This window comes from Pseudopodoces humilis, chromosome 1 (genome assembly GCF_049639895.1).
Source record: "Pseudopodoces humilis isolate 2021_Gansu_Grassland_sample_001 chromosome 1, ASM4963989v1, whole genome shotgun sequence".
Lineage (NCBI taxonomy): Eukaryota > Metazoa > Chordata > Aves > Passeriformes > Paridae > Pseudopodoces > Pseudopodoces humilis.
In genome coordinates this window covers 72,344,981-73,498,413 of record NC_142200.1, presented here as the reverse complement: position 1 = coordinate 73,498,413, position 1,153,433 = coordinate 72,344,981, and the positions used below count along the sequence as shown (strand labels likewise).

Genomic DNA, 1,153,433 nt, shown 5'->3' with positions numbered 1-1,153,433 from the left:
GTGTATGTAATGACTTTAGGCATATGCTTGGAACTGTTAAGGATACAAGCACTCTGTTAACACCATAAATAATCATATTACAGATTTCAGTGGCTGTGCTTCTCTGGATACTGAGCTAAAAACATTCCTGGATTCCCTAAATTTTACCCATTAAAAGCTTAGCTTCTGTCTCCGAGTGCTGCATTTACTGCAGAAGAGGAGCTAAAGCCACAACAGAATCAAACTTCATCTTGAAAAAGAAGATTGCATGGTACTTTTATACTACATAATGCAATGTATAGTTAACCACAAATTCCAAAATATCTACAGAGTAGTGCTGTTTACGGAAGAATAAATCTATAATCCTGTTTTCTTACTCTTTGATCAAAGACATTTACTTTTAATGTCTATTATTAGTATTTTCATTAAGGGCACTGAGTTAAAACATGGTTATATCACCCTAAGATGGCATTTCTTGTCATTTTATCTTAGTGTTGTTAACTCTAAAAGCCCTTTGCTTTGATAAGAAAGATCATAAGAGAGTATTTGACAAATCAACACTGCCCAGACACCAGCTATTTTACTACATATATTTTTGTCTGTACCTCATGATGATAGACTATCATCCATTAGATGAAGTATAGAGAAAAAGGAGAGACTTATTTTTTCTTTATCTGACAAAGATACACTGCTCTGAGAGCATCACTTTTGTTCTAGAAGCATATTATTTCAGCCTGGAAGACTGACAGCATGCTTCTAGTTTCATTCATGAGGCCAAAAATTTTTCACAGCCTTGGCCTTCTTGTGAAAAACACCTGTATATCTAATAGGAAAACAGAAGTGCAATTTCATTGTTTCAATAAACTCCCACAAGAGTATGAAAGACCTGTTTTAAGAATGTTTTAAGATCATTTTTTTTGAGAGTGGAGGGATAGAGAGGAAGTCTTTGAAGCTTGATTGTAATAAGTGTACATCTCTTTTTAACTCATAGTAACAAAAATCACACAACCTAGAGGGACTTTGAGAATGTGCTACCCTGAGTCCTGTTACAAGAGTGAAGACCAGAAAAACCTGTTATAAAAAAGTAAAAAAGGTCTACAGAGAGAAAAGACTCACATTACATTCTGTGATGGCTGAAATTAGTTGATGGCTGCAGCCTTTTTCATCGAGCCTGTGTGCTTCAGAAAGCACAGAAAAATGCCTGAAATTCACATTTGCACATTTTTACCCATCTGCCATGTTGGTATCCATGTTTTTAACCTGTGTGATAGAAAGATATTGACATCAGGATATAACTTCAGTGAGAAAAACTCTATGGAAACACTGAACTACAACTTGCAGGCTCTTCAGGTAGTTCACACAAGCTAGCTACAACAGCATCACAATATTACAGAAGGAAGTAAACAAAAGGAACAATCCAAAAGTATTTGTGCACCTGTTTCTTTAGGAAAGCTGAACAACATAATGGTGCTCTCAAAGCCAATCTTATGAAAATTCAAGTGATGTGTGTTGGAGATTTATTGCTGCTACCATTCAAGGCCATTTTCAACTTATTGCTGAAGCTGGAAAATTAGCTTTTCAGGCATGCTGAAGTTACAGAGGTATTCAAGCTGTTACATACAAGCATAAGTCTCTTTTTAATTTTCAGTGACATCTTCTTCATAATTTAAAAAAAAAAAAAGGAAATCAAAGTGCCTCTTATGCTGTTTGCACAATATCTGTGACACCATACTTGAGATTTTGCTCTTGATGCTGATTGGAAATAAGCTCATTAAAGACTTCATTTTTATCCAGAGTTCATTTTTATAAGTCAAGTCAAGTTTGTATTCTTAGCTTAATTTTTACCATTCAAAAACCACAAAACAGTGGGCAAATATTTAACCCTAAGGTTACACCAAGATTATGTGTAAGGCAGGAGGAACCTTTCTTTCCCACTTTAAGATAAATTTTGGAAGCAAGTACAGGGATATTTTATTGTATATTGCTCCAGTTGTGTTATATCAGATGAGAAAGAGACAGATTGATGACAGGGGAGATCATTGGTTTCCACCTGCCCATTCACTTCCACCTATCTGAAATCTCATGTAAAAATAAAAATGTTAGAAATGGCTGAAATAGATGTGACAGAAAGTGCTTTACTGAGCTACTAGAAGTGTGTGGACTCTCAACAGCACTTGCAGCAGATTTTTAATAGCTTCATCAGCGTTCTACTTTTTCTGCCTGATTCAGTGACAAGTCAGTAGCCATATATTTTGTTCTGTGCTGGAGCTGCAGCTGAAATATGTTCACTTATTTCTAACAAGATTCATGATGCAAGATTGCCTGATCTGGAAGTCAGGAAAATGAAATGAGAGGAGGCAGGGCAGAGAAACAAGGTAGGAAAGAAAACATAGTTAATCTGAAAACTTTTAAAGTCTCTCAAAGTGAATCTCAGCAAATTTGTGATGTTTCTGAGAGAAGATAACAGCCAGTTCCAAATTTCCACATGACTGAAATTGTTTCAACAAGGAACACTGTGAGTCAGTCACTGCCGGCTCTGCTGTGCCCAACCGGTCACTTAGGTAAGCTGAAACAAATTTCAGACATAATTCAGTGCTTGACTTCTTTTATGTAACTTTCACTCACTTCTGCCCACACAGTGTGCTATTTAAACAGCTGCATGATCCATATACAGACTATTCCCAGCTAGCAGGGAAATGTGAGGGTCTCTGTAACAGTTCTTAGCTATACTAAGTACTAGCATAAAGTAAAGACTTAGAATTGGATTCTGCCTAACCACCATAAATATTTTCCTGTGGAGGCAGTAAGGAAGACATCTATAGGACATACACGCTAAAAAATAAAAGAGAGCAGAGAACCTAGCTTTGTGCCAAGCCTGTTTTCATCTAAAAATCTTCCTGTTAGACAGGTAGTGGCATGCAAGAAATAATACAGCAGTGCCAGCGCAAGCATTCAGAAATTATTCTGGCTGCCCCATACATCAAGTTATAGCTAAAATAAGTTAAAAAAAATCATTGTAATGTTGGATTCAAAATCTTTCTTCATTTTCAATCTTCAGAATTCATACACTTTCACAACTCTTTTGTGACTCTGAAACTTGCCTGGGTTTTAGTTTAAAAGAATTCATCAATAAAAAGTAAAATCATGTCATTGATCATAATGTGTAAGTTCACAATGTAAATGTTGTTTTACAGATCACAAGAGAATTTAAGGGTGATGACCCAAAGAGAGAATATAATGCCAGCTTGTTCTCAATCTCCTTTGTGGATTAGTTCTCATTCAGTATTACTCTTTTATGTTTTTCCAAGTTTGTATAGGTTAAAGAGCAAAAACAGTCTAAAAGTATTCATCCTACACTTGAATCCAGATGTTATCAAATGTTCCAAATGTTGACTGCCACACAAAATACATCTCTTTTTTCAGACTTTCTCTGAGGAGTTGAGGAGAAACTGCTCTTTTTCTGCTTTTATACTCTAATGCCTTCAAAGGGTTAAGATTGTAATCATAGGGTGAGAACAAGGTAGAGAGAAACACACTTCTTCCTGTACATGCATACAGAAGATCCCTGGGAAATCCAAGCCACTGTTGCTATGTCAAGTGTGGACCAACCTGAACTACACAACATACTCTTTTTCTTGACAACATAGTTCTTTTCTTCACTGTGAACCTCCAAAATTCAATGAATGAGTGTCTTGCTCCTCCAGAGAGGAGCAGGAGGAATAATACACAAAGTTAATTGTTATCACGCTAATCTGAAACTTCTTTATGTGTAAAAGTTAGTAAGCAAAGGAAATCCCAGTGTTTATTTTTTATTCAGCCGCTGGGGTGTAAATCCATTAAATTTCACAGAACTATATAGCACCTCTCTAAATTTAGATTAAGTATTACCAAGTATACAGATTATAACCTATCTTTAAAGGAAAATTTATATGGCTCTTTCTGTCAGGACTTTATACCTGGCTATAAGAGCTGTGAGACTAGTGTCATAAATCAATGTTCCTGAGTATAATATCATTCTCATAGTAAATATACAGTCCAAAGAGTACTTTCAAGAGCTATGTGAGAAAACTCATTCATACTCTTATCAGCAGTGATAAGAACGCCATGGATATTGTTCAAATCCTGTCATGGGGAGATATTTTTCATTTTAGTGATATTGTATGTGCAAAATATGAAGAAAAGTGCTACAGCTCTGAACCAGTGGTTTTGGTGGTTTATTAGTCCTTTTTTTTTTTTTCTTCCCTGCATCTCTGTGCTTTCCCATGTATCAAAACTCCAGGCTTGGTCTTGCTCTTTTAGAGAACATGGTCACATATTTTTAGTCTTGGGAAATTAATTTTTCATTTTCAATTCTTTGGTAATTTTGCTGCCTTTTTATTTCCCCCTGCCTCAGACTTCTTCTTCTTTTTTTTGACTACTTTTTCTTCAGTGTCTCCTGTATAAATATGTATAATTAATTTTATTTATAATTATTTTATTGACATCTATAATCAATTATTTATGTTACTCTAGGTCTCATTTTTACTTTTACTAATTATTTTATTGTGGGATAATTTTTCTTTTCTCAGATGATCTCTGCCCTGAAAAATGATAATCCAAACTCCTCTGACAACTTTCTATTTGTTTCCAGAGGTCAGGGAATACAGTTGAAAATTTTCTCTGAAAACTTATTTTTTAAATTAATCGGATTTTTTAAACTTTCATTGTGATGTGGCAACATACTGTTTTCCTGGTTTTGTTTTTCTTAAAAATGTACCTTCACTTTTTATAACTAGAAAGGGCAAGTAAGAAGCCAGGCAAGAAGGGCCTTAATAGAAAAGTTACATGGAAGCAAAGAATGTGGTATGAATTTTGTATTCGTTTTGAGAAAAATTGTTAATTTTAAAAAATAAACAATGCTTCTGGGACTCTTTATCATTGTCATAGACTAAACCTTTTTTTTTTAATTGTTTCAGAATATTTTGCTGAGGTGGAACATTGGAAAAAATAATCAGTAGTATCAGGTAATTCACAGTTCTGTGATTAAGGCTGCCTCCTCTTGCCCTTTCTGTTTGTTTTTGGATTAGTTGTTTCTTTGTGAGTGAGCACAAAGGAAGAGTTCTTTCTCAGTTTTGAGTTTTCCCTCGTTTTCTACATTTCTCATTCAGCCTTCTTTCTTCCAAAGGGGAGTAGAAAAGAAAAATAATTTAAAAAGTAATAAAGGGAAGAAAAAGCACGAACAGCAAAACATTTTTTTCAGCTTTTTCATCTGAACTAATATAAATTCAGCAAGTTTGAATATGGAACAAAACTTTGAAAATATTAAATAACGAATTTTTGAACCAAGAAGGATATTTTCATAAATAATTGGCTTCCTCATTGAGACACAGAATTCACCTTCATCATGGAAATTTTCTGGATTAAAAAAAATTTTAATTTTTAACTGTTCATATAAAGTTACTATTTATAAAAAAAGTCAGTATAAGAAAATAATGCTGTAAATGGTATTATTTTCTATATTAATTCAGCTTTTTCACAGGGCCAGGAAACAAAGAATGATATTTTCATGGAAACATTAAGTTTTGCCTGTTTATTGTCACTGCTGTTCTTGCACACTACTTCCTGATGGAAATTTGTAGTATCTGATCTGCAAAGAGCTAAATATACATTGACCCTATTCTAACTTTTCCTGTGCTATAAATGTCACATGCTAAATTTCATAATCTAAAAATATTCAAATGGTTTCTCAAAGTAATAATAGATTTCAAGCACCTTAGAAATATTTTTATTTTAAAGGTAGTAAAGTAATTATGTAAGTTTTAAAGCATTAGGTTTCTTTTTATTTCAGCTCTGTTTGGCTGAGATAGTTAGAACTATGCATTGCAAATTTTTAGTAGCACCACAAAGATCCAATCGGGCTGTAAGGTGTTTGATGATTGCACTTAATATTGATTGACCAAAAATATATTTTCATCTTAAGCAGGCTATTTGGAGGCAATGGGCCAAATAGTACATTGTTGCTCTACATAAGATTATGGCATGATGTGAAAAATTAATTTTTTCAAGCCTTTAATAAATTGGTGGAAGATTAGACTACAACCTACCTTTTCCTGGTAGTTCATCCCACACCTATCCCATTAACCTGACTGCAATTATACAGGGAATAGTTTTTTGTTTAAATATGTTAATGAAGCTCTGAACATGTAAAAACTTATACTACAATCTTATAAAATTGCTTAATTTTACTACCTTTTATGATTCTGTTAACATATGAATTATGCTCCTGAATAATTTTTCCAGCATTTCTGTTGGCGCATCATACTGATGACTATTAAGAAAACCTCCTGAGTTCAAAACACCAGAGTACAGATAAATTTTCAAGAGTCAATTGACAAGATACACATTTTTGCAGTGATCCAAGTAATCTTATAGTGACTATATAAAGAAAAACAAGTGCCTAATAATAAAATTAATATTAATGAACGTTTTCAAGAGGTACTAGTGTCATCAGCCATGTGGCATTTTGAGTTTGCATTGCAGTTTTAAATGTACCTTTGGATAACAATCTGATGTTAAAATGACACACATTATGGGAAGAAAAGTTTTAAAGGACTTTTCAACATCTCTGTTTGCATCCAACCTATACTTACCCTCTTTTCCAAGTCTCTTCAATTTCTTTCACTTTTAACTTTTTAGTCTCAACCAAGAAAGTGAATTATATGGTTAGTTAGCTCAAATCACTGTAGTCATTACAGAAGCATTCAACACCAGGGAACAAATAGTATTTCATTACAATTACGATTTGTCAATACTGCAAACATGAACTGTAAAGAATTTGATTGAAGTGCTGCTGTGTCCTGACCTGGTTGTGAGGTGACTCTAATTTGCAGTGTAGACAGTTGGCTGTCTTTTATCATTTTCCCTTTATAACCTTCTCCATTCCCTTAATGATATTAGAATCTCATTCTTTTCATTCTGTTTTGGTGGGAAGGTTAGAGGTGAGCACCATGGAGAGCTGCTGAATTTCTGTCACATGACCAAAAAAGTCAGCAAGAACATAGTACAGCAAATTTCATTTTCAACATTAAATTTTAATCCATAATGTTACACTATATGGCTAGATAAATATTTGTTTAATATTAGCTTTATTTTCTTCTTATAAAGGTTTCTTACCCTGTTTGATCTGTGTGCTAGAAAATTCAATTGCTTCAGTTGTTTCTTAGTGATTTCTTTGAGGTCCTTTACAGATTTGCTTATCTTTATTCTTTCATTTTCATCATCTTAGAGTACTCCATTTCTAAATAACATTTTGCCTTATTTTTTAATAGGACAAAATAAAGAGGAAAGCAGAGCTGAAGAAAACATGGAAGTGTTTTATGTCCCAGAACACAGAAAAAAATATGCCATCTATAAATTAAAAATAAATAAACAAACAAACAAAAACCCAAAACAAAAGCACAACAAACCATAAACCAAAAACAAACCCCTAAAAAAACCCTTAAATGCAGGGTCAGCTCCTGGCCCAATGGGCCTACAGATACCCATAAAGGTAGAGAATAATTAAAGTAAATTATTGGCTCTGGTTATCTCAGTAATTATGGGTACACAGGCCACAAATCTTGAGCACACCTTCTGTTGCATCAGTTTACACAACAGCCTATGACATCAAGACCAACAAGAAATGTGAGAATCATACTGAACAACTTTTTAACACTTTATTTTGAGCCTTCACTATTCAGAATAGAAGTCCCTTCTGAGTGGTGTCCCACAAGGGTAGGTAGATGGATCAGTTATGCAGACTGTAGGATGGAGTACAACTTCAGCAACTTTGCATGTGACACCAGCTCAGTGCTGAACCTGATATGCCTGAAAGAAGGATCCATGAAAACATCATTAAATTCAACAAGTCCAAGTGCAAGGCCCTGAACCTGGGGCAGAATAATCCCCAACACTGGTATAGTCTGAGGCATGAAGGGATTCTGAGCAGCCCTTTGGAAAATGGCTTGAAGGTGCTGGTGGATGAAAAACTGGACATGAGCCAACACTGTGCACTCACAGTACAGAAAGCCAATTGTTTTCTTCACTGAATAAAGATAAATACATCCTGCAGGTCAAAGGAGCTGGTTCTGTGCCTCTATTTCATTGTTGTGAGACCCCACCTGGAGTGGTACATCCAGCTCTGAAGTCCTTGGACCAAGAAAGATATAGACCTCTTAAAACAGATCCAGAGGAAGGCTGCAAAAATGATCAGAGGGCTGGAACATTTTGCCTGCATGGGAAGACAGAGAACTGGGGGTTTTTGACCTGGAGAAGAGAAGGCTCTGGGGAGACATTACAGGACCTGTCCATAAATAAAGGGAGCTTATAAGAAAGGTGGAAAAAGACTTTTGACCAAGGCTGACGGGACAATGGTTTCAAACAAACAGAAAGAAGGCAGATTTATATCAGATTTTAATCTTAGAAAGAGTACTTTTATGTAAGAGAGAGGGAAGAAAGGTGAAGTTGGTGAGTCACTGGAAGAGGTTGCCCAGAGAAGTTGCGTACACAGAAGTGTTCAAAGTAAGGTTGCAGGAGCTTTAAGCAACCTTGTTTAGTGGAAGCTGTCCCTGCCAATACAAACCATTCTATTATTCTGTGAAAGAACTGAAAATGCACAAGAGGAAAGTTCTAGAGCAATTCTGGGAATAAATTACTGAACACTAAATAAAATACAAGAGTAAAGCTGCTGACAATAAAGATAGAAAAACATTGTCAAAAACTCTTAAGCTTTTGAAAAAAAATCATGCTGGGTCTTACCTGAATTAAAACTAGATACACAATTCAGCTTAAGCAGAAGTTCTTTTAGATGTAGTCCCATGAAATTGGATGTTTACCTGGATTAAGATTCTTGATCATACTGTGACTTTTTTGTTACTGACATAATTAAAGACAATTTTCAGTCCTATTAAAAAAAAATCCCAGTATTTGACATGTATGTGAATGTACACACATGTGGATATATGTATATCTGAATATAATGCAAGACAGAAAGGCAAAGGGCAAATCTGGTTTTGCAAATCTATAATTCTACATCTTGCCTGTTTTTACTTGCAACCAAAGCAGTCTGTAATCTATTCCTTCTGGAGATTTCAAATCTGCTTTCATATGTCTGTAACTAAAATCCATATTTCAAAACAGAGAGAGATAAAAAAAGTAGCATTGGGAGAATTTATAAAATTGAACAAAAATTAAATTAATAACATACAAAGTTGTGTAATTACTTGAGTATTATAAAATTTTATTAACATACAGCATAGCTTTCTTATTTCCATACAGAATTTGAAATGTGACAAAGCATAGGAACATGTAAGGCTTCCTATTTTAATCCAGACTTTGTGGGATCTTTGGGTTTATGCTGTTATGGTTAAACCTCAGCCAGCAACTAATCCCCACAGCTGTTTGCTCACTGTCCCCTTGTGGGATGAGGGAGAGAATCAGAAAAGAATAAACAAGCTCATGGACTGAGATAAAGACAGCTTAATTGGGAAAGTAAAAGCTGTGCACTCAACAAAGCAGAACAAGGAATTCATTCACCACTTCCCATGGGCAGGCTGGTGTTCAGCCATCCCCAGGAAAGCAAGGCTCTATCACTTGTAACACTGACTTAGGAAGACAAAATGACATCATCATGAATGTCATGCTCCCCTTTCTTCTTCTCCCCCCAGCTTTATATACTGAGCATGACACTACATGGAAGCTCCCTTTGGTCAGATGAAGTCAGCTGTCCAGCTTGGTCCTCTTCCAACTACATCTGCACCCCCACTATCATCAGTGGTGTGGTGGGGTAAGGAACAGAAAAGGTCTTGGCTCTGTGCAAGTGCCACTCATCAATAAGAAAAAAATCTCTGAGTTGTCAGTAGTGTTTTCAGTACAAATCCAAAGCATGGCCCATGCCAGGTATTGTGAAGGAATTTAACCCTACCCCAGCCAAAACCAGAACAAGGGGTCAGTTGGTACATTCTACATGCTGTGTCTAATCAAGTGCAAGAAGATGAAAAATACATTGTGTTACAAAGGATGTACTTTAGAAGCAAGCACAGTTTTCAAATTAAATTGGAAGACTTAGGTAAATAGATTGTTATTTTTATCCTTGTTTTTGCTACAAATGTAAACTGAGTTCTTAATATAAGTAAAAAATAAAGGCAATGCAAGCCTATTAACTGTCATGAGAACTCCTTCCATACATAAAAGAGGGACTTTAAGACCCTTCTGTGATCTTTGGAAACTCATTTCAGTTCTGTGTCTGAAATCCTGGCCTCATTCATTAAGGTCAAATTACTGTTGAGTTTAGGATTTCTTTTTCAGAGACCAACTTCATCTGCATGCTGGAGATAAAATTAATACTACACATTATTAATTTATTCAATTTATGAAAGCCGGTAGTAACTGTTCACACCAGGTATAGCATGCAGTTGCAAAAATTAACATTGCTAAATATGTGTCAGAGTTCTGAGTTTGCTTTGCTTTCCCTCTGGGGTTTGGCTGTGCTCAAGGCCAGCTCTGATCTGGTGCAGCTGTGGAAATGAGGGCTGGAGTGCAGAGAAAACAACTTGGATGGAAAAGGCTGTGAGAAGCCTTTTTAGAATCCCACTCTTCTTTGCATGAGAAATGTTCTTTAGGCCAAGATGCCTAGCCTTCTCTTTGCCAGAGCTGTGATAGCGCTTTGCCTGTGCCTGTGGTCACCTGTGTATCTCACTCTTCCTGACCTGCCGACTTGACTTTCCAGCTTGGTCTTGGACCATCCTTCTGGGTATAAGTTAGCCTGGTGATCTGAACAGTCCACTTAACCAAACCACTGGAGCTGCTCTTTTCCCTTGTGTGGCATGGGACTATGGCCTTAATCTTTGGGGGTGCTGCCTCTCCTGCTCTGCTGTCTCTCAAAACTTGGCTTTCCCTCTCCCCTGGACTATCTGGTTCCTGCTGCCTGTCAACTCTAGGTACAAAAGGTTGTAGCACATACCATGGACTGGTCATCCTCACCTCTGAAAATAAGCACATATTCATCCTATGTGGTCATAAATGAAAGTCTGTTGAGGAGGAATCCAGTGACAATACAATAGGTTACTTTTTCTGAAATAATACCTACCAGGTTGTTACAAAATCTGAAGAAAGGAGGAAACAAGTTATTGAATGGATAGTGAAAACCTAATACTGATATCTTAGTGTGTTTTGTTTTGAATGCTGTGAAAGAGAGAAGCTTAAACCAACCATTAAATTCAAGGAGACATGAACTTAGTGAATGCTTGTGTCTCCACCTTGCTCATTTTTAGAATGTGTTATTAGTTTCATAGCTACAGTGGGAAAGAGGTACTCAACTTCAATAAGCTGAACTGATATTTTTTCTAAGATACCTTGCTTATCCACAATGCACCAAATAATTTTGTGATTGTAAGGAATCTTTGTTTTTGTTTAATTTTTTTAGTCAATACAATGGAGAGAAAGTCTACAAGAGCTAAAGAGAATTTAATGCTTTGAAATATTATCCAAATTATCTATCAAGATGGTTTTTTTCCTATGCACAGAGATGGAAACAAGGATTTCCCAAATATATCAGAACAGAAAGGACAAAGAGAAACATTTCTATGAATTTTCAAAGACTTCTTCACACAGACTCCATTCACTTGGAATTCTGCAACTTTTTGATTCAGACAACAGTTGTAGAGTCAATGTAATATAAGCTATGTTCATAATGTTAAGAGGGCGAGATCTTGTAACATCCATCCAAGGTTTTCTGCTATATTGCTTTCTTTAGGGACTGTAGAGCTGGAAGCCTATTTTCCAGAAATACCCAGTAGAGATACAATTTTGTAGTGAAGAGGTGGCCTTTATGTAATGAAATTCAGGAGTAATATAGCATACAGGTGAAATCCAAACTGTTACCAGAAGAGAGAAAGTAGCTGAAAACAAATTCACCCATTCTTTATGTAGTGGACATGAACAGATGTTTCTTCCTTGTAATAACAAAGTCCTTTGTGTATGAAATGGAACTCAGACATCTTCCAGGGAAATTCTCTAGGACAAAAGAAGACTAAGACATCAAAATTTTTCATTACAGATTGATCACCAATTTATTACTGCCACCCAAATAAAGAATGCTTTGAATAACCTTCTATTAGCAATACCAGGAAGTAGGAGTTAAAGTGTATTAAGTAACTTATTCTTTGCTCCAGTGATAGGAATCTTACCAGATCAAAACAGATTACTGAAATTCTGCATATCTCTTGAAGTAGTGGCTACAACAGGAAGTACAGCCAACATTCATGCTAGCTAACTCTTATCTGAACATCCTAGCTGTGGCATAACTTGATCTCAATTACAATCCATTATTTATATTTCATATTTCCTAGAAAGTTTACAACAGAGTGGAGTTCAACCACTAAAACATTACAGATATTAAGATATTTTTTTTCTATCACAACCCTTATCAGTTAAATTGCATGAAGGATAATGCTGTGCACCTCTTAACATGGAGTCTTTGTATCCCTCACTCCATCACTGCCCTGAAGATGCAGCAGCAGCTGCCAATTACAAGCTTCCTGCAGAATATGACAAAGAACCTATTTAATAAACTTCACTGCAAAGGCACAGGATTTTAATGGCATAATTAAAGGGTTCCGTGTGTATTCAAAGTACCTTGAATTTGTATCTCACTTAATAAATGGTCAAAGCACAAGAAACTAAAGGTGCTTTTATTTAACAGAAAAAGTACAGTGTAGTAATAATATAAACAGAAAGCCTGAGTGAATTTTTTTGTGTGTGTGTGCTTGGTTTTAATTATCAAATTGTTTTACAGATTTTGACAGGAATCATTGAAGGTGAAAATTTCCAGAATGGTAACATACACTAGACTTCTGCTGAGTTATTTATGCTCTAATGTCACACATACAACTGATTAAAGGTATTTTGCATTTAGCTTCCATGGCTTTTTCTTCTGACTCTACCAACCATAATCAATCTAGATACTGAGCCCCTTCTGAAGATCCAGGATTTCCTTGGTCATTTTGGCTTTAGATCTCAGATTTTCTGGGAGAACATGACATTTTACAAGGATCAGTTCTGTGTGGATTTTTTATAGTTGCATGCACTAACCAACCCTGTCTCTTACCTGAAATATAGAATCATGAAAAATTTCTTTCTTGCTTAGCAGCCAAAACTCTCAATTCTCAGTTAGGTTTTAACTTTTTAACCTGGAAAATATTTTTGTCTCTGTATTTCTCAAGTATTACAACAAATTATATAAAATGGGAGTGTTTACAAGAGAAACACTTATTAGCAGCCAGAGGAGCTGCAATGACTGAGCTTCTTACAGGAAGCAAGCTTTCAGAGTTTTGGTTTTGTGCTATTTGTGGCAGGTTGGACTGGAAATGATGAGCTGATGAACAAAGTGACTTTTTTGTTATTTTTTTGTTCTTCAATTCCATTTATTCAAGTCATGTTGCAACATCAATCCTACAATAGCTGGCTGTGCCACCTTCAAGGGTTTCTGTCTGTTGAACTGTCAGTCAAACTTATAAACCTTTTTCACTGAAACTGTCATCGCATGGCTTAAACAGAAGAGATTCCAGTCTTATTACAAATGAGAATGAGCTTTTATTTTAATTTCAATGAAAAGAGTAGACTTTTTAAAATCTTAGTGTTTTCTACACTTTACAGAACTCTAACTTCCATGCTTCATATTCAGCTTAGCTGATGATTTCTCTATTGACAATTAATAAAGACACGCTTGGTGGATAATGAGGGATTTTTCTGAGCTGAACAAGTAACAAGGAAATATTCTGGCAAAAAGTCCAGTGCTTCATAATCCATTAGAGAAGATAAAAAAATGTTTCTGTCAGTTTCACTGTATGCTGTGCAACACGTATCATGCAGGTTTCAACACTATTACTTCTCATTCAGAAATGTGAAAACTGAGGTACAGAGAACACCCTTCCCATTCCCCAGTTATTCAAAATTTGATTCTGTAAAATTATTTATATGGCACCTCATGTTGTGGAGAAAAATTTATATTAATTAAGTAATTGTCAATGTCATGAAGTTATATCTACAGACACTGTTTTTATTAAATTAATTTCCAGAATAATACTGTAAGTATCATCCAAACTATTTGAATGTTAAATAAATATTCTTATATGCAAATGACTATATGGAAGCTTTAATATAAATATGCGAATTGCAAACCATGCAGAGGAATGCATACACAATGACAAAAGAGAAATTCTTATTGTTAGGTTTACCAATCCATGCAAGAATGAGGTCAAATTTTGTCAATCACCTCATTCCATATGTATAGCAGTAAGCTTCAATCCCATAGGTAATATATAAAGGCTTATCAAACTAGGTGTATCATGCTAATAAAAAGGACCCATACTTCTATAAAAGAACTATGTTGTTATTCATATTACATTAAAACAGTGATCCACTATAAGGAAAACATCCATACCACAAATACCCTCACAGGAGGGAATAACTTCTCTGTATAAGTTACTATAAAATATTACTCTGCAGAGTAATATTCTGCAAATATTACCAGTGCTGAAGTCATAGCTGACTACTGTTGCAGCAATTAAATCTTAGCAAGCAGATGGGGTTTTTGCACAGTAGTGGACAGATCTTCTTCCCCACTGTAATGTTTTGTGGTTTCTAACCTGAAGATACGAAGTAGATTTCAACCAAGGATCACAACTAAATATATTTGTAGAATATAAGCTTGCATAATGAATTTACAAGACACATGTAGACCTTATTTTAATCACTGAACCAAAATTACTTTTCTTGGAAAGTATAACCACTAAAAGCTACAAATGAAGATTAAACCCTACTATGAATCCCATACATGTATGTATAAAATTGGTAACACTCCACCGTTCTTTCCAATGCTTGACCAAAAATTAAAGTAAAATTTAATGTACAGACAGCATACATGGTTAATGGAGAAAATATTTTTTTTAAGATCTGCAGTGATACAGTTGTTTTTTTAATTTTGCTGGGTTTTGTTTGGTTTCTTCTTTAAATAACATTTGAAGAGATGGTCCATGGAGAATAAAAATACTTTTATTCAGGGTCTCAAAACTGTAGTCCAGAAATAGTATTTCATAAATAAATTTTCCATTAACCTTTGCAAAACACATGTAGCATGACTTTTAAGATCTGGGGCTTCATGAAATTTGACTTCATGCTGCCCACGAACACTTGGTTCACTGAAGATGGATTTAATCAGTGGCGATTATTTTCTGCCTTGGCAGCAGTTTTAAATTAGAATATTTCTCAAAAAGAGCAAGTCATTCTCTGTTCTGTCAAGAATCTTCTCTAAACAGTGCAAGAACCAAGATCATATTATTGTCTCTTCTCCTGCCTTCTTCACTGCAAGGAAAGTAGGTGTTACATCTGTTGTTTTTTTTTCCCCAAAATACCAGTATTTGCTAACAGGTGAATACATTGCTAGCAGGGAAAACAGTGCTAGCTGACTCTAAAGGTGGTATATTTTTTATTTTTTCTGTGGATTTTTTTGTTTGTAGATTTTTTTTCTAGAACACCTTGTTAACCTCCAGTTGAGGCATTTGTCTGCTAAAGGAACAAGAAGATTGCGTGTGATTTTTCTCAGTTTAGATACAAACAAAAGCCAGGATTTAATTAGTTTGGTGTGGGAAAGAGAAAAGGACGAGTCATTCAGATATGAGCCCAAGCCCCATGTTAAACTAGTACTTAACCTCTGCTGCTAGTCAGATGACGTGGAGTATTTAGCAAACAAGGTGAGTTCACGTGGCCTGCGTGCTTCCTACAGAGAAAGAATAATGTACATAAATATCTTAGGGCAGATAATGACAGCAGGAAAAAGAAAGAGAATGCATGGTGGGAGTGATAAGGCTAGACAGCATCCAGACTGTCCAAGCAAGATTTCTTAGCACATAGATGGACCTCATTTATGCTCACTTACTGCTTCTTACCAATAAAACAAATGGTGATAGCACATATGTGGCTAGAATTCCAGCCACAGACATACTGGAACTAAATAAGCAAAATATATGGGAGGAGACAAGGAAAGAAGAGAAGTCAATGACTAAATAACAGAAATCACAACACTTCAGCTACAGTTTGTAAAGCATAATTTTGAAGTAACCAATTCTCTGGAAAGTGAAAATCTGGAGTGCTTGAAAATACATAGTTGTAAAAGTTCCTGCAGTAAGAATTGAATGGAATAGCAAGGCTATTGGAGCTATCCACAGAATCTTGATATCTGAATTCATCTAGTCAAATTTAGGTAAAATGCTTTTGTTTAGGTGTTTAGGACTGATTTGCTTGCTAGCATTTCCAATGGTGTTGGCCTGTTTTCCTGAGATTCTCTCAAGCTGTAGTTATTTCATTTGAAAACAGCAAAAAAGCCACATTCTCCTGTCACTTGTAAAAGTATCAAGAATTGAGTCACATGTGTACATTTTCCCCTTACTTGGGACTGATGAGGCCGCACCTTGAGTGCTATGATAAGTTCTGGGCCCTCAGTTTAGGAAGGACATGTTCAGAGGAGGCAACAAGGCTGGTGAAAGACTTGGAACACAAGCCCTTTGAGGAACAGCTGAGGGAGTTTGGGCTGTTCAGCTTGGAGAAAAGGAGGCTCAGAGGAGACCTTATCACTCTCTACAACTTCCTGAATGGTGGTTGTAGTCAGGTGGGGGTTGGTCTCTTCTCCCAGGCAACCACTGACAAAAAGAGAGGACACAGTCTTAAGCTGCACCAGGGGTAGTTTGGGCTGGAAATTATCAAAAAATTCTTCACTGAAAGAGTGATTGGACACTGGAATGGACTTCTCAGGGAAGTGGTGGAGTCACCATCCCTGGAGGAGTTTAAAAAAAACCTGGATGAGCTACTGAGTGCCATGGTTTATTTGGTAAGGTGGTGTTAGGTCATAGGTTGATTATTGTTATGAACGCACTCAAGAGAGTGATATGGTAAAAATTTTATTAATTACAGCAAGCAAGCAATAAGCAAAAAATCAGCGCTGGGTGGCAGGGGAGTCTCTACTCCTTCGGCTGCCGCACGTCCGATTTCCGTGTCTTCCCTTTTAAGTGGTCTGACTTCCGGGTTACGTGTCCTTTCTCGGGTGTCTCTGCGCATGTGCCTCCGGTCACTGGTGGTCGCTTTTTGCCTTCTGGTGGTCGTAGGATGAAGATCAGGAGTCTTCCTCTTTTGACCTTTCCTCACTGTTCTCCTTTTAAGGCTTATCTGAGTGGCTTAACTTTCTGGAATTCAAGAGAGCTTGCAAGGCTGTTCTCATAATTATACAGACGTCAGCAGCAGCCTTCAACCTCATCTCTATTACACAAAGCATAGTTTTGCAAAGCATCGTATCTTACATGTTTAGGCGAACAAAAGGGTCTCTATTCATTACAATTATGATCTCAAAGGTATTTCCTAGTTAATTCTGTGATTCTGTGATCCTGATACCATCATTTTATTGTTACAATGTTCTGTCATTTTGAAGATCAATGGAAGAGTCTGAAAAGAAAGAGGAAGTGACTGCTGATGTGGGAAGATGAGTGGAAGGAGCAATAAGGGATCAGACAGTCTGATAAAAGAAACTGGTTGAGGTACAGGAACAGCATTGGAAATACCTTTTCAGTCTTGAACATTTGGGAAGGGGATAGAAGAGCTCTTAGAATCATTGTCTGGGAAGAGGAGGAATGAAACTGCATGCAAAGACTCAAAGTTGAAGAAATACATTGTGGGAAAGGAAGGCTTAGAAACAGTTCTATTAAGCCAGTTTGAAGAAGGCTATAGAAGAGGAAAAATAAACTGTCAAAAAAAGAAACATGTCTTAGAAGAAGAAGCAGCAAAAAAACATGGCTAGCATCACTCATGTGGTGTTTTGTGCTGTTTTTTTTCTCAGCTGGGAGTTTCTGTAATATTGGCTCAGACAGGTATGGGGACACTCCTTGGAAATGAGTTTGTTCATTGGGAGTAAAATGTTTAAGGCCTTCATCAGGAAAAGAAGAGAAAGAGATCCTCCTCAGAGGAGCATCAAATACCTTCAGAGATGACTGGAGGGCCAAACTGGAACATGCTGAGCTTGTTACAGTTTGGAAAGTTGCCTAAACCACACCTGGAAGCAAAGGCATAGAGGTCAGGATTAGCTGTAAGCACTTCTTTATTTCTCTTCAGTCTGATCTAATTTGACGTTTTTGCAGTTAAAAAGTTAATTACTTTTCTATAATAGAAGATGATTTTTTCTGAGCTTAACCTTTCTAGTCTTCACTGGGGGCTCACTATAGTGAATCTAGATCAAAGTTTTGGTGGCTCAGGTTACACCAGCTTTTTAAAAGACACTGAATTTACAGGAATGGAAGACAAATGTCTGTGAAAAGAGAGGAGATAGGTTGGAATAGAAAAGAAAAAAATAGAGAATATGTTTTTTGCTGAGCTATGATCTCACCTGGATACTGCGCTTTAGATTGTACATTGAATTTAAGTAGCATGGATCCTTATGCACAATGACTTTGATTAAGACCTCAGTTGGATTATTCTGAGTTCAAAATGTTTTAATGTATTCTCACCTGTTACTATGCTGAATTTTTGGGAACACATTTTTCTTTTAGTGGGAACTATTAAATCCCATTGTTTAAGAGAAAGCTGTTCACTGTACATAGGGGTTTGATCCCCTGGGTCATCAGTCAGCAGCGTGCATTACTGACATAGCAATAGATAGTTATGTATCACAGTGCTATCTCAGCTTTTTACCTCTCCTTATTCTCAGGGTTATTGTTGTAACACTTCAGATAATTCTTTGTGGTGGTTTACTTTTAAAAAATGATGGCTATTAGAACAGAGAAACATCCTAACATATTTCCTCTGTTCAGATATTTTTTCTATCCAATGTAGCACAGGATAAAATAATGTTTTTCTAACTATGGATTTATGAGCAAAATCTTTACAATATTTATTGAAAGCATGAGCATAAATTTTTTTGTGAACTGATGGTATTATATTTCCCGGAATGTATGTGCATTGCATACTTGATGCTTGATTGTCTTTGGTGCTTGGCTTTGCTAGAATCCTCCCAGCCATTTATTCAAACCTCTTAAATGCAAGCCATTAAGGTACCATTACATGCACAGACATTTCTGAAAAACTTTCACATAGTTACTGTTGCTAGGTAAATCACTCCCTTGACATCCATGTATTTAGATAAGTTTCTTACCTTCTTTGTCTTAGATCTGACACAGTGACATGAATTTGGGCATGGGGGTAAGGAGAGGTGTAAAGCAACTGCTAAACTGTGGGGAAAAAAGAAATAAAGTTATTATCATTTAGTGTTTAAAATGTGTTTTAATTATATCTGGATGGATCTCATACATTGGATAGGTATTTATCAAGCTGAGAGTAAAGAACAGCAGTAAGATATTCAAGCATAGGTGACCTTTGACAATACCCAACTGTTGGTAAATTAAACTCCCCACACTGAACCTGTCTTTAGGATTTTCACTCCTATTTCTATTTCTATTAGTATTTACTTGTGTTTTATGCACCTGTGTTCCTGCACATCTGTATTTAGATCAGTTTTGGATGATGCAAACAATTCAACAGATTACTTGTCCATGTCCTGAACAAGAAAGCTTCAGTTTCAAAACTGAGACATGACCATTGATTGCTGACGTTTGGAATTTGTCAGATGAATGCACAAGCTAGGCTGGAGAACAAAAAAAACCCAAATTTCTTTTCTAAGAAAATCTATGGGTGATGAACAAGAGAAAGGAAAATTCTTCCTCACAAAAGGAATACTAGACTGAGCTGAGTTTTTTTATTCTGCAACAGTGTTCTTGACATTATCCTCAGAGTCTTGGAATTGAACAGGCTTGAAGTAGCACAGTGGTTCTAATATTTCTAATATCCTGCAAAAGGACAAAATCTACCAGTTGCAAATGTTCAATAGACTGTCAATGGTACTGATGATGTTTCTAATGGATGTTACCATTCACTGGATGCAAGATTTGTCTCACAGCTTTTAAAGAAATTTCTTAACCAACTATTTTCAAAAAGTACATGAAAACCTTAGGATCTGACTCTTAGTAACGCATTTATGTAAACAGTAGTGGAAAAACAATTTTCTGGAACTAACAAATAAAAAAAGGTAAAGTTCTAGACCAGCTTGTTATTTAAATATAATTTTGTGAATGCATGAAAATGCAGGTCATGTGATGCAGATCTTTCCTCAAAGTCTTTCTAGTTTTTACCTTTAATCATTTGATCAACTTCTTCATATTATGTAAGCCAAAATTATTTAATTTAGAAGCCAGAATATATGTTGAGATATTTGGGATGTTTGATTTGCAGAGTTGTAAATGTTAGTAAATAATAACTTTTATGTCACTGAGTCACTGACCAAGAATATCCTACAATGGAGGAAGGCTCAGAGGAGATTGGTAAGAAGGCCCAGGAAGTTCGGGGAGCACTGCAGGGTGTGACTGACCCTGTTCTGTTGCACAGAAGCTGTCTGTATCTTGACACAATGGGGACCAGTGGAAGTTTTAGATAAACAGCTGTTAACAGTTCAGTGCATCAACCTATGGTATAAATATTTCTTCCCCAAGTTCCTTAAATGGCCATTAATATCTCCGTGTGTTAGCCAGATCAGGATGAGGAAAGTGAGTATGTGGCCCAGCCCAACTCTGAGGGCAAAAGCTAAACAATTAAAGATATTTCAAAGAGAGCAATGAGCAAGAGCTGTTTTTAATCTATGTTCTCCTTCCCATCAACAGTGGACACCCAGAATCATGATGGTGAGTGTGTTGCAGAACCTGATAACTGGGACCTCACTGGTGCAGTGATTGAACCCTGTACTGCAATTGGGGTTTTTTTGTAAGTGTAACTTTCATTTTTGGTTTTAATTTATTTTTTTTTTAGTATATTTCGTATCGGTCTGCTAAATGAGAAATTCCATTTGACCTCAGCTATCTCCATGAAAGTAAATGTGTTGTTAAATATTGTATCTTCCACTCAGGGAATGTCAAAAATAACCTGGCCAGAAAGGATGAGACTTTGGAACACTGATTTCCTGATCAAGCATTTGATTTCTCTCTGTTAATGTTCCATTTGCAAAAATTTGAATTAGTTATATCAGTAAATCATAATTATCAATATCATAGCTATTCTTATGCACACACACATATATGCGCTAAATAGCTAAAACTGTGAATTAAAAATATTAATTAAAAAGTCCTATACCTTAGTATCTTTTTTTGTGATTTCTCAAGATTACTTTTTTAGGGAATTAAAGCACTACTGTCAGAATTATTTTTTTTCTGCTTTCTCAGTGCCTGCATTTATCTTTGCAAGCTTCCCATTTACAACAAAAAATTAAATAAGTTTTCAATATTCAACGTCATCCATTATTTTTCCTTCTTCAGGTTTAATTTCTCTGATAGAGTAATATCTCAGTTTGGGGGAATATCAATTTTTATTCAAAATTAAAGACATTATACTCTGTCCAATCTGAATCTTTTAATTCAGAGTATTTATTCCTTGCCAAAAAAAATAATTAAAAAAGAAGTTAAATTAAACTCAAGAAAAAGCAACTGAATAACTTAAATGTCCATTAATTTAGAAGTGGTTTGAAAAGTGTTACTGAGTAAGTTACATGGGACATAAAATATATATTGATATTTTAAAATTACTAGAAGGGAAGAAGATTATTTACATTAATCCTTCAGCATTTTCTGAAACACATGGTTTATTACAAATAAGAAAGAATTCTTCTGGATAAAAATAGAAAAGCAGAAAAAGAAATTTCTTTTTATGGTACCACCTAAGGCTTGTACCCAATCTCTTTTAAGCTGTTCTAAATTTATTCTAACCCAATTTTTTAATATAAGTTTCATCTATGTAATAAATGATAGAATGAACATTGGCATCAAACTCTGTTAAAAGTCTCACAAGTGCTTAATGAAACCTGTTTTTTGCCAATACATTTGAAGGCAATTCTTTAAAGTGGACCAAACCAAACCACTCCTTCACTATGGTGATTTAAGGCAATTTAAGTATTGTAAATAAGTAAAATATGATATTTCTCTTGGATATGGCAACCTTGTAAACCAAAAAATGTTACAAATTAATCCAACGAGGAATAAGAAGTTAGTCTTCACCCTGGGTAAAGAAGGATCTTCAAGAGAGAGTTTTCCAGCATTTGGAAATCCTGTATTATTATTTATACAGGAGGTTGATAATCTTTACAACAGAACTTAGTTTAGAACACAGGACCCCAGAGTATTTAATTCCTTTCCTGAACACTTTCAGGTATGCTTAATGTACAGTCTAGACAAAGAAATACAGTAGTAGTATACAAATTATCTGCTTACTACTTGTGACTACTTAATTGAGCTCATTAGAAGCACAAAGAATTTCTTCATATTGTAGCAAGCACAGTTCAGTTTGCACAACAAGAACTAGAAAAGGAAATAGAATGAAATAGAAAATAAAATCATGTCTGCAGAGAGGGAGAATTCTCATCATTCAACACCTTTAAGATGAAGTTTTATAGTGGTATCTGTAGGTGCAGCTGACCCTGCTTTAGAGTAAGGAAATTAAACAGAAGACCTCATACACACATTTTCACAACAAACAGCTTTCACGAACTGTAATACGGATTTTACAACAAACCAGAAGCAAAATGAAAACCTAAAAGCTGGGTTAATGTAAATGACATATGCCAAGTGAAAAGAAGTAAGAGCATCTGGCTTTTAAGAAGCAGTGTGGTATTAGACACAACATTTCATAATGCTTTTTAATTTATGTATCACCTTTCACCTCAGATCATTTTGCACATTATTCAATTCAGAAAAAAAAGTTTCTTCTGAATTGGCCTGTAGCAAAATAAAGCATATTCAAGTGAAACCCTTAGCATTTTTTTTTAATTATTATTGTTTTAGAGCCTTCCAATATATGCTGTCTTTGGAAACAAAAGTTTCACAGACATGAAATAAATCAACTCTGCTTGCATATTGATATTTGATATTGATATTTGGATTCAAGGATAGTATTTAATTTTTTTTCTGCTGTAGAAGTCCTCATCACAAGTTGTTTGCAGCAATGCTAGACAAAAAAAAAGGTAGTTTTTCCTTTACTTTAAACAATATTATAAGCAATATTTTATAAAAACAGAAAACATAAAGAACCAATAACATTCATGAATGCTCCAAGAATGAGCAATCATGAGACACCAGCTTTGTACTTCTGTAGACAATTTTTCAGCAAAACTGAGTTTTCAGAAGGGTTTTCACTGGGATTTCCAAATTGGTTGCCCATTTATTTATGAGTTTAGAAAAAGCTTGCCACAAACCCAGGAAAAGAATATCAGCAAGAGCAAGGGTACTTCTTAGAAAGAAAATTGTTAAATTGGCAGTAAAGTTTCTGCAGTGCTGAAGTGGAAGGAAGAATCCACATCCCAGTAGTGTGCAAGAAATACTGGGAAGATTATGCTGTGAGAAGAAAAGCTGTTAAGTTTGACACATTTGACAATACCAGTCCTTATGATTTCCATTTGAACAGGATAATTTTTATTGCATATAAAAGGGAATTTCTTGCAAACAGAAAAAGAAGATGGCAACACATAAACCATGAAAATATTCTTCACAAAATCACTTTGGGAATAAAGAATCAAGTTTGAATTTTAACTTCATTTTAATGGAAGGAACATATTCCATCAGAAGTCTCATTCTTAGGGTGCACAGTTTCACTTTCGCATTTTCACCTACCTTGGAGTTTAAATTCATTTTAGAAAGTTTTACTTGGGATATTTTTCCTGTGACATATTACGCACATGATTATTTCTGTAGTCTGCTCTTGTGTAGGATCTTACACATTTTCTCCTTCATTCAGTTTATGCCTCCCAAAAAATTTCTTAATGCTTTTGTAGCCTATAAAATCTGAGTATTGATTGTGTTCTGAGCAATGTGAAACTTGCGTACAGAAAGGAATAACCATTCTTACTCTGTAAAACAGCTCCATCATTAACCTTGCAGAAAAATAAAAGCATAATATTTGTGGAATGCTTTATTTTCTTAACATCCTCAAATTCCTCAAACTCTTCCTTTCCTTTCAGCTCCACATTTTCTTAGAATATGTCAAATGTGTATTTGACTACCTAGTGAAAAGGCTCTATGATTTTTTGTGTATTTGGAGTTTTTCAGGGGAAAGGTGTAATTCCATGGGTAATGGACTAAAATCACCTGTTTCTTTCACCATTTATTTGCCTATTTTTACATTTTCAAAGAACTGTAGAGCTCAATTGATAGGTACCCTCACTTTTGATGGAAAAGCTATTATGTTATTCCAGCCTTACAGAATCAAAAAGAAATTGTAACTAATCAGTTAGATTTACTCCACTGAAGGTTTATGTGTCTTTGTGTGCCTAATTACAGCAACTGTGAGTTTGATTCTCTTCTAAAGACCCATTTTAGCTAAAATAAACCTAACCTAGGATGAATGAAAGAACTTTTGTTTACCCTAGTTGATTTCATCATCAAACTGAGCTAATTAAATAAAATCTAGCATATTTCCCTATTGGTGCCCTTAACCCTCTGACTAAAATGGCAACACAGGTAGCAGATAATTTATGTGTATCTGGAAATAAAGACCATAGTCATTTACACTATCTGAGAAAGTTTGATTTTGGAATAGGAATATAGTTGTATAATCCTGTTTCATTAAAAGGAATGAAAATAACATTTTTTTGGCAGCAGTTTCTAAGGATATTTCTTCAGTTTTTTCCAGCCTTGTATTTGACATGTTTGTGATGATCTTTCAGGCTAATTTGTTTTTCTTACCTGTCTCAGGTTGTGGGTTTGTTTTGGTTTTTTGTTCTTTTAAATTTTTCCCACCAAGACCACATCCATCCCTCAGTCTTCACCTATACTTATCTTTAAATAAGTCGTCTTTAAAGAATGTCATAATAAGTAAAAATTTTCCCCATTTATGCCACAGCTAAATTTCCACAGAATATGTGCATTTTTTCTTACAAAGTCAGCTAAGTTCCCTGGAAGGTCTTTTTGTGTTCTTTTCACTACTCACTAGGGGTTTTTTTACTATTCTTTGTCATATTTTTCTGATTAAGACCATTTCAAGATCACTTAGAAAGCACCTAGAAACCTTGGTAAACTTATCCTCAAAGTTTGTGATGCTATGATTTAAAAATTACCAATAAACAATCATTCTTTGAATATTTAGAAATAATAATCATGAGAAATGTTACCTTTCCACTGACTGTTTGCATTTGCCTTGCAATGTATAAAATGCATATTCCAGTTGCCTCTTGGGAAAGCTGGGGAATTCTTAAGAGAGATCATTAAAATAGTATCAGACATATCACATGACCTTCCATACCTAGAGAAATTAAAAAAAAATCATAGTGAAGCCCTTAAAATTTATCAGATAATGTTTTTTTCCCATGCCAGCTTCAAGTGAGCTAGATATTCTTCAAGGATATTTGAAAATGGCAGAACTGTAATCAGATTTCATTACTGTACCACCCCCTATTCTAGTCACTACTTTGATTAAAGCTATGGGAGTTTTGAGTGAACAAGTGTTGAAGGGCCAAGCCTGGAGTACTAATAAAACATTGAAGAGAAAAGAATGTAAGTACTTAATGGCACAAACACTTCTTGAAAGCTCGGCTATCATTGGGCTCTTGAGCAAAAAATATTCTCAATGAGCTCTCGGGCTTTTTGTAAGTGTGCATGAACAGGGAAAGGCCAAAGACTGCCCTTGATTTGTATACTTCCAGCAGGAATCTGGCTGAAGTCAGGCCAGAGTCTCTCCTTTAGCAATGTGCTAGACTTAGAACCATTTGGGTTCCAAAAGAGCTTCAAGATCATCAAGTCCAACCATTAACTCAGCACTGCCAAATCTGCCACTAAAGTGTGTCCCCAGTTGTCACATCTACACTTCTTATAAATGCCTCCAGGGATATTGACTTCACCAGTTCCTTGTGTGGTTTACTCCAACACTTGACGACCTTTAAGTCAATAAGTTTTTCCTGATATCTAAACTAGACGTCCCTGGCATAACTGGAAGCCATTTCCTCTTGTTGTGTCACTTCTTACCTAGCAGAATAGGCTGACTCCCACATAGCTGTAGCCTTCTTTCAAGTATTTGTAGAGTGGTAAGATGCCTCTTCAGCCTCCTTTTCTCCGGGTTAAACAACCCCAGCTCACGCAGCTGCTCCTCATACTTGTGCTCCAGATCCCAGTTTTGGTGCTCTTCTCTGAACTCCACCACCTCATTGTTCTTGTAATGAGGGGCCCAAATCTGAACACAAGATTCCAGGTCTGGCCTCACCACTGCAGAGTACAGAGGGACAATCTTGTCCTGCTGGATACACTATTGCTGATGGAAGCCAGGATGCTCTTGGCCTTCTTGAATGCCTGAGCAGACTGCTGATTAATCAGCTGCCTGTCTAACCTGGGGATGGAGAAGCTGAGCCATTAATTACTCCATGCTTATTTTTCAAAATGATCAGTTAAAAAAGAGGAAAGCCTACATATGTTTTCTGAAGTCTACAACTGAAGTCAAAACTGGCTATCCTTGAATTAAATCCAGGCAAAATTCCTAAAATTATTTTTCCTTCCTGACTATTGGTAACTAATTTCAGTATGAAGATTGCAGTCCTAACCTGGAGAAGCATAGATGAGCTACTGTACTGTACTTGTCAAAACACCAGAGCAATTCACAGACACAAGTTTTGTTTTGAGAAGGAAGAAAAATACATTCTGAAGGCTAAAATAGGTGCTGCTACTGTATACATCCCTGTCATAGCTAGGGACACTCAGCTTTCAGAAAACAGATAAAGTTTTTTCAGTTTTAATAATGTTCATGCTATTAAAGCTATGCCCTGTGAAATGTTTTACTGTGCTGTGGATGAGTTGAATTGGACACAGTAGTTTCTGTCTTTCTAAATTAAAAAATTCCACCTCCCTCAGTATTTAAAGCATAATAGTTTAAGCACGCTCATAAAAGTACAGGTTTGCTATTGAGGCAGTTATTGCTGTCTCACTAATTTTCTCTTAACTGGCTGTACTTTCTGAAATGTATTCTCTGCAATGATCTTGTTACTGCCACAATCTAATTTTGGTTTTAAGTCGATGCATATTTTAAAAATTGCACTATAATATCTCATGATATTCAGAAAACTTCTTATTCCCCTACCTTCTGCCATGTTTGCACAATTGCAAAGCCCGGAGTGGGCAGAGATCACTCTGTTCAGTTTTGTTTATTTAGTGAAAGACCGTTAGAGAGGTTCTCTGTGAAGAGAAGGTTCCCCACATCATGCACAAAAGCTGAATTGCTTATCAGGATTTCTAGAGACACTGAATATCATTCCTGGCTATATCCTGATCTACATATCCCAAGCAGTTATGTGAGCTCTTTGTAGGGTAGACAGTTTTTTAAATTATATATTTCATTTGATGAAAGTCAAAATCCCAGTGGTTTGCTTTTTTTTAATGAACCTTTGTGTTTCAAGAGCTTCATAGCATATTCCATTAACTTGTTAAATTGTTTTGGTTTCTGTATTTCTGTGATTTTCAAGATCTGCTTATTTAATATTTTAGCAATGGAGAAGAAAATCATTAAAGCCAAAGTATTAAATGGAAATAAACTTTAAAAAAAAAAAAAGAAGTGAACTTCTTGTATTGAAAGAAATTCTATTTAAAATTTTAAGATTTCATAAGGATGAAGTACTCTTCCTAGCACCGAAAAAAAAAAATTCCTGAATTTAGCATTTCAGGACTTTGTGTTCTCTCATCTTTTTCTGATAATAGAAAACTTTAAAAATTATTGACACTGTTTAAAATATTCATAGGGTAAAATGTCTGAAGTTGATTTATTATATAAGTTTTCAAGTTACAGAGGAACTTGTACTGATGCTTTTAATATTAGGACTGAATTACTGCCTGATGAGAAACCCTCCCTTCAATGGAAACCACACTGGAGCTTCAATAGACAGCTGTTCTTTACTTCATATGGAACTAGCTGTGACAAAGGTCCTTCTGTAAAGGATGATGTAATCTGACTGCAGTACTTTGTCCTTCAATCATAACTCTTTGATAATTATTTGGATCTTTCCACAATTTTCCTGCAGACAGCTCTGTCTATTCCATAAGAAATAGACATTCAGTGCTATAATTTTCTAGAAACATTTTCCTACTCTCTCCTCAAAATTTTAATATTTTGGCAAGCATGGCTTTGACAGTTATGACAGTTTTGAGAATGGCATCTGTTGAAGAGGTGTACTACTGATTATAAAACAATTAATCCAATAACACCAACAATATGCAAAATCCATAGATCTAAATAGATAACTGTTTATATTGACTCCTTTTGGCCTAATGTTCCAAGTGCATGTACTTGGAATATTTGCTACTCAAATTGTTGAAGAGATGAGAATCTCTTAGTACGTAGCAAGGTCTATACTGAGGTTAAAAATTGCTAATACATTTCTTGTTATTTTCTCTCATTGAACAGTTAAGAGATTTCTTGGTTTCCATACTGTTAGAAGTGCTAAATGTGTTAACCGTTCTGTCACAAAGCTTACTACAGCTAACCTGAGCCAGCCATATTCCCCAGCTACCAATTACAAAAAAGGATATGTCAGGGAATTTAAAATTTAAAAAAAATTAATTAAAAACCAACAAAAACAAAAACCAAACAAACAAACCCCAAAATACAAATAACAGTAAACCCCAAACTCATTATTTAAAAGGGATTTTTCACTGTTGAGTTCTTTTGATGAGCAAAATATATGAAGGATTATGAGAGGTCTGGAAGATTTTAGTTTTAAAAATATCCTCATCTTTTTTAAAGAGATGAACAATAAAACTTTGCTAGGCACAGTAATAAATGAAAACTTTACAAAATAAAGATACCCTTATGAAGTTTAGCAAGTAAACAAATCCTGAGCTGTAATATCTGTTGGTAGGTTTGTTCTACTTGTTTTAAATTATTTAGAGGTTCCTTTGCACAGGAAACTAAGATTGAAAATTATTCTTGCTACACTTATTGCTAAGTGTAGTAAACCTTCTCTGGATAAGTCTGGTGAGCTAATTAATGAAACTCAGCTTTTGACTCATTTGGCAGATACTTAAAGAATTATCAGTATTATCTTACATAACCTATGAACCATTTTCTACTTAATCCTAATCTTTTTACATTTTATATATTTAAGGAAATATGAATGCATTAAATCAATACAGATTTATTTTCAACTTAGTAAGTGTCCCTATTCTAGACAATAAATACTTCTTTCTTTTAGGAGCTTATTATAATCTTACAACAATACCCTATAAAAATATGCGTGTAATTTTATCTTAAAAAAAGAAGAATTCTATAGAAAGACCTTTGAAATAATCCCATTGAGATCAAGAATGATAGGGAGCCTAAAAGGTAAAGAACTACTCAGACAAACATAAATTTTGTTTACACTTAAAACCTATCGTATTATTTAACTGTGTGTTTGCCATTTCTTACTGTTCTCAAACATATAAGCATATTTTTTAGCTCACTACCTCTTGTGAATAAAAATGTAAATTTATGCATAGCAATTCCTTATCACATACACCGGACATGAACTTCAGAGTTATGAACAGGTTTTTTCAGAGATTTTAAGCATATTAATTTCTATGTATTTATCATACACAGTTTCTCTCACAAATGTGAACTCTTACAACATCAAACTAGCCCCTTACTTCTTTTAAAGAAGCAAATTGATTTTCTGGGAAAGCTACTATTGCCCTAATTTTGTCAGAATCCCATAAACAAGGATTCACACTAAGGCTTCATTCCAAAATTCATCAGGCAGTCATTCAGGTTCGTGCCATAATGATTGTTTGAACGTGCCTTATTCTGTAATAGTTGACAAAAGTGGAAAATGGTCCAAATAAGTAGAGGTGAGAAAGGCAGTCTGAGGAGGAATAGTATTCATGGGACTTACTGTGTTAGTTGCTGGCTACTGAAAGAGTGTGTTGCAGGAGAGAAAGCACATTTTTTTTGTTAATGATAGTGAAAGTAGAGCCAAAACAAGCATAGCAATCAGCATTTACATTTTCTATCAACTGAAAAAAATGGAAGGAATGTAAAGAGTACACAAAATCTTGACTGATTTTAAAATTTGTGAGAATTTTGGGACAAAATATTTCATGTCAGGCAAAAATCTGTTCATTAGACTAGGTCCATAAATAGAGATGAACAGCAAGTTGAAAAGATAACTACTCAAACTATCTTCTTCCATGCCTCTAAATTCTCTAGAAAATCAAGAGCATGCTTGTATTGTACAGCATGATGTAGATCACAGATCCTGAGGCAAACACCAACAGGTTATCTCTGGGGCTGGAATCAGTACAGCTTTATAAACTTGGTCTGAACTGATTTAGTTATTTTACTCATGGACCTGAATACTTTCTATCTGCAACCCTGCACTGTGTAAGTAAATAGGGATCTGTTTTATTATACTGGACAGCACTGCAGAAACATGAAGCATCATCAGAAAAGTTCCTTTAGAGGTGCTATGCATTTGTGTAACTGGACACACTCATAACCTGCCTTGATAACATCAAGAAGCTGCTACTTCACCTCTGCCAGGTACTTCAAGCATGGAGCCATGCTGCCTCATATGCCCAGCCCCATGGCATTTTATTTGAGCACTCCTTGTGAAGTTATGCAACAGTAACAAAGTCATCACTTCTGGTCTAAGCAGCTTAAGCGTCTTAAGACTTATGTCTTAAGAAACATATAGTGTTTTGTGTACTAGAAAGGATGATAGACTATCTGCCCAATTTTCTGTCCCTCCACCTAAGTCTAAATGTGTTCTGCTCCAATATGGGTAGACACCAAGGCACTTTTGTTTATATTTCTATTTCTCTATAACCAACTGTTACACTGAAATCTTTATTGCAACTCAACTCAGACATTCACATTGGGGTAATGTCATTTCAGATGATTTTCTTGACAACCTAAGTGAAATTTCCTTTTAAAAAGTCTACAACTTTGTGTTGTTTGACCTCATCGAGACACAGAAGTACACGAAGTTGCTTCTATTAGAATTATCTCCTTTTTAAAATTATCTCCAATTAACTGTTTGAATCAGTTCCAGGTATCTCCATTTACCACTTCAGCCTGTACCTTTTTTCTCTTTTCCTCCATCTTTCTCCTCCTGCAGGCCTGGAAATGCAGTCCATCTTTTATTTGCTATTATAAAATTGTAATTTGCAATTGTACCTAAATCTGCTTGATTTGTTATTTGGGTTTGCTTCTCCCGGATGCCAGCAGTTAACATTTAGCACTTGGGGCCATGAAAGACGTGGAATTCAGTCATTGCTACTTGCAGTTTTAAGGTTTGAATATTTCATCTAAGAGGAAGAGTAACCACATGAATTTGTGTGCTTAATTACAGTATAAATAGAATTTTAATTGCCAAAACTAGAAACACCATTGTTATTTTAAGATCATAAGGTAACATCAACTAAAATCTCATGTAACACTGGACATATTCCCCACCACAGTCTTAAAGCAGCCCTAAAAGCATTAATTATTGGGAATTTTTCAGGCTAGAAATTTAATGAATTCTTTAGGCATCAGTTAACATTTAAGGGTTGCATCATTTCCCTGTGCAGCTTAATCACTGCATACACACATTATCTCCCATGATTTATGGAGTTTTGACTCTGTCCAGTTCCATTTTATGTTCTCTGGGAAATTTAGGGGAGCGTAGTTATCATCCCTAACCCAAACCTAAATAAGATCTCAGTCAGTTCAATCAGCAGGCAAAGATATTAAGATAATTTACCTTAAATCAGATTTTATTACTTCTAGTCTTCTATTCTCAAATTACTTCTAAATTATTGTGCAGGGAACTAACTTAAATAATAGTATAAAAACTACTTTTTGAACCAGAGAAGAAAGTTGATCATGAAAGAGGTGGTGAGAGTTCAGCCTGAGATGCCCCTTGCTACTACATATATTTTCTTGCTTGAAGGACAAATCATGTTCTTTTATTGTGTCGATTAGGCAAGTTGTAAATTTTTTGGTACAGTATTTCAGGATTTATTTTGTTGTAAATAGCTGATAACATGATTTAACAGACGAGTAAGAAGTTAAACTATTTTCTCACATCCTAAATAATATTACATTACCCCCAACAAAAATATTTTGTAAAATTTTCTCTTTCCCATATGCATCATGAATTACTAATTTTTTTTTATTGTGATAAAAAATTACTGTATTAATTTAACTCATAAGAGGGTATACACTGCAACAGTCAATCATTATCTTTGAGATAAAAATACATATTTTCTGTTTCAATCATATAATTATTATACATATTCCAATGTTAACCACATTATATATGTTGCTTTGTGTTTCAGCTTCAGTAATCTTTTTATTGACAGCTGTAAAACAGTTACTAATGTAACAGAAGCATACAGAGTAATATTTTCCTATTTATATTCTAATATATGAGAAAACAAAAACTTAATTTAAAACTGAATGAGGTGCTCAGAGTCCTGACGCCTTGTTCTTCTTTGCTACCCATCTGTTCTTTGTCAATGTATGAGCTTTTTACAGAACGTATTTCTGTAATCTGGATTGGATTGTGCTGGAGCAATTTATTCATATCCATGAACATGCAGGTATCTTTATGTTTTGTGTTGTCACTAATTGATTACTTCAGGTTCTTACTTACGTTTCAGGGTCTTACTTACATTTTTCTCAAGCTTTTAAACCAGAGATGTTTAAGGGCAGTTAGTTAATTGCTGGGGAAGATCTGTTAAATACTCATGTAAGATGTATTAAAGACAGTTTTTCTGAGTCCCACATTTTTCAGCATTACATTCTTCTGCAGAGAAAGGTGAGCAGCCTGGGTCAGATTACTAGATATATTTAAACATGAGACTTCAGGGGAAGATGCTGTGTTACCTAAAGACACAGAAATTCTGTACCCATCTCTTCTATCACGCTCAGGATCACAGGGAAACTCAGGAGATTTTCTTTTCTTCCTTTTTAGAAAAGCAGCTGTAAAAGTTTTATTTTCTTTTGCTATTTAATGGCTATGCAAGTGATCATACTTGTATTGTACATTTGCAAGAAAGAACATTTTGGTTTTATAGTCTGTCTTTTACACTTGGAAATGGTGAGTTGTCCCTTACTGACATCTGCCTTTGATTATCATTCATCCCAATGCACAGAAAACCTGTTGGAATTGTGCATTAATAGTACAGCATGTAAAAAGAGATGTCACCAGGGTTTTCACAGATAATAGGCTTTTAAAAAATATGCCTGATTTCTAATATAACTGAAAAGATATTAATGACCTTGCTCCTAACCTAGAATAAAGTGAGATATTCATTTGCTGCAAATTGGTATAGCTGCTTTGAATGTTTGGCACCAGCCTGATTTACACATAAAAATAATCTCGCCCAGTGATGGTAAATGTATTTCCTGTACCTTTTTAGCTGTCTGCTCTTGTTTCATCCCTAATCCTGAGTTTGGATGACATGAATAAGAAATTCAGAAATATGTGTACACATGACTTGGAGATTTGTTTACCTCAGCTTGCAGATTCCCTCCTCTCCCATGGGGGAATTATAGCTCCCACTGTATTTTAACTCCCACTAAAGATTTTGAAAAGAAGGGCAGGATATCTTTCAGAATTTAGCTTGCAAGTTAATGGCAGGGTTGGTTGCCTGAAAAGGAATAATAGCATAGCTAATTCTCAAGACATGCATTTATTAATTCAAATACTGCTCTGTCTACCCACATACCAAAAAATTTTCAATAGTTTTTTGCACACCATGTATGCAGGCAGAAGTCTGAAGCCTGTGTATTTTTGTGTAAGGGGAAAATACCAAGTATCTTGCTCCATGTGGGGAGGATCTACTACAAATAGGATCTATATATATATATATATATATATATATATATATATGTGTGTGTGTGTGTGTGTGTGTGTGTGTATGTGTGTGTGTGTGTGTGTGTGTGTCTGTACTATAAAATAAGTTTAATTTATTATAGTAAAGACATTACTCTTTGTTTGTTACCACAAAAAGAGCTTATTCATGTTCCTTTAAACATTTCCCTACATCTACAAGGCTTTCTACAGTGCAGCTGACAGTGATCACTTACTACTAAGGGCAGTGGCCTGGCCAGCAATTGTTGCTGTGAGAATGGCCCATAATCTCGTATCAGTGCCTGGGAAAGTCACAGAGAAAATTATTTTGGGAGGTACTGAAAATCACCTGAAAGGCTACATAGTTGTTGGCCACAGCCAAGTTCTGCTGTGGAACTTGGAAAGAAAGAAAGGAAAGTTCTGCTAGCAAACCTGTATTCCTTTTATGACAAATGTTATGGTATGTTTTCTATTAATAAGTTAGTAAGTTTTAATAAGTTCTTTATATTTTTGGTTTATATTTTGTTTTGTGTTGCCCCACCCCCACTTTGTTGGTTTAATCCAAAGTTATTTCCTCCCCTACACTTCCCATCATTCTATCCCAACCCCTTTTTCCAGTACCTTTCCTATCAATCTTGTAAACCCTGCCCTTTGTTCCTGAACCTTCCCTGCCAATCTCCCAAGGTTTGATATCCTATTGGTTTATGTATACTGTTCCCACCCCCTGTGCTTCCCCATAGGTTGTAATATTGTAAACTGATGCTCCCTCCTGCTCCTTCCCCTATTGGTTAAAGAGTTGTATCTGTCCCTGAGACTTCCCCTATATATAAGTCCATGTACAGCCAGTTTTTTTGTGCTTTGTCCCTGGTCCCTTCCCCACAATAAGCCTCTTTGGAAACCTATACAAATGACTCTTTACCCCAACCCTTGACACAAACCACAGCATGCCTTGGAAAGCAGACTTGCTGCCATGGAGCTGAGCAGCCCTGCTTTACCTCCGCTTGGGCTATTTATAATCTGAGGGAGGCCACACTCAGGGCAGTCCGGGTAGGACTAGCCAGTGATTTGCCCCAGGCACTGCGTCAACAAGGTAGCTCACCTACTTGATGCCAGTTGATGTAATCTTCTGTGATTTCAGTAAAGCTTCTGATACAGTCTCTCAACAGATCCTTCTTGACAAAATTACCAGCATTCAGTTGGATAAACACATTTTGTGGTAGGTGAGCAACTGGCTCATGGGTTTGGGCACAAAGAGTTACAGTGAATGGGGTGACTGACATCAGACTGGCCACCTGTCATTACTAGGGTTCTGCAGGGCTACATCCCTGTGTTCTTCAATGTCTTCATAAATGGCCTGGATGCAGGACTGGGAGGGATATTAAGCAAGTTCATAGATGATACAAAACTTGGAGGAGCTGTTGACTCCCTTGAGGGCAGAGAGGACCTACAAAGAGACCTTGACAAATTAGAGGGCTAGGCAGTCAACAACCATATGAAATTTACCAACAGAAGTTGTCAGATCCTGCATCTAGGATGGGGTGCCCCTGGATATATGGATAGACTGGGGAATGAGAAGCTGGAAAGCAGTGCCACAGAAAAGGGCCTGGGGATCCTGGTTGATGGCAAGTTGAATGTGAGTCAGCAGTGCCCAGGCAGCCAGGAGGCAAACAGTGTCCTGCGGGGCATCAGGCACAGCATGGCAGCTGGGCAAGGGAGGGCATTCTCCCACTCTGCTCTGCATTGGGGCAGCCTCACCTTGAGTGCTGGGAACAGTTTTGGGTTCCACATATGCCTTGGAGGGGCTACCTAGAACAGAGGCTAGACAGAGTTAGAGAATAAAGTGGGTATTTATTAAAGGCTTTAAACAGATATACTTTGGGCAGTGCAAAAGTCTCACAGAGGCTACACCCAACATGGACAATAGTCAAAAGAGTTTTTCAGATATATATATGCTTGGTCTATTTGCATATCAGAGGTTAATTGTCAAATTACAGCTTCAGGTAATGAAGTCATATTTCTCCAGTTTGCTTCTTTTTCCAATTCACTTTTGTTTATACTTCTTGGGGCCTGAAGCTGAGGATGTCCTTGGTTCTCAGGCTTAGAAGGAAGATTTTGTCAGACCAAAATGTCAAGAGTGCTTACTAATACTCTATATGGAGATCAGACTTACACAGTAATGCAGTACAGGATTTGAAAAATATGAAAGCTAAAACTTAAGGCATCACCACAATATAAGAAAGATACTAAGTTAATAGAGAGCATCCAAAGGATGGCAGCAAAGATGGTTAAGGGCCTTGAGGGGAAGCCACACGAGGAACAGCTGAGGTCACTTGGTTTGTTCAGCCTTGAGAAGAGGAGACTGAATGGAGACCTTATTGCCATTACAACTTCTTCATGAGGGCAGGAGGAGGAACAAACACTGACTTCTTCTCTGTGGTAACCAGTGACAGGATCTGAGGGAATGGCCTGAAGATATGTCAGGGGAGGTTTAGGTTGGATGTTAGAAAAAGCTTCTTCATCCAGAAACCTTTGGACAATACTCTTGGGCACATGATGTGATTCTTGGAGTGTTCTGTGCAGGCCCAAGAGTTGGACTTGATGGTCCTTGTGGGTCCTTTCCAGCTAAGCATATTCTGTTATTTTGTGATAACCTAAAACCTCCATGATAGTTGTGGTCTCCAGAATAAACACTTCTCTTCTTGGTGAAATTCACTTAATCCTAAATTGTAAAGTGTAGCAGGGAAAGAGATGAAATATGAGTTTAACTGGCCCAGCAATATGGTAGTTGTTTCACTGATTTCAGTCATTTTACTAAAATATTTGTTGGAACTAAATTAGGTGCAGGAGGAGATTAAATTAATTTGGATCATTTTGAGTGTTAAATGTTGTCAATGAAATTGATATATTAACTATATTAATAGTACATATTGTCATACTAGCAATTAGAAAGATGAGAAAGTTTTGATACATCTCCAGAATGTCTGGAAAATTGCATTTAAAGGTCACAGGACAGCATTTGTCATGCTTACTGGATGCCAAAACGGATTTCTGCAAGAACACTGATTTTGTGTTTTGACATTTGTTTTGGAAGAGGGAAAGGGAAGAGGTCACTTGTTTGATGTTACTTATTTGGAGCCACCCAAACAGACTGATCAAACTTGGCTCTATTTCAGAGTAACTTTCACTGCTCTCTGTGTGTGACAAGACCCAGAGTTGACCTCAGTTTTAGATGGGTATGACTAGACTTTTATCTTTAGACCAGGACCTGCAAAATCAGTTTGTATTTCAACATAAGGTAAACACCCTGAAGTTTTGCAAATAGAGCAACTGGAATGAATTGGAACATGAGTAAGGCCAATTCTTTACTTCAAACTTGCTCTTTGTCAAGAACATCTGCATTTTTTTATTTTTGATTTATTTATTTATCTTTTTTTTTTTTTTTTTGGATTGCAGAAAATTCGTTAAAGCCTTCTTTAAATCTCCAGATAAAGTTTTTTTGTTTTTTTTCCCCCGTAACCTCTATAATTTGGATTTAGATCAAATTATCTGTCTGCTTCTCTCAGACATCCCTGTTACCCTCCAGATGCAGTGCTTGATGAACACTCAATCCTGGGCTCCCCTACCCTGCACTTAGGGAAGTGTATTTTCTCTTTTTTGTGAACGTGCTCATTTGCAGTAGTAGCTACAGTCTCCCAGGATGATCTGCACGTTTCCCACACTTTTAGCTATCACTTTTTGTTACGTGGATGTTGGAGACAAGAGAAGCAACAAGCACACACCAGTTTCATGCAGTAACAGTCCCAGTTTATTGTGGGGAAGCTCCTTTTATACAGCTTTCAAATTTCCTGTGCTTACATTCATGATTGGTCAAGGGTCTCAACTCCACCCAGTTTACTGCCAATGATAGGGGTGCATCTCTGCTTCAAAGGGATTGGCTGAGGTCCTCTGTTTGGAATTGAATCTGATCTATTGTTATCGTGTCTGGGGACTTGTTCCTCTTAATGAGCTAGGCTGGTTGACCTGATATCTGTTAAATCAAATTATCTGTGCAGATTATAGACCAGCTATAGCTTTCACAACTTTTCTCCTGCCTCTGGTTAAGTACTCTTTGACTTTTACTGTAATTTAGGAACCTGCATTCTCTCTATAATAAATTATTTTTGTAGATAACAGATCCCACTGACCAAAAATTAGATTCCTAAAACAAACTTTTGCTTTAAAAATAAGCATTGTTTAAGGTTTATCTTCTTGTAAATGTCAGTAAATACTAGTCATAATTTTTAGTCCTATATAAATTGCATGTCCTGATATAAGTTTTCATATAATCATTGGATTAAAATTCCAATTTCAGTAGGATAAAAATAAAATCAATAAATTATCTTTCTAAACCTATAAAGAAAAAGGATGGTTTTTGGACAACTCAATTTTTAGTACACAGATAACTCACATTCTACCTTTCATTATGTATTTATGAATGATTTTTTTTCCTAAATTCACATATTCAAGATTAAGGAAGAAAAAAAAAAAAAGGCAGCCAGAACTATTAAATATTATTTTGTTATTATAATCCCTGGAAAACTCTGGAAAGATTATATAATTCCTGGTGCTTTGGAGAAACACGACTGTATTCTGTAACCAAAGCATACGACTATTACACCCATGAAGTAGAAGCACAGTCTAAGTTAAGCAAATAAATTTAGACATAAACACACTGTTGTGATTTAGGAATGGTATTCCTCAATTTAGTGCTCCCACCAAAATATTCCATACCATGGCTGCCTTGTTCACTCCCCTGTCCCTTCATGCCTCTTCCCTGCAAAAGAATGGAGAAGAGAATTGGGGGCACAAGAGGTAAAGAATACCGGTTGGCATAAGAACATGTTACTGAAAAAAGCAATGAAATATGGTAAGGAAGAGTAACAGCTACAATATTAATCACAGAGTGTACGTGGGGGGTGACCAGTTCACACATGAGACCTCACCGAGGGTAAACCCCCAACCGCACCCAACTGCAGCACCACACCATGCCACCTGGAAGGAAACACTTTCTCTGTATGCACAAAATGAGGTGACATGGCAGAGAATAACCTCTGGGTCCTGGCCATGCCTCTTCTGGCTGCAGCAAAAATTAACCCTGTCCTGGCTGGAACTAGGACATACATCAAGATAATGTAGCCCATAGTGGTACATTATCACGAAAGCCGAAACACTGACCTCTGGAGGATTCGCTTGTCATTTTGCCTATTTCAAAAACTACATGATTGATGAGTGGGAATTACAAGTTCTAGTCCTAGACCCATATTTCCTGTGTTCCTTAGCCTCACTTCTCTGATGTGATAGTCTGTGGTTTCCAGACCACAGAAATAGAGGAAACAAAAAGCTTATAATTTTATAAAGTAGCATGTCAAGCAGTGTTGTCTTGCTGGATGGTTTTGTTACATTTAAATAGCCAACCTGTGTTTGTATGTACTAACTAGAACTTCGTGAAGCACGGTGCTATCTTTGCCTAGTTGTGTTTAATTAGCACTTCCAGTGAAACACTCCTTCAGAAGTAGATTATTGTCACCAAACATACAACAACTCACACTGTTAGACACAGGAAGGTATTTTTATGACTGCTTTGTATTGGATTCTATGGAACACATGGCTCTTAAATAAGGCAAGAAAAATCACAGAAGATGTGTTAACAGCTTGTACATCTACTTGTTTTTATAAAGAAATCAATGTGCATTTCAATTAATTTATGTTTAGGCGGGAAGATGAGAAAATATTAAGTCAAAAATCAGTAGGGAAGCCATTAATACACAATGGTAAAATTTGATTCAGTTTTCTGTGTAATGACTCATCAAAAAGGATTTTGGAGTTAACAGCTGAACACTTGGTACTGATTTTGATCCAGCAAGTTTGAGAACAGTTATTATTTTCTTATTCTAAATCAGTTTTTGAAAGATTTCATAAGCCTGAAAAGCCATTCTTTGTCTAGTGAAACACATTAATCTTCTACATACTGTTAAGTTTTCTTATAGTCTTACCCTGCATCAAAAATGAAGGCAGCTTGCACCTGCAGGTATGAATATGGACACTTCATTAGATAAACTAATGGTCCCATTTACCAAGCACATTTCATTACAATTAAAATACACTTCCAACAGACTGGGGGTGAAATTAGTCATGAGCCAGTATGAGACACAGGGTAGGTTAAAACACATTACATTTTATATAGGAAGCTAATTTCTAGCTCTCCAGTGGTTTTTATTTTTGTCTCTCTTTAAAGCACAAACCTTTGGCCATAGTGACATAATTACTAGCTGTTTGCTGTTACACAGAAATGTAGCTCTTTCAGTTTGTTAGATGCACCTAATCCTGTAGACAGTGCTTAACCTTGACCTGTGAGTGGACATCCAGTGGGTGTCAGTGTCATGGTAATTCACCCACACAAGAAACATTCTTGCTGATCCTCCTGCTTCCCCTATTTCCTTCTGTGGAAAGGGAGGAAGGAAAAAAGTCTCACCATCATATGGATCTACCCAGGAATCCAAGCCCTCTGGAGTACTTAAGAACAGTGGTACCCTCTCTGAAGTTGACTTATGAAACTAAAATCATCTCTCAGAATGTCCTCTGCAGATCTATCCTCACAACAATATCTCTTGGCATAATACTACATGTACAGAACCTGCAAAACTTTGTTATGCAATGCCAAAAGCTTTGACGTGACAATTGAAATTGTACATCTTTTACCTGACACTTCCAATAAGGAAATTAGCATTTAGGACGGTTTTTGGTACGTCAGTCAAATAAATCTGTGCTTTCAGATTAGTGGGCATTATTATTTATAATTTGCACAGGGATTGTATCCACAGGTACCTGTCAGAATGTCATTTTCTTGGCCGTTGTACAGACCTACCATAGGTGACAACCCCTCGTAGAATGAGTGAGTACAAAATGTGAAAACACAGCATGGGTTGGCAAGAATTAGGCAGCAGCAAAAGGAAGCAAATTGCTGTGCTGTTACTGAAGGTTCCAGTTACTCTGCTTAGATGTTGTCAGTCTGCAGCACAATGGGTCCTTGCTGTGTACTACTACACAGTGAAATTTGTAAGTACAAATATCACTCCTGTTCTTAATGGACTCGAGATTTTGAAACCCTTTTGAAGAGGATTAAACCTTTAGTTTTACCATAAATGTAACAGGGAAATAAGTTCACTTCTGTGGGGCAGGAGGAGTATTTTTTGTTTGCTTCTATTCGGAGTTTTCGTGATTTGAAATAGGAAGAATTGTACATTGGATTTGGATATGGCTCTTTAAAGTCTTTAAAGAGGTCTAAATTTATCTAAGAAATAAATGTATCCACACCACTAAGGAAATCCTGTCAGAGGCACCAGAGGCACTGTTTCTATACCTATTCTTCAAAAGCAATCAGCCCACTTCTAAAAATCACTTCTGAGGTCTCCCTATGACCATAAGACTGATTTTTTTTTCCCCTGGGAGTCCCTTGTGTGAAGCTTTTCTTCTTTCAAGTACAGTTTAAATTATATAGATATGAATTTTTCATTATATTGACAACAAACAGAGGCCTTTTAACCAAATGTTGCTTGATCAAGGTCAGGCCTGATCACTTCTTAGTCTCTTGTGTGGATAGTGACCGGTGAATATGTTTGTGATCTCAGCCCAGTTACCAATTAAATATATCTTTTTCATGTGAAGAAAGCCAAACAATTGTATAATTGCCTCTCCAAGTAACTACCTTAGAGAAGTTCTGAATAAAATTGTTGGGTGGAACTTTGTTCTTCTGAGTGTTTTGACACCTTAGATCTGTCTTGTACCCCACAAAGCATTTTTTACGCACAGCCTTTTTAAAGCATGTCAGTTGAAAACCTAATTTAGTGCCAGCTCCCAATGTTTTCTGTCTATAAAAATGCTTCTTATATAAGAATGTTATTACTACTGATTTAAACAGATGAAGTATTTTTTTTCTCTATGCCTTGTAATATAGATAAAACATTGACATACATGCTTGAGCCCTGGCAAGAACTGCAACACGAGAAGATTTACAATGTCATCCCACAAACATCTGACTGATGTCAAATGGTTGCAGGCATTAGTCTTAAATCATTAAAAAGGCACAGTTGTAATACAATTAGTATAATCTTATCTTTGTAAGAATATTAAATTGTAGTCTACTGGGAAATCTTTATTCTTTAGGATAATTCATCTTATTCCTAAAGCTAGCTATGCCAGATTAATGATCGAACTATGCTTTCCATTCTGAGAAGTCAGAAAATTTTCTGCTTTTCTGTTCATGCCGAATTTATAAATAAAATGACAACTAAATCCCTGCCTTTTTCAAAATCCATTTTATAAACCTTGAAGAGAACATTTGAAGATAAGTCTTCTAGGAGTCTCTTCTGGTTACTTACCAGTCTAATCTTATGATTAAAAATCTGTTTTCAAAATCCTACTAGGATTAGGTATACCATAGGTTTAATGATATTTAAATTTGTTTCAGTTTTTCTGACTTAGGAGAACCACTGTTTGACTTTAAAGATTAATTCAGCTCAAATATGATTAGTATAATTAATATGAAATAAACAAAAGCAAATAAACAAACAAATCGGTCTTGTTTGGTTTTGTTTTTTTCTAGATAAGTTTCCCCCAAATTTTTAGGAGCTTTTCTCATTGCTTGTTGGATCCAAATTTCCTAAACTTCACATATTCTCATATTAAAAAATTGGATTATCTGGTTTATCTCAGTTTGGACCACAAAACACGATTTTATAAACCCTCAGGACATATGGGATGTTTGAAATACAATTTTAAAAGCTGAACAGCAGGAAACCTATAGTGGGGATCAAGACATTTGACAACAGAGATACCTAGTTGCCTTTTGAATTCTAGCTGATAATTAAATGCCTGTTACGTGAAGGAATGAAACTTGTCAGCTTAAGAGTGGTTGGAATCCTGTTATGTACTTGGGATTTTAGTTAATAATATTTTCATGACAGCCAAATAGAATCAATTGACTTTATGGACACTGTTGTTCTTCCTAAAACACTGTTGTGCAAGAAATCTCAAATGAAAAAAAATATGATATTCAAATCGCATTGGTTAAAATGTAGTACTTCTTAATTTTTCTGTTAGGCCTCTGAGCAGTAAATCAGGATATTTTTTAAATCAATTGATTAAAAAAAGATAAAAAAAGGAGACTGGCAACTAGGCCCCACAGAGCTGCTTGCTCACTCCCCCACCAGCACAATGGGGGAGAGAATTGGAAGAGTAAAAGTGAGAAGACTTGTGGGATGAGATAAAGACAGTTCAATATGGAAAGCAAAAGTCACACATACAAACAATGCTAAACAAAGATTTCATTCACCACTTCCCATGGGCAGGCAGGTGTTCAGAACTGATTCTCTTTACAGATAGTTTCCTTGTAGGGCTCTTTTAAAAGAAAAGGATTTTTAGCTGCTTACTTCAATAAATGCAGCTTTGTTCTTTATGGAAACACAGCATTTTGGAAAAAAAAAAAAGCAAATTAAATGAAATTTCATTATACTTGAATGGACTTAGTTTATTTTTCTTTATAACTCAGAGTACATAAAGACTACAGCAAAGTGGTAGTGCACTACTGCAACCTGATAAGCAATTTTGTTTACATTCATTACAGTGAAGTTCAGCCCTGTGCAGGCATTGCTGCGAGCACTGTGGAGGTGTGGACTGATTGTTCAGGAGCTGCCCTCATGAGGTTTCCTAGAGCTGGGATGAATTCCTTCTGACTAAGTGCTAACCATGTGAGTTGTGACATTATTCAGCAGGGCTATTTGTGGCAAGATTAGTATGTGCACAGCACTTTGAGAGAGCTTCTGTGCTGTTCTAGGGTCTACCAGTAAAGCAGTAAAAGAGTAACCTTCTCTCTTGTGTAGTATTAATAATTTCTTCTCGATAAGAAGCTTGCTACTGCTGACACACTAATTAAAGTCCATTGTTACCATTGTTATGGGCTTTGCTGACGTCTACCTGGTACTTAGGTATTTGTACATAACCAATCATTGGAGGTTTCCTTTTTAAGGTTTCTTAGAAATGTTGCCTATACATTACTAACACATGCATAGAGACAGAAACTGCTCTAAAGTAGCAACAAAATCTCTCCTGCTGGCATACTCTAATGGAATAATCAAAACAAAAAACAAGGAAAGAAATTATTTTACTACAGAGCAGACTTGACATTGGTTTTTTTCCCTCCCTTAAAATAAAGAAAATAGTGTTCCATGAGCATCTGTTGTGATAATGGTATTTGAGATGGCTTTGGAATAAAGTTTGTAATATATTTTTGTACCTTTGTCTTAATTTTGTCTTAATTGTTTCTTCAGTCTGTAAAGAACTAGTCTCTGAAATTAAAGGACACATGGAGAAGAGTTTGCACATGTCAGTTGAATTAAAAAGGCTTTGTAAGCTCCATAAAAAATGTCTGATACATAAACTAAACTGTATTTAATTAATTCATTTTGGGAGTGCCCTGAAGTGAAAGCACAACATCAGTATTAAATAGAAGTATTATTAAAAGAGACAAACTCTCTCTTATATGATTTGTGACTACTTATAAAAGTAAATATTTTCAAGCTTGATTCAGAGTCATAAGAAAATTTATATCCTAACTATTTTAAGCATGACTGGAACTTCTCTTACTCCAAGTTACTCCATCCCTAATACCACATTTTAATTTCTTCTAAAATTATGAACCTTCAGTTTTCTATGTAAAGAAGAATGTCATCATATTATCATGTCTTTACATTCTTATATTGCCAGCCTGGTAGAAATCCACTCCCTCAGTAAGGCTAATCCTGCTTTCCTATAGAAGCCTAATTTAAAAGGTTGGCCATTAGTTCTGCATTTCTACACCTTGGAAATAATATATTCTCTGCTTTTTCTGCACAATTATTATGCAAAATGTACTCTTTTCATACCAGTGATTAAAAAAAAAAAAAAAAGTAAATTTATATCATATATGTCTAAGTAGGTGTTAAAAAAAACAAACTTGTGAACCTGAGTAACTGTTGAAAAGGTTTCTTCACTAAGTACCACAACTGACATATTTTGAAATTTTTGTATACCCACAACAAAATTAATAAATTTTATTATTCATATAAGTATCCAAGCACTTTTTTTAAACCCCTTGTTCACCTGTTTTCTTTTATATATCTTTTACTTTGATTAATTTTTCCATGGCTTAATTGCACTCCTATATTTTTTATTATGCATTATGGAAAAAGTAGAAGCAACCATGACATGGAAAATAATATAGGGCTAAATTCAAGTAAATTTCTATGAGGCAGTATTCACCTTTATGAACTAATACTACTTCACCCACCAGAGAATTCTTGCTACTGAAGGTAATGTTTTCTTATTCATTATCTTTTTTTGTTTCATGGACTTATGCTTTTCTTTTTGATTCTTTTCATTGATAATTGATCAGTTCTTTTTTACAATTTGTGTAAAACCTTGCAAAAATATAACATCAATGTAAAATTCTATCAGTAAATGAAAAAAGCTATCAAAAAGTAATCTGCAACAAAATATCTGGTTAGGGAAACAAACTTGAAAATAAGAATCTACCTAAATTATTACACAGGCATAATCACATAATTTACCCTAGAGAACAGCAGAAAAATTACCAGTAATGTGGGAAATACAAGGTTTGGATCTGTTGATATGTTGTTTTCTTTGCATATCTTGGCATTCAAGGTACTCAGTTGATTTAGGAAGGTACAAAACAATTAGAAATCAATGAAAATACATAGACTTAAATGATGCTAAGTTCCATAAGAGCATCATTCTTTGGATTGCAGCAAGCTGTCATGCCAGCTGACTCTCACAGTCTCATTAGCAGTGTTTTGGTTCTTATTCCCCGCAAAATTTCTTCTCTTGCTCTGCATTCACCAACAATATGTGTCCCCCTGTAAGAGTGTTACTCATACTTCTTTTATTCTCATCCCTGATGTAAAACAAATATAAAAGGGTTTGCTCTTTTCTTAACTTCCCCAGTGAGCATGTTTTACAGATTGTCCCATATCACATTACTGGAAAATATCAGAGAAGACTAAAGATGTTCAACACAAATGCAATTTCCATGGTAAAATTGTAAGGTTACAATGAAGCCTGTTTGTTCACTGGAAATTTCTGTTTGTGCATCTTGTGCTCTTTTTTCCTGCTTCCTTGCCCTTTGGTTTGTGCCATACTGTAGGTAGCTCAATGCATATACTCAATTTTTTTCCTTCCAGAAATTGTTTGGTATCTGTCTGCCCTTGTTGCTTATCCCCCCTTGATTTCAGTGACGTCATGAAACACCATCTGTTGCCATGGCAACGATCAGCAGTGTGTGGCGTGATCTGCAATGATTACAGGTCTGCACTGCTCCACTGTTTTTTCCAGTCAGTTCACAGAGACAGCTTTTGTTTTGCAGTATATTTCAGGTTGTGTTATTAACATGCTTAACCAAGTTCGTGCCTATATAAGTGCCTATCACTGTAGAAAATACATTTCCCAAAGGGCTTCTCATGCACCCTTTTGCCTACATGCAGCCACACTTCTTCAGCTGGCATTTATGCCTTTGAGTGGCATTACTTTATTTGTGTGGAGAAGAGCATATGGAAGGGCTCATTTCTGATGTGCAACAGCACTTAATTATTCTTCCTAGACCAAGAGGCAAGCAGGCCCAGAATGGGGCAAGTTGTGAATAGTTATTAAATGAGGAGGAGATTGCTGTGCAGGGAGCATTCCTTTAACAATTCTGTCACAAAAATCCTCCTCTTTTTTATTCAATTTCTTTTTAAGAACAGAGATTGAGATGTGATTTACAACCCAGATCCATGTTCTGAAAAGGGCGAGTTTCCTGATGACATGTCTGTCTATGGAAGAACTTTGATTCAGCTGTTAGAGACAACCATAGCTCAGCTGCTCTCATAGGGCATGCAGCAAACATTCCTTTTTAAGTTTATTTACTTACAGTTTGCAATTGGACGAAAGGTGGACAGAAAATCTCATTCTTCTTAATTTTGGGGCCATCAATGTCTCATACTAAGATATAGCTGTGAGGTTCTCAGGCAGAATTGATTAATGTGAATAAGCTCAGGTAGCACCTTTCTTTTGCATTGGTCTACAAAATTCTTACGTCAAATTGTTCCCAAATGTTTGCCAAGCACATTAAAAAATCCAAACACGTTCTGCTTGAGAAGTATGTACCTAAATCTCTCTCTTGAAACTTCATGATTATTTTACTGTATGCAATATCTTTAGGTAAGTTAGGGGGGAAAATATTATAAATACTCTATCCATTCCTTATCATCCATCGGCTCCATAACTGAATTTTCCTTTCCATCCTCAAACCACAAAAAATCTTTATGAAAACTGTTGAACAAAACCTGCTGTGGTGAGAAACAAGATGAGTGAGAAGAGTTCTGCTACACAATGCAGATGAGCCACAGTCCTGTGACTGGGAAAAACTGTCATGGCAAGGACTGTTCATGACTTTTTATGATTTTCAGAATCACAGGACTCTCAAATTATGTTTAGTTTAACAAATCATGTGGTGCAAAAAAATAGGTGCTTACAGCAAAGGAGTTGGTGTGCTCCTGAAGCATGTTCCTATTTTTCTTGGAATACAAATATTGCAAAAAGGGAGAGTTTGCTCACTTGAAACTGAAGTAGAGCAAACAGGGACAACGAGATTTATTTCAGACATGTTTTTCACATCTGAATTGAAACTTGACCCTGAATTGAAAGCTGTCCAGGGATGTTACAGCACTTGTTGCAGGTACTCTTCTTTAAAGGAAAGAGAGTTTGTTTGTTGTTTTTAATTAAAAAAAAAAAAAGTATTATGTGCTCATATTCTTTGGGTAACATTTGAACAGCCCTGAACTGTGCTCCATCATATGTTTTTCTTTCATACTTAGATTACAGGCTACCTAGGAAACTTCAAATATTTCAGGGATTTTCTTTGTTTCCAAAAATAGAGTTTAAATAGATTTTTAGAAAAATTAAATAATATATTTATGCTGCATAAACATTTTTAGCATATTCTCTTGAAATAGTAACTGAAGAAAATGTTTTGTATTTTTTCTTTGCTCTCAAAATGAAAGACTTAAGGAAAGAAACCTTCCTTTCTTAAAAAGTAACTCAGCCTAACAATATGTTATATGTTCTTATCCCCTTCAAAGAAACAAAAGAAGAGGATGCAAATATGTGATGAAATCTGTAAATTAATTTGGACAAGTTTGCATTCCTGTTTTAAAAATCAGTGGCAAAAGGAAGGAATTTTTCTCTCCTTAACTGGAATCAAAAATACTCACTCCCTGGTAAGCAGGAACATTTTTTTATACCTTTCTATTTTAAAGAAAACAGTTTACTTTGAAATCAGTGTACATTTTCGATTTTGTAATGGAGGGGCATTTATATACATATCTATCTATCTATCTATCTATCTATCTATAAATATAATTCCTTAATTAACCACTGGCTTTCATTTTCTTGTCCTGTCTTTTGTTCCTTGACCATAAAGAGATGAACTGTTACAAAAATTGGAAATTTGCAAATAATTTTGTAATATAGAAAGTGCATTAATTTTTCAAGCACAGGTTTTATTCTTCTTTGATAGGGAAGGTGGACTGGCTTGCTTATTTCCACTAATTCCTTATACATCAGGGCATGGACAAATATCATCTGTTCCTGGACTGTAGGCAAAGACTTTCAGTCATTCACTTCCATCTTCTCTGTCTGTTGCTTTTCTAAGGACAGAAATTACGAAGGAAGATTGAAGAACATCCTTACATATGGTGAACTGTCCTCTTTCTTCTAAACTTTTGTTTCCCCTGAGTCTTGACAGTATATCAGCATGAATCATGTGCTTGCATATAGAAATAACAACAGTTTTTGTGGATGAGTGCTAGTCATGAATTCTTTTGGGATTTTGACATAAAATTGTAGCTAGTCATGTATCTAAGAATGTTGATTCCCTAATATGACAATTAATTATACAATAGAATGAAATCATAGAACCATCACTGATTATTTTCCTGTCTGGCATTTAATCAAAGAAATGAGACTACACTAAAACCCAGATACGGATGCAAATTAGCCTGGTTCCTTTCACTGAAGACACATTTTTGGGTTGTGCTTCTCCTTGTAATTTCCATCACATGTCCTGTGGATGCAAAGCAGTTAGTGTTAAAGAATCAGTTATCATTTAGCTTGTTTCTTAGACCTTTGCAGGTCTCACTAGACAAAAAACACTTGCAGACAATGGTCCATCAGTCAGCACAATCTATTAAAGTAGTGAATTATTTGTAAAAGAATGCCCTGTATGAAGCCTCAGTATCTGAAAGACTTTGATGTCTGTTGTTATTTACCATATCCTGTGTATCTGACCCAGTTTTGAAGAAGAAAGTGTTGTGTAATGTAAAGGTATGCAAGTTCTGTCACTGCTCCATGCAGGCAGAGCTGGCCGTCGCAGAGCCCAGATCTGCTGTCCCAGGCTCTCTCCCTCAGTTACAGGAATAAACTGCTTTTTGGATCTGACTGCATGTCTGATTCCAGTTATTTCTGCAACACACCCTTACACTTAGGAACCAAAAGTATCTGTTCAAAATACTAATTGTCTGAGCATAGGCTGATAGTAAGTCAAGTGTAGCTTCCAAGGACAGGGTAACATCTTTTTACTCAGGACACTGATATGAGGAGAGGGTAATAGTGCACAAAGGGTATAGAAATTTGGAAGAAAATAAACCCCCTTGCTTTCCAGATGGCCCTCAGGGATTAAAGGGGCTGGGTGTGTCTGGATTAATTTCTGATTACAACCAATTCAACACTGTAAATCTGGTCACCCCTTTTCAATAGTAAATTTCACGAGCATGGAATCACAAATAGCACAGTTTAGCAATCCAATACTATGAGTCTGGATGAGTTCTGTAAGAACTTTTACCATCCAAGTTCATTAATAATACACTTCATTGAAACAACAGGGTGACAGGTTCAGAATTGCCAGTGATAAAATCACTAATTAGGGACTGTTAATATGTGCCACTACAGAAGATACAGTAACAGAGATTTATTAGTACTATATACATATATATATATATATATACACAGTCTATTGATCCCAAGCAAACAGAGATGCTTCCCCTTTTTATCTTATTTTTTTTTTTCTGGAGCTCGCTTTCTTTTATACTACAACTTTTAGCCCTTCCCAAAGCAGTGGAACAATTATTTATCTTATAGGTGGGGATTTGGTAACTGTGGTCATACATGTTCTCCTCATTTCCATTCTTATGGGTAAGAAAGTTAATAAAGAAATGGGGATCATGAGGGTCCTGGTTACTTTCCGTCAGACTTTACAGTTGATTCCAAAGATAAAATAAAGACTTAGTTCCACTTCCACCTGTTTTGGTGGCAAAGATTGTCTGACCCCAGAGGGTCTTTGAGATTATCCATACTTCCTTAGTAGACCCAACTTACATCAAGGCTTGGTATACATGGTAAAGGGGAACTGAGACTAATGGCTTTTGTCTCTTGCTGAAACAACATCAGGCTATGAGTCCTCTGCTTCACTGCAAACATTATTTAATCATTAAGTCCTTCTTGAGCTGGGTGCAGGATAAGTGAGGGACCCAGTTCATATTTTTCTCAACCAGCCTCATCAATTGTTCTCTCACTTAAACTTCAGATTTAAGGCTTTGACTATAGCAAGACTGATAATTTACCACAGTTAAATACCTGATGATGATCATGCACCTGTACTGATGCAAGTGTGCACAAGAGAGCAGAGAAGGAATTAAGCCTGTGCTGTTTTTCTTCATTCTGTTTAATATCCTTTCAAGAAATTGATCCTGCACTGGGAAAGGAGCATCTAGGATATTTTCCATGTGTGATGTGGTGGTGATTAGCTGAAGTTCTTAGTGAGGATCAAATTTCTGTATGCTATTAGCATAATTAATAAGCAATCAATAAATATTTTGTAGTTTAACAGAAATCTTCTCAAATAGGATAAATGAACCAATACATAGCCATTGTTAAAAATGAGGCTGTCTCAGTTGTGACAGGACAGTTTTGCTCTTTGTATTCTGGTTAAGGGAGAGTATTGCTCTCTCTTGACATAGAGAATTTTATTATGTAAACTTTGCAGTTCTAGTCCCTTCTAAATTTAACTACAGACTTGCTGATGGTCTGCTTTTGGGAGGGGAAGACATTATGCTGAAGATTTTAAAGTTTTTTCTTTCTCTATTAGAGCTAGCTGAAACCACAGGAGAGAAACACTTGAAATGTATCATCTGTTCCTCTTATAATGGTGCTTTATCTCTTTCAAATGAGAATTTTTTAATGCAAATGGCTGTCTTTTTGGAACATACTGTGATATAGCACACTTGGGATTTCCTCAGACACCTATATACTATAACTGTGTGCCTTAGGTAATATTAATTTTTTAACTAAAGTATTGAAATTTTCTCCTGAAGAACAAGGAGCACCATTTCAGCATATTTTTATATTTCACTGGGGGGCAGGGGGAGGGGGAGGAGGGTTGAGTGGGTGTTTAATTTGTCAAGTTCATCCTTGTATCCAAAAAATTTTTCTTTTTTTTTTTGTTTGAATTTTTCATTTTCTTCATTCTATTTTTTTTTGTTCTGTCTAAAACACCTGTCATTCCTATAACTCAAATAATTGGTGGCTTGAATAAACATTCCTTTTACAAAAAAGAGTGAAATAACCTCTAATCTTGCCTAAAATGACAGAGGTAAAATAAATAAAAATATTATTTATTTCTACTTTCAGATATTTTGTCGCCCTGAAAACTCAGCTTCTGAGCGTGCTAACATAGTTTTCTAAGGACTTTCCCAGGACAATAAATGTAAACATAGATATGTGTACATTCTTTCTGTTACACGTCTTCTGATGGGCATTTCTCATGGCCAGTGCAGTGAGAAAGTGTTATCCTGACCATCCAATCCCTGGCCATGGTAAGAAGCCAATAAATCCTGGGAGGAAAAATAAACTCTGCTCTTTCTGCACCACACCTTGACCTGTGTCCATGTGATCTATTGATCTTCAGCGGTAACAATATTTTATAATTTTTTTCCTAGGACTTTAATGTTATAGACATAGAGTTATAGACATAGTATATCCTGAAGACACACAACAAAAATATCTCATGCAAATTGGCAATTATGATGCATCATAAATAAATTTGATTACAATAGCAGGATCTTCTATCTGTACTTGGAATTCAGGGCCCCTTTCAACTTTCTGTTTCTAAGATTTGTCAAAGTAATTCCAGTGACTCTATCAGAAAACAGACCTATACTGCAAGTTACAACTATATCCACATAGCAAACAGTTCTAGCTCTCTCTTCTTGTTTTAAAATCTGTTCAGTAGTTTCCTCTCTGCTGTAAAAGTGTCAAGGAAAAGAAGGGGTTTTTATCTTAATTATTTCTCATTCAGGTTTTTATCTGTAGAATGCATATGCTTGTTTTAATACTTTATATGGTTATTCCAACATCAAGTATTAAGAAGCTTTAGATCCTAACACAAACATACATTTCAGATGCATGTTAGAAATTAGACTGTTTTCCTGTGGCTAAGAAAAGAGACAATCAGCGTTATGAGGGTAAGGCAGAAATGTGAAGCTCATTAATTGTTCTAATGGGACTAGGATATTTTCACTAAAAAAAAATATAAAAATAACAAATCAATGAAAATTCGTATTGACTGAAAATTTTGTTCTGCAATGTTTTTATATAGATAATTGAAATTTTGTAATATAAAGTCTTTATTTAAGGAAAATATTCTTTTAAAAGTCAAAATAACTAGTATGTTTTGAGTGAAAAGTGCATGAAATAAAATGATTTCGTTGAGTGATCAAGTTAATTTATGAAAGCTATGAGCACCCAGACAACTTCTATGCTTGGTTCCTCATGCCTTGCTGACAATACATGAGTTATGTATGAGGTACAGTTAGGAACACTGGGTTCTTGAAATCCATACCATGGCTGAAAAACAAAGTTAAAACAAAAGAGTTGAATTTCTCTGTTATCTCTTTCAGGTCCACACTCCTGTTACAATACTAAAATTTCTCTTTAGTGAATATCACTTTGGAACAAAAAGCAAGCAAAATAAAACTGTTCCAGCTTCCTTATTTGGCTTAAGCTCTCCCACTAACAAATAGGAAAAGAGCAGAGTAAGAGATAAAGCAAATATGATCAAGTAATGGTCCAATGGAAGAGCTCTCTGCTTTTGATAAGTGACAATTTTCACTAGCTTCTTTTTTCAGATGGACTATAAAATTAAAAATACTTCTAAACAAATTAAAGAGTGAGTTTTGAAGCCTAGCTGCAATAATTTAGGATAGGGAGAGGAATAATAGTAATTCCACAATTAAGCAAAAGTAAACAGATAAAAATCTGGCCTCTAAACATGTCCAGGTACTTATAGTCTAATGTACTGTAAACTTGGAATCATAAAATTACATTAGTTTGGTTTTTTTTTAAAGTCTTTTAGAAAGGAATTTGAAAATTTAAGGGTCAGGGGAAAACAATCCAAAAAACCAACATACACACACATGCAAAATGAACCCCCAAACCCCCTAAACACAATCTAAACTTTTTTAATATGTTTAAAATTTACTATGAATATATTTTTTTAATCCACAAGCTAAACATGCTGTGTTGTATTTCCCTCATTATGGCCACAGAAATGATCAAGAGTGCTGGAGAAACTTTCCTTTGTAGACAGGCTGAGAGAGTTTCAGATTCTTCAATCTGGAGAAAGAAGGTTACCAGGAGAACTTATTGTGGCCTATCAATATATTTTCAAAAAGCGGGCCTATAAAAAAGGTGTTGAGAGACTTCACCACAGCAGGTAGTGACAGGATAGAGGCAGGTTTTAAACCGAAAGAGGGTAGATTTAGATTAGATCACTGAAAAAAATTCTTTTTACAATGGGAGCGGTGAAACAGTAGAACAGGTTGTAGACATCATCTCTGGAAGTGTTCAAGGTCGGATTGGACAGGGCTTTGAGCAACCTGATCTTAGAGAAGGTGAACCTAACCATGACAGCAAAGTTGGACAAGACAATCTTTAAAGGTCCTTTCCAACTCAAACCATTCTACAATTCTATGATTTTATGACATTAATTTTTTTCCAGTGACACCTGAGAACAAGAGACAGAGGAATTCCAATAAATGCAAAGTTTCTTACCTTCCTTGTAAACATTCTAGCTGTTGTAGATAAAATATGTATTCCCTAAAATGCACAATGAATGATTACTGGAAGACACAGGATTTGTTGTTTTCTACTTTTTGTTTGCTTGATTAAGGTTTTTTAAAGGAACCTCCATTTAGCCTCCTTTACTTTCAATTTTTGCAGTCACAGGCTTCTATAGAATTGTATTATCCTACAGTCTAAGTAAATACAAGTTTTCTGGGTTTCTAAGAAATAAAAGCAAGTTAAGAGTGAGTGGCTCTTCAGTGAGTGGCTGAAGTAGCTGCATGTCACTCAGACTAAAATAAATAAACTAGAACTAAATTTTGTATTTGGTTTATATTGAGAGGCTTCAGAATGGGATAGGGGTGTGCAGGTTTTTATCAGAAGAGACTAGGAGTTGACCACTTGTCAGAAACAGCCAATTCTAGCTGGTTCCAAGCCAGACATGTCACTGGCCAAAATCTGAGTTCATCAGCAACTCCAGTATAGCCTCTGTGATAACATATTTATGGAAAGGGTAAAAAAATGCTACAAAGCTGCTGTGATAGAGGGAGGAGTAAGGAAAATGAAGCAGCCCTAGAGACATCAAGGTGAGAGAAGGAAGAGAGAGAGGAAGTGCTCCAGGCACCTGAGCAGAGATTTCCATACAACTCCTGAACTTGTGGAGGAGAAGGTGTTTTCCAGAAAATCAGAGAGAGACGATACTGGAGAAAATCCCACACTGCATCCAGTGGAGAGACCGTGATGGAGCAGGTGGATATGCCCTGAAGGAAGCTTCAGCCCATGGAGATCCCATGCAGGAGCAAACTTCTGGCAGGAACTGCAGTCAATGGAGCAGAGCCCACACACAGCTTTTCTGGCATGACCTGCAGCCTGTAGGGGACCAGTTCTGCAGCAAACTATTCTTGGAGAACTGTACCACATGGAAAGGACTCTATTTTTAATTTTAAGTAAATTAGTCTTCTCCACGTCCAACTCATTTTGCCCATGAGAGCAATTGTTGAATGATTTCTCTGTCCTTATCTTAAATTATGATCTTCTTAATTTATTTTCTCTCAGTTTTCTCCTGAGGAAGGAGGTGAGGCTACAGCTTGGTGGGCATCTGGCAGACAGCCAAGGTTAACTGATCACAAGTTTATATGGGAGAAGAAAAGGGAACAGTTATTTCATACCTAAAATGTATGTTGGATTTGTATTTTGCATTTGCTGTGTTCATGTTATCACTTCTTTCTGAAGATCTAGTTGTACTGTAAATGGATAATGTTGCATCTTTACAGTCTTTTACATGACTCTTTGTATTTATTTTAGTATTGGTTTGTTTCATTCACAAATCCTTACTATTTCCATTAGAACTTTATAAATTATTTTCATTAATCACACATTTGTAAGCTTCAATAATGCAGTATGTATGACAGAAAAAGCCCCTTCTTATGAGATGAAAAATTACTCAGTATCTTGATCCCTAGATTTGAATATTGCAAATTTTTTGGCAGATGATGTTCTGGGTTTCAGTCTTCCTCATTTTTCTTTCAGTACTCTCCATTCTCACACAGACATAATGTGTTTCATAATCATTATTATTTCCATCTTGTCTAAGGCATTGAAACATCAGTTCTACAACAGCTCACTCCCACAACAATCTATTCTCTGATGAAGAATTGCTTCTGTTGCTTCATACCCACCTCCTGTGTTTCATTCCACATCTGCTCCACAATCCTGGCTTGATTTGTTCTGCCTCTCCTGACTTTTTTTTTCTCTTATAATAGTCTCAACATACTTCTGAAGGGACCAGAAGGACTCCCCTTCCCCCAAGACTGTGCACTGCAAGAAGAGCAGGGGAAGCATCTCCTGTGAGCGAAAATGAATTGATAGATCAGGAGAGCTGCTGGACTCATCATAGTCCCCTTTCTTCAGTTTATAAGAGCTGCCCTAGGCTACTAAGCTGAAGTTTATTCTGCTTGCCAAAAACTCTTATCAGATTACTCCACCTCAAGAGGCAGTAAATTGGGATGGAAAGGTATCCTAAGAAGTTGCCCTTCTCCTTTACAGCAGCTATTAAAGATTTATTCAGTTTCCATAGAAATGCAGATTCTCTTTTCAAAATTTGTTCACATTAACAGAAGGTAACTTATATTAGACATAAGTGAAAACTGCACTGTTTTTCTAGGTGATAAATCCTTTTTGGGGATGTTTTATCCTAAGAGAGTGGTGTTTAAAGTAAATACCAGTTGACTATTAAGATACAAAATCACAGCAAGTAAACAACTTTGGCTTTAATATATGGTGCTGGCTGTACCACTCTTATAAATCTATTTAAATATTCAGTCACTTTACATGAGAAGTGATCCCTAAGTCAGACAAGAAAATGTTGTCTGCTAAACTACTGGACTGTCAGCTGTTTTTCCTAATGCTTTTCACTCTCGACTAGTGCCCACCAGAATTGAAAGGACTGAAGACGAGTAGGTGTATAGGTTCTACTACAGTAGTTCTGCTACAGCCATTTCTAATCCTGCTTACCTCCTGCCTTTTGCTATCACAAGCCAGAAGTTTTAAATGCATTATCTTAAGGTCAGGTCTTGGGGAAATGTGTTTGAAATTTAATAGTAGTCATGTGGCTGATATACTGAAAAGGGACTTTGGGATACTTGGAAGCAATAATAAAGGGCAACTAAATTCCGAAAGCTAACTATTAAAATGCGTTCATGAGGAAAAGAAATTTAGTTGGAGGAGCCATTTTTAATAAAAATGTAGAATTGTATGAATTAATGGAAGCTCAGTATGAACTTAACCCTTAAACAGAAAGAATGAAAAATATAACAGGTAGCTTGTCATATTAGTAGAGACACTTATCGTGGTCATTGTGGAGGCATATCCACATCGTGCTAATCATTGGCTGTTTGTCAGAAGAAAGACTAACTCTTCTTATAAGAAGATGTTATGCTATCTCTAAGGATTTCAAAGTTATTGTGAGAAAACCCAAACTCCCAGAACTTAAAGTATTAAAACTAGCAAAGCTGATGGAGGATTTATGGAAAAAAGCACACAAGTCATAAAATTAATTTAAAAATTAATAAATATTCCGATCACAGGCATTGACTTGTCTTTTGAGATTAGATATGGGTTATTTTTCTCTTTTGATGTCTTTCTTGATTTTTGCACTTTTAGCTCATGATTCAAAGTGCTAGAAATGTATAAATTGGACAGTTAGATGATGGCCTAGGACCTAAGATTAATGTCTCTTAAGTATTTTTTAGTATCTCTTGTTAAAATTGTTGCAGTCCCATCAACTCTGCATATTACCTTCCTACATGGAAGGTTCATGATCACCAGAAGATACATCTAATTTCTAAGATATCAAATCATCTCAGACCATAGTTTTTCTTCATATTTATGGAAATTCAGGCTGGGATTAGAGCATTTTTAAGGCTGTTCAAATATCCCATGTTTACTTAACATACCCATTTGTGACAAATGGCTGGATATCATTAAAAATCCTCTTTAAATCTAGTGAAATAAGGTAAAAGTTTAAATACCTACTAAAAGTAGGTATTAGTTTACCACCTCAAAAATAATAATCAAATTTAGAAATATACATTAAGAAAAAAGTGAGGTAATTAAAAAAAAAAAAAAAAAAACAAAAAATGCCTTGCTATTCACTTTAAGACAAAATTATGCTTAGGATATCTGTTTCTTGTTTCACAAAGGTTTTCACAAATGCCTGGCTCATTCATTGCTAAAGCATGCTGATTTTACAAACTGTTTTTGGTTTAAAGGTCACCCAGAGGGTTAGTCAAATTTGCTGTTTCACCATCAAAACCTATTCCAACCACCAGCAAAACCCTTAATTGGCTTCTTCTGCTGACAGAAGAATTCATATAATCATTTCATATAATCTTTCAGCAGCATGCTGTCCAATTCCTGTAATCCAGCTCCTCGTGGCACCATCCCTGATTTTTCCTTCATCTTGATGGTTGAGGCTTTATGTGAACTAAACTTGTACACCATTGTTGCTTGCAAAAGTTTAGAGTAGATTAAGCAATCCAGGAGTTTCATTCCATTCCAAAAATTAAATGACTGTAACTGAGTCTTGTAAGTGATAGCTTTCCTAGAACAAATGGACAGCAGCTGTCATTCACGCTAGGAGTTTGTTTACATCTGAAGCATAAGGTATCATTCTTATTGATGGGCAATATTTACCTGGGCATTATAGACTGAAGGTGTATTTTGTGTACAATACTCAGCTTGAAAGGACACATTTGGAAACAGTGTTTGAGAAGTCTGATGAGTATGAAGCAAATATAAATAAAAGAGGAGAGGAAAACATTCAGATCACTTTATTTTAGACCATGTATTTGTTTTGAAAAAATGGGAGGGGGATGTGCAATAAATTGTTTCATTTAGCATATCACATCTTGCAGTTACTGAGGGTCATATATTCACAGTTATTACATGAATTCAAAATGATTATATGAAGGTCTCTGAAGGAAAGCATTAAAAATAGAAGAAAACTGCAGTATGACCTATCACTATAATACTGCAATATAATAATGCAGTGATAAATATTAACTCATTGCCACATAATTATGAAGTGTTTTGGCTTATTTCAGCTCAAGAGGTTTGCAAATATTTAAATATTTCCATCTGTGCACATTGGTTTGAGCAACAAATTTCAACTACAGCATTTAAGTACTCCTTTATGTTGAATTTATTGTTGAAACACATCTGCATTAAATCTAGGAAGAAAATTAGACTGAGAAAGAGGAACCATATGTGGAAGGGTGTGGTACAGGAAAAGGGGTGGGTGCTGATGCAGGAGGTAAGACTGGATGAGAAGACAGGAAGGAAAAGCTTACATTTGCTGCATTGGGAGAAAAGATACAAGAATCTGGCCTAGGTTCTGTTTAGTAATGAGTCCACCTGTGAAAATGTAATTTAAGAAACAACTTGAAGGATATGCAAAAAGTTGCAGCTGACCTGACCAGACAATTCTGTTTCTTGATTTTTCAGTTCTAGCCTTTGCTACCTCAGACACACCCAAAAATCTGTAGAAAACGGATGTGTAACATTTCTTTCTAGCCTGGTGGCACAATGCCAATAACATGCTGAGAAAGTCAAAGAGGCAAATGAAAGCAGGAAGCACAATATCAGTTGAGGATTTAACTTACCTGGCTATGAATTGGAGGAGCATGAGGCCAAAGCATGATGATAAGGCTGAAGATGGACATACACATCATGGCTTCTTTATTAAGTAAACAAAAAGAGAAATACAACATAGCTGTACAGAGTTTTTCAAAGGGGATCTACAAGAAAAACAGAAATCTAGCAGAAGCAGATAAAAAAAAATATTCAGAGGAGCACAGGATAGGAATCACAGAGCGTAAGAATCATACTGGAGCCACAGAGCAAAAGCATGACACATTCCAGTAAAGACTTGAGAAGAGATGAAGAAAAATAGGTAAATATCAATGTATAGGAAGCTAAGTTGGAAGGCATTTATTTTTTTTTATATACACAACAGAAATTGGAAGTTTTCCAGAGAATCTTAAGAGGTAACAGAATAACTAAAATATAGAAAGAATACCCTAAGTAAACAATGGTTATGACATTGGTTTTTTTTCCCATCTGTATTAACTACTGAGGATTTTGAAGTGTAGAAACAGGGACACTTCTTTACACAATGTGTGTCAGAGGTTTTGTTCAAAATTGAAGTATTGGCAGAAAAGGTGAATGAATCAAGGAGACAATGTGAGCAATAGGAAATCATCAGGAGCAGCTGGCTTCTGCCCCAGAGCTCTAAAGGAATTCGAGTGTGAAACAGCCAAACTACAAAACGTGGTGTGTAAAAAACTGAGTCCTTGTTAAAGGACAGGAGAATGGCTCAAACAATGCCAATTTTTGAAAAAGGACTCCAGCGGAACTACAGATGAATAAAAACTGGAATTAAGGAACACATGGATACATATGAGAAGTCACAAAACTCTTGGGGTTCTTTGAAAATATTAACAGGCATTTAGACGAAGGAGGTCTGACTACCATTCCTTTGAATTTGCAGGGTGCTTTCATTTATGTACCTCACCAAAGGTTTTCCAGAAAACTAAACAGAAGTACTTTTAAGGTTAAAGGCTGATAAAAACTTAGGAAACATAGGACAGGAATAAATGAATAACCACACTTGCAGTGAAAGATCATTCACTGCAGAAAGTCCATAGATGTCTACACTGTGTTCCTTGGAGCTCATCATACTCATATGTATTCCGGAAAAAGGAAATGACAGAAGTTGCTGATTCTGTTAAGCTTTTCAGGATTGTAAAGACAATTTCCAGCTCTGAAAAACTGCAAAAAGAAACTACTGGGAGCTGAAGTGAAACTGAAAGCCAGTGTAGACAACTGCAAGTCAAAATCCCTGCCTGAATTACTTTCCTTCAAATATCCAAATCCTATCCTGCATCAAGATTAATGCAGCATGGGTTAGAAAATCACCTCCCTAATAATCCACCTTCCATGTTCTCTAATTCTGAACCCCATACCTGTGTTGTAACTGTCTTGAAATGGCTGTAAAATTAATTTACTCAAGGATCAGAGTGCTGGAGCCCTTCTACTGTGAAGAAAGACTAAGTGTTGTGATTGTTCAGCCTGGAGAAGAGAAAGCTTCTAAGAGACTGTAGTGGATTAGGTTCTCGAATTTGAGTTCCGCGGCTAACGCACCAAATAATGTAGGGGGTTTAGCACTAGCTAAAACTGCCAGTGCACCTACTAGATTTATTTACTCATTTCCTGCTGTGAGATATGAATTAGGAGGAGGGCAAAACAGGCACAAAACCTAAAATGTATAAAGAAAACTTTATTAACAGAAATAAAAGAATAATAAGAATCAGAATAAAACCTTCAGAACACTTCTCCCCTCCCCATAACCTCTTTTCTTTCCCAGCTGACAACATAGAGACAAAACCTGGGATTTTCAATCAGTTACCACCTCTACAATACTCTTTCATCACTTTTTGTAGAGAGAGGAGTTTCTCTCATCATGCCATGGAGACTTCTCCACAAGAAACAGCTCTCTTGTGGTTTTTATTTTCCACGAATAGCAGTCTCCAGTCTTTAAAAATAATCTCCGGCCCCTGCTTCCTTAAAGTTCAGCTGCCGGTCGATGGCTTCCTCTCTCCCTGCCCGGCAGTCGCTGGGGCTGCGTAGGGCCAAGACAGAGAGGGCCTGGCCCGGACCGAAGGCCTGGCGGACCCTGGCTTGATGTGGACCAGCAGCGGGACAGGGCTTAATGTCAGACAAGATGTGACAGCCATGGCCTGGCCCAGCCTCCCATGGCCGGGGCCCCATGGCCTCCCATCCCCCTCCCGGCCACCGCTGGGGTCCGGCCCGGCCCCACCAGGCCGCACGAGCCGCGGCAGAGCGGGGCCAGCCCGGGCGGCACCCGGTTACCTCTTCACGGCCAGAAGCAAGAGAGAGATTTCCCAGGCTTGTCTGTCTGTAAAATGTGTGGAATTTTACAAAAAGGCAGACCCAGCTTCTAAATGGTTTAATAGGTTGTCAGTTCTCAGAGCTAGACAGGTACTGGTTTCTTCCAGGCACAGAGGAAGCTCTTAGCAGCTTCTCTCAGATAAATCAGTTCCGTGGGTGGCTTTTTCCCTCCTCACCAAATGTCAATTAATAATTAATAGCACAGAGACCTAATAAGACCTTTAAATATCCAAACGGGACCTAAAGAAATAACTGTTTACAAGGTCATGTAGTGATGGGACAAGTGGGAATGGCTTTAAACTGAAAGCAGATTTAGATTAAATATTTGGAAGAAATTCTTTACTGTGAGCGTGGAGAGGGACTGGAACAGGTTGCCCAGAGACTTTGTATGTCCTATTCCTGGAACTGTTCAAGGCCACTCTGAATGGGGTTTTTGATGTGTCCCTGGTACTGGGAATGAAACTAGGCGATCTTCAAGCCCTAGCCATTCTATGAATCTATGATTCTCTGACCTGGTCCCTACTCATGTGGTAGAAAACCCATAAACCTTAAAGGAGGGACAAGCACTTAAACCAAAGCTTGCCTATGAAAGCATGAGAATGATTTTATCTTTTCTTCCCATCCTTTACTCATATCAGTTGCAAATGAGATTTACTTAATTGTGACTGCGCTAGTATCTAATCATTATCAGAACAATTTTATGATGGCAAAAATGCAAATCTCTGAGAGATTTTTCTGATTTTTTTTTTTTTTCTTTAAAGTACAGAGAATGCACTGGCAAATTACTTCGGTTTATTGATTGGAACCCAAACTCTGTGGAAAGACTGCAGAATCAAAATGCCGCAGGAAGGACGGACACAGAAATGACCATCATGTATAATGCCACACTGGAAAAGTTATACATTGACCATACTATTTTTGAGATAAATTACTTTCTGGATAATTTTCTATGCCTAGTTTTAAAGCAACATGGAAACTGATAGTGTAAGATATTGATACCAAATGGACTGCTCAGCTGAAAAAAACTAACCTGAGAATTTTATTGTAGTTGCCATGCATTTATTAAAAAACATTAGAGTGTGAAATATTCACTTGTGTTCTGACATGATCTTCTGCCTGATTAAATTTAAAATGAGAGTGTCCCTTAGATAAAAGTGTATAGGTAGAGGGAGTTAAAAATAAAGTCCTTGCTCAGAATCTCTTTCATCTGTGTTTTCATTCTGTGCTGTTCTTAAGCTTCATGAGCTCCACATTAAAATATCTGTTCTAAAATTGAAAGTTTTTGTTGGCTGTTGGCAGAAGACAACATGAATAGGAGTATCAGTCAAAGCAGACTATAATGTGTGCATGCATGAAGATATGTGGGTGTGACTAAAGAAAGTATTTATTAGCACATTCTGATTTCCACTTCTGACTGCATTTTTTGTGAATGAATAGATCATTTAGTATAAGAAATTTCAGCGGCTGATATAAAACACTTTTCAAGAGAGTGGACTAAGTATGCATAAACTTCATTTCTTAAGCACCAATTTCAGCCAAGTTCTCTGGTGGACTGCTTGGTTCAGTGTGCAGTTATTGGGCCAAGGAGAGGGTGGTGAAACTACCAGTCATGTTAAGTTGCCCAGTTTTCATTGCTCTTTCAGAAGCAGTTTGATGGAAACTAAAGATACAAATAAATCTCCTAACACTCTTATTTATTATGGTTTTAGAGCAAGCTTAAACTCAGTTGGATTATGAGGAAGTGTGGAGAAAATATTCTGAATATTCTGACATTTTCTATTTTTTCAACTTCTTATTTATGCAGCTCATTAGTTGCAGGATTCAAAAGACCTGCTACTTCTACAGGTACATCTGCATTGCTGCAGTGTGTGAAGGTTCATAATTGTCTATGCAAATTTTGGCTGTAATCAAGCCAGGAGATCAAGTGCCATATACAGTAAACACACGTGCACAGAGTGATTTAGTCATATATTGTGTTCTACTCCTGTGGCAACAGGAACTTAAGTTGAAAATTAGTTTTAGTGATGAAATTATAATTTGTTCTTTAGCTCTACCTATGTCATAGCTGTGTAAGTGTTGTTCTTATTTTCACCTATAGTGCACTAAAGTCATTAACTTCTTCAGTTAGTAACTTCCCAGTTATTCATCTGCATAAATCAGGCAACGGAGTAATTTGTACAGTGGACCAAGATCAGACCAAGTGATTGAACCCCTAGCCACCTCGATAATTATGTACTTGAGCAGTTGCTACAACCTCTCTGACTGCTCTGGAGGGCAACTCCTGCTGCCCTAGAGAATGCAGCTCCTGCTGTACCTAAACCAATCGGCAAATTTCAGTGTGTAATATTAACATCCTAGGTGGAGAATCTGGTCATCCCAGAGACACACATCCCACACAGAGATTTACAGTTTCTGATGTGTCTGTTGGCACCATACATAGGTCAGAGACTTGTAAAGAATCAGAAAAAATTGCTCTGTAAGTGCAAATAAATGGTCTCTGTGCAGCTAAGTAGTTAGAGGCAGAGTAGGTAGGAGTTAAGCAGTTCAAGGAATCTCATCTGGCCCAGCTAAAGCACCATGACTTTTCTCACACTGTAGTTCCTACAATATCTTCATGACCTGATTTTTTTCTAGACAGAAAGGAGCTGTAAAAAACCAATGTCTATTGTTGTTCCTTTCTTAAACAGAAGAGTTTTTACTTCTTCAATGGTAATTACTTACATTCTCTATTATGAAGTTTATTTTAAACAGTCATGCCACAGCTTCCACAATAACCAAATCTAGGTATCACAAATTTTAAAAGGAATTTTTGTAATAAATTTAAATAAAAATATCATTACTGGTACATTAATAGTTTCCACATTTTAAAGTACCAGTAATACATTTCAATAGAGAAGTAACAACACATGCTTTCTTTTGCAGTTCAAGATAATGAAATCTCTTTCAAAGACATTAACCTGAAAGCATATGATAGTTGAGCATTGTACAAGTAAATGTGCTAGACAAAAAAAGCAGTGTACCAACCCATATCACTCCTACTGATAATTGGTCTAGAAATAATGCTGAACAGAAAAAATGTAACTTTTCCTTGATTTATTTTTGGCATTGCTGATTACCTCTAAATTGGCTTTTCTTTTATGTCAGTCTAGCACCATGAAACAGAGGTGTAGCCAGGCAATGGGACATAATACTGAGAAACACTTTCATTGAAAAGGAAGAACCAAGTTCAGGAGATAAGGCAAGACATTGTTATGATTATTAGACTAGTGCAAACAAAAATTTATCTTGCTAGGAAAGAGGGCTGTGATAAAGATTTCACTTTTAAAGAGGAGCTGAAAGTAATGGCATAAAGATGCTTTCTGCTATTACTTATCCTTTCACATCCAATTAATAAAGCTATTAAGAGTCAAGTGGAAACAGGCAAGGAGGTGAGTCTTATGCAACATTTCACAACCTTTCCAAAGGTTGTCGTGAAAATAAGAAGATTACATTAGTTCTAAAGAGGCATTCACAGGAAGAAGAATCCCATTAGGGCAATGAGTTCATGACACTTGAAATTACTCCAGAACCTAAATCTCTAATATGTACTTAGAGCCCTCCCTGAGAATGAGGTTAATAAAAGATACTGGGGAGGGATTGGGGGAGAAGGGTTGAAGACAAAAAATTTAGTGGGAGGGGGCAGCAAGAGGCACAGAATGAACTGAGAGGTAAAGGTTCAGAAGTGGAGAAATGAGGAACCCAAAATATAACCTGAAAAACAGGGGCACCCCTAGCAGCACCTCTACTTCCTGGAAACAGTCAGAGGAGCTGGCTGATGGACATGGCTGGAAGGAAGATGCTGAGGTGGAGGAATCCTTGATCTGACCCATTCCTGTGTAGCTTGCTGAAGTGTCTTACAAGTTTATATTGTTGAGCACTGTCTGTTTTCTGTGTACAACTCAGAGCAGTTCCCAGTGGGAGAGCACTTACCTTGACAGAAGTTTGTGTGTTGACAGATTTGACAGTGGGCCTGCAGGCTGAATGGGCTGTGATGAGAAAGGTGATTTTAGTTGTCTACACCAAAACAGGATCTTCTGTCTTAGAAAAGAGAACATGGTGCAGAACTCTGATGCTAAGTAAGGTAGATGTGTAAATATTTTCCCTGGTTATGCAGGTACTTGTTACAAGTGGCTGATACGCCTAACCACATATCTTCAGGCCTTTTTTTGATTGATTGGATTTTTTTACAGACTAGTAAGTAAAAGTTGTTCAGTGACTCAGAGAGGTCGGTTCATTTTAACGTACTTCTGTGGAAGATGTCTGAGATAGACAAGATGGTAAAAAAGATGTACCTAGATATTCACTGGTGTTAATAAACTTCATTAATAAACCTTAATTTACAACATTGATATCATTGATCCTAGAATATCAGTAAGTCACTGCAAACTGCCATGTTTTAAAGATGACACTTTTTTTATTTTATAATTTTCAGACAGTGAAAATACTCAAGGATTTTCTAACTTGATGAACAGACATGCAATAAAGAAGTTTGTCATGAATGAGACGCATTCTATTTAGCAATAATTTTCCTGGTTTTCCTTTGTCCCATTTTCCTTTTTTTTTCCTTTATTGATTCATACCAGAAAGCTTAATAATTGCAATAGAGTGTAATAATAACACACTTAGGATTGAAAGCATTGAAAGCTTAGTTGCTTTACAAGTAGGGCAGGGAGGTTTTATAGTACAAGATCTTCAGACTTAATTTATTTTCAGTAGTCATTTTATTAATTTTCTTCATTTCTGTTTGTTGTATTGTCAGCCACAAAAGCTCCAAACCTACTCACAGTAATACAGGAACATGCTGTTGGTCATATGGAGGTGCAAATGGTAGGATATCATATCTAGTTCAGGAGCAGGGTCCAAACACCATTCTTCCATGATACAAGAGAAACAGGACATCCGGTTAGTTAAAAGCAAGTAATTTTAAGCTTGCCGTTGTTATTGTTGTTGTTGATACTGATCTTCACATTCTTTTGACATTGGAATGGAATGAACATGGGACTGTAGAATTGAAAGATTTTCTAAAGAACTACACTGAAACATGTTCTTGTGCAGTAAAAAGGTGTGCAGAATAAAACCTCAACATGTTCTTCAAAAAATCAGCTTTGCCAAAATTTTTGTCTGGAAATTTTCAATAAAATTAATGGAAAAATTATATTTAAGCAATCTTGTAAAAATCTGTTTTGGTCCAGTTTTTATGCATATCTAGCAAGAATAATTGGTGGGATTATTTTCTTTTGTTGGGGTTATTGGCAGATTTTGCACTTGCTTACATAGTATTGGAAATTTTCTGAAAAGTGTTGATGAAAACAACAGAGAACACTTTGTCACTGATTCCCTGCAATTTTGTTTTCATTCAGCAATATCTTTATCTTGTCCTTTTTCCCCATTGCAGGATTACGCTATACAATATTTTCCAATATATAAGCCTTGCTTGAGTGTCTCCAAGTATTGAGCTTTCCATTATCCTACGGTCTGACAGAAAAAGCTGTGATAAGGATTTCTTTAGTCTCAAAATCTAGTTAATACTTAGCATTTGGACTAGACAATTCAGGAATTATATAATTAATTTTTATTTTTCTTTTTTTAAGTAACAGCAATACTTTAAAATGCATTACTTCATTCTATTTTATTTTTATTAGTCTCCATCTTGAAGGGAACTGCAGATAAGGTAAAATCAGCCCACTTGAACAAGTTCATAAGCAAGGTTGAGAGTAGCAATTACAGATGAGAGACCTGGGCACTTGATTCTGTGTTGTTGGAACTGCTGAGCATTTGGCTTTGGATCAAGCACCAGATTTATATTTGCTGTCAAGCAGCACAATGCAGAGATAGTTGCTGGAAGAATTTAAAATATAATTCAGAAGTAGAATTAAAAGACACTTAATGTACTAAATCTAAAACAGTGAATATGTAATCAAACTTTGCACCACAATCAGTGTGGATTTCTTCTTCTTACTATGTATAGGAAGAATGAACATCCCTCTGTTGCAGATTTTAATCCAGTTTTCATGGTGCTAGAGATTTTGCATCAGTTACTGTGCATTTAAGTGTTCCAAAATAAATCTACATAAACACAAATTTGGATATTATCTGTTAATTTCCATTTTCTCTTTTTTTTTTTTTTTCCCATTTTCTGCATCCCTCCTATTATTCACAGTAAATTGCTGACAGATTTTGATTTAAATAGATGTTGTACTACACTCCCTGGTCATTTCTTTCCTCTTGGTGTTTTTTCCAGTGTTACTATCTCCCATAAAAAGCAGTTCTCTTGGTTTATTAGTTTAAACTATAATGCAAACCTTTCTGGTTCCTATTGTCTATTATTTATTGTATAAATCAAGAATGAAAAACTAATCTGTTCAGGCACTTCTAGAAGTTCTTGTATTTCTGTCCATTGTTTTATATCATTACAACTCATATTGAACTGTTAACAAGATTTCTGTGTTTTCATAATCTAAGGATACATTGATGCAATGACAAAAATGACAGTCAAAATGATGAGGTGCTATTCCCTAGTATTTCAATAAAATTTGAGTAGTCTGATGCATTTCATTCATCCAGTACTGTTTGCTGTAATGTATGGAAGGAGAAATTTTTTGCCCACAAATTAATTTATAAAACAGTACATTTACCTACTTTGAGTTGAACTTCTTCCTTCTGTCCTGCATCTTTCAAATTAATTATACTTAAATTTATTATAATGATCATTTTCATAAGAAGTTTTTAATCACAATATCATAATAAAATTGTCAGAAATCTGAATATTTCAGAAGGAGATACCAACCATTAAAAGTAGTCTTTCTTTTGTTAAAGACTGATGTGGCAGTTGCTTTCCTCTCTCAGTTTGTCTCCAGTCCAGATATTCTTTGTTTCCAATTCTGTTACCAATTGTTATATAGCCCAATATATTTGTTTGGCATTTTAATAAAACTATAATCCTTGTCCTATTTTAATATTATTGGTTTCTAGGAATCTCTTCTACATGCAATTTGCATGTAGTGATGGTTTTTTTCATCATGGAATTTCTATCTTTTTTTGTCCATTTTATGGAGATATTTCAGTGCTGTTTCTCTTCCACTATAGTGAAATTTCACTAGATTTTAATGGATATGCGTGTACTTTAAAATGTTAATATAGTTCAATAAGTATTTTGATATTTTTAATAGGTTTTAAAAATTCTTTTAGGGAATTTATTTATGTACTTTCAAAGGAGATACCTTCTGTTCTTATGCTTTCTTATATTAAAATTGATCAACTGATACCTCTTTTGGTTTTTCAGTATATTCTTACAAACCGAAAGTAATTTGCAGTATATTTCTGAAAACTGTACTTTCCACAGAGATGATGTATGTAACATAATGCTTTGGAACATACTGAATTGACTCCATAAAAATTCATTTAAGCTTTCTAAACGTTTTTGTTTAAACCACATTTGAATGTCACATATGGAGGATCATTGTGTTAGATCTATTGGGAAAAATAAAACTGTTAAACTGGAAACCTCTGGTTTTATGACAAAAAGATGGAATCTGATATATAATGAGGGAAAGATGTCTAGGAAATGCATTTTGTTTACTGAGTTGATATAGCAACAGGATGAGAATAAGCTTATTTCAATGTCATTTTAATTTAATTGTTCTTTTCAGTGGAATCAAATTCCTGAAATAATGTGATCCATCTGTGAAGAAGGCAAATCCAATTCTAAGATGCTCCAGGGCAAACATTTCCAAGAGAAGTAAGGAAGTTTTTGTGCCATTGTACAAGGTCCCACACCAAACTCATCTGGAAAACTGTTCTAATCAGCCATATTCAAGAAAAGAAATTGAAATGAGAAGAGCTACATATAAGAGCAACAAGGAACATCAGGTGTTCCTTGGGGAGTTCATACTTGGAGAGGATTCTGGTAGAAGAGGACAGCTTGTTTGTATGAGTAAAATGGAGATTGAAAAGGGGTTTGACTACTGTCTTGGAATACAATATAAGGGAAGCTCTCAAAAAAGAGAGAAGCTGTTAAAGCTAAATATCAGTGTTGGCAAAAACACAAATGGGAATGAACTGGCTATAATTAAACTGAGCACAGCTATAGCAAAATGGCTATCAAAATTAAAAAGTTCTGAAAAAACTCTCGGATCAGAAAAACAGTCAAAAATCTTGGTCAAAAATTTTTGCCAAATACGCTTCCAAATCCACCTCACTATCACACAAAAAAACTAAAATGCCAGAATAATGCTCAGTTTCATTGTTATGTTTTGAGTGATTCTTTTTGAGCTACTCTGATTTTTAATGGTTCTTTTTTATTTACAACTCATATATCTTGTGCTGCTTTGATTCTGAAGAAATTTAAGAATACTTTTAACTTGCTTTCAAGGGTCAACATTTTTTTTAACTCTCATTCCACTTGTACTTTAAATATATGCTAGTTTGCCACCACTTTTTCCTGAAGGTTTTTGTTCCCTTCTGTCCACATTCTGAACTAAGGGAAAGAACATAAAATTTCAGAAAAGGTGTCAAACTTCCTTAAGTGGACACACAGATTACCATTTTTGAAAAAAGAATGCTATGATTGATTTTAATCTATGACTGATTTTTGAGATAGGGGGATCCAGAAGATTTATAACCAAATAGCAACTGAAGGGTAGGATTATGAAAAATTAATACATTTCTAGTAGTGACAAGTAGCTATTATTTTACACTGAAATCATTACATTTCGTAGTGAGTAGCTGATGGTTTAATTCTACATGCTAAAGAACAAACCATGTGCAGCTTGGCATGTACTTGTTCAGTTTTTTGTACTGCCAATAATTTTCAATTGCAGAATCAAATTGTCAGCAAAGTGTCAAGTAAATGAGTAGGATGTTTAGCAAATAAAGTATTTTTTTGTTTTTTTTAATTAATTTCCAGTGCTCTTTTCTCATCAGCTAATCAAAACCACTTTTGTAAAAGAAACACAGGTGAATTTGCTCAGTTTTAGGTGAATATAATACTCCACTCTGTGATTATCTTCCAAATTGTTTAGAGACTTGGATTAGAAAATACACTGAATGTATGTTGTTTAAATTGCGAATCCTAGATCTTTCATATGCACCTCATCATAACAGGAGGTCAGCCTCCTGGTTTGTCTTTCTTGCTGTTCAGTGTGCTGAAAAATACCGAGGAAACAGATTCCAGAGATTCCAAACATACTGTTGATGTACATATCAGATATGAAGATGAAATGTGTCAGATACATTTCCAGCACTTCCACAGAGCTCAGTGCCTGAACTCAGTCAAATGTCATAGGAGCATTTCATCTCTCAAGATCTTGCTTCTGTAAAATAGTTGAGGCAAGTTCTGAAACTTCAACAGAGGGAATACAGAAAACTGATTGAAATACAATACCATAAACATCTTCTGAGAGGTGCAAAGGCACAGAATAGGTAAGACTCCTTTGAAAGTTCCCCAACCAAAAGTATGCAATAGAAATACTACCAAGAAACTTCCTTTTTTATGGTACCAGTTCTGAGTGGACAGAAGACAAAGGGAGCATATGCCATACCACAGGGGTCTGCTGCTCTGGGTTACTCCAGCTGACATTAGATCTTCCAGTACTGCTTAATTTATTTAGATTTTATTTTAATTCAAAATAATATTTCTAATGCACTGCTACTTCTGAGCTACTCTGGATTTCTGAATCACCAGTAGTGCTGTGGCAAGTGTCACTTGAGAGTACTGGCTGACTCATTGTAGCCTGGACCCTTAGGCTTCTGTCAGGTAGTTTATTTCTCACAACAGAATGATTTCTGTCTGTCTGTCCTATTTAAATGCTTCCAATTTATGTCTATAAAGCACCACACCTTGAAACTAGTTCATTAACTTTATGTGCAGCATTCACACAGATGTGATAGCAGCACTTGTGATGAATGCCCAAAACACAGCTGAAAAAATGATAATAATTTTCTGTTTAAGTGTTATTCCTATTAACAAGACAAATCAGATTATCAAATAGTTAGTGCCTGTCTCTCATATATCACAGCTGAGATTTAAGCTTGCAGTCAAAACTTAACACCTTTTTCACAATCAAGCACACTAACTGAAAACAACAATATGTAGACATGTATGTGTGTATCTATATATATGTATATAAAATGTTAATTTCAAACAGCAATTCTAAAAATCATATCATTTAGGTTCTTTCTGCTTTTTTCCTTTTTGGGTTTTTTCTTTTTTTTTTTTTTTTGGCTTTGCAGGGAGCTATTTATTAAAAGCAATTGCCACTAGGGATTCAGTATTTTTTTGAAAACTTTCAGGAAAAATATTAGCTCAGAATACTCTACTCTTCTGGAGATCCTAATTTCTGAAAATGCTGACCATGCCTGATAAAGCAAAGTAATGCCCAAAGCAGTAATACATTCTAGCATAGTGTAGCCTTTCATAAAAATGTGGATGGACATTCATAAGCTATTTGAGAGGAAAACAAAAAAGCTTTAACATTTAAATAAAAATTTTACTTTGTCAGCTGTTGATAAACAGACACATTTGGAAAATTTTGTCATAGGTGTTTCAATGTTTATTCACAAAAATATAAGAAAGAAATCAGTTTTCCATGGGCAGAGTAGATTTGTAGAGTTCAGGAATAAATTACAGTATGCCATAATCACTCCTCTCTTATCCTTCCCTGTTTCAGGTGAAAGTTCTTACAGGTCATTTTTCCTACCTAATTTTTAACTCAATATTTCTCCTATCCACATCTTGCCATTCAGTACTGATACTTTCAGCCACTGTTCCTTTCACCCACATCACCCTACAGCAGATCACACTTCTATCTGTGACACTCCATTTCTCTTTTACAGATTCCCATTATATCAAGCCAGTTGCTTTCCCAGCCTCTTCATCCTGCTAATAAAATTTCTTTGCCTCTCAAAGATACTATCTTTTTATTTTTTTGTCTAGAATTCCTTCCTACGTCATCTGAATTTATGTTTCTAGACAAAAAATAAATTGATTAGTTAAGGTCAATTTTTTTAAATCAAAGAACTTTAATGTGTATCTAAATGCATATTTTAAAAACTACACTTGTGCTCTGAATAGGTTTAAGAGAGCTATAAATCTATATGTGTTCCTGTGAAATCACGCTATTTTTTCATTCAATCTCTCTTCAGTATTTTCAGAAGCAATAAAATAAAACTGCACATATATATCATTGCTTTATTGGAGGGGGGTATTTTACCTATTAAGTGGGGTGTAATATTTAGATGAATCAAAATGCTTTTGTAAGGCTGATGCATCAGGACTGGTAAGAGAGCACAATTACAGATATGGTGTAAAGCCACATCTAAAAAGATCATATAAGGTCAGACTTCAGGGTATTTCACAATTTGAACATACTCGGAAGATGATAATTTTATAAATTGTATTGCAGTTAAATCTCTCTAATTTTAACTTTTTCAAAATCTTCCTTGCATCACCCCTTTTGTTTCACTATAAAGATGTTTGCCACAGATCTTAGTGACAACAGATTTGAAACGGAAGTGAGATGCAATAGGTTGTTTTCCTAATAAATAAGAGGGATCGTTTTTAAACAGTCTACTAGAAAATTATAAACTTTCTTTCACAATAGATTTTTAAATTAAATTCCTAAACAATCTTTGTGACTCATTCTTTGGAAAAAAATAACACATATGAAGGTCAATGGCAAAGTTCAATTCACTTCAATAGGTTAAGAATTGAGTTCATTCAGAGATTACATTTCTCTGACAGTATACTCTGTCTTGAAATATTCCTATGAAGTAAGGCTAATATATAATTTCAAATTTTTAGTGTATGAAAAAGCACAAATCTTAATACACCTTCAAAATCTTAAACATCCTAATCATTCAATGTTAGAATATTTTTTCTAACATAATTTCATTGCAACTGCTAAACCTGAAAATTATCTGCATTATCTGTTAGCACCTTTAAATAAAGACATCTTTTTCCACCTAACTTTCCAGCTCTTCAACCTATGTCCAAGAAATTGCACTGTACTGCAGTCTAAGAATGAGTTGCTTCATAATCAATTAAAAATAAGCCTCTGCAATGGTACATCAAAGCTTTACATATGGCTTTATTACAATATAAAAAGTTCTATTTTAGCTATTACTGAATGCAAATATTTTTTACAACTTTCCAGCATTCACTTTGTAGTAATCATGCCATGTGAGAATAGCAGTACATCATGCTATTTACTGAAAAGTTTCAAAGCCCCAGCTGGTCAATCAGATTAAAATAATATCAATCTTTCAGCTTTTTTTTTTTACTTATTTAAAGTCAGAATCTCTAACTTAGAACACACTAAGAAGCCATCCAGAATGTACAGGAATAAAAATCTGTATTTTCTTTAAAATGCTATTTTCTCTATGATTTTTTTTCTTAGGAATGTTTTCAGAGATTGTTTTCTCTGGATATTCCCAAGAGAAGCAAACCCCTTCCTATCACTATGAAACTGATTCAACCACAAATCCAGAAACTGATTCCTTTGATATTTCTCCTTTTTTTTTTTTTTTTTTTTTGCCTAACCTTTTAGAAAATGGAAATTTGCTACCCCATTTGGTACCTGGATATTCCTTTCTTTGTAGCAATCAATCAAGCCTTGCCATGATCAAGATGAGCAATGGTCCATAGTTAAAGAATCACAACTGACCTCTCAGCCACACTGTCTTAGAGCATGCAAAGAGGAAATTTCAAGTGGCGTTCATCTGCTTTGTATCTGCACTCCAGCTGATGCAGGTGTCGTGATGGATGTATTTTTTCAGCTTTGGCTTATGTTTCAGTTCAGCTCTGAAGTACACAACTGCCCTAATTTAAAAGCATACATAAATTTTTCCTTAGAAGCTGAAAAATGTGGAAGGGTGGATAAGACCATCAAACTGACATCTGTTTATTCTGATATTAAAGTATTGAAGTTCACCGTTCTTGAAGTGAAACATTAATCCATTTCCTCACCCTACATTTTTTTAGCCTGTATAGGAAGAATTTAAAGAGTGAGCTGTTACTAAGATCATGAAATATGTTACCATGATCAAATAGAGTAAGAGAATACTCTTTGTCATGTCATCTTCTAACTACAGTCTCTGTTTAGCTCTTGTTGGGATGACAAGGTGCTGCTGCTTTTGCTGGTTCTGCAATTGAGAATTGCTATTACCATCTGAGTTGTGTTTCTGGGAATTATGTTTAATCCAAGTCAATTTTCTACTAGCTGGAAAACTTTTACTCCACAGAGAGTGGAGAACAAAGAACAGGCTGCCTAGGGAAGTGGTTGAGTCATCATCCCTGGAGTTATTTAGAAGACATGCAGATGTGACACTTGGGGACATGGTTTAGTGTTGGGCTTGGAAGTGCTGGGTTAATAGTTGGACTCAGTGATCATAGAGGCCTTTTTCAACCTAGATGACTGTGATTCTGTAAGGGTGAGTAAGTAGAAGAAATAAATATATGCTTCACTTTCTGTAACTGGGGTTTGGTGGCATCCTTTTCCCACTCACTTAAAGGATGGGGCCAGCTGTATCTCAACACTCTGGTGGTTGGCATGTCACACCTGTCTTCAGCCCCAACATCTTGCCAGTGTCATGACTGCACTAAGCCAGATAGCTACAGGATGGAGAAGCCTGCAGGACTTGCCCTATGCCAGTGTACTGAAAAAGAACTTGCGCAAGCTGCTGCTTCAGTTTTCCCTGCAGGAGTCAGTTCCCTGGCCGTGCTGAGCCCAGCCAGGCTCCACTCTCACATCCACCCACAGCTCACAGCATGTACCATGCCCAGCTCAGCACAGACATCTCTATCAGTGTAATAGCTAAGCTGACTGGTAAAAAAGAAAAAAAAAACAAAAAAACAAGCCCCAGACAACAACAAAAAACCCAATCAACAAATAAATCTGCTTTACTTCCAACTTTTCTCTCCTTGCTTGGAAAGCATATTATGCTACTATTTTGCCTCTTCCCTCCAGACTTCTGACAGACCACATGCCTTTGTTTTCACGCCTACTATTTACCTTTTAAAAGCACTACTCTGTGTCATGCTGTTTTCTGAATTTTGTCCTTTATTTCAGGGAATGTACTCTGCAGAGGCCAGAAGCTTGGAAAAAGCCATGAATTCTTTTCCTAACTGGTAGTGTCAAAGTTGCTGTACATACATCTTCTCACATATAATTTTTAGTTGGGATTCAGCCCTGACTGCTGATATTAGCTCTGGGACCGATGAACTGCACAAACATATGCTGAGTTTGGTGGACTATTCACACATTTTAGATTCTACTTCCTAAAATAAAAAGCTCAGGAGCAAGACAACATTTTTCTTATAAAATTATTTTCTTATAAAATTATTCAAATTATGAAAAAAAAAATTTATCAACAACAAAGGTACAACCACCAATTTTCCGGACCCTAGCCACATTTCTGATCTTGGTCAAAGTGACTGTAGCACTGAGGTGAAATCCAGTGTTGTCAATGTGAAGAGCTCCAGGATAATAATCTTTATCAGCAGTCATGTAGGAGGAAGTTTTGATAATTCTGGGCACATTACCACCACAAGTGTGGCAAATGTGGAAGGTTCTGCAAAAGGATCATGGGACAAACACCTTCCACAGAAGATGTCTGTCCCAAATTACTTCTTGCTTCAAGAACAGCTACACTATACAAATTTTATCCTTACATTCAGTTCCTGCATAGGCTCCTGGCACAAGTTTACTTTTATTACACAAGTTCAGATTTTTATAGCCTGAAAGCAGATGATGCTGATGGTTTTTTATGGAGGCCCAATGGCATGATGTGCCTCAGTGCTGGAGGGGTCGAAGCAGGAAAGGAGAGACACCCCTCTAAGTTGTGGTGAGGAGAACCTCCCTCCCATGGACCTTTGCAGACATATAGTTCTCAAGGTTCAATGTTCCACTGGTTTGCCAAGTGTATGTGACCCTTTTCAGCCCCCATTCACCTTATTTGTAAACCTCCTAGAATGTTATCCCTTCCCTCTATCCTCACTGTCCCCAGTTTGGCACAATCCTCCACCCCTGTTTTCCTATTGTTTGTTCCTGTCCCTAACCCCATCTCTGCACCATTTTTCCCTGTTCCCATTGGACCCTGACCCTCTGATCTGCCCCATCTTACCCATATATAATCCTGGAACCTCAGCCCATCCCTGTTCTTGCCCCTTTGAGAGAATAAAGGCTTTCAGATACCCAAACAAGAATCCATCCCAACATCCTTCATCATCAGCTTTCTAGTGGCATCTTGCCCCAGAACCAAACACGCAGGCAGCTTTAGGGACCTGGTCGTAGCGCGTTGCTACAGCTTTTTTTGGAGTATAATTGGTGTGAGACATAAAAGGGGTTTGTTCTCAATGAGCAATAGCTAGAAACAGAAGAGTGCATACAGAGTGCAGAAGAGTACTCCCTTATCTGCCTTTACCTCAGTTCTTTGCATTGCAAAGACAAAGCTCGCAGTCTGTGTGAAGAGACTCTGATTGCAGGATTGAAGGACTGCACTCTGTCTTGCATTTTTGTTTCCCATTGAATCATAAAATTGTTTAGGTTGGAAAAAAATTCACATCATTAAGTTCAACCATTAACCCAGCACTTCCAAGTCCACCAGAAAACATTTCTTTTTAGTGTATATATATATAATGTGAGTGTGTGATGGCTTCCTGTTCGGAAAAAAAACCAAAGATTGTGTGAGAGTCTAGTGCTATGTCAAATACTATACTTAAGGCATAAGAGTTGATGTTGTGTTATTACTACATAGCAGAATCATTTATTGGGAGTACATCTATTTGCTGAAGAGCAGCTGCTTGCATTTTGCCAGTGCAGCACTGAAGTTGTTTCCTTTCTGAAGATTTGTCTTAGAGTAGTTTTTATTAGTAATTGTAAAGATTTTATGTATTGCTAGGCTTCTCTCAGTCTCAAGCTCAGCAGCTAATTCTGGTGCCTCTCCAGAGAGTCACAGAATAGAGTCCTGTGTGAGCTTGGGTTGCCTAGAACATCTGGACATTATCTCATCCTTCTTATCACACAGAGGACAGCTTAGATCATGTCCAAGGGAATTGGAGTGCTGTGGCCTGATTAGTTTGGCATTCTTCTGAAATGAAGAGTCCAGCATTCAGACTCACTGATGGGTGAGAAAGTCTCATCACAAATAGTAGGTCAGAAAATTTCTGTAATAGTTTTTTTCAAACTTTTTGCTGAAATGTTCTGTGCAGGAAGTCTGAATAATTAGTGGGGTTACATCACTTTAGACAACTACTCACTTATTCTGCACATGAGAGGAAATAATTCTAAATATTTATATATACATATCAGATACTTTACCTGTACTCATATATATAATAAAATATAATACTTATTGACACAGAAAGTTGCCTTGAATTACCCTTTGATTTGCTTTATTTTTAATGACAATTCTTTTAAAGTAGCTATCAGAAATTGTCAGAATAAACTACAAGAAAGCAAACTACCAGAGAGCACAGCAATGAGAACATAAATTGTAATATTAGCTTTCAATTAATGTTTAAATTTGTTATAATAGGTATTTTTCTAATTACCAAAATAAGTTCCAGTTAAAAGATCAAGTTCTAGTCATAAATAATTGTACATGAACCAATATAGATGATGTTTAAGAAAACAAAAAATTAATTGTATGGGTAACTAGAAGAAAGAAACAAGATTAGAAAACACATAAAATATGTGCATGTTAGATGTCTGTATTTTTCATTGTATAAAGAGCTAGAAATTCTGATTTTTAAAAATAATAACAAAGGCATTTTTACAAACAGTACTTACTTTACATATACTACATGTATTATGTGTAGTATATATCCAAAATTATATGTGTATATGACACGCAAAGGAATAGTATACATCTTGTATATATGCTATGGATATGATATATCTTTTTATACAAACATATATTTTCTGTGCTTATGTTTAAATATAAAAGTCCTGTATAGTGCAAATTTTTACTTTCAAAATTTAAAAAACAGCCATATGATTAGTGAAATTCAAGAAAATACCATGCATTTTTGTTCATAAACCCTTGAGAGAAATTTATTTCTGATTGATTCGTATTACCTGTAAAATTGAAATTAAATTGTCTTCCCAGTCTATCAGATAGTTATTATTACAGCAATTTCTAAAGTAATCTCATATCCAGATAGGACTGGAGACACAATTATTGTTTTGAATATCAAATACATTTAAATTTAAAATAATCATCAAGGTTACTGTATGTTCTCATAATGGACTTTGTGCCTCAAACTATTTAGCACATGTAGTTGAATATCTTCAAATTCTCAGTTCACATCAGTAATTAAAGAAATTATTAATAGGGGAAATCTGAGGAGATTTTATTTTTTTCCTAGAATATAACCATTAAGAATGTGGCAGCAAAAATAGTCAATAGCACAATTTTGAGATCAGGACACCTGCAACACAAAAAAAACCAAACAACTGTTAAACATCACAGTGTAATTTTATTTCACTTTTTTTCTTATTTTCATTTTGCAATTCAGAAAAACAAACAAACAAACAAACAAAAACAAAAAACCCAAACAAAAAACAACCCCACAGCATTTAAATTCCAGTAGCTAAATCTCATACTTTCATAAGAAGATCAGGTAAAAGGCACAAGGTTTTCAAGAAATGAAGGCAAAGAATCATTTAACATGAGGTACATAGTCACAAAATAATTAATCAAGTCAGGATTGCAAGACAATGCCAGGAGAGAGAACATGAACTACATAGCAGTTTCACAATATGTGTAATTTTACTGAGCCATTAATAATATTTACCTCTTCTATCTTTTCCTCTTCAGCCACATTTTTCATCATTACCATCACTTCTTCACTTTACAGAGACAATACAGATGCAACAGTTGAGAGTCAGTGGAACAGAAAGGTTTTTAATGCTAATTGGTCAAAAATTAAATAAGTAAATCACCATGACCTCGGTTCCTTCAAGGATGAAGCCATACAAAAGTCACCTTTTTCCAATTTTGTATGCCAGTAAGCTACTATTTTGCTTCAGTTAATTTATGATTTCTTCCTTGATTATGAACCTTTGAGAAAGGCTATGAATTGGTGTGAAACAAATGGATTTGCCTGGAAAGAAAGACACATTCTGCTTTGAAGAAGAAAAAGGCAGAAAGTTAAAAACAAAAAAGCTGTGTTGAGCAAGATCTACAATAATTTGACATTCCAGGATAGGCATCTGGGTACCATATGTAGAATAAACCCACTGCTCAAATATATCATGCCCAACACTTCCCACTCTGCCTTGACTGCTGTTTGACATAGATGATAAAACCTACTACACTCGTGACTGTGCCACTGCTGGAGACTTAGTTATGGGATTTCCCATAACGGGATTTCAGCCCCTTCTTTGTCCCAATTTTTCACATTGCATTCTTAGACTCATCCAAAAGCTGTGAATTAAGAAACTAACTCCTAAGGGTTATTAGACAGCTTTCTCCCTTCCTTCTCTCCTCCCTCTATCTCACCACCCTCTTCCCCATACACACTCCCACACCTGAGTATTAACAATCCCTTTATAAAAGGATGAACTTCTAGCTCCCATATGTAAAATCGGTGGCTTGGTATTTCATTTGCTAGATGGTCGTAGATGTGCAACTGTCTTCCATTTTCTTCAGTTTCTTTACCCCTCTACTACCTTTTAGTAGTAGTAGTAGCCTTTAGCTCAGGATTCTGAGCATCCTGTGGTATCCTTCTGCAGTCATTTCTGTTGAGAGCAGGACTGTGTCTCTGCTTACAAGCCAGTGCTTCCCAATGAGCCTGTAAGTGGCTAATGCCCACTGCAGTGCTGTTACCAGTGCATTGTGTAAGTGACAGCCATTCAGCTCTGACATTTCTGGTCATAAACTGGGAACTGCAGAAGTATTCTGCTAGGAAGCTCTTAAATCCCTGCCAAACTTTCAAGCTTGTACTGGAAATGTTCCGGTTTTTTGCCTGTCCACACAGCAAAAGTGTGTTCAATTAAAGCCATTAACAGAACTGCAAACAATTTAAAAGTCAAAGAAGTTACCTTGAATAAAATGCACTCTTATTTTGTGGTACTTCAGGATTTAAACAATATTTTCTGACTAAGCAAAATCAGCAGAATATAGACCCATCAAGTTTATCTGCTGTGAAAAAACTATTAACATATGCTTAAATACACACTGATTAAGGTCTCTAAGTGGTACACAGGAGTTACAAGTGATTGCTATGGGTAATAAAGAGTGGAAGTAGCAGTCATTCTCTATATTTAGAACAAATACTTTCTGTTTTAATTCAGCAGTTGTGGAAGCAGATACTGGGGCTTTAATGGTGTTGAAATGATTGAAACTATCTATGAAATCTAAATTTCTTTTATTTTAGAGCCAGAAAGAAAATTTTAAGGAACTGAATTATTGCATTTCAAAAAATATTTGATTTGCTTTTGGACATGTCAGTTTTGGGTGCTGTAATTTTTTGCCTGTATTTGTGATTAAACTATCCCAAATCTTAGAGTCATTAACAACTAAAATGTATTTCTCTGAACATGTTACACATGAGCAATCCATGCAAACATTGGTGCCGTAAACCAACACGTTCAGTGTTTCTCTTTGACGTTTTTGTTTGTTTGTTTGTTTGTTTGATGAATCTGTGTCAACAGTTCTGGTCTATTAAGCCCTATCATTGTTTTTTTCAGTTTGTGCTTTCACAAGTACTAGGAAAAAGATAATGTCAAGTCTTTCCTTATCTGCAGGCTTTTACTATCCTAATTGTTAAAGTTGCTAAATTAAGTGTTAAATAAACTTACATCATTAATTCTTGGGATAAACAATTTTTTTCAAATTATATTGGTTGTGTTTGGAGGGCTTATCTGGAAGGCCATTGAATGTCTTGGAAAAAATATGCCTGTTGGCATTCCAGTGGAAAAAAATGCTAGTAGGAAATAGTTAACATGTACAGACAAGGAGACCTGATGAGATTTTAGTAAAGCGGTGCTTTGCTCATCTGTACAAACAGGAGAGCATTTTGTTGACAAAGTTTGTCCTGGAGTGCCTAAACCAGAGCTATGAACTGCTTCACTGGAAATCATAGATACTAAGAAATCCTTACATACTCTGTGTAATAATTTATTAAGCATTTAGTAATGATCTTGGCTCAGGCAATACAGACTTCTTTGGATGAAAGTTTAAATTTACTGAAAGCAGATCATCATATCTAGAACGATTATCCAATTGAATGCTGTCATAGGTGTCATTCCACAAATTTACTGTTTATGAGAATGCCTAATGATGCAGGTTATGCTTTATCACTAGCAATTTTCAATTATTACCTTCAGGACCCACATGTAGAGGTGTCATATAATATTATTAGGTTTTTTTCCCCAGTGAAATAGTGTTGTTCTTTCTTCCAGGCAGATTTTGATGAATTGTGAAGAACTTCTATCCAAAAGAGATTAAATGAAAGTACTGGTATTTCTGAGGTGATTGTGATACATCCAGGACTCAGAATCCTGTTTACAGGAAGGAAAAGAAAATTATTTCCAGGAGAAGAGTAGGTTTAAAAAACAAGAAGATTAAATGTGTTGCCAGGCATTATTGCAGTGAGGAGAAAATCAGAAAACACTCAGATTTCTTTTGAAGCAATTAGCCTGTCAAATGGTCAGAGGGGAGATAGAAGTTACTGAAGATCTTCATGCAATGTTTTCAGTTTATGTTTAAAAAAATATTACTTGTTTTTCATGATTTCAAAAAAACATCCATTCAAGTTTAAGAGTCTGAACTTTCCCCCCTTACTTTCTTGGTATACAGATGAGTATATCTGTAAATCTTTTCTCATTAGTGACAATTAGAACTGTGTCATTTGCATGATAGGCATATTTTCTTGTAGGGAAAAGGACAGATTAACTAATTTAATCATCATGTCATATGACAGTGCTACAGTACCTGAGATCATATGAGTAACTGTCTGTCCAGAATGCAGACAACCAAAAAGAATTGTTTAACCTCCCTACTGAAATTTAGGGGGTGATTAACTCAGGTGATTCACAAGTGGAACAGTATTGCACCATCCCTGGAGATTTCAAATAGAATATGTATTTCATTATGTGTTTGTTTTGGTTTTTTTTAATTTGTACATTAGTATTTTAAAATGGATGCATTTAGATGAACAATTCAGAAGTTTGTTGTTAGCTTTCATGCTAGTATTCTGCCCCAAGGGTAGGATATACACTGTATTTTTTCTAACATGATACTAATATGAGGGGGTAATACGAAAGTTTAGACTTAAGACTGTGATTCAATAAAGCTCTAAAAATATTCCTGAACATATTTCACTAAATCATATACATGTTCAGCTATGCCTGTTAGTCCCAGTCTTTAGTTAGATGTGAATATTTTGGTAGGAAAAAAAATATCTTTAAAGCTAAAAAGATATTAAAGGATTTATTTTGGAAATTAAATTTCAGTCTGACAGCTAGATCCTAAATGAGGAATGAGAAAAAATAATTTGTATTTTGAACACTGAGCTCTTACAGTTGGTGTTGTTTCTCTGACACACAGGCCCTTGAGATGAATTATCTAGTGTAAAATATCACACTAAGTATTTTGTTTCATTTGATCCTTAAATTACTGTCTTTAAAGACATTGTAACTGACCAGGTGGTTTCTTTTTTTATGTACCTAGATAGCTCCATATAGTATTCTTCTGTTATTTTTTGTATATTATAATATACAGAATTTCTTCTGTTATTATTCTGTTGTTTATTTTTTATTTTGTTATTTATTAAAGTTCTAATGCTTGTCTTTAGAAATTCTTTTTTAAATACTTGTCCTTTAAAATTACTGAAATCTACTTGTGTAGATTAACAGCTCAAACCCATGGATTCTCACCAGGAACCAAACTTTCATAACTTGTAGCATGACTGACTAAAGCGTGTGCCATTCATGTGGATTCCAAATTATTCTCTCAAGCATTCAAATTTTAAATAATTCAAATTCTTCCTAGGTGTTCCCTCAGCCTTTTTATTTTTTTATTTATTGAGTAATACTACATGAATTATTAATACAGTAAATTTTCTATAGAAATTCAGAAAAAGAGCATACCAGGGAAGATAAAAAGAGTATCTGAGTTTAGGACTGACAATGACAATAGAAATCTTCTCCTTGCACACTGACTGAAATTATGTGCAACACAGATAAATGTCATGATCCAGAATCAGCCTGGATGTGAAAGACTCCTTAATATTTGGAAAGCCTTGTTTTCTTCAAAATAATTCTGCCTTAAAATAGGACAAACATTTCATTTTGTGGTCAGATTTCTCTCTGGGATGAAGGAGAGTAGGGAAAGAAAGACTGAAATATATTTTGTGTCCTTCACTGAATGCTACTCCATAGAATCTATGAATACAGTACAACATTATTTGGAATGGCATGATATATTAATAAGCTTACTAAGTAGCTCAGATGATGCCATTATTAATATTTAGATTTTTAAATTAATGTGGAGCTTTTTTACTGTGTAAAGAGATTCTGCAGTATCTCCAAACAGTATCTCTAAACAGATTCTTCTTGCAACTCTTTGCTTATACCTGGAAAAGAAATTGAGCAACCTCCTAGGGTTTTCTTTGGATTTAAAGAAAGCCCTAAGGTTTCCTTTGAAGGGGGATTCCTGGAGACTGGCTGATGTTTAGTGAATTTCAGAGTTCAGGGTTTAAACTGACAATCTTGTAAGAAGGGGAGCTCTTAAATCTCATCCTTTCCCTGCATAGATCATAGTCCAGTAGATGAGTAATTGAATGTTTTTACTTTATATATTTCATATATTGCAACTGTATTTACTCTCACAGGTTTACTTTTCAAGTGCTATCTGTAAAGCATTTCCTTCATTACCACATGTGTTTAAGTTCTGTATTTTAATTCTATTAGCTTTTATTCTAGTGGTACTTGACTTAAGGATGCTTCTAAGATATGAGTGAAAAATACTGTTGTATTTTTCTTGATGGTTATCTGTATCACCACTGAACCTAAACAGTGAAATATTATCTATACTTTTCTGAGAGTGAATAAAGAACAGATTCTGACAATGTTTAACTGTTTCATAAAGATGTTATACCTTGCATATTTGGAACACTGATGTGTTCAGAACTTCTTACATCCATAGTCTTTTCACTGTGAAATATCTGTAAATATTTTACTGTCTTATCAGACTGCATCTGATCAAGTAATTCACACTTCTCCAGAAATAATCCAATGTGCACTCTGTAGAGCAGTAAAAATTAACTCTTGTCTTTAGGTCCTGTGTAGCAGTGCTTAAGCTAGAAAGGTTGACACAAGGAGGAACAAACATAGTGAGGGAACAGAAGGAAATTGTGCAGTCAATATACTCATATGTGCTTGAAAAAGAAGGTAGGTAACAAAGTTATGAAATTTGAAGAAAAATCAACCTTGTGACAGTCCAAACTAAAACTCTCTGGAGAGCTGCATCAGGATCTTATAATTCTGCATAAAAATTGCAAATAAAGTTTCATATCCGCATGAGAAAAATAAAACATGAAAGCATAGACAACACCATACACAGACTATTTTGGTTCAGAAGTAGCTGCCACTGCTTAAGAAAGAGATTGTAATCATTTTAGTTGTCACCTCGCTCTTCATAGAATGCTCAAATAAATGCAGAGAAAAATAACAGAAAGAATGATGTCCCACTAAGTAAATTTATTGCTACCACAACTTGTGTACTGCTTGCACTTCTTGATTACCTATTTTTCCCTTTGACCAGGACTACAGAGAAGATAACTACAAAGGTCAGATATGCTTTCTGCAGAAGAAAAACCAACTGCAGTACTTCTCTTTAAAAAGCTGAAAATAGATGGCTTTAATAAAATCATGAATATAGAGAAAGTTTGTAAGGAATGATTTTTCATTTTCTGCTTAAAGCTGCTGCTGTCATACCAAAAGGATGTCTGAGTTATATTCTTCCTTTCTTAAACATTGGTAACACCATGATGTGCCATTTAGACCTTTGATGTGAGAATCAAGATACTTTTCATCACCTGCAATCTTTAAGGATAAATCTGCTCCAGCATGGGCTCCATTAACCATGTTATTTCAGGGAATATCTGATGGCAGAGGTATGACTGACACTGAAGAAGGTTCCAAGCATCAGCTCCGTGTTATCTAAAAGCTCTCCTACATTTTCTTTGTAACCTTTCCATGGGCAGCTACGTGCAGGACTTTGACTTTTTCTTTCCTTCTCGCTTCTTTCCACAGGACCACCTAACCCATCCTCCTCACAACACAACCAGAAGACTCCAACTCCCTGGAGTAGCTAACCGACTCTTTTATAACTCAGGTCCTTATTGAACATAGCTGTGAGGGCTAGGCTGTTCCCACTCTTTGGTAATTGGCATAGACACAATTTATCAGGGGCAAGATTGCCTTCAGCACTTTCTCTATCTGTCCTCCCACAAATATGCACCCACATAGTGGGGTTCTCCAGGCACTGCAGTGTGGATACCCAGTCCATCATGGGGCCTCTCCAGGAACTGCAGGACACCACCTCCTCCTCCAGACACCTTGCAGTGGCCACAGGGATATCTGCTGAAGCACCCAGAGCACCTCCTCCCCTCCTACTGCTTTCCCCTCAGGTTGCTAAGGGCTATTTATCACACTTTTTCTCTCACCTCTCACTGTCTCCCACCACTGATACTGCTCCTGCAGCCCCCCTCTGCTAGCAAAACCTTGACACCTGCATTCAATACAATTATTTACTTTCCAAGTACCTGAGGCCAGAACTGTTTAAAAACATACTTTAAATCCTTTGCATTGGATTCTATGACTGAAAAGTTCCTATCTCATAAGTTTCAAATAATCTAAATCAATATAGAAATCTTCTAGCTTTGTTTTTGCAAATCATAAGTAATTCATGCCTCCTAAAAAACACTACATATTTACTATTACATATTATATATTAATACTACATACACTACTGTTCTTTCCTCCCTTTTGCTGTACCTGCCTTCTTTGGCTGTGGTTTGTTTTGTTTTGTTTTTTTGTAATTTTGATAGCACAAAACTTTTAGCTTTTTGGCAACATGGAACATTCTGTTCAAATATTCCCTCCCATCAGCATGATGAAGTCAAATCTCATGTTTTATTGAGCAATTATGTCATGGAGTAATAATGGCACTGAATTAAGTAGCTGAAAGATATTCAGATATAATTTTTCAGCCTTTCTCCTCAGTATTGATGACATTATACTCTTTCCCTGCCACTGTAAAATGCATTAAGTCTTTACAACTTCTTTAATTTTAAAAATGCCAGAGTGCTGGCTTATGCCGAATTCATGGTATTTTTTCTACAGATTTCTCTTAAGCCACAATTTTAATTTATGAAAATGGCACTCAATTTTCTCTGAAGTTAAAAAAAATATATATATAAAGGTATATTCACACAGAAGACTTCATTGGCCCTTCCTCTCTTCAATGTTTCCTTCATTCTTTCAGAGCAGATATGTCTGAAGACTGTCTAAATACTCAAGGACTAGCCACAAGTCAGAGGAAAATCTGAGCCCTTTCACTAATTATAAATGTCAGTGATATGAAGATCACAGTGGCCTATAATTCATATAAAGTCTCTGATTATTTCAAAGTTATAAGCCAATTAATACACTCAGATTATTAATGAATAATGTATTAGAAAAAAAGAGAAAACATTGCTGTCTTTGAAGAGCTTGCTTGCTGCAGTCAGAGAAATTTTTTAAAGATCACTCAGTGTACATCAATAATCTTTTAGATCAAATACCACCATCAGTTATATGAAGCTCTCCAGTAAAAACCATAGCTAGTAAATTACAATAGTGAACACCCTGATCAAGATCTGTTTGATGGGATGTCAACTTCTTGATGTTGTTCTTGAATTATAGAAAAACCCTAGCTGAAAATATAAATCTGAACTCAAATACTTATTGCACTATATTAGGAACAGCAAGGCAGTATGATATTACTCCCTTAGCTGCATTGTCCAAGAGAGCAAAGTTTATTATTCTTAATCTTCTTTTATACACATGTTCAAGAAGGTCTGAGAGGTAAAACTCTCATTGGTCATTAAAGCAACACATCACCATCATTGGTTAAAGTGGAACACCACCCCTCGACTAAACAATACCTCCAGATTGTTGTCCTTCACCAAGGACTGTCTGGATTCTTTCTCATGCTTTCTCAGGCCAGACTGAGGAGCCTGTGTGACTCAGTTTCACACAGGCTCTGTTCTCCCTGCCTGCTTTCAGCATCCATAAATACTGATGTAAATCAGAAGGGTTTTTTTAATTGTGGCCTTTGTATTTTCCTTCTTAGAGTCTTAGGTGGCTGTTGGATGATCAGGAGCAGCCCAGTGCAGAGTTTTTCTTGCATCTTGCCAATAGTAAGTGAGCCTTTTATTTACCCTATCCCAGGAAACAGCAACATGAAAAATACAAGCTGTGATTTCTTGTTTTACCATAATGTGTAGCACATCCCCTTTGTTTTTTCAAGTTTCTTTTATTGACAGCTTTAATTTCAGCACATTTCCTGCTCAAATTAAAGTAACATTTTATATTCGCTATGTTCTAGAACTGAGACAATTTAGAGATGCAAAAGAAACATCAGGTAAATAAAGAGATGATAAACTTAGAAACTTGTATTACCCCTACAGGCAAGAAAGTAACATGCATAGAAGCTATCTAGTAAGGACACAGACTTTCTATCTGAAAACAGCATAACAGCTTTTATCCATCTCACAGATGCCAGCATTTATTACATAGGAAGGACTAACATTTTCCTATGTGATCAAGCTTGATTTCTCCAACTTTTCCTTGGAGACATAACAATGAATAGTTGTCTGTTTTTCACTGCTCTAACTTTTGTGTCTCTTCAATAATTTTGGGAAGAAAATGTTTTTAGACTCCTATACCTGTTTCATCCTCAAATTCTGTGAAAGTTCTATTATTTTCTGTTACTTTTACAAAAGTTTAACAAAGATGCAGCTGTGAACTGTGACACAATCCTCTCTAAATTTTACTTTAACTCAGACAGAATTTCTTCATCAGAAAAAATCTCCAATGCTTGAGGTTTTTTTAAGATATTTTTGTTGATTCAGTTAAATCATAGGTATGTGTTTATTCATTTAGCATACAGGGTCTCCCACTGGAACTGGAACATCCAGGCTTTTCCGAATCAGCATCTTCTTCTCAATGGTGAAGACTGAAAACACAGAATAATGCAATCTGAAAGACACTTCAAATCATATATGCTTCAACCTGCTGCTCATTAAATCATAGAGTAAGACTGAAAATTAAATATCTGTGGGAAAGCCATACACGGAATGGCTGAGGTCACCTGACTTGTCCAGCCTAGCAAAGAGGAGACGAGGGAAGATGCCATAGCAGGTTACAGCTTCCTCATGAGGGGAAGTGAAGGGGCAAGTACTTTTCTTTCTAATGACCAGTGACAGAACATGAGCCTGAGGTTGTGCCAGGGGAGGATTAGATTAGAATTTAGAGGGTGATTGGGCACTGTAACAGGCTCCCCAGTGAAGTGGTCACAGCACCAACCTGACAGAGTTCTATAAGCATTTGGACAAGACTCTCAGGGACATGGTGTGATTCTTGGGATGTCCTGCTCAGGGTGAGGAATTGGAGACTCGATGACCTTTGTGGGTCCCTTGCTCAGGATATTCTTTGATCCTATAGTTAAACTTCGTGTATTCTGAGGACTGTCTAAGTTAAATCGTGTGTTTGGACTTTTAGTGTCACTCTTCAAATTTTGCAGGTTCTATACCCATTCCAGGAGAATTCAAAAGTTGAAGTTCTTTAATTTCTTTTCTTCAATATCATCTAAACTGCTACCATGTTTAGTGGCAATCTTTTTAAGTGTAGAATCAGTTGTTTAATAGAAAAAACCAAAGGATGTTAAAAAATTTCCATATTTTGGGAAGTATATCAGGTACGTAAGTTTTTCTTTGATGAAACCTGATATTTATTCGTTATATGGAAAATGAGAATGTTACTATGCACCTCTGTTTATATGTCCACTGTTGTCCAACAAAATTTCTCTTCTGCAATGAAAATTCTCCTAGCTGGTAAATTTTAAAGTTCCATGGGTAAAGGAAGAGAGCTACAAAATTCTTTTTAATTCCTACAAATAGTATGAACAATGCACTTAGCAAAAAAACCTGAAACTGCACACATTAAAAATGAATGAGATAAGAGTAACACAGAAAAAAATTTCTATCTCTAATATGCACATATCTGCACAAATACTTTCCTAAAGCAGTGTCAAACATTTCAGAGCCTAATGAAAATCAAAATTAATTAGATGTATATATAATGTTGTGGAAATTAAATCATTTTTTAAAAATTTTATTTCATAATCTATCATACTAAACAGGTTCTCATTTACTAATACATTGTATATCCTTCAAATATGTGATGGAGAGCTGCTGAGTAATTTCCACAGCTTCTATGACTTTTTGCACAAGCTTGGTCCTTTCAGATAGGATATGAAATAAACCTGGCCTTATTTTGAACTTTTTTCTCTCCCTTCCCTCTTCATTCATCCTAAAGCCCAGTAGGATCACTAGGAGCTTCTGAGGGGAAAAAAAGAAAAGAAAAAAAGCTCAATTTCATCATAGTGCCTAGACTACAAAAGAAGTTAAAAGACCTCCTCAAACTCTCATGAGAAAGGACACATTATCAAGTTAAATACTGAAAAGCTTCCAGAGGGAGACAGTGGGAACAGTGGGAACAGAAGTTACTTAAAGCAGGGATTGAAAGCATAGAAGATTGAAAGCACAGAAGAGTAGATAATTAAAAATCTTAGATCTAACCTATTTCCATAACTCTTCTATTGTGTTCTCCATGGAGCATCTCTGTAAAACCTGAGATAGGCACTTGATGGATCTGTGGGTTTGACAGCAGAATGACAGTAAAAAAAAAAAAGATTGATGAACTATGGGAATTTTTTTTGTATTAAATTGTGGGATGGGTAAAGAGGAATTGTGGAAATGGAGCCTTGAGCTATGAGAATATTAGCAGCCAAACAGTGGACTTGCACATCATTAGGCTCTCTCTGAGTTTAGTCACACTGAGGCTTCCTGAAAAGCACAGTTTTGTAGTGAGGATATCTGTCAGCAGCAAACTTCATAGAGCTCAGTGATGCACTGACACAGAGTAATGTTGCGAGTTTTGCACTGCTACTCTTCTCTTGGGAAGACAGAAGCGTTTCCACTTCTAACTCAGTAGAGAGTGAGAATGCTTCTCCATTCCACTAACCTGTAATATTTCTAAGTGTTCTATAGAAGAAGCAGTGATTTAGACATCAACTGTTTCTTCCATGATGACTGGTTTTGACTCCTTTACATGACTTACAGTGTCATAAAATAAAGGTTATATTCTCCTATTAATTACTGTCCTGCAAAATGCAGTAGTGCACTGGTGGATGGCAGAGTCTGAACTTTTCAAAGGTGTTTTGCTTTTTCAAGGATTTTCAGTGAACCTCAAGGAATAGCTGCATGTCTCTAACCCCACTCCAGATCTTTAATGTTCTCACTCCCCGAGGACTCCTTGCTTCTGTTCCAGTGATATGTCTAGACCCATGGAAAGTCTGAGATAGAGAAAGGTTGACACAAGGACAGCAGGTCCTGGGGAAGGCAAGGCCCAGAGAGATTAAGCATGTGGTGTAGTGGTGATTAATGGAAAAATATTCCTTTCACAATGCAATAAAAGAATTATGAAGAAATATTTAGGCTTGAGAGAAAATACACTCTTTCCCCACTCCACCCTGAACTATTCTGAAGTACCTTCCAGGTCTCTAATGGTACATAAAATAGGAGTATGCTCCTATAGAACCAAAAAAAAATTGCTTTTTGGAATTCCAAATGGGAATACATTTGAGAGATTAGGTGTATCCTGAGTGATTTCTTTATTTATTAATTTATTTTTTGAAAAATTGTGAAAGAGGAATATATACTGCAAATCGTTGAAATGTGTTGTTATAGGGAGTATTTCAATAAATGCAGAAAACTGAGGAAATTAACAACTGAAATGCTAAACAATTTTTTCCTGACCTTTGCCTTGGAGACAGAGTTGCTTATAAGATCTTTGAAGTTGCTGAGTGTTGCTGGAAATTAGGATGAGAATAGACTATGCTGTTTATGCTTCATTTTTCTTCATGTTTTAAAGCAACTCAGTGGACTGAATTGGTGGATTGGGTGTGTGGTCATGCTTTAATAGCAGAGGGGCTACCCAGGTGGCTACTGTGAGAAGCTGCCAGAAGCTTCCCCCATGCCTGGAAGAGCCATTGCCAGCTGTTTCCAGGATGAACTCACTGCTGGCCAAGGCAGAGTCAATCAGGAATGATAGTATCCCTTTTGTGATAAAATATTCAAAAAGGAGAAAAGTAAATATTGTGCAAAGCTAATTTCAGCCAGAGAAAAATGGAATGAGAATGTCAGAGAAACCACTCTGCAGACACCAAGGTCAATGCAGAAGGAGGAGGAGGTGCTCCAGATGCTGGACCCAAGATTTCCCTGAAGACTCTGGTGCTGATAATGGTGAAGAAGCTGTGCCTCTTCAGCCTATGGAAGCCCATGGGAATGTAGAGATCCACCTGCAGCCCATGGAGGAGCCCCATGCCACAGCAGGGGGATGTCTGAGTGGAGACTGTAACCCCGTGGGAGGCCTGTGCTGGAACAGAGTCCTGGCAGGGACCTGCAGACCATGGAGAAAGGAGCCCACACTGGAGCAGATTTCCTGGTAGGACTTGTGGCCCTGTGTGACATCCACTCTGAAGCAGATTGTTCTTGAAGAACTGATCCCATGGAAGAGTGACCCACATAAAAGTTCGTGGAGGACTGTTTCCCATGGGATGGAGTCACATTGGAGAACTCATGGAAAGCTGTCTCCCATAGGAGGGATCCCATGTTGGAGCAGGGAAAGGACTCCTCTCCCTGATAAGTGCCAGGAACAACATTTGATGAACTGACCATAACCCAAATTTCACATCTCCCTATGGCATTGCACTCGAGGAGATAGAGCTCAGGAAGAGGGAGGGATGGTGAGAAGGTGTTTTTAAGATTTATTTTACTTCTCATTATCCTGCTCTGATCTTCTAAGTAATAAATTCACTTAATATCCTCAAATTGAGTCTGTTATGCCCATGAAGGTATCTGGTGAGTCATCTCTCCCAGTCCTTATCTCAATCCATGAATCTTTTTCTATTTTTTCTCCTCCTTGTCCAGGTGAGAAGTGGAGTGATAGAGGAACTTTGGTGAGTGCCTGGCATCTAGCCAGCGTAAACCTCCTACAATTGATCATTGTAATTATGTTGGACATTGCAATCACATAATGGAAGTCTCTTTACACTGTTCTACAATTGCCAGCTTACATATCTTGTTATGTCACTACAAAATTATATATAAATAAAATTGATACTCTGGAAATCTAATCTTAGTCCTGCTGCCATTATCTTCTGAGATAATTTCCTCTATTGCATCTTATGTCATTATTTCTGTTCTTGCTGTGTAAACTGTAAGAGTCTCCTCTGAGAGAGCACCAGGCAAGCCTGGGTACAAACATCCCACTGCTGTTATGGCTGTAAGTCAGATGTTCGCTGGCCTACAGGATGCTATCCTGGTGGGCAGCTGGCATGCCCTATGCAGATCCATGGTGTGGATTGTGGCTGAGACATATCACTGCATCTTGAAATGGAACTTCTACACCTGAGAGATTCATTTTGACGATATCATTGCTCTCTGTAATGTGTGAGAGATGTGGGATCTGTCATTTTGGCATGTCACTCCCTCACTCTCTGTGGCAGCACCTTGCACTTTACATGGCTTTTTTTGGTTGTATTACCATAAGGTCTGTAAGATACTGGCAAGGGTAAGAGTGCTGTATGCATCCACATACAGACTAGGCATGTATTTCTTTTAAGAACCACTTATTGTTCATTTTCTCCAGAAGCAGTCTATTTTTGAAGCAGCATATTTTTTCCAGGTTTCCTCTGAGCTGCTAAGGACAAGTTGTGATCGGTTGATTTGACAAACGCTGCCAAGAGGCCAGAGAAGGAAGGTGCAGAAAATTAAAGCACTGTCACTGGAAAAGGGTTCCCTGTCTACCTCATTGTGTTCAGACCCAGATTTCAATGTTGACCCGAAGTGCAGACTGTCTTCATTTGCCTCACAATGCAGTGTGTTTGTGAACATTGCTGTACATTGATGTCTTTACAGATGAAGTTTTGGGTAGCAACATTACAATGTGAGTACATCAAACAAATATTTCTGGGCCAGTGGTTTTTGTCCTTGACCTTCATTCCACCTGCTTTCCTTTCCTGTGGGAACTGAATCAGCTACATAGATAGAATCAGATAGATAATACCTTGGACCAGGTTCCTGACGTGAAGGGAATAAACCTGAAACCCTGGGAGGTGGGGTGCTGGGAGGATGCCAGTGGAGTCATCCTACATTAGACTTACAAGGTCAAAACCCCTGTCCTGTGGTCACAATTGGACCTCTGCCCTCAGATACCCCTTTACACTGTGAAGTTCACCATGCCCCCTGATCTTTGGAAGCAGCCCCTTGGACCATGTCTCTGTGAACATTAAAATCTATCTTTGGGCACTCCACCATACCTGTTCCCCTATTTTGCCACGCCCACCCAGCTGGACTGGTCCCGGAGTTACAGCGAGCCGACTGTAACCCTTTCCCTGAAACAGCATTTATCTCTGTTTCTGTCAGAAGTTATTCAACCATATTTCTCCAGGTGTTCTTACTGGGAAATTCTCCAGGCAGCACCTCTTCTTCCAGCATAATCAGACCAAAAATTCAATTTATTCCAGTCCCCAGGTTATCCTTCTGTGCTCCTAGGATTGAGATTACAACATCTTCGTTCTCTTCCATAGCAGCTCTAAGAAGTAACAAAATTACTCTGCAGGAGACTGTTGTTTTCCAGCATGAGAGACCGGTTTTTATAGCTTTTTTGAAGTCGTGGGATCACTAGGTCATAGGGAGTTTTGGAAAAAAATGTTGTAGGGCTCAGGGAGTAAAGGAAGACTGAAGTTTGCAGTCTCTTGGTCCTTCATACTCTGTGGATAAACCAGGTTTTCCTCTCCTACATGATTTTGGAGGTTGTGACTAGAAATGTGACTAGAAATGTGACTTTCTTCCCTAGCATGTGACCCATGCAATACAGATAATAACTAATAAGATACTCTAAATAGCCCAAGTACCATTGTTAAGTATACTTCCTAATGTCCCAATTGAAGCTGCAAAATGTTAATCCATATAACTGAGATTGTAAAAATCACACAAAGGACACAAAGAAATCAAATATGTGAAATAAATAAATCAAAAATGAAACAAAAATAAACTCTGAAGCAGATAATTTTAAGAAATGAAGATACATTTCTTGGATATGAAGAAATTTCAAAGCAGGAATCATTAAAATGTCTCAAAAAATTTAAAGAATTATTGCAATAAAACTTGAAACTTCACTGGTGGAGAATGGGCCATTTGGTCCTACAATTTATGGTGAATTAAAGTTTTCTTGTACCATGACATACAGAAATAATTTTTGGGGTTTTATAAAATAGTAAAATGAGGAAGCCCAATTGGTTGAAAGGATTATCTAAACAAAATTGTATCTAGTGAAGGAGAGCATTCACTGACATCTACACTTAAAAGATTTAGGCACAATCACTGATATTAAAATGTTTCAAAGAATGACTCATGCAGTAGTCTGAGGAGACAGTATAGTGGCACATAGCTTTTCTGCAGCTTTTCAGTGACACAGGTAATTAGACAACACAGTGGAGATACTGATGTGTGGCTGACAGCAAGTTTAAATTAGACTGGGTGATGTGTGATGTCTCACTGAAATTTGCCCTTCAAAAGAGTTGCAAGCTGGGCATGTTCTTGGGGCTTATACAACATACAGGAGTGATAGGGCTGAAATGGCTTAATAATAATTTAAAAAGTTAAAAATTGTCTCAGTGGTGTTCACTGTGCTATACTTATTTAGTTGAACAGAGCCCTTGGTACACACCATTGTTACAAGGGGCCAGCTACTATAAAAAAGTCAAGAAGCTGAAGTTATAACACCCTCTAAACTGAGATGTTTCAAAACTGTTCAGAGAAAGGAAATATTGTAGCTGTTTTCAAACCTTGTTCTAAACAGGTCAGAGCGCAGAGACCTACTGAAAAAGCTACTGCTGGCAGGAGGCTCTGGCAGTGGCATCAAGCAGATTTGGCATTACCTGTTTTGAAAATATTCAGCCTTCTGCACGCTTACTGTCCATATCAATGTGTGAAGAAGTGAAGGAGTCCCGACTCCCCTGAGTCTCCCACATTCCCTGAATGTTCCTATCTGAACCATTTCATATACATAAGGCAAAGAATAAGCATTCTTTCAGATAAGGGAGCAAATGTATTTGGAATCCTGGAAAGGGGCTGTATCAACCCGGTTCAGACACTACCCCAGCTGTCAAGCCAAAACAATGACAAAACAATACAGAATTTCAGAGTTTTGATACTCATCCAGAAACCATGGCAGCTGGGTTATCAGTAAAACACAGCGACAGAATTACCTATTATGGTACTCAGCTGTACTTGATGTAAGGCCCTGAATATTCATTATAAGACAAACCCAGGACATTGCCAGTAGCAAATATCTGCTTTGAAGTTTCTGGAAATATAGAGACTTAGTCTGACATTGGTTGGCAACTGGTTGTCTTATCTCACAATACCTGCAGTTAAGGCTAAGAGGATTGTAGTTTTGGTGGCATAGTAGATGTCTCTGTATCACAAGGATGACTTCAGAAACTCTTCTAGCATAAGTAACAGTGGAAATGCTGTAAAATCAAAAATACCTTAACACTTAAGTGGAAATGTTTGGGGCAAATTAATGAAAAACCTATGTTTCCTTCCTATCACAAAGTAGACACATGTAGGATAAAAGTGAGATAATTTAGTACATAAACCTATAAAAAAGAAAAATAAAATGTGTTCTTTTGTTTAATCTTTTTTTTTTCTTTTTTAAACTTTAAATCAAGAAAGATACATTAAGTGCCAGAAATTCTGAATTTTTCACAGACCTTATTTGCTTTTACCCAAATTTACTACTTCTGAACTAATGAGTCTTTGTCAGAAGAACAGCCATAAGATAGTCTATTGAATGAAGAAGTTTTCTTAGTAAGTTTTATAGGTCTGAAACCCAATAAAGCACTCACGACACTACAGGCCATTGTCTGGGCGCCCCTCAGGTTTCTTCCTGTAGCAGTTGATATTGCAGTAAATGGCTTTGTGTATTTCCATTATGGACACATTTTATCAATGTGGTTTGTTGCAAGTAGGAGTCATTATCAGTGAATAACCGATTATGCAGGGAAAAAGATAACATGTACTACAGCCCAAACTGATTTATATGCAATATAGAAACTCCAGTACTCAAAATCCATGATTTGAGAGTGTTTACCATTTTGGTGAAATGCTTCATCTTGTCTTCCTGTATAACAGAATCTTTGCATTTCAAATTTGTTTCAATGAGTGTTTATAAGCAGTTTTTGTAGTGGGCAGAAATATTAATCACACTTGCAAAATATGAAAGGCAGATGGAATGGACTGTGCCATTGATGAAGATGATTTTAAATTCAGTGCACCTTTAAAAACATTAATCGCATGGATTTCCATAATATTATAGACCTCAGATTATGTTTGTTTAGGAGCCTGATCATTTGAATGATCAACTGTTGCTGCATAGAATAGTCCATTTTAAGTATAGTAATTGGAAGAGTGTCGTTAGTACATATACGTATGTTTTAAAATAAAAGATTAAATGCAAGTGTTTCATCTTCTGCAGCTATGTGTTTTCCTCATTATAGTTGAGAACCACAAAATTTGTGGAGAAAAGTTATACCTTTTATTAGCTCAGCTGATGTTACTGGGAAAGACAGACATCTTATTATGTTATTAGACTAACCAGTCTGAGACACCAGACATGCCACTAATTTTTAGAGGAGGGAGTAAGTCCTTAGGCAAATGACAATAACAAAAGAAAAATCTAAAGACTGGTTTCTTGGAGGCACTTTCTTTATCGAAGCCTCTATATAATTAATTTCACCCTTTGAATATGAACTTCATAAATGAACTATGGAGTAAAGAAGATGAGTACCATCTTGTCTCATCGCTGTCCTGTTTATTCTGTTACAAAAGGACTGGGAAAAGGCAGTAAAGTCAAAAGCATAGAAAACATTCTGAAGCAGAAAGATTAGCCAACTTGTTACTTTACATGGGGATACAGGAGGAGGTGTGTAATCCAACTGAACTGTGCCAAAGTAAGCACAAAAGATGGGTGAAGATACTTGCATAAAGGCCTGTCAGATACTGCTCAGTCTAGCATATATCTTCCCTTCAGATTAAATTTCTTCTTCTTCTTCTTCTTCTTCTTCTTCTTCTTCTTGTTATTCTTGTTGTTCTTGTTGTTCTTGTTCTTGTTATTCTTGTTATTCTTATTCTTATTCTTGTTCTTGTTCTTGTTATTCTTGTTGTTCTTGTTGTTCTTGTTGTTCTTCTAGTTATTCTTCTTGTTATTCTTCTTGTTATTCTTCTTCTTGTTATTCTTCTTGTTATTCTTGTTATTCTTGTTCTTCTTGTTATTCTTCTTGTTATACTTCTTGTTCTTCTTGTTATTCTTCTTGTTATTCTTGTTCTTGTTCTTCTTCTTGTTATTCTTCTTGTTCTTCTTCTTGTTATTCTTGTTATTCTTCTTGTTATTCTTGTTATTCTTGTTATTCTTGTTGCTATTCTTGTTATTCTCGTTATTCTTGCTGTTCTTGCTGTTCTTGTTATTGTTATTCTTGTTATTCTTGTTATTCTTGTTATTCTCGTTATTCTTTTTATTCTTGTTATTGTTGTTATTCTTGTTATTCTTGTTATTCTTCTTATTCTTGTTATTCTTGTTATTGTTGTTATTATTATTGTTGTTATTGTTGTTATTATTATTTTTGTTATTATTATTCAGGCTTTTAATTATTTTGTACTTCTTAATGACATATATAATAAAATAATTTGTTTGGTTTTCTAATTGGTTTTAATATTTCATGAAAAATTTGAGTGTAAAATCCAACAACAAAATAAAATAACATTGTCCCTATGTTTATTTTCACTTGATAACATGGAAATTATTTTCAGATTCTCATAACATCGAATTTTTTATCTGTGGGTGCATACTTTACAAGTATTTTCTAGGTATTTCTGTTATAAGAAATTATGAAAGGAAAGCACAATAATTAATAGCTAAGAAAAATATTTATATGTTTTACTGTGTAAAGTATTCCATAAGAATGAGGTTTATAATTACTTTTGATCTTTTAGGTTTTAAAAGCAACAAGTCTATATTCGTTACTCCTTTCATAAAAAGAAGGAGAAAAAACTACACAAAAACCCCTCTTACAAAAAGCAAGATGTCATTTACTACCACATAGGAAGGTAATTAAAATTTTTCAGACAGGAGAGAAAAATTTTTAGTCAAAAAACTGTCACTGAAAAATAAAGGCTCAAGTCAGTCAAACTTGTCACATGTTCTTTTTGAATGGATTTGGCAGGAAAGTAAATTTAAAAAAGTAAAGGCCCTTTTAGAAATTATTTTAAATTTTAAAATTTCATCCTGAACTGTTTATTATGCCATCCTAATTAGCTAAGGTTTAGAACAGTTACTAGCCCTTCAATGCATGTTAGCATATGATTTACTTGTGTCTTTATTGAGTTATCATAGCTATTCAGAAGAGTTTAACAAAAATGGTGGAAAACCCCCAGTCATTCTCAGAATCCTTTCTTAGAAGGAAAATAAATATTTTTTAAGAAATTAGTTTACCCCAATAAAATATTTGTTGTATTCCTTATTTTCCTTGTTTGTTTGTTTTTTTTTTATTTGCTTAATTGCACTGCTCTCTGTAACAAGTTGACATGTCTCTGGCAGTTGATTATTATCATTCACCAAAAATCATTACAACAACAGGCTATATTTCTTAAAGCAGCTAATTAAAATACTTTGATAATCACTGAGAAATAAGAATTAATCTCAATACAGTAAGTGTTTTATAAATAGACAGAGAGAAATTTAATTTTAGAGAGAATATTCTGTGATGGAATTCCAAGATGAAAACTTCAGTTTCGACTACCAAACCAGCATCAATATCTTTTTAGGACATATTGATCATATGTGGCTCTTTGTAATAACTGTTAGAAAAACTGAATATTCTTAAAGCTGCCTTTTACCTTTAGTTGTGTTATAAGTCACAGCAAGCTGTAGTAAAGTCCTCTGAATTGTATATTTTAGGGCTGCTTTTCAGCCAAAGGACTTCTTTTAAGGATACTATAATAGGCTAGCTTTGAACACTTATAACAGAGGCTTGGAAAGGCCTCTCTGTCAGGCTTTTGCTCAGGAGCTTGTGCATACGTTTCAGATGATTTTGCAGTATAACAGAGGATGCTGTGGCAGCCCCTGCTCATATGAAATAGTTTTCTAGTTGTTTTGAAGTACAAGCATCTGCCCTGCCATCATGGCTCCCTTCCCAAGGTTTCTGCATAGATCCTTAAAGAACAAATGGACATTTAAAAAATAAAAACAAACAAACAACAACAAAATTCAAACAAACAAAATACCAAAAAAGGAAAAGCAATTTCTAAGTCTCAGATATATTAGTTCTTAAGATGACACATGGCTTCATCAAACTGCTTCTGTAATAGGCACATTACAGAGTTACATACTTCCTGCATTTCTGTAGAAAAAGAAATTCACTGGCTTAGCTTAAAAAAAATATTCTGCTTTGAGAGATCTCATTCTTCTTTGATCCCTGATATGGCCATTCCAAAAAACAAAGAATGGTCATTATTCTAAACTACAGATCATGTCAATCTAAGGGTGTTATGAAAATTAGAGCTGAGTGTGAAATGTATCTCTTTGACCATCCAGTACATCTAGTAGCACTATTCAGTGCAGCACAGTCTGCCTTCTCTGTCCTTGTACAGCTTTAAGGTTGCAGATTTGCTCCATATTTTCCATGTCATAAAAAAATATTGTGGCATACACAGAGATTCTAAACAGTTACATAATGGTAAGTATTTTCCAGATGAAAAATTCAGACTCTGGGTAACATGAATGAATGAGAAATCTGTTCAAAGTTGTTCCTTCATCATATAACCTCTATTCTACAACTTGTAATATGCATGTTAACTACAGGCCTGTAAAAATATTTTAATATTTTTGCTGCTGAAAATATATTTTCTGCTGAAAAAATCCATCTTTTCAGGTTATAGATATTAGATTAGATTTTAGCATTAGAGCATCATTCAAATATGATGAAATCCATTAGAGAAAAGTATGCTACAATTCTGGTTTCACTGTGTTCTTTAAACAATCTAATATTAAAATTCTAAAATTGAGATTATCACAGGAATATTTTCTTTTAAGTTACTGACATATTTCTTTTAATGGTATATGTCATGTATGGACATTTTTATGCAAGATTGCAGGTGATACAGAAACACTAAATAGAAATATTAGAGTTCTTTCTGTCTTGATGACTTGTGCTCTACCTTTGATGGATCATAAATACCTTTATTTTCCTTACTGTCTGTAAGATTATTATAGATGTATGATGCAATTTTTTAATTTCAAATATTCTTACAAAGCCCACAGTCAAAAACTCCAGAATCAGAGTCCAGAAATAAAAAATGTTTGGTTTTGATCTTAAATGAAAGCTTAAAAACATCACTGAGAGAAAACTTGTTCATCTGGATGTCAGTGGGCATTATGCTTTATAAATATTTAATCTGTAAGATGGGGAAATACTCGATTGCTGTGTATCAGCATTGATCTTTGTTTTCACTTGGAGAAATTCTGGGTTAGCTGAAACTGTAATTTTTATACTTACTTGGTGCCAGTCCATATTCCAACTTGAAACATGACCTGATTGCAAATTCAACATATGCCACATGGACATCATGATACAGAGAAATTATGACAAAATTGAAGACACTTGCTAGTAGGAAAAGAATAAGATTTTGAGAAGCTCTCTTGATTTAGGATACTCTATTAGTCTCTAATGCATTATGCCAGATGACAAACTAATTGATTTCTAGGGGATAAAGCTACACTCATTGTTCATCTTTGAAAGATACAGCAAGGGGAAAAGGGACATTGCCAACTAGATCAAATTTGCTATGTATATTGTGTTTTACATTAAATGATAAATAATCTACTAGTGCACTGGAAGTTAAAAAGAAACATATTAAAAATATGTCAGATCTGAAAAGCAAGCAAACAAAAACAGGCCACTTGGGAAAAAAAAAAAAAGAAAAACCAACAAGGAATATGTGTTACCTGGAAAACTGTATTTTTACTAGGGTAGGAATGTCAAAACCTTAGCTGACCTGATGACGAAGACTCAAACCCTATAAATCCATGTTGACATACTGCACAACAGTTCTGTGCACTTTAAGTCAGCATATGTCAGTGCTGAGCTAACAGGAGTGAGCTCACTGTCATCCCTTCTCTCTTCCCTTTAATTTAATTTCAACAGTGTGGCTGGCCCTTCTCTTCTGCTGGTGGAGGGAGTGTCTGAACAGCAACATGTGTCAGGGAATCCCTCTGCTCCTGATAAAGCTCTGCTCTTCCACAGCAACGAATCTTACTCATCAGGTCAGACAGGGACACAAAGTTCATGCTCATGAAATCTAAAACCCTACATTGCTGTATTTACTTATTAAACTCCTCACTTGGAGAGACACCCTAGCCTTGCTCCCTAGTTCCAAACACATTTCCTAATTGATCCAGTGATTGATTTAAATTAGTGCTTGCTATGGGCCTTCCTGGGGTATTACTTGAGCCTAAGAGATTCCTTTCATAAACTGATTTACTATAGAAGAATACTAGTGGTCACTTGATTTTGTCATCACTTGATCCATTGGAATTTTTTGCTTTCAATATAAATCCAAACTGTGAGCTCCGGGACCTTTGCTCTGCAGTGAGCTAAACTAAGAACAATGTGAACAGTGCAGGGCTTAGACTTTGATCTGCAACATGATATTTCTAGGAAAAAACATAAACTACATTTTCTTCTGTTATTTCATTAAAGCTTTATCCAAAATATATTATTTTTTTTATTTTAAAATAAATTTCTCTTTTAAATTAAACAAATTTTGTGTGCCTCTGTGTGTGTGAGATCAATGTATTTATTACCCTTTGTTATTGATTGAAAAAATAGAAAAGAAATGTAATTTTAAAATGTGCAAGAAGTACAAGTTCCAAATTTAGCTGCAACAGAACCTGATAAATACATTTGTGTATTTGTAACTTAAAATCTTTTCTTGGTAAACAGAATGAATGTTTCTGAGCTGTCCATCTGCTTCAAGTAAGATTATTTTTACTGCATATGTTTAAATTAACCACAAAAGAAGGTTAATTCTGGTAGTATTCCTGAATGATGACTTCTTTTTCTTAATTGCAATTAGAGAATGAGGTAATCAATTTAGTGATTTATTCATTAGTAGAGTATAATAGATAAATGAAAGACACAAATTAATGTCTTCAGTGATATGTAAATAATGAAAAGTCTCTTTCCCTACTGTAGTTATACTTCTGATGAGTAGGCTAAGATAGTTTTCATCACATGAATATTGTGCTGCTTGACAGAAAGAATTAACCACATTTTTGTGTTTATTTCAATGAGATTGCAAAAGGTGATACAAAGATCTAGTTTTGTTTCACCTCAGTAGTGCCTTTACAGTAACAAATGTAGTGCAGAAAGCAAAGCTGAGTATTGTGCCAGATTTGCAAGCACTGCACCAAAAATTTTTTGTCCTGTTCCATCAGTTTTCACTCTAGGCAAAATTATTTTTGCCAAACACTTTTTCTTATAGTTGAGTAGCAAACAAGAAGATGTTAAAGAGGAAAGTTTAAAGTGATTTGTTTGTTTTGTTGTAGAATGGCAGCAAGCCTGTGGAGCATAGCAGTCTCACTGAAATGAGTACACAATTAAGCAGATTAGCAAAGAAAGTATATTGGATCTGTATCATCATTTCCCGTTGGGCTGTTCTGAAAGGGGATCACAACATGAGGGAAGGATAAGGCACTTTCTTTACAGAACTATTCTCATATCTCAGTCTTGTATTTTGCCTATTACAGTAGGATATGACACAACCCATCTAAAAAGAAATTCTGATATTTTTTAAGTCTCTTAAGTTTTTAATTCTTTTTCTTATCCCTGATAAAACAGGGATAGCTCCCCTGAGCACTGTAGAAGGAAGTCCCCACAGGTGATATGGATGCAGAGGTGAACCTGGATTTCTTTCCATTCTTGGTATATTCCTGTTGCACTATATTAGGAACGGTGAGGCAGTACGACAGAGACTCTCTCGTGGGTTGTATAAGAGGGTAAAGTTTATTGTCCTTGATCTTCATTTATAGACGGGTCCAAGATAGTCCGAGAGTAAAACTCTAATTAGCCATTAAACTTACACATCACTATCACTGGTCAAGTGGAACACCACTCCTTGACTGTTTCTTACAAGCGAACAACAAGGATGCTAAACAACAACTGCCAAGATTGTTGTCTTTCTCCAAGGACTGTTTGAATTCTTCCTTATGCTTTCCCAGGCCAGAGTGAGAAGCTTGTGTGACTTAGTTTCACACACAGGCTCTGTGTTCCCTGCTTGCTTTCTGCATTCAGCATCCACATAGTCCAAACAGATATAACCAACTTTTCTTGGCCCAACCTTCCTTTGATTCTATCTATGACTGTCTTCATGCTCAAGCTCTATAGTGTGTAACTATGGAGCATCTGGTTACTGAGAATTTTATGGATGTTTCTTCTTATTGACTCTCCCTTCCCCTGAAGTAACTACGGAATGTTCTGTTTTTTAGAAAAAAGTCAATGTGTGTTGTCCTTGTCCCATCTTTTCTTGCCAACCCAGCATGAGATATGAGATTTGTAATGTAATACAAATGTAGTTTTTACAAATTTAATGCAATAAAAATGCAATACAAATACAAACCTGTCAACTTCAACCTGAATGAAGCTCATTTATCTGAAATACTCATTTCAAGAAACTTTTTTGCTGTAGACTAATAGAATTGTCCAAATCTTGTTTCACAGATGAATGTTAAGGATATTTTTGATCCAAATTTTCGTTTTTAAAGCATTATCCTACTAATAGCTCTGATTTTTCAGTGCTTTGGTGTTAACTTTTGCAAGTTGCTGACCCCTGCTAAATGATATATGTTCTACACAAATAGAATCACTAATGTATCCTTTCCACGCCATTTGCATAATTTTTCCTCTACAGAGCGAGCTAAAGCAGAAAAAAACCCTGAGGTAACTCTGTAATACCTGACTAACCCCCACATTTCAAATTATCAATTTATATTATTTTCTCACAGTAAAGTGAGAATGCAGGATTTATAGCATTTATTTCATTTAGATTAATGTTACTTTAGTTTGGATTTGTTAATAATTTCTTCTGTCTGTCTTTGCATATAGGCTCACAAAACAGGTATAAGAGCAATAGAGAATACCAAAATGAAGAATGGGTTGACTGTACCTAGAAAGGCACCTAGAAAGCTTTGTAGACAACAGGTTCTCTATTTTACTCTAAATATTTAAAGTAATGAGGAGCAGAGGGAGATGGGAGGAGTGAATAGTCACCTGGAGTCTCACTCTGCAGGCACCAAAAGGCAGATTTCCAAGCCAGTTTTAACTATTTAGAATTTAAAACTGTGCCTACAACAACCTCAGTGAAGGCTAATTTTCCTTTCTGGGACAGACACATTCACTTTCCCACCTTAACACAAAAGGTGAGTGAGGGAAGAACTTGATGCTGGATTGATCTCAGACTGACTACTTGACATTCCTTTGATTTCATTTGTTAAAAATATCACTCAGGACTGGTTTTAAAAAGAGCCTCCTCAGAGATATTCATTTTGTCCCAAGGTAAAATTTTTGTTGGGGGAAACTGGGTAAAGTCCAAATAAATGCTTTTGGGTTATCATAAAATAGACACATGTGATCAACGGCTCCACAACAGCTTGTTCTTTGGGCAGTCTGTGTGTCAGGATCAGGAGGTGGGGTGCAGGGAGAAAGCTGCACTTGAACAAATGAGTAGAATTTACAGAAGGGATTTGTTTCCTTGTTCTTGTTGAGCAACCATTTATAAAACTGAGCCAAACTTTCATTTACAATGCAGTTTTTACTGAGTCCTTGCTTAGGATAGCCTTCATTATTCACTTCAATTTAATAACTCAGAACAGGTCAGGAGGAAATACGTCTGGACTAAGAAATTACTGACTGCATTTCTTCTACTCTGGTAGGAAAACTCGTACTTTGAGAACTAACAAAGTACTGTTACTCTGGAGTGACAGTTAAGTGAAACATAACTGAAGTAGATCCAGAGGACATTTGCCAAAAAAATTCACATCCTTCCTGGTGTTTAAATTTTGAGCACCTTAAGTACTTGGCAAAATGCTTTTAAGCTACAGCAGGCAAAATTCCAGCTGCAAAATCAGAACTTTAAAGAGGTTTAATTAATTTGCCATTCAGGCTTGTACTATTATAATTATGTTTTCTCTTGGCTGTTTGATTAAAGAAATAAGTAAACCACTTCAGCATTAGAGGCATTAATATCGAACATGCTGATCCTGGTGGGAACTTGATACTTCCTTCTATACAGACAATGATACAATCACTTAGTAGATGGGAAATGGCATCTTTGTCTTCAGGTGTCACACTGTAAGTAATGACAGGAAAGGCAAAGCTGCTCTGCCACGGCACACTCACTGTGTAAAAGAGGCTGAGTCAAATCTGCAGACAGTCAGAAAGTAGACAGTTTTTTTCCGTAAGAGCTCTCTTGTTCTGAAAGGTTTATGCCATATATTTTTCACAGTAGAATGAAAAAAAATTGACAATAAATAAATCAAGACAAAAAATATTTTAGCCAATGCAGTTGCCTGTGACACCAATAAACTATAACTGGACTAATGAAAATATAATCAGCATTAACTACACTATAAAGTATGAAACTACTAAATGTTATAATTAGCATTTTTATTATATAATATTTATTATAGTATGTATTTATAACACTATGACAGCATAGCCAGACAGAACTTTGCTTAAATATTTGAGTATTTACAATCACCAAGTAGTCAAACAAAGGTAGGTCTGGTTGAATATAAAGGGCATCCTGACAACTAAGGCTGCCAGAGCCAGAGCAGGAACCAGCATAAGGGCCATCTTTCCAAATACTCACAGATGACTGGCAAGATAAAAGTCATGGGATAAAACTCCATTTCCTCTTGTGATAGGAGAGCACTAGTGCAAACATATGGAGCACAAGTGAGTAGAACTGGAGAACTGGAGAAAGTGAAGGAAGAGAAGCTCATTTCAGTTCTGACTTCTCTTGTTGAATAACTTCCAAGCCTGATCAGCGGATCTCTGCAACTAAAATCCACCAAGGGCTCCACCCAGTGATGGTAACTATATGGCATGTGCTCCATGGTATTATATACTGACAGCTAATTTAGAGTGGGACTCTCAAAAGATGAAGTGTTTTGTGTTTATATTGGTGATAATTAATATTAAAATCTGACCATTCACAAATATGCTACTAATGAAGAAATTCTAAAGCTGGCTTGAAATACCACTCTTATAAACTGTTACTTCATGACAGTTCTCTAGCTGTAAGACATATATATATGTATGTATGTATAAATAAATAATACTTACATACACATATGTTCAGTTGGAATAAGGTTTTGTGCCATTTTTCTAGAATAAAATAATTTACACATAATATACAGAACTGTGTGGTAGCATTTGGTATAAACACTACATCACTGATAGAGAAGGACTTCCACATCCTTGCAAGCTAGGAGTCACAATACCTTATTATTAAATCCTACGGATGAATTTAAACTACAGTCATGTTACAACTTCTAATCTGGAAAACTATCTGAATGGTATTAACAATTTTTCTTCTTGAAGAGCATCAAAAAAAGACCTAATTACCTCTACCATGTTGGAAACAACCTCTCTTCTCACCAAGAATTCAAAGCAGATGTAACTTAGGAGCATTCTCTAATTAATTTCATTTTTATTCAGGAACAACTTAATACAAATTGCAATAGCAAGTTGCTTCATTACTAGATTAGAGATGCGGGTTCTCATGGCCATTATTCTGTCTGATGATATGAATCTTGAAAACTCCCTATGCTCAGTAGTAGCACAGCTGCTGCTGTGAAGCAGCCTGAACATTCTGAGCTCTCCAGAACCAGAGGAATTTGTTTTCAGAAGTGTTAGCTCAAACTTTTTCCAACTCAAGTGTGCATAAGCCCTTGGGCAAATGCTGTAGTCATGACGTTTGCTTTGCTGTGTTTTTTCCCAGCAATTGAAAGAGTTGTTATCTTGACACTTAGTGGGAAATCTGCTTTGGCTCTACTAGTGGTCCAGGGCTTTGGTGGATCTCTATCTGCTTTTCCGAGTGGCTGAGGAAAGAGGAGGATGTGGCAAACAATTTTAAGTAGGCAGCTTGTAGAATGAAAGATAGCAATAGAGAAAATGTTAATGTAAGAAGAAGCACACCTGTAAAATGATGGGTTTGGGTATAATATACAAACTATGGATTATATTTGGATTTCTTAGCTCAATCTAAGATTATTGTTTTTAAATTGCTCATGTTGTAGAGAAAAATAAATGCATGTCTGTGCCACAGGGTAGGCTAGGATTTACATACAATTTTATTAATTCTTGATCTTGCAGACTGTTACACAAAATCTTAAGTGTCATTTACACTGGAAGAAAGTGGCACCTGAAAAGAATCAGCTTGAAGTAAATGAGACCATTTATGGAGATAGATTCATCTTATAAGGGTTTTTTTAAAAAAAGTATGTAAGCTAGAAAAGCAGAATGATATGAAAACAACTCATTAGTCAGAGAGCTATCATAAACAGAACCTCTGCCTTACACAGCTCTTAAATGAAACTGCATTCCCTAACTATTGCTTTCTAACATACACATAGATTTTATATGTATTTTAGTATAAATATTTAATCATATTGATGGATATCTCCATCTGTTTGAGGCATGCTAGGTTTTCTGTTTCTATTCTGGCACCAAAGATTGCCACTGAAATGTTTTTAAGCTGCATTGCATTTAGGCCTAAAACATTATTATCACTTCATTTAGATTTAGGGCATGAAATATGTTAAAAAATTTAAGAGGTCAAAATAGATTTTAAAACTTCTCTATACAGTACAGAGAATTCCAAATTAGGGTCCAGGTTTATACAATGATGGCACAACTCCCTGATCTATAATAAACTTAACACTAGCATCACAGCTGCAAGCTTGAGCATTTAAAACCAAAGGTTCGCCTGTGGCAGTTGAAATTATGGTGCCAAATCTTCACAAATCAGGGATATATAAATCATATTTTGAGTTTCCATGGAGTGGTGACCACAGATCTGTATCTCAAGTCTTCACTTTCAATTCTTCATCAAAGTCACAGAATGGTTTGGGTTGGAAAGCATCTTAAAGAGTATCTAGTTCTAAACCCCTGCCATGGGCAGGAATACCTTTCACTGGGCCAGGTCACTCAGGGACACATCCAGCCTGGCCTTGATCACTTCAAAGTGAGGGGCAACCTCAGCTTCTCTAGACAGCTGCTCCTTTGCCTCACCACTCTCAGAGTAAAGATTTTTTTCCTAACATCTAATCTAAAGCTATTTTCTTTCTGTTTGAATCCATTCCCCAGTCCTGTTACTTGGAAAAAGTCCTTCTCCATTTTTCTTGTAGTTTCCCTTCAGCTACTGGAAGGGCACAATTAGGTCACCCAAAACCTTTTCTTTTCCAGCTGTGACCAATCCCAATTATCTCAGCCTTTCCTCATAGGAGAGGTGCTCCCTCCCTGTAATCAATCACCCTGGTGGTCTCCTCTGGACTCACTCCAACAGTTCCCTGTCCTTCCTTTGCAGAAGATCCCAGAGCTGGATGCAGCACTGCAGGTGAGGTCTCACCAGAGCAGAGCAGAGGGGCAGAATCCCCTCTCTCACCTTGCTGGCCACACTGCTATGGATGCAGCCCAGAACATGCTTGGTTCTGGGCTGTGAGTGCACATGGCTGGGTCATGTCCAGCCTCTCCCGCACCTCTAAGTTTTTCTTGGCAGGGCTGCTCCCTATCATTTCATCCCCTAGCCTGTGTTGAAACTAATCAGCAGCATCTTGCACTTGTTCTTGTTACACCTCATGAGATTCCCATGGGCCACTTCTAGAGCTTGTCCAGGACCCTCTGGATGCTGTGCTTCCTTCAGATGTGCCAACTGCACCACTCAGTCTGGTGCCATCTCCAAATACGCTGAGTGCACTTGATCCCACTATGTCATTAATGAATATATTAAATGTCACAGCTCTCAGTATGGACTCCTGAGGGACACCACTTTTGTCTATCAGGATTCTTAGCCATTGACCACTATCCTACTAAATAAAACTTTAAAACTCATCTTTTATAAAAGTTAGAAGATGTGATTAAACCTCTCACAGAAACCACTGCCTGTGAAATAAACAAAACAAAAGATTAAAGGATTAAAGATCTGATATAGTAAAATGTTTAGCATCCTAAGATCCTCACTTATCATTTTAGTGAGAGCCTTAAGGGCAGTCACTGCTTCATGATATTTCTGGAAACTTTCCATAGGTGTAGATTTCATTTGTATCTTTAAGGTGTGGCTTCAGCATACAGGTACAGACAACAGACTGGGATCCGTCGTTATAAACAGCTATAGTCAAAACTATCATCAAAACTACTTTCACTATAGAACATTTCACATGCAGCGTTTATTTTGAAGCACACTCCTTCCTCCCTGGTGTGCTGACCTAGGTGTTGTCTGTATTACTATCAGCAGAAACTCAAAACAGCAGAGAAACTGTAGAGAAAAGATCTGAAATATTGCTTTATAACCAAAAAAGCTTGGTTAATCAACATCACAGAAAAATGGTAACACAAACCAGTAAAACTGGAAGTCTAATAAAATAAACAGTTTATTCAGGTTCAGCATGAACAGGAGAAAAGGAGACCAATATTATACTGTAGATCAAGAATGGTTTTCAATCTCTGAAACTGAGAATAAGGTGAGGCAAATTTTTTACATTTCTCTAGGTGAAGATAAAAGGAGAAAAAACAAAACAAAAGCTCTTGTAAAAAAGAAGCTGCAGATTAATTTTTTGATCAGGCAACAGCAGCAACCAAAGGAAGAAAGAAATGTGGAGCTAAGTACTTAATTATTTATTAGAAAAGGGTATGTAGGGCATAGTTCAAAATGTGGGGAAGGGAACTGTGCATAGGATATGTTAGAGAGGTTCAAATGTTCAGAGAATGATAAAATTCTTTCTGGAGTACCTCATAAGTAATAGAGACCATATCACAGTTATTCTTGAAGAAATGGTGTTGATTCATCAGGAAGCTTACCCTCCAAAGGAAACTGTATCAATGGAAAAAAGGTATAATTGATAAATTATAGATTTAGTCCTTCAATTTTCCTCTCAATTAATTGAGTAATCAATTTGAAAGCAACTGAATGACAACAGCAAAATACATGTACATTATTGTAAATGTATTATTATTGTATATATAGTGTGTATATATATGCCACATATAGTATATGTATTATAATTATGCTATTACTTTTCGATAATATAAGAAGATAAGAAGGCCTAGAAGATAAGGATGATGTAATACTTGTGATATATTTTTACCTCAGTAATCTTTCTGGCACTCATCACATGACATTTTGAAAATTATGGAGGTCAGGTTACATACTATGGGCATAAGCCAAAGTCCCAAGTCTGTGTGTGCTCTTAGAGTGGATAGTGATTTTTCACTGATGAGCTGAGGAGATTTTTCAGTTGGATACCTGTAGGGATCTGGCTTGGGCCAAGTTCAAAATGATATTTTAGAACAATCAAGATTATGTTTTTATAACTTGCACAAAGTGGCAGTCTAAGAGGAATTTCTGGTTCAAAGAACAATATGACAATTCAAAATGCATCTGATATTCACAAGATCAAAATTAATTAAAAATAACCAGTACTTTGCTAAAAAGGTGGCATCAGACAATCTATCTGAGACAAGAATCTGTTCTCCAGCAGGCAATGAGATCTGTGGATTTCTGCTGATGGAGATCCATATGAATGCAAACAGCAGGAACACTTTCTTGTCAAAGAAGGGGACAGCCCTTCAATGACCCTGGTGACAACCCAAGTGAGGGTGACTTGCTTAGAAAAGTCACAGAGAGAAAGTCTAAATGAAAATCTCCTCAGATTCTTGTTAATAAAGTATCAGAAGCTCACCTTTCCACTACAGGACACTAAGTCCATTGCTTCCTACTATGTCTTTCTGAGTTGCAAAATCTCATTCTCCTTTTCCAGGGCTGGATCTAGCAAGAAATCTGTCTTTAAATTCTTTAAGAGTTTCTCCTCCTCTGAAAAGGCAAGGATTATTTGTTCTTGTTGTTTGAAACTTTGAAGAGGCATATTTTAAGGCAAAACACTGTTCAGCTGAGATGTCAAAAAATAATCTTATACTGTCACAACAGAAGCATGTTTGGGATCTGGCCTCTAACTCCAACTGCTGAATGGAAACTAGAAACACATGGACACAATTTGCTAAGTTTCCAGCTTTTGTACATTTTCCCTAGAGAGGAACTGCTTGTTTTCTTTATATCACACAGGCTGCTCAGGGTTGCAAATTCAGTGCCTCTTGTCTGGAAAAAGCCCTCCCAAGTTTTTCAAAATTACTTGAAGACAGCTCCAACCTTAGAATAAAGAGTAAGTTACAAAGCCATCTCACTCACATGGCTATCCTTCAGTTTTTTACTGGAAATAAAATAATCCTCTTTCTTCTTTAACAAAGAGGTTAAGAATCTAGCATATCCAGACTCCTGGAACAGCAGGAAGAGCAGGAAGAAAGTTTTACTCTTTTTACAGGCACAATCTATGTTTCTTTTTACACCTGACCTTTACCACTTTCTTAATGGCATGGGTGAATGAAATATCCACAGGGCAGTAAGAGGTTGGAAAAAGACCCCAAAAGGCAAAGCTTTCTGAGTACACAACCAATCTCTTCCTAACCACTGCAAAGTTAGGTTCAAATTAGTGGCTATAAATATTGTACTGAGATAATTACATGCATGCTGTTATTTGATTTTAATAACTGCTCTCGCTCAAGAAAGAACACTGTAAGGTAACCAGGAGTTTTCTTTGTCTATCTGAAAAGATGCTGGGGGTTTTTTCATTGTGAAGATCTTGATTGCTAGAGAAAAGGGTCAACTTGGCTCAGGAGTAGAGTGGTGTAATTGCAAATTTGATTCAGTTCCTCCCTTTGTTATCAATAACACACCACGACCATTTCCAGTGGTTCTGCCTGTGGTACCATAAAAGGGGCCACAATACCTATTTAGATTTTCTAAATCCCAAGCACAATAGCTATCCCCTGAACCAGCTAGGGGGATGATCATCACCACTGATTTTATTAATACCTGGTAGCTGGTATAGCCTTCTAATTGACACAGACATCTGCCTTCAAGTGCTAAAATTGAATTCAGTAGAAGTATAAATTCTGCCAACCATTTCCTTTTCCTTACTTTCCTCATATCATTTCAATATTATTCTCACTGCATTCTTAGAGATTTGTGATTCTAAATTCTGCTAACCAGAAATCTTATTTTTGCACAGAATTAAACTTGATACTTTACACAGTTTCAAATTGCTCTTTACTCTTTCCGTCTGTGAGGACAGTTTTTTTTGAGGATATTTCTGCTAGGAAGTAGAAGATTTGTGTGGTGGTAATTCCTTTTACATTATTTCTTTGATGAATGAGACCTCTATCACAGCTTATCTAAGGTTCTACCTAAGGTGAAAAAGTGACTTGGCACTAACCTGATTGAATCCAGATTTCTTTTTCCAGTTTTATATTTATGAGCTCAAGGGGGGTTTTTTCCTGCATAGTCTTCTGTGTCAAATTGCCACCCTTTTTCTTGAGTGTCTGATAGTGAAAAGGGTTGTACCAAAATTATACTTGTGAAAAGTAGAAATCAACAAGAGACATTGGATTTGTTTTCAAAACTGAAATAAGACACTGAGATTCTTCTCATGGTGTTTGTACTGACTTAATAGAGTACACCTAATATCCATTAGTATATTTCATTAATTTAGCTGTAAAGGTCAATAGGGCAGACCATATCTTGCTAAGGAAGATGAACGTATTTACCTACCAGGTTAAAAGATTTCTATTTAAGAAACGTGACAAAAATATTTGCCTGAAATGCATCAAGAAGAGGTTGTAAGAAAAGAATCCCATAAAGCTGAACGATCCAAAGATGGGGTAGCTATCTGATGTAGGCATCAGCTCTTTGATGAGCCTGTTGGCTCAAACAGCCATTTGACTGCACAGAGTTCCTTTATTATTTTTTAAATAAAAGCTTTGCAAGGCTGTAGTCTACTCTTCCTTTGCCAACAAAGAAATACCTGCCTGATTACAGATATTAAAAGCAGGAATTATCTCCTACTGCAAAGGTGCTGACTGTTCTGAAAAACCTCAGTGGCTGTTTTTTCAGGATCAACAGTTAGACATCTCTGCACAAAGAGAATCTGGATCAGGGACTTTGTTAAATAGACAATATCTAAGACCCAAGTGGATCTGCCTTCATTGATCAAAGTATATTCGGACAGAGCCAATATTATTGCAGGTGCCATGATGAGTGATATCTCTATTAGCATATTTTCCATAGAATCCTTAAAACAAACAAACAAGCAAGCAAACAAACAAACAAACAAAAAAAAACTACAGTGTGAATCCATACACATTCAAAGCAGAAAAGTATCTGGAATTCTAAACATATTTTATCCATGCACACATTATTTATTTATTCTTGTCCACCTCTTCTTCAAGTTCTTAGACACTTGGGACTCTGCAGGTTGAAACTGGGAAATGTGCATACTGCACTGCCCCATATACTCAAGTGTTAGATTAATGAGAAGGTGGGGAAAAAATAGACCTATACTACCAAATAGTATTAACAGAATCATTGTTACAGCATAGAATAATTTGTTTCCTCTACTTGTCAATGCTGACACCTTGCCAAAATATCATGTCTAGGTTGGTAAGAATATACAGACTGACAGAAAAGAGATAATAAAAAGGAGCATAAAAAGCAATTTAGGATATTTGCTACACTGTCTTGTAAGGACTGAGTCAAAAGATCAAGTTCTACTTCATAAAAAAAAAGACACTAAAAAAAGACACAGATTTCCCTACAAGAAAAGATTACTGAAAATGATCAGTCAGTTTTTCTATTGGTTGATTGGTTTGTTTAGAGAGAAGGCTGGTAATAGATATTCATCAAAGGTGATAATTTATTAAGTTTTCATAGAATTGTAGAATGTTAAGGGCTGGAAGGGACCTTGTAGTTCCACCCTCCCTGCCATGGGCAGGGACATCTCCCACTAGACCAGGTTGCTCAAGGCCTTGTCCAACAGGTCCTTGAACACATCCAGGGATGGGACATCCACAAACTCCCTGGACAGCCTGCATATAACCTGCAAAGCTAATTATAAACAGGAAAAGGGGTTTTCTTTAAAAAAAAAACTTTATAAACCTTTAAAAACTCTTTATAAACAGGAAAAGGGGTGAATTTATAAAGTCCTTTTCACCACAGATTTTTGTGAGAGGGAGGTAGCCAAACACCTTTCAAGATGAGGTTTCAAGTATTTTTTTCCTTCATATAGGACAGACTGAGTGGATCTTCTAAAGGTCCCTTTGAGGCAAAAGTGTTTGAAATTCTTTTCAATCTTTCTCTTTTTTCTTCAGCCTATGTGAAAATTCCATGTTGTGCTATACCCAGATCATCATTAACTAACATGTTTAAAAGTTAATTCGTAGGACTCTATTGTGCTGCAGGAGCATTTAGCTTACAACATTTATAATCCAGATTCAGAGATTATTTTAAAGGCCAAAAAATATCTGCAAACAAAACAGTTCTTAACAGTTTGTCAGAGTTGTTCCCTGATTTTATTGCTCCCAAATCAATATTAATATAGATTCTGTCTCTCTTTTAATATGAGTAAACTGGATTATTTTCATTTCCCTTTATTTAAGATTGGTTTTGTTAATTTCAAAGATACTCACCATGTTATTTCCTTTGAGTACATCACAGTGTATCAGACATCAATTTCAAACAAGTAACCCTGAGGTCAATTTTTCTTATGGCTGTATCTTTCCAATCTTTCTATTTAAGTGGAGAGTCAATAGCAAAGACAGTAATTTCTTTCCTTTTTATTATTCTAGGAGTTTCCTAAAATATCATATCTATCTACACAATTCTATTGCTGAGATTAAAATATTTCTCTATACAGGATCAGAACTGATGATAATTTCTAGCAGCCACAAGCTATGTTTAAACCTCAAAAATAGTAAACAATTTGAACCACTAATACATAGGCCATTCCTTGTCATTTTCTAGTGATTGTAGCCATTAAGTTTACATTTTCTGCACACAGACAATTTTTGTATAGTTTTGTTGCTGTTGCTGAACTGAAAACTTTAAACTAGATTTGTGTTTTCCTGAAAGGTCAGCACCTTCACCCAGAGGAAGAAACTGAACTTGGCTAAAAATTTGGTTATTTCAGTCTTAATATTTCTTCCAGAAATGAAAACCTTTGCTTCGATGACTTTCCCCTCCCCCAACACTGTTTCAATCTGCATTGAAAAAGTTTGTTATAAAGTTTGCACTATTTCATGTATTGCATCATGAACTTCAATATGAAAATGTGTTGGATAGGATTTTAAAGCTAGAATGAGAAAAACCATAAAACCATTGGAAATTTGAAGATACAGACATATTTTCCCTTGCTAATAATATCTTTTTCTCATAACCTGTACAATATGCAACATGTAGAACATGCCGTTGGGTTTGTTGTGTTTTGGTTATTGTATAAGACTAGCTTCAGGAAGCTGGAAACTATTTCAAAGACCTTTTGATGTCAGTGTACTGAGATAACACTCTGGTAAGGGAAGGGCTTCAAGATGCCGTTGTGATCAGCCAGATGAAGGCAGGCTCTCCAGAATTTTTGAAAATATATCTAGACTTTGGTAGAAGAAAGGAAATAAAAGAAAACCCCTCAACTTCCAATTCTTTCTAGTGATCATTGCATGACTCTCTGCATGCTAACTCATCTGGAGTTTATTTACCTATTTTGCACAAAAGAAAAAAAAAGACTGTTGGAAATAAATGGTTAATTTCACTTTTCAGGCATTCCTTGCAGACCCCTCTGAAAGGCAGCTTCAAATTATTAGCAGATAACAGCTTGAATCTGGCATTTATTTTTGTTGTTGTTGGTAAAAATTCTTAATGCAATTTAATTTCTGTCGATCAAACAATCAAATGGGAAATAATTGATTTCTTTTTCCAGAATTTTAATAGCAAGCAAACATCAGAAATGCAACAATATTTCTGTGGATTGTGGGCAACAGTTGCCATGGAGAAAAACATACCATTTTCATATAAACCTTTTTTTTTTCTCAAATGAAAAGGAAGTTAACATACTGTGCTACCAAGATGTAGTTTAGCTTTAGGTAAATATCCAATTATAATTTGATTTATTATTTTATTATCAGATTTTTATTGGCCTGATCAACATTTATTACTTCTCTCAGTTCTAACTTGTACACGTGGGGGAAGAACAATAATTGGGGAGTACAATAATAGGGGAAAACAAAAGCCCCAGAGTCATTAGAAGCCATTGTGCAACTGGCTTCATGACATATTTTGCTGGCATTTTGACAATTAACCATGAGCAATGGAGAAACCTTCTCTGTCTATATGACAAATTTTCTGTAACCATTACCTCTAAAACATCATGAAAACATCTCAGTACTCTCTAACAAGATCAATTATTCTCTCTGCTCACCATCACTTGTGTTATGGGATATGGCACTCTACACTCAATGCCCTGGAAAATCCATATTTACCCCAACATGGAGTATGTCAATATCTACCCCACCCAGCAGAAAATTAAGAATGTCTAAATAAAACCAGCATTGAATATACAAAATCATAATTTTGAAGAATAGACCTAGTCTAGGAATAAATTTTCATTTCAGTGGTGACAGAAGGATTTCATGCTGAGTTTTACAAAGCATGAAGGGTCCAGATATGTTGTCTGAGTTACAATCAGGTATCTTATCTTCAGTGTGCTTATAACCACTTCCAGATACTTAAGTGAGTCATTTTTCAATAATACACAGAGTAGGTTTTTTTGTTGTTGTTCCATTCAGAGAACTCGTGGGTTTATTAATTGTTTGGTTTCACTATATATTAAGAAAAAGATAAGAAGAAGACTTAAGTTTTAGCCATCAATTCCTAAATGTTGAAATCAGGCTGCAGTTAGAGGTCTAAGCATAATAATTATGGAGTGGCATAGCTTTGAACTCTTCAAGATTTACTGTGACAAGTACAATTTAATTTGGTAATGAACTTCTACCAAAATGAGCTTGATGAAAATGAGAGATGGTGCTTGACAGTGTGAAGTGTTCTTTGGTCTTTTAAATATAATTACGTTTTTTAAAACCTTAATATTTTATATAGATGCATGTGAAGACAAAATTAGATTTTTTGGGTAGAGTTAAAATGAGTTTATAATTGGAAACTTGTTCTGTTGGTCTCAAACAAAAGCTCAAGTCTAAAATCTCTTCTGAGCATGCACGTTAAAGATCTGAAAATCACAGCTTCCGAAAACATATTTATTTCAGTATAGCTTATCTACTACATGTTTTACATAATATGTGCAAGTTAGACCCCATTTACAATTTCTGCCTCTCTGAATTCATTACTTTTCTGGAAATATATTTGATTTCATAGTAAAGAACAGTTTTCTCACTACTGAAGATGCAATATGTCAAGATAATGACAGGTACAAGCAGAAGTCATCACATTCCCTCAGCACATAATACAATCCATCAGAATGTCATTTTTATCACATGATTTTACAGTACTTCATTTCTTCTCTAAAAGGTACAAGACATAAACTACTTTCAGCAAGCGCTAATGAAGAGGTCAAGGTGTGGGAGAAGCAAGTTTTGACATTAAGTAGTCTTGCTGTTTTCTTTTTTTGCATTTAAACAATTAAATCTGATTTCTTCCTTGTTTGTTTGGGTTTTTTTTTTCAGATCAGCTACAGCTTAACTGCAGGGATATTAAGTTTTTTCTGATTTTTTGTCTGTTTTTATTTACTCAGTGAGTTGATTGCTTCTCTATTACTTGTAAAATTTTCTTTATTTTTCTCCCTTGCTTTCTTTTCCATCTCTCTAACTAATACATTTCATATTCTCTTATTATATTTTTTTATTTGCCAGGAAATTTAAAAATATGAGGCTGCAGATAAAATACTTTTATAAGCAGTCAACCTAATGCTGTAATGAAATAGAGCAACTGATTTCATTTGGAGTTAAATCAATCATTTTGATCGTTTGAAAATCCTCAGTGTCTCACTTTTTTTTCTTTCTTAGAGAGGACATTCTTCAGTTTTCCCAGCTGCTGTAAATGCATTATTGCTTTCCATCAAATTTCATTTTTACAAGAGTGCGCATTTACATTTTGCTCGTATTCATACATTTTTATTACTCCACACTAAAATTTACTGCTCACAGATTTGGTATTCTTCTCTGCATTATCCTCTTTGAATTAATAGGTGATTATCCGAACTTCTTTAGATGTCTGTGGTCCAAAAAAACAAAAACTGTGCATTTGTTATGTTAGTTTAGATGATGAATTCTTAAAGATCAAAACTGATATTTTCTTATGCCGTATTCATCTATTTCATTAGGATTATACACATTCATGGGTGCCAGAATCCCCTGTGCTTCCATATTTTGCACACATTTTTTCAGAGCATAAAGCCAGTCAACAACTTCATTATTCTTTGGGAGAAAATTTCAAAGGAAGAATGTCCTATGCCTTATTGATATTTGGATGCTTCAAGTCAGCCTTTAATTATATCTTGGGAAGAAAATGGGCTTCAGATCCACATCTGAGAAAAAAAGGAATAAAACTACACTTCCTTTCAGATATGAAAGACCTTTAAAATGTATGCATTTAATACATAAAAATACACTATAAACCCAGAAGTTAAGTTCAATAAGGCCTGTTTGGCCAACAGTTAAAACTCCCCAGATAACAGAGCTTCCTTGGCTGCTTAACATGTGCAGCCACTAGCTCAAAACTTGCACAGTTAGAATTTATAGGAACCAGTCCAGCCCTGGAACGTGAACTGTCTCTCTTGATCTTCCAGCACATTCATTTCATAAAGCATAGGAAAGTTGCCACAGAGCAGTGTTTTGCTGTTTAAAATGAGGATGTGGTGCATTTGGAGAATAGAACCATTCTGAATGACATTAGCACTGGTCTATAATTCTGCATGAACCTTTGAAAACAGAAAGCACTGACAAACTAGTAAGGCAAACTTTGCACTTAGATTTGCATGACTCAGGTTGTTGTGCAGTGTTGAGGCAAATGTTTGTCCCAGAAAAGGCAAAAAGTATATCAGAAAATAATTTTTCTTATTATTTTATTTGAAATCTATTTTATAGAGGCAGAAAAGATATAACAAAGAACAGAATAATGGCCAATGTACAAGCTGTATCTCCCTGTTTTTACAATGACATTTCCTACACCAATTAAGTGTTTTGCAAAGCAAAGTGAAAAGAAAATCAAGTGTGGAGTATATCTTTCCTTCTTTTCCTGCTTGAAAAACTGCAAATTCTTTATAACTGAGAGATACCAAGGGCTCTTAATAACTGAATGCCACTGCTTACTAAAGCAAACCTGTAAGAATATTGAAACAAAAAATATTTTTCAGCTGTGCTACCTGAACTTTTTTATACCATGCAGTAAATTATGAGCATTAACCCTTCCAGTAATAAAGCAAGGAGCCTGTTAAGATTATTACAGACAGAAGCTTTTTGTTACCAGAGGAGTGGAGAGCTAATGAGCTGAAATAGCAGTGAGTACCTCTGACCTCCTACCCTTCAAGGTCTTGCCTGTGCTCACCACCAAGGCAACCAGGGCCAGATCCTACACATGGAGACGAGTCAGGTCTGTTTTGCTGTAGACAGACTTCAAAGCCAGCTGTTCAATGCACCACAGCAGGATTCTGGGTGCTCTGCCTGTGCCTTGCCTCCCAACACCCCCCATAAACCGCAGCACTGAGAAGCTCAGGGGATCCAAGGAAATGGGTCTGTTGGGAAATAGGGCCAGCAGCCATCCACAGGGCTGTTATTTAGACAGGAACTAGGGTAAGGTTCTACAGAGGGTTCTGCCATGTACCTTCAATTTTAATTCAGAAAAATCACTGGCAGAGGTGTACTTGTCAAAGCACTGTCCTTCATGGTGTCCCTTAAAAGAACATAGATTAGTCTAGATGCAAGAAATAAAATACCTCATCATAATAAGTGTGCTATAATTCAGTGACTGGGATGAGAAAGAGCATATTGTTAAACATTTAAAAGTACCAGATGGGAAGTTTTACTTACTCATTCCTGTCTCAAAGTTTACCTAACATTCTCACTCTTTTTGCCAGATGCACATATTAGTATTTTTCCTTAAACCACCTGAGACTGAGAATATGTTACATTAAAAGCAATTAACAGAATTAAGTAGAATGATTTTGATATATGGTTTGTGTGAAAGCTGAGTGCCATGAAAGCTGCTGGGAGTTTCATTATTTATTCTACAAGTATAAAAGCTGTCCTTTCTCAGTGTGGTAACCCTAGCTGACAGTCAAACACCCACCCACCAAGTTCCTCGTTCACCTGCAGGGGGACAAGGAAATGAAACAGGAAGAGCAAGCATGAGAAAGATCACAGGTCATGCTTAAGACTGCAAAATTGCTTGCCAAATGCCAATGTGGGCAAAACACACTCAACTCAGGGAAAATTTACTTAACTTGTTGCTAACTAAACTAAATATCGTTAATGACAGTGAGAAACAAAAAGACAAACAAACACATTTGCTGCCCCATTTCCAAGTCTCAACTTCCCTCCTTCATTCTTGATCTGCCTACTTTCACCCTTGTTAGTGCCACACCTTCAGCCCCTTTGGCAAGGATATGGGCAGGGTAAAAGTGAGGACAGGGAGTCAGGTTCAGCACATGGTGTTTTTCTCCTTAAAGTGCTCAGCTGTAAAAATTTCTGAGTCTTTATGCAATGGTCTTCATAGATCAAGTCTGTGTGACATGTGTCTGTTCATATATATATATGTATATTTGGTTCATATCTATATGTATATTTGCTCTTACATATGTTTGAAAGTTCGATAATTTAAAATTATTAAATGACAACCACTTATTTTGTCTTCCAGAAGCTTAATTGTTTACACCCAGAATCTCAATGGTCAGTCCTCATAGCTGGGCTTACCAAGCCTGTGGTGGTCTGTTAGCTCTGCACAGATATGAATCATAGGCCAGACAGTGTGAGCTGAACATTCGTACTACTTGTAAGGTTCAAGTTTTGAGTTCAGACCAGTTGTCAGCCTGCCAAATTTTTCCTTGCTTGGAGACTGAGATTGCTCAATCCCTAAAGGAAAATAATTACTTCTGTGCTTATTTCATAAAAATCAAGGTATTTTATGAAACATATACATTTCCTACTGACACCGAATCTGCTCAAAATGCTTATTTCAGAAGGTTATTAGTGAAATAGTTAAATAAGTACTTAAGCAAATTTAAATACCCACCATACACATCAGCTCCTGAATTAAGCATCTGCTATCCCTCTAGACAAGTTATATGCAATTAACTTATCTTTCTCTCAGCTATCATGTTTAGATTCTCTAAAAACTAACTCAACAATGAAGTAAGAAGTGCATTTAATTGACACAAAAAGAGCTTAGGGTAAACTGACACAAAATCTCTGTTTATGCTAAAGAAAAGAAGACTCGGGATATGTGCAAATCCTGTTCTGCACCTTGCAGATGAAATTCAAACTTTGTTTAGATTTTCTATCTAGATGAGTGCTCTATATACTATGAGTTAGCAAAAGCTTTGCAAATGATACCTCTTGAACCTCACAAATTCAAATGTTTTAAAAGAGGTTTTACAGTTCCCAGCAATCAGCATCTCTTGCTGACTTCCTGGAAGTTGGTTATAGGAGTATTTATAGTATTTTTTATCTTTTTCCAAATATATTTACTTGCCAATCCTTTTCTTCTTAGCAATCTCTTTTTTGATCCTCTTTTTGTTTTCCTGCAACAGTGACCTTTTCCTTTCTGGTGCTTTCTCTTCATGGCCTGGCATGCAGCACTCTTCACAACATTTCTATTATTTTCTTCAAACCCCTACCACCATCAAATTTTTAATTTCCTCTAAATGCTAAAATCAGTTGCTAAACAGCATGTATGAATCACTTCTGAATGTGTGTATGTGGCATTTTAGGAGACCCTTTAGGAAGCAAAATGTCACCAGCGCAGCCATTTGGTTAGAATGAGGGAAATAGTAATAAATTATATATATCTGGTACTTTGTAAGAACAGCTTAATTTGATAGTGTTGTATTTCATTGGGACATAACCTAGGTAAACTAACTTGTAGGGCCAGTTAGTATGACAAAAATTAATATAGCATATAATTATAGCAGGAGAGACAACTTTTTGGAAATACATATATACTACAAGTCTCTAGTGCCCACAGGGTCTGCACACTTGAAATATAAGCACAATGAAAAAAAATCTGAAAACTCAGAGTAACAAGCATGGTTTTTGCAATACTGCCAAGAATTGCCATTGCTATGACTAAACCATAAGTAATGCAAGGAAAATTTTACATGGAGAAAAGAAAAAGGAATTGTTCAGAGAAAGCAATTCTTTGGTGATTGGATGAAAAACTGGAATGCAGATTTAGGAAATATTAGAGGTTAATGCTCCATTATTTAACCAGTAGATAGGTAGTGCTGAGATTTGACTTGCATTCCATCAAGCCTCACGATCAAGGACAGGTATCATTAGTACTGTAATATAGTCTATAATACAGCAAAAACAATAGCAATACCAAAACATACAGCATAACATAGTGATTAATGTTTCTTGGATGAAGTCTCTTTTAAGCTTAACGAACAAACAAATGCACTTGTTTCATTTCTTCAAACCAAGCTCCACATATTAAAACATAGGCTTTGGGGTGCAGATACAAAGCAGGGATGCCCTGCATGGTTCTATGAAGTCTCAGTACTGCATATTCTATCCTCATCAAAGGGCAGAAAGGCCTAGAGCATTACAACGCAATATCATAGAAATAGGAAAAATAAGTTTACAATGAGCTTCAGAATTCTGAGATAGAGTTATATTTTCCAGTATATCTGGGGTCAGCCTTTGACAGAGAAAAAGAGGAATTGCATGATTTAATTTTCCTTTGGAATATGCCATAATCATCTCAACAAACCTAAATTCAGATTGGTGCTTGCACATTTCCTTTGTGAGAACACTGGTAAGTTCAATCAATGATCAGCAAGCTCTCCCCAAGAAAAGCACTCTTTACACAGGACAGCAGCATTACTTTGAAAATGAAAATGAGATGTAAGTGCCTGTCCTGCTTAGGAGTGATCTATTAATATCCCTAAAAAAAAATATAAATCTAAATCTCTTCCCTCTGACTGTTCACTCAGCTCCTTCCTGGCTTATGGCTGAGTACACAGCTCACACTAAGACCTGATGTGTGCAGGGAGTGAAACACAAATAAACTCTCCAGCTAATTAAAGCTGGAAAGTAGAATGTTTATTACAGTGCCGGACACGTGGGGAGTAGCCTCCCAAAGACATGTGCCAAATTTACAGGGCTTCTGCTCTCCTTTTCATCCACAATACCTTACACATTCATATATTCACTGAAAATGCCTATACATATGCATTATCTAACCCTGCCTACCCCAGCCTCATATTAAAATGAGTTCAAAGTCCTTTCACACTTGCTCAGTCTTTTCCTCAAAATGGGTCAGTGGGTTTTGAAATGGGTCAGTGGTCTTCTAAGATGAAGGCAGGGACGTCTGCCTTATTTAAACTTTTCACCTTCGTCTTGTTGGCAGGCTCTCCAATCCCTTGGCCATAATCCTCCTCATGTGGTTCTGTCTGGTTTTGGGGCCTAGGTGTAGTTATGGTTTCTTCATCTTTACAATACCCAATCCTCCCCATTCTGCTCCTACAAATACAACAAAGTCAAGCAAATGATACATTGTTTTAGCTCCATCTCCTAATAATTAACCTTTCTACATTGCTTGTACTCGTCTTACTAAACTCTTAATTATTATAGATTGCTTCTAGCCTCCTAGCTGAACTCTTAACTCGTTGGTTCCTTTAAACCCTTGATTCAGGAGCAGCACCATTAGGTCAGTAAAAGAGCCTCATGTAGGCAGGACAGGATAGACAAGATAGCACAAAGATCATCATGAAGTTGTTATCACCTGCTGCTTGCTGTCTCTTCCAGACATTTTCTCTTCCATCCTTGCATATTTATTGCCTGATGTTTCTTCTGTGTCCATTATTTTCTGGAAATGACATAGACCAAATTTCCAAGCCAAAAGTTATAAATACATCATCTTGCCTAAGGAGATTTTGAAGCAGATCCTGTAGCATCCAGACTTCTTTCATGCTTTCCTGTGTGACACAGGGGACACCTGTGCTGTGAAGGAGGAGGAAGAATGAGTACTCCCACCCTTTGCAAGGTAAGGTGTTTGGTCACTGGCATGTGAATTGAAACTTAAAGAACTTGTGAGTCATGAATCAGTGAAGTGAATTCATGTCAGACTATCTTGTACAAGTAAGAGTGAATGTTTGTTTTCCTTTCCTCAAAAAGCAGAGTTTAATTTACAGAGTATATTGCCCTGTAAATTTAAGATGTTCAAATGGACCATGACACCTCTCCTAGTGCTTGTTATACCTGCTACAGTCCCAAGTCATTAATTCACAAACAGTATCTGTTTTTTCAGCTAGGACTGCCAATTTTCTAAGTTTAAAGTGTGATTTCCTTTTCTGCCTCCCTGATTAGGCCAATTATTTCAAGTATTCCTTGGTGGGGGAAGAAACTTTGGACAGTGACATCTTAAAATTATGCTTTTCATTTGCATGGTTGCACCATAACAATTTGGTCTTACAGGCTCCTAACATTTTCTAGACTCATAGGACCATCCTTTAGTTCAGTGCCTTCTTTTTGGTCTTACTGCTGACAGAATTCCTGGCTCCCTATATATCATTTATAGTCCTAACATGGTAGCCTTCTGCTGTTCTGTGGTGTTACAGGATTTTTCACATAGGGTATTGATCACTCAGAACTAGGGATATTGAAAAACAAGAAGTTATTGTTTTCTGTAAGCTGTAACTGTTCAATTATGCCGCATTTAAATAATTCATGCGTAAATAGGGCTTCTGTATTACAGAATACCATCATCCACTCCATCTTACAAATTTCATTTTGATAGCTTTTTCCTAATGTCAACTTCCTAAATTCATCTATTTATAACTGACATAATCCCCTGCAATTCAACAGAAAAAAACAGCACTTCTTGTAACAGTAATTTCTGAATAAGCATTTCCTTTCTGTTCTGTATATGGAGATTGGAGTTTTATTTAGGCAATGAGTGTAAATCTCAGCTAAAACTAGAAAATGTTGCTGTCAAATGCTTATTCAATGCTATTTCAGTACTGGGATAACAATTCAAAAATCATAATATCACATATTGCATCTTACTGAGGATGCTTAAGAGATCTAAAAATTACTATGGATTCAGCCACAAGAATCCCATAGGTGTTGCACACTTGAGTGGGACAGAAATCCACAATGCTATATGGCAAACTGAAATCAGATCCAAACTGAATAATTGTTTTGTGGCTAAGGAATAATTTTTCTTTCATTGTATAAAGTAGATTTTCACCTGATTGTGCTTTCATAATTTAAGATAAGATTAATTTTTTATTTATTTTTTTTTTCTGGTACTACTGCTGTGAATAATGTTGAGACAAACAGGTTCACATACTTATTTAGACCTTAACAGACAATCATTCTATTTATTTCTTCTTTCAGACCATACAACTGTATAATTTCATGTCCATTTAACTAGGTAACATCCCTTTTTTTTCAAGGCTATTACCTTTGGAGGAATAATGGAAAGACTTCTCAGATAGGTAACAAAACCTTGTCAAACCCCCAGATTTTATCAGTTCAGTTTACAGAAACATTACATGTTGTGGAACCTGGAGGAAGTATACTACAAAGGTGTCTCAAACTATCCCCTAGTTTCTGTCCAGGAAATACAAGATACAATTTAATTTTGGGCATTGTTCTTAATAGGAAATGGTCATAAATTTACATTTTTAAAGTATGAATAGATTTATTTTATTTTGTGGGTTTAGCTTTGTCTGGGTTAAGGAAGAAAATATCATGGTGTAATGAAGTTTTGACTAGGCCATGTGAGACATGAAAACCAGTTGTAGTAGTTGGCATGGCATTTTGAGTTTATTACAAAAGCATGCCTAATTCTTATCTTTAAATAGAATTCTATTATCATCATAGAGCATCTGAAATTTTTCTTCAAGACTACCTTTTAGCAGTCTGTCCACTCATCACTCCTATATCTGGGGTGAATGTTATATCTTTCTTTAAAAATAAGGTAGAAGTTCCAGTGTTCTTTATCGAGGATTTAATTTCATTTCCCTTGATAAATTAACATAAATTAACATAAATTAACATAAATGAATATTTACTTTATCAGGGAAAAATAATCAGCTGATAGAAGTTTGTGACTGTGCTGTAGCCCTGCAAAATGTCTTAAATACAGTGAATCATTCAGAAAGGATAGCTACAACTGCTGAGCAAACACCCATGGAAAGATTTAAGTCTTGGAACCCCGACCTTGCAGGAAGTATCCATTTTTTTTCTAACAAAAGGAAAGGTTTATCCTGTGTTTACAAAACTCAAAACAGATCAAAAGACGGAATCACTTATTCAGTCATTTCTTCCTAAGAAATGTCTTTTTTAATAAATATTAAATTTCTTCAGTGGAGGCCAAGAAGTTTCATTTAAAGTTGTCATCAATTTTAGTTAGAAAGGCACAGAGCACCTTCCCATTGAAGACAGGTTGCAGAAAAATTTAATTGCTGACACTAAAATTCATTTAAGTGTGAAGAAACAGTCTTGCAATAGTCCTACAGCTTGATAGGGAAATCCTAACATTACAGGGAGGACCGTAAGATCTAAGTCCAGCATTCAGTGTGATAACACAACAGCTGAGGATAAGGTACTTTTCTTCTCAGAAATGATGGCTATAGAATGGCATATGCTCCTGGTTTCCTTAACTGCAGAAATCTCACCAATTAAATTAAAGCAAATACATGAAAGACAGATGGAAGCACAAAAAATAGACAATTAACTCCAAACCCTTGAATTTAGCCAAGTTGTAGCCCACTGCAAATGGTTTCTTATCAGGAAAAGTCTTAGGTGGTATCACCTACACTTACAATAGTATCCTCTGATATCAGACATTTGTTAAACTGTAGCTGAAAAAATGTTCAGTAGGTAACCCTTGTGAATTTATAATTCTTAGCCAGACAGTTTGCACCTGTTGTTGATTTTTTTTGGTTTTTTTAATAATGTAGTGGGAGTGATCTTACTTTTTTTTTTTCCCCTTCACACCTGGAATCTCAATGGACAATCCTCATAGCTGGTCGTACCAAGCATGCAGCCAATTTTTAGCTTTGCACAGCTATGGGTTGTAGCCAGACAGTGTGAGCTGAACATTCACATTGCTCCTAAGGTTTAATTTCAAGGTTAAATTTTGAGTTCAGACCAGTTGTCAGCCTGCTAATTTTTAACTTGACTGGAGACGGACATTTCTCAAGTTGCTGAAAAAACTCCAATGAAAGCACTGATACAATTTATCCAAACTAAATTCAATAGACATAAGCCAACACAGTTGACAGACAGAACTAAATAAAGTATTTGGTAACAGTCCAATGAAGTATTACTGAAATTGTTAGATCATATAGACATAAAGAAATTGAGGGAATTTTGTTTATTTAATAGGGATGAGAAAAGATGGGGGATGTAATTGCAGCCCTCCATTGCACTGAGGTTGGGTTATGCAAATTAATCTCTGAGATGCACAATGAAAAGATGAGCCATATTCACAGGCTGCAACAAAGAAATTCTAGATAGATAGATATGAGGAAAATATCTTAACAAAAAAATGCAGTGGTCAAGGACTTTGACAGGTGGACTCTGGAAGTTTTGAAATCTTTATCCTCAGAGGTTTTTGAAATGAGATTGTCCTGAGGAAACTAATCTATCTTTGAAGATATATCCTTTATATATGTATTTGAATATATCTTTGATGATGTATCCTGCATTATAAACTTGAATGATTCTTTCCAAATTAACTTTTCCTATGATTTCTATGAAGTATATTTGAAAAACAATATGGTCAGTTCTGGGTTCCCCAGTACAAAAGAGATAAGGAGTCACTGGGGAGAGATCAGTGAATGGCCACAAAGATGATGAAGGGATTTCAGCCTCCTGCATGGAAAGGCTGGGAGAACTGGAACTATTCAGATTGGATAACAGAAGGCTTTGGGTGATCTCATTATTATGTATAAGTATCTGAAAGAAGATTAAAAGAAGTTGTATCTTCCAAGTTCTTTCTAGTTGTATCCAGTGAGAGGACCAGAAGTAATGGACACAAACTGGAACACGAGAGGTTCCCTCAAAACTCCAGGACATACTTTTTCACTGGTTCAGATTGACCAGAGAGATTGTGACATCACTGTCCTTGGAGACACTAAAAAGTGCTGGGCGATGAGCTCTGGGTAGCCCTCCCTGAGCAAGGGAATTGGACCATGTGACCTCCAGAGGTCACTTCAATCAATCCTTCCTTGATTCTGCAATACATGTTATGTTAAGAAAAAAATTTTGGGGCTATGCTGACAGTACAGATCAACCCTGTGACTTTCTCTTTTTTTCCATGGTTACGGCTTTAAATGGCCTAAATGTCAGTGGTATCTAAAATTCAGTGATACTTTTTGTCCAATTAATAAAATGTGGAAGTTTCATTATGCAGATATTGCTAAATTCTGAAAACTAATTTTCTAAATTCCAATGAAAACAAGGCTTACAAGTACTCATAACCTTCATAGGCTTTAATAGGATTAATTTTAAAAATTACATCAGTTTTAGTGATAATAAGGCATTATCCAAGATAATGATTGAAATGTCTTGATGGGTCCCTGAAAATAGGATATAGCTAAACTCCCAAAGTAAATTGAAAAGCTGCTTCTTTCCTCTCTCCACACAGCTACTTTTTCTCCTGTACTCACAGAAAATCCAAGGAAAAAAAAAGAGATCTGAGCTTCAAACTGAGATTCAAATTGAATGTATTTGGCAATCAAAATTTATTCACAGTTTGAACACTAAAACACAGATTTCTTTCAAGATTAAGCAATAGTTTTGTGAAAGAAAAAAATATGATATCTGCTGGTGCCTGCTCCTGTATCAGCAATTCAATTAAATAATTGAACCGTTCTACCTTATTCTTGAAGCAACATTTTCCCTGAAATAATTAATGTTCAAATGGAAGCAAAACCAATTGCAAACGAAACAAAACTATGTGACATTATTAAGATAGTCTTAGGTTTATTTCTCTAACAGTGTTGGCTGTATAAAGCAAAAGCTCCAGTGAACATCTAGATCTCTTACCTAACAGGACTCTAAACTGAACTAGCTGTCTGGCATCTTTCCTGTCTGAAAAAACTGAAACTTTTCGTAACTTCTCTCTTTGTTTCCTGGGTGTTTGTTTCCCTTCTGTTAAGAATTCTAGTGCAGTAAACCAGAAGAATAAACAGAGCTTTTCTGAGGAATCCATAGGTAATTTACCAAAGTACGCAATCTAAGAAATTAATTTCTTAGCAAGCAGGTTGGCTGATAAGGATTTTTTAAGCTCATTAGAAAGTTTTTAATAGGCTTACTTTAGAATTTTAGAATCATGTTCATTTATGTCTAAATTATTTCTTAGAAGTGTTTTGCTACAAATGGAATCGAAGGGTACAATTACTTTTCCATACACTGTATTTATTAGCATAGTGGAATGCCACAGTTCAGACCAGTGTATAGATTTCTGTTTTATCCACATCCTTGCCAGTAGAAGGAGGAAGAGGAATGAACCTTTTTTTGGGTTGTTTTCACTGGAGTTTTCTTGTGACAAATCAAAAAATTCTCTGTTTTATTTATGAAATAGAAGGAATTAGAGAATGGCAGTTCAAAAAGACTTGGGTAAGTACACAAGGAGCATCACCAGCTGAGAACATTAGCAAAGAGTAAAATTCTCTGTGGTTATTTGAATCAAAAAACAATTTAGATGTTCAAAGCGTTAAAATGCAAGTCCAAAATATGGAGTTTTTCAGGCCCCTCTTGAATTGGTGCAAACATAAGAAAAAGGAATTCTGTCACGGATGCCCACCTGAATTCACAACTACCAGGTTTGTTGGAAAGTTCTGAAGTCTCTTCTCACTGTTAGGCTTTGTATTTTATGAACTTAATGGGTAGTGAAGCATCTCAGGAGGACATGGCTGTAAACTCATAATTCATTCATTTAAGTATGAATGAATAATGAAGTGCAAAAGGGTAAAAAGGTAAAAAGGTGCACTTCCTGAATCAGAAAACAGAACCAGTTTTCCCTTTCAACTTTCCCTTTTCTAAAACATTTGGTTTAACTTCTCATTTGTGATTGGTCTCTGGCCAAATAGACCTTGGATTATCTACACAAATGTCAAATCACCCAAAAGATTACCAGAAAATATCTCCAGAACATGACAACCAGAATACGATTTACTTAGAGCATTCTTGTAGAAAATATGATGTGTAGACTTCTATTCTTTTACTTAAGGAAAAGAACCAGCTAATTGATCTGCAGTTGCATGAGAGCATCAGGAGAACTAGAGGGCATTAATAACCACTAGTGCAACAGAGTCCTGCTTTACTCTTTGAAATAATGGACATGTTGTGACTCTACCCTGATAAGAAGTCCTTGTTTCCATTCTTCTAAGCTGGGACAATGCTAGATCTTTCAAAATCCCTCTTCTACTCCTCCACCTATATTTATACCTGAAAATGACAGGGGAAAAGTGAAAAAAATCCATGAAATAACCTTCACTGTTTAATTTCTAGCACATTCCTTGTCACAGTTTTGGCCTGTGCCAGCTAGCATCGTCTATGTCAATACCCAGTTCATGGCATGGTATGAACCGAGAACTCTTTCCAGTTCACATTTTGTGTAAGGTTTCCCAGGAAGTGCACCAGTGTGGACTTCCCTCTTGACTCCAGAGCCCAAGAATTGTCCCTGGCCTATTTTAAAATCTTTGTCTTAGTTCCAGACTTCGAAGTTTGTAACTGAACTTGTGTTTCTTCCACTCATGAATTCCCTATCTCAATTCTTGGTGCTGGATATGCCTAGAATTGCTATCTACTGACAGAAGTGAGAGGAAAGGTTCCAGCTGTGTTATTCCCATGTGGTACGAGGCATAATACCAGCCCATCAGAATATGTCTCCTATTTTAGAGTAAGCTGCAGCCCAAGTATAAACTGTTCCACAGTTTTGACACCCACTACTGCAGTTTTAGTCATGATTCAAATTAAACCTCTCTCTCAGTAAATTTGAGCACTGAAATGCTGCAGGCAGGTAAAGTAAAAGCTGAGCTTTCAGGTTTCAAAAATTTGAAATGCTTTCTATGGCAGTCATAAGAAAGGGCCATCTCTGGATACGTACATGAGGATATGTACATGAGGATAATCAGGAAATGACCCAGGAACATTTCTATTTACAATAAGAAAAACTTATGCTTAGGGCCTCAGTCATGTCTTGCTGCCAGCTCAGCAGTAAGAATGGAAGCAAATGTAGTCTTTCCCAAATTTTATTGTTATATACTTCTCAAGTAATTCCAACCCTGATTTCTTGGCTAGATCTAGGATTTTTTAACTGCCCAGATAGGAAGACTGGTACATGATGTCCAGCATAACTGTGGGTGTGAGAATGATAATTCTTGTTCATGTATACATTTCCATTGTTTAGGAAACTATTTGCCTTCCTGAGAAAAAAGAGCTGAATTTAGTGTTCATTTTCTAGTTACTTCTATTTCTCTTTTGTTCGTTTGTGACTGGGGCATAAAAGGCCTGAATGGATTCTTCATTTTATTTTTATAGGAGAACATAAATACACACTACAATTGTGTCCAATGGATTCATAGTTGAATGAAACACTAAAGTGCTATCATTTTATGTGGTACTCAATTTTGTAAGCTAAGCAGCAGTGTAGTCTGAAGATCTGCTTGATTTGTAAGATAATTGCAAATACTTATGAGACTTTTAACAATTGTGATTTATTACCAAGTAGTTTATATTCAAATGCATTAAATAATATTCTGAAGCAATGCAAACTCTTGACTGTGTCAAAAGGATTCATAAAGACAGTTAGTGTTTCATGACATGATGAAATGGCAGCTTTCACTTCAGTGTATGTAAATTGCTAAAAATATGGTGTGACACCTTTGCTTTGCTGTCAAGGGTTTTCCATCTGAATATATGCCTAGTGTTCCCTGCTGCTTGATAAAACAAGTAGAATATTTTGGTTTCTAAGGAAAGCAATAAGAAACTACCATCTCAGTTTGCCACTTTACACACCTTTCTTTTGCTCCACTGACACCAGTACATATGGAAAACAAGCCAGTAGTCAAGGTGGAGAATACAAAATGCCAAAGGGTTTACAGAGCATATCCAGAGTAGGCAACATAATAGTGGTTAGACTGCTCTAGAAGTGAGCTGGGTGGAATCTAATTTAGGGATGGCTTGAGATTAATGAGATACAAAAGGACTAAGCAGATAAAGGGACTACTTGAGCTGAAAAGAGCTGAGGAAATGTGGAGTCCATATGGTTCTGTGCATTTTCTCTGTCTTCGTATAAGTACTCCGAAAGTGATTGTTAAAAAGAGTGTGGGAGAAACCAAATGTCTCGGGAGCACCATGGCCTCATTCCAAATTTCAGGGAAGACTTCAGTGCTCTGTCTCTGGTTGTGTTAAGCCTCTCTTCAGGTGCATGGATCTCAATCTAGTTTCCTCCACCTTTCTGATCAATCATCCCAGGACAGTAGAATGGCATCTGCAAGTGAATATTTTATACAAATATCTGAATTTTTTCCTGTATACTAAGCAGTTTATTAATTATGAGGAAGCTAATGTCTGACACTCTTAGGAGCATATATGTTTAATTGAGGGAAGCACGTTTCATGTGGTGGGTACAAAAGAGGGAAATTCCTTCATACACCCCAGTATGAATATTGATATTAAGACGTAACCTTTGTTTACTTTTAGCTTTAACCTCTCTCCCCTTCAAACTGCAGTATTTTTCTCCAAGCACAGGTCAGGAAATGGTTCTACACCAAAACAGGAGCATGTTGGGGTTTTCCATGGGAATGGTGAGGGAAGTATGGAGGGCATAGGTGGTTCTAGCTCCATGTACCAGGTCCCTCTCTGAGGACAAGTCAGGAGTGTGTGGGAAGTTAAATAGGCCTGGAAATGCTCTCCCCAATGAGTTGATCAGGAAAGGGGCAGGCCTCAGCTGCATTACCTCTGAGCTGACCCTGAGCTTCAGCAGCCAAAACCACAGACAGGAGGGTGAATCCAGGGCTTTCGTGTTTACTTAATAGCTTCTCTTTCTTTGCTCATCTTTACGATGAATTTTTGACCTTCTGTCTATAAATTGTATATGCTAATTAATGTCTTTCATTTCCTTGGAATGTTTTCAAATATTATTTTTATAATCCCTAATGTTGAGCTTACTTCTGTTTCACTAGCAAATCAGAAATAAAAGGAAGTCTGGGATGGTTGATATATTTTTACAGTACTTAGAATATTTAAATCATGAGTTTATATAAAAGAATCATATTGACAGGCAGAACATGGAGAAAGATGGCTAGAATTCCAATTGTATTGTAAAAATCCTTTTCAATCTTTCAGAGGTATTTTTTTTCCTGTAACGGATTGGGTTTTTATGTAATATCTTTTCTCATAGCGTGGTGTATTCCTGTCCTCTGTCAAAGCAGGTACAAAATCACTAGAAAATGAGGAATTAGGCTCTCCTGCCTCATGATTAGTATTACAGACTGAGTTGAAAGAATTCTAACAATTATGAAGGTCAGTAACAAGGACAGGGATGTAATAAACTATAATTTGTGGTTATAGTAACAGCAGTTTCATTATAAAATTGAGCTGGACTAATTACTGTGACTTTGGTGGCTCTGGTGGATGAAGGATTTTTTTTTCCTTAGGTTGGGATGATTTTGGCATAGGCCAATGCTATAAATAGGATAATTCACTGGATTCAAAAGACTTTAGCTTTTCATCATTCAATTAGCTTTTCACTTTTAAATATAATGGCACTCAAAAATCTGGTAAAAAGAGACACAAAATTTCAGACACAATGATGAAGGTGTCATCTTTTTGTCAGGTCAGAATTGGGTTTTTAGAATTTTCTACTTGGAAATCTGTTAAACACAATTAAAAAAAAAAAAGGAAAAAAAAAGATGGGAGAATTCTTGCTGTTAGTCTGGAACTGTTCTTATACTGTAATACTAATATTCTTCCTTATCTATGACCAAGATGTTGAGACAACCATCAGTGTCAAATAATCTGTTTCATATGATTAATTTACTATTGAATACTTAGGTATTTGTACATTAGATTTCTATCCAAACATTCTCTTAAGTTGTTCTTTGGATTTGTCAGGAAAATTGAACTATAAAATTATTTCCTCCCTGTTTTATGCAAAAAAGACAAAAAAAGTATCCTTTTCTTTGAACCTATTACCCTCCTTTTGGCCTGATAAACTTTCTTTATGTTAAATACATCTTTCCTGAAACTCCAGGCAATATTTTATAATTCCTGGCTTCTCTTTTAGCTGCTTCTTCCATTGTTAAAAAACATTTGAATGAATTTAATCTTAGGTTTGTAGCACTGATTTAATTTCTTATTCACATTTTTGGACATGGTGTTGCCACCTCCTTTGCAGAGAAGCTGGCTACCTGCTAAAATTTCTTTCCATCCCTACGTATATGTTGGAAAGAGACTGACTTACAAAGAAAGCTCACGTCACAAGTGTGTTTGAAGATAGCTTAGCAAGAAGAGGAATAGGAGGTGTAAAAGGGGATACAAATGAGTAGCTGTATAATTAAGAAGTCATATAGGAGATTAGAAACTGATTGGAAAAGGCAAGGGGCAACACAGAGAGGTACAGTTTGGGTAAAATATATTGTTTAGCTATTCCTGTCTTTATTTGCATTAAAGAAACAAAGACACAGAGAAAATACAATGTCCCCAATGAGCTGTTAACACTAGCCTGTATTACCAATGAAGGGGTAATAACTTTCCTCTAACATCTGTGAAGAATTAAGTTTCAGTGTATAAAGCATAGCACAAGCTATACTACTACCATAATGTTTCTGTATTATTGTGTAAATATACACACAAACACACATGCATACATGCAAAATACATATACTAATATTAATATAAAATATTACATGTGACATATCTTTACACATATGTGAAGAAATATGAACATCTTTGCTTTTAGAAGTATAGCTAGCAACATTTAGTTTAAATTTCCAGGTATCAGAATGGCTGAGGACATCACCTGTCCAAAAATCTAATTAAAATTTTGTGCATTATCTACACCAGCAGCTTGTTGCTGAAACAGAAGTGACTAAATCTTAATGTAGAAGGGGAAGAGAGAAAGGAGCATCCTTCAATAATTCCTTTTCCCCAAGTGCTAGACAATACTTGCAGTACCAATTTAGAGATCTCCATTTACTTTAACTGATTTCTCAGTCTGAAAATTAAAATTTCTACTGCTCATTATTTGGAATTTAGGAATTATGGACCTACCCAGGAAACTATATAAACAAGACACCTGCTATTTGAAGTGAAATAATTTTTTCATATATTTAATTTTCAAGATTGGTATTTTGACTTACCTTTCTGTAGCCAGCTACATTTTCTATAAGTTTTTAGTCAAATGATTCCTGACAAACATTTAAAAATTAATTTGGTTTGAATAAGCAATGGACTTCAGATAAAGGAGGTTCTTCAAGGGAAAGTATTCCACAAGTTTTCCTGCGGCACCTCCTACATATGAATTAACATAGAAGCGTAAATACAGGCATTCCTGAATTGAAAATTACCCCTCCCTCAAAAACAAGCTGAAAAGTAGAACTTTCACAGTTCTCAAAGTCTCTCATTTCTGCTAGGAAAATACTTAACCTACTAATCACTTTTCCTCCAGCCTGCTAGCGACTACCCTGCCTCCTTGAGCTCCTTTTTATTCCTTCTTCTCAGAAATCAGGAATAAAGGCAAGAAAACCCTGCAAAGGATTACAAAGGGATCTGTGGAGGACAGGCTATAGGACTTGAAAAAAGAAAAAGTGTAATTTCACCTTGCTCCCTGCAGTCAGACAGTGATATCACATGGAGCTGGTCACAAAAAATGAATGTGAGACTTGGGCATGGAATGGGCTTGTTGAATTTTGAGTGGAATAAAGGCATAATAAAATTTAAAGTGCCTAATAACTATGCACTTGTAGAGAAAGAGTAATGGACTACCTTTCTTCTGGGGAGAAATTTTTTAGCAAAATATGGTGGCTGTATTGGCTGGAGGGAGGTCTTGAGACAATCAATGAATTACTAATGTTCCCCACTCCCCACATGGCAGGCTGAAAGACTTAAACACAACCTTGACTGCAAAAATAACAAAGGAGTCTGCTACTTAATACATTTGTAGGTAAATAAATCCAATTTTCAGAAAAAGTTGTTTCTTTCATTCAGTTTGGAGCTGTCCAGGTCTTTAGTTGGAAACTGGGGGATTGTATGTGTGGGCAATATTATACATGTATGTGGACCTGAATGACACAGGAAAGTAATTTGGATAATACATTTGAAGCTTTCAGAGACATGAACATCTTCCCTATTTCTCAGCTACTGTGTGATGTATGGCAGAAATAGGACACTTTTCCTTTTGAGTTTATAAATTATGTGAGTTTTAACTGTCCGTAAAACCAGAATTTCTGGTACAGAAGCTGTTAAGTTTTGGGAGAATTCCACCCTTGGGCACCATTAGAAAGAAATCTGGAATGTCATAGAATAATCAAACATCATGATGGAGCACGATGCAGGTGTTTCTTTTCAGGGGAAAATGCTTTCAACAGAATTTCCATCACCACTTCCTTACACATCCTGCATGCTCTCTTTGGTCTCTGCTTCGATCCACATTCTCCAGTACAGCTCAGGTTGGGAGGGCTTGAAGCTGGTGTGGTTACAGCAAGGTGGTTAAGCCAATTGAAGCACATGAAGATTTACACAATTTGTCCTGTTTAAATTAAACTTAATTTCATGAAAGAAGCAGATGATGAGGATTTACAGGGAAAGTCAGGAAGGTAGAGAAAGAAGATGAATAAGAATAGATTTAGTTGTAACTGTCAAGCTTTGAAGACCTCATTTGCAAGTCATCTGCTGGTTCCATACTTCAAATGCAAAAAAAAAGGATTTAAAAATCTTCTCATTTTAATTTAGGATTTATTCAGATGATTTGTAAATTAATCATAGGAATTAAATATAGCAAGTAGGATTTATAAACCTAGAGGATGATTATAAAGTGTGATGTAGGATTAGTAAATCTATTGTATATATATATATATAAATATACTTCCAGATATCTAATGCTATTATATACAACTGTTACATATTTTTAAATAAGCTATGTGTAAATCAAAACTGAGTAAAATACTTGTTGTTTAACCTAGTGGCAACATAAGACAAGTTGGTACAAAATCTAAAAAAGGCACATAAGCCTATACAATTTGTAGAACAAATTCAGTACAGAGTACATATTAGCAATGTAAATGTATGTTAAGAAGAAGGGAATATAATGAAATAGTGACTTTCCCTAACCGGATTTAACTAGTAGAAACCTGTCCAGTTGGAACAAAACAGCAGTCTAAAACAATCCTTGCAGTGATCATATACACGATGGTGAGGGGAAGTCAAGAGAGTGGAACTGAACAAAACCAGGGAAGAGTGCTTGCATCACATTGATTTAAGTCAATTAGAACAGACAAATCCAGTGACAGTACAGTGATTTGAAGCAACAGGGAAGCTAAACTACCAGTCTGAAAAAAACTCTTGCTCTCCACAATAACTCTAGGATCTCTTCCCTTTTTATTCCTTCCTCTTAAGTCCTAGGTCAAGGGAAGAATGACTTGGTGAGCAGCTGGCAGAGGCCGTTTAAGTCTAACAAACTGTTTCCATCTTTCAGAAGGGCAAAATAACCTGTAATGATAGCATGAGTAATTTTAGATTTTTAGTAGTACAGCTTTCCAGAGCAAAAACTTTACATAACGACAAAAAAGAAAGCCTTCTGGTAACCTGTAATCACTCAGTAGAAGGCACCACAAAGTAGCAGGCCTAAAATGCAAGAGAAAAACAGCTGGCAGTGTTATCAGAACAATCTGAGGAATTTGAGTCAAGCTGTGAACATGTTTGAAATTTTTATTGGCTGGCACTCAGATTGCATTTGCCAACTTGTAGCAAGCTGCTCAGATTTGCTCTGTGTTTGTAAACACCCTGCAGAATTAATTTTTATTTAATTTATAAAAAAAATCTATTTTTATTCTGTTTCTAGATAACCAGAGCATATGAGAAGGGAAGAAAAGTCAAAATAAAACTAAGACAAAGATCTTCAAAGGAAGAATGCAAATGAGAAAAAAACCTTCATTATGTAGAAAGCTTCTTCGTAGAAAAGTCATAATTTTCTATTACTGAATGACAGAAATTGTCTACTTGGGCTCCTACATGCAAGTAAGTTACATCAAATTTTTAGCACTAAAAGTTCTAGTCAGGTGTTCAGCTTCATTCATATTCCATTAATAATTCAACTAAAAAAATCTCAGGAATAAGGAATAAGTTTCCTTTTTATTAATGATGACTTTTACAGCAGTTCAAATTTTTCTTAATTACTTAATCACTTCTGCAAATGCATTCAATGGTCACAGAGGAAACAGAGCACTGACAAAGTTTAAAATTCAAGGAAAGTTAGGGCTTGATTTTGAGGTTCTCAAATGAACTTTCAGAGTGGAAGTTAAGGAAAAGATCTTATTGTTTATTAAGGAAAAAAGTTCTGTCTCCAGATAATTGAAACAGGAGACTGAAAATCCCAATTTTTTCCTTCTTTAAAACTCAAATGCATGAGAAAAAAAAGTAAGTGAAGCAAAAAGAATGAAGTAGCAAAAATTGCTTGAAGCTGAAAGCCAAGTCAGGATAGCATTTAAGGATAAACAGAGGAAAATTTAGAGTTGTGATAACTGACAGGTATTTACCATACCTAATTTTACCTCAAAGCTCTTTCTGCAATGAAGTTACATTTAAGAAATACAGTATTATCACATCTCAGTCATCTGCAACGATCCAGATCATCCTGCTTCGTACTGCCCTTTGGAAAAAAAAAACAGCCTGTGGCCTAAACATTTTCTTGCAGCACCAAGTACCTTAAATTGTTTCCATCACGTGCATCTGTAGGAACTGCAAAATATAGGAGGACCATTAGCTAACTACTGGTACCAACATACCTGCCTATTTCTCCTACGTTGTCCCCTTCTCATCTTGCGCATACTACTTCATCCTCTACAAAAATCAACTGAAGAGTTTTTCTTGGTTGCATCTACTTTTAATAGGACTGTAGAGTTTTAGAATCATACAATTTTCTGGATTGGAAACGAGCCCCAGAGGGCATCTTATTCAACTCACTGCTCAAAGTAAGTCTCATTAGATCAAGTTGCTCAGGGCTGTGTCTAGTCAAGTCTTGAACAATTCCAAGGACAGTTTCTGGACAACCCATTATTTCATTTTATCTCACCTTGTGGAAAAAAAAAAATCCATCTATCTAATCAGAATTTTCCGTGTTCCAACTTGTTCCTCATTCATCCTAACTTGTTACTCTCTGAGAAGACTCTGGCTTAGTTTTTTCTGTATCCTCACAAGTAACTTTGGACAGCAATAAGCTCTCTCCTTAGCCTTCTCTTCTCCCGACTGAACTAACATTATCGTCTTAGTATGTCCTAGTGCATCGTGTACCCCAAGGCCCTAGCAATCTTGGTGGGCCCCACTGGATTTGATTTATGATGTCAGTATCTTCCTTGTACTGGTAAGCCCAAAACTGGACACAGAACTCCAAATATAATTTGATATGTGCTGAGTAAGTTGGAAGGAACATTTCTTTGAAACTTCTGGCTATACTCTTACTAATACAATACAGGACGCAGCTGGTCTTTTTGCTGTAAGGATTCACTGCTGACTCATGACCAACATGATCCAGCAAGGATCCTTTTTTTCAGAGCTCCTTGCTAGTCAGCTCCCACCTTGTACTGTTGCATAGGATTATCCCACTCTAGATGTAAGACAGTATTTTCTTTCACTGAACTTAATGACATATCTATCAGGCCATTTTTCCAGTGCGTCCAGTTGCTTATGCCCTCTAACATACTGATAACTTCCCACATTTGACATCATTCACAAATTCACTGAGAGTGCACTGTCCCATCCTTCAAGCTTTAACAGAGACATTAAGCAGTGCTGGTTCCAGTATTGATCCCTGATAGCCACTAGTTACTGACCTTCAGATGGACTAGGCAATGATCACAACTCTTTGAGAATTGCAGTCCAGCTGATTTTACACCCATCTTAAGAGTCGGTCCATGTTTTACCAATGTGGTGGCAAGGAAACTATGGGAGATGATGTTAGAAGCTTTGTTAAATAAAGCCAAAATAAAAAATATTCACTACCATCCTTTTGTGAGTCACACTAGGCATCTTATAAAAAACCATAAGATTATTTAAGCATGGCTTGCACTTTTTCTTGCTGTTGCTTGTCACTCTCTTGTCCTTCACATATTTGGGAATGGCTTCTAAGAGAACTTGGTTCAAAATCTTTTGTGGGACGGATGTGAGGCTGATCAGCTTACTAACTGAATATCCCTTCTGGCCCATCTTTAAGATGGGTATGACACTTGCCTTTTTCCAGTCATTAAGAACTAGCTGTCATGACCATTAGGAGATAACAGAGAGCACTCCTGAAGTGCCATCAGCCATCTCCATCAGCACTGGAGGAGGCTTTCCATCTGGCTCCAAGAGCTGTTGAATTTCTAACCAGCTTAAGTGATTCCAGACTCTCCCTCTACTCTGAGTAGAGTTTCAATTTTATAGACTCTGCTGGTGGGATCAGGGACCTGGGATGCCTGAGTAAATAAGATAAATATTTCACTAGTAAATATTACCAGTGAAAGCAGACTCAAAGAAAATGTATTCCACATCCCTAGCTGCTAAGTCCTCTGCTCCACTGAACAGCAGACCCATTTACTAGCCTTTCTTTAAACTGTCAATATATTTAAAAATCCTTTGTTTTCTGTCACCTCTATCACTGTATTCAACTCCAGCTGACCTTTGACTTTCTCAGCTAAATTACTACACACAGAGGCAATACCTTTTTATTCCTTTTAAGCAGACTCCTTCCACCTTCTGTGTATTTCTTTTTTGTATTAGACAGAACGTTCATGTTCATCCACACTGACCTTCTTCTGTGATTGCTCAACTTTCTGTGTGTTGGAATGGACCCTTTAAGTAAGCTGTTCCTGAAGCCTCCCCAGAGGAGTCTCTTGCAGCTTTCTTGGGCTCTTTGAATTCTAGGCAAGATTCCTAGGGAATCTTGCCAAGCAGGTCCACGAAGAAGTGAACATTTGCTCTTTCAAGTCCACGGCTGAAATTCAGATATATATGTTGCTTACTTCTCTCAGGATTTTAAACTTCATAGTCTCACAGTCACTGCAGCCAAGGTTGTGCTTAACTTTAATATCTTAAACCAGTTTTTACTTCCTTGGGAATAAATAATTGGCCTGAGAAAACACTTGAATTGGGTCAACTGACTACTTACATTAAAAAAAGTCTCCTGTACATTTAAGAAATCTCCTAGATCTCTTGTACCCCATGTAATTGCTCTTCCAGGAAATCTATTGGCAGTTAAAGTAACACATGAGCATTTTGACCCATGATTCTGGGGCTTTCCCCACCTACTTTAAGAAGTCTTCTGAACCTGCAGATTTGCAAGTGAAGTAGGAGTCAGAACTCATAAACTTCCATCTTTCTCCATCTTGAGAGTGAACCTCCACTGCTTGCTTGACCCCTGACCTCAGACTGTTTCTCCTTTGCTGCTTTATATGGCTCATGCTGCTGTCTCTGACAATTTTCAGTGAAGACTCTCTCAACCTCCTTTTCACTTTTCCTGGTGACACACAACCTGTAAAACTCTTCCTTCAGCTCCTCCACTGAGTGGCTCAGTGCCTCAAGCTAAGCACATCTAACACAGAGGTCCCCAGGATCAGGCATTCCCCAGAGCTATGCACCTGAATAAGGATATAACTCCCATGGAGCTCAGTCAGGAAAGAGGTCTCCAAAGCGTTAATGGCACTTGTACCAGTTGATTCCAAAGAATGTACCCTCAGAGTACTGAAACCATTATTGGATAGTTTTCAAGCAGCCTCACAGAGCCCTGAGTGGTTTTTCTGTGTCCTTCTGTGCCCCTGCTGTGCCATAATATCTGCTATCCCTCTGGTGTGCTCAAAAATCTGGAAGAGTGGCAATTGTTTCCTCGTCTCTGCTGCTCTGTATTCTGTTTTGCCTTTGCTTCTCAGATAGCTGACTGAACCTGGCAGCAAAAAGAAAACATATGCCAAGAGCATGTGTTAGAAGAGGATTTTAACACAGAAGAGAAATTAGAAGGGTGCTAAGTAATAATCCATTACTACTACTCAGTAATTCCATCTAAGATTTTTAACCTTGTACCTAAAAAATATACCATATATACTGCACTCATCATTACAGATAATGTCACTATTTTAGCAGTTTCTGTTTTGATGTAAAATTCCTTATGAACTTTCATAGAATTGACCAATTTACCTAGCCACGTCATTGCTATGCTCAACTTCATGTCTGTCAGCACAGCACTAGAAAACAGACTAGGGAAACAAGGTTCCAGACCTTAATTACTCACAATTGTATTCGTATTGATTTATTGAACACCTTGTTCATGAGCTGTCATTGCAAGAATTACACTGTTTGTGTTCTTTTCACCTTTTCCTGTCCCTTGCAAATCTAACATGCATTTGAAAGTCAAGAAAGCATGTTTACATTACTTCTGTAATTGACAAAGCAAACCTGTTATCCTCTCAATGGATAAATTAAACCTATGACAGACCTTGGAAATAAAGCATTAAAGGGAAATGACAATTATTTGAAGTAACATGGAACATGAAATGGAGGAATGAAAGCCTGAAAGCAAATGGCATGAAATACAGTGTATGAACATGTGTCAAACTTATGCAGCTTTGTGCTTGCATAAGTTATTTTTTAAGTAGGTACTTAAAAGATACTGGAAAGTTTTTTGCGTGTCTGTGTCTGTTGGTTTTTACGTCTTGAATGACAGTTCTTTTTTCTGAACTATAGGGAAAAACAGTCATGTAGAGCATCAGTAATAAAATCATGAACAATAACAAAAGTGAAATTAAGAAGGTAGAGAAAAGAGCAAATGACCTAGGACAAACATATTCATACCCATCTCTTTTTTAACACATGCTTATCAAGGTTTCTTAAAAATGTCCAGTGATAGTCATTCCACCATTCTTTACGTCTAGAGAAAACCCTGCAATTAAATAGCCATGATATTTTCTATATTTTCTTTATATAGAGAAGAGACTGGGGAACAGTTTACTTCTTTCTTCTCTGTGACAACAACCATTCAAAACTGTCACAGTGTGCAGAACCAGAAAAGAAATAGACAAGAATTTCATTCTTAGGCCACTTTGTTACCTTCCAAACTGCAACACATAGCAGTTTATTCAATGGTACTTCTCTCACTCAATTAATTTTTTTTAAAAATTCTTAGGAGAGAAACCTTACCTGGTTAGTCTTGTTTGCTTTATATTATCTTTAGCAAAATTATATTTTAAGAATAGGCTGCTGCATACTATTCATGGTTTTGTATTGACTGTTTTTACTGACTTTACTGGGTCTGCTTGGGACAAAGTTGATTTCATTCATTCATAGCCTGTATCATTCTGTTTTGGATTTGTAACTAAACCAGTGTTGAAAACACAACAGTGTTTTGCCTGCTGCTGAGCAATATTTATACAGCAACAAGGCTTTATCTTTTTTCCCATCTGTCCCCTTCATGAGTGGGATGGGGATGTGCAAAAAACTGGGAGGAAACGTGGCTGGGACAGGTGACCCAAACTTACCGGAGGGGTAGTCCATACTCTCAGGATGTCCATGATATCATGAAATGCCATAACAATTGGGAGAAAGGGACCTGCAATGGGAAGAATTATTTTGCTTTGCTTCCACGTGAGCTTTGTTTTACCTATTAAAGTCTTTTTATCTTGATCCTCAAATTTTCTTGGTTTTGCTCTTCTGATTCTCTTTCCCCTCCCACTGAGTAGGAAGTAAGCCAACAACTGACTTACTCAGCTGCTAGCCAGGGTCAGCCCCAACACACTGGCTGTAAATATGAAAAGAGATACTGGCAATCTCAAGAATTTCTATGTTTTTATCCCATGGGAACTTTATATCCTTAGTAACTTTCAACAACATTTTCTTATCTCCTTTTGTTCTTTATTATTTTCTCCCTACTTCATGTGATATTATTTAGCACTTTGGGAGCAAAATAAGTTACCTGATCTACTTCATCTGGTGTGTTGACTACTTTCATAGTAGCTTGAGAAACTAAGCAAATAATACGCTTGACTGAAGCCATAGAATTACTGATAAAGATATGCATTGTAGAGTAATCACCCCATTGACTCCTCAGCATGGCCATTCTGGTGGAGTCTAGGAGTCTATCTCCTTGGAGACAGACTCTTCAAGGTCATTTTCCAGGGCTCTCAGTTCTAAAACTTCACTCATGATATGCCTCTGCCTTGGGAGGGAGGCATATGGCTATTCAGTGAGTCATCAGCATAAGCCCAGCACTTCAATTTCCCAGTTACACTTTCAAACCACCTTCCTCATGTGGTGTCCTTTCACCATTCGTTCACACTGAGATTCAGATGACATTCTATTGCCTCTCAATTTCCCTCCTGCAATTTTACAAGCAACCCTTACTTTTCATGTTCTGAGTAACCTGGTGTATTAGCAGATTTTTGTATTTCACCACTTAATTTTTTCATGGCTGTCTGGGATTAAATTTACTAGCACAGTACCCTGCAGAATCCCACTGCTGACCAACCTCCATTCCAAGGGCTGGATGCTTAATCTCATTTCCTGGGCTTTACCGTACAAGTAATTTTTGGACATGCTTTTACTCCTTCTTCCTATTTGTTTGTTTTTGGGTTTTTTTGTCTGAATATTTGGGGCTTTTTTCATTTGTTTTGGGTTTTTCTAAAGGTTTATGAAAAATACTGTCGATGCCTTTTTCTGAAAGTTCTTTGAATTAAGACTCAAGAACCATCTGAATTATAAACACCTATCATGGAATGTCCTACAGTTAATTCTTACACTGCAGAAAGGGAAAATAGTCCAGGGTTTAAGAGCAGCACCAACAAGTAATGAAAAAATATCAATAATTAGGGCCATATATTTGGCAGCCTCCTGCTGTACAAACTTCTTCCTTAAGTACTAAGATTCACAGTCTAAACCTAGAGACCACTAAGACCATAAACTACTTGTCTCTCTCCTTCCTTTAGGAGATTGGTACTTTGTCAGCTCTCAGAAATTGATCTTTTTGAGAATCAGAAGTCACTGCCCCCATCCCAAATATTTTCCATTTCTTAGGTAGCAGCTGCATAGTCTTTCAGAAACAGTATAACTAATACATATCTAATTAGATTCCCATTGGTTCTTCCAAATTTGCTTTCAGATTTTTCTCTCTGTTCACTGATCTGAAGAAGGATTTGTTTGCCTGAAACCTTTTCTGTTTTTTTTTCTATCTATGGCAGTGGAAGAGCTGTTAACTGCCACTTGTAAACTTTGTCTTGCCTGTATCCTTACACTGTCATCGCAGCAGCAATACTACCATTAAAAATAGGTTAGTGGTGTAAATTCACTCAGTCAGAAGAAAATAGGGCCACCTTGTTTCTCCTTCTTTAACTCAGTGTTTACACAAAGGATTATGCATTACAAAATTTTCTTCTTAACCTCATTAATTCTGGAAAACACTTTGTGAAGTAATTTGCTGTTCTATCTTTAATTTCCTTTATTTCTAAACCGATTTTTAGACACACAGTTAGGCTTATGTTGTTTTTTTGTATAATAAAAGAAAAATGAGTCAAGAAATACTAAAAAAAGTCATGATTTGTATGCACCTTTAATTAAAAACTTATTTTCTAACATGTATTAAAAGTAAATATCAATATTTTTCCATATATTTCCTTTGATACATCAGCAGAATAAAAATGTAGTAAAATTAAAATTTGTATAAAGACTGATTCTTTTTGCAAGCCTAAAATTCTCCGTGAAACCAGGATGAGGTTTGGATAGCCAAGAACTGTAACAATGATCAAAATTCAGTGTTACCAGAGATTCTAGGTTCTCTTAGTGTTTGGTGATACTAATAAAAGGGTTGCTGATTTGCCTTGAGTTATGACCGTTATTTTCAATATCCTAAGTTTTCATTTAAGGAAAAAGAAATGTCAATCTAGCCATACCTTACACTGTGTTTCTCACATCTTTCAAATATTTAAAAGTGAATAGAATTCTCTTTTACTCCTTTACATAACACTAAAGTATGAGGTTGTTGCTAAAGGACATGAAAAGAATCACACGAACACATTCCAGCGTTAGAACAGGGAAGAACCAACGTTTATTCTCTGACTCCAGTATTTATAGATTCTCAACAATGACCAGGGACTGGATAATTAAGTTACCACCTTCCCAAGCACACTGGTCATAAGAAACATCCATCAAAAGATGTTTCTTAGAAGGAATGTGATAAACAACTTCTGTTTTTAGGACTTTCATGGGGAAATAGTTAAAACTATGAAAACATTATCAGAAGGCTTTAGTTTTCAGGGTGACATGAGGTGGACTTTGAGTTAAACATAAGTTCTTGTGAGATTCTAAAATGTTTGGTTTTCACATTTATTTTGCACTTATTTGTATTTCACTTTTATTGTGCAGTAAGGTATTTTCTTTAGATTTTTTTATTTTCTCCACAGAAGTTAGTAAACAGACTTAGATCCCCATTTGTATTTTAAAACATTCTTTAAAGAAGTGTAAATAATTTATTTTTTGCCAGAAAAAGATTACCAGCTACATACAATCCAATACTTTATCTAGTTTCCCATTAACATGGTGTTCATCAAAAATCAGCAGGAGAAATCCATCTCCAGAAGCTGCAGCAAAAGCATTGAATCTAATTACTACATATAGCACACTGCATGTCAGCTTCTAGACAGCACACTCAGCTAACTCTTAGAGTAAAAGAGGCATGGCATAAAAAACAAGATAGCTCATATCTTTGGTGCTTAACTCCTTAGGTATGCAAGTGTTTTTTTCATAGAAAGAAGTCAGTGTGAAGAGCATATGCTTTTAAACACACATTTGTTGTATTTTTAATTCTGTGACAAAGTGCAATATGAATCAAGCAGTACTTTGTTTCCAGAGTGCTGAAGACTCACAGCTGAAGCAGGTTTTCAAAAAGCACAGCAAAGCTTTCAGACAATTAAATACCATCATATTGACCATTATGGTACATTTTTCTAAATAACCTAGCATGTGGTGTACTCATCTTTTCCAAAATATTACCATTTGTTTGGATTTGTAAATAAAACCACAACCACTGAAAAACTCTGCCCCTTCACATATGCAATTTCTTACTCTTTGGGTTCAGAACTAACCTAAGCCTGACTTTGAATTTTGATATGGTGAAACAGAATCTAAGCTTGTTCTGAATTAAGGGAATTCAGTTCCAGCACTTGAGAGTTAACGTCAGATTTTCTTTCTATTCACAGAGACAGGACTAATCTTTTCCAGTTTTCCTGTCCTCTGAGCCATCAAGAGACTCTAAATTTAGCTGACACTGGATTCCTATTAATTTGTCTCATTCTAGAAGAGTTTTAAGACATTAGTGACAATGAAGAATTACTTGTCTGCGTAGTATGCTGTGTATTGCAGCAATCACTACTACTACAAGAAACTTTGAGGAGTGACTATGATGGCTTGATGTGCACAAGGATTCAAAATTATTGATATCACATGAAGAATATGAGGTTTTATATAAAGTTTTAATTGTCATTCATCTTGTTACTAAATTTTTATGTTCTTAAACAGAATTAAAAGCAGTATGTTTGTCATATCAACTGATACTTCTATTGATACTTCCAAAATTATTTCACAAACATAAAACCAGTCAAGCAAGGCTGATAATTTTTAAATGCCACCTATATATTGCTAATGCTTGCACTAAATCTGCAGTAACTAAATCTGCAGTAACAGATTTTGCATTTTGTCTTCTTTACTTATTGCTACAAATAGAACCATGCAATCATAATTATGACCCCATTTAAAATAGGATACAGAAAGGTATGATCAGAAGGCCATAAATGGTATTTAACATTTTCAGTCTTCTTTATGATTACCATGTGTTTTTCTTACATTTCTACTTGTTTGAAGGTTTTGTAAGTTAAGGAGCCTTGAAATATTAATATAGTTATAATTACAAACATTTAATAATCTAACAGGATGTAAGATAAAAGCCACTTGAAGCTCTTTATAGCCTGAGGGACTATGTTGTTTCCTTTCTGCACTCATTTCTAAAAGTATTAAAAATGCATTGTTGGAAGTGCTCTGATAACTTCTCAGATGTCTATTTATTCAACTCTGCAATTGTTTATGTTAGAATTATAGACTTGGTTTTCTTTTCAGACAGGTATTTAGTTTGCTTGCTTGCTGAGTCTTGAAGCTATTTTAGTTCAAATTATATTAGAGCATCACATACAAAAGAATTCTTTGTTCACAGCCAATCCAACAAAATAGAGAGGGCTTCAGAGGCATCTATAGCTCCAGGGCCCAGTAAATTAGGTCTTGACTAGAAAAATAAAAGGAATAAAAATTGCCATATGTAAGAAGGTGGATTGGATGTATGATCTTCCACTAAGAAAAATGAACCTGCATTCTCTTATAAATTGAAAGTGTGTTTATTTTACAAACTTTTTCAACTCACATATTCTTATATAACAGGATCTACTCTAAGATAAAGAAATACTGTGTTTTATATTCTTTCTGTGGCCTAGATGACATTTTTCTATGATGAAAAAGAGAAGGAAGTCATATAAGAAATCTCTATGGAATTTATATTATCTTGGCAACTACTCATTTTTGCGCCAGCTAGGAAAGCTGTGGAGGTGCTTGGCTCCAGAGAATCTAAATTTTGCCACACCCTTATTGTTGTACAACATCAGTCTGAAAGTGGGAAGTATTTGTAGAAGTTGTTTCAAAATAGAACGTTTTTCTTCTCTTTTTTTCTCTGCTACTGCCCTTTTTCAAAAGGTTGAAAATTAATTTACAATGTATTCATCTACTGAAGCAGCCACTGAAAGATATCTTGATAAGACTAAGACATGAAAACTCTGGTATCATCAAAACATTGCTTTTACCCCTTATTCTTTTAATGATCGTATTCTGAAGCAGATATCCTTTTAAGCACTATTCACAGAAAAAACCCACTTGCTTTGTTTCCTGTAGATTATTATTAACTTATTAACCATGTCATTTTCCTTCATATTTTATATTTTTATTTTTATTTACATAGCTGAAGCATAGAATTAGGTGAAAAGTGATAAAATTAGGTTTATGTACAATTTTGATTGCTATTTTCACATTGAACATTATTCTCCTGTATTAATACAAACCATAGATGGAGGATTATTTTTAATAGATTGATTAATCGTTAATATAATAGTGAGAAGGAATGTGGGTTTAGTCATGTCTAAGTAAGGCCATTTGTAAAGTCTTCTACTTTGTTTTCGAAAATCTTAGTCTGTATTGCATTTTCCATTTTTTCAGTATTAACTCACATGAAGATTGTACATGTGCTATCCTTTTGTCCTAGTTAATAATATTTCAATTTCTACTTAATTCACACTTCCCAGGGATGAGGATCCAATTTTAGTTTTATTTCAGAGCTCATTAAAAGGACATTTTATTCTGATATTTTTGAAGTTCATGAAAATAACAGGTCCCTGCATTCCATTTGGAAAAAAAATAGCAAAATGGAACAAAACAACATAACAACAAAAAAAATGAGCAGGAGGAATTACGTCTTACTAGAAAAACTGAAAAATTGATAGCATATTTTAAACATAACTTTGATTCATCTGTATTATTACCATGCATCTTTAAACCAGTATATGTTGCTTAGTTTAAAATTTGATACACGTGTTGAATTAATTGATGTAGTAAGCTAAAAGCTCATTCTTTAGAGCTTCATGTGGTGTTACTTTGGACCAGGAGGGAATTGTTTCTAATTTAAGAACCTATGTCAGAAGCTATCAATCAGAGTTATAGCTTTTTATTATAGCAATGAGATATTGATTCTTTTCCTATAATTACATGGGCCAATGTCTTCTTTCTTAAGAAGTGTAATGTCTTTTTTTTTTCTGTTTTGATGTTAGCTAAAGAAGGATATTCACAACCCAATCTTTAAAACTATCAGTAGTGACAATGATATGAAACAGTGACAGAATAGGGAAAGAATAGATTGATAAGGTGATAGATAAATCAGACATATTTCAGGACTTATTATAAGGTGTTTAAAAGTCAACCAAAGAAATTTTTATGCTGTTTAACTTCGGGAGTTACAGGATGATGGTACTGGTCTTGGAGGTATGGGGGCTGTAGCACAATACCTGTATTTTAAGCAGGGGAAATTAAAAATGAAAATATGAGGCTATTTAGCCTGTTGCAATCCTTGAAAGGTTTTAGCACTAATTAAGCAATTGGGGTGTGCATACTTAAGTACAAGAGTGTGACAACTGTCAGATACAAATTTTATTAGACTCAATGTCCTTCATCACCAGAATAGAGGTTTACTGAATGGAAGAAATGGCAAATATGATACAACTTCATTTCAGCAATATTTTGATGGCACCATATGGCTTGAAATTCATACAACCAACAATAAAAATACATTTTAGAACACCTTTATGAACTATTAGTAATAAAAATTGCAAATTAATTATCAAACTTTCATAGCAGTACTGAAAATACGCCAAAGTGAAGTGTAGTAGGAGTTCTGAATGCTCAGAAGATTCAAATTGGATGGGAGAGTGAAATCCAGACAGAATAATTAGGTCAGGGTATGATCTACTGGGTAAGGTCAAGAAAATTTGATCCAATGAATGGTGTCCATCTCCTTCCAAATGAAAAAATTAGCTTAGTCTCTGCCACTTTTGGCTTGTCACAACATTTCTTGAAAACTTCAGAGTAACCTCAGAGGAAAACAAGAAAAAATTGAGGTCATTGCAGATCAACAACTTGAACAGCTTTAGAACATTATCTCTGCCCTCTAATCAAGTCCTTTGCAAACAAAAGAATTTAAATTAATACAGATTGACGATACTGCTCATTAAGGTTAGTGAATTTTAGGAAGTAAAATAACTTAGCTTTTTACTTTTCTAGCCATTGGCAACCTGCAATTCCTCTTCTGAGATGAGCAGAAAAAATATATAAAGGCCTCTTAAAAGAACTGCTTTTGTGCAGAAGTTTTGTTTGTTCATGAGAATAATGGCTCCTCAGGCCTGAGAAGGCAATTTCAAAGCGAGTGTAGACTATGAGGATACAGAAAATGTCTTTCTGTCTTTTAGCCAAGATATGGCATGAAAGCATCACAGATCTTTTTTTGGCAATGTAACATTTTCTTCTTCTGAGAGTCGGGGACTTTACAGTGGTGTATGATAGGAGAACACAAGACTACAGACAAAGCCAGGAACTAGAGAGGGTCCAGCCTGATATATGAAAAAAAATTCAAGGACTGGAACAGGTTGCCCAGAGACTGTATGCAACCTCTGTTGCTGAATACCTTCAAAAGCATAGAAGAAATGGTGAGCATCCTGGTCTGGTATCACAGACAGCTCTGCCTTAGCAGGAATTTGGACCAGAAACTTTCTGAGATTTTTTTCAACCTGAGTTATCCTATAAACATACAACCAGCAGCTTTTCATATCATTAGCTAGGAGGGTTTTCCTCACACCTCTCTCTGACCTCTTTTTCAGTGTACTTGTAATAACCAGGTGTGGATTACAGCCTTACATTTGTAGTGAACTTCGGGTTTCCAACTTTTTACAGATTGTGATGGGGGAATTCTAAGCACACATACTATTTTGGACTTAAAGCAGACTCACTAAGTGAAACAGCACTCATCTCACCTTGTATTCTAAACCTTTTTGTGTCCAATTTAGTGCTTGTTGATGCCTGAATTGTATGAGTTGGTCTGCTTCTTTCTAGCTTTCAAGGCATTGTGTACCTGCATTACAGTCCACCACAGAGAGAATACCTCTTATTAAAAAAAAACAGGGAAGTAAATATGGTCTTTTCTGTTTGGCCTTTCTCATTCCTAGCCATGTTCACTTTACTACCTTCTCATTCTTTCCTTATACTCACTGCTGCTAAGAAACAAGTTTCTACACCAGCAGAGAAAATAGACAATTTTTTTTATATGTCTTCTTACTTTCCCAAAGTTTCTTTTGATCTGAATGGAATTTTTTGCAGGGGTTATAGAAATGTATATATATATGTGTGACATGTTTCCTGTCTGGGCAGAGGGAGAAATAGGTTTGATGGGAGAGCAAAATAACACATTTTCTTCTTTGCACTAAGACAGATCTTGCTAATATGATGTCATAGACAATTATCACTTATATCACTTATCAATTATAGTTAAATAATATTAAACTTAATTGATATTAATATCTTAAAGATTAGGAGATGCTCTGTAGATTGTTACGAATAGGGTTCCGTAGTTTCAGAGGTCTGTAGAGTTATCCTTAAAGCATCAACAGAGAACATACAGTAATATGAACTATATACAGTGACTGTAATGAGTTAATTCCTTATTTGTTTTTCTAAAGGACAGTTTTGAAATCTCAGATCTCTTCCTTCTCCAGATCTGCTTCTTCAAAATGCAAGTGATTTGAATGAAAAGGATTTAGAAAGAACAAGTTGTGTTATTTTCACATTCCTTCTATTTGTGTTGAAAGTTTGATCAAGCCTGCCAAAAAAATTAATCTTGTCATGGAGTTGTCTGGGTTGTTTATGTCCTAAACATAATCATTCAGAGCTGGCCAATTCTATTACTGAGATGAAGCTGCCTCATCTGAACAGAGAGAACAGATGTTTTAGCAAGGTATAATGGCCCAGTTTTTATTTTTACTGGGGTATCTTATGCTTAAATTTTGTTAGGAAACTATTAATTAAAAGTAAATATTGGTAGCGAAAAAAAAAAGGTAAATGAAATTTCAAATTCATTCCTGCTTAATCTTCATAATTCACAAAGACTAAGCCTCATTTTTAGAGAAATACAAATACTCAATGACTGAATCTTTTCTTGAATCTTTTGAGGGTTTTGGACTTTTTAGGGTTTTTTTCCTGCATAAATCTCATTTCTCAAAAGAAATAAGTAATGTCTCATTATCCGTATCAACAATATTTACATAAGCATTCCCTACATATAGCTTTAGATGTTCCTAAAATATAAAAGAAATATTGTTCTTGAAAAGCAAATCTCCAAAGATGGATAAAGCTAAATAGTCCTCTGGAATCTAAATGTTTGTACTACATGTGCTGGGAGTCAAAGCTAACCTTTGATACAGTCATAATGCGCAGGAAATCTTCACTATCCAATTTGTGTCCCTTGTGAAAATTTCTCACTGCTTTATACAATTGCCAGTCAGCACTACTAGTTTCCAGTATGACTATGAATAAACAATCTCTTATCTGCATTCTGGTGTCACTGTCCTCAGAGCATCATGCTTAAAGCATGACTCTTTATCCACAAGAAACTTTGTCATGGCTGCAAGATAAGTATTATGATATAAAGAGCACAGACACTTCTGAATGTAAGATTTGGCAAGTTTTCCATGCTTTCATTATTAAATATTTGGAAGAAATTGATTGTACATGGTGGATTGCATTGGCATGTTTCTAAAGCTACATCAGAGGCAGAGAGTGTGATCTTCAGATTCAATTTAAGACTTCTTTAGCATATTCTTGAGGTTTTTCTTCAGAAATTTAACCATTGCAACTGCAGTAATTTCAACCCACCTTCTGGGCAGAGACAAAACCTATTCAATGGAATGGTCTTTATTTCACTTCTGAAGATATTTTGGAAGAAAACCCTGGGATTGGAGACCTTGGATGTTTGGTATATCTTAGGAACTCACAGACTCCAAGAGTCTTATTTTTCCCTCCCCAAAATCAATTTGTACATTTGCATTTCAAGTTAAAGTGATGACAACTCTGCAAGTAATTCTGTAAAATATCATCATATTTTCCATTATAGATTTTGCAATTCTTAAATGAGTTATTTGAAAACTTTTCAACTTAAATAGCAAATGAAGCATTGGAAGCTTATTATGAAAAACAAAAAAAAATGCAGAACAAACTCAAATAACAGATACTCCTCAGCAAGTCCCATGCCTAAGTAAATATTTGTGAAATAAACATAAACAATGGTGACAGCAATTGCAGATTATTTATATGACAAAACTGGAGCTGAATAATTTTCCAAGCAAAATATATTTAACTGAAAACTCTTCAGTGCAATTGAAATGTGTAATTAAAGTGAGATATGGCAATATAGTATTTGAAATACCCAGAAAAATATCCACTTGAACAAACCTTAAGTAATGTACAGCAGAGAATACCATTATACATTAATATACCATGATCCTCTTCCTTATGGTTTAGATTCATTATCTATGTATTGCAAAAAGATTAAGAAACTGCTTTGCTTTAAAGTATTGAAAAGTTCCTGATCCTAACAATCCCCTCAGACGAATCATATTTCTCTTGATAACAGAAATATCTGCTATATATAAAATTTGTAAAGATTTTTCATTATTTCAAAAAGCATTATGGAAACCACAAGTTATATTTACTTACTTGTTAATTAATAGCAAATAACTAGCAATTTATTTATTAGCAATTAATTGACAAGTTTTGCATTTAAATCATACAGCCTACAGCAAAGTAACTGCATTATAAACCTGAATTGACATGTTCATGAAAACACTGAAATCAAATTCAAAGAGAAAATATTTATTGGAAAGTTATATCCTTCTCTTGTTCTTCATATGATGCTACCATTTACTGTTCTCCCCTACATGCTTGACATACTGAAACAAATATAACTGTAAGTAAAATTACAACATAATTGTTGCATAAAGTAAAAATTGTCTTTAAGACAAGGTTGGAAAAATTTAGGAAAAAGTAATATATATTATTTTTATAGTTTTGTTAATGTCTATATTACATAGCTGTGAAAGCACTGCAAATAAAAAAGCAAAGAATTTCTTTTGAAAATACAAATATATTGTAAAAAAAATATTTGCAGTATTTAAAGCTTCCTTACAAAAAATAGAATTTCTAAAATAATGTTTACCTTTATAAATATATCCTTACAGAGACCTTATCAGCCTAATAGCTTTCAACAGTCTAATTTCATAAGTTTTAAGAAAAATTAAAATCAAAAAGAAACAGTAAAATGATCATGCAGTAAATTTAAAAGGAAATATAATGCAAGTTAAAAATCCTCACGTCATTTTATTTCTGCTCTCTCAGGTACGTATTATAATTTTTCAAGGTATTATTGAACCACCTCTATGTACTCAACTACATGGATACAAAATTGATGGAGAAATTCATCATTCTGATGATGTGGTATTTTTTGCTGTTGTGTTATCCAAGTTATTTTTACCTTCCTCTGTGTCACCATGTGTCATCTGTTTTGCAGGTTCATCAGAGCATATTCACCTAAAAAAAGTTATCTGCCATTCTATTGACATAGGGATTGCTGATACACTTGATTGTTCCTGCCCTCCTTCTATTTTTGTGATGTTTTACACTAAAGATCTTAATTTCTAAGTTACTGAAGTGCTTTGTGATTTAGGGTATGTCAGTATGGTCCCTTCTAGACTAGATATTTATTAAATGGATGGCTGTAATTCACAGCTGGGTATATTTGATGAGTCAGAAGGTCTTCTTGAACACTATAGTCCTAAAACTAAATGTGATTACATAAGGTGGGAAGTAGTATAGATATTTAATTACTAAATCACATAGCCTATTATTTGTGAAGGCAGTGATGCATCATGAACAAGGCAAATGGAGCACATTGCTCTTATCCTCTCCTTTCAGTAAGCAAGGACACCTGCAACATTCCTCTGTCGGCTGTTTATTCTGTCAGTGGGGATTGCTCCTGTGAACATAGTACAAATTAGATTCTTCCTTCTAAACAAGACAGGGGTCTAAAATGCATTGACATGTTTGTTAAAACATACTAGCATCCCTCTTAAGCAATATTCCTGAAACTCATTTTGATATTCTGTGTGTGTTTATTGAAGACATATCCTCTTCTGCTACCTTTTTTTTGTCATTGAGGCTATCCCCACTTTCCTGGGATAGCAAGGTGATGGTTGCCTGGGTCTTAGACAAGCAAGAAACAGGCAAACTTTAGAGGAGGTGAGAAGGACCTTTGGAAAAAGGAATCTTGCAAGGCCCAAGATTATAAGAAAATCGTATCTGCAGTAGCACATGGCTGAGAACACCTCCTTAACAGTAGCAGAAATACCAGATTTGAGTACAGATAGATGTACCAGAATATGATATGAAAAGCAATTAGGGACGGATGTTTATTTGGTAGAGAACAGTAGTAAAAAGGAAGAAACTTGAGAGAGAAAAAGGGGAAAAGAAAGCAAAAGCCAGAGATGGGTTGGAACTATATAATTGGAACAGCTAGTGGTCTTGGTGCTTGATTCCCACTCCTGTGGTAATCACTGTTATTCTGACCATAAATAATGTTCTGAATCTGCTTCTACTCTTAGGTGGATCAGGGACATCCAGATGCCCTCATCTGCTTAGTGGAGAGTGTCCAGACAGTCCTGCTACTGTCACCTTTTCAGTACACCTTCTCAGTGTCGTAACACCACAACCTTCCGCACAGCTACCCAGCACACTTCTAGTCTGACTATAGGAAACATGTGATTAAAAACCTGGAAAAGATATGGTCTTGAGACTGTTTCAGATGAATGCACTCTTGTAGGTAAAACTGGATTAACACTGCATCAGCCCCTCAAAAGCTGAGAACAAGTGAGCAGGAAAATTACATAAAATAATACATAAAAAACAGTCTTCTAGTTCAGTTCTGGTACTTGGCAGTTTGAGAACAATGAACAATGAAAACTTTTCAGACTTCACAGAGTAACTTTGAAAACCTTCAGCTGCTTCACTGAGTTTCAGACTGCTTGGTCTACAATGATATGCTGAAGTAAGAGAGTCATAGAATAAACTGAGTTGGAAGGCATCCATGAGGACCATCAAGTCCAACTCCTGGCCTGGCGCAGGACTCTCCCCAAGAGACACAACTGTGCCCAACTCTACTGTCCAAATCCTTGTTGATTTCTGTCAAGATCTGTGTTTTCACTGCTTCACTGGGAAGCCTGTTTCAGTGCCCAACCACCATCTGCTTGAAGAACCTTTTCCTAATATCTAACCTAAACTTCCCCTGACACAACTTCAGACCATTCCCTTCGGTCCTGCCACTGGTCACAACAAAAAAGAGATCAGTGCCTGTCCCTCCATCTCCCATCATGAGGAAGCTGGAACTACAATGAGGTCTTCCCTCAGTCTCCTCCAGGCTGAACAGACCAAGTGACCTCAGCTGCTCCTCATACTGCTTCCCCTCCAGGCCCTTCATCAGCTTTGTTGTCCTCCTCTGGATGCTCTCTAACAACTTAAGATCTTTCTTACATTGTGGCACCCAAAACTGGCCCCAGCACTCAAGGTGAGGCCAGCCCAATGCAGAGCAGAGCGAGACAATGCCCTCCCTTGCCCAGCTGGCCATGCTGTGCCTGATGCACACAAGGTCACGCTTGGCCCTCCTGGCTGCCAGGGCATGTCTGATTCATGCTCCACTTGCCACCAACCAGGACCCCCAGCCAGTCTGTCTATATATCCAGTATTGCTCTGTCTCAGGTGTAGAATCCAAAATTTCCCCTTAGTGAACTTCATCTGGTTGGTGATTGCCCAGCCCCGTCATTTGTTGAGGTCTCTCTGAAGAGCCTTCCTTCCTTGGAGGGAGTGAACAGCTTCTCTCAGATTTGGATCATCTGCCAATGTACTTAGTATCCCTTCCAGTTCTGTATCCAAGGTGTTTATGTAGATGCTGAAAATCACATAACCAAGGATGGAGCTCTGTGGAACCCTCTATTGACAGACTGCCAATCTGATGTCAGTCACCCAATACACTGTAACCCTTTGTGCCAACCTGTGAGCCAGTTGATCACCCATCACATGATGTGTTTATCCAGTTGTATGCTGGACATTTTATTCAGCACCACTTTAAGATTGCTCTGGCTTTGTATTCTTTACCAGACATGTCTACAGACCTCTGCCCCAAAAAGGCTGGTATGTCAGGTTGCCTTTTCATCTGGTCTAGTAGTAGATGCAAGGGAAGCCCTCTCAGGATATTTGCATTGATGCATGACTTTCAGGAAGGTTCCTTGGAAGCACTGGTCAAAATTACAGTCATCTACACATATCCATGGATTTGAAGATGAACTTTAATATTTCATATTCCATGCAGTCTCCTCCTCTTCTGTCTAAAGGAAGAATTAAGAAGAAAAATTTTGAAGCATTTCTCCCATGATAGTCTGCTACATGTTCTCCCAAAGGTCAACCTAGTCTGTATGACTAGAGAAGACATGTGATAGAACCAAAAAAAAGGCATTTCATAGAGGAAAAAGGCATTAAAATAGCTTAACCAGAAATCTGAAGATGAAGTTAAAACAAACATGAACTAGTCTTATGGAAATGTGTTGAAAATACAAGCTTACAAATTCTAAGATGTGTAAAAGTTGCAGTCCTCAAAAGTACAATCTAGGCAAATACTTATAAAAATATTTTGCCTTACTTGCCCGTTAATGAAAGAAAATATCAAGGCAAATTAGATTTTTATGTGTGTTTTTCCAGCATAATGGCCAAGTGCAACTTGGTTTCTTTTAATCTGACTACTTGAATCCACTGTAAATAGCACAGTTAGATGTCAGCAGGACTAATGTAGCTGATGTCTAGCCTGAGGTCAGTGGAGCATAGCTGTCCTTCTCCAGGGCCAGATGTGAAAACAACAAAACATTTTGTGAACAGGTGAAGGTAAAATGTGATAATCTGTTCTCAGGGTTGAAACATCAGGGGCATGGACGTGATATGATTTCTTAAATGAGCAATATTTTTACTTTTGAAATAATACCATGGTTTTCATTAAGTACCTTTTCCACAGAATCCTTTATGATTGCCTGTACAGGAAATGAATACATTCAATTTTCAACAGCATCGTTCAGTCTTATTGGAGATCTGGATAACATACTACCAATTAATTAAGTTCAGAAATAAAGTGTAATTAATTCTCTGAGCAACTATTTATTTTTAGTCCAAACAAACTGATAAATGTGCATGTTTTTCTGTGGTTAGCTGTGCTTCAAAGAAAGACTATTCAAATATAACCTGCATGGTTTTTTATTCTCCCCTCTCCCATGTACTAAGAGTTTAAATATAATTGGATTTATCATCACAAAACACATCCAATAGAATGTGCATGAAGAGACAACATAAACAGTGCACATAATAGACAGGCTATTCTTTCAAATATTGATTGATGCCTTTGCTGCATATGCTGGAGAAGGCTATTACAGAGATTCAGCTAATGCATGGAAACATTTATTTGCACTTACTCTTTTACTATTTCACCCCTCCACATTTACTTAAGATTTATCATGAGAAGCTTAGAAAACGATGTTCCTATGCATCTGGTGTTTTTAACACCATTTCATTGGTGTTTCATTGGAACAGCATTGAATAAAAAAGCAAAACTTACTGAAACCAATTGTACTACTTCCACCATATGCAAAAGCTAAAACATTTACAAATGCTTTCCTAACTCCATGACCTATGGACATGTATATAGTCTCAGTGATGTTGTCTGAACCAGAATGCAATCGTTCATAGTAGTGATCAATCTGCTTCAACACTTCCTCATGTTTCTAGGCTTTTATAATAAGAACCCTTTTTATACTGAAATAAAATGTAAATAATAAAGGAAAATAAAATATGAATTCTTTATATTTCCTTTGTAAATAATTTTGTTGCTTGGAATACAGTTGCAAAATACCCACATATCAGTCCTTAGAACTAGATAAAATCTTCACTGTGCTTATCATGTTTTGGTTGGTTTCATTTGACTTTTGATGGAGGAATTGATTGCCTTTTTAATTTTTTTTTTGCTTAGTTTTTTTTTTTTAAGGAACATACTTATGTCATCTTTTCAAAGGGAGAAATTATGTCAGACACCCTTCCAGGACTTATGTGTCAATTCCTCTTCTTCTAAATATATATGAGTGTAAATCTGTTTTTCAAGTGTTCTTTGTGTGTCTTAAAGAACAAACTGTAAAATACAGTTTTATCTTCTTCCTCCACATCCATTTCTAGACATTATCTCATTTACCAGTCTTTAAAAAAATTATGAGGGAAAGACATTCTATCAGCAGAATTAATAAGGACTGTAACAAAAACATTCTTCTGCATGGAAGTGGATAATGTAAACCAGCATGGTATAAATTTAGAGAGTGTGTTAGTTTCTTTTCACTGAAGTGAACATAAGATAGCATTCAACTGGCATAATTTTCACTGGGGATTGCTTGCAGAAGAGGTAGAATTTCAAGATATTTCATTTTATTGCTGATTTTTTTTTTGTACTGTCCTACAAGTAAATAGTGTCTAGATGTTAGTATTTCCTAATTTTAGAATTGTCTAAATCAACTATGTGCCTTGTTGAAATCAAGCCTTGTTGCTGTTGTGAATTAGCATTCCAGTTCTTTTCCAATCTTGTCAATAGATTTTTCACACCTATTGTCATTAAGTTTTCAAAAGTATTAGACAACTAGAATAGAAATTTCTCCAAAATTTTCATAATTCATTTGTTCTAATCACTTCAATTATTTGTCATGTCTTTTCAATTCTCCATTTATTGGTATCAAGTTTTGTGATGAACTATTACAATAATTTAGTTTCCATATTTTACTTTCTTCTCTTTGATAAATCATGTTAGATCTGAGCATATGTCTATGAAGCATATCCAAACTGGTGACACTAGCTAACATCTCAGAACTCTCAGGTTCTGTCCTAAAAATCCTGAAACATCCTTGGTTTTAACACCAGAAATAATGCTCACATGAAGCAATCAAAAAAAAAAAAAAAAATTAGCCTAAGGAAGGAAAGGACAGTCAAGAAAAACATTAGTTTCTTTCAGAAATTAAGTTATAAACACTTTTAGCCTTTCTAAAATTTCAAAGTTGAGAAAATTCAGACTTTTTACCCATTATAAATAAACTAATGTAGAAAATACAGAGAAAGGTGTAAGTTTATCATTAGTTTCATCTTTATTCACAAATTTTCAACTTGAATATCCACAGGCATTTTGAAGAAAATGCTGGGTGCTCTTTAAAATGTTTTTCTTTAAAGCAAATAAAAACTTCTAAAGAGTACAGTACAAGATTGAGAATAGAAAATCTATGAGTAAACACCGAATTTTTTGTTGATAAATTGTCATAAATTCAGAAATATGTATAAAGAGTGCATGGAGAGAGAAGAGCAACATGGGAGGAATCTCATTTGACACAAAAAGATGAGGAATTGTACATAAAACTATGAATATAATTTCTTTGGCTGTATTTATGCTAAAATAATCTGTAAATGTAGTTTCGTTTTAACTGAGTTAAAAGGGCAATTAAGGCTTGCATCCTAATATTAAATAAAGACACTGTGGCTTTGACAACTTCCTCCAGCCTAAGCTACTAGCATGGAAAACTGAGATGAAGAGAGCTAATGAAACTCTAATGCAAATTTTAATATTTATATAAGCTATGTTAAAAAAATCACTTAACATTTGGGATGATTATTCTCATATAGGGTCCTACTGGGATCCTGCTGGGATCCCTGCCCTCAAATATAGTGATTACCCTCCTTTTTCCTTTGTAGTAATTTAACAGATGGGAAAACTGAATATTTGTTTGCATTAGCAAACATTAGCATTAGCTGTCGATGGTAGAACAGAAGTCAAATTTCAAGGAGAAATATGTTTGGTAGCATTATCATTTAGAAGTCGAAGGATGCAGCAGTGTGAAAAATGAGGATATTTACCAAAGAGATGAAGAATTTTTGAAACAGGATGTTGCTTAACTTCATATATCAGATCTAAGCTACTTTAGAGAGAAATGAATCATTCTTTGAAAGGTCCTGTCTCTTCCCATGAGATGTAAAGGTAGTCTAAAGCTCCACAAACACTTGGTGCTGAAGTAAAGGTCAGCAAGATGTATCCAGTTCTAAATTAGTGAATGTAAGACACTGATTCTATGCTCTTGGCTTCATCTCATTTTAAGTTTCCAAAAGGAACAGTGCTTGTATACCAGATTACAATGTTCTGATCATTATGGTTGCTATGGAAACTCAGCTCAAGTTTTATCAATATAAACTCAAATAATTGAATTGTGATTAATCACAGTAGGTGAAAGAAGAGCTCACTCCATCTCCTTGTACTTCAAAGCAAATTACAAAGTCATAAGTCCAGGCATGCAGGAGCAGGATCTTCAAGGTACTTCCATTGCTCCCATCAAGGTGCACCTGAACAGGAGTAAAGGCTACAAAGTCAAGAGCTATGACTCTTAGTTGGTATGTGTTGTGAGTAAAGTACTGGGGTTACTTCTTCTGCCTACCATGCCTCATTGCAGGATAGAAACAAAACTTCTGGAGCCTTGCAATGGCAGTGAAAGCAAAAAACAAAGCCAAGTGCAAGGTCCTACACCTGGGTCATGGCAATTCCAGGAATACCTGCAGGCTAGAAGAAGAAATGATTGAGACTAGCCCCATGGAGAAGGCCTTAGGGTTGACAGCTGATGAAAAACTCAATCTGAGCTGGCAGTGTGTGCTCCCAGTCCAGAAAGCCAGTGGAATCCTGGGCTGCACCCAAAGGGGCTTGGCCTGCAAGTCAAGGGAGGTGATTCTGCCCCTCTACTCCACTCCGTGAGACCTCATCTCTAGTACTGCATCGAGTTCTGGTGTCCTCAATATAAGAAGGACATGGAACTATTGAAGCAGGTCCAGAGGAGGGCCATGAAGTCAATAAGTGGATTAGAGCATCTTCCCTAGGTTGAGAAAGTTGTGCATGTTCAGCCTGGAAAAGAGGAGATTGTGTAGAGATCTCATAGCAAACTTCCAGTATCAGAAGAGAGCCTCCAGGAAAGCTGAAGAGGAACTCTTCTTCAGGAAATTTAGTGATAGGACAGGGGAGAATGGGTACAAACTGAAAGGGGAAATTTGGGTTAGATATTAAGAAGAAATTCTTCACTGTGAGGGTGGTGAGACATTGGAACAGGTTTCCCAGGAAGGCTGTGGATGCCCCAACCCTGGCAGTGATGAAAGCCAGGCTGGATAAGGCCTCTTGATCTGGGAGGTGCCGCTTCCAATGTCATGGGAGTTGGAACTTGATGGTCTTAAAAGTCCATTCCAAAACCTTCACTTTCTCTGTTTCTGTGAAGGCCTGGATACAGTTGCAGAGTAATCCATTGTTTCACCTCACAGCCATCAGCCTTGTCTTTAAATGTAAGGTTGATTTAATGTCATTTTCTGATAATTAGCACTAATTATCAAATGACTGTATGCAAATATTCCAGCATGGAAAAAAAAAGAAATGTTAAACATTTGCAATATATTCTGTCTGTGGAAAGGCATAAATTTTCAAGCCAGGACTAGAAGATATCAGTGCACTAATTAATGATGAACAGAGTATAATCACAAAAAAAAAAAAGTAAATTCTTACATGATTAAAAAGGGGTTGGGCCTGCAGCAGCAGAATACATTCTAAAGTTTTTTAGGGTAGCTATGTAAACACAAGTTATTACACAGTATTGTCCATGCAAAAGTAGAGTTAGCTAGCACAAAGCAATGCAAGGGTTAAGATGAACTTCTTGTGAACACTGTGGGGTACATACAATTGCTCAGGCACAGCTATTTAGGGAAGGGAAATGGGTGCCATTTACACAGCTCAGCTGAAGTACAGTGCTCAGTTTTGGTCATCTTAATTAGAAAGGGAAACAGCACATAAGGAACAGGCTTAGTAAGAGTCAATGTGAATCAGCAGAAGCAGTGAAAAAACCAAAAATAATTTTTTCTGAAATATCTAAGTTTATCTTGAGAAGAATAAAAATGTCTTTTGGTATAAAAATCCCCAACAAATTCCAGAAAGAAAAAATGGCAGAAAACCGTAAATCTCTTTGCTATTTCTTTTAGGAGACAAAAAAGGGTAGCTAATCTGGTACTATTGTGTATCATTCACTGAAAGAACTCATTGCCGAAAAATAGCACCAGGAGAGTTTTAAATTGAAAGGGGAAGGGAATTTGATGCTTACACATTTGGTGAACACTCCTGTAGTTAAATCCTAGAGAGAAGTTTAGATCAGCAATGTTTATAAACTGACACTTCAGAACAAAATGTCAAATATGCTTCTATTGTTTTTCTAAATTCTTTTTTCTGGATTATTCCACACTGTCAAATATCAAACACTGAATTACCAGACTATGGCTAGCATTATATTTCATTAATATTTGTCTCCCAGCCATTTTTCTGATTTCTTAACTCCTCTATTTCTATGATGATCTCAGATCACAGCAGCCCCTTTTGTTCCATAATTACATTGAGATTAATCTGCAGCAAATGAAAAAATAATTCCATGAGTTATGGTTGTTGATCAGGTCTCATAATGGGGAAAAAAAAGCTAATTTATTTCAAAATATGGAAAATGCTGATATAAATGACATGCTAGAACTATTGACTGACAGAAATTCTTTGTTAGGATCAAGAAGGCCAAAAACAGGGAAGCAGACTTTTTTTTTAAGAAAGGGGGAGTTTTTGTGGCTTGATATGGCTCTGTATTCTCTTTACCTCATTGAAATAAGTTAATGTGGCCAGCAAGTGCAGTAACAGGCATTACAGAGGATTTGAATGATGATACTAACAGGCCAGTTGTCAGACAGACTTCTTGTACTGAGACTGTTATCTTTCACTCAAGGGACCATTAATATGAAGCTTCTGTGCAATAGTTTATTTTCATGAAGCTTGTGGTAACTTAAAGGCTTTGATTCCTCAGCTATGCTTTCAAATTTGGTTGAAATTGGATATCTTGTTTGAAAGTTGTTAGGTAGACTGACAGACTGACAGCCAGATAAATGGCCTTAGACAACATGATTGCATAAAATTTTCTTTTTAGGAAGCCAGGATAAAATTAAGCTTCCTTTATTATAACTGAGTAGACTTCTGGAATTGCTAAGAAAGATTCCATAATTACAGTACTACACTTCTAAGGCTGTTTGAAGGTATATAATGGTATATAACTGTTATTTTTGTCTGACTACCTATAAAGTTCCTGCATGCCACTCATTCCTAATGGCTGTTTAACAATTTTTATTGTTGAGTATGTGCTACTAACTGACTGTATCTGGAAGAAAATAAAGGCAAGACAAAACAAAAATCTCAATATTAATTTAGAATTGTGTCCACCAAGGTCTGTAAAAAAAACCTATTAATTCAGCTGGAAGCATGATGAGTGATATACAAGCTGGGATCCAAGAGAACTGAACTCCTTAGAATCATTTAGGTTGGAAAAGACCTTTAAGGTCATTGAGTACAGATGTTAATCCAGCACTGCCAAGGCCATGACAAAACTATTTCCATAAGCACCACATCTACACATATTTTAAATACTTCCAGAGATAGTGACTCCACCACTTCCATGGGTAGCCTGTTCTAATGCTGACAGCTCTTTTGGTGGAGAATTTTTTTTCTACTATCCAGCTTAAACCATCTCTGACACAACATAAGGCTGTTTTCTTTTGTATGGTCACTTTTTAATTGGGAAAGGAGACTGACACCTGCCTTTCAAGTAGTTGTAGAGAGCAAAAAGGTCCCCACTGAGCCTGCTTTTCTCCAGGCTAAACGTCAGTTCCCTCTGCCACTCTCACAGGACTTGTTCTCTAGACACTTCACCAGCCTTACTGTTCTTCACTTACAAGTCACTTGCAATTATTTTATAATGCCACTTTTTGAGACTCAAGTGAATTACATAATTTTGAAGTACATCAGAAAAAGCTGAGGTCCTTTTGGTCATTTAATGGAACACAAAAAGACATTAAAGTGAACTGTGCTCCTCAAATGAATATTTATTCAGATCATGAAGTGGTTTACTTCAACCACTTCAAATTTTAAAATCCATCTTTGCTGCATTCCAATTGTTATTTACAGTAAACAGTTAGGCATTTATCTAAAGGCAGAAGAATATTTGCCTGCAAAAATAACCCATTCTAATGAAATTATCAAGGTTATAATGTATGCAGCATTCAACACACACATGTTACCTTTCTGGAAAGATACTTGGTCTGATTAGACTATTTACTGTTTCAAAAGAAGGCCTGTGACAACTCACCCAAATATGGATTTACATAGTGTTTGTTTTGTTTCAGGGAAATTGAGAACTTGCTGGAAGCTTGAGACAAGGCTGAGGTGATGAAGAGTCCATTCCTGGCATTGAAATTACAATCTGGGTACTATTTGGGCCAACATCACCACACTAACATTAAATTTATGTTTTTGATTAAATAGTGAGTAATGATTTTTGAGTTCTGTATCTTATATTTTTTAATAGCATAGTCATAAACTAGAAAAGGGGTCCAATCTTATTCTTCCTTACTCTTATGGTAAGACATCTATTCTCATCAATAGGAGTCATACATGCTTGAGTTTTTTTCACCTATTTTCTCTTCTGCAATTGTCAAGCACAGAAAAGCTGAGCTGGGAGGACAGTAGAGGTGAAAAAAATTAAATAGATTTGTTAATCAAGCTCTTCATTAAGTTAAAATTGTGTTGGCTATTCTTACTTACTATCACTTATTATTCTTACATTTTTGTAATTTATTTTTCATCTCTTTATTATTGATGCATGTCCAAAACCTCAAAAGATTTTTTTTTAATTTTGCTGATGAATAACCCTATATAATGGCATGGCAACTGTCTCCTAGAATAATGTGGGATTCAAATGTTTTTTCCTTGTCACCTTGTGCTGGTCTAGTTTCTCTCATAACAAACAGAAAGTTGGAATACCAAACAAAATAGTTTTTTAAATCATGGGAGAAGGCTTATTGTACCATAATGATCCTTCCTTGGAAAAATCTAAAATAATGCACTTTAGGTGAGCTGACCTTACATCTAAAGCAAATCCTTATTATTCATCATTACACTGGCTTTCTTGATTACAGAGTTATGATATGCATTCCTGCATCTAACACTTGATCTAGAGTTTTGGGATGATTTTGCTACTAAGTGCAAATATGAGGCAAGATGCCAAACTTGAGGTAGAGACAGTTTTCACTACCGGACTGGGTAGAAGAGTTATGTGTCTTTTTTTAAATATCAATTTCATCTCTTCCTTGTATGCATCCATTTGCTCCAATGGCACCTCAGTGTTTTGTTTCCCTTAAAAGACCTTGAATGTGAGATTTTCTTTTTGATGAAGGGCTATTCAGAGCTTAGTGTTTTCAAACCGTAAACTATTCCATGCTGAAAATATATACCCTTTCCATCACATACCAGAAAGAAGACAATAAAACTGCCATAGCAGAATAGACTGCAAGGTAAGTAACTGTTTTCTAGTTCTTAAAGACAACTCATAAAAAGAAAATGGGCAGTTTTTTATAACCATATTTGGAAGAATTGAAATATTTATCTTGAAACCTAGAAGAATTTTTATATCATCAGTAAGTTCTAACCTATTGATCTGCCTTCCATCCGGTTACACCATTTATACTCATGCAGAGCACAATCAATAGTATAGAAGAACCATATTTTTTCTGTATTACAGTGATATTTTAAGTGACAGTATGGTCAAGGGAGAAGGCTTCAATAATAACAAAAAAAAAAATAAAATAAGAAATATAATTTGGGGTTTAATAGCTTGCCTATATTGATTTTTACCAGGGTTATTTGCTATATTTTACCATCAGGAGTTGTCATCTCTGCAAAAAACATTTATTTTCCAATTAATTATTTCAACTTGGGTAAGCAAATAGGAGTACTAAGGGATTATTATGTTTTCCCAAAAAATAAGCCTAACGTTCCTGCCCCAGGGTTCTAGCAACTTTCTGCACCATTTCCTCTGGTTCTTTGGGATGCTTTAAGCTTAATATTTTTCAAAAATGTGAAAGGATCCCAGCTCTTCCTCTAGTCTCAGCAGTGCAGACTATCATGCCACAAACAAAAGAGGTTTCCAGAGGTCCTGTTAGGAGGAGGGAAAGCAAGAGCACACCCTTGTTTTATGCTCTAGCAGAAATCATTTAGAGAAACATAAGCTTTCTTTGGCAGGCTTAGGCAACAGCCACTGCTCAGTACCACAGAGGAACATTAATTAAAGTCCAAAGTCTCAGTCAGTCTGACTGGGAAGAAAAGCCCTTCCTCACTTCAAAGCCAACAAGTATTGTTTCACCGAGACTGTCTTATGGGATGAAGCTTACCTGAAAGCAATGCTCATGTAAATGAGATCTTGTTTATATCGCCACAGCACTGACTGACTGAAGTCAGTTGACACTAGAAAATTGACACTATTGATACTAGAAAATAAAAAATATATAAAATAAAATAAACTTTAAATTGTTGCTGCCAAATTCACACCCTTTTAACACTTTGGGGGCAAGAGACCTGAGTGTGATAGAAATCGAGATAGAAAATGTTAAAAGGCCTTCAATATAACGAAATTCAAGGAAATGGGTTTGGGCTACGTGATTAGCAGCTTTTCAAATTATTTTAGAAAGCACTAAATGGTGAAGACAATTCTGGGGAGACAAGGGGAAGTCTAACACAGACACTGTGAAGACTGAGTCTAAGGTGAAACCACTGTGTTAGGGGTCAGGCCACCTGGTACATGTTGAGAAATTACACTGGTGGCATGCTGCCCCGGATCTGTGGTGTTTGTCAGATCTGCACTGCGGGGCCTCAATTATGTGAGAAGTAGTTGAGTGCTCTGGAACAGAAATCTTAGAATAGAACTTATTACTCACCTTTTTTACCTGATTATATAAATTTAACTGTGTGTTACTGAGTGGTGTGGTTCTGTTCTAATATCCATCTGATTCAGATTCCCTCCAAGACAGCAGAACAAGAATAGGACAACTGACATTTTGAGTCATTGGTTTTACTGAATGCCATCTGAATGCTGCTGCCGTCTTCTCTGGGGTTTCCTGCATTCACAGGTGGCCAGTATCAATTTTTCAAAAGAAGAGGGAAGGAAAAATGAAATATAATTCAAAGGAAAAAAAATACTTTGTTCTTCTTCAGTGAATTTTTATAGCCCCTCCCATCAAAATCTTTCCTGTTGCTCCCCTACAAGAGTATCTGGCCTTATGAACAAATATCAAGAAATAGTAATAAGCATTGTCTGCATGAAATGCCTATGGAGATGACATGAATTTATCATTCTTCTAATCATAGCTGAGTATGCATATGTGGTTTTAAGCATTTGTTAAGAGTTTGCATCTCTGTGGTGGGGCTCTGTGGCTCCATGCAACTCCAGAGAGGCTGTGCTTGTCAGTGCAGCACCCTGTCTTAGTCATCATTCTCTTTAAGAGCGAAGAAACTGACAAGGAGTTCATCTAGCACAAAGTAGCTCGACTCTTTCTGGGCCCTAAAGCAATCAGCAACAAGTAGTGAAATATACACACACCAAAAAAAAGCAAAAAAATCCAAACTAAACCAAACCAAAAACTCCCCCACCCCCCAAAAAATAGAAACCCCAAAAACAAACAAAAAAACCCTACCTCTAAAGTTAGTGAGAAAAAAATTGTAATAGTAGAGCTGATATTGTTTTTACAGCCATCCTATGGGAATTGCAAATTCCCTGGAAATTTCACAGAAACTTCAGCTCAAAGATTATTCATCTGAAACCAGTGAATGAAGAAAGACACAGCTGGAAGGATGAAAAAGAGAAGTGTTTGCTCTGCAGTAGCAATTAATTTATTAACTCTTCAAGGGAAAGATAAGAGGTGCTGTCAATTATATTTCTGTACTTGTGAACTGTATAGCAAAGGGAAGGGAAGTGTGACAGCTGCAAGTTTTGCAGGGACTAAATTAGTAAGCACAAATAGTTTTGATATAATGGAAACCTAAGATTGTTTCTGTTTTGTTCTGCTAGGCTTTCATTAAAGAGGAGATGAATTGACGTGGGTAACTGAAAAAAAAACCCAACAAAACACCCCCAAACTAACAAAAGCCATTGCTTCCCCCACCTCCACTCCCCCCCAGCCCCCGCAAAAAAAAGCTGAACCAGTTTTGTCTCAACAAAAGGAAACCTCAGTTTAAGGGTAATTTTATGTGAAAGATGAATGAGGGAGAAGCTTTCTAGGGAATCTGTAGGAGACAGAAATGAACCAAAGCATGAAAATAGCATTCAGAGGAAAGGAGGCCACAACAGAGAAGAAAACTTACTTGTTTATATCCCTGCTTAACTTGGATAAGTTCAGTGGGATTTCTGAGCTGAATCAGGTTTTTCAGCTATAGACTCATTAAAGGATACTCTCAACTGTCTGCAGAAGTTATTAAAGTAATAGAATTAAGAATAAAAAATCTGCAAGTCTAATTGATATTTCTCTTTAGGCTCTAGGGAGACTTGGAAATGAAACACAAAAATCTCAAACCTCTGTCTCAAATACAGTGTGAAGGCAGAGGACTGGCACATGTAACATCAGTTTCAGAAAGCTGCAGGGGAACCGAGGACTGACCAGTAGCTCAATGCATCCAGCATGTTAATTAGTTAAAACTGCCTGAAAAATGAAATTAATGTGCATATGAATAAATATAAACAATTATGGTTCATAAATATGAATAATTAGGTAAAAGAAATATGGATTTTGCAAATGAATAATGGTTTTCACAAATATACAGTTCTCTGAAGCAACCAGCACACCTCCAGACTGGTGCAAAGCTGATAAAGTGCCCCTTGACCTTGCAAAGGTGTTGAACAAAGTCTTCTAACAAAGACTCTTAAAGAGATTAAGATGACTGTGGAGAAGGAACTAAAATGAATAAATAAATTCCTTATTAAAATATAGAAAACAAGTGGCAAAAATAGTTAGATTTCACAAGGGAGGAAGATTATCAGAAGTATTCCTTAGTGATTTGCACTTGACTCCATAATTCTTAATTTAGTTTTTAATGATCTTGAAAAGATGCTGAGCAGTGAGGTGGAAAAGTCTGTCAAAGTTAATAGGTTATTTGGTACAATATATATGACCAGTGGCTGTGAAAAATACAAAAGCACTTCCTAGCAGTGACTGACTAGGTGACAGAATGTTGGATGAACGTAAAGGAGAAATCAGAAGCTCACTTTATTTATTACCTTTAGTGTACTTTAATTAATCTTTTGATAAATGAAATTTACAGAAGGTAAATATAAAATTAAAGTCTTCAACCCACTTCAGAAACAATATTGTAGCCCTAGAGAATTCTCCAAAATATTGTTTCATTTCAAAATTAGTATTTACAAATTATATTTTTGAGTCTGCAGATATTGTTCCCTTGGTTTTCAGATTTCAGACAGAATGGAAGAGAATGAAACATCTGATTTATATTCTATTAAAAATAATCCATATATGAAAATGTCGGATGTAGTATTATTATTTAATTTAATTTTACAAGCAGATAAACCATTTGATATCTGTTTCCAATGTAAAGATCCAGAAATAACGTGTCAATTGCCATTAAGCTATTGCAACTTTTAATGATCTTTTAAAATAAATATATTACAAATGTTTTCTAAAGACAAGCCAAGATTTAGAGAACCTAATACATATCATAAAGTAATGAATACAACCTAAAGCAAAAATGTCCCAAAGATAAACCTAAGAAACTTTTCTACACATTCATCCCCAAGTCACTTCAGTCAATATGATTTCATGGAAACTGTTTTTCATGTATATTTTTCTGTCTTCTGATAGAAGAAGTAGATTATTTTTTTATACTGACAAATTGTGAATTTTCTATTTTTTATATCCTTTCAATTTTGTCTGCATTTTGCATGTGAACAGGTGTTTTTTCCTGTTTCAGGTAGCAAAGTAGCTGTAGTATAATGATTTTTTGGTGCTTTCTAGTTTCTTTTCTAAACTTACCTCTCTTCAGAGATGCAGATAAAATTCAGGCAATTCTTAATTAACTCTTCATTCAGTTTTTTAAGTATAGGAATACACTGGTTACCCATCTGTAGCAGAGATACTCAGTACTTTCACTTAGTTGAAAATTATAAGCACTAAAATCAGCAAGATTTGCAGAATCATAGAATCATTTAAATTGGAAAAGACCTTTAGGTTCATTGAGTCTAACCATACATGAAGGAATCATTTCTTGAGAAATTATCTCTTTTAGCTCTTGAGAAAAAAAAGTAAACAGATAAAAAACTGAATCATCCATTAAAAAAAATATGTAATTTAAAATAATTTTAAGAAAAGTTAGCAGGGCCACTGATTTCAGTCCTTGAGTTTTTGACTATCCCACTGTAATTGATGATGCAATTGATTGCATCTCTTGAAGGTTTTTGGGAGCCTAAAATTATCTGACCGTCATGTCAATACTCCAGGTATCTCATCAAGCTTCTATCACAGAGTTCTAAGGTATTGCAACCTTAAAAAATAGCTGGTGGTCTTGCAATTAATATGATAAAATGTTAGTATTTAAACTTTTCATTGACCTAATCAATTTGTACAATTTTATTTGAAGCATTTATAAAATTTTTAATTATTAAAGGCACCACTAGGTAAGTTGATTTAAGATGACAAAATAAATATATGCCATAAATTAAATTAAAATACTAATATTACTGGTTATCTCTTCATCTCTCTGTCTTTTCATCTCTCTTTTTCTTCATTGAAAAATACATCAGTTACAGTTTTCCAAAATTTGAATTAAACTATCAGTATCTAATTTAGGGAAATTTCCTGAAACATAATGCAAAAATAGTGAAGGCAATCATCCCAAAATTATCAGCTTACTTTCAAAATGTCTCTCAGTTTGATGAGTTTGTCAATATCATGAATGATAGTTCTTCAACTCAGACTATCTGTCAAATCCAGTACACACCATGAAAAAACACTTGATCTAGGGAAAATACTGGAAATTTTAAAAGAGGAATTTAAACTGTAGAACTGCAATATTGTTCATTTTGAGTCATCTCATTTAATTTTCTTCAAATAAATTAGTAAATATTGGACAACATTTTGATGGGTCTCAGATATTAAAGGAAAATATTAAGGTGCTTGATAATTTAAAAAAATAAAGGGTACACTATTACTTTTGCTAATTTAAAATTTGACTGTCAAATATTAATTCTTCAACATGTATATACTGTTAGTTTAGTTGACTACTGTTACTGGCAAAAATCTTCTGAATCTATGCTATTACAGCTTCTAGAAGCATATTTTCATGTAATTTATCATGATTGTTTTAGGTATTATGAGTAACAAACATCTCTGAAGTAATTAGAGAGGTCAATAGTGGTGTCAGCAAACTTTCAGCTGTTTAAGGAGTTAGTGGATGTGGCAGCCGGGAAACTGCCCTCAGGGATAAAGGATTGAACAGATCTTACAGAATATTTTTCTCACAGCACAAGAACTTTCAATTTCCCTTTTTAAGAAATCAGGCACAGAAGGCAGGAGATAAGCATGGCTGAGCAAGGACCTCCTGATAAAATTAAGTATAAGAAGGAAATGAACAAGCAGTTGAACCAAGGGCAGGTTTCCTGATTATAATATAGCAAGTTGCAAGTTGCCTAGATATGGAATTAGGAAAGATATGTTTCTGAATTAAGCAAGGAATGCAAAGAATTATGAGGCTATCTATATGTATGTTGACATGAAAAGTACCCATCCTAATAGATAAGATAGGAGAACTGATGGCAACAAACAGGAAGGCTTGAGGTACTTAAATTTTTTTCTGCTCCAATTTTCAGTTTTAATCTCTCTTCCCACATCTCTCAAATCTCTAAAGCTCAAGACAGGGACTGAGGGAGCAGTCTTTCTAGCTCTAGAAGATTTGTTTCAAGACTACCTGAGAAACCTGAACGTACATAAATCCATGTGACCTGATGAGATGCATCTCAGGGTATTGAGGCAATTAGCAGACTAAAATGGACTCTTATGATGAAGTAACTGCATCAGTGGACAAGGGAGGAACCACAGGTGTCATCAATCTGGACTTCTGTAAGACCTTTGACATGTCATCCCCTCCTCCCCCGCTCCTGCCCCGGTATTCTTCTTGATAAATTGGAGAGATAAGGGTTTGATGAATACACTTTTAGATGAATGAGGACTTTGCTGGATGGCTACGTCTAAAAGTCAGTCACAGTTATCAGCTCAATAGACAAGGGTCTATATGGTCCTTCAAGGGTCCATATTGAAATCAATACTATTTAATATCCTTATCAATTACATAGACAGTAGATTTGCGTACACTCTCACCAAGTTTGCACATGACACCAAGCTCAGTGGTGAGGAGCTCAGTGTTACCTGTTGATGTGCTTTAGGGAAGCAATGCCAACCAGAGGGACTTTAATAGGCTTGAGAAATGAACCTACAAGAACCTCATAAAGTCCTACAAGTCCAAGCATAAAATCCTGCACCTGTGTCAGGGCAATCCTAAGCACAAATACAGGCTGGGTGGAGAATGGGTAGAGAGCAGTCCTTGCAGTGAAGGACTTTAGAATATTGACTGCATATGAGCCAGCAGTGTGCACTTGCAGCCCAGAAAGCCAGCTGTAACCAGGGCTACATCCAAAGCAACCAGGGCAGTAGGGTGAGGGATGGAATTCTGCCCCTCTTTTCTCATGAGACGCCCTGGTCTCATGAGATCTCAGGAGCACTTGGAGTGCTGAGTCCAGGCCTGGGTTTCTGCAGAGACATGGACACATTAGAGATGATCCAGAGGAGGGCCACACAGATGACCAGAGGGCTGGAGCACTATGGAGCACTTCTCCTATGAAGAAAGGCTGAGAGAGTTTTCGCAGCTGGAGTTGTTCAGCCTAAAGAAGGGAAGACTCATGGAAGACCTTACTGCAACCTTTCAGTATATAAAATGGGCCTTACAAGAAAGATGGAAGGACACATTTTATGAAAATCTGTACTAATTAGACAGGGGTAATGGTTTTAAGTTGAAAGAGGACATAAGAAAGATGTTCTTTACAATGAGATCAAAGACTCAAAATGTGTATGTTACATTTCTGGAAGTGTTCAAGATAGGGTTGCATGGAGATTTGAGAAAACTCATGTGACAGAAGATGTTCTGGCCCATGGTAGGGTGTCTGGACTAGATGATCCATAGAGATTTTATTCAAAAACATTCCAGGGTTGATTATTTCATGATCCATAAAGTGACGATTACAGCGAAGCAAGAACTCTTTGCTTCTTTAGGATGAAATACGCAGTAGCTTTGTAAATAATGAGATTTCCCAAGATGCTCATTTTTGTACAACCTCTTTCAGATTAAACAATTACTAACCTAGATTGAGCATTTTTAGAAATGTCATATTTTTCTGCAGCTAAAAATGAAGAAAAATAAGATAGTTTAATGCAGAGTAAACAAGAAGAGGGCAACAAGATTAAGTGAAAAAAGCACTAGGTATAAAATTATGCTTTCAACAAATAAGATTGTTAAAAATACTTCTAAATAGTAAATATGAGTAACAGTATCTAACAATATAAATAATATTGGCATATTCTAATCTTGAGTCTGTATATTCTACCATGTAAATAATATACACGTTTCTTCTTCCCTAAGTTGATGTTCTCTCAGCAAAAATAATTTTGCATATATGTGCTTGAAAAGTTGACCAATTTACAGAAATCAGCTGCAGAATGTAATTGCCATGTAGTATTCCAAGCAGCTTTGCCCATAAATGGAGAAAGTAAGACATAAGGGGGAAACATAAAAGACAAACAATGAGAAAGCAGTGGAATTATATACTGCTGAGAAGAGGAACGACTGCTATCAGTCCTGCCAGTTCATGAGAAACTGATCTGCAATTCATGAATGTGACAAAACACATTTTCCTTACAAAACAATAAAACAAAAAGAAGGGAGATAAATAGACAGGCAGAAAGTTGCCCTACCTTGCTACAGAATGTTGAATATTATCTCCACAGAGGTAGATCCTTTCCGTATTTACAAAACAAGAGCTTTAAGAACGCAAAAATTAGAAAACAAAAGTCACATTTTTACAGCTGAAAAAATTAGGTCCACAAAAAGGAGGTCAATGAAAAATTTTGAACATTTATATAATCTTCTGATAACACAGGAATCCTCAAAGCCTTGCATTTGAGAAGTTATTAGGAAAAACTGCTTACTTTTTTCTTCTAATTTATGTTTTTTTCTAGCGAATAGGAGCTGAGATCCTTTAATGTGTTTTTTTACTGTTCTTCTGTCGCCCTGAAAACTCACCTTCTGAGTTTGCTAACATAGTTTTCTAAGGACTTTCCCAGGACAGTAACTGTAAACATAGATATGTGTACATTCTTTCTGTTACACGTCTTGTGATGGGCATCTCTCATGGCCAGTGCAGTGAGAAAGTGTTATCCTGACCATCCAATCCCTGGCTGTGGTCAGAGCCTATAAATCCTGGGAGGAAAAATAAAACGCTCTTCCTTTCACCACACCTTGACCTGTGTCCGTGTGATCTATTCATCTTCAGCGGTAACATCTGGTGACCTCCGACATGTCTTGCACGTGTGTTACAGGGTATTACCTAGACTGTGGCTATGGATGGTTTTGGGCTTTCTCTTACGGAGGGCCTGGTCATGGAAATATGGCGTGCGGTGTCTGATCAGAGAGGGATTGATGTTTCGTATGCTGACTTTCGGTGATTGTGTGCGTATGGCAGAATTGAGGGGTTTTTCCCTGTGGTTGAAGCGATTCTTTTGCAGTCAGCTTGGGACACTTTAGGCGATTCCCTGATCGAGGCTCTGCTGGTTGATTATGAGCCCCTGCTGCTCCGGCTGCTGGGGATCTGGCGAAGGTGCGCTGACGTTCTGAGGTCGGGTCCCGAGGTCGGCTCCCCCAGGATCGCTGGGGCCCCCGGCGGGTTGAACGGTGGCGCCGCAGGACCAGTGGGCATGACCCCACCTCGGCCGGCGCCCCAGTGGTGTAAGCCTGAGGCGGGGTTGGATCCTTGCCAACGGGCTGTCAGGGGCGACGCGGACCCAGGGGGTGTAACCCCACCTTGGCCGGCGCCCCGGTGGTGGAAGCCCGGGGCAGGGTCGCCTCCTTCCTGTGCCCTCCCGGCGCAGACCGATGGGGGGGTGCTTGAACGGGGGGCGGCGCCAGCCCTGGGGGATACCTCAGGGTCGGTCCCGTGTCCCTGCTGCGGTTGGGCTGTGCCCTGCCCTGGGGTGGGGGACGGGACGGGCCCGGGCTCCGCACTGGTGGCCGTGCACGCTGTTCCAGTGGAGGAGTAGCCGGCATGGCTTCTTGGACCTTTCGCCCCTGAAGGACCACTGTTAGGGGCGGTTCCAAGCGCTGCCCTCCCTGCGCCGGATTCGTGGGGCGTGGGGGCGGGTTCTGCCAGCCCCAAGCTGCGGGATTCCCCTCCTGCAAGCCCAGATTGTTCCCTGGCAGCAGAGGAGGACACTGCTGCAGCTCTGCGGGCTATGCCTCTACTGGCGCCCCGGTTCACCCCGCGCCGGGAGCGGGCCGTGCCGAGCTGGCTCCAACCCAACCCCCCTCAGGTTCCCGGGCATCACCCGAGCCTGTGGCTGGAGCCAGCCCTCCCTCGTCGCCTCCTGTGGCTGTGGCAGACCAAGGTCCTGAGCTGTTTACCACTGGCTCCGGTGGTGCTGCCGCAGGACAGAAGCCGGTGGCCTCGACAGGCCAGGGGTCCCAGGCTGCTGGAGCCTCTTCAGCTGGCCTACAGACTTTGTCCTCCTGTAAAATGACTGTGCAGCTGAGCGTATCAGGCATTCCATGTGCTTCCGAATGCTTTGGTCCTGTGGGTGAGCGCTTGAGTGCTCTTGTGGCATGGTTGAATATCACTGCTCAGGGCATCATTGTTCACCTAGGGGACGTTGATTCAGATTTCCTGGGGTGCATTTCTGCCATGGGTTCCACACTCACCCCTCCTGTTCCTATCCCTGCGGGATCCGGATTTGCTCACCTTGTGCCTTTTGAGTTTTATGTTCGCAGAGCTGAGAACTAGCTGCGGGGAGATGGTGGCTTCAGGTTCCCTGGACCTCCCTGGGTCACTGGACTGCTGTTCTGACAGCCAGGGATCATCTTGAATGGGTCTGCACCCCTGTCCATCCTTGGTGAGATGCTGTCAGAGATTAGCTTCTGCAGGTTTTGACACTGGCATGGACATCACGATTATCAGGTTTGCTGACGGGCCCCCGGAGTGACCCTTGGACCCGATGCTGACACATTCTATGCAAAGAAGAACTTGAGACTGACTCTTTGTTCAGCAGAGATTTGGAGCTTCAACCAATCCCTGGAACATTCCTGTTTTCAGTATCAAGAAGAAGTCTGGGAAATGGAGGTTGTTGCAAGACCTCCAGAAAGTTAATGCTATGATGGAAAGCATGGGGATGTTGCAGGCTAGCATGCCTTCACCTGCCATGCTTCCTGCTGATTGGCTAGTCCTCATTGTGGATCTGAATGATTGTTCTTTGCAATTCCTTTGCATCCTGATGACAGACCAAAATTTGCCTTTCTGGTGCCAGCTATCATTAATGCTGAGCCCACACAGAGATATCAATGGAGATTTTGCCATAAGGCATGCAAATTTGCCGGCATTTGCTGATGATATGGAGCTGCAAGTGACTCCAGAAACAACCTCCTTGAAATTATTTGAGGGTCAAAATAATTTTTGGGACAAACAGTCCAGCATCTGGAGGTGCAATTATTTTTTTTGCATTCAGTGCAGACACTGCATGAATGATGTCCAGATATTAATGGACTTTTACATGGTTGTGTCCTTATATGGGACTGACCATGACACAACTGTCTCCCTTGTTTGGTCTATTAAAGGGGGACTCTGATTTAAAGTCACCTCTGACACTGACCCCAGAGGCACAGTAGATGCTGGAGGAGGTTCTGCGAGCAGTTTCTGATCCTCAAGTTTATTACATTAATCTTTCCATTGATGTCGCTGTTTTGTTTTTAGTTTTTTTTCGAGAGTCACGAGGCTGGATCAGCCCGATTGATAGAATTACAGGCTTCTGTCATAGCATTTCATACGTTTTCCCAGGCACCTTTCAATTTGGCCATGGATTCTGCCTCCATGACCAAATTGAGACCCATCCACAAGCAGGTGTTGATGTTGGACATTTGTTTCATTTATTTTTTGGGGTTTTTGTTGTTTTTCTGGTTTTGTTTGTTTGTTTGTTTTTTGTAATAACGAAAGGGTGAGATATCACCCTGAAATTACAGCCTTCTGATTGTATGGAGCATTGTATTTTCCTAATATTTATTTTTTTGATTGTTTATAATGTTGCTAGTTTCTTTGTTAATTTTTCTTTTTTCTTTTCTTTTTGTTAAACCAAAAAGGGCAAGATGTCGCCCTGAAAACTCAGCTTCTGAGCTTGCTAACATAGTTTTCTAAGGACTTTCCCAGGACAGTAACTGTAAGCATAGATATGTGTACATTCTTTCTGTTACACGTCTTGTGATGGGCATCTCTCATGGCCAGTGCAGTGAGAAAGTGTTATCCTGACCATCCAATCCCTGGCCATGGTCAAAAGCCTATAAATCCTGGGAGGAGAAATAAAACGCTCTTCCTTTCACCACACCTCGACCTGTGTCCCTGTGATCTATTCATCCTCAGTGGCAACATTCTTCTTTTTTTCATAAGAGTAGAACTTATCTGCGATCCTTTGTCCATGAGTTTTTTGTCTGTTTACTCCAAAGTAACCATATGCCTTCTTTTTCTTTCCTGTATTCCCAAGTCTTTAAATGCACTGTATGGGAAATTGCTTTTTCTTCTCTCTGTTGGAAAAGCAAGAGTGTTGTTTTGCTTCTGGAAGCAAAGAAAGGATGACTTTGTGGATCAGACCCAGTAGATTTTTTTTCTTAAATCAAGTCAAGTAATACATGCTATTGATTACTGATTCAAAGGCAAATGTAGTGCTCTTAAATACTACTTCTAACATTATCAGTTTTGGTCTTTAATACTTTTATTGTTTTTGCATTTCTTTTCTTCCATGAGATTCTTGATTTATTTTAATATTCACTTGGAGAATTTCTAACCCTAGAATCATTGTGGACTTTCAGATTGGAAGCTGGAAAATCTCTGATGGAAGAGGTCTTAAATCAGATGGCCACCCCACGAGACATTGTAGAAAATCTTATTGCAACATATATATCTACACCATAAAATTTTTGTCGACCAAGACAGAACCACTGTTCCAGGGCAAAGTGTCTGCGTGTTCTTGGGCATTAACACTTGCATCAGAAGTCCTTTTCATCTTCATTTTTTCTCAACTAACAAATTCCTTCTCCTTATGTCTGTATGCAGAACAAATAAGGATAATATTTCAAAAGAATTACAGTAACAGATTAAAAGTAATGTGCAGGATCACAATAATGTTGTACATGTCCAAAATGAATAAAATAGAATTAATTTCAGATTTATAATCACAAGAAATGAGGTTAATGAACAGAACTAATTACATCCCTGTAACATGATAAGCATAAAATAATTAAGTATGGATAATGTATTATATGATTTTAACAGAGATCAGGATAAGTTCTCTGGGAAAGTTCTAGGCAATGAAGAAGATTCTAAGCCTTTAAAATTAGCAAAGATCTCTGGAATATGATATTTTCATTTAGGTCTCTGGAATAACACTTTGTAAACCTGCATGTTATATAACTTGAATGTAAATTTCAAAACTGCAGCTTATATTTAAGGCCAGGAAGACATAACTTTCTAATTCTCATTTTTACTGTTCTTTGGAGCATCTTTATTGCAATAACTTTGATGCCTTTTATATCACACTATGTTCATTCTTTATGAGCATTTAGGAAATTATTATTTTCTTAGGAATACCTCTAAGTACTGATTTTATTTGTGTATCTTAACTTTCTCTGTGAAAGTAGATTTTCATTCACACAAGTAATATTATAATAAAATAATAATAAAATAATAATAAAATAATAATAAAATAATAATAAAATAATAATAAAATAATAATAAAATAATAATAAAATAATAAAAAAATAATAAAATAGGTGTCCATACTAGAAATAGAAACAAAAACTAGACAAAGGTATAGAAAACCAGTGTACCTTAACATTATAATATTCAGTGTTTAAATAGCATACAAAAACATTCAAAGAAATATTGGGGAAATTATGCAAATCACAATGTCAGTGATTAGCAAATGGAAGAGGAAAACTAGTTTGTTCTTTAACTGTTATTTCTGAAATGGGATTTCTGAGTGCTACCATGTTAAGGAGTTTTCCTCTTTCAATACATTTCATACATTAATACTGCTGGGGTTTCTTGCAAAAATGTTTTTTAAATCAAGCATTTTCTTTAACAGCCCTTCAGATTTGAACCTTCCAATGCTTGCTATCCTTCTATGTGCAGTATTCTTATGAACTAGCAGATTCAAAGATGAGCAGGAGGGTTTTAAGTCACACGATGTGAACTGCTTATCCTTATATGCTTCATGAAAAGCATATTCTACATGGCAGGCGTGTTGCCTAATAGAAGGAAAGGACTTTTAAAAACTACATGTCTTCAAGTTGTTTTGCCAATGCTTTATTAGCTTAATTAATCAGATGATGAAGTTCTTCCTCCTTTTTTTTTTTTTTTTTTTTTTTTGGCAATTTAAAACTAGAGCTGGTAGAACATGGAGGGGGGTATGTGGAAGGAAAGGAACAGCACCTCTTTATGTTTCATTCTTTCTAAAGCCACAGAGTATCACAACCAACTTGCAGCTGTGCCAGCCTTTAGCCAATCTGCAGAATTATGATGGGATAGCAAAAGGCTGAAGATGGAAGATGAGCTCCTGTATAGCACATCTCAGGTTAAAACTTCCCACGATGCAAATAACATCTCTGAGTGGGATTAATGTTTTTAAAACTTCAGTCGAGCACTGAGCAGAAACCATGTTTGTGTAGCTCCCAAAGGAAAAACAGCTTTTCTAGGTGACCAGAAATGGAGACAAGCTAAATGTATTTGGACTCTCATGTAGCTAAGCATAGAAGCATGGCCTTATTCTCCACATAACCCTATCACATGGGCAAAAAACCATATTCCTCAGGTCTGATCAGAATGAAGCTTGTACTGATTTGTTGAACTGAGGCTTCTGGGTTCTTGAAAGCTCACTAAGCAAATGAAAAATGTTGCATTAGCATTAATAAGCTTCAGAAATGAAAATCCTATGATCTGCAGAGCACGAGGCTGATTTCACAGTAAGTTGCCTCAGTGAAATTTTTGAGATGAACAAATGAAATGAGATTAGAAGCACCCTCTCATGCATATTTCTCATTTCCCAATATAAAGGAGTATGTATTGCCTATAGATATGTTTTTGTCTGTTACTTATCACCAGCTAGTAATTCCATGAAATGTGTATTTTTCTTCCCTGGTAATGCCTTGAAACCTGTTGGACACAACTAAGCATTATGACTTGGAATAGGTGACAACTTTGAGTCAGAACTTCCATGAATAAAGTTTAAAAATAGACAATCTTATTACTTCTGCACAGCAAACACCCAGATTAGAATGTAACTTTCTGAATTAAGAAATTAAGAAATCTTTGTAAGGAAGTGTTGACATGACAAAGTTCTGTCTTGAAAGAGAAATTTAGCAGCATTTTTTGAATAGTGGAGATTCAAGCATAGGGATTTAGAAAATCCAACACTAGAAGGGGAAAGCTTCCATTTGAAACCAGGAAAAGACATTCATGAGAAACTAAATCACACTCTTCATCAAATAAAAACTTCATTAAGAGATGAAAACTGTGAGCAAAAGAAAATTGTAAGCCAGGTTGCTCACCATACCCATGTTGTGTCTTTAGCTGGATCAGAGCATGCCCTAAACAGTCAAAAAATCTGTGGATACATGCTCTGTATCACTTTGGACTCACCCAGCAGAGGAAGGGAAGCCAAGGTTGACAGATGTCCACGTCCAGCCTCACACTGTACCATATGGCAGAAACATACAGACAGTGCCCAGAGGAGACAGACAAAAGGTTTGTTTAATTCCAAAAACCCTAAAGTGTTATGGATGAATGTTATAACAAAAAAGTGGGAAAAGCAGCCTGCAGTTCCTGCTACTGGGCAAGCTGTGTATCTCCCATTCCATCTTATCTGCTGATAAACCAGTTGTAGTAGATTATTTTGCACCAGCAGAGCATGCAGAGGTCTCCCACTGGAGCAGTAAATCTAACCCAACATAATTCCCTCCTACATAATGGAGGGAACTGCTGAGCCTGACATTTACATGACCTGTAAATGATATTGGACTCCTTTATTTCACGGTAGACTAACCATGCTGGATGTCACTTCAGGGTGAAGTGGGCGTGCCTGGGTGCATATATATATATATATATATATATATATTTATATACACACAGGTTTGTGAGGGAGCAGCAGTACCTCATCTTTTGGTTTGCTCATAGTAACTATGATTCTTTAAAAAAGCAAAACTAACATTTAATAAATCCACAATTTACTTGATAAGGGATTTGACAAATGGTCTTGGCCTATCCTGGAGACAGGTAATGAGAAGTTGTTTTAGTGCTGGAGATCTAGCCCCTTTAATATGACATGGGGTATCTGAGAAATATAGATGTGACAGACAGGGCTCATGCACAGGGCCTGTTTTTCTTCTGGAGTGGCAACTGCAAGCTAAACTCCATACCCTGTACTAAAATGACACAGGAACCCACCTCCAGGTACCAGAATAACCAACTCTCTTATTGTTTTGGGAGAAAACAGGAGCAAAAAAATCAAATGCATAAACCAAATGCATAAACTACCAGTTATAAAACTTTTGGCTGTAAGCACTAGTGCTGATCACATGCAAAATTATAATTCTGAACCTTTAAAAATAAAGTCACTAAAGATTTAAGTGTCACCAGTGCTGACATTATAAAATATACATAGCCCTCCTTGCTTCACAGAAAAGCCACCCAGTGTGGGCCCTGAAATGCACATGTGCCTTCCTTTGGCCAGGGGTGTCTGTGAGTGTGAGGGACTGGGGTGGGAGTGTGTGTTGCCCAAATGCCCCAGGGAGAAGTGGGCTGCCAGCATTTTTCCTTCCATCATACCCACCCACATTTCATTTCAGTGAACCCATTGTTCATCTGGTTGTCAGCTTCAGCTCCTTCCTGCCCCATTCCCTTCTATCCTCTTCACTGTGGAGGTATTGTATAGCAAGGATTCTGGTTTCAAAGTCCAACAAAAATCTTTTATGGAAAGGATAGAGACTAACTTGTTATTTGCAATTTTGTCTGAAAGAATGCTCTGTATTTCAACAGATTAGCCTCTCCTGTCACATGAGATGGTTGGATATCACCTACATGAGATAACAAGATTCTTTCTAAACTGCTCATGGATTATTTACAACCAGTGGTGCACAACAATTAACCACACTTCCCACTTTTCATCACCCGGACTTTTTAAATTTAATTTTCACCTATTTTTATCTGGCCTCCTCCTTCTTTCTTCTGCCTTTATCTTGCTTCAGGCTCCCTTTCCCCCCTCTTTGACAAAAGGAGAGCAAAAGAATATGTTGTTTCATTCTTTAAATGGTCTCTATCCCTCAGTGTTCTATAGAAGGGTATTGTGAAAAGCAAAAACTAGAGGTTTCAGGCACAGCAGGCAAGCAGAAGTCACAAGTTTCAGTACAAAGCAGCTTTTTCTTTTTCTTTTTTTTAATGTATTTGACAAGGACTAAGCAAATATATAATGAATTAAAGGCTTCAGATTGCTAGGTTCTATGACAAGGTTGGTATTCTCATTTATAAAGCTGTCTTATGCAAGCCAGTAATTAAGCATCCACGGTAACATATATGTGAATTATGTCAATCTTAGATGAATGGTGGTGGAATTCATGCCAAAGATTATTTTTAAAAAAGAAAAGGAAAAGCAATCTCACTCCATTCCCAAATGTGAAGTCTATTTTTAATTCATACTACTTTTCAAATACTGGAGTTATCCAGGAATAACTATGGAGTTACTGAAAAATTACTTCAAATATATGTATATATGACACTTATTACCAATGACTATGCAGCAATGCATACATAGAATACAACATTTGAAAGAGATAAATGTGGTTTATCGTGTAGCTCCATTAAGCTTAAGTATATTAAAGTATCTTTGACAAACTCAACTGATTTGAACACTGTGTTTTGAAAATTGAAAAGCAACTGAAAACTGAAAAAGCTGAAAAACAAAAGATACATTTCTTCAGCCTCTGCTTCATACACCAAACAGGTAAAAAAAAATATTTCCAACCTCATCTCTTCTTTTAATCATTTGATCAGTTTCAGTCCCTGTTTCATATTAGCATTATATAAAATTATTCTGTTAGGTCCTTGTTTTTACTCTATGCATTATATATGCTTTGGATTTCATGTGCATTTTGCTCAGAATATTAAAATACACAGTGGATTATAATCTTCTGTATTCTACTGTATCTTTACTTAGTTGTACACGTATTTAAAACCTATAAATTACTATGTGGTGGCAGAGTTTTGTCAGTTGAATTTTCACTGACTCTGCATTAGAGGTAAGAACTTGATTGTTGAAAGAAGTTTGTAATGAACTAGATAAAATTTCCTTTAATATTCTTCAGTTCTGCTAAGACTATTGTTTAGGTTGCTGGATAATTAGTTTTTACTCTGCCTTAGGTGCCGGCCTGAGTTCTCAAGGACTTACAAGACAAATGTATCATAGAGCATGCATCCTAAAGGAAAATTATCAGTGCTCAGCCCCTCCTGATTCATACAAGTCAATTACAAAATTTCAATGACAGCAACAGTGCCAGGTTTTTTTAACTTAAAGAGGGGAAAAATAACAAAATGTTCCTTCTTAATGCTTTCAGATAGGGAAATCAAAAGAACAATGCACTAGTAAAGGAAATCAAAATTAAAGGGAGAAAAAGACTTGAGTACAACATCAGGTTTGACTGACTGGGTAGATTATTGAGATCATACTGAGTTTAACTAATGTTACTTTCAGTAGCTAAAATCAGGGATATCTGAATTGCAAAACCAGGATTTTGTGAGTATTTGAGACCAAGTTTTGTAAACATAGAGGTAAACAGCCTAAACTAAGTAAAAACAAACAAACAAAAAAATAAAGTAGAGAAAGAAAATTTTAATTTTTAATATTTTGTTTAAAACTTATTTTTAGCCTAAATTCTCAATGTCTACTGGGCAGTCTATTTCATGCTCTTGTACATCACAGTACTATGCACATCAAGGTCCTAAATGCATGCAGAATGTCCTAAATAAATAATGCTGGCATAAAAATAGTTCTTTGCCAGCCAAGACAGGAAGGAGATCTGTGATCTGTTTAACACAAACCTATGTCTGTATCATCTATATGGAAAGACATAAATGAAAATAGAGTCACAAGATATTTTGTGTAAATTATTGATTGCTTTAAATTTAAGGCTTGTACAAAATTAGAATTTTTTGATGATAAATGGTAAAAATCTCCAAAAAGTTAGTGTTTGCTATACAGAACTGAGTCTTGGTTTATAAATGTTTACAAAATTAGAAGACTAACAGTGAAAATGGTAGGCTATTAAGTAATTTTAATTTCCTAAACCTACATCTAGAAAATTAATGCAAGGGTATCAGCAGATTTACATTCCTTGATATGATAAAAAAAAATCCAAAACATGCTTCTTTGTTACATAGTGAAGACATAGCAACAAAATACGATACTAGCTTTATTTTTAGTGAGATAAATCTTACCAAAGTAATAGGAAACTTTAGTTTATAATTTTAGTCAGGAAAGTCAGTAAAACTTCAGAAAAACAAATTTTGAGAAATACTGGAAGTTTTCTAGGAGCTTTGCCTAGAATGTTGAGCTCAAGAACCTGAAACTGAAGAGAATGCAGAAACCTGTTGTGTTCAATATATTAGCTTGGTACTTGAAGTTCAGGGGGAAAAAGCCATTACAAACCAGAACCTTGAGGGGGTTACAGACTTCCTGGGATGACTGAGCAGTTCCTACAGAGATGAAGAGTAAAAATAGAACCTGCAAATATTGGAATTGGAATGAAGTAATTTTCTACATCTTGGGAATTTAGAGATTTAGAAAGTGCCAACAGCCTACTGTGGGCCTAGATCTTGGAAAGAAAATGAAAATATGACAATGTTCTCATTGGCCATAAAGCAAGAATTTAACAGAAACTGCAAAACCAGTGTACTGAAGACTAAATACACAAGACTAAAGCCAAAAATAATGAAGCACACCCAAATATTAAAACATGACACTATAGTCAAGGAAGAAAATAGAGGGTAGAATCATGGAAAAACAATATGTATCATGGAAAAAAATATCCAGATTGCTCAGGATAACCAAATGAAGGGCTGAGAGATAACGTGAAACCACAGCTACAAATACCTAAACACTAAAGAATGGGGGAAAGAATTATAATGCCACCACCATGTTTTTGTGAAAGTATGACTTAATTCTAGATATTGTTGCCCACATTTTTCACTTTTTGACGTGGTTACGTTTCTCTATTGATGTACTTTGCACTAGAGAAATGGTCCACAGTGTATAATAAAGGCAGTTGATATTCATATGATATTATAAAATTTCAATACTGGAAACCTGGAATCTAACTTTTCTTACAAGATATTGAGAAGCCAACTAAAATAAATATTTCTATGATTTCTGATGGTTCTCCACTCTTCTCAATGAAATATTTATAAGAGCCTCAGTTCTTTTGCTGTTATAAAATAAAGCTGTGCAATTTTATGAGTTTGAATCATGAACTGCAACAAATTTGTGAATTTGTGTATTGAATTTGTGAATTGAAACATAAGTTTGGTGCTTACCTAGACCCTGCCTGAGATTTTAAGCAGAATTGGAGAGAATCACCTATGTAGTTAGTTACACTCTAGTACCATAGCATCTAAGCAATGAAATAATTAATTTAAGAAAGTTTCACAGAAAACAGTAATCCACAGAAACCTATGGAGAATCTAATAATCTCAATCATCAATAGCCATAACTTTAATGACTACAGGGGAAAAAAAAAAAAAAAAGCATTTCAAATTAAACAAAAAAGGAAAACACAGCACTGTACAAAAAAAAGGGAAAAAAAAAAAAAGTCAAATAAAAGAAATGCTCTCTGTGATTTGACCTGCAAGAAAACAGTCTTCCTGATTTCTAGTATGGTCACCACTCCAACCCTCAGCATGTGAGCATGGCTCAATAAGACAGTACCTGATAAACAGATGCTACTGAGAGCACTAGTGAACATTAATCTCCAGTCTGCCACTCTGTTCAATTAAGAAAATACTTTAGGGAGGAAAAAAAAACCACCAACAAGCAACAAAACACAAACACAAAAGCACCCCATGTTATTAATGGAAATAAAAAATAAGCTGGTCTTATTTGGCAACAGGCAAAATTTCTGAAGCATATTAATATAACTATCCATTTATAGCATAAACTAAGAACAATCACTCTCCTGAAATATTGATACATCAGCTAGGCAAAAATTCTGCTTCAAATTTCAAATATTCTGTCATCTTTTCCATGTCATGTTCTCATGATTCCTTGTTGTTATGCTGTTTTGGAAGACTTTTTTGAGCATAAACCTGTAAAGAAGAAAAAAGAGGAAGAAGGAAGAAGAAAGAAGAAAGAAGAAAGAAAAAAGAAAAAAGAAAAAAGAAAAAAGAAAAAAGAAAAAAGGAGAAAGAAGATTATGATGATGACTGTCGCCCTGAAAACTCAGCTTCTGAGCTTGCTAACATGGTTTTCTAAGGACTTTCCCAGGACAGTAACTGTAAACATAGATATGTGTACATTCTTTCTGTTACACGTCTTGTGATGGGCATCTCTCATGGCCAGTGCAGTGAGAAAGTGTTATCCTGACCATCCAATCCCTGGCCGTGGTCAGAAACCTATAAATCCTGGGGGGAAAAATAAACTCTCTCTTCTTTTCACCACACCTTGACCTGTGTCCCTGTGATCTATTCAGCACCAGCGGCAACAGATGACAATGCTGATGACAGAGTTTAAATTTATTTTTGTATTTCTATGGCTACTTTCCTCTCCTGAAATGTAATTGTTTTAATAAATGGTCAACAACCCCCTCAGACTCTGTTCCACTAAGCAAAACAAATCAACTACTTTTAATTCCACTTCTTTAGGATAGTCTTCTCCTTTGATTAATATAGTAAACCACAGGCTGCTTTCAGATAAAAATTTTGATACTTGAAAAAGGCTAATCTAAGCATTATATGTTATTTCAGAGGAAGTCCTGACATTGTCTCAAATAAGAATTCTGATAATTCTATACTCCCATCAGATGACAGTTTTCTCTCCAAACTCACTACTGCCCTGTTTTGCCAAACTTATCTTAAAACAGCAGCACTTCTCACACACAACTCACAGGGACGGCTCAGATGCCTTCTCCAGATGACCATGCACACAGATTCCCCTTGTCATCTGTTGTCTTCTATCGGACAAACTACGGCAGCTGTTTATGGCTCCCTCTGTTCCTGAGTTTTCATTGTTCAATATCATTCTTATATTGCAATACTGACAATGCTCTCCAGCTTTCTTGTTTCCCTGATTAAATGAACCCATGCCAGCCCTTACCTCGTGGCCAATATTGCATCTATGAAACAGGATCCCATTCCCAACAGTGCCACCAAAAAATGATCTCTTTCCTTTCTGACAACTGTTAAACTGTCCCTTTTCCTCCAGCATTTTATCTACCTCACAATTCAGTGGCAATCTCTGTCATCCATACCTCCCTTTTTTAATGTACAGAAGTCATGTACAGATGCTAAACCTAGACATTCTCTGGATTAGATTCCCTTTTCTGAGAATCTGGAAATAGTAAAAAACCTCCAAAGCTGGAATTGCATTTCTCTATTGTCCCTATTCACACTTTCCTTCAAGATCTTTTCTAAGACAATGTCCAGTAGTTAGGCATACTATCAAGAAGTTTGTTGGTGGATAATTTTCCACATTTGCTGGAAAATACATTGAAAAACTTCAACAAGTTCCGAAACAGATTATCCTCCATAAGAAAAAAACAAAAAACCACACCAACTAACTAAGCTTGACTGGTTTCGCTACTCTTTAATCCACTTGATAAAAAGAGCCCAAGAAAACCTGGTCATACACTGAATTTACAGAAATGGTATTTGTTACAGAAGAGCATATATATGTTAAAGAACAGTGATATAGTCTGCATGTTCAAGGATTAAAGGTTTTATTACCTCTTGGTTCCTGCATATTTTTTGATTATCCAATTTTAAGACTCATGTTCATACAAATGTTTTTATGAGGATTCATGTAAGATTGTTTTTTACTATATGGGCTACAATTACATTAAAAAATGACACATGAATTTAAAATAAAGCTGTGCTTCTCAAAATATCTTTTCTTAAAAAGAAACAAAAGTCTGATAAAAAGCTGATGCTTTGTCAAGGATATTCAGGGATGTGTAAGGAAGAGGAACCAAGACCATCTAAAAAACGTCTCTATTTTATATATTAGGTTTAATGACAGAATCCATGAATTATCATGTGATTGTCTAAAATAGAAGATGAAGTCTCATAAACAGAATACTATTGAGAATCACTTTCTATAGTTTACTCAGTAATATGATGACTTATAAAACATGGAATGGTCTCTAAAGGTAACAATAAATCAAAAGTGTAATGTTAGAAGTGTGATTTATTTTTTTCCTTAGTTTACATTTATCCTACTCTTTTCAATTCTAAAATATAAGACAGTTTCAACCAAAATCTGCCCTGGGACTTGAAGGACTGCAAAAATATTGTATGCTTCATCATTCCGTGTCTATGAATGATTGTCTACATCTGAAATCCCAAATTTCATGGAAGCAAGGATCAGTAAAAAAAAACCATCTGAATGCACACATCTTCTTAACTATCTAACCTTGAAATTTATGGAACCAAGGGAGTGTATTAACTTCCCAATGTAAGTGTGATGAACAATATGAGCCCCTATCCTGAATTATAAAAATTTTATTTTGGACAGGGTCCATTTAAACTGTTTTTCCTCATGAGTTACCTGTCAATATAACACAGTCATCACATACATAAATTTACTGCAGTTGGCATTTCCAAATGCTCCTGGGTTTGTAACATCAAAGTTGGAACATTTTCTGGAGTATCATCATTCAGAATGTCATGTTGTCTTCTCTCAGTTTACATCAAAACTGAAACTCCAGTTATTCTTATCTTTGATTTACAGTTCAAATTCTGGTTTCTACTTTGTTATGTATTGTATTTTCCACTGCATGCTGTACTAAATGAATATAATGGTGAATTTTGAATTGGACAATCTTTTAGTTCGTAATCTCATGCTCTTTTCAGACAATAGGCACTTGGTAACTGAAAAAAGTAAGGAGGGTTCATAATGTGCATGAATCTGGACCAGATACAGTGTGATTGTCCATAGAAAAGAGGGGACATTGAAGATTATATATGGACAAGTGATCATGGTGGAACATCTAGCAGTGCTTAGCAGCAGGCAAAAATATTTTGGAGGATCCGTAAAAATTCCAGCAAAACAGTAAAATTTCAGATTTTATATATCTATTTTTATATATATATATGTGTGTGTGTGTGTGTGAGAGAGAACCTTTTTTAATTATTTTTTTTCAGTAGAAAGTATGAATTAAATTAAAGTTGCTAACAAAAAAAAAATAGTTATCCTAAAAGTAAGTTCCACACAAAGTAAAATATATATTACAATATGAATATTTTAAGGAGTGTAGAAATTCAGAGTACCACCTGAGGGTGAAAAATAGACAAAACTTAATTTCCTGCTGAATGGTAGATGCCTTGCTTTGGTGAAGAGCTGGAATCAGTCATGGTTCTTGAAAATTTTCCAGGCTACAAAATGTGAAGCAGAATTAAAGAAAATCTAGTTATTTATGATTTAATTATTTCAGGCTGATAAAATGTAGTGCTGATTTAGCAACCACATTTGAAGTGCTTTGCAAACATTATCTAATTTGTTTAGAAATGTGTCTCTCTGTTCTGGGTTTTTATTTATGCCACTCTGTTTTGGATAAATGTGTTAAATTAAAATTAGCCACTCCAATAAGAGATGCGGTAGGAAAAAAAACGTAGTAAAAGGTAAGAGGATTCAGTGTAGCACAGAGCAGATTCTAATATTAACAACTATTATGTCAAAATTCAGGTTTTGAAGGCTGCAGCACTGCAGGGCAGACTATATCATTAAGGCACATCTGTGGAGGTGGCAGAGAGAGACTACTGAAAGCACTGAAAAATAGCTTTTTCCCTAAAAGAGGTGTAACACACATATCTTAGCCAGCTACTCAAGTCAGGTAGGGATACAATGACAAAAAACCACACATAGACAGAAAAATCTAGGGCTTGAGCAACGCAAAAGCTGCCATACTTTATAGTTGCTACAAATGCTTCTGCCTAATTAGAGCAGAGCATTTTCACCTGCATCTCTACACTAAATATAAGGAGGTTTCTAATCTGTCATCTTGAAAGACTTGAAAGTTTTCATGACATTGGTCTTTCCATTAATTCATATGTCAAAACAACTACAGATATGAGATTCAACATATCCCATGTTAAAAGCACAGTGTAAGTCTCAGCTGACTTAAATTATTTCAGATCTAAAAATATGTCTACCCCAAGACCAATTTTGTATTACTAAATTGTTGTGATATTTCTTACTAAGTATATTAAATTAATAATATTCTATGAGGAAAAATTGTATAAAAAATTATTCAAAGAACAGTACATTTATTTTTCAGAAGGTTACTTTTAATTTCTACTAATTTTCAATTATTTTTGCCTTATTTTTCTATAAAGTTTGTTTCACTAATGAGGAAGAGAAATAAAATATAAGATTTCTGTAATAAATTCCTCACGATGGATGTAAATTAATTACAAGTTACCAAAAAAGGGGGGATAGGTATATATTTGCACTCATTTTTAAGCAGTGTTCTTTTTCGTAATGCAGTTGAGATTTAATTTACCCTTGTAAGTGTCTGCAGCCAGGGTAGGCAGATTTTGACACCAATGTGACCAGATAGCTTTTGGGGCAAGCAAAGCTTGCTGGAACTTTCTTTCTGGTTTTTTTTTTAACTTGAAAGTTCTCAAAATATATACTCCTGTCTGGCTAAACATTTGAGTTATGACTCAGGTCTTGATCTGAGCAAACAAGAACTAAGAAAGGATGTGGCTTATAAGGCTTCTTCAGGTGTGCTTAAAAAGTATCCAGTGCTTCCCAACATGTCTAGATGCCTAGGATACTGCTGCAAGTGAAGAGCTGGCTGCTTAGACCTTGGGTGACACCAATACTGTCTTGAAAGTACTTTTTTAGTGGGTATTTTGGTGGTTTGGATCACCTTCAGACAATTCTCCACCTCTGGCTGAATGACATATGTGGTGTATACTCAGGTATATGTGGACATATATAAATACTGTGCGTGCATATATGTGCTCCCCACTGAGCCATGGGTACTGCTCCAGGAGCCTACTTGCTTAGCACACTGTCACTGACCTGTTAGTGTTGGAATCTTTACGAATCTGGGCACATCCTTATAATGAGATGTGAGGACCAAGGCAGAAGCCCAGCCATCAGATGCAGAGGCCTAAGTGTTTGTCTGTCAAAACAAAAAACGAAAGACAGACTGCATCTAAAATGCTTATCTCCACCATGTATATGTGCTACAATAAGAAGTTCATTATGTCAAGCTTGGCTTATGAGCCCATTTTCACTATTTGATAGCAAGCAATATAACCAAGATTTGTTGGAATGACTGAAAGTGCCTTAGAAGACATTAAGCACAGCTATAGCATACTTCATTTCATTTTCTGAGTGAGGAATGCATCTTTCTGATGCTCACTACTGACACAACAGTCAGTCTTTATTGCTACTTAGGAAAAAGACTTTGTAAGAATCTCATTGCCACCTAGACACTTCTTTCTATGACTGTCAGGATGTTAATGATAAATGTGTGACTCCTGGTAGCAAGGTACAGCAAAATAATTTTCCTGGATGCATATATTAATCAGTACATCTCTAAGTATATAGTAGTCAGTTTAATAAACATATATTGCTGGATATATTTTTCTATTTGTTTATTTTCATTAATTGATGACCTATGACAATTCAACTTTTTCTATATATTCTCAATTAATTAATAAATATGGCACACCTATTACTTGTTTGTACAATAAAAAACAGGTCATAAAAACATCATAAGGAAAATATTATGAATCTTCAACCATGCCAAGCAGCTGGGTTGAATTGTATCATAAAACAACCAATTCAGTCATATAACTTTTTCATTTTTTCATCCTATGTCTTACGGGAAAGATGGTTCAAAGTCTCATTTTGTTAAAGAATGTATTATTAGTTCTAATCTAAACTTACTTGTGCACAGCATAGTACTTTTTTCTTTTTCCTGTATCAATATTTCCTTCTGGCTTAACAAACTCCTCCACAGTTTTTGGTCAAGAAAGTAGAAAGGGAAGCGAAGGTCTCTCACAGAGGGATTAAGTGCGTGTCATTCAGTCTTTGTTTAGTGAGATTATTAAACCAAATTCTGTTAGTCACTGTTTGCAAGAAGTTTTGCACTTTCTCTGAACAGTCTCTGTACTCCTTTTAATACAAATTTAATTCTGCTGAATGTGGATGATCACAATGTATGTAGGACTCTCCAAGATAATTTTCTTCTAGGACTTTTTATTAATATTTCTTAGTTTCCTGCCAATTCATCTGATATGTTTAATTATATTTCCTTTCTCTGGACCACATCACACTGATAACTTATAACTCATCTTGATTAACTCAAACTTTTCTCTTCCACTGTCATTTCCTTTTCATGAACCTTCCATTTATAGAAGAAAATTCTTTTATCAATCCATAGTAGCAAGGCATTCTTGTTCTTGCATTTTATACCAATTGCTATTTCCCTTTCTAGTCTTAATTGCTTTTTCTTTGACAATATATTCCAAGTCTCACACACTGTAGAGGTCAAAGTCATCTATTTGCAGCTGCCTAGATAACTTCTTTCTTTTGAAAAGTTAATGCTTCAAGAACTACTTTTGATACATTAAAACATAAAGTTTTTAGTTAAAATCATTGCTACTAGACTCACTTGCACACTTTACTATGTTTCTGTACTTACTGAAACCCAAAATTGGAGGTAAACCATCCTAACAGGTAGGCCACTCCATACACTGATGGGTACCCATGAGGAGGATCTGACCGCCTTAATTTCTCCTGACATTTCCTATGTCTCTCTTTCCACTTCCATACGATCCTTCTCATAGCCATTTTGCTGCTGCTATATATTCAACAATGATGTCCCATTTTCTGCAAAGAGAAGCTGAATGCTGTTTCAACTAGCCACTCCTGTAGTTATTTTGACCCTTCATCACTGATTAGGATGCGCTCGACTTCATTTAATCATCTTCTTTCTTAATGTTCTGGCCTTCCCTGTAAGATTCATGATGATCAATATTTTCTCAGGGTTTTTTTCATCCACGTTTCCAGGCTTTTATTAGTATCCTGTTTCAGCTGCCTAGGTATTCACCTAAATCTATTGCTCTCCCCTACAGAATTTCCTTTGTGCATGGCAACAAACTCCAAGTACTGTAAATGTTTTCTTCATATCCTTCCAGAGCCTTGAACAGATGAATCCTCTCAGTTTGACCTCTGAATTCCTTTGTAAAACCCAAATCCATGATTTTGAACTAGAAAGCATTATGTAATAGCCTGGGTTTTTAAACTTCCTTTCGATTTAAGCTGAACAATTCCAAGCTACTGGTTTGTGTACTTAGCACTTATAAGCCTTCCAGAATAACTTTATTTCTTGACATCGTATCACTCTCGAATGACAAAATTTTTTAGCTTTTGCAAACAGAAATGACATTGCTCTTCTTCACAAAGATTTTTTTGTGTTATCCATACCTAGGAAATTAAAAATCTGGTAAGCACAGAAATATAAATACTTGTAGTATTTATAATAAAATGAATGAAAGATTTAAGTTCTTGGAATCTATAGAGTATTTTTATGTTGTTGCAGCAGTAGTAATTTGTTGTAATCCTTTCCCAAAATTTACAAATATATTATTGCAGTGCCACTGCTCCTCCTCTGCTACTCCACATGTAGCTCAGTTATGGCTGGGCCATTTCAGTGGGAATATTTGACCTCAACAATAGCAATTTGTGTATTTTTCTCTATCAGAATCTCTTTTTTTCACCTTACATCTACCTTTCTTATTCTGTATGGCAGGCAATTAATTTTTCCATTCTCTAGTTCTGCTCTGCATTTATGACTGGAAGTTCTTTAACAGCAATCTCCACTAGAAAAACTCAAACAGACTTGTGATATTTGTAGCAGGCCCTCCTATTTCCCAAGTATTTCACTTTCAGTTTTCACTTACAGTCTCTTTGGCATTATTCACATTCTGGGGGCATTGCTGCCCTTATCAGCTCTCATTTTCTTTGCTCTGATGGAAAGAGTCTTCTTTCTCCTTGTCGTTGTCACCCCGTCTCTTACCTGATTCCCTTTTTACTTCTCCAGCATAGCTAAACTTGTTCCTCGGGAGCAAAATACTTGTTTATCTTGGGAATTAGCCAAGCCAGACAGGATACAATTACAAACTATTGGTTTGAGCCTCCATACTGTAGAGAAGAGAGGGAAATATGGGAATTTGCTGCTGAAGTGGGATGAAGACTACATGTGGCACAATCCCAAAAAGCAGGTGCTCTTTACTTCTGCTTAGCTCCTGTCAGTCAGTTCTGATTATTATTTAATTAACATTTATGAAATTACAGGCCTAAGAGTGCAGGCTTTAGTCAGGCAAGCCTCCTACTGAGTTTTCAAAGTGACTTTTCTACAAGTTTTTCCTTTCTAGAGTTCAAGATCAAGTACAAGAAAAGCAAAAGTGAGTTTCCACTCTTTGTAGAGTTTCTCAACACTATGACTAGGTTACTGGATCAGTTCTGTTTCAAAAAGAGATGAGGGCATTACCTTGCTAAGCCTCAGCAAAATTAGAGTGTCAGGCACTACTGCAGAGTTTCACAAGTCTTATTTCTAACTCAAGAGTTTAGTTATCAGCAAACACAACTTGCATTGATGAGATGTAATATTAAGTTTTATATTTATGCAATACCACAGAGATAACCATCAATACTTACTTTATATTAGAAGCTTCTTTTGGTCCAGGTTTGACCCTATTCACTCTGTGTAGTCTCCTGCAAAAATGGTATAACTTCATTAAAGACTTCTCAGAGCCTGGGTTTGACCAATGGTGGAAAAGACAAGGGAAATGCTAAGATTCTTTAGAAATGTCAAGCCCAGTGATGTAGCAGTGATGACTTTCATTTTTTTCAATTTTGTTAACTGCAGTTTTGAATCAGCTTTACACTGAGAAAATAATGGATCTATTTCTGCCGACTGTAATAACTGTGGTTCATGAGGTCTATTCCGGCTATGAGCTGAAGGCTTGCAAAGTCAATGAAAGTTTATAAAATGTTTTGATAGCTGTTAATAACATAAACTGAGAGGTAAAAGATAGAGAAAAGAGAGAAAAAAAGTACAAATTATATCTGTCTGCAGATATGATAAAAGGACTGCACTGAAACCCTCTTTAGCCAGAAAAAAAAGCAGAGTAGAAATGAATGAACCCAAACTGGTGTGTTGGAAACAAAGTATGTTCAACATCTGCCCTTAATCACTGCCTTTTTAATCATCTTTAAAGAAGCACTTTGAAGGGAACAGGTGGACACAAAATCCAACCATCAAGAAGGCAAATAACTGGTTTTTTTCACTCCAGAGACTTCAGCCTTTGATTTTGATCCCTGAACTCATCTCCCTAAGGGTGTTTCCAGATTAGCTCATTATAAAGTTAACAAAATCCCCTTTCTGATTAATGTGAAGACTTCCTTTTCTGTTATCTGCCTCAAGGGAATGAATTTGGTGATTAAACTTACAGGGATTGAGCTCCAGCCTTGGACAGTAAAAGGCACTCAAAAAATGGGGGGGGGGGGGGGGGGGGAGCGGAAGCAAGAAAGTAAAATCAGAGCTCTCCTCTCTTACCAGATATAATTTTTCTTATTTTGTGTTTGTTTCCTTAAAAAAAAAAAAGAAAACTACCATCTTTCAATGAACTAAAATACAGAAATAGCCTTGTTTTCCCTATGAAATATGTCCCTACAGCAACAAATTGCTTTTACTGCTAGCTCCTGACATTTAAAAAAGGGTCTTTGGAGATCCTTCACCATAGTTTTCAATTTTGAAATCAAGTGTGATATTTTTTTCTTTTTAATAATTATTTCTTATTTTAACATGTATTTTCTAGATTCTGTGAAATGAGTACAAGTAAACTTCAGAGTACTCTACTTTAAATCTATTTACCATTTGACACACTGTTACAATGGAGTTGCAGTGTGAATATTGATAATTCACTATGGTTATTTATCCTTTTTATCCTTGAATAAAGGCATTTGTGCTGAAGCTCAAGTATAACTGAGCAATCCACAGGGACTCTAGATCTGCTCAGTCATACCATCAAACAAACCATCTTTTGTGGGCTGTGGCAAAAGGTCTGAGGAGCTGAGACTCAGCGGAGAAATAAGAGGATATCAGACCACATAAACAAAGAACACTGTGCACATTGCAGCAGCTGTTGTCCAATCCATATTCATCCATTCCTGGAAAAGTTTTTGCCTTTGCTTTCCTTACCAGAATACATCTGCTGCTGACTAATGAATGCTGCTCAGAATAACCACATTTTGCTGTAAGTGAACCACAGACACTATGGTTCCCCCATGACTACTGATGGAGAATGTATTTGAAACAGAAGTTCTCATTAAGTAGCCTTATGATAGCTTAAAATATAGTTTAATTTGATAAACAGGTGGGGAGGCTTATGGAGAACTCTGTGTTGTATATCTGCTGTTGTATGAATAGTGCAAAACACTAAGGGTCTTCCTGATCATGTCTGAACAATAATTTCTATGGGTAAATGAGATATCCAGCAGTATGAAATATTACCAATGAATATGAAAAATTACTCTTTTTTTCATATGTAGTGGGATTGCATTAGAAGCACAACCCAAAATGAAATTAATCTGCAATCATATGATCTTGTTAACACTTAGGTAATTTCTCCATTAATTATTTACAACTTGCTGCTACTTACACATGTTCTCTACGGCCTACATGATTCAGGTTATTTCACCTTCCTTTTGCACCATCATGCACTTCCCACAGTCTTGCCACACTCTTATTACTTACCTCATTCAAACATTTATTATGTTTCATTTTAGACAGAATTCATTCCAGAGCATATGTCTCAACTCAAGACTTTAATTATATTTCAGCAAGTAAAGTTTTGAGAGCTTTGAGTTAGATGCATCACTTGGTAATTTTTACAACACCCGGTATAATAAATATCACATACTGGTTTATTTTAATAATGTGGTTTTTCTTTATTATAGGAATATATGTCTTGTCTCCTCCTTAGATGACACAACTATTTAAATCCTCGTTAACGAGTATATTTAAATAAAGATATCTGCCTTGTGATAGCTTGCTATATGGTTGAAGGGAGTTCCATTGGCTGGTTGTTCATCACAGTGAAACAGCACTGATATTTATTGATTATTGAACCTTCCCTAAGCTGAATATAAATTATTTCCTTACCTACTATAACTATAATATTTTTAGTTACTAGTAGATTTGTGTTGTGAAACTACGGTGATTTGGTTTCATATGTCTGTAGGTATGCAGTACCATAAAATGCAAGTACTAGCCAGCTGTGAATTGTTTATTTCTTAATGTTTTTAAATCATTCTGAAATTTTTTGCACTGAAATTATTCCATATTCCTTTTTAGCCTCTAATGCTCAAAATTATATTCTTTAAAAAATTAAACTCGTTACTAAATGCTTTATATTGCTTCTGAGTTTTTAATTTTAAACCTATTTTTCTTCTTATGCTACATTTGCAAGTTATGGTGGAGTCAAATAAATTAAGTAGAGTGAAAATAAGGAAAAATCATCCTTTGCAAAATGACCAACCACACTCATACCTGGAATTTATTGACATAGTGGGTTTAGTGCTGCCTAGAACTGCTAGTGTACCTACCGGAATTATTTACTTATTTCCTGCTGTGAAATATGAATTAGGAGGAGGGCAAAGCAGGCTTAAAACATAAATGGTATAAAGAAAACTTTATTAACAGAAATAAAAGAATAATAATAATCAGAATAAAACCTCTAGAACACTTCTCCTCCCCTCCCCACAACTTCTTCTCTTTCTCACGGACAATGTAGAGACAAAATTTGGGATTTTCAATCAGTTACCACCTCTACAATAGTTTTTCATCAGTTCTTGTAGGGGAAGGAGCTTCTCTCATCATGCCATGGAGACTTCTCCACAAGAAACAGTTCTCTTGTGGCGTCAATGTCACAGCGATTCAGCCACCTGGGAAAGGAAAATCTGTTTGCAGTGTGAGAGTCCCTCCCATGCCTTGCAGCTTTCCCAAAGCTGCTTTCACGGGCCATGTCAACTTATGGGCTATTTTAAGGATGAGCTGTTCTAGCCTAAAAAACCTAAATTATCTTATCTCTGGGAACAGAGACTTTTCTTCATCTATCCCAGGGCAAAGTTTCTCATTTTTCTCTGTTTAAGCTTCTCATTGGATTACAGTTATTCAGCATCCACATGCTCCAGCACAAGCGCTCTTTTCTCATGGGCTGTGGACAAATGTTGCATCCCCCCCATGCACTTCATGAATTACAGAGAAAAAACACAAAGTCTGATATATCAGAAATATATGCTTACCACAGCCTTACAAAGAGAATTTCAGTTTAAGACTAAGGCATCTCCTCAATCCTCTCTTAACTAGAATTTGACTCTTTCTTTACTGACCTCAGTGTCTCATGCTTTCCTTATGTGTCTTCACCCTTTCCTTTTTCTGATTTGGGAGAGAATTGGTGTTTGTAGGTTCATTTTTCCTCAAGCTTTATCAACTGAAGCAGTTCTTACAAAGTTCTGCAGCACTGAAAAGTTGATCTCATCCAGGTTGTGCATTGAGGGTGTGGACATAATTTTCTGAACCTGAGAGAGTTTCAGGCTCTCAGGGGAGCCTGAAACAACTCATCTGTTGCCAAGGGGAAGTCTTTTGGGAACTTCTCTCTCAAGCGCTGTTGTGTAAATAAGGTTTTGGCTTCTGAAAATAATGACACGAATGTTCTGAGAGTGTTTTTCTCTTGTCCCACCAATGGGATAAGGGAGGCGTTGTTCTTTGTACCAATCAGGTTAACCTGTACTGGAACACCTTATAAAAAGGGTTGAAAACCCCGAAATAAAAGCTTTTGCCTCCTGAAATAAACTTCGGCTGCTGCTTGTGATTGAATCCTCGCTCTCTACTTCGTGTCCACTAGCAACATCGGGGGGATCACTCACCGTGCCTCTCGCTGCTGCTCACGGGGTCTCTGCCGACATCGTGCGAGCCGTGCCGGCCGCCGGCTCCACTCAGCGCTTTTCTTCATGAGGAGTGTCAGAAACAGGAAAAGCTGCTGCTGCTGCCTTTTTTGTCCTTCTCTCCACAGCACGGCTGGCTAAAAGCAGCTAAACAAAGTTCATTGTGAGCCACGCCAAGGCAGAACGGCCATGCACCATTGTCTCAGTCACACCAATTTTTCAGCCCCACAGTCCCGGCCACGCGGCTGCTCCCGGACCAGGCCAGCGGCAGCCACTCCCGGCCCCTGGCCGCTCCGGGCCTCAGGGCCGCTGCCAGCGCTGACAGAGCCTCTGGCTGGCATGGCCCGGCGGTGCCGCTGGAAAAGGACCGGGGGGCTCTGCCGGGAAGGGGCCCGGCCCCGCTGGGAAGGGGCCCGGTGGATTCCCCGGTGAGGGGCTCGGCAGCCCGCGCACCTCCCCTCAGGAAATCTCAGCCGGGCCACAGGGGGCCAGCCCAGCCCGACCGTGCAGACTTGCCCATATTTAAAACGTGAATTTCACAGAAGCAAATCTAGCTTTTAAAAGGGTTGTCAATTCTCAGAGCTAGCCATCTATTGGGTTTTGCTAGGCATAGAGGAAGCTCTTAGCAGCTTCTCTCAGAAAAATCATTTCTGTCGGTGGCTTCTTTCCTCCTCACTAAATCTCAATTAATGCAAAACCAGCACAATTGGCAATATTTTCTTCTATATATAAAATTCTAAAGAGTTTTGTTCCCAACAATGCTTGCCAATTGAAATTATTTTTTCATTATATTCTGAAAAAAATAGTTGTACAAAGCAATCTCCAGAGACCTTTGAGGTTTACATAAATGGAAGCTAAGGTGGTATCTCAGATCAAATGAAGCAACATATTGATTCTCCTTAAGAATTCTGATCATTGATTCAGCAGTGCACTCACATGATGGTGCTGTAGGTAAACATTCATGGTTAGGGATCCTCAGACTTACATCCTTCTGGCTGAAATGGATATTATAATGGACAAAACATCATGTGTAAGAAAAAAGGTGAAGCAGCAACAAGCTGCTAAAGACAGGGGGGATTTACGTGTTTTTTTGTAACACAATTCAGACTGTGCTACTGGCTGTCTGAATCTGACAAAAAAGTACAGAGGGAGCAGAAAGAAACCATTCACATAGAATAACTCTGTGACAGCTACTGGTTTTATTCTTAGTCTTTGTTTTAGTTTAAAAAACAAGAAAGAGATTATCCATTAGCAGGAGATTATTATCTTTTTGCAGATAGGGATTCTACGCAAAAAGTAGTATTCATAAAAAAAGAAAAAAAAGGGGAACTTTTTATTTTTGCTCAGGAAAACTGTTGATGTTTCTGATTTCTCTATTTTCAGGAACTTTTGAAGTGCTGTTGGTCCCATGAGAATGGGAACTCCCTTTTCTTTCTACCTCTAACACAGAGACATATGTATGCATGAACAAACACTCACACATCTGTTCATGCTGGTCCATTTATTTTAATTATTAATTCCAGATAGGTTTCAGGTTAGTCAGGAATACTCCTAAGCACTCCTGGGAATGGTAGTACAAAAAAGACCCTCTGAAAAATCCTGGAATTAGTGATTATAGGAAAATAGGAAGAAAGGACTGAAGAGGTTCTTTGCTTAGTCTGAAGAAGGCTAAAGAAAATAAGCAGAGTTATCGTGTGCCAACTGTTGGGAAAGGATTGGTAGGAAGAATACGGGCATGAAGTCTTTCCTAAGAGTCATGTAATGTGAGGTCCAAAGAGATGAGAAGGAAATAAATAACAATAATGAGTGGATTGGACAGCAAAGTCCACTTGCAAACCTCAAAGCATGATGGCAAAAGTGTCAAGTATGATAGAAGTAGGGACCCTTTGGTGTGTTGTCACATGCATTTACTCTCACTGAAAAGCCTGTCCAGACAACACAAGAAGGTCTTTCTTTACCGTTCTTTTTTTTATTTGCAAGGACAATTCAGGTGGATGATGGACAAAGTGCATATGAAGTTTCATTGCCTTGTGGAGAAATGATCTTGTTACCACAAGAATTCTTTGTGGCTTCATAAAAGTGCTAGCACACATAAGTTACTCCACAAGAAACATACAGTTTGATCAACGCCAGTCTATGTATGGAAAAAGGATGGGAGTTTCAACAGCAGAATACTATCTGATGCTTTAGCACATTGCCGCATTAAATACCTCTGAATTTTAAGTTCCCCCTTTCTCCATCCTGCTCCCCAGGACCTACATTTTTTAACATTGCAATCAAAATTGTGCATGAAAAGAAGAAAAATCTAATTTTAAAGAATATTTTTGTCTGTATTATGAGAACATATGGTTCTACATTTTTTTCAACCATCATTTTACTGTAAAATTTTTTTCCTAGCAGATATAGAAGATATGCAGACCTAGAATTTAAAGGGAATGTAATGTAATGTAATGCAATTTCTAAGATAGAATGACAATAATCCAATTTCTTTGAAGTCATTAAAAAATGAAAGATTTTCAAGGATCATAATATAGTAGAACATGAAAATTAAATTTGGCCTAGCAGAGTACATGGACACATCACTTCAGAACAAAAGACCTTTGAGTACATTATACTAAAAAAAAAAAGACAGTTTGCTATACAGAGCAAGCAAACAGAAGGATAGATCAAATATATTTGGAGACATTTGGATGTTTAAGTGGCACAGATTTCTTTGAACAATTGTTACTCTTCTCTAGGTGTCCAGCAATCAGTCACAACACCACATCTGGTCCAGAAGTCACTTTTTAAACTATGCTGATAAAAGTGGATAATGCTGCAGGCACCCAAAACTAATTGTGATTCCTAAGTAATGGAATATTTATCACACTTTAGTTCAGATTTTTTGTCATAGACATTTCAAAAATCACACTGAGGTCACTGATAAGTTTATACATTTAGGAAAGGACCTTAGGAAATCACTTATTCGCAACTCCCTTATTAAAGCTTAGTCAATATTCAATACAGACCAGGTTGCTTTGTCCAACCAGCTCTTGAAAACCTCCTTAAAGCTATTTGAGACATTTGTGAGTAAAATCTGTCATATTAAAAGCCCTGTGAGAACTCCTTGGACATTTCCTTCTGGATTGATTCAGAAAAAGACTAGCTCAGAGATACTTCACCAAGAAAGTTCCTCAGGAATTTTCCAAAGGATATAATTTTAACAGAACTGCAATGATATTGTTCTGGTCTAGGAAATGAGAATAGGTTGACTGGTTCTACTGACTGTATTTGGTTTTGAATCAGTGTTAAACAATTCGTGTGGTGGGAGAAACATTCTGTTAGACACCTGCCTTTTCTTTTTGTTTTTTTTTTTTTAATCTCTAGAGTCTTTAGTGGGGCTCCTTTTTGAAAGTACAGAAATACTCACAGCTTCTGTTTTAGCAAAACATGGTTCCTGCACTGACATCAACTCCTAATCCCCTGGTAAGAGTTTTCTTATGTTGTTTTGTTGATACAACAATGGGCTAAAATTTTAGTGAGGCAGCTCTTCCTTAAGGAAATGAACATGTATAAGATTGCTTGATCTTTATTCTTAAGTAACAGGCAGATACTTGTTTTGGTCCTATTTGGTTTTGGTGCTCTTAAGAAGTGCTGTGCTACATTTTGAAAACATAGGAAATAATTTGATTATATGAAAAGAAATTGATAATACATTTATTCTACAGATAGATTTAATTTCTTATATTATCTTCTATTATTTCTTTTTAAAGCATATTTCCCCTTGCTTGCATATGTTAGAATTAATATCTATGAAAAATTAAAATTGGTACGAACGTTTTCTTTGCAATATGTATGGCATCGCATATGAAAGCACAGCAAAGAACAATCACTTAAATGATTTTTCATCTCTCTGGTACTTAAGAATACATATTCATGAAGAAGAAATTTTGAATTAAGCTAAGGACATTATAACATAAATAAATGTTTTCTCATAATATGATATGTACAAGTTTTGAGTACAATTTTTTTCATTTTTTTATCGTCTTTCAAAATAGAATAATACCACTTTTAGTTAATGAAAGAAAATAATTACTTGTATTAAACTAAACATACAAGGCAAGGGTTGAATTTTTTCAAAGACTTCACTGGTTTATATTAAAACTCTCAAGATGTGTTTAATTGTAAAACTGTCTCCTCACACATCAAAATATATAGTTTTAATTTTTTTTTCTCATGTATGAATCTTAAATATATTTTACCTGCATTAAACTCACTGAGAGCATGAAACTGTAGCCTAATGTTTGTGCATAAAGGAAAGCAGCAAGTCATATATGGAAGACAAGCAAGAACATGCTCATTTTCAGTCTATGGATTCATGCTTCCTGGTTTTGGGGGGATGTTTGTGTTTGGCTTTTTATTGTTGGTGTGGGGCTTTTTTAAGCGTGGGAAATTTTGATTTTAGCTTGAACTCCAGGACAGCATTATAAAATATAGTTGCAGTGTCAGAGGGTCTAAGTATATAGACAGAACGTCTAGTTTAGGTACTGTGGTGTGTCTCTGTAGGACATGAAATGATTCACACAGACACGGCTCAATGTATGATAGGGAAAAAGAGAAGGTTTATTTCCGTGACTCTAGTACTTTTAGATTCTTGACAATGACATGGGATTGGATAGTTAGGTTACTACCTTCCCAATCACACTGGTTGTGAGAAACGTCCATCAAAAGACATTTCTTTAAAGGAATGTATAAACATCTATGTTTTTAGTTACTTTGCAGGGAAAGTGGCTACAAACTATGAAAACAGGATCAGAAGGTTTAATTCGCAGGGTGACAGTGGTGGGTTTTAGCGCTAGCTAAAATAACCAGAGTACAAACTCATTTTTTGCTGTGAGATATGGATTAGGAGAAGGGCAAAACAGAATTAAAACTTAAAAGGAATAAAGAAACTTTATTAACAGGACTACAAGAATAAGAAACCAGAATACAGCCTCCAGAACACCATTCCTCCCCCTACCCAACTTTTCCCAATTGACACCGTAGAGACAAAACTTGGGATGTTAAAACTGTACCAACTGTACAATAGTCTTTTCATCAATTCTTGTAGGGAGAGGAGTTTTTTCTTGTCATTCCATGGAGATTTCTCCTCAAGAAATAGTTTTCTCGTGGCTTTTCATTTCTATGAATAGCAGCCACCTGGGCAAAAATTCTGCCATCTCCTCCCATTTTCACCACCCTTTTAAAGGTGTGCCCATGGACCATGAACTCAAGGGGTATTATTTTAAGGATGAATTATTCAAAGGCAAAGGTTCTTTCCATCTGTCTCTGTGATCATCTCTGGGAACAGGTTTTCTTCTTTTATCCCTGGGGGGAAAGGGTCTTCTTCAGCTCTTATCTCTTTCTCTGTTCAAGCTTCTCATGGGATCACGAATACTCCAACATCTGCTTGGCTTCATCAGTGGATGCCTCTGCTCAAATCTACAGCTTGAATACTTCATCCCCCAATACTCTTTCATGAATTAAGGAGATATTATCAGTATATTATTGTCCATCTCCATAAGCCTACCAAAAGAATATTTCAGCCTATTAGAGCATTTCCATCTGAAGCTTGACTCCTTCTTTACTTACCTTGGTGTTTTAACATTGTCTTTCTACACGTTGTCACTTTTTTTCTCTCCCTTGAGAGAGGATCAAGGTCTGCAGGTCTCATCTGTGTAGTGAAAGGATTAAATCTGGCCTAGGCCGCGGCAGGTAGTTACAGTGTCGGATTTCAGGTGCCTCTCTCAGCCCAGCAGCCATTGGGAGGAAGGTGACGGTCCTCACCCTGAAGCTGTCTGTACGGGCCTGAGGGAGGGGGAGAGGTGTCCGCGAGTGTCAGCAGCCATGGCTCGACCCAGCCCGGGGCTGGGGGCCCCCTTCAGAAGGGCCTCAGCCACTCCACCGGAGCAGGACCCAGAGGGCTTCCCAGGAGAAGCCAGCACCACAGCCCAGCCTGGGCTGGGGAAGGTCCCGCAGTCTCCATCCCCCGCCCAGGAGCCACTGGAGTTAGGCCCAGCTGCCCGCAGGCCACACAGGCCACAGGGGAGGGGGCCAGCCGCACCAGTGTTCTGCTACCTTTCAAGGCTGGAAAAAAAGAGAGAGAAGTTCCCGGGCTTGGGTTTTTAAAAGGTGTTATTCACAAAGGTAAACTTACTTTTCAGTGGTGCAAAATGCTGTCAGTTCTCAGAACTGGCCAGCTATTGGCTTGATCTCAAGCACAGAAGAAACTCCCAGCAGCTTTTCTCAAAGAAATTACTTCTGTGGGTGGTTCCCACTTCTTTCTCAAAATGCCAAACTGCCACAGGTATGTTGTATTGCATTAAGATACATGGTACATTCCTGGTACTTACTTTTAATTGTCTAGATCTAATTTGTGTAAAAGAGGGTTGAACTGGTGATAAGACAATTCTTGTGATAAGACAATTCTTGTGATCAAGATCTGCACCTCCCATGCTTTAGCTACTTACACAGACATTCAGCAAACTTCATCAAGAAAACCTATTATGATACTTTATGCTTGAAACAAGGAAATGGCAATTCTTTTTTCAGCTCAAGTGTAGCTTTATAACTGGGTAAAACTCTGTTCAAGAATTTCTCAATCTTTTTTACTCCTACATCTCGGTACATGTAGTCACACTTCATGACCTCACAGTCAACGCTTTGCAGCAACTCATCCTCAGATTCAGAAGTGCTCCAAGATACTTTCTGTGTGTTTTCCAGAGACACAAAAGTAATACCTATGACCCCAACAAAAACAGTGTTCTCTGATTTGGTCATAGGACTAAGCAACTGAGAAGTTGCTGCAAAAAATTGGCAGACTAGATGAGTTAGAGAAAATGCTGAAATACTTCAAGACTTTATCTCTTAAAAAGCAGAGGGAGAAGTGTGAAGATCAAACAGATGGAGGTTGTCAAAAGTCTTTATTAATGTTTGATTTTATGTATCACACTATATGAGACACTTATACACTCAATCTTTTCACTGCTCCACATATACATTAGATAGGGTCTGTGTTGTCTGCAATGGCTGATAAAAATAAAACATTTTTTGTAATTGCAAGAAGAGAAGTAGTAAGAGTTACGACACAGGAAGAAGATTTATAATGCCGCCACAGGGCACATAACAAACAACTAGTAAAACAAAGGAACATTAAAGGCCAGAGGATGATGGCTTCATTGTTCATCAAGATCTACCCTCACCATATGGTCTACAATCTCTGACTGTTTTTACCTTTCCCCATGTTTTATTGTCCCTTCATGTTACACACATAAAATGTTAGGAAAATTAACTACTGGCACATTCTGATAAGATGGTTTTCAAACATAAAATGAAAAACCTTTCAGCATTTTTTGCCTCTGAAAATAATGCTAGCTTCATTTTTTTGTCTAGGTTGAAAACCCTGATTTGTTTCCTAGGAGCTGGCAAATGGTGTCCAAAATGATACCTGAGTGTATTTTGCAACACAGAAATGTCTGTTCTGATGCAATCAGAGCCAAGTCTTGACACTACATCAAAAATTAGGCAGACAAGAGGGGAAAAGGCCTTACAGCAAGGGTGGGAGCAGCTCTTGTGAATGCTGCATACTCCTCACCATCTACGTCCAGAGCATGTGCTGTCAATATTTCCATCCCAGCCCTTCTGGAGCTCGCTCATAGCCACCTTCTTCCAGTTACAGCCAGAGCACCCATGTGACATGTGAGGTCCAGGTCTCCCGGAGGTGGGAGTTGTTTGAAGTGCTGGGCAATCCCCAGTTTTCCTGGGCTGCTCAGTGTTGCCTTTTTGAGCCCTTCTCACAGCTTCTTTCATCACCAGTAGGACAGAAGAGGTCATCTGATGGGCATTTCCAGCCTTCCTTGGCTCACTCTTTTCCTCTGCCTTGTGATAGCAACAGCTTCTGACAGTAGCAGGCAATAGGTGCTACAAGCTGCATCCTGGAGCACCACCTCTGTTCTGACTCCCAAAAGCAAAGCAGGGACTAGCTAGTGACTAACTTCCCCTGCATATTCTTTGAGTGTGTAAGTAAGAAAGACTAGAAGTTAAACCTGGCTCATTTTCCTCTCAGTCAATGCCTGTGGGAGTATTATGCACTATAAAGCTAAGGTCTGTGAATTTGAAACACATATTTGACCTTCAGTATTATAATGGTTCTTTATGTTCTTCTCAGCATGGGAAAAGCTTCATGAAGTAGGAGCTGGAGTGTGGTAGAAAGATGTTTTGTGCAATGGCATGTTGTCCTGAAATGGTAAAGAATTTCTCTGCACGAGAGCAACTGCACCTCTTGAATCAAGCACACCAGAGGTGAATCCAGTAGAAAAAGAAATATATAAAAGGTCTTGAGTCTAAAGAAAGAGTAAAAGAAATTGTTGGCTACAAGCAGGTGCTGTAGTGCTATGGTAATTTCACTGTGGATCTCAGGACACAGAGGTTTGATGAATCCTTTCTTCCGATGACATCACAAAAGAAGAATGGGAGGTGAAATGGACCCTAAAAGCCCTTCTTCTCTAAAAAAAAATTTGGCAATATGCGGTGGCCAGGCAGGTCCGTTGGTCCAACACAGGATGCTGTGACCTTCCCAGAGAGAAATGTCCTGAGAGACAGCTTTCTAGGGGTCTCAGGCAGTCAGTCCTCTGGCCCCCAGGTAACCTCAGCAAGGTGCAGCCTGTGGCTTCAAGCAATCAGCTCAGTGAATTCCAGCTCAGTGATTCCAGCTCTGCTTATGAAATTATCCCAGGCTGACACAGAAACAGAGACAGGAGCATCATATGGCAGTTCCACAGAGGTAGCCTTTACTGTCCAGCAGCTCTGTGAAGGAATGACTCCCTTCTGAACTGGGCAGATGCTGGGGTTTTTATGGGGGAAAACAAAGGTGGTACTAAGGGGGAAAAACCAATGGGTTACAGGGAATCAACACTGGCATCAAAGCATGGTGTGATATCTGAAGCCCTCACAAGGGAGGATGGTCCAATCTAAGGGGTAAAAAGGAAGGTTTGAGATAAGCTTTATCACAGCCCACTCAAGGGACATCCCTCCAAGGGAGAGGACTGGTAAGCTTATCTGCCTCCACAGCAACATTTCACAGCCTGAGGTGTGTAATGCATTCCTTTGTTTGTCACTGATTACATGTATGACAGCACAAATGTAAAATCTTTTATTTCTTTTCATATTATTTGTTAGATCATTTCATTTCATAGAGTGAGAGGTCATATATTCTCCAGAATTAATAGAAAATATTATTAATATTATATAATAGACTACATATTATATAAATAATTAGGATTTTTAATTACCAAGGACCAAGATACGATGCCTTGTCAGATGTCATTTATTATGCAAACAGTGACACTATTTAATGATTTCAGTATAAGGGGATCCACCCTTGTCCAGAAGTACTGAATTCTGCAGTGTGAATTATAATAATTCTTACAAGCTGTAGTGTCAGCTTTTAACAATGGAACAACTCATCTGCTGTAGATGCATCAGCTGCAAGACTGAGTCAACTGTGAGGCTGTAATGAGCTGATGAGCCCCACTTATGTGCATGTGTGTGTAAGTAATCAAAACAAAAACAGTCAGAAACACCTATAAATAGAAATAGCATTGTTCATAGCTGTCAGATCCTGCTTATGTAGTGACTCAGTTGGTAATTTGTTAGGTGTTTGTAGGTTTTGTCAAATGCCAGCTAGTATAATTGACTGGTATTAGCACTGTTTGCAAAACAGACTTGTAGGGTTATAAAACAGGCTTTATAAAAACAGGTGAGAAACAAAAAAGGCATTAATATTCTCCTAGACAGTGTTTCTATATTCAGCTTAAAATATGTAATTTATAAACTACAACAACTCCAATGTTTCTGCATGCTATGTAAATTAAATGTACATCTGATTTAGAAAAAGCTAATTCGCTCTGTATTGGCTGTATATCTCCTGATAAATTTTCATCCATCACATTCACTTCTGTGTAGGCATAACCTCTTCTGAAGAATGTCATATTACACATGACTTTTAAGCCGTAGTCATATTTTCACACAATTTTGTAGTGCAGTGAAGGGGAAGGATAAGAAGCGATTGATGCAACTAATGACTTCTTCACTTACTTCAAGCAAAAGAGGAATCCAAGAAGTGAAGACAAAATCAGGTTGCCAAAGATTAACACAAAATAACATAGGTGAGCATATGGAAACAAAAGACCAAAGTATAAACACCCTGAAACAAGACATATCCCCATAACATATGCACAGCTTGCTAGCAGAAGAGTAGGAAAAAAAATCCCCACTCATTACTCAACAGTGAAGAAAACCCATGAATTTTGTGCCCTTTTTGAAACTTGCCTTTCCAAAATTCCTCATCAATTATCACTGGCTTTCAATTGATCATTTCACACCAGTGGGATAAGATGTCAGCCTAGAACAAGGGGAAAAGAAATGTGAATACATTCAGGTAAGAGAACTGTTTGGCAATCAGCTGGCCTTCATAAATTTAACTCTAAAATATTTATCAAAATGGCTGAAAAAAAATACATTTATTAGCAGTTATTTTTGAAAATTTATAAGGACAAAAGGTAGCCTAAGTGCAGACTAACCCTAAGAACCCTAAAAAGAAGTGAGGTGGACAATTGCATGGGGATTTTGCAGATTTTTCAGCTTCATCATGGACCCTGAGCAACCTTGATACAAGTAACTAAACCATTTCTAAGTAGGCAAGAGACTGAAAGACTGCAGAATTAAAGCAGCTAATGTGGAGTCTTAAAAACATTAAATGTGTCAAATCAATATAATTTTATCCAACAGTGGGCTGATGAAACTTGTGGATAGAATAGGAAACACAGGGACATAGATATGTGTTTCATATCACAAGAATAATAAAAACTTTTAATGGTGCCCTACATGATACTCTGTAAGCAGGTTAGGGATACATAATGTAGATAAAACTTATTACAGGACGATCTGGATAAATCCACTACAGTGTGGGTGTAAATCTTTTTGGAAACCTGTAATCAGAAGGGCATCTATCAATGAATTACCACCCACAGTAGAAGAGGTCTGTTCAGAATCTGTTTCTACTTAAATCTTGTAATTAATGAATTTGATACTAAAGTAAAAACAAGCTCATTAAATGCACACATGATGCAAAATCAGGTGATACTGCAAGCATGTTGAAACATAAACTTAGAATTCAAAATTACTTTGATAAATTGCAGAGATGATCCCAAAACTAAAAAAAAAAAAATAAATAAAAATTAATGGTTAGAGATGCAGTGTGCAGTTGTGTAAGTAAAAGGAGAAAAGTAACTCTAGAAGTTGTCACAGTTGGCTTGCTTAGACCTAGGACCACTCCAGCCGGGCGGCATGGCAAATATAGAAGGATGGGTACAATGGAGTGCCCAAGATAGATTTTAATGTTCATACAGAGACCACATGGTCTGAGGGGCTGCCTCCGAAGACCTGGGGGTGTGGCTAACCTGGTGTTACACAGTAGTATCTGAGGGTAGGGTATCCAATTGCAGCCGCAGGACAGGGTTTTGACTTTATAAGCCTAAGGCCCTGCCTATTCTGGGATGACTCTGAAAGGATAGCACCCAGCGCCTTGCCCCCCAAGGCTTCAGGCTTATTCTCTCTGCCTAGGAACCCAGTTCAAGGTATGATCTTTCCCATCTAATTAGGTTCCCACAAGAAGTCAGTCCTATGGGAATAAATAAACTATGTAAGCAGGAAAAGGTTACTCTCAGAGAATCATTTTTGAAAGACAGCACAGTTTTAAGCCATCCATGTGTCCACACTGTGCACCTGTTACATAGTCCTATTGTCCATATACCAAGAATAAAGGAGAAAATTTAATACCGTCTATATACACTGAATATTTTATGTAAGATAAGATCTAATTTGGATAATTTAATGGTTTTAAATATATTTCAGAAGAGGATTATATCCACTCTATAGGTAAACAATGCCAGAAAATTATATATAATTACTAGACAATCATTCTTCTTTACTATTGCCTTCAGAAGCAACCATTCCTTCCCCAAGTTTTTCAAAATGTATCTGCAGTAGACCTGGTGAATATTTGACCTCCAGATTAGCTGGCGCAGCATGTGAGGATGGAATTTAGAGGGAAATTACCTCAATTTGTGAATTCTTAAGAATCTGCAATGACCAAAATCGTCACCAATTTATACAAAGATGCTCTTTTTTGTGTTATACTATGCAATATGCAATACCAGTTCTTTTCACAGGAGTTTTAAAGGTTTGTAGGCTGTAAAAGTGTATTCCATGTCATTCAGAAACCATTTTTATTAGTCCATGTATTTTCCTATGTCTTGGTTGTAGGATGCTTTCGTGACATAATTCTTGGAAGGCCAAAATGGCTTTAACTCCCACCTCCCCACTCTTCTACTGCCTAGAGCTCTAGATTAAAGAAGTCTATCAAATTTGTGGCTCATTCAAAACTCTGAGCACCTTAAGGTGAGTAAAGTCTGGTTTGTGCCACTTGGAGACACAATAACAAAGGATAAACTGCCTCTAGGATGGAGTTGAGGAGGATGGAATATCTTTACAAGCTGTCTATAAGAAGTCAATTTTTTTTAATCAATCAAAATTGAGAGTAATTTGTCCAGTTCCTTTGTTGGTTTTTTTTTTCCTTCACATGATAGTTTGTGTTCTTCAAGGATTCTCCTTCCGTAGGAAAAAATAATTATTGAAAACTGAGCTTTTTCAATAATTTCTGATTCACAGTTAAAAAACATTAAGCAAAAGGAAGTCTCATGAGCGAGTTCTCACATAAGGCACTAGAGCAAGGAAATTAGAAAGAGCTAAAGAAGATACCCTAGGAAAAGTAGAGGGTTGCACCTAAAATATTCTGGTTTACCAGTTTTTGCTGAATACTGGGAGTTTGGTGCAGAATATGCAGACTGGCTTGGGTGCTATTGTAAAAAAAGCTGTCAAAGCATCACTAAAAGATCTGAAGATAATTGGGTATTTTAAAAGCCCACAGGACTGGAGTTCTTTTTGAGTCTTCATGTTAAATTATTACATAATCCAAGTGGCTAGTTATTTGTTGTTACCAGGGGTGTTTTCCTTTTAATATCAGTGCATTTATTCTACCAGTAAAATACTTTGTAAAAATCAAAGTAATTGTATGTAGCTGTTGCTCTCTTTAGAGCCTGCAAAAAGCACATTGTAGTGCTTGAAAGAGCACCAGGTGATGTTACTTTCAGAATCCTCTTAATAAATGACTCGAACAAAAAGCACTAGCTTAGTTTTTTCATCTAGATCAGCTCTCCTAAGAAGATGAGCTCCAGTTGCTCAAACGTTGTGTTAATATTGATAAGTACTGTAAGGATAGGTGGAAGGTAAAAGCTGTGCAAAATATAAAGGATATGTGACATTTGTAATATAAGGACATTTTTTGAGAATTTTATTTTAAAAAATAAAGAGAAGACACAGAAAAAGTAATAAACCCTGCTTTGATACACAGACCCTCAGGAAAATGAGATAACAGAGACAATATCTATGACCAGATCTCCCAGCTCACAGATTGAGGTAACAAAACTGAACAAATAACTCAAGGCCTTGGAGAGGTTCCATCAGCTTTTTGTAACTGATAAGAAGGGCTGCAGAGTGGGAGAAAGAATGTCATAGGTCTCTCAGAAAAGAGCAAACATTTTCTGAATCTTTAAGGAGCTTTAAGGAAATGGATGAAACTGACTACAGGATGTTAGGGGATTAAAAACAAAGGTTGACAGAGTTGGCTGAGGTAGACAATAACAGAAATTAAATTAGGTGATCGTAGATCTATAGAGACAAGAAATCAAGAGCAAAGAAAGCACATTTGATATATAAGTGGAAGAGTCTTCCCCCTTGCTCTGGAAGGCTGATGAACACCCACTACCTGTCTGAACTGAAAGAGTAGTCAGGACTTTTACTAAAATGGTCAGAAGTACCCAGTTTGTGTCATTCTTCATAAAAAATTATATTCATCTGCAGCATCTGGTGGACAACTTCACCTCTTCCAGTAACATCATATTTATTTGCCAGTTAGAGGGAAAACACAGACCACCAAAAAAAACAGTGGGAGAAGAGAAGAGAAGCCTGTGAAAGTCATAGTCAGGACGGTCTGTCTTTCACAGACGTTCATGTTGTGGTGGCTCCTTGTACTTGCCCCATTCTGGAGTACAATGCCTATATTGGGGGAATTTCTCTATCATGCTTATACGTTGTTCTGCATCCAAAAACCTCAGTCTAGTCTAATAAGTTTGATACCCCCATTCAATAAGTGAAACCGTAGACATCAGCTGTATGGAGGCTACAGACATATCCTGTCTCAGTGAGGATCTGTAACAGACTATCCTCACCCTCAACCCTCTGTTTTAATGACCACCTCATATATATATATTAAACACACAAATTGTCTGCTATCCCTATCACTGTGAAATCTTGAGATTATTAGATATGTAAAAATTCCAGATCACGCTTTTTATAATAGATTAACACAATATTATATCTGAAGAACAAGTTGCTGAACAATCACTGATGAAATATCTTTTACAGATCAAAGTATTTTTCTTCATTGTAATACACTGACTTCTACACATGAAACCTAAGTGAAGGATAAAATTTACAAATTGTTGAAATTAATGCTTGCCATTATGAACACACAACACATTCTATAAGGAAGCAAAATGTAATGAATACAAAATGAAAGGGGAAATTTACACTAGAAATAAGGAAGAAATTCTTTCCTGTGAGGGTGGTGAGATACTGGAGCAGGTTGCCTAGAGAAACTTTGGATACATCATCACTGGAAGTGTTCAAGGCCAGGCTGGATAAGAGCTTGAACAACCTGGTCTGTTGGAAGGTGAATGGCAGAGGAGTTGGGACTACATGATCTTTAAGGTACCTTCCACCCTTTAACATTCTGTGATTCTATGATTCTTTGTTTTTGAGCTCTGTGTATGAAAACAAAACTATAGCTTTTGAAAGGTGAAGGGGGTTGGCCATTATGTACTACTAAAATAATAGCATATCGACATATCTTACATTTTGTTTTGTGGTATAATCATTTTTTACAAGAAACAGCTACTTCAACAAAGTGAAAGTACAGTGTAGCAATAAAATTCATGCTAAGTATATGAAGATCAAAGCCTCCTATGTGTCACACAATTGCTTGATGCAGTATTAAGTTAAATTTGCAACTACATAGTCAATCACTCATTAGAATAAGCAACAGGAAAAAAGAATCCAAAGATAGATAGTTGTTCACCTGTATTTTTCTACAGAATATGTTCAAACTTCCAAAACCACAGTACCATTCTCAGCTGCTTTATAACAGCTGAAAAATCTTGCAGGCATCATAAATAACATAAATATAACCAAATGTCACTTAATATAATACAAATTTCTAAATTTATATCCTAGAGTGAAAAAAGAGAACATTTGCCATCTGAACTCTGTATAAGACAATAGTAACTTACTTTAGGGACAGAGTTGACACTGGAAATGTCAAAGATTTTTTGTAACTCAGTTAAAAGGCTTTACCCCTTTAAAATAATTCTTGCTGTTGAGCTCAACAGAGCTGTCACAGCATACTTTCAGTGTTTTTCCAAAAGGATTGATGCTGGGACTATGTTACTTTTGAACAGCTACAGTTGTTTTCATATTGTATAGCCACAGTATAAGTTGTGGAAATTTCAAAATTTAGCAAAAATTACTGACTACATAAATTTATATAAGTGCATTTTTAATAAGTACTTGATAAATAATAATAGTGATAATAATTTTTTTACATTAGGATCACAAAACATCTTATTTCCCTCTTATAATTTGGTAGTACTTTACAGCTTATTAATTCCATTTATTTCTTCTTTCATAAAAGGTAAGAAAATACTAAACATAGTTATCTTTTCTTTTGTAATTTTAGCAGGTGGTATACCTTTCTGTTTTCCACCAAGTTAAAACTATCACAAGGGAGATCAGGTGTGCAGTAAGACAGAGATTTACATAACAGGATTACATGAAAATAAGCAGTTACCTTTTCTGCTGAAAAAGCATAGGGTAAGAAACTCAAGTTTTTCTTCAAAATCTGTTACCCTGAAATTGAAAGAGCAGGATTAGAACAGGAAATGAGGAAAAACACATCCTGCCCCTTGTGCACCACATATTTTCTTGATGAACTTAAAACGTGCTGAAAACAATCACAAAGAGCAGGAGACACCAACAGACTTTAAGAATGGTACCAAGTTAAACAATCTATAATTGTTAAAATGTTGTGTCACAGATTTTCAGTGTTTCCATTTTTAAAACATCATTGTAAAAACCTAATTTCCCAGACAGAAAATCATGATGTTGTAAACTTTAATAGGAAATATTCTATATTTTACTCATCCATTGCACAGTCAGCCTTTCAGCTCGTATGTGAATGGCTATTTAAACTGCAGCAACTGGTCCTTCTTCGTTGCTGTCATGGAGTTACTTTACCTTTAAGAAAGTTTAAGTTGCTGGGATCTGCCTGGCGTCTTTTTTCCTGACCAATTATCGGTCATTGCTGAGAATTGACAGCAGTTTAGGCCATTGAAAAGTGGGATCAACTTGTGAACCCTACCTTAAAGTGTAAAACCAGAGCTCTCTTGGCTCTCTTTGTTTCCTGGCTGGGAAGGGCAGCAGAGCTTCAGGCCTCCCGTTCCCTGCCCAGGCCATGCGGCCGGGCGGGGACTGGGCTGGGCCCAGCGTCTCCCGGCCGGGGGATGCGGGCCCTGTGGAGGGGGTTTTCTCCGGGCTCCGGCCGGGCCGGGCCGAGCCGATCTCTGGCTCGGCTGCAGGTTTTTTGCTGTGGCTGGATTCACTGGAGACTGCTGAGTGAAGAAGGAGAGGGGCTCTGGGCCTGCAGCGGGCTGGGCGCGGCGACTGCACTCTCCAGAGCAGCCATGAGGAACTTTCCATCGCAGACGGCTCCAGCTCCTGCACCGGCCGAGGCCACAGAACTACCTACAACAGCCTGGGCAAGATTTTAACTCTTTCATTACCCAGATGAGACTTGCGGATTAATCTTTTTATCCACACAGAGAAAAAGAGAGTGATCAACATGAAAAGAGACTTTATAAACTGCTAGTGACAGGAAAGAAAAGGAGCTTCAGAAAAGGTAGAGAATTAAGAAGATGCTTTAATTAAGCTGAAATATCTTTCTGTTAAAACTATGGAAATGGACAATAAGGTCTTGAAAACACTCCTTTAATTCATGACAGTATATAGGGAAGAATAGAGTGTTCAAAGTGTAAATTTTGAGTAAAAAAGGAGAGTAATTATGGTACAGTGAAGTGCTGGAAGATTTGAAGCCTTGAGAGGCAATGAGAAAACTGTTTTCTAGTGATGCTCACAGAAACAGATGAAGAAGACTTTTTGCCTTTGAATAACTTATCCTTAAAAATCCCATCCCTAGACTCATGGCCCATACACACTTGAGAGTGATGTGAAAATGGGAGGAGTGGGCTCTAATAATAGCAGCTCTGGGCAGCTAACATTAGAGCAATGGAAAACTATAACAAAAATAGTTTTTCTTGTGAGAAACTCCATAAATTAACAGGAAGAAACTTCTGTTTCTCTATAAAGACTGGTGAAAAGACTGTAGCAAGAATTGGGACTGTTTTAACCATCAAAGTTCCAAAGGTTTTGTCTCTTTTGTCATGTGAACAAGGGAATAGTGGGTAGACAGGGGATGAAAAGGTTTTTCTGGAAGTTTATTCTGGTGTTCTTATTGTAGTTTGTCAATAAACTTTCTTTCTTTTTCCCTTTTAAGTTTTATGCCTGTTTTGCTCTTGTTCTAATCCATATCTCACAGCAAGAAATAAGTAATTTTCTTAGTTATTGGTTTAAAACCACGACAGTTGCTGAAAATCATTCTTTCTAAACAAGTTTAGTTTGTAGAAGTAAGCTTGCTACTAAAAACTCTATGGGATGACAAATGCACCGCTTTACAAATCATGTATAGGACCAGAGATAGCCAATTATGTAAGATAGCCTATTAAAAAAAAAAAAAAGGTGGTAAAACTGGGTAGTAGGCATAAATCAGATGAGCTGACACAGTCCAACCTTTTTTGAGACAAACTGAGGCCTGACAGAATTATCAGGTCAAAGTGTAAGGCAATCTGCTTCACAACTATGAAGTGCAGAACAGTTCAGCTGAGAAAGGAAAGTGAAGTATTTTGGGCCTTACAATGTACAGGATATGCTGGAGGGCCTTGTGTCCACACTGTCGTTAGTGCTCTCCAGACAGCCCCAATCTGTGACTTCAGCCTTGGTGCCACTGGTGGGGGAAATATTTTGAATGCACCAGTGGCATACCCAAGAAACTTCAGGTATGGGGAATATTACCATGTGTCTTCCTGTACATTAAAACACTCATGTGCATGCCACATAAGAAGACAATTCTTGTAAGTTGTCCTTGCTAACAGTTGTGTACCCATGGAGCTTCATAGACGTGGCTTTCCACAAGAGCTGTTAGTGAAACTATCAAATTAAATTTAGAGTGAAGTTCTGAAAAAGTGTCAGATGAGAAGCTCTCCTGAGCACTTGAAAAACAAACCAAGACTCTTTAAATAATTAAAATCGCACTGGTTGGAAAAGGTAAATGTATGTCACTTTTGGACCATGATTTTCATGGAGTGTAACAGTGAAGTAAGTTCATATTTCCTAGTACTGACTAAATATAATAGAGCACAGATTAGAAAATGACCCAGCATTCTATAGTTTCAAGTCATTAATTTTGCCTTCAGGGTAAGTAATATCTCAGCCTTATGCAATATGAGGTCTAACTAGATAATCAATCTACTGGTTCCTTGAACTCTGACAGTCTTTTACACTGTGGAAAAATGGAAAGTAAAACTCAGACATAAATGGATTAAATAAAAGGATAATCATTATAACAAGGTTTCACTAACTTATATTCAAACAGCACCATTTTCTGAATCTGTGGCAAGATTTCTGCTTGACTTTTTGCAGGATGGTCTTTTTTGTTGAGATGGACTTATTTAATATACAAATACAGAGAAGAAAAAAAAGAATCCAAAAGTACAATATAGTTTTTTAAGTGTTTTACCTTACTCCTAAATGTTTTTACAGCTGTAAATGTATTAAAGGATGCATCCTGAGAATGGCTTGTCATTTCAGTTGACAATAATAGGGATAGCATGTTTTGAACATCCATAGATACCAAATCCATAGATTATAATTTGCAGCTGAGTTGATATCATACTGCTAGTAATACTGGGTGATGTGAAAACAATGAAATAGCTTTCTTTCGTGGGATTAGGGTTTACAAATTATTTCAGAACATTCAACTCTTTGTATAGCCTATTCATTTACAGGGTATATGAACTTATAACAGCAAACTTTATTTTACTGGATGCTGAAAAGAACAATTTTTGCACCACGTTAATTTTTATTTCAACTTCTGGCCTTCCACCTTCCAAATTACAATATACAAAAAAAACCCCAAAACTGCCACAAAATAAAAACCACAACCCCTCTTTAAATCAGATCTGTTTAATTGAAAAGAAAGTCTGTTACCCCCTTAATATTTTCACTGTTTTCTTTGAAGTGAAACTCCAACTAGCTCATTAATCAGCAACATTGAGATAAAATTTTATTATTAAAAATTGCAGTTCCCTTACTATACCTTGAATAGGAGCTCTGATTGATCATAGCTGGCACACACCATTGAATTCAATTGAGTTTTTAACCTTTTGTATAATTTCATGTGAAAATCTGACATACTTAAAATGCCAATTGTTTAGGAAACTAATGGCAGCTATTCACTAAACAATAATTTTTACAATGATTTTTTTAGATAAAATAGGCCTAAAAATATTTTAATACTGCTGTTTCAGAGACATTTTGTTCATTACTGCCTATCTGGTCATCAGTGGATGAAGCTGGGAATAAGAAAATCTCAGTCAGGTCCTAAGGATGTGAACTGTCTTCAGTACATAAAAAACAATTCTCCCAATGCAAATACAGATTTGTTTAGAAAATCTGCAGGTACTACAAATTCAATTGTATTTTCCTATTGCCAGCCAAGCTTAGCACTTCAACAATAATTTACTCATAATCAGACTGAGTCGAAGCCAGCTGTTCCTCAGAATTGAAAATACCTTATATTTCTTTAGGAGACTTCTGTTTAAAAAATATTTTCATGAGATCAGAAAATGCAAGCTTATGCAAATACAAACATGGAAGCCTTCTCTTGTCAAGTCATCATTGTGGCATAGAAAATCATCCTTATCCCAGGATTTGTGGGTACTTTGATGATACAAACATGGAAGCCTTCTCTTGTCAAGTCATCATTGTGGCATAGAAAATCATCCTCATCCCAGGATTTGTGGGTACTTTGATGTTATACAATTTTGTGCAACAATTTAGGAGATGGAATACATACAGTATTACTATAATTCAATCATGATTTGACTTTTTAAAGATAGCATCAAAGTCAAATAAAATACAAGAATTTGGATCAATTATTTAAATTCATTACCAGCTTAGTTTCATTAAGACACCATACTGTGTGACCCAAGAAACATGCTCTTTCTTATCTGAAATGTATTTCAATGGATGTTGTCAACTTCTTCTAATAATTTCACCTTGAAATAATTCTTAGAAAGGGATAAGACAGTAATTGCAAGAACTTTGAAATACTGCTCTAAACTTGAAAAACTATTCATGCTTGATTGGCTTTTCAGTTTATTAAAAAGAGCAAAAACAAGTTTTCCCAATTTTACTCCATATTTGCTAAAGATTGTCTGAAACATGAAGCTATTACATATACCTAGTTTCACGTCAGTTACATTTTTAGTATGGAAAGTTCCCATGTCAGCATGACAAAAGAAGTTGCTGGACCTGGACCATGAGAGAGGATCTCATCAATCTTCATATGAAGTATACATTTAAATTTAAACATAATCTTTAAGAAAGACAAAACATCAAAGAAGTGTTTTTCTTTCTGTCCAAAATTTCAAGCTTCCAGACTCTGTTCCAAGAAGGATTGAACAAAAATTAAATATGATTTATGTTGACACAGAACATACAGATGCAACTAGTGTCTAGGTATCCCATATTTTAGATGACTCATCCAATTGCTGACTAACTGACTTTTCCTTGGGTTCCTCCACTGCTAGCTTTATCCTTTATTGTCCTGATGGGACACTTGTGGCTGGGCTCCTTTTCCCCCTTGAACTGAGATTGATGAGAGAGAGGCAGTTTTCTCTCATTCAGACTTGGTTGTTTATTTTTCTCTTATCTATATTATATATACACAAGGTAGAAGGAGCTGCGTGCTCTAAGATGGAAAGGTGCAAAATGGCTAACAAAGAATTTCTTCAAGGTTTTTTATATGTTCATTTATCCAATTAACAAATGCCAAGTAAATTATTTTTCTTAGTGACCCAATGACCCAACCACCTGTGTGCTGCACTGCAGCATTCTCTATCCAATCACTTATTACTACCCAAAAAGTTCTAGAAGAAGAAGATGAAGAAGAAAAAGGAAGAAGAGACAACACCCTAAATCCTCCATTTTGTCTTTGTTCTCTAAACTATCTTAAACTCTAAACTTTAACTTTTTCACCCAGTGACTTAAGAAAACTCTCTAATTTGCACACTTGCACTCCTAGTTGTTTTCATGGTGTTACGTGAAATTCAGCGCTTTCTTGCATGTCAGAGCCAGGTATCAGAGATAAGGGCACACACTGTGCCTCTGACTCCAACACTTTACCTCATGACAAAATTTTTCACAAAGAGAAAGGTATATTTTTAGTTAGCAGGATGGGAAAATTATCACTGGCAGCCAGATATTCCAAGATAGAACCCTTGAGCCTAAACTTGAAAAATTTGTTACTGCTATTGTTTTTTACAATAAGTAATTTGGAGGACTAATTATCTGGAAAATCTATTACTGCACTTAACTCTATTAATGTTACTACTTATTTTTTGTTTTCTAAAATTTTTACTTGGCATTACTTTGACCAAATAGAAATTGGAGGCCTCAAGATCCTTTGTAAATCAAATAGGCAAAATAAATGGTAAAGATGATTTTACAGTTCTCATGCTAGAAAATATCTGCTTTGATATGATAATTCCCTTTTCTTTTTCTATCTTTTTCAAGGAAAAAATTAAAAACTTCAACTGGAACAAAACCTCAGGGAAGTTAACTAACAGGATAGATACACCACTTCTAGGTACAGACCTGAGAAGCCTGAGAAAACACTGTCTAAATCTGAGGAGTCTGGGACTGACCAAAAAGGTGAACAGTTTTCACCTACATATGCTTTTGTTTTGTCTTGTCAGAAGAAGAGGTTTAGTCACTGAGAATGAAGTTGGCAGACAGCACCTACTGTAGATGGGACAATCATTTCCAGAAGTTGATCCCACTGCTTTTCACATTCTTACCCCTCACTGTCTCCCTTACTCTTCCTCTGTGATAGTAGCGACAGCAGTAAAAAGTCATATTGAAGCTCTGATTTAATTTTCTTGTTACTTTTCTCCATATCCATAAGAAGGGCTTGGTCCTGGCCCCTTCTATGACCTCACCTGCTATCAGGGAACATTGAAAATGTGAATCAGGGAGAATCAGGGAAGGAAAATTACAGGAAAAGGAGAAGCTTTTTGAATGTTGTGGGATCTTAAGATGAAATCCCTCTCATGCAGAACTGATGTGAAAGGAAGAAACCTTGTGAGAGAAGAACAGATTTCAAACACCTCACAGATTCTTCCAAAACCCTTCTGCCTCCAGGCCTCACTTTCCCTACAGGGGGTCTATGTGATTATATATCGTTATTGTTAATATATTTAATTTCCAGGCTTACAGCTTCCATACTAACTACTCAGATCAGTATAGCCAGCTGGGTAACCTTTGCAGCATGGGAAAGAATCAGATGTCTTAGGTTCATTCTTCACTAGCACACACTACATATCCTTCAATTAGGTCAGATATGTACAATCCCCAGGGCCATGAAATGTCCCTATTACATGGGAATACTTGCGGGGGAATGGAAGGAGGACAAAGCCTACTTCTATTCTTTCAATCTTCTTTACTTTTATTGACCTTTCAGATCTGAAAAAGAGGCTGGGCCGCAGAAGGTAGATCGCAAGATGCTATGGCATAGCTATGATACTGTGAAACCCAGTAGTTTTATTATCAAGCGCATCTTGAAGTTTAACTGTAAGACAGTGACTCCAGTCCTTTCAGTTCAGAATTAGATTACTTTCTCAGGCTGGGAATCAAATCCAGGGTTTTGCACTTAGCAGACAAAACAAACTTTTGGTCCAACCAAAATTTCGGGCAATGGACTAGTTGGTCACTTCTCTACTCAAGTCAAGACTGGATTGACCACTGTGTTATGCCACCAGCAAGCTCCCCTCTATAGTTGCAATTCAGTAGGCATCAAGACATGCCAGACAAGAACCTAACAATGAGGTTTTGGGCTTACTCTAGATTTGAGCCCAGAGGTTGCTCAGCTGAGGGTGATTCAACTTACCGATTTTGTCACAGATGGATGGGCCACCTTTGCCTAACACAGGGAAAGGGCACATACTAGTCATCTATATGGTCCAATAAATATGGAAATAACCGCTCCGTCCCCCCAAAAAATGACCTCAGGCCTAAAACAAGGCATTCTGGTGGTGGGAAAACGTGGCCTTCGGCGTTGCCCTGACATTAAGGGAGAGGTAGCCGCCTCAACCATCCGTCAGGAAGAAGTGGGGTCTTCAGCCAGGTCAGTCTCTCCTGCTCGCAGCAGAGTTTGGGGAAGCTGCGAGAACGCCAAGCGAGAGGTGGCAGCAGCGAGTCGCCGTGCAGCCCGGTGGCGGCGGTCGGCCTGTACCGCTGCAGCCTCGGCTCAACCCGGCTGCAGGTACCGCCGCCAAGCCCGCTGGGGGGCCCGGCATTACTTATCCTGTGCGGCGGTGCGGAGCTGGAGGGGCGCGGGCAGGATGGATGGAAGCGCCGTATCCCGCGGGAGCGGCCCGCCTGGCCGCCCCTGGCGCCCGGGGACACGCGGGTCCCTCCCTGCACAGCAGGTGCTGGGACCGCGCGGTCGGGCAACGAATGACTGTAGGCGCTGTCCGGGCGCCTCGGCCCCCCCTGAGGCTGTCCTCAGAGCCGCCCTGATGCTCAACCCGCTGCCAGCGTAAATTAGCGGAGGTTACCCTGGGCAACAACCCAAAAAAATGGGGTGGTTTTGTTCAGGTACCAAAACTCTGAGCGGCAAGTTGAAAGGAGCCGTGGAATGGCAACTTTCAGGTGAGTGCTGCAATTACATTCCACACAAGTTTCTCAACGAAGGGTTAAGAGTGCGCAGGAGTAAAACATGACTTCCATATTCCTTACCCTATTTGCTCGCAAGAAGACTTCTGAAAACATGGTAGGATTTCCACCTAGGTTTCCAAAGCATGGGAAGAGAGACCCGAGGTAGACACGAGCCGGGTAACGGGCTCTTGCCTCCCTGTCGCTGTCACCGTTTTGGCTGGCAGACCTCAAGTTCCCAACCCATGACAGCAGCAGCCGCGGTGACTGCTGATGGGCTGCTCCCCACCGACGACCCCCGCCCCAGGGTGCGCTTCCACACCTGCTCCCTCCGCCCTGCCTCCCCCTTCCCTAGTAAATCAGAGACCCCCCCGGCCGCAGGATTCTGAGGGAACACGGGGACGCGCCCCTTTGCGGCGAGGCTGGGGGACCCGGCCCGGCCCGGCCCTACCTCAGCCCCGCCCGGCACAGGCGGCGGCGCCTCATCGGTAGCGGGGCCGCCCGCCCCCCTATCTCCCCCCTCCAGCGCCGGCTGCTCGGCCGCGGCGGGCGCGCTCCTGCTGGGGAGGGGACGGACAGGGAGGGGCGGAGGCAGGAGGGAGGGAGAGAGGCAGGGCGTACGGGAGCGCGGCGGCGGCAGATGCTGCGGCGGCGGCTGTGTCTCCTTCGGCCCCCTCCCCCGGCCGGCGCGCCCCCCCGGCGCCCTGCGCTACGGCGCCGCCGCGCAGCCTGCCCCAGCCGCCGCCGCCGCAGCGGCCCCGCGCCTCGCCCCAGCGGCGGGGCGGTGGATGCCGAGCCCTCCTCGCCCCGGCAGCCAGCGGGCAGCTGTCCTGCGGCCGAGCCCCTCGCAGCCGGATCGGCGCTCTCGCACGGACACGGGGACACACGGGCGCACACGCACGCCCGGGGGGGGGGCAAGCCGAAGATGCTGCAGCTGGGCAAGGTCAGGACCTTGCGGTGAAGCCCGGAGCCGTCGCTCGCCCCCCCCCCACCGGCGCCCCCTTGATTCTTGCTTAGCGGACTGAGGATTTGCTCTTGGGTTTTGGTATATGTTTGGGAGCAAGCAGGCTGAATCGGCGCCGATCGGTGAGTACGACAGTCACTGTAATGGTGCCAGGTCCGTCCCCCTGCCCCCCCCCCTCCCCCTTCCCTCCTGCGTGATATTTCTTCTTGGTGCGGGGTCCTGCGCTGCTCCCCTCGGCGAGGCAGCCGGGCAGGGCTGGGCTGCGAGTAGCGGTATTTGTGTCCTCAGCCGAAAGGTAACAAAGTGCGTTATTTCCTCATGGTTCTTTCTGCCGGGCCTCCCCCCTCCATCGCTTTCCTCCCTTTCTTTCTACGTTAGTCATTGCTTATGTAGGGCATCCGCGGCACTGTGTCTCCCGACGCCCTGCACTAATGTGCTCGTTACGGCGGTGAAGTCATGGGCCAGGGAGAAGGAGGAAGAGGAGGAAGAAGATGAAGGGGCCTGGGGACCTGCGGACCTGCGGACGGGGGCAGCGCCCGGCCCTGCGCGGAGCCCGCGCCCTGGGGCGGCTCCGAGAGACGGCTGCTGCGTGTTTCTGTGTGTCTGTGTTGCGTGTGTATGTCTGTGTATGTGTGTGTGCGGAGGGGTGTGTGGGGTGTGTGTTCTTCCTTTGAAGGCACCGTCTGCGAAATCCTGCGCTCGAGGAGCGGGCGGAGGGGGTGGGGAGGGGACCCGCGATGTACGCTGTGATGTTTCGTTGATCTATATTTAATGGCTGAAATGAGAGATGCTTTTCTTTCCTTTACCCTTACCTTACTCTTATTCTGGTGTGTAATGTGCTTGCATCGATCGGTCAAATCGTAGCTTCAGCTGAATCAAGTCACCACAGAGGAAGGAGGTGCAGCGGCACAGGCAGTATATGTAATACACAAATTCATCTGGCCGGGGATCTTGGAGAAAAATGAAAAAACCCATAAGAGGTATAATTTTAGAAACCATGTTTAATTTCCCCTGGAGGGACTGGAAGGATGAATACATGGAAGAGTGTAATACAGTATCTTGTGCAGTTACATTTTCTTATACTTTGATAGGGTGTGCTTTGTTTGGATTCAGGGTGTCACTGTTAACCCTATGCGTTACAGAAAAGAAAAATCCAAAACTTGGAAGAAATATTTAGAAATTAATAGGCTCCTCTGTTGAACACCCAGCTTTTAACTTTAGTAGCTATAGTAACTGATATCTGTGCCCCTTAAAACATGCATGCCTTTTTATTTGCAATAACAAGGTAAAAACTTCACATTGCATTTTCAGCCTTTATATGTAACCTATATGTAAAGTCAAAACAGTGAGTCAGCTTGAGCTCTGCTTTGTAGCAAACCTCTCCATAGGGTACGTCAAGACTTACGTACTTCAAGACAGAGAGAGGACAACCCAGAATTATATGGAGTTTATGTAAGTCTGTTGTGTCTTTTGCAAAATCAGGAGAGGGAAAAAATTTTAGCATTCTGTACTTCAGGATATATTCATCTTGTCTTAAAAAATAAACTGATTATGTAACTCATGTAGGCTGGGTTTATCTTTTTTGGACAGCCTAGCTAGTTGGCCAGTGTATAAATGATATGGCATGAAGGGGTTAAGGGCAGGTCTCCAGAAAAGGCTGCTGTATATCCTACATGTGTTGCCTCTGAGACTCAAGTGGCTTTAGGGCTTTTGTTGCCTTTACACAGGTTACCTGGGGAGAAGCCCCAACACTAAACCCAAACCACTTAGAAAGACTGTGATATTTAAGCAGAACATTATACGATGATCTAATACCCTTGTAAGACTAATTTCTGAGCCAAGCTGGTGAAGCTGTCTCATTTTAGTCTGTGAATGACATTATCCTTTGGGAACCTTGACTGACTATCAGCTGAAAAACTGCAGAGAACTTGCGATCGATCATCGTCATTTGTAAAAAGTTGATTAATAGCTCGGGACTGGGTTGAATGTGATTATGTTGAATGTTGTAGTTCCAAAAGAGGAGATCACATCTTGATCACGTTGTTCAGAGATGGTTTTTGCAGTCTGTTATATAAGAGAGGCTCGGAAAAAAAAAGGAGTAGCGGGCTGTGTTATGTATACGTACCGAGGGAAATACCCCCCCAAAGCTGCTAGTTGGAAGCAAAGTATTTATTTCCAAATACCAGTTGCATGACTTTTTGTGGACTGTAAGAAGAATGCTTTTGGGAGAGGACTCCAGCTTGAGTTCTGTTTGTCAGGTGCCTTAATAGATGTTAAAAGCAATAAATAGCTGATCAGTGACACAAGCCGCTGACTTTGGCTGTGGGGTTTTTTTATAACAATACCAGGATAATTTCGTCCTCGCATAATGAACTCTAACAGACAACTGCACAAAATAGAAATAGTAGCAGCCAAAAAGAAAAAAAGGTTTTTGCACAATTTTAATTTGCATAATTTACCTTTGCTGGATGGTATCAATTTAATGACTATGGTTCGGTGTTGAGTATTTGTTGCTCAAGACACGTGTAAAATCAATTTATGCTACAAAGGAAGTGCTGGAGTAGTTTATTTTAAGGGTTTTAAGAAAAGCCTTTTTAGGTAGGAGTGTAGATTGGCATGTAAATGAAGCAGATAACAGAATCAGCGGAACTCATGAGTGTTAAATTTTGCACTAAATTTCAGATACATTTTCTATTTCATGGTTCAGTGTGATATGATTTTTAGAGTTGATCACTTGTGGAAATTCCAGCATATCTTTGTTAGGATTTCAAGCATATATTTCTATCCTAGAAGCAACTGTTTTTAGGAGTATCAGCAAGATAATGCATTATTACAGTACTTTTCACTTAAATAAGGACCTGTGGTCTTGATGCTTATTGATTGTGCTTGTAAGCCATGAAGTTGCAGCTGAGCATTGACAAAAATGAAAATTATTGTTTTTTCTCTTTGAAGTTCTCAGTAAGATCTTACTAGAGGATGAATTTTGATGCCTATTTAACTGCACAATATTAAGTTTAGTAGTAGAATTATCAATAAAGTACAAGTAAACAACAGACCTTAATAGAGGCAGGGATTTTAAATATGGAAAATTTATTTCTTAAGTGACAGAATTACTCTCGAATAGGACTAAACCACATTTGCTCTTTAAATAAGAGATTGCTTTTGTCATGGCAGAAGGTATTATACCAGGAAAAACATTGTATTTCTGACCTTTTTTAATGGGGGCATGGTGGGAAAAGTATTTTTCTCATATGAATAAGAAGCCTCCGTGCAGGACAAGTAAGTAGTCCTCTGCTCACACACTGCAAAACCACAGGACCCTTTGGCTAAATGGTTCCTTCATAGTTAGGCTCACCTGGAAAGAAATCTGAATCCAGCATGACACACTGAAACAATTTCTTCTATCTCCTTGGGATGTGCTATCTTAGTGTAGTGAATGGGTTGTAAAAGCAGATTGCCTGACCAGATTGTCTGGCATTATGCTGGACAAAATTTAAATTCAGTAGTATTGAAAAGGAAATATGGTGTCTGTTTGTATGTAAACCAGTTGCCATGTTAAAAGATTTATTTTTTTTCTTATATAAACTGCCAGTTTAGTCTGGAACTAAGAAACAGAGAAACATTTCATTATCTATGAAAGCAAGCATTTATTATTTGTTTAAATTGCTCTTGGCATGGTAACTTCTAGTGCATCCTACTGGCTCTTAATCTGCCTATTCTACTTTACAAAATTCTATTATAGTATATAAGCAATAACTTCAAGACACATAAAGCATGGAACAGAATGTATTATGTTGTCCTTTTGGTCACTGCCTATTTTATTAAAGCTTCTGAAAAAAAAAATAAAACAACAAAAAATCACTCAACCTAAACTCCCCCAAGAAGCCCCCCAGGTTTCTAATGAAACTTTAAAACTTTGTGCTTCTTAGAGCTGCTGAAATGGTGTTAGCTTTCTAAAATTCATATATAAAATAACCATGTTTGATGATACATTTTGTTTTAGTTTATTGTGTTAATCATAATAATTCTACTTTATAATGAACTATTATTTTCCACTTATTTTAATTCATTTTAGGAAGCCACAAATATGTAGAGTCTGAGTTGTAGCATCCAAAATCAAAAAAAACTGAGACCCAAAGCGTCTTTACATAAAACATACTCTAGGGAAGGATTTTTCATTTTCCCCTCCTTTATTTTCCATGTTTTTGTCTTCCAGTCTTTTTTTCCTTGCCAGATTTGCAATTGATTTCTTCATCTCCCAAAAATCTTCACAGTACAGCAACTTCCTTTTGGCCAAGAAAATTACTTTTGGAAACTGACAGTGTAACTTAAATTTTCCTGCTTAATGTAACAGAAACGTCTTATTTTTTCAGCAATGGGTTCATTCTCCTGTTCAAATACTGTCAGTTGTTACGCAATTAAGTAGCCAAGATATCCCTTTAGGGCTGAATTTTTGAAGGTAGCCAAATTAAATAAACAGGTAGTATATATGTGTATTCTGATGGGAATCATAATTGTTTTAAATGCACTGAATAAGATGTAACACACATTCATTTATATCAGATTTATATTAGATAGTTTCGTCCAAATTACTAAGATGCTTGGGGAAGTAATTAGAAGTAAGTTTCAGTCTGGTGGTAGAAGATTGCTGTACCTTTTAGCTTTACCTTTTAGCTGCACCTTTAGGATGATTATAGGTTGTAATCTCTATCCTGTAAAAGTATATGCTTTCCATCAGAACCAGCAAGCAGTTTGGAAGGGTGACCTGGCAAGGATGCTCTGAGAGGTAACTTACAGCTCCAGACAAATGAGCTTCAAGGTATTTTAATTCCTACTTCCCAAGAGACTTCTACAGTTGTTGAAGCTGGGTATCTGAAAAAAATGCACTGGATGTTATAAACAGAACATGTGAACTTTTTAGTTTTTCTTACTTTTCTTTACTTTCTTTAGTTAGAATTTTTTTTTTTTAATTTTTCCACCAAAACACTGAAATTCATGAACTTGTATGTTTCTGATATGCTAGCTGATCTGTAGGTGGTTTTGGAGTTTTTGTTTGTTTGGGGTTTTTTTAGTATATACATTACTTTAAATTGATGTGAGCAAAGAGTGTAGCTTTTCTGAAGATGCCATAAATGAATCAATTCCTGGCATGTTGGCTGGGTAGTAATCAGGTTTCTTCAAAAACAGGTTGTTGTTGCCCCAGTCAAATTTACTTGTTAAAGAATAATCATTCTTCTTGACAAGAGGTTGACTGTTACTTTACCTGTTTGGCATATGGGAAGGCAAAAGCTTTTTCATGGTCTTTTTTAGCGTGAAATGCGTCATGACGTTAGATATAGATGTTCATATTCAGTGAAAAGCAGAGTGAAAAGGCAGAAGGCTAGGTCAGAGAATAGTTATCTAAGGAAACAACAACTCAAAGCTTTTTAGCAATGGAAATGCCTCAGGATTAAACATGTAAATCTTGCTTGTACAAACCCTGTTGTTGTCTTATATGTCAGAATTTTTAGAGTCGGTTCTTTAAATAAGCAGATACTTGGAGACATTCATATTTCTTATGGCAACCAGGCTTCAGGACAACTTTTGAACATGCCTAATGGCATCATCTAATTTGTGCATGGCATGATACCATAGTAGGTCAGATTCTGTGTGATCAAGAAATTGAAGTCTCATGGAAAGTTGTACTTGGGTAGTTTAGTGTAGGTACTAAATAGTACCTACATAAATATACAAATACAGGTTTGTATATCTAGCAAATTATTAAAAAAATCAAAATCTAGGTTAGTCTGAGCATTCTGAAAAAATGTAACAAAATGATTAGTCATATTTGATACTTTCTGAGTACTTCTCATGGAGCACCTGTGCTATTGATCACCACATGATGGTAACCTGAACCTTCAGTTCAGTGCCTAACCTCGTCTGACCTAGTGTGCTTAGAAATGCAATGACTAGAACAAAAAAATTCTGGGTATTTTAAAAAGTTTGTATTCTAATGAAGGAGGTTGACAGTAACTGATGAGTCATGGAATTCTTTCTGCAAATGGTTTTGAAGCCTGAGTTACAAGGATAATGTGATTTTATATGTGGATTTCCACTGCAGTGCTGATGTATGTCATCTGATGGTACAGGGCAAAATTTGGAAGTGTGATAGTGCATCTCTTCTTTATAAGGGTCAAAAATATAGAATGCATTCTCAAAATTTTCATTACAATTAAAGCAACAGAAGACTGTTGGCTTCTGTTTACTTCTGACAGTTTACTGTGTTAACCTTTCCAACAGAAGGATTTTGAGTTACAGGGTTGGAAGTCCTGTCCTGTTTACAGATCACCAGGTTACTTCCAGATCTTCTCAGCTATGTCTGTGTGATTTTCAGACTATAATGTTTGGCCCATCCTGGGGAAGGAAAAAGGTGTTGTAATCTGCCACAGACCTTAAGGATTAGCTACTACACATACATTCATTTTACTGATGACTTACAGCACCCTATAGTTGAATGAGTAGGAGATAGGCAACACCAATTCCTCTTTTTCTGCCACAATAAACATGATAGTTCCCTACAGATTTTATAGATTCACTAGTATGTATTTTTGGTTGAAAGTGTTTCTGACAAGCTTGGCAGATTATTGCACTTATTTTTCACTTCTGACTTCTATTGCCTTTACCAAGAACAAGTAAATTATTGCATAGAGCCTCAGGAGTCTTGGGAGACTCTGACTTTAATCTCTTCAAAGAAGAACGGACAGGTTGAACTTAATTAGAAACATGCATGTCTAATCAAAGGGTAATTTTAGAATCACAAGTTTTAAGAACAGGCATTAAAAGCAGATTCACGATACCAAAAAATCTTTGGTATTATGAAGCCATGGTGAAGTATATTTGTGAAGCATAATGCACTATTCTGGTAAGCAATTGTTTAATACTCTCAGGTACATAGGCCTTCCTAATATGTGTCATTACACAGTTTTTTCAATTTAAAAAAATTCCAGATACTGCAATTCTGGTCAAATTATGGAAGTTCGTTAGCCCCTGAGTATTTCCACTGGGATCATGTGCACTTAATTCTCAATGCAGATTCTGTAATGAGCACCCAAAGGATGGTTAATACTCCTCATTTCAGAAAGGAACAAGCATTTCCTCATATTCTATGTGTTTTACACAGCATAGATCTGTTCAGCAAGTACTCTATGTGGATGAAGTGGAAAGCTATGGTGTAAAATGTAACCTTTATATTTCTTCTTTGCCTTTCTTGAGACTGAGTTTTGATTAGGTGGCTCACATGTTTCCCCTCTAAAAATACCTTATAAGTAAAAGTAGCCAAGTTTAATCTGCTTATTAATTCTTACTTTTCTATCCCTAAGTCTTGGAGATACAGTGCATGTATAAGTCTTGCTGTTTAGCTTTTGTTTTGTGTTTTTTGGCCAGTCAGTCTGAAGAGATGTGAATTTTTTGTAGTGAGTAATAAATATTTCTTCTATTTCATGTGTATTAGAATAACAGTATTTGAACTCAGCAGAGATGATACCTGTTTTTGTGTGGTAAAACCAAAATTCCAGGTTTTGATCATGTTTTATGCCTTCAATCTAGCTTAGAGTGGATAAAACTTTACACAGATATGTATAGTAATTTAGTTTCATTTCCAGAATAAAATTTATATATTCAGTAATTTTTTTAATTTTTTTTTGTAAGCAAGTGCAACACTGGTATTTGAGGAATATGCTATACCTGACAGTGACAGTTAAGTGCAACATAAACTTGACCTACTTTTAGGATTTTGGGACATTCTGGATTTTTGAGACCTGGCATCTCTGACCTCCTGAACATACTGGTGTCATTTCATTGGAAAGCTGGCTGAGCAAAGCCACTTCAAAGAACCTGTTTTTCCTTTTTGTGTGTGAAGTCCCTATATCTACTTACTCAGAGGAGAGCTGGCCAGTGAGGGGGAGCAGGGTTTCCTTCACAGCTGTTCTTCCCACTGGAGTCCTCAGGCTGACATTGCTGATGGATTACTCTGCCTGAGACTCTTTTAGCAAACTCTCCCCTCTAAAAATATTTTGGGAGGAACTACTTGGCTTTTGATCAGTGGTGATGAAAATATTTCAGGTTCCCAAATGACAGATTGTTGGTGATCTATTGACAGAACAGACTTGGAGCAACAGTGTTTGTCAGGGAGCCGAAGAGTCTGCAATATAAATTGCTTTTACATTTTGGGGTTTGTTTTGTTTTCATTTGGGGTTTTTTGTTTGTTTTTGCTGTATGTAATGTCCAAAGCAAAGAAGATCTGAGATACTGGTTATAGAGGGCAAAAAAAAGGCTGGATGGCAATCTGGGGACAGGGAGACAGACTGGAAGGTATAACTACCCTGTTGTCATGTTGTCAATGAATAGGAAAGGTGCTAATTCAATATCTTAACACAGGTAATTGATCCAGTCTGATGATTTCTAGAAAATACTTTTAGAAATACATTTTTGGGAGTGTTTTATTTACTTAAGTTCATCAGTTCTAACAGAACACCTTGCACAGATAAGCAAAATAGAGTTTGACCATGTTTAAGAAATGCGTGGCATGCATATATTCTTCTTTTGGGCTATAAATACATATGGAATTAGTTGGACCTCTGTCAAATAAATAAATTTCTCTCTAGCATGTACATTACATAACTTGCATATTAATCTCAAAAGCAATGTAATGTAATCTCCCTCAGACAAAACCCAGGTGTACTCTTGTTGAATTTGGTAACAGAAATCCAACTGATTCTGTGGGACCTCTGTGTTTTACTAGATGTCCCTTAGTAAAAATCTTTTTTTCTATTGATTCAGCCTTCTTTCACTTGACTGTTTAGCAATTCCACAAGATAATCTTTGCTATGAAGAAGCTGGGGTAAGCTTTGTCAGTGATTTTTTGTTTTGTTTTGTGGTTTTTGGTTTGTTTTTTTTTTGTTCGTTAAACTTCTTTTGTGTGGTGGAGGTTTTTGTTGTCGTTTTTAAAGAACATTACAGTTATTACACTGTTATCATAAAAGAGGCAGGACAAGTAAACTTAGTAGTAAATAGTTTTTGTACTATTTCGTCAATATATGAGGGTGGGAGTAAAAATGGTGGAGAAACGAGAAAGAGAAGGAAAAGATCAGAATACTAGTTTGTTTAGCTCACTTATCTTACTGAAAGATTCTTCCTGACCTGTAGAACAGTATAGTTCTGGAAGTATAAGTTTGTTTACCTGATAGTGTAATATGCTTGTCATCAAATGGAATTGCTCTCTAGGAAGTTATACAGACCTCCTAAAACAAGTGACTTAGTTTATGGAAATATGGTTCTTGGGAATAAAGCAATTTATTCTTCCCCTTCTTCTGTTTTTAAATTCATTTCTTCATAAGGTATTTAGAATGCCTCCAGTAAAATACTGTAATAAAGAAGCAAGGACTCCTGATTTTTGAAAGGCTTCATATTCTCATCTTAACATTCAAGTATCCATGTTTTTCAAATACTTTTCTAATAAATCTTTACTTAAATTAGGTCTTTTGGTTCCACTTCAGATTTAATAACTAAATAGTATTGGCAGAAGGCCAAAAATAAAGGTTTTTTTTTGTACATGGTTTTGTTTGGGAGTGTCGAATTTGTATATACTATGCAATGCCCTCCTGTTTTTTGCTAAACAAAAGAGAACAGGTGGTGGTATTAAAAACATGAGTTGATCAGGAGGAATGGGACAAATGGAAAAGTGACACAGTCTTGAAATGCAGATGTATAGCTGTGCTTCAGAAATAAATGTTGTCTAAAACCTAGTATTGTGCATTACATTACAAATCTCTTTCACATCCGCTACAGTAAGTTGCACATTTAAGGGAATAGGATGCAAAAATAAAATTATTTTAGCCATTCTCAAACCCCATGGAAGTAGTAGAAGATTTATTGTGGTGATACTGCTTCCATTAGCTGACCCAAAACAGGACACATATCTCAAGTCATACCACTCCAACATGGAAGGTTCTCGGCAAATTATACAGGCGAGCTGAGATTCTGTCACTTCCACTTACTGGTGAGGCTGATTTTTTTTGTCCGAATGGGAACAGCCACTGAAAACTTGTACCACTTCTATGTAGACTTTTTTACCTTTAAGTATGTTCCTCCTTGATACAGACAATGATGGATGTCTGTCTCTCTTATACCATCTACTTAAGTTGGTTGTACCCTAACTGTAGTCTTGTTTCACTGTAAGGAAACAAATTTTTTTTGCTTAAAAAGCAGTAAAGAACTTTCTCTGAGTTTCAGGTGCCCACCACACTTCCTAACAACATGACAGGAAGTTTATGGAGTTTAAATTCTCTCTCACTTTTATTTTAAAACTTTTATTTGGATAGCAATATCCCATAAACAAATACATGTCCATTCAAGAAGCATGGAGAAGAATGGTTATTTCTGATTGTGTTATCAGTATCCAAAGTTTGCAGTTCTGTCCATAATCCATGAAGGAAAACGGTTAGAGTCTTGTAATTGATTTCGCAATACCAGGTTTTAGATACAAAGTGTAATTCAGAGGCACAGCTATACATCTGCATCTCACAGGAACAGTTGAAGAAAGGAGGGCCAGCACAAAACTTTTTCTTTTTTGTACATGAGTCATTCTAGAGCTCCTTCAAAAAGGTGGCTTACCTTGCTGAATGTATTTATAGAATATTGTGTAATATTTCTGATGTTTTAATCTTCACATTTTTCATACATGTGTAGAAGAGAAGACTAAAAGGGACTTGCAATTTAAATCTGAGAATTTATACATCCAAAACTTCTCAAGTCTGATGATATATGCAGAGCTTTTAATAGTACATAAATATGACATTCAAATATTAACCAAAACATAACAGACATATAAATCAATACTTTCTATCTCTTTATTATTTCTTTCTGCCAGGCAGGCTTCCTCTTTTGAATAGACTTTTTATTTGTTGTCTTGAAACAGTCATTAATGGGTTAAATAGAATATCATGGAAATTACTGTGGCCTTCTGAATTCTGTTATTGCCTTTTTAATTTTATTTTTTTTTTACTATTTTATAACTCTACACCTTATTACTACTTTACCCCTGAAATAATTTTGTGGTGCAAAAAGATATTGTGAAGGGCCCAAAGCTGCTATTTCTAGACACAGGCTGGCTCATAGTGGAAGACATAGGAGACTCCTTCAGTATGCCTGTTTGCAGCTGTTGTTTCAAACTTTCTTACTATTCTGCCTACAGGAAAGCAAACTTCTCAGTGTTTGAGTGGAAGTGTATTTGCCTCTTATTGATACTGAATTTCAGTAGGCTAATTTTGTTATGGAACTGGACCTTGGCCCTAAATTAGAACTGGAACTTGAAGCTAGCTGTAAATATCCCAGTGTTTCTCACATTGAAATACAAAGCGAGCTCAACACTCCTATCTGTGACTCTTTACAATAACGAACAGAACCACAGTCTGGACTGTGCTCCATCACTCTCTACATCTGCAGAGTGGTGTGTAACCAATTCCCTGCTGGGACACTTTAAGAAAGTTGCGTGCTGTAGCTTCCTTAACTGCACCATGTATGAGAGACCATGTGCAAGCATGCAGATGGAGGAACAGGCTGTAACCATCTAAGCAATCAAACATAGTGGTGGCACTTTACTTTGAATTACATCAGTGTTTTGACAACCCTACCTAGATGATAGCCCTGTTGAGCCTCTGCTACCCAAAACACACTCACCTATGGTCCTTGTGCTGAAAAGTTCAAAAACTTATCTAACAAGACTGCTGAAGAGAAAACTAGTCTAGAGAGGCTGAAAATAGGACAGGAACAGATGTGAAAGTAGGATCCTTGTTGCTTATGTATCCATCTCCTAGAGAATGAAGCCCTTTCCATGTTGCTGTAGCAAAAAGCTCTTGCTACACTGCTCTCAGTGCATGGGTGACATAAAAGTTAAATTTTGTTTGACCTCAGCTATTTTTTTTCAAAACAAGTAACAACATATTTTATGGGATGTAAGAGGCCTTTTTCCAAAACAGAAAATGTCATGAGGGAGCCTTTTTTACATCTCTAAGAAAATGAAAATAAGTAAAAAGAGAGTAATTTGGAGGGGTGTAAACAAGGTGGGGGGTGTGTGGGGGGAGTGAACTGTACTAGATCCCTTCTCTGTGGGAATTTTGAAGAACAGCTTGCTGTGGCAAGAATAATGAAGCTGTAGAAAGCATCAGCAAATACCCTGCTGCTGGTCCTTTATGACACTCTTACTTCTCTGGTACTAACATATAGTGTGTAAGGAATGTCATTATCTTCAGTTATAGGCAAGAGTTGCTGTTGTTTCATTATGCAGTAAGAGAGAAGTGGACAGACAACTTCTGCTCAAGCCTTGCTGTGGTACCAATAGTAATCTTTTCAGTCCTTTGCTGTTTCAAGCAAAAATGAGCCATTTCAGAACACGAAGGTGAGGGACAAACGCTTGAATTACCTATATCTATAGGTTTTCTTCTTTTAATAAGGGTCAAGTTGATTTTGGAGTAATTAGAGATTGTTTCAGCAAATAACTAGCATAGGTAAGCCCAAGAATAATTGAACAATCTTTCAGCATATTTTTTTCACTTTCACAAACATGAATGCTATTCTTTGTCTGAAAATATCTTAGTGCTTTTAAGATGGTTTCTCACAAGAGGTCTTTTCTGATACAGTATTTCTTGGCATTCATTTTGTAAGGAGAAATAAACAAACAAAATACAAAAGAAACAAAATGGGAAAAATAGGGAAGGGGCCAAGGTGGCTGAGCACCCTAGGTGGATCAGAAAGTAACCATAGATTTTGCTTTGTAGTTGGTTTATTAGGGAAAAATTGCCTTTATCACTCCATGAGTTTTAAATAAAGTAAAATATCTCAACAAATATAGGTAATGACTTTGATGGCAAGAATGTATAATGGTTTTGGTCATACTATAGATTTTTTATTGCTGTAGAATAATTTACAGGTAGCAATATAATACATTCTCAAAACCATAATTAATGCAATATTAATTTGAAAAAGAAAATGTGTTAAACCTAACAATTTCCATGAAATCTTAGTTATAGCTATTGTAGCTGCTGCTCTTTCAGTCAAAGTAATAATTAAAGAAGGTTTGCTGAGCAAAATTAATTTAATTTCTTGGAGAAATCTAATTTACTTAACTCTGATCCATTTATATACTTGTAGTCAGCCTTGATAGCATGGTCTATTGAAATTCACAGTGAATTTTAGAACATCTGCCTTCTAATTATTCTAAATATCACTATCCTAAAACCATGTACATAAGGCAATTACTCCTTATGATTTTATACATTTCTGTTTTAGAAGCTGCTCAAAGCATGTCTTTGTTTGTCAGATTACAATTGGCAAGGATTGTGGAGTTAACAAACCACTTACACCTCAAAAAGGTAACTGCAGTTCAAATGACAAGAGTGTTTCCTACAGATATAATCTGAAGAGAAAATTCAGTTTAAAACCCATAGTTTCTAGGGAGATATGTTTCTTTATAGCAGAGTACATTACCTCCTTTACCCATGGTATGGGTACTCAGAGAATGCTTAGACTTCGAATCCTTTTTTTCTACTTCCAATAGACCGTTCCACAGTTCAGCATCTTTCCCTGATATCACTTACTCTCTTCTCGTAAGCTTTGCTCTAGGCTTCATTTCCTGTGTTTTCATCTACTAGCTAGCTTGTTTTAGATGCTGCTTTTTCCTGAGTTAGGGCACAGGCTGCTGTTAGTGACAGAAAATCTGAGCTCATCATGACCGTGGCAACATCTTTGGCATCTCATTATTGGTCTGTGACTATCAAGCTGTCTAAGGATGATTCCAGTAGGGCCTTTCCTTTTATTCTGGTGTGGACTCTGTTGCAGATGCAAGAACATATCTGATCAAATGCTAACAGCTGATTTGGGCTTCAGAATTATCTTCTAGACAATAGTTTCTTCCAGCAATAGAAAGTGATATCTTTCTTTCTCATGCATTTCTGCCATATTTGCTCACTGAAGAGTGAAGGAGCTTATACTGATCCTCTTTATCATGGCATCAGCCCATCATCTACTTTAAAAATTCTACTTATGTACTATTTGTATGAGATTTAAAATCTCTAATAATTATCTTTGAAAGGTCATGGCTATCATGGGAGGTTCCTGAGGACTGGAGGAAAGCAGACATCATCCCTGCTGTCAAGACAGATGATCTGGAGTGCTACAGGCAAGTCAGCCTCACTTCAGTCCTCGGGAAGATGACGGAGAAAATCCTTCTGGAAACACTTTCCAAAGATATCAAGGACAAGGAGGTGATTGGGAGTAGTCGTAATCAATTTATGAAGGAGAAGACAAGCTTTTCCAGCCTGATGGCCTTCTATGGTGAGATATGACGGGTGATGAAGGAAGAGCAACAGGTGTCATTTATTTTGACTTTATGGGAAACTTTCGACAGTATTCCATAATCTATTCATACTCAATCTTTTAAAGTATGGAAGAAATAAATGAACAGTAACATGGGCTGAAAACAGTCAGATCTGCTGGGCCAAGGATTGTCATCTGCAACATGACATCCAGCTGGAGTCTAAGCACTAATAGTATACACCAAGGGTTTCTGTTGTGTCCTGTATTGTTGAACATCTTTGTTCCTGATCTCAGTGATGGGACACTGAACTGCACTCAGCAAGTTTGCTGATGATACAGAACTCAGAGGAGCAGCTGATACACCAGAGAGTTGTGCTGCTGTTCAGAAACATGTTACCAGGTCGGAGAAAAGAGAAGAAGGAAACTTTATGAAGTTCAGTGGAGGCAAAATGCCAAGTTTTGCACCTGGGTTGGAATAACCTCTTGCGCCAGTTATATGCTGGGACCAGCTGCCAGCTGGCTGGAAATCAGCTTTGCAAAGAAGGATCTGAAGTTCCTGGTAGATGGCAGCAGTGTGCTCTCATGGCAGAAGAGATCCAACAATTTCCTTAGCTTCACAGGGGAATGACTTTTTCATTCTATGCATTACTGATTAAGCCATGTCTGGACAACTGTGCACAGTTCTATTGTATTTCATAATTCACATTCTTTGACTTAAGCATTGACATCTCTATTGTCTCAAAGAAATTCAGATATTGATGGACTGTAGTATCAGTTTAACTGTTGCTTAATATTGAACAAAGAGCAGAGCTTTAAACCAGGAATGGGGGATGTTTAGTACTATGGAAGAATTCTGGGTGTGGGCCTGATGTGTTTCCACTGATACTTGCTTTTAACACAGTAGACAACTGGTTTCTCTGCAAATGGGAATCTGTATGTAGTCTTTAGATTGTTCACTGAATGTGGTGGTCATCCTAAGGATGTCACTTGCATAAGTTACCATAGCTCATTTCTTGACTGGCAGATGGAAAGGAAATAGCCTAATGCTGCCTGAAGACTTAGACATTTCAGGATGTAACGGAGCTTTGCATGATTTCCAGTACAGCCCAAAAGACTGCAGTAAGTGTGCCTGTGCAGCACCATTCAGCCTTGTCTCACACTCCCTTTCCTACATTCAGGAGCTCGTCTCCTGAAATTCAGAATTCACAGTAGCTAGAGCTGCATCCCTTAGGAGCCATCGTCAGGATTTTTCAAGAATCTCATTACAGTTTTCTCTGTAGCAGATGCTGTATGATTTTTGTTAACAATTGGCCTTCATTTCATTTCACCAGTCACTGATATGGCAGTCTAATTCAAATAAAGTGACGAGTATGTCTCAAATTAGTCTGATACTGGAACTGGAGAAGTATATGTACAGAATCATAGAAAATGCATATGCTATATTGGAAAGGACCTATCAGGATCATCAAGTTCAACTTCTGGCCCTGTGAAAGACACTGTAAGGATCACACTGTGTTCCTGAGAGCATTTCCCTTATGATTCTTGAACTCAGACTGGCTTGGTGCTGTGACCACTTCCCTGGGGAACCTTTTCCAGTCCCCAACCATCATCTGGGTGAAAAACTTTCTCCTGTTATCCGACGTAACTCTCCCCTGACTCAGTTTCATGCTGTTTCCTTGAGTCCTATCACTGGTCACGAGAATGAAGAGGTTGGTACCCTCTTCTTCCATTCATGAGGTCTAGCTGTAACTGCAGTGAGGTGTCCCCCTTCAGTCTCCTCCAGGCCGAACAGACCAAGTGGTTTAAGATGATCCACATACAGCTACCTCTCCAGACCCTTCACCATTCTAGTGGCTGTCTTCTGGATACTCAATAACAGTTTAATGCCTTTCTTGTATTGTGGCACCCAACACTGCCCCCAGCACTTGAGGTGAGGCTGCCCCAGTGCAGAGCAGAGTGGACAAGCCTCTCTTTTGACTAGCTGATGATGCTGTGCCTGATGTCCCACAGGGCAGGGTTGGCCCTCCTGGCTGCCAGGGCACTGCTAACTCAGACTCAACTTGCCACCTAACAGGACCCTCAAGATCCTTTTCTACAGCACTGCTTTCCAGCCTCTTGTTTCCAGTCAGTCTGTCAATACATTCAGAGTTGTCCCATCCCAGGTGCAGAACCCGGCACATTTCATTGTTGAACTTCATTCAGTTGGTGATTGCCCAGCTCTCTGATTTGTTGAGGTCTCTCTGCAGGGCTTCTCTGCCATCAAGGGAGCTGAGACCTCCTTGCTATTTAGTGTCATCAGCAAGCTTATTTAGTATTCCTTTGAGTCCTGAATCCAGATACTTAAGGAACATGTTGAAAATAACTGGGCCAAGGATATAGCATGCCTCCTTTTTTCTTTTACTCCTAGGATACCCTGGATACCCTAATCTGTGTGTTCTGGGGTTTTTCTTATTTGCTTTCTTAAGAAAATCAAGGCAAGGTATTTGCAGTGAATGACCAGTGGTTGGAAAGCTCTGGATTAATGGCTGGCAATTTCAAATGATTCTAAAAATAAACACTTCACAGTCAGAATTTCTTTGATATAACTGATGATGGAAAATGCTTCTTCAATATTCAGATTGCGAAATGTTTTGTTGGAATTTTTTCTTTAATAATAGAGCATCTAAAACGAGCTAATGCTTTCTGTTTTGTTTTGAGGAAGTTGTGTAAATCTGCTTGAAATACCCTTTGTTTTTAGATATAGAGTGATGATAGCAGAAAATTAATGCTTCATTCCTGATCACATTTGTGTTGGACCTGAACAGCATGATCTACTGGGATCTGAAGATCTGAACAGGTAGTTCCTCATTATAGTATAGAAAACGGAATCCTAACACCTAACTTGAACAAAAAGGTCAGAAGACAGTTTTGCAATAGAAAGCTCTTTTCTCTTCATATTTTTTTTATGGGCATGATTTTGTGGGATGGTGTCTGGAAAAATGGTAGCAAATTGGATTATTAATTATGCTTTTTTCAGAAAACATGAAAAAAATTAACTTCCATTTTATAAAAATATATCCATGTGACAGTAGAGGCTTGGAGTTTTATTTTACAGTGTTCCATAGACGGGTGATCTATTATTTTACTAGCTGTCTTCTGGGTTGGTTAATTTTCTCATAAACTAACTTAAACATTTTTTTTTATAAAGACACAGTGATGTGATGGTTCCCTATGTTTTAACAGGGGAGTATTAATTGTCATCTGTTTTCTAGTCGTTCTTACAAATCAAAAAGTCCTGGGCTGATGGAATGAGATGAGCAATCTGATCACAAAGAATGAAGCCAGAATTGATTTTCTCATGTATTAGCTTTGCATTCTTGCATTAACATTTTTGTAAATAGCTTCACTGGTTCAAGGCTTGAGTTCTGGGTCATAAGCTCTTCTAAATTTTATGATAAGTATCTATCTTCTGAATTGTTTCCCTGTGGGAGCAAAACCTCTGAAGGGTGCCAAAAACTGGTTTTGGTTAAAGAAGCTGTTGGATCCTGCACTACTAGTGTCAGAAGTGGAGAAGTGCAGGTCACAGATCAGGCCCTGAAAGCTCTTCCTGCTCCCAATAATTCCGGTACCTTTAAAATCTCTACTCCTCTAAATTTTATTCTGAAGTCTTTCCACTCTGTGATAATAATCTTTTTTGTTGGCTTTTTTTTTTTTTTTCTTTCTATACTAGATACTAACTGTATGATTGACAGGACTTATTGTAATCCTTCTCCCCGATGGGACCCCTCTGTCCCACCACCCGTGGTGAGAGCCTGCTCGTCTCAAGGCACAGGTGGTGGAGGGGGTCCTGGAGTGGATACAACACGGACTCAAAGTATCTAGACACAGGAGGCTCAAACTTGCTGGAGTAATCCCGGGTTTATTGTCTGTCGTCCATCCGGGGCAAGAGAGAGAGCGAAATGCTCTGGGTCTCATCTCTTATACCAGGGGGCAGGGGTGATTAGGGGATACAGGGAGGTCACAGCCAATGGGAAGGGGGAAGGGAAAGAAGGTTCTCAGGTAGGAACTCACATTACACAAACCAGAGGTGAGTTTTACCCTTGGGAGATACCAAGATTTTTAGATGCACTACAACAAAGACTGGCATTGGAACTCTTTTTTTATAACAACTTCGTTAATCTTTGCTTATAATTTCTCCAAATGGGAATAATACATCATGTTTCTAATGTCACACAGAGCATACACTAAGATAAGTACTGTTTATTTGACCAAGGCTTCTTGTACCAGCAGGCTCTAGATGTCTACAAATTGTAGATTTTCTCATTCCTTTGTAACTTGCCCTTCACCATTGCCGGGTTTTAAAAAGGCCCAGCTAGCATTAAGAACACACTGTATTTTAAAGGGAAGCAAAAGAGAACCAAAACCAACCTCCCCCTTGCCCCAAAACCCCAAAACAGAACAGGGAGGAAGGGGAGGAGTTCAGTAGTGGTGATTGGTGGGGGGTAGAAGTTCCAGGAACAGACTCTTTTTGTAGTTCCCTTTAATTGAATTCTTGTCATGTAGCTACAATGTAAGAGTAACTAGATCCGTTGTTTCTTTTTTTTTTTCTAAGTAACACTGTTTTCTAGCAGTTAAACATGTACATGACAAAATATTGCCAACTGAACACTGTATCAAACTGCGTCCATGCCAATCATCTGCATCTAGGGGCGATGAGGACACTATCAGAAGAAGTTGCTCCTGCTGCACCTTGTAACCATGCACCGAGAGACATGAAATGTACTTTGTTTCTTGTCTCTTTCTGTATAGGTGTGCCAAAAATACCTGGGTGTGCTCACATATTTTAGGATGAAAGATTTCTAGGAATTCTTGACTTGTGGCAGACTTGCACGCAACCTCAACTATTGTAGAGGTTTTAAACAGTAGTGATGTGCCTTTAAACATAAAGTGGTATATCAAAGTTGCACAGATTAAAAGGGAAGAATGTTCTCAGGAGTTTTGTAGAGATTTGGAAGCTTCTGCTATAAGATATGCTTGTTTAGGGAATTTGTATATGACCTAGGACCGCCACCCTTCAAGATATGGAAGATCTTTGTATTTTGGTCAACACAATTAAATCTTGTTCATAATTACTCTCAAAATTCAATTGACATCAGTGGAACTCTTTACATGAGTGAAACCAGTGGGATTTGCCCCAAATTATATCATCTCCAAAGGAACTTACATAATTTGTATGTATTAAGAACATTTAAACATTTACATTGATCAAGATCAATATTTAGTCTACAGAAATTGTGCTACATGTAAAACAATTACATGACCTCTCTTAAGAACATTGCAGTCTTAGGAGCCTGAAAAAAACCTTCATTTAAAAATAGTGAATATATTCTTAACTCATTTTGAATAGAGTGCTGAGAAAACATGGTGAAAAGACTAGCTAAAGATTGTCCCAGTAAAATATTGACTTTTTAGAACGGCAGGGCTAATGGGTACAATTGACAAAATCAATTGTACCCATTTTTTACCAAGAAATTTTTACTTTGTTTTACCAAGAAGTTTTATTTATGAAGCTAGTCAAGTGCAGAGAAAATCTGATGTAATTTCTAGGAAAAACTTGAGGATTAAGAGAAAGGGATGAGGGATGAGTCTGTCCTAAACAACAATAAAATGTTATTTATATATTATATTATATATTATATTTATTTTATTTTTAATATTCTATATATTTTTATATATTCTATATATTATATTTATATATTATATATATAATTAAAAATTGTTTGAACAGTCTCAAAAAAAAAAATAAAAGTCTAAGGATTATTGCCCTTCAGTACAGTCAGCTGAGACACTGGAGGTGTATTGAAGGGGTCTTTCTGGAGTGAATCATGATCTAGAAAGCATACCTGCAGAAGATGATATAGAAGCTCAAGCTGTTTTCCTTTGCCAGATGAATCAAATTATTGCAGACTGTTAGTACTTCCCAGGAAAGTGGTTTCTGTTGGATGGCTTTTTGAATTTGTAGCAAATAAAGCAATGAGATTTGGAGTTGGTGACTAATATGAACAAATTGATTTTAGAAACGAATTTAGACTTTTAATACTTGTTGTAGTTCATCATGGAAATAAAACCATCAAATTACAGTTCTATGGATATATTTCTTGAATGCTATATGTATTTTTAAAATACATAAACAGTCTGATTGGTGAACTATTCTATTGTGGATACCAAATGATAGTATATACTGGCCTATACTACTGAATTCATTACTGAGCTAATGCACTTCAGAAGTTATTCTTTAAATTGTTCTCAGTTGCTCACTGGTGTTTAGCATGCTGGTTGCATATTCTGTCCTTCCTTGTGAAAGAACATTTGAAGCTCATTTATTTCTACTTAAATCACCAAAGGTAATACTGCTGGTTACATTTTTGATATTATTGCTTCTATTACCATTAGTTCCAGGATGATTCCAAGAGAACCATATATTCATAGGTAGAGTAAACCCTAGTTTAATTAGTTTTCATTTCACAATGGTAGAATGTAAGAATCTTATCAAATTTGAAATCATGAACAAAATCTCGTGTGCAGCTCTAAGGACCTGCTTCTTTCTCCATGTGAAATCTATGAACTATTGGCTTTCCATCTTACTGTTGAAATATTCCACAAAAGTAGCACCAGAAGGAAAATCATATCATTTCATTGCCTTTTCTCAGTGTTTTTAGATTCTACTTCTCAAAAGCACAAGGGAGACTTTGGCTTCAATAGGATCCTTGTTAATATACAGTATAAGGTACTGGAATTAGGCTATTGATTATTCTCTGTGTTGTTTTTTTGTTTGTCTGTCTTTTTGGTTTGAATTTCATCTTAGAATAGTAAGGGTTATAAATGTCTTTTCCAAATCTTGGCTAATTGACTGATTGCACAATGAATATGGGTTTTTTAGAAAGCAAACTAAAAGAGAGCTAACTGGTAGCAAAATTTTCAGAAGATGGAGTTGGTTTTGTGTGTGCTACAGTTGTTTGCTAAGCTAAAGAGGTGAATTTCTTCATAGATATGTGACGTCACCAAATATGACTAAGCAACACAGAAAGACAGATTCAGTGGGTTTCTTTTTATAATAAATGTTTATGATAACTTTCTAAAACAAACTAATTTGTTGAGGTGGCCTTAAAATGATGACATTCTGTTCAGAAAGAAATGCAAGTACCTTTGCATTTTTGCATAATGATTGCTCTGTATAGTGCATTTCTGTTACAGAATCATAGAATCATTCAGGCTGGAAAAGACCTTTAAGATCAGTGAGTCCAACCATCAGCCCAGCACTATCAAGCCCAGCACTAACTCATGTCCTCATTGGACAGCAGCTCATCTAGACATCTGAATACCTCCAGGGATGGAGACTCCACCACTTCCCTGAGCAGCCTATTCTGATGCTTGACAATTCTTTTGTGAAGACTTTTTTCCTAATATCCAATCTAAACATCCCCTGGTGCAGCTTGAGGCCATTTGCTCTTGTCCTGTTGTTTGTTAGTTGGGACAAGAGGCTGACTTCCACCTGGCTACATCCTGCCTTCGGGTGGTTGTAGAGAGTGATAAGGTCTCCCTTGAGTCTCCTTTCCTCCAGGCTAAACAACCTCAGCTCCCTCAGCTGCCCCTCTTCAGACTTGTGCTCCAGAGCCTTCACCAAGCTGTCCCTTCAGCTTGTCAAGTCCCTTCTCTGGACACGCTCCAGCATCTCAATGTCTTTCTTGCAGAGAGGGACCCAAAACTGAACACAGGATTTGAGGTGTGCCCTCACCAGGGCTGAGTAGAGGTCAGTCACTGCCCTGGTCCTGCTGGCCTTTTGGGCACCTTCTCTGTCATAACTCTAGAACTTGTTCCTAAACCTGACTTTATAATCAAGACAGGCTTACTGAGTATTTTGATACTTGGCAATATCTGAATACCCAAATACCTAAGAAGGTATGTGCCGCTTGGTTTCTTAATATAAAGAACTAGAGTTATGGGTATTACACTCTTCCATACATGTAGAACACAAGTTTCCAGCACCCTTGAAGTGTGGTGGTACTTGGGTTTGCAATCTGAGAGTAATTATGTTTCTCCTGCAGCTATGACTTCTTACCTGACTGGCACTGGTGAAATGTAATTTAGGCTTCTCAGGTGTGCTAGTTGAATTTTATTAATTTTAAATGCCTTAACAGTATTATGAAGAGCAAGAGAGAATTTGTTTATGCTTTAAAGAGAGAGGGAACAAAAAGGGATTGATATTTCTAGCTTGTTCTTCAGATCTGTTATGCAAGAAATAAAGATCTCTTCCTAAGATTGCTCTAAAAACTACTGATAACCTCTATAAAATCCATCTGACTACTAAGTAGGTTTTTGTTTTAACAATGTAGACAAGTTCAGCTTTCAGTCTAGGGTTTTAAGGTTCCACTTTTCCAAATCTTGATTATTAAGAAGCATAACACTGGGGTTTTTTGTTCTTAATAATAGATAATTTAGGGTAATTTGTATCAATTTTTACTCACAGAGCTAGATTTATTAGCAACAGAAAGTGGCAGCTTTCTCTTTCTCATGTATTTCTGTTGTATCAGTCTACTGTTAAAGCTATGTATCCCGGCATCTATCCCGGCCTTCTCCTCTGGGTCGTGCTGATTAATATGTAATATTTTGTATCTATCTTCTTGTCCATTTCCCAGTATTTATATCCAGCACAGATTATTTTGTTGCCTGCTAAGTGTGTGTGAGACTTGTTACTTTTCTCTGAGACTTGTTTACTTTTCATTTAGAAAAAATAGTGATTAGGAAAGTTTAATGGGAAATTATAGTAGCTGTTATGAAAAATGGGGAGTTTGTTGACCAACAAAATTTTGTAACATGTTGCATATGTCTGGTTTCTAAATAAAGGAAACATGTGGGCTCTGTGAGTGCCTGTGTCCAGCTCATTCCAGCACAACACATTATTAGTCTTTTAAATCCTGGTTTCTCTCAAAATATAACAGCAATTTGCAATGATGTTTTCTCTGAAGAGTGATGACCAGTATAACATAGGCATCTTCAAATGGTTTAGAAATTATTTGTTATATGATGATACTTAGTTTAGAATAAGATAATTCTTGTAAGAGTTTAATGATGAAAACTGTCACTTTTTAAAAAATCATTTCCACTTATAAACTGAAATGGATCAGATGATAATGAGACTTCATTCTGTTTTCTGTCATTTATAGTAGTAACAGATCTTTAGTGAACTTAAGAGTACAGAAATAGAGCATCTCATAACTAATTGAGAGAGAAATGCACGTGCAAGTAGAAAATTATTCTTGTGCTTATTTTTATCTTCAGTGTTTTAACAGCTGCATATTTCAATTATGTGTGGCTGATTAGAAGCCTGGCTTAAAGGCACTACTGCTTTTGGGGTTTTAAAAAATGCATTGGGCTATTTATCACAAGAATGAAATTCTGAGTCTGTTTTCATTCTGGACTACTTCTTCCATGTTTCAAACCATGTTTCAGTGCATGACTGCTTCTTATTTGCCTGGAGAGATGAGGCATTGCCTTCAGTTGTATTAGGTTATTCAAGCTTGTTACTCAAGCAGTCTTTGTTCATAGGATCCCTTTTTTCAGATGATGCTAACACTGCCCTGTAATCACTTTATTTGGATTGTTGGACTGTCGGCCTCTTAAAATCCAGAGATAATAGGTTTTTGTTTTTTTCATTGTTTGTTTTTTTGTTTTTGTTGGTTTTTTTTCTTGTATTAGTATTTGTTTCAGAGAATTTGGAAGAAATTGTAATAATGGTCTCCTAGTGCATTGAGGCAGAGGTGAAGTCTCGAAGTCTTACATAAATACCACTGTTTGCTGGTGGATCGTGAGCAGCTACCTGCTAGTCCAAAAGCCAAGCTCTTGTTCTCTCTGTTGCCTCTTGCAGTATTCTCTGAGGGCTTTGGATAAAGTGTCAAAGCTTCTCTCTTAGGCAGTGGATAAATTGTGAAGTCACTTAAATGGTGTTTAACTTTCCTTGAGCCTTTCCTTTGGGCTTTGTCAAGAGAAGCATGGGTTTTATTCTGCTATTGGGCTGTGTTTTCTGAATAAATTGAGTCTTTGGAGAGCTGCAAGGACCAGCTTTGCACCATGATCTGGGCCTAGAACTGTCACTCTAAAGCAGGGGGTGGAACTGCTGTGTTGAAGATAAGGCTTTCAGAAAGGAGAACCCAAGATGCTTTCTTGATTTATATAAATCATGCTTGAAAGAGCAATTGTGATGTCAGGTTAAATAAAAGAGCATTACGTAATGGGTCTTGAAACATCTCCAAGCTGAAGGAATCAGGACAAGATTCAGTCCAGTTTGCTGACAGTTTGCTTCCTACACCCTTCCTTATGGTAAATCAATTAAATTTTGAAATAAATTTCAGTCAGTTTTTAACAGAAGAGTAGTGGACTTAGTGATTAGCAGCTAATGTGATAGTACCAGCTTTACTTCAGAGTGAAATGGTGTGTGTAACAATGTGAGAATATGACTTTTTTTTGTTCCTGAAACTGGTGTAATATATTGACCTACAGAACACATTAAGCAAGATTTTGTCAGCATTTGGAGATGCAGTAGAAAATTCAGCAAGGAGAACATTATACACAATGAGAAAGAATTTAAATTCTTTTCCAAGGCTGTTTAAAGAACCCAATTGTTAGTTCTAAATAAACACCCATTAATATAATATATTTAGCTATTTGTGGAGTTCAGACTGTTCAGAAAGGCATTTTAACTTTATTAGGATCAGAGTGTTGGGGTGTTTTTGTGTGAACTTGCTTGGTTTAGTTTTGGTGGTGTTGATTTTTTTTTAGCTTACTTTAAGAATAACTGCTTCTGTCCTCAGAACAGTTCATGTTTATGTTCTTGGTGCCCAAACATACTTAATTCCATATTGGCACTTGCTCTGTGCAGTTGGGAACTGTCATTGAGTCTTGTGGTTTTTTATTTTTTAAGATATTTTAAGATCATTTCTTTTTTTAATGGATTAAAAACAAGCAAATAACTCACAAAAAGGGTACGGAAATGCTCAAGTGAAGAACAAAAGAACAAAGCCAGATTCAAACATTATTTGAAATTACATCGGTAGAACTTTATTTTCACTTCTAGGATCTCACTTAAAAAATATGTGCTCTTTCCTGTGCACAGATAGCCACTGACTTCAAGAGGGAAACTTGATGAACATCAAGAGAGAATCAGATCCACAAGCGCTAACACCCTTTTTTACTAAGTATAAAATACATATGCAAGCATTTTCCAGATGTTTCAAATATTTTCATTGCCATCTTCTGAACCTGAATTTGATGTGGATAATTAAAAGAGTCATTGCTTACATAGCAGATAGGAGGAATAAATGCTTTACAGTATGTTTATTGTGCATGACAGATGTCATGTTATCACACTGCATTATTTTTCTTTGAGATTAATAGTGCTTTGTCTGTCTCCCAGATGTATGAGACACCTGCTAGTTTAATATCTGTCTAGGTCATTGCTACAGAAAGTCTCTCCACTCTGTGCCTGCTGTAAGGATATATCCTGTATAAAGACTGCTCCAGTTCATGCTGCTTGTTTTTCACTGTTTAGAGGATACATGCATTGATCCATGGAGCTGTAGGAAAAGTCCTCAGCATCCTTTTCTCTCTTCTGGCACTGAGGGTGTTTTCAAGCCCAGTTTTAGAGTGAATGTGAGAGCCAAAGCTGTTTCCTGGTTTGGCCAAAACCTCCATGCGAATGCAGACATCAGGATAGAGAGAAACAGATCTGTCTCTTCCACCTACTGGTTCTGCCAGACGAAAAGAGAGGTGCAAATTTCTTTCACTATCCCTTTATCCTCTTCGTGGTGTCTCTGGCATCCATTTAGCTCATGAATAACTGCACCACTTGTTTCAGATGCTCTTCACAGGGTCTTGCCAACAGCAGTGCTGTGAAATAAGCGTGGTTCATGTGAGGTGTTGTGGCTCCCCACTGGGCTCTCAGTGGCAGCACTGAGCGATAATAACATGGTCTTTTTGTTTTCACTCTGCTGTGGTTTAACAAGCCCATGTGTAACAGCAGAGATTAATTCAGCTTTCTGTCTGCTGGCTTGGGACAGCATTACAGCACTTTGCATTACAAAGTTTATGTTTGCTATTATATCATGTAATAGGACTTCTTATTCTTACTGTTGTTATTGTTGTCGTTATTATTATTATTATTAGTAGTAGTAGTAGTAGTAGTAGTAGTGTGGAAAAATCTGAAGAAGGAAAGCTTCCAGCCTGCTTGGCTTGCTTTGGGAGGCTTTACCCCTTGATAATTAGCAAAGTAAAATATAAATTTAAGAACCTTTTTGTGCTGTGTAATCTGATCTAAGTAAGTATTTTGTCTGATTCCTAGCAGGATAACAGGTTTAGGGTGGTGGTGCTAGTGAGAATCCCAGATAGAGTAGGGCTTGAGTCAAGAAAAAGCTCCTCTTGCCACGTTAATTTAATTTAAACATTCCTAAGGATGTTTCTTTTTTTAAGCAGTGAGGGTATATGTGCTGTTGCTGGTCCATGGGAAAGGAAAACTTATTGTGGTTCTTCTCAAATCCACTCCTGAAAACGGGGGCTTCCTTTGTTCTCTCATTGTAGCAGCATTTGCTTCTCTGCTGTTCTTTGTATGGGATCCTGAGAACTGCTGCTGGTGGTTTAGAAAAGGTCTTCCTTTTCCAGATTATCACACTCTAAGGTTTTGGGACTTGTTGCATTCATATCCTGACCTCTTGGCTTTGTCTTGCAGCATATTTCCCTTCTCAGTGGGAAGAAGGGTACAAAAGAAAAAGTCTGAGCAGGATTTTTGAGGATGTCTCACTGTACAGTGGTTGCCTCATTTTGAATGTGCTTTTGAAGCACTCTGTGCTGATTGACCAAAAATCATTGCTTATGGGTATTTCAAGATATAATCAGTTTAAGACCCACTAGACAAGATTATAATTTTTTGTTCCTCATGAACCAGGATCTGTTCAACCCTGTTCTTCTCAGGTCCCTCCACTACTGAGGCAAGCAAGTCACATGAAAAGGATTTTTTTTGCACCATGGCCTGCATTGTACTGCTAATGCTGCTGTTACAGCACTTCATTCTTCTGCTTTTGTTGTGGTGTCTCAATCACAGTGTTCTGTGTAATGAACACAGAAAATTCTCCTGCCTAGTATGAAATTTGGAAGAAAATGCATAAATCTCCCTTGTGCAGCATTGCACAAATATGGAATCTTATTTTCAGTATTGTGGCATCTGCTGAATTGTAATGCTCCTGAGATAATTCTGATTTATTTTAATACTGTGGTCTAAGGCACACAGTCCAGATTACCTGCCTTTACAATGAATTGAAAAAATGGGATGAGAGGTCCATGTGAAGATCTGAGATGGACAGGCCTGCTAACCTCTGCCATAAAATTCCTTCAAAATTGATGTGGAAATGCAGTGTAAGAATTAGATGTTTGCTCTTGCTGATGAAGCTGGCATCTGTATTTGCTATGGTGTACTTTAGTGGGTTTGTTAATTAGTTTTAATATGTGATTGAGGCTGCTTCTGCTATCTACAAGTAGATAGGGACTAAAGTTGCCAAAAATGAGTTGTCATCATTGCAGCTGCTTCCACTCTGTGAAGAGATGGAGTACATTTTTTCAGGCTCATCTGAGTATATCTATGATGCAGGAACAACACTTGCAGATAAATGCAAACTATTTGCCATTTGCATTCTGTTCAGACACTGGTCAGAAGTCAGTTAAAATTAGTCAAAATTTGTTCCTAAATGTTATATTAAAATGTGTCCTTTCATGTAATGTCATATTTACCTTGAAGTTTGAAGATGAACATGAGGCTGCACATTTACTACAGAGCTTTAATAAGCTTCTGCAGCTAATTTTGGGAAAATAGAAATTACTCTATCTGCTTGCTGTTATTTAGAAGTGTGTGATTTCTCAGGTGTCTAAGTACAAGAGCCAAGCTATTTTAGTGTGCACAGAATAAACTCACGTTCAAATGTCAATGTAAATTTTCAAGTATACCTTTAAATAAATTCACTCATTTGCAACCTTCAACCTTTTGTAAATTGAAATGATCTTTACCAGATATTAACTTGTTATATTTTAGTAAGTTTAATTATCACAAGGGCTGAGAAGGAATTAAATTTGTACTAGGGGCAAACTTTTGAGATGTGGAGTTGCTGAAAATTTGATAAAATGGAAAATTTAAGTTAAATGAAACATTTTATTTCAATTGCAGAGGCATTGCATTTTATATATTGGATGAATTTTAATGTGTTGAAAAAATCCTATGTAAACATTGTTCTATTCTGTGCTTTTCTCTTTAATGTGAGATTTTACCAATATCTAGATTTTCCCTCACTCAAAAAAAATATATTTGGCTTTAGTGTTTTAGAAAACTTTGGCCAAGAAGAGGCACTGTGCTACAAATACCTTCCTATGGTGTTCTTGAAAACTGTCTGAGAAGGTGAAGAAATGGTCTGTAAGGATGAATATTCATCAAAGCATCAAGCTTATTACATGGTCCATCAATGCAACTAGGCATCTTTGCTTGCTGACTCCAGCTAAGGCCAGCTCTGCTCTTCTGTGTTTTGCTGGGCTTTTTTGCTGATGTGAGGAGCTTGGGTTTCTGCTGTAGCTGTGAAATATGCCGTTCTCATATGTTCAGCAGAAAGTGTATGGATCGTATGGATCCCAACTTGCTAATATTTTTAAGGCTTTACTGTCGCTAAAGGACACCAAATGATTCACATGAACACATTTCAGCATTAGAACAGGGAAGAACCAACGTTTATTCTCTGACTCCAGTATTTATAGATTCTCCACAATGATCAGGGATTGGATAATTAAGTTACCACCTTCCCAAGCACACTGGTCATGAGAAACATCCATCAAAAGATGTTTCTTAGAAGGAATGTGATAAACAACTTATGTTTATAGTTACTTTCATGGGAAAGTGACTAAAACTATGAAAACATTATCAGAAGGCTTTAGCTTTCAGGGTGACAGCTTTACAAAGGCTGATGTAACCAGCTCTCTGCTGAGTCTGTTAGCTGAGGTATATTTCATTTTGAGTGTGAAAGGTGTCTTCATATTAATGATATGCTTTTTTTGGTCCTGTTGGAGGATGTATACAGGATGTAAACAAGATTCTTTGCATTTTTTAATTATTGCAAGCAAATTTCACCTGGGTTGGGGCAATCCCAAGCACAAATATGGGCTGGGGGGAAAATGGTTTGAGAGCAGTCCTGTGGGGAAGGACTTGGGGGTGTTGGGGGATAAAACCTGACATGAGTGAGCAACGTGCACTCACAGCCCAGAAGGCCAAATGTGTCCTGGGCTGCGTCCAAAGCAGCATGGCCAGCACAGGGAGAGAGGGGATTCTGCTCTGTCCTGCTCTGCTCTGCTCTGGTGAGACCCCACGTGGAGTGCTGCATCCAACTCTGGGACCCCAACTTAAGAAGGACATTGACCCATAGGAACAAGTCCAAAGGAGAACCACAAAGATGATCAGAGGGATGGAGTACCTCTCCTATGAAGACAGGCTGAGAGAATTGAGGTTGTTCTGCCTGAAGAAGAGGAGGCTCCAAGAAGATACTATCACAGCATTCGATAATAATGGGGGCCTACAAGAAAGGACTTTCTATAGACGTCTTTCTTTCTTTCTTTCTTAGAAAAGTTCCTGGAGGGGGACTTTTTCTAAGGTCTTGTAGTGACAGGACAAGAGATAATGTCTCAAAATTGAAAGAGGGTAGGTTTAGGTTAGATATGAGGAAGAAATTCTTTACAATGTGGGTGGTGAGGCACTGGAACAGATTGCTGAAAGAAACTAAATGTTCCATCCCTGGAAGTCTTCAAGGCCAGGCTAGTTGGAGCTCTGAGCAACCTGATCTATTGGAAGGCATCTCTACCTATGGAGGGGAGGCTGGAACAAGATGGTCTTTAACATGCCTTCCAACCTAAAACATTCTATGGAAATAATACTGTGTTGTAGCTGAAAAGAATGTGCCAGTTGTCATCCTCTTGTGCTAGATTCCAGTGACATGGGATCTCTTCAGGGCCTGATGAAATCCGTTTTTCTCTGAGCTGATGCTCTTATCTATGAATTACCTATCAGTTGTACTAGATTATTGCCAGGTTTTGGAAGTACTCTGACTTCTATATCCAGCTTTCCACTTCAGGCAGTTCCATTGCAGGCAGCGCTCAGGCAAGCATTTTCCTTACTGGGGGATCCTAGGTTGTTGCTGATGGTGGAAGTGGTTTCTGTTTGTATCCCTGCAATTCTGGCACACCCAAGGTAGGCATGACCTGCTGTGAGCATGCTTCTACCTACAGTGAATACAGGAGCATTTGCCTAGTTGTTTGTGCATGTGGGATGAAAGCAGTGAGGAAAACACATGTAGTTGAATGAAAGTGCCTGCTCTGAGCATGTGTCTCTGAGTGACAAGAGGCTTTGACATACAGCTCCCTGGACCTTCCCCTCTCAGGAGGTCCCCAGAGAAGCCTGAATGACTTTTACATTAAGAAAGCATCAGGTTTCACCAGAAGCAAAAATACTTCCTTGGTTAAAAAAAGCTAAGTGATGGGTGGGAGAGGAATATAAGAGGTCTGTGAGTAACTTCTGTTCAAGTGTGTCCTGGTAGGGAGAGCCCTTGTGGCTGGGCGTTGCTGTCATGGCAGCAAATTGCATAGACCCATTTGATTTGGGGAAGATTTTTCCATTTTACAATCCTGGAAGAAATACCATTTGTCATAAGGATCTTCAGGATAGGATAGGTCATTACTACATGTCTGAGCACTGGATTAACTCAGACAAGATGTTATGAGGATAAGTAAGGAACAAACTTTTTAATCTGTGGTAAAACTACATATTTAATTTTGTTCCTACTGAAAGTTTTAGTAGTGTGGTGTGGGTTTTTGTTTTTTGTTTGTTTTTTTTTTTTTGGTTGGTTGGATGTGAGATTTTTATTTTTGTGTTAGGGTTTTTTAAAATTATTTTTTTTCTTACTGCATTCTTTCCAATTTCTTTAATGTCTGTCTTTCTCTTCTGTTTGCAATTGTACATTTATTTTTATGGCGCCACTTTTTAGTAAGTAAAGAGTGTCTGCTGATGATTTTTAGCATCTGTAAATAACTTCTATTGTTATTTACTCAGAGAGCTAATGAAGAAGTGACTGTGTATTTCCTGCCTAATGACCTCAGGCAATTCTGTTTAATCGTGGGTGTTGTTATTTACTCTGCAAATGTTTTTTTAAAAATCAAAAAAAGCACTACATAATACATTACGGAGGAAAAACCTGAATATTGAGATGGTCATACAATGTTCAGATATTTAAAAACTAGCATAAAAATACTAAAATATTGTTTCAAATAGCTGGTTCAATAATCGGCTTCATCTCCTGTTATGTGCATTGATTTTATTCTGTTCCCACTGTGAACTTCAGAAAAATATAATGCTTATTTGTCGGTGATTTCAATGTCCAGTGTGAAACACTGTGGTATGGGGGTCATCAAGATTCTTAAGTTTCCTTGCTATGTACTTAACCCTGCTTTGCACTTCTTAAATTGAACTTTACACAGTTCTGACTAAAAAGAATACCACAATATAAATAGCAAAAATCATGGTGTAATATTTATTTAAGGGTAATTTTGCAATGAACATAAGTCCTGAGGCAAATAGGAAATCCTGTGAATTATTTGGCATATTGCATGATCCATATAAAAAATGTTTTCTTTCTCTTTATTAATTAAAAATACCCAAAAAGCAAAGAACCCTCTGTGTTTCTTTATAGCTTTATAGAACCTTTTATATATGGTTTTAGCTTTTAGTAAAAGATTGTGTCTATTTTAATTTTATTAAGACATTAGTCTTTATATTAAATATATCTTTAATTTTATTGAGGCATTAATGAGAAGATGAAGCAGCCTGGCAGCTTTTTTTCTCCCCCTTAAATGAGAGTTAAATGATAGCCCACTAGAAAGCTCCTCTCCCACCCCGAAGCCCCTGCTACCCCTAAACTCACCAAATTCATACTGCTGCAATGACCATACAACCTTAATTTTGCTGAAAAATACTAGACAAACTGCTCTGTATGAGGCAAAGAAGAAGGTAGAGGAGGTCTTACAGGTGAGGATTCTTTTTATTTAGTGTAGAGGATGATCCTCTCTATGCAAAAAAGATATTTGGCTGGAAGTTTTTGAGATATTTCAGCTTGATAAGAATACTTGTTACTGCTTATGTTGTATTAGAGGATTAAATTAAAAGTTTATAGGACTAATGAATTGCTTCATTATTCACTTCCAGAGAATTTCCAATTGCTTCACTATTGCTTCCAGTTGTATTTGGTTTATGTGACCTCCTTTCCTCTGTATGAGTTATGAGCAAAATTATTGGAGATCACAGAGAACAAATAAACTTTAGAACTAAAATGCAAGCAGTTTATTTCTCTAGATTTGAGCTAATAGAGGTCTATGCAGCTTTATGGGAGTGTTTGAATAGGACATGCCATACGTATTTCAGCTCATTTATGTTCCAATACGCACCCATCTGGGGAAAAATAAGAAACTTGCTTATCCTCTCTATCAAGATTGTAGCTTGTACATGTTTCTTAAAGAGAAAGGGGGGAGATACCCCACTTCCCCATCTTGATTTTATTTGCTTTCCGTAATAAACTACAGAATATCTTGAGCATGTTGGGCTTTACTTTGTATGTTATTCATGCTGTCACTGTGCCTAGGGCTTTACCAAAGCTAATGAATAAATCCATCTGTTATAGATGTACAAGAAACCAGTTCAGCTGGAAGGCTGATTCTGAATTATATCAAGGAATGCTTGGAAAAGAATCAAGCAAGCCAAAATACATACATAGCTAGGAACTGTAGATTTGCAGATTGTGATAAAACTTAATATAAAGCTGCTGCTTCTTCCAGTATGATGCACTGTCCTACATTTGTGCCTCTACTCCCCTAATGTGCAGTAAATAGGCTGCAATCAGTGAATGCAGTGGGAGTCAGATTTGTATGCACGGGATTGTGGAAGTCTCTATGCTCTTATGCCCGGCTGATATGTTTCTGGGAAAAAAAGAATGGACTTTACAATGTTAAGCCCTATCTCATATAAGAAAAGGCTGATTAACTTATTTATATGAGGATTAAGTAACTGGCTATAAACTTCAGGAAAAAAAAAATTAGATTTGGAGAGTAAAAAGATTACCAGGCCTTAAACTACTGTAAGTACAAAAAAATATTTCCTTATATGAGATTAAGACAGAAAATATGACCTTATACTTTAAGGTATCTGCTAAGTACAAAGGGATTAGGAAGAAAATTCTGTGATAGGCTATTTGTTGCATGCTCACTCCGAATGGATTTTGTTTTTCTGAAGCTATTCTCCCACACTCTCTTGTACAAGCTGTGGACTGAGATGTAGCTGGAAAAATTGGTGGGGTCTGATCCCTCCTACTGCATGTGCAGAGGGCTCCAGTAGCATTGTTAAAGATGATCTGGTTGTGAATGTATGCATATGAAAGCACCAGGAGGAGTAAATTGCAGGAAAGAGGCTATAGGAAAGAACAAGTCTAAATGCAGCTTTTCCTGACCCCTGGGTTAAGGGGCAGTGATTAGGCCCTGGTGGCTCTCAGGATGGAAAGACTGATCACTGGGCAGTTCATGAAGGCTGGAAGAAGCCACACATAGCTGCCTGTGGCTGCCATCCTGACAGGAAGAGGGCTCATCCTGTGAGCACCTTGGCTCCCAAGTCATCCTGGGAGGCCATGGATGAATGCCAGGGGCACTCTGACCCTGCAGCCTCTCCACTGGGCAGGCTGCTCATACCAGTGAGTTTTGGTGTTGGTGAGTATTTGGGTATGAAAGAAAGAGTGTGTGAGTGAAGGCAGCTTTGTTTAAAAACAAACACACCTTATTTGCCTGTAAGGTTTGCTGCAGGAACACCATGATAATGGAGCAACATAGCAACTGGCATCTGCTCACCAGTGAACCATTACATGCATTTCTCCTGACGTAACTAAAGATTATGGCAGTCTTACGGGGTCTCGGTGGGGTGTTGCATATGTTTTTTGCAAATATCCCATCTGTGAGCAGTTAAGCACTGGAAAAACACTTAGGAACCCAAACGAAAGCAGAAAAACACACACAAAGCAGCTCAATCACCAAGATGTTGTTATGCTTCTTCAGTGCATTGGCCTTAGAGCACTGCTTGTATCAGCGGTGCTGCCTGGTGGGCGTGAGTGGGGTATGAGGAGGGAGGGAGTTTATTGATTTGTCTTCCTGAGGAGACTCTTGTGCTGCAGGTATCAGGTCAAAGCAGTAACAAAAGCTGCTCTTGGTTTAATTTTAAATGAAAAGAAAGGCAGAAGTTTTGCTTCATCTTCCTCAAATGTTTGGAAAAAAAGCTGTGGATTGCTTATGGGGTTTTCAGGACTCCATTCTTTTTGTTTAAATAGTTACATGGTACTTGCAAAGTTAAGTCTGGAAAGAAATTATAAACACTCATGTATTTCACATGCATCACTGGTCTAATCAGTGTGTAACTGTTAATTTCTTGCTTTGTTTTTTCCACCCCCTGCCATGAGTCTGTTGAATTAATAGGAAAAAGAAATCAGTGGTTTGACTTGTATCTCCATTCTATAATGTCTCTGTAAAACAAGCTACTCTTCATGCATGGAGAATCCTTTTCTATGTCATTGCTATTAGGCTCTGGGAAGTCTTTCTAAATTTGGGGATTTTTCAGTAATTCTTTAACTTGGGCTCTCACAAGGTTCTCTCATTGGCGTGAAGATGCTTTGTTCTGCCAAAACAAGATGTAGTTTGTTGTTTATAATATGGTTGCATGGCAGCAGAACACAACAGTAGCGTTATAAAAGTTCATTCAGTGGGATGCCTGTATAAGCCATACTGTACCTAGGCAGAAAAACGTTTGGCATCATACATCAGTCTGGAGGAGTAGACTTTACTGAAGCAAATAGACAGTGAAAAAAAATGTATGTTGTTTACATGAATTGATTTTGATTTGCTGTAACAAAATTAACTTGAAACTCAATTCCTAAAAGTGTTAAATGTATTTTCACCAGCAGTAAACTGATCATTTATTAGTCTGAGTCTAGTCATCTGTTCTTTCAGCTGTAGGGAAGAGGGCTGAAAATTTTCTCAAGTAGGAGAGAGATCTTTTTAAGCCATTCTATTGGAAGAACCTCCTACTCGCTGTAAATTAATTCAGTTGTCTGAAAGATACTGTGGATAATCCATCCAATATGGCATTTATTATGAAAATGTACAGATTAAACGGTAAATGAATAATTAGCATGCTGGCAAACTTATGAAGTCTCAGGTTTACTGACTTTCATCATTTTTTCAGGTATTTTTAATTTTTTGCTGCAAACTAACATATTTTATTTAAATTCCTTTTAAATACGATTTCCTAGAACATCAAATAATTTTTCTCCATCAGGATTACTATTTATTATTCACCAAGATTCCAAAAGAACCATTGTATTATTTCATTTAGATCCTGGAGGAGGGTGAGGAGAGATGAAGCAGAACCAGTGTTAAGTCAATGTATCATTTTCCATTTGAATATGAAAGTTTACTGTTCAGATGCCTTCCTGCCAGTTGTTCCTATGCTAAGAGGACTCTCACCATAGAATTAAGATAATTTGAATTTCATAATGAAGATCCAAGCCAGTGATTAGGATACTAGTAAAAGGATAAGGGAGTCCTGTGTTGCTTTGTGAGCACAGTTTTTCTCCTGAAATGCTGGCAGATATAAGATGTAAAATGTACTTGGCAGGCTAGTCTTGCAGTAAGTAGAAAAATGACTATAAAACATGACCATCAAATAATTATAAAATATGGCTGTCAATAGAACAAACATTTAACATGCATATGGCATTGAAACAAAATTGATTTATGCTTTATAGCCCACAGTTACTGATACAATATTTCCCCCACATTTTAACAGTGACAAAGGCTTGCTTTTTCACAGGGTTAGAAAAAAAGTCAAGTTTTTACTCCGAAAGTAAAATTAAATACTTTTTAATTTTCAGTAGTTGAGAAACTTTACAGTTTAGGTTGAAAGAAAACATCCAATGAAGTTATCAAATTACACAAGTGTGTACATAAGTGTAATTTCTTTATTTTTCTTCAGAAAACTACTGTGTGTTACGAAACTTAGTTTAGAAAGTTACTAACTCCAGGCTTTGACAATTTTGCTTCCACCCACTGATAGAGTGTAAGCCTATAGACTGTGGTTCATTTATTGCAACTAAATTTGACTAACTTCAGGGTCCTGGTCTGTAGGGATGGTGTAGCATTATTTTACCTGAGGGGGAGGAGGTATGGTGGACACCAATGGCCTTGGACAGGAAAATATGGAGCTGTGTTTAATACAGAATGGGGAAACTTCTCCTTAAACAAATGTCTGACTCCATGCACCGAGAGATACTGAGCAAAAGCTGAAGATGAGAAAAATGTCTTGCTCTGTGATGCTTATCAAATGATGTGCAAAATGAGTTCCAAATATGATGGAAATCATCCTGTGCAGCTAGAATTTTGATATGCTTGGCTCTGTTCACTTTTGAATTTAATTAATCTAGTTTGACTAAACTGTTTTTTTTACTGTGTTTACTTTTGCTAAAGGTGTAAGATGTAAGACTAGATACATTGTGGTGATGAGAAACATAATTTCGGATTTTAAAGAAGATTTCTCCACAAAGAGGAACAAATGTAATTCTTGGCCTTGCTTTGACCAAAAAAGAACATCTTTGGCCTTATTAATTGGAAAGAGTTGTATGTGAAATACTGCTTTAAATCAATCCTATCTTTTTGATTTTTAGAATGTATAAATCCTATCTCTTTATGACAATTACATGTTTATGTACATAAGTGTTAACATCCTTAATTCTTGCTCTTGCTTGTGATTCTTCTATGCTTTATATTCTTTACTATGGTCTAAGGAATTACTGCTAAAGACAGAAGAGTGACTGTATATAGCACAGATACTGCCTTAGTATTGCAGTTTTCTGGATCTGGAGATTTTATTTATGTGCTGGACTTCTGGGTGCTGAGTATGGATGTACCAGGTGGCTGTGGGAGTTAAGCTGTTCTCAGTTTATGTGAAACTCATCATAATTTCTTTGTTACTGTTTTGCCTCTCTTATGGACTACCTGTTCTGCTAATTAGTGTTATGAAACTGAATAAATGATGTGTTTTCAGAATCGGAAAGCTGTAATAGTATCTTTGCTACTGTGTGGTATCATTTTTTTTCCATTTGTTCTTTAATGCTGTGTTGCAAAACATTGAGCTGTGCTTGGACTCTTAATGCTATGACTGTTACGGGCTTTCATAATTTCTCAAGCCTTTTTTGCACATAATTGTTTTTTCTGGCAGTGGAAATCTTACAAATGTTGGGTCATTTCATTTTAAAACAATCCTAATGTTTGTAAATTGCCTGAAACACAGTTGGTATTAAAAAAAAAAAAAAAAGAAAAAAGCAATTATCTTTGCCTTTTGCTATCCAAAATAAACAGCAAATGCTAAGAATTATTCTAATTCCTCCATTTGGCTGTTTTGAAATAATGAAATGTAATTTATACCTCTACAAAATCCTTAAATTAAAAAAATTGTGTGATATCTTTGAATGGAAAGGCATAGTGGTTTCTGTGAATAATGTGTGTTACTTAAAGCAGTGTAGCACTCATGCTATTCAGCACTGCTGACTTATTTCATGCAGACTAATTAGAGCCATTGAGCCTGGCTTCAGTGGGACTTTGAAATGGTTCTTACCTGGACAGGGTATCTCAATTACAGAAATGCTGAACGTGTCATATATCAACATGGTTTATGAAATAATGTACTTGCCTAGTGCTGAATAAACTTTAGAGCCCCATCAAAAATATATCCTAAACAGGACTCCCATTACAGCAATATTTCTTGTGAGTTAGTTGTTTGCAACTTATTTTGCTCTTGAATTCCCCTCTAATTGATTATGTAGCCTGTATCCAAGACAGAGAATTAGGTCCCTATATGAACAACTTAGAAGTTCAAAAACAAAACAACCAAACCACTGTCCTCCCCCAAAAAACTCCCAAAACTACAAAACTCAAAAAAACCCCACCAAGACCCCAAAACAACAACAAAAAAACTACAATCAAAACCAACCCTAGGCAAAACATCTATTTGCCCTACAGAAAGCACATGCTAGGAGCTGTTCTGCCTCAGATATCAAATATCTCCTTGAGCTTCATGGATGCTATGTGGGAGGAAGTCTGCTGCTATCGTACCGAGGCTGCAAAAATATTGTTGCTCTTTTTTGGGATGGAGTAAAAAGATGTAGTGTGCATGGTAAAGATTTCAGACAACATTTTGCTGGTGTTCTTTTGCTTCAAGTACAGACTTTTTAGAAGGGTGGATACACTACTGACATGTAGAACATACCTGTCCCCATGCAGCAGTCAACCCTAATCTTAGAGAATGGCACTGACTAACTGCATGTGCAATAAACACTTTCCTTAGTGAAAACCAAGGCTGACAGAAATTGCTTAGCCTTGGCAGACTACACTAGCTGGCTGAGAAAAAGCATATCCCAACTGAATCTTGGATAGAAACATTGCATTTGTATTTCCATTGTGGAAGCCTATAAATACTAAGAGGATTCTTATGCTGGGGGCAGGAGAAGGTCACAAAAATTTAAGTATGGTATTTCTAATTTGAAAATAAGTGCTCACAAAAAAATTTATATTAAAAAAAAAAAAAAGGAAAAGCGTATATTTCTCCTAGTTTAGGAGATTTCAGGGAACGTTAGTACCATAATCAGATTTTACCTGCTGAAAAATTTGGTTTTATAGTATGTTCAATGAATATTTCTTTAAAATGGACCTAGGTTTTGTCTTCAGGGTGCTGCTTGTATTAATCCTTATTTTGTCAGGTTTCTTATAACAGTCTCAAATACAGTACTGTATTTCTTACCGTGGCTTCTTAAAAGACCCTGAAAGATATTAGGTCACTTTGCTAAAGGTGGAAGGGGAAGTGTGTGATTTTCTCTTGGTTTGGAGTCTCAGTGTATAGGAAATGAAACTATTCCTGCTCACCTGCCCTTCCAAAGGCAGACTAGTTCCTTTCAGGCTTGTGCCTCTCTAGTTCAGAGGTTCTCTCGTGTAGGTGAAAGAACAACTGGATTTTCATAGTTTGCATGTAAACCAGAGCATTAAGAATGCCATGGGTAATAGGCTGAATTCCTAGCCTGATCAGAGAGATGGATCTGAAGCAGCTGTCTCCACATAACTCTAGAAAAGCTGCTCTCTGGTTTTGTAGCACTGTTTTGTGAAACATTTGCAAGCTTGGAAACACGTGGGCCAGCCCAGTTGTTCAACCTAATGTGTTGGGGCAGAGAGTTAAATGTTGTCACAATATAATATGTGTGTATGTATTCAAGTATATGAGACTTGCTAATTCTTTTACAAGCTTCTGTAGCAGCTGTGTAGCAACTGCATCCAGAAAAGGGAAAATAATGAAACAGAGCTCTGTGTTTTTCAGTCTCTCTTCTGAAAAATCATGAGCAGAATAGATCCTGTTTACATCTCCACTAGAAGACATGATTTTTTGGGCTTGATACTGGTATCTGGGAATATTCTTCTGAAGAAAATGTAGAGCTAAATAACCACTGTATTAAATAATTGTATCTCACAAGTAAGCTTACTTAACATTTCAGACCATTTCCAGCAGACCAGCCTGAAATGAGTGGTAGTGAATATTTTTTTATGGAAGAGCACATTGGTTGAGCAAGCCAGTATTTTCTTGATTTGGCTGCAGGGATTTAGTTCCCTGTGAAATGGATGATGCCTTTTCTGAGGACATGGTTCTGGAAGGAAAGGTCAGGTGTGTCTCTGCTGCAGTGTTGAGGGGCAGGGGGAATTAGTAGCATTAATGAATTTGCAGTAGTTTATAACAGCTCATTAGTAGCAGTCTCATGAAGTAAGCTGTATTTGAAACATTTTTTCTATGATAAAGATGATCCTCTTATAATGCTTAGATACCATTTCATTATAATGACAAGTAGTAATGCTTAATTGGTAATACATAAAGAATAAATTACAGAAGTATGACCTGCACCAGGCTTTAGAAAGTCATCACTACAATTTCTTGAATAAAATTCTTTTTAAATACAGGTGCATGATGTCAGTGGTTCTGTGCAAAATTCTTCAACTGCTATTTTTTTTTAACTTAAGTTTAAATTTGATGGTTTTAAAATTACACTGATTTTAAAGATGGAAATATTTTCAGAGGATAAAAATTTAGTAACTTTTTAGTGATAAATTTTAGCTTTCAAAGAAATGTAAAAATTGTATGCACAGATAATTCAACAAATGTTTACTATAAGCTACTTGTACTGGAAGATGTACTACTCTAAAATATTACTTTAAAAAAAAGGAATTAGATATATGGAAGAATTTCTTTGGGTCTTTTCAGTGGGTCCTCAATTGCTCTTCAGAGAAGTAAAGCCTTTCACTTTTGTTTGCATTCTCTGCTATTACAAAATTCTTGTTCCTTTTCTGTTATCTCTTTTTCCTCTATCTGATAGACATTGGGTTGCCTTAGAGCCTTTGTGTTTGGATAAATAGTGGGGATTCTTTGTAAATGTAGAGAGACTGATAGTTTGTGTAGACTATTTGTTCTTCTGAAAGAGAAGGATGGTATTTTGCAGTTGGTTATGTCTGTGTTTGACTGCTCCTGCACTTGGCACAAATAAGATTTTCTTTCACTTTTTGGCCAGAACCCTCTTTATGTTGATATATTGATTACTCATTGGAAAAGTAGATTTAGTTTAGCTGTTACTCAAAAGTACTACATGAAGACTGTCATTCTCCTCCTCTCCTTTGCCCTTTTTTTGGCACTTCTTCTGCCTATGGAAGTATTTTACTCATCAATTTTGAAGGAAAAGTGCATTCTTGCTGGCTTTTAGAAGCAGACAGAGGAGCAAGTGGAGACTATGCAGAACTAAAACTCTGTTACACAAAGAATAGACAGCAGACTGCATGTGCTCACGTGTCCTTAATGGATCTGGGAAGCAGGTCTCCATTCAGACAGAGGAATTTTCTTGAGAAACCTCCGTGTCTCTGCAGCTTTACTCAAAGAAGTTTTTTCAACTTCTCATCAGTTTGTGAGACTTATAAGTAAACAAGTGCACACTCTTAATGAAAATGAGCCAGAACTGAGCATCCAGACTGATTCATTATTCAAAATCCTCCCCCTCCAATTCATGTTGGGATGATAAGTCCTTCTATTAAGTGTAAGACATGGCTGTCTTGTATGAGAAGGGGTTCCCCTGAAATTGCAGAGCTGTTGGTTGAATGTACCCTGGGAAATCTGAGTTTCCACTTGCTTCACAACCAACACAAGGTGTGTTGCATCCTGATGTAGTTCAAAGGTCCTTTCCATTGGAAATAGCGGCCCTGTTGTTTTGTTAATTGTATTGAGGTACATTAACATTACTAGATCCCAAAATAAAAGTAGGTGGTCTGTAGTTCACTTACTCTAGCTTAGCATTTGCAGCTTTTGTGTGGGGAATGAGCAGGTGGGACAAGTGCTTTCAGTTAGTATGTGGGATAAGACAGTCTTTGTTGCCTTCTCTCTGAGGGACTTCTTCCCAATTCAGTTTCCATTACTTTTACCTTGAGTATTTACTTTTTGCTAGCCATAAATGATTATTTGTGTACAGAAAAGATCCTGCTGACTGCAACTGTTTCGTATTTTTGCTGATACCTTGCTGGAGTTTAGAGTCAGCATTTTTACTATAGTGAAATTAAAGTTTTATTGCTGCTTAATGTATAGGATGTAAATATTAATAATGTAAATCTTGTTGCACAGTTGCTTGTTACTTGCCACTTCTTAAAATTATTTTTTTCTTTGTCTCTGTCTTTCTCTGTAGAGAACAGTGCTTGTTGTCTGCAGTTGTAAATGAATTGTGAGACTCTGCACCCTGAGCCATATTTCCTTCACATTTGTTTTGCAGCAAATGTTTTCGATTGTCTGGCATCTTCCCCAAACCAATTAACATTAAAGTCTGTTCAGAACAGTTCAAGCAAAAGAACTTAGCCTCTAATGTGTCAGACTACAGTGAGCAATTGCATTTTTGACAAAAATTCAAGACAAGCATCTCTGCTATTTAAATTATTATTTTATTTAGCAGTGATTTTCTTCTTCTGTGTTGTTTACTGTCTGGCTAACGTATTCCCTAAACATAGGCAATGCTGAACTACAATCTCTATTCCAAACATTTTAGAGCCTATAATCTCCCCAATCAAATACCTGTCAGAGCCTGAATTAAATTTCTACAATCTCATTTTTCTCTTTCTCGTGAACAGTAGAATTACTTCTCCGTCACCGTAGGGAAAACAAGTAGGACTGCTCTTGTGGTGAGGAAGGGTGTTTTTTAATGTCTGTGATTTCTCCCTCTCTTCTTAATGCTTAAGTTGAGCCATTCTCCAACACTTCAGATGTGGTTGTGGAAGCTGAACTGAGAAAGTGTCTTACATGTTTCCATGCTGTATTTAAATATTGTTAAGCCATAAAGTAAGGAGAAATTTTACTTCATTTTTTGCAATAGCATTTGGGTTTGTGGTAGCATCTAGGAAGTCAAGTTCAGGACAGTGTTACAAACACATAAGAAAGAGAGAAGCTTCTCCATGGAACTGTGCCTGATGTGTCATCAGAGGTGGCCAAGGGATGAGCAAATTTGTTCTAAGTTCAATTGACAAACATAGGGTCTTGCAGCGTCACCTGGCAGCAGTGAAAGCTGACAGCATCCTGGGCTCTGTTAGACAGTACACTGATGGAAGTGCTCCATTCCCTTTTTTGTCAGCACTTTTCAGAACCCACCTGGAATGTTCTGTTGAGGTTGCAACACCATCTCCCCTCTTTCTACCAGCCCAGTTCAAGACAGACCTTGAATAACTGGAATATATTCAATGGAGGGTGACCAAAATGGTTGGAAACTGAGGTGAAGTGTACCTCCTTTTGAAGATGAAGGAATGGAGCTTCTTCAGCCTGGAGAAGATGCTTCAAGGGGAGGATAACCTAATGGCAGCCTTCTGTTACAGATAAGGAGGCAATCAAGTGAATAGAGCTGGGCTCTTCACTGAGGTGCTTGGCCAGAAGATGAGACACCATGTATGTAAATCAAGACAAAAGAGGCTCAGTCTTAAGGAGAAATATCCATTCACTGTGAGGATAATTAAGCATTGAGAGAGCTTGCCTAGCAAAGCTGTGGAATCTCTGTCCTCGAGATTTTTCAAGTCCTGCCTGACAAAGCCCTGAGTAACCTCTGAATTCAGAGTTGACTCTGCTTTCTGTAGATTGGAGTAGATAACCGCTAAATTTCTTTCCAACATGACTTATAATTTGATTCTATGAACCAAAGAAAATCACTAAGGAAGATCCTGGGAAGAAGAATATTTGCTATCAAAGATTGTGGTTTATATAAGATAGGCCTACTTCTTTATAGCTGATCAAGAAAAAGATTTCAAATATTTTTCAAGAGGCCACATTTCAGGTTTTTGAGAGACTCATCCCTCTGACTTATACTGTGTTCCAAAATTATAGCAGTGATCAAGAAAGTACAGAAAGCTGAAATAATTATCAGGGTAGGACACAGCTTCCCTGAGAGGGAGTGTATATTTGGGATCTGCAGGCTAGAGAATGGATAACTGAAAAAGTGTAAGGTAAATCACAGGAAACATGCAGAATATGAACCTGGAACTCCTGTCTCTCTTCCACTAGAAGGCAAACATGGTCATCAAATAAACAAGAAACAGTAAACAAGAAGTAAACAAGAAACAGGTTGAAAATACAAGCCAGTGGTTCACTCCTAATAAAGGCAGTTGGGTGGGCTTTTTGCTGCATCCATTGATTTTAAAATAAGTCAATAAATAAATAACCTTTAATAAGTTTTAAAAAAAATTGGAAAAAATAATGGACGAAAAAAAATCAGTTACAGGTGGTCTACCATAGACTTGACAAGAGTATATGAGAGAAAAAAACTAGTTTTGACTAACACTGGAGACAGGAGAGCACTCTGTGCCTGACTTAATAGTCTAATAGTACTAATGTACTGCTGTGCTCTGATAAAAGGAATTATCTATTACCTAGGTGTGAATTGTATCAGCTTGGAATTTCCCATACTTGTAAACCTTAAAATGCCATGATGTCACACTCTGACAACTGATTGATGATTGATTAATACCAATGAACTGAGAGCCCAGAATTATCATAAAGGCATGAAATCAAAAGGATGTTTTTTACTGGAAGAGGACATAGTTTCCTCCTTGCTGCTGGTTTTGTTGACATTCAAGAGCCATTCAGCATTCAGTCTGGGAGAAAGTGTTTTATCACTGGATCTTTTCCAGAGTTTTCATCCTCTTGTAAGCTGATTTTCCTCTGGTTAAGAAAAAAAAATGTCCTTTGAAGATTTCAATAGGCATATCATATGTGTAGAGGTATTTAGCACAGTAACTTTATGATACTTTGATATAATAAGGAAACTATTTCAGATGGCAAAAAATTATACGTGGACTATCCTTTGGGCAGCACAGCAAGCAGGAGTGGAATGTGTGCACATACATACAAAGTATCCAATGTTTAATCACATTCAATAATACTCAAAATCCAGACTTCACTGGACAATCCTCATAGGCAGCTGAAGTCCAAATGCCGTGAAAGTGAGCTTTTTTAATTTGCAAGCTTTTGACCAGTGTAGTTGGTGGCATGATGTAATAGTCTATAGAAAATACCCAGTACCGTGTCAAGAGTGTGTGATTTAACTCAGTGTGCTTTGAGCGCTTCAAATGAGCATAGGGCATGAGGACATTGCAACAAATTTATGTACTGTAATTTTTTCTCAATGCACATGGGATTTTTAATCATCACAAGATTAAAATCACAATATTTCAAGAACTGCAGATAGAGAATTACTATAACAGCTTCTTCCTATTTGAATAAATTTATGTTACTAGAAAATATGTGATGACTGCTTCAGAAGTAGGAACAGAACTCCTGAAATACTAATGAACTTCCAGAGCTTTATGCACTCTTTTCCACTTCAGATTTGATGTATATTGGATCTGGTTTTTTGAGTGCAGCATCCAGCCTTGGAGAACTGTGTGGGTGGGATGCACAGGACAGTGAAAGGGAAGTACGGCCCTGACTACATCTGCCAAGAGCATATTTTATAAAACAAAAACTTGAAACAGGGATTATATTCCATATGAAGTTTTCTAAGTGAGGATAGGTTGTGTCTTGGCATGCTCTTTGTTGGTGTTTGACACACTTTTCTCATCTTCCCTTCAGAGCAGAAACAAATGTTAGTAGTCACCACAGTGCCTGTAGTTGGAAGATGGTTGTTTCCCACATGCTGCATCCTTTGCACTGAGCTACATCTGGTGAAGCCAGAAAGCATATCTGTATCTGCAAGTTTTAAACTATACTCAAAGCTACTGTTAGTACAGGCTGTACATGGCATGGCAAAAAGCATGTTAAATTGTATTTTAAGCAAAAGAGACAGCACTTGGAAGAAGCAAGCACCTACGTACCTATACTGTAAATGCAAAATGTGATGCTTCTAAGCAAGTGTGCTCTTTTGTTCAGCTGGTTTTGGTCTTACATACTTTACATACAAAAATCATCCATTTAAAAACTCATAGACCTAGTCAGCAACAAGGGATTATGTCTATCAGTTGATTACAGAAGTTCATAACTAAAAAAGTTTTATTTTTATACATAATTAAGAGCACCTAAATACAGTTATTCCATTTTGTTTACTTTATGCTATTTGAAGACACTTGCAGTAAAACAAAATATTCAACATGCATTGTACCATCTTTTACTTAAAACAACAAAAAAAAATTGTATAAGAAGGTTATTTCCTAAAGCTGTAAGCTCAGACGCTGTGAACAATCAACTGGCAAACACTCTACTAATCTCTTATTTTGGCATCCTTTATGCAGCTGCATTATAAAAGAATGTGTTAAAGATTTGGGATTACTTTTATCTGTCTCTATATTGGTGGTCCCTAACCTCCACATGTAATGATAAGTGTTTCAACCCAGATGGTCCTATTTTATCAGTTTTCAGAATTGCTTTTATAAAAAAGACCAAACAAACAGAAAACCCCTAGCAAACACAAAACACACACACACACACACACACACACACACACAAACCCAAACAGCAAAAATGAGAATTTAATAAGTGATGATGTATTTAATAAGTGATGATGAATTTGTGGGAATACTCTGAAACAATTTAGAGAAAGAAAATTAAATATTCTGAAAAATGTCATGCTTCACATATGCAGTCTGTTAATGTTGAATGATCAAATGCTTATTTTGAAACATTTCTAGGGATAATGAAATAGTCTCAGAATGTAGTTTATGAGATGTCTGTGACAGACAGGTAATGTCAGATGTGCCCAGTGACTACTTCTGAACCAGTTCATATTTTGTACATGTTCTAAATGGAAAAATAGCTACCAAACACCTGAGTGTTGCTGGTATGTTAACAAGTTAATTTAGACAACAGGAGGCATTTGAATGTATCTATCTGCCACAAAAATATCTTTATTATAATTTATTAGTGAGGATCAAAAATGACATGACTGTGTGCAGGAAGATGACCTCTAACTGAAGCAAATGTAATTCATTGTCAGGGCCTATTAATTTACACTAAAGTAATCCTAAGTAACGCAAGTGCTGCTCTAGAATGCAGGGGAAGGCACAGTGAAGTAATTACTTAATGATGATGTTCATAAGTCAGAGCAATAATTCTGTATTTACTGATTATCAGAAACATGATCAGTTTCAATAACATAGACAAAGTCATTGTTATGGTGGAAGAAAACTTTCATTTTTGATGCCCATGGCAGTTATTTGGAGTTTTTTAACACCCATTTCTGGAAACTGGCCAATGAGAGAAGATAAATAGCAGGTACTGGGGCACTCATAAAATATGTTTTGGTTTGCATTTAGAAATTAATTTCTAGAGGACTCTGAGAAATTCTATCTGTGTTCCAAGCTACTGTACTGATTTGCAAAATTATCATAGTACTTGCAGCTGACTGTCTGTGTCCATTTCACAGGAGTCTATGATTATAACTGTGAGAACTGAGACCTGGCTCTCTGAGACCATTCAGGTCAAAGCAAAGCTTGAAGTCCTTTGGTGGTGTGGGAATTTTTGTGCCACCATGATTATGTCAGTCACGAGGAGAGAAGGACCATGTATGGTACTCATATGCCTCTGTCAGAACTTCTGTCAGCTGCTGGAGGTGTTTTAGAATAGGAACCCTAGAAGGTTTGTAATTGAAGATGGTGGGGGTAGAGCATCCTTCCTAGATCAGATTCTTCCACTTTTTTTTCATTTCAAATGCTGTTTAGGATATGTACAGCCATCAGCTGAAAAAAATGTTTAAAAATACATTCACCATGTTAAACATGGTCATATCTCATTTTGTAATTTTATGAAACTTCACAGGCATTCGCATGAGAATATTCATAGTTGACCTCATACAGAAGTTGCTGTTGTATCAGGTCTTGAGCTTCTTTTTCGGCTTCCTCCTTGATGTCAAAGATGACTGTGAAAACAGTGACTTATTGCAGAAATATGGTTAAAGGAATACTTCAAGATTTCAATGCAAGACCTTCAACATGTAACAGGAGAACTGGAAATTAATTCTTTTTTTTGTTACTCTTTCTTCTATCTTGACAGCAACTTTTTTGTTCCAGTGGTAAGATACACTTTGATGTCATCAGCATAGTACTTTAGCTATACCACACAATAATCTTTTGTTTCTCATATCAAGGAATAACAGATATGGTTAAATTTCTTAGTTCTGTTCACTTACCTGTAGTTTACATACAATGTGTTTCCCTTTTCCTATCTTTGTTTCTCTTTGTGTTTTGGTTTTTTTTCTGATGTTTCTTTGCTTCCTACTTTGTTAAACCAAGTTTGAGGAATTGATTTCATTAACTGAGAATTACAAAGGAACAGTGGGATTGCTGACAAGAGAAAGATCTTCAGGAACAGTCCTTCAAATAATACAATAGAGAAAAATCTTGGAAATGTACATTCAGAACCTAATTCACTTTTCCCTTTTGCCCACTTTCCCTCACTAAAGATTTGAAAAAATTCTTGTTCTTTTGTCAGCAATCACTTTGTTTTTTGTCCCTCATCATTAGATGATCATGTTCTGCATTTGTATCTATGTAGCACATCCTGCTGTAGGATTTCTGTCTTAATCAGAAGTGCCTTAAGTTGCCAGTTACTGCACAGGTGTGACAAAAACTGTCCCATTGTTCAGTGGAATTTTTTACTCTGTTTAATGGATGGTATAGTGAGACAAAGGGCAGGTGAAGAGATTGTATAGTTAGCCAAAAAGCTACACCTTTCTGAGCAAACACCTAGTTTCAGGATTTCTTCAGTAATTAGTGCTTTAGTCCTGTCATTTTGAGATGACTCAGACTTCCCAGTACCCAAAGAAAGATGCACAATGACTGTGAAACTTGCTTTTATCTTTTTAAAAACCATTATTTATTCCATCACTACCAGTTTGTAAAATAGTTTAAAAATGTTTCACCCACCTGGAAAAGGGAGCATTTGTCTGTGAAAGAATGGAAGAGCTTAAATTTCATAGTGGCAATGGGAATATATAATTAATATTTCCTCGGTGCTACTGTAATAAAATATAATATATAATAGTATAATAGAAATTAAATGGCAAAACAAAGAATTTTCTCTGTGAAATGTAATTGTAGAGAAAAAGCAGTACTGCACTGCTTTGGCAGGTTGAGCACCCAGGAAAAATTTCCATTTAATTAGAAACCTATTTGGTGAACAAGGAGATATTGCAAATAAGGACACAGATGAGAAAAAAAAATCTCAAATTAATAATTATCAAATATTTTAGTCAAACAAAATTGAGTTTATTGAATGATTTGAATTTTCCTTAGGCAAAATAGATCACATTTTTCAGCAAATGCAAATATGCATGACTTCTCTGTCTAAGTAGTAGAGGAACTTACTAGGAACATCCCATTCTTCTGTGTTCCCTGGTTCTGGAAAATTTTCCTCTTCAGAAGAGACTGCTTGTGCTTTTTTAATGACGTGGACAATTGGAGTAGTGCTTCCGACTGGCAATATGTCCTGGAAGTAGGGGTAGGAGTTGACACAAGCCATTGGACAGAAGTGGAAAGCTGAAGGAGTAACCACTTCATTTGAGAATAAGTTTGGTAGTTAGTTATATGCATAGAGGCATATCAAAGCTAAGAAACACTAGGCTGATCTGACATGAAGAGTAAACAAATTGTACTTCTCTAGTTATATCTGTTCTGAAAACAGATACACAATGCTGAAATTGCTCAGCTTTGTGTGAAGACTGTGGAATGTGAAAGTGAATTCCATAGTTTTAGATAAATGTATTTCCTCTCTCTGTAGGAAAATTGAAGGGTTGTCTTCTATATGAACAAAAAAAAATAGCATACCATACCATAGAATTGTTCTAGATGGCAGGGACTTGTAATGATCATCTGGTCCAACTACCTGATCACTCTATGGCTGACCAAAGTTCAGTGACTGAACACTGGAACAGGCTTCCTAGAGAGGTGATTGATGCCCCGTGTCTGTCAGTGCCTAAAAAAGAAAGATTTGGCATTTGGTTATGCTCTTCATAATGGGATTCACTTCTGGGTCAACCCTGAGATGGTCAGGCAGTTGGGCTAGATGATCACTGTAGATCCCTGCAAATTGAACTATATCCTCCCTTCCTTTGCCTTCCTCTTCCCTTCCCTCTCCTTTCCTCTCTTTCTAGTGGAGAAGGTGCTGAGGTCATTAGTCAGTGTACTTTGTTCTCCAGCTCTTTCTGCTGCTTCTGTTCTGGGAATTATCTTTGTTATTTGGACTTGATTGTAGGGGTGTTTGTGGACTTTATTTTCTAATGCTTCAGGATTTTATCACCCTTTCGTAAGCTTGTATTTATATTATTTTGTGGACATTCAATTATTATCTTGGGAAGGTGAAATTTCATGTAGTGTACTTTCAGACATTAGCATGTGTGTGCATGAACAGATTTACTAAGCAGAAGGAAATGTAACTTAATTCAGTGATATTGTTTGACAATGGATACATACATTGTATATAAAATAACATTTTTATACATTAAGTGGTCAAAAAGAAAAGGAAATTATTTGTTCCTACAGAGAAGAGTCCATTTGAATTCATATGAATTCAGTCTGTGATATAAAGCTCAAAAATGTTAATTATTTCTTCATTATTTCTAATTATTTCTGTGGTGGGAGATTTGGTAGAGATTAAAAACTACTTCTGTCTCAGGCTGATAGACTTATGTTACTGATCTCCTATGATACAAGAATAATGGTGTTCCTATGCTTTTCTTGATCTCTCAGATTTGTTATTCTGAAAAGGAAGGTCTAAAGAATGCAGCATTCTGCATAAAGTTCCCAATATTGATGTGAAGGTGATTCCTGAAATTTAATTTTCTATGCACTGTTAGTATTCTGTGTTAATTATGGCATTCATTGATTCATTCATTCACATATTCATTCATTCATTCAGAATTATGAGAACTCATGTAATGGAGTTAATAAGTTTATCCAGAGTAGACAAGCACATACATTTTCCATGCAATGAAGCATCAAAAAAGCATCTCTACTATTAACACACGCTGCACTCCTGTGTTTGACTGCATTAATGCAGTGTGCACCCATCCCTTCTTCCTCTGGTAAAGTTTTGACGGACAGCACCTTGGGATCAGTGCATGTGCTAGCTGTGGATGGAAAAATGTATGGTGGTGGAGGAGGTGTGTGTGTTTTGTTTTGGTTGGTTGTTTTTTTCTGGCCAACAGATAGAGGGGAGGCACAGATCACTCTTGCTACTGTGCCTGTTATTCTGATGCTTTGGAGTGGCTGACTAGAACAGAGGCTAGATTGAGTTAAGAGAATAACATGTGTATTTATTAAAGGCCATCAATAGATATACCTTGGACAGTCAAAAGCTTCACAGAGGCTACACCCAACATGGACAATGGTCACAAGTTTTCAGACAGATAAAAGTCTGGTTTATTTGCATATCAGGTGCTAATTCTCCAATTACAGCTCCAGAAAATTAAGTCATATATCCCCAGTTTGCTCTCCACCTAAATTCACTTTTTTAAACTTTTCAGGGCCTGAGGCTGTATGTGTTAGATCACAGACTGAGAGGGATTGTTTTGTCTAACCAAAATGTGAAGTCAATTAACTACACTTTCTATGGCATTTAGAGCTATGCACTATAGTAGTATGGGATTTGAAAAGTATAAAAGCTAAAATTTTAAGGCATCCACTCAACCACTGTGAAGGGTGTTGGGTTTCAAGCAAGGTAGGTGCCCTGGCCAGCTCCAGCACGGTGGCTATCCCCAGCCGCATGGACCACATCTCACAGCATCAATGTGATGGATGACGAATATATATGGCGATTTATTGCAGAAGAACTTAACATTTTATAGTCTGGGGTCACTGTGTTACTCCCATCTGCTTACATCACACTTAGGTGCTATTGGCTAATTACAATGAGCCTTGCTATTCTAAGAGAGAACTTTCCGTTACATCCCGATATCTTCAGATCGCCAGGCCTTAACTACAACATATCCCCCCTCTCTATGAATAACTAATTTGCCAAAATATAAGGTATATTAGTCTTAAAAATGAATAATATAAAATTGAATTCAAAAATTAAGGCAAGTAAAATTATCACAACTGGTCCAGTCAGGGTAGACACCAGGGTGGTTAGCTACGGAGCTTGATCGAACCAGGACTGGAACCAGCTTTGCTGAGCTTCTCTCTGTGCTTTCCGTTGAGACAGCCTGTCTCGTAGCTCTGCCATGGTGTCTCTCACTACTCCGGTGTGGTCAGCGTAGAAGCAGCACTCTTCTTTCAGGGCGATGCAGAGGCCTCCTTGCTGCATGAATAGAAGGTCGAGACCTCGCCTGTTCTGTAAAACAACTTCAGAGAGTGAGGAGACTGATTTTTCTGGAAAGGATATGGATTTTTCAATTCTCTGTAGATCTTCATCTACAGTCATTTGTAGCTGAGAGAGACTCTGACTTTGGGTTACCAGTGCGGAGATGCCCGTGGCTGCTCCGGTTGCTCCCAAGCCGAGCAGCATTGCTATTGACAGTCCTGTCAGCAGCTCCCTTTTCTGAAGGCGGCCTGCTCGCTCAAGGTACTGGATCACTTCTTCTTTGGAGTGGTATAGGACCCTGGGGATGATAACAGCTAATACACAAAAGTCAACAGAGGAGTTAAAGTTTTGGATATAAATGCAAGGGCTAGACTATTAAATCGTGGGTTCTCAGCTTGTACCACAAGATCGGGGCTCACTGCTTCAGGTGTTATAACTATAAACAGCACAATTACTATAAGCAGTTTACCATATAAATGACACCATGTTTACAAACTCACAGCTAAAACTTTAGCGTTAAATAAACTTTCAAAGATGCTTACACTACTTCTTAAAGGAAAAATACTTATACTTTATACTAACATAACAATTACTACACAGGCTAAACACTTTAAATTATTATTTAACTATTTTAAATACATGCGCTCTGGTATATATGTAGTCTAAGCGTGAAAACAATTTGCTAAAAGGATAAACACACAATTACAATTTACTTTATACATAGTTAGATGGAGTCTTTACACTTCTTAGATCTTCTATAAAGTTTCTTTAACACGATTCAGTCCTGGAACGTTCACTGCTCCCGTGATGTCAGCTGGCAGCTGATTGGTGACTGAGGGCTTTGATGTTCAAGTTGTTCTTCACATCCTTCTAAATCTTAAAACAAAGGATACCTGAAAAATTGGTAGAGACACAACATCATAATAACAACATAAAATTTCTGTTCGCAACTCTCTGTGCAGTGTTCAGACACCACTGTGTCCTGACAGCTCCACTTCTGATCCATGTCTGGAGTACCAAGGCTGTGTGGTGACTTCTCTGTTCACTGGATCTCGTGTGTTCAGAGGCAGACAGTCTGGTCAGATGAACAGGTGACCTTTTTGAACCTGCCAACAAAACACAGGAAATTCTCTCCTTGAAGTTAATGAATTACACTAATCAAATGCTTTTAGGGTATCAATCTCCCCCGTTTTCTTTAAAAAATAAAAATGAGATGTATTTCTGTTCAACATTAACACAAAACCTTATACACTATTAGTAAAAACTTATAGCAGTTAAAAATCAATTAATATAAAAATACTGTTAATTATTAAAACACTGCACTAGCATCCCATAGTTAACAAACAAACAGAAACAAAAATTATCAGTGAAGGATTGGATAATCACTTCTGGAAATTATTTTCCAAGCTCACTTTAAAATTGATCCAGCTGTCATATTAATAGGGTCAAATTTCTGAGTTAAAAAGTGACTCATACTGATTTGGTACAAAAACATCTGGATCTGTTGATAAACATTCCATCCAGGTAAAATTAAGACTTGGCCAGGGCCTTAAACTTTAAACTGGAAAGATGCCTCTTAACATATTTCTAAAACAAGGTTCTCAATAGTAGCAGCTATGAGATGCTTACAGCACAGCAAACTGTTAAAATGCATTTATACAAAGCAAATGATCAAAAGCCTTAGGTATCAGATCAATTAAATCATTCAGCAGTTGGTTTAATCTGAAGCTTCCACTATGGCAGCTGATCCTCAGCAATGGTACATTTTAAAATTTTGGAAACACTGAAAAATAAAAAAGCTTTAACAAACGAAACTGCAAAAATTGCAACAACTCAGTAAAACTCTCAATGAAGTCCAGGGTGTCACAAACTGTATTCATTTCTGTCCACAAGCAGGTGTTTATCAGTGTTCTATCATAGTTGTTTTAGTTGTAGCTGTCTTCATATTTCTAAGAAAATAACTATATTTTGCAATTTAAACAAATGTCTCTTATAAAACATAAAACAATTTAAATTAAACAGCATTTAAACTTCACAATAATTATTTATGACAAAAGGAAATAACAAAACTTAACTTTAATACAATTTATAAAGCTTCTAATTTTTAAATTATCCAATTAAAATTTTCTCTTTTTTATCCCTCTTTAAAATGTCCAGCTTTCTGTTGTTTTTATTTTGTTTTGTTGCTTTGTTTTCCGCGGTTTCATCAAAGTTGCTGTTACTTGTTTCACCGGTGGTTGCCATGATGACAGCGTTTCTAGCTGCTGTATGCTACCGTGTGTGTGTTTTACTAAACCCGTCCGCACCGGGCTAGTTTTAAATTTAAAAAAAAACTCTAACAACTCCAACTGCATAAACTTATAATTACTTAAAACACAAAATTAACTCCAAAAGGGTATATAAACACCTTTGAAAAACTCAATAAATCACGACTTTGTAACAAACTGGGTATTATCCCGGCACTTCTTCCCAGAGAGGGAGTTGGGAGGGGGAAGGGGGTTGAACCGTTCGTGTCTCGGTCAGAGTCAGAACTCAACTGGCTGGTTATTTCCTGTTTTCCGTGCCTTTTTCTTGGGCCCCGGCCCTGCCTACCACCCCTGTGGGCAGGCTGTTCCTTCCCTCTTGGTTCTCCACGCCTTTCGTTCCACCCTCCACTCCGCCTTTCATCCTGCCTTTCGCTCCACCTTTCCCTCTGCCCCTCACTCCAGGCTTTGATCTGCTCTCTGCCCTCCCCTCTTTCCCCTCCATTTGCATTCCAATCATTCTGTACCCATCCCCTGCTTTCCTTTACACATTTCTTATCTTTCCCAACCCCCCAGCCATGCTCATCCACCAAGGCCAGCTTTTGTTCTTTGTTAAAGACATATTTTTCCCGCTCTACAACTTTTTTCTCTGCACCATCTTTAGACACCAGGGAGGAGGTTTCTCTCCGGGCTTTTTCCACGGCACTCCTGGCTTTTTTTGTTAACTTTTTCCAAAAGTCTCTTGCTTTTTGTTGTTTCTTCCAGAGCACACAAGAATTTTGGGACCAAGGGGACTCTCGACCCCCCTTCGGCTCAGTTGAGCTGCTGTCATCTGGGAGCTGTAAAGCTCTAACCCCAAATTTCAGGGTAGCCAGCAAACAGTTCCTTGTCGTTTCCCAAATCTGTTCAGCAAGGATTTTAGCACACCTGTCCCACACCTTAGGGTGGATAAACCTTACAAGCTCATTTACAACTTTAACAACGCAAAGCCTTGCGATAGCAAGTGAATTAGGTTTACAACTTAATTGCAATCTGACCTTTATCAGTGATTCCATCTTTCTTCTGGGCCCAGGATTTCCTTCGCCAAGAAAAGTCCAGCTCTCTTGGCCACTGTCCGCCGGTCCAGGGTATTCTTGCTTTGTGAGTTTCTTCTCACATTTCTTCCCACTTTTCATCCCGGATTTTGTCACCAGATGTTGGGTTTCAAGCAAGGTAGGCGCCCTGGCCAGCTCCAGCACGGGCGGCTATCCTCAGCCGCACCGACCACATCTCACAGCATCGATGTGATGGATGACGAATATGGCGATTTATTGCAGAAGAACTTAACATTTTATAGTCTGGGGTCACTGTGTTACTCCCATCTGCTTACATCACACTTAGGTGCTATTGGCTAATTACAGTGGGCCTTGCTATTCTAAGAGAGAGGGGTGGGTTACTAGCTTTCCGTTACATCCCGATATCTTCAGATCGCCAGGCCTTAACTACAACAGAAGGGAGAGCAAGGAAGAGGACCACTGTTGGGAGAGAACAGGGCTTTGTGCTCTTCATTAATACAGAAAACAGAAGCTAAGCAACCATGCTTAGAGGTGTACAGTGTACACTATACCTGATATATTTTTGTAGATCAAAGAAGCACGCCTTACATACAAAGACAAGAATTTATTGTTAGTCTAATTGAAATTGTAGCAGTCTAATCAAGAAGTGCCATTTTAATTGGACTAATAATACCAGGTTATCTTGAACTCAAAAAAACTCATTAACATTATGTTTAAAGTTGTTCATAAATGTCCTTGAATCAACTCCTTTTGTGTCATGTTCATGTAATATTGCCTGCGTCCTGAGGTCAGTGGCATTGAGGACGGGGGGAGAGGTCAGCACTGACGTCCATGGCCCTTTGCTGGGAGTGGTGAGATACTCTGCATGAGGGGCAAGCTTCATCCTTGGTCTCAGGTCTGTTTAGGTCTGGCTTTATATATTTGCAGCCACTCTTTCTTTTCTAAATGACTCGAAGGGTGGTTGCACTAGGACTCAGGCCATTATCACAACAAGTTTAAAGCACATCATGGCATTTGGCATGAAGCAAAATGAAGCATGAAGCTCCTGCCATTGTAAAAAGTCTTGTCATTATAAAAGATTTCTTCCTAATATCTAATCTAATCTAAACTTACCCTACTTCAGCTTAGGGCCATTACCCCATGTTGTATCCCTACATGTCCTTGTGTAAAGTGTCCCTGTCCAGCTTTCTTGTAGGCCTCCATTAGGTACTGACATGCTGCTATAAGTTCACCCTGGAACTTCTCCAGGCTGAACAACCCCAACACCCTTCAGCCTGCCTTCATAAGAGAAGTTCTCCATCCCTCTGATCATCTCTGTGGTCCTCCTCTGGACTCCTCTGGACTTGTTTCAGCAATTTCACATCCTTCATATGCTGGGGCTCCAGAGGTGGATGCAGCACTGCAGATGGGGTCTCACCAGAGCAGAGCAGAGGGGCAGAATCCCCACCCTGCTGGCCACTCTGCTTTGGATGGAGCCTAGGATACTATTGGCCTGCTGGCCTCCAAGTGCACACTGCTGGCTCATGTCAAGCTTCTTGTCCACCAAGATCTCCAAGACTTTCTCCTCAGAACTGCTCTCAAGATCCACAGTCACTGTCAAGCTCCAGGAAATAATCTTCCAATCTTTTCCTGACCCTTTTCAATATTTGTAGTTACAGCTAAAGCAGACCCATAACCATATGAAGCATTCTCTAGTTGAGCCCAGGGCCAGCAGTGTGAAGCTGCTGGTGGGCTCTGATGTCCTTTGCTGATGCTGCAAATGGTGTAGGGAAGAAGAGCATCGTGGGGTAGGGCATGAACGCCACATGAACAGAGGAGAGGAGGTGGCCAGGGAGAGGATTCTGAGAGTGGGTGCAAACAAAATACAATTTCACAACTGCTGTGGACAGTCTATCAGAAGGTGATACCCAGCACTCCATGCGTGGGTCTATGGACACCTTTCTTTGCACTATATCGGATAGTGGGAATTCAAAAAGTCACTTTTTTGCCTTAAACTTATGAACTGACAAAGCCAATTTGGGCACACAAGAAAAAAATCAGAGTTTAAGCACATGTTTCCATTTTTGGCACTTTAAATCGTTGATTGCTCTTTAAGCCTTTAACTTTAAAATGTCATTGATTTTCATTAGAAGGCTTTGTAATCTATTTCAGAGCTGCTCTCTAAAAAAAAAAAAAATCTATGTTGTTAGGGAGTTACACCGATTTTCTATGTTGGCCTCCTTCCACTTTTATAAATTGAGACTTAATCAGGGCTACTGAACTGAAATTGATTTTATAGAAAGTAACAACCCATTAATAAGATCTTTTGCTTTAAATAAGTCTTTAATTGCAGCTCTGTACAAATGTGATAGAGAAAAAATGTTTGTTAGTGCCATGACTTAATATTGACTAATATTTGTTCTTTGAGAAATATATTTTTCTTTCTCTATTTTTTAGAGTACAACCACACCTGGATCTAAGCTTTATTTTCCTAACCAAATGTATTTAAGGCATTAATGGATTTTTTTTCAAACTTCTGTCAACTTAGTCTCATGTAGCAATCTTGATTCAGCAGTTTAGAGCTCTAAATTGTTACAATGGCCTACTTTACTGAATTTCCAAATCTTGGAAAACCCTGTTAAATCTTTCTACCCTCAGACCCACTACTGGGGGAAAAAAGTCTACTGAGCTGAACTATGAAAGTGAGGCATTGTCCCTAATGAATTGAGTCTTAAATAAAGGTTAATGTGGGTTGACTATATTGATCATCCCTTTCCTGGTCTTCCTTCTTTCAGTCTCCATATCTTGTTGAATTACCTGATACCATTTTTTCCTGATAATTTTTAAATAACATATATAATAATATAACATAACATAAAGCCTGCATAAGTCTCTATGTCATCTGTATTCTGTTAATTTTCAGATTTTATTTTAAAAGGGCCCAGCTGAAAACACTTGCCCTCTCCCTTTCAACAGACCTATGAAAATGAGAGATTGAGAGGTGTCATGGCATGTTGTTGCAGAGCAGCCCGATACAGTGATATACCTCTGGCTGATTAATGTAAGCACTATTCAATGGTGTATAATCTCTAATCCTTGTAAAATGGGCAGGTTGGGTTGCTATTGCTCTTATTCTCTTGTCTTCCCTGCAAAACTATCCTGTTTTTTAATTTCAGAGTTTTCAAGGAAATTACCTTATTATCTCATTGGGACGGGAGCTATCTCTCTCAAGTGTAGATCTTTTGAGGGAAGGTTCTAACAGGTAGTTATCAGACTGTACTATTGGTTCCAGGTGTGAGACATGTAAAGTGGTGTGCCATTTTTAACCCATTTCAGCTGCCTTTACAAATGCTTTTGAAAGATAAGCTCAGTTCTGTCATGGGCATACAGTTGACATGATGTTTCTCAAGAAAATGCGTCATTGTATTGATCACAAGCTATTTTTTCTATTGATGTGTCACTTGGTCAGCACCGCAGTGACATAGCTCTCAGCGTTAGTTTTTTGTCTGTGAGGTCAGATACATCTCAGGACATCTCAGTCAGTGTGTGTTGACACTTACAGGGAGAAATTAGAGGAGGAGATCACTTAAGCCTCTGTTGATAATAGCTAGACTTCCAGCCAACAGTGGGCTCTCCCAAGGCTTGCGAATCTGACCAAAGTGGTGCTCCAGGCACATATTGCAGCAGTTACGGAATTGTTAGTCACGAGGGATCAGTGCAAACTCTTTTACATCTTGGAAAGCTTTAAATGTTGTTGCAGGTTGTCGTTCTAATTGGGAACGGCGAAAAGAACGACACAGACTCTCAAGGGAGTCGGAACAGGAGAAATCTTAGTTTATTACTACAGGCCTGTTTTTATAGACAGATACGTGGAAAATACAGAAAGGAAACTCTTATTGGTTAGCAAATCAACACATCACCATCATTGGTCAGTGGCACAACACCCCCTGACCTTCTCTTGCAAGGAAAACAAGAGGACAGACAAACAGCACCTGGCAGTTGTTTTCTGTCTTTGAGGATTGTTTTGAAATCCTCCTATGAATTTCTCAGGCTAGCTCTCAGGCAGGACTGAGAGGCCATGGGGCCTGCAGCCTGCTCCAAAGCTAGCATCCACAGCAGGTTAAATACAGAAATCCTTGCATGGAGTTTGTATTGCTTCAGATGTTCATTTCGACCAGGCAGCACATTTCTGGGTATCTTTCCCTATGCAACTGTATAATAAATGAAGTGTAAAAAAGCTCAAAGGTGTTACTGCAGACATTTAATGCATATGACCTATAGGTATCTGTCCTATTTTCTGACCAGGAAAACAGCTGGACTTTTTCCTTCAGAAGACACTTAAGCATTATTAAGATGCTGAACCTCATTAGCTCCCATCCCACATTGCTTTAACATTCTGACTTGGAAGTACTGCTCTTTGAAAAGAGAGTCTAGGATCTTTATTTAATTGGCTCATCATTTAACCACAAATTAGCCAGTAAATTTGTAAATGAGTAACTTGCAAGTTTATGCTCCAAATTAGGCTTCTCTAAGGAGTATTTGCATTACTTTATACAGGTGGAATAATTACCTTAGCTTACTAGCACTCAACAGATTTTTAGTTTAGATTCAGTTTAGATTCTATTTGTTTAAACAAACAGAATAAGCAGATATATTTTAAATATCAAAATGTTGAGGTCTTAATTGGAGTCCTCAAAATTCTTTATACCTACTCCCCACCTCCAAGGTATGCTAAAATGTCCTTATGTGATATGCAGACAGGTTCAAGTCCATTTCCCCCTTCTTTATCAAGAACTTTGGAAAACTGACATTACCCTAACTCTTCCAAGGAAATCTGTATCCTTCCAATCATTTTGCTCTAGTATCATACTTTTGCAAAGCTTTTAAATATCAAATGTAAAAAAAAAGAAAGAAAAAAAGTTATTTTGCTATGTCTTTAGGATTTTTGGTGATGCATGTGAGCGTAGGTGTGGAACACTTATTTGCAACCAGTCACTTAGTCAAAGGAATAAAAATCGAGGGACAATAATAGAAGGCTCTAAATGATAACTATTTTCCAGAGGTTGAAACCCAGAACTGATTAAGATAATGGAAAATACTGGGAGTGGGCAGGGTGATTGAGGCTTAAATTCTTCAATTCAAAGACAAAAAACAAATCCAAACATGTGAAACTTCAGAACGAAGTATTAATTTTAAGCGTTAATGAACATCTCCAAATAAGTTGGAAAATCATTTCCCACCCAGAACCACAATCTTATTACCAAAATTATTCTTTTAAATGCCTTTGAAGTATGGTATTAAGAAATTCGGAGTCTTTGCCTACTTTGCATATGCATTTATTATGCATAAAACTTATTCTTGACAGATGAGTCTTAACATGAATAAATTTTTTTTAGCTTGTTGCAGTATAGTATCACACCTCCCAGAATTCAAAAATCATAACTGAGTATAAGCACCATCATGTTTTGATAAAAAAATGTTTCTTCCTAAATTATTGGTGTTATGTGTTCAGTCTGCTTTTCAGTCTACTTTTCAGTCTTCCTTTCCTTCTTCCTCTGTGGGAACTCAGGACTTCTGACCAACAAACCAATATGATTTCACAGAAGCCCTTCATTGTTCACATTACACACTTATTTATACATTCTAAAACTACTGTTCATGCGATCACACATCTTTTTATTGGTGCCCCTATCCTGTCCACATGTTCTGCACACACCCCTCGGGGCACAGGATTGGTTACTGTCCAGGTGTTCAACTGCACTCTGTTATCTGGCTCTTGTGGTCCTGATTTTCAGCTTTTCAGCCTCTTCCTTCTTATTTTTAGAACAGTTTATATCTCAGCAACCTTGAGAAATTCCAGAGGGTCCAATAATAAACTCTAAATATGGTTTGGCTGGAGCACATCATGGCCCAAGCTGTTCAGATGCATTACTACATTCCTCTGGACTTCCCCACCACATCACAAGCAAGAGGCTGAAATATGTTAACACCATCAAGTGAAGCATTTCTGCTAAGTGACAACAGATTGTTTTTGTTGTTTCCAAAATTATCTTAAATGAGACACAAGTAACATCAAAAAACCCCAGCTAACCAGCCCCCCAAAAACTCCACCCACAAAAAAAATCTCCACAAAACAACTGAGTTTCAAAAGTCAGTGCCCTTGTCCTAGGATGAAGAATAAAGAAAATTTCTAGGGGGCTTGGGTATAACTACCACCCATATTACGATTTTTGAGCTAAAACATCTCCTAAGGAAATGCTGAGTTCTTAGGATAGTCTAAGCTGAAGAAGCTTTGTGATGTGACTCTAGTAGTGGGACATAGCTGGGAAGCCTACTGTAGGCTGAAGTTTTATTTCATATTCCTTTGTAGAATAAGTAACACTGTCAAACTCACAACTCTGCCACTGTAACTGCTGCTACAGTGGCAGCAGTTTGTTGTGTCAGTCCTGTCAGCTAGCGGAAATAACCTCTGGTGGTAAGAGATGTTAGTGTGAACATGGCTCTGATTTGACTTAAGAGCTTCCCACATATGTCATGGCAGTGAAAAAGGAATTCATTTGGGGTAAAGGACTTACTGAATATGCTCTGCTACAATGACATGTGTCTATCAGCTGAGGTTAGTGTGATAGCTGGTGGCAGAACACTTCTTCACGGAGCCTTGGGCTATTTGAGTTTTATTTAGCCAAAAAGAATACATGAAAAATTATTTACCCCAAAATGGTTACATTTTTCCCTGTTACAGTTTGGCTACTGGACTCTATTTCATAGATAGCAGCATTGATGTCAAATTTCACATTTTGTTGCCATCAGTACTGATGTAGGGACCACTCTAAGAAATTATGTAAGACAGTGCATGTAAGATGAAGCAAAAGGATTCTCTTCTACCTATCTGGCTACCACCCAGAGGACAACTTTGGGTTATCTGTAGCAAGTTTATCAAAGAGATCAAGAAAGCTTATGAGTGTGGAATTTAATGATGACATTTTTTCAAAGTGTTGATAATCTGAAATCATAAATTTCTTGGCACTGATACTGCCTTTAAATAGGAAATGTTATATAACACTTGTTAAAAGAGCTATTTAATCCTAAATTAGCTTTTTAAGGAGCTGTTGCATTGCTGAATAACCATGATGTGGAAAGCTACAAATCCTTCTATAACAGGAAAAGATACAAGAGGAATTAAACAGGGCAGGAACTTGAAGGTGAAAGGTGAGGGTCAAGTCTTACAATTTGAACTAAGTGTAGCAGAATTAAAAATGTCTGAGAAGCTGCTTGTGCACAGTGTGAAATCCTGATCACTCAAAACATATCCCATAGTTACTTTTGCAGCCGTGCAGGAGAAAAGGAAGACTGGGTCTCACTAATCTGAACATGAGTTTCTCCAAGGCTGAGAACTCCTAAAGGCTGATGAAGAACAACAGGGAAAGTATTGAATGGTTTTGTTACTCTTGTTTCACAGACCTCTGCAGTCCTTGGCTCAGTTTAGAGTGGCCTTGCAGCTCCTGCTATTTGTGTCATGTCCACAGTTCCTTGATAGCTGTGCAGTTGCAAGGTGCTCAAGTATGGAATGTTCATCTCTTCTATTGGCAGGGGTAGTTGGGATGGATACCATTTTGGGGTGGGATTTTTTGATCCCTGTCAGTATACTTTGTTCTTATATATGAATAAATTAATATGACTAGATATATAACTAGAAAGCAAAAAAAACCCTTCCTGAATGCTCTGTAGCAGTCTGTACAATTTTACAATTTTACAATTTTAGTTTTGTAGTACAGTAGAAGGGAGAAAACAGTAGGTACATAAAAAAGGTTTATCTTGTCATCATCTTTTGCATAACCATGATCAAATTTTTCTTTGCCCTTTGCCTATCTCCAGGCTAAGAAATGCAATGGGGATTTTTCACTTGATTTCATGTTTCCAAATTTTTCTTGTAATATGTTAATGATGAATTACACTTTGCTGCAAAATGTAGTGCTGTGTTTTTGTGCTATAACCTTAACATAAGTAGCATAATCTCACTGGAACTTGTTCAGGTTTGTTGTGTAAAAGAGGGGTCAGTCTTGGACCAGTCACCTGGCTGCTGGAGTCAAGCCTGTAAACAACACTGCTGACAGTGTTTGATGCTCTCCATCCTCTGCCCCTCTAATATGTTAATTAGCCTCAGGCTTTAAGTAACTCTTTAATCTGAAAAGTGAACATCTTTTCATAAGTATTGTACTTTGTTAGCTTTCCACTTCAGAGGCATGGTAGATGCGGCTTCCCAACTGATTAGCAGTGCTGATCCTACTTGAGATCAAATTGTGCCAAAAAATTATGATCTCACACTTCCAAACAGGGATTACTTGAAGCCTGAGACACCACAGTTCCAGAAGCAATTTTTGAATGTTTACCTTCAGGATTCTGTTTCCTAGAAGATAAGTGTAATGCAGTTCTTTTCTTGCAGTATCCCATCCTGCCTGTAACTTCTCATTTTTCACCCTTCTTGAATGCACCCACTTCTAGGAAATCTGACATGATCAGTGCTGACAGCCAAACTGACAAGATCAATTTAAGGGGATGGGCATGGCTGTAAAGGAAAATAGCAGAACAGTGATGGTGAGGAATGGAGTTTGATGGAAATGTTGAAATGCAGTTGCCTTTCCTTTTGCAGATCAGAAGGAATGTAGGAGAAGGGGAAATTCAGCAGTGTGAAGCTGTAATTTGCCTGATCCTGTTGAAGACAGACTGAGCCATGTTGAGCACTGTATTGAAACACCACTGTTTTGGAATGTTTGATTGTCAGTATAAGTATTATGGTGTGTTACAGACTCCAGGCAGATAAAGTCTGTACACTCCTACCTGGTGACACAAAATTGTGCCAGGCTTGTGGGTTTTTGACAGGTGTAAGACTTTGTCTACTCATATCATCTTATAATATCTGAGCTCTCTCAGGGGACATTCAGATCGGTCATTAGGAAAAGGGTCTTCACTGAGAGGGTGGTCAGCCCCTGGAGCAGGCTTCTCAGGGAAGAAGTCAAAGCACCAAGCTTGACAGAGTTCAGTGAGATTCTGGACTTCGTGATCCTTATGGATTCCTTCCAATTTGAGATATTCTTTGATTCCGTGATTTTCGTCAGCCAAAACAATTACTGCCAACACAAATAGACATTTTGAAATTAGGCTATACTACTGAGTTCCTCATCCTGTACATTTAAACATATTCAAGTTATGTAGGGTGGACATCAGCTTAGAAAGGCTAGTTAGTTATCTTGGCTTGTACAGCATTGCTACTCATCAATTTATTAAGGTGAAGAGTACAGACTGTATTATTTCTGCAAACAAGTTTTGACATCTGTGAAGATGTGAGGATTAACATTTATCAATTTCATTGTGACTTCTTAGTTTGGTTTAATTTTTACGTGTAACTCGTATTTCTCTAAATGTAATGAATATGAAACTTTTAAAATTCTTCACTTTAAAGTTAAAAAAACCCAGGGCCAAAGTTGGTTCAGGTTATTCAAAGCATTCTGATTTGTCTTAGTACCATATCCTCCTTTCAGATTCCCCATATTGGAGGAGATGAGTGAGAGGTTCCTGAAAATTTCTTCAGTTTTCCTCTGTTTATTCAAGTATCTTGTTGTCCTTAGCACAACATTTAGTAGATGAAAGCATTTACAAATGAGAGCTTTTGTATATAAAATAGGTAGCTCTTGTTTCTGCAGTGGGCTGAATATAAAGTCCTCTATTGACTACAAACATTTAAAAGGGTTAGACAATGTGTGGTTGCTACATAACTAATGCAATAAAAAAATAAATGGCTTTTTCAGAAACATGATGGAAAAAATAAGCAAGTAGTTTGACAACTAAGACAATGTTACCAGCAATGAGAATAAAACCACCAATGCTAAATAGTAATCTCTTTTTATCTGGACACTTACTCTCTGGCACTCCCTTGCTGGGGAAAAACATAGTATGATAACATTGCTCTATGCTAGTAGGCATTCTGAGTCTTTTCCATGCCAATTGCCTCTTCTGATGCCATTATCAGAAAACTAAAGACAGTCCATAGAATTTTAAAAACTTTGGATTTTGCTTTCCTGAGTCTAAGGATCTCAGCTGAAGCGGTCCACCTGAAGTGGATTTCTTTTATAGTGAAGGGCTAATTGTAAGAGGAAACATGTAGTGGGATTGACCTGAAAAAATACATTAAATTTTATTTGTTTTCCTTTGGCTTCAAATTCATTTATTGTCCATTTAAAACTTAGCAAAGCTAGTCCTAGAAAAAGAAACAAAAACAGCTTTCCAAGACCAATAGTATATCTTTACAAAAGTGTTTGAAAGACTTGAAAAAAGATGACAAAAGTCCATCTTGTTTATCTCAAATGGTGAGAAAACCAATTGCACTGTACCCTACTCTGCCAACAAAAGTAGTTTGACTAAATTGAAGAGGGTCATAAAATGTGAGGAATGTGACAGATTGATGAGTAGATTGAAAATGTTTATCCTGTAGAATATGGAGGCTTAGGGATGAAGACCATCATCAATCTGTAAAGTAAATGAGATAACTTGAGAAAAATGTGACTTGAGTGTGGCATAATTTAGTCATAAGAAGTAATTTATGAAGGGTTCTCATTTTTTTCCATGAGATCATTATTTTGGTGTTGGGTTGAATAAATGACTTTCATATCATGTTGTCAAAGATAGTTGTTGTAACCATTCACTACAAAAATGTGTCTGCTCTGTCCTCATTGTTTCTTATCACTGCCTGAGTATTATTTCAGAATACAGTGAGTGATATTTCCTGTGGAAATTTATCTGTTCAGAGTTTTCTCTGGTAGAGCCAGAAACAGAAGATAAGAAGGACTGGGGACAAGGTAGGGATGGAGGGGGAAGGGAGGAAAACAATAAACAGGTGAGATAAATTTTGCACCACCATATATGATAACCCTTAATGATTTTTTTGTTATCCTTGTTATTTTTGCAGTTTTATTCATGGGAATATTTTTTTTTGAGGTTTGGAATTAGTCTAATCTCTTTACTGTGTTAAGGTCAGTAATTTTATACTAGCCCAGATCACAATTTTAGCAGTCCTGAGTGCCTGTGGCATGCACTCTTCTTTTTGTCTGTGGGGAAAAAAATATGAAACAAATTCCTGAGCATTACCTGTTCATGTAGTGATTAGGAATATCACATTAGTAAGTTAGCTTTTATGGGAGGCAGGGCTATATTATTTGTAGCTACTTGAACATATATCTAAGTTAGCTCTACGAAATAAATGCAAGAAGCTAATTCTAATTGGCTGCATTTAATGCAGTGTCACCTGAAAGTGTCTATATTGATCAATTTAAACATGAGCAAAATGACTTACATAGCCCAAGAGGAAGTTCAGGGAAGTTTTTTTTTTCTGCTCCGCTTAGCAATTAAAGAGCAAATCTCTCAAGATTAGCCAGGTGCAATATGCCGCTACTCACTTTTCTGTGTAGCATCAGGTATTGGCCAGAGCTGGAGGCAGATGCTGGATTTTAAGAGCTGCAGTGTGATCTGCTATGACAAATCCTGTGAGTTCTTTTGGGGAAGTGGAAAGCTGCTCTGTCTTGACACTGATGCATTCTCCACAGATTGTGTTTGTGGGTTTACTGGCATGTCTATTTTTCTACTTCCTGCTTCAAAGCAGTAACATTTCCCTCTCCAACTGAAAAGTTATTCTAGGGGAGGACAAGATGTTTATGTTACCTTAAGTGCCAGTGTGAATGCAGTTGAAAGGCTGGAAGTATTTAGAAGGAAAGCATCAAGGGCAAGTAGAAAGAGAGATACAAACCAATGAGGAATGCATAGCCAGGGTTACCTGTTGCATGGCTGTAGGCACACTATTTATTAGGTAAAAATAAAGTAGGACTTGCTAAACTATAACAGAAGCTGAGATGCTAAGCAAGAACAATGAACTTAAGCTCTGGTACACCAATCCACAGTTACTGCCTGAAGACCATTCCAGTTGGCTTGTGTCATGTTTTGAGCAGGCTGTTGTGTGACTTCACAAATGTCTCCTGGCTGAGTAACTCACAGGAAAGGCAACCATAAGCACCAGTACATGCTGGGGGCCACCCAGCTGAAAAAACAGCTTTTCAGGAAAGTACATGGAGTTCCAGTGGACATTAAGTTGACAATGACCAAATAAATCAAGAGCAAAGGGGACAAAATGTTACAATATCAGTCAAATTGATAATGAATAACAAAAAGGGGAAGAAGAGGATGTCAGAAAATGCAGTATTGAAGGCTCCCTAGCTCTAAAAAAAAGTAATAGGAATCCCATTTTTAGAAGGATGACTTTGCAAATCGTTCCCTATGACTGTTTTCAGGACAATGCTTCAATGTTTTCAGAACTGTAATTGGAGGAGGAAACAAAGGATGTCAAAAGAATTGGGCATAGGAGTGATGGAGATAATTTCACTATTTCTATCTAATGTCAGTTCAAGGAACTTGGATGCATAAAAGCACCTCGAAGGCTAATTACAAGATGACAGGAATGAGCCTGTATTAAAGATAAAACTTTCCAGACTTTGCTTTTATGTGAGGAAGATTTAAATTCAAAGTGAAGGTTGCTGATATAGTGAACATCTTGTCCAATTTTCTTCTCATTTCTTCTGTTGCAGCATGGACTTGGTTTCAAAACTTTACTCTCCATTCCTATTGCTGACAAGTTCCTTTTTATGAGGAAACAACACTACTTTATGTTTTTAATCAGTCCTTTCATCAATTTCGTGCGATAGTGGGCTGAATAGCATTCATGCTCAGTTTAGTTTTAATTTCAGGATAACATTCTCAAACATTAGTATGGAAAGAGGTGGATTTTTTTCCCTTTCCCCCCTGACTCACCCCCAAATGAAAACAATTGTGTTTTCTGCTCTAAAAACACAGAAGAATTTTAAGTTATAAAAATTATTCATTCTTAATTGCTATGAGTATGTATACAAAATTTTCAGAATGTATTTTAGGGAGTATCTGTGTTTGCATTGTTTCAGCAGCCTTATGGTCTACAAAAAAACATAGCTGTTCTTCCAAATTTCCAAATTGTGGCTGTGTGTGGTTTTGTTTTCCTTTTCAAGACTGGATGCACTGAATGAGAAAAATCAAAAATAGCAGCAAGAGGATGATACAGACTCCATTAAGCATCAAAACAAAGCATCTGGAATTTTGCTATGCTTACCTGAGACTGAACACAATATGAAAACTTCACAATTGTATTAGCTGGAATTTACAGGGAAAGAAAAACCAAAGCAGTACAAAGAGATCCCTAGAAAACGAAGTGATAGGGATTCTGGTTTGTCTTTTTTGCATGTTAAGCAGTTTATGAAAGATCTCAGTTGTCTTATTTGATGGCTTCAACCCTTGCTCTGAGAGAAACATGGAAGCTAAATGTTCATGACAGTCAAGCAGGATTTTTATAATTATTGGTTAAATGAAGGAACAGACTAGACCCAAAGCATAGATACCTTGACCTGGATATGATCTGTTCTAAATGTTCAGAATGGCCTATAACTCAACAGCTACAAGAAAGATACAACAATTTGTACTTCAGAGGATTTCTTGGAATTTTGCCTGTCACCTTGCAGATGGTTTCACATAGAATTTATAGTTGAATGAAAAAAAAAAGCTACCAAATGTCCCTTTTTTCCTTAAGTCAACCAACCAACAAACCAGTTTTTACTCTAGTCTCTCTGAGACAAACATGTTTGTTGTTGCACTAGGTGAACTTGAAACCACTTCAATAGAGTAAAACAGTGTAATTTCTCGGTAAAAAAAGTAAATTTTATTATTCAAAGAGTGAATTCAAATGGATGAATATCTGAAACACCTGCACTGGATCAGTGATCTCTGAGTATTAAAAACCCAATAGAAGTTGCACAAATTTCATTGTGTTCAATGGCAGAATATAATCTGCTTTCTGTGGTGCAAAATTTATTTTAATGTATGTTTGCATTGGTCATAATCCTAAAATACTTGTTTTTCGAGTCATGGATTATTCTGTTCATTCAGGTGGTAGGTAAAGATTTTAGAAGTGCAGAATTAGCTATAAGATGCATGCTTGCTTTAAAAACCAAACAAATAAGCTCAATTACGGAAATGAGAAAATCCTGGAATCACACCTCAAAAAAGCCTACATATTTAGCCTGCTGTTTATCCTTGATCTCGTCTAATCAGTAGTTCAGATCTCTTCCAAGAATATGCCTTCATGGGATTGCACACCATATTAGAAATGCAGAGAGAAAATGAAATAGATGTAAATGTAATCATTTTACTTTCTTGGCTCTTGTTGATTTTTTTTAAGGCTGTGTGAGTGATATTTTAACTTTTATTGTTAAATCCTACCTAAAATCAGCTGAACTATTATAATTACAGAGGAGGGAACTTTGTTTGCTATGCTTTTTATTAAAGCAAGAACTATTTGATATACCTTGAGGGGGAAATATTTTGGACTTGAATAATAGTGTAATCCTTCATTGAAATGCATTTATTTTGCCCAAGAGTTGAGTGTCCTGCTCACAAAGACTTTGATCCTTATGTTCTAATCCTCCATGGACACTGCACACACCCAAATTTATGTAGCTTTGGGCATAGTCTCACTTTTTGTTTGTTGTTTTTTTTTTTTTTATTTTTTGCAGAATTCTAAAATTCTTTAACTAAAGTAAAGGTCTGGGACATTCTGTAGTCTAGATTATTTTTTTTCCTTATTTGTTTTCCTTATTTATTCATTTATTTTAACTCCCCTTCTTATTTTGAAGTGCAGCAGTAGAATAAGAAAACAGGAAAAAATCTTTTGCAGGAAATGGTTTCAGGAAATAAATTCAATCCAGGGAAGGAAAACTAAGTTCACTTAATTGTCTTTCCCTGAAACTGTCCTTTTCCCTGAAAAAAAAAAACCTGAAAGTGTTCATTTTCAGAAAACTTATTTAGACAGTATTCTACCTGTAAAACAATATGTCCACTGTAAATAAGTATCCTTGCTAAACTGCTGCTGTGGATGATTAGCCTTTCCATTAAAGGCTTGAAATGCCTTCAGAATATCAGTCTAGCTGTCTTTGAGGTCCACCTCTTGGTCTAGCACATAAACATAATATTTCTATCTTGTTTATACCTTCCCAGATATTTATGGAGATTTTCTGTAACCTACTAGTTTGTTGATAATTGATTTTAAACATAAGGGGTTTTTTTTCCCAGTATAGAAGTGTTGTCTTGGCTGTCTTTCAATGCACCTTCTTTGTACTATGCATATCAGAATTTAACACATTTACCATGTGTTTGTCTTTGGATTTATCAACTGTTATTTCAGTTCATGGGTGTCATCTGTGTTCTTTCCCACTGAACAGAAAATTTCACATCTGTACATACCTGTGTATATTAATTCACTATGTACCGTGGCGATCCATTTGTGGAATATTTAAATGTATATAAAGATGTACCCTAAGAGAAGAACACCAACATTATTACTGCTTTCACCAGAAGAAAATTGTCCTTCTGAATTCTGTTCCTTATTTAGTATAAAATGCTATCTTGATAGATGCATAATACTTTAATTATTTTTTCAGTGGAGCTTTTACAGAGGGTATTCTTTTTATTCAGCCTACTTAATATTTTAAGAACAGTTCTTGGTAATTTCACTTGCAAAGTAAAATTAAATCTGCTACCAGGGAGGAATTCTAAGGGGCAGTTTAACTTGTGCATATGAACTTACACAGCTATTCTTGCTTTTTTATTGATTGATCTATTATATGGAACAGATATGCTGCCCTGAGATTGCTTTGCATTGCAATTGCAGGTAGGGATTTGGGTCTGTATTCAGGGTTATATCAGGGTATGAAGGCAAGCAGCCTTCCCTATGACAATATGTGAGGTGATCTGTCCTGGCTTTGGAGGGGTTGAAGTTGTACATAGTTCTTCCCATGCTAGTAATTAAGGTATTTAAGTGCTTCTGTAAATCTGGCATGCTCTCCCTTGCCTTTAATGTACCTCAGTCCTGCACCTATTTAAGGTGATTGCTTACATCTGTAAGGTTTAAATCAATACAGTTTGTAGTAAAAGTAATAATATGCAAGTTTTGTACAGTGCTTCATTTGTAAACTGAGACTGCTAATTATGGTTATTAGTACTAACATTGCTAGTCACATTTTGTAAGTATGCAAAGTAATCCCCACTTTGTAAGGGGTTTAGGTCTAAGTATAATGAAATTGTTTTTAAATGTCCATGTATCAGTACTTTTGAGGACATTCAAACAAAAGGACAGTGATCACTGAAATAAAATTTTGGATGTAAACCTTATACTATTGTATACCCTTAATTTAAACTGACAGAGTTCAAAATCCATGTCCTAAATGTGACCCTGATTTTGTCCCAGTCATTCATCCTGAATGGCTATGAAAAGAAAAAAAGCAAAAAGCATGCCCTTTAAAGCTATATTTCTCATTTTATTTGGTTATAAATGAGACAGATAAAGCAGATTATATAATTCTGAAGGAAATTCTGTTTCCACAGATCAGGACATATACCTATTCATAACTATATGCAGCACTATTATTATTATTATTATTATTATTATTATTATTAATAATAATAATAATAATAATTTATAATTATAATTTATAATAAATATTGTTATAATATTTATTATAATTTAAAATACTTGTTTCTTCAGAGCATTTGTAGATTGTTAGATATGTATGTTCTCATTCTACATTATGAATTTTGAATAATTTTTCTGTATGTATCCTAGCTTTCCTGAAACACCTTTTTGAGTGAATCCACATTTTGACATATATTCATAGCACAAGGAGATGGTCTCTGGGAATTTTACTGTGTATTCTGTTTAAATGGCTACCCAAAGCTATGGCTGAAGCATGTATTTTGAACATATATTTTCCTACCCACTTTATTGGGGGGGGGGGGTTGAAAAATAGTGACAGTATGTATTCTTCTAACCTTAGTCCCTTATATGTTGTGATTGAAATCAGAGATGATTATTAATAATGCTGTGGTTGACTTGAAGTCTATAGTGAAATCTCCAAATCTTCCAAATATAGAAGCGCCCTTTTTTGTTCACTGTTTTCTTCCTAATGAATGTGTGATTTTTTATATTTTTTTGTTTTCAGGTTTTGGTCATTCACTGACCTTTATTTTCGTATGACAGTAGAAACTTTCTCAACATTTACTTAGTGCGAAGAGATCACTACAATAGCCTGATAGTGACATTTGACCTTGCCACCAATAAATGAGGGTAGAGAGTAATAAATGCAGCAGCAAACGTTTTCATAGTGATGGGATTTAAAATTCTTTGTTAATCTAGTCTTTTTTGCAGACAGGTGCTTTGTCTGTCCTTTTGAATAAATTACCCAAAATAAATGACCTAATATTTTCTGATTTTTTATTTTTTTAATGTTGCAATAGATAACCTAATGAAAACATTTTATTAAATAGGCTCTTCAAGTGTTTGGTTTTTTTTTTTCGTTAGATGCATTTTTTATTTGGGTGTACAGTCTATTAGTTAGCACTGAATTGATGTATTTTTAGCAAAGTAGGTGAGACATCGTATTTTGGATTATTCAGATTCTGTTTGATTTTTGGTCACAGGTAGTTATGGTTTGTCTTTGCAGACCTCTCATGAAAAAATGTGTTCTGTACTTGAAACAAATGGGAATGGAGATATAGCTGGAGGAAGGTGATGGATTTCTAGATATTAAGAAGAGATGTACTGAACTCAAAAGAGCTTGCTGCAGAATGACGTCCAAAAAAGGCCTGGAAAATCAGTAAACTATTGGTATGAACAGTTACTTTCTGAGATCTTTAAATACTAGTTTTAGCAATTCATGTTTAGTTTTTCTTATGTGCAGTGTTTACAGTTTACTTCTACTGGCCCTGCAGTCTAGCACCAAGCCTTTCTCTTATAAACAGGAAAGGAGCTGGATCTTGGGCTATAGAATATTTAGAAGAGTGTAAAACTTTACTTAATTATCCTTGGCAAGAATGGCAATACGCATAATAGGTCTTTAAAACAAACAACTTCACATTCTTTTATTTAAATGTCTAACACCACCTGCAGAGGCAATGAAGAGTTTCCAGGGGTTTGATTATGTGGTTTTGCTTTTTATTTTTGTTGATCATGGTTGCCTTGTTTTTAGTACAGTCATTACTACTTTAAGTATAGTGTTTGTGGTAGCCTTGATCTGGTAGGGTATAGACTGACAGGAGGAAAACAGGACATACTAGGTTTGTATTTTATTTCTCCACTCTCTTCCCTTCACCCTGTCCCCCTGAAAGTTGTTGGGACACTGGAAGAATTTTGTGAGTAGGGAGGGTGATAAGAAATCCCCATAACCCAAAAGCTGTCCTGTTTTCTTTTACTCTGACAGTTTGGGAGATGGCAGCTGCTGCTGTGCACAGAGTTGTACACAGCCCTTTGTCTTGCTCCATCCCATAACTCTGGTACTTGTGTGCTTTGTGAATGTGAAGGTACTTTTGTGTTTGCCAGCAGACTGCTTTGTATTTCTGAGCAAGTTACCATAAAAGTTCTAAGTTCTCAGAGAATGAATATTGATGACTAGTCTCAGTCTTTGCTCAAGCTTCACTTTTGACACTTCCTATCAGTCTTTGTGTATAATTCTTAAGGACCTCTATATTTATTTCACAATATAGAACCCCCAGAGGATTTTCAGAATATTTTGCTGCTTGAAGTGAGATCATCAAGTAGGGTAAGATAATTTGGCAACTGTGTACTTCATTTAGCTTCTCAAGGTAATGAGCTGTCTAGCCTATTTGCTAGAAATGCCTGGTGTGATTCCTGACATGCTGTCCTTAATCAGAGAAGAGAAAATAGTGTCTTCAAATTTATGATTTGGATAAAGTGTTTTCATTGCTCAGATGAGAAAATATTTGGTAGTTTTTTGTTGTATATTTAAAAGAGTAGAATGCCAATGATTAGAACAAAATGCTTTTTACCTTTGTTCTAAAACCGTATTATTTCTATATATTATCATGCTTCTCAGAAGCCCTGGCTGGATTTCCCTAGCAGTTGTGCAAAAGGACTTTCAAGCTTCTTGTAAAACAACACAATGATTTTTTAATTTTTTTTTTTTTTTTAATTTAGACCACATTAATGAGAGACATTATTGTCATTCACTTTGTGGAATTCCATGTCATGTAATAAGAGTTATCTTTGGTGGATTGAGAAGAATTTTAACTTTTTCAACACTTAGGTGTTTAAAACTGAATCGCCAGAATACTTGAGTCTAAGTACTAGGGGAGGGGAAGTCTGTGCGTGGAAATTAATTGTTTGCTTCCATGGCTAAGTCTTGGATAGTGACATAAAAATTCTTGGAGTGTTCTTCATTCCATTTACTATTCCTTGTGGGAAGTGAATTCAGCCCTGACATGAAAATGTGGGAGACTACATCTTAGGCAGGCATCTTATGTTTCTTATCTCCAGTCCCATATGTCATCAAAAAGACTACAGACCTACACTTTAGAGCCTCAGAAAACTGAGCAAATAAAGGTTCTGCTGGAGTAACGCGTGTCTCTGGGCACTGATCTTTCCTGTCCTTCTCAAAACAAAATAAAACAAACAAATCAAACAAAAAATATAGATAAAAACCAAGAACATGAGAGCAGCCACTATCTTAGTCTGGAATGGGGTGGACTGTGAACAGATGAAGAGGGGGAAGAAATACTTTTGGTTCCTGCAAATCTGAACTGAAAACCATGAAAACTACATTTTCTTCAGTAGACTGACTTGCTAGAAGAAACAATGGATTAGGTATTTAAAAACTTCTAAATACAGAATAAAGTGCAACTGTTTTTGGTTTTTTTTACCTTGTACTTATTTCTAGATATTGAATACTTCATACAAGACATACAAGACTTGTTATTCATTCTATGCTTCACTTTTTCATATGCATTCTTACAGTTCTTTATCTGATGACTCCCTTTTGAAATAGGAAATTATATAAGAAAATACACATCTTCACATGCATGAAGGAAGAGAGATGTAATGGCAGCTGGGGAACCCTATTATTTCAGCCCAATGGCTTAGGGTTGACACACATTTCTGTGAGCACCAATTGCAGTGTCTGTGTGCAGTCACTGCCTGCGGGTGTGGGGCAAATCATGGGTTGCAATGGAAGGGCATTTCAAAATTACTCCAGCTAGTGAGGAGGCTGAGGGTTTCAGGAGGCAGGTGTGCTGACCCTCAGAAGGAGTTGGTTGCTGGAGTGACCAGAGGGTCCAGAGGAACTCCATAGAGACAATGTGGGGGTGGCAGTGTCTGTGCATGAGGCCACTGGAGACCAGAGGATTCAGACCTGGGATACAGGGCAGACTGAGAATCTCAGGTCAGTTGCTGGAGAGTTGAACAGCATGGTTTTCCCACTAGCAGACCTTCATCCTGGTCTGCTAGTGGTGAACAGAGTGAAGCTGCTGGCAATGTTCATGTTTCCAGTTGACAATTTACAGCCCTGAGAAGCGAGTGAGGTAGCTGTGCTGCTGCCTGTACAGGTCAGGATGATGTTTTCACAACCATATGAATGAATTTCATAGAATCATTTAGGTTAGAAAAAGCCTCTAAGATCATCAACACTTAACCCAGCACTACCAAGTTCACCACTAAACCATGTCTCTCAGTGCCACATCAACACATCTATTAAATACCTCCAAGGAATGGTGACTCCACCACTTCTCTGTGGTAATTTCAGTGAAGAAATTTTTCAGAATATCCAAGCTTAACTTCCCCTGGCTCAACTTAAGGCCATTTCCTCTTGCCCTATTCCTTGTGACGTGGGATAAGAGACTGACACCTGAATCGAGCATAGGTTCTCCTGGTAGCTATTGACCTTTCTTTGCAGGGCTACTTCTCTTCTGCTGTTACTTTCTCATTTTTGTGTTATTAGTTTTCTAGCTGGAATCCAGCAGTTGTCTGTGTAGGATCTGGTCACACCCCATTTTCTCCTCCCTATTTTACACTTAATTCCAACTTCATTTTTGTTGTTAGGGGGGAGTAAAGTATCTGTTTGTTTGGCTGTATCTTCTCTGCTGTACGATATTGCCGCTTGAGGTCTCTAGATCATTGAGTGTGCTCAAAATACATGTTTTTGTCTCTAGTCCTGTCCTTTGGAAGTGATGAACAGAATTTACAGCAAAGCTATCAATTCATATGAAAATGAGTTCATCCAAAATGCCTATCAAGTAAAAAACTTTTTCCTTCCCTTCCCTTCCCTTCCCTTCCCTTCCCTTCCCTTCCCTTCCCTTCCCTTCCCTTCCCTTCCCTTCCCTTCCCTTCCCTTCCCTTCCCTTCCCTTCCCTTCCCTTCCCTTCCCTTCCCTTCCCTTCCCTTCCCTTCCCTTCCCTTCCCTTCCCTTCCCTTCCCTTCCCTTCCCTTCCCTTCCCTTCCCTTCCCTTCCCTTCCCTTCCCTTCCCTTCCCTTCCCTTCCCTTCCCTTCCTTCCCTTCCCTTCCCTTCCCTTCCCTTCCCTTCCCTTCCCTTCCCTTCCCTTCCCTTCCCTTCCCTTCCCTTCCCTTCCCTTCCCTTCCTTCCCTTCCCTTCCCTTCCCTTCCCTTCCCTTCCCTTCCCTTTCCCTTCCCTTCCCTTCCCTTCCCTTCCCTTCCCTTTCCCTTCCCTTCCCTTCCCTTCCCTTCCTGCACCTTCCCTTCCCTTCCTTCACCTTCCCTTCCCTTCCCTTCCCTTCCCTTCCCTTCCCTTCCCTTCCCGCACCTTCCGTCCCCTTCCCTTCCCTTCCCTTCCCTTCCCTTCCCTTACCTTCCCTTCCCTTCCCTTCCCTTCCCTTCCCTTCCCTTCCCTTCCCTTCCCTTCCCTTCCCCTTCCCTTCCCTTCCCTTCCCTTCCCTTCCCTTCCCTTCCCTTCCCTTCCCTTCCCTTCCCTTCCCTTCCCTTCCCTTCCCTTCCCTTCCCTTCCCTTCCCTTCCCTTCCCTTCCCCTTCCCTTCCCTTCCCTTCCCTTCCCTTCCCTTCCCTTCCCTTCCCTTCCCTTCCCTTCCCTTCCCTTCCCTTCCCTTCCCTTCCCTTCCCTTCCCTTCCCTTCCCTTCCCTTCCCTTCCCTTTCTTTTTTTTTTACATGCAACAGTCTCACAAATACATTTCTTGCTTGTCTGTTATGTGGATCATTAGAATCAAAGTTTCAGGTTATCACATTGAAGACATCCAAGAGAGTAAAGCTGATTGTAATTGAAAGCATATTTATATTAAGCAGCAAATATGCTCATTTTTAGTATATAGAAAAGTGTTAATTAGAAAAAGAACTAGTTCATTTCTTTTGAATTAATTAAATGTAAGTTTAATTTTCAGACCATTGCTTGGGGCAATGGTTTGACATTTTCTTGAAACCAATCTGATTAATTCTCAGAATTATGCTGAGAAATGTCACTTATGGTAGAAAATACCTTTCTAAGCAGTGAACCTCAAAAGAAATTAAAAAATTACTTTTTTTTCTTTACAAATTGTTTTGTGCATTTTAGTTGCAAGGGCAACAGTTAGCTCTACTTGTGTATTGAGCTTGTTTTTATATTATTATGGAATCAATTCAGAGTCTTAATGGGAAAATTGTATGGATTGAACCAAGATTGAACCATTGTGCTATTTTTGTGAAGATGACCTTAAAGAGAAGGTGTAAAGGCTTCCCAGTTTGAAATTTCAATACTCTTCTGCTGTAATTTTTACAACACAAAGTTAAGAGTTGCTTGTGCACAATCTGCCTTAAATGAAGAAGACTTCTTCATCTGAATTAGTGGCAAAGATATATTGCATTGCCCAGACATGGCTGTTGAACGAGTGAATAAATATAACAAGGTTGCACACTATTGCTTACAGAATATGCTAATAGAAGTATTTAACTTATATAGTCATCCAGGACTATGAAGATTTCAGTATACTTACTACATCGTACTGGAATGATATTTTAAATTGGATATTGAAGCTAGTGTGGTTAAACAGCTGGTAGGATTTCCAGAGCCAAAAGCCTGACTTTGATGATCAGATTTCATCGAGTGCAAAGTTTAAGGTTTCTGCCAAAGGTACCATTTTCACATTTGGATCAAGATTTGTGGTTGTTGTAAGGCCAGCAGAATGCATTATGTGGGGGAATATCTACTTCAGCACAGTAGTAAGTTTTAATAACTAGGTTACTTCATTAAGAATATATATATATAAAATGAAGACTGCACGTATTTAAAAAACTTGATATTGTTTACGATGCTTATTATTTAAATTCTACCCTGTATATTTTTTCTAAATTAAAAAAAAACAGGGGATTTGGACCTCCTCACTAGGTGACTCAGTACTATAGTTTACTGTCTATTTTAACAAAATTTGGTTTTTAATTAGAGAATTTTTTACAATTACAATGAAGTTGATCTGTCATAGATCTATCTTGATCTATATATTTTTGTTCAGAGTTTAGTGTCATTGTACACAAATGCTATTATCAGGGTACTATGTACTATCTATTAAGAAGAGAATAGAAAATCAGTAGTTTTTATTCCCACAAGTTCTGGAAAATGTAAATTTTATCTTTAATTAAAAAAAGGAATTCATATTGAAGACAGAGAACAGATGGATTTGTGTGGTATGCAACATGCAGTTTACATCACAGAACATGAAAATGAAGGGAGTGCTTCCAAAACCATTAGACCGGCTTTAAGGTTACATTGAAGGGAACTCAACCTTGCACTATGCTTGTTGATAACATTGATTTAAATGTTCATATGTTAATGCATATGTAAGTAGTTGGATATACAAGTTGATGTGTCTAAAATCCGTTCTTATCCCTTTTATCTGAAATGTCTATATCTTTACTATTTAAAAGAAAATAATTATTTTTATTATTCAGACACTTTGTGGAAGAAGTCAGTATCTTTTTTTTTTTCTTCCTTCTCTTTAATTCCCAGGTTTACAGATAGGGAAGTGGCTAAGAGAAAAGAAAATGTTATTCACTCAAGGTGAATTAAGAAGGTCAGTGACAGGACCCAGGTGTCTGTAGTCCCAGCCGTATGACCTTCCTTATTTTCAATCAAATTCTCTTTCAAGCAATGTTAGTTTTAATTAAATAGGACTAGTCCTGTCTCTAAGCTTCATTAAGGTATCATTAAGAAAGCAGGGAGATGAGAAAAGGATGATGAAAAAGGTCCTGCAGAGTTCCTTCAGCAGGGCCTTAAATTCTGTTTCTAAACCATAAATTTCATATTCCAGTTTATTTATTCATTAATGACACTGGCTTCCATTGAGCCCTTCTGAAATACAAAAATGCTGGTCATATGCTAAAGGAGCCTTCCAAATTATAAAAAAAAAATTGTCCATACATTCATCTCAGCTTAAACATTTTTGGGGTCTGGAGACAACAAAACAGCCTTTATTGTGGGGGACAAAAATGCTTACATTTAATACTTGACCTGGGAAAAACCACACAAGTTGTGACTGAGGTGTCTCTAGCTGGAAGCTAGAATCATGGGAACATTTTGAAGTTCAACAAGACTAAGTGCAAGGTGCTGTACCTGGGTCAGGGCAACCCCTGGCAGAGGCTGGGGGATGAACAGATCAAGAGCAGCCCTGCCCAGAAGGACTTGGGGGTGCTGGTGGATGAGGGGTTGGACATGACCCAGCCATATGCACTCACAGCCCAGAAAGCCAAACATGTCCTGGGCTGCATCCAAAGCAGCGTGGCCAGCAAGGGAGGGAGGAGATTCTGTCTCCTCTGCTCTGGTGAGACTCCACCTGCAGTGCTGCACCCAGCTCTGGGGGCCCCAGCACAGGGAGGACATGGACCTGTTGGAGCAAGTCCAGAGGAGGCCACTGAGATGGTCAGAGAGGTGGAGCATCTCTCCTGTGAGGAAAGGCTGAGAATTAGGGTTGTTTATTCTGGAGGAGAAGGCTCTGGGGAAACTTTATAGAAGACTTCCAGTACTTAAAAGAGAATTACAAGAAAGCCAAAGAAGGACTTTTTACAAGGACATGTAGTGATGGGAAAAGGGGCAATGGCATCAAGCTGGAGGAGGGTAGGTTTAGATTACATACTAGGTTGGAATTCTTTGTGAGAAGGGTGGTGAAACGCTGGAACGGCATGTTAAGAGAAGTTTTGAATTTCCCATTCCTCACACTGTCCAAGTGTGAGGCAAATTGGGCAAATTGGTCTAATAGCACATGTCCCAGCCCACTGCAGAAGGGTTGGAATTAAATGATTTTTGACATTCTTTCCAACTGAAACCATTCTACAATTCAATTATATGGGGCAACTAGAAAATAGTAATTTTTCAGATCCTCTCTTTTGATGTTAAATATTGTTACTGGCATCCTGAAATCAGGTTTGTCTCTATGTGACATTCTATTGTGTATGGAGGTTTTCTGTTTAATCATAATAAAGCTAATAGTTTCAGGTTTTCATCCACAATTAGGGATTTGTAGACAGGTCAGAGAATTACATGACTGTGGAAACATGTCTGTTTAAGGAGGAAGAGGAGAAAACAATGTTGTAATAATATATAAAAACATGAGGCTGAAAACTGTTGACTTTTCCTTAGAAGAGAACTGCAGCACCATATGTAAGCAATTTAAAGTAGGCTCTTTAATTACACAGTGTTTTCAAATTTGCAGCATATGCTTGTGTGTTGGGATGACTAATTGATGTCCACTCAGTTTTCACAACATTCTCAAGAGCAGGAACTGCGCTCCAACATGGTGACTCGTTTTTTTTTAAAGTAATAGTAACAGAAGGCTACAGGTGCTAGGAGGAAATGGCAAGGTTGGCATTGGGCAGGCATTTTGCCCTGAAGTTCATCTATTTAAAATTGCTTGCAGTCCCTGTGAAGTTTATAAAGTCAAAGCTGTCTCCTTAATTTCTTTTCAATTTGTTTTTCCAGCTGACTTTAATCATCTGAGAGGTAGAGGACAGAGGATATGTCCTGGAAGAACATTGGTTTGTTTATTTGGTTTGTATTGTTTTTCTCTGGAGACAGAGCACAGCCACTGTTATCTTTGTTTGGCAGTCACACCAATACGCCTTATTCCTGGCCAATTCCTTCCCTCTTCCTAGAGGAGATCAAACAGCTTTCATCCTCTTCAGCTCACTGCTTGAGCTATCTGCAGAGCTCCTGTTTTGAGGTATTTCTTTTGTCTTTGGTAATCTGGGGCCTAAGGAATTGGCCTTGTTGGTTTCCAGCACCAAATGAATCAAGGCAGGGACTAAGGAAGGACTTGCAGTTCAAATCCAAGAATAGTTGTGTTATTGATTTAAAAATTGATTTAAAAAATAAAATAAAATAAATTTTTTGTAACATTTCCCTCTAAAGCACTATGCTTTAGGAAGAAATGACTCAATGAACTGCATCTTCCTTTTTCCCCCTTTGTTTTTTTTTTGCTGTCCCGGCATTTTCCCTTTCTTCTTTCTGAATCTGCAAATTGGCTGCATTTAAGCAATACTTTCTCTTCTTTATTTTGTTATTCACTCTAAAGATAAGATATGTATTTGTTACATATACAGGAAACACTCTTGAAGTGACGTGGAACAATTTAACTCACACCAAGAGTGACACTTGCACACAACGTGTGCTGTTTGCCTTGCAAGCATGAGCTGTGCTTTGAGCAGCCCTTGGCTCTGTTTAAAGTACACACTAAACTGTGATTTCTGGATGCAGCCACATGCTCTCTTTTTCTAGTCAGGAAATTTGCAAAACTTAGAAATCTGTGTACTTAAAAAGTGCAAAAATTATTTTTTACTCTCTCCGTTTGTTCAGAATTTAGGCTTATTTGGACTCACCATTCTAAATGAATCAGATTCACATCAACAGATTCCCTACAGCCTGACCATAGGGAGCTACTAATACAGGCAGAGTGATCTCCTACTTAGGCTTCCATTTAGTTTCACTTGATCTGATCCCTTTAGCAAGAGATTTTATCAGGTTCACTGCTCTTTAGGTAGAAACATGAAGTCCTTAGTGGTAGGCTGAAAACTGGGTTACAGTATGGTTAGAAAATTAGGTGGCAACTTACAGTGACACAGTTTACAATAGAATATTCATACCATGAAAGCCTAGGCTATCAGGTACTTTTTGTCTGGAAAGTTTCTTCCAAAGAACATGTAATTCATTCATCCAGATGAGTTTAGCACCTGGCATGACCTAGGAGAGAGACATGAGTCTTACCTCTTAAATTCACTTGATCTGCAGATATTTTTCTACTGAAAATAATTTGCTTTCCATTGCTATACTGAGAAAAACACACTTGCAGTGCTCTCCCCATCTTTCTGGTTCTAGCAGAGGACTTGTGCCCCAATGCCTTTTGAAAACTTGCCCAGCTATTATTTTAAGACCAGTATCCCTTAGATTTTCATTGTATTTTGATCTTGAAAGTAGATGGAGGAGGAAAGTAAATCTGCCAGCATATTGATTAAAGGAGTAATGTAACCTCCAATGACCATTCCCTCACAGTGGTTTTCCCAATGACCTGCTTTTCTTACTGAGGAATTCAAGTATAGTCTTGCAGCTTCTGAAGAGCAAGGTGCTGCCTATCAACACATCTGTCTGATTTGGGACGCCAATATTACAGTTTTTCAAACCACTATCTTCTTAACCTGTAGTTGCGCAGATGAGATGTCCCACTGATTTGTAAGTGAGGGAGACTCTTTTTTCACACTAGTCCTTTCTCACACTTTCCTTCTTTCTGTGGAACAGTGAAATTTAAAGATATTTGTACTTATTAATACATACCTATTTGAATTTATCCACTGAACAGAAAGAAGCAGCCTGCAATGAAGGGCTCCCATTAATCTATGTCACATAAGGGTCACAGGATATGGATTAATATGCAATGAGTGGTTTAAAGTAAATATGCATGCATGCATATGTATTTGCACATAAACATGGCTGTAATATGTAGGGTGTATTTACATATATATATATATATATATTCGCAGGTTTTTTAAACTTAAAAACTTCTTGCATGATGAATACACAATCTTCCCCTTCTTTAGACATCTCTTTTGTCTCTTAGTTACTGTATTCTTGCAATTGCTAGTATTTCCAGGAACAAGCTATATATCTGCTCAGCACCCACACCTGTGTACTGTGTCCAGTTTTGATTTCTGCTATACAAGAAAAGGGTGGACAATCTGGAAAGGATTCACAGAAGGGCCACAAATGTGATCAAAGGACTGGGAAGCGTGCCATGTGAGGAAAAGCCAAGAGAACTGGGTTTGTTCAGCCTGGAGAAAAGAAGGCTTATCGCTATATTCCAGTATTTAAAGGCTGGCTAAAAAGAACACGGAGACTCCATTTTTAAAGGAATCACATGGAAAAGATGAGGGGTAATACATCCAAGTTTGACTGGGGAGATTCCGGTTGAACATAAGAGGAAACTTTTTCACAATGAAAACAATTACACATTGGAACAATCTCCCTAAGGAAGTGGTGGATTCCCCAATGTCAAACACTTAAAAGAGCTAGCTGGACAGGATGCTGGGCCATCTTGACTAGACTGTCCTTTTGCCAGGAAAGGTTGGGCCAGATTATCCTTGACATCTCTTCCAACCTGGTATTTTAGTATTCTAACTGCAAAGCTGAAGCAATGAAAAAATAAGGGATATTTCTCATTATGCTGTTCCATCTTATAACAGATAGAAGTGATGCATTCATAGTTTTCTTCTAAAGCATTATCTGTAGATTTCCCTTGGGATTTTCTACCATCAGAAATTCACTTACAGCCATGACAGCAAGACCAAGGTGTTGATCTGCAGATGTATGGTAACTTCAGTCTAACTCTTAAAAAGAGTTAGACAAAATAGTACTGGACATACACATTTACTTAATAGTTATGAAAAATTATTATTCATCTCCAGTTAAGGTTTTGCTTTCTGTCTTAAAGTATTTCCATTTCTGATAGGAAACTGTAAAAGATAAACAACTTAGGGGAAGTTTTAAGACTTTTTAATGCTTCAGCAGTGAAAAAAGACTTGTTATCAAATGTCTTCTACTGCTGCAATAGCTTTGAAAAAAAATCTAGTTTTTCATGTATTTTTTAAAATACTAAATATTTGTAGTTAGTGTTTGACCTCACACGAAAGTAAAAAAAATATAATAAAGGATCTACTTTAGCAAACTGATTATGCTACTCTCATTCATGCATGGAGTTTGACTTCACCAGTGCTTCTCATTGAAGTTTTCTTCAACTTTAGCCAAAAAGTACCAAAAGGATGTTATTATTCATTTTAAATCATTTCCCTACATGTGTTATTAAAAAAAAAAAAAAAAGACAACCAAATAACCCAAATTCCACTTATTTTTCCCTTGCCTCGATTTAAAGCTTCAATATTTTCACTATAATTATCATAGTTCCTGAAAAGCATAAAATGAAAAAGAAAGTAATATAGAAGCATTTCATCATTGTGGTTTTAGCTGTTCAAGATGGATTTGAAAGCTTTGCTCTTGTTATCTATGCAAGAAAACACTGAAGAGTTATGTATATCATATTTTTAGTGTGTATTTCTATATAATTAAATTTTTAAAAGAGAAGCTAACTTTCAGATCTAATTTTACATAATAAATTGATCAAACTACTTAGCTAGTGAGTAGAAGTATCCCATCTTATTTAGTCATCTAAATGTGTGTATTTACTGTAGGTGAAGTACAGTTACTGTTGTTCTTTATATGCATGTACTTAAATTAAAAAGCCATGTGTTATGATTTGCTGATGGTATAAACTGGAAAAAAAGATTTGTCCTTGGGTTTCCAAAACCTGACTTATGTGTATAGTGATCATCTCAAGGAGTTCTATATAAAATTACTTGGTCTTTTTGTCACATATTTTCCATTTAAGTCAGGGGAAATTGTATAGCTAAAATCATACTGAATTCATTGCAAATCTAGGGCATGCTTAAAGTGCACTTCATCTGAGCAAAGAAATCATTGCTTTGACTGTGGCTATACTAAGTGAGAGATGGAAGTGAATAGCTTTTCGTTCACTGCTCATTTGAAAGCTAGAGGGAAAAATAGCCTTTGTCTACCTGCCAAGCTCTTCCCCTCCCCTGCCTAGATTTCCTGAAAATGCTTATTTGAAATCTGGCAGCAGTTACCCTTCATTGCTTTCAGGAGCTTTTTTTTTTATTTTATTTTATTATTTTATTTTATTTTATTTTATTTTATTTTATTTTATTTTATTTTATTACATTTCATTTTGTTTCATTTCATTTCATTTCATTTCATTTTTTACAGCATTTTTGTTTCTTTCCTGTAATAAATTTTATCTGTTTTTAAAATGTAATAAGAAAAAAGCTTACGTGGCTTGAAAACAGGCCTCAAAGAAAGAGTTGCTTATTGGTAATCTGATACTTAATTCAAAGTCTAATCACTAATATGTACCCTTCAGTTGCTCAGTTTTTCTCTGTACAATGATAAATAAACCTGTTATATTTCCTTAGATAAATTTTAAAAGTCCTATCTCTATGTATATGCTATATCTTATTGCATATGAAATAAGATTGTGTCATAATGTTGAAATCAAATAATTGCAACTTGTAGCAAATTTGTCATCTGCATATATGTGGATGTGACACCTTATTGTTCTGTAATTTTAAAACTAAAATGAAATTATGAAGTCTTTTGTTACCTTAAACAATAGTGCATTTAATGCATTAATTAGGCTGTGTTTGCTTTGAGATCAACAAAAGAAGATAAAATTTTTATTTTCATGGCAGATCATTAAATAGCACAAACTTTTCTTAATAGAAGTAATCATGGACTTATTCTGATTTTGCATTTATTCTACTTCTTATCTTATTATTTATTGGGGAATTTTTCAGCTCCTGGCAACACCATGGATGTCAAATAGGCAATTCTTGGAGATTTTCTTGTGAGGTTTGTTTTTACAGAGGAGGGAAAATAAAAGAAAGTTTTATATTTTTTCTACAAAGCTGTTGTATGATAAAGCATTTTCCATACTCAGGGATTCCAATTAGGCTATTTCAGGTTAACAAAACCTGAAATCCTGCATAGTCCTCATTGCAAGAACTTCCTGAACAGTGTTGTTCTGAACATGTCCATTTATACTTAGCCCTTGTAAGACAGTGTTAATTCTTTAGAGTTTTAAATAGCTCTTATGTTTGCTCTTGAATGACTGCTGATATCAGGAACAAAGTCAAGAAACAGTTTTCCAAGAAGAGAAAAAGAAGTCAGTTTAGAAAAATTCAATCTCTATTCAAACTGGATTCAAATTTTATTAGTGGGTGTGAAACTGAAAAGAAGGTGCTCATGATGATATTAGGAAGCACAAGCCAAAGGGAACAGACTCTGCAGAAGTTAAACTATGGGGTGGGTTTAGTAATGAGTTCCCAAACTATGCTTCCTCTTTGCTGCACTGAGTTTGCTGGATTGAGATCGAGAAAATCAAGTAATTCAGTAATTAAGTATTCCTGATATTTGAAGCCCTTTCCTAAGTTAAATATGTCCTTATTATTGGTCTTATAAAAAGTGATATTATAAAAAGAGAGAAGTCTGGCTTTGGCTAACATAACACTATTGCATTCTGGGTCTGCAAGATCATGTCCAGGGAGGCTACGGTTACTGGTGACTGGCATGGGACTCCGAAGAGATGGGCTTCTGCTCAGGAAACCATTTATTCAACACAGGAACAAACTCGACTTAGATCCAGAGACAGAGAGCCTCGAACAGAAGTAGGGTGATGGGTTTTGAGGGACAGAACCAGGGTGTAGTTTGAGGTCAGGGACTAATAGGAACACAGCAAGGGACAAATCCCAGGGGCACAGAACCAACCAGAACCCCTGGGTTGCCACCCCCACGAGAGTCCAGGGGTGGGGGCAACTCTTCCTGGGCTCACAGTGCTCATCCCCCGAGGCAGAGGGGTGGAATTCACTCTTCCTGGGCTTTAAAGCCATGCCTCTCACTTTAACAATGCTTATCTGAAACTATCTTTGCCTGCCTGGGTGGGGGGCCCCTCACATAACACCTCTCAATGTTTTTACTTTGAGGGTCCTCTCGCCTAAGCTCTGATGTCATTTTGGCTATCGTGATCTTTTATTTTTCTACATGTAAATTAAAACAATCCCTTAATAAACGCTTAAATTCCAAGGATATAAAATTAGCAGGATGCACTCTTTTGATGGCTATCACAAAAACTGCTGACCAGCAAAAAAAAAATGTAGCAACAAAAAAAAATGTGCAGCAACATAATCATTCCTGCTTGATAAAGATGCTGCTATAGATAATGATGCTGTCAGGAAAATATCGTTAGAGTATGAGACATTTATCAAAAACAAATATCAGGCCTCTTCTGATGTGCATATTGATCCAAAATATTATTCCATCAGGAGCGTGGAGGTGCTTATTTTTGCATGGAGGTTAAGCACATTAGGATGATGATTCCTTAAGCACCTTAAGAGGATATTTAGGAGAAATGCTTTCTCTTTTTGTCTTTATGATTAAAGAGGCTCAAGCTCTTGGCTAAAGTTGTGACCCAGAAGTGCCCATTGGTTTCTCTGGGCAGTGCAGCCTGATGTTGCCAGTACAAACACGATGAGAGAATTTTGATGCATGTGTAGACTCTGTATCATGCTTAAAGTGCAGTGTACACATAGCAAAAGACTTGCCTATCATAAAAGTATGGGTTTTCCATAAAAAAATTACATCCTCTGCTGGCAGCCAAACTGGGAATAAAATGAAGTGGTGGTGCAGGATTGGCAGTTTTCATGAAAGTCAAAGGTCTGATTAAAGCCGGAAGCTTGTGGCTTATAAATCACTGTGACAATATTTCATCATTAGTAGGCATTACAAAGTACAGTTTGAAGTAACAGTGATATTCTTGGTTGAAATTGAATTATTGGATTATTCCTTGTAATTTCATAATCTGATCAATTTGATTTAAGGCGGAAAGATCTTTCTTCATAATGTGACTTAAATACCTTTAACATGTCTGTGTTAGAGAAAAGACATTTTAAGGGAAGGACTGTCTTAGCAAAACAGCTTTGTTTCTTATTACTTTACTTAAGCATTTCCAGAGATATCCTTCCTGCAGTTCAAAGTAAAAAAAAAAAAAAAATAGACAAAGAACCCCTAGAATGTTAAGAGTTTTGCAGGCCATTATATAAGGATACTGTCTGTACAAATTACTTCACTGGATCCAGTTTGCAGCATCATTTCTCTCTGTTTCAAAAGAATTATAATTGATAGTGTATGGTATATATCCATGAGGTTTTTTTGGACAATATTGCTATATAAAATTAAATTTTGGAAGTTCATTTTTTTTAATCTCTTTTTCTTTTTTTAAACAGAAGTCAGAAATAACCACTTTAATTGTTTTGGCTTATACAAAACAGGAAAAAGGTAAAACTAGTTTAGCATCCAGTTTAGCTATTTTAATCCTTGATGTGGTTTATGGAGGATGGAGGTGTTTGGTTTTGATTTTTTTGTTTGTGTTTGGTTCAGGATTTTTTTGTGTGGTTTTTTTTTGGTATTTGGTTTTATGCTGGTTTTGTTTGTGGTTTGTTTTTCTTTTTCAAATAGTGCAATTGTAGACCTATAAAACCTTTCTTTTTCCTTGGAGGCAGTATTTCATTTAAACAAAGTACCTTTCTAGAAGTAACCATGCTTCTCCCCTATTACAAACTGTGATGTAAAATGGAAGTAAATAATTGGATCTTTGGGAGACATTTCATAATATCTCATAAGGTGATGTCTGCTGGATATGTTTAGAAAATTACAGACATCACACTATTTGTGTAATTCAGTGTTACACATTTGAGGTGTTAATACTTCCTGTAAAAAGAGAAAAATTAAGATACTGCCCACATTGCCTACAACTTGAAATATTGGGACGTGAGTAGCATCTGTTCAGTGAACATAGCTTCAGGATGTCATGGCCTGTAGTCAAGAAGGAAACCCAGGGAAGAGAAGTCTTGTGATTCATTCCGATTACAGCCAAGTTTGATCTTTATTTAATTTCTGCCAGTAGCAAACCCCAGAGATAGGTATCATCTGCCAAGAATTCCCTCCTTCTGGGTGCATAAAACAGAATGCTTGGAACCCATCAAGCTTGGTGTGGGTGGAGAGTAGGGTAGACAGTGAGTCTTCAAAAAGGCATTGCATCCAGGGAATTGCCAGTTATACTGACTGCCCAGCATTGGGCATTTCACATAGAATATTTTCAGCTGCCACAGAGCAACTGCACAGCCTAAAACATGTATTCATGTATTGTGCTTTCACTTCCCACACAATACCATATTATGGAAAGCGTGATACAGGTTTTTACAGCGAAGTCCTAGTCTAGAACATTGGAACATTTCTGTGTGTATCAAAAATACAAACAAACAAAAAAGTCATCCACAACTTACTGATATTATGCAGTTTTTTATATTTTGCTATTTAAAAAAAAATTTAAAATGCAGATCCAGGCTGGAAAAATTCCGTTTCTTGTCAATATTTCCACACTCCTAACAACAAACCTCTGTCAGACACTATTCTCAAATGTATGCTTTCAAATTCCAGGCCCTTGAAGAGTACTCATCAAGGATGGAGTGATGCTTCATTTTTCATCCACTGCCTTCCTCCCTAAAGGTAGAGGAGGCAGGTTTGGCTTTAACAAGCAGAGGAAAAAGTATCAGTTATAAAAGCAGCACAAGGAAGCTTTCAAAAGCCGTCAATAAATATCCTGATATTTCCTAAGTTTTTGTTATGTTTGGGTAACAATTTTTGTTGTAAATTTGGCTGTATTTTATTAGTATTCAAAGTGCCTTATAAAACATTTCTAAATGTAAAAATTTAGAGATTTTTGTAATATGTGGATATGAGTTCGGACTACTTGTCCTTCCCTCTGTAGTAACAAAACTGGTAGTCTATTTGGCAGTGCTAACTGCTTTACTAAGTTGACTTTAAATAGTATTGCTATTTCTTCATTTGCCATAGAAATGTTACCTTCTTGAATAGCACCTGAATTATTTCTAGAACAGTGGATACCATTTAGTTTAAAAGCCAGAGCATCTGATGCTCCTGTAGTTAAGGAGGCTTTGACTTGAGCAAGATAAGCAGAACTTAAATTCCTTGACATTTAAGATTAAAAAAATGTAAATATCATTATCAGTGTTGTGCTCTTTCAGTAAACAGGACACACTGGAATTTGATATCTAGACCTTATCCTATGATCAGCTTAGATAGGCTTGTGAATTTTTTTGGTTGTTGTCACACGGTGCCCTACCTTTCTTTTGAGAAAACTTTCAAAATTCTTCCTTTCCTGATGATTAGTGCTTTCTGATGGAAGCTGGGTAGGTCCTCAGCAGAGTTAGTACAGTTGAAAAAGGAAAGGGTTTTCATTCTCCAGAGCCTAAAAGATTTGGTCCCACAGAGTATGGGAAGCTGCTTTGCAGCAAGTTGATGAGCTTGTAAGAAAAAAGCTCCCCCCGCCTTGGCCTCATAAGAAAAAACAGGTAAAATGTGAAACTTGTTGCTTTGAGATTTGGCTGAGACAAGTGATACTAAGTTGCTTTCTTTTGTCTTGCCTACTTAGTTTCTTTGCTCCTCAAGATTGCCTGGCAGAGCACCCCTCACCAAGGCACTCCTGGCAAATCCTGACCCATTTTCCAAAACCCCATGTCTTGCTTTTATTCCTCTTTCCTCTGCCTTCAAAATCTTCATTCATCATGTTCCCATTCCTCTGAGTTACGGTCTAGTGCATAATCTCAGTGTGTGCTTTGGCAGGGCTGCTGCAATATTGGCTGCTGTTCTCCTGTAGAGGAAGATACTAAAAATGTAAAGTCATTAAGTTATGCAAGCAAGATTTTGAATAAATGAATGCATGCAAAATGGATTGAATGACTGTTGATATAGTGTTACAGTGTGGATTTCTTGTGGTCAAGGTCTTGACTTTCTTTTATTGATCATTCACTTTTGGGACAAGTGTAGTCACCAAACAAAGAGTATATTTGAACAACCTTTGCATGTGATTAATGTGTGCTTGGAATAATTTGTAATGAAGTGCTTCAATATGTATCCATACCAAGTATTATTTTTAGAGCACGTGTTAAAATGGCTTTAAGCTTGCTGATATATAAATTATAAGGAAATAGTGAAAAAGAAGGCAAAACAGAATGAAAATTAGCTGATCTTGAGTAAATACTATATAATAAGCAGTTCACTTGTGCTGAATATTGTTTTCAGAATCATCATGGAAGTCTGAATGATATAGATGTTAGAATTACAATATCCATAACATCATGGTCAGCCCAGCTTCCCTCCATAATTTTAACTATTGAAAGAATTATTGGGCTATAAATCAACAATCAAGATGCCTTGTGGGAGTTGGACTTGATGATCCGTGTGGGTCTCTTCCAACTCAGCTCATTCATTGATTCTGCAAAAAGTAAAGGACTTCTGAGTATAGGAGTGGCAAACAGAAAGGTATCTGGAATAGTGAATATTTGCAGTATGCCTCAAACCCAGGGAAAAGATTTTCCTTAAGCAAGGGAAAGCTTTGGTGGAGCCAAAAGTTTGAGCTGTAGACAGAAACTTAAGTGAGACTTCTCATTCTATTTTTGGAGTTAGGTTCAAATTTCTGTAATTCTTGTATTGCAAGAATGTCTATTTACACATTTTTCATTGGAAAAATGTGTTTTTAGAGAGACTCCCATCTGCTGTAAGACTTTTTTACAACTGTTACCTTTACATGGAAGTGATCGATAACTTTATTACTGAGTTTACTTTTAAGAGCACCACTGATGAAACTACTCGTAACAACTTTCTTCCTCATAAGATATTAAAATATTATTGAGTATGATCAACTGTCACCTATTTTTATCAGTTCATTTAATGTTCACATGCAAGAATATATATAATGTGCATCTAAAGCACTCCGCAATCTCATTTACTGAGAGCATTTGTTTCCAGACAGGAAAAATAATGATGCCTTTCCTAAGAGGGAAAAATCCTTCTCTCTTAATTATTTGTCTTGGAAAGGTCTGGCAAAATTTTGTGTTCTACATGTATTTCAGCTCTGAGTGTCTTCCCTTTGCTCCCATATAAGCTAAACAGACATACTACAGTGTATTTTTAAGCATAATTCTGTTGTGATTTGCTAGGTCGTGAACTACTGCTAACTCTCCTTCCTGTTTATCTTCTGCGTCTGCATTTTTTTCACCCTCATATAAAGTAACTCAGAAGGAAAATCATTCTTGCTGCCAGATATTTCTTGTAAGTGATACTGCATACTCCTTTTTGTGTTCTTATTCTCTATAATTTTTCTGGCTGTCCAGAGAGTTCTTTAAAGCAGCTTTTACTTAATGTACGTCTTGCTGTTATGAATTGATTATTTTTGTTTTAAATTTTTTTGCCTATCTTTTTCATCACTAGTGTCTCCAAAAGTTCTCGTGCTAAAACTGGTAGTGTTCTACTTGTGGGAGAATGTGAAGTGTTGTGCTGGGCTAGTGAAGAGTATTTCTTCAGTCCTTCGTCTATGTTTTTTGTCTCTCACCCTTTAGTAGTTGTCTCATACTTGAGAGTTACCTTGGCATTGCCACAGCATTCCCTGCAACGTGGGCGTGGGGAGAATGAGTTTTGAAGTGCTGCTGTTGCCATCATCCGTACATGTTTCATGGGGTGTGGCAAGGTGGTCTAGTATATCTCATGTCACTTGGCTGTGTTTTAGACTATCTGTGGGAGAAACCTTGTGGGGAATCTGCTTCTTGAAAAAACACATTAAAAACCCTCATAAATCCACAATCTAAAATACTTGAAGCAGGCTTCCCTCACATGGCCCCAGGCTTAAGAAAGAGCATTTTAAGAAATCCTCAGATCCTAAGCAGTCCCTCTAGATATACTGCCTTCTTTGTCTCCTTTGTCTTTTGGAAAGCAATAAATTTTCACCTTCTGTTTCCTTTTCTTTTGTTACCTATTTTTTTTGTTTTTCCTTGGTAATTCAAGAGCTTGGATATACATCAAATTAGAAAACCAGAGTTTTCTGTTGTGACTTTCTTAGTACTGCTCTATGACCACGAGGCTTAGTATGGCATTAATTTTGTATTTGGTTTCAGATGTAGATAGTTCTAAAAGACTGCAGTCTAGATTCAGCTTATTTGGCATATAAAGTACTTCCATTGGAGTATTGGAATGACCAGATAATTGAAGGTGGAAGAGAACCATCAAGAGCAATCATTAGCTTTGTACAGTGATGAAATTCTTATATGATGAGTGGAAACATCTGCCTTCTTTCCATACCTTGTCTCAACTAAAACACAGGAGCTGGAACGAGACAGGTAGTTCCAGAAACTAAAGCATGTGCTGTTCAATTTTCAGTTTTAAGAAAAAAATTACTAGAGAGGGCAAAGGTTGGAGTGCTTGTCTGCTACCTGAAGGTGTGAATATAATTCAAAAATTGTTGTGCACTGAGAGGTTTATGTTCAGGATAAATACTAGAAAAAATACTTGCCCTTGTGGAAAGCTGCCATTACGTAATTTGGGTTTCTTGTATGGCAGAGGTTATAGCTCAGAGAAGGAATAGGGTCAGGTTGTCATAGAAGCATATGAGGGTTTGGGTTGAAAGGCACCTTAAAATCATCCAATCCCCTGCCAGGGGCAGGACAGCTTGCTCAGAGCTTTATCCAACTTGGCACTGAACACTTAGAGGGAAGGGGAATCCACAGCTTCTCTGGACAGCCTGCTCCAGTCCTCACCACCCTCACAGTAAAGAGTTTCTTCCTAATATCTAACCTAAATCTGCCCTCTTTCCTTTTAAACTGTTGCCTTTTTTCAATCACTACAGACTTTGCTGAAAGGCCTACCTCCCTCTTTATTGTAAGTCTTCTTTCAATAATGGATGGCTCCAGTAAGGTTTTCCTTGAGCCTTCTCATCTCCAGGCTAAACTATACCAATTCTCTCACCACTACTTCATAGGGAAGTTATCCACAGTATCACAAATATCACAGTATTTGACAAATTTTGGATGCTAATGATCTTAGAAAATACTTTTCTTCTTCAAATAGTGAATGAAATAGGCTGATCAGCTGTACTAAGTTTAATTTCCTTTTTACAAATATTACAGAAAAAAAAATCTATAATCACACACAGTGATTATAGACTGACAACACATTTAAATTTAAATATACATTTATTTAAATTAAAGCATTTTAGATATATTTTAAGAACAAAAATACATTTACCAAGCAATAAATTCAAGTAGTATCAATGGGAGATCTTATTTTAGAAAACTAATTGTCTAGAATACATATTTGTAAAGAACTGCAGAGCTAATTTTGCTTTTTAATTTATATTGTTAAAAGAAAAACTTGGAAGGAGAAAGCAAAGGCTTAATAGTATACTGTGTATGTATATTTTTTAATTGTATAAGCCTGTGACTTAATTTATTCATGATATTAAGTATAGTAGCTATGGCCATGATCAGAATGAAAACTGATTATGTAAAAACAGGGTCTAAACATTCTGCTGTAAGTCATATTAAAATCTCTTCCACTTAGCAAGCCATCCTTGTGGTACTGCTGAATGTTGCCATGGAGGTTGGTAGTAGAAGAAGCAGACAAATAATGTAAGAAAAGAACAGACAGCTAAAGGAAGCCCAAACATTAAGGGAAGCCTGTTGCCCAATGTGGATTGTGGCCATGCTGGGCTTCCCAATAGAGTCCTGCTGTACCAGCATTAAATGGCTGAGAAATTCTCCCTCTGGTCAAAACAGGAGAAAAAAATGCGTGTTTAAGTTTTTTTTTTTCTCCACCAGCAGTCTTTTACTGTAAGTACCCTGACTTTCAAAATATGTATTTTTTTAAATATTACTCAAACTCTGTGGAAGTATTTGAAAAAAGGGGCATCTGTTTCTTGACAGATTGACATGCTTGGTTGAACTAGTGCAAATTTACTGCATAACTGAAGTATAACTGGGGAGGGAATCCCTATCAATTTGTAATCAGGTTGGGACCATAAGCTGCTTTGAAACAATTTCCCTCCTTTTTCCACTTCTCTTTTTTTTTCAGTGATGCTTTTATGAATTAATGGTGCTTGTGTGATTCTTTTATCCTATTAGTACTGCATATGCATACTGCAAATGTCAGTTTAGGTGGCTAGGCCAGTGGGATAGTATGCTTTAGTTCACTGGTTTTTGCCACAATATCCTTTCTAAAGGGAGTAAAAGAATCTGCACGTGACCAATTTGCTTCTGTTTTTATATTCTGTAAATATATGCCAGATGAAAAGCTGTGGTTCTCATTCAAAACAATTGCCTTTGAGAGGCAGTTTTATTTTGTGCTAAAATATGCATCCTACAATGGGTTTTTATTCTTTTCGTGGAACCTTCAAAATAAAATGATGATATTTAAACCAATAGAATACATGAAATTGAAAGAATGTTACTCTTAATATTTCTTTTTTTCTTCTTCCCCCCACCTTTGAATTGAAAGAATGTGACCGTGCCCTTCTGTACACACATCTGGTTCAGGACTGAGAGTGTGAATTCAAAATTTGGATTTTTAAATGCTATTCTTCTGCCTTCAGCAGTGCTGTTGTAAATCTGCAGCTTCTTCATCAGGATTGACAATTTTAAACCAGCTTCATCTGTCAGAGTACTGGTTTTTTTTACTACCAGTCAGAAACTGATGCAAAATAACCATATCAGTTAGGGTCCTTACTAAGTCATCTACACTGAGTTTAAAAAATCCTGCTAGCAAAATCTTCCATTTATCACTTTATTTAGATAATAGTTGTGTTTTCCTTTTTCCATCCTCCTAGAACATCCTACATCATTCTTTCTTCTTTATGTATCATAGATATTAGTTTCTTCATCTGTTTTGAGCATCTCAACTGAAAGAAAATTCAAAATTCATTCAAAATTCATTCAAAATTCATTCAATAATGAACTGGAGGTAAACTTCCAGTATATCCACTGGCATTTTAATGTTATGGGAATGAGATGCCTTTGTAACACTGTCCATCTAGTCCAGTTACAATCTGGCACAGTGGTACAGAGCCTAGAAACTGCTTTTGTAATAAAAGAAACCTGATTGCTGGGTAATTTTTCATTGTGCTTTTGAAATTTCCTTTGATTGTTTCTGTTTCTGCTTCTGCTTCTGCTCTTGCTAAATTTCCTGGGAGAGAATTTGGCTTTGTCCTGCATGTTTGTATAGTATCCAAGTGAGAGGCAGTTTAAAAGAACCCAGTTTGGTTACTGTTGTGATAGGAACGATTTTATCCAGCATTTGTAGCTACATCTCTCCTCACACTGGTGCAGAAGTATACATAAAGCAAATTATTCTTAAGATATGCTAAAAATATAATGATACTTGCTTTTTCTTTGTTAGAATTCTGTGCCAGACTTTAAGGTGTATTTTGACTTGCAGAAAAGAGACTTGTACTAATTCATGAATAATTGTGGATTCATCATTTACCTCAGTGGATGCAATACATATGACCAATCTTTTGAAGTTCAAGTATTTTTTTGCGTTTTTCTGTGGCCTGTCCCTACGTGTCCATGTGTCGTTCCACTCCCCCCACAAGTTTTCACCTGAGATATATTCTTTTTGGGCACTGGATTTTCAGTGCCTTATTTTGAACTTAGGGCAGGAGTATTCAAGAATATTTTTCATCACTTGTGTCTCAAAGTGTAGATCTAAAGCATTCTTCTTTTTAAATTATTTTTACATCTACCTAGAGCTATTGCAGAAAAGTTGTGGTAAAGTTTATTCTGCATGTGAACGGTAAAAATTGGTGCCTTGTGTAAGTGCTGTTTTCACTGCAGCTAAAGAAAATTATTACTTTATCTGCCTGAAGTGTCATAACCTCCTGTTGTTTAGAGGTGATTCTCACAATGGCCTTGTAGGTGTAAAAGCCTAACCAGTGCCCAAGTAATTCTCTTGATGTCAACATACTTCAGCTTGTCAGCTGCCTGCCTCACCGTGCTTTGAGTTACAGCATTGTAATCATTACTGCATTAAATCAATGCTCTGAGACACCTTTGCAAATGGAGGTTGATAGGCACCTGCTCTGTTGTGATGAGAATGTGTGCCTTCAGCATCAAGCAACAAGAGAGCAGGGAATTTAAAACTGGGAGAAGGAAGGCTGAAGAAAGTGAAAATGCAAAAGGAAAACAGAAGAGAAGGTTGTTTAGCCTTCAGAAGTGGTTAGTGATTTATTATATTAATTTGAAAAAAAATTTAAATCACAAGAGTATTTGTACTGTGGACCTGCAGTTCAAACTTCTTTGTCAGAGTCTTAAATACAGCATTATTAAGAAAGCAACTTTGTGTGTAACATTATTATGTGCTCACATTTTCATTTTTACCTGTGATTTCATATGATTTTTATTCCCTAACAGAATCAGTGTAAGATGTTATGTACTGAACAGAGGATTTTTTATCTCATGGGATAAATTCATAGACAGTTTTGAAAAAAGCTGAAATACAAATTTATTCAAATTAGCTTAGTGAAGCAAATTTTAGGGGTTTGCTGGAAAGAGAACATCATGTACATCAGAGAAGCAAATTATGTATCTGATTATTTGAGAATTTGCATAGAAATAGGAAATTATGCAGAAATCAAAATTTAATGTTCTTTGGAGTTTGGAAAAGGGCAGTAAAGAGACTTGGAGTTACACAAAGTAGAAAATGAAGGCAAAATCTCTAGCATATTCTACTTCAACTGAGATTATGTCCAAATATCTTTTTTTTCCTCTCTCCTTTTGCATATGCCCCTGAAAGGGATCATTGCTGTCCATGGTATGTGAGATACTGCCCTATAAATATGTTTGATAATACTGTGCATATTGAGGTCCATAACACTGATTGATTTTGAAGCTAGTTTTTTAATGCAGTTTTACCTTCCTGAAATATTTGTTTATGCTTGCACCAATAAGTAATGCTCAAGTGGATTTTAACATATGAAGGACATCATGTCTATTTTTCTTGAACCACAGCTGATGGATAAAATTTATACTGAGGATAATAAAGTTGTTAGCCTATAAAAAGTGTCTATAGTTATATAAGACATGAATATCATGTATTCTCTTACCCACTTGTAGTCAGAAAAGAAGAGAGTAGTGACAAAGTAATTTTAAAGCCACCCACTGGCAAAGAACCATCTTACTACTGCATATAATACCAGCAAATGTTTTGGAAAAAGAATACTAAACTCAAACCAGAAATTATTTTGTGCCTTGCTTATGCCATTCTGAGTGAAATGAACAGCATGGTTCTTGCCTTTGAATTTCACAGGAGAAAAATGAAACAGGCTCTGAACAAATTTAAATCAGGCTGAAATTTATTTCTTGGGATAAGTACAAATTGTATTAATGCTTCTTTTTTTTAGGAATTGCTTCATGTCTTGTCACTGGATGTGACTTTACTTAAAGATGTAAGATGATATTACAGATGTTAGATGAGCTTATGCATAAAGAGAACAGATGTAGAAGAAGGTGCAAAAGTGAACGGAAAGTCATTAATTGCTAAAAAAATGTTGAGAATTCTGTGGAAAGGGTTATAGGAAAGGCAAATGCACACGGGCCTTTGAATAAGGTAAACAAAATCTTTGATGTAGAGAGAGGCATAATGAAATAACGAGGCAGTTAGAAAAGCAATGCATGTTTTTAATACTTCAGAACTTTTCTGAAATAAATGTAGGAGGATTACAAAGGTAAGCATCACATCTCAAAAAAGAAAAAAAAGATATGATAGGCAGGCCTGTGTTTAAGCAATCTTGTTGAAATGAAAAGCAAATGACATTATAGTGATGCTGTGAAGTAGATCTAAAAGGCAGCCCTGGATCTCCACACTGCAGGGACTTGGGAAGTAGATCAGCTTGTGGCGAAGATATAAATAGGCTTGGTCATCCCCACTGGTGAAAACCTTAAAAGGAAATTTTATCTCAAAGCCTTTGAGAATCTATCTTGTCTCTGTGAAGCATCTGACAAATGACTAAATAAAACAAATCAAATTAACCCTTTGTGTTAAGGATAACTTTAAAATGTTGGTGTAATTTAAGGAGAGAAGGACAATTTATCAGATTTGAGGGCAAGACATGATTCACAAACTGAGAACCAGGGCACGAGAGATAGTAAAAGGACATTGTGCAACTGATTAGGGACTATTAGCCTATTAGACTATAAGGTGGTAATGGACTTCTCATGAAGGAAATTGTTGACATTGATGCAGATAAATCATGAAAAAGTAAAAATACAGCTGCAGTTCACAAACATGGGTTTGTAGCAGACAGAACGTGGGATAGCTATGGAATAAGGAATTGTCAATTAAAGATCAAAAGCAGAAAGGATTGCATTTATACCCAGAAAAGGAGGAAGGAGAAGAAAGCCAAGAAGCTAACAAACACAAACAAGCTCTATAAATACAATGAAGTAATAATAGAGAAACCTTTCTAAAAACAAGAAATTATTTCTTGTAAACATTAAAATAAATAATTAGTGAATTTCATTTCATTCCATGTATAGGACAGAAGTATAATATTGTGGTAATTAAAACCCCAAAAAGCAGAAAATATTTCTTTCCCAGCCAAGCTTCTTTCCTTATAAGGTATGTACTAGGTACCTTGGAAAATGGATTTTTTGTGCAAATTACATGACTCATCTATGTCCCCAAGGAGTGAAAGAAGGTGGAGAAAGAAAATTATTTCTTTTTGCCAGTCTCAGTGATAGATAAAAGGGAAATACTAGCATTGCACTAAGCAAGCTAGAAAAGTGACTCCATGTAGCCAGCTGAAATAGCATTATTGTACACTGCATTTCACCAGATCTGCCTTGCATTGTGTGCAAATGCTAAATGTTTCATAAAGGTTAAAACAAAGCATTACACTGTGCAGTTGTTAATTGTTTCCATTGAGAAGATACTTAGAGATTAAATATGCTTTGAAGAGAAATACATGAAAACTAGCATGCTTTTAGTAAATGTAAATGGAGTTCTCACTGCATAGTGAATGGAAATGGGGCCTATCTACCTAACATACCTAACGTAGGCTCTACATTTCCTTAAGAAAATATTAATCATAGTGAGCATTTTGGAATCAAAATATGTCTCAAAGCTTTTGTGAAAGTATCTTATTCACTGTTGGAGACACAGAGACAAATCCACCTTCTTCAGTAATTTTCTCCAACTTCAGTGTCTGTGGATCCTTTGCAGTGAAAGGATATGAGCCAATGTGACAAGGTCATCTTCTATGGCTTTATTCCTTCTCTGATTTGTCTTTCAATCTCTGGCTAACAGTCTATGAATTGATTTGAGATGCTGCATTTCTCAACAGCATTCTGCTTCAGCTCCGTCCTCAGTAGGGAGGCACTTTTCTGTGCCTTGGCATGTCAGCTCTGGTGGAAATCTTGCCTTATTTATTGACTAAATCAGTCCTGCTCTCTGCCTGGTCTTGTTAGCAATGTTCAAAAAGACTGGCTGCTGTCACTAGTAATTTCATTACTTCTCTCTGTCTTGTGACAATCTGTTGACCACACAAAGCTCAAAGCAGTAGTAAGTGCTGCATTACTCCAGTAAATGGTTTATTTGGCATATGGTTTCCAACTGGACATGACAAACTCTCCAGGTGGACTACTTTACAGTTCTGCAATTTCTGGACTGATTGATTTTCACTAAAAATTTACTCAGTAATCATTTCCTTTAAATTATTGAACTACTATTTCAGATACAGAAGGATATGGATTTCTGTCCAGTAATGCTTTTATCTTCATATCTTTTGAAGAAATTGAGATTGTAAGTTGTTGAAATTCTACACTTCATTAATTTTCTTCTGATCTTTCCCAAGACATATCAGTTAGTTGTTTTCAAGTGAGGTATGTATTGTTTTACTTGAGCTCTAACAACACTGATTTCCATGAGATCTAGTTGCTTTGGACTTAAGCTTTACTCTTACAGCCATGTGCAACAATGTTTTTGTATCATTATGTGCTATAAATACAATGCACAGTTTAGAATCAATGTAGAAATATGAGGATGAAGTTCAGATAATATTTCTATGAATTTTAACTCTGCACTTAACAAAACCTATCTCGGCGAAAAAAATGGAAATGGTCTGGGAAAGCTGCTGCTCCCTACAGGCACACATTTTCAGGAAAAAGGCATTTAAAAAATATACATTATATGAAAGATTTATAAATTTGAGTGGTACTTTGTCAGTTCATAAAATCCACTATTTAAAATAAAATACATAGTAAGTTTTAGAGTAAAATCTGAGGAAGAATTTCTTTAGAAGGCTTTTGCTTTATTTGCAGTATATTGTGTTATTTATATTTTTCTAGAATAGCTGCTTTGTGCTGCTTTTGAAGGCCGGTGTTAAAGAAGACATTTAAAAATCACTCATTCTTTTTCCAGTATAGCAATATTTGTATGGACTTTGCTGAAATTCTCTTTTCTATTCAAGGTAGTCTGCCTATCCAGCTGATCTCAAGGCTTGTGGTTGTAAAAGATAAGGAAGCACTGTTAATGCCAATAAGCAAACAATAAGTATGGTAAAATACCTGTGTTTTGTTTTATCTTTTTCTTAACCAAGTCACAATAAAAAAAGGGAATTGTTTTGAAGCAGAACGCTGTGGTGTTGTATTGCAAGTTGTGTTCAGTTAAGAAAAATAATAATACTGCAAATCTGTATTTGTAAAAATAATGTAAATGCTTTGCAAAACATGTATACATGCATTTGTAAAGCCTAGATTTATGATAAAACTTCATTGCATCTACTCATCTTTGTTGTACACCATTTTTGGTACATATCTTTCAATGTACGTCATTTCATACTTTAAACTGTTCAATAGAGAAAATTTTAGTTCCAGGGGAGATAATTCGTACAGTACAAATTCAATAGCTGTGAAAATCATTGTAGCATCACTTCCATAAACATTTTATTTTTATTTATACTGAGATATCAGCTGTGGGCAAGAGTAAGTTAAAATGCTGATAATGAAATGGTGTTTTATTTTCAGTCCAGCAGTTTAGATCTAGCTGACCTGTCATTTATCAGTTGACAGATGTTGATGAATGCATGTGTAAGACAGTACAGAGCAGGAAGCAGATTGTGCACCACTGTTGAACCTCATGCACCTCTCTTAGAATCCTGACCAGGAGGCCACAGGTTCACTGACTGTAGACAGCACAGTTTTCACAACTAGTGAATACTGTGCCTTCCTTTGTACTGAATGTGGGCTATCTCAGACAGCCAGTAGCTTTGTAATAGAGCTGGAGTTTTAAAGAGAAACAAAGAAGAGTGTTTTTCTACAATCTGTTATGTAATTTATGTGGGCCTCATTACTTTCATGCTTAGAGAATTATTATTTTTAGTGTAAAAATTCTTCATGCAAATAGTCAAGCAAAACCTCACTTCTGAGGAAACCTTTGGCATTACAATTACCAATTTAAATCTGTATTTTCAATAACATGGTATAATCAGTTTGTTATTTATACTCTCTGCACATATAACTTATCCTAAATGTGCAATGTAAAAGAAAAATTTTAAGTGTTATGAGTATTATTTACATTACACTCTAATTTCAAATGTTATCCCGACTTTGATTTTTAAAAAATTTTATACATCATCCTGCAATATGTGACTCAAAAGCAGTTTTACCTGAACACAAAAATAAATCATTACATGAAAATTTGTGTCAATGATTTTTTTTTGTACAGAAAGAGTTCAGTTCACATTGACCAGCTCAAATGGAGCTTAATATTTTGTGATTGTTGCAGTCAGAGAGCTTGTCTAATGTGACAGACTGATGGCATTTTGCCTTGTCACTCCTGAACACCAGCCCATCTGAAGGAGACAACTTCGGTTCATTCAGTGAGTGCTCTGGCCACATTCCACTGCTACGTGCCAGTAATTCTGCGTAATTTGCTGGCCATTTCTGAGATTCTTTGGCCATGGAGTGTTAGGGAATATTTTTTGCTTCCTTTTGGTGTCTTGCAACAATCAGTATTTATTGGTAGGTCATGGATCTTATATGCTGGCTATTATTGCGTGCCTAAATAGGAAAGAGAAAAATAATTTGTTTAACAAAATGATAGATCTTTTGGTCTTTAAAGGTAGACCTTTCTGAGTTACAGAGGTTTAGGAAAATTACTTAGGAAGCAAAGGAAATAGTATTTTTCTAAGTATTCTTGAATTCACAGAGATTCTTATTCTGTTTAAGCAACATGTTTTCTATAAAAAGTAATTCTAAATAAATAATCTAGCAAACTGTGTCACTGTGTGAGATCTTTCCAAATTCCCTGTCAGATGCTTTAAAAAAGGAGGGATAGAAGCCTGAATTTTATTTTATATAAATTGTTTTGTCTCCTTGCTTACAATAGAATAACTTATCACTGGCTTAGTCCTGATGTTAAATTGATTTGTTTGCCAGTATCTAGGTGTCCTGGGGTGACTTTATGATGCTTTAAATTGCCTGTTCTGTTTATGTTCCATACTAGTTTCTGCCCCTTTAAGACTGGTTCCGAGGGCAAAGCGGGGGAAAGAAGAAACACACAGTTTGTTTTCAGAAACAGCACTCACTCCCCCACATGTTTCTCCAGACCTTGATGTCTGCAGCATGGACAGACAGCGGGACGGAGCTCTCCTTTGCTTTAATTAGTTTTTAGTGAGCTAAGGTAGAGAAGTTCCCCAGACTGTTTGGGGTTTATTTTCCTTTTTCCTGGATCTGTGCAAGCCTGCTCTGGACTGAAAACCCAGACAAACCCCAGGAGCTCACACCTGTGGCCCACCAGGGCCTGGGCCTTGGCACTTTCCAGCACCGAAGGGACTGATAAGAACCTGAGCGAGCCAAGCTACACCACATGAAAAGGACTTTTCTGGATTTGCCACCTCTTCAAACAGCGAAAGGTTTCATTGTTTAATATAATTCAATTTCTGTTAAACAAACAGGTGGGTCTTTTTCCACTTTTGTCCAACAAAATCTTTTTCCCAAACCTGTTGGGGTAGGGGCTGCTTGAATTTGCTTTCTGGAGGAATCCCATTTGAAGTTTTTCTCCCAAATTTGGCCTAAACCAGGAGACTATGTTACTTATTTTTATTCCATCAGATCCATCCTGCTCAATTTGACTTCCATTTCATGAGCTCATGTGGCTTTTTATCACATTTATTTAATAAGGCTGTATTTTGAGCCTTGGTGGCTTTTCATAATTCAATGCTTAAATTTCATATAACTTGCAACAGCTGAGAGGTTGCAGTGCTGCTTTGGCTATGCATTAAACTTGTCCATAGGTCCACGGCATGGAGTAAAAACAAATGTCTTATTTCTGTAGCAAGCTCTGGTTTCTCCAATTCATGTGTGCACTGCAAAAACAATTTTCATGGCTTTCCATGAAAAATACGTAAGTTTTCCCTGCATTCAGCTCTTTATGTGGTGTCTTTCTCTTGTTTCACTGTGTTCGAGGAATGAAGGGCTCAATTCAATTACCTCAACAAAGACGCTTAATGCCATTTGAGACAGCCCAAATTTTTGTAGTTTCAGCACAGCAGATACAATACAGGATCTACAGAGACTCCTCCTGAGTGCCACCTGGATTCCAGGCAGGATTACCCAAAGACCTCTCAAGCAGCAGTAGACACCTGTTGTTGATTACCTTTGCTGTAGTTATTTTTTGAGTATTTTGATGAGAAAATCTCTGCTGGATCTGACTGAACTGCCCCAAAAATTGCCAAACATAAGTGATCAGAAAAAAAGACCTGAACATGGCAAGTGTGCATTACCTATCTTTTTAGCACAGTGCAAGACTCAGGCACTGTCCCAGAAAAGTGTGGTTCAGTCTGTATATTTAGTAATCTTGCTGCATTTTTCTCACTTGAAACCATGTATGTGTTTAGCAACTGCAGGAGCATTTCACAAGGACTTAACAGCCCAGTAATGTAAAAAGAGCCTCTTCCTTTTGTCTGTGTGGAACTTACCATTCACCCACTTCATCTGCTGTCCCTCTTTGTTCCTAATCCACCCTTCTTGTACTACCCAGGCTTTCAGAGTTTTCTCATTCACCCTCTCAGCTCTGTCTTCAACCAAAGAGTTCTAGCATGCATCCTTAATCTTGACATGAAGGCCATTCCTTGCCTCTGATTATCTCTGTTGCCCTTCTCTGGCTTTGCAATTCTGATGTATCCTTTTAACAAAAGGGAGTCAGACTTGCTCACACTATTCAAGATGCAGTTTGCTGTTTTATGTCCCAGTCATTTAGTCTTGCAAAGGCCTCTGCTGTTCTCCCTAATTGACCATTTTCTGTAATATTTCAGTTTCATATCATTAGCAATTTTCATTACAACCTGTAATCAAAAAAAAAAAAAAAAAAGAATGGGCAGTATGATTGTTTAACACCCTAGCTTGCAACCCATCTATTTCTTGGAATTTGTCTGTGGTGTCTGTTGGAAGAGCTTTTGTTTGTCCTCATGTAAATAGTCACTTGTTAAGGAACTTTCTGTCATGTGTAATATCTCTACAGTTTGCCCAAAAGCTTTCAGTGAAGGACTTAAGAAATTTTGGCACAGGTGACACAGCATTGTTTCATCCAGCTTGGGACACCACATCCCAGATGAGTGGTCTTACTAGAGGGATGAAAAACTGTGTGTAACATCAGACCAGAGTTGTACCTTGACATATTTTAGTTCTTCATCAGTGACATGGATGCAGAGATGCAAGGCATTGTTGACAAGTTTGTGTATCACAACAAATGATGAGATGCACTCAAACCACTCGGAGGCCTGGCTGCCATTCAGACGAGCATACACAGGCTTGATGAGAGAACTGGAGACCTTGTAAAATAAGGCAGATAACTTAGTCTTGAACCTCGGATGGACAAACTCCAGCCATTGGTACATTGTGGCCAGTCACTGGCAAGCAGCTCTGCTGGAAACAACCTGTAGGCCACTGTAGCAAGCAGCCTGAGCGTGAGCTGGCAGGATGCCTTGGCAGACAACAGCGTCCTGGGCTTCATTAACAGCAGCACAGCCAGGAGACTGAGGGAGAAGTTTATTTGCTTCCACTCAGCACCCATTAGAGTGTGCCTAGACTGCCCTACACAGGTGTGGGGGGACAGTCCAGTACATGGAACACATTAATAAATTGGGGGAAGTTCAGCAGAGGCCTCCACGATGACCAGTGGTAGAAGTACTTTCTCTGTGAGAAGAGGCTCAGAAATGCAACTTGTTAAGCCTGGAAAAGAGATGGCTTAGGGGGAACCTAGCAGCCACCTTCTTGTATCTGTGAGGATGTTACAGAGAAGACTGAGGCAGGCTCTTTTACTGAGATGTATGGCTAGAGGTTGAGAGGAGATATTTTGGCTTGACTTAAAGGGAAGAATAGTTCACCGTAAGTATAAAGAGATTGCCTGGAAGAGCTATAGGATGTTCATTCCTGGATGCTTCAAGACTGGACAAAGCCTAAGCAACCTGGTCTTGAATGTTGATCACATGGCTAAAGCAGATCTTCCTGATCTGCTTGAATTAGGATGTTGGATCAGAAAGCTTACTGAGGTCCCTTCTGACATGAATAATTAATTTTGTGTGATCATTGCTCATTTTATACTTGCTTCTTTAATAATATTCACCTTCTTTCCTGCATGCTTATTAATATCCAGCTTCTTAGCTAAAACCAAAGTAATGTTTTTAAAAAATAGTTATACTATGGAAAACAAATTTGTTCATTTTGTCATTCAGCACTTACATGATTGAGTTCTTACATTTCAATATACAGACATAACTAAAAAAATGGGCAAAAATAATATCATTTTTGTAAGGGATTCTAGTTTGAAATAAATCCTCCTCCCCTGCAGTGGAGGAGTATTATATCACCTCCTTTTCCAAAGGAAAAAAACCCAACAATTAACTCTATCATAAATGCTGCATACTTAGCATAATTATTTTTGTACTGAATCTGCATGCGCATATATATCTGCTGAAAATATTGTATAAAAAAATCTCAGATGATGTCTAATCCTATGTGTGAAAAAAAAGAAAGATACAGGCAAGCTTGGGCTAGGATGTTTTCATGTCAGGGACAATTTTAAGTTCTGGATAATTATACTCATTTTTCCAGAAGAAGTTTTGAATAACCTTTTGATTATATAGCATTTCCCTGATGAGCTTATTTGTTGGTGTATTTATTATGCATCTCAGATGCAATTCATCTACCTAATTTTAGCTACCTGAAAAGGTAGTCACTGAGTTTAAAATAGTTGCCTAGGCACCCTCTACAGGTAATAGAGATGATTCTTCCCCAAACACAAGTCATGCTGTCTGCCTTAGAGGTTTGACTTGCGATAGAATTAATCACTCTACAAAGCACCTGTTTTACTGTATTAATTAGGAGGGGACTTCAGGCATTTAGCTCTTCCTGGAGAACCAGTTTAATATGCTTATTTTGTAAATCTTTGTATTCAGACCCGTCCGGTGTCACTTTTTTTTCCTTAAATATCATAGAAATACCTGTGAGGAGCAGAATTGATTGCAACTAAAAAAAAAAAAAACCAAAACAATTGCTTTAATCTATCCTTAAACTTGGTAGCTGATGTAAATATTTATTTTAGCATAAAATTTTGTGGTATAACTCAGCTGGAGCCCATATCTGGAGCAGATACATACCTGGTGTGATGATTCATTGGAAACATGAAGCCAGCACCATCTGTACCACAGAGTGGGTTGTTTGCAAGACATGATATGATGCTTGGTTTGGTGCTTATTTGTTTGGGGTTTTTGGATTTGGTTTAAGTTGGAGTTTTTTTTGTTTTCGGGTTTTGTGCATGTGCATGTGTGTGTGTCTCTGCAGTTTTTTTTCATCTTCCCCATCTCTGCGTATCTCACAGGAGACATTGGTAGCTGGAAAGGTGTTGTCAACTGTGTTGGTTTTGCACTGATTGACATTTGGGGAAGAAATCAGAAACCACCCACTGAAATGATGTCTCTGAGAGAAGCTGCTGGGAGCTTCCTCTGTGCCCAGGATGGGCCAATAGCTGGCTAGCTCTGAGAACTGACAACATTTTGAACCATTTAGAAATTAGATCTGCCTCTGTGAATACCAAATTTTAAAAACAGCAAGCCCAGGAAATCTCTCTCTTTGCTTCTGGCCCTGCAAGGTAGTGGAGCTCTGGTGAGGGTGGCCCTGTTCCCCATGGCCTGTGCAGCCTGGCGGAGGCTGGACCGGACCCCAACAGCTCATGGGTGGGGAATGGAGGCTGCAGGTTGGGCTGGGCCATGGCTGCTGACATCTCACTGACACCACGATTCCCCCTGCCACCCCCTCCAGCCCCCACCAAGCCAGGGCCTGCCAGGCACTGGGGAGCAGCTCCAGGCCATCCCGGCCATCCCCTGCCAGCAGCTGCTGGGTGGAGGGAGGGGCCCAGTATGGCCTGAAATCCATCACCATGACTGCTGTGGCCACTGGGTGAGATTTAACCCTTTCACTACACAGATGAGACCTGAAGACCTTGTTCCTCTCTCCAGGGACAGAAAAGGAGTGACGAGATGTAGAAAGACAACATGAAAACACCAAGCTCGGTAAAAGAAGGAGTCAAGCCTCAGATAGAAGGAGAACGAGAGGATGCCAAACGGGGATGAAATATTCTTTTGGTAGTACCACAGAGATGGACAATGATATACTGAAATATCTCCTTTAATTCATGAGAGAGTATGGGGGGACGAAATATTAAAACTGTAGATGTGAGCAGAGGCATCCATTGGTGAAGCCAAGCAGATGTTGGAGCAGCTGTGATCCCATGAGAAGCTTGAACAGAGAGAGATGACAGTTGATGAAGACCCTTTGCCCCCGGGGAGAGAAGAAGAAAACCTCTGTTCCCAGAGATGATCACAGAGACAGATGAAGAGAACCTTTGCCTTTGAACAGCTCATCCTTAAAATAATACTCCATGAGTTCATGGCCCATGGACACACCTCTAGGAGGGCTGTGAAAATGGGAGGAATTTCATGATTGCAGAACTTATCCCGGGCACCTGCTATTTGTGGAACTGAAAAGCCACGAGAAAATTGTTTCTTGTGGAGAAGACTCCATGGCATGACAAGAGAAAACTCCTCTCCCTGCAAGGATTGATGAAGGACTATTGTATAGTTTGTAACTGCTTTAATATTCCCGGTTTTGTCTCTACATTGTTAGTTGGGAAAGGAAAGAAGTTTGGCAGGGGGAGGAAAGGTGTTCTAGAGGTTTTATTCTGATGCTTCTTATTCTTGGTAGTCCTGTTAATAAAGTTTCTTTATACCATTTAAGTTTTGAGCCTGTTTTACCCTTCTCCTAATCCATATTTCACAGCAAGGAATGAGTAAATGCCCTGGTGATTTTAGCCAGTGCTAAACCCACGACATTATTTGGTGCATTGGCCAGGAAATGAAAAATTGGCGAATCTAAACTACTAGATGAAATTGGTGTTTCTGCCTGGTTTGTGAACTGAAAGCACTACCTTAACAGACCAGAGTTTTGGGTTCTACTGAGCAGCACTGGCACAGCATCAGCGCTGTCTCTCCATATTCCCCACATCAAGGGGCTGGGGGTGAGCAAGATCCTGGGAGGAGATGCAACCAGGCTAGATGACCCAAAATATTCAAAGGGATATTCTATACCATATGACATCTGCTTAGATATAAAAGCTAAGGAAAGGAGAAGGAAGATGTGGCATTAATTATTTGCAATATTTGTATTCTGGAGCAAACTTTATGTGTGCTGAAGCCCTGCTTCCTGGGATGTGGCTGAACGTTACTTGTTAAGGGGAAGTAGAGAATGAATTTCTTTTTTTCCCCATCTTATTTTCTCTCCTCTGTCCATCTTGGAAAGGGAGTAGTAGAGCAGTTTGGTGATCACCTGGCATCCAGCCAAGGTCAACCTGCCATAGTATCAGTGGGACACTGTGGGAACTCTAGAAGTGATGTGTGTGAAATAAGATTCCAAACCTATCCTGGAATTTCCTATTCTTATTCCTCTTTCTCTTGGTTGCTAGATAGACTTAAAAGCTGATTGATGTTGAATACATACCTCTTTTCTTCTCTCTTGGCAATATATGAATCCTATTCAGGACAAGTCAGACATGAGTTTGTATCTACTGCAGATTAAACCAGATGAAATCTGAAGTATTTCTTCTTTCTTTTCTTCTGGAAAGTAATTGAAAGCAAGTTCACTCTTCTAGCAGCAGAACAGTGTGTACTTCATAGAAAACTCATGTAATTGATAAGCACTTCTAAAAGCCCTATTTGAACTCCTGGGCTAAAGGTGATAGCAGTAATGCTTAGAATTCAAAGACTGCCTGCAGCTGAACAATGAAAGCAATACCAGATAAGCTTCATATAGAATGTATCCGAGGGTTTTAGGTGTAGGACAGGAAAGAGCCATCTTTGTTGTTAAGATTTGTCTTTTATGAGCAACACTGTAATAAGCATTAAGTCTAGTGGATTAATTAGAATGACTGTTCTTTTGGGGTTGTACATTCAAACATCTCTGGGAAGTTCCGACACCCCTATTAAAAGAAATAGGTACTCATGAGTACAGCCAGTGAAGAGCTGTTTCTAACCTTGTACTGTCACTGTGTTTAGTATTTTCATTCAGTAAATCTTGCATATGTTTGCTGATCATAAGTTAATTCTTTTCTTCTTAAACTATTTTAGAATGTTTCTGTAATTATTTTAGAGAGATCATGAACTTCTAGTTACCTTAGCTTTGAGTCACTTTTAATTTCTTGGCTTCTCATTGCCGGCTTTATTACAGACGAGTAAACTTCCAGTGGATTTTTTTTTTTTTCCTGTGCATGTTTGGACTAACAAACCCCAAGTATCTTATCAAATAACAGTATCAAATAACTTATGAATAATCCTTGTGAATAATTTATTTTGAAGTCAGAAAATATCTGCATATGTTAAATTCTGTGCTTGATTGACAATACTGAATTCAGTAGAGATCTACATATTACGCTTTTTGTGATATTTTTTCTAGTCCTTTTGTAATTTGTACAGTCCTTAGGCCAGTGAATCTTCATTTGCAGTTGAAGGCTTTAGATGTTCCTATAGCACAAATAATTATTTTGCTGCTGTGCCCTGTAGAACAGAAATGCTTCCAGAGATTCCACTTTCTTAAGAGACTTTTTTATAATGCAAATGAAAAAAGATACTGTCCAGAAATACAAGTCTTGGAAATGCCCAAACAGTTAAAGACAGGGGGAGTGTGTGTGCTTAATTACAAGACAGCTACTTGGATAGAGTATTTCAGCCCAGTGAGCTTGTGAAAGTGTAAGTGGCTCAAAATAGGATCTTAAAATGAGAAGTGCTAAACACTCCTAGCACTTCCTGCAACCAGAAAGAAAATTGTGAAACTTCCTCACCAGCATTACATAATGGAATTCCACCAGAACTGCTTTTAAAAATTGCTTCCAGAAAATTTGACTTCCTGCTGTTGCTGACTACTTTCCTAGAAGCTGTGATGTCTCAGGTCTGCATTGCTCACCTTCCCCCTCTTCACCAGCTTCATTTCAGGAAGCAGCTCTCCTCATCTTAATCAAGGGAGGGGAAAGGAAGAAGAGGCATAGGGACGAGTGGCACCTTCTTTCCTGACATCCTGTCCACATCCTTGGCCTCCTCCCCAGTGTCATGGAATGCATCTCTGGCAGTATATTTCTGAACACAACATTTGGTTAACTTGTGCAAACGTTTTTATGGGAAAGAAATTTAATTTTATGTGTAATTTGACAGGATGAACATGTAATTAGAATCACAAATACAAGTGAGATTCTGTGGATATAAGTAGATTAAAGTTTGCTGTATATACATTCAAAGTATGTATGTAGGAAGTTAAAATTAGGTAATATGAGCAATCAAAATTGGCACTGGAAAATGTGTGTAACTTAAAGCAATTGTGTGAATGTCTTTCCACGTGCATGTATCTGCTTTGAGTGGATGTAGCTGCCATTCCAGTAGACCAGTGGAATTCAGTGCTGTCTAAAATCAATCTCACAATGAAGATGAGAGACAACGATTATTACACAGCTCCAGTTTAATACAGCAAGGCAATTTTACAGATTTACACATTGTAGTAATTTGGCTTTAATAATGTTGAAGACTTGGACAATAGTGCATGCTTGAAAATAATATTCTGAAAAGAAAGAATGATTAAAAGAAGTTGATCTGCATGAAGACTGGGATATATTCTTAATCCAGGAGAGTGTTTAAGGAAAAAAAAAGGAGTGATGTATCTTTGTAGGGCTGCACAAATGGAAGAAGTAGACACTGGAGGATGCGTACTGAATTGAATATATTGATTTCTTTTCTGCTACCACTAATAACTTTGATTCAGGAAAAGAGAGTTACACAGTGTACAATAAAATTCAAGTATACATAAGTCACAGGTGATTTTCAATTCTGTGCAACTAGCTGGTTTAAACCCAAGTCACTGAGGTGAGAGCTGACTTACTTCCTATGCTGCAACTGCAGCAACAACTTCCTCCCTGCCACTGCAACTTTATTATTGTTTCTGATATTTTAGCATAGCCTTTAATAATGGGCCCATTATTTAGGAAGCAAATTTTGTACTGTTTTACTGTTTGTTTGTACTGTTATGTGCTCTTGACAAGTCCTGTGAAAGTAAACAGGCCCTAATAAAAGACAGTGATATGATAATATTGTACAAGAAGGCCACAGTTTTTGGCTTTTAAAGAAAACTATTGCTAGTTCACCTGCCCATACTTGTAGGTGCAAAAAAAATGTAATCATAATTAAACGCCAATTTATGTTGCTATGTTATCTTAGCTATTTATCCTGACTGAAAAAGGATAGAGTATCTCTGTTCTGGGAGAGTTTGTGGTTCTTCAAGCAGCACATCCCTGGCAGTGAAACAAGGAATTTGATTCAGGTTCCGATAGTGCTGTAGGACCATTGCTTTGGGTGAGTTATGGTGAAACTTTACTGTTTTATGAATCACTTGATTAGTCTGTTGATGTCATGTGAGGTTTCTTTTCACTTGTGGTCTTGTAGGCAAAATGGCCATGGATAAACAAGACATGATGTACATTCTTCACAAATACAGTTCAAACCATCAGTCTGAGCCTCCTTCCTGCTAAAGTTTAGTCAGATTGTGTTTGGATAAAATTTATTTTTAAGCAACAGCAAATCCTTAACTGCTTCTTGTCTTTTATCTCTTAGCAACAAAAATATTTGAATGAACAATTTCTGCACTTAGAATGACAGACTGTTAAGGGTTGGAATGGACCTTAAAGATCATCTATTCCCAATGCCCCTCCCACTGGACCAAAATGCTCAAGGCCTTATCCAACCTAGCTTTGAACACTGCCAGGGTTGAGATATCCACAAGCTTCTTGGACAGCCTGTTCCAATGTCTCACCATCCTTATAGTAAAGAATTTCTTCCTAATGTCTAGCCTGAAATTCCCCTCTTTCCGTCTGAACCCATTACCCCTTGTCCTACTACAGGCAGGGTCTCACAACAGCAGAATAGAGGGACAGAATCATCTCGCTTGACGTGCTGGCCAAGCTCCTTTTGATGCAACCCAGGATTCCATTTGCTTTCTGGGCTGTGAGTGCACACTACTGGATCATGATGAGTTTTTCACCAACCATCAGCCTAGTCCTTCTCCACAGGGCTGCTCTCAACCACTTCTCTGCCCAGCCTGTTGGTGTGCCTGGGATTACCATGACCCTGGTGTAGAAACTTGCACTTACCTTTGTTGATCCTCATGATGTTTGCACTGGATCATCTTCCCACCCTGTCAAGGTTCCTCTGGATGGCACCCCTTCTCTCCCTGTGTCTAACACAACAGCCTGGTGTTGTACTTGCTGAGGGTACACTCAGTCCTACTGTCCATGTCACCAACAAAGGTGCTGAACAGTATCAGCCCTAGTACCAACCTCTGAGCGACACCATTGGTCACTGGTCTTGTCTTGTACAATGAGAAAGACCGCAGCCCTTTGTCATCCAGACAGTTCAATATCCACCAACTGGTTCATCCATCAAATCCATGTCTCTCCAATTTTGGGACAAGAATGTCATGCAGGACAGTGTCAAGCACTTTGAGTAAGTCCAGGGGAATGATGTTAGTTGCCCTGTAAAACAACAGTAAAACAATTGCCTCTGAGAGAATTATACAGAAGTTTAGATTTGTTCATACCTTTCCCCCCTCAATTTTTACTACTATTCAACAGATTATCTGGCATAATGTATAGAAAAAGGGAAGACTTAACATAGCCAGTCTATTATAAGCCTTGCAAATGATGTGTTCTCAAACAATATATTTAAAGAATGTGCTCAACATATATGTATGATAATAACACTGTAAATTGATACCCTTTTAATGTGACAGAATGCTGAAACTGCTAGACTAATTACAATTTTACACAACTTAAAAATACATATTTTTATTCTTTTCTGTCAATAAGCTATCTCCTGGATAGTATAATTTTTGTCTAGAAAGAAAGTCAAACAGAAGACACATACTGTGAAGAGACCCTGGGTTTAACTATGAGCGGGTTAGTAATTTCCAAACTTTCAGACAAACTGTGAAGAAAGTGCAGTTGTCATCACATTCTTATAAAAATTGTCATTGTTGATTTAAGTGTATTTCAGTTAAATCCAAACTTTCCAACTTCGTTTGGGTCTGTAAAGTCTACTTATTAGAAAATGATCCATTAATGCAAAGACTTCTGCCTCTGCTTTCTGGCAGGCAGAGATCTAGAAACAGCTTTCTACTCTACTGAATTTTTTTTTTCTGACTGTGTTTATAATGGACTTTATTAGTTGATGTTTCAGCAGAAATTTCTGTCGGTATTTATTTCTATGAAAATCCAGATTTCATACTTGGGAGCACATAAAATATTCTGCTATATACAGTTCAGAAAAATGGCTGGGATTGTACTGATAGAATTTCTGGTTTGTTTTCTCCATTAAATTGTACATACTATCATATAGATCAAAGAAGTTTGACTCTTGGGAGAGCTGAATTCAACTCTGATGCCCTTTAGATTTCTACTGTATCTTTGGTGAGATACTTTGGTTCTTTGTAACTCTAGAGCCTTTTATGCAATTATAAGTGTCACATGATTTTGAGATTATTTGGTCCAGGGGAAAATCTGGGCAGGTTAGTGCAATGGTTGCTTCACACCTCTTTTCTGCAGGGGAGACAGTGAAGTGAAGGAAAGAATGCAGGTGGGTCAGCACAGTGTTTCAAGCTGGACTGTGTGCTGACTGGGTGTGGAGTCATGGGGTCCCGAGAGCACTCTCTGGTGCTTTGGGTCCTCTGCATGTTGGTGAAGTGTTCCCTAATCTAGCTGTAAAGTCATGAAGTTCTCACCTCTCACTTTTGTACTCTGGTTTACTGCAATATTAAATAGGACTAGGCAGGGAATATCACATTGGTATTGAGTCTTTTCAGATCTTGATCTTTTCTGATTTGCATTTGCTGCTCTCGCTGCTAACATTCTGTTCCAGATACAGAGTCTTTGCACTTTTTGATGATCATTAGGCAGTTTGCATAGTTTGGCTACCTGCTCAGCACACAAAACCAATTCTCTTTTTCAGGGCAGGTGGCTGACTATATTTCAGCTGCTTTTGCCTCCAGAGTAAAGAGCTGTTTACCATTTACTGGCTTATGCTAACAGCTATCCTGTCTGCACATAAATCATGCTAATTGCTACAGAGAGTGAAGAAAAAAACCTAAATTCTGGGGGTTTTTTTTGTCCCAACTTTCTTGGTCATAAAGTCTGTTCAGGGAGTTTCCCATTCTGCAGTGTTTTTGGGGATGCCCTAGACTCTCAAAATATTGTAAAGAATTTATGAAGCCAAAAGATCAAAATAATGGATGACAAAAATTCATGTGGATAAACTTAAAATTATGCATATATGAGGAACAAGAGTAATATAACATCCCAGCTTCACACAGGAGTTATGATTTGGGATTTGCTACTTTTTGTGGGGCTCAGGCTGTTTAACAAAAGGAGTGAGGAGATGAAAACCTACAGTTCCCATTAGGAGTACAGCACTCTTCAGGAAAACACTCAGGAAATGTTTGATTGTCATGCTCATCTTTGTCTGGGGGAGGTCTGTCCAGATGTTTATAAAAGCAGATGTCCTTACCTCAGCAGATCCCTACTTCACCATGCAGTGAAAAAGTGAGGAGATTTTTTGCTCATCTGCCAACCCCTATTTTAAGGAGTACAGCCATGGAAAGAAACCCCCAGTTATTGTTGTCTTGGCTCCCTAGTGGAGCCCTACTTGCCAGACTGTGTCTCTGAAGGTCAGTCTGGAAGTACATTGCAGAGTGTTGCAGTGGGGCTTGGAAGAATGCATTCTGCTGTCTAACTCTAATATAAGGGAGAGATGTGAGGCAAAGAGGATCTGTGCAATTCAGTATGATATATGTAAGTAAGCTCCTTAACTGCAGGAATTAGTGAGGAAGTAGATTAGTCCTGAGATTAGACCAATATCAGAACTGTCTAGCCTTCTTCAGGTTCAGAGCCATGAGAGACATGAAGAGTAGTCAGCATGAATCAGCCTGAAATTTAAATTTAAAGTAGTAATAATAAAGAATTTACTTTGGCAAGAACCTTAGTGAATTATTTGCCTCAGATTTATAGGGCTGTGCTTTTGCTTTGCTATTTTTGTTCTTTGTAATGAACATGTGTCCTCAGGTGTTTCTGCCATTGACCCCATCTCTTTCATTACAAACTTCTTTTTCCTCTTATTACTGTTGGTGGTGTTGGGAGGAATTACTCAGTCATGGTGTGGTTAGGGTTTGACTCCCGCCAGCAGATAAACCTTCACCCACTTGTTTGGTAACCCACTATAGCAGGATGGGGAAGAGAACTGGACAGGCACACGTGAGGAAAAATCCTCTAGTGAGTCAAGATAAAGACAACTTAATAAGTAAAAGGGAAAAGAAAGTAACAAATGATGCAAAAGCACTCACCACCATCAGACTGATGCCCTGTCAGTCCCCAAGCAACAGCTACTTTGGATAAACTGGCTCCAGTTTATATGCTAAGAATGACATTGTATGGTATGGAGTATGCCTTTGGTCTGTTGGGGTCAACTGTCCTGGTTGTGTCCCCTCCCTGCCTTGCTGAGGGGCAGAGTGAGAAGCACAGAAGACTCAATTCTGTGCAAACACTATTCAGCAGTAGCTGAAACGCTGTTTTTTAATCACAGTATTATCATATGAGCTTCTATAAAGAAAATTAACTCCATTCCATGTGAAAGTGAACAAAACATGTCACTTAATTTTTCAGTTCACCCTGAGGCAATAAATGACCAATTTAATGAAAAAGAAAAACAAGCAAAAAAAAGTACCCTCCATATTATATTAGTATCACCTACTCCTATGGTGTCTACATAATACGATATTTTAAAAATTCATTGTAAGGACTGTTTCTGGCTTTTGTTTGTAGATGTGCATTTTGCTCTCTATGCTTGAGGATATTGGCATTGTCACTGAAGTAAGAACTCCTATTCCCTCAGTAACAGCAGCAAACAATATCCTCTCATTGGATTCCATGAATGAAACAAATTTGCTTGATTTATGAATACATTTTTCAGCAAAACTAAAATCAATTTTTGTAAATCCTCGTGCTGAGTTGTCTAAAATAATGAGAGAAGGATGAATTTTTATGCTGGTTTCTCTATGTGATTGTATTACTAAATCCAACTGAAATGTTTTCCTAAGAATTTTAGGAGGTTGCTCAGTTCTCAGATGGTACAGGCTAGCTGGTTAGAGTAAATCCTTACAGATTAGGATGGTGGTTTCACCATCCTAATGGAAGAATGGAATGCCTAAGAAAGAAGCAGCATGTGGTTTATCTGTTCTGATTAATCACATGTTCAGTTCCTATAATATATTGACCGAGATGGGGGCTGGGGGCAGCGAACTGTCACAGTTCTGGCTTTGTGGTTTGGGTCTGATCTTTAAATCTTCATGCACTGGTTAGCAGTGGTTCTGGCTCTGGTTTGAGAGAAAAAAAACAACAAAAGATTAGACTGGCTTTGCCTTTTTTCAAGGTCCTTTGGACCAAATGCTGTACCTTTTTTCTCTTAAGTACTTTTTGAGTTATTCTGCTAAAATAATTGGAAATGGTTTAGAATTTTTGTTTCATTTTAAGGAGGCAGGCTGTGTAAGTAATTCAAAGTACCTGAAATGTAATCATTACAGTCAAAAGTAAAATTGCCTTGCTTTATTACATAATACTTGAGCAAAAAAATACTTAACAGGATCATATTGAACTAAAAAGTTTGGAATCATTGCAGATGATCTAAGTGCTAGTCAAGACTTCAGGATTCATATGACTTCCAGTGTTCCTACACTGGTTAATGTAGATAGTGGCAGGAAAATATTTGATACAACCTGTGGAGGCCTCAGGCTATTGTGCATGTAAGATCCTTAATTTTGCTTCCTCTTTGAAGAGCAGGAAAATGGAGATATTTTAATCAAGACTCACAACAGAAGTAGAGTTCACGAGGAAAAAACTTTTTTCTCTTGAGCTATAGTCTTCGGAATGTTTCAGGAAAGGCCTTTTTGAGTCAGGCATCTGTGTAAGAGAAGGAATTTTTAGGTATTTCATATTTATTTCAAACTTTAGAATAGGCTAAGTCAAGGAAAATATTGGAGGAAGTTTCCCAGTATAGCTTCTCTTCTGTCAGGTTTTAGAATAGAGTTGTCTTTATCCTTTACCGTGACAGTGAGGATCTTTTGTATCTTGTACCACACTTCTGCAAAGAGTATGCAGGAAAAAAAAGAGAGATTTTATGATTTAACAAATCTGAATGCCAACTTTGCCTAAATTTTAAGTTGGAGAATTCTTTTTCACACCCTTAGAGGCCCTAAATACTTATACAGTACAGTTGAAATAACTGACTGCAACAAGCTGAAGTCACAAAAGAAGACAAAAGCCAAGTTCATCTGTCTTAGTGAGCTGGAAGATTGATGAGTCTATGGGCAAAGAACAATCCCAGAAAGAAAACAGAGCCTTTGCTCTTTGGAAAACCCTTGTGATGGCTTAGCTAGAATAAGAAGAGTGCTGACTGATCCCACATATCCCTGATGCCTAACTGAGCCTAAGCCTTTCCAAAGGCCTTTAAGATATCATGTCTCCTTTAATTAATATGTTTTCTTGCCTTGGTAATTTCGATATAGGAGATATATACTTTAGGATGTTGTGATAACTACTTAGGCAATCAGAAGACATTTTCGCCTTCAAGCTATTTGGCAGGTTCTGGCAGTTTTTTCTTATCTTACTATTGACTCAAGAGATTATCAACTTATTTTTAAGAACACTTACCCAGACGCAAATTGTACCAGACTTGTCAGCTAAGATAGGACAGTAACAGAAATCTGCAATTTCAAAGGGTTTTTGTGCAGGAGGAGGGAGGGCCCGTATTTATAGACTCTCTACCCTGTTTCACTGTCACACAACTGAAGGATTCAGATTCATTGCAGAAAATTTCAGTGCAGCATTAGTAGGTATGTGTCTTGCTGTCTAGAGCCAATGTTATCTCAGCCTTTACTCATCTCTGTAGATTGAGATTACTGAAGAGATAATGGGTCATTTTTCTACTGAAAGTGATTCCTTGCATTTCTAAATTCTTAAGCAGAGCCAATTTCTAATTCTTCCAGTTGGAATCTTATTCCAAAAGTCTAATGTAAACATATTTGTTAGTCTACCCATCATATGTGATAATATTTGAATTGACTTTACAATACGTAATAGTGAGAATTACTATTTTGGGTACTTTTTCCCGTCCGTATCTGCACCTAATATACCTTGTGAATATACAATATATATAATTTGCAAGAATGACCAGGCCAATTTAATTCTGTGTCATTCTGACTCATCATTTATATCCACTGGATTCTTAGCTTATCAGAATGACTCAGTGAACATCATAAAAGCTTGTGGGTTTCATGTTCATAGATACAATGCCAAATCTATGTCTTTTGTGTTACGGGGTTTTTTTGAGTTTTTTTGTTTGTTTGTTTGTTTTGGGTTTCTTTTTGCTTCTCACAGTTGTTAGAAGGTGGTATGTTGGAACTGTTGACAACTGTAGTCTTTTAAATAGCAAATGTTGTTTGTATATGGAGGGAGAAATAGAGATTCCAAGTGGAAATTGTGCAAATACTGTGTAGAACATTGGGGTAACTTACATATTTATATTTTAATTACAAATAAGTAGAAACTGGATCAACATTAGCCCTTCTGATATCATGGTATTAGTTTAGATATCATAAATAGTAAATTTAAGTGTAAGAATAGTTTTAGGTAAAAAGAAAAAAAAAATTTCATTTTATGGGAAGTCCCCATATTTTTGAAACAATAGAAAAAAGGTAGGAGAAATTCTAATAGGAACAATAGAAATGCCTATTACTAAATGCTAGTCATGCAGTAATCTCTACACAGCTAAGGTAGAGGAAAGGAAGCAAAAAGTTTTTCTTGATGCATAATTGCATATTGGATTATTTTAAGTGACTGATTCTTATCCAAGGCTACTTCAGTATCATTTGTTGCTTCTCAGATGAGCTCAGTAACATGCCAGATTTGATTACTGTTCAGTAAGACAGCATGACTTACACTTTTATAATGAATGCTCTCACTGATTAATGGTTCATTGTACAGGAAGAACTCACTGCTGAGTACATGTTTCTTACTGCAATATCTTTTTATAAAAGAAAGATATTTGGATTTTCTGATTCCCATGATTTGAAAATTGCAGTTGCCAGTGTAGCGACTGACTTGGCTTTTGCTGTAGATTCTCAGACATTGTGGAGCTGGTTGATTTGGTTTGGGTTTTTTTAACCTATATGCACTTTCTACCCATGAAAGGGTGATAAAATGTTAGACTGTATAAACAGCATTAATAAAGTGAATTTTGGAAGAACTTCAATCTAATATTTAAAACTGAAAGTCTGCCTCTTTAAGCAACATTCCCTCCTTCTTTGGGATTGATGCTGCATCTTCAGTTCTAGATTTTTTTTTCTGCGAATGAAGCTTGGTTATTTCTGATGTAGGGGAGAAAAATAAGATCACTGAAAGGCACATGTAAGTACCCCATCTGAGAAAGAACAGAAGGAGTGGCAACATCTAAATAGAGAACTATGCCACCAAATTGCTTTCATCAATGACATCTTCACGGCTACATTTCTTTAGTTTCCTGTTTAGTAAAGCTCTGCCCATAACCTATGCAAAATGTGTGTGCAAAATTAAACTTTTAAGTGAAACCTCAACATCTGGCATTGCCATTTTCATATGCATTTTTAAAACCTATTAATATTTTGTTTTATCTAAGGATTTATTTATGGTGTAGAATGCACCACTGTATCTGAGTTCAGCCTGAACATACTTCGCAGTTTGACCTTGGAACTAGCTATGATGGTTGTGTTACCTCAGATGAGGCATGAAATCCTCCTGTTATGAAGGATGTCTGCCATCCAGCATCCACTGCCATCCCAAGGGTCACAGAAGGAATGTGGTCTTGCCATCTTTTCTTTTCCAGTTCTGAGTGTAATGCTATTACTGTTGCCAGATGTTTGTGTCATCTAGTCATAAAAATCTGGATCACAGAGGTACAAACTGATGGTCCTCTGAGATCATTGAGTCCAACCGTTAACCTAGCACTGTGAGTCCACCACTAAACCATGTCCTTAAGCACCACATCTACATGTGTTTTAAACACTTCCAGGGATGATGACTACGGTTCCCTGGGCAGCCTGTTCCAATGCTTGACAATCCTTTTGGTAGAGAAATTCCTGCTAATATTCAGTCTAAACCTCTCCTGGCACAGCTTGAGGCAGTTTCCTCTTGTTTTATCAAGTGGTACGTGGGAGAAGAGACCAACCCTAACCTCATTTCAGGTGGTTAGAGTTGGTAGAATTGTAAGGTCTCACCTGAGCCTTCTTTTCTCCAGGGTAAATAACCCCAGCTCCCTTAGCTACTCTGGACTCACTCCAGTTCCTCAATGTCCTTCTTGCTGTGAGGGGCCCAGAACAGAACACAGGATTCGTAGTGCCTTCACCACTGCCCAGTACAGGGTGACAATCACTTCCCAGGTCCTACTGGCCACACTATTGCTGATACAGGCCAGGATTCCATTTGCTTTCTTGGACACGTGGGCACACGTGGATCATGTCTGGATGGCTTCCAGGTCCATTTCTGCTGGGCAGCTTTCTGCTGGGCTTCCTCCTCATATTATCCCTGTTCCAACGTGGGGCATTCCCAGTGGCCGCAGGGAAAGCCCAGCCCGGCCGGGGTCTCTCCCTGGCCGCAGGCCCATCCCTGTCGGGTCTCTGCAGGCCCCGGCCCCGCTCCCGCTGTCCCCCCGGGGCTCGCAGGGCTGTTTGTGGCTCGGTTCCCCTGGCTCAGCCCTGGCTGCCGGGCAGCGTTTTGCCCTCCCTTGGCCAGGCTTTCCCCGGGGCTGAGGGGCTCAGCCGGGCCCAGCCCTGGGGCCGCTGCAGCCGCCGGTACCGCCTGGGGCCGGGCCGGGCCGGGCAGCCCCGGCCGCTCCGCAGAGCCAACACCCGGTAGGGAGAGGATGGTCTTGTTTGGATTTACAGGGTTGTCGGATTTTTTTCGTTAAATTGAGATAAAGTTTTAAGATGCTCTTAGAGGGACAGGAAAAAAAAATTAAAGGGTCAAACTCTAGACAGGATTTTGCCAGCACTTTGGAGTACGGGAATCCATGAATTATTTATGTCTGACTTTCCAGTATGTTCCCAAAAGGCTGGTAGTGTTTTCCCTGTTCATCTGTCTATGATCGTCTAAGATTTTAATTTGGTTCTCTCAGGAGTGTGTATATGCTCTGACTTATAGAATTGAATGTATATTTTTGTGGCACAGATAGAAAATAGTGTTGCTATTGTGGAAATTAAATGTAGGAAATTTACTTCTAGTAGTTTCTCAGCTATGGTGTACTCTGTTAAGATACTTAACTTTTATTTTTCTTCTTGTATTCCCTCTAATTTTCCCTTTGTTTCTGCTGCAAAGTTCCCAGAAGTGTGGGTTAAAAGCCTATCAGCCAACTTACTTTATGATGAAAAATGAAAATAATTGGAAAGGGAAGCCAGAGAAGAAGGTGGTCATTATGATTATGTGGGAAAATGCTTTTCTGAAGACAACTGATGGAATTATTAGGTTTTTTTGTGCCCATGCTGAACAGTGGAGGAAACAGGGAGATTAAATGTATATTAAACAGCAAAGCAGATTTTCTACTGGTAAGGCCAGTGGAGCCTGGAGCAAAAGGAAGTGGCTAAGAGAGGCTGCAGTGAGAGAGGCTTCAGTGGAGGAGCTTGAGTGGAGGACTGGTTCTGTATGTTAAATATGTGGAATGACAGGAAAAAAATCTGCCTCGTCTAGAGATTTGGTAGTGGGCTAGGGGTGCAGAGGCTCATTTCAACCATATATTTTGTAATTCTACAGTACTAGCAGTTTTAAGTCCCACTGAAACCTCAGAATGCCCAATTTCTTATGCTGAAGACTGAGCTAAATTAAAAGTTCATCTCTGAACAGATGTGCAAATGTGAGCGCTTGCTGTGTTGGTGTTTGTTGTTGAAGCACTGTTCCATATTGTTGAATCATATACATATATTTTAATCTAACTACCTTCAGTACGGTAGTGTCTCTGTTGCTTGTGAAAATTTGTTTTGTGTTTCCTTGTATGGTATTTCTCATACAAATGTAAGTAATGAAAAAATAACGGTTAGAGTCTATAATGTTAACAGTTCAGCTGGATATCACAGAGCTGTAGATCCAGGGATACTGGCCTACTAAGTGCTGTTGGCTGCAATCTTTCCCCTTGAAGAACTGTAGTAGTAAACTGAAGTCATGATAGATGTTAGAAATTACATTCTCTGTCCAGAAGAAATATTTTAATAGGGGCAAAAAACACTCTTTTTTAATGTCAGGGACATTTATTTTGATTTCTCTGCTTCTAGATGAAGAAGACATGCAGCATGCCTTTTTTATTTTTTCTTCCCCCCTCTTTTGATATCTGTATTTTTTTAAAAACCAAACAAAAATTATGGAAACATGCAATGGTTGCAGAATGTTAGCTTCTGTCTAGATATTGAGCCTATTTGAAGCAAGTACAATTTATGACAGTAGTTAATTTTCTAATCAGATTTTTTTTCCCATTTAAACTGATGCTTGCAAATGTCGATTACTAAAGCAGTTGTTGAAGTGTTTTTTTTATTGAAAACAAAGTTTTAAAAGCTTATAGCCTAAAAATTAAACTTCACCGAGATTGAATATAGCCCTAAAAGAAGTTAACAAGAGTAGCAGGCATTTGCTGCCTGTGTCTCATGTTTTGAACTCATATAAGCTGTTGTTGTACCAGTAGCATCTTTTTGGTCACAGAGGGGCTTCCCCGTTGGCCATGCAACCTGGTAGTCCCTCTCAAATACACTTTAAATATTTTCGAGCGTTTGTGCTAGGGCAAGCATTTTGTGTAGTTCTGGACTCCCAGTCTCGTTTATTTAGCTGGGTTTTACCTCCTCGGGCGAGTGTTTATGAAACAGCCGATTCAGCAGAGCCTCCCCGCCGGGGGGCAGGGGTCAGGCAGCCGTGGGGGAGCGTGGGGATGAGCTGAGCAGACAAAGGGCTTTTCCCAGAGAGCTTCCTCACCACTGCAGGGAAAGCAGAATGCAGCAGGGGAGCTGCTCTCAGACAGTGTGCCTGAAAACATTTCGCCAGGCGACTCATTCACAGCTCTGGTGTTTCGTCCCAGCCCAGTGCAGTCTCGGGATGCAATTCGAGCCTCATGCTGCTGTAGTTTTGTAGTTTTGTCTTGCATATGTATACCAGTGTCTTGAGCTTCAGGAAGCTTTGGAAAAATGCTACCCTGCTGGACTAACTGTGTCTTCTTGGGCAGCCCTGTGGCCTCAGAGACAAAGCTTTATAGGATGTCATCTTCGTTTTAGAGCTCTAATTTCTAATGGCAGACTGATGCAGAGATGCTTGGTCTGGCTGTTGAATTTTATACTTTCTTTTACCAACTACCCTTTCCTACTGTTTTCAGTCTTCTCACTTCTTCCAGAAAAAGCTCTATTATTATATAATTTATTAGAATAGAGCCAAGGTAGGAGTTTTGCTTCTGATGCAAGTGGTGACTGTTCTGAATATCCCCACTGCTCTTTAGGAGGCCCATGCAGCTGGCAGCCTGTGGGCCACTTCTCTTGCACAGAATAATTCTGGCCAGGTCCTACATGAACATGATTTTATCCTGTCATGCCTGTGCATAATCATGCAAGTTGCCTCTCCACAGGTGTGCTGTTTTTCATAAAAATACACAGATAAAATGTCAAAATCATCTTCTGGACTAGAAGAAAGAGTGTGAAAGTTGCCTAGGTTTAAAATATAATAATTATTAAATAAACATGTGTGTTAGCAAGTAAACACTAGATTATATTTCTCTCATGTATCATTTGTTGATTTTCTGCTTGAAAAGCATTTCATGATTCATTACTTTCATGATACTATAGTTTTATGCTGCATACTCCCACTGGAATACTATACAAAAATCAAAGCTATAAATGATTTGAATCCTCTCAAATGTACTGATAGTAACTATTTAAAAGTAAGATAAATTAATATTTTATTATTAAAATTATTTTATTATTAAATGTTAATATTAATTAATATTAAACAATAAATATGGGAGATAAATAGATTTTTTTTTTCTTAATTCAGAAATTGTTTATGTTTTAAGTAAGTGATATATTGTTCAGTACAGAACAGAAGCATATTCTATAATTTTTACCATAAATGAGTGTTATTATTCTTATATGTAAATGAGTCTGATATTTATCAGGTTTATGATAACAAACCCATTGTTTTATCTTTCCATGAACTGCAGAAACTATGCCTGTTCCAGACCAGCCCTCGTCTTCTGACAAGACAAGTTCCCTTAGTCCTGTGTTGAACACATCCAATGGTGATGGCTCTGAAACTGAGACAACCTCTGCCATTCTAGCTTCAGTCAAAGAACAGGTAGGCAAGTGTAGCCTGGAAAAGAATACTATGATTTACTGGTTTGTTTTTTCTTACAAATGTTTCATAGCTGGTACATGAATAATTTAGTTCACAAATGCACATTGCATAGAATGATAACCATTTCTTCATGTCTGAGTATACTTCTGTAAGCTTTCCTATGACAAATTTAATATAATTTAATTGCTCATTTTATTCTCCACTTTCAGTCTTTACTGTGGATGGTGGTTTTCCAATATGTCTCCTTTTATTGTTGTCAGTCTGCATGTGGAGTTACAGTGTGGCATGGAAGAGTTATAGACAAATGAATTGTGGAGAAGATGTGTTATTGTAGAATTTTTAAAGGATTAGTAAGAGCCCTAGGGTTTTAAAATTTATATACCAGTTTTTTTGGTTTTATGTAAAACCTGATGTGAGATTATTTCAGGGCATAACTGGGTATAGATAGAGGCACTCAGTTTTGGATGATTAAAACCAAAATATTAGAAATTTTCATGGTAAAAAGACCTTCAGTGTGATGGTCTGTTTGATGGTAATAAGACAGGTTTGGGAATTTAATGTAAATTTTTGTGGGCTGAGTGTCAGAGATTTTGCTTTCACTGCCTTTTTATACATTAGGAGATGGTTAATATTTCAGTTAATGCAAACAACTGGTCTATTTTTCTACCTCCTTTGGCTCAACAGCAACAATTGCATGAATTCCAAAGAGAGACATTAAAATCAGCTGCTTTTAGGCAGCTTTCTCCTTGCTGAAGGTGTCTAAATTGGCTGTTCCTTTATCAAGTACTGATCTTTCCCTGCCAAAGGCATTCGCTGGTTCTTGATTTAAATTAAGGCATGCATTCAGCTTATGATATCTCTCATCACTGGACTAATAGCTCTTGAGTGGTAGAGATTTTATAAAAATTATGACATCACTCTTCATTGGTTTTATTGCTATATGCCAGTTCTGTCTTTTGGGTATTAGAGGCTAGTTATATTTTCTGTTCTGAAAAGAGGAGTGCAAAAAATAAACATTATCATGTGGAGTTTTGTCTTGAGATTTATGGCAGTCATTGGAATTGAAAATTACCTATGGTTTAGATGATTGTATTCTCTTCCATGTCAATAATATTTCTTGGGCATGTACCACTGTTTCAGTCTGTGTCACTGCATTATTTTGTAGAAAAATATCTGCCTTGCTTTTTGACTCTCTGATGGTGAAAGGGTGTACAGGAAGGTTACACAGATAGAAGATATATCTGTATGTTGGAATGTGAATCACAGTATGGAATAGTGACAAGAACTGTTGCAGTCAGCAACCTCAGGATCTTGTCCAGGGAAGCAGGAGGATTCTGGGGACCAGCATGTAACACCAACGAGACAGGCTCCCGGCTCATGAAACCATTTATTCATCATGGGAACAAACTCAGGTCCAGAACAGAGAGCCCCGAACAGAGCACAGCAGGGGTTTTTGAGGGACAGAGCTCTTAAGGGTTTCCACCTTTGAGGGTGGAGTTCAGGGTCAGGGACCAGTAGAAGCACACCAAGGGAGAACCCCCCAGGGACTCAAACCCAATCAGAGCACCTGGGCTGCCCTTCACAAGGGGTTTGGGGTGGGACAATTAATTCTTTGTCTCCCCTGAGGCACGTCACCACAAAGAACTTCTCTGTTGTTTGGTGTTGTGATGTCACTAGTTTATACCTGGTTATGTGTTTTACAAACAAACCTCCCATCCCTATAAATCAATTAATTGACTACCAGAAGGAATTGCTGCTAAATCCACTAGATGAAAAGGATTTCAAGTGGTAATATATTAGCAAAGTTATTTCTGATCCCTGTGAACCACAGCAGAAAGTAGCCTGTAATAAAGTAGTTCTGCATTCACTTATCAGCAAGAACAGCCTAGACAGCTAAACTAAGGTACTGTTGACTAAAAAGATAATGTCTTGAACTGTTGTGATATAAGGTACCAAAATTTAACAAGTGTTCTCTTAAGGAAACTTGTTTCTTGACAGGTATCTCTAGTCAGACCAATCTTGAATCTGGAAGACTGTACTAAGCTCAAAAACAAGCCATAAAAATAAAATAATAATAACAACAACAATGATAATGGTAATAATAATAAACCACAAAAAAAAAAAAACACCAAAAAAAAAACCTGCTTTCGGACTTTTTCTTTTCCCCACAAGATTGTGTGTTTTGACACACTTCCATTATTTAATGTTCTGTTGGAAAAATGCTAGGAAATGCCACAATCCTGTACTTCAGACAGATGAAATACATTGCACCGATTCTCTGTTATGGGAGTTAATGAATTTAAATTTCTAACTGATAGTTCAAATGGGTAGCCACCTTCTTTTTAGAAGAAGGAGAGAATTACCTGTCTGGTATGTGATTTTGCTCTATAAGCTCTTTGACTGTAGCCAAAAATATAACTAAACATTCAAAAGTACTGCTAATGTAGAGAAATTAAGGCATTTTTCAACATATCAGTCATAATTAAGGTGGTTTTCAGCAAATCAAGTATATTAAATTTTCTGTGCTGATACTTGGCTTTGAAAGGTTTCCTTTTATTTTTTCTCTTGGAATACTTGGGGTAACTTCATGTGTTACTTCTCATAAATAGAACATTGTCATTGAGGAATGGCAACAGAGTAAACTGTGGGATCTACGATACTGAAAAATGTAAAAGGTGTTTTCAGTCTTTGAAGAGGTCAGGATACATGAAAGGCACAGAGATGTACTAATAAATATTGTATTTATTTGGTCTATTTAAATCTCCTATGTAAAACTTAAATGATATATTCAGAAAATTTAAAATTTTGCTGCGCTTAGTTTGAAAAACAAATATCTCTGTGCTGTCACATTTTGAAGAACTGATTTATTTGGGCTAAAAAGTTTATTGGGGCAAAAAATTGTGCTTGATATGTCAGATGTAAAGTGACACACATGATTGTCATGACTCGATCAGAAGATTTAGCCACATTTTCAAGCTAAGGGTATCTGTCAAGAGAGAAATAGAAACCTGTATTTTGCTGTTAAGAAATGCAAATGCCAAACTCCTTGCTTTAAAATATAGGCCATTTCATTTGTGCTTTACCTCAGGACAAGCGTGTTGATTCACTTTTGGGTTTGAGACTTCAGAGATGCTATTAAGAACTGATAGATATGGAGCATGAATCCATTCTTTATCCCTTGCTGCTTACTTTCTTCAGGTTAGACAACACTGCTGGAGGCAAGGTCAGAATTATTCATTATGTGTCTAAGAAGCCATGAGATGCCAGGCAGTGACCTTTGGCTTTGCTGTTTTTGAGCAGTCTTTATGAAGAGAAACAGTAAATTACTTCTGTGAAAATGGAAGCTGTTGTTTTGGGGGGTTTTGTGTGGTTTTTGTTTGATTATGTTTTTTCAGACAGTATCAAGTTCTTTAAAGACAAATCAATAAATAAAGAAATAATTTCAGTTTTCCATGCTGTATAAAATGTATAAAGGAGGAGTTTTTTTCTTTCTTATGATATACTGGCAAACACCTTTGGCCCAATTCTTCATAGGTTTTAAAAGACATAAGGCCATTTTTCTTTGTGCTTTGTCATCTGGTTTTGTATCTGTAAATATGGGAAAAAATCTTAAAAAAAAAAAAAAGTGAGATATCAGGACTCTTAATTTGTGAGAATATATGAGATAGATGCAACTACTTCTGCAGAAAGTATGATGTGCTCCTGATTTGCAATTTCCACCTGCAAAAGAGACTTGTGAGCCCACTTTTTAAAAAGCATCCTGGGAAGAGAACTGTTGAAGATGCTCTTTGGAAGGTGGAAATAGCTGCTGGGGATACTTTTGAGTAAATATGTAATGAAGCTGATGCTTTTCCTGCAAGTCTCCAGGCATATGTGGTTCACAGTACTTTGGTTCTTAGCATACAGAAAACTGCTCCCTTGGAAGCTGAGAAGGATTGTAGTGACATAGCAGGTGCTTGTTTTGGAAGATTTTATTTTTATAGAAACACTTGGAAAATGTGAGATAAATTAATTTCTTAGGAGTGAGATCCATCTTTTGTATGGACAGCTATTTTCAACTCAGAAATAGTATCATCTCTTATTTTCTTTGTGGCTCTAGATTCCTTTAGCATCTTAGTAGTAGGCTGTTTCAGAGAACAGCTTTCACTTTCAGAAAACTTATGCAAAGAACAAATTGGGTCAATGTTTAATATTTCTTTTGAATCTTTTTTAAACATACCTGTTTTGAATGAAAATACTTGTTTCCAGTTGCCTGCCTTCATTTACCCTTTCAAGAAAAACATTTAGACTAATCCTCTTGAAATATTTCTCACACTGTTTAAATAATTATTGATTAATATGTTCTTTAAATCATATTGCTGATTCCAGAGAATACAGAAGTCTGGCTTTTATGGTTGCTGATGGCTTTTGGTTTTGGGTTTTTTGGGTTGGGTTGTTTGGAGGTTTTTGCTTTGTAAGATGTGGGCTTTTTTCTAAAATGGCTTATGTTGCTTTGATTATTTACTATTATTATTACTATTATTTACTATGTTTTTATGCTAGAAAGCTACTTGTTTGCCAAGAAATTATGATTTGAAGCTATATTAAAAATCACATATAGGGTGATAATTTCCAAGTGTTGTTATTCATGTCAGTATTAAATAAGGACAATATATCTGGCTTAGGTAAACTTTTACATTGTTAGTAGACTTTGGAAACAGAGTTATGTATGCCATGCAGATCTTATATAAGTACATGTAAGTAAAACTGCATATAGAAATGGCTGTAGAAGTTCAAAGATTGTTTTCTTTCCTCTGCCAGTTTGTGTCCCTTGTGTCTTTATATCATGATTACAGTTTTAGAAGAAATCACATATCACAAACCAATTCAGACTACTTTATAAGGCCTTAAGTCTAGAAGTGTAATCATCTAGTCTGGCCAGCAGGTCATGACATTTCATAGAGTCATCCAAGTTTCGGGCTCCCAAATATGATTACAGAATGACATATACACTGTTTTCCCTAATATAATGCATGCCATATTGTAATATGCAATATTCACCAAAATAAAACCTCATTCTTGCCTTATGGGTACCAGTAATTGCTCTGGTTGTATCAAATGTTCAACAGGTTTTCTAAATAGGTTCAATTATGACATGTTGGGGAGGATGAAATGGGGAAACGTTATGAATATGATTGTTTAGCAAAATATTCTGAAAATATGAAGCCTAGAATGGAAATAGAAATGAAAGCTAGCTTTGAGCAATGGGATACTGAGTGCTAGTTACTATATAACCAAAGAACAATAGCCTAGCCAGCTAAAGGAGAATCCCTGTTGATGAAACAATGTCCTTCTGCTGATAGAGAATCCAAAGGTCAAGCAGTAAGAGAAGAATTTGTAAAGCTTTTAGAATTTAAAATGTAACACTGTATGGTAACGTAGTAGTTCTTACAGGCTATATGTAAATTCTTTAGTGTGTGTGTCTCATAGTGATTGGTTACTGGAAATTAGAATATTCACTATAGAAAAGGATATAATGTATTGTAACAAGAACTTTGGGCTCTTGTTCTCCCCTCTCTCTTGAGCTCTCTTACTCTTGTTCTCCCCTCTCTCTTACTCTTACCCCTTACTCTTAACTCCCACGTTTCTCCTGCTCCTTACTTCTCCCCCCACTCTCTCTCTCTTAAGCTCTCTCCCCTGGCTCTTAAACTATCTCTCTCCCCGCCCCACTCTCTCTCCCTCCCTGACCAAGTGAATGCCGTGGCTGGTGGGGGATACAGGTCTCTTCCTCCTTTTACCCATATAAGAAATTGCTTATACCTGAACAGCTTGACCCTGGAGAAGTCTCTCACCGCGAGTGAGTGTTTTGTACATCTATAATGACATATTCATGTCTTGTTTTCCCTCAAAAAGCAGGCTCTGTTTCTGCCTTTAAATGTTATAGCCGCTCTATTTCAAACCCATGGTAATTATATTCAATCAATAGATATTTCTTTCATAATCTCTCTTAAGTAGCCTGTCAATATATTCACTTCCTTAGTTATAGAAGTCCCTTGTTTCCAGTTGGGTTTTAAAATAGTCCAGAGAGATATTCCTCTCCTGTTTGCATTAATATATTGATTTAAGACCTACCCAGTTGCCACTTCAGAATAGGTATGAGACCCTGGATCTAGAGGATCAGCCAGAGGACATAGAAGAAAATTATCTACCCAGTGAGCCTCTTAATTACACTTTGTCTGTCAGATGGATCACCACCTCTGACATTAAAAAGAAAAGAGGGGTGTAATCATAGTGGGTGACTCCCTTCTTAGGAGAACAGAGGGCCTCATTTGTCGACTGGACCCATCCCATAAGGTGGTCTGTTGCTTCCCTCAGGCTCGGGTACAGGATATTACCAAGAGACTCCCTGGGCTGATTCAGCCCTCTGATTATTATCCACTGCTGATACTCCAGGTTGGTAGCGTTGAGATTGAAAAGAGGAGTGTCAGGGCAATAAAAAACGACATTAGGGCACTGGGTCAGATGGTTGATAGGGCTGGAGCACAGGCAGTGTTCTGCTTAGTCGCTTTGGTGATGGAGAAAAAGATAGAAAGGAACAGGAGAGCCGAGATTATTAGTAAATGGCTCAAGGGCTGGTGTTATGAGCAGAATTTGGGTTCTTTGATCATAAGATCAGGTGCTTTTTCAGACCTGGCCTGCTGCAACCGGATGGGCTCCATCTCTCTGTTAAGGGCAGAAGGATTTTAGCTCATGAACTGGTGGAACTTATTGAGAGGGCTTTAAATGAGGTTTGGAGGGGGAAGGGGATACAGCTGGGCTGTGTTCCAAGCAGTTCCAAGGGTGGAAGGCCTGAGTTAGAGGTGAAATTAGTAGCCCAGCTGAGGTGCATGTATACTAATGCACACAGCATGGGTAATAAACAAGAGCTGGAGGCCATGGTGCTACACCAAAGCTATGATGTAGTTGCCATCATGGAGATGTGGTGGGATGACTCACATAGCTGGAGCACTGTACTGGATGGCTACAAGCTCTTCAGAAGAGACAGGACAGGGAGAAGAGGTGAAGGGGTGGCCCTTTATATTAGGGAGGCTTTTGATGCCAAGGGTATTGAAACTAGTGATGATGAAGTTGCATGCGTATGGGTAAGAATTAAGGGGAATGCCAGCAAGGCTGACATCCTCCTGGGAGTCTGTTATCTGTATCTGTTATCATCCACTCCTCCAGGAAGAAGAGGTGGACTGTCACAATATTGTTACAGTACAGCTGGCCTGGACTGGACAAGGTAAATCTGATCATAATACAAATCCAATTCAGCTAGCCTAGTTCATGCCAGAACAAGTCCCCAGGTAAGTTACAGGGGACTCCCAGCCATCCCCATTCAGACTTAGTAGGAAGTACATCACTGGTCAGAGATCTGGGCAGAGAGAGATCCCAACTAATGAACTGAGCCTGGGAGTTTTGAATCAAGTATATAAATGAGCTCTGAACAATAAATGAGGCTGTTTTGTCTGATGAGCTCTGGATCTCGAGTCGTGGATTTCTGTCTCTCCACCCACGGCTGGCACGTAACAGTGGACAACTTACTCTATAAGCAGCTAGAGAATGTTTCAGGATGACCAGCCCTTGTTCTTGTAGGTGATTTTAACCTACCAGACATCTACTGGGAACTTAATACAATAGAAAAGAGGCAGTCCAGGAAGTTTTTAGAGTGTGTGGAAGACATTTTGTCGCAGCTGGTGCGCGAGCCCAGGAGGAGGGATTATGTTAGATCTGTTGTTTGCAAATAGAGATGGGCTGGTGGGAGATGTGGTGGTTGGAGGCTGCTTGGGGCACAGTGATCATGAAATAATAGAGTTCTCGATATTTGGTGAAATCAGGAGGAACACAAATAAGACTTTTACATTAGACTTTCAGAGGGCAGACTTTGGCCTATTTAGGAGACTTATTCAGAGACTTCCTTGGGAAGCAGCCCTTAAAAAAAAGAAGAAGAGTCCGGGAAAGATGGGCATGCTTCAAAACAGAGATCTTGAGGGCACAGGAACAGATTGTCCCTGTGTGCAGAAAGATGAGTTGCCAATGCAGATGTCCAAGCTGGATGGGCGATGAGGCTTTGTAGGAATTTAAGAATAAAAAGAGGATGTATCATCTTTGGAAGGAGAATCAGCTCTCTCAGGAAGTATTTAAGGGGGTGCTAGAGTATGTAGGAAAAAATTAGGGAGACCAAAGCTGAGTTCGAACTTAATTTGGCAACTTTCGTTAAGGATAATAAAAAATGTTTTTATAAATATATTAATGGTAAAAGGAAGGGTAAGTTCAGCCTTTGTTCTCTATTGGATGCAGGAGGAAACTTAGTAACTGCAGATGAGGAGAAAGCGGAGGTGCTTAATGCCTTCTTTGCTTCAGTCTTTAGTGGGAAGACGGCTTGTCCTCAGGACAACTGTCCTCCTGGGTTGGTAGATGATGTCATGGAGCAGAATGGTCCCCTGTTATGCAGGAGGAGGAAGTCAGAGAACTGCTGAGCCACTTGGATGTTTGTAAATCTATGGGCCCGGACGGGATCCAACCCAGGGTGATGAGGGAGCTGTCAGATGAGTTTGCAAAGCTGTTCTCTATCATTTACCAGCAGTCCTGGCTCACTGGTGAGGTTCCAGATGACTGGAGGCTGGCCAGTGTGACTCTCAATTACACAAAGGGTGGGAAGGAGGATCCTGGTAATTATAGTACCTGGTACTATAGTTACTCAGTACCTGGTAAGGTAATGGAACAGTTTATACTGAGTGTCATCACACAGCACTTAGAGAATGGCCAGGGTATCAGACCCAGCCAGCATGGGTTTAGGAGGGCTAAGTCATGTTTGACCAACCTGATCTCCTTTTATGACCAGGTGACCCACCTGGTGGATGCAGGAAAGGCTGTGGATGTTGTCTATTTGGACTTCAGCAAGGCCTTTGACACTGTACCCCACAGCACACTCCTGGAAAAGCTGGCAGCCCATGGCTTGGACAGGAGTATTCTTTGCTGGGTTAAGAACTGGCTGGGTGGCCAGGCCCAGAGAGTGGTGGTGAATGGTGCTGCATCCAGCTGGCAGCCAGTCACCAGTGGTGCTCCTCAGGGGTCTGTGCTGGGGCCTGCTCTGTTCAGTATTTTTATTGATGACATGGATGAGGGAATTGAATCCTTCATTAGTAAATTTGCAGACGACAGTAAGCTGGGAGTGTTGATCTGTTGGAAGGTAGGAGGGCCTTGCAAAGAAACCTGGAATGGTTGGATGGATGGGCAGAGTCCAACAAGATGAAGTACAGTAAGTCCAAGTGCCAGGTCCTGCATTTTGGCCACAATAACCCCCTGCAATGTTATAGGCTGGGGACGGTGTGGCTGGACAGTATCCAGGCAGAAAGGGACCTGGGGGTACTGGTGACAGCCGGCTGAACATGAGCCAGCAGTGTGTCCTGCTGCTTCAGAAGGCCACTGGCATCCTGGCCTGGATCAGGAATAGTGTGGCCAGCAGGAGCAGGGAGGTCATTCTTCCCCTTGGTACTGGGCACTGGTGAGGCCACACCTGGCGTGCTGTGTCCAGTTCTGGGCCCTCAGTTTAGGAAGGACGTTGAGACTCTTGAGCACGTCCAGAGGAAGCAACAAGGCTGGTGAGGGGCTTGGAACACAAACCCTGTGAGGAACAGCTGAGGGAGCTGGGGTTGTTTAGCCTGGAGAAAAGGAGACTCAGGGATGACCTTATCACTCTCTATAACTTCCTGAAAGGCAGAAGGTGGGGGTCAGTCTCTTTGACCAGGCAGCAGCTGACAGAATGAGAGGACACAGTCTCAAGTGCCAAGGGAAATAAAGGTTTGATATTAGGAAAAAAATTTTTATAGGAACAGTGATAAAGTATTGGAATGGTCTGCCTGGGGAGGTGGTGGAGTCATCATCTCTGGATGTGTTTAAGACTGGATGTGGCACTCGGTGCCGTGATCTAGTTGTGGTGGTAAGGCTGGGTTGGACTCAATGATCTTGAAGGTCTCTTCCAACCTAGTCATTCTGTTGAATTCTGTGTGTGTGAAGACAAGAACTGGACCTGGCTGTATGATACACTGTAGAATAGCGGAAGTCTGTACAGTGGATACCATGCTTCCAAGTTGCTGAATGGACCAACACATTATTGAAATATGAAGCCTCAGAGTACAGCTGGTGCTTCCCAGATACATCTTCAGGTTGGTGGGAATTTCTTTTGAGACATACAACTTTGCTACTGGAAATGGCAAGGTAAGTGAAGAATTTTTGAAGAACACCATCACATTGCCTGTTGAAGAAAGAAATAATTTAATATAGGTACTATTGACGCTGCTTTTAATAAGATTCTCAGTTTTTTAATTTAGTCTGGGACTGCTTTCACACAAAACTGCTTTCACGGTTGCTTTGGAGCAACTGTGAGTGTGTTGTGCATCTCAGGAAACAGAAGTTAACAAAACTGGAGACCTAGACAAGAAATAGTTATTCCTGTTCAGAGTCCTGTAGCTCTTACATTGTGCCAAAGGCACACTAGCTATAGAAGATGCAGTATGAAGAAACTAAAAATTGCTTCACTGATAAAAGGTTGCAGTGATAATCCAAAACATTTTTGGGGTAGTTTGAAATGAGCTGGAAGTGGAAAAATTTCTTTGGAGATTTAGTGTGATGGAAGAGGCAATATACCCTCCCTGCAAAACCATCTTTGAGGAGAGGGAAGGAAATGCTAATTATCAGAATAAAATTAGAGTTAAATATGATACTATTTTGAATTGAAGTAATGTTGAAAAATTAGTATTTCAAAGCCAGGAATTTCAGAGAAGCTGGATAGAATGCCACTTAGCCACAGCTCAGTCTAATGCTAATTTAAAGCATTAATAAAGGCCATCACAAAGAAAGGCAAAGTATCCTCTTATCAGGCAGCCAGTATACGAACATACTTTTGGTAATCCCAGAGCACTTCTGCCTTAGCTTATTTTTTTGCCAGTAGTGGAATAATTTCAAACTTGGAATTAAGATACCCTGTAAAGTTAATAATACTGATCTCAATGCCAACATAATTTAAATTTTAGTGTATTCCATTTCTCACATTTTAACATATTACATTTATAACTTCTTAAGATTGGTGATTACTTTCTCTCTGGTATCATTCATTAGGGCTTTTTTAAATATAAAATGTTTTCATTCCTAAACCTGACTTTTTTAACCACTTGTAGTGGTTTAGATTCGCCAGTTTGAGTTTCCCAGCCAACGCACCAAATAATGTGGCAGGTTTTAGTGCTGGCTAAAATCACCAGGGCGCTCACTCATTTCTTGCTGTGAGATATGGATTAGGAGAAGGGCAAAACAGGCTCAAAACTTAAAAGGTAAAGAAACTTTATTAACAGGTCTAAGAATAAGAATAAGAAGCATCAGAATAAAACCTCCAGAACACTTTTGCTCCCCCTGATCAACTCTTTCTTTTCCCAACTGACCATGTAGAGACAAAACCTGGGATGTTAAAGCAGTGCTAACTATACAATAGTCTTTCATCAGTTCTTGTAGGGAGAGGAGTTTTCTCTTGTCATGCCATGGAGACTTCTCCACAAGAAACAGTTTTCTCGTGGCTTTTCAGTTCCACAGATAGCAGCCGCCAGGGCAAAAAGTTCAGCATCGTGAAATTACTCCCATTTTCACAACCCTCCTAGAGGTGTGTCCATGGGCCATGAACTCATGGAGTATTATTTTAAGGATGAGTTGCTCAAAGGCAAAGGTTCTCTTCATCTGTCTCTGTGATCATCTCTGGGAACAGAGGTTTTCTTCTTCTCTCCCCGGGGGCAAAGGGTCTTCATCAACTCTCATCTCTCTCTGTTCAAGTGTCTCATGGGATCACAGCTACTCCAACATCTGCTTGGCTTCACCAATGGATGCCTCTGCTCACATCTACAGTTTTAATATTTCGTCCCCCCATACTCTCTTATGAATTAAAGGAGATATTTCAGTATATCATTGTCCATCTCCATGGCCCTGCCAAAAGAACATTTCAGCCCCATTAGGGCATCTCCTCATTCTCCTTCTATCTGAGGCTTGACTCCTTCTTTTACTGACCTTGGTGTTTTCATGTTGTCTTTCTGCGTCTCGTCACTCCTTTTCTGTCCCTGGAGAGAGGAACAAGGTCTTCAGGTCTCATCTGTGTAGTGAAAGGGTTAAATCTCACCCAGTGGCCACAGCAGTCATGGTGATGGATTTCAGGCCATGCTGGGCCCCTCTGTCTGCCCGGCAGCCGCTGGGAGAGGCAGTCCTGGTTTGGCCTGGATCCATTGGTGTGGGCCAGGTCCGGGAGGCTTAGTGTCAGTGAGATGTCAGCAGCCATGGCCCAGCCCAGCCTGGGGCCAGGGTCCCACTGCCTCCATCCCCCACTCGGGAACTGCTGGGGTCCGGTCCAGCCTTCCCTAGGCTGCACAGGCCATGGGGGAACAGGGTCGGCCCCACCAGAGCTCCACTCCCTTCTGATGCTGGAAGCAAAGAGAGAGATTTCCTGGACTTGTGGTTTTTAAAATTTGGTATTCACAGAGGCAGATCTAATTTCTAAATGGTTCAAAATGTTGTCAGTTCTCAGAATTAGCCAGCTATTGGCCTGTTCTGGGCACAGAGGAAGCTCCCAGCAGCTTCTCTCAGAGACATCATTTCCGTGGATTTTTTTTACTTCTTTCCCCAAATGTCAATCCATGTGAAACCACCACACCAGTGCAGTGGAAAAGTATTTCACCTCAAAGTTATTTGAGAGAGAGATCTAGCTTAAAATACTTACAAGAAGCAAGTTAAGTTGTGCCTTTTCCTGTTCTGATGCATCTCGCTCTGTTGTACTGTACAAACTTTGTACTTTTGCAGCTATGTGGGGAATGCTGCCACAGAGTTGAGTGGGTTGGAAATACGAAAAGATGAGAAAGCAGCTTTTGGTTATTGGAGGTCAAGTGTGTTGCTTTCCGTTTTGGTGAAGGGCAGTTGAGTCAATGTGTCAACTTGTTTGCAGGTATTTGGCTTTTTAGCATGGCTGTTGTAAACAAATACTTTAGGCTATGTGTTTAATCAACTTTCCTGTAATATTTGGAATTATTTAGAAAGTCCAACATAGTAGGCCTATATAATTGTACGGAGAGGTGGAAATTTTGAGTGTGTCTCCCACAACTCTGTCCCACTTCCTCCTCTAAAAGCAAGTTACAATCTTTATGAGAGTTAGCTGTTTTCAGCATTTTTCTCTTTCTACACTTGAATTAGGCAATATCCATCAACAGTCATTTTAATTTGCACAGAGAATATTTGAGGCTTGAGTACCATGACTTTCAAAATCATCACACCTCTTCTACAGAGAAAATTAGGTGCTTTTAAAAGGCAAAACTCTGAAGGCTTAGTGATTGCTTTTATTTCTTCTGTCTTAGGAAATGAAAAAAAAAACACTAAAGAGGACTTTCCAGATTCCACAGTGACCTGTTTCCTTTACGTTGTCTTGCCAGTATTTTTCATGCAGCTTCTCTTAAAACTTAAATGGGATTTTTGAAGGAGATTTGATTTTTGTATTTATTTTAGTAATTTTTGTTTCTCTTATATAATTTTGAAAACTTTACTACTTCTATTGTGTTTCCCCATCTGTTTCTGTGTGTTTTCTCACATGATATTATTTTCTACTCCAGATGCATTTACTGCTAAATGAAACTATATCTTCATGGTAGTTTAAATCTTTTGTATTTCTAGTTAAAACTGCTTTAGGGGTAGACTGAATTCCATGCATGTTATATTTATAGAAAATAAGTTACAATTTAGTTTATCCCCATACATGAAAACTAGAACCCATCAAATGCCAAACAAAGTTTAAACCTAAATCCCCACCAGAGTTAAGGTACATTGCTACCAAAATAACCTTAACCTAGGCTGTGAGTTACAGAGTTATTGTAAGAATAAATCAGTTTAAAAAAACATAATAAATTGATTTCAGCATGTGAAGCATGTACTTTTTTTCCTCCTCTGAGAAAATGTGTTTAACTCTGAAATTTCTGGTGAATTTTAGCTTCTTCTGATGAGGATCTTTCCAGTATAAAAGGGTAGAGGGCCAGAAATGGACATTATTCTTTAAGAAAAAATACTTTGAAGAATCATAGTAAAGTTCTAGACAAATTAGTTGCTTGATTCATAATTCTTTTCCTCAGCATTAACACTGCATTTTAGGTAAAACATCACTCACTCTGTTTTGGAGGAAGGCTTTAGATGTATAACCTATAACATGCTTAATGGTGGAGTGAGACTTTTTGTGGGGGTTCCTTGCTATTCTTTATCAATAAGTTTTCTTTTTTTATGCAAAGAGCAAATCCAAATCCTGAGGTCCCAAATGGTTTTTCTCCTTTTTATTTTCTAAGAGGTTTTATCGTAAAATATTTTTAAGGGGTAGGTATGAGATGATAGCAGCTTAAAGTTTTTTCTTGTTGAGACCTTGTCATAATGCAATTCTTTTTGACCATTTTCTTTTGTGTAGAGAACTCTTTAATATTTAGCAAAAAGTTTAATTAATTCAATGTTACTTGCAGTTACAGGTGATTTTGATTTGAAAGTGACGCAACAATTCACTCAAGTTACAGTTGAGTTAGTGAAGTGCAGAAATTGCACCATATAATTGAAACAATATAAATGGAATTTAATTATTTTGAACAAGCTCAGCATCATAGTGCACAGAAAGGAATGTGTTTGTTGGAGTCAGCTGAAGGCCACAACTCTCTTCAGAAAAGCGTTATTTGGTTAATTAAAAGTTCCATACTATTTTATGGAACACAAAGCTATCCAGCAAGCTCCAATCCCAAGTGGGGACCATATTCCTTCCTCCATCACCCTCTGAGTCCAATAGCATGAGCTGTCCTGAATGCCTGGAGCTCAAGACCAGCAACCAGAGGGGAGTGATGCAGGTCTCCAAGAGATACATCCCAGATCATCCCACTTGCCTGGCATCTCCTGTTGCATTGGGACTTCGTCAGTCACTCAGTGTAGGTGGAATCACAGCAGGCAGTCACTTGCTGAGGGCATGACTAGGCTCTGCAGAAAAGCATAAAACAATAATCTAAACACCTATTACAGTTATATGAATAAAAGATACCCTTGATTAGAGTTACATAGTACATACAAAAGTTACATTATTTTAACCAGAACCTAAACCTAACTTGACCCCTGAAACTAGTTTTGTTTTGATCTGGGTCTACATTCCCTTCATTCAGGGGACAGGCAATTAGGCAAACAGTAGAAATGCTTTGCTGATACAGTCAGTTTGTATAAAACAAAGGCACTCTTGGGTTTTCCTTGGCAGAGAGATGAGTCTGGCTTCCTTTTTAATGTTTGTGATCAATCATGCCATTATTCTCCTCTAAGCCTTCAGGTCATGTAGCCTCTATTTATCTCTTCAGAGCATTCCTTCATTGTGGGTATCTAAGAGTGTGTAGGGGGCTGGGCGGGGAGGGGCTGTCTTTGATCTGTTAAAGCTCTTTATCCCCTTATTTCACAACATGTGATTGGAAAATCTTGTTTTCTCCTGTGAAGAAATTTATCTTTTTGGGTAATAATCACTTGTGACACCAACTTTTGTATGCAAAAACCTGTCACTGGTTATCTACTCAACAGCGTACAGAGTAAAACTTCTGCTTCTGTTAGTATTCCCTCAGTTTCTACAGTCTGGATTGTAACACAGCAGATAGCAGCTCTTTGTAGTCTGTTTCCTTAGTTACTTCAAAACGTGAGCTGTACTTCTCAAATTTCATCTCTGTTCCTTTAGTTGCCACATTTGGATTTTCCTGGATTTTTCAAAAAGCATTATTAATTAGATTTTTTGGAGAGTCCTGTCTCCTATACATTACTAGCGCCTGTCTGTGCTGAGTTTTCCTTACTTGGATTTCTAGTGCCCTCCAACTTAACAATCTGAGTAATCTGGAATGACATTTTGCTGCTTAATGTGGTATTCCATCACTCTAACCTGCAATTAATGTTGCAGTGTTATCCCCTGGTCGCGATTATCCGTCTACCCCAATAGTAATACAGTGCAATGATGTACCTGACTGTGTAAATAAGATTTAAATTGAGCCATTTGTATACCATTACCAGCCTCTTCGTCCAGGAAAAAATGTAGTTCATGTTCACATAGCTAGGCAATTTTCAACATATTTTTTCATTGAAAAATGGAAAAAAAAAATAAAGGCACAGAATGGGAAAATTTTCCGACTTTATCTGTTCAGTTCTATGTATTTCCTAATCTTCAGTCTTGATGTAAATAAGTAGGTTTAAGAATTTTACTGTATATTGCCTGGAAAGTGGTAAATATTTTATTCACTCCTTTTCTGATTCCAGCAGAGTAAGACATCTTGGTAAAATGCTGTTTATATTTGTAGTGTATTGCTATTTTCTGAAGTACCTCAGTGCTTTAGTTTTTCAGCTGCTATCCCTGAAAAATATTGTTTTCATGTTTCAAAGTTGTTGCAGATTTTTTCCTCCTTTTTTATTTTTCCTGTACATAGTTAGATCCGTCTTTGTTCAGCTCATTGTCAATCTAGGTCATTATTTGAAGCTTTTGTTGACAGACCTCTTGAGGGTAAGTACATCTGATGCTATAAATAGGGCTGATTCTTCATAAAAAGTCAGCAGATTCACTTGGAAATTCTCAGCTTTGTAGTAGATTTGATGAAATGGAAGATCTACTGCATTCTTCTGTCACCCAGTAGCATAATCATGTTTAATTAATTAATATCTTCAGAACTGTGACATTCCAGAATTTACTAATTTTGAATTAATACAGGATTATTAATTTGTTTAGAAGGGTGAAACTGGCTTCTCAAACGATCTCTTTTTTGGTTTTGTTTTTTAAAACTTCCATTTTTATTTCACATAGCAGTACTTGCACAAGAAAACTTGTTCCAATACATTTTATGCTGTTCTGTTTATTCCAGATCTTAGAAAACAGAGGATGCTGTTTCTCTTACTGTATGTTTTCAGTAGCCTGTACTGTGAAAATAGATGATTAGTTGGATTAGTTTTTTATTTGTTAGTTTAGCAAAAATTGTGTCAGGGACCAACCAAACAGTACTCATTCTTGCTGCAAAATAAGGTAGCTGTATGGTACAGTTCCAAGATGGTGTTCTACTGGCTAAAATTTTTCAGGCATGGAAAATCCTGGGATAGGCTGTGTTTTCTGTATGGCTACAACCACAGGAATAGAGTTAGGAGCAGCTCTGTCTGCAACATGTGCATGAGCACTATTCTGAAACCTTTGATCACTATATGTAGTGCTGGAGCTTTAAATATCCAAAAATTATGGCGTTTTCACATTCTGCACTAGTCCTTAAAGGCTTATATAAACAGTGAATAAATTCTTGGGATTAAATTAGCAAAGTATTTTCATCCCATGTGCACAATAAATGTATTATGGGACCAGGTACAACATCAGGTAAGTAGCTCTGTCTCTGAAAGTGGGACTGGGTGTCCCACTGTCATGCATATCGGGTTTAGAAGCATTGTAGGTAGGGATACAGACCACAGGCTCTAATGATTTGCCAAAGTTCCCCCACAGCCTAAAGACAGCAACAGCATCTACCCTAGAGGCTTGTCACGCTGAGGCTGCATGAGGGACTGAACAGTTGGAACCTGAACAGTTGTCCATGATAAATCTGATAGCCACTAAAACTGAGGCTTGAGCAAGTGCCTGTTGGCTGATTCTGATTTAGCATTGCTGCCAGTAATGGGCTTTACCTGCCAGATTCACTGTCAGACACAGAAATATAAATTAATGGATAGCATATGCCACAGTGATGCCTATCTAAATGCAGAAGAGCTAAGTTAATAACTTAAATAAATTACTTATTTATTTAGTAATGCATGAATATTTAAAGGTTGATGAGAAGTCCACTAAGTGCTTTCCATTTAATTTTAGAAAGTGAACTACAATTTAGTCCACAATTTTTTTAAAATAAAAACAAGTAAAAAAGTACTTTCTGCACCAGTGGTGTGTGAGGGATATGCAGCTGTATTTTTCTATATTTAGCTGAGAGACTGTCCAATACTAAGTCTTTGGTGGATTGTTTCTGTATGAGAGAGAGAGAGAACCTTTACACTGTCACTAGTTTTAGTACACCTTGCTTTGCAAAGGCCATACTTAATTGTGTTTCCTTTATGCTTTGGAAATGAAATGATTTAAAGAGATCTGTCTGGTTATCATCAGCTTAGAACAGAAGCAAGTGTGTTCCCTCCTCTTTTCATCTTTTTTTGTCTGTGGTGAAATTCATGTGAAACTTACTCTTCTCAGTTTTCCCCACCACATTCCATTTTGCTTCTGATTTTCCTGTGTTGACAACTTTGCCTAATCCCTTTCAATTAATCTGTGGTCATGCAAAGATCTACCTTATGGCTTCCTACACTAAATTTGAATGGTATATAGAGTCCCTTGATTTTTTGTTGTTGTTTTGTTGCCTTTCATTTAATAAGGTAGGCTGTTAATCTATAGCTATAATGCAAGATTTATAGGTATAATTAACAACTTCTATGAGGCCAGCTACACCCTTTACTGTGGTCTAACTTATATACCCCAATGTTTACCTTTTTTTTTTTTTAATGCAGTTAATGGTTTCTTTTAGTGTTGCAGTGCACAGGTACGTATGCAGAGAAGTCTTTTAAAAAAAGAATATTAATTTGTGTCTGTTTTGTTCAGTTTTTTAGATACTCGTGAAGATTTCCATGTTGTGAAACTTAAGTTTAATTTAGTTTTTTTTTTTTTTTGTGGACTCCTTTAATCCCTAATCTGCATTAATAATCTTCATTACTTGAAAATTGGTGAAATAGGCAGAGAAATTGTTTAAACTCTCATCAGTGATTGTAGTGAGGTGTGAATGGACAGACTAAATAAAGTGAAAATCTTCAGGTGAACACTGAAAAGGATTGTATTAACATTGACAAAGATGCACAAACTACTCAAAATAATTTGGATATCAATTTGAATATTCTTGACATAGAACTAATTGCGGTGTGTTTAATTTTAGGATTTGTTTTCTGTGTATGTACTTGAAAGAGTCATTAAATGGTGGCATCAGTGTGTCCTTGAAGTTGTGTTCTAATATTGCCTTTTTTCCCTGGCAGCCAAGATTAATTGGTTTAAAAAAATTGCTGTGCAAATTTTAAAATGTTTCTATTCATTAGTAAAAAGCACAGTGTGGGAAAGATTACTTCAATTTGATTCACTTTATTAGGTAAATTTAAAAGTTTGTTTTCAGCCGTATGCTTTTTTTTCCCCCTCAGATGTCAGACTAGTTACTTCATAGCAGGGAAAGCTCATCTGATTTAATTTCTTTTTCTGCAATGTTCCCTGAGACTTCCAAGAAATTTTTCACCAACATTACCTACTAGATAAAAGTTTCTACGTGTGATGCCTTATGTCAGTGAAGAAAAAACCTACACCATTCCTTCAAAGAACACAGAATTTTTTTCCTAACCCTAGGCTTATTGTGACCTTTAAGTTGAATTCAAGTTTGCTGTAGTGCTTCATATAGTGCATTTAATTTCTCCTTCATTATTTCTGAAGGAAGCAAATTGAAATCAGGAAGGCCAAAGCCTGCTTGGAGCTGAATGTGAAGACGTAAAGTAGCAGGAAAGGATTCTTCAAGTATTTTCCAGAGGGAATCCAGGCAATTTGCACATCCATGGTTGAATGTTCAAGGCAATCTAATGGTGGACATAAAAACATAGAAAAAGCAGAAATTTTCTTTGCTTTTTCAGTGATTCCCAGACAAGGGACAGTACCATGGCAGAGACACAGGGTCAGGACTGTTCAGTAGAAAATGGATGTATTCAGCTTCTTGAAGGCCTATGCCAAGACTGACAAGAGCTCATTTAAAGTAATAGGACTGTAAGGCAACTATCATCCAAGAGGAAACATGGTACGTGAGGAAAGTCCTGAGAATTAGAAGATTACTCTTATAGCAGCCTTTACAAAAGTAAGGAGAATGGTACAGGGATCCATAGGCTGTGTCAGGTCAATGTTGGTCTCCAGGAGGATCATGGAACACATCCTCTTTTTTCTAGGCATGAGAAGGCTATGTGTGCCTAGAAAGAATCAGAACAGATTTCTGCCATGCAGTCAGTGATTTATTTGACTATGAATGAGGGGAGCATATGTGGTATGGTGTAAACTATAACTTCATTAAGGCTTCTGATTCCTTCTCCCACACTGTTGTCAGCAGTAAGCTGAGGAAGCATGGGCTTGGTGTGTGGGCTGAAAATTGGCTGGACTGATGTACTGAAAGAGTGGTAATCAATATTACCAACTAACCAATTGACCAACTATCAGACAGTAAGAAGTGAAAATACCTCAAGGGTTGATTCTGGCACTCCTGCTACTCAATTCTTCAGTGACTTGGATGACAGAACTGAACAGAATGCACGCTCAGCAAATTTATGAATTATATTGAATTAGAGTGATGCTTGGAAAGCCAGATTGAGTTTTAGTCTTAAAACAGTCTGAGACCTTGAATGAACTGAGGACTTAGCCAACAGGAAACTCATGTATTTAAAAAAGAACAGATTGAAGTTCTTCATATGAGGTGGAACGACACCATGGCTGAGAAGCACCTGTCTGAGTCACATCCCTGTTGAAAAGAATGTCAAACTGAATAGGAGCCAGCAGTAAGCTTTCACTGCAGACAAAACTTGCCATGTACTGAGCTGCATTAGAAGGAAGGAGGAACATGACTGGCAGATTGAAGGAAATTGTTGCCATCCCTGCGTGGAGCTGCTTCTTGCGCAATAGTAGGTCATTTTGGTGACCCCCAATACAGAGAGGATGTTGACAAATAAGAAACAGTCCAAGATATAAAAAGGTTGGAGGCATAGACAACATGATATAATGGGAGAGGTTGAGCTATGATTTTCAGGGAGCTCAGCCAGGTGAAGCAGAGGCTAAGAGTGTGAGCTTAGGTTAGTTATCATCAAAAGGAAGGACAAAGATGATGGCACCAAACTTTTCTCAATAGTGGTATATAGTTAAGGGGGAGGCAATACCATAAATTACAGCTTGGGGAGTTCAGACTGGATGCAGGTAAATTTTCTTCATGAAGAGGCTACTGTAGTAATGGAAGAGGTGATTAGAAGGGCTGTGAGTTTGATCTTTTCCAGTCAACTACATAAATCCTGATCAGGTGTTGGAAATGATCATAGTTTTAGTGGAAGAGTAAGTTCAGCCAAAATGTCTGTCATTCTATATTGATTCTTTGATAACGTACAATTTTCCTGAAATCATGATTTAAATATTTTATGTAGACTGTGGAAAATAAAATGTGAGGTAGGACAGTATAGCTTAACATCTCCCCCGTTGTGATTACTTAGTTTTTAATGCTGTGAAAATAAGATAGAAACTGAGGATAGCTGATTATTGAAGTATAATCTCAATACTTTTCACTGTTTATATTAAATGGCAAGCAATGAAATAGATCAACCAACAGAACTGGTGGATAAAGGGGAAAATTAGCTGACACAGAGTGGAATACTGGGAAATTTTTATAAGATTTAGGGGTTTTTCACCCCTGGAGATGCAATCTATCTTTTTAAATAGGTTTTAGACACCACATTACTAAATCTCAAACTCTACCAGATCTTAGTATTTGCAAGAGATAAATGTGGAAATAAATTAGTGTTTTCTTGATGTTATAATACAACAGTGTAAAGGTAGCCTCACATTTAGATTTGATATCCTTTCAGTCAAACTTTGCATGACTGATCCTGTCTTTTCACAGTGCCTTAGCTTTTTAATTTTTTAAATTTTTTTTTAATTTGGAAAAGTAGCATTTACCTTTATTTCAGACAGCTTGCACGTATATGTACAAGAAGAGAGACAGTATAGGTCCCTTAAAGGAGATAGGGCACTTTGCTGTCAGTTACTTATGTCAGGTTGAATATATGGAGAAGAGCAAAATAGGTATGAAAATGATGTTACATACTTTAATATGGAAAAGATTTCTATCTCATGAGGGCTGAACCTTCCCTTCAGAGGATTCAGAGCTAATTCATAGAGACGTTGCATCTCCCTATGTGACTTGGACCTCAGGTCACAGAAAATAAGTCCGGGCAAGTCAGTTAGGCTTTCAGCAGGAAAATTAATCATCTCATAGGCTGTGTATAGCATATAAATAATTAGGCTGGAAACCAGAGCAAGATACTGCCAATAAAGAAAACTGAATGACTTCATGTTGCTGCAATAATCTGGTTGTCTGTGACTGCTTGATCTCAGTGGTAGAGAGAACAGTCAACACTTTTTGAATGCACAATAAGGTCTGCAGGAGACTATTCTTCATGTTAATCCTCAGATTCAGCAAAGTATTATTTCCTGGTGTTTGTTCAGCTCTCCCTAAAGCTGAAGGAGAAATACAGTGTAATTGTTGCAACGATGGATTTTAGGATATAGTATTTTATGATTGTTATCTTTCTCATACTGAAGTGGTTGGCATGAAAATCCATGACTGTTTCAAGTGAGACACAGATCTTGTTCCTTTAGCAGTTGTTTGGAAGAAGTTCCAGCATGTCAGATGAGGATTTTAGGCAACAGAAGTGTGATTGTGGCCTACTTCTGCCTACTTTATCAGACTATTTATACAGTAGACATACCAATACCTGTTCCTGCCCTCCTTCCTTAAATCCCAAGAAATACTTGGTGCTTTAAAGAAAATCTGTACTTCAAGGGCTTTTGTGGGCATTTTGTAGCTTACTGAGATGCTGTTCAAAAGTGTTATTTTACCTTTTGTGAAAGTCTTAATGAGTATTGTTATTCAATTCTGGGCCATACCCTATAATCCAATGTATTTGAGCAATGCCCAAATAGGGGATGTAATAATCATAAAATTTTCTGCAGAATCTGCTGCAGCTAACGTGCATTGTCTAATGTGAAAGCATTTTCTACTGCAGTCTGTTCACAGTTAAAGTTTACTTTCTCTAATTCCTTCTGTGGCATCACTTCTAAAGCCTTACTTGCTTCAGCAAGTTTCTGTGATTTTGGCCGTTTAAAGTAATTCTGTTGTAGTATTCTGGGTTATTACATGAATGAAGATGCTTTCTGACTAAGATACTGCCTAGGTTTGGATTACAGGTATCATCTGGGGTTGTGTTATTTTTTCAGTAGGTTTTGCATTTCTGCTAGTTAATTTCAGCCCTAATAAAATTGTGTTCTGCAGCACAAGAATTCATATGCAGTTATCATGTTTGTATCTCTTTTTTTTTTTTCTTTAGTGTCATGTATTTTATTGCAGGAGGGACTTGTATAGTGCATAAATAGCTTAGTTTTCTCTATTAGCACTTTATTCCCAGCACAGAAAAATTCTTTCCTATTGCTAGGACCTGTGGATACTGTCATGAAATTTTTGAATTAGAATAACTTAATCTTCACTATCCTTGACACTTTCATAGTAAGTTAGCACAGTCTCCAGAAGCATGTTTGTAAACAAGATTTTTTTATCTGTGTGCTTGTGTAATGGAACAACATAAATAATACAAGCTCAGCTCTCTCTCAGTGGCTTGACAGACAGTCAGTATCTGGGAGGGCTAGTATTGAGTTTGTTAATATGTTGAGAAAGACCTGAGGTGGCTTCATGTGATCAGAACCCCTCATGGTTTTGAGCACTTGTGGGCTCAAAACGAAATAAATAAATTACTTCTAGATCCCAGAGTGTGTTGAATGGCTTACAGAGGCTTGGTGCTGTACATGTCTCTTGACCTCTTATCTTTCCATAATTCCCTAGGCACAAGACTTTGTCTTGTTATGTTGCTATCTTCTGGGATTCAATTCCTTGGACTTTATTTTCTCTATGCTCCAAAGTTGCCTTTGACGGACCAAGCTGTGTTCAGTCTTCTGAGCTATAAGAGGTACTAAATGTATCCAGCTACAGGGATGCTAGAAAACAAAATTGTACAAAAAGAAATTACACAAAAAGAGATCATAAAGCACATCTATTTGTCTGGATATGGTAGATATGAAATCATCTTACTTCTTGGGTAGGAAAGAGTTACTCAGTTCTTCATCTGACCTCCCTGTCATACTCTTGCTGTACTTAAGCATCTGGGAAGTCCTTTCTCATGTGCTTTTTTACCATAGAAGATGTGGAGAATAGGCACTGATATAGCTGTATTCATATGAATAGTTAGAAGTTAAATTTTCAAGCAATTTCTCTGTAAATATTATAGTGAAAGGGGAATAATCCTGCAGATCCTTGAGCATTACTGTGCTCACCTGAACATCATAATACATATGGTGAACTTGTATGAATATTTTGCCAGTGAGAGGACTTAGAGATTTGAGTAGAATCCTGATTTTAATTTTGAAGAGAAGGCTTTGAAGACTGAGATTCAAATGATGTTTAAATTAATTCTTGAAAATAAATCCTTTCATGGAAGTACAAAAGCAATTTTAGCATATACATTTCCAAATGTAAATGATGTAATATCCAAATCTTATGACTTTTTACATCAGCTTTCTTTTTTTTTTTTTTTTTTACTGTTGAGACTTACTTTCTTGCTTTAAAAGGTCACATAGATATGGATATATGTGCATAATTTTACACAAATTTTAAATGCAGCAAATAACCTGTATGTGAATATTTTTTACTAACAACTTGTATTATCTACCTTAAAGTATGTAACATGTTGTTTGGCTTTATAAAGGGTTTTGTCTGGTTTTCCATAAATTTCAAACTTGAAATGGGTTTCAAATTTAAGACATTTGTATATGAGATATGTATTTGTACAAGAATTTGGAAATTTTCTTTATATTTTAAAATACTAAAAAGCCAATAGAACATTAAAAGTCTAGTATGGTGCTGAAAAAGTCTAAATCAAGAAATTAAGTTAATGCCTCATTAGAGTTTTGAGAAGGAACACTTGTCAGTTCTCTCTTGCTAAAAAGCATGTTTTCTTTTGTGTCTTTCATGGTATTTTGTTTGGTTGGTTGGCTGGTTGGTGGTGGTGGGTTTTTTAATTGGGGTTTTTTTAATGACTAGAAAGAAATACCTTCAACTGGAGAGAAATATCTGAAAGCAAATGATTAGTTAATTATCCAGATTAAGGACTACTTTAGGAGATTATTAATAAAAATAACTGTATCAGTAGAAAGTTGGATAATGTACAGTTGAGGACTTGGAGACTGGTGTGATGTGTAGATGTGGCTAATGTTTTGAGGATTACTTATTAACTGAGTTAACAAGGTTAGTTTTCCTGTCTTATTATATATTAAAATAGAATTACACTCTGCACATTCTTGTTGTCTCTATTGCAAGGTCCCCAAAAAAGAATTGTCCAAAAACATATTTGTTTGTTGTTTTGGTTTTTTTTTCTGAAAAAAAGTACAATTATTTTCCAAACATGCTGAGGTTGAAACCTTCCACACTTTTTGAAATATTCCACCTTTCTTCCTTTCCCCCTGTTTCCTGTCTCTTGACTTCCAAGGTAAGATCTTGTTCCTGACTAATCATTATTTTCCAACAATGAAATATTTCAGCAGAATGTTTTAAAGATAATCTAATGGAAAATACAGCTAATATTTTAATATTACCTATTTGGTGTGCAAAGCAATTCTGGTCCACTTGCACAAGCCAATTCGAATGTGACAATCAGTGAATATTATAAATATTACCAACCTACTGATACAATTTAGTTTACATTTGTTGATTTAACATGGGAAGGAAACTATTTTTAATGATCTTACTCATTAAATGCACAAAATCTGATGCATTTATTGAAAACAGCAAGGCTATTTTATTCCTGCTGGTATAGTAGTGTTGTGAAAGACTGAACAAATTCCATTTTGTTCTCAGTCATCTACTGTCTGATTTTTTTATGAGCTCTGAATGTTTGCATTCTGTCTTCATTTCCTCTTTTGCAAGCTCATTGAATTTTATTAGTTATCACTGCAAGCTAAATGAAATACAAGTAGTTGCACAGCTGCAGTGATATGACTCTGAACTGCCTCATCATCCTTACTTGCAGTGATACGAAAACAGGAAAAAATGAGCTTGATTATAGATCTCAGGAATTTTGCCAGAACCAATATACAAGTGATTCTCTCAAAATGGAATAATTTTGCTCTTGGAATCTTAAAAAAATAATAAAAATCAACAAAACCTGGGGGAAAAAGAAAAAGGAAAAAAAACCTCCAAAAACCACAACAACAAAAAAACGAATAAAGCAAGAAGAGATGGTCTCTTTAATTCTCAGATGCTTAGCCTTCTTTGTCTTCTTGAGTCAGTGAGAAGTGTGGGCTCCCACTGTCTTGTAAAACTGGACGAATATACAAAAATTTTGTTCATATTGAGGTAAACTTACTGTAACAGAAGTATATCCTAATGCACTCTAGTTCAGTTTGTGTAATTGTGGCAGAAACAGCTGTGCCTGAATATTGATCTTGGCTATCACATTAAAACCATATATTTTGTGTACATAGAAGTATGTATTTTAAGCTTCCAGAATGAGCACTTTTGTACTCTGCAGTTAGGTAATTTCACATTCACAGTATTACAGCAGGCATAAAGACTGGATTGAGGGAACATCTCTCTAGTGGGGTTGTATGTGTTGAACTGCTGCTTGTAATTTATATTTAGTGGAGTGTGTTTGTTTGTTAAATACTGATTTCTGTTGTTCCTACTCCGTAGGTTCACAAAAACTATGCCTTGAAGATTTCAAGCTGATTTGCCCTGAGATTTTTCCCAGTGGTCCAGGTTGGTCTAAGAGGCTCAGATCAAGGCAGTGCCATGAACAAGGAGAAGCAATCTGTCTCCTGAGACTGGAGTTAGGGAGGTCTTGTCAGAACTCCAGAGACAGTGTGTGCTTTCACACGTGCAGTGTGTCTGTCCTGACTTTGTACCAGCCTTGTTACTTCAAGAGTCAGAAAGCCATAGTGCAGGTTAGGTTTTGCAGGGAGCTGATAGAAACATGAAATGGAAAGTGTACAAGGGGAATTCGTGGGACTGGGTGTCATTAGTACAGTTACTTTCAGCTTATATAGGCAGGAAGGAGTTTATGGTCTATATAGACACAAAAGGATGTAAGATGCTTTTAGATAAAGCCAGCCTCACTTGAACATAATGAAAAGCTGCTGAAGGGGTATGCTGTCAGAACTGTACATCATACCATGCCTTCATTCCAAAGAAGGTTTAACATTTTATAATCAGCTTTTATCAGTCAGATAGATAGTGTGGAGTCTTCAAATGATAGATTTAAAAGTAGATTTTTAACATATATTTTGGATTTCTGCATTAGATTTTCCGGAATGCTATTAAGGATGAAATCTGACAGATTGTTCATGAATTTACTTGTAAAGAAAGAATCTATAATAGTTTTTTACTTGCTTTTTGGTTTTAATTTCTATGGTAAGTACATTAATAACAAATTAATAATTTATTTCTTTAGTACTTTAAGAAACAAACAACTAGTTGAGCAGCTGTTTATTTTTCCCTCCTTGCACTTCTGTTAACAGCAGGTTTTGAAACTGAAAAGGAGGACTGAAGGAACAAATCTGCTATCCAAATATTTTCAGTATTTTGTTATGGGTGTTTTTGGTTTTATGTGTATTTATACTTCCTCTGCTTAGTCCCAGTTTCAGTGAAACAAACAAATATAATAATAATAATAAAGAGGCATTTTGCAATAACATCTAAATATTTTATCATTGCTCTGAGTAAAACATGAAAGTTCAAATTATATTTCTTGATCTGATTGCAGTTTTTGATGTTCTTGCCTGAGGTGCCTCTATACCCTTCAAGTAAATCTGTCAACAGTTTTTAAAAATTCTTTCCTTTTACCTGTCTGATTTTTAAAAGGTGAAAGCTCTCAGTTTCTAAAATAAATCTTTGTTTGTTTTGTTAGAATAAGAAATTACTCCACTGTAGGAAAACAGTTATATTCCCTTGCTTGGAGAGTGGGGAAAAATTATTCATACATGAGTATATAAATAAAAATTGAAATTTACACAGATTATGTGCTTTAGTCTCAAGAGGGGAAAAATAGTGTTGTGTTGTGCCTTTTTTTATTATTTGGAATTTTATTTTTTGTTTGAAGTCTTTGAGTAAGGCATGGTTGGTGCTTCAAGTCCTGAGGGAATACATGCTACAGTGCTCAAACACCGCTTGCTAAGTCCATTTCCTCTGGCTGTTGCTGACACACTCTAAGACAGTAAATGTTTTCACAGTGAGAAGAAGCAAGACAGTGGCATGTGCTGGTGACTTGGTGTTACAGTGAGGCTTGCACTTCCTGTTTTTCCAACATAGCCTATGGCGCTGTCTCTTCTTTGGCCAGCCTGTAAGGAATAACCCTTATTTATCCGGAGAGGTTAATACACTGCTGGCTGTCTCCAGGATAAGGAGCATTGAAATGTTTTGACTTGAACTTGTTAGTACTAGTAAGTTTTAAAATATGCCTAAGGAATCAGCCTGGTGTGGTTCATTGTTCACAGGTAGCAGTTTTTTGCATATGTTGAAACAAGTATATTTTCCATCATGGTTCACATGTGGAAACATCCAATTTAATCTTTTGTTGCAAGAAATACTTTTGTATCTCTCTTTATTACATCAAGCAGAATGCTGTGGAGACAATGCGAACATTGTGTTTGAACTTTGAACTTCAAAGTACTTTAAAACTATTTCAAAAAGGACCATGTTTTCAATGGCACTGATAAATTACTATTATACTTCGTAATGAGAGAAACTTCTGCTTCTGACTCCTACAAGGCTAATCATTGCAGGAAAGGGAAGCAGGATGGGCTTTTGCCTTGTGTCACTGTGGTGGTACCTGCAGAAATAAGACTGTAAAGTTTTCTTTTTCTGTATCATGCTGGAGAGCATCAGCTTCCCCAGACATGATTTTCAGTACCAAGCATATGACTATTCTTAGACAGGCCAGGAAAAGTCCTTTTATTTTATTTTGGTTTGCTTTTGTTTAATCTTTCAGATTTTGAACATAGGAATTCACTTATCTGTGCTTTCACATAAATATAGGCTTTTTTTCTTGGATGAAAGATTAGATTTTCTTGCTGAATACCAGAGAGCAAAGAAAGCAGAAGTTTCAGGAAATATGACAACAAATGACTGAAGGCTTCCTTTATTACCTACCTTTTGTAGCAGGTAGGGACAAAATATGAGAAAAATTTGCTGCATCCCATCAGGAACATTAACAGTAGGATTTCTTATTATTCTTGAGACTTTTTCAGTGAGAATTCTGAATTTCAGGGGAAATAACTCTTCTTTACAGGATCTTAAGCTAAGAAATAGCCTGTAAAGTTGTCTGAATTTAGCTACTGTTTCTCAAGCACTGGAAGTCCTAGAATAACTGTCTCCATTTATGATGATTGACATACCGAATAAGAAGGTACTGTACAGTCAATCTGTTAATGTGCATGTTTATTAAAATTAATTCTTTGAAGTAGAAAAGTGTTGTTGAGCTATAACCACTTTTGGGATCATTTGAGAGTCACAATGCTAATAGACTGTACAAATGTAAACACACAGAAAAGATTCATTTCTATACATTAAATACAAAGTATAAAATGAACCTTTATCTCAGTTCAAAGTATGAGTATGGTAAAAACAAAAAGTATGATAAAACATTACTAAATCTTTGTCAGAAATAACACTTATTTTTTCATAGTTTTACAATAAAATATTTAAGCTCTAATAAGAAGTAATTCTTAGTTTCATTTCAAACAAGTCTACCCAAACCCTTAGCTCAGTTCAAGTGTTTTTATGGATACTGAATATTTTTTGAATTACAATCATTTCAGTGGAAAAATAATGTAAGGCAAAACTACTGTGATTGCTTGTCAAAGTTTCTCAGAATGTTGAGGGCCAAAAAATAAAACATGCACTGAAGTCACTGATATTTTAAGTTGTTTTCAAGTCTCTCCATTACTTTTTGGTGTTTTTTATAAACATGGTTGTCAGTGTAGTGGGTGGAAGAATACTCTTTCCAGCCCCACTCCCCATATTGTTATCACTGATCTAAATATTTGTATCAGCAGAACACTGGCAATTACACCATTGCTTTAAAAACACAGTAAATAATTCTTCAGATGCCAGGGAGTCAAAGTGATATTGCATTCTTGTAAATTCTTGAAGTGCAGAATCCGTGATGGAGAATCTTGGACCTAGAAGCAGTGAGCGATGGTGTGTACTTGAAATATCATTCTGGCTTCTGGGAAGGATAAGAATGACACCGTATTACTTCCATTCCTTCATTATAGAGTCTTTTGGATCAAGTTGTATGTCTGTGTGTTGTTGTTTTGATTTTGGCTTTAGTTTTTGTTTTAATCTTTATATTGGCCTACCAAATTATTTTTTGAGTATGTAAATAAAGAACCTAATATTGAGTGGTGGGATATACTGAAACCATCTGTTTTGGGCATCGAGCAGTCACTAGAAGTCAATAATTCATGTGCAAATATTTTGGTGACTCCAATATCTTTTATAGTAGTAGTAGCAGTATGTAACAACAGGGCCCTGAAACTGTTTGGTGACCCAACCACGTGTATGGGTGGTGCTTGGTAGTAGTAGCAGGAAGTTGTAAGATTCTTACTGACTCAGGGGAGTGTTTAACTGGTACTTGATACTTCAGTTATTTTTGAACATATCCCCGCTCTAGACCCTAGTCCTGCACTAACTTACATTGAAAGCTGAGTGCATACTCACTTTCATCTGAACTTATATATATGAAAATACATGTAAATCGAGGAGCCTTGATGATGCAGTAGAATAGCCCAGGATTTGATTTGGCATGTCATCACAGTTAGTAAGACTTACAGTGAGGTATAAAGACTTCCCTTGTTTAAAGAAGTGATTGCAAAAATAACAGACTGCAAAATTTCTGGATGAGAGAGGAGAAGCAAATTAGTGAGAATGGGGGTGAAAAATGTAGCATTTCTTATTGTAAAAATATCGTAGTAAATTATTTTGGTGTGGGGTAAATGCACCTATTTGCATAGGAGTGTCTCAAATTGCTTTCAGCAAGAGAATGAACAGTGTAATATTATGGTTTTGCCTCAGTATTTCTGGTTAAAGGATAAGGAGTAAAGTGAAAACTGCTTCCAGCTGAAGTCTATGGTCATGTTATAGATAAAAGTGATTATTAAAGAGTAATTTTCTTGTAATACAATGCAAATTATACAAGCAAGCTGATATTTTATTTTGATGAATGACTTAATTTGCAATTTTTGTTTACCCAGTCACAGACAGCTCTGCAGGTAGCAGAGACTAAGAGGATGTGAAATTCTGTCACCTCATTCTTAATTAGTGCATTGGTGCCATGTGATCCCTGTAGAGTAAACACTGAGATTTCACAACAGTTTTTCACTTAATTCATTCCTGCCTGAAAATCCGTATCACCTGTTATTTCAAATAAAATATATAAGTTAGATCTTCACTTTATAGTCCACGTAATATATGGGCAGGCTTCAAGTTTTTCACATGTTCTTATTCACTAGAACCTTTTTCAAATGACTGTGTTAACTCAAGATAATAGTAAATACAAAAACCAGATCTGTATCTCCTGTCACCTCTGGTTGTTCCCTGTTACTGTAATCCATAAAAAAAACCCAGCTCTTTACTCTGGCAGTGAAGAGTTATATATTTAACCTAGGTGCATTATCTATGTTTTCTACTTTATAGCCTTTTTCAGTAAACATTTTGGAGCATGCAGTTTTCTGTAATACAGTCAGCTTCCTGTTACCTGTGATGCAATAGGAATACATGTGTCACAGTACCCTTGGAAATACAGCGGTCCCCTGGAACACTTGTAGAAATAGATACCAGGAAATCTTAAGCACACACACTCCTGGTGGCTGCCCAGGAGTAGGGTCATCCATATGCAAAATGGTGTGTGTTAAACAAGACACAAAAATGGGCTGGCTAATTCTGAGGTAACTCCTACATTTGTGTGTAAAGCTGTATACACAAGTCATCTGTGAACCAGAAACGTCTATTTGCTCACATATGGCTTTTCAACTTAAATGTCTCCCTGTACACGTACAGACATACACAGACAGACTCTTCTGGTAAATCTCTGGGAACATGAGCTTTGGGTTCACCATCCAAGCACCTAACTTGTTAATTAAGACTCAGCTTGGGTATAAGTCACCTTGTTGTCTCTTTTTCAGTGTTGGCCACACTGGAGCAGAGCTAATCTTTGTAGAGGGGTGCTAAAAGTCTACATCTTGTTCTTGGTTCTCATGGATCTCTACTAAGAGCTGCTTATCTTAGTGCTGTGTGCCAACAGTCAAACCTGACATGGAAACCTGGGATTACTCCGTAAGGTGCTTCCTATCTTTGCAGTTTTAAAAATCTAAACATGTCTATATCTCCATAAAGGATACAGCTGCAAATCTCACCTGTGTGTCTAGTTGTTCATGATGCATTACTGGGAATCAAGAAGATTTGCATTTCTGTTGCTTACAGCCACAAAGCCCAGACACTGCTTAAACAGTTTTTGAATGTCTGGAAGACAGTGCTAGTAAGGAAATGCATTTTGAAATGCAGTTTTCATTACCTAACCCACAGGTTTTTAAATGCTTATAACTTCAAGTGCTTTTCAGGGTCTGAAATTATTCCAGGCTCTGTTTCAACTTGAGGTAATGAATTTTTAAGTTATTTATTTATTTATTTTTATTTAAAAAAAAAAAATAAAAAAAAGGGAAAGGAACACCAAAACTTCTTTAATTAAGAATATTCTTTTTTATCAACTACAGTACTAAAAAGCTTAAACTTGTTTCATAGACTGTTTAAACCTTTGAACTCTAATCCTCTTATAAAGAAAATTGTTGCAATAACACTGGGCCTTTCCCTGTCAAACACTGCACTTTTTAAGATATTAACTCTATATCTAGTACATTGATTTGTAAGTAAAGGGAACATTGCTGAAATATTTTTTGTGGAAAGGAGCTGAACCTCAAATACCAGTACAAAACTGAACTGTGAATGGTAGCTCCATAAAATTTAGAGTGTTTCATTAAAGATTTTTTCATTAAAAATTTTTTGTAAAAGAAGTTAGACTCAAATAGACTTGTAATGGATACAATAAATTTGTAATAAAATTTTCTCATTTAGACTTAGTTTTCTAGGAAGAAGTGGTAGAAAGACAAAAGCTATGATTATTAGTAAAATTATATTCTTGAATATTTTCAAAGTTGTTCCTTCTAGACTGTTGACAGTTTGCTATGTAAAATTGTCACATCATAATTATATAGTATCCTACGTATAAGAAGGTCTTCTGAATGAAATAAAATCATCTCAGCATTTATTTCTTAAGAGGTTTTAAAACACAACCCTTAGACTCTCACATTTTGATTTAAATCTAGAAGAGTTGGGCTCTTTTGCTTACTGAGGTTTACTTCACTTTAAACAGTATGTCAATACATTTTAGCTTTGTTTGCTAGGAGAATGATGTATTTGTGCTGGTCTGAATAAAGCAAAAACAAAACGAGCAAATGTACATGGAAGCTTTCTCTCAATTTTCTTTTTTTTTTTCAATTCAGGCATAGGTGTTCTTTTCCTTAGAGATCCTAAGCAGTGAGGTGAAAGTTTAATGAGATCCTTAAATGAAATGCTAGCTAAGTACAAATACTGTGGTGGTGGGATGGCATTGTGTGTATGATGGGAGGGATTGTGTAGGCTGAAAACAGTGTAAGCATAAACAGATTATTTTCTTAATATACAGAAAGATGAGCATTTCAGTCATTATGTCAGTGCAGCTTTCCAGTGAAACTGTAAGTTTGGAAGCAGTCTCTGGAGGAGGGGAACAGTGCTGGCTATCAGACTTGTATCTTGAATGCTAGATTTCTGAGTATTCAAGTAATTGAATTTGGTTTGCAAAGACAATAGATAGCACTGACAGCTTCAAGTATGGTCTAAACACGTATCCTGTAATTAATCTAAGTGTAATGCAAATACTTCATTCAGGAGGCCATGAGCACACAGGGCAGATGTGAGGATTGCAGCCAGTGGTTGTGGCACTGCTCTCACCATGACTTACAAGGATAATACACAATTGCAAAGGGCTTCTCCCCGCTTTTCTGCATTGCTGTGGGAGTGGCTGAAGCTGGATTTTTTCAGCTTAACTACTTAATGAGACTGGTGAATGAAATCACAGTTTTCATTTCAGCCTTAACAGCTTAAGGCATCTGTGGGGAAAAGTAATTTTAAGCATCTAAATCTTAAGTTTAAGCTGATTAACTGTGCTGCTCCACTCCCTAATCACTCATCCCTTTCAACATATAGGCCATCACTTTTACCTTCTTCCTTACCACCGCATTTTAAAGTCTATTTAGAAGCTGATACTATTCAAACGTTGCCGTTTTTCTCTTTTGTGCTTCTTTAGTCCTCTGTGTGTATTTCAAGCAGTGTTTCAATGGACAACAAAAAGTGGTTTGCTATTTATCTCAGCTTATATATTGAATTGTGCTCTCCTATTTAACCTGTCTTTAGCTGTTCATTCACAACCAAAATTTAGAATTTGTTCATCTCTCTGAACATTTCCTTCACTTCAGTAAATCTGCAGAAGATTATGATTATTGTATGGCAACAGAGTAAAGAAAGGCAACGGGAGACACTGAAGTCTTAGTCAGAGAGGAAAACAGGGAGTAGAGCTTAAATGCAAATCTGCATATAGCTACATCCCACTGATTTGTAGGCCATATTTCTTTGTTGAATGCTCATTCCTTATAGTACCTGTATCATATTAGTGTCTAAAATATGTATCTAGTAATTAGAACATGATTAAGCCTTCAAGTAAAATAAAAGAACTCAGCCTCCAAATCCAATAAACAAGTTAAAAACAAAACAAAACAAAAATGCCAAAAAAAAAAAAACCAAAACCAAAGAAAATTGATTTTTTTTTAAGTTGCTTTTCCTCTTTTCCCTCTTTCTGCCTCCCTCCTTCCCTTCTTTCACCATCCCACTCCCAAATTTGGATCACTGACACAACCCTTTTAAATTTTAGTAAGCATGAAATTTTTAGAAGACTTAAAAATCCTCCTTAAATGTAATCTTTATTCTACTAAAGACGAAGGCACAAAGAGTTCTCAGATGGATAAGAGTGTATTATCAGATATCTAGAAAATAAAAATGCTTGTTTAGCTCTGTGGTTGTACATCACCTGTCCCTGTGGTGGGGACACCTGTCTCAAGTACCAGTCATGCCTGTTTTCCATGTTTCATCCCATTCTCCAACCAGAGTGCCCCTCAGTAGGCATCTCATGCTCTGCTCAGTGGAGCAAGGTTGGATCTCAGCAATTATTACATCCACAGTGTAGCAGGGCTGTGTTCCATCAAATATGGAAGGATAAGGCGAGGAGCTCGCCTTTCCAGTACACTAACAAGGAACCTATGGTTTTGGAAGATAAGGGTGTCAGATCCAAGTCCCTTGAAACAGAAATGAAAAGGCTTTGAACACAGATAGCTCTGAGACACTCCTTTCCCCCACCCTCTGATGAGCACAAAGACAAGAATTGTATCCACCCTGTACCCTTCCAAATAATTTGCAATCTGCTGTGCAGCTGTCCTTCTGCATCAGAACATCAGACAGCTCTCATCAAGCTTGGATGAAGTTAATCATGTCCAACCTGTTGGTCAGGATCTCTCAGGTAATCATTGACTGGATCTTCCTTCATGCCTAGTAATTCCTCTCCTTTCCTAACTTTTCATATGGAAATAGAGAGCTGGGAGACCTTGTTGTGTATCTTCAGAAGGAGGCAGTGAAGGCATAATTTATCTCAATGTGTATCTATGTCTGCTTTCATTAAACCATCCACCCTATTCAACCATAGTCTCATGTTTTCCTTGTTTAACTTTTGCCGGCAATTTAATGGTCTCTTTGTTGTATTGAATTTCTTTTGCAAATCTTATCTGTAGTTCAGCTTTGGCCTTTTCTAATACCATCCCCCTGCATGCTCAGGCAATGTTTTCAAACTCCTTCTTTATAGCTTTGTCTCTGCTTCCATCTCCTGATGGAGGAAGGAGTTTTATTCCATATATATTTAGTTTTAGTTGTGTGAATGCTCACTGCCTGTGTGTGAAAACTGGGAAACTACATATAAATAGAAGCAGTTGCAGCTTGCACTGTAAGATGTACATAGGAGACTTCTATGTGGGCTTTCATCAGTTTGTACATAACAGTAACTTGGTGAAAAAACATTATTAAATGCTTCTGTAGGAATGATGTGATATACACAATGTGAAATCTTTGCTTTCTGTTACTGTTGATCCTCAGCATCAATGGAGTGACTGTAATTTAGTCCAGTTTATTTATAGATGCAGTACAAAGAATTTGCATTTGACTAGTGTTTTTTGCAGTAATAAAAATATTCAGAATCATAGTTCTATTCCTTTTGGAACTCCCTACTGATAACTGTCTTGGAGAAAAATATATCTTTCTCTGGATTCTGTTTTCAAAACTTCTGTATATGTGTTTTGCATTAATGGGCAGGGAAGTTGAGGACTTGAGCTCAAATGTATTTTTTTAAATATGATTTCTCCAGTTAATGCTTTGGGTATTGACATTTATTTGGAAATTTTACATAAAATAAAGAGATTTCAGAAGGAGAGATAAATTAGAAAGCCTGTATGGACAATACAATATTTTTAACGATTTTTAACTAAGCATCAAGTCTTTTATATGTTGTATGATCACTGAATCTTAAATATAGACTATACTAAAGAAGAAAAAGGACCACTGAAAACTCAGTGCATCTGTAGTTGTTTTGTGTAGTTACTTATCTGTCTCTGCCTACCATTGTAGTAACACATTTATTTGAAAGAATCACCAGTTATTGTCCCAAATATTTATTATAATATTTATAATTATAAATTATAAAATAGATTATAAAATTATAATCTAAGCAATGTTCAATTACTATTGTGTGATATTCAATATGACTACAATTATAATCTACATGATGATCAAATGTTTTCTTTTGACAGTGTCTTATTACTACCCACTCACAACAGAGACAGTATGTTGTTTATATGTTATGAAATAGAGAGGACAATAAGCATTACTGAATATTCCAGAATTCGTAGCTTAAGGGGAGTTATGTAGTAATGTAGTAATTTAGAAGAGTTATTCATGGGTTATATGAATATGATCAAGCCCATTACATACAGCAAGGTACAAACCTTATTTAGATACATGAAGTTTCAGCTACTTATGTTTTTTCCAAAATTAGGTCAGCCATATTGTGATATGGAAATATACACCTAGGGCACTCATGTAACTTTAACAGCCCTATCACCAATGCCTACACAGCCTTAAGTGCTTTATCACAGCTGCTTTCCAAAGGCACTCTTCAATTTCACTGAAATCTTCAGGGCAGAATGTATTTGAACACAGAAATAATTCTATTTTTGCATAGCAAAGCTTATGTCAGAAGTTGCTTGTTACATAACTGAAAATATTTTAATAAGTCATCAACATCCATACTGCTTAAAAGGTATCCTGCTTTTATGCTTTTAAATACAGGTTTGGAAGCCTGATTGTGCTTTTAATCTGCCGCTATCAGAGCTAGGTGTTGCACAGTTTGAGACATGTGACCAGAGCACTGCACTAATGGAACAGACATTTTAAAAGAAAGGGCAAAGAGCTTGTTGGGATGTGCTCTCAAATGCCACATAGGTGTTAATTTGAGGATGACCTGAAGAGTGGCAGCATGGCACCAAATGGTTCCAGAATCCTGAGCGCCCCTGCTGATAGCCTTGAGCAGCTTCTCTGCTGAGCAGACAAGTGGATGTCACTGCCTATTTCTACAAATATTAATTGCAGGAGTGGGCATAAAAGCAAGAAGTGTGTAGGCAGATCTTTGCTATTCCCTTTGGATTTACTTGCAGTAATTTTAGAGCTGCAATGAATATGCCAATATTCTTGAAGTGTATCTGTACATGTCAGCTGTAGAATACCTTAAATCCAGTTGATGATTGATTCATCTGAACTCTGTCATATCATGGAGAAACAAGACCATTTCTGTACTGTCCAACTCTGTACCATTAAAAAGCCTGAGGAAATAATTCTAATCTTTGAAATAAAAAAGAAGCCAGATTTATTGTCCTGATGTTTTAAAAATCATTCATTACTATTTTTAATTGTAATATTGTGAGAATGTAGAGCTCAGGTCTAGCCTCACAAGATTCCCTTTTAAATTCCCAATACATGAAGTATAATGTTGGCTTGTAAATTGGTCATTTCTCTCTTATCACACCCAAATTCATACTATATATATGTTTTTACTATTTCTGCTGAAAGTTGCTGTCTAGTCTACACACAGGTGAAGCTTGCACGAGGGGTGAGGAAACACAACCATTATCCATAATAGTCAGAAGTAGCCTGGATATTCAAAGTAATGTAATTAAATTAATAAGAGCAAAATGAAATATTCATGTAACTGAAAACATACGGTTTTGCAAAAACTGAAGGAAAACAGGAGATTTCAAAACTTGGTTTCTAAAGCCTTGAACCTCTCTGTAAACATTTTAATATTTGCACCAAGAAAGGGGTATATTGTTTTTGCTTAATGAACGTGCTTAAGTTATTGTTGTTAGTGGATACAGCAAGTGTTCCACATTTTAGAAACAACAATGTACTTGGTGAATGAATAAAGAGCTACAAGCCTAAATTCAGACATCAAGCTCTGAAAATTCTGGATGAAGATAATATTGATTCTTTTCATATCTTATGGTCTTTGTGTATCTAGAGGCATGTTCTGATAAAATGTACTCTTCAAATCCCATGCTGACCCCTGCTCCTTTCAGATTCAGCAGACAAACAAATGCCTCTTGTAGCGGTATTTCCTGGCTTTGCTTCCGGTTTCTGAATCCCTGCCCTGTCACTGAACCTTCTGATAGGGGAAATCGGCTGTTACTGAAAAAGGATACATCTGTACTTTATATACTGATTTTGTAGTTAACTTACTAAAGGATGGTAAAAACCAAAGAAAAAAAATAAGAAAAAAGAAGACATACCCATGCAATTTGTTATTGCATACAACATACAGGTTCCTGTTTCCAACAGACATTTTTGAAAGTATTCACAGGGGAATTAGGTTTGTTATTAAGAAGATGTAACATAAAATTTTGTATAGAAGGTTTTAATTTCATGTCTTGATCCATGTAATTTAAATCTGACAAAGAGCATTCTCTTTACCCATCTGTGAAAGATGGAGTGTAGTCATTCTGGAGGGTACTAAGCAAATACATCTGCAGTCCTATTGTGGATAGCAGCTTGGGCTTGGATCTCAGCAAGTATGTTTCAACCCTCTGTGAGAGAAAAGAGGGTATGAAATATGTGCCCCAGAGTGGCATTGAGTAATTGTTTGGAGTAAAATGGGATTAAAGAGTAAATCCTACCTCTATAGCACTGACTGACAGATTTCATAGTGTGAGGAAACAAGATAAGAGGAAGTGTTAATCTGATGTATTGTGTTTTCTCCTCAGTGGTCATGATTTTTGATTTTTGATTTTAATATGGCATCATTTAACTCCTTCCACTAAGAAGTATTTTGTTTTGTGGCCAAAAAGGGAGACCAGTGTTCTCAGCTGGAAAATGTAAGTGGCCTTTGTTTCTGTGTTGCACCTAAAACATATTATCTATAAAGACTGAGACATCAGTTCCTCAGGATGCTGAGAGGCAGAATGCTTATTCTGTTCCTTTGTCTGAATGTGATAAATTTCCTTCACATACAGAGTTTCAAACTGAAGTTATTTGAGGTAAACAGTAGATTTAATGTATGTGCAGCTATAATAATTTGTCCGGCGATGATGACACTAGATGTTTCTGTAGGGGATACTTTTAAGAGAGTTGTCTTACCTGTCTTTGTGTTAAAAATTTAAAATAGTTTCATATTATCTGGTTTGTGGTAGTTTTTGTATTCATCTTGGCAGTAAAGAAAACATGAGAGCTATTTAGGATTTTTTGTTTATGAAAGACGTGTTTAACTGAACCAGGAAATGAAATCATATATCTATATTGTCATCTTTGTATTTTGGTTAGGCATGTAATCTTCTTTCTTTGTTAATGAATTTGTTTAGAAGCCTCACTGAACATCCACTCAGTATTATTTAGATTTCATTTTATGAACTAGCAGTAGTAACGTTGTGCTTAAGACCACATTGGAGTTGATATTACATCAAATTTTGGCATCACGGTATCTAGCTATATAAAGTTTATTGTGGCTGAACTGTGTTTTGTTTTGCTACCTAAGAATGATTTTTAAACTATTTGTACATCTTAGGTTAATCAGAAATTATTTTGGTCAGTTCTCCCTAGATAAATTAATAGCCTTAGTATTTTTCTAAAGATTCAGAATTTCTGCCAGTAAGCTGTAATACAATTTGTTTTGAAGCTTGTTTGAAAAAGTAATTTCCATTGCTTTATTCACTTATCTTAGAAATGGTTTCTCAGTGTCCTAGGTTTGAAAAGATGCAACTCTTTCAAGTTTGAAAATTTGCATAGGAGTGTCTTTCTTAATTTTTCTGGTTTTATCTGTTGTGGATTTTAGTTGCTGTCACTGTTTGCCTGTAACAATGTAATCATGGTAAATACTATTTTCCTGAGAGGCTTTCTAATTTAAGGAAGAATTCCAGACACGTCAACTTTCTGGATTATTAAGCTGATTCAGAAAACTCCTCAATAATTTCAGAAAATTCTTCCCTCTTTATTTTGATAGCTTTTGATAATTACGATTATGACGTATTTATATTTAAGTATAAGATAATACACTTTTCTAAATAATGACTGGGAATTTGAGGCCCAAGAGCATGGCATGACAGGTGTGAGGCAGACAGGTTTATCACATGGGCTACAGTGCCTTTAACTTACAGTGCCTTTGCCGTTTGTTAGCACTGTTTGGTACGGCAGATGCTCTTGCATCATGTGGTAGAGTTCCATCTCTGTGCAAATATCCCATCCTATAAACTGAAACTGCATCTTTCCTTGTGGGGTGCTCATTGGGAATGAAGATATGTTTTTTCAGTTCCTTGAATATATCTGTTTGAATCCCATATAACAGAGTTTATTAGCTGTCTGTGGCTTATATTTAATCTTCTTCTACTCAAGATTGTTATAAAGAAGAACTCCACGTCTGAAGTAGCAAGAGGCCAACCTTCACTCTGTAAACTATGCACATTACAAAATATTTCAATAATCTGGTGAAGTTTTTCTTTCAGCTTTTGGTGTGTGTGGGCATCCTAAGAGTTAGTGTATGGTCTGAATCTTCTGTTAAATAATATAGTAAAAGTCAGTGGAAAGAAAGAATGGTTTTGTATCAAAAGCTTTCTGAATGTTCTTTGTTACACGTCCCCTTTCTTGTGTACCTGTAAGAGGTGTGCACACTAGAAGCAAATATTTCGGCAAATGTAGTAGAGTGACAGAGTTGTTACAGTAATTTGCATGCTGGAATATAAGTCATGTTTACTTCTGCCACTACACAATTCAAGTATGTGTCCAGAATAGTTAAACATAAAAGAGCTCAAAGTTAGGGGAGAATGTAACAAGATTAGGTTGGTTACTTACCAGCCAGAAAAATAAATAAAAGAGAATCTAATTATCACTTATTATCACTTGAACTGTGTCCTTGTCAAATCAGCTGTGAATTAAAAAGGCCAGTATCCTAAGGCACAGCATAATAAATAAAATAGACTTGGAAACTTGTTTTAAGAAGGAAATATGATTTTCTTTCTACTTGAATAGCTAAAAAGGCATGATGTACATCCCTGTACTTTGTGTGTATTCTCCACTAATGAAGCAATGTAAGCTAAGTGTTAATTCTCATTGACAAAGTTTATGCCTAATATACCAACTTTTTTATTCTCACTTGATGAAGATAAATTCTTAAATTAATGAACAAAAATGGATATGAAGAAAACCCCCAAAACAATGTGCACAATCTGTAGGATTTCTGTCCAGTTTTGATTGACTTTAAGGGATTCCTTATGTGTGGTACAGGCATGTGGGTAGTCTGAAGTATCTTTATTTCCAGGATTGTACAGGAGAGTAGTGTGCATTTCCAAAAAATAAATCCCTCCCTCCCTCCTCCAACCCCTCTTCAGTTACAGTGTTTAAACTTGTCACAACAAGAATAGGTTAAAGTTGTTGGAATAGACAATTTTGTCAAGTTACAAATGCTTTGCATAAGCATCTTGCTCGCCACTGATTTCAATGACATTTCTTCATGGTCTCTCTATTTGTTGTCACTTCTGTAGTAATACTCCAAATAGTTTGGATTTTTTACTGGTACTATTTTTTGTTCCAGAACTAGTTAAAAAGGAAGATCCCATTCTCACTGCACAGTTGCTTCCCACAGAAAATTTCCCTTTTATCTGACCATGCTGTAAGGCAGCTGGCAAGCTTCAGACAGAAGTTCAGAGGGAGCTTCTTGAGAGGGGGGCACTTTGTTGGGATGCTATGTTCAGTGCAGCCACATATTTCTCCACCTTACGAGAAGGGATTTCTCTTGGCCATTCTCTGTCTTAATGAAAGAAGGTAACCCAGCAAACAAACAAGCAAACAAAATTTGCACTAACATCCTATGGAGAGAACCCTTAATTGTGCAGGGCTCTGTATTTTGTCAGTAATTGCCCAGTAGCTGTCCAGTGAAGAACTTTGTGAAAGAGACACATTTAACCCCTATAACAAAAAAAGATGTCTTGAACATACCTGAAGTCTTCCAACAGAAATAGGTTACTGCAATCCCATTTTGTAGCTCACGTAGATGGCATTGTACTGGGTTACTATGGAACATAGATTGATTTTGTTTGTAATGGAAAGTAAAGGAGAATTGAAACCAAAGTGCCAGAAATTATCCATAGAATTTGGAGATAAAAAATAGCAAATATTGACAAAAAAAAAATACAAAATTTCTGTCTGCCTTAAGCTTATTTTGGAATAGGTTCAGAATTTTCATAACTGTAATGCTGGTACCAGGAAATGTACGGAAAAAACGGCATTGAAAAGTCTACTTCTCCTGTTCCATTTAAATTAAAATGCTTAGTGTGAAGAAACAGTGAGGGCGTATTTTAGGGACGATTGTTTTTTTGCCTCTTTTCTTTTGAAAGATGTGCTTTAATTTTACACTCTAATGATCTGATACACATCAACATTTTTTTCTTGTAGAGGTCACAGCATTGTGTTCTCAAAAATGCAAAGTGATATGTTTTTAGGTGGTCTGGGATTTTTTTTTTCTCTCCCAGGCCTCATGTAGGTAGAATTTGCTAATACTTGTTTAAAAAAAAAGGAAAAATCTTTTATTTTGCCAAATGTTTTCCTTATTTTGCATCTTTATTAGGCAGCTTTCTGTTGCATTCTTGTTTTTTTGTTCTGCTTTTCATAATCTTTTGTTCTCTTTTGGTCTTTTTATAATCATCAACCAGATTAGGTCTTGGAGATATTTGATAGACTGCATTGTCCACCCTAAGTCTAAGGTCATAATTTTCTTCCATTTTTCAACTTCTGATCAGATGTTTTAATGCTCTTTGACCTTGACTTAGATACCCCATATTGTACGTATTTGTCTTCCACATTTTGCATATCTCAGCCTCAGCATATCTTCCAAAATCTCGCTCCGTCTATCTTCCTTGTTAAATGTTACCCTTAAATTTTCTGAGCATGAGTTGACACATATGTTCAAGGCATTGTGATGCTGTTCTTGGGTTAGGCTTATATCATTTGCCTGAATGTTCTAGGTACTAGAATTGGAATGTTCTAGGTACTAATTATATTCCTAAATACTGAGAGAGTATTAAGTATATAGTTTCCTCTTGTAAGTATAAGTGCTTCAGATGAAATACAGATTATAAACACCGAAGTCAACCTTTGACCCATGAACAACAATGGGAATAATAAATAGGGACATTGTGAGAAGTTACCAAAGGCTTTTATGTATGAAAATTATTGGAAAAACCTGACATAGTAGCAAGGTGAGAAATAGGTTGTGTTGATTTTAATAAAGATACAAGGAACATGTGTCATCGAAGAATGTTAACATGTTCAGGAGAGAGCTGAATACAATTGCAAATGATAGAGCAGACTGATGGAACAAGGTAATAAAAAGGCTTCACAATAGAGAAAATCATACCTTTTCAGATCATCTCTAAGCAAAATGTCAAATCAAAGTGGGAGGCAAAATATCTCAGAACCACAGATTTATTAAAGTCTACTTATATTATGCAATCGTAAAAATGTTAATTCTCTAAATATGCAAATAAAAAATTTGGTGGGTGACTTTATAGGTGACTTAAATTTCAGCTTAAGAAGAAAAGGGCTTGATGACTTTAAAAAAAAATAAAACCTGGGTTTAATCCTCATATGTGTAATCATAAAGTAGGTTAGATGTGGTAAAATTTATTAAACCTTTCAGAAATTCTGCATTAAATTAACTGTAATTTTTTGGTGTCAGCAGGGCTTTGAGAAACTGCTACTGTTTGAGACCCATAGTTAAGAAAAGAGCATAAACCAGGAGTAGCTGGTTTGTATATTCATTGCCAAATTAAAAGCAAAATATGTCAGGTTGTACCCTGCACATTGCCGAGTGGTAAATCCTGCTGGAAGGTCTTTTTGCTTAAAAATCCCCAAACTTTTTAAAACTTTACAAAATTTATGGGAAATTTATTTTCCTTTCATAACTCAAACCAATAATAAGTGAATAGGGATAAGAATGATATTTTAATTTGTCATTTCATAGCGAGAAAAACAGTAAATTCAAGAGCTTGTATCTTAATTCTGTGGCCAAATTTCATAAGAAAATAGCTTTATTTCTATAGTGATGCAAATTTCTTTTAATCTGGTGGAAAAAAACACTCCTTGATTTTTGAGTCTCAGGTAACATGGCTCAATACCAATTTTAAAAAATGCCATTTAAAAAGTATGAATATTAGAACTGATGGGTAAGCTAACTCAAGTATGCCTACAGCTGCTCTTGCTGCCCGTTTTGCTGTTCTGTGCCTTCAAGTGCCTGATCTGAACTCTGCCAAAGTATGACTCCAGGGAAAGTATATGCTGCAGAAGCTTGAGACAGAAAAGGTACTAGTTTGTCATCTAATTCTGTTGCAGTTTCTAACAGAGGCCGTGAGGTTCAGTTCTGGTACTGAGCTGACACTGAGCTGCATCACACAAGAGGGAAATCCGGCTTTGGTGGAATAACAGCTGACTGCTGCTTCAGGGAGATTCACTCTTTTCACTTTTTGATGTGCCTGAGCCCTGTCTCTGGGAGTCACTCTCACCCATGTCCTTCTGCTGACCTTCTCTGCAGAAGGATATGGCTTGCAGTGCCTGAGTGAGAAAGCTGCTGGAGCTGAAGGTGAATCTGAAGAGCTTGTGTCTTCTATTGACTTCCACCATATGGAGACTTTTAAATTCAGCTCCTGAACGCACTTTCTACTCACTTCAGTAGCTTCAGTGTCTCAGTAAGTGGTCAGTACAGCCTCTACAAGAAGGTTTGAAGCCACGTTATTTCCTGCTATCACATGGACTTCTCCAGAGCTTGGTGTCCTTTTGGTTGCTGCTTCTGTTTCAGGAGTTTCTCTGCAGTGTTATGACCCATATGCAGCCTTCCTCTCCCTTTGGTCATTTGCTGTTACCTGTTATCACCTCTAAAAATTACAAAAACTGATATTTACAGGAGGAGAAGGCACTAACTCTCTGTTGCCTTCTCCATGCATGTTCCATAGGGTTTTACACTTGCATCTGTTCCCTAGCCAGTGAATCCTGGGAAGATTTAGGTTACTTGTTTGAGGTTTCCAATGAATGTTAGGAAGCCTTTTGTTCTTGGAAGTGAAGAAAAAGAGCCAATGCAGACAAAAGTGCTTTATCCTGATGATCCCTAGAGCATATGAAACAGAATAGGTAGTGCAAGAGATACATGGAATACAAGACTGAGTTTTCAGGGTCATTCACAACATCCAGATGTTTTTTTTATTTGCTAAATACCACAGGAATTGTGACCCTGGGAAGAATGATATAGCAAAAGTTAAGGAAAGAGGAAGTGTGTGCCCTGTGTGAATACAAAGTTACTCCCTGAGTTTGGCAAGGTAGAGTTGGGTACACATGGAATATTTTCAGCATCTAGCAAAATAGTCCTTTCTCTTATTTTCTTCCCAGGTTATATTCCACAGTTGCTACTTCTCCAAAGTACTGTGGGTCCATCAGACATTGGTGTTTTCTTGGTATAACAATACGTAATATCATTAGGGGAAAAATATTTATGCTCTTATTATTCTGAGATTTTAATGTATTTATGAGGACTGTTGAAAAAGAAGAACAGCCAACTTCTCCAAATAGCCTAAAGAAAAAAGAGAATTTAGAAAAAAATCCCCAACGAAAAACACGTCTCAAAACAGTTTCAAGATATGCATATGCCTGAAAGCTTATCTTCATAGATTAAAAACAGGGAGGAAATTAAATACTCCAGCTTTAGCCTTATTAATCTCTTACTGATGGGCACTTCTGGGGTTAAAGTTTGGGGTTTTTTTCAGCATTTGCTGAGGAATGTATATATATATATATATGTGTGTGTGTGTGTGTGTCTGTCTGTCTGTATATGTATGTATTTCAACTATTGGCTGTTTCCTCAACTTAAAAAATTCTCTGAAGTAAAGAAATGCCTAAAAGGAAAGAGCAGAGAACAAGATTACTATTTTATACAAGATTACCATTTTATATATTGGTATATACCAATATATGCACATTTATATTGTGGCAGGGAGGGTAGCTGAGTTGAGTGGAAAATATGACTATAAAACTTGGATGAAATAATAATAGAGATCAAAATCCCAAGCAGAATGTAGGCCTGAAAATTTCTGCTTTTTGTAGTACATTTACATTTTCTTAAGGATGTTACCAAGATTTGGAAAAAGACTGTTAAAAATCTTGTTTCTAATGGCTTAAGTTTGTGAAAGGAACTTTTGTGTTCCCTATTTCATTTATTGTTGTTGGGCCTTTTTCTCCTCTGTTTTCCTTTCAGCTTTTGCCCCAGAGATTGTATCTGGAGAAAAAATACACTGTTCTGATGCTTTTAACTGCATGGTTTAAGATTGGCATCTGATATAGATACCAGGGCAAGGGCTGCTTTGAGAACTTAACTAGCTGGCTACATGCTGTTTTATATTTCCCTTGCAAGGACATCTCTGAAGTTCCTGGAAATGTAGGGGAAGTGCAATATCATCTCATTGCCATCAGTTTTATTTACAGCAAGTAATGCATATGGCCATGTAGAAGCATTCTCTCTTGAACCATACTTCTATTAAATGGATTTGCTTAGATTATTTTATAAATCCTGCCTTAGGACTGTGAAGAGCAGCCACTCAGATACACAGCCAGCTTTCTTAAATATTTTGCTTATAATGTTTGCATCACGTTTACTAAGTACTATGAAGATAATTCAAGCAATGTATTAAGATGCAAGACGATTCATTAGCAGTGAGCTACAGATGGTCTCTTACTGAATTACTAAGTAACAGTGGGAAGGCTGGGTCAATAATTATGGCATTTACTTGCACAGGAGCCAGCAAGCTGTTCAGACCTAGTTGTGTCTGAGAGTCAGCCTTACTGTTTTGCACACTAAACATTTTTATTTTGTTCACACACTCATTATCAGAAGGCAAGTGAGAAAAAGAAACCCTTTGCACACTGGACTAGACTAGAAAAAGAGCTTGTTAAGAGCATTCTCCAAATTTCTACTTTAATACCAAGGATTCCAGACAGTATATAAATAGTTACAATGAAAATTAACATTATGCATGGGAGATCATAGCCATGTATATAGCATCTCACTATAAGGATGTGAGGAGTTTCTTGCAGGAAAAAAAACCTCTTTAAAACGTGATTTTCTAGAATGTTGCTCAACTGTCTAGCACACTAAATCTATTTTTTTCCTTTTTATCATCTTTGATGCATTCTCATGTAGTGTGCTTTTATATCTATAATCTAAGTGCCACATAGATAAGCACTTCACATATAAATTAATCAAAAGAAGGATCAAATGAGTATGAAGCAATCTATAGGTACTATAGCAGAGAGTTTAATGTTCCATACCAAATTTATAATTGAGTAAGAAAGGAATGATTTTTTTAAATAAAAAATAACACCTAGGCAATTATCTGGGAAGATTACATAATTTAAAATGTATTTTGATGACTGTATCTTATAATTTTAATCCTTTTTATCTCAACATTTGGGTAGAAATTAATAATACAACTAATTTTTTTTAACATTTTGACTACCTGCTTCTAAAATGTCTGTGAGAGAACAAATTCCCCAAGGTGCATTTCAGGATGTTTCCTACGCTAGAAAACAGCAGAAAGCCTGATCACTCAGTAGTTTTTATTGACTTTCTGTCTGTCTGTCTATTTCTGGCAGTTGTATCTCTTGGTGAATGACATGTGTCTCAGATTCCCTTGAGTTCATTCAAGTAGCAGAATTACACAGTCTTGTTCAATGTCAACAGGTGCACCCAAATTTTATCTCTTTATTCATTGTTGTTTAAAACTCTTTTTGTAAACAACATCTGACAGTAGAAGACTCATATTCTTTTTATTCTTTACTCAGAAATGTCACTCACACATTTGATTACATAGTTTAAATATGAATTTATTATTAAGCACATGTACAAAATTCCTCATTCTGCATAATACATTGAGCCAAACAGATGAATACAGTAAGTGTTCATGCATTTTATTTTATTGGAATAAAAGTAGCTAATGTTTTACTGTGGATTAAAGCCTTTTCTTCTTTATTGTGTTGAAAATCACAATTTAAGGATTAAAGACTGAGAGAAGATGATCTGTTGGATGCCTTGTTAGCTGTGGCTAATGACTTTAAATGTAAGAGGTTTTTTAAATGGCAGAAAATGACTGATTTAAAAAAAAAAGCTTATTCTTCTCACTTTTTTTCCCCATAGTCAAAATGCTTCCCCCAAGCTGTTGCAGATGGTCACAGTCTTTTTTCAAACTTTTTTTTGTCTTGCATTTCCACAGCATTTAGCTTGATTATTTCTGTTGGATTGCTTTAGGGAATCCAACATCAACACTCATTTGCAATATCCAAGGAAGATGATTCAGTATGATAGCTTATTCTCAAAAGAAGGTCATTATTTTTCTTTTAACTCTTTCTACAGATATACTATAGTCAGAGGTATTATGAGAAATCCCAATAGCTCCTTTTAGTAAGGGAAGTCAATGTTGGCAAAGGTTTAATATTATAAGCTTTCACAGTGTATTAAATTTGTTTGTCTTCTTCTGCCTTAACATAATTCCATACAGTATTGGATACAGTTTGTATTGTTCATTGAAAGATTAGTATAATCTGTCATTCACATCATTTAATTTGGCTTGTTTCATGGAATCATTAAAAAATTAATCTAGAGGAGACCTATGAGATCATCTCATTCATTCCAAGAGTCCAAAGGTGGAAGTAATTCTACAACTAAATTATTATTGCCATTAAGTAAAATGCCATTTTTCAGTTCAAACTTTCCCTGCTTCAGATGTTTGATTAACTTTATCATAAGCAGTTTGCATGTTCTTTCTCATATGTAAAAGTATCAGCAGTACTGCAATTTTAGATTATTCTGCTTCAGCTGTGTTTTCATCTAGTACACTAATGAAATCTCACTATAATCTCACTTTTTATCTTCCAGAAAATTATTAGGGGAACACAGAATTCATGTGAGCATTCATATTTTTAATGCTTGGCCAAACCTAAGCTCTTCTGTTCTTTTAATAATAATAATAATACTAATGCTAATACTAATACTACTAAAAACATAATAATTAAGTAGTCAGAGCTTCTTATAATAACTATTGTTTCAGTGGCACTCTGTTCCTGGCCCTTCAAAAAATACTAAGAAAACCCCATACCTTGATGTCTCCCCAAATGCTGTAAATTTACCAAGGCAAACAAAGCAATTCTGAATTTAGCAACTGAAGAAAGGGAAAAAAGGGAGGTGTTGTTGCCAAGGAGAAAAAGGTGGTATTTTTTACATAAGGTATTTTCTTTAAAAAAACTGCATTCAGAGAGATTGAGAGGTATGATAATACATACAAGAAAAACCCAAAGCAAATACAGAAACCAAAACCAAATCAAAACAAAAAACCTCCCAAAATTCAATGAAAGCCCCCAAAAACTCAAGAGGGGAAATATGTTTGTTATACATGGAAAAATATATGACATGAGAGACTGTTAAATGAGAAATGTAGAAGCAAGCTTATTTGGACATGTTGAAATTTTTATATTTTCAAAAGAGTTGTTATTAGTCGAAGAAGCTCTTGAGTGGGGCTGCTAAATGAGGCATATGTGCTTCTGAAGAAGAGAGCTTTATATGTTGATTCAACGAGGAATCTCCCTGAAAAGTAGAACAACTTTTGTCTTGTCTTAGGTCATGGTATCACAGGGAACCTAAAAGATGAAGTAGCATTGTTGGTGAAAGGACAGGGAAGAAGCTGAAAATTTCATTTTCACTTTTATCTTCATGTAATTCCACTTCAAGTGTTGTGTGGAAGTGGTAAACATGCAGGATGTTATTGTCTTGGCTATCATAAAAAAGGAGTTTGATATTTACTGGATTTTCTCTGCCTATTTCTCCTCCCTTCATTATTTTTGTTCTACATTTTCTTTCAGACATCCAGAGTCAGTGGTGCAAATTGTGGTTCTAGAGACTGCTGTCACTTTATTTCACTTGCCTGTACATACATTAGGAGTGGCATTCTGTCATATCCCACTCTCCAGGAGCCTTAAGGTGTCTTGATATTAGCTTTATACTGTCATCTGGTCTCACCTATGCAGAATTTTCAGTGCTTATAATTTCTATTAATGAAAATTTCAACTCAAAAAGGTTTATTTATGCTTATTTGATCCTTTTAAGATAAGAATAAAAAAGCTATAGTGTCACCCTGAAAACTCTGTTTTTCAATCTTGTTGATATAGTTTCTAAAGACTTTCCCAGGGCAGTAATTGTAAACATAGATATGTATACATTCTTTCTGATACACGTCTTTTGTTGGACATCTCTTACAGCCAGTGTGGTTGGGAAGGTGTTATCCTGACTGTCCAATCCCTGGCTGTGATCAGAAACCTATAAATTCTGAGAGAAGAAATAAAGCTCTCTCCTTCCTTCACCACACCTCGAGCTGTGTCCGTGTGACTCATTTCGTGTCCAGCAGCAACACTATAACTCTTGGGGGTCTTTTTAAATTTTAAGTTTTTACATTACTTGGCAGTACATACCTATGACCTGCCAACATTATACATGCAGATGTGCTCTTTCTAGCTGTGATTTGGTTTATGCATATTGATTGCAGAAAATGAGCTTATACTTGGAATATTTTTTATCAGTTATAGTTATCGGTGCACTCTATATATCTTGTGTATTTAAATCTTTTCTATAATGTTAGGTCATGCTTCCATTCTCTGGACACTTGCTCCAGTGCCTTTTTATTTTCCTATATAGGAAACACTGTCAGTGGCATAAATCTCTGTAAAATTTCCAGATGATATTCAGGCTAAAAGTCACCTCACTAGGAATTTACACCAACCTCCTACTGAAATAGATCTTTGTCCTTCACAACCCAGAAACTTGCTGCCAGGAAACTTGCTCCATGATTTTCCTTTGGGCTGAAGTGGTTTTGTTATGACTTCAGCCAGCTCTTCAGCAGCTTTGGATGATGCGGTGCAGCATATCCTACAGACTTGATGAGTTCTCACAAGTAATCCCTTACCTGAAGGTAGTTCCTTCCTTCCTTGAACCCTACCTCTTAGTGCAGAGGTCCTGAAGCCTCAGCAGTATCCACTGGCACAGTCCCACAGTTTCTGTGTTTAAACTTTGTAGGTAGCTGGTTGCTAGCTCAGAGCTCTGCAAGTCACTGCCGAAGGAAAGAAGGTGGGAGTGCAAAGTAAACTAAAAAACTGTGGGAGCAGTGTCTGTTCAGGAGCAAGGGGGAGAGGCTTATCAGCAAAGGTGCTTTATGTAGGTGCTGAGAGACAGAGTGGAAACAGGACTTGAAAAGGGTGTGAATGTAGTGTCCATGGCTTGGGAGAGAAGGCAACTTCTTGGTGAAAGTTAAACCAAGGACAGAAATACTTAATTGTGCATGTGGAAGAGAACCCTCTGAATAAGAAAGCCTTTTTGTCTCTCTCTGCCCAGAGAGAGAAGAGCTTCCATCTTATTTTCCACAATATATCTGACTCTCAGGAGATATAACCTCTCTCTGTTATGAGTGGATATGGGTCTTCTACCTTCTACATGCAATAGGTCATACTTCTGGTCTGAAGAATCCTTACACAGAAACCTTTTCTATTCTCCAATGTCTGTCATGCACAGAGCAGTTACTGACCAAGGGCCCTGGTGTACCTCCCACTAGAATTCATTGGGCATCCATGCACTTCCCAACTCATGATAATCCATTGACACATCTAGGTCTGTGCTTCCTGTGTCACCCACATTGTCCCCACACCCCCAAGGTTAAACATGTAAGGAATGCAAGTAGGAGTGATACTTCAGTATTACTCCTCATACTCATTAGAAGGATGGTGTGGTCTTTTCAGGTTCTTCCTCATGGCAAGCCTGGAACTCTGGGTTCAAATAATCTGCAGAGCTCAGCTCATCCCTTATAAACTGGAGAGTTCAGTGATGTGGTCCTCTCTGACCCCCCTTTTTAGTGGATTAAAGTCCTACTTAAAGTATATTTACTCAGATTATTACGATTATTATTCCTTGTTTCAAGAAACTTGTCATCACCTATTTTGGTTTAATGAAACATTCCTCACACATTAGACTGCAGCCATAAATTGCAAACCTGCTGATGCTGGAATCAAGTTGAACCACTGCCCAAGACACTTGTGATGCCTTAAGTTTTAGCTTTCATATTTTTCCCTAGGCGTATAATTTTGAGTTTTATATTAAGTGTTACTGAGCTCTCTTCACTGGGTAGGTAGACAAAACAATTCCTCTTCTAGCTTGATACCAAGGACAATCATTACAAGTTTCAGGCCCAAAGCATAAACAATGGTGGACTGAAGAGAGAAAACAAGGATGAGACTTCATAACCTGAAGCTGTAATTGGACAATTAACCCTGATATGCAGATGGACCAAAATGTATAAAAATGTGAGACCTTGTGACCAGTCATCCATTTTGTGACCATTTTTAGGTCCATCTTAAGTGTAGCCCTGGCCAGGCTCCTGTAATACCCAAGGTATATCCTTTAAGGCCTTTCAATAAATACCTACTTTACTCTTAACTCTGCCGAGCCTCTGTTCTAAGTCAGCCTTCTTAAGGCATCAGCTGCAGTCCTCTTTTAGAGGTTAAGATACATAACATAATATCATATTGATGAAGTCACTTCTCTTTTTCCAAGAATGTCAAGAGGTAGCCATTGACAGAAGATAGTTAAATGTAGAAAATTATATTAGGTAACAATAGCAAAAATTAGTTTAACCAGGGGTCATTGTATTACACACAGGTAAAGATATTATAAAAGAAAGGCCTTATAATATCAGGCCTTGCTCTGCTGAATTGCCAGCTAGCTTTTAAGTTCCCAGAAGAAAGAATCAAAGGAATGAAAAGTCAATTAACACTACAAACTATTCTGGTAACAGAACCATTTGCACCTGTAAAAACAAAAGATCTCTCCCTTGAGAATCCACAGAAGAAATAGGTTTACCTGAGTAAAAGAGAAAGTCTTAGCATGTACACACAAAACACCTTTTAACCAATGAATTAAGTGGCAAGAAAACTACTAGCCAATTAGCGTTGCACACAAAGTCTCGGAAATCTGTATAAAAATGAGTTCTGTGAATAAAGAATTGGCTTTTCCTGCATGAAACTGAGTCCTGTCTGCTTGTTAATGCAACAGATTGCAGTAGAAGAAAGTGCAGGTAAAGAAAAAAAAGACTTTCAGAGCAGAAAATCTGTGTGACTGAAAAAGGAACTGTAGAATTGAAGGCTGAAAACTTTCTCTCACTTGGTATAGCGGAGGAGCCTCCTCATGTTTGCTGTGCTTTACCAACTTTTAGTGGTGCTGAAAGTTGCATGTGGCAGTGTCAGCTCTGTAGGAGTTTGGACCTAATTATCCTCATCAAAGTTGTAGAGCACTTTGGTGCCGTACTTCTAGCTGATTTTTCTAAAATCTAATTTGTTCTCAAAACTGCTCTGAGAACTGAGCAAGCACATAGGAGACACAGTGAAGCGAACCAGAGAATTCGGTTTGTAAGTGCACTGTTTATCTAAATAGGATTGCTAATGTACTCACGGTCATGTTGAACAAAGGGGAAAAAATGGTAAAAAAGCATATTTTGTTTGTATGCTTGTATTCTACCAAGGGAATGAAGAAATTACCACCTATAAAGTAAAAAACAAAGATCAACAAAAGAATAAACCCCCCCCCAAAAATGAAAAAACCCCAAACACCCAACAAGCACAAAACATCTCTGTTTAATTAACTTTTTTAGATATAATTTTTCTGAAATACATGTTCAAGCATTGGGTATCCAACACCCTTGCTTTTACTTCTTTTACACTTGCATTTAATGTATTGTTTCCAGCAATATAAGTTTTGTAATGGGTTTGCACAGCTTCAAATTACATTTGAATCACAGGCTCAGATCACAATATGCTTGACTAAAAATTTTATATAAATTTGTCTCTTTTTTCTTAACAGTTTACTGTACAAACATGAAGTATTTCTTTGCAAACCTAAAAGGTTACTTAATTTATGTGACATCTTTGTTCTTGAATTTCTCCATTTGTTTAATAAAACAGTGTCAGCTGTGTATAAGCTAGTGATCAAGAGACAAAAAGAGTGTTTTAAAATAAGATAGTAATTCAAACCTGTTGAGCTATAATCAATTCTCTTTGTCTTCTTAACTCCCTATTCTAAGGTAACTTGTTTTGTAATACAATAGAACGAATTCAAAACAAAGACAAAAAAGAAGATGGAATTAAATCAACTTTCTGCCCTTCTTAACCTTGCTCTCCCCCAGCCAATGTAATTTGTTTTTTATATAGTCTTACTGTTTGCAAAGTACTTCTCCAATAAGTGTTACATAAATGCTTAATATTAATATTACGAGTATATTTATTTGCAATTCATTCATTTAATTGACCTCTATTTTACTACAGCTTATAATGACAATCAATTAAATCCTTTTTCAGCCTTCATTGATGTTCTTTCATCCCACAATGGGTTTTCTAACTGTTTTTCATCTCAAATCCCTTTAGAAGCTAGGAATAAATGTAAAATCACTTAAACTTATTTTAGCTTCCCACTCCTTTTCTCATGCTACCCACAGATTTGGAAGATTTTACAGTATTTCAGCTACAGACATTCAAAATAAGCATGCTTAAATAATGATAATCAACTGAAGTGAAATACAACAATTGCAATAGTTTATTAGTATATTTGAGAGGAGTGCCAAAAACACCTCAGGTGTTTTGTTCTTTTCAGTGGTAAAAAGGAAGTAAAACAGTCCTAATCATATTTATTTTTCACATGGAGAATACCTGACCATTTCTATATTTTGGATGCAACACTCTACAGCAGAAATAAATTTCTAAGAAATATTTCAATCTCTTTTGTCATAATTTATTTTTTATTTTTCTCATTGCAGTACTCCTTAAAATGTTGACAGTAATATCCACCATGGTCTCTTTAGCAAGACTCTTTGCCTGTTTATTACTGGGTTTTTTTTTTAATAAAAAATTTAACTCAGTTTCATGAGGTCCCTTTTCATAGATTTATAAAGGTGATCTGCGATTGAGTGTGACTCTTAATAAAATCTCTTCTCTGTGATACATCTTCCATATTTATGCTTTAGACAAATCTGTTTCCAAGATGTGTTCTACATTTGGTGTTTCTAACTCGGCATAGTCCTTGTCAAAGTAATTCACTAGGAGCTGGGTTTGTTTTAATGGAAGTTTGCTCTGGAATGGGGAAGCAGTTTTTATCAATTTTGTGTACTAGAATGGAAATTCCAAATGATGCCATTCTGATTCTTATTCTTGTGAATAATTCATAACCTGCTTACATGAAAACCTGCTTTTCTATGGGATAGCATATGTCAGAATTCCACTGCACAAAATAATAGCAGCATTTTGTGAAGCTGGCTAAGAGCAAAAATGAGAAAGGTGAATGAAGAACACAGAAGAAATGCAAAGACTTGGAATATCAGTGAGATAGGGTTTAAGGTTTCTTTCCTCTGTGGTCATATTCCAGAGATAGAAGTAGCTCAGAAAATCACAACTGAAAAAACCCATCTTGCCACAGCAAACTGTGACTGGCAAAAGGAAGAGAGAGTATTCTTAGTTCTCAGATTGTATGTGTGGAGAGGTTACATTTTAAGCTTAAGTTAATAATTTAAAGATTATTTTTGCATCTTACCTGTTAAATAAAGGTTAATGAAATGACCTCTATAAAATATCAGATTTTTATTTATTGCATTGAAATGGATTAAAATCTAAGTTAATAGGAATTATAGGTGCTGTTTATAAATAGGTGGTTTCATAATGGTGAAAACCATTATAAAGTATATTTTCTGGAGGGAAGTATTTAAGAAAGAAGAAGAAATAATTGGAAAGCAATTAATTTTCAACATAACTATAACATAATGTCAGTTAGAAATAAACTGGGATAGAATAGAGCAGCAGGAAGAAAAATCCAATCTGAAGGCAGTTTAAAGCTATATATATTTGTATGTGTATGTGTATACACACAAATAGATTAAAAGTTCAAGCCATTGGATGTAAATACAATCTGATGGAGTCTGAAACATTTAGAAAATAGTTGGTGAGAATTATAAACAGAAGTGTAATAAGGAAAGTTGAGGCAATGCAAGAGTGGTTTTTGAAGTATAATAGGAGTTGATATTGCACAGGATATTAACAGTCAAAAAGTTACTTCAGTTAATGGGGGGTTTATTGTTGTTATTAGTATTACTACTACCAGTGTTCAAAGAGGAAAAAGAATCATTGCTGTTTAATTAAGAACTGAAGAAACAAGATGATTATACTTTTTTTAAAAAAAATTAAATTCAAATTGCATTAATAAACATGACAGAAATAGTAGAATAGGCTTTCCTAATATACTTGATTTAATATTACCTCTGTGCTAAGAAATAAAAATAGCATGAATTAAATAATTTGAAAAACAGGTTTTTGATGAATTTCTTATGTATCAGGGAAAAGCCTTCAAATGCATCTATGTGTAGTCAACAGCAAAAAACTTTCTCTTTTTTCTGTATGCTATTAGTTTTTAGTGTCCCAGATGATAAAATCAGATTGTTGCTTACCTGCTACATATTGCATGTACCTTAAAGATGAATGCTATGATTAGAAAAGGCTTATTACTGGTAAAGGAGCAAGTCATGGCTAAAAGATGTGGAGACAGGTTAATCAGTGTTATCTCAGAAGGGTCAAAGAAGATGTCATGCAAGATAGATAAACAGATAAATATCATTATGTAGATATATCTTTGTATCTTATATACACAAAGATTTCAATATTTAAAAGTAGTCAGCTTTGCTGAACAAATGATTGGAAGCCAGGATGGCACAGTTCTAAGTGTGACTTTAAAGCCAATCATATTATTTAGTTGGAGTGATTATTTTAAGAGTGTCTTTGTTTTTAATTCAAGTCCTACAGGAGTTCTTATTTGTCAGTAGTTCAAGAAAGATGCTGATAAACTTAAGAGTATTTACAGAATGATACTGACCAAAGATCAAGAAAGCTTCCTCCATTGTGAAAGGTTCACAGAGCTTGATCTGATTAGTTTATCACGGGGATGATAAAAGGTACCTGCCTAGAAAAAAGGTACCTGATAACAGGGTTAAACTGCAATCATCTTTTTCATCAATTTACATCTTGTAGATGTAAATCATCCAAACTCTAGAAACTGAAGCTATGAAAATTCAGACTCAGGTAACAAATTGTTAATAATAAAAGTAAATAAGATTTGATAAACTTTTACAAGAATTATCACATATATACCATCAAGATTATTCTATTGCATGTACTGTGTTTTAAAATGAATGCTTAGTTCAGAGTAACCTTGTTCTTTTTGTTTTGGAAGCCAAAGTGGATATAGTTACTTACTGCAAAATATTTTCGCGAGCCCTTGAGAAGTAATATATTAATAACGTCTTAAATGTAATTGTTCAAAACAATTTTATTTCTCAGTAATCCTTCATAATACAAAATTATTAGGTTCACTGATTTATAGCAGTTCAATTTGTACTTGATACAGCCAGTGTTACAGCATGCTAGTGCAAAGATCCACCCACCTCAGTGTCCTGTCTTCAAACAGTCGTAAGTATGTGTGTAGAAAAAGGAATACAAGAGAGTATCTATATACTGATGCAGAGATCTGTGGCTTAGGAGCCTCATATTGACTCTAACGGTGAATTACTTCTGTGGGAACTGGAAAATGAAGAGGAGAGGAACAAGAGAGAAAGGACAAACTCCCACAGTAGGCAGGAGGAGGAGAAGTGCAGGGGGGACCCCACACTGTTAAACTCTTCATGCAATATTGGTTGCCCAAATGTAAACCAAGAGCTACAATGGAAAGAGGGGTAGGAAGGAAGGAATGACCAGTGCTAGTTCCTTCCCTTGACAACCACCATGAGAACACTGTTGGGGTCTGCAGCAGGTAAAAGGCCATAGAAACAAAACCACAAAAGTGATTGCATAACAACAGCAGAGAAAATGCTGCCACTGAGGCTCTACAAAGCACTCCCCTCGCAGCTTGAACAAAGGGATCCAGACCCACAGCTGAAGAGCTCTTGGGCCATTCAAAAAGCAAGGCATAGAAAGCACAAAATACCTCTTGGTCTGTGTCATGAGCACAAGTGTTTAATGTATTTCTAGTCATATATAAAATGTTTTTCCCTTTCTGAAACTCAGTTATGATGTTTTACAGTCACTCTATGTACTGGCTGCTATTTATTCATTGAGTAACATTACATTGCCCATTTTACATTGGTAGTAAAAAAATACATTAGAATTCATTCATTAAATTTCACCATGTCTTGGTTTGACCATGGTAAGTTCTATGATTTTTTTCTTCAATACTTTCTTCCAATTTGGACATTGCTATTTGTTTCCATTCTACCTCTCATTCTCCTTTATGCCTTCTTAAACAGTTTTCCTTTCTAAAAATTGAGTGAATTGTTCATTTACTTCTTGAGCCATATATTGATAGCCTTTAATTTTGTCCCCAACCTCATTAAGACCTTCCTTTTTCATTTCTGTAGTTAGCAGTTGTATCCATCTCACATTTTAATCATTATTGACCAAAGGAAGTAATTTTTTTTGAAGGACAGAACAAAAAATAGAAAAAAACTTCTAAAACCTAGTGACTTCATTTTGATTTAAATAAAAAAACTATGAACAAGAACAAAAAGCATCTTTATATACTACAATCAATATTTATGCAAGAAAGTGTTAGAAAGATGTGGAATGCCTAAAAGGGAACATTAAAATGGCAGTTTAAATAATTCCTTAGAACTTCAAATAAACATGAGTTTGTTTTTCGACTTTTTAAGCTGAATTGGTAATCTTGGCTGAAACAGATTTAATATTTTATCTTTTTATTGCACGGCAAATGGTAAAGAAGTGATAAGCCTAGTGTATAGGGTTTTTAAATTTATTGGGGCTGGTTTGTGTGTGTGTGTGTGTCTATAGATGCTCTGTCAGTACAGGGATTTTTTTGCTTTTTAGATGCATGATTCAGAAACTGCTGCAGATATTCACCAAAAACCAAACAAGCCTGTACAAGAAAAATAAATAAATAACCACTGTTGGGTTCTTAACCAGTGAGTACATTAGGAATTTTACATTTGAATGTGATAAATTATGAGAGAAACAATAGATCTTATTAAAAATGACATTTCAACTCTTATTTTCATACAGAATTATCTGATTGCCAGAGTGTTTCTCTCCATACAAAAAGATTGTAAATCTTAAGAAAGGAGGAAAATAATTTTTAAAAGGATTTTCTATCTTTTTCAGTCTTACCTCTCATATGATTAACAAAAAATAAATTTTAATAGACTCTGAACAAGATTTGTTTAAGGTTAGGGTTTTTTGGGTTTTTTTTGTTGCGTGGTTTTGTTTTGGTTTGGGTTTTTTTGTTTGGTTGGTTGGATGGTTTTTGCTTTCTGTTTAGTGGTTTGTTGTTTTTTTTCTAATTTGGGAGTTTGGATATCTCAAATTCCTCAATAAAAACAAAAATATGACAATTCAATATTTGAATATTAAATTAAAACTATTAATTTAATCTACATTTATAATAGGGAGTTTGCTTTTTAACACTTTTGACTTCTATGGAACTGAGGACTGATGCTTGCTGTTGAAATCAGAGTATGAGATTGTTCCTGTAATCAGGCTGTCCCCAGTGGAGATCCAATTTTAGGTTTTGTGCTAGAGCATAAATTCAGTTAGTTCAGCTGTTTGTTTGCAGTATACCAACTCAGAAATACAAACAAAAAAGAACTGATTGTAGAAAACACTATGCTGATGGTTTGAAGCCTGTCATCATATTAAATAGGTAAAAATGGTATATTTAGGGGCATGGGGGATAGGAAAGTGTCACCAGCTATAAATGAGCTTGCACCTGACAAAGGCAAGAAATGAAAGAATGCATTACTATTATAGTTTTTTGCCAAACAGAGGGATAGAGAATAATGCCAAAATGCCTATTTTACCTGCAGATGTCACACTTCATTATATTCAGGTTAGTTGCCCAGATTAATTTGATTTAGGTAAAGTTGATTGGAAAATAGTATAATATTTCCATTCTTCAGGATTAGATACTACTATGAGGTTCTTACAGTTCTTTTTTTTTTTTCTTGTTATGAAACATGAGTATAATCATCAACAAATGTAACTACTGGTATTATAAAATCTAGTGTTAACCTATATCTTTGGATTGTGAAATGACTTACTCATTTAAACTAACTCATTTAAGTCCATTTTACATTGGTAGTAAAAAAAAATCATTCAAGTAGGTAATTGTAAGGGTAATAGAAAAATCTGGCAGGAAGCAAAAGCAGAAAAAAAGAACAATAGTTTCAAACACCGAACAGTTGGCACCAAAAAAATGGTTATTGGTGACAGCTAAATACAGAATAGGGACAAAGATAAGCAACTCTTGTTCACTGGGTTCCCACAAATGATCTCAGAAGCACAACAGATTAGCAGTAGCTTCTCAGTACACACAGCAGGGTCTAGCTGGTACCAAGAATATGCTGCCCAAGGGTTGTGTGAGGGCATTGTCAGCCTCCTCTGCTTCCCTGAGAGATGTCCTGAGTGAACCCCAGGGTGGGACACTGAGTTAAAGCTAATGGCAATGTTTGAATACTGGATAGCATCCTCTTCCAACAGAATGAAAGAGCTGGAAAGTGTTTCCTTGGTTTTAAATAGACAAAAAGGAAGTAGGAAGTTAGGAGACAGGAGTGTGCAAAAGGAACCGTGCAATGAAAAGAAAGTGAGAGGATTAAGAGAGATGGGAGAGAATAACAAGAGGGGAGAATAAACAAGCTTTGCCATTTGGTCTGGAATTCCAGTTGTGCCGATGAATGTCCTTTCCTGACTCTGTGCTAATCAAAGCTGGCAGAATTCTCTGGCAGTGTGATACAGGGGAGCACAATAGGCCAGAAGCGCTTCCTCTTATGTAAGGAAATTCCCTCAAAAATGAGAACCAGACATCTTGACAGTATAACCTAAGCTGCAAATGCAGTTTCAGTCTGTGAATGCAAAACACTGAACAATCAGTACAGTCAAAAGCTAGATTGGACATGGAAAACTACTGGCTATGAGTCAAGTATGATAAATGCATTCATCTGGGAGAGCACCTAGAATTTACTATACCAAAAACGGGTTCTGCAAGCAGGAGTAGGAAAATAAGTGACGTCTGAAAAACAGACTCTGAGGGAAAATAGAATGATTTGAGGAAAACTCCATAACACCTGAAAGGTATTTATTGGAAAGTAAGGAAAGATGTAAGTGCGGAGTAACCCACACCTGAAAGTTATACTGAAAACCTAAAATGTGAGAAAGGAACATAAGTACTTGTAGCTTATTATAATTAAAAACACACTGAGAATATTGAAATGCAAAGAAGTAAAGAAAGTGACTGAACAGTATTATTTAGTAGTAATGGTGTAGAATTAGCATAAAGAATGAAATAGAGAGAGCCAATAAACTGGTGACAGCAACCGTGAAAGGTAGAATTTCTAACTGGAAGGTTAGGCAAAGAAAAACAGGCTAGTCACCACAGAAAAAGGCCTAAATGTGTAGTATTAGGGCTGAAAATGTGGTGTGAGATGCTTTGTTTCTTACAGAAGATAAATACAGATGTATTGCAAGTGAGAGAGGTTTTGAGAAGCAAGAGGGTAAAATTATGTAAGAAAAAGTCATGCAATGAAAGAGGAAACTAGAACTGTAGTTGTTTATAATACCAACCAGATCTGTTGCTGTGGTTTGGCACAGGAACTCTCTTCTCTGTAAGATCAGAGGTCTTGCTTCTGTTCATCATCTGTGCTCCTACTAATCCTACCTTCTCTGCTGGTGTGCAGTTTTATGCTAATGTGCTCCTCCGTCTGCTGGGAGGTATTTCAAGGAAAGTTTCCTGCCCTGAAATCATTGCTAGAAATAGCTAAAAATAGTAAGCAGTCCTGTATATTTGTAGTGAAATGCAGCTCAGGAGTAGAGTTTCAAAAATCTCAGGCACTGAGAGGAGGTCTGAGTATGGATCATTTCCCTTCTAACTCTAACTCAAATAGCCTTGTCTGCTTAAATAGTGCATGTGGAGAAATTCTGTCTCAGAGGGCTTGAATATTTATCAAAAACATAGGCCAGCTTACTTACTACCTGAAACTAGATGGTGCTGGCAAAATAGGCAAGAAGCATGTACAGAGATTCTGTGCAGAGACCTGAGATGCAGTACAGTGAGAATATATATAGCCTTTATTAAATATATGCATTATCTGCAAAGTATCTAATGATTAAAAACCCCTGAGCTCAACTCTCACTTGCTGTTATGAAGATTAATTAAATATTCAGTACAATGCTTGAGATTTCTTAGATGGCACAATAGTTGTCTGAAGGGAGAGTAAAATGAAGAAACAATATCCCAAAACCCCTAATTTGAGAAAGATGTGGCAGAATAACACCTAGTAAAACAGTTTGATAAAGGACATCCAGCGTGAATTCAGGCAGAAGAGGTCATGCTGAGCTAATCTGTTTCAGTTCTTTGAAGATACTAGTGGTAAGAAAGATAAGGAAAATTTAGAGGTTCCTTACATTTCAAAAATAATTTGACAGACTTTCACATCAGAGATAAATGCCTATGGAAAATACTCTGGAGGAGGAAATAAATGAAGATGCTGGTTAAAAAATATTTGAAAGTGAGGAAATGCTTTTTGAATTACAGAGAAGTTGAATGACATTCTCCTGGTCATCCTGTTTTGTGAAACTTAGACAATAGGACCAAATATGATATTGTTAATTTTTAAAATGGTTGCAGAAAGAGAGCAGAAGTGACTTAGGGTTATTAAATCAGTTGCTCAAAACTTGAGTCATTTGGATTAAGATTTGCCAGGAAACTATTTATGTTCACACTCAGAAAATCTCCTGTTACATGATCACAACACAATTTTCCACAGCATTCACCTTCTTTACTATATAAAGGGTTTAGTATTCACTTGGTGATTCAGTAATTTGTTTTACCTTCTTTCAGCCTCAGGTCCTATTTATTACCACTTTGATTGTGATTTAAAATAGATTTTTTAAATTCTTCATTGGCTTTCCCATGAAAGTTTCTAATAGCACAGACTGTACTACAGTGGAAGAATATAGATTCCATCTTTCAGTAATGGGGAACTGAGGCACTGAGCAATTACAGACAGAGGGGTCTCCTTATTTTGCTTTGTCATTCTGAGGTTCCTACAACATGACCTTTTTATTGTACTTAATTTATACAGCATTATGTATAAATGTATATGTATAGATATCCTCTGTTTCAAAAGATAATGTAGTACAGTTTTTGAAGTGCATAATATTAAAATTCTAAAGTCAGAAAAAGCCATAAAATCATTGCTGATAGCAAGCTTTTTTGCAGGTTGAGGAGAGAGGAAATGGTAACATTGGGGTTTTTAAAGTTGATGACACATTTTCTGATTACTGTTTCTCCTGTTATTCCTACATTCTTTGCATAAGTGGTCTCATGGTAATATGCTGTAATCACTTTCAATTTCTATAATAAGGATGTGCTACTGTTTCTTATTTCCAAAGAAAACCCTACTGGATATTATACCATCATCTTCCTCTCTGAAGTTCAGACCTGTCAGGAAGACAGCAGTATTTTTAGCATTATTATGTTGGTTAAAATCTTTCTGCTTAACTTGACTGAAATCTTGTATGTTTCTTGTGATTGTCCCTTCCAATAAGTCTGTAGACTTTGTCTGATTGGAGTGCAACATCTGGAAGAAAAAGAATCTCCTGTCTTTAAAGTGAATCTGGTAAACCCAAACTGTGATTTTAATTGAAGCTCCTCGGAACTCATGGAATAAAAGTGTTGTTTCACACTGCTGTAGTTACGTCAGTGCAGAATAAGCAGGAGATATAAACATATAAACTAAAGTAGGGTTTTTAGTTCTGTAGAAGCTCCATTTCATGTGACTGTAGCTTGTGGTTAACATTGGGTTTAGCAGTACAAATAAAGATCACATCTCCTTGAAGCTTCAGAGATTAAGTCATGAATACTTATTCCTTGACTGGCACCTAATTTATGTCTGTTGTTATAATATCTTTATGTGTCCAATTTAAATTGTGCTTTTGTCTTTGTATTGAGTGTGTTCTGTCATAAGAGAGATTGTTTCCTGCCAAGTATCATTTTACTGCAATATATAACAGGCTAAACAAGGCATGACTTTTTTTCATTTACATGTCATATATATCACCTGACCTATTTAATGCAGGAACTGAATTAGTAAATAAACAAAGGAATCAAAAGCCATAAACCATTATTTTCTGGGAAAAAAAGAATTCTGTAGGAAACATACAACTACTCAGATATATGTTAGAATTATGATTGCTCATATTTACTGTGTTCCCTTGCTTTGAGGCACATTTGCTATGGATTTTTCCCTGGGGCAACAAAACAGTCTTAAAATTACAAATTGGTAGCAATGAACAGACAGAAAACAATGTGCATTTCTGAAATAGACATTAATCAGAGGTGTCAATTGTAGGTATTTGAAAAAAAGAAATACAGATGTAGGGTCATATTGTGGGGAAGAAATAGCAGCTTGAAACCCTTGAACATGCTGTAGTTACTGAATCTACAAAATGTATTGTTTTTATTTCTTTATATGAATCTCAAAACATTAAGGTGATGATCATTCTTGGGTTCTCGAAGCTGAGTCATCAAGAGATCACCTTGGGGGCTTGGGCAGTTTGACTGCTTCTATGTTCTTTAATGTTGAGTTCTGTGCTATCACATAAGTAATGCTAGTATTTTGGTGATGCATGCATGAAAATTGTTGGTCAAATCATCATTTTGATAATCAGGCTTGACTGAAGCTTTTTTCAATCAAAAGATGGTGCTGTTAAATAAGCATTTGTGTTGTAATCTTCCAGCTTGAGTAATTACAAGTCTATTTCAAGAATTAGCTGAGTAACAAGTTTTATGTATGGATTTTGGGATTTGGTTTGGCTTTGTTAGTTTTGTTTATCACAAAATGGACAAGGAAGTAAAAGAGAGGGAAGGAGGCAAGGAGGAAAGAAGGAAAATAGGAAGGAGGAAATGGAAGAGAGAAAGAAAAGGGGGGGGGGAGAGAGAGAGAAAGAGAGAAAGGAACTGGAATAATCAGAAGCCTTGGGTCATCCATTGGTCCTCAGTTTCAATTTTGGAGTGCTATCATTTAGATAGTATTTAATTTACTCTTTCACATTTTTCATGTCTTTAAAAAATTATTTTGCCTTACTGAAAAAGATGTTTATAAAAACAATCATTTCCTTTCATTGTCATTTTTCCTCTGTAAAACCAAGAGGATATTTTTGCAGATTTCAAACTGCACCTCTGTGCACTAGCTCATGTGAAATGACTGTTATATCCTATATTCATTCTGGTTTGTACTTCACAATTTATTCATGTTGTTAAAGTTCTACAATTCCTTGCTAGGCTTCTGGGTCTTCATATTATCACAGGACAAAAGAAATTACCTCTATGGGTGAATTCATTTTATTGTTTTCTACATGGGTTGATGATGGCAGCCCATGGGGACGAGACAGTAAAGCTTAAACAGTAAAGCTCTCTTCAAGAATAAAGTGGTAAAAAGTGAGGGTATTTTTCCTTTCTTTATAAATAAGAAAAATGGTTATACTTGATTAGTTTTAGCAATGAAATTGGTGAGCTGGAAAACTTCAGTCAGGTGAGACGGCCTCTTCTCCAGTCAATTTTTGGAGACTGCTTGATGGAATATGTCTATTTGAATAGACATTCTGAGTGTAGAAGGAAGATTTTATTGAGTATGTCATCTTTGTGTTATAAAAGAAACTCTTGAAATTTAGAAGACTATTTTCCTTTAGGGAGCCTTTGTAAAATAAGAGGATCTTTTTTTTAATAGAGTATTTATTATTTTTTAATAGTGTCTTTAGGAGTATTAGAAAGGAAGATGACTTTTTCCATCAGCATCAATTTTGATTTTAGAAAATTATGAGCTCCTGCCTGAGGCAAGAAAACAAATTATTTTGCTGTATTTCAGAAAAATGTAATTACAGTATTTATTTCCTTATATGTTTTTCAGGAAAGAGTTTAATTGAACTTTATTACTATCACTGCCAAGGGAGAACCAAAACTAAGATTGGTATGAATAGGTGTAGCTGATACTGACCCCTTGCTTAAAGAACCTGCAGAAATAAAAAGGCTGGATGAGTAGACAGCACCCGGTAGGCTTCAGCATCATTCCAGGGCACACACAGAAATGGGACTAACCAGATCTAAAAGACAGTTAAAACCTACCACAACAGTAATTAATTGGACAAATTGCATTATTATTTTTTTTTTCTGTTAATTGAAAATGAAACATTTGAGGCCAAAATTTTTGTCCTTCTTTACCTAAAAAAACGTGTTGTCAAAAACCTTCATCTGTGAAGGACCTACAATCATATATACCTTGGAGACAGAAATTAACTGTAGAATCATAGTTTCATTTCAGTTGGAAGAGACCTCTAAAGATCATACAGTCCAACCCCCCTGCCATGGGCAGGGACGCATTTCAATGAACCAGGTTGCTCCAAGCCTCATCCAGCCTGGCCTTGAACTTCCAGGGACAGGATATCTATAGCCTCTCCGGATGACCTGTTCCACATAACATTTTATGTTCTCATGATAAAAAAAGAATTTGTTCCTTTTATCTGATCTAAATTTACCCTCTTTCAATTTTAAACTTTTACCCCTGATCCTGTCACTACAGGCCTAGGTAAAAAGCTTCTCTGTATCTTGCTTATAAGCTCCTTTTATATAGTGAAGGGAAGTGGACCTCTGGACTAAGTAGGAAGCAGTAGTATGACAATGGCTAAGAAAAATGGAGCTATCTTGGATATGAGTGGTTGCTAAAGTTAGCAGACATTCACGCACAACCCAAATATGCAAGGGGTCTTTCAAAAGTGACAAGCAGAACCAGTATTACAAGCTTGCAAGCCTATGGTGGTCAACTGAATAGAAGTTGCAAATACGTGTTGCTCAGCTGAGCTAAGACTCTGGCTTGTAATCACATACCAGTGCTCTAGCAGAGGCCCTGGTCAGCTTCCCCAAGAGATAAACCCTATTTAGTTCCATGTCATTGCAACCCACTGTTATCTGAGCATTGATTATATCCATGTAACCTTCTTTTCAAAACTTCTATTTTTCGCTAGAAATGTGTTGTGCAAGTACATTGCCAGCATTTAAATAAGGAAAGTTTTCTGTTTATTTCAGCTTGTGTAGATACTTAAATAACTGATTTTTATTTACATGGAAAAGCTTTGGCAGCTGTTGAATATCAAGATGACTGGAACCAGTGATTTTTTTTCAGTAGTCAGGAAGAAATAGCTTCTTGCAGTAATTTTCCGTGCACAGAGTGGTTCTTGCAACCAAGGCCAGTATTTCAAAAATTTGTCAAAATTTACCTAGCTGCTTGCCTTGTCATAGGACTTCTTGGCTCATGTGATGTGAATCAGTTTATCACGTTTTATTTTAGAAATGTTGATCTATTTTTATCTGGTTTTTCAAATGTATGGAGTTTATTGGCAAAGGGTGGGAAATGTACCAGCAATCCAGGGAACTTGAGAGTTTTCCTGCTGAGCTTAATATAAGAGCAGTTCTCACTCCACAGGGGCACTCTATTTTCTGCTAGCTAATGTCCACATGGTGGGGTTTTGTTTCATTTAGTAAAGATGTTTTTGAAATCTGCTCCAGAGCCCATTAACAACTGTAGGAAAGCTTTGGAGCTTGAAGCAGATGTAAAACAGTTACTTAAGTGCTTTCTTGAATCTGAGCCTTCCGTGCTATCCCTGAAAATCTGAATTCTAAGTTTACACCTGCAGGTGTTACAAGTGGAGGTTACAGTACTATCTAAAAATAAGTTAGTGTTATTATAAACAAGTCACACCTGTTACAGGAGCAAGGAGCAAAGACAGGGCTGCTTTGGACTGCAATACTGGGTAATATTGCATGAAGAGTCACAGCAAGGTTCTTAAAATTTAGCACTCTTAGACTGTAATGTAGTATTCCTGTGACATGTCTCAGATTAATGAACAGCATGACTACTTCAGTAAGACATTAGTTACCTGTCAGTCACAAAGACATTTTTTTCCTGGCCAGTAAGAAATAATTTCAAATGTTATATAACAGTATTTATATTCCTGGGGAATTTGTTTAATTTGAGTATCTTGTGAAAAGGAAACAGGAAATTTCCTTCTTAAATGCTTCTCTTGAACACCTTCAGTGTTACATAATAGTGATTTTAAGTTTCATACTGTTAGCTGGCCTTGAGCCATAGATTTCACTAGTCCTTACCTGAAATAGTATTCCCTTATGGTTATATTTTGATTTCTTTAAATTAAAAAAGAAAAAAAGATTAATCTCTGTTTTTCTTTTTCTGTTTCCATAAAAAGGCTTCAGCATAGGTTGTGAGGGCTTACCTTTGTGGTGGGAAAATGCTATAAGATGTAAAGTCACTACATATCTTCATGTAAATAGTCTTTCCCAAATCCCATTCAACTGGAATTATCTCAGCTGTTGCTTGTAATTGTAAAATACATACTTTTCAAATACAAATACAGTGATTTTTCGCTTACACAAGATCACATAAATTGCAGGAGCACAGCACTAATTAACTTGGAGGGGGATAAAATTAGTAAATAGTGTTTTCAACAACATATTTTCTAGTTTGATTTTCAAAATAATTTTATCATAAAAGGTATTTTGAAAGCCTGTGGAACTAGTGCCATGTTTGTTGCTTTTTTTGGTACATATTATCCACTTCCAAAATGAGGGAATTAAAAATGTCATGCTTGAAATATCTTCCAGTGTGTTGAGAAGCAGTTTCTCACCTTGTGACAGGCCACTCTATTGTCTAAAACTCATTTGTGTTCCCAGTAATGGCAACACACAATATTCTTCATGTGTTAATTGTTGAGATACCAAGTCAGAATACAATTAGGAGTAGTTTAACATACCCTTAAATCCCAATAAAGCAAATTGAAACTAACTATGTGTTTAAATGCTTTCTTGCAATGAAGACTAAAGAAATAGAGGCAGGCTGGACACTTGCTAAGTTTCTGTGATCTGAACAAAACATCACAAAAGCAACTTAAATTCTTCCCTTCTCTGGAATTCAGCTATATGATCGTTTGGCATTTAAGAAAAAAAAAGTAGAAAACACAGAAGTTAAGGCTCTGAGAGAGGCTGATGGAAGTTTCTTCCCTGCTTGAGACCTGGCCAAAGCTTGCCGTTTCTGAGAATTGACAGTGCTGTTCGCCATAGAGAAGTGAGATCAACCCTGTCAATAACACCTTTCAAACCTAAGCCTGTGAGTTTCTCTCTTTGGTTCTGTCTTTGAAAGGTAACAGAACTCCAGCTGGCTCCCATTCCCCTCGCCAGGCCCATGCGGCCAAGCAGGGGCTGGGCTCGGCCTCCCGCGGCTCCCGGGCTGGGGATGGAGGCTGCAGAGTTTTCCCTGGCCCCAGATGGGGGCCGGACTCTGCTGCGGCTCTCCTGGGAAGACTTCTGGGTCTCAAAAACAGTCCGCTAGTTTTCCAGCGCTGCTGCCAAGCTGAAATCCAACACCATGAATACCTGCCAGGGTTTAAACCAGATTTTAACCCTTTCACTACCCAGATGAGACCTGCAGATTTAATCCTTTCTCCAGAGAGAAGAAAGCGAGAGTGATCAACATGTAAAGAGACAATATAAACCATCAAAGTCAATAAAAGAAGGAGTCTAGCCTCAGATGGAGAGAGAGTGAGGAGATAATAATAAACTGAAATATTCTTTGGTAAGGCCATGGAGATGGACAATAATGTTATGAAAAACTCCTTTAATTCATGAAAGAGTATTTTAGGGAGAATGAAGTATTTCAAAGTGTAGATCTGAGCAAGGGTACCCACTGATGAAGCTGAGCAGATGGTGGAGTAATTGTGATCCCATGAGATGCTGGAACAGAGAGAGAGAAGTGAGAGTTGATGAACAGGGAGAAAAAAGAGAAAACCTCTGTTCCCAGAAATGATTACAGAGACAGATGAAGAGAACCTTTGCCTTTTAATAATTCATCCTTAAAATAATACCCCTTGAGTTCATGGCCCATGAACACACCTCAGAGTGGTGTGAAAATGGGAGAAGGGCATAATGGCAGAGTTTTTTTCCAGGTGGCTGTTATCATGAGACTGAAGAGCCATGAGAAAACTGTTTTCTTGTGGAGAACTCTCCATGGAATGACAAAAGAGAACTCCTCTCTCTGCAAAGACTGATGAAAAGACTATCGTCTTTTTGTCTAGTTCTCTAGTTGTTACTGTTTTAACCACCAAGTTTTGTCTCTATGTTGTCAGTTGAAAAAGGGAAAAGTTGAATGGTGGGCAAGAAGAGTTTCTAGAAGTTTTATTCTGGTTTCTTATTCTTGTAGTTCTATTAATAAACTTTCTTTATTCACTTTTAAGTTTTAAGCTTGTTTTTCCCCTCTCCTAATCCATATCTCACAGCAAGAAATGAGTAAGTTTTCTGGTGATTTTTAGCTAGTGCTTTAAACCACCACAAGCTATGAGGCTCAGCAATACAAACCCATGTCCAAAAGTAACCAGCACCTATTTACCTTTATTTCCCTAGGAGTGTAGAATATGGAGAGTGGCTTCCTGGGTAACAACTTGTGGGCTTTTTTCTAGTAATTGTATACTGTACCTCTTGCCATTTTATAGTAAGGAGAACTGATAACTTACTTGTGTAAGAAGTGATCAAAGTGTTGCTGGTTAAGAAAGTAATTTCAAGAAATATGATGCATCTGTACAGTCTGTTGTCTTTCTCAATTTTTGTGGGTCTGTTCAGATGCACTTTCTAAGTAAACTGACCACAGCAAGGGGGAATAAATCCATGTATGGGGATTCTTATTTCATATTTTCAGAAACTGCAGTACTTCAGCTGTGACAACAGACATGCTGAACTCATTTTTGTACATGTGTAACATACACGTACATATGTGAAATAATACACAAGGTAATATGTAATCTGGAAAGCTCATACACCAGGCTAGGATTAGGCATTTCATGAGTTATTTAGGGCTTGTTACCTAGCAAGAGAAGGGCAAAGATAATATTCTCTCACTTAATATTTGGTGAAGTATTTCCATGATTTAATAGTTTCAATATCCCAGGGTGCTACCTAACACTGAATGCTAAGTTTTTTAAACAAAACCTCTTATATATAGATTGTACATTAAAAGAGGTGAATACCAGCCATCTTTTCTAAGGGAGAATGAAGTAGATACTTGAGTGAAAAATACTTTACAAGTGCTGAAACTGAAATAAGATTCCTATTTTTCCCTCTGAGCTTTGAAGATAATGTTCAAAGAACAGTAATTCTTTGTGATTATGTCTTTTTTGTTGCCCCCTAAGTTGCAGTCTGTATCTTGGCCTCCAGTTGGAAGTTACCAGTCCATCAGCCTGTCACATCTATAAGCCTAGGGTTGCCAGTTCCTGAGTGGATGACAGGGGTTAATTTGAGCTAATGTATTTTATTCCTTTTAAGAATATCTGATCTGTTTGAAATGTGGCACGAGTGAAACTTCTTTGCTTTCCGATCACTTGCTAATTGAGTGTCCTTGCAGTTCTCTACCTGAGTGCTTCAAATGTAATGAATTAATATTAATGAAAACCTCTAATGAATTTAGATTATGGAATGTGTTTGATCATTAGATTTTATCTTTGAAAAACTTCAGTTAGAAAAAGGAGAAAGAATTCTGTGCTGAAACTTGACTCCAAATTTATGCATATTACATTTGCTTCTTATTATGCTAGAAGGTCATTAGGTTTCACAAAATATGTATTCTGCAGTAAAACTGTGGGGTCTTTTAAAGGTTTTACTCAAAAGTGTCAGTGAAGTTCTTTTCCACTTAAAATTAGTTTTATTGCAGTTGTTACTGTTCAGCTGCAATTGATTTTTTAAGAAAAAAAAATGGATGAATTTCTAACCATATTAAAAAGTGGTCGATAATTTATATGGTAAACGAACTGGCTCCTCACAAAAGGAAATGAAATTGCTGACTTTGTGCCAATTCCTACCATCTTTATTCACGGTGTCTTATACTTTATTCCACATGAAAGCCCTAGCTGAGAGAGTTGGACTACTTGCCTAGAAAAGCAATTACCTTGATAAATGAAGATGACAGGATCTTTTCTTAAATAAACATGAATAATCCTTCCACCCATTCAGAAAGCTGAACATACAGGTGCCATCTTATCCTGGGATAACAGTTTGTTAAAAAACCCAACCTTTTCATTCATCATTTCAAAGGGCTGGATTAAGCTACAGTTATTTCCATATTTCGTGCTCTTTATTCCTGGTTTTGATTCATAGGTAAGTAATAGTTATTACAACAATTCAGCATGAAATTTCTAATTTCTGCATAAATGGATCAGTAAAATAGTCTTTTCAAATAAGATAAGCCTTTGCAAATACTGTTCCAATTAAAGTTTCATGAAATCAGCAGGACTTTTTTTAGATAATCTCGCTGCAGACATTGTGTTCCAGAAAACATAATACTCATATTTGATGCAGTGAAAGAAACTAAGTAAAATCAAAATAGGTTACATTCTGGGTGAAGTGGTACTTTATGTGTATCCTATTTCTGGTTTTTCAAAATCTGTCAGACTTCCATATTCTATTAATCAGGTTATTTCCACTGGTTTTCATTGATTCATCTCTTTATTTAATTATTAATGAAGGTTTTCCTGTTACAGAGAAGAGCATCCAAAGCACTTATTCTTCCAACTCTGTGGTATTTTTTACTTCTGATTTTGTCCTAGAGAAAAGAGAAAGATTAAATGGCAAGATCTAACGCCTCATATGTTTGTATATGAAAAAAGAAACAAGCCAAATTTTCCAGAGTTTCAAATTATTTTTTCTTTTCTCCATATTGTAATATAGCTGGAATTCACTTGGCCAAGTCATACAAGAGCAATTAAATTAAAAAAAAAAAAAAGAAAGAAAAAAGAAAGCAACCCCAAAAACATGTAAAAATTTGCTCTTAATTCAAACTGACTGACCCATACAGATCCCATAAATGCAGAATGGTGTCCAGTTTTTGTCACTCTTGGCCAGCCTTTGTGAGGTCTGACAGGATAGAGTATGTTCTTTCTGACTCTTGTCATGTGCCAGGGTCTAGGTGGCCTCTACATGCTGAAACCTCCCCTGTAGCAGCTACAGTCTCCATCTAAGCAGGTGTTGCTCGCTTCAGTGAGAAGGAATGTTGACAGAGATGCCATTGAAGAGCTGCCCATGCAGAAATAAGCCTTGTAGTCTTATGCCTCTGGCCAGAAAAAAACCCAAACCAGTGATTACCCTGTTATTTGCACTCATTTCTGGATTTTTACAAGTCCCATTAGGCAGTCTTCCTAGGAAATCCTTTAAGTGTCTTCTCCAGAAAAATATTCCTCTTCAGAGGTTTTAGTCAGCTGTTGTAGTCCTTGTCCCTATTAAGAACTTTGCTCAAAAGTCAAGGTGCTTTGGGAGCAGACTTTCTGCCAGGAATTCTCTTCAAATTAAAACCAGTAATCAGACTAATGTTTTTTTCTGTTTTGCACAAGATTTAAAGTCTTGTTTTGGCTAAACAGACCAAAAGCAAATGTTACAGGAGTTGGTGCTGAATTCTCCATCATCCCTCCCACTCTGAAATCCAGTAAATACAATTTTGGCTTTGACAATAGGAGGTCACAGGCTTGATGCTGACCTGATAGTGTCTCAGGACATGTTTGGTCTTGCCTCGGGGAGAGTTTGGTTTAGCAGGGGCAGCAGTTGTCTGATGGCCACATGCCTGTGGCTTTCCTGCCTTGGCCTCTTTAGGCTTTTAAACTACTAAATAGACTAACAACATTTTGAGTGTAACTCCTGCACTGTAGCATGACCAGCTGCAGCAGCTTGGGACATGGATGGTGGCATTCAGCTGAGACAAAGAAGGGTTGTCACTAGAGCAAATTCCTACTAGTGCAGCCTGGGTTAGCCTCTCAGGACCCCTCTCAACTGGGAAGTGATAAACTTGTGGCGTGTTCAATATCCCCTAGTCCTCCCAGTTGTATTGAATCAAATACTGCAGCCTGGCTTTCAGGTGTGGCATTTTTGCCTTGGCACTTTGGGCTGCCCTTTTTTGGATATGTTATGAGATTCAAAACTCTCTGCAATATTCTGAAAGGCAGCATCCAAGCTGTATTTAGATGGTAACAAAAAATGCCACTACAGATTTAAACAATAAAGTAATCTGAGATCTGTAACAAAATAGATTCTAAATGTACCATAAAATGGATCCAAAAATTCTAGTTTTTCTCAGAGAACTAATGCCATCTTCCATGTATGTTCTCCTAGCCTTAGCCTACACAACAGCTCAAAATTCTAGCTGTGTAGTTTGTCTGACGATTTACTTAGATGAGCATTTGAAACCAGTTAGTGAAGTAGTTTCCTCATAGCTATCATGATCCTACCGTGACTAAAATACTGTGTCCTCTTCCTTCCTCTTTCTTCTATGTCGTTTATTTTCTTGAGGCTTCATTTCAGTGATGAGTAGCTACAGTTTTTCTAAATTAAAGCAGTTCCAGAAGAAATGTAATCTGTGTGCCTGTATTCCTATAGTAGTTTGTTTTCTTTCCTCAAAATATGATTTTAAGTGACCTGCATGTAGGTTGGTTAGGGTGATGTTGTGGTTTGACACCGGCCAAAAGCCAGGCACCCAGGAAAGTTACTTGGTCACCCTCCCCTGCCACAGCTGGGCAGTGGAGAGAGAGAGGAAAAAAATAACAAAGGGTTTATGAGTTGAAATAAGGATTGGGGGGGAAAAAAAACATTTTAAGGGCAAAATAGGCTTGACTTAAAGGTACAAGGGAAATTTATTACTAGCAGAATCAGGAGGATAATGAGAAGTAAAATAAGCCCTTAAAATACCGTTTTTCCTCCAGCCCCTCCCTCCTTCCCACTGACAGTGCAGGGAGACAGGATGTGGGGGTTCTGGTCAGTTCATCACCCAAGGTTTTCTTCCACTGCTCAGGGAGAGTCCTTCCCCTATGAGTCTGTGGGGTCCCTCCCACAGGAGACAGTTCTCCGTGAATGTCTCCATCGTGGTTCCAATCTCACAAGCAGCAGTCTGCCCAAAACTGCTGTGGTCTCTCTTTCTACAGGGTGCTGTCCTTCAAGGACAGGCTGCTCCAGCCTGAAAGCAGGGCCCTCTCTCCACCAGGTCTCCCACTGGATCACAGCCTTCTCCAGGCATCCACCCAGCCCAGCATGGGCACCTCCCCCATGGGCTGTGGGTGGATCCCTACATCTCCCATAGATCCCCACGGGCTGCAGGGGCACAGCTGCTTCACCATGGTCTTCATCAGAGCCTGCAGAGAAATCTTGTCTTTGGTGCCTGGAGCACCTCCTCTTGCTCCTTCATTGCCCTTGGTGTTGCCATGTCGATTCCTTCACATGTTCTCACCTCCTCCTCTTCTCTGGTGAGGAAAAATCTGTTTGTGCTTTTTTTTTTTTTTTTTTTTTTCCCTTAAATGCGTTTTGACAGAGGCATTATCACCATCTCTAATTGTCCCAGCTTTGGCCAGCAGCATGTCCATCTTCAGAGCCATCAGAGACTGGCTCTGCTTGGCATGGTGGAAGCTCCTAGCAGCTTCTCACAGAAGCCACCTCTGTGTCCCCCACTGCCAAAAACCAGGCCAAGCAAAATCAAACAAACCAAAACAGGTGACATGACATGCCATCTATTCGGGAAGAAACTGTGCTTCATTAAGTTAGCATCTTTGTTAATTATGAACTCCATTTACTGTTTTAGTAATTCTTTTCCAAGAGCTACTTTACTGTTTCTTGAAATTTTTCCTGAATTAATCTGCTGAAAGAAGTTGTTTTAATTGCTTTAACATTTCAATGATCTATGCAATAAATCTACTTTAGAAGTTCATTCAAATTTATAATTACTACCACTTCAACCAATATTCTCCATTTTGTGCATCTACAGTGAGGAAACACCATAGGTACAGCTTAATAGTGTTAACCCTTATAGCATGTTTGAACATTAATAACTAGAGATAAAAAGTTATTTGTTAGAATATTTTAACTAGGATCACCCCTTGGGATGCTACATTTTTCCTTTGTACCTGTTAAATAGGACAAAAATAATCCCTAATACTTCCAAAGCTATTTTTCTTGTTAAAAAATTTAATTGACTTCAATGGTTTTCATTCATTTCTGAAGTAGGATGAGAAACCTGATAAGAGCAGTCTTTCCTACTTATTGATGATGCCTTTGTCCAAGTCCCATATAACTTGGTGTGGTTTCCAGCTCAGCAAAATAGATGAGAGAACAGCGAGTTCCAGGATTTAGAGTTTTTTTGTGTTTGTTTACTTGTTTGTTGTTATGTTGATCTTCTCTATACACTCGTGCAAGACTCCTGTCTAAATGTCAGTCTTAGAGTTTAGCTTTATAACGAGATATTATTTATCCTGCAGTATCCTACTGTTGGGAAGTAAGATACACATTACCCTTTACAGTGATGTAAAAAGGGAGTTTCCTGTATGTAAGAACCTCAAAAAACAAAGGTAGGTTAGTGTGTGCTTCAATAGCAAGTATTTCAGCTAAGGAATAAGAAATAATAAGAAAAATCTAAACCTTAATGTTGGTAGCAAGACCATATAATACAAGGATATGATAAGCTCAGCAGAGGTTTTGAATGTAATGTTTTCTGTAAAGTTAGATGATTTATTTCAATATGAAACAGATTGTTCTGTTAATAATTACAAACAACTTTACTCTCAGCTTCTGTCCATATAGCACTAAATGTCTAAAATTCTGCCTGCTAGAAGACAAGAAAATAAAGAATTGGTCCTTACCAGGAGAAAAGAGAAAGTGAATTATCTTTCCATCCTTCCATTTCCTAGCAACCATGTCTTCAAGTTACATTTTGTCTATATAAAATCAAGTAAACTAAGCTTAACTCGTCCTAGCCTAATTCAGTTCCTTCCTTCCTGCCTTCCTTCCTGCCTTCCTTCCTGCCTGCCTTCCTGCCTTCCTGCCTTCCTTCCTGCCTGCCTTCCTGCCTGCCTTCCTGCCTGCCTTCCTGCCTGCCTTTCTGCTATTTAAAATTACTATTACTATATAAAATTACTATTTTTTACTATTTTGCTTTAAACAAGTGGAAAGAAACTAAATAGTAGTATGTTTGTAGGAAATCTTTGTAAAAAGAGAGTAAGATATAAGAGTGAGATGCAGAGTAAGACCTAAGAAGTCTAAAAGCCAAGCTAGCTTGCTGTACCCTATTCTTTTATAAAAGTCTTAGTTGCAAAAGGGAGCAGCTATACTTAGAGGCATTTCCTCTTGTACATAATTGGTGGTTAGGAAGGTGTGCTTTATAAGGAGAATGCCTATAACAAGAATGTGTTGAGCTTTACATGCTGATAGACTGAAGAGAGAGACCCTGAAAATACAAAGCACTTTGGTCTAAAAGGTGTTCTAAGTTTTTGGTTTGAATTCTTTTAAACACTGGCTTTCAAACCCTCTCACTATTGTACGGACAAAATATTTCATTTATAAGATCTGAGACAAAAATTGTCTAAATTTTTTTGTAAGTTTTTATTAATAGATAGCATAAAAATTTTGGTGCAATTGGTGCCTCATGGGCATGGCTGCTGGATGTATTGCTTAACACAGGAAGGACTTAGCTTTGTATTCTTGCTTTCAAATTCAAAATAAAACTACTGAATTCGATAGTGAATTATTGCTTAACAGTCACAAATATAAGGGAAGAAAGCAATTTTTGTAAAAATGTCAAAATCTGCTATGGACAAGGTTTCTTAAGCTTCAAGAAAAACTGTTACTGCCTGATACATATGCATGCATCAACCTCTGTTCATGCTGCATTCACTCTGAATGTATATACTTGAAATATATACTTTTGTTTAATGATACTTGCTGAAGAATTACATGATGAAGGATGGAGCTAAGAGGGAATCTCATCCATGTATGTAAATACCTAAAGGGAGGGTGCAACAAGGAGAGAGCAGTTTTTTTTCATTGATGCCCAGTGACAGAATCGGAGACCATGGGCTCAAACTGAAACACTGAACATCTGCTAACATCAGGAAACACTTTTTCACTATGAGGGTGACTAAGCATTGACAGAGGTGCCCAGGAGGGCTGTGGAGTCTCCCTCTTTGGAGATATTCAATAACCATATGGACACCATCCTGAACACTCTGATTTTTTCATGTGTCCCAGTTTGAGCAGGCAGATTAGAGCAGATGAGCTCCAAGGCCCCTGCCAATCTCAAGCATTCTGCCATCCAGTGGAGATGCTTGCTGTGCATGGACAGAGCCAGTATATCCAGGCAGCTTAACTTCTTGCACAGGAATAATATTTACTCCATTTTTTACAATCAGCACAATTCAGGCAGCTGGCATTGTAGGCACATGAGTAAAATCCTAAAGCATGTAGTAAACTAACAAACAGTCATGATCTGTCATGAAATCCCAACAGGACAAAACGGCTGATTGATGAAATTATTTGAAGCCAGCCCTTTCATTGGCCCACCTGTTCTGGTAGTATCCCATCACTGGAGGGAGAGAGTAATTTTCTTGTTACAAAGGGAATTATTACAAAACCTCAAAAGGTGTGCTGCAAGATAGCATGCTGTCTCAAGACAGCTATTTTAGTCCCTTGACAGAGTGGTGTAATCAAAAGATTATGCAGTAACAGCAAGACTGTTGATGCATGTGTACTGCCACCACTTACTTTGTGCTCTTGATACATGATTGAGCCGGGCAACCTATGGGGTCAGTGTGCACAGTACAGCAGGATGTCCTGATCTAGTAATGGGGATTGAGGACAGAACTTCTGAGTTATCCTACCTGCTGTTACTCTCTTCTTTTGGCAGGTGTGGTTCTTGCTTCTCTTCCCCCAGTTGTAACATGCAGCATTTTCTTCCCACTGTGTTGTAAGGATTATCTAGTTGGCATTTAGAGAGAGTTTCAAAGAGGAGTTAATAGGACTGTTAAATCTAAGACACAAGAGAGTACAATCTCTTTGTTTTTCATCTGAGCAATCTCACTAATGTCAGAGAACCAAATCCCTTTTCTAGTGTAGGAAGGATATCCTGGAAGGTGAAAAACCTCTGCAGCTTGTATTTGAAAATTTGATTTAAAATCTTTCTGACCATGTGGCATGATGAATTAAATCAAAGGAAATAAGCCGCATATGTAACTTTATTTTCAGTTCTGAGCACTCAGCGGCTTTCAATAATGTTAAGAGGAAATGTGCAAAGTTTTTGGGTTTTTTTTCTCTTTTTTTTAACGAGGTCACTTAAACAGATGCTTCAAGTATGGAATTAAGAAGCTAACTTTGGTTATCTTGTCTTCTCAGAATATTAAAAAATTTAAGAAGGGCTTTCATTATATAGGGAAATCATAATGTGCCTTCTCTGAAGACTTCATCCATAAATAAATTCTTGTTAGCAGAGCTTAATATCAGATGAATAGTCTGCAGCTACAGCAGGTGTTTGAAAGTCAAAGAGTGGCACCAATAGACATAATTTAAAGTTCATTAGCATCAGTAGAAGAAAAAAATATATTTTTTGTTAAGTTCTGTATTTTAGCTAGAGCTTTACAAGGGCATATATGCATTGGTAATTTTAAAATTATATCTTTAACAGCAGTGTTAAAGTGCTTTTTAGCCATTATAATATTATTTTGAAAATTCATGTTTAAAAATAAAGTATAGATGAAAAGTGGACTTCATTAAAACAATTAAATAGACCTTAATTCAGGGCTTGACTATGGTATTTCTGCAGGGCTTGTACAAATAACAAGAATCCCAGGGGAAGACTCTTAACACCACAAGAGACATCTTGTCTTCAAAGCCCATCAGCAGAAACCCTTGGATGCAGAAGCTGCCTGTTCAATGCCCAGGTCTCCTGTGACTACAGAAGTAACACACACTGGGGATGCATATCCTGTTGGGATTGCACAGAAAATGCAGCCTTATGCACCACTTTCCAAGCCCACGGGGAGGAAGTGGGGAGAGAAGAAGCCTGTCCTTCTGACTGCCAGCCCCCCACCTCATTAATCTCCAGACTGTTTTGTCGCAGCTGTGATGAAATGTATTCCATACACCAGCTGTCAGGCTAATGTGACTTGAAATGGGCTGCTGTAATAAACCATTATCAGAGCACTTGAGGAGAATGTGAGCCTTGACCTTATCTGGATAATTATCTAATAGAGTGCACAGAGTGATCCCTTTAATTGCTGTTGTCATCCTTTGCAGCCATGGTAGAATGTGCTGGCTTGGACAGTTACTCATCCCTACAGTGTCTTTACACTTTTAATATCAACATCCCCCTTGCAGTTCTGTAGACTTTACTATAGATGAAAATCACACGGAACTGATAAATGAATTTTATTGGAAACATTTAAAAAATTATGTTATTTAAATTGCTTGCTAAATTGACCCTGGCCAGTTCTTGACAATTACTAATGATTTAGACTGTGTCATGTAAGAAATCCCTGAACAATATAACAAACTTAGGTTATGGTTAGCAGACTGTCAAAATGCAGGTCTGCTTGGTCAAGACAAGTTTTTCACCCCTTCTTGAACCACTGTCAAGAAGGCAAGATGCTCAGCTCTTCTAGAATACAAATTTACATATTTTGCTTACCACAGAAAAGCAATTCCTTCTGGCAAAGGATGGTTGAATAGGATTCAGCAGTACATCCTTAAGTTTGTTTCCTCTGATGGTGAATGAGGGCAATGCAGAGGACCCAAACAAGTTCTATATGTGTTACTTTATTTGGGAGCTTTCAAAAACATTGTTTTTTGATGCGCAAAGAAGTTATTTTGTGAGAATCTGTATGTGTAGGTGGGAATGTAGTTTTTAAGTCATTCTTGTCTTGTGTCACTTATCTGCTTTCTGTTGCAAGTTCATCTAGTGGTAAAAATTATGTCATTCCTTTTTAAGTAGCAAAATACACTATCATAAAAAAGCCATAAGCCAAATATACATGGCATAAACTCCAGTACCTTTATGAACTTCCTGCAACTCATTATCACTGAGCCCAGCACAATAGCTATTCTAATCCGTGCCCCTCTACTGTAAAAGTTACGTGTTAGGGACAATACTGGAGCTATATCCGGAAAAGAAAATAAACCTATGACCAGAAAGGTATAAAAACCTCAAAAAAGCCTAGGGACCAGAACCACATGAAGGCCTCTACCCCGAGAGACATTATGCATTCAAACAACATGGCTCCTGACTGCTTTATCCCAATACAGAGTAAGCACAACCAAAATGCAATCAGTGCAGATTTTTTCCACTTTCTTAAGCCCCACATTGGGTGCCAATAAATGTAGAGTTAGAATATATATTAGTTTTGGTAATAAGTTGACAATGTGGGGATAAGGGATGGAATGTCCTGGGGTGACTTCATGATGCTTGTAATCCCCAGTCTCTTCGGTTTATGCTACATATTAAGTTCTGCACCTTTAAGACTGGTTCTGAGAGTGAAGAGGGGGAAGAAGAAGCGCACAGTTTGTGTTCAGAAAGAGCCCTCACTGCCCCACATCCTGCTCCTGGACTGTGTTGTCTGCAGCACGGACAGACAGCGGGACAGAGCTCTCCTTTGCTGTTAGTTAGTTTTTAGCTAGCTGAGGCAGAGAAGTTCCCTGGACTGTTTTTTTCCTTTTTCCTTGGATCTGTTCAAACCTGCTCTGGACTGTAAACCCTGGGAGCTCACACCTGTGGCCCACTGAGGCCTGGGCCTGAGCACTTTCCAGTGCATGAGGGACTGATAAGAGACTGAGCGAGCCAAGCTACACTTCATGAAAAGGACTTTTTTCTGGATTTGCCATTTCATCAAAAAGTGAGAGATTTTATTGTTTAATATTATTCCATTTCTGTTAAACAGTTTTTTCCACTTTTCTTCAAGGAAATCTTTTTCCTGAACCAGATGAGGGAGGGGCTGCTTGAATTTGCTTTCTGAAGGGACCCCATTCAGAGGTTCTCTCCCAGATTTGCCTTAAACCAGGACAATTCTCATTACAGGTCCATTTTTTGGACCCTGGAAAAATTCTGCCAGTGTACATGTGTTAGTCATATAAATACACTTAATTGTGATTTGGGTAGGATGTAACTGACATTTAATCCCAAATCCAGTGTATTATCTTTGAAAGAAGTCTCTCATAATGTGTATTGCTGTCATCTTTCTAGTCCATATTGTATCCTGAAAGTTCGGATTCTGGAAAGCAAGATCCATTACTTTTTAAAAATGCATTGGACAGTTTTTTACTGAATAGTTATGGTATTGGAATACTATTTCATTTTTTACCTTACCAGGAAGTCCTGATCTAGTCCATATTCTTGGACTTTTGGCCTTGTATCTCTCTCAGAATCAGATGGCCGGAAGAAAACAGATAAGTGTTCTCATTAGAGATGTTTGCGCTTTATTTTTTTCATGCTTTAGGCATTTTTTCCTTTATGTGTAGTGAAAAAACTCTGATCATCCCTTTCTGTTGGTAAGTTTATGTCATTACTTTTGCTTGATTTCTGTATCTAATACCATATTAATACACTATAATATTATCGATTTTTCACTTACACCCAATGAGAGATTTCAGATATGAGTAGCAACTCATATTTTAGAATCTGAGAAGACTGGAAACAGAATGCACTGAAAATTTTCTTAAATGCTTGTAGATAACAAAGGCCTTTGATTTTTTTTTTTCTGCCTGCATATATAAATGAAAATACAATGCAAAGATTGTTGTTATTTAACAAAAAAAAGATTTAAAATACAGCAAATAAACCCGTGCCAATTCTGTGAAGGTAAAGTAACCATGTGAGTGAGTAGCGATGTAGGGTGATTCAGCTGCTCCTCATATTTGTTGTGACAGTTATTGAAATAGCTGGAGGCAGAGTGGTTACTGATACACTATCCTGTATTCAGAGTTTTAGATGCTATGGCATCAACATCAAGACCAATGGGAGCACTTAAAAGGATATTGGCTATACAGAGGTTGAATTTCATCCTGAAAGGAGGTAACGAGTCTCATGGATTTGGTGTTGAGACACAATTGACAAGGCAGTAGGTACCAGATGCTTACTTTTTTTTCTCGTTACTGCTTTTATGACACTGAATTTCTTTGTTCCCCAGTTTTCCACATTTCCTTACTTAATGATGTACATAGGGAGAAAAATATTAAAAAGGATTAGATATCAGATATTACTGTAACAGAAATCATTTAACTCCACATAAATCATAATCCCTGATTTCCTAGTTACATTGACTAAGCAGTCAAAGCTGAACATAGTTATTCTAGGCACTGGGCAAACAAAAAATTGTAGAGTTTCCATCTTATCCTGAACAGTTTAGTGGGCACACAGAGCATAGGTAGCATGAGGGATACACCAAAAAAGAATAATAGAAGAAATATTGTGGAAATTTTCTGATGATGGTTTATTTGAGTGGGAAAGGCAGTGGAATGGAGGAAAACACTGAGAAGAAGAGATAATGGAAGACAGAAAAATACACAGGGTAATAAAAGTATAAAGGGGTACAGTGAACGAACAGAGGTTCAGGGAAGGTCTGATTTGGCTATTACTGTGTGTACCATTTTCTAATAAGAGCACTAACACAAGAACAAATTAATTTGACAAGTGAACTATTTATTTTTGGCACAGGCCACAATTTCAGGAGTATTAATATATGCCATTACCAGAACTGGCATATTCTCAGATCTACCTCTTGTGTGGAAATAAATATTGTAACTTAGAAACATATAAAAACCCCTAAAATGAGTGCAGATCTCACTTCAAATTGACTCTGATGCCTAGGCAGACAAATGTCTCATCACTGCAGATCTGTATCTCCTCAATAAGTAACCCACTAGGATTGGAAGGTTGCTTTGGAATATTGTAAACAAAGGGCACGTAGCAAGACCTTTCAGCTGTAGTTCTCAGCTAAAGGTGAGAAAAGGGTAGGTTTCATGATGACTGATGAAGTTTGGAGTTGCATTATGCCTGCAACTTAATAGCAGTTATCAGTATTCAAAAGAGATTGTGAGCAGTCTGTTCTATTAATTCTACTTTGTAATGCTGTGTTCTTGACTATTACCCTGTCTTTACAACTGTTTGTCTGAGATTTGCCTTCATTTTTATGTAAGTGAGGAAAACCATTTCATCTGTACTGTCATGTTACAAATATGGGTTGCCACTTAACTGAGATTTGTACTTCATGATCATGGCTTTCACCCCAGCGCAGGCAGCCATGCTAATAAGAACTTGAAATTTTAGGACAAGGTGCGAAACCAATTCCATGCTGCACACAGAGCGCTGTACTCATAAAGTAAAATCAAGTGAGTTATCTTAGCTTTCAGTTATTAGTTATGCTGCCTTAATCTTGCAGCTCTTTGGATCTACATGAGCCTTCTCTTGCAGGATAAAAGCAAGATTTAATTTGACATTGACTTGACTTTCAGATAATTCAGTTTATAGCAGCAAGTAGGTAAGGTTTTTAAATGAACTTGAATAAAATTGGTAGTATGCACTGATTCTCATTAAAGGACTAAACTATAAGCATTTTATGAAGTTATTCGCTATAAAGTTATTTTTATCAAGTTATTATTAATTGACAAAAGAAAAAAAAACAGAGGAACTCAAAATAGAGAGGAGTGCCATTATTCAGAAGCTTCCAACCAGGAAATTATTTGTCTACTTAGAATATAAAAAAAACCCCAAGTACTCTATAATATACAGAGATCATGCTGGGAAAACTTTATTCAATTTCTTTTTTTTTCCTGGGCTCTCTAATAAAAAATTCACCTAGAACATACTTCAATTTCTTCAGTCGTTATTCCCTATATGAGAACTTGGAGTGTGAAGAATGAAAGAGTTATACTTTCTTCCTCCTCTTTTTCCTTACCACTTCATCTGTGAAAACTGACGGAATTCACAGTGTTGATCTGGGTTTATTCCATAAGAAGGTGAAAATCTACCTATATGCAACAGGGCAGTTAAAGAATAAACCAGCAAAGCCTTATGATTTAAAGATAACCTTTCCCCTGAAAAAGGCCATAGTTTTTCATATGTATCCTTGGCAAAGGTAACCAGATATTTTGTAGTGATTTTCTCTCTGTTGTATAGAGTTGCTTAAGCTGGTTTTATCTTACCTTTTGCCCTGTTATGATAAAAATCACCTCCCTTCCATCTCTCATTTAGTCTAGTCCCAGTGGTCCATGTACTGTTTTGGAGGGTGAAAAAGAAATAGCTTCTTCTCTGAAAGAGCAGGATGACCTGACTAGCCTCAGATGGCTAAGGATAAGGGAAAGGAATAGCTCAGGAAGGAGAATTGCAGGGACAAGGGTGAATCTAGAAAGCTCTCTCTGAGTCCTGTCAGGAGAAAGGAAGCTGTGCTGGAGCTCAAAAAACAAATGGTGATATTGGGAAAAGCCTCAGAAAGAAACTGGTTTACCAGGTCAGGAAAACATCTTCAAATACTTAAATGTTGAATTTGAATGATTTTGTGCTTATTTATATTCTGCTAAAGAAAGCCTCAATTTTAATATTCTAATAATAGTAGGTGGCAGCACCAGTCAAATGTTCTATTTAGAGAGCAGCAATCACTTCATGGAAAATGCATAGTATACATACAGGTATTAAAAAGTGGCCCCAGTGAATGAGATAATTGTGAGCTAGTTTAAATGTGATACAGAATAATAAAAGCAATAATAAATAACAACTATTTCTTGCTATATAGTTTTTTCCCATTTGAAGCATATGGTATATTCCTTTTTTTCACTTCAGTCACAGGGTTTCTTTTGTATTCAAGCTTCATATAATGTTAACAGGTCATATAAATTCATCAAATTAAAAGTTATTGTGTACAACAATTTGTTTTAATTATGAAATATTGTGTGTTCTATTTAACTATGAGTTTAATGAATTGCTATTTAATTAAGGGTTTTAACTCAGGTAATCAGTTTGCATCACTGGGCAACAAATAATCAGTTTATAACATGCAGTTAAACAGTCAAAAAAAGCATCAGGCAAACGTTTTCCTGATAGCATTTATTAGTTAATTAAATGATCTGGACTCTAGGGTAAGTATAAAACAGAAAATAGATGGTAGGTAGAAAGGACGCCAGAGGAGGGTACTTGACAGAGCTTGTTGAAGCCATGTAAATGTTGGTAGGGGCTTGTCATTCACTGTGTAAATTTAACAATTCACTGCAGACACTGTATCACGTGAAGAAATATACTGTCTTATACCTTTGTCTATCTTTTGCAAATACACTACAACTCTAATAATGAAACACTGAAGTTTTTTATTGTTTGCTATAATATAAAAGAATACATGATTTCACATTTTTTGGGGTGGTAATATTAAAATCTTTTATTTTTCCTTTTTTGTTTTAGGTTTGTTTTCTCTTTACACACCTATTACATCTTAAATTATTTCTTTTTGAATGAAATTGATTATACATATAAATGTAAAAACTACTTTTTACATCAATACCTTTCCAAACATGTAATAATTGACTGTATTCACATTCTAAGGCTTATATACCTTCTAAAGGTGTAATATGAGGCTAAAAATACTTTTATTTATGATTATGAGTAATATCTTCATTTGATATCTGCTATCATCCATTCAGATTTTTATTTCTTACATTGTGAGGATAAAGGGGGACATTCTGATAGTTCATTCTGTATTTTGTAGGCCACAAGATTTCAGCCAACAATCCTAGTATTTGTTTCAAAAGCTGTGGTTGATCTATTGATTTTAGAAAGACAGACAGTCTAAAAAGACAAAGTGATGCATAATCCAGTACAAAGATGGAAAGTTACTTTAACATTTTATTTCCTTTATTGTTTAAATTTTCTATCTTATTTCCCAATTTATTTTACTTTTCCTCACCCAAGCCTACCTGAACTGTCAAGTAAAGAAGTTTTCTTTCTCATGTAGACCCTTCTTATATGCCACAGCTAAAGCTTTTCAGATTGGTTCTTCCTAGTAATAATTTAAATTAGGCAATTCCTAAAGGTTACAATTCAAAATAATTGTTTAGATGATGCTCATGGTTTGTATGAAGTATTCTAGTTCTGCTGAGAGACCAAAACGAAGCATGATCCCTGAACTGAAAAGTGGGGAAATTTTATTAGTTGTTTATAAATTATTAGTTTTACCACTAAGTGTTTTAGATGTAATAAAACAAATTGAAGTGTGCTAAACACCACATGCTCATGAATTTTTGTTTGTTTGTTTTAGGTTATGGCAAATATAGGTTTTGCATTTAGACTACAAGAATAGATTTCTTCTCTCCTGCATCACAAAAGAGCTAAGTCATTATGATAGTACACATGTGCAAGGCAGGAAAAACACACTACATCTTAAAGAAGTGAAATAATATTGCATATATTAAAGTTTTTTCCTAGGTTGCTTTCTTCAAGGCCTGTTAATAAAGCATTTTTTTTCCCCTTTTCATTTTGATGAGTCAGAGGAGGATGAGGTTTTTGTCTGTGTAAGACTTTTGTAAGGAGGTATTAGAAGGCTTTCCTTTCCTGTTCTAGGTAGGACTCCAAAATAGTTATGGCTTCATATCGGCCTAACAGTACTTACACAAAATCCTACATCTGTATGGTATGCTGACTGAATAAATTGGTTTTCAACTTTTATAGCTATTTTAGACTGAGATTTCTGTCTTGAATTTCTGCTCATATCACATGAAAATTTCAATTTTCAGACATTCAGTGGCTATTTGAGTGAATTCTAAAAATTCAAAGAAATGAGAATGAGTTGAAGTCTTGAGTTTAGGTTAATCATGCTTAGATGTAACTTAAAAACAAGCAAAAATTTAATTGTTCTTTCTAAGAGCCCAACAACTTCTGTAAATATAAAAAAAATATATCAGTGATCATAACACATTTCACTGTCTTAGTGGAATAATGTTTTACAGTGAGGGCTACCTATAGATGGCACCAAGAGTAAATACTAGAGGGGCTGTATAGGAGAAGTTTTTTGAATCCAGTGTACTCATACTTCTGAAGAAGCAGTACTCAATGACTTTCTGATTATTTTCACAGTGTTACAGTAGTTTTATTAATTCTTAGGGAAAATAATTTAAATCCTTCATCTGACCTAATCTGAATATAGAAATTGGGGACTGGATTCAGGAGATATTAGCTTAAATGGCCTTTTCCTTAAGTTCTGTCGTTCTAGCCTGTTCTAGGTCTTGTGACAGTTCTGAAGATTGTAACATCTCACAGCATTAAGCAGCAGCATCACAAGGCTCTCTACACCTGTGTATGCTGCTGAAGAAGATGGAGGGCTGGAACATTGTCTCAGATGTTTTTTCTTTCCTCCAGCTGCATCTGGTTCTCCAAAAACACAAGGAAAACCTTTCTTGGAGAAAACAAAGGGGTCCTGAATTACATCAGGGTTGGTCCCAGTGCTGTACTATTTTTTTATGTGACCCTGTGCAGTGAAATGTTTTGAAACATGCTGGGAAGCAAAATTAGCCTTTGAGGCAGTGTGTCCCTTGGTTTCTGTGATTAGTACATGCATCACTATCTTTTTGCTGTCGATCTCTTTGTCTGAATTGGCTCAGCATCTGCAGTCATAAAGCCTGCAATGCCAAACAGAAGCATCTTCAATATTAATGTGTTACTCTCCATCTTCAATTGTAAACATAATAACCAAGTAAAAAAAGTAAGCAGAACCTTCACAGAGTCTGTCCCAGTGTTATTCACCTTTGTAAGTCAAAGCAACAATACATTTAAGTACAGAGAAGTCAGGCTGACACTAGAGCAGGACTCTGGAGATTAGTACAGAGATGAAAAGTCCATATTAAACGTTTTCCTGTTCTGACTTACGTAGGGCAGAAAACAGTATTAAGGCAAAATAATTTATGAGATACAAAGAAATAAATTTTTCAAGGTAACTAGTAACTGTTTTAATTTTGAAATTTGTCTTTAAACCTGAAATTAGATCATTAATAATGGTCTAATTAAATGGTTTAATAATTACATGAGTTGATAAAGGCCAGAGGCATTGATTCAGCATAGGACTTATCACCACTTCACTCATTCTCATGAAAAAGCTTTTATTTATTAAATTCACTGAACTTAGATTTTTCAAATTTCTTTAGTCTTTGTTATGATCTCAGTCTTTCATTCATAATTTGAACAGTAATCATCTTGAGTGCCATCACACAGCACCTACAGGATGGTTGGGGAGAGTCAGACCCAGTCAGCATGGATTTAGGAAGGGCAGGTCCTGCCTGACCAACCAGATCTCCCTTTTTACCAGCTGACTCACCTGGTGGGTAAGGGAAAGACTGTGGATGTGGTCTACCTGGACTTTAGGAAAGCCTTTGACACTATCTCCTACAGCATACTCCTGAAAAAGCTGGCAGCCCATGGCTTGGACAGGTGCACTCCTGGCTGGATGGCCAGGCCTGGAGAGCAGAGGTGAGTGGTGCCGCATCCAGTTGGTGGACAGACACTAGTGGTGTCCCCTGCTGGGCCAGGTTCAGGAGCAGCACGGTGACCCCCCCACTCGGTCCATCTGCACACAACACCAGTATGTTGGATGGCAGAAATGGAGTTTATTGCTGAAGAATTTGACACTTTATAACCTAGGTTCACTGTGTCACTCCCATCTGCTTTCATCACAGCTAGGTGCTATTGGCTAATTACGGGGCAGTTACCATACCCTATGGAGGAGGGGAGTGACCGTCTTTCCTTACATCCTGATATCTTCTGAGCGCTGGGCCCTAGCTTCCCACATTTTCCCCTCCCCCTTATGCCTAACTAAATTTGCTAGAATATAAGGTGTATTAGTCTTGAAAGTTCTAACGTTATTTTATGTATATCTATTTCTAAACATTTTATCTAACTTATCTATATTATGAAAAGTTTTAAAAGTAGATATAATAGACTTGAGTAAAATATAAGGTACACTATACTTAACTAAAAGGCTAAAAACTTATAAAATAGACACCGCAGTTTTTCATTAGCAAACATAAGGCACATGCAGTGACCAAGTGCATTCTCAGAGCATCTGCTGTCTTTCTACAAACAGGATGTTGACCCTTTCTAGTTGGCTCTTGACAGAAGACACAAGCCTATTTAAAACACACGGTCCAAAGATTAACACCAATAAGATTATCACCATTGGCCTGATCAGGGTAGACACCAGGGTGGTCAGCCACAGAGATTGGTCGAACCAAGATTGGAACCAGCTTTGCTGGGCTTCTCTCTCCGCCTTCTGTCGGGACAGTCTGTCTCATAGCTCAGCCATGGTGTCTCTCACAACTCCGGTGTGATCTGCGTAGAAACAGCACTCCTCCTTCAGGGCGATGCAGAGGCCTCCTTGCTGCATGAACAGAAGGTCAAGACCTTGCCTGTTCTGCAAAACAACCTCAGAGAGTGAGGAGACTGATTTTTCTAGAAAGGATATGGATTTTTCAATTCTCTGTAGATCTTCATCTACAGTCATCTGTAGCTGAGAGAGACTCCGACTTTGGATTACCAGGGTGGAGACACCAGTGGCCGTACTGGTCGCTCCCAAGCCGAGCAGCATTGCTATTGACAGTCCTGTCAGCAGCTCTCTTTTCTGAAGGCGGTCTGCCCGCTCAAGGTCCTGGTTCACTTCTTCTCCGGAGCGGTATAGGACCCTGGGGATGATAGCAGCTAATACACAAAAGTCAGCAGAGGAGTTAAAGCTCTGGGTATAGATGCAAGGGCTTAGTCCATTGCGGTTGCAAACCCACATGCCAGACAAGGGGGCGATTGCCCATTTCTTAGACTTGTCAACTTGCACGGTGGTTGCACAGACTTTTTTGTCAACAACAGTGGCTTTGCCTAAGCAAAACCCTCGCCCGGTCATGTGGCTGATGGTGATTCTGCGAGAAGGTGACTCACTGCGACACTGGACCGGGGTCTCAGCATTAGACCACATTGGCTGGTTTTTAAGGGCCACAGCCTCATAGAAAGGGGGCTGTGTGTCACAGCACAGCCAGCAGGACTCTGTGGCATTGGGGTTGGACTGATTTAGAGGTAAAAAGGTGGCATCTAGCATTCGCTAGAGTGAATCGAAAGCAGTAGCTTCAGATCTTTGGGGAGAAGTTTCTTGCTTATGCAGCGGGTACAGACTATTAGATCATGGGTTCTCAGCTTGTACTACAAGGTTGGGGCCAATTGTTTCAGGTGTCACGACCCGGAGCCGGATAATTTGGACTACTTCACTGGGGTCCTTGCTGGGCTTATGCAAGAATACTGACCACATTCTTCTGGTGGTCTAACCCATGTCAGCTGGCTGCAGGACCTGCATGACCATTTGATGACAGACTTTAGATCGGTCATCATAAAAGCCATAAAACACTTGCCCTATGGAGTTGAAACTGGGATGCATACAGCCTGCCGGACCCCAGGTTACTTGCAGAAACTCGTCTGCTTTTGGTGGTGCCCACCGGTTGCTCAGGACTATTGTTTCACACCCCCAATAGCCACAAAACCAATATCCTAGTTGGTGGCAGTAGTCTTTGCCTGGCTTGGTGGCTGGGCACCAGTATGACTGGTACAGCTCAAAGCAAGGGTGGATGTTATGAGTTGCTATACCAGGGAAAATGTCTCGAATGAGCACAAAGAACCTTGGGGTGCCTGCTGTGACTACCTCTTTAATCACCTCGCTCGAGGCATGGCGTAAAATCCACCTGAATCGTTGATGGGGGTTATGTTCTGCACTAACCTGCTCGCTGCTAATAAGCCCTAAAAGCAAGATTACACACAGAAATCGTTGTCTCTTGGGTTTCACTGGCTCGGGAGTTTTGGGCTTCTTTGGGTTGTCTGGTGGTTCATCGCTTCCTTCCAGCACTGGAACATATGCATTGCGTGGGCGCCCAATGATCCAGTCCTGCAAACAAAACTTCAGAGTTTTTGTTAGTCTTATTTTGAAGGTCTGGTTTTATTGACTTAAGTGGGCACCACTTTACTTTACCATCTTTTTTAACTGCTGTGTACCCTCACCCTGTGAGCACTAATCTCCAACCTTGCTCCCGCTCTCCTAACTAATTTTTGACTATGACCTGCAGGCCCTCTTCTCGAGCTCGAGTGGCCCAGTGTTTTTGGGAGGGACTGTTTGTTTCATCTCCTCTAGGGAATTGGTTCAGTGCTAACAGTGCAGCTGCTAGCAAGCGCGCCTGGTCTGCTTGGGGAATGGAATTGGTAAAGCCCTCTGTTTTTGCTAACACCTCTAACTTTGCTTTCAAGGTCTGGTTTGCTCGGTCAAGGATGGTTTGTCCTGTACTATTGTACAAGATGCCTTGCACCAGAGTGAGACCCCATCTGGAGGCGAATTCCCAGCTTGGCTTTGAGATAAAATTTGCGCCATTGTCTGTTTTGATTTGCTTGGGGATGCTGAGCCAAGCCATGGCTGTTAGCCAATGCTGGATAGTTGCTTTGGAGTTGGTTTTCAGGTGCTGCATGGCTACAATCATTCCGCTGTACGTATCTACTGTTACTGCAAGCCATGCTTGGGGTTTTAACAGCTGGCACAATGTAAAGCCTGTTTGCCATATCTCTGAGGCTTTAAGGCCTCTGGGGTTGATTCCACAGGACCACAGCGGTGCCTTTTGGCAGTGAGGGCATGAAGCTACTACATGTTTGCATCAGCAACCGAGATTTCGCATTTCTTTGCTAGTGCTTTGGCTCCAATGTGCAGGGTTTCGTGTAGCTGATGAGCTTCTTGTAGAGTCCACAATCCTTTGTGGCAGCATCTGCTTTATCGTTGCCGACCTCGAAGAACCCTTTGACCATGTCGTGGCTGTTGACGTGGATGACTGATATGGTACCTTTTCGAGAGGAGAGCGCTTCTTCTAGCATTAGAGCTGCTGTAGATGTCGATATGCCAGGTCCTGACATAGTGTTGAGGGTTAGGTGTCCTTTTTTTTTGTTTTTGTTTGTTTTGTCGTTCTGGCCTGCCCGGGGAATTTTTACCCATTATGTGCTGGGGCAACCTAACTACCGGTACTTAGGGGTGATTGACAACGGACAAAGAGTAGCCGGGCCCAGGGGGGGGAAAGGGGGCAGAAAAGGAGGGTGGGGACAGTTTTTTAGCGGGTTTTTCTCCGGCTTCGGGGAAGGACGTTCGTGTGCTGGGTCGCGGAGCGGCTGCGGTGGAGAGAAGGGATTTTCGCCATCACCCAGACGGAGCAGTTGCTTCTTCTCCTTCTCCCCTCTTGGTTGGTGGCCTCGCACCCCCTGCCCTGCCGGGACGTGTGGCAGCCACCGCCGCAGAGCTGCTGATACACCTCATCCACCGGCCCAGGATCTCAGCTCATCCCTGCTGATACACCTCATCCACCGGCCCAGGATCTCAGCTCATCCCTGCTGATACACCTCATCCACCGGCCCAGGATCTCAGCTCATCCCTGCTGTTCCAGCCGACTGTTCCCCGGAGCCCTGCAGGAGCACCGGGACTGACTGCCCGAGGGGTTTGTGAAAAACTAAACCTCTCCTCCACCCCATCTCAGCTGAGAGAGCTGTCCCGGGGTCCCTGGTTCTGTGTTCTTGTTATTGCTGTAGTTATTGTTTGTTTGTTTGCCTGGTTATACTAGTAAAGAACTGTTATTCCTATCCCCAGATCTCTGCCTGAAAGCCCCTTGATTTCAAATTTATAATAATTCGGAGGGAGGGGGTCTACATTCTTTCACCCCAAGGGAGGCTCCTGCTCTCCCTAGCAGACACCTGTCTTCTAGAACCAAGACACATAGCCAGGCAAAGCTTGGCTACAAACATTGAATCAGTTACAATGTTAAGATGCTCTGTTGGGAACAGTCCGCATGCCAGTACCACGGCTGCTACTTCTAACTGCTGGACTGAGAGTGTACGATCAGTCGCTTTGACGCAGTGCCACTCGTCCTCCGATTGCCACACTGCAGCCACAGTGGAGGTTGTCGAGGATGCATCTGTGAAAACTGTTGGTCCTGGCTGGGGCCGGTCCATGACCTTTTGTGGGAGGTCCATGTCGACAACAGCCAGCATCTGAGTCCAAGGAGGCTTTGCAGAATACTGAATCTCTCCGCCGAACCCAACCAGGGCTGTCGCCAGGTATTCTGACATCACTGTTGACTGTGTCGAGAGTTGCTTGCGGAAAGGCAGGTGTATCTTGGCTGGCTCAATGCCGAGGTGTCTCAGGGCAAGTTTTCTGCCTTTCATAATGAGGCTGCTGAGGTACTCAGCTCCTGGGGAAAATGCACGTGTCTATTTTCCCAGGACTATCCACTGTATTGGGTGAGCTTTTTCTGGGGGGCCTTGAGCCAGTGCTCCTACTCCCCCTTGCTTCGTGAAATGCACATTCAGATCAAGTGGTACCTGGGGCTTCCATCTGGAGAGCAAACTGAAAGATACCTGTTGTTCGATAAAGTCAAGAGAGTCCATTGCTTCCGCTGTCAGGGCTTTGTGTTCCCATGGATTTTTCCGTCTTAGGAGATCATACAGGGGGGTCATCTTCTCAGGTGGGATTAAGACGATGTTGCAGAGCCATTGCAGGGATCCCACCAGCTGCTGCACGTCATGGAGTATTTTGATGTCTCGACGGATTTTTATCTGGGGAGGGGATATGTAAGAGCCTGTGATCCCCACCCCCAAAAAGGTTACACACGGCCCCATTTTTATTTTTGCACTCGCGATTTCAAAGCCATTTGTTTTTAGAATCTCTGTGATTGTTGACACTAACTGGTCTACCTGACCTCCCGAGGGTGCAGCAATCAGGATGTCGTCCATGTACTGGATGATGGTCACAGTCGAGTTGCTATGACGGATCAGTGCCAGCGCTCGGTCGACTGTGATTTGGCAGATTGTAGGTGAGTTGACCATCCCCTGAGGCAGCACTTCCCACTGGAAGCATAGGTTGGGGCGCTGGCTGTTTGGAAATACCACTGAGAAAGCAAACCGCTCTTTGTCTTCTTCATGTAAGGGTATAGAAAAGAAACAGTCTTTGATATCAAGAACAGCAAGGGTTGGCCTTCTGGCACCATAGAGTTCATAGGTAACAGTGTTTGGACAGGCCCCATGGGTTGAATTTTCTTATTTACTTCATGCAAATCGTGGAGGAGGCAAAACCCTTCTCCGGATCGTTTAGGGATTACAAAAACAGGAGTGTTCCACGGGCTAGTAGATGGCTCTATGTGACCTTGTTGTAATTTGCGGTTAACTAACTCAAGAAGGGCATCTAATTGAGGCTTGGACAGGGGCCACTGCTCGACCCACACCGGGCTGGATGATTTCCAAGAAAGCCTGATTGGTGGCAGCGGGTACACGGCAGTGGCCCTTAGGGTAAATTTGTTACCCTGGCTTTTAGCAAAGCTAGGGCATCTCTCCCTAATAGGGCTGGGATTCCTGTCATGACATACGGGAAGAGGGCAATAGTTTTCTCTGGGCCTTTTTCTGTGTGATGAAGTGTAATGGCTATTAGCTGTGCGCTTCTCCAAGCTCGTGACAGCCCTCCAACCCCGCCTACCATGGGGGCATCCTCTAGTTTCCAGAGCGGAGGCCTATCTGTCTCCGGAATGACTGTGACATCTGCCCCTGTATCAATTAGAAAAGGAACACTGATAGACCCAGAGGGGATACTTTGATCACTTGGGGTGTCATAAAGGGTGCAGATCCCCCATACCACCGGCAGGTTGTCACACCTTACTGCCAAGGCCACCCTGGGGCCATGTCCCCCAAGTGTGACCCCTGCTGCTCCTGTGGCAGGTAAGGAAGGTTGGCTGAGTAACCGGTTGAGTCATGAAGGTGGTCGCCTCTCGGGGGGGTAATGGATTTGGGAGCACTTCACTCCTTGCAGGATTGGTATAGCTGGGCCGCCTCACATCCCAAGTGGGAGAGGACTGCGTGCGACCCTGCTGTCCTCTCCCCCTCCCGTTTCCCTGAGCCTTGGATCTGCATTCTCTGGCAAGGTGCCCCTTTTTTCCACAAGCCCAGCACGGTCCTCTAAATTGGTTTTGCTGCGGGGTGGGCGCTGCCAGGACCCAACCCCCCCCCCCACCCCCCCCGCCCCCCCCTTGTTTAGGGCAATTTGCAACAACATGACCTGCCTGGCCACATTTAAAGCATGCCATTACGTTAGCGATTGCTGTGCAGACTGCAGCTTGGACTGGGGCTATATGTTCCTCCCTCGCGACATGCTTAATCGTGTCTGCGATATTTGACCCTATCGGTAATGACCAGAGGATTTCTTTGGTTGTCGAATTGCATTGTTGACGTAAGCAGTCTGCTATGACTGAGCCTTTTGCCTCTGAGGGCAGAGGAGTCAACAGCTGCCTGAAGGCGGTCTACAAATTGTGCAAAGCTCTCACTTTCGTTTTGCTTCATGGTAGACCATGGTGATGGCTTAGCAATAACTCTAGAAGCCGAGTGAATAGCTTCTCTGGCTGCATGAGTGGTTGTCATAACTTCGTGGGCCTGCAGACCCTGGGCTTGTGCCTGAGGTGTAGTCGTGGCTGGGTCTGTGCCCATCAGCCGCTGCAGGCTGGAGCCAGCAATGGGTGATCCCCCCGGTTACCTGGTTTAGTTGTCTGTCACAGTTGTTTTCCCAATCTTGTTTAAAAACAATCATCAATGCCCCATCAAAAATCAATCTGCAAGTGTGTTTTCTATCAAAAGGGAGCAGATTGTCACCTCCAAAAAGACCATCGATAATGGAGGTGACCATGGCAGAATTAAGCCCTTTTTCTGCAATTGCTTTAACAATCATTTTAACATCTTTATGGTTTATTGGTGAGTGAACTCTCTGTCCCCTCTCTGTCACTCGGACTGGGAATACTAGTGCAGCTGAAGGAACCCAGCTGGCACATGCAGCTTTTATCTCTCCCCAGTCTGTGAGAAGAGTATCCTCTCTCAGTTCTTTTTTAATGTGGAGGGGGATATTCTAGTTTATCTTTGTTGTTTCCTTCTCTAAGGAGTCAGTCTCGGACCTCTCGTCCTCGCTAGTATCTCTGTCGAAGTCGGAACTCGACTGGCTCATTATTTCCAGTTTCCCGAGCCTTTTTGTTGGGCTTTGGCCCTGCCTATGCCATTTGTGGGCGGGCCGTTCCCTCCCTCCTGGTTCTCCCCGCCCTTCACTCCGCCCTCCACTCCACCCTTTGATCCTCCCTCTGTTTGGCCCTCTGCTCCCTTCCCCGTCTCGGCTCGCCCCCCCTCTCTTCTCATTCACATTTCTTTCCCTCTCCCTCTGTGCACCACCCCCGCATCTTATCTCTTTCATTTCACATTCTCTTTCTTTCTCACGTATTTTATCATTCTCGTCCTCCTGACCATGTTCGCTCATCAATGCCAGTGTTTGTTCCCTGTTCTCACCAAGGAGATTTTCCCCTCACTCTTTGTCTTTTTGCTCAGCGCCATCTTGGAATACGTAGGGCGATGGTCCCCCCCGGGCTTTCTCTGCAGCACCTCTGGTCTCCTCTGTTAACTTTCTCCAAAAAACTTCTCTCTGCTGTCTCTCTGTGAGCAGATCAGGATTTGGGAATTGAGGGGACGTATCGCCCTCTTGTGACCCCTTCGGCTCAGCCGAGCCACACTCATCTGGGGGCTGCAATGTCTGGGTAGATGCCCCAACTCCCAGTTTTGGGGTGGCCAACAGACAGTTTTTTGCCACCCTCCAGGTTTTTTGCTCTTGTCTAGCTTTTTGAAAAGCTTTGACAACCCTCCCCCATGACTTAAGATGTTTCCCACTGCCCGAATCCATGGTTTCATTAGTGAGGGCTTTGGTACATTTCTCCCACGCCTCAGGGTGGAGAATTTCCACTGGTTGGTCTATGACCCCAATATGCAAAAGCCTTGCAATAGCAAGTGTAAAGTCTTTAGATTTACAATCTATTCCCCATTGTTTATGTAATTGCAATATGACCTTTATCAGCACTTCCATCTTCCTTGTGGGCCCAGGAACGTCTCTCACGCCAGGACTGGTCCAGCCATCCTGACCGCTACTCCCGTTTCCCAGGCCATCCTCGCTCTCCGGATTTGGATCCCGCTTTTCAAATTTGTTTTCGCACCGGGTTTTCGCATCACTTTGCTGCCTTACGCGAGGCAGATGCCCTGGTTCAAGAGCAGCACGGTGACCTCCCCCAGGTCACTCGGTCCATCTGCACACAACACCAATATGTTGGATGGCAGAAATGGCATTTGTTGCTGAAGAATTTGACACTTTATAACCTAGGTTCACTGTGTCACTCCCATCTGCTTTCATCACAGCTAGGTGCTACTGGCTAATTATGGGGCAGTTACCATACCCTATGGAGGAGGGGGGTGACTGTCTTTCCATTACATCCTGATATCTTCTGAGTGCTGGGCCCTAGCTTCCCACAGTTCCCCAAGGATCTGGGTTGGGCCTAGTCCTGTTTAATACTTTTATTGATGATCTGGATGAGGGGATTGTGTCTACCATTAGCAAATTTGCAGATGACACCAAGTAGGGAGGAGTGTCTATCTGCTGGAGGATAGGAGGGCTCATCAGTTGGACCTGGACAGGCTGGATCAATGGGCCAAATCCAACAATATTAGGGTCAACAAGACCAAGTGCCAGGTCCAGCACTTCGACCACAACAATCTCCTGCAGCGCTACAGGCTGGATGAAGATTGGTTGGAAAACTGCTCAGTGAAAAAGGACCTAGGGTTGCTGATTGATAGTCAACTGAACATGAGCTAACGTGTGCCCACATGGCCAAAAAGGCCAATGGCATCCTGGTCTGTATCAGGAATATTGTGCCCAGCATGACCAGGGCAGTGATTGTCACCCTGTACTCATCACTGGTGGGGCTGCACCTTGAGTACTATGTCCAGTCCTGGGCCCTCCAGCTTAGGAAAGATATTGAGATGCTTAAACATATCCAGAGAAGGACAACAAGGCTGGTGAAGGGTCTGGAGCGCAAATCCTGAGGGACCTGGGGTTGTTTAGCCTGGGGAAAAGGAGGATCAAGGGAGATCTTACCACTCTACAACTCTCTGAAACTGGGATGTAGCCAGGTGAAGGATAGTCTCTTCTCCCAGGCAGCTAACAGTAGGATAAGAGGACAGAGTCTTAAGCTGTGCCAGGGGAGATTTAGGTAGGAAGAAGTTCTTCACAGAAAGGGTGATTTGATACTGGAAACTGGAATGGGCTGCCCAGGGAAGTGGTAGAGTCACTGTCCCTGGAGGTGTTTAAGGAAAGACTGGATGTGGCATGTGGCATGTGGTACCATGGTCTAGTTGGCACAGTGATGCTAGGTCATAGGTTGGACTTGATCTCAAAGATCTTTTCCAACATAGCTGATTCTGTGAGTCTGTGATTCTGTAAAACATTCTGCGAATGAGGTGAATGGCCATGTGTGACCACCCTTTGGTGTTTGTCCTCTCAGATAGATTTATATGTATAGATTGCACACCAGAGGTTCAAAGACCCTCAAAAAAACCCCAAAATACACTCCCAAAAATTAAACAAATAAACCAAAACCAAACAACCAAAACAAAAGGAAACAAACAAACAAACAACAAAAAAACCCCACCAAAAAAACCAAGATTGAGGTGCAAATATTTAAATGTATCCCATGCAGGACAAATTTTTGACATTGCTCGTCAACTGTAGTTTTTCCAAGCACTTCATCTCTTATAGCAACACTGATCCTGTAAATATGAAGAAACAGTGTTATAGTGTTTGTTTTTGAGAAAGAGGGTTCATGGCTGTTGAAGTCAGTCTGTGAGAGGAAAAGTAGGGAAGAAGGCAAAGATTCAATTTTTAGGATATAGTTGCCTCAGAGTGCATTTTTCTTTTGATGTTGGCTTAAATACTGTTTCCATCATACAAATAAATTTTCCTTTCTTTCTATTTTTTTCATATCATTGGGCTTCAGGCAAAAACTTTTCTGTGCAAGAGATATATACACAAGGGGGTTTTAATTCTTTGCTGTCTTTCTTTCCAAGAGAAAGTCTCAAATACCTACCATTTGGGGTGGGGTGTTAATACTCTAGTAAAGCTTTATTCCTGTATCAAACAGCAGTTTTTCTGGTTTGTTGGGTTTCAAAAACCTTCCACAAAATAGGTTTCAAATACAGTGCATGGCAATATCATTTTGGTTGAGTGCTGATGCAAAACATGCAATCTATAAGGCTATTATGCTGCTAAAGCCATATAACTTTCTTCTAAAAATTAAACATTTTGTTTCCCAACAGACAAAGCCTGGCATGGCATGTGTCATATTCTCATAGTACTCTGGTACTATATCTCAGCCATTTTTAAAATAATACATGTACTGTGCTATAATTATTTTGAAAGTGTTTAACAAAGTTGAAAACATTGTGTGTTATTTCAGCATATTATTTCCTTTATTCTTCTTAACTGGCATTTTATAATTTCATTCCAAATTCTTTCTCACTGAAAGAATTAAAGTTTTAATTGTTTTAATGTAACAGCAAGGGGATGTGTAACTCTTCCTAGCCATGATATCTAACTTTTGAACTGTACAAATACATGTGAATAGCACTAGTGATATCAACTGAAACCATGAAATTATGTTAGTACCTCCTAGTGCCTATAGTGAGACCAAGCCACCATGGGCATTTTTTGTTTGGGGAGTAAATTACTTTGGATAACAGAGCAAAAAGTGAATTCTCCTTATCTTCTGCACAGGCGTTTAGTCCTAACTTCTCTCTCATTGATACAGTTTTACATAAGGCATTGCATACTGTGTGTCTATTTTTCACAAATTTGTTTATAAATACATAAAATTATGGAAAGGAAGTGTTATTGTTTATACTTTAAAATTTCTTATGTAAATTCCGTGTATTCCTTTTTTATTATGCTTCAAGCTGATATACAGTTATTGTTTACACTCGTTATTGTTACCTTTATCTTCATATCATTTTATATTTTTATATTCCAATATCCTCTTTAGCCTGTAAGGGTGACTCTGACTTGTTTCAGTCTTCAAAGTATTATATAACAAAGTATTAATTCTTAATGTATAGGGATGCTCTGGATTTATTCCCATTTCTAAAATGTGTTTTTCCAGAAAAGACTCAGTGTATTTTGATCTGGTAAATAATACTCATACATTTTCTCTAAGTCTACAAGTCATGCATATTATAAGGCCATGTAATAATATCAAAATACAAACAATTCCTTAGTGACCTTTAATTGCTTGATATGGACAGCATCTACTTTATGAGTTTGATCATGGTAAATTTATCAAATTAAAAATATCTTCACATTGAGAAAGATATGACATATTTGGGACATGGTTACTTTCTATGTTTTTGGGTTGGTTTTTTTTTTTGGTCTTGGATACTTCACTTAGCTAAATCAAAGCATCTTTGTTATAGAAGAAATTATGAAGCAAATTATGAAGATGCTTATATCCCCAGTGACCAAGTAGCAGATGTCTGGGCCACAGATAATTTTTCATGTCTTCTAGGCCATATCAGTTTTTACTTAATTAAACACTCAGTAGGAGGCTTGCAGTTTCTCTCTTTTATGTAAATCCTGAATTAAAAAATTACCTGCCATTTTTAGGTGAAATATAATTTAGTAGGTTTGTGAAGTAATTCTCTTAATTAAAAGGAAAAAATACTGTGTGGTAACTCGGTTATTTTCCATGTGAACTTCATACAGTTTTAAATTTAAGGGAAGGAAAAGCATAATTGCCCTTACTTTAGCATGGAGGAAAAGAATTAGAGAGACACTCCAATAAAAATAGCAAAAGCTGTGAGGTATGGTGAAAAGAAACTGGAAAAGGCAAAAAAAAAAAAAAATAGCTTCAAAATGTTAGGTTGCAGAGAGTCAAGAAAATGCAAGCAAGCAAACACTTTCTACAACAAGCCTTGTGTTCAGTGCTAAACACTTCCTACCTCTTCACTGCCTCATGGCTTCATTAACACTACCAGCTGTCAACAAGAGACAAACACCCCAGAAAAGGCCTTGCCCTTCTGAATGACTGAGATTTACTCAGGTTTTTCTCCACGATACTCCACAGTCTTTATTATCAAGGTCCCAGAATGTTTCAAAGCCCATGATGTACCCCCAAAAATACAATGTTTTGTGTGAATTGGTGAATGGTATAAGGAATGCAGTTGACTTCTTAAATGGTGTTTACAAGCCATCATCCTGTTCAGTGGATCACACCGCCACAGGCTCTTGTTCATGATTTCCCACCATAATGCTAAAAGTGAGCATCCCCCCAGGCTGTGAGAGCAGGAGAAATCACATCACTGGGCTCTACGCTCTCCTTACTCACTACTTTCAATTGGCTTCCCACAGTCTAAATAATTTGGTTTAGGCTTATGAAGTAGTGTGAATTAAAGTCAGTCCAGACTGACTTGATTTCACTACTTAGTGCTAAACAGCTGGGAATTGTTTTTTTTTACTAAAGCATTCCTCATTTTCTCATTGTCTTCAGTAAAATGAAGCAGAAAGGTGGACACGATTATCAGTTATGACTATCACTTATTTACATCTGCTTGAAATTCTAGATACTTGATAAGTCTACCTGTTTTATTGAATATGAGAAAAACATTTTAATTTAAAAAATACAAGTTTTTAATTATTATTTTGGTACAGCTTGCTGTATTAATGCAGTCTCTAAATACATGGTGGCTTTCATGTATTACCTGCTAGAAGGCTGTACTATCTACAGCTATAAGTAATACAATCAGTAAGTTCTAAGCAGGTTAATCTCTAGGTATCCTTTGCATAAAGATTTCAAGTATGGAAAAGCTTATTTAAATGGGTGCAACACTTTCTGCTCATATATTTACTCCTGGGATGTATATGGCAGCCATGTGTGCATTCCAGTGTGGCATAAACATTTACCTGTTTCAGACCTTTCAACATGAGGAAGTGCAACTTCCTTCCATGATTCTGCATTTATTTGCAATTATTTTTATTGTTAGAATAAGTAAAGACCAAATTGGATGCTGTCTAAGCCATGCAGATCTATTAGAATCAATTCTTTTGTTCTCCAAAACAGCTTCAGATGACATGTATGGGGTATATCTGCATGTGATTGAGCAGAACTGCTCTCACTAGGTCACAGGGAGCACAAGCCAGTCTGTAAGTGGAAGAAACCCAGCATGTGTCTGTGCAGTTTGGTGTTTTCATTTAGAAATACGCAGTGGACATCACCTTCCTCATCTTGAAGGAAATTTCAAATGTAATTTACACAAATGCCTGCAGAATAGGTCTCAAGATTCTTTTAGGCAGATACAATTGCTTGTACTCATGCAGAAAGCCCCTGTTCTCTGTCATGCCCTTAGTTTTAATCTCCATAACACCCTAGCTGGGATAAATTCTGTCTGTAACTAGCAAAGCATTAAAGCTTAAAGGCAACTTCATTTACAGTAACTAGGCCCTATCCGCCACTTTATGAACACACACAAAAGACAACCCTTTTCCTCTTGAGGCCAAGGGAAGGAGACAGTCTTCCCTGAGACATGGTGTTGTCATCTATTTCAAAGTGGTTTCAGGAGGCATCAGTTAGAGAAAACTTTGCCTATTCTTATAAATGTAGACAGCATGAAAAGGTTCTCATTAGGAGGGTTAAACTCCTTACTCTACTAAGGCATCCTGGAAAATGTGTTGCTACCTTTCTGTGGCCACTCCCAGCAAGTATTTTGAATGTAGGGAGTTTGAGCTCTTATGTGGGTCAACACAATGTAACTCTTCACTTTCCAGTTTATAATGTTGTCTCATAAATATAAGTTCTTAGACCAAACAGTCACTCTGTAGTTTTCACTAATGTTCTCTAACCAGTGTATCAGCTTGGTTTACTGATAGCTTTTATATCACATGAGAGCAGCTACTCGTAAAGCTTAGAAGCAGATTTTGAATTTAACACTTGTGGGAAAGGTGTAAAGGCTGACAGACAGCTCAGCATGGGCCAAGACACAAGCAGAAATTCTTGCACAGTGTGTTGCCATAAAAAGAAAGAAGACAATAAATTTGCATCACAGCATGGGAAGAGGCAATGACCAAAATCTCTTGGCATCTCTGGAGAGGGAGAAGAAAATATTGTGGTGGAGCACTTGGTACACAGAAAAATAATTATCCACTAGGTGAAAGTTACTTGTGATTCACTGGGCACATAAAAGTGGGGTGAAGGATATTGTAGGTAGTTATGTGTATTGTCACCCCTAAAGAATAAAAGAGGTGCTGTAGGACAGCACTCAGCTTGGGAAGGACGCTGCCCTGCCCATGGTGGAAGCGTGTCTCTCCCTGCTGCTCTGATATAGCTCAGCCCTGCTGTTTCCTGATGGTCACTGAAGCCAGCACCCAGTGCTCAAAGCAGAGCTGGAATTAAGCCCCTGCACCCATGGGCTGGGGTGTGTGCCTTTTGTGGGCAGTGAATGTCTGGCACTGCAGCCTGTTGGTGTTGCACAGGGAATGGTGGGTCTGGCTTCCAGGCTGAATTGAAATAGTTGAGTGTTTTGGGGTCACTGGGGTTTTTGGCATGCCAATAACCTCCTGCCATATTTTGAAGTGGAAAGAGGCAATTAGAAGGCAAGTAGGATTTAAAAAATACACTCCTGTGGTTCATGCTTACTGCACTGTAAGTAAGTAGCAAGATAGAATCCCAACAGTGTGTGCAGAAAGGACAGTAGGTGTTATTTCTTCACAAAATATTGTTTCATTTGTTTGAGGACACCAGCAGAGAGATAACATGCCAACACAGGGAAGGAATATTGTGCTTGAGTGTTGCTGGGAATTTTGTTTTTCCTTAAGGGAATTGAATTTACTCTAAGGAAAGCAAAGTGGCAGAAAAGAATAAGGGAGTGATTGACAAGAGAGGAAGAAAATGATGGAGCTGCAGAGTAAAGACAAAGTGTTAAATTGATATTATTTAAATGTAGCATTGTTAAGTTATTAGAGTGAGTGCCTTATTGACTGAAGAATGTTAGCAGAAGTTTAAATAATGTAATTGGTCTGTTAATCATTGTCCAAGTTGTTTTTTCTTGGCCATACATAACAGTGTTTCTTGATTGTTGCAGTAAATATTCTACAGGTAGAATAGGAGGCCTTTAGTATTTGCTATGGCAATATATGACCATACTTCATAACTTCTTGTTCTACAAAATCATTTTATCTGCAATAAAACTTATGGTACAGATGCACTGTGTGCTTTTAGGAGGAAAAAACCCAAACACCAAAACCACACCAAAACAAAACCAAAACTACACCTCTGTATTTATCTGATTAAAAACCTAAACTGAAACTCCAGTAGCCAAGCAGGCATGATTGTCCAAAAGAATTCCCTGAAATAATTTGTACCTGATATGACTGCTGTAGCAAGGGAAGGTTAATATGCCTGTCACCTCAAAACGAATGGTGGGTGCAGTCATTAACAGGTGCCTCTCTCTTTCCTGGTAGTGTCAGTGTCTCATACACCTTTCTGAACATCAGATTCATTCCCAGCTTTTTATCTGTTCTCTATTTATCCCTCAGCCTCCACAACTCCCTTCTGATCAGGTTATTTTCCTTTGTGGCAATCATTCATCAGTTTATTCTGAGTACTTCTACAACTAAAAGAGAAATCCATTAAATCTATACAGCAGTTTAATCTCAACCAATAATTACTCATTAATCTTGCTGGAAATACACTTTTTCTTCAGCCTGTTGCCAAGGCACAAGCTTGAGGGAAAAAAAGTGAAGTATTTAATCAGTTTTTTTAAAGTTTGCTAATGACAAATTCTAGCTGACAGATTAAAAAATTAGGTCCACTGCATTGGGGTGCATTCAATTTTTAAGAAGTGATTAACTATATGCCAAGCTGTCAAAGAAATTTTACATGAAAAAAGAGGAGTTTCTAATATTGTTATGTCTCTGCACAATGATTTTATAATGTCCGTTTTAAATATACATGGAAAAAAATAAGTGAACACCACACAGTAATTTTAAAAAAGTTTTGTAACTATCAAAAGAGAAGCTCGAAACACCTTTTATGCTCATTCATACCCTCCCCCAATTTTTCTCCCATAGTTAGTCTTTAAAAACACTTCTGTTTTTCTCTCTAAAATTTTAATTACATCTGCTAGCTAATTGAATTGAACATAGATTTTGGCTTTTCTGTCCTGAAGAACTTTGACTTATTCTTTCTCTCTCATCAGACCATGGCTACATCCTGGGAGACTCAGTTTTCCAGTGCAGTTGGATTTGCTGACACAGATAGGTCATGGCCTACGTTGATTTAAAAGCCCTACACTTGCTAAATAATTCAACCTATTTTATGGCTACTTGCTTAATACCCAGTTTCTGTGGAGTTGGTAAAGTGTCTGACAAAAGGTCAAATTGATTGCACTATTTCTCTCTGTTGAACTTCTGCTGCTTCCTCATGATGCTGTCAGTATATTTTCACCTCTGATTGATTTTCTTAATTCAAAAATTGATGCAAAAAAGTCTTTTCTAATGAAAATATTGTTTGTCAATATTCTCCACTCCCTTTAGGGATTTCTGTTGTGTTGTTACTTTGATTACCAGCTCCTAACCTGTTTATATTCTGGTTTGCTTGGAAACCCAAATCTTAATTCTCCAAACCTGTAGTTTCATTTTAAAGACTTTTTTGAGAGCAGAAAGCAACCTCATGCTACCTGACCTGTACCGTATTTTGATATTCAGAATGAGAAGAAGAGCAACCTGTTGTGAGCAGCAAGTCTTTATTCTGGCCAGAGAGGAATTCCCAGATAAAAGGATATATTTCTTCTTTGCCTTGTGACACAAAGTCAGACTTTAAAAGCCTTCTCCTTGTTCAAAATGACTTGGAGGCTGAAGAAGTGACTGTGTAAGACTGTATATGACATACACCCCTGCACTGCACAAGTGCTTTGGTTTTGAGTCTTGAACTCTTTCTAGTTTGATAGAAAACCTATCATAATGTTTGACTATTACAAAACTTCAGCATCACAGATGTTGAACTTTTCTTGATGCTTGTATACATCATACAAGATGAAGCAAGTGAAGCTGCATTACATTGTTTTGTGTTGTGGTGATGAATAGTTTCTGCCACTGATCACCACACCAGCAATGGAGTAAATGGCTGTAATAACACATTTTTAAATTCCATTTGTTAGTTTCAATACTGATTAATCTTTTTCCAGTGCACCTTTAGACTTTCTTTGCATTCAAATGCAGCAACTTTTGAGGAACCTTCTATTCAAACAATAATTGCTAACTAAAAAAGATCCTGTCATTCAAGTGAAAATAGCCCACATTACCCAGTCCTCCAAGATTTTATACAGTTGAGCATATCCTCTCATTAATTTGGTTTTCCAGGATTCTGTACTGTTGAAGTTTAATAAGAATACACATGTAACAGAAACACCTTTCCTCTCTACATTTGTTAAAGTTGTCCTAGAAGGACATGAACTCGAACTCTGAACTGGCATCAAATTTGAAAGATGAAATTTTGATCAGGAAATCTTTACTAACAACTTGATGTGGGGGAAGTGAATTGGTAGTCCAAGTGGAGACTGGTGACAAGTGGTGTTCCTTGGTGATTGGTATCAGAACTGGTGATGTTCAGCATTTTTGTTGGCAACATGGGCTTTGGGACAGTGTTCACTCTTAGCAGGTTTGCTGATGACACCAAGCTGAGTGATATGATCAACACAACTGAAGGAAGGAATACCATCCAGCAGGACCTGGACAAACTTGAGCGGTGCACCTTTGCAAACCTCATGAAGTTCAGCATGGCCAAGTGCCAGGTGCTGCACCTGGGTCTGGGCAATCCCAAGCACAAATATAGGCTGCATGGAGAATGGATTGAGAGTAGCCCTATGGAGAAGGACTTGGGGGTATTGCTGGACAAAAAACTTGATGTGAATTGACAATATGCACTTGTAGCCCAAAGGCCAACTGTATCCTGAGACACATCAAAGGAAGCAGGACCAGCAGATCCATGGAGGTCATTCTGCCTGTCTGGTTCGCTTTTATGAGACCTTACATGGAGTGCTGCATCCAGATGTGGAGTCCCAATTAAAAGAAAGACATGGACCTGTTGTATTGAGTCAAGAGGAAGGCCCTGAAGATGCTCAGAGGGCTGGAGCACCTCACCTATAAACACAGGCCGAGAGATTGTGGCTGTTCAGTTTGCAGAAGAGAAGGCTCCAGGAAGACCTTATGGCACCTTCCAGTGCCTAAAGGGGTCCTACAGGAAAGTGAGAGGGATTTGTTACAAGGGCATGTAGCGCCAGGACAAGGGGGAATGGCTCTAAGCTGAAGGATGCCAGGTTTAGATTAGATATTTGGAAGAAATTATTTACAATGTGGGTGATGAAGCACTGGAACAGGTTGCTCAGAGAGATAGTTGATGCCCCATCTCTGGAAGTGTTCAAAGTCCAGCATGGATTGGGGTCTGAGCAACCTGGTCTGGTGGAAGCTGTCCCTGTCCATGGAGGAGAGGGTTGAAACTACATGATCCCTTCCAACCAAAACTATTATACAAATCTATGATTCTTTGTTCTTATACTAATGCATTGTATTCTGCATTTCTGGGCATCTAGTAGATTTTTCTCATGTTGTGAACAGGCAATGAAGCTATTCTGGATAACTTACCTAGAAGTAATGCCTATCAGCACACTTATTTTCTTCTGTTTTAATACAGATGTTCAAGATGAAATATTATAAACAAATTGCAGGCTACAAACTGGTCTCATTTGTGCTCATTGCAATATAGCCATGAATGCACATAGATGATAGAAACAGAATATTCTTTTGAGGAAAATTTTCTTCAATTTCTCCCATATTCTCTGCATAAGTCAACAACCAAGAATTGAAAACAAAGGGGGGAAAATCCCTAGCATCATGGCTTCTGTTTCCTGTTTTTATGCTCTTGCATTAAATCTATACGGCAGTAAGGAGTATTAAGTGGTACAGAATAGCACTGACCGTTGAGCACTGCCTATAGGAGGTGGGTTTTGTGGATTTCTTGAGAATAAGGTTATCTATCAGATCCCATGGTTCTGATGGTGATTAAATCATCAACAGAAAAAAACATGCAGATTACATTGTGGAATAGCTTTCTTCTTTTTTTCCCTTTTTTATTCCATCCCACTTCTCTAATACAGTGCTAAGAGCAGCTTTCTGTAACAAGGCTCTGCAAAGCTCAGGTGATCTTGCAGACACTTATGTTCTCTCCAAGATACTGGGATTATCTTCAGCATGCTTCTTGAAATTTTTTTTTGATTTCTACTCTGCGACTTAAAGGTGGCTCATATTCTGCAAAGTTCTTGCTGAGTGTTAAAAACATTTAGCAATTATGTTTTTCTCAAAGCTGCTACAAAGTAGTAGGAAATGTCTTAGTAGCTCTTCTAAGAAAGCTGGTTAGCAAATAAGCATGTTCCCTTCTTGTTTTCTGTTAGTGAATTGGTTATTCCCCCAAACAGGAAAAAAGAGTAAGTCTTAAAGACTCTGTGGCCTGTAATATTATTTAAAAATAATTTTGCTATTCATCGGTGTTACAGAACATAAAAAGCAAAAGTTGGTGGAAATGAGTGCTATCTACTGCTGTCTATTCAGACTCTGAAAAAAGGCTTTCTTCATTTATTATGAAATAACAAAATTCCCTGTTTATTCAATTGAGCTTAGTATGTCATGGAAGAAAAAACGTAGGGCTCTACAGGGCCACCATGCCCAGTATCACACAAACCCCTTACATACTCTTAGAGTGGTCATCCCCACAGGGTTATCAAATCAAGAGAGAAACATGAGTAAAATATAGTAAGAGATTCTGACAGAGGCCTGAGCTTCTGAAAAACATCTGAAGTTTTGCAGTATTTGCAGGACTATTTCACAGTAACTTAGAGCCCCAGACCTGAAAATGTTAGTAGAGAAAAAGGAAAGATTCTGGAGTAATCTCTGTCTACATATGCATAGATTGTCAAGCACAAGAACAGCAAAGTGTCCCCTAGAAAGCATTTAGGATGAAAGAAACTACCACAATTCAATACAGAAACCACCAAGGTAAATATCTTTATTATTTTTTTTCATTTAAATGAAATAATGTTATTTCTAGCTGGTACAGCAGTTTATCCTGTGAGTATTAGTGTTGGCTCACTACACACATTAAGGATAGCACAAGCTAACCCTTAACTCTGGCCTTAGTACAGCTGCCTTGAAATGTTTGCAGATGTATCTTTTCTGAAAATGTAGATTTTGGTATTGATGTTTACCATTCAAATTACAATGAATCCATCTAGGCACTACACTCTTGATGTTTGGAGATATTTTAAATGATTCCTGATGAGCCTACATGAAAAGAAGGGGAATGTGCATTTCTGTAGATTAAAGTGAAGTGTGGATGTTAGCATAAAAACACTGAATTGTGGTTCAGAGATAATGATTCATGTGTTGAATGAATGAATGAATGAATGAAAGAAAAATCATACACCTGATCTCCTTTCTCAGCATTCAAACTAAAATGCAGTTTTCCTTTTATTCCAGTACTTCAGGAATAAATTATAGTGTTTCTTTCTGTTTCTCTCTGTTCAAACTCTCAAAGTTTGCACAGCTTCAGCATACGAGTCAAATATCAACAGAGTATTTAAGGAGTTGATCAATTTTAAGTGTGTAGAAATTTCTGTGATTCAGAAAAAGTAGGTATTCTACCCAAATGCAGGAATGGTGTATGGGTTTGAAATGGGAATAGTGTTCCTCCACTTTCATCAATAAGTTTTATGAGATAGGACCCCTTTATATAAAGATAGCAATCTGCACAAATGTCAAATGATTGAACATCTCTTTCATGAATATGTCGCAATTCATATTAATGCCAATCATTGCTTTTGGCAATGAGAGTAAAATCCCTTTGAATTATATTGATAGGTTAAATTTCATTATTAAATATACTGCAAAATGGCCTGTGTGTTGTACACTGCTGCAATAGATGAAATAAATTTATAGTACCTGTTTTCTTATTTTTTAACAGAGCTTTCCTGAGGGGGTGATGCGTATTAGCTCATTGCAATGAAACAGGATGGCCGTTCACAATATTTTAATAAAAGAGAACATGCTCAGGCTGCTATGTAATTAACTATGCCTTTGAGATATTCTCGCATGTGGAGTAGATTTTTTTCCTATTGAATTGCTATTTATTTGTGAGCTTTAATGTATCATAAACGGTCTTCTTTCTACATCCTAAGCAGCACTGGAGAACAACAATATACTTTTGTAGTGCTCTCCTTAAATGACACTTACAGCTTGGCAGAGTTACAAGGAAGCTGGTAGGTTTGCCATTCAGGAATTAAAATAAAGGACTTATCCATTGCTCCCAGCAACATTTTACTTCCTTGAAATTTTAGAAATACAATTAACTGTTGGATTTTCCCCTTCCAAAAGTTTCTGGGATAAGTAGCTGATTGTGTCTACTACTACTATTATTATTATTATTATTATTATCATCATCATCATTATTACTACTACTACTATTAATATTATTATTACTACAATTATTGTTGTTTTTGTTGTTGAAGTTGTTATTACTATTATTATTTCATTGGTCTCAGCAGATGTTTAAAAGAAGTTTCTAACACTAAACCTCTGAACCAGCTTTGAACCAGTTATATGTTTCTTCTCTCCCTTTTGCGAGGCAGCTGAGGGCAACCCCTGCACCTGTGTCTGCCCCAGAAAAGATTGGTAGAAGAATGCACACAATCCAAGGCAAGATTGGTAGAAGCCAAGTCAGCTACTTTTTTGTCCCTTCAGACCTTGAAATGCTGCTTTTCCTTCCCCGACATGTATTCTGTGTCCTGTCAAATCAAGCAAAAGTGACCTCAGCTTCATTGTGACCGTTTGAGAGAAGGCTACTGAAGTGTGCAGTGAAATTTTATGGTTCCCAATCAGAAGTGGTAAATATTAGTGATAGGGGATGTTAAGTGCATGGTCATTGTGGTTCAGAGAAAGGGGTGGCTCTATATAGGTAGAAAGGAGCTGTTTTTTTAAGATCTGTATTGAATATGGAATTTTAAGAAAAGGCTAAAATGCAAGCCTGTAGTCCAGTCCCACAGCCTTTTACCTAAAAATTGGCAGCAAATAACAAAGGCTATGTGCAAGGAATTATTTTAAAATTAAAATGGGTATAAAAATTACATTAAAAACCTTGGGAAGGGCTCATTTTGGAGTCTAAGCTGACAGTTTATTCACATGAAGTATTTGAGTATGAAGCTTAATGTTTATGTGAAAGGGAGGGCTATTTTGCCTGACAGGATCTTTGTATAAAAAATACTGGAACAGTTGTTTCCGACCAGCATTCAGATCACAGAGGTGTTGACCAGTGAAGATGCATGTACTGAATAAGCAAGAAATTCTCAGAACCAAGTTAAATCTTTTTGATTTCAGCAGAATAATTGAACCGCTTTAACATTTGCACCATGACAAAAACCACCACCAATCTTTCATGGGCATAATTACACCTATGGGGGTTTGCCTGGGGTTGTAGAAATTTGTCATGAATATTGATTGAGTTTCATTTCCACGTTTGGCATCCTTGACCCAAGAGCTCTCAGACTTTGGGGTGCACAAAAAGTCTTGTTGCATTCAGCAGCAGGAATACTGTACATAGATTTGTTCCTAGTGACGTGCTTTGGAGCCTCAGAGTTGTCCCCACTGGAGGTTGGGCCAGGCACTTATCCCTTAGCTTGTGACCTTGCCAGCTGTTGCTTTGCACACATCTAAAAATTTGAGTGTAAGTTTTATTTTCAAGATGACTGTGTATTTTAAAGTTTTACAGCTTCAGGTCATACAGTCTGCATAGCAGAAGTTTAAAAGAAAATTTAAAAAGGAATATATGCCCCAAAATGTAATGTTTTGTATTGCAGGAGACTGATAAGACCCATAAGACTCTGATGTGCAGTTAAATTAGTTCAGTGTGAAGTTATGCATAGAATCACAGAATATCTGAGTTGGATAGGATCTACAAGCAACATCAACCCGTGGTCCTGCACACAACAGCCCCAAGATATCACACCATGTGCCTGAGAGCATTGTCCAAACCCTTCTTGAACTCTGTCAAGCTTGGTGCTGTGAACACTTCTCTAGGGAGCCTGTTCCAGTGCCCAAGAACCCTCTCGGTGAAAGAACTTATTCTAATATCCAGCCTAAACCTCTGACACAGCTTCATGTCATTCCTTTTGATCCTGTCACTGGTCACCACAGAGAAGAGACCAGTGTCTTCCCCTCTGCTTCCCTTCAAAGGGAAATTGTGACTGCAATGAGGTCTCCCTTCAATCTCCTTCAGGTTAAACAGACCAAGGGACTTCATACACTCCTCCTCTTTGAGCTTCCCCTCAAGGCCTTTCACCATCCCCGTGGCTCTCCTTTGGTCGGTCTCTAAAAGCTTACAGTCTTTTTAATATTGTGGCACCCAAAACTGCCCCTAGCACTGGAGGTGAGGCTGCCCCAGGGCACATCAGAGCAGTAAAATGCCCTCCCTTGCCCGGCTGGCCATGCTGTGCCTGATGCCCCCCAGGACACGCTTGGCCCTCCTGGCTGCCAGGGTACTGCTGCCTCAAATTCAAGTTGCCATCGACCAGGATCCCCAGATCCCTTTCCATGGCGCTGATTTCCAGCCTCTGGTTCCCCAGTCTATCCATACACCCAAGGGCTGCCCCGTCCCAGCTGCAGAATCCGGCACTTCCCCTTACTATACTTAGCAGGGTTGCTGGTTGCCCAGCCCTCCAATTTGTTCTCTAATAGCTTGTGCACTTCCCTTAATTAGAAAACCTATATGACTATACCTATGTGAGAAGATTGATCTGCACCCTGGTGGAAAAAAAAATAAACTGCTGAAGACGTGTGTCTGGGCCAGTGGCAGGGCCAGGGGCTACAGCCTGCCCCCGGCTCCGGGCCCCGTGTAACCGAGGGCTGTTTCCCCGAGCCGCTGTCGCGGCCGCTGCGGCGGGGGGCGGCGTGGGCGGGCCCGGTGGTGACGGGGGCGCCGGGGGCTCGTCCCGCCGTTGCCATGGAGCCCTTTGTGCCCGCGGAGCGCCTCCCCCGGCCCGCCCGCCCGCGCTGCCCCCGGGCCCGGCAGCTGCCGCCACTGCCCGCGGCCCAGCCGCGCCCCCGGCCCCCGCCCGCCTCAGCGCTGGGAGGCGCGGGCTGCCTGTTGTTGTTCAGCCCCGCGCTCTGCCCGCCGCTGGGAATGGCCGGCCGCCGCTGTTCCCAAGTTTCTTATTGTAAGTGTTAAAAGGAGAGGGGGGGGGAATTAAAAAAGAAGAGTAGAGCTGCTTGAGCCGCCGCTCCGGAGAGGAGGGAAAGTCGGCTCGGCGGTGAGGAGCCGCTGGGCGCAGCTGAGCTGATTCAGGAGATCAATTTACAAGTGGGCGGCAAAAGGTAAAGCCTTAAAGATGGATTGCTTGTGTGAGGTGGAATGGGAGTTTTTGTGGAAAGGTTTATGACTTGTCTTAAAACGGCACTTTTGAATGTCTTACGGGTGTTTTTCTACTTCAAAATGCTGTAAGTTTATTACCCAAAAGCAAATAGGTAGCATAATCGGCCACATTTTAGAGTTCACAGTAAAGGCAAAAAAGTAAATGTTGCCCTTTAGTATCTTATTTCCCTCAAATGCCTCTTGTTCTTATTCAGCAGCACTTGATTTGACCGCGGTTATTTCTTGGTGCGAACCTGTTGCTTTGTACTTTCACCCTAGAAAATGTTCTCAGTAAAACACCATATACTCTACTGATGGCTCTCTTTTCAAATTATAGTCTTAAGTAGGTGAGAGCGAGATTTGCATTTTTTATAGTTATATTTAGTCTTTCAGACTTTGCTAAGCGTTTCAGGTAGATTTTTTTTTTTTAGGTCCATCAGCTAATTTGAAATTCATTACAGATAGTAAAAATAATGCACTGTTATGACCTGCTATTTTCATCTGGTGCTTCCCAAGTCCTAGAGAAAGGTGTCTGACTGTTCAAGGGATTAAATAAATGAATTTCATGTGGAAGTCAGTTGTGTGGAAAAAGTCCCGACAGCCTTCTTTGACACAGAGCTGTATACTTGTTAAGGTAACAGTTCAGTAGTTTGATCTTGTGGCTGAATAAGTGAAATACATAAAATGTAAAAACAAACCACCCTTCCTTATGTCTAGTACTTTCTACCAACAACAAAAAAAAAGTGGTTTTAGAGCATATTGCTTTTATGTATTTTTCTTGACTCTGAACAGTCTAGGAATGTCTTAATGTGGGGTAATACTGTTTACTAGGTGATTGCATTTGTGCGATTAAAGGAGTAAACATGTATCCTCACTGTCCCTAAACTAGGACACTCACGAAATCCACAAGGACTGAAATACATGGCTTTGAGGGAATTTTTTCTGATATAGTTAGTTTTTAATCACTTAAAGTAGGAAACAAAAGGTTTTCTAGATCAAAATGGTACAACTATTCAATGTTAAGCTAAGTGCTGGGGTGTTTTGTGGTGTGGCCTTGTTTTGTTTGTTTTTCCCTTTTTTTTCCTTCTGGTAATCTTGAGTATTCATCTGTTAAAAAAATCTTTCTTCAGATGTTCTCATCTTTATTAGACCAATAGAACTACTGTAATTACTTCAAGATGGAATTTTATTTCAAAAAAGTTTAGTAAAACAAATTTAACACTTGCCTAGTAGTTTAAGTGTTGTGTGCAGTTGATCCTAGCTTTTTCCTACTTGATCCAACTAGTCATTTTAACTAGTTTGTACCACCAGACTGATTTTAGTAAGACTGCTTAACTTGTTCTGTGGTATTTTTCAGTTGATTGTGGTGTCTTAAAGCATGCTCATTTGCTGTAGACTCTTTCAGTAGCTTTCTAATTGCAGACAGTTTAATTTAGTGGCTTCTGAAGTCATGTGTGGAAACTGGGTACATTCTTCCTCTCCCTCCTAAGATATGCTGCATAAAGGCCCCAGTTGGTCTCAACTGTGGGAAGAACATTAAAATTACTTAGAAACCGTCATGGAGTGCTCATAAAGCCTGTGGTGTCAGAGCAGTACCTGAAGTTGTTACAGCAGTTAATTCCAGTCTCCTTTTCTAAAGCCCTCTGAGGCAGGTGTAGAAATAAAAATTCTGTGAAGTTCCTAATAGAGTGTGCTCTCAGTGGAACCTCCTGCAGTTGATAAATATTTCAAAAACCTGTAAGTTAGTGATACATTTTAAATGCACTGCTAAGCTGAGATACTTCATGGTCCTTTGCATACATATTTGCATTATTCATTTGTGCTGTGCAGGTAGATAATGGGCCAAATCTATGTTTTGCATTACTCCATTGATCTCTGAGTAACTGAGCTACATCAACCGTATCTGTACATCTTGCTTTTTGGAAGTCCAAGGCAAAGTCGGAATTACTTTGGTGATTTTATTATACAGGTAAGAGTTGTTTATATACTAATTATTAAAGTTCAGTAGCTTAAGCATTTCCTCATTAAGATAATTGTATGCAGAAGGTATAATTTTATTTTTTTTCTTTTTCTGAAAATCAAACCCATGGTTAGTGTTTTAGTTGCTGAAGTGACTGAGAGATGTGATAAAACAGCTTTTTGTCATTGGTGAAAGTTCATCCTAATAACCTACTAACTTAGAAGTTCTTGACACACTTCTTTGTACCATGCTACACACTCTCTGCATGTTTTAAGTAGCCATACATGCCTTGGTCCATGATACTGATGTGCTGCATTTGTGTGTATGAATGTATACAAACTGTATATATATATCTATTTTAAATACTAGGTACTTGCTTTAACTTAGAATGAGAGGCAGAGGTAACAGAAAATGGAAAGCCTTGATCTGTCAGCATGGACTAGATTTAAAATGCTGACTCTGAGCAGGTCATTCAGATGGCAGAGTATATAATGCATTTGATGGAAGCTACTATCTCTGCATTTAAATTTGTATATGAAAGAGGTTATTGCTTGTGGGGGAGCTTTCTGTCTGTCTTTCTTGCCTGCCTGCCTGCCGTAGAAATTTTAATGTCAAATTTAACTATTTAATTTTAAGATCCAGAGACATCCTTTCAGAAGCCCCTTAGCATGGAGTTCATACTATTATGAATACTTTCTGCTGGAGGTCAAGGCCCTTGTGTGGCATTCTCAGAATGCTCATTCCAGTAATTGGCTTTTGGAAAAGCTAACCTGAAAATTAAAGCAGAAACTTTGTTCTTCTACCTGTGAACATATGAAAAGCATCTCTGTCAGTGTTGAGTGCTACAAAATGTGCAGTTTTAGAGATCTAGAAGAAAAAGTAGGTGGAAACACAACTGCATGTATGTCAGTTGAAGTAAGGGTATACGTAACACCCTTGTACACCCTGTGTCTAACATTTTCTAGTGACAGTGTGCACAGCCAAGTTATTCAGCAAAAGTCCTTCCTTTTATCACAACAGAGTGAGCAAATCAGAACTTGGGAGTCAATAAGAAAAACACATATTTAGGATGCTGCCAAGGAATTATCACCATTGTATGTAATTCCTGTTAAGACCAGATCTAAAAGATTTATTCTCATTGAATTGACACATGTTGAAGGCAAACAACTTTTGCAGCATTAGCAGTCATCAGAGAAGCTAAGACTTGGGACACCTCTCTCTTCTGTTCCAGAGAATTCTGTAAAATGCAATAAGCATTTATTGACAGTTTCTTCTAAAAGTATAGGCAGAGAAATATTATCTTTTTGAATTGTTGTGCAATTACATTAAATTGTTTGGTGATCAGCAAGCACTCAGATGCCATCATGTTTTCAGGTTTTTTTCCTAGTTCTGGCATCAGTTTTCCTGGTAGTGATGAATATTGGTTCATTTTTTTTTTAAGAAATCTTGAGTTCTTTTAAATAGTATTACCACTGAGCAGGAGTATACCATGTGTTTAAGATATTTTGATTGTGTAATAAATAAATTAATACTGATTATTGCCAAATTCTCTTAGATTTGTTCAAGTGTTGTGTAAGGATATCTACATGTGGAGTGGTACCAAGCATTCAGTTTGGAAACTGAGGGCAGAAGATGCCTTTGCTTTCTAGTATGTACAGGCTCTCATTCTAGTATATTCTCAGGGCTATTTCGCTTGGAACAGGCACACATTCCTTGTGATGTTTGCATGCATGGTGGCTCAAAGATGTCAGTTGCCATGGTGGGAAAAGGGTAGGCTGCTTATTCTGCCTACTGGATGGCCCAGCAGACTATAAATAAGTAACAGCATCTCTTCTACAGCCTTGGTTGTGCAGTTGCTCATTTCTGTTTTGTGAACCCACTGCACAGTTGGAATTTGTAGTAAATCTGAAGTCTAATTAAAGTTTGAGTTTGCCTTTCTGTGTTTCCAACTCTTCTTAACTGACAGAGTTCATGAATGTGCAAAAGGGACATGCCAAAATCTGATACAAATCTCTTGCACAGAAGATTAAAATGACTGCATAATCAGTAATATCAGAGGGGTGTGGTTGACTAATATGTAGAAAACAATATAAAAGTGTAGAGGTAATATTACACACTTTTAGTTTTTTTGAAGTTAATTTAATGACCATCTTCAGAAGGATCAGTATTTTATTGCTGAGCCCAGTCTAGCATGAACCTTCTAATCATGCTAATGATTAATGATCGAATCTATCTTTTAGAGTGTTGAAAACATTAGTTGTCACAAGATGGCCTTTAAGCAATAGAAAAGTCAGCCTGTTGCTGGAAACTAACTGAGAAAACCTAAAACATTCTTCTAATGCAAGAGATGGTTGATTTACAACAGATAAAGACAAAGAATTAAAATAGAAGGATGGCAGAGATTTAAAACAAACAAACCCATCCTAATCCCAATAAAGTTTTTCATTTATTTTATTCTAATTTTTTTTAAAGTTACAGTGCTACCTGTCTGCCCTGCCCTGATTTCAAGTTAGATTTCTCTTGATTCCCCGGCTGACTCTCTCAATTGGCTTCTTATGTGATAAAAATTGAATAGTCAAATTTCAAATTGAGAGTCAAGCATGTAAATGGCAGCTTTCTGTGAGGAGTGGGTTCTCATCTTTGTCCTTGGTCTGTGCTGCTTTTCTCCACCTCCGTCTGCACAGTGGCTCTGTTGTTTTTCATTGCCTGTCTTTCTGTGGCATTCAAAGCCATTATGTGTTCACAGCTCTGTACTTCTGAGCTATGACTCTTTTAAAATAATTCCCACCTGATACTCTGTCACATGGGTAAAGTCATTCAAAAAAGCTACTGTTAGCCCAGTCCCTGCCATTAGATGGGGAGAGAGATGCTCCTCAGTTCTTATGTGAAATTCCAAGCCATTAGGGAGGGAAATTCATATCTGCTGAGTCAGAGGAAATATTTTTAGTGATCTATCTCTTATCTATCTCTAGTACCTTTTTTTTTTTCCCTAGTGAACTTGATATTAAGTCAAAGCCAGAGGTTCTCAGATGGTTTAAAATGAGGTATCAAGATCTGCTGAAATTAGTGGAACTTGGCTTACTTATCAGGAGGTGGGTCTGTGTTGGGTTGCCTTAGTTGTGGAAGACTTGCCTGAGCTGATAGAACCCGTATGTTTTATTGTGTTCTTGCTGAAACTGTTACACAGCTGCTTTAAGTAAGTTCAGCCATGGTAAACTACACCACATATATCCTGTGGAGGAGGTTAAATGTCACCAGCTTTATCTGCGTAAACTGTGTTTGAAATCATGTGCTCAGAAGGATGTAATTAAAAGAGGAAAGAAAATAATACATAAACTGCAAAAATTCTTGGGCTTTCCTAAATAATTTTTCAGCATCCTCACCGTATTTGTTCCCCTCTAAACAGTCGTAAGGGTAGACATTGGCACTGATGTATTTTGGGTTTAATGTTAACCAAGCACAGATGCCTAAAAAGTCGTTTCCAGTAAATGATTTGCTGGTGCAAGGATCTGATGAATAACTTGCATTCTTTAATCTATGAATTGAACAAACATATAGAAAAGAATTTAGAACAATTTTATTTTAACATAATTGTTCCTGTATGAGATTATTATTACATGTGAGTATTGAGTAATCGTATTTCCTTCTTCATAATTCTTTTTCTGCTTCAGTTAACTGTAAGGCTATATATGCTCTGTTCCAGCAATGATTTGTGATTTTCATTACAAATAACAGAGCCTGTGTATTCAATACCAAAATATTAAATGTATTGAAATTGTAGTTACAGAGGTGGAGAATTTTCCTTCAGCAGTAGCACAGTGGAGTGTCTAGATTTCTCAGTCATTTTTGGCATATGAGTTGCTTGCATCCACTTTTTGAGGTCATTTTACCTCCATTCTCCCGTTACTGCTCTAGTGATGTGCTGGCAATCCATGCTTTGGTTTGGTTTGTGGGTTTGTTTTTCTGTGGTTTTTTTTGGTGGGCTTTTGGTTGGTTTTTGGTTTTTGGTTTTTCTTTGGGTTTGTTTTGTTTGTTTGTTGTTTTGTTGTGGGTTTTTTGTTTGGTTTTTTTTGCCTGTGTTTTTATGACTAGTATTCAAATTTTGTTTCATAGATGAAATATCTACTTTGTTCACTTTTCAACTGTAATGTTGTTAGTGCTCTGGCTACTATATGTACTTTGTTTCTAATAAGTATTTACCACAAAAAAAAAAAAAAAGTTATTTAGACATGTTTTTAGTATAAACTGGGGTTTTTCAGGTGCCATTGTCCCTCTTAAATACGCTTCTGCAGTTGTTTTAAAGGCCATGTACATAAACATACAGTGCTGAATTATATGAAGAATGGTAATCAAAACTAGCCATGTCCAAATTAGCTCTGTATTTAAACAGGAACTTTACTTGGAATATGCATCTATATATTCTCTCAGTGCTCTTCAGACGAGTTGCCTGTCTTTGAAGAGTGGCATTTCACACATTAGTCCTAACAAACTGTTATTTTCACAGTATCTTTTAGTTTGACTGTTATTTTCACAGTGTTTAATGGTAGTTTAAAGGATATTTTAAAGTTACTGTTAAATTATCATAATGAATCTGTGCAGCACATCATGAATAAGTTATTTCTAATATCATATGAGCTGTCCTGGCTTATACTGAAAATTTTGTACAAGAAGAACTTGCAGTAAATCAGACACATGGAGTAGGCCAGAACTTCATTTGCTTGGTAGCTGTAGCTCTGTGCTGAAGAGCCAACACTAGATCACAGCTTCAGGGAGGCAGGTAAGGGAAAGGGTGAAACAAAAAATTAAGTCTTAAAAGGTGGTGGTGATATTTTTCATTTGGACATCTAGCTGACATATTGGTCCTCCCAACTAAAGAAAAAAGGCTGCTTTTATCTTAACAGAGCAATAAAAATGTGTAGGCATATCCAAGGGAAGATGAAATCAGAAAGGTTTATAGAACCATCACATGTTGTATGAGATACAAAGCACATTTGCAATGTCCCTGTAGGCATCTTAGGACTGGGTTACCCTCAAATGGAATGGGCAAAGTTCCTCTTTTTCCTGTGGACTATGGCAATACACTATGTTCTGGATTACCTGAAAGCATTCCTTGAAAGTTACGGGATTTCCTTTAATGGATAAACTCCTGTTATAACAGCTTCTTGACACTTGTATCTTTAGGCTCTCTTCTTTAGCCTATCATGACAGAATTTTTGTTTTCCATGTAGACAGTTTGTTCATGTGTTGGTGGTGACTTGCAAACAGACACAATAGCATTGCTCCAGAGCACATGCATTACACATATTAATTTACCTCTTTGCAGAAAATGCTACCTGAACTAATATTCTGGAAACACCAGGAGTCTACTTCAAGTATATGAAATTTTATTTTTAGCCTTGCCATCTGGAAAGACACAAGGCATCTCAGCCTTGTGAACGTGCTTGGTGATGTTTGGGGAAAAATAGAGGGAATAAATTTGGGTGTGGCTCCTTTGTCATCCATGTTCCTGCACTGCTAACATGAAGACAGAAGTGGAGGTGTTTTATAGGATAAGATGCTTACTGTTTTAAGGAATAGCAAAATTCTGCATACTTTGGAGTGTAAGCCTTTTGTATGATATGTAGACAAGTAAGTTACAAAGCAGCTGCCCATCAAGTGTTCACAAGTGGAGGACAGCCCCTTACATTGCAACTTGAGGCCATTTCTGTTACCTGACCTGGATGGTCAGGTTCCAGGTAAGCTGGCAGCATCTGAGCTAAAAAAAACATCTTGACATCACTGACTTGAGTTTGCATTTCTGTGCTTTTAGAGAGAGTAAAATCCAGAAACAAGTTGACAAGTTTGGTTAGTGGGCTAAGCAGGCAGTGTTTCTGGGAGCCAGGTGATGTTAAAATCAGATCGCAGTTAAGTGTTTATGTGCTTTGAAGTGTTTCATTGGTTTATCTCAGATTGTTGAGGAAATGTCAGGCAGTTGGGAGGTTGTCTGTTCTGGTAGGCAGAAGCATGTCTTTACTTCCATTTGGTCTCCTGGCTCTGAGAGTTACCTCCTTTGGCTTATGCAACAGAAGGTTTTCTTTGTCACTACTTTCTTTTTGCATTTTTCCCCAGGAATAATTGGTGCATTGTGAGTAAACAAGTACAGCAGTGATTCCAGCAGTGCTGCACCACTTTCTTCTCCCAAATTTTTGCTCTGTGTCCACTCCTGCCATTCTGTAACAATGTGCTGTGTATGGGTCTTGCTATGTTCTTGAAGAGTTTTCTGAGTTAGGGGTGTAATTTTCTTGTCTGATATTATATATTAAACCATTTCTTATGTTTTTCATTAGGAATTGTGTGTCTGAAATTATTTTATAATGAAAATCTGAGTTCTTTTTGAGTTATTGAATTGGTTAGAAATTGCATGTATGGCTGTGGTAAACGCAGCATTAGATATAAAATATTAGATATAAGCAGACTCATTTACTCCTGAACAGGAATGTATGTACAAGTAGCACTTGCATCCATCTGAATAAGGCTTTTTGTCTCTATATGCATGAAGATTAAAGTGTGTTTTGCATATTCCTGTGTTTTGGTTTTTTTTTTTCCAAACAAAATGTGACTTGTTTGCTGTTCCATTTACCATTTTGGGTATTATTGAATTCTTCTATTAGTGTCCTGCTATAAGTCACTGTTTCACATACTTAAAATCTATGACATTATATGAATGTCGGTATCTCATTACATTGCTTCCTTCTGTAGTGTGTTCAGGGGCTTCAGCTCAAAGTCTGGCAGCAATAATCTCAACTGTTTACCTAGTCTTATTTTTACTTCTTTGCCATCTGTGTTGTAATGCCTTAAAATGAAAATAAGCTTGGATAAATGTAAAGGCAGTTTCCGGACACTTGTTTTTGGAAATAACTACCTTGGGTTAGGAAGGTACACATCATACAATAGGGATGGCTGTGGCATAGCTGCAGGATATAGCAGATAAAGAAACTGCCTGGTTGGCTGTGACCTCCAGATAGACTCTGTTTAGATATCGGATATCTGTTTAGACAAACTCTGAAATGCCTTATAATTAGGCTTTTATTGTGCATGGGCCTCCTAATGTAATCTTTTAACATTTTTAAGACAGGAAGGAGACGGGACCTAAGTTTTAATTAGTACTGGCTCTTGTAAAACAGCTGTCCATAAAATCAGTGAAATTCCTATTTTGACAAAGGTGTATTTTTCAAGCTCTTACACAACCTCCTTGTGTGGGTTGCTGTCTTTGCTTCCTTTAAACTTTTAATTTTTAATATTCATGAGATGCTTTAAAATAATATTTTTTTTATTTGGAGGGAGAAGTCAGATACAGATTTGAGACAGCTTTGGGACTTGGCATTTTATGATTGATTTTTCTGAATGGCAGAGTAGGTTTATTAAAAAAAAAAAAACCAACTCAAACACACTCTTCCATTTAAAAATCAGTATATTTGAAAGGGAATTTGGAAAAAAAAAAAAATACAAACATTGTGAAGGGATTGAAAGTTTTTCTGGGAATGAGAGGCCCAGTCATTACTGTTTGGCAGCACTGTCCTTATTGTTTCAGAATATCTTTGTGCATGACATAATATTTTTTTTTAATATATAAGGGAATTAATTTAATTATGATTTTTTTCATTCACCATCTCATACTGATTTTAGCTCAAGTTTTGAAGCATGCACCAGTAAGACACAATATAACTTTGAAAAACAGTATTTTTAGAAAAATATTAGTTTGAAAACTAATTAAAAAAAAAAATCAGTTTACAAACAAAATCAATTTGGCTCAGTTTACCAAAACATGAGCAGGATTCAGAAACAGCTTGTTGGCAGAGCTCAACAGCAGGAGAAGCTGTAGTCGATCAGTTCTGTCCTCTTCAGCAGGTGTAATACCATTTGATAGGAATTGCAATACATGCTTTCAGGGGACATGTGGATAATGTGTCCAGATGACAGCAACATCAACAAAGTATAGAAATAAAACATGGGCAGATGTTTGGCTTATTCTGTCTACATGGTTATATGTTCTTAAATTCATTGTAGTGGAGTTTATCTACTGTTGTGGTTTGCTCTCTTACAAAGAAGGATTTTATGGCGGGCTGCTAATGTTGCAAAAAGGTTTACCTGTTGCAGCAGCCATATTTTGCAGCCTTAGCTGCAGGAATTTTTTACTTTTCTTCTAACCCTTTTTTTCACCCTACTCTTTCTCTCCAGACATACTGAAGTGCTAGGTTTGACTACAGTGGGATGAATTGCTTTATGATTTTGACATACAACAGGGTATTCTTGCAGTGTGACTGGATACTTCAGACCCTCACAGACAGAAGAAGATAAATTGCACACTTTTCAAATGTCACCCTTAGGAAAAAAAAAAAAGCCTGTAGGTTTATCTAAGTGAATAACTAATAACTTCTACTTTTGATTTTTTCTGCTCTGTGTGTGCCAGAAGTATGGCTGCTCCTGAAATTACTGTAATAGAATTTTGACTAAACTTAATCTATGGAGTACTAAAATGTATCAATAATTACTGAAAATATTTACAGATTATTAACTTATGAGTAATTGCTCTAAAGATGCATTTATGTATAATTAAAAGTGGTGGTGTATCCAGCTATTCTGTCATCAGGAGATCCTGTTGGCATGGGTAGGGCATCCTGTGTCTATTATCTGCTCCTGTCTCCTTTCATTCCGACTACTAGAACTCCTTAGTATTCTAGATCAATACAGCTTGCAAATTTAAATTCAGTGCTTTGTAAGATTAATTCAAAAAATGTATCAAACTATAATTTTGAAGCTGATGTGAGCATTTAAAGAAAAAGGAGCTTATCTGCTATTCATTTAATGCAGCATGAAATTAACATCTGAATCAAACAGCAGCATTTTAGTAAATAAGATGCAGCATTCATTATGAGGCCTCATTATTCCATATGCATAGTAATATTTTTAAAGTGTAATTTTTAATTCTTCCTAAGCTGCTCAAAATGTTTCCCGCTGTTTTTCAACAAGCCATTGTGTGTTGATGTTTGTAATTAGATCATTCGCATTCAGTCATTGTCATTAGAAAGTTAGCATTTTCAGTGGTTGCAGTTGTCTGAATTATCCAAAACTTTCTCATTTAGAAATATTTAAAATTATAATTTAGGTCACATAATTTTTATGTTAATCATTATTTTCAGTGTTATTTCTCACATGACTTCTTCTCAAGCTTGTTTCACTGTAAATAATTTTGTAGTTTCCATTTTAGTGGAATTCTGTGTTTTCTTTCAGGGAACACATAGTTGCAAGTTATTTATGTGAGGTACTGTATCCAGAGCCATGTGTACTCAGTTGCTATGGAGATACTTGTCATCCTGTCTTCCTAGGAAAGTGATAGTCCAGCGTGGCACCAAAGATGCCCAAAGCAGTGGTGTGCAGAAAATTCACTAGCAAGTACAAAACCCATGTCACTGGTTTGAAAAACCAGTTTGTGTTCTGTAAAGTCAGGAAAGGAAAGTAAAATTATAAAAAAACCAAAATCAATGCACTTTAGCTTACCTTCAGGAGGTTATGTTCCCCTCTATCCAGTCCTGACAAAAATCTGTTGCCAAACTTCATAAGGCAGTTAGGATTGTCTGTAGAGACTGTACCCTATGCAAGTGCTGGATCCAAAAGGGCTCCTTGCATCTCTCCTGTATCAAACATGAGCTGGAAGAACAAAAGTTAGAAACTATTTGCAGTGTTTGTGAAGTTGCTTAAAGGGAAGGAAACTGATTTATAAGGCTTTAATTTTCAAAGTCCTCCTCTTTAAGTGGTATTACACTGTTGGAGGACTTTTTGCTCTTCCAAAAAAAACCATGAAAAGTGGTTAGAGGCACTTTATATTCTGATGATGCTGTCAAAGATATCCCAAACATTGTTGCAAGGTCTCTGCCCACTTTTTGTGAATGTATTCAAGGGAGGGCATGCTGTATTCTCTCTTTATGTCTCTCTCTTTCTGGCTTTTCTCTGCAATGGACATGAGCCAGAGAAATGTCTTTCCTGGTCAATGCAGTCTCTTGTTTGAGGAAATGAAGTAGAGTGCATCCCATTAAATTATTTATTTCATTTTCATTTCAGTGATTTTGCTTTTGGAAAGGATACACACTTTGCCAGACATAGTAAGAAAAACCAGTCTGTACTAAATAGAAATCAAGCTTTATGGATGGGAAATAACCCAATAATAAGAAAGCTTCAGTAGAGGTGAAATTTGGCTAAAAATCATTATTTTGGTGCACTAAATATATACTCTCTCATTTTAAGCCAGAGAGGAACTCGCTCTATAAATTTTCAATACTTGCTAAACCAGTTTGATGTCACATTTTGCTTGTTACATGACTGGATAACGTAAAATACACAAGGAATATACAACAGAACAGGTCCAGAAAATTAAGCAGCTTTTCTTGTATTCTTCCAGCTTAGCATTGCAAAAGTTTCTGGTACTTGTGTATTCCGGTCTGGTGAGACTCTCCTTGAAAGGGTCTGAATCCAAGGAGCCAGACTGACTGAGCAAAGAGTCTTCTCAGGCCTATATTCAGTGCAGCTCTCAGACTGGGGAAAGTTAGTGTTTTGCATGGTGCAGGCTATTATTCAAAATACAGTGTCTGTGAGATGAGAGGAATAAACTTTGTAAGGTAAGACAAGTTGGACCATCTATGATCAATTCAGAAAATAAAACAGTATTCTCCCATATTGATATAATTGGATATCCTATACATTCCTAGCCCTCAAGCACACCAGGAAGAATCTACACCTCTCACTCTTAATTAGATGGAGAAAAAGATCTAGAAATCTCTTTTTTTACTACAGAAGTGTGTTCTGAGAGGGAGAATAATTTTGATGGCACAAAAAAATGTTATCTAGTACTGTGTGGCTAACAACTGTCAGGTAAAATTTTGCTGCTTCTGGGATGATGTGCTTGCCTCAGTAACCTTGATAAGGTTAGTTTCAGACAGGGCTATGCCCAGTAACTCCTTGCACCAATACATGCTGGGAGCCATCTGGCTGACAAGCAGCTTTGCCAAAAAGGGACCCAAGGGGTCCTAGAAGACACCAAGTTGAACATGAGCCAGAAATGTACCCTTGTGGCAAAGAAGGTAACCAGTGTCCTTGGCTGCCTTAGGAGGACGAGTGTTGCCAGCAGGTCAAGATGGGTGATCTTTCTCCTCTGCTCAACACTGGTAAGGCCACACCTTAGTCACTGGGTCAAATTCTGGGCTTCTTGGTTCAAGACAGATACAGACATCCCAGAGGGGGTCCAGTAAAGAGCCATTAAGATGATGAAGGGACTGGAACATCTTCTCCTATGAGGAAAGGCTGAGAGCTGAGACTGTTGAGCCTGGGATAAAGAAGGCTTGGGGAGGGAAGTCATCAATATTTGCACCTGAACAGAGGGTGCAAAGAAGAAGGAGTTAGATTCCTTTCAGTGGTGTCCAGGGACAGGACCAGAGGCAATGGACACAAACTGAAATATGGAAGGTGCTGTATGAACACCAGGAGACACACTGTTACTGGGAGAGTGACTGAACACTGGAACAGGTTGCCCAGAGAGGTTGTAGGTTCTTTTTCCTTAGAGATGTTCAAAAGCTACCTGGGCACAGTCCTGGACAGCTTGCTCACGGTGGCCCTCTGCAAGTTGGACAAGGTGACCTCCAGAGGCCCCTGCCCACTTCCATGCTTCTGTGATCCTTTAAAGGTGCCTGCCATGCATGGTTAGGGAGTATGTCTAGTGCTGATGCATTACATCCTGTTCGTGAGCAGGTTGGGGATTGGAAACAAACACAGCAATCTTGCATCTTAGTTATTGTCTTAGGTTGCAATGCAAGATGTAATCAAAAGTATGTATTCTATTACCATCTGTTAAAAACAGGTGGGGCAGTGTTCTTTATCTCTTCAATGACCCATCCTCCCTCCAGGGCGATATCTTCTGTTAATGGGCCATTGAGTCTCACTGCATGACTGATAAAATTACATCATCCCATTGTGAGATGCTCCACCCAGGGGGAGGAGCCAAGCATTTCTATATTATATCTGAATATAATCTGAGATACAGAACGCCACAGTCAGCATTTTTCCACTGGATTCCCAGAGGAAGACCGGACTCATCTATACCACCACTGGGCCTTCAGAGGTAAAATACACCTTTCTATGGGATGAGTGCTTCAACAGAACCACATCTGTCATTCCAGGAGGACTGCAGCCACTATTTATTCAGACTGCTACAAACACCCTGACCAACAGGGTATTAGGTTATATTCTGACTCTGCTAGTGTTTTTTGTACTACTGCATTTTTATTTTAATTTTCCTAGTAAAGAACTGTTATTCCTATTCCCATATCTTTGCCTGAGAGCCCCTTGGTTTCAAAATTATAATAATTCAGAGGAAGGAGGGGCTTCCGTTTCAAGGAAGACTCCTGCTTTCCTTAGCAGACACCTCTCTTTCAAATCAAGACAGTTCTGTTGTGCAAGAAGAGATTGCAATTCCAGATTCTCTTGATTTCAGGCTAGTGAAGATCATTCAGAACTATCACATCCCATCTCATTTCTGTATTTGAAACATTTGTCTGTGCAAATCATATGGCTTTGACAAATACTCCCAACACATGTGCAGTTCTGAGATGCTGAAAAATACAGCTTAAACTTTGGTACCACAGGTTTGGTATTTCTGATTTTGGAAGTAAAAGCAAGGTTCCTCTTGTGCTGCTTCAATTCATGTCAAGTACATATCTCTACTTCCCCTTAGCCATGGAATGGCCAGAAATCCATCTGCTATACAGTCCATGTGCTCCTGTAGGGCAGGAGAGCCAAATGCTTTCTGGCCATTGCAGATCTGCAAGAGCAAAACTGGGCATTCCAACCACCCCATCATGTGGGCTTGAACTACAGCAACTCTCACCAGGCACAAAGGGAGATTTTCAGGCTGCATGGTGCTGCCTCAGTCCCTCCCAGACTGTGCAATCAGCTTCACTTTTGTCTCTGGTTTCTCAGAATGCCTTGTCCAGGGAGGTGAGAGGGAGCTTTGCTGGAGGGGTGATTCTCATTCCTTCCCTCCCAGACCAGCTTGGAATAGCTTTCCTGTTGCTGTCATGGAAACGGTACCCAGAGTCACAGAAGAGGCAGAATATGTGTGGCATTCAGCTGCTGCTAGGTGTGGGGAGAGAGCCCTCATTTTACCCAATCCAAGTTCCCACTGGGGGAAGAGAAGTCAGATTTAAGATGGGGGGGGGGAAGGGGCAGGGGGAAGAACAGTATGGCTCTAAACTGCAGCCTAGAAACCATGTCTGGAAATTAATTTGAATTCCCTCTCTGCCATTAAATTAACTTATAACACTGAGTTTAAAATTCTCTGTAGCAGTCCAGCCCCAATCCGGATAGTTGGACCGGCTGCTGCTGCCATCGGGATTACCTGTTAAGAGAGAGATGAGTCTGATCCTGTTACGCAGAAATTAAACTTTTCATAAGACAAAAATAAACAGGACGCTGTGCATGTGATGATGAATGGACCAGGGTCCAGGGTCAGGCACAGGTACTTATACATTATGGGACAGGGAGGAGCTAAGGCGGGGTCCAAGGGAAGGATCCAGTGAGGACAGGGGATTAGGAATATTATAATAACTGTGGCAAAAATTAGCCAATGGGAACAGGAAGAACAAAGAACATTCTGACAACGAGTTGCGTAGAGCCAATGGGTGAGTTTCAAAGGCGGGCTTACAGCTCACTCAGAGAAGGAATTTTCACATGGCTTTGAGTCGAGCTCTTCTTTTCCTATCTCAGTCAAATCAACCCCAACATTCTACATGTATGGCTTGTTTTCATTTACTTTGCTTTTCCTTTTCAATACTGTGATATCATAAACCGTTTTTTTCCTGAAAAGGGAACTGCAACTCCTCCCTTTTTTGGTTTTTTGGTTTTTTTTGGTGGTTTTTTTTCTTTTTTTTTTTTTTTTTTTTGTTCTGCCTTTGGGATCAGGGCTTTAGTAATATGCATTGTATGAGACAGGTCTTGGACCTGTTATCAACGCTTCTGGAAGGTTCCTAGCAGGCACCCAGTTCCACAGGGATAGATGCAGTTTTGATTACTGTGTTTTGCTGTAATAGGCTTGAATTTCAGATTACTTTCATAATACTGTCAATGAAATATTCTGATTGAAATCATACAACAAATTTACTCATTCATTATTTCTACTCACTCTTTCTTCCCTCTTTTTTCTTTCCACTGAAAGAACTTCCCCACTTTTTTTCTCTCCTATAGCTCTCTTATTTTGTAATTGTATCATAGCAGTACTTTTGATATTTCTTCTATAAGGAACATCCCTGTAGAGATGCTTCTCTCCAATTCAGTTTACTGACAGTTTCCTCATCAGAGGACATACATACAGACATACATGCATGCATACGGGCATCATTTTGGTGGCATCAGAGTAGTCTTTGAAGTGAAATCTGTGCTGTAATTGTGGAAGCAGCACAATTGTCTTAGTGAGGCATGGTAATTCTAGAGTGCAGCAAGTGTTGTTTGTGTGTTTGATCTCCCAGAGGCATAACAACATATCCAGTCCAGTGTATTTAATATTCTGTTCTATTCATTGCTTTACCTACAATGAGTAGTACAAATCTGGGCTCTTTCTGTTGGATTATTTGAGAACTCAATAGCAAAATCTCTTTAGTGTTTCATTGAAAAATAGCCTGGATTCCCAGTCTGGATGTTTTAAGGATGAAAATCTATTTTTCTGTAGAAAAACCTGATACATCATGCTTTCTGATATTTTTTTGGTGGCAATAAATATATGTTTCACTAGTAAGAGCAGCCATTGTTGGTTGGGTGAACTGTCTTCAATGATGGCCTCAAGTATATGCTGACTAAAGAGTAAGAACAGAGCCATAATATGTGATACTGTCTTCTTATACTCAAAAGCCACCTGTTTTCAGGTTTACATGACCTGGAAGTCCAGTGAAGTTATGGGTACTTAGTAACCATCAAAAGTATGCTTGTTACATAAGAATCATCTTCTTTCATCTGTTTTCAAGTCAGTAGAGTGCTTTTGGGTCAAAATCAGAGCTATTGAGGGAAATCCCGAGGTGTTGGTTATGGACCTAGGTGAGGAAAAAGTGGATCAAGCCTTTACTTCCAAGAGGCCTCAAGCTATCATCTTCAAAAGGGAATTCAACCATTCTGGTACTGGGAAAACAGCACGGTGGTGCATAACAATCTGGGACATTTCCAGGATGAGTTGGGAACAGCTTCTTCATGTGGTGTTGCATTCCGCTGCAATGAGGGGCACAACTTCCCTGGGCCTTGGAGTCTCGGACCTCAGGCAGCTACTAATGACCAACAAGAAAAGACAACAACAGGATGGGTCTTGGTTTAGCAAAATCCAGGATCTTTTATTGAACCAGAGACCAAGACAAGAATGAGGGTAGAGTCATGGGTTTTAAATGCCAGGGTAGGGGTGGAGTTTAGGGTCGGGGTCCAATAGCGAGAGGAGCAGGGGACTGCAAAGGGGTGGATTGAAGATGACAAGCAATGGGTGCAACTAGGGCGGGAACACTGCAGTAGAATTTAAACCAATGAGGGTACAGGAAAATAAGAACATTCTTGTGCCATTCCTTATCTGACAAAATGGGGTGGAGTGTCTTTTCCTGGGCTTGTGGAGGCATGCCCCACAGGGTGGAGGGGTGGAATTTTTAAGTCAGGTTCCTCACCCAATGCTCTCTGTGTAGGTAGAATCCCTGCCTCCTGGGGTGGAGACACTCCACAATGTGGTTGTGGATGGACCAGCTAGGAACAGTGCTCTCCTGAACCGAATGTTTACCAGTGAAGAACTGTTGGAAGATAAAAATGTGAACAGCAGTTGCAAAGACTGTAAGAGCATAGGGGCCAAGGACTTGAGGAGGACAAGTGATCAAATAAAGATCTGAACTTCAGAAAAGTGGATTTCAACTCAGTCAGGGAACTTGTAGGAAGGATCCAATGGGAACCTATCTTGGAGGGCAAAGAAGCTCAGGAATGCTGGGATATTTCCCAGTGCAGCTGCTTCTTGAAGTGCAAAAGAGAGTAGTCTATCCCCCTAAGCAGGAAAAGGAGCAGACATAAAAAGAAATCAGCTGGAAAGGCACCAAGCTACCAAGAGAGCTCAAATGAGGAAGGGAACACTGGAGCAGCTCAAAAGGAGACAAACTTCCAAAGACAAATATAGAGGTACTGCTTCAGTACCTCTATAGAATAATGCCGAGATGCTATTAAAAAGGCAAAAGCTCAGCTGGAACTCAAAGTAGCAAGAGATAATAAGAATAAAGATAGTAAGAGTTTCTGCAAGTATGTTAGCAAGTAGAAGTACAAGAATGATATAGCTCTGCTGCTGATAAGGGCTAGCGAGTTCATCAAGAATGGCACAGAAAAGGCTGAGGCACTCAGCCATTACTCTTAATGGGTAATTTCAGGCCCCAAAACTGTCAAGAAGCAGCAACAAAGCAAATGGCAAACCATGGATAGTACAGAAGAGTTGAATGTTGTTGCCCTTCAGACCTACCGTCCTCCATAACTTTTTATTGTTGCCTAACTTTGTTGACCTGTTGCTGAATCTTTGTTTCAAGTCATTCTGTATGTAGTGTGGAACATGGAACCAGAATTTCATTTGTGGGCACCTTCAGCTGGGAGAATTTACCATTTATTTCCTGATTTTATCTATTTAAGAAAGAACTTATCCACACAAAAACCTTCTAGGTAACTTGTTCATGTTTATGTTAGAGGCCACAAATTCTGTTCTGTGTTCCAGATTCTGATAATTTTCCCAGTAAGACTATTTGGCTTGCTGGTCTGCAGTCTTTTAGATCTCCCTGTAACTGGCATTGCATTCAATGTCTTATAGTTTTAAGCTGTGTATTTCTTAGTTCCTTAGAACTATTGAGCAAATACCATCTGATCTTCAATTTGCTACAAGTTGTTTTGTGAGTTTGTTCCATGACCTATTCACCTCTATTTCAGGCAGATCCTCTGATAAGACTCCATATGTGATTTCTTAGCATGAGAATTTCTCGTAAAATAGTAAAAATTTCCATGAGGGATTCATTTGGTTTCTCTTCAGTGAACCCTTTTATATGCTCACCAGTGGTTTTACAGACTCTTTAGGCACATTCTTGCTCCTGTTGAATTTGGAGAAATACTTGTTGGTTGCTTTGATGCCTTTGGATATTTGTCCCTTAAAATATTATTGTGCTGTCTTGTCTTCTTATGTTTAACCTGTCAGTATTTACGCTCCTGTATTTTCTTCACTTGAAGATGATTTCAACTTTCAGAAAAGATGTTTTTTATTAGTAACAACTTCCTTTGGCCTCAGTAACTTTGTGTCTTGACCTTTTTTTGGTACACTGCCTTGACTCTGTACATTACATCATACACTTCCAACAATTAGTTTCCCTACTGTCTATTAATACTTACTTTTAGCTTTAAGCAAACTTTTTGATATTTTCTTGCGTATTTTTGATTTTTATGTGGCTCCTAACTGGCAAATACTCTGCTTTCTGTGGGGATGTTGGATTTAAGGACAGAATGATCACTAAGAGTAGCTTCTCAGCTTCAAGATGTGAAATTATCTTGCTTGATCAAGTCAAGAATTTACTCTTGTCCTGTGAACATCCCAAGCATCTATGGATGGAATTATCCAAAATTCAGCTCATGTGCCATGTCATTGTGTTACTTTATTTCTTTTTTGTACCAAGTATTAAGGTAATTGAAGACTACCAGAACTATTGCATTTTGTACCCATCTTTCCAAATACATCTCTGCCAACTTCATACTGCATCAGCCCATATGTCAACCCATAAAAGGTGTCTTTATTCAGTGAGATTTTGTTTTACTGATTGTAAGCTCTTTCCCTACCTATCCTTGCCCATACTACAAATGTTATTCTGAAATACATGTTTCTTGCCTATTTGTTTTTAAACACGTGATTTTTACTCTATAACTTCATTATGAAAACCTTTTTATTTTGTTCAAAAGATGAGCTATTCATACCAGAAATTAGGAGAATAAGATCATAATGATACTTCTTAAAACTAACATTTTCATTGCTAATTGCTTTTCTCTTTCATAAGGAACAATATGAATCTGTTGGGAATTTCCTGAAACTGTGGTATTTCCATAGGGTAGCCAGAAAAGGAATGAATTGCCTAATTATTTTACTAGCTCTCTTCTTTGTAATAAAGGATGTAATAAAAGAGGAAATATTCAAAAGCTATTAAAGTCAACTGCTATTGCCACAGAATCATCTGTGAGAGAAAATGTGGAAATATCAAGGGTTTGCAGTCCTACAGTTCAAATTTTTTTTTAGCCCATGCTGGGGATTTTTTTCTTTAGTACTTAATAGTACTTAGTAGCAGAAATAAATGAATTATTTGACTAATCAGTGTACTGTCAGCTAGAATAATAGATTTTCTGTTTATGAACATCCCTGTATTTGAGCTGAATTTACAATTTTGATGTAATCCTTTATTTGAAAATCCATCCACATTCAGATAGTGTAGCAAACTGTGTGTCTCAAGTGTGCAGAAAATGAAACTTCTAAGTTGCTAGTTTTAAGACAAGAAAAAAGAAGGTATTCATTTGCATGTTCTAGGTTGTCTTAAAAAAAACCCAAACCCGTCTTGCTTTGTTAGATAACTTTTGACTTTCTTAGTAACTTGCTAATTACCAGCTTTTTAATAGCAACTGATGGCAATATTCAGATCTAGTATCCTAATTAATTCAGAAATTCAGGGAATATTGCAAATTATGGAGTCTGTTCTTGGATATGCTGTACTGATGGTTTATGTCTGTGTTGAGAAATAAGTCCTTTTTATAAGGTGAGGAAAATCATAAGAAAAAATTGTTCACCTGAATAGTTTCCTCAATTCAGGTGGGAGAAGAGAAAGGGAATAGTTGGCTGCTCTTTTAGACCATTTTGGACAAGTGTAAAGCTAATGATTTATCATGCTGATTCTCCATCTGTCTGCTGTGCCTAGGATGATGTGTACTCTCACAGCTCTGGGAGGGAGAACTAGATCAGAGGCATATAGATAGGGAACTGGAAAACTCCATAAAGAACATGCTGGAGAAGACTTCAGATCTCTAAGCATATAGATAGACTGCTCAAGAAGTTGTGTGTGTCACTGGTGTGTACATATGTTGGTGTGTGCTCTGACAGCTCTGCAGTTTTTGCTGGCATCTTGGCACATTGACCAACAGAGCACAGATCTAATCAGATAAGAAAGGGAAACTAGAACCTGAGGATGTTGTCAGAACCAGAAAAGGCTTTCTTAGTGCTTCAATGTCTAGGACATTTTTAGAAGTTTCACATTTTGTGACCATGTTGGTTGACTCCTTTGCTTTTCACATGTTTTTAAACTATACAAATATATATATATATATATATATAATTAAGCATTTTCCATCTCCAACATGTGTGTTGCTCTTTTCAGGAGAAAATTACTCTGCAGATATGTACTGGTAAATCAAGGTAAAAAGCATCAGTCCATGGTTCTGTCTGGTATATTAGATTTGCTGAGAATGCTTCAAGAGCTGCTACTGTAACTTTTCCACTTAGACATGTGATTTGACAGCTGAGAAGTAAATGAGAATTACAAGCTCAGACCAGTGTAAGACTAGAGTCAGGGTCTGTTGCTAAACTCCAGCTCTACTTTTACTCTCCTTGGAGAAGGCCTACTACTTTGAGGATTTGTTTTGCTCTCACATTGAGCTTTACAAATAACAACATTAAGCCCTGAAGCAGGTCTAAGTCACTAAGGTAGAAAGTCAGTTTAATCTTACATCCTCCTTAAATTGCTGCTGTGGAGGGTGGAGAAGCAAAATACTTGCATTAGAAAGCTCACAGTAGTTCCAATCCTGTCCTAACACTCCAAAGTTTTTACTTACAGTTTATTGCTTTATAGGCAGAAGTAGTTTGCATGGGAGGAAGTGGAATAGCACAGCAATCATGGTGGATGATGAAGCATTGGGAGTGTTGGCAAGGGATAAAAGAACTAGTGAGAAGAAGAAAAGAGTTAGCTTAAAGATTGAAGCTGAACATAAAACAGAGAGAAGAAAAAAATGGGATAAAAAAGGACCAGACAATTTGACATAGAAAAATGGAGATAATTTTAAAGATTTTAGTGGTTACACTGGAAAAGAAATAATGCAATTTTCCTAGGAACAGAAGTTGAGGCAGTTGGGCAATGTGCCTTCAGAGAGCAGAGCTTGCCTGTAACTCACAGAGAAGCAGGGCAGTATGCCTAGAGAGCTAAAATATACAGTGGAATAGTAAAGTAAAGGAAAGTGTCACCATATTTGTATCAGGATCCTAAACATAGAAAATAAAATAGGATTTTATTTCTATAAAAGTTGTTAAAGGTGTGAAAGGGACTTCTTTGAAGTAATCTTATGTAAAAATGAAGGAATAGTTTATTTTTAAACACTGTAATCAGCAAAAATAGTTGTTTATCCCATAAATGATCCATATACATAATAGCCTAGGCACCATGCTTACCTCTTGTAAAAGAAGCATGGGATTGCTAAAACGGTCAAATCAGGCAATGGAATAAGCTAAAGAAATTCAGACTGATAAAATACAAACATTTGCATCAAGTGAAACATGTCTTTATGTAATCATCATGATCATAGAGTTTGGTAGCCTCTGATCTAGTCAATAACTTTGGTATAAAGACTTGAAAAATATTCAGATCTCATCAGTTCTAGGATCATGGAGAAAATAGGTTAAAAGAGTCGGGAGGTCTGCTCCAAGTAAGTCTACCTTCAGTGTTAGATCAGATGTGAAGAAGACTTGAAATCTCAAAGAATGGAGATTCTACATGTACAACCTGTTCCAGTGTTTCACTACCCCTGATGTATTTTTTTGGTTTTGGATTTTTTTTTAATTACTGTTTTTGTTGTTTGTGTTTGTTCTTTTACCTTTTGTTCAGTTAGAATTTACTTCATTGCAGCTTGTCACTGCTACCTGTGTCCACTTGCTGCACATGCCTGGCAAGAGCCTTCTGATGTGTTCACTATAATCCCCTTAAAGAAGTGAAAATCTGTGTCAACCATGCTACTCTGCTGGGGGCAGAGTGATGGGAAAACTGCCCAGCAGAAAAGGACCAGGGAGTATTGATTGACAGTGGCTGAACATGAGCCAGATTGTACCCAGGTGGCCAAGGCCAGTGGCATCCTGGCCTGTATCAGCAATAGTGTGGCCAGCAGGACCAGGACAGTGATTGTCCCCCTGTACTTCGCACTAGTGAGGCCACACCTCAAATGCTGTGTTCATTTCTGGGCCACTCTCTGCAAGAATGACATTGAGAGACTGTAGCATGTCCAGAGAAAGGCACAGAGCTGGTGAAGGGTCTGGAGGGTCAGTGATATGAGGAGTGGCTGAGGGAGCTGGGGTTGTTTAGCCTGGAGAAAAGGAGACTCAGGGGTGATCTTGTTGCTCTCTACAACTACCTGACAGGAGAATATTGCAAAGTGAGGATCAGTCTCTACTTCCAGGTAGCCAGTGAGAGGACAAGGGCACAACAGTCTCAAACTCTGTCAGAGCAGATTTAGGTTGGGCATCAGAAAGAATTTTTCCACTGGCAGGGTTGTTACGCATTGGAACAGTCATCCCTGGAAGTGTTCAAGAAACAACTGCATGTGTCACTTAGTTCTGTGGTCTAGTTGACATGGTAATATTTGGTCAAAGGTTGGACTTTTAATCTTGGAGGTCTTTTCCTGCCTTAGTGATGCTATAAATTACACTTTCCCCAGATGGTCCAGATATGACCATTTTTGTGACCCTCTGGTGATCTTGCTTCAAAATCTTGTCATGTCTAGTCCTTGTGGCCCAAACCCAACCACTGTACTCAAGATGCAGCTTAAGGAGTAGCAAATAAGAGTGAATAATTAGTTCAATTGTTTCCTTGTTCTGCTAGCAGCTCTCTTGTTAGAGCAATGAAATGAGTAGTTGGCCATTGTCACCACAGGAATGCACTGCTAAGTCATAACTTTGTGTCTGCCACACCCCCAGATCCTTTCTGGGGAGATGCTGTACCATCCTCTGTGCAGGACTGTTTGTTTTTCTTTCATGAGCTTCTTGCCACTCCTGTTGGCCTATTCTTCCAGCTTGTCAAAGTTCCTCTGAATGGTAGCCCTGTCCTCCATTGTATGAATTGCTTCCTTCAGTTTGGTTACTTGGAAACTTGTACTTGCTTATAGGTGCAGTCATTTCTCCATTAAGATTCTGCAAGAACGTACATACCAGCCTCTGAGTTTCTGAATCTGCTGCCTCTCTGCTTATCAGATTACCTTTCTGTGGGCTTTTTCCATCACCCCCATGTTATTCAATATAATGGAAGAATAAAACAATCCAGTGAAAAGGGATAAGAACAGAACAAATGAATACACAGTCCAGCAATGGAGAGGGTAGAGAATGTGAAAGGTATTGATTGCTACATTCTAAAACTCAGTTTTGAAGCTTTTGAACAACATTTACTGTCAGATGTCTAGGGAGGGGCATTGCTAGTGGTGTTTTTTTTCCTGTTTTGAAAGCATGAAGACACGTTGTTTTCTTTCTGTTTACAGGATGGGCTGTCAGGTCTGGCTTATTTCTGATGATATCTGTCCCTAGATTTCTGCCGAGTTAAACTTTCCTAGATTTTGCTGTTTTCCTTAGGAAGTATATGCTCCAGTTTTTGCTACTCACGTGTTTTTGGTACAATAGGTTAAAAATAGTTTGTTACCAACATCACTCTGAGTAGTGGCGTGTACAGATACGGAGTATACGGAATTGTGCATGACACCATAGGATGTGCCTAGGAATATACACATACTCGTGATATTAATTGAAGTAAGTTTTTTCTTGTTTAACAAGTTACAAAAAGGTCAAGCCAATGTTGTATACTTCTACAGCCTGTGTACTTTTTGAAGTTCTGTGGTTTCTAACATACTCCTTTGAAAGACTTCAGTCCCAGAGATGACTTACTTGTTTGTGTAGCTGTAATCAGGTTCCTGTTTTCATCTCACCAGGCATTCCCAACCTGGATTTTTAGTGCTGTTATTTGTCTGTATTTGAAAATTCAGATGATCACCAGTGCCCCAGTTAGGTTTGTATAGCATATTTGCAATCAAAAGCTAGACACTTCTCCTTTTTAATGTCATGACCTAAAGTTTCTTAAGAACCCAGTAATTCTGCAAGCCTCTTGTGCCTAAATTTAGATATTTTTTTTTAGGGTGGTGTTTTTTGTTTTTTTTTTTTGGTAGTTGCTTTTTACTGTCACTACCAATTTTGCTATGTCTTTTACTTAGCATCAATACACATGCCTTTGTGAAAGGGTTAAAGGATTATTTTAAGATTGTAAAGGGCGAAGTAAAATGAGATCAACTCCAAATACCAGCCAAATTTCTTTTGCCGTATTTTACCCTTTCCAACATTCAAATACAGATGACCCAGGAGATGTAAAGCATAAAAAATAATGAAATACCCTCTGCTTTGGTGTGTCCTGAGCTCAAGAGTTCCTAACTTGTCCAAAGGCTGTGAAGATTTCCATCATTCTTGTTCAGTGTCTGGACCACTGGGAAATGTTATGACCTGACTCAAGTCTTATACTGTGCTTGAAGCTTTGGTGGCTGCAGAGGATAGATATATAGAAAATACAAAACTCATGCTGATAAAGAGAGTACATTGAATTGCCATCTATGGAATAATGATTTTTTTTTAAAAAAATAAGCCCCATCATGGTTGTGAACAGATGCCATTTTTTAAACATAAATTACTTCAGGCCCTAGCAGATAAATACTTTGTATCACTTCAAAACAATTTGATAAGGTTATCATGAAGTTCCTCCCTTTCCAAGTTGCTCTCTTGAGTGGTTTCTCTGAATTACTCTCATCATTATCTCTGACCTCTGGTGACTTCGCACTCCCACACCCCCTCCTGGTGCCAAGTTCTAAGGACTGCCATACTGATCACTGCACTTTGTAGTGCCTTTGCATGGGCACTTGCTTGAGCATTATTGCCCTTTGCAGCACAGTCCTTGAGGCTGCTCTTGACATCTTATTATGTAAATTAATTTTGATGTTGCATTGTAGATTCTGCTGTTCTTCATTCTGCAATTGTCTTGACAACAGATTTGCATAATCAGTGAGTAGGAATTTGCTTTTAATTTTGATGTTCTTATTAGCTCAATTCAGATAAATAATAGAAAGTTGTGAAGATAACACAGCGTGGCATGAACTGGTGAAAATGATTGTAAACACAACAAATAAGACAAATGATGGAGTCAGGTTTGGTGATTATTTTTATAAAATGTAAGCAAATGCTATTTCTGGTTTCTGTCTTCTTTCTGTCAAGCACTGTGACTGCTGCTTGAAGTCTAAACATATGGATTTATTCAAATATTAGTCACTCTCACAAACAAAGAGAAGGAAGCTTATTAATTTGTTTTCTGCCAGGATTTCTTGGTATGAGGGAAAACAGATTCACAAGTCTTACTTGAATTCTTCTTTCGTTTTTTCAGTCCAAAGGCAACCCTGTGGACCTGCGCCTTTTTCGTGGCATGAGGGAATACCAAAAACAGTTGCTTATTAAATTTAATGTGGAAGATAATTCTTCAAGTTATAATTGTTTGGCCCTGCACATATCCCACCTCCCCACCTTTTGTCTCCTTCCTTTCATTTCTAATTTCTGGTGGCACCTGACAGAAGATAATTAAATAAAAAATAGTAGCAATTAAAAAGCTAGTAGTGAACTTTCTGTTCACGTTTCCTCGTCATTTTCATGTATTACAATCCCAAGATTATTTATTTCTCAACAGATCAGGTACATCTCTGCTTCCTGCTTGATGAGTAATGTAGGTACAACTGTCCTTTTCTAGTCATCTCTGCAGGGCAGGACTTAAATAATGTGGGCAATGAAATGAGAAAACATCAATTTGTACATCTTAAGAACAGAACACAATAAGGAACCAGGGAGAGAGAGAGAATGAGAGAAACTCCTTAAACCAATCAGTTTAGGGCATTTGCTGGAGTACCACTTAGTGTAATAGGAACAGAAAGAAATTTAGTGGAGGATGAATCATGAAATGTGCTAGGAAATGAAAGAAAGATGGAAGGCAGAAGAGAACAGAAAGCAGTAAGCAGGGAAGAAAAATAAATGACAAAGTGAAGAGTAGAAAAGTGTATTTTGGAGACTAGAATCATGAGCCAAAAAACATTCTGGGGACAAAGTAATCACAGCAAAAGGATATTAGTTGAGGAAATCTAGAAGTTTCTGGAAAAATTGTCAACCAGAGTGATTAGCTGAAGGAATACAAAGCATAGAAAAGAAATGAGAAGATATACAATCCAGACAGTTGAAGAAAAAAAATGGCAAAATAATATTTGCTTTTGAAGTATTTCAGTAAAATAGGTCTGGGGCATTTCTGTATTTAATTGTCTTGGGATAGCATGGACAAAAAAGAGAGACTAGAGAACTGTTGTTTGCACCCCTACTAGACTTAAAGAACACCATGAGCTGCACTTTTTTGTCTAGAAAAAGGCAGGTGGACGACATAGAGTGAGAAGCATTTGTTCACAAATTCTTGGTGCTTAACATTCTCCTAGCAGCATTGTGGGGAGAGCTGTTCCTTCTTACTAGGCAGATAAGACAAATGCCCATGCTAAGCCATGGCAAAGAGCACATCTGATCTGCCTCACGTGGGATGATGAGAGCTGAACTGACTGGGTGAAAATCTATGCTAAACACCAAAATTTGCATTGTTGTGATAGAATCAAGTGGCTTATAAAATGCAGTGGGACAGAATAGCTGTTAAAAGTTCTGCTTGTATTTTTAAAGTAAACATAATGATCAGTTAGATTTTCTTGGGTATTTTATACTATCAAAATTTCTCCAGGCTTGCATGCTTTCATTTAAGCATGCTGGCATGGCAAATACTGTACCACTTTGATTTTTCATACTTCAACAATTTAGTAATATTTCTGTTACAATCCTTTCTGCATTAAGGATTTTATTTTATGCAAACAAGACCTGGATTTGAATAATAACTCTTGGAAAGCTGATAAGCCGTCTCCAGCTTTTTAGGCAATTGATTCTTCTAGGTGAGAGAAATGCTCTCTGTGAAGGAGGCATATATGAAATAGGTGATTATTGTCAGGTGATTTTTGTTAATTGTATCTTCAAACAACAGTGAAAAAGATATTTCTGTGCACTACAAAAATGTGCAGAGAATATTATTAACTATTGATTTCTATAGCACTGTTGACATTTAATGAGCTGTGATGTTTTGGTCTTTACATCAATCTGATTTTCAGTGTCAAACAAATCTGTATAGTTTTGTTTGGAATAATAAATTTACAGTTAAACCTGCCTTGTCACATAGTCAGTAGCCATTTAAATATTCACTATTTCATGCTGAATATAACCTATGTAGAAGTCTCCCTTTACTCATACTGCAGGACAGAGGTTATTCCATGACAATAGCAGGAGAAACAGAGAGGAGTGATCCAGCTGAATTAAGCAGAATGATCACCAGCCAGTTCATTCTTATGTTTCAATTATCATTTGCCTCATTTCAGAGATTTGAAAAGTTTAATACCTTCATTTACCCTTGATTACTTTGTCAGGGGTTTTAGGTCGGATTTAGAACGAACACTTAAAAATCCTACTTGACTTCTACCATTTCTTCCTTTCTCTCAAATACTAAGTCCTTCAATGTCACTTGATGGACATAAATCGTGACTCCAGTAATTTCCAGTGCTGTTCTACCCGGCAGGACCTTGCTGGGGAGTTATTCAAGGGACTCCCTCCCATACCTCTCCTTTACAGGGAGGTCATTTTGGAAAGAGATAATGGATTAATTTGTTTGGATAATGGAATTATTTAAGAAATGGATTTGCAAAATATTTCTCCTTGAGCCTTCAAAAAACCTAAATAAAAGGGGCAGGAGGGATGTTTTTGTTTATCTGTGAAAATAATGCAATGTTACTGGCCAAAATGAAAGGACAGCAACATTCGACAAATTTACAATAACCTTAACTCTCTAAATGTATTTAATTCTTTTATTTGATAAAACTAATGCTACAATATGTGAGAAATGTCGCCCTTTAAGAAATGGGGAAGGTGGGGATTTGAATTATATTTGGTTTACTTTTTTTTTTTTAAAATAGAAAAATATTCTTTTTTGTATAAAAACAAAAACACTTCATAAGTACCTTTATAAGCTTTGTGGAAAAATCTTATCTGGTAGGACTGGTTTGATTTGCTTGACAGAATAAAACAAAATAAATTAAATTAGTGGTAGGAATTTTAGCACAGCATTTGGCCAAAACTACTTGAATTTCCCTACTGCATATCATTAACTGCAGAAAGTAAGCTGTGCTCAGACCATATAAACACACCTTCAATTTAGTTTATTTCACTGGTGTATACTGTGATGGTTATCTTTTTAAGTTGAGAAACTTTTGTTACCGCAGGATTATCCACAGAATTTAGCATCTTTTTTTCAGTAACACAAATTGTACTTACTTGTGATTACATTTAGGTCAGTTTGCTGAGATCTCTATGTTACTGAGAGATCTGCATGAACTCTGTAGGCTAGATTTTTTAATATATTTAGAAATTTCATTCCTGATAAACTCTTTCGTTCTATGACATACATTGTTAAAATAAATGAAGGAACAAGTAGGTGTCACCACAAAAATGTGAACTTTGAATGTGTTAAAAAAAGGATAAAAAAGAAAGCTTTGTTATAAGGTATTATGCTAATAGTTCTTGCACAAATTTCATTTTTTATGCTGAAATTCCTTCTTAATCTCAAGAGAAGTCAAAGCAAACGGTTTAACTTACTTTTTTCAGGAACTACAGTTTGAGAGACTGACTCGAGAACTTGAGGCTGAACGTCAGATTGTAGCCAGCCAGCTGGAGAGATGTAAGCTTGGATCAGAAACTGGAAGCATGAGCAGCATTAGGTAATGTACATATTGTTGATGTCTTTATAATTAGTAAATTTTGTTGCTGTTATGAGTTATCACCAAGAACAAGTTTGATAATCTTTTTGTAAAAAAAAAATATGCTCTAGGGAGTGTGAGATTTTAGTAGAGTTTGAAAATTTGCAATATGACTTGCTTTTTAAAAAGAAAATTTCTTGCAATTTTGTATCTTCTTTGTCCAGTAACAAAATAGCAGTCACATTTGGAATTCATTGCTTTGCTGGAGTTTGAATGGATTATCAGCAAGTTGTTTCCACCATCAATAGAGCTGTAATTTTGAGCTGAAGATTTTTAGTTTCATAGTTGCAGAAATGTACTGGTAAGTTTTGTGAACCTGTTTAATCATTATTTCATAATTCAGGGTATTAAAAACTTTAGAATGAATTATGTAAAGCTACTGACCTGTCATCAAAATGTAGTAAGAAGATATAAATCACTCTCTTTGTTTAAACATTGGTTTATTTCAAGAAATTGTTCTGGTACGTTGTTTGGAGGATGACAAGTTCATTTAAGAAATTGTAACAAAAGGAAACTGATGTCTTGGTGAATTTAGTGGAAGTAAAGACTGCATTTTTTAGCTTCTTGATAGGTGTGTTTCTTTGTTTTCTCAATGAACCTAATAAATGTAAGATGATGGTACTTGATTTTCAAGAATTGAGAAAAAAAAATAAGTTCTAAAGACATGTGTTCTGTTTTTATCAGTGGAAATATGAATAGATAATGTGAAGTATAACATTCCAAGCTTAGTGCCAACTTTTGTGTGATAATTGTAGTAAAAATACAGAAAGCATTGATCACTTTCTCAGTTTAAGCTATTCAAACTATACTTCAATCAAATTAATAATTCTTCCGTGGTAAGTAGGAAATAATTATTTAGTAGAATGCCAAAGATGTAACAAAAATATGGAATGCAAGTTCAATTAAAATGGCAAAAGTCAGAAAAATCTGTCGCTAATTCAGAAACTGTACATGAAGTTGACTTAAATGTAAGCATTCCTAATAAGTCAGGTGAGAATTAACTCCTTAGGATAAACTCTTACTTTATATAAAGTTTGTCACCATGTAGACTCGTTAACATTAGAGGAAGTATGTTAATTAAAATTGTTTAAGCATGGCCTATATTGGTATGTCAAGTGTGCTTCCCTAGCACTTTAAATTTTATGTATGGTATAACTGCATTTCAAGAAGGTTATCTGAAATACGTTTGAGTAATACTACTGAGGTATGTTTAAATAATGCTGTTATTTTAGGATTATTCCAGTCAGTGGTATGAAGTTTGGGAAATTTCTTGTTGTGCAGGAGATGTTTCCTTGGTGAACTTTTTTATTATTTATAAAGTTGTACTTTTGAGATATCAAGGTCGGATGACTCAGAATGAGTTCTGAGACATGAGTTATTCAAGAAGTTCAATAATTGGACTGCTAATCTGTCTGTGAATAACGGAAGAATAACAGAATAGAATAATGGAAGAGATTTTATGCATATTTTTGACATCTGTAATTTGCCCTTGAAATGTTTTACGTGTGACCAGGAGTTTCTAGCATTTCAACTAAAAACATTTTAAGAAATACCTGAAATACTGTTTTGCAGAAGATAACATCAAAAGCTTACAGTTAGATAGCTGTCCTAGACTTGGCAAGTGATGTAAAGAGGAAATAATGATCTAATACTGTTTATGTTTGGTTGTTTATCCCATATGTACTAAATGAGTAATCTTCTTCCCAAAAAATTCTAAATCATCATTGGAGGGGCTTGGAACTAACACAAATACAAAATGAAGTCAAGTACATTTCTGCCTGCTATGCTGACTTTCCAGTGCTCATCCAGATTTGAGAATGTTTCTTTAGCATTGTATTCTTTTACATATCCTTGATCTGTAGTCATTTTTTAGGGTATTTGCAACTGTATTCAACAGGAATTTTGCTAAAAAGGACTTAGACCATGAGTTAGGATAAAACTTGTGAGCTCTTCCTTTCCTTGGTTTCCTTGTTGGCAGACTATGAACAGTTCATTACTCAGCCTGCTGAATATTAAAATTTCATGATACACTCCATAAGGAGTCATATTCTATGCTGGTCCATTCCTCCAGCTGAAGTGCTTATTCCTTCTGGACCAGATCTATCAGTCTGTCACTCTCTTTGGTATGGAGGGGGGGAGCAACTAGATGCTAGCATATTTTTAGAGTTCTTCATAGTTAAAGATAACTTTAAGCACATATAAAAGAAATGTACTGTTAGCAAATCCTTAAAACTTTTAGTTTCTGTTTCATATTCTTTATCACTGTTTTGAGCAGTTTCTTCAGTATTTTTGTTGTTTCAGATTTTTTTTTTTTGAAGGAGCCTTAGTGTTCAAACTGAAGAGTGTAGCTCAAGCCTAGCCTACTCTTCTTTGAACACAGTGTTTGCAAACTGGTCAGCCAATAGACTTTTTCTCAACTGAATTTCTACTTGCTCCTGAAATTGGTAGAAGTGATGTGCCATTTGTTATTGAAAGTCTCTTGAACAGACTGGCATTTGCGCCTGAGTGCCTGAAGCAGTATACTGAAATTTCTGTATATTACAAGTAGCAAAAATGCAGTCTAATAAACTGACTAACATGGAAAACATACCTGCTTTGTATATGCTTTTCTCAGTAGAGTTCTCTCACTTAGAAATGCCTATGTTTTTCACACTTTACTACCAGGAAACTTATGTTTTCCTTATGTAGATAAATTTTTTTCAGATTCACTAAAAAAAAAAATAAAGCAAGTCTAATTGATAAACTCATAAGATCCTTCATTTCAAGAACACTGAAGAAATAGCTGGGATACTTTGTGACATAGGTAGACAGCTACTGCTGTGATGATCAAATAAATAAAATTTCAATTACAGTTTTCCTGTACAGCTGTCAGTGTTAGGTCTAATTTAGGCTGCTTATTGGGAAAGGATATAAAGTAGTCCTTGTAGATATTTAATATTAAGGATTGACAAATCCAGTGGCCTCATAGAGGTGAGGCTGCTGCAACCTAGACCTGCACAGACTGGTGAAATGAGCTGAATGGAAGTTATCAAGTTGAAATTCATAAATTACTTGAAAATGCATCTGGGATGGAGTATCCCCTTGTTACAACACAGCCAGGAATATAAAACAACCTTGCAGAAAAAGACCTTCAGGACCTTGGAGGTCTTTTCCAACCTAAGTGATTCTCTGAGTCAGCAGTGTGTCCTTGCAGCAAAGGCCAGCTGCTCCTTGGGCTGCAGCAGTATAAGTGTAGCCAACAGACCAGGTCAAGTGATTCATCCTTTCTGTTTGAAGCTCTTGAGGATACATCTTGAGTGCCTCATCCAGTTTTGAGCATTCCCCTACAAGAAAGACATCAGCATGCTAGAGCAGGTTCTATGCAGGGCTGCCAGGAAGGCAGGAGGCTAGAGAGCACCTGGGGTGTGAAAAGAGGCTGAGGAAACAAGGGGTTTTAACTGCCACAAGAGAAGGGTCAGGAGGGGTCAGTCTTCTGATTGCAATCAGGTAAAGGAAGGACATACAGAAGACAGCACAAGAGTGTTCTCAGAAGTGCATTGGGGTAGAATGATAGGTGACAGAGAAATTGGAACACAGAACATTCTAATTATGTGTAAAGTGTTTTTCACCATAAAATTGGTTAAACATTGTCACAGAATTCAACAGAATGACTAGGTTGGAAGGGACCTCCAAGATCATTGAGTCCAACCCATGCCCTAACACCAAAAACTAGACCATGGCACTGAGTGCCACATCCAGTCTTTTTTTAAACACATACAGGGATGGTAACTCCACCACCTCCCCAGGCAGACCATTCCCATACTTTATCCCCCTTCCTATAAAAAACTTTTTCCTTATATCCAACCTATATTTTCCTTGCCACAGCTTGGGACTGTGTCCTCTCATTCTGTCAGTTGCTATCTGGTGAAGGAGACCAACTCCCACCTGCCTACACCCACCTTTCAGGGAGTTGTAGAGATTGATAAGGTCATCCCTGAGTCTCCCTTTCTCCAGGCTAAACAACCCCAGCTCCCTCAGCTGTTCCTCACAGGGCTTTGTTCCAAGCCCCTCACCAGCCTTGTTGCCTCCTCTGGACGTGCTCAAGAGTCTCAATGTCCTTCCCAAACTGAGGGCCCAGAACTGGACACAGCACTCCAGGTGTGGCCTCACCAGTGCCCAGTACCAAGGGGAAGAATGACCTCCCTGCTCCTGCTGGCCACACTATTCCTGATCCAGGCCAGGATGCCAGTGGCCTTCTTGGCCACCAGGGCACACTGCTGGCTCATGTTCAGCCGGCTGTCACCAGTACCCCCAGGTCCCTTTCTGCCTGGGCACTGTCCAGCCACACCATCCCCAGCCTATGATGTTGCAGGGGGTTATTGTGGCCAAAATGCAGGACCTGGCACTTGGACTTACTGTACTTCATCTTGTTGGACTCTGCCCATCCATCCAACCATTCCAGGTTTCTCTGCAAAGCCCTCCTACCTTCCAAGAGATCAACACATGCTCCCAGCTTACTGTTGTCTGCAAATTTACTAATTGAGGATTCAATTCCCTCATCCATGTCATCAACAAAAATATTGAACAGGTTGTATTGATAGGTTCTAAAATTTCCATCTCTGGAAATAATGACTTTCTGTTCCCACCTGAGTTTTCCTGTGGTTTTTATTACTATTTCTTCATAAATCCTGGGAATAGAGTTTTATTAGTATTTCAGTATTATTTTTTTTCCCATCAAATTACAAGGAAGTGACCATAGCATCAAGGCTACCAGAATGCAAGAAGCATTTAGATAAGTCAGACACATGGTCAGATTCTTAGGACTGTCCTGTGCAGGGCCAGAAGCCAGTGATCTTTGTGAGTCCCTTTTGACTCAGGTTATTCTATGATTCTATTCAGGTATTTCAGACGAAAAAAAACCAACTCTCTTATCTGAAGTGGTTAATGTGTTTGCTTTTGCTTGAGAATGTGGGTATTAAAATAAGAATATAAGTATTAAAACAAAGTTGAAAAATCCATGGATAGTATGGATTCTGGAGCAAAATATGAGCCAAAAGACAAAGATTTGTTTGTCATATTATGAGGACAGAACAGGTTTTTTTTAATGCAAAGAGTTTGATCAACAGTCCCGTGAAAAACCACTGCAACTTTCAAGTAAAATTTATACACCATCAGACATATAGAACATACATTTCAGTGCATGCAGAAAGTAATTTAGCCTGCATTGTGGTTCTTTGTCAACTCAAGATTTATCAGTTAAATGTGTTAAACTTTTTCACATTGGTTTGCTTACAGTAATATCCCCAAATTCTACTGGGAAGCTTCTAACCTGAAAACAAAAATTAAAAAATCATTTTAATTACAAGTAAATTAGAAAGCTAACTTTTTAAAAAGAAAAAAAAAAAACCAAACCAAAGAGGTCAACAGTTATTGCAGAGCAGAATTTAAAAGGATCAGTATTTTATCATTACCTATAAAAATACCAATTAAAGTTTTTGTACTTATTCTTTTAAAAACAAGCTGATAGCATGGCTGTTTTTAACATGATTTTTAAAAGTGATGTTCTTTAAAGAGATGGGCATTTCACCAGTGGTAAGAGAAGATTTTACTAAACTTTTGTCAGCAAATGCTGTAGCTCTAAATTCTTCCCATTCTGCAATGTGTGTTTGCTTAGTAGTTCAGAAGCTGAATAAGCTTTAAGTTTTTTCACACACTGTTGCTCATCATTGTGGATTGTGTAAAGCTTAACAATTCATGGTTGGGTGAACTTTTGTCAACTGAATTAATAAAAAAGTTTATCTGAAGTAAAATCTAAAATGGCAATAAAAGAATGCATGTTTTTGAAAATGTAGGATTCTGAAAATATTCGTCACAAGTTCTGCAAGTCAATTAATTAGCTGTTATATGACAACATTTTGTAGATTGGTTTTTTTGTCTTTTTTTCCCCCTTTATATCACAATTATTTTATGTTGCTTTAAGTGACCAGGTCAGGTAGAACCTTTCAAAAAGATGCAGATTGCTCTACTCCTGAAGAGAGTTTTGTTAATGTTAAGCGTGGCACTATCTAGATATATTTCTAGATCTTTTGTAAAGCTTATCATGTGTGGGCTTGTGATAAAGCAGAACATCCTAGTAAAAACATGTTGTGGGTTTCAAGGTAGAAGAGGTTAAAAACATCCTACCATTCTTTGCTAGGAAACCTAGTTTTGGCTATAATGCTGTTAAGCCAGAAGGAAAATAAAATTAGCTGGAAGGAATCATTCATTTAGAACAGAACAATGGGAAAATGTGAAAGAGTTTGTTATACCAGAGGGTTTTCATTGAAGTGTTTGCATTATTTGAGTTCTTTGCCATCTCTGGAAGGCATGCATCCAAAAAAATACCTTTGAAAAACATAACTACTGAAAAAAAACCCGACTAAACCAAAAACAAAATAGCAAAACACAGAGATTTTCTTAGAAAAGGTTGAAAAGATGGTATTTTTCTTACATTCAGAATCCTTAAGGAGTTCATTTGTATTATCTCAGAAGAAAAGAAACAGAAGCAGCCTTTTTCAGACCATAATTAAGAATGTGCAATGTGGTTTTAATGCTTGGCCGCATTTTAAAAGATTGGTTTGTTTTGTTTTGACATTTGTATGAGGTTTTTTTTTCCCTGTCAGTTTTCAGTCTGTAGCTTAACTAAGTCATTGAGGGATTCTTCCCCACAGTATTCATCTTTTCTGATAAACAACTAAGCTACCACAAAAAATGATGGTGACTTTGTTGGGATGCTAGGATTGTTAGCTGATGGTTGACAGTCATTGTGCTTATGTGTTCCCAGCTAGGTAATAGCTGGAATCCTTCTGAAAATAGCTGGAAGCACTTCTGAAAATTGGGCTACTGATTTCCATGCCCAAACACAGCATTAAGGCACTTCTCAAGATGGGAAAGTGGAGGCGCAGGTGCCAATCTCTTCACTCTTGTGAGCAGTGATAGGAGCCAAAACAACATGAAGCTGAGCCAGGGGAGGTTTAAGATGGATATCAGGAAAAAGTTTTTTACCTGGAGTGTGGTTGGGCACTGGAACAAGCTCCCCAGGAAAGTGGTAACAGCACCAAGCCTGATAATTCAAGAAGCATTTAGACAATGCTTTCAGGCACATGGTGTGACTCCTGGGGTGTCCTGGGCTGGGCCAGGGACTGGGAGACTTGATGATCCAAGTGGGTCCTTTCCAACCCAGAATATTCTGTGTTTCTCTGATTCCGAAATCTTGGACGTCAGAATTTTGTGGAATACAATAAGTTGTCCAGAAGTAGAATGGGCAAATTCTGCTTGTTGTTGTAACTCTTACAGAGTATCAGGCCTAATTTCCTACACAGTTTGACATCAATAGTCGATGTTCCTGGTGTTGTGTGTACCACCACATGTAAGGGTGTTCAATTCAGAGAAAACGATTTAGGACACAGGGAAATACTGAGGATGATATTTTCAATACCTCAGTATCACCTTGTATTTGGTACCTCTTGATCTTTTGATTGTGAGACCTAGAGACCTGAAATGTGATGAACTCTGTATACTATTAGACTTGGTCAATAAATTAGTTTGAATTCACCAAAAGAAAAATATTTGCAGAAAATGTCACTCTAGGAAATAAATTATGGCTGGAACAGTTGGCACAATTAATATTAGTAATGTCCCTACTTAATTATATTCTAAAGAATGACATTTTACTGGATTAGAGTATCTGACTTGTCATCTGATCATTCCAAACAATCTGATCTCAGATAAAGTTTGAGAGTGTCTGTACTCAGTTTATTGTATGTCTAGTATTGAAGGAAATGGTTTAAAAAATACTGAGATAAGAAATTGGTACAAAAGAAAAAATATGAGATGAAGTTAAAGGTTGTACAATTTTTTTTTTGTATTTCTGTTACTAGAATATTTGTAGCTTCTTTGTGCTGGTTCTCCACAATGAGACATATCAAGAAAACAGATTAGTCCTGTTATCCTCTGTCAAAAATTAACTGTTTTCATAGTTTTGGAGCAGATAAACTTCTGTTGCTGAAAGGCAAGTTTCCAACATATGTCCAAACAATCAGGTTTGGTGTAATTTTGTTTTTTACAGTACATCCATATCTTTTACAGCAGTGGTATGGATCATATCATTCCCAGATAGCTATATCTCTGAAGGCACAAATTCCAACAGGACTTTTAAAACACCTCTTCCACAGCTACTCTCCCTCTCTTTCTGCTTGCTGAATACCCTCCAGAGATATCATCTCCATGAGAGGAGTAACACAGTAATATTCACCATTGCCAAGCTCATTACACTGGCATGTTAAATAAATAATTATCAGATTTTCATTTCCTCTCAATAAAGAAAAGTTATCTCCATAAGGATATGGACATTTTTCTGCCCTAAGAAAGTGTCTTATAGTCTGAAAGCCTTATATGGAGCTGCCAATTGTCATTTATATTCTCTCTCAAGTTCTTCATTATGTCTTCTGTTTTATTAATACAGAACATATAGGAATAATACAGGAAAAAGAACATAAGAAAAACCACAAAAAAAGCAGAATGACAACAGAAAAAGCTGATACTTTACATACCAGCTTTTACTGATATGTGAGCCAATGAGGACTGTACTTAATAGTATATTCTGTACCTTAGTGCACTTTTGGCAAGCTACTAAGTTATTTGAAAGTTATTTGAAAACTGTTTCCAAATTTTGCATTCACAATTTAAATGCGTTTTTGAAAGCCTGACACTTGAGTATGACTAATTTGGAATATGCATGGAAATGCTGATCTTATGAAATATATTGTTAATGTAAAACTTGGTTATGTCTTACAAAGTGGGATTCTGTGTTCAGCCTACTGTTCACAAACTATTTGCTGAAAAATCAGGACAGTTAAGTTTATCATAAAGGGTAGATAAGCACTGCAGTAGTTTGCCCAAGGATACAATAATAAAAATTATCATTTGAAACTTGCGGATATGTAGAATATCTATCAAGAATGGGGCATGAGTGACAAGTCTATTTCTGTACAGCCCTTCTATCTCTCCTCACTGGGCACTGCTTGAATAATTTGACAACATTCTTTTTGTCCGCATCCTTCCTTATTGTATGTCAAAATGTTTTTGGATAGGGTAGGAGTAAGACAAAATTAAGGATATACTGAGGGAACGTGCTTTATTAAAAAGTTCTTGAATTTAGAGTGTTTGCAGGCAAGTTTGATAAAACTTCTCCAGGAAAGTTAATTTTTAGTGCTTATTGCTTGTGAGTCAAAGGCACTAGATAGCATTTTTGTGATATCTTAGATGTAGATTACAGCTGAGAACAAATCCTGTAACATGATATCAGTAAGAAATGGCCATGAGCAATCAACATCAAACACTGAAACAGAAATAAGGTGTCCAAGGTGCTTCAAGGAGTCAGTTCTGAGAAACTGTGGACAGAGACCAAAGTGCTGTCTGTCATTAAAGTTGCCTGCTGCTTTGTATGAAACCAGGATTTCAGTTGTTCCTTATTTTGATAAGCTTCACCTTCCAGGTTGAGTATTTCCTTTTCAAAATGCACATACTGAGGTTTTGAAGCTAAGCAACTTTATTGCTGTTTTTATAAATTTGCACCAAAAGAAATTGCTATTATCAGAGGAATTAAACATACCTTTGCACAGGTATGGAGATAATTCCCTATTTTCCTATGGTGCTTTTTGCCTTCTTCCAATGTGTTTTATGATGGGGCAGAATAATGGAGCTTTGAGGCTAGTCTCTTCAGCATTATTGCATCCTACTTTCCATGCGGGCAGGGTAAGGAGGCATCCTTTGAGTCCAGTGGCAAGAGGTCAAGAAGATTTCCAGCTGCATTTAACATCCCAGTTAATGCATGTATGGGTGAAAATTTGAGGAGAGGAACCTTTGTTCAAAATGTGGATTAGGCATCTGGTAGAATGCAGATTCAGTCTATAAAGTCTAGATTGGTCAAAACTGGAGACTTGAGAAGAGTGGGTTGAAGACAGATGAGGAAAAAACAGGGACAGAGTCTAGAGAAGAGCAGAAGAGGTGAATGAGGCAGAGGAGTCAGATCTGTGTTCTTTCCTTAGAGCTGGAGGCTCAAAGACTAAAGTTGAAAATATCCACTTATCCTGGCTACTCAGTCTGAAAAATCTCAGAGCAATTTTGAAGATATCTTACTAGATTTATTTGCTGCTATCAGCAGTCATCACATCTGCATGTCAGTTCCTGATCTGATTATTAGGATATCTGCATGACTGGAAGGTTGTACAGAAAAATAAGAAGCAAAGAATACCTGACAGGGATTCTTTACAGTAGCAGCATTAGGCAGCAGAACAGTTCCACAGGTACAATTCCACTGGATTGCGTTCAGATATTACAAGCAGATAGTTCTTTTCCTAATACATATTTTGCAAGTTATGAAATCTATTGGTCCTGTAAACAGCAATGTCCCTCCACACAAACATGACTTACCCCTTGAGCAGTTTAGAAGTGGTCATGAGAAAGAGGTTGTGTAAATGCATTTGTACAAGGAGCAAGTCAAAATGCAGTCAGCTGAAGGTGTTCCAGAACTCAGTACACCTTTTTTTTATGTGTGTGTTTCACCAGTGAAAACAAAACCTATCTTATTACTTTCTTGAGGAAAAAAAATAAGTTTGATATTGAGTTTCAAAGAAATATTTCAAAGAAATGGTGCAGTCAGACATGGTAATTTCCTTCACCATCCCTACCTTTTGCTTCTCACCATCTGACCTTGTGTAGGCAACCTTGAATTATGTCTTGAGCATCCGCTCTTCTGATACCTTTATTCTTCTCTACTGCCTAAATTTAAAATCCACCTAGATCACCAGACACTGTGATTTGATAAAATAAAGCTCTCACCTCATGCTCAGTACTTCCTTGCTTTGGCAAGTCCTCATCACCTTTCAGTGCAGACATGGGAATAGTTACTAAAGCTCCCAGCCAAACCCTTATCCCAGCTACTTTATCTGTCCCTAGCAAATGACAAAGTTATTTTTCTATTAAGACAGTTTTGTTTGGGTTTTGGGTTTTAATAAAAGCATAGTTGTTTTCCAGTGCAATCTTAAGAAACTGATTTTCAATAGAAATGTATTGGTGGAACTTACAGACGTCCCAGTAGTCATAGTTTTCAAAGATATAATCCTCTTGACAGTAGTAATTTCTGCAGTCAGAGCAAAAGTGGATCCTGTGTCTTGTAATGATTTGTCTTGATAAAAAAAATGATGAATTTTGTTGTATTTAGCTGTAGTGTTTGATACAGGAAATTTTAAACTTACCCATTCACTTAGTAAACAACTTTGTGGTGGGGTTTTTTCTGTTCTTTTTTCCTAACTTTAGAAATTGGCAGCTCTACTGCTGTTAATTATTAGGAATTCTCTCCTTGCTCATATGTGATAATTGGTCCTGATTATCCTTTTTGTTGTCCCTATACTTTTCTCTTGGATTGACATGAACTTCTTAATGGTGCGGCTGCAACTGTGATTGTTCTGTAGTGCAAACTGAGCTATGCATTCTTTGATACTCAAGTATATCATCTACCAGATGTGCTCAGGAAGTATTACTAGTATATTTAGTTGAACTCCTCAAATGGCATAAAAGGACACAGTTCTATTCCACTTGCATCTTAGAAATGGATAGCAGCATACTTTGAATGGCTAAGTTTAGATGCTTTCCAGGCATGTTGCCACTTCAGCAGTTAAGGAATATTTTATAGTTAATATGTTAAACTGAAAGGGGCTTTTAAATCCCTCATGCTTTTAGCTCATAGATGTACTCTCAGCTATTGCTAATTGTGAATACATACTGTGCCTCCTGCTGGCTTTCCTTTACCCCTTCTATTTTACCTTGTTCTCTACTCTGTTTGTAAAAACAAACAATAGAAAAAACCCAAAACACAAAAACAAAAAAATCCCCAAAACTTTTGCACAAATCAAGTCAGTGCTTCTTCATTCTCTATAGAGCAATATACCCAAACTTCCCAGGTATAGAGAAGGAAAATTTAGTACAAATGTTGCATTTATATCTGTTCTGTTATCTTAACTAGATCAATATTAAATAGTTGCATTTTCTTTTCATTCAAATATATTTTGTATTTTTTCTTGAAAATCTTCAACATAAATGTTATCACAAAGATGGCTGTGAGTGCAGCTGCAATAGAATTCACTTCAAATTGAGTACAGTGTGAAATTTGCTTAATTTCAAATAGCCTATGAAAGCTACCTTAAGTGTTCCCAATATAGCTACTGACTTTTTTGACTGTATTCATGAATGGCTAACAGGAACCAGTGGCTAAGCTGAAAGGAATGTCCTTAGCTTAGATAAGAATTCTTTCTTCAAAGATTATCAGAAAAAGCATTAAAAGAAATTATAGGGCACCAGTAATTGGTAAAAATATTTTAGTTTCATGGGGACTTCAATGAGCTTCAGAGCAATGGTATTCCTCCCCCCACCAGTGAATTCACAGTTTCAAGCGGATTAACTTGGTAGTAGATTCAATGGATTCTGGCCAGTATTTCCAGCCTCCCTTCGGGGTTTGAGCAGTGCTTTCCAAACCTTTTTGTTCATGAACCCCTATCAGTAAAACATTTTGGGTATGCACCCACAATTTGTGGTTATTTATTTATTGATTGCATTTGTGTACTACTGCATTAATATATTATGAACCTTATAAACCATAAAAACCCCAGAAATTAAAAAAGTGACATAAAAATGAAGTAAACACCATTTTTTTTTTTTAATATTTACTTTATGTATTAATGGAAAAAAAAATAATTCTTTCACTCCAGCAACTTGTCTTGTGCAATGCCTGGTGTATCTGCGCCCCACTTTGGAGAGTGCTGGGATGGAGGACTAATAATCTCACTGGTAATAACTTTTCTGCTGAGGGGTCTGACTGAAACCCTGTATGTAGAAGCAGTCCTGCTTTAGGGCAGGCCCTGCAAGAAAGGAGTCTGAGACAGTAGTGTTGGCAAGATAAGCAAGGGAGCTGTAGATGGGCAGATGGGAGTTTCCCCCTCATCTGAATGATCTGAGGGCTGCAGTCCTTTCACATTATCAGACACACCATGTAGGGAGTGCAGCAGCAGTCACATCAAAGCTGTAGTTCTCTTCTCCCCTTTCTTTCACTACCTTTTCCCCCCATTCTCATAGTGTGAAAAAAAAGACATCATTAATATTTTAATTTTTGGCCTAGGTTTATGGGTTTACTGAATAATATGCACACAGTTATCTTTACAGTAGGTTCGTGCCACACTTTGCATGTAGCTCCAGTACTTAAGGAATCTTGCCCTTAAAGGGGGCATTGTATTGACTTGTATTGGAATAAGTTTCCTTCTGTACGCTGAGGCATGTATGGTTGGGGAGGTATTATGCCATTCCTTTTCACTTTCATATCACCCGTGAAGAAATTCATTTTTTTAAAAAACAGTTGTAAGTAGTATTTAAATCTAAACCCACTTCAAGCTAACACAATAACAGCATTTCAGCAGCATCGATCTGGCAGTGTTAGTCTATATGGAACCACTTTTAGTCAGAACACCAGATTAAGAGAACATTACAAGAATTTTCTTTTTTACACTCATAGGACATATCCTATGTGTTTTGTAGTTCAGCTATCCAATTTTCCCCTTCTTGTTGATTCACTGAAAGCTCTGACAGATCTTTGGAAGCTCACAGCCAAATAATTTGTCAATGAAATGTATTGTATGTAAATTGATAAATGTAGCTGTTAGGAAGAAATAATCATTACAAATTCCTAATGAGAACAGAAGACCCTATAAATAATTTGAAGTAATCATCACCTTCACTTTCTTTCTTAGTCTACTAAATATATTGCATCACAATATACTGTATGTTGCTTCCTAGGGATATGTAAACATAAGGGAATAAGGAACTCTGTATATTTAGGAAAAGCTTTTGTAAAAAGCTTCCTGATTTCCTCCATCCAGTCCATGTTAATCCTGTTGAAGAAATGAGCTAGAGATGTAGCTTATCCATACATAAAGGTATTTATAAATCTACTCTTGAAAAGGGAAGTGTTCCTTATGGAGTAGATTCCATAAGTCAATCTGAAACAGCTTCTGTAGCAGCATTTATGTTTCCCAGCTTTTGTTTATGGTTTAAAAAATACCTCAATTTAGATGTCAGAAGAATACTACTTTTATTATTGGATATTTTCTCATCTACCTGTTCTCCATTCCTTTCCTCTCGACTTACTTCCTTACAGTGTTCTCAGTTAATTAATTGCTGTAATTAAGAAGGCACTGTATTTATATTTTGCAAAGAAAGACTTCAAGATTTTCACATTCCTTGAGTCTTTATTTTTGGCACCAATCTGAAGAGGACACTGTGCGTTACTGTCCCTACCACTATAAGAATCTACAAGTCACTTTTGTTCTGATTTTGAACTGTATTTTAAATCCATGTAAATCTTGCTATAGCAAACTCTACTAATAAAACCTAAAAATGGATTATATTTTGGTGGCTCTGGAATAAACAACCATTTTAAGATTAATCTCTGTTTCTGCAGTGAGGCACTGGTACTATGTTGCTTTACTCCTTTGCAGAATTTAGATGACAGTTTATATTCAGCTTAGAAAAAAGACCCCAACAACAAAAAGGGATATTGATATAATTACAGTAAATGCCCTTTTTCATGTTATTAAAATAACAATAATAACAAAATAATCTGTGTCAGGAACCCTAACATCAACGATATTTCAATAAGCATGATTTTTATCCCTTGATGGATAAAAGTTAAAGAAGGCCCTGTTACGATGCATAATATAACCCTTGTCAGGTTTTGATTATTTAAAGCATTTTTGATTATTCAAAGCATTTACTTAAAATGTAGGTTATGAATTGCTTTTATTTTGTTAAAAATAATGAAGGATACACATAGCGAAGAGATGCAGTTGTGACTAGTCATTGAGAAAGATACTATGATTAATGTACAGCTTTGTGCATTAATGCTGACTTTAGTGAAAAACACTACTACATTTACTGAATGTTTTGAGAGTAGCACATCATTAGTTAAGAGTGCAGACAGCCTGGAGTACAATTTTTTTGGTTCTTAATTTTTTTTACTCTATCCTGTTATGATTTAAAGCTATATTAAGTGATGCTAAGCAGTTATAATGCTAAATATTCTTAATCTAATCCAATTATTAAGATAGGATTTTAAAGGTTTATTTTGCTTTTTTATTCAAATTATACACAGGAATAAGTTGTTTTAAAGTTACTATTGCTGTTCAGAGTTCAAGTGGCTTGAATGTAGCTTCTGAGATACAGCAGATCTCATGAAAGGAACTACAAGAATATTCTTAATGTTATTTTTATACTTTTTGAAATTTCATGTTTTCATTCATTTCTGTATTTTTCCTAACATTTCAGGTCTGGTTTAGCTTTTTGTCATATTTATAGAAGTTTATTCTCTCTCTTCTCTTTTATTGATATTATAAAGGTGTAGGCCTTTTGATGAGCACTGATCTGTTCGGTATGATTCAATGGGTTTGCTAACCTGGAATGTCTGATGAAGTAAATAATTTACTTTACTGGAGTGATGTCATATTCATGAGTTTCAAGACCCAAGTGGGTCTTGAAATGGCTGCAAATCCTTACCAATTAATCCACTCTGAAAAACAAGATATGTCTAAAAGGATGGAGATTTTTTTGTCTCTGTTGATCATCTCTGGTTCTCAGCTAATCTAGGAGGAGATACAGTATTTTCCAATCTACTTTCTTTAGAATCTCCATACCACTTTCTCTTTTGGCTTTGGGAGCATCTTGTCATTCACTTCTGCAAGATCAATTCCTTTGTGTCCTTAAGCATTTTCATCACTTCATAATACTGATAGGCCCCTCTATGTTCTGCTAACGTATTCCATTCAATAATGGTTCCCAGGTCAGAATCAGGGGACACAAGACAAGAGGTTTGGGAAAAATGGTAATGCTTTCATAGATACTAGCAGTCTGACTGAATAAAGTACTTTCATGAAGATCTGTCAGAAATACTACATGCTACATTTCTTGATAGTCACTATAAATAGAATTTTATATGCAAAGACATGCACTTATTGCAGCTAAAATTTTATGACTTTCAATGAAATGTGCTTGCCTTCCTGCCTTGGATTCCTTTGAACTGCTCAGTCTAAAAGTCTTCCATTAATGTTGCTGAAGTTTTCAAGTAATCTATTAAAAAATTAATCCATTAAATCCCTTTTGACTGATGTTTAATTTTACTGCTGACAATTCTCAAAGAGAAATACTATGCAGTGTGACTTGTAAGCAGGCATCAAGTAATCTTCTTTTACTGGAAGATACAAATCTTGCAGTCAGTCTTCAGTTCATTGACTGTCCATTAATTTAAATGGTATTGCTTGGATCAAGAAGTTAGAAAATGATCTTTGATTTTGCCTGTCTAAACGTTGTATCATTCTTATGGAAAAGAACTATGGAAGTAGAATGAAAGGCAGTAAATGCATAATTGAAAGTACATTCTCTAGATTTGCCTCTGTATTTACTTTAACTTACTATGTCATGCTTAACAGTTAATCTCAAAGAAAAAAACCAAACCAAAACCCAGAAAAAAAATCAACAAAATACCCAGTTTACAGCATTGGGTTGACATTGGTCCTTCTTGTAAGATGGAATTGCAAGGGAATGCAAAGGCTTTGAAGCAGTCTGTACAGTCACAGTTAAATTTAAATAGTATGTATTAAATTACAAGTTCTCTTTTGTGGAAACGGAGGCCCTGAATATCTGTAGGAATGAGATTACAAATAGTGTCAGGGCAGAAATTCAAGGTCATTTTCTAATGGACCATTTTTATGGTCCAAGGTGAGATCTTAAATGCTTCTTTTTAAAAGGGAGGGACCTAGGTGCTGTACCATGTGGAGACAAGTTGGTTTCCTTCTTTTGGTTCTTCTGTTCCCATGTGCAGGGGAATGGGAAAAAAAAAAAAAAAAGGAAAGGAAAAAAAGAAGAGATTTAAAAAAAAAAAAAAAAAAAGGGAATAAAGAGCTTTATTTGCATGGAGGAAGGGCAGGGATTAAATGAAGCATTCAGATCTGCCAAGGCAGCCATTCTCTTCTCTGGCATCAGTACTCTGCCAAGATTGTCACACTGTGATACCTCTTTTATTTTGAAGTTGGAGACATTCTAAAACTAGGATCTTTTAGGTCTATGGGTTTGCAGTGTGATAGCATGAAGCCTGATGGGAAAGATTCACCACGAACTACTGCCTAGCAAAGCTTGGCCAGTTCTCTTTGAGAAGAAAGCTTGCAGTGAAAGAAATGGCAGCGGGGAGGAGAAGCAATGAATGTGGTATAAAGTTACTTTACTTATTTGATAGGACACTATGCACAGAGTGACTTTTCTTATCTTTTCCACTGTCATCTTGATGGCCTTTTGGTAGCATCAAGGGGCAAAGCTATTAACATTAAGAAAAAAAGATTCAAATACATGAGGACACACAGTTTCTTATGGGAAATATAGCATCTAAAATGGCATTGCTTACTTTCTGAATTCAGTTCAAAATGCCTTCAAATGCCATTAGACTGCATTTTGAATAGTGTGATGATTTTCCCAAGATATCCTTTTTTAAATAAGGTTAAACAAGTGCACTTCATTATTAGAAGTTGTGGTAACCACGGGATATTGGACTATTACTATAAGAAAAGAAATGCCTTCCTGGTCAGATTAATTTTATTTTTTCAATGTTGCAACATATGATTATTTTCATATTTAATATAAATTCATGAGGTTTAGAATAATTACTACAGGAAATACATTTTAAATAAATAGCTGGGGTTTTTACTTGTCTCAGAATCAAAATTATGTTTTCAATTAATGAAAATAATATCAGGTAATACTTTAAAAGTGTAGTGTGAGTCCTTCACTGGTTTCCAGATTTTCTCTGAGATTTTAAACATGTTGTAAGTAAAAAACACCTAAAATCTTAAGTGTTCCAAATAGTTCACAGCTATCAAAGATAGTTCTGAGTTACATTCAAAGTTGTGATATTTTGGATGCTATGAATGGTTACACTGGTATTTGGGGAATAGAGACGACTTAAAGGTTTCTGTAGGGGCCAACTGTGCCTTTTGGTTCTTACTTCACTTAAGAATTTTTCATTGTTTTAATCTGTTCTGCACTTGAAACTTTTAATTTGTGCTTGCTCATGTCATGGTAATGATAAATCAGGAACAGTTGATGTACTGTAGCAGGTCACCTGTCAGTGCTCCCTTGTACACAGGATAACTGTGTAATAAAATGTAAGTGGTGTTAAGGAATGATCCCATTTCAATAAAAGCTATAAAATATATACGTAAGGATTTCAGAGACATTTTAATAGAGTATCTGTAAAGGAAAAAAGCTGTATCAAATGAAAAGGCCAGGAATTACTTAATGAGGACTATTTAAGCATTCTATGAGATAATTATACCTGAAAATCCTTTCTGAATGTATTCCAGTGCTTCATCTGCAGAAAATGTATACTGCTTCTCTGATAGATAGTGTTGTATGTTTTACCAAGTGTTGCAGCCAAGTGGCAATATATTTGTTCTCTCTAGGATATGTACAAGATGACTGCACTTGCGGACTGGCTTTGAGAATGACAGTGACACAAAACTTGCTTTTCAGTTTGCTTATGTTACTCCATAAATGTATAGGCAGGTCATGCTTGAAATGAATGTGTCACCATTACTTTGTTCTACACTGGTATCTTTAATGTAATTTCCATTTCATTACCCTACCCAGAGCAATTTAATTTACCTGTGATAGCATTCTTTGCCTGCTGTCAACATAGTATTGGTAAGGCATTCAGGGGCCAATGGAAAATAAATTAAAAATGTGGGTATCCTTGCCAAACCTCCCCCTCAAGAGAAATTTACAGAATGGTGCACTAATAATGCTCAAGTTTCTAGAAAACTTTCCATGTCTGTCCTGTGAAATAGCTTTCAGCCAGAAAATGGATGACACTGAGACCAAATGTCACTGTCCTAAGGGCAGAGAGACAGTTTGGAGGTGTACCTTTTCCTGTCCTGTTTCCTTGATGAGAACTGAATGTCCATTGTAGGTAGCCGTGTCTTCAGCCTTGTGCATTGCTGTGTCACCCAGATGGACCTTCAGTATATATTATGGGTAACTTTTCTTCTGGATGGACCTCTTGGACACACACTGCAGCTTTTATTAAGATCTGTCCCCAGCTCTATCTCCAGATGCTCGTGATTCCATCCCCTGGGTGGATTCTAGACCTGATCATTTACTTCGCTGTTTCAGGAATTGTAGGTAGACTGATACCACCACCCTCTCAGCTCATTTCCTTGGCAGGAGTGCGGAGCTTATCCACAGCACAGTGTGGGACACTGAGCAGACCAAAGATGTGTCCCTGGATGTTTCTTTGCAAGGGTCTTCTGTCCTTGAGGGCTTGAAGACTTCTATCCTGGAGGATTCTCCCATGTGATGATCCTGGTTCTGTGGGTGGGGTTATCCAAATGAGTGCAAAGCTCAAGCGCTGTGTTTCCATGTGAAAATGAGCTCGGGATCTCTGAAATAGAGAAATGGCTGTTTTGTTACCCCCAACGTCTGGTGGTGGTTTAGAGTCTTTAAAGACTAAGGTTTTCATCTTCATGAAGACAATGCAGCACCTTGTCAGCTCACATATTGCAGTGTAGTATAAGAAGCATTAGGGAGTATTTGGTGTACCTCTGGAACAATGTTTTCAACTAAGTTTCCTCCTAAAAGGATCTAGTTAGCATGCACTGTATTTACTCTGCAAACTGAACTGACATTCCAAAGGGTCTTTATTTCATGAATTTGCTTCAAAATGATTCTACTGCTTGAGACTGAAAAGAGTACCATGGATGCAGCCTTAGGACATGGATTCATCTTATGATGACTGACTGCCACGGAAAGGAGCAATAATTGTCTCTTGCTCACATCACTTTTTGTGTGTGCTCCTTCTGCTTCCTCTTCTGAGTTCTACTTGCCAAACTAACTGCTTGGAGGGAAAGCAAACTCATGAAAACATCCGAGTTTTCCCTCAGATCAGCAAGCTGAGAAGAGCCATTAGAGAGTTGCATAATTACGAAATTTAACTCAAGGGAATAATCAGAAAAGTAGGGAGAAAGTGGTCTACCCCCTCTGGCCTCCACCTGCTATTAGATTGAATTAAATCTAATGTGAAAATACACCCTGCAGGAGAAGGATGTGAGTTTATTTAGAGAAGATTCACTGGTGTTGCTGGTTGAGAATTCACACAGCTGAAGATTTGCTGTTTAAAAAAATGTGGTGTAATTCCCCAAATCCCTGAAATATTTTTTTCAGCAGATAATAAACATTGTCAGATGTCTTGTGGAGGTCTTTCTTGACAAATGGAACAACACTGGATATGTGTTTGGTTTTCTTCCTTTATTCTGACCTTCTCAGAAGAATGAAAAAAAATCAGAAAGTAACAGCAAACTGTTACAATCAGTATAATATTCATAGGCTGATACAGTAGCTAACGTACTACTAAGATCACGCTTCTTCAGTTTTAGTATGAGGTCAGTATTTTTACAAATTTCAGTTTGGTTTTGTGTATCTGTACTTGGATGATGATAATGAAAATTTTATGTTCTATTTTTCTACCTATAACTTACAAAACTCATCTGCTTTCTTTCCAATCTATTTATCTTTTTCTAGGAGAAAAACACCACCAACAACCCTTCTTTAAATGCTGTATTAAAATACCACTCAGTCTAGGATTGAATTTTGAGCCTTCTGCTGGAACTACTCTCAGCTCACTTCTAACTAAACTGAACAGAAACAGCAGAGAGTCTTCTGTTCCCTAAATATAGATTTTGTTAGCAATAAGGTTATCTAATTAGAGCAATTAGTTGTGGAAATTAGGAAGTCTCAGTGCTGGTATATAGGCAGATTAAGATGAAAGTTCTAAAATCAAATCTGATTTTTCTATTCTTGTAATGTAACTTGTTTCTTGCTGCTTGTACACTAGCAGCTTTCATAGATTTTTTTCCAGATTGAACAGGTACCATACATTTCCTCCTAAGCTCTTAAGGGTTTGGGCTTTTTTCCCCAGAGATTGCTCTGCAGTATGACTGAGGTCTGCTTTCTGCTTTGTGCAGCGGCCAGGAAAGATAGCTGACCACACACACTTTTAGCAACAATTGCAGATAATGTTTGTTCATCACATTCAACAGCACAATGTGCCCAACACACTGTTAAAATTTGAAGACAGAAGCACATATCAAGGAAGATCCTTTGGCCTTAGTTATATCCTGCAGTTGTTGTGAGCCTGTAGCTAGGACAGTCCAGGTTTAGCACTAGGTGTGTATCAAATGATTATAACTGAATAGTTGAACAATTTAAGGTATTTGATGTTTATTATATCCATTACATTAAGCATGCTTTGGGAAAGTGAAGTGCAATAAACAAATCTAGCTTCAGAGACCTTAGATGAACTGACAATTCCATGGTTACCATTCATGAAACCAAAATGATTTTTCTGCTGGGAAAAATATCCATGTGAGTATGTCCAGCAAGGTTGTGACAGGATCTATTGAAGTATGTAAGTTTGTGTGTTGGAGCTTTAGACAGAAATTACCAAGGCATTGCTTCTGAAGAGTGCTTAAGGATTGTGCTAGAACAAGCTTTAGAGTCATCATTTACAGAGAATTTGCATACATGGCATTTTATCACAAGTTTGCTGACCTCATGGAAGACCCCCTTTTATTTGTCATAGGTACCCCCTGCTCCTGATTCATGGTGCTTTCATCATTCTGCCTAAGATCCCCAAGGAGCCTGTCTGTCCCCATAATGTTGGGTAAAACTACTTTGTCTCATCTGGTTGCACTTCTGAGTTTCATCCAACTGAAAAAGCAACATAAGGAAATCAAGAATAGTCCAAGACAAAAACCAATCCAAGGCACAACCATATGAAGTTTAATAAGGACAAGTGCTGGATTCTTCACATGGGATGGGACAACCTTGGATGTTCAGACAAACTGGGGAATGAGAAGTGGAGGGCACTGCTATGGAAAGGGTTCTGGTCAATGGCAACTTGAATCTCTGCCAACTCTGCCATGGCAGCCAGGAGGGCCAAGCATGTCCTGGGGAGCATCAGGCACAGCATCACCAGCTGGGGAGAGGATTGCCCTGCTCTGCTCTGCACTGGGGGGGCTCACCTTGAGTGCTGGGGGCAGTTTTGGGTGCCACAATATAAAAAAGACATTGAGTTCTTAGAGAGCATCCAAACGAGAGCCACGAGAAGCTGCATGAGGAGTGGTATGAGGTCACTTGGTCTGTTCAGCCTGGAGGAGAGGAGACTGAGGGGAGATCTTATTGCAGTTACAACTTCCTTGTGAGGTGAAGAGGAGGAACAAACACCGATCTCTTCTCTGTGGACCAGTGACAGGAGCCAAGAGAACGGCCTGAAGTAGTGTCATGGGAGGTTTAGGGTGGATTTTAGAATAATAGATCCCAGAGGGTGGTTGGGCACCGGAACAGGCTCCCCAGGGAAGTGGTCACAGCACCAAAACTACAAGAGTTCAAGAGGAATCTTGGATAATGCTCTCAGGCACATTGTGTGATTCTGGGGAGTTATTGTGCTAAGAATTGGACTCAGTGACCCTTGTGAGTCTTTTCCAAGTCAGAACATTCCATGATTCTGTAAATTTCACCTTTTCAAAACTAGTAAGACAGAATTGGTGAATTCCTTGTTCCTAAGTCCTTTGTACATCTCACCTAAGCAAACAAGCCAGTCTCTGTTTTCCCTCAGCTCTTCACACAAATAGCTATGTCTTCTTGAAAGAAGCTGGCAAATGTGCCTTCTCTCTACATGCCTGTGATGAATGTGAGGAGGGTAGATACAGTCCCTAACTCTTCTGGCCTTCAGAAAGGCCGCTCTCTGCAGAGAGTGTAAGCCTCCAGACCTCTCCCTTTTGTCTTCATAAGGTTCTCCTTAGTGTTTTGCTACTATTTTATGAGAAAAGAGGAAGGTAGAAATGGAACAGAGCAAAATCTCAAAAAAAAATGAGGAGGTGGCAGAGAAATTTAAATGGATGTTTAATGGTGAGAGGCTCAGGAATTAAGTAGCAAGGTAAGGAGAGTAAGTTAGGAGCAGGAGAAGGATAGTGGTAAGCTGGGACTGGCTGAACCAACACAGGAAGGCAATGGTGTACCATAACTTGAGAAAAGAGTAAGAAGAGATTATAAAAAGAACTAGGCTAGGTTTATAGGAGCCAAAGGAAGTTGGTAGACAGCTTAAATATAAGGAAAACCTGTTTCAGCACAGAATGATGACTGTTAGACTCAAAATCTTATTATCCAAAAAAGGGTACACACCAGATAGATAGATATATGTAAAGAGGAACTCTTCAATGCAAATTAATACTTATGTTGTCTCGAAGTTAAAATAATTTAAAAAATAAAAACCTCATTGGAAATAGCTTTTAAATTTTAAATGCAAGAGACACTTTGAAGTAGCTGCCCCTTCACACTGCTGCTGTGTGTATTCTTTCAGTGTTCCTCTGGATCGTAGAGCTGAAAGAGGAAAGGGTAAAATTAGAATGAGTTTTCAGCAGTGTGAGGGCTTTGCTGAATAAGGTTCGTGGTGGGGGTCCCTTTCTACTTACTCTTAGTTCTCTTTTGGGGATATTTTATGTAATGTCTTACCACAGCATGTTTTCCCCCTGCTTTCCAAGTTGGGGAGCTGCACACTGCCTCCCCAAGTTCTGTTACCCTGGAGGAGCTGTTTGTCACACAGTGATTATGTAGGAGTGGCAGCCCCTTGCTCTGGGTACCCCCAAAACTAATCCATTGTAGGCAAGCACAGGCATGTGGCCATCAGACAACTGCTGCCACAGCTAAAAGCAGCTTCCACCGAGGCAGAGCCAGACACATCCAGAGATCCTATGCTGCTGATTGACCAACAAGCCTCTGACCTTGTGCTAGAGATAGCCAAAACTGCGTTTACATGGCTAATGGAGAAAGGCTGATGGAAAAGACAAAGATGCTGGTGTTATAATGAAACAGGAAAAAGTGAACTTAGATGTTGCTGTTTAGGGAGATGGAGTCTGACTCCCTGCAACCCAATAAAGAGATGTCAGAGTTATGTTTACGGAGTACTTGTGGATACAGGACTTGGAAAAACAGCTTGGCACTATAAAGCACACAAGGTCAGGCTCGGAGAAAAAGTAGCCTTATGGAGTAGGAACAAATGTCCCCCAGAAAAGCAGATTTGAGTTCAGGATTAATCCTGCATGTTCCCATTCTTTGCTGTCAGCAAGTGTCTAGTGGGAAGTATGTCCAGTCTTGTTATAGGCAAAGTGTACCAGCCTTCAAATCTGCTAACTTCTGTATTAATACAAAAAATTGCAAAACCAGTTCAGAAAGTCTCATCAAACTACTGATCAGCATGAATCTCAGCATGATGCCGTATTTATGGAGAAAACTGTGCAATACGTTGTATCTGTGTTGAAGATTTTCAAGGTTAATAGTATTTTATACTTTTTAAGTCACAATCCTTAAGAGGATGATCAGGAGTATTTTTCTACAATCATTTGTGTCATTCTTCAAACAGGACAGATCAGGTCCAAGAATAGTTCATTATTATTATGCAGTTTGAGGTATTAAAAAATTAAATATAAAAATAGTTAAATGGGTTATGCTTAATATTCTCAAAAATAAGTTCCTAATAATCTTGATATTTATTTATTTATTTATACATACATACATGTCATATATATCTCTGAAAGCATGCAGACTTCTCCACTCCTGTTCGTTTGCAGTAATAGTTTTGTTGTATCATGTCAAGGTGCCACTTACAGTCTAATGGAAAAACACATTTAATCTGTGCTTTTATTGTATTTTGGATATACTTAAGAGAAAACAGTTGAACTGGATAGCCTGCTTTCTCCTTTTAGGAACAGAAGAATATATCAACAAGAATAAGATGAGGATGAAGCCAAAACATGTATTTATAATGCGAGAATCAATTTATGTGTTGAGGCTATAGTGCAGAGATTTTTGTTCCACTGTATTAAAAGCAGTTTTGCAAGCAAAAACAATAGCAATTTTTTTTTATATTGGTACAGTAAAGTAAGTGCTCAGCTTAGATGCATTTTGATTATCTTTCAGAAAAGATTCATTTTTTAACCCAGTCATCAATATAATTTATTGGTAAATTGAGCTCAAAAAGTACAACTCAGTACCCACATATATTTTAGGTTCTCTTGAACATACCATGAAGTGTAAGCGTCACTGAGGGAGAGGCCTTGTTAATTTTTGATTTTTATTTTTTAGAAAAAGGTCAGTGCTCTACCTTTTTGGAAGAGAGCCTGGTGCGTACGCAGAGTTCTTTTGATGGTTTGATTAATCAAAAGGATTCTTATTGTGGCAGAATAAGTGATTCAGGGATCACTGCTCAAACTCAATACTTAACTCTCCAAAGAGGGCATGTTCCTTGCACATACTGGCTCATCCACTGTCTAGGTCATTTTGCTCTGGGCATGGAAAGTACAGACAGACTAATTCTGATCTGGAATTACAGAAAAAAAGTTCCTTTTGAGCTGCAATTGAAATGCCAAGATTGGGAGAAGGAGAAAGTTTAAATTATAACTCAAAACCTATTGTGGCATTGTTTGCAGACATTCCTTTTTGCTGACCTGCTGCCCAAGAATTTGAGCTGCTTGCATTCTGGGGGCTGAGGGAGCCACCTTACCCAGGGCACTACTGTGTCTTTGGTGTTAGCTAGCTGGGCTTTCTCATCTATTTCCTGACTATAGAGACACTCAGGGAGGCTGGGTTTCTCTGTGCTGTATTTTGCTGTACTTGCAGTTGTATGCGGGGCTAGAGGAGAAGACACAAAGTATTCTGGGAAGGCAGTGCTAGAAGCAGTTAACAAAATCAGTTCAGCAACAACTTTCTGCAGGGCTCTGCACCTGTGGTTCTGACTGGTTTCATGTAGCCAGAGTGGTTTAAGCCATGTGTTTAATGAACTTAAATATGTTGTAGTGGAAAAGTATAAAGGACAATTAGTTGACTTGTATTTTCTTTAATTTTACCTTTCTTTTGTCAGTCCATGGGTCTAAGAACTTAGTGCATCACTGTGGGAAAGGCAAGTTTTGATGGCTGAGTCAAGTATCAGGATTTGATGGATGGTATTATTTTAAGTTGTGAACTAACAGAAGGAAGAAAAGAATGCATTCTATTATCTTGTATGGGACACCTTTAAAATTGGCAGCTCAAGATCAGACAATGTAAATTTATGAAGTTTCTCACTTGTCAAGTATCAGTGTCAAGATCTAAATTATAATCTACAGTAAACGTTGGATACAGCACAGCATTGAGTGTTCTCAGTTGGTGCTCAGGATCACATTGTGTCTAGATGACTCCATCTGAAAAAATTATTAAGAACTTACAGTGCTCTGAATATGTTGATTGAATGGAACACATAAGCATTTTGGAGATTGTCTTCATCTCTGTATATGTATTACAGCACACCACTTGTTTCCTTGTCAAAATTAGTGAATTTTCTCATTAACGGTACATTTCAGTCACAGTGCCAGAAATCTTTTACAGTTTTCCTGTGTATGTCACTTTGATTTTAATATCACTAGAGGGTGATACTGTAATTTACTGGTTATGTTCAATTGCTGTTTAACTGGCCCTGCACTAAAATTTGATGGCCGGAAGACTTCCTTTGTGAACAGGCTAGTCAGCACATTGGCAGTCTGTTCCTGTCCTGTGGAATCATCCCTCACCACAAACTGTTGCGGGGAGCTGAGGTTCTCTTTTGCCCAACATCGGGCTGAAGGAGTATTAATTCTGCTTTTGAAATGACTGTTTGAGAGGTTTTACTTTGCTGCTATGCCAGTATCCCTCACAAAGGCTACAGTGTTCAAGTACAAAATAGTATTTCTTACCACTTAACAGGATGCTCTTGGATTCTTTTTCCAACACAGCAAGGCTCTAACACAGTGCCAGACCTTTATTTTGTGGGTATCCGGCCTGTACTCCCAGTTGCAGACTGTCAGCCCCAGAAAGGGATGACTTGCCACAGCACAGGGGAGTCAGGGCAGAGCATGCTAACAAGCCTGGCAGCAAGGAGAACTCAGCCAGGGCCTCATCCCTCAGGATCCAAGCAGGGTGTGTCTGGAGACAGGAAAAAGGTTCAGAAAAGAATGGAGTTCACTCCAGGTTCAGTGAAGAGGTCAGACAAGTTCCTGGTGATGAGGCAGGGCTGAGGTGAAGCCCACAACACAAGTCGGTGACTCCTTCTCAAGGCAGGCCCAGAGGCAGTAGCTGAGTCAGCCAGAGTACAGAGGTCACCAGATTCTTGTGTACAGATCTCTGGGTACAGAGATCCCAGGGATGAGGCAGTTTCTGTGTCAGACTGGGAAGTCACTCTGGGTCTGGGTCAATAGGGTATGTGGCTGGGCACAGGCACCTGCAGTGTGGTGTCAGGATAGCTGAGGTGAGCTGTTGTCAAGTGTGGCAGCCTCAGCTCTGTAGCCATTCCTGCACGAAGGATAGGGCACTCACCAAACTTTCTTCCAGCTTCCTCCTGAAAAGCTCTTTGAGGTTTGCCAGGGCATCTCAGTGCTGGCTTTTGCCACACAAAGCTGAGCTGGAGTGTGTTACAGTCTAGACAATCACTGGGAAATCTCATCTGTGTCTCCCATATAACAGTGATTTGAAAATACTCTCTTTTGGTCAATGTTTAACAAAGTAAGAACATTTCTGATACACTTCCAAGGACAACCTACTGTGATATCTTCTGTAGCACATTAAATGGTCAAGATCTATCAAAAAAATTAAAACAATATAGGACTGCTTGTCTGTACTGTTTATCCACAGATCTATGACATTTAATCTCTGCTCTGTACGATGTTGGAGGCAGACCGTACATGTCAACTAGTGAAGAGACAGACATGAAAGTCTGATTTCAGAGACTGGCATTTTCTTTCAAGTACCCCTGCCACAAAGCAAATCTAAGGGAAATAATTTTAAGATCTTGAGGCCACTGGATATGCTTTTCTTTTGCTCAGCAAAAGAGTATCTAATTTTCTTACAGAAAGTCACATCCATAGACCATCCCTTCCTCTTCTGCCATGAGGAAGGTAGTGGATGGGGAATGATAAGAGGCAAGCTAGGTTGTCTCTGTGAGGGCCTCTGTTCATCACTTCCCTGACTCATGGAAGTCATGTCAACCCAGGAAAGCTCAGCTTATTTTATTAATCCCTCTCCTTATTTACATTCCACATACTTCCAACAAAAATGTTTCTGTAAATCATTAACAGGAGCTCAAATACTGAATTTACTTTATCTGGCACAGATGCTAACCTTATGGTCAGCATAAGTGACAGCATTATTCACATGGTCTTAAGCAAAATACTAAGGATAAATGAAGTCTTCCTCCCTTTTCTTTTTTTTAGGACTAGCTTCCCAAGTCCAACACTGTAGTACCAAATTTTGTGAAGTAGAAAAATCTGCAGGAAGTATTTTTCAGCAAGTGTCTCGAGGCTATTTAGAGTAAGACAAGGTAGCTGCGATTCCTTGCAGTTTTGTGAGCAAGCTGTGCCTTCTGTGCAATTTCGTCTGCTCACTACCATTGGGAAGGGCTTCCCTTTTCCATAAATGTGAAGCATGGGCTATTTTTTTCCTGCTGGAGCAGGCTCACCTGTCCCTATGAGGTTATGCTCTTGGCTCTCCTGGCTGAAGATCTGTGGGGCCCTGGGCACAATTTAGTGGGCAGACTTTAGGAAGTGGAAAGCTATCTCTTCTGGCACTTGCTGACACCTGTGACCTGCCTGCAGCATATACCAGAGTAAATATTTAGTGTTGGGTTTTTGTGGACCTCATTACTTGAATCAAGGCAGTGTTTTATGTAAAGCCTATGCAAAGCTTTCTGTGCATAATAGGGACATTTGGCAAGGAGTCTGCAGGGAACTGCTGAGGGGTTCTTGTGCTTCGAAGTTTCTTTGGCATTCACCCCAGCTAAAAGCACCAGCTGCTATTAAGGCTTGTTGTTTTTTCTTACCTTCTCTGCTTTTGTTTCTCTGCAATTAAATAATTAACTTAATGAGAGATTTCTGCTTATTCTGATAATATTCTGGGGTATTGTTGAACTTCTGTGATCAACAGGAACTCTGACAGGTGTCAGGATCTATTTACTGTCATGTAGAAAGGTGGTGAGAAAGTAGCATACAGCAATGACACAGCACAAAGCAATTCAGGAAAAATACAAAGTCCTTTAAATCAAAACTGTCTCTGTGTTTAAGAGAGACTACATTTGGTGGCTCAGTAATTTTTGTTTACTCATTTTTATTTATTTTTTTTTCTGACTAGATTAATGATGCACTGGAAAGGAGTGAGTAGGAAAATTGGAGTTTTGTAGTAAAGAAAATAATTTCGAGTTATTTATAGAATAAAATTTACTTTGGTACTTAAGTTAGTAAATACTGGTTAGGAATAAAAGTTGGAAGTCTTTTTCTTTTCCCAGAGGCAAGGAAAAGCATGAGAAAAACTTGTGGCTGTAAAATTGCTGTCTAGATTATTGTTCTGAACGGTACATGGTTTGTATGGAAAATTAAAATATTTTTGCTATGTGTGGTTTTTTTTACTGTTCAACTTAAGTCCACTTGGAAAGTTTTATTTTGAAATGGCGAAGTGCGTTCAATCAACGCTGCCAAATTCCTGGATTAGTAGACTTAATAAAGAACATTGTGTTGAATTTAATTTGTGAAAAGGGATATGCAGCCTCAATTATCTTTGGAAAAAATGCTACAAAATCTGAAAACGTTAGAACACCCAAATGATTTATAAACATAGTAGTTTATTGTTAAGGAAAATTGATCTGAAATGCATCTACAGAATATAGTCTTTAAGTCTTTCTGACAATGAGATGATACCACTCCAGTCCTCCAGTTTCTGTTTCAGAAGAACCCATCACCCTGTCTTTGTATTTGTGGCTTCTTTGAGGAAGAAGCACTAAGGCAAAAATTATGTGGTAGCTGGTTTGAAATTCCTCAGACAAGAACCTTACTGAAGTTACCTTGCTACTAGAAGATATGGGAGGTTGTGACAAGATCCCAAGTGAGATGAGCAAGCCTAGTCTTACTCTTAAAAATAAGCTCCCCAAAGAAGATGGAAAGGACTCTTAAGTGCTGAAGGGGCAGAGGGAAAAGAAAAATAAAAAAAGAAGCTAGAAAAGTTATCTTTTAAATACAGAAAAAATCCAAATGACTGAGAAAACAGCAGAGTTGTAAGTTGTTCCTCCTGTGTCATGGTACAGTGATTTAGTCCTTCTGGGCTTGTTTTATGCCAGCTAGTGACCTTGAGTTGTAAACTGTGAACATTTTCTCCCCCTCCTCCCACCCCTGCATTTTTGCTGCATTTCCTCTCTGCTTACCCTTGATGTCCAGTTGTCTTCTTACCCCCACACCTCACATCCTACCATGGCCACCTGCCCCACCAAGCTATCCGCTTTTTAGCAGCATCCCAGTGAGGAAGCAGAACCTCCAGCCTGGTCCCTTCAGGGAGCAGAGCATACCTCCAAGGGTGCAGGCCTCGACGAGGTGTATGATGAGAGCTTTCCCCAACAGACACTGAATTACTCAGCATGCAGCTGCTTCTTGCTTTCCAGCAATTGCTAAATCACAGTTTGGGCAGAGGCAAAACAAAGCTGCCCTTGACTTAAGGAATAACAGGCTGCAGCCTTAATTATTCTGGAATTTAAAGGCTTACTGTTAGCACTACACAATCAAAAGGAAGAATGCTTTAATACTACTAGAGATACAGGTTTGCTGGTAACTTAATAAAGCTGATATCTAATTTGAGCAACCTTCCCTAGTTTTTGTGTAATTTCATACTGCTTCTCTGGAGACAACATATGAGTGAGGAAAATTCCTAATTCCAAGCATGGGCTTAGAGGAGATTTTCCTCAGCATCGCAAATTCTGACGTCTTTTCTCAGTGGTAGTCCTCTCTGTGGTGTTACACCACACCTGCTAATAAGGATCTGTGTGATGTGAAAATGGGCAAGTGCAGGGAAACAAGAAAGTGTGCCCTTTACTAAATGGTTGCTCAAGTGGCTTTTCCGAGTGTCACACCAGAATGGGCAAAAACATGTTGAATGGCTGTCAGGACTGCAGCTTGATGAGTTTTTCACTAAAAAGCTGACACTGACCTTATGTTTTGAATCTTTTACACTTCTTCACAAGTTGAGTGAGATGAATTTGTCAAATATCTATCCAGTAAATAATGTGTAGAAATCCTCCAAATGACATGTCTTTTAAGCTTGTCTTTTTCCCCATCTATTAGTTCACAGTCGCCTGTAAAGAAAGAGACTGTTAGTACCCTCATTTTGTCTGCATGTTTTCAAATTGTTAATTTGACAATGCTCTTTTAACTTTAGAAATCTTATTACCTATTGCTAAAATCCTTCATATTTGAATATGCTTTTAAAAAATAAAATACAAGCCTAAGTTTTTTGCACTATACCATTTCTTGCCTGTGCCTTCCACCCCCAAAATGTTTGGAAAACAGAACATTAAAACAAGTGCCAAAATGAGCCTTTTATATATTCTGACACACGACACTGTTATGTGATACTGTATATCCAAAGAATTTAGCATTGGTAAATTATTGAAGTAAAATTTAGTTATTTACCACAGTATTAATTTTACGTATCTGTTTTTAAAGCTACTCTGTACACCTGAGCTCCCTGCTTGTTTTTTTTCATTCTGTTCTCACTTACAGACTGTGTACAATACTGATCCATAACTGATTGGTTTAGTATATATTCTGAACAAAAAATTAGTTATTCAAACTAATATATGATTCAGTGCCCTATTTTAGACTGATTTTTCCTAACTCTTGGCAAAATATTTTAGGATTTCCATTGCTAATGTCTAAAGCATAAAATTTCAAGGCCTACAGGGGTGATGAATCTTGATAACACTAAGAGACAACACAAAAAGCAGAACTACATGGACTCAATTGTCCATAAAAAGAAGGTTCAGCTGAACTCTCTAAGTGCAGAAGAATGGGCAAATAAAGGGGAACAAGCAAAACAGAAAACTGTAAGAAAAACATGTCTAAAAAATTTTGTTGAAGTTTCTGTAACTTTTTCTTTCCTTTGCTAAAGTACAGTTTTAACATGCATAAAATTTTGATCACTGCAAAAGTGGATTAAAACCAATGGCTTCTATTTATATTTAGTTTACAATGCCTTGCTGAAGATCAGATAATGCCAGCTCATTCAAAAACAAGGTACAAGAGAAAGGGTTTCTAGTGTCCAAGAGAAATTGTGTATAGCTACATAGTTGAAACAAGTGATAGATTGTAAGGTTTTTCTGTTGTTTGTTTTTTAGCAGCTATTTGATATTGTTTTTAACTAAATATTTTAAGAAGTAACCAGGTATTTGTAATTGGCCAAAAGGAAACTAAGACATCAGCCTACTCTTTGAAGGCAGCAGTTGTATTTTAAAAAATTAGAGCCCAGATTTTCTGAGGTGATGTATGAAACTAGACCAGGAAAAAATGGGATTAAAAAAATATACAGAAGAAATTAGCCTTTCCCCACTGTACAGATCAGCTCTAAGCCCCTGGGCTTTGTACTTAATAGCATGGGTTTCTAGGCCACTTCTACCCAGTTTTATTCCCTTGTCCTGCTTTATTAACAGGACCATTTTTGCTTTTTCAAAAGCTTTGTCTTCTGAGAGGCGACAGCTTTCTCTGGAAGAGACTAAAGTTCATTGGCAAATAGTTGTTGATTGGCATGTTTGCACTTCAGTCACCAAATTTGGAAAGGTGCAACAAACCTATTTGGTGCCACTTTTATTTGCACAAATGATTATCCATGGCATAATAATAATTAAATACTCATTGTAGCCCTGTAGTAGGTTGCGGCCTTGGTTAAGATTTAAAGATATTAAAGTCTAATATCAAAATTAAAGCAAAGATGAAGGCTTACTGCAATTCAAAGCACAAAAGAATGTTTTACCAAGTATTTCAATGATAGGCTTGAAGCTATTTGCTTGAAGCTAAATTTGCTAATTTTTGTGACTTTTTAGTCTTCATTATTTTTGCATACTCTCTTTAACTTCATATATTATTGAGAGACCACCAGCTTATTCACCAGCCTTCACAGAAGTAAAAGTGAACGCCGTTTTATTTCTGTCTTTAGCTCACCTTTTATAGGGTTCTACAGGGTCCGCGGGCTAAGCAAGTTACTATTGGCTAATACACACAGGTTTACATTTTTTCTCCTGTACACAAGGATATTGTTTTGCTTTACTCTCTCTTCTGCAGGAAGGTTTCAAGGACTTTAGCCTTTAATATCACTTTAATATCATTTCAAAGACTGGTTTGTGCAGACAGGCCTTTACTAATATATAAAATATATCAACAATTCCCCCTTTCTCTTTTTGCACAAACCAGGCTTTGGATGTGACCCATTCTATACTTTTGTGAAGACAAGATAACATACAACTTAGACTTTCATCCCCATTAACATTATAAGTAAAGTCCGTCCCCCTTCTAGCACAAGAGACCTCAACCATCCAATGATGCCCCAGCTGGCGAACCAACTTCTAATGGGGTCACTGTCTTCTTTTAGGGCATGTAACCCATCCTGTAGCTGTTGTAGTTGCTTATGGATGGAAGCTGAATGATCAGTAAGATCCAAGCAGCACATGCCTTCAAATTCCTCACAACCATGTCCTTGTGCTAAGAGCAAAAAGTCAATTGCAGCTCAATTTTGTAATACTGCATGACGTATACTACTCACATTGGCTGAAGGTTCACTTAACATTGTGGATGTTAAGTTCAATTCTTTCTTAGTCTAACAAGCGAGCCTTTTTAGAGTTGCTAAGCCTTAATTCATTCAGGCTTCACTTTGACTGTTTGATGTTTTTCATTTTATCAGCTACATTCAGCAATTCGTGTAAGCTTGGGTGGAACAAAGTGAGTTTCCCAAGATAACAGGGTCTTCCATGTGGACTAGCAGGAATCTCATTCCATGCTCTATCTCCACAGATTAGGAATATGGAACTAGGTAATCGCTTTGGTAATTGTCCTGTGAGATTGCACCACTAATAAAGGCTTTACTTTCAATGGTAGTAACGAGATCAGCTATAGGGCTGACTGCAGCCCAGTGCTGCATTACTTTGTTGGAATGGTTTTTTGTTGGGGGTTCAAACATTATCCATCCACCTGAGGTATTGGTGGAACCTAACAAATCCAATTCTTCTGAGGGCTGTATGGTAACATTGAGAACTTTGGTAATTTTTGCTTGCCAACAGGCTTCAAGTTGTCTTAATGTGAAGCCAACAGTGCGACTGCACTCTTGCATCATTGCCAATTGATTCAGTTGAGTCTCATTACTAACTAAACCTTTAAATGCTGGAGGATCCCATTCAGGGACTCCTATGAGACAGGTGCAAAAAGGATCTCCAGGTGTGGCTAGGCTCAGACACATTGACCTTTGGCCAGTTCAGTGTGCCAGAGTGACCCATATGTTCTGTCGCTTTGGATGTTAATCAGCAGACAGTTGGTCAGGACTATACACAGCACAATTACTATAAGCAGTTTGTTCCATGCAAATGACACCATACTTACAAACTCACAGCTAAAACTTTAACATTAAATGAACTTTCAAAGATGCTTACACTACCTCTTGAAGGGGGAATACTTACACTTTATACTAACATAACAATTACTACACAAGCTAAACACTTAAACTATTATCTAACTACCTTTAACACATGTGCTCTGGTATATATGTAGTCTAAGCGTGAAAGCAATTTGCTGAAAGGGTAAACACACAACTACAATTCGCTTTATATACAGTTAGATGGAGTCTCTACATTTTTCTTAGATTTTCTGCAGAATTTCTTTCACAGACAGAGGATGATTTAACACGATTCAGTCCTGGAACGTTCACTGCTCCTGTGATGTCAGCTGGCAGCTGATTGGTGACTGAGGGCTTTGATGTTCAAGTTGTTCTTCACATCCTTCTAAATCTTAAAACAGAAGATAACTGAAAAATTGGTAGAGACACAACATCATAATAACAACATAAAATTTCTGTTGGCAACTGTCTGTGTAGTGTTCAGACACAACTGTGTCCTGACAGCTCCACTTCTGATCCATGTCTGGAGTACCAAGGTTGTGTGGTGTCTTCTCTGTTCACTGGATCTCATGTGTTCAGAGGCAGACAGTCTGGTCAGATTGACAGTGACCTTTTTGAACCTGCCAACAAAACACAGACACTTCTCCCCTTGAAGTTAATGAATTACACTAATTAAATGCTTTTAGGGCATCAATTTCCCGTTTTCTTAAAAAAATAAAAATGAGATGTACTTCTGTTATAAACATCAACATCAACACAAAACCATATACACAATGAATAAGAGCCTATAACAGTTAAAAATCAATTAAATTATAAACATTATTAATAACATATGTAATACAAAACTACTGTTAATTACTAAAACACTGCACCAGCATCCCATATGTTTTGGTTCTAGAAGACAGGTGTCTGCTAGGGAGAGCAGAAGCTTCTCTTGGGATGAAAGAATGTAGATCCCCTCCCTCCAAATTATTATAATTTTGAAATCAAGGGGATTTTAGGCAGAGATCTGGGGATAGGAATAACAGTTCTTTACTGGTATAACCAGGCACACAAACAACAATAACTACAGCATTAGCAAGAAAACAGAACCAGGGACCCCGGGACAGCTTTCTCGGCTGAGACGGGATGGAGGAGAGGTTTGTTTTAACAAACCCCCTCGGGCGGGCAGTCCCGGTGCTCCTGCAGGGCTCTGAGGAACAGTTGGCTGGAACAGCAGGGATGAACAGAGATCCTGAGCTGGTGGATGAGGTGTATCAGCAGCTCCACGGCGGTGCCTGGCACTGCCACACGTCCCGGCAGGACAGGGGGTGCGAGGCCACCAACAAAGAGGGGAGAAGGAGAAGAAGCAGCAGCTCCGTCTGGGTGATGGCGAAATTCCCTTCTCTCTACCGCAGCAGCTCCGCGGCCCAGAAAAAGAATGTCTTTCCCCGAAGCCAAAGAAAGCCAGCCAAACTGTCCCCACCCTCCTTTCCTGCCCCCTTCCCCTCCCTGGGCCTGGCCACTCTTTGTCCCTAGTCAAGCACCCACTAAGTACCCACAGTTAGGTTGTCCCTGCAACTAATGGGTAAAAATTCCATGGGCAAGCCGGAACAACAACAACAACAAAAAAGGACACCTAACCCCCAACACCATAGTTAGCAAACAAACAGAAACAACAAAGAAATCAGTGAAGGATTGGATAACCACCTCCAGAAATGATTCTCCAAGCCCACTTCAAAATTGATCCAGCTGTCATATTAATGGGGTCAAATTGCTGAGTCAAAAAGTGACTCATACTGATTTGGTACAGAAAACATCTGGATCTGTTGGCAAACATTCCATCCAGGTAAAGTCAAGGCTTGGCCAGGGCCTGGCTTTAAACTGGAAAGATGCCTCTTAACATATTTCTAAAACAAGGTTCTCAATAGTAGCAGCTATGAGATGCTTACAGCATAGCAAACTGTTAGAATGCATTTGTACAAATCAAATGATCAGAAGCCTTAGGTACCAGACCAATTAAACCATTCAGCAGTTGGTTAAATCTGAAGCCTCATCCATGGAAGCTGATCCTCAGCAATGATACATCTTCTTAAAATTCTGGAAACACTGAAAAATAAGAAAGCTATAACAAACAAAAGCTGCAGAGATTGCAACAAACAATAGAGCTCCCGATGAAGTCAAGGGTGTCACAGACTGCATTCACTTCTATCCACAAGCAGGTGTTCATCAGTGTTCTATCACAGCTGTTTCAGTTGTGGCTATCTTCATTTCTCTAGAAAAATAACTATACCTTGCAGTTTAAACAAGTGTCTCCAATAAAACATAAAACAATTTAAATTAAACAATATTTAAACCTAATAAAAATTAATTATAACAAAAGGATATAACAAAACTTAACCTTAAAAGAATATCTAAGTTATAAAACTTAACTTAAAAACATTCAAGCCTAAACATTATAAAACTTGACTATTCTTAATTCTATTAACACTTAATCTATACTAAATAAAAACATAACTTAATCTTATTCTGTTACTACAAAAAGCAGCTAAAAGTTTGATATATACCTTTTAAACACAGTATAACAGTAATATGGATTCATATAAAGATTATAAAAATGTAACAAATACATCACAATTCTATGTCATTTAGCTTTGAGAATAACTCACAATAACTGCAAATGTTATTAAAAATACTTATTCATAACAGGAATTTGCCTAGTATATGTTCAAATTGGTTAGGATTTTAAAATGCAGTTTTTCTAGAGAAAAACCACAACACCACAGGATTTGGCAAGTTGCCATTCAGCTTTTGTAGCACTTTTCAGAAGCATCAAGTCCAATTCTTAAACTAAAATCCAAAATCCAAATTGGTATATATGCAGTTATATGTGTTTTATATAACAAAAGGACTCACATTGAAATTACCTTATTAAAACTGGAAAAAAACAAGCAAATAGATAATATATACTTTAACTTAACTTTGTCTTGTACAGTAAAGTTCTCTTAACTAATTCTTTTTTAAACCACAAATCTCTTCTGTAGATAACATTATAATTGGAAGGCTTTCCTAGTAGCTGTAAATCATACCATATTTTTTAACCTTAGGTTTTAAAACTAATTATTGCAAGGCAACTTCTGTTAATATTCACCTTAAAACCTCCCCACTTTTTTTTTTTTTTAACATTCAAAGAATCACAATAATTTCTCTAGTAAAACTCTAAGAACTGCAACTGCATAAGCTCATAATTACTTAAAACACAAAATTAACTCTAAAAGGGTATATAAAAACATTTTAAAAAACCAATGAATCATGACTTTTTAACAAACTGAGTACTATCCCAGTGCTTTTTCTTAAAGAGGGAGCAGGGGGGTGGACTGCCCACTCTGCTGCTGCTGCAGCTCTGCTGTTATCTTTCTTCACATTCTCCATGTACTCTCGCAGAGAGGAAAAATGGAGAGAAAGAAAAAAAACCTCACAAAGTTAACTTTAAGAAATGCAGTTTTGTTTTGTTTTTTTTTCTCTCAATTTCTCTCTCGCTGTTTGCAGATAGAGGAAAAAGGGCACGATTTTAGAAAAGCAGGCGATGCTACACGAAAAGTCTCTCACGGCCAGGTGCTAACAACGGCAATCATTGCAGCTTATCAGCATGGCCTTGGAACTTTCCTTGCACTCCTTCTGCCCTGGGGGTGCCTTTGTTCTCTGCACACACCTCAGTGCTCCCCCATGTCCCCCTGGTTCGGGTGGAAACCAGTCTAAATTTGGCTTCTTCCAGGGTAGTAAAGACGGAACTTAAATAAGATTGTAGTGTTAAAAGTGACTCCAAAAATGAAGCAAATAGTTCCGGATGTATCACATCCTGTCATAACTGAACAGATTCTGTTTGTTTCAGCGTTCACTGTGGAACTTCTTTCTCAGTATTTTCTTCTCCCTAACTCTCCCTCCCTCTCTCCAAGGGCAGCATAGATAGGAGTGCTCGCCCAGCAGTGGGAGGTAAAGGCATCTGCCGCTGTGATGCAGATAGAATTACGGGGCTCACAGCCTCAGCATATCTCGCTTTTCTGTTTTTTAAGGTATTAATTACAATCTGCCAAGTTCGACCGAGAGACACAGTGTCCTTGCTCTTTTCTGTGATTGCCGTTGCCCATATCAGAACTGATATATCAGTCCGTTTCTTAACTGCAAAGAGCAGTGAGAGCACTGCAAAATGCCCATGACAATTAGCCCATATAATGAGCATATCCAGGTCTTTTTCCCGTGCTGCTTCGCCTCACTTAATGAAAATGCTAAGAAGCAGTTTTTTCACCGCCGCAAATTCCACATCCATGCTAGCAGCAAACGACAGGGGGGGAAGGTCGCGACCCCTCTACTACGGCCCTGGACCTCGGTCTCCCCCAGCAACCTGAATTTCCACGTCTAACTGTACCACGTCTCACCGCGCTCAGGCTGCCTATCCGGTACCGATCCGTGCCCGCGGCTTCTTGCACCCAGATCTGCTCCACTGGCTCCAAAGCCCCCTGCCCGCAGGAGGTCCCTGGTTGAAGCGCCAAATATTGAGAGACCACCAGCTTATTCACCAACCTTCACAGAAGTAAAAGTGAACGCCGTTTATTTCTATCTTTAGCACTTTCTATCTGATTTCTATCTTTTATAGGGTTCTACGGCGTCCGCGGGCTAAGCAAGTTACTGTTGGCTAATACACACAGGTTTACATTTTTTCTCTTATACGCAAGGATATTGTTTTGCTTTACTCTCTCTTCTGCAGGAAGGTTTCAAGGACTTTAGCCTTTAATATCACAACTTATTTCAAAGACTGGTTTGTGCAGACAGGCCTTTACTAATATATAAAATATATCAACAATATATGAAAAGAATTCTGCATTCATTTGGAAAAGATAATGCTGTTCCTTACTGAATGTACATTTCATGGTTTTTTTGTGCTTCCGTGACTAAGCCTATGTTTAGTTAGTATTAGTGTCTTTTCATCAAGAGGAGATCACACACGGTATCTCTCCCCAGTACATGAAGTCTAGTCTACACTCTACACACTTGTTGTATAGTAGGGCCTAGTCTTTCCAGAAGAACCCTAAACAGGTTAAACTCTTTAGATTTTTAAGCCAACAGCTACTGTAAACATCCAGGAAATCAGATTTGTCATCTTAAACTGTGATTCTGAACCTTCTTTTAGAGAAAAACATCAGTGTTTACAGACATGTAGTAAAAAAATAATCCTGTTAGAAGTAACTAATGTGTGTCACCCATGACAGTAGTTCAGAAGGTATGACTTGCTATTTTAATTCCAGTGCTGATGTTTTCTTCCATGCCAGTAGAGATCCAGGGAGGCTCTCACTCGTATAATATGCATCATTTCACCTTTATGAAGAGTTTAGTCATCCTGTTTGACAATACCAGCAAAAAATGCTACTTCATCTGGTCATGTTGTCAGTGTGTGTGTGGTGGTTTCACATTGATTGACATTTGGGGAAAGAAGTAAGAAACATCCACGGAAGTGATGTCTTTGAGAGAAGCTGCTGGGAACTTCCTCTGTGCCCAGGACAGGCCAATAGCTGGCTAATTCTGAAAACTGACAACATTTTGCACTGTTCAGAAATCAGATCTGCCTCTGTGAATTCCACATTTTAAAAACCACAAGCCCAGGAAATCTCTTTGTTTCCAGCCTTGAAAGGTAACTGAGCTGTGGTGGGGCCGGCCCTGTTCCCCCGCAGCCTGTGCGGCCTGAGGGAGGCCGGGCTGGACCCCAGCAGCTCCCGAGTGGGGAACGGAGGCAGCGGGACCCTGGCCCCAGGCTGGGCTGGGCCATGGCTGCTGACATCTCACCCACACTAAACCCCTCTGTCCTGGCCCACCCCGCTCCCACTGCTCCAAGCCAAGCCAGGACTGCCCCTTCCAGTGGCTGCTGGGCAGGGGGAGGGGCTCAGCACGGCCTGAAATCCATCACCATGACTGCTGTGACCACTGGGCGAGATTTTACCCTTTCACTACACAGATGAGACCTGCAGACCTTGTTCCTCTCTCCAGGGAGAGAAAAGGAGTGACGAGACGTAGAAAGACAACATGAAAACACCAAGGTCAGTAAAAGAAGGAGTCAAGCCTCAGATAGAAGGAGAATGAGGAGATGCCCTAATGGGGCTGAAATGTTCTTTTGGCAGGGCCATGGAGATGGACAATGATATACTGAAATATCTCCTTTAATTCATGAGAGAGTATGGGGGGATGAAATATTAAAACTGTAGATGTGAGCAGAGGCATCCATTGATGAAGCCAAGCAGATGTTGGAGTAGCTGTGATCCCATGAGATGCTTGAACAGAAAGAGATGAGAGTTGATGAAGACCCTTTGCCTCCAGGGAGAGAAGAAGAAAACCTCTGTTCCCAGAGATGATCACAGAGACAGATGAGGAGAACCTTTGCCTTTGAACAGCTCATCCTTAAAATAATACTCCATGAGTTCATGGCCCATGTACACACCTGTAATAGTGCTGTGAGAATGGGAGGAAGTGTCATGATGCAGAATTTTTGCCCTGGCTGCTGCTATTTGTGGAACTGAAAAGCCACGAGAAAACTGTTTCTTGTGGAGAAGACTCCATGGCATGGCAAGAGAACACTCCTCTCCCTACAAGAACTGATGAAAGACTATTGTATAGTTGGTACTGCTTTAATATCCCAGGTTTTGTCTCTACATGGTCAGTTGGGAAAAGAAAAAGTTGTGTAGGGGGAGGAAAAGTGTTCTGGAGGTTTTAGTCTGATGCTTCTTATTTTTGTAGTCCTGTTAATAAAGTTTCTTTATACCTTAAGTTTTGAGACTGTTTTGCCCTTCTCCTAATCCATATCTCACAGCAAGAAATGAGTGAGTGCTCTGGCGATTTTAGTCAGAGCTAAAACCCACTGCATTGGCTGGGAAACTCAATTTGGCAAATCTAAACCACTACAGTATGTTGAGAAATCTCTTTTTTTAACTGGATTAGAACTTACATATGCAGAAAAAAAAACAGTCAAGAAGACGAACACTGAAGTAGAGAAGGAAAAAAATTGAAAATAAAGAGATGAGTAAGCAATATTGAAAGGAAAATTTGATAGAAGATGGCAGTTTTTAAAGAATTCTTACTTTGGAAATATTAATAATTTTGTAAATTTTTAATTCTTTTCCTTTAAGTCCCTGCAAATATCCATCTATGTAATTTTGACAATAATCGTTGTCATTAATTTGGACATCTAGTCCATCTCATTTTCACTGAGTTGAAACTAGATATTTAAAGATGCCTTCCAATCCAAATGATTCTGTGACATAAGTAAGATACCTTTTACTGAAAACTTTCTTGACAAGTGGAAAGGGTTGCAATTACATACTTTGTAGATTATGCTTGTCCTCTTTAATATTTTTTTTGACTTGAGAGAAAAAAACATTCATTAAAAATGTCTAGTTCAAAAGAAGAAATGTTGGGATAGCAGTGCTTGTGTGTATTTCATGTTCAAATAGCTCTAATATTTATCAATGACTACTGCAATTATATATTAGGAGGAGAAAAGCTGAAAATGGCTGCAGTATAATGGCAGATAAAATCCCAGAATTATGCTTCCTATATCTGTCTATTCTTTCACTGTGTGACATTGATATTATAAAATGGCTTTGAATAACTTCGTAAGTCACACAACTTGAAGTGCTTCCACAAAGAAAGAAGGGAAGGAGAAATGAGTATTTATGGAAAATGCCTTTAGTTTTTGACACACTTTGCTTTCTTTGAAGATGAGCTGCTGCTCATTTTTCTTTTGTAACTAGTAACTGACAAGAAAAAAATCAGAACTGTAAATGCAGCAAAAGGACTTGAATTTAATATTTTCTTGTAATTCGGGAGTAACATAGTAAGGCCTTGATTCAAGATAAGAGCTAATAATAATTGTTTCAGGTTAAGTGTGGTTTTCACTGCTGTTTCTGCACTGGAGCATTCCTGGTTTAGCCTTGCAATTACAATCAAACAAAAGTTGAAACTCTTTCAGTAATAACTCCTGAGGCTACAGATGACAAATCAAAATTGTGGTCTTCAGCCCATGTGCCATGAGTGGAATAGACAATTTATCTGCTAGCAGTGACTTCCAAAACTGTCAAGGATTTTAAAATAAGGATTTTTATATCTCCTAGTTCTTTTTTCCCCTCTTTAAAAAAAAAACCCCATAAACTAATTCAACATGTTTTCTGACTGGCTTCTCAAGAGAGGGCAAGTGTAAGGTGTGAGCATGGACTGTAATGGAAGCAATGAGTTTGTGCTGGGAAGAAGGAGGAAAACCTTCAATTTCTGAGAAATTAGCTATGGTCAAATTTCACACTTGACTGTCTAACTTCAATTTGTCACTGTTCTCTGTATGCAGAGGTTCTACCGCCATGAGAAATATTTAGGTTTTGTAATGCTATTTACTGTGTAATCCCATTTTGTGGTTTTGCTGGCTCATAAATGTCATTAATGATGTATATTGCAAAGCTCAGTCATGTTTTAACAGTCACTTCCTCTTTTCAGGTAACAAATTAACCACTGAAAACTGAATGGAAATCCGAGAATTTCACTGAAGTTATAGCTATATTTGACAACAGTGAATTTGGGAACCTGTTCCAAAATATTGAAATATTGACATTAAATGTGTTGACCATCATTGAGTCTATAGCCTTCTAGTAAATTCATCAGACAGGGAGAGTTATTTTGACCTGCTTAGGAACCCTTTTCTGGATCAGTTAATCAAAACTTCAGTACTGATGTGTATGTGCCCAGCATGAATTCCCAGACTGCCTGGATTTTTATTTGAAAATCATAGCTTTGCAAGTGACCAACATATTCCTTTTGACAGTGAAGGATTGGCATAGAAAACAGGTCATCCACTGTGGACTGTTAAGCTATCTCAAATTTCTAAGTCTGTTAAGAGTATATGGAGAAAGTGAGACTGTTGATTAGCCTATGACTTCGTTTTTTCCTTTTCATTACTTTGTCTTTTTAAGCATCTCTTAAAATTTTATTCTTCTTCTAGAGGATGTTCATGAGTAAAACAGGTTAACTGTACATATCTATTTAATATCTCAGTTGAAATTCTGAAATACTGTATCAGGGAGTACAGGAAGACATGACAAGAAAAATTATGAAAATTTTTTCAAGGAGTTTTAAATTCTTGGAAACTTAAGTCGATATTCATGATTCCTGTTTTTCTGAGAGAATGTTGTCTTCCATACATCTGCTATTGAGTGTGCCACATTAAAACTGTCTCAATCAAACAACTGCTAAGAACTACGAGGGACACTTCATTTCTACCACATTTTAATGGCTTGAGTATGTGTATATTTCTTCTCTCCATAAGTGATTTTCGTATTCCTAAGTGTTTGTGTTTACTGAAAATTGCTTCTTGATTTCTAGTAAAAGTGCAGTTTGTGCGCAGATGCTGTGCTGCAGGGCACGCAAAGATCAGAATATGCACTGGTTGATTGATTCTTTCTAATAAAATGAGGATTTTATACCACTCTAAAAATTTGATTTAGTAGCATTTCCTACATTCCAAAATGTCAAAAATCATCCCATTCCTTCAATGGATTTAGTTAGTGCTTGTGTACAGTACTTCTGTTTGAATGCAGAAAGATGAGCTACTGCAGTTTAAAGGTTGCCTATCTAAAATTGCTTAAAAAATAAAAAAGGTCCATGACCAATATTAATGTGTTGTCTTACCACCTGCAGATTTACTAATGCTCCATCACAGAGGTCAAAGGGAGGAAATGAAATTCATTCAAAGAGCTCCTGGAGTGTGGGGACTAATCCTATTTAAACCTATGAGTTAACTAAGTGGTAGGTGTGGAGTCTTCAGCAGAAGAAGGCAACCTTTTTCTCATAAAGGGGTGCTGGAAAACCAGAGCAATGTGTAATTATGTTGCCTGTCATGTCAGAGAAACGGCAATGGATGACTACATCCCTATTCTGCTGAAAGCCCAGGGTTTTAACATCATACATGGAGACTTCTTTGATTGAATTTTTGAAATAATTCAAATGTTTAATGGAATACATTCACCAAAATAAGGAGCTATTATTGCTGCATTGACTCAGATTTAGTTTACATGGTCTGTAGTGTATTATGAATAGTTTACCTTACAAATAAAATTTCCTGGTGCATACAGTAACATGTACTATACTGTGGATATTGCCTATCATCTTTATTAAATATCAGATTGAAGGGATGCAAAAATTACCAATAGAAAAAACCTCTGACTTCACTGAATTAGTAAAATGAAGTGCATTGGTGATAAAAGCAACCAAGAATACATGTACTAGCAAGATAGATGTCTAAAGGGTGAGGGGACTGAGTGTGGGACTGAAGAAAACGCCTAAAGCATATGGGTTTGCTTCACTGGTTTCACAAGATGGAATCAACTTTGCAATTTAACTTCAGTTTTGCAGTGCCAAGTCTGTAAATCGCTGTGGGCCTGGATTACTACCTGCCTTTTTTTGTTCTTTCTTTTCTTTGCAGGTGTCTTAGTTTAGGGCAAATTAGGAAGGAAAACTCCAAATGGGGATTTCCCCAGGGAAATGCCCCTCCCCACTAACTGGTCCGGGAAAAGAAAAAAAATTCCTTAGAGAGAAGTGGAAAAAGCTGTTTATTTAACAGAAATTGAGTAATATTAAATAATAAAACCTCTTGCTGTTCGATGGGATGGCAAATCTAGGAGGAAAAAAAAGTCCTTTTCATGTGGTGTAGCTCGGCTCGCTCAGGTTCTTATCAGTCCCTCCGGCGCTGGAAAGTGCCGAGGCCCAGGCCCCGGTGGGCCACAGGCGTGAGCTCCCGGGGTTTGGCTGGGTGTTCAGTCCAGAGCAGGCTTGCACAGATCCAAGAAAATTGGGAAAAAACAAACAAAGGTCCAGGGAACTCCTCTGTCTCAGCTAGCTAGAACTAACTAGAAGCCAGAGAGAAGCTCTGTCCCGCTGTCTGTCCGTGCTGCAGACACCACAGTCCAGGAGCGGGATGTGTGGGAGTGATGTTTTTCCTTAACACAAACTGCGCGCTTCTTCTTCCCCCTCTCTTGCTCTCAAAGCCAGTCTTAAAGGTGCAGAACTTAATATATAACATAAACCAGACGATTGGGGATACCAGTATCATAAAGTCACCCCAGGACAGCAGGGTGTCTGTGAATGAAACATTTTTCATTACAGCAATAAGTCTGTCCAGTCATTGCTTGCAAGAGGTAGAAGGGTAGAAACTTAGACTGTGATTTCATTTTGTGTGGAGCTGAGAGCACCGAGCCAAAGAATGATTCTCTTAGTTATCCTAAAAAGCATGAGCGTATTCTGTACCTCACACAGACACACATGTGCTGCATACACAAGTGGTATCCATACTTGCCCTTGTGTCTTGCGCCTCAGTGAAATGTGAACATAGCAAATACATGGAAGCACAAAGAGAAAATTATGTAAAATAGAAACAAAGAGTTGTAAAAATATGGGGAAAAAAAGATTATGGCTAATGTGAACAAGAACTTAAAATTGTAAATACAAGGTACATTAGGTAAATGAAGAAAAATTTTAAAACTTAATAAGTTAATTTTCTAATTAAGATTTTTGAAAAAGTCTTGACAAAGTAATCAATTCCTGTTGGTTTTAAGGAAGAGTTGCAGGCCTAATTACTTTAAACCTCTTTCAAAGCTGAAGAATTTGATGTATCATCTTAGATGTAAATGATTCTCTGATGAGAAAAATAAAATAAAGTACTTCTACAAATATTAAGTTCTTAATGTAAAATGTGAGTGTCTGAGAGTGCAAATAAAATGATAAATAAAGTTATATTGTAGGATAAAAGGGTATAAAATAGAAGTCAAATATTTAACTTCTGAGGAAAAATCTAGTAATTAAGAGATATAAGTCTAAGAAAACAAGTAAGTTGTTTACTAACAAAATTGTTGTTAGCAAATACTAAATGTACAGTCCAACAAATCCATACTTGTTTTTATCCTCTCTTGATGAACACACATTAATTAGCCATTAATGGATATTGCCAAGTTTTCCATTTGGCTGTGGATTTGTGGAATAGCACTGTTGCTGCTTAAAGTATTGTGTTTAGTAAGAGAGGTAGGTAATGCTGAGGAAAAGTTTCATATTGTAATATAATACTGCATCCTGATGTGTGCCTGTATTTTCAGACATATGTTGTGAAAATTTCTTAAATTTCATGAGTTACATCCAGCTATTAGTTTTCATTGTCAGGGAATTATAGAATAGTTTGTATTGGAACAGATGTTTAAAGATCATCTAGTCCAAACCCCATGTAAAGTGCAGGGACATCTTCAACTAGGTCAGGTTGCTCAGAGGCCCATCCAAGCTGACTGAACGTTTCCAGGGATTGGGCATCTACCAGCTCTCTCTCTGTAAATTGCTCTAATGTTTCACTGGGCTCATAATAAAAAATACCATCCTTACAGCTAATATAAATTTACTCTCTTTCACTTTAAAACACTAGATATTACCCCCTGTCTTATCACAACAGACTCCACTAAAAAATCTGTCTTCATCTTTTTTAGATGTACGTATAAGTACTGGAAGGACACAATGAAGTCTTCTTGGACCCTTTTCTATTCCATTCTGGACAAACTCAACTCTCTCAGCTTGTTCTGTGATCATCATTGTGACTGTCTTGTGAACCCATTTCATGTCTTTCCTGTGCTAAGGATCCCAGACCTGGATGGAGTATGCCAAGTGGGGTCTCACCAGTGCAGAGGAGAGGGGCATAACCTACTTTCTTTGGATACAGCCCAGGATATAGTTGCCTTTCTTGTCTGCAAGTGTCCGTTGTTGGCTCATGTGCAGCTTTTCATGTACCAGCAGCCCTAAGTCCTTGGCAGGGCTGCTCTCAAGTCCCTTCATCTCCCAGGCCCTGTTGATACCAGGGGTTAGCCTAACCCGGGCACACAAGCTTGTACTTTGTTGAACCTCATAAGATTCCCATGCACCCACTTTTCAGGTATGCAGGTCCCTCTGGATAGCATCCCATTCCTCAGGTATGTCAACTGCACCACACAACTTGCTGTCACCTGCAGGCTTGCTGGGCATGCACTCAGTCCCTCTGTATTGTTGATGGAGACGTTAAACAATCCTGGTCCCAATATGGACCCCTCAGGGACACCACTCACAACTGATCTCTGTTCAGATATTGAGCCATTGACCATTGCTCTCTGCGTCTGACCATCTGAGCAATTCCATATCCACTGAACAGCCCATCAATCAGTTACATTTTGTTACAGCAAAACATATTTGAATCTCCTACTGTGTATTCACTGTCAACAGTGATTTACTTCCACTTTTTGTATATTTTGTATATAACCAAAGCATTAGTGTGAGAGAAAATTGCATATAATTGTCACTAGAGTGGAACATAGTGTATAATGGAATTGTGTAGCTTTCTGCAGCTGCAGGATCATGTCCGGGGAGGCTGCAGTTACTGGTGACTGGCATGGGACTCCAAAGAGATGGGCTTCTGCTCAGGAAACCATTTATTTAACACAGGAACAAACTCAGCTTAAATCCAGAGACACAGAACAGAGGCAGGGTGGTGGGTTTTTTGTAACAGAGCCAGGGTGGAGTTTAAGGTCGTGGTCTAATAGGAAGGGAACAAGGGAGAGACCCCAGGGGCACAGAACCAATCAGAACCCCTGGGGTGCCACCCCACGAGAGTCTGGGGTGGGGCAACTCTTCGTGGACTCACAGGGCCCATTCCCTAAGGCAGAGGGAGGGAATATACACTTCCTTGGCTTTAAAGCCACGCCTCTCACTTTAACAATGCTTATCTGAAACTGAATCTTTGCCTCCCTGGGCAGGGGCACCTCACAGAACTGTAAATAAGTGAACCCTGTGGATGAAGCTCTCTGCAACCTCCCTATTCTGTTGCCGTTTCTCATGGAATCTCTTCGAGGAAGTTGCTGTTTCATTTTTTAAATAGCTGCTGTAAAACAAATGTGATTATGATACAAGATGCTTCAGCTGATTTAAATACAAATCCTTCAGTGAGGTTGCATATTATGCATGTCAGCATGGAATTTATCTAAATGTCTGTCTACCATGCCTTACCAAATCCCTCAAAAGATGTGCCTTGTTAATCAATTGAGATTTGAGCAGGGGTGGTTAATGTTCCATAGTCACACAGTATAAGCAGTTAACATCTTGAAAGTGAATGATTAGTGTTTAATTCAGGGTATACAGAAGTAGGGGTACAAACTTAAGAAATCATAGAAACTCAGTGTACATTCCTAGAAATGTATCAGAACTAAATGTTTAATTAAAGGACTTGCAAGGTGATTTATGTTATGTTTGCTAATTCTTCTTCATCTCAGCTTATCTTCTCAGGAGATCTACATCACTTTTTAAAAACCTTTTAGTAAGAAGGTCATATGTTGATCTTAAAGTTAAATTGATGGTGCATAGCTTATTAACAGTATCTTAGATTTTCTTTTTGTGAATGTTTTATTATCAGGATATCATACATTCATTTTATTATACTTTTTTGAGAAAGGACATTGGTGAAACAAAGGGTGTCTGTTAAAACTAAACAAAAGAGAGAACTCTATCAAAGTCTGCCCAATACCTATCATTAATAACTAGGTAATTTAGCAAATGAATGTGGATTATTTCAGTCTTCTGTGCATATTCTCCTGATGAGGACACAATAGGGATGGAAATAAGGGATGGAAAAAAATTTCTGTTGTATATATCTATTGGCAATCCTTTTTAGTGATTTCTCTTACTGAAAGGGTAGACTTGGAATGCAAATAAGGCTTGCAATCCTCTGATCCAGGAAGTGGTAGGTTATATTAAAATACTCCATCAAAGAATTAATATAGCTTTAAATACTTCATAATTACTCACCTGTGTCAGCTGATGCCATACTTGAACTTTACTGAAGAAATACATCCCCAAAATATATGTAGTAAGCCTAGAGGAAGTGAATTTTTGCAGCTATAATTTATATTTGTCAGTGTAGCATCTGCAAAGAAATCAAGACATTGAACCATCATTAAAAATGCAAATGAATTCTTATCTTTTCCAAACACTTGATAGTGGATGAGCTGTGATAAGGCTGTCTCTTTGCTACACAGTGCATAAATCTGCAAGCTGTGTCAATGTGAGATGGTTATTGTGGGATCATTTAGGGCTGCTGCAAGTAGTAATGCAAATCCCAAAGCCTGGACCTCTCTTAAGCTGTATACTCTCTCATTAGAACTGTCTAGGTCGTTCACATACAGCTAAACATAATTTCATTTGCTGAATTTTTTTCTGAGGTGGATGTTATGCCAAGGTCAATTGATGTCTAATAAACAATAGAAGCATCTCACATAATCCAGGATGATATGTAAGTAGTAAAGCATGAGGAAAAATGGTTTACTAGAAATTGAAGTGGAAGTGTTTTTTAAAGGAAGTTTTTTCATAATAGGTTCACTAGAGATAGTTACATACATTCCTTTTAGAATTTTAGAAGTAAAATAAAGACTTCTATGATTACAATGCCTATTAAAGACATGCAGGATATAATAGCTCCTGGCACAGTGGAGGATGATACAAATGAGGATTTCTTAGGCACTAACCTGCACCTTTGTGTAGGTTAATGCCTAATAATGCTACAAACACAACTTATGCTGCATGTAGGAAAATGTACCAGTCCAGAGATTCTTTTAACCTGTTCTCATTAATGGATATGCCATTATTTTATTTCTGTTATTATTTTTATTTCTCACTGATTATGTGGCCATTAGGGTGGCAGATGTGACTTGTCAAACAGCCTTAGTTCAGCTCCTTCTGGACAAAATATGTATAACATAATATTTGCTGTGTCTTGGATAACATACTGGGTTAGTTCTCATCTTTCATCTAGTATTCCTTTGACTGAACAATCTCTTTCAAGGAAATCATAGGCTAAGACTCCTCAAGTAGATCCTTAGCTTCTGCACTGACAGCTGCTTGCTGTGAGTTTCTAGTATCTGAAGTGTACCTGAAGTGACCAGTTCACATTCTAGTTCCTCAGTGCAGAACAACAGTTCCTGGTTCTACCTTGATTCCCAATTTACATTTAAGGATGTGAGTCTGCATTGGACTTGGGGAGACTTGAGGTCTTAGATAAACACAGCTTTTAAGTAGTAATGTATTTTTCTCAAAATGAAACTTAATGTGATTGTGCTGTGTTCTTTTATTGACCAATTTCCTTTTGATTAATGAAAAAGCTCCTGCTATGTGATGCTTTGAGATTCTCCCTAGATAGTTGTTGTGTGGTGCCTCAGGGAGGCAAAGATTTAGTTTCAGATAAGCATTGTTAAAGTGAGAGGCGTGGCTTTAAAGCCAAGCTAGTGTGAATTCTGAACTTCTGCTTTGAGGGCTGGGCCCTGTGAGCTCAGGAAGAGTTGCCCCACCTCTGGGCTGGGGGGCAGCCCGGGAGTTCTGATTGGGTTTGAGCCCCTGGGGTTTCTCCCTTGCTGTGTTCCTAGTGGTCCCTGACCCTGAACTCCACCCTGGGTCTGCCCCTCAAAACCCATCACCCTGCCTCTGTTCGGGGCTCTCTGTCTCTGGATCTGAGTTTGTTCCTGTGCTGAATAAATGGTTTCATGAGCAGAAGCCCGTCTCGTTGGAGTCCCATGCTGGTTCCTGCTAATTGTAGCTTCTCTGGACATGATCCTGTGGCTGTGGAACACAACAGATAAGTCACAGAGGTCTCTCAGCAATACTCTGGGCAGCCTTTTCATCTGAGAAATCTTTTTTCTGTACAGGATGTAAGCAGTAAGGGACAAAAGATTGGTTGAACACAGTCATACATCTCTGTTAATTAATCTAGATCTCATTCTGCTCTTCAGGGAAGGAGGGGTAGAGGCAGGGAAAATAGCCTTTATCAATTTTCACCCTGAGAAATATTCATCCTTGATTCCAGAGTGTCTGATCAGCTGGATATATTTGTTGCACAGAGCATGTGCTCACTGACAGCCTGTTTGTTGAAAAACAGACAGCTCGGAGAGCACTTTGTCCAATGGCTCAGATCAGTCCGCAGTGTCACTTGTGTTCACCCAAGCATGGCAGGTCTTGGTCCACCAAGGGAACTAGTGTTTCACATCCTGTGTGCACACAGAAAAATCTCTGATATACAGCCATAACTGATATATAGGTTCCTCTTTGATTCACAGTTACAATTTAAGCTTCATTGATCTGGACACTTATGCCTTCCTGAAAATGCATATTTTACATTAGCATTGCAGGGAAGTAGGATAGGACAGATGTAGAAGAAAAACACTGAAAATGCATTGATGTGTTAAAATCACTGCCACATCCATGGCAAACACTTCTTTCTGTCTTGGAGGATGAAGGAGGCACATGTTGACATAAAATGGGTCTCATTCACCCTCCTGAAAATGTTTTCAGTTCCCTCCTTGTAGGTTTTCTTCTTTGGCTTCCAGGTAACCACTTGGTCTGAGACAAACTCAAATCTTTTTTCAAATGAGACCCCAGGAGAAAATCTGCTGTTGGGCCACTATCAAAGGCTGGTATGTGGCTGTTAGAAAGCTTGCTTTTATCCTTATCACAGCTGTGGATAACATGAGCTCTTAAGCTTATGGCTCATCCTTCAAGGTGGTGAGCCTGTGGAAACTTGTCTGTAAAAGGTCCCTAACTGTGGAACGTGCTTCACAGATATTCTAGGAAAGTGAATTGACCTCAAATAGTACATTGTATTGGATTAACATTGGAAACTGAAGAAAGTTTCATAACAAACTCTTTAATCTTGGAATTTCTAAGAGCATGTCTTTTTTTTTTTCTTCATTATAGCTAGGGAGCTCTCTCGTGAGAAGTTCATAGGAGGAGATAGAAAGAAATAGTACAGATTGTACCATTGTCTATTATCTTTATAATAGCAACATGAAAGAAAGTCAAATTTGCGACGGATTTTCCTTTTCTATAGCTGTCTCAACACCAACTGATTTCTTTTTAAGGCAAGTCTTATGGTTAACAGACATTTAGGAAGAACTGATAGTACCTGGATTCCTTTGAGACATGACACCAGAGGATGCAGAGGCTTCAGAGGCTGCATGTGAATGCACAGTTTACAGAATAGCCAAGAGCTGTGCTGAATGCTGGAAGTCCTGCAAGTTTTCTAAAATAGAACATTTTGTGAATTTAAGGTGTGAAATGGCCTGCACTAAGGAATTTTTCATGAAGATAACATTCAGTCTCTTCTATCGTATGTGTTAATCATTTCAGTAACTGAGCCACTATTATTGGCCACTTCATGAATGATTTAACTGCTGCTGTCTTTAAGCCTTTAGACTCAATGTTATTGACACATTTATTTAGGAAGAGCAATATAAGCTCTGAGCTTACATAAGAAAAAAACATCATTAATTGAATTTTATACATTGTGCAAGGCAGTCCGAGTTTAAGTAGGTAAGAAAACCATGCATATATATATATATATGTATGTATATATATGTATATATATAGTAAAATAAATAATAAATAATAAAATAAAGAATAAATAAAAAATTTTACTACTATATATAGTAGTAAAAGAGGTACTCCATTTCATTCTCAAAAGTTCTGCCTCCAGACTGTATTGTTGTTTGTCTTATATAAATACTTCTGATTATTTAGTATCTGAAAATGTCCCTTGAATTGGGGTCTGTCCTCATTTTTCTAATTTTTCTAAATAAAAGTAGGAAATAATATCAGTAAGGTTCCTAAGAAAATACCTAACAGGAAACCAACTAACAAGCATTCCTATATTGCAGCTTGGAATATCCAATGGAATTGTACTGAAAAGAAAATTACAGGTGGTTATGGCATTAGCCTTTGTCCCACTGTCTGACCCATAAAATTCTGTACAATGTCCATCAGTCACCAGAACAACAGTATGTTGCTGCACTGATGAGAATAGAGGTGTCTCATGAAACAGTAGAAAACTTGGTTCTAGATTATTGTTGGATCCATCAGATAAACTACCAGGGTTAGATATTGTAACTAAAGAAGTGAAAAACAAAAGCCTTGTCAGAGACTGGTACTGTTATAAAAATTCATAGTTATGTGGATTATATACTTGCGGAAGGTCAATAGTACATAAAACACTGTAGTAATTACCATTCTTGTTAATATAGTGTGTGTCTACAGGAAAGTAGTTAATTTATGATCCAACTGCTATTGAAAGTAATAAGCATAATTCCCTGGAAAACTACATGATCAACTGTCATACAGAAAGGATGCTTTAGACTTTGGAGAATGTCTTTAAATATTTTGATAGCTACAGATGGTCATTATGATTGCTTTTGGTACAGAATGATTGCTTTTGGTACTGACATCAATGCCATATTATGTACCAGTTATTCTCATGCCTACTTGGTATCATGGAATAGTTGATGTTGGAAGGGACCTCTCAAGCAGAACCACCTAGATCTACTTTTCCATAACCATGTCCAGGCAGTTCTTGAATGTCTCCAGGTATGGAGATGCTACAACCTCCTTGGGCAAGCTGTCACTAATTGGCCAGTATGAAAGTGTCTCCCGATGTTCATGCAATACTTTCTGTGTTTTGCCTTGTGCCCTTTGGCTCTTGTTCTGTCCCTGGTCACCACTTGCAATTAGTCTGGCTCCATCTTCTTTGCACCCGCCCTTCAGGCATTTATAGCCATTAATAAGATCCACCCCCTTGAGCCTTCTCTTCCCCAGGCTGAGTAGTCCCATCTCTTACATCTGATGACTTCCATACTACAAGGTGCCCTTTGGCTGCCCTTAGTTAATTTGAAACACTGATTGCAAGGCAAATGATACTTGAATTATATGGACTGCAACAGGCATATAATATGTTAAAAAGCATTATTTGTTGTTTCTTTAGAAATTATTTTAAACAATTCTAATGGCACTAATTGAGTACAAAAGGTGATTTTGTATTCTTCTTGATGTCAGTGAAAAGTAAAATTTGTTTGTAGCATATCATAATATTACATCTCTCACAGCCTGTGTGTTTCTCTTGGCATGTTTGTGACTAGTCAATATAATCTGATGGTCCATTTATCATTTTTATTGTTGAACATTTGGTTCAGAAATATAAGGAAAGAAGGTTCAGAATGGTATATCCTAGTGGTTCTTGTTTTTATTGCAACTTCTCCAATTTTAAATAATTAAGCACACTTTGGACTTAAAGACTCTTTTTTATTTTGGACACATCAGGTCAAAACCTCAGCTAAGTAGGCGGAGATACCCATTCAGACTTAAGTATAAGTAAGTTTCTTCATGTAGAGGTTATTTTTGCTTATTCCCCCTTAGACAAAAATATCAGATATTGAAAGAAAAAACATAAATTTCTGAGTGTACCATTTGAATTGCTTGACTCTATCAATATTGATAAATAATACAGGATTTCCTGATACTGAGATAATTTTAATCAATTTTGTGCAGTGTACTAAAGGTTTTAGTTTTGTTTTCATGCAGCTTACTACCAGAGCATTTATCTTCTTCTCTTATGTTACCTGACATATTAATTACTAGCTTACTTTTGCAGCTCTGTACAGAATGTTTTTGTTTGATCTATGGCAGATTTTATATTTTGTTTGTTATGGTTAGTTTCATTTTTTATTTCTGTGTTTTGGCTTCTCATTTTTCTCCTTTTCTTCTCATAGTACTTACAGAGGGGCCCCAATACTGCAAAGTGCTTACCTGCATCCAGATCTAAAGGCAGCTGAGTTGTCATGGGTTACCCATGCAGAAGCAAAGCAGCCGGAAGCTGTGTATGACAGAGTTACATTATAAATTGCAATTCGCTACTTGGCTGTCCTGCTACATCAGATAATTGATAATCTGATGCCTTTCCCATCCTGCCTTCGTGACAAAGAAATTAGCTGCCAAATAGCTGCTGTAACACAAAACTAAACAAAGCAAACACAAACAAGCATAAAACCCCCAAACAAAACTTACCCTGGAGGTGGGTACTCATTGAAAAGAATATTTTTCATTATTATCTTTCCACTCTCTACTTCATTTAATCACTCATGACAATTGTCTCGTGTTCTCCAGTTCTTTCCATTTTACACACAATTTAAGTTCTGCATCTGAAATGGAATAACCCCATCCAACAGCAGGCCTGGGGCTGCCTGGGTGGAAAACAGCTAAGGGGCCCTGGTGTATAGTAGACATGAACCAGCTTTGACAACATGAAAAGCAAGTCACAAACTGCAGCACAGCCAATTCTGATTAAATATTGTGGTTTCTTTCATTTTCACCATGGGACTAGCTAGGTTTGGGAACAAGTGCACACTAATTGTGAAATTTCACCCTCATAAGTATTGAATCCTCACACAAATACAGCCTTGAGAACCTGATCTACTTTGACCTACTCTAGGCAGAGAGCTGGGCTAAATGGTCTTCAGAGGTCCTTTCTGACCTTAATTTCTCTATAGTTTTGTGATAAGCAAGGGTGAGCCCTGCAAAGGTAACAGAAAGTACCTAATGAAGCAACTTCATTGTTGAATTTGAAATAACAAATGATGTTTTTTTTCTTTCATGTATATAATTTCCAATCTAAAGGAGGAAATCAAATGAGATCTATTTTTCAGAAAGAGCTTTTGAATTTTGTGACTTCACTATGTCTAATGAATTTACTCTGGACAATATTTTAACCTGGTTTTTAGGACAGACCAGTGACTGACTCAAGTTTTAGATTTTCAGCAGAGGATTTATGACAGGCTGAAGTTGTAGGGAGGAAATATTCTGTACAAGTATTATACATACACAAGTTCTGTTTCATTGGAGTGTCATAAAAAGTAAGTTAGACAGGTCTATTTTCAGGGTCTCAAAAATTTATATCCAGGCAAAAGCTTAGGTGAATAGGGCCACAGCAATAAGCATCTATTTTAAGAATATTAGGAGTGTTAACTCGTAAGAGAGACAGGATGTAGGTTTCTCTTGCACCATGATTTACTGTATTTTTCCTATGGAAGGAAATATAGTATAATCCTTGTTTACAAATTAGGGGAGTTGAAGTGTAGAAAGAAAGAGAAGACAGGTTTATGACTTTCATGTTTCATTGGGAATTTTTGCCTTTTGGTTTCTGACAGAAGGGTAAGACGAAGTATCTGTGCAGTATTGATAACTGGATTTTTATTCCTCCAAGGTAACAGGGCAACTATATTGCTCATACATTCTATATGTAAAAATTTAAATGCATACATATAAAAAAATAGAAATGTCAAACACATATTCTCTTGAGTAAAAAAATGAAACCCAGCAGAAATCTTCCCTGCAGAACTCGTACGCTTTTAGGCTTAGGACTTAACACATAACATCCTAAGTATTCCCTGAGATATTTTGTTTCTGTCTAACCCAAATATGGTCTTTTCTCAGGAAGTAAAATTACTCCTAAGGCAAAAAGAGAAAGGGGAAAAACATCCATGACTTTATATATGTCTCCTGTATGGCAAATAGTGAAGCACAAACTTAATCTGTAGGGGTAGCCCCATTTACTTGAATATTTGAATGTCACGCTTGCATGTCCTGTCGTTCAGACATTGCTTAACAGTGTTGCCTTATGGCATTCATTTCTGCAGTTTCATTGTTTGTTTTGTTCATATGTGGCAAATACCATGAATATTTACTACAGCCAAACACAACCAAGAGATGGCAGCACTGCTTTTACTATTCTGTGTGCACAATCTGTACTAAGTGGTACATCTGTCAGTAATATTTTTGAACTTTTCCCTTCGTACCTGGCACATGCTTTCACCAATCAGTGAGTAGTCCTTTCTTTACAGAAGAGCCGTTAAAATTAGTGGCCTTACTGTTGGAAATTGTCTTTTCCCATTGCAAATTTGCATAATGCTGTCTCATCTCTTTGGCAGGAAAAGCCTAACAGACACAGGAACTCCAGGGAATATTTAAGTGCCACAGGGTGGCTTTGGTCAGTGTAACTGAGCAATCTTGCACCATCATTTTCTTTTCTGCCTTGCAGTGATTTCTGCTTCATTTTTTATTCCAGAAAACATTTGTTTTCCTCAGACAAATTATTTTGGAATATAGGATACTAAACTAACTGCTCATGTTTAGTGGTTTCTTTTTACCAGTGTGCTTAAATACCTTTTACCCTTCTGAAGTGAACATCTATCACTTCAGTTTAATCCAAAGAAAGCCCCAAGGGGACATAGCCATTAAAAAAAAATTAACATTGTCAGGAGATTATTAGCATTTCAGTAATTGTTCATAGGCTATATAGTCACTTTGTTTCTTGCACTGTAATGGTAGCATTATGTCAGTATGTATATACAAAGACTCAGAAAGTTTTAATGAACTAATTTTCTTTTCATACTGTATTTTAAAGATTTTTTTAGCAACTAGCATCTGTAAAAGATGACAGTATAAATGTGGTGATTGAAGATACAAATTAAGTGTTTGAATATTTAGTGAAACAGGTTGTAATACAGTGTGAGGTTTGATACACTGCATATAAATGTGATCATTTTTCATTTTGTATTTAAGGAAGTCAATAACATGTATATGACTGCAGTGTCAAAATTATTTGATCATGTTGAAAATCAAGAAAATTTAGCTTGATCCTCCTGGAATCAGCATCTGTTTCTAGCAAACTGACTTGCAGATCACCTCTTACTGTGACTTGGTAATTTGCTGCTTGATTTTTGAGTTTTGTGGGCTGTGATTAGCATTTTGAAACCTTCAGTCTTGACAAGAAAGACTCCATAACATGTAGACTACATACATGTTCCAGCCCAAAACCATTTCATGATTTTCAGTGATACAGAATTCCTTATCCATGTGTGTGTAAACATTCAGAAAAGAAGGCAAAAGCTGATGGGCCTGAACTTTGTGGGTTTTTGCAATATTTGACAAAATAGCTCACCATGTTTCTGCTAAGAAATCAGTGTTGTCATGAGAAAATGGGCCTGTTTCTGGCATTACTGATCTTCCAGTACTCACCTGGGTTGGTATTACAGCAGTCCTGCTGAATGGAATAGACCATCATTAAAATAAGCATTTTCATTTTTTCTTATATGGAAAGTATATAACCCAAACAATTTTCCATATTCAGAATTAGAGTTGTGTTATTTCAGCATTTCTTTTTGCAACTGTTCTGGAAGTGGCCATCACCTGGAGGCCTCAACCATCAAATTTGCCAAGCTGCACATGGATAATTTCAAATGATCCATGTAAGCCATTTCTTCGGATGCAGAAATGGTGATGCCAGGACGTAAGACAGCTAGGAGACATGGTGCCCGTGTGATGGCGCAGGGACAGACAGGTGGTGAGAATCCAGCAAAACAGTCTGGAGATCTCATCCAAGATGTGTGGCCACACAGAGGCGCATGCAGAGGCGCATGCAGAGGCTGCTGCTGCCACTCAGACAGCAAGTGGCCATGCTCTGTGTGAAATCTGTGTATGTCTGGGAGTGTTACCCCAGGCAAAGCATATAAATTAGCAAGTTTTGGGTTGTTTTTTAGGTAACTGCTTGCTAGTTTCTGTGCCTTATGGTATTATGGGTATTTCCATTGACACAAACTATGAGGAGGGGCACAGTGCCTGTGAGCCGCTTGTGGCAGGCTTGGATTTGTGCTGGTGGCAGCAAAAAAGGCAATGGTTTAGGGCTGGTGTTGAGCTTAGAAGTTGTCAGATCAAGCAGAGCAGCTGAGGGAGGCACAGAGGCAGGTCCAGCCCTGGCATTGGGCACCTCCCTGGTGTGGGATAAACTTGGGCCACTGAGCTGGGCAGGGCTGTGGGGAGCTGGAGACCAGCCCTGCTGCAGCATCACGGGGATAGAGGCTGACAGCCCTGGGGGACTGACAGGGGGCCCTGGGCTGTGGATAGGTTTGGGGACCACCAAGGAGGACTGGGCAGGGACTGCAAGGCCTCTTGGATTCCTGACGTGTCTCACCAGCTCATGATTTGACCACTCATGATAACAGGAGTCTTTATTGGCAGCATCTTGTAAGGAAAAAAAAAAACCAAAACAAACCAATCAACCCAAACAGCTGCAAGTAGATATTACAGGCATTTCACTAAAATGGTTGTACACCTCAGACATATCTTCAAAAGCTACAGGAGAAAATGAAGCAAAAAGCTTTGTTATGCAATCAGTATTGGTAAGTGGAAACACTAAAGAAAGGTCACGGTGGCTTAGCATTTCTATGGGTGTGTGTAGAGTCCAGTGGAGTAAATCATAAGGATGGCATTAGGGCAGCCAGCTGAAGTGAGCAACTCTGGTTTCCTTATTGACCTGTGTTTTCTTTTTTCCAAAATGACCATAATTTTTGAAAAATAATTATTTGCAGTTGGGCGGAAGAGACGCTGTCTTTTCCTTCACTTTGTTCTCAAAGTCTCCCTTTCCTTTTCTGTGTCTGTGAGGGTGCTGTCATTAATGAAGTAGAAGCCTTGGCAGAATTCAAACCTTTTGAAGGACTTCACAGTCAGCGGACTTTGACAAATGAAGATAAGTGGGAGAGCACTGGAAGATGTTAATCTGAACGATGGCTAACAGGCCTATCTATAGGCTGGGCCAGGGACAGAGATACTTGTTTTGTCAGTGGCTCTGTTTGAAATGTATCCAGATCATGAAATAAAAGACTTTTGTAGCTTTATTATTTGATAGTAATACTGTATTTTAAATGCCTCATGAAGCCTAAAAGCTTTTAGAACTTCACTAGCTTGAAAGTGGCATCTCAGTTTCTTCATTGCCTTCAGAGTTCAAAGGATACTATATGAATAATATGAATGTTAATATAATCCAAATCAGAGGAAATTATAGTAATAGTTAAAACCTCACTCATTGTTTTAATTAATTAAGTATTTGTCACTATTGCTATCTAAGTAGAAGATGCAGCCACTTTTAATAAATAAGGTATTCCAGTAACTTCATTGGCCAGTGACTTGAAAAAAACCCTGAAAGCATAAAATTGATCAAATCAAGATTGGCGAAAGGTGCAACAAAATAGTTTATGTTCACTGGTGGGAAAATAACTAGTGAAACAAAATCTTGAGTAATCTTTAATAGGACTTGAAGCAGACCAATAAAGTTCTTCATAACAGAGATATGCAGTCATGCAGTAAAACAATTTAAATAACATCGCAAAAAGTATTCCACGTGTATTCTTGAGTATGTTAACTCAAGAATTTAACTCAGATTTGGATTAACAAGAAAGCATTCTTTTAACAAAAAAATCTGAAAACTTAGTTGAAGATGAAGAAAAAGAAAGTCTAATAATGAAATTCACATTATGTATTCTACTGTGTAAAGTTTTCAGTCTTTCAGGCTTTATAGCTACTAGGATTCAGTTCTAATATTTATACTTCTTCCCTCCAGAAAATTATAAACCCCTACAAAATTATATTTGAACAAAATATCTGCCTTTTTAATTTTCCTCTGTCTGATCCGAAGTGATGAGGGAATGTCAAATACAGCATACGAAATCAGCTACTCAGACAGAGAAATTTAAAGTGAAAGCCCTCCAGCTATGAAAACCAAGTGTTTTGCTTTTCCTAACTATTCAGAGAAGTAGTTTGCAAATAAATTACAAAAGATTAGTGCAGTTGTGAAAAAAGCTCAGTACCTTTCCACGTGTAAACAAGAAGCTGAGCATAGAAGAAAATACTGGATATAGTGGCAGTCTTACAGTCTTGAACAGTTTGAAACAGACACTGTAGAGAACCTCTATAAGGGGCATGCTTCTTTCAAGGAAAGAGGCAATAGGTTCAACAGATTTTGCCTAAAAAAGTGTTTGAGACAGAAAAATCTTTCATGAGCATGCTTAAAGAAATATCATGTAAAAGAAGAATGGGTCTTATTCTAGTTGCAGAATTGCAACAGGCGGATCACTAGCAATTGCTGCAACACTGATTGAAAAAGCCACGTCTCTGTAATGCTGTTAGTGCCTGAAGGTGTTTTATCTGACACCAGAGAACTTCTTGCTAAAGACACCTATGCAGGGGAGACAGAATGAAAGAGCATTGAGAAACCTCATCAATGTCCCTGTGTGAGCTTCCCAAATAGGATACAATTGAATTTTGAATGCTGAGTGCTCACAGTTCACTGGCAGGCTGCACAGTTACATCAAACAGTTGACTTTAGGCCAGATAAAATAACTTAAAAGGATTAAACATTGGCAGCTGTATGTTTGATATATATTTGAATTTACTGATCTATATTTGAATTTAGTTTTTTAATATAGGTGGGAATATTGTAGGATAGGAATTGAGAAAGGAATCTTAGAAGGGATTAAGAGCAACTAATACAGTAGTAGTGCTAAACAGTGCATTGTTTAGTTGCCTTGCATTAAGAGAAAAGTCTAGGTCTTTGACTTGCAGATAGCCCTTCAAAATTTGTCCAGTTTTGGTGACAGAAATCAAGTTAAGGTGCATTTCACAATCAAAAATAAGATCCAAGTTTAGACTTTTGCAAGATCTGCTTTTTAAAATGGAAAATGAAACCCTTTCTAAGAAGTATGCCTTCATCTGAGCAACCATAATAAAACTTCAGCAAAATTGGTAAGGCAAACCTTTCATGTACAAGTAAAATAAATTATATTCTTAATTAATGACTCTTTCTCAGTGGTCTAAATCATAGCATAAATGCACAAGAAAAGCTGCTATATTCAAATACTAGGCTATATAACAAATCCCTGTTGTTTGGTTTCCATTGTAGAAAGCATATTTACCCTGATTATGTGGACTGCATGCAAAAAGTAGTTTCTCTGTGGGTAACAAAGATCCTCCTTCAGGATTTTGTATGTCAGTAACTATAACCTCAGGGTTGTAGTTTTCTAAATGGCTATGTTAGTAATTTTTTATTTAGATTCTCTGTTTTTCTGTAGCTGTCTTAGCAGATGACCTCAGATTTAAATTCCCTGGAGCAGGGACCATACATTTATATGAGCATGAATAGTGAGGGTTTGATCTTGGCTGGAGCTGCAGGCTGTGACTGCAATGTAAATGTCAAGTCATAATAGAGTAAGTTCAGGCAATTTCTGTCAGAAATAAAACTTGCTGCTTTCAAATGTCACTAGGGTAAAGAAATTTCAGCATAAACTAATGCTGAAGTCAGTGGGAAATACGTTTATCCACAACATAGATTCAATATAAGTTATTTAGTTGTAAGACATTAAGATTTTATTAATCCAGTTTTATTGTTCACTCTAGCAGAACTATGCCATTTGAGAGGAAAAGGCTTATTGGATGCCTTTGGAATTGCTACGCTTCCTTCTGTCTCTCAGGCACTCCTTGCAATTTTTGGCCAAATAGTCTAATAATAAATAATTACAATTAAAACAAAAATAGAGTAACACCTCTAAACATAGTCTTATGTGTTAAATCAGCCATAATGCAAACTCTTTTTAGGGAAGTCAAGTTGTCAAGTGTTTCCTTACCAACAGTGTGATTTCCAGTTCATGTGTTTTCACTGCAAGTCCAGAAAATTGCATGTCACCTTTATGAGGAACAGTAATAAGTCGGAATGATTTCCTCAGGTTTTTTTAGCTTTTTATGGCTTCTTACCTGGAATCTCTAATAGGATTTATTTGCAAAGCATAAATCTTAGTAATGCAGTCTCAGTGAATGGAAAGAACTCTATATGTATGTATGTATCTTGGATTTTCTTGCACTTTTCTTACAAGCAGCCTTTTATTCCTGGTGTAGTCAAGCACCACCTTTTGTTTTCAGCCACTTAATTTTTTGAAGTTGGAAGAAGTCACCATCCTCTCTCTTGCAGCTCTAGGGCTTCTTTGCAGAACATAGTTAAGAATTCAAATATGCATTATACCTGGACTGTGAAGATAAATATTTGTGTGATGCAAGGTACAAAAGTAAATATTTGAGTTGATACGTGTGATTTTTTTTTTTTATTTCTGAAATACATATACATTTACTCTCCTCAGTGGTGTCACAAAAATGTTTGAATTTCGTGGTAGATAATTACATGAAAATTAGATGCTGCTGATTTGGAATCACAAAGTCCATTTATCTTAAGTTAAATAGCTGCCATAATTGTGAGAAAAATATGGTAAGTTGCAAAATCTTACAGAATACAGAATTACAGAATAAAGATGTGCTGTGGTTTCCTTATCTTTAGGCAGACTGTTGCACGTTTTGAGAAGTTTTATTATTGACTCTGGTAAAAAAAAATATGAGGCATCTTGTATTGAGCTGATGCATGTTGAATTCAGGGAATGATGTCTTTCATCACGAAAGATGGCTTTAGAGTCCTGGTCTTACAATTATTTTTCGTGATCATAAAGTAGGCAAAGTTGGTTGGGTGCACACTATTTTGGATTGCTTAGAAGCAATCCTTCAGTAAGCATTGCTGTTGTTCACTACAGCTGTAAGTTCTGACCTTTGCAGGGACAAGATGGATCCTAAGGCAGGACTCAGTGGGTGTGTCCACCACCTCAGTTTGTTCCCTACACCTTTGTGAGGAATGGGAAAAGCTAAACACAGGAGGCATATATCCACCAAATTAAGGCTTTTATGTAGGTCTGTCTACTTCTTCCTGGCTTATTAAAGTCTTTGTTTAAGTAGTTTTGAATAGGTTTGTGTGATAGTTTTGAATTAGGCTTGTGTTTTACATCTACTGTAACAGCTGTGAAGCCTTAGCAAAGAGTAAAATTAATTGAATGTAGGTTCTTGGTGTTTTATGGAGCAGTGTTTACTTGGCATATTTTTCACTGTGGAATCAGGAGAGGCCTTGAAACCACAGTTACACACTCACATGCACATGTATTGCTAAGATGGAGCACTCAGCATCAAGTTATGTAAATAACAGTTGTATAACATAAAAAAGATGTGCAAATATATATATATATATATATATATATATATATATATATATATATATATATATATATATAAATAAAACCATCACATATAATTTCTCCTTATTGTAAAAAAAAATAAAAATATATAGAGACAACCATCAGAAATTCATCCATAACCAACTAATTATAAAAAACAAATACTGTATTACTTTTTAGCCTGAAATTCCTAAGCTATTTTTTCTCCTCACCTGGCTTTCAAGTTGACATAGCAACTGCCATGTGTTGCCTTAATGTTCCAGTTTCAGGGGGGGATGCAGGAAATACTGATCTCTATAAGGTTGTGTTGATACAATAAGTTATCCTTGTGTTTTGGTGTAACAGGAAGGTTCTGAGAGCCTGCAAGCCAAGGTAGAAATTAAGAGTCTTACAAGAAAAACTGATAAGCTGCAGATTTATTTGTAACACACTATGTCCACAAGGAGATGTAAGGCATGTGTAGGGCAGACAGAAGATGAAATGCTACCATCCATCCAGGGAAAGAGCTGATCAAAGGTTTGAAGCCTTAGGCAAATGTGAAGGCCTCTGCACATTTTCCTAAAGCTTTGAATGTGGCAGCCTATAACATTCCTCAGAGAGCTTCCTGGAACCATCAGACCGAAGGAAATGTCTTGCTGGTGCAGGTAGGAGTTTGTCTTGCTACACAGTTTCCATTCTGTTGCTGCTCTGAAAAAAGGATAGGAAGCCAGAAAACAAACAGCCAAACAAAACTCACATAGCTTTAGTCTTTCAAAAGGAAATTTCTTGAATCCTGTATTGCTTTAGGTGATGAATTGTCTGATGGTTTAATTTCTACTTTTAATTTGGCATAATTGAACTGGAGGAGTGAGGCTCAGGGAAGCATTGCTGGTATGTTCACTATGGAAATAAAATGGGCTAGTCTTGAAGGAGGTTAGATAACCCATAATCCAATTTACCTTTCCTAAGGAAAGTTCATCATTGACTGTCCAAAGGATGGTGTTCTTAGCTAAGGACACTGGTTTTAATCGCATAACTGGCCACAGATGTGGATGCTACCTGAAAGACTAATCAATACAAGAGTTAGTAAGTAGGTAGAGTAATGGAAAAAAAAAACCCCCAAAAAAACCCTTGGAGAACAAGGAATTTATGAAAAATGAAGATAGAGGAAACACTAAGTTTGCATAGAAATGCTTTAAAATCAGTGAAAACTTTAAGAAAGTAATTAAGTAGATATCAGAAAATCAGTAACATTGTATTTGCAATAAAACTATCAGGATATTCTACAAGTTTTAATATGCAGAAATTGCATAGGGAAAACAAACTGTTCTCTCTTTCCTGTAATTTATATGCAAACAGTGAAAGAAACATTTAAAAGTAATTATTTAAATGGGTGGGGAGATCCTAGGGACTGTAATAGTTGCTGGTACAACTAATACAACAGGTCAATGTGAGTGAAGTAATTATTAACCTTAACCAATTCAGTAGTAATAAAGTTGCTTACTACATGACCTGATACTTTTATGACTACTCATCACTTCCTCTGAGTATTGCATTCCAGTCTCTCAGATTTTTTAATAAACTGATAAACAAATCCTCTTTTTTTTATTCAGCCATAGGTGAAAACATCATACATGGACTTTCTATTCAAATATATTTTTTTCTTTTAGCAAATATATCGCCATTTATGATAGTTGCAGTCATGATCAATCACAGATCATCAGTAGTTGTAATCATGGTTAGTGAAGTACTCAATTCCCAAAGTGAAATGTACAGTGCTAAATAGATAAGTATTCTTATTTCAATAAACTGGAGAGCATTTATCCCTCACCAGCTTCCCTCAAGATTACTGCATTTCATCCTTACACTACTTAAAAATTGTTCTGAAATTTGAACAGTGATCAGCAGTTCTTGGGTTTTTCGTTGGCTTTTACATATCAAAGTGTGATTTAGTCTTAAGTCTTGATTTGCTAAGATTAGTATGTCTTCAAATTCAATTAGAATGGAAATTCAAGAATTCCTAATCTTTATTTACTTTAAATAATTTAATTAAAATTATTAAATTTATTTATTAAAATTATTAATTAATTTTTTAAAAAAATATGTCCAGTCTAAAAAAGCTGATGGAAGACTTGGGACTTCCCCAAAATTGTTTTCCTTAGAATTTTACTGCTTAAATCCAATTTTAAGGGCTGAAATGTCAAATAATATAAAGACCATCTAAGATCTCCTGTTCACTTCTGTTCTGATCTGAAAGTTCTGTCAGTGAAATCATCCAGTCCAGAACTGAAATTCTGTTGGCAATTTTAACACTTATTAACTGGTAATACTACCAGAAACATGAAAATCTCTTGGAAGAAAAAAAAAAGTTGTGGTAGTGTAGGGTTTGAAGAAGGGGCTTGTGTGCCATCTGCAATGGCTCTCCTGATAAATTGCCTCTCTTCTCAAAGCATGTCTTGCTGCAATGCAGAAAACCAGGCACTGTAGGATCTGAATGGTTTAGAGGATTAAATTTAGGTCAAAAATTGACACAAAAGCTGATGTTCTTATGTCTTCCATGGGAGTCTAATCATCTCTTACACACCCTAAAAGATGATTGCATAGTCACTCACTTAGGATATGATTTCTGAAGTTTCCTGAATTATGGCTGATTTCCATTCATACTTTCCATTCATACTCTCAGTGCATTTTACTTAGGCAGGTACATCACTTGGTACATAACAGTGAGATATCCCATGAATCATTTTCTTCTTCAAGCTTAGCAAGAGAGTTAGCAGGGTTGTTAAGTCATAGAATACTGTATTTGTCAGAGTAATGACTTAAAAAGCTGTAGAACCTCAATACTGTGTTTTCTCTCCCTCTGCAATTATGAACATGCATTTCAAGTTGATGCCACCTTGTTTGGGGCTTAAATGTGATCTGAATTTCACTGATTGTCTGACCTTTGTGACCGCATATTTCATACATCTACTCGCAGCAGTTATTCTCCAGGCCACACTTCTTGTGGCTTTTTTGCACTGTCAGCTTTTGTTCTTTTTGTTATGTTTTTCCCCAGTCTGCAGCTCATGTTGATACTGTGATGGCAGTGTCAGGCTAATTATGTGCGAGATAAGGTAATAGTTTTAAAAAGGGGAGGGGAGAACAGTTGCACCACAACAAGAAAGCTTATTGCTGTAAGGTTTGCCAGCTCTACTTTGCTGCAATGTATGTCACTTTTTCACTTTCTGAGGCAAGCACTGATGTATGTCAGGAAAATGCATGAAAGAAAGAAGTTATGGTCTGTAGTTTTCCCTTCTATGGACACTACTTTGTTTACAGCTGGGATAGGAATCTCCATTTCATAAAGTATAAAAATGGTTGAGATTGAACACTGTATATTCATGGTCATGCCTGTAGATGTCCCTTGTGTTAATAGAGGAGACCACAGCATAGCAAGCCGTATAAAATCTATGCTGCCAAATTCATTTTGGTTGGAAATCACTTTGCTTTTCTAGTGAAAAATGTTGCACTGGGTTTAAGGTACAGTTATCACCTATTCTTACTCTTTGAATAAGCCAAGAAATGAGAAACTGTGATCTGCTGTGTCTGAATGCTGTCCCTTTAAAGGCAAAGGAGATGTGCTCTCAGATTTGATTTTCTATTTCTTAAGTCCAAGCCACAGCAGTTGATGAGTGAGAAATACTTTAAGTATTTTGGGAAGAATAGTGACTTTCCAGGAGATGCAAGAATGCTAGGCCACTGTGCTATTAGAAGGGACAGCAAAAAAAACCTTGCTGGTACATATCAATCAAGCTTTCTGTCTGTGGTCTTTTTTTTTTTCTGTGGGAAATATTAGCTATAAACACTTTTTTAAACCTTTCTCTTTAGTAGTGTGGCAAGATGGTAACATATTTAGGGAGGTGGATCAAGTTGGCATTATTTCACTGTTACTGCAAGCCAATTTCAACCATCCTGCTCCACAGTTCTTTAAATACAGCTATCTAAGACACAAAAACCACTGCATGAAAAAAAATTGCTTAATTCTTTATTCAATATAGTACCTTATTTTTAATTTTAAATATTTTCTTATTAATTTATTGGATAGAAAGGTGCATTTTTCACATGTTGAAGATGATGCAAGTCCTATCTTCCTTATCTATAAAGTATATGCTTTACCATATTGGATGATTCTCTTACATTACTCTATGTTGTAAATTGGTGATTTACACAATTGTTCAATGATTTGAACAATTATATTCCATTATAATTAAAATATTTACATGTAAAGAAAACTAGTAAAATGGCTATTGTGTCTTAATCCTCAAAAGATTTGGTACAACAGTTCTAAATTAATTATAGATGTAGGGATGAGATGGGATCTAAGACTTTCAAGATGCAGAAGGATGCAAGAAAGTTTGTTGGAAATGAACTCTCAAGTTCAGCTAAAGTATAGAGGGCAATATGGTTATGGCTCTTTTGGTCTTTATGTCAGATGTCCAGTGTTTTTCCTCTAGAACTTACATGCAAAGAGACAAAAAATGGATTATTTGAGGTGACATTGCTGTTTGCAATGTATGTTTGCAGCTAAAGTATACCTGAGTGAATTTTTTCCTTACCAAAGCAAACAAAAAAAAACACAAAAAAAATCCTCTGCCAAATCCCTTGGAAGTTATTGGTTCAAATCCATTTTTAGTTATTTCTTTTTTAAAAAAAATCATCTTTAACCACAGCAAAGCCTTAGCTATAAATTCATTTTAATACTTACTAGCTAAGCACTGGTTCCTAATATGAATTTTCCTACCTGTTTACCTGAGAGAACAGATACATAGCAACTTCTACTTTTTTATAGTAAACACAGAAGTAACAGCAGTGTTAGTAATTGCTTTAAGGTTTGTACTACTTCAGTTTGGAGTAATATTATGAAGCATCATTTTGACAGAAATAAAGTAACTGAGCATCAGGTGAATGCCTAGTATAAAGCATTAACTAGGAATCAAATATTCATTATCTACATTCAACCATCTGTAATCAACAGGGGATTTGAAATTCATAGCACTTTTTAACACCATTTCAAGTGCAGGACCTTTGGATATTTGTGTGCTGAAGACTGAAAGCACAGTGTGTCATACTCATGCATTTAGTTTCAGAAAGTAAAATGTTCTTTAGTCTAGACTGCCAAAGCCACAACAGATTTAAACCTAAATAGCATTGCTACCACACTAGAAAATCAAGTAAAAGTGGCAGAGGGTCCACCTGTAAAGGAATTTTAAATAGAAAAGGAATGTGTTATCCAAAATATGTATAATAATACCAAAATACTGGTTTGGAATAATGAAATCAAATGCATTGACTCTTCTCAGAGTTTCCTTTAGCACTGAATGACCAATCTTCTGGTGTCTAAATATTGCTTTTACACAGAACATTAAAAACAAAAAGCAGCAGATGCAAGAACTGTCACACTGATACAGCACACAAGTTTGAGACAAAATGTATGGTTCCTGATTGTATAGTGGTCATAAAGTTAAGTGTAATGTTTAGTAACTTTAGGATAAAGCAAAATAAAAGTTTTGTTCTTTCTTTTTCCATTTTGATTCTTGAAATACTTTTAAGGGATGATCTGTTTATTGGTCCTGCCCAGCCATAATGAACATACCTGTCTTCTTTTCCTGCGTTGAAAATTTGTGCACGTATCTTTTCTGACATCTGTTATCTCACGGTCAAATCCTACAGCCTTGATAAAATCTTGGGGGATGACTGGAATTTTAGCTCCATAGAAATGGAGTTTTGCCTTTAAGATATATCATTAAATGTTTGAAGGATATTAAAATAGATTCCTTGTGAGTCTCAGTGTCCAGAAAGATACTGTAATTCAAAATAAAGATGAGTTTTTATCATGAGGCCTGTAGCCAAATATTTTAAGGTTAACATAGTAATAATCATAACCTATCTTTTGAATAATCCTAGAAAGATACATAGCTTTTAGTGTGGTTACATTGGATTGTAGCTCATGTTTACATTGTTACCTTCAATTTCATGTGTGTAAGGCTCTGTGAGCTCATCTCTGGCATTTGTGGTTTGGACATACACCAGTGAAGTTACTGCTCTCTCAGACATTTCCTTGGTGTCCTTTGGTATGCCTGGAGTTTTTCTCAAGTGCACCATGCACCCAAGAGTTTAAATGCTGGCTACTGTGGATATAATTTGTCTTTAATTTACTGTTACTGTGAGCTAAACCACATGTGGTTAAGAGCCTGTCAGTGTGATGTGAAACAGCCAGTGTACTGAATGTGGCACAACCTGAATCCACAGCATATTAGAACACAGCAGTACACATCTAGTCACATATTTAATCCATCGCTGCAAGCTTCAGGAGGTCAGCTCTATCCATCTAAGGCATGCCGGCCTAAATCTTTTCTGATGTATAAAAGAATGTACCAGGTATCTTCCACTCATGTCTAAAAGGCCACCAGAAAAGGTGTTCAATGCTCTTGATAGAAAAATGTATGAAAACTAAGTTCAATTCATTTCCCCAACCAACAAGGAGAATTTTCTAACTACAAGAAATTTAAATTATTTTGGCTGAGATTTATTTTTATACTTCCTATGATGGATGTTCTACTATGTCCAGAACTGAAGATTCGTTAGAGTGGAAAGTGGTCAAGGGATATTATTCTTACAGCTGAGGAGGTACCTGCATTTCCATCTGTGCTTCCAGAACTGTTTTTGTACTGTGGTTTCAGGGACTGAGATATCAACCTTTAAAACACAAAGCTTTTATTTTTGTTTTTTCTCTTTATCACCACCACATATCATATGTGCTAAAAGTGAATTTTTTATTTTTTTTTTCAGTAAAACAAATTCAATAACAGAAAAGGAAAGATGTCTTGTTATTTCTCTGCTTGTTGGTGTTAAAAAAAGCAGTGGGTCTTTTGTTATGAGAAGGTGAGAATACACTTTATGTAACTGAAATTGTTGAAGATTGTTCAATAAGAATGGCACACAGAGGTGCAAGTAGCTATCAAATTGGTGGGCTTTTTTTAAAGTTACAAGCTTTCTGTTCAACAGGTTTGTGGTTTTTTGTTTTTTTTAATCAACACCTGTGGAGGTATGCATATGGTCTTTCTTACACATCACTGCTACTATGATGGTGGCAACACACACAAATGTCATACTTGAGTACTTTTTTTTTGAGAATATCCCAGTGGTATTGTGAACCTTAGGAAAAGGGAAAAAAAAAAAAAGTGGGAACTATAACTTAGACAACCACATCTTCTGTTGAAATCCAGCACAACAAGAGCTGCTCCCATTACCTGCAAGTATACCTAGCTTTGTGTGGGTTGTAAGAATAAATTAACTTAGAAATTATTTTAGTTGTTTAAGAGAGCAGAAGGCTGATGAGAAGGAATGATAATTTCCTTCTCCCACCAGCTTTTTCTGCATTGAGAAGAGGTTCAACCACAAAGTTAATAGTAGCTATCACAGAAAGAATATCAAAGGGAAGAATGCTCATATGACAGCACACAAATCTCTAACATGAACAAAGAGAAACAAAGCTTGAAAAATATTAAGCCTTAGCATTTGAGCCAGATGTCATAAGATTAATTATCCTTATGAATTCTGTTTCTAAAGTTTTACAAGCTAAGTGTACAGTTTTTTGAACAGTTAACAGTTCTAGTTCAGTACACACAGTCCAGTATTTACATAGGGTTAGCCTGATCCTGCCGAAGACAATCACACATTCCAAATAAAAGATCAAATGCCTTGAAGTAGATCACTTGGAGATAATCAGTATTAAAATGGAAGCACATCTGCCAAGCACATCAGCTGTCAAAGCCCTGCAGCTATCTGAAACCAATCAAGTGTTAGAATAATCCGTTGTAGTGCACTTCATCATTATGTCTTTGTAATCATCCAGCCAATTTCACGAGCTACATGGAAAAGCATACGTTTATGTTTGTGATTATAATAATGCTTTAGGTGAAATCAGAAATAAAGAATAAACACTTAATCTGCAGCTATGAATTTCAGCACCTCATTTGTTCATTATTTTCTGATTTCCCATCAATTCATGGTTTAAAAACATTTATTCATTCTATATCTGGCTGAGAATTAAGAAAACTTGATGTAAACTGATGTAATCTGAATCTCTTAAGCAAGCACATACAAGATTTAAATGATTCTGACATATGCATTGTTTCGCTTCTGTCCTTTAAAAATGTTTGTGTGAGACTCTTTGCAGAGGAATAGGACAAGCTGATTCCTAAGGTCCAAAGTTAATTTTCAGCTCACCTAGTTGTCGGATTAGGTATCTGCTGTGTTTGTGAGGGGGCTGTGAAGGTTAGATATATACTCTGTCATAGTCACTGAATAAAACTGAAAGGATTCTCTGATGGTTACAGAGCAGGTTGATAATCAGAGCTGGAAGACAGCCCATGTGACATAAGAAAGGCCACTTCATGGCACCCATTTTTCTTCTACCTCTTGCCTCCTTCCTTCACCCATCATATTATTTGGATATGTCATAGGACAGGAACTGGCTTTTCATATAAACTAAGTCTAGCTTGTTTTGGCATTCATAGAGCACTTGGGAACTATGCTGTATACACTAATTGCCTTTTTTATGCAGTTGGTTCTAAAGACAAAATTTCATGCAGTCAGTTTTTCAAGTGGAGCAGAATGCTGATAGGGTAAAGGAGGTGCTGGAGGAAAGTTGAATGTGAAGTCTTGGCTATGGCCATCAGGACATTACAGATTCCACTGGAGTTCAAGAATCTATTTACTAAATATCAATAGTTAAAACTATGTCTAACTTTTGTCCTTGGTTTTCAACATAATCACTAACTTCTGCGTATGAGTTTGACTACTTTCCCTGTTATGGAGATAAAAATTGGGTGCAGTCTTTAAAAGTATCATGTACAGAAATGACCCTGTGGGTGTTCAGATCTGACCTCTCATTTGCCTTAAGCCATTTAATTTCAGCCAGTTTATATCTACTTAACTAACACGTTTACCTCACATAAGTTTCAGAGAAATGTGAACTTGTTTTATAGGCATTAAGGGGGGGAGAGTCTGTAAGTGCCCACAATAGTTTGCAGTTCTAGTGGTTATATACCTTCATGAATATTTGTATCAGATTATTCAAAGGAATTGTTTGGTATTGTAATGCTCTCTGTACCAGAAGCAAACCCTAATACCTTGACTGGGAGAAAGTTTCATATACTGTAATCAGAAACCCTCTCAATCTTGAGTAACTGATCAAATGAAGCCTTTTAATAATATAGATCATGCAGAGGCACACAGAGGCATTTTCATCAGTTTAATTTGTATTATTCTTCACTTCTTTCTCCAGTCCTTTCAATGACCCCTTTTGAATTTGATCTTTCTAAGCAATATTTGAATATCAAGAGTATTTCTGGAAGCCTTTAACTGAAATAGAATTTTCTCCACTATTTTTATGCTCTTCCTGCTACAGCATATGGCTTAACTAGATAGATATTTAAACATGACACCAAAAATCCTCTTTAACTGTTTTTCCAAGATACATTCTCCACTCTTCAGGAAAAAACAAAATTCCTTATTGTCTAATGAATTACTCTTCTTTTCACTCTAATAAAACACATTTTTACTTAGGAAAGTAATCACAATTTGTCTTTCCATTTGTTTTCTTCACATCTAATAATTTGGCCAATTCCAGTCATCAGCAAGCTTTATAAAGGCATTGCAATACTTTCTTCCTGTTCATCCGTGAAAATAGTTTCAGTTGTCCTACATGCTGTCCCCATTTGCTACAGAAGATGTCAGCCATTTCTCTACATGTGCTTTGATTCTGCCCAGTCCTATTTTCTATCTGAAAATATTATGCAGAATGGTATTGGGTAAACTGTTTCTACCATTAATTTTAAAAGGTGAAACTTTAGATCTAGGAAGGCAATCAAATTGGTTTGATAATAACTATTATTGGTAAACTATTATTGACTGACATTTGAGACCAGCTCTTGGTCACTGCAAAGAGAAAATACCTTAATAGTCCCACCAATTGATTCAGCAAGTGGAAGACTAATAAGGTAGACTAAAGCAAAAATTCTAAAAATACTTTAATAAAGTTGTTTCTCCTGACTCTTGCTGTAGAACCCCACAACAGAATTTCAGCTTCTGTAGTTGTTACTCAGGCATGGTTTATTTACAAATTCATGCTTAGAAGTATATACTATTTTTTTTTTAGCAAAGTTCTCTAAAGCAGTTTGCAGTTTGAACCAACATACAGTTTGATAACTGAACTACAAATTATGTGAACAAAGTAGCTATAGTCTCGTATTCAGTGTATTCTTGAGAATAAGCAAGACTACCTAATAGTACCTGAATGTTCATGCATAGTTCAGCCAGTCAGTATGTTTACAATTGTCTTACCAGAATACAGGCTTAAATATAAATTGCTAACTAGACTGTGTGACTTAAATTTCATTGTGAATCTCATAATTTTCTAAGTGTAAATTGTGCAAGAGGTTAACCTTAACCTTTTTTAAATCCATTGAGACAGAAGGGTTTTGGAATCAGCATTTGAGATCATGGGCAAATGAACACATATGGGAATTGATATAACTGCCCTTCACATGCTTTGTGATGTGTTGCATTTGCTATCTGTTGTAAATAATTCACCATTCTTTTCATAAGATCATGGAATAAATTTAATTATTAACTGAACATAGATGTTTTCTGTATTAAATTTTTGTTTCCATTAAAAACTCAGAATCTTCTCTTTTCCATTATTCAAATTTTAAGTAGCTTGGACTGTATAATATATTGGAGTCTCACATTTGAATCAGAGCAGTGTCAAGATTACTTTTCTGTTGAGGCAAATCTGCTTCTGTAGCTTTTAATATGCCTGCAGGTGTGCAGGATGTTCAAAATGTTAGTGACAGTATGCAGTTCTGAGGGGAAAGGGGGACAGCTTGCCTTTTGCCTTTTTTTATTTTTTGCTTTTTAACCATTAGACATAGTACCAGGAGACCATAATTTCTACACCAGGCTTGACAGAGAGACAGCAGTGAGTTCAGCAGTTCCTACCACCTGTAGTAGTGTTCATGGGAGGCTGACGTACATTTGAGAACCAGTTGTTAAGGGCTCACAGACCTAAGCAGGCTCTCCTTACTTGACTTCCCTGTTCAGGGGTTCAGCTGAGGAGATGCAGGTAGGAGCCATATGGCTTGGATTACTATGCAGTGTAAGATCTAGAGATGAAAGGATACAGGGGCTCCTCTGGGAGCCTGCTTATAGGGTGGATGATCCCCTCAAACAGTAAATACAAAGATTTGCATGTCTTTTCCAAGTCTGGTGAGTGATGCTGTATTCAACATTAACAGTTGTTAGTAATTTATAATAAAGCTAAGACCTTTTTGTTCTCCTTTTTCAATTAAATTATTTTGTGCAGCATAAAAAAATAGCATCACAAATTTGTCAATTTTACAGGATGAGGTGCCATTCTTATTTTTATGTGAAATTGTCCAAAACACTTAAAGAACCATGTAGATAATGCATGTGTCAATGTTATAGTTCTAGCAAAAATACAATATGAAAATGAAAGTATTTATGCTTGCATATACTTAACTTTGCTGGGAGCTCTAAATGTAATCACTTTCATTTTTCCGTGCAAATGTGCTCATAAGGAAGAATAGTACAGCATCACAGCACTTTGCAACACTCTATAGTGATTAGCCTAATTAAGTTACATGGTACTCACAATGAGTAATTTCAAAGTATGTAATATTCAGAGATAGGAGCAGGAGAAAACAGCTCCTTTACTTTTGTATGTGCTTATCCTTTACTTTTTGTATGTCCAGTGAATGGCCTTTTACCAGTTGCGTTTACTTGTCAATTTTGTGACTTTTGTGAATGTGCCATACAGTGAGAATATATATCACCATTCCATAGTTTCAAGGAAACACTTCTGAGCACTGGCAGAGTTTGGCTCCTTCCTTTCAAAATTTTGATCTACTTCAGGCATCTTCTAGGAGTTTGTTCTCTCTAGCTGATAAGGAAGTACAAGATTAATACTCTGTTCACAGTTGCCTGTTGAAACATTTATTTCCAATACAAATTTTTAAACTTAATCTTTTATTTCAGGAAATTGCTACCAAGGAGAGACATGAGTTCTGTAGAGCAAGTAAAATGCAATAGCTTCAGCTATTAAATAAAAATGTTAGAGATTTTTGCACTTGGGGCTTAAGAAACACTGGGTAGTAAGTAATGTTATTCAAAATATATTTCCATGATGTTTCCATTTAGAAACATTTTTTTAGTCTATGTATATTATTCTCCACTTGATTATGCACTTTGAATTTTTATAGCCAGAATTATTTTTGCCCTTCTCATAATGATTACACTATAAAATGCTTTCAAATATTTAAAAAATAAAATAGCATTCAATAACCAGTTCTATTATTTACTATCTATAGATCTCTGCAGAAGAAGCTTTTTTTTTCTGTCAAGTTACCTTTGGATCCACTTATTCTATCCTTATTCTTTCATTTCTTGCAAGGGTACCATAATCATTACTAAACATTTATGTACAGCTGTGCATGCACTGTCATAATGATTTGACAATATTTTGCAAGCAAGAGAAAGTCAGTATTTGCATCTTCAGTACCTCTATCCAGACTTCTTAGAGATTTCTTTCTAGCAGCAATACTTACTGTGTACCACTCAGATTTTGCCCTTTGTTATTTGATTCAGCAAGAAACTCGAAATTTTGCACAGATGATACTTTCCCTATGTGCCTCTGATTTATTTTAATGCATTAGAAATATCCAGGAACAAGTGAAATATATTGAATTTATAAAGAGGATATTAAGTACAGGAAAGAGTAAAATGCTCTGAATATTGAGGTACTAATTTTTAGGCCTATTTTCAAGAATACATGTTAGGATATCACCTTATAGAGATAGTGATAATCTCCAGGCCTACCTAGTAGTAGTAGATAACCAAGCTGTCTTTCTTTAATTATTACTGGTTTTGTCTGTGGAAAAACTGAACCAAAACTATCCATTCAAATTTAATCCACAGACCCCCAGCTAACTGGGGATTCCAATTTGGATTCCAATTTAGACAGTAAAAAGAGATCCTTATCCCATCATCTGCCTGTGCCCTGCTGAGTGCAGTAGAAGAACATAGCTATAAAAAAAATCAGGCAGTTTTAGAGGTGTAGTCATGGTAGATATTTATTCAGTTCTTAGATTAAGAACCCAGCAATGGAATATTTTTATTCTTTTGAATGATAAACTAGTTTGTCTCAGATTTGTTTTTTTGTTGTTGTTTTTTCTCTTTAATGATATATATAAAATATGCTATTTAGTAGCAATCCCTGTTCTAATTAGGAGTACTGGTGTCACACTTTTCATGAAAGAAAAGATTTCTAGTAGTTCAAGTGTCAGGTAATGACAATTTTAACTGAAATCAACACTGGCAGAAAATTTGGACAAGGCTTTCATTTTCCATGTCTATCTGATTTGAACAGATTATTTTTTAATACATCACAAAAATCTGGAATTTAAAAATAGTTTGCTGTGCAGGGATTGGAATGATCATATTTTTTTTTTTTTAACTTTTCAGAGTAAGTGGAATCCATCTGTCTATTATATTTTCCCCCAAGTTCTAACTGTAATTATTTTTTAATATCACATACCTTCATATTTAATTGTTCCACTTGTATGAAAAGTTCTGTTTTCAACTCATCTTAAGGGTATACCAAAACATCCTTTACCAACTCAGTCTGGATTGAATGTTCACCTGTAGCTTGTGGCTTAAATGTTTTTCTCGCTTGGCCAAGGTGCATCCTCAGTTCAAAAAACCATTTCTGTTTTTTGTACACATCTCAATTTAAATATTTGCAGAATGCAGTTAGCACAAAATTGACATTTATCATGAGACTGTTCTTGAAATATAAGATTTACTGAGCAATTTAGATGTGGGAGGAACCCAGCTTTCATCCTGGATGCATGGTGTTCTGAAAATAGAAGTGGTATTTCCGATACTTGCTTATGATCCAGCTAAGTTGATATGTGCTGGCAAGGGGTTTTGGGAGCTGCAAACATTTCTTATTTTCAGGATGTCTTTTCAGTTTTAAATCAAATTTCATTTTTCTCCAGCTGACCATTAGATGATGGGACAATAATCCATTTGAGCTCTGAAACTTAAAAGAACCTGAGTTCCAGGACAGTGGGATTCTGTTAAGATTCTTTTAAAAAATTAGTTTGTGATGGTACTTTCTTTTGCAAATATGAACATCACTTTCTGTCTTGTGAAAAAGGTGTCTATGTTGTCTTCAAAATACTTTTAATTTGAAAAATAATGATACAGACTCTTCTTAATTAGGTATCTGATTGTGATAGCAAACAGCAGGAGAGGAGGCTTACAAGGATAACTTACGTGACTTTTTACATGTATGCATCGTCAAGACTAGATCAAGATGAAGCCATATGTTGTTAAGCAATCAGAGAATGCTAGTACCTGCTGATACCATCCTTTATTCCAAAAGCAAGTGCATTTTTTTTAATTAATTCTTTGTGATGTACAGCCAGGTACATGTTGGGTGGGACAGACAGCACTTTAGCTTCAGACAGGGGAACCACTGTGGTTTAGAGCTGAGTGCTGCACTTAAAGTTCACGCTTACTTTCCCAACGTAGAAAGTTCATTCTTTCTCTGTGGGGCACATGGCCACAAAGTTGCATGTAAAGGTTGAAGACAATGATCTTCTAGTGTTTTTGTTTATTTATTTCACAATTTTCCACATGTCTGGGTTTAAATTATGGCTTATAATTTATCTGATCCTAATTACATGTTCTTAGGGTAATCTAGAAACTGGTTTCATTTTCTCCCTGTTCCTTTACAAAACACGACTATTTTTAAAATCACATTGTGATCCCAATATGCTCCATCTTTTTGAAATTCTGATGTAAAACCAGTGAACAGTCAAGATTGCAAGGCACCTGTGAAATTGTCTGATGCCAGCTCAAAGCAGGATCAACTAGAGCAGGTTGCTCAAGATTGCATTTGGCAGGGTTGTCTCCACAACCTCTCTGACCAACCTGTTCTGGTTCCTAACTGTAAAACCATTTTCCTCATATTTAAGTGGATTTTATTCAGTCTTAATTTGGGCTCATTGCCACTTGTCCCCTCACTCACTATCACTGAGAGGCCTGGCTCTTCTTTGCTCCCTTACATCAGATTCTTATACAAATTTATAAGATCCCTCCAAGCCTCTCCTTCTTGAAGCCTTTTCAGCTCTCTCAGCCTTTCCTTGCATGGCAGAGACCCAAATGCAGTTGTCTCCTTTGTGGCCCCTCACTGGACTCACTCCATGTCTCTGTATCTTACATCCCAGGGAACCCAGAACTGCCCACTGTGCATAACATGTGGCCTCACCCATGCTGAGCAGAAAGAAAGGATCACCTTCCTCAGCTCACTGGCAATGATTTTCTTAATATAGCACTGGGTTCTGTTGGCCACCTTTTACTGCAGGATCACACTTGCGGTCATACTTGTTGGTTTATGTGCTACTTATAACCCAAAAGGACTTCTCTCTCTCTGCAAAGATTCTTTCTAGATAGACCCCAACCTGCACTGGTGGGATTGTTCCTCCTTAACCCCTTGCTGAACTTTGTGAGGTTTCTGTCAGCCCATTTCTTCAGTCTGTTGAGATCTCTCAATGGCAACACAATCCCCTGGTCTCTCAAACACTTCTCACAATTTTGCATCATCTTCAAACTTGCTAAGGCTGCACTCTGTCCTATTATCTACACAGTTAAATTATGATGCTCAAAATGGCCATCTCCACACTAATATAATTTATGTAGCATTTTCATCCCTGATGCCTTTGCCTTGAATAGATGAAGAGAGGCTGTGGAGTGCCCCCACCAAAGAGGCAAGGATTTTATTTTAAATAGACGGCGTTAAAGCGAGAAGTGTGAGTCCTGGGAAGAGTAGATTCCACCCCTCTGCCTTGGGGGAATGTGCCCTATAAGCCCAAGAAAAGTTGTTCCACTCCCAAAATCCCTCGTGGGGTGTCAGCCCAAGGTGTTCTGCCTTTCTTGTGTTGCAATTCATTGTGTTCTGCTGCATTAACCCCTCCTGTTGTATCCCTACTGGTTTGTGCCCCTGGGGCTTCTCCCTTGCTGTGTTCCTATTAGACCCAGATCAAAAAACTCCATCCCAGCTCTGCCCCATAAAACCCACTACCCTGCCTCTGTTTGGGGTTTTCCGTCTCTGGATTAATCTGAGTTGGTTCCTGTGCTGGTGACGCCCCAATAAATGGATTCCTGAGTTTAACAAATCGGAAACCCTTCTCGCTGATTTCCCATGTCAGTCATCGGTGGCTGTAACCTCCCTAGACAACACCCTGCTGCTGCAATGAGATGCAACAAGAGGCAATATATGTTAGGGAATTGATGTGCTGTACACAAACAACAAGAGACCAGTTCTTAATTTCCTGTAGCCTCACAAAGGGCTACAAAACAACAGTTCAGATGTAAAGGATATTGGACTTGGAAACTTAGGTGAGTTTAGTTATGAATACTATCAAAATGCAGGATTTTCATATGCAAGTTCTCATTTTGACTTAATTTTGAGGACCAAATGTATTAATTCTGTGTCCGGCTGACTGAAAGGGAAATAACCTCTAGCACATGTTTCTGGTTTCCACTATATATCTCACACACGTACCATCTCCTAAATTTACTGTTATCTGTATTCAATCCTGAAGTACATAGCTCATTCTGTTTAAATTCTTTTTGACTATTGCTTTATAAAATTTTTAAGATATAATAACATCATAAAATTACTGCTGCAGTACCTAATCTTTATTCTACATATGTCTATACATAGTAGTTCACTATTTCAAAGTTCATACTTAATGGACAATAAAAAATATTTAATAACTGTCCCTCTGGAAATATGTTATTTTTGCCAGGAATATTGGTTTATTGGTTATTCATTTAAGTAGGCTTTATTTAAATGTTTCTGTAGTTTTGTTCAGGCTACAAAGTTCTTGGCCATAATTGTACTGACAGCTGTGGATCCAGTGATCCATTTGTATAAAAATCAAAGTATTACTCACAACCTTAAAGCTGAAAATAAAATGGTGGAATAGAATTTAAACATGTAAGTCAGAGAAGGATAGAAAAAAAATGTTTATGACTGGAATATGTATAAGGTTACATTAATTCTAAATGTGATTCACACTGCGATATGAGGAGTGAGGATAGCTTTATTAATTAAATAAATAAATAAAACAAAAATAAACCTCTTAGCTACTGATTGGGCCATATTCTAGTTTTATAGAATTATTCAAATATTTTTGTTGCTGTAAGTATGTCTAGAACATGCTACATAGACGTGGCAAATTTGCAGGGGAAATAGTTGTCTGACAGATCTAGTAGCCTGTGACTTCCACAGCCAAAGAGTGTGGCTGTCAAGTGCATCACCTGCTGGTACACATGTCATGAGTGGGACCAACAAGGTGTGCTGACCCTGGCTAGTCTGTTTGCCTGAGAAGTTGAAAGGAGTTTTTACTCCTAAGGAAGGCAATATTTTTTGGCTACTACAATGCAGAGCATTTTATCGACCTTCAGTTTGTCACTGAGCAGGAAGGAAATGGAAATGCACTTGAAATCAGTGTGATAGGCTCAAAAAAGTATAGTGGCTATAGTGGTGTATCTGAGCTATGGTCATCCTTAGCTGATGGCTCTGATACAGTAAGTTAGACACAGGTAACATACACTACAGTGGAGCAAAATGGAATCTGACAGTTGGAGATTCCTGACAGGTGCATTTAAGATGTAAAAAAGACTGGGGCAATGGGAGATACGGAGAAAAAAGGCTGAATTCAGGGCAGGTGTAATCCACATTATCATAGGACCTGGGTTTTTACAGATTCTTTCGGGTGGTCAAGGCTTTCATAAAATAATAGAGCAGATGTCACAAATTTATTGGGTTAATGAAAGCTTGTGGAAGAAAGTGAAAACTACAGAATAATTGTGCGGTCAGCTGTTCTCATAGAGCTAAATTTGCCACACACAGCAATTATGTCAAATGTCCTGAGCTGGTTACAAGGAATTAAGTTTTTTATTTTTTTTTTCCCCAAGAAGTAAGAGTTTACTCTTTGCTCAAATACAAACTTACAAAGGGATTGAAGGAGAAAGGGATAGGTACCCATTTTATGTCAGATAGCCCTTCACTTCAGTTGATGCCATACTTTTGCTTAGCAGGTGTCGCCCTGAAAACTCAGCTTCTGAGCTTGCTAACATAGTTTACTAAAGACTTTCCCAAGACAGTAACTGTAAACATAGATATGTGTACATTCTTTCTGTTACACGTCTTGTGATGGGCATCTCTCATGGCCAGTGCAGTGAGAAAGTGTTATCCTGACCATCCAATCCCTGGCCGTGGTCAGAAGCCTATAAATCCTGGGAGGAAAAATAAACTCTACTCTTTCTTTCACCACACCTCAACCTGTGTCCGTGTGATCTATTCATCTTCAGCAGCAACAAGCAGGTTGTTCTTTTGCAGCTGTGAGAGAGGTTGCCCTATCTGTCACATGCATATCTTGTGTCAGGTGTCTAAAGAGTGAATTGCCATGAAGGCAGACTTCATGGTCATGAATTCAAGGTCATGAGTTTCAGGTGATGCCACATATGTCTCATTGCCCTCAGCTGAAGAAGTTGTTGAAAGAATCCTTTCCTTTCAAGTATGTTTCTGAAAATGTAACCCAGCCTGAGAAGATCGTATCATGGCCTGCTGTTTCTGCCATCCCAGGGATTCCAGGTTATACTTTCAGTTTCAAAGCAAACATGGAGATTACATTCACCTTCTCTTTTTCCTGTCTGCAATGCAATTTGGGACTGGATTTTAAATGCAGCCAGACTTTCTTACATATGATGTCCTGGTTAGGAGGACACTGACAGTAATGCCAAGCACACTGTACAAGCCAGAACAAACCACCTGCTTTTTCTAAGCAGCATTGGCTCTGGGTTTACAGGAGTTAAATGTATGTGTCAAATCTAAGTACTGGCTTGTGCGAAATAAACCTGCTTCATATACTTGGAATCAAGTTGCTTAATATACCAACATTTTTCATCCCATGTTTCATGGACAACCCCACTTGCATAGTAATCTACCTTCTTCAGCTCCTACTGATCTGAGTAAAATCTGGATCCATTAATTGTATGCAATAAATCTATTTATTCACTGGATAAATACTATTTGAGATTCCAGTGTGCTTGGTCTTGTCACTGGTTCCATTAATACTTATTGTAATAGGCAGGAGATGGGAGGAGGAGATAGTAATTCTGAAAAAAAGGAAAGAGAAAAAAATCTAAACACACACCCCACCGTCCACCCCCCACTCCTTCCAGAAACTCATGTTAAAGTTTTCCAGAAATAGAGCTCTTTAGGTACAGGTGCTAGGAAGTAGCAACATTGAAGTTTGGGTTGGAATGGAAAGGAATTAAATAGGCAGTCAGGCAACCCACCATGTGTGCAAACACCATGTGCCATAGGAGAGTTTTTCCTCAGTAGATATACCAGGGAATCCTTGATCCTTTTATCCTACTACTGATGATATGCTCATTCATGCGCTTCGGTATTTCTGGATTCCACCCAGCACCAGGCTAGCTCGCCCTGCGAAAAGGCAGGTGAGGGTGCTGGCTGTCACACCGAGGTCACCTCTTGTCAGTGTCTCCAGCTCTGTGCCCTGCAGCTGCCTGGAGCTGACCTGGCACACAGGGGAGTCAGTCAGTCAAGTGATGCAGTGCAATCTGGATTCTTGTGCTGGTTATTTTAATTATGTATTACTTCTTGAAAGTGCTTCTGCTCTTGTAAAGAGGGCTTCATAGAACATGTCAATCTTGAGAAGGCAGCCTTAATGTGTAATATGGAAATTTTAAAGGTGTTAGGGGCTCACAGTGCTGCAGAAGAGCATGTTTTCAAATTTTTCTTTTCTTCAGTGGTAAAAACAATGACTTTAGAAAGATAGAACAGAAACTTTTGGCCACTATTAGTGCATATCACCAACATTTCACATGCAATTTTTAGTAGTATTTTGTTTTAGACAGAGGTCAAGAGGTCCAGTCTTATCTGATACCAAAGGACTGCTTTAATACATTTCAGGTACTGATCTTGCCTCATTTTCAAACTGCCTGAATTTGTCTTACATACTTCTGTGAAAAACTGTATTCCCCCAAGACTAACTTTTGGGGAATGCTGGGTTGTGCCTCTCTTGCTTAGCTTCAATTTAACATTGCCAGTTGTCTCTTGTCTGGCTCTTGTTATGCAGTGTTCAATTTTTGTACTGTTTCCCATTTTATTTTTGAAGCTATTAATTTGGTGATGTCATCTGATAATGGGTTAAATACCAAATGGAATTCCAGATGTATTTGATCTAGTTTTCCTTTTTTTTATTCCATGAAAGAAATTGTGCTCTGTGAAATCTTCATAAAATCAAGTTCATTTATTTCTTTTCCTTTTGAATTATTAGCAAATTTTTAACTTTGGAAGCCAGTCTAGGCTTGAGTTGTTAATTTAGATTTTTTCCTCCTTTCTTAAATAGGTATGATACTTTCTAATGTCTGTTTAGAAATGGCCATTCCCAGCTTGATGGAGTAAAAAAAATGTGTGATTACATCTGCTTATTTCACTTATGGACTGGACACGTTATAGTTCATCATGAGCCATAGAGTATACCTCACCATTATCCCTGAGAAGAACATCATTCTTGTTGAAGACAGGCCAGATACAATGTTTTTCTCTGTACAGGTTGCTTCTATTCCAGTCCATCTTAACAGCAAAGCAATTTTGTATTGAAGTCAAAACTATGCAGTTGTTGTGCACAGGGTTGTACTGAACTATATTTCTACATACAAGAAATTGTAGAAATTGAGATTCTTAGAATTTTGTTTATCAGTGGGTCTTTATGAACTTTTTGCTTACTCTTTTTTTTTTCCAACCAAAAAACCCATTAGGATCTGGATACAATTTTTAACAATTTAAGGCTAAGAGTACCTCCCAGCCAGCACTCATTGATCTGGTTCTGAGCAGAGGTTTTGCTCTGTCTCTGCTCTTAACACTTGCAGCCCTGAAGCTAACTTGCAAATACTGTTCTTCCTCAAGATGACCGTAAAACTCATTGCTTTCTTAAGCAAAATTGTTGTTTGCAGCTCTGAGCTTTAGCAATTCTGTACTGTGAAAAATTAATTTTGTGGAGTCTAGAACAGATTTTATGTGATTCATATTCAGGGAGAAAAAAAATCAGTTTCCTCACTTTTCATATTAGCTCTGTTTTGCAGTGAGAACAGATTTAGCTTTTTGATTGGACTATTTCCAAGATGTACTGAACAAGTAATATAAAATCTCAATTTTACAATCAGCTTTTAAGCCTAGATTAAGATATTCAAAGAGAAAGAAGTTAAGAGAGTTAGCAAATGATGGCATAACTCAGTTGAGAGCCCCTCAAAATTTCATTTAGTGTAATTAGAGAAGAGAAAGCTAAAATAAATGCAAAGCTGGTAACTTTTATGTATATGTAGTATTTCTGAACATGGAACATGGTGATTTAGATGGGCATGAAGAGGAAAATATTACTTAGTGGAATGAGCTTTAGTGAAAACTAACTGTATTCTGTATCTGCTAGGCATGGGGAAGAAAGATTTTTAATTAATTGTTTTGACAAGTGATGTTCAGGCATCCCAGAGAGGGATTTATATAGGTAGCCAAGAACTCAATTTTCTTATGGTTCAGTAACCTTTTCACCAAACAAAGGACTTTTAAAGAATAGTATCTGCCAATGCAGAGCCCAGCTAGTTATTTGAGATCTGGTTTTCATTTCCCTTGTCTGCTGTTTCAGCAGAGTCAGCAGAGAAAATTAGTGCTTTTATTTTAACCAAATACATTTTAACACTTTTCTACATAATTGTGCAGACTTTACATAAAGTACTAGACAGTCCTGTGCACAGGATGAGGATCACTGCCCTATCTTAATACTTTAAAGTGTTACAATTTTCAAATTTGAAGTGTTTTGAGGACTGCAGAAGGTAGAATTTTATTTTATCAAACAAGCCATCTCAGCAGTTGAATTCTTTTATTAAAAGGTTCTTAGATAGGAACACAGTGCTATCATAAGTGACAGACTAATTGGTCTCTTAAATACAAGTGATAAAAGCATATAGCTAAACCTCCTGCATTTTTTTTAATGCAGCATGTAATATTTGTGAAGTTGCTTCTCTAGTATTTGCCACATTTACGTTGGAAAAATTTGCAATAAATAAGTAACAGACAGCTTTCACTACTTGTCCAGTTTACTCTCTGCTTTGGTCTCCCCATTTTGTGGAGAGAAAGATGGTCTTTTTGGTAGCTTAAGGGAACAATGATAGGGAATTCAGGGGTATGCTTTTGTTTTTCATGAGTATTGGAAGGGTTGCCCAAAACAGGCCACAAGTGTTAGGAAAAAGTCTGCAATTCAGCTGTAGCAATACCAGCTGCATGGCAATAGGTGCAGATGGTGAATTTGGTACTTGCTTCAATATGTAGGCAGTAAGCAATAGTTATAGATCTATAGGTTATAAAAAATCCAAAAAGAACAAAGAAGCTGCATGTAGAATTTCCAAAGTTGACTGAGCACATGTTTTTGGATCTGATCAGAGTTTTAATCTAAATCTGGCTACTAGTACATTCCTTCATGGTTTACCTGGTTGACAGACCTTTGGGACTGGACCAGGACATAAAGTTCTGTTGCAAAGTAATTGCAACAAAAGTAATGCAGTATTGAAATGTGTAGGTTAGATATGAAATGAAAGGATTCAATATCTAACTATCTTGTGAGACTTCATGTTCTGTATCTAAAGAATATATAAGTAGAAAGGTGATTTCATCTTTTTGTTAACAAAACAAAATTTCAAAGGATTGGTTTAGTTGTCTAGTAAACTTTCACAACATTTTATGTCGTAATATTATTCTAAGAATAGAGACAATTAAAAATACTATTTGTTTCAGCATCACTAGTATATATCTGTAAGAGATTTTCTTCTTAATTCTAAAAAAAATACTTTTACTCTTCAGGAATATTCTTTTTTAATGCCTGCATATAATTTTTTAAAATACAGCATTTTTCTTACTAAAGAAATTCCCTTTGCTAAATCTGAACTATGAACATGGTTTTACTTGTGTTGTGTCTTCTGTGTTGTATTTCTTCTGGTAGGCAATGAATAATGGAAGAAATATTATTTTCATAGAGAACTGATTCTCATTTTCCCCTCTGCACCTTAGTGGTGGAAAAAGTCAGAATAAAAAGACCGTGCTTACAGCAGTGCTCCCAATCTGTCTAAAGGTTGCATTTAATTTTTGTCAGCTTGTATTAATATAATTTTAGTAATTTTCAGTAATAAATGTGTGATTAAAGGTTATCCATATAGCTAAATAGCTGTTCTTACCATGTGCCATTTTAGTTACTTGGATAATTTTTCAAGTCTGTATGCAAACAGACAGTTTGCAAATAAGAACTTTCACTCCTTTAGTAAAAATCATAAATCAATAGCAATTTTTCATGGGTTGATCCATCTGCTTATCACCTGCCTAACAGACCCAATTACCTTTACATTCATCTAACATTTTAAGTTGGAAAATAGTTTTCTGTTACCTTTTCTGTTTCATCCACTGAAATGTAAATGTAATACTCATCAGTTCTTATATACATTATTCTTGGTACTGGCTGCTTCTAGAAAACTCTATTGCCTGGTGTTTCTGGTGGTATCAGTTATTATTTTATGCAGTTGTATGGATACTGCTTTGTAACAATCATCAATTTGCCAGCATCACAGATCAAGGCTGTTTCAAATACAGAATTGGAGACACCATCCTAGGCTGCCCTTCAGTTCCTTGAAGCTGGAACTAATATCAGCTCTTTCTAACAAACTTACAAACCAACCTTCTAAGAGCAGAGTGAGTATAGTTTTGACACCTCAGCTCAACTTGTGTGTGGGGCTGCTTCTGTGATGTTTTAATACCTTTTCCTAAGTTCCAGAAAAAGTTTCAGTGACCAGCTTGATCTTGTTTGTCTTTATCCCACGTGTGCTTCCTCTGACTGTCGCACTATATTAGGAACAGCAATAAGCACAACAGTGACTCCCTTGGCTGCATTGTCCAAGAGAGCAAAGTTTATTATTCTTAATCTTCTTTTATACACATGTTCGAGAAGGACTGGGAGGTAAAACTCTCATTGGTTATTAAAGCAACACATCACCATCATGGGTTAAGTAGAACACCTCCCCTCGACTGTTTCCTAAACAACACCTGCAAAGATTGTTGTCCTTTACCAAGGACTGTTTGGATTCTTCCTTATGCTTTCTTAGGCCAGAGTGAGAAGCCTGTGTGACTTAGTTTCACACAGGCTGTTTCCTGCTTACTTTTTGCATTTAGCATCCATATCTGACTATTTCTTTTTCTCCTGTTCTTCAGCCTTGCTAAATTATAAAAGCCAGTTGTGCTCCCTTATCAGACTTCAATTCTTTCATCTAAATTCACCAAACTCTTCTAATTTCACTTTTTATCAGTCTTTATTTTCTCTGTTAAAAAAAGGTAATTAACTGAACAAATTCTGAACAGTAGAATACTGATGGAGTCTCCCAGGTGCCTTGTTACATTATGTCCAGGACAGTACTTTGAAAGTAGCCAAGCTTTAAGTGGGGGCTGGACCAAATATTTCCGAATTCTTTTGTAAAAAAGATGAACAAAATCTTTCCTGCTTCCTGCAGAATCTGCTTCTGTTTCATGGGAGTACTTCATGTTCACACATCTGGTGGAGAATATGGAAACAAAAGACAACCTATGAGGTATAGATGACCAACATGCAGTCTCTTCAGTGCCAAATTCAGACAATATATTGACATTGAGACTATTCTTTTTTAGTTACAGGGGCCTTCCAACCACCATGGAGGCACAGTAGGAGTTTGCTTCTTGGCTTCAACAGGCATAAGCTGCAGGAAAGGAAGTAGCTAAATAAAAATAAGAAACATCTTGGTTCTGTATTTTCTTTGATAGAAGGGAAAAGGAATGCAGAGAAAACGAAAGAATTGTTTACAACAAAAGAGGCGAAGGTGAGAAGCCCAGTGAACGGAGGTTTCCTGAAAGCAGCTGAGTGAAGCTAATGTGAAGAGGCTGTTAGGGAGAAGAACTAGGAAGTGCTGTGATGTGTGATTTCACACAGTGACAGGCTCTGTGTGTGTGTATTGGGAATTTCCTGCATGGAAATACACTTTCTTCAAGGTAGAGGCTGTCTGGCTTCTGTCTGCATTATTTCCCTAAGGAAGTCCTGAATTTAAAATGAATCATCCCCTCAAAACACAGAAAATATCCCTTGCTATTATTTACAAGGACAACACAGAACAAATATTGTAGCTGAAACAGTCATATAAAGTGTGATCATACTTTACATAATTTGCTGAAAACAATGGTCAGCATGAGGCCCTTGGCTTTGATCATCATGTTAAGGATTAACTCTTCTGCAGAAGGGATATCCTTGTGCAGTCTGTTGGTATTGAGAAGATGAGGAGCTCTATGTTACTAACTGCTGGGTTTTTTTACCTGCTCTAGCAGTTAGCTGTCCCTAGGAAAAAAATACTGCAATATCTTAATTTACAGAAGTGGATTTCTTGAAGGAATTTCATTTATATTACACCATATTTATTTGGAAATGATCATTATGGTACCAAAGACCAGAACCAAAAATATACTGAAAAAATGTGTTGTAATTCTTATTTTTAGGTGACTGTCTCCACACATCTATGATTTCAGTTAGCAGCCAAACCACAGTGCTCATACAATGCATAGGGAACTATGTGCCTCAGAAAATAATCCATCTCATAGTCACTGAATGTTTCTTACCCAACATCAAAACACAGGTTGTTTATGGCACCTTACCAGAAATTTACTCTCACTCCTCGGCCTTCAATACCTTTTGCTACTCTACTGGGAAAATACCTTTCCTCAGTGCTACTGTCTGCACACTTTCCCTGAAGGCATCTTTCAAAACTTGGTGTGAAGAAAATTTAGCTGTGGTGGTGGTGTGGTGGTATCTTTTATAATGGAGTTCCTTAATTAAAATAATGTATTGTTTTCTATACAGAATAGAATAATTTTCAGTGGGAAAGACAGGCTATTGCCCAATGGTTACATTGAACTTAGTCGCTTTGATTTCTCTCAAAGTATTATAATTAGTTTCATCACATTGTGCACGAGTGCTTTAATAGCTAAACTTCTGGAATAAGAAGGAGAAGGGAATGAATAAACTAGATCTCACTTTATCTTTTAGGGCTTTGTTCTGTTTTCTTTAAAGCACTATCTTACTTTCTGTGTGATGTTGTCAATAAGGCATGTTTGAAGAACACAGTTTTATGGGTACTGGTAGGCTGTGCTGTGATTTAGGCACCAGACTGCTCTATTGCCTTAAGGCAGAGATGATTCTATCTTTCCACTATTGATTTCTCTAATTTGCCATTTCTGATTCTATTTTAGATGCTTGTTTGGTTTGGATCAGATCCAAATACCTGGGACTGAAGGAATATCACCACTGGGACTGAAGGAATATCACAGTACACTGCTATCTAAACTTCTCTGCTGTGTAGAAGTGACAAAATTTAAAATTTAGGATGGCTGTGTGGTGAGCTCATTGCTCTGCAGCTTCCTCAGGAGGTGAAGGAGAGAGGGAAGAGCTGAGCTCTTCTCCCTGGGATCCAGAGACAGGGCACACCCAGGAACAGTTCAAAGCTGTGTCAGGGGATGTTCAGACTGGGAATGAAGAAGCATTTCTTTATCAAGAGGGTGGTCAAACACTGGAGCAAGCTCCTAGAGAGATGGTTGAGGCCCCAAATCTATCAGTGCTTAAGAGGCATTTTGACAATGACCCTGATATTCTGCTATATAACCTTCAGTTGGCCCTTGAGTGGTCAGGTCTTTGGACTCAATGGTCATTGTAGGTCCCTTGCAATCTAATTCTGTTCTCTTCTAAATGTGCTCCTGTGTAGCTATGTTCAGTTTGGGAAATGAGCTGCCTTCTCAAATAAAAATATTTTGACACAAACCAGAAGAACTAACAGTATTAGCAGAAACCCAGCCTTCACCTAATTCCTTCTTTTTATGAACCATCATGCTTTTTCTTAATTAATTAATAATGGAAAATTACAAAATTAAGTAATTTGGTTTGATTTTGGCTTCTCTAAATAAGAACAAAAGAGGGGCTGTATCGATTCAGAACGGGGCTCTACCTAGCCCAGTATCCCGTGGAATCCTGGAATGCGTAAGGGCATGAAACGGACATCGGGGAAGTACCCGGGCAATCACATGGTACTTGTTTCCCTAATGTTGTTACTGTGTCCAAGTTTGAAGTTAAATAAATACACAATGTACCTATCGCCCTCTAAATTCTTCTCCTTGGAACAGCAGAGCTTCCAAGGCTTCCACTCTGAAAGAACTCTCTGTGTTCACTGTCATACCAATAACTGCAAAACTGAAGGTAAAGGAAACTGGCTGGTTGCAAGTGAAGTAACAAGTGTTCTCTCCCTAGGTGACCAAGTTCATTCAAAATTGAAGTAAATAGGTTTTGGGGTCTTGTCTGTGTGAAACTAATTCAGTAACAAAATAAAATTTACTATAATCGATGCTCCTGTAGACCATTTCTGGAGTGATGGTCAAAAACTACAGGACAGGCTGTGTTATGCTTTGTCCATTAAATAACAGGCTCTGACACCTGCTTTGCAAGCTCCTAAGCAGTGCACTGTGTGGAATGCAAGGCTGCTGGTGCCTTCTCATGCATGCTGTGTACTTGAACAGTGTTCTTAGTGGTGTAGCACCTGAACTTTAAATCCCATTTAAATAAGAAGAAACAGAACAGTTTTATTAAGCACAATTGGCATAGGGAAATTGAATATAAATAGGACTGGAGCAGTTTAAATCTTGTTTTTAAAAGAAAATCATGTCTGCAAATTTCTGCAAGTATTAAATGCAGAGGAAAGCACTGATTTTTAACTGATTTTTAAGACCTGTTTTGAAATTTGGCTGCAAATATTTCCCTGCATCATTGGAAAGAAGTACAATACTTTCACAGCACAGCCACTAAGTTCTGCTATTGATTTTGTAAAACCTAGGGAATAACAATAATTTTTCTGGGAAAAAAATTAGACAGTTTTCTTTCCCTGCTGGAACTTGAAGTGAGGCTGTTCTAATAAAGGTGAGAATTAACCACCTGAATGGCTTTTCTGGCATCTACAGCTAACAAACTTATCATCATTTTAAAAGTCAGTTTGAAATTTCCAAGGTACAAGAAAGCAGCCATCAGTAAAATATGTGGGGGGTTGTGGGGATATTGTTTATTTATTTTGTTTTGTTGGATTTTTTTTATTTTTTTTTAACATTTTCCAGAGTCATTGTAGGGGATTGGATGAGATTTGTTGGAACATCAAAAAAAAGGACTTCTTGGTAGGTTAGCCAAGTTGATACCACAGCTGACTAATAGAGTGCTATTAAATATTTGAGACAGCCTACAGTGTCACATTTATAGAGGTGAAGAGTATGACTACCAATGTTGTAGATTTTGATGCAATTTTAAATTGGTCACAAAACCTGAAAGTTACTCCTGAGGATTGCCTTTTACTATGGTAATTTATTGAGGGGTTGGTACTTTTTCACAGCATTATTAAATGTAAAATTTACTCTTAGATTATTTGGGTTTTTCCCCTTACCAGATAGTTGATACTAAAAGTTGTTTGCTATTTTGCAGATAACCTGAAATGTACCGCTGATTTAAAATCTATTTCTCCTTTGCTTTAGCTGGAATATTAGTTTTTCATCCTCTTTGCTTTTTTTGTGAAATGCTTCTGGATCTTTTTTCTTCCACCTTCCACAACAAAAAACAATTTAAAAATCAGAGACAGTATCTGCCTGTAATTGTATACAGTAATGTTTTTGTAGCTCCATTGTAGAAATAATTTAAAAGATCATGTGCTGATACAACTCCTTGTAAAATCCTTTCATAGTTTTTCTACAGTAGTGTTATACATAATTTCATTAATTTCTTTAGATATAATTTTATGAATTGTTTTAGAAAACAATAAAAATATTTTTGTGTAGAAGATAGCTATAGCACTTTCTCAAAAAAGTGAGTGATGACTGTAAACTGAATGACTTCACACAAAGGAGAGACACACAAACATTTCTTGGATAATTAGGGGAATACAAAAGTGTGAATTTGCCCTGGCAGCCTGTATGCAGGCTCAGTGGTAAAGCAAGGAGTGTGCCAGAAACAGTGAATGAAAGAAAACCTACCTCCCTTCCCAGCAAGAAGTGAGTTTCATTGCTATGGAGAGCAGCAAGGCAATGAATAACCAAATGCTTTGGCCTGCTGTGCATGTGCACAGATGTATCTTGGTGCATGGGATAAAAACAATTAATTTCTGCAGGCTGCATAATAAATACTATTGGGGGGAAGTGTTTACAGGGCAGTGAAGCTCCTTCTTGCACTGAGTGGTTCTGAACCTATCAAGGCATTCCTCTGAAGTCGGCCAGGTCTCACATTAGGCCATGTAATGTCTAAAACTAAACCCAAGTGATGCTGCAAGTATTGCTGCGTCCAGGTAGTGTGCAAAATGTGTCTTGGGCTGGGGTTTGGTGTAACTTACCTTTGCCTACCATTGTCCCTGCTGCCAGTGCCACAGGCACACGTCCACCTTTTAGGAGTTCAGCTGAGTCCAAGGTGCCCTTGCTGCTTACCAGCACCTGCTTTGGAAGTGAATCTTTGGGTGTTTGTACAGGCCCTAATAGCAACACAGTCTGAGGATGTCTTAGGCAGCTTTTCTTCTGCCAAAGTACTCAGTAGCATTCCCCACCTATGGGTTACCTCCCTTGAGGACTTTGGTTGCTTTTATAGAAATATGGCTGGTGAATGTTGTCCAAGCATTCACTTCTATACCACCAGAACTGCTTTGGACTCCCATAAATTGCTGGGAGAGGCATTTCATGGTCTTCTGTAATTCACCTTGTTATGCAGGTGCTGGCTGTCTACAGAGTCCATCTTATCATGGTGGATTCCTATCAAGTCCATCAGGAAGGGGCACCCACTTCTTGTTTAACTTGACTTGAGGTACAGGAAAAAATGAAGGCTCCCTAAGGCCTGGTATGTTGCTTGTTTATAGGCAAACTGTAGGTCAGTCTGTGATGTTTCTACTTCTGCCTGAAAAGGGATAAACTTGATATACAGAGCTGCTGGTAGTAGTCAGACATCCTCAGCTGGTTGTAGAAAATCTGCATTTTTGCAATGCTTTGTGCTTTAGCTATTTCCTTGCTGTTCAGAGATAGGTAGAGGTCCCCAAGTGATGCTCCCCAAAATGAGCTCCCTGCAGCATGCTGTGCACATTTGCCTTTCGCCCTCCCCATAGTCACACACAGAGGGTTCTCACTCCTTTGGTGCTTTTGTGACATTTATGCAGAAATGGGAACATGTGAGTTCAGCTGGAATCAAGATGACCTTTCTATAGATATTTACTTTGCTTATTCTTGCGTAGGGAGGTAAAACATTTTTTACTGAAATATCTTCTTTCCTAGTTATTAAAGGTAAAGCTTTAAGCACAATGTAGTGCATCCTTACAGAATATAGGTTCATTAGCTTAAACATTAACATCAAAAACTAAACATATAACAGTATTCTTCTTTTGTTTAGTCAAGTGTTTTATTCATTCATTTGGGTTTTAGCATTATCTTCTCATTAAGTTATTCAGATTCCTTGCAATCTTCCTTCAATACATTGAATTTTCCAAAGACAATATGACCATAGAAGAATAAAGTTTTGCATAGTTGAATAGTGATGGAGGATTCTTTCTGTAAGTCAGGTAGAATTAAGTAGAACAGTAGTCTTATTTGTAACTAGAACATTTGAAGTATATACAGATGCAATGACTACCAAAAATAAAAGAAGAATAAATAAATCACAATTATTCTTCTGAGTTTGGGTTAAGGGAGGTAGTAATCCTATCTGCTGAGTTCTCAGCTCAGTCATATTTTATGCTACAACTTTCTAATGTTGTACTAATGTAGTTCTGTTTAAAATCCCTTCCGCAAACTCTTAAGGTGGGCTCAGGTTATTATAGTTCAGAACAACTTGATAAAGAATTTTATTGCACACCTTCCTCAGTCAAAGATACTAATATTAGCAGACTTATATAATGAGGCATAGGAATATGCAGAAAAGTGGTTGCTGATGCATTTTTCTTCAGAAAAATATTATAAAGCAAGAATACATTTTGCTGAACTTGCTGAAAAATTTATTAGGACAATACTTCTGTTAATTATTAGTTTTTTGTCTTTTCATGTATTTGATTTAACTATACAGTAAATTGTACTGATCTCTTGTGAAACTGGGAAGCACCTCAAAGAAAAGGACAAAAAAGCATGCTGTTTTATTCACTCAAGCAGATTTGGCACAGTCGTGTGACAACCTAAAGGCTTCCTGCACAAAGAGGTCAGGTTGCTTCAGTCAGGAATCCTTTCCAGGCCAAAAGCAGGGGAAGCTCAGTTTAAAAAAGGGGGAAAAAAGGAAAAATAAAGAGCATCTATATTAAAACTATTTTCTAGGGAAACCCTTTAAAAGTTTGTTTGTGAGACTCTGGCATTGGTTTGCAACCAAGAAATGGTAGCTTCAATATCCAACAAGCTAAAGATCATGAAAACAGCACTCTTTCTATACCAGAATATACTGATATCTTTGTAGGAGCAAATACAACTTTAATACAGAATTATAGAATCTTTTAGATTGGAAAAGACCTTTATGACCATCTAGTCCAAGCATTAAACCAGCACTGACAAGTCCACCACCAAACCATGCCCCAGATGTCATACCTACTCATCTCTTAAATACTTTCAAGAATGGAGACTCACCACTGCCCTGTGCAGCCTGGTTCATGTTCCACATGTTGAATAAGAAGGTAGAATTAGGATAAAAATTCTCATGGTGGGTCTGCTATCATGACTCTAAGAGCTTACATTATTTATTGAAAGACCATTACAGTAGTGATGAGGAGAAGTGTGACTAAAATTGGAAAAGTCAAAATGTAGTGAAAATTCATTGTGATCCTGAGATTAATATGGATACGGTACAGTGTTTCTGTGTAAGTCAGATAAGTGATACTGGGGATTACTATGAATCAACCACAAGTGATTCATTGAACAGAATGAACTTTGTTACATTTTGTACAACTTTGCTACTTAAAAAGGGCTAAGCTAGAATTCCTGGAAGTGGTTCACTCTTTATGCACGACTTGATTTTCTTTTTTAACTTATTTGGATGAAGTGGCATAGGTTTTTACATCATTGTGTTCTTTCCAGCAACATCTAGTAATTCATTCTGTCATCAAGAATGCCACCCAGGATAGTGCATTTCTTTCTGGCTGTTGTGGTGATACCTTTCACACAGAAATCTGGCTACTGGAAGAGGGATTCTAAAGTGGAAAGCAGTACATTGATTATTATGAATTGTACTAATTACAGAAAGGAAGAATGCTCTCAAGTCCCAGTGTGTCAGATGAAGCTGCAATTATTTAGTAAATCTGAAAATCAGACAAAAGGAATATAAAATTCAGAAAAGTGTAGCTTCAAAAAGAGTCACTGTCCCTGCAGTTTGCAGTTATTATTGTTTGTCCGAGGACTCTGTTAACATTTATCGTCAATATTGTTAATTTCAGTGGACTTGAGTACAAGAATTTTAGTTCACTATCTCATCAAAGGGCTGGCTTAATCTATGACCACTCAGTAGAGTAAGTCAATATAAACTGCAGATCATAGATATTAGGAAATTTATGATGGTGTATAGATTTGAACTTGCCAGGTTAAGATTTGATGCCAGGTAGAAATTAAAAGTCCTTTTAGAACTATTTTTATGTAAATTAGATGACTTTTTTTTAAAACACTATCAAATATGGTAAATATTGACACAAATTCTTTACTATAAAAATAGACATCCACAAGGAAGCATTTAATTTCATTTACATTACTATTGTTCAGAACATAGATAGTAGGATGTATTCTGACATATTCATAAGTGATCCAGCATCTTCTGGGAAAAGGGAAAAAATTAGAGATTTAAATCCATTTACTCATCCAAAAAAGCATTTAGTCTCAACATCTGAAAATAAACAAAGAAATAAAGAAATAAATATAATTTTTTGAAAAGGTAAAATAATTTCAGTCTTTGTTTTTTTTTTAACTTATGGATGCAACAGATAATGTTCCTCTCCCCTATAAGAATCTTATAAAAGTGTCCAGAAAAATCTTTAATGAGTCATGAGTGTAATAATCAGTTCACTGTTATCAAAAGAATGTTTAATACTGAGTAACTGCAGTCCTTTTTGTATTCTTGTAATGTGACAAAAACCTGTATTGAAGCATAAACAGAACATACCTTGGAGGAAAGTGTAGTCATTGCCTAACTTAATATCCAATTCATTTTATCATCCATTTGAATGTATCTTTCATTTTATTGAAAAAAAATACCCTACCTAACCAATCCTCTGATATGCATGTTCATTATTTTAAAATTAAGACCTTCTGTTGCTTAAGTGCTTGCACAAAGAAGCACAAACACATCTAAATTTACTCTTCTTTGTAGGCCAATTGAATTAACTTAGCTGCACATTTGAATAATATAAAAATGCACATAATGATCAGTAGAACCAGGAATCATACTCATAATTTCTTTCAGAAATCACATGTAACTATTCACTTGAGAAAGCAATTTATAATTTTCTCAATAAACATGGAGTATCAGACAAATGGAAGGATCCAGAAAAGTAGAATGGTGATGTTTTTGCTTTGAAAGTATTGTTTGTTTATCAAGCCCAAGGGGCCAATTTCTACATGTATGATTCAAATTACTTGATAAAAAAATAAAGCTGCTTCCCTCCAGCTGAGTAAATGCTGTACAAGTCATTAATTAATATATATATATAAAATTATGTATTCTAAATATGTTTTTTATTCATAAGTGTGTTCTTCTCTTAAATCAGTTCCTTCAGAATAAATTTGTGTCTGAATATTCGTGGTACACTACAGAACAATTTAATTTAAAGTTATTGGTTTTTTTTCTTTCTCTTTCCAGTTCAGCAGAAGAGCAGTTTCACTGGCAAACACAAGGTAATGTACTTACCTACATGTATGTATTACTTAGATTCTCTCCTAGAAGGATCATTTTTACCTAAAGAAGATGGAGGGGAAAACCATACTTACGTATGTGGGGGTTTTTGTTGGGGTTTTTGTGTGTTTTTTCTCATTGGTAGTGTGTGAAAACTCTACTTAAAAAGTGACAAGATTTGGAAAAAAGTTGTTAGGCGGCTGTTAGGGTTGACAAAAAATACACTGAAACTAATGTAGAGTTTTGAGAGGGGGGCATTGCTAAATGTGTCTGTGGCTACTAGACCTAAATTTGCTTTTATTAATCCAATTCCCTCATCAGTTGTGACTGCTTAGTCACATATAACTGGTTTTAGCTTTTGTCTTGTATATAGCTTAACCATTTTGCCTTTCTTTTATGTTTTTATGTTGTTAATTTAATTACAGATGGTCAGAAGGATATAGAAGATGAGCTCACTACTGGTCTGGAGCTGGTGGACTCCTGTATTAGATCACTGCAGGAATCAGGGATACTCGATCCACAGGACTATTCAGCCAGTGAAAGTAAGTTGCTAGAGATGAATTTTCTAGAACCCAAGAATTTCATGCTTTAAAACTGAATGTATGTAAGTGCTGCTAGTTTTTGGGGGGAAAAACAAGCGCATGAAAAATATTTAAAGGAAAATATTTTATAATTGCAATGTTGCTGTACTATACTATAAGGTCATGTTACAAAACTTCAGCATCACTACTATAAAAACAACATTCAAACAGCAATTTTTCACTATGCAGAGGTAATAAAATGAAAATAGTGGGGGGCTGTGAGGAAGTCTAATGTATAATTGTAACCACTTGGCCAGGTAGCTGGTAACTCCTTACAACCAAAAATTTCTTCTGGATACACAGACAGAAATAAGTGAACTTAAAGATGATGCAGAGAATGTCAGCTGTAACAAGATAGGTGGTCTTTTTTTTTCCAAGGTTGGCTCACTGGTCACTTACCCATTCTGTGTGCAAAACTGTGCAGTAAGTGGATGGATTGTTGGCTAGAATGAGCCACTGGGGAAGTGAATCAAGGCTAAACAACAGCGAAAGTGAACAAGACAAGAGACATGCTACTCAATGTGTTTGTAGAGCAGATGTCTACCAACAGTTGCGCTCATGAGTCACACTGAGACTGTTTTCCAGCATGTTAACTGGTCTGTTATCAGATGTAGCACTAGATGATGAAAAAGCAGGTTAATTCCCTAGTTACCTTTCTTTTTCCTCAGGCTCCTATCTCATATTCTGCCTCCATCTGCCACAATATATATCCACTTTCACTTCCCTGCCACTGCAGCTCCTGACACTGGCTTGGCTTTTTTTTTTTTTTTTTTTTAGTATTCATCTTTGCTCAGTTGATCCCTGCTTCCCAGTACCTTCTGACTGAATCATATCTTTGGAGGTGGCTGCCCAAATTCAGCTTTCTTGATATATCAAAGGGGATAATCTCTCCTTCATCTGAAAAGGCTGATGAATTGTGACAGCCACCTTCTGCAAAGCATGACAAGTCATCACCTGCAATGTGGTCATCAGGTGACAAAAGAAAGACATTGCACATTGGATGCAGAATTTTAATTTGTCAGAATATTTTTAATTATTTTAAAACAAGGTTTGCTGTCAAGTTCAAACTGACAATCCCGGGACAACAGAAAATTTTTTATTTTTCGTGTGCACAAGATTTCTGGGCCATAACACTTTTTTTATGGTTTTGCTTAATCTGAACACAGTCTATATAATTGACATCTGTTAAAATGTTGCTTGATCTGAACAAACTGAGGAAAACATGATGAAACAATGTAAGCCCTTGTTTTTTTTCTTCATTTGGGGGTGAGGACAAACAAAACATACTAGCATTATAAGGATTGCCTTCAAAATGTGATTCTATGATAGAAAAATGAAACTGGGTAGATGGCAATAGAGGAGACTGAGAGCAGACTGGGGACAACTTGTATGGAAAATGCCAGAAACTGGCTTAAGAGATGGAAACTGAAAAAAATTGTAGAGAAAGATGAAGATAGTACATGGAATGAAGTCTGTGGACATGAAGAAAACTAATACTAAAGAAATTTCTGGGGAGTATCATGATAAGCTAAAACACAAATAGGAATGCAGGTAGATAGAAAGAAGAATAAAGAACATGGGCAAATGGGAAACAGTGATGGAGAGGAGGAACAATAGAGATGGATTTGTAGAGGATCATCAGGAGAGGAATCAAGATTTGTTGAAGCCAGAAGTCAACAGAATGTTGAAAGCTGAGTTTGCTTGGCTGGATGATTTGTTTGTGGGAGCAAGAGTTAGGTGCAAAGAGAGGAAACAATGCAGTATTGAGAATGACAGCCAAGAAAAGGAAAAGTGTTATCATTATGGACAGGACAGTAGCTGTCCCTAAGAAACAGGTTTGGAGAGAACAGGCAGGTTCATGTGCTCACAAGGGAGCAGGCTTCCCCCCATGGCTGCAAGGTTTATCTTCTGCATTGTCAGGAAATATTTGTAAAGCCTTTTGTCAGTGCCCTTATTCCTCTGCTCTGAGCTCAGCTTGCAATAAAACTAGATTGCTATTTGCCATTTATGGGTTTAATTAGGAATCATATCTATATGCCAAAGCTAACAGTTGCAGCTCTGCTAATCACTCATAAATGCAATTAGGATGTCATATACTAGATTGTTTTTCTGGTTTGGGGGTCTTTTTTTGAATTTCAAGTAAAATGTTACAAACACATCAAACAGGTAAACTGTTACTGTGTTTTAAAAGTCAAAAGTACAAAAGTTAAGATTGTCTGTACAGCTTAATTTGAATTTCTTATGAATGCCTTAGAAAAAAAACTATTATCATGCCCTATTTTCTACATTTTCAATCCATGCCTCATTTACCCAAGCTGAGGCTCAAATTGCAATGTCACACTAGAAGGGAGAGTGCTTCTGACTTCTGTAAGCAGTGAGTAGAACACATACACACAATGAAAACAAAAGTCTCATATTTACTTATAATTTTATTGTGTCCCTCCTTTGTGTCATAAAGTTTTCATGTTATAGTGGTGAAATAATTCAAAATATTTTCTACTGATAGATAGTTTTAGGTGCTCCCAGTTAGGTGTGCTGAGAACAAACAGTTGTAAGAGAACACTGTGGGGGCACAGTCTTAAATATTTGAAGCATGAGACAAAAAGGAAGTTTAAAGCCCACTCTGAAATGTCTCAAATACAGTATTTGTGTTTCCTACACACTTCAGTTCTTAATCCTTTCAATCTCAAAATGGGAAATGAGATCTATATAAATGTCTTACTTTACAGGTATTCCAAAAATCACCATTTGTGATGTATCTGAAGTAAATGTTGACTGCTGTAGATTTATCCACCAGATTGCTATTTTTTTTTTCTTTGTATTGAACATTTTTCAATGGAGACCTGATGTGATGCAGTCAAAAACACAGAACCATTTTGCATTGTGTGCACTGGCCATAAGGCAAGGAAGGAGGGGAGGGGAAGAGTGATGACTCAGAAAAGGAAACTTAGTCTGGCATTTTCTAACTTTTGAGCTCCCAATTTGACAATTTTAGTTATGTTTACTTCCCTGCAGTTTGACTGCAAAGCTGTATTTTAAGTAACAAGACTGAGTCTGAGGAGAGCATTTCCCACCTGCCATGCATTTGAAGCAGATTTTTTAATATCATATGAAAGCCTGCCTAGTGATGTGACCACAGTTTCCTTTTCTGAAGGGTGTGCATCTAGTCTAATGACTTAATCTATCAGTAGCCCTGCCTTTGTAGAGGATTAGTGTGTCTCTACTCAGAATCTTTACAATTTGGTTTAATGCACTCTGATTTTCTCAGACTTAGTTTTAAGAAGTCATCACACAGCTATCAGCTGTTATAATACTCTAAATTCCAAACATCACTTCACATGTGGTATTCCTTTAGTAGCAAATAAAACCCATGAAAAAAAGGCAAATAGGACAAGTCACATGAAAGGGCTTACACAGGAGGCGCTCTGTATTGCTAATAGAGATGCTTGCTAATTATCTTCACTGAGTGTGAATCAGCAAATGTAAAAAACCACGTAAGTATATAAAACTTATTAATTTGGTTAAATTAAAGCAGAGTGATCACTGGTTTTAAAATAATTATTATCAGACAGGCAGATTCATAAGTGCTGCAAGCTTCCTGTGGTGGAGCTGACCCTGAGACAAGGTTATATGCAACTTAAAAGGAACCCCTGCACTGTTGCCCACCTCTTTCTTCTGTCCCAACTCAATGTAAGTTGTCTTCCTCAAACTGTGCGCTTCCAGGTACAACCAACAGACAAAAAGTCAGCAAACTTCCAGAATTATGCAAGAAGCTGCACCTCACTGGAGACCCAAGCCTGCATCTCCATGGTCCAGTTCCCCATACTGCAGTGATTTCTTGTTATCTCTGTGTAGTGCTAGATCTGTCAAAACCATGTCACTCTAATTTGCATCAAACATGGCATTGTTTTGTGGCCTCAGAGGGGCGTTCAGCCTGTCCTTAGTGTTCCTGGGGATCATCAGCAGAACAACAACAGTGGTACACACATCCCCTCAGTCCCCAAGGGAGGGCACATACAGGCTGCTGCTTTAGTGTCAGTAGCCATTAGCTACAGGGGCCAACCTGAACCCTCTGGGTCACCCTGAGGGCACTCAATCAGTCCTCCTCCCTGCTCTACATTGCTGTAACACCCAGCTTGCCTGGCTGCTCCTCTCTGGAAATATTTCTTCCTTCCACCATTACCTTTTTCTAATGGGAACTCAAAAATACTACTTTTGCACAAATGAAGATAAGTAACTGTCACCTTAAATAGGGTCAGGGGAAAGACCAGACATGTGATCAATGTGATCACATATAAGACACTGGAAACAAGTCATGGAAGAGGGATGAGAATGCACAGTAAGTGCAGGACCTGAAATCACTGGGTGAGGAAACATGCAGGGGAACAAAATTTACTTTAGGACACAGATAACATTAGGGATGTTTCAGGAGACACAGCAGTACTGAACAGTAAATGTAGCTCAGGAAAGGTATTTTCATGGCAGAATGGTTTAATTTAGTGAGGAAAAGCATGTGAAAATAAATTTTGTGAGGGCTGAGTATGCACTGTGGACACAAAAAAATTAATATTTCTGATTAGAAATCTTGGAAAAAAGTGGGATAAAAGAAGCAAGACATTATTTACTCCCCTTCCCATCACTGCACCACTGTCTCAAAATCACACAACTACTTCAGATCCATTCCTTTTACTACTTTATCAATGCATATCCTTTTTTGTTGTTTTTTTTTTTTTTTTTTCCATTTTTCCACTCACATTATATGTAAGAACAATTGAAAAGGTGGAAAGCTGCATGGAAGGGAGAGTAAACATAAATATATAGGTATCTGAGTTAAGAAGATTGTTTGCTGAGGACATTTGTCATTAAGGTTTGATAAGGTTTCAGTCTAGCCTGCAGGTAAGTGGGAAAGGTCCTGATGAACTGCTTGAGGCCCGAGATGTCCATCTGCTGTGACAGAGAAACTGGAGTCCTCTAAGCAGTTGTTAAGACCAAACTACCTTTTCCTGATGATATTTGTAAATTTGCAGTTTACAGGTCAGTAGTTGAAGGTAAAAGTGGAACAAGAGGAAAAGTTGGTTCTATATTTCTTTCCCTTCTATTAGTTTCTCTGTCCCCCTATTCCTGTGAGTCATTAGCAAGCCACTTTTGAGGATTGACATGACACTGACATCAAAACCACTTCTGAGATAATTAGCTGAAGCTCACTGAGTCTTTAGAGAATATGCTGCATCCTTACAGTCTACAGTGGTGGAGACAGGCAGTGGTTTTACCTTCTTAGCAAAAAGAGGGTTAGAAGACTTCTAAGATTACTGAAAAAATCCATTAACACTTTCTCCCTAACTTAAACCACAGGCTCAAATGTCTGCTAATACAGAAGTCTCTAATTTTAATTTAAGATATCTATTAAATCTTCCACACTTTTTCTTTTGGTTCAGCTTCCACAAAATTACCATAAGACCAGTTTTTAAAGGATTACAGGGCAGATTTACAAGAGCTCTCAGTGTTTGTTTCTAACTGAAACAGAGTAATTTCATTCTTTTTCACTTGCTTCATCACTTCATGTGGCAACTTCCCTTGTTTGCTCTCTAAATTGACAGCACAGACTGTAGGAACAGATCTCTTGTTGACATGGATCAGAAAACTTTCTGAATAGTTCTCCCAATTGTCTTGATAATTTTTAAATGCTCATTTTTAATTTCAGTTAATTTCAGATTTTAGATTTTAGGTTTCTATGACGATTACAATTTTTCCCACACAACACTGCCAGTACTCCAGATGAATTTTTTTTCCCACATTTTCTGGATACATATTTTTATTTATGTCTGTGACCCTATTGTCCTGGTGCTCAGGATTAATTGCAGAATCCAAAGCACTGATAAAGGAATAAATACAATGTAGATTTAATAATACTATCTTCTTGGCTAAAGCCATTTCATAATGTGCTTCACAGATGCTACATATTGACAGAAATGCAGGCAATTAAAGATGTCCAAGTTTTTCTAGGGAAGAAAAAGCATGGCTTACCACTCTGGTCTTAATCTCACAATATATTAACTCTTTTAGTCATTTGAAACTATTTGCCCCAAATGCAGCACAAATATGTAGCAGTCTCATTTAGATGCTGGGGTTTTTCCCTCTGAAGAATGAATTATGTTACAAGAACATTTTACCACATGAAATTATATATAGATGTTGCATTAGACAGATGAGAGTTTCACTTAAAACCCCTGGTTAATTATGTGGCTGGGAAGTTAGGCTATACTCTTACTTTATTCTCTTAATTCATTTTTGTTTCAGCAATTTTTTGTAATAAGAGGGATCTTCCTCACCCAGTGGAAAAGCAGATGTCCCAGCTTGAAAAAAGCACTCCTTATTCAACCTGTATGATTTTCAGCCTGTATCAACTGCTTTTATCATAGATACTGAAAATGGATTGAAACAAAAAGGCACTATTTACACAATGAATGTGTAAAAGAATGTGCATTTATGTGTATTCCATCCCATAGCTTTGTGAAATTGCCACCTGTCAGATGGCTGGACATGCTCAATGAGATGAAATTTGGCAACAGTGGACCTCACAGTTTTTTGATAGATGAAGTTATTTCCATTTCATTATCTGCTGAGATAGAGCCAGGGTGATCCAGTTATTCATTTTGTGTGCACACAAAGGAGGTGTTCTTGTGGGATCTCCTTGTAAACATACACATAAATAAAATCATGTGCTCTTTGAGTACATTTCCAAGCTGGAAAACCCCTAGGAAGTGTGCATGCCCCTCCTCCATTTCAGGATCAGATTCTTTAGAGTAGAAGTAGCATAAGTGCATAACGAGGGTACACTATCTTTCTGTCTGCTGCATTAATGCAAACCTGGCAGTGTCTGACTCAACAATACATAGCTCCAGATAAACCTCCCAGAGTATGAAGTCTGAGGAAATTTTGATTTATTGCAGAAACTTTTGTTAGTATTGTAATATATTTAGGGTAAATATGGTTGGACATTTTGGCTGCCTCTCTTTACTCCATTCATCTCTTCTAAAACAAGCCTTTGGCCAATCTTCACTTTGAAACTTTGGGGTTTTAAAGTCATCTTTGTAATGGAATAAATTTCTGAAAGGGGGGACTCTGCTTTTCAAAGGGTGATTTCACAGCTCATTGTATGTTCTCACAGAGAAAGCTGTGTCTCAACTGTGAGTCAAATTCAGTCTTTTGACATAGCTGTTAAATATGTAGATTTCTTAGAAATGGGGATAAGATGTTGTTTCCTTTACTCATCTCCCCTTTCTGGCCCTACTCACCCGAAGTGTGAGCATGAAATAACTGTTAAGTCATTTAACATTGTAACAGCCAATGCCTGATCACAAACAGAAACCTGCTTCCAAGAGGCAATTCTCCACAGGAGATGAACGTCCTTACAAAATAGCTGACCATGAAAAGCTTCTGTAGAAGCTACCCCACTCAGACATTAGGATTTGATAAAACGAAGACAGCTCTAGTGCTGCTGAGAGCCAGCTCTTACATCTCAGCATCAGTGTTTATAGCCAGTGCTGCCTCAGGAAATGCTCCATCAGCACTAAACATCCTAAGCTTAGACTCTATTGTTTTCATTCTCTGTCACAGTCAAAGCTCAAAGGCATCGAGAATAGCACCAGAAGAAGAGCTGTAGCTCAAACACTGTCATGCAGTACTCCATCACCTCTGCCCTTTTGGGTATCAGGATGGTGTAACAGACACATCTTTGTTGCTGACAAATTACATGCAATTCATGTCAGTGTTCTTACTTTAAGAGCATGAATGAAGTTTACCTTTTTGGCCTCTTCCCTTATGCAGGCAAGAGACCAAACTTAGGAGCATATGGGCTTTCACCATTAGGATTCCTGAAAGACTTTGGTATCTACTTCAGGATGGACTCAGGTCCAGCTGATCTTGTTACTCTTTGCATTGCTGCCTATCTTCAAGTTCACGTGTGGTTTTTGCAAGCAGGAAACGTGGTGAAAGCTGAATGAACCACCAGTGTTCAGGTAAGCAGTTCATGCTTTCCCCGGTTTCCTCAGGGGTGGCATAGAAGTTGCTGTGGGCTTCAGTCATCTCAATTCTTCTGCAGCCCCTCACAATGCAACCCACTGGTAGGTGCCTGGGTGAGTTTATAGGCTTCTAGGGGGAAAGCACTAGAAGCCACTGGCAGAAGTGCTGTTCAAAACTGATGGCCCAGTACATGCCCATATTACTAGACCTAAACTTCTGCAGGCTGCCTCTTGCAATTTCCTCTCCTCAGGAAGTTCACCAGGTGGAGACACTCACACCATCTTAATATCCAGCCTTCTCCCTTCCCATGCTCTCTTGCCTTTTCTTAGTGCCCCATCTTTCCCTAAACCACCCATTTCTGTCCTACCACAACCTTGTCTTTTGCATCCTTTCTTGTTTCAATTCCTATCTTTTCTTTTATCTTCTTCCTTTATCTTTTCTTTTTTCACATGGCATGCAATAAAACCTCAGTGCTTGTCCCCAAAACAGATGATCATTCATCCTCAAAGAAAAAAAAAAGTCCATCAAAACCCCCCCAAAACCCACATGCATTTTCCTGCATATAAGTGACCTTGCTATCCTGACTTTTCACATGCCTTCCCATTAACTAGAAGCAAACACAGATTGTAACAAACACTGTTGTGTCATGTTGGGAGTCCAGAGATAACACTATGAGAACATTGCAACTAAGGAATTTCTAATTTCCCTCAATTTCTGCACAGCAGCCTGTAGGCTGATTTTTTCTTTCAGTGTGCTGTGACTTGTAAATTTTTTGGATTTTCTTGGTGTTTACTTACATCTGCAAGATGAAACATGTGTTTATATATAAATTCCATACTGATACCACAGTATTACTTCATATCTCTGAACTTGTCCTATGATTATCTGATTTTGGTATCTGGTGCCATTTAATGCTGTGCAACAGATTTCAAATCCCTGCCTAAGGAAAACAATCCCTCACAATCTAGCATTAGTACTGTTAAAAAAATTAAAAAGAAAAAAGAGCAGTAGCAGCAGGTAAAACATACATGGAGGTGGGAAATGGAAAGATGAGAGTCAAGACCAGAACCTCAGTAACAATTAGTAGCAACATCAAAGATGGATAGGAGGTAATGATCAGCTTGTAATGCTTAGTCTGTGTCAAACACAAATCCTTTACAGGCAACCAGGTGGGTGTTCCCTCATCCACTGCAGGAAGCAGCTACTGAAACTCATTAGGAAATGACAGTGACTTATAGTAGCATCTGTAGGAGCAGAACAAAGAAAGGCTTTTGGCATCTGAACCTGCAGCACAAAAGAACATCAGTAAATATTGTGCCTGTAGTACGGGCCAGGAAACAAATGCACCCACATCCCCACAACAGACTGATAAACCTCACCCTATTCCTGCCTCAGTGTCAATGCCAGTGCCTGCACACTCGGCAGAGTCAGGAGTGCCAAGAGCCACATCATTCTGGGATCTGCTGATGCCAGCTTGTGAGCATAATCATTGTGGAGATGCAGCCCTGGAAAAAGAGGCAGTTGGCTTGTTAGCCTTCTGTTAAAATGATGTATGTGGAAGAGAAAATTTTGGCAGCTATGCATTTGGATTTGATTTCTGTTGTGCTACATGCAGTTTCCAAAGTTTTCAATCAAGTAGGATTTTTGTGACTTCTGTGGTAATGCAGGTTAGGGAGCTGCTTCCATTTATTCCATTTTGGCCTTATAAATGGAGAAATGCATTTTCTCAGGACAGAGTGAGAGCAGAGAGTGGTGCACATTTATGTGGACACAGAGAAAGAAAGCAGAATGCTTTCTTTATGGCAGAGGAAGTATTGGCAGATTAAAAATATTGTAATAAAATTTTGACCTTTTTAACTTACTTTTTAATTGACTTCTGAGGCAGATCTAAACACATTCTGAGCTGGCTCACCTCAGAGACCAAATAGTAATTTTCTTTTGTGGACAGAAAAGATTTGGGATTTAAGCCTGTCAAACGTCTGGAAAAAATGGAGTTCTACTTTGCATGAGAAGAGGAAACCTGTTCTGTGCTAGTAGTTAAGTTCACAGAACAACATAATAGTGTAATAGATCTGCTGATGTCTTTTGTATTAGATCCATATATCTGTGAGGGGTTTTATAAGCTTTTATAATTAGAAGCTGTTGGGCACTTTTTTTTTCAGCAGTCTAATTTAGGACTATCAGAAGAGATTTGTCTGTTTCTGGGTTGTTTTTTTTTTTCTGATAATGCATTCAGCTTCCATGTGCTTCATGTTTGTGTGATGTCTATAAACATCTGATTTTATTTCCTAGTAATAAAAAGGGAACACATTAGTTTAGTACTATTGATAGCAATTTTCAGCTGCACTAGGCACAGAGGGTAACTAGAAACACTTGATGTTTGCAGCTGGTTTTCACAGGTATAAAACACTTCAAAAATTAGGATTTAATAATGCAAAATATGTTCTTAACTGAGTTAGCTCTTTTTTTTTTTCTGTAAACAAAGCCCATGCACCATTTTAAATGCAGTAATTCCTTTCAAAATGGGAGATTGATAATGAAAACACGAATTAAAAAATAACAAATTTTAATGCCAAAACTCAGTTTCTCAAATGGAAACATGGCAGTTCCTTCTGAGCTGGAGCTTTCTGTCTGTGTTGCAACATGCAGTGCCTCCTCCTGTATGCGAATTTTATCCTCTGGTCACATTCACAAATGTATCTAATCCCATCAAGGAGCCCCACTCAGGTACTGCTCTCCTGTAGTTCCACAGTGATATTTTAATAGAGAGCAAGCTTCTGTTACAGTGAAGTGTTCTACTACTCCTGGTGTTGCAAAGTTTTACAGAAGCAGCATCAGAAAGGCTCGAGGATACTATTTTTCCTCTTTGTGTCTTCTGTAATGAAGAAATGTAATTTAGTTATTGTCCTTGCTGCCCATCTTGTTCTTGTGTTGTAGCTATCTATTGCTCCAATAAAGCTCATTGTCCTAACGGCCAATGATAAATTATCTTATTCAGATACTATCTGATTTTAATATCTGCAGGGTTTAGCAAGTAATTTCATACAATATGATTAATCTTCTACCAAAAAAAAAATTGTTTTAATCTTGGAATCAATTTAAAACTCACATTAGTAGGGTTATCCTTGGTTTTAAACTCATTTGAGGATAGATTTCCTATTAAAAAAACAAAACAAACAAACAGAAGAAAAACAAACCAAGGCCAGCTTCTGTATTCTGAGCTTAGATATGTATAGATCTATTATTCTTGCTCAGTGCATGTATTTGAGTCCTGGTCTCCATCATCTTCAGTAATTTCTCTCATTAGTAATGGAACTCCAGATTTTCCTGCTGTCAAACATTACCCAGTATTTCTTATGAAAGAAGATCTGTCTGGTTTTACATTTCATACAAACGTCTGGAGTAATGCTATGCATGATATGGTGTAAAAAGCAAAATACCCACTATCTGAGTAGTTAACACTGAAGTCCTATTATATCAGGATTACTTAAGCTTTCCTATGTTACCTTATTCCATGAGGCTTAAAAAAAAATCTTCCAGGAATCAAAACAGAAATGTTTACTGTTGGGGTAGAATGCAAACTTATTTTTTTCCTAATTTGTTTTTCCCCTTCTAGTCTTAAATTTTTCTACTACTTCTTGTGGACGTTTATGGTGCTTTGCTATCCCTTGGAATAGACATTTATTATTTCAAATCCTAGAAGATGTTTCTGTTTTCTTCTTACAGTATTGGCAGAAGTGTTACCTTGTGTAAAAAGCATAACATAATCAGCATCTATTGAAAATAGTTTTTATTTCCAGTTCACTTCTCTTGAAATAAAGTGTTCTTCATCTCTCTTTCCAATAGTAATTAGGTCAGAAGGAGAGTTAGAAGGGATGTCCTTGTGTTGTTCACTTTATAATGGTGTCAGCCTAGTTTTTACGTAATTTCTCCATATATATATAATTTATAGAATTCCTGGATGAAAAGGAACTTATTCCACACTTGTGAATGCATTCCACCAAATCCTATTTTCTAGTACCTAAGAAAACATTCTATAGTAGGACTAAAGCCCTTTTCTGTATTTGTAGGTAGAACATAGCCCTCTTCATGCTGCTAGAGCATGGCATTGCATATAAATTACTTTCCTTTTTTGTAAAACAATTTTGTTTTCAGTTTATTCATTTAAGAATTGCTACCTCTCATCTAAAGAGATGTGTTTGTTTCAGAACAAGAGAGCAGCTTGTGATTAAGCATTTAAAATGTTACCGTTTATTTCTTTATTTTAAGTATGCAGTTGGTGTCCCCCCTCCTCCCCTCCCCCTGCCTTCTTTTGCCCTTCAATTTTCTTCATTTCTAGGGTATGGAATTCCTTTGCTATAGTGCAGCCTTGGCATTTTGTCTTGTAATATAAAGCTAGTGGTATATTTAATATTTAATATCTCCTACAAGCTAGATGTTGAAATATTTTCCTAGACCTATTCTAGTTTTAGTCTAAAATTTGGAAGGAGAGTGGGTGCCATATTTATTACTGTTGTTGTAGGAGAGATGCTTATCTTCTGAAGTCAGACTAACAGGTGCCTTGAAAACCCTTCTTTTCCTAAAGAATCTGTTTGACCACTTGCAGCTGACAAGTTGTGCTTTCAACTGGAGCTCTTAAGTTTTGCCTTGGTTTAATCTCTCCCTTTTCTGTCCGTAATCAAGAAAATGTCTTCTTTTTATGATTGCCACAAGGTTCTGTCATCTAGCTCCCAAGGACTTTTCATTGCCCCGTGCCTCTACTAGTTTTGCCTTTCATTTCTTACAACTTCCCTGGAGACTAGAAAATGGAGAAGGTCTGTACCTATGTGGCATTGTCACTGCTTCTTGCCACCCTCTGTGGTACTTGCAGGGCTTCCCTTCTGCTCACTCAATTCCTCTGCTTTCCAAAACCATCTTAAATTGTCTTGGCAAGAGAGAGTTTTTTCAAAGAATGTTTCAGATGACCTCAAAAATAGGACATAGTGCAACGGAGGGGGTTAAACCAGACAAATAAGTGTTCCTTACCCTTTTGATTTAGAAGGAAAGTTTACTCCTCTTTCCAGATAGAGCAGCTTAATTCTGGGAGCAGGACTTAGAAAACAGGATGTACCAGTGAGATGCCAAAGAATTTGGTATCACCAGGATCAGGTCTGTCCACCTTGTCATTAACCATCATCATCTCTTCTCTAATGTCAGATACTGTGGAAGGACACCAGCAGGTTACCAGCAAAAGCTCTCTCTTGTTATGCTGTTTTAAAATTATCCATTCCTTTGCAAAACTGGGCAACAAATACAACTCAGCTTTAGGAGGGATTGACAACTGCTTACTCCAAGTACAGACACTTTAATGAACTAACAAAAAAGTAGGTTTTAGGAATCGATATTTTACGCTCAAACTAATGACCTGGGAGGCAGAAGAAACAAGTGATGACTTTTTGGTATTTGAGATCCTTAATTAGGTGTATATTAACAGTTAGGAGGTGGTTCCTCTCAATGGGATGTAAGGGACCTCAACCTATTAACTCTGTAAATGAATGTTTAAAGGACATTAAAGGAGCTTTGCCAGTGTTTTTCTTTCAACTGTTATCCAAATGAGCAAAGCAGGTTGAAGAATGTGTGACATGATTAATTACACTAATTAAAACCACTTTATTTACACTTAATCTATAATTTATCATTACTACTTTTGTCAGTTGATCGAAGGTAAGTGAAGTGTTGTTTATAATTGGTATGGGAGCTAATTAAATGGTCGTTTGAGCACGTTTTGGTCTATTTCCTTTGTCAATTAGAACTGGCATCGTAATAGATGACTGACCAAATGGAGATGTATAGCACAATAGTACTGCTAGACTTTACTACTTGGAGAAGCAAATGGGAAACCAACTGACTTTAAATCTCAAGGAGAAGAAAAAACCTTTCTGCTTTCACTTGCCTGCTATTTTTGTTTGTTACTTCATAGGAAAAACTCAGGTAACAAACATGCAATTACTTAATGGAGGGTGATTAGGTATATGTTTCTGTTGTTTGTACTGTAATTATTTTAGCCAATTGAGAGGTAATTAATACATATATTTGGAATACTGAATTAATCACACCCTTATCTTGCAATAACCTGGTGCTGCATGTAACTTATCATTATCTGATACTTATTTCATAATGGAACAAGTACCAGATAATGTATTATTGAATACTTGTCCCACAAAAAATTCTGCTCTGTAGTGTAATACATTAATCCTGTTTCGTAAATCAGCCTTTTTATCTGTTTTGTTTGTTTGTTTTGGAGATTGACCATACTATTGCTATAGTTACAGTTATAGTTGCTTGAATTGTTAGATACTATGAAGCTAAAATGTTTGAAGTATTCCCTAAGATACTGTGTTCTAAGGATTAGGAAATGGGAGCAACTGTTCAGATGTTTGACAGGCAGACACTAGGGATATATTGTCAGTGATATCCCCAAGACAGCAATTTCTGTTGTTTCTTTTTGGGAGTTCCTCCTTTACCAGAAACCCACATTCATCTGACTATTTAGCTTTGTGACACAGCGATGGTGCTGCCATGTGAGACAGAAAAGATATAAAGATCTCTGAGTATGTAATGGAATTAATCCACACTCCTGCAACCTTAACCTACTCTCCTGTAGTTTAAATATATATCACAAATACTGATTTTACGTAAGTCTTATCAGAATTTCCTTTGGGAAACTGTCCTTAAGAAAAAAGGGATACAGCAAGGCTGGACACACTTTAATAAGGAAATCTTAATGACACAGGTGTAGGCCATCCCTATATGCCAAAAGATGAGCTGATGGGGAAGACCAGCCTGGCTGAAGAGGGTGCCTTTGCTGGAACTCAGGGGGAAAAGGAGAGTTTATGAACTTGGGAAGAAGGGGTAGGCAACCCAGGAAGACTACAAAGATGTCATTTGGTCATGCAGGGAGTAAATAAGAAAGGCAAAAACTCAGCTAGAAGTCAATCTGTCAAGTGCTGTGAAAGATAATAAAATGTGGTCTTACAAATGCATACACATCAAAAGGAGGGCCAAGGAAAATCTCCATCCATTATTGGATTTGGGCAGGAGGGGGAACATTGCCACCAAGAATGAGGAAAAAGCTGAGGTATTTAATGCCTTCTTTGCCTCAGTCTTTGTCAGAAAGGCCAGTTAGCCTCCAGACAACCAGACCCCTGAGCTGGTAGACAGGCATGGGAGCAGAATAGACCTCCTGCAATGCAGGAGGAAGTTGTGAGTGACCTATTGTGCCACTTACACACTAAGAAGTCTATATGGGGCAGGATGGGATTCACCAGAGGGTGCTGAGGGAGCTGGCAGAAGAGCTTACCAAGCCACTCTCCATCATTTATCATCATTTATCATGATGGTTGACCAAGGAGGTCCCAGGTAACAGGAGTTTGGCAGATGTGATGCCTGTCCACAAGAAAGTGTTGGAAAGAGGAACTACGGGGCTGTCAGCCTAACCGTGGTGCTGGGAAAGATTATGGAACAGATTATCTTGAGTGTGATCAAATGGCACATACTGGACAATCAGGGGATCAAGCCCAGCCACCACAGGTTTAGGAAAGGCAAGTCCTGTTCACCAGCCTGATCTCCTTCTATGACCAAGTGACCTGCCTTGAGGATGAGGGAAAGACTGTGGATTTAATCTACCTGGACTTCAGTAAAGCTTTTGATACTCTCCCACAGCATTCTCCTGGAAAAACTGGCAGCCTATGGCTTGGACTGGTGTACCCGTCCTGGGGTTAAAAACTGGAACAATGGCTAGACCCAAAGAGTAGTGGTGGATGTTGCATCCAGTTGGTGGCCTGTCAATTGTGGCCAGGATTTGAGCCAGTTGTATTTAATATCTTTATCAACTATCTGGACAAGGGGATGGAGTGCACCCTCAGCAAGTTCATGGTTGACAATAAGTTGGGCAGGAGTGTTAATTTGCTAGATGGTAGGCTCTGCAGAGGGATCTGGACAGGCTGGATCGATGGGCCAAAGCCAGCTGCATGAAGTTCAACAAGGTGAAGTGCCAGGTCCTGTACTTTGGCCACAACAAAAGCTCTACAGGCTGGGGGAAGAGTGGCTGGAAAGTTGCCAATGGAAAAGAACATTAGGGTGCTGGTTGACAGCTGGCTGAACATGATTCAGAAGTGTGCCCAGGTGGCCAGTGGCATCCTGGCCTTGACCAGCAATTGTGTGGCCAGCAAGACCAGGGCAGTGCTTGTCCCCCTGTACTCAGCACATCTCTAATCCTGTGTTTCATTTTGGATCGCTCAATGCAAGAAAGACATTGAGGTGCTGGAGCATGTCCAGAGAAGTGCAGCAGAGGTGGTGAAGAGTCTGGAGCACAAGTCTTATGAGGAGCAGCTGAGGGAGCTGGGGATGTTTAGCCTGCAAAAAGGGAGGCTCAGGAGAGACCTTATTACTCTCTACAACTGCTTGAAAGGAAATTACAGCTAGGTGGAGGTTGGTCTCTTCTCCCAGGCAACCATCAACAGGACAAGAGGAAATGCCCTCAAGCTGTATCAGGTGAGGTTCAGGTTGAACATCAGAAAACAATTTTTCACTAAGAGGGTGGTTAAGCATTGGAAGAAGCTTCACAGGGAGGTGGTGGAGTCACCATCCCTGGAGTGTTCAAGAAACAATGAGAAGTGGCACTTAGTGCTGTAGTTTAGTTCAGTCAAAGGTTGGACTAGATGATCCTGGAGGTCTTTTTCAGCCTTAACAATCCTATGACTCCATCATGTGTTTTTAAAACCTCACTTGTGATCTGGTAGTATTACAAATATTACAAATTTGACAGGATGGGCTTCATTGCCCCCCATCTCTAATCAGTGTTAGTGTACTGAAGTAGTCTCTCAGCATTTAGAAAATTGCTTATCTTCTGACACTGCTAAGCTCCTTGGAGCTCAGGTTCCTACTGGCTTTCTTATATGAGATACTCTTCCGCTTATGACCACCATGGGCTATGATTTAGGTGAACTCTGCTACATGTGTGATCACTAGACAAGTTCTTACCCTCAGGTGGAAGGGAAGAAAACATTTGATGACTCACCAGCTCTGATTCCCAAACAAGATTCCTGTCTTTTCAACTACTGTTGGTGCTGATGCCTATTTTTTGTAATCTCTCACTGAAGCCTCAGTCAGCATTAATGACTGTTCATTGAATCAAAATACAGTGTAAAATAAAGTACTGTGTTGATGCACTTTGGTCTTTGGTGGTTTTGGTTTGATTTGTTTTTTTTAGCTAAAGAGTATAAGCAGGTACTGGGAAGTATCCTAGTATTTTGCTGTTCTGCCATTTAAAATATTTTTGCTTGCAAACGCTTGCCATTCAAGAATAATTTATTAAAAATAAATTAAAAACTAAAATTTTTAGGTTGTCATTTTGTTTCCTTGGTTTGGTTTTAGATTTTTTTACCCTGATGATGTAAGAAGGCAGCAGACATGGTCTGAAAAGAGCAGAAATGATAGGCAAAATATTTTATTTTCAAAGAAAATATTACTTTTGAAAATTAAAAAGACAAATGTTTTCAGAATTTCATTTTTTTTCTCACTTTTGACCCAACCATGAATGATAATAGTAGCCTGGATTCTTTGCATCACTTTCTTTCCCGTAATCAACTGTTACTGTGATGTCCTTGAATTAACAACAGTCTCATCATTTAAGACCACTCACTTCCTTAGTTCTATTTTTAGCTACACCACACCTTATTGCAGCATTGCACATTGTATTTTCAGAAGGAAAAGCAGTGGCCCCTGATGGAAACCTGCCAGTGCAGATCCCTGTCCCTCACAGGCCAGGGGGCACAGCATAGCCCCAGCTGTGCCATGGGGCTCACCCTGCAACCCTGGCCTCCTGTTTGGCCCAGTTCCCCCTTGGCAGTAGCAGACAGACAGATGCTGTGGTTGTTTGGAGCCTGGAGCTGACCAGGTTATACTGATGGCCACTTGCAGTGTTCTCAATGCCAAGAATCAAGCTGGTCAGTGAAATGTCAGACTGTTTTGTCAAATGCATTGTGGCAGGAAGATGTCAAGTGGGCTTCAGTGCTGCTCTCTTCACTAAAAGAGCACTGCCTCTGCTCCTCTTCCCCGTTTGGCTTGAAGTAAGTGTGCAAGGTACTCTCAGGTACTCCACATCTCTACTAAACTACTAAGTTTTGAAATACAAAAAATAATAGCCATACAATAACCCACATAACTGCAAGCAAGAGGGGTGGGTAATATAACTAAGGGAAAGAGCTTCACAGAAAGCCCCCTCTACTCACTGCCTGAATGGGAGAATAATTTTCCTCTGTGTTCCAGCAGCTTTTCCCCACATAAATGCACTTTGTGTCCCAAGCAAGACACCACCCTTTCTGAGCTGGGTTCTAGAGGCCACAGTGAGCAATGTAGGGAGGCTTGCACACTGCTCTGTTCAAGGTTAAGAAGAAGAGTGTTGGGGGTGGTTCCAGGGGTCTGTCCGACCCCTGGCTGCCGCTGATTTCCTGGATAGGGGTCCAGTGAGGAACAGCTGTCCAGGGGTCTCAGGTAGTTTCCAGCCAGGGGTAACCCCTATGAGCTTGGTCTGAGGCTTCAAGTGGTTACCCCAGCCAACACGTAGACAAGAGACAGGAGGCCGTGTAGCGTTCCACAGAGTCCTTTATTGGCAGGCTTCAGCAAAGGGGGCCAGTGACAAACTTCCCCTGAACTGGGAAAAAGCTGGGGTTTTTATAGAGAATGGGAGAACTGGGAGAAGGACCAATGGTTTAAGACCAGGGTAAAATGACCAATACTTTACAAAGAGACAACATGGGGTTCCAAAGCAGGAAGGGGTCCACAGTCACCATGACTAAGTAGTTTTGTCTTATCTTAGGGGACAGATCTCCAAGGAGGAAGCCTGTCAGAGGAATGGGCTCCCTCCACAGAAGAGGAAGGTATTGTCTGCAGTACCTGTCCTCCAAACTGATGACAAGTTAAAGAGTTGACTGCTCTATCCTGCTCCATCATTTGAAGTCAGTCCACAGCAGTGTCTTGCAGTATGATGGCTCTGACTTACTTTCCTAAATTTTCACTCTTACCTCTTCTATTTTAATAAAGAAGGAAAGTAGCACAAACTGAATCAGTGAAAAATTGGTACTATCAACCCTGAATAATCCAACATCAATACTCTTTCACGAGGAAAATATTTTGGTTTTTTATGTGGTGGTGAAAACATAAGAGAGAGCAGGTGTTTATATCTTACCCCTACCCTCAAATGGAAACCAAAGATAGTGCAAAATTTTAATTTGATACTACAGATCATTGATATCTGCTATGCTAAATCTTATGAAGCCTGAAGTGTTTGTTTTAAATTGAACAATTGCAGAAATGATGTCCCATTAAGGGAACCACTGAGACTGGAGACTGAATAGTGCTAGCAGTTCACTAGTGATTTCCAGAGAATAGTTGAAAATAAAGGATTTTTAGCTGCCTTAGCTCTTCTGAAAGCAAGTGAAATACAGTTGGATGAATGCTTTCTTATACCAATATAACACAGTTTAAATTCTAGCCTAGAAGAAATGGTAGATTATTGTCAAGAGCCATCAGTGTACAGGACACAAATTTATCTTCTCAGTGAGCTGCAGGCACTTCAGAAGGTTTGGTTTTACCTTCAGATGGAAATCTCAAGAATGTTAATGAGAAGAGCAATCCATCTCTTTCCTATCAGACAAGGCAGGACTGCTTGTAGTCCCTGAAAAACGAACTCGTGTTTTTTCATGGTCACATCGATTGATCTCAAATGTATCTTCTAGTTTGTTTGCTTGATTTAGGGCTTTGCTGTTTACAGGTGAGCAGCCATTACTCTATTCTACAGTTGCTTGGGCTTATTTAAAATTCCAGGCTTATTTAAAATATCTGTCTCTTTCAAATTACTTTGTAATTATTGAAATGTATGTATGTTTTAATCATTCATTAATGCTTGTTAAGGTACAAAATAAAAACTGCTAAACAAAACCAGTATTTTAGTGAACTTCAAACTATGTGTGCCAAACTTTTTCCATTCTTTTTTTCAAGGAGTTGGATAAGTTTCTTTAAGTGCATGGAACTTAAAAGGAAAAGTGTTTAAACTACATGATGCACAGAACCCATGTATGTGTTTCTAGATGGCAAATCTCCTAGTGAGCCAGAGTAATATGAAAGCAAGACTTGAAAGCCAGATGCAATGAAAATTTAACCATATTGCTTTCATAGCATTGTGATAGTTTAATAATTATTTAAGCTTTAGAAATGTCACAGCATAATTACTTTCAGAATGAGTACAAACATTTTCATGCACAAAAATTGCTTTCTTCTTGCAACTTTTGCTTCTCATGGGAAAGTTATGCTTTAGTGAAATTTCTGAACTTGATCTTGTTCATCTCTTGATCACAGAAAAATTCTCAGTGAAAATTCAAAATACAAAAGATTGAAATAAACTGTACAGATCTTTTTACAAATAAGCATGTATTTTCTTTATACTCTTAAAATAAAAAATAAATCTGTGAAAGTATTTCTTTCATGAAAGAAGAAATTTTGTAACAAAACCAGTTAAATGGAAAATGCTAAAGAAACCCTATTTGCAGAGCAAGGGAATGGAAAGTACCAAATGCTGGATTTATAAGCATCCATAGGGGATTAAATTCAGCTCTTCTGTGAATGTGATACATTTTACTGGCCTCACAGCATACATGGAGCTCTAACTCCTTCTGTACTTGTAAGGAAAATATAGGGACTAGAACTTCCGTTCTGAATTTGTCCTGTATCTCAAACATTCTGATGAATGCAGTTAATTCTGCAGTATAAATTGTGTTGATATGTAAAATAGTGTCAAAATCCCAGTCTACATTAAGATGCAAACACTTCCGCTTTACATAGCCTACTACGCTTTGTTTACAATGTGAGCAATTCAGGTTAGACTTGGAAAATAGAAGTTATAATGGTTCTGCCATTTCTGAGAAATAGCCTAGAGGAAAAAATACTCTCCGTGTAATTCAGGGGTGGGGTTGTTTGCACATTTTCTAAGTGGAAATCTTTTTGGAACAGCTTTACATCCTCATAGCAAAGACTTAAAGGTCATAAAAACTGCCTTTGTATCAGGAATGTACTGGAAGTTATTTCTGGTAAATTCATTGGAATTTTTTAATGTCTGTTTAAAATTGAACTTACTGCATGTAATTTCACATCTCTTAAGGCTTGTGTCACCTTCTGTGCTCTTATGAGCTTTTTAGTGCTAACAAGATGAACCTGTCATTATTTTGGAAACACTAAGTGTGCTATAGATGGCAGCTGTTGGGTTGAAGACAACCTATGCAATGGCCAAGGTATAACCCTTTTTCCTTCTCTTGTATTTCACTTCCTGGGCCCAGACACAGACTAGTATGAGTGAAGACAGAGAAAGGATTAAGTGTGTATTCTTTAATGTAGCTCTCTGTATCATAGAATCATAGAATGACAGAATGGTTTGGGTCAGAAAGAATCTTTAAGATCATCTAGTTCCAACCCCCAACTGTAGATCGGGACATCTTCAACTAGACTGAGTTGCTCAGGTCTCCATCCCAGCTGGCCTTGAACATTTCCAGTGAAGGGCTATCCACAGCTTCTTTGGACAACTTGTCCCATTGCCTCACCACTACAGGGAAGAAATTCTTCCTAGCAACTAAAGCTACTCTGTCAGTGTGAAGCCATTGTGCTGTCACTACATGCCCTTACAAAAAGTCTCTTTCCATCTTTCTTGTAGGTTCCCCTCACGTGCTGGCACAATTAGGTCACCCTAAAGCCTTTACCTTATCAGACTGAACAATTCCAATTCTCTTAACCTTTCATCATAGGAGAGATGCTCCATCTAACTCAGTGGCCCTCCTCTGGACTTTCTCCAACAGATATTCTTCCTGTACTGGGGACCCCAGAGCTGGATGCAGCACTCCTGGTGGGGTCTCACCAGAGCAGAGCAGAGGGGCAGAATCCCCTCCCTCACCCTGCTAGCCACACTGCTCTGGATGCTGCTCAGGACAGGATTTGCTTTCTGGGCTATATGAGTGCACATGGCTGGGTCACGCCCAGCCTCTCCAGCTCCCCCATCCTTCTCGGCGGGGCTACTCTGGATCTGTTCATCCCCCAGCATATGCTGATACCAGGTGTAACCCCACCCTAGGTGTTGCACTTGGTCTTAAACCTCATGAGATTCCTATGCACCCACTTCTCAAGCTTGTCCAGGTCCCTCTGGATGGCATCCCATCCTTCATGTGTGGCAACTCAGCTCAGTGTCATCTGCAAATTTGCTGCAGGTGCACTTGATTCCTGTGTGGAAAATTTGGGAAATTTGCTATGTGCATGTGGTAAGCTCAATCACTTGTATGTGAACTTAATGAAGATCAGAACATGTTTTAGTTTCACAGAACTACTAAATAACTGTGGAAAGTGCCAGTGTTCATGGTCCTGACATGCCCTTCAGTCTGGCAGCCTGTTAAACTCGATGCCTGTACTTGGCTCTCCTGCTGTGCAGTGCTGTGATAGGGAAGATAAGATAGCTGAAAAATAGTACTCAAAGATTCACTGAGATCAGGGTGTGTCCTGCATGATTAGAAGAGCAATTAAAAATTTAAAGGCTGCCATCCATCCTTACCAAAGTATTACATCACTCTGTGTACAGGGCAGTGGCAGTAATCAATAAATACAATGTGCTGGGGGATCAGGAAGAGACAAGTTAGCATATCCCAGGTAGAAAGACTGGATATAATTAAGAGAAATAAACAATGCTTATCTTTTGAGGAAAAAAACCAAAACATCATCAACTATTCTGAGTTGAAAAGCAGGAATTCTTAATCAAATAGTATGGTTGGATTTATTCAGGCATAGAATTTCACCAGTCAAAACTACTTTTCTTGCAAAGAAAGCAATGTATGTTGCTTGAACATGATGACTGAGTGGTAAAGAAACAAAGTAACGCATGTACTTTTATTACTGAAAATTCAAATTCCGAAAATCTGAAGCCAGATACATCTGATTATTTCAAGACTTACTTGACAGATAATATAGGTATGCTCTTTCACTGAGGCGTTCTGACTGCTCTCAAATGCTGTCCCCACAGGGCCCAGCCTCCTCTCCCAGAATGCACTCCAGCTCAATTCCAAACCTGAAGGATCCTTCCAGTACTCAGCCAGCTACCATAGCAACCAGACCCTCGCCCTTGGCGAAACAGCATCCACCCAGCTCCCGTCCCGCAGCAGTCAGGCCAGAGGTGCCATCCAGAGCTACACCCAGGTACGTGTTCTAAGCAATTGTGGTCTCTCACACCAGAAATTGTGTGGAGTAGCTCCCAGGAAAGAGCTGTTCGGTGCTTTCCACACCTGAACTTCTGCCTTTACGTTCTGTCTTGTTCAACACACCTGCAGCAGGGTGGAGATACCATCTTGATTTTTGTAAATCTCTGGTGGGTTGACTTACATAGTAATAAAGTAATCCTGATTAACAAGGAGATCTGCATGCCAGATTTACTTACTTGCTTGCATATATATTTTGGTAATAGCATGTTCAAGCATTTAACTTTCAAAGCAAATTTCTGTGACTGCTGATTAGATGTCCATCCTAAGATGTAGGACCTGCCAGCATTGGTCTCACCACATTAGTGAAGGCAGTGTCAGGAAACAGAAACAAAGCCAGGCTGACACCAGATGTACAACCTGCCTGGGACAACATACCTCACATGGTGCTGTGGCCTCATCTCAAGTGTAGGAAACATTTTTTTTCACCACATATTTTAGGACAGTCGCCTCTACATTTGAAACATTTTGAAAGATTGCCTCAGATACTCATGAAAACTTTGTAAATCTCTCTGCCTATCTAAAACATCCCTCCTGGCGCTGACATGTAACCCTCTCACCTTCTGTATTTTCACCGTGACATCAAAGCCACTCAGCAGAAAGTTAAGCTTCAGTTTAGCCAAAATTTGAAGAAGCATTCAAGCCTCTGTACATAAGCTAAATCTGACTGTGTTGTGTTGGTCAGCACAGGTTATTTTGTCTGTTTAGATGCTAACCATCCTAGCAAAGCAGATCATCTCAGTGTGATACCAGGACATTTTGCAGTTCAGGCTTCTATAGAAGAGAGTAGTTATTTGAATTTCAAAGCCTTAAATTGCTAGGAGATTTCAAATATTAGAGCCATTGCACAGTTTGTAGGATACTGAGAGACATACAATAGTCTATTCTCACAATTTCCTCAGAAAAGCTCCCTATTCTCTAAAACTGAAAAATTAAATAAAGCACAGTTAAATTAAATTTAAAATTGTGTAGGAACTCTTTTTTTTTTTTTTTTAATAGACTCCTTTACACTGAAAAAGACCTCTAAGAACAGTGTCTAAATATTAACCCAACACTGGCCACCTGTGAATCATGTCTCCAACTGCCACATCTGCGTGTCTTCTAAATACCCTCAGGGATGGTGACTTGACAACCCTTTCAATGAAAAAATTTTTTCCTGATGTCCAATCTGAACCTCACCTGGTACAGCTTGGTATGAGGGGACAGAAAAGAGATTTTCCTTTTACTTTCCTCTACACTGTACTGTAGATATTCCTGTAGGAAAACAATTCAGGGAACTTAATAAATTTTCACACTATGATGCTGCAAAGGATGCCGGACAACTTCAGATAAATTAAAATATATTTTGAAAATACTAACAAACTGCCATATAAACTATGAATTAATACAACTAAAAGTATATAAAAGAGGTTTTAAAAGAGGTAAATAGGAAGAGGAAAATTCAAAAGTCAAAATTAAAAAGTTTTTAATATGACCATTGCTGATCCCACAAATACAGGGGAAAAAGAAGTCAATCCTAAGAATTGTTTTGTTATATCTATTATAATTAAAATAAGCCTCAGGAACTGAAGCTTCTCAGATTGTGATAATTTCCTTTGGTATTTGTGTGCAAGGAATATAGCTATCTCTCAACATGAGTGATAGTCCAAATGCTTGCAAAATAAATGTAAATATTCCCAAGGCCAGCTGTGACAGCAAGAACAATTTGTGAAAATGCAATTGTATAAAAAAGAGAAATTAATCAGTCTTGGGACTTCCTGTATAGTGTTGCAAACTGCAGTCTAACATTTTTATTAATTTGGTGGAGTTCATTATAGATCATAGAGTTTTTCCAGTGCTTTGCCTACTTCAGAGCACAAAACTTTTATCTTCTAAATAATACTGGGATAGGATTTCTTAGCAAAAACTGCTCCTCTGGCAGGGAATTACTGTGCTTCCCCACTGAAAACTGCTTTTCAAACTCAATGTCCAACCAGGTTTAGTGCAACCTTGAGAATTATCATCTTATGTTGCAGAGTATAAGGCATAGCATGTTCTAAAAAGAGTAGTTTTCCACATGCTCTGCCATGTGTTTTCAAGGAGACAGGAAAGGAAGTTTACATTCTGGATGAGGACTTGTTTAGCTGTTGGTAATGCTGTAGTCTTTTCACAGGCTGTAGCAGCAAAACAGGTAAATCCCTACTGTGTATTATCCTGTGCACCTGATGCTTTTGAACTGAATAAGCTGGCACAGAGTTGGAAAACCTTAAAAACAAAAAAGTAGATGGAAATTAAAGGTGATTGAAAAGTATTGAAAACCCATTTTACAGTTAGTGTTCTAACTAGTCTCCTTTTTCCTATAAACAAGTTGTAAGTTTGTCATTCATCAGACCACCACACCTCACTAACAAATAAGTGCCAGAATGCATGAAGTTTTTAAGCAGAAACTGAATACTGGCCACAAGGTAACAGGCTGCTTGATAACCTACTTAGACAAAACCTAAAATAAAGATTTCCCTTCTGGTAGGTACGGCCAATGATGACATGTTTAAAACCAGATTTCAAATATGAACATAAGAATTTTTCTGTCATAAAGGAAACAAGATGGAATCTTAAGGTAGATTACTCTTATTATGGCACTCAGAGAACAATTCACTAGTAAAGGTTATGGCAGTGGAAATCTGCAATGCTGCTTTGATTCTACCATAGGTAATGACTGTAGCTTTCACTGCTGCTTTAAAACCAGAGATGGACCATCTCTGGACACTCTGAAAAAAATGTCACACCATTCTGCTTGTGGATGTAGAAGACTACAATTACCTACCTTCATCTATATGTATGATCTTTGAGAGCAGGATCAGGTAGGCTGACAAACTTTCCTAGGAGTGTTGGAATTTTGTAATGGAACAATGGAACAAAATCAGGAGAAAGAGATGGAATATGCCATATTTGAGGGATCCAGAGGTATAGTCTGGCATCTGTTATTGTATAAGAGCTTTGAATATAGGTAGCACCTTCCTAGTCAGGTCAGGGACTTAAAAATTACATTAAAGCGGTCCTGCAGAAGAAAGGCCCTTCTATAGGTCCTGCCCAAAGACTGAAGGGTGCATTCCAGGACTGGAGAATATGTAATTTCCATGCCCTCTTCTACCCTTTGTAAGAGTGTTGATAGAGGCATTGGACCACAGCAGAACTGTGCCTTGAGTGAGGCTTATGAAGGTTCTTTAGGCTGACAGGAAAAAAAGTAGCCCTCAACAGATTGGCAAGTCCCGCAGTCTCTGAAAAAGCTAAGAGCATCACTGAGACTGTGAAACAGAGCTGTATCCAGTGGAATGTCTCTAGAAAACTCTAGTAAGGATGGACAAGTTTTCTGCCTAAAGCTACCAACACACACCAGTATTTAAAAGCCAAAGGGGCCTGGACGGAGGTTTTCCACACAGATTGGAAAATCCTCCCTAAATCAAGAGAAAGGGTTTCCTCATGGACCATAGTGTACTGCATATGACTATGTTAGTATTCATCAGATGTGACCTTGTTTGAGATTTTAAGGGCAAAGAGAGAGCAAACACGAGTTGAAAATTGGTGCTAAACTAAAGTTCATCCAGACCTAAGATGGACATGCAGACATACTCAAAACTCTGGGAGCAATCTCCAAGAATCAATATACTGATTCATAATTAGCAGGTGACCTAAAGTTTCACTTAAAGTTGCCTAGCCATTTTGTAATTCCTTATCCATGAAAACTTTTCTGCAGAATAAATAAGTGAACACAGTTATATGCCCCTCTCAATTCTACTCTATTGAACAGAATCTTATATTGCAATCTTTTATTTACTCTTTCTTGGTTAAAGTTCCAATTCAAGTTATCAATTTGATTGTAAAAAAACAAAACAAAACCAAACAACAGCCACAAAATCTCCACACAAGAACAACCAAAAATCATAAAAACCTCCCAACAAAACAAAACAAGCCCCCACCCCCAGAAAACAAAACAAAACTAAACCAAACCAACCAAACCAAAAAACCCACTAAAAACCCAACCCCAAAAAAACTAATTTCCTGGAATTCAGGGCATTAAAAGCTTGAATGAACAGGCAAACAACAGTTAGACTGTTCTCTAGTCTCCTATAATCTAACTGGATACGCTAAATAATTTTCTGTATGAAGCTCTAAAGATACTGTTTCGTATCAGTAGAAAATGATCTTTTTAGTAACATTTAATGGGAAAGAAAATATTTTTATAGCTGTGTTAATGTTCTCATGTTTTTTTTCACACATTCTTGATTCTAAAAAGGACATACGAGAATCCATATCTTGAATCCAAATAAGCAAGGCTACTTTTCGTTGGGATGCCAGGAAAATTAAACCTCTGTGTCTTGGAATAAATATGCATAGGGCTGTAGTAAGAAAGTCCTTTATTTTTATTCACATCTATGAAATAGGTTGATGGTAGATAATAAAATTACTGAGAAGCAAATTTGCTCTTAGTTTATTAGCTTAAACACACTTTTATTATCAGGTTGACAAAAATAATGGATAAATGGAAAAAAAATAAGGGAAAAATACCATTGTATTTCATTCTTCCCTATGAAGTACGTCACATTGCAGGGTGAACAATGATGTATCTTTATGGCTGTCTTAAGCAACAGACAGCAAGAAACACAATGAAAAACTAAACCACATTCTGTCTCTGAAAACATGTGTGGAGAATGCTGGCCCTTTGAAAAAACCTAAAAGCCTCACGGTACATTTAAGACAGGTCTGAGATTAGTCACATCCTAGAAAATACTGCATGCTAATGTTTTCATTGCAATCTGTTCATCTATAAGTTCTCTCCTTCACACAGAGCAAATGCTTAGCTTTTTAGAAAGTGCTATACACTGCATTTTTAATTAAGCATTTAATTATTGTGTCCCACCACTACACCTTGTTCCCTATAACAAATCATCATGAAATGGGATTTTTGAGTTTTTTTCTGAAATACTGCTTGCAGAATGCCTGCAGCTTTATAGAGATTTATTAGGAATATGGGATAATACTGGTTGAAATTAATTACTCAAAATCCTTGACACATGAAGCAGTGTAGAATTACATTAGAAAAAGAAATTTTGTATACATGATGACAGTGCTTGGCTATAACCCTTAGGATCAATAAAAGTTACCAGTGCACTGCCAGCATGTTGAAGAACTGGTGCATTGGTAACATTGCAGAAGACTGTATTTTGGAACAGTGTTTACTACAAAATTATTATTATTATTATTATTATGCCACTTAACAGTCCAAAAAGTAAAATTTATTAACAAACATCAGTTGATAATGTAGGTAGTTTGAACGGCATTTTATTATGTGCAAAAGTTGCTCTGCCCATGTTGTCTTAAATCATGCCAGCCTGTTTTTGTTTAATGAAAATTGTTACCATATCATCTAAACCTGGAAAATGAAAACTGTACTCCTGTCAAATACATTACTGGACAGTCAGCTGAAGATTAGTCCTTCTCTCCAATTTAAAGCATACACGGTAAGTAGCTCAGCATGAAAGTGGCTTTTAAAAGTTTGCTGATGTTCCCACAGTTTTCCTTCCTGGTTTTTGTTAGGAGCCTTTCAAATGAGTAACTTGAGCTTGTCCACCATTTATGAAAATGTTAAGGCTTTTATTTGAAGCTGTAGTGTTTGGTTACTCACTGCTGCAATCCGAACAGTCCAGCTCAAAAGACAGTAGCTACTTCCTTCTGTGAGCCCCTTGCTCACCTGGCAGTCACTATACAGAGCACCTGGAGGGGAACAGTTTACATTTCATTTGTGTGTAAAGCCATTGCTCTGTGAGGTGCAGAACCTATCAGAGCCGGAGAGGTTTGGGTCTAGCAGTGCTCTTTTGAGAAGCCTGAACAATGTCAGTACTGGTAGCTTCTTCCATGTTACTAACAACTGAGAGCAAAGCTCCAGGAGGAGCTTCTCCAAAGCCTTGTTTCTTGTCTCTGTCTAGGAAAATACATATTCTTCCCCCAGATACAAAGAATTTAAGATCAGGGGCAGGCTCCAAAAGTTAAAAAAAGACAGAAACATTTCCAGTGGGCATACACAGGAAGAAGTACAGATTTCTGGCATTTTGAATCTTGTTTATTTTTTGCTCCGATTAGTTACGTTGTTCTCAGTTCCTGACCGAACCCTTTATTGAATATCCTAGTACAAATAAATCAAATTTCATACCAGGAACATGGTGCTTTGGCCCACTTATTTTTTTGAAGGATGCTACTGAAAAACCACATTGCTATTCAATGAATAACAAAGCTGCTGTTGGCATTCACAACACCTCTTTGAACTGAGTCACAAAATTCATTATTCACATTTTAAAGCTTCTTCTGGCTAAGGAAAATCAGTAGCTGAGAGGTGTGTGTGTGTGTTTGGGCAAAGCACCGGTCAGACCAATTCAAATTATGCCGTCATCTCCAAGGATCCAGAGCACGTTCTGAGGTTTCAAGTAAATCCCCTGCATAACCAGAAAAAAGCAGTATCTGAATCCAACAGTGCATCTTCCAACCAAGCGCCTAGATCTCACTCACTGCGGGGTGCAGTTATGAGAGGATTTTAATGTTACCAGACTCACAGATGATCTCTTGAGCCTCAGATCCCAGATAAAAAAAAAAAGAGGGAGCCGCCTGTGTGTGAGCGCGAGCTCCATCCTCTGCGGCTTCAGAAGCAGCTCAGGCACAGAACCGAAATTTCTCATAGGCAGCATCTCCCGAGGATTTTCTCTCGCTCCCTCTTCCCAGCCCCCCTCAATTACTGGTCCTAGAGGGAACTCAGCGCTGCCTTGCCCGCGGCCAGCGGGTCGGCGCAGGAAGCTCTCACCCTTCCTCCCTCCCTAAGCAGAATCCCCGCTGGAGGCGGTCCAGGGAAGAGCCTGGTCCAGCCAACTCTTCCCGTACCCCCCGCCCACTTCGTACCGCGTAACAAGTACGGGGCGGCCGCTGTCCATGCTGCCAGGGGGCTTGGCGTGCCCCGGCCTGGGCTTCCCCTCCCTCCGCCCCTTCACCGAGGTCGGGGCCGCAGGGCAGCGAGTTCCTGGTGCGGCGCCTCTCCTCGTATGGACACAGATTGCTGTGATTTAGTTACTCCACTAAAGGCTTTTCCGAGACTTCGGCCGCTCTTCTCTATTGCGTGCAGAATAAAGGGGCGCGGGTGTATATATATATATGTGTATATGTATGTACCTAAGTATATGAGCCGGGGCTAAACCCTGCATGGTTTAGGGGTCAGCAGGCGAGCGCGTTCCAGCACCAGAGCCCTGAAGCGCTGTGCCCAAGGCCGGGTGCCTGCTTCAGCGCCGTCGGGAGGAGTTTTGGTGCCTCTCGACGCGAGCCGCTTTTTCCCTGAAGGGCCGGGAATGGTTTAGCAGATTACCTACTCCCGTAATCCCGCGGGCGCCGGGTGCCGGCCTAGTTCGAGGTCAGAGAGGGGGCTGCGTGCGGCCGGGTGGCTGCTCCGGCCGGCGGCCCCGCACCGCTCCGCGCAGGGCCTGGAGAGCCGGGCGCCCGCCGTCGCTGACGCCTCTGCCTTTCCTTCCCGCAGCAGGGCCCGGGGGGCCGCGGCGCCCACCCGGGCGGCCCGGAGCCGCCACCGCCGCCCGCCGCCCCGCAGCCGCGGGAGCCCTTCGCGCCCAGCCACGGCAGCGCCTTCCACCTGCCCGAGCCCCAGCACGCCGCCGCGCTCTACTACGCCAGCTCCACGCTGCCGGCGCAGCGGGTGAGCTCCCCGCTGCCCGCCCAGCCCGGCGGCTCCCCCACCAAGCTGCCGCGGGCCGGCTCCGCCGCCGAGGGCGCCGCCTACGCCACCGCGCAGCGCCTCTCCTCCCCGAAGCAGTCCCCCAGCCGCCTGGCCAAGTCCTACAGCACCAGCTCGCCCATCAACATCGTCGTCTCCTCGGCGGGAGTGTCGCCGTCCCCCATCCGAGTGACCTCCCCGCCCACCGTCCAGTCTAACATTTCCTCCTCTCCTATCCACCAGTTAAGCTCCACCATCGGCACTTACGCCACCCTGTCGCCTACCAAGCGGCTGGTTCACGCTGCCGATCAGTACAGCAAGCACTCCCAGGAGCTGTACGCCACCGCCACCCTGCAGAGACCCGGCTCCCTCGCAGGTAAAACCGCGGCCGGCAGCGCCCCGTGTCCGCTGCTGCGGTGGGGGACGGGGATGCGCGGTGCCGCCGCGCCCGCGGAGGGAGGCGGCGAGGGGCGAGGGACGGCGAGAGGCGGGGTGGCAGGGCCGCCGGCCGAGGACGGGAGGGAAGGAGTGGGGTTTGACAGAAGAGCGGTACTTGGGGGAATTGCGAGTGGGTTTCATCCCGGGTCGTGCCCGGAGAGGCTGCCTGCAGCTGCTTGAGTAAAGTACCTGAGTTCTCCCGGCACGTCCCGCCTTCCCGGCGCCGGGCAGGTGTGCGTGCTGCGGGGGAGGGCGGGCTCGCCGCGCTCCCTGCTGTGACCCGCGTTGCGGGTGGGGGGTTTGTTACTATGGCGAATCCCTTCTCTGCCGCGATCAGAACCTGTGGGCCTTTCGCAGGGAATCACTCTTCCCCGGATTTACATGCGGCTTAGGCGTACTTGCTAAGTTTGGGGTTACTTAGCAGTAACTCCCAGTGTGCCGAGTAAGAGGTAGCGGTGATTTGTCTCCGATTGCTCTTTGGGGAGCAGGCTGTTATAGCTGATTTAATGTCTTTGTAAACGCAGACTTTGAGCAGATTCTAGAAGTGAGATACTGGTGTGCTATTCTCCAAACCATCTCTTTGCTAAACTGAGAATCCTTCAGGGGTGGGTTTTTTGTGTTCTCAAAATTTCCAGTTTCATTGCTATAGTAACAGCTGCTATGCTCCTATGTTCTCTTGTGTGACATAAATAGATTTGAAGATAAATAGGATACATAAAGAAGTTTGGCTGACTTTATCATCAGGTACACAAGTTTCTTACTGGAGTGAAGACCTCACCCTCCTTTCTCCTCTCAGCCACCTCCCCTCCCCCACTCCAGCTGTTGTCAGCATCCTGTATAATTCCAGTGTGTCTAAACACACAGATGGAATTAACTAATAATAAAATACAGTTTTGATCTATCTCCTTTTAAGAACTATTTGCTGGATTTTTTTTCCCATTTAAAGGGCAGGAGTTTTAAAACTTTATATCTTCATATATATGTGTTTATATGTATAAAACAACACATTTTAATTTCAGAATGAGTAAAGTGACAGTATCATTAAATTAAGGTAAAATTCGAGATCTTGGGATGCTTATATCAAGCCTGTTGCCAAATACTGAATACTGAGTACTCAGAATACTAAGTGGTTTATTTAGCAGTTACATTAATACAACTTTTGCTGTAGTCCAACACACTTGGCCACAAGTATTAAGTACTGCTTTTGTACAGTGGAAATATAGAATTGCCACAGACTTTGTATTTTAGAGAATTTTCTTACTTCATCCTATAGCAAGAGTTGTTTGAGTCTAAAAGAAGCATGGATGACACTGCCAGTGTCAAAGGAATGGAGAAAAAAATCGAATTAAAACTTAAATACCTGTGACTATGAGCTATTATTCTGATTTTTCTTATATTTTTTCTAGGATAGAGCATGCTTTGGGTCGTTTCTGACATGCATAGTACTTTCTCCTATTTATGGACTATTAGCATTGAACTTTGTGTTGTGTTGGGGATTTGGTTTGTTGTTTTTTTTTTAAGAAGGCATCTTTATAGCATTGCAGCATCAAATCTGTGATGATAGCTTAGTCTAAAACTTATGTAGTGGTTAAGGTCCAGCATAATGACTGTGAAGTGCTACAGAAACTGTTAGTCCTGGGCTAGATTGCAGTTGAAATGTGGATTTAGGCTTTTTTGGCCTTCTTGACCAATTATGCTTCTACAGACATTCCTACAGAAATTCCTAGAAAAGGATTTTCTACTTTGTTTTGAATAAAAGTTAAGGAACTGATATTCATTTTCTTGGATTGCTTTTAAATAAAAGCTTTTGATAAGACTGCTGCATCTTGCATAACCTGCATCTTTTTAAAGCCTACTGCAGGGCGTTACCAGATTTACTGATTTATGGCTTTGGTGAAAGAAAAAGCCTATAGATGATACATGCATTTAGGAAATGGCTGCTGTATTTTTGTGTGGATTTTCCTATGGGAGGGAAGTAGTGATTTTGCTTTTGAGCGATTTGAGTTTGCTTTTGAGTTTCTAAAAATTGATAAAGCAGCACTAACTTCACCAAGTGTTGGGCTAATCCAGAATAAACATAACAGTCTACTGGGTCACTCATCTCTTAGGGACTTGATTTTAAGATATGTAAAAACCCTCCTTGCTTTATTTTATAACAAAAGGAAAATAGCGTAACTTCAGTAAGTATAAGGTGGCAGACCTGAAGAGAGAGACCATTGCTACTTGAAAGACTCAGTGTAAGCAACACCATGTTAGTAAATACCTTTTGTTTCTTTTTCCCCACAGTGGTGACATGCCTTTCAAGTAGTCCTTGAAAGGAGCTCTATCACATGATCCATTATTTTGCGAAGGTTTTCTATTGTGTGCTCCTACCCCTTATTTTCTACTGCCATTCTTACACATGTTCCTTCTGGCCTCCCTGCTATCCCGTAGTTACACATTTGTTAGCAGTGTTAAGTGCCTGACTAATCTTCTAGACTTTCACTGGATTCACTGAAGCCAATGGACTACTCAGAGGCTTAAAATTAGCATGTGCTTTAGAGTTAGACAGGATCAGATGTTACAGATACTACTAAGGCAATCTTAAATTTCTTCTTTTTTCTGTAAGTATTTTTGCTCAGAATAGGTTTGGAATTTGAGCTGTAAGTATATTATATTTTTGCAGGAGTTTTTCAGTCATTGTGTTAGAAATCAAACCCTCTGAGAAGGAGACCAAGCAATTGTATTTTGAAGAGCTAATGTTCATTAAATTGTGGTTTTGCTTCTTATTTAAAACATCCAAATATGAGTTGAAATTTTTTGGGGTTTTTGAGAGAGAGAGGAGGAGGAAGAATGGAGAACAGTTGTCACATTGCACTGATTGATGGTTTGCCTGCTGTGATTAATGTGAAGTTACATTGGTATGTATGTGTCATCACAGGGATGATGTTATACTAAGTAATCTTTTTTATATCTGGCAATAAAAAAGAAGTATTTGTGGAAATTACTTGAAACACAGATAATGCATTTATTTTAATTATTTTTGCATGATACTAGAAATTTGTCCTGGAGCTATCTAGTTCATGAATACTACTGGGTTTCAGTGTACTGACAAGCCAAACTGTATCAGTGCCAGACTTAGATATTTAAAAGAGAAGACATTCAGATAAGTTCCATTTTTTAAAAAAAATTCAAATAAAAAGTTACATAGATGGCCCAAAACATAATCCGTGTGAGACTTAACTGAGGAGATAGCATTATTTATATTAATTTCCTACAAATTTGATTATGAAACAACTTGAAATTATAAAAAGGACAATTTTCAGCCTTCATCCTGAATTTCAAATGAAACATGCAACAGCGTGCAATGACTCAGTTTTAACCGAGTAACCTTAGAAACATCTTCAGAAATGGTTTTTAGTCTAGTTATATTAGAGCTGCTGCCACTGCCAAGTGTGTGTGTGTGTATGGGTGTGTGTGTACATGTGTATATAGTGGCTCTGGTGAGTGTACATTTGCTGTGTTTATTCTTAGTCTAGCTGCTTCATTCCTATGATCTGCAATTACAGTTTTAGAAGTAGTTCTCTGCTCTGCACTGCTCCAAAGCATATTCGACCGTCTGTTCAAGCAGCAATCCAAATCCAGAAAGCACAGTTTGTAAATATCTTCTTGCAGCTTCCACACCTGGACTGAGCTTTGGTGTGAGGCGGGGAGCCAAGCTCACCAAATCAGTCCATTTTGCCTGGAAGGAGTGTGTAGGACGGCAAGCAGCAGAAATACGGGAAAACTCTTTCAGGAGGCAGATCATGGCACAAGTGCCCACTACTCACGCTATTCTAAGGTATCTCTTGTTGGGCAGAGTGTGACAGACAGTACTAAAAGAGTACTGAGTTTATTTAGGAGCAGAGGGAAAAAAAGCAGTCAAAGTGTGTTGTTCAGGTGATTTGTGATTCAGATTATGTGGCTGGTAGCAGCCGCAATGTTACAAAGCTACTCCTGCCTCTTCATCCAGGTTTAGGGAAGACTAGGGACACATAATGCAATGGAAAGTAGTTTTATGAATTGCCTTATTACAGAAAACTAAAAGAATAATAATCCTGCCTGAAGTCTGCGCCATGTTTCATAGGCTGTACTAAAAGGTTACGTTTATGAAATGAGTGTTGGTGTGAATCATTTGATATGTTAGATAGAAAGAATATTATGCAGCTATCTTTCATTTAGTGGTGACACATTCCACTGAAACTAGCTGCAGCATCCCTCTAGACAGCCCTGCTTCTACCAGTGTTGGAAACTTAAGTTCTAAGCCTGGTGTTTATGATCTTCTTTCAAGTCCCTGTAAAATCAAAATGGAAAAGAATTTTTCCTTTCTGAGTAGGACTGTTTGTGTGCAAGTGTAGTGCTAACATTAAAATAACACCAGTTTATAAAAACATGGCATGGGTTAATACATAAAATATGCTTACTCTTTATTGAGCAAAGAGTTCTAAGTTGATCAGGGTCTTAATTGGTTCCCTCTGCTCCTTCATATGTTTTGCCTCACTCATCTCTCTCTTTTCTGAGGACCTTCCTTTGCCCTTTCTCCTTCAGCAGCTTTTCACTGCTTTTCATGACATGTTGAGCCCTGGTTTCCTGTTGTGGTTTATGACAGGACTTCTATTTGATGGTGAGTGTTGACATGTTAGAGCATGTCAGTGTTCAATCATAGGGGCACAGATCAGCTTAAGCAATGGGATAACTGATGTACATGACCTCTAGCATGGATTGATGTTTCCTTTCGATTGCATGAAGATATTGGATCATCTATATATCACTAGTTCATTGCCATCTTTAAAAAATTATCTTGTTAAGTGTTAGAGGTCTCCAGTAAATCATACTATACTTGTATTTGTGCTAGAAGAGCTGCATTACTGTTAACTTACAGCCAAAGTGAGTCTGAATCACCCCAGAATTAAAAGTTCCCTGTGCCTTTAAATCCCCACCTGAGACACACAGCTGAGCTAATAAAATAGTCATAATAAAATAAAATGTGCCACTGTACATTTTGGACAGACAAGGAAGAAAAATATTTGGCTTTTTTGGTTTTTTTTTCTTTAGGATAAGCTCTTGGACCATCTATATGATTGATCATAATGGAAAGGACACTCAATTGTTTCCAGTAACTATTCTGTATTTTTACAGAAACCCATGAGTATCTTTTTTATAGGGAGAACCAAATTGCTTCGTTAATTTTAACCAAAGTGGTTTTCCATAGATTTTTTTCCTAAGTTTTTTTCCTTTGTTTTTATTAGCTGGAAAATTCCTTTATCTGCTGCCAGAGCCTTTACACATGATAACACTGTTAATGCTCTTTTGTTCTGGGACAGACACTGCAGTCTTAGGAGTTTTTTTTCTCTTGTTTGTTTTGAGATTCTCTTCTCTACTCTTGTTTGTTTTGAGATTCTTTCTTTCAGATAAGAAAACAAAGTGGAAGATTTTGAGTAATATCCAGCAATATTTTAAATATTAATCAGAACATAGAATTTGGTGGCTTTCTGATACAAAAGTACTTGTTTCCACATTGCAGCCTGGAGGCTAGATATGCTGGTGTTGGTTTGTAGTTGATACAAGTGCACAACTCAGTGTTCACTTTGCTTTTCTTTGTCACTTATTCTATCTATTTCTTTTGCAGTAGTTGTGTTTCTAATTGTTACAACTGGAACTGTTACAATAGTGCTCAATTCCAGCTTGGAAGAGGTATCCACAGTGGACAGTGGACAGCAAGAAAGCTGAAGGAATAAGGTGGATGACTTTGAAATATGTTATTATTGCTGTGATTTTTGGTCCTGTATCTTTCAGATTTAGATTACATGAAATTAATTTGCTCAGGAGAGGAATAATTGTCAAGAGCCAAATAAGAAGCCCCATGTGCATCTTTGAACAAACACAAAAAGTGTGTCTAAACTTGGGTCCTCTTCTTTCACTGATCATCACCTGTCCCTTTGTTTCCCATTCTTGATAAGGGAGACTGTTTGACTGATCCTCCTAATGATCTTTCAGAGGGGTATTAAATAGTACTGTAGACTAACAAGCTTTTGGGCAAAGAGCACCAGTGTGCGGCACTGCTGGAAATGGGTTCAACTTGTATAAAGCTGCAAATATTTTAACCAAATGACTGGGAAGCTGGATGGCAATGGCTGTTTCTGGGATTTTAGATGAATGTAACATCAGACATGCTTCTGGGGACTACTGAAGCCTGTGCTGTTGCTTGGTAACCACGCATGTGGTTTCTGGCCTCTGGTCCTGAACTTTAGCAGTGTACCTAAGAAGGCCAGGATTCGAATTTAACCATGCAAGCAACTAAAAGAAATTTCTTAAGCATTAGAGCAGAATTTGAAATGTCTCTGCTTATATACCTGCTGAGCAGGAGAACAAGAAGGACGTAAAGTTGACAGAAAGCTAAGAGAGGAGTCTATGTCCCTAGCAAAAGGTAAACCAAGGAGCTGGAATTTGCCAGTTTTTCTTGGCTACTGAAATCCAGTGGAATGTATGAAGTCAAAGAGCAGTGTTTTGGGAACCTGACTTCATAGAACTTAGGTCAAAGCAATGGAAATACATTAACCAGTGTCAGCACTACGTTTCCTATGCTTGTCTTGCTTAGGTTGATCTGTGTTATTTTTAATAAGAGATTGCAGGAAGAGAATAGGGCCTCATAAATGATTATACATCCGTACTTTTGGGTCTTAAGGGTGTGCTGGTGAGGCTAGGTCTCATCCTTGCCTATTACAACCTATTTTTGCCTTCAGGTCTCAGTGGTGTCCTCATGTCCTCTTCAGCTGCCAAAAGTACAATTCTGTGGCATAGGTCTTTGGTCTTGACCTCTTCTCTTGAGAGAAGAGAGTGCTTTTGTATGGGATTGGGGGGGGTACAAGCAAATCCCCTTCTATCAAATTTCTGACACTCAGGCTTTTGTGGCATCAGTGAAAATATTTATTCGTGCTGTACAGTCTAAAATGGGATGACTGTGTTTGTCTTGCTTGTGCATTGGGCCAGGAAAGCGCGTGTGAAAGCTGCATCTTCCTCAGTGTCAAACCCTGTTGCAAGGTGTTATTCAGTAGCCTGGAAATGTTTGTTGCAAAAGTATTGATAAAAAATGACAGAAGTCTTATGTTCATCATGGTCTTTGGGTATTTAAAGGAAGTGAGAACAAGTCCTTCATTTTTACTATGGTGGAAAACCTATCCTTTCCAGTTGTTGTGGCGCAGAAACTGTTAGGAGTAGATGGAGTAGCTGAGGTTTAGAAAGACAGTATGCAGCTCATCAGTAACATAAGCTTCCATTTGTTGGCATATATAATGGGTTTTTTTCGTTGTGTGCACATACTTTCTTTAAAACAGTGCAGGTGCCTCTAATTAAAAGTAATTAATTATGGCAGAAAGAAGATGGCAAACTGGGCCGTTGAGGAAGGCCCCCTTTATTTGAGGCCAAAGCTGGGGTGGGGAGATTTCCCATGTCTGCCCATGCCACATGCAGAGTGCTCATAGGTGAAACACATTATTTGTCAATGGTGGCAGCTGCCAGAAGCTACACTGGGCCAAATTTGCTCTATGAGCAATCATGGGAGATAAATGAGGCAATTTTTCAGTAATCAGATTTGAAGATCACATAGATGTGGACCCAGAACAGAATACCTTATGGTTTTATAAGAGTGGTATTGGAGAAGACAGAGAGACATTGTCTAATGATAATGAATTCATGAAACTACATTGTCATAAGTGGTTACAAGCAAAAGTTACTATTTAATATGCTGAAATGAGAAGGACCAAGTGATGACTAATCTTAAAATTATAAGGCATGGCATATGAAACTGCCAGTTGTATCACATAGATTTTTAATAAGTACATCAAGTTGCAACTTACAGTGTGTTAGTGAAGAAGTGTCCCTGCCCATGACAGGGGGTTGAAACTAATTTTTAAGGTCCCTTACAACCCAAACCATTCTATGATACTGTAATAGAAAAGTGCTATATTAGTTTGAATACAAGTGGTGTGAAATGTCATGCAATGCTCCCTTTACTGAGGAAATTTTTGATTATGCTTTTCTATATTTACTTCCTCCATAGTGTGTGTCTATCTTGCCTTATGGTCCCTTATCCTCTTTGTCCAATCCAGGTGCAAAGCATCCCTTTGATCATCTAGCCAGCTGTGCTGCTATCAGGCAGTAAAAGCTTTTGATTGTAGGGCTAAAGCTGTCCCTGGGTTTAAAGAGTGCTGCCTGGGAGGTAAGCAAGGGTGGAGAAGGAGCTGTGAACCTCTAGTACTACAGCAGATTTCCTATCACTGGAGAGCAAAATGACACCTCTCCATGGGGTCTTTCCCCCACCCACAACTTTCCTGAGCATCCTGGTTTGGTGGGAATGCAGTCATGTTTACATTTGATCACCAGAAGGTGTCATGAGCTCTTTAAAGTCCTGGGAGCATGATCTGTAAAGGAGGGTGAATTGAACTCTCTCAGATATTTGTAGGGGAAAAGAAGGTGGAGGGGGACAAGATGACAGCCCTTTGCATGTTTAGGGCTAATATACCCTGGAGAAAAGGAGGACTTAATGAAAGATAAAATTACAGATCTGCTAGTCACAGTGCTTTTTGGACATTATAACATAAACTGATAGAAAGGATAAGACATGAAGGTAGTGAATGGTTAATGAGACAGTTTGCAATATGAGTTCTCCAAAACCAGATTGTGCTGGAATGATCTACTTACTGACCTTTGCTTAGATGATATTTGATGTCTTTCTATTTCCTGTCAGGGCTTTGAGCATGGATTTTCTGTAGTGCCACTTGGGAAATATTTAGTTAAGCTAGAGAAGGTGGTTTTTCTTGTAAGAGTGTAGTTGGCCATGGACCTGGGTAAAGGAGCATTTTCAGTTTGTCATTTTGAAGATTGAAGTAATGGAAAGGAAGGGTACTCCTAATAAAGTTCCATAAGGAGAACTCTTTTGGCTACTTGAAAAATACTTTTACATTTCATTATCTTGTCACAAAACCATGAAATAATCCAAGGAAACTTCTTGATAGTGGAATATTAGGAGGCATTTTTTGAAGAGAGGAAGATAAATCTTCTGTGGAAAGGGTTTTGCACATGGGAGGGAAAGAACAGATTGTAGCCGAGGTAATAATACACTTAATAGCTGGTTACATGTTCAGCATCTTTGGCTGAAAAGAAAAGTAGAAAAATACCTGTGTGACCTGGTTGACTGTAGCATATCTCAGCCACCTGTATTAGGAACATAATAGAGTATTTCATGGCCTAACATGGCCTCACATAACAAGCAAAACTGGCTGTATTACACGGGGTGAGACTTCATCTGGAGAACTGTATGTAGCTGTGACCCTCTGTAGGCAAGAGACACTTTCTAGCCTTCATCTCTTCTGAACCATCCTGCATGGATTATCAAGAAATAAAGAAGCTTGTACACAGACCGGACTTAGTGTGTTTCCTCCATTTCTTAACAGAGGAGAAGCTGCATTACATTGTGTCACGTGATGAATAGAGGTTATTTGCTAAGAGTGCTGAATCCTGGTAAGAATAATTAATTTGATGAAGGATTTACTTTCTTTGAAAAAAGATGGAATTAGTTGAGTCCGTGGCAGCTTTTGGGATAGTTCATCCCTGCCCATGGTGAGAAGTGTTTAGAACTAGATGGTTTTTAAGGTTCTTTCCAACCCAAGTCTTTCTGTATTTCTACAATTCATCTGACCAAGGAGGGAGTGAGAGCTAAAGCTATCTTCTGAGTTGCTTTTCACCATCAGCCTTTGATTTTAGGGTTTTGACTAATCAACCATGATGTGTTTGGAGCGTCTTTGTCAGCTAGTGCTCCTCCGTTTTCCCTCAAAAGATTTGAACCTGATAGCTCTAGTGAATACAGTGATCCCCCAGCCATGATTGCACTTTGTCTGGTCTCTGACCAAACTTCAAAGTTTTCAAGGTTTATTCATGGAAATTTTGTGTTTATTTCTGTATGATGTTGTAGTTCCTTTGTAGCTCATGTCATCCTTGTCTGTTTTGAATCTTGAGATGCCTTTGGCAAGAGTCAGCTAATGATGAACATAACTGAGCATCTCCTCGAAAGTGATATAGTTTGTATTCTGCCATGCTTAAGAGCCTATCTTGTGAATCCAGGAATTCAAGAATTAAATGTCTTAGCTGAAAAACTCTTTTTCTCTGAAGTTTATCAAGGTTGTGATTGCATGTCACTGCTTTTTTCAGTCTAGTAGATTTTGGACCACTTTTGTAAAATCAGACAAAACTTGATGCACATGTCTTCAGCCAGCCATATGGCTGTGGAAGTATTGGCTTCACAGGCAAGGAAACCACTGTCATGCAAATAGTGTCAATTTGCATTTATAAATAACCAGGAACTAATTGTATGACACTTCAGAATGCCTCAAGTGCTTGTCACCTTTGGATTCCAAAAGGAATCTCATTCTTCTAATTGAAATTCGTGTTAAAGCCATTCTTAAAGATGAACATTGTCAGTAGTTCATTGCAAACTGCTGTGAACACATTTCTTATGTTCCTGATCTTAGATCTGCTTTCCTTTTGCCAGTGACCTTCTTTCACCATTTGTCTCCTGCAGCATTTGTCATGGCCATTTCATTTTAGCATGGACTCTCTGCTGGAGTGACAGCACTCTTTCAGCCTGTGGTCCTTTTCTGGCCATGCTTTTCAGCAATAATCTGAATTTGTGAGGTTAATTGCAAAGCATGTTTTGCTGTGTTTGTTTCTTCTCTGCTCTTTTTTTTTTTCCCCTTACAATAAGTTCCTGCTAAAAAGAATCTGTAGCCATCCATTTCCTCCTTTGCTTGTTAACTTATCGTGGAAGGTTTTATGTAAGGTATTTTTCTGAATTTTTGGAAGTTGGATACTAAATGCATGCTACTGAGTGATTGCTATAATAGTAAGAATAATGAACTAAAAGAGAACTTTATTTTATGGGATGTAATGATTATTTCAGGATAAATTTTAAGTCCTTGAGCTACCCGTGTCATGGTATAAACAGTATTCCTTTTCTTTGTCTCTACATTTAGCATTTCTTTCATTTAGAGCATGCCTATTAGAATTGTTTTAGATTATAATGGTTTTTAGTAATAGATTACTTTAAGTTTTCTAGCAGAGGTCTCAATAGGTATATAATGGAAACAACCTAAAACTGGCTTAAATAATGGTAGAATAATCTTTTGAGCTTAATTGTAAAGTGGGTAATTGTTGGCCTAAACTTCTTTACAGCGTAATTAAATTCTTTAGTTAGATTGTATTCAAATTGATTATGTATACATTTAGTAAAACGTTCATGTTTTAACTCACATATTTTAAATGCAACGAGTCTCAAATGGATAGTGAGAACTTGATGAGTGTGTCACAGAATATCCAGAGATATCTTCCCTTTCTTGAATTTGGCATTGAGAAAAAGACAAAGATAATGAACTCCATTTTTTTCTCCTGGAATGTCACATACTTACACCTCATGTCTTGGTGAAGTCCAGAAACCAGGGATTGCAAGTAAGTGTTCACTGAGGAGGATAAAGAATGTTAAACGCTTTGTCTTCCCAGAGGCTATCAACGATGACCTTATGTGAACGCACAAATACCTACTGATGCTTTTCTCTATTCTTTTAGTGAAAGGCAAGTTTGAGTACAAAGACTAACAGATAAAATTTCCAAAAGTTAGTATTATACACACCTTTAATAATGTGCAATCTTCTTGTAAATGGAATTACAAAAGATAAGTTGCCAACACTTTTCTGTGAGTAAACCCCACATGCAGTGTCTGAGATTTCAACTGTGTCTGTCAGAAACTGGAACACAGGTTTTCAAAACAAGACTATTCGTAATAAGTTAATACTTTTTAAAAGGTGGATGCACAATCCAGGTTCATTAGAACTATGTTTGCCTTTTCTTTATTAGCAGGAAAACCTCTTGGAACTGTGAACTTCTAGGAAGGACAGTACAATTAGATAAAGAATTCAGGTTGCCTAGCACAAGCCAGTTGAGGAATACTGTAGTTGGGCAGACTTGACACTTCATTGCCCAATTGAGTTTTGTTTTCTGGTGTTACCTTTCCCACAGTGACTGTTTTTTCATTTGGGAACCACTGTTCCACAAAGCAGTTTCCTTAACAAATTCTCTGTGAAATCTTGAGAATTTAACTTGTAGTTGGATTTAAGCTCTAGATATTCTTTCTGGTCTCTGTGCAGGGAGGAGTTGATGTGGAAAGGTTTCCCCCTTCCCCCTGCACCAGAGCTGCTGTTAGAACTTGCTCTGTTTAAGATTGACTGAGCTGATGCTCGGTTTGGGGGAAGGCTTCAGAATTGCTGGGTTTTTAGCTGCTGTGCTTTTCCACAGTGTTAAACACAATCAGAAAGTTAAAGTTTACCAGGAGGCATTAGTGCAATAGTGCCTGATTTGTTTCACTGGAGGCAGCAGTGCTTTTTAGCAAATCACTCAAGCTGCTGGAAGTGGTCTCTAGCCCATCAAAGACCATTGGGGTTTTGGATGTTTATCCTCTGCTGCTGCTTAACCAGCAGAAATTGGGTCTCTAAGTTTGCTGAGGTACAGCCTTATGAAAGAAGGCAGACACAGCATTGGGGAATTAAGGACGTGCTGTTACTTCCTTTTGGTTTGCAATCCTTGTCAGTGAAGCATTCACTGTGGGGTTTCACACACTGTCCCATAGAGGGATCTTTTTCTGGATATTTGCTTTTGGGGCATGTCTCATCAAGTACACCAGTGTTTCATTCCTTTACTTGCTGAGTTGAATGCATTGCCACAGTCCCTGCATCAGTATAGAGCCCATGGTGCAACACAAACTATTAGCATTCAGAACTGGAAATAATAAATTTTTATCTTTTGTAAGATAAGTAAAACTTCAAAGATCTCAGCTGCTACAAAGGCCTAATATTATTTTCAATTGTGTAGCTGTGGTGAACTTTCCAAACAGCTTATGCAGAGCTGCTTGGTCTTGTTGCTTAGTAACATCATCCTGTTGCTGAGGCACTCAGCCCTCACTCAAAGTGGGGAATGAGCAGGAAAGTTAGCATCAGTGATTTGTATAACCAGATAGCAGCATCTGTTCCCATTTGTGCATGGGACTTCTTTTCCCTTTTCTTGTAAAATTGGCAGGATTGAGGGGCATGGAAAAGGCAGAGCTTAAGAGAGAGGAGTGAAAAAAACCCAAACAAATGCAAAGTAACACCCAGTATGATAATTTGCTAAATGGTTTAAAAAAAAAAATAATTATATTCCTTCCCTGCTGAAGGCAAGTTGTTGATGTATGGTAGTGGTTGCTTTGGGGCAGTTTCTGTTTTTAGTTTTTTCTTCATTGACAGTACCCTAGATCAGAAATGAAATAGGAATTATCTCTCTGAACTTGCCTGTCACATTTAATCTGCTATTTCTTCCTGGCTATATTTGCCTCTTATATCTTTGCTCCCACTCAAACTTTTCTTTTCCACTAGCAATTTATTTTTGATAAAATGCTTTAAGCAGGTGAATGCTTTCAACAGAACAAGGGCAGTAGCAAAAAGAAGACAATGCTTGGGATGAGGTACAAATCTGTAGTGTTATTTTTTTGTTTTCCCTAGATTCTTAGAATTATAATAACTGATACAATACTTTGCAGTAGAGTCAGATTGCATGACTAAAATCGTAGACCATTTAAAAATATTTTTACCTTTATTTTTCTTTCAAATATGTTGAGAAATGTAATGGATGCCAATATTTGGTTAAAAACTAGTTTAAATGGGATAAAAATTATGTGAGTACTTATTAAAAGGCATAACAAGTTTTATTGAATGATTTTTAAGGTTTACTTGGGGCCTATTTATTACACTTATAGAAGTGTAATCCCTTTTTTTCTTCCTTCCTTCCTGTTTTTAGCACTGGTGTGAAAACTGCTGGTCCTAGTTCAGATGCTGGTTTTGTGGTGTCCTTTAAGCAGCCAAATCCAATCTGTTTTGAGGAGACTTTCCTAAGATACTTAATCTGGTTAATGGACAAATTATGTCTGGGAAATTCCACAGTGTGAGCTGAATGTGGCAGTATGCTGATGGTCACAGTGCTAGTAGGTTTGACAGTGCAGTGAGAGTTTGCAAGAAGCACTCCAGACCATGCATCGTATTGCACTTCAATCTTTTAAGTAGGAAACCTGAGGAAAAGCAATCCAAGATACTATCAGGTGAGACAAAGCTGTTCTTTCGGTTCTGGGGACTTGAATGTTGGGGCACAGGCCTTTTGCTTGGTGGTAAGCTCCTACAGTGTGGGCTGAAGATGCCAAAGTAAGATATCCATGGTTTTTTTTTTTTTCAGACATCCAGAATTTGGTATCAGTTGAACGACATCAATGTGTAATTAGTCAATTCACTGAGGGCATTATTTCTTTGTGTATCTGTACAAGTAGTCCCAAGTCATAGAGAAAATGATGTAGTGAGAATGGAAAAAGTGTAAAGACAGAAATAAGTTTTAATTCTGAGCTTTCATTAGTTAATCTTTCATTCTAGTATTTTGGGAAAGAAAACATTGATACATTTGTGTTTGTGCATATGTAAAATCCAAACAGGGGGGAATCCTTTGTTTAAAAAAAAACTCTAAACCCAGCTAAAAAGAATTCACTACAGACTGTGTCCTGGTTCTAGTGACTGCAGATCCTTTAGTGTGCTAGGGGCCCAAGCTGATGTACCAAGGTGTGCATTAGCTGGTACTGCCATATGGCCTGTCATGTCTTACTGGTTAATTTAACCATCTGTCATGTCTTAGCAATTTGTATTCACTTTCAGTAGTTGGGTTAGAAGTGTTTTCTTCTCTTTGTACAGTAATTTTCATCACACAGTGCTGTTACATTCCCCTTATCTGAGTTTTTGATTAGTTCTATTTATAGCCATATTGCTTCTTGATCATACTTTCCTTTTCCAATGTTATGTCTAGAAGAAGCATACATTCAGGCAGGCCTTTTGGAAATATTTCTGCATAAATTTCTGGCACAAAACAAAGTCAGTATCAAAACTTGCCCTGTGAATATTTGACTCTACTTTTCTTCCTGTTCACTTCTAATTCTGCACTTGTGTTCACATCAATTTCTTTACTATGGAAATTAAAAAAGATTAGTATCTGTAAAACATGTTTCATTACATATTCAGTATGTTCAGAGGAAAAAAATCTCACATGTTGCTTTTTCAGAATTGCAGGGAAACTATGACCTGAACTACTGTATACGTATATTTATTTATTAACTAGCATTATTATTATTATTATGCTGCTATTTATTTAATAGTAGCATTTCAGGACAAGCATCTAAGAGAAACATGTCAAAAAGGATTTTTAGCCATGATGTGCTATTTAAATCAAAAAGTTCCTTCAGTCCTGTGAAAAGCATGCAACATATCAAAGCCACAAAATTCCTATGATTCTCTTTCATATTCTGTGCCTGCAGGGTTTTATTTCAATGATGGGCTTATTGTAGTTCTACTGTAGTCCAGGGTTGGTTGTTATTCAGATTTTTAAAAAAAACTTGTAGTCTAAGCAATGTTGTCATTATAGGTAAAATTAAGAATCGATGCAGCCAGCTGTGGATCTTTAATCTTCCTTGTCAGAAAGATGTATCATCTAAGTGCAAAGTGTTGTAGTGTGTTCAGTCTGATTTTGATACTTAGAGCCTCAAGTAGCCAGAGGTCTGCAGTGTGTTGAAAGGTGTGGGGTTGCAACAAAGTTAAATTAATTAAACTAAATTAAGTTGTTAACATGTAACTGATAAGGGGTAATACAATGGTTGCTGATTGTCAGCTCATGTCTCACTAATGATGTTCCTCCATCATATACATAAGGAAATTGTTTAACAGGACTCTTGATCAATGAATACGTTATATATATTATATATTAATGACCAAGGATTTCTGAATGAGGGCTGAATGGTTTATCTGGTCAAATCCGAATGGGTTTTTTTAACATTGAGATTATCACTTGCATATTTTGTGTTTCCAAGGAGCTCTTAAATCCTGGACAGTACTGTTTGTTCTCACTATTAGAGATGTTTAGAGAGTATTGCGACTTTGTAGCTCTTCTTCTTAAAGCTGAAGCAAGGCAGAATGACAGGTTATAAAGGCTTTCAAAAGGGGCACAGATGAAAACTGTCCAACATGTATTAGAGCATACGGAAATGCCCTTGATCCATTTATTTCAGTAATTTTAATGTCTTTAGTTTCTTGCAATAACAAATGCCGATATATTGTTTTACTTTATTGATCTAAACTGTCAGATAAGCAGTGTCATTCAAACATGTCTGTTTTATTTATTTTCTTGACAGCCTGTGCCAGCTCTGAAGAGCAATTAGGGATTATTTTTTGTATTTCTCTCATGTTACACTTGTCTGATTACAGTATTTATCTTCCTGTGGGAAGTGAGACTTTGTCAAAAAAAGAGCATTTTCCTAGTAAACAACTAATTCCCTATACTACTGAGGAATGTGTCTAACTAATGTGGAAAAAATTGCCTAGTAGAGTGGGCATTTTTCAAGTATAAAGAGTGGAGATCGACTTTTTGATCCTTTTTGGTGGGACTGCACTTTTCATATGTTCTTTCTGTTAGCCCCTCTTGAATGTGAGAAGAGAGAAAATACCACATATAGGAGTGTGTATTTTCATCTGGACAGTTCTAGGTTATCATTGTTGCCCTAATCCAGTTCACCTGGCTGGGGGCTCATTTGATACTTTGGTGGAACTTGGCCACAGATGACTTCTGAAAGCTCCACAGTGATGCAGAAGGAGCATTCCACTTGCTTTCAGGTTTCAGTCTTGGAGGCTTCAGAAGACGAAGAAGACTGCTTACTATATGCTTTTGTTCATATAGTTAATCAGTTTCTGTGCTAAAAAAATTAATTTAATCTTTTTTTTTTCCTAATTTGGTGCCTCTCACAGCTGTTTTAGAGCTGTATAGTCTTCTATATACCTTCTGCTGTGATATATCTCTGGCTTTGTAATCAAATAATTTCTCAGTCTTTTGTCAAAGAAGATTGGACTATTGGAATAATTAATTAATGGATGGTTTCTTGAACCCCTAAATAATGTTTTAGTTCTTTTCAGTGTTTTTGGATTGGTTTGGTTTGTCTGGGATTTTTTTAATTAATCCACTACACCACTTCTTCACCACCATGATCATGAGAGTTCTGGATATGCTTTGGTGCCAGATACATCATCTGTAAATAATGACTATGTCCTGGGATGTCTTTATAATACTTGTATCTCCAGTTGCTTTGTTTATGTTACATATTAGGTTTTGCACCTTTAAGACTGGCTCTGAGAGTGAAGAGGGGGAAGAAGAAGCACACAGTTTGTGTTCAGAAAGAGCCCTCACTGCCCCACATCCTGCTCCTGGACTGTGTTGTCTGCAGCACAGACAGACAGCGGGACAGAGCTCTCCTCTGCTGTTAGTTAGTTTTTAGCTAGCTGAGGCAGAGAAGTTCCCCGGATTGTTTTTTTCCTTTTTCCTTGGATCTGTTCAAACCTGCTCTGGACTGAAAACCCTGGGAGCTCACACCTGTGGCCCACCAGGGCCTGGGCCTGAGCACTTTCCAGTGCAGGAGGGAGAGAGCTACAGCTAAGAGACTGAGTGAGCCAAGCGACACCACATGAAAAGGCAGACTAGGAGGACTGAAAGTTTAATCATGAGTTTTCTTTGAACTTGAGCATAGACCTGTCTGTGAATGGGTTTGATGCCTGATTACGTCTCTGAAGGAAAAAAAGCATTGCTATCAGGGTGGGCTGGCCAGTGAGTAAGGCTGAGTCCAATTTCAGAATATGTAGGAGAAGGGCATGTGGCCTTGATGCACATCACTGCTTTGATTTCAGGCAACCCAGAGAGGTGCAGTGCTATTAGTGGGGTGAAGGGATGGCAGCTAGTTAAGAATAGGGTTTGGCAAGTGCACTTGGGGGTGAACCATGCATTCATGTTGCCTCTAGATTTAGGGAAACAGCTTCTGATGGCGCTGAGCCTCCTTAATGCAAAACTACTCGTGGGCCCTGGTGATCTTATGTTCTATTGCTTCCTAGTAGTATATTGGTTGTTGCCTTTCTATTCTGACCTAGTTGCTTTTCCATCTTCTGTGAGCTCCAAACTGCATTAATGCAAATGTTTTTGAAGGCAGCAATAGAGATGACCTTGCAGCTTTGAGTAGCAAAGGATGTAGCTGTTGGCTGCTAACCCAGGATATAGCCAGGAGACCTGTTACACCTCTCCTTCTCAGTGACATCAGTTCTTTGAGTTCATGGTCTTTGTTTCGATCAGTTATCTCAACTATCTCTTCAGTGCCTTCCAAAGCAGCAGAATATGGTGGAGGGTTCCATGTGTATATGAGGTGGGATTCAGTTATCTGAAATCCTCAGATTATCTGTGTGACCTTTCCTGGATATAACTCTTGGTATAACAGTTACTAGTTAGTTCATTTTAATATTTAAATAAAATACGCAATAAAAACCTGTTGCTTCTTAGATGAGGCTTGAATGAATTAATACGTAAAAAAAAATTTCTAAGTGCAACTGAAAAGATATTTTAACTTAAATCAACTTGCTGTTTTAGTTTTTTAAACTAGAAACCTTTTTAAACCAACCTAATAGAAACATTAAAATTATGATGGCATTACATCTTTTTATAAATCTTCCGATTTATTATCTTTTTCACTAGATTTAAGAACCTTAAAGGGTGGTAATATTTTGTGTTTAAATATTGATATCTGATAATTTGGAAATAGTGTAGTAAAATTGCACATAGAAAAGTATCATTTTTGCTTGAAGCTAAAGGTGTTTAAGAGGCATACTTTTAAAATGGCATAAATTTCTGAGATTTAAGACTAGTTTAGTTTCTAAAATGACAATATTTTAGTTACCTGTTGAAATCTTCTCTTTCTTGAAATGTTAGACGGATAGTGGCAGTTACTCCCTGATAGGGTTTTAACTCTTGAACTTCTTGGGGGGGGTGTTCAGCCATGATGTTACTCAGATGCCTTGAAGTTGTTTTTAGATTGCCACTTAACTGTTTTCAGTCAAATCAGGTTGGTTAAATGTTTTGGTCAAGATGTTTCTCTGGTTATACATGTGCTTACTGTTTAGTATGGTAGTGTTAAAGTCTTAATTACATGTGTATTTTGTAAATAAATCTCTGTTCAATATTAGCATAATAAACTAATATTAACCTTCTGTTTAGACTAGGATCAGTACTTGAAAATGCAGAACTATTGGTAGAATATGAAGGAGGTTGAATTAAGCCCACCTCACCAGAAGATTACCATAACAGTTTGGAAACATGCTGATGTCTAGGTTATACTGCTACTGAGTTTAATAGGAAAAATCTTTTGGCTTACAGGAAGCTGGATTGAGAGGAAAATCTATTGTTCAAGAAGCCCTGTTAACTTGTATGTGGGCAAAAGAATTGTAGTGCTTCTAGAATTGGTTGTAATTCTTTATTCTGTAGCAAGTCTGGTTTGTTGATACACTGTTAAATGTTCGAAATGTTCTCCACAGATTTTCTATATCTTTTCCTCTGAATACAGATTGAACCAAATATGCATTTGAATTTGGACATAATCACAACAGACTGTTTTTCAGGCCACTCTGTGGGATACTAGACCTTGGTGGGAACAGTTCAGCTTAGTTCTGTATTGAATATCAGTCTCAAGGGTGCAGGGCTAAAGAGCACTTTGAAAATGTAGACCATGAAAAATTTAATTCTGTAATAGTAATATCAACTTTCTGGATAATTGCTGTAGTTAAAGATAAAATATGTCTTTGGGATTCTTGGCAGACTTTCTAGTAAGGGGAGCCACAGAATTACTTTCAGCAGTGTGCTAATGGGAAGTCAGACTGAAAAATATTTGAAGGGAAAAATATGCAAATAGGGCGTTCCAGTAAAAACATGCACGAATGTTGAAGAATTCAGAAGAAATCACATATATGGCACAGGCTGATTAGAAGAAGGGAAGGGAATAAGTTATTCTTTTCTCCAGACAATTTATATTGAAGTTTAAGTAATTTGTTGGTGTGTATTTCTCATTTCTATCCTCTGTTGCTATCTCACCTTACTTTATATCTGTGCTTTGCATTTTAAAAGTACTTAGTGTGTTTTTATGCAACAAAAGCACTGCCAACACAATGATTGTGGCAGAGGATTTCAGTAGGAATGGCTACAGCCATGGTCAGAGCATTCAAGCTCAGCCAGTGGCACATCACCTACATACAGGATGTATGTATATACATTCAGGGCACTAGCACCAAGGACTATAATAGTTGTATCTTTGATTACTTTTCTGAACGCTTAAGTAGTATGTTACCACTTTGTGATACAAACCTGACATTTGCCAAGTGTTGCTTGCATACTTATTGCCTGCTTTACTTTATTCTTATCTTCAAAATGTGTTGTGTTTGTATGGCAACCCCCTGACTCTCCTTGCTAATACTGATAACAGACCACAGAGCTGAAGTACATGAATGGCAAAAGGATTGAAGGGATAACTTCAATCACAGCTGGAAATATACAAGTCTCTCTTTAATACAATCTATTTTTAATAGTAGAATGTTTGATTTTGTTATTGACCAAAGAAAAGAAATAAGCTATATCCTTAAATAGTTTTTTCAGGAGGTGTGTTTAATTTATTCCTTCTCAGAGGATATTTAGGTTGAAGGAAGTCTTAGCAACTTGATTTTTTTCAAAGTGTTGAAGACAAAGTGTTGATAAGGCACAGCCATTCTATTGCACTTTTGTGAAGCATTCGAAAGATCAGCCTTCATGTAAAACTACATCCATTCATCGACTTCAGCTTATTTCATTTGTAGATTTTCAGATATGGGCATAACATGTGAAACTTGCTCTGACTGCTGTGACTTTTTTCTTCCCAACCCTCCTACCTCCCCCAGTCCTGGACCCGTTTAGTTGAGGACATTCCTGGGGTGCAAAGCTTTTGCCTTTTCTTGTTTGTTTGTTTTGTTTGTTTGGGTGATTTTTATTTGGTGGTGGTGGTTTGGTTTTTTTGGGTTTTTTTGTGGGGTGTTTTTTTCAGTTTTTTTGTTTTGTTTGGTGTTTTGTTGTTTTTGTTTTGGGGTTTTTCTTTGAGGGGGGATTGGTTTGGGTTTAGTTTGGTTTGGGGATTTTTTTTGGTGCGGGGAAAGTTGGGGTTTCTTTCTTTTGTTTTTGAGAGGAGGTGGTGGATTCCTTGGTCTCTGTTTAAGAAGAAATTATAATCATGATATCTATCTCTCCAAAATATGTAGTTTCCTTGGAAGAAGTGGGATTTTGGTGTAGATGCAGGCAACTGGATGATGCAGCTAAAGTGATTAACTGGCACTGTAGCTGCCCTTGTTTGCTATTTCTATTTGCATGTTGAAAATACTTAGTACATAGTTTCGTTTTGGGATTTTTTTTGTGTTTAAGTGCTACTTTCAAGAAAAATTTTAATAGTCAGATCCTGTATTTGTCTCTTGTTTTCTCCCTCTTAAACATCTCTTAAAATCTGTTCGCAGCTGGGTCTCGGGCATCTTACAGCAGCCAGCACAGCCACCTTGGCTCCGAGTTAAGGGCACTGCAGTCTCCAGAACACCATATAGATCCTATTTACGAAGACAGAGTTTATCAGAAGCCCCCTATGAGGAGTCTCAGCCAGAGTCAGGGGGACCCTCTACAACCAGCACACACAGGCACATATCGCACTAGTACAGGTAGGTGGATGTAACCTGCATGATTGTCTTTCTATGAGATATGTAACTTACTCTCTGCTTCTAACTCTTCTTCTCTTCCTGATGTGCTTAACCAAATGTATTCTGTTCATGCCAGTCAAATAAAATACCTTTTGCAGATGGCAGTTATCAATAGAACCCCAAATACATGCACAAAACTTAGTGTTGTGCTACAGTAGGTTAAGCTAATTTGGGGAGGGAGCTTACTCAAAAGGAGAGAAAAAATACATCTATTAATCTAGTGTATTGTCTTGGAGAAGGATCTGTTGTCTCTGAAGAAATTGTTAGGATTTATTTTTTGCTTATGAAGGTATTTTTTGTGTTGCAAATGGACTGCAAAATTCCTGCCACACGAAGCTAAGTGATTGTTCACTTGCTTTCAAAGTAAATCATAAGTAAATGTTCTTCCTCTGTCCCACAGAGGCATGCTTTGGTATAGATACACAGACATGGAATTGAACTTCAACACAGGGAAAAGCTGTTAGCATCACTGGTTTATTCATAAATAATAGTGATTGTTCCTGAAATGCATTGGTGTTCAAGTCGTACTTGCAGAATGTCCTCTCAGCCCAATGAGATACAGCTGTATGTTGAAACCCACAAATAGATCAAAAATCAACAGGGATATTTATGGTATTTAATGCACAAAATAGAGTATATAAATTCTACAACCAAAATAGCCTAAAGCAGATGTAGAAAAAACTTGCTTTAGGAATTTTAAGTATTTCTGGTGTTTCATCCTTGCTGTGTTGATCAAAGAGGAAAAATTATATCCATTTTCAGATCACTCCTATCTTCATCAAGGAAAAGTTAAGTGCACTTTTCAGAGCAAGATATTTTGCTTTCTTTTAAAACTATTTTTTAAACTTTTTTAAAAAACCCATTTATCCAAGGGAAAAGCTGGCAGTTTTTACGTGTCTGACTGCCTTATGCAAGTTCGAGTGTTCAGAATACAAGAGGAAATCTTAAAAAGGAAATTTAGCCAGATAATTATCTAGCAAAATACCTGTAACAGCTTTATGCTTTTTGAAGGGCAGCATTGCACCATTTCTCTCCTGTTACAGAAACTACTACAGTCTTATGTTTTGTATAGAGTCACGCATGTATATGAGGAAAAATTACTATGCTGTGCTTGAAGGGGATAAAAGCTCTGCCTACATCAGTGAACAGTGGAGGCAATGATAGTGATTGAAATTACTGTTTCTATTGAACTTTAAGCCTCCTGTTCCACATTTGCCTGCTTCATATTGCCTATATGATGCTGTCTTTCCCAGAAATGCCCTGAAGAGGGTTTCTTGTTTTGCTTGCAAAATATCCCGTGGTTGTCTGTGCTGAAGTAGCAGGCTGTCTTGTGACTGTAGCGTTCACAACACCTCTGTAAGGAAGGAAACCTAGTCAACATAGATAGTCAACAATTACAGTGAATTATACTGGGACATTGGATGTTAGTTGATTACACATGAAGATGGGTTTTCAGAAGGAAAGAGAAAAAACTAAAAAACCCACAGTCATATGAGTAGCAGAAACATGCCCTGTGAAGGTGAGTTTTGTTTTGCCACTTGGGATGCAGATTTTAACGTTGCTACAGGCTCAATCTAAAGAAAGACCCCATCAGTCCAGCTTTGTGTTGGGTTGATCCACCCTTGCCTTCCCCCCTGCACCCCTATCATCAGGGTCAGGGGAAATGAAAGCAGATGGATGTGTACCAGGCTGATCACTCTGTTGCTCTGTTGGTGGGTGCAGATGCTGTCAGCCTTTCACACAGCCAGGCTGAAGAGCTGTCAGTGCTCAGAGGGGATTTTGAGCTGGATTGGATCAGCTCTTGGACTCCTACCTCTAGCACAAATACCAACAGGAACATATCCTTTCTGATGGAGACAATACAATATTTTCAAATTAACAGAAAAGAGGGAAAAGAATTCAAGTTTGAACTTAATTTTTTTTCCTTTTGTTGGTTTTCTTAAGTGTTTGACCGTTTTGGTGTTTTTGTTTTGTTCTGTTTTGTTTTGTTTTTTATTCTAGGACTAGATTGCTATTTGGTATAAGATATGAGGGATGTAGATTACTGTGTACTCCAAAATACACGCCAAGGCTTCATGGCATGTATGTTCTGTGTACATGAATCATGGTGGAGTGGGGAGCTTTAAGACTTCAGTGCACTCCATCGTACACCACAGTTCACAGTCTTTGTCTATCACAAAAATAGCTTTCATCATGAAGATGATGCATGCTTTTCCACATGTGACGAAGAAGAGGGAGGACAAAATTAATCTAAAGATGCTGTCCGAAGCCTGGATTCTTTTTATCTGCAGCTAACACTACCCATTGGAAATAAAAATTAAGTTAGTTATACTTATACTTGCAAACTATTTAATTTTTTTATGTTTTTTTTTAGTGGGGGTTTGTTTTGGTTGATTTGGCTTGTTTGGTTTTTTTTTACTTTTATTGTACTTTGTGGGGTTTGAGGGGATTTTTATGGGGTTTCTGTTTGGTTTGTTTGTTTGATTTTAAATTTTTTGATTTAGAAAATTTCACTTATTTTGGAAAAGTAACCAAGAATGGTTACTTACTATAGACATCACCTCTTTCTCTTTTGTGAGACCTTAAATGCATTCAAAAATGTTTACACAACTGAGGATAAAGCGCTCTCAAGAGTTTTCCATCTTCTAGGTGAATGAACCTTCAGTAAGCGAAATTCAATAAGCTAAAATTTCTCAATGGGGTAAACTAAATTGAGTTTGTTCTATATACTTATTGTTGTTTGGGTGATATTCTGGTTTTTAACTTTGGTATTTTCTTTGTATTTCACTTGAGAATGAAATGCATGATGATAGTTCTGCACTACATACTGCAGAAAGTACAAAATGTGTCTCAACATCTCCCCTAATTGCTTTACATAGGATGAATTCTTCACAGAATCACAGAATGGTTTATGTAGGAAGGGACATTAAAGATCATCACATTCCATCTTCCCTGTCACTGACAGGAAACCTTTCACTAGACCAGGTTGCTCACAGCCCCATCCAGCCTGGTCTTGAGCACTTCCAGGGATGGGGAGTCCACAGCTTCTTAGGGCGACCTGTTCTAGTGCCTCACCACCCCCACAGTAAAGAATTTCTTCCTAATATCTTATCTAAAACTATCCTCCTTTAGTTTAAGTCCATTTCCCCTGGTCCTATCACTTAGTGCTCTTGTGAAAAGTCACTCTCCAGGTCTTATAGGCCCTCTGAAGTACTGAAGGGGGCTCTAATCTCTCCCTGAAGCCTTCTCTTCTCAAGGCTGAGCAGCCCCAACTCTCTCAGCCTGTCCTCACAGGAGAGGTGCTCCAGCCCTCTGATCATCCTGGTGGCCTCCTCTGTACTCACTCCCAACAGTTCCCTGTCCTTCTTGGGCAGAGGATCCCAGAGCTTGGTGCAGCATTGCAGGTGGGATCAGTTCTCCCCAGAGCAGAGGGGCAGAATCCCCTCCCTGGCCCTGCCAGCCACACTGCTTTGGATGCAGCCCAGGACATGGTTGAATTTTTGGATTGCAAGCAAAAATTGCCAGGTCATGCTGAGCTTTTCGTCCACAAACACTCCCAAGTCAGTCTCCCCAGGTCTAGTCTTGATCCATTCTCCACCCAGCCTGTACCTGTGGTGTAAATGACAACAGGGTGTGTTATTGTCATGCTGTCTAAAAATAAGAATTTGAAACATATTTGAAATAATAATCTGAAAAATAATGTTTCAAATTTGACAGCAGAGGCTGTAAAAGCTCGTTTGATTGTTAAGCTTTTACTAAACAATCCTATTTGGTCTTCAAAGGGTAATGTCTTCTCTTGTGTAAAAAGTACCAGCCCAAACTTTTGTGCTAAAAGCAGTAAGTGTGAAATTTTCCTTTAAAAATGGGAAGCCTCAAAGGATGTTCTTGGAGGGAGTACTCAGACACAATAGGAAAAGAAGATTAATTTATTTACTGAATAGCAACTTATAGCTTGTATCTGTAACTGAACTAAATAAAACTAATAATTTTTGTTCAGGCAGGTTTGTTACTGCTTTTCCTCATAAACCTAAGGGTTTTGAGTTGTTCATACAGTTAGAGATAAGCTTATTTGATGAGATGTTTGCATGAACACAGATGGAATTTGAAGAGGGCTGTTAATTAAGAGGGAGGTAGGGTTGCCTTTCAGCCAGAGTGGCATATAGAATCAATGACTGTTTGCTTATTTGCAGAATTAGAATTTTGAACTAGAGGTTTTGTCTATAGTTATTGACATTTAATCCACGTCAAACTTGAAAACAGTATTTTGCAAGCCTGGGATTGCTGTAGCTGCCTTGAGTATAAAGCATCCTCACTGCTCTGGTTGTGGGCTCTCAATGCTGACTTGCCTCTCAGGAGCACAGCTTTCGCAGCTAAGGAGTCTGTGTGAACAGTTGTCATCAGCCTCTGGAGGCTGGCATCACTGTCTGGAAGCTCATGCTTCTGTTGGGCTCCCTCAGAGAAACAGATGAGCCCTCTTCTGTAAAAAGGATGTAATTTCCAGATAAAATTTGTAAAAGCCTTGAAAGAGTACTGTCTGGGAGTGAAGGATGAGGAATGGGAGAGCTGCACTTGTTCTGAACTCACTACAAGGATGGACTTTATCAGATAAAGTAAGTGTCGCTGTGTAAGAGCCCTGTTGCTGCTAGTGAACTGTGAGCATTTAGGTCTTAAAACCTGCAGAGTACTCATGCTTTAAGAGCACTCAGTGGTTTCAGGGGCTGCAGGAGAATACTTTTGACCCCAACCTTACAAAAGTGACAAGGATGCACTGGAAGTGTGAACCTGTCCTCCTCAGCTCTGTGAAGGATACATGCATCTCACTGGCATCAGGGGAACTCTGGGCAGCCTGGATGAAAGCTTTAGGGATGGTCTTGAGATGCACAACCTGAGAATGGTCTCTGTCTCAGTCCTCTGAAGGACACCATGGAGAAGGCGTTGTGATGCAATTCAGTCATAGTTGAATGGACTTCAAAGTCCAGCAGCTTTGTGTGGTTACACGACCACTTGGTGCTCGTTGGATTGCTGGGTGCACGGAGCTGAGCTGCCTCCTTGATGAAGACAGGGCATACAAGATGCTGCAAAGACCATTCTGAGAGCATTAGGAGTATCACTCTGTGATTGATACTGCTGAAATTAAAGAGAACCCTGAAAGGAAGGATTCATTGAAAGGAGGTTGGATAGTAGAAGGGGAAGAAGTAAAAGTCTGTACTGTCTCCGAAGAGTCGCTTAGGGAGGGATTTGAAGGGTTTATCAGGCATGCTCTTGCAATGGGTTACCTATCAGGGAACGTGTTTGTGGCAGGTGCACTCCTGCAGTGTTTCCTGTGCTACCTTCAGAGCTGCCCAATGTCCCTGTGTGTGCAGGCAGTTGCCAGACTGCCCTCAGGCTTCTCTGACAGCCTGCATTCCTTCTGGCCAGGTCCATCTCTCTGAGATTGCTCCCAGTGATGCTTGAGTGCTTCCACCAGTGCACCAGCATCTCTGAAGATGCCTATTATCAAAAGCTGTGCTGCCACAGGCTGCACCACTTCCTGGGCACCCTGGCACAGAGTACCGTTCCAAGAGAAGAGGCCTGTGCAAAGCAGAAATATATCTATTTGCAAGCTGAGTTTCTGTGTGGAGGAAGAATGCTGACTGGAGAACTGTGAACAGCCAAGGCAGCTGCTTTTCAAAGGAAAGAGTTACCTGTTGCTCCTTGCCATTTGCCAGTAGCAGGGAAAAACACATTATTTCATTGTCCTGTGATGCAGCTCAGGAAAACTGCCAAAGGTGAGAATTGCCGTTGTGTATCTGGACAGATGCTCTTACCCTCTTCTCTGCCTTCTATCCCACTCCTGCCTCATACTTCATTTGCTGAAGGAAGAGTCTGCACTGAGGGATGCCTTATCTCAAGTGCTGCTCATAGTAATTTTGCCTTTCTCCTGAAAAAATGTGTCTTGTAGGGTAGAAGCAGTGTTTGCTTCGGGAGTCCAGTCTTTCTTCATTGAGTAAATACTGCTGGAGGGATGGGGAGAGGAGCCAGATGGAAGTGGCAGTGTTTGCTGCTTCATGCCTGCAACACTTGGCCTGGGCTTTTGCTGTCCAGAACTTTGAGCAGTGTCCAAGAAGGTGTACAAGAAAACTTGGTCCTTCTTTTGTCACTGGGCTGATGGCTTTCTTACAATGTGACTGAGCTGCCTCTTCGTTCTGTCTGATGAGGTGCCTATGGTGAGATCATGTCTCTATTCATGACCTAAGGGGGAAGTAGAGAGGGAGAAGCCAAATCCCCATTTTTCTTCTGCCCCAGGCAGGAACAACCCATACAAAACCAATTGTACTCTTAGACTGTTTGAGTCTGGACTTCTACAGAGAGGGGAGATCCCTAGTTTTAGTTCTTGGGGGTATTCAAATGGCTCTGATCTCCTCATTTGCTTTACACAAGTGAAGCGGGGCAGCCTAGGTTCTCAGAGCCAGGTTCATATGTCTTTTGCCCCTGTTCTCTGGGGGCTCCTTCCCTGTAGGAAAGACCTCTTCAAACTTCCATCTCATTGACCTGGTAGACAGAAGCCTGGCATTGTGGAGTGACTTCTGGAAAGCTTCATTGGCCACCATCTCCTTGCCTCTGCCCTGCCTTTGCAGCTGGCATGGTGGGGGAGAGACCTTGCCTTGCCCTGGAAGGGAGTGCTGCTTCTGTCCAATGTCTCTGCCTTGCCAGCAAGGGAGCCAGAGGTCTGTGGGAACAGGAATTGCTGATCCAAGAAATTTTTTTTAACAGTTTTTTTACAGCAAGGATGGAGGACGGTGTTGCATGGGCTTCTTAAAGCTGCTTTGAAATACCCAAGGGCTTGATTTGCTGCATGTTTTTTATGTTGGTCCAGCTTAGCCTTTCTTTGATTCTCAATATTTTGTCATGTCTCTTACCTCCTTTGTTGTCCTGTACAAAAGGAGAATGAAGCTACAAAGGATGCATGAATTGAGGCAAAGTACATCATTTTCACAAGACTCTAAATATTTGTCTTGGTATGTAGTAAAGTAGTGGATATCATTGAAATATTTAGAAGTCATTATTTCAGTGTGTATTTTTTATATAGTGTGAAGCAATTTTCCAATATTCAAAAATTTGACAGATGAAAAATTTAGATGTTGGAATCCTTTAGAATGATTTACTCTTCTTTCAAGAACAATTACTTTATTGTAGTTGTTTTATCACAAACTGATTTTGATTTTCTGTCTGCTTTTACAGATAAACTGTTCTTGAACCATTTTTAAGGTTTTAAACCTTAATCTTTTGACCTTTGAAATTTGTTGGGTTTTTAAATGGTTATGAAATAGTTTGAAAAAGAATGATAGAGTCATAGAATAGATTGGGTTGCAAGGGGTCTCCAAAGATCCTGTAGTCCAAACCCACTGCTGTAAGCAGGGACATCTTCAGCCAGACCAGGTTGCTCAGAGCCCTGTCCAATCTGACCTTGAATGTCTCCAGGGATGGAGTATCTACCATCTCTCTGGGCAGCCTGTTCTAGTTGCTCCTTACTGCCGCCATTGTAAAAAAAAAAAAAATCTTCCTTTTTTCTAGCCTCTCTGTTTAAAACAATTGCCTCTTGTCCTATTGCAACAACCCTGATAAAAGGTCCCTCTCCAGCTTTATTTCAGGCCTCCTTCAGGTACCCTTTCAAGTCTCCCTGAAGCTTTCTCTTCTCCAGGCTGAACAACCCCAACTCTCTCAGCCTTCCATCATAGGAGAGGTGCTGCAGCCCTCTGACTGTCTCTGTGGCCCTCCTCTGGACTAACTCTAATATGTCTGTGTCTTTCTTGTGCTGAGCTGGCTTCAGCATTCCAGGTGGGGTCTCACCAGAGCAGCATAGATGGGAAGAATCTCCTCCCTGGCCCTTCTGGCCATGCTGCCTTGGATACAGCCCAGGACATACTTGGTTTTAAGGGCTGCTCTTCGTTCCTTCATTCCCCAACCTGTACTGATACCACAGGTTTTTGAACCTTGCATTGATACTCAACATTCAGATGATATCTGAAACAAATATGAGTGCATTTTTATAAACCTTACTTGGATATATATTTTTAATGGTTCCTTGGTAACTTGTTATTAGCTGTTTCAAATCACTGAAGCTGTCCTATGATTTAAACATGTTGAAGAAAATATAGAAAATTGACACAGCATGAAATAAAATGAGACAACGTAAAATGACATTGAGGGACTGCAATTTTAATTGTCATGCCGAATCATATACAAAAGGCTTAGATCACAGTTTTCTGCACCTGAAAGGTGTGCAAACATTATTTCAGCTTTGGGAATCAGAAGTTTGATCCTTGCATATCACCAGTGGCAGTTTCCAAAGGGCACTTTATATCCCAGTTAACAGACAGTTATCCTTTCTGGGGTTGTGTTACGTATTGCTTTTCAGCAGGGAACTGGAATTTAGTTAACCAGATGTATCACTTGCAATTCCACAGACTTCACATTAATGAGTAAAAGGAATCTCCTGAGGCTTAGAGGAGAAGAAAAATCCTGTATACATGCAGTTAGATATTGTCAGTTTCTTACAGGTAGCCCCAATGTGTACATTGGTATAGGAATTGATTTCAGAATGGCATCTAGCTGTTAATGAAAAGTTACTTGTTACATCCTCTTTCCTATATTACAAATATATGATTTAAAAGTAAAAGACAACGTTGGTTTCAAATATATATTTTTCTTTATCTATCTCTAAAATTACCAGTTCGGGGGAAAAGGTGGAGCAACAGAAGTATCAGCTTTCACTTGCCCCATTTAGATTAAACCTTTTGTGCTTTATACTGCTTCTCAAATCTGTATTTAATTTTTCATTTTTCCTGATCTGAAAGAGTTAGATTATAAATACCAAATATTGCTTCTTTCTGCTTGGGTGGTGGCCTTTTTCTGGCTGGGGGGACAGGTTGTTTTGCTGTGTCACAAGCTGATGTTCTGTGCATGGATGTGCTGTGATGGCACAGCTGCAGATTAATTGAGGATCATGCTGATAAATCACACAGCATGGAGCTTTGGCTATAGGACATACTGTTTTCAGAGAAATTAAAAAGAAAAATTATTCCTATGAATGCATCTCTTTCAGTTTGGTAATGTTGTGATAATAGACCTGTACTCCTAACTGACATCCACTTGATAACATTGTTTTGGGAAAGAGAATTATAGGAAGCAAGTGGGAAACAAATCTTCAGTACAAAGTAAATTGAGCAGAAAATACCTTAGTAATCTGCATAAAGAGTAACAAATCACCTCAAAGCAATACAAAGTCATAATCCCATTTCATTTGTGAGATCCAGAATCTCTTATTTAGTCTTACCTGTGTTATAGTCCTGCATACATGTTTTTAGGTGTTTTTTTCTTCTGTGAGAAAGAATTTTTATTTTATTTCCTTCCTATTAAAAATTCAGCAGAGGAATAACAAAATACATGTTTTCAACTTCATTCCTGTGGACAGGAATGGAGAGGGAGGTGGCCAGAGGTTAAAACCTTGCAGAATCACCTTTGTAATCTGAAAGCAGTGCCCTCCTTATAATGCAGAAGCATTTCTTCAAATAAGATAGCTGTAGTTTCAAAGTACTGAGCCCATGATTGGGTTCCATAGAGGAATTGCGTCCATATAAAGACAGACAAGATTTTACCACTCAGAATAGAAACCTTTTAGAATAGTTAGTATCCATGACCTCTCTGCAGTGTCCCATGAGCAGGATACCTCCAGAGGATTGTATTTTGTTCCATGTATTTTCTAATTCTTCTATTCTCGTTTTTTAATAGAAGAATGACTTGTAACATGTCTGAGCATTTCTCAGGTGCCCCTTGACTTTTGTCACCTGTTGAGGGAGAGTTCAGGGGAGTACATACCCTGTAATCTCATCTGTCACTACTGAGAAAATACAGTGTTTGTTCCAGAAACTGTAGGTATATTTGTCATCTATTTACTGTATGGGTGTAGTCTCTGTGTAAAGATTCATCACATTAGATTTTATTGATGCAGGCATGCATTCTCATTTATATACTTGAGTGTTGCATAGAAATGCAAGGTTGTCATTAATGAAATAAAAATTAAAACACCTTTCATAACTCTCATTCTTCTAAATCTTTGCTGAACAAAAATACTACTGTGCCTGAGGTAACTGCCCAGTCTTGTCTTTAAGATGACTAAATGATTGTTAGAGGATCATTCCTTCTGCAGTATTACATTTAAAGGCACTCTTAAAAATCACCAGCCCATTTTTTTTTTTGTTCAAGCTCTACTCTTTTTATTTTTTTTTTTTAAATATATGACTGGCTACTTTTAGAACACTCCCTTTGTCATAATTTCAGCAGTTTACATGTAGTTTTTATGAGTACAAGTATACAAATACAGTAGTTTTTACTTAAATGTGTTCAACAACTTTTAAACTATCATTTGTAAAATTTGGTTAACATTTAAGGTGAACATATCACGTGGTTTGACACTGGAGCACAAATGCTTAATAACAAAACAAACCTTAAGAATGAAACAACTGTCTTTTCCAGAGAGGAAACTACTATTTAAAATAGCTGAAGTTTAGTGAGGTGTTCTAAGAAACACCATTTAGTAGCCACTTTACTACTTAGGATTATAGTGCCCTAAATCAGGAAAAGTCAAAATCTGAAGGAGAAGATGAAGATGTCCATGTGCTTGATGACTGTAGCATGATGCAGTGCAGTCTGTTAATCTGTTATTGTCTTATACTATTTATATATCTTTTTATATATTAACTGTGACTTTTGTCCATGTGTTCAGCTTTATGCTTGCCAGATGGACAGGAAACTTCACAAATTTCAAGAGAAGGTTGTTATAGGTGTGGAAGCAGAGATCTAGTTGCAGTAGGCTCATCTATGTGCAGCAGTGTGGTCTGTGTGGATGTTGGGGTTTTATTAGCTGTGATTCGGTCATTTTGTCCCACACATAAAATGTGAAATCATGTAGTACTGCAAAGAAGAGGAAAATTATGTATATGTCTCCTATATTGTGCCATTGCTCAGGGTTGAATTTTATCTCTAGTGAGGAAATTCCCATGATGGATTTTAGTATGTCAGATTTTGAAAGGGCAGTTGTTGATTTCTCTGTTTAAATGCTTATATAACAAATGAATTAAACTGCATGTTCTCCCTAAACTGAGGGATACAGCTCAGAGAGAGAAGATGTAATCTGAGAAAAGATCTTAGCAATAACATCTTTAGCAGCCAAAGTTGGCATCTGATTATCACATTGTGTGTATGCACCATTTTTTACATGCAGAGCAGCATCACTGAAACATGGTAGAAGCTGAGCCTGAGAATGAAAGTTTCATATATTAGTGAGATTAAAAGCTGACAGATTTAAAATGCAGTCAGTGGAGGTGGAAAGGAATATTGTATTTTTTAATACTGATAACTTGAAAAATGAGAATTCTCCTCTGGTTGTAAACAAGGAGGGAAGTTGTTCCAGCCTTGTTTTGGAAATCTAAAATAACTGAAAATATGTAGTCGAAATTCTATCTGCTTAAAACTCTGGTGTCCACTTGGACTATGTGGATTTTAAAATGATGCTTTAACCATATATGCATTTAAGATACATCCTTTGAGATTCAGGCTGTGTGCTGTGTTGGACACCATTTTACTCTGGAACCTCATGGTGGTAAATGTCAGAAGAGAAGGATGTAGAATTGGAGAAGGTTATGGGTGTGGGGATGTGAGATGGGGCACAGCAGTGAAATCTGTGACAAACTTGCTTGTGCAAGAAGCTCGATTTACTTCACTGAAGTGTCATTAAGCAATGTTGCAAAATAAGCTTGGTCAGGAACTCACTCAGCAACTATATCTATTGAACTGAAATACAAGTTTCAAAATACAAATTGTCACCTTTCCTGCTCACTGAATTACTTCATCTACCTGTTTCTGCATTAACATTTGCTTAGAAGTACAAAAATCTTTATAGATGACTTCATTCATAAAGTTACTGGCTTCCATTGCTGACCCTGGTGGCATCAGGTGATTTCAGATTGACATCAGCTAATCACCTAATGACCCCATATCTAAAATAATTAGTGGTAAAGAAATGCCAAGTATAAAATGGTGATGAAGAAAATTATTCCATATGCTGAGGGTTAGGCAGTGGCAGTTATACAACTTCCCCCAATAACAAAAAAAAAAAAAAAATAGAAAAAACTGAAGTGGAACAAGATAGACAAAAGCCCTCAAAGTGACCAGGTAACAGCTGTAATGTAAATAAAGAAATAGAAACCAAGGAAGCAGCATTTTTTTGACTGACTCTTTCTGCATTATAGAAAAAAATACCAGTTATTAAGAAAAGGAATGTTCAGCCTTATTGTTACAATTAGTGTTAAATCTAAAGAACACTCTTTAGAGAAAAGAGTTTTTTCCATTCAGGAAATGGAACTGAAAGGATAACTCAGTGCAGTAGCAAGTTCAGTTCTTCAAAGATTGTCAGTTTTTATATTGTAAGATTTACTGAACACAATGTACAGAGCACAAGTGATGGATGTTTCCTTGGTTTCTCTGAAACAATGAATTCTTCTGCAAAAGAATGGCATGTAGATATTACAGTGGTCAGGAGATGATTTTAAGAGTTTTCGAAGAATCAAGTAGCAAATGGTTGGAGTGTACCCTCCCTTTGAATATGTTTATGACCTTCATTAGGATTAGTACTTTACAGCTGCCAGCAATGGCAATGAGCCTATTAAATAATTCAGAGGCCCTGAGTATTTCCCATAGTAGTAGGAGCATAGCAGCTATACAGCTACCTGTGGTTTTGAAGATGGAGTGGAAAAGTGAGAAAAACACAAATCTCCTGTCATGGTATCTGATAGACACAGGGATGATGCCTTGATAAAAAGGCTTCCTCCTCACCATGTCATGAAAACATCTGATGGTTAAAGTATTACTGAATACCTACTTGCACCAGCTTGAAGACATACTAATTACAAGTATACAGCCAGGTATAGCCAGTACTTGAGGAAATTATGATTAACATGTTTGTGGGTGGAAAAGAGGCCTTTTTAGCTATGCACCATCCTGTTCTGAATCAATTTCTTTAGTTTGCTTACATTTCCCCTGTACATTGTACTATGTTCCCTTAAAAGATACACCCTGTGTAGCAGGGAGACCTATTTGCCATGACCAGCTGTTTAAATCATGGAGCTGAGCATGGTGAAACTGATTAGAGGGAAAGAGGTTGTATTTCCTCTGATTTACACAAAATAGGAGCATCTGGAGAAAGCTGGAACCCACAGAAAGAATTTGGCAGAACAATCCTGGAAGCCCTAAAGGGTTGATGTGTTTGAGAACAAAGGGCTGAAGAAGAGCTCATCTCATGAGGATGCAAAGGAAGATTTGCTAAAAAGTCCTTTTCATTAGTCTCTGGCTGAGAATTGGGAGACTGGAATATTGATTGCAAGAAAAACCAAATAGGACAAAATAAAGAGTGCAGAAAAGTGAGAAAGGAGCAAATGGAAAACAAGAGAAACAGAAAACTGTATTTTGACAGAAATCTAAATTGAAGACTTGTGTCTTGAAGTCCTGTAGTGTTTGCTTTTTTTTGTTTTGTTCTCACTTTGCCTGTCTGAAGTACAAAATTTCTTGTGCATGTGTACTTTGAGCAGAGGATATGATAGTGTTTTCATCAAATCTTAACAGAATTAGAGATAGTTGCTAATATTAATTATGGGGAGGATTTTTTCCCCCTCTTTCAGTGAATATTTTCAGTCTCCCTCAACCATGTATTTCTCTAAAATTTTATACTTCCCATGTGGAAAAGTGCTTCTAAAAGTAACAGCTAAGCAAATTATATTATTATTATTATTAATAATAATAATAATAATGTATGTAATACCATGTATTTTGAACAGTGTTAAAATTGACTGTTTGTGCTTGCTCCTTTGGATTGCAAATTCACTACTAGCTTGATTAACATCTCTTTTCTTAAACTGCTATTGCAAAAAGCCTGGTATGTGCTTTAAAACACTCATTTCAGCATTTTGAGTTAAAGTGTTTGTATGTCCCAAGCTTGATGAGTTTTTTTCTAATTGACAGAGAATGCATTGTGTTACTTTTAAGATGTATTATAGGTGGGAAAAGTATCTGCTTTATAAATATTTCTATAAATTTGGTACCAACAGAATGCACTTCATTTATATCATTTATGAACTCATGGAGGGATGGTGGACATACTTTGTACTGAAAAAATATCTCACTGGGATCCAATTTTCAACTTTCATGAGAGAGTATAAATCAACTACAAGTGCAAATCAGCAAAGAAAAAAAATAAAAGGAGAAAACAAAGAAAATAATTTTGAAATCTCCGTGAAAGAAACTAGGAGAAGATTAGCACAGGAACTGAATGTCTAATATCAAATAATAAGAGGAAAATTTTACAAGGTAATACCTGCAAATCAAACAGCAGCATCAGTGAGGTAATTTTCAGCAAGCAGGTGTAGCAAAATAATTCTCATTAATGAGTTTATAATTTCTGAAGGTCTGATCTTTCTTATATTAACTGGGCAAAATGTCCTCTAGAAAGTCTGAAATTTTTAGCAGTTCATATGCAAACTCCCTAAGATACTCAGGTATGGTGCAATAGTATCCCTGCCTAGATCAAGGCGTTCTTGCTTTTTACATTTTTTTAGTGATTTCTAACATCTGCCACAGCTGTGAAAAGGACATTCAAAAACTGAAAGTCAGCTTCTGAGTATCACATTATGAGCGTATTAAATGATAAACCGAAATTATCAGCATTAATATAAAAGTTGTGATATCTTTGTTAATACTATGTAGAAGCCAAAGAAAATTATAAAGACTGGTTTTCTATATGCTATTTTTGCAATCAAGAGAACCATAATCAGGGCATATATCAGGTCTTTGGAGAGTTTTAATTTTATTTATTTTTCTTTCTCTTTGACAAACATTTGTAAGAACATACTACATGTCTGTGTGGTACCCCAGATACTCTATTTGCTGGGTGTGTGATTTTGGTTGTAGTAGTGAGGGGCTGAGATGATACAGTATCTATTAGGTATTAATGACATGACAGATTTAAGCAAGATCTTAAATGTTTAGGGGACAAACTGAGATCACTGAGACTGTGGTTCTTGATTTGCACAGTGTGAAATGCACACTTGGAAAATTCTCATTTCAGAAATTCTCAGTGAAACACTTCTCTCAACCCAAAATTAAAATTCTCCTTTTCAAGGACTGTTCTTACACTGAAATTTAAAATATTGATAATGTATAGGGATTTATTGGCCTACCACTGAGCATGTTGTTTTTTTGTACTGGGTCTTTACTGGCTTCTGCAGAGAGGGTGTGCTATGGCTCTCCCTGCAGCATGAGCTGTCCTTAGCTGCGGGTCACAGACCATGTAATCCCCTCTTGTGTGTCTGGAGTGAGGCACTTGGTAGGGAAGGTCAGGTGTCAGTCACCCTTTCCTTGTGTCTTTGCAAAGCCGCTGTGCTGAGCAGTCCCAGGAAGGAGCCGTGGGGAGGCAGATAGGTGCAAAAGGAGCAAGCAGAGCTTCAGAAACTTACCTGACATTCAGAATCCACTGAATTTCCTAGTAAGTTGTTAAAGTGAGGAGAGCAGTCACTATTGAAAGGAGTGTTTTCATGGGTGGTCACTTAGGTAAGACACAATAGAGGATAAATAAGGTTTTGAGTCCTTCTGCTTATTTGATTTTAATCTTGATCTCCTTGTGACTTTTGGGACTTCGGAAGACCAGATGAAGGTCAGATTTTGTGGACACCTTTACCTTCAAGATTCACAAGACTAAACCTGCTTCTTCACAGTGTGGTTATGTCTTTTGGTTTTACCTTTATGTAGAGGCAGAATAGGGTCAGCAGTAGACCCAGGGAAACATGACTTGACTTTGATTCTGCTTCAACCAGGCCAGATCTCAGGCTGGTGGGAGAGGGAAAAACAGCCCATTTCTCCAGAAACGGTACTGTTGCAATTCCTTCTTGTCCCTATCTTCCCTTGCTGGGGCAAACCCCCTATCCTTGTCATGTCACTGAAACTGACTTGGTTCTGGTCAAAGTGTAGCCGGCTTGGGTGGACAGTGAAATGCAAAAGTTACAGAAAGGGCTAAGTGTCTTCAATTGAATAATAGGTTAAAAGGTTGCATGACCATCTGCAAATGTACCTGGCATGTGAATGCTTTCTGGTTCAGTCCAGGTATGTGCCTTCAGATGCCCTGTGCTCAGACAAGATTTACTATGTTAGGTGAGGAAATTGACTTCTGAATTTGTTTCATGAGACATAATCACTCTGGCTTTGCTGTTGGACTAGCTAAATAGAAGGGAGATCTCAATAGTTTGCCATAGCCTGAAAGAGCCACAGTTCAGTCGGTAGGTTTGGTTGCCAAAGGGATTTGTTTAAGCAAGGGAAGTGTATTGGTAGAAGACGACTTTGCTTCAGTTTTACATACACTTGTTTTTGTAAAAATGTCTACTAAAGCATAACCCTTTTACAGTCAATGACAGTGGATGTAGTCAAGTTAGATGTAGAAGTTCTTCTAAAGTGTTAGTTCTTTGGGTTTTTTGTTTATCTTTTAATTGATCTGGGTAACACTGTCCAGATAAACACAACTGTGAATGTTTAAGTCATAGATTTGTCTCATTCTCATATTCTGAACATGGTATCTCTATGTTCATTGTGATAAAATTCAAAAGGAAGTAACAGTCTGCTAGGAAGGTCATTTGAGAAATAAATCAGTGACTTGAGAAGCTTGTAGGTATTAGAATGGCAGCCAGTTTCAGTTCATATAAATACCTATTTTGATAACAAGACGAAAGAGAAAATAGAAAACTTTTCAAATAATTTAAAAACAAACATGATTTCCATTGAACTGTCTTGCAAAGAAGATGAAGGAAACAGTGGAATATTTTGCAAAGCAATCAACATTACGATGAAGTTCAGCAGTATTGGTGTTGCAGAGTTTTTTTGCAATTCCCCTTATAATTTATCAAAAGGTAGTAGCATATTCTATGGAATGACAGTGCTTAAGAGTATGCTATGTCAGTACATAATTACATTTTCTCTTTGTCGCTTGAAAACTTTTCTAGTATTTTCTCTAACTTGTTTTATTATTCTTTTTCTCACAAGGAACCTGATTTTGGTTTTGAACTCTATTTTCTGTTAAAATGTGATGTTTGTCTTTCTAACACTGAATTTAGCAGTATTAATGCATGGGATGTATAAATATGTTGATACTGTTAATGTATTTGAACTGATACAGTTTTATGAAAACGTCTATGTGTCTTAACTACTCATTTCTTAAGGAGGTGTGTATATATATACACACGCTAATAATTAAACCAAAACAGTAAATGTAGAATGTTGCTATATATGTGATAAAATGTGATTGTAGAATCATAGACTGGTTTGGGTTGGAAGGGACCTTTAGGGTCATCCAGTTTCAGCCCCCTGCAGTGATCAGGAACCCTTTCAACTAGACCAGGTTGCTCAAACTCCATCCAACCTGACCATGAGCACTTCCAGGGATGGGGTAACAGATAAATGGGTGATCCACTTTCTGATGTTTGTAATAAAGTTATGATACTTGCTATTGTAAAATTAAATCATTAACAACCATAAGAAAAAAAATTAAAAAGTCAAAAATTCAATATAAACTTAAAATTTTCAGGTGTTGTAATTTTGACAAGTACGAAAACCATGGTAAATGTGTTTAAAGCTCACTCTATTTAATTTGCTGATGCTTTGAGATAAAATGCATAAAATCCCTTTCATGGACCTATAGCGCATTAAATATTTATTTTTAAATGTGCATGCCAATGAGAATTGATTGAGAAATATGTTATAAAAACATATCTCTTCAGTATGTGGTTTTGTCTGCAGTTTAGCATATGAATTTAACCCAGCTAAAAATAGCCCTGGACTGAGGCCACTCTTTTTGGCAAAAGTATTCTTCTTGTCTTGGGACAGGAGGAAATGGCAACCACCATGTGCTACTTTAAACAGTCCAAATTTTCTTCTGAGCAGAGCCAGCATTTAATTTATATCTGTCTCCAGGCCAAAGATTGTGTGGGTATTCATCCTCTTGCCCTTACATTGATAATCCATTTGCCATTAACTGGACTTTGGTTCAAAAATACTGGATGTTTAATCCAGTGGACTGGATCTCCACTACCCAGTGCTGTAACAGAAAGATAATGGGCTACAAGAGAGATTAATAAGATTTTTGAGTTTCAAAAGCATTAAGTCAGTTTAAAGCTATTGGTTAAGCTGCTCAGAACTGGTAATGCATTAATCTTGAGCTGTGGTGTATGAGCGCAGCCACTGCTGGTGTGCATTAAGACATCTACTTGGTCACCTTGTACTTAGCTGTTTTTCAGACTGAGTTAGCAATAACACTCTCCTAAGTCTTAATTTAAGATGGATTCACAGGAGATGGGTTAACAAAACATATGTAGTGATTCTCAGTAGGAAGTGTCTGGTTTTACCTGCTTTATGGATATGAGGGCTACAGATCTGGGCTGGCTGGGTATTTCTTCTGCTGTAGAGCTGTCTCTCTCAGTTGGGACTCTTGAGCCTGCTTTGATCCTCTTTCTGTTGTTGGATCTGACTGACTTCCACCCCTGTAAGGACTGCAAAAGCCTCACTAAGTGGTGGTTGTGAACCTTAGCTTGAATATTCCCATGCTGCTTCTGCACTTTATTTTGAGTTAGTGCAGTTAGAACCCTAGGTGAAAATACTTCTACAATCTCTTCTATCAATTCACCAATATATAATTGGTGTTAAGGTCTTCTAGTGCAGAACTGGCATATGATTTAGAGATTTGTTTGATGGTTATTTCCTTCTAAGATTTGGAAAATGACAATATTGCTTGTTTCTTTTTGTTTGTTTTTTTCTCATTCTTTTTGAACCCTCCTTTTATATGTGTGTGTTATTTTTTTCCTCTGCCTAGACCTGGTTAACCATTTCTGTGAACAGGTCCTCAATTTTTTACTTTGTCCCTACTTTCCTGTCGTAGCCCCATCTTCCCCTGGTGTCGACTCCGTACCCTTACAGCGCACAGGCAGTCAACACGGCACACAGAACGCAACCGCGACCTTCCAGAGGGCCAGCTATGCGGCCGGCCCAGCCTCCAATTACGCAGACCCCTACCGACAGCTGCAGTATTGTCCTTCTGTTGAATCACCATACAGCAAATCTGGGCCAGCCATCCCACCCGAAGGGACCTTGGCTAGGTCGCCTTCCATTGATAGCATTCAGAAAGATCCCAGGTGGGTAAAATCTTCTTCATTGTCTTTTATTTCTTGCTCGTGCTGAGGTTTGTAATTGCAGTTTGCTTTGCGTGTTTCTGCTGTTGAATATGAAAAAGACACCTGTGGTGGTACATGAAAGACTGTTTGCATGACAGCATTGTCCTAATGCTTCACCTTGGAAAGCTCTCATGAACTGTTCTGTGCAATGAAATGATAGGTGTGGTCTTGAATGTGTGTTTAGCCTGCTTTCAGTAGTGCCACCCCTCAAAAGCTTAATAAAAGTAATTTCCTCTGGAAATGGGAGGAGTGGAGTGACTGTTGACTCTGTAGCCGTTGTGAATTGAATTTTCAGGTTGTTTCTTGGGCAGGAGTTGTTGCATTTCTTGGTTTGTCTACATGTAATGTTTATATATGCTGCAGAAGAGGATATTTCAGTGTTGTGCAGTGAGACTGAGCAATGTAAAAGCAACATGTAACCAGGGTTATGTTTCATCCCATGTGTTGCGCAGGCTTCCAATGCCAGTATGTGATAAAAGAATGTATGATTACAGCTTTGCAGAAATGGTATTGCTGTGCATGCTCTTCAAATATTTACCACAATTTTTTATTTTGCTAGTGACCATCCTCATCTGCTTAGAGAAGGTGCAAGGAGGAACCTTTACAGCCAAAACAAGCACTTAGATTAAAGAGAGAATTTTCTGAGAAATTATTCCATGAAATATACTTCCATGATAACAGCAGCAGAAATGTTAGCTGGAATCCTTGATGCACTTTGTGATTTTGTTCAGTTTTCTGAAAGAAAAGAAAGCAATTCTCTTTGGTAACTTGAGTTTAAACCTTCTGAAAGTGTTAGTTTATCCTAAGTTTTTCTTTGGCAGATGGTGTGATTTATTTATTTATTTGTTTGTTTGTTGTAATATGTAGTTTTATGATAGGAGAATCCAAAAAATTTGCCTGCAACAAAAATGCTGGAAGTTTTTAAGTAACAATTTGAAAAGACTTCTTTCCCAAAATTAAAAAACCCAAAAAACATAAACTGATTCTTTAATTGTTTAGCACTATAGCAGTTCTTTCTCTCTCTCCACCCAGGAACTGAACAGCAGATAATATTTTACAGCACATCAGAAACATCACTGCTTGCAGGGTTTTACTTGTTGAGAATGCTTCTGCCTTCAACCTTCCCCCCCCCCCCTTTGGTTTAACTGTGGAAATTTGAAAAGAATACAAATTTAAGTGCCCCCCTTCTTCCCCCTGCCCCAAAGCAAACATTAGTAATAAGAGGGGGAAAGTGTTTCTTTGAAATGGTGGTGTTATATTTCTATTCCATAAAATAAGAGCCCATGTAGAAAAAAGAGCTTTGCTTTGTAATTGTGTTACATTGAAAGTTAAATAAACTTTGATTAGGAGGAGAAATTGCTGTATTCTATATGAAATGTTCTTAGGAGAAGCATGGTGGTGTTAAAAATGCAATTCTTAATGCAATTCCTGTTTATACAGGAGAAGACATTTAAACAGGAAAGACATATTTACGGTATCTCTACAGGTCTTAGACATAATATCTTTATAAGAAAAGGTTATTTCTGTTCAATTCCTTTGCTATCACTTTGCAACTGTTAGCCAGTTAATGCACAGGATATGTGCTAGTATTTTTCATTTGCTTCTTTTTTAGTTCTCGATTGTCTTGTGGTACCATTTGTACATTCATGAGTATTGATTTCTGTAGGTAAAATAGGAGTGAGCAGACATCTAGGTATAAAATGAACTTCATAAACCCTTTAGAGAGGGTCATTAAATATTATTACTGATTACTATTGGATAGATTGGAAATTTGTATTAAACTTTTGTAAATAGGTTTGCATTACTCTTAATTTTATTCATTTGATCCATAGGCTGTGTGTGGTATATATTAGTATTTCTGCCTTTACATGTTGGTTTGAATAGTTCTGATAAATGTCAGAAAGACACTTGATTATGTTATGCCTTAGTCCCCAGAAGCCATACTCCACTGAGGCAGACTGACTTGTGAAATTGTCTGTGGCCTACAGCAGTTGCTGTTCATTGAGCTATTGGAAAGACATTGAACATTTGAAAGGAGTTTGGAGAAAAGTAATAAAAGCAATCAGAATGCTTTTAATGTGTTGATTTATTTTAATAGATTACAAAAATGCCAATATATTACAAGTGTGGAAGTGATAAAATTAAAGACTTTCCAGCTACTTCAAAAAGTAATATGGAAGGATAGAAATTACATAGGATAGCATGTGGGAGATACAACCAGGAAAAGGAAAATAACCCAAATGCAATACAGGCTTACAGTGGCTGTGTTAAGTCTTGCTGTATGCCCTGACGGGTTACCAGTTATATCTTATACAGCAAGAATAAAGTACATAGATTGGTCAGCAGCTGCACTTTGTCATCTGAGAAGTCACAAGTGTCCTTACAGCTGTGTTGCTGCTTTTATTGCCTGGTTGGTTGGAGTGTTCTGTAACTGTGACAAATTGTAGAGGGCAACAGTAGGCATCGTTTTCAGACACCAAACCTACCTGTGCAACCAGAGGTCCAAAAAAATGCTCAGTGGCAGGGGAAAATCTGCAAGACAAAAACATACTATTTGCAGGCTGTTGATAGTATTTCCCATGTGGCATTCAGCTCAAGATGAAAAAGTAGATATCCAGAAGAGATTGTACTCACCCTAACAAGCAATTAGCATTACTAAAATTGAACATAATTTTCTGTAATCTTCAGTTCAGACAGAATTTCTATCTGGAGGTCCAGAAAAATTGTTGGCAGACACTGGTGTAATTTACAATTTTTTATATTGTTTTCACCATGTAGTTTGTCTTACTGATACTCCTAATTTTAAATACGTGTTCTGAGCTGATATTTGGCAAATTAAATTTTAGCTCAACGTCTGTTCTGCATCATCCATCTGTCATAAAATGCAGTTCAGTGTTCATTCACTTAAAGTTTAAGTCAAAAACTTTTTTTTTAGAAAAAGGGGGATTAAGATGTTTACAGTCAAGTTTGTGGCAGGGAGTAATTTTAATTTATGCAGGTAGACTGTTAGCTCATAGGAGCTCATAAACAGGTAGTAAAAACTTTACATATTTATACTGTTGGAGAATGAGGCTTTGTTGTTTAAAAATGAAATAAGTCCCATATCACTGTCAGAAATAATACTTAAGTTCTACATATAGGCAGTGGAAAAGTTCATATCATTACAAACTAATTTTCCAGAGCATTCTTTTATGTTTACTTCATATAAAAAAAAGGAAAATAAATATGCAGTAGGGCTGTGATATCAACTGTTTCATGCCATAATATGCTATATGAAGATGTGATATAAGGAGGGAAAGAACACAATATTTATTTTATAATTATTTGGTTTCTTCTGAACTGTGAATGGGAGAAGTCTTGAGTATTTTAAAGTATCAGAAATACATGTTAATATGATATTTTCCAGCCTACTTTCAGGAAGGAAGATTAATCTGTCTCTTGGTACCAATAAATTATCTGTGGGTTTTGTGTACTTACTATTACTATTATTATTTTATTATTACTTTCATTTTTATTTTGTCTGTTTCTAAATTTTAGGAGAACTGGAGAATCCTAGAAATAGAAATGTTGGGATCCAGTTGTCCATGTGTGCCTTCCAGATTTTATTCCAAAATCCAAACTTGCCAAATGTGTATAAATTACTTAAATTTTTTAAGTTTTAACCTAGTAAGAAACCATGTACATGTACCACTGCTGCTAAGTTACACTTGCTACACAACAGATGATAAAATAGAACATTTTCATGTTCTCCATTTAAATACATACCAGTGAGATTTTTTGCAGTATTTTTTGCAGTGGTTGCAGTATTTTTGCTGGTTTATGAACTCAAACTGTGGTTTGATGTGTCCAGTCAAGTCATGTGTCCATTGCTGTGTGACTTGGCATTTGTTTTTATTTACACATGTATACACAGATCATCTCCTGCAAAGATGCTGGCAAGAAGTTGAGGTAACAGCAAGAATTATGTGGAATGCAGTCCACCATGGCTACCAAAGTGATTTTCACAGCTCACTGTTCATTTTCATATTGCCTTGAATTATATTGATCTGCACTTAAAACTTTCTATGATGGCTTCACTTTTCATGTGTTTCAGAACCTTTAGAACTATTTATTCAGAAAAAGTGGGATAATTTGGTGAATTAAACTGTAAGCAAACATATTCTTTATAGAACAGACTGCAGTAATGATTGGGCTCTTGTTTAAAAAGAAAAAGGCAATACCATTAAAGAATCATGTTGCAACTTCACAAGAAAAAAAGAAATTAAACCTAGTTATCTTGTAGTAGTTCTCACCTTTAGAGATGTCTGGGTTTAAGTCAGCATGGAGACAGGAGTTTTTAAGGTATTGCATGATATAACTGTAATACCCTGAAACATTTCTGCTTGGTTTTGCGTTTTCTGAGGCAGCTTCTCCTTTCATTACCTCTACTGATCTTAATTTCCTCCTAAGCAGAAAACAACAGTGCTGTCTATCTTCTAAACTTTTAAACTGGCTTTCTTTTCACTTATGACAGGATATAAATTAGGTCAGAATACTTTGTGTGAACTCTAAGTTTCAAAACTCATATTTTTTATCTTATTTTTTTTTCCCTCAGAAATATATTTCATTTGCAAAATACAAGCTAGAGAGCATTCTTTTTCTGTAGGAAAAATTATAGAAGTAAAATAGCTCTAGTTTAATTTCTGTACTCCTGTTAAACTGCTTATGAGATTAGCACACAGAGTTTGGAGCATAGCCTGTTAAATGTTTCTGCAGGAATCTTCTCCAAATATTTAATCTCACTTCGTTACAAGGATTGTCTTGGTATTAATAGTGTTAGTCTACTCTAAGTCTGAATAGCAGCCAGACACTCTGAGACTCTAAAGAGGTAAGAAAACAACAGTATAATCCTGCACGGGTCAGATGTTAGCAGTCTTGGTGGGAATGTTTCTGATAGGTTCTTTGGAAAGGGTTGTCACCTTCAGAAGGAAACTTCTGGTGGAATAGAAGGCCTTGCTATGACTGTGGTACAGCTGGTGGCAGCACTATGCGGTGCTGCAGTTATCAGGCCTGAGATATGGGCTGGGGTTTTCAGAATCCCAAGGGATTGGTGGTGACATTGGTGCATTTCTGGCCTAACTCTCTACGAAATGTAGCAGAATGAAGTTCACATCCCCAGTCTGGATGAGACAGAACAGGGTTAGCAGATACTCTTCCTGCTTTTATGTGACACAAGGCATCATAGGCAGCTCTCCTTTTCTCTTAATTGTTTTCAAAGGTCCCTCTTAGCCTTATCTGAAATTAGGGGTAAAGGGGAAGGTTTCTCCACAGGTGGTGATAGTAAGGCAGCCATGGGAAGCACACTTTTAGTGAATCAGAGAAGGTAAATTTTGGCAGTGTAGGCTTATCTCCAGAAGCAAATGCTTCAACTTTCTAGGTCCTGTGAACACCCTAAGATTTTTATTTTGTCCCCCTAAAATTTACTCAGGCCAGGCTCCTTGTATTGGTAGAACCAACCAGATGGTGTTTGAGAGTGCTCATTTTGTAGGTCTGTGTTTAAGTATTCCTTTCAGGAAGGAAATACCAGGTTTACTTTCCCTACACAGAAATCATACAGTCTCTCAGGATTTAACTTGCACTCCTTGGAGTATGAAAAACTGACCCCAGAAGAATAAATTTGAAGAGTCTAAACACAAAAGCACAAAAATACACGCAATTCAAGAATAGCAAGTCTGGAGCACATTGCAATTCTTCATACAGATCTCTTCTACGTGGAAGGTGGGAATGAGTGCACAAGTTAGTTTTTAAAAAGTATAGCAGCTATGATGAAATAAACAGCAATCTGTTTCCCTTTCCTGATGAGGATAATTAAGGATGAATCTTGCTTCCTTAAAATAGGTGAGGATGGAATCAGTAGACTGTCCTACAGTCTGTTAATTTGAGATTTCAGGACCTAGCTGGAAACCTTGTCTGGAAAAGATTTTCCCAGAGAGTATTTAGTTCCAGCTTGAGCATGGCAAAAGAAATCTAACTGGTCCTTGCAAGTGCGAACTTATGGCAAGGTAAAGAATTGACATACAGAATTTGTAAAACATTTTTTTGTGTGTATTTGAGCACATCGAAGTGTGTGCCAACAGTTCCTGTCTTTCCACTGTATACATTGAGGTGGTTTATAAATGGCTGGGGAGGTGTTGGGCACAGGTGGAGCCATCTCACAGCACAGCAAATGCAATTCAGTATGTACAGAATTATCCACCTGTATTTGCTATTTTTTCTCACTGAAATTTGCCCTGTGTTGTTTAGCAACCTTCTTTCCCTAGGACAAATGCTTGGTAGTAAAAAAAAAAACCAAAAAACAAACAACCAAACTAAACTTAAAAAACAGAAAATTTAAGAAAAATCTATTCAGAACTGTCGTCTACAGGAATGAAGTGACTCTGCTTTTACCTCATGAAGTACTTACTACCCTCTTTCTCCTTTTTGACGGGTACCATTTTACTGACAGTGCAGGAGGTCACTCAGTAATGCTGCCATCCTGTCTTTCAATAAATCCAATCCTATCATTAGAAAATCTGCTCTGTTGTGAACACAGAACATCACACTTCTGGGATATTATAGTAACATGGATGGTGCTGGTCCATGTAGTTTGAATAATGAGTATGTCTAGGAGAGCTTACAATTCCTAACCTGTGAGCAGAGTAGAAGACTTTATGTGTAGCCATTTTATATGTTAGGTTATTTAGCAGTATGCAGGGTATAATTTTGAGAGAGATGATACTTTATCTTTTGTTTTGAGCCGCAAGTTTAGCTCTTTCAATCCTCTCCCTCCACCAGAAACTAATTCCTTTCCATTATGCTGAAGGGAGAGAAGCAAAAGGCTCCTTAGGTACTTGTGGCTGGGGCAGGGTGTTCAGGAGGATGCTGGCAGGAGAGCCACGTAGTGTAGTAAGTGCACTTCTAATAGCTATAGGAAGATGAGACTGATGTTTCCTTTTTGAAGTTCTGTTATTTCTAACCTTCCTTCCTTCCTCCCCAGTGCTGGTCTGCCACTTGAAAAACAGCAACAAAGCCCTTCCCTCTCTTTCTTTCTTTATCTGTTGTGTATTTTAATGGCCTCATTCACCCAAGAAGAAGCAAGTGGACAGTGTACTTCATACTGTTCATAGCTCATTTCTGGTTCTTGAATGGCATTACTGAGCTTCCAGTGGCAAATACAATGTTTCAGTGCAGTTTTTGCCTTTGTTTGCCACACATTTTTCTCAGCATCCTGTGGCTCATTTGCAAACTTTGACAGATGCAAAATCTGTGTGGTGCCTTTCTGTGATGCCAGACTGTGAGAGCCAGGAAGTGTAAGTATATTTTCTAACTACACATTAAAAACAAGGAGAAGAATCATACTTTCAGGCTTTACTGGGCTCATGTAAGCTGTTACGATCTGGCAGGATAAACCACATAAGAAGCTTCTCAGTAGTAGCTCTTGGACATCTCATCAGCCAAATAGATAATAATGATCCTATGTTTACAAAGACATTGAGAATAAGTTAAATTTTTAAGCTGTTTTGAAGTTCAAAGGACAATCTTGCTTTTACTTTCATGGGAAATGCGATGGGAGTGAGAAGAGGGAAATACATGAAGATGAATGGGGGAAAATTTAAAGAAGTGATAAAAGATCAGGACACATAGTCTCAATTTTTTTCATTAAAAGAAGCATCCTCAATCATGAGACAAATTGCCATGCAGAGATTGTTAGTTTCAGAAGCTGGACCTCAGTGTCATATACCATAGCTATTTTGTGAGCAGGAAACAAGAGCTAACATTGAGAGTGCAGAACATTTCTGCAATATAGTAACATCAAGCGTTTGCTGAAAATATATCTCTAGTGTAGAGCAGAGCTAAAATGTTTGAAAGGAAAGAATGGTCAACAACTTTTATTAGTTTCTAGCAGAACTTTATAGTTTTTATGAATTAAGAGCTTGTCTTTAAGAACTTAAGCTCTATGTAAATTTAAAATGTTAGATGGCAATAGACATCTGGCAGCTCACTCAAGATCACAAAATCACAGAATATTCTAAATTGGATGGGGCTCATAAGGATCATCAAAGTAGAATGGTCCCTGCACAGGACACACCAGGAGTCACACCATATGCCTTAGAGCATTGTCCAAATGCTTCTTGAACTCTTGTCAGGCTTGGTGCTCTGGCCTGTGGAGGTCCCTGTGGAGCCTGTCCCAGTGCCCAACCTCTAGGTGAAGAACCTTTTCATGATACCAATCTAAACCTTCCCTGATACAACTCAAGCCATTCCCTTGGGTCCTGTCACTGGTCACCACAGAGCAGAGATCAGTGTCTGCCCCTCTTTTTCCCCTCATGAGGAAGTTGTAACAGTAATGAGGTCTCCCCTCAGTCTTCTCTTCTCCAGGCTGAAAAGACCAAGTGACATCAGCCACTCCTCACACAGCTTCCCCTCGAGGCCCTTCACCATCTTCATAGCCCTCTTTTGGGATAAGAGCCTGATGTGAAGTCCAGCCTTCAGCCTTTATTTTTCTGGTGCATCACCCTTTCCCTGGTGATCTCCACCACCTTCACTTGTTCTGTCTCAACCTACTCCACTGCCCCAGGAGCTCAATGAACAAGTGAAGTTCACAGGTGCACTCTTAGCATTAAGCAAGCAGTTTCCTAGGAAGCAAAAGATACCACTGATCCCATAGAAAACTGCAGCCATTGTTGCTAAGGAAACACCTAGTCTCTAGACTTACTGTGAAGTATTTGGAGTTTTTACTTGGTTGGTTTTGGTTGGTTGGTTTCTTTAAGCCACTGCAGCATCAATTTGACCACTTGCTGCTTAGCTTGCCATTCGCTACTAATAATTTGGAGGCCATGTTTGTCTTTGCTGTTTAATGAAGTGGAAGGATCTGGATAACTGAAGACCTGGAATGAAATGGACACGTTTTCTTAGCCCAAAGGAGAGCTACATACCAAAGGTAAAACTGTGGAGAAGGAAGGCACATGTGGATAAAGGAGGAGCTATGTAAACTTTGTCCCAAGATAAAACAAATAATTTATGTCAGGAAATTACCAAAAACTATACAGGTTTAAGGAAAGTATTTTAGTATAGTTTTTTACTCTTTAGAAATAATTTGAAGTTAGCTCGATAATATTTTCGTTCCATGTGAGGACATGATGTATTTATTTCATAGATTTCATTTTGAAGAAGAGGGCTCTTTTTCAGTTTTATGCTGTTTGATGCTATGTTTTGCTTTCTACCTACCTGAATTTGAGCATCTTGAATGTAAAAGTCTTAGTTTGGGCCTAATAGCTGCAGCTTAAGGCAACTGGTTGTGTGTGTGTTTGTGTTGGTGAGAGGAATGAGTGTGGACAACACAGGTGAAACAGGGTTTCTCAGTAAAAACAACTGTATTACTTTCCTGTTGGCCAGGGCTGCATAACATTTCAGTGTGACTCTCAGAATCTGTGCTGATCCATCAGCCTCACTTACTCCAGCTCTTGTTGCTAGTGTGAAAAGTAGTCCCTTTTCTTGACTAGGGGACAGCTGCTAGGCAAAGGGTGTGCCTGGAGCAACCTACATGTGTTTGTTTTTCAAAGGTATTGGTACTTCTCTGTTAGCTGAGTGATATTGCTGCTGTGCCTGTTCTGGTTCAGAACCTGGAGCCACAGATCTGAAGCGGGGGTGAGCAGGGAGTTCCCTGCTCATAGAGAGGCAGTATGTCTGGGCCCACTCACAACACGGGGTTTGCTGCCAGTGAAGTTTACTGCAGCTGAGGACACAAAATATTTGAACTGTTTTAGTTGTAGTTTGTGTCCAGCGATTCACAGAGAGAAGCAGCCTCTGTTGTTTGATCCTGTAATTACAGACATAGTATGTATTGCCTTGCACCATAGTTAGATTCATGGCCTTAAAATAAAAGGAATTTCTTTTCCTCCTGCAAGAAATTGGTCTTTAAGAGCTTACTCTTTTTACATCTTTTTAGGGTTCTCTATAGCTCTGTGATACCAATACCTTTTGCTAGGAAAGGCTTGACATTTTTTTGCATGAGAATAGCTCATGCATAGAGTCAAATGTCTTGTAAAGCTCTGGCTGCACACAAATGTGCATACAGGGATCTTTTAGATGTTTTACTGTTAGCTTTCTCAGGAAAAAGTGGGAGAAAGGGGTTTGATTTCTCCTGGTCCTTTGCCTGAGTTTGCCAATGTTTGCCAAATTGCAGAACCTGTTTCAGCAATGCATTTCATCTCTCATGTATTTAGAAATTCTTTTAAATTCATTAAATCATCTCCGCAGAATGACATCTTCTTTGCATAGTCTTCTCTGGTGAATGTTTTTTTAATTTGTCAGCAGCTACATTTTTTTAAATGAAATTTTATCCTAAACTGTCAAGGTTTTATCTGCAGCTGTGAAGCGATAACAGATCCCATCAGCCGCTGCTTTTTCTGTGGCACGGCTCCAGCAACCATCTGTTACCTTACTGCTTCTGTGTGATTTATGCACCAGAATCTTCCCTCCTAAAACAAAACAAAACAAAACAAATAAACCACAGAAACAAAGCAGTAGAGAAGTTCTGCACAAAAGCTTTGTGTGAAGTATATAAGATTATATAAATTGTTTCAGTAAACATGGGAGACCAGTTCTTTGGTCTCATAAGAGAGACTTTAGAGCAATTTGGTTATGCTTCATAGGAGGAGGGGGCTGCCTTTTCACAGGGGGAAATGGCCTGCATGAAATTTTCTCATTCGAAAGTGTGTGTGCACACTGAGCACCTCTCCACCTTTTCCTTTCCAGTTATGACTTTAAGCTGATCAGTTTTCAAGTCAGCTAGGTGGAAATACTTTCATTGAGAAGCCTGTTTATCATCCCCTATATGCCTGTCATCATATTGGTTGTACACACGGGTGAAGTGAAACTGAACCTAATAGTTCCTAATCCACAATAGGGTTATTACTAAGCCAGATTTTCCTCATAACAATAATGCAGACAGCTTCTCAGAATAACTTGCAGTGTGAATGCAGAAGTCTTATTCCTGTTTCATTTAATATTCATCAACATAAAGCTGTCTGATACTGAACTTATATTTTCTTTGCTTTTGTTCTAAAATAAAATAATATTTTGGTTTAGATTTTATTATTTATTAATGTTAAACATAACTAAGTTTCATTCGGTTTCAGTGTTTGTATTATGGATTCTTTTTGTTAATTTATTTTTTTTTGTAATTAGCACTAGAGAATGCAGTAGGCATCATTAGCTTCTCAACTGTTTCTCAAAAACTTGAGATGAAAGAAAGTCTGTACATCATTGCTTAAAGGAAAAAAAGAAGGTGTTTTGGAAGGGTGAAGGGAAGAATTAATGGAGCTGTTTTCCTTCAAATGAGAGTTTCTCAGGAAGAAAAATCTAGAAAACTAGGTATCAATGTTACTAAAATTTATTTCAGAGCACTGTTTATTTTTGCCTCTCTGTGATTAAGAATAGAATGGATGGTAGAGAAATGACAGAACTGGTAGGTGACAGCTGAGACGTGCAGAGTAGTGAAGGTAGTCTGTTACACTTGTATTGAGAATTTCAGCATAGTCTGAAAGATAATTAAATGCACAAAGTAGTTTTCAGAAATGTTTTAAAGAAAAACTATTTATGAGCTCATGTCTCTAACATTTTAAACTTCTTTGAAAAATGCAATTCTCTGCATGTGGTGTTGATTTAGTTCCTTGCTGTTGCAGGCTTCTTGGGAAAGCTAAACTTATGATGCTCCCAGTTGTACTGGATATAAGCTAAGTCCTGCAGTCTTTTCAAAGAGGAAATTGCATTTACTTTGTAGCATGACTATGAATGGAGAGTAAGTGCAACGATTCAAAGACTATTGACCATGAGTTTCGATTGTCAGTGGTTAAGAGGCAAGTTTTAGTTTCAGATAAAAAAATTAAGATGATAAGAGGATAAAACTGTCACGTGACATTTTATTAGCTTACAGGGAAAACTAGTGAGGTTCAAGAATTTGGTGATGATAGTTTGAAGTTCAGCATTCGTTCACAGTACAAGCAGAGCCTGGAGTTTTATCAGTATATTTTTCTCCACTTTGTGAATCTTGTATGTGGGGGAGAAAATGTTTAAACAACACTGTTGTCAAGTTCACAAAATATGTGGAGAGAACATTTTCAGCCTGTTTCCTCTAAAACGGTCTTGTAGTTTCCCTGTACCTCTTATATGCAACAGCTAAGTCTTTTAACAAGTTCACAACAGCTAGAAGCAATTCAGAGATGGGGGTTTTTTCTGTACTTTCAGACTACGAAAGCTGCTTGATTCAAACAAGAAAATAACATTTCTTGGATAATAACTGTCTAATAACTTATCACTTAAATGGTAAAATGTCAGTGTAACAAGAGAAGTATTTTTTACTGTCAACATCTCTCTAGATTCAGTTGGGAGGTGATGCATCCTGCTTTAAAACTTTAATTAAACTTCTGGAGAGATGTGTTTTAGATTTCTCTTCTAAGACCTAAAGTTTAAACTCTCAGTGGTAAAAAGTAAAACAAATAAACTTTTAATACAGCAAGTAGGATTTTCATATGTTGGCATTTAGTTTAGTTTAGAAAATTCAGGAAAAAAAATACTCTTTTGAAATATAAGCCAGGAAAAAAGAATAAAAGCTAAACCGAGTAAATGTAGCTTTAATGTTTACTGGCAATTTAAAGACTGAATGTTTAGAAAGTTCAGAGGGAAGAGAGATGGCTGCTTTTACATGAGTGTTGTAATATTGTAAAAAATATGATCTCTGCCTTTGTTTCTTTTACCTTAGGGTAAGAACATTTTGGCAAAGAACATTTGCTTCCTCACTGTCCCCACACCCATGTAAAATTTAGGCTTTGTAATACTGAATTCTCCTAGGATCCCATTGAAAAGGAGACTGGTGTGAAGATTTATGCATCTCTCTCAATATGTGCCCGTTATAGTGATGCAACTCCTATGAGAAGATGCAAGTTGGAATGGAGGCTGTGCAAAATACCTGGAGAATTTCTGGCCAGCATCCCCTTTTAGTATGCAAACCAAAAGTAAAAATATAGATTGATGCTGCTGTTTCTGCACATTTTGCTAGCATTTAAATGGTCCAGTGATTTCATTTTGCTGTACATATTCAGTTCCAAAAAGCTCATGTTCAATTTAAAATGAGATGTGAAAAGCTGGACTGATGAAGAACAAGAGAAAGAAAGGCAGGATTAAAAACAAAAGCAGTTAAATAGTTTAGTTATGCCAAGAATTAAGAACGGATAGTTTTTTTCTAGACAGGTCTACTGTGAAAGCCTGTAGGAAGGATGCCATGTGAAAATTGCAAAAATCTTTTTGGAAAATGTGGGCAAATATGTGTTCAAGTTTGTTGTTAAAGGAGCTTTTCAAAGAGTGCAGTGAATGGCAGAACTCTGAGGATCTTGGGTATCTATGAAAACTATATGGAAAAGGTACCCAGCTATATTCAACAATCTCATGACATCATCTTGTAAAATTCAAAATTGCTTTGAAAGCTTTATTGCTGGAATGAAAAACCCAGATCTTTGAAATAGGGTAGCAATTTAACTGCACAACTGTTAAGTCTGGTTAACTAACTTGGAAAAAAAAATCTGTTTTCTTTACTACTCCATACATGACATTTGCTAATCTTATTATATATACATATATTTTTTGTGTATATATCTATGTATGTAGTATTAAGTAGGGCTTTTAACTTGAGCATGTGCTGGCCATGAAATGTCTTGAAAAGAGGAAGTGCAGAGCACAGGATTTTTAGCAATGACAGTACAGTGGAAGACCTGTGGAAACTTCAGTCTTTCTGGATATAGAGAAATACAATTTATATATGTAGTATGTATGCATATGTAGAAACCATAATCCATGTTTGCCTCCCTTTTTTCTGTATGCTGACAGCATACAGTGTGTAGGTGGAGATGTGGAGCATTGGAGCAGGGTGTGATTTTTATTCAAAGGCATGTGAGATTACTTTGGTTTATAAGAAACAGTAGGATTGGTACAGCATGCTGCTGCTGAAATTCCTTGTGTAAATCAAACTGAAAAGAGAGTATGTTTAGCTTAGACATTAGGAAGCAATTATTCACTGTGAGGGTGTTGAGGCACTGGAACAGATTGCCAGGAGAAGCTGGGGATGTCCCATCCCTTAAAGTGTTCAAGGTTGGATGGAATGGGGCTTTGAGCAACGTGGTCTAATGAAAGATGACCACAGCCTGTGGTCATGAGGGAGTGGAACTGGAAGATCTAAAGGCTCTTCCAACTCAAATCGCTCAGTGTTATAAATGCAAAGGCAGATTTGGGTTAAATAAAAACAATTTATTATAAAACAATTTCTATGAAAAGTAAACAATAAGGAAAAACCACAATAAAACAAACAGCGCAGCGCTGGGTGGACAGGGGTCTATACCCAAAGGTATAGGTGTTCCCAAATCCACGAAGGAGGGTAGACTGTCCGGGGTTTTTATAGGGATTTTTAGCCTTGAGGCCAAATTCCAGGCAGGCACTATTCATCAACGGTCCTTGACTGTCGTATGAATTGATTTCCTGGCGTTGGAGAATAGAGTCAAATGGACGTCCGGACCGAGTCTCCTCATATGTAAAGAAGTTCTGGGTGGTTCTTGATTTCATTGTGGTTCAGGCCATCTGGATGGGATGGTTGGATCCGGGTTGGAGCCGATGGATATCTCGGCTGGATTTTTCCTTTTGTTTACCTGATGGCTTCCCCCAACGGTAGCCTGCAAGGCGGGGTGTTCAGGTCCGGTGATGAGTATCTCGTCGGAGCCTCTCCTTGTTGGCTTGATGTTTCGTGTCCTGTCTATTCTCTCCCGTTGATGGGCACCGAGCCTGTCCCTGTCAGCTTGATGAGTTTTGTCCTGTCAGCTTGATGAGCCTTGTCTTGTCTATTCTTTTTCGTTGATGGGCGCCGGCTAGGATCGTTATCCTTTGAGTGGGAATTCGTGGCTAGATCTGGGAAGGGCTTGTGTGCCATACTGCACTTTATATTTTATATCATTATTGTTATATACATTTATTTAGATTTCTACGAATTTTTACAAGTTCATTTCTCACAGTCCCCCGCCTAATAATCCATTACATTAAAAATTCGTGTTATTTCATCCAATTCTGCAGGGGAGGACTATAAAATTTTTTTACTCACATTCATTTTCTTCCCAGTCCGTTAACGAATTCTCACTATATGTTTGTGCCAGGTTATATTTATTTTCAAAGTTCTTTAAGGCTTTAATCACTTTTTCGTTTTCTTTTTCCTCCTCTAATTTCATTAGTTTAGAGAGAGGAGTAGGTCTCCCTTGTGCTTTCTCAGGATCGATTGGAAGTGTGGCAATCTGCATTCCTTGCACAACAGAGTGAATTAGTCTGATGAAGCAAGGAATTAAGCAGGGAAGGAAAATGATTCCGGCAACTGAACAAGTGATGAAAAATACTAGCTTCTTCCACCAAGCCCCTTGCCCGAATATCTGGTCCCACCAGGAGGCTTGTAGGATTGAATTCCATTTTTGGACTGGCACATGAGCTACTTTTTTAATTTCAGCAGCCAATCCTTTTATTGTTTCTCCGTAATCGTCTATTTCCATACAACACTCGGATTCGTTGTATCTGCCACACACTCCTCCCTCTTCGGCTAGCAAATAATCGAGAGCTAGTCTGTTTTGGTACACAAAAGCTCTCATTTGTGAATGTTGTTTGGCTAGGAGTTCTAGGGCTTCTGAAGTGTGGTTGGAAACTATCTCTACCACCGCTTGCAACCTGATAAGTCTGTTGAGGAGATAAATGGGGGTTCTGTAACCCCAGCTGCCATCATTTGCCCAAGTAGCGGGCCCGTAATATTGAATGATCTTTTTGGCAGGTCATTCTTCCTCGTTCTACTTCTGGTTGCCTCCCGCTATTGGTAGTTTCCGTTTTAATTCCCTCCTTTGTCTGTTTAATGTCTCAAAGAGAGGGGCTCAATGATTTACTCTCTGTTTTAGGTAGAGTAAAGAAAAAGGGCCGAATTATTCTAAGTGTGCAGGATCTTTTCCATTTTCTGGGTAGCTCGCTGTATGCCTTTTTCTACATATCCAATATATACTATCAGGAGCTTCCCAACCCTTGTTCAACTTTGCCGGATCATCCCAATATTCCGTCAATCCTATTAGCTCATGGAAGGGATTGGCCCCAGAGTTTTTGTACCAGCAAAGTCCAATTATTTCCATCCATTCACAGTTATTCCCCCGGGAGCGACTCCAATAGCCCGCGGGTGGTTCAGGTTGCCAGGTTTTTGTTTTGCTTTCCGAATTCACCGTGAGTGTGCTTACACACGGGGTATAGCTTACTAAATCAGTGAATTCTTTTCCCTCTCTGCTAATGCAGACAGTACCGATTATTCTTTGGTCTATAACCCATCCCTCTGGTCTTTGTTTTGTTTTTGATATTTTAGAGCCTTCTCATTTTTAGAAGTTGCTCTGGGGTTAGTTCCTCTCCTTTCCAAGGCTATCTTTCAGCTGATTTTAAACCGCCACAGATCCAACAGTTAGATAGACCTAATTCTGTGGCTATTTCTTGCATTAGATCTATGAAAAGGTTCTGGTTGGGGGTTGGCAACCCCCAATTGCTGTATTGTTTCTCTAATTGCTCATAATGCTCACTAAGAGAGTTAAGCCTCTCTTGTTCTAGCCTCTTTTTCTGAGCTTCTGCTTCTCGCCTCTTTAGGGTTAGTTGTTTTGTTTTGTTTTCAGGGTCCACCCCTTCCTCATCCCTGTAGAAGCAGAACACTTGGTCGAATTGCAAACATACTTGGTCATCACCACTTTTTAACAAATCAAGAATTATCGGTTTATTATTAAAAGAGGCTTTTTCTTCATGTTTTAAATTTTTACCTTCTCAATACACTTTCTCCCCATGGTACACATTTTTTAAGTTTGCTTTATTGTAACATAAATGGTTAACCTTATAATATGCTAAAAAGGTGGATTGTCTTTTTCTTCTTATCTAGACAGTTTTGTTACATTGGCTGCAGATTGGAATTGGAGGGAGCATTCCCACTTCTCTCTTATACTTGAAGTGGGTAGCTTTAGTAGTTTTTTTTTTTTTTTTTATAGGAGTTTTAGACTGCCCGTCTTTAAACCTTGCCCCTGAGTGGTAACACTAGACCTCCCCCTTTAATTCACAAAGATTATACTGAGTGCTGTTAGACAAACAACGTTCCGGAGGACAGTAGTTAACTATTTGTCTGGTATCTGTGGCAGTCTGACACTGCTCACACTTCCCCAGGAGACGCTCTCCCGGAGGTACTTCGGGAATCATTCTCTCGGCTAAGCACACGGCTAGACTCAGGACAGTCAGGATTCCCCACCGGTGTATCCCTCTGCCTTGCCCTTCGCCTGTATAGAAATATACGGCGGGGATTACCATCTTCTCGGCAGCAAGGATATTCTTCAGGGGCCCTTGTAGTCCTTATGGCGTACCTTCTTTTGAAAGCAGCCCACCGAGACGACTTAATTGTGTCTGTCTTGCTCGGTACCTTGACTGTCTTTTGGCACTCAATTTCTAAAGTTTCTGCCTTGGAGTCTAGTTTACCTCTAATCCCTTTTTGAAAAAGCAGGTACCACTCAGGAGAGTTAAGTTCTAAAAACCCCGCCCGGGTGACAAGTATTAAGAAACGGCTAGTCAGCTCCTGTTCTTTAGTCAGACAATTGGTACACAGTCTCTTAGGTTTGTACTCTCCTCAACAGTGGGTTACTCAAATTTGTTTACAATAAGCACATTTAAAATGTATAAATGGAAAACAATCACAGTTTGCGTTGATGTAACTTATCTGGTCTGCAGCTCTACGATTTTAGAACAATCATGTACTAATTTTTCTGAATAGAAACTGAGCAGGATTTTTGTGCAGTGGTTTTCAATTCTAAACCGGGTGAGCTGATTAAGATGGCTTCATATTTTAGAAGCCTGGAATCAGTCAGCCACTTTTCTGCTTTTTGCTGCAATATGTTTTTCACATCGTGGGGAGTGTAAACTACCAGGGGAGGAAAAGTTATTTTCCTTGCTTCTCTTATTAACAGAGCCACTGTTACAATTGCTGGTAAACACGTAGGCCAACCCCGACTGATTGGATCTAAGATCTTTGAAGCCTATAGGCTTTCTTTTGTCTGCCCATTCCTGAGTCAGGACTCCCTGTGTTGTTTGTTTACTCACATTCACAAACAACTGGAATTCTTTATTCGTATCTGGTAGAGTTAGTACCGGGGCAGTCATAAGAACAGTTTTTAATTTCTGGAAATTAGACTCATCCTGTTCAGTCTACTTCAGCCTGTCAGTGTTTAATCTTTCATACAAAAACTTCACTTTTTCACTGAAACCCTCAATCCACTGCCTGCAATATCCCAAGAGCCCTAGAATTTGTCTAATTTGCCTTTTTGTTTTTGGTGCAGGCAATGCAAGGATGCCTGCTACCCTCTCCGGGTCTAATTTTTTCTTTGAGATATCTAATGTCTGAGGTATTTTATTTTTTATTTCAGGCTCTGTGAATTGCAGCTTGGATTTTGATACTTTCAAACTTTTCTTTCTTAGAAAGTTTAACAAGGCAATCGTGCTTTTCTTCACACTCTCTTCAGTCGGTTCAGCTATTAGCAAGTCATCTACATACTGTGAAAGCTTTGTCCTGTCCTCAAGAGCAAATTGGGTTAACATTTGTTCTAAAGCTTGTCTGAAAAGGTTCGGAGACTCCACAAACTCCTGGGGGAGGACCGTCCACCTTAGCTGTTGCTTACGGTTTGTATCTGGGTCCTCCCACTGAAATGCAAAATAATCTCTACTCCTTTCATCCAGAGGGCAAGTCTAAAAAGCATCTTTCAAATTAATCACACTATACCACACATCTTCTGGTGTGAGTCTATTTAGTAAAGTATAGGGGTTGGCCACCACCGGGAATCTAGTCCGGGTCCTAGCGTTTACCGCTCGTAGGTCCTGGACTAATCGGAAGCTAACCTCCGTCTTTTTTACAGCCAGGATGGGGGTGTTGTGTTGAGACATGCAAGGCTCTAAAGTACCCCCGTTTAGGAGGTCATCAATTATTTGTTTCAACTCCCTTCTCCCTTTGAATGCTATACTTCAGGGCTTATTTTCTCCTCATCCTTAGGAGTCAACCTAAATATTTTTACCACCAATTCAGAGTTTTTAATCAAGATATTAATTCTTAAAGCAACAATCATGTCCCTTCCCTGTAAATTGTAATCTGCTTCTTCTACTAATAGCAAATTCCCTAAGCAAATTTTATTTTCAGATTCTATTTCCACATCTTTTATTATAGGTACTTCAAAGGGGTCTCCCTTTGCACCGATTACAAAAACTTTTTCTCTGCTAGCCACACATCCGTATGGTAATTTCTGCAGAGTACTTCTCTCTGCCCCAGTATCTACAAGAAAACTTACCACTTGTCGTTGGGGTCCCACTTTTAACTTTATCAAGGGCTCCTTGGATGTTCTGGTCCCCAAATTAAAGAGCCCCTGACACCCCTAGTCTTCCTGAAAAAATTTCTCATCTTTTAATTTTTGTTTACAATTCCGCTGAACGTGTCTTACCTTTTTATAGTAGTAGCATTCAGGGGGTTCTTTCCATGGGGCCGGGGCTGCCCGGTGAGAACCTCGACCTTTCCCGGGTAGTGATTTAAACTTACCCTGCATCTGTTCTTGTTTCTGGACTTCTTTTACCGCTGTTACTAAAATTCTAGCTTGCGATTTCTGCTTCTCATCTTCTCTTCTCATGTACACTTTTTGAGCTTCCCTTAGGAGCTCCCGAAGACTTTTATCTTGCCACCCCTCGATCTTTTCTAATTTCCTCCTAATATCTTCCCAAGATTTAGCAACGAATTGTGTTTTTAACAGAACCTCCCCCACAGGAGAGTTCGGGTCAGTCCCAGAATAAATCTGTAAACTTCGCCGTAATCTCTCGATCCATTCAGTGGGTGGTTCCTCTTTTCCTTGACACTCTTTAAAAACTTTGCTAATGTTCTGGCCCCTAGGGACCGCTTCTCTTATACCTTGTATAATCATGCTCCTTAAATCCATCATGTTCCGTCTGCCTTCCTCCGTCTGTGCATTCCAGCTCGGGCTTGCGCTAGGCCATTTCTGGTTACCTGGCATCCCCTGTGGATTGCGTCTGTCCCAGTCTCTGATCCCGGCTTGTTTAATCATTTCCCTTTCCTCCGGATTAAACAGTGATCTCAGGATTGCCATAAGATCGTCAAAGGTATAAATGCTACTCCCTAAAAATTCATCTAACCTCTCAGCCACTCCGAGAGGGTCATCTAACAACCGCCCCATCTCTTTTTTAAATGCTCTTACATCTCCAGAGTTAAGGGGGACATTCACAAAACCGATCACTCCCGGGGCCGTCGGTACTTCCCTAAGAGGGAACAACCGGTGCCCCTCTTCACTCTCTCCCCATTCATTATCTGTCATTCTTGCTCTTAAACGGGTTCTACTTGCGGGAGGGGAATTGGTGATTGTGTGTTGCCTCCCTGTTATTAATTGTGGGAATTCTGCCGCCACCCGGTTGAAGGGAGGAGTCCCCTCCGTTGTATGGGAGGGTCCCGGTAGTAGCGGCTGGACCGGCAGGGACGGATAGGGTGATCCCCAGCCTTGTGCAGGAAAAACCTCCGAGGAGGTTGCTGTGGTTACGGTGTTTACAGGAGGGGAAAGGGGAAGGGCTGCCGGCATTGCTGCTGGCCCCGACTCTCCCGCTTGAGACACACGTATCTCAGTGGGTTGGTCTCGGGGGCCCAAGGGTGCTGAGGGCACCACTTGATCTGCAGAGGAAGGTCCCGCTGGTCCTCGATACGGGGGTGGTAAGTGATCGAGGGGTTCCCAGGACTCAGCTCTCGACTCACGTTTTTCTTTTTGCTTTATTGGAAATAGCCCTACTCTGACATTTACCCAGAGCTTAGCGTATTCCCTCTCCTCAGGATCTGAGGGGACTTTGTTCTCCACATAGGAGAACAACTTGTTACACGTCCATTTTTCAAATGTGCCTAACACTGGCCAATTGAGGTGACTTCTCAACTCCTGTCCTCCCCAAACCTCCATACAATAATGTATTAATTTTTCCTTTTATTTCCCCTTCCTCTGGGGACAATCTTCCCAGTGTTTTAGCATCCACCCCAAGGGACTTTCCAGCGGGATGTCTGGTGATTCCTCCCCCTGATCGGAGGAATCTTTTCCTGTGCTTCTTCCTTGAAGCTTACTCTTTTTCTGCCCCATACTTCGCAAATATATTCTTACTTTTCGTCGACTTCTCCGGGAGTCGATATCAGTTTCTGCGTTGTGTACTTAGGAATCAAAATTTGCCGATACTCACCTTTCAGCGAGCTGAGCTGAGGTCTCTTGTAATCGGAACTTTTGATTCTTCCCTGGACCTCTCCCTGGGTCCGTTACTAAGAGGGTTTACCAGCCTCGAGCTCGACAAGACGTCCCTTCCCCTCTTAGTACCTTGCGATCAGTTCCCGAGACACCCTTTGGCCTCAGGTTTTACGAGTGTGTGTCGAGGGAAAAAAAAACTTTCACTCTGTATCGCTTCCTTCGCGGCCGGCCAATTCCCTCGCGGGAGGATGGAAACGCGACCTTGAAGTCCGCACTCGCTTCGTGATCAGATCACATCTCACACACTCGCCCGATCGCCCGCTCAACCAGCAGTACTTACAGCTATTTTCCTGCGTGGGTGTCCTTGTGCGCACTAGACGTTTTACAAGCAAAGCAAGCCGCGGCTTCCCGAAGGCTCCGTGCCTTCCGAGCTCTCCGATCCGGATTTATCCTTTTTATTGTGGTTTTTACCTCCGCCTAAATTTGGTTCGGATATCGGAATGAACTACGGGGGTTCTCAACTCACCAGGCCGCCAAAATCAGCGGGGGTACCCGTCCTGGGCAGTGAGATTCCCCGCAGTTTCTCCGATCCGAGTCACGGCACCAATCTGTTATAAATGCAAAGGCAGATTTGGGTTAAATAAAAACAATTTATTATAAAACAATTTCTATAAAAAATAAACAATGAGGAAAAACCACAATAAAACAAACAGCGCAGCGCTGGGTGGACAGGGGTCTATACCCAAAGGTATAGGTGTTCCCAAATCCACGAAGGAGGGTAGACTGTCCGGGGTTTTTATAGGGATTTTTAGCCTTGAGGCCAAATTCCAGGCAGGCACCATTCATCAACGGTCCTTGATTGTCGTATGAATTGATTTCCTGGCGTTGGAGAATAGAGTCAAATGGACGTCCGGACCGAGTCTCCTCATATGTAAAGAAGTTCTGGGTGGTTCTTGATTTCATTGTGGTTCAGGCCATCTGGATGGGATGGTTGGATCCGGGTTGGAGCCGATGGATATCTCGGCTGGATTTTTCCTTTTGTTTACCTGATGGCTTCCCCCAACGGTAGCCTGCAAGGCGGGGTGTTCAGGTCCGGTGATGAGTATCTCGTCGGAGCCTCTCCTTGTTGGCTTGATGTTTCGTGTCCTGTCTATTCTCTCCCGTTGATGGGCACCGAGCCTGTCCCTGTCAGCTTGATGAGTTTTGTCCTGTCAGCTTGATGAGCCTTGTCCTGTCTATTCTTTTTCGTTGATGGGCGCCGGCTAGGATCGTTATCCTTTGAGTGGGAATTCGTGGCTAGATCTGGGAAGGGCTTGTGTGCCATACTGCACTTTATATTTTATATCATTATTGTTATATACATTTATTTAGATTTCTACGAATTTTTACAAGTTCATTTCTCACACTCAGTGATACTATGATTTCATGAAATGCTGATAAGCACTTGGCCTGATGTAGACCCCAACGTCTCCAGCACTTTTCACATAGAAACCTCATTTCAAAGGACATGGTCTGTCTTATGTCACCTTCAGAAAAGATACATGTTAGTTGTGTCCTCTGCTTAAGTTAGAGTCATTGCCCATATCCTTTATGGTCTCTGTGTTGGTCTGTCCAAAGTATCTTCTCTGTTCTGTGAAATTACAAGCTTAGGAGGTGAAAATTTTACATATGCAAATTCAATTGCAGCAGCTAGTTTTATTTATGCCATTGGGATTTCCTGAATTATAAAGTGGAAACTGCATTATGTTTTATTTCAGCTATTTGTGACAGTTTTCACTGACAGACAGCTCAAGGAACAGTCATGGTCATTTTCAGTGTTTAAATTACAGGCAAGTTGCAGAGAATTTCTTGTATTTCCACAGTTTCAAAACCAGCATACATATGGGTTCTTTGTCAAAAACAAATGAAAATAATCTGAGTATTCAAAAAAGAATAATATATTGCTTGGGTTTCACATTAATGAGTTGCTGTAGCTTAATACTTTACCTTGGATAGTAACACAAATCTAGTTCAATGATTAACCAGACTGACACATTCTGCACCAAATTACCTCCACAGGCATATTATATGAAGAACCAAAATATGTGACAAGGTAGTGTAATCCTAAAGTGACAAGAGTTCTGACTTGGTTAGAGCATATTAGCTGGTACATCTAGGAAAGGCTGTTGCCTTACTAGGGCTGTAAGGGGCTCTACTTCTCCCCCAGCAGAGCCAATCTGTGAGACTGAAGTTCTCTATCTTGGTTTCATGACTAAGTTTATAATGGAAAGAAGCTTTCCAGTTCAAAAGAGGTAGAGGAATAAGTAGGATTTGGTAAAGTGCTACCTAATTTGCTTGCTGGGAGATGTTGATCTTCATGGAAGATGTTTGACTGAGACCTGGATTGCCTAAACTTTCAAGAGTATTAATACTTTTAAAGGGTATTAGTTATTATAGAGTAATAATAATCTTCATATTGAATAAGTATACGTATTTATTACATATTTCACATATATGTGACCAAATTCTTTGTTGTGAAAAGATAAGTTTGCCATATAAGACAACAAAGTTGTTTACAAATGCAATTTAATTACTGGCTAATATGGTACCATTTGTTTGTTTGTTAGTTTTTTATTAAAATTCTTATAAGAATATTTATCCCTGAATAGTGTTTTAATTTTATTTTTTTATCTCAAAATTACAATTGCTGAGGACCTGTAAAATAATTTAAAATGATAGTATGTTACATTAGATAAGATGATGCTTCCTCCTTTTGGGTAGGAAGCAGATTCTCTATGTGCTTAATAGAGATTTATGTTTTATAGCCTATTACATAAGACTGCTCTCCATGGAACCTCAAGAAATTAGGGAAAGTAATACATTTTCTGGGGTTTTGGTGGGTTCATTTTGTTTTGTTTTTTATCACAGGTGAATCTCAGAAACATTGCAAGAATACAAACCTGGTAGGAGTCAAGGGAAAAATCTCCTTCATGTGTTACCTCACTTCGAAACCAAAGACTTGAGTCTCTGAAGTCCTTAGAATAGATACTTTCTTCTTCTGCTGTTCTATTATCTGACACTTCAGCTAGACGGAGCTGAGTGATTTTTCAACAAGTAGCTAAAAATATGTAGGAGAGTGACAGATATAAAACTAGTACGAATTTAAATGGTCACAAGATTGACATGGATGTATTTCTTCTAAATTTGGCAAAGGGTAAAGCAAAAAAACTTGTAAGACCTACAGTAAAGCAGAGTTGCTTGTGAACTCCAAGAGCAATATTCCTAGTTGCAAATTTGCTTCCTGCTTATTTTCATCATAGGAGGCATTTCTGGCTCCTAGGCTTCTGAACCATCAAATTTGAAGTATGATGTGTAAGACATCATTCAGGATTTCCTCTCTTAATGCTTTTGGGAACTGTAGTATGCATGCATCCTGTCAAATAACACTTCATTGGAATGGCAGTTGGTCTCTTCCTTTATTTCTCCTCTTCTTAAAATCATTCTTAGAACCTCTAGTGATGTGCTGTGTGCCAGGGTGCGTAGCCTTCTCATCTCATGTGGGTTTTGACTCTAAAGTGATCTCTGATGCAAATGGGAATTCTGTCCCCTTGTTTCATGCACAGACCTTTTTTTTTCTCATAACAGAGCAGGATCCTGGTCAGTTTTTCTATTGGGAAAACTACTAACTTCTCTGCTGAAATAGGAAGAATTCTGAGCAGAATTTTATTATGGTTACAGAAAGTGTTGTGAGTAGCTGGGAGAGTGAAGCTGAGCTCTTATTTGTTTACATGCAAGGAAGGGTAGAGGAGGCAGTGTGTTGATACATCAGCTTCAGTGAAGTATAAGGCTTTAATGTCTCATCATTCAGAATAACTTATAGGGCAAATTACAATTTATATTTGGTGACAGAGGTGAAGAGACACATGCTGAGGGGCTTATTCCTTCCTATACTGTACACAGTATGCCTAGGCTATATCAGTTTTGGTCTATGACATACTATTGTTTAGTATTTGAATTTTCATTTTTGGCAGTTTTCTAGCTGGCAGTGTCTGAGGTTTTTAAGAACAGGTCTAATAAGCACAACCATGTTGGTTGGAGTTGGTAGAAGCTCTGAATGTTGATAAAAAGCAGCTGTTGAGAAATTATATATTAATTAGTTAATGGTAGGAGCCTTATGTATATATCAAACTTCCAGAAACAACACTGGAAACCAGGCCTGAATTTAATTTGTCAAAGTTACTGGACATGTATTGTATAATTGAAAAGCTGATCCTCTTGGTTTTCAAGCTAGTTGGGGGCACTTAGAGGAGGGTGTCTTTTTTGTCTTCCTCCATGCCCCTGTCTCCTCCACAAGCTCTAACAATGTAGTTAGACTGGAGCAGTGCAATTTATGGTGTGCCATATGGAATGCCATATGAGGGGGGAAGCAAGGATCAAGAATCTTCTGTCATGGATAGCTAATGAATATTTTCAGAATTAAGGCTGACCTGAAAGCTGTGATTTCATGTTGCAGTTACTTGCAGGTTATATCAATAGCCTCAGTAACTTCGCAGCAAGAAAACAAGAACAAAGGATAAAGTCTGCCTTTCCCCACAGAAAAGGCTGAGGGGTCTCAGAGAGCTCATTCCAAGAGATTAGTAAAGTTGAAGATAATATGAACCTGTGAAGTGTTAAAATATGGCATTACTGAATGTTTGCTGGTTTAAAGTTATTCTAATGTGTTTTTATGTGAATTGTCTTTGTGTCTTCATTCTGAATTTAGAAAACAGTTTAAATATTCTAAATTATTTCAGACAAATTTCAATTTTTTCTGTATTTTGCCTTTTCCTTTTTATGTGGTTGAAGAAGCACATAGATGCCTTCAGAAAGGAAAGTGCCCTTCTTGAGCTTTTTATCAATAAAGGAGACATAAGTTTATGTTTCAGTCTTTGCATTCTAAGATAGAAAATTATGCTTTCAAATACATGAATTAAGATTTTGTTTAATAGAATTTGAGTGTAGGAAATATCAGAGGAGTGTCTGGAGTATAAAATAGAGAAGGAAATACTTCAGAAATATTCATGTGAAATGGTTTTCTTCCTTTTATTTACAAAATTAACCTTTTTTGCTTAGACACTTGGTCTTAACTTGTCTCTAACAAAAGGTATAGTATCTGGTTCACAATTAATGTTCTAAAATATACTGTTTGGAACCCTTATTTAAGCTCTTAGAGTTGAAAGTGATGCTTTGTCTCTAAGGTGTATATACAGTACTGTTAGTTTTATGCAGGCAGCATAAATAATATATTATGAACCTGAGCCAGGCAGCCTGAGTATTGATAACAATGTGCAGAACCAAGCTTGTCCTGCAAAGCACTCCAAAAAATGAGGCTATCAGTTGCTATCTCAGGTGGGTAGGTGAGGCAGCTATAACTGAAAGCTAGTTTGAATTGTAAGCATAAACTTTGTCTAGCTTGTGCATACACTGAAATGACTGAATTCTACAACAAAAATTGTCGCAGGTTGTCAAGAAAATCTGTTTGCTGATGTGAAAGAAAGATATCTGTCTCTGGGACTTCCAGAGGACAGTATTTGAATGCGTGACAGCATTTATGAGCACATTATTTCTAGCTTGGGTTGGTTCTGATTCTGCAAATTTTATCTACCTTACTGTCCACTGTCATCTTCAGCAGAAGGCAGATTGTCCTAAAGGAGGTGATATATGTGTAGGTGGTTGTGTGTATCACAGAAACAGGCTTAATCTCTTAAAGTCCAATAGAAGGTGTGATGGATAGTAGTTACAGAGAAGGAAAAGTGGGAATGAAAAAGGCATGTGACACCCCTTATCTTTCATTTACACTGTATAGTACAGAACTCAGCCTGTGTCATGTCACAGGATGGCTGTCACAGTGGCTGTGCAGGTCCAGCATATATTGGTCCAGTTTGGCTTGTGGCAGCAGTTGTGATTTAATTTGTAATAGTTTTTGTTCCTGTTTCAGCCTTACCCATGAATGCTGCTTTTCTGGTAGTTATAAACACTAATTTTGGACACAGATTGTAGTTTTGTTTTCCACTACTTTGAGAGAAGTCGGATTTTTTACATGATCCCTTTCATGTGTTCTTGGTATTTTTTCTACAGTCTTTTTTTTACATGCATGCAAATTTGTGATCCACATTTATTGTACTGCCAGCAGTTGCTTCAGGCCCAGAGATATTTACCTATTCCCCTTAATCCCTTTTTCTACTAATTGAAAAAATCCTTGAGAGTTTCTTGAGGTACTATTACCCTAATTCATTCTAACAGGTAGTAAGTCGTACTTCTGGTTCATGTACAGAACTTTAACTAGAGAGTGAAGGGGTGAACGCATCCTGTAGTTGTGTAGATAGTGTTTAGAGAAGTGGGATAAGGGGTTGACCTAGAGTATTTTGTTCGGGGTTTATTTTCATTGGCTGAATGTGCTTTCTTAAAATTTTTTTGTGTTTGGTTGGGTTTTTGGAGTTTTCTAGATTACTTGACGGAATTTGATTATCAGCTGTGTCTGCTTGGCTTTATGGTGACTAAATACCTGCTTTATGTCTCCATAAAGGTTTGGAAGTAAGAATACCATCTTTTTTACAAATGAGTAGTGAGTAGCCTTCCAAATTGTAGTTGCATTGTTCAGCCATGTGTGATTATAGGATCATCTGGTGAAAAAGCAACTGTAATGCATATGAAATCTTGTCCAACTTCCACAAAAATCATCTTGGGTACATACTATTACATACCTCTCATTTTGGTCACAGGTTAAATGTAGACATGCAGGTAGTGTATTACTGCTAAAAAAAAATTCTAAACATAAAAAGGCTGAACATTGTGATTTGAATTTGAAAAGAAATAAAAACAAACCACAACCTAAACTAGGAGTTTTAGTTGTTTTCCTGTTATATTCTTGAGAACATTTTCTATACAGCAGGGGAATATCATACTTACAGATTTGTTATATAGCACATTGGAAATTTTCCATGAGAGTTGTAGTGTGCTAATTTTTACTGCTGCCCATGTCTCTCCATACATTAAAAAATATGAACGAGACTTGAGATGAAAAAAAGTGTTGCCATACTTTTTCAGATGAATAATTGACTTCATATTATTAAACTGGAAATCCTGTGGGATGCTAGAGCTTATCTTGAAAAACAGCTCCTTGGTGGCCATCTGAGCTTTTAAATGATAAAACAATGTACTCATTTTTCTTAACACTGTGATGTTCTAGAGTACAGTGCAAGATCTGTATTGTAATCAGCTTCCCTGGGGGGAGCTTCCCCATCATCTGTTTCTTTACACCCTCCTACCACAACATTTTTTTGTGCTCTGCTTACAGACTTCACTTACATAAAATCCAAAAGGGAGACAGTTTGTGTCAATGATTCTGAGCGTTCCTTACCTTATATAGGTTAAAGTAGTTTATAAACTTCCGAAACATCGGTTATTTTTATCACACTGTACACACTGGAAAGTGGTTTTTAGATTGATATTGTTTATGAAGTTTGTTAGCTATGTGGCCTTCTCTCTTTTTATTACAAGATGTTGCTAGAAAATCCTTTTTATAGTTACTTCAATTTTTCTAATATGTCATTTACTTCTAGACTGCCTATTTTGATTTTATCATTCAATAGGAATGAAAAGCATATTCTTTAGGCCAAACATTCTCGAGGGTGTTTTTATTTCTAAAATTTTAACTGTCCTTTAGTAAGATTTAGCCAGGTAAAATGTAATAGTAATGGCATAACATACTTTGTTCAAAGTTGAAAACACTTCTTGTTCTAGGGAGTTCAGCTGCAGCCAGAAATGCCACTGCCACTAAAGAAAAAAGTCTGGTCAGGAAATGCTGGATGTTGCAACTTGTTGAAGCCTAGGTTTGTTATAAATGCTATTAAAAATGAAGAAAAATGAAAGAAATTAGTGCTTCAAAGCATTTGCTTTGTATCTGTTTTTCCAGAGTCATAGTGTCTGTTGTTTCTTTCATTTCAGGGAAACAGAGATAGTTGAACTGTATACACAGTTCTTATACGAAGGCAGATGCTCCTGTATTTTTGTAGCTGAGTGAGGAAGGATATTACTGATTTAAAAGAATATTATGTAGCAATACATCAGATGAGCCTGTCCTTGCAAGCTATCTGATAATCTGTCTGAAGCAAGGTCATATTATGAGCTACGTTAAGGTGGCTAAATGTCCCCTTAACTTAAGACGTAGCTGTCCTTCAAGGGAGACTCCTCAATGGAGGTGTGTCAGCTTATTTTCTGCTCTGAAGTCACCATGCTTTTTTATTTATTAATACCACTATTAACTATTCAAGAGACATATATTTTTCCCCTCCTTTCAAATTCCTATTGACTTCAATCTGAGATTTTAAGTGAGGTCTGTACACTTGTAACATTCTGGAAGAGAAAGCAATGAAGCTTCAGAATTGTGATTCTAAGTTAGCTTAAAGGGCTGTTGAGTCCTGTATCCCCTCTGACTGAGGCCAGCACCCAAGGAAGAGGACAGAACAAGCCTGCTGTTATTATGCAAAATGTTTTTGCATCCATGTTGTGTTTGAGGAGTTTTTCAGCTTATATGCACCTTCTTTGAAGATCTCTTGGGAAACTTCCTTTTGATATTTTAATTATATGTCTATCAGTTCTTGTACTGAACACAGCTTTAAAAAATAGATCCATACTCCTCTTCTCCATGACAATCATAATTGTGTAGATCTCTACCACACATCCTGTAACTCATTTCCTTTATAGGTTGAAGCATTCTCTCTATATATAGAAGTGTATATTATGGAAGCTGCTCCTTAACTATTAGTGTTCCCTTACACCCTTCTCTATTGCCATTAAGGTTTACTTAATTATTTTTGCAAGAGGGAGGTTAGAACAAGGCATTCAAGGTACAGGTGTGTACCACAGATATGCAAGTAAAGATAATGACAATTGTGCCTTTGTCTTACATTGTTTTCCTAATCACATATTGATTTCACAGATGTTTCACAGTACAAAGCCGATACTTTCCTAGAACTGTTATAATCCAAGTTTTTTTTTTCATTTTTGGAAAAACAATGTACTCCTTAGCTTCTCCACAAGCTTCCAATGGCTCATGTGGTTGCATATGCTGACTAATGCAGTTTTTAAAAATAGTTTTTAAAAATTTGGCCAGGTTTTTACCAGGTTGCTTTTTGTTTAGACCAGGTTGCTCAGAGTCCCATCCAACCTGACTTTGAATGTTTCCCAGGGATGGGGGGGTGTCATGGGGTGACTTTACCTTTAAGATAGCTTCGGGAGCTGGGGGAAGTTGAAGCTGCTGGAGGCTGATGGGAGTTTTTCTCCTGGCCAACAGCTGGCCATTTCTAAGAATTGACAGCAGTTTTGACCATTGAAAAGTGAGATCAACCTGTGAACACCACCTTAAGATGTAAAGCCAGGGCTCTCTTGCTCTCTTTGGTTTCCGGCTTCTGACGAGGTAACAGGCTCTGTCTCGGACTCCTCCCCACCAACTCCAGGCCGACAAGGCCGCAGAGGGCGGGGGGGAGAAACGGACCAGGACGGCCTGACTTGGTTTGCAGTTTCTGCTGCTGAACTGAAACCTGACACCATGAACATCTGCAGCTTTCCAAGACTTTAACTCTTTTACTACCTGGATAAAACTTACAGATTACTCTTTTTTCCCAGAGAGAGAGAAGGAAGAGAGAGAGAGAGGGATAATCAACGTGAGGAAGACATCATAAAACCATCAAAGACAGTGAAGAAAAGAGTTAAGTTTTAGATGGGGAAGAGAGAATAAGGAGATGCTTTAATTAAGCTGAAATATTTTTCTGTTAAAGCTATGGAGATGGACAATAGTGTTCTGAAAAAGAGCTCCTTTAATTCATGACAGTGTATATTGGGAAGAATAGAGTGTTCAAAGTGTGGATTTTGAGCAAATGGTGAAGTGGATGTGATGCTGTGAGATACTGAAACAGAGGGGGAGAAGTAATAGTTAAGATTTGTGGCCTTTTGAGAGGCAAAGAGAAAATTTCTGTTTCCAGGGAGGCTCACAAAACCAGATGAAGAGAACTTTTGCCTTTGAATAACTCATCCTTAAAAATTACATCCCTAGACTCATTGACCCATACACACCTCAGAGTGATGTGAAATGGCAGGAGAGGACTGATGGCAGATTTCTGGGCAGCTGGCATCAGATAAGTAGAAAGCTATAACAGAAATAGTTTTCTTGTGAAAACTCCATAGATTAGCAGAAGAAGACTTCTGTTTCTCTACAAAGACTGATGAAAAGACTCTAGCAGGAATTGAGACTGTTTTAAATGCCAAAGTTCCAAAGTTTTTTGTCTCTATGTTGTCATGTGAACAAGGGAATGGTTGGGTAGTGGGGGAGAAAGGGGGTTTTCTGGAAGTTTTATTCTAGTGTTCTTATTCTTGTAGTTTTGTTAATAAACTTTCTTTATTCCTTTTACGTTTTAAGCCTGTTTTGCTCTTGTTCTAATCCATATCTCACATCAAGAAATAAGTAAGTTTTCTAGTAATTTTTTTAGTTACTGCTTTAAAACCACTACAGGGGGCCATCTACCTGGGCAGCCTGTTCCAATGTTTCACCATGCTCATTGTAAAAAATGTCTTCCTTTGATCTTGTCTCAGACTATCCTTCAGTTTAAAACAATTCCCCTTGTTCTATTGCCACAGACGCTGCTAAATCTTTGTCCCCAGCTTTCTCCACTTAAGTAGTGAAAGACTACAATAAGAGGTCCTCAACTCCAGCTCTCTCAGCCTTTCCTCATAGAAGTGATCCAGTCCTCTAATAATTTCTGTGCCCCTTGTCTTGACTCACTCTAACAGTTCCATGTCCTTTCTGTACTGGGGACCCCAGAGCTGGATGCAGCACTCCTGGTGGGGTCTCACCAGAACAGAGAAGAGGGGCAGAACCCCCTACCTCACCCTGATGGCCACACTGCTTTGGATGAAGCCCGGGATACAACTGGCTTTCTGGGCTGGTGTGATGGATTAGCATTTTAGAAAAAGTGAAGGACACTCACAGAAGTGAGGGCTCTGAGAGAAGCAGCTAGACGCTGCTGGGTATTTCTTCTCTGCTTGAGACCTGGCCAATAGCTCACCATTTCTGAGAATTGAGAGTTTTTTTCACCATCAAAAAGTGGGATCAACCTTGTGAATAATACCTTTTAACTCTAAGCCCAGGAGCTTCTGTCTGTCTTTGGTTCTGTCTTTGAAAGGTAACAGAACTCCAGCTGGCCCCCATTCCCCTCGCCAGGCCCATGCGGGCCTCTCGCAACTCCCAGGCTGGGGATGGAGCCTGCGGAGCTTTCCCTGGCCCCACATGGGGGCTGGGCTCTGCTGGGGCTCTCCTGGGAAGCTTTCTGGGTCTTATTCCAGCAGGAGGGTGGCTGAAGCCTTTCCCGGGCGGGGCGGGGGGGGGGGGGGGGGGCAGGGTGCGCCCTGGCCCTAGGTGCTGCTGAGCTGAAATCCGACACCATGAGTACCTGCCCTGGTTTGAGCCAGATTTTAAGCCTTTCACTACCCAGATGAGACCTGCAGATTTAATCCTTTCTCCAGAGAAAAGAAAGCAAAAGTGATTAACATGTAGAGAGACAGCATAAACCATCAAAGTCAGTGAAAGAAGGAATCAAGCCTCAGATGAGAAGAGAATGAGGAGATGCTTTAATAAGCTAAAATCTTCTTTTGGTAAAGCCATGGAGATGGACAATAATGTTCTGAAAAACTCATTTAATTCATGAAAGAGTATTTTAGGGAGAATGAAGTATTTCAAAGTGTAGATCTGAGTAAAAGTATCCATTGATGAAGCTGAGCAGATGGTGGAGTAATTGTGATCCCATGAGATGCTGGCACAGAGAGAGAGAAGTAAGAGTTGATGAAGACCCTTAGCCACCAAGGAGGAAAAGAAAAAAACCTCTGTTCCCAGAGATGATCACAGAGACAGATGAAGAGATTTTTTGCCTTTGAATAAATCATCCTTATAATAATACCCCTTGAGTTTATGGCCCATGAACCTCAGAGTAGTGTGAAAATGGGAAGAGGGCATGACGGCAGAGAGTTTTCTTCCAGGCAGCTGGCATCATGGGAATGAAAAGCCATGAGAAAACCCTTCTCTTGTGGAGAACACTCCATGGAATGAATAAAAAAGAGAACAAAGAAAGAAGAACAGTCTTCTCTACAAAGACTGATGAAAAGACTATTGTATAGTTAGTACTGTTCTAACCACCAAGTTTTGTATCTGTGTTTTCAGTTGAACAAAGGAAAGGTTAGATAGTGAAGAAGAAAGGTTTCTGCAAGTTTTATTCTGGTTTCTTATTCTTGTAGTTCTGTTAATAACTTTCTTTATTCATTTTAAGTTTTGAGCCTGTTTTGCCCTTCTACTAATCTGTATCTCACAGCAAGAGATGAGTAAGTTTTCTGGTGATTTTTAGCTAGTGCTTTAAAACCACTACAGCTGGGAGTGCATGTTGCTGGCTCATATCTGGCCTTTTATCCATTAGGTTCCCCAAGTCCTATGTGGCAGAGCTGTTCTCAATCCATTCATCCTCTAGTCTGTATCGGTACTGGGGGTTGCCCCAACCCAGGGTCAGCACCTCTTGCACTTGGCATTGTTAAACCTCATGAGGTTCCCATAGGAACACTATTCAAGGTTTTCTAGGTCCCTCTGGATGGCATCGCATCCTTCAGGTGTGTCAGCTGTACCACTGAGCTTGGTGTCATCTGCAAACTTGCTAAAGGTGCAGTTGATTCCACTGTCTGTGTCATTCATGAAGATATTAATTCGGTCTCAAGATGGACCCCCTGAAGGACACCACTCATCACCAATCTCAATTTGGACATCAGACTCTTGACTGCTACCATTTAGAGACAACCATCCAGCCAATTCTTCATCCACTAAATAGTCCATTGGTCCATATCTCTCTAATGTAGAGAAAAGGATGTTATGGACCATGTCAAAGGTGTTAAAGCAGTCCAGATAAATGACATCTGGAACCCTTCCCTTGTCCATTAATGTAGTCGCTCCATCGTAAAAGGTTATTAGATTGGTCAGATAAGTCTTGCCCTTGGCGAAGCCATGCTGGTTTTCTCAAATCATCTCTCTGTCTTCAATTTGCCTTAGCATAGCTTCTCGGAGGTTCTGTTACATGATTTTTCCAGAAACATAAGTGTGACTGACAGTTCAGTAGTTCCCAAGGGCCTCCTTTCTACCCTTTTTTTTTTAATGGGTGTAATGTTTCCCTTTTTCCAGTAAGGGAAATCATGGGACATCATTTGACTGCCATGGCTCCTCAAAAATCACAAAGACTGGCTCGGCAACTACATCAGCCATTTCCTTCACTTACTTCTCAGTGGTGTTTTCAAATCTTGATATGTGCTTGAAAAGAACCAAAAAGCCAATTTATCATTGGCTTTTATACATGTGAAAGTACTTCTTCACCTGCTCATTTGGCCATTCCTTTGACCTACCTAATTTTCAACATTTCACCTGTTATTTTATATGTCATGTGCAAAGGGGAGATCTTCTTAACCCCTTTGTGTTTTATGAGTCTGTCAGTGCCCCAGGAAAGCCAAGACCTAACCCATCTGTCAGTATGTCATTATGGGGACCCTTCACTGAACAGTCCCACTAGGTCGGAGTGTGGTTCAAATGTCTTCTTCAGGGACACACATCAGCAGCATAAAAGAAACCCTCTCTCAGGTCTCCACAGTTGAGTATCTTACCTGTTACTGGCCACTGCTGGCACCCTTGAAGGACTCACACCAACAGTTTACAGAATACCATTCTGTATAATAGAAAATTGTGACAGCTTGAAAGTTTGAAGATTGACAGCGATAATACCAGGCTGCAAAAACTTATTTAAAGCAATACACAGATCAGCTCTAATTCTTAAGAAAAGCTATCTTGAGATAATAAATCAGTGCACATGAACTGCTGGCTCTTATCCAGTAGATGTTCATACTGAAAAGAGGACAAGTTCAACCCAGAACTAAGGATGGAGTCTTCCCTAACTTCTCCTCATTCTCAAATTACTTTTCTACTATTACTTTGCATTTTAAGTGGAGCTTGAGTCACTCTAGTCACATGTAACTTTGTCGCTGTTGTAAATTCTAAGGCGTAGTCAATGAAATACAGAACACATGCTCTGTGAGGGGTGGTGGTACTTTGAAGACAGATAGCTTTGGGATGGGGTATTACATTTGGGATCAGGACATGGTTGCTGTTTCAATAGTAATGCATCTTTTTTCTCCCATACTTGACAACTGTTTTGTGAATTATTAACTACAAGGTACCACCAAATTCCCTCCATTGCAAGGATTTCCAAAGAGCCTGGCCATGGTGTTTCCACTCTATTTCATCCTTCATTTCATTCCCTGTAGCACTTACTGTGTGCAGGAAGTCAGGCATGCTGACTGCATCCCATCCAGGGAATAGAAACTGCATTTCACCCTATAGTGTCTGTATTGTTATAACCTCTGTTAGAATGTGAATATAACTTCCCAGTTTTTCTTCTAATTTACCCTGAGTCATTGTCCCATATGATGGTGGTTTAGTTTCCTCATTTAAGCACAGTCTCAAGTTTTCTGTTTTTTTTTTCCTTAATCTCCAGTTATGCCCTTTTTGCTTCTCTTTAGCCATGGTAATTTCTTTTTAGAGTTTATTAATTTTTCTCAAATTTAAGTATAGTGTACTAAATAGTGCTAAATCTTGACTGATGGTAGAGAGACCATTTAGCTGCTCTTCCTAACTTCCTTTCAGCAAGCTGCTTCATTCTAATATGATTTCTCTCCTTGAAATCAAAAATAACTGTAGTGCTTTCTTTGGGGTTTTGCTCCAACAAAGATGCTATATTGGCATATTCTTTGTGATTTTTTGGAGGTCATTTATTGACTGCAGTGTTGGGAACTAGACCTTTGCACAAGTGAGTACCAACACAGGCATTGCATTTCTTGCATGGATTAGCAAAGATTAGGGCCCTTCCATGCAATAACTGTGCCAATATCTAAAAACTAATTGTAACTGGATTTATTTGGGATGAGTGTTCACCATGCAGAATATCCACTGACATCAGAAATATTGATTTCTTTTTATTTTTTAGATTAATGTACCCATGGAGTTAATTAAATGGAACTGTAAAGTGAACATCCGATGTAGTGAGTCTTTCTGGTATAAGTTAATGGGCATGTGAAGGAAAAGATGATTGGAAACAGTGACTATAGATTTACCTAGGGTGAATTATGCCTAACCAGCCCATGTAATTGAGTTTAGCAAGGCTTTACTCCCACAGTATTCTTTTGTCCACATTAGAACACGGTTTTGGATGAGACAAGAGCTCAGTGTGTAGAAAGGTGGGTTTATGATCACACTCTGAGGCTGATTGAAGGACATCCTATACCTGAAGGCCAGTAGCAAGTGGAATATCCTGGAACCTGTCCTGGTTAATTTCTTTATCAATAACCTGCTAGAAATAATAGAGAAAAGTGCATTCAAATTTGTAGATGACTTCAGAATAGGGTGACCAGTTGATACCCATGAGGGCAAGGGCACTATCCAGAGAGACCTAGAGAAGCTGTGGAAATGGGTCAGCAGAGGAACCTTAGGAAATTTCAAGTGGACAAATGTCAAGTCCTGCATTTGACAAGGAATAAGGCCATGCAGTGACTCAGGCTGGTGCCTGACTGGTTGCAAGCAGCTCTGCAATAAGGGACGTGGGACCTTGGCAGGCACAAGCTGGGCAGGAGCCAGCACTGTGTCCTGACTTCAGGGACAGCCAGCTGCACCCTGGGCTGTGTCAACAAGGGCACAACCAGGACAGCAGGGGAAGTAATGACCTGTCTCTGACCAGTCCTTGTTTAGTCACGTGTAAATTACTGTGTACGTCCCCCCTACCTGATGCAGGTGAGACATCAACAAACCAGAGCAGCTTTAGTGAAGGGAACCCTGAAGATGAGCAGGGAGCTAATTATAAGTCCCATGGGGAGAGCCTGAGAGAATGGAGCTTATGGAGAAGCCTTTGGTGATGTCTTTTCTGGTGCCTAGGAGAATGTTACTGAGAAGTGTTTTCACAGTGTTATGTGGTAGAAGGATGGGAGGAAGGCAAAGGCTGAAACAGGAGAGGCATAGGCCTCATATAAAAAACCTTTATTACTACATGGAGATTCAAGCTGGGCAGAGGTTGCTCTTCAGAGGTGCTGTGATTTCTGTCCTTGAGATTTTCAAGACCTAAAACACGACATGTTTAAGCTCTGGGCAGTCTAGTCTGAAGCTTACCCTGCTCTGAACAGGGGTGGGAGGATGTCGTTGTCAGAGCAGACACAACACAAAGCAGATCCTTAAGAAACGTCATCAAAGTTTTTATTGTGGCTATACCTAGTATCTTTATACTCTTTTGACTCCATAGTCACACTTCACACACTTCATCCTATTGGCCATCATCACACTGAAAGCACTGTTTTAAGAAAGCATCCCCAAAAATCCAAAATACAGATAAATCCTAAAGCAGTACTGGGGCAGCACACCAGCTCTCAGCACACTTGGTCCTCCTCACAGCATGGCCAGCAGACCCCAACTGACTTTCCACCAGCTAGCCTGCTCTTTTATAACTCCCATCCTTACTGGACACAGCTGTGAAAGCAAGGCTGTTCCCACTCTTTGGTAATTAACACAGCTGCAATTATCAGGGGCAAGACTACCTTCAGCACTATCTCTGTCCTCCTCCTCCCACAGGAGGAGGTGATCTGTTGTTGCTTCCAACCTAAACTTTCTGAGTTTGATTACAAACTCATCCAAGGATGACCATTCATTCTTGCCAGCTGTTTGACTGGACCTTCAGGAAAAATTACAGGTTTGTCTGTGTGTGTGTATGCATACGCATACATACATACATGAGGAATTTGAGATGAATTAATTTTTTTTAGAGTTTAGGAGTGAAAGTGGTGTGGATGATGTGAAATAGACCAATTTGTTGTGCATATTGCAATCTGTTGCTAAAAAGTGCTTACTAACTTACTGTTCCATGCCCAAAGGCATCTTTGCTGTATTCTGTGTTCTTAGCTGGACTACTCAAAGGCAGGGTAGATTTTTTTAAAAAGAAGAACAAGATGAAAAGCTTTGGAGTAACACAGTATCAAGCAGTGAGCAAATGTACCAAGAGCTCACTTTGAACATCAGTAGCTGTCCTTTGGTTCCTACACAGTTACTGGTTCTGTCATTCTTTGTGAAAGCACTCTGTTCCTCACTGGATCATCTCTTTTCAATACTCTTAAAGTACTCTCTGAGTTCCCTACTTATATACATTGTTGTTTTTTTTTAAATTAGCTGGAGGTTAAACCTGTTTAAATTTCAGGTTACTTTGAATGCACCTTGCTGCAATCTGAACCCAGCTCATTGTTAGGAAGGCTGGCGCAGGAGGACAAATAGTCCCTGAGGTAGAGCTAAATCCGATTCTTTACAATGCTTCTCCTGGAAGAAAATATTGCCCAGAGCTACTGAGGTTTTGATGGAATTTGTTATTATTTACTAGGTTTAAAACTCAATTCAGGTATATAGAATTCCTGATACACTTGCTAAGAAATCAAGTAAGCCTAATTCAAGTGCTGGTGTATATGAATGGTGCTTTTTTGTTCTGCTTGCCTTAAGGTTGTTGAGCACTTTTCCCCTAATGTGTCTGTTTCATTTAGGCTGGGCTACTTGTGTTTCTTACAAGGAATCAGTGTTGAATATGCCCATCAGTGTAACATCTGTTTAAAAATATTGCTAGAGCACAGCACTGAAAATAAAATTATAGATATAACAACTATAACTTAGACTTAAAGGAAATAAGCTCGTACTTAATGAAACATTTCAGAATTAGAAGTATGATTTAATTTGTGTACACTTTCACAATGACAGATAAAATAAAACCTACCATTGTTAAACTAGACTGAAGATTATTAACCAAACTGAGCTGCAATCCTCCTATAGGTATGAGAGTAACAAGCTCCACATAATCTTTCAGGACACCATTTGGACCTAGGGTGTATATGCTCTTTCTCTTTTTTGCATGTAACTAATGCTCTGTGTCCATGCTGCAAAGAAGAGGTGTAGGTAGTAGCTCACTTTGAGGGGAGAAAGGAGCATACTTAAAGCCTCCATCCATGTGTGTGTTTCCTGATAACATGCATATTCCTTTCATCTTGGGAAAAACAGCATAAATCCTGGGATTATAACAGCAATATATGAGGCAGTTGTTACACATTCAGTTTTCTAAAAGCTAAAAAAAGACTTAAAATAAAATGGTGCTTTTCAGCACTTTTCTCATGGTGACCACCTAGTAATGCCCCTTGTAGGTAACAAGAGATCCATTGTTTTCCTCTACAAGTTAATAATTAGATACTCTAAGAGTAAAGAGAAGCAGTGAAAATAATGAGAACTTAAATAGTTTATCATAACTAATCAGAAATTGTCCATTAAAATGGGGCATCAGAAGGATGGGGAGCAGCAATGTCCAAATGAGGAGCTAGGAAGATGGGTGCCCTCCTGCCACCCTTATCGATGGCAACAGACTTGTCTCAGTGACTTGAAGCTCCAGTTCCTTGGCCCTTTGAGGGACTGGTCAAGACTCTGGCAGATACTATTGCACAAGGAGGCAATATTAAGGCAAGACCATTGAGAAATGCTGCCTTACTCCTACTGTGAATTTTACTTGAGCTGCTATTCTGTCCAGTCTTCCTAGTTCAGGCAGTAGCTAAGGGAAACCCTTTTCCATACCTTCTATACCCTTTCCCTTCCTTCTGAAGGAATAAATGGAGCAACTCTTTGGAACTCTGTGGGAAATTCCAGTTGATAGAGAAAGTGTTGAACTAGAAGTGGGGAGTCAACAGTTACTTTTGTGGAGAGGTTAAGGGGGCTACACACTATATATGTTGTGAAGGTGTGAGAGGAGATCTCAAAAGTGATATATTTAGGAGCAGTTTAGTTATCTGTAACATTTGTTTACAGTTGCCATCTGAATCATCTGTTGCCTTTCCTTGCCATTGTAGTCACTTGGGGTAGATGATATTCTGTAATAGATTAAAAGTTTTTTAAAAGTATGGTTTTTGTCTCTACATAGACATTTACAGAGTACATCTTCTAGCAAGGCCTAGATCCTATTGGTGCTATTTGGGGATGCCACTGTAGTAACAATGATATATTACATGCTGTTAATGCTGTGTTTGCAAAGCATTTCCAATTAGAGTCATTATGCAAATAGAAGTTGCCTCCTTTCTTCACCTGGTTGTTTGCATACAGGCTGTGACATGCTTTTCCGTGAAATAGTTTTTGGTGTTATGTTTCAAAAGTTTATCTTTTATGTTGGCAGGGTGTGATATGGACATTTAGAGAAAAAAGTGGAAAACACCCATGGAAGTGAAAAAAGTGAAAACCACCACACAGGTGGTAGGGGAGGACTTCCCTCATACAGAGTCATAGTGTCCCATGACAGGAATTGCCACCAGCATTTGGACTTGTTGGATGTACAGCTCTATGCTTGAGCATTTGAGCTGATGGGGAATTGGCCACAGTACTTTTATGTTCTACCCTCTCTTGCTGGTGAGGGTGGCACAACCACAGCTGTTTTCCAAGGGGTCGAGTAATATTAGGAGCCTAGAAAAGGTGTTCAGTTCCAGACACAATGTTGCAGTGTTCTTCAGGGTAATGGACAGGAAAACATAAAAGAGCTGATTGCATCTGTTTTCTGAACTGCCCACTGAGCCATAGACTTGGTTCTTCCAGGTCATGTTTGGATGACCAGAGATAGCTTTTTCCCCCTGCGTTTTAGAGAGAATCTCACCATGCAGGTTCAGACACTTGTCACAGGGACTACAGAATGACCAAAAGAAGCGGGAATCAGCTGTCATTTTTGAGAATGAATGGCAGATTCCGCTCTGTGCTGGAATTAGCATCAGTTGAAAAAGCAAAATCTCCATTAGGACTCCACAGAATTAAGATTAACTGAAATTTAATGCACCATTTACAGATGTTTTTATTCCACTGCAGTTTTTGTCAGGATTTGTCAGTCTCATATGTAGTCATGACCAATCTATTTGAAAGCCCATCCCAAGTATGTATCTAGTAGTTTGTATGGTAGTTATTTCACAATATAGTATTCACTTCAGAGAAACTGCACCTTCAGTTATACAAAGTATTAGGAGTTTAGTATCTGTGAAGGAATGTGTGGATATGTGGCTCAATATGTGGATCACAGTTTTCCTTGAATAGTAAGAACATGACTATGAATCAAATAATTCTGAATCAGAGATTAGGTGGTCCCCTCTGAAAAAAACAGCAAGAAAAACTTCTCTGCCAGCTGTACTATTTGCTGTACCATTTAGCCTTGTAGAAGATAACAAAATTTCTGTTGTCCAACCTGACTCCTGTATGTTTGATGCAAGACAATTCTCAGCAGCTGTGATCAGCACTTCAAACAAAGATACAATAAACCTATCTACTGTTCCAGCTAGAGGTGTATTACCTTCCTCTAGGATCACAACATGTAGTTTTCGTTAGAAATGGGGCTTTTAATTCAATGCAAGGTTAATCCGATTGTGGGGCAAAATCAAAATCTGGTGTGTGCTCTAGACTCAATATCAAAATTAATTTCTTTCCTCACAGAGGGCTTGGGTTTTTGCCCCCTCTACTTGTGGGCTGCAGTAGATAATGATCACCTGTTAAAAATGTTGTATTTATAAAAGCTCCACCAAATTAATTTAGTGTATGAATCCTAATGGCATGTGAAAGGAAAGGGATCAAGTCAAGCAATCCAGCTTCTGCATATTAAGAGTAAACAGATGTGTAAACACCACAGGGTGTGATGACTCCACTCCTCTTACTACAAAGTACTGCAAGGAGTTGTATATATTTATGTATGTGTATACATATATGCATATATTAGCATATAGTCTAATACATATATTTTAATATACGTACAGTTACGTATTTATATACACAAGACATAATTATATGTCGGATATGTGTTTTTCCTAGAGAAACTGATGCTGTGAAGTTAGTATTTGCATTTGGCAAAGAACTCAAGGAATGGGTACTGCTATCCTTCCATGTTTGCTTTACCATTTCTGGTTGTTTATTCTGAAATACTAATTGGTTTTAGGGATTAAAGGAATGAAGAGAGGTAAATTTCTTTAAACTTTTAGCAACTAAATGCAGTGCTGCTGAAAGGGCCCTGGGGGTCTTGTTTGATGGCAAGTTGAACATAAGCCAGCAGTGCCCTGGCAGCCAGTAGAGCTAATCATGTGCTGGGGTGCATCACCTTTCCAGGCAAGGGAGGGGATTGTCCCACTTTGGTCTGCACTGGTGCAGCCTGACCTCAAGTCCTGCATGCAGGTTTGGGTGCTGCAATATAAAAAAGACATTTAACTACTAGAGAATGTCCAAAGGATGGTCATAAGAATGGTGAAGGGCCTTGAGGGGAAGCAGTATGAGGAGCAGCTGAAGTCACTTGATCTGTTCAGCCTGGAGGAGACTGAAGGGAGACCTCATTGTAGTCTGCAGCTTCTTCATGAAGGGAAGTGGAAGGCAGACACTGATCCTTTCACTTTCATGACCTGTGACAGGACTTGAGGAAATGGCATGAAGTTGAGTCAGGGCAGGTTTAGGATGGATATCAGGAAAAGGTTCTTCACCCAGAGGGTGGTTGGGCACTGGAACAAGCTCTCTGGGGAAGTGGTCACAGCACCAAGCTGGACAGAGTTCAAGAAACATTTGGACAATGCTCTCATGGACATGGTATGGCTCTTGGGGTGTCCTGCATAGCTCCAGGAGGTGGCCTCAATGATCCTTGTAGGTCTTTTCCAATTTAGCATATTCTGTAAATCTACAGGACGGCAAATCCTTGATAATCTTCTTATCTCTAGGGAGCAAACTAGGGAAAAGATGTAAGGCACATAGGAAAAACTAGTTTCTGTAGCTTGCTGACAGCCCCAGACCTGTCATTTCATAATTCACATCCTATTCCTTCATCATACATAAATTATGAAATTGGTCACAGAGTTTTGACATAAAAATTTTTACACTGTTTAGAAAACTATATTGAGTTCTTTCCTATTGCAGCAATGTGGGACAGAGGCAAGAGAGAAAAGGAGTCAAAATTAAGTTGAAGAGTACTCTTGTAATATTTCATCATAGTTTACATGTTCAAAGCACTTCGGTAACTTCTGTTATTCTATAAACATTAACATAAAGCTGCTCATTATTTCATAAGGGATTTAGTAACTACATGGTAAATATCATAAAAAGAATTAATGGTTCATCATTTCAAAAAGTAATTTTAAGGATGAACACAACTAAATATAAATTTTAAGTTGGAGTATTGTGTATATCTCTATCTCTACAACCCGTGTTTTAGCCTCAGGAGCTGAAAACCTGTAGCTATGTCATCTGAAACCTCTGAATAACCTTCCAGTTGCATGAAAAAAAAAGATAAATAGTAATCAGTTTGCATTGTTTATTTGAGTTAATATTTAATGTGCATTTTGAGTTTCTAAAATAAACTGCTTACAGTAATTCATTATGGAAAGATAATTGGTTTATAATTTTATTGTGTCCTGTATGTTCATGCTGGCACTAATCAAATTAAAAATCAGAAGAGGAATTTTGCCCTAATTGAAAACAAAATTTTCATGTTGGAATTTTTTTTTCCCTCAAACATCATAAACAAAGGTTGTTTTATGAATACTTCAGAACTTAAATATTCCTAATGAAGGACTTAATCATCTTATATATTTTGTTTTCGTTCCTATTTATATGAGAATAGACAAGTATTAATCACTGCTGAATTTTTTTTAGGAGGTCAGAGACTCCTTAAGAGAGGAGTACTTGTTAGGGCACAAAGATTTTTAAACTACTTAATGTTTTTATTTGCTCCTCTAATCCCTTTGAACAGGGTCACCTAAGAGGTATAAGTAGTTGCAATTACACAGTTTCTGAGTAGCTTTATGGTTTAAGTTGGTTACATTGTTTAAATAATTTTTAATATTAGAAACAGTTTGTGTTGTTTAGCCTGTAGCTTAACTATAAAAGGGAAATTCAAATTAAGTCTTTTCCTGTTTGGTCATCTTACAAAGACACCATTTACTTACTTTTTAAGGTATAATATTTGAGATGGGAAGTATTTGGTGATTCTTTCTCATGTGAGTAGTCCTTTCTTACCCAAATACTCATTATCAGTTCAAGAGATTTGCTTCTGCTAAGACTCATTAATGATAATTTTGGAATTGGTGCACATATTTCTCTGAAATGAAGAGTAAATGAAACACATTTGATGAGTTTTATTTCTGTACCAGTACTGGCCAAGAAACTGGAAGCATACATATGGTTATATTGTGATATGGTTGCACAGACCATCTACAGTAAGAAAATCTTCCCTTATCTCGCACAAAAAAAAATAAGCATTGTTTTGTATCTGTCTTACTGAGCAGAAAAAATGGCATTATTCCCACTGTTTACATCTAAAAAGGTGAAGACCTGAATTTGCTACTTGCATGTTGCTGCAGAAATTATGCACTATCATAGGAAGAAATAGATGTTTTCTGTCTCATGAAGTAAACAGTATTAAATTCTTGAATCATTAAAGTAGAAACAGTTTAGTAATGTTTTGAAAAATCTGCAATGTATGAACACTAAGCCTGTTTGTAAATCCAGTGTTAATTCTAACTAACTAGGAAAACATTATATAAGCCAAATAGAAGATGGCTATGCCACTGGTGGTGATTTTTTTATTGTGGTTTGGTTTGCTTTGGTCTGGATTGGTTTGGTTTGGTTTTTGGGAGAACAGGGTGTTTTTACTATGTTTTTAGTTGCCACATTAGTGCTTTCTTGAAAAGAGCTGGTTAGAATTGTAAAAACTCTTACCCAGGAACTTCTTGGGAAGTTCTGGTCCAGTGGTTTTCTCAGAACAAAGTCAACACCAAATTTAGACAAGATGGGTGAAGGCTTTGTCTAAAGGTGTGCCTTGAGACTCTCCAACAACAGAGATAATGCTGCCTCCCTAGGCAATGTTTTATAGTGCTTAATTCTCCTGATTTTGAACATTCCTTTCTTTATGCCAAGTCAGAGCCTCCCTCATTTTAATTTTTGACCATGGTCTTTTATGCTTCAGCCACAGACCTCAGTAAAGACCTTAGGTCAACCTTTGGTACAACCTCCTCTTACATAACGGAAGGTTGTTGTTAGGTCGTGCTCCCCAGAGAGTTACTTCTCACTCTGTACCATTGCAGTTGTTTATTCCTAGAAGCAGAACTTTGCATTTGTCCATTTTCTATGTCATGAGATCCCTGCTGGTCTGTTCCTCCAGTCTGATCTCTAGTTTGTCCATGCAGCTATCAAAGTTGCCCCCAGATAGAATAAGAGGCAGCAGACCCTAGTTGGAACAGAGGAATTTTGGATTAAGCGTAAAGATTTACGTTTCTGATCCATGTGCCTAGAAGTGGCTTTCAGGACAACTTCCTTTATGATTTTTCCAGGTGCCAGAGAAAGACTTACTATCCTATCACCTTGCCATTTTTTTAAATACTACTGTAGTGTTTTTTTCCTTTGTTATTGATGACCTTAGCCAGTCTCCATGCCATGCCAAATCGCAGATTTTCAGTGTCACCAGCAGGCTCTCTGCACCATCACATGCATCAAATTTGTCAAGTCTTTTGCTATTTGCAAACTATTAGCTGCCAGTGTCTCATCTCCTTGAACTCTACAGACATAAAACCCTGGGAGACTTTGTTGGGGAAGACTTAACACAGAAGGTATCAGGTACCTTGATTTTGTCCATGCCTGTGATTACTCATTTAGCAATGAATTTGTGGTTTCATTGTTCATCTTCTGTTGCTAATGTAGCAATAGAAGCTGTTTTCATTGCCTTTGACATTGCTTGCACATCTCAATTCAAGTTCATTTTTAGCTTTTTTAACAGCACCCATGCATGTTCAGGCAGTATTTCTGCTTTCTTCCTTCCACATCCTGTTCTCACTTCCATCCCATGTACTCATCCTTGCTACACTGGAGCTCAATGGTGAGTTCCTCAAACTTTTTACTTGGTACACTAACATAAATAATCTTGGCCTTTGGTCTGTTCAGTATTAAAACTTGAGGATTTTTTTCTTATTGATGCAATCTTTGTCTTGTGACAAATGCTGAGGATAAAATTCTAAAAATAAATCAGATAATTAGCCTTAATTTTCTTCATTTAAATTAGTTTCACAAATGAATCAGTGTTTAGAACATATGTCTGGAATTTACTGAGAAGCTTCAGCTAGGTTTCTGGTGATAACTGAAACTCATCCATGCTTTGTGTAAAGTTCATGCAAGTAACATTCATTTACTGTAAAACTGGAGACTTTCAGTGTAGTCTTTAATCCCAAGAAAAATTAGAAAAATATGGCCTATCTGGAAGAAATTAGAGGAGATGTAGCCTTTGTGTGTCTGTGTAACAGCTGATACTGCCTGTCATGAATTCAGAGCAGCTGAAGTAAAAGCTGGATCTCATAAGGAAAAATAAACTAAACACTGTTTAGAAGATAAGAAAGCAATGTACGGATAGACAGCAAAGCATATGGTGCCAGGAGCTTGATGCTGGGAACAGTCCCACTCTATCTTCATTATTAGTTTGAAAAGAATGCAAACATATGTTAAGTTTTATTTTATATTTTTCTTTGCATAAATGGAACCTTATGAATTGAAGAATCTTGTACTTTATCAGGACAGAGCACAATGTGATTTGGCACAATTTTTTTTTATTGGAAAAAAAGAAAAAGGCAGTGTTGTATTTGACTTGGAAATGACAAACTAATGGAATTAAGGGGAAATGAGGCCAATTTATTTATTTAAAGACAGAGACACTCATGTAAGAAATAATGGTACTACAGGAGACCCTTGGAATTCCTTCTCCCTGGCAGCAGGATGAGAGTGCAGAAAGCTGTATTTCAAGGGCCTCAACTCAAGGATGAGGGGAGAAGGAGCTGCCCTTTTCTGCAAAGATGTGTTGCTGTTTGGCAGAGAGGGGAAAACCAGGTCAGATTGGCATTTAAGGAAAACTACTAGAATCTGTGACAGTATTGAGCAAGTGTAGACTTTTTGCTTTTAGTAATTTGTAATCAGTAAATTGAGTAATCAGTTCTGCACTTAAACAAATCACAGGTTAAAGGCTGAGTTAAAACTTCACAGGGAAAAAAGGAAAACTGGCATATGGTATGGCTTAATCTGTCACTAGGATGTTCTGGAAAGCTTGGGAGCATGTATTATGGATTCTTAGGCAGAACAGAGGCTACAGGAAGCCATTGAATTTGACCATTTTGCAGTGTGAAAATGCCATTGGAATACATTCAAAAACATGAACAATTATCAGGAAAAAATAAAGATCTGTCATGCAGCAGTTCATCAGCACAAGCACAGGAGCAGCATAACTGGAGTTGTTTTACAGCAGCTCAGAATGCCAAGTGTGGTTCCTGCACTGATACTCCTTCAGGCAGCAAGTACTTGCCTGCCAGCACTGTGGTGAATGAATCTGGGGGATAGAAAAGAAACCAGCATTTCTCTTATGTCTGCTGTCTGGGAAGGGCTGTATTTCAGCAATAGGTATCTTTGTGCCTAACAGTATGACTTTCTTTATTACTTTCATTCTGTCTGGAACAGAGGTTTGGGTTTTATCCTTAAATAAAAATTAAAAAAAAAAAAGTAAAATCATTTCAGAGCTGAAAGGCTGAGATTTACTTATTTCACCTGTTTTTTCATATATTTCTTTTAAAATTTCTGTTCAAACAGTCTCACAAAATAGAGAATATTTAAATAATGTCCTCTGCTGCATAGGGGATTATACTTGACATTTTCTTGATATTTGCTAGTATATCTTGCTGGTTTTAGTCTCTACAGCATCTTAAATTTTTTTTTCTATAATACTTATTGAAAAAGTACTTCTTAGCATTTAGCAAGTCATGCTAACTTTATATTTTATAAATATGAATTCACTAAATATTAAATTAATAGTAATAAATGCAAATTCAGAAAATGAAGATATAAAGCCATTGCTTATGCCAAATTGCTTTTATTATTTCTAGTGAATCCTGCAGAAAAATTCCAGTCATTACAGTATTCCTGTTACAGTTTCTTCTGAAGATTTTTTTTTTCAAGAAACAGTGACTGCATAGTCAGCTGGACAGATGTTTACATAGTATATGTAACATAGCATTTATGTGAGTGACTTCATAGAGGGATTGCTCTGGAATAATAACCATTCACTTAAATTAATTCACAGTATATGCAGTTACATGTTCAGGAGTGTATGTCTAGGAAAACACATTCAAATTATAGATTTGGTAATAAGTTTCTGATGTGATTTCATTTTCACTACATACAGTCGTGCATTGCTTGAAATCATGAAGCTGCTCTTTGAGGAGCTGTTGCTTGGCATCTTAAAATATCTTGCTGTGTTTGTATCTAAATGGGGGTAATACATGAACAAGTTGGAAAATGTACCTGAAAAAACTAGCACTATAGTAACTAAGTAAAATAAAATTATCAGCTACAATAACAATAGACAAATAGTTATTGGAAAGACAAGCTTCATATGCATTGATTAATGAAGATAATTGTATTTATTTTAAAAATATTTATTATTCAGATAATCTTGAGATTTCTCTGAGTTAATTTACAGATTTTGAGGTTAGCTTTAAAAAATACCTTTTTTTCATTCAAATTAAGAAACTTGGTTGATACAATGCTTGTTTTCAGTCTCTTATTTTGACTTTTTTTTAATAATCTCTTTAGTTGTCTCTCAAAATGCCTTAAGCCAGTAACTGTTTGGTCACTATGAAAATGTTAAAGTATCAGTAAGATTTTTACCCTTCACGATGGGACTGTCCAGACAGATAAAAGAATAACATGGACCCAGTGTTTTGTCTGGAATTAGCAGGTAAATTTTTGTATCTTGATATTATCTCTGGAGTTGCCAAGAGTTTCCTCTTCACATTTTCCATGGTTGATCATCAGATCACACACAGCTTGATTCAACAGGAAGGGAATAACAGTTCAAGCAATCACCCAGATTAGAATTACTTCTCTGATTTACATGAGTTGTGATTTACTTGGGATAAAAATACAAATATACTAAGTTGTGGTTTAACCCAGGCTCGCAACCAAGCATCATGCAGCCATGGTGTTTCTGTGCAATAGAAAGTCTTGAAAATTTAGCTTGGATTTAGTTGTTTACATTTGTGTAGTTAAGTTTGATATCATTCACTAAAGTAGATTAAAATACAGATCACATGCCATATTAAAAAGGTCTAAGTCTTTGAATTAATAAGGCTTTTGTACTCTGGAAACACATGCCAGCTCTGTACTGAGGGTTCCAGGTGTTGCCTGAGTAAACTCAGTTGCAGTACAGAAGATGGCACTCATGTTTCAAGATCATATGTAATAATCTTGATGTCTTTTGTCTCACTGTGAATTGATGTTGGTGAACATCAATTTGATAGAGATGTCATCAGTGCTGGAAATCCACAAAAATGGCTCAGTAATTTGCCTGGAAGTATATGTTTGAGTTTCACAAAATATATAGGTATATGGGCATATGGGATTTCCTAAAAATTAGTTACTAGATGGTTGAAAAAGTAGCTAAAATACTATTGCTACTAGTCATTGATGATGGTCAGTAGACATTCGTTTCAGCCTGTCTTTTTCTAAGTAATGTTCACTAAGTCACATATGCCACTGATCTCATTTTACTAAACACAGTCACTAGTTATCATAAACTCAATTAAAGTTTTTAAGTGTTTCAAGCTGTTTTTTTAACAGATTTAGATGAATTTAGGTTCTGGTTCTTGGCCATGAGACTATTGAGCAACAACAGACATTTTGACTAATTAATTGTTTGTTTCAGTAGTCTGATGATCATGCAAGTCATACAAAATCTTTAAATGGAAAGAATCCAGATGCTAAATTCCGTGATTTATTACTTTAGAGTTTGTTATTCTTTTAAATTCCCATATTTGTCCTTTTCCCCTTGTTTTTTTCACAGCAGCACTTTTTTCAAAGGTTTCATAATATTCAGGTTCCTTGTAAATCATTTGTTTGAAAAAATTTGACGATTTCTGTATTCATTAATCATGTCTGGAGAATTGTTCTCTATATATCCTTCTACAACAAAGATTAAAAGATAATGATTAGGTTCTTAAGGTGAGAGTTCTTAAGTGTCTCTCACCTTAACTTGTAGTAGTGCTTCCTCCCTCTGCCAGCTTGTGCTTCCATCTCTTCAGATTGTATCACTTTTGCAGGCATGTGCCAGAAGCACAAGCAGATACAGCCTTAAAATGATGCTGGGAAGGCAGTAGGTGAGGGTAGCTTTGCCTTTTGGATCAGTTTTGGAGCCCAGAGTGATGGTAGGGGAGTTCTAGCAAAGAGAGAGAATATCCAAAGGCCTTACTCCTCATTGGGAGAGTCTAGTTTTATTTGCTCCTTCAGTGAGATAATTAGCTAGCTCCTGTTCTAGCCTTAACCTGAAATAATGATATGCTCTTTCTGCATTTAGAAACTGTGTTAGGTAACTGTTAACTCCCAGTTCAGATGTGACTTCATTCTTAAACCAGCACAAAAATTATTCAGGTTCTCCATTCATAGGCTCTTTTTGACTTTGCACATGGCAAAGCAGTTTAACTACTACATTGCTGTTATCCTTGACATAATTCACTGCATATTCTCTGCAAATGCTTCTTCCATTAACTGACACATCTCTTGGGTGTGATGCAATCAATGCAGATAGAACAACATCATTTCACATTGCCTGTAGTGAGCTGAAGAGCTAAGCCTGCTCTTGATTCATCTTCATTCTTCAACTTCACTAGCTTGTGTTTTCAAAGATCTCAGAAGTACATCTTCTAAATGAACATTCCTCATCTTTTTCACTCATTTTTCCCTTTGTCAGGCTCCTTCTGATAGGTGATTGACATTACTATTGTCCTTTCCTTAGGGTGTTGTAAGGGAGCATTGATACTGCATTAAGTATATTTACTGCCTGTTTTATGAAGATAGTCTTTTCTTTCTTCTGTAGCTTGTTTCTCTGAAGTTCAGTGAGACATGAGGATATTGTGGCCTTCAGGATTCACACTGGAATGTTGAACCAAGGAACATTCTTATCACTTGTGGAATGTGTCTTCAGTTGCAGGAGTTCAAACAAGAGCTTGCATACCATCAGAGGGAAGAGTTGCACTTTCTGCTACGGACTCCTTAAGCAGGGGTTCTACTGTTTGCCTTCATCAGTAGAAGACCCACCCTAGAACATGTGCTATTCCGTACCCTCCAACTTTTTACCCTTCCTGCCATCACCTGTCTCCACTAGTCAGTAAGAAGCTCATTCATCACCTTCTGGATTTGAAATGTTAACAGGTTGATTCCCTTGAGATTCAAATGAGCTTCTTGTGTCTAGCTTCAAATGTCTCATACAAAGGAGTCTCCACTCCACAATGAATAGGAAACCTCACTTTTTAGCCAAGCATCCTTGCACATTTGTCCATTTGCAGTCTTGTATGGTATCCAAGTACATAATTACATGGAAGACCTTGAATACAGCTTCCCTTGTAGGGTCCTAGATTTTCTCTCTAAAATCTTTTGCCTTTTCCCTGTGCTACTGGCAGCCATGGAAAGCAGACACGCAGGCTTCTCAGACTCAGTTGTTGCTCCCTGGTGATCCACAACCTTCGTGCCCTTCATATGACCTTTGCCTCCAGCAATTAAGTAACTGTGTGGTGGTGTGTGGTCTTGAAAACCCCTATTTCCTCGGTGCCAATCCCACTTCTCCCTTCATCATAGGTCCCTGGTTCCAGTACAGAAGAATATTTGGTGTTTGGAGAGAAAGGCCTCAGCATGGCCATCAGTGGTCTGTTGCCATGTCTTCCTGCCATGTGATGGCATGAGCTTTAGCCTGGATTTGCATCTTGTTTTCTGAACTTCCTGAAAATCTTCTTTCCAGGCTGATCATCCTTTTTCTCAGAGGACTTGGTTTCTGTGTTTGGAGAGGAGATTGCTCACCAGTGTCTCTTTAAATACTGCCTCTAACACATGGATTGTGTTTCTTTAGAGTTCCTTTGGTTCAGCCCCCTCAGAAAAGCTCCCAGAGATACTGTCTTTGTCATGGTGCATCAGGGCTTCTTTCCTACAGTTCAGGAGTTTGTACATGAGATGTTCAACAGACATCTGCTTGCTGGAGCTCGATCTTTATTTTTCATTCTGGATGTGTAACAGCAATTCTTTAAGATGGTTTCCCTACCACAGTGGCAGATCTACCTGACTGGCAGATTTCCAGATGTTGTTGAATTGTCCCTGGATCCAAACGTCCATTTATCTTCTCAGCTCACTTCCTCTGATGTTTCCAGGAGCTCTACTCAATCTATACTAGGACTCATGTTACCTTTAGCAAGGGCCCCATTTCTTATTTCAGATTTTCAGCTTCAAATTACTTCTGTTCCTTCTTCCTGCCACACCCAGTGCTTTACTGAGTAAATATCTGTTCTTCATCTTACTTACAAAAATTTGACTGATTTCTTATCAAGAAAAGAGGAACAAAGCAAAAACATGTAAATATTTTTGCACAAAGCAATATATTCTCATAACATATTTTCAGTTACTGGAGAAAAACCTAGATTCTGTCTTTGAAAAATAAGAAGAGCATTAAACAATATTCCATGGTCAAAACAGAATTTCTGTTTTTATTTCAATCTAAAGAAGCAGGTTGTTGGGAGGAGTTAGGGACTTGTCTTTGAGCATCAATTATAAAATACACAAAATAGTAAAATATGGAAAATTTTCCATAGATCATATATTTTTTATAGGAAAATAAATCATGACTTTCCAGGTTTAGGCAAATTAGACCAAAACTAGCTACATCCTCTGATCAAGAATCAGTCACACTCAAGGAAGAGTGAGTTCACAGCTTGAGGTTGCCTTGCTATCCTAATCCATAGCATGCATATTGCTGCATGGTGACCCCATTGTTTGAGGGCTTTCTTGGAGTTGGCAAAGCTTGGGTGTGTCCAGCTTCTTTGGGGCGTCTCCAGTTTTGATCCCTAGCCATTTCTCATTATTTTATCTGAACTGCTACCAGGGTTCTTATTTAAGTTGTTAGCAAGAGCATCCTGTTGTTGACTGGTCCAATGCCAACAAAAAGCCAAACAAAATGTCCCTGTATTAACTCTGTGTGTGGACAGCAAACTGATCCCAGAAACAGTGAGCTGAGTCTCACTGGGCTGAATAGCTTCAACTACTTAGGACCACTGGAGCAGAAGTTCATCATCCTCAACAAAAGTAAGCACAGTGAGCACACACTCCATCATTCCAAGAAATTCCCGGTGTAACTAAGGGCGGTTCTGTGAGTTCATTCTGCAATTGACATGAGGCATCCTAATCTTTGAGTAGCTATTGTGGTCCTTCACGTATTTCACAGAAAATGTTCCTAGTCTTATATCATCATATTTTATTTCCCATTACTAGGACTACATATCTTTGTTTGGTTGCAATATAAAAATATATTTTCTGTTTTCATTTGTGCAGGGTAGATGACTTGTGTTTTCAGAGATACTTTGTGTCAGAATGAGTTTTGCGTAAGGGAGGATATGTAGCTGCTGAACACTGAATGATTCAGCAGTGTTACAAGGGAACAGACTTTAACATACAGATGTGTAAATGACATGAGCTTTTCCAGTATACAAGACTTAGAGCATTGATTCATTTACTTATCCCTATTTTCTCTTCCTATATTTATTCTTTTGTAGCCTGGATGTTTTCCTGAAGGACTATTTCAGAGTTCAGTTATAAATTTCCAGCAGTCATGATTCTTCTATGACTTGTTTCATTACGATTGTCCTGTTGTTTGTACTACAGAAAACTGAATAGATATCTGTAATTTTAGTGTTTCTTTCTGCAATTTTAATTAGTATTTTGAGAAGTTTATATGAAATGTACTAGGATTTAGGTTTACATTTTATACTGTGCCATATGAAATATGTCTCAATTCACATATTTGTAGTTTGAATGTTGTCATCTATTCCAAGAGCTTATTAAAGACTTTAGATTAGTCATATGATTATTAAAGCTTTTGTAGCTTAGGTTGTGGAAAAATGTATATTTTTTGAAATAATATCTGTGTCTGATCATTCTAACTGAGATGTCTATGTTAAAAAAGCCAGAGAGGGAGTGAGGAAGCATAATAATACAAGCCATAAGCAGATCTTCTTTGGAAGCGTGCCTTAGAGTACCTTAGAAGAGCAGGGAAACATGAAAGACCTAGAAAAGTCAGTAAGTAAAATCCTTGTATTTACATTCAAAGTGATAATGTGTTTGGAAAAAATTATGAAGAAAAAATTATGAAGAATGACAGTAGATGGCAAATTAGATGTTTTAGAGGTATGATGTTTGAAATTCGGCAGTTTACAAGACTCTTCTATGGTCAAGTGCAAAAAATTTTATAACTTGAAAGCCAACCAGGATAACATGCAAGAAAGTGTTCTTCAGAATTAGAAGATGGATAGGCACCTATGTTAGATTTAACACAGGAAAGCAAAAGCTAATTAAAATTTTCTGTATGGGTTGCTGTTTGCAAGAATTTTGCTATTCCTTTGAGTATGCAGAACGTAATTGTTTTCTAATTCATCTGAGAAGCATTTGCTGCAAAAATGTAAATAATTGTGTTTATCTAAATCAAATTTTTACTCTTCATTGAAGAAGCAAATTGCAAAATCTGAAAATAATTGAGAAGCAAATCACATAACATTTATTGCTCTGAAAAAGAAATTTATGAAGTTTCTCATTAAGTTACAATTAATATTAAAATATGTAATTGGAATTAATTTTGTAATTCACCTGGTCACAATCCAGTTTATGACATCTTTTCAATGAAACAACAAAAGCAGGAAAAACAAAGCCTAAGTTCAATGTATTAAAGTCAACTACTACTGAATAGAGATGATCAGTACATTTGAAGGGAGTTGCATTCCATAAGTGCCACATGCTTGCATAGCTCAATACTGGGACTGTAGCTCCTCTGACAATCAGATACTTTTTATTTTTCTTTTAGTACATTGTTCCACAAACTACCATAATGTTTAGTCTTGTGCTTTTAGCTATTTTTTGGGTTTTTTTTCATCTTGTGGTTACTTCTAATTATACCTGCTGTCAGGAAAGAGTCTGCTGCTTATTAATACAGCAAAGTTTGCCAAGACTTACATGCTGAATTTGATCTATGTGTACATAATTCCTTGAGGAGACAGAAGAACATGGAAAGCTGAGAGTACCTTAACCCAACTTGCACACTTTTTCCTCCTCCCTGTAATTATTAAAAATTTTATGTGAAGAAGCACAAGAAGTAAGAAAGCTAGTGTAGAGTTCTGGCTTAGTAAGAAGTTCATAGTGTTTATAATTTAAAGTTTTACTATGTAACCATTAACCTTAAAACCTTAAATTTTTTTTCTAAACTTTTCATTTTAAATGTTGATAAATTTAATTTTTGAAACACTGCATTAAAATTTGATCTTTTTTCTCTGATATGCACTATGCCATGAATGCAATTGCTATTCTTAAATCAACAGTTGTCCAAAACATAATGTGTTAAACCTGCTGGATTCAGTGAGTCTGGTGTGGGGTTTTACATCCTACCATCCCTAATGCAGAATAAAAGTTTTCAAGCCTACTCACAGCATCTGCCAATCTCTTGTTTTATTCCTTTTCTCGTGACAAAGACTGACAGGGTAATCTTGGTCTGTAAGACTTCCAGGATTGCCCTTCTCTCGTATGCTGTGATTTGCCAAGAACATTTCCAGATTTCCTCTGCTGCGTAAGAGATGATGAGGCATTTGGTCATGTAGCTTTGAGACACATCTTTAAGTGCTGCCTGTTGACGTACTTTCTCCCCTAGCCCACACTGCCTCAGATTCAATTCTTGCAATTCTTAAGGGCGTAGATATATACACCCATTCCAAATCAATGCCTAGTTTTTAACCTGGAAAACTACCCCTTGTCATAATGCAAAATGATATTCTGTTCTGGAGTCAGACATTCTGAAGTCAAGGTAGGCAAAGCGTAGAAGTGACAAGAGCTTGCATGGGATCAAGAAGAACGTAATGCAAGAGTTCAGTGAAAATGCCCTCAGTGTCAGATTGCTTGTGCAGACTTTGCCAATAGTTAGTTCAGCATGTGAATCACTGCGTTTGTTACACTAGAGGAACATTTATTTCTTCCTGAATTTCCCTGCCAGCACTTGCTTACTGAAGAGCAAGTCAAAACCTTTTGCTTTCTCTCTTTCTGAGAGAAGAGAAAAAGAACTTAACAGAAGAAGTATCTCAAAATGTATCAGTGACAAAATGGGGGTACAAATATTAAATTAGGAATAACAGATTGCCAGGACTAGATAATGTTCATCCAAGTGTAACAAGAGCATTCAGAAACAAAAGAGCCAAACTGAAGGCTATAGTGTTTCTCTTTTAGCCCCCACAAAATGTCTCATAGGATGCCTGTGTTCCAGATGGGCTTCCAAGTAGGTCTAGGCAGCTCAGATCTGTATCACATTTGTATCAGACCAATAGAAAAGGCAATCAAGAACAGAACTGGTTAGCTCACATATTAATACAATGTGGTACAAGAGAAAAAACATGGAGTCTTTAAGAAATTGTGATGTCACACTGAAATCAGTTAAAATTGATTTTCAGTAAATATGAAGTGATGTTTATGGAAAAGTCATGACTTCACAAAGACATGTGATGCATTGTAAGCCAGTATGAGGCATGAAGATGGTCTTGTGGTGATAACAGGATCGTTCCATTAAAACAGTTGTTCAGTGGTCAGTAACAAGGTGCTGAGAAGTGACTGAGATGACCTGGTAGCCCAGCCCAGAATGGCTTTTCCTTCCTTTTAACATATAACTCAGAGTGGCATTTTTGACAACTTTGGTTTAGCTTTGCAAGTTCCTTACCATTTGAGATAGTCCTGAATTGCTTCCCAAATTTTCCAGTAGCATCTGCCCATTTCAGGTCAGTGTGTCTTCATCAGAACTTCCTGCTGAAAACTTCCAAAGAATAAGCAGTCAAAGATCTTGGTTCTGATGAAATGACAAAGTTCTTCAGGCCAAAAACCCAGATGACAACCATTTAATCATTCAAAACATAATGTGGATTGATATTAACATTTTTAAATAGCATAAGCAGGGAATTAATTTACGCATTTTATACTATATTTTAGATAGAACTAAAAAATTACGGTTTCACATCATGCATCGAGAATCAGAGAGAGCCCATTCTTCTGCTACAGTAGTTGTCAGAACTACTGTAAACCTTAATTTTTGGTGGAGTAAAAGGTTTTAGTCCACATGTAATTCTTCACAGTCTTCTTAAAATCTACCCCACCACTGAAATACATTTTTTGTGCTAAAATATCTTCCCTCCATAAAATGAGACCTTTTTTATTAATGGTAGTTATCCATATTTACCATATGCAGTCCTTTCTTCTACAGAAGCGGTAGCCCTACATCTGTCATCTTTTGCTTTGTGAGTGATAAATGATGTTGAGAAGTGTGTCCAAATAGACTTTTAGATCACATCTGTGGGTCTCCATGATCAACTGCCATTTTCCCAACATTTCCAACAATGCCAGTCTAATTTAAAACATGCAGCTTGTTAACAAATACAGTGACTCAGCTACATGATCCAAAGCACATTTCAAAAATTAAAACTGTGGAGAAAACTGAAGATTTTTGAAAAACATAATTTCTTAGAAAAAAATTTACGTTTCTACACTACCCCATGTCCCCCCAGTCAGCAAAACAAAAATACCAAAAAAAACCAACAAAAAACCAACAGACCTACTAGAAAATGTAAATATTCATTCATGCTGTTTGTGGTACAGATATATTTTAATGTCTTCACACTCCAAAGTAGGAAAAAATCCATTAGCACACAGATTCTCACAGTCATTGACTGTGTGGGAAGATACAGATGGGGTTTTTTTTCTTCATTGCAACAATATCACTAACAGCAGGAGCTGAAGCATACTATGTCATGTCAACCTGAAACAAATTAGGATTTAAGAATCTAATAAGGTTGGTATTGCTCAGTGGTGCAGTTTGCTGACAGAATGTCATTGTGCACGAATGGCGTGTACTCAGAGTTGAGTCGCTCTGGCAGTTAAAATACCCTATTTTAATAGTTTCTCTATTAAGCCAGAATGCCAGCAGCTACCCCACTGAGTGCTTCAGTGTAATATAAAACATTCATCCCAAATTTTCTGTGGCACTGAGTGGTCAGAGAGCTGTATGGCCAAACAACTGAACTGAAGAAAATGAAGAAAAATATCTGGTAACCTGTCAGAAGCTTAACATCTGCCGAGTTCAGTGGCTGCCTCACTGTGGCTAATTGATGCTATCTCACAGATTCAAATGTGAGATATATTCTGTACTATGCTTAATGACAATGATTGTCATTATGCTTATGCTGATATTTTTTTTTTTTTTTTTTTTGCTAAAGAACCAAACTATTGATTGTATCTGTTTTCTATATTCTTTCTGTTATAGTGTGAAGGAAAACAAAAGTTTGATGTGCAGACTTTTTATTTTATTATCAAGAACTGCAAGTGTTGGCAGGTTTTTGCTTCATATATAGCCAGGGCTAAAAAGCATTTTTAGAGCTAAATGGTTCCTTGTGCAAGTTTCTTAAAGCTGATTTGAATTCATGGTCGCAACAATGTATGTGCAATCTGAAAGAAAAGTTTGCATATAGAGATGTTAACTGCATACACTGTCCATCTTGTTTTACCCGTGATAAAAGAGAACTCACATAAGCATGCATTGTATTAACAGTAGGCAGATGATATATTCCAAATTCAGAATACTCTCTAATAGACAGTGCAAATACGAGGCTGTGCTATTGTCTAAAAATTGGCTGTTCTTAGCTCACTTGTTTTGTGAAGCAGGAAACAGCTCGCTTGTTCCCAAGTGTCAACAGCCCATGTTAGAAGGCTTTGTGTGGACACGACTCTTCAGTGCAGTGGTAGTGTCAGCTTGACCTCCTTCCTGTTGCAAAGATATTTTTTAAACAGCCATGTTTGAAATTGTAAAGATTGTTGTATATATTAGCTGCCAGTTTTTCAGCCACTTCAGAGTTTCTGAAATAGCTTAAAAATATGCCAAGTATTTGAACATCAGTATCATATATAAACTAAATGAAATGTTTTAATTATTTTTTTGTCTAAAATAGAAAAGACATGTTAAATATATGTTAGAAAACCTTCCAACTTTCAGGGTCCAGTTGAATAGTGCAGAAGATATCTTCTGGTTTTGTACTTCTTTTGCTTAACCCCAGTGTAGATATTTGTGCTTTTTTGAAGCTAATTGATGATAAAGCTGGTAATCTTGTATTTTTTTCCCCCTATTTCTGTGTCTGACTAGACAGCTGGACCTCATTATCTTCTAGTGCATTCCACAAGATTTAGCACTATTAATTGTCAGTTTCAATGTGCCTTGAGAAATTTTAGAAAGGAAAAAGTGTCTGTAACTTGTAAAGATTTCTGTATCTGTACCTAGATTCAGTCGCTGTTCAAAGAGGAGAAAACTCATCCCTGCTACTTCCACATCTTTTACTGAAATAGTACCACATCTTCTATGTTGAAAGTTAATATTATGTTTAAAAGGTAGACTAGAAGGTCATAGGGAAATACAGAAATCCTAGTGATTAACTGAACAAACCTTTGAGCAGTATACATTTTCAAGCCTGACTGCACATTTCAGTGCTTCTTGTGGGTGTTTTATGGCACCGCTTTCTTGTGTCTTAGGAACTGCTGGTACAGCCTTGGCATCTTCTGCCTGTGTGGCTTAGAAAGCTGTCCCCCGACTGCAGTGTTCCACATCTAATTGCTTCTTCTCTCACTGGATCTTGCTGAGTTTAAATCTGGTAACTCCCTGCTCTGCACTGATGGATTGTTATCTTTTCCATGTCCTTTCATCTACCAGTGGTAGGACAACATTCTTAGAGCAGATAGTTATATAAGTAAGTTACATAAGGGAAGAGAGAGAGCTGGGGGTTCTTTTGTCTACTTACCATGTCTATCCACACCTTTGAAATGGAAATTGAGATATGAGCAGATACTTGAAGGCCAGTTTGCTCTGAATATACCTTAAACAAAGACTTTACAGAAAGCAAGTCATTATTTAGTTTTTCTGTATATTCCTTTGGCTAGTCCTTAACTTGCAGCACTGTCAAATTAATCTCACAGAGCCATAAGGGTTTTTTAACTGTATCACTGTTCTTGTCCCTGAGCTGTGTGCTGGATGATCTTACTCACTTCTGAGGCCCAATCTGAATTTCAGAAATAGTGAGCTTTAGAACATCATTATGCATTCTTGCTCAAAATGGATCACATGAAAATATTGATAATTACTGTTTTTTACCTCCACCTCTAGGAAGTGTTTGAATTATCACAGACTTTTAACTTCTGGGATTTCATTACAAACATCAAAAATGCATTGCTTTTTAAAAATCCATGAGCTGTTACCCCTACAAAGTGGGATTTGCTGAAGTCAATTCTGGTCATTTCAGCAGCTACTTCAGTCATTGCATCTCAAAGGACTGGACACCCTGATCCAGTCACAGTCCGGGTGGACAGATACAGGTTTCCTTCCAAAGGAATTCTGAGCAACATGGACAGGCTCCTGGCTGGGCAGTTGTCTTCTCTGGGGCTCCTGTGACATATAATTTTCGTAGAGGGTAATTTATCTTACTGTTGTCTGCTCATGAGTTTAAACAGGGCTTTGGAGTTTTTAGATTATGCTGAATCATCACAATGAAGTCTGGTATAGTTCTTCAGTTTAACACTTGGATGTGTAAGAAACTTCCTGCCAGCCAGTTAGTCCAGTCATACCTGGAGATCATGGGCAGTTGTCTGCCTACCAAAGAAACTGCCAGTGGATATGTTTTATGTGGGCAAGGCTCATAACTTCACCTTACAACAGGTATTTTAGAGCAGTTTTTCCTTAAAAGTCCTTATTTTGAAATGTGTAAAAGTCAGGAAGAATGTAGGTCTGCAGTATGTCAATAAACTCTTCGAGAAACAACTGGCTCATGAGTTTTACCAGGCACCGAAGAATCTTGGTAAGACATAGAAGGTTTAATGTGGTAATAAATGTGTTCTTAAAGGTTACTCAATACAACTGCAAATAAAATGTTGGAAATTGCTTAATTGGTTCAGTTACCTATTTCCTGTTTGAGTGTTACCTCTCAATTGATACCCCACAGCACTTTTAGAAAACTTTTGTCCTCTTTTCAGGATCAGTTAATTACTCATGAAATAGTCACACAGCTTATTTGATCTTCAAATCTCAAAAGTCTTCTCCAGAATAAAGGAAAATTGCTTGTCATGTTTCTGGTTCTCTCTCCTTCACATTTGACTTTCCACATGAAGCAGCCCCCCAAGAGTCTGATGCTGTGCTTTGTACAGTTGTAGAAAGCATTTATCCAAAAAGAACATTGGATAAAATGCAATGTCAAACTATTAACACATAAATTGCAATTAATAAAATACACATGTGCTGGTTTTGCATTAATTAAGGAGGGAAGAAGCCACACATGGAAATGATTTTTCTGAGAAGCTGCTAGCAGCTTCCTCTGTGCCTGGTAAAAAACAGTAGCTGGCTAGCTCTGAGAATTGACAACCTATTAAACCATTTAGAAGCTGGGTTCACCTCTGTGAAATCCAAATTTTAAACACTGGCATGCCTGGGAAATCTCTCTCTTGCTTCCAGTCTTGAAGAGGTAACTGGGTGCCAGTCGGGCTGGCCCCGCTCTGCCACAACCTGGCAGGGCTGGGCCAGACCCCAGCAGTTGCCAGGTAGGGGATGGGAGGCCATGGGGCCCTGGCCAAAGTTGGTCTGCAACATCTTGTCTGACACTAAGCCCTGCCCCTGTCACCAGCCTGTGCTGAGCTGGGGTCCACCGGGCCCCAGAAGCAGCTCCAGGACAGCCCAGGCCCCGCTCTGCTGCAGCCCCCACACAGCCACAGTGGCTGCCAGGCACAGGGAGGTGCCCAGCACAACCTGAAATCCATCACTGTGACTGCTGCAGCCACTGCCCAGCAGAAACCATCATGACCATCTGCAGGTCTGGGCAAGATATTAACTGTTGCACTGCACAGATGAGACCTGTAGACCTCGATCCTCTCTGGAGTGAGAGAAAAGGATAGGGTGAAGACACACAGAGAATAACATGAAGACACCGAGGTCAGTAAAGAAGGAGTCATGTCCCAGATGGAAGGAGAATGAGGAGATGCCTTAGTATTAGGGTTGAAAGTTCTTTTGGTAAGGCTATGGAGATGGACTATGATACACTAAAATGTCCCCTTTAATTCATGAGAAAGTATGGGGAGATGGAGTGTTCAAACTGTAGGCGTGAGCAGAGGCACCCACAGTGAAGTAAAGCAGATGTTGAAGTAGCTGTGATCCCATGATGTCTTGGTTTTGGAAGATGGGTGTCTGCTAGGGAGGGCAGGAGCCTCCCTTGGAATGAAAATGTAGTCTACCTCCCTCCGAATTACTATAATTTTGAAATCGAGGGCTCTCGGGCAGAGATCTGGGGATAGGAATAACAGTTATTTACTAGTATGTATAACAAGGCAAACAAACAACAATAACTACAGCATTAGCAAGAAAACAGAACCAGGGACCCCGTGACAGCTTTCTTGGCCAAGACGGGAAGGGATGGTGGAGAGGCTTTATTTCACAAACCCCCTCGGGCGGGCAGTCCCGGTGCTCCTGCAGGGCTCTGAGGAACACTCGGCTGGAACAGCAGAGATGAGCAGAGATCCTGGGCTGGTGGCTGAGGTGTATCAGCAGCTCCGCGGCGGTGCCTGGCACTGCCACATGTCCCGGCAGGACAGGGGGTGCAAGGCCACCAACGAAGAGGGGAGAAGGAGAAGAAGCAGCAGCAGCTCCGTCTGGGTGATGGCGAATTCCCTTCTCTCCACAGCAACAGCTCTCTCCAAAGTGTTCTTCTCCTAAGCTGAAGAAGCCCACCAAACTGTCCCCACCCTCCCCTTTTTATGCCCCCCTTTCCCCCTGGGCCCAGGCGAACTCCTTGTGTTTCTGAAGTACCCACCAAGTACCCACAGTGAGGTTTTCCCTGCAACTAATGGGTGAAAATTCCACAGATGAGCCCAAACTAAAAGAAGGACACCTAACCCCCAATATTATCCACCCCGAATTTATTCCCATATCAAAATGTTATATCAAATTTTAAACCTTTACATTATATACAAACACACACTACTTTAACTATGTACTTGCATCTGCAAGTACATACATCTTGATCTGTATCTACAGATACAAGGACAGTGTCAAGATCTGTATCTACAGATACAAGGACAGTGTCATGGGTAGTTCACCCTAAAACAAGGTTCTCTTGAGGTATGTACTGGGTCTCTCCATCCTTTTGCATCACCCACCAGGTGCAACCCGGTCCCTGAGCAAAGACACCCCACGGATGGGATTGTCTTTGCTGGGGGGCAGAATTAACCCAAACAGTTTTTCCCAGCATACCTCTCATATGTACCACTGGAACCTTATCTCTGTTGTTCTAAAGAGTTCAGATGGGGAAGGGCCTGCTCGGTTAGTGGGACCTCGAGTGTTCACCAACCATGTGGCCTTTGCTAAATTAATCTCCCAGTTCTTGAAAGTCCCCCCACCCAGTGCCTTCAAGCTGGTTTTAAGCAGGCCATTGCACCATTCAGCTTTCTCAGCTGCTGGTGCATGATAAGGGATATAGTACACCCACTCAATGCCATGTTCCTTAGCTTAGGTGTTTATAAGGCTGTTCTTGAAATGAGTCTCATTGTCTGACTCAATCCTCTCAGGGGTGCCATGCCTCCAAAGGACCTGCTTTTCAAGTCCCAGGATGGTGTTCCGGGCAGTGGCATGAGGCACAGGGTAGGTTTCCAACCATCCAGTGTAGTGGATCCAACCATCCAGTGGTGGCTTCTACCATTGTGAGCACGTAGTGCTTGCCTTGGCAGGTTTGGGACAGTGTGATACAGTCAATCTGCCAGCCTCCCCATACTTATGGTGGACCTCCACCCACCATATCATTGCAGCTTCAACCGCTTGGCCTGCTTGATCACGGCACACATCTCACAGTCATGAATAACCTGGGAAATACTGTCTATGGATAGGTCCACCTCTCGGTCCACCACTTACAGGTGGTATCTCTACCCTGATGACCTGAGGTGTCATGGGCCCATTAAGCTAGGAACAACTCTCCCTTGTGTTGCCAATCTAAGTCTATCTTTGACACCTCTATCTTTGCAGCCTGATCCACCTGTTCATTGTTTCGGTGCTCTTCATTAGCCCTACTCCTGGGGACATGGGCATCTACATGATGGACCCTCACAGAGAGTTTCTCTACTCTGGTAGCAATGTCTTTCCACTCATCAGCAGCCCAGATTGGTTTTCCCCTATGCTGCCAATTTGCCCTTTTCCAGCCATCCCCACAGAGCATTGGCCACCATCCATGAATCAGTGTAGAGGTAGAGCTTCAGCCACTTCTCTCTTTCAGCAATGTCCAGGGCCAGTTGAACAGCTTTGAGTTCAGCAAGTTGGCTTGATCCATCTTCTTCTTCAGTGGCCTCTGCGACCTGTCGTGTGGGGCTCCATATGGCTGCTTTCCACTTCCGGTTCATCCCTACGATGCGACAGGAACCATCAGTGAACAGAGCATAGCAGGTTTCTTCTGCTGGCAGTTGGTTGTACGGTGGAGCTTCTTCAGCCCGTGTCACTTGTTCCTGCTCCTCTTCATCAGTGAGACCAAAGTTTTCACCTTTGAGCCAGTTTGTAATTATCTCCAAAATCCCAGGGTGTTGCTGCTGGAGATGAAATGAGTCGCACAGACACAGCTCGAGGTGTGATGAAAGGAAGAGGAAAACTTTATTTCTTCTCAGAATTTATGGGTTTCTGACCATGGCCAGGGATTGGACAGTAAGGTTAAACACCTTCCCAACCGCACTGGCCATGAGAGATGTCCATCAAAAGATGTGAATCAGAAAGAATGTACACATATCTATGTTTACAGTTACTGTCCTGGGAAAGCCTTTAGAAACTATGTCAGCAAGCCCAAAAAACGTAGTTTTCAGGGCGACATCTCACCCTTTTAGTTTTTAAAAAAAGAAAAAGAAAATGAACGAAGAAGCTAACAACATTCTAAACAATCAAAAAGAAAAATAATAGGAAAAATAAACAATGCTCCATACAATCAGAAGGCTGTAATTTCAGGGTTAACTCTCACCCTTTTGTTATTACAAAAAAAATTAAAAGTGAAAACATGTCTAGCATCAACATGTACTTGTGGATGGCTCTCAATTTGGCCATGGAGGTGGAATCTGTGACAAAATCGAAAGGTGCCTGGGAAAACTTCTGAAATGCCATGACAGCAGCCTGTAATTCCACCAACTGGGCTGACCCAACCTCATGACTCTCCAAAACATTCCACTCAGATCCATCCTTCCAGGTAGGAATGGCCTTTCCAGTCCTCCCTGAACCATCAGTAAAGGCAATGGGTCCCTGCACAGGCTCCTGACTGTGTTTGGGCCTCAAAGAAAGGTCAGTGAAATTTGCCGCTTGCAATAGCTTGTGGCTGGGCAGATGATAGGTGATCCACCCAGAAAAATTCTCCAGAGCACTTTACATGGAAATACCATTCGCAAAGCTCCAGTCAAAGTCCTCCCACGGTACCGGGAGCACAATCTTTGCAGGATCTGCATCTATCAATTGCAAACACCGTTGTCTGCATTTGATTATCAAAACGAGCTTTCAGCTCAAACAGTGCAGTTGCCGTCTTCTGCTGCTGATGGGGCAGGAAAAACCCATTCCAGGACATGCAAGGGATCAGACCACTCATCATTCCACTGGCCAATGATACCTGTGGGATGCAAATCTGGAGTGGTAATGAAAACAGTGACATCAATAGAAGGATCAGTGCAATAAACTGACAAGCAGAAACTGCTCGCTGAACCTCCTCCAGCACCTGCCGTGCCTCTGGGGTCAGTGTCCTAGGTGACTTTAAATCAGAGTCTCCCTTCAACAGATCAAACAAGGGGGACAGTTGTGTCGTGGTCAGTCCCAAATAGGGACACAACCATGTAACAACATACACCGCTTTCTGGACATCATTCAGTGTATTCACTGAATGCACAAATCGCACCTCCTGATGTTGGACTGTCCATCCCAAAGTTTTTTTTTTGACCCTCAAATACTTCCAGGGAGGTCGTTTCTGAACCTTTTCTGGAGCCCATGAGAAGGCAAGGCAGAGAACAGCTGAGGCTGAATCTGCTGCAGTTCATTCTCTGTGGGTACAGCCATCAAGATGTCATCCATATAAGGATAGAGGCTGCTTGTGAACTCCAGACAGGGCTTGAGCCACATACCATCAGCAAATGGCTGGTGAATTTTGCATGCCTTGGGGCAAAACCCTCCATTGATATCTCTGTGTGGGCTCAGCACTATTGATAGCTGACACCAGAAAGGCAAATTTTGATCTGTCATCAGCATGCAAAGGAATTATAAAGAAACAATCCTTCAGAATCACAATGAGGACTATGCAATCAGCGGGAAGCCTGGTGGGTGACGGCATGCCAGCCTGCAATGTCCCCATGCTTTCCATCACAGCATTAACTTTCTGGAGGTCTTGTAGCAACCTCCATTTCCCAGACTTCTTGATACAGAAAACAGGAGTGTTCCAGGGACAGGTCGAAGGCTCCAGATGACCCTGGTCCAACTGTTCCTGCACCAGTTCACAGACGGTGACTAGTTTATCTTGAGGGAGGGAAAGAGAATCTGCTGAAAAAAGAGCCAGTCTCAGTTTCTTCTTTGTGTTTGAATGTGTCAGCATCGGGTCCAAGGGTCACTCCGGTGGCCAGTCGGCAAACCTGACAATCATCCGCACCAGTGTCAAGAAGCCCACGGAGGCTAACCTCTGATGGCATCTCACCAGAGATGGACAGGGTGCAGACCCATTCAGGATGATCCTTGGCCATCAGAACAGCAGTCCAGTGAACCTGAGGCGGCCCAGGGAACCCAAAGCTGCCATCTCCTTGCAGCTGATCCTCTGCTCTGCAAACACAAGACTCAAAAGGCACAAGTTGAGCAAGTCTGATTCCCGTAGGGATAGTGATGGGGGTGTGAGCGTGGAAACCATGGTATAAATCTGCCCCAGGAAATCTGAATCAATGTTCCCAAGGTGCACAATGATGCCCTGAGCAGTGGCACTCGACCTTCCCACAAGAAGAGCACTCATGCCCTCACCCCCTAGGCCAAAAGCATCCTGAAGCACAGGGAATACCTGATACCCATCCAGAGGAGCCGCCTCGCTTGCTGTGTCCTCACAGAGTTCCCTGAGACAGGGTCAGGCACCTGGCCAGAAGACCCCACAACAGCACCCGGTGCCACAGCTGTCATAACACCAGCAGAACCTGAGGAGCCATCCCTGATGTCCAGGGGGCTGTACCCAGAATCACAGCCAGCTACCTCATCAACCTTAGCCTTCACAGCGCCCCAAAAACGTGCCTGATCCCACGGATGCACAGTCATCTGACAGGGGGCAAAGTCCACAGGCCAGCCAAAGAAGCTCCAGCAGCCTAGGACCCTTTGCCCGTGGAGGCCACTGGCTTTGCCCCCGTGGCATGACCACCCGAGCCAATAGCAAACAGCGCAGGATCCTGATCCACCGCGGCCACAAGAGGCGGCAGGGGCGTTCCATCTCCAGACGCAGGCTTGGGCGATGCCCAGGAACCCGAGGCGGGGCGAGGTGGAGCGAGCTCGGCGTGGCCCACCCCCAGCGCAGGTTGGGGCTGAGGTGCAGGTAGAGGCACAGCCCACCGGGCCGCGGCACCATCCTGCTCTGCTGCCAGCGTGTGTCCCGGGCTCACAGGAGGGGAAACCTGCACCATGGAGCTGGCAGAAGCCGGCCCGGTGTCTGCACCATTTGCAGCACCCGTCCCCATGCCCCACAAATCTTCTGCGGGAGGAGCAGTGCTCGGAATCGCCCCTAACAGTGTTTGCTTGGGGGCGCAGGGTCCAAGAATCGGTGCTGGCCACTCCACGTGGAACAGTGCTGGTCCCTACTCCACTGGAACAGTGTGTGTGTGCGCAGCCACCGGCACAGTACCTGGGCCTGTCCCGTCCCCCACGGCAGAGTAGGGCACAGCCCAGCTGCAACAGGGACATGGGACTGTCCCTGACACCTCCCTCAGGAGCGGTGCCGCTCCCCATTGAGGCAGCCCCCCATCAGCCTACACTGGGAAGGCACACAAAGGAGGTTTGTGCTTACGCCTCCAGGGCACCGGGCGTGGCAGGGTTACGCCCACCGTCTCCGTGGTGCCCCAAACGGCCCACTGGCCGGGATCCAACTGCTGGGGGCCCCAGCAACCCCGGGGGAACTGACCTCGGAACCCGAGACACAGCTGCCCTCCGGCTCTGCATCACCAGGGGAGAGGGAGAGCCCCGCCCTGCTCCCACAGCCGGAGTCAGAGCCATACCTCTCATCCAGGTCAGAGAAAGCAGCTACCAATCCGGCAGAAGAGGACGTGCAGCTATTCAGAGTGCGGTCACACTGCCGCCAGATCTGCAGTAGCAGGGCTAGGTGGGGATCGTAAGCCACCACCATAGCCCAGATCAGGCAATCACCTAACGCATCCCAAGCCGGCTTCGAAAAAAACACCTCAACCACAGGAAAAAAACCTTCAGCTCTCCCATAAGCAGAAAACCACTGGAAGTCAGCATCTAAAACATCAATCCGGTTCTGATTGAAGACAGCATGCCACACCCCTACAACCAGGCCCTCTGCAGGAGAAACTCCAAAAGCAGCCATGGCCCAGGGCCAGAGAGTGCCACGCAACCATCACCTGCAGCACATGTCGGGGGTCACCAGATGTTGCTGCTGGACACGAAATGAGTCACACAGACACAGCTCGAGGTGTGGTGAAAGGAAGAGGAAAACTTTATTTCTTTTCTCAGAATTTATAGGTTTCTGACCACGGCCAGGGATTGGATAGTCAGGATAACACCTTCCCAACCGTACTGGCTGTGAGAGATGTCCATCAAAAGACATGTATCAGAAAGAATGTATACATATCTATGTTCACAGTTACTGTCCTGGGAAAGTCTTCAGAAACTATGTCAGAAAGCTCAAAAAACCTGAGTTTTCAGGGCGACACTAGGGCGCTTTGGGTTTCCAATACGGGCGTGCTGCATGATGAGGGCAATCCACTTGCTCCATGTAGCGTCGGTGGCATGGTGGGTAGCAGGAACCTTTCCTTTAAACATCCACCCCAGCACTTGTAGTTGGGGTGCCAGGAGGAGTTGTGCTTCTGTACCAATCACTTCTGAGGCAGCTTGGACTCCTTCATAGGTGGCTAAGATTTCCTTCTCTGTGTGAGTGTAGTTGGCTTCGGACCCTCTGTAGCTTCGGCTCCAGAATCCCAGCGGTCGGCCTCGAGTCTCCCCAGGCACTTTCTGCCAAAGGCTCCAGGACAAGCCATTGTTCCTGGCTGCAGAGTAGAGCACATTCTTCACATCTGGTCCTGTCCTGACTGGGCCAAGGGCTACTGCATGAGCGATCTCCTGCTTGATTTGGGCAAAGGCTTGTTGCTGTTCAGGGCCCCAGTGGAAATCATTCTTTTTTTGGGTAACCAGGTAGAGAGGGCTCACGATCTGGCTGTACTTAGGAATGTGCATCCTCCAAAAACCTATGGCGCCTAGGAAAGCTTGTGTTTCCTTCTTGCTGGTCGGTGGAGACATTGCAGTGATCTTATTGATGATTTCAGTGGGAATCTGACGCTGTCCATCTTGCCACTTTACCCCCCGGAACTGGATCTCTCGAGCAGGTCCTTTGACTTTGTTCTTCTTGATGGCAAAGCCAGCTTCTAGCAGAATCTGGATGATCTTTTCTCCTTTCTCAAATACTTCCACTGCCGTGTTCCCCCACACAATGATGTCATCAATGTACTGCAGATGTTCTGGAGCCTCACCCTTTTCCAGGGCAGCCTGGATCAGTCCATGGCAGATGGTGGGGCTGTGCTTCCACCCCTGGGGCAGTCGGTTCCAGGTGTACTGCACTCCCCTCCACGTGAAGGCAAACTGAGGTTTGCATTCTGCTGCCAGGGGAATGGAGAAAAATGCATTAGCAATGTCAATAGTGGCGTACCACTTCGCTGCCTTGGACTCCAGCTCGTACTGGAGCTACAGCATGTCTGGCACAGCAGCGCTCAGAGGTGGAGTCACTTCATTCAATGCTCAATAGTCTACAGTCAGTCTCCATTCTCTGTCAGACTTGTGCACAGGCGAGATGGGGCTATTGAAGGGTGAGTGGGTTTTGCTGACCACTCTTTGACTCTCCAGTTCTTGGATCATCTTGTAGATGGGGATCACAGCATCTCGATTTGTCTGATACTGCCAGCGGTGCACCGTCGAGGTGTCAATTGGTACTTGCTGTTCTTCCAGTTTCAGGAGTCTTACTGCAGATGGGTTCTCTGATAGTCCAGGCAAGGTGTTCAATTGCTTAATGTCCTCCACAGCAGCTATTCCAAAAGCCTACCTGAGTCCGTTTGGGTTTTTGTAATAGCCATTCTGAAGGAAGTCTATGCCCAGAATACACGGGGCCTCTGGGCCAGTCACAATGGGATGTTTCTGCCACTCCTTCCCAGTCAGGCTTACCTCGGCTTCTAACAGAGTCAATTGCTGTGATCCCCCTGTCACCCCAGCAATGGAAACAGATTCTGCCCCCACATGTCCTGATGGCATTAGGGTACACTGTGCACCAGTATCAACTAAAGCTTCGTATTTTTGTGGCTCTGATGTGCCAGGCCATCGGATCCACACCGTCCAAAAGACCTGGTTTTCCCGTGCCTCTTCCTGGATAGAGGCAGGGCCCTTCTAGCACTGGTCATCCTCTCCTCCCTGGGCATATATGCTAGAGGTTCCTTCAAGGGGATCATCCTCCTTTCTGTAATATCTGGCAGTTTGGTCATGGGAGGTTGAGGCTACCTTCACTTTAGTGGAACCTTTCTGGTTAGTGTTTCCCTCCCTGAGTTGATGCACTCATGCTGCCAGGGCAGAAGTGGGTTTCCCATCCCACCTTCCCATGTCTTCCCCATGGTCATGCAGAAAGAACCACAGCTCAGCTCGTGGGGTGTACCCTTTCTCTTTAGCTGGGGGGGACGTTGGGCTTGGAGTTTTGGGCTTGTGACTCACACTGGTGCCATATGGGAACTGCTCTTCCTCATCTCTTCCCTCATTTCCCTCATCTCCTCTTTGAGTTCCTTAATCACAGCAGAGACCTGAACCTGCTGTGGGCCATGGACCATACTCTTGAAATTTCTAAGCCTGGTGGTGACAGACCCCACCATCTCTCAGTTGTTATCAGTATTAATCATTGCAGTGAAGGTGGTGTATTCACCTGGCCCTAGATTTGCCAGATTCCACAACATCTGCCCGGTGCACCTGACTTTGTCAGGGTCATTATCATGCTGTCCACCCCTCCCAACAAGGACCTCTAATATCGCCACTTCTCTCAGCTGTTGGATCCCTTCCTCAATGGTTTTCCATTCCCTTCTACGATAGTGCTCTTCCATTCTCTCTCTGTGGACAAACCTCTCTCTTACACTCATCAAAAGCTGCTCCCAGAGGGAAAGGATCCCTGGCTCCCTGATGAATATCTGATTCACACCTGAGTCCTGGGTCAAGGGTCCCACATTCCTTGCCTCACCACCATCCAGCTGCACGCCTGTACCCATAAAGTCCCAGACCCGAAGTAACCAGGTTGTATAAGCCTCACGCCCCCGCCTCGCAATGTCTTTTTGCAGATTACAGAGACAGTCATATGTCAGAGACTCTGTAATGATTTCAACTTCTGGCTCCCCTGTGGGTTGTGAGGGCCCTCCTTTCTTATCCTTATCAACAGGGTGCTGTGATTTCATCTTAGACTTCCTGGTTTCCACAGGGGCAACAGCTGCTGGCTGTGACTGCCCTTGTGGTTCAGCTGGAACCTGGACGGTTGTAACGTCTGTGGGTTCCACTGCTGCACCATCAGACTCTCCCTCTTCGAGGCAGGGGGAGGGTTTCCCAGCAGCTGAGGAAATGCACTCTAGCATCTGGCTCATCTCATGTATCTCCCTCACCAGAACCCCCACCCACTCTGGGTGGCTCATTTCTGAGGTGGGCTGTGGGGCAGGGTCAGGTTCTGGGGCAGCATCCCCAGTCTCTGGGGTTGGTGTCAGGTTCTGGGGCAGCATCCCCAGTCTCTGGGGTAGGTGTCAGGTTCTGGGGCAGCATGACTAGTCTCTGGGGCTGTGTCAGGTTCTGGGGCAGCATCCCCAGTCTCTGGGGTAGGTGTCAGGGTGCTTATCTCAGTCAATTTCCCTTTGTCTCTGAATGCTAAGTAGAACAGACCTATCAGCAACACCAGCCACTGTACGATGTCATTAGCATCCAGAGAAGATTTTAACCTTTTGAAAACTAGTGGGGTAGAGCAAGGAACTGGGTGAAAGGTTGGGAGAAAATTTCCCCAGCTGTCATTTTCTCCCAGTAGGTACCGTTATTAAAGCAACCCCAAAACCATCCAGTTAGTGTGTGACAGCTCTGAATCCATGAGCCCGCCTTCCAAAGGAAGTTAAACATCCATGAATTCCTCACCTTATCAATCCACAAAACAAACTGGATAATAGCCACAGTAGCCTTAGTTATAGGACCCATGTTTAGGTAAGGTGCAGCAAATTGGAGAAATTTAGCCGTGACCACATGCCCCCCGAACCTGGGTAAGTTGGACCACATGGGTCTACCTAACAAGGTGTCTAAATCCAGCATACAAAAGTAAGCTTATTTAAGAATTGGTTGTTTGGGGGTTTTTTTCCCTTTTTCTCACTGCCCTCAGGCCCCACCATTGGGCGCCAAAATGTCTTGGTTTTGGAAGACAGGTATCTGCTAGGGAGGGCAGGAGCCTCCCTTGGAATGAAAATGTAGACCCCTCCCTCTGAATTACTATAATTTTGAAATCAAGGGGCTCTGAGGCAGAGATCTGGGGATAGGAATAACAGCTCTTTACTAGTATGTATAACAAGGCAAACAAACAACAATAACTACAGCATTAGCAAGGAAACAGAACCAGGGACCCCGTGACAGCTTTCTCGGCCGAGATGGGAGAGGATGGAGGAGAGGCTTTGCTTCACAAACCCCCTCAGGCGGGCAGTCCCGGTGCTCCTGCAGGGCTCTGAGGAACACTCAGCTGGAACAGCAGGGATGAGCAGAGATCCTGGGCTGGTGGCTGAGGTGTATCAGCAGCTCCGCGGCAGTGCCTGGCACTGCCACATGTCCCGGCAGGACAGGGGGTGCGAGGCCACCAACAAAGAGGGGAAGAAGGAGAAGAAGCAGCAGCAGCTCCATCTGGGTGATGGCGAAATTCTCTCCACCCCAACAGCTGTCCACAGTGTCCTTCTCCTAAGCTGAGGAAGCCCACCAAACTGTCCCCACCCTCTCCTTTTTCTGCCCCCCTTTCCCCCTGGGCCCAGGCGAACTCTTTGTTTTTCTCAAGCACCCACCAAGTACCCACAGTGAGGTTTTCCCTGCAACTAATGGGTGAAAATTCCACAGATGAGCCCGAACTAAAAGAAGTTTAACCTAACCCCCAACACATGAGAAGCTTGAACAGAGAGAAAGAGATGAGAGGGATGATGTCCCTTTGCCCCCAGGGAGAGAAGAAGAAGACTTCTGTTCCCAGAGGTAGATGAAGAGAACCTTTGCTTTTGAATAGCTCACCCTTAAAATAATACATTAAGATGACATGGCCCATTAACTCAACTGTGGTAAGGCTGTGAAAATGAGAGGAATTTTGCAGGTTTTCCAGGAAGCTGCTGTTTGTGGAAATTAAAAAGCCACAAGAGAACTGTTTCTTGTGGAGAAGTCTCCATGGCATGGTGAGAGGAAACTCCTCTCCCTACAAGAACTGATGAAAGACTATGTAGAAAGTGGTAGCTGATTGAAAATCCCAGGTTTTGTCTCTGCATTTTCAGCTGGGAAAGAAAAGAGGTTGTGGAGAGGGGAGGAGAAGTGTTCTGAAGGTTTTATTCTGATTCTTACTATTATTTTAGTTCCGTTAATAAAGTTTTCTTTATACCTTTTAAATTTTGAGCCTGCTTTGCCCTCCTCATAATTCATATCTCACAACAGGAATGAGTAAATAATTCTAGTAGGTGCACTGGCAATTTACCCATTACATTATTTGGTGCATTGGCCAGGAAACTCAAAATGGTGAATGTAAACCACTACAACACAGCAGTGAATTTCAGTTAAAAAAGAAACTATTTGATACTTTAATTTTGTTATCACTTAGAATGGAATAAAAGATGCCGTCTAAGTATGTGGCTACATTAAAAAAATTTTAAAATGTAGTGTTGCACAATCATAAGTAAAATTTTGATTCTTCAAAATGTTAACCCTTATTGATCTGGGTTAACCCTTATTGACTTGGAAGTCAGTTCCAAGGCCAACAGCATTCTCTGGAAATGTAATCCTCTTATCTGGTTGTAGTGGATGGTGCAAGTATTTTTAAGGAAGATGGTGGGAGTAGTATTTAGATGTTTCCTAGTTGGTAAATGATTGAGACTGCTGAACAGATGGCAGTAAAGGCTGACAGGTATTGGTGAGTCTGGTGATTGGTATCATATAAATACTCAGCTATACTGTGTGTACATCTTAGGTCTGTTCAAGATTTGTCATTAAATTGCTCTTGAGTGTATGTAAAGCAAAATCCAAGTTTTCAGCCAGTTGAGTCTTCCTTTTCCTTTGGAAGAGTTCCTCTTCCAGACATCTCGGTATTGCTGAGTAATTCCATTATCACAGGAAAAATCAAGAGCAAGTCTAACTTGCTGAAACAGTCATGAAACCACCAAGTTTCAATTGTCAGCTGTGAGAGTCATGTATTTTTTCAACAATGTGATAACAGATCAGGTAAAATGCTGACCTGTGGTGTTTATTAAGAGCTATTCTTGGTGAGTATTAGTAATTGACTATTTGGCAGCTGTATACACTGGGATTATTTTTAATACGGTGAGGAATTTTTTCCTTATGTCTCTCTTTAGATACATGTTGTGCCTATATTCTGCAGTCAGCATCTGTTGTCAGAACTGGGATGTGAGGAATCTATTCCAAGGAAATTTGAGTTTTAGAACAAAACACCTGATAGTGAAAATGAGAATCTCTTTAGGCATATGAAACAAATTGCCTTTTACTAAGCTTCTCTCATTTTCTTTTTGCACAGTGCTTGCTTAACAAATGGTAGTCAATAATCTGCCTCCTGATGGGTTTTTTTGTCTTAGATGTTCACCTTCTTTAAAACCATTTTCGTCTCTGTGACTACTCTGCACTTCTGTGGCAGCATTGATAATAACATTTTGCCCTGGAGTCAGTGATTTTTACAGCAAGATCTCAGTCTTTCAGAAGGGCTTTTTTTAATAGGTAGCAAACCAGATGTATAGAGATATGAAATGACATGTTAAAAATAACAATATATTTATGCCTCCCATTTCCTTGTCTCTTGCTGTGCTTACTCTGCATGATCTCTGCCTGACCTACAGTGGTTCTTTTCTTAGTTTAATTCATGGAGTTTGTGGCTGTGAATATATTGCTTTGCTTTTATCTCATGTCTTCAAGCCATAACTCTTTATCTCCTAACTCAAAGCTGCAGGACTGAAGGCGAAGCTGATTTGCTTTCTTCTTTTCTCAGTGCTCTGATGTTCTGCAAGGAAAATTTGGCAGAGGAAAATAACTGTCAAAGAGAAAGAGCAAGACAAACCTAGAAGATCAAAGTTTTCAAAATTGGCTAGTAATTTTAGGTGCACTAATTTTGGTTGTGCAGTTGACAAACAAAAGACTCACAGCCAGGCCCGTGTAGTTTGGTAGCCAAATTCATTAGCATCTTTTAATAAACTTGGCTATCATGCTGTCTTTATAGATAACCTGATTTTAAACAGCTGGCTAAAGTAAAATTTTATTAGCAAATGTAATTCAGTCTGTTGGAAAACATAACTATTTTTATTGTTCGTATATTCTAATCTTAACTATAACAAGAAAAGTTTACCATCAAAAAAGGTTAATACTTGTCTTCTGACAAGCCAGCTTTTAATTTCAGGTATGTGGTACTCCAGTTCAAAGGGAACAGAAGTCTCAGCTGTTCTTTGCATTGCAGACTGATGGGAGCTGCACGGCTGCAGCTGTAATCAAACCTAGCTGATGCTGGTTTAGACCTAAACTGTCTGTCCCAGGAGCATCCTCCTACGCAGACCTGGGCCTGAAGGTCAAGCAGATTTTGCAGGTGCAGAACTAGTTGTCCCTCCATCCCTCCCTCCCTGCTTCTGCCAAAGCAGGGACTCCCTCAATATTGGATTTTATCACATCTGAGACAGGGTGATAAAGCAGCTTTGCAGGGCATCTTCAGTTTTCCTTGTGCTTTTGAAACCTGTTGGACAGGCTGTGTTTATATAGTCTTGAGACAGTAGTTGATGCATCATTTATATGTCTGAATAAAAATTCTTTTAGAACCTAATTTAGGATGTATTTCCTTATCTTAAATTCTAATCAGGCAGAACTTGCCTAGTTGTATGTATTCCTAAGAAAGCACTTAGTTGAAATAGTTGTTGATTTGTTATTCTCCAAGACCTGTTTTATAGGTTGCTCTGAATTTTTGTTGAATTTCTAGGATATATCCTCCTATGTTACGTTGCACCAGCAGCAGTCCATGACTGATTAGAATGCAGAGATCATTTTGGTCCTGGTCTTGCCTAATAGTACTAACCTCAAAATAAAAAAATAATTAGAGCAAGTAAAATTATTAAAAGTGCCAGTGCGGTTTAAAAGCTGAAGTCTGTGTTTTCAGGAGACTCTTAGACATTTGGAAACCTAATTAAATTAAAATCCTTTATGAGGTTACATGAAAATAGAACTTTGGCTTTAAATCATCTTGCTGATTTTGATAATCTTAGTATCTTTCATCATCTCACACAATAAATGGTAATCCTTTGCAGGTGAAATTCACTACTTGTAGCTATGTAGGAATGCAAGGACATCCTCATCAACAACATTTATTTAGTCAAAATCTTTCACAGAACCTAAGAGCACTTCAGATAACATTTCACTTTAAATGACCATTATTTAGAAACAGGTGAAGACACAAAAAAGTTTCTTGGTTTCATTTTTTAAAAATTTTAGTTCTTTACTGTTAGTAGAGACTTTGTGACTGTGTTGTTTGAGATTACATTTTGCAATCCAGATGTATAAATCTGATACACTGACACTCAGCACATCATGTGTTTTGGCAGGAGAAGAATAAGTTGAATCAGAGTGTTGGTGAGGGAGGCAGAGCCTCTCCTCCAGTCTTAGCACAGTTAAGCACAGCAGTACTCAGCTGCCATTGTCCCACATACACATTGTCCACGTTGGCCATAGAAAACTACTTTGGTGTGGTAGTACCAGAGAAATAGATATCCTTAAGAGTCACAGTTGCTAAATCCTCATTAGCAAATGAAAGACTAAATGACCCTGGAGACTGATTTGTGTTTTCACCTACACTGACTTTCTTCAGTGGAAATTGACTGCCTGTGATTAAATTAGTGTAAGAAATGCAAGACCTTTTGCGTTTTCTTCCTGAAGGAAACTTATATGGAGTGGGAGAATGAATAATCTGCAGGCTGCCCTTGGTGAGGGGGATGAAATGCAGTGAGGAAGAAGAAGGAGCTGTGAAGGATATGGAATCACTTCTAATGAAGTGGACATGAGACTCGCAAATTCTTTAAGTATTTTGCTTATCTTTAGCGAAAGCATCTTGAGATGCAGATAGTATTGAATTCATACTCTTGTTTTATGTGTACCATCTTGGTAACATAATAGGTGTTTAATGCAGCTCTGCCTGTCTCCTTTTTTCTACTTCTTTAGAATATCCTTGGTTTTTAAGAACAGCCCTTATGTCAGCTTCTTTATTAAAGAATGTGCTACGGAAATTATGCTAATTAAGCTGGAGTGTAATTATGGGCTAGAAAGATTATTTCACAGTCAGAATCAAATTGTTGTAGATAAATGTGCATTAACTTAATAGTGTGCGGCTAATTAGTTTTGCTATTTACTCGTAAATTTTTTTTAAAAAAGATATAATCAGTTAGACAAAAGCCTGAGAAGTGAATATGTTGCAAAGCCAATGGGGAGCATACTCTGAGTCGCTCTTTAATTATTGTTTTGCTGGAATTTTTTCTTAGTTTTTCTATTCTGAGCTTGCAATGCATACAAGTAGCTAATTAACAAACTTTATTTCTACTTAAAATATATATTATGCAAGTAAAACATGTGGTTGCCAGTTTGACAGTTATAGATCTGTAATTCGTACTAAAGCAGTTACAGCATCAGAGTGTCTTGTACTCTCCATAAAAGTTACTTTTTGCTTTTGATCTCATTGTGTAGCAAATTAAGATAGAGACTTTATTTTCTGTGTATATCTAACTTTAATTTTTGTGTTTGTCAACCAGCTGACGTTAGTCTTTAGCATGGCTTAAGGAAGGAAAGAACGAAGTACTTTCATGCTGAGATGCACTCACTAAATACCACTTAGAGTAATGCAGTGCATAGTCATGGTACAGTCCTGAAAAACAATGAACACAATTTGACCCCCATCTAAAAGACTGAAAGCTTTGAGGTGTTTGCCAACAAACATGTATTTTTATATGTTCCAAAAATACCCATAATAGCTCTAAGTCTCAGGCATTCACAGGTGTGAAAGGAAGGCTGCAGAACATCCTCCTTAATGTACATTAGTATCAGGTTCTGGGAAATTCTAATACAGTGATTTGATTTGTGCATATAAATTCATTTACAGAAATTTTTCTAATTTCTCTGAGCATAATATGCCTTCCATTGACTTCAGAGTGAAAGACACTCCAGTATAAATTAAAAATTATTGATTAAAAAGTGCAATCTCAAACTGAAGTCTGGTGTGATCTGAACTTCATGTGCAGTGTTGTCTACAGGGCTTTACTGTATGATCATCTTTCCTTTTGCTGAAATGAAAGAACACAGAAGAGGGACATATTTTTATGAAACCGAGAAAAATAATTTCAATAGCCTATATAGTGATTTCTCCCCTAATAAATAAATACATACCACCAAATATAATATCCTCTGTTGCAGAACAGTTCCATGGCTTTTCCACAGTGAGTTTTAATGAAATTTGATATCAGTTTAATTTTAATCAAGTTATATCAAGAACACTAGCTTCTATGGGAATTTGTATTTGCCATTAGAAGAAAACTTACGAACAGCAAGTATTGACACAAACCTAAAAAAATCTCAGACTTTTCCCACTTCCAGCCTCCCTTGTGCAAGCAACACAACTGAAAATCTGTGAACTTTGTCATGTTTGAAATTGACTTTGGAATTTGCAACAAGAACTTTGAATATGAATTTAAAACTCATACATATTTTTCCTAACACAACCAAAAATATAAAATTAAGGATGTGTAAAAAATGTATTTTTTCTGCTTTGAAGGATTTTATAGCTGCAGTTGATGCCATCAGTTGAGCAGAGAAGAGTTTCAAAGTTTGAGGGAATGGTGGTGTCCTTTCAGTTCCAATAAGGAAATATGGAGGGAAAGATTACCAAAGTCTGAAAAGAAATCAACTCTGAGGTGAAAAGGGAAAAGTAGGATTCACAGTCTATTCTTCCTGCTGCTGGCAAAATACATTGCAGGGTGTCGCTTACCAACTAAATTCTTGGATCAGTGAAAGTAATGGACACTAGAATTTAGTATATCAGATGAAAAATCCACCCAGAACATGTTGCATGGAAATAAGTACCATATGAGTAACAACTAAGTAAAATATGAGTAATTCATTCTTTTTCTGTTAATGGCTGTACTTGCACTGGCTGAGGAAAGATTTCTGATAGATTGAGGAACATATTTTCCTTTAATATATTCAAGTTTCAAAGGCCTCTTTAGGATACTGATTCTGATTTCCAGATGACAGATCCTTGGCAGTATATCCGTTACTCGTTAATAAGGGTAATTGCCTTGAGTCAGTACCATGATTATTGTCTCCAATGGATTTATTAGATACATGCAGTGTTTCACAGTTGAGCTGGAAATGTTTCTGTAGAAATGCTGTACAGCACATTCCACAGCCTCATTCTTTTACTCAAGAACAAAAAATTTACATCCCTATTGTATCCTGACAGGATGGCAATTAAGGGAGGAGCTAGTTTTCCCCATTCAAAGGATGTTTTTCTGTGAGCTGGATTTTACTCAGGTGAAACTATCAAATATACATGTGAGATGTTTATTTTAGGTTCATTTAAAAGATACAGCCTACTTGTGCACTAAACTCTGAATATCATCCATGTAATTTTTTTTTTCTGGTTCAGCTTTTGCATTAATTTTAGTAAGAAACTTCCTGGTTTCAGCTGAGATTCACTGTTCTTGGTCTGATTTTGTTGCTGATACATCAGTTCAGAGCTGTGGATTTCTTTGCTGTTGACGAATCACTGACAAACTCATCATTCTTCTGCTGCCTTTTGAGTCATTTTGAAGACTGTCTGGGTTATATTGTGGCCCAAATAAAGATCAGAGACATGACCATGCTAGATAGCCAGCTAGAAAGCATCCTTTCTCCATTTATTTCCCCCTTTAAGTGCTGAAGTACAGCTTTGTTTTCTTAGTATTCAGAAAAGTGGGACATGTATTATGTTTGTTGATGCTTTGAGCAGAATAGGACGAAATTGAAATACCCAGTTAGAAACAGCAATACCAAGAACAGAAAAGCACTTCTTCTGAAAGAATGTGTGACAAATCTTTTTTTTAATTATTGTTATTTTTTATAAATTGAAACTATTCTTAGTTTATATCAACAGAATGCGAGGTGGATTTAAATTCAAGCCAGATGATAGCTACAAAAAGCCATCTTTAGCTTAAGCAATGGCTGTGGCAGCATCCATGCCAAATAGCAGAAGGGTAGCAGTCAGAGGTTGGCTTTGGTATCCCACAAGGTCTCTTCTTGCCCTGCACTCCCCTCAAGTGCTGTCCAGATTCTCTGTATTTTTTGATATACTTGAAAACCTTTTGCAGTCAGCTAACAGTGAATCAGTCTCTCTGGGTTCTGGGAGTTGAAAACCAGTGTCCCTTTTAACTTTTGCCAATTTTTTTTTTCCCTCTATCAGAGAGTCATGTAAGCACTGTCTCTCTTTACCCATGCCTGGCATGAAGATGATGTATGTACTATGTACTGCATTAGAAGAGTTCCCTAGAATTTCTACAAAGCTTTGAGGAAGGTGAAAAGCATGCAATGGGGAAGTAGCAATAGTGTTTGAGTATCACTACTCATTGGTGTTGGATATTTTTCCTTCTGTCCAACAGCTTTTATTTGTGAATTTTTTTAACAGTTTAACTCTCCTGTTACTGTCTCCTGAGTGTCAAGTGTGTCTTGCATTATTGTATTGTTTTGGTGGTTGTACATTGAGATATACAAAGCTAGCATGCAGGAGATCAGTATTCCCATGCTTAATGAAAACTGAAATAAAGGCAGCACAGGAAAACCATTAGTCTGTATTTCACTTTGACAAGAAGATAAATTTGAAGTTCATTTATAGTATTGCACAGCTTGCAACTTTTGTGAACAGAATTAGTTCCTTAATTTTTCCAAAAGACTGAATAGGAGTCTAGTTGTAAGAAAAGAAAATGAATACTGTTTGTTGTTTCTCTCTTTAAAAAATCAGTATTAGAAAATTATGTAAGCTTTTTTCTTGGCTTTCCAGAGTTGGTGTTTCAGGACAAATTCTGGACTTAGCAATTTGTATTGTTTTTATTAATATGTTGGGTCACTGTTAAGTTTTACTGTTTATTATTCATTATTAAGCATCAAATGAATGCCTATTATTAAGAGTTTGCTGTGCTTAGGAAGACAGGGAGTGCTGCAAAGTGTTGCATAGATAAGAATGATGCCTGATGTGGATGTGTGGGGATGAGAATGGGATGGATTTCTGCTGTGCAGCAAGAGAGCAAGGCAATAGCACACTCAATGGAGTAATCATTAAGGACTGAGATAACACAAGATATTTAGGATTAAGACTTTCCATTAGTTTAGATTCACACCTGTTCCTGGTGCCCCACCCTAACTGTAAAAAGTATTTCTGTAGCTTGTGTTAAACTGTACGCTCTGTTGGAATTTCCTATTTTCTGCTGTTTGCACACATAGAAAACAGTAGGTTTCTAGTGTTGGTGGTTACTGCTTTCCTGTGGCAGTCTCCAGGTTACGCAAGCAGTGATACGTCTAAGCTTTACATTTGAGAACAGGAGAGAAACATCCAGTTTCATTTTTTCTTGATCTACCTAAACCTTAAAAAGCTTGACTTTGTCATCCCTGCTGGAAAAGGGTAGAAGCAGTTCTCCTGTCATTGCCATCGAACTTGAGATCTGGAGCCAGGAACTTGATCAGGCAAAGAGTGTAGCAGGGAGAGACAAACCTTGTGTTGTCACATCCCTTATTGTGAAACTCATTCTGCTTAATAGCACAAAATTGAAAAGTTTTGACTGGGGAGAGGTGGAATGCCTCAAAACCTTTTGGAAACTTTTTGTGGTTCTAGTTATTTCAAAAAACAATGGGGATACTTTGAGCCTTTCAGTGATACTGTGTGTGCCAGCTTCCCCTCCTGCAGGTGAGTGTGGTTTAAATCATTAACACTGGTGCTGTTAGGCTGATGTTTAAGTGTTCCTGCTGCTTTTTTTTCTTTTTTCTCTTTTTTTTTTTTTTTTTTTTTTTTTTTTTTTATAGCTGCAGTGTTTAGGTGTTACCATACATGTAGGGAAGTAAAATAAATATGTTCCTTTCTAAAATGCTTCTCACACCTTCCTAGGGAAATCAGGGGTTTGTGGAGTAACAGTTGTTCTTTAGAAAGGATACATTTCTATATGGCCGTGGAGGGGCAGAGTCTCAAAAGCCTTTTTTTTCTCCTGTTGTTGAAATACAGAAAGGTTTAGGAGCCTTTAGGAGTGGGAACAGTAGTTCTAGAAAAGGAGACAACTTTGATTTATGGGTCTCTGTAGGTGGAAAACCTCTCAAACCTCAGAGAAAGACATTAAAGTAAATAATTTTGTGACAGTGTAAGTCAATGAGTGAGTCAAGTCTGGAGTCCCCTAGGTCTGTGTACTGTTCTGGTCTCCTGTCTAAGTTTCCACCTTTCTGATCTATGCGGAAAGCATATCTGTATCTCTAACAGCGGTGCTGCCAGTGATTAACATTCCATAATCTCCTGAAATCTGCCCTGTGACATGTGAACTAGTGTAGGTGGAGGAAGGCCAAACTGGTCTCTAAGGGAAGAGTTAACTTGGCATATTTTCACAGCTGCAATGTACTGAGCTACAGTACCCTTTCGTACCCTACAAAAGTAGTACCCTACTACCCTTTTGTAGTAGGAGGTCAGAAAAATGTTACACATTACAGGGAAAAACCAAGATAAATTAGTCAGCTTAAAGAGATCTTGATAGCTTAGGTAATCTGCCTCTTACTTGCTTTTGCAGAGGCAGTCCCTGTATATGCAAATACCTGCAGAGGAAGAGGTAAAACAATTTTTTCAAGACTTTAAGCTCAACAGCCCCAAAAGATAAATATCTATTTTTAACTGAAACAAACAAACTGAACAAATCAAGTAATACAAATGGCAAAGTAAGAGATAGTCTAAAGCACTGAATTCCCTGCTCCAAACACACAGTCTAGAGGAGAGATAACATTGTACCAGGTACTGAGGGTATGGTTACCTCACAGTGCAGCCAACTTTTTTCATTAGAATAAGAAATGCCAGCTCCCTCATAGGGCATGAGAGAATTAACATACAGATCAGTACCAACATAGAGTGAAAAAATATTTCATAAAGGTTCATAAAAACATTTTCATTAAAAAGACATTTGTAAATGAAATTAGGGTAACCTTGAGTAGATAATACTTACACCTCTGAATATAATTACATTGTATTGAAGGCAGTAACCTGTAGCTGTAAATAGTAACACATGGTCCAGTGTCATTCAACAATCTTTACTCAACTGAATAATCTTTAAAATCTTTTCCTCTTAAATGAAATGTTCACAAATTCTAAAGACTGTTCAGCTCCAAGCCATTTTTATTACATTGAAGTAGATCTCATCTTGATTCTTTGACTTGATCTTCCCAAGTGTGGCCCAGCTAGCTCAGTGATGAGGTTTCTCTTCACTCGAGTTTCGAGCCAGCATATGTTTGTGGGGTTCACTGATTTTCTTCAAGAATCCAAGTCTATAGAGCAAGAAAAGAAATCAGGGGGGGACTCTCTCTCTGGTTTGCATTCCACAGTTTATTTCTGTGAAGGGGAATCCAAAGGACGAGAGACAAAGGATTTGGGGTCGGGGGGGTCTCTTTTAACAGGGTTTCTCGGAGGGAGGGAACATCAGAGAGGGAACCAATTATTTTTCTCAGTTAGTACATCTTACAAACTTTCTACAAATCAAGGTTACACACACCAAGATAAGAAATAACAGACACCAACTTCTTCAAATGCCCACAAAGATGTAGGAGTATTCTCCACAGAGGGGCAGAGGGGGAGAGAGGGGGGGCTTGGTTTCCTGGCAACACAGGGGGGAAAGAAAGGGAAGGCAAGGTAAGCATGCCCTCTCAGCTTCCATAGTTTAGAGGCATTCTGGGACAGGAAAAAGTTACAAACTTCCGTGTTGGAAAGAAGGGTTCTCTTCTCCCAACCCCGTGCTTTCCTGGGCTAAAGAAACTTCAAGCAGCTGGAAATGCCAGCGGGGTCCTCTCTTTACTCTATCCGGCCTCTCGCCGTGGGGCTGAGGAGAGAAACTTCAGTAACCATGGTAACTTGACGCCAGGTAAACAGGAGAAAGAGAAGCTGGGGGTGGGGGGAGAATCACAACTAAAAGATGGGAAAAGATACATTTCAGGTTATCAACTACAACAACTCTTCACATGCTCACCTCTTAGTTGTTGTTTTCTTTTATTCCAAAATCTAAATAACAGAAGAGTGATGCTTTATCAGAAAACATATGAAGGATACAAGGGCAGAACTGTGGGAAGGTTTATTTGCCAAGTCAGTTCTAGCCCTTTGCTGTATTCAAGATGTAATTTTTTGAAGTACTGGATTAACCCTGAGACCCCAGATTTATGGTTGTGTTAAAGACACACATCCTGAGCATCTCCATCACTGCTTGGCAGAGCTGGACAAGAATCCTGTGCATCAAATCCTTCTATGCACCTCATTAGCAGACACTAATATATTGTAAAAACCACATTTTGCTGAATCTGTGTAAGCACTACTGTATGGCTGTTTTAGTTTAGGCCACATTAAAGCATAAACCAAGGAAAATGTCATAACCCAAGAGCAACATCCAAGTTTTTAGCAGGAGTGCCAGATACTTTTACAGCTGTTTTACATATAGTCATGTTAAATTTGAAAAGCTTTAACAAGATCAGCTTTTCAGAAAGTGTAAAAAGCCTTTTAGAAGAAGAAAAAAAATGGTGAAGATTTGCAAGATTCCAGAATCACAGGTTTGGTGAGATGCTCTCTCATCACATTTAGTCTGTGTGATGGTGGATTACCTGTGCTCAGCCTTAGGGAGCACCCCACACAGGCTGCAGTTCTCAGGTTGGAATGAACAATAACATAATTCTTTGTTTCATGAGAAATCAACATTGTTATTCATAGAAGGTACAGATTCAGTGCCTTTTCTGTCATCCTTCTGGTGCTTCCAAATTTAGACTAAACTATGTCAGATTAGTTTGTTCCTTACTTTTCCAGTGAGGTTTGGCTTATCTAATTTGAAAGGACAAAAAGAGAAGCACAGGGAGCTGTCTGCTGATAAGGGTTCATTTCTGTCCTTAGGGGTTTGCATTAGGCCCAAACAAGCTATTCCTACATCTTGTGATTGGTTATGTGTTGTTTGTGTCACCATGGGTCTGAGGATGATGATCTATTGCTTGTTACTGTACACTCCTTTGACCAAGTTTGACTGGAGAAGGGAGTATGCTCAAGGGTTTTGAGGGTTTTCCAAGGTGAGAGGAACAGAGATTGAGCTATCTATTTTATTTCCTGAAATTGTGTGCTGAAGTTACCCAGTATTCACTTGTTCCATTTTCAAAGCAAATATAGTAGTTCCGCCTCCTTTTAAACTGTACCAGATCATTCAGAGTGGGCGGGCAATCTCTGCATATGTATGTACATGTATATATGGAGAAGTATGTTTGAAAAAGAGAAAGTACTTCAAGGAAGCATTTCAAATTTAACTCTCAATAAATTAAGTGTAACAAGGCTGTGTTCTCTTGTGTTTGACCAGTTGTCAGAGAGCCACAGAAAGAAAATAAGGAAATGAATTGTTAGATGGCTCCTTCCTCTTTATATCATATTCCTTTTCTGTGGATTATGTTTAAATATTCTTGATTTATTTTTCTAGTTGGGTTTAACATCCCATCTTTGCTTTTTTTAAATGTACCAAGAAAAGTCCTTAGAGAGAGATTCTTGTAGTATTGGTATATTGTCTTCCAAATATTTTAGTACATATTTTAACACAGAAACAGATATTTTAACACAGGAGAACTATCTCCTTTAAACACAGGAGTAGTTCTTTGATCTTCTCTTGGCTTTTGATTAGCTCTCCTTGTGTTTGATCCTGAACTACATGTAGTTTGTTTTCTTTTAGTACTACCAGAAAACCATTTTCACAGCTCTCCTATCTAAAATAAGGGAAAAGAGATTTTCAGACTTTATTGAATTGAGGGAGGAAGCAAACAAAAGGGTCTATGTAGGCATAAATTCAGCAGAAAGTATTTAAAACTGGCATTAGCAATGCCACAATGTATATGAGGTAAAAATTGAGGAAATATCCTTAGCTCAGATTGAATTGTGTTTTCCTTTCAGCACCACTTCATATATGAAAATCTTTCCTTCACCAGTTTCACATACATATTAAGACAGCCAGGAACACATAGACAAGTTTGGTTTAGAGTCTTGTAATAAAAAATAGTGCATTCTCTTTCTTTGATAAATGCTTGGTGGTAGTTCAGTCTTTGTCAAGCATACGGTTCTTTATAGTGGGCGTCTTCACAGCACTGCCTTTGGGGAATGCTGCAGAGACAGGAATAGCTCTAGATGTCAGTGCTTGCCTGTGCCAACTGCTGGATCAGATGTGAATGTTCTGCTCTAATAACATAAATCAGAAATAAGAACCCAAGCTCTCATGAGATTCACAGTGACCAATGGCTGAAGAGTAGACAGAACCATCACACCTGCTCTTCCAATGGTTTGTAGATGCAATCAGAATGCTTAGTTACCAGCTGGAGACCTGTGTTTTAAAAACTCATTTAGTAGCCTTTTTAAAATCAGTGCAGATATATATGTAACAAGATTTTTGGTTTTGCTTTTCTGTGTACCATCAGCATTTTCAGTAGCTGAGGAAGAAAATTATGGCATACTTAAAGCAAATATTCAGATGCAGCACATCCTGTGTTCAGCAGCACCTCTAAGTGAACCCACAGAGCCAATGCACTCAGCTGTATTACAATCTCTTAAGTTTGCATCTCTTTTATTACTTTCTGGCACATGTATGTGGTTCGATAGCAGGAACAGGACCTTTTTTGCATGTTTTTAGTGCATTACTTGCAGTACCAAAGTCAGCCTGGATTTTGAGGTGCTACTGCTTTTATGTCAGCATTGCTGTGTCTCGTGTAGAACTCCTTGTTGATTCTTTTCAGTTGTTTATAATAAGATGTAGCCTTTTGTGATAACTCCAGGCATATATATAGCCAGTTTACACAGAGCTTAGTGTTCCCCTTTGGGTTCTCTTCCACTCCTGTGGCAGTAGTCTGGTGTAATCCATGGAACATCTGCCTTAGTCACCACTCCAAGCTAAAACCTTCTGCAGGATTCAAAATTAGATCAATCCTATAATCCTAGAGCACAGTTTCCATCAAAGAAAGAAGGTTGGAACACCTTGGTGTGCTCTGGTCAGTCTGCCCAGGTGAGGATGCTTCCTAGAAAAAAATGAACTTTTACAGCCTGCCAAAATATTTGGAGTTTATTGCAAATACTGCTTTCCAGACAAACTGGAAGTTCTTGCATAGCTGGGATTCTCTTCTGGAAAAACTCACACTGCCACCAGAAGTCTTTGGCTGACCTAAATGGATTAGTGTTCTTACTCCAAGGAAATCATGGCAAGTGGCAGTTTAGCGAAAGATCTTGCATTTACAGCTATTGCCTTACTCTTCATTTTTGGGTCAACCAGACTGTCACAGTTTCATAGACAGACAAGTGACAAGAACACACCGAGTTCGTGCAGCAACAGCCAAATTTTATTATTGGGAACCCCCTTTTATAGGTGCTTTAAATTTCCCATGGTTATATAGGTGATTAGCTAAGGGTCTCAACTCCACCCAGCTCACTGGGCAATGATATGGGTGCATCTGTGCTCCGAAGGGATTGGCTGGGGTCCCCTGTGTGAACTTGAATCTAACCTATCAGTAACATGCCAGGGGATTTGTTTACTTCAGCTCTTCTAAGGTGCTAGGCTGGTGGAGCTGGGGTCTGTGAAATCAAATTATCTGTGCAGCTGTAGTACAGCTACAGCTGTCACACGCCACAAGATACTTTGTTAGCATTCTCAAAATGCCACACACTTCCTCAGATTTACTTCAGCCTTCTGTCTTGTTTCACCATCTGTGTGGATTGCCTCACTCAGATTTTGTGAGTGTGGTGATGTTTTAATAAGGGACACAGGTTTAGATAGTGTTTGTTTAGGATGTTCACTATGATTTCAAATTCTGCTTAATTCTACTTTATAATTTTACTAAGTGTGAATTTTGTTAATTTGCATGTGGCACAGTATCAGATGTTTCACAGAAATCAAGGTAGATTGCATTTTCATTAACCTTCTACTTTCCTTTAATCTATCTCTGTCAAATACCAGCCCTACTACTTTTCATTGGTAGGGAGTAAAAGATCGCTTAATTCCAGCTCTCTCCTCCTAGGTGTTACTTTTTCTTTGGCTCTCTATTGTAATACATATTTTTTGCCATTTAGGTAGGTATGCTTGGAGGCATGGCCTGGATGTTTCTTCCACATCCATGCAAATTATTCCACATGCGTTCTGTGCCTATGTCTTTAAGGAACACCAGTCCTCCTTCCTTCTCCAGGCTTCATTAAGTAGCCTTTCTAACTTTTCATAATAAAGCTAAATTTAAAAAAAAATAAAATAAACCCATATTTAAATTTTTAAAATAAATGTTTATAGAACTGCAAACTTGCTGTCCTTAAAAAGAAATCCTCTTTCTCATTCTCACTTTTTTCCACCTATAAAACACTTACATAAAACAAATGAAAAATTTAAACCCCTAGAAAATACTTTCTTGCCCTGAAGGCTGCTGAAATCATCACAATTATTCATGCAGCCCTAACTGTTGACAGAAGTTTTTGTTTATGTAGCTACTGTATTTCATTTAGAAGCTACTAAAAGTACATCTTAGAGACCATCTGCTTAAAATGACAGTGCATACTAGGCCTAAATTTTTAAACTTCTTTTCCTGCTTTGTTCATTATCTCTCCAAAAACTGGTTACATAACGAACTCAGTATTCGGTGCTAAGGGTTTCTTGTCTGAATTAATTTTCTACTTACATCCAATGTGCACACATCCATTTGCAGCAAGTATTTATATCTGAGTCGTATGCTGACTTTTTTGGGAGATCAGGGGTAAAAGTAGGGAGAGCCTTGTTTTAATACTTAAGTACCTTGTGAAGACTGCAGGTTCCTCAGAACAATTAACTGTCCCTTTGACGAAGGGACCTTTTTCCTTTTTCCCCCTCATAGCCTGTTCTGTTCTGGATTCCAAGCCATGAGGAAAAAAAAACTGAGCTGATGGTTAGAGCCCTGTACTCCTGCACATAACAGGCCTTTTGTTTAGTTGCATTTTGGTTGGTTTATTTCTTGGTTGGATTAAGTAATACACGTGTTGAGAAGGAGGAAATTTCCTTTTGGAGAGAATTTGTTGGTATAAGTTCCCACACTTCGACATGTAGTTATTTGCTGTAAACAACTCATTTCAAGTGTTCCCCCTTGTTCTCTTGTCATTCAAGCTGTTTTCTTCTGGTATTTTGCATGATCTCCAAAATACCCACACCTGCACTTGGCATCTAGGATTGAAAATGAGAATAAATTAGAAGTAAAGGTAGGATAATTAATTTGTTTTCAGTGAGATTATTGGATTTTACTTTCATTTCTTATTTTTATTTAAACAAAAAAATCTGGAAGATGACTTTGATTTGATTTGAGCTGTTTCTATAGAATACAGATCTAATAGGTTTGAAGAACCTGTTAGGAAGTGTTAACATTGTTAATTGAAAGGAAGATAGAAGAGGAAGCTACCCTGCCAGATAGCATTGTTTCTATGATCTCTAGCAATTTAAACATTAAAAAAGGTGGGCTTAACGAGAGAATCCCTTCCTCTTTACCTGCTAATGGAGTCATGGTAAGCTGGAAATGTGATGCTAACAATCTTCAGGTATTGAAGTCTGTAGCCTTCCCTGATACTTTTTACAATGATCTCTGATTTTTCAGAATATCAATTAAATGTTAAAACCTTTTTGAACCTCTGCAGATGGCCCTTGCAGAGATTTCCAACAGTCTACATCACCTAAAAATTCAATGGAATAGTCCATATGTGATTTATTACTACATCTTTATGGTTTCACTGTATTAAATATTTAATGTGAATTCTAATATTCATGAGTTAACTTAGTTTTTTCAGAAGAGAAATAACCAATGAAATTCTGAGTGGTTTTTTTACATCTCATATTCATATTCTGAATCTCCATAAAAAACAACTGTAATGACAACTTGCAATCTTGCAAACATCACATATGAGAACAGACAATCTCTCTGTTCTGTAGAAATTCATTATTATTGTGAAATGAGTCTTCCTTCCCTGAAATGTTGTGGAGAATTGTTTTATTTAAAGTGTGCTTGGGACAGATTGGAGAGATGCTGTGAATTCCCAGAGTGGCCTCAGTGCACAAAAATCCCTATAATTTAGGAAGGAGTCTGGTGATCAGGATTATTTTGTCCAAATATTATAGCTGGACTCTGCAACAGGTCTACCAGGGGATTTTTTTGGCAATGAGGTCCCAGATGACCATGGTAACTGCAACAGAGGTAACTGCAACTCTTTTGCAAGCTACTCTTTTTCCTAACCTCCTTCTTGTAGCTTAAACATGTAGCTACTAATACATGTTTAAGCTACTTGTAGCTTAAACATGTATTATATGGCACAAAAAATAAGCTCTTGGGGAAAAGGCATATGATAACTAAGTATATCATGCACAGAGGCTGCGTGCCTTTCTGGTTTTAGGGACACAAATTCCAAAGGCATTTCTATGGATGATTTTTACCCATAAACCCAGAATAGAAAAAATTCACCTGAAGTGACAGACTGATTTTAAGTTAAGGTCTGGAAGCTGCATAATATGTACTGGGACTAGTTCAGCATACTTGGATTCAGTTTTTTTATGTGATGCTAATGGCATTTCATGTTTTGTAGGATTGAAGTGCAAAGACTTGAGTGCTCAAGTAGGGCCAGAAATGTGTAAGAGTTTTACATTGACTGCATCTGAAAACAAACCCAAACAAACAAAGACAAAATTGGTCATTGCTCTCTATATAAGATAGTGATTGGTATTGTGTAGAGAGAGCAGTAAGCAAAAAGGACTTTTTTACAAATTAGAATTTCATAGCAAACCTTTTGTGGTAATATGAGCATGTATTTTCTTTCTTTTCTTACATTAAAGATTTCATATAGCCTTTTTATTTAGGAAACTATCCGTTAGAGAACTAATTCCACAGTTATAGTTATATAACTGGAAAGTTATACTTTGTACAGTTCTTTTTCCAGAGAAGTATAAAATGAATAATAGCTTCATATTTGATTTTAATATTTGCTTTGATAATAATGGGGGGAAAAGATTTCATTTAGACATTTCTGTCTTCTTTGTTGACCTAACTGTTGGCACATTTATCCACTAATAGCAGAAATTTTGATGAATCCTTTGTATTTGCTTTTGCACAGAGAGTTTGGGTGGCGGGATCCAGAGCTTCCAGAAGTTATACAGATGTTACAGCATCAGTTTCCCTCAGTACAGTCGAATGCTGCAGCCTACTTACAACACCTCTGTTTCGGAGACAATAAAATAAAAGCAGAGGTAAGATTTATAAATCCTTTTTCCAGCAGTGTTGCTGTCTGCTATTTATCATCAATAATTATCTATGCGTGCTGTAAAAAAATTAAAAGACACATCATGGATATATGCCGGACCCATTTTACTAAAGCTTTCAATTAAGTCATTTGTTGCTGTTAAATGTTAAAAATGCATAAAATACTGTTGTAACTCATTGTTCTGTTTCCTTAGGAACAGTTTGATTGATTGCATACCATTTAAGCATTGTATCATAGTTGTTCAGTAATCAGCTAGTGGTGTAGTTTTGATCTTGCTGAAACATATGGGCATTTCCATAGGGCTCTCCAAGAGACATCTAAACACTAAATACAAACACAGGATACGAAAATTACGCAAATAAGTTCTAAATCAAAGCATCCTTTAATGCATAATTGTGTGAATAGGTTTCATTTCACTGGTTTTGCAGCTTGAATGGTGCTCATGGGTCTTACGATCTTGTAATTCAGTGCAGATTGTATCTAACATGTAGTTCAGACATCAATATAAAGCTTGTTCTGTACATGTAGCTGACAGGTACTTCTTTCTTGTTTGTTCCCGGTGGTTAATGGGACCAGCACAGCTTTTGGCACAAGTTAAACAGAAGGAAGGCAGCTCTGAGGGATCTGACAAACACACAGCAGTCAACTAAAACTGAATAAGTGAAGCTGTTACCAGCCCCAGCTGCTTCCCCTGGCCGTGTCAGCGACACTGCTAATCAGGGGCATATGGCATGCACATAAATCTGTGCCTGTACTGGCACCTTTTAGCCTGGCATGTAAAGGTAAACTGAGATCAAGATCTCCTATTGCTTATTTGTCAGAACTGTGCCATGATGCTAGCTTGCCAGTGCTTCATCCCCCTCACCCTCAGCACAAACAACTCAGTGGATATATCCCACTGTAGAACTTTCCCTTCCAGGCTTTTTCATGCTCAGGAAATTCCTTAGTGAGTAAGCATGTAGTCTGCTGGCATTGGCAGAACTGCACTGGTTGCATACATCACCTCAAACATCTTAGAAACAGTAATTAAAAAAGTATATGAATGTTAAAGTGAGGAACGTTGTGGAGAAGAGAAGTCTGGTACAGGTATCACTGAAAATTTTAAATGCACGCTCTCTCTGTACTTGACTCTCATCCTTACTCAGAAATTATTTTTTCAGTAAAAGAATTGATAAATCTCTGAGAAAGGCAGTTAAATTATTAGAGCAATTTACTTATTGCACAACCTCTGCTGCCTCCTGTTAGCCATAGATTGAGAGCCGTCAGGTAGCTGTCCTGTTTAAGGGAGGAAGATGGTTTAATTTTTGTTGCTGATCATTTGGTAAAAAAGGTCTCAGGTCATTGTTGATCTCACCTATCCCATCTTCGGACATCAGCCTTTGTAAGCTTCAAGCTGATGAGCTGGAAGGGTGAAGGTATGTAAATAAAACAGTAGAGCACTAAACAGGTTGTGAGTTTCTATTGTGAGAAAGGATAGAAGATAAAACAAGGATTCCCCCGCTTCATTTGTTATTATTCAGGACTTTCATATGCTCCTTGACTCGATCTTCTCGAGTGTGGCCCGGCTAGCTCAGTGATGAGGTTTCTCTTCACTCGAGTTTCGAGCCAGCATATGTTTGTGGGGTTCACTGATTTTCTTCAAGAATCCAAGTCTATAGAGCAAGAAAAGAAATCAGGGGGGGACTCTCTCTCTGGTTTGCATTCCACAGTTTATTTCTGTGAAGGGGAATCCAAAGGATGAGAGACAAAGGATTTAGGGTCTGGGGGGGGTCTCTTTTAACAGGGTTTCTCGGAGGGAGGGAACATCAGAGAGGGAACCAATTATTTTTCTCAGTTAGTACATCTTACAAACTTTCTACAAATCAAGGTTACACACACCAAGATAAGAAATAACAGACACCAACTTCTTCAAATGCCCACAAAGATGTAGGAGTATTCTGTACAGAGGGGCAGAGGGGGAGAGAGGGGGGGCTTGGTTTCCTAGCAACACAGGGGAGAAAGAAAGGGAAGGCAAGGTAAGCATGCCCTCTCAGCTTCCATAGTTTAGAGGCATTCTGGGACAGGAAAAAGTTACAAACTTCCGTGTTGGAAAGAAGGGTTCTCTTCTCTCAACCCCGTGCTTTCCTGGGCTAAAGAAACTTCAAGCAGCTGGAAATGCCAGCAGGGTCTTCTCTTTACTCTATCCAGCCTCTCGCCGTGGAGCTGAGGAGAGAAACTTCAGTAACCATGGTAACTTGACGCCAGGTAAACAGTTTGGAGGAAGAGAAGCTGGGGGTGGGGGGAGAATCACAACTAAAAGATGGGAAAAGATACATTTCAGGCTATCAACTACAACAGCTCCTCACTATGTAATACATAAACTGCTATGGAAACGAACCAAAATACCTTTCTTAAAACAGTTCATCTAAAAATATGCTTTCAAACTTCTTGTACTTTGGATTTTTGTAAGACAACAAAATAATGGGATGTATTGTATACTTTCCTAATGCTTCGTGGAGCTTTTCAGCCTAAAACATCCAATATTATCATACTATTTTATCTTTGTGTGTATCTATCTATGTACCAACCTCTATTATTTAATGGTAAGCCCTGTTGTGTTTAGATCATGCCTCAGCAGAGCACTTGAAACAGTTTCTGTGTTTGCCTCTTGGGATTGGGGTCTAGAGCATGCTCGACCTTCCACTGAATCAGTTTCTCAAACGACCTTTTGTGTGAGAGTTCAAAATCCTGTTGATAAGGTTGTATCACACCAGATAGCAAAGATTCTTCCTTGGTATATATCTAGCCAGAGGAACTTAAGAAGTCCTGTTAAAACTGCCTGGGATATTGAGAAACTGCCAGCTTATTCACCAGTCTTCACAGAAGTAAAAGTGAACACCGTTTATTTCTATATTTAGCACACTTATATAGGGTTTTACAGGGTCCGTGGGCTAAGCAAATTACTATTGGCTAACACACACAGGTTTACATTTTTTCTCTTATACACAAGGATATTGTTTTGCTTTACTCTCTCTTCTGCAGGAAGGTTTCAAGGACTTTAGCCTTTAATATCACAACTTATTTCAAAGGCTGGTTTGTGCAGACAGGCCTTTACTAATATATAAAATATATCAACAATTCCCCCTTTCTCTTTTTGCACAAACCAGGCTTTGGATGTGACTCATTCTATACTTCTATGAAGACAAGATAACATACAACTTAGACTTTCATCCCCATTAACATTATAATTAAAGTCTGTCCCCCTTCTAGCACAAGAGACCTCAACCATCCAGTGCTGCCCCAGCTGGCGAACCAACTTCCAATGGGGTCACTGTCTTCTTTTAGGGCATGTAACCCATCCTGTAGCTGTTATAGTTGCTTATGGATGGAAGCTGAATGGTCAGTAAGATTCAAACAGCACATGCCTTCAAACTCCTCACAACTATGTCCTTGTGCTAAGAGCAAAAAGTCAATTGCAGCTCAATTTTGTAATACTGCATGACGTATACTACTCACATTGGCTGAAGGTTCATTTAACATTTTGGATGTTAAGTTCAATTCTTCCTTAGTCTAACAAGCGAGCCTTTTTAGAGTTGCTAAGCCTTAATTAATTCAGGCTTCACTTTGACTGTTTGATGTTTTTCATTTTATCAGCTATATTCAGCAATTCGTGTAAGCTTGGGTGGAACAAAGTGAGTTTCCCAAGATAACAGGGTCTTCCATGTGGACTAGCAGGAATCTCATTCCATGCTCTATCTCCACAGATTAGGAATATGGAACTAGGTAATTGCTTTGGTAATTGTCCTGTGAGATTGCACCACTAATAAAGGCTTTACTTTCAATGGTAGTAACGAGATCAGCTATAGGGCTGACTGCAGCCCAGTGCTGCATTACTTTGTTAGATTTGCTTTTGTTGGGGGTTCAAACACTATCCATCCACTTGATGTATTGGTGGAACTTAACAAATCTAATTCTTCTGGGGGCCCTATGGTAATATTAAGAAGTTTGGTAATTTTTGCTTGCCAACAGGCTTCAAGTTGTCTTAATGTGAAGCCAACAGTGTGATTGCACTCTTGCAACATTGCCAATTGATTCAGTTGAGTCTCATTACTAATTAAACCTTTAAATGCTTGAGGATCCCATTCAGGGACTCCTACAAGACAGGTGCGAAAGGATCTCCAGGTGTGGCTAGGCTCAGACACATTGACCTTTGGCCAGTTCAGTGTGCCAGAGTGACCCATATGTTCTGTCGCTTTTGGATGTTAGTTAGCAGACAGTTGGTCAGGACTATATACAACACAATTACCATAAGCAGTTTACCATGTAAATGACACCATACTTGCAAACTCACAGCTAAAACTTTAACATTAAATGAACTTTCAAAGATGCTTACACTACCTCTTGAAGTGGGGGGGAATGCTTATACTTTATACTAATATAACAATTACTATACAGACTAAACTCTTTATCTTAAACTATTATCTAACTACCTTTAACACATGTGCTCTGGTATATATGTAGTCTAACCGTGAAAGCAATTTGCTGAAAGGGTAAACACACAACTACAATTCGCTTTATATATAGTTAGATGGAGTCTCTACACTTTTCTTAGCTCTTCTACAGAATTTCTCTCACTAACAGACTATGATTTAACACAATTCAGTCTTGGAATGTTCACTGCTCCTGTGATGTCAGCTGGGAGCTGATCGGTGACTGAGGGCTTCGATGTTCAGGTTGTTCTTCACATCCTTCTAAATCTTAAAACAAAGGATAACTGAAAAAATTGGTAGAGACACAACATCATAATAACAGCATAAAATTTCTGTTGGCAACTGTCTTAGTATTCAGACACAACTGTGTCCTGACAGGTCCACTTCTGATCAATGTCTGGAGTACCAAGGCTGTGTGGTGACTTTGTTCACTGGATCTCATGTGTCCAGAGGCAGACAGTCTGGTCAGATGAACAGGTGACCTTTTTGAACCTGCCAACAAAACACAGACACTTCTCCCCTTGAAGTTAATGAATTAAATTCATACAAATGCTTTTAGGGCATCAATTTCCCCCTTTATTTTATTTTATTTTTTTTTAAATAAAAATGAGATGTACTTCTGTCATACACATCAACATCAACAGAAAACCAGATACACAATGAATAAGAACTTATAGCAATCAAATCATAAACATTCTTAATAATGTATATAATATAAAACTACCACTAACTACTAAAACACTGCACCAGCATCCCATAGTTTGCAAACAAACAGAAACAAAAAAAAAATCAGTGAAGGATTGGATAACCACCTCCGGAAATGATTCTCCAGGCCCACTTCAAAATTGATCCAGCTGTCATATTAATGGGGTCAAATTGCTGAGTCAAAAAGTGACTCATACTGATTTGGTACAGAAAACATCTGGATCTGTTGGCAAACATTCCATCCAGGTAAAGTCAAGGCTTGGCCAGGGCCTGGCTTTAAACTGGAAAGATGCCTCTTAACATATTTCTAAAACAAGGTTCTCAATAGTAGCAGCTATGAGATGCTTACAGCACAGCAAACTGTTAAAATGCATTTGTACAAATCAAATGATCAGAAGCCTCAGGTACCAGACCAATTAAACCATGCAGCAGTTGGTTTAATCTGAAGCCTCTCTCATGGCAGCTGACCCTCAGCAATGGTGTGTCTTATTAAAATTCTGGAAACACTGAAAAATAAGAAACCTATAAAAAACAAAAACTGCAGAGATTGCAACAACCAATAGAACTCCCAGTGAAGTCAAGGGTGTCACAGACTGCATTCACTTCTATCCACAAGCAGGTGTTCCATCAGTGTTCTGTCACAGCTGTTTCAGTTGTAGCTATCTTCATCTCTAGGAAAATAACTATACTTTGCAGTTTAAACAAGTGTCTCCAATAACATAAAACAATTTAAATTAAACTATATTTAAACCTAATAAAATTAATTATAACAAAACTTAACCTTAAAAGAATATCTAAGTTATAAAACTTAACTTAAAAACCTTCAAGCCTAAACATAATAAAACTTGACTTTTCTTAATTCTATTAACATTTAATCTATATTAAATAAAAACATAACTTAATCTTATTCTGTTACTACAAAAAGCAACTAAAAGTTTGATATATACCTTTTAAACACAATATAACAATAACATGGATTCACTATAAAGATTATAAAAATGTAATGAATAGATCACAATTCTATGTCATCTAGCTTTGAGAATAACTCACAATAACTGCAAATGTTACTAAAAATACTCATTCATAATAGGAATTTGCCTAGTATATGCTTAAATTGGTTAGGATTTTAAATTGCAGTTTTTTTAGAGAAAAACCACAACACCACAGGATTTGGCAAGTTGCCATTCAGCTTTTGTAGCACTTTTCAGAAGCATAAAGTCCAATTCTTAAACTAAAATCCAAAATCCAAATTGGTATATATGCAGTTATATGTGTTTTATATAACAAAAGGACTCACATTGAAATTACCTTATTAAAATTGTGGAGAAAACAAGCAAATGGATAATATATACTTTAACTTAACTTTGTCCTGTACAGTAAAGTTCTCTTAACTAATTATTTTTTAAACCACAAATCTCTTCTGTAGATAACATTAATTGGAAGGTTTTCCTAGTAGCTATAAATCATACCATATTTTAACCTTAGGTTTTAAAACTAATTATTGCAACGTAACTTCTGTTAATATTCACCTTAAACACCCTTTTATTTTTTTTTGTATTTTTTTTTAACTTTCAAAGAATCACAATAATTTCTCTAGTAAAACTGTAAAAACTGTAACTGCATAAACTCATAGTTACTTAAAACATAAAATTAACTCTAAAAGGGTATATAAAAACATTTTAAAAAACCAATGAATCATGACTTTTTAACAAACTGAGTACTATCTCGGTGCCTTTTCTTAGAGAGGGAGCAGGGGGTTGGACTGCCCGCTCTGCTGCTGCAGCTCTGCTGTTATCTTTCTTCACATCCCGCACATACTCTCACAGAGAGGAAAAACGGAGAGAAAGAAAAAAAACCTCACAAAGTTAACTTTAACAAATGCAGGTTTTTTCTCTCAATGTCTCTTGTTGTTCGCCGATAGAGGAAAAAAGGGCATGATTTTTTACAAAAGCAGGCGATGTTACACAAAAAGTCTCTTAGGGCCAGGTGGTAACAGTGGTGACCATTGCAACTTATCAACTTTTAATTACAGTGATGAATTTCGAACTAGATACCATATAGATCGTGATTTTTTGGCTATTTTGTCTCTCTATGAAGCTGTCTGAGCCAACTGTTTCTGCTCAGCTGCTCCTGTAATTTTTCAGCGTGGCCTTGGAACTTTTTCTGCACTTCCTCTGCCCTGGGGGTGCCTTTGTTCTCTGTACACACCTCAGTGCTCCCCCATGTCCCCCTGGTTCGGGTGGAAACCAATCTAAATTTGGCTTCTTTTCTTCCAGGGTAGTAAAGTTGGAACTTAAATAAGATTGTAGCGTTAAGAGTGACTCCAAAAGGGAAGCAAAGAGTTCAGGATATATCAAATCCTGCCGTTGCTGAACAGATTCTATTCGTTGTTTCAGCGTTTGCTGTGGAATTTCTTTCTCATTATTTTCTTCTCTCTGACTCTCCCTCCCTCTTTTCATGGGCAGCATAGATAGGAGTGCTTGCCCAGCAGTGGGAGGTAAAGGCATCTGCTGCTGTGATGCAGGTAGAATTACGGGGCTCACAGCCTCAGCATATCTCGCTTTTCTGTTTTTTAAGGTATTAATTACAATCTGCCAAGTTCAACCGAGAGACACAGTGTCCTTGCTGTTTTCCGTGATTGCCGTTTCCCAGATCAGAGCCGTTATTTCTATCCATTCCTCAACTGCAAAGAGCAGTGGGGGCACTACTAAATGACCATGATAATTAGCCCATATAATGAGCATATCCAGGTCGTTTTCCCTGGCTGCTTCGCCTCGTTTAACAAGAATACAAAGAAGCAGTTTTTTAGCTGCTGCAAACTCCATTTCCATTTTCCTTGCGGCCATGGCGGGGGGAGGGTCGTGACCCCTCACTTACGGAGGGGGTCCTTTTGGACTCCCCCTTTCGGACTCCCCCAGCGACTCACCCCCCTTTATTCACGGGTCGCATATCTGGTACTGATCCAAGGCAGTGTCTATCTGCACTCAGATCCACTCCACCAACCTTGGTCCAAGGCTTCGTCCCACTGTGCGTGGACCCATCGAAGCCCCGCTGCCCGCAGGGTCCCGTTCAAGCGCCAGATATTGAGAGACTGCCAGCTTATTCACGACTCTTCACAGAAGTAAACGTGAATACCGTTTATTTCTATATTTAGCACACTTACATAGGGTTTTACAGGGTCCGCGGGCTAAGCAAGTTACTATTGGCTAACACACACAGGTTTGCATTCTTTCTCTTATACACAAGGATATTGTTTTGCTTTACTCTCTCTTCTGCAGGAAGGTTTCAAGGACTTTAGCCTTTAATATCACAACTTATTTCAAAGACTGGTTTGTGCAGACAGGCCTTTACTAATATATAAAATATAGCAACACTGGGACAACTCCTGTGATAGCTGTTAAGAACGTGTCTGAGTTGAACTAACACCTAAATAATAGAAACTGATACCAAAATTCTCTTTTCTGCAAAGTATTTGTGTTGTAGTTGTGTGTTGTCACCAGTTCTCCTCTGTCTGAGAGTGACCACATTTAATACTTAATTCCTTCTTTGTGATAGCAGCATTCCAGTCATGCTGTACACAGTTGCAGGGAATCCTGACAGCTCTGACACAAGGAAAAAAGCACCAGGATACAACATATTTTCCGTACAATCTCTTACTGAGATTACAGAGCAAAAAAAAAACCTTTTGAAGCAGAGAAAACTGCTCTTTAACGAAATATCTAGCTTTAATATATCAAAGGACTTGGGCTAAAGATAAGAAACTGTCCTAGTGGTCTTTCAAATCCTAGAGAAGGGACAAACATAAAATGTGTAAGTAAAGAATGCTGCTGCTATTTTGTGTGCCTGACAGGCACTGAGAAAAAAGCAAATGGAATTAAATAAATAATTTTATAAGTGTTAGTCTGTAATGTACACTTGAATGTGCATTCACAGAAAGAATAATATTATACAACTATTTAGCTTATTTACGTGGTTGTATTGAATTTGAAATGTAATGTAGTTGTTAAAGTTTCAACTGTGGACTTACCTGACAGGAGAAAAAAAGTCCTCTCTACCTTTGTCACTACTGAGCATCAAATTCTCACACCGCAGTTAATGGTTATTACACCCAGAGTTTCTAGAAATAACTGTTCTGAAATATTTTTTTTTTATTATTCTTTTAAGTGTGATTTATACTGTATCACCTACCCTAAAAGATGATTAATGATCTATCCTCTGAACGTGACCATTCTTTCAGTCTTCCAGTTTCGTTTTTGTGTAGTGGCAGACATGGCCTACTCTCATAAATTAGTGGCATATGTATAAAATTTCTCCTTGTGTAAAATTTAGACATAAATAGAAAATAGCAGCCATGACTGTATGCATTTCTGAGATTCCTAATGCCTTTTATGGTTTTACCATTATGTTTTTATTTTCTAAAATATTTCAATTTCTGTGGCTAAAGTGGAAGACTACCCCTTGCTTTCTCTGAACTCCCCCTCAAGAAAAGGAAGTGTAAAAGCTCTCCAGAAAACAACTGAGAAAAAGATGCTTGGTCAAATATGTTGGATGCATGGCTAGGGAAGTTAGAGCTATTTTTCCCTTCATGAACGTGTTTTTTATGGTAGGTGTTATTTCTAGAGCACATTGATCACAGGTGTCCTTATGAACTGGTCACTGGATGATTTGATGTCACTGGAAATGTGCTTTTATTGCTGCATCAGTGTAAATGTCTCGCTCAGTCTTAGGTAGCAATGACGTCTGTAAATCCCCCTCTCTGTCTTAAAGTACTTCAAACAAAGTTAATAACTGTTTATGTGAAGATGTCCCAGGCTGGATGCTAAGGTTAGCAGAAGTAATTTTCTTCCTCGCAGAATAAACCCAGCTTATGCAGTGAATTAGGTTTTATACTTCTGGAAGAATTTGTATTTTTCCCCTTCCAACCCTGATCACAGCAGAACAGCAAAAGGTAAATGCAATAAACACTGGCCATTGATAAAGATGGTAGTGTTACTTCTTGCAGGTGCTGCCACTTCTATGCTGCTCAAAGCCCTTCAGTGCTGACGCGGAGCCGGATTTTTCCCCAGCCAGCTCACGGCACCGAGCCAAGAGTGGGCTGCTCCTGGAAAGCAGGGCAGCTTAGGGCTTATGCTCTACAGCAGTGGCTGTCCAGCGTCGAGGGCAGGAGCAAGGACGAGGGAGAGGTCTTCCATGTGGTTTCCAAAAGGGATTTATTCTCTTGAAGGTTCCAAGGAAGAAAGACAAATGACACCGGCGTACAGCAACTCATATATGGGGGAGGAGCAAGGGGAGTGTACAAATAATAACCCAATAGGGAAGACTTAGGGGAGGAGCACAAGGCAGGGTTACATAATACATAAATCAATGGGGAACACCAGGGGAGGAGAGTGGGGCACATGGTCCAATGGGGCTCGGAGGAATAGGGGAATTCCAAAGGGGGCGGTCCAGGCAGGGGTTGACACAAGGGATGATTGACAACTTAATGGGAGGGGGAACAGGGAACATTCGGGAACAAGGGGACAAGGGGCAGGTATCCGGGTGCATTGGCAACTGGGGTAGGAGGACACGATTGGGACCAAAGTATTAACATGGGGGGGGGGGGGGGGGGGGTGGTGTGTACAACTTAACAATAAAGAATGTAATTTAATCAAATATAAGTAACAACAATGCACCGCAACACAGTGCAAGTATTTATTCGAAATATACTTATAAATTGTAACTGCTGCTCTAATCTGAAAGTTTTTCACAAATGCTACTCCTGAGTCTCGTTGAGTCTTGCTGACTGCAAGGCAGGTGCTATACATGCTCTCAGTAGTGTTTCTCATTCTCTACCTTTACTGCCTGTGCTGGGTGCTTATGTGGTGGAGCAGATATTAGAATGGAGTTGAAGAAACTGGATTATTTTTGCTAATGTTTGATAGTTATATTTTTCACCTCCTTTGGAATAGTGACCAATCATCTCTGAAGATCTCATATATGTAGAAGGGAACATAGGGAGTCAGAAGTCTAAAGATTGATTGTAAAAATTACCAGGCAGCCCATTACAGTTAGGCATAATAATTCCAAAATTCAGAATTTCAGAGTACTTCAGTAAGTTTCTATATACATTATTCTTTCACTGGTGACAGTGAAGAATGTAACTAAAAGGGAAGGAGGGAAGAAGTTTTGATCAAATATTTGAAGGCAAATGAAAAGCCTAACAGGCAGAAGAGCACAAGAAGACCCTTTCAGATGGTATTTTTCTCCTCAGGAGAGGCTCTTACACCGACAATGGCGAGACTGTGAACAGAGCCAGAGTAGCTGCTCCTGGATGCCAAGAAGGAACAAACAGGGATGTAGGAAAGGAGAAGCAATTTAAAATACTCTGCCGAGAACATTTCTTTGAAAGGGCACATTCTATTAAACACAGGATTCATTCTTCCACAGCAATTTTTTCTTCCTATGACATTTTCCTCCTTTGTATGAGGTCACCATATAAAAGGATTGAATTGTGCAGTTTCACACACCAACACCATTTTGCTCTCATGGAAAATGGCTGTCTGCCATCAGCTGCAAAGGTGTAACAGGTCACTCAGGGGTTTTGGCACCAATGATTCCTTTCCTCAAGCTAGGAAATTAATTTTTGCCAGCAAAGTCACAACACTTAAGATTCTCATCTCAGGATAATAATTCTAAGATGCTAAGTTCTAACTACAAACTGCTAAACTGTCCTGCCTGAAGCCTTCCCTTGCATCCTTAATAAGTATTGCTGAATTGTACAGTGTCCTCTTTATCCTGGAGAGCATTTCCATAGACTCCCTTCAGAAGAAAAGTATCAGTCCAGACACTGTCACATGGAGTTCTATAAACTGAGTGACTGCATGCTGAAAGCATCTATTTTCCCATCTCACTGAAGCCTATCATTCACATTCATTTTTTCATTAAATGAAAGGTGTGAATTCTTTACAGAACTAAGAAGTTCTGTAAAGAAGTTCTAATTTTTTTACAGTTCTTTTTTACAGAACTGTTTCATTTTACAGAAGTAAACTTCTGTGAGTTCTTTCGACTGGGCCCAGCAGCCTTTCAACACAGTACCCTGCTTGTTCACGTCAGGCAGTGGACATCAACTCCATTAGCCTCTTGTTTATCTTCTTTATAATACACATAGCTGCAGTGTTGTAGTAACTTTGGTGTCATCCATTGCACTGCTAGATTCCTGATGTTCAAGAATACATGCATACTTGTTTCTAGCATGGTTTTCTCCCAGGGAATACTTGCACTTAGTATGGGGTGATGGAGAACAGTCCATAATGTTGCTTTTAGACATGCTAACTGACAGAAATCTTAATAATATTTGAAGGATCCAGAAGGGTGATTAGAAGTGCTCACATCATCCTCAGAGGGTATCTTGGTTTGATTTCTACAGAGTTCTGCAAGATTCCTCTCTATTTCCATGAGGATACTCAGAGAAAACAGAATATCTTACCATGCTGCAGGACTGGGGAAGAGAGTTACTGGAAAAGCTGGAATGCTGACCAGCAGGAGAGGACCCATATACCTGGTGCTGGTCAACAGCCAGCTGAACATGAACCAGCATGTGCTCAGGTAGCCAAGAAGGCCAATGGCATCCTGGCCTGTATCAGCAATAGTGCAGCCTGGAGGACCAGGGCAGTGATCGTCCCCCTGTATTCAGCATTGGTGAGGCTGCATCTCGAGTCCTGTGTCCAGTTCTGGGCCCCTCACTACAAGAATGACATCAAAGTGCTGGAGCATGTCCAGAGAAGGGCAGCAGAGCTGGTAAAGGGGCTGGTGTACATGAAGCAGTTAGGGGACTTAGTTTGGTCGTAGACTTGGCAGTGCTGGGTTAATGGTTGGACTCAATGATCTTAAAGGTCTTTCCTAACCCAAATGACTTTATGTTCTTTTTTCCCCTATGTGTTTGAGTAAGAATGATAGTTCTGGATTCACTTTCCCATAAATAGCCTTGCCCTTCTCCTTTTACTTCTAAAATTGCTTCAGTTAAAGGCTGGAATGTGACTTGTACATTGGTGATACTGTCAGTTCTCCACTAAAGACATTATGAGAACTCCTTTAATCTCTGCATGCAAGAAGATATAGATGGTGTTCAATTTAAATGAAAGCGTTATCTCACAGGTGATACTGAAAAGTAATGTAGTTGCAGAGAAACTCTACAGCATTTGTTGAGAATGCATTTTAGTGCAGACAACACCTGTATACCTTTAGAGAAATTTTACTTCCCCGTTTGGTTATAAACATTTTGTTAGTACTTTCATAACTGTAATTTTCATATGTTAAAATATGTTAATATAAAATATTCTATGGGTAAAATCTCACAGTTTGAGAAATTAATTACCTCATTGGCTTCACAAGGAATTTCCTATTATAATGATGATTTTTTATATTAAAAGGTGCTTGCCTGTACCTGATTCCTAAAACAAATACTAAGATGTTCATGCTTTTATACCTGTGTTAGATTACTGCAGTACAGTTTCGGTCTATGCCCCCATGCCCCTGGGCATCTGTATTCATCTCTGCAGGCAGATGTCAAGTAGTCCATTTTCAATACACTTTCTGTGTAGTTTTTACTGGTAGAAATTACTCAAATGAAGTGAAGCAGCACCCAGGGGCATACCCAGGAACAGTCTTTATGTAAGAATTTTTTTTATTATTATTTTCTAAAGTCTCATTGATGATTTTACAAGACCTACCTTTCAGATTCTTACTGATCTCTAGTTTGTTTTCTAAGTCAATCAACAGATGGTATATCATTTTGCAGTAAAGGCTGGGAGTTTTTATTGGTGGGTTATTTACTGTCAAATATTCAAAGACAAAATGCTGCTTGTTTGGTGTTTTTTTATACTTTACTCTCAAAGTATTTTTGGAAATGATCCTTTGATTTGTCTTTTGTAAATTGTCTTAGTTTGCATTGTTGAAATAGTTTCTGCCACAAGGCTTTCCTCTCTTAGCATCTTGTTATTCAAGGATATGATTTTACACTGAAAGTTAGGTGTAACTTCTACTGAGAACCATCATCAACACCAGGGAGTCTCAGTCTTCACAGCAGGACAAGAAAAACAAGACTTACAAATAGATATATGATTGCTTCTTGACCCACTACATTCAAGGTTTTTGTCCTTTAGCATGGGGAATGCCATTTTTCATTCCACCTCAAAAATTTATTAAAAATATTATAATCTTAGTTTTCCAAAGAGCTTTTGAACTACTTAAAGAATGTATTTCAGACAAGAAAGGTACACTGTTACAGTATTTCTGGTGTACTGCATATACCTTACATGAGCAGTAACTTCAAGTGTAAAATAGCTGACCTGTAATTATTAAATGACATTTAGTCAACTGGGTGGTTGATAATTACAAAACCAAACTGTGCCAGGAACAATTAATTTGATCAATTTGAGTATCCATTGTTCTAGCTTTCTCTAGCATACATGTGACTCAATACACTCTTATCATGCTGTGACACAGAAAAAAAAAAACCCACATATTTTTTTCATTATCATCAGACAGAGAAGAGAAAGGGGTAAATGTGTGAGGGTGTCTCAAATAATGAACGAGTTAAGTAAAAGCTGTACATGAATGTACTTGAAATAAAAAGGGTTTATACTGAAAGCTCTTGACTAAGTTTCAAACTGGTGGCCCATTTTAGCCCTGCATGATGATGGGCACTCCTGTAAATGGGGATGTTAATTATTTTATTATTATTATTTTTCTTTATTCCTCTTAAGGGTGATAAGTTGGCAACAACCTGTCAGTATCAACTCCTACATGGCTTCAGGTTGAAAACATTTGTGAGGGCTGTTCCTCTGTCATGGTTTGACCCCAACCAGCAGCTAAACCCCACACAGCCACTCGCCCACTTCCCCACAGTGGGATGGAGGAGAAAAATGGAAGACTAAAAGTGAAAAAACTGAAGGGATAAGATAAAGACAGTTTAGTAAGGAGAGCAAAAGCAACACACACAAGGAAAGCAAACCAAAGAAATAATTTGCCACAGCAAAACAAGGAATTTTCTATTCCACCACTTTGTATGGGCAGGCAGTTTGCCTGGAATCGTGCATCTTGTGGCATTCTTGCATTCCCACTAATCTGAAGTGGGATATAAGGCCTGAAGATATCTTTTCCCCTGTCCTACTGGAAGGTCTCTAAAACACTTGGGACAGCTGAAAGATGAGTCCTCTTTGTTTGACATAGAAATTATGCCCTTTTCCCGTGATCAAAATCCAATCACTTGGATACACTATGGCTTGTCCCACCTTCTTTCCACAGAAATCTTTTAGAAAATTTAATGGTAGACTAACCCTTGTTTTCTACTATTGCTGCTTGGTTTTGAGTTTCTTCTTTTTTTATTTTGATCCCATCTTCTGCACTGTGTAATCACTTGTGATCACTCTGCTCCCTTCCATTTTATTCATTCCAGCAGTCAGTAGCTTGAATTCTCTTTCTCTGTTAAGGCAGGCGGATATCAGTGGTTTGTTTCTCCTGAGTAAAGCAGTGATACCTGCGCTTCAAGCTCTCCTCTACTGACAGGTGTACAAGAGAGTTTATATGACAGCATTTCAGTAACTACAGTGCCAGTTTGAAGTGTCTCACGTGTCTGCTCTGCATGTCCCTTTATGCTATCTCCATGACACCCTCTCTCCTTTTGCAGTTTTGCATATAGTACAAGCCTGTGGCTGAGCATTTTTCCTCTTTAATGTTAGCTAAAACAAGTGAGGCAGAAATGGCTACATTGGTCTTGACACAATAGTCTATGTTAATACTGTTAAGGCCACTTAAATATGAGTGCTCTTAATTACAATGCTAATAAAAACCCGGTTTCATTCACTTCACGTAAAGTATTGTAATTGTTTCTCAGTCTTGACACCAACACTAACTAAATATCTATGAAAGTATATCATTCAGGTTTTTTTCTTGCTGATATATTGTCTTTATTTTGCTAATAGCTTCCACAAAAACTGATAAAGTGTTAGGCCTTTAAATTTTTTCACAGGAAAAAAACATAAAAGTATGCCTTCTATCTGGTAACTAAATCTTACACTGACAGTCTTGCTTTCTAAAGCATTTTTGAATGCATTTCTGTGTTTAGTTTTGCCATCTTACTTACACAATACCATTTTATGATATTTCTCTTTTCTGTTGAGAGGGTGCAAATCTATTTTGTGCACAGTCTTTACACTGATTAGGACTAAGTATTAATGAGCATCACTGTGTACTGTGCTGTATCCCCATAATATGCACTTTCTGTAGCACTAAAGTGGCATTTTACACTCTGAGATCCCTCTGGGATCATTAGCAGTTATTCTTGATTTCACCATCAAGATACTGTGCCTGAATTATAATAATGATTTGCTGTGTACCTGACATATATTTCACTTGATTTAAGATTAGGAAAACGTTCCAGTTGTTCAATAAATGAATTAATGAGAAGCCCCACAGAAGTAACATTTGCTTATAAGGGGAAAGGCAGATTTAGAATATTAAGTTGTGATGTTAACTGAAGATTGCACAACAAAGTAGTGGCAGATTGCTGGGGCCAGTTCTCATCTTCTAATCCTTTGCTCTGCTAAGGATCTTGATGAATGCTTTGGGTTTATGGCATTCACATTTCAAAACTGTTTCTTTGGGAAAAAGCTTCAGTCATGTAAAGTGGCATAACTTTAAAAAGAAGTAACTAAGAGTGCATTGTTTCATAAATGTATTGGAACATTTAGTTGTGGTTGGGGTTTTTTGAGTTAATGCTAGATAAGCAAAAATTAGACATTTTTCTTGCCTTCCTTGTTTTCAGTTGTTTTGTAACATACCGTTCTTTCTCATCCTGCAAAGAGACTGAATCAAACAAATTCACAAGATGACTTAAAACATTATTTAACAAAATTATGGAGTTAATATTGAGAATGTATGTTAGTATTTTTATCTCAATGCTACTTTGCACTGTTTTCATACTTCTCCTCTCCCACTGCCCAGTTCTTCCCTCTCCAGGGAATAACCAAAAGGACAGTGTTTTTCCCACTCTTCCAAGAAGTTTCTCTCAAAGGTTTTTCTATGATAGTAATAGTCAGCAACAATTATTTAGAGTGAAAGTGAGCCAGAATTTTATATACATATATACAAGTACTAGTAGTAGTAATAGTAGTAGTAGTAGTTAGCAAATGTCCATGTTTCATTTGCATAATTGCAACTTTGCTCTTGGGACTCTGCTGTTCATTCACTACAGTGGAAGCTGTTAGCAGTGTTCACAAACATCTTTTGGATGCAGAATTTGACCTCTGTTCTGCTGCTGTTTAGGGTCCTGGTTCTTGTCTTCTCACAGGCTGAAGGGAGTGAGGCCTTGAACAAGAACTTGTCTAGACTCCCTGTTTATCTTGGTCTAGCATTCACGCCTACCATGTCTGTCTCACGGCATCTGGAGGCTGGAATACTGGCTAAAGGGTTCTATCTTTTTCAGCTCTGGGCAGTCAGAATAAGCACCTAGAAGAGAATTCCAGGCAATAAATTTGAAAAGCAAAAAATCATATGTGAATATCTGGTGAAAATGCATTTCATGCAGTTAGGAAAAGAGGAAAATAAAAGCAGTATTATGTGTGCAAGATGAATGACCTTGTGCTGCTTTCTGTGGCATGCAGCAGACACAGAAAGAACATTGCACTGTACTGTTCCTCTCTCAACTGCTCTGAGGAAAGCATATTGTATTTGTATCAAAACATTTGCAAAAGCTTTATCTTTTGTATTTGAAAATATTTGGTAGTAAGGAGAGAAGGGTAATACACTGAAAGACAGTGTCATTTGGCAAAGGTAGTATGATATTTTGAATAGGTAATAAATGTATTTGCAGCTTTTTCAAGCAGTATAGTGCTCTACTGTATATGCCATGGATTTCTTTCCATTCATAACTTTCCTGCCAGTTGCTTCTCTGATTTATTAGGCTGATGTGTGAATGTAGAGGATCACTTTCCTACTGTAGAACATATTTTTTATTACCGTTTTCATCACCCAACAAGACATGGTAAGATTTTGCACACTATATATAGAAATAAAATAACATAGATTGATATCATTATCTGTACTTTGATGCTTTCCCAACATATCTCTACTAGAAAGGTTGGCAGCAAAATTATTTCAATAAGGAAAATCCTAGTCCTGATAAAAAGAACCTGCCAAATGAAACTTTTAAGGTAAAGACCATCAGTTGATCCTCAAAATGTGTTTAAAAATACAAAGAGATGGCTGTTACTAATCTAATGAGAATGGTGGCAGCAGCAGGTACAGGTTTGTAGAGACATAATACCTAAGGTTCTAAAACAGAAATGCCTACCTTGAAACCAGTACGTGTGTGTGTGTATGTGTGTGTATACACACACACACTCACTTATTATATAATACATACTTTTATATATATATGTATAATATCTTGTATATTGATCTGTGGGTGTTACGAAATGTTTAACTATGAGGCAGGTGTTTACTTGTGCTGACATTTATAAAACTCATGTAAATGGGGAGATTGAGGAAAGATTCTGCAGTGCGGCTTTCTGCTTCACTGAAACTCTTAAACTGCAGGTTTAAACTGCCTGCCTTTGTGAGCTTAGACAAAAATTTAAATTTTATGTGCCTAGGTTTCTGTTAGCAAAACTTCCTGCCAAAGAGGGATGTTGTTAGAATGTATTCATTAGCTCTTGAGGGAGTAGCTTGCTCACAAAATACTTCAGGACAGAAAGTTCTTATGTGACTGAGATTCTTTGAAGGGTAATACATCATTTCCAAGAGAACACCTCAATTTAAATCACGGTAGAGAATGTCCTGTGAGCAGATGTCATCAGGTATGATGCTTAATGTAATAAATTGTAAATGTATTTTTAATCTCAGAAGAGGCCTTTTGTTTATTCTTTGAGACAAACTGAGGTAACTGCAGCAAGCATCAAAAAAGTAACTTCTTGAATTTCCACTTAGAGCTGAAATGTCAGATAGAGTTGCTTTGTTTTGTTGTTTGGGCTTAAATGACTGAAAAAAAATTTTTTCTTTGGTCTTATTGGTGACCATCTTGTTTCTAGATGCTATTTGTGTTCACATTGACTACATCCTATTTATGATATCCTTAAATGAACAGAGTGAACTGCAGCTTCAGAATTTTTCATATAACCCTGAGGTGGTGTCCTCTGTTGCTGTTAAAAAATTTGAAGAAGTGACATGCTGCTTTCTCTAAAAAACTTACTTTTTGCTTTACATTAAAAAAAGAAAAAAAGGGTTTTCTTTACTTGTTAAACTTTACTAGGTATCTGGTTATATGAATACCAGGATGTTTTTAATTGAAGTATGTATGTCAGTTCTTTTCACCAATAATGAATGTAAACCTTCATTCTCAAATAGATACTTAATTATTTTTAAATACCAGAAAGTAAATGATCCGAACCCTTGATGTTAATCATCATTTTTCATTTAATGTCAGACAGTACTAAATCAGTTGACTGATTGAGTAATGCCAATGTCTTTGCATCCTAAGTAATTTTGCAATTGCACTGTCTATGGCATGCACACAGCTGAACCTTCTTTAGCATTGTGCATTTTTTGAAAAACAAAAACCCCAAATCAATATCAAATAGTTACAGTACTGAGGGCTTTGGCAGCTGTGTATTTTATCATATTTATATATGTTCCTCTGTTTATAATGTAGGTCAGTGCCAATCTGTTAATGTTAGGAGATACTACTTTTAACAGTGGGATTGAAAATTGCTTTTCTGATGCCTTCACAGTCAGACAAGCACTTGAGGTCAGTTCTGTGCTTGCAGTTTGAAGCGTTATTTGGAAGATCTCACTAGTCCTTCATGATTAGAGAATACTTGTGTTGTCCTTCAAATGTAATGTTTTATGGTTTTTGAAAGTATTAGGGTAAAGTGCTTTACAATTACAGGTAATTCATGCCTACCCAGGATTTTTTTTATTTTTTTTTTCCCCCAAGAAAACTTTGATTCATAATAGGTATAGTCTTCTTACCAAGCATGAAAAAAAAAATGTGTCACAGAGCAGAATACATTAAGGCTTACTAACTGAGAAGGCAGTACATTTATTCATACCTTCTCAGGGCAATTTTAGAACATGATTTTCAGTCTCCTGTTCAGAAAATAGTTTTGACCCTCTTTTAGCCCCTACATAGATCCCAAGATCTAAAGAGGTCACTTAAGAGACTCAGGGAAAAACAAATCTGTACTCAATAATAGAAATAAAATACCCACTCCCATTAAAAAGATCCTGAGTATTGACCCCATGCTTTGCATCCTCACATCACGCAAGTTTTCCACCAAACACCCACCTGGTTTCTACAGGCACAGAAGAAAAAAATCCCCATCTTTCTCCATACAATACAGTTTAGCACAGAGGGAACAATTCTTATTTAACTTTAAGCAGAACATTGTATATATACAGATAGTTGAATTTATTTGTATTATGCCTCTTCGCAGCTTTATGTTACCTTTGTATCTGATCTAAAAAGTCCTAATGAGAAAGCCATGCTTAAATGGGACCTGCATCTAAACCCTGATTTAGATTCCTTAAACAAATTAGACTTTGGAGTTAATGCAGCAATTTGCATAACATTCTGCTTTATTTTCAGCTAAAATTGCTCAACACTTTTTTAAACCTGTAGCAAATTAGTTCACTAATGAGGCTAAATTACCCTATGATGTTACAGGTAAATTTGTCTGTAAAACATCTCATGTGCATTTGCAATGTACAGATTTTGCATTGTCTATTTGCTATTCCATAGGCACATTAGAAGAAATAATGGAGAAGAGGATTTCAAGTTTGAACCAGTATATTTGTGTCAAGAGATGTGCTGCACTGAATATTATTCCCATATTCTGTTCTGTTGAGTTGCTTTCTCCCCCTTACATCTATTTCAAATTCTAGTAATCAGCCCTATGAAACTAGCTAGCAGTGGGGCTGTGCATATTCCAAACCTTTCTCCAAAAAATAGTGTAGTACTTTCCCTCTTAGATGAAAGTCATTTTGTAATAAATGTAATGTAAACAAGGCTAAGATAAAAATTTGAGAGAATTTGTAACTGCAGTAAAAACATGAAGAAATACAATAATTTCATGGATACCGTGTATAAACAGTCAGTGCAGTCAAGTTGCTATGCAGCCATCTTGGCCTTTTCTGCAGTGCCCTAGTCCATGTGGGCACACCACTTTGCTCACACAGTGAGCCTGAGAAGAACAGGCTAGCAGTAGTCAAAGACTGTTTCACAAACACTACATGGCCTGCCACCTTTAAAATATTCTTGGGAATTTGATTTGGCTCATTTGTTGCTTCTCCTTCCAGCACTGGTGGAAGGGTGTTGCTTAAAATCCATTCACATGTGAAGTAGTTAGTGCTTGCCGTCCTGGGTGGAAAAACAGTATCTAAGAACATTACTAATTATTTCCAGAAGTATGCTTAAACTGAATTGTCCTTTTAATTTGGTGGTTATTGGATATGTAACGTCACCTGTGCTAGCAGCCAATTATTTTTCAGCTCTGTTCTATATATAATAGAGTGACATTAAAAATAATACCATGTGTTTAAATATGTGTATTTTGATATATTAAAACATGCTTTCTTAATAGCAGAAATATCACAGAATAAGTGGCAGATGATGCAGTGTGTTACGTCAATTTAACTGGCCATTAATATCTATGAACTGTAGAAAGGATTGATTGTTGTTAGATTTCCTTCTTCTCCTTAGGATGAAGAGTTGCTCAATAGTTATTATTAAGAAAAATGTGGAAAGTAAGCATCTAACCATGAATTAATCTTTGAATTAGGAACATGGAGTTGTTAATAGTGCAACATTTAATGTCTTTCCAGGAAGAGGAGATTGTGTTATTTTAGCAGCATACTTTATCACTCTGTCAAACATTTTTTTTACCTATTCCTGCTTCTCGCCTGTTTCCATTATATTTTACTTGTAAGTAAAAACTTACTTTACTTTGTAAGTCAAGGTACTTAGAATTAAATGCAGAAAAGGATGTTTCAGTTATACCTACTGGCAACATTTCAACAATATCTGAGATATCCACTGATATCTGAGTATAAATAGAAGAGTGTTTTGGTTTCTGTCACAGAAGCATTTTTAGGCTGTTTTGGAATATTTCATTATCTAACAGTCTTTGGCTAAACTGTTTAAAACTTGAATTTTCACTGTTCTTTCTTTTTGTATCTCTAGCTCTAATTTTTGTAGCCTTCCAAGGGATGGAAGTGGCAATTTCAATTTAGCAGTGATTGAAGGAAAGGGTTTTGCTTCTTTTCTTTGCTTCTGGAGGGAACAGAATAATTTTCACTCCACAGATTTCACAGAATATATTTCAAAAAAGGGGTCAAAACCTTAGTGAGAGTTAAAACAGATAATATCTATTTTGCTTTAACTTACTTCTGTTGTTGCAAAACCATAAGCAATAGCCAGTTTCCAGGGCCAGATTTCTCATAGCTTGGTATGAAGAGAGGTCACTCACCTATATTTTGTTCACTCTGGTCTCACTGGTATCTGTCCCTGAGATCCACAGTGTCTCTGATAGCTCTTTCCCACATATCCTGTTCTTCTCATCAGCTATTACAGCTAAAGGTTCACTACTGTTATGCCATTGTTAGCAATTAGGATTAATAACCAGATAAAACAGGGTGTAGTGATCAAATGAGGGATGTGGCCAGACAAGCATGCTGAAGCATAACTTATTTACAGATGACCAATCGCTTTCATCATGGCCTTCTCTATTTCCTCATGTTGTTCCTCCCCCATGTATTTGGAATGTCTCCCTTTCCCTATATTTGCCCTTGTGCTAAACATCCTGTGAGTCTGGCACACTGCCACAATCCCATCAGCATGCTCTTTACTATATGACCTTTCCATTAATTTCTCCCTGTGTTCCCACTTTACCAGTTAACAAAGCTCAGGTGGAACCTCTCCAAGCCTTGGAGTGGTTCCTTCAGCAGCCCATCAAGCAGTGACTCCCAGACATGGTCTTTGGTATTGTCTCCTGCTCTGCAGAGTTTGTGTATCTCAGTGTGGTATGATATCAAGTATACTATATATAATATATATAGATATATAGTTTCAGACATTTTATCAATGTCTTACTGACTTGTTTTACCAGCACATATACTTCAGGCTGGTGATGTGTAACTCCTGATAGATGAAGTGTCTAACAGTCCACTGTTGTGGTAAACATCACTGAGTCAAAGATAAACATTGAAACAGATAAATTAATTTCTCATAGGCTCTTGACATGAGGTATAGAAGCTGTCTTTATTAGGAAACTTAATTGACATCTTCACTGCCTCCAGCAGCAGCCTGAACCCCTTCTTTGAGTCTAAATTTTTTTTTCATAGTGTGGATACAAATACATATTCTCAGATGTGATGCAAAAAACCATCATACTATGCCAGAGGAGAAGACTCTGTCATCAAGCTGACATGAGTGTACTTTTATCAATCTGTGTACTAGAAAATCTGGCACCTTTCCTGTCCTGTCTGCCTGTGTTATGGCATCAATAGGGCTAGTCAAGTGCTTCTGGCCAGCAAGTAGATAGTGACATTAATGGCAGAGAGACACTTTAAAGGAAAGTTTGAAAATAACCTGGTAAAAGAAATTCCTCAGGAATGTGATTCCTCAGATGAAAGCAGCTCTGTGCATTCTTCCACAGAAATAATTTTTTTTCCAAAATTTATATAATCTCTGTTCTTTCAGTTTTCACTTTGGCATAGATTTCTAATCACAGCTCTGTATTCAACAGGTCTCTAACAATGTCTTCCAAAGACATACACAAAATATTTTCAGTGAGAAAAATAAAGGAAAATAATTTACAGAAATTAACAGTATCCATGAATTAAGAGAGTCATGAGAAACAATGCAATGCAAACAGATTCACTCAGCATTGTTAATCCTTCTCCTTGGATCCTCTTCTTATTTTTGAGAAGAGATGGTGTAAAAAGAAGACAATGCATTCAAGACATGAGTAGATACAACTGAGCATACTCAGTTGTGCTGAAGAGTTGAAAGTGAGTTCCAAAGTGGCTACTTTGGGGCTGGTCTGTGTGAGAACAGAACTGATCTTCTGTATCTCCTGACAAGTTGGTACACTGTTTTTAGTAGGCAAACAGACTGACATATTCTATTTTCTTTTCCTCCTAGATGTAACAAGGCAGCAGCCACTGATATGTCAATAAATATTATATTAAGAAATGTTTTCTTTATCTTATGTTAGGAAAGAGACAGAAGTATCAAATTGGGGTTTGGGATTTGATGGTCCATTGGTGCAAATTGCTGCTTATCCATCCATCTCAGTGTTCTTGGCAAAGACATTTGGCAGTAGCACTATTGAATTCAGTGGAGCTGTGATTAACTTAGCTGAGATCTGCCCTGGGAGACTAGGTTAGAATTGTCCTCGACGCTGTGGCTCGTAGCTCCCTAAAGGACTTGAACAAACAATTTCATTTCCTTTGCCTCTATTTCCATACATTTAAATAGATCCTGATAACATCCATCACAATCACACGATTTGTCAGGCACAGTTAAACCTGCTGGAGAGTATACCTTTATACATCTATATAGATACGTGATAGTAGCATGAAAATGGGGTAAGACTTGTGAGTAAAGGCCTATTATAAAAAAAACCAACAAAACCACCAAAGCAAGAGAGTAGTCCATATAAAAAAAACAGTATCAGAAACTGAGCTCCTAGATGTGAACCATCACCTACATCTCTCCCTGCATGACATCTGCTAAATATCTGAGCTTGGAAATTCAAAAAAAGTTTGTAAAATAAATCTTGTATTTCCTAGGTAAGAATAGGTTCTTTCTTCAGTAAAATTTAAGAAATTTTGTCAAGTTATGCAAAGTGTTATGTAACATCCATTTAATTTCTGTTGTATTACCCTTTTTTCTTTATGACAGAAATGCATTTTAGACAAATATTTAATGCCTTTGCTTTTAAGAATCTATCTTTGAATCATTTCAGTCTGCTGCTGGCTTCAGGTTCCTGAGAGAGGAGGAGTTGCATGAGCTGAATACTAGTGTGCAGTTAGCTACCATGACTGGAAAGTGTAGTTTAGGAATACTGTCTCAGTGTAGCAGAACCACACATTACCCTTTACAAATGAACAGAAGATAGCAAAACCTATCACCTGAGAGCATCTACAGGATAAACTGCTGAGGAATGTGAGATGCCACTCGATTGTGTGCAAGGGGAAGAGTGGGAAATACAGCATAGGCACAGAGTCCCTCTGAATGGAGACAGAGACCTCCAAGTCTTTAGCTGAATTGTAGCACACAGTATGATTTTTTTCTACAAAGTAATGCTTTTATTCATTCTTGCTCTATTTTTTTTAGCACCAAAGCAATAAAAATATTCATTCAACATATTGTGCTTTAAAAATATAATTCACAAAGATCAGCAGGCATGTTTTCATTCTGTTGTCCCTGATATTACTCATCACACCAGGCGGCTCATATATTTTTTAACTGTATTCTTTCTTCTATCAGATCTTATTTCTTTTCCGAGGTTGAAGTGTGAAGCTCAGTGGTTGATTGACCTTTTGTAGAACTGACGCATAAATTTGTGTTTCTAGTCTGTTTAGTAAATGTCATCTGTTTTGGCTTGTAGGTGGCTCTTCACATAGCCTGCTTGGTTTTGAAAATCAGGCTAGTAGGGGAAGCAAATATATTTTTATATGAAGGTTAAATGGTAATGGATTGTAAACCAAAACAAACAAAACAAGGAAGCTTCACCCCCACCTACCCCAGATAAACCTGGTATTTTTTTTTCTGGCTCAGAAATGAGCTAATTATTTAATTGCAAGTCATCCTGTTCACATGGAAAAGGTTTGACCAGTGAGATATTTTGCAGCACCTTTTCTGTTTGACCTGCTTTTCTCATTTCTAAACTGAATGATGTCACGGTTTCTCTGAGCAGCAGAAGCATAAGCTCTCAAAAAGATAGGTGAACTTTTCTGCCTGAAATTGGTATATTTTACCAATGTCCATTCGTATGTCTTCATGCATCATGTAGTGCCAGCTTCTGTAGTCTTTGAGGTGACCTGCATGTTACTCAGAAAGTTGCACATGAGTAGTGATATAATGCCTATTTAAGGAAAAATATCATAGTTTATCTTTAAACACTGTCACTTTGGCATTTAGACCAAAGCTGTATGGTAACTATATAGATATTAAAACATCTTAATTTAACACTGTAGCATCATGGTGTATATGCTTTTTGATAACACAGCTGTTCTACTTTTTGGTTTTGCTGTTATTAAAAAAGTAAAAATATGCCAGATAAACTTGAAGACGAAAGGGGAACTTCTGGTTTAGCAGTGAGTAATTTCATACAGTTCAATTTTGTAACCCTAAAGCTTGAATCACTTTTCAGTCTTTATTTGAAGTGAATCATAAATTCACATAATCGTTTAGGCTGAAAATAATCAAGGTCATCTCGTCCAACAATTAAGTCAGCACTGCAAATTCCACCACTAAGTGCCACATCTACATACCTTTTAAGTTCCTTCAGGGATGGTAACTCCACTGATTCCCTGGGCAACTCATTCCAGTGCTTGATAACCTTTTTAGTGAAGAATTTTTTCATAATATTCAACCTAAACCTCCCCAGACATAACATGAGGCCATTTCCTCTTGTCCTACCACTTGTTACTTCGGAGAAGAGACCAACTCCCACCTGGCTACAGCCTCCTCTCAGGCAGTTGTAGAGAGTGATAAGGTCACCCCTGAGCCTCCTTTTCTCCAGGCTAAATAATTCCAGCTCCCTCAGCTGCTCCTCACTGGACTTGTGCTCCAGAGCCTTCATCAGCTCTGTTGCCCTTCTCTGGGTCCACTCCAGCACCTCAATGTCTTTCTTGCAGTGAGTGGCCCAGAACTGAGCACAGGACTTAAGTACTTCGCAGTGCCAAGCAGAGTAGGAGGATCACTGCCCTAATGCTGCTGGCCGCACTATTGCTGATACAGGCCAGGATGCCGTTGGCCTTCTTGGCCACCTGGGCACCTGCTGGCTCATGTTTAGCTTGCTTTAGACAGTTCCTTTTCCAGTAGCCAGCTTTCCAGCCACTCTTCCCCAAGCCTGTGGCATTGCATGGGCTTGTGACAGTAATGCAGGACCCAGCACTTTGCCTCATTTAAGCTTGTGTTAGATCTATGAAATTCCATACATCAGTTATACATAAAGATTTTAAGTTAGCAGATGAAGCTTGAATTCCTAATACATTTTACTGTTCTCTAACTGTTTCCGTCTTCCAAGACTTCCCCCTGCAGAGCCCCAAGAACACATGCCCAAACAAAAACTGTTTCACAATTAATTTTTTTTTTATTAATTTTTTTTTTTTTTTGTCCTCAATGTAAAATGGCCAGCTAAAGTGCCTGGTTTCTTTTAGGCCTTAGCCAGCTACACCCATGGGGAAACTTCTTGACTTTTTCAGAGATGTCTGTATAATATGCTTAAAGCTAAAGCATTGTACTCCTCAGATGTCAGTTATGAGTCTCTGTGGTTTCTTAAAATTAGATCCAAGACTGATTATTCTTTCATAAACAAGTGGTGCCACAGAACAATAAAGATGTATTTGTTTGAAATGGATCTCATAATAAATTGTACCTGACCTTCTTGATCATTTGTTTCAAATGTATAAATATTTTTGTGCTTTTTCTAGAATGTTTTTTAATATAAGATATCACATTAGAAATTTATTGTGTAGGCCACCTTGGGTACACATAAGACTTCTGTACCTGTATCACTTAAGGGTCTCCCTCAATATTGTTAGAACAAGCTTACCATGATTTATTTCTCATCCCTGTCTTTATATTTCTGGTGACTTCCTCCTTTTCCTTTCATCTTTGCTCATCCCATTTTAGATGATGTAACATCCTTACTGAGACTACAGTAGCTGTTGCCATTCTCAGTAATTAAATGTAAAGGCAGGACTCCTAAAAACTTTATAAGATAAAGTGGGGCTTTTTTATTTGCTGTAGCCTCGTGCTTTTCTTTCTAGCTTGTGATGTGTTATACTCTGAAGGAGATGATGTTTCTCCAGTGCAGGACAAACCCTTGCTAAGGCAAACCTTGATGAACCATGGGAAAGGTTGATGAGACAGCACTCAACTAAGTTTGGCTGCTTTTACAGAGGTTCTGGTTTGTCACTGTACACTTACATTGCCACGGAAAGAATGATACTAGTAATCAAAGCAGTGAAATGTATCAGCTCCGTGGTGTTACCAGTGCACCTTTGCTGGACTTCAGTCCACATAAAACACAGCTTAATTACATTGGACAGCATTTATTAATATTGGTGTTCATTTTCTTACTGTATGATTATCACTTTGGCCTGTTTCAGATAAGAAGACAAGGCGGAATACAATTACTGGTGGATCTGTTGGACCATCGAATGACGGAAGTCCACCGTAGTGCCTGTGGAGCCTTGAGAAACTTGGTATATGGGAAGGCAAATGATGACAACAAAATAGCTCTGAAAAACTGTGGTGGTATCCCAGCATTAGTACGGTTACTCCGCAAGACTACAGATTTGGAAATCAGAGAACTGGTCACAGGTTTGAATTTTTCAGTGTTTTTTGTTCAAACTCTCTGTCAGACTTGCAAGCACAGTTCTATGCTGCATGCCGCTTGTTCCATCATGTAACTATTTCATTACCATCTTATTTGCCATAACAAAAAGCTTTCAAGCCCTTTGGATTTATGTACTGTACGAATGGCTTTCAGTATCAGGCCGTTTACAGATGTAAGTATGGTTTATGCCTGTTGTTGCTGGTTCACTTTGTTCTCGGTTAGCCATGAGTGCTCTTGGCAGGAGGTGTGCTCCACACATGGATATGTTGTGGTGAGAATCCTCTGCTTTCTTGTCTGGTGTAGGGCTGGCCAGGCAGGAGCCATATTTTATTGGATTTACTTAAAAACTTTTACTCATTGCTTTTTATATCCTATGTAGTAATGTTGTGAGAGGGAGGATTTGTTCAGGGGTTTTCTGCCTTTCTCAGGGTTCTGATAGGAACATGGAAGACTTCTGGAGAGGTGAACGTCATCCTCTGTAGCTTTGTGTCTGAAATTTGATAGCATGCCATGTGATGTATACACAGAGCATGCTGGTAGTGGTAGTTTATTTCTTTTCTTGATATAGTAGGATCTGGTCTTTTTAAGATTGTGTGGATTTTTTTCCTTTCTGAAATTCAAGAGAGAGGGGAGGGGTGATGTTATTCAGGAGTACAGGAATGCTGTCAAACAGGACTGGAGTTTTTTCTCACTTTGCCCTTAAGGTAGCATATTTAATATGTAAAACAAAAGTGAGGCAAAGGTTTTTTTAATTATTTTTCACTTTGTGATTTCATTCTATTTGGTGATTATTTAACATTATAAATCAAAAATATTTTCATTATCCTGTTTTCAATGCTGATATTTTCATTACAATTTTACTACTAAAATATGTAAGAAAATGTCTCATTTCTGTCACAGAATTATGAGAATACACATTATCATCTATATTTCTGCAGAAATTACTTACCCTTGTATATCAGGTCTCATTTAGGATACAATTGATAAGATTAGCATCCTTTGGTTGGGTCCGGGTTTCTTCCTTGAGGGTGTTTGAATAAATTGCATGGTGTTTATTAAATGTAGATTTTTTTATATTTAATTTTGTTTCTTAGTTACAACAGTTACCACCTCCTACTTATTAGTCAGCATTAATGGGGCAGAGATACAGGTTACATGAGCTTGGATCATGCCTCCTAGAGAGTGATAGAATTACTGACAGATCTAATAAAGTGTAACCACTGCTTCAGATTCAACATACTTGTCTCAGTATCCTGGCTCCAGGGAACATTTTGCCTATTTATTCTGAGTAGTGGTAAACTGCTACTAAACCTCAGCAGTGACTGTGGCATTTCCCATGCCATCTGTAGATGGAACGTGTAATGTCATTAGGTCATTTAAAGAAAATATACTAAGCTTGGGCTACAGTTTACGTTGGTTCCATTGCACAGTATGCTGTTAAATTTTCCCACATTCCCACAGAAAGAAAGGATGTTTGTTTTCTAGTATGCCCTTAAAGTGTTACTACCAAGAGGAGTAGGTACTGACCATCAGTGGTAGGCAGTAACCCAGCTTTGCACAGGTAGATGTAGCACACAGGGATGGTGAGCATCAGGAGTTCTGGATGTGTATGAAAAGGGAGAAGACCAAGATGGTGACCCTGAAGAATGGAATCAAAGTCAGTGGTATTTCAAGATTTTATTTTTATTTATTCAAGATGTATTATTTTATTTATACTGAGCCTGGATTTGCATCAGAGTTTTTTGTTTGTTTTTAATAGCCAGTACATTCCAGAAGGCCACTGCTTGCCCTTGTCATGTTTTGTGCCTTTCAGAATGCAGATCACTGGCCCTTGCTTCCAAAATCTGAACATGTTTGTGGTAGTGTTCTACAAAGCTTCCTTCCAAAGCAAGGCTCATAACTGCAGCTCTCATCTTGCATCTCTTAGGAAACAGGCTACATCATGCGTCTGATTCAGTTCTCCTTTGCTTTTTTTTTTGTAAAGTCTTGTAGTATGACAGCTATCCCAGCTGAATTTCTTCTTTCTGTCCATTCTGGGGAATGAAAGGTAGCTCCTGCAGCATCTCCCTTGGTAATGAAAAGACTTGACTTAGTGGCAGGCACAAGGCAAAATAAAAAGTTCGTCATGCTTTCCATCAGCCTTCATGAGCTGAGGTGACAGGAAGGTAATTATTTCAGTAGGGGCTCCACAGCCTGGAGGAGATGCAGAGAAAATAATAACAAATGTGTGTTTTGGGAGTAAACATAATACTTTGAGCCTTTCCATCTCATGTTCATTGTGCATCCTGTCTATATAAAAGCTGCTCTTGTTTGTTACTTTTAGAGAGGACACAAAGTTCATGCCTTAGGAATTCATACAGGCTCTGACATGGCTGCCTCTAAATAGTCATCCACATTTGTCCTCAGAGCACTTCTCTTAGGTGGGGGAGTATCATTATCTCTGTCATACAGATGGGGAACTGAGCCTATCAAGTGTAAATGACCTGTCCAGAAATCTGGCAAGATGAAGGTGTGAATCACTCTGAGTAGGCACTCAGCTGCAAGAGAAGAAATATGGCCTGGAGAAGTTATTTAGAAGCTCAATTTGTCTGGCAGTAGTGAAGCATTCATTGCCTGCCCCAAGTACTGTGAAGCACTGGCACAGCAGAGCAAAAGTTATATTAGTTTCTTCCTCAAACATGCCCATTCTCTTCCTTCCTTGTTGCTCTTCTCGAAGTAGATTATAACTTCAATTTCTGGCAATCTCAAGACTGGTTTTGGAAGGGTTTTGAAACCTCCAGATCAGCTTTCTAGCTCAGTAGCTCCTTGATGTCAGGATTGCCTTCAGCACCATTTGTGGCTTGTCCTCTTCTCCAGAGATTTCTTTCTGCAATAATCTCTCCAAAACAGAGTTTTAAATTTTTTTTTCTTTTATCTTGTCTTTCTCCTCCTCCACAGCAGAGGTCTTGGTCTAATACTGGAAAACCTTACCATGCTCAAATTTTTGGATTGCACAGACTTAACCTTGTAGCAAACTGTTAGAACTTCAAGGCTCTTTCATGTCCAGGAAATGGTTTTAATGTAGGCTCCCATGAAGAAGCTCTGGGGGAAGTGTACTTGCCTGGCTGTTATGAAATGAGATGGTGTTAATGCCCAGGAAATATTTCCTAAGATATGGAAAGATTATTTTTACAGAAACACTTCCACAGTTACAGATTTTTACTAGAAAAACATGAATAAAATTAGGTATACCCATGAATATATACATTTCTGCAAGAGTGAAATACTCTGATAGAAATAAAGATGTTGGCATGGCCTACAGCCTCTGGTAATTTTCAGAGACTCAAGAAGAATCTAAATCACAATCTAAGTCTGTAAGTCTGTTTATGTAGGTCTGTAAATGAAAAGAAATAGGTGTAACCTGAATGCACCACACTTAATCTAGCCATCTTTTTACCCCAGCACTGTGCAACCAGTTTCCATAGTAGCACCTGTTAATACGAAAAAATTAAAGCCTTCTATTTTAAAATAATTAAATGTTAACACTTTTCTAATAAATATAAACAGAGAGGAAGACAGTACAAAATTAGCACAGATCCTGCAGATGGTAGAAAAAAATGTTTTCACTTGGTAATAATGACAATGAGTAACTGATTTCTAATTCTCTCGCTTTTACCAAGTTAATTATGAACTCTTCACAAAATCCTCTTTTATAATTTTTTCTATTTGTTTTACTGTCAGGGAAAAAAGTACATGGAAAAATCTGACATTTTAGCAGGGCTAACAGAGGAATCCCATGGATGCCTTCTGCAGAAGGTGGGGTCAAGCAGCTGTTGCTAGATCCTTTCCAACTCAGGCCATTCTATGATGCTGTGACTCAACCTATGCTTACTCCTTTTTCCATCAGCTTGATTGGTTAACTGTCTCTGTCTCAGTTAAAATGGTTTAAACTGCTGTTTCTTCTCTTGTTTGACAAACAAGATCCACCACAGCTAGAAACAGTTTCTGCCTATGAATATGAGGTTCTGGACTAGAAAAAACTCCTTTTAAAGAGGCCCCTTTAATGACTGCATCACCTGTTTAAAATCCATAAATTCCATTTCACATTGAAAGGTAAAAGTGGATAATCCACTTTTAGAAAGTACATGAGGATAGAGCTGCAGCTATAAATAATGTCAGGAGAAACTGTTTTTTCCTGTGCTAGCAACCAGTCTCCTTCTTATTTTGGTTGACAATAAAGTGTCAGAGATTTAACTTTTGTCTACTTAAAATATATAAATTATAAAAATTAGCACATTAAAAAAATTAAAAGCAGAAACTATCTGACGGTATACATATATACATATATATCAGGTAGATACTGACTCTGTGTATTTCATTCTCATTTTTATTCACTGAATCAAAAGGCATATATTCCATTCCTGCAAAATATTACAAGATGCTGTGCACGAAATGTTTCTTTCAAATAAGTACTCGTACTCCAAGTGTCTTTAGCCCACAGTCAAGTTGGACAGGGAAGAATCTCATTTACCTCCCAGACTTTGGATTCCAGTATTGATTAGTGTTTAGTCTTTAGTTTCAGCTGTGGCCAGTTGTATTTTGGCTTGCTTACTCCTCTGTTGTCAGCCCATGTTATGCAGTACATAGTCCTGTTTCAGTTTTAGTAGCTGCCATATGTTTATAAGGAGGTGTTTGTTACCTTATGGATGATCTCTCAGTGTCACTGAACACAATTACATGTTGTCCACCTTCGATTTATTTGGGCTGAGTTAAGCACTGCAGGTGAATCCTCCTTTTGATTCCATGCTGCTTCTTAGCATACACATAAATTATTGGCAGATTGGTCAAGTCACTCCAAAAGGCCCCTCTGGGCCCTGTATCTGCCTTTGATAATCCATGCAGTTTCAGCATAGTGAGCCTGCAGTGATAGGTAAAGCATGTTTGAGGGAATATTCTATTTAAATGGACTTTTTAGCTCACTTCAGTGGAAGATTTAATTTGATTTTATTTTTTTAAAGTAATTTCAGCCAATTATTTAGAATTTTTAACTGCCTAGTACAGTGGCAGTTTTTCTCTTGGGGGTTCCCAAAGTCAAAATCACATGCCTGCAATTGTTTCCTATTTGTAATGTTATTTTCTAATTGGACTTTGTAAGGTATTACAGTTGTGATTTTTTTGTATAGTAAATCTTATCTAACAATATTATAGCATAGGGTTGACTGTTTAGTACTTAGGATATTGAAGAAGTTTAATAATTTAATAGTTGTCTGCAAAAGCGCCCTTGACATTACCTTAGTTACTGGAGTGTGTAAACACAGATGTGTTATTGTGATATAAACATTCAATTTGAGGTGGTACCTATTTGTAACCTTATTGCTCTCTGGAAATTAGATTTGAAAATGAATAAAGGTGACTTTATTCCCATTCCGAGGTGACTTTCCCACACTCTTAAGTAAAGAAGACTCTTCTATGAATTCTGTATTCTTAAAGCATTTCACCTTGATGTGATTCCTAAAAATCTCTATTGTATCCCTTTTACTTTGCAGGCTTATATTAGGTGTTGCTTCAGTATTGCTCATATTAAGTATCCCATTTCTTAACTGTAATCAAGTTTTGAAATGGAGCAATGCAAGTATAAGGAGGCCTGACCAGTGAAAGGCCTAATTTATTAGCAGCTTTTGATACGTAATGTAAAAGGTAGGCAGGAAGATAAATGTACAAAGTGGCTTGCTCTTGGAACCAAAGAGACTATTTCAGCATTACACAAACTGAAAATCTGATCATAAAGATACATGTTTTAGGTTCAAATACATATCCTGCCTATCACAAGCTTTTCAAATAGACGACATAAAAAGCCTTATATGTGTGTGGCTCGGTTTAGAAGGCAGGTGTCTGCTAGGGAGGGCAGGAGCCCTCCTCAGAACAAAAATGTAGGCTTCCTCTCTCTGAATTATTATAATCTTGAAACGAAGGGGCTCTCAGACAGAGATCTGGGGATAAGAATAACAGTTCTTTACTAGTATTTATAACAAGGCAAACAAACAACAATAGCTACAGTGTTAACAACAAAACAGAACGAGGGACCCCGTGACAGCCTTCTCAGCCGAGACAGGAAGGGATGGAGAGGCTTTGTTTCACAAACCCCCTCGGGCGGGCAGTCCCGGTGCTCCTGCAGGATTCAATGGAAGAGCCAGCTGGAATGGCAGGAATGAGTAGGAATCCTGGGTGGGTGGACTAAAGAGAGAGATGTATCAGCAGCTCTGTGGCAGTGGCTGGCACTGCCGCATGTCCCAGCAGGACAGGGGTGCGAGGCCCACTGATGAAGAAAGAAGAAGAAGCAGCAGCTCCGTGTGGGTGATGGCGAAATTCCCTTCTCTCAGCCGCAACAGCTCCCAGTGAGTGTCCTGCTCTGAAGCTGAAGAAGCCAGCCAGTCCCCAGCTGCCCTCGACCTCCCTTTTACCTGCCCCTCTTCCCCCCTGGGCCCGGCCGACCTCTTTGTGTTTCTCAAGCACCCAACAAGTACCAGCAGTCAGATTTCCTTACCACTAATGGATAAAAATTCCATAGGTGAGACAGAACAAAAGGGAAGACACCTAACCCCCAACAGCCTGTTTAAATTATGATGATGGCATAACCATGCTAAGACTGCTGTTACAAGGTTGACACAGCTCTGGTTCAATATATGCTTAGCTAAGAGAATAAGACTGCCAAATATCCTTTGGGGCCCATAATTCTATGTAGTAAAACAAAATGGACATGTAGGATAAATGCAGAAAGTACACAAGTGCCTCTTAAAATGCAGCTCCTCCACCTCCCGTATCTGATCACTCTGTCCTGTCAAGGAACTTAGAAAGGTTATCCATGGAGTTAGATACTGTTAGCACAGAACTGTTAGCACAGAACACTGCTTTCAGAAGTGATGACTGATTTGATAAAAATGATTTGAGGAAAATATGTTCATTCATTTCTTGCTCAGTGTCTGCTCTGCACATAAGCGAATTATCTTTAATAACTTCAAACAAGTGTTTTGAAGAATTCTACCAAGCACAGAGGCAGGTGACTTACAGACTTGAATTATTTTTCCACCAACAGATTTAGGATAAGATTAACAGATTTCAAATCTACTTGCCTGGGCACTAAAGTTTGCTTGTATGTTTTAAATGCTTTCTATGCAAAATGGAGATTTAAAGGGTATTAGCTCTAATAAACCTTTCCTACTCTTTCATTAAGTGGATGTAATTGCAAGTATCCTACTGCAATCAATTTTAAAAGTTGATTAAAGCTATGGTGTAATTTACTTCTAATTAGGTGTTTTAAATAAAAGCAGTTTTCAACATTAACAAGATTATTTGTGTGACGAAAATTCCTATCTGTTTACTCTGGATCAAAGCTAATGGCTGAATAAGGAATTGCATATTGTAGTTTCTTCAGTATTTCTTTTTTCAAGTACTAGAGTTTTTCAATTCCCAGAGGTTACACAGTAATTTGATTCCTTCCTTTTGTTAGAGATATGTTGCTGCTGAAGATGAATAGATCACACAGACACAGGTTGAGGTGTGGTGAAAAGAAGAGAAAGTTTATTTTTCCTCCCAGGATTTATAGTCTCCTGACCACGGCCAGGGATTGGATGGTCAGGATAACACTTTCTCACTGCACTGGCCATGAGAGATGCCCATCACAAGACGTGTAACAGAAAGAATGTACACATATCTATGTTTACAGTTACTGTCCTGGGAAAGTCCTTAGAAAACTATGTTAGCAAGCTCAGAAGCTGAGTTTTCAGGGCGACAGAGATACTTTTAAGCAGACCTCCTTACTCCAACCCTGAGTTCTGTGAACCATTGAGAATTTCAGAATAAATGTCAAACTCCGTCAAATCTCTGGCAAGTCTCAGATTGCTTTTAAAACAATGTGTTTCTTCTCACAGCCAAAACTTTGCATAGGCTAGTTTATCGTTTTATACTGTTACATCTAAAATCTTGGGGAGGGGAAAAAGGAAACCAAGGGTTTGTTTAACTCAGAAAAAACGACTTGTCACTGCTGCCTTGATAAAATTTGGCTTAATCCAGACCATTATCGAAGCTAAGTAAAAGCAAAATAAATGAAGGTATCTGGTCTGCAGAAGCAGCTGCTTGAGTTAATCTCACTGAAGGTCCAATGCAACTTTAAACAAGTCCACCGAGGTAGTACAAACCTTGCGGCAGCATTAGTGGGCTGCATGGCAGCTCTGTTTTTTTTTTATAGATAGAACCAACTTTCTAACTGGTTCTTTTTAGAAAGGAGTTTTGTATATAGAGCTGTAACTTAATGTTCAGCTTTAATTATAACATTTTTATTCTCTGTATTAGGGCCTGTTATCCAACACATGTTCTGATTTTGGCTGCTATAAAAAATTATTTAGTATAATACAGGTGTAAAGCACTGAAAAAAATCTTGCCATTCATATATATCCATCCTTGTTAGATTCCCATGTGTTCTATTAAGATATTAATTTGGAATGGCATTGCTGTTAGTCATGTGTTAGGATGAAACTTTTTTTAAAAGCAGTTGATTTATTTTTTTCTGTGTTTGTGTCACTTAGAATGAATTTGTTTTGGTTTGACTTCAGTGTTTTACAGGACTCATTTAATTTCATCAGCTAGGGAAGCAAGTTAAGCAGGAGCCACTGATCTTTCCACAGTAATCTTGGTCAACTCTTCAAGTATTTTCTCTACTGTTTCACATGAAGGCTAATAACTCCCTAACATTCTTGGCTGACACTTCTTCCCGTCCACAGTTATGTGTAAATTTGCAGTGTACAGCAGAAAAGGAGGAGCAACCTTAGGTCAAAATTCAGTCCCATGAGCTAAATACAGACTCTTTTGTTAATGCAATAGCATTTGGGTGGAACTTGGTCTTAATCAATACTAAAATTGGCCCCTCCTTTTTTTTTTCCTTACTTCAATAAAATCCAAGATGTAATTTTGGAATGAAAAGAGCAGCAACTGAGAAAGAAAGGTCTAGTTTTTCAGAGGAAATGTTTATGTTTCTTATACTATAAAGTCTTGTACTTTTATATAGTCAAGATCTGCTGTCTTTTTTGTAATAAAACAGAAAAAGCACACTGTAATAATCCTTTTACTCTGTGGAAGCTTTTCCCTTGTAAGGCTATGTGTGGATGCAAAGGGAAAAAAATTACTACTCCAGCTTTGCTTAGCATTCCATAAGCTCATGTCTGCTGCTTATGGCTTTTATTGAAACTCAGTATTTCTCAATGTGGTAGCAAACCACCTGTATGCATATCAATTAGTGAATTACAGCAAAGTATACATAGGTAATCATTCAAGAACCCGATAAATATTTCAAGAAAATTGGTGAAAGTTTCTTGTCTGTTACGCCAATTTTAAACTTCCTTTCACAGTGTGCTTTTAAGGAGATTCCTTCTGATCTGTGTGTTGTTCTGGTGCCAGAACTTTTCAAATCTGCCACTTTCCTACAGAAAGTCTGTTACCAAGCCAGTTCCTCACCTTGACGGTCGAGCTGGTTGTGAAGTCTTGTTGCACTTTGTATCAAGAAATGTTGTGGTTGATATTCAGCATCTCTGCAGCAGAACTACTGTGATCTATTGGGAGCTCACATCCGTGGCCAGGGAGCAGATCCAGCTCTGCAGAGCAGCCTTGCAATTACAGTGGGAGCTCCAAGCTGCAGCCAGCAAATGACTTTCCTAGCTCTTGAGAGCTTGGGGTAGAAGATGCCTTTCCTAACAACTCCAGCAAAAGATCCCTTGTGCTTGGCTTCTGTGCAGGGTATTTAACACTCAGGTTTCAGTCTTAATTGTCATGTTCACGAGGAAAACTCCCGCTAGTATTTCTGTGCCTTCAGCATATAAATAAAAATGCCTGCCAATGCTTTAATCTTTCTCTGTGGAATGCAGTCTCTCAGCACTATCAAATGGTTTTCTGCATCACTCCATGACCAAACTATTAAATTATGATGGAAAAAGAAAACCTAGATGCATTGGAATACATTTGGATTTTTATTTTTACAGAGAATATGAAATAAGAAAAATCTTAATATAATTGAAATTTGACTTAAACATCTCATAATGAGAGAAATCAAAGTCTTGTTTCTCCAAATCATATTTGTTTACTTACAATCTTTTTACCATATAATTTATTTGGGAAAGTACATCTTTTGTACCACAGAAAAACCAAAAACCATAGTGGCAGTGTGGCAGGGGCAATACTTTTTCGAAAAGATGATTTTTTCAGTTTCTTCATTTCCATTTATATTTGTAGTATAAGTTGTTCTAAGAGGTTTGTTTATGTATATATATAAAATATATATTTTATGTATATGCAATATATTTATATATATATATGTATATACATATATTTGTCATAATTAGAGGTTGCATTAAATCGTTAACTAAATGGTTGGTTAGAATTTTGCCCATGTTCTCTTGCTGTGATGGTATTTTTTGCATAGATGTCTATTTTCTTAACTTTGAATGGGATAAGGATAGCATGAGGCTTATCAGGTCTTTAGTTACATCTGACTATAGATATCCATATACCAGTTCTAACTAAAACACCAGCACAAAAATGCATTGAAATTTTTTATCAGCACAAGTTTGATTTCCAGTCGGATTCAGAGATTATGGGGTTTTCACTCTGACTGCTCCATTAAATTGAGCAACCCGTTGACCACAGTAGTTGTATGTCCTCTGATAAATTGCTCCAGAAGATGCAACTTGATGCAATAAGATCTCCAGAATGACCATTCCTGTAGTCTCTCTGAATCCTTCATGTGATCTCTGTTAAACTACTACTCAGACTCAAAATTAATCTTCTAACTGGAATTAACTGAATACTTTCAATACCAGTTTCTGCTCAGTTTTAAACTTAAAATGTGATTGCAAGATACTTTTTCATTGTATTTCCATTGATTATATGTAAGGGTGAAAAACCTCAACCTGCAAAAAGACTTCTTCAGTCTGGTGTAGTCTGTTTTATCTTTCTACAAGTTTTGCAATACAACCAAAAGTGATCTGAAAATGGGGACACAAAATGCTTAATCTGAATGCCCTACAGCTTTAAAAGCAAGAAGGAGATAAGATATGAATGAAAGTGATTAAGATGTGTTCAACACTGATCAGTTCTTTATTTCATACTGTCGCCCTGAAAACTCAGCTTCTGAGCTTGCTAACATAGTTTTCTAAGGACTTTCCCAGGACAGTAACTGTAAACATAGATATGTGTACATTCTTTCTGTTACACGTCTTGTGATGGGCATCTCTCATGGCCAGTGCAGTGAGAAAGTGTTATCCTGACCATACAATCCCTGGCCGTGGTCACAAGCCTATAAATCCTGGGAGGAAAAATAAACTCTCCTTTTCACCACACCTCGACCTGTGTCCGTGTGATCTATTCATCTTCAGCAGTAACATCATACCTCTCACAGTACTACATTAGGGGTCACTGGTTGGAGACAGAAACTACAGAAAACTCCTGAGGGTCCTCAACAAACAGTGTGTTTTATTGTCCGGAACCTTCTTGTCCAATGCATTCAAAACTCCCAGGTCTAAACAACTGATTAGTCAAAGTTTTAGCACCACCCAGCTCTCTGACCAGTGATACATCTGCTTTCTAGAGTGAACATAATTAGCTGAAGTCCCTGCTTAGGTTGAAATCCAACCCATCTTTACCCCATCTAAAGACTTGTTTTACTTCTAAGCTAGTTGAGTTTAGGGGTCCGATATAGCCAAATTTATTTGGCAGCTACAGGCAAGCTGCAACACATCTTGTGACATCACAAGAGTCAGTCTATGGATGGTAAACAGTGGAGTTGGAGTGTTGTGTTGTTGGATGAGTCCCAGTTTCTGTCATCAGCCACTGGTGAGTCCTGTCCCTTACCTTCCTGTGGGCAGCTGATGACAATGCAGATCCTCCAAGGATCAGTCAAGGCACCTCTGAAGCTATTGCAGACTTGCTTCTTGTGCTCAGAAAGCCAGTTCAGTCTGGGCTTTCAGGGTAAGGTGTCATATGACCTCAGTAACCAGATCGTACGGTAGCCCTAAAGGGCCTGTCATGAATGCACACTTGGAAAATATGTTCAGAATGATGTGGTGAAAAGGTGGTTCTGTAATGGAAGGTGTATTAGGTAAAGGATTTATTTTATTGTCATTCTCCCTTGCAAAGTCAAGGCAATGGATCATCTTCTCAGACCCCACATAAATCTAGCTCCAGGTTATCCTCAGCAAAAACAGTGAGAAGTGAATTGCCAGTGCCTTTTCATAATTGCAAATTCTTTACAAGGAGGCATGCAGATGCCAACATCAGAATGTAGCAGACTGCACTGCTTGTAAGAATAAATTTTAATATGTCACTAAAAAACTTTTGGTTCATGTGGTTGGTAGTATTCAGTCTCACAGTTAGATAAAACTCATTGTTTTGTGGTGGAAGAAGATTATCTCACTCTTTAAAACTGTCAGGAGCAAAAACTTGGAAGAAAACATCAGTTTCTTCCATTACTAAGCAGTGCTTCTGCCTTGACTTAAATTTTGCTTGCTTCTGCCTTGACTTTAAATCATTTTAGGAGAAGGTGTAATAGTCATTTTAGCCTGATGATCCCATCATCCTCTTACTCTGAAGGTTTATTGGTCTTACCTAAGTAAGGTACTTATGTGGTCTCAGGTTTATTCCCTCCCTGTCAGGAACCCCATCCAAGGTATGATTTATCCCAGCTGATTCAGTAATAGAGGTAATTAATTTCACAGGTAAACACGAAAGTGTAAGTTGATTCCTGTTAATTACACTGCTCTGTCAAAGCATAGACTGCTAAGGAAAGCCTTGAGCAAGTAGTGTTCTTGCTGCTTATATTTATAAATGTCTGAGTCTGTGTTCCTAAGGCCTTCCTTCAGCATTTTCCTCCTTAAACACTCGGATTTTTTTAGGGTTTGTATTTGTAACCTATATACAATGATGATGATAATGATGATGATGGTAATAATTCTTCTCTTTTGGTTGAGAACTTTTATAGATGTAAAATCAAAACTCAATTCTGCCATTCAAAGTCAGATGTGGGTCCAGGCTGCTGTCCTTTTGGAAGGAGAGTGGGGAGGAGTAGGATTGGATTCTATTGAAGAGAATGCATGCTGGCAAGGGGATAGTCATGATGAAGCATGCTTCCTCTTCCAGCTACTCCTAGGAGGGTGCTGAGCTAAAATAAAGACTGGTTCTTCAGAACAGCAGATTGTCCTTCAGCTTCCCCAGCAATAAGAGCTGCCCAGCAGCAGCAGGCTCTTGGAACAGCACAAGTCACATGTGCTTTTCCAGCAAATACACAGACACATAAATATGGGAATGGAAAGCAGGGTTTCTTCTGCTCCTAGCAAGGCAACAATTTATTGACTTCTTTCTGTGTGGCACAATTGCAGTGACCTTGATCTTTGCAGATCTTTGAGAACTTTGGCTCTTGATTTCTAGTCTTTTTCTTTGGCATGTTATGAATTGCAACAGAAGGGATTTTGGTTTTTTTAAACTCCAGTAAATCTCCTTGTTAGTTGCACTATTAAGCTTACTGTTTCCATGTAAAAATCACAGTATTCTGTAACTTTGTATAGTTAAATATTTACAAAATATAGTATTATTTGCTGAAGTCTGGGAAAGTACTACTGTATCAGGTTGTGGAGGAAGCCTTTTTGGTTGTGGTTACCAACGAGCCTAGATAGTTACTTCCATTACAGTGAAGATCACAGGGCTGAGGTTTTGTTCTCTCAACATGTATCTATCAACAGTGAAAGTTTTAGTGTAAATCAGAACCTGTTGGCTGCTACTAGTTTTTATTAGTTTTACTTAAAAGGAAGATATCTGAAGACCAAGCCCTAAAAAATTCCTTGTAATACTCCTTCACTCCATATGTGCTTCACACCCTGTGGAGGCCTAAATCAGTTTTTAGGCAGATCTCTTGAGAAATTTCCAGCACTGCTGTGACTACGTGTTTTGTATTTAAAGCTGTATTCCCACTGCAAAAGTTTGCGGGTGTCATTCAGCCCCATCTACAATGTAGTCTGTTTTATTTTTGATAGAAACAGCTAAATTAAACACACCAATGCTGTGAAATATATTGGTTTGGATTTGGTTTCTTTAAACAAAAAAGCATTCAAACTTGTTCTGGAGAAGTGTTAATTGTTAGTCATTTTATTTTTTATAGGAGTTCTCTGGAATCTATCCTCCTGTGATGCACTGAAAATGCCAATCATCCAGGATGCCCTTGCAGTGTTGACCAATGCAGTGATCATTCCTCACTCTGGGTGGGAAAACTCTCCACTCCAGGATGATCATAAAATACAGCTCCATTCATCACAGGTGCTGCGCAATGCCACTGGGTGCCTAAGGTGAGTGCTTCAAAACCTTTGCTTTAGCTTAATTATCTTGCTTTTGTTTGAATTGGTATTTCTCATTCTTAGTCATCTATAAATGAAATAATTGGTTTGTCTGTCAGCAAAGATGATGACTTCCAGTGATGTAAATTTAAGCTGGAAATTAATTAGAATACAAGCTTCAGGTCATTAAAAAACAATCTTTAGAAGGGCTGTTGGAGTTTTCCTGTTTTATTTTCTGAGCTGCTTTCATCCAAGCTTATATATTACATATATTTTCTCCCTTGTAGATTTGTCCTGTTTCCCCAATTGCTTAAATAAAGTCAATATGTTCTCACAATTACATCCAACTTAATCAGTACAAAAAATAATAAAGATGTTCACAAAAAGTAACATGTCTTAAAGGTTCCAGATGCCATTACTGGAGTTGAGATAATGTGATAAATATATAAAGATTTTTTTATGTTCTGGGAAGATGAGAATTTTGATAAGAGACCAACCAGTTTAACATTTTTCAACCAAAAGACTTAAATAGATGCTTACCAAATATGATAACTATTTATGTTTGTGTTTCTATGCCAAATTTGTATATGCAATGCAAAAGTGCATTTATATAAATATGTGCAATTTGATCTGTCCATTCCTAAAAGTCACTGTAGATGTGAGAATGAAAGTAGAAGAAGAGTTTCAGTTCTGATAAAATCTTACTAAAGGATTGAGTCATAGCAATTTCTGAATTCCAGTGCATATAATTTTTGTGAAATGTTTTAAGATAATAGACAGGTTTGTTCAAGTGTAGATTTTTTTCTCCAGGTATATTGGAGAAAATAATCTGTAATCTATCCCAGAGACATAAAAGTAGATTAGTAAATAATTTTACATACAACACAGAAAGTAACATAGTGAATAGTATGTGTCAGTAAAGCAATCTATATTGTATGCTGCATCTAAAGCAGATATACATTAAAGAACTAAATGAAAAAGGAAATTGATAGGAGGCAAAGTAAAATAGCAGCATTTTTTACATATCTGTAGCAAGCACCTTTTTGTCTTTGTGCTTTTTCATAAAATGAAATGTCTTCCTTTCCAAAGTTATATTTGAAAAGTTTAAGGGAAAAAGCAATAAATATTATTGACAGTTTATATACAATCAAAAGAGGATGAAAGATAGAAGATAATAACTTCCATATTGCAGTATTGCAGTATTTGATTTGTGATTATCTGAATACCAGCTGTCTTGGGGTATGTGACTGAAGCCAGGTATTTCTGCCTGAGTTGTTTTTACTTTTTTTTAAAAGAGTTTATGGTATAATTGTGTTGCATTGCATTCAAATCACTACCAAAAAAAAGTTGCCATAATCACTAGGAGGTGACAGAAGGTGTTTACATGAAGACCTTTGCTACATTGAAAGTCTCACATTTCCAGTATTTAATGTGTCAGTTAAAGAGCTGCCTCTGGAAGAAACATCTGTTGCTAACTTGGGGCTTAGTGTCCCCTCTCTGAATGAGCATGTCCAGTGTTGATCCCCCCTCACCATAAGCTCCATCTTCCTGTTAATTTTTCTCAACTGCTTCTCAGGGACTGATGTTCATCCCTGATCCTGCAAACTTCAATTTTTCCTACTCTTACTTGATGGATTCATTGCACACTGGTCTTGAAATCTTTCTTGTTTCTTTTTTTTTTTCTTGTGAGTGTATGTGCACGCCCATTTGCAAACTGATGTGAGCTTACTGTAGCCTGCATTCTGGGTCAGCCTGAGGACTGGGGGCCACGTGAGAAGGGTACGTTGCCTGATCTAATACACACTGCTTTGCAGCAAGGCTTACTACCAAGCGCTTAATGGGATGCTGTCATAGCAGAATGGCTTCTGGTCAGCTCGTGCAAAATAAGCTCATATCTGCCTGCAAAAGACTGTGCATATTAGAAGTCCTGAATCCCTCCCAGGTAGCTGTAGCAGCAGCTCAAACTGCTGTCCTGAGCAGGTTGGTCTCCCTTCTAAACCCAGGCCCTTCAATCATAATACAGCTCATTAATATCTTTCTGATACCAAACCCTCACTATTTCTCAAATGCATCTTTTTATCCTCTCTAATGGCTTCAGATATTTTTTTGGCCTCCATCCATCTTTTTTAGATAGTTTCATCCCACTGGATGCTCTTTGGCAGAGCAAGAGTATTTGGAGAGGGTTGAAACTTGATTCTACTTCACACCGGCAGTAACTTTTCTTGATTACTTTTCCCCGGTCACTGTTGAAAATATTTCTCTCTATGCAAAATATCAAATTTGAGATTGTGCAAGAAAGAAAAGTGCAAGCTTACCCCTGAGATGGTAACTGGTTTCTTCTGTTGAGTTAATGTAATACAATGATGAGAAAATTCTGTGAAGGAGATTGGAGTCCTGCATGCTCTCTTCAGGTGAAATACCCACCACCCTAAATAAACTGAACAGCTTTCACAGTTTCCACTTGGGTTTAGCTACAAGCCCTGTATTTCCGTTTGAAGATCTCATTGGACGAGGGAGGTAAATTAAGAAGATGTAATGTGGTTGCTGGCTGAGGTTCTGCTGTGCTTATCTACTAAATGGAAAGTCCATTGTCATCTTCCATGGGAGAATTTCTTCTATGACTCTGGTTTGGTTGTCCTCTGCTCTTTTCTTTTTGTGCTTTTGCTAGGGCTCATTTTGAGGGGACACAGTTAAAATTCACTTGCATCAGTATTATCAGTGACTGCTCAGGATCAAAGGAAGAGTAGTGGTGTTCAGGATACTTGAAAAATTCTGAGATCTAATGTTGGCAGATTTTAGAGACATCAAGTTGTATTACATAGGTTTAATGTTAATAAATATGCCAGGAGGATTTGGGTTTGGGATTTTTTTCAGTCTTTGGTTGTCTGGTGTATTCACTGCTGAAAACTTTAAATAATATCTGAGATATTACATCTGAGAGCTGATGTAATATATCATTATATTATATAAAAATGGATATATAAAAATATCCATCCCATATACAACGCTATTAAGTAGTTTGCAATGGCCATTATACGGGAATAGTCAGATCTTTGTTTTGTGTTTTTATCACAACAGTACATTAATTATTCTTTCTGCTGATCTTTGCTTTTCTCAGTTTCTTGATGGGAATTTCTTATGATTTTTCAATTACAAAGTTGGTTATTACCTGCAATTTTTCATACTCATGTCTGCTTCTCATTATCTTTCTTAACCGCATTCTTAAGTCTGTAACTCCAGTCACCCAGTAATGCAGCTGAAATCACATAAAAAGTAGCAGCAATGTCAAACTTCTCCTCTTATTTTCTCTTTTCCTTAAAAACTATTCCTATTTGCAAACTGCACTTTGCATACTTTTCTGATTTGAAAAAAGAAAGTTGTTTTAATACAATAATGTACAAATTAATTTTACATAACTGAACACTTTGAAATTGTTTAGATATTTCAAAGCTCTAAATATGGCATTATGGCTGTCACTTACTAATTTAATCTAAATATTCATCTTCTCATAAATTGCCAGACCTCAGTGTGACATCTTGGACTAATCACCCAATTTAGTTGCCTCCCCACTGAGATACTAGTACTTTACCTCATTAAGCTCTGGTAGACTTCTTTTTTTCATTCTGTATTTTAGCTGTGACTCTTTTACTTGCATTTGGGAAATACTATATCCTTGATTTATAGTTTCTGATTCACTTAAACTTACTAGGGATAGTCAAGTGAAAACTGAATTTATAATCTCAGTTGTTGATGGGAGGGGGTTTACAACCCCAATCTGAAATTTAAAAATCAGCAGGAGAGAAATTTGATAATGTTTTCTTTACCTGAAACTTCAAGCTTACTTATTACAAAACTATAAATCCCTGTCCACAGATTTATTTGAAACAAACCACAGACAAAAATATTTTCAAGAATTTTTGCCTCATGTACAATCTGGAACCTTGTTTTTCTGTTATTTTAAAATTAATTTAATATAATATCATCTGAGAACTTGAAATAATTTTAAGACTAGAGTGTTTTAAAATTCTAGTGTGGCTTTAGACACAAAATTATAAAATGTTTTTTCTTTCTTCTGTGTTGTATTTAATCTTTAATCATACAATGAAAGTACAGGGGCAACTGTGATAATCAAAGACCTGTTAAATTATTTATCACACCTCATTAGTTGATTAGGAATTGTATGGGAGTATCATTCAAGTAGTTATTTATTTAGAAAGCCCCATATCTTTCCAATTTTCATACTTGATATTTTCTTACCTGTAAAACCTTTAATGCAATATCTTTAATTATTTTTCAACTGAATAAATATGTAACAAACTCTCAAAGTAGAAGAGCAAAGGGGAAAAGTGTTTTTAAAATATGACTTGAATAACTGACCCAGTAGTATTTTTTTGGATAGATCAACTTTTGGAAGGAAGAAGTTGCCTTGTTAAAACAATTTGTGTTAGTTGTGAAACCTGAATATCAAATGTTTTTAACTGGTTTGCGGGTGAGAGATGTATTTCATTGACATTTGCATCTAATGCTTTTGTCTCACTATCTTATTTCTCCTCAAGTTCTCGTCTATACATCCAAAGTCAATTGACTCCTTTTCTTAGGAAATTCTGTAGTCTGTTTTCAATAGAACATTCTACTGTATACTGACAAAATAAGACATGGGAACAGCATCAAATAAATGACACAGACTATATTATTCATCATCTGTTTCATTTACAGAGAAGCATATATGTAGACACATGTGTGTGAAACATGTTTGAGACTAAACTGATATATTTATATATGTGCATATGTGTAGATATGTTTATGTTGTATACATTCAGATATAGAAGGGATGATTATGGAAGCCATAATACCTTTCTGTCTTTCCAGACTGGTGCAAGCTTTGAATATCTGCTATTGAGTATAAATGGAGCTGGCTTCTTACAGTAGGACCAGGACTGTTGTTGCTGTGATTCTCCTCCTGTTAACAGAGCAGTCATGTTTTGTCCATCCCTGTAGTTGCTGTGGTGGATATAGAAATTTTTGTCTTATCAACCCAACTCAGTCCTTTCTGTGCTTTTCTAGAATCCAGAGCTCTTCTCAGGCTCTAGCCATGCAATTTTGTCCATCAGAAAGCCCATGTTTTCTGTCATAAAGAAACCAGTCAGAATGCAAAGTTAGGGCAAAACTCAAATGAATTGTGTATTTCCACAGACAGCCAATTCAAGGGAGAGACTGTTACTCCAAGCAGTTCCCACAAGCCAAGATAAATAAGAGTCAGTCTGCAGGAAAATGTGTATTTCACCTTTTCAAGAATCTAGGTTTCAGTCTAGAAAAGTCACAAACCAGCTGAGAGGCCACAACAATTGCATCCCAGTTAAGCCTAAAGTTTTGAAGGTGAATTTCTGCAAGATATTATTGTTCCTTCCTGAATGCTGCAATTGTTCAGAAATGTAGCTGAAATAAAAGTCTAATGTTAAGACACAAGGGGAGAGAGAGATTTTGGTAGGAATAGATCAGTGTCCTCTGATTACTGCTGTAATATTTTTATTCAGAAGATACCCAAGGGAAAAGTACCAACAGAATTAAATGTGTAGTTGTGTCAGATATTTAAGCACCCCACTTTTTCTTGACAGTGTAGTTATTCCTAATTTGCATATTCATGAATTAATTTATAAGGTTTATACAAGGTCATACTGTATTAATTATAGCAGTAGCATTCAAACAGCACTCTGAAGTGTAGTGCTTTTAATGCTTCTTCAGCATTCCCGGTAAAAGCATTATTTCAATATATCAAATTGATGCTCCCAATTCTATATAGCTCTGGAAGTTTATTCAGGGCTCAAGCTGATGAAAATCTTAAACAGAAATTTTCATTTTAAAGTGATATTATGGAATACCCTTTGTATTCTTTTTTGGTCTGAAAAAGAATACAGCATAATTCCAGACACTTTTTACTTTCTTGTACTTAAAACCATAGAAGCATTGGTGGCATACCTCCTTCCTGCATCATTTTATCTAATAAAAGAGATGCTGGGTTGTTCTGCCTTCAAATGCAGAACTAATTCCCAGTGTATTGATTTTGCACAAAGTTAGCCAAAAAGTGATGTCTCAACATGTATGTTCAAAATACTATGTAAGTGGTTCCTGGGCAAGGGAAACTCACTTGTGTCAGTGGGGCTTCATGTTTAGATACCAAATAGAAATACTGGGCCTATATGTTGAGAGTCAGCTAACTGAGGACCTAGCTGAAATTTAGTTCCTATTCTTCAATTGACATATTTTATTCTCTTTAACATGAATGTACGTGGATCTTTTCAGGAAAAATTTTCACAACTTAACTGGGTGTCATGCAATTAAAAGTATTTACTTATTGCTATGGCAGGGGTGTGTTCTTCCTGTATTTAATTTGCTGTTTCTAGAAATTACAGACCTACACGTGAAAAGAATGAATATGCCTTTTGCATCTTAAGATATTCTTAGGCTTAGCAACAATGACAAAATAATAAAGTGTTGCTTCTGAGACTGAATGGCTTCTGATGCACCCTAGCCTTGAATGTGGGAGATGTTGAATATCTCAAGTATATTTTGAATGACTGATTATTTTTCCAGCTTTTGATGATTTTAATTCCTTTCAGGTTGTATGCCTACTGTTAATTAGTGCCTAATATGAAAATTAAATGTCCATTCTTATTTGCATAGTTAGGTAGTGTTTATTTACATGTCCTTCTGACAGAGGTTTAAGCCTTGTGGATGCGAATGCTTTGAAGAAAGTAAATAGTTTGTTTTGTGAAATGGCTTCAGCTTTGTTGTTTTGTTTTTCTTCATTTCAGAACAGTTTTTATTTATGCAGTAACAAGTGTTAGCTTGGCAGACAGTGTAATAATGTATGATCTGAGTCTTAATGTCCTGCTGGCTTGATTTTAGCTGACTCTTAAGCACAGCTGACAGTAATAGGTCTCCTTCTCACTGGCCAGCTGCAGAGCTGAGTATCACGGTGCCACAGAGGTTTTCTTTTTGGGAAGAGCTGAAGCCTGTGTGGTACCACATGTATTTTAGAGTGCATCCATGCAGTCACTGTGTGGGAAGATAAAGAGGTGGAGACAATTTTTTCTTGGCTATCTGGACCCATTGAGAAGAATAACTAAGTGTCAGTGGGAATCAAGGCGTACCTCTGTTGTGGCTTTGCTGACTATCAAAAATTCTGAATAGTCCTTTTTGAATGGGTACTTTGAAAAACTCTTGTAGTGTGGCTCCACAGAAAATATTATTTGTCTCAGCATGAGAGAAAAGCTGATTGTGACAATTCTGTGTCTTCACTCATGGTCATGGTGATTGATGGTAGAGGGTGATGTTTTATTTACCCAAGAAAGATGAGAAACACAGTCATTCAGAGTTTGTATGCCCACTCAATTTTACCAGAGAAAATAAAATAATACTCAATAAGTTTGGGTTCTTTGGTGCTTATCATGTGACTGCTGTATAGACTAGGTTTTCTCTTCTTAAAACTTTTTGCATTACTAGGCAATATGAAAAAAGAGCATGTAAAAACACACAGTTCTGCAAAGTGAAGGAAGGGCAGGGTGTACTTCTGCAACTTTCCCTCTTTGTCTCATGACAAATGGCTTCAAATCTGAAGAAATTTTACCTAGAAATGGGAGGATCATTTGGTCTCTGCTCAGTCTGAGGATTTGCAGTAGAGAGATGTATTTGAAGTATGCTGAGCTTGCTTCAGCCTTCTGGATAAGCCAGCCAACATCACAGAGTAAAGTTTTATCACCTCCTTTCACAATGTTGTGGGCATGTGAACTGTTGGACTTCAGGCACAGGAGTAATTAATGCCAGCAACTCAAGTGGAGCCAGTGCTCAAATCTTCTCCTGTGAGAAGGCTTTGATGATGTTCTACATGCCTGCAAGTAGGTGAGCTACTGAGAGCTGGTGAGAAACACTCTCTGGGAGTAAGTGTAGCACTGAAGCCCCAAGAGCTGCAGTCCCTACTAAACACATTCACAAACTTTGCAGCTTTCATCTGTTAGGGAAATATTTTTCCAAGAACTCTTCTGATGAAGTAAATTAATAAAAATACAGCTCCTGGGGGGTGTGATAAAACAGGCTGGAGACTGCCAGGCCTGCGTAGTTTGCAGTCAACTCAGATATCTGAGCTGAACACTGAAAAGCAGATCATTTCCGAATATATTTTGTGAAACTTTGCCTAGTGAGTGTTGAGATTGCATTCTTGTTACTATCACTGCAGATCTCCATAGAGGAGTTTTAGCACTTTGGAAGATTTTTCATTGGTCTCCTTTGATGAAGAGAGGGCAGTCTAATAAGAACACATTGAGAAATGGAGATAAAGACTTCCAATTGCAATAAAAATGGATTCCCCCCTTTCTGGGAGGATTAGTGGACAGTTAATTTGAGGGTAAATTGAAGCTTCTGTAAACACTGAAGTAAAAAGCAAGTGATGCTTTTCACTAATTCATTCAATTTCACTAATTTTATCCAGTTTGAATAATTCTGTGGTCATGATACATCTATTATCATACACATAACACACAAGTGAAGTGTTTTAAAGCTTGAGCAAGATGGTGCTGATTTCCAGATAGAGCTTACTGATACACATACAGCCTTGCAAACACTGCCTCAGAAAGGCAAAACCAGCACAAAACGAGAGGATTTTTGTGTGTTCTGCCAGCAAAATCTGTGCTAAGTTTCTGCCTAATATGGAAAACAGGGTTGTCAGATTACCCTCTTCAAAAATCAGAGATACTGGGGGGTTTGTATTTCAGGTGTTTATTTTCTACTGTCTTCCCTAAATTAGCTTCGTATACAGTATTTTCAAGGTCTTTATTACTGGTGGGAAAGTTTTCTTGGGAAAGAAAGAATACATTCAGTAAAAAAAGTTAAGAGTCCAGTATTTTAAATGCATAAATGCAGTGTACTTTGAAAATATTCAACATCTGTGTGATAGATGTCCGTTTACAAGAGCATATAGTGACAGAGGAAAATGGTTTAAAACTGAGAGATGATTTAGATTAGATGTTAGAAGGAAATTCCTTACTCTGAGGGTGGTAGGGCAGTGAAACTGGTTGTCCAGAGAAGTTGTGGATGCCCCATCCCTGGAAGTGTTCAAAGCCAGGCTAGATGGGGCTTTGAGCAATGTGGGATAGTGGAAAGTGTCCCTGCCCATGGCAGGGAGGCTGCAGACAGATGGTCTTTAAGGCCCCTTCCAACCCAGATTACTTTATGATTCTATAATAGTATTTTTAGCTAGGATTGCACACTCCATGCAGACAATTTCTGTGACAAAGTACTTTTGAAGTATTTGTCCTAGTGTAGCTTTTTTACATTCACAGCTCGTTTCTTTTTGTCAGGTAGCCATTTATTACACTTAGTTGGTTACAACTTCAGCATTTTCTCTTGAAGGACAGTAGTATTGTGAAATGCCTCCTCTTCTCCCCCTGCTGTCATTCATCCATCTTTATATTGGATTTACTATGTACAAAAGAACAATATTTGGAAAGTGTTTCAAAAAACACAGTATAAGTATTGTGTCTATGCAAATGTGAGTTTAGGGATTTTTTTAATCCCCTAATGAAGTAAAAATACCCACTAGGATGGATAATAAAAATATTTATTTACAAAAAAAATATTTAATTCCCTGTGTTCACTTTATATAATTGATTTGCACTGAGGAAGTTTTTTAGTCAACTAGTCAAATTTATTTTGATACCTGCTATGTTTGGTTGCCAGACTTCATCTTAAGGAGTCTCTTCTAATCAATGTAAATATGAGAAAATGCACAATATTGTTTGCACTTTTGGTAGTTGCTTAGGTGTTAGAGTCAGCTGTCTGTGCTCACGGTCTGATTGTACAGGTGGGCACTTGCAGTCAGTGCAGAGAGAGATGTACACCTGGCTGGTCTTGGGCACAGCTTGTGACATCAGAAGTATTTAAGTTTCATCAACCCACAGAAATAAGAGCAGTCTTATTTTTAGTTAACACAGTGGGAGGTCATCCTTTTTATAGGCCATGTGATAGAGGGAGCAGAGGAGAGAGTAGTGTTTCTGTTTGCATCCACCGACAGCATTACCAGGAGCAAACATTTGTGTGTTCATATGAATATTTTCTGTGCACAAGAGAAGGATCAACTGGTACAAATAGAAGAATCAACTGAGACGCATTCAAGAAGGAGGGTTCAGCTTTATTAATTTAACATCAAGGAGAGTGATGTAACTAGGGTGGTGTCTTCTATGCTGGATATCAATCTGTTTTGGAAACAGTGTAGTCCTCCTTAGCCCACTCTTTGGTGGAATTGTGTCACCCTTCACTGTCACTAGGTTGCAGAGGTTACTGAGGACACCCGGTCTGCACGCAAGGCATAGGATCACAGCAAAATCAACAGGAGTGTGGCTGCCACTGGAAACACCAGCGCTGAAACAGGGAAGAGGGAAATTCGTATGAATTATACCATTTTGTGAACTAAAATTTTACACCATTTACAGAAATGACATGGGAGTTTGTTTTTACAAGAATAATATGTTTGCTTTTTTTGTTTCCTTTACCTTTTAGATAATTGGTAGTTTCGTTTTTGCCTTCACCCACGTTACAGAAGAGTCAGCTAAAAGAGTTCTTCAGCACTGAATTACTCAAAAATTTTCAATATCTTTTTTTTTATTATTTTTATTTGGGCTTTAATAAAAAAAACAACTGGAGTACCTAAAGTGAAATAGGCAGCATTCCCAGCTTGAAGGAAAAATATGGTCTTTCTTTGACTATAAAAGTAATTTATGTCTTGGTTTAGGTGTCATATAACTAGACATCTGAATGAGGTACTGGTTGTTTAGAGGCATAGTAGTGCTATATGTATGTCACATTTGTGTATACAAAGATGATCTGTAAATAATCAGTTTGTTTTACCATTTTTCCCCTGAATATGTAGGTACTTTATGCACTTCACCAGTATTGTTATCTGTAATGAAAACACATAATTACTTGCTAATAAAACCAGAAGATGTGTATGCATCTCTAGGGGGGGGGTTGTTTGTGTATTTATATATTTTTCTTTTCTTTTTTTTTTTTTTACTCTCTGGTCTGAGTAAGGAGGTTGATAGAATTCCTTTTAAGGCAGTGGGAAGTGATTGCATTAGCACAGATATTTTATTCTAGTATCATGGCTCCACATATCATGAAAGACATGGAAAGCATTAACTGATTAATTATCCCCCATAATTCTCCAACATATCTCTTGTCTAGATTATAATGCTTGCAGTATTGCTTCTGCTGGTGTTACATTTTGCCTGACCTTATGACAGACATTCAGTGTAATTACTAGATGGGGCTAATTTATGTAAACAAATGTTAGTTTTTCTTAGCATGAGCCCTATCATTATGTTTTATTGCTAGTGGATGTGTTATGTAGTCAGCCATTCTTCAACTGTTTGGGTAGACCATTATAGTAAATTATCTTTATACTATAAACTAAAAATATTAGAGTTTACAAAGTCAAAGCATAATCCTTAGATCCTATTTATATTTCCTCCCCTACAAATATATGAGAGCTTCAACTGATCATACTTTAGCAAAGTAAATATATTTTACTTTGCATGAGAGTACTTCAGGTATTTTCCAGTTATTACAGTCAGGAGGATTCTAATGCTAACCACAGCTTGTATGAGATGTAATAGATAAAAATAAATATGCAGGAACTAGAGTTTATTTAATACTGTGGTAACTGTCATGTACTGACCTTTATCAATCAAAAACTTCTGAGGTAGCTGCCATACAGTAAAAGTAGTTGATTTCCATTGTTCCTTATAATCTAAATTAACCTAATAGCTCCCATTCTTAAATCAAGTGCAGGGAAAAACTACCCACCGCTTTTCTTCTTGGTTTGAATAGTGCTAATGATAACATTTTATTCTTTCTGTCCTTACTTCTTATTCTTAGACAAGGAAAGAAAGGAAATTGATCATGTTTTTAGTGATACATGAATACCTGGAGTTTTCACCGGTGCAAACATGCACCAGTGGGAATGGGACTCTTGGCAAGCTTATTCATGCTTTCCCTGTTTAATCATTTCACATTTACCCCTCTCTGCTGCAGATCTGTCCTTGTGGTGTTCATTTTTTCACGTTCATGTATTCAGTGAGGAACAAATTATTAATCTATTTTATAATAGATAAATAGGAACAAATAATAAATATTTGTTCGTGTTTAAAATCTGCAATGAGAAACAGAATGGTTTCCAGCAGATGCCATTTGGGAGTTTGCTCTGCTTTTTCCATAGTTAGTGTGAAATGAAGTTAGTGTCCTCAGCAAACTCCTGCTACTGTCTCACTTGAAGCACTACTGCTGTTGCAGTCCTCGATACCCCGGCAGGAAATAAGAATGATGTTGGTAGTGGAAGGTACCTTGCAGCACTGGGTACGTGTACCCTGCAGCAGGTTCACATCAGCACGTTCAGCCAGCAGTACAGGCTATCTCATTTGATATCAAACTCCTGTGGGCCTGGACTGTACATTTAAGTTGTTATTCTCAACTCCAGTGGTGTACTTTCAAGTTTAAGTTTGGTTGTTAACCATACCTGCCTAGGTATTTGATCATTCCTCATGATCACAGAATCCATGGCAGGTATCCATGGCAGTCGCACACTCAGTGGATTTTGAATCCTTTGTGAATCCATTTTAGAGGAGAAAGGTGTACATGAATTAAAAAACAAGCAAACAAACAAAACCAAAACAACAACAACAACAAAATATCACCAAAACAAACCAAACCACCAAACAAAAAGCAATCAGCTTGCTGGGAGCTTGGGAGCAAATCATGCTGCTGTACAAGAAGACGGGAAATCATGGCAGAACCATTCATTTGGGTAAACAGAAAGTCTCCTGAAGCACAAGAAGAAACCAGAGTGGAAACCAGAATAACAAAGGAATATGAAAAGCTGCATTTGGAGCAAAAATGAGGAAGATCAAAGACCAGTGGGAGGTAACTTGGGATATAAAGAGTTGCAGTAGGGGATTTTACAGGTATATTTATCCTAAGAGGAGAAAGAAGGTCAGAAGAATATGTCTGTTAATGCATGGGGAAGACAAATTAGTAATGGATAAAAGGGAAAAGACTGAAGAACTCAACACCTTTTATGCCATAGTTTTATTACACAAATCTTGTTCCTGGACTTCTGTATGTTTTCATGTGTTTTAAGAAGAGCAAGGAGAAGCAGACATGGGCATCAACAGGATATGGGCTATTTGGAGAATATATATACACGTGTGTGTTTGGATCCATGACACTGGATGGAATTCACCCAAGGGTACTGCAGAAAAAGCTGATTGATGCAGTTGTGAGGCACCTATCACACTGGTGTTTTGGGGAGGTGACTGAGAACTAGAGAAAGGCTAAAAATTATTCCGGCTTTGAGGAGGACAAAAATAATCTGAAGATTGATCACCTTTATCTCAAACCTCAGAAAAAACAAAGACTATGACTTTTTAGAATCCGTTTCAAAGCACATGATGGAGGAACAGTCAGCATGGATTTACCACTGGCAAATCATGTTTAGTGAGCATGATTGCCTTTTGTGATAAAGTGTTTGTCCACGTGGATGAAAGGAGAGCACTGATGGAATATACTATTCCTTTATTGTTTTATTAGTAAGGTTATAAATCCTGACTAAGCAGCACATTTTTGAAAAGGAACTGAGGTTTATAGAGGACACCAATCCAAATACGAGCCAACAATGTGTTCTCATCCTGTATATGGCTGACTGGGATACATCTGTGACCAGCAGGTGCATGGAAGATTTTCTCCCTTTTCTTGGTACTGCTGTGGGCACCTGGGCAGCAGTTTCCCTGTTTTCAGAAAAGTTTTGGGCCCACTCAGTTCAATAAGGATTCTCAGAAACTGGAGAGGGTGCAGGGAAGAGGTCACAAGTTTCTGCTTGGGAAATTCAGATTGGATGTTACACTTTACAAGACAGGTAGTACAACACTGGAACAGAGAGGTGGTGGAATGTCTATCCTTTAATCACTTCAAGGCTCACCAACAAAACCACTGACCTGGTTTTGGTAATCCTTCCATAGGCAGCGGGCTGGAGTCTCATGATTTCCCGATGGTTCTTCCAGTCAACAGTTCTGAGATTACGTGAGTGACTCCAGAGTTTCAAGTCAAGTCACTGTAAAACTGTACAGAAAGTACAAGCTCTGAGACAAAATCTGGAACAGAACAAAATTGCCTTACCTCCTCATATCAGGGCAATTATTCCTTTTCCTTTGCATTGGTCATGGAGCACTTGCTGGCAGAGGTGAGCAGGCTAATGGAAAACAACCCCAACAAACCCTTCTGAGCAAAACTGTCATTCACATCAAATAAATCTATAATGTGTGGTGGATTCTTACACACACAGTGAGTCCTACAGGGGTGAAAAGTCACAGTGTAGACAACGTATCACAACCATTCTGTAAAAGGGGGTTGAATTACAGATGCAGAGGCCAACTTAATCTAGGTCTTAAGTGAGTTTTCAGTGCTTGACGTTCTAACTGTACAGTTCTGTAAAGCATGTTACAACAAGCTGATTAGCAATTGCAAGTATGATTACTTTCAAATGTCAGCCAAACAGCTCAAGAAAGATTTGTATTTGAAAATGTTTTTTTCAATTATGGTCATGTAGGCTAATAAGTGTTAATTTGGGTTCTTAATAAATAAGTAAATAAGTGGCATTTTGATGGCACTTTAATTGGTACATGTAGTTACAATATTGGACATTTGTAATTAGGTGTTTATTTAAATAGACAATTTCAGAATTGCAGTTGCAAGCTGCTTTTTGTATTCTTTACATCAAGAGAAAATTGCAATCAGAGAAAAAGTATTAACTATTACATGCACAGTGTCTTGCCATTTGTAAGTCTCTAAATTTGGTTAAATCCCCTTGAAATGGCAATCAAAGTTTAAAATTCTATGCAAAATATTAATACTACAATTTTTGAAGAACTGGACATAGAGGAAACACAGTAGATTTTTTCTTAATCAGTTTACCTAACTAATGCACCTTTGGACATTTAGGTCTTATTTTTCAATCTCATTGATACTGCTGTATTTTTCTGGAGTTCTCTGAACTCGTGTACTGAAATATTTCCAGAACTCTGCTGTTTTTTTCAGAGTGACTTCACCATTGCTCTAAATAAATAAAGGTGGTTGCACTTAATCTTTAAAGTACTTTGGGAGTTTATGCTTGTTACTGCTGTTCTTTCTGGTGTTATAGCAGTGATCAACTTATCTGGCATTACTATTTTTTTTTGGCTGTCATGTTTTGTTCAGTTAACAGGGCAGATTTTTAAATCTATTTACAGCCTAGCAGACTGCCTGAATCTTCTGAGGTAGATCATAGTGCCAGTTTTAAAGTGGACTTTGGGTTATAAATGTGCAAATTGAAGACCTAAGTGGTATAACTTTTATTTGGGGAAAGAGGGCAGAAGGCGTATTGATTGTCATCACACGATTCATGTAAGAGGCTAAAACAGATAGCAAAACCAGGTATATGAGATTTTGCTGCCTGAATTAGAAATGTTTAACAGCTGAGTTTAATAAGGCATGTTTTGAGATAAGATTTCATGGTGTGGATTGAATTTTAGGCATTCACCTGTACATTCATGTGACTGGCTTTGGCTGCAGCTATCACAGCAGGACCACTGCCTGACAGACATAGTATTTGGAGACGCCCAGCACATCCCCAAAAGTGCTGGAAGACACTGAACTTCGTGTTTTCCATCTGCCAGGGTGCTGCTTTCCATGGAGATTCTCAAGAGAACAAGTAACATGGATGATGGTGGTTCTATGTAGCTTTATATCATGATGCTAAAGGCAACGTTTTAAGTAAAATGGTGAGGCAAGAGAGAGGATATGTTTGGTGAGAAGCAGGCAGATTAAGCAGATTAAACTGAAGCTGGGTATGGATTACTACTTGTCTGTTGCAACTAAGAGTTTTGTCTTAGGGACTTGTCTACATTGTGGAGTAGCAGAAAGCAAAGAACTGCAGAACAGTTGCTTCTCAGTAATTCTCCCAATGAATACTCTCATGGTAAACCCTGTGTCTCCAGGGGAAGTTAGTGTAGGATAAATACTGCATATGAAATACAGATAACTTTTCCAAAGCTTCCTCCAGTAGAAGAGTCTATACAGTGCCTGAATGTTCCTGAAGTGTTCAGTTGCACCCATTGGTGCCAGTGGGGATTTCTGGAGTGCAGGGGTGCAGTTCTTCCCTTCCTCTAAACCCTGGTGTGGTTTTATACAGCTAAGTTCCCAGATCTGTGATCAGAGACACACTTGCTGGCAGAGCCCAAGGGGAGTGGTGCTTGTGCCCAGCAAAGCCCAATCATTGTCCGATTCTGATTGCAGTAGGGAGGAAAGGGTGAGCTCCAGCTGAGGCCGCTCCAATACCTCTGCCTCACATGGTGGGTAAATAATTGGCTGGATGGACACAGACAGAGAGTTGTGGTCAATGGCTCTCTCTTAAGGGGGAGACTGGTGATGAGTGGTGCCCCTCAAGGCTCTGTCTTGAGGCCGGTGCTCTTTAACGTCAGTGATCAAGTGCACTGTCAGTAAATTTGCAGATGACATGAAGCTGAGCAGTGCAGTTGATACAACAGAAGGAAGGGGTCTCATTCAGGGGGACCCTGACAAACTTGAGAAGTGGGCCTTTGAGAACCTCATGAAGTTCAACAAGCCAAACGGCAAGGTGCCGCACCTGGCAATCACAGATGTGAGTGCAGACTGGGAGAAGCCACTGACAGCAGCCCTGCCAAGAAACACTTGGGAGTTCTGGTGGATGAAAAGCTGGACATGAGCCAAGAGTGTGTGCTTACAGCCCAGAACTTCAGTGGTATCCTTGGCTGCATCAAAAGCAGCATGGCCAGGAGGTCAAGGGAGGTGACTCTCCTGCACTACTCTCCTGAGACAACAGCTGGAGTGCTGCATCCACCTTGGGCTCCCAACATCAGAAGGTCATGGACCTGTTGGAGCAGGTCCAGAGGAGGGACACGGAGACAATCTGCTCTGGGCAGAAAGATAATTCAAGGACAAAGGACTGGAGCATTGCAATACTCAATTCATACACTTACTACCTTGATGGAGTGTCATTTTACCAGAACCACCTGCTAAGAAAGGAAGAAAAAAAAAGCTCTGATATTTAGTACTAGCATAATTATTTCAGCATAGTTTGTCAATGGAAATATTCTTCCAGCTGGGGAGTAAGCACTAAGCTTCCTAAAGTTCAATTAAATAATTTGCAATCTTTATACCTAATACAGGAAATTTTACTGTAATTCAGGGAATTGTGTTTGCTCTATTTCAGAGGAAGCTATGTTTTCAAGTAACTGACAATTAACTGAGAATGGTAAAATAATAATTACAAAATTAGAATGAGTCTTTATTCATAAAAGAACAGACATCTTTATAAACTGTAATTATCTTTTTGCTTATTTGGTCTGACTGGCAAATGAAGCATACAGGGGATGATTCTTTACCCAGGCATAGCACCACTGCAGTCAAAGAACTGTTAGAGTGAGGTTTGTTGTAAAAGCAGATCATATGGCAGAAAGCACCAATGGTGCTGAGTTTCTCTTACACAGGAAATTCTTATCTGTCAACTGAAGAGTAAAAACAACTGCAGAAATTCCTCAGTGTAGGAATAATTAACTAGAGAGCTAGGCTGAAGTTTGCCACGTCACCATTAACTTTGTACTTGAAACCAGCTTGAAATTTTTTCTGGTTATTCTGTTTACATAATTTTTCCCCCACTCTTGTTTTATTGTTGGTGAATTGTGGGTTTCTAGAACACAATACACTCTGTCTCTTGGCCCAAGAATCATATACCTATATACATGTCCTCCTATGTAAGGTGAAACTTGATGGAAATAGGATGCACAGAGGTGCATCATGAGAGAAAGAAGACAATGATTCTGCAGAAGACTTTACTCATCAGATACACATAACTCCTGCAAACTATATTTTTGGGGGAGAGAAAGGGTTGAGGGTGAGCTGTCCTCTTCTTTCACAGCATATAAGTGTTTTGGTGCGATTTATAGGAAGAATCAGGATGGGGCAAATACAGTAATATGTTAAATGCATATCTTTGCAGATGGGAGGGTGAAATGTCTGAAGCATAGTAGTGTATTTCATGGCCAAGCAAATAACACAGTCTGCTACACATACAAGAGTTTTGCAAGCATCTTGTGGCACCAATGCAAAGTTTGAATTTGGCATTTAGTTTAAGAGGAATGAGCAAATTGATTCAAAGTGTATATGTTAAAATGAAAAGGGAAAAATTAAATCTCTGACAATGAGTAATATCTGCCTCCTGAGCAGTTCCAATGACATATAAGAGAGCCAGACATCAAAACAGGTCAGTGTAAGGTCTTGTAAGAAGTTCATTCTGGCAGAAGATCCAGGTTGTCAGATGCCATCCCTGGGGTATCAGCCAAAGGAGTAGAGAGCATCGACAGTAATGCTCATAGTAGAGTTTGTTCATTGTTCTGTATGGCATGGGCTAGGTGGGGGTAAGTAGGGTTGTGGTAGAGTGATCCCCTTCTTTTTTTACATCTTATTTCAAGTAGCAGTGATGCACAATGACTCATTAGGCTGAAGGGCATGTTAGAGGGTCAGTTCTTTCACCATCCCTCAGTGTGCACATAAAGCCATTTGGAGATAGGATGATGTACATAATCTGAGGCAGGATGCTCACTGGCAATTTCAGATTAACTGTCATGAAAATTGGACATGAACACACATATTTATTTCTTATGCTGAAGGCACATTTGGACAAAGTGTAAGAATTGTAATTTACTATGCATCATATTATATATTTTTTACAATTAGACAATTTATGATAATGAGGTTCTTTACAGGTATTTTACTCAAAAAATCATAACACCCTGAGATGCTATTACTGGGAAACAGCATAGATACCTTGATGTTTTTAATGGAGTTAAAGCATAAAAAAAGAAAATTGATGGTAGAGATTGTTCTAGAAATAAGAAAATGCAATTTCACAGGAATCATTTAATGAATTATGTGACTGGAAAGAAATAATATGAGCAGATAATAAATTAATTTTGAGATGCCTAACTGAAAATTCAGACGGAGGAGCTGGTAACAGAGCATGTAGATTATAACAGTAAATGAACTTACATACTGGTATCTAGTTTGGACAAGGAACAGGGAGAAGTGGAAATAAGTTGCATTTCTAAAGATTTTTAGTTTGGTAGGGGAGAAAGACTCAGATCTGGAGAGAGACTCCTGCCAGAGAAATGTTGGTAGCAGTCAATTCACTGAGAACATGGGCAATTCACACACAGAAAAGCATTTGTCTTCTACTTTGCTGTGCTGTAACTTAATTTGTTTCAGAGCAGCGTTTCATACTTCTGATACTCTAATAAGTGTGCTTTGTGACTTCTTATCCTCTGTATTAAAATTTCTAAGCAGCTGATCAAGAAGAGATGAAGCTAATAATCTAATGAACTGATTGGTGTTGTAATTAATTGTGCTCATCTGATTAGTCAACAACCAAAGCTAATTTACCCTCCTTTCTTCTCAAGGCACTGCACTGTAATGTCGTTTTCAAGACTGCAAATAGATGCAGGAAGGCACTTGAAACTCAGATGTGACAGGGAGATTGCTTTGTAGGTTAAGGGAATCATCTTACTTGAGCAATCACGATCCTATTTGTTTGTTCCTCCAGGTTGATACGATTACATATTGCTTGTGTTTTTTCTGGAACCTAATCTTTATTCATAGGATTTTTAGAGTGGTAACTTTGCTAAATATACCTATTTATATTGTTTCTGGTCTTATTTTTGCAATTATCTTTTTCACTGAGTTGTAAAACCAAAGCAAGAGAGCAGTATAGTTTTTCAGTATTTTGATTTATAAGACCTGGGAAGAAGTGCATTACTAATAATGCTTTTAAATGTTTCAAATTTAAGGGCAGAGGCAAACAGACTTACTGAGCTTAAGCATCTACCAAAGTATATGAAAAGAATATGCAATGTGGTGTAACACCTCATCCAAAACTTTTAGGTTTGGTTTAGTAACAACAGTGCCAATCTAAAAATCAGCATATCCAATGGAAAAGTGAAAATCGGAGCATAAAAAAATAGACTCATGTCAAAATGGAATCCAAAATTCATCTCTAATGCCATTATTTATTCTCATATTTATACAACTAGAAAATCACATCTGAGCTATCACCTAGCCCAAGTAGAATGCTTATTTTAACAGAAAAACAAAAATGACAGTGTCACAGTATCTCATCCCGGGGTTTAGAGTAGTTTTTCCTCATACAAATGCTCTCCTGAGTTACTATGTCTGAAATAAGTTCTATTTTTCTTTCTTTTTTTTTTGTTTTTTTTTGTTTTTTTCAATATGTAGCTTTCATGTTTTCTTATAAACGCATTCACATCATTTTTTCATTGAACTAGGAGAACTCATTTCAACTTTCCATCCTTTCAAAGTGTCTGTTTATTTGGAAATGTAAAATTACTGGGTTTATACCTGAATCACAGATTTGCATTCTTGCATCACATTGTAGAAGGAATTTAACACTTGTGGCACTTGGCTTTTTACTATGTGTGTTTGGTTGCTCTTAAACTGAATTTGTGTGGCCAATGGGTCTACTTGACATATGGACTGTTTTCAATGTAACAGGCTGTTTATTCACTGGATATTTAAATGGGCTGTTTTTTCCAGGAAACTGACTTCTTAGTGTTCTATTTGTATGCAGGAGCCACAAAGGAGACCAAGACAGGGACCTACAATTTAAGCATTAAAGCACTTTTTTCTTTTATAATTGTCAGTTAAGAGAATTTGATGTCATTCATTGGAATGCAAGACATTCAAATGACTGAGAAAGTTTTAATGCAGATATTTGGCTTCAAATCACTTCCTTTTTTTTTGCTTCTGTGAGGTAGTGAAATGACATTCTTTGCACAAAGACTTCTGAGCATGCTGGAGACCCAGTTCTAAGTGCCTCATAGAATGGAGCAGAGGATGGCTCCAGAGGGTACTAAATCTCAGGTACTGAGTTCATCATCACTTGAGAGAGGGGAGAAAGGATGCACAAATTAGTCCTTTAAGACAGCAAGATATTTAACAAATAAACTTAAGAAAGTATAACCCAAAGTCTGTTTTTCATAGGTTTTGCTCTTAGATTTTAGGAGGTTTTTTCTGATTACAGAAATTATACTTGTGAAACTTTTTCATAAAATTTTTTGTTTAGGAGTTTAATTAAATAAGCAAACTGGTCTGTAATAAAAAGCATCATGTTTATATTTTCTATTAACTGTTCATTTTATGTGATGGTCTGATCCTTTTCTATTACTGTAGTCAAATATGTCTTCTGTATGTAGAATATGCCCACTAGTACTAAAAGCACTTTCAGGTAAAATCTGGCAGGAGATCAGGAATGTATTTTGGCCCTGTGCTAGGTTCTGAAGCTGCATTTTTATCATGACCAACTCAGACATTGAAATACTAGAAAAGAGACTTGCATGTATTCCTGAAAAGCACAAGAGCTACACTGGGATTAAGTCAAGGGGAAAGAGCTGTCAAAACGAAGACTTTTTGTTTGTTAGTACTAGTTGTTTTTAAGATTAAAAAAAAAAGGTCAAATATGTCAAAGGATGGCAAGAAATTTCACACACTGAGAAGTTGGCTAAATTCCTTTTCCAAGTTTCAGGTACAAATGAAAATCCTTTTCCCCTGCTGCTGTGTATGTTACAATTTTGACTGATGGAGACTAATTTTTCTTTACAGCTAAAATTATATTAGAGAAATAACATTCAAACAATTTTATAAAGAGATCTCAGCAGTGTAAGGCATGCTGGTACACTCAGAATAATATTTAGACACAGTAAATTATTGCCTTTTACAGATAGTACATTTCTTTGATGCTTACTCCAAACTCTAAAGCATTTTGTCTGCTTCTTTTCAATTGTTCTTAAGAATGCAGTTGTAATACCAAGTTTTTCCTGAGACTATAGCCTACCAAAAATAAAAGAGGGGATATTTTTATTCTTGTGGAAGTATTTTTGCTAGGGCAGCTCATGCAAATCAAAGACTTTTCCACAGACCTAAACAGGACAAATAGAGGCTTCATCTTTTAGTGGAGAAGAAAAGTAGACATTGAAATTATATACATATAATCTGAATTATAATCCTTTAGAGATTGATTGAATGGTTATTGTAGAGGAAGACAATTAAGAGCTTCAAAACAGGCTGATATATAAGCATTTGAAGAAAATAACCTGATAAATAATACATAGAATGAGGTTAATTGAAAACTGTTTTATGCTTGATCATTTTTGTTCTGAATAAGATAACAAGCTGAACAGAAAAATGAAAATGGACTACTTTCCAATGCTGAAGCATCTGACACAGTAATTTTGAATTTTCACAGTGACCAGAGGAGGTAGCCAAGAAACAAATACGGAATGAGACCAGTAATACTTCCTCAGTGCATGGTCCCACTGGCCACATAGGTGTTTCACTGAGTGCTGGTGGCACGGAGAGATACCTGCATTTTGCAGCCTCAGTGCAATCCTTCTCCACAAATTTGTCCTGTTGCTCTTCGGTCCATGCCAGAAGTAAGAGCTGCAGAGTCCTCTGGACAGTGGTTCTGTAGGACAGAAGTGCTTGAGCTAATGCTGGTAGTTAATGCTGGATCATCAAAAGCTGATGCTATTGTCTTTACATTTGTGCAGTCTTTAACACTTGTAGAGCTCCATTTAGCAACATTACAATTGTAAATGGAGAAAAGTGTCTTGATGTTGACATATTTAAACTATTCCCATTATGACCTTCAGAGTCTTTGCCACAGCAGATCTTCCCAATGGCAGCAAGTGACACAATATTTCAGCTCTCACTGAATGAATAGTAAGTGTATTAAAAGCTGTATAAACAGATGAGCATTAATGATTGCACTGATTTTTATGAAGTCAAATACTACATGTCAGAGAAATTAAATGTCAAAACAGAAATTTGATGCAGGTAGGATTTTTTTAATACCGTAATTTAGAACTGTCCCTCAATACACAATGTGTAATTCTGTGTGTTGTAGTTAAAAAGAATTGCACATCAGATGAAAACACAGTAAAAGAGGAGAGGGGTAGTTAGAAATATTTTTTATTCTTTCAGATCAGGCTATGGTTGATTATACCATGAACTCTTAACAAAATCGTTTATGCAAGAAAATTTGGGTTTTTTTGGGTTTATTTCTACAGAGACAGTTTCTTTTAAGATGTTTATTGCAGTTCATGTACTTTCCCATCATGTATCTTTCCAAACTATCAAAATAGCAAACAATTATGTCAGGAGTCAACTGCTTCACAAATCACACAGAGCAGTCATTAAAAACAATGCATTTAGCCTTAGGATTGGACGTACAGAAGCACAGCAGTAAAAGGCACCTGTTGAGTGCTTGACTTGGTAGGCTAATTTATCTGATTTTTGTAAACAAAAGTTACTTTTAAATAATCAAAGCTAAATAACATTGTAATAGCATTTGATAGAAAGGTTAATAACCAAAACTGTATCCACATTAGACTGTTACATGTTTGTCTTATTGCAAAGTATTATTTAAAAGTGAAAGTGATACCTAAGAGAGAAAGATCTCTGTTAGGCCAAATTCCTGGATATAGAATTGTCTTCTTTAACTACAGTTGAGCTTTTCTAATTAATACAAGACAGTTTTCTTCAAAACTTACATTGTACTTAGTCCACATGCAGGATTGCTAAATTCTGACAACCACTTATAGATAAAGAAGGCTGTAAGTGGTGCTAAGAATACTTAGCAAGAAGAAATCCTCCTGATTTTGGTGATAATGCACTGAACTGTCATTCAAATCAGGAAAAGTTAAAGGGAGATCTGTGTCAGTGACTGAAAAATCTATTTTAATTTCTTTTTACTTCCAAACTATAAGCTGATTTTGAAGTCACTGAAAATCTAACACTTAGAAACTCTTAGTTATGAAGAATGAACCATCTAGTGTTTTCTTAGGTTTTGTCTCACTGCCTTGTTTAAATTTCTGTTTTGTCTGAGAAATAGCTAGTCTTATCAGCTAGTTTATTTTTCAGCAGTAAGAGATTATTAAAAAAAGGCTTAGTGTACAAATAATGATGAAAAAATCAGAATTTGTATAAAAGTTATAGTAGTAACCAGAACTACTATGGCTAATCTATTTATTCCGTGTGCAAAGGCTGTACTGAGTACTTATAGATAAGACAATGTGATTTGAGGAATATTCCACTGTAAAAAGCCCCTCAAAATGTATGGTTGCATAGGGTCTGCTGATGACACTGAGCATACTTGATGGATATATGCATGATGTTGATTGTCTCATTTTGCTGTCTGTGTCACTGTATTAGACCCTTGCAGCAAAGAGTCTGAATGCTGACAAAAACTGCTGGGAATTTTTGTGTACAGAAAAAGCAATAGCTCTTAGGGGATCATGTGTTACATTGCAGGCCAGCTCAGAGGATCATCACCACAACAGCCTCTGATGGGACTGAGGTTGCCAGCTTGCTCCTGAGACAAGGCTCAGTCCCTGAAGGATAAATGTTTAGTCAATCAGACAGAAATAGAAACAGGCAGCATATAAAAGAGCACATCCAGAGGAGGCCAGTTTCAGGGTAGGATTTTGTTTGGGTTTTTAATTTAAAGAAAAATATTTAGTGTGCCAGTTGTAACTCAGTTATTCAGTATTCTGAGGGCTTTTCCCTTGCTGGGTATCCTCAGGCAAACATAATTGCGTTTGCTGTAACATTAATGGGGTTGGTGTAGTTCTTTACTTATGTAAACCTTTCCCCCTTGCTGTGAAAAATCTCTTTTTGGTGGCTATTATAAGATGTAGAAAAATGAAAAACACTGAGGCTTTTATGATTATCCCTCATACACAAAACTTCTTCGAATAATTATATACTTGGTAGGCCCCTGAAGTTTCATGGCAAAGATAACTTGTTCTTTCCACCTAATTTAGGATATTATCCTTCTTATGTCTGTCCTCTCTTATATCAGTCCATAGCAAAAATATTATATATACTAGATATTAAACATACTTTCTCATTTCATCATGGGGTTTTGAGGAATCCTTTCTCAAGTTCACCTTTGCTAAATGCAGATTATTTGTTTTCAGCCATTATCTTGCATGAGTGCAATGAGATCTGCAATCTGCAGACTGATAGCTGCTACAGGAAAGGTCCTGCTACTTGGCATGACCTGAGCATGCTTAGAGAGGTCAGGTGCAGATGCTTTAATTCTGTCTGAGATGGATAAAACTGCCACTGGAAGTAATGTCAACAGCTTGCTAAATATTCCCATATCCAGAGGTCATGTCTCAGCACATTGGTTTGCGTTCCAGATGATATTTCCATCAAAATTAATATCCCTACCCAGTATAAGGCAGATGATTTTAGTTATCCTAGAATCATAAGGACATTGCTCTGAACCTCCCACAGTTTGTATGAGTGTATGGAAAAGGACCCTAACACAGAAATAAATTGCTTGGCACCACCCATCTTACCCTACCTCGAAGCCTGACAATTGCATTGAATAACTAATGCAAGTTCAGGGTTGACAGGAGTCAGGTATGTGTTGCACAGTGCACTCCTTTATACCACACCCCATATCTCTAGAACCTTGGATTGATATGCCTTAGGTATGGAGAATCATGCCTGCTGTTAGTTTTCAGGTGATGATATTATAGTTGGTACATTTTCCCATGAAACTGAAGCTGGATTATTTTAGTTCTCTTCCCATTCCTAGGTAATTAGCAAAGTCAGTCTGCCATTTGCTCAGAAAAGCATGATCAGCTATGCGTCTAACATCTTCCTCTATCTGTTCATAGTGTTCTTCTCTTGAGAAAAAGCTTTTTTTGGTTTTAGAGGTATAACTGGGACTTTCTGACTAAAGTGAGAGTTATTTTTCAGCCCTCTCTATTCATTGTATTCCTGCATGACTGGATTCTATTTGAGATTCATTTTACTGGTTTATGGCAGGCTGAAGGACTCCTTGCCCTGTTAGTTTCAAAATGACAGCCTATGGCTCACATATACTGTAAGTAGAGTTTACACAAACAATCAAAGTATACAGGGTGATCAAGCTGGGCTGCCTTTAGAATGGAGAAATATTTTTTCCCTGAAAACTTATGCATCATATTTCCACATCCTTTAAGGCCTCCAGAAAACATGGTTTCACGTGTTTGAAAACTGACAGGAAAAATATGCATTGACTTAGTGGGACATCTTACCAACAGTAGATACTACTAATGCTCCAATTTAACATCTGCACAGTGACCTGAAAATTCACAAATGACGTATCATGTCTTATTCCCTGTCACAATGACAGCTACATCATGTCCAAGTTAACAATGAGAAATAAAATTAAGATGGCAGCATGTTTTCTCTGACAGCTCATGTAATCTGGAACTTTTCTTTTTTGCAAAACTGCATAGCCTGAACATGGCAATATTAGAGACCCTTTGTGGATGATCTCAGTTAACAGTGATTACTTCAGTAGAGGTGACATGAGACTAGCTAGATATTGGGATGTATTTCTTTTGAAATAATCAACTGATTATTTATGCCAAAATGCTGATGCAAGGCTTGGATTTGTCTTGTTTTTTAACTATTTCCTATGTAAATGAGTGCACCATATCTTGGGGAAGGCTGTAGTAGCTATGAGTCAGTGCAGAAAGTAAACAGCAACTTTTGTAAGAGAAGGAAAGGCAGTCATGGGAATTCAGAATATCCACTTCTTGGTTACAGGAGCAACTGGAGCATAATGGGGAAGAATGATAAACAGAAGAACCCAACTTGACAGCTCCTCCATACAGAGCAAGGAAATGCATTGTCTGTGCAAACTGTACTCCTGGTGTGTCTATATTGCTTTGTGTGAACGCCTCATATTCTTTGTATGCTGGAAATGAATGAGGCAGATAGCTCACAGTTCAGGGAGTATAAGGTTATCTTAAGTATACTTGAGTATAAGTATTTCTCTTTTGGTGAGGAGGAGTTTCTGGTGAACTTGGAGAGGAACTGAGAGGCTGACAGTCTCTGTGGGCTCTGGAAGTCAAGGTGATGCGCAATTGGCTGTGATAGAAGGAAAAATCACCTCAATGAGAAGATCAGGGAGACTATATATATCTGTTTCTACTGGTGTCTAAATCAGTCTATTTTGAAAGCTTGGACTCAGTATATGTAAGTGCAGAAGATAAAGAAGCCTGGAGACATTATTCTAGTACAGACTTGTTGTACTATATTAGGAATGGCGAAAGTATGACACAGACTTGCTAGCCTTGGTTGCACAAGAAAGCACTTTTTATTCTTCCAGATCTTCTTTTATAGACAGGTCTGAGAAGGTCCGGAAAGGTCCTTAATTGGTAATTAAACCAACACATCACCATCACTGGACAATTAGGAACAACTACCCTTGACCGTCTCTCGCAAGTAAGCAACAAGGCAACAAACAACATCTGCAAAAGTTGTTTTTCTTCTCTAAGGATTGTTTGGATTTCTCCTTATGATTTCTCAGGCCAGAGTGAGAACGTTGTGTGACTTAGTTTCACACAGGCTCAAGCTAATGCCTGAAGCCTAAAATCTCTTATTTGACTATTGTCAGTTCCCACACAGACCAGACTTGAAGATCTATCTCTTTTTAAAAGGATTCAGGAATATTTCAGGTTTTTTTCTCATAGTGGTGTAAAGAAAGGTGCAAAGCCACGTTGAGAACTCTTCCTCAGCATATCCTCCTACTATAATTTGTGCAGTTGCTCTTGTAGGGCTGGATACAACTTCCTTTCTTCATCATAGAGTCATAGGATCATAAAATGGTTTGGGTTGGAAGGCATCTTAAAGACTACTGAATTTTAACACCCTACCATGGACAGCAACATCTTCCACTAGACCAGTTTGCTCAAAGCCACATGCAGCCTGGCCTTGAACACTAGCAGGGAATGGGACATCCATAACTTCTTTGGGTTACCTGCACCAGTGCCTCAATGCCCTCTCTCCGTCTATATTTATCTTCCTACCTCTGTCTTTATCTGCCTAGAGAGTAAGAGAATGAAATTTCAGGTAGATATCAAATAAATATTTGATATCCCCAAATTTTGTCTTCACTATATACCCCACAATGTGCTTTGCCAGTCCATGATTCTGCTTTTTCTACATACTCTGCCCTTTTGGAATATCATTGGAGCTCTTGCCATTAAAAAGGGGTGGTCTAGTCTACTTTAGGTGAAGTCCCCAGCCCTCCAAATGCACAGGCACTGTTTGGGGAAAACCATGCTCTATATTTTTACCTTCTTATTTCTGCCACACAAAAGTAAGGCAGAAGTTTCCATCACTTCAAAGGGAGAGAGTTTTTCTGATGTTCTCCAAACCCTACTTCCTAGATAACAGAAGAAAGTTTCCCCATGAACTGAAGGAAAACCACTAATCACCTCCTAGTCTTAAAGCAGCAGAGAGATAGGAGGAGAGGCATGGAGTTCAAGGACCAGAGAAACCAGACAACACAAAACTTGCGAGCTATTATGAAGGGCAGGCTTCTGATATGTAATGTGGCAAAAAAATTAGGGTTTTCAAGTATTGAGAGACCTCCAGCTATTCACCAGTCTTCACAGAAGTAATTGTGAACACTGTTTATTTCTATCTTTAGCACACCTTTTATAGGGTTCTACAGGGTCCGCAGGCAGAGTAAGGTACTATTGGCTAACACACACAGTTTACATTTTTTCTCCTAGACACAAGGATATTGTTTTGTTTTACTCTCTCTTCTGCAGGCAAGTTTCAAGGATTTTAGCCCTTAATATCATGACTTATTTCAAAGGCTGGTTTGTGCATGCAGGCCTTTACTAATATATAAAATATATCAACATTCAAGGAGAGTAAATTTGTTTGCTAGAGAGATACAGTAATTCATTCCAGTGCTCCAGGGCTATATGGTTTCTGTCAAGCTGTCTTCTGAGGTGAAGGTAACACTATTGAATTAATTGGGCTAGTTTGTGTGGGAGAACAGCACTAATTAGGACTGTGTGGGGATGCAAGTATATATGGTGAATCATGTATGTTTAGGTTGCAGAGTCAATTAGGAACCTGCATTGGAGGGACTGGGGGATTGTCCAGTTATAAGACTCTTTGTTGTTTTGGGGGAATGGAAATGTTGGGGGTTTTTTTTAGATAACAAGAAGACAGAACAGGATGAAGTAGATAGAGAAGAAAAAGAATTGAAAGGGAACCTAGTCCTAGGTCCTCTCATCTTCCTCCATCTTAAATTCTTTCCCCCTTCCCAGGATTCTTGTGGTTTTTCCATCTTTAATGCAAAGGTCATTGAAAATGATATAAAAGATAGAAAATGCCTTGCCTTCTTCCCAAATTCAAGGGCCTATGTCCTCCCATTTCACACATGAGCATTAAATACATAGGTCTGGTATGTGTACTTTTTAATGTTCTTTCTTTGTATAAACTTTAGTAGTGGGGAGATGAGTTACAGGTGAACTGCCTCAGCAAAGGGTTGTCTTCCCTTGCTGAAGGAGACTGAAAAATTTTATCCCATTCTTAAGATTGCTAATTCACCCATTTCCAAATCAAACCTGCTATTCAAATTTGCATGCAGTTTTTCTCTGAGACTTGATGTTAGCAAACATAGATTCTGTTTGTATATGCTCATTCATACATATTTGTTTCTCTGTGTATCAGTACTTCGAATTTTATGACACAATGTGTTATGCAGTGAATTTTGTTTTACTTGAATTTATATAAATGTGTCAGAAGACCCTCTGGCCCCATCTAAGGAACACAAGTTTTACAATATTGTTATAATAATCTGAGGCCTTAAGTTTTGCAATGTAAAATAAACTACCTAAAGAAAAGATTGAGGCATTAATGTTCTCTCAAAATGAAAGAGAAAAGGAAACACTCATGTAAAATGAGAAGCAAGCAATAGCAGGTGTTTTATATTATGCTCTGATAATATTTTTCTCTCAGGTTAAGAACCCTAACTACTGGGCTCTCAGTTGCTAGGAGATATGCAAAACCTCTAGACTTTTAAAAACCTGATTTATATGAGGAAGGGAAGGGAAGGAAGAAGGAAGAAGGAAGGGAGGAAGGGAGGAAGGGAGGAAGGGTCAGCTCGTTCTAGTGGGCCGTGTGCAGGGAGCCATGCAGGTGGGCGCATGCTGCTTGGCCACTCAGCCCCATCTTGTGGAGGACCTGATGTCTTCCATTTGTTCCCCTCTGCGTTACATTTCCTGAGCTCATTCGCAGCTGTCTCCATTATTCACAGCTCTGAAATGATGAGAGAAAGAAAGAAAATGTGGTTTTTATCTGTATGTGAAATGTGAGAAGGTTTTAGGTGGGGCAGTGGGCAGGGAGCCATGGATTTAGTGACCCTTGCTGTTGCCTTGCAGGAATGTCAGCTCTGCTGGAGAAGAGGCCCGCAGAAGAATGAGGGAGTGTGATGGCCTGACAGATGCATTGCTGTACGTGATCCAGTCTGCTCTGGGGAGCAGTGAAATTGATAGTAAGGTTTGTCACCTTTGTCTTTTCAGCAGCAAATCCAGGTATTCAGGGTACATGGGGAATATAAAGAGAGAATTTTTCTGTGATACTCTTTTTGTAGTGCATTGTGAGGAATGTCTTAGCAAAGCATAATTTATCCCATCTTTTCCTTTTAATTTCTTTGCTGAGCTGTTTATTTTAGTGGGCTAAGCATTGTATTTGTATCTACCTGTGTAGTGTATACAGGTAAGCATGTCATTCTCTCAGTTGAATTACCGAAGTTGAAAATATGATACTGGTTTAAGAAGAGCAAATATATCATATTCCATGTAAAGTTTCTTACATTGTTCTGCCAGTTTTACCTTAAAATTGATTTTCAGTACCCAGTATGAGAGTTAATGAGAGTGAGGTAGGCTTAGAAGGCAAACAAGTATAAAAAAATTGGGAGATTAATAGGTAGTTTTGCAGTAAAACCAACATTACTTCTTCTTTGAAGAGGACCAATGAATGCTTTCAATAACAACTATGTTAATACACTTCATTATGTCAGCTTTACTTCTCTTAAAATGCTAGAATATGAACAAGCTTCTCCAGAGGTGAAAGGCACTCCCTAATAAAAAAGACTCCAAGCATTTACAAATTGAAGATTTGTAATGCATTAAAGTACTCCAGAGAAGAAGAAAAAGGACAGTTTGTTTAGTTTTCAGTATATGGTGCTAAATTAATTACTAGGGCAACTTTAGACCATTTGCAAACCCCTAGGAATTGCAGGAGAGCAGCTTTTTATGCAGCAAGGTTTTAAAGCCCACTGGGTTTGTATTTCCAAATAATACTTCATAAACTTGTCTGTGGACCCCAATGGGTTTATAGATTTGAGAGGAATAATCTCCAGGAGTCTCTGGTCACTACCTGAACCAAATAGGTGACATTTGCCTATGAATTCGGGGGACAGAGAGAGGAACTAAGGTTCATAGCATGAGGTGCTGGGCTAACAGAATAGCTTTGTGTTTTTAAAAAGAAACCAAAAAAGTAAAAACAAAAAAACCCTCAAAACACCCAAAAAATCCCACAACCCATTAGCCTGTATCAATTTTCCATTAATAGAAGTTTAGCAGAGGGATGCTCAAAGGACACCCACCCAAAAGGTGGGCGCAAAGCCTGGCAGCAGGGTTTGGTGCACACTTGGGTGTTGCCAGCCCCCATTACCCCATCCAGATACTTCCTGCAGAACACTCCCCAAACACAGGGGAGTTCTTAACTTCATTAGTAGCTTAAAAGTAGCTAGAGTAGAAAAACTAGTGAACTTGTACTTAGCCCCATTATGATAAACTGAAAACAGAATAAGGAATACAAGGATCCTTGAAAGTCAAGGAGGAGTGAAGTCTGTCCACCTGTGTGGCTGGAACCAGCTTTCTTGGCTTGTAGGAATTCACCTTAATAGAGAAGGTGGTTGCATTTGAGCCTCAGAAGTTTGTTTATCAGTTTTTTTAGTTCAAGGTAACATTGTCCTCTTGATGGACTCTGCTTATGTTTTCCACAAAATGAGAATTGTAAATGCAGCAACTCTGATTTGTGAAAAGGAAACTTAAAGTTTAGTATTCTAATCAATATATGCAAAGCTTCAACTTCAGCATACTATATCAAAAGTGAATAAAATTCATGTTAAAGAAAAAGGCAGCAAACTAAAAAATAGTTATGGTCACTGTGATGTTTGTAAAGCTTTCAACTATGAAAGGTGCACAAAGAACACTTTCTACACACAGACACACACGCATACATATTTCTACTTCTGTTTATATATTTGGCAGAGATTTCAAATTAGTACAATTGTATTGCAAAATCATGTCATTTCATTTATGTTTAAAAATAGATATATATAAATATTCCTGTATAATTGACTCTGAATTCGGTATCCCCTCTGGAACTTGATATCATCGCAAAAAATGTGTGCTGAATGCATACCTGGCAGAAGCTCATGTCATATATGAAAGTAAATGAAGCCCCATCTGTTTGCCTCACTGGTGAATATGGTAGAATATGATAGAACTGAAAGCCTCACAGTCATTCCATTCTGGGTTAATGGAGCAAAAGAGCTTGGATGTAGTGGCTATTGCTTTTTGTCTCCATGGAGCATTAGGAACAGTTGAAATAAATATAAATAGAGAGAGAATGGCTTTTTTTAGCCATGCCTTCCTTGTGTGCAGAAAATTAAGCTCATATCCTTCTTATTAGGAATAATCAAACCAAATTGAACCAGCTAAATGAGTAGGTTTCATGTCTAAACTGAACTTCTTTTAGACTTGGAGAAATTAGGTTGAATTACAAGTGAATTTTCCTTCACTGGGTCTCATCCATTTATGAATTCCTGCTTGCATCTTCTACAGAAGGCACAACCTATTAGGGGAATAAATGGATGAAAGGAAAAGGCTGCACACAAGTTATCTGTCTGCAGCCTGGCCAGAAGCAGTAAAAGCAACAAGACAGATTTCTAGTCCTACTTTTGGGACTGGAGAAACATCATCTGTTCATGCTACAAGTGCTTGTGAAATGGAACTCATATCCAAATTTTATGGCAGTTTACATAGATTTTTTGCCAGAAAAAAAAAACGGTTATTTCTGGTTTTAAAAGGACAAAACCCAGAATCTATTGCCATTTTCTGTTTGTAGCATTTTCTCTTCACTGAGGTGGGAGTTTTCTGATATTCGGAGTGTTCAGATTCTTTTGATCACTTTTTACTTCAGCATCTGTTTCACATGGGGCTCCAATGTGAAATTCAGAGCAACAATAAAAAACTCCCAGAAAAGCATTGTCCTGATACGGTAACAACTAATTTGTTACCATAAAAATTTCTGAATCTCTTAACCTGTGATTACCTGGGGAGCAGTCAGAAATGTGCACATAAGGATTGTGCTGGGAAAATGCACGTGCAAAGATAGATGAAATTCCTTCTGCTTTGTCTTCAGAGTAAGGGGAGGATTTTAATTTTTTTCTGGTTTTGTTTTCTGTATTTTTCTTTTTGTCATATTTTTTAGACCGTTGAAAACTGTGTGTGCATTTTGAGGAACCTCTCATACAGGCTAGCTGCAGAAACATCTCAGGGACAGCAGATGGGAACAGATGAACTTGATGGATTACTCTGTGGTGATGCCAATGGAAAAGATGCAGAGAGTTCAGGGTGCTGGGGGAAGAAGAAGAAGAAAAAGAAATCACAAGATCAGGTAATCAAAGTTATTTGCAGCTGTGTTGTGAGTAGTTGAAGTGCCCATTATTTAAAATATAAATAATTAATTCACTGTACTAGAAATTAAATGCATGACACATAATATATAAAACTGTTGCCCTTGTTAATTAGCAGAGAGCTTAAAGCAGAGTATGGCTCTCAAGTAATGAAATATGTTTGCTTGAGAAATTGTACATTATGTGGTGCACCTGGAAACTGTAGTCATGGGTACACTGTGAATGCCATAAATACTATAAAATGCTCTTTGAAAGGAAGCCATTTCTAATGAAAAGTGCAATCTGCATATACTTTACACTGTACTTCCACAGAGCCACATGTGTGTAGAAAGGCTTTGATGCAAACAAACATCAGGCTTGTAAATATACACTTGCTTCAAAGTTAGTCTTGTACCATGTTTCTACACATTGAGAGAAAACTGTATAGGGCTGAATCAAATAATTAAAGTGAATGTTAAAAAAGCATTTGTATTTTGATATATTTAATGTTGTTACCAAAGAAAAACTGAAAAGCAAAGTCTTGATTGCTTCCTCAAGTTACTTGACAGGTTGTAATTTTGAGTGGGTTGATTTTTAAAGTGTATTTATTTCCTTTTTTATCCCATTAAGAACTTATAATTTGGGGAATAATGACAATTATATTGCAGAGAAAGACACTCTTGTATCAGTACACAAAGCAGATAGCAGTAAGAATGGCTACGAATTTATGGGCTTTTTCAGACAGCCTATGCTGGCAGCAGTAAGTATTCCACCTCGTCCTATACCTACTCACTTTATTGCATTTATTTACAGCATTCTGTTTCAGATTGCTCAAAGAAAATATTTATTTGAGTGAGCAATTAAGTGCACAGGGTATTTGAATAAATGATGTAAACCAGTACTGAAAATATTCCTGAGTTCCTAAAGCCAAATTGTGTTAATGTGGAAAAGTTATAGCAATACTACTAAGCTAAAACTTGGATACTGAAAAATGCAGCACTCTTGACTAGCAAGATTTTAATTTCACCTACTCTTCAAAAGAATAGCACAATTCAACAGAATGACTAGGTTGGAAGAGACCTCCAAAATCATCAAATCCAACCCAGCCCTAACACCAAAAACTAGACCATGGCACCAAGTACCACTCCAGTCTTTTTTTAAAACACATCCAGGGATGGTGACTACACCACCTCTCTGAGCAGATCATTCCAATACTTGATCACGCTTTCTGTAAAAAACTTTTTCCCTAATATCCAACCTCTATTTCCCTTGGCACAGCTTGGGATTGTGTCCTCTCATTCAGTCAGTTGCTATCTGGTGAAAGAGACCAAACCCCACCTTCCACCTTTCAGGGAGTTGTAGAGATTGATAAGGTCACCCCTGAGTCTCCTTTTCTCCAGGCTAAACAACCCCGGCTCCCTCAGTCATTCCTGACAGGGCTTGTGTTACAAGCCCCTCACCAGCCTTGTTGCCTCCTCTGGACGTGCTCAAGAGTCTCAACATCCTTCCCAAACTGAGGGCCCAGAACTGGACACAGCACTCCAGGTGTGGCCTCACCAGTGCCCAGTACCAAGGGGAAGAATGACCTCCCTGCTCCTGCTGGCCACACTATTCCTGATCCAGGCCAGGATGCCAGTGGCCTTCTGAAGCAGCAGGACACACTGCTGGCTCATGTTCAGCCGGCTGTCACCAGTACCCCCAGGTCCCTTTCTGCCTGGGCACTGTCCAGCCACACCATCCCCAGCCTATGATGTTGGTTAAATACCCCATCATCAGATAACCTGAATTTATTATGGCCTTTTGTTCGGATTCCTGTATTTGTCTACAGTGAGATTAGAAGTGACAAAGCAAACTAATTTTACCCTGTGAAGTAGTCATCATCCCTGTTACTGAATTAACAGTTCTCACACACTGTGCTTGCAGTTATTCAAAGTGCAGGAGAAAAAATAGCATGTATGGATATGGATGTGTCACACTGCAACTTGGCTTGCTCTTTGCTGCTCTGTTTACTAACACATGCACACACACTATCTTAAGTCTTTATTAAGTCTTCTTCTATTTCTTCTGCGACTTTTTGATCTGAGATTCATAATTTAACTCTGTACTGATGACTCTTTCAGTATTCCCATAGGGCTGCTCTGTACTGTAATGGTTCCCTTAAAAACATTTTTTTTGCTCCTCCAGGCCAAAGAACTGAGCTCTTTTGGCTGATTACTTTTACAATGTATATGCTTTTGCCTGTTGTTAGATATTCTTTGTTTCTGTGGGTGCTCATTAGCAGCACATTGCATGGTAAAGGTCTCCTCAGAGCTCTTCGTGGTGGCCTCGTTAGAAGAATTTTATTTAATTTTTTAAATCCAAAGAATAATAAAATTACACACATATTTTCAGGTTTATGATCACTAGGCTTTTCTGTAGCAAGGACATAAATTTACTCTTTCCAGAACTGATTCTGTTGTGCATAGAACTGCTTTGTATTACAAGTACTATAAACATTTTATAAAGGTGTTTTCTTTTTTATTCTAATTTCCTTTAAATCCAGACACCCTACTTCATCTTGCCATATTCAAGCTCTCACATGTGGATATTATTCAGTTCAGGTATTTTAAGGTGGACTTGTGAGCCTTCTGCAGGTTATTTTCACCCCATAATCCTTGACTGTTGTTGAACATTCCAAATTATTTGAAGTATATTACCAAATTAATATATTATCAAGTTGACTAGAGTTCCACTAAAAACAATACCAGCAAGATCACTGTGATGGAAACAGCTCTCCCAACTTACCCTCAAAAATTGAAAAGAAAAGCAATATTTTTCATGTAACCACATTAATATTAATAGCATAAGATAACTCAAACTGTTTTTTTATTAGGGTAAAAGTAACTTATTTATCCATTTATTTTGTAAAAATAAGTACAGAAGTATGTTCAGAAGCACTTGTCCAGTGTGGATAGAATTCTTCAATTGTTTAAAAAGATCTGTTCTTTCTGCTTCTTTGTCTTCGTGGTTTTTTTAATATTTGAGAGTTTTATCTTTTCAGACAAAGCACAGGGCACAGGCACATCTCTGTCAGTTGTGACACCTCAAGACAGGGAAGTAGTATCTAGTCTATAGTTGCTACATTTTACACACCCAGAAGATCTGTGTTCAGGGTATAGGTATTTTTCTTTTTTTTGGCAGTGCACAGGGTTTTCTGAATAAGAAAATTGCTGTTTTAGTCTTTCTCAGAAGATAAAATGTACCAAACAGTGTGGAGAAAAAAATGTTCAGATTTTAGTGAATGTAGTTTTGGAATTTTCCTATTACACTATCACTGTAAGTTGTTTCTTCATTATTATGTATTTTCTTGGACTCCATTTGTGCAGTTTCGATGTAGTCTTTAATTTTTGGATAAAAGTGTTAGTAAAAGAAAAAGAAGCAAAACTACTGTAGTTGCAAAAGGAAAACAGATGTATCATTTTAGATAAAGGATGTGGATGAAGATGCAGTTTTCTATACTTAAAAAAAATCCCCTCACAAAGCAGGGGAGTTTGTTTTTTAAGCTATAAAGCAGGAGAAACTTGATATTTAAGTCACTTTCTCATGTTTTTTTTCTATAATGAAAGTACAAGTTGATTTCTTTGTTTTATGATTTAGGGAGCAAGTATCCCAATTTTTCTAAGTCATGTTTCAGTTGTAGTCACATGAAAGTTAGTTGAAGGAAAAGATAGACTTGAGTGGTAGTATAAAACGTGGTTTCTTTGAAAGGCCTTTCAAAAACAAACGGGAACTTATTTTTTATTGATGACATCACTTGTCTGTCAGCTGTCTATAATGGCAACTTCTGTACATCTTGGAATTAAGTAAGAGAGGTGTCTTTGTTCAGATCATAGGTCTAATGACACCTTTCAAATTACTTAAGGAGTTCCCTTCGGATCACAGGAAACAAGTGTTCTCCACATTTCAGAATAAAGGTGTATGGTGTTAAAAGAGCCCACAATTACTTCACTAGAGCTGAGAGAGGTTTCTGAGGCATCTGCTTGGTCACACAAACTGAATGTTAGAAGATGCCCAAACCTTCTGAAGGTTTGTGATAAAATCAGGTATAGCACTGTTTTTATCTATGGAATCACAAAAAGCAAAACTTCTTTTAAGACCTCAGAAAAAATAAGTGAAACTTACCTGACTTCTGTCTCAAACCTCTAGGACTGTAATTCTCTGCTGGTTTGTTCATTTTTCTCTGCTGCTTAACTGTGATCAGCCAGTACTGAACCCTCACCCCAATAAGCTCTCCAGCCACAGACACCATCATCTCTGACTAGGACCTTATAGACATCAACCTCTCTGCCTTGTATTGTCTCACTCTTCAAATGGAAACTGATTCTTCCAGTGCTGAAAATGTTGTTCATGCTGCTGGCATGCACACTGCTGCCAACAGATTTATTCTTTGAGCCATATGAAAAGTGAGGATTATGACAAAAAACAGTTACGGCAAATCTAGGTGCATGGTCCGACTTCAGTAAAAAAAAACCAAAACTGCCAGGGAGTTCTCATTAATCCTTATTTTATTTCTTGTTACACAGCCCATTATGTATACATGTGGCACAATTTCATTTCTTTTCCTTTCTTCTCTAAGAAAAACAGGTTGACTTCTTGACTTCATGCTCATCTCAAGTTCCCCATCTGTGATCATTCTTGTCAAACCAGAATCTAGCCCAAAGTCTGTTTTTTGATTGGAAGTGACACTTCTGAAATGAGCCTGACCTTCTTTTTCACCTTCTGTCAGGAGCCTTAAGGTATAACAGCAACATTTCAAGTTATATATCATTAAGAATTGACTGGCATACCTCTTTAGCATGCTTGCTAAATGGCCTATAAATTCTTCTGTCTAGGCGAAATAGCAGGTTTAAGGCAATGATATTTCAAAAAGCATAAAAAGTAAATCTGCCAGATACGTCTTTTCATGTAGTGAGACCACTATTTCACCAAGTATACTTCATATTCTACCAAGCCATATCAAGCTAATAAGCACAGAAGCAGAGAAATGGTGGCAGGTCCCGGGTTTACCCAATAATTTGAACTGTGATTAGGGATGAAAGGTTGTGTTGCCAATACGTCTTTGCTCAGAAAAAGTATTATTTCCAGTTGTTGCTTCCTCATCTTGCACAAGGTGATTATGTCAGATGTTGAATAGCAAGAATCAACTATCCTGAGCAAATCCTTACAGAGCTTTTTGAAAATCATTTCTACTTTCTTGCTTGCCTACAGACTATCTTCCCAGATACTCTGTGAGCCTCTCAGTGTCATGTACAGCCAATTTATTTTCAAAGTCAAAACTGCAGGCTTATTAAATATAATTTGTATTTGTCAGTTTGTGTAATATACTGCAAAGCCAGTTAGCTTCAGCTTTCTGTGGAGAGAAGGGCATGCAATGACATGCCAAGGACTGTTTTCCCAGCTTTAACTCTATCCCCTTTCATTTGGGAAGGGTCTGTTTTTAAGCAAAGAGAAAATGCACAAACTGAATTAATATTTTCATCTTAGCTAAGCATAATAATAAACAGTTGAATAAAGGTATTGACAACTATTTTAAGAGTGTAAAGTGTAATGTAAAGTACAATTTAGATTTATTAATATCTGAGATTAATTATAATGATTCAATACATTGAAATGTTTTGAAAGCATTTCAAACACCTTTACTATAATTGTAAATGTTGTTGCATTAAACTGGGAAGGGTACCATTATTTATGCAATTAGCTCTGCCCTTCCCACCATGCTCCTGTAGTCACTGTGTCAATACCTGCATTTATATTTACCATCTTTATTTAGGCCTGGATATCTAAACTGAAGTTTGATTTGATGTAAACAGTGATATTTCTGCCTGCTTAGTGTCAGCTGCATGGATTCTGAAATCAAGCTCTGTGACTTGGGTGTAGTTTTGTTGCTGAATTTCTGATTTCTGTGCTTGACAGCATTGGCCAATTCACCTCTTGGACAAAGGTGTCCAGAAGAGGTTATTAGACTGACATGTCTAGGGAGACCTGGCAGAGACTGTCACAGCCACTAAGACATGCAGGATGAGATACCAGTGTCATCTTAGAGGGCCTGTTAATTTAAAAGTCTTTGGCATTTCAGAAATGGTTTCAGTAAGCACTGTGTAATTGCTCATATGAATTTTGTCACTGCTGGTTCAAGGAGCATAGCTACAGTGTTATCAGACTATCCCAAATGTCTAGGATCATTGGAGAGAGGTCTAGATGGCTACAGACATTGCTAGTGTTTGTTTTAATCTTCTAGATTTTTTTAGTAGTGGTATTTTGTACAGACTGGGGGAAAGAAGTATTTATATGCAATAAATTAAAATACAATACTGTTGTTTTGTTATCACAGGAAAACCTATTGTCATGTGATACATATTTAAAAGCAAGCCCCACTAATTTGAGGTTGTTAGTACAAACCCCAAAATCCGCAGGGCACTGCTCTTGCTGAGTTGAAGCCTTCCCAGGTATTTAGTACAATTGCACTATAAATACGGATTTAGTTTCATTAAAATGAGAAAGGTGGTAGATAATCTGTTGTGCATCACAGGAGAGAATCTCAATGAGTGATCTTTTTCTCCTCTCAAAGTTCCTCACAATTATGAAAATTTGGAAATTTTATTAGAGTACTCTTACTATCAAAAGTCTTTTGTTCTTAAAAGGCCTTGGTATTTGGCTTTTTATTTTTCTTGACTTTCATCCTTTTTTTACACCAGTCTCGAGAAATGAGAGATTTGTATCTCACCCACGTAACAAGCAGTTTGTCAGCTTCAAGCACAATATATGTGGGTAATTTCAGCTGAAGGAGGGAAGCCTGGAAGGAATATTTGTTTATGACTTTTTTTTTTTCTCCTTAGTATAAGCTAGAAAGAGTAACTGCATGTTGTCCTCTTTTCCAGAGGCTCCTACTGTAGCCTCAGTCTATTTCAAATAGACCTTCCTGATCATTCCTGATGTGCTGTGTCCTGGGGTGACTTTATGATACTGGTATCCCCAATCGTCTGGTTTATGTTATATATTAAGTTCTGCACCTTTAAGACTGGCTTTGAGAGCAAGAGAGGGGGAAGAAGAAGCGCGCAGTTTGTGTTAAGGAAAAACATCACTCCCACACATCCCGCTCCTGGACTGTGGTGTCTGCAGCACGGACAGACAGCGGGACAGAGCTTCTCTCTGGCTTTTAGTTAGTTCTAGCTAGCTGAGGCAGAGGAGTTCCCTGGACCTTTGTTTGTTTTTTTCCCAATTTTCTTGGATCTGTGCAAGCCTGCTCTGGACTGAACACCCAGCCAAACCCCGGGAGCTCACGCCTGTGGCCCACCGGGGCCTGGGCCTCGGCACTTTCCAGCGACGGAGGGACTGATAAGAACCTGAGCGAGCCGAGCTACACCACATGAAAAGGACTTTTCTTCCTAGACTTGCCATCCCATCGAACAGCAAAAGGTTTTATTATTTAATATTACTCAATTTCTGTTAAATAAACAGCTTTTTCCACTTCTCTCTAAAGAATTTTTTTTCTTTTCCCGGACCAGTTAGTGAGGAGGGGCATTTCCCTGGGGAAATCCCCATTTGGAGTTTTCATTCCTAATTTGCCCTAAACTAAGACAAATACAGTTTTTTATATTGCTATTTATATAAATATTATTTATATTATAAATATTATTTATATTTATGACATGCTGCAATAGTACAGTAACTCTTCCAGTAATTTACTAGGTAGAGGTGTTTACTGGGTGAGGATGCTGCCTCAGCTCATAAATATTTAGCAATGCAAACTGTGAAGCAACTTCTGCCATGCCTTAACCACTATTTTAGATATGGACTCTAATACCACTTGGGGAATTTTTTTTTCTCAGGCAATTGATGTTTATGAAATACAAAATAAATTAATGAAGATCAGGCAAATCTCCTTTCCAATAGCTTCTTTGCTTATCTGTCTCAATTCTGCATGCCCTGCAACAGTTGGGCTTCAGGCACTGGTCTCAGCTAGACAAAAGACACCAGAAGCCCCTAAGCCCTACAGTGACGAGGCTGCCACAGGCACAGTGGGTGTCATGGTTTAACCCCAGTCAGCAACCAAACCTACACAGCTGTTCACTCAATGGGGTGGTGGTGAAGAAGAGTGAAAGTGAGAAAACACGTGGGCTGAGGTAAAAGTACTTTAACGGAGAAGGCAAAAGCCCCACTTGCAAGCAAAGCAAAGGAAGGAATTCATTCCCATGGGCAGTCATGAACACTTCCCATCCTCAGCCATCCCCAGGAAAGCAGGGCTCCATCATGTATAACAATGATTTGGGTAAACAAACCCCATCCCTTCGAATGCCCTCCCTTTGTTTTTCTTCCCCATAGCTTTATATTCTCAGCATGACACCACGTGGTATGGAATGTCCCCTTGGTCAGTTGGAGTAAGATGTCCTGATGGTATTCCCTCCCAGCTCTGTGCATCCCCATTCTCCTTGCTGATGGGGTGGAATGAGGAGCAGAAAAGGCTGTGTCAGTGTTACCCAGCAGTGACTAAAACATCCCTGGGTTATCAACACTGTTTCCAGCACAAATCCAAAACATGGCCCCATACCAACTACTGTGAAGTACACCCTCCCTGTGCAGCCCTCGGCTGCTCTGGGCACACACACAGCATCTGAAGAGCAGTGCAGGAAGTTTTCCAGGGTCACTGAATTTCGTGTGCTTTCACTGCACATGCATGTGCGGTACCAAAGGTTTTCATCATTATTACATGGACTCTGAGGCATCACAGCATCTTGGAGAAAAAGGTCTTCCCTCACAGTTGATGATAAATTAATGCAATCATGTTGAAAATGAGTTGCAAAAAAGGCAGGGAAATGCAATGATTTGTCTCCTTTTTCTTTATGTTTTCTCATTACTAGGCAGAATGGCAAAACAACATTAAATATTAATTTATCTGCTAGATCATTTCTAGTGCTTTATACGTACCAGCACAGCGTGAACATGTATATAGGGACCTATTTATATCAGCTGATTTTCAGTAGTCCTTGGGATCATAAGAGTGTAAATAGCCAAGCATAAAAAAAAAATTATATTCTCACATAAGCATATACCCCCTCATATGCGTAGATCTTATACATTTGATGCATTTCATGTGTTTTGTCCTTGAAATAATATACCCTGTGCAAACACTCTTCACTTGCATAATGTATAATTCATGCAAGTTGGAATGAGACAAGTGAAGACTTGAATTGGTGTCCTTGGATATCACAAGTCATTCAATAGTAGACTTACTAAGGTACAAAACCTAAACCTGGTGTGAGGTCAGATTTGACCTGTAACATATGTCTTTCATTTGTTTTCAAAAAAAAAATCTTGACAGTGTGAATGATTAAATTCTGAGAGAATTAAAGTAAGAAGCAAGCTTTAATGTATTTTTTATGAGCTGAAAAGCACTCATTTCTGGCAAGGCTGGTGATTTATAAGGAGGAAAAAGAAGAACTGAGTCACATGCATTAAAAACAATCTGTTGGTTTAAGGGCAGAAATGCATTAAAAATTTCAAAGACACAGCTCAATAATAGTGTCATTTGAAGGCATTGTTTCTCCAGAAGGCATTTGTCCTCTGCTTTCTCAACCATCTCTGGGCATTGCTATGCCAGTTCTTTCAAGTAACATTTGTCCAGCGTAGTGAGTTTCACATCTGAGCTGCTTTCTGGTAACTGCTTGTGTATGAAATGGCTCCTCTAGCTTTCCACTCTGGTGTTTGTTCTGCTTTAATTTAGAAAAAAAACAGCAGGTTTCATTCCTAAAGGTATTAATCACACAAAATCTTGTTGAAATTGGGTTCTTTGTTATTAGGGAAGACTTAATTGTCCCTTAAAACGTATGTATTTTATTTTTAAAGTTAGTGTAAATAAAGTATGATTGATACTTCCTGAGAACAAGAGGTTCTAGGTCTTTCCCAGTGCAAGTATTATTGTACACTCATAACTAGTTAACTGTTGCAGATTTAAACAAGGAGTTAATTTGACTTATTCTATATTTGTATATTTAGAAAATGTTTAATGTTATGGTACAGATTTTTTGTTTATATAGACAAAGTAATCTCTAACCCAAGGTACTAAAAGGTTTACTTTTTATTGTATTATGCAATGTGGACATGTCAGAGTGTTAGAAAAGATATTTTATAAAAAAGTTAAGGCTTGTTCCTAACAGTGGCACTAGTGGCATGAATTATTAAAATCTCTTTATCTGTACAAAATGAAACAAAATATACAATAAATATGTAAGTAGATTTCTATTTAAAATTTTGTTGAAAGTGCACTCCACGTCTTACTTTTGTTTAAAAGGCAAAAAGAAAGTCTGTGTATTTTCCTTTGAGATGTTTCATATGTGAGGTGCAAGTATTGTGTGCTCCACTGGAGAGGAGAATCCCTGTCCTCCTGGAATACAGTATTTACTTCTGGTAAGAGTGGGTTTTGTGCAATAACCTACCTGTTGTTCAGGTTTAAATATTGCACATTTTGGATATCAGACTTGCGTTGTTTCTCATGGAAAAACTCTGTATGTGATGAGAGGAACAATGTGTTTTGTAAGAGCTGGTTCTACCAATTGCATTGGAGTCTCAGACCTCACAGCTGGCTGGCTGAATACCTCCTGCACTCTCATTGTGAGAAGACGAAGTTGTGTGGTTGAGGAAGACTTGTCACACTTGTGCCTTTCATGTGATGGAGGGTTCATGGGCTTGAATGATTTGATTTTCCATAGTAGCATTCTGTGTTGTTTTTCCTCTCATGGGAAGAGAGAGAACATGGGGAACTGAGAAGGATGGGAAAGAAAATCTCTTATCCCCATGCAAGTTTTAGATTTGCCTCTTAAGATTGGGCTTGTTCCCACACAGAAAAAATACATGCAGTGAAAAGTGTTTTTGTTATGTCAGCTAGCTAAAACATTGGGATTTCTGCCAATCTTACAGCTCATCTATAAGGAATATTGAATAGGAAATTTGGTTCTTCCATGAAGAATCACATGATGTACAAAAATTGAGAACATCTCTTTATGGATGCCTTCACTGATGTTATAGTTTCAACTGAGGCAATTCTCAAATGTGTTTCACTATTCTTTGCTGACAATCTGATTTGTGCTTTCCAACAGTGGGATGGCGTAGGACCTCTCCCAGACTGTGCAGAACCACCCAAAGGAATCCAGATGCTGTGGCACCCTTCAATAGTCAAACCCTACCTCACACTTCTTTCTGAGTGCTCAAATCCAGACACGCTGGAGGGGGCAGCAGGGGCACTGCAGAACTTGGCTGCTGGGAGTTGGAAGGTAGGAATATTAAACCAATATGTATTTCCTCTTTAGTTGTGAAACCACCCTACAGCTGACAGCAGGTTGCTGATACAAATGTATCTAATTGCTTCTGGTAGTGGAATCACCTTCTGTTCTCATAGAACTATCTGAAGTCAGATTTGACATAGTATTTCAAGTCCTAGGTAGTCATATCATAGCAAATGCCAGCATATAGCAGCAAAGATCACATCAGTCAAATCAAGTATGAAAAATTGCCACTGAAAACCAATATCCAAATGTGGAGAATGAGGAGAAGCAGTTCATCATGAACCTGGGTGATAGAGCCATGAAAAATGAGACAAAAATGCCACCAGTGGCAATCAGATTAAATCATGTTGTTTTGTCACTGCAGAAACTGGTTGACATTCTGTCCCTTAGAAGAATCCAGGGCACAGCAGAGCAAGATATAAATGATGCAACACCAGCACAAGTAATCTTAGCATCTACCTTTTTTTAAAATAAGGCATTATTAAAATACATTCAAAATATGATTAATTATATCCAGTGAGTGAGGAAATGTGGAATCAAGGCACTGTACTCCAGCTAATCCTATTTTTCAATTATATTCAAAAGCACCATTTTTCTTTCACGTATTATTTGCACTATGTCAAGTAAAAAATTTTAGAAAATACTTAAAAATTTAGAACAAATCAGTAAAATTCAAGATAACATTAAACTTTGTTTACTTTTTAGGGCAACTTTCCTGATGGTAAACTGGTTGAATCGGGTGAAGCTGCTAACTGTCTAATCCTATGGTGTAACTATAGTGCATTGATTTTAAATTAATTCTTATCAGGAATTTTTCTCATTTACAGTGAAAACAGTCATGTGTGGGGAAATGCACTGACCAAAGTTATGTCTCAGAAGGTATCCTGTTGGGTTTTAAGCAGCTGGGCATTCATATGAGATACGTAAATACCAATTTAATTAAGCATTCGATCTGAAATATTAGCACTGACACTTAGAAATTGTTTTCGTTCTCCCATAAAGTTTTATTGGAAGTTGGGTTGGCACACTCACTAGCTCTGCCAAGGAAAATGATGGTTTTTTGGTTTTTTTATACTTGTGTTCCACTAGACTTATAATATGCCTTTGACTGTTGCATTCAGTGTAATGTAAAATGATTTAACAAAGTACCTCTTCAGTGATTTTTTTGTCCTATACAGTATCTTGTACTGTGCCTGAAAATCATTATGGTTTTATTATTCTCATGTTGTAGACTGCATGGTGTAATCCTGGCAGAGAAATGCAATAAATGTGTTCTATCCATCTGGGAATGGTTGTAGCCCTGGTCCAAATGAGAAAACAATGCCTACATGTTTGCCAGGACTAATAGAAGTGCTAAAATCCAAGTGGTGTTCCTTCTCCTATTTCTAATAAATCTGTATACCTGTCATCCTTTAGTTGGCAGAAGTGTACAGGGAGAGGAAGGGAGGCTCTGTAGAGCTCTTTGGTTTGGCTGGCTTAGAAAAACTGGTTTTGGACTTTAATACTATCTGTGCTGATACCATGAGAAAAGCTGAGTTGTTCTCATATTGCTCTATTTTTCTAAAGATCCACCAATTCTACAAAAAGGGATGTGAGACACAGAATAAATATCTTTAATTTCACATGTCATACTAGCCATTCTTGTGAGGGGAGTAATCCTCTTTGGGGATTACATAAGCATTGATGTTTCCACCTTTTGACCTCTCCTTTCCACTGCTGCAGTCCAGATATAAAATGACTGAAATAAAAGATAGAGAACTCTTAAAAGAAGAGGTTATTCCTAAGGGAGATTTTAATATTTTAGTTCCTCCAACAAATGGTAATTGTAAAAAGAATGGAAATTTTTTTACTTGAATTCTTTCAAGAATAACTTTATGATGGACTGAAAGAGAGAAGAGCAAACTGTATGAAGATAAACAATGTTGCTATTAATATTAATAGCAATAGTAGTTGTGGGCTTTTTCCAATTAGCATTATTTTAATGCCAGAAGAGTCATAGACTATATGAGGCACACAGCCTGCAGGATGTGCTCACACACTACTGAAAATACAGTATTTTCTGGAAAAAAATACAATGTAGTTGATACACTTGCATATTTCTTTCCTAACTGTTTCACCCTTTTGGTTCCTCTGGTACAAAGCTGTCTAATCCTCTTGTGTGGCCAAGAGGTAATATTTTTAACAGAGGGAGTGCTTAGCCAGTGCTATTACAGAGGGAAAGTGAGCAGATAAAAGGAAGCCTGAGTAATTTTTAAAAAAATAAAAAGTTGTGTAGGGGATTTAGATAAATGTCTACCACTAGAATTAACAGACAATATGTGTCTAAATCTCCTAGACAACTTTGGAAAATTTGAAGCACAAAAAGAAAGCAGCAGTATGTAGCTTTAAGGATTAACAGCTCAGAAAGGCTGAAAGTTTTCATTATTTCAGGGAATATAGTTTCTCAGGGATACATACACATAAAATCAACACATGCACATGGTCTGTAGGACATTTTTAGCACTGCTTCAGTTGCAGGAATTCCTTCTAAAGCCAAATACTAACATAAAAGAAAAAAGTGTGACATATTTATGTTCAGCAGCGTGGCAGGAGCTGCCGAAACCACCATCTTCCCAAGAGCTGTGTCTCTGGTGAAAGGGATAGCTCCATGCACCAGACGCTCGCACACCGTGATCTTTATGAATGTCAAACAAGAGAGACGAGAGGGGTTCTTTGTTTGGTATTCCTGGGGAGTTTATTATCCTCACCAAAAATGGGACCAGAGTCAGGGAACCAAGAACAAAGGATGGTCCAGGGTCTTATACAGACAGGGAAGGGCAGAGCATCATGAGGGCCAATGGGTAGAGGGCACAAGGGCAGTGCAGAGGCATGGTTAAAGGACAACAGCCAATCAGGGTCCAAAGGCAGAGTGACAGAATGGGGACCAGTGGGGAAACCAGGAGTGGGGAACATTCTAGAACTGGGGTGGAAAACAGAGATGACAAAATTCTGGGGTGGGGACAAGGAGTGACATAACCAGGATGATGTAACTTGAATGATGTAACTGGGGTACATAAAACAAAAAGGAACTGTGGGAGAACATTTCTTAAACATGGGTCTCATTCCAGGGTATTCCACTCATGGGATTCCCCACCAACTCCTGGTATGCAACATTTATGTACAGTTTTTCTATGCCAAAATGAAACACTTTGGACTAAGGTCTTGATATATATATTACCTATCTGCAAAGTAAAAATTTGGAGTTTTTTAAAATGGCTAATGAAATATTTGGTCAGTGCAATAATTATTAGACCAAGCACAATCTGTAATAAATCAGAAAAGGAGCATCTTGGTGGCAAATATATAAAGAGATCCAAATGAAGAATCAGTAAAACAGGATACTGATTTTGAGTTATGAGGAAGAATATTTTCAATGTGGAAATTTAACCTGGCATAATTTATGACTGCATTTCTTGACTTTGGTGTATATTCTGGTTTCAAAAAAGATTGTCAGCTTATATACAAAACAGAACTCATTTTGGGAGAGACTGTTTCAGATAAACACAGACATTTGTTCATCTCAATATTCTGCATCAAGATGTTGTCACATGAGGACACTGGTATCGGAATCTGAAGAAACATCTCTGTCATGGAAAGTTACATGCATATCCTCACAGAGATATCTTTTTTTTCATGTGCTTGCTTGAACAAAAGTAAGCATATCTATGAAAAACAGGATTGGTTGGCCCTTCTGAAATAATATCTATGGAGACAGCCAAATACATGAGTCTTTTGGAAAGACTGGATAAATTAACATTTTCCATATCGCTGCCCAAGATCTAACTTCTGCCCTGCACAGTGACACTGCATGTCCCCCTCCTGACTGGCTGCCAGTAATACACACTCCAAGCACAGTGCTGCTACCTGACAGCAATGGGGCAGGTTGTCAGCCCTGGATCTCCAGAGCTCAGCTGCTATGTGGGTCTGGAAGGGTTGCTGTTTTAGAGAAGTCATTGCTTCCTGAAGCATTTTATCCCATCAGTCATAACCATGGTAGTTTCACAGTATCCTGAACATCCTGCAGACAGAAGGAGCAACACATGAAAAGCATTGCCATTGGGTTTGGTTTTGCTTCCTCTCATTGCCGCTCTAAGATTAATTTTTTTTTTTTTAAAGAATAGGCTTTTTGTAATTATACTTAATATAATATACTCAAATATTAAAGCTGCTTAGAAATATGAAATAATAAAACTGGGGAAACACTTTCCTTGTCAATTTTAGCTGGAGTTTTCCCTGAAGAAATAAAGTTTGAGACATGCCTTTGGAACTAGTGCAAACTCTTTATTTCCCATTAGGTATTAACTTTCACTGGAACCTCTTTTATTTTTCTTTGCCACTTAATTTGTGTTTAACGAAATTTGTGCAAAAATGTAGAATAAGAAAAGAGGAGGCTTTCTGACTCCCTCAGCTCTATTCTGAAGACAATTGCCTGCTTATTAAGAAATTTCTCCTACTATAACTCTTCAAACCAGAAGTTCTTTCTGCAACCTCATGTAATTTTTTTATTTTAATGCCTTCGAAAAATTTTAATGCCTTGAAAAAAAATTACATGCTTTAAATTACAAGAGTACTCCAGTAAAAAATAATCTTTTTATATGTAGTCTGGCATTAGTACCTCTCCTCAGATGGTGAAAATAAAAGCGACAAGTTCTTTTTTAGATTGCACCTTGGTCAATTTGGCTATTAACACATTGAATTGCTGAGCCTGTAAGAAGTTATATGCAAAATGTGCTTAAGTTAACAATGTCAAGCATCCAATATGGTCACTTCTGAATAAAATTACCCTCTCAGGAAGAAATGAAATATTAGGATATCTGCTTATTACTGTCTCTTTGTGTATGTATCTGACAGCTGAATTTAGGCTGATGTCAGTTTATCTGCCAGACATTACTACAATATTGCAAGACCTGTTGCTCTGAATCATAGAATCATAGAATCACAAAAGAGCTAACATTGGCAGGGACCTCAGGAGGTCATCTGGTCCAACCCTCTGCTTAAGCAAGGCCACTCCGAGGCATTTGCCTAGGTCTATGTCTGAAAGGTCTTCAGAATGTCTCCAAGGCTCTACAGCCTCTCTGAGCAACCTGTGGCAATGCTCAGTCCCCCTCTCAAGTGAAAAAGCAATTCTTGTTGTTCTGTAAAAGTCCTGTGTTTCAGTTATTGTCCATTGTCTCTGGTCCTATATTACCTTTTCTATTACATGCAGTGGGTAACACAACGTTGTAACTACAAGTGGCATTTCCTTAGTTTGTCAAACCCTTAAAAATAATTTCTTCATTCATATGATCCTTTAAAAAAAAAAGTACTATCATGACTTACATGGGCAATACCCATCTTTAAAAAACAGGAAACAATATTTACTATATTTCTTCTGGCAACACAATGGCTTACATTGGAACAGATAGCACTCCTGCTTTGGGCCTTGGTTAGTCCCTTCTGTGCACTCAGTCTTCTGTCTCAGTTACTTTACAGGCTTTATGAACTTCCTCATCTGCTTTCATGACAGGATGGCCAACTTCCTTTTCCACACTATTGCTGATACAGGCCAGGATGCTCTTGGCTTTCTTGGCCACCTGGACACACACCGGATCATGTTCATCCACTGTCAACCAGCACCCCTGGATCATTTTTTGCTGGGCCACTTTCCAGCCCCTCTGCCCCCAGCCTGTAATGCTGCCTGAGGTTGTTGTGATGAAAGGGCATGAGGCATTAGGTACCTCAGTCTTTTCCTCATCTCCTGTCACTGTGTTTCCCCCTGCATCCAATAAAGGATTGAGATTTTCCTTAACCTTTTTGTTGTATTTATAGAGACATTTCTGTTGTCTTTTACAGCAGTTGCCAGATTAAGTTCTTGCTGGATTTTGGCCCTTCTGATTTTCTCCCTCAAAACATGCATGTAGTCCTCCTGAGCTCCCTTCTTCCAAGGGGCAGGGATAAACTCTGCTCATTTTTTCCTGAGCTCCAGCAAAGCTCTTTTTCAGCCAGACTGCTACTCTTCCCCACCAGCTCATCTTTGAACATAGAGGGATGACTTGTTGCTGTCAACAACAGGAAGAATGTCTAGCCTTTCTGGACTTCTTTGCCCTTCAGTCCTGTCTCCCGAGGTACTCTGTGAACCATTTTCCTACACAGCCCAAAGTTTGTTCTCCGCAAGTCCAAGGTAGCAGTTCTTCTAACCCTCCTCCTTTCGTATCCTTTGACTGTAACATGAGGAGCAGTGCTGCTCCGTTGAAATCTCATGATTGAGATTGAATCTCATGAAACTATAGCATTCCTTGCTGGTTCTTTCTAGCTCTTCTCCTTTCTGTTCCATGTTTGATCATACTCAGCAGGGAATGAAGAGGCTAATCTTTGGTTAGGCTACTGAATGTCCCTGCCTTTGATCCCCAATATACAGGTACAATATCCACATGAATGGGGTTTATGGGTCATTGGCCTGATCTCTTGAGATAGGCTAGATGCTATCTTAGTCTTTGTTCCTTAGACAAGCAACTGCATTCATTTTGTTAATTCCATGCTTGGTAAATCTGACTCTCACAGGAGCAGAAGCTCCATTAAGTAAATTATTAGATAAGGAAACTGAAAATATAAAAGGGATCAATTTAGACACAATGTCAGTGCAGCTGCTTCAAAGAGTAGTATGAGAAAGAGTTTCAAGCTCCCTACCATCCAGACACTTGAAGATAATGAGTAATTATTTTCTAAAGCAGCAGGCATCTAGGTAATCAATCTACTCTTATCAGGCAAGGACATATTATGGGTTCCTTGCCAGACTTTTCTGATTACTTTAGTTATTTATGTATTAACCCTTTGAAGTTTCATCAGGCTGTTCCAGGAGAAAGTTTTTTTGGATTACAGTGAAAAGGCTTACTTTCATTTTCTCCAAAATAGTAGTATTATGAATCTGTATGTGATAGGATGCAGAAAACCACTTATACTATGTAATCAACAAAGTCAATTTTTTAAATAACCAATGCTTTATTCTGTCAGGAATTCCAATGGTTTATTCCATCAGGAATTCTTACCTGGTTAGAAACACCTTGTAAATGAGGCAGCATCAATTGTTAAAGTGAGATTTGTTGGCTCTAGAGGACAGAAGACAAAATTGAAGGGACAGGAAAATATTTAAAAAGCAACACCTGCTGCTGCACTTTTATTACAGACATCATGAGGAAATCACCATGGACATCTGTATGTGGAATGGGAGAACAATAGTTCATAGTGGCTTCATGGTCAAAGTAATCCCTTAATATAAGCAGTTTTCTTTGCATGAGATGTGTCACTTTTGTCCCAAATCTTTTATATTTTAATTATATTAGTTACAGTGTTTGGAAAACTGATTGTAAAATTTCTCAGATTATTTTGGAAACACAAAATAATCTGTACCTACTTGTACTGCAGAACCAATAATGATGTGCAAGAGTAATTCCTTATCAGTTTTACCTTCCTGTTTGTCTTGGTTTGAAAAGACAGGTGTCTGCTAAAGAAGGCCATAAGCTCCCTTGAAATGGAAAAATGTAACCCCCCCTAATTATTATAATTTTTGAAATCAAGGGGCTCTAAGGCAAAGAGATGGGAATAGGAATAACAGTTCTTAACTAGGAAAATTAAAATAAAAATGCAGTAGTACAAAAAAGAAAACAACAACAACAAAAAAAAACCCCACTGACAGACTCAGAATACAACCTGACACCCTGTTGGTCAGGGTGTTGGTAGCAGTCCAATTAAATGGTGGCTGCAGTCCTCCTGGAGTGACAGATGTGGTCCTGTTGAAGTAATGATCCCATAGAAGGGTGTTGTTTTCCTCTGAAGGTCCAGTGATATAGATGGATCTGGTCTTTCTTCTCTGGGAATTCAGTGGTGAAAAGCTGCTATGGCGTTCCGAATCTCCAAGGATATATATGTTTAGATGCATGGCTCCTCCCCCTGAGTGGAGCACCTCACAATGGGATGATGTAATTTTATCAGTCATGCAGTGAGACTCAATGGCCCATTAATAGAAAATGTCCCTCTGGAGGGAGAATGGGTCCTGGAAGGGATAAAGAACACTGCCACATCTGGTTTTAACAGCTAGCCCATTAACAGAAGATATCCCCCAGTTATGAGGGATGGGTCATGAAAGAGATAACTGTCCCACCTGGTTTCAACAGATAGTAATAGAATACATACTTTTGGTTACATCTGGCATTGCAACCCAAGACACTGTTTAAGATTACTTCTGTTAATACTGTTTGGTTTTTTTCTAGATTATCTATTTAACTTTGTATCTTTGCCCACTGGATTTTTTCCTTTTGCTTTAGGATTGACTAAGGTTGTGGAGCAAGAGAAGACTAACCAGTTAATACTTTTCTCTTGTCCCAACACAAAGATATGGAATTGGTGGTACTATACCAAACAGGATCATTTCTGAGAACAGAACACTGCAGTGAGGGGGCAGAAAGTCCTTGGGAAGTCTCTTGCAGCTTGATCCAGAAACTGCAGAAAGTTAACCAAGATTTCAGAGCTTTGTTCTCTGTAAGGTCATGTAACTTAGAGATCCCTGTAGAGTTGAGTAAAGTACATCTGTAATTTTCAAATATAAAAGAATTTTCTTTTTTTTTTCTGATAGGTATATTACATTGAATCTGATGAGACAGAGAGGAATATCAATCTTGACTTACTCATTGATCATATATTATTCAACATGTAGTTCTTTTTCATGGTCTGCTATTTTACTGCTGTTAGCATGTACTCTTTCTAAGCCTTTCCTAACAGACCTCAAGTCTCTCTAATCTTCCTGGTACTCTAGTTTGCTGAGTAACTTAGTTTGCTTTGTCATGCCTGCTGCCCTGATTTAGCTTTCGTGTTGTAGTTTACATCTCAGTAGTTCCCTTTAATATTCATTAACTCAGTAGTCTTTGGGTCACAGTGTTGAACTGTACCAATACCATCCAAATCCTAGTCAAAACTGAAGTATGTGATGAAATATTCTGCAGATACTTCAGGAACACTGATGTCAATGGCAGGAAAGTTAATCCATTGAAAATGTCAAGTATACAATTGTTGTTTTTTCTTGTATTTTGAGGGGGAAATTTATTTTGCTAGTTTTTTTCTTTTTCATTTTATAATGGAAATTTATTAATTGCTCAGTTTGTTGTTGTTAATTGTTCAGTTAATTGTTCTGTGTTGTTGCTTTATAGGGAAATAAAGAAAACCATATAAAACACCAAAAGTAGTTAAGTGAATAAATGCTTTTTAATTTTTCTGAAAAATATAAATGAGTTTTATCTAAAGTAATTACTTTTTTCTAGAGTTTCAGCCTAATATAATCTTAAAGCCTTAGAGGCATTCACTTCTGCAAACAATTGCTGACAAACAAAAGAAATCATTTGCAGGTTTACTCTATTTTCCTACCTAATTACTGTGATGAAAATAGAAAGGGAACTACTAATGGAAGTGGACATAGAACTCTACTATGTACCTTCAAAGTGATGTGTGGTAGTCATGCCCCCCCAAATTCCATCATTGGTAAAGTGTGTTCATGCACAGACTGTGGCTTCTGTGCTTGTCTCTGATAATCTAGCCTCAATCTGATGCAACAACAATGATTTTATTTTATTTTCTAGTTGCTTGTACACACTAAAGTGTTTGCTGTTCCCATAGGAATGCTTTTGCTTTACAAACTGAACAGCTATTTGATCATTGACACTGCCACTGATTAGTGCAGTAACAGGATGATTAGGCATATTAGCAGAGTGCCTCGTTTAGTTACTGATAGGCAGCAAACCCTTTGTCTCTTTTCTTTTTTATGATTTTTCATCTCTTCTCTTTTATACTTCTCTGAGCTCGTATTAGCAATTGACCCACAATGTGGAAATGTAGGCACTCCACAATGGCTTTAGGCAAACAGAAAGATTATCAGTATACATGAGACTGAATCAATTTCTTCACTCTCTACAAGAACGAGATAGCCTTTTGAGGCACCTCAGTTTGAGCTTTCCTGAAATCCACACAGCACACTGTAATTGCTTGCAGAGACTTGTCCTAATTGGCAGCTTAAGGAAAGAGAACCAGACAGTTTATACCACGTTCCACATGGAAAGTTCTTCAGAGACCATCGAAACAATTAAAAGCATTTCCCTCTTTCTGCCTAAGGTTCATGACTTGAAACAGAGGATGAAATTACAGCAAATCACACATTGAGGAGTCCATGAACTTTTCCCAAAGTGGATGACATCCTCTGGAAAAAGTTTGGGAGGGAGAGGAGTACACAGAAGTTTTGTACATAATTTTTCTGTAGTACTCTTCCCATTGTTTTATAGGTTTATATGTTTTAGATGTACGTGTGACAAGTGTATCTGTAAAACATTTTATCTGGATCTTTCCCTTGTGAAACTTTGGAGCTCCATTTTTTACTGTTGTAATCAAATTAATTGCTTCATTACAGATCCTGAAGGCTTGCATGTCATTTATTTATTAAGGAGGTTTACATTTTCTTTTTTTTTTTTTTCATACTGAGTTATTTCAGCGTTTCTCCTACAATGTCTCTTACTCTTCCTAGGCTTAAAAGCAAAACATTCCCTGATTTGTTTCTCTTAAACTTTTGGGTTGGAATGGATGATGAAAATACTAAATCCCAAGAAGTCTGTTGTAAACCTGGCTTTATGAAACAAGTACTTACGTTTTCTCTTGGTAGGTGATTAAAAAAACTGAAGGAAAACTGTTTACTGAGGTTTTAGTCCATGGTGAGTTTAGCATCGGCTAAAATCACCAGTGCACTTACTCATTTCTTGCTGTGAGATATGGATTAGGAGAAGGGCAAAACAGTTTCAAAATTTAAAAGGTATAAAGAAAATTTATTAATAGAACTGCAAGAATAAGAAGCATCAGAATAAATCTTCCAAAATACCTTTCCTCTCCTTGCCTAACATTTTTCCTTCCCCAACTGACAGCATAGAGACAAAACTTGGTATGTTAGATCAGATACCAACTATACAATAGTCTTTCATCAGTTCTTGTAGGGAGAGGAGTGTTCTCTTGTCATGCCACGGAGACTTCTCCACAAGAAACAGTTTTCTCGTGGCTTTTCATTTCCATAAATAGAAGTCGCCTGTGCAAAAATTCTGCATCGTGACACTTCCATTCTCACAGCCCTCCTAGAGGTGTGTCTATGGGCCATGAACTCATGGGGTATTATTTTGAGTTGTTCAAAGGCAAAGGTTCTCTTCATCTGTCTCTGTGATCATCTCTGGGAACAGAGGTTTTCTTCTTCTCTCCCTGGAGGCAAAGGGTCTTCATCACTCTCATGTTTCTCTCTGTTCAGGTGTCTCATGGGATCACAACAACTTCAGTATCTGCTTGGCTTTATCAATGGACGCCTTTGCTCACATCAACAATTTGAATACTTCATCCCCCATATTCTTTCATGAATTAAAGGAGATTTTTCAGTATATCATTGTTCATCTTTATGGCCCTACCAAAAGAATATTTCAACCCAATGCTAAGACATCTCTTTATTCATCTTCTGTCTAGGGCTTGACTCTTTCTTTACTGACCTCAGTGTCTTCATGTTGTTTTCTATGTCTCTACTTTGTCTTTTTCTCTTGAGGAGAGAATAGTGGTCTGGAGGTCTCGTCTGAGCACTGAAAGGATTAAATCTTGCCAGGCCTGCAGATAGTTGTAGGCAGTGGCCGCAGCAGTCACGGTGTTGGATTTCAGGCCACACTGGGCCCCTCCCTCCGCCCAGCAGCCGCTTGGAGGGGGGTGCTCGGCCTGGAGCTGTCGGTACAGGCCGGGGTAGGGGGAGCTTAGTGTGGGTGAGATGTCAGCAGCCGTGGCCTGGGCCAGGCTGGCCCCCACCCCCAGCCTCCATCCCCCGCTCGGGAGCTGCTGGGGTCCGACCGGGCCTCCCCCAGGCCGCAGGGGAGTGGGGCCTGCCCCCACCAGAGCCCCGTTACCTTTTGAGGCCAGAAGAGAGAAAAAGAGAGTTCCCAGGTTTGTGGTTTTTAAGCTGTGGATCTCACAGAGGCGGATCTAATTTCTGAATGGTGCAAAATGTTGTCCATTCTCAGAACCAGCCAAGTATTGGCCTGTCCCAGGCACCGAGGAAGCTCCCAGCAACTTCTCTCAAAGAAATCACTTCCAGGGGTGTTTTCTTACTTCTTCCCCAAATGTCAATCAATGTGAAACCACCACAAATCTAAGGATCATTTTTTATTTTCCTTGGTATTGAATAGACAAGCTTTTTTCTCTCAAAACAAACACCCCCACTGGTTCACCATGTAGCCCATTTTGGAGCTGCTTCATCAGTGATGTACTTCTGCAGTGACTGACAACATCTTTCAGAATACTCACAGCTAGCTTGAACTCTCACCTCAACCAAAGAGGCTCACTTCTTTCTCAAAATACTCTCGCTGCTACCTTGAACTCTCATGCTGGCAGTCGCCTTGTAATCACAGCAGACACAACAGATGCTTCCCCTGGGAGAGATACACAAAATACAGCATTTTTTAAGTGCAAGGAGGCACTGCTCATTTCCCAGCTGCAGGTGAGAATGCATCTAACTGGCAGAGAAATACATATTTATTAAACCCGGAAGCTTAGAAATATCTGTTTGTTGTTTTCATAGAATCCTTTATATTGAATTAAAATCAAGGTGTAGGAAAGAAATATTCAGAAAATATTTCCTGTTAAACTCATTGATCCTTAAGATGTGTTTTACTTTCTTATCTGATGGTCATCCTATACACTGGCTCTAGAGAAGAGACTGGAGGAGAGAGCACAGAATAAGATCAACCAAGTTATCATTTATCTCCCCTAAGCTGTTTCCTTTGCTGCACAAAATGACAGCACATTTATGTTTTAGACCCATTATTGTGCTCAGGGATGCTGAGAACCCCTTGTCCAACTTAACTGACTAGAAAGCTTATCATAACCATTATCACTTTCATCTACAGCAAAGTCCAGCCAATTGGCTTTTGTTATGCATAGTTACTACAGAGGAGAAATAATAATAAAGTTCTCTTTAAATGCTGGTTTCTCTTTTTCCTTTTTCCCAATTTCCCCTGAATTGTATCACCTGGAATGACATTACAGCACTGTAGTTCTTGTCTATCTCCATATCTACTGTTTATATCATAAATATATATTCTGGTTTTTGCTATTCAGGGCATGAATCTTATATAAACAGATGCTTTTAAAGTTCTTCAGCTGTGGCAAGTAGAGGCCATATGCAGGGGTTAAGGATGGTCTGCTGACAGTGAATGTGCTAACCTTTTTTTGTTTTTACTCTGCCTAGCTGTTGAGTAATGCTATTGCAATGTAATTATTCTTTACAGTGGGATGTCTTTGTCAAAAGAAAAGGGCCATCTAGATCAGAAAATCCTGTGATTTATCATCCTAGTTTGTGAAATATTTTAAATATTTCAAAAGCAAAGGCCTTCCAGAACTTGTCTTCACCTTCCAGGTACAATGGCAAGATAAATGTCCATGCCATAGCACTGAAAGGAAGGAGACATTCTGCTTCAATAATTTTCTTTCTACTATCAGTACAAGAGGCATGAATGTGAACTTTATGAAAATTTCAGTGAAGAGATCACGAAGTGAAAAGAATGCGTGCCTGTGGATGGCTTGGTTTGAAGTGGGCTATGCTGAGGAGATCTGTACATCCACAGATGTCCAAACATCTTAACTTTGGCAGTACCCATATGCTTTAAACCCACAAGGTCACAGCTGCTGTCTTGTTTACATGTTTTGCAGCTGCTGGAGATAACAGAGGAATGGAAAACAGGGTGGTATAGCTGATATTTCACCCAGTCATGTTCTGGGAACCTGAAGACGTACAGCTCTGGATGGACCTCCTACTCACTGCACATTGCACAGATCCCTTGTTCTCTGGCATGATAATTTTTAGAGCTCCTAAAGGGTTTCTTAGAAGTAAACCGCTCTATTCATCATTTCTACTGTCAAATAAAAAGGATGTTTACATGAGAACATATTGCTCTCTTTAATACAAAGACAAGGCCATTCCAGTGGTGTCATGACCAGCTGTCAGGTGGGAGATGCCTACAGGCTTCTCTGATAGAATCAGCCACTGGGTTTATCCTGCAGTCAGGCACAGCACAGGCGCCCATCGCCCTCAGGTCAGCTCTTGAGGGAATTGCTAACACTTCAATGTTCAACGGTATTCCAGTTAGGATCACTACAGCTGCCAAAACCAGGCATGTAGTTATCCTCAGTTTTACTTCTGAACAAGTTAACAATGACAAGAGAAATGATAATAGTGTTTTCATGTTTGTAGACTGAATAATTCTTTTGGTAACAACAAAGAATACTCAGACCTCTTGAACTTGCTTTGTAATACATATTTTGTAAAACAAATGCTGTTGGTTTAGCAGTAAACAAGCATCATTAAATGTTGCATACAAAACCCTGGTGAGCATTTTGTAAGTCATCTGCAGACTTGGGCTGTGAAAATACAACCAGGTGTGCTGGCAGTGAAGTCAATTCATCATTTAATTTCTCTGTCAACATAAAACAAAAGAGTGCTGATTGCCAAATCAAGTGGTTGCCTAGCACCATCAATGCAATTATTTCTACTCTTTTGAATTTTGCATCCAAATGCTTCTGTTAGCCCTTACTCTGTTGTAAGCTCAGATGCCTCACTGTCTGTGGTGGATTCCTCACTTTGTTCCCACTCTCTTTCCCCTATGTCTTTACAGTGGTCAGTGTACATCCGCGCTGCCGTCCGCAAAGAGAAAGGATTGCCGATATTGGTGGAACTGCTCCGGATAGACAATGACCGGGTGGTATGTGCAGTTGCTACAGCTTTACGAAACATGGCCTTAGATGTCAGAAATAAAGAGTTAATAGGTATGTTCTTTCCAAACAATCTATATATACTGTGGGTTTGGGGATTTTTTGTTTTTTCCAGTTCACAGCAGAATGAGCACAGTGAAAATTATCCTCACATTTCTAGAACAATTTTTTTAATTCTTTCTCTAGTGTGTCATATTCAGATTTTATGTGACAACTTGCTAGTATATATCAAGGAATTGTTAAATTAATTAAACATCATGCAATGTTTCTTGATCTCTCATGCTGTAATCTCTGTAAGAAAAGCAATGGCTTTGTTCTGCTTTAGCATTTCATTCTTAGGCTGGCAGTAGCACTTGCATCTTCCAGGTCAGGGATCTAAGCAGAGCACCCCTTCCTGATCCTCAGATGACTTATTGCAAGTAGCTTCGTAATCATGAAGTAACAAGGTGTAAAGATTTTAAAAAGGTTACAGGAATTTACTGGGCAGATGAGTAGCTCCAGCAAGAGAACTGGGAGACTCTTGCTTCACAAACAAATATGTTTTTAAGGAAAAGGACAATAATTTATGTAAGTCATTATTGCCCCTGAATTCTGATCATATGGTAAGCACACATCAGGGGTTTGGACATGTTTTATTTTGTTCAGGCATTTGTTGGGTTTTTTTAGCTGAAATTCATCTAAATACTGTGGGTCATTGAGCTTTTATTTTCATGTTCTGTCTTTGAAAAATAATCACTCCCTTGATTTTTAATTATTTCAACAATCTTAACCAAATTATTTCTACTTCTGTACATTAAGAGCATATTTTCTGTTAATTTTTCCTTACTTGTTGATTTGTTATCATTACAGCATATTTCTTCCCTGCTTTTAATTACAGAATTTTATAAATAGATACTATGATCATAATGTTTGTTATTTGCATCCAGTGCTGTCTCAGGGTTAATGCTTCATTACAGCTGTGGTCTGCAAGTTGTTAAAACAAGGCAATCACTCCTCTCATATTGGGAGGAGTGTCTCATTGTACTAATGTTCCCAGATCTGAAAATTTCATTTAGGAATGTAGCACTATACATTTAAAATTGAGCTGTCTTAATCTGATGTGCCATTCAAAAAACTAGTCAAATTATGGATTGTAAATTTGCACAACCTCAAAATTTTAATATTTTTTTAAATTCTTAAAGAACACTTCAGAATAGCTAAGATAAATTTTAGTAATTTAATAATAGCTGTAGAGTGCTGCTCTGATTTATGTTATTTGTAGGGTGATTCTGAGAAATTGTACTTCATAATTGCAATAGTAATTTGCTGCAGCTTAAAAACAGTCCAAACATGCCAATATGCAAGGGAGTTATAAGACTTGAACCATTTCAACTGGGATCTCTGTATGTTCATTTCTCTGGCTTTCATCATTGAACTTCAAAGAAACAGTAATAGCAGTCTTGTCTAGTATTTTTTAGCAAGTAGGGTCTATCATAGAGCTGATTTTTAGAAATGCTAAACATCAGCAGTGGTCAAGGACTTCAACTCATGTTGTAGTCCATCCATTTTGTTGATATTGCACTTCCATGTATTGTATATGTATTGCAGGATGCCTTAGCTGTTGTTATGCAAAGGTAGCCTCAAAAGGAGCTTGTGCTTTATGAGTGTTCAAACATCCTTCTGCCTAGGCAAAATCGACATGCTATTTATCTTTCCTCTTTCTGATTTTTATTAATGCATCAGGTTCTTGTGGTGACACACTTGGCCTTACAAGCTGGAATTTTCCCCATAAGATAACCTTTTATAAAGGAGAGTTTTCCAATTGTATATGTAGTAAAGTTACATAAGTAGAATTGAGTTGGTTGGGGGGTTTTAATGTCTTTATAAAGCTTTCATTTCAGTGGTGCTGTAATTCCTTTCCCAGCTGACATTTTTTACTGAAATGTGCCAGAGAATGATACATCTAATTCTGCTGCTGTCAAGCAGCCCCTACATTAGTATTAAGGCACCTGGAAAACATATTAGAAAGCTTGTTAAAATCCAGACTTGCATGTACTGTGCTACAAAACAAACAAAAAAAACCTCTTCTCAATGGCCAGAAGTTTCATAGTAGACTTCACTGAATTGACCAATCTGTTTTGTTTTTCACACGGATCAACAACAGTGTTGTTACATTGCTAAAGGTTGGTGTGAGGCTTCTCTCATAATTTATCTGATCCATCCCCATAGCAACATTATAGTGAGGTCTTCTTCCTGGGTTTCATTTCAGGCATGCTCCATGTCTTTAAAAGGACCTTCTTTTTTTCTTCTGTGTTGCTTTTGCAATGTGCCATGTGTCCCTTGGCAGAGACAACAGTCATATTCATTTTTCTCCTTCACAAAATTAAATTGCATTCAAAAACATTGTAAATCTGGCCTACTAGATAATGCAACACCCAGTTTTCTCTCCTTAAACACACTGCCCAGATGCATTCCTGGTCACGTGTTAGACCACAGTCATTTTCACTTGACTTCCAGGACCCTTGTCTGCATAAAATAGTACACAGTCTTTTTTGCTTCCCAAGAGTGCACCCAAGGGAAGGGTTTCTCAGCCTTTTCTTTCTTCCAGCTGAGGGAAGGATCTACTACTGATACTTCCTGTTTCATTCTCCTTAGTTTCAGTGATTTAGGCTGCACAGCACCCCTGTGTCCCTCTGGTACCATAACATTTTTCCACTTCTATTCATGTGCTCAGCATTTTTGAAGGCTTCTTTTCTTTCCTTGAAGCAGGTTCTGTCTAAACTTCCCCATGGGTCCATTAGCTTTGCTCCCCAGCCCCAGTAGATGCCACTGAGTTGACAAAAATCACTTTTTTTTTGCTTTTGATGGTTAACTTAGAAGAAAATAACTTTTATTGCACAGGTCCTCTAAAAGCTATGTTGATGACCTCTATGCAGTTATGTCATCCCCATGTTCTTTCTTTCTCTCAGAAGGAAAAGGTGAGGAAGGGAAAGTAGAATAAAAAAACCCTTCTGTATTCCTCAGGGCTAGACTGATGCCTTAGTTTGAGAATATGACATTATTCTCTTTCTGCTGGGAATGCAGTTTTTAACTTGAGGATAACCTGCAGACCTCGTGCTGGCCAGTCAGGCCAGTGCCTCACACCAAAGCTATCACACTATCTTCCCTACAGTGAGTGTACTTACAGACTTCCATTTTCTAAAGCTACATTTTGTTGGAATGGTGTCAGAAATTGCTAACCTTATATAATTTCTTCTCTTTAACTAGAGGAAACTTGGATTAGCTGGATGGGGCAGAAAAGCTTGAAAGTAAACCCATCTCCTGTAAATAGCATCTTTGCAGGATGAATTGTTTCCTTGTTTTCCTGCTCCAGCAACCTTCAGTGGATTTCTGGTTCAAGTACCTTCCACACAGTCCTCTGGACTTTCAGAGAACTTTCTGTTCTGTTCTAGAGAACCTGAGTCTGCATGGTAGACTTCTGTCCTCAGGAGCTCTCCCAGCCAGCACTGGTGTAGCAGCCTCCCTTCTTGCTTATTCCCTCTACCCACTCTACATGTGAGAAGGCTTTCCAAATCAGGATTTCCCGTTCAATCCTGGGAACCAAGCCAGCTTCATCGTTCTTTTATCTGAAAGACAGACAGCATTTTCTTCTTTGCTGCTATCCACGACGTCTTTAACAAAAGAGATTATGCATTGTACAGTTAATTGAAAATGATACGACTTACTATTATACTAAACAAGCAGGTACAGACTATCCCTGTCTGAAATTTTTAAAGTATGACTGTCCCCAAAATTTGCATTTTCCTTGTTCTTGTGCACAGCATATACCTTTTATTTTAAATGGCAGTTACTGTGGCATTTTAAAGTGCAATAAGGTGGTCTTTCAAACAAGTTAACCTGATTTTTCAAGCTGCCCCAGATAAGAAATCTGTCATTATTCATGTAATATAGGATTTGTTCTCTTGAAGGAAAATTTGGAATTTGTATTAGTACTGTTCAGTGGTAAGTCCACAGGATACGGGCTTTGGAGAGAAAGTAGAGCTGGAGGTAAAACGTATCAAACTTCAGTGCACAGTTTTGTGCTTCAAGTCTTTCTGTCACTTTCATTTTATCCAGTGGTTTCTAATGCCATTCTGGGTCATTGTTGATTAAGAGGAATATCGTACTAGAAATTGAACAGCACCATTATTTCTCTTGGCCTCTTGGTCTGCGTTTTTGCAGTTAAATGAATATTTTTTTTTCCTTTTTTTACAGACTGGTAGTATTTTAATCAGTCACTCTTGGACAAAAGGGGGACAGTTCCACCTAAAGGTTTTTGTTGACTTGTATTGTGTAGAAAACAAGTTCTTGCATACATATGCCCTTAAAATGTTTAGAGAATCCAGGTGTCTGTTCAGGTCTGTAGGTTCTATGGAGTTTGATGGGATAAGTTGAAGTGTTGTAATAATGAAAACATCCTTGTGGATATCGTTGTAAAAGGTAAGTAAAGTCAGTGGTACGATCTCTTCTGCCTTCACAAGGTTTTGAAACAGGGCCTGTAGCAGGAGTAATTTTTAAATAGTTGTTCCTGAGTTGGGGCCTGTGTGTCAGTACTGAATTATCCTCTTCACTGTTTGTGTGTTGGTAATGCAGTTATACATACAAAATTCAACAGTAGTACATCAATTAAATTATTACTTAATGGGTGCTGGAAACTGCTTACTCTTGCTAGATGTCTAAAAGTTCATTGTCTGAGATATGATACCTGTAACAGAGGCCCTTATAGGTGACTGAGAGACTCACAGAAAGTGACTTAATTTGTGTAAAATGTGATAAAATGGAAATTAACCTGTATTACCATAACATCATTGTTTAGTTATAAAAAACATCTAAAAAGTGTGTAATTGTCAGTGTATGTCTTGTGATCTCATAGCATTGTGAGCCTGTTTGGGTGCTTGGTGTTTGTTTCAAAGTTTTGTTGCTAAACTTCAGAAAGCTTGACTGAATGATATATCAGGAGTTCACAACTCTAATGAGATTTGCAGAATAATTCCTGTTGGAAGGAACCACACAAGGTCACCTTGCCCAGCTTTGCACTCAAAGATCAAGTATGTTATTTTAAAGTTTGACAACAATGTTTGGAAAGATTGCTTTTCAGCTGTGAGGCTGAAAATGCATCAGAATCAAGTATTCACATTCTCAGAGCAGAGCATGGCTCTTCTGGTATATAAACACCTACGTGTCATCCTATCTTAGAACATGGTTACATTTATTTTCAGGATTAGTAATAAATCCAAGTGAAAAGAGTTCCTAGTCTTGTAGTTATAAGAACAGTAGCTAAAGTCCCAGTAATGTACATTGGTAGGGAATATGGAAATGTGTTGGAAGATGATTAAATCAAGTATCACAGAATCACTACGTTGGATGAGACCTCCAAGATCATCAAGTCCAACCCAGCCCTAACACCAAAAACTAGACCATGGCACCAAGTACCATATCCAGTCTTCTTTTAAACACATCCAGGGATGGTGACTCCACCACTTCCCTGAGCAGACCATTCCAATACTTTATCACTCTTTCCGTAAAAAACTTTTTCCCTAATATCTAACCTGTATTTCCCTTGGCACAGCTTGGGACTGTGTCCTCTCATTCAGTCAGTTGCTATCTGGTGAAAGAGACTAACCCCCACCTGACTACACCCCTTTCAGGAAGTTGTAGAGAGTGATAAGGTCATCCCTGAGTCTCCTTTTCTCCAGGCTAAACAACCCCAGCTCCCTCAGCTGTTCCTCACAGGGTTTGTGTTACAAGCCCCTGACCAGCCTTGTTGCCTCCTCTGGACGTGCTCAAGAATCTCAATGTCCTTCCTAAACTGAGGGCCCAGAACTGGACACAGCACTCCAGGTGTGGCCTCACCAGTGCCCAGTACCAAGGGGAAGAATGACCTCCCTGCTCCTGCTGGCCACACTATTCCTGATCCAGGCCAGGATGCCAGTGGCCTTCTGGAGCAGCAGGACACACTGCTGGCTCATGTTCAGCCGGCTGTCACCAGTACCCCCAGGTCCCTTTCTGCCTGGACACTGTCCAGCCACACCGTCCCCAGCCTATGACATTGCAGGGAGTTATTGTGGCCAAAATGCAGGACCTGGCACTTGGACTTATTAAACTTCATCTTACTGGTTTCCGCCCATCCATCTTGCAAATGGATGCAGCTTTCATCCCACTTGAGTACCTGCATGCAGCTTTCTCTTATTTTTAGGTGTGAATGTTTCTGAATTTCTCACACATGCATCTGCTGACAGTGAAAGACAGTAATTTTTTTATTGAATTTTTAATTGATGTATAAAGTATCTTCATCACTGGAATAATAAATTGACATAAATTTGCAATGCAGAAGATGCCAGAAAGCACTAATCAGACATTTGTTCTCAAGATGAAGACATAATATATCCTGCAATTTGTTTAATTTGTGTCAGTTTTTATTGCACTTCATTTTTTGTGTTTGATAGTTGAGCTGTGCAAAACAATAAACAGATACCTGAATAAGAACAGGCTGTCATCAAGAGGTTGAGGAAGTTGATTTATAAAATTAAATGCATTGTCATGAATTAATAACTGGTGCTCCTTACTCTGTATCAATGAAGAGAAAGACGCTAGTTAAGTTAGTAAAGGAGTAATTAAACTATGATGTTTTATACCACCCATAAGGCAACATCTGGAATCCTTGGTTTCTAGTGTCGTATAAATAAGTTAGCTGAGAATTTAACCTGATAAATATTTAAATTTTAAGTACTTTTTCCATTGCAGTGTAAAAGCCTTGTGTCAAGGAGATGTTGACTTTTCGCATGCTTTAGCCACTTGCATGTTGCTTTTTGCTCTGTTTCCTCAAGTATATTTTTGACAAGCAGACCTCGTAGTTACAGAGGCTAGAAAAGTCATTTTTTATTAGATAGCACTCTCACATGAAGAGATTTAGGAGGAAAACCAGCACTGGTGAAACGGAATTCTTATTTTTAGTATCAAAGTAAAGATCAAGCACTTTCAAAATTAGATTAACTCTTCTACATCTGAACTTTCCTATTGCCTAAGTACACCTATCTGGATTTGGAGGGATTTTTCTCTTCCATGAACCATTTGAAAAAAATAGTGTTTCAAGTAGTCAGCTGGTTTCTGAACAGTTAAGAGAAAATGGCACTCTCGGTGTTCATCCCACTTACCTCTATCACATAAAGTGTTTGATCTTACAGTCTAGTGGGTCCTGTGTGAGAACCTAGAGAAGTAGCCAGAGGTTCAGTGGCCAAGTTTTGTGTAACTGAAGATAGGGAAGTAGTATCCCATCAGAAGCTGTTCTGGTAATACAAACTAAGCACTGTCCTGCTCTCCTTTAATTAGGTCAGTAGACGCAGCAAGGACAGTTAGTGAAAAAGCACTATGATTTTTCATTGTCACCCAAAACAGCAGAAATAACTGCATGCAGGTTCAAAGCTGCAGTAATGAGGGATACTACTTTCACAGACCTGTTTTTCCTTGTAATGCCAAGTCAAAGAATCATTTCATCTGTCATAGTAAGGTCAAGATGCTTCACAAATTGTAACCACAACCAACCATAGGTCAGCTATTCCTTCTAGTAGAATAAACTGTGTGCCTGTAAAATGCCTGTATTTCTAATTTAAGTGGTGTAATCAGGAGAATCATCTTCAGTATTGCACCATGACAGCTTCTCTAGATGATGATGGTAATGCTAAATGATGCCATATAGTGCTTTAAGGTTTATAAACTTTAAAGTCTTTAATATGGGTTTTATCATTTTGTATTCACATTCAGTATTACTTAAGATTGAATTCTGATTGTAAGTCATAAATGTTGCAAAATCTGGCAGAGGTGGCCCAGGAACGCCTAGATTAATTGTGACTGCCAAGAACACCACCACCTCCAAAAACAGTGAAGGGATGTGCCTTTTGACTTTACTAATGTGCATTTCATGTGTAAGTACTCTGACCTGCACCCTATATTTTGTTTGAGATAAACAATTTATGTTCATTTCTGTACTCCTGCACAAGTTAGCAAGCAATTAAGCTGTATATGTATCTGGTTTTCTCATTCAGAAAATTGACATTTCAAATAATTTAATACTAATTTTCATCTCTGTTTCTCAGTATGCTTGTGCTGAGAAGTGCCATTTACCTTTTGAAAATTTGGAGTTCTGATCTAAGAAATGCATATAATTTAAGCACATATTCCATAAAATATACAAAGGTAGAGGTGTAGATTTCAAAAACTGACAAAGTAATTCTAAAAGCACTTTTAAATCCATGAGAATGGAAAAGCAATTTTGAAAATCCAAGTTTGTGACAGCCTTACAGTAACAGATAAGTGTATCAAAACATGTTTCTAGCCTATTCTGTACCAACTTCAATTGGTGAACAGCGAGCTAGTTTTATTCTCTGTAAGATTCAAAATAGTGTTTTCCCCTGAAATATATATCACTTTATGTAATTTTTAAATTATTGAAGTGACATATATGGCAATTTTACTAAAAGCACTTTTCTTTGAAGAAACTCAAATTCCCATTCATGACACGTGTCAGTGCAAGAGACATGGCAGGTGAATTGCCATTTGATAAAGGAAGATAATATCGTTTTCTTCTCATGACCCAAAGAATGGGTAAGGAGCACTGTAGTTTCAGAGGATGTTGAAGGTGGATCTGAGAAATGGAAAAAATTTAAACTAGTAAGAAATGAAAGGATGAATCTGTATTGATTAAATTTGAGCTACCTATAGATGGCTTTCAGTCATTTTAACAGTAATTTTCTCTGTGCATCTTCATCCTTGCACTCTCTAAATCAGGGCAGTTGTTCCTACAAAATCTCATTCAATCCTAGTTCCCTAGTGTTTTGGGTTGCAATGTAACCAGAAGTATGTATTCTATTACCATCTGTTAAAACCAGGTGGGGAAGTTTCCTTTATCTTTTCCATGAACCATCCCTCATAACTCCAGGGGGATATCTTAATGAGCCATTGAGTCAGTCACTGCATGACTGATAAAATTACATCATCCTGTTGTGAGTTGGTCCACTCAGGGGGAGAAGCTAAGCCTTTCTACCTGAATATAATTTGAGATTTGGACCACAAGCAACCTTTCTCCACTAAATTCACAGAAATAAACAAGACCCATCTACACCACCACTGGACCATCAAAGGAAAACTACACCCTTCTACAGGATCATTGCTTCAAAAGAACCACATCTGTCACTCCAGGAGGACTGCAGCCCCCATTTAATCATACTGCTACCAACATCCTGCCCAGCAGGCTGTCAAGTTGTATTCTGACTCTATCAGTGGGTTTGTTTGTTTATTTTGGGGTGGGGTTTTTCGGTTTTTTTTCCACTACTACATTTTTATTTTACTAGTAAAAAAGTGTTATTCCTATTCCCCTATCTTTACCTATGAGCCTTTTAATTTCAAAATTATAATTCAAAAGAGAAAGAAGTAGTTAACATTTTTCCACTTCAAGGGAGGTTACTGCCTTCCTTAGCAGACACCCGTCTTTTCAAAACAAGACAAGAGTTAGATATTGACAGGTGAAGTGGGCAGTACACAATGTCCCTCTCACCTCATGTGGCTTTTGAGAGATGCTTCCGCTTCTATTTTAGTGTCACCTAAGTTGTTTTCTTCATCTTTTAGAGTGCTTTAAAAGGAAAAATATTAAGGACAAAACCCAAACACCATTCACTAAGGTGACACTGATAGAAAATTTTGATTGCAGGGACCTAAGTTATGTCCTTGCACAGGAGGACTAATTGTAGGCTAACACAGAAGTAAAATACCTGCAAGCACATATGTTTGTCATCACCTATTAGATTAAAAAATGCACCAGAGAATGTCTTATTTTCACTGCATAAAAATGTGACTGTCAGGGTTTAGAAATGGTATTCCTTAATTCAGTGCTCCCACCAAAGTGAAAAACCACAAGATGCTTCCCTTTCCCCATCCACTCCAATAAGAGACAAATGGCAGACATACCAAGCTGAGATAAGAACAATTTATTGGAAACCTCAATCAGATAAGAAGATGGACAGTAACCGCAACAAAGCTGATAACAAAAAGATACAAAATTGATACAAAAAGAGGATGTCTTATACGCAAAAATTGCTCTCCAACCAGGACAGGGAACAAAACAGACTGTCCACGCCCATGCTTTTTCCCTCAAGCCGGAGACAGTGATAGTACCTAATAGCGCTATATCTTAGCCACATCCACACAGCTCCAGGCTCTGCCCCATCACAGCTACTGCAAAAAATTGAGTCTGCCCTTGACTGAAACTAGGACAACTGCAAAGGTAGAAGATACCAGAAGTCAATGTTCAAAGAATGCAGGATTCGGAGAGATCGTGGATGTCTGGGTTCTTACAACTGGCATTGTAAATAAATCTCAGTGCAGTTAAATTGAATTTAGGGTTTTTTTCCATATTCCTAACCACTAGGTGCTTACTCAATATTCCTGATTCTTAGCGCTTGCCCAGTATGGGCAGAAGGTAATGGTACTTCTTTTTTGGGTTATATGCACTCTGTGCCAAAATACCTCTGTACATGTGTTGGTTTAGTCTTTGACAGATATAAAAAAGGCAGTCAGTCACATATTTGTTGGTTTCTGCATGCCATCTTCAGAGGCTTCTGTTCTCTTACAGTATAATTTGTCTTAATTAAGTACTTCAGTGTAGGATCTTTTCACTTGTAAGAGCCAAGTCATACCCTGGTTGTTTCCAACATTTATTATGGGTTCTAGTGTTAAAGGCCCTTGTTTCAGATAATACCAGTAAAACTTCAAATATCCTCTTAATTACAGAAAGCAGAATAATGGTCTTTTGCTGCAGCCTTTGCAAATGAGTGCTTGTGTTATCTGATAAATATATTGTACCTTTATGTGCATGTAATACCTCTCAAAAGACACTGTGTGGGACTAGCTGGAGGCGCTGTCACTGTGCCTTAGGTTTCTGGTTATTTAAGGGTTCTTTTTTTTGTTATTGGTTAATAAGTCTCAGAAAACTTCCATTCCTACTTAACAAACAGTATTTAAAAAAAATCAAAATCTACTGTTTCATGATTATAACTAATGGGATTGAAGCAATTTTGTAATACACAGCTACAAAATATTAAAAGGGTAACAAATTCTCACCATAAGATGAGATAATCATGAGATAAGTGAGGGAATAATCAGTTTGTTGAGGGGCCTTATTATCATAATTCCATAAGGTAAAACTGTGATTCTTTCTACTTAATATATTGATGGGCTCAATTAAACAAAAGTAAAGAAACAGTTTTCCTCCCAAGGAAAGCATAGAAAACCCTTAGAATCAGCTTCAAAGCCCCATTGATCTCTCCATAGCATCTCTGTAAAATTACTTGAAATCTGGCATTTCTGATACAATCTTCAGTGTTATTATGTTTTTAATTTTCCTTTTGCTTCCTCATGTGGCTGTGTTATGCAAGAGGTTGTATGAACATGAAAAAGATTCAATGACTACCCCCTAGAGTTAGCAATTTTATGTATATATAATGTATCTTTTATAATGATAGATTTTACTTCAGGAATTTACCTAATAAAGCATTAAGATGCATTAATGCTTAAATCCATGCTTTTTGTATAGAAATGTTATGTGATTAGTGCAATTTGAAAGACGAGGTTAAGACAAAACAGCATGTTGTTAGCACTTAAAATTAAAGGTCTTTTTTTAAAAAAAGGGACTAGATAATTGAATATTTTAGATACAATCTCTCCAGTATTCCAGAATGAAGATTTTAAGAAAACATAATCAGAGAAACACCTTTATAGAGAGTTTTGAGAGTTTGTCAAGCCCTACCTTACAAAAAGAAATGGAAATAAAACCTACCTTGTTGCTGGTAGTAATGTGCAGGGAAGTAATCAACAATGAAATTCAAAATTGCTTGTCTTTGTGGTCTCAGCTGTTAAGAAATTGCTGACAGTCTGGGATACATATACTGTGAAATTCCTTTGGTCGCTAGATTATATTGTGCCAATTTACTTCCTTTTAGTCCATTTAAGCCTAGAAAATTACTTTAACTGGGGAACTTTAGAAAATACACTTAAGAAATAAAGTAACTTTTTCAGGTTGTAGGGAAGGCTTCAGTCTGCAAGTGCAATAAAGACAAAATTTGGTATCACTGGATCTATTTTGCTTGGAAGGGGCCTCCAATGGTCAAGCTGGTCCAATAACAGAAAGTTGCTTAGGACTTTAGGCTGATTCCTCAACCTCCTTGGGCAACCTGTTCTGTTCTGTTGTTTGACCACCACCATAGCAAAATTAGCCTTCCTTTTATCAGTTGGAATTTCCTGTGTTCCAGCATGCCTTTTAGTTCTTTTTCTTAGACTGTGGAACTCTTAAGACGATCCTGATCCCATCTTCTCTACACCATTCCATTAAGTAGTTATAAACAACAGCAAGATCTCTCCATAACCTTCCTTTAAGGCCCAGATGATGCAGTTCTTGTCTGTCATGTGTTCCAGTCCCCCAGCTGTCTTTGGGGTGCTCCACTGAACTTGTTCCAGTATTTTGCAATGCCTTTTTGGACTGGGCAGAAAAAAACTGCATGTGACACTCTAGGTATAGTGTAGATGCAGAATTGTTTGAGTGAGAGGAAGAATGATATCTTTGTTGAGTTGGCTAGACTCCATGTAATAAAGCCCAGGATGTCATTGGCCTTCTGTGCTGCAAGGGTACATTCTAGACTCGTGCTCAGCTTGAGCACTACCAGCACTTCTAGGTTTCAGAGTTTTCTTTAAAAACTTGCTTTCTAACCAGTTGACACTCATCTGTGTGCTGGTACAGGGGCTTATTTAATCTTGAGTGCATTTGCTTTTGTTGAATTTTGAGTTTGCTGTTCAGCTGTCCATCTGAACAGCAGTCCTGCCCTCCAGTGCTGACTACTCCTCCCAACATCACCTTGTCCACAGTCTTTCTTTCTGTCCAGTCCTTGAGGCTGTTAATGAAGATAAGAAACAGACTTGGCCTCACTATCACCACCTGTGGGGCATCTCTAAGTAACCATCTGCTAATTGGATTTCATACTGGCAATGAAGCCCTATTGTCCGGACAGTTTTCTGCCCACCATATCATCTACTTATCTGGTCAAAATCTCAGTAAGGATACTATATGGAGTAAGGTTAACTGGCACATTTGTTATTTCAAGCAGCATAGAGTAAACTCTGTAATTTCCAAACTAGAAGTGAATAAACACAATTTAAATGTCTTTATCTGTGACATCATTTAAGATACTTAAGTTACTTCAGGACAAAGTTCACCAAATTTTAAACCACAGTTTCAGTGTGACAGTGTATAAGTTTCAGGAAATAACCATCTTATTGTGGAATCAGGGTCAGAATAGGATAATTGTAGCTAAATTCACTTAAACACAGAGGGAATTGTAATAGTAGCTCAATTTGTTGCATTTTTGGTAAGGTACTGTATTTGCAGATTTTAAAAGGGAAATACTTTGGAATGTCATAGAATATCCTGAGTTAGAAAGATACCTGCAAGGATCATCGAGTCCAACTCCTGGCCCTGGATAGGATGATCCCATGTGTCACACCAGGTACTAGAGAGCATTGTCCAAACACCTCTTGAACTCTGTCAGGCTTGGTCCTGTGACCACTTCTCTGAGGAGCCTGTTCCAGTGCCAAACCACCCACTGAGTGAAGAACCTTTGCCTAACATTGAACTTTGTCTTTGGAATTGATTGCTTCCAAATCAATGGAAATAAATGTAATTTCTCTAGTCTTCAACAGTGATGCCTATTATTAAACTAATCACACGTAGACTAACAGATTCTGATCTGATACATAATTCAATTGTATAGCAAGAACATGAATTTTAAATTATTTCAGACACATGGGAAAAAAAATGGTTGTAAGAAATGCAATCAGAACAGTCATGTACAAATGCATTTTATTCTGTCCTTTAAAATAACTTACTTTATATTCACCTCTGAATATCATCTGCAAAAGTATCTGCATATTAAATTGATGTTGAGTGCCTTTAACCTAATCTTTATCAATACATACACAATACAGCACTATGTATGTGTGTGGTAGTGTCTGTGTGTGTATATGTATTGAGGTAGGTTTTATTCCAGCCTTTTACCCACACCAAAGAGGAAGAGAAGCTTGCTAAGGAGTACATGTACTTAGAAAATACATAGAAATTCATAGAAAAAATACATAGAATATATCTAGAAATAGATAGAAAATTACTCACTTCATGTAAAACACACATTGTTTTATGGTGTACGATTGCAACAACTAGAAGAAAATCTTGTTGCCAGCAGCTATCATCTCATGGGAGCTAGAAGGAATTTTTCCATCAAGTTCCTGAGAAGCAGGATTCAACTCAGAGTAACAAAGCAGCATTATTAAGATAGAGTAGGCTGCACTAGTGTTTAGGTACTAATCACTATACAATATAGACACTATACAATGCCAAACAATGGTAAGATTTACTTTAAATTAAATAGGAGAGTAAGTGAAAGTATAAGTGGTTCTTACTATGTTAATAACATCTGGGTAAAATTCTTACATACCTAATGCTAAATTAAGAACTGAATTTCTGTTTTCAGTCATGACATAGGCATTAAATGGACTGTTTTAAAGAACTAATAGTTTACTATGAAAAACAGAGTTGAATGTAAATTAATTCACTTCTATCCTTTGAAAATGTTGTACTTACCCCATTAAGTATATTTAATGGAAATAAATTAATGTTAAATATATTATATAATACAGTTCATTTTTTAATAGTGGAATTTCTGTTTTCACTCTGAAAATTATAGGTTCTCAGCTGATTGAGTTAGCATATATAGGAAACTACAGTTCTCTAACCTAACATCTGGTAATTTACTGTGAGGCAATCAGTGACACAATATCCTCCTGCTTCTAGGTTCTGTTCAGCCCCTCATTAGCACCTCACGTCTACATTGAATCAGCACTCCCTGACTAATCTGTCAGAATGAGCTGGGGGAGCAAAAAGATTGTTTTCCTTTTACAGATAAAGTTCGTTAAACACAGCAAACTCAAATGAGTCACCTGAGAGGTGAAAAATTCTGACTTGTCCCAGTAGTGCTTATGAGGCTCAAAATTATAAATGTTCACATTTGCATTCTGGAGGTCTGCCCACAGCCTGAAGGTTGTTTTATTTTGTTAGAACCCAGTCAACACAAATCCGATCTTAGTATTACTGCACCACTGTAAACTGTTGCTTTACTCAAAACTCTCCCTTCTTCCTTCCCTTCCTCCTTCCCTCTCCCAAAACAAAATAAAAAAAACAGTTTTGGGAATTCCTTCATGTCTTACTGGAAAATTAGAATAGCAAAACAGATAAGCTGTGTCCCTTGGATAGACAAAAGCAGGGTCCTTTAGAATATAATGGTATCAGATAGGCTGGCAAGCTGGTGTGTATAATTTCTCTATATTGGTATTAAATCTTCAGCAGCTAAAGGTGTTATCCTCTGATGTACAATTCTGTACACAATGTCTAAATCAAGCCCAAAAGAAAAGGCCATCTCTCCTCTCTTATGAGCCACCAACAATCTGAAATACCAAGTCCATCATAAGCAAAGCCTTTGAGACTGGGGGTTCTGAGGGTAGATTTTTGTGCATTATCCACTGTAGTTAAATCCATTCTCCTGCCTTGGGATTGAATTTGTATATGCCTTATACTGAAAAGCTCAGCTTCTTCCTAGTGAGACTGCAATTCATCTCGTTCAGTTGTAGCCCTGTTCAAGCATCTTTCATTTACTAGGACTTTTCTGATAAGCTGAGACAAAATTATTAAAAGAGAGAGAAAAGAACTGCACTTCTAGTTCAATCTTCAAACAATACAGAAATTGATTAAGAGTCAGAGATTAGCCTCATTGTAACCCTTCTCTCATTCTCATCAAAATTAAATGTTGTCTCTTTCCTTCCCCATTTTATTCTAAAATCTACTTAAAACTTAAGAAATCAGTAACTATTAGTCCGGCTCTGCACTTTGGAGCCCTGTGCCTAGAGATTAGTTGTAGAATTTCCACCAAAGTAAGAAAATGGAATTATTTACAAAGCAAATACTAAAAAACCTTATATTGAAGCTAGAGGAATTAATTTGCTTCACTCATTCCTAAGAAGAAAAACACTAGTCTCAGGTGGCTTCTTGAGTTGGACGTTGGCCTATCTTGCCTTGGTTTCTGTAACTGTGAATGAATAATCACATGTGGCTTTCTCATTGTGAGAGACAATTAGTGTGCAGAAAATGTCTAGACATCACCCACTAAAAGGAATTCTGAAAAAAAAGCGCATCATTATTACAAAACCAATGGAAGTACTTTCAGAAGCAGTGGTATTATTTGGAACGTTAGAATGGCATGGACTTTTTAACCAGTCCCGGGGCACAGCCTAGATTAAATTGCAACAGGAACTCAGGAGAAAGTGTCCAAGGTGAGCTGTTCATGCACTAATCTTCCTGAAAAGAGCAGTGCTTTGGAGTATCGGCCCATCAGTGTGTGCCTAACTCTTGCAGGAGGAGCAAGCCAGAGTAGGCACTTGTCCATCTGGCCATGGCAGTAGCTGACCCAGGAGCCAAGTCACCTGAAGGTTGTGAACAAAAAGAATATTCCCTGAATTATGAAGAGGAATGGAGGAAGATAAGATGTCTCAGCTTTCTGCTTTGCCTGATTCTGAAAGAAAGGGAGCAGGCAACAACAAGCAAGAAAAAGGTGGTGGTCAAATATACTCAAGAAATTGTGCAATTAAGAAATGTAAGGAAAATATTTAGAGACCTGGATCGGAGGACTCATATTGTGAATCTCTCCTTTTTCATCTTGGTTTTTTCCTTGGATCTCTTTTTCCCTTTCTTTCAAATAGCGGGAAGTTAAGCAATTCATTAGTTTTTCAAGATTATATTATTATCCAACAAGTATTGCACTCATTCACAAGCTAAAAGAGTACTTTATCTGAGACATATATTTACAGGGCCCTGAACCAGAGAGACTTCAAGCAAAGGTCTCAAGTTGTTATGATCCTGAAGAAGATGCAGAGTATTATCAAAAGCAGCTATCATATTTTGACTGTGAGAGTTTTGAAAATAAGTTCTGTTTGCAGGTTCCTGCCAGCCATCATTCTGAGGTCACTAAACCAATTCATTTGCAGAGTCAGCTGAAATTCGCCACATTCTGTAGGGAAACCAACTGATGCCGAATCAGTTGATAGGCCTGTTGGTAAAAGCACTATGAGCCAATCCGTCAAATTACAACTCCACCTTCTACTGCTTCAAAATAGAGCCTACACAACCTCAATTGATAGTCCTGTCCTATCTCTTCCAGCATGTCACAAGCCTCCACTTTCTGAAGTTAACTCTGTGCCTGACCCTCCTCCACCTCAGAATAAGCCAGCGATTTTCAGATCCTCTAGAGATGGCATGGTGCAGTTCACTTTTTATCCTCAGAAAAGCTTCCCTGACAAAGGCCCCATTAAAGGAGCTAACAGATTCAGAAAACACTCACTCCTTCTTACAACTGCTTTACAATAAAACCTTACCTTAGTGCTGCAACGCCCTTGGAGCACAAGTTTGGAAGTCCTAAACCCAAACACAATCTCTTGACAAATGAAGTTCAACATAAATCACAGTCACCATCAAAATCTCTCAATTCTCACCAACCAGTTTCAAAAGTCCACAGCTTATTGCAGCTTCCCAAGTTTGAATGGATGCAATACCTTCAGTGAACAGGTTTAGCAATCCTAAGTATCAACCCAATAATGCTAATGCTGTTCCTAAAGCCATTCCTATAAGCCCTTCAGCACTCAAGAATGAGAAGGAAGATCACAGACACACTGCTGCAGCCACAGCAAGAGGTGTATTTCACAGCTATGGTGTTGTATTCAGCTCCATAGGAACTGGAGTTAGTATTTTTATACCACAGGGTATATTCTAGATGGACTAGAGCAAGAAATGTGTTTCAAAATCTGCAGAGACAACACTTCTACTTTTGGTCAAAGAGAAAAAATGCTTCTTAGCCCCCCAGTAATGTCAGGGCCTCATGGATTAACATTCCTGAAATGAGTGGAGCTGTGTCTGTACCCCAAAACCTGTCAGAACAAGTCCCTTCCTAATAATCCAGACTGTCTCAATAGATCTCCTGTCTATTGAAGGAAACTGTTTCTCAGTCCTAATTAACCATTTATAAATATGAAGTTAGCTCAGTGAATAAAAAATGGGAAACCGAGGTGGACCTCACATATAACGTGAACCATTTTATTTCAAGGCCAGTAAGAGCAGCTTGCAAGCATAAATTCAGAAATAATAAAATTTACCATATGAACCAATTCTTCCCGTTTTGGACACTTGACTTGCAATTTTCTTTGTTCCAGCTCTTTAAGTAGATCATATGAAGACCTCATCCTAAATATGCAATGGGGCCATATGTCCAGGTACTGTGCTTTTCATCTCTTGGTGAACTGCAGTCTCCAGTAGCAGTCTCCTCTGCCATGTATGTTGTGCATGAAGACACTGAGTAAGAATGGTACCACTGCAGTACATTACAATAAAGAACACAGTGTTGTTCCTTGTATGCAGGTTGTAGTGGTATAGTTGGAGTAGCTGAATATATAATTAAAGCTGAGATGGCAGTCAGTTTGGTCTGTCTTCCTAGCTACTCTTTTTGTTTTCATTTAGACTCATTCTTGTTGGTCCCTATCTTTCCTGAAGTCTGCCATTCAGACTAGTTGTGGTATTTCTCCACAAGCTCTGCACAGAGGAACATAACATCTTTTTGTTCTGCCAGGATTATTTGTTAATATACTCCTGAATAGCTGTCTGTGTCACAGCAACCTATCTTGTAACACATGCCTATCTTATGATCTTTCCTGGCTTCCTGATACTTTCCTCCAGAATTGCTACTCAGTAAATTGTTCTTCATTCTGTATTTCTGCAGATAATAATCTCCTGCTTCTGTGTAATATTATTATCCATTTGACTTTAATGAATTCAGTCTTCCAAAATCAAGATAAATGAAATCTAAACCAATCCTCAAACATTTTTTAGCTTTTGTCCTTGTCTTTCACCATCCATACAACTGACTGTGACACAGGATGAATATAGACCCAGGATAGAAGATTGTCTACAGAAATTAATTAATATATTTTCTACAGAATTATTTTGATAAATGCTTATATTTCAATAATGAACCATTAATACCTGTTCTGAGTAGCACCATCCAAACATTTTTTCATCCTATTTGCACCAGTTCCATCTTAGTTTCCATTCTTGTTCTGTCAATAAATATATATTTTCTCCTCTGTATTAGTTAATCTTTCCTCTTGTAATTCTCTTGCTGCCTTCGTATCCCAGAATATATTCATATCAAAAAGAATGCAGTCTGTCATGGTCTTTATGTAGTTAAAATTGCAAATTTTGTACTGGGAGAAGAGACTAAACAGATGTGTACACATGAAGACACACATTCATCATATTTAAATGTTTCTTCCATTATGAATAATAATCTTTTTGACAGGAGAGCAGCACAGGAACTATATATGCCTTATATGTATTATGTCAACTATATAATGCATGTATTTTTAAAACAGTTTTCTATTGATCTGAAGTTGTCTCATGGTTTTGCATTGCATTGGTTTTGCATTTGTTTTGGGCAGGGAGGTTAGGTTAGACAAACTCGCAATGTCTTTTCCAACCTCTGTTATTCTGGTTCTATGTGTAATTTTTAAACTTACTTGATATTAATAAAATAATTTTTTCATGTGTATCTACATAAAGTCAAATACTTTGATGAATTACAAGGAGAGCATTATCAGACTCAGTCTCTGAAAGGAGAAATAATTCCAGGACAAAGAGAACTTGAACATAAATTACAGATTTATCTACTTTAATCTGCTTTCAGAAGAGGACTTCATAGCTCAAAAGTGCCAAGTTCCAAGATATTCTTCAGTATATTTACTTTAAATGTTTGGAATAAGTATGTACTAAGGATATATTTCAGACATTTTCAAAGGTAAGAATATGTGTGTCAATAAATCTGGAAGCTAAGAGCTACCCAATAGAATATCTCATAATTGGTAAGAGAGTGCTTTATATTAATGACCTTTAAAGAATCTTTTCAGTATAGTTTGTCTGCTATAAATTTGATACAACATGACTGAAAGTGTGCTTTTTATTGCTGTTTGTATTAGAGAAGGAGCTCATGTTTAAATGAACGCGTGGCTGCACAATATTGCTATTAACTGTATCTCACTCAAAAGCTGACATGCCTTGTCATTCCCTTGTGTTTTTTCACAAAAGTTTCATTTATCTGAGTGGATTTTTTTGAGAGTAGCACTATGATATTTAAGATCCATTTAGTTTAATGGTGCCATTTAAATTGAGTATTCAGCATAATTGTTAAAGGGAAGACCATTGCCACTTGTTAGTGCATTGAATCTCATTTGGTTCATGTGCAGTAATTATAATTGGGTGTTTCCACTAAATCAAGCTGGGAAACAGCTTGAGCTGCAGGAGGAGCAGGGCTAAGAGAAGCAAAATCTTCAATTTTCTCACCTAGTAAATGCCGCTGAAGATGAATAGATCACAGGAACACAAGTCGAGGTGTGGTAGAAAGAAGAGCGAGTTTATTTTTCCTCCCAGGATTTATAGGCTTCTGACCACGGCCAGGGATTGGATGGTCAGGATAACACTTTCTCACTGCACTGGCCATGAGAGATGCCCATCACAAGACGTGTAACAGAAAGAATGTACACAAAGCTATGTTTACAGTTACTGTCCTGGGAAAGTCCTTACAAAACCATGTCAGCAAGCTCAGAAGCTGAGTTTTCAGGGTGACAAGTGAAGACTAATGTTTGCTTGACACAGTGATAAATGAAGCCTTACCTCATTGCTCCTGCTCAGCTCTATGAGAGCAAGATCATGCCAAAAAACTGATTTCTTTTTTGACAATTAAAAACGTTTGTGTCAGCTTATTTTATACTTTTACCAGCTTACTTGGTCTTGAATTTTGTTATAGGTTCAGAAGTTGTGTTTGTGCTGTTGGGGTTGAGGATTAGCGTTTGGGATTGGGGTAGGAGGTAGGAGCTTGGACTCAAGCTTAGGGTCTTAGTGTTAGTGGTCAGAGATGTCAGTTGTTGAGATGAATAATGAGGGATGGGGACCACCGGTGCTATTAATCTGATTTATTGCTCAAATATATCAGATAAGATCTCAGTCTGAAAGCATGAGATTTGAAGGAGCAACAAGTCAGCCAAAGGTAGTCACAAATTTCTTCTTCACACATGTATTTGTCTTGGTTTAGGGCAAATTTGGAAGAAAACTTCCAGTGGGGCTCTTTTTGGGAAGCAAACTCACGTGGCCTTTTTTTCTTACTCCTCAACTGGTTCGGGAAGAGATTTCTCTGAGAGAAGTGGAAAAAACCTGTTTATTTCACAGGCACAGCACTACCCAGCACAAAAATGAACGATATTAAATTACAAAACTTCTCGCCGTTCAGAAGAGATGACAAACTTCAGAGGGTCTCTTTCCTGTAGGTGTTCGCTCTGTTATCAGTCCCTCTGGCGCTGGAAAATGCCGCTGCCCAGGCTAGGCTCCCGGTAGTCCATGGGTGCAAGCTCCCGGTGCTCCCCCGAGTCCCCAGTCCAGAGCAGGTTCGATTCGTTTCAAAAAAGGGAAAGAAAACAGTCCAGGAAGACTTCTCTGCTCCGGCTAGTTGGAAAGCCAAGGCGATCTGTCTCTTGTTGTCTGTCTGTGCTGTAGTCAAAACTCCCGATGCGGGGGGAGCAAGTACAGTCTCTGATAACAGACTCGGTGCTTCTTTTCCACTCACTTTTACTCTTAGATGGAATTTTAAGAATACAAAACCTGTGTCTGGGTTAGGCGGATGAATGGGGATACAATTTAACATCATAATCAACCCAGGACAACACAGCAATATATAGCATTTTTGTCCAATAGACAGTTGACATGGAGTTTGTTTATACATATATCGTGGTTTTAAACCAATAACTAAGAAAATTACTTATTTCTTGCTGTGAGATATGGATTAGAACAAGAGCAAAACAGGCATAAAACTTAAAAGGGAAAAAAAAGAAAGTTTATTAACAAACTACAATAAGAACACCAGAATAAACTTCCAGAAAAACCTTTTCATCCCCTGTCTACCCACTATTCCCTTGTTCACATGACAAAAGAGACAAAACCTTTGGAACTTTGATGGTTAAAACAGTCCCAATTCTTGCTACAGTCCTTTCACCAGTCTTTATAGAGAAACAGAAGTTTCTTCCTGTTAATTTATGGAGTTTCTCACAAGAAAAACTATTTTTCTTATAGTTTTCCATTGCTCTAATGTTAGCTGCCCAGAGCTGCTGTTATTAGAGCCCACTCCTCCCATTTTCACATCCCAAGTGTGTATGGGCCATGAGTCTAGGGATGGGATTTTTAAGGATAAGTTATTCAAAGGCAAAAAGTCTTCTTCATCTGTTTCCGTGAGCTTCACCAGAAAACAGTTTTCTCATTGCCTCTCAAGGCTTCAAATCTTCCAGCACTTCACTGTACCATAATTACTCTACTTTTTACTCAAAATTTACACTTTGAACACTCTATTCCTCCCTATTTACTGTCATGAATTAAAGGAGCATTTTCAAGACCTTATTGTCCATTTCCATAGTTTTAACAGAAAGATATTTCAGCTTAATTAAAGCATCTTCTTAATTCTCTACCTTTTCTTTCCTGTCACTAGTACTTTATAAAGTCTCTTTTCATGTTGATCACTCTCTTTTCTCTGTCTGGATAAAAAGATTAATCCGCAAGTCTCATCTGGGTAATGAAAGAGTTAAAATCTTGCCCAGGCTGTTGTAGGTAGTTCTGTGGCCTCGGCCGGTGCAGGAGCTGGAGCCGTCTGCGATGGAAAGTTCCTCATGGCTGCTCTGGAGAGTGCAGTCGCCGCGCCCAGCCCGCTGCAGGCCCAGAGCCCTCTCCTTCTTCTTCACTCAGCAGTCTCCAGTGAATCCAGCCACAGCAAAAAACCTGCAGCCGAGCCAGAGATCAGCCCGGCCCGGCCCGGCCGGAGCCCGGAGAAAACCCCCTCCACAGGGCCCGCATCCCCCGGCCGGGAGACGCTGGGCCCAGCCCAGTCCCCGCCCGGCCGCATGGCCTGGGCAGGGAACGGGAGGCCTGAAGCTCTGCCACCCTTCCCAGCCAGGAAAGAAAGAGAGCCAAGAGAGCTCTGGTTTTACACTTTAAGGTAGGGTTCACAAGTTGATCCCACTTTTCAATGGCCTAAACTGCTGTCAATTCTCAGCAATGACCGATAATTGGTCAGGAGAAAAGACGCCAGGCAGATCCCAGCAACTTAAATTTTCTTAAAGGTAAAGTAACTCCATGACAACATAATAACCTATCACCTTTTGTGGATGCTAAATGCAAAAGCAAGCAGGGAACAGAGCCTGTGTGAAACTGAGTCACACAGGCTTCTCAGTCTGGCCTGAGAAAGCATAAGGAAGAATCCAAACAGTCCTTGGTGAAGGACAACAATCTGCAGGTATTGTTTAGTCGAGGGGTGGTGTTCCACTTTAACCAATGATGGTGGTATGTTGCTTTAATGACCAAGGAGAGTTTTACCTCTCGGACCTTCTCGAACATAGAAGGCTTCTAAATCCTTAGTCTACTCTATAAAATCCCATTATTACAATTCAAAACCCTTCACTATCTTACCCAATAGTTTCTTATTTACTTACTTAAGGCATATTCTTACTTACAGCTATGGGAACGTAAGTTTATAATTTTTCTGCTTAATGTCTGTGTACCTTTTTCATTACATTAGCCCAAGCTCTTTCCAAGGCTACAAATCAAATGCTTCAGCATCTATGGAAGTTTCTGTTTTTCCATTTCCCACAAGAGTTAGTGTAAAGCCTTAACAAGCATGGTCTAACATCCAAAGCCTACTTAGAGCCACAAAATCAACCATTCCTTGCTGGCCCAGCTCTCTCACACCCTTTGTGTGAGCTTCACATGCCAGCCTCCAGGTCCTGTTTATTCAAATGCTGAGGCATGAGGACCCCCAGCGATGCAGCTCTGGAGCATTCTGTTCTCCTGGACCTCTGCCCATCTCCCACCTTCCAGGTGCAGGCACCTGAGAGCTGAGGTCAGAAGAGGGGCTAGAATGTGCAGAGTCAGGAAGGAGGACTTAGGATTTGGGAATCTTTGTAGGACTAGGGCTAGGTTGCCTTTTGGGGAGAGGAATTAGCCTTTAGAGTTACAGATGGGCTTTGGATCAGGGTTTGGAGTTCCATGGAGAGTTTTTGGTAAGCAGTTGGGGGTGTAGGTTGGAGGTGTGAGACACAGTGAGGATTTAGGATTAGGTTTAGGGACAGCAGATTAGGGCTGCCATCAGAACAAGGATGTGGGATAGGGATAAGATAAGGGTTTCAGGTTTGGTTTTTTGCCTTTGCAATAGAGCTTGGTGTTAGGGTTTAGTGAAGAGTGCTGGGGTAAGGTTTAGGGGTCAGGTTACATGGGCTTTGTGTTAGTGGCCAGAGTTGAATAAAGGCTTAAACAGTGTGGTGTTGCATTTGCTGTACCCACTACATTGCCATCACTTTCACTGTCAAGACAAATCTAAAAAAGTCCTGGAGTCAGCAGCATGCCCCAGCAGCAAAGTGGGCCAACAGCCTCCTGGGCTGTCAGGAGTGTTAGCAGTAGGTCAGTGAAGGTGACCATTCCCCTCTACTCACCACCGGTGAGGCCATGCATGGAGCATCAAGCAGTTCTGGGGCTCACTAGTACAGGAGAGACACAGACATACTGGAGAAAGTTCAGTAAAGGGCCTTAAGAATAATTACAGGCCTGGAGCATCTCTCTTGTGAGGAGAGGCTCAGAGAGCAGGGACTGTTTAGCCTAGAGAAGAGGAGGCTCAGTGAGATCTTATGCATTGTTTAAATGCCTGATGGACAGGTGTAAAGAGGACAGAGCCAGACTCTTCTTCAGGACAAGAGTTCATGAGCACAAACTGAAATAGAGGAAATTCCATATAATAGAACACTGATCTGAACCTACATTGAGCACAGGGGTTAAACTAGGTTATCTCTAGAGAATCCTGAGAACCTCGACTGTTCTATGATTTATAAGAAATTATTTGCATAAATTTTTATTTAATTTTGCTAGAAGTATCAAGATCCACAATCAAGCATAATTACACTAGGAGCCTCATTCATTTGTGCTTACATTTCAGTTTTATACACTTACCCCTTTGGGGAATACAAGTAAAAATGGGCTAATCTTTCTGACATAGGGAGCTTAGTAATTTAATTAGTCAGGGAGTGACTCTGCTGTTCTGTGGCTGTTCTTGCATTTTATTCAAGGCATAGGCTGTAACCTTTTTTTCTGAGAAGTTCTCTGGAACCTTAAGAAAGATAAAAATGCTCCTAGTCCAAATTTACAGGTTTTGCAGCATACGCTCTGTGTAGCAAAAAAATGTGCCATGGTGGTGTTCGGAGTTCACCTGCTGTTTGGTGGATCTAATGTGCAATATGAGAAAAATAAATTGTCTCATTACTTACTCCTCTCAGGAGAAAAGTTAAAGGATCTCTTAGATTGTGTGCTACTCATGGTGCTCTTAAAGTGATGTGTTTTATACATTATTTATATTTCATAACTCAGGATTATTTCAGCAAATCATCAGTGCTAATTTTAATTAGAGGAAAATGCTTTTATTTGCATGAGAATATGCAATGTCATATTTTTGTGTATAAAGTTTTTCAAGGTGACACTGACAACAAAGGTTGCTCTCACAAAGGAAACATGATATTCTGCAGATTTATAGTTTTCAGAGGAGCAGTCTATCAAGAAATATTTTACTTTTGGTAATATTGTCCTCTGAATCTCCTGTGATTAGGCGGTCAGCATTGTATCTGACCTGTTACCGTTTAGTTTAGCTGAGAGCATTTATTTTTCAGCTTTGATTTTCTGTTCCTGTTATGTCAAATCTTTTCTAGCACTCCAAGCCTGATCTCCCATCCCTCCCCTGCAATGCAGAGTGTAGTTTATATTCTGTCACGTCTCAGGGAAGTAGCAAGGCTGCTGAGTACATACAAAATTTTCACTGACTTCTCCCTAGTCTTTCAGAGCACTCTGATCATTTAAAATGAGGCACTCTGAGCCTGGGAGCCAGATATGTCTTTTCCATAAATCTGGAGGGGGAAGAAGACTTTTGCAATATTTGCCTAATTCTCTTCCTCTCTTAGGAAGTAACTGAGGTCAGCCAATGTCGCAGAAGTTAGTGAACTTGAAGGATCTAAGAGGTTATGGGCTTTGCCTTAAGCAGGTCTCCTCTGTCTAGCTTTTTTCCAAGAAGGAGATGAAGCACAGCATAACAAGTTCAACATACAGACTCTCTGACTCTTGCCATGTGGGCAATTGCATCTCCATGGAGGTAAGAAAAGGAAACTGAGTAGGTGCACAGTCCTGAGAATCCTCCTGCCATGTGTTACGGAGTTGTAGGTGAGCAGCTGTGACTCAGGTTAAAAAAGCAACAGTTTAATGACACTGAGCAACCTCAGACGAATGTCTGGAGGCAAGGTTTCTTTGAGGACCACTAGAGAAAAGACTTGATCAGCTACTAGGTGGCACCTAGAGCTGTTACTTTGAAAGGATCAGCAGTAAGCGCAACCCAAAACCAAGTCACATTATGAACCGTTTGACTTCCATCTCTTGAGGAAGCACAAACAGAACTGTGCTCCAGTAGATCTGTACTCTGATGGAGCAGTTTGGACTAGGATTCATTTGATACAATTTCTTTGAACATTAGTAATGAGCTGTATGCCTTAGAAGAGCTGAGAAACTCTTTATGAGAAATGCAAGATCTAGTAGTGTTGTAGTCAAAATAAAAATATACTACTCATTTGTTAAAAGGTTATTAGATGCATTTTGGCCTTCTTATGAGAACATAGAACCTATTTTCACTCTGTGTCATATCTTTGCTCACATATTCACTGTGTTCAGGTCTTATATTGTAGTAGCTTTAGGTAATTTAAAATATAGAACTACAATACAATTTGCTCTTTTCCAGTGGCTGTGTTGCTAAGACAAAACACTGTACAGAACAGGAATTTAACTGAATCAGAACATTAGTAATATTTGTAAAGTTAATTGACCAGTAAAAAATACCTGTAAAGCCAACTACATGTCCACTTTCCACATGACTAATGTGAGAGCCCCTGTTTCTAATAAATGTACTTACAGTTTCATTACTGCAGCCGGCCTTTGGATGGTCTGGTTTAGTTATACTAATACTAATAGTTCAATAGATGAACTATACTAATACTAGTAGTTCAATAGATGACCACTGTTTTCATGAGATATTTGCTAACAATTGCAGATTTCAGGGAAACAAATTAAATATTGTCTTATATTCTTACCCATTCATTGATTGTCTTCAAAATTTAAAAAAAAAATTTTTAAATACCCCTCACTTTTTCGGATGATGTTCTTTTACTTGTTCTTTTTCCTAACATCCTTCTCCCAACCACTGAAATCTGTAAAGTTAGTGTATGATTTTACTGAGCCTGAGAAACTAAACCAGCATTTTGTAACGGAAATATAAATTATTTTATTGTGCACAGTAAAGCAATGTGAAATGCTGATACATATCCTCAATATTGTTATGCCATCATTCACATATTAATTACCGTAACTATTCCATGTAGAGTTTTCATGGTGATGACTTAAGAAATATTTAAACACTAAAGTAATTACAGAACAGATGAACACTGCAGTATGACTTGAAGTGGTTTTGATGTCTGTTGGAACAGTTGTTTTCAAAAGACGCTACCACTTAACCAAGATTTTTATTTTTCAAGCTAATACATTTACATCTATGCTTTTTATTTAACCTTTAATAACAGAGTAGATCATGAGGATCCCTTTTATTTCTCTTAATATGAAATAAAATAATCTCATGTTTTCACCGTGGTGTTGTATATAAAAGTGTGCAAAAACAGTCTTTCATACCGTACTATGAGGACAAATTTCTTCTTGAGTTTCAGGCAATATTATGACACAAGAAGCAGAAAAGAGTAGCAAATAATTTGCAATTCCTTCATGGACATTTAAAACAGGATAATGTATAGTTGCAATTTCCTCTGACTACCCCTGTCAGAATTTTGTTCTGTTTTGGACACAAAAAAAAAAAACAAAGTGGAAAAGAAAAGCTACTTTTTTATGCATCTGATTTCATACCTTTTAATGTATGACACGGTGTCGCCCTGAGAACTCAGCTTCTGAGCTTGCTAACATGGTTTTGTAAGGACTTTACCAGGACAGTAACTGTAAACATAGATATGTGTACATTCTTTCTGTTACACGTCTTGTGATGGGCATCTCTCATGGCCAGTGCAGTGAGAAAGTGTTATCCTGACCATCCAATCCCTGGCCGTGGTCAGAAGCCTATAAATCCTGGGAGGAAAAATAAACTCGCTCTTCTTTCCACCACACCTCGACCTGTGTTCCTGTGATCTATTCATCTTCAGCAGCAACAACACGGTAGACAGGCTCATTAATTTCAGTGGGTGTTGGATCAGGCTATAGATCTGGAAGCCTAAATTTACTTTTCCAGAAATAGATTATATTTTTATTTCTTCATTGTGCCCTAATTTGAAGTCCCTTGAATCAAACTATTAACAAAATATTATCGTATCTCACAAAATAGTGCAGATAAAACTAAAATTCCACTCAACACTCACTTAGCACTTTTCCTCTTCAAAACATTTTAGCATCACTGATTAATCATAGCGTTAATTAAACAACTATATTTTGTTAAAAATTCAGCCTTCCAAAAGCTCTGTTCTCTGCAGGGAGCAGGGAAGAGCATAGCAAGGGACTAAAACCAGCTCCAGTAAACAGAAAACTTAGCCTGCAGCAATTAAACTAAGGAATCACTTAGCTTGCACAGTCTTTTTTACCATGGGGTAGTGGAAAGATGAAAGGAAAGATGACAGTGCAGTCTAAACAAGAAGTAAATCTGTTAGTGTGTAAAGGAGCTAGTTAATTGGATATATTTGCACTACCTGAATCAATAGATAGGCTAATAAGTCCTTTCCATGCATTTTCTAGTTTGTATACCTGGCAGGAAATGCAGTCAAAATTAATTGGAAAGAAAGAAATGAGTTATTGCATACATGGACTCCATCCATTCTGGATATAAAATCCAAACATGCAAGAATAAATTCCTTGGATGCAACAACAGTGGAGTCTGAGGTTGTTATTTTTGTTCTCAGACAACCCTCCAGAGCTAACACGGCAAGGGAGACAGCCAAAGCCGCCACCCAAATCCATTTTTCTGGCCAAGAGAGCAGAAACAGCAGAAGAGTAGGAATACCTCTGATTGTTTGCCTTAAAAATGCTGCTTTCTTCACTGCTGAGGGTAACAAATACAATCTTATTAGTAGAGATTTTTCTCCTTCTGTGGACCCAGCAGTTGTTTGGCATATCAGGTCAGCAGATAATTAGGCAGGTCAAGCTGAAATGGAACTGACTCATTTTTATAGTCCCAGCATGGGTGAGACAGTCAACAAATTAATGCTTGCACCTCTTCCCAAATTCATCTTCATAAACCAGGTTGCAAGTCAGAGAGCACACTCTTGAGTTGGGCTGCCTGCATTTGATGGTTGCTTCACTTCTCCAGCATGAAAGAGGGAGGATTTCTTAACTAATACATGGATGAACATTGAATACAGAAGCCATTCACTGTTCTGGGTGAGAGGTGTTACAAAACAGAAAATCCATTTGGCCATGGTAATCATAAATCCATTTCAGTATTAGTCTTCTGACTGTTTTGCTGCAAACATATACACCGCTGAAGGACATTTGGTTTCTCCAGAAATCCACATAGCAGGCAGCATGTATCCCATGAAAATTGCCAAAAGGACAGCAGCAAAGATGAAAGAGGCAGAGATGCTCAGCAGGGTCTCAATACAGTGCTCTACTTTTGGCATTACCTCCGACAGAGCCAGCTGAAGTGCTTCTTCATGCAAAGTGCGGACATGCATCTAGCCTTTAAAGCACATGTTAGAACATGAATTAATAGGTTATGGTCAGCCAAAGAGCCCTGGAAGTTCTTCAATCTATAGTTTTTACCATAACTGTGTGTATAAAGTCTGAATATCTGTAGTCTCACTGTGAGAGACAAGCAGAATGTGAAGGAGTTCCATTGAGAGATGAGTAAAATCAGTATTAGATGTAATAGAAGGTTAGTTAGCTGTCTGTGTATTTGAGATATACAGGAGAGGCAACAAGAGTAGTACAAGAGCAATAGCTTTTAAACACACTGGTACTTTTGAGTCTAGTATCTATGCTTGCAAACTAGCTAAAATGTCCTTTCATTCAGAACATTAAAAAGAGTGAGTCTGTGGCAGGTAGGGTCAAGAGTGCAGGGTTGTGACAAAAGCAGGATCTAGCTGACCATCAAAGTGTAGGTATTTAAACCAAAATAAGGAGAGATTGGAAAAGCTTAGCAAATAAGGCAGATGCAGAGATTTACAAGACGTGGCAAAAGACAACAAAAACTTCACAGTTAAGACCCAAAGGTTTGAGGGGATGCAACTCAAGGAAGAAAAATAATTAGTTGTGTAGTAGAGGGGAGAGGGTGTAGCCCTGAGAAGATGAGTTGAACACGAGAAAAGTAATCAGCCAGAAGGAGACAGGAAACATATGAAATGGAAAAGTTATGTTTCTGGAAGGAGAGAGGCTGAAGGAGGAGGGTAACTGGGTTAAAATGCTGTTACTGGAAAGAAAATCTATGAAGGATCGGAGAAAACACATCGCTGAAAAACAGTGATCACATTGCAGCCAGTTGTGATATCCCATGGCATGTTCAGGTTCAATACCAAAATGCTTCTCTTTTGTCTATGTCCAGTGCTAACAGTTTCTATACATGCTGCTCTTTCATCCTTGTTATAGATGTGCCTTTTGTCATTCCTTGTTCTCCTCATACCTTTCTTTTGCAAAATATAGAACAAATATCTTTAATATTTTTGCAAAAGATAAAAGCTTCTATATTGGTTACCGTTTCAGGTATTTGATTCTTTTACAAGCAAATCTCAACTGACATTGCCACACGGTTATTGGTGTTCTACATGCTTTCATCATTCTGTAGTAGTTTGAGGGTTTGTTCCTTAAAACCGTAAAAGATAACTATTTCTGCTCCTTGTAGGGCTTTATATGACACTGCTGATGGCTGAATTTATTCTTGATAAAAAAGATTTTTTAAAAAGAAAAAAAATGACTGACACATCACATATAAATGCATCAGGGAAGATACTGTTCCCCTTTGACTGGTCCATACCAAATACCAATCTTGTATCTTGAAATCTTGCTGTCTGTCATCAGAGATGGTAGAAAACTGAAAGTGTGTATCATTTATCTGAAGAGGGAATCTGAGACCTGATTCTTTGTTCAGTCTCAGCAGCCATGGGCAAAGTGCACCTGGATCCTTGGGGGCACAGGAGCGTTTATGCATGTAATGGATTTATTCTTTCTTTATTGTGAAAATTTATCTCTACAGAGTCTTACAATTTAAATTAAAAAAAAAATCTGCAAGAAAATGGTATCTGGTATTGTTCTCTAGCTCAAAGTACTCATTATCCAAACTTAATTGGCAAGTTATGCTTAATGGGAAGCAGCTAAAACAGTGGCTTCCAGCCCATGAGGTTTGAGCTGCTTACTAAAACCAGTTTAAGTTAACTCATCACTTTTTTCTTTATAAATGATTGAGCTGAGGTGATAGGTTTTTTTGATAGGGATAATTGCAGTACTATAATCAGTTACCATTATGTAGTGCAATGCATATTTATTTTGAAGTGCCAGAGATTACAAATGTTTATGTATGTCACTAACATAAGAAGGACCTGAGTACCTAACCAACATTTTTGGCCAAACATTGAGAATGATATCTAGGTGCCTAGAGATAAGCATTAAACAGAAAGGAACAAAGGGTATCCAATTTTGTTTACATCTGCTTTTCCAGAAGCCTGTGTGTCTTCCATAGGTCTACTAACTGTGCAAGAATCTCAAGTATCCAAGTAAATTTGAAACCACATTGACCCCATGTGTTTGGACACATAAATTTCCTCCTATTTACCTGAAAATGGTTTGATAATTTTTTTTACACTTCCCATCCCAAAGTGATCCAGAATCACCTGTTCTCTGACACTTGCTAGAAGTGGTGGGGCTCATGCTATTTGGGGCATGCTTTTCAGTCCTACTGCTCCAGGGTTTTCCCACATTCTTCTTCCAGTAACAATTCATGCACAGTGGTTTTAGGAATAAGAAACAGTTGTATTTTGATGAGCAGTATCACAGACCATGAGCCAGCACAGGCCAGGCCATGAGGGTTTGGCACTGCCTTGGAGCATGGTAAACCTGCTCTGTCCACAGCTGAAGTCATGTCAAATGAGGGGTCCCAGAGAGAGGGAAGAGTTTGCTGTATGCAAACTGTGGGACTTGTAGTCCTTCGCATGCAATGTACCCTACAGTGAGCACTCCTACAGACTGTAGCTTACAGGATTGGGTGGAGAGCAAAGTCACTGGATCACTGGTTGCAGTGGAAAGCCTCTCTGGAGGCAGTCATGTCATTTAGTGGTGAGCAAGAGGGCATTAAACTTTGTGCTGGCTGATGACCCTTATTTCAGGTTGTGCTGCTCTGCCTTCTTTTATAAACCTTATTTTAAAAGGGGTCCTATTTTATGAACCAGCATTGCCACAGAGTTTTTTTCTTACTCTTCAGTCACCTTTTCTGCTGCTCCCCAAAGTCTGAGAAGTAATCATTTACTCAGTGGGTCAAGTGTCTCTCAACCTTAGTACTGCAGCCTTTTTTGCTTTCAAATATACAGGTTTTTGTCTCCTTCCATCTGCTGCCTTTACTCCTGGCCCAGCAGCTCTAGCATTACCCTGCTTCATCTTCTTGACCTTGCTTCCTACTCTGCCCCACAAAAAAACACACACATTTGGCTCTAAGATCCAGTATGACAGCATTTCTTATCTCTTAGCCTATTTTGCCTTTAAAATTCAGGGGAGGTTTCCCCCTTGAGTCTTTCACTGATGAAAGAAAATCTCCTCAGGCAAACTAACACACCTTTACCCTCTGAAATGACGTGAGGTTGACTGCTGCTCTGATGCCTACACTATAACTTGTATTGTCTAGGCAGTCCAAGTCCAGAGTCTGCTACATATTGTAATAAGCATAATCATTCTTTTTTTTGTTGGCTCTTGCACCTCAGCATGTACTAGAAAATTTCCAGTGTTCAGAGTAGGCGCAGGGCTCCTCTGGAACAGCAACAGATGGACTCTGAGGGCAGTTCCAGGTGCCACACAAGTGCCACTAGTGGTAATATATTACAGCTTAGAACAGTGGTATCTGACAGTGAAAGCATACCACAGGAATGAGCCATCAGATATAGTAGCTGTGTTTCTGTCACATCATCACATGTTGTCATGTGATGAATGCACTCTAATTTATTAGACTACCAGTTGAATACACTGACTTATGACCAAAATCAGTTCCATACAAATTAAGTAGACAGTTTTGGCACATTTACTAAGTAATGATTGAAAGTAATAATAAAAGCTCTCCCAGTCATGTTCTTTCCATAAGTCTGTGAAATACTGAAGTTGAGTAGTATTAAAAACACAGAGGTGGTGAACGTGCCCAAAACCTCATAGTAGCACAAGTGGAGCACACGTGTTAGCATTAAGAGAAGAAGATTCACATATATTCAGACAAACAGGCACCAGTAGTTATGGAATAGGATATCTGTGCCTTTACAACAAAGTATGGTGGCATTTTGCTATTTTTATATTAACTAGCTACATGATGTGAATTAATGGATATCTTTGGAGGTGGGGGAATAGTGAACAATTACTTTTATAGAAGATCTATCTCTAGGACAGGGGTCTTAGTTTGAATTAATATCTGTTTGGGGTTTAATAGGTCAATTTTCCTAATCTTGTAGTCTCAAAGTAGGAGCTATGTCACATCTACTTAATAAATTTGCTAGTGTGTCAAAGGCATTTTTCAGAGATGAGTGAAAATGGAAGTGGATTCAATGATGTTACAACAGCAGCAAATTTGTCTCAAGGCAATAGTAAGGAAATATTTCCAGAAGTAGAATCTTATCTCTGATGATTTTGCTCTGGTTTAATCTACCAGAAGAGCAGTTTGCTCTGCTGTTTGGCTCTGAAAGCAGAATCTCTCTTAGAACAGTTATTTGATCCTCTGACATGAAAAGTTTCCCAATTTAAGTAATGGAGGCAGGTGTTAATGTGCTGAGACTTTTATCATGCAAAGGAAAAGACATTAAATCTTCATTGTTGAAATAATAAGCAGATGCAGTCACCTTACAGTCAAAGACTTAGTGCGTGTTGTTAGATGAATCACCTTCTTAATATGAAAATGATGGAAGTCTTAGAAAAATAACTTAAATGTATAGTATCAGAAAAATAATATATCTTCCAAGCACCCACAAGATAACCCCTTTCCTGTTATGTCTATTTTATGTCGTTCTTCCTTCCTTTAAGAGTGAAATTGAACAAATAATATGTTTTCTTTTTTCCTTGTCAAGCTGTTGGCTATGTTTAATCATATTATGTAAATCCTCTTTAAAAGCTTCAAATCAGTTTTACAATGTGTTGTTCAAATACAACAAATAAAAATAAAAAAATATTTTGTTTTTAGATTAAAGTAGCTCTGCACAGACCCTAATGAAAATTAACAAGGCTATTTGTTTTTAATATAATCATCACACACATCCACCTCTCTTCACAGCACCCTCATCAGTTCTCACTTCTTCCATTCAGAGAGGCTTCTTGTGTTGCAAGCTGAATTTCCCAGCTCTCCTTCTAGTAGTGCTAGATAAAAGTAGTGCTAGATAACATTTTGCTGACATTCCAACAATGGTTTCCATTACACATTTCAGTCTGCTTTCAGAAGAGGCTCTTAATGGGGAAAGACGTAATTCTAAGTGCAAATGCTCTGCAGAATGTAACATACACCAGTGCAGGTGTCAAGGATCAAAGTTATGTTGTGCTGATGCAACAGTACCCATGGTAGGACTTGACATTCACGCCACTGTGGAGCAAGGTTTCTTTTGTAGCTCATGTAAAAAACATGACTCTTCATGTCTGTAGTAAAGCAGTAAGAGAAGGTAACCAATAACTGATGATGTTTTTTTCTGTGAATCACTGTACTACAATGATTTATTAATTAACTATATGTATAGTTTTAGAAAAACTTTTTGCAGTATACAGAATAGTCCTTGACTTTCAACTTCCATGACTTAATTCTATATTAAAGCAAATTTCCTGCTTTTTAAATATATTTTCACATAGCTAGCACAGTGTTTGAAGTAGTCAAACTATAGAAAATGTGCTAAGTTACACTTGTTAATAGGTTTTAAGACCCGCATAAACAGTGGCTTGGATCAACTCTGTAGCCCAGCCACTCCCTTCTTCTTCCAGCTGGTGAGCCACTTGTGTTTGGTGAACCTGTGGAAGGACATTCTGATATCCTTGACCATGACTCCTGTCAGATTACAGTCAGTCACTTTATCTACATGGGCAGCTTTGCTGGAAGTGGCAGATCTGTCCTTTGCTGCCTCCTGGGGATAGGGCAGGGAGAGGGAAACCTGTCTCCCCAACAGGCAGCTCCTGGCAGGGAGGCCTGGCATTGACATTACAGGTTCTAGTAGGGGGGTCTCCAAACTGGACACCAGCTTTCACAGCTGCCACAGATGAAATACAGTGACTAGATTCTAGATCTACAAAATGTGAGTCTTCTTGCACTTGCTATCCAAAGGCTAAATTTGATGCAATTCTTGGGGGAGAAAGAAGGGGAAGGCAATTGAAAAACCCTACCAAACCCACTCAGAATATATTTTACTTTAAATATGCATCTGATGAAGAATTGAATGATAATATTGGGCTGGACTTAAAACTGCTCAGAATAAGGAATGCTGTACTATCCCACTTTTACACTTTCTATATTAAAAAGCCTGTTTTATTGTTTTGATGTGTCTAATACTGACTTGATATTCACGCCTAACTAAAGGGTATGCACAGCAGAAATGTTAGAACTGCTGAGCATTGGGAGGTCCAGAATGCTTATACCCTGCTTGATTGCATCAGTTTTAGTTTTCCAACTGAACTTTCTCTGATAGCTCCAAAGCCTTTATTTATTGTAAGAAGCATCTTACAATAGACATGTGTGTCTAGATATGTGTACTGGTGTGAATACTACTGCCTGGAATACTAGACCAGTTCCAGGAAGTAAGTCTACCTGGGGCAGCCATCCAAATTTCTTTACACCCAGTGCTCTGTGATGCAATATTTGGCTGCTAATGAAATTATCATCATGAACTGATTCCACCAGAGGACCGAGGTGCTGAGATGCTCTGTTGCAGTTTAAGTGAGGTCCAAAATGAAAAAGGAATATTGGTCTGTTCTGGATGTGTGCACAGAATAAAGCAGAAGGTCTCACTGACCTGATTTATCTACTTGTACTTACTCCCAACCAGTGGCAGACACTGTGCTAGAAGAGTAAAAGCTATATCAAATCATAGTTTATTTTTTGAAACACCAGCTTAATTTGATATGTATTGCAAACTGAAGTAATCACTGTAAGTGATATGCAACTATTAATGTGTTCACATTGCACAAAACACACAGATGCAGGTGAAAATAGCATTTCATACTTTTCTGTAACAGTGTTTCATAAATATGTAGGGGGAAAGAAGATTTTCAGTTTGCTCAAACAAATAATTTCTGAAAGAGGTGCTAACAACTGTACTACATTTGATATTAATAATATTGCTTAAAATTGTAACAGTGCAAGTAAATTAAATATTAAGTTAAAAGAAATAAAAATGTTTGAGGACAGGATTTGTATTGCAGCACACTGTTAAGATTCAAATCCTACTGTACACATTTTGTAGGCAGTCTAATGCTTTTTATAATCAGGAATGTTTTTACATAATATAGAGTGAGTATTTTCTAACACCTTACATTACCACAAAATCTATTTGATAATCTTTAACAGGTCAGTGCAGAGATTTAAGGTTTTATCTGTATTATGAATATTCTGTTCAAATGACTGACTGTAGTTCTACCACATTAGGCAAAATTGTGAGAAATGAAAATAATAGATGTGATTTTCCTCTTGTCTCTACTTTCAAATATGGATACAATCAACTGAATTTATGAATTCAGAAATAAGATTTTTAATAAGTATGCATAAACACTAATTGATCAGAACATTTTCAAGTTATCCAAAAAATCTGATTAAATTACCATATTATATGCAATAATCATACCTGGTCATTCCAAAAATGTGATATAGATTAGATTATTAATTATGTTCATATTTCACAATTTTCCTGTCCTTTTCATCCTGCATGATACACTCATGGTGATTGCTGTATGTAAATTCCTAGCACAGCTGCGCTGAAGGTGATTCAGTTGTTTCACTGACCTCAGTAATAACTTCGCCTTCGCCTTCTCTGGTCTTCTCTTCATCACATTGAAGGATTGAGCAGCCATTCACCATAATAGCAATCCTCTAGAACTGATGTGAGGTTTCTTGTGTATCTGTGCTGGTGCTAATCCTGTCCTATCTGTCTGTCTGTCTATCTATCTATCTATCTATCTATCTATCTATCATCTATCGATATAGATATATAGATATATACTCTCAGAAGCTGCTTTTTATTATTTTCACAAGCACTACATGATTTTTAGGTGCAATCTTGAAAAAGAAATCTTTATTTAAGCATGAAAAATATTATAATAATCTTAGAATCATTTAGGTTGAAAAAGATCATCAAGCCCAAATATTACTGACAGAATTTCTTTTTCTTTAAATGTTTGATGTGACCATTTTAAAAATTCCTTTCATTTTAGAAGATTTTAAATTCTGGAGGTTAGTGTTTTATTCAATAAATCCTTGCAGAATGCCAGACTGGAATGGATGTCAGAAAGGCTCCTTTTCTGGTCAGTATCATGGATACAACTAAGGATGTGTGAAAAAGATGGCGTCACAATACAGTCTAAGAAACACTAACAAACCCAGTTAAATTGCTGCATGTAGAATAGAATTAACCTTGTACAGTGAATAAGTCTTCAGAGAAGACTTGTTCACAAATACCAACATCATGGGATTTGCATTCACTGTTGTGGTTTTAACAGCTGATGCACATTAAATTTATGGTAAAGCTGCAAGTTGTTTGATGGGAGATGAGGGCTTGCCAAGTTCTGTGAATCATGGTATTCAGGTTATCTTTATGCATGTACTTGGACTTTACCATCACAGTTCCATTCTATTATAGGTGTGATGTAGCCATATTGGAAGTCTCTGACTGATGCAGTATGGAAGTATTAACAGAGTCCATAATGTGCGAAATGCTTGAACATGCAATAATATAAATATGGCTTGCTCCAAAATATTGTCAGTATCCAATTAGATTACATGCAATGATGCAAATGGTGCTATTAGTCTTGCGTGTTTTCCCTGTACTTCTCCGTCATCCTTTATTGCTGTATCTTCTGAATTCTCCCTTCATTTTCTTTCAACAAAGGCAAGTATGCCATGCGGGATCTGGTCCACCGACTGCCAGGCGCTAACAACAGCAACAGCTCAGCAAGCAAGGCCATGTCTGATGACACCGTTACTGCCATTTGCTGCACTCTGCATGAAGTCATCACTAAAAATATGGAGAATGCCAAGGCCTTACGAGACGCAGGCGGCATTGAGAAACTGGTTGGCATATCTAAGAGTAAAGGAGACAAGTATGTTTTGCAAATCACCTTGCACCTTTTTAACCTCTCCAGTAGTTATTACTAGTCTTGAATGTGTTTGCCTTCTCTGTGCAATCGCGAGTTGAATCCTTTAGTTTGCTCAGAAATCACATGCCCGGTGTGAAGGGTGACAAGAAACAGACAATGCCAATACCAAAAGCCTCCCTCTGCTTTGGTTTCTTTTTGATGTGCCATCAGTAGTGCAGGGAGTGCATTCCATGTGCATTTTAAGGAAGAGTAATTATCTACAGTAACCCCTACCTCTAAGCAATTGCAGAAGATCCTGATAAATGTTAGGGATCAGAGTAGTTGGATTGCACCCTGCACAAGGTTTGACATGCAGGTGGAGGGCCCTTTGAAAGGAAGGACCTCACCACAGTTCTGGTACAGCTCCTCTTGATCTAGGAGTGAAGAATGTAAAATCACTGTCCCTCTTCACAGCACCCTTTTCCCTGCCACCAGCTTGGTGATAGATCTGTGGATTTTTCTGATTCGTTGCTTCTGAGAGAGCCGTGAGGCTGCTTTGTGAGGCAAAAAATGTCTTGCACACAACTATGACATTTTCAGAACAGCTATGGTTTCATCTTGTCTGTTTGACTATGTACACACTCTTCATGAGGAGTTCACGCTTTATCCTTCTTTTGCCTAAAACAGATAGCCTGGTTCTCATATTTGTCAACCTGATGAAGTATAGTGCAATGTGACTATGGCAGTTTGAAAACAAATAGCCTTCACCCTAGTGTACAAAACCCATCAGTCCACCTACTCGGAGCTGTCACCACACAGCCTACTGCAGCATCAGATCTCTTAAAGAGCCCCACAAAGCCAGGCCACAACCTGAAGGAAAGATTTATGCACCCTATATTTGGTATGAGAACTTATGCTCGCCTATGTGATCAGAGCATTGCCAATATAATTTAATCACATTTCTTTTTCTCTATTGTCACCCCTTTCCTTTCATACCAGATTCATTATTGAAACATTTTTGCATTCAAATTGGAAAGGGTAAAAAGTAGTGTTACCAAGTATGTGATTCCAGTTGTGGGACCTCCCCATACACTGCCAATTTATTTATATTTGCATTTTGTTATTATTAAATCTACCTAAATTTTTTATTTGTATTTTTAAAATCAAATGTACTGACATTGCAAGCAGGTTCCTATCCATTTCTCTTAAGCTGAATATGTATTTCCTCAGAATAATGCGTTCATCTACCTGTTCATTATCTGGTAAAGAATATTAATACCTGTTGAGTCTGGAATTTTTGAAGAATCATGGGCAGTTTTAGGAGGATCCAAGGGTATTATTCCCTGTCTGAATATCCCACATAACTGTGAAAGACATCTATTTCTAATTAATGTAGAACAGAGTAATTCCAAAATGCCCTTCCAAGTCGTGATATGTATCCCTCCTCTCAAGTACTTTGACCTGCAGTCCCATGTTATTATTTTTGCAGGTTATGTAGTTCTAGGAAAAGAAAACCTGCTAACACACAGTGCTGCAAATGCCCATCTTAACTAAAAGTTCCATTTTTCAGCTTTCAGAAACTGTGTGCTGTTAGTTTGGTTTGGTTTCTTACAGGTAATTCATTGTTAGAAAACCAAAATTGCTGGTTGTTGAACTGATAGAAAATTCTGACATGCTCACTTTAATTCAGTAAATCACTTCTGTATGAAATAATTTTGTCCAGTATGAAGCAACTGCTTCTGAATGTGCAGGATACTGAACTGGCCATGCATCCTGGTATGTATCAGTGCTACTAGTGTGGGGCTGGCCCTGATAGTCTTTGGAATATGCCCAGGGCTTGAATGGTCTCCCTGTATGAGAGAACTGCTGTCTGTAAGGTTATTTATATTGGCTAGGCCCATATCAGCTTCACAGAGCTCCTGCCTCTCCTAAGTACTCATGGAGTGGTTGGCACATTTATTTTCCTGGTTATTCCATGCTTACCAGCACCCCATTAACCAGTACAGCTGGAAGCATAATAAAAACAATCATGCTTGAAAGAGCTTATCAAAATCCTGTTTACTCACCAATTACCCACCTACTGCTGTACTCTGGATGAGAAATGTAATAGAAGTGGAAAAAAAGCACCAAATAAATTACTAGGGAAATGTTGTATTAATGAATCAGTTGTGTCATAACAACGCTTTACCAGTTTGCATATCAGCCAACCAGTGGTCCTTCTCAGAAGTCACAGAATGGAACAAAGGCTGGCCCCTGCCCAAAGCAGTAACTTAAGTTGATGCTGGTTTTCTGGTTTCTCTTTGATGTTTCAAAGCACATGCCTCTTCTGAGCAAAACATAAATCACCTAGTGACTGCCCTTCACTCTGGACTTTGGCCTTTGCAAGGTTTTCTAGCGTTCTACTGCTTTATATGTATTTTTGATCCTGCACAGTGTATGTGTCCTTAATGGGCTGGGTTATCTTCCTGGTCATTTTCTATTTGACCCTTCCTCACTGAGATGAATACTCTCTGATTTAGATTTTTTTAAATTACCTATTCTAGCAGGAATATATGACACCAACTGGTTGTAACAATAGCTTAGACTTTATTTCAAAACTGGTCTGAAGAGAAAGACTATGAAATTGCATGGTTTTCAACACAATATTTTATTGTTGTCATTAAAGGAAAATGGTGTGAACAAAATCCTAGTCCACATTTGGATTCCTAATTAAATTTATCATAACTTTTTGTAATCAGTTGTATTTCTGCATCTTGGCTCTACATTTCAAAACCAGTGCTCATCACTCATCTAGAGTTTCTTTTGGCCACTGCTGAGGGGAGCTTAATGAGTTGAGCACACTGTCCTGAGCTGGAGTTCAGCAACTTGCAGAGAAAGAATTCTGCTCTGATTCCTTGTCCTTTATGCCAAAAGTTGTAGCATATCTTAGATGTATATAATGCCAGCCAGGTCCTCAACAATTTTGCCAATTGCTACCTCCTATTCCTCATATTGTGTGCTCAGCAGAAATCCCTGTGTATACGGAGATGCACAAGTTTTTCCCCTCACTGATTGATTAGTACTGTAGAAATAAGATATATTGCCCCTGCTTAAAAACACATTGGTCTCCAAGATGCCAAGCAAAGATTTTATGGTTTACTTGAAACACACTTTATTTGTGTGTTTAAATCCTTAGCAAAGCATTTGAAAATTGGAATGAATGGTGTCCTTTACTTAACAGTCTCTTTCTCACTTTTTTTCTCTCTCTCCCTTTTTAATGTATGTGTGTAACAGGCATTCGCCTAAAGTGGTGAAAGCAGCATCTCAGGTCCTCAATAGTATGTGGCAGTACAGAGACCTGAGAAGTCTCTACAAGAAGGTAAGGCTTGGATTTTTTCTAGATTTGTCATCTTTCATACTGTTATTCAAATTTGGGGGCTGAGAGACTTTAGACCAAAATACTTGTTTATGTGACTGGAAATTCAGTTGGAATTTAAAGTTTCAGATACTTGGAGTTCTTATTTTTTCCTTAATGTCTACCTTTAATATTAAAATGTCCTTTGAAAATATGTGTGGTGATGAAAAGGGGGTGTGAATTTCATTTTAAAATAAATTAATACAAAAGGTGCTGGATCTAACAGCCCTGGAGACTGAAATCCTCTGTTCATAGAACAAATGTATGTAAGCTCTCCTACTGAAATGGTCCTTCTTACACCTCCTCACCTTTTTCTGAGATTACCAGATTTCCAGCCCTTCAGCTCCCAAATTTCCTCATGAGATTGTAAACAAGAGTATCTGAAGGAATGCTGCTTAGGGACCAGCTACATATGGAGCTGGGATGAAACCTGGTAGCTTTGTTTCTAACCAGCCAGCATACAGTGCCATCATATATTTGGTTTTCAGACAGTTTGTTGAGTCCATAGTGCCATGCCATTCCCATAGGCCTGCTAACCTCTTGAAAATGAATTGCAGTAGAGTAATGTAACACTGTGAAAAAACATTCTATATAGCTTTTTAAACATGAGTCTGTTTAGTAAATTAAAACATTTACAGTAATTCTTGCTGAATATTTCCAAACTGAATTACATTCCATGTGACTATCAGCCTGCAGATTTAGTTCTTCAGTGTCTTCTTGCTTGGAATGTCACATCTGATGTGATATTTGTATTTGGAATCTCATCAGAGAGAACTAAGACTTCATGTCACTTCTTCAGTTCAGGCCCTACGTAAGGTTGAAGCATAAGGATGGTGAGGTAGGGAAAGTTTACAGTGGTGTGGTCTGCACAAGAAAATAGCTTAGTTACATAAAATGTATGCACCAAATCTCTAGCTGGCAGCTGATGACCTTCTGTGTGAAATGCTTTTCCTTTGCATGCCTCAGCCCTGCTTGTGTCAAATCTGAGGAGTGAGGAAGATGATTATTGAGTCTCTCCCATTGTTCACTTCCAGTATTTTCAGTCATCCTTGGCAGCCCTAGGGATATCATATGTGAGGACATTCCAAGTAACAAGCTAATCCTCAACTATCCCATTAAGAGGTGGGACCAAACATGAGTTAGAGTAGGCTTCTCTTGATCTAAGGCAGTAACACAATGGAAGTGTGCATACCCTGACTTCTGTGCATGTGGGTGGCTGCACTGTAGAGGCTGAACTGTCCTGCATCATAATCTCTTAGAGATTCTTACAATATCTGGATCATGTTCAAACTTCTGTCTGTATATATATACTATGATGGAAAAACAGTTTCTGGGGTTGCTCCACGCAGGAGGTAATAATGTTTGTGCTGTGTGGCTGCTGAGTTTAGTGCTACCTAAGGGACACTGTTGGCTGCTGGTGTGACTGCTGGTGGTGGACTTACTAAGCATGTTTAGATAATAAGTGACCTTGCATGCTTACAAGAGCAAATTTTCCATGGCCACAAATACATACTTGTGATATGGAAAATAGGACAGGCTAGCTTTAGAGGTAGCTTCCAGGACACTCATAGCAGACAGATCATTTATATTATCAGGAAGAGAATTGTATTATTGTCTATATTACTTAATTCCTACTCAAAATCTGAAAGTGAAGGTCAGTTTCTGCTACATATTTGTATACTAATTACGTGCCATTATATACTCTGTTAAGCCTTGTATAAATATGATTTCTTCTAATCAAAATGTTCAGACAGTTAATTTTAAATGCTCCTTTTTGTTGAAATATATACTATAAACTTTATAAAATTATAATATTTATTAAACTTGTCTGTAATAGGCTGATTCTTACGCTGGCTGGCTGAGTTTAGCAACTGTTTGGAAGGCAATGGCAATGGTTTTATGACAGGAAAATTAGAGAAGTTTGCATCATACTAATAGTCAGCTATTTATGTAATATAAAGATACTGAATCAAAGCAAGCTTTGTTTTGTCCCATTAAAATATATATGTACCAGTAGAAATGAGCGGACATACAGTGTAATATGATCAACACTTTGCAGTATCTTGCACTTGCATAGCCTTTTTTTGAAGTGAAGGTAAATCCCATTGCATAACCATTAGCAATTTGTTCCCATTTACCGAAGTAGCTATACAATTGCTTTCAAAGAATTGGCCAACAGACACAACTTTGTATTGTAATACATGAAAATTGCAAGTATCCTATTACAGTTAAGTGAAAGCAGCAGCACTTATCTTCTGTCTGAGAAACAATGTAACCAAATAGTTTGAATTGTGGTGTATTTTAGAGCTACACATTCACAATAAGGTAAGAAATTGTAAAAATAAAAGAAGTACTATTCTTTGTATTAACAGTAGCAGTCAGTATATTTACTCCAAGTATGACTCGATCAGCAAAACCTCTTCAGTTGTTCTAATTTTGCTCCACATTACAAGGAACATGCTACAGCTGGCAAAAGATAAACTGCACTGACAGAAATCCAGAGCTGGGGATTGGTGCAGATGATCTTTAAGTCCACAATATCTTATGAACTGTGTTTGCCACAGCCTGTACCCTCCACTGGCAGGTTCTATCCAGTGTCCAGGGATTTCCAGGTCATAGCTGTGTTGTTGCTTTAGTGGCACACACAGAGTCGTTAGGCTGGTCTGGTGTGGAGAAGACATAGAAAGTAAACAGCATTCAGATCTGTGAGTAAGGCAATAGTGTTAGATAGTCCTCTGTAGGCTTGTGCTTTGAGGGAAAAAAATCAATTTTGCTCCCTGGTGTGGTTAAGTTGGCACTATCCTAACACAGTCCAACAAGGAAAAGTTGTAAAATGCATCAACAATATTTCTGTTCCTAAAACTGTAGAAAAGAAAGAAGACTTGACAGACAAAGAGGAAGCAATTAATTTAGTCTTGAAATGAAGGAGTTGCCAGCCACCCCAAAAGTTGCAGGTCCTTCATCATGCAAGAGCTCATAGGAAATACTGCTTAGTTTACAAGCAATAGCTGGTACAGAAATCTAGGCTGAAAAAGTCCACCAAGAAGAAAACAATGTTCAGGTTCAGTCACATATAGACAGTGATTAGATTATGTAGTGTGATTAACTTCTAGCAAGGAAGTGATCATATTTTTCATCAGTAGAGGAAATACAGTCTCTCAAATATCATCATTTTCAAACTTCTTTGTTTTCTACAAGCAAGACATATGTTCATAAATGATCATTTATCTGTTTTTGTTTTCATGAGTCCGTTCCAAATTTCTTAAAATCTGATTTTCAAACATTCTTAATGGTCCCATGGCCCAGAGTCCCATGAGTGGGTCAGTGGCTCAATGCTTCGGAAAAACAAGGTACAGGAGCTATCCTACATTTTTTTCCTATGCTTCAAACTCCTATTCAAGTGTCTTGAAGACACCTCTCCTCTTCAAGTGTCTCAGCAACCTGTATTATAGAGTTAGCAAGATAAATAAGTGCTGCTTACAGTGTCCAAAAAGAGAGATCCTGCCCCAGTTATGCTTAGCCTCTTAAGCAAGGTGCAAGGAGCTACTACATGGGTTCTTTAAAGGCACCTATTTTTGACTGAGTATAACTGTCCCCCACTCCAGTCTCTAGGGTATTCACTGGTTGAAGATTTGGGGACACCTGAGAAAATACAGATGTGACTATAAGAGAGCAAATTTCCATTAGCTTGTAAACTCTATGTCAATATTCAAGAAAATAACCGACTACTCTTAAATACAGATAGCTTGTTAAATTACATGAGGAAATTTGAGCAAAAGGGTTGTGCTAAATGAGCTTTACATGAAAGAAAATTCATTAGCTAAAAATGTGTGTAGTATTAAAGAGCTAGAGGAACTGCCAGGAAGAATATGTTTTCTATTAATTGGTTTGCTTTGCCTAACCACTTAGGCTCCAACAAAATATGTTTACATTCTATCATTATGTTTACAGTTAACTCTGTCATTCAGTGTGTAAGTAGAGGTCATGATGGATTTGTAGAAAATATAGGTTTCTGTTCTGCATGGAATATTATAGATGTTTGTCCCGTTTGCCTGCCATCTGAATAAAAATATCAGATGGATATCAGCGCTGGAAACCAGGGAGTCTGTTGAGGGCAGTCGTCCTTCACCATGTATTGTGCCATTTATAGTAGGAATACTTTTGTGGTCAGCATTTAATGGAGTCACTCTAAAGATGGCGTCATCTGTCATTGGTTGGAAAAATACATAGAATTGCCTGAAGACTTTGAAGCAGTTAAGGCAGTGTGGATATAGAGAAAGACTTGCTTTTCATATGACTTTCAGAATAATAAAAAGATGACTTTATGAGAAAGTCCTTTATGACTGAATGTTCGTTGAAAATTGAAAACATTAAACTTCAAAACCCTAGTCTCAAGGAGTTTTAGAATCTAAAGTATTCTCTTAAATAAAATATACTTACTCACCTTTAGAAAATGTTACTTACAGCATCCTGTCCTGTAGACTTGGGACACATCATTTGGATTTTCTTTTGGTAAGGTTATTATTATCAATCAGACATCCCCGAAAAGGAAGCTGGTTTGGGTTAAATTTATCAAGTGAAAAAGTCTGTGCAGAACTTAAACCCTACATTAAAGATCTAAATCCAGAGCATAATAATTCCTCAAAAATAGTGGTTTGATTTGAAGGAACTGTTCATGTGTTCAGTTGTTCATGAGCATATCTACTTTGCAGTGCTGATCTTTCAGCAGGCTTCATTTATTTCTGTACAGTTGGCAAAAGCTTTTGCAAATTAATATGTCACCAACTTAGAAAAAGGATGAATTAATTTAAGATAAACCCCCTTCTGTAATACAAAGCGTATTATTCATTATAGAGAAGGCATTGTCTAGAGCCCATTTTTATATTAACTATGAAAATGCAAGTACATGATTAAAAATGATTGACTGATTGATTGATTTATGGCAGTGGGCGTCCCCAAGCTTCAGTGTGACTGATGACAGAGGATTTTCATCAACCCACGACTCTGGGTCATGGCACGCTCAGCATATTCTCTCCCAGAGCCAAGAAACCAGAATCTATTCCCCAACCCAGGTATTCTGGCTGTCAGCTGACCAGTCTTGAATTACTGTGTTTCATGCATACTGAGATTTGTACCCAAAGCAGCTCTACAGGAGACTATTGAATCAAAAGTAATAAAGCCTAACTGAAGAGTATGTTTTTAAGTTACACAGTTTAATTCACTGAACCCTGTAAGTTCTAGATAGAAAGTGTCTCACTTCACTTAGAAGAGTACATGCAAGGAAGGTGTGCAGAGTTCTGCTCTCTCTGAGGACTGCACATAGTAAGAGGGACAAGTGCATTACATTCAGTTCCCTGACAATCCTTCTAGCATTTCTCTGATCTTTTTCCTGATCGTCTGAACTTTTCAAAGAGAAAGGAGGCTGCTGATAAGCACTACGTTACAACAGCAGATCAAATTTATCAAGCACATTGCTTTGTTTACTGGCACAATGGCATCTCTTAAGAAAAAAAAGCAATAGCTGGACATTTCAGTAAGGGGATCCCAGGTAAACTGGCACATCTATAAAAAAGTCATTGTGTCCAAGAGTCAATTAAATTCTTAAAATACTAATTTTCAAAATCTTTATTAAGATTGATAATGTACATTTCCTTCAGACAGAATTATAGGTGATAAAAATTAGCAGGTTTTTTTTTTTTGTTAGGGGCAGTCTTTAATTTGAGGTACTAAAATTCTATTTTCTTTTTTTTCCTTTTAATATTTTTTTCTTAATGAAATATTACTTTGTGGCTATATGGCAAAATCAAAATACCTTCTACATATGCACAACATCCTAGTAAGTCCATGAAGGGACTGTTTTTATGTCTCTGTATTATGCATGCATATATATGTATGTATGTGTATATATGTGTGTGTGTGTGTCTGTGTGTGTGTGTGTGTATGTATGTATGTATGTATTCTGGGTCTCATGGTAAACCCTAGCTGATTCATAAGGGAATGACGAGGCATGTTCACTTAAAAACTCAAGTCCACTCCAAGGTTGCTAAGTACAGATTTAGAAGAGAGAAATTTAATCTCATACTTGCATAAAGTCTGTCCCCAAAGTACTTCACCCTTTGAACTTCTCTGAAGAAAAGAAAATTTAAAATGCAGCCCAGGAGTCAGTATCTTTAACCTAAAGTCTTCTTTCTGAAGGGAATTGTGTAACTGAAGTTTCTGAAATATCCTTAGGGTAGAACTATGAGGAGGCATCCAGAATCCAGAAGGTTATGCAAAGGTCACATCTATAGATGCTTTTTCAAAAGTATGGTACCACAGAATAAAATTGGATTCTAATATTTGAACGGAAAAGAGATACCTGAGAAAATTGACTACACATCTTTTGGTACTGGGAACATCTTTAGTCCATTTAAATAATGTATTAAATATTTTTAACTAATATAAACATTAATTAATGGCAAAAAACATTTAGCTAGATTCATGTGTACTAAAAAATATCCAGAAGTCTTTTTAAAGACTTTCAAAGCTGTTTTAAAGATAAATGCAAAGAAAAACTATATATAATTGATGTCAGTATTTTTCTCCAAAATTCATTCAAGGAATATGATTTCTACCATTCTGAACAAAATGTTGTATTTAATTAACTTGTATACTTAATATGTGCATATGTAGGTTCAGGCAGAGATCAAAGTAGATGTGCAGTAAAGGGTATAGGTGAGGCATTCGGCTTCTCTCAGCAGACTTGAATGGGATTGTTGGATGGTGTTGGATGGCTGCTTATAGTTTTGCAAATGAATCAGATCAGTAGAACTTTACTTGCAGTAATAACACAGCCATAGAGCACAGAAGGGAGGGAAATAAATTAATTCCTGTGTCAATTATAGCATATTTCGGTCTCAGAGTTAAATAGTTGAGCTGGGATAGTCGATGCGTAACAGTGATTGTCTTTTTGCTGATGCTGAGTTGTGTTGCCGTACTTGCACTATCATCATCCTCATTTTTCTGGGTTCTATAAGGAAATCAAAAGGTTTTGTTCTATATGACCAATACACATTAATTCAATCGAAGGTCAATGAAATACTAAGCTGCTGCATCCATATCCTACTTTCAGTTCTTTGATGTTCTACATGATCTAGTAATGGGTGGGGGAAAAAATACTAGGAAGTCCTTCTCATTTCTTCCTTCTTCTCTTCCTAAAACTGCTAATGAAATTCAAAAATGCCCTAAATATGTCTGCCATTTCAGACTTTAAAAAAGAAAGAAACCTTATATTTTGAAAGGAGTCTCTTTTGTAGTATGTGTGCTTTGTTCTGAGTGTTTTACTTCCTTTACTTGCTGATACAGTTTGTCTTGATGAAAGAGCAGTAGCTACTTCTTCCTGCAAAAAAGTAGAAATGAGAAGTTTCACTGAAAGTTTCTGAATTGGTTTTATTACTTTTAATTGTACAGATGCTTTTAGAGAAAATTGAGGATATTCTAAATTGAGAGTTACAGTCTTTGGTCCAACAGTATTTTTTTCTTTGAATTAACAATACTTACTTAGTGAATTGGAAACTCTAAAGGCGTATCAGTAAAAAATAATGTGCATTTCTCATTATTAATGTCCATATGTGCTGGTGAACTACATGTTCAAAGCAGAATATCCTTAAACTCACACAGCTTAGCAGTAATCACTCCAATCTCTAACTCTCTGATTTAAGTGTATTATGCACAAACTTTTGACCTAAAACCAAGGACAGCATGAGTTCCTTCAGTGAGTTTTCTGAAGGGGCACTTATTCCTATTATGTCAGACAGCTCCGCATTTGAATAAAATGATCCTGTTTTCAGTTGCACTGCTGCTCCTCGGGATGCACAAACTTCTAATGGCTCTTGATCATAGTCAGTATCACCAGTAGTACAAGGAAGAATGGTACAAATTTTACTCCGATAATGTTTTACATTGACTGGTATAATAGAAGAGCTGTATCTAGTTGATTTGATGATTTAATGCATGAAAAGTAAGAGTAAGAGGTGTTGATTGGTTTTGGGTCTTTGGAAGGACAGTAGACTTAAGAAACTGACCCTGAACATAAAGTAGTACTTGTCTCTCTCCCAAAATATTGTGGCCAAGAGCCAGAGTTCACATTTCTAGATCATATACGTGTTAAGATAGGTGGAATTGCATTACTGGAATGAAAATTCCAGTACAAATCAAAAATCATTGTACACGTTTCCTTGCAAGCAAGGTTTTTTTGTACATACAAGTGTCACACAAGCAAGAATAGTTCTTTTGTGATTCTAACCATTTTAATTATAGCTTACATACCTTATGCAGGAGAAAAGAGAAGAACAGAAATCGTAGCTAAAGGGCCAAGTACTGCCTTCATTTCCTCTAAAATATATTAAAACAATTTTATTTCTGTATAAGAGGCAAAGTGATGCTTTGAGAAATGAACTTAATTTGTTTTATTGCAGTGTTTTGAAAGTTTTATTTTTTTGGCTGCATATAACCTTAAGAAAATGAATAATGAACTCTGCTGTATCTAAAGTCTTGTCCTTCATGCTTTGCCTCACATACAATTCACTTTTCTTGCAGCTATTTTATTCATCAGATTAGGTCTTGTCATCTTTGCAATTCACAACAGGAAATCAATAATTAATTATGGATAGGTAAAGCAGTGCCTCACTGATTGCCTAAAACATTCAAGACTTTATAAAACCACTGGGGATAGTTTCCTAGCTGTTCCTCACTTGAATAGATTTGGCAAGTAATTAGCACTATCTCTCCATCATCATGTGTCTATTCATAGCTAAAATCAAGGGGTGAGGTGTAAAATTAAGGTACAAGATCTGTGATTAGAAGACGATAACAATGCAAAAAGTGCATTTGAAAAAGAGAAAAGTGACCAAGGCCATCTGTATTATTTTGAAAGAAAAAAATGGATGATGCTCTCAGAAGAATATAGTACCCCTTACACTCCAATGGAAGAGAAAAACAGTGGGAGAAAATACTGTAGATTATTTTAAGGTGGAATGCTGACAGCTGGAGAATAATGGCATTGTTTTCAGAGAACCCAAGATGGAGGCTGGGAGGTACATGTCTCATTTCAAAAGAAAAAATTAGTTTAACCACCAATTCTGAAAATGTCACTTCAAAGAGCTACAGAAAACTTAATAATCCTCAGCCAGTGCCAGACAGTTTTGCTGCAGTTAATGACTGTCTGAGTAGAAGCCCTCCTTTAAGCTTCATGCTGCCCTAAATATGTATTTCAATACGTATTTTTCTTTTGTCTTCTTAAGCAATTGAACTTCTGCTGTGTCTGGCATGCAGAAATGGTCACTTATAAGTAAAATCCATTTATACATTGAAATTCAGAGTAAAAACATGAGAAGCATTGGGGTCAAGCCCACTGCATCAGATAGGAGATGGAAGCACTGCATGTGTCACACAGCTGCAGCAGCTGTGGAGCAACATGTCAGCCATGGCATCTGGCACTGGGACAGGGGACTCAGGGTCCCTGGGAGAGGTGGCTGCTCCACTGGAGCTCTGCCACCTGCTTGGCCTGGTCCTTCACTGCCTGGCCCAGCTACTGCTGCTCTTTGCCTTGGCTCAAGTGATGGCACTGCTTCCATGGGGCTCTCAGCGGAGTCTCCATCCTCTCCCCCCCAGTTAGGTCTGTGCAGAGGAGGAGGGAGTGGCTTTCCTCAGGCGCTCACACAGGAGTGATACTCCCAGCATCACCTTTAACCACTCTGGCTAACTTCTCAAACTTCTCATCCTGTCACCAAGTAGTCTTTTATCCAAATTAATGTAATATTTTTTAAGCCCCCAAACTTGATGAATTTCTCTTTTAAAAATAATCTTCTTGCTTTTGTAATTTGTTAAAATGAGACTATAAGCACAAATACTAAAATCTTCAAATTATAATGAGCTTCAGTAATGTATGTCTTCACTTTGGGTCTGTTGATTTTGGGTGCTTGGCTCATAACACCTTGGGAGAGGAGAGGAAACATGACACTTGGAGTCAGCAGCCCTTCTGAAGCCATTGAAATTACTCCAGAATGAAGGATTTAAACCAAAGGGACATGTAAGCTGGGAGAACACCAGGATCTTCCAGGCTTAAACCCTACTCTTCTCTTGAGAAACATATCTTGATTTACCTCTTTGGTAGCAAAAGATAAATTCATAGGAATAAAAATGTTAATACTCGTTGGAATTGTAGAGTAACTGATGGCAGTAAAATAATGTTTATTCATAATACATTGTAAAGCAGATCAATGCCCAGGAATTCTTTTCTGGCTTTGAGTTTTTCTGGAAACAACACGAGCAAATTCAGAAAGAACAATACTTTCAGGAGTCATTTACTGTTAACAGTATTTGACAGTGTAAATTCAATTTGAATTTATAAATCCAAAGAAAAAATTAAAAACACCTTTGGGTTTAAATTAGATACTTATCTAAAACTAGTTGGTTTGTTTTTCAGAAGTGTTTCTAGAGTTTTTGAAGCTGTAAGAATTTGGTTGAAATCCCTCTTCCAAAGTAAATACTCTTCAAGTACAAAGTCAGGGGCTTTTTTAGAGAACAGTTGTCTTGTCATCTCTTTTTCAGCAGCTCCCATTTCCTTGTCACCCCCACCCCTTGTGCAGTGGTGCACAGGTCCTGTTGATAGGGACTGTCCCTTGCTGCCATGGGGCTGGCTTGGTATCTTTGTTGAGAAACACTGGGAAATGTATTTATTCTTTCTCTTTTATTAAAACAAAATAATATGATCCCTGACTGTAAACCCTAGTGATAAGTAAGGGTGGTTGTTGGCGATTGTAAAAAACACATTATTTCAGAAATCCCACGAGAGGTCCATGAGATATTTACATGGATCACCCCAACCTTGTGACCATTTCAGATTTCTCATGACAGTCAAGTCATGCACGTAATTTTCATGTGGCAATATATGTAGATTATTTGATCCAGTTCTAATTTCTCCTGTGTCCATTTAGAGTTGTGACAGCAAATTCCCACTGAAGAATTTCCCAGACCTGTGTAAGTCTGATGATCCTTGACTTAATTCACATCAGATTTATCTTTTGCTGTTAACAGCATCACACTGGTGCACGCTAGTCAGGATGTTTCATTTAACCTGACAGTGGTGCTTTAGCTTGTGAAGGAAGCAACACCAGCAGCTCAGAGCAGTGTCTGGCTGAGTTTCAAAGCGAGTAGATCCTACGTTACATACTTCCAGGCACTTTGTCTTGTTGCTGTGTTGCTTATTCCTAACACCACAGTGGGTCTGGTTACTGATCCCTGCAAGAGGTTGTCTATCAAAACTTCAGATTTCTACAGCTTATAGCCATTACAGCAACACTTATTACTGCAATTAATAATACCCTGGTACCAGTAAAAAACTGGCTTATGGATGTGGAAGTCAGATGATGAAGCAAGTCTGGTCCTGTGTGCTTCAAGTTGTCTGTAAAATTTCTGTTAAATCAGGTTACAAGAGGATCAGACCTGTAGCAAGAAGTAGCATACTGGAGAGGTTGTAAATTTCAGGAAGGCAGGACACAACATTATATATAGTTTTCCAGGCTTTAGCTGTTTTTGTATTGGATTTGTTGCATCATTTTAATTTTTTCTCTCTAGTAGGAATTTTCTGTTTAAAGGAAGTTGCTCTTCTCTGTTCCTGACAATTTCAAATATCTATGGCCAGGAGTCAGAGCAGACTGTGCACTTCAACACTGAAAGATGATGACCCATCACACAGCCATCATAAATTGTACCGTTTTTCTAGAGCACTTGGTGCTTTTCAAGTCAGTGTCTTCTTATATCAGCTGATCAGCATAATCAGCCTTGTTTTCACTTTTGCTGCATGGCTATTAGCACGTGGACTGTTGTGGGATTTCTTTCTGAGTGGATGCCATGAGGTATCCTGGTTAGGCACCATGCCCTCCCTGACTCCTGGACATTTCTTGGGCACCTCACTCTGCTACTGTCTGTGAATTCTTCAGGCAGGAGCTCTGGTTCCCTATTGGGTCAATATGTTGTCAGTTCCCATCAGGGCTTAATTTAATTTAGTCCTCACAATGTTACTGTACTACAAGAGAGAAAATGGTGTATATAGTATCATCCACCTCCACAAATCATCTCCTCTAATCAAAGACTCCACTACCAGTGACTTCTGAAAACTGGAAATTCTTGCAAACACAATAGAAATCTGCTTTCCATTCTTCCCTTACATTTTAAACACAAAGAGAATATCAAGAAAAGAAAGGAAAAACAAATTATTTATTTTCATGAGACACATTCAATAGGTGTTTGGCACAATAAATTTAGTCACTCTGACAAAATAATTATTTTCCCATGGGCCTGACGAGAATGATTCATTTTCAAAATGACTAAAGGTTGAGCAGGGAGATAAAGAACCTGTTTACCCCTTAAGCCCAGTAAAAAGTGATCAGAGAGACTACAATATCACTTTCATTTTTTATCACAATCCTCCAACTTCCATCCCAGTTTAAATCCTGCAGCTTTTCCAAAAGGATGTTGTCAGAAACATGTCACTGCCAATCAAGCTTTAACATTTGGACTTTATGAATAACTGATATAATAGAATGATGGATATATTCAGTATAGTCAAAATATAGACAAATTCCCAGTAGAAGATGTGTTGGAGGGATGTGTAATGGTATTTCTGTACTTTGCTTGTTCTCTTTCCTCCTGTAGTGTGCAGTTGCCACCTATTAAGTAATTACTGCCATTTGACAAATACATCCATTCTATAGCAGAATTGCATTGAATTGCTTTCCAGTTTGTCAAATCCTTTTGTCTTACTCTTCCTCTCCTAGATCACATTTGTGGCTAGTAAATTGGTTTCTTAAATTCAGTCTCTCATACTTTGGTCTTGAGTTAGCTTTCTTCTCTGCAGGGTACTGCTGTATACTGTATCTTCAAGTACCCAAATCAATTTAATTAAATGAATTACAGGCAGTAGACCTGAAACAAACTAATGAAAGCAGCCATCATGTCAGGTGGTATTTATCTAGGCATTAAATTGAAAAAATCCCCTTTAGGTTCTTAAAAATTAGTTTCAATATTTAATACTAATAGCTTTTGGAATTGTTGATGGGGGATAGTTTTAATAAATTTGTTACAAACTGTTTACCTTTACAAGGAAAGAAGCTTGATCCTTACAGCAGAAGGGAGCTGAAGATAAATAACTTAAAAGTATTAGGGTTTTGAAATACTGAGGTCTGTGAGCTGCCCACAGTCTGTTAAAAATTACCATTAAAGTTTTCATACAGTGATAGGAGTATGCCTTGTGTAGTCAAAAGCAATGCCAAGTCTGTACAAAACTTGCCTTAGCGTTTATTGTTTGCCTCACTGGTCTTATTGAGCTGATTTGGCTTGCCATTTTGAGAGTTTGTAGCAGAATTTATTTGAAGACCTCATTATAAGCACTACTGTCACCTGAGAGAAGAATGAAGATTTGCAGGGAAGAGAAGAAGGGAAAACATCCGCTGCAGAAAAGACTGCTAGTGGCAGCATCCTGAACAGCTCTCCTTGCTGCTCAGGCACCTTGCAGTGCTATGTCTGAGGAAGCAATGTTAACAAAGCACCTGTTGATATCCTGCACAGCAAAACTGGTGCCATGTGCTATTCCTGCAAAGTCCATGGGACAGTGCAGGTGTCCGGGATTTATTTCTTCCGCTTCCCATCAGAACCGGGCTGCAGGTATTAATGTATACAATACTGATAGAATAGGCGACAGGAAGAAAGGCTTGGGGGAAGACTCTCATCACTTTTTTCTGAGCAATAAGCCAGGGTTTTACTTGAGCAAAGCAAGAGTGCAGAAGGAGAGTATACTTGTCCATGAATATATCCAGATCCACAAAACTGGAATAATTTCTACCTTGCTTTATGTAAGCATGGTTGATGTCTCTTATTGTGCTGGCAGAGAGTAATAAATAGTACATCCCTTTTCCTTTTGTCAGATCTAAAGTCTGTCATCTCCATAGCTTCCCCTTCTTCAGTCTGTTTTAAAAAAAAAATTATTTTAACAGAAATAAATTCTGCTGTAGAAAACTACAACAGAATGAGATATAGTCACCTTTCTTGTAAGAAATTCTGACCCCAGAAAAGGAGAAAGAAGGAATCCATTTTTCTTCATCAGGATAAGGGCATAAGCTTCTCACATGTTTGCTCCTTCAGTTTTATAATAGAGAAATCAATGCACAAGTTGTTGTTAACCAGAGTCAAAAAATTAAGGCTATATGTGTTACTTGTAGTCTTGATGCTTAGATAAGATTATTTGATTTAAGCTATTCATTATAACTCTAACTATAAACTATTATGTTTTCTTTAAAATGCATGTATTTTATACATATCACTACATATCATATATAGTAATTTCCAATTTGATTTAAGAAGTTAGGGCTTCACAGATGTTTTTCTTCCATTATCATGAACCCTTCCTCTAGCTTGAAGGATGTGGTTTGTGTAGAAGTTTGTTTTTGGAGATCGGATATAGATTGGAAATGTTGTATATAGAAAATTTTGGTTTAAGGAAGTGGTATTAAAGATCAAGTATTTATTTTTTCAAGTTACTCTTACTATTTTTATTAATTAACTAGATTTCTCCCTTGTATTTTCTTATATGACTGTGATTAAATATGAGGTGCAGTTCAGTGAAGTGTCCTAAACATGAGTGATAGAGGATAGTCACTACTGACTCCAGGGAAAGTCCTGACTACTGTAAAAGCCATATCCCAGATTTCACTCTTCCTTATTTTCGTCTTTGAAATTGCAACTGAGATACACCCCTATTTTTACAAATGCATTACACGAGGACTACAGACATTTAGCACCTCTGTCTGTCCTAATTTGTTTATAGAATTTCCCTCTACAAGAAGTATGAGTATCTTCTTTCCTTCTGCTCTGTCACAGTGTTGCTGAGTTCTCTTCTAAGAGGTTCATGGAAAGGGGATTTTCAAGTCATCTTGTCTTCTGAGAGCCAGGTGCCCATGGTTTCTGTGGATAGAACGAAGTCAGACAGATACCTTGAGCAAAGGAGAGCATGGGAGGGGATGGGATTCATTGCTGCATGTGTGGAGTAGCTGAGTTGGAGTAGCTGAGTTAGAGGGTGGGAATATTTTTTACTACCCCAACCATGAATTATTCTTCTATAAGGAAGAGGAAAATTCCAACTGGTTTTCAGTAATCTTTTATTGTATTTATTTTTATTCAGCATTTCCTTGCAAAACTTCTGTTTAGCACCATGCCTGGTGCTTGATTCTATTTCCACTGAGCTCAGCAGAAAGTGGGCATTTTTAAAACTGTGAGACTGGGAAGTCTCGGTGTTATTGATTTAGATTTAACATTGAGCACTGATAAAGACAGCTGAAATCAATCAATACTGAAGGAATTTGAAATACTGTAAATAAAAACACTATCAGAAGTCAGTTTATGCTCTCATGATAGTTTCAGACTATATGTAATAAGTTTTTAAAAATGCCAAGTGTATTATTTTGGATTATTGCATTACGTTATGGTGCTGGAATAAAACATGAATTATTTAAACTCCTTTTTTAACTAACTGCTTCTAGTATTTGTGTTACTTTGTTGCATTTTTTAATATGTCACCATTAACATAGTTTTAAATAGAGGGAATAAAATTTCATTCTGTATGCCTTGAAGAAAACTGGAACAAGGGAAATGCATTGATTCTTTTTGTCTTGTGTGTGAACAAAAGGGTAGTTAGTATAACTAAGCTAAATAGATGTGCAGTCTGGTAATCCTGGAACTTCCCAATCTACTTCTTCCAAATCCTCCCTATAAAATGGAAAATATTTCAAGCCAGAATGCTGTTTGCAATGTGAAAATAGAGGTGTGGAAAAAAAGGCAGAACTATTAAACAAATAGCCTAAAACAGTGTTAATAATTTGAGTCTTTCTGAGATGTGTTATTTTATACAACTTTCTACATTTATTTTTTTAATCTTGCTGTGTCAGTACAGTCAGCACATCTTGTCCTGCGGCACTACTATATTTACCACCCAGTGGTGGGAAGAAGACAGCAGCCTACTCGTGTATCTGTAGTGAAACCAGAGAAAAATACTCTGCTTAAAGTGGGGAGCTGTGTGGCATTCTCACTGACCGTTATCATAATTCTTGGTGTTGCAGGATGGATGGTCACAGTATCACTTTGTAGCCTCATCTTCAACAATAGAAAGGGATCGGCAAAGACCATACTCCTCATCCCGCACGCCCTCCATCTCTCCTGTGCGCATGTCTCCAAACAACCGCTCAGGTAAGGCCAGCCAAAGGAAAGGCAGAGGTAATCAATCCATCACCGTCATTTTCCCTAACATCTGGATTTGTTGTTAACTTTGGTGGAAGGGCACAAAGTGTATTCTTTACTGTGGCCAAATTACCTGTTCAAAACAGGATTTTATTTTTTTTCATTAGCACCTGGTAAAGTTTTACAGAAGAAAGATTATTCCATAATCTTTTGTCATAAATTTTCCCAAAGTGTTTTCTTGATGGGAATTACCTGACTAGATCTCAGGGCAATGATATCCAGTGATAGCACCAGGAAATTCTGTTGCACACTTTGCTAGTCATGAAAACCATTATGTGGTTTATGACCATTTTGCACATTCAGTAGAAGTTTAAAGCCCACATTACCTTTTTGTCAGCTTTTATTCTATGAATTTTATTATATGAATACATATGCATATAAGTTTCACAGATTTGTCAACACATCTTCCAGTAACATTGATAGCATATTTACAACAGCTATTATCAATTCTGTATGATCTGCACAATGAACTAATGTAAGTAACAATTAACATATGACGTATGTCATACAACTAACTAATGACGTAGTGCAAATTAATTGTTCTATCTAGAAATCAGGTAATCTTTCCATCATTTTATTCCAAGGTAGAACACACCTTCATTAGATAAAGCCATTCCCAAGGAAAAATTTTCAAGATAAACAGAATGTGCTGTCAGTCTTTCAGTGGTCTTTCTGCTGCTTGTTCAAATGCTCTCATTCCATAGGTACACCAAGAGTTTAGGATCAAAATTGCCATACTTATGATTACCATTATGCCATAATTTCTTAAGAAAATCGTTTTGTTAATTATCTAAAAGCTGCATCTTAGTCTTACAGAACCACAACTGAGGAGATGTGAAAATGTAACCAGAAGTGCAGTGAGAGCTGATATTCTGTTTTTAAAATCTGCCGTTACACAAGTCCATAAAGGGCTCTTGTTCCTTTTTTTTTCTTCTCTAAAATCTCATCTTGTCTGTAATTGCAAGGTACTTGAAATGTCTGGCCCTGAAATCTTAGTTCTCTTTCTTCCCAGAACCATCTTCTCACTTCTCTTACTCTAAATCTCAGGTGAAATTTTACTGCCCTCATCAGTTATCATAAGACTGGAAAAACACAAATAATAGTAGCTGTAGAGCCCATGTCATTATATACCAGTCAGCTCAATGTCAGTGTAGAAAATTGCTGAAAAAATAATCGGAACCTGAGCAGCTCAAAGGTAGTAGGAACATAAGATGTTACTTAACTCTGAGAGTATCTATTTCTATGTAACAATGTAAGTTGCTGTGTGTCTGGTAGTATCCATATCAAATGTAAACATTGATTCAATACAAATTGTCTTATTAAATCCATCTCAATTCCTGTTACAACATAATCAAAGCACGTTGCAGAAATAAAAGTCAGTAAGTACTATGATCAGTAAGACTCTTTCACACAACATTTTTATGGACAAGCTTAAGGAATGCTAGCCAACAGCTCAGAAAACATCCTGTGTTGTATAAATAAAAAACTTACTGAAAGCCATTCACAAGGGAAGGGTATTGTTTATTGCCAAAGTGGCAGAATGCTGTGCTTAGAGCCTAGCCTGGGTCCAGTACTATTCAGTGGTTTCAGTAATGACCCAGGTAATACGCAAAAATTACCTATTACCTTTGTGGGTGACATAAACCTGGGAGAAACTAATGTTCTTTTAAGGGCATTACTGAAACTCAAAGTGATCCTGAAAAATTTGAGGTAATATTCAAAGGGAAAAAAATAACCTATCCTTTAAAAATAATTTATGAGGAGAATGTCTGACTAGATAAATGTTCTTTAGAAATTATCTGTGAATTTTTGTCAGTTGCACACATGAATTGGAAGGTGGAAAAATCAAGATATGAGAATATGCTGAATGGACTGTAATTGTTTAACTCAAGTAAAAGAGACATGAAAAGGGGTACACACCAAGTCTTCAAGCATGTAACAGCCAGCTGTGAAGAGAAATGGAGTGAGCTTTTTCTGTTTTCATAGCAGACAAATGGAAATAATGAGCAGTGAGGAGTCAGACTAGACATCAGGGAACATTTCCTAGCAGTGGGGAAAGAAAGCACTGGAACGAACTGCTTGGAGCAGTTACGTGATCTCTGTCATTAGAGATCTTTAGTTCCAGATTAAAATCTGTCAAGAACTATGTTGGTATACTGGATCCTACCGTGGGGTAAAGAGTTGAAGTAAATGAACTCACACCATCCCATCCATCCCTAGGACTGGGTGATAACAGGCTCAAACTACAGAGAGCTCTGTATTCTTCTTTTCTGTGTCCTTTAAGAAATGGAGCAGAGAAACATTATATCAATTTTCAGTCTACCAAAGTCTCCCCCTTTGCTTCCAATAAAAACTCTGAAAGAGGGTGCTTCTGCATTTTAACTCGCTTGCCAGAATGTAGATTTCCTCTCTTGGGAAGAGCAAGGGAATTCCCACGGGGAACAGAGAGAGATGATTTTATGTATATCGGTCAATTTTGTTCAAAACACCAGAGTGCTTATAACCATTACCAGAGTATGTGAAACAAAATGTGTCTTTCTGCTAGCATCTTTTTCAAGGTTTGCATTCTGGCCTGCTCCCCATTAGACTCAAGCTGCCATTAGCTGATCTGGTAGCTTAGCTGTCATGTTTCTTTATAGCTGTAGGATTATCAGCTTTAGATTTACATCACTATTGACAAACAGTTTAAAAGCAATCCCCAGTTCTAATGGCTTCATAAGAAAGAACATCTGTTCCACATTTGCTCTGTAAATTCAGAGGCCAGGGCCAGCAAAACCAAGCAAAGCAGAATTCATCATCACTTGTGCTTCCTTCCTCCATAGTTGAGTGCAAGTACTACACTATTTCTTAAGTAAAAAACGTAACGTAGTTTAGAGATGCTGGAAGATATGTCTCAAGGCCAAGCTTCACAAAGAGTTTGTATTACATTTTTAAATTCCTTTCTTTTCCTTGTTTTTGAACAAAGACATTGTTAATGCTTTTGAGCTTCTTTTTATATATCAGTTACCTGGGTGGAGGCAGGGAAGTGTGTGGGGGAAAACACTGGCACTTTAGTAGTTTTTGTACCACTTTAGTAGTTTTGTGCCCTTTGGAGGCTCTTGGGGGGCTCTGCCACTCACCCTTTGCTCCTTCTCCTGCCCTCCACAGCAGGGAAAGTGCACTTTATCTACCAATATCTAAATATATTGAAGTCAGTTTACTTAAAAGCTATTATTTTTTTTTCCTTTGCTTTTCTCCTTTTCCTAAGCATTGCAAGCTCTAAGGCTTCATGATCAGTGCCAGTGATCATATTCTCCAGTGTGTGAGACTCGAGTATAAAACACAGTTCTCTATTTTGTTACCTGTACTTTCCTCCTTTTAGCTGTACCATGAGTATAGGTGAAGATTTATTTTTCATATAGATGAAATATAGATGAAGGATTTATTTTTAATAAAAATAGCTTAAGGTAGCAATTTTTTGCTTTAATGGCAGTTATTTGTGCAAACAGATATTTAAAGACAGAGAAATTATTTGAGTTACCTTTAATTGTTAGACATTCTTCAGTGTATGTTTTTTAGGGGAAAAAAGGCTTTCTTTTCATCTGTTTTCCATTAGAGTAATTTAATTGGTTAGTTTATTTTCAAGAGAAAAGGGTTTTTATAAGGTTTTTTTCCACACAGTTGAAAGTTAACAGTCTTTTCAATGGAAATAAAGTAACCATTTTGAGGAAGAAATGAAGTAGTTTCTTACCAGAAAGTTTTGTCAAGTTAAAGAAACTGAAAACCAAAAGGAGAAAACAAAATTGTACCTTTTTTTTTTTTTAGCAATCATCTTATGTGTTAGATATAAGTAAAAAGAAATTTGACATTTAGAAATAAAATTATGTTTGCAGTTGACTGTCCAATAAATACATTTGCCTTGCTCTTGAAATAACAGCATCTCTTCCTCCATGATATGGTAGTGTTTCTTCAATCAGCTTAATGTTAGAAAACTAACAGATAAGGACTTTACTGAAATGCTTACTCAAGAGTTAGACCCTACATTCAGTCATATATGATAAAAAAATAATAATCCATTTTTGTTATCTAGCAAGTGCCCCAGCCTCACCTCGGGAAATGATCAGCCTAAAAGAAAGAAAAACAGACTATGAGTCAACTGGAACTAACGCTACTTACCATGGAAGTAAGGGAGAACACACTTCTAGGAAAGACACCATGACAGGTGAGATTTTGTTTGCATAACATATATAAAAATCAGCTGTGATAGAACACTGATTTTATAGGATTGGCTGGGCTTGCTGCACTGCAGAAAAAAGTCAACCTGCTTTGATTAATTCCCAAGTTTTAGCCACCTTGAGAAATACAACTGAAGATAAATTTGAATGAATACAACCCTATGTGAAAATGATTTGTGAACACCATGGCTCTTCACAGAAGAAAGGCTCTGAATCAAATTTTGTATGTCTTTTTCAATGTTGCAGGTTTTTTTCATTTCAGGAGGAAGTTGGTTGATCACTTTGAATTAAGTGGTATATTTGAGCATGTGCAGTGATCCCTAACATCTGTCTTTTGCAGGGAATGCTCTCCAGGATCAGTTAACTTATTTTGTATGTCAGTATTCACAGGAAATTTTTGGCTCTTTGTAAAGTCTATCCATATTGCTTTCTCAGCTGGGCTGATTTAAATGCAGTGATTTTCTCTGTATGTTGTGGCATCTGTTGCAGGTTTCTTTGAAGGCCTCTCTTCTCCAGTGAGCTCATTAATCTCTTAGCCTTTCAGTAATTAGGAAATTTGGAGTTCTTTTCCCAGTGCTGTATCTCTTCATGAATTCTCTTGCAAAATAAATGTTGGTCTCCATCACCATTGTACAGGCTTATATTATAACCATTACTGAACTTTTTGTCACATTTATATAGTGCCAAGCATCACAGTCTCCTCCAAATGCTGCCTCAGGGGAGGCAAAAAAATCACAGTAAGAAGTCTGAATGCCTGTTACCTTCTCTCATGTTCTCTGCAGAGGTCTTGGTCAGAGGCAGAATGGATTGCTTGCCAAGAACGTGGTGACTCAGCATCAATCCATCCATAAGATCCATCCTTCAAGATGGATCTTACTTCTTTCATATCCTATATTGTGGATATGAAGATACGCTGTTATCTACTATGTTATATATGATTATGCAATCAAAACCTAAAGACCAGCCTTGGAACTTGTGTGTAAATGCAATATAGAATGTTAATTAGCCTGAAGGTGAAAATCTGAAGAGAAGAATGACAGTCAAGAGTATTTGGAAACCACAGAAATTAGGAGTGTCCGGATTGACTTCTGTGGGGTACTGCTGGAGAGTGCAGAAGATTCAGTCAAGGTACTGCATTTTGTGTGTCTGTAATGTTTTGAGTGTTTCATAGTCACTGCATGAGGTGGTTTTCTATAACAATTCAGTGGCCCTTACTTGGCTGATTGTGAAGGACAGGACTGAAGTTTTTTCAGCCATTTGTCAAGGACCCATAAGGGGTGAATCTCAGGAGTAAGAGCATCAGGCTGAAAAGGAAAAAGCAGTATCATTTTGACTTTGATTTTTACATTGTGTTTTCCTCTAATATTGTCTTGTATTTTGTCTATTACTATTGATTATTTGGGTGGGCTTTTAGTAAGGAAACTTGAAACTCTTAGTATCATGCTATCAGCTATCAACTGTCTTTCCAGCTCCTGAGCTCAGTGAGGGAAAACAAATCAAAAACTTAGATGAAAAAGTGTAATATTTCATAATATTGCATGAGCAATGCACAAATAAATATGGAATTAACAAATAACTTTCTCTCTTTCAGATCACCAAATCTCTGCACATTTGGTCTGAGCTCAAATTAAGCACCATTATAAGAACAAAAGAAAATGATAGAAGGAGTTGTGCTTGTCAATGTTCAACATGGAATTTGTGTAACTTATTTGTAGCTTATTAAATAATAAATATTTTTTTAAAAAAATACAAAATAAGTATTTGTGATTTTGTGAGGCATTTTGACTTAACTTGAGTGGCCCAATACAAGTTCATGTAGCAAGTTTCTTGTGATGCCTGCATTTTGTTTTGTGCATCAGACAGTGCATTGCAGCTGATACATCCACGTGGATGGGACTTACATGAATGTTTTCTCAGGTTCCACATGGCGTACACATATTTTGATCTGCTCTTCTACTTTTGTGCCAAGCTGATGTATTACACAAAGCTTTCTTTGACTTATGGATTTTACACAAAGCATAGGGCCACAGCTGTAGTCCCAATTTATCCATGACTGTCTCCATGCTCTTCTCCAATGCTCTTCTCAGTTTATAGTTGAAAAATTTTATGACCTTTGGGCTGGGAATGAAATTAAAGTTTTTTGGTGGATTTTCAAAGTAGGAATGTTGGCTTCCTGCCATCCTGAGGATCTTTCAGGAAACCTCTGGGGAATATGGAGACTCTATGAAGTAAATAGTTTGGCTGAAGATGATAACTTACATTGATTTCATGAGGATAGTTAAAAAAATAGAGGCACTGTACCAAAGTTCTCATTGCCTTCTTCACAGGTTTATGATGCCTTTTATATTTACTGCCCATTTTCTCTTCTCTGTAGAAAATAATAACCAATAATAAAATTTTGTCACCTTTTGGGTTTTTTTAAGTGTATTTTTAAGACAAAAACTATTACATTCAGTTTAGGAAAACGGGAACTGTAAGTGCATGTGATGTTATTTATGCCATGGTGCTTTCCTTCAGAACAGGGCAGATAAGGTTCCTATGTACCATCATGGGACTCCTTCTTTAAGGTTTCTTTTACTTTTTTAGTTCCCTCACTGAACTAATATGTAAATCATAGTCTACAGAAAGTGTCTTCTCTTCCAGCAGCAGAAAAAAAAAACTTCTGAATAATTTATATTTTCCTTTGGTTGTAAAGAATCAGTCATGAATATTTTTGTTATTTAAACTTACTGGCAAGTCCCTGCATATTCAGAACACAAATAAAACACCATCAGATGTTGCAGGTGCTCTGGCTTATTATTATTTCTATTATTATCATTATCATTAATATGATTACTACTACTTTCAGAAACTATAATGCTCTGTAATCTTTTCTCACACCCTTATCTCATTTTTCACTGTGCAAGAAGGTGGGAGTGGTAGTGACAGGTAATGATCTCTGTTACCTCAGATTTGTGACGTATGGAAGCATTTTCCTTTACTGTCTTGAACTAATTTTTTTTAAATGGAGACCTGCTGCTTATAGCAGAAAAAGCAGTTTGTGCGATACCAGATGAGAATGACTACCTTCCAGCAGAGCTGCCCTTTCTTATTATCATTTTGTGTTTCTGACGGCAACTTGCATCTTGTTATTCCAAAGTGTCTGTAAATGTGTTCAGAATAAGTACTTCCAAGATCTGAAAATAGAATGTTAAACCACTAATTAAGTGACTGGTATATATGGGGATGAATTTGGTCAATGACAGCTTTGTCATGTAAACCACAGAGTAACATAATTTTTGATTTTTGTCATCTTTAAAGAAAACAGCTATGGGGAACGCTGTGACTTTTTTAACCAGTATCACTTAGAAGACTGAACAGAAGGGAGAAAGAAAGGTGTTTTTCTATAATGTCCTTTATATAATTGAACCACAAAGTACTGCAGGTTGATCATAGTATTCATTTTAGAATGCTCACAATTTTGCTTGCCAGAAAGTGCCTCTTCAGTATTATCATGTACTGATGTTTAGAGACTGCATAAAATATGCACATAAACACATACAGTGATCACTACTCTAATAATTTAATTTTCAGCTAGTTCTCACATCTCTGTGATGTGAATTCTGTGAAGAAATGTGGCTACAGAAATACATCTCTTACTCCATTTACTCCTTTCTCTTCTCGTGCCATTTTATTTTATTTTATTTTATTTTATTTTATTTTATTTTATTTTATTTTATCTTTCTATTTGTTTTACAGTTTTACGATGGTACATATACAGCATTATCAAGAAAAATCATATATTAACCACACAATATCTGTCCATTCATCTAGCTCATCTCCTTTCTTTTATATTTGTCCTCTGCTTTTTGGACAGCAAGAGTCAACTGCTCACTGAAGCATGGCAGAGTGGGCATTGAATTCTCAGGGATACCACCTGCATGTTCAGAAGCAGGTACTGGAACAGGGCTGCATTTATTGCTAGCAGCTACATTGCTTGACTTATATTTCCTCCAGAATCATTATTAACTCAACCTCCAAGCTAGCCTAAGCCACGATTTCTTATTCTTTAACTCCTAGCATTTATTTTCAAGCATTTTATGTCCCATTTGTTTTACTGCTTTAAGAAAAGATTACTAAGGGTCTGAGGGCTTTTGTGTTTTGTTTTTCATTTTAAACTTTTGAATTTGTATCCCCATCACTGCAGTAAAATCAGCAACACAGAGCTTGCAACTATTTCCATCAGCTGAAACTATCCATTTTCCATTGCGGAGTATGTATTGTGTTGCAGCAAGACCATAAGACTTCAATCTGGTGTGTGACATTTGTGAGCACATCAGTGCAAATGTCACAGTAGTGCACTGGACTACTACTGGACACACCAACTCTGAACTATTTATAGGTTTATAATAGTCATGGATAATGGCAGCACGTATGGACCACATGTGTTTTTATTTATCAGTATGGAAAGGTCATGACCTCCCTCTAATGTCTGATTGCCTGAAGGAACAAAATACAAATTAGCATGTGTCCGGTTTGCTGTTCTTCATAATACCCTCAGATGTTGCACCTTGTACCAGTCTTTGACTCTTGACATTAAACAACCATGAACAGCATTGACTTGTCTGAACTCAGTATGTTCAGTCATGTCGGACTAGAAATTTGCATGCATGAAACTTAAAACCCACTTATCTTGGCACATATATTAATAAGAAACAAAATGGTTGCAAGTTCTTCCTCTGTCTATGACAGTCCAATACACTGAATGTCACTTTAATGTTTTTTCAAGAACTAGGACTTCGCAAAATGGATATCTGAAACACTTGAGTATCTTTAGATCTTGAGAAGAGGAATTTGAATAACAAAACTTCTGGCATTTTGTGGGACAGGCAAGAAAATTGGAAGAACAGCATTAAAAAGATGATATCAAGGAAAGATCTGGCAACTGTACTACTGAGAGTCATGTTGTCATGGGATGCACGATAAAGAGCAATGTTGATGCAAACTTCTCTAGTACTAAAGACTCATCAGGAGAGGTATCTTCAAAGACTACAGCAGAGGCTGCAGTTGGAATATAAAGAAACCCACTGAAATAACAGTCAAGTCTCAAAAATCCCTTAAGTGACAAAATGTAACCTAAATGCAGAGAACCTCTGGAGATCAACTCTTGCGTTCAACTTTGCAGATCAACTTTGGCATTGACATTGACAACCAAAAAACACTACTCAAGCAGTACTCTCCATCATTTCAGCTGTTTCTCTCTGTTGTGGCCTATTGGCATACAGGTAGAATTAAAGAGTATCTACCACTGGAAGAGCCCAACCAGCATCTGTCACTAGAGTTCCTATTATTACCACCTTAAAAAAAATGGGTCATGCTGCACTTCGAGATCACCAGGGCTCTTCTCCATCTCCCACACAGGACTCTGCACTTTCTTAGTTATTGCATCCAGCTCTTCAAGGATCAAGAGGGGTTTCACCCCTATCTGTTAATTATTTTGAAGTGAAAAGTCTCTTTTTTCAGCTGTTAGAGCTCATCAAGCCACTATATAAGCCCTGTCTTTATCCCGTTTCCACAAATATGGTGCAGATCTTTAAGAAAAACCATCTGAGATCTATAAAGCAGCGTCATGGAGCAGTGCATCAAACTGACAAAAATTACACCCTCAGCATGGAACCCATGGCAGATGTGAAGATCCGAAATTATATATTCCAGTTAGCTTTGGCTGAAGGCCATGCCATTGCTTTCTCCAGAAAGGATGCAGTGGTGGGGGGAAAGGTAGAGGAAGTTTTACATGCAGAGGTCTATGCTTGCATATTGCCAAAGGAAGAAAGAGTGCTTACATCTTCAGTAATATGGTTCTTCCTAGTGATATGACTAGCATGGATCTCATATCCAGCTTTCAGCTCTGATGCTCAGTGCTTGCCATCACAAGTTTTGAGCTGCAAAGGTTCTAAAAGCCATTCTTGGTGCCTCCAGGTTTTATACAGTTGCACACAGACCTGAGAGGAGTTGCGGGCCATGTTTCAGTTCCACTGATGATGCTGATTTATAACTACTTAATTTTTACTTTCAGGCCTGTTCTTTTATATTAAGAGTCCTCATAACACCATTCAATCATTGGTTAGAGTGTCTGGAAAGTTAATAATGAATGAAAAGTGTGCAGCAGCCACGTAAAATGCTACCTTCATAGTCTTTCAAATATGAGAAGTAACTACAGTCTTTCAAGTCTTATCAGCAGACTAAGTTTCAGCTACATTGCCAAATCAGAGGAATCAGTGGAGTCAGCTTTGCAAGGAAAATCCTTTGGTTTTCATTTAGGGTTTTTTGGGACAGGGTTGGAAATAAATTTTTGCAAGACTGTATATTATCATCCTCTTTAGAAATACTTCCAGTTTCAAAACTCCTAGCTTAGTTTTGTCTGTGCATTTGAGTAGTAGGACATCTGAGAAGAAAGTGACAACAATGACAGCAGTTGTGGATTTTAGACTATCTTGGCCAGACCTCTTCAGTATAACTACATACTACTTATTGCATGACTTGTCACTGATATGTAGTCACTTTATGCTTGATTAATTTCATGATAAAACTGCAGGATTAATAATCCACATTGCCCTACTGAAGTGAAAGAACTGAAATGTTTCTTAATCTCAATATTTACAACTGCTGTTTGTTGTATGTGTTACATAAGCCAAACTATAACCTGAAATTTATTATTGAATGCTAGCTTTATATGAAATTATTTTGTTGATGCATATAAGAAGTGCACAAGATTGTTATGAACATGACGTGGAGCCTGTTACCATTAATAAATGAATACCAAAGAGATGTATGTACACCAAAGCAAAGATGATGACCATTCAGTGGGAGGAAAAGTCAGCAGATGCTTTTAAAGATTTTGGTGTGTGGGAAACAGGCTTAGTATGATGTATTTAATGAAGAATTCGGTTTGAGACCAAAGAGGTATGTTTGGTAAACCTGCTTTTTCCTTCCTTTTCTCTCTCTGCAGCTCAGAACACTGGAATCTCAACTTTTTACAGGAATTCGTATGGTGCACCTGCTGAAGATACCAAACATAACCAGGTAAGTACAGAGACTAAAATGTTAGTGTTCCAGATGGCAAAAGACTGGTGCAACATCTTATATGGAAATGAAAGAAAAATACCAGAAATTTTAAAAAATCACAAATAAACAGATTGCTTCCTGTAACATTTTACTATGTCCAAATAAACACCTGTGTTTGAATATGGGAAATGAAATGAGGTCCTGAAGGTCAGTTACACCTTGATAGCAGTTCTAGAAATAGAAACTAGAGTAGTTATGTTCCTTTTTGCAGTTGTAATATCGGGCCCAAACTTGTAAGCTCACTTGTGGGACTGCTAAAAGTAGTGAACTTAAGCAGCCTTTTTCAATCCCTGCATAGTGTTCCATACAGATATTTATTTTGAACAAATATCACATAGTTTGGGCCATAGCAGTGTGACTGTTCCTGCCATCTTGAGGGAAAACATTACTAACATGCTGAGCAGCAGGATCCACAAAGTGTTACCACATCGGTGTCTGAGCATCAGTATTCCCAGTGATAACCATGTGAGGAATGACAGGCTACATCATTTTGCAGTCACTAAGTCTGCCCAAAATTACAGAGGTGGCATGAATTGGGAGATAGTCTTCTAGGATAGTCAGCATGTGTTTATACATTTCAGATTTCAATAATGTACCAATTCTAAAATCAGAGATTCACTAGGGATGTCTAAAAAAAAAAAGTATGGCAGCCTTAGGTTAGAGGACTACCTGAAAATTTTTTTCTGCTTATCATAAAGTTTCCAGCATCAAGGTAACTAGCTGGAATGTACCAACAACACAACATTGTCAATATGAAATGTTGAGGAGGTGTTAAGAAGATGCTTCTGCTTAACAATAGCAGAAGAACCCATTTTAGGGCGCTTTTCTCATGTCAGTGCCCTGAAGACTGTAAATGGTTTTTAAGGATATGGTGTTACTTCTTCCCCTAAATCTCACTTCAGTCAAAAGCAGCTGCAAAATGTTTAGCATCTTTGGAATGTAAATTGATTACATTCAAATTCTTTAAGGCTGAGTTTTGGTCACCAATATTTGCATTATAAAGCTGCAAGTTACACACAGATTGTAGTTATGAAAGTGAAGTGTAAGCTATGCTGTATGAACTACTTTTGACATAAACCAGCATCTTTTGCAGCAGTAATATTAAATAATAAATATATTTGATAATAATAATACTATTAAATAAATGTAAAGAAATAAAATTACAAGGCAGAGCTGTGGAATTAATTCAGTGTTAAAGCAGTACTTTGAGCAGAAGTTAAGGTAATGCACAATTTTGTATTTTTAGCACAAGAAACATAAGTGAGATTTGCTCCTTCCATCCTGTTGCCTACAATAAGTTGTATCTAACAAGCTATGGGTATTGTTATATTTCAGGTTTCAGCACAGCCAGTTCCACAGGAGCCCAGCAGAAAAGATTATGAACCATATCAGCCATTTCAGAATTCAACAAGAAACTATGACGAGTCCTTCTTTGAGGACCAAGTGCATCATCGTCCACCTGCAAGTGAATACAACATGCACCTGGGACTAAAGTCAACTGGCAACTACGTCGACTTCTACTCAGCTGCTCGTCCCTATAGTGAACTTAACTATGAAACAAGCCACTATCCAGCCTCTCCCGACTCCTGGGTTTGAGACTTGAGCAGATACAAAAGCTCCAGGAACTGTGCATGTGCATGCATACCACGAGACATTTTTTTCCTGCAAATTTAGTTTGTTAAAGTCTGTTCCATAGGAAGACACAGATAACCAGTACGGAAAAAATTAGGAGATTTTTTTAGGAGGCTAAAAGATATGAAAGCTAAACCTGGGATTAATTAGAAAGAAATATATATATACATATATATATTTTACAGTGTGAGGCCTGTAGAGTCTAAAGTTTAGTGCTGTATAATGAATGTGGCTGAAGGAAGGAGGAAGAACATGACAGTGGATCTGAGTCAAGAGTTAAGCACAAGTTACTGAGCAGCGTACATACTTTATGGGGAACAGCTTCTCACACTTTGTTTAATATCCTCATTCATCGTGAATCTAGGCTTCAAGTTGCATTTGGGGTTTCCTCTGTACAGCAAGATGTTTCTTGCCTTTTGTTAATGCATTGTTGTAAAGTATTTGATGTACATTACAGATAAAAAAGGTGCATTGTGTATATTACACCAATGCCAAAGTGTTTCTTCATATATGGTTCTAAATATTGCTTCAATTTCAAATTTTGAAAGATGTATGAATTTCCAGTTTTTTGTTTTCTTTTCCCCGGTGCATTTTAACATAAAAAAAAAAATCAAAAAAAAAAATCAAAAAAAAAGGAATATTTAGCAGTATTGTTTGTTCTGATATGTGAATTTGTTTGTGGCAACTAAAACAAAAGGCATTCAGCAGTTTCTGACAATTAACATTCATCATTCCACACTCCTTGTAAACGAAGTGCTTTTTCACTGCCTAAAATTTTAGATGTAGATATTTGAAATAGATTTTTTTCATTTATACCAGTTTTCTTTATGATGATACAGTGTTAAAAGAAAATAAATTACAATTGATCTGTCATCCATATTTGCTAAGAATGTCTATTTCCAAGAACCTACCATACAAATACACATTCTTACTCGTGTGTGTCCACGTATGCATAGTATTCCGTGTGCGTGTGTTTGAGTGTGTGTGTTTGTGTGCCGTAAGACTTCTTTTCATCCAATGTTCTCCTTGTTAAGCTTCAATTTTTGTTTGATTTTCTGTTCTTCTAAACAGTGGAAACTCCAGTATGTGCTTTCTCTTACTCACTTCCGTAACCATCAATAGCAATTCAACATTGCTAGGCCACATGCTCACAAAAGAAGGGGTAGCTGATTTTTTTATCACCAACTCCATCACCCTTAAGTGCCATTTTCTTTAAAACAGCGTCTTTTGATCTCCTCTTGTGGAAATTTCATTACTCTCCAGCCACCAACCAGTAAGTGCTCAAGGAAGGCAGAGTTTGATCTTGCCATCTCCCTGAGGTACTAAAAAACTAAGACCCATCAGACTTTAATCTGGACTCTCCATACTCTGTAGACTGCAGAAGGGTCCAATTCTTGAACCATTAGGACAATCATTTATTTTAACCCATACCAAAAATAAAACTCAACATCCAGAACACATTCCTCAAATATGAAAATGAAGACCATTTCTGTGCATTTAAAGTGAAATTCTAAAAATTTCAAGGGACAGAGAATTTTGTTGTTTGTTGGGGTTTTTTTTAATTTTAAAAGAACAGCTACGTAGGCTAGGAGGCCAGAAGAGCTGGCGCCGGAAGAGCTGGCGTATTCATCTTAGCTTTTTATCATGCTGGAAGGAAAAGAAAGAAGCATTTCCTCATTTCTGTGATTGAGGCAACAAACAGTTCAGCATACAGTTTTCAGAGCATAAGACCCACCACTAATGGAGTAGTTGTAAATTGCTTAAATTGCCAATAAGGAATTTGTTTTAGGTTGCAAACATTTCTGTGCTTAGTCACTGTAATAGTTTTAATATCACCTGGCGCACCTCTGGCTGTGCACAGGGGGAGAAGTCTCTCACAAGTCATCACCTGCTCTATAGGATGCAGCCCAAATAGTTCATGCAGGCAGGTTTTGTGATGTAGAATTGGTTTATTGGCAATCTAGGACTATAGTTTAATCTTTTTGGCAGTTTTTCCCAGTGTATGATATGTAACCTTTGCTCTTTGTAGTAAATGGGGAAAAAAATAGCATGCAAAAAAATTTTTAAAAAATTTCAGAAAGGGTGGGTGGGAGGGGCACAGTGGGCCAGATGTATAGTGAGGTAGATAAAAATACTATTCATAGTTTTGGACACAGGTTGTTTATATTTTATTTATTACATTGATTTTAATAAGTGACATTTGCAGTGCTCTTTTGAACAAAGCACATTTTCAGTATAAAAACTTTTTTTTAATAAAGAATGTCACTCACAACTGGAAGTTCTTCTTGACTGCCTGACAAACAGCAGGCTGGTGCAGCTCTCCAGGTGCAGGTTTGCCAACAGGCTGAGGGGAATGCATCGTTTTGTTCAAAGTTCTTAGAATGGGAGATTACTGTAAGTTGGATGTATTTCCATTCTTCAAACTACTGAAATGCCCACTCCTTCAGCTCATCTTAGGAATTACTTGGAGTCAAATGTTGACCATTGCTCAAGTGAGAGATTCTAGATTGATGACATGGCAGAAAATACCTTTTGTCTATACTTTGTGTCAGTTTGTTTCCATTTTTCTGTAGCGGCGGGTTCTCCGACTGATAACATTCACTCTTGCTGTACTGGGTTTTGAGAAGGTGTTGAATTACCTGGCTTCTTTTCCAGGTTTGGAAATATAACACTGCTGCCATACTGAGCAAGATATGTATGATGCATTCTTTTTAATACTGAGGAAAGTATCATTGCCTATTGCTGTTCCCTTCATTCTTGTACTAGATCACACACAGAAATAGAGAAGAAACAAAACTGTTCAAAAAAATGTATAAAATGCAATTGATGTACTGTAAAATGTTGGATTTTTTTTTTTTTTTTACAAGCTTCGTATTAGAATCTTGTTCAGCTGTGTAGAGCTATATAAATCTCACTGTTTAATTAAATGCTGTTTATGGTCTGGAAGGAATGGTTAACCTATCTCAAGATTTAACAAATTTGCACTAACATGAGCAATATTGATTTGAAAAAAATTAATATGAATTCAATATTTAAAATATAAACTATGATTTTAAAGGTATATTAACACTGAAAGTACATTTTGACAAATAACATATTTAAGCCCAAAATATAAATGGTTATGTCAGATAACACAAAAGAACTATAACAATATAGATTGAGAAAAAAAAAAGTGTTTCACTGTACATGTTGCTAACATGTACAAACTCATATTGACGTATTTTCTATTAATAAATCCTACTGTATTGTGGAGAATCGCTGGTCATAGTGCAGTATGTTTAAATGCAGAAGTTGACTCTAGAAGCTGCCTAGCTTCACACAGCAAACAGATCCTTACAATTTAGGTATTTCAATCGGATACCTAACTTACAGTTCTCAGGTCAGTCACTACCCCACAAGGTTAATGAGCACAACCTGCTCTACATCAACCAGCCAAAGGGAAAGATATTTTTGAGAACACACAGTTCACCTCTAATAATGTCTGCAAGGGCTCAGGTGCCACCACTAGTAGAGTGTGTTTATCTACACCCCGAGAAAAAAACTGAAAACCTCAAGGCTGGTGCCACTGGATGGGAACATGCTGTAAAATATATTATCTTGGCCACAGGTTACATCGAGCAAAGCCAAGAAACAAAGAGCAAAACATTAATTTACTTGTGCACTGCTGGAAGACCCAGCACACAATGCATGTAAAGGCTCAGGAATAATTGTTTCCCAGGTTCCATGAGCTTGCAGAAGTGTCTCGCCAGGAGACTTGCAACTCAAATCAGAAATGCTGACTTCTTTTTATACCTTGGCACAGCACAGGATGTGCATGCCAGTGCATGGCAAAGGAGGCTTTCTCATCTCCTCTGTTGCTGTTATTCATCCTCTCCTGCCAGCAGACAGAAAGAGCCATCAGTTTAGTTACTGCTTGTATCATGAGTGGGAGAGATGGAGACAGCAATCCTGAATCAGGGGGAGCAAACAGAAGGGCCTAAAAATATACTCAGAGTTTGTGCGTGAATACAGATCCATACCCATAATTAGAGTGAAATTGACCCAACAAGAGATTTTATGCAGCAGTATCTTCAAATATTACCATCAAGTTAATGTAATGAACATTTAATAGTAACGGTGTGATGCATGCAAAGCTTTATGCTAGAAAAGTGGGAGGGAGCAGCAGAGAGAAGTCACTGGTCACCACTGGGCACTTCTAGCTTCAACCAGCAGGTGTTGGGCATGTGGGCAGAGACTGCTTCTTACTGCTGTGAAAGAGAGGGGAGAGGGATGACTCCTGAGAAAAAACTTTAGGTCCAAGCCTTTCAGACTCGGTCAAAACAACATCAGCTTAAACAGGGACCATTTCCCCCAAACTTGCCCCTTGCCCTACTGTCCTCAATGGCAGAGTGAGGTGCCCCCTAGCAGACACATGGACATGGTGCATATGATGGGAAATCCTGTCAAGGGCCCAGCTTGCAAAGGCCCTTTTCTCTCAGCTGGAAAATACCTGGTAAAGGTGTGTGTCTGACAGCTGCCAGGGTCAGGGCTGAGCTTGTCAAGCAGCTGCAGCCACTTTCAGTTTGAAGTCCAGCATTTTCCCTGGAGGACAGATGGGCACCAACATCTGCCAAAGAACTGTGCAGTCCTGGCTCTTTCCCAGGGACTGGACAGTTTCTAAATAGCAGCCTAAAGCCAGTTTCAGACATTTAGGCTGAAAGAGGGAGATTTGAGTTTCATCCCCAGACAAGGGGGCTGAAGCCTGTAAGGAGAGGGACGTCCCCACCTTCCAGGCTGTTCCAAAATGCAAGTGAGAAGAGCTGTACTGGCTATCACACACCTTTGGATGACCTTTTGGTGACCTGTGTTAGGAGCACTTGCTTCTAACTCATCCTCTACTCTTCTGAGGGACAAACAAAACAGCTCCATGACATGAACATTTCTACTTCTTCCCAGTGCTTCCACTTGGTTTTGCACAATCTCAACTGGGACACATCAGTCAAAAGAGCAGCACACCACAGTCCTCTGCAAGTTCAGCAAGGCACGTGCATGGTGCTAGTCAGGTGAAGTGCTCTCGCGGGATATTATGCCAATTCATTATTCTTAAACCTAATTCTCAATCAGACTCGCTTTAGTATTTTTAATGCATTATTAAAAGGAGTTTCCTTCCTCTGTGAGCATTGGTACTGCTTTACCACAAAAAATGCATACTAAACTCTTCCAACCTGTCAGTGTTTAGCTTACACCAAATTTCAAAGCCCATGGAAGACCCTGGAAAAATTTCCACCAGCTTCACCGGGCCCAAGTGAAGAATAGGTACAACCTTCTCAAAGGATGTGCACATCAAGGTCACTCCTGCCAGCATATCAAAGGCTGCAATTTCTAATAGCTAACAGGAGGAAAATTATTTGCTAGTACCTGTGTGTCAAAATTTACTCCAAGAGCCTTTGCTTCTCTGCACTTTTACTTTCACTACTTTCAGAAGTGTGACATAGATAAAAAGTACTCACAGTGACTAATAGCTGCAGTTAATTTCATAGTTGGATGAGTAGTTTCAGACACTGAAATACCTTTCTTTTCCATGCAGATAAAATCTGAAACTTGCCACCTAACCTAGGCAAGCAAAATAGCAGTGGTTTGCTGATTCATTATTTTTCACAAATTCAATTAAAATAATAACTCTGGCTGTGGGGACTGATTTTTACATTATTTATTTATTTAACGTTAATGTTACATAGGCAGAATATGTTGATGACTAAACATCAAGACAGTAACTTGTTTAATAGCATCAAGTCTGAAGAGAAAATTTGTGGCATAGCATTCAAGCACTGTGTGCAGACACAACCAGTCACTACATCTGTCATCAAGGGAGAGAGAATAAAAGAGCCTCTACCACCATTTGAAGCCTAACATCTATAGCAAATATAAGTCCATTTTGAAAAAGACTTCTACTCTTTATCTCTGAAAAACTACACCAAAAACAAACAAACAAACAAAAAAACACCACCCCAAAACCTCTCAACCTTTTCCTCAAGCTACCCTGGGTTTGATGTTTTTTATTGGGGTGGCAGGAAGTAAGGAGAATTTGCACTATATGCAATATTTGACCAATATGTTGTGTTGCTTTCTGCTTAAGGTCTGTGGATGTGGGCAAGAGCACCACCCACTGTAGTACTGTAGTAGCATTAAGCAAATCAAAATATGCCAAATAGCAGCTGCATTGCCAAATGTGACAGCCACCACTTCCAATACTCTGGCTACCACTGCAGGCTTGTCATCATGGGAAAGAAAAGAGAATGTCAGCCTCCTGTTACACAGATGCACCGGCACTCAGTCAAGAGTGAGAGATTGAGCTGTGGAAAAGCTGCTAGGAAAAGACAGGCTGCCTGTGGGCTGTCCTCTGCCACAGGGCTGAGTGGGACAAGCTGTGGCAGTGCATGGCACACAGCCTTTGGGAGCACCATGGGCAAGAGGATGTGGGATCAAGGGAGGGCACAGTGGGCAAAATTGGGCATCTTAGACCTCAGCGGGGCACAAGTGCTGGGGCCAAGGAGCTAGTGCTGGACAGAGAGTGCTGAGGATGCTGCAGCTTCAAGAGACTCAGAGCTGACAAGGCACAGCTGCCTTTGCTCCTGCAGCTCAGCCAGGGACCTTCCTGTCCAGAGTTTTGCTTTACTTTCAGATAGAATTGTTTAAGAGGTTACTTGTTCGGTTTTTACTTCTTCTGGTCCTTTTTGTAGCAGTACAACACTTCAAAGAATCACAAATGGTTGAAGGGACCTTAAAGATCACCTCTTATGGGAAGGGACACTTTACACTAGACCAGGTTTCTCAGAGCCCCATCCAGCCTGGCCTTAAACACTTTCAGGGACTGGACATTCACAACTTCTCTGGGCAACCTGTCCCAGTGTCTCACCATCCTCACAGTGAAGAATTTCTTCTAACAACTAATCTAAATCTCCTGTATTTTAGTTTAATACTGCTCCACTTGTCCCATCACTGTCTGCCTTTAGTTTAAATGGTTTAAGAGCTTACCTTTTGGGTTTGTTTTGTTCTCTTCAGTTTCTTTGTAGTAATGCAGAAGTTTTATGGTCCACTCCGATAACCACAACCCAGGTGCAGAGCCAATGCTTGCATGTCAGCAGCTCAATCTGCTCTTGTAGTCACAGTTTATCTGTAATGTAGTGAAAAAAACAAAAAAAATCCCAGTTACTAGATTATATGTTCTGAACAAAATAAAGGGGTGTTTAAATATGCATGGTTTGCTGGTGCAATAAGGCATGGGCACAGCTCCCAGCCCTGAGAGAGGCACTGGCCAGGTACACAGCAGGAAGATGTTTGAGCAGGCGGCTGCAGACTGCCAGAGAGGGGACGCACTGACCACAAGTTACTCCACAGCTGCCACCGAGGAGAAAAGCTCTCTGCCATTATATGGACATCTGTAGTGGCTTTTAAGTTATCGAGAAGGGAAAGTAAAGTTGGAAGCCAGAGACTGGGAGATGTAACACTACAGTTGTTTACATAGTAAAGTGTAAGCTATCCTTCCCACAGCTAAGGTCTATAGTTTGGGGGTTTTGGCTTTTTTATTTTTGGGGTTTTTTCTGCTTTTATTAACATGGTTTAGGGCAATAACCTTTTTTTATGCAACCATCTGTGGAATATGTTTTGAATAAGTAAAAAGAAAAGTGACATTAATAAATATAATTGAAAAATATACAGCTGGAGACAAGTTGGTTTGATTTCCTAAAATGTGATGTATATGTGTAGTTTAAGATAATGATTTGGTTTAACCACACTGTGATGGAAATGCAAATTATGTACTCTAATAGATTGTGAAATTCCAGGTCTATCAGCTGTGTATACTATACATAGCTAATTAATGACTCTTCAAATCAGCAAAATTAAGGTTAAAGAGGTGTTAAAAGACAGGCAGATTGTGGAGCTGCTTCATAAAGTGACAGGCGATGGCTGTCATTCATCTTGTCTCTGATATGCCACAGTTTAAGTATGATATTTGTCTGCTGTATTAACTTTGATTTTAAAAATAAAACTAGTTTTATAAAACCAAAAAACGTCAGTCACAACTAAGCCTGACCTGCTGGACTGAGGGATGTAAAAAGGGGAAAATTAACTATGTAGTCTTCTATTGTCTTTCCAATGCCATGTCCAGAGATCATGAATTATCCCAGAAAAACTAGGATTCTTTTACTTCCAGGGATTTACTCTTCTCTTTTACTTTCAGGGATTACTTCCAGGCACTTACGGCCTGTCACAAGACCATCTGTCAAGGCACTTTGGAACTCCTCCGAAAGGCCAACAATAATTTCCTGAAATCTCAAGCAAAACAATAGGTGCCTGGGAAGAAAATCAGTAGCTTTGCATCTTGTCACAACTGAACTCCTGATCCTTGCTCCAACACTTTTGTCCACTAGGGCTAGAAGATCAGAAAGGGGATGTGACTGCCCCAGCCTATTTGAAATAAAGCACCTCATGGGACTAGGAGCATCTAAAACTCTCTAATAATCCCATAGCTAATATTCTTTTTGGTGTGGATACTCCAATTGCAAAGGGTGCACCATGGCAAAGGGAGAAATTCAGCTTATTGCATGCAGAAAAGCTTTCAGCCTAATTTTCTTTTCCTCAGCACCTCTGAGGGTGCTGAAGCCAGTGTTTTATCAGCAACCTCCTTAAATGTACCCACTGCTCCCCTTACTGCCACTCACATCCTTGCAGACTTGCCTAGCTCCTGTACCTGGTTCAGCAAGCAAGATATGAAATATTGCCAAAAAATGAAGCTAACTGATGTGCAACAAAGTCAAAGAAGTTTGATGTAATAGAGGAGACTTGCAAGGCAAAGATCCTGAGATGGTTTAAAGTTCCCCCTGAAAAAAGAGGTCCCCTCTTCACATAAAGGGATGAAAGGCAACATGCCTGCAGAGGTGGCAGAGGTACACTGAGTCTGTCAGGTCCTTGCACAGCTGCCTGCTGAGCTGGACATGCAGTTTGCTGGACATGCATTTCACTGCCCTTGCTCAGGACAGGAGGCACCAGACACTCTTCCTCACCCAGAGGAGATGGGACTGCCAAGGGTTTTGAAGCAGCTTGTCCTCTGGCACAGTTTGATGGCCACAGCAGGACAGCAACAGAGCTTGTTGCATGCATGAGTGGCACTGGCAGAGATACAAGAGCTAAAGAGAGCCATGGGGGAACCAAGACTTCACTGAAACAATGGGACAGAGACAGGCCAAAGTCTGCAAATTATCAAACAAAAATTATATTAATGGCAATCGTGCATTCATACAGATACAGTAAATTCTAGCCTTTATAACAATAACAGAATGTTTTAAGCCTCAGACCTTGTCTGGGTTTTAACCCCTTTTAATATTATATGGAAAAATTATCCTAGAAACTTTTGTAGCAGCAGCTCTGCTATCCATCTTTCTTTGGCCATCTCAGTATTTATATAGCTTAGCTGAGGTTTTGCTTAGCCTTGCACAATTGTGCAGCCAGCATGAGCAAAAATACTCATCCAAATACCAGAGCGATAAATTTAAACAGTTTCAGATTAAGGCATGAACAGTACATGATGAGTGAGGAAAGGAGGACATGATCTGCATCCAAGGCCAAGCTAATACCACTTACAGAGCATGGGTGTGCCCACAAACCAAGCAACCTGAAACAGAAACTGGATGTTAGCTGGGTAGCAGCAGATATGTAAAGGACATGCTGTATTCTCCCCTCAGTGCAGGGGTACCAGAAGAGGATGCTCTGGGCATAAGGAGCTCTGGTCTGACATTTCTCAGGCCTGGAAAGTTTAGGCAAGGAAAATGAGCTTAGGTCTGAATGTGTGTCTGTTCTTCACATATGTGAGATCATGCTAAAACTACATCAAAAATCAGGAAGTGTTGCCAAGTTGTTGATGTGCAGCACCAAGTATCCAAAACCTGTAAACCAGTGTAGCATCTGTGTCTGTCCCAGCATGAAAACCAGAAGGGGAGTCACTTTTTCCTAGCATGCTTATGACTGTGAATTTATAGGTGAGGATTAATTATTTTAATAAGGTACTGCTTCAGTCAGTTCTTAGCTGTCAAAGTCATGGAACTACTCAATTCTGGTTTTGTTTCATTTTGCTGGAAAAGAAAAATTCCTTCGGGCAAATAAAAAAAACCCCATAGAATAATAAAAAAAAAAGCTTTCAGGAGAGAAAAATGCCACATGGCATTCCTTCCTGCTGGAATATGATGGAAAAGGACTCAGTAGTGTGTGGAACAAAAGTCCTGTTGAAATCTGTTGAAGGCTACTTACAGCAAAGGGGATCTCCACAAGGCAATAAAAATGTTGTACTTGATCAGGTGGAGATTTTGCTATATCCAACTCATTCTTCTTGAGCTCAGTTTTCTAAAAACAGAATGGAATATCCTTTTCCTTGCCTGATTAAGCTGACTCTGATTAAGACAGATAAGCATCTGTCCTAATATAAACAGATGTAGAGAGAATTCAGTGTAAATAGAAGAAATCAAATACTGTTGGTCTCATCTGTGTTCTTTATGCTGTTATTGTTGTTCCCTGAAAGGATGATGAATGTTCTTTTTATATGCTTGATAATTGATTTGCATTATTATTGAATTTCCTTAATGTTGATAGAGCTAAGTAGAACAATATGGATTATATTGTTTTTTCTGGAAACAGAATATTTATCTGCAATTTCTATTAATTCACTGAAGACATTAACACCTTACCGTGATAATCAAATAATGCATAACCAGTTTTCTATTGCTTTCAGGAGGCATCAAGAATGAAGTGCAGTCAATTCATGAAGTTGCATAGGCATTGGAGTTTTGTCCTTTATAAAACTCCCTGAAGGGTCTCCATAAAAGCATAAATGAGATCCTAACACTGATTTACATCAGAGGGTGCCTAGAGCTTTTTGTCCTGAGTCAAATTTAGTTCCAGAATTCACTTACTCATCCAAAGTCAATGAACATTTTATGTTGCAGGGAGAATTTCTTGTTTCGAACTTCACAGATATGATGTAGGCTGGAGGAAAGAGAAGTTCTGAATAAGGACAAACATACATTTTAACTGAGCTTTTCATCTAGATATGTGCTTTCTGAAAAACACATGCACAAGGACTTGTTGAAAAGGGTTTCATAAATTTCAGTAAGTCAATATTACTTTTGAGTCCTAAAGGGAAACTGCACTCATTAGAAAAATCTTTCTTGCCTAGGTTTGCATTGCGAACTATGAAAAATCTGTATGGCCATATTGCATGTCAGGCTTCAAATCTTATTGCCACAATCTTTTATAGTGATTATAAATATATCATTATATTATTATATAATTATATAAATTATATTATATATATATTATATTATATTATATATAAATATATATTTATAATATATATATATATTTATAGTAACCAAATTAAATTGTATTTGCCTGATCTAATACCTGTTAGCATAAGAAGACTTCCTTTGTCAAGATATTTTTCAGATGTATTCCTGAAGTGTGTGTATGAGGGCAGTTTTTTTTACAATGTTGACTAGAGCTTGAATGTCCATTATGTCCAATAAAATAAGAAAGATAAGCCTGCAGCATTTGTCAAAATTACAGTTCAGCTTCTGTGTATCATCCCTCCCACTAATTAGCACCCATTTTTTGTTTATATCTTACACAAAAATAATTTCTTTTTCATGAAAAACAATTTTCTCCTTATCTGTTCTAAAGGGTTAAGTAGCTTTTTCATCACTCTTAAGAACATAACAACAACCTTAAATCTTCCATGAAAGCCTTTCCTTCCTTCAAGGGCATGCTAACTACATTCATCTAATTTTGCTGCTCTGATTTGCATATTAAAGAATCGTTTCTTCTTGAAGAAAAAGAGTGTGAGCAAAATCCATGGCTTTTGACGCGAACTGTAAGCTAGATTAGTATTAGAGAAAATAATTACAGAACCCAAAATAATATGTAACGTACTAGAGAACTAACAAGGCAGTATCTAGTCACAGGGTCAACAGCTTGAAGAGAGAGCTCTGCTTCTAAGGCTTTTATCTGCCAACAGATGTCTGTAAAAGAAAATCACCATGAGGATACCATGTTGTATCTGTAGAGCAGAGCTGGGAGGACGTAGATTACCCGCACACAAAACCACATTCCAAAACAAACAAGAATCCCAAAGCCAATAGTTGGTGGCAAGATGCAGAACAAATCGAGGATTTGGTAAATGCTGTGGTCTCTTCCTTAGAAAAGTCTAGCTTTCACACCCAGCTTGCAGCCTCTTTTTCCCAGCCATAAAAGTGCTAAACTAGGCAATATGATGTTTGTCTTATGAAGAATTTAACATGCAGCCTGACGGCCATAATTAGATCGATGTGATCATGAGCTTGAGCACTGAAGGTTTTGGAACAAAGCTTTTTGATGGCTTCCAAAGGCTGGTGGGAGAGCCAGACACCAACACCCCACTGTCTGTGTAGACATAGTCTTCGCCTATGTGGAGACTGCATTTATCCTGTGAGAAGAAGAGGAAACTGAACATGTCTTATTTGCTTGTGTTTGAGATGCCAAACACATTTCCCCTGTGTTTTATATTCCCAAAGGGTTCAGCATTTTTGGATGACAACAGACTTTTAGAAAAAGAGGCAAAAATCCTAACTATTCTTCTGTTGTACAATTCTCCTTGGCTGAAGTTAGCAACATTTGCATGATTCTTTAGCATGCCTGTAATCAACTATCTCATAAAAATTTCCTTGCTTCTAAACCCTATCTGAATGTGAAGTCTATGGCTTCTCTCTCTTGTCTCTTTGTCTATTATTTTAGGACTGTCCTACTAATACAGTCCTGAGGTCCATATATACAACCCAGATGAAGTTCTGTCTTTTTTTTTTTTTATTTTAATTCCCCTGCTTGTCTGGAGCTGAACTAAAATCTTTTACGTCTTCTTTTTCTCCCCTTTCACAGAGCAGCCAAGAATTTGATCAACTATATGGCATAATTTCCAGAAATTAAAGGACACTGATTTTCTACACAATCTTCAAAGAATAGAGTAAATCTGAGCAATGCTTGCACCTCAGAGCTAAGGTGCACTGAAAAAGTGATCAGAAAGAGGTATTAGAACTGCATCCTCTAAGGCCTTGTCCTTTGCTGTCGTTTGTGGATGATGCCTTTCACTTCCTCTCAAGGCCTCAGTCTAGCCAACAACCACCCTAACTTGTGCCTAAGTAAGAAAGTGTTACCATAGTTAACATTTAGCTGATATACCATCACATATGCATCTCATTATGTGATATAGCATATTCTGTGGTAGTCCTCTTCATATTTTCTCTCTTTTGAGCACCCTTTCTGGTGAAGGTGGCACATACAATGTTCTCCAAGCCAGCTTGCTTGTTCTTATTCCACAACATGTACCTTTTCCATTTCTACAAGAACCATTTTAGTAGCTGTCTTTTTTCTCTACATTTTCAAGAAAATAAATACAGAAAGTTTTCCACTCTCTCCTGTCATGAAACTGTCTAACACATCTAAATTTCAGTCTCCCTGCAGATGCTTCCAGTAATCTATGCCAAGGCTTCATATTCTGCAGCACCATTTCACTTGAATAATTTGTGCTAAGCTCAACACTTCTCCACATTTAAATAGATATTCTGCAAAGCTTTTACATCATGGGTTTAGTGCTTTCCTAGACTTAAGAAAGCAATCAAGTATGTCTTCCATACCAAGCCATCTCAGAAAATGTATTGACACTTCATCAAGAGACTTTTTCACTTAGATATTCCTACCTGTTTTTATGACTTGCTCCTTCTGAATACAGCCTATCTCATCCCAGTTTGATTTATATGATTTAATTCCTCTCTTGCATTCTCTTCACATGGTACTGTTGCAAAATAATCACTCCAAGCATTGCTAATTAATCTAGCATACATTTTTAATATACCTTATTTACCTCTTGCATAAGCAAGTGTTGGTATCCTTTATCATTTATTCTCTTGCCTCAATGAGATTGCAATTTTTTTTTCTATGTCTTGAGCCTTCCCCTTCCCTGGAGAGGTATAAAATTCACTGATAACTCCACTTTTAGCTGACACTGCTGCTTCAGGTTCCTTTTTTGTCATATTTTCACTAAATTCAAGTGATTGTTCCAATCTTTTCAACTAAACAGGCTCTTTGAGTTTTTTATAAACATTTAAACAAAAGCAATATAAACAAAATATAAACATAAAAATATAAACAATTTTTTTCATTATCCAACTCAGTTTTGATATTAGTACTGGGTTCTTTCTGAAGAAAACCTACCTATAGTTAGAACCCTGCCCCATTTATGTTGATTGAATTTAACAGAACACAGATGTCAGAGATGGAAAATGGGGAATAGGTGTATGCAGTAGGATGCTTTCTTGCCCACCCAATGGGTTTGTCTTGGAGATTTTTCTCAGGCTGTGATGGTGTTCTAGACAGCAATGAATTAGTTTGCCGCAAATGTCTGTAAGAGACAAAACACCATTACATGGATGAAGAATCAAGGTAATGCAAAGCATACAGATAAACTTAAGAAGCACTAAAAAAAATTATAAAATGGTCAGATGGTCAGCACTTCAAAGCTTCAGACATAATTGTCATGGACAGATTTCTTTTCAGAAGATCTCATTAGCAAACATGAGTTCCTTTTGAAAAATTTCTCCCCAACCCTCCTTCATAAAATACATCTTCTACCAAACAGCTGATGGGCTGCACAGTATGTTTGTAGTAATGCCAGAAAAAATGGGCACCATATACTGTCATGAAGTGACTTTACCTTTAAGGTGGTTGTGAGAGCTAAGAAAGTTGAAGTTGCTGGGGGACTGAAAGGAGTCTCTTCTCCTGACCAATTATTGGTCATTACTGGGAATTGACAGCAATTTTAACCATTGAAAAGGGAGATCAACTTGTGAACCCTACCTTAAGATGTAAAGTCAGGGCACTTGGGTTCTCTTTGTTTCCTGGCTGTGAAGGGTGGCAGAGCTCCAGGCCTCCCGTTCCCTGCCCAGGCCATGCGGCCGGGCGGGGACTGGGCTGAGCCTGCCGTGTCTCCCGGCCGGGAGATGCGGGCCTGCGGAAGGTTTTCCCGGGCTCTGGCCGGGCCGGGCCGGGCTGATCTCATCTATGGCTTGGCTGCAGGTTTTTGCTGTAACTAAATTCACTAGAAACTGCTGACTGAAGAAGGAGAGAGGCTCTGGACCTGCAGCGGGCTGGGGCGGCGACTGCACTCTCCAGAGCAGCCATGAGGAACTTTCCATCGCAGACGGCTCCAGCTCCTGCACCGGCCGAGGCCACAGAACTACCTACAACAGCCTGGGCAAGATTTTAACTCTTTCATTTCCCAGATGAGACTTGCGGATTAATCTTTTTATCCAGACAGAGAAAAGAGAGTGATCAACATGAAAAGAGACTTTATAAACTACTAGTGACAGGAAAGAAAAGAAAAGGTAGAGAATTAAGAAGATGCTTTAATTAAGCTGAAATATCTTTCTGTTAAAACTATGGAGATGGACAATGAAGTCCTGAAAAGAACTCCTTTAATTCATGATAAAGTATGTAGGGAGGAATAAAGTGTTCAAAGTGTAAATTTGAGTAAAAACTGGAGTAATTATGGTATAGTGAAGTGCTGGGAGATTTGAAGCCTTGAGAGGCAATGAGAAAACTGTTTTCTAGTGAAGCTCACAGAAACAGATGAAGAAGACTTTTTGCCTTTGAATAACTCCTCCTTAAAAATGCCATCCCTAGACTCATGGCCCATACACACCTCAGAGTGATGTGAAAATGGGAGGAGTGGGCTCTAATAACAGCAGCTCTGGGCAGCTAACATTAGGGCAATGGAAAACTATAACAAAAAATAGTTTTCTTGTGAGAAACTCCATAAATAAACAGGAAGAAACTTCTGTTTCTCTACAAAGACTGGTGAAAAGACTGTAGCAAGAATTGGGACTGTTTTAACCACCAAAGTTCCAAAGTTTTTGTCTCTGTTGTCATGTGAACAAGAGAATAGTGGGTAGATAGGGGATGAAAAGGTTTTTCTGGAAGTTTATTCTGGTGTTCTTGTTATTGTAGTTTGTCAATAAACTTTCTTTATTCCTTTTAAGTTTTATGCCTGTTTTGCTCTTGTTCTAATCCATATCTCACAGCAAGAAATAAGTAATTTTCTTAGTTATTGGTTTAAAATCACGACATATACTCACTCTTTAGGTTGTGTTTCTACAGCCCCAAATCCTTCCACTGTGCAATTCTTGTTTTGTCTAGCTGCTGTGCATAAAATTCAACAACTAAGCAGAGAGAAAAAGAAGCTGGCTTTCTGAAGAAGAAAGATTAATCATCTCTGCAATATCTCAGTGGTGCTATAGAAAATAATATCAGTGGGGCAGCAGAAAGCTATGTGTAACAGCTACTTGCAGCCAAGAAGAGAGAAGTGGGATAGCCTCTAACCAGAATATCTAAAGGTCTGTCATGTCACTTGGGTGATAATTTAATTTTTTGACAAGGTTACTTTAATTAGTTGGCAGATGATAGAAAGAAACCTGACAGGTAAGCATAACCTGACAGGTCCTGAATCCCTGCTGTCCCTCTGCCTTTTCATTTTGAGTTGAAATTTGGGCTAAAATTTGCATTGCCATGAGGCTAAATGTTGACATGGAAGTTCCTGCATCAGATGTTTGTTTCACCTTTAGGAGATTTTGGATGTAAACTTACAATATTTTAACAACAACAACAATAGAAATGGACAGGAACTTAAATTTTTAAGAACCCAAGCCAAGACTGACCTTTTCCAGTTTTAGTAAGCAAAAAAGGACTGTCCATGTCTTCCTAATGTGAAAACACATATTGAAAAAATATGGAAAATATGAAAAAAGGAGTGAGTGTGATAAAAATACCAAATTTAAGCAGTTTTCAGGGTCAGTGAAGAAAAAATAAAATGGATTTCAAGGGTGGGGGAAAACTGTAAATCTGTTTATATTTTTGACTTAAATAATTTTACAATATTTAAGATCACAATTCACTGTACAATTAGGACAGCAGGCCTTCGCATTTTAAGTCTTCCTGTGGTTGGAACTGGGCCTGAGAAACGTGAATTATGAATACCACATCTGGGATTGCCACTTACCATTTGAGCTTGATGATGCAGATATTTCTGCATGTGAGTACCACTGTGTTGATGAATAGACCCAAGGTTCTACAAGACCATTTGTAGGTGTTAAGCTGCACAGGACTGTGCACTATTTCCAGGATCAGAGTATTAACTTCCCACATGGGTTTGAAGTGCAAAATGTAACTCCATGCCCTGAGGGTGAACAGGGGCCTCAGTTTCCTCTGTCACTCCCAGGTAAACGAGTGGAATTTCTGCCTAAACTATTTTATTTTTGCTTAAGTTGATCTGATTTTGTACACTCCCTGGAGCCCAAATGCCAGACATTATATTTGAGACCTGAAAAACTTTTGTAAGACAATCCTGTTTGTAATGTTGTTCTGACTAATAGCAAGCATGAACGTGAACATGAGCATATGCATGGGCATGAGCAGGAGATGAAACAACAGTGAAAATCCAGCTTGGGACAATTCAGGACTCCACAGCTCAGCTGAGTGCATATCAATGTAGTGGGGGTTTCCTGTGTTTCTTCCATGTTAACTTAGCTGTAATATTGGACATGGTTCCATGAAGCAGCTTGTAATTTCTCTGTTGAGACTTATATAGCTTTCAGGGTCGCCAAGCAGACCCTTCTCTGACATCTGATGCATACTATATTGACAACCGATAACATCCTCTTGGCATGCTGTTGGCATCCTCTTACTACTTGTCTGAAATTTTTAACTTCTTACATATTTGACCACAGGATGGGATTTTCTTATTTTATCTTGATACTCAAGAAAATATTTTCTCCAAATTATTCACAGTTTATGAGACTCATCTAGTTAGGGTCAGTTAACATTCCTGTTTTCTATGTATTACATAAATGACTTTGCTCAGCTCTAGGTATGGGTCTGCTGACTTTTCCAGTAGAAGCTGTTGTCAGCCACCTGAATCAAAGCCATAAGGGACTTGCAGGGAAGGAAACGGATTCTCCCCAAAAGAGACTGACCAAAAAGATGGTTGTTTCCTGATAAGATTTAGGTAAGTATTGTGTAATTAGCACCACTCAATAAGTTCCATTAAATTACCTCTGCCTCAGCAGAGAGGTTGTTGTGGTCTGGTCTCTTGTGCAGCTGGAGGGTTCACTTCTGACTGGGCAACAATCATTTCAGAGCTTCTTAAGAAATAATGATCTCTTAAACCTAATGCTTTTTTGTTATAAAAAAACTGCAAACATCAGAAATACCGACTTTTCATTGTTAAGGAATTACATTTCAAAAAAATTACTCCGGCTCCTCATAAAGTCAGTGCTAAACTTGCCTATATAACCTAACTATATAACATAAAAGCATATAACTCTGTTTACTATTACTCAAAAAAAAAGGAAGAAATATTTAAAATATCTAGGTCTCTGGTCTCTCATATTTTATTTCCATTTTATATCATCATCTTGATGTCTATTTACAGTACCTTGCTTGGAATCTATGAATAATAAACTCACTTTCAAGGCAAAAGTTCTTTTCTAAAGAAAAAAAAAAGCAGAAACAAATCTAACCCCCAAACCCAACCCTGTTAACATTACAACAAAATTGTAGTTTTTTTGAAATGAGAAAAGCCAAATCATTGAAATCAAAAGTTAAAGCCAGCATGCAGAGGCAAAATAAAAATAAAACTAACAGAATGTTGTAAGAGTGCTATTAAAGCATTGTGCATTGTCATTAGTATATGCTATATATATTCATGGTTTGTGTGTATGTGTATGTGTGTGTGTGTGTGTGTGTGTGTGTGTGTTTAGGCATATTTGGTACATGAGAATTTATTTCAGCGTCTGGCTTAGCACAATTCTGATATTGGTAATGAACCAATCTAAATTGATCTTGAAGCATATTATCTACAGATTCATGGTAACATCACAGATTGAAATTTGGGCCATAAAGATTTCAAATATCAATTCTAGAACAAGAAAATAATGGACACAGCACTTGATATAACCTAATATAACCTAATATAAACCCTCTGCTATGCCTCAGTCTTGCTGGCCCAGATCACATTCTTGTTTCACAGCAGGAAAATATTTCAACATCCTGGTGTCCCTTCAAAACAAGAACCACATAAAGGCAGGGGAGATCCACCACCAGTTTGTGAACAACCTCTGATGACAGCAATCAAGAAGAGGTGGGAGTCAGGGCACAGCAGAAAATGCCTGTGCTTGACAAAGGACACAGCCTCAGTTTCTCTTGCTCATTTATTCTCCATAACTTAAAATTCCTGGTTGCTGCAAGTTATCACATACAAAACAGGGCAATTATCATCTCTAGTTTCTACCCTAAACTCAAAACCCTTCAAACATTTCTTGACAGTAATGAAGTAAATTAAATTCTGGAGGCTCTGATATAATTGTAAAAAGACAGAGTTCTCAGATTTCTTTTGTAATTAAATATTTTTTCATCAGTTTGCAAAAGTCTTGCATCATTTGCACAGAAATAGATTTTAGTAATCAATCTGAACACACTCTGAAGAATTAACTACTGTGTAAAAGATAATAATTTCTATTTTCAGGAAAAAAACCTACATGGTTTTTAACTAAAAGATCCATCTGAGCAGGTTGCCAGTTTGCTGTCATTTTTGGTACAATCATGTGGGACAACTGTGAGAATTCACTCACTTCCTACCCTTAGTGAATTGTCTCAGACTACTTCAAATAGGTGGGTTTTTCCTATTCTCTTTGGTGAAGGGAAGAGTTTGGGTATTGTTAATTGCTCCATGCATGAGCTCAAACACTGCTGACTAAAGTTCAGGACTGCAGCTGTATTTCTGCTTCTTGACTTGTACCTGACATGAAATAAGTGGGAAACCACTGTTTCAGGCAAGTTTTTCCTCAGATTTTATAATAAATTCCTCCAGGACACATTTCCTCCACATAAAACAATACATAAAATTGCCCAAATGTTCACTGGTTCTGTTGGAAAGCAGATGAAAGACTTCCCTCCAAGAGAATTTACTTTACTGGAAGGAGGAGCATCAATGGGATTTTTAGCAGAGCTAATTAACTAGAAGATTATTTTGCAAACATTGTTCCAGTTGTACAGATCAGCTTTTGACATGCTGTCTCAAGGCCCCAATGCAAAATATGAAATAGACATCACTTCACAGGTGGCTTTATAGCCATACAGATATGACAGTGATAAACTGATAGTGGAATAATTGAGAAATCAAAGCCATTACAAGCTATTTTTCAAATCAGCTACTAGGCTGCCTGGGAATTGGTGAGTCCAAATCTGAGGAAGGAATGGTTTGAAGTCTGTGTATGCATTGCTAAAAAGCAAGTGCAATTGCACCTCTCCACTACTGCTCTTAATAAGTACCTAACTTAATTTATTAATTGACTCTCTGAGTACATCATTAACCAGCACAGGGAAAATTCATCATAGTGAGCAAGATAAACATAGAGAGATCCACCATGGGGAAGAGAATGTGACTAATGGGTGCTTCTTTGAGAGAGAACATGAAATGGAAAATAAAGAAGACAAATTGTGTTGTCTGGGAAGATAATGTTTAGCAGTGTGGCAAATGGATATTGTTGCTGCTACCAGTCCAAAGCATCTCTTGAGAAAGCCCTTTGGGTTGGCACAGACAGTCACTGTATCCAAAACTCACATGCACACTATGGATAAGTCAGCGAAGAAAGACGGAAAGGCTCTCCTGTATGGTATTCCACAGAGGTTTATTATAACCCCACCGAAGGGATCCAGTGACAAAAGACCAAGACTTCCTGCAGTGTCTCAGGTTAAGTATAGGGTCAGGGGCCAATAGTCTTGGGGCACAGGGGTGGCACAAGGGCAAGGCAAAGGGCAGTGACCTATGGGGAATGAGGTAAATTTACCCAGTGTTGCAGAGCACCATTGGGCAAGCATTTTGCCTCATCCTAAGCAGTCAGGCTTTCTTGGAACCTGTGGCAGAGTCTTCCAAGGCATATGCCCAGAAATTCCCCTAGTAGGCTCAAGGGCTTCCTCGATAATGTGAGTGGGGGAGGTGCAGACAGTAAAGTACTTGTTTATTTTTGAAACAAAAAAAACCACATGATAAAAACCTCTTAATTAGAATGTGTTAGCTGGTTAATTTGTGGGTTTATTCTGAAAATCTAGAATATGCATGCATATTTGCTTATGCATGCATGTGTACACAGATACATGCATATATGAATGCACATTTTTATATACATGTGTGTATATTTAGGCATTTGTGTATATACAGACACACACCCCCCTTCATTTCCACACACAGCTGATATCTGATTGCCATTTCCAGATCTACTGCATACTTTGAGTACCACTTGCCACCTGCTTTAAGAATATAGTGGGATACTGACCAGGAATTTAGGCAGTGTGTTCCATTAATCCAAGTAAAAGGCAAATCAAAATAAGGAATTAATCATGCCTATTGCCCCTTTTTTGTCTTCAGAGTATGGCAATGAACATGGACACAAGGCTTAGTGATTTTTCCTTTTACCAACACTCAACATAGTGGGCAAAAGACAAAAAATAACACAGTAACAGTAATGCAGCTGGTTTGCAACCAAAATGTTCTATTTTTGATATATCTCATACAGAGCAATTATGAAAATAGAAACATGCCATTCCAGTTGCATTATAAATTTCTCAATTTTCCAAACACTAAATATAATGCAAGGTGGAAAAGTTTTACTGTTCCTTTATTTTTATTCTGTTCCCAGGTTTTATTCTACTTAAATAATCAGAGAAACTGTAAACTGGAAAATAGTTCTGGAATGAATCACTGCAGAGAAGTTCACAATATGCTGCCTGAAAATTTTATCAAAGAAACTTCACTAGCCCTTTGCAGCACCCATGGATTGTTTTTACTTTCTATCAACAAGTTCTTCAGATAAAAAACATTTTTTTTAAAGATTACCATAAAGCCAAATCTCAGCATGTCATTATCAATTTATAGTCAGAAGAAAAGTGCCACAATTATCTTATGATTTTTTTTGTAGGCTTGGGAGACATAAAAAAAAAATGATGGCAGCAGAAAAAATATTCCATCCAAATACTCTTTTAGTTAGTTTTTCTCTTGTTTTAAAACATAAAATGAAATATGGAAGTATAGAAGGAGATAGAAGTGACTGGAAAACTGAGAGTTCTCATTTCCATTTGAAAATCCTTTTTTTTTTTTTCTGTCAACAAATTGGATAGTTAAAATAATTAGCATTAAACATAACCAACAAATAATCCTCATTATGCTATATTATTTTGAAATCTCTTTTTCTAACCTTGCCTTTAAGAGCCTTAGATGAAAACTTGCGTGTTACATGAGCGTAACACTTGACACAGCCATGCCTATAGGAACCCCAAGATGGTTTACAAAATCTTAAATTATGTATATTGTAGGTTATTCACTCCATGAATAAACTATTAAATCAGTAGCTCAAACTTCAGCAGTTATGCAAATCTGTGACTGCAGTCTGTGCTGTAGCACTGAGGTGGCAAATTGAGGATGGCGGGTTCATGAAATTTTATCAAAAGCCAAACATCAAATGCACTAACACAAATACTTTTTGAGAGTGACTGGATGAAAAACTTTCTCAGTGCTGCAGTGGTCTTGGTAGACTTCAGACCAAAGATATATTTAAAAATTACAAGTATTCAGTGAATTATTTGCTTATATGATTGTTGCCAAATCAGTAGAGAGAAACATCATTGCAAACTTGAATGAGTATTCATATGGCGCAAATAAACACTGAATGCTCATCATGGCAAGCTGACAAAAATTATGCTAAAATTATATTGAAATTGTTTTGGGAACAAATTCTAATTCATAGCCTGTTGGCAAATGCTTTGCTGAAAGAAAAAGAGCTACAATTGTCATAAAACTATTTGCATACTTCAAATGTAGCACTGAATTATTTTATTTAGCCATAAGGACTCTAACACTTTCAAGTCTGAAATCAATTCCCAATTTCCCATGGGAAATAATCAGGTTTTAGAAGATGCAGTGATTAATTGCCTTTGGTTCCCAACATTAACCCCCTTAGCAAGACAGATGAAAAGCTGGCTCTACGGATTATCTTATTCAAACACCATTACATGTCCTTGGTTAACATTACTGGAAATTACAAGATATTAATTTTCAATTCCTCTTCCAAAATGGAACCTAAGCTGAACTTTGATTTTCTTTCCACATCAGCTGATCATTTAGGTGGAAGTTTAGCAGGCAGCCATTCTTGTCCTAGTATGACTTTTTCATACCTTTTGGTTCAAAAGTCCCTTCAGTCACTGGAACCCATTAACACCTGCTATGCCTCTCAGCCAGACTCTTAACTCACTCAGCACTTGTTTGGCTTTTCCATCAGCTGGCTGTTATTGCAAATATACCCACTTTTTCTTTGGTTTCATTGTGCCACTTCCAGCATCAGTTTATTATCTACTCTATCAAACCATTTCACTTTAAACAGTCTGCAAAGACAGCTGCATTGTCAGATTCCCAGTTTACCTTGGAGGGATTTTTCTTCCTGAGTTAGAACTTTTTGTAGGAGGGAGCTGAAGATAGAGCTAGTTTCTAGAGGTCTTTAAGTTTGTGCTTTTATTAATAACACTAAATTTCTTCAGTTTTCAAATATACCACTTGCCTTACATTGCTTGAATCACTAATGAATAAATTAGAGAAGGCAAATAATTTTTTGTTCGTGTGTTTTTAGACTAAAGACAATTTTGAACCAACAAAAAGTGGTAACAAGATGCAAATATATGTTTATATGTGTTTAACCATTGGGGCCTGATAACTAATGACAGTGCGTGCTTTATTATGCAAGCTGAATGGTACCTACTTGTCACCGTATGCCTGTAAATCCTACCCACAACATCACTGTGGTCCTTAAATAGCGGATTATTATAGACTTAAATAAGTACTCTACACTTAACTCAGAGACTATTTTGGAGACAAATTTTCGAGTATCCACAGCCATCACATAGTCAAAATCTGTTTCTTTTATCAAGCCAATAATTTTGGAAATAAAAGCAAGAAGCTCAACACTGAACTCTATTATAATGACTTCACTTACAAGATTTCCATAAACTCAGAAAAGCTCCAGCTAATTACCATAGCCTTACAATGTGGAGATGAAGGCTGCTTAGAGGAAGAGCTTTTGAGAAAGGCAGTATGGAATGAAGGCAGGAGTTGAAAACCAGTCATGAGGCGAACATTTCAAGCTTAATTAAAGCAAGAAAATTTTGTCTATAAAAAATCAACCTCACTACTGATACATTGAGAAGTTGCTGGGAATAGAATATTCCCAACTCAATTATGACAGTTGAAATCTCATAGATATTTGAAAAAAACAGCACAAATTTGATTGAATAGTTGCTAATCCTGCCAAAACGTTACACTTCTCTGTCTTCTTGGCTCTGCCTCACCTGGGATTGCAGCCCTGTCTGTAGGTTTGTGCTGTCTCCATTCATAAATGTGAGGAATGGAGCATTGTAATGAACCTGGGCTTTTCTGAGTTTAAAAGCTGCTTTTAATTCACTGAATTCACTGCAGGAAAAGGTCCAGGCAAATCCTTTTCACATTTGCACACCATCTGGAGTCCTGTTACATGTATTTTTGAGCATAAGGTGGTAAATGCTGAAGGGCCTTTGTTCCATTAGATTTCAATTTACATGTCCTTGCTCTGTAAGTGTCTCTGGGCAGCATTGCTTCCAAGAAACATATCTGGAAGTCTCCAGCCTTTCTCTCAGGCACATTCATCCCACTGTCTCTCCCTCACCTTGCACTTTAATTGAAGGATAACTATCTCTCTTTCACAGCATTTCACCCAGATCATGAGCAGCCCCACAACTCAGTGATCTTTTCCAACTGAGCCATGACAAGACCATGTCATTTTCTCTCTGAAACAAATCCAGCAGCAGCATTTAAAATTAAAAAATCTGCCACACTGTAAAATTGAAGTCCTTACATATTTGCATTATTGAGAGTCTAATGGTTAATCTGTGCAGTAGCCTATTGTGATCTTCATGGTCTCTGCTTTGACATCAGTGGGTTCTGGATTTCTAATTTCAAAACTACAGCTGTTGCTAAAATCCCATCAAGTAAAACCATCCATCTTTACTCCACCCTCTTTAAGGAGTTTGGAGGTGACATTGTGACATTGTGAAATGGGTTTTTCTGATGTGATTTTCTCACCTGCCTGTGGGCTGAACCCTTTCACTGCTTGTGCTAGTCATATACTTTGTTGCATTCCTTGGGTGATGATAGTAACTAGCATGCCAAAGTAAACTTTTTTTGCTGTATGGTATTGCTGTCAACATTGCAGAATATGTCCCTTAGCTTTAAACCAGTTGTGAATTACTTGTTTTCATCTCCTTTGGTACTCCCTATAAACACAGACAGTACCAGTCCCATGTCAGTAAAACAGATACCTAGTTAACTGAAAACTAGTAAAACCATCAAAATTAAAAACTGAAGGCACCCTCTGCACCATTCATGTTGGCAGGTGTTGCTTGCAGACCCTGAGCAAGGGGCTGCTTTCAGTCTCCCAGGTGTCCTTCTGGCTTCTGGAGGGACTCAGTTTTCCTCAGATTCTAACTGCTTATTCATACTTTCCAGGTGGGCTATTTTTTGTGGTGTTATTTCAGGGTTGTTTCCCCCTAGTTGAACACGAGGTTCAGTGATCACTGGAGAGATCTGGCAGAGATGAACTGCCTGAAATGTTTCAGTTGTACTTGAGCATTACACAGATCCACTATTACCAGGACAGGCATGTTTACCACTTGCTCCCCTGCTGATGGGACCACAATTATGATAGATACTTTTTTTCCTGCTGCAAATAAACTGAAGGATTTGCAAGAAAGTTTCCTATCTCTCTTTTTTCCAGCAGGACATAGTTACATATGACACTGATAAAACCCCATTCATTTCCATTTAAAGAAGTTGCTATCACTCTTTTTCCTTACATTTGAAGCTACAGTCCCCTTTCTTGTCAATGCAGACAGATTCTGTGCACAGGAGCTTGAAGTTGCTGATGTCTTGAAAGGTAGAACAGCCTCTCCTCTTGACACCTGATGGAAAGAAGAGATTAATAAAACAGATCCATGGAGCACACCTTGTATAAATGTATCTGTGGGGATAGTCTTCATATTGTTCCTTTACGCTCTGTTTTTTTATAAAGCAAATTTGTTCACAAGTGAGGAAGATTAGGTCATTGAGGAACTGAAAGTTTAACTTAATTTCCCAGAGTTTCTGGATAGGAATGAAAGCCAGTGTTTTATTAGTAAAGCTGAAATTTGAGCTTACTGCTGACCCTTACTGCTGTCAGTCAGGTCCTGAGACATGGGTTGAACACAGATACCACAAAACAAGGATGTTGTAGATGCAGCTAATACTCTAATCCAAGGCACCTGCTTCTCCAAAGGACTGCAAGGATGTCTGAACTGTCTTGTTGCATTATTTAGGCATGACGTGACACAAAAACATGTCAGATTCCCAAGAATTTTGGATGCTGACTAGGGTAGGAGAGTAGATTTATAGCACAAAGTTCTGTCAAAACTTTTCTTATAGTGACTTCATGTAGAAGTAATATGTTTGGTGAGTTTTCAGTCACTCCTTTTAATTTAGAGTTTCATCACTAGAAATAGCAATTGGCAACATTGCTGTGCAGTAATTTTTAAACCCCACATAAAGAACCTCTCACAGTACAGTACCCAAGTTGAATAACAGGGACACAGAGAGGAGGAAAACCAGAACAGTGAAACATGTCTAAATACTCAAGGTTTTAGTAAATTAGAAACTCAAAGTTAAAAGAAAAAAAAGAAAAAAAGAAAAAAAGAAAAAAAGAAAAAAAGAAAAAAAGAAAAAAAGAAAAAAAGAAAAAAAAAGAAAGGAGAGGAGAGGAGAGGAGAGGAGAGGAGAGGAGAGGAGAGGAGAGGAGAGGAGAGGAGAGGAGAGGAGAGGAGAGGAGGGGAGAGGAGAGGAGAGGAGAGGAGAGGAGAGGAGAGGAGAGGAGAGGAGAGGAGAGGAGAGGAGAGGAGAGGAGAGGAGAGGAGAGGAGAGGAGAGGAGAGGAGAGGAGAGGAGAGGAGAGGAGAGGAGAGGAGAGGAGAGGAGAGGAGAGGAGAGGAGAGGAGAGGAGAGGAGAGGAGAGGAGAGGAGAGGAGAGGAGAGGAGAGGAGAGGAGAGGAGAGGAGAGGGAGAGGAGAGGAGAGGAGAGGAGAGGAGAGGAGAGGAGAGGAGAGGAGAGGAGAGGAGAGGAGAGGAGAGGAGAAGAGAGGAGAGGAGAGGAGAGGACCTCAAGATATTTCTATTCTTTGTTTACACTTTGTTGATTTTGCAGTAAGTGAAGCCTACATTTTATAGACTGGTGGCAATGAGATCTCCTAATTACCTTTACTACATTTACTACATATGTATTAAGAATATATAAAATGCCCAACGGGTGCAGATTAACAATCTTGTAGAGGTGGCATTTGACTGCCACTATCTACAGCCCACCCTCCTCGTGCCCTGCCATCAATTAGAACTGTGTGAGAGATGCCAGAGAGTGTGCAACCCTGCTTGTTCTGTTTGACATGTGTGTGTGGACCTGCAGAGCCTGAATTTGACTACTGCCCTCTCCCACTGGACCTGCTGACCATGTCTGCCTCCATGATATCCCACAGAAAAGAACACCAGGTGCTCACCACCCACAGCCCACAGAGGTGTTTTCATTTCTCCATTTTAATTCCTACCAGTTCCTTGAGCATAGCCAGTGCCAATACTTTGTGGGATCCAGTTAACAGCCCAGTTACATATTTAGTTCACCTTCTGCCTCTGTGATTTTTAAACCTCAGTCTTATGCCCATCCATCTCCTCCTCTAATCACGCAAGAGCCACAGACTCTTCAGCCATATGAAGGAACCCCTACATCCCTTTGGGGGCTGCAGTTTTTCTTCTCTGTACCTTCTCTAAGACCACCATGCTCTTCTTGAAATGTGGCATTCCCAATACTTTTCCTGATGATGCCCAGAGCCTCATTGACTTTTCTGGCTGCTGTTGCATAACAGGTCAGTGAGCCTGAAAGACAGTCAGCAATGGCTCCAAAATAACTTTCCTGGGTTGTAGCTGTCTATCCTGAGTTGCAACAGTATTTTAGGTTCCCTAATCGTATCTTCTCTTAATACTCTTTCCATGAATATCCATGAACATTTGCAACTCCCTTCACACAGGCAGCAGTTCTAACTCTCTGATTATCTGCCGCCCTTCTCAAACCAACCACTTCTGTTTCAGTTATGTTCCTTTTGAAACAAAGTAATAAAGTCTGATTGAGCTCTCTAAGGCAAGGAGAGCAAGATGTGGCATTTGTGAAATACTTTCTATGTTACACTGTGGCATTTCTGAAATATTTTTTCTATTGCACTCTTCATTTTCCTTTGTATTCTCTAACTTCCCAACCTGGAATTTTATTTGGTAAAGAAACTGTGTGTTGCTTGACATACAAAGTATAGCCTAAGCAGCTTCTTCATTTTATAGCTCAAAACAATTCCCATTTTAAAGTGAAACTTTAACTTCCTTGTTTTCCAAGGAAGGTTGAAAGCAATAAAAGCACAGATAAATGCTAACCTGAAAAGCAGAAAAGCATGTCAAAGGGGTTTGGGGTTTTGCTGGAGTTTTTTGGTTTGTTAATTGGTTGGTTGATTTTAGGGGTTTTTTTTGTTCTTCTGTCAAGCTTTGTAATTTCTTATCATGTATATTTGGTATATCATATTACATATTTTTGTACTATATGTTGTTTATTAGCTTAAATATAGCTCAGCATTCATATTTTTCAATTATATATTCAAAATGTGAATTTCATAAGAACTAAAAAATATATGCCAAGTCGTTCTTTAGACAGCAGTTTTGCAGGAGGTACTGAGCAAGAGAGATTTTCTATCTGCTTCAGGAGCAAATCAATTACATCACATCACAGTGTTTTTCTCCAAATTGACTTCCACTCATCTGCTCCTCTTCTGTTTGAAGGAGTCTCTGAGTGGAGGCAATACTGATAGCCTTATTCTAACTAAATAGCAATGGCCAAAAAAAGAAGAATCCTCTAAAATTAGTTGCCATCTGGACTTTGTTTTGGTTTTGGGACTGCTCTTTGATGAGTAGTTGGCTTTCCTTCCCTAGCTTGCCTGTGGAATCTTTAAGCATGTATTGCATTAAAGAAGTCACATCATGGAGCACACTGGGGATTGGCCTTAAGCCCCACAATCTCTTAAAGAATGACCTGTCCTATTACAGAGAAAAAAGATATTTTTATTGATATTTTAGACTATTTTGGGAAGGTTTGGTGTTTTTTTAATCAGTTTTCTGGGGAAGAACCAAAGAATGATGTGTATTTCTGTCAAGTATAGGCCTCTTAGCTATGGACAAAATAGACATACAAATCAATGCCCTTGGCTGCTCTGTGAATGTTTGGAACCACATCTATCCACTTCCAAGGAAGCTACTAGTCTAAACTTTCATTCAGTGCCTTGAAAAAGCAAGGCAAATGGCACTGCTGTGTCTCAGTGATCTTCTGCTTATTTATCATGTTTTCACTCTTAGAGAATAGACCAAGGCATGATATATGATGTTTGTTGAGATTACAGCAGCTCTGGTACCATTAAATGCTTTCTAATAATGTGTCTAGGGTAGCTCCTGGGCTCTGTACCTGCCATCATCTCTCTGACAACTGACTAGCTGACTCGATCTTCTCGAGTGTGGCCCGGCTAGCTCAGTGATGAGGTTTCTCTTCACTCGAGTTTCGAGCCAGCATATGTTTGTGGGGTTCACTGATTTTCTTCAAGAATCCAAGTCTATAGAGCGAGAAAAGAAATCAGGGGGGGACTCTCTCTCTGGTTTGCATTCCACAGTTTATTTCTGTGAAGGGGAATCCAAAGGACGAGAGACAAAGGATTTGGGGTCTGGGGGGTCTCTTTTAACAGGGTTTCTCGGAGGGAGTGTTGTGAATTCATGTTGTAAATATTGGCTTTTCACAATTATTCTGATAAATATATATTATATGCTTTCACTATATTCTTTTCTCTCTTAGTAAGTTATAGGCTTAGATAGGAATTCTGAATAATAAAGATATGTTTCATCCGGACAAGGCAAGACAATGGGAGGATCAAGCTGTGGAAAACAGGCTGTTATCAGCAGCAGGAAAGGGAGAGCAAACTGTTATCAAAAAACCGGTACCAGGACGTGGGCAGGGGGGAAAGATAAGCTCAGCTGCCCTCAGAAGAAGGATGAGGGGCCCAGACCCTTATCAACAAGTGACCATCTGCAGAGAAAAGGAAACCAGACTCCAAAAGAATGCTGACCAGCAAGAATAATGATGACCAGCAAAAAAATTATGATGACCAGCAGAAACTGAGACTGTGCAGGAGCATGATCCAAGAAGGCGGAACCAGGGAGGGGACATGCTTGAATATGCATTAACCCCTCACAGCAAGGAGGGGATAAAAGGGGTATCCCTGAGATACCAGGTGTGCTCTTGGCAGCGCGCCAAGGCACCCGGCCGTTTTAACCCTTTGCTTTATTTCTTATGTCTCCTAATTGTCTTTTAATTTATATTAAATTCTTTTTATAAATTATTAAGTGAATCTCGTTTTTAAGAGGAGGGAACATCAGAGAGGGAACCAATTATTTTTCTCAGTTAGTACATCTTACAAACTTTCTACAAATCAAGGTTACACACACCAAGATAAGAAATAACAGACACCAAGTTCTTCAAATGCCCACAAAAGTGTAGGAGTATTCTCCACAGAGGGGCAGAGGGGGAGAGAGGGGGGGCTTGGTTTCCTGGCAACACAGGGGGGAAAGAAAGGGAAGGCAAGGTAAGCATGCCCTCTCAGCTTCCATAGTTTAGAGGCATTCTGGGACAGGAAAAAGTTACAAACTTCCGTGTTGGAAAGAAGGGTTCTCTTCTCCCAACCCCGTGCTTTCCTGGGCTAAAGAAACTCCAAGCAGCTGGAAATGCCAGCAGGGTCTTCTCTTTACTCTATCCAGCCTCTCGCCGTGGAGCTGAGGAGAGAAACTTCAGTAACCATGGTAACTTGACGCCAGGTAAACAGTTTGGAGGAAGAGAAGCTGGGGGTGGGGGGAGAATCACAACTAAAAGATGGGAAAAGATACATTTCAAGCTATCAACTACAACAACTAGCGTCAAAGGAAGGCCTACAAATGTTAAGACTTCTGACTACCACTCCACTTTTTCCCATCAGCTGGAGCAGCAGAATGGCTCAGGTAGGTAGGGTCACTTGGATGCCACTGATGAGGAAGGTAGTCATGAGCACTAGTGCAACTATTTCAGGAAGCAGAGTTCAGACCCAGCTGTGATGGATGCCTCAGAGTACAAATTGTGTTGCTGTCTCCTGAGAACTCTGCTATTGATTTGGATATATGGAACAACAGATTGGTGGACAGGGAAACTGGTTGAGTCAGACTGTAAATTTACTCACATGAAGTCAAATCAGTCTTCCTGAATAATGATTAACATACTTACAGTTGAAGTATGAAATGAAGACATTTCGAGTGAAAAGTCACTGTTTTGTCATCTTTGGACAGCTTGTTATATGGGAATGTTTTTGCAGGCTGCTAGTAACCTACTGGCATTACTGCTAAGCCCAGATGATGTGTAGCATATTTTCTCTTCAAAGTGTTTGGTGGTTATAGGCCTACTTGTTAAATGATGGCACCTTCCTTGAGAAAAATGAACAAAAGTTAAAAAAAAGCCTTTCAGCAGTGCAAACAATATTTTGCCCCATAATGCTATGAAGGAGACCAAAGCCTAGAACAAGATTTGCTGATGTAGATTCTAGAACACCAAGATGTGACTAATACATCTCTCAAACATGTCCCCTCTTACCTCCTAATGTTGGAAATATGCCTACACTGTTTTTCAGAGGAAATTTTAGGACCATGTGTCAAGCAGTAACCATCCAGCACTTAATAATGCTGATATATTTTATATATTAGTAAAGGCCTGTATGCACAAATCAGCCTTTGAAATAAGTCGTGATATTAAGGGCTAAAATCCTTGAAACTTGCCTGCAGAAGAGAGAGTAAAGCAAAACAATATCCTTGTGTGTAGGAGAAAAAATGTAAACTGTGTGTGTTAGCCAATAGTAGCTTGCTCTGCCCACAGGCCCTGTAAAACCCTATAAAAGGTGTGCTAAAGATAGAAATAAACGGTGTTCACGTTTACTTCTGTGAAGGCTGGTGAATAAACTGGCGGTTTCTCAATATAATAATATCAAATATACATTTAAAGCAAACGAGTAACATCAAACTCTTTCTAAATAAGTTTCAGAGTTTAATAAGTCTAATAAAAAAGTACCTATTTTTGCCACTAATGCAAAGCCGAAATGAACAGAGCATAGGTCTTGATTAATAAATAAATAATAAATCTCTCAGGATTCCTTTCATAAACTTCTTTTTTTTTCCATCTGGAATACTGTCCTCCATATCTACTTGTAGCATTATCACCTTATTTGGAAATTTAAATTCAAAACTATAAATATGTACCATTCTAGAGCTACAAAGACCAAGCAAGTAACCTGGCTAATGAGAAATGTAGATTAGATGTGGTCTAAAAGGTGCTGCAATGAACTGTCCCATATGCATGTACATCCATGGAGCCACAAGTTATATGCTGCTGTAAATTTAAAGGTAATTTCTCTTGTGATAGCAGAGTCATGTGCATTTGCAAATGAGCGCCTGTCTCTGCTTCCCCCCGCTGCTGTGAACTCACTTTCACATGCAGCAGCATCAGGCACAAAGCTGCACATATTTATACATTTATGATTCTTAATATCATTATGGGCTGGGGCACACCAAACAAAGCCCAGGCCTTTTTTGATTAGAGTGAGTTACTGGGAGCTGGGTAAAAATAGGACATGTAAAGCACATGTTAAAAGGAGTGAGGAAAAAACTGAAGGCGTGTTTTTTATGTATTTATGCATTTATGCAATTTGACGCATGTTTGCTGTCATGCAAGATGAACAAGGATACACTTTTCATATGTACTACACTAGACAGAATACAAATGGCCTGATACGTTTATAAAGCCAGCCTAAAATACTGATTTCTTTTCATCTCAAATCATGAGTCCTGATATTTTAACGATCAACGATCTGGGCTCTCATGGAAAATTTCAAAGCTGTCATTGAATATGATACACTGGAAAACAGAGAACCATGTAGGGTCACAGTTCCTTCCCAACATGACTGTGTATTTGAAGCTGTTATGAAACATATTTGCAGATGCAGAGGAGCATAATGGCTGGGTGTTTGAAAATAATAGAATTCTTCAAAATAATGATCAGAGGCATTAGATATAATTATACCTGAAGAGTATTCAGAGATATAGAAACCTTGTTTATCTGTCTAGTTCAATTCATTCATATGAAGCAGCCTACCCAAGTCCTGGACAGATTTCCCAAGAGGTGGAAAGCAAGAGGACTTCCCTCAGAACACACAACAACTACAACATCTGAAGATTTTGTTCTCTGTATGCAGAGAAGTTGCTGACAGAGAACTGCTTAAACTACACCTTGCAGGAAAGAAGTGCCTGGAGTCAGGAATTCTCCACTGATCCACAAGGCAGAGAGAATGTGGATAACATAATATTCAACAGCAACTGGAATATCTTTTATTTATTAATGATGAAGCTGCTGTTGGAATAATGTGTTTCAAAATTGAAACTGCCTGATTATATTATGAATAGGCCCCATGTGACCTACCATTTTGTTATCTCTACATATGCTTTTTAAAAATGAAAGAGTCAGTCTTGGAAAGATTATGCTGCATTTTGAATAGTTTACCTTTCAGTAGAGATTACAGAAAATAATTTGTGGAGTCCACAGAGACTGTGTATTACACAGTGCATAAGGCAAAGCAATGGATTCCATTTAAATCAACAATGGAAAATGCAGAGAGCTGATCTGGAGATACCACAAGTTTATTTCCTTTTACACTATCTATTCCAAGTTGAAGAAAAAGGAAGACGCAAAATAATAATTTTGAGGTATTAAATAACCAAGTGGTGTGTGAAATGAAAAAGACTAAAAACCCTTCTAAATCTAAACTTCATATTGCTTGTAAACCTCTAGTGTGCTAACCTGTGTATCTGTGTCAAGAATAGAGAGCAAGTTTAGGTATTAACATCACTTCCTAGGAATACTAGTGGTGTGGAAGGAAAACAGGAGACACAAGGTGATGGACAGATTCCCTTTCTCTGAGGGAGGACAATGCAGTGCATGATCTGGCTGGAGGCAGCCTGTGCAAAGTTGTCCTTTCAGACATCCTAAAATCAGAGTTGTAGGACAGAACAATAAGATCATAGTGGCCTTTCACAGCAAGCAAGTTTTCAGATAACTTCACTGGAGTATTTGCAAGGATTCAGGTTCACATACCCAAGAGCCAGATGGGAAGTATATTGTGAGTTTCTTCCTTTCTTTTTTTTTATCATAAGGGTTTTCTGTTGAGAGTCCTGGAGAAAGCTTTGTGAAAAACAGCTAGATACAGCCTTAGGTTGCCCTACAGAAGAGCTCGCCCTTTGTTCTCAGAAGTGACTGCTCCCCTCAGCAGTGTACAAGCCGGGGGCATTTAAATCAGACAGTGAAACTCAGGGAACAAACTGCTTTTTGTGCCCTGATCTTTTAGATTGTGAGAATTAGAATCACTTCTGGGAAACAAGGTTTCCTCTTTCTATGTAAAGCCTGGCTTTCAGACCTAGGTTTTAATCATAAGCACTACATAAGCCTGAAAATAATTAACTGGACATTTACAGTTGCATGCTGCAGCTCTGGATAAAAGTGATATATCACTTGGAGATCAGATAAAAATATGAAATTGACTCGAATGACTTCATCTTGTGCACGGGTATGTTCAGACTACAGCCATCAATGACTACAGAATGCCCAGAAATTAAAAATTCAATTAAAAAAAATTTCTCAAAGTAGGAAAACTTCAGGATAAAACAGGTCTAACCCCTGATGCTACTGGTGGTTCACTGGCAGGACTATTCATGTTGGTTTTCTTTTTTTTATGTTGGCATTTTAAGAACAATAGACAGTTGTACACAAAATGCCTTCACAAGAAAGGTGTTATTGCATCTGCAAGGTCATAGCAGTCTAAGTCAACCACAGTCAGAATGCCCTGTCACCTTAGCTTGTACCACTGTGTCAATGTGTTGATCTATGTGTGCAACTGCCTGGGAACATGATTTTCCACTATGTGGGAAATTATATGATTTTACAGAAAAAAACTCCTCCTGGATAGAAATCAACAACAGAAGTTAATCCCTGTGGAACAGAGGGGGAGGTTATGAGTATTTGATCAGAATGAAGGAAGCTCACAGCACTGTTCATGGTTTTATGTTTTCCGTACTTACATCTTCATATCCATATTCAGGGTTGTGACACCCTTCCTTGAAAATTTTGCTCCTAGTGCCTGTGATGGAAAGAGACAAGAAGAACTCAAAAGAGGCAGGTAAAGGACAGAAGACACTCCAGACAGCAGCACCTGTGCTGGGTTGAAACTCAGTAACTCCTCCCTTCTTTACAAAGTGGGACTGTCGTAACACTTTGCTGTCACCATGGGGCAAGGGTAAGAGGACAAGTGAAGAGGTAGAACACTGTAAAAATTACTTTTTCTACTGCTCACATTAACAACATGACCATGTAGATGGTCTCCTTCCCTTGCCAGATACCAGGCAATAAATGAAATTTTAAGGGTCTAATGTGCAAAAATTCCAAGGACACTCAACCCACCAAGGAGTGGGAAAAATTACAAGCTTTGCTTTAAACAGCAACTTCAGTGACCTGTTGCTGCAATTCTAAGTTATCAGTGATGCATTTTCAAGTATTCACCATTAAGAAAAATATGCATCATATTGAACTTCAGACTGTAGAAGATTTAGCTCTTTTCTTTCTTTAGACAAAGGGATGAGACACATCCTTTGTGTCACATCAGCTTTGATGAAGCTGCAGCCACTAAGGGGCATCTAGTTTAAAGCAGATATTTAGACTTCCCCTGTAACAAAGAGAAATTCATCTTGGTATCAAATGAATTGACTTCTGGAGGTGCCTATTTTCTTTCCAGTTAACTATGAGGGGAGCTTAAACAACTGTCCTTAAACCAAGGATCTGTATTTTAGAATGACAAAGTGTGAATTCCATGATTGTGCTTAGTGATACCCAGTGCCAGTGTAGTCACTAGGCATGACCTTATATCTTACCCTACAGGGTTAATGAAATGAAGGGTGATACTTGTACTAGATAAGGGCATCTAAAAAAAAATGTTGCTAAATTCATGTAGGGAGAAAAGGACAAATTTATGGCAAACACCAGGCAAACACAAAGACCTTCAAGTGAGCATGGAAAGCATCATTGGGTGGGTGCAGCCACATGAGATGGTTCCCCTTTTATATATCAGCAAGGGTGAAGAGGTTGTGTTTGTGTGGGGTATTGTGTGGGTTTGTAGTGTTAAATAGAAATAAAAGTGACACAACAGGCAATCCTTGCTGTTTAGCAGTCCCCAAGACTTTAAAAATCGTCTTTAAAAGGAAGGTAAAAGCACAGTACAGTCTCATGATTCTGGGAGCTGAGTGAGGCTTTAAAAATAAGACTTCCAAGGGAAGAAAAAGCAAGAAAAACACAACATGACATATGACATGTCAGGGTATGACATTGACGGCTGGGTTTTTTTTCCCCCAGGACTAAGATTAGCTAGAGAGAGGCTGTTTTCTCATGTTCAGGCTTAGTTGTTTATTTTTTCCTTATCTATATTACATATATGCAGAGTACAAGCAGCCACATATACTAAGATAGAAAGGGTTAAAATGGAGAGAAAATAATCTCTCCAAGGTATTTTATGTGTCTATTTGTCCAATAATCAAATGCCAAGTAAATTATTTTTCTTAGTGACCCAATGACCCGATACCTGTATGCTGCACTGCAGCATTCTCTATCCAATCACTCATTATTACCCAAAAATCCTTAGAAGAAGAAGGAATAAGAAGGAGAAAGGGACAATGTCCCAAATCCTGCATGTTGTCTCTTATTCACTAATATAGCTTAAACCCTAAATAGCCTAAACCTCTAAATTTCTCACCCAGTGACTTAAGAAAACCACCTAATTTACACACTCACATCATCAGTTTCTCCACTTAACTTTGAACGCTGTCTCCATGGTTTTAGACTAAACTCAGTGCTCTTGTGGGTGTCAGAGCCAGGCACCACAGATAAGGGCCAATCTTCTGTGCTTCTTACCCCAACAATGACACCCTTATCTCCTGCCTCCAATCTCATGAATGCCAAAGACTGCCCCTTCTCTCATGATAACATGTTGGAGTCTGGAATACAGAGTTTGTGCCCTTGTTTCTGATACTTAGTTATAAGATCTAGAAAAACATTGAATTTCATATGATATGAAATTCATGAGCATGTTTTCATGAAACATGAAAACAAATGTTAAAGTTAGATAGAAAAAGCTAAAAGAGTAAGTGTGTAGATTAGAAAGTTTTTTTAATCACTGGGTGAAAAAGTTAGTTTAGAGAACAGGAGACAAGATGGAGGATTTAGGGTGTTGTCCCTTGTCTCTTCTTCTTTCTTCTTCATGTTCTTCTCCTAGAGGTTTTCGGGTAATAGTAAGTGATTGGATAGAAAATGCCGCAGTGCATCGCAGAGGTGATGGGTCATTGAGTTATTAAGAAAAATAATATACGTGTCTATTGTTAATTGGGTAAAAATAGGTATAAAGATAAAAGAACTGCATATTTTGGGGCCATTTTGTGCATCAGACACGAAGTGTGCCACAAGGCCTTGTTTGTACCATCAGAAGAAAGAAATGTACCAGATTGCAAAGATTAACCTTGTATAACCAGCCTGGAGAGACCTATTAAGTTTTGTGATCACCTGTTAATAAACACAAGAAACAAGATTTTAACGAGCTCGGGAGTTTTCTTCGAGTCAGAACTGAGATAAGCAGGACTCCCCACAAGGGAGGATCCCAAAAGAATTCAGTCCAAAGGAGGCTGAGAAATCAAAGAATATAAAGAAAAATACAAAAGAGATACAGCAGAAACAGAGAAACAGAAAAAGGATTTTTTAGAGAAAAGTTACATAACATATATCAATGTAATTCCACTACAGTCATCTTCATCTTTCTTCCAAAAACCCGAGGGGATGGGTTATGCTGTCACAAGTATGGGCTCTCTTCTTCTATTGATTACAAATTTTCCACTCTCACTTCAGTGTGGCTCATGAATAGCAAATTAATCAAATTTGGAACTGTTTGGTCTTTAAAATTCTTTAATCAGACATACCTCATTTAGAAAGTAATGTAATAAGAGAGGTAAAGTAACAGTTAACACTGCTTCAGTGTTGAAACAGATTGTTTAGATGAACTGGCTGATTAATCTAATCTGCAACATATAAAAATGCAGACCTATCACCCTGCTCTTTTTGGATCAATAAACTCAACAAGTTCCTAATAACATGTTTCATATAAAGCATTCAGACAGAAGTTTCTTATCATTCCATTTTGTGAAAATAAATGTTTGCATTCAATACACAATTTAAATATATAATGTATCAAAAAGTCACTATGGGTCAGATTAATAATAATTCACAAAATCTGAATCATTGATCTCACAGGAGCTACTCCAGCTCATTCCTGTGATGGATGCATCCCCAGACAATGCATTGTAGAAGAGGAAAAAATGCAACATGAAAATCATTCTCAGTGGAAAAATGACTAGATTAGGAAAGGAATGAGTAATAACTCATTCCTCAATAACTCAAAGTAGGTCATGTTTGACCAACCTGATCTCCTTTTATGACCAGGTGACCCACCTGGTAGATGCAGGAAAGACTGTGGATGTTGTCTATTTGGACTTCTGATCTTTGACACTGTATCCCACAGCACACTCCTGGAAAAGCTGGCAGCCCATGGCTTGGACAGGAGTATTCTTTGCTGGGTTAAGAACTGGCTGGGTGGCCAGGCCCAGAGAGTGGTGGTGAATGGTGCTGCATCCAGCTGGCAGCCAGTCACCAGTGGTGCTCCTCAGGGGTCTGTGCTGGGGCCTGCTCTGTTCAGTATTTTTATTGATGACATGGATGAGGGAATTGAATCCTTCATTAGTAAATTTGCAGACGACAGTAAGCTGGGAGTGTTGATCTGTTGGAAGGTAGGAGGGCTTTGCAAAGAAACCTGGAATGGTTGGATGGATGGGCAGAGTCCAACAAGATGAAGTACAGTAAGTCCAAGTGCCAGGTCCTGCATTTTGGCCACAATAACCCCCTGCAACATCATAGGCTGGGGATGGTGTGGCTGGACAGTGTCCAGGCAGAAAGGGACCTGGGGGTACTGGTGACAGCCGGCTGAACATGAGCCAGCAGTGTGTCCTGCTGCTTCAGAAGGCCACTGGCATCCTGGCCTGGATCAGGAATAGTGTGGCCAGCAGGAGCAGGGAGGTCATTCTTCCCCTTGGTACTGGGCACTGGTGAGGCCACACCTGGCGTGCTGTGTCCAGTTCTGGGCCCTCAGTTTAGGAAGGACGTTGAGACTCTTGAGCACGTCCAGAGGAGGCAACAAGGCTGGTGAGGGGCTTGGAACACAAGCCCTATGAGGAACAGCTGAGGGAGCTGGGGTTGTTTAGCCTGGAGAAAAGGAGACTCAGGGGTGACCTTACCACTCTCTACAACTTCCTGAAAGGTGGGTGTAGTCAGGTGGGGGTCAGTCTCTTTCTCCAGGCAGCAACTGACAGAATGAAAGGCTCACAGTCTCAAGCTCTGCCAAGGGAAATGCAGGTTGGATATTAGGAAAAAGTTCTTTACAGAAAGAGTGATAAAGTATGGGAATGGTCTGCCTGGGGAGGTGGTGGAGTCACCATCCTTGGATGTGTTTAAAAAAAGACTGGATATGGCACTCAGTGCCATGATCTAGGTGAAGTATGAGGGCTGGGTTGGATTCAATAATCTTGAAGGTCTCTTCCAACCTAGTCATTCTGTGAATTCTGCGAACTTGTCAGCACTTACTCCATAAGGAAGTTTACTCCTGTTTACAGAGCAGGACAAAAATGTCTGGCCACTCTGGTAATGTCACAGGAAAAGAAAGGAGATGCTAAGATTCAGGTTTCCCAACAAGTGTTTTCATCACCTTCTAAAATGTATGCTTTAAAAAGTGCATTATAATTACTACAGCAAAGGTGCAAATGATGAAGAAAAGTCATTGCCTGTGTTTCTACATTGAAATTATTCATTGCTTCTAAGCAAAAAGCTTCATGTTTTGGCAGGCACCAAGAAAGGACTCAGTTGGGACATAATGTAGTTTCTTTTTTCAGCTGATAGTTTTTATTACATAATTTATCATCTATCATTTATCTATCTTCAGCTGAGAGATATAAACTCTTGCTGGGTGCCTGTCACAGTCAGCTTGCTGAGACCCAGGACCACTCCAGCCGGGCGGCATGGCAAATATAGAAGGATGGGTGCAATGGAGTGCCCAAGATAGATTTTAATGTTCATACAGAGACCACATGGTCTGAGGGGCTGCCTCCGAAGACCTGGGGGTGTGGCTAACCTGGTGTTACACAGTAGTATCTGAGGGTAGGGTATCCAATTGCAGCCGCAGGACAGGGTTTTGAAGAAGGTGATATGAATAACCTTTTTGTAAACAATTTTAACTGTATTACTTATGAGGTTTCTCTATCTTAAATTCAGACTTAGGGTGCATGTTATTGTGAATGCACTAGAAATTTGGACTATCAAGCTGTTAAAATACTAGTAGGGCTGATGTTAAACTACTCCTTTATGCCAATAACAAGTTTTGGAGTGTAAATAGATTCTTATTGCCATCCCTCTAGGGACTTCCTGAACCAGAACAGGTGTCTCTGGAGTTGGTAGCTATGAATGGCTTGTTCCTACCATGACTTTTTTGTGACCATGACCTTCCATGGTCACTTTTTAGACCAATGCAGATTATTTGTCTTGCAAAATTGGACATATATATTATCTCACAGGAACCAGCGAGCTGAAAAAGGGCTTTGGGGCACATGTATTTTGTAAAATGTAATTTGATCTGCTTCATATTATAGACAAGCAGAAATTCCCAAATTCTCATTAAGTTTTGCAGAAACTTCTCCATAATTGTGAAGATGGGTAAGAACATATGCATTTTATTACAGTGTCCATACCAACATCTTCCTAATGTCCAAAACACTTTGTCTGTGCTGTTCTTCATCTGTGTGGGATGGTTTTGTAATGCACCTACTACTGGTAGCTGAAGTGCTCTTACTTCAGTGCCTTGTAAGGCAGCACTTCACCTCAACACATAGAAGTGAAGAGGTCAGTTTTGAACACAGTCTGGAATTCCTAAAGGAGGAAACAATAATTGAGATGTCTAGCCTTGATATTCACCCTTGGCTGACAAGAACTACAGAACAGCACAAAAAAAAAAAATCTGTTAGATCAGCTAAACCCAAGAAACAAACCATTTCTGGACTCACTGGTGACTCTTTCCTGTATTTATACACTGCAAGAGAGCTTTACATCCACGGGTTTGTTTGCTTGTGGTATTATTTCTCCCTCCACTTATAAATGAGCCAGGCATGACTGCTGTTAGAAGATCCAAACATGAATTGTGACTTCAGTAATTTGCTACTGAGTTATGCCTCTGCCCTGAGATATATGTATATGCTCTCAAAGGCAGTGAATAAAAAAAAAAACTGCCACAAAACCTTGTCTGCAGTTCTTTCTGAAAGAAAAACTAGGAACTTCACTGCCTGTGCAGCAAGCAGCAGGGGCAGAGACCCAGGACACTTCATCAAAAGCATTATGAAAATTAAATATACTTCATATATTATGAAATATATGTTTTCCCTGGGAGATTGAAGAAGATGATTTTCTGACAACTCCACTCTGTTCATTAGTGGAAAAAACAAAACCAACACCAACTTTAACAATTATTGGAAGATATTTGCATTCTGGTAGTACTGACTTAGACCTTAGAGAAACACCATTTATATAATAGCTCATCTTTCCCCATCCTCTGCAATTTTTGGTGAATTATGTCTTATATCCCTTCCTCTGTTTTCCACTATATATACTCCCTTTCTTCCATTATTTCCCTGCCCTAGGCTGCCCATTCATTATGGCAATGATTTACTATGGGTAGCAACAGATACAGTGGTGAAAGATGTTTTGGCACAACTAGCAGTTATCATTTTGCAAAAAACAACAGTGCTTAGTTAATCTTGTTCAATATAACAACAATCAACAGAAGGCCAATATTAAATTTTCTGTTTTGGGAAGGCAGAGATGTTATTATGTATGTCCTCATTTCAGGAAAACACCTTTTTTTGGACATCTTGTGACTGAAGTGCCTAAAGTGGAAGGTAAAATTGAAAAATTAACTGTTGGAACTGTTTCTTAACAGGAAAAATTTAATATAGTTCTTCTGGGAAATTAATATTGTGCTTATACCTCCTGTGGATAGGTGATCTAGAATGGCTTTACAATTGCTAATAGTACAAAAATTCTCATTTGCACTACAGGTTGGTAAGCAATCAAAGAATTATGGTCACATTGCCAGAAAGAGACCTCTAAAAGCTACTTAATCTACTATATCATTCAAAGCACAAGTATCAACAATTCATTTTTAGGTCAGCTGTGGTTTGCTAAGCCAGTTCTTGAAAATCTTCCAGGTCTCTCATGTTCCCAGGTATGCTTTTCCCAGGTAAGGTTACTGTCAGTGGAAAAGATTTTCCTCAAATTCCATCTGAAGTTCCCAAGACACAAATGATGTGCTTTGCACCCTGCTTTGTCTCCTGATCTTTGTGACTTACCCTGAAGTACTGTTGGCAGCTATTACATGGCTCCTTATTTTCTTCTGCAGACTCCAAAAGCTCAGCTCCTTCTAACTGCAAATCCTGGACCATCCCAGATAGTGAAAGGCTGTCAGAACCAGTGCTTTGTTTGGTTCTCCTGAATGAATGAAATTACCTTCTAGTGAAACCTAGGGGGGAAAAACAACAACAGAAAAACCCAAACAGAAATCCCCACCCAACCAGAAAGCAAAGCTTTAAAGAATTTTATAATCTCTCACACAAAATCAGAGGAATTTCTTGTTTTCACATGAAAAGCATGTAATAGTGAACTTTTAGTCATCTCTGCATTAATAAGAACCTTCACAGTACTGTCTCTGGTAATAACTGAAGCTGCAGTTTGTGTTTTAATGGTTTTTAGTAGTATTGAAATAGTGCATCAATTGCTTTTGTCATATTAAGTGCATCCAGCAAATCTTTGTCTAGCACAGCAGTACAACTATGTCATGTATACAGGATTCATCATCTACATGTTATATAACAAAAATCATATTTGCATGCAGGAAACCAACCATGTATATAGTTTAAAAAGTGATAAACTCCAAAAGAACTGTGGGGTAACGGTTTCATATATGCACAGAAATGATTGGCAACATTCCATCAGTGACTTAATGATCTGAAGCCATCTTAATATGCCTTTTTTCTTCCCTAAAGAAGAGCACATAGACTACAAGCTGTACTGTTCCAAGGCAGTACATAAGCAATGCATAGGTCCATACTTCAGAAAGTTATTTTGCACTAGCTCCAAGAATATCATTCCAAACACTCTGATCCAGTCACAGGAACTGCAGGCCCCAGGGTGCACTGCAGGGACAGTGAAGGCAGGCTGAGGGCACATCCTTGTCACCAACTTTCAGAATACCCAGAAGAAATGGAGTGGAGCTCTTGGATGCTGTTCACCCAGGGAAACCTCTGGCAGTACCACGGCAAACAAGAGGGCACAGCACTAGAGGTCGCTGCATCCATCTGCTACTTTTCCCTTTGGCATGTAGAAACACTGCTCTGTCTTGTCCAGTGCAGTGGAGTCTACTTGTCCACCGTCCAGTCTTGCAATGCTGCTCAGCCTCCCATCCTTTAGGTAGTCAGTTATGCAGGATAGTTCCCCTTATCCATCCTTCCAAGAATTTTGTGGCTGCTGTACTGTTATTTCACATTTATTTCCTCAAGAGCAATCTTCTCTAAAAAAATTGTATGATTATGTGAAAAGCATTGTATTGAGGGATTTCAAAATCTGCTCTTTCCACCTGTGTGCAATGAGTCTTGACTAGTTTGGTTTTGTCCAGTCATGAAACATGGTTCTTTATTGCTGGGAAGGGTAGAAGACATAGCTTGTTTTTAAAGGATTGCTGAATCTGCATAAACACAAATCAACATTAAGATATAAGGAAAAAAAATAAAAGTTAGCATTGAATAATGTATCCATTAATGATTCTGTTGAAAACGAGACACATTTTGTTCTCACTGGAGACCACCCACTTTCTGATGTGAAGGAAATACCCTGGGGCACCCAATAAATGATTTCTAGAGTTTTCATCTGTTTTGAAAATTCCTTCTGAAAAAGTGAACTGTGATCTGAGATTTCAGAATCCCTGTGTGAAGAAGCCTTATTTGTTCTTTAGGAGAGAAAGGAAAGGAAGGAGAACCTGATGAATGAAGTGAAAGCAGGAGCACAGATTTATATTATAAGACTTTTGAAATTTGTTTTCAAATTCTGAGTTTTGTCTGGTTTTCTAAGCAAGAAAATAATTTCCTCTTATCTCAGTGGAAACCAGAAATAATGGCCACCTGCTGCCTGCTGCTGCTTTACTTCAATGGCACCTTCTAAGAGCAACTTCCCTTCAGGAAAGCTATCTTTTATGTCTGAGTGGGGGAGAAAATAAGTCCATTAGCACATTTTCTTCATACACTAGGGACAGTCTTCTGTGTCAGTCCAGGATGTGCTGAGAGGCAGTTCCTGGGACCTAAGAGTTGTCTAGTTTAATTTTCTCTTCCCCTGTGATTAGGGAATAATCTTAAAAGTGAGGACACAGCAGGCCAAAAAGGGCAGAAATGACAGATGTGGAGCTTTGTGTTCAGTCTTTAAGACCTTTACTGTACACAAGATTTTGAGACTACTTGTTTGTTATTAGTTTGACTTTTTTACCTTATTTGGTTTTTGTTCATGACTTTCACTTCAGCTTGACAGATCTTAATGTAATTGGGATTTTTTTTTCCTATGAATATTGTTACCAGTCCGAACAATTACATTGAAAAAGTATACTAGTCCTAATTATAACCCAGCTAGAAAACATTTCCTAAAGGAAAAAAAAAGGCATGATGAAGAAGGCTTGATAAAAACTGGAGCCTTCTGCATTTTTCACTTATAACTTTTTTCTAAGGTGGTTGATAACACTGCTTTATAGCAACATTCCCCAACCTCCCAATAACTGCAGCAGGTCTGTGACTTCTTTAAATTGGTGTCACAGCCATCTTACCCCTTTCCCAGGCAATTAAAAAGCAGAGTGTTCAGTTCCTTTTCTCACAGAAGAATTTGTTAGGGGTTCTTTCTAATTTCATAAAGTTGCACTAGTCTGGCTGTAATTCAATGAATTATTGGCTAGGGGAAAATTATTGAAGCTCATCATGACACATTTTTCATCAAATTAAGCAGTGTTGCTGAGAGGGGAAAAAATTGTACTTCCAAGACAATGCACCTGCAGAGAATTAGCTGATAAATGATTTACAGATATGTGGCTGAAAACATTAATGGGGAAACATATTTTTTAAATGAACTTGAGTTTTTTTCCAACTCAAAATGCTTCTTCTGTGTAATCTTAAATATTTCGCTGTTCAAAGATGCAAAACTACATTTTGTGCTATGGGAAGCAAGTTGCTCAGACATTTTTCCCTCTTGCGTGATGTTTTACCGTTCTCCTCCCTGTTATTTTGTCATTAACACTAGCATTCACAAATAAATCATCATGGCTAGTGATTCCCTTCCATTGCCACAAAAAAAGTGGGAGCATATACCACTACCTGCCCAAAAGGGGAAGCTATCTCTGTGCTATTTATACATCTTCACTTCAAGTAGTGTTACCTATACTCTGTAGGTTTACAATTATTATTTTATACTTATACTACAGTGACAGTAAAAGATACCAGTATGTTACTGCCAGACCCTCAGAAGTATTATTCAGATGTCTAACTCCTGGGCTTTGGTTGCTGTGCAGTGTCTGAACGCTGCAGATGGAAGAGCAAGCATTAAATTACATTGTTTCCTGCAGCTCCCTTGATTCCCATGTTGCAGCTTTTGGGAAGTATGGGGCGAGTAAAGAAGAAGCCTGCAGGAATAAAAAGAAGGTATGAGTCAGCGAAATGGTGCCATGGAGAAATGTACTTTATCCCCCAGTCTCCTGCTGGAGAATTCCTACATGATGCTCGTTACTAAACTTTCCAAAGTAATTAGTTCCTGGTACCCAAATCCAAGCACAGAAAGGGCTGGGGTTGCCAAAGAGTCAGTCTCTGAGAACACTGACTGAGAAATCTTGGGGCTGTGCAATGAACTGCTGTGAGAAAACAAGGAAGAAGAAAATTATGAAACTCCAGGTGACTTTACAGTCATTCCGGAGCACAGAAGAATGCAAACAGAGGGCTTTGTGGAAGTGTTTGGAAAGAACTATTGCCTAGAAAAGTCTGGAACGCAATAAATACTTTGGACACTTTTTTGTGGTCTCTACCTCTGTCTTAGTTTAGGGCAAATTAGGAAGTAAAACTCCAAATGGGGATTTCCCCAGGGAAATGCCCCTCCCCACTAACTGGTCCGGGAAAAGAAAAAATTCCTTAGAGAGAAGTGGAAAAAGCTGTTTATTTAACAGAAATTGAGTAATATTAAATAATAAAACCTCTTGCTGTTCGATGAGATGGCAAATCTAGGAGGGAAAAAAAAAAGTCCTTTTCATGTGGTGTAGCTCGGCTCGCTCAGGTTCTTATCAGTCCCTCCGGTGCTGGAAAGTGCCGAGGCCCAGGCCCCGGTGGGCCACAGGCATGAGCTCCCGGGGTTTGGCTGGGTGTTCAGTCCAGAGCAGGCTTGCACAGATCCAAGAAAATTGGGAAAAAAACAAACAAAGGTCCAGGGAACTCCTCTGCCTCAGCTAGCTAGAACTAACTAGAAGCCAGAGAGAAGCTCTGTCCCGCTGTCTGTCCGTGCTGCAGACACCACAGTCCAGGAGCGGGATGTGTGGGAGTGATGTTTTTCCTTAACACAAACTGCGCGCTTCTTCTTCCCCCTCTCTTGCTCTCAAAGCCAGTCTTAAAGGTGCAGAACTTAATATATAACATAAACCAGACGATTGGGGATACCAGTATCATAAAGTCACCCCAGGACATTCCACCCCTTATCCCCATATCGTCAACTTATTATCAAAATTAATATATATATATATATTTTAACTATACAACACATACATTATATACAGACAAGGGCATTTATTCATGATCTTCACCCAACCATCAGATCTCCGTGAGGTACACATTGTGTTGTTCCATCTTTCCGCATTATTCACCATGTGCAACCCGGTCCTTGAGCAAAAACAACTCCACGAATGGGTTTGTCTGTACTTGAAGTAGAATTGATCCAAACTGTCTTTCATAACAAACCTCTGAGATGTACTGCTGGGACCTTGTCTCCGTCTACTTTATGCAGGGGCTCGGATTGGGCTGGGCCTGCTCGATTGGTGGAACCTCGGGTGTTAACTATCTAGGTGGCCTTTGCTAGATGCTGCTCCCAATTTTTGAAAGATCCCCCACCCAACGCTTTCAAGGTAGTCTTTAACAGTCCATTGTACCTCTCCACTTTTCCCGCAGCAGGTGCATGGTAGGGGATATGGTACACCCACTCAATGCCATGTTCCCTAGCCCAGCTGTTTATAAGGTTATTCCTGAAATGAGTCCCATTGTCTGACTCAATCCTCTCAGGGGTGCCATGCCTCCAAAGGACCTGCTTTTCAAGTCCCAGGATGGTGTTCCAGGCAGTGGCATGAGGCACAGGGTAGGTTTCCAACCATCCAGTGGTGGCTTCTACCATTGTGAGCACGTAGTGCTTGCCTTGGCGGGTTTGGGGCAGTGTGATGTAGTCAATCTGCCAGGCTTCCCCATATTTATATTTGGACCACCGCCCACTGTACCATAGCGGCTTCAACCTCTTGGCCTGCTTGATCGTGGCACACGTCTCACAGTCATGGATAACCTGGGAAATACTGTCCATGGTTAGATCCACCCCTTGGTCTCGTGCCCACTTATAGGTGGCATCTCTTTAGATCTCTAAATGGACCCATCTAGGACTGTATCTTCTGTACAAGATTCTCCCTTACCTCAGCCTCACCTTTCTATCTTCTGGGTGCATCCTTACTTTCCCCTCACCACCTTGATTTATTTCCCTTTGCTTCCTTTCACCTACTGACTCCTATTTCTCCACTTTAATCTTTCTTCTTCAGTGTTATTTACACTGTACTCCACACCTTTCCTCTCTTCACATCACAGCTTGGAGTAGCATCAAATTCAGTAATTGTCAGGAAAGTTTTGATCCCTGTGTCCCTATTATGTGCAGTCCCCTTGCTGAGATAAATCAAGCTCAATTATTTAAAATTTTCTTCTTTCAATGGGAACATGTAGTATGCGTGGTATGCAGATGTCAAACCTGAATCTTTCCTTCTGAGTTTAAACCTATTACTTTATCCCCCTGCCTATTACAGACATAGAGAAGAGCTTATTCACTTGTTTTTAGCAGCAACATCTTTAAACATCTGAAGACTGTTATTACACCTCTCTTTAAAATTTTCCTCTCTGGATTAAATAACCTCAGCTGACTTAACTTTTCCCTGTAGGTGATGTTTTATAGTGCTCTCATTGTTCTCTCTGCAATGCCTTTTTGCTCAGCCTTTTTGAAGCATGTCATCAGAAGTGGACATAGACATCTTGCTGAGACCCTGGCAATGCTGACTGCAGTAGAATGCAGTCTTTTAAGATATAATCCCTTCTTTCTCTGCCCATATATAGAGATATAAAAATATAAATTATCTTTCAGTATAGAGGGTTTAGTGCTGCTTTTATTTTTAGGAATAACATGACATTGCTGACTTATATTCTTCACTATAATTTTTTTTTTTCTCACAGAAGGATTTCTTGCCAATTCTTACTCTTGCTATGTTAACATAACGGACTGTTCCCAACTAAGTGTATCGCTTCTTATTCCTAACGGTAAGCAGCCTTCTTTGAAGAATATTCACAAAATTCAACAAAATTATCTGGAATCCTAAGCTTGCTCTCTAAGATCCTAGTCTGACACCATCAGCAGATTCAGTAGTCATACTTTCCCTTCTGTTGCTTCCACTGTCCCACTTTGTGTCTCCAAACTTCCTTACTCAGGTTACTCAAGAAAATTTTATGAAACACTGTATGCAGATCAACCCTTACTGGAATGCTGCATCGCATATCTCTCATTCTGACAGTGTCTTATTTTCTACAGTTTTTCCCCTGTATAAAATTAATTCATGTAGTAGTTCATGTTTCTTTAACTTAATTATAGACTAATGGAAAGCAATGCCTATTGAAACACAAGATATATGAACTCTGATGCTTCCTCCACATATACAAGACTTGTAACTCTGCATGGATTAAGAAGTCTATGTTGGATGTGCCACTTCATATCTTCTAGATGCTTATGTACAATTAGCTTGACTATTTGCTCCTGTATTTTTCTGTGACTCAAGTCTCTGTGCAGATGTGTTAGCATAGGTGTCCTTTGTTCATAGAATCAGTATTTCTAGCAGACACCGCTAGTATTTATTAGTACTGGACCACACTGCCCAAGGAAATGTTGGCCACCATCCCTGAAAGCAGGGATGCCCCCATTGCTGCCCCCAGCAATGATGTGAGGTGATACAGAGTAACCTTCAGGTCCCGGCCATGCTCCTCCTCACTACTGCCCTGGTGGGAGCCAGGACGCTGTCAAACACAGAAGAGCTCTGTACATAGAGCTTACTGTCATCCTAACACTTACAACTTTTCAAATTCAACAGGGCAGAAGATATATATGTCACTCATGTTCCTAACATACCCTTGGGGTGTGACAGGTGCCATGAAGATGCTGCAGGCTCCTTGCTCCCTGACTGCCTGCTCCCAGCCTCCCTTGAGCTGGACCCATCTTGACCCATTACACTTCCCCTGGCCTAGCTCAGTAGCTTCCAGGGAAAGAACAATCTTTTGCTCCATCCAGAGGTCTCTTCTGACTCAGACTGCAGCAGCCAGGGCAAGGCTCTGGGATAATATAATGCACTTTATGTAGTAAATCACAAACATTGCAGATGTCAGTGGCCAAAGCTACTCACTTCCTTTACTTGTCTCTCTGTTAGTTTTATGGGTCTTTGCACAAGACATGGCATTCATTAATAGATTCATAGAATCTTTTAGGTTGGAAAAGACCTCTGGATGGAGCAAAAGATTGTTCTTTCCCTGGAAGCTACTGAGCTAGGCCAGGGGAAGTGTAATGGGTCAAGATGGGTCCAGCTCAAGGGAGGCTGGGAGCAGGCAGTCAGGGAGCAAGGAGCCTGCAGCATCTTCATGGCACCTGTCACACCCCAAGGGTATGTTAGGAACATGAGTGACATATATATCTTCTGCCCTGTTGAATTTGAAAAGTTGTAAGTGTTAGGATGACAGTAAGCTCTATGTACAGAGCTCTTCTGTGTTTGACAGCGTCCTGGCTCCCACCAGGGCAGTAGTGAGGAGGAGCATGGCCGGGACCTGAAGGTTACTCTGTATCACCTCACATCATTGCTGGGGGCAGAGGGATGGGGTCACTTCCAGATGAGTAAGGGTGGCAAAGGCAGTAGTTGGGTACCACTGTTTCCAAGCAATTGTGTGTGAATTGTTTGCCTATCCACAAATTTACTCTTTGTTATAGATGTTGTAGCTGTTTCAAAAGAAACCAATTGCTTTCTTATCTCATTGCTGTTTCCAATAAATTGTTCTTACCTCAACCTGTGATCTTTACCTTTTGCGCCTCCAATTCTTCTCTCCACTTCCAAAGGGAAGTGAGCAAGCAGTGCATGATTTGGAGTGTTTTGGTGGGAACATTAAATTGAGGAATACCATTCCTAAACTATGAAAGAAAGATTGACACACACCAAAAAAGAGAAAGGGGAGGGGGAGTTTTCTAGCTAAAGGGATAAATATATTTCCTTTTATTTCACTGGATTTGTCAGATTTGGTACTCACATTTTCTTAGGTTTATTTTAACTCTTAAGTTACTTTGAGACCTTCATATATGAACACCTACTAAATGAAACTGTTGGCACAAGGACACAAATTCACTGTTAAACTGCAATAAGGGTCTGATAGCTTTTTGCTAAGTAGGTTTTTTCTCCAAGATGATTCCCCAGAGTCTTTGAGCAAAGATTTGTGTAGCAAGACAAAATCCAGGCAAATCAAAGAGTGCTAAAAATGTGGCCTCTAAGCAATGAGCACATAAAGAAAACCTCAGTACCTTAGCAAAGATCATGAGATTTTTCTGATATCATTTGCACTGCTGGTCAAATCTTTCTGATCAGTGGCAGGTCAGGAAAAACTCAATCCAACAAACTGATGTTCTTGAAAGACCCTGTGCCATAGCTGAACTTTCTCAAATACTGTAGCTTCTGGTTGTATTATGGTTATGATAAGGTAGAATGTATTGTGTAAGAAGGCATTTTTAAACATAATCATAGAATGATTTGTGTTGGAAGGCACCTTAAAAGATCATCTAGTTCGAGCTCTATTGCCATGGGTAGCGAATCTATGACTAGACCATATTACTCAGAGTCCTAACAAACCTGCCTTTAAATACTTCCAGGGATGGGACATTCACAACTTCTTTCAGTGCCTCACTACCCTTACAGTAAAAAATTTCTTCCCAATATCTAATCTAATCTAATCTAATCTAATCTAATCTAATCTAATCAAAACTTGCACTCTGTTTAAAGCCGATGCCACTTGTCATGTGACTACATGCTATAAAGACTTAAAGATCACAATTGCCTTTAAACCTTATCAAGGCCACAGAAGGAATTTGCTATAGGATAAACCACCACAACACGAGCTTCAGATTAGCACAGAGGAGAGGAATGTGCAACAGGACAGCTACTAAGCCTAATGCCAGGCCTAGTAGAGGTGAGCTTTGCTTAGCACCTCTTAGTTAATGCATCCAGAAAAAATTCTCACTGTGACAGACTGTGGGAAAGAAAGCAACTGCTTATAAACATACCATGCCAAGTTCTGGACATGACATCTATGCCCTGTGGATACTGAACTTGGACTGTAATAAAAAATACAAAGGTGATAGCCCAGAAGAATGTCTTGAGGACCCTCACCACCAAGAAGGGCAGAAGAAAAACCAGCAGGATATTGCCTGGATCCATAGGGTGGTGGTACCTTTCTGCTTATTCTGTCCCTTTGACTTTTTCCCTCCCAGCCCCCCTTTCCTATCTCTTTCTATCTCTCTTCTTCACATTCACTGTTGAATAGAATCCTTATTATTGGCTTTGACATAAGGTCTTGTTTGCACCTTAATTTGGGCGCAGGCATTCTCTAAATAATTGGATCATAACAATTGCCCTTGTGAAATGTCCCTCTCCAGCTTTCTTGTGGGTTCTTTTATGTACTGAAAGTTCTCTCTGGAAATTTCTTTTCTCCAGGCAGAACAACCCCAACTCTCTCAGCCTGTCTTCATAGGAGAGGTGTTCCAGCCTTCTGATCATCTTTGGGGTCTTCCTTTGGACTTGCTCCAGCAGGTCCACGTCCTTCTTATATTGTGGAACCAGGGCTGGATGTAGCGTCTCACAACAGCAGAGTAGAATTTCCAGTTTGAAACCTCTGAAAACTACAGCAAATAGATCTACTGGGAAATTTCCACTTTCTAAGTTTTACATTTAATAAGACCTGCTCATTATCCTTGAATATATCACTTTTAGGGTCACAGCATCTGAGACCATCTGTCACTTTGACTTACAGCTCTGATGATTACTTCATTATAGAGGTTTTAGTGTTTCAAAAGGGAGGAATTAATTCAGGAAATATCCCTCCAAGCAGAAAGTCCAGCAAGTCTCTATATTCTCATTACAGGGATTCTCTGCAAAAAAAAAATTTGCACATTGGCCTGAAGCTGTGCACATCTGATCCCTAGCACCCTCTATCAGGAACAGGGCATCTAAGAGTCAAAATGATGATCTCATTCTGGTTGCAGATTAGCTTGAAACAAGATTTCACTACATCATGAGTGCTAGAGGGCTTCTCTGGGTTGTTGCAGTCATGACTTGTGTGTATACTGCAGGATGTAGATTGTTCTACACAGGTTCCCAGGCATTAGCTAGGCTACAGGAAGTAATCTTTTTGGCAGAAGCAGTCTTTGTTGATTGTAAAAACTGTAAATGCCAGGGGCTACTCCAGCTAAACAGCAGATTTCATCCTTTCAGGTCTTGAGAGTGCAGGCAGGCTTGGTCAGAGCTCAGTGTCTTGTTTCATCTGAAATAAGGATGCAGTCAGCACAGTGCTGTTGAACTGGCTACTATCTCCTCTGACAAACTATTCCTGCAAAAGAATTCCTATCAGAAAAGAAGACCTTTTCACTACAGTATCATACTTTTATAGTTCAAATATTACTTTATAATATTACTATAAAATAAATTATTTTAGCTTGCAAAGTACTTAAACTTTTCCTCTTTATGATTTTGATGCATGGGAGTGATTCTAGAAAGTGTTAATATCTGATTTGTTCTTCTAGCATATATATGTCTGCCTTCAGCCTTTTGTATGTACAACGTATTAAATATCCAACTAATGAGACATTACAAAATAATTTCAATATTAATGAATTATGAAATATAAATTTGATTTTTCTTAGTAACTGATCAAGGCTGAAAACAACATCCATTTAGATGCTGGAAGTAGAACAAATTAGTAATTACTCTGTGGTCCTTCTTTCTCTGGCAAGATACTTTTCCTTTCTTTTTTCTTTTTTTACATGTATTGCAGATGTTACTAGGATATTATGTATTTAGTGTCAGGATTTGGTTATAATGTGGGCCTTGCTATCCTGGGTGGCCAATCCATGCTATTATTTTTGTTTAATATGCCTAACCTGAAAATACTATGCCAAATAAATAAGACAATAATTGAAGCTTCAAAGTCATAGAGTGGTTTAGCCTTGTTCCTTCAACACATCAACACACTGAGGTTTTTCACTACATTTCACAAACTGTAATTAAGATAATAATTACTGATAAACTGAAAATATGCCATTATATTTACTCTACTAAATGGTTCAAGAACAGATTGGGAAGTCATTACCCCTTATTAAGTCAATGGAGGAAAAAGAGAATTTCATAACTCTTCTGTTCCATCCACTCATCTTTCATCTGTTCTTTCTTAGCCTGGGCTAATTCAGAAACCTGTTTCATTGATCAAGACCTCAGCATAAACTGAGCTGATTGTCAGCTCCTTAAAGTCAGTCAGTCAGTCAGTCAGTCAGTCAGTCACTCACTCACTCACTCACTCACTCACTCACTTTCACAGAGGAGAAGAGTAGAGCAGAAGGCTGAATAACTGCAAAACCAGAATAATTATTTCCCAGTCCTTATTAATACAAGTGTCACATCATTCTCATTTTGGCCTTTGCATGTCAGGGGAAATTACATGACACTCTAGTCAGACCAGTGTACCAACTTTCCAGGTACAAAAAACAGATCATGCAGCAATGACTGAGAGCTCAGTACAAACACATGTGGAAGGTGAAGGGGATTGATTCTGAGGGAGCTGTGTCTTCACATGATACTTGTTCATGTCTCTTTAGCAGCTATATACATCTTCCACTGCTAAGATGATCAACAACTGGGCAGATCCATCCAAAAAATGTCTGCTTACCAGGGAATGTCTGTCCTTGTCTATATATTCATACCCTATTAACCTTAATGGTAGAAACTGGTACATTTCAAAAGCCTTTACCTGTATCATAAGTAGACTAAAACTTGCTTATTTTTAGAAGTCTGAATGTCAATGAATTTAATCACTGGGTGTGGTAATAATACAAACTGGGGCAGCTCTCAAATTTCAGCTTGACTTGGACAGTAAAAGTAGAACTAATTCTGAAAATACATGTGCAACTGCTGCCTATGTCCTTAAGCAATCCAACATTCAGAAGACTGACTTAACTGTAAGAACACAATTGGAACATCCAAAGGTTTTAAGTAGGTGTATAAAAGTAAGAGTCAAATGCATGTGAAATATCACATAGTAAAATCCTTTTTGTTTAATTTGCAATGTTATCCTGCACATCTCAGGCATAACGAATTAATTCCTGTTTGCCCATTTATGAAGCAAGGCCTTTATTACTTTTGGCAGCATCCTGGCTATTCACTATATTTTTTTCAGTGAAGTCCTAGAATTTGGGACAGAAAATAATCTATTAATTAACTACTGTCATTGCATCATAGTGTGAGTATCTAATCACAGTCTAGATGAGGAGTAGTAGCTAGAGAGAGGTTACATCAGGTCAGTCATTTGGGCTCTTTGCTGAAAGTGTTGATCTAAACAGCTGCTCATGGGATTACTCACAAATAAGACTGTAAAAAGAACACAATTAAAAGTTAATCTACATTCTATTTTAGAAACAAAACTAATTCCCCCAGTTTTTAATAATCTGCATAGCTTGTTATGAAGCCTTTGCTCTGGCAGTAGTCTCAAACTTAATTACCTTTTTTTATTCTAGTTTTTCAGAAATCATTTCAACTACAGTGTTAGTAATTTTATCTTTGATGCTCATTTTAGCTTCTCACCAGTTCCTGCAGCCATCTTCTGGGAATTGTGAGATCTGGCTGGAAATCATAACTCTACAGGCTGACTGCTCAGAAAGAAAGCATGGTCAAAATATGCAGCATTAGACTGTGTTCAGGGATCCCTGTGTGCAGGGATTTTCCAGTAGGTTTTGACTCAGGTTGGGCTATGCATTTCATTCCCTTTCCATGATTGGAGCCAACATTTTTATTATTAGATGCCTTAAGGAACTGTGCTGCAAAAAGAAAAAAAATGGGGTTCTTTGATGAACAGAAAAGGAAAAAAAATCATGTTGGCCAAGACTCATTAATAGTTCTACTTTTCAATTTTTCATAACTTTGTGGTGTGTTTTGGAAAAATGGGACATGGGGGAAAAGAAGCATCAAGGCAAAGGTAGTGGTACTGTATTCAGTGTCTTTTCTTAGATTAACAAGTTTTCTGTGACAAAATAATGAAAAGTTTATGCTGAGGTCAGAACATCTTGGCCTCTAGTCATCTGAACACTGATGCACTGAAAATCATGCACTGAATTTACAAGACATATATGCTAGAAATATAAGGTAAACTACAAAATAGAATAAAGATTTATTCTGCACAATAAACTGTTTGTCTGGACTGCAAGATTTCCAGGTAGATTTATGCAAGCAAGAAAAACCAAAGCCTAATATCTTTTCTACCACGAGTAGCTAGAAATTTTTTAACCAGGCTACATTTTTGTCATCAGAGGACCTTTCAGCAGAGCCTGAAGCAATTTCACTAACATCTGTCTGCCACAACTTTTTTCCTCATACTCTTAAATCTTACACATTTGTGTCATTAAGTTCAACAAGGCAGAATACTGAAGTTTTTTCAGGCTTGCTTTCTCTGTATAAATCATGGAGACAGAGGGATACATGCCTAAAGAATCCATACAAGACTGCAGGCCGGCTCTGCCAGGCAGATAGCTTACCTAACCAAAGAGGAAGGAGGGGGGTGGGAAATGGGATCTTCTGGTTCAGCTTTCTCTTGATATACCTCTTATGAAGGAAAATGTTTTGACCATCTTGCTCCAGAAATCCCAAAAGAAGTATGAGCCTAACCAAACCAAAGTGCATTGCATTGGAGATGAGAGCTGTGTAAAAGAATATATTGTGCTACAGCAGCCTTTTTGTACCTTTTTCTTGGGAAGAAGATGGAGTATTCACATTTTTTGGGCATACCACAATTGGAAGACACCTGGCTGCAGTATTCTGGTTTAAAATATTGTGAAGATTCTGTTTCTTCTGTTACAGTAGCTCTACTTCATGTGAAACTAGAGAGAGAATAAACATGCCTCTAACCTACTGATTTGACTACCCGCTTGGGCAGAAAAACATGCAGGTCACTATCCAGATTGTGCTGGGATACAGTTGAAGCTAAGTCTTTCGAATCGTGGTCAAGTGCTCCAAGGAATACATCTTCTATATGTCCAATATTTTAAGTAGTGCTTTCTCCCTCCTGATAATGTATGCATTCGTACAGCATTTGTACTTCTTTTCCTAAGAAGGCTCCTTGAATAATCTTCTGTATGTTAACCTCTCCTTTTCTCATAATTCTAATAGAACTTTCTAGCATCAGTTCCAGATTGAATTCAATTATCTCTACCACAGGTAAGCAAAGGTGAGACATTATTGACACAAGCGTTTTCTCCTGATATGAATCTATTTTTTAGATGGAGAATCAGCACCTTGTTTATTTCCAGTTGGACTGCTTCAAATATTGGAATGTGCTGCAGTCATTCAACTGGATGCCTTTTAGCTGGGGCATCTCTAATATCATCTGTTTTGCTAAAGGTTTCCTGAGTGGATAAAATTTAAGTGTGGTTGTGATTTGCTTTGTTTACCTGCCAGGACTCTAGAAAATAAAAACAAAAACAATGAATTATGTTAGAGAAAGGAAAGGTATTTGCAACAACTTTTGATGAAACTCATAGCAGAAATACGCCTTTCATTAATAACATTTTGTTTTTCTTTGTTGTAGAATTATCTATAGGTTATATCTGATATTTTTTAATTAAAATGAAAATAAACCCCTGTCATTTTACTTCTCACAGATATTTTCTTTTACCACATGCCTACAGTTTTGTTCTGCCTGTCTTCGCCACCTCTCTGTTGATCATTATGCTTTTTTTTGGCTCTTATCTTAGCTTTGTCAAATCCTGCAAGAACTGCTCCATCTGTTTGACATTAGGGTCCTCCTGAAGCAGAAACATGAATCTCAATGTGGCTAAAGCATTAGACCATAAATATTTTTAGGATATAGGATCTATTTCTGCTTCATAAGCCTTCTCACACAGTGAAGCCTCACTCTAACTTGAGTGCCTGCATGTGATTGAAAAATAAATTGTTTTTAAAATAACCTTAAAAGAAGAAAGAATTCTTGTCTGCTTCCTGATATAGGAGCTGCTCTTCTCAGTTACCAAGCAGAGTGCCTGATAAAAGTAACTGGTTCTCACCATGTTGAAAGGGAAAAGCAGGAAATTTCACAAATTGGACTTGCTCTAAAAGAAGTTTTATGTAGACACACTGGAAATGAGGAAGAGATTTTAAATATTAATGTTTATACAAACAGCAAATAACTACTGGAAAGCTTTAAAATGCTTTTAACAAAAATAAAAATGCATATGGCTTTCAGCAAACATAAAGTTCAGTTAAAAGAAATGCATCTGTGTTTGCTGTTTCAAAATATTTAGGAATATGTTGATTCCAGAGATGCATTAACCACCTCTTTAACCTAACCACTACTATTCATTGCATAACTATCCCCATGTGGAGTATGGATTACTATTTTCATTTGTCAACATTAAAACACTTGAATAGTGGGAGAAATAGTAACTGTAGTATTCCCATGTCTTTTAGTTAGCAAAATGTTAACTACAGGATTTGCTGGAATATTATTGTGCAAAATTTACATATTAACTGTAAGAAAAAAATCTAAAGACCACTTCAAATTCAACTTTATTTTCTCTACACCCCTTGTAGACTGGGAAATTGTCTAGACAGTATAAAGAGTTTTGTTCTTATGGAAGTTCACTGCTGAGCTTTTCTCAGTACTGTTAAATATAGGGTACAATTTTAAACACTGAAGCAAAATTCTGTCCTTTCTGCCAGATGCACCTGTGCTCCTGAGCCCTTCTTTGGCCCACATATGTGCTGAAAAAGAAAGGTATTTGTTGGTTGCTAAAAACAAAATTTTAAAAAAGGAAAAAGAGAAATTTTCTGCTGTGAGAAGTCATAAAGAACACTTAAATGCATATTAGTGGCTTCTGCCTTTAAAATCAGTCCATTTACACTGGGATAAAAAGGGTGCTGCAGTTAAGATAGACCTCTCGGGAATATTTCAACTCTTTGTAAATAAGCACGTTGTCACTCTGTGGACTTTCTAGGACTCTTCAGAGTCTTCTATGCAGTCAATCTCTGTGACACCTCTATATAGGGTAATAGAGAAAAATGGTCATTCTACAAATAAACTTCTTCTACACCAACTTTTATTTTATTTCCCCTTGGTCAAGAATAAACCATGACTTGTCAGATGTAATTTTTGATCTGAGTCTGACAGCATAACTCTACACAACCGCCCAGGAATAACTAAAAAGTTGAATTATTCTTTTCCCTCACTTTTAATTTAAATTTGATTTTAAAGAAGGAGAGCAAAGATTGGAGAAAAATGTAGCAAACTATCAACATTAAAGCATAGTTTCAAAACAGCATCATGTTGTTTCTGGCTTAGAATCCTGGGAGGCCTGCAGGAACAGTAGTGGATCTGTGGCTATAGATCTCTCTGCACCTAGATCATACTGTGCAGCATGACAAAAGACACTATAAAGGAGCAAAGCTGGAGCATTGATAATTTTGAACGAGCTCTGGCAGAAGCATCTTTCACCATGATCTGGTGACTTGTCCTGCACATTGGAGGAGGCAGATGCCCCATCCCTACCTTCTCTAATTTCTTGCACTGCTAAAATTTTATATTGTAAAAGTTTTACTTACAAAGTAGTTTGGCAGGCTGCAGTCTTGCTTTGACATATGCCCCTATGTACCACAGAAAATATGTCTGCAAGTTTAGAATAGTGAGGAAAGACACATATTTTTAAATATGTCTTTTAAATATCTCCAGGGATGGTGACTCCAGCCTTTTCCATTACCTGATCATGTTTTCGGTGAATAAATTTTCCATTACATGCAATCTAAACCTACCCTGGTGCAACTTGAGGCAGTTTCTTCTCATCCTGTCACTTGCTAATTGTAAGAGGCCAACCCCAAACTCAGTATACCCTCCTTTCAGGGAGTTGTAAAGAGCAACAGGGTCACCCCTGAGCCTCCTTCTCTCCAGGGTGAACAACCCCAGCTTCCTCAGCCACCCTTCATCAGATTGTGCTCCAGACCCTTCACCAGCCTTGTTGCCCTTCTCTGGATACACTCCAGCAGATCCACACTCCAGCCCAGCTTGGTGTCATCTGAGAACTGGTGGAGGGTGCACTCGATCCCTTCATCCAGATAATTTGTTAAGATATTAAATAGGTCTGGCCCTAACACAGTCCTGGGGAACACCACTAGTGACTGACTGACAACCTGATTTTACTCCATTCACCATCATTCTCTAGTGGCCATGCAGCCAATTTTTTACACAGAGAAGAGAGCACATCCAAGCCATAAGCAGCCAGTTGCTCCAGGAAAATGCTGTGGGAAGTGGTGTCAAAATACTAATGCTCAGGCAGAAAACACCCACAGCTTTTCCCTCATCCTTAAGCACATCACCTTGCCATTGAAGGGGACCACACTGGTCAAGCAGGACCTGCCTTTCCTAAATTCACACTTGCTGGGCCTGGATTGTTCTGTACCTGCCATGTGATGGCACTCAAGATGACTTGCTCCATGACATTTCCCTGTACCAAGGGCAGGCTGACAGACCTGTAGTTCCCCAGATCCACCTTCTGACACTTCTTGTAGATGTGTGTTACATTTTCTAACCTCCAGTTGTCTGGAACCTTTTCACTCAGCCAGAACTGCTGGTAAATCATGAAAAGTGTCTTGGTGAGACATTTCAGTGGCTCCCTCAGTACCCTTAGGAGGATCTCATCTGACCCTATAGACCTGTGTATTTCTAAGTGCTGCAGGAGATCACTGATCATTTCCCCTTGGATTATGCAGCCTTAAACTTAAAAGTATAGACATACTTGAAGTTTTCTGTCCAAAGAGGAAATGAAAACTTATTTTGTTGTCATTCTGAGAAAATAAAATCATTTTTTCATAGAAAAATTACCTTTTTTGGGGGAGACTAGCAGAGACTTAAGAGTGATTGGAAGTGATGTGTAAAATATCTGTTAAATAGGGATCGAGAAACTAAAAGGATATGGTGTGAGTTTTCTAGATCTGATTGTTCCTTCATGACTCCTTCCTTTAGATATTCAGACCTAAAATGAAGGAGCCTTACATTGGCAAGTAAAAGCAGCTGTACTATGTTAATCCAGAAGTCAAACAATCTGTGTCTTATTTGTGACAATGACCAAAACTGGGAAAAACTGATCAACACAGGATGAGCATATTGCAATTCACTAAATTTTGGGTTTGCCATCAAACAAATGGCCAAAGGCTTGTGCTTTAGCACTAGCAGTACAGGGTCCCAGGATGTGCATGTCCTGCTTTGGCATGAGCTGTTCTTAATGGTGCCAGCAAACTGTTCGATGGCCACATGCTTGTGGCCTCCCCTGTTCTGATTTCACTCTGAGAGCACCCAGAACAGGGGCTGGCACCCCTACCTAGTCACTGTGGGACAAATAGGACCCCATGGGCAATGGGGATGGGGGAGGGCACATTGTGTGACTGGGAAGCAGAAAGAAAGAGGCAGGTTGTGCTAGGGAAACTCCAGGACTGAAAGAGGGACACCCCCATTACTGTGTCCCTCTGAGAGCTGAGGATGCTGATGATTTGTTCTGACTCATCATTCATCTTGAGAAAGACTCGAATCTTAATTTTGACACCAGGGGGACACCAGAAGGATGAACACAACACCAGAGAAAATGCATAGCAAATCAATAATTTTCTTGCATAACAATTTTAATGGCATTATTAATGAGGATAAACTATATAATTTTTGCAGTAGATTGTTAAAGCAGACTGTTAAAACATTAGCTAGGCTAACAATTGTGGGAAACAGTAAAAGTAAGAAGACTTTCAGAAGCTCTGGAAAGAGGCCTCAGAAAAGAAAAAGCAGAGAAATTAGAGCTAGCTGCAGCTGCAAGGCCTGAAAGTAAAGAAGATTCAATAATACAATATGCAAGGACATGAAACAATAGTTGAGTTTTTAGGCTTGGCCAAGAGAGACCTTAAGACTGCAGAAAAATATGCTTACAAAGATAGTAGAAAGTTTTAAGCTTAATAATGGAATATTGTGTATTGTTAATTGAAGGCAAACAAGCAAGCATTGTTTGGAGAAGGTGTACATGTACATGTGTTTCTAGTGATTAGATTGAACAATTGTCTGTAAGCTTTAGCAATATGCTATTGGCTGAAAAACTTATAAAATGTTCTGTAACAAAGAGATCTTTGGCTGCTTGTGGAGAGGTGAGTTTGTGCCATCTCCTCTGTCTGTAACTGAGACTGGTGCCCAAAATAAAAGCTTGTGATGCATCACCCGGCTGTCCTGTCCCATTTGTGAAAACCAACAACAACAATAAATTCTTGATTCTACATATATGCCTATATATGCATATATGCCTATATCAAGATGATGATTGCAAAAATATTCTCTGTTTCAGCAGACTCTGTCCCAGAGCTTGTGACTTGGTGATCACCTGGGCCAGATGTGGTGACTTGGTACTTGATAACTTTGAGTTAATTTTCTTCTCTACAGAATTGTACAGCTGACCCTTAACTCATAGAAACTTCCAGCATTCACACCATCTAAGGAAAAGGTATTTAGAAGGTGAGTTACAGGATGCATGGCAAATTGCCTCCATGTGTTTGTATGGACTTGCAATCAGTTTATTTTTCTGATCCCTCCTAAGTTGCCAAGCAGCAACCAGTACCCTTCTTTCTTTGCCACCAGCTGACCTTTCCTGTACCTCCAGAGACTTTTAGTTTGCACCACAAGTATACTATATGGACTTATTTTCGGACCTTGCTGCTTCCTCATGTCTGACACTTGCCTCTTGTCTTCTCTTTTCATCCTTCCCTAGAGGATACAGACGGGTTTGCTCTGCAGATACTTGTGTCTCCTGCAGAGCAACTAGTGGTTAATAAACCTCCTGGTTTATTATTAAGAAGCTGCCTTGCAAAAATGACTGGCACTTCTGGGATCCCTGTTGCTATTTTTAGCTGGGAGTTCAAGGCTTGAGATGTCATGGAAAATGACCTTCCCAAGGAAAACAGGATTTATAGATTAGCATAGTAAAGTGGGAATAATTCCCGCTCTCAGGGAACCTGTTTGGATGAAAGAAGCCTCGCTTTCAATTTTCCAAAATTAATTGCTTAATTTATTCAGTCAAGTACAGGGAAGTTTGGAGAAGTTTTAAATACAGAAAAGGTGCAAATCGTATAATATATCTCGCCAAAGCTCCATTCTTAAAACCAGCATTTGGAAAGCAAAAACAGGGACTTAAATTCATATTGCTGAGCCAAACGTACTAACCAGAGAGCAGAAGAGGAGAGGCAAGTGGAAGTGGAGGAGAATGGCAGCCAGCACTGACCTCAGAGCAGATAATCAGCTATTTAAGGCACTTAGGCAGTGCCTGTGACAGGGTCCCTCTGGTAAAGTAGGTGACCAAGTACCTGTCTAATGGCTGCTGCCCAAGACCGTGCATGAATAGCTTTGGAGAGGCTTTGCCCTGAAATGACCCACACTCTTCTAAGTTTGTTCATAAGCACAAATAAACCAGTAGTATAGGGGAAGGGGAAGGGGAAGGGGAAGGGGAAGGGGAAGGGGAAGGGGAAGGGGAAGGGGAAGGGGAAGGGGAAGGGGAAGGGGAAGGGGAAGGGGAAGGGGAAGGGAAACTTTGTAATGTTGGTTGCAATGTTGGTCTTAGATATCTAAATCCCTTCCAGTCATGTGGGCCTGAATGTAAACATCTTTTTCCAGCTTTCTGGTGTGGTAGGAAAAAGGCAAATCATAACTTGTGCAATAAGAAGCACTAATTATATATGTTTTAATAGGATTTAAAAAAGAAGACTCACTTTTTAAAGACTCAAAGATTTCAGGAAAGTGCATTGTGCCAATTAGATTTAGTAGTACCCTTAGAAAATAAAATTGGGTTATTCAATTATCAGTTACATTTCCAGGCATTAGTTCCCCTGGAAACTTGTCAAAGCTTTAGAGTACAGCTGTCAGGGCAAAAAATACAGAAAAATAATACTTTACAAACAATTTGCAACTGACCTTTAAATGTTACTTCCATCAATGAAACTAAAAATTTAGAAAACTTCTCAGAATAATCTCTTATGCCTGACTGAAATTATATCATATTGTGCTTGTATATTACTTGATATATCTTCATATATGTACATACACATATACAAAGTTAATTGATCTGTGTACCTATGCACAAGTATTTTATATATATATATATATATATACACACACTACATTAGATAATTCTTTTACCTGCAGTAGGTTTCCAGAAATTCCTTTTGGAAAAAATAGGACACAAATGTTAGGAACAGAAGCACTCATGTCACTTGCTTCATGTCTAATAATGATCTTAGCAAGAGTGAAGATGAAATTTCTCCCCTAGATGTTTAATAGTACACAATCAGATTTTGGTTTGTTTGTTTGCTTCTCTTCTCTGATGCACCAAGTGCGGGCCACTGGCAGAGTCTCCACTTTGAATTAAAATATATTAATAATTATTTTCTGAGGTTTACTCTCCACCTAAAAGAGAGTTTCCTGCACGGAGGAAAGATTGTCTCCCCAGCATATAACCTAGGATATCCACAAGAAATGCAAAGCATGGATATATTTTTATAAAAGAGACATGTAATTTACAACTTTTTTTCTACTTCAGAAAGCAAAAGAAATTTTGCAGGTATTGGCTGCTAAATAAAACAGTTTACTACACGATATTGGAGATTAGTATGACATTACAGGAGAAAACATTCAACAAAGGTTGCTATTTTATAATATAAGGAATTTCAGTAAAGAAACCTGTTGTGTCCTTAAATCTGTTTCTTTTTCTACTTTTACTCAGGACTTCCGCTTTCCATACATGTCTTTTTTCTGTTCTTGCTATCAGAAAAAAAATTAATGTAACTTTCCTACTTATATCTTTACAGAAACACTAGGAATAAAGTTTTGGTGCTTAGTATTTTGGGTAATAAAGATTTGTTGCTTACTAATTTAGGGTATTAATCTGAATTGCCTGTTAGAGACTTTATTCCTGTTAGGTTCAAAATGCAGCCATGACTTGCTAGTCAAACAAAGAGCAAAAAATGCTTATAACACTTTCTCAAATACAGAACACTGATTGTATTTTTTATAGCACCATCATTTGCTATTGATTATTCCCAAGGAACATCAATCTAATACACAGAGCAGCAGTCTTCTAACTTCTGTGTGTGTAAGGCTTAGATATATTTAAAGACATGCTACAAGAGGAACTTGCTGTGGGGAACACTGCAATGAACACTGGTTCTTCAACTCCACTGATAAATGTGACAAAAAACATTTTACAACTTATGTTTTAAAAGAAAAAGTAAGAATGATAAAAGCATAGGCACATGATGTTACCAGTTTAATGATGTTCTTTTTATTAGTAGCAATCCCACAAATGCCTGAGGAAGCACATTTGCCTTTATTAAAACAAATCCATTCTAGAAACTGTTCTGACATCCGTCATTAAAGCATTTTATGCGAATAGTCTTTCTTACTGTATTATTAAACCATTCATTAACATGATAGATAAAATCTCCATTCCACTGAGAATCTGCCACAGCACTACAGAAATGTACCAGAATGCTTGGCAATAATTAAATATGCCATGACAAGAAAACAATGGAACAATGTAACTTAACATTAGGCTTTTCCAACTGTGGAATATTTCTATTGCACTATTTAGTATATATACCAAAGTCAATTTCTTCTTCCAATAAACAAAGGAATAAATAAATTCCATTTGTATCAGAATTGAATCTAGGCAGTGCAGCCTGCAACATGGTTGCTAAAACAAGACAAAGATGGAAAACCCTTAGTTACAGTACTGACTCATTTTAAGTTCCTGATACAGCTCTTAAATGTGCCTGGGCAGCCTGAACTGCATCTCTGTAACTGAGCAAATAGCAAATGAGTACTTAAAACACCTGAAACTGCACAGGCTTTAAAGAGCAATGTATTTAGGCATGGAGGAAGACATCACCAGCCTTTTTTTTTCAGTATTCTCCAGGGAAAACTATATTTTTAAAACTTGGCTTTATAGGTAATTTTTTCACACTATTACTGAAGTAGTTAAGCAATTCACAGCCTTCATCATCTCTTGTAGTGTCCCTGTTATACCTTGGAAACAGATAAAACGGGATCACAGAACCAGACAATCACTGAAACTGGAAGGACCTCTGAAGACTCTCTAGTCCAAACCCTCTGCTCAAAACAGAGTCACCTATAGCAAGTTACTCTGGGTAATGTCCAGATATCCTGGTGGATGGACACTCCACAATCTTTCTGGACTACCCGTTCCAGTGCTTACTCAGCTTCACAGTAAAATAAGTGTTCTCAGGTTTAAGTTGAATTTCCCGTGTGTCAGTTTCTGCCCATTGCCTCTTGTCCTGTCACTGGGCACTACTGAGAAAAATCTGGCTCCATTTCATCTATATCCTCTTTGAGCCTTGTCTTCTTCAGGTTGAACAATACCACTGTTCTCTCACCCTTTCACCATGTGACACATGCTCCAGTCTCTTCATCAGCTTTGTGGCTCTTCACTCTTGCCCCAGTATGCCAATGTCTTGTACTAGGAAACCCAACACTCTAGACACAGCCTCAGTAGTGCTGAGCAGAATGAAACCTGCTGGAAATGCTCTTCCCAACTGAAACTTTTTTGCTGCTTTATGCTGCACTTCTTGAAATGGATTTCTCGGTCTCTTCTGAGCTGAGCTCCTTCAGGATACTCCCTCATGGTGAGCTCTGTTTATTTCAGTTCTCCGGATCAGGAAGAAAACTCTAAAGCTTGTTGGGATCTTGTTTCTTGTGTTTATTAGGATGTTATCAAAGACTTGGCAGGCCTTCCCAGACTTTCTGCACAAGTTCAAATCATCATAACCTGGCTCACTTTGGCTCTGAAGGCACAGAATGGCCTCTAACTACACAGCTATTTCATCTTTATATCCATTTTTACCCAATTAACAATAGACATGTAAATTTTTTGTCTTAATAACCCAATGATCCAACACCTGTGTGCTGCACTGCGGCATTCTCTATCCAGTCGCTTACTATTACCCAAAAACTTCCAGAAGTAGAAGACGAAGAAGAAAGAAGAAGGAAAAGAGTTAACACCCTAAATCCTCCATCTTGTCTTCTGTTCTCTAAACTAGCTTATAGTCTGACTTTTTCACCCAGTGACTTAAGAAAACTTTCTAATCTACACACTTGCATTTTTAGCTTTTCCATTTAACTTCAACAGTTGTTTTCATGTAACACCATGAAAACATGCCCATAAATTTCATGTTATATGAAATTCAGTGTTTTCTTGCATGTCAGAGCCTGGTAGCAGAGACAAAGGCACACTTTGTGACTCAGACTCCAACACTAACAGGCCCAGGGCATCCAGGGAACAGGACAGAGTACTCTTACAAATTAACTAAACTGTACAACAGCTTGGAAATGAGCTTGTGGCTCTCAAAACCAGAGCTCCCATTTCCCTGCAACCCAGTCCACTGACTCTAGTTCAAACACTAAGTTATTAAGCCTTAATAATCTGGGTTAGAAGGGACCAGTAAAGGTCATCTAGTCCAACCCCCCTGCAAGGAGGAGGGACTTCTTTAGGTAGATCAGGTTGCTCAGAGCTCTGTCCAATCTGGCCTTGAATATTTCCAAGGATGGGGCGTCTTCTGCTACTCCAGTCAACCTGTTCCACTGTTTTATCACCCTCATTTTTTCCTTATATCTAGTTTAGGCCAACTCTCTTTTAGTATGAAATCATTACCCCTTGTCCAAACACAACATGGCCTGACTGAAAAGTTTTTCCCCATCTTTCTTACAGGCCCTTCAGATACTGGAAGGTGCTCTAAGGCCTCCCTGGAGCTTTCTTTTCTCCAGACTGAGCAGACCCAGACCTCTCAGCTTCTCCTCATAGGTAAGGGGTTTCCATGCTATGTGCTTGGGCAAAAGACCAAGTTCTTCTACAGCGTGTCCTTCACAGGGAATGGTGGTTGGAAGCAGTAACAAATTACACGAACTGCACCAAAGCCTGAAGGTGAAGGGGTCCTCAGATTTCAAGACACTGCAAAAGCAACACACTAAATGACATCTAAAATATTTTCTCTGATTTACAGAGGGAAAAACAACTGATTGGGATTTTGGACAGAAAAATGCTGGCATCAGAGAGATTGTTATGCAGCATACAATAGCATGAACTAAGCCTAGTCTGGGAAGGACACACTACTTTGCAATGAATCTCCAGTTTCTGGAGGCTGAATGGGGTTCTATTATCATAGTGCTGTCATGCAGCTTACAGCATGAAACAGAGACAGCACAACCCACCTGGGATTTCAGTCCACTTTGGAGGCTGACATATTATACTTTGAGGACTTTGGTGAGTGATGTAGGAGATTCATATGAAAAGAGGGAATGGAAGAATAATTACATGTATTAGTTTTTGGTATCCTCATCAGCAGTGTGGATCAGAAGAACCTGGCTTAAACACATACTACTACTTCAGTTGTTATTAAAATAGCTACAGAGGTATCTGGAATTGGAAAATTTCAACACAATACTGTCGTGGTTTTAAAGCAGTAACTAAAAAAATTACTTCTTTCTTGCTGTGAGATATGGATTAGAACAAGAGCAAAACAGGCTTAAAACTTAAAAGGAATAAAGAAAGTTTATTAACAAAACTACAAGAATAAAAACACCAGAATAAACTTCCAGAATACTCTTTTATCTCCCACTACCTGACCATTCCTTTGTACACGTGACAACATAGAGACAAAAAACTTTAGAACTTTGGTGGTTAAAACAGTCTCAATTTCTGCTAGAGTCTTTCCATCAGTCTTTGTAGCGAATCTTCTTCTGCTAATCTATGGAGTTTCTCACGAGAAAACTATTTCTGTTATAGTTTTCTATTTCCCTGATGCCAGCTGCCTGGAAATCTGTCATCAGTTCACTCCTTCCATTTCACATCACTCTGAGGTGTGTATGGGTCATGAGTCTAGGGATGGCATTTTAAGGATGAGTTATTCAAAGGCAAAAGTCCTCTTTATCTGTCTCTGTGAGCTTCCCTGGAAACAGTTTTCTCATTGCCTCACACAGCTTCAAATCTTCGCCTCACTCTGTTCCAGCACCTCACTGTATCACAATTACTCTCTCTTTTGCTCAAAATCCACACTTTGAACACTCCATTCCTCCCAATATATTCTGTCATGAATTAAAGGAGTCTTTTTAAACCACAATTGTCCATCTCCATAGCTTTAATAGAAAGATATTTTAAGCTAATAAAGCATCTCCTTATTCTCTCCCCATCTAAAACTTAACTCTTTTCTTCACTGTTTTTAGTGGTTTTATGATGTCTTCTTTATGTTGATTGTCTCTTTCTTTCCCTGTCTCTCTGAGAAAAAAGGAGTAATCTGTACGTTTTATCCAGGTAGTAAAAGAATTAAAGCTCTAGAAAAGCTGCAAGAGTTCATGGTGTCAGGTTTCAGTCCAGCAGCAGAAACTACAAACTAAGCTAAGCTGGCTGTTTCCGCTTCCTTCCCCCCCCCCCAAAAAAAAACTTCGTCCTCTGCGGCCTTGTCCGGCCTGGAGGAGGGGGGAGGAGGAGGCCAAGACAGAGCCTTGTTACCTTTTCAGAAGCCGGAAACCAAAGAGAACAAGAGAACAAGAGAGCTCTGACTTTAGTTTTTAAGGGGGTGTTCACAAGTTGAATTCACTTTTTAATGATCAAAACTGCTGTCAATTCTTAGAAATGACTGATAATTGGTCAGGAGGAAAGACTCCCATCAGCCACCAGCAGCTTCAACTTCCTTAGCTCCTAAAACCACCTTAAAGGTAAAGCCACCCCATGACAAATACTGTGGCAAATTTACAATTGTTCAGTTACTTGCACTAGACAGAGCTGAGAGAATCTTCAACACTGAAGGATATTACTGCAGTCAAACTGCATTTCATGGCCAAACTGCTTGAAGTCCTTGTTTGGCCCCCATTTTTCTTTTATTTGAATCTTGTAAAATAGTTATGTTATTCATCCTCACCACTGAGCAGAGGAGCACATTATTACTCTCACTGCTGATATGCTGAGGTACACAAAGACCAGAAAACAATTTAAGTGCCTGATTTTTAAAAGCCCCTTTTTATTCCATTGAGCATTTTTGTTGCCAGCAGTCAAGCTACATAGATGCTTGAAGTTTTGGTCTTGTACATGGACTGATCCATTTTTGACTGTACTTGTGCAACTTAATAGAACAAAATTTGGAGGCTTGTTCAAGAACACTCTGTTCCCACCTGACTCTGTGCCACAATACTTACAACAGTTCCTAAAACAGGTTTGCTCACACCTACCTACAGCCTCTCTGACAGCTGAACCAAAGACCAAGAACACCAGACAGTACAGCAAGACTGTACCACACTTGCTTGACCTGCACTGTCCTTCAGTGCTCTTGAAGGGAATCTAAACCATTTTTATACACTGTCATGTCACATCATAACACATGGTTTCTGTTTCAGGAATGACCAGCTGCTTTTCAGTACTTGCCTCAGACACGACAAAAGGTAGGCAGAAACCTGGTATTTACATCCTGGAGTCACAGAAACACCCCATGGAGGAGACTTAAGGCTAGTAGCCATGCCAGATGTGAAAAGCTCATGGCCACAAAAGACCCTTCAGCCCTATTTAATGTATTGGTAGAGACATAGTTGCAGGTGAAAAAATGTCTCTAAATATAACATGGACCCTTTGGTTAAGTGTGCCTGTATAGCCAAGAGGCGTGTTCCAGCAGGAGCAGTCTCTCCTACACCCTTTCACTGGCATAATGATCATTGTAGAGAATGCTCTACTTGAAAAACACTGATGTGGATTTGAATCTTCCACTTGTTTTTTCAGAGAAAATGGGTCTTTGATTTCTCTTACCTAGCAAAAGATTCCACTCAGGTAAATACGTCAAACTGCATAAGTCAAATGTCAGAGCTGTGACATTAGGCATTATGGCATACAACTGATTCTCTCCAAATTATTATTTTTAAGTGACTTGCTTAGGGCCATCTCTGATATCAAGGTACAGAGAACCAGACTTGTAGGCACATATGTCATCCACACAGCTGCTCTCCTGCTTCTAACCAGGAAATTTGGATTTTGTTTAGCCTGAACCAGCCATGGCTCTAGAGCCATTGTTAGAAATGTACCTGTTATAGGCATCTCTGCTTAGCCTTTTGTAGGCTCAGCTAGAGGAACACACAAAGGCTGCTGAGGCTGGGAGACCATAGGACACACATCAGTGAATACTAATTAGAGCCTCTCCTTTGCAGCCACAACCTACATATTTGGAAAATGGCTTTGTCATACCAGCTTAAGCACCTGTTTTTCAGACATGACAGATGCCTAGGTATTACAGCTCAGGTAATTGCTTTTCAGGTCCTTTCCTTAGAAGGCCTGCTACCAAAACCCACACGCATCTTTGATACACTTGCAGATTTTCTCTGACTTAGAACAGAAAAGTTGCATTTAAATTTATTTAAATATTTAATATCCATCTTTCTCAGAGTGAGTATCAATGCTCTCTAAACTTTCTTAGTTATGTAACCACAGGAGTGGTTTCTCAGTCTTCCCTGTTGCTGTCAGCTTAATGGGAGAAACGTGGATTATTACTAGCAAGTGTGTGATTCCTTCCTTCTGATTTGTGAAGCTCTCAACACAATTCTTTGGTGTATACTGCTCTGCCTGACCTACTTTTTCTTCTAAATAACATTGAAACAACTATCACTGGCTCAGTCTCCCCTCCCTATTGTTCCTTTCTTCAGAAGCTTTTTTCCCCCCTAGCAATTCAATTTTCTGAGTTTCTGTGGTGTGATTTTAATATTTCTATAGTTCTCTAGGATTTTTTTCAAAGGCCATAAGGTTGTCTCTGACAAGTCCTTCCTGCTGATGTTTCCTGTTCTTCAGCCTTAATGTGGATTGTATAAATTTGTAGCAATTTAGTCAAAATGAATGAAAATTTGTGCTAAATTACCAGAGCTCAAGGGCCTGCACTTCCTCTTTATTTGGGTAATTGAACCTAAAGAAGTACCATTAATACCTCAGAGTTGCTCACCATGCAGTATTTCAATCTTCAAACTTAAATCTATTCACAAAACGTCTTTTGCATTTTCTTTCTGCATTTATCCAGCAGCCTCAAAGCATTTTGCAAAAAAACATGTACTAGTTTTGTGTCAGGGTGTTTTAAGAGACAAATAAAGAGAAAAGTGCATGCAGTAAAACTGATTTACCTGTGGTACAGCAATGAAGAGTGAAGTAGCTCTCTGACTGACTCTAAATGTCGCAGTCACCCTGCTCAGAGAAACACAGTGCCCTGTACCTTTCATGATTCCTCCAGTGAAGGGTATCACGTGTCCTTCCTCAGCTGCAGAGAGTGACATGCCAGCCCTGGCCCAAAGGCTGCCTGATGCCTCTGAGTGGAAAATCTCTCTGAACTGTGGTAAATGATGGACACTAACTGGCAAGGCAGATTTCAGATGGCAGATATATCAGCCATCTCCTACTATTTTGAGAACTAAGTAGGGCTCTACTGTTTTGTTTATGCAGCTGAAGACACAGTTTTGTACTTTCTGCTTTCCCTCTGACCAATACAAGATTTGCTGGGACTCAAAATAACTTTCCAGGGACCATTTAATAAAATCAGAGCAGTCAAAAGTAACAGCTGTGAGCTTCAGTTGCCACTAGCTGTACTATCAGAACATGAAAATCAGATACAAAAGATAGGTCTGAGCTTTTCTTTTTCTCCTTTTTAATCTGGAATGTATTCAGACCTCTGAGGAATTTTTAAGTTTGATATCAGCTGTTTCACCAGCTGTTTCTACTTACAAGAAGCTTGTAAAATCTGGACTGTGCCTCCAAAGGCATCCCACTAAGAACTTGCAATACCACAGCAGTGAAGAAAATGCAAAACACTCATTGAGCCACTGGCTGTCTACAACCAATTCTAATACTTTAACAAAACTAAGTTCAGTTTCAAGCAAGGAAACTTTACTCAGTGGCAGACTAAAAAAACTATCTCATTAGTTAAGATCTGCCTCCTTTTTCTCACCCAATCACCATCCTCCATTTCTTTTTGTCAGGAAAAAAGAACTAGTAAATTTAATTAAAAGAGCTGCTAAAGCAGAAAAGAATACATTAGTCATATGATCTTCTGAATTCTCTCCAACATCATCTTAGGTAATGGCTTATCATGTAACATTTACTTTATTTTCTCTTTAGTAGTAAGGTATTTCCAAACTTGTTCATCTCCTCTGTATCCATTTTCACAATGACTGAACAAATGCAATTAGTCTGCAGTCAGCCATGTAATGGTCTCCTACTACTACCACTAGGTATTTTTAGTCCATGGATTTCCTTATTTCTCAGCTATGCCTTCTTTCTTTCCTTAGCTTACATTTATTATCAGAATTACTTTTCTCCCTTCACTGCCATTCTCTGTTATTGAAAGAATCTCATATACTTTATCTTTTCATATTTCTCTCATTGTGACCTCATTGCAACATGTTTCTCTGAGCAGGGTGACTGAGATGGTTGTAAAAGGAGGAAATTTTTCACTAAAAATATTGCAAAATTTTCCATTTATTTCTTCTCAGATTCAAAAGTATTTTGCTTTATTTCCTAGATCTGAGCATGCTGTCTTCTACCCAGACTCCCTTCTACTACTTATTATGGTTTCACAAAGATATATGAACTACTGGAGAAGAGAAAATCTCCATGTGAACCTATTGAGAAAGGAATTCAGTTTCCTTCTCCCACAACAGTTTTCCAGGGGTCCACCCACCTTGCAGCAAAATGCAACACTGATCTTTTTTAAGTCCAGATTGCAGTTCCCTTATGTGCTGAACAGAGCAGGGATGAACATGACTTTTCATGTGCTCTTTGCCTATGATGTCCAAACACAGCAGCCTTTCTGACTTAGCTTCAATCTGTTAAAGACAAAGATGTATCACTAACTCTTCTTTCACCTTTCAGAGTATTGAACATGACATGCGTTGAATTCTCTGAATTTGCCAGCTGGTTCCTTCACCAAGCTAAAAGTGATGCTCCTCTGACTCTATGAATGATCTTGCTTTCCTTAAAGGTGCTTAGTGAACAGGCTCTTTGTCGTGGTTTTAAAGCAGTAGCTAAAAAATCACAAGAAAAATTTACTTATTTCTTGCTGTGAGATATGGATTAGGAGAAGGCCAAAACAGGCTTAAAACTTAAAAAGGCATAAAGGAAGTTTATTAACAAAACTACAAGAATAAGAAACCAGAATAAAACCTCCAGAAACCCTTCCTCCTCACCACCCAACCATTCCCTGGTCCAACTGACAACACAGAGACAAAACCTGGTGGTTAAAGTAGTCCCAACTATATAGTAGCTTTTCATGAGTCTTTGTAGAGAAAAAGAAGTTCTCTTTTGTCATTCTATGGCGAGCTTTTCACAAGAAAACCGTTTTCTCATTGTTTTCTATTTTGCTCATGCCAGCCACCCGGAAAACTCTGCCATCAGGCCCTCCTCCCATTTCACACCGCTCTGAGGTGTGTTTATGGGCCATGAATTCAAGGGGTGTCATTTTAAGGATGAGTTATCCAAAGGCAAAAGGTCTCTTCATCTGTCTCTGTGATCATCTCTGGAAACAGAAGTTTTCTCTTAAGGGCCAAAAGTCTTCAGCAACTCTCACTTCTCTTTTTCTGTTCCAGCATCTCATAGGATCACAACTACTTCACCATTTGCTCAGCTCCATCAATGAATTACCTTTGCATAGATCCACACTTTGAAATACTTCATCCCCCAAAATACTCTTTCATGAATGAAAGGATTTTTTTCAGAACATTATTGTCCATCTCCATAGATTTAACAAAAGAATATTTCAGCTTATTAGTGCATCTTCTTACTCTCTTCCCATCTGAGGCTTAATTCCTTCCCTCACTGGCTTTGATAGTTTATGTTGTCTCTTTACATGTTGATCACTCTCTCTTCCTCTCTCTCTGGAAAGAAGATTAATCTGCAGGTCTCATATAGGTAGTGAAAGAGTTAAAAATCTTGCCCAGGCCTTGTGGATGGTCCCGTGATCTCTGTTGGGGCAGCGGCTGGAGCTGTCTGTGATGGAAGATTTTCAGCGGCTGCGCTGGGGGATGGGGGCCAGCATCTCAGCAGCCAGGCTAGCCCTCAGAGGCAGCACACCACCGGCCGATGGCTTCCCTCGCCCTACTTGGCAGTCTCTGGTGAAACCCAGCAGCGGCAGAATTCCAGCCGAGCCAGGGACCAGCCTGGGCTGGCAGCCCCACTGTACAAGGCCCAGTGAGCCCTCCGAGGGACTCAGCCCCTCTGGGCAGGGTCTCCTGTCACTTCACAGTCTCCATCCCCCGCCGGGAACCACAGAACTCCGGCCAGCCCCTCTCGCCCTGTGGCCTTGTCCGGCCTGAGGGGGAGGAGGCTGAACCAGAGTCCTGTTACCTCTTCAAAGCCTGAAACCAGAGAGAGAGAAATTCCCGGGCTTAGGTTTTAAAGGGTGGTGTTCACAGGTTGATATCACTTTTTAATGGTCAAAATTACTGTCAATTCTCAGAAATGGCCAGCTATTGGCCAGGAGAAAAAACTCCCATTAGCCTCCAGCAGCCTTAACTTCCTTAGGTGTTTCCTACTTTTTTTCTTAAATGCCAATCTATCACACTCTTCTGCCTTTCAATGTATTTAATTTCTGATTTTGTGGCCCAGTTTTGTGCTGTATATGGATTTTCCTGTTTCTTTGATGTGCTGGCATTTGACATTTTTTTGTTGTCATTGTATGAGACAGACAAATTTTATTATTTCCACCTTCTTTTTCAAAGTATTTCTCGGGAAAATGGTGAATCCTCACTTGTGTCTCAACAGCTGTGAAATACTTGTATCAGGTTTGCCTCTGATGTGGACAATACACATGCAGCAAGTGTCTTTGCAACAAAAAAATACATTAATTCAATTTAAACCAATCTTTTAGGTTTTAAACCAATCTTGTTTAACAAATGTAGGTTCTTGTGTAGACCTTCTTACTTGGTAAGTAAGTAAGTTTTTCATTGTACTAAATTAAAGAGAAAAGAAATTGGTTTCAGCTTAATTAGGAATGCCTATCATATTTATTTAAAACTGCACACCTAAACAGACTGGTGCAACTTTCTCATGAAGAAACGCCTTTAAAATATACACAGCAAGATAAGAAAAATGTATATGCAGTCCCCTAGAGTATTCTTCCCACTATACTCAGAGTTCCCCATCCTTTCCACACTTCTGATTGCAAGCTCAGTTTTTCAGTTGTTTCATAAAACAGAAACTTGTATAAATTTCACAGCAGCTTCTGGGAACTTCAAGAAATGTTCTTGTGGTTACCCTTCCTGTTCACCAGCTCCTGTTTCCTTTTTTACCCTTATTTTTCCACAATTTTTCTGTGAATTGTACTGGCTCTGAAACAATTTTGAACATTTGGACTACAGCATTGCCTTTCAAAAATTTAACCAAGCTTATAGGAATATCTTCAGAATATATCCCTCCCACCATCCCCCCAACACATTCTTACCTTTTAATAGAGAAAGAACCATTTGAAAGAAAAATTCTGACAGTGAACAGAAAATGAAATGGATTTCTACCTCTAGATTTGGTTAAGTTACATTCAGAGACAGGATATACTAAAGAAGTTACAGGAATACAAGCAGCTGAATCTTTCTTTACCTTAGAGAATAGCCAAGTTTAGCAGCAGTGATTTCATCTCTAAGTCCAAAATCTTCAGCTGAAAATGAACAGGCTCAAAAACCTTTTATTTCTTCATTTCACTTTTCTTCCCAGCAAAAGAAATTGTTCTGGTTTTTCAGTCAGCCTATTTTCACTAAGCATTTTAGTTTGCACCCTCAGCTCAGGTTCATGTGCGTGAATCACTGAAGCAGAGCTGATAGGATGTTGCTATTTCCTTTTTTTTTTCCCTTAGACATAGGCCTATTTGCTATTACATTCCCTTCCCTTTGATATCAGATTAGTGAGGCTACATTAATTATTCATTTCCCTAGGCGACAAACACTCTGTGTTCAATAGTTGATTGACCTGGTTCTTTAAGCTTAATAGAGATGTTAGTTTTAGCTATACCAGGGAGGACAAAGGAGAAAAGATACCTCAGCAAGAGTTCAAATATTTATAACAGACCATTTTCCTTCTGCTTCTCACAGTGCTGCATACCTTTCATTTTATGAAACTCAGCATTTAAAAAATTTTTAGTTCAGTATTAGGAAATGCTTTGACACTGAAACTGGCAGAATTCGTAGGTTAAATATTCTCCTCTACTATTCTGCTGCTTTCCTGACTAGCTCAAGTCACCAGACAATGTTTCTTCCACTGAAATCCCTGTCTGGCAAGCTCTAAAATGAGAAAAAAAAAAGTACAGGCTGCTGGGTATTGCAAAGATATTACATTAAACTGGTTCTAAGGTTAGCTGCACCTATGGGATTAAGTCATTAGCTATTTACCTTGAAATCACCCTTAACTGAAGCCCAAACTAAAATGCAAAAAAAAAAAGTTTGCTAAGAGAATTTAAAATAGATGCTTGCAGAATTTTCTGAAGTCAAAGTGCAAAAAGGAAATAGAAAATACATGCAGATATTTAGTCGTTATTTATGTTGGCTCTGAAGTTTCTTGTCACCCATTATGAGGCAGGTGAGACTGGAAATTCACATCCTCTTGACAGAGGATTCAGTCTTGAAAAACCTGAAAATATCCTCTGGCTGAGGTCATGGAAGGGGATCTTGCCTCAGGAAAGAATGTTACCTTTTATAATATGTTCATTTAAACACATTTTAAGGATGTGTTTAAAAACAAATTTATTTTCTATCAGATGAAAAAGAAATAATCCTTTGTGTTTGATTAGTCAAGGAAAGCCAAGACACAGGAATGCTCTGACCCTTGTGCCCAACCAGCCTGTTACCATCCTGTTACCATCCTGTTAGGGGTACCTAACAGTTCCCTAGATCAGAGAATGACTTGTTCAGGGTCACACACACCAGGGAAACCCCTCATGGGTCTCCATACCTTTACCCACTGCCAGTGACTGCCAGAACCCTTGAAGTACATTAACAGTTTACAGAATTGTACTCTTCATAAATGAAATTGTGAGACTTTAAGGTTCTGTAATTGCTAGTGATAGTATCTGAATGCCAATATATACTCAAGATTATATAGTAATTCAAAACAATATACTAAGAAGCTAAGAAGCTCTAATCCCCAGTAAAAGCTAGCTCAAGATGATCATTCAGCATGCAGAGAACACAGTTTTTTACCAGAAAGGCATCTCTATGGGGGAGAAGACAGGTTCAGCCCCTCAACTGATCCCAGCTGGAGTCATCCCCCACTTCCCCCTCTTATCCTACTTTTACACTATTTCTTTACATTTAAGTGGAGCTTGGATGACTTTAGTCATACATCTTACTAGTGAGTGGTGGTCATATCTTGGGGGTGGATATCTTAGGACAGTACCTGAGATAACCTTGGGATGGAGACATGGGTCAGTCCAAGATTTCACCTGTGTTGCTGATTCAACAGCAGGACATCTTCCTTTATATCCCTTGGTTTTCAGCTGTGTTGTTTATCAGCTGGAAAGTACCACTGATTTCTCTCCTCTGCAAGGGTTTTGGCAGAGCCTGGCCATGTTGGCTCCACTCTGCTCTATCATTGGTTTAGTCCCCCTTGGATTGTATTGTGTGGGGGAGGTCAGACATGCTGACTGCATTCCATATGGGGAGTAGCAGCTGCACATTTCCCTAGAACTTCCATACCATTATGTTTTTAATCTCAGTGATTTTCTCACATTTTGCTACAAAATTTTAAACTTTCATTTCTTAAATGAAAAGTAATCCTTCACTTTGGACCTTTTTATTGAGTATTAATTTCCCATGCCCCTTTGAAAATGCTGCTTTCTTTCTGTCAAATCAGACATAGTTGTCTCATTGGCTTGAGTATTAGCAAACTGTCAATGAGTTTATAACCAGCTGATGCACTTCTCTTCCTACTGATCAAAACTGAAAATACTTCTGGAAGTCAGTGTATATTATCACTTTAATCACCTAAGCCTTCGCCCAAGTTTTATACAAACATAAGAATGGACTATGCCACATCTGTCTATCAGATATAATCCCTTACACAACTCAGCTCTACCCAACAGGATAAGTCAGGCATGGGATGTCTGAAGAGTTTCCCCAGCTGACACTTATATTTGTAGCACAGGGTTTGATTCACTTCAGGTCCATGATACAGCCAAAATGGTCAGTGCAGCATGCAGGCTCTCACACAGCACCTTCTGAGACACTGCCACAGCATTCTAAAGCCACTGCAGAACAGATGAAGCCTCCCCAGGCATGGGTTACCTTTGCAGGATTCTCAGCATTTGCAGAGCTGAACAGACAGGAAAAATGCCCATGTGGGACAAGGAGTATGAGCAACAGGCCATGAAAACCACTCCAAGAGACAGAGTGCAAGCATTTGGGGATTGTGTGAGGTTTTTTTTGTTTGGTATTTTTATTTTTATTTTTTTTTCATACAAACTTGGGAGCTATGAGATATGATAAATGCCCATGAGACTAAAAAGCAGCTATATTGTTATCATATATATTTCATTTGCTGAGGGTGAGCTTGATGCAGCAGAGCATTATTCCAAGAATGTCTCCAAAACCCAAGAAAATTATGTGAACAGAAGCACACAAAACAACATGCATTTAACTAACATATGGGGACGAGAAGAGCAAAGAAACAGGGCATTTCTTCCTGAACATCCTATTGGTAAAGGGATTTTCATCAGGCGTTTGGAACAGTAGCAACATGGAGGATTGGCTAATCTTCTGTAAAGACATTTGAAAGAGGATCACATGGAGCTACTTTCATTGTTGCATTGGAAACAGCAGTAGAGCACAGAAAGGAGAGGCCAGAGGCAACAAGCATCACAGAAACAGAGGCATGCCTATTAGTCTGTTTTGAAGGATGCACTTCTAACCTGCGATTGAATTTAAACAGGAATTAACTGATGGACGGGACAGTAGCATGAACATGACTTACGGCTGCTGCTAATGACAGCAGAAGTGCAGCTCAGTTTCAGTGCAGAGCACTGTCTTTTAGGGTTATAAACTCTCAAACTGTTGTGTTAGACACAGGTTTGGAAACCAAAATAAGTTTTGCAAGCAGGATGATAAGGAGTAGATGATAAGGGCAAGGTAAAACATTAACCTTTGGACAGAAGGATGAGGGAGTTTGGGGAGGCAGAACTTCCCCAGGTAACCTGTGTAAACTTGAGGCTGTTTCAGGATGACCTTAAGAGACAGTTCTAGCAGACTTGTCCTTCAGTAGGAACCAAGAATACTGTAACAGCCAAGAATTTAAAATCAGTAGAATTGGAAAAAAATGGCCTATAAAAATAATAAATGAGGTTTCTGAAAAGACTACTCTGGGTCCCTTTAGTCCTATAGGACAGATATTGACAAAATAAGGTGATGAATTCGGAATGATCCATTCAGCCCATCTCTTACCCTTGCACAGTGTCCTTAAATGTTGGAGGTGACCAACATGTGCTTGCTAATACACATTTTCCTTGACCTGGAAGTATCGGACATTCTTCCCCATGGCCTTGTAACATGGCTTGCAAATTGTAATGCCAAATTGGTAGTTCAGCTATTACCAGACCAACATCATGATTCCAATTTTGCTGGGATTCAAGACCCAGGGACAGTATTTATTCAAGAAAGCAATGTCAGTGTGTTGCCTGGTGGCTGGTACTGTCTCTGGTAATTCGTCACAATGCAGTACAAGCAGTGAAATGTGGAAGTGGAAAGCATCTTATTGTCCTCAAGTTTTAGCTGGAAAGAGATGGAAGAAAGAACAGTGCTACACAAAAATGTGGTGGCAGGGACTGACAAAGGATATAGAGAAGGTGAGGTACTTAATACTCTTTTTGCCTCAGTTTTTACTGACGTTCTTCTCTCAGGTATGCCTGGAACTTAATAATGGTTAGTGCAACTGAAGCATTACTCATGGTAAAGGGTAACTAGCAGAGCTAGGAATCACTTAAGCCAGCATATGAGACTTGATGGGGTGCATTCAATAGTGCTGGGACAGCTGTCATTGCAAGTTCTTTATCACTTTTGAAAGGACGTGGCAATCACAAATAGGTTTCTGAAGACAGAAGAAAGTAAATTTCACATCCCTCTTCAAGAGGGGCAAGAAGGAAGATCTGGAAAAAACAGGCCACTCAGCCTTGTATAGAGAAGTTGGGGAACAAATTTTCCTGGAAGCCAATAGGACTGCAGGGTTGACTGTTACTGTGCTAAAGAACTGCTACTAACACAGGCTCATTATTGGTCAGCACCTTTCAGTACCTGACAGGGTGACAATCTTTGGCACAAGCAGCCAGTCCTAAGACACCTCAGAGCTGAGACTCGGCTTCCTTCAGTCTGCACTCTGGTGGAATGACCTGGACCAACAGTTAAGCAGCCACACACCTGCTCACTTCCCTTTCTCCCATTTACTGTGGGCAACAGAGTGGGAAATAGAGACAGCCTTGATGCTGTGCAAGCACTGCTCAGCAACAGCCCAAACACTGTTAACACTGCTTTGTTCACAAATCCAAAACACAGGACCATAAGGGAAGTTATGATGACAATTACCCCCATCCCAAAGTGACACAGCACAAGCATGAAAAACATTCTAATGATATTTTGATAAATTCTTAACACAGGATAATTGATGAACATAAAACTAGACTTCTGTGGAAAGTATAAAAAAATGTAATACTAGCAACAACAAAAAAATAAAGAAAAATAAAGAAGAATTTAAATTATGTAGTCTGGACAGTGGGGAAAAAAATTAAAACTCCTAAACAAACAGAATCTTTGTGCAAAGAAAAAATAAAATATTGCTACATACTTCAAAAACATCTTATAACCTTTAGCTCTCAGCCAGCAAGTACTTTGAATATATATTCATTAAAACAGACATAATTTGAACACGTAAGTTGGACACAACTGAAAAGCCAAACAGCCCTTCCACCATTGTTCAAATGCTGCAGCTTCCTATGGAGTGGTCATAAAACTTCCCAACCTTAAAGAATGCTGATAGTTTGCATTCTTTTCATGTAAGAAGAAAGAGGACTGGAGAGATAACAGGAGAAAAAAAGTGTTAGCCTTCTACCCTTGAGCTGTGATGAAATACCAGTCTACTTACATTTAATTGTGTTCAGTATATAACAAAGCATTCAGCGGAAAACATCAATAAGAATGTTGACACACTGAGACTCCTTCTAATAAGAGTGAAGAATTATAGTTGGAAATCTGGCATCTAGAATTCAACTGAAAAGGGATTTTTCTTTTTATCAATTAGTTCTCTCTGAAACATAAAGTAGTGTTTCTAAATGAAAATTACTGGGTAGATTTACAATTGAGGTATGTGTTCAGATCAGTTCAAAGATTAAAAAAATACTGTATTACTCTAGACAAAGACACATTTGGACTAAATGTACACCACAATATATAATTCCTTGTTGTATATTACTTAATGTTCTCTGGAAGGAACATAAATAAATAATGCAGAGTGTAAAGATCAGAACTTTGCAATTTATATGTTTCCTGCAAAGTTAACAGAAATCTGAAACTGAGGCACTAAGGCATTTACAGGAGAAGAAGTGTCTTTTAGGATAGGTCTTGCTGTATCAGATGGATAAAGCAGAGCCAGGCAAAGCTTATGACAGGTATTGGTGCTGTGGGAAGTTGAGTACCAACTTCACTCCTGCGTCAGGAGTGGCTGTTTGTATCTAAGCTAAAAGACACCACACTGTCAGGTACTGAAAGGTGCTGACCTATGATGAGGTTGTGCTAATGGCAGCTCCTGTAGCAGTCAAACCTGCAGTCTTAAGAAGTTATTTCCTACAAGCTAGCAGCAACTTATTCGTGTACATACAAAACTCCCCCTGAAGCCAACAAAGTTTCTATGAAAGGTTAGAAAGAACCTGAAGATACTGAAATCAACAAAGTTTGATGTTATTTACCATGGTATCTGACTTTAAATATGACACTAAGCAACCATCCGTTCTGTACTGAGTGCTTACTGCAAGGCTTGCAGTTAGCCAGGTTCTCAGTTTCCATCACAACCAAAAAAACCCCACACTCTGATGTTAACTGTTTTCAGAAACAAAAGGTAGAAAAAAACCCACCAGTTTCAATGTGCTTGTAAACAGTAAGAATTTAAATCAGATTGACTTTCTCATTTTCACTTTTGAACTAACATTAATTCTTTCCTTTTTTGAAAAAGCACAGCTTGCACAGGTCCAAATCCATAAGATAGAATGGGATGAGAAAGAAAGGAACAGAGGAGTGGGAAAGACACACTTACCAAATGCAACATCTAATTCTCTTGAGCCTCATTTTGTATGAACACCAGTAACTCCCAGGAGCAATCACAGCCCCCACTCACACTGATCCTGAGGCTGTGATGGAAGTCCAAAGTTGCAAGAGGCTCTGCACATTTATCTCAAGTGGAGGGAAGCCTTGTTGTCTACAGAGCTAGAAGAACAAGACCCTCTAACTGGGCAGCACTAATGTGCCCATTTTCTATCATGACAAAATACACTGTTTAGTAAGTCTCAGACTAATGAGACAATGGAGAGAGAATTGTGCCCCAAGAGGCCTGGCTTCTCTTTTCATCTCTGCTACTAGCTTGGCTTTGGCAACTCAATTTTTTGTACTCTGCTTACCCATTCTAAGAGAGTGGAGAGTGAAAATTGTGGCCTTTATGCAGAATATTGGTCTCTTCAGATAAAAAAACCTCCAAAAGATGAAATTTACTTTCTCTGTTGAAAGAGACATATCTCTTCCTACTTTCCTTCTATTTTTCTCTTCCCCTCTATCTTTGTTCTGTCTCCTCCCCCATTTCTACCTTTCTTCCACTGAATCTATAAATTGCTTTGTTAATCTTTAATATCAGAATACTTCTGTGGTATTCTCAGAAATATATATGTGGTATATACTCACCATGAGTAGTGTTTTAAAGCAGAACTGCAGTGTACTGTATTGGAGGAAGAATTAGTATTTTGCAAGCCAAAGCCTATGGAAACTCACAGACATTTATTCTCTTTATTCTCCTTTTAGTATATAGTGGTAAAGCCATTTATATATAATTTTATTTTCATATAATGAAAAGCAATAAATTTTTGCTTAATGTGAGGATGTATTGTGATAGCAGTTTCCATTTGGTTTTAAAGGCAGAATTCTCATGTGAACTCAATATAAATTTTTACTTCATCTGTATGGCAAACAGCAACCCATTCTTGAAATAAAAGAAACCTACAACAAATTACATGACTCTAGCATGTACCATGTCTAAAATTTAACAGCTAAAATAATATTGTAGAGTGGGGAGGAGCAAATGTAATAAGCAGTCATTGCAGCTAAGATAGATGTTAAATAACAGACTGCTTTTGTGAAAAAGGCATACAACAATTTCTTAATTTGCTACAAACCTCCTGAATTTGATTCATATCTCAGTAGTAATCCATCATACTGAGAAATTGCTTTTCATGCTGATTTAATATTTGATAACAGCTCAGAAGTCTTATACTATATTGTCATGAAGTTCAGAGTGGCAATGTAACATTGCAACATTTCTCTCTTAAAACATCATCATTCTATCTTTCTTGTGAGATAGACAAGTAGTATACTTTTTATCAGAAAGATTTCCAAGGAAATCTAATAAAACACCAAGAAAAAAGAGCATTTGAGTCTTACAATTACATTGTGATTCAATTCAGAAACTTTTAACACTCAACAAATTTATGTTTGACCCAATGTGAACTTAGTCAAATTCTAAAGAAAAAAAAAAAAAATATATATATATGTTTTCCTGGAAAACTGAATTAGTAAATCAAGCAAGCAAATAATTTTGAGTTCCTTGTCAGAATAACAGTACAGTCAGAGTAACAACATGGAATTAATCAGATCATCAAGATACAGAGAAACCAGCAAACACTGCAACCCAAGTGACTTTAATGAGTCAATGCAATGACAATCAGTAAGGGAAGGGTAGAAAATAATTACTAAAGCAAATTATTCCTGGCCCCAAATTTATTTGCTTGTTCACTTACACAAACTGTTTTCCCAGGTCTGCACATTATAGTAAAATCACCTTTTTGGCTGGCAGCCCACACAATCCCTGAAAATTTCCTAACAAACCATAGTCCTAAACCCAGCAACCTTTTCTCATAGAAGTGGGAATAGAAGTGAGACAGAACTAAAATGACATTATTTGACTTTTGCTAAAAGCTTTACATATTTCCACACAAGTAGAAAAAGCAAGGAATTTTCCCAACTGACTCCACCAAAGCTCATTCTTTTAAGTAGCAGGTGGCAACATACAAATGAAGATCTGCAAACTCAGAAAGTCAAAGAGAAGGATCAAATCCCTAAGTAAACACTTTGGTTAGTTTTATCATTTCTCAAAAATTATGGCACTCTAAAAATGACACAAAGGATTAGAACTATAGTATAACAGATACCATTATGTTAGGAACTGGCAGAGGGGAAAAAAAAAAGTAAAATAATAAGAGAAAAAGTGAAAATAATTTCAATTACCCATGGTTTTTAATGTTTAAAAATAGAAAAATTGTAAAACATATTGTTGAAATAAAACAAACAAAATTTCAAAACAACTACCTGCTTTCACACAAAACTATCTTGGATGTATTATCAAAATCAGTTGGTAGTTTTCAATGACTTGATGCTTGTCTATAAGTTGGGCAAAACCCTGTTCACTGAAAGAGTTTTGTCTACCCTGTAGCTGAACAGAGCAGATTATTGTACTTCCCAGAATTTACAGCATGCATGTACATATGTGTGGTGGAAATGACAGCAGAAGTCGTGTGGCAAAGCAGTTAGCTGCCTTTTAAATGCTGAGTGACCCTAGGCTGCACTATTATAATTTCCTGCATACTTGAACACAAAAATTGCTTTTCTTTGTGTGTCAGTATTTTCAGAAAGCACACAAAATTTTGCTGCAGGCCGCAAGTGAAAGCACCAAAACAACAGCCATCTATTTAGTACTGGTGAGCATTTTCAAAACTGACAAAAATGGTGTCCTAATCATAGTTCAACAGACTGTTGATTGTTAAAAAAGACTGCTTACTAAACTCATTTTGGGCTATAAAGCACAAAAAATAACAACCTGCTATTACTGTCAAAAGTGCTGTGAATGCCCAACTGCCACTAAAAATAGCTGCTATATCCATGCTTTTGCATACTTTCCTAACAATTCTCTTCAGGTTGTTTTTTTAACTTAGGCATTGGGATTTGTAAAGGGCTTTTTCCTATTTTTGGTTGGCATTTTTTGGCCTGCACCATCACCACAAAAGACATAGCTTCTTTCTGCTTGCTATTTTAGTTAATTTTAGTTAATAGTAGTAGCTGGAGAGTTCTCTTACTTGGTTGTGCTGGATAATGTCAAAGAGACTTAAGAAGCCTATTACCAGCTCTTACCCATGAACTGAAGAGGTACGTTGTAGAATCCCCCACAAAAATACTCACATTCTAAAACATCCAGCAGTCTTCAAAACATGTTAAAACAAAATTCCTAAACAACATGTTTTATTTACTCTTTCCTCAGTGTGCTGCTACATCTCAGTGCCCTGTGATGCTGTCAATCACTCATTTTCCAGTAGGAACTTGCCTTTGCTACAATCTCTGGGGAAAGTGTGTCAGCACCAGGCGTGGCTGAATTGGCAAAGAAGTGTCTCCACGGCCAACTTTTTGTAAAAAACCTGCTTGTTTTCCAATGAAGTTTCCCACTGTTGCTGCCATTTGTGTGTACTAGTACAAACAATCGGTCTACTGGAAATGATTAAGTGGCTGAAAAATCCTGGCATTTTACTGCCTGTCATTAAGAATGCGTATTTCTTGTACATTGGCATAATTGAGCAGGACATTGTTTAGCCTGGGGAAAAGGAGGCTCGGGGCAGACCTTATTGCTCTCTACAAGTACCTATGAAAGAAGGCTGTAGCCAGGTGGGTGCCAGTCTCTTCTCCCAGGTAACAAGTAACAGGATGAGAGGAAATGGCCTCAATTTCTGCCAGGAGGGGTTTACACTGGATATTAGGAAAAATGTCTTCATGAAAGGGGTTGTAAAGGATTGGAACAGATTGCCCAGGGCAAACTGTTAGACCATGTCCTCAAGTTCCATATCCACACATTTTTGAACACTTCAATGGGAAGTGCTAAGTTGATGGGTGGACTTGATGATCTTAAGGGTCTTCCATCCTTAATGATTCTTAGATGTTGTGATTGTTACTAATATTATAGTACTCCACTAGCTGGAAAAATGCATGTTGCCTTACAGTTGCCAAAGAAACCATCACACTGTTTCACAAAACTGAAGTACCACTTAAAAATTTCATGGCATCTTCTCATTTAGGTGCTTAATTCTACAAACCTCTATTTATTTACTTATGTATTTATTTTAATTTTGGATTTTTTCATCCTTTTGCTTTTCTTGCAACAATTTAAAAACAATATCTTGTTTTTAACAAGATATCTTGAAATATATTTTTTATATATTTTGATATATATGTCAGATATATTTTTATATACTTTGATATATTTTTATATATTTATGATATTTTAAACAAATATCTTGAAAATTAAATTCCATCCTATGGTATCATACTGACACCTGTATAATTCTTCTGCAAGCATAGAAATTTAGCATTGGCACAGGCACCTGTCTCTTGAGGAAAGCAGTAATTATGTCCACTGACAACCACAGAGAGGTCAGTCTGCGAAGCTCCAGACCATGGAAAGCAGTGAAGATCCTTCCCTCTCCCTCCCACAAGCCTGATGCTGCATGCTTGCTCTTGCCTGACCTACCTTCAGTCCTCTCTCCCTTCTCCCTGGGGTCCTCATCCTCATCTCACACAACCAGTTCTGGCTCCTACTTCAATGTTTGAAGAAAAACATTTCTTTCCTTCCTTCATGGTATCTGCCCTGTTTCACAATTCTCATGTTACCTCTCCACCACTTCTCAACTTTTTGACCTTGTCTCCTGGTCCAGTAAGGCCAAGTGCTCCTGTTCCTCATTTTTTCTGTTTCAATCTGTCGTCCCCTCTTCCTGTTCTTGCTCCTTCTGCACGAGTATGGTTAGCCTTGAGATTCCAGCTTCCAAACCCAATGCACAGCTGCACTTTCAGGAAATTTCAGCCCTGTGTCTCTGAGAACTACTCGGGGCGGATGTTGTATTTTAGCTGCAAAGCCACAGCAAGCCTTCATACATATACTTGTGTTAATGGCAACATGTGAATTCTCATAACCTAAAGAAATGTTGCTGGCTGTAGCAAGAACAGCCAAAGCACATCTTTGAGGGAATACATCCTCTCAGTGCATCTTCATGTACTAAAATTTTGTGCTTAAATAGGAAATTATTAAATTAAACTGTTTCTTAGAGAAAAATCATTAACTTTCAGGCTAATGTCATATAGCAGATTTTCTTTAATTTCATGTCTATAACAGCTGGTTTAGATTAAACCTGCAACAGCAAAAATTTTTATCAGCTTTGGTAACCAGCACAGGGAAATCCAAAGCAAACAAACCCGGAAAAAACAAGAAAAAGTGAAAATGTAATATTTTAATTCAAATTTGAAGGACAGTAGACCAAAAAGCATTAAAATCTCATAATACTACTCCAGAAAAAAATTGTAATCTGAATAGACTTTGACAGAGACTAAAAAGGGAATTGGAGTAATTTGTGTTAGGCTACACAGGTGACAGAGCTGAAAATACAATCTGAGACTCAAATGTGCTGCATGTGTAAGAAATTTAAATGATCCAGCAGCAAAATGTTAAGAATTTAATTACAATATTTTTACAACATTTGTTCATTCAAGTTGTTAAGGATACCATAAGATGATTATATTTTGGATTGTTGGAAAAAAAAACCCAAAAACATCATACATATTTTTGCAATGGTAATATAGTTGTTACATAGAGTGATAGCAAATAAATAAAACATTATTACATTAATTTCCCTTTAACAAACGTGATGAAATATTTCTATACCACTTTGGACGCAGGGACAGTCAACTTTCAGATATCATACACTCATCTTTTGGGATACTTGCTTTCTTATTTCAAACTGTAAAAGAAAGCCAGAATGGCCTGCATGGCTTACACTTTGCTGATAATGCAATTCATTCAGATATTATGCTCTGTGCCTTTCCACGTGACTTGGAAAAGTTAACTCAAGTCTTTGAAAAAACGATGTGAATCAGCTCTGTAATTTCAAACAGCAAGGAAATGAGGTTTGAAGCAAAGGCAAAGTGGGCACTTATTGCCCCCACTTATCAACAGGGTCTCCAGCACAATTCCAAAACACGGTCCATACCAGCTATCGCGAAGAAAATTAACTCTACCCCAGCCAAAAATTGCACAGCTCTTTATGCCGCTTCACACATCCGCGGTTTGGCAGAACACAAAAAAGCGCAAGGCGCGGACTGCCAATTAGTCACCAATTACAAGTATTATTTGAAATGCACACGCAAACGATTCAAGACCACGTTGTTAAGTGCCGCGCCGTTTCCCCTCAGCAAACAAAACAAACAGGGCGGCTCAGCCGGCAGGAGCTGCGGACTCAGCCCTCACAGTACAAGAGAGCCCGTCTCTTGTGGGCGCCACGTCCCCGCCCGCCCGCCCGGCCGGGGCAGGGCCTGGCGCCCAGCGCGGCACCGCCCTCCCGGCGGCCACGTTGACAGGGCGGACGTGGGCCGTGTTGGGGTGCGGGTACCCAGTGTGGGAGTCCGGTGCCGCTGCCACAGTAAAAAATGTCTTCGCCTCCCAAAGAGAAAGCAGAGACGCGGGCCGGACACCCTCCTGCTGGTACGGCCGCCGGTTCCCGTCTCTCCGCTCTTTCTCTTGTCACGCCGAGGGACGGGACGGGACGGGGGGGGCCGGGGCGGCCGCGGGCTGGCGGGGCCGGGCGCCGGTTCCCCGCCAAGTCCCCTTCTGTGCGCGCCGGGACTGAGGAGGGCGAGGGCGGCCTCGGGTAGGTCCCGCCGCTGCCGGAGATGCGAGCCTGGGGTGTAAGCCCTGGTAGGTTCGAGCCCCCGGGGATGTGAGCCCCGGCGGGTTTCCTCGCTGTCCTCAGCTCGGGCGCGATGTAGCGCTCTGACCGCGGGAGATGCGCTGGGATCCCCACCTGAGCACTGGGTCCCGCGGCGCTCCTTGCCCTCCCTCCGGCAGCCTCTCCCGGTGACGGGGCGACGCTCCCTGCCCTGCCTCTCCCTGAGGAGAGCTCTGGTTGTGGCCAAACTCTCTTCGGGTGTGTGCAGCTAGGCATCTCCAGGCTCCAGCCCGGCAAGCAGAGAGAGTTGTCTTCCCCGGTATCCCGCCCTCGAAAGGCGGCGGAGGCCTCCGGTATCCCGCCTGGGGCTGGTCGTGGTGGGAATGGGAGCAGAGCGGTCTCGGCCCCACGCAGCCCGCATTCCAGCGGAGTATACACCGAGTGTGAACAGACACTGCAAACCAGGAATGCTCTGTGCATCCATTTTGCCTGTGGGCGTCCCGATGTGAGTGCCAGAGCAGCCCGCGCACTCTTGGCTGCGATTCTGGAGCCTGGCAGGGTAGGAAACAGGTAAAGCTGCTTGAGGAGTGCCCAGCCAAGGAGCTCCATCGCCTTCCGTCCTGCTGCTGCGTGCCAGTGTGCGGTCAGTGTGGGAGCTGAGTCACCTCCAGTAGGACACTAATCTGCCAGGGTCCATAGGTGGTAGCTCCTCTCTGTACACAGGTGGGGTTCAGTTCCTCTCAGTATCAAAGCTGTGCTCCTTCACCAACTGTTGGTTTTGCTTCTTACAGTTTTCTTAAAGAAGGGAACTTTGGTCCCTGCATCAGCAGTTCCACATATGTTGTTTAATGTTTCCCTGTGGAGTAGTTGGTGGGCTTTTATTTTTGAGGTGTTTCCGTAAAAAGGTGTCTAATTTTATATTCAGATCAATTTATGAGATTTAAAGCTAAATTTATAAACAGCTGTTGAACCATAATCGAATTCTGTGTTCTTTATAGTGAGGACCTGAAATTCCTCTACGTAGAAGTGAGAAATAATGGCTTTGCTTTGCATGGCAGATGCAGTTCAGCAGTGCATGTTAAGTTAGTCGCTTCCTTGGCTGAGCAGTCATTCCAGTCCTGCAGCCTCCCTTGTAAAAGTATTAGCTCTTACCTGGCTTCTTGCTGAGCTACTTCAGAGAGCAAAATGAAGCATAATTTTCCAATGTTGATAGCTTTTGTTGCCCTAGCTCTTTGAGCTGGCTTGTCTTGAGGTATACATCACCTTCAGAGTGGAGGGATCATTAAGATCTTATATTGATTTAGCTCTGTCTTCAGCTACACCATTGGTGAAACGAATATGCTTTGTAATTGTATTTTCTGATGTTGTTCCATGTTTGAGAGATTTGCTTCAAACTTTGTCTTTCGAAACTGGTGAAAATTTTTAAAAGACCTGAAGTGAGCCTCTCTAGGCCACATGAGAAACTAGAAATGTACTGTGTAAAAGCTCAAGTGGAGTACAGTACAGGTTTCCTTTGCTGTCAGAATATTTCAGTTTGAATTTTTTTCTTTGTATGGGCCTACATGGGCCCACAAGTGAACTGAATAACACCTTCAACTACATGCTTCAACTATGTTTGAGATCATTGGCATCCCTGGTTTTTTTTTCTATTTTTTTGTGAACATGCATACAAAATTTGTCTTCAGAAGGAGGGTAACCTCTGAGCCTGTCTTTGAGGTCAGAAAAAACTAATGCTTTACCATATCTTAAGGTTGCTTCAGGAAGAAGATTTTTCTAAGTTGTTTGCCCTTTGGTCTTTTAAAGCCTGGAAAATCCACAAGAACTGTTATGACTAGCAAGAGTATGTATTTACTCTAGTATCTGAAGATAGGTTTTAATCCTCTATCTCAAGCTTGTTTAGGTTCCTGAATATTAGAATAATGCAATAGATCAGTCTGCAAACAAGTTTTAATAAAATGAAAGTAAGATATTCTTTAAAAAAATTAATACAGATCAAATTTTATTCATAAATAACAAGGCAAATTTCTACCAAAGAAAAGGTGTGACTAGGGAATCTCTTTTGATAAATGGCTTAAATGCCCAGGTTTTGCTGCATTCAGTTCTGTAAAGAGCACTACTTATAATTACAGATGTGTCTTACCCTACTGAGTGTGTTGGATGTGTAAGTTATGAAGGATTTGGGTCATCAAATTAAAAGCAAAATTGACAAATCTCTTGTTTTTCAAGTGCACTATTGGTCCTTGCTTACTGACTGCACTGCATTCCTCTCTGCACTGGTCTTTCACATAGGGGGAAAAGAAAGGGCACTTGAAAAGAGAGGGTCATGAAATGCAAAGAAACCTCAAGACCTTGGTGCAGGAAGTGACTTTGAACTCCTCTGAAATTTAAGAGGACCCTAACTTAATCTTTATTAAATATCTGCCTGTCAGTGAGATCAAGCGTGCCCATAATATGCTGAGTAGGTTTGTACAGTTCCTCTGAAGAGGTCTGTGTAATTATGCTTTAGCTGTTCATCTAGTACATATTTGGAGGGATAAAGGATGGTGATTGTCTTAATAGTGTATTTATGAAGTTTTATGATAGGTTTGTGGAAATAGTTATGTGGCTTTTCATACATTAAAAAAAATATATCTCTGAGCCAAGATTTCTGTGAAGGCATATAAGAACTGCTCTTCTTATTTTGTTGAACACAAATGTATGCTCCCTTAATCTTGTACAATGGCAAATTTTGTGTTTGCCTTTTCATACATTTTATCATTGTAATGGAACCTGCTGTTACACAGTACATAAGAAATAATTTTTTTGTGTTAATATTGAATACATACTCAAGAAAAAGGAAAGCTGCTAAGACTCTTAGTTGTACTCTGGATTTGTAAAAGTTCCTGTCTGGTTGCCGTGACCAGCAGGTGATTTGGGTTGAGCTGGAAGGTTTCCCTGGGAAGGACTGCCTCAGGTCTGCGCCCTGAGTGAGCTGGGGCCAGGGCGTCCCTAACCTGTGGTGCTTCTCTAGGCACTTGGTACTTGCTCCAATTCATTGGGGTTTGTATCAGAATAAACGAGGAGTCCAGCAGTGGGGGCAGGCAGGAAAAAGCAGAATGCTTCCTGACTCCAGATCAGCTTGAGTGGTAATTGATTAACACAGTTGTTTTGATACATTTCCAGGAGGAGTAGTCGTACCCTTACAAGGAGCACAGGCTGGCTTTCACAGGACTGACAAGGTAGTCCTGTCTGCCTCTTGAGGGGAGAAAACATGACATATGATAATTAAAATCCAAAACTTGTATTCAGTAGTGAAACATATAGACTTGTTGCTCTTCTGAGTGTGCTGGCAAATGATCCCTTCTTTATTTCATTCTTTAGTGAAGACTTAGGGCCACTTGGCTGTTACCACTCCAGGGAGCCATTCCCTGTCCTCTTCTGCCTTAGCATCTGAGCTCTGCACGTACTTTTCAGCAGAGGAACTGCTTTCTTCCTAATCCCAACACAGGGTCGTTGACACCATCCACTTCTGCACACTGCTTTCTGACAGTGTTCTGGAAGGTGGTTTATCAGTTATTTAAGTCCTTTGTTTGCAGGATAAGGAAATCTGACCTCTTTTAAGGATGACTTTTAAATGACAAAATCAACATGGTAAGCATCTGTCAAATTATGTAGTAAATGCTAAGCAAGTAGGAAATAGATGATTCCTCATAACTCCTGAGAAAATCTCACAAATGTTAAGTTGGTTTTTCATTAGCTTCAGTGGATGTAATCATTACTTCTCTTGTCACACCCTGAGGAAGTGTAGCTTAGCTGATACCTTTTGAAAAGGAATGTGAATTATGCTGCAAGGGTATTTATCGTCTTAAGCTAAATCTGAAACTGGATTTGGTATGAGCATGCTGTGTCATGGGTAGCAGATATGTACAGAATGATGTCTAATTATTTCACTTCTGGTCTCACAAATACACATGATTATTGTAGCTGTTTGCTGGTTTCTTCTGCACAGTAATCTTGGATTGCTAAATATAATTCAATTATGCGCCAAAGTACTTTAAGCTGTCTATACTATGCCTGCTCATATTAGTTAAAAAAAAATCTGATTAAAAATTCTAAGTTGCTGCATTAGTCAGTATTATGCCTTTTTAGTTGTCTGGCTGTTTTGTTTTTAATCCCTGCTTTTTAATTATGCATACAGGCAAATCTGATGGTGTTAGCTGTGTATTTTTTCCACTGACAGATAAAGAGGAGTGGCTGGTGGCCTGATGATACACAGTGTGAAAGGAGAGACATTTTAGACCTGAATTAGCACTTAATCTTCAGGAATTGTTTTCTCTAGTTTTCTATTAGATGTTGAAGGACATGGAAGTGTGTGTATTGTTCAGAACTGCTGTTTGTAACCCTGGCAGATGTTGCTGTGGAGACAGCATCTTCCATGAAAAGTAACTTGCTATAAATAAGTAAAAGGTCCTGATTGTGCAATGATGTTAAATTTAGAAATTAATTTAAACAATTTAATAATTTATAAATAAATGTAAATAAAGCATAGCAGTGCTTTGATTAACTGAGATGTTCAAACAAGACTGCATGTGACAGAACTCAGTGTTTGCTTTTGCAAACACACATTTCTAAGGAACTTGAATCAAGAAAAATTAATTGGAATTTTAATTTTTGCTTCACTTTAGGCAACAAAAAAAAAGATAGTTTTTTAAACTGTCTTTCTTTCCTTTTCCCATGTGAAATATTTCTCACCAATTAAAGTTTTATGCTGGAGAGAGAACACAAAATGTTTAGTGATTTGGATTTGTTCGGGTTTTTTTATTGCATAAGAGGACACAGTTTTAATAGGTTTTAAAATATATTTCTTTGAATTTGTCTGTTGATTGCTTGTCTTTAGTTAATGACCTTTATTGAATTAGAAGTTGATCATTCAAATATCACTCAGAACTTAGAATCTTTTTTTTAAAAGACAGAGCCAAAGAGCTTTCACTTTCTCCTGGAGCAGGTCACTTTCTTTTTCCTGCTTTCCTTTACCCAGGCTGTAAGATTCATGGACCGCAGTGGTCTTTCTCTTACTGTCATGGTTAAGAACTGGGAATTAGATCTAAGTCTAGGTTTCTGGGATTAGCACTGAACAGCTGCGAGGTGCCCTGCTCCCTGTGTGGCAGGACACAGGAGAGCTGTCAGAAGGACAACCTCCCTGTTCCTGCCAGCTTCAGCTTCTCCTGAATGCTGCTCTGGCATCCTACTTGATCTGGCTGTGACACCACTGCTGAGGCTCACCACAGACACTGTGTCAAGCCACTGTGAAACACAAAACAGCATCTGTGAGTGGTTTTATTGACTTCTGGCCACTATAGTGGTTTTCTGATGTTGCTGATGGCAGTGTAACCCATCCAGTTAAGCTAAGGAGATGCATCATCTTATCGTGTGCAGTCCTGTAAACATGTGCAGCAATTGTTGAAGAAAAAGGAAAGTACACTATTGAACCAGAAAGTAGATCAAAAAGCATTGTGTTTGTTGCCCTGCTTAGTAGCTGCAGTGCTAAGCCTGGCTTGGTTCCTGTTTTAGATTGCACTTCAGAGTTTTGAAGTGATGCACATAAATGGATTTGTTTTCACTTCTTGTTTTGTGTTTCAAAGGGCTGCTTTCATGTTTTCATCATTTCTAAAATTTAAATGATAAAAGGGTTTAAAATTTTGTAAATGCTCATATGTTTTGCAAAACAAAAACTTTGTTCTAAATACAAGTTAACAGTCCTCCTAAATTTTTCTTTTTATTACACTATTTGTGAAGTACTTCTTTGTATAAATACTATTATTATAGATGCAGTTTTTCACATGAAATGACAAGTTAGTTTCTTTGGTTTGTGGCCTTTTGTGTAGTATTATGCAAGTTCATTGCCTCAGTTTCTTCCGACTGCTGCAAGATACAAGGTGGAGGGGAAATTAAAACAAAATTGAGGGGGGAAATGATGCCTTAAGTTTGAGCTTTCACATTTTTTAGGTTCTGTACTGCCTTAGTGTGTGACTTTGAACTTCATATGAAGTGTTATTAAGTTCTCTTCACAGGGTAGTTAGACAAAACAATCCTTTCCCAGCTTGAGACTAAGGACAACCGTTACAGCTTCAGGCCCGAAAAGTATAAGCAACAGCAAACTGAAGAGAGTAAACTGGGAGGATGGGACTTCATAACCTGAAGCTGTAATTGGACAATTAACTCCAGTATGCAAATGGACCAAAACTTATAGTAGTGTGGACACTTGTGTCTGGTTGTCCATCTTGGGTTCATTTTGGGTGTAGCCATGGCTGGGCTCTTGTGTTGCCGAAGGTGTATCCTTTGAAGTCTTTTAATAAATACCTATTTTATTCCTTTAACTCTGTCTAATGTCTGTTCCAGATCAGACTCTCAAAGCATCACTAAATTGGAACCACTATAATTGGAAGCAGGTGGTAAAATCAGCTGCAGCTTCCTAGATAAGCAAAGATGGCATCATGTGAAAGAGAATGGCAGATGTGGTTCTTAAGTAACTTTTCTTTGGTCTTGCCACTTTTTAACACTTTGGGCCTCTTTTTCAAACTATGGTTACTATTAAGTAATAGGAGGGAAGTAGGGTGGGTCATCTTTAAAACATTCTTCACTTAATGCTGATTTGACTGAGGTTTGTTGTTATCAATTTCCATTCCAGTGAAAGCTGGTGGGATGCGGATTGTGCAGAAACACCCACACAACTCAGATGCCAAAGAGGAAAAAGATAAGGATGTCCAAGACAGGGAAACCAGCAGGTGAGCACTTTGATTTGGTGCATGTGTTACAGTGAATTTCCATGACCTTGAACCTTATTACCAGTTTGTTTTCCTTGTGACTAGCAGACCAAAAGTGCAGTTTATTTTGTGTCATAAAGCACTAGCAAGTTAGGCGCTCCTTCAAGAGAATTGGGGAATTTGGTAATTTTCATATTGCTGAGCTGTCTTGAAATGATCCTTCCATGTAAGAGAAGGCTGGAGAAAAAAGTGCAATAGAAGTAAAACCTCTATTTTCCTAAAATGTCACAGTTCAGACTGTGGAGAAGCATAGAGGCTAGGCATATTTAGATACAAGTATTAGGCTGGCAGTCTATATATGAGGTGGTCTTTCTGTGTTTCTTTTTATCCTTTGGCCTCTAATCCTGTGTCTGTGAGGTATTTGATAATATGGTGCTTTTGAAAAGACAAGTAAAAATACATGGTACTAATATTATCTGATTTTATTTTTAGATGGGAATCTATCAGTTTTGATTGTGGAGGGTACTAAGACTGCAGTTACTTAGCAGTTTTAACTAGATTTAGCAGATTACTGGTGTTTAGAAATGAAAGCAGGAGGTTTGATGGACTATCACTGTTCTTCTGTTCTTACAAAAGCCACCTGGTTTTGTGCTGCTTTCCTCAGCTAGCTGTTTTTCTTCCCAGACAAGACTATATTTACCTGAAATGTTTATCTAGTGACTTAGGGCATGGGTTTGTCCTTGCTATTTGCTCAAGTTAAAAAAAACAAACCAGAAAACCATTCCTGTGTTTTGGTAAGTAGACTGACTTAGATTATATTTATTTTACACATAAAATAATGATAATAAATAAGTAATGTGAAAATGTCTAGAAATAAACCCAAATGTGTTTATTTACTTGAATAGGAAGCACCTTTTTGAGAAGGGAAAAATAATTTTAATTAATAAATTCAAATACCAGGCAGGAGAATTAAAATTTATGTTCTTTCTTCTTCAACCAAGTTGGTCATCTTGTAATTCTGTGCATAAGTTGAAAGAGTCTGTATTACAGCCAAGTTTTGTCTAAAGTAAGAAATTTTATCTTGGGGTCAATTTAAACTTTGTTTTGGGGTACATCCTTTTATTTGAGGTATGTTGACCTTGGCTGGACAGCCAGTGTCCACCAAGCTACTCTCTTACTCCCTTACACAGCAGGATGAGGAGGGAGAAAGTAGGATGAAAAAAAACACGTGTCAAGATAAGGACCGTTTAATAAAGCAAAAGCAAAGGCCATGCATGGAAGCAAAAGAAAATAAAATATGTATCCACTGTGTCCCATCAGCAGATGATGTCCATCACTTCCTGGGAAGTAGGGCTTCAGTATGTGTTAGTGATTACTCTGGAAGACAAATGTCTTAGTAATGAATTCTTCCTGCCTCCTTTTCCTTTCTCCTAGCTTTTATTGCTGAGCAGATGGTATGGAATATTCCCTTGGTCAGTTGGGGTCAGCTGTCCTGGCTGTGTCCCCTCCCAAGATCATGTCTACCCACTGCTTGCAGGTGAGAGGATAATGTTGGAGAGGCAGCTCAGGTTTTGTGAAAGTGCTGCTCAGCAGTAGCCAAAACTGATGTGCTGTAAGTTACATGGTGTTTCTAGCTACCAGTGCAAAGCACAGCATTGTGAGGGCTGCTGTGGGGAGAATTTACCACCTCAGCCAGACCCAGCACAGTGTTATATACGTGCTTATCTTTCTTTGGCATGCCAGCCTCATGGCAAGGAGCCTCATTAGGATCCAAATGACAAGACTTCTTGTGTCCATTCACAGATCTAAGCCTCTGTTACAGCACAGCACCTGCTTTATTCCCTTCTTCAAATGAGATTATGTTTTCCCTGTTTCACTCAAATAGTGCAGGGAAAATTTAAAATTTAACCTTGATTTTTGTGGCTATGTCTGCTGTAGCAGGTGCTGTGACACAGCAGAAGCACATCTGTAGGGACAAACAGCAGGTGCTGAGGTTTTCATGTTCACACTGTGTGTGTTTTGGAGATTAATTAGTTTGGTCATCTGGACTGAAGGATCAATCCTACCTGGCATGTGTTAGGCATCTCCTTGAACTGTGTGTTTCAGTTTAGCAAGCATCACCTGCTGGGAGTGTAGGTGAGGTTCCTGAGACCAATCCCCAGTATGAAACGAAGTCTAGGCAACTAGGCTGGAATGACTGGGAAAGAGGTGCACTCTTTATCTGTAGGTGCTAACAAAAGCAAACTGTATTTTAATACTATGAACAAAGTTAATGCTTTTAAGACAAAGGAAAGTTTAAAGACTTCTAGAGCTATCTTATTAACTAGTGAATAGTTAGCTGTTGCACCTCAAAATCCATTCCTTTGTTCACCTGGTCATATGATTGTCAAAATATGCATTTTGAGTGTGTCCTTTGCTTTGGTTTTCATGTACAGGATACATAATTGGTTTGTGTTCGGCACTTGTACATACAGTCATTCTGAGTCTGTGTATTAATACTGAAAGCCTTGAGCTGAACTATTTTATTTCTTTGATCTAATCCTCTTGAGAAAGAAAGCAGCAGGAGGACATAAGGAACATAGTTAGGTGGGAATTAATATGAATTATAATACAAGTTAATTTACAAGTCAAGAGAAGTTGTTTTCCTGGTAGAACTGAAAGCTTTTTGTGTATATAAGGGAAAGGATTTAATGTGTCTGTTGTAGGCTCCTTTGGGAATACTTGCACAGCTCTGGTGGCAGGATGTGAGCAAGAATGTATTTAGCCATAGACAGAATAAGCTGGTCAAAATTAAACTAGATTTGCAGCTCATCACCTGCTTTTGTGCTGAAAGGTGCAGTCCCCCAGCTCCAGATGATTCATGGTGCTGAGAACCCTTGGATTTCTGATGTGTGTGAGGGGTGGTTTATCAGGATGGATTTATAGGGATGGATTTGTCAGGAGGGGTGAAGTGAGCATTGCTGCTTTCTCCAGCACCAGTATATATCTGTACTTTTGGAGCTTAGTTAGCTGCTATTTTATGTCTCTTTGTTAAGCAGATGTGGAAACATCTGTGTTTTTAACTTTCTACTTGTCATGGTTTTAGCCTTTGCCATTTTCAGGTGGTATTGTTGATATGATGCAATCTCTACTCCCCATTGCATTTAATGTCAAGAAAACTTCAGGAAATCTCTGTCAGCTGATATGGGCAGCTGACAATGGTATGAGAAAATAATAAAACAGAGAAGAGTAATTTGTATGTGAAGAGGGAGGCTGAGTCCTTATTTTAATCTCATAAATTTAGCTGAAGACAGATTAGTGGAACTGGCAGTAAATAGAAGCAGAAGAATTCAATCTTCTCTAGAATTCTCTGGGAACTATGAGAGCACATGGCCTCCCCATGATGGCACAGATCTGAGCAGTTGCTCAGCAAGAAAGCTTTCAGCTTCAGTTCATAGAACTGTTTGTGGCTTTGGAGACAGCTGACATTGTTTTTGCAGCTTTCAGGAAAAGACTTGGATCAGTGTTTCTAGTCTTAATGTAAATGAAGCTGACACAGGTAAACACCCCTGAGGTAGCTAACTATGCTTTGATAAATGTGACTTTAACATTCACCAGGTAGGTCCTTGATGTTTCTTTTTTTCAGTTGTTTAGCAACTTGCAATCCAGTTACTATAACTTACTCTGCGAAGTATTTTACTCAATTCTGTTTCCTAAAATAAAATTGTTGTGACAACCTCCCATTTCATGAAATTGTAGGGAGACTTGTCAGAGTGGTGATTTGTGATCCCTTAAAGCAATATGCGATAAGACCGTTTTACACAAATTTAAACTTTTCCTGCCGGGCAGGTCTCAGCCTTGAGTTGTAACAGAAATAACTTTATGTGTCTGGTATAGATATAGTTTTACTTAAAACAGGAATGTCTGGATATGATTATATGGTGGAGAATGCTCAGTGAAAGAAGGGAGGAGTTGCACAGTTTGGTTTTGGTGAACTAAAGACATACGTGGCATCCAAAGCCAGTGGCACCCCCATGGTCAGGGTGTCAAACTGTACTGTGGGGTAGGATCCTCAGCCCACAATCTCTTCAAAATGTGTGATTTTGATCAGCCTGTTTAGAGCTAGAATGCCAGCTGTCTGAACTTCTATACTGACGAATTAGTGATTTTTCTTAGTTTTTTGTAATTTCCTAACAGTTGTATTGGTTTGGTTTTTTGGGTATGGTTGCAGTTTTTATTGATTGACAGTCATTCTGATTGCTGCTGGTAGGCTTTTTTTGTGATGCTAGAAGAGGGTGAAACATATAAATAGAAGTATGGTTATGAAACAAAACCATCATTTTCCAGGACAGTATGTTGTCATAGAAATTATTTGGAATAAATAGGCTACTCACAGTCCTGGGCTTTGTTAAAAGCCCCTTAATGCCTGTTTAACTGAGATTTGCAGTATCATGTGCATTCCTGTGCCAGCTGACTCTAGGCATAACAAATACTCCTGAAAGACATAATTTGAATTGAGAGCTGCTTGTTCAGTTTTAAACAAGACATTCATTAATTGTCACTCTGGGATCTCAAGAAAAACTATTATTATCTGTCAGGATCTGTATTTAAAAAAATATTTAAAGCGGGTATCTGGCTTGTTTTTAACAAAAAGGGTAAACTGCAAAGACTTTTATGTCTTAAAGACTCTTTTCTCTTTGTTATATTTTTGAAACAAAGTGGGTAATTACCATGATTTAATTACTCGCGATAAATGCACTAATGTAGTTTCTCTCTATATATGTAAATTGTGTGTTTTTTGTATCTTAAGCCTGCCTGGAGATTGTGAATCCAGTATTATGCCTGACTTTTACGATGCGGATGTTTGCCTTAGTGATACCCATTGTGTGAAAGGAAAAAAACCAAGAGAGTAATTTAGAATGTTGACTCAAAAGCAAAATTATACTAATGAAGCATATGGGTGTTTGTATGTCAAAGACTACTCTCAATAATTAGTTACATGGTGGGAGAGGAGTAGTCAAAGTCCTCTGTTATCATTCAGTGTTACTTGTTCAGTCTGAATATTCAAGTTGAGACAAACCTGTTTTTTTTTTCTTTGAAGTGCAGTGGAAATCTCAAAAACTTGGGTGCGAGTATATATTTTCATTCAAGAGTAAATTTGTTTTTCCTTTCCCTCACTTTGCTCTGCTGCAACTGACAAGAAGTCAGGGGCATTATTTCCATCTTTTTATTTGCCACTGAAGATTCTCCTGTCATTCATGTTTTTTTTAGTTTTTGCCTTGTCATAACCCATGTTGATCAAACTTCTGACAGAATTAAAAAAAATATGAATTGGTTATATAATTAAGCCATTAGAGAAGGTTTGTATGTCTGTTTACATCCTGAATATGGAAGTGTTTGGAACCATTTCCATTTGTATTTTGTTGTTCTGGTTGTTTCAACTGGGGTAGTGTAACGTGCTGGGCCCAGATGGTCTGGCCTGGTGTTACCTTGGGATCCTTGCCTAGAGGCCCTGTGGAGGGTGACAAATGAAATGAGGGATGGGCACAATTCGGTGGCCCAAAAAATAGTACTTTAACATCCAAAACAACAAACACATAAGCTGGACAACAATATGGGGTTCACTAAAACGGCTGGAATCCAGGGTGGAACAGTAACTTATATGAAGTAGGTTAGGGGCAGAGTTTGAGGGAAAGTGGCCAATAATAAGTAGGGATTAGGGATATATAAAATAATGCAACAAAATTTAACCAATAGTAACAGAGAAAATGTAGAACTTTCCAGCAACGTTTACATATAACCTTTTCAGGGGACATTGTGGGTGAGCTTTTGCTCACCCCAACCAAAGGAGAGTCTTCTTCTCAGGGCCTGGGGCAAAGTCACTTGCCAGCCCTTTGCCCTGTCAGACTCCAACAGGGTAGAAAGTGTAGAGTCAATGTTCTGACCCTTTAGCTTGGGAGTAACTGCTTTTCAGGATAGCTAAGACCTGGGAGATGATATGCAGTGTTCAGCTTGCTTGCATGCATGTCTTTAGGAAAGTAGTTTCCATCATGTATGAAGACGTTCCAGTCCAGATGGTTCTGATGTTGTTTGTTGTAAAGTTAACAGGTGTTTGATAGAGGGAAATTTTGAGAGTTCTGTGTGTAAACAAACTTGCAAAACTTTGCAGCTTGTTAAACATGGAAACCAAACCCATAAAAACGTGAACAGGTAGCATTGAACTAAGTACTTGGAGTGAATAATCAATTAGTGTTCCTCCCATGTAGTTCACTGACATAAAGCTGAAAAGGGCCTCGTTACCTATTCTCATGCATCTGTACTGGAATTGTAAGCAGGCATTGACTCAGCCGTGATGAATATTTGAGGTTAAAAGAAAGAGACAGGTCAGGACAGATGGAATGCTACACCTTCTGCTTAAGTTTCTGGTGAGGAGATGTGCAGCTTTGTTGGATAGAGGACTGACTGAGTCCCCTTTCACTTTAAAGGTCCCTTGGGCTATTGTGTCAGTGGAAGCAGCCCTGAAGGAGTGAACTGGTACTCTGTAAAAGCATCTGTCTTCTATATATCCTCTTCTTGGACAGAATTCAAATTTCTTCCACCGTATTTCTATCTACCTCTATTTTCCCCTCTTTCTGTGGCCTGATTCTGTTACCTCTGTGATTACCTCTGTGAACTGATATGGTTGCACAAAAGAGGTTATGTTCATAGATTGTATTGTCATTTTACACTTGACCATGTAAAAAATGAAATTTGATTAAATGTATGGATATAATGGATATGACTGAGAGGTTTTTATTCCTGTCTTTGGCCTTTGAACTCTTGTTACTCAGGTATGGAGCTTGGGAGGCAACTGGCCTTAAAAATGAAATTTCTGGGGGAAATGCAATGGAAAAGCAACCTGGCTGTGAATACTGTGCTTGTGGTTTCTGGGAAAGATGCAAATTGCAGCAAACATTGGGTCACCCCATGGTGATTTTAAAGTTTTGTGTGACTAACTTTTTCCTTACTTGGCTAAATATTCCAAAGGTTAAAAGAAAGTTCTGCTGGAAAAAGGCTGTCAAAAATTGCAACTATAATTTTTTAGTATTATTAAGCATAGTACTGAACCTAGTGCAGTTAGGGAAATAGCTTCCTACCTTCTCCAAAATATTTTTATTTCCCAAAAAGATTCTATGCTTAGTGCTTGGGCTTTTTTTAATACCTTCCCTCTTCTTATCTTTATTATTTTGGACTTAAATTTCCTTCACAGTTAGGGGAATAGCTTCTTAATAATGTTACACTCGTCTTTACATAAGTGGCATTGCCTTAAATGCATTTTCCTACTTTATTACTCATCTTTGTGTCTCAATCTTTTGCCTAGGGTTTTTATGATTAGCAGATGCTCAAGTCTGCTTAGGTTTATATATACATAATTTGATTAATTACAAAACCTGAAAACTATTAGCTGTGTTCATGTGATTTTTCAGGACAATACCTTCTGCAGATGACCAGTTACTTTGAGAAGTAGAAAAGTAATTGCTATGACCTCTCTTGAGCGCTATCAAACGCCTGTGCAGTAACAGACTTAAGTCTGTAAATATGTACACAGTATAGAATATGTAATACTGATTTTTAAATGCAGTGCTACTGTAAATTAAGAAAATAGGCTATGAATATCTCCATTTAAGAACTGAAGATACCTGTGAATGTAGGGAGTGGAGAAAAAGCTAGGCAAGATTATGAATTAAGCATTCTCATACAGAAGAGGAAAGACTTCAAAAAACTGCTTTATGCTTCCAATATTTCTTGATGATTGAGGCAGTAAGTTGATAAATCTATCAGTGTAAGTGCTAGTTCTGACATTATATGGATAGCTCTTTTCATATTCCTGAAGTACTGTGTACATGTGTGAAAGAACTAAAAAAGATCTGATATTTCTCCCTCTCAAAGTGAATAGAAGCTAATGCCATCCAGCTCAGCGAGAGCTGGGTTCAGTCCCGAAAAAACATATGCTGTCTTGTGAAATTAGCTGGAAAGCTAAGTTGAATTGTCAGCCAAGCTGGTGTAAGAAAAAAGATTTTTAAAGAATGAAAGTCTTCAATTTGTATTCCATGTGATGAGGAAGGTGAAAACAGCTTAGTCATATATGAGAGGAAAATGGATGGGAAGTAGTGTCTTTACAGTGGCACGGCTCTAGTTAGCACAGCATTCCATGTCAGTACAGAAAAGTCAATGATCTGAACTAATAGTTTGGTATTTTTCTTAGTTCTTTTCTCTTGATATCTTTCTAAAGTATTGGAACACATAGGATGAGGGTGACAATGCCAGTCTGAAGGCACAAGCACTGTAAAGCCCAAAAATTTTCAAACCCAGAGGTACAGTCAGCTCCATTTCACTATGCTAACTAAGCCCAAATCTTTATTAAGTGTTCAACAACACTGAGAGTATTTCTAAAGCTAAAGATATACATTTCTCCTGGAAAGAGCTTGCAGAGGACCAGATGCTACTTATTTATTTAATGTCAAAACCCTATGTTTGAAGTGTAGTCACCAAGAGCTGAAAATGAGTAGGAGGTGTGTGCGATTGACACTGTGTGCCAAGGAGGGGGATCTTTTTCCAGTAGCACCTTCCTCTCCTTTAAGTTTCTTATGCCTCAATTGCATCAGGCACCAAACTTTGAAGTAGTTTAATATTAAAAGAAACTTTCAGTTATCATTTCCTAACTGTCACTGGGCCAAACAGGAGGGAATTTATTTTACTCCCAGAGCACTGGTACTAGAAGCAAGAGATACATGGGAGATAGATAAGAACAACACTGAAAACATTTGTTACATTGTCGTCATTAGAGCTTTATTTAATCTGCTGTGGCAGCTCATACCTCATACTGTTCACTGCAGTACATTGCTTGTTGGGGGAGTACTCAATGCAGTGGGCTTGCTGCCTTCTAATATTAGTGTAACGTTTCAATGACCACATCTTGGTCACGGACACCATGTTAAATAGAGGGCAATTAGTAAAAAATACTTTAGTAACATTCACACAAATATTAGTTCTGGTGAATTTCAGTTTCTCTGGGGCTCATATAATGCCATGTATGCATCGGTCATATATAATGCCTGGGGCTGGTACTCTGTTAAAAGGTCACCTGGCTTTGTTGCTGCTGGGTACAACCAAAGTGGTTAGTTCTTTTCCCTGGTAATCTTGATTTTTTTGGTTTTTTGGGTTTTTTGTTGGTTTTTTTGGGGTAGACTAGCTCTCAGTTATGGCTGGCTTCATCTAGCACCTCACACTGCAGTACTGAATCAAACAGTCCTTGAGATCCAGGTACTTTTGAATGCTGAGTGTTTGCCCATTGCTTTCCAAACCCTATTCTAAAGCCTTCTTTTTTATTTTAAATAAATAAATCAACGGAAAGCTCTGGGTGTTACAGTGTAAGAGCTAGGCTGGATTTTTTGCTAGAACAGTTTAACTTGAAGTATCTCTTTTGAGAGTATTTGGAACTACCAAAAATGTGCAAAATAATTCAGTAAGCAAAATCTCATTACTCACTGTGTATATCCTTGTACACTTTGAATGTTGCTAATAAGCTTGACTGCATTCCAGTGCTGGTGGTCAATCTCCTGAGACTGCAACCTCATATGAGTGTTTAGAACACGCAGTGGTAAACTGTGTTTACTGTTTAGTGGTTGTTAGGGTGATCAAGGGTGCTTTGCATTATGCTACTTGCGAAAGCTGCTATTGGTAGATTTTTATTTTTATTGAAATCTTTTTTTATTCAATGCAGCTTATTAACGTATGTGCTCATGTGCAACATGTTATTGTAGCTAATAAGCAACTTTTTTTGCATGTAATGTAATAATGTTTTGACTTTGTGGAGCACTACGGAATTGATCAACCACATTTGGCTTGTGTGTTAAAATGTTGCTTTTGTATGGGAGGTGATGGAATGAAATTTTTGTAAATTGAACTGCGTATTTATCACTCCTGTGATTCTTCCTTTATTTCTGGTGTCATGCTACCCAGTGATTCTAGAGGAGAAGTATGTTTAGCCATGTGTATGCTGTTTTATATCAACAGTGACACTAATAGCATTACCACTAAATCTTCTACTTAAGACTATTTAGAAGGCTTTTGACTAAATTGAATTTAGCATTCTTATTTATTGCTTTGAATACTGCTGTAGAATTAATTTCCTGTTTTCAGAGATTACGATTCTGTTTCTGTTGGAGTGTTTGAAAGATCCTCTTCTTCCAGTTTACAATAGGGGGAAAAAAAGAACAAAAAAAGGCTTCTGAGGAGTGGAATTTTGTGTTCTGCTGTTTTCTCCAAGCATTGGCTTTCTGGCTGATAACACTGGTTGGCTTGGTTCCTTCCCTGTATCAGGATGGTTTGGATTACCTTTATATGGCTTTGAAGTTTAATATTACATTTTTCCTTCATATCTTGCATGCAATCACAGTTAGAGAAAATTTGAATTACTGCTGATAATGTATTATCTATTCCTTCTGCTGTTCTTTGGAAGATTTTTCTATGACATCTTGTTTCCTAGTTCAAGTTCTTTTTTTGTGTTGTGTCCTACCCTTGAAATTATTTCTGTATTAGTTAGTGATCACCAGTTATTCTCATTGTGTTGTATTTTCCTAAAATCACCTTTTTATTTTTTTAACTCCTGAGAAAAATTTTAATGTTGAGAGATCTGTCTACCTCTCATCCTCCTATGCAGAGCTAACATATTAGCTTGTCTGATGATCAGGACTTGACTCTTTTATAAAAATTTTCTATGTCTGACTGAGAAATAAATCTGCTGTTTAGGAGCTGTGTAGTTCTAACAGCAATAGATAGGTAGTAGTCATATGTTTTAAAGCCATTTATGTGTCATTTCTGTATATGACTATTTCAGTTTCTCTCTTCTTTATCCCATGCTAATTCAGTTTAATGAGAGGTCTTACTGGCATTTTTGGAGATCTCTGCATACCAAGTAGGCTAGGTTTTTGGGGTTTTTTTTGCTTTGATAATTATGTCGGGTTTTAATACTTTTTACTGGGAAGAGAAAATTGCCAAGCTAATGCACATTTTTGTCCTCAGCCATAGGAGGAGGAAAGGGAAGATAACTGCTCACAGTTAATGCACCGGAATTTGTCTTCCTTTCCACCTTTTTAAAATTTTTTGTAGATTTATTACATACTGACATTTTAAGATACTGGGTGTTTTATACTTCTCCCTGCCTGTTCCCACATCTTCTAAAACAGCAAATAAGTAGTAATACAATAAAGGAAAGAGGGAGTTATAACCTTGTTATAATCTCCTTTTCTTTCTTCTGTTTTAAATAAATTCTATGGATGTGCAGGGCCAGCACAAAACTCTGCCAGTGCAGCACTCCCCAGCAGATGGTCCTTTGGGGAAAAAGTGTGTACAATGAACCTGATGAACTCCCCCAGTATCTAGCAATTCAAATTACTGCTTAGAAACTTGCTAATCAAATTACTGCCTTTTGACCTAGTTTCTATTTCTCTATCCCTCTTTCAACCATATGTACATTTCTCACCTTGATGATCACCTTCCTGAAAAGGCAGCATCACAGTCCAAACAGTGTGTGCTGCAAAAGGATTTTCTTTTTGCATGCCTGATAAGTTTTTCCTGAGTCCCTCAAGTACTATATACTAAGAAATAGTGAATAACTGTATTTGTTTTACATTCTCCTCTTTATTGTAATTTTTTCTTGCATACTCTTTTATATTTTTTGTTTTTTTTCTTGTTGTTGTTTGTTTTTTGTTTTGTTTTCTTGGCAGTATAACTAGAATTGCAGTGTGGAGGGTAAAAGCCTGCCCCAGACTTATGCACTGACATAGTTCTATTTTTTCTGCTTCTTTTCCTTCTCTTAATTGTTCTTGTGTTCCAGTTATCTTTTTAACTGTCTTTTGGGTATTAAGCTGCTGATTTCAAAAACCTTTTTCCCAGTGATTCCAACATTTTTTATTGAGTTTAATAACTGGTAGAGGCCATCATCATGTAGGTACAGTTACTATTGTTTTTCCCAGTGTGTGTTTTCTGCATTTATCATGGTGCCACCTTTTTTCTTTCCCTTTATTGTTCTGTTAATCCTCTGAGATCTCTCGTAACTGTTTATATTTAGGCTTTTTTTTATCCTGAATAATTCACTGGCATTAGCATGTATTGTCATTTATTTAGACCTTTTTTCAAGTTTCTTGCAGGATCCCACTGTTAACCTCCATCATTGTGATATTTGATTTACTCCTCTGCTCTATTTTCAGTTTGTGATTCTTGAGAGTGTCTTCTGCCATATCCCATGGTAACTCAGTTTATTTACTGAGGAGTCTTGTTTGCATTTTTTGTAATTCTGTGCATACCAAATAGATTCAGAGTTTTTTTCTTCACTTGATCATTCATTCAGATTCTAATACCAGTCCTATTAAATATTTAGCCAACAAATATAAACTCTGTTTTGGTGTAATTTACAGTAACTTTACCTTAAAGAAACATTCATTCTCTCTCTAGAAAATCCTCAGCTAATGTTTCCTAACACTGTTACATTCTCTAGGTAGCATGCAAAAATATGCAAACAAAGGAATTAAGTAATGTATTCATCTGCTGAACCTAAATTAGTATTCATATTTCTGAAAAAAATGGAATCTTTATTTGCTTGTTTTTAGTATTTCCTTTTCTAAGCTATTTTTATGCACATACTTGAGAGAAACCTTGGCAAATAAATAGCTTCTGTGAGATAAGTGGCATTTATTTGTTTTTATTTGAACTTAATTATGTTACTACAAAATGTGGTGGAAAATAATATCATCAAATGGGACAATGTGTCTGTCCAAAGAACCTAGCAGCAAAATTTCCATCAGACATCCCCTTGGGTTTTCACAGCCTTTATTGTGATGTTTGCTGACACTGGGGTTAATGAGTTCTCACAGTTGATGTTTGGTCTGCCATAATTTCAGCAAGTGTTTACAGCCATCAGACTCCATAGCATGTCTCACCTTTCAATAGAGAAGGCAGTGCTGAGCCAAGCTACTGGGCAAACATTCATGCATTAGAATTTGAATGAGTAAACAAAAGCTGTGTTTATGGGAATGGTGGACATACTACTTGAACTATGCAAGAGTAAGAGAGTTGATGTCAGGGATCTTGGAAGTAAACAGTGAAATCTTCAAGTCTGCTGATGGTAAATAGCTGCTTTGCTGAGTTAAAGGCCACACCAGTAGTGAGGAACTCCAGAAGCGCATCAGTAAAGTCTGCAAAAAGAAGTTTTGGATTACAAAATTCACGGAATATAGTTGGTACTATAGACAATACAAGGACACGGCCTCTGGCTTGGGAAGTTCCTGAGCAGCAGATTTCTGGAGAGGGCTCTCAGGAGCACACTTGAGCATACTCCATCTTTATCTCCTGCTCCAAATGTTCCTGCTGCCCCCTGAGTAGCAGCACAGGGAGTATGTGGTCCAACACTGTCCAACTGATTGTAGGCTGAGTTAATGTTACAATCAGTTGCTATTTCAATAGAAAGATGTGTTGGGAAGAAATGGTGATCTCATGGAAGTTTTATGTAGTGAAACTGAGTAAGAGAAGTATTTGGGAATTTCTTCTCAGTAGCTATGACGGTATTGGTTGCTGCTGGAGCTGGAGGATCAAGTCCAGAGAGGTTATGGATTCTGGTGACTGACATGGGACTCAATGAGACAGGCTTCTGCTTGGTTAAGCTCAGGAAACCATTTATTCATCACAGGAACAAACTTAGCTTAAATCCAGAGACAGAGAGCCTGGAAGACAGGCAGGGTGGTGGGTTTTATAGGGCAGAGCCAGGGTGGAGTTTAAAGTCGGGGCTAATAGAGACAGAGCAAGGGAGAAACCCCAGGGGCACAGAACCAATCAGAACACCCTGGACTGCCACCCCACCAGGGTCTGGGGGTGGGGCAACATTTCCTGGGCTCACAGGGCCCATCCCCCGAGGCAGAAGGATGGATTTACTCTTCCCAGGCGTTAAAACCATGCCTCTTACTTTAACAATGCTTATCAGAAACTAAATCTTTGCCTCCCTGGGCAGAGCCACCTCACAATTAGTTGGTTACAGAGGCAACCCAGTGCTGCTGCATTGGGCTGCAAAACATTTGCGCTGGATTTTTAGGGACTTAAAAAATTGGAAGCACCTTCTAGGAAGGCATTTTAAAACTGATTCTAAATTATTCGAATAACCGGCTGCTTTTCTTAGCCCTGATGGAAGTAGGATAAGTAGGCTAGAGTCTCAAGAGGTGATGGGCCTCCCTCCATAGCCTCTCTCCCTTACATGAGAATTGGGTCTCTGTATCCTATGTTGTGTGCCCTTTGTCTGTAGGCTCTATAGCAAATTCATTGCAAAACCCCAAAATCAGTCTCTGGATTCAGCACTGCTGCACGTTATTAATACCTTTAATCTCACAGGATTCCCTAGGTGAAAAGGGCTAGAAAAAGATGTAAATCTAATTGCTCAGACATAATAGTGATACTGTTTACAGTACCTCAGGAAATGTCTCCTGGCTAGATTCTGAGAATTAGTTTGGGGAGGGTGAATTCAAGGCATGTATTTGTTTGTTTGGGTTTGTTTTTTAAGATCTCATTGCCAAGAAGTGCTTCCAGGAGTTCAGTTTTGGCATAACAGTGTATGAATTAGCACCTTGATTCTCCTAGGCTTTCCTTAGATTTGTATCTGTTATCTTTAATATGTGGCATAAATTCAGTATGAGTAATTATTCTGTGGTTTCTTCAGACTATAGTCAAGGGTGTAAGTATGCACTGACCTTTTCTAGCAGATACAAGAATGAAAAGAGAGAAGAGCCTCAATTTATACATTTTTCAGTTTGATTTTTGTCTTTCATAAGATGAAGGAAGGTAAGAGTTGCAGTGTTAGTTGGTGATTCATGATCTGCCAAAATGGGCTTGACTGAAAGAAGAAGGGAAAAAAACCCACCTAAAAGTCATATTTCAGCTTTCAAAATATGAAAAAGGAAGGAAATATAAACATTCTCAGAAAAAAAGAACTTTACCACAAACTTGGCAGAGATTTCTGTGGAGAAATATCTGTTTTTCCAGATGAAACTGAGAGAACAACGTGGTAAATACAGATGAAATATTTAAGTACCGTGTGTTAGTCTAACTAGCACAGTCTCTGCAAATAAATTCTAGTGAGATCAGTTGATCTTTGGATGAATATCAAGATATGGATGGTTTTGATGTAAAAGTTTAATTTGATTCTGTGCATACATTTCTTACTTTCACTTCCCCAAAGTAAACCATTGGAAGATGTGAAGTATTGCTTTATGGAAAGAAGCCTGGAAAATCTTTATGCAGAGTTGAGTTGCTCTAATTCAGTGTGTAGTACTTGGTGTTCATGATTTTTCATATTCAGTAATGAACTTCACCCACCTGCCCCTGCAGCCCTGGTGTGATATTCTTCATTTAGGATGCAAGTCTGTGGTCCATCTGCTTCTAGGCATCTTGAAATATTTCATTTGTAGGAGACGTTCTTTTAGATACAATGTCCTGGAAGAGCTCATATTTGCTGAGAGTGGTATTAGCAGCATAAATATTGACTTCTGTGGTAGCACTCATCAGCTGGTAACTACAGGCAAGCCGAAGATGATCAGAACTGATGTCTGTCACGTGCCCATGCAGTAGCTGGGACCAGAGACACTTCTTCAGCAGTATTCAAAAGTAAATCTCTTTAAACTAGAGCAACAGCAGCATTTCCTGAGGCAAGAGGAGTCTTCTGAAAGCATGAAGCCTCTTGTATCTCTGAATATAGCAGCCCTCAATAAGTTTTCTATTAATTTTTCAGTGGGTTTTATAATCCAGACCTTCTTTTTGCAGAGTTTGATGCAGTTCTGGAATTCCTTGCTACTGGGAAGGCATTTAACTGAGGGGCTATCAGCTAGGTTGGTGAGTGGCATTGGTGCTTGGGCTGTGGGTGGTACTGTGTTTTGGGAACCAGATCACAAGCACCCAGTGTAAACCCAGCTTGAAGCTGGAAGGTTGGTCTGACCTCAAGAAGGACCTGTCCTTCCTGATCACTTCCATTCTTGGACTGCCCTGGTTTGGAGCTCTCCCCTGTAAGGTTCATGATAAACAAGAACCTGCATTTTTTGGTTATACTAATCTCCTCCAGTCTTAATCCAGGAGTTATGGATAGGGAGGGGTTTTTATGGTCCAATACCATAACAACATGAGAAACAGATGAAAATCCTTCAGTTGCACTGTTGTCCCTACTTTGCCTTTCAGATTGAAACACTTCCAGGCAGCTGGCAGTCTTGTTACTGTCTGAAATATTCATGTAGCACCTTTGCATCTTGACTAGATTCCTGTCTCTGGCATGGTGGTAGGGAGAGACAGAAGGATGGAGGTGGGGACAGCATGCTGTCAGTGAAGTCAGACAGTAAAGCAGTTAAACATCATCTCTGTGGTGGGAGCTCTGCTGCTGTTGCAAGCCCTGGCCATAGGCTAACAGTTTTCTGCTGGTTAACAGATAAAATGACTGAAGTCTAGGCTGCAGCCAGAGTGAGAAATAACCTACTTCCTCTACTTCCACCAGCTAGGAGGAATAATCTGTTGCCTGAGGTTATCTACATAGGATTTGAGCTCTGTGCTTTTTTTTCTGCTTAGCTGAGAACAGGCTTGTACTGGTTTTGGGTTTGCAGACTATACTGCTAACCCTCTAACTATAATTTGAAGTACCTTCTTGAGTAGAAAAGAAACTTGTAAGATGACAAAGTTGACTACTTATCTCACGTTTCTGTAGATGTGAATGTTTTTTATGAGCCCAATTGTGAGTTAGAAACTACAAACTGTACATTTATGATCTTGTCATAGTAAAAAGTATAAAGTAAAAAAATGTAACAGCATAAGTATTCATTTCAGTAAGCAATCTCAGAAAAAAAAAGAATTGGTTGTGAAAACTTGTAGATTGTGTTCCCACCTGTCTGTAATCATCCAAGAGAAATTGCAGGCAATTGAGTATTTTCCCTAGAGACCACTTGAGCTGTTATCTATGGGTATCTGTTTCCTCCTCTGAGAGTTCTATGGAGAAGTTCTTCAGGGACTAAGGCACATTTTAAAGACTGCTAGCTGGGTTGTACTTAGGCCAGCTGAGATGAGACAAAATATTATTGAGGAGCCCTGCAAGGTAGTCAGGTTGCTGTTACACTCCTAGGGTAAACAGAGGTGTGGAGGCACCAGCTTTAAAAGTTTTCTTCTTTTTTTTACCTGCCTCTAAACAGGATCTTTGACCCCTAGTGCAGGTGGTATTGTGTGCTCTGTCAGGGCCCACTGAGAAGCAGTATCCAGTGCGCAGTTCCTTAAAATATTTATGAAGTAATCTTCTGCATCTGTGCCACTGCTCTGTTGAGATCTCTGCTGGTTTTTATTGAAGTTCATTAATCAGTCGTGGAGTCTTGGGTTTTAAATGCAAGTCCTGCATAGTTTTGTTCTTCATGGCGTGCAATAAACACAGGTGCTGAACTTGAGTTTCCTCAAAAAAACATGCTGCAAGAGTATTGTGAGTAGGTTATGAAAATCTGTCTGACATATTCCAAGTCTCTTAAAAAAAAGAATCAGCTTTGCCAGATAGTTTGGCATTTCCTGCCTGAGTGAGCAGAAGGTTGAGTGAGTGAGTTGAGGTTGATTGGCGGACTTGACCGGCTGGAGAGGGGAGCCAGTGTGAACATTGTGTAATGCTGCATGGCCAAGTGCAAAGTCATTCACCTGGGTCAGGACAATTGCCATAACACAGGCTGTGTGATCAATGGGTTGAGAGCAGCCCTGCAGAGAAGGACTTATGGGAATTCTGGTGGATGACAAGGCTGAATGTGGGCACATGCAGCCCAGAAGGCAAGTTGTACCTTGGTCTATACCCACCTGAAGTATTGTGTCCAGCTCTGGGGACTCCTAAGATAAAAAGCATGTGAACCTGTTGGAGTCAGTCTAGAAGAAGGCCACAAAAATGGTGAGAGGGTTGGAGCACCTCTCCAATGAGGAAAGGCTGGGAGAGTTGTGGTTAAGTCTGGAGAAGAACAGGTTCCCTGGATACCTCTTTGTGGCCTTTCATCTCCTAAAGGGACCTTACAAGAGAGATGGGGACAGACTTTTTGATAGGACCAGTTAGGACAAGGGCCAATGGTTTAAGCTGAAACAGGATAGGTTTTAATTAGATATTAGGAAGAAATTCTTTACTGTGAGGGTCATGAGGCACTGGAGCAGGTTGTCCAGAGGAGCTGTGGATGCTCCATTGTTGGAAGTGTTGGAAGTTGGAAAATCAGATTGGATGGGAATTGAGCAGACCATTCAAGGCAGCCTTAAAGACGTCCCTGCCCATGGCAAAGAAAGTTTGACTAGATCATGTTTAACCAGCCCTTACAACCCAAACCATTTGGTGGTTCTGTGTCTACAGGTAGTGCCTATGATGTTGTGTATTTTGGGAGGAGGGAATTTCAGACCGTTAAATAGCTTATTACTGTGTTGTTAGAAGTCCAAGCAAAAAAAGAATGTTTAACTGAAGCGCATTTGATGTAGAGATTTGATGTTACTGCAAACAAGAACTGTGGAAGGTTTGGGAAAAAGAAAAAAAAAATACTTAGAGTAGCAATGTTTATAGTTTCATTTATGTGTAAACATTTTCATTAAAAAATACCAGCTTTCATATAATACAGTAGAAAGAAATTTCCTTATAAGCAGATTCTGGTACAGTTTGCTTGCTGTTGTATGACTGACACCTCTTCCTGAGGCAAGATGAGACTGTGAAGGAAAGAGAACACTGGCTGATACTGAATTTAAAATATCAAGTCTTCAAGGCTGATTTTCCTGGCATTTCTTTGAGTATTTTTTTTCAGTTGATATGGGAAGACATCTGTCCTTCAGTGTCCTTTGGTTTATGGTAGCTAAACATCAAGTGTTCCCATTGCGTGACTTTGGCTATTGTTCCTCAGTCCTGCAGGCACTTTTTAGACCTCAGTTGCAAAAGGGTAAGGGCATGGATAGATGAATATGTCTAAGGAAAAGCAGTGAAGTGTAGAGGGTATTTTGCTTATTGAATATCACTCCTTCAGAGGGGTTGCCATCCTTATTTAACAGGGTAATACAGGAGAAGTTGTTTCCTGTACAGTATTAGCAGGGTCACTAGTGAGTGATGGCAACACCTAAGTCTGGATATCACCTAAGTCTGCTTCTTTAGGGAGGAGAGAAAACCTTTGTTTTGTTTACCACCTGAGGATAACTAAGAGGTTTGCTGTATTTGCTGTAAGAATTTGTGGAATGACAGGAAGAGCAGTCTCACCTAGCAGGAAGAGTATCAAGAAAGCTGTGTGCTTGATGGAAGCAGTTATTTTGAAAGAGGTATGTGTTTTAAATTGTGTGTGTTCTGTCATCAAGGGGTTGCCTGTCAGGTTTAATTTGAAATGAAACTAACTGTTAGTCTGACAGCTTGATGTGCTGGGAAACGTGATAAACACATTGGTACCAAAAATTGTTTTCAGCTCTATTATCTAACTGTTGTTTGACTTAAAGACAAAGGAAGAGCTGAAACATGCATGTTTTTAGGAACAGCTGCCTATAAGTTTTGCTTATGTAGAAATAATGCAAAATTTTGTGGTCTTTTCATCAAATGCTTTTAAAAAGTGTTGTACTCTTATTTCATAACCTTTGCTAATTGACACAGGCATAAAAAGATTGCTAACTCTGGCAACATTAGTATGTTTATCCTGTTTTTCTTCCCTTCTCAAGCATATCCAGGACAGAGAGCAATGCGAATTCCCTAAACTACCGAGATGTAGAACTAAAGAATTAATTTGCATTTCTGGTCATAAGAGATTTCATTAGAATCACTTGAACTTTAAAGAACTAATTGCAAGCTTATTTTACAGCTGGTGTTAAAAGGAGAGCAAGGTCACTTTCTCTGATGAAAGTGAAGACTGAAAAAAACTGCCTGGCAAATCTCATAGATAAACTTGGAACCAATTGTATGAATCATCAAAGTTTTATTGTTATGGCTTCAGACTGGTGTAATTAGGCATTACCTTCTGGGCAGATGTAGAATGTAGTCTCTCTCAAAAATTAAAAGCAGTTTGCTGTACACTGCTGTGAGACTGGCTTTGAAATAGAAAAGGCAGTGATTTGTCAGGAAAGTAGGACTTCAGGCACAAATCTGGGCTAAGTACTGTCTTTGTAGGCAGCTATCTTTACTGTTGCCACCAGTTTCTTTTCTTTGCTTTGTTCCAACAGTTGTTTTGATTTTCTGAAGAAGTCACTTAACATTTATTGGTTCTTGCCTTGTGACAGTGGCCAAAACTGCAAAACAGTACCAGAAAGATTTTTACCAAAGCTTTCAAGTTGAAGTTGACTCCTAAATATGTGCAAGCATTTGTTTCTTGCTTACGTAATTGATTTTTTCCTCTCTTTTTGCAATTTGCTGTCATCTCTGGAGGGGTACTTGTTAGTGGCAGCAGGGAAATGTTCTGTTTTCTGAAGTTCTTTTCTGATCCTGTAACAAGATGTAAATCAGTAGAGGATCCTTGCTGTAGAAATATCCAGGCACTAATGTCTCCAAGCAGTAATTTATCAGAGCTAGATAATAAGGGAAAGGAATTAAAGATCCTGAGGGGATGAATATCTTTCTAGGACAAAGAAGGGGGGCGTCAAGGAATAGGAGACTCTTGGAAGAAAAGATTGCAATTGTCTGAAAGGATAATGGGAAGGTGATTATCTTGAGTGTGAGAGAGACACCTGAACTGTACTATATGGAGCTGAGTGATAGGCCTACTGAAATTAACAGAGTGGGATAGAAAGAGGGAGAGGAAGGAAGAGATGAAAATCAAGATTTACTAGAATGGCAGAAGGGATTAAACTTGAGAAACAGAAGGTAGTGCAGAAAAATATATTTGCTTCTAATACTTCTGCTTCTTCTCCTTTGTGCCCAGGAACTGGACACAAGATATTAGCAGTGTCCTTACCTCACACAGTTCTAGCCAGTGCAGAGGGATCATTAATATTATCACTTACCCTTCTGGCTTAAGTAGCTAACCTTCATCAGTGTGATGGCTAGTATGATGAAATCTGTTTTCCAACTTGGTTTGTTAAAGGCAAATTTGTAAATTTAGTCCCATGCAGGCTTACCATCTAATGAGCTGCATGCAGCCCTGCACCCCTTGTGAAAGCGATCTTCAGAAGAACAAAAAAAGCTTTCTTCCTTTTCCTTACCCTGCTGCAAGAAATACTTCAGCCTAAATAATATTACTAGAGTAGGGTAAGCTGAGCTTAAAATAAAGAAATCAACCTTCACTGACCTTTGTTTTGGTGTTTTAAAAGCAGTGGGGGCTGAAGAAAACCTCTCAGTTCTTTCAGACTTGAGAATTCAATAACTGTTTTAGATTTAACTTCTGCTCATTGTTAGACCATCACACTGAAATGATACCAGTCAGAAGCTCCATATGTGCAAAAGTTGTCTTAAAGTAACAGTATGATTTCATACAAGCAAACAAATCCCCTCAAACCTAAGGACTGGGGTCAAATCTGTTCTATCTATATATTCACTGACAGACTTCAGTTGCATGATCAGCTCTCCAAGTTTTCTTCAGAACTTGCTTTATTCCACAGAATTTATGCCATTAACATGTGCTTAACAAAATTAAATAAAGGAACTGCAACATACATTCACAATTAAATGCTCCATGAAGGTAGAAAAAGATAGTGATCTTCTGAGTGAAACAGCTGCCATGGGCATTTGAACCTCCACAGAGACAGCATGGCCTGAGCACTGACCCAGCACATGGCTGCAGGGACTGTTGTGTGTGGCTTGGCATCTGTTCACGGGCACTGCTAACTGAGCCTAAGCTGCAGCCAGATGAACCACTAGGTAAGATACTGAAGTGCAGGTCGAGGGACATCCAACGATATTTGAGTTGGCCTCTGCTTGCATTGCCTGTTTGTGCTTAAAAGAATTGTGATCTTCTGGGCTGTCAAGTCCACATTTTGCATAATACGATATTCCCTTGTCATTACAACCAGATTGTTAACAGTAAAAAAGCAAGTGTGAGATGGTGAACAGCCAGCTCTCTTGCACACAAACTATCCTGTTTATGTGTCAATTTTGCTCAAATTATTTTCATATTTTTCTCTGAGGATTGTAATTTGATTTCATATTTTTCTCTGAGGTATTTCTCTTCTGTCATGCTTCTCTGATAGTGATTCTGCAGGCTCAGTCACACATTCTGCTGAAAATACAGAACGGGTTTCTCAAGTACAAGTACCCTGCTAATACTCTTCACTCAATTTTCAGAAGTACAAGTGGTCCTGTTTAAATCAGTCACATTTGTGAAGGTCTAAGCCCTGTGAAAAATGCAGCAGGCTATATTAATGAAAATAGCCAGATTTCAAGTTTACCAACTGCATTTGAAACTGTTACATTATGTGCACAATAGCTGAAGTGCTGAATAGGTTTCCTTTGATTTTCTGAGGACATAAAACATCACCAAATTACACCTTCCCATTGCTATGTTAATATTTTGATTTGATCTAAACCCTGACCTACCTGAAATAATTACAAGCCTTCCTGAAGTTCTGAATATGCATTTCTATTTAAAAACTGCTACTGAAGTCACACCTGTCAGTCTGGTTTAAGCTTTTAATTTGTTCCTCAAGATTATCATACCTAAAATAAATGGTAACAGTTGATGCAATTGCTTCATGTGCCAAGAGTGACAGTGAGATAACATTTAGTGGAATAAAAAATGAAACTTTCTAAGCAACTGAATGGTTTATGATAAAGTTATGAAGGGCTGATTTCCAGTTTGTGAGACCTAGAGAAAAACAGGAATTACTTCAGATGACTTTTGTAATAGTGAATTGTCTTAGCTTGTGTTTCCATTCAGTGTTAATACCCTACTGTTACTTGAAGCTTTGCAAAGCGAATGCAGGCTAAAATCAACATGACTTCTGCCACTTCCAAGGGTGACTATAGCTCTCCCTTTGACATAATGCTAGGTAGCTGCTTTCTGTCACACAGTGTGGTTTGTATCATGCCAGCACAAGCAGATACAGAAAGTGGGAAATTCTCCATGCATTTTTCTTCTGCTGTGGAGAGTTGTGGTCATCCTCTTTCAAATGCTGAAGCGGTAACATTTTGATTCGTAAAAGATTGAGGATTTTCAGTGGTCTGTATGGAAACTAGGCTTCAGGAAATAGCAGAGATACCAAAATTAACCCATAAATATCTGGTAGTCCATTACTACTGGTAGCTTATTGTTGTTTTTCATATAAATTACAAATCTGTCTTTTGATGGTCTTTTAGAAGAATGGCAGTGTTCCTCATCTCTGTATAGGCTACAAAACACTTTGATCATGTCTCGATGTCACAACTATAAAATCTGGGGAGGGTGGGGGGAATTCCATTTGTGTGATTATGGTTAGCCCACTCACACAGAAAAGTGGGAGAAGAAGGAGTATGTGTGCACCAGTGTTGCATCCCTTTGTATGCTTAGCAAGCTCATGGCTAAGTCCTTTGTCTGCATGAGGTGGGAAGTCCATGGCAATGTGTCACTGACACCCTGGGGTACTTACATCAAAGCACTTCATAGGTAGAACAATGGCATCCTTGCATTGTCTTTTCATGGGCTTTCTCTAGCCTTACTATTGTCTGCAAAACAAGATAGCTTGCACTTGACATGGAGTGTATCCCTGGATATCTCTCCTGCCCTGTTATCTGGTCCTGTCATAGGAGCTTACACTTTGACTGTGTTTTAGGAAATTTTTCCTGATGCATATTCAACAGTACTGCCAAAGGAGAGGGTGCTCTTTATTTCCTTCCTTTTTTTTCCTTCCCTTCCCCCTTTCCCTCTCCTTTCCTTTCCCTCTCCTTGCAGTTTTCTTTCCTATCGTGCTTCTGCCCAGTACTCACAAAACTCTTGACCCTAGGAGGAATGGGCCCTTCTCTTCTTACTTCTATTCATGGATCAAGTAGCATGATTGCATTGTGTTTTTTCTGAACTCTGGATTGTGTTACTATCTTCACTGTGTTGCATCGAGAAGTGTTGCTCTTCTCTGTAGCAGAGCTTCACAACAAAACTTGCTATTCTCCCTTGAAGCTCCTGCATGTTTTACTTTTTACTTCTTTTGATGTGCTACAGTTATGAATGCGGATTGGTGCTGTAAAATTCATGGACATTTCTTTACAACTGGAAGTAGCTAGAAGAGATCCCTGACAGGCAAAATTGAAATTAAACTTCAGTTTGCAGCTGGCCATTATGTAGCAGCAGTTGCATTGCTGTCATCTGAGTGCCTAGGGTATGTCTCTATGGGCTGCTTCTGTATGAAGATTTTAAATAAACATGACAGGAGCCCAATACCCTTCTGTCAATTTTAATGTCATAGCAGCAAGTACTCAGAGCAGGAATACACAAGAGAATCTGTCTCCTCTCTTGACAGTGCAGGTTAATAATAGGAGTGCCATGTTGGTTAATACAGATGTTTTCCATAAATATGGAGGATGAAAATTAGAAACTTATTTGGCCTTTTGATAAATTACAGACATTCACTTTACACCTGCTCTTTTTGTGGCCATAGAATTAATAGATAGGCATTTGATGTGAAAGTTGTGTGCAAACTTCTTTTTTGGTAAAAAATTTACATGTATCAGTTTCAATATAATGTAAAAGGAGGCTTATAAGTGAATACAAGTACAAGCAGTAAATATCTCAAACATTAATTTGGTTTCTTGTGTTCTTATTTTGAGGTTTCTTGTGTTATTTTGAGCTTTTTGAGATCACAGCTATCTGGTTGTTACCAAAAACCTGTAGTAATGCATGTGTTTGGAGTTTTTTCAGCCCCTATCAGAGAACAGATTTTCATTGAACCGCAGTTTTTTGTGTCTGAGCAGCCTCAAATGCAGTCTGGCCTCCTGACTTATTTAGACCTGCCATGGGTAGGTGCTCTGGGAGTCATTTGGAGACTGAGAAGTTGTCACACTATTGTCACAGTACAGCAGGACTGGACAAAGTAAATCTGACCATAACAGGAACCCAATTCAGCCAGCCCCATTCAAGATGAGAATTAAGCATACCACTGGCCAGGAAGCTGGGCAGGGAGAGAGATCTCAGACAATGGCTGTATAGCACGGGAGATTTTAATTGGATATTTAAGTTCTGAATAATAAATGAGGTTGTTTGTTTCATGAGCACCAGGAGCATAAGTTGTGAAGTTTTCGTCTCCCCACCCACAACCAGCACACTACAAGTGGTGACCCCACATGTGAAGGCACAGCCTTTCCTGTGAGGGGGGAAGACAGGGACAGAGCATAGAGATCCTGTCCAAAACAGTGAAAAGCTGGAAAAAACAGGTGTGGAGAACCTGATCTACAGCGAAAAACTGAAGTAAGAGGCGTGTGGAAACAGCCGTCTAAAAAAAGTACAACAAGGTGAGCTGTTTGTGGTGAAAAATTGCTAAAAATACAGAATATTTTTTTTACTTACCCTTAAAAATAGAAGAAAATACTTATCAGAGCCATGGGAGCCTGGATATCAACCCAATCACCTTCAGTTTTGAAGGTATGGTCGCATTTTTTACAAGAGTGGGACTTAGAACATGGTGAAAGTTCATTATTAGCTTTAATAATGTGGGCAAAGAACCACGGATTGGACACAACCAAAGAGGCTGCCCTTGATACAAATACATGGGAACGAACTGGACATTTTGTATTTACGGCAGCCTCAAGGGGACACGAAAATGCTATATTAGTTCTAAAGCCTTATTGATTTATTTTCAACGAGACAGATGAATACTGGACTGGAGAGCAAGAACAGAGCTCCGGAGGGGCCAGAGGGAGCTCGGGACACCTTTCCAAACCCACGGGGGAAGAGCAGCACCAAACAGCTGCCCCACACGGCCAGGCTGCTCTGTATGCTCCCCTCGCCCCAGGACTGCTTTATAACGAGCTGTTTCTTGCAACCCCGCCATGCTGGAGAGCACAGGCAGCTGGCAGTGCCCTGGCGGGTGGACAAACCCCAACGTGCGATACCGAGCCGGATTGCGAAATCCTGCCACTTGGCTGGAGCGGCGGAGCAGGAGGGAATGGCGGGGCCCCAGGCTATGCCAACACTGCCGCAGCCCAAAGGAACACGGCAGGCGGCAGGGGTGTGGCTACGCCAAAGAGGTGCTGCGGTGCCATTCCAGAGTGCCCAGCGGCTGCCCCGAGCCGCTGTGCCACACGGAGCTGCCAGCCCGGGGGGCAGAACGCCGCCTCTTCGGCCCCAGAACGCGCGGCCGCCTCGCAGCCCCACACCACCCCCGGGACCACCCCCCAGCCACCGGCGCCGCCCACGCCCCTCGGCACCATGGAAACGCCTGGAACCGCCCCTGCCCAGAGCTGATTGGCTCAGCCCAGAAGCCGCGCCCGCGGTCCCGCCTCTGCTGCCTACCGCCTGCTGGGGGGCGGGGCCCGAGCTGATGTCACGTGGTGTCCGATCCATACCCGGAAGTGCACCAGAAGCAGAAAGCAGCGTCCCAGCGCCGGGCCCCGCACTCAGCAGAGTTCCAGCTTCACCACAGCTACAGCCAAGGCAATCCCAGCCCCAAGGAACCACACAGCAGAAGGAAACGCAAGATCCTCACAGAGAGAACCAAAGTCTTCACATAACAGCTCCAGCTCCACCACCACTCCTATCAAACACCATCCCAACACATGTTAACTACAGACTACAAAGCCCTGATGAAAAATGCATGCATGTCTACTCCAACCCACAGGTACTCAAGCTTGAAACTTTTATATATATATATGCATGAGAACTTCTAATCTGAATTACAGTGTTTATTATTATTGTTAAATTGTATCCTAAAAGAGGTATTAATCATTGGGTACAACAGTAGTCCCTTGAAAAGGAAAAGCTAGATGCACTAAAATCATTAGTACAAAACAGCTAGCTCAAGGACACATAGAGCCATCTATGAGCCCTTGGAACGCCCCAGTATTTGTCATAAAAAGAGAAATCTGGTAAATGAAAGTTTCTCCAACCTAAGAAAGGTCAGTTCTGTGAAGCAGAGCATAGATACTTTGCAAGCTGCTATGCCATCTTCTGCCATGATACCTACCTCCTGGGACCTTCTGGTAGTGGACTTGAAACCCAAAAAATGAACCCCAGAGGCAATGAACCCCAGAGGCAAAAGCTGCTCTTGAAACAGTAGAGCAAGGTACCACAAACAGAAGTCCACCACATATGCCCAGAGTGATACAAACTATATTTGTTCTCGTTGTAAATCTTCACCCTACTGGTATTACAGGGCAGTGGAACACTCACTGGCCTGATCCTCTGCACATCCTAGAGTGGATGTTTTTCCCTCATCAACCAAAAATGACTGCACCAACAGTATTTGAGCTAATTGCACAATTAATTATCAAATGTCATCACAGGTGTTTACAATTGAATGCAAAGGAACCTTCACAAATTATTATACCTGTGACACAAAAACACTTGGAATGGTGTTTTGCTAACAGTAAAGTTATGTAAAGTAATGTTAGTTTTAAGAGTAATGTTAGTTTTGCTAACAGCCTTGCAAAGTGCCCTGTAAAACTTCACAAGACAAATCACTTATCATTTACCAAGCCATAGATTGTTCAAGTTGAGAAACCATGTTGTCTCTTAAACCTCTGTATATCAGAGTTTACAGGTGGCTCTGGGGAAACAGGAAAAGCCATAGTAACATGCAAAGAGGAAAGTGAGTGGCAAACGTTGGAAAGTTATCAGAACGGATCTCCCCAGTTAGCAGAATTACATGCTGTAGCTATGGCTTTCCAACATTTTCCCCACATTCCTCTAAATATAGTAACTGATTCTGCATACATAGCTGACATCAGGCAGAGATTAGACCAAGCACTGTTAAAGGAAGTTGACAATGCACAATTATTTAATCTGCTAAAAACTCTGCCAAAACATCCTAGGCAGAACGTACCCCTATTATATCTTGCACATTAGGAGTCACACAAATCTACCAGGTTTCATCACAAGAGCAGACATGCTAGCGAGCCCTGCCTGGACAGCACCACAGCCAGACACACTGGCACAAGCAAAGACAATAACAATTTCTTCCACCAAGGGGTTCGGGCCTTAGAATGGCAATTCCAGCTGACAGACATGGAGGCTTGTAATATTGTTAGCACCTGTGCTGACTGCCAAAGCCACACTGCACCACTGCAGATGGGAGTAAATCCTTGTGGACTGCATGCTTTACAAATCTGGTGAACACAAATCAGTGTCACACACATCCCTGAATTCAGACTTTTAAAATATTTACACTTATCCATTGATACCTTTCCATCAGCTGTATGGGCTACAGTGGCCATAAGAGAAAAGAGTTGAGATGCCATTGCACATTGGCAGTCAGCCTTTGCTGTTTTGGGCATCCTTCACACCATCAAAACAGACAGTAGCTCTGCATACATCTCACAGAAAACAAGGCATTTCCTACAGGTCTGGGGTGTAGCACACCACACTGGTATTCCCCAATTAGCAACAGGACAAGCCATCGTGGAAAGAGCACATAGCACTTTAAAATGTATTCCTCAAAACAAAAGGGAGGAATGTCTGGTGAGACCCCACAGAGCTAAGGTAGTTAAGGCTATTTATACCTTAAATCATTTAACGCTATCAGAAAATTCCCAGTACCAAGTCATTTTAAATCACTTTCTATTACTACAATCATCTGGACATAAACTGTTGCCTAAGCCCAAGGTGTAATGGTGAAAGACCTTCTCACCAATAAGTGGGGAGGCCTGTGGAACCTCATTACCTGAGGAAGGGGATATGCCTGTGTTTCCATGGACACTGGAACACATTGGGTACCTGCTAGATGTGTCCATACTGCTCTACATCCTGCCCGAGACCAGAAGAAAAATCCTTCTGACAATACCACAACGGATGTGATGAAGAAGAGTAACCAGAACAACCTATTCACCTACCTCATGAAAATCTGAGACTCTTGCAAAGACAGTTCATTTAAAAACTCTGTTTACAAATTGTTTTTCTATTAAGTTGATTTTTTTTCTCAGAGTTCTAAAGGTTGAATGCTTTTTGTTTCTTGTTTATAGAGTTAAGGTATAGTTCTAAATATTTTTTTTTAGTTCAAAATAATGCTTTTTTAGTGTTAAGTTGTAACTACAAGTTGTTAGTTTACCTGTGGCATGGTAGATTGAAGGATTGTAATCATGCCTGCCAGCTCCCGGAAGTGAGTGTTGCAAACTCGGTTTAGTATGCAAAGCACATTGCTAGCTGAGGATAACTCGGTTTGTCAAATTAAGTGGAAAACGTTATGAATTAGACCCATGCTGTCTCCTGTCACCCTGTCTGCAAAGGGCCCTTACAGTTGGGACAACAGAGAGCATTTTATATTTTTTGATTTAACCAAAAAGGGTGAATTGTCACAGTACAGCTGGCTTAGACTGGACAAAGTAAATCTGACCATAACAGGAACCCAATTCAGCCAGCCTCATTCAAGATGAGAAGTAAGCACACCACTGGCCAGGAAGCTGGGCAGGGAGAGAGATCTCAGCCAATAGCTGTATAGCCTGGGAGATTTGAATTGGGTATTTAAGTGAGTTCTGAATAATAAACGAGGCTGTTTGTCTCATGAGAACCTGGAGCACGGGTTGTGGAGTTTTCGTATCCCCACCCATGACTGTCACGTTATAAGAAGTGACAACAGATACCCAAAATACGTTATTGCTACTTCTAGCCTTGCTGCATTCTGCTGACCTTTGCTATTCTGTGTTTTGCAGCTCTCTTCTGAATAAAATATTCAAACAATACCTCTACTTTACAGTTAAATGAACTGGGCAGAAATGATAAGATTTTCACCTTCTCAGCTTCTACCTTCTTGTGTTTTTCTCACTGCACTGACATTCTGTATTCAACAGCATCAAGATGTGTTTCCAGCTGGACTCCATCTTTCATCTGTCATCTATCTCTCTGCCAAGAGAGGAGTACAAAGTGCCACAACTGGCTTCTATGTCTCGGTAGGCAAGACATTGCAGTGCAGGCCCATGGTCATGAAATTCTCAGCATGGAAGTCCATTGCTGTCATGGGAACATGCATGGGGATGCACTTCAGCACCTGACATAAACGCATGGAAGATTTGGTATTTTTGATAATGTCTTTATCTTTGGTAATTTTGCAAATGCTTAAGTCTACCCTACTTCATTCCTTATTTTAGAGTTTCCTTTGAGTTGCATCACCATTTAAGCACTACTTTATGTCAGTTTTCATACCTCTCTTTTTTCCACAGTTAAGTAGTTACAGATTATAAAGTGGGCTAATGCTGCAGTCGCTGTATGGGAAAAGTTGGTCATTGGTGTTCACTAAGAGTTAATGGAGATACTGCAATAACAGTATTATTAACAGGGTTATTTAACCTTTATAAATCAACCAGCAGTTGGAGATTTGCAGACTATTTTTAAATCTTCTGAGTCTATAGAAAAGGTGAAATACTTAAATCTTAATTTTGTGATCAGAAGGCAGCATGAAAGAGAAATTTATTCTCTAATAGCAATATCATGTACAACAATATAGATAAGAGATGGTGGATCTCTTTCTTAAATAATTTCCTTTCATGGGTTATACATGAACTAAGACCAAGGATGAATGAGAGGGTGGTGAGATTAATCAGGCCATATGCTTCAATGCCTTAAAAGTGATTGTAATAGTAATGAATGTCAATCAGTTGCTATTAAATGTAATGACCAGTCATTTACCACCTCATTAAAAGATCAGAACACCCGATTTGCTTGTATGTGAATAGCAAAACAAATAGTAATTAAAATTTTCTGATAGGGCATTGCATTCTCTTGGGTTGTATTGGGGCACAGCCTAATACATGCGGACAAGAAAATTGGTAGTGTCTGTAGGTATGTGTAAGAATTTTGTGCATATTTGTGTATGTACTGTGTTTTGTCATGATTTGTCATCAAGGGGAAGTACTGCTTTTTACTTATTTTAGTATTTGCTGCATCACCTGGATGTTTGTAAGGTTGTTTCCTACTTCATCTACTGGAGACTGAGGTTCAACAGTGCCATCCTGTGGATGATCCTAAAGATCTGAAAGCTCAACACAATAAATTCTTATAGAATATCAGATACTTTTTGTCTCCATGCAATCAGAGAAAGCATTTCCCTCTGGTAGTCAGTCAGACTAATTATTACTTTTCTGTCCAGAAAATTAATAACCTAAACATATTATAACCAATGGGAAATTATTTCAAGCAAGCTGATGAGCAAGGTACTTGTTAGTTTTATTCTGTTGCTGAGAAGTGTGATTTTAATCATCTTGGAATTTTGCAGACAATGCCAAAATCAAAGGCAACTCCGTAAATTCAAGTAAGCACCCCTGTAATAACATATTGGGACATCTTTAGAGAAGCATTAGATGGAAACTAAGACTAGTTAATGTTCATGTTTCATAACCAGAAAATACAAATTCCCGAACAACCTTGAAGATTAAACTGGATGATTTGAAAAACTGGGCACAATACTTCCAATTGCAGAAATAGAGGGGCAAGATTAAAGTATGAGGTTTTGTTAATTAAAGAGGAAATACTGCTCAGAATACTTGGGGAACCTTCTGTTCATAGAGTACATATGCCAGGAAAAAGTAAAAACCCATAAAACTTGCTCTTATTAGGGAGCAGCTGGGGGAAAAATGGGTAACTGCAGATCATAGTATTTCATATATAGTTTTCATTTCACTTGCCTAAGCTAATTGTAAGGAAAGTGAATGGTGCTTATTTGGAAATGAGCAGGGAAATAGAGAGCAAGCAACCTTCAGTGGAAGGTTCTGCTCACTTTTCAAGTCCCTGCTGTTTTGTGGTGCTGGAGGGGCAAGGGTATGCTGTCTGTGTGCTGCCTTTGCCTGAAGGGTCAGGGGGCTGGGTGCAGCTCCAGGTTCTATGTTGGAAATCTCTTTGGTTTGCAGGAATTTCTCCTTTGCTTTCTCCATGCCTGTCACAGAAATTGCTCCTTTGCTTTCCACAGCTATAAGCCAGCTGAGTCGCAGTACATGCCACTGGATGATTTGATTAAAATAAGGAAACACCAAGTCACAAATTCCAGCATTATTGATGGATAATTTAAAATGATGAAGTAATTTGTGGTTCCAAAGTCTTTGAAAAACACGTATTTATAGATTCCGTATATCTGTTTGCCAGGCTTACTTAAAAGAGCAAAAAGGTGATCCCCAGTGATAAGACATATCATTAATTCCCACAAATATGGAAAGATAAATATGAATCATTCCCATTCTTTTATCAAAAATACGAATCATTCCAACTAGAAGATTAGTTTAATACAGTTTTAAGGATTTAACTTTCATCTAACATATTTTGACAAAAAAAATCATCCAGTCTAACAAAAGCCTTGCATCTATGTAGTTTTGTCCTTTTTAAAGTAGGCTAACCTGTTTTGAATATGGAAATTTTGAGATTGATGCCTTATTTTCAGGAGCTTCTACATTTAATTCTATTTTAAATGTATCTGCTATTAATAATTTTAAATGTAGTCTTTGGCAAGTGTTATTTTCTACTTATACTGTAAAGAAGGTAAATGAGAGAGAGCAATATTACCTATTCCTTTGTATACTCTGTGCTAATTGTTCTTAGCTCTCTGCTTATGTGGGTTCTTTGTGCTTTCTCAGCCATTTTTTCCATCTATATTTTTTGCTCTGGTTCTTCACTTATGGTGTTCCTGGCCTGATTAACATATTTTAATTGAGGTATACTGTGAGGTACTATTTTTACTATTGCTTTTTCTCATTCTTTCTTTGTCTTGGCATGTTCTTTTGCTTTTTCTGATCACCAGCATATATGGGGCACTCACCTTCTACACTTTCTGGCTGCAGTGAGACCCATTTCCCATTTTAGGAGCTTTTATGTTCATGTGAACAGGAATGATGCTTATGCATGGGGGTGTTTCCTGGTTTTGTCAACTCTTAATAGAGCCCTTTGGTTTGGATTGCACTGTGAGCACTGCTCACAGTTCTTCCTCCAGACGGGATCTGCTGTTCAAACTGCTGCTGGAAGCCAGCATTAGATCCAATCCATCCCATCAGGTGAGGGATGCATTAGGCAATTTGGGTGCTCCAGAGTGGCTGCAGGTGTTCATCCCCCCCACACCAATTTACTCTGCTTTGTTCTGCATTTGGGACCACTTGAAACAGCTGTGAATTTGTGTAATCTCTGTGTGTATACATGCACAGCCTCTGCACGTATGTGTGCACATTCACTGCATTTATTGATAGAATTAACTGTAAATTTCCCAGTTAAATTAGAAAACTGATTTAGTCAAATTCTCTGTTTTAATGGAGTTGGATAAATACTCATCTGCCCTATGTGTGTTCTGTGGCCTCATAGTGACTAGCTTCTATCACTGTCTTTACAGTATGTATATCATACTTCAGTTCAACCAGTCCCTCTAAGGTGAAGGCATAAGATTTTAGTATTATTAATGCCTTATTTAATCTACTTAATGATCTTTTCATGTTATTTCGTCTTCTTTGTGATTTACCTTCCATGTCAGATAAAAATCTTATTTAAGCTAAGTATTATGAAATAATAGAAATCTTTATTCTATTTGAACAGTCAGGATAAATGAATCTGGTAGAGAATCTGTTGTTAAACAGGTGCAGCATCGCACATATAAAATCAGGAAAAGTTCTCTGAACGCTTAGATCTTAACAGATGTGTTCTTTTTCTCCATATGTTAAAATAAGGATTTTCTCTGAAAGTATTGACACAAACACTAACCAGTCTTGGCAAACACAAAACTGTGTTCTTTACACAGTATCAGCTGTGGCTATTAATTAACTTTAAATAAATGTGTGCATTAAATAGCTGTAAAGCACATATATGTATAAATTAAATCAGTTTTTGTCAGGAAATAATTTTTTTTGCTTCCTTGTTTACTGATGCCTAGACAAAGGAATGCTGCATCTTCAAAGCAATGTCTGTCAAACAGATTTTCATCAGATTAAGTATATCCTCAGAACAACCATCACATCTTACAAAATACTGGAAATGTAGGTTGTGCTTTGCATAAAACACCAATAGAATTTAAAGCACTTGAAAGTGTATTGTAAATGTAGCAATGATAGCCTGTGCCTGTTCTCCATTTTTGTTTCTATTTTCAGGAGTTTCTTGGGAAAGATAATGAGTGATGTTGCAACACTGCAATCCCAGCAGATGTATCAGAGTGCAATTGCAGAGTTATGGTTGTGGCAGCTAATCTGGGTCCACAAAAGCCCATAGTTTGGGAGTCTGGTAGTAGAGATTGTCATAATAAATTCAAAGATCATCTGTGGAAAAATTTCTTTCATTAGGAATGAAATTAAATCAGTGACTGATTATCTAGGCCTTTCTCTGATCTGTTGAATTCTTCATTAGTATAGATGTGTGATTATATATGCTCTGGCCTGGTTCTGGTTCTACAGATCATCAAAGATATTGATTTTTTAAAGATTTTTTTTTCTGAAACAATGTAATCTGGTAGAAATATAAGGAAAGCCAGTGGCTTGACAAAGGATATAAATACTGACACACTCAATCATTCTCATTTCTGGCCAGCTTTCTGTCTTTTTCCCTGCTACAGGATAATAAATACATGGAAATGAACCTCCTATTAGGCTGGTGAGTCTTCTGTAGGAGCAAAGCATTTTGCCTGTGTAATGAGTTAAATAGAGAGATGAAGCCTTGTTACCATGTGCACCTGCAGCTAATCATGTTAACTTGGGACAGCCAGAAACAAATGCCAGGGTTTCTGCAAGATTTTTGTGGATGGAGGACAGAGGCATTTGAGTTGGAAGCTGGGTCAGCATTCCCATTAGTTCTTTCATTTAAAAGCTAAAAATCTAGTATGAAGCAGGAAGAGTTCAGTCAAAAATCCATGGAGATGGCAAACAAGGGGGAATACAAACACGTGTTTTGTTTTTATATTTTAACAAATAAGTTTTCTATATCTACTTAAGTAACTAAAACTGCAACTAACTTTCAACCAATCACTCTTTGTGCTTTTAAAAACTGCAGAATCATGGAGAAGAAGGAAGAAGAGTTAAAAGCTATGCCTTTTTTCCTCCATCTTTATTCTATGTATTAAACCCTCTAAAATCTATATTTTTCACCTCAGTGGCATACTAAACATTCTATTTCCTTCTACTTATTTTTTTTATAAATCCTGGTTTACCCAGGGATATGTGGAAGCCTTTCTGTCAGTGGCAAATAGGATTAATACTTTTTTGGAGAATAGAACAAACAGAGAAACGGCTCTTCATTTTTGGATTCCTACACTGCTAACTTTTGTCTTCTTTATAAAGATGTGCTAGCTGCTTCTGAAATGCTACCTGAAGCATAAACCTCAGACTGGATTTTAGCTTACCTGAAGATGACGATGATCTTTAAGTGATCTTCAGTCTAATTCCTAAGACAAAAGAATGTACAATTAAATTAAAATAAGTATGGAAATCTACCAAAAATTCTAACTCTATCCAGCTCTATCATGTACTTGGGAGACTTAACACTTGCAAGTTTGGGTGCTTTGAATAATAATAAATAGCAGGACATTTCAACAGGAGACTGGGGTTTCTGAGAAGATTTTTGCAATTTGCAGTGGTAAAAGATGTGTTCAAAATAACTGTTATGCAAGAGATTCCTTCTGGTTGTCATTTTTGGCCAAAGCCATGGAGCATTGCAGTTGTTTTTAAAGCAAGAATTATGAACCATACAGCAGGTAATATAGTGTAGTAGTTGGTGAACAGCTCATGGTGCATTCAGCAAATAGAGGCTCTGTTGGGGAAATGTTGATTTGAATTTCATGGATTATCCAAGCGTAATGAACATTCAAAGGTCATGTTAAGAATATTTTTTTAAAAATTCATCTGATTTGACTTTTTCACTATCCAATATTGGTAATAATACAATGTCGAGCAAAAACCAGTTTCTCTGAGTGTGACTAAAGCCAGATTCCATGTATAGTTGAAGAATAAATTGCCATACTTTTTTTTTTTCCTATTTACTGTTCATTTCCTTTATAATGTCATGGTGTAAGTGTGTGAGTCATAGCTTGAGCCACTGCAGTACATCTGTATTTTCTCAGAGTTATTTCTTTGAGTTTGTTACTCATCCAGTAAGTCTCATGCAGACTGTAACATACTAATTTGCTCAGTACAATTAGAATGAAATGGAAGTGTTTTGCTATTGGTCTTTGCTTGTTGTTAGCTTGTACTGACAGAAAATTGGATTGAAAAAGTCTAATACAGCTATCAGTTATTTCCTATTGCAGGAAATACCACTGTTACTCTTCCATGGAAGTATTTTAGAGCAGAACTCTCTTCCTTTCTCATTTTTTTCTAACCTTGTCTTTCTGACTTTTTAAAACTTTCTAGAAGAAATGCTGAGCCTTATTAAATAACCAAGCTGTTCAGAGACTGAGTAGCAATACCGTGACTTAAGCAGGGCTCAGGCAATATTTATGAGTTCATTATATTAAGTCTACTACTGTGCTACTTGTTATCTTAACTTCACATAACATCATGGTAATAAATTTTTACAAGCTATGTAGTTGTGAAGTGCATCATAGTAATCACTATCATTCCTCTAATAAGTGATTTGATTTGTGTGTGTTCTGTGTTGTTCCAGCCTTGTGAGCTGTAACATCTCAGGGTAGAACCCTTCTTGTGATCCAGGTTAATGAACCAGCTGCTCTGAGTCCTCAGTTACAGATGTTCTCAGGGGGAGGGACACCTTCACTTCCCCACTCTGCTTCCTTGTGTAGTGCCTCAGGTTACATGGTTTTCTTACAAGAGAATTACCTCTGTTGTGGAGATTTTCTGGAGCTCCAGGTCTCAACCCTTCTGCAGACGCCAAGTAGTTTTACTTGCCATGGAAGCACTGAGGTTGCTGAGTGTCTGTAATTTAGACACTGGCAATGCCAGCAGGGTGAGCAGTTGAATGTGGCTGTGCTGTGGCCTCCAGGTGGTCAGTTCAGGAGATCCGTGACCCACGGAAACTGATGGCTTGTGCTGACCAAGCTTCAGAGAACTATGGCTGTGGAGAGTCTATTCCTATTGGTTTGGATGGAGAGTCTGCAAATGAGAAACCAGGAAAGGCTTTGCTTTATGTTTTTTAATATTTGTTTGATTGCAGACATGTTCCTTTTTCTTGTAATAGAATACCTGCTTGAAAGTCTATGATTTAAAGTACAGAATGTTACTCTTTCTGTGACTCTGAATCCTTATGCAATTGACTGACAGATGTAAACTTGAAATTTATTTTATTCTCTAACACAGCAGTGACTTTAGTCCAGCTACAGTTTTCATTATGCAATACAAATACGCTAAGCCTAAAGTACTGCTGGCAGTTTATGTATAAAATTTGAGGATTAAGAAACCAATGCAAACAAAGACTTGGCTTTAAGAAGCGGTATTATTGAACTAGCCTCTTTCTGCTGTCACAATCAATGTGAAGTAATAGAAGCCGGAACTTACAGGTGTGGTTTTAGCTGCAATAAGTACTATTAAGGCAATAGTCATTTGAAGAGGAAGTTTATCTTTCTATTTGAAACATTAATCAGATTCCAAAAATGCCTCCTTTTTTTTGCACTGTATGTGTGATTTCCTTTTCATTTTTGCTTTCTAAATAACTGGTACAAATAATCCCTCTGATTTTTTTCAGCCCACCTAAGCCAGCGGTATTCATCTCCGGTGTCATTGCTAGGGTAAGATTATCAGTAAATTTCTCTCAATGAGTAAAACTACTGTAAGCTTTTCAGAATTACCACCAATCAGAACAAAATCAATATTTTTCATACCCCTTTCTCTTTTGTAAGAAGAGGCTTTGTATTTTCTATAGTTGTGTAAGGCCCTTTGACCATTCTTTCTGGGTTTGTGTGAAACAGAAATTATTCATTGAAATAATTTCCACCATTTTTCTTTGAATTTTAGCACTTTATTGGATCATCTTTTTATATCTAAGCTAGATATTACTGTATTAATTTCCTTTGGAAGTGGCTGCATATTAAACTGCTGCTGTAGTTCAGTCTGTGATGAGGAACAACCCTCCTGCCTGTAAGGATACGTGCTTGAAGATAGTGCATTTCAGCTGCCATATGTGCCTTGAGGTACTTGAGATTGAGGGTGTTATTCCCTGGACTTTAAGAGCAGGCAGGACCTGTAAATCCTTAGTATTAACTAGCCATTAATGTTGTAATCAGTAATTCGTTCATTGTGGCAGGGTTTTTATCATGGCTTTATGTGGTTACCTTACATCACTGGGGTTTGTAGTGTGGTTTACTATAAGATGCTGTGGTTGTGTCAGATGGCATAGGTGGAAAGAATGAGCTGATGCCATTTTCCTTAGCCCATAAGGAATTGGCAGTTGGCAATATTAGGGGAGGGAAGGTAGAAAATGTTGATCCAGTCTAAGGAGAGCAGATCTTTGAAAATTGGTAGCGAGTTGTAGTAGAGAAAAAAATGCAAAATGTAACAAGTTAACACAGTGATTAAAACAAAACCAAAACAAAATAGTGTAAGGTTGTTGCCCTATGAGCTAGTGGAATCTGGAATAGCCAGAGTTTCTGGACTATGATGTGTTTGTCCCACTTTCTGAAGGGGGAAGTTGTAGTGGCTGTTGTCCCCCTGTCACTGAGTACTGATAGTATTTGTTTCCTGTTGCTTTTTGAAAGCCTCCTGGGACTGACCCTAGAAATGGCAATGGTAAATAGGTGACATATAGGTAACTCCTGGACTGAGACTGCCCAACAGCAGCACCTGAGAGCTAACACTAGCAGATCTAGTTAAAAGAGCATGTTAAAATTAAAATCCAGCCATCCCTAAAATTTGAATCATAAGTAGTTTTAGATTCTGCTTTCTTCCTAAAGAACTGGCATTGTTCAGTCTGGAAAAGAGAAGGCTTTGGGGTGACTTAGCTGCAGCCCTCCATTGCCTGAAGGGAGCCTACAAAAAAGACTGAGAGAGTCAAATTACAAAAGCATGGAATGACAGGATGAGGGAGAGTGGATTCAAACTGAAAGAGTAAGTTTAGATGAGATGTTAAGAAATATTCTTTACTTCGGAGGTAGTGAGGCACTGGAACAGGTTGCCCAGAGAAGTTGTGGATGCCCCATCCCTGGAATTGTTCAAAGCCAGGTTGGATGGAGTCCCAAGTGATCTGGTCTAGTGGAAGACATCCCTGCCCACGGTATAGATGTTGGAACTGGATGATCATTTAAGGTTCCTTCCAAATCAGGCCATTCTACAATTCTGATTCCTACAGCAGGCTTTTTGTTCAGGTATTTTTCATGCTGCCTTAACTTACTTTTAAAATAGTCTGTTCTTTCTAGTGGCTTGTTGAAAACCAAACACATCTGAAGATAGGAATATTTTGGGTTTTTTCCCCTATGGTCACATTAAGATTCTTTATTATTGGATAGTGTGTGTAACTGGAAGAAGTGAAGCTTGCATAAGAAAAATTTTGAAGTTGGCTAAAAGAATAAAAACATAGAATGTATACAGGGGGACTCCAAAGTAGCATGCAACACTGTTTTCCATCTGATTTTCATGTTTTTTAGAATTTACATCAATTAGAACTGGCAAGTACACTTTTAAGATTCCTGAAACTTTTCCTGCTGTGTTCTCCAAACAGGGTGATAAGGACTTCCCTCCAGCTGCAGCTCAGGTGGCTCATCAGAAACCACATCCTTCAGTGGAAAAGCTTCCACACCCACAGCATGTCAAACAGCACATCCACCAGCCTCGCAAATGAGCTCCCCATCAGGATCTCTGCCAAACTGCTCTCAGTGAATAAGTTTTCAAGAGAAGACAAAAATCCTTTAGGATTCACACTGTCAAATCTGTAAAATTGACATCTAAAATAATATGCTCTTTCTTTTACTTTAATTCTCAAGGGTTAATAAAAACGAAGACGTTCAGTTGCTATCCTAGATGGAAAATTCTGTATTGAGTATTTGCTGATCAGGGGTGCTTTTTTATAAGATTTTCTTACTGTCAAGATAAAAACTTTAGTATGAGTAATATGATTAATGAGCTTAAAAATTGTACTTTTAGTTGTGGATTCATAATAGCAGATAGTTAATGTAGCTTTTATGCTAAGCCAGTAAGAAAGAACAGCCCTTCACTGTCTGGAGGGAGTTTGTTGGGTGTGTTGAGACAGAAGTTAGTGGTTGATTATGTAGTTATGTCTGATTATGATTATGTAGTTAGTGTCTTGATTATGTAGAACCCTTACAGCCTTCAGTATCCTACAGTGTTACACCCCAGTGCCCTCTGGATTCAACCAGGGAGATGATGAAGGGGCTCCCATACATTCTCAAGTGAGCAGAGATCCAGCTGAATCTTCTTTATACCCCTTTGCACTCTCACAGTCTTGCTGAGATTTTTCCCTCTGGTGGTCTGTGAGTATGGAGAGGAGAGAGAAATCAGAAATACAAGAACACTGCTTCTGTAGACAACTCATTTGCAATCTCATGAGTCTCAATGGGGGCTGTATTTTTGAGGTGATGATTTCACATTCCAATACCAAGCTGAAGGAATTTGTGAACCTTCATATTGAACTTAAAATAAGTTGGTGAAAAATCTGTTTACTTTCTTAAATTTAGAATTTGAGATCACCTTTTGAAGTTGAGATACCACGAATAAATATGTTTATGATCCAACCTCTTTTGCGCATCGTATTTTTTCCTAGTCTTCTTAATCTGAATGACAGTAGTGATATGAGGAAGTGAAAGGAAAATTATTTCCAAATAGAGCAATTGTTTTATTTTTACCACATAATTAAATCATTTGGTTTCTCAGTTCAGAATAACTTCGCTCTATGATTTTCCTTCCATAACTCACCTCTGTAAAAACCTGGAAAAAAATTTTGTACATTCTACCTATTTTAATGTGTTCTTCTGTTTTTAACTGACTACAAATACAATGCAGCCTTTAAAAGCCTCCAGGCTTATAAAGTTTTAATGATGTCAAAAACGTGAGAGATAATGCTGCAACCATTCACCTGGCAAATAAGTGAAAGTTTAGGGTTACTTGGGGCTTTACTAGTTTATTTTTGGTTAAAAAACAGTAAGGAAAATTTAAAAATTATTATTTTAAAAAAATTCTGCAGATTTAATAATTATTTCCTGAGTAGCTGATTTAAAACAACTACAACAAAATACTGGAAAATATGGCCCATTTCACAAGTGGAATAACTCACTTCATGTGGGTGCGAGGGACCTGACATTTCCATCTCTTTATAGGCTTGAAATGGAAATGATGTTTTGCAAATTATTTGCATGGACATATTTATTTGAAAGCCAAGGAAGGATGTACAATCTATATATACAGTCCTTACTTTCAATTTGATTAGAAACTATACTTGCCTTAAGGAAAGAATGTTTATAAGAATTATTCTGTATTAGAATGTGTGTAATTTTTCAAATCTGCTTTCTGTTTCTGATGTCGGTGCAGCAGAGGCCTTGTTTGTTGTTTCTTATGAGTGTACAAGGGATTCACACCTGAGCAACTCATTCATTGTTGAGCCTCTTGGAACCTCTGCAGAAGATGATTTGCTGGCAGGAATGTTTGCAGACTAAGGACAGGAGGTGGTTGATGGTGCACCGTAGCCGTCCACGTGCTGCGTCGGCAATCATATCGCAGTCAGTTCTGGTACCTGCTGGCCTGAGGGGGAGCTGGGTGGGATTCATCTCTGCCTCGTGCTGTGCCTGCATCTGAAGCAGGTCGGTGGTGTTGCAGTCAGGACAGTCAGCAGAGTTTAGGTATGGCATCATTGACCAAAGGGAAGGCTCTTTCAGGTTGAGCTCAATCACTCTTGGCTCCATTGACAGCCGTGGAAAACTAAACCTCAGTGTGGAGGCACATGGTGAGGTGGGGCTGGGTACCTCCGCTCCATGTCTTGTAATAGGTAGAAATGGTTCTGAAAGCTATACCACATCCTTTCTGACAGTGAAAGTTAGGAGGATGGATGCTTTCAAATTACAAACTACTGCTCCTGGTTGTTAATGCAATATATACAGCATACATAGATAATACCTGAGTTTTGTCTTTGATTACTTAGATAGATGTGTTTGTACAATGAAGTATGGCTCTTAAGATAGCTTTTAGAATGCTGAAAATCATACATGATTAGAAAATGTCTCTGAATGAAAGATTATTATATATTGTTGGGAGGTATCCATGTTTATACATAGGTGTCCTTACCCAAGCATTACCTTGTCCAAAATAATCATAACTGGTGAACTGGATTTCTTACCGATGGTTATTGATACTTCTAAAATATGTTACAATAGCATATAAGGACAGGAGATGTTCGGATGTTACCTTGAAATAACTGCAAAAGAAATTTTCTGTAATCGTCAATGTGGCAATAATGCAACAATAAAGCATGAAGTTGTATATTGGGCTATTTTTTTCTCTGTAAGTGCATTGTAAATCAGCAGGATGCAGCTTTGTGGGATTTATGGGATTTTATTACAGACTGCTGCATGACTAATCAGCATTTTATAGACAGTGAAATTTATTATGAAGTTTTATGACACAGTGGATGTGCTGTTTTGAATAGTTCAGTCTTACGTAAAATAAAAAGTAGATGCTACCAGCTAGAATGGGAGTTGCTGTTTTCTACTATGAAATTGGAGAAGCTTGTTCAGCCCCTATGAAGCTAGAGAATCTAAGCCTGGTAATAAACCAGGATGGTAAAGGAAATAAAATGTAACATTTTCCATTGCTTTCCAAGTTCTGGTCTTTCAGAAAAAGCAAGTATTGTAATCACAAAAGATGACAAGCTTTTCATAAAGCTGCAGTTAACATTACATAACACATTCTGTAACATAAGTGATTTGATGAAGAATATGGAGGAATTGCCGCAGTGTTTCTGGGATCTTTCTGATACTTTGGGCATTCTATATTTAATATATGTGTAGTGTGTATATAATACAGCAAATATATTTGATACAGTGTAGAGGTGGTAGCTACTGCCCAGGGACTGTTGCAGCATTATGTCCTTAGACTCTGTGCTCACATAGTCATAGAATTGCTTAGGTTGGAAAAGACTCTTAAACATTGAGTCCAAGCATTAACCCAGCGCTGCTAAGTGTCGGGATTTACCGGAGCCGCGGAAGACAAGCCTCATGCTCTCATGGTCAGCAAGTCTCGTTTATTAGCAACTCTAAAACCACTTATATAACATCAGTAATTAGGCTCATACATAGTGCAAAAGAAAGCTCATTATTGGATATTTCATTTAAGGTCAACTCCACCTAATTCTACATTCCTGTGATCGCTCATCTATGCTGAATTCACATTCTTCTGATCACAGCATCCTGTTCTCAGTTAACAGTTATCACTAAGGCCTTCCTGACTTTGCAACATCTCACACCAACTGTACTCCATTGTCTAGCTCTTTCCCAGCTAACTGCTGCATGGGAATATGACCTTTGCTCTCTAGCCATTCCTCCACAGCTAAGTCCACCATTAAACCCTAAAAGCCACATCCACACATCTTTTAAATACCTCCAGGAGTGCCCAGTTCCCTGGGCAGCCTGTTCTAAAGCTTGACAACCATTTTGGTGAAGAAGATTTTCCTCATGCCCACTCTAAACCTCCCCTGGCACAACTTCAGGCCATTTCCTCTTACATTACCTTGTCACTTGTTACCTTGGAGAAGAGACCAACCCCACCTTGCTACAACCTCCTTACAGGCAGTATGCCAATATGGGTACAGTTTTACAACAGGGGGATATGTTGCTGGTCAGAGGCTGCAGTGATATAAAGAATTAAGAAGATGAATCTCTGTTTTAATTTAAATTCTTTGCACACCACCCTCTCGCAAGATAAAGACATTTAATTATAACTGGTTACAGCTAACATTATCTGCTATATAAGAATGCAGAGGGATGCAGATCACAGTGACTGGCTGGCTCAAGAATAAACTGAGTCAAGTCTGCAGCAGTAAATCGTGGGATTTCTTCAGCAGATGAGTAAAGTAAATCAGCATGTAGCTGTAACCTTTGGTAAGTGCTGTGCATGATTCTATTATATAAAATTAATAAAGGTAATTTCTTGGTAATGTGGAGGGTTTGTATTTTGCTTGTCCCTATGTTTTTGTGTCTCCTTCAAGAATGTGCATTCGTTGATTTTCTTCATCTCCCTCAGAGAAAAAACTGCAGCTAGTGTATACTATTCCTTGAATTATAAAATGGAAGCAACTAGCATTCAGCTATAAGGCCTGAGAGGAGAGGTGGAGTGCATTGTATTTGACAAAGCACTCTGTGAACAAAGAAGTAATTTCTATTGCAGTGACTGTTTTCCTTCACTTCAGAATGCTGATCAGAGGTGAGAAAAAGAATGTGATGCATTTTTCTGGGAATGTAATTTATTACTATTTGGAGCTGACAGGCATGCATGGTTGCTGATGATTTTCTGCAAATCACAAATGCTGTCAATGACAAAACTGAAATGCAGCATACTAAAGCCATGGCAAGCATAGATCTTGCAAGTGACCTTGAAAGAAGCCCTGTAACATAATCTCTGCTTTCCAGCTTACATTGGAGGTATTTTTAGAAAATGTGAGTGTCTATCCTCCTTTCTGGCAGAGAAGTGGCAGGTTATGAAGGTGTGTAAAATGAGTTCTTACGAGCCATGTGTAGTAGCTGCTCAGGTGTCAGTGGATATCTGATACCATGTTAAGATGGATAGTGACATCACTTTGTTACATGTAGTGGAGCAAGTGACCTGGAGAGCACAGCATTGAAATCACAGTTTCCAAAGCACAGAATACTCTGAGTCAGAAGGGATTCACAAGGATCCAACAAGTGAATGGCCCATAGGGGGACTGGACCCACAACCCTGGTGTCATTAGCACCATGCTCTGGCCAACTGAGTTAATCTCAGGGTCACAATGGAACCCACTTGGCTTCTCTCTTAAACCAGAAGTGCCTTTTGAAATACAGAACAGTGGATTTAGTTAAAATGAAAGTTAGCCATGTTTCTGTATGCTGATAGCAGCTGAAATGACAAATACCTTGTCAAGTTTCAAATGTGCCTGAAACCATGTGTTCAGTTCCTTTCAGAGTAAAATTGTACCAAGTGTGTCAGTGTTTGGGTCTGAAGGGAGACATTGCCTTTTTACTTGTTTTATGCTTGCTTGTGAACTTAATGTATTTAACTGAAAACTTTGCTTGCTATTAAAAAAAAATGCCTTATTTCTGTGCACCTCATCTTAAGCTATATTTAATTTTTGAAGTGATATCTCTGAGGAATATAAAGGTCTTCTTGCTTTGTCTTTTGGAGACCAGCAGATTGGGGCACATGGCAGTGGAATGTTGCACACTTTATTTTACTTTCTGGTTTATTTAAATCAGCAGTGAACAGGAGCTGTGATTAGAGAAGTAAAGCCTTAAATATTAAAAGCAGAACAGTAAATGGATCAGCACAGAAGTAAATTCAGTTGTGCTCTGTAAAGCTGTTGTTGGAAGATGATAAGAGAAAAGAAGAGCTATCATATTATTTCAGAACTGTATACTGGCCATTTCTTATGCTGCTCAGTGACCTCAATTTCCCCTGCTAATTATATACTGAGAGGACAATTTTTTGATCCATAAATCTACGTGTCCTTGAAATTTTTTGTGTGGAAGAGGCCTTTGGATGAAGGAAATCTACAAATGCAAGTGCATTTTGATAAATTCTGGTTCTTCTAACCTACAAGGTTAAACATAAAGAAATATATATTATCTCTCTTCACTGCAAAAGGCAGCATGTATGTGCATATAGGATGTAAAACTAAGACATACTCTAGTTGAACTGAGACCTAATTAATATTCATGTGCGTGTCTATGTCCCTACAATGAGAGAACAGTTAGTTTTAAAAAATAGGATGTAAGATTTCCTTCATCCCAGAGGTGTTAAGCAATGGGAGATCAGATTATTTGGACCATGTAGTTTGGGTGAACACCTTTAACACCCTTTTTGCAGGTGACTAGTGTTGCATCTGAGTTGCTAATAAAAACAACCCACATAAAAAGCTGATTCCTTAGCTAATTCCTTCCCTCTAGACAAGAGATAATGAATAGAAAATGCCAGAATTCTCCTTTTAGGGCCTGATTTATTACCCAGAACACAATAAACATTAGCTTGCTGCTGATGTGACAGTTGTGACAGCTGGAGGGGTTTGGAATGAAAGGCTGAAGCCTTAAATGAGCCTGTCAAGTGAGCTTGTTATGAGGATCTTGGTTAAACACTCAGACTTTGCTTTTTGTGGCCCCAAAGAGCTTCTGCAACATCTACACTGAAAAATTCAGTGTTAGAACTGTTCTTTGCATGCCAATGGCTGGCTTACCACCAGTCAGTAGTGGCTAAGGTAAATACTTATAGAAACTATAGAGCTTGATCTATTGTGATCCATAATACTCCTCTCCCCTAGATGCATATGTTTAGTTTGTTTGTGCACCTGGTTTTGTACCTGGCTGTCATGGTGTGCCATCCATGTGTGTCACTCTCAGATGACTGGTCCTTCATGATAGGAATGACTTTGTTAGTGGATGCAGGATAAAAGACAGAAGCTTTAAAGACAGAATCTATACATTAAAAAGCATGGAAAATGTTAGCAATGACATCTGTTACCATGTGACCCCCCACTGGGACATTTAGGATTCCCACAAGTGTGGGTTCCTTCAAGGCAGGTTACTTTCCCATCCCATGCAGGCCACCAGTCTTTTAGGATTTCTACTTTGTGTTTGTAGTCCTATTAACTTCAGTGATACTCTCCAAGGAATTAAGGTAAATTCAGATTTATTTTGCAGGATTGAAGAGTCAAACAAGGTATTTTACATGAGGTAGAGACCTCCAAACATCCCTCTTTTCAAACACTGTAAGGTCTGTCAATCTGAAAAGTGGTGGAGAAGTCTTGTGGGCAGAACCTTTCCTTTATGTGTTGTGTTTGTGGAGTTCTGTAGAGGGATGGTGATGTTACAGAGCTGTGTCCCATCTTCAGTTCTGCAGCTTGGTCACTACTAAGCTACTTTTTAAACATTGATTTCTGGGCTTTTTCCTTACAAATGTGTTATAAAGCTCTGGCCTCAGGCCATGAAATGTAATTTGTTGTGCAAAATATGACGCTAGACTGTTGTTTTGTAGGCCCCATGATTTCAAAAATAGGGGACTGGAATTCAACAGAGCTCCTTGAAAGAAGGAGCACCTGTCTGTGCAGTGCTCCTTGCTGGAACAGCAAGTTTAGAAGAAAAGATTATATGAGGGAGAATATGAGTTATTTTGGAAACAGTCAAACAAAATGCTTCAGAGTAAATTAGCTTATGAAATAGAAAGGGGGGTAAGAATAACTGTTCTAACACACAGGTGTACATGTACATCTAAACATATACATGTTGTATAAATCAGTATACTTGATTTTAATAACTAAGGGGAAAATATCCTAATTGTTTATTTATTAGTAAAAAAGTGTACAGTCTGTTTCAGCAGAAACAAGCATAAGCCCAACCAGAGCTCCTTTTTGAGGAATGATGTAGACATTAGATATAAATGTATATTTTAAAAATTATATCCTTTGTTTATTTACAAAAGCAGTCCCAGGGTTACTGCTCTGCAGTTTCTCTTTTACTTATCTGTTGCTTTGCCTTCAATCAAGCAAGATTGCAAAACAATTGGCAAGATGTCAGCCCAGCCTGCAGGTGCTATTGAAATGCCTTCAAGAGTCAGAATCAAACAGAAACTTCACTCTTGATTTATTGTGCTCTATGTTCTGAAAATACAAATGTTTCTGTGGCTGAGGTTATAGAGTGAAAAGCACTTGAGGAAGAAGAGCTGTACCAATTACAGAAAAACAATTCTAAAAAGCATTAGTGACCCAGTACTAGTACTCTTAAGAGGTGGCTGAGTAAAGATGGCACCTTCATATTCATTTTGAGCACTGCATTTTGATAGCTTAGGATTTGTACTCAAGGTAAAATGCTAGGGCCAATGTAAATGGAGAATATCACTTTGATAGCATTATAGTTCTAATAGGTAATACGAGCTACAGAGAATGAATATGAGCCCTGTATATTTTTTTCAGGCATGTTTGTTGGCATTAATAAACAGAGAGCTGAAGACATTTTGCCTTTCATCAGCTGTGCAGCAGAAGCTCTTCAAGTGTAAAAGGAGAGGTGAACTTGCTTTTATTCTGCAAACTTAATAGAAATGCTTCTTAAAGTGAAATCTTCGATCCCTGTGTGCCTGGAGTCACTGAGAGGCAGCGGTGTCTAACATGTAGGCCTGCATCATCTGCTGGTATCTCACTCCCCAGTGCTGCCAGTCTCAAGGACAGTCTGTCATGACACGTCATGGTCTGGCTCCTGCCTGTGCCTCACAAAGGCACAGATTAATTTGTCTGTAGCCACTGGTACTGTTTTGTGGTGAGCTAGACTGCTTAGAGGTGGGAATTCATTCAGGTCTGGGGAGGTAACTGACCCAGCAGTGGCTGGGAAAGCATCCAGAGGAGAGAACTCAAGTGAACTTTTATCTTTTTACTCCCTAAAACTGCTAGTGGATACTGAACATCAAGTAGGCGTTTTCTGTAGATTTGCTGAGGGAAGGTTTAGCTGGTGAACAGAATTTGGGGAAGATATTAATGAGAAACAGTGGTGTGAGGCTACAGCAACTGAGGTGTTCTAATCTTGATATTTTTGAGAGGAAAATGCTACAGCCTTTTTAGAAATGCACCTTGGGAATGTTGATGCCTTGGAGCATCAGCAAAGTCTAAAATATGTTACAAAATATTAGAAATTTTTTAAGTGTTCTCAAGATTATTTTTTATTAGAGGTGAGTCCCCTTTTTCTATTAGAGGTGAGTTGTTCTGTCCCAGTCAGTTCTCTGAATGATGCAGTGACGGCCTTTGGTCTTAGCCAGAGGCCAGCATGGAAGACCAGAGTGTGATCTCTCTACCCTTCCTTGGTGAGGGTCACTTATACCTAAGTGTTATTCATGTAGGAGTTTGGAGGTCCACTGCCAGGGCCACTTCTCAGGACACTGCCTTGCAAGATCTTCGGGGGCCAGGCACCTCAAAGAGTCCCAGCACATGAGGCATTTCTGGTGATCAGAGGTAACCAGCCACCAGGAGAGTCTCTGAGAGCTTGTTGTGCTGGTGAGCACCTGTAGTGGTTTTAAAGCAGTAACTAAAAAAACTACTAGAAAACTTACTTATTTCTTGATGTGAGATATGGATTAGAACAAGAGCAAAACAGGCTTAAAACTTAAAAGGAATAAAGAAAGTTTATAAACAAAACTACAAGGATAAGAACACCAGAATAAACTTCCAGAAAACCCCCTTTCTCCCCCACTACCCAACCATTCTCTTGTTCACATGACAACATAGAGATAAAAAAAACTTTGGAACTTTGGTTTTTAAAACAGTCCCAATTCCTGCTAGAGTTTTCTCATCAGTCTTTGTAGAGAAACAGAAGTCTTTTTCTGATAATCTATGGAGTTTCTCAGAAGAAAACTATTTCTGTTATAGCTTTCTATTTTTCTGATGCCAGCTGCCCGGAAATCTGTCATCAGTTCACTCCTCCCATTTCACATCACTCTGAGGTGTGTATGGGTCAATGAGTCTAGGGATATCATTTTAAAGATGAGTTATTCAAAGGCCAAAGTTCTCTTCATCTGTCTCTGTGAGCTTTCCTGGAAAACAGATGTTTTCTCTTTGCCTCAAGTTGCCCCAAATCTTCAACTATTAGTTCTCTTCTTCTGTTCCAACACCTCGCTGTATCATAATTACTCTACCTTTTGCTCAAAATCCAAACTTTGAACACTCCATTCCTCCCTATATACTCTGTCATGAATTAAAGGAGTTTTTTCAGGACACTATTCTCCATCTCCATAGCTTTAACAGAAAAATATTTCAGCTTATTAAAGCATCTCCTTATTCTCTACCTCTTCTGAAGTTTAATTATTTTCTTCACTGTCTCTGATAGTTTATAAAGTGTCTTTACATGTTGATTACTCTCTCTTTCTCTCTCTGGAAAAAAAAAAGATTCATCTGCAAGTCTCATCTAGGTAATGAAAGCGTTAAAATCTTGCCCAGGCTTTGTAGATGGTTCTGTGACCTCTGCCAGAGCAGCAGCTGGAGTTGTCTGCGATGGAAGATTCTTCATGGCTGCTCTGGAGAGTGTGGTCACTGTCTCAGCCCGCCGCAGGTCAAGAGCTTTTTTTTTTTTTTCTTTCTTTACTCGGCAGTCTCTGGTGAATTCAGTCACAGCAAAAAAACTGCAGCCGAGCCAGGGACCGGGGCAAGCCCCGCAGGCCCCATCTCCCGGCCGGGAGCCGCTGGGCCCAGCCCAGCCCCTGCCCGGGCTGCATGGCCTGGGCAGGGGACAGGAGCCAGCTAAAGCTCAGTTACCTTCCCGGGCTTAGGTCTTAAGGTGGTGTTCACAGGTTGATCTCACTTTTCAATGGTTAAAACTGCTGTCAATTCTTAGAAATGGCCAGCTGTTGGCTAGGAGACAAACTCCCATCAGCCGCCAGCAGTTTTAACTTCCTTAGGTGTTTCTCTTTGTTTTCTTAAATGCCAATCTATCACAGCACCTAATGGAAGAGAGGACAAAAAGAGTGTTTTGTTCTGGACCACTGGGTATGTTTGAAGTTTGCAGCAGGCATAAAGTGTGTGAGGTTACCACACCACATGTGGCTGCATCTGCTGGTGATGCTTAATTTCTTAATGCTAAGAAAAGCACACTGTGAGCACCCAATAAGCAGTGTTTACTGCAGTGCCTAGAGCATGGTGTTTAAATTATCGACTCAGATTTTAAGGGATTTGGATTTCTACCCCATTTCAGTGAAAGGTTTTGTTATCTTACATGGAAACTGATTGCTTACCAGTAAAATCTATGCGGTTTATTGTTACAATTTAATAGGGTTTGCCTATGAAAACAGATGTGAAAAAGCCCTTATATAGCTACATGGCCTCCCAGCATCCCAGCATTCACTGCCTGACTCAGTAGATATTTTCTCAAATATGTAGATTAAATTAGCAGAAACACATTGCAAGGAATCCTAGGAAAGGTATGAGTGGTTCGCAAAGTATTTCACAGGTGTACACATTTCTGCAGGTGAAGACCTTCCAACAGAGGTCTGAGTGTAGCATGGTACTCAGGAATTTCCACTTCAAATCCTTCCCACCACTATGGTTTTCTTGACACTACTCTGAAAATATGAGCAGTGTAGCCTTCTCTGGCTTGAGGGAGAAACCTTCAGGCCACAAGGATTTCTTCACCCTTCTGTGGGTCTAGGAGTCCAAAGGTTGTTTTGGGTGAGTGTAAACCCACAATTCTATAGGAAGATTCATGTCCATACATTAATGAGATTTTTAAATAACTGGGTGGCGGATGATCACTGTTAAATTAGATCTTGATGATTAGTGCTGCTGCTGAGTTACTGTTGCCGCCTCTCCCTCCTCCTTTTCCCTGCCCTGCCCTGGGCTCATTTAAGTTCCCCTTAAGTGTCATTCTTGGATGTGTCTTCTCAGCTGGCACAAAGCTTTCAGAAGAACCCAGCTAATGGGAAATGGCAACACAGAGATTTAATGACATTTAAACTGCACAGACCTGACTTTTGCTTTCATAACTTCATAAATCTCTTAAATAGCCCACTAGAATCTTCAAAAGCTGGAACTCTTCAGCAAAGTAAGGCATGATGGTAGTATATGATGCAAAACTTTTTTAGACTTGCATTTTAGGCTAAGCTTTCCATGCACTATTTGCTATGCAGCAAATACTCATTTACCTAAGGAAATCACTTGGTGAGAAAAACAGGCCAAGGACACGGTAAGCTTCCTGTTACTCAGAGGGGAGTACACTTTTTTAATGTGTTTTGAGGGAAGATGGCTTTAATGCTATATATCTGTACTGTAGAGAATGCATGAGCACTCTTGCCTTTGTCTTCAGAAACTGTGTGGGCTCAGCCACTCTCTAGCCATGAGCAGCAGATGATCTGTGTCCTGGATGTGTCCAGCCTCACCATCACCTGATATCTGAAGACTGCCACTGGGATTGCCGCAGGCTTCGTTCTGGACCCTGCTGTCCTGGCTGCCTCTGACATCTGAAGAATTTCGTGTGGTTTTCCAAAGCCAAGAGATTACATGTTCTCTGTTTGCTTGACTGACATAGTTTTCATTACATTGTTTGTTTCTATGGATTTTCCCATCCATCCTTTTCTCTCATTACCTGATAACCAGGAGCTGATCTTACGAATTAGCTCGGGATTGAGGAAAATATTTCTCTTCCATTGAGGGGTGAACTGAGGCCCACAGGAGTTAAGCAAGTCTGACTGGAACAAGCCCTGCACTTGATCCAACATGTGCCAACACAGAAACAGCTGCATCTTTAATGCTTCTGGAAATACCCAGATGGTGATCTTGGCTTTAACTTGTTTTCTTCTCTCAGTGTTTTCTTCAGCTATCTCCTTCTGTGGTGGTGGATTTCTTATTCTCATTCAACCTCACATGCTCTTTCTTTAGTTTGGTCAGATCTGAGCTGACTGGTGTACAACACTCAGCTCCTCACAATGGCCTCATTTTGCTGCTTTTCCAATTTAACTAACTCTTGCCCTGTATAAATACCATTCAATGCCCTAAAAAGGAGTGACCCATATAACATAAGTCCTGTGTCCTGGGACAATGGGCTTTGGAGAGAAAGAGCCAAAGCTATAGTCCATCATATTTGTAGAATCTTCATACCGTGTTTATAGCTATAAACATTTATAAACATTTATAAATATTTATAGTAAAATCCCAGCTTCAGGATTTTTTCTAGTGACTAAAAATAGCTACAGTTATGATTTGCACCTGGTAATTGAAGAGCATACCTGGAGATAAAGAAGGAAAACAGGTCTCCAGACAAGCCTCAAGTTTAGAGTCTGAGAGGTGGGCTGTTTGTCTGCAGTGGTTAAATTCCATGGCTGGCTTCTATACAAAATGTGTTTTGTAGGAGGTGGCCTTGGGAGACCTGCAGAGAGGGAATTACTGTAATCCAGCCTGGACGTCATGAAAGCACGGATTAATATTTCATCTTCTGCCTCTGACTGTTGTCATGCTTACTTCATTCCTGAGCAGGGGCTGTGATCCTCAAAAGACAGTGCTGAATTAAAGATTAAGCCAGTATTTTACCTGATGGAAAGAGAGCAGTTCTCTGTGGAGGATGGTGACAATGCAGCTCTTACCCAGCACTGAATGTGGAGGTTTAGATTTTCCCAAATCCAAATGACAGAGCAAAGCTGCAGCGCTGTTCTGGGGTGACTTTACCTTTAAGATAGCTTTGGGAGCTAGGGAAGTTGAAACTTCTGAAGGCTGATGGGAGTTTTTTCTCCTGACCAATTATTGGTCATTTCTGAGAATTGGCGGCGCTTTTAACCATTGAGAAGTGAGATCAACCTGTGAACACCACCTTAAGATCTAAGGCCAGAGTTCTGCTCTTTGGTTTCTGGGTTTTGAACAGGTAACAAGGCTCCGGCTTGCACCCCCCCCCCTCCCCCAGGCCAGACAAGGCTGTGGGGGAGGTGGTGGGGGGAGGCGAGAGGGCCCAGGCCAGGTCAGGCTGGTTCCCCCAGCTCGGCTGCAGTTTCTGCCACTACTGAGTTTTATCAGAGACCGCCGAGTAAAGAGAAGTCATCGCAGACAGCTCCAGCCACCGCTCCGGCAGAGATCACAGGACCAGCTACAAAACCTGGGCAAGATTTTAACCCTTTCATTACCCAGATGAGACTTGCAGATTAATCCTTTTTTCCAGAGAGAGAAAGAGAGAATAATCAACCTGTAAAGAGACTTTATAAACTATTAAAGACAGTGAAGAAAGGAATTAAGCTTCAGAAGAGGTAGAGAATAAGGAGATGCTTTAATAAGCTGAAATATTTTTCTGTTAAAGCTATGGAGATAGACAATAGTGTTTTGAAAAAAAAAACCTCTTAATTCATGACAGAGTACATCGAGAAGAATGGAGTGTTCAAAGTGTGGATTTTGAGAAAAATGGTGAAGTGGTTGTGATACTGTGAGATACTGAAACAGTATCTGAGGAGGAGAAGTAATAGTTGAAGATTTGTGGCCTTGAGAAGCAAAGAGAAAACATCTGTTTCCAGGGAGGCTCACAAAGACAGATGAAAAGAGCTTTTGCCTTTGAATAACTCATCCTTAAAAATTACATCCCTAGACTCATGTGACTCATAACACACCTCAGAGTGGTGTGAAATGGGAGGAGTGAACTGATGACAGATTTCCGGGCAGCTGGCATCAGAGAAATAGAAAGCTATGAAGAAAATTCGTTTTCTTGTGAGAAACTCCATAGATTAGCAGAAGAAGACTTCTGTTTCTCTACAAAGACTGATGAGAAGACTCTAGCAAGAATTGGGACTGTTTCAAACACCAAAGTTTTTTTTATCTCTATGTTATCATGTGAACAAGAGAATGGTTTAGTAGTGGGGGAGAAAAGGGTTTTCTGGAAGTTTTATTCTGGTTTTCTTATTCTTATAGATTTTGTTAATAAATTTTCTTTATTCCTTTTAAGTTTTAAGCCTGTTTTGCTCTTGTTCTAATCCATATCTCACAGCAAGAAATAAGTAAGTTTTCTAGTAATTTTTTAGTTACTGCTTTAAAACCACAACAAGTGTGCTGCTGGGGATGGTGTGAGAGGAAGGATCCCTGGCAGCTGTGAGCTATTTTAATGAAAGTAACACTGATAATTAGTTAAAGATGTGCAAGAGGCACTGAGCAGCTCCAGGAGATGCCATTGACTGCTGTGTGAGAGCAATCATCACACAGAATGTGAAATCATCACATCAGAAGAGTGAAAGGGCAACATGTACCTGCTTGGGAAAGTGGAAGCTGCAAGGAAACCAGAATGGGTTGGCAGAGAACCCAGGTCAGAGCCTTCCGCCAGGTCAAGGATGTGGCAGGGCAGCCCTCTTCACTGGAAACAACACACTCAAGCTGCCACAGCTCCCTGCATGGAAACAGATTTCATGATTGGTTAAGTCAAGTGAATATCAGCCTGATTAAAACCAACCCAAGAGAGTCTGTGCACATTAGTTCAGATTAACTTTTCTGTTAAAACAGCTCAATTGGGTTGTGTTTTGTTTTCTTTGTGTTTTAAAATACAGATCAGACCTTGCTATGGTACCTGGTTATCTCTTCTTTGGACAGCACTTTTTCCTTGTCATTCTCTAAGCACAGTATCCTAGTCAGTCATGCAAATCCTGAGACAATTGAGAGTATTTAAGGCTCATAAGTGGGAAAATTGCTGGGCAAGAGATTACCCAGAACGTGGAACATGAGGTTTGAGTGTACAACCAGAAGTAGTGCCCATCGGTCACTGTGACCAAGACAGCCACTGTCACACAGCAACACCTGGTTCTTGTGGTTCAGCCTGTGGTACCTGACAGTTTCTCCTAGCAAAGAACAGGTGCAGATTCTCATGAGGGCTGGAAACCCTTCAGAAGCCTAAAAAGACTCTTGCAGAAGAGCTGGGAAACCACAGACAAACACTGCTCATTGTGCCCATGAACTTAAAAAAAAGGATAATGCAGTCAGTCATGCAAAGAATAAATCACACATTTTTCAAAAGCCATGGGTGAGAAACTGATAATGTAAAACACCCACAAAGTACATTTTTATGAACATATTAGTGGAATTTTTGTGCTGCAACTGTAGCTTTTTGAAAAGGATACCAGGCAGTCAAAGACCACATTTCCCTTCACTGACATTGCGTAAATGCTGCATGACAACTATTCCACTACACTTCCCTGGGAAAGTAGCCAAGCTGATAATATGACGTCTGCTTTCAGTACAACTATGTTTGTATGTTCTTTTGAAACACTACTTCACCTTGGTTTAGAACAGAACTTTTAGTGGGGCCATTACTTAAATTCCCCATTATTTATTGATTTGTGTCCCATTAACACACAAAAATGCAGAACACCCCCATGCTACTGGCTTCTGCAAAAAAGCTGGTTTCAGTATAGTGGCAGCAAACATAAGGAAACCTTAACTCCCTGCTGCTGCATGTGGTGCGAAAGTAAATATTTTATCACCTTTGTCAGCAGAAAGCTGTGCACAGAGACTCAGGAAGCACCTTTGGTGGTTAACACTGCTCTGAGCTGACTTCAGTTACTATGGCAGCAAGAGTAAAATTCCCATTGGCACACACACACATGCACACACACAAGGAGCAGAGACGTTCCAGCAGTTCCTGTGCCCCTTTCCTGATCCACATTTACAGGAGCTCACTGCTTCATCAGTGCCTTGTGAGAAACTACTGAATGCATCCAGGATGGCACCCATGAGCACAGATTTTGTACATCTGTCTCTGGAGGGTTTCTGTTCATTTTCTATCTGTTTGGGAGGAAGAGCTTGGGCAAAGTAGCAAATTGTCATTCATGTGGGAAGCTGCTACAAGGGGAAGGGGAAAATGAACCACCTGAATGCATTTTCCCAGCCTCTTCTGTTTCCCTAAGAGACAACTGAAAGAGCAGCATTTGGCCCACTAATTATCCACAAACCTGTGTACAGTTTTATAGATACAGCCATTGTACATTGCTACAACCATTGTAAATTCAAATGTGCCAAGAGAAGTGACAAATTTAAACCTGACTAGGCAAAATTAATGTGCATAATAACCCTAATTATCTGATAAAGTAGTGAAAAGGCAGCTGGTCTGTTTTCTCTTTGTAGCCTCCATAATATACCCTGAATGATTTGTTCCTCTTATAGAACAATTATTTAATACTGGCTTTTTGAGAGATGGTAATCATTAACACATATAAGTGCTCCACATTGTCACTACAAGGTAAGAGGCTTTTTATATGTATATGTATAAAAATTATATGTGTTAAATTTTTTTAATTATATATGCATATATACATTTTGTATGTGTATCTCATTATTACTTTATATATGAATGATGTTTATATGTGCCTGTGTTGCATGTAGGTAGTTTTACAGGTATGGTTAAGTGCAATATCATATAATAAAAATAACTTAATGATATAGGTGGGGAACTGATTCAGAGTATCAAGTTTGCCAAGTCTGGAATATCCTTATTATATTTAGCATTATAAAGCACATCTCAGTCTCAGCATGGATTTGACTGATACTATTTCTACTTCCAGTGGTCAGCAGCTCCACAACCAAAGCAAAAAGGGTCCAGAGTTCATGAAGTGTTTCCATAAATGCTATATTTAGCTGTACCTAGGAATTCACCAAACAGAAGAAAATTTCTGTTCTCCAGAATAAGATTAATTAGCCCTTCTCGTTTTCCAGGTTTCTCTTCTAATACTGGGACAGTCTGAGATACCTTTGGAGGTATCTATGAATACTTTTTGGGTTTTTTTCCTGACTTGGATAATGCCCAGCACAGTGGCGGCTGGTATTGGGTGATGGGGAAGATGGTGACTTCTGGGAGGACAGCTACTGGGAACCCCCGTACTGAAGCTCTTCCTCGCCAGAGATGAGAGCACAATATAATTTTAGAGAATGCTGGGAAGCAGTTGGACTTTCACCTTCCACTGTCACTGTTGTTAAATCCCTGTTACTACAGTTACTATAGAACTAAGTCAGCCCATGGAGCTGGGAGCTCCTTGGGAGCATCGTGGCGAGATTCCCAGGCTACCAAGACAAGGAATGGCAGTGATGGTAGGCACAGCCCCAGTTACAACACTCCAGGACATTCTTCCCACTAATGTGCCACACTACAGCTGGGCACTGAAGGCAGGTAGAAGACCTCCTACTGCCCTAGGCATTAATGTCCCTTTCCCCTCTGAGGAGCATTATGGATGCTAAATCTGAACCACAGTGCCTGTACAAATTACAGGCCCGCATAGCTTTCTCAAGTCCAGCCTGGGAAGTTTTAAGGAGGAATCAAAACAATCCTCAGGGACACAAAACAGCCTTGCAGGTGTTGTTTTCTATTCCTTGTTTTCCTTGCAGGAGAAAGTCAGGGGGTGGTGAACCCCACTGACCAATGATGGTGATGTAGTGATTTACTAACCAGTAAGAATTTCCTTTCTGTACTTTCCACGAACTAATCTATATAACAAACCTAAAGCAATAAACTAAAAGATTTCTCCTGTTCTGACTCCCTTGAGAGTCCGTGTCGTTCTTTCCCGCCATTCCCTATTAGAACGACATCTGGTGACCCCGCGTGATGTGGAACCAACCCCCCGAGGTCTGGTAACCCGATGTGATGTGCAGCCGACCCCCGAGGTCAGAAAGCAACCGACGTGACAACATCTGCTAATCCCCTGAGGGTAAGCAGCAAGTGGGGAAAAAAGCCAGCCCTTCCCCCTGGAGGGGTAAGTGGAATTCTCCCGGGCTTTCCTGGAGGAAGCTGGTTTTGGAAACCAACGGGATAGTGGAGCCTGCCAGTGAGCGGGCTTGGAACGGCTCATCTTGGTGAAGCAGAGCTCGAAGTCCCGGGTCAGAGCCGATAGCGTCTGCATTACTGCATTCGCGGAGCCGCCAAGATAAAGTTTTCATAATGGAGAACTGTAATTTAGTTAACGAGCAGCTGGTCTGCCTTGCATGGCAAAATGCCTTGCTGAGCATGAGACTCTGTGTTCCTGAAGAAGATATATGCGCTTTGTTCCACTGGGTGAAAGCGCAGGAGTTTGCTATAACTGTGAATGATGTGTTTGACCTTGAGATTTGGTGGTCAGTAAGAGACCACCTGTGGACTGAGCTAGTTGCGGGAAATACCAGTGCGTGCGACTTGGCAGCAACTTGGGGAGTGATCTTTAGGGCACTGGAACAGTGCCAGCCTAAAAACAGTGAAGCCGGGAAGAAAAAGCCGCCAGCGAACGCCGCGGAACCTCCGCCAACAAAGCAGCAAAAGAGCAGAAGTCGCGCGGCTCCGTCTTCACCAGCCCCGCAGGCATCGCCACCACCGGCACCGCGAGAGCTGGCTCCGCGCGCGCCCTTCGCAGCGCGCCCCGGCACGGCGGGGGAAGAGAAAGCCAACGCTCAGCTCCCCCGCGCCCGGCGCGCGGGGCGCGGCCGAAAAACCCGCCGCTGCCGCTGCCGCCGGCACTGGCGCCGCCGCCGGCGGGCCCGAACAGCCGCCCGGCCGCGCCCGCCAGCCGGCCGCGGAAACCGAGCCCGATCCCGGGTCTGCGACCAGAGCCGAATCCGTAACAAGGGTAACAAACTCCCCGTGTACCAACGCGGCGGGGCGCGCAACTCCCCCCGGCAGAGAAGCGGCGGGGGGAGGGGGAGCAGCAACCTCGTTCCCCCTGCGCCTGCCCGCCGCCACCGGCCGCGGCCGGGGCGCCCGCCGGCCAGCCTCGAGACCCCCGAAAAAGCCGAGCCCAAGCCCAGATCTGAGGCCGGGGCCAGGCCCGGGGCGGGCATCGTGCCCCTCCGCATCCAAGGTGCCGGCGAGAAAGCGGCGGGGGGGGCCGGCGGGCTCGCTCGGCCGCGCGTGCGCGGGACACGCTAGCCCCGCGCCCATCTCGCTCCCTCCGCGCTCGGCCGCGCTCACTTCGCGCGAACCCGCGCTCCAGCCGAAAAGCGGCGGGGGGAGGAGGGGGGCGAGCCTCGCTCCCCCCGCGCTTGCCGGCCGGCGCCGCGTCTGCGGCCCCGCGTCCCCCCGCACACATCCGAAGTACCAGCAAAAAAGCGGCGGGGGAGGAAAAGAGAGCAACAAGCCCCCCGCCGGGATCTTCCGCGCCAGCCCGAGGAGATGCCTCGGAGTCGGTGCCGTGTCCGTCGCCTCCGGCGACCCGAGCAAACCAAAGTCCTGCAGTCCTTGCGGGACCCAAATTTGCTCACCTTGTACCTTTTGAGTCTTGTGTTCGCAGGCCGCGAGAAAAATAGTAACTTCGAGTTCCCTGGACCTCCCTGAATTCATGAACTACTGTTCTGACAACCAGAAGTCATCCTAGACGAGTCTACATCCTACAACAACCAACAACAAACCAACTTTCTACCAAACATACAAACTTCAATCCAATTAACAACAGCAACCTAAATTTAAGATTACAGAGAGTCAGAAAATCGGATAAACAAAATCAAAGCATTGTAACTTAAGTAAAGTTTCACTAAATCTAGATATGAGTATATTTATCACTTTAGTGTTCTTTTAAGCTTTTCTATTGACAAGTTAGACTGTCAGTTGAGCAGACTAACAATGTTTTGTATAGTGTGTATACTAGTTCACTGAATTAGAAATATTAGACTCAGCCATCAAATCCTTGCAAAGAAAACAATTCTTAAATACCAAAACGTAAGCCAAAATTCTAAAACAGCATCCATTCAAGGTTTTAGTAAAGAGACCCCTTGCGCTGTGTTTGTTCTCTCTCCTGCAAGGGCCCAGCAGGACGTGACAAACGCTGCCTTTTTATTTTTTGTAACAAAAGGGGTGAATTATGGATGCTAAATCTGAACCACAGTGCCTGTACAAATTACAGGCCGCATAGCTTTCTCAAGTCCAGCCTGGGAAGTTTTAAGGAGGAATCAAAACAATCCTCAGGGACACAAAACAGCCTTGCAGGTGTTGTTTTCTATTCCTTGTTTTCCTTGCAGGAGAAAGTCAGGGGGTGGTGAACCCCACTGACCAATGATGGTGATGTAGTGATTTACTAACCAGTAAGAATTTCCTTTCTGTACTTTCCACGAACTAATCTATATAACAAACCTAAAGCAATAAACTAAAAGATTTCTCCTGTTCTGACTCCCTTGAGAGTCCGTGTCGTTCTTTCCCGCCGTTCCCAATTAGAACGACAGAGCATCTTTCTGCAGCAGCCCATTTGCCTTCCCCCAGGGGCTCGAGCTGCCAGGAGGTGCTGACAAGGATTTGCTTGATCTTTTTTTAGGAGGCAGACTGTGCTGCTTGAGTGACCAGGAGCAACCTGAAGTGCAGCCAGTATTGCCTGGGATTTCATAGTTATGGATCTCTTGGGGGGAAAAAAATCTACAACAAAACACAGATCAAACCACTCTATTTGTGCTGAAATCGAACAGAAATCAAATCCTCCTTGGCAGCAGCAGCTCAAGGGGGCAGATGGCTGGAAGCAAGCCAGGCATGCCTCCTCCTCCTCCACCTCCACAGTGGTCCATTTGTCACAGGTTTCAAGAAGTGGTTTGTGGGAGTTTTGCTCACTACAACCTTCAGACAGGTAAGATAAACAGCAAGTGAGGGGTGCAGCCTTTAGGGTGAGGATAATGATGAAGAGGGGAAGATAGTTGGGGAGTAGTAAGGCAGCAGGGGAAGAAGGCAGTGAGGACACAGAGACCTGTGGCCTGCACTGCCAAAACTAGCAAGTGCAAGGCTTTACACAGATGCCCCAAATGGAGTCACACTCTCTGCAAGGATACTGGGAAACCACCTGCTTGCAGCAGAGCAACATGGAAGCAGGCCAGCAAACCAATGACTTCTCTCTCCATCAAGATGACCAGTGAAAACCTGATGGGAAATGAAAGTAATAGTTTTCCTTAACTCTTAAAGAAAAATTCACAGGGAGTGGAAGTTAACCCACAATCACTCCTTCCAGGGAAACCGAACTGCTTTCAGGTGATGCTGATGAGTCCTTTGGTGAAAGTGAATGGGCTTTTAGATCCACTGGAAAGTGAAAGGCAGTATCCCCAATGAAGAACCCCTATGAAGAATGAGTGTGCCAAATAAGTTGAACAGCCTGTGCCTCTTTTAATGGAAATATCACATTTATGCACATAAACACAGTAAAGTACAAAGGATTAGAAAATAGGCTTAATTTCCAGCCCCTAATTCTACATACTATATGTTCATCCCTGAGAGCACCTGTCAATGGCTGGTCTCTTGCAGGTGGTACTGAAAGTGCAAATTCAAGTACTCAGCTGCGGTACAGGTTGCTTTTCAGAACCAAATCTGATTGCTAAATCTTCAAAACCCTGGGTTGGCAGTAAACAAAAATTAACAGTTAAACCATTCAATCCAGTGTACCAGTTTCCACCTCAAAGCCATTACAAAATTAGTGCCTATGAATTGCATAGCACTGATGCACTTGCAGATAAAAATGATCTTCATATTCCCAGGACTGGGCAGCTGTATTGGCAGGTGCTTTTCCTCCAGGTCTGACCTAAGAGGCTACCTGGCAATGCAGTCTGGCCAGCACAGAAGTACAAAGAACAGGCTGTGTGGAAAAATTATTGTTTCCCACATCTGTCCTAACTTCTGTCAGACCCTATAGACAGGAAAAGTGCTGATCTGGGCGCTAGTTTTCAATTAACTGAATTTATTTCTCCCATGACACAGTTTCATTACAAATTCAGTGAAACTGGAAGTGGCCAGCCTCTGTGGTGTGGGGCTAAAGGATGGGAAAGTTTTCCCTCTCTTAATTGAGGGGAGAAACTGGTGACAGAAGCACAGCTGGGGTCTGCCTGGGCTCCAGTACAGCAACACCTTCAGGAGGACACACTGCAGCACATTTTAGTTTAAATGTGTGCAAAGCCTGAGGAAAACCTAACCCTGAGCATGTGCACTAGGCTGTTTGCATTGGATCTCTACTTCTATGAGTGTGGTTGTTCTTCAGCAAGCAGCAGATTTATAGCCGTTCCTTACCGGAATTTTCCAGGGCTTGGCTTGCTGTTCAGGCTGACTGCTGGTACAACCAGAGGAACCTTTAATGTGGAGTGTGAAAACCTGCAGCAAAAATCCGTGGGTACTGCCCACGTGGGAGATGAACTCCCATACCAGGGAAAGTTTTCTCGCAGTGTAGACAGAGGGGTGAGCTACTGCCCTCTTTGGGCACCCAGAGGTGTTGTACCAAAGCTTACAGTGACATCTGGCCATGTCAGTGGTTGAGCTGCCTCTGACTGGGTATTCACAGCATATAGCTGCACCAGACTCCTGGGAAAACTGCTTGAACCTCTGAAAGCTGCATAATATTCCTGTCCTGGCTATATTCTGGAAAGGCTCACAATAAACCTAGTGAGGTTTTTTTAAAAGAAATTTAAATATCAACCTAAAAAAATATCCACTGTGCTTCACCATCTCCCTTATTTCACAGTTAAAAGCAATGACAAAAATTTCCCTGAGACTAAAGAGGAGACAACAGATAATGAATAAAGGAAAATCTAGTGGGGGAGGCAAATCTTAGGTGATGGTGGCAATCACAAATCACATCTTCTATATTTCTTCAAAGAAATCAGTCCCTGCAACTGATTTATACTTGCAGAAGATGTGAATACCTCAACTACACAGATATTTCATATTAAGCCCTTTTTAGATTCAACAGAGAAAACAAGAGCATTAAGAACTGCATCCATACAGACTGTATGGACCTGTAGGGTTTAATGCCTGTATTTAAGATCTGCTTACTGGAATATAAATAAATCTAAAACTGTAGACCTGGATTTTCATTGCCAACCAACACTGTGATATATTTTAAACTGCTAATTATTATTACAGATCTTTGCAATATATCTGCCTAAGGAAGAAGAGGGAGGAATGTCTGGTGTCAAAACCACAGCTCCTTAATTTTGTCCATTGCAAAATGAACAAACACAAAATACAATCCTTTCAAACATATTTTTCAAGCTGTTTCACAGTCATTCACCAGGAGCTGGAAAAAGAGGAATCCACAAGACTACTGCACCACTTAGGACATCCCATCAACAGCAGACTGGTTAACCTAGTAAGTCTTCCAGCTCAAAATACATTCTTGCTCCACCATCAAATATGCCGTGGCATAACCCTTGCTGTATTTCTGCTCCTTAAAGGCCATGACTCAGTATTCCAGCTCCATGAGCAGTGAGCATGCACAAAGACATTCAGTCTCTTGTAATCTTGCTGGGATAACAAGACTAGCGGCTCAAAAACCTCTCACCAACTGCCTTTAAATCAGGTCCTGCTCTGGGAAGGAGACACCTGCCTTGGCTTTTGAGCCTCTGCTGCTCTATTCTTCTCCAGTTCCTCTGCCTTTCTCCGCTCCTCTTTTAATTCCTTGTATCTCCATTTGGGAATCTGCAGATAGGGGTCGTCCTTTGCACTGCTCCTCCTTCTCGCCTTTTCTGGCTGGAAGGTAGGTGGAGGTGCCTTGCTTACACGGACTTTGGGGATGACAAATCCCGGCCGGACACTGCTCCGTCGAAGTAGGTGGAGTGGCAGGAGGCTTGCTTTCCTCGTAGCTACTGTGCTTACTTGGGACATTGCAATGCTGATGGGCTGAAGGCTAGCTCGACGCTCCTTCTTCTTGGGGATCACTGTGACTTTGGAGTTCTGAAAGAGCTTCTCATAGTTGTTAACGTGATCTTTGTCTTGAGATCGGATTTCCTCTGCTCTCTGCTTCCTAAGGATTTCCTGCACAGCCAGTCTGCGTTTCCCCACACAAGGTGGGCTGCCTGGGCACACAGTCCGGCATGCCAGAGTGATGAAGGGACTTCCCAAGCTTGTTGTCACCTTCACCATGTGATCAAGGACCCCATCCTCTTCTGGGCCATAGAAAGACCGGAATGAGACAGCTGCTCTTACGCACTCAGAAATCTTCTGCAAACAGCTTTTTGTCTCTGCAGCCTTCGCAAGAAGTTCCTTCATTTTTGGCCATTCTGGTTTATATTGATCAGAAAACTGTTCTGGGCATGGTCTGTCCATCAGCTTCTGCATGATGAAGGCAGATTCTGATCTTCCTGTGAAACAAGCCCATTCCCATGAAGTCAGTCCACGGCTTGGGTCAGTTGCATGAACATTTGCCCCTCAAAAGAAAAAGAAAAACAATTAGTGTTAATTAATTAAACCACCCACATTCCTGCTGCTGTGATCAGAGGTGAGTCAGGCAGATCCCTGCAAGAAAATGTCACATAAAATGCACAATAATATTTGTGTCAAAATGAACATGCAATTAGGATAGATCCAGTTCTTGATTTTATGAACTCCTTATTTCCTTAAAACAAGGTAAAAGACATTAAGACTGCATATATGAAATTCTCTTAAAATTACAAATAATGAAATAATTTAATAATTTAATAATAATTTAGTCTTGACTGCCATTTTAATATCCATTCACTTGAGCTCACAAAAAAAGAGTTACAGATAGGGAAAGAAAAAATTCTCCACACAGAAATCTTTCCCCATATAGAATAGTGGACTTCGTACTGGTCACTTCCACTTGGAAGAAAGGTCTTAGGTTAATGATCACAAGTTCCATGAAAATATCCACTCACTGCTCACTAGGACTAAAAACAGCAAATAAAATGTAAAAAATGTAATTAATTTCTTAAAAAGCATTAAAAATGGCGGCGGGGGGAAGAAAGTAAAAAAAGGGGAAATAGAAAAACAAAAAAATGTGCAATTCATGCTCTCTTATGTCTGAAAGGACTCCATAGAATTAGGAAATGTTGAGAAGATGGTAACAAGGATGATCAAATACAAGGAAAGTTTCCATAAATGTCAAAGAGTGGATAATAGGTGAGATGGACCTTCAGTCTGAGCCCGGAACAGCTATTCTCATCTACCTGAGACTACTAGCCCTAAGGAAATGAAGTAATTGTTTGCCAAAACACTCTGTTATTGCCAAGTAGACCAGCCATAAGAGGCAGCTGGGATACAGGCTACAGAGCAGAAACTTAGACATTTAAAGTTTCATGTCCTGGAAGGAAATTATTTCTAGTGGCCTATCCTCCTCCCATTCCCAGTTTATGATATTTATCTCTCCAATTCTGACATCTGTGTCCATCCCCATTCTTTTTTTTCATAAATTTCTGCATCCTTTTCCATCTTTGCATTCCTTTTGATCTCTCTATCTTCTTATTAGATCCCACACATAGGCTTTTGCCCTTGTTCTTCATGATTTTTTCGAAGGTGTTCTTCACTTTTTTTGTTTTCACTCTTCTCCTCCATGGCATTTGGACGCTTGAAGAGAGGATACAAGAGTAACAGGAGAAGCAGGAGTCCTAGTCTGCCCTATGGTATCTTTTACAACTTCTTTAGTACAGTATCCACATTCCTTGGAAACCAGAAAATTGCAGGGAAGTCCTCCCATGATATTAGGGTGGGACTGTAGGCATTTGTTAATGAGGGTAGCATGTGCCCAATCCTGCTCACAGAGAAGATGTCTGTAAAGGACACAGGAAGCTAATTCAAGGTGCACCTGTGGAGGAATTGCTGCAGAACAATGAACAGCAGCAAGAGGTTTTGGAAGCTGAAAATAGCAGGACACTGTTGCAAATACCCAGCAGACTGTAGCTGGTAAATGCTAAAGGATACAAAAGACCTGTCCAAAATCTGGCTTGATGGCACCAATTACAGAGAGTCTCAGAGACATGCCAAGTACTTGACAATTGGAACCATATCCTGTACTTCGCATCCAAGTGATCCTGGGCACACACATCTTGATGTTTTACAGTATATGGGTATGAATGTGAATGAATTAAATCAATAGGAAAATGAGGGAATACTCTCTGGTTCAGGCAGACAGGTTCTTAAACTGAAGAATTTATATTCTGCCTTTGAACTTTGATCTCAGAGGGAGCTTTGCATGTTCCAGTCTGAAGACTGTTCAGCAGATCTATACCACATTCCCTGGGACAGGCATGGGAACTTTGCCCACCTGCCTTCAACATACTGAGCTCTGCAAAATTCAGTCATGGTGTACTCATATCTCTGGCCCTGCAGATATTTTCTGGATTTCTTGAAAGGGTTTAAAACTGGGATACAAAAAAACGTTTGATTTATTGAAGAGCTTCTTTACCAGATGAAGGACCATTTTCAAACAACCAACACAAAACTGACCTACACAGATCCTGTCACAAAAATGACAGTCTGTTCCATTGCTTTGCAAGAAGGAGAGGTACAGAGACCTGAGAAAAAGACCAGAGAACATCATGATAATTTTTTTTTCAGGGTAGATTACCTTGGAGATAGCATTTAAAACTAGAGTAAAAAGGACTTGACAAGAGGAAGGACAAACCAGTTTGTGGTGGGTTCAGTACAACCTTTCCCACAAAGGATGTTTTGTCATTAGAGGAAAATAAAGATAAAAAGAGAGCACAAGGAAAGTAATAAAAATTTTAACTTTATTAAGTTAATTCCTAAGTCTCTGAGAAAATCCCTAAAGAGAGGATGTAGAAAGAGACACCCTAAGCAAAATTGCTGATCACAGTTTAAGTGTAAGTTAAGTGAAATTTGCAGAAAGGACCACTCAGAGAGAGAGCACCAGGGTACTGCAGGGACTCAAGCATGGGCCCTGGATTGGAAGGCAGAAAGGAGCCAAAGAAGAGGAAGAGTCAATCAAATCAAGAGTTCACAAGCTGTGGATTTGAAGAAAGGATTACAAGATCTCAGAGGCAGAAGAGTTTGATGAAGTTCATGACTGCAGAAATTATAAATTGGTGAGGGGAGGGAAAAAGACATACCAACACATGCCCTCTTGCTTCATTAACCTGTTTTTGAACCTCCCTATCCAAATTTCCTATGTTTGAGTCTCTTTCATCTCAGGCTAGCCTCTTTCCCTGGTCTCTTAACACTTGCCTGAGTCTGAACTCCTTCCAAAAGAGCTGACTGTGACTGTGGCAAATTATGTGGAAGTTGCTTCCTTAATGTACATGTAACAGGCAAGGAATTAATACAGGAAGAACAGCAGCTAAAGGAATTATCTTCAAATAAAAAATTTAATTCTCAGCTTGTAAACAAACAAGAGGTTTATACAGCTGTTTACCATTATCTTCAAGAAAAAGTCATTCCAGTTCTGATATGGTGCAGCTGTGAGAATTTGGAGAAGAGTAGTTCAAAAAGAAGCTGAGAAAGTGCTCACTGGAGGCTCCCCACCTTTGCTTGGGGGCTGCACTCAGCTCTGGTTCTTGTGTGGGCTATGCCTGTTCCTGGCCATGTACTGTGTTGGACTGGACCATGACCCACAGACTTCATTTCTTGTTTGACCTCAGACTTACCTTGTCTCTATGAACTTGCCCTTGTCATCATAGACTTGCCTGGCAATCACTGTAGTGCTGCCTGATCCAGGTTATTGTCACCAGCCCTGCCATGTTCCTTAAAGGAGCACTTTTGTTGATGAGACTGGTGCTGAGGCCTTGCTGCTACCCTTGGCTCACCTCCCTTTGATGTGATGACAGGTGGATCCCCAGGTGTTTTGGAAACTCTATCTCAGAAAACAATACTACAGAGTATTGAAATCTCAACCTTTCAAGAGAAATCGATGCTGACCTTGTACCTTGTATCACAAAATCTCCTCTAAGGCATGATTTACCATAGTTTTATTGATTTTCTTCGGGAGACATTCCTGAACAAACTTGAAATTCAGCAGAATGCCTTATCTGGAATATACATGAGTAGTCATGTCCCTTTGTAAATGTGATAGCAGTCTTATTGAACAAGTTGTCATTTCAGTGTAACTATAGCCTACTAGTTTTCTTTCAGGAATGCTGCACTTGCCACTTGCCTTGCTTTCCCTAGACGTTTCCCTGAAGTTCATTTTCAGCACAATTAATTTGAATACACCTGCTCCTTTACGATTGTTGAGGGTTAGGTGTTCTTTCTTTTTTTTTTTTTTTTCTGTCCTTCTGGCCTGCCCGGGGAATTTTTACCCATTATGTGCTGGGACAACCTAACTACCGGTACTTAGGGGTGCTCGACGGACAAAGAGCGGCCGGGCCCGGGGGGGGGGGGGGGGGAAGGGGGCAGAAAAGGAGGGTGGGGACAGTTTTTAGCTGGCTTTTCTTCGGCTTCGGGGAAGGACGTTCGTGTGCTGGGCCGCGGAGCTGCTGCGGTGGCGAGAAGGGAATTTCGCCATCAACCAGACGGAGCTGTGTTTCTTCTCCTTCTCCCCTCTTTGTTGGTGGCCCCTCACCCCCTGTCCTGCCGGGACGTGTGGCAGCCACCGCCGCGGAGCTGCTGATACACCTCATCCACCGGCCCAGGATCTCAGCTCATCCCTGCTGTTTCCAGCCGACTGTTCCTCGGAGCCCTGCAGGAGCACCGGGACTGACTGCCCGAGGGGTTTGTGAAAAACAAAACCTCTCCCCCATCCCATCTCAGCTGAGAGAGCTGTCCCGGGGTCCCTGGTTCTGTGTTCTTGTTATTGCTGTAGTTATTGTTTGTTTGTTTGCCTGGTTATACTAGTAAAGAACTGTTATTCCTATCCCCAGATCTCTGCCTGAAAGCCCCTTGATTTCAAATTTATAATAATTCGGAGGGAGGGGGTCTACATTCTTTCATCCCAAGGGAGGCTCCTGCTCTCCCTAGCAGACACCTGTCTTCTAGAACCAAGACAACGATATAAATATCCTGTTTTATTAAGACTTCATGTCCTTTTGAGATGCAGAACTGGCATCTTGAGTTTAAAGAGAGGGGCTGAGGAGGCTCAGGCATCTGTTACCAGTCCATTTTATGGGTGGTGTTTAAAGCCCAGTCTCCAGACCCAGGGCCACTCCGACAACATTACTAAAACAGCACCGAGACTAGACTGGAAATTACAGCAGGGCATGACACAGGAGCAACAACCAGAATATCTAGCTTGCTCTCCTAATAAGCACTGGCAGCGGTGCGGTGCTGGCAGCACAGCAGCCTGTGACAAACTGCCGATGGGAGACCGGGTCCCCCTTCACCTGCTCTGCTCTCACGAAAAGCAAATTCACATGTTCCAAAGACTCCCTCTGAAAGAGCAGCACTATGGCCAAGTGTCTCAGAGTGCCTTAATCATGTAGTGATTGACCTTGGCCCTCTCCACAAACTCAAATTTCAGGGGGAGCAGTCACTTTGGCAATCCAGCTCCAACCATCTGTCACACATTGCTGTTACCTCTTTCCTCATCTCATCATGACTGTGTTGAATCCATGCTAAGGCAGCCAGGAAGGCAAGTTATTCTGCTTTGCTGACCTCCTGCATTGCCATAAGTAGCCGGCCATCAGCAGAGGTCTTTTCCAGGCCACTGAACAGATACTGGGTTTAAAAACCTCCTGGCTGTAACTCTTTTCTAAATACATATAACTGCTTTGTAGCTATGCAAGTAGACCCGCAGCTGATTATGGGTGTTTCTCTTCTATGTTGACATACATTTTTACATTTTAATATCAAATTTTGCTGCTTTATTTGTGAAATTGATTTTTTCACCAAATCATTTAATAACTCCTTTTACCTTTTTCAGCTCACTAGTACTTCATTGTCAGCATCCACTCAGTGTCCCTTAAGTCCCAAACTACTTCTAAATTAATTCTGAATGAGCATTTCCTTCCTTCCCTCCCTCCATTTCACCAGATTGTGCAGTGCTAAAAAATACTCAGATATTAAAATGGGTGCAGGCAATTTACTACACTTCCTTTATGGCCCCTATTTTGAGCTGAAAATGTGAGGATCTGCAAGTACACACTGAAACTGCAGTTTAGAAAATCAAAATTATATTAACTCATCAGATCTTTAGTTGGTGGATGATCTTTGGTATCCTCACTATTTCTGATGCAGAAACAGGTCGATAAAACTTTCTGTAGGCAAACTTAAGATGGAGGCTTAAAAAGTAATTTTCTGGCTATCTAAAGGTTTGTTCTTTCCAATATTTTGTTTTCTTATGAATCATGGAAACAAGAAATAGCTATTCAGATGCCTGAGGCAGCAACCACAGCAGTGAACTTTGATGATGATACTTTTAGTATAAGAATCAGAATAACAAATACTGAGTTATTTAAATAGCTGAAAGGTTGTGAAACAGCTTCTAGTGACCCAAACAGAAAGAGCAAGCTTCTCTCAGATCTCTAGTGATAATAATAGGTCACGATACCATAAGGCTAATTTGATAAGTCAGAAAATCATAGGATTGAAGTTTCATTTTAAGTGACGATTTATAATATTCACTGGAAAATTTTGGAATAGCATCTGCATCTGAAGTACGTATGAGTCTAGAAGGTGCATCTGTTTCTAGCAGTGTTTAAGCTCCCACAGTAGTTTCATAACTTTTTGTCATAAAAATTTAAAATGTGTGATCCAATTCCTAATCCTTTGTTCCAGAGTAAGAGGCTACAGAACTTAGCAGAAAATAATACATCAGTTACCACATTATGTTTTCTGTGCCCTATCTATGTCTAGAAACTGGATATTATGAAATGAAGGATAGTAATATCACTATGCTTGATAAAATCATGCAACTTAAAATATTCTGATTATGAGGGATTACACTCTTGTGACAGCAAAATCACTGCAATGGACTCCTTATTCAAGATATCTCTCAATGAAATGGACCTGTAGGACTCTTGATCTAGCTAATAACAATATTCACACACCATTTGTTATTATTTTCACAATATTTAATTTGTGTTATATATTTGCTGATGAAAAAACATGAATATATACTAATATAACCTAGTTATTTAATTATTTTCTAACATTTTAAATACCAAACACTTAATATAAAAAACCCATACAATATTGTGGCTGAAAAATGCTGTATGTTAGGACTGCTCTTGTAGAGGCTGTTGCCCCTCAAGGGGCCTTCTGAGTCTCCTCTCCAGGACCCCCTTCACCTTGCAATGCAATACAGCTGGAAATTCAACAGCACACAAGAGACAAGAGCAAGAAATATAATTCCTGTTCTCAGATGTCAAGAGAGACAGGTGGGCAGAGAGAGATCTGTTCACTCCCTGCGTCACAGCTCCCTCCTCGCAGCAGACACAGACCTGATGGTGCCCAGTTGCTCATAAACCTGGAAACCAAACTCAGAGCTGTAGAGGCATTAACAAAAAAAATAAGTCACCAAATTTCCCACCAGTGGCCCCTACACCCAACTCTCCTGCCAGGAGCTGGAGCCCCCAAAGCTTTTTAGTCCCCACCACAGTTCAAGGCAGAAATGGAGGTCTGGCTGTGGTCTCACCCTCACACTGTCACACACAGAAAAGGCAGCAAGCAACCTGCATGTCTTTCCCACCTGTGTCATGGATTTCATTAACTCCCCTTCTACAAATTTTGATGATCCTGCTCCCCAGACTATCTTGGAGACAATCAGTCTCACCCTCAGAGCTCTAGGAGAGCTCATGGGTAAGTTTGTACAAACATACTGAATGCTCCTACAGCACATGCCTTCACTGCCTTCACTGTGGCTTATTTAAAAGCTGCACCCACTTCCAGGGAAGGCTGTACCACAGTTCTCAGAGCAAACATCCCAAGAGCCAGTTTTTTTCTTGGTAGTTGTTAGATGGTGGCAAAGAAGAAGAAAAGTACTTTGCATACCTGCCATCATCAAGGCTTTCACACATTCTGTTCGACCCTGCATTGCAGATTTCATCAGTGCTGTGAATCCAAATGCATTCCTCTTCTCAATATCAAGCCCAGGAAAATAGTTCAACAAATAGTTTGTAATGGTTATGTGCCCTTTAAAGAAACAAAAAAGCAGAGAAAATATGTCACACAATTCAGGTGCTGTCTCAGGGATAAACCAAAAATTTACTCCTGCGGGTCTATCTAATAACTGGAAAATGCAGATAGTTAAGTAAGATCTCTTTTCTTTGTGTCCTCTTCCACTCATTGCAGTCATCAGCCATAGGGTTAAGGGTCTGACTTGTGACCAGAATATTGGGATAGGAGGTAGAAAATCTGGGTTCCCATCTCTCGAATTTCTCTCCTTTCTGAAAAGGCAGTTTAAGGTAAGGGAATAACTGAAGATCAGAAATAGTCACTCTGAGGATGGGCCTCAGAAACTGGGGCCTCAGTTTCTTTACCCAGTGAGTAGCACTGCAGAGGGAATCTCTACAACTTATGGAAGGAAGGCCCACCACAGGGGCAACTGATTGCAAAGGTTCATCTTTTTCCCTCCGCTGGTAAATTTGAGCCTTACAATCATGGTGCTTCATTAAAAAGTGATGACTGCACATAGTCATTCCAGACAATAATGCTATCAAACCATGCCAGATCTGATACAAGAGAAAGCAATATTTTGTGTAGGATCTCACATTTTTATTTTTCCATCTGATAGTGTAAAGCCACTTCTCTACTCTCCTGCAGTTGAAAAGTCAGATTGATGTTCAGTTTTGGTAGTAAAATTATTTAAGTTCTGCTTCAAAAAGCAACTGTTGTTGCCATTCATGTGCCTTGTATGTCAGGATAACTGGTGTCTACAAGGCTATACTGAGGAGCTAAACACATCTCTGGCTAAATGGTTGGAAGACCAATTAAGACATCAAATCTTTATAATTGGACTATCAGATGAATAGCTAGTGCCATTATGACTCAATCAAAACAGTTTTCCCTTCACTTGTCAATCATTTTATGATGCTTTGATGCTCTGTAAAATAATGCCATCTGTCAGGTAGCTGCAACAATCACAATTTAATTAGTAGGAGCTGTAAAAATATTCTCTCATCTCGCTCTGCAGACCAGATGACTATTCTGTAATGCATGTCATTCAAATGCATCTAGAAATGTTACTGAAGCAGATTATAATTCATACAGGACAGTTATAAAAGTCTATAGCATCACATCTGGTGTGGATTTCATCGGCAGTCACTTTGTACCAACACAGTCCTCCATTCACTTTGAAAACCAAGTTAAGAAAGTCTTTACCAATTAATTTGTGTTGCAGGTGTTACTTTTTCTCTCCTATAAATTTTTTGACTTTTTTACCTTTCTGCATAACCAGAGACTCTCATAAAATCTGAGCAGATGTAAAGATAATGTGTATCAGATGAGCAACTCCACAGCCAGAGAAAACCAAATAAAAAGTCCCCTGTATGTTGTGCAGTCCAATGAGAATGAAATATAAAGATTCAGCAAACCACAAGCTGAACAAAGCAAAAGTGAACTGGGTTCAGGGCAGGATCAAGTGACCTGGTCCTGCTTACTCAATACAGGGGTTTCAGCTTTACTGATTCTATGGCATAAAATCAAATCCTGGCAATGAATCAGTTGCTACTGGGAGAATCTTTGTGCCCAAATTGTTTTGCAAGACATGCTCTGCTTCAGTGATGTAGAACATGTGTCTTCATGAAGGTTTTGGAGCAGCTGAAATCCTGCTTTTTGACCACAAAACCAGGGACAAACTGAAACAAGTAGAAATAATAAGATGGAAGATTTTTCAGCAATTATTACATCACTAAAGATGTTCTACACTTTGCCAAAAGTATAATTACAGTAAGAGGTGCTTTGCAAATCTGGGGTGATCCTAAGAATTAATCCTGAAAGACCTTGCTTAACCGAAACTCTGCAGGGGACTAGAAATGGCCTCAAATGAGACAGAAAAAAAAAATACAAGCAGTAAAATAAGAAAAAAAATTAAGAAGTTTGTGATTCCCAGACATTTTGTGTCTCAGGGATTCCTGAGAACCACTTCAGTTTTAATCTGGAGGATCTTCTGTCCTCTGATGTTTGCTTCAGATTTCCAATTCAAACAGATATCAAATTCAAAGCAAAACTCAGAGCTGCCAAGTTTTAGTTCAAACCCTGTCATATGCTTTTGATTTAATGCCATGAAGTTTGCTTTGGTTCTCCTGTGTCTGAGTGAACAATCAGCCTTTACCTAAATTGTAAACTGGGTGAACCTCATGTGATGTAAAGTCTGCTATGAAAGCCATATGCAGCTCTAAAATAAATGAGCCTGGGCTCAGCCTGTTTGATGACACTGAATTCAAAGCATGCTCTTGCTGATTGTAAGCCAGATCTACTTCCTACCAGAACTGGTGCACTAAGGGTTGACTTCTTCTCCATGCGAGCCATATTTAGAGATCAGCACAGATGTCCGTAATAGCTTAATTCACTTAATTGCTGCCACAAAGGAAAAATCTATAATGATGACAATATTGCCTAATAATCTGTGTAATACAGGCACAAGGATAAGCTACATAGTAAAGAAGACTCTTTGTCAAATAACATTTCACTCCTGAATTGTACCTGCAAAACACTTGTGTTTGGCCTGCAGGTAGTGAATGCTTTCTCACAGATGGATGGAACCAAGGACACCCAGAAGGCTTTATCCTCTGAGTGTTTTAGGTGTTTGTGTTCTCATGTCTTTCTTAATAAACAGAAACTGGGATAACTTACAATTTTGTGTTCCCAGCTCTACAGTCTTGCCCCAAGTTGGTGGCTGTAACATAAAATATCTATACTTTGTAAGCAAATACAACTCCCTCTTAAGACCAGTGCATACCAATTACTATACACTGATGTAGCTACATCCCTATCAGCAGCAGAACTGAGAAAAAAAAAGTAATTTTCCTTCTTTTTCTTTTTTTAATCACTCTCCTTCGTCCTTTTCTTTCCACTTCTTATTTAAATAGCTTGTTTGTATCAATCTCCTATTTTTTCTGCGTTGTCCTTGTAATGATGTTTAATGATTTTCTTTTGGCTTCAATAGCATCATGACACATTTCTGGGCACCACCTGCTGCAGACTGTGATCCATTTACAATTCTGGAAGGCAAGCTCTCTTTGAAAAGGGATATAAGAAATAGGAAATATTGAGAAAGCAGGTGAACAGACAAATTTTCAATTGTGAAATTTACACACAAAGCAGAGGACTTTGTGGTTATTTTTCTATACTAATAAGCTTGTTAAGACAGTACTGCTTTCCACTGATCCTTTCAATCTGTCTTTCTCTGGTCAGCCCATGCAGAAAACTTCAGCCTTAGCTACTTTTGTTGGAGGATGAGAACCTCAAATTATCAAAAGGAATACAAAGCAATACAACTGAATTCACTCATGTTCTGAGACTCTAATTTAATCCCATTTAATTCAAGCTGATGCTCATATTTGAGCATCATGTCTGGGCAGTTGTGAAATGGCATAGACAAGTATGGATTTTACACTCTTCTGCACAAGTGAAGAGACCTCTCTGTCATCTCTTTTGGTATGTATACCTCATAATATAGATGCACACTCTGAAACACACAGGACAATTCCTCAGGACCACACCTTTTTTTCCCATATAGCTCCTCTTTGGGGTCTGGTCATAAATGATGGCCCACCTGGTAGTGGATAATAACAAAAATGGCAGCACTCTGGAATCTTCAAATACCACCTTAAAAATACCTGAAATAATGTGAAATAATGTGAAGAAAACCCATAGTTTTGGTATAAATAACCAAAGATCTGAAGTGATCTCAGAATAATTTATTTTGCAAAAATGTGATTACTTGTCACAGCCTAAAATTAAGACCTCCCCCAAAAAATAAATTCTCCACTAAAGGCAAGCTTGCATAAGCTTTTCTTTCAGGTCTTTATAATACACTGCTCAGTGTTACTACTTAACATCCAGCAATAATTAAGCAGCATCTCTTGCACTGTAACTCCTCTGGTTGCAATGTTAGCCTCACAGTAATCTCTATTAACACTGCAGCAGTATCTTGTAGTAATTAATTAAATAACTGGTGTAAACATTGTAGCTCAGGATTAGCACAGGCAGGGGAAAACATCCAAGTTGTTGGGGTTTTGTATAAACTTCTGTTGATTACAGTAATTTCCATTTTCTTTTGGGATCAATAGCAAGTACTGGCAGCGACAATCAAGTCAATGTCAGCCCACTGGATTAATTCTGAGCTCATTATCGTAAATTATAAAGGTCAAGAAGGAGGCAGTGTTAAACCTTTTTTTTAGTTCAAATTTACATTAAGGCAGATAAATAGAAGTAGATTAGTGTTTTGGAGACTTTTCCACCTTCTTTGGAAAGCTACTGTACTCATGACATTGCTATGAATGTGATCACAGTTTTTACTTCCAGTATTCAAGACCCATCTTGCAGGACCTTTCCCAGAGTTCACTTTTTGATGCAACTCAAAGCAAGGTTAGGAACTACCTGGAAATGTCCAGTGGCACTAAATTGACATGGAATCCAAACTGCTCCAATCTTTAGAATGGCTTGAATGATATTCCCTGGTGGAAATTTGTTCCCCTCAGGCAGCCAGTGCTCAGGGGTAAGGACTATGTCCCATGAACTCTACAAACATCACAGACTCTTCACCAGCCAGCAGATATGATAAAGACCAGCTATGCATTTCCTTGTAAAGTGACTGACTGCCTTTGCAGAGTGTGCTTGAAGGATGCAAAGGAAACTGGGGATGCAGAGCTAGACAGCCCCTGGAACAGCTTTTAGATTACAAAGTGTTGGCATCCTTCCTTGGAGAATTTTTTCCTGATTTACATGCTTTAGCACTTTATTAATACTTGTTTGAGAAAACTAAGGCTTCCCTTAAAGATTAAAGCCCTACAGTTTTAACAGAAATAATTAAAGGATTGTTTTCTAACTGAACACTGGAAATAAGGAGCTCTCCTGAGAGTTTCTCTTACATCTATGTAATCTGTTACACTCATTCACTGAATATTACCATGCTGGGTGGGATAAAAGAAAACCTTGTGCTAAAACCTGCTCTCACTCCAGCCTTCATCAGAATTAACATGGTTGATGTAGATATCAACTGTTACAAAAGGATCATTGGCAAATACTAAATCCTGCTGAGTTTTTTTTGCTTTTTAAGTATGATATGGATGAAAACTGTTTTAGCAGCTAAGGTATTTCTTAATGATGATATGTTTCCCACAGTCATCAATTACTAGAGACTCTCTGGGGTAGGTACAGCAAGCATGGGAGAAAAGCACTAATGCAGCATATTACACAACCACAGTGTTCAATTGTTGCTGCCAGAGCAAACATTGGAAAATCAGCTTAAAGGAACAAAACACTATAATACTGCACACTTGGGATGAGCTTTTCTTTATTTTTAAGTTAAAATAATTAATGGTATCTACTAAAAATGTATAGCTTTTGCTGCCCTAATCTACTGGATAAATACTACTGTAGATTAATTAGTTCAAAGAAAAACATAACAAACCTGATTGAGAGTGGGCTTGGCCAGAATTATTTTACACAGAATAATTTCTTTCAGGGATTTGAAAAAAAATCCTAAAAAAATGTAACCTAAACACACACTCCTCCCAAGACCCTGCATGTAAGAGGTGATACAAAGACCCTTACCCGCCTGTGCAGCTGTAATTAGAGCTGTGTTCCCTTCGTTGTCCTGCCAGTTCACATCAAGGTGAGGGCATTGTGCTAAGGCTATTACAATATCCACATAACCTTGGTAACAGGCAATGATAAGACCATTCTGTAAGGTAAAATATAAAATGAGAGTTAGGTTTGACAGACTGAGAAAAAAATCACTAAAGAAGCTTACTAGACAGATTTTTCTTTTTTTTTACCCCCCCAGAAAAAAGAACTGAAAAGGTACCAGCATAACTAGTGATCAGCTCCAGGCACAATGTTCAGATCCAAAACTGTTCTTTTTATCTCCACCCTTTGGCAAGTAATGTTTGATATTCCTCTGAAATACCTATGAGAGTAGGTATTACATTATGCTACATGCAAAGTAACTGTTTCCAAATGGCTTATGCTTATATGGCTATATACTATACACTCAAATGAGAATAAATCTGATTTTATTATCTAATAAAATGAACCCAGCAGGTAAAATGAACTGGACCTGCTCTGAATATTAATTCTCTAAAAAACAACTACTTGTTCTGTGAAAGGGAAGTGGTAGGAAGTTGTGTTCATACTGCCTCTTGCTATCTTTAAATAATTCAAATTTCCCATTAGAACTATGTCTCTGTTTTTTATAATCATAAATAAAATTAAATTGCTTTTAGAGGGCCTGTTTAATGTGTTTTATGACACCTGGAGGCTGTAAAATTTCTAGGAAGAAGCCAAGCCAGGAGATAAACCTTGTAACTATGCTTGGTACCCAGATAGTGTTTCATTTCATAGCAGCAAACTGACAGCTTCCCTAAAATACAGCAAAATACACTTGTCATTAATTAAATGGAACCACAGTGCTTAATCCTGGATGCTCTCTTGACCACTAGGATTAAAGCTATTATCTCCAGTCTTCAGGATTACTTGGGCAGCCCTCATTCATCTGGCTGGGGCTGATGGGTGTAGAGGAGGTCAGGCACAGATAAATCAGCGTTCCCTGCACTCCCTCCTCACTGCCAGCACATTACTCAGTGTGCCTGAGCATCGCATGAGCATCTGACTGCTGAAAAGATGAGGGCAGGGACACAAATTTCAAATTGCCTGGTAACCCTGCCTGCCTGAAATGCACTCACATGAAAGACTTGCAAGGAGAACCTGGTAATGAAAACAGAATGTCCCACTTCTGATTCCTCCATCATTTTTCTCTTGCCTACACATTCTCTTTATTTCTTTTCCTCATGGACCTTACTTGGAGATGTTCACCAGATGACAACTGTGGCTTCTGCTTTATTGTCATCTTAACTAGTTATTTATTCAGTTCCTCTTTCACTGTCATTCTGGATAGTTCTGTTGGCTGAGGTGGCAAACACCTTCATTGAGATACAGGAGTGATATTTACTCTTTAGGCTGTTCACAGGCTATGTAGGTTATTTCTCAACTATACCTTTCAATAAAATAATTACTCTGTGGTTTTTTGTTCTTAATTCACTCTTGCCCTCAGCATGAAGAAACACCTACTGCTGCTTTATAAAAAGCATCTTCATTTCCTTGTGAAGGACCTGTAATACTACAAAGCCTTTTATTGAAATTGCACAGAGGATTCTGCCAAAAGTTGGGGGTTTGTTTTATTTTGTTTGTTTGTTTTTTACTAAACGTACGTATTTTCCTGGTGGGACTGTTCAGATTAATCCAAGTTTTACTGTAAAGTAATAGCTTTTAATAGCTTTTAAGCTATTAATAGCTTTTTTTTAGCTTTTAAGAAACATGTGTCAGTGTCCATTTTGTAGGGACTTGAGCATTATTTAAATTCTTTAATAAATTAATTTTTCACCCAATGATCAGGATATAGGTCTTTATAACTCCAAAAGATGTGCAGATTTAATGTCACTGATGTTGGAGACAAGCACATGACAACAACACTCCGAGTTCATGCAGCAACAGATAAATTTTATTGCTCGGTGCCTCCTTTTATAGGGGCTTCAAATTTTCTGCAATTACATATGTGATTGGTTAGGGATCTTAGCTCTGCTCAGCTCACTGGCCAATGATCTGGACGCATTCATGATTCAAGGGGATTGGCCAGGGCCCCCTGTTTGAGTTTGAATCTGACCTAACATTATCATACTCAGGGACTTGTTTACCTCTATTCTCTAATGAGCTAGGCTGATCAAGTTGACGTCTGTCAGGCCTAATTTATCTATGCAGCTTACAGCCAGCTGAAGCTGTTACAGTTCCCCCTGTTCTGTTTAAAAAATGTGAAGTGTTCTTTGTCCTCCTCTGCACAGACAGGAAGTACGACAAGACAGCGTGATGGCACAGATGATTCTCCCTAACTTGACAAGCCTAGCCTCTCCCAGCCAATGATGTATCCCATATATCATTGAAGATGTAACATTCATACCCAGGAGCTGTCATATGCTATTACCAACAATACAAGTTCTCAAACTGGAATTCAGCAGACTCATTCCTTGGAAGTTACAATCTTATATCTTAACTCTACAAACAAGAAACATTTCAACCTTAGAACCATGGGAAAACCAACCAACAGAGGAAACAACTAGTCTAGATTCATGACCTTAAATAGATAAATCATTAAGTCCTCATATCTTTAATTATATAGAATTCTTAAATAAATTGTCACTTCAAGATGCCCAGATTTCTATGATGAAAAGCAATTCAAAATTACTGGATTCTGGAAATTTTCTAACAGTGTCAAATGCTTTAGGGTATAGATAGCCTCAGCCACTCCACTCTGTGGGTTCTCAATAGACATTCCCCCCTTTCTTGTTTAACAAGAATACATTTTAAAGTGCTATGCATAGTCCCCATGATGGCTTGTCCTGTTGGTGAGTGGGGAATACTAGTATGGTGTAACGCACCCTAGAGCTGTAGGAATCATCTTGTATTTAGTGAAGTATACAACCACTTTTGTAAGTACCATTTAGCAAACCAATTCAAAATTATCAAAGGAAAAATCCCCTGTGACAGTTAGGTTCTTCAGGTTACATCCTTGTATACAATCAAAAATGACACATCCTTGTGTTTGTAATGTCTCTAAAATATTTGACTCTTGAGGTCCTTGAGTAAAGTCATAAGTAAATTGTTTTGAAAAGGATTCTTTGTTTGATCATGATCTTAACTTACTTGATGGATAGATACAATGTTAACAACACCATTCAGTTGCATTTGTTGAATTTGTTTGTATAGTTATAACACTGAAAGCATGGTGCAAAAATGGTTCGTTTGTCCGTCTCCACAAACACAGACAGTCTGCAGCACCAGAGACCAGAGTCATTAAAATTGGATCATTTTTGTTATCTAAGGACACCTACTAAGTTGTTTCTTGAGGCTGGAGGAGACCATGTTACTCACTTGCACAGCTATTGTACTGAGTCATCAACTGTAAGAGATGACACACTGCATGTTCTCCAGAAGTCAGAGGAATTTCTATTAATTTTAACATAATCCTTGTCATTTGCAGAGTTGGTAAACACAGTGCTGGCTTAACTAAATATGGACAATAATATCTGGTAGAAACAGTTTTTGTTTCCTTTTAAATGCTACAGTACTTAAGACAGTCAAATCAGCACTTCCATAAGTATTCATTTTGCAAAAGTCATTATTGGGTAATAGTTATGGACTAAAAGAATAATATTCTTTTGTATAAATTAAATCATAATTTAAAGAAAGGAGTCATAGGAGTTATGCAGAAAAGAAACCAACAAGCATTGTTGAAATGAAATGCAAAAATGTTACTGAAATGCAAAATACTTCTGCTAAGACTGCTGTCTGAAATACCTTTGAAGTAAATTTAACAAGACTCTTAGAACATATTTACAGGTTTACAAACCAAGTTTTAGAAAAATCAAATCATGTCAAAGAAAATTACCTGTTTGTCCTAATAAGCTTAGATACATTTTCCTTTGATTGCAAGTAAAGCATTTGCACCTTCTTTTAAATCAATGCGTATGATCTTAAACTATGGTGCCAGTGATACACAGGTCACATTGAGCTCATTGTCTCAAACAAGGTTAGCGGAAACACATAAATCCCCCCAGACATGTAAACATGCACTCTATGATCCAGCTACACAAACACCTTCTCTTTTAAACCAAATTAGTACCTCTATGTTTGCTTTCATGAACTTAGGATGTTCTTTTCAGGACCTTAAAAAAAACAGTGTCTTTGAATTCTAAAATGTCACAAATATTAAGGAAGTCCATGTCTCAGTGAAGCTGTCTTTTTGTCTAAGGAAGATAACAGGAGGCTGTCACAAACCACCTCTTTTTACTGGGCAATTGGTTAGGTCACTTATGGTAGGTTTATAATAAAGAGCTGTACCTCTGCAACACAAGACAGCTGTTTACAGCAAGTCTTTAACTGGGAAATACTCGTAATACGGTTCGAATTGACGTATTAAAATATTAAATGTATCACCTTTATTTCTTACCAAGAAAATCTCCTTCAAAGCAAGATACTAGTGTCTTCTTTATTAAAACTCCAGACACTGCAATCTAGAGATGGCAAGATTATAATAAATTCTATTTGATCTAATTTTAAACTCTTAATGAATTTTAGTCCTCTGTGCTGAATATTTGTGTTATGCAGATAGAAAGTAAAATCTAACAATTTTGTTTTTCCTGTGTAATCATCTTGCATTCTGATTCATAACTTTGTGATACTAAGAATTTCGTAAGACTTTCAGGGACAACAAATAAACAAATTGCATAAATATAATAGAAAAGGTTTTAATAGAAAAGCTCCAACCTTGAATTCAAAAACCAAACAGTCTTTTCTATTTTGGACTTATTTCAAACTTTCATTCTAGGTTTTCACACCTCCACATAATCTGCTTGTTTTCTACAATTTATAGTTTTGGGACTCCATACAATGCTATCCTTGCAGGCTGACATTAATTGCAAGGGAAATATGGCATAGCACAAGGATGTAGAAGTCTATGCATTGGGTTTTACTCTGCATAGTTAATTTTTTCTTTTGAAGGATTTATGATAAATCATCAAATTGACAGTGACAAAACTAAATGTCATGTTGCCATTATCCAGAGTTATTACAAAGTATGCTCAGTTAGATATAAGGAGGTGAAGTCTAGGTAAGTATTATGAATACTGTTTGAGTGTATGTATGTAAGGCTTTCCTTTTACAAGCTTATTTAATAGGTTTCCTTTTGGTAGTGTTGTCTCAATAACCTTTTAAGTTTTATATTGCAAGCCTGGCTGGTTTGCTATAGGTTTGTTAATTGTCAGATAAACCAAAAATAGTCAGCAGCTCCCATCCTTGAATATGTTTCCACAATTTTAAATGACGAGGAACAAAACCTAGTTTTAGATTTAGAAATCCCAAAACTGAAACTGTAAGATTTTTGGAATAGGAGAATAAATACCTTAGTACTTCTTTTTTCTTCTGAGAAGGTAAAAGAACCTGGAAAATTACTGTGAGTTCTATATGGAAGAGAATTATTAAGTTAAACTATAATCCAAATATTACGTAGTATCATACCAAAATTAAATGCACATTTGAAGAGGAAAGGACTTAGCATTGCAAATCATAACCTGAGGAGTGAAGCTGTGAAGGTATACACAGAAATTAATATTAGAATGAGTACTTGCTTTTATGATAACCTGTCATGTCCAACATCTGAAAACCTTATTAAAGCAGCTTTCAGTTTGTCTGTGTTGCTGCCCCTTTTGGCTGCTGCAAGAAGCAGAAATAGGCACTGCAGCTGTGGCCATGAGAGAGTCCCCCAAGTCGCAGGGGCCCAGAGCCACAGCCCTGCCCGGGACAGAAGCTGTGGCCATGGTGGGCAGCAAATGGGAATTCCAGATGAAGTGGGAGCAGCATGGGCTCGTCCCCGATTTTGACACCTCTCTCCCAGGTGGCAGCGGCACAGCCCCACAGTCACCAAGCTGTGTTGCAAAAGGCGGGAGGTCGTTGTCTCTTGCCCACTGGGCTCCCTCGGTCCCTGCATGGCAGCTTTTCAGGGCTCCCCAAGGTGACGGCTTTTGGCATGACTGGGTCCACCAGGGTCAAATGGAAAACTGCAGCATTGCACTGACTTGATAGTGGCGAAGGTGTCTTCTCCAGTATACGTCAACTCCCTTACTGGTGTATATCCCAGGGGCAGCTCCATCTCCAGTAGTGGTGGCATGCTTACAGCAGCAGCAGCAGTTATTTTAGGACTCCCCAATCTACGGTTGCTTCTGGGTATGACATCTAGCTGTTCTCCCAGTAGCCTTGATGATGTGTTGCCAGGGTCTACCCACAAGTTGTAGCGATGGCTGGGCATGCTCACTGGAGGCTGGGTTGAAGGCACAGTCTCACAGCTGGGACAATCAGCTCCGGGAGGAGGTGGTCTGAGCACTCCCATGGTGGCAAGGGGTGTGTGTAGCTCCAACATGCACTGTTCAAATGGCAGCGTAGGTGCAGTTGGGACAGCTGCAGATCTCTCCATTTTTGCGGGAGCCAGGCACCCCTGTGGTGCAGTGGCAGAGCCAGCACAGTCAGGTGCAGCTGCAGAGCGCCCGCCTATGGCACCCAGGGCCCACCGCGGCACAGCTCAGCTCAGTGACCGCTTTGCAGCAGTCAGGCACCTCACAGTGGCCAACCCTTTCAAGGGTCTCAGCTGGCAAAGCAGGGCACAGGGGAGCTGGAGGATGCTTGTTCAATATAGCGCAGCAGCGAAAGGCATCTCCACTGCTTGAAACAGCATCACAGCGGCTTGGTTTGGCTGTGGCACACTCCACCAGCAATATGTGCTGGCTCAGGCCAGCTCCACAGTTCCATGCAGAAGCAGAGCATTCCGCAGACAGGTTGTCCCCATTTAGGGTGGCGCCTCAGCTCTGGGCAGCATCAGGGTGTTCTGCAGACAGGTCGTCCTTGCCTGGAGGGCTTCACGGCTCTGTGTGGTTTCATGGGACAATATGGCTGCTCCACCTATCCTCCTCCCCTGTACACCCAGCATGGCATCCATACTGCCCACTGCTTCATCCAGTTCTCTGTTTCCACCACACAATTTGGTGGGCAGTGGCCACGGCATCCCCTCCACCATCCTCTTACCCTGCTCATTCTTCAACTGCCTTAGCAAGTCCAGGATGAGCCTCCAGGCTTGAAAACATTGATGGCAGTCTCATCAGCAATTGTAGCTGCTGCAAGTATATATCTGCCAGCCTGCTCCCACGTTTTTAAGTCCAGGACAGCCCCTTCAGACACTTCCAGTCCATGGCTCTTGCACCATATTTTTGAGGCTCATAAAGCCAGTTTATTGTGTTTTATCCCTCTTTTCTTTAAAATAAAAGTCCATAGCTGGAGGGTAGGTTCCTCTGGCACTGAAGCCCATGCTGCCATTTCTCCCAGTGGCATCTCTAAAAGGGTCCGGACCCATGCTGCTTTCCCCGCTGCTCCTCGCAGCACTCTCTGATGCCCGCAATAGCCAATGTTCTGCTGAGACTCCGCAACAATTCTGCTGCCTTCCACTTTCCCTGCTGCTCTCTGCAACCCTACAGACTGCCAGCAGCAAATTGCACTACCCTCTGTATCCCCACAATACAGCAGCAGCTTTTTCTATCATGTTGGGGTCATCAGTTGTCACTCATGTTGGAGACAAGCACATGACAACAACACTCCGAGTTCATGCAGTAACAGACAAATTTTATTGCTCGGTGCCTCCTTTTATAGGGGCTTCAAATTTTCTGCAATTACATATGTGATTGGTTAGGGATCTTAGCTCTGCTCAGCTCACTGGCCAATGATCTGGATGCATTCATGATTCAAGGGGATTGGCCAGGGTCCCCTGTTTGAGTTTGAGTTCGACCTAATATTACCATACCCAGGGACTTGTTAACTTCTATTCCCTAACGAGCTAGGCTGGTTGAATTGTCTGTTAGGCCAAATTATTTGTGCAGCTTACAGCCAGCTGAAGCTGTCACAATTTAAAACACCATGCAGTCATTCCGTAAAATGTCCGTTACTTATGATAGCAGAAAATTAAATTTACAATTGTTTGGAGATCAAAAGCTTTTGAAAATAAGAATTAATATTCTATTGTTCACTGGAAAAAATTGGCATTTTTGAAGATAATTTCCAAAAGGCTGTAAGAATAACTAAAAGTAGCTATCATCTCTAATGGACAAAAACCAAACAGGCTCCACTCAGTATCTGGAGGATATTTGTTGGTGGCTGGCTCCAAGAGTATGTCCAACCCCCAGATGCTACCGACTATCCCAGATAGGGGTCTCTCGAAGAACAGCTGTCCAGGGGTCTTGGACACTTTCCAGCCAGGGTTAACCCTTATGAGCTCCACCTGAGGCTTCAAGTGATCAGCTCTTTTAGAAGTGATTTCAGCTCTGTAATAACCTCAGATCAGACCAGCTCCGCTCATGGGTTACCCTAGCCAACACATAGACAAGAGACAGGAGGCCGTGTAGCATTCCGTGGAGTCCTTTATTGGCAGTCTTTAGCACAGGGGGCCAGTGACAAACTTCCTCTAAACTGGGAAAAAGCTGGGGTTTTCATAGGGAGGGGGAGAATTGGGAAAAGGACCATTGGGTTTAAGACCAGGGTAAAATGACCAATAGTTTACAAGGAGATAACATGGGGTTCTGAAGCAGGAAGGGGTCCACAGCTTAGTCACCATGATTAAGTAGTTTTGACTTATCTTAGGGGGCAGATCTCCAAGGAGGAAGCCTTTTGGAGGAATGACCTTCCTCCACAGATATTTTCACAATATACTTTCACAGAACATTTTTGTGTTCTAAAAACAGTGTTACCAGATGCTTAAAATAAGTTCTTTTTCTTGCTCTTTTTGTAAAAAAAGCTAAAATATTGTAAAAATATTGTAAAATAATGTTAAAAAAACAATAGCAAACACTAGTTTGGATTTTTTGGTTTTTTGGTTTTTTGCAAGAGGTTTTTGCATTACAGTATTGAGGGATTTTGTCCTACTTTAGCATGTACCTCCATCAGATAGGAACTAATGCATCTAACACTGGCATTCTGATTTCAGCAGATACAAGACACAAATTATCTTCAAATCAATCAAACTCACTCACTGTCCTGAGTTAAAAAACCAGAAGGATTACTTTAGGTGCCAACGTTTTATGAAGTTTATTTTCCAAAGTTGCTATCAAAGACTGCTTTCTTAAGGATAAAGAAAGGCAACAGAGAGCAGAAACTTTCTGAGGGATTACACGATGCAATAGCAAGGAAAATCATCCTTGAAGAATGGTTTTACAAATCTGAAGTGGGCCAGATAAGAGTGTGAGAACCCAGTATTCGGTGGAGTGTACACCCAGCAGTCCCTGGATGAGATGCAAAACATGCAATGGCATGAGGACATAAAAACCTGTCCCTTCTGTAAAGCTGATGTGGTTTTTTTCACTCATTGAAGGTCTGTGGGGAGGTGGATGAGACAGACTGCTTGCTGAGGGGCTGCTTTCCCTTGTGTAACTCTTCCAAATGTGTCAGATACTGAAATGGGGTGCAGGAGGTTGCAGCTTTACTATGAAAGTTGTAATAAACTTCTGGATTTGACGGTTATTTACCAAATCCTCATGCAATGATACAATGATAATTTGTGTTATGAGGCTGATCTTTTTATTTCCTTTTTTATTTTTTCTTTGCATCCATTTCTGACCCTGTCTAAAATCTGCTTGCTGAAAGCTAGTACAAACAGATCAGCCAGTATGTGCAATCAGTCAATATCAAAGTGACTTATTAGTCTGGAATCTTTAAGTTCATATGCCAATAAATACTATCATATATTAAAAACTCCTTCAACAGTCTCAATTAATAAGTGATACAAAACTGCCTCCAGCAAATTGCCTTTAGAAGCAATCAGTAAAGCAGTAGCCTGTATCACAGCAGTCTGCAGGAAAATACAGGTGTGAAATGTCTTTACAAAATCTAAAAATAAATGAATTTTAGTTAGAAAATACTGAACCTGAACAATCTGGTTACCCTAAAAAGAGAGATAACATTAATATTCTACCAAAGGCATCCATTATTCTGCTCATCATATGAAAGGCCACAGGGCAATTATGAAATGGTCAGTGTACATGAAAAAAAACCCACATTTTTTAAAATTTAATCTTACATTGATTTTTGTCAATAAAATCAATTTTAAGAAGTATTCACTACTTGTGAAGGCTTTAGGAGAAAGGAAGATTGATAATTCTTAAAAGTATGTCCTCTGCCTAAAAGGACTTTTCTCCTTCGACAGTATCCTTTCTCCTCTCTTCCCTTCCATATGTCCTCAAACACCATTTATTTTAAATAATAATAAAACTCAAACTATTCCCATTAATATATAGTAATAAACATCAAGTATTAGACAGTGTAACTGTACATACTTTGCAGCGTGCTAACACATTATCCCTGCTTTTCAAGGATACTCTGTTATCTGACTTGCTGTCACACAGTCAGTGGCCAGGGTTGCTCCCCATTTTTCTCCCAGACCAATGAAACAGATCCTCTCTGCATAAGAGATGTAAAATATGAAACAAAGTTTGCAACAGATCCTATTTCATTCTTCAAACAGTGCACACTGTCTCTGTGTGACAAACAAGAAAGAGAGGGTCATCCATCATACCAACTACATTAACATTTACTGTTGTTTTTCCATAGAAGGGGAGGTTGAAAGTCAACACAGTAATGGGTTTTTTTCCAAGCCACAATACTTCCAGGTGTTGGGGGCTCTATCTTTCCTCTGAGGAATATTTGGCATTTCACAGAGCTTTCCCACAGTTGTTTTTTGGTTTTTTTTGTAGTAGATGATATATCTGAATTTTTCTGTAACAAGCACAGTTTTGAAAGATCCCCCTTTGTTTTGAAGTAGCTGCAAAATTAACAATATTTAGAATAAATGACAAAACAGTCTCAGATAATCTACTTGTTTTCCATATATTCTAAATAAAATATAACTACTTTTCTTATTTTCTTCTCACACTCCACAAATCAACATAACAGGCATGGGACTACCTGAAGTTAATCAAAGGTTGCAAGACCTTCCTCAAACAGAATCTTCTGATTCTGTTTAAAATTATAAGTCTTCATGTGCCTTTGAATTCATGCAAGACTGGAATAGTGCTGCCACTACGAAAAGAAACTGTGTTTTGCTCAGCTGTGTTGGCTAATGACATAATAACATCTGATTAAGTGAAGTCACGGATATTGCAGGAGACAATTTTATAAATCAGATATTATGACAAAATTACTGATGTAAGGCTATTTGTATGCTAGATCATTACAAATAGTAGAGAGAACATGAAATACTCAAAGATCAATACTGAACTCAAGCTGAATAATAAGCAAATCACATACAGTATGCAATTAATTTAGCTTTTTAAAAGTTCTCTTCAGCCAGCTTATTTTCCACCAAGAGGCTGAGAATGAAAACAGCTTATTATAGTTTTTTGCCAATTACCCCAGACAAAAATGAGTCTGCAAAAGGCTAAATTTGTATTACCTACTGTTCTCCACAAACATTGTGGTAATCAACTGTCCAGTTTCTTTTGCATGCATCTATAAGTACTAATGACAATTCTGCAAGGCTGGTTTACTAGCAGTGATTAAAACCACATGTAGTTGAATTAAATGAGATAATGGTTCATCATAATCCATAGTCATATGAAAGAACAACAATGAAAATTAAGTCTAAGTTAAAAATGTTATAAAAAAAATCAAAAGTAGTAGAAATGAAATAATTAAAAAAATAAAGGAATAAAAACTAGTGTTGAAGCATTATCTTGTTGATTCATTAAGATAATAATTCATATGTTTAATATTTGTGTCTTATACAAAACTCATACTATAACATAATTATATATATAAAATCATAATTCTTGGATAAAGCAAAAAAACAAAAATTAAAATCAGGTCAAGTATTCCAAAGAAAATCTCCCAAAATCATTTGAGGGTAATTATGATAATTCTGGTTTCCACTAAAAGCTCTGCAACTGTGGGAAACTTCACTCTAACAGAGATTCTAAATTTATATTGTATTAAAAAAGAGCAAACTGTAGCACTGAGCACCATGATCTACTATATACTAATTTTTGTATCATGCACAAAACTTTCCAGTATGAAAATGGCAATCTGAGAAACTTTCAAAAGTGCCTTGAGCTTGTCTTATATTTGGTTTAAATTGATTATTTAAACAGCAACAGAGATGAGGTAATTATTCAGGTCATCAGCCCAGCAAGAAATGGTGTTTATGTGCTACAGAAATCCATCAAGCACATAAACCCTAATATTATCTGCAGAAAATAATTTAGGCTGACTTTTTAAAGAAAGGGCTGCAACATCTTAGTCACATGCACATTTGTATTAGGAAAGTGACAAAAAAACCCCCTACAAATTTAAATAAATTTTGTCCAACTGTTGCTTGATCAAAACCCCATGTGCCTGGAGGAGGTAAAGCAGGAGAGGCTAATTTTGCCAGTGAAAGTGATCAGAGAAGTACAAAAGAATATTTAAGCAGGGATGGAACTTCAGTGTGCAAACTCTACCTGCTCTGCAGAGGAAGAGAGTAGCCCAAAACCCAATCCTGTACCCAAAATCAAACTCAAATGGCAGTGCCCCTGACAGTGCCTCAATACTGAAAGGCACAAAATCGCCACCTTTGTTTTGCAGCGTTATGAGCATTTGCAGATCCATTTCCCAGTATACTACATAAAAACACAGTCCAGTCTGTGGACACACAGATGATGACCCATCATTTTTCCACTCCAATTTTTGTGATATGTTCAGCTTCACTTATTTCATAAGCACTTCTTCAATCAGTCAGGTCACATGTCTTTAAGTAAAGGTATATGTATCATCTCTGCAGAAATCCTTACTTAATCTATTCTAATCCAAATCCCCATGATCACCTCTAAAAATAGTCCCAGGAAAGTTTGCTTTACTACGCCTGCAAAAGCTTCCATTACACAACAAAGAGACCCTGTGCCACTTGTGTAATAAAGCAGACAACAGGAAAAGGTAATAGAGATAGTGGGATTTTCCTTATTTACTAACATGTACGTCATCTGAATTGGTTTCAGTACCACTGGTGATATAAGCAGCTGGCAGAAACCTTGGAAGTAAATGCTAAGAGCCATAAGGGACATACAAGGCAAATAAATACATGCTGTATAGTCAGAGATATTCCAGTGGGTGGGATATACATAATAAAAGCAGATAATTCAGTAGGAAATCTAAATCCCATGAGCTGATGGGGAGTTAAGGGTTGTGCACTGTTGCACAGGAGACTGGAACATATGCCCAGCTCCTGCACTGTCCCATATATCCCAACACCAGCCATCTAGCTGCCTTTTAGGCACAGCTTTCTTGACCAAAGTCTGGGGGAGAGGACAGCTGAAGAAGTGATCTTCAGCCTCTGGGAAGCCTGATGGGAGGAGAACCTGGAGCATTACACCAAAAATAGAGATCCTTTTTCTCTCCTCACTCCTGCTGTGAGTTCTCATCTTCTCATGAGACAGAGTAAGACAACACCCAAATTCTCAGGAGCTCTGCACCTCATCCTGCACCCCAGGGATGCTCCAGGAGCTGTGGAAGGCAACTTCTCTCTCACACTTCTTTATCTGCTCCATCTGCTGCCACCTCTCACTGCAAATCACAAGGTATCCAAAGGCCTGGAGGGCTGATGAAGCACAGAAGACATTTTTGTACAGCCTGACCAGCAGCCGGTGGTGGCCAGCACCTCCTCTCCCTATCACCAGAGAAAAGGGCTGCTTTGTTCCTGGCTGTATTGCATCCTCTTGACAATCATTTCTGTAGCAGAAATAGGCCAAAAGCCAAAAGCGAGGACACTTGTTACATCCAACAGTGGGAACAACCCAGCAGAAAAAATGTGAGTTAAGGGATGCTGTGCTGAGTGGCAAGAGGCCTGGACTGCAATCTCAGCTGTTTTCCTCCGACTTATGCTGACACTTGATTACACTTCTTGAAACAGCAGCAATTGGATCTATGTTACCACATGAAAAGCCTTTTACTGCTCTTTCCTCTCTGAACTTCAGCTGGAACTGAACATGTGAGCAAGAGCCAGTAGCAGCCACAACTAGCTTGGGCATGTTTTAACTATGACTTGAGATGCTTCATTTAGGAAATTTAATGTGATTCCATTGACACATATTTTTAAAAAAAATCCTGCTCAAGATGTTAGCAGACATACACATTCATACTCAATATCAATTTTGTTAAAATACTATATTATTTTTCAGTGACAGCTGGTAAATCTAGGAATCTACTCATCAGTCTGAAGTTTCAACAGGAAGAAGTTCCTTTGCTAGTCACAGCTGACTGAAGTGCAACAAAGCAATATATAGAATCAAGAAGTTTATATGGAAAGAGAGGAAACTGGGATCATTTTCCCACAGAGTGATATTTGATGTACGCAATCAGTCCAAAATAAAGCTTTGGAATGTATGCAAGATCTCTGGTCACAGTAGAACTAAACAAAGCTTAATTTTAGAGAAGGACTAAGTAAGGAAACTTTAGGGAAACACTGCTTAATACAAATAATGTATCCTTCAAATGAACTGACAGGTCATCTAGTTGAGCTTACCACCATTAGACATAAGATAAAAGGAAGTTGTATCAGGATCTAACAACATGGCAAAACACCCCAGATTTCCCTTTTTGAGAAAGGGCTCTGTGTTCTGTTTTTGAGGTCCCTGGATGCAAAGAACAGAAAGTAGTGTGGGAAAATGGTAGGGAAAGTAACACAAATTTTATCAGATTAAATTTCATATTTTCATATTATTTAGACTGTCATGCTGGGTACAACTAATAAATAATGATGATCCCTGATGCAGCCTTTACTAATCCTAGCTTACCTGTTTGTACTGCACATAAGTAATCAGCATTAGTACTGTCAAAAGTTAGTTCTAAGATTTTATAGTGGTGGTCGTACTAACACATGATCCATAGCAGCCAAATTTATACAGTCCTCTTTGTTTAGGCATCAGTAGTAAACACAGGACATTCTGCTTTCAAAAAAAGCAAGAGGTCTGGCTTCAGAAAAGAATGTAAATAATGTACTGTGAGGGTAGCAGGGCACTGGAGGAAGCTGTGAATGCCCTATCCCTGGCAGTGTTCGAGGCTAGATTGGATGGGCCCTGATCAACCTGGTCTTGTGAAAGGTGTCCCTGCCCATCACAGAGGGGTTGGAACCAGATAATCTTTAAGGCTTTTTCAAACCCAAACCATTCTGTGATTCTGTGTACTGAACTTTAATGAGGAGATCCTGACATAAACCCTGGAGCATTTCTACCACAAATCCCGTGTCTTTATTTCAAGGTGCTTTGAACATCAGGAACCCAAACCATTAACTGCAGAGGACTGGGGAGGCAATGTGACAGATTCCCACCAGCATCAGAGTCCTGCTATAGCAAATGGTGAGTGGATTTTAATTTCATTTATTTTTCTTTCACTGGCTTGATATGCAATGTTCACAAAGGCTTCCAAATGGCTAGAAACTATTCTGTGAAAACGGATACTGTATTTCTGGGTGCTTAAATGAACAGTATGTTATTGTCCTTTGCTTGGAACAGCTGCTTCCAGCTATCGATAGATTCAAAGCAGAAAAGTGCTGACTCCTGAGGACACCTGAGGCTCGGATCACCTGCTGCTTAGGCTATTTGCTGCACAAAGCTGCAGTGGGTTTGGGCATCACTGGAAGAAAGAGTGTAATAAAGCTCCAACTATAATGTTTATGGATATAAGTATATGTAAAACATTTTGGAGAGTCTCTCAATTGCTACATTACTTCAAAATCCAGTGCTGAAATTGTAGTCTTCCCATGAATTCTATCACTGAAGCATTTTGTTTATTCTATTTTCAGAAAGACAAACCTCCTAAAAGGTAAACAAAATGATAGTCAAACTGGATAATCTAACAGCATAACCAACCTGGTGTGACCTGTATGCAGTGCACTCTTTCAGCACATAAGACCTCTGAGAACATTCAGAAACAAGTTTAGATGTGAACTGCAAGTCCTGTGCCTGACAAACTATTGTTAACTTCTCTCCTTATTTTTAAATATACATATACCTTCGTACACACTTAAGATGAAAAGGAGAGTTTGTATAATTTAAAAAGCATTTTGTAGAGCATTCAGAAGCCATGTGAAATGCATTTTGTGCACTGACACGACTCTGTCAAAAAGAGCTCCCTTTGGTTTTAAAGTGTATGATTCAACTCCTCTCTGTGTTTAATAAATGCATTTTCCTTTTTGTTATGTTCTGTCAGATGCAGGCAGGCTGCATTTGAGATCTGTTGCAAGAAGCTTAATAGAGTGTTTGAATGCATAGTTTTTTTCCAGGAGACCTCTCTAAAAGTTGTGACTCACAAAATCTTCATAAAGATATATTTCAGTTTGACACTGAGCAAAAGATGAATGAACCTTTTACGCCGTCAGAATCTATCAGTGTATCTAAATCCGTCTCTTCTGCAAAGAACATTTTAAAGCCCCCAGAATATTTTCACTGTGAAAGTCTCTGAAATGACCAGTAATGAGCTTGCAAACACCTTCTTGTGGCAGTAAGGTACTGTAGTTTTGTTCAGGAAAACTTCAGGAAAGACCTTCCCAAGAAGTTTTCCAAGTTTTCCTCCAACTTCTGTAAATTCATTTTGCTACTGTTCTTCTGAGCCTTTTGGTTGTGAAATCGCACCAGACCCAAACCTCGTAATGAAAGAGCCAGGAACAGATCTGTCTGTCAGTGGCTAATCTGCAACTGGGGGAAAAAAACAAACCTCAAATCCCAACCAACTAAAAACCCCAAAAAACAAACAAAAAAACCCCCCTTAAATCTAAAAGCTCTTTTTTCATCAGAAGAAAATCATCTTGATGAAGTAAAATACCCATCAGGTATTGTCTTTTCCTTGCAGAGGCCCTATTCTCACCAAGAAGAGCAGCTGTACACCCTTCTTGTGACTCAAAGAGGGGAACTGATCACACGCTACACACAGTGCTGCATAATGAGGTGGAACTAGATAAGCTTTAAATTCCCTTCCAACCTAACCTGTTGTATGATTCTATGATTCAATAATACAACACATAAGAGTGCCAGCCTATTTCCTCACTGCTTGATCTAAACCTGTAAGAGCACTAGAAGCCCAGTCTCCGTATTAGAGTGCCATTTGACAATGAGTTTCATAATGACATTAGTGGATATGTAACTCCCTCATATATTCTTTCCAACCAATCCTGTGCTCCACCTCTTGAACCTGATTGCTTCCTTTTCTCTAGCACTGCTAATAAAAACCCTCCCTCTTGATCTTCTAATAATAAACTTATTGATCCTGAAATTGACCTGAATGGACCAGGAAAATGTTGTAAACTTTCTTCCCCAGTGAAAAAAAGACAGGGAAAAGGACCGGCTGCCCTTGCACTGCAGAAGGGCACATGTGTCTCAGATGAGAGTATTAGTATTTCCCCTATAGGATTCACCTTACATAATCTGTCTAGATGTGCTATCACATAGCAACAGTCAAAATCCTCTTTTCAAACAAGAGGACATGGTAACAACAGCCTTGTTGTTTGTGGAAATGCAAGGTAAATACCAGTGTTCAGAAAATAATGTATGCTGAAATATTACTAGTAGATATGAACGAGATTCTCTACTGAAGCAGGCATTACTGTTTTACTTCTATCAAGTGAAGATCCTGCTGTTGGGATCTCATTATCTTGCCTCTTCAGTTTATCAACTACTGCAAGTGACAATGGTTCTTTGGATGTCAAAGTGTCCTGGTTCTTGAAAACCCTTATCATTATGCTTTCCACAACGAAAGAGCTTCCTTCATCTAGGAAGGAAGTTATGCTTCTGGTTTTACCTAGACTAGTTTTCCACTCATTTATGCCCCTTCTTGTTCTTTCCCTAGCTCTAGCAAAGCAAAAGATTTTTTTGTGCATAAATATAAAAAAATGTCTCCTGCTTTTTATTAAGAAACCAGTATTTTTAAGCAATAGATGCATCTGTGGTGAATGGATGGGACTGTTTTTCACTCAGAGACCTAAAGTGGATTTTTGTATGTGTGGATTAATGTCAACTCTTGTGATTCTAAAAGGTTGCAATCCTGTAATCCTACAGCTCTATGGAATGCAGCTGCTGTGGAATATCACAGATGACCATGCTGGAGGCAAAAAAAGTATTTTTATAGGTATTATTCCAAGGATTCAGGCCCATGAAACTTGGAAGAAAGTACCACAGTTCCTGACTTCATAAGATTTTTGCTCTTTCCCGTCTATGCATGCCTTATTACCACTGCTCCACAAATTACACTGAAAAGTGTGTCTCCATAAAAAGAAGAAAAAATAAAAAATAAAAAAAGGGAGAGAGGGAGAAGAGGCACTGATAACAAATTTTTTTAACACAATCTTGAATAATTCACAGTTTCTGAGTCCTGGAGATTTTCAGTTCTGTGTGAAAGCATTACCTTCAAACAAGATATGCAATTTTGCAGTAATGCACAGCTCATGAGCACTATAAATTTTATTCTTTATAATAAATATAAATTTATCTTGTCATTTTAATTTTTTATAGCTGTTATAACCACTGGTAACTGTGATCACATTTTTAATTGCAGCAGAACACATGACCTGTGTTTCAGCAAGACCTCTATTTTTTATATAAATGTGCTTTGGTCAAGGGCAAACAGGGTTGTGCTCTTGTGACTTACACCTACGATGCTGGCTCTGTAATGTTCATGGCTGACTAGAGAGCAGGGACTCCTACTATAAAACACATCAACCTACAATTCTGTCTATTTAAGTAACAAAGTAACTGATAGACTGCACACAGCCGCTGGAGAGGAAATCCAGCATGCCTCAGACTTCTCATTAAGCAACGGTTCCTTCCTGAAGGTTTGGCATCACCCTGTGCAAAATGCATCTATTTTAAGAAAAGGCAGATTACAGTTTTGAAAGATCAGAGACCAGCACTTGGCTAAACCAAGAACACTGCTGCTACTGGCTTGCAAGTCCTGGTAAATAGCCTTACATTAATTTAGTGCTGTATATAAAGAATAGGCTCATCCACCTTATTAATCTGAAAGAGGCTCAGCCTGGTGTTTTTTGTTTGAGAAAACACACACTATGACTCAGAATCAATCTGTCCAGAGGGACATTTCTTCCTTTAGTAGCTCACTGGTTTTTTATACTTAACTTTTTAAAAAGCATTAATAATGTGGTTCAAAAGCAGGCTTGGGGTTTGTTGTTGGTTCTTTTTATTTTTCTAAAGTGTGCACTCCCATTTTAAATTTCCATTTTATTATCTCAGTTGGCTAGATAAGGATTCAATGTAGCTGTAACAGGTATCAGGGTGTAAGTAGACAGTTTGAGAAAGGTAAAAATTATGTTGGGAATACCCAGGTAGGATGCAGTAGCATCACCATCTTATCTGTCTCAACTACAGTATTACAGCTTGAGTTTAATAAGCAAATGCAGCACACACTGCATGTCCTTGCCTGGTGGCAAGAGCAGAGTGAGTCTTTCTTCTTCTATAGAGCCTGTGACCATCCTATTTATCTCAGCTGAGAGTCTGCCTCTGTGCTTGGATCTAAAAACCTAATCTTCTAATGAATACACCCCATTCACCTAAGCATTAAAGAAACATGGGGAGCAATTGAACATTAGCATAGCATTGAATCTGAAGAAGACAGAATTAAATATCTGGGGAAAAAAGAGGGAGAAGCAATTTCACATTTAAATTGAAATAGCTGGAATTTCTAGAGATCATTTCCCTTTGTTAAAACAGCTAAATCATTAATAAAATATATGTACACTTTATAAAACAATTTCAGTCAAACAATCCAGAAATAGTTCTCCTACTTCATAAAATTGGAGAATATTTAGATGAACTGTAAAACATATTATTAAGACAGGAGCCCAGGAATTCATATAAACAGTCTGCTTTTTAATTTAGGGACCTATACCTATGAGAAAAATGGTTCACATTTAGAGCACGGCTTTCTCAACAAAAGAACAGCTTCTGCTGAAAAGAAGCACCCTACAAAAAAACCAGCATGTATCAAACACATCTGATGAAGGTTTCTCAGAGCTGTTTGCAATGAGCTTGACACATCTCTGTGTGCCACAGTAATTGAATTGCAAGAGTCTTGGGTATGTCAAGACTTTGCTTGACTGCAGGGTGGTATTTTTTTTTTTGATAGCAGCTCACTAATGAGAGCAGTATCTGAACACACTATGAGACCTTAGAATGATGCTGCAGGCCCCTGAAGCAAAAAAAAATATAGAAATAGCTAGCTTACAGGAAATTTTCAGAATATACATGGAAACTAAAACTCAGAATCACACAGAACATTCTGGGTTTGAAAGGACCCATCAAGATCACTGAGTTCCAGCTCCTGGCCCTACAAAGGACCATCCCCAAGAGTCACACCTTGCACCTGAGACAATTGTCCAAATGTTTCTTGAACTCTGCCAGGCTTGGTTCTGTGGTGATGCAACCACTGCCCTGGGGAGCCTGTTACAGTTCTCAACCACTCTCTGGATGAAGAACCTTTACTTAATATCCAACCTAAACCTCCCCTGACTCAGCTTCAGGCCATTCCCTCAGCTCCAGTCACTGGTCACCAGAGAAGAGATCAGTGCCTGCCCCTCCTCTTCCCTTCATGAGGAAGATATAAACTGCAATGATTGATTTGTTAGAGGGACTTGTTCATTGAAATAATAGAGAGGTGACTTGTAAACGCAATTTTCTCCATTTTTGTGGTGCCCAACTCCAAAGCAATGGAATTTTCTAAGAGATGAGAAGGCACACACTTGCCTTGAAGCAATACTGCAAATACTGCAATACTCCATTATTATTTGTGCAATTTTTACATCTCATAATGATGAAGAGCATGATAGAGAAGGATGTCGGAATCAAATTTGCTGGAATAGATCATACCTTGGACCAGGTTCCTGACATGGAGGGAATAAGGCCCTGGGAGGTGAGATACTGAAAGAATGAAAATTAGGCTGCTAGTGGGATCATTCCATAATAGGTCATGTCCCTGATCCGTGTTCACGATTGGACCCCTGCCCTATGAAATTGCTAATTTGAGTTTCTTGGTTAATGCACTAAATAATGTGGAGGGTTTAGCGTGACTAAAATTACTAGTGCACTTATTTACTTCTTGTTGTGAGATATGGATTAGGAGGAGGGTAAAACAGGTTTAAAACTTAAAAGGTATGAAGAAAACTTCATTAACAGAACTAAAAGCATAACGAGAATTAGAATAAAATCTTTAGAATACTTTTTTTCCCCCTGCCCGACTTATTTTCTTTACCAACTGACAATGTAGAGATAAAACTTGGGATTTTAAATTAGTTATTATTTTTACAATAGTTTTTTTATCAGTTCCTGTAGGGAGAGGAGTTTTTTCTTGCCATGCTATGGAGATTTTTTCACAAGAAACAGTTTTTTCATGTCTTTATTTCCACAAAGAGCAGCTGCCCAGGAAAAAAATCTGTGATTGTGAAGTTCCTCCTATTTTCACAGCTTTCTGACAGTTGAACTAATGAGTCATGTTAACTTATGGGGTATTATTTCAAGGATGAGTTGTTTAAAAGCAAAGGTTTTCTTAATTTATTTCTGTGATTATTTTTATCTCTGGGAACAGAGGTTTTCTCTCTGTGGGCAAAGGGTCTTCATTACTTTAATCTCTCTGTTCAGGTTTCTCATGGGATCACTGCTCTTTCAGCATCTACTTTGCTTCATTATGGATGTTTCTGTTCACATCTACAGTTTGAACACAGTATTCTCCCATATTTTCTCATGAATTAAAGGGGATATTTTAGTATATCACAGTCCATCTCTATGGCTTTACTAAAAGAACTTTTACCTTCAATACTTGGGCATCTCTTTATTCTTCTTCTATTTGGGACTTGACTCTTTCTTTTTAGTGACCTTGGTGTCTTTATGCTATTTCTCTACATGTTGTCATTTCGTCATTTTCTCTCCCTTGAGAGAGGATCAAGGTCTGCAGGTCTCATCTGTGCTGTGAAGGAGTTAATATCTTGTCTAGACCTGCAGATGGTCATGGGCAGTGGCCAAGCAGTCACTGTGATGGATCGAAGGCCGCCCTGGGCCCCTCCTTGTGCCCGGCAGCAGCTGCGGAGGGGCCGCGGTGGAGGGGTCTGGTCCGGCCCGGAGCCACTCCCGGGGCCCAGCGGATCCTGGCTTGGCGCAGGCTGACGGCAGGGGCAGGGCTTGATGTTAGCAAGATGTCAGCAGCGGCGAACTGGCCCAGCTTCGGCCTGGGCTTCGCAGCCTCCTGTCCCCCGCCCAGGCACCGCTGGGGTTCGGCCCGGCCCCGCCAGGCTGTGGTGGAGTGGGCCTGTCCTGGCCCCACCAGCGCTGTTACTTTTTCAAAGTCAGAAGAGAGATTTCCCGGGCTTGTTCATTTTTAGAATGTGGATATCACAGAGGCAGACCAAGCTTCTAAATGGTTTAATAGGTAGTCAGTTCTCAGAACTAGCCAGCTATTGTTTTTTGTTAAGCACAGAGGAAGTTCTTAGCCAGCCCCCTCTTAGAAAAATTATTTCCGTGGGTAGCTTTTTCTCTCCTCACGAAATATCAATTAATACAAAACCAGCACACTAGGTTAACCACGCCCCTGGGTCTTTGGAAGCAGCCCCTCGGACCATGCAGTCCCAGTGAACATTAAAATCTATCTTTGGGCACCCCATTGTACCCATCCGGATTTGTGCCACGCTTGACCCGGCCAAACTGGATGAGAGGTCTCAGAACCCCAGTGCAACAGAAGGAATTTCATCCACCATTAGATAAGCATGATGTTGGTAGCAGTAAATGGGAATAATGAGAATAAAAAGCTAGGATAAAGAGGTATTTCCATATTTGAAAGGAAGATAGTAAATACTGGTGTAATTAACTATCCTATTATAAATTTGGTATTCTCTTACTAGCAATGTATGACAGCATGAATTTTCAGCTGTGGAACATAATTGCATACATTACACTGAACAAAACCCACTATGTATCTACTCTAAAGAATAACAATATTTTTTCTAATGTTAGTCCTTGTACATTTACCAGTCACTCACAAGCCACACTCAAGAATAAGTCAAAGCTGTTTTAGAGGAGATAGATCCAAAACTAGAAGATTTGCTCTTCTAGGTTGATGACTAAATATATTCAACCACAATTAAGATGCTAAATAGTAAATATTTTGCCCACTTTTTTTTTTTTTTTTGGCACTTCTCTCCATCTCATCACAACTGAGTATGTGGAACACTAGCTGCTCTCTTTCAGCAGCAGACATTTAAGTAGCACCCTTAAATCCATCTATGCATGGTCTGAGGACAGTAAATCTCAGCAGCATTAAACCTCCCAGGTCCATATAGAGCTCCCCATGCAGCCTCAGCTTGCTATCCTGATTGCTTAGACAGAGGCCTCTACTAGAGCAGCTCAGCCACAGGAGCTTGTAAGGCAAGCCAGCAGCACAGTCTACTGCAAAGTCTTGCTCTTCTCTTGCCCTGGGCATGGACACAGGGCTCAGGAGCAACAAAGGCTCTCCTTCATTACCACCAAATCTACACTGGTGCAGTTTCTTCAGCCCTAATCTCTAGAAGCAGAGGCACTTTTTTGAGTTACACCTTCTGTTCTTCATTTTTTTAATTCCTCTAATATTCATTTTATCATCCACTACTAAATGTCTCATTTCCCACCTTGTTTTTTGGCCAAAGAAATGTACACATACGTTTGATTCTGAAAAGGTAAGAGATTATATTCTAACCATGTAGACTTCAAAGCCTCTGAGCCCTTTATTCCACAGAGAACATTCTACTTGCTACAGAAGCCTACTAGACTCTGCCCAGCTCTACCAAATGAGACCCAAAAACCCTTTCCATGCCTCAGTTGCAAGATAGAGGTCAGATGAGATTGCATCAGCTGCACAAAGGCAATGAATGACTCATAGAGGAGCAGTAAAATGAAGGACATATCTACCTTAATGACTTCAAAAGCTCTTTTACAGGTTATGATCCTTTCTGTTTTTGATTCAGAAGTATCACACCTCCCAGTCATCCTTAAAAAAAGTGTGTTCTATCCTACACAGCTAGATATTAGAAATCACAGGGGGGAAATATCAAGGACTTGTCTCTACTAGAAGACTAACAACTTATAATTTCCTTCTCTATTTTAAATTCACATGCAAGGAAAACTTGTACACTCAGATTTGAAACTTGTTTTTACAGCATTTTACTTTCAGTATATCTTCAATCACATTACATTTTTATGGCATTGTTACAGCCAGTTATGGGTGGGAGACAGAATCCAAGATTTGAGTCTTCTTGATCCTCAGACAAAACAGCCTCATTTTATTGTTTGGAACTTACTTATATAGTTGGTTCACTCCCAGGCTTAGAGAATTTATTGGTTGAGGTTTTAGCACCGCCCAGCTCCTTGACCAGCGACGTGCTTGCAACTAAGCTCCAATGGGGGTGGTAAAGGTCCCCTGTAACTTATCCAGGGACTTGTTCTGGCATGAGCTAGGCTAGCCTATTGGATTTGTGTTATGGCCAGATTTATTTGGCAGCTATAAGCTAACTGCCATGGTGGCATGGAATTAATAACCTCATCAATATGTGTCTTTCTGCATTATATATCTCTGGCCTAAATATTTGCTTAAGGAGAAATACTTCATGTTAACTTAGATCTTTTCAGAGACTATATAATCAATTTTCTAATTCCTGGTTTCCCCTTTCACTACTGCTAAATTTTTATTACTCTTTCAAAATATCTTGATCTGGAGGTTGTATGTGAAGTTGTTAGTTTCCACTGGCTTTTACATCTAGCTCAATAGGAATTAAGATCACTTGGGTTTGTGTAGAAAAGCTGTAGTGTAGTAAATGCAACAGGAAGGTTTGTTAAGATCTTCCTTTACTCCCATCAACAAGAAAGACAAATTTTTATGGAAAAGAAAAAAAATGGAATTAAAAAAAATAAGAATAAATATGATCTCCTTCCAATTAACAGTTCATCTTTCTCATGATTTCAGAAGATACCGTTTGGTTTTTGTTTTCTCTTCTTTGAGGAGTAGAAGTTGACATGCTTAGAGGGTTTACAGTTACTAACCAAATGCTGCAATTTCTCATCCAAGATTTTCTGAGAACTCTATAGCTCTATTAGCTGAAGACACCACAAAGGAGCAGTGAAAGAATGGTAAATCTTGTGTTTTTCTCTCTCAATATTTAGGCACCTAGAAGCAGTAGCAGAATATTTTCGAGTGTTTTTTCTAAGTGTTTGGAGTTATTTTTCTATTTCTCTGACAAAATGAGAGAATGCCATTTAGTGATATGGAAATCTTTTAAAGAGCTGCTCTGGTCTTTTCATTTCTACCTGAAAATTATGGGCAGGCTGTTTCCTGCTACCTTCAGAGTCTGACTCCTTCAATCTATCTCTGGAAAGAAGCAAACCATAGCACATATCCAAAATGAAGGCTCGTTGCAATTAATTGATTCTAACATTGGTATCAAAGCCCTACAGCAAAAAATAACCTTCTTCCCCTTAACATTTGTAAATCTCATACTGGATTTTTGAATTTACTGTAGAATTTCTGTAAATAACGTGGTCATACTAATTGATATTTCTTTGCAGCAATAATCCTAAAAGCTCAGCCAATACGGGTAGATTTCAAAATAATGTATTTTGGAATATTGCTGGTTGCAGCACCACCAATAATGAGGTAGAGTCATTCCAGAGGCACTCCCTGAGGACCTTAAAATCTGGAAGGAAGTAGCTGGAGACAGCTCTGGGAGGAAAAGCAAGTTTGTGATAGCAATGCTGACAATATTTGAATGTTTTTTTTAGGGTTTGCATCACACGAACAGTGCTCACTTGCTCTTTCCCCTGTGACTGATAAGCTGCCAAACTGTACAGGCTTTGCTCTAATTTTTAGTTGCTTTATGATACACACTAACAATTTGGTAATAAATCACAACTGATGCAGCCACTGTACTAGAAATAGAAATTACATGAGAAAAAGGAAAATACAGTATTTTTAGGCAAGTACTCAAAATCTAAACATGGTAACTAAGCACTATTTTAAAAACCTCCTCCTCCATAGGTGAAATGTATTTTGTGGATGGCAGGGAGTAAACAGAAAAAAAGGGTCAATATACACATTTGAACTCACAACTGAAATTACAGTTACTATTTTACATTACAGAAAAACCAGTACTGTTTTTTGAGGGGTTTTTTAATTCTCAAAACTATTAATTTATTTTTATAAATTCTCAAAACACAAATTTGGATATATTTGACCTAAATTTTCAAACTCTGCAGACTAACAGATAAATGACAGTAGGCTAGCTTACCAAGGATGTTCATTACAAGACTGTGAACCGTGCTCTTCTGCACACCCAGCTTGTGAAGTGTTCAAGCAGAAGGTGTGCGTTTCCCTCTAAGCAGTCTAGCCTGAAGCCACCAGCCCTCAGCTCACTCTGCTGGGAAGATGTACTTCAGTAACACATGCAGAACAGGTAAACAAAGTGGACTCTGCACATAACTAGTTAGTGTCTGTGAATGTGGCCTTGTGAGCAGGTAAGGCAGAGTATGATCACCTGCTCCTGCAGACACAGCAGCTGGGACCTGAGCTGGAAGTAGCAGGGCAAGAATATCCCTGTGGATTCAGTGCCTGTGCCCTGGGCACCCTGCTCCTGCACTGCCATAGCCTACCCTGGTGCCACTCTTTCTTGCCTTTGATCCTACAGGAAGCCCTGCAATTTTTAAAGCCCTTCCTCTCTGTGGTATCTTCATCCATATCACATATATTTATGACATTTAGTCAGCAGTGTTGAGATATTTCTCCCCATGGTTAATGTCTGTGTGCCTACTGCAGGAGGCTAGTTCCTACAGATTTAGCATCAGGTACTGAAGCTTCAAAGGGAGACCACAGCACCTTTTGCTGACATCTCATAGCTGGGGGGTTTCATAATTTTAACAACAGGAAAAAAGAGAGTGCTGGACCTGAGATATGAGAGGTACTGGGAAACAGCATCACCTTACTTGAAACCTTCAGGTTATGGGTTTTTTCCCCTCATTTGACTTCAGATCCTAAGAGGACGGTAAGCGTGTTTGCGATCTGTGAACATTGCCACAGATGTATACTTGAATACCTCAGCTCTGCCTGCACCCATCTGTGAATGGAGCCTCTGCTCATAAATCAGCTGTGCTGACTGTAATAAGCATAAACTAGGTCAAGCTATAAACGCCCACAGAAAGAAAAAAAAATGTCAATAGCAAGTAAAATACATTTCTTGCCGTTGAAGAAAATAATTTGAGTGATTAATTTTAAGAGAAAGCTTGACATTTATTCACCATCTCTTTTTATTTTTTCTTTCTTTTATTCTGGGCTGCTGATATTTGCCTAATAGAATCAATAAGGCTGGAAAAGACCTCCAAGATCATCAAATCCAGCCTTCCGTGGAATGCCACCATGTTCAGTAAGCCGTATTGCGAAGCACCACATTCATTATTCAACATTTCCAGCAGCACTACACTGCTTCCCTGAACAACCTGTTCCAACACTTAATCACAGAATTACATAGAATCACACAGAATAAGCAGAGTTGGAAGGGACCCATCAGGATCATAAAATCCAGCTCTTGGCCCTATGCAGGACACCCCAAGAGTTACACCTTGGTTCTGAGACAAATGTCCAAATCTTACTTGAACTCTGTCAGGCTTGGTGTTGTGACCACTTCCCTGGGGAGCCTGTTCCAGTGCCCAACCACCCTCTGGGTGAAAAATGCTTTTCTAATATCCAACCTAAATGTCCCCTGACTCAGCTTCAGGCCATTCTCTAGGTCCTGTCACTGGTCACCACAGAGCAGAGATCAGTGCCTCCCCCTCCTCTTCCTCTCACAAAAAAGTTGTAACTGCAATGAGGTCTCTCCTCAGTCTCCCCTTCTCCAGGCTGAAAAAAACAAGTGACTTCTGCAGCTCCTCACACAGATTCCCCTTTCAACCACTGTTTAAGTGAAGAATTTTTTTATAGCACTCAGCCTGAACCTTCCCTGGCACAACCTGAGGCCATTTCCCCTTGTCCTATCACTTGTTATTTGGGAGAAAGAGGATGACCCCCACCTTACCACAATCTACTTTCAGGTGCTTTAGAAACCTACTGCTTCTAAAATGTTTAACTTGAGTATTAAATATTTCAATATTTGTTTAATGTATCCACATATATGTAAAGGATCTTACACACTTCATGGGAACTTTTATGGAGATAAGTATTGTAAATGCACTGAGACATATGACTTCAATAAACACACTCTTAATTCAAGTAAGGAACTAAATAGATTAGCACGTATCTAGTACTCAGTTCCAGTTCCTATTCCACAGGCAGCTCTGCTCATGGTTATCTTCACACTTGGGGCATCCTTACTGCATCCTTGCAAGAGGAAGAATTTTCTGGACTCTAAAATTCCTGCAGACAATACAACATCAATGCAGTAAGAAAAAAGAAAGAACAGCCATAAATTGGTGGCAAAGAAGGTTCAGTCCCACTCCACATAAATGACAGCAGGACTCAGCACAGCTTAGCCTCTGTCGCAATGACTGGTGATGGAAGGAGGTTAATGGGGGATCCCAGAACCACCTGAGCCCTTTCATACAGCAACTGCTTGCAGGCTGTGGGACAGTCTGCCTGGGAGATTAAGCCTGTCCCTTGGGTACAAGAAAGAGGTTTTCATTCTATTCCCAGAGATCTCAAAATTAAGTGTTTTCCCTCCCTGTCAGCTGTGAATGATTTCACTCCCCCCTCAAACCTCTGGCCAGGCTATTCGCTATTCCTCCAGGAACACTGTGTGTTTTATTCCAGGCTGGCAGCTCTGCATGGGGAGATCTGCTGAAGCAATATGGCAGAGCAGTGTCTCTGATACGGATGTGCTGCCCAGTTTCCCCTGCAGATAGGACTCACCTAACACAGCAGTGAGCCTGAAAAGTGCCTACAGGACAGCAGGGAAAATAACCTTTTTCTCCCCAGATAGAGCTTTCCTCTGGCTAGCATTATTCCATGCTTCCACGCATTTACTTAATAGTACAGCTTGTCCTAGTGTAACCAGAAAACTCCTCTACTATGTTTATATTTTTTTACTAGCTCTGAAGGGCTCTGTAAGTCTAAACACTTATATTTTATTAGTATTTGTGGTATTTCATTAATATTTGTGGTATTTCATTTTGCAGAACTGGCCAATATGTGTTATCCTACATTCTTTGTCTAACAAGCTATTGCTACTTCATTCTTTTTATAGAAAATCTATAGAAAACTGTTGAAAGATAAGTATTTTAAATTAACCCCTTTGCAGAGCTGAGCTTTGACTCTGCCTTCTCTTGGATCCTTTATCAAACTTATATGATACTTGCAGATAACACATAAGTACCATACCACCTTTCAAGTAAAGTCTTTCTTTTCCTTTCATCCACAATTAAAGACGCCTTTATGAATACATTGATACCCTTCCTGTGTTTTTCAATCAAATGCTAAATAGGTAAGCTGACCCTTATTACTGTTAGCTCCAAATAGCAAGATATCTAGGTTTTGTAAAGAAGCAAAGAAAAAAAAATAAGCCAAATACTGCCTGAAAGGCTCTTTTTATGAACAGATTGAATATGTTGCATTATCAGCCACTTTTGAACTTCAGAAAACTAATAACAATGGATTCTGCATAAGCTTCCCCCCTACAGTAATAGAAACAAAACTTCAAAACTTCTCCACGAGCCCAGTTCTGAGCTCCAGTGGCTGCTGGCAGCAACTCTTGTTGCCAGCAGTTGGTTTGTCCACTCACAAGGTGTCACAATGATAAGGCCTCATGTACTAATAAGCAAAAGACAAACAAAAAACAAAAAAAATCCAAAAAAAAATCTGCCCAAAAAAACAAAAGAACATATCCCTGACCCTCATATGTGAGAGGATATTACAGGATCAGGCTCAAAACATTATACATCTGAAACGTGTGAACTAACAAAAGCTCAACAGTGAGTCATTCCCTTTTTGCATCATCTTGCTTTCAAATAGCTCCCTGTGAAATTTAACAGACATAATAGAAAATAATAGAATTGAAAAATAGGAACTATTTCCACATAGTGGGTTTTTCCCATAGTGGATACAATTTGAATAGCTAATTCACTGCCAGATGTGCAACCACAAGCTCTGTGACAAGAATCCTCTTCCTACAGTACTTGATTATTTCTTATTGTGACTCACTGAGTATGTAACAGGATTATATCTAGCTCAGGTTGGAGGGTTTCCATTTTTGTATTTAATTAAAGAACACTCAGAAATGGGTAAATTCAAACCTATGTGGCATAATATTTTAAATAATTTAGAGGGGTAACCTTCTGAGAAAAACTTTATTTATGAAGACATTGAAGGTGAATTCCTGTCTCAAATAAGGCCTGTGGGAATTCTTCATTGCTTTCACATTCTCCAGAGATTTTCTTTTCTACTTAAAAAAAATACTGGCAGTTTTTAGCAACTCTACTATTAGTTTTTAGTGCAGTTCTACCTCAGTCACAAAAAGATAAACCTAATTCCACAGTGTAATGACAGATAATACAGAAGGAACAGCAGGAAAATTCTTAGCAGGCAGTATAGAACTTACATGAATTTCTAACCCCACCTCCCCCCAGCCAAAACAGAATAATTTGTCCAAAAAAAGTACAAGAACTGGAAAAGGTAAGGAAATTAATGACCAAAATTACAATTTGGGGAAAAACTGCAGCATCTTATGATTTGTGTTATCCTACTTGAAAGCTATCTTACCATATCTGAAATAAGCATACAGCATGTGCAAATAGGTATTTCACCAGTTTTAGTTCCAACATAGTTAATGATTTCCAAAACCATAACACAACAAATTATACTAGTTTGGGCGTTTGAATTAAAAAGGCTAAAAACCAATAATGAATTCAGAGAACACCCTGGGATTCAGGGAAAATCCAGGCTAAGTGCTGGCTGTGTGGTCACACTTGTTCAACACCAGAGGTGCTAACCCTGTGTAGGGTAGATGTGAGATGCACTGCACATGTGCTCTCGTTCCAGAAATGTTTCCCTTTGGCAATGCACACACACCTGCCATGCTCATCTAGCAAGATTTTCTATAAGTAAAAGGCTGCTTACACCTTTCAAGTCTATCTTTATTTCAAAATTAATGGTGAATTTTAGTTGGTGACCATGTATCACTTCTCTTTAGGAAAAGAAAAATGTGTTTTAATGAAATGTAATTTTACATAAACTTGATATACATTCAGCTCATCTGGTGGGAAGCAAACAACACCCGTAAAGTTATACAAGAGTTATTACTCATTCTCCTCTGTGAAGATGAAGTACTACCAATGTATAGAAGTATTACAGTAAAACACCTGATTTTTGTGGGTCTCTGTCACACAGTGACATTTTCCAAAATGGATAATGGAGCTTTGGAGTATTTTATCTTTCTGACTATTTCTTCTTGAGTAGTAGAACAAATTTTGAACATAAACAGCACCTGCTGAAATGTCTGGATATATTCAAATAGGTGTTTTGATTGCTTGTAGTCCTTGTTCAATGGTTTTTATTTTCAACTTGTTGTCATAGTTTATATTCCCAAGCATAAACACAAGACCGTGCGACTAAAATGAGGACGATGTCAAGAGGTTTCTGTGCCACATACAAAGGTGAACGTTAATGCTTCTTTCAAAACCCTTTTTGAAATGTCTCCTGAAGCCCAGCAAAAAGACTGAGTGAAAGACGATCAAGTCTCACACCTCTGAAAAGGGAACTCCCTGATGAGGTGCTGACATCCCTTTCTCTGCCTTTCCATCTGTCAACACTCTGTAGCCTACAAGAGCCACAGCCCACATCACTACTTCTAACACCAGCAGGTTCAAAGGACAGGAGAGTTAAGCCCTTGATGACACTGAAAGATGTGGCACTGGAGACCTGCTGTCCACCACAGCTAGCTCCTAAAATCATTGTTGCTGTGGGACTTCTAAGCAGGCAGCTTTGAATCTGCTGCTTGAGACAGGAGCATTTTTTTCTTTCTTCCACAGAGCCCTTGCCTTGAGACCTAAAGCCTTGATAAGACAAGGTATCACTGTTGTCTTACTGGCACCTAGCTTGGAGCTGAAGAGTTTGGAAATACTGGGGCTTTTGGACCTCTTCCTTTCCCAGCATCTTGACTGGGAGTCCAGTACCCAGACTTGAAGTCCAGTACCTCCTATAAGCTACTGGAACTCAACAGGAACCTGTATTTTCAGACCAATCAGATGTTTTGTTGGAGTGCTCTCTGTTTCAACTTCCTACAATTCCTCAACAAATTTTCCCTGAGGAATCTTAGGAAGTTTTACAAAAGGAAATTAGTGCTGCTATTCCTTCTAGAGTAATTCCTCCATGAGAACATAAATTTGAGTTTCCTAGTGGGTTGAAGGCATTAGCAGTGTCACTTTGTGCACTGTGAAATAAAGCTCAAATATTATCCTAGGAAAAGGCAGTAAGGCATTCCAAAGTCTCATATGTTATGGACGTGCTATATTAAAAACATACTATATATCTGTCATACTTACTGATGACAGTTTTTCCAGACAACCAGTCTTGTTAGGGTGTCATTAGATTTTAAATGCAGCTATGTTTTTTAACATCTGGAGTCAACCTGTGCTCACATGGGTAAACCAGGATCATTCCTGCATCTCTGAGGAGCTCTGCAAGTCTACCCACTTGATTTAAGACATTAACATGAAACACTGCTCAGAGTAGAACTGAAGATTGACATGACCTTTACTCCTGTGCAACTGTCAGACTAAAAACACCCCTCCCGTTCCATATACTTTGCATTAAGCAATTTGTCAAAATTCTTCAAGGAAACTATTCTTCATCTGGTTTCTCTAGAAGTTGAAACTATCACTTGAAACTAGATTTAACTTTTACAACTTTCCATGTGGTCTTCCAGTCTGTCCGTTCCAGTTGGACCTACATCTGTTAGCTAATGCTGCTTTTGACACTAAGTACAAGTTAAATCATACTACCTGTCAGCTCCATGGAAGACATAGTCTGGTCTGGCCATGCATTTCCAGCAATATGCTAAAGACATACATTCCCATTCTTTATGTCTACACACCATCATGGCCTTTATTAATTTTTCTCTTTAATCCATAGAAATTATATTCTGTGCACATACTTTTTCTTCAGTAAAGTTGTTTTAAAAGATAGCTTTCTGTGCCAGGTTTACAAAGGCATTAGTCACCTAACAGTGCAGATGAATACAGACGAGCAGGCAGACATCTAACCTGCCCACACTCTTCTGATAATGCCTCTGTGTGCCTACCTGTATCAGTCTGGTTCATTGTCTGGTTAGCTCACCAAAATCCCTCTTAGCCAGCTCACTTCATTTTCCATGCTCTATCTATTCCTTTCTGATGGCTAACACTGAGGTGTAAATACTGTATTTGAAGAATTCCCCCATTTTTTTGACATCTACAATTTTTTATCTTACTCGCTACCTTTTTAAGCACAAACATGTATTTCCAGGGACATTTTTTACTGCATTTGAGTATTTCTGTACTTCTCTAAGGATTTAAACTATATTACTTTTGTTGTTTTGTTGTCTTTTTAAAAAAAGTACTTTCACCCCAAAAAATTCCCTTTCATGGCTTAGTGTCATGATGTTAAGTTTCAGTACAGTTGTTTCCATGAGAATGCTTTGTATAAGATAATACGAAGGAAATTAAGTTGCTTATGAAAATAATAATTAAAAAAATATTCTGAACACTGTAGCAGATAATGTTCTTCAAATCTATTTTCTGGCATGGGTTAACTTAAGCTATGTTCCATGAAAACTGAAAAGCAATATGTGACAGGGAGAACTTCATCCCTTACCAGAAAATGTTGGACTCTTGGATATTTTATTTTTACAAGTTAACATTCTGAAGATAAATAAATAAAACAAGTTAATGGAGTGTTACACAAGCTCTAGCACTTTTTGTGATACATGACTTTTAGAAAAGCATCCAACACAAAGTTCTCTCACCCAGAAAGTGGGAATCAAACCACTGGCTCCCTGTCCATCACAACCAGTCACTGTTTCAGAAGTCCAGCCCTTTGGCAAAGACAACTTCAGGTGTCAGCTCCATGGAGGATTCACCATGCATTGATATGTAAAAAATCCTGAAGGGCAATGCTCCCTCAATTGGGTGAGTTGCCTGAAACAGTTTCATTGTGGCAGTACAGAGCTTGAGGAGCAGCCTGTAGCACAGGGCAAGAACAACAGGACAGATCCGATGCCTCGGATACTGTTACGAACCCAGTGAGGAAACCAGGTGAGTGATGCCATTCCAAAATACCCACTCACAGTGTGCAGTGCACAAACAATCCTAGGCTGCATTCAGAGAAACATTTGCACAGTTATGTCCATAGCTGTCTATGGAACTGGACAAAAGACTCATTGAGCAATGACAAAAAAAACAAAAAAAAAAAACCCAACCAAACAAACAAAAAAAAAACCCTGAAAAAGACTACAACAGGATATTCTTGCTAATATGGGCTATACCACATGTATGATCAACACAAAACCTTTCTGTGGATCAGCTGCAGTGATTACTTTCAATCTGGCAAGGGAATATTCTTTGCCTTCTTTTCTCTGTCCCCTATCTCTTAATGCTTTCTCTATTGTCATGGCAAATTTCTAAATTTGCTTGCTTTCTGCAGTTAGGTAACACCAGATTTTGAAAATCGGTCTTTCTGAGTATATATATGATGTTGATCACCAGGCAAAATTTGATATTAAGTGATGTTAAAATGATGATATAAAAATATCTGAAATTCTAGAAATTTGGCTAGCCCCCATACAACAAGGTAAAAAGTAGCACCATTATGCAGACAACACTATGGTCTTGGGTCAGGAAATTTCACCAGAGTCACAATTTTATTTTCCTGTGTCTATTTTCAAATTCCTTTTTACTGTTAGGGTAAATACACAAACACTGAAGAATGCGAGGTTACCCTGCATGGTGTAAAATTAATATATAATGTGCTGTCATAATTATTTTCCAAATATTTCAGTGTTAGTTTGAGCAAGGAGAGGAAAAAGTCTTTCAGGTTTCCATGGACAGACAGCAATGCAAGAGAAGATGAAGGGATCAGCCATTTGGGGATCCCCTGCAGTCAATGATACAACTCCACAACTGTTGTCTTGACAGTAATGAAAAGAAGACAGGGAAGGTACAGATCATCAGGCTACATGTGATGACTAATAAATCAAATGTTGTGCAGTCTGGTTTACTGAAGGAACTTGAATTTAATGAAAACTCATGCCTGGCAGGAGGTTCTGCAGCTCATGAACAGACTATGGGGAAAATCCGCTTCTGAAGAAATGACACAAAAAGCCACTATCCAGCCTTGGCAAATTGACTCAAAAGTAACAATGGATGTATTTTAGCACAAAGAGTGGAGGAAAATAAGTAAGGGTATCGTAGCATTTTCTGGAGAATTGCTTCTACGTCTTAAATTTATATATTTATATTTTAGGGACAAGGTAAAACTAATTATAAATAAAGCAGGCTTATTTTGCCCAGTTTAGGGTGTTTGGCAGTTTCTTCATGATACATTTTGTGAGCTGAGTTTATTTGCTTTCAGAATCAAAATACAATGTTGTCTTATTACAATAACTTGTTACTTGTTTTGTCTGTTTTGAAGTAAACTTGATTTTGAAACTGTGAAAATGAAACTGTACTGTACCTACATACCTGAGGTTATCAGACCAGGATGGTAAAAATAGTTAATATCTTCAGTTGGACAGCTGTCCCATAACCACCCCACTTCTCAAAAAGCAAGTTATTCTTCATTCTCTGCCCTGTCTAATGGACAAGAAATTAAAACTCAGGAGAAGCAAAAGTGCAGCTTATTTGTTCACAATGTGGGGGGGAAAAAAAATTGAAAAAAGTTGAAAAAAATTTAAAATAAGAAAAAAAAATAGAGCTTTCCAACAAATGCATACAAGATAACATTGTAGACAAATATTATCCTAGCAAAAGAAGATGCTGAAAGCCAACAGTAGTTTTAGTTTCAGCAGCTAAAAAACTTCATGAGAACAACAGGAATGTGTAATTTGTTCTGTTACTTTGTGGCAGCAAAATTGTCTCATTCATGGATAATATCCAATGACTTTATAATCAAATTCAAGAGAAAAAAAAAAATCCACAGAAAGGGCAATAAAAGGCCTGAGTGAAACTTTCATTTTGTTAGGTAAAATTATCTAAAAAAGCTGGTCTTCCTTTGCAAAATAATGAGAATTTGCCTCAATATCCCTGAGCAGGAGTCATACCTCAAATTTCTGCTTCTTAGTTAAAAGATTTCTCCCACTGCATTCACATCTGTCTGGAACAGACTGACTGTTCTGCTCTATACTGCTGTGATTAGGGCACTCCTGTGAGGGAGGCAGCGAGAAAGTGAACTCATGTCTACCACATCATTTTTGTAGCTTTGCATGTTCCTGAATTCCAGAACTTTTTTACTTTGTTTTCCTAAAATAATGAAGAAAACGGAATTTTATGCCAATTTTTGATTTCAGGTCAAATTGAGTATTTGCCTAAAGTAGATGCTCTTTCTGTTTTGTTGGATTTTTTTTGATTCCTACAGTATGAACAAAAATAAACTTTCAGATTCAAACTTAAGTTTTGTATCTTTTCTCTGGAGCTGAAGAGATAAAGAGCAACTTGCTTTTTTGGGAAGGGGATGATGAAGGCCGAGGCTGTCCAAACGTGAATTCACTGCTTTCACCCTAATCTGATCACCTTTGCCAAAAGAGCAGCTGCAGGATGAGGGCTGATGCTTGTGCTGAACTTTGTCGTACCTTTTGACTGAGGTCTGCAGGACCCCAGCCCTGAGAGGGAGGGTTCCTGCACCTTCTTGCTCTCTGTTGGGTGGGAAGGCCACCTTTTCAGAAGGGTCAGCTCTGAGGCACTTGGCCCTTTATGCCACATGTATGGAGGGGTCAAACCTCCTACACTGTCACACACTTGAAACATGCTGACTCAGTGGACCTCAGCAGAGGCTGGAGGCCAAACCTCACACGATGTCAGGGCTGGGGTTGGGCTCCAGCCCAGGCACAGGACAGGATAGGTGTATCTGCAGGATCTTCAAAATATCCTGTAATGTATAACTGGATCTCACTAAAGTATAACCACGCCATATCCTCACCTGGGCAGAAGAGCTGACGTAAATTTTTCTGTCCTGTGCTGCTCATTCCTACCCTCACGCCATAGGTTGCTTCTCCCTCAGATGTGTTCATATGACTTTTTGTCTTTTTAAGAAATTTGCAATAAGTCAAATCACTAAAAATCTATACTATAATCAATCCTTTGGAGAAGAAATAATGATATTTTTAGGAAAAATCCTACAAGTACATAGATGTAAGACACAAGAAAAGCCCCTCTCTAGACAGAACCAAACCCAAATTATGGCATTCTTTTTGATGCAAAGACCACTTATGTTGCCAGAATGTGCAAGTAACTTGACCAATTAAAATAATTCTGTGACGCTGCTGTCACAGAATGTTCACAACTGCTTTTGCAGATTGTTTATGCAAAATAACTTCTTAGGTTTAAAACAAACTGTAGAAATATTGATAATCTTCAGTATTGCTGTTCAAACACCCCAGTAATGCACTAACGAGAAAATCTTTCCCAAGTTCTCACCTTCTGATTTAGAGAAGTACACTTCTGTCACCGCAATTAACTGAGTAACAGGAAAAAACTGAGCCACAAAACTCGTACTGATACAAACCCCAAAAATTGATTATCAGAAAAAAGAGGTGAACTTTGAAAAATGCTGATTTAATGTAGGAATACCCTGAGCCCTGCTTGGCATTCTAGAAACCAGGAACAAGCTTATGTTTTGGGGGAAAGCTAAATGAAAAGGAAAAACAATATTAAAAACAAACAAACAAAAAAGAAACAAAAACAAAAAAAACCAACCCCACAAACAAAGCCCCCCAAAACCCCAAACCATAAACATTTACCAGCAGTTCAAAATTTCAAGGTGAACATCATAAAATACCGCAGGGGATGAACAGCCCAGAAAAGAAGAAGGTATTTTGATGCTGAACACAGCCATTAGCAGCGATACCCTTCTTGGCCCCCGATAAACAAGGTAACAACAAGACCCAATTCAAAACTGACCGTGGTAAAACCGGAATTTGAACCTTTGCCTCATCCCATAAACCGGACCCTTCCTTAAGCCAAAGGTGGAAAGTCAGGGTTGACAAGGAAGAAAGTCACACCCTTCTCTGCTCCTCGCTGCCTGGGGTCCCGTCCCCCACGGGACTGCAGAGCAGCATCTCAGGAACCGGGAAGGATGTAACTCACGCACGGCTGCTGCCCCTGGCTCCGCTCCGCGGGATGCCCTGGCTGCTGGGGCAGCGGGAGGAGCGCGGCGCGGGATGCTCACCCTGCGGTTGCGGTCGGCCTCCTGCACCTCCTCCTCCTGGGGACCTTGGCGGATGAGCGCCTTCAGCACGATGCTGTTGTTGGTACAGCACGCTCGGAAGAGGCTGAGAGCCTCGGGGCTGTCACGCTCGTCCCCCTCCAGGGACCAGAGGTCCTCGTCGTCCAGCCCGCCAGGAGGGTAGAAGGAGTCGTCTGAAGCGATGCTGCAGGTGTCGGGCAGCTCGGAGAAGTCCTCGTACTCTTCGCAATCCTCTTCCTCCTCTACTTCGTCCGGCTCCTCGGCGGCAGCCTCCGCCACCCCTTGCTCAGGGCTGCTCTCCGCCTCGGCGCCGGGCATCTCCTTAGCGGCGGCGGGCGGGCAGACCCGCTCCCCGGCCAGCTGCTCGCCGTGCCCTGACAGCAGCACCATGCCGGCCGCGGGGCCGGGGCGCGGGGTCTGCGCTGGGCCCCGCCAGGTGCTCAGGGCGTCCGGAAGCCGCGGCCCGCCGAGCGCTGCCCCGACGGCCGCGGCTCTGCCTCGCCGAGCTCGGGTGCCGCTGCCCCCTCACGCAAGTGTCAGCCCCCTTCGGCGGGTCGCCCCGCGGCAGCTCGGCCGCTCCCCGGGCCGGGGCATGCCGCCGCCTGGGGGGGGGGGCCGCGGGGGCCGGGCACCGCCGCCGGCCCGGCCCGGGGGAGCTGCCACCGCCTCGGGGAGAGGGGAGAGGCTGAGGGCGGGCAGGACGGCTGCGGGTAGCGCAGTCGGTTCCCAAACTCCCGGCCCGTAATCCGCTCAGCATCGCTGTGAGGAAACTGGGGCTCGGGTTTAGCGGCGGAGCGCGGTGCCGGGGGGGGTGTGCGGGCGGAGCCGGTGGCTGCCGCGGCTGCTCCCTGTGGACACCGAGCTGCAGGTGCGGGACCGCAGCGTCCTTTGCACCCCCGGGCTCCTCCACCGTGCTGCTCGGTGGGAGCAGCGATCCTGGGCTCGGAGGGGCCCGCGGCGAGCCCATCCAAGGTGGCAAAAGCGGGAGCGGGGCTGGCAGGACCCCCGGCTGCCACCGGTCCTTCAGCACCAACTGTGTGGTGCCGAGAGCCGCGACTGCAAAACTTTTCAGGAGTGCAACCAGCCTGTGCCAAATTTGTTTGTTTGGCCAACTAATCAGGAT

General features: G+C 38.2%; 3 protein-coding genes across 12 annotated transcripts; 2 read left to right on the top strand and 1 right to left on the bottom strand.

Annotated features, from left to right (window-relative positions):
- The first annotated feature begins 228,251 nt into the window (after positions 1-228,251).
- CTNND2 (catenin delta 2) lies at positions 228,252-940,922 on the top strand. Of its 7 annotated transcripts, XM_088053661.1 has the most exons (23): positions 228,252-228,346; positions 354,678-354,811; positions 499,804-499,916; positions 598,525-598,559; positions 598,983-599,099; positions 622,252-622,424; positions 630,033-630,600; positions 652,175-652,369; positions 671,415-671,667; positions 764,238-764,370; positions 792,938-793,151; positions 807,341-807,524; positions 837,947-838,064; positions 841,071-841,256; positions 852,387-852,560; positions 867,311-867,461; positions 906,018-906,228; positions 909,478-909,562; positions 914,545-914,670; positions 925,750-925,876; positions 929,997-930,128; positions 937,130-937,203; positions 938,581-940,922. In XM_088053661.1, the coding sequence occupies exons 1-23, from the start codon at positions 228,310-228,312 to the stop codon at positions 938,839-938,841; spliced, it is 3,801 nt and encodes a 1,266-aa protein (XP_087909787.1). In that variant the 5' UTR covers positions 228,252-228,309; the 3' UTR covers positions 938,842-940,922. The 7 variants fall into 7 exon arrangements, with proteins under 7 accessions (XP_087909787.1, XP_014115832.2, XP_087909769.1 ...); XM_014260357.2 differs by lacking the exon at positions 914,545-914,670 and having other exon boundaries at positions 630,468-630,600; XM_088053643.1 differs by lacking the exons at positions 228,252-228,346; positions 354,678-354,811; positions 914,545-914,670 and adding exons at positions 469,740-469,935; positions 471,803-471,941 and having other exon boundaries at positions 630,468-630,600.
- Positions 940,923-1,028,816: 87,894 nt separating this feature from the next.
- Positions 1,028,817-1,078,334, top strand: DAP (death associated protein). 4 transcript variants are annotated; one of them, XM_088064179.1, is made up of 6 exons: positions 1,028,963-1,028,983; positions 1,035,835-1,035,931; positions 1,061,672-1,062,640; positions 1,065,804-1,065,902; positions 1,073,599-1,073,641; positions 1,075,567-1,075,646. In XM_088064179.1, exons 3-5 carry the CDS (start codon positions 1,061,672-1,061,674, stop codon positions 1,073,605-1,073,607), a joined length of 1,077 nt encoding a protein of 358 aa, XP_087920305.1. In that variant the 5' UTR covers positions 1,028,963-1,028,983; positions 1,035,835-1,035,931; the 3' UTR covers positions 1,073,608-1,073,641; positions 1,075,567-1,075,646. The 4 variants fall into 4 exon arrangements, with proteins under 4 accessions (XP_005531765.1, XP_087920305.1, XP_087920329.1 ...); XM_005531708.3 differs by lacking the exons at positions 1,061,672-1,062,640; positions 1,065,804-1,065,902 and having other exon boundaries at positions 1,028,817-1,028,983; positions 1,075,567-1,078,334; XM_088064203.1 differs by lacking the exons at positions 1,028,963-1,028,983; positions 1,061,672-1,062,640; positions 1,065,804-1,065,902 and adding an exon at positions 1,037,345-1,037,447 and having other exon boundaries at positions 1,035,865-1,035,931; positions 1,075,567-1,078,334.
- A 19,916-nt stretch (positions 1,078,335-1,098,250) lies between these two features.
- ANKRD33B (ankyrin repeat domain 33B) lies at positions 1,098,251-1,152,700 on the bottom strand. Its single transcript, XM_014260358.2, has 4 exons — positions 1,152,293-1,152,700; positions 1,113,833-1,113,962; positions 1,108,106-1,108,246; positions 1,098,251-1,100,634 (listed from the first exon to the last, which is right to left on the bottom strand). The coding sequence occupies exons 1-4, from the start codon at positions 1,152,698-1,152,700 to the stop codon at positions 1,099,784-1,099,786; spliced, it is 1,530 nt and encodes a 509-aa protein (XP_014115833.1). The 3' UTR covers positions 1,098,251-1,099,783.
- Positions 1,152,701-1,153,433: the final 733 nt, after the last annotated feature.

Excerpts from the sequence above, each read along its gene's own strand:
- CTNND2 (XM_088053661.1), top strand. The coding sequence starts at position 228,310 with ATGTTTGGGAGCAAGCAGGCTGAATCGGCGCCGATCG. Across the intron at positions 354,812-499,803 it reads TAGCTTCAGTCAAAGAACAG|GAACTACAGTTTGAGAGACT; the intron begins GTAGGCAAGTGT and ends TACTTTTTTCAG. Across the intron at positions 914,671-925,749 it reads GAATCTATTCCCCAACCCAG|GATGGATGGTCACAGTATCA; the intron begins GTATTCTGGCTG and ends TTGGTGTTGCAG.
- DAP (XM_088064179.1), top strand. The coding sequence starts at position 1,061,672 with ATGAATACTGGACTGGAGAGCAAGAACAGAGCTCCGGAGGGGCCAGAG. Across the intron at positions 1,062,641-1,065,803 it reads ATGTCTACTCCAACCCACAG|CATCAAGATGTGTTTCCAGC; the intron begins GTACTCAAGCTT and ends TGTATTCAACAG.
- ANKRD33B (XM_014260358.2), bottom strand. The coding sequence starts at position 1,152,700 with ATGGTGCTGCTGTCAGGGCACGGCGAGCAGCTGGCCGGGGAGCGGGTC. Across the intron at positions 1,113,963-1,152,292 it reads AGGCCGACCGCAACCGCAGG|AATGGTCTTATCATTGCCTG; the intron begins GTGAGCATCCCG and ends TTTACCTTACAG. Across the intron at positions 1,100,635-1,108,105 it reads GAAAGCCTTGATGATGGCAG|GGGCAAATGTTCATGCAACT; the intron begins GTATGCAAAGTA and ends TTTTCTTTTGAG.